This window comes from Schistocerca serialis, chromosome 1 (assembly GCF_023864345.2).
Source record: "Schistocerca serialis cubense isolate TAMUIC-IGC-003099 chromosome 1, iqSchSeri2.2, whole genome shotgun sequence".
Taxonomy (NCBI): Eukaryota; Metazoa; Arthropoda; class Insecta; order Orthoptera; family Acrididae; genus Schistocerca; species Schistocerca serialis.
Genome location: NC_064638.1, coordinates 258,387,944 through 259,541,376, shown reverse-complemented (window position 1 = coordinate 259,541,376; position 1,153,433 = coordinate 258,387,944). Strand labels below are relative to the sequence as shown.

General features: G+C 43.6%; 1 protein-coding gene and 1 pseudogene across 1 annotated transcript; both read right to left on the bottom strand.

Moving 5' to 3' along the window:
* Positions 1–235,140: 235,140 nt before the first annotated feature.
* LOC126464665 (zinc finger protein 236) lies at positions 235,141–1,099,621 on the bottom strand. The gene is made up of 14 exons (XM_050096252.1): positions 1,099,209–1,099,621; positions 979,945–980,038; positions 734,810–735,064; positions 710,892–711,134; positions 696,293–696,733; positions 695,787–696,179; positions 682,651–682,983; positions 676,073–676,287; positions 661,460–661,820; positions 653,514–653,845; positions 473,896–474,081; positions 435,237–435,390; positions 261,801–263,251; positions 235,141–238,186 (listed from the first exon to the last, which is right to left on the bottom strand). Exons 3-14 carry the CDS (start codon positions 735,050–735,052, stop codon positions 238,051–238,053), a joined length of 4,488 nt encoding a protein of 1,495 aa, XP_049952209.1. The 5' UTR covers positions 735,053–735,064; positions 979,945–980,038; positions 1,099,209–1,099,621; the 3' UTR covers positions 235,141–238,050.
* Positions 738,757–738,874, bottom strand: LOC126430124 (5S ribosomal RNA; annotated as a pseudogene).
* Positions 1,099,622–1,153,433: the final 53,812 nt, after the last annotated feature.

Sequence of the window (1,153,433 nt, the reverse complement as noted above, 5' to 3'; positions counted from 1 at the left end):
ATGAACTGTGGTATCGTGTTGAAGCTGCATGGGCATCTGTACCTGTACACGCCATCCAAGCTCTTTTCGACTCAATGCCCAGGCGTATCCAGGCCAGACGTGGTTGTTCTGCGTACTTATTTTTCAGGATCTATGCACCCAAATTGCATGATAATGTAATCACATGTCAGTTCTAGTATAATACAATTGTCCAATGAATTCCCGTTTATCATCTGCATTTCTTCTTGGTGTAGCAATTTTAATGGGCAGTCGTGTATGATTCTCTCGTGTTCCACACCCTCAAGGATGTGTGTACCTAGTCTAACCTAAACGGCAGGTGGCTCTTACTGATCGTGTTTGGCGTCGGGAACCAATGTATACACCGCCGGGCATCCTGGAGAGGTGGACGGGAGAATCGGTTTAGGCACGACGTGTGTGTAATACAGTAGAGGAGGTAGGATGGTTGGGTACGATTAGTTGTAACACCAGAAGGGTAATCTGTCAGGCAGGAGGGAATCGGGCGAATCTAATTGATAGGAAGTGCGTCCCTTTGTAATTTGAACGGGCGATTGGTGTCATTTCTGCAGAGAACGCAGAGCAGTTAGAGACATACGAGATCAGAGTAGTTCCATTTCAGGAAGGCGCTCGCGGTCATTAATGACAAGCTAGTGGAGGTCGAAGTATAGGTTTTGAAGACAAATCATACTCTTCAGCGTGTGTGATGGCCGATGGTGGTGATAATGATAAGGGAGATATACAGGAGGTGGGTACAGGAGCCGACTACAGTTTTCCGGGTCATCGGGAGTCGGAGCGCTTTCGCTGAGAGCGGCGCGGAGCAGGTATTTAGGCGAGCGTGCGACCGCCCGGCGGCCGGGCGGGGTGGGAATGGGCCGAGCGCGGCTGTGTGGGCGGGTCCGCGGCGTGGCGTGCGGCGCGGCTGTATTTCACGGCGCGCTTCAAAGATGGCGGCGGCGTCGGAGTGGAGCGGCCAGGGGCTCCTCTTGACGCGGACGCGCCGTCCTGGCAGCCGCCCACCAGCCGCTATAAATCTCAACCTTGTAATCACACTCCCATAAATATGAATCCCGGCCGCGAACCAGCAAATGATGAATTTCCGGTCCGATTGAGTTAGGAAGGAGAGGATACGTAGAAAAACCGCGCGGCCACGGGAGAGGAGGAGGAGGAACAGCAAGGAGGATGACGCCAGGAAACGCCCAGCGTTCCTTCATTTTTCTGATTTCCCCCATCGAGACTTATGGCTTGGCAAGTGCCGACTCTGACGGTAAATCAGTGTAAATGGATTTAAACCTCCGCGATTATTCTAAGATTCTACTCTGCATTAATGCAACGTTCTTATCAATGCTGCGGGCGTGAGCCAATTCGCCTAAAAAGGTGACATTACATTGCATATACCTTTTGTTCGATGCGTACATAGTGTGGAGACTCTCAAGGATGTAGACTATGTCATGGAAGAAGGATAATTACAAAGAAAAAGACATATAATTCTTCTGTATTTCACAGTGGGTACTTGGCTCTGAGCGCTACGGGACTTAACTTCTGAGGTCATCAGTCCCCTAGACTTAGAACTACTTAAACTTAACTAACCAAAGGACATCACACACATCCATGCCCGAGGCAGGATTCGAACCTGCGACCGTAGCAGTCGCGCGGTTCCAGACTGTAGCGCCTAGAACCGCTCGGCCACCACGGCCGGCACAGTGGGTACTAGGTGAAAATTTACTGTATGGAAAATCCGCACTTATTAGTCACTTGCTTCACTGAATTACTTACTTTTGTGGCCTAGGTTTTGCATTGCTAGTCCACCGTCTAGCATACCTTACGAACAGATCATTGTGCACAATGGTACAAACGTAAACAGCAAAGAATTTACGACCATTGAACAATTTAATTGATAATAATTAATATAGAAAATGATACCCTCAAAATCACAGGCGATTAAAACAAATCAGTAACATGGACATCAATTTATAATGGCAAATCATTGAATAAAATCTGAATTTATCCAGAATTGTCAAAGGCACGATGTCAGCTACTATTCTGGTTAACCACATAATTCAATAAACTGCAAACAACAGTCAAAGACGAAAAATTAATTTCTTTCATTACTCGATGATTAGTTTCGAGTCTATGCTCAGTGTCTTATCATCCAATCAGCTGTGTAATAAAGTACATTACGACAGAATATTCATTTTAAAAAATGGTTCAAATGGCTCTGAGCACTATGGGACTTAACTTCTAAGGTCATCAGTCCCCTATAACTTAGAACTACTTAAACCTAACTAACCTAAAGACATCACACATATCCATGCCCGAGGCAGGATTCGATCCTACGACCGTAGCGGTCGCGCGGTTCCAGACTGTAGCGCCCTGAACCGCTCGGCCACCACAGCCGGCAATATTCATTATAGTTGAACACATCTTTAGAATAAAGCAGTATACGGTTGAACTTCATTCACCTCACTTACGAAGTGTTGAACTACAATGAACCATCATTGGCGGCCGTAATGTATGCAATTGCTTAGCTTACTGAATGATATGATAATAAGCTCAGGGTCGAAACTAGTCATCGACTAGCAAAGGAAATAAGTTTCGCAGCTTTAATTGCTCTCTGCAGTGTATCGAATAACTTGGTTTATCACAACAGTTGCTGATGTCGTGACCTCCACAATTCTGGAAATTAGTAAATTCAGATTTTATTAAATGGTTTCCTACTACAAACTGATGTCTTTGTTATAGATTTATTTTAAAGGTCTGTGGTTATGGATGTATTGCATAATTTGATTAAAATTTGAGGTAGTAGTCAGACAGGTTTAGCAGTATCAAGAAGTGGGGAAATACTGAAATCTGCCTGCTCATACAGTGGCTGTTCAGAATGGTTCTTGCAATGCCTCTTTATCTCCAATATTCTTATTTGTATTGTTTACATAGTCATTTTACATCCTTATGTAAATGGTTAAATATACATAAAAATACGTGGCATGGAAGCAAACATAACATAAGAAACAAACACTCTAAAATTTTGTAACTGAATGTCTAGGTCTCTTAACCAGTCCACAGGTCTTGTTGTCACCAAATGTAGCTCACTGCGTCAATCAGGAAATTTGCTTAATAAATTCTTTTCAGTCGGGTGGTGTGGAGTTTGCGCAGCTACCCCACAGTCGCACGTCGGAGAATACTTTAATCCCTAGTCATATAAAGAGGCACCACGCCTTCCATGGCCTGCACGGAATCGATTCAGAACTGTCCATGTCATCAGCCATGACCATCGTAACATACGTCGTTGTTCCTGAAGAGCATCTACCAGTTTATATCCTGGAATTTTCTATTGCTTTGTCGATCTCTGTCTTCTTTTTCGTACATTTTTTGCGGAATAATTACGTCGACATTGTTCCCACAACACAGACATGAAATATATTCGCATTTGCTTTTAGAGATTTCTTCGATATTCAAGTCACGTATCTGCAAGGTTTTACCTATTTTTGGGGTTTGAGAAAGAGCTTTTCAATGTAATGTTGTAGTGACTATGTGTGCTGTGCTGTAGCACCAGTTGAAAGGTTTAACCAGTGATTCACTGTTGCCTAGGGGACACCTGAAGGTAATTATCAAGGTTATCACACTCTTCAGGGAGGCCCTTTCCTTGTCCTCCACGTCCAGTATTTCACTATTGCGTTTAGAGTGCAGCATTTCTACATCTGTTGCAGTGTGGGCAAAACAGAACTGGCCCAGAAAAATATTTCGTGCACACTAAGATGGGCAATCCAACGTACATTATCCAAGCCTGGTATGGTTGATGTATGGTAGACTGCCTACCTTAAAGGTGCACGAAATATTTTCCGGACCAGTTCTATTTTGCCCACGCTGTACGTAACGGAATTTGGTTTCCAGACAACGCTATGAAAAGGTGGAGTTCTTTTCCTGCAGCTTCCAGTTTCTGTGGTATTCTTTAAGTCCAGTGCAGACGCCAAACTGGAGACAACTGTGTAGTAGATGCAGGAATACTGAAATGTGAGCATAATGGGCATAATCATTTCGATGGGATGTTTTCTGATTTACACCCGATTTGACGATTTCATTTTGTGTACCATATTTTCATGAGCTGCCTAGTCCTCTTCCTCAGGTGCTCCGAGGTAGTCTACTCAACAGTTTCCCAGGCTACCCCTTCTGTTACAAATACACTCCTGGAAATTGAAATAAGAACACCGTGAATTCATTGTCCCAGGAAGGGGAAACTTTATTGACACATTCCTGGGGTCAGATACATCACATGATCACACTGACAGAACCACAGGCACATAGACACAGGCAACAGAGCATGCACAATGTCGGCACTAGTACAGTGTATATCCACCTTTCGCAGCAATGCAGGCTGCTATTCTCCCATGGAGACGATCGTAGAGATGCTGGATGTAGTCTTGTGGAACGGCTTGCCATGCCATTTCCACCTGGCGCCTCAGTTGGACCAGCGTTAGTGCTGGACGTGCAGACCGCGTGAGACGACGCTTCATCCAGTCCCAAACATGTTCAATGGAGGACAGATCCGGATATCTTGCTGGCCAGGGTAGTTGACTTACACCTTCTAGAGCACGTTGGGTGGCACGGGATACATGCGGACGTGCATTGTCCTGTTGGAACAGCAAGTTCCCTTGCCGGTCTAGGAATGGTAGAACGATGGGTTCGATGACGGTTTGGATGTACCGTGCACTATTCAGTGTCCCCTCGACGATCACCAGTGGTGTACGGCCAGTGTAGGAGATCGCTCCCCACACCATGATGCCGGGTGTTGGCCCTGCGTGCCTCGGTCGTATGCAGTCCTGATTGTGGCGCTCACCTGCACGGCGCCAAACACGCATACGACCATCATTGGCACCAAGGCAGAAGCGACTCTCATCGCTGAAGACGACACGTCTCCATTCGTCCCTCCATTCACGCCTGTCGCGACACCACTGGAGGCGGGCTGCACGATGTTGTGGCGTGAGCGGAAGACGGCCTAACGGTGTGCGGGACCGTAGCCCAGCTTCATGGAGACGGTTGCGAATGGTCCTCGCCGATACCCCAGGAGCAACAGTGTCCCTAATTTGCTGGGAAGTGGCGGTGCGGTCCCCTACGGCACTGCGTAGGATCCTACGGTCTTGGCGTGCATCCGTGCGTCGCTGCGGTCCGGTCCCAGGTCGACGGGAACGTGCACCTTCCGCCGACCACTGGCGACAACATCGATGTACTGTGGAGACCTCACGCCCCACGTGTTGAGCAATTCGGCGGTACGTCCACCCGGCCTCCCGCATGCCCACTATACGCCCTCGCTCAAAGTCCGTCAACTGCACATACGGTTCACGTCCACGCCGTCGCGGCATGCTACCAGTGTTAAAGACTGCGATGGAGCTCCGTATGCCACGGCAAACTGGCTGACACTGACGGCGGCGGTGCACAAATGCTGCGCAGCTAGCGCCATTCGAGGGCCAACACCGCGGTTCCTGGTGGTCCGCTGTGCCGTGCGTGTGATCATTGCTTGTACAGCCCTCTCGCAGTGTCCGGAGCAAGTATGGTGGGTCTGACACACCGGTGTCAATGTGTTCTTTTTTCCATTTCCAGGAGTGTAGTTCAAATGGCTCTGAGCACTATGCGACTTAAGTTCTGAGGTCATCAGTCGCCTAGAACTCAGAATTAATTTGACCTAACTAACCTAAGTACATCACACACATCCATGCCCAAGGCAGGATTCGAACCTGCGACCGTAGCGGTCGCTCGGTTCCATACTGTAGCGCTTAGAACTGTACGGCCACTCCGGCCGGCCCTTCTATTACAATATGCCTTTCAGTTTTCGAATAAATTTCTTTTGTTTCCATCAGTGATCACTATGGTATCCCATATCAGTACCACATCATGGGCGACGTGAGCTTGGCAACAGAATTGCAAAATTCCGTTTGACGCCCCTAGCATTCGCGCAGGATCTGGCGGACCCATGGTGTGCGCCCGCTGAGCCACGCTTTAGTGCCTGTGGACTACGAGCTCCCTGTGCCGCCTCGACATGGGATGGCCGGCGGCAGCCAGGCAACCCACTTGCACTTGGAACCTCTTCGCTGCGACACCTTCGTTTCTACTTAATACAGCGAGCCTCCTTTTTGTTGACATCAGTACTTCGACTCTATTTCTTGCTGCATTATATGTAACGAGTCTTGGTACGCTTGGAGAAATACAATTTAAGTAAATCTTCTGTTCACTGTGTTAACTTGGTCCTGATCATTTCTGCTCCTTTCCAGCTTGCTACGACGAAAACTGGCGCACCAGTCTGTAGCCTATCTCTCCTTACCGTTGGGTACAAGGTCGTACACAAAACGTTTGGTCCATAGACTGCCGATTTCGTTCAGCAATGACGAAGTTCAGATATATTTTATAATACGTCCTACTATAATACAGCCATAGTGGACATGTGATGAAACAGATCTGAAGATGGTCATTCTTGTCCTTATGTAATAGAGCCATAGTGGACATGTTATCAAATAGATCTGAGATGGTCATTGCTGACAAGACCGGAAGTATAAATACCAGTCGTTTTGGGATCATTGGCTGAAATAAAAGAAGCTTATTCTGCGGTTGATGGATCACTGTTTTAATCCGCAACCATGTCGCAGCTATTGGTACTTTTCAGTTTTGGTTTGAGGTTCTTTTTCGCATCAGACTATCAAACCACTGGACTACCACATTGTTAAGAGACGAAGAGAGAGAGAGAGTATGTATTATTGATTAATCGAAGTAGGTAATTAATCTCAAACAAAACCTTTCATCACATCCTGCATACGAGCATAGAACAGTACATGAGTACTACTCTAAAACAGAAGCAACGTTTAGTCTCCGAAAGCACAGTAACCGTGGAAATCGGCACACAGTATGTATCTGGAATTCTATTCTCATAAAGGGGCAGTTTCTTATGCTCTTGATGAATAGTAGACTCCTCAGAAATGTCAGTGGAGCACATTGCTGGAGATTCTGTCGCTAACGCACCCGTAGTCCATATGAGGTTTCTGCATCCTCAAAAATCGTCTTTAATTTTAATATTGTTAGTTGTTATTTATTTGTTCCTTTAGTTGGTCCACTGCCTCGTTATAGCCATAGAGTTATCAAATTGCTATTTTCTTCAAACAATTTCTGGCCGATGCAAGTAGAAGTGACAAAAATATTTGGCTGGCGGCGGTGAGTACTGCTCGCACTAGAGTCGTTCGTTGCATTTGCTCGAGACTCACTGACGAGCACGGTAGCACTGAGGTCTAGCTTAATATGGTTTGATGTTTGCTTTGGTTCATGACGTTCACTGCGGGATCGCTTATAGGCTCAGTATGGAATGCCCACTTTCAATGTTTGATTCTCAAAGCCTCGTTTGCTTCCTTTCCTGAACAAACTCGTAATCATGATAAAAAATAATAAAGCAAAGATATGCAGTGACGTCCATGTGAGTGAATTTAACAGTTGAGCATCGTTATGAAGATGTAGATATGAAACTCTGAAAAACCATAGAGCTCCTTGAAATATGCCGCTCGTAGAGACTGTTGCTGCGAGCGTGACTTAATGAGTCTTGGCAGTGTAGAGTGCTATCTGCCTGTCAAAACACAAAGGACATATAAACTGGTGTAAGTCTTATAATACCTTAACCCAGCAAATTGCTAATCACATCATCATCATCATCATCATCATCATTTAAGACTGATTGTGCCTTTCAGCGTTCAGTCTGGAGCATAGCCCCCCTTATAACATTCCTCCATGATCCCCTATTCAGTGCTAACATTGGTGCCTCTTCTGATGTTAAACCTATTACTTCGAAATCATTCTTAACCGAATCCAGGTACCTCCTCCTTGGTCTGCCCCGACTCCTCCTACCCTCTACTGCTGAACCCATGAGTCTCTTGGGTAACCTTGCTTCTCCCATGCGTGTAACATGACCCCACCATCGAAGCCTGTTCGCCCTGACTGCTACATCTATAGAGTTCATTCCCAGTTTTTCTTTGATTTCCTCATTGTGCACACCCTCCTGCCATTGTTCCCATCTACTAGTACCTGCAATCATCCTGGCTACTTTCATATCCGTAACCTCAATCTTGTTGATAAGGTAACCTGAATCCACCCAGCTTTCGCTCCCATACAACAAAGTTGGTCGAAAGATTGAACGGTGCACAATAACTTAGTCTTGGTACTGACTTCCTTCTTGCAGAAGAGAATAGATCGTAGCTGAGCGCTCACTGCATTAGCTTTGCTACACCTCGCTTCCAGTTCTTTCACTATGTTGCCATCCTGTGAGAATATGCATCCTAAGTACTTCAAACCGTCCACCTGTTCTAGTTTTGTTCCTCCTATTTGGCACTCAATCCGTTTATATTTCTTTCCCACTGACATTACTTTCGTTTTGGAGATGCTAATCTTCATACCATAGTCCTTACACTTCTGATCTAGCTCTGAAATATTACTCTGCAAACTTTCAATCGAATCTGCCATCACAACTAAGTCATCCGCATATGCAAGACTGCTTATTTTGTGTTCACATATCTTAATCTCACCCAGCCAGTCTATTGTTTTCAACATATGATCCATAAATAATATGAACAACAGTGGAGACAGGTTGCAGCCTTGTCTTACCCCTGAAACTACTCTGAACCATGAACTCAGTTTACCGTCAACTCTAACTGCTGCCTGACTATCCATGTAAAGACCTTTAATTGCTTGCAAAAGTTTGCCTCCTATTCCATAATCTCGTAGAACAGACAATAACTTCCTCCTAGGAACCCGGTCATATGCCTTTTCTAGATCTATAAAGCATAGATACAATTCCCTGTTCCACTCATAACACTTCTCCATTATTTGCCGTAAGCTAAAGATCTGGTCCTGACAACCTCTAAGAGGCCTAAACCCACACTGATTTTCATCCAATTGGTCCTCAACTAATACTCGCACTTTCCTTTCAACAATACCTGAGAAGATTTTACCCACAACGCTGATTAAAGAGATACCTCTGTAGTTGTTACAATCTTTTCTGTTTCCATGTTTAAAGATTGGTGTGATTACTGCTTTTGTCCAGTCTGATGGAACCTGTCCCGACTCCCAGGCCATTTCAATTATCCTGTGTAGCCATTTAAGACCTGACATTCCACTGTATTTGATGAGTTCCGACTTAATTTCATCCACCCCAGCTGCTTTATTGCACTGCAATCTATTGACCATTTTCTCCACTTCCTCAAACGTGATCCTATTTCCATCATCATTCCTATCCCATTCTACCTCGAAATCTGAAACATTACTGATTGTATTTTCACCTACATTGAGCAACTCTTCAAAATATTCCCTCCATCCGCCCAAGGCATCCACAGGATTCACCAGCAGTTTTCCCGACCTGTCCAAAATACTTGTCATTTCCTTCTTACCTCCCTATCGAAGACTGCTAATTACACTCCAGAATGGTTTTCCAGCAGCTTGACCCAATGTCTCCAACCTGTTTCCAAAGTCTTCCCAAGATTTCTTCTTGGATGCTGCAATTATCTGTTTGGCTTTATTTCTTTCTACAACATAACTTTCTCTGTCTACCTGAGTTCTAGTATGTAGCCATTTTTTATACGCCTTCTTTTTCCTTTTACAGGCTGCCTTGACTGTGTCATTCCACCAAGCTGTTTGCTTCCTCCTACTTTTACACACTACTGTTCCAAGACATTCTTTAGCCACTTCTAGTACTGTGTCACTGTACCTTGTCCATTACTTTTCCAATGACTGTAATTGACCACATTCAACTAACTGGTACCTTTCTGAGATCGCTGTTATGTACTTGTGCCTGATTTCCTTATCCTGAAGTTTCTCCACTCTTATCCTCCTACATATGGACCTGACCTCCTGCACTTTCGGCCCCGCAATCCCAATTTCACTGCAGATTAAATAATGATCAGTGTCATCAAAGAATCCCCTGAATACACGTGTGTCCCTCACAGCCTTCCTCAATTCCTGATCTGTTATTATATAGTCAATGACAGATCTGGTTCCCCTGCTTTCCCACGTATACCGGTGAATGTTCTTATGTTTAAAAAAGGAGTTTGTGATTACTAAGCCCATACTGGCACAGAAATCCAAGAGTTGCTTCCCGTTCCTGTTGGCCTCCATATCCTCTCCAAATTTACCCATAACCTTTTCATACCCTTCTGTTCGATTTCCAATCCTGGCGTTAAAATCACCCATGAGCAGAACACTGTCCTTGTCCTTTACTCTAACAACTACATCACTGAGTGCCTCATAAAAACTGTCCATCTTATCTTGATCAGTCCCTTCACAATGCGAATATACTGACACAATCCTAATTTTCTTGCTAGACACTGTCAAATCTATCCACATCAGTCGTTCGTTTACATACCTTATTGCAACTACGCTGGGTTCCATTTCTTTCCTGATGTAAAGCCCTACACCCCATTGTGCTATTCCTGCTTTGACTCCTGACAAGTAGACCTCGTATTCTCCCACTTCCTCTTCTTTCTCACCCCTTACCCGGATGTCACTAACAGCTAAAACGTCCAGCCCCATCTTACTTGCAGCCTCTGCCAGCTCTACCTTCTTCCCAGAATAGCCCCCACTGATATTAATAGCTCCCCATCTCATTACCATTTGTTTGCCAAGTCGTATCTTAGGAGTCCCTGGTTTGTCAGTTAGAGGTGGGACTCCATCACCTCCAAAGGTCCTAGGCATTTTGCTCTGATTGTTGCCAGCATCATATGTTAAGTACCAGGGAAGCAGGTTGCTAGCCTTACTTGCCCCGAGTCCCATTGGGTTTTACCCCTAACGGCTGAGGGACTAACCGGTGGATTTGGTAGTCTTTGCCGTGTGAGCACAAAGGTGACCACGACTCAGAATATGTCCGAGATGCCCAGCCTTATTCCAAAGTAACTGGTATCCCGACTGTCGGGACCACTTAGTTGGCCACTCATACGCTGCCCATGGTTCATGAACTAGAATCACAGTAGCTGAAAATACTCTGGGATTCCAAAACTGTTAAAAACAAATGAGAGAAATTTTCATCAATCGTTTATCATGTAAATTAATTAAATTTCCTACCACACATATATTGTTCGTTGCTGGGGCTCCTGCTTTACAACGGAACACCGACACAGTGGGTACACAATTTAGTTACGCAGAAGAAAACGGTCATATTTATTATTTGTGGCTAAAAAATGGTTCAAATTGCTCTGAGCACTATGTGACTTAACATCTGAGGTCATCAGTCCCCTACAACTTAGAACTACTTAAACCTAACTAACCGTAGCGGTCGCGCGGTTCCAGACTGAAGCGCCTAGAAGCGCTCGGTCACTGCGGCCGGCATTTATGGCTCGCCTGACCTAATTTGTTACAGACCTAAGGAGAAGCGAATTAAAACTTATTCTTTCAAACGACAGATTACTATCTTCAGACTGTATCACAATTATATAAATGTTTTCTCAGAATGAATCTGTGAACAATTAGTTATTTGATGCTCAGATTGCAAATTGTCTCTGCAAAAACTCTAACAAATCAAATTCCACCATGGAATACACGCTGATGTGCTCAATAGTCAGTCAATAAATGATTGCTTCAGCGAGGCCCACTGGGGACATACTGTTTTAATAACAACTGGTGGCTATCTCTAACTGAACAAAAGATTGCTATGGATCTGCGATCGCTTCTCCAAAATCTTTGCAGCTCACAAACGCATGTTAAAACTGGGTCCAAGATTCAAATGAGTAGACACTGAGAAAGCAATGTAACTTGCAGAACTGACCTCGCAAATTGTGAGCTGCTCAGAGCAAAGGCAGCGCTAGCGCTAAAAAGCGACACCTGCTCGATAGATTCAGCGAAAACTGTGCCAGGCTGTGATCAGGCGCCTTTCTCTCTCTCGATGTGTCTTCACCCCCACGTCGTCTCTCATCTTACTCACATTTCTCTCCGCTCCCAGAAAAGCGTGCCTTGGTGGAGAGGATTCACAACTTTCGCCGTAGTAACGACCAAAAATTATTATCGACACGCTAAAACACAGGGAAGCCTATCAAAACTTCGCCACTATTGCTTACATCTGCCCTTTAACTGGCCAGAGGTTACTACACGGTATATGCTGTGGTGCCACTCACTGGTTCAGTCAATAATGCCACATCGGCTATGATGATGACCAGACTGACTGGGTGAAAACTTCAGGAAGGTGAGATTCTGGAACTTTCCCACACTGAAAACGGCAAAAGTCAGGAAATGCAGATGCGTGATGCCGGCAATACTCAGGGGACATGTTATCGCTATGCTGTGACTTCCAAGGCCCGTGCTGACTCGCCCACAACAGAAAATGGCTGGAGTGCGGCCCCAACATTTCTGTGAACCAGCAGCCTGAGACCAACCATATCTGTCACTTCACTCTCTCAGGTCTGCCTCAGCGAAGAGAAATTCACAAATCTTATTCTAGAAGCCACTAACTACGTATTTTTTCTCCAGCACAATTAAGAACATTAAGTTGCAAGTTTGACTTATTATCGCAAAGCGATATCTGACGGTACTACCACAACATCACAATATATTTTGTGCAGAACAGCATGAAACAGAATCCTAACAAGATCCGAGACTACAGTTTCCATCTTTGCAATAGAGACACCAGGAGAAAGCTTAACATCAGATTTGGGGGTGGGGGGGTGGGGGGGGGGAGAGGGGGGGGAGACCTTCACGCCGATGGAACATGAAGTGGGACTAAAATATCTGAGAGTGAGATTGGATCATACTCTTTCTTTCAAACAATTGCAATGAATTAAAAGGGAAAGATAGCTGGATAAACTATGTCCTGAGGAAACTAGTGCGCACTTTGTGGGGAGCACATCCGAGGTATTAAAGACCACTGCTATGGCTGTATGGTTTGTAGCAGCAAAATACGCATCGCCACTGTGGGAAGCGTCGCTCATTCAAAGCAATTAAACGCTGCCCTCAGTGAAGCAGCAAGAATCGTTACTGGATACTTGAGACACAGACTGTTGTTTACCCCTCACAGGTGTATCTCCAACCCAATTTAGAAGAGCAGTTGCTTCAAAAAATGAAAGGAAGATCCAAACGGAAGATTCAAGGCATATGCTGTATAGACATATTATTGTTACTCCACGCCGGTGGTCAAGAAAGGGATTCCTTAAGAGTACTACTCCCCTAACACCGGAACCTTTGACCGGGCACATAATTCTACGGCGGCAGACGTAAGTCAGTCCCACATATGAATGAAAAGAGGAACTCTAGGGTTCACACTCTCACATATCCCACCTGTAGACCACTCAGTAGTCTACTAACAGGAGTCTCCAAATGAGAAAACGCGCTAAAAAACGATGATATGCCAATGTGAATAAATACAAACATAACATCACCTACTCCCCTGCACGCTGGTGGGCGGAGCGTTAAATTTGCAGGGCTTAGTTTTACCGAAGGACAACGCTGTAGAAGCTGCTGAATACTGGAGATCGAAGATTTGGAGCACAATGGACACCCAAAGTAAAGAAGTAGTGTGCTCTGGCATAGTAGAAGTATTATAATGTTGGTCAAGTGTATCAAAGGACTCTCCTCCCTTTCTCCTCTTGACAGCGATTTCTAGTATTGAAACCATCTACGAAAACTTTGATTCGAACTGGTCCTCTACCGTCAAATTTTACCACTTCCAAATCCTTGAAAGGCGTACACCGGATCTTGCTTTTAGTATCCGATTACATTTTGCCATCCATTTCCTACAGCAGTTGATAAAGTTCCTATACTCCTACAAAATCTAGAACATCCACGCGTGACCTTCATCTCGCTTCAGTGTGCGCCCCATCATCCCATTATATTCCCCATTCTAGAGAACTCTGGTCTGCTGCTACGCCTCTATCGGCACACCTTACTGTCCTTCCATCTGTGTCGGGTACTTGTGTATCACTGTCGCTTTCCCCGTATCCTTGTTCCAGTCGCAAATGATCTGCGGGAAGTATGGCTGTTGGAAAGCTATGTGATCTCAAACACCTTTCATTTTACTTTCGTGGTTTTTCGCGAAATATATGTGGTGGAAGCAATGAATTTCTTGACTTTTCTAGCAACGTATGCTTTCGGAACTTTAACAGTAAATCACATCGTGACGCAAAATGCCTCTCTTTTAGCGTCAGCCACTGCAGTTGGCTGCGCATCTCCTTGACCACGATTACTAAATAAATCTGTAACGAAAGGCGATGCTCTTCTTTGGATCGTCTCTGATTTCTCTATCGCCGGCCGCGGTGGCCGTGCGGTTCTGGCGCTGCAGTCAAGAACCGCGGGACTGCTACAGTCGCAGGTTCGAATCCTGCCTCGGGCATGGGTGTGTGTGATGTCCTTAGGTTAGTTAGGTTTAAGTAGTTCTAAGTTCTAGGGGACTTATGACCTAAGATGTTGAGTCCCATAGCGCTCAGAGCCATTTGAATTTGATTTCTCTATCAATACTGTCTGGTACGAGTCCCAAACTGGCGAGCTATATTCAAGTGCTGGCCAAACGAGGATTTTGTAAACTATCTTCTTTGAATGTGTTCTACACTTCCTGACAATTCTACGATGAATTTCGATCTGCCCCGTCCAATCAGAAACGAAGGGTCTTTATGTTTAACTGAAATCGTATGAGCGCTTAATTCCTACATCCCAACTAACAGTTTCTTCCCTCATCCTTTTACAGCCATCCTCTTCCATATCGCCGGCCGCGGTGGCCGAGCGGTTCTAGGCGCTTCATTCTGCAACCGCGCTGCTGCTACGATCGCAGGTTCGAATCCTGCATGGATGTGTGTGAAGTCCTTAGGTTAGTTACGTTTAAGTAGTTCTAAGTCTCGGGGACTGATGACCTCAGATGTTAAGTACCATAGTGCTTAGAGCCATTTTGAACTCTTCCATATCTTTCTCGACTTCACCCATTAACTACAATTACGAGGAGTCCTCAACGTCACATCATTATGCCCTGAAATCATCAGTTTTGTTCCAGTAAAATTAATTTTTATGTGACTTATTTTCGCAGAGCAAAGCCTGACAGTGGGAATCCAGCCCCTCAGTCTGCGCATAATATGGCAAATTTAAATAATGGATAAAAATAAAATAATCAAACTAGGTGGAGATTGAGAGAGGTGTAGTGTTTAAGACACTGGTTATAACCTAGAGCAACGGAGAACAGATCCTTATTTAGATGTCGTCATTTGGTTTATCGTACTTTCTGTGCATAATTTGCGATGAACGATGGGACAGTTCCACAAACAAGCTGCGGCTGCTTCCTATCACCTGTTCTCAATTTGAGTTGAAGGCTCACGTGTAAGGTCCTGAATTGTGACAAGACGGTAAAGTCCAACCTTCCTTCCTTCCTTAGAAAGAAAGGACACTTAGGACATAGCGTCCCGTCGAAGTTGAGACTGATGCAGGAGAATCACGGCAAAAACTTAATCTTGATTTCGGGACAGGGATTCGAACCATGCCCCTTGTGACGGAGAGTGCACTGTCTCAACTGCTGCACCTCGCTTGACCCGCGCTACTATAACGCGGGTACTTTGGGACTATCGTGAATTTTTTGATTCAATCAGTTAGTGTACAGCCAGTAAATATTTGTTCTGCTGCTGTCTTCGAATGGTCGATTTGTCGTTACGAATTTCGAGCAGAGTGCATCGGCAGCATACATCGCTCTCGCACTGGTAAGTAGCATGCAGAACACGGACGGCGTTCAGCTGCACCTAGAACTTGCTGCTATGACGTGCGAGGCGGACATCGCCATAAAAGAGAGAGAGAGGCAGCGAGAGAGATGGCCGACGGGGACGGAAAGATTCGCCCGGCGGCGAGGCACGTAACATTCCTCACCCAGCTGCCATCTCGATCTTCGCTCTAAATCACGGTCCGCTTCCCGAACGGCGCCAAGATTTGCGGCGCGGCTGCAGTTTAGCATAGCCGCGGTGACGGCTCGGATTCCCATGGCCGCCCCGCTCAGGGGGCCCCATAAACAACGGCGATGCTATCGGCGGCGCGGCTCCCATGCAACTGCAGCTCGCCGGCCGGCAGGCCGCCCCGACGGCAACCGAGCGGGGCCGGAGGCGCCCGAACGGACGCGAGCAACAAAAAGGCCGCCCTCGTGCTTTTCGCGTGCCTTGTCGCTCAAGCGCATCTTTATTGGCCGACGCTAAACGGCGCTCGGAACACACGTACACCAGGGATCCCGAGGATGGTCGGGCGGATACCGAAACTCCTAACGTACGCAAATTGCGCGGCGATTTCAATAATTTTCCATAAAGACATAATTTAGCGGAGGTTATCGTGATATGCGCGGCGGGCGTCGTTTGCCGGCCGGCCGGCGCGCGCTGCTGGCCTGATAACGAGATTCCGCCTTGCCCCGGACTGATTTGTACGGTTTATTAGCAGCATGTAAATTCCTCGCCGCGCTGCACGGAGCGCATAAGGCACGAACCGAAACGTGACCCGTCGTTGAACCCCGTTCCCTCAGCGAGCGACTCTCACGAAATCTCTGGCGGCGAGGAGCACAGGCTACCGCCACGTCTCGGGGAGCAACGGCTATTGCCGACGGAGAAGACGGGAGTTTATACGAGGGTGCAGACGTGATAAGCACACATTAGGCGGCTGAGTCAGTATTGCAAATAACGCCATTGACAGATCTCAGAGAGGTAAACAAGCAAACAACAGCGAGAGTTTGTTTCCTCCTCGTAAAACGATGAGGGGTACTAACTTTTATTTCCTTCGGCAGTGAATTTTATTTCTTTATGTCAATCCTTATAAATTCACTGGTGTGCAAAAGTTAAGGACGAAAGTGACTTTCGCATGGTGAGTCACCGGCAAAGTTAAAACATTACTACGTAACTTGGACCATACATAGAAGGAACTGCTGCAATATAGTACGGAGGTTAAAGGTTAACTGAAACAGGGACGCAGTGTGATGAACAGAAGTGACACTATCATTGAAAGACAACAAATACACTGAAGTCACCACGATTTGTGCTGGACCCCTGACATTACGAAAGGCGGAACTTGGTCCTTAATGGGGAGTGTGATCACCACAGACGGCAACAAGTGCTCTGCAACGTGCTCACATCCTCCCCGCAACGTTGGTAAGAAGTTCTTGTGATACGACGTTCCATTCCTTCACCGGCGTGGTTAACAACTGCATCCTGCACGTGCTCGACGGTATTCATGTCTAGGGAATGGGGAGGCTGATTCACTCGCCAAATATCCTCTCGTTGCAAGAGCTACTCCACCTGCGCTGTTCTCCGAGGTCGCGCATTGTCATTTATAAAAATGAAGTCAGGGCCGAATCTCCTACTGAAAAGATGCAAATGGGGAAGGAGTGCAGTGTTCAAATAATGCTGACTGGTTAGTGTACCCTGTTAAAAGTTTTGGAGGTCAGTACGGCCAAGCAACATTGTGCCGCGCCACATCTTAACACCTGGACCACCAAAACGTTTGTGTTCGACAGTGTTCCTGGGAGCGTTACGTAATCTCACATTTCGCCATATACAGGAACGTCCAGAATCACTACTAAGACTGAATCTGCTACGATCTCGATTAACAGTTACATTAATTTAAATACATAGAAGTAAAATACAATAAAGAAAGACAGCGTGCAAAATGTCACTCCCGGATATTGCTTATCTCCCTCATGATGCTAAAGGAAAAGCTGCTCAAAAAAAAAGTGTATAAAATATTTTGCACGGGAATTTTAAATTTAATCCATGAGAGCGGTGCACAATCTAACAATGGAGATACACGCTACCTTACTGGCAAAGATCCAGAGTTCAAAATTTGTTCCAATTCGATCTGGTTTGCCCCTCCCATGTTTTAACACTCCTCGAACGACACACACCTTTCAAACCAGTAAAGATTTTATTATTTTTAAATTTAGCCAGCTTGCTTCCTGGCAGGCTGCAGTGGCCGCTTGCTTGTCTACTGTCGAGGATGGCGAACCGGTTGCTGGTCCTACGCTCCGATGGGGTTGTTGAGAATGTGTGTAGGCCTTCGTCACTGGACCGACTGCCACAGTTTTCTTTTCTTTCTTTTTTTTTGTGTCAGCAGTCTTTTGACTGGTTTTGATGTTGATGCAGCCAGCTACGAATTCCTCTCCTGTGCCAACCTTTCCATGGCAGAATAACAATTGCAACCTACGTCCAAACATTTATGTTTCCATAATTATTTGGTGGCACCTGAGGATGAAGCTTTAGGTTTCGAAATCGGTTGTGCAATAAATAAGAAATTACTGGCAACTGAAGCAGATTTTTATTCTGTCAATGTGTTCCTCAGTTGCGGATATTTACGTGGTCAAATGTTTTGTAGTCTTACCGCTAGTAGAGACCCCGATGCCTTTTCTGACTCTCGCTCGCCACACCATCTTATCTTCTGCTCATTATACACTTCAACTATGCCAGCTGCTGAGTTCTATCTCAAGAGGCAAGGGCAGTCTTTAACAGAGATTTGAGGGAGTTTCACATTAGACGCCACGGGAGGGAACGGATCGTCACGTGACTTCACCATCAAACGATGGAGCGTTCGCACTAGACACAGAATAACAATTTGCTTAGACGAAAACCGAACGGCGAAAGTGAGGTTATGAGATACCAGCCACGATACGAAAATCCTGAGAACAGTATCGGAATTAAGGAACTAATGATGATAAAGTTTACTAAATGGAAAAGCACAGTTCATAACCAATATCCTTGATCAGTTTTGTGTGGCAAAATTTTCAGAAATGAAACAACATTTTCTAGTGAAAAATATACATCCAAAAACATCAAACAATGTTTATAAGGGAGAGCATGTCGATATTATCGATCATGCTTTTTTCCTACGTAACAAACAAGGCCATAAATAGCTGCATGTTTCTCCTTCAGTATACCTGACTTTTCCATTTAGCAGAAGGTTATTTAACGAAAACTACTTCATCAGTTTACTATCTTATTTACATACAGGTGTTAGCTCTGTTCTCTTGTTGAAAAACGTACATCAGTTTCCACCTTCAGATATCTGCCCTCGATTACGGAAGATGATCCAACGGAAAAATACAACTTCTCGCGGAACATTTGCAGTGTGTCACGTAAACAAAGAAAAATAATGAAATAAAGGTTAAGAAGACACAAAAGCACGAAATCTACTACTGTAACATGAGTGAGCGCGACAAAAATAGGTTAATTTCCAATGTTGTGAGACGACAACACAGTTTCCCTCCACCAATGTCCAAGTTAAAATTTTCTTCCCAAAACCTTGGCAATGATGTGGCGTGACGTGATATAACGTGACATGACGTTCCGTGCTGTTGACGGCCCTTGTGAATACCGCCATTTGAAATGCCTTGTGGAATGATTTGACTTGACGTGACGTGATGCGGCGTGACATTCCGTTCCGTCAAGTGTGAATCGGTCTATAATCGAGAAATTTACATTTGAAATATATGTGTGTTATCTAAGTTAGGGTTTCATTGTGAAGTCAGTAGTAGCTTGTAACCACGCATTGAAAATTACCTTGCAAATGTTTCGTATGCGGATCCATGTTTACTAGGACGTTTTTGTTTCTGTTATCGTCACCTGTGCCTGCTTTCGCTGTTATAAACGATACGCCTTGTGTAATGAAGTACCGTCTAAAAACAATCAGCACAAATACGAGATCTTTATAACTTCTGACATTACTGCAAGACTGGCACTTGCTTTAAATGTTTAGAAATGTAGAAAACTATTCTTCACAAAATGTAGAAGCGTAGTATTCGTTGAATTCAAAATCAATGAGTTAAGATGTGTGAGATCCATGCCGATCACAACTAACAGCGGATCTTGAACGTATACAAAGAAGAGTAGCACGAACTGTGACAGATTTGTTCGATCCATGGGAGAGCATCACTGAGATGCTGAAAAACCTCAGTCGGCAAACATTTGAAGATAGACAGCAACTATTCCATGCAAGTTTGTACACAACATTTCAGAAACTAGTATTAGTATTAAGTGAGGAATCTCGGAATATACTGTAACCTCCAAAGTATCGTTCCCGTAGCGGCCGCGAAGAGAACATTTGACTATTCCGCCTCAAGCAAGACATTTTTATAGCTTTGTTTTCACCCAAACACGTTTCAGCACTTTTTTGTGCTATGTGAAACATGTCTGGGTGAAAACAAAACTACAAAGGTGTCTTGCAAAAGGCAGAATTCCTCTCCAATTTTCTTAGCAAACACGGAAATAAGAACTGCAGCGTACACAAAATGAAGATTTGAATAATTTTGTTGTTTTCATTGGGCTTTAAATTGGGGTGTCAGCTGTGAAATATTTTGTTAGGGAGGAGATCTTTTCTTACACTCAGCTACGTTCGTAGTTTAAATTTTTTTCTATCGATTTCGATACAGCTACGGCTTCATCTACCGCCATTTGAGCACTGTCATCGATGTGATAAACCACAACAAGTGAGCCACTTGGCATTTTAGGTGAACTTAATAGCCCTGTGAAATACACAGACAGGATATACTTGTGGTGATTGTACTCAGGCGTCTGAAGATGAAGCCCTAGCTACTTCGAAATGGCGTGGAAAATAAAACAATAAACACAGTTTAGTAAAAAAATTTCAGAAACTAGTATTAGTGTTAAGTGAGGAATCTCGGAATATACTGTAACCTCCAAAGTATCGTTCCCGTAGCGGCCGCGAAGAGAACATTTGACTATTCCGCCTATAATAGCATTTTTTCTCCACAACGAAATATTGTACTAATTATAAAGCGCACAGAGGGATGTAAGCAATCATTGCTATATATTTCCTTCTCTTACTTTCTTTTTATTCGGAACGTAATAAATATGTCGTAATGGCACAATTTAGGTAACCATAAATTAGTTCTATTTGTGGCGTGGCGGTAATAAGTCTTCCAACAGTGAAAACCGTTTCAGAATATCTACATTACTTCTTGAAATTAGCCTTCACACAAAGACAGAAAAACGCGGCGGAGGGACTTTACAATTTGTATAGAAGAAGAATATATGTGTAGATGTATAGATTATCGTAATAATAATGTCGTTACGACGACTTGTGGGTCATAGCCCAACCGAGTTATCCAAGCAGCGAAACGGTATCTGCAGTTTAATACGAAATCTGAAGCACGTTTTATTTCTGGTGGATCTCCACGCCATTGAGATGTGAATACTGGTTTAAAAGGCGGATTGAAAAACTTCGTGATCCGACTGGAATTCGATTCCTCTATCTTTCGGTTTCCAAGGAAACACTTTACCTTTTTGTTAATAGGAGGAGGGGGAGAGAGGTGGTGCAGTGTGGACCTATCCCATTATATAACTAAGTTTAGGCTACAAAAATAAAAGAAACGAAAACAGAATCTATCCATAATTTGCACCGCCGCTTTAACCCAACCATAAAAAGATCTATCCTTTTTCAGGCATTGCCTCTAACTAATCCCAAAATTTTTGTCAGGAGGTAGGCTCAATGGGTCTATAACTCGTTTATTTATTTATTAATTACGCGATTACAATTGGTAAATGTGAACAAACGAGAATCTACAAAAAGTAATGTTACAATAAAAGTGTAATTCAAAGCACAAACTGAAATAGTTTTGTACATTGCTGGTGCTCCATAAGCAAAAGCAACCTTTCTTCAAGCAATGGTGCAACTAGAGTTTTCTTGTCCATTGCTACTGGCGTTTTCTATTTCCAATAATGCCGTCTAAAATATCTACAACACACTCATCCTGCTTGGCTAATGCCTCAATGAATGCAGCGTTCCTTGAATCGGCCAGTTGCTTCCCTTTCTCAGTGATTGCAATTCAGGTCATTCTGTCTTCGATGTGATGCTGCACAGTACATTACACTGAACCTGGTACTTCCCAACTAGCGGGAGGGTATACGAAAACACTGCGTAAATAATTTGCAAAGGGCGTACGGCATCTCGGTGTGCCTTCAAGAGCGTTGTGAGCATTTTGAAGGTATCACCAGCAATGAACCTCCACTTTCCCCCTTTCGCCGAAGAAGTAGTCAGCTGTCATTCCCCTGAATCAGGGTAAGTGCATGATATTTGGCGAGGGGAAAGTAATAGTTAAGGGGACACAGAATGGATCGAGATTCAATCACGTCACCTGAGACTTTTTTTTATCACCAATCGCCAGGCGATGACAGCACGTGAAGTGATGGTCATCGGCAACCAGGAGGCGACAGTCGGGACAGAGTAGGGAGTCTGTTAATCCTATAGCGTTGAGCCGATGTGTCAACGCATACTTTTTGTTGGTCACTTGATACCACGTCGCGTGCACAGTGGTTGACAGGAAGTGGTGATGTATAGTTTTCCACACTCGCGGCCAGTTGGCTGTTGTGTACTTGGTTTCTACCACGTTACGCAGAACTACCCGCAGAAGGGTAATGTAAAAATTATTGGCCTTTGGCGGGTGCGTTGTGGGTAGATCCGAGGCCGCATAACTGTATTCCAGAATGAATGTCGACACATGGGAGAGCTGTGTCGTGACGTGCGCCACCGACACCGGCGGGACGCCAGAGTCTGGCATCAGGACCTCCAATAGACAACCAGTGAGGAAGGCGTGTTGACTGGTCCATCGTTTCCACACACTGATCATATAAAGGGCAGCCGCCCGTGCTGTATATTAATGTCCCAGCCCTCCATCGCGTAGGGAGAGGATGAGACCCTCACAACGTGCTTTAAATACATGTCCAGTGGATAGAAAACAACCGAAGGCGCCCTGAATCGGCGTCCTACCGTCGCTGGTAGGGTGAGGAACTGTACCACGTGAGTGATTTGATGCTACGTAGAGGTTCAGGTGTTCCACACGTTGCAGCTCTTTCGAGTTTCGGAACAGGTTCTGGTACCCCATCACGCATACAATCTGTAGTAACTGTGGACAGTTTACCGCGGCATTTCCGTGCACGTCCTTCGTTGAGCGAGACTCCCAGGTATCCCAGTTCAGTAACTGGTGAGAGGGGGCGACAGTGCCCGACCCGAGACCGCGCCTTATATCCAGCTCCGCCGACTTGTTCATATTCATAAGACTTCTCTCAGGCTGCCCATATCGTTCGATCCAGTTTAATACGCTGCAGGCTTCACGGCTGGAACGAACCAGCAGTAGCAGGTCATGGGCGTACGCCCTATAGTGGTACGTGATGTCCTGCAAGGTGATGCCAGACAGCATGCGGTTGAGATCCCTGAGAAGTGGCTCTAGCGCAACTGCATAAAGGTAAGTAGAAAGCGGCCAACTCTGTAGTAGAGACCTCTTGTTGCGTATTGGGCGCACTGTCCGTCCGTTGACCTGGATCTGAGAGCTGGCTGCTGCCAGAAGACACCACAGGGTGTCGATGAGCCTGGGAGGAAATCCCATACGGTTCATCACCTACCTGTAGCAGGAAGTTATGGGGATCTCTACTGAAGGCCCGATTGAAATCGATGGAGATGATCGCCGCTCGCAGGCGGCACGCCGAGGCGATGTCTATTAAGTCCCTACTGTCGGCTGTGGCTTAATGGGTTCAAATGGCTCTAAGCACTTTGGGACTTACCATCTGAGGTCATCAGTCCCCTAGACTTAGAACTACTTAAACCTATCTAACCTAAGGACATCACACACACATCCATGGCCGAGGCAGGATTCGAACCTGTGACTGTAGAAGCAGCGTGGTTCCGGATTGAAGCGCCTAGAACCGCTCGGCCACCGCGGCCGGTTCGATGGTGGCGATTTGTATGTAGGGGTCTCCTGCGATGTCTGCTCTAGGGCACGAATCATTGGCAAAGACTTCTTAACATGCCCTTCCTAGCATTCGGTGAAGATCTTGTAGTCGGATTTTACCATTGTAAGTCAACGATAGTCATTGACCGATTGACCTCCTGCTTACTTGTGTAGTGGTATGAGAAGTCCTTCGACTAAGGTACGCGGTACAGTGCAGTCTCGAAACATTGTAACTCACTGGGGTATCATGATATCACGGAACTCCAGTAAAACTCGACTGGTAACCCATAGGGCCTCGAAGATTGAGTATCAACACATTTGTCCAAGGCGTCCCCCACCTCCTCCAGAACTTAGAACTACTTAAACCTAACTAACTTAAGGACATCGCACACATCCATGCCCGAGGCAGGACTCGAACCTGCGACCGTAGCGGTCGCGCGGTTCCAGACTGAAGCGCCTATAACCGCTCGGCCACACCGGCCGGCAGGTGCAGCTGTCCTCAGTCAGTTATTAGACGGATAATCCGGACTGCTGCGCAGCTCGTTAAATGCCTTACAGCGGACGTCTCTTTCAGCGGCGTGAACAGTCCGACGCACCATGGTGACTCGGTGTGCGTTTCCTCCTCTGGTCAGTTGCAGCACGGAGACTCCGAGGCAGTTGATAACAAGCGTCAATGGACAGCGCTCTAAAAACAAGCAGCCGGGAGCGGCGAGTTGCGCCCTCTAGAGGGACATAATAACACACTTTGTTAGGCGATGTAGTCAAAGATACGACAGAGGGAAGTACTTCTAGAGACAGGAGTCGATGCACGGGTCAGAAACATATGATCATCCTAATTACACTTCACGTATCTCCCATGAGACTGTATTGAATGCTGAAAGGGGTTAAGCTATAAACGAAATTTAGAACCAGCTGTGCAATGCCAGGACGGAAACAGGCCACAGCTAAGGCGTGCGGCTTCGCAACCCCCTCTGTGTTGACTGCACGTTCCATCACCAAGTGAGCCTTCACAGAGATGTTGCAACCCGATTACGAAAACTATGTCGTCGGCCCCGGACCAAAACTCACTGCGTGGCCAACGTCGACGTTACCCCGACATCAGCACGGAGAAGCAGTATTTACGGACGCGCAAACCAGCTCGTCATCGACGAACAGCTAGGGGGTAAGTTTTTCTCAAGCCTGTGTTTAGACCACTAGGGCCAGCCATCTGAAATATTTCGTGTGGGCCATATTACGCCACTGACTCCTCCTAGCCTGTAGCACGGGTCCCACAAAGCAACGAAATTTGACTACGCAGCTGAGGTGGCAAGCACACAGCACCACGTGAAGGCGGGACTGCGTAGAGATCTTTTGTTCTTTCTCGTGTAAGATACAGCTGTGACTTCTTTGATATTGACAGATATAGATGGCGTCAGTATGGCGTACACACGCTATAAATGGGCAGTGCATGGGTGGAGCTGTCGTTTGTACTCAGGTGACTCATGTAAAAAGGTTTCCGACATGAATATGACCACACCACAGAAATTAACAGACTTGAATCCGGAATGGCAGTTGGAGCTACACGCAAAGGATATTCCATTTCGGAAATAGTTAGGGAGTTCAATATTCCAAGATCTCCAGCATCGAGGGTGTCCCAAGAATACCAAATTTCAGACATTACCTCTTATCAGGACAACGCAGTGGGCGACTGGGAGTAGCGTCGTTTGTGTAGAGATGTCAGCGCTAACAGACAAGCAACACTGCGTAACAAAACCGCAGAAATCAATGTGGCACGTACGACGTACATTAGAACAGTGCGGCGAAATTTGGCTGTGGGAGCAGAGGATCGACGCTTTGAGCCTTTCCTAAGTGCGCAACATCGCCTGCAGCGTTTCTCCTTGACTCGTGACCATAACTGTTGTACTCTAGACGACTGAAAAATCGTGGCCTGGTCAGATGGGTCCCGATTTCAGTTGATAAGAGCTGATGGTAGGGTTCGAGCGTGGCGCAGGCCCACGAATCCATGGACTCACGTTGCCAATAAGGCACTGTGCAAGCTGGTGGTGGTTCCATAATGGTGTGAACTGTGTTTACATGGAATGGACTAAGTTTTCGTGTCCAGCTGAACCCATCATCGACTGGAAATAGTTATATTCGGCTACTTGGCGACCATTTTCTATCCATTCATGGACTTCATGCTCCCAAACAACGATCGGATCTTCGTGTCACCGGGTCTCAACTATTCGCGATTGGTTTGAAGAACATTCTGGAGAATTCGAGGGAATGATTTGGCCACCCAGAGTGCCCAACGTGATACCCATAGAACATTTATGGAGTACAGTTACTTTTGTAATTATGGACGGCTATAGAGGAAGCTTGGCTCAGTATTTCTGCAGGATACTTTCAGCGACTTGTTGAGTCCATGCTACGTCGAGTTGGTGTACTACGTTGGCAGTACGATATAAGGGATATCTCATGACTTATCATCTCAGTGTACAGTACTTGAAATTTCAAAATATAAAATTATGAGAAATTTAATTGTTAAGAAGGTTTAGCCAGGAAGATACGAAAGATTACTGTTGGAGATAGTTGTCCCTTGAACAGCGCTGTTCAGGGAGGTGGGCAGCGCATCCCTCTTTTAGTTTATTATACGAGGTAATTCATGGCTCGTATGTCATAAGCCGATCCAACTCTCGCATAACTGTTTCAATACCTAACTTTTGTTAGTGTTTTTATACTGTAAGTCCAACTTAGCTACATTACTTGTGATACAGTTTTTCCGTGTTAATATAACCTGATTACAGGTTTAACGTGCCTCCTGATACAATAACCGGCCATGATCTGTTCTACTTGGTACACTGAAAGGTTTCTACTCTAATTTATCTCGGTGTTACAATTTCTACATGTTGTGTCTTTTTTGTGTGCTTGAATGTTATTTTTATCTCGTCATTATAAATGTGTTATTAGACAGATTACTTCTTTTACAGGTTTTCTATGTTAATGTAGTCTAATTACAGGTTTTATGTGGCACCTGGACCAATAACCGACCAGCAACTATTCTACTAATAGGTCAACATGTTTCTGTTCTAATTTGTCTGTGTATTACCATTTCATCATATAATGTCATGTATGTGATATGTACATGCCGGCCATGGTGACCGAGCGGCTCTAGGCGCTTCAGTCCGGAACCGCGCGACTGCTAAGGTCGTCGGTTCGAATCCTGCCTCGGGCATGGATGTGTGTGATGTCCTTAGGTTAGTTAGGTTTAAGTAGTTCTAAGTTCTAGGGGACTGATGACCTCAGCTGTTAAGTCCCATAGTGCTCAGAGCCATTTGAACCATTTTTTTGTCATGTACATGTTATTCTTCATTTGTCTCATCGTTGGTGTTAGTGTCAGAGGAGTCCATTGCTCTGGAGTCTTCATCCGAACTAACCCATCTGTCTCACTATCGTCTAACTCGATGTCGATATGGACTCATTTAATTGCAGATAGTGCTTTCAATTTTGGAGATTAGAGCTCTGCCTTTGTTTAATAGTTCCCATTTGTCTGCATCCCTGAGTGTTTCTTGTAGTCTGGTAATTCCTGGTATTTTTCTTTGTAAGTGGCTGTACCACGCACAGTGCAAAGCCGTATGTTCAGGAGACCATATACCCGACATTTGCAGTCGCCGCCGTCAGCAAGCGAAGCGCGCTGTGAGTGCGTTGGGTAAGTGCCCTGTTAGGAAGTGAACCATGTCACGGCTCGGATTATCACGTCCCATTCGTCCTCACTGATGTCGGGGAAAAAGGTGTGCAGCCTACGACGCTCATCACTTTGGCCCTACTCTCGTTGCCAGATGACAACCCGCCTGGAGTTTAGGTGCCGTTTCTACATCTACATCTGCACGGCTGCTCTGCAAATCACTTGTCTGCCGGCAACCACCTTCACAACAATTCTCTGTTGCTCAACTCTCGAACAGCGCGCAACACCTATCTCTTTCCGTGCGAACTCTGATTTCCCATATTTTATTATGATGATCGTTTCTCCCTCTGTAGATCGGCGCTAACAGTATATTTTCGCATTCGGAGGAGAAAGTTGTTAATCGGAATTTCGCGAGAAGACCCCGCCACAACGAGAAACGCCTTTGTTTTAACAATTTCCACCCCCAAATCCTGTATCATGTCCGTGACACTCTCTCCCCTATTTCTCGATAATACAAAACGTGCTGTCCTTATTTGAGCTTTCTCGATATACTCAGCTAATCCTGCCTGGTAAGGATCTCACACCGCGCAGTAGTACTCCAAAAGAGGACGGGCAAACGTAGTGTAGGTAGTCTCTTTAGCAGATCTGTTGCATCTTCTAAGTGTTTTGCAAATAAAAGACAGTCTTTGCTTCGCCTTTCCCACAACATTATGTATGTGTTTTATTCAGTTTAAGTTGTTCATAATTGTAATTCCTAGATATTTTATTGAATTTTCGGCCCTTAGGTTTCACTGTTTTTTCTTGTAACTGTCGTTTAACTGATACCCTTTAGCAGTCATGTGGATGACCTCACACTTTTTATTATTTAGAGTCAACTGCCAATTTTTACACCATACAGATAACTCACCTAAATCGTTTTCAGTTGCTCTTGATCTTCCTATGAGTTTAGTATACGATAAACGACAGCATCATCTGCAAACCACCTAAGACGGCTGCTCAGATTGTCTCCTAAAGCGTTTATAAAGGTAAGAAACTGAAGAGGGCCGAGAACCCTACTTCGGGGAACTCCAGAAATCACTTCTGTTTTACTCAATGAATTTCCATCCATTACTGCAAACTGTGGCCTCTGTGACAGGAAATCACGAAGCCAGTCACATAACTGGGGTGATATTCCGTAAGCACGCAATTTGTTTAGAAGCCGCTTGTGAGGTACGTTGTCGGAAGTCTTCTGGAAATCTAGAAATACGGAATCAATTTGAAATCTCTTGTCAATCGCACTCCAAACTTTGAGTGAGTAAAAAGCTAGCTAGGTTGCACAAGAACGGTGCTTTCTAAATCCGTGTTGACTGTGTGTCAATAGACCGTTCTCTTCAAGCTAATTCATAACGTTCGAATACATGTTTAAAATCCTACTGCATATCGACGTTAATGATATGGACCTGTAATTTAGGGGATTACTCCTATTGCCTTTCTTGAATATTGGTGTGATCTATGCAACTTTTCAGTCTTTGGCACAGGCGTTTCGTCGAGCGAGCGATTGTATGTGATTGTTAAGTATGAAGATACTGCATCAGTATTCGGTGCTCGATATTTTCCCCTGTAATTTCCCTGACCATATCGGGCGTTCTCATCTTCAGCCAGTACAATGCTGCTCGATATCTGATGATTGTATCTATTGGAAAGACACCCAACACCACACATACATGTACTAAATTGATGCTCCATGCCACTCACAGCATCACGGCCACACTCCTGTGTCCGTGCCTCTGTTCACCGCAAGGTCGAGTCTATGTGGCCACACACTCGCTGCAAAACATACTACTGGGCAAAAATGTGACGTCCAGCCTGCGCTACTTTGCGTGTCGCCGATGACGCAGTCGCTTAAGGGGGGGGGGGGGGGGGGCGGGGGAGTGGGGAGGCTGCCCCGCACTTGGTTCAAATGGTTCAAATGGCTCTGAGCACTATGGGACTTAACATCTATGGTCATCAGTCCCCTAGAACTTAGAACTGCTTAAACCTAACTAACCTAAGGGCAGCACACAACACCCAGTCATCACGAGGCAGAGAAAATCCCTGATCCCGCCGGGAATCGAAACCGGGAACCCGGGCGTGGGAAGCGAGAACGATACCGCACGACCACGAGCTGCGGACCCCCGCACTTGGCCGCCGCCATTCCGTGAATCCGATGAGAGCGTCCATCATCTCTGCCCTCGCCGGGGTGCCAACGGAAGACCGCCATTGGAGGTTCGAGTCCACGTCGGGCGTGGGTGTGTGTGCCCAGAGGAACTTACCACGAAGTTCCGAATTTTCAGTAAAGATATCTAGACACACTTAGCCACGACAGCTGTCCTGTCATTCGACACTCAGTCAAAAAATAATGCCTCCTACTTTTTTAAAATTTTTGTCGAGAATTTCAAATGCAGTACCGTTTGTAAAAAGTGAAACACCCTGAAGCGATGGTCTGCAACACACCACAATAGAAGGACGTGTAGAAGAGCTGACTAATAAGTGATTCGAATGACAGAGAAGTGGCGTGCACATAGCCCTAATAGCGTCCTCTTTTTCTTTGTGACCAGGCAGGTCAATGTTACGCAACGCTCAGTCGGTGTGCAGCCGTCGTACGAAGTGGAAACGTATAACCAAGTGCGACTATGCCTCGTCGACATCACAGGGAGGAACATCGGCCTGGGAGTGCGTTCAAACGGGGCAGAATTTACGATTGGTCTCTAGGCTTTGTCGTTTTGCACATTGCGGCTCGTACAGGGCATGCTGCTTCGAGGGTGAGGCGTGTGTGGAACCTGTGGAGAGAAGAGGTCCGTACACAGCGCCGACGGGATACTGGACGACGCAGTGTGACCACAGAGCGAGATGACCACCGTCTTGTCAGCTTGGCAGTAGCGGACAGAACAGCCTCGTCCATAGAGCTGGCGTGACGTCGGAGCTCTGCAACGGGTGTGGACATGTCTGCGTAGACAGATCGACGCCGTCTTCGGCGAGCTGTACAGGTGGCACGCATGCCACTGCGCCAGCTTCCATCGACCAGAACTCATCCACACCGCAGACTGCAATGGTCACGTGAACGCCGTCGCAGGCGTGCTGAGAGGCAAAATGTGGTGTTTTGAGACGAGTCCCACTTCAACTTGTCCTACAGTGATGGCTGCACACGCGTTTGACGTCACCGTGGTGAACGCAGTCTGACAGACTGTATTGTTGAGCGCATAATGGACAAATGCCAAATATGATGGTTTGGGGCGCTATTATCTGTAAAAACGCGATTTCGCCTCCTACATACTGAGGACAATCTGAACAGATGCCGCTACATTGTGGAGGTTTTACAGCCCGAGACACTGTACCCCCTCAGGCCGTACCCCAAGCCACATTTCAGCAGGACAACGGCCGGCCGCACGTGGCGACGAATGTGCAAGCCTATTTCGAAGAACGACGGGAACCAATGCTTTCCTGGCCTGCCCGTTCGCCTGTCATGTCGCCCATCGAACTCTCTGGGGTATGGTCGGTCGGCAACTTGTTCGTTCAGGTCCTCCTTCAGCCACAGTTGAAGCTTTGTGGACGTGCCTACAAACTACATGACAGAGTATTCCCCAGCAGAACATTCAGGCGCTCTTTTGATTCCATGCCACGACGTCTAGTGGCTCTGATTGCAGCACGTGGTGGCGCTATTCTGTACTGAATTTCCACAGTCACAGTGTATGTACAGGTCTTCAATACTAATCATTTGTGTAGTCTCATGTCCCTAATTGGAGGACTAAATTTCTTTGTGATCACGTCTCTCGGTCTTAGTGCTCCACTTTTTTCCAAACAGTAGTGTAGGTTAAAAACCACAACATTGACGATTAGTTTATGACTTTTCAATATAATCTCCCTTCATTTCCCCAGTTTTTGTCCATGTTTTAACATCGCGTTTTCCGTGTTGGAAAACGCACGGTCCTGCTTCCGAAGCCATTCACGCACTGACGTTTTCAAGCCCTCATCATCCTCAAAGTGAATCCCACAATGAGCTTCTTTTAGCGGACCGAACAAATGGAAGTATGTTGGTGCCAGATCAGGATTGTATGCGGGATGGGCAAGACTTTTCATCGAGCTTTCACAATCTCTTCAGTGGTCGGTTAACATTCTTGGCACCCAAACTCCACAAATCTTTGCATATACCAGTTGTTAAATAATCGTTACGGTGAAAAGGATGTATTTGCAGTAACGTATCTAGCTGCTGTCTGCGCTTGATATGTTTTTACCGTGTCGGATCTGTCAATTAACCTCTTATAAATCTTGCTGATCAACGATCGCATTTAGAAATTATTTTCGTGGTCCAGCTACTCCATGCCAAAGCCGTATACGAACTTCCTTTTCTTTTGCACTTCGAGCCTTGCTGGGTGCTGTTGAAATGTTACATCACGACAACTACTTCGATCCGCTAAATAAACTCCGAAGTCTCATTTGCATTTCTTTGTCTGTAGAGTCTTCAAGTCTCCCAATGACAGATCACAGCTCAAAATAGTTTGACCAAACGTTAACATATTCTGATACATAACTTGTGACCCTTAGGCCGTACATCAAAGTTCTTTTTAACATAGAAGTGATTTATTTGTTTTGGGTCCCCGTTGACACTGTCGGTGACTTCTTACCCCGAAACGTCCGTGGCATCGCCAGTTCGTAGTCCGAAAGAGTACATATAACCTCGTACAGTAAGTGAAAGCCGCTACCCTCGTTATTACAGCGCTCGCAAGCACTTTACAAACACAGACCGGGGCGCACAGTGCCTACTCCTTTACACTACTTAACAAATATCCGCTATCACGATCATCTTTAGTTGGTACGAATAACCATAGTGCACCAGGGTATTTGATAAAACGCCCTGTTATACTGCACCGTCATCACACGGCCTTTACTGAGGGAGCTAATGCGATACAAATCATCTGCAGTCACCCGGCGGTCACCACAAATGATGTCACCGCACCCAGTGGTCACCATATATGAAGTCATCGCACCCGGCGGTCAGCACGTATGATGTCATCGACTCGCTAAATATTGTGTTGAGTTAGTGCCTTCCGCTTCGTCAACCAACGGTGTTTGTCCTTCAGCTTCATTACAGCGACGAACCAGTCGTCTAACAGTGCTGATACCCACTATTGCATCATCCTATACATTTCGCAGTCCCTCATAATTGCGAAAGGGCGTTTCACTTTCTGCATTCAAGAATTCTATCACCGAATGCTGTCTAATAGCAACGTCGATGTCGGGCATTTTGCAAGCGACCGCGGTCTTGACATCTGTTGAGGCAGGAAGTTACTACTGCAGTAGATTGGAGAAGAAGCTTTGCGGAATGATGGCAAATTTAGATTTTCACATAAGAGCTTTATTTAAGGAGAAAAGAATAGGAGGCATTACTATTTTGACTTGCCCTCGTAATAGGTGTATCTGGACCTTCTCCAACTGCACGAATGTTACGCATACATTGCTGCAAACACTTGGCAAGATGATGTCGATTTTGACCCGATGACGCCATAGCTTCCTGGAGGATGGCAGATGTACTGGTTTCAATGTTGTCCGCCAACAGATAGTGTAGTACAGGGGTTCCCAACAAAATTTTCTCGAGGACCCCGTCATCGAGCATGATTGGTACCTTGTCATATCACAGTATCAAGTACCTAAAAAAGCCAAATTAAGAGTCTTTTTATACGTTTTCTAGTTTTGGTACTTAGAAAAAAATATTGACATATTCATTATTGAAAAAAATATTGAGTTTAAAACTTTTTCAATTTAGCCATCATTGTTATTGTTAAATTTTTGATTATTGCTCAAAATCTTTGTCCTCAAATCTGGGTGTTCAGTATAACAAACTCCTTAAAAAAATAAAAATTGAGTATGAACTGAAAATGACAGGAAAAATTAAAAGTGAGTGTACTGGTCTTTCAAGTGTACTACGCGCAGTCTAATGGCAATACAGTAGAACTATCTGCCTCTATCTAATTCTAGTTTTGCGCTAGAGTGTGCTACTGTCAGTTGGCTCTAGGAAGACGCTAGACGCAGAAGTTAGCGTTCGCTAAAGCTCTGCTCATGCAGGAAGCGGCCAAAACAAAAAATCTGTTATCATACGAAATATATTTAATATGTTTTTTATTCTAATAGCATCTTGCGGACCCCTCTGGCATAGCTCGCGGACCTCTGGGGGTCCGCAGACCACCTGTTGGGTACCACTGGTGTAGTACATAGCTACCAGACCGCCATGTGTATCTACCCTTTAATAGGGAATGGTCATAGCCAGAAGGCTCAGTGTGTTGCAAACGTATGAAGCAAACAGGTAACTATGTCATGGAGACGCGCTCGTGCTTCCTACAGCCAAATGAGCGAGTTCGAAGGGCGGGATGGTCCTTTCGGAGAATTGGCACACAAGTTGGACATGCAGTGTCAGCTGTACGACGATGTTGGTATCAGAAGTCACGTCAACATTCTCACATGTGCAGACGAGGTTCTGTCGTCCACTCAGCAGAGATGCCCGTCAGAATCGTCGTATTGTAAGGGTAGCAATGTCAGATCGTATAGCTAACACAACACAGATAAGAGGGCTTGTGGGCCCAGACGTGTGAACACGAACTGTTGCTTACCTGTTATTAGCAGTGGGACTACGGGCACGCACAACTCTAGCGCAGCTTCCACTCACACCAAAACATCGACGTGCGCGGCTCGACTGGTGCCGTCAGAGGATCACTTGAAAGAGGGAATGGTACGCTGTAGTCTTCAGTGATTAGCTGTTCACCTTTGGTGTTTCTGGATGGGAAGCTAACCAGCGTGCGGTACGTGCAGAACGTAGTTACACCCATTCTTTAGCCGTTCAGGCAACAAGATGGTGATGTGTTGCTCCAACAGGATAAAGCTCGACCACACACTGCCAGTGAAATTCAACGTGCTCTGCAAGATGTGCAGCAACTTCCCTGGCCTTCATGACCTTCGGACTTGTCTACAATCGAGCACGTCTTATGATGAGACGAGAGGTGAACCGTGCGACTCATCAACCAGCAACTCCAACAGAACTACATGAACAAGCCGAGCAGGCGTGGTATAAGGTATCCCAGCACAGTATCCGCCATATATACGATAGACTGGGTGCCAGAGTCAGCATCTGCACTGCAGTCCTTTGGGGCTACACCACGCACTAATATGTGTGTTTCACCATGGGTAGATAGCTGGTCCTTTAGAACCACTTGGGCTGCTGATCTGTAAATGAAATCATGTCATATACTCCATAAGCACCCTTGCTTAATTGAATTGGTAATCTCTAAAAGGAAGCACAAATTTTTTTCCGGCAGTATAATTTCAGCGATTGACCTAACCGTTCTAAGCGTTCTAAGAAAATTACACTACTGGTCATTAAAATTGCTACACCAGGAAGAAATGCAGATGATAAACAGGTATTCATTGGATAAATATATTATACTAGAACTGACATGTGATTACATTTTCACGCAATTTCGGTGCATAGATCCTGAGAAATCAGCACCCAGAACAACCCATTGATACGCCTGGGCATTGAGTCAAACAGAGCTTGGATGGCGTGTACTGGTACAGCTGCCCGTGCAACTTCAACACGATACCACAGTTCATCAAGAGTAGTGACTGGCATATTGTGACGAGCCAGTTGCTCGGCCACCATTGACAAGACGTTTTCAATTGGTGAGAGATCTAGAGAACGTGCTGGCTAGGCCAGCAGTCGAACATTTTCTGTATGCAGAAACGCCCGTACAGGACCTGCAACATGCGGTCGTGCATTATCCTGCTGAAATGTAGGGTTTCGCATAGATCGAATGAATGTTAGAGTCACGGGTCGTAACACATCTGAAATGTAACGTCCACTGTTCAAAGTGCCGTCAATGCGAACAAGAGGTGACCGAGACGTGTAACCAATGGCACCCCATACCATCAGGCCGGGTGATACGACAGTATGGCGATGACGAATACACGCTTCCAATGTGCGTTCACAGCGATGTCGCAAAACACGGGTGCGACGATCATGATGCTGCAAACAGAACCTGGATTCATCCGCAAAAATGACGTTTTGCCATTCGTGCACCCAGGTTCGTCGTCGAGTAGACCATCGCAGGCGCTCCTGTCTGTGATGCAGCGTCAAGGGTAACCGCAGGCATGGTCTCCGAGCTGATAGTCCATGCTGCTGCAAACGTCGTCGAACTGTTCGAGCAGATGGTTGTTGTCTTGCAAACGTCCCCATCTGTTGACTCAGGGATCAAGACGTGGCTGCACGATCCGTTACAGCCATGCGGATAAGATGCCTGTCATCTCGACTGCTAGTGATACGAGGCCGTTGGGATCCAGCACGGCGTTCCGCATTACCCTCCTAAACCCATCGATTGCATATTCTGCTAACAGTCATTGGATCTCGACCAACGCATGCAGTAATGTCGCGATACGATAAACCGCAATCGCGATAGGCTACAATCCGACCTTTATCAAAGTCGGAAACGTGATGGTACGCATTGCTCCTTACACGAGGCATCACAACAACGTTTCATCAGGCAACGCCAGTCAAGTGCTGTTTGTGTATGAGAAATCGGTTGGAAATTTTCCTCATGTCAGCACGTTGTAGGTGTCGCCACAGGCGCCAACCTTGTGTGAATGCTCTGAAAAACTAATCATTTGCATATCACAGCATCTTCTCCCTGTCGGTTAAATTTCGCGTCTGTAGCACATTTTTGTGTTGTAGCAGTTTTAATAGCCAGTAATGTATATCGCCGCGTGGATGTTAGGTATCACGCTCCATACACGAATGGGACGAGTGTAAGCCGTTTTTGGTGGTACAATGGGGAATACCCTCTCTCACTCACTTCACAGTGGTTTGCAACGTGCGGATGTAGAAACCCGTTTCGGTTCGCCCGCTACTTTGTACCGCGGACCGAGACGTTCGTTTGAGATGCCGGACCCTCCCGGCGGAGTGGCGGGTCGGCCAGATTAACACAGTGTTACGTAAGGTGGAAGAAGAGTGCGGCAGCCGGGTGCGTGGAGAGCTCGCCGGCCCGGGCCTCGGAGGGAATAACTCGTTTCAACGGCGAGGGCGGCCGAGGCGCCCGCTGCGCCGGACGCGGCTCAAAGCGCGCCCAAGACGGACTGCCATTGCTCTAGCCGGGGAACACCTCTTTCCCACTGCCTGCTCTGTCAGCCCGTCCGCTCGTAAACACAATATTTTACTCGCTGGCACGATAATTAACCGAGAGTTACATACACAAAACGGGTAATTATTCTCGACACGGAATATTTGATCCCGGCAGCGGGCAGATCCCATTTCCACCAGTCAAACCGCGGCGGCGGCGGGACTGCAATAATTCTCCTCCCGCTGCGCGCGCACGCCGGTCCGGCCGCGAGACTGCCTCAAAGTCAGTCAAGGCGATGGCCGGCGCAGCAAAAAACCGTGATTCTTATGATATACAGCTCGGAGAGGACGACGCCACGGTGTAAAAAGCCAGAGAGGCGAGGAAATAAAAGAAAGTACCTCGTCCAACTAGCGCTGACCTCAACCCAAATCTAGCTGACATTTATAGGCGTATATATTTTCGAGGCCGTATAGGCATTTCAGCTCTCCTCCCAGTCACAAATCAAAGAGCGGCCGAGTCCAAGGACGCATCACGTCGCTCAAGTGGTAATCAACAGACAGCACTGAGTTCACAGCTGGGTTGACTGCATCCATCTTGTCAGGGTACAGAATTCGTCTTTAATTCGGCAATTTCCCTTAAGCACTACACGTGCTAAATTTTATGTAACCTTGTCGTCTACAATTGAGCAACTGTTTGTACTATTAGTTCTGTAATAATTTTCATAAAAGTATATGAAATGAAATGTCGTGTGGCGAGGGCCTTCAGGCGGGAAGTCTTTTGAGGTGACGTCACTTTGGCGACTTGCGCGTCGATAAGGATGAAACGATGGGATGAAGACGACACAAACACACAGTCCCTGTGCGGAGAAAATCTCCAACCCACCCGGAAATGGAACCTGGGCCCTAAGGGCAGGCCGGCCGCGGTGGCCGAGTGGTTCTAGGCGCTTCAGTCCGGAACCGCGCTGCTGCTACGGTGGCAGGTTCGAATCCTGCCTCGGGCATGGATGTGTCTGACGTCCTTAGGTTAGTCAGGTTTAAGTAGTTCTAAGTTCTAGGGTACTGATGACCTCAGATGTTAAGTCCTATAGTGCTAAGAGCCATTTGAACCTAAGGGTAGAACAAGCAGGCGCGCTGTCCACTCAGCTACGTTGGCGTACATAACAAGTATATGAGACAAAACGTTGTTATTTGTACGTGGATAGTATCCCTTATATATTTAAATAAGCCGTATGGTGTGCTAAGAAGGACACCAGAGTACTCCATTTCATGGACGTCCAGTGCGACAGTGATCACAAATATGTAAAATTTGAATGTACGGAAAATTTTTAATTTCGGTATGATCTTAGTCTCTGTTCAAACCACATAACCTGCCCTCACTCGCGCAATAAAAGTTCGTCCTAATGTAAAACTGATGGGAGTTATTTCGAAGAAATTCATGATGGAAGATAATTAATCTATTATCTTTCCAGGACAACGATATCCAGCAATCTGCCACTTATAGTCTGAGGCAAGGCATCGACTGTCGAATTGTCCTTGGCGCCGGCTCAGTACACTCCGAGACTTTTACCAGCTCAACTTGCTTGGCCGAAGTTGCCTTACCGCAGTACCGGAACTACTCAACCATCAGCAGACCTATAATTTTATCTTGCCATTCGTTACAACACGCCACTAAGCCATATTGTAGACGTGTAGCAAACTTATGATAAAGAGTTCTATTACATATTATTATACAATTTAATAAAAGGTAAGTTATAGTATAATTGATAAAAGCATGAAGAAAAAGTGTTTAAGTAAACGAAACTATATAACAACGAGCTTCAGTTGCTAGTACTTTTATTCAAAAAATACACTCCAAGGCGAAACAAACGACGCACCACGAAGGAATTATGCGGAAGGGTCGAAAACTGGTAGACGTGTCTTACAGATACAGGTATAGAAAAACAATCTACAACTACATCTACATGGATACTCTGCAAATCACATTTAAGTGTCTTACAGAGGGTTCATCAAACCACCTTCACAATTCTCTATTATTCCAATCTCGTACAGCGCGTGGAAAGAACGAACTCCTGTATCTTTCCGTACGAGCTCTGATTTCCCTTATTTTATGGTGGTGATCGTTTCTCCCTATGTAGGTCAGTGTCAACAAAATATTTTCTCATTCGGAAGAGAAAGTTGGTGATTGGAATTTTGTGAGAAGATTCCGTCGCAACGATAAACGCCAGCCCAAATCCTATGTCATTTCTGTCACACTCTCTCCCATATTTCCCGGAAATACAAAACGTGCTGCCCTTCTTTGAACTTTTTCGATGCACTCCGTCAGTCATATCTGGTAAGGATCCCACACCGCGTAGTAGTATTCTAAAAGCGGACGGACAAGCGTAGTGTAGGCAGTCTCCTTAGTAAATTTGTTACATTTTCTAAGTGTCCTGCCAATAAAACGCAGTTTTTGTTTAGCTTTCCCCACAACGTTTTCTATGCGCTCCTTCCAATTCAACTTGTTCGTAATTGTAATACCTAGGTTGTTGTTGTTGTTGTGGTCTTCAGTCCTGAAACTGGTTTGATGCAGCTCTCCATGCTACTCTATCCTGTGCAAGGTTCTTCATCTCCCAGTACCTATTGCAACATACATCCTTCTGAATCTGCTTGATGTATTCATCTCTTGGTCTCCCTCTACGATTTTTACCCTCCACCTTGCTCTCCATTACTAAATTGGTGATCCCTTGATGCCTCAGAACATGTCCTATCAACCGATCCCTTCTTCTAGTCAAGTTGTGCCACAAACTTCTACCCAATCCTATTCAACACCTCCTCATTAGTTATGTGATCTACCCATCTAATCTTCAGCATTCTTCTGTAGCACCACATTTCGAAAGCTTCTATTCTCTTCTTGTCTGAACTCTTTATCGTCCATGTTTCACTTCCATACATGGCTACACTCCATACAAATACTTTCAGAAACGACTTCCTGACACTTAAATCTATACTTGATGTTAACAAATTTCTCTTCTTCAGAAACGCTTTCCTTTCCATTCCCAGTCTACATTTTATATCCTCCCTACTTCGACCATCATCAGTTATTTTGCTCCCCAAATAGCAAAACTCCTTTACTACTTTAAGTGTCTCATTTCCTAATCTAATACCCTCAACAGCACCCGACTTAATTCGACAACATTCCGTTATCCTCGTTTTGCTTTTGTTGATGTTCATCTTATATCCTCCTTTCAAGACACTATCCATTCCGTTCAACTGTTCTTCCAAGTCCTTTGCTGTCTCTGACAGAATTACAATGTCATCGGCGAACCTCAAAGTTTCTATTTCTTCTCCATGGATTTTAATACCTACTCCGAATTTTTCTTTTGTTTCCTTCACTGCTTGCTCAATATACAAATTGAATAACATCGGGGAGAGGCTACAACCCTGTCTCACTCCCTTTCCAACCACTGCTTCCCTTTCATGCCCCACAACTCTTACAACTGCCATTTGGTTTCTATACAAATTGTAAATAGTCTTTCGCTCCCTATATTTTACCCCTGCCACCTTGAGAATTTGAAAGAGAGTATTCCAGTGAACATTGTCAAAAGCTTTCTCTAAGTCTACAAATGCTAGAAACGTAGGTTTGCCTTTCCTTAATCTAGCTTCTAAGATAAGTCGTAGGGTCAATATTGCCTCACGTGTTCCAACATTTCTACGGAATCCAAATTGATCTTCTCCAAGGTCGGCTTCCACTAGTTTTTCCATTCGTCTGTAAAGAATTCGCATTAGTACTTTGCAGCCGTGACTTATTAAACTGATAGTTCGGTAATTTTCACATCTGTCAACACCTGCTTTCTTTGGGATTGGAATTATTATATTCTTCTTGAAGTCTGAGGGTATTTCGCCTGTCTCATACATCTTGCTCACCAGATGGTAGAGTTTTGTCAGGACTGGCTCTCCCAAGGCCGTCAGTAGTTCTAATGGAATGTTGTCTACTCCCGGGACCTTGTTCCTACTCAGGTCTTTCAGTGCTCTGTCAAACTCTTCACGCAGTATTATATCTCCCATTTCATCTTCATCTACATCCTCTTCCATTTCCATAATATTGTCCTCATGTACATAGCCCTTGTATAGACCCTCTTTATACTCCTTCCATCTTTCTGCTTTCCCTTCTTTGCTTAGAACTGGGTTTCCATCTGTGCTCTTGATATTCATACAAGTGGTTCTCTTTTCTCCAAAGGTCTCTTTAATTTTCCTGTAGGCAGTATCTATCTTACCCCTAGTGAGATAAGCCTCTACATCCTTACATTTATCCTCTAGCCATCCCTGCTTAGCCATTTTGCACTTCCTGTCGATCTCACTTTTGAGACGTTTGTATTCCTTTTTGCCTGCTTCATTTACTGCATTTTTATATCTTCTCCTTTCATCAATTACATTCAATATTTCTTCTGTCACCCAAGGATTTCTACTAGCCCTCGTCTTTTTACCTACTAGGTCCTCTGCTGCCTTCACTACTTCATCTCTCAAAGCTACCCATTCTTCTTCTAAGGTATTTCTTTCCCCCAATCCTGTCAATTGTTCCCTTATGCTCTCCCTGAAACTCTGTACAACCTCTGGTTCTTTCAGTTTATCCAGGTCCCATCTCCTTAAATTCCCACCTTTTTGCAGTTTCTTCAGTTTTAATCTACAGTTCATAACCAATAGATTGTGGTCAGAGTCCACATCTGCCCCTGGAAATGTCTTACAATTTAAAACCTGGTTCCTAAATCTCTGTCTTACCATTATGTAATCTATCTGAAACCTGTCAGTATCTCCAGGCTTCTTCCATGTATGCAACCTTCTTTTATGATTCTTGAACCAAGTGTTGGCTATGATTAAGTAGTGCTCTGTGCAAAATTCTACCAGGCGGCTTCCTCTTTCATTTCTTGCCCCCAATCCATATTCACCTACTACGTTTCCTTCTATCCCTTTTCCTATTACCGAATTCCAATCACCCATGACTATTAAATTTTCGTCTCGCTTCACTATCTGAATAATTTCTTTTATTTCATCGTACATACCTAGGTATTTAGTTGAATTTACGGCTTTTAGATTAGACTGATTTATCGTATAACCGAAGTTTAACGAATTCCTTTTAGCACTCATGTGGATGACCTCACACCTTTCGTTATTTACGGTCAACTGCCAATTTTCCCACCATTCAGATATCTTTTCTAAATCTATTTGCAATTTGTTTTGAACTTCTGATGACTTTATTAGTCGATAAACAACGGCGTCATCTGCAAACAACCTAAGACGGCTGCCCAGATTGTCTCCCAAATCGTATATATAGATAAGGAACACCAAAGGGCCTATAATACTACCTTGGGGAACGCCAGAAATCACTTCTGTTTTACTCGATGACTTTCCGTCAATTACTACGAATTGTGACCTCTCTCACAGGAAATCACAAATCCAGTCACATAACTGAGACGATATTCCATAAACAGGCACGCAATTTCACTACAAGTCGCTTGTGTGGTACAGTGTCAATAGCCTTCTGGGAATCCAAAAATACGGAATCGATCTGAAATCCCTTGTCAATAGCACTCAACACTTTATCTGAATAAAGAGTTAGTTGTGTTTCACAGGAACGATGTTTTCTAAACCCATGTTGGCTGTGTGTCAATAAACCGTTTTCTTCGAGGTAATTCATGTTTGAACGCAATATGTATTCCAAAATCCTGCTGCATATCGACGTTAACGATATGGGCCTGTAATTTAGTGGATTACTCCTGCTACCTTTGTTGAGTATTGGTGTGACCTGTGCAACTTTCTAGTTTTTGGGTACGGTCCTTTCGTCGAGCGAACGGTTGTATATGATTGTTAAGTATGGAGCTGTTGCATCAGCATACTCTGAAAGGAATCTAATTGGTATACAGTCTGGACCAGAAGACTTTCTTATTCAAGAAAAAGAGCTTCACAAACGGAGCAAGTCAGTAACACGCTGGTCCACCTCTGGACCTTGTGTAACCATTTATTCGGTTTGCCATTGATGGACAGAATTGTCGAGTGTCCTCCTGAGGAATATCGTACCGAATTCTGTCCAACTGGCGCGTTAGATCGGCAAACTCCTTAGCTGGTTGGAGGAACCTGCCCATAATGCTCCACACATGCTCAGTTAGGGAGAGATCCGGTGACCTTGCTGGCCAAGGTAGGGCTTGGAAAACACGAAGACAAAGAGTAGGAATTCTTGCCGTGTACATGCGGACATCATCTTTGTGGAATGTAAGTCCAGGGTGTCTTGCCATGAAGGGAAACAAAACGGGATGTATAATATCGTTGACATACCCTTGTGGCGTAACGGTGCATCGGATGATCACCAAAGAAGTTCTGTTATGAAGTGAAACGGCAACCCACACCATTACACCTGGTTGTCGGACTGTATGGCAATCAGGTTAGTAGCCCACCGCTGTACGGTGCGTCTCCAAAAACGTCTTCGCTGAACATCGGAGCTCACTTAGAAGCGGGACTCATCACTGAAGACTAGTCTACTCTAGTCTAGCTGGTAAATCATGGAGAGCTAACGCCAACACACTGAGAACATCTGCTCTAGCACTCGTCTATTCCTCAGCAGACTACTGCTCTGCAGTATGGCTTAATAGCTGCCAGGCTCACCTTGTGAACAGTCAACTTTGTCACATTATGCGTATCATACGTGGAACATTACTTGCTACTCCAGTCCAATGGCTGCCGGTGTTGTGTAACATACCACCTCCTTACATCAGAAGACAAAAACATCTTGGTCATCTGTGGTCAAGAATACTGAATAACTCGTCGGCACAAGCCAGCTAGAATCATCCAGGTTGAAGTCCCGTAAACCGGCAAGTAAAACGGCCATGGAATTGTTAAGCAACCATTTCGACCCCAAAGACAGCTGACGGAAAGAATGGACATTTTCTACTCCACAGGGAATCTTGAAAGTTAAAGATCCAACAGTAAGGTTCAATGGTTTCAGCTTGCCAAGATACACTTGGAGCAGGCTTAACCGTTTCCGATGTGGTGTGGGAAGAAGTGCTTCGATTCTTCATATATGGGGTTGAGTGGACATCCCATACTGTGACTTTGCTGACGTTCCACAAACAATGAAGATATAGCAGTGGACTGCCCCTCCGTGCCTTCCCTGGAAATCTAGTGGATTCGAATCTGGTTACCTCCAAAGTCGTGGATTGGATCAATGGCTTAGATATAAAAATCTAAACTGTATTTTAATGTGTCTATGATACTGTATTTTATGTGTTATTGTGATTGTTATGTATCATACGCTAAATAAATAAGTGATATTCCAGGCCCCAATGGAATACCAAACTGACTGTCACCTGCGGTACGGCGTGACAACCAGGAGTGATGGGGTGAGGCCATTTGTTTTCAGGGGAGGATTCCTTTGACTGTCCACAGCACAGCGATTCGTCAGAAACATTCCACACATCGTTCTGTTGCCCTTCATGGCAAGCCTCCCTAGCTTACATTTCAACAGAATAATGCCCGCCCATACTTGGCGGGAGTTTCTAGTGCTTGTCTTCATGCTTGCCAAGGTCACCGAATCTCTCACCAACTGAGCATGTGTGGAACATTATGGGCGGGGCGCTCCAACTAGCTTGGGATTCTGACTATCTAACGAAGCAGCTGGACAGAATTCGGTACGGTGTCCATCAGGAGGACATCTAACAATTCTATCAGTCAGTGGCAAACCGAAAAACTGGTTACGTAAGGCCTAGAGGTTGACCAACGTGTTGCTGACTTGCTCAGTTTGTTAAAGTGGCCTGGAAAATACAAAATTAACTGTGACGGTTGCCAGAAATTTTGTATAGGTCGGACGGGACGTAATTTCAACACCAGATTTAAAAATCACAATAGCTTGCATGAGAACAAGAATTCCACCGTGGCAGCACCTTCGAAAGAGGCCGCTCTCACTATTTCAGAGGTCAGCAAAGCCGTACAGATACTACGTACTAACAAGAAGGAAGGGGTGTTGACGTTTACGTGCGTATGACCTACGGCAGTAGTGTCATTGTAGAGCGTTGACGAATATAGAATTATATTCTTGCGAGGATGTTTGAACTGTGCTCATATATTTAATTGACAAGCCCACATATATACACTGTGCTAAGAGTGGCACGATTTTGATTTGATAACAAGGTGCCGGCCGCTATGGGCGAGCGTTTCTAGTCGCTTCAGTCTGGAACCGCGCGACCGCTACGGTCGCAGGTTCGAATCCTGCCTCGGACATGGATGTGTGTGATGTCCTTATGTTAGTTAGGTTTAAGTAGTTCTAAGTTCTACGGGATTGATGACCTCAGACATTAAGTCCCATAGTGCTCAGAGCCATTTGAACCATTTGGTAAGAAGGTTGGCTCCGCTCTAATTCATTGAGTCTCTTGGCAGAGATGTTGTCTGCTCCCTCTGGCAGAAAAGACTATATCTCGCCGCTCCGAGGAGTGGGGGGGACTTCGCTGAAAGCGAAGCAGAATGTTGTCGAGTGCGGATTGCAAGCGGCAACGGAAGACAGCTCTTTGTCCAATGGGCCGGATACACACTTGGCCTTTTGTGACACGTGGCTCGCTATATTCTGTGGACAGATGTGGCTGAGAATTCTGACATTTTGGAAAATTGTATGATCCGCAAGTGTATGGGTTAGCATGTGCTGCGGAGCATCGATTTTCGAACAGATATCGTAAACTGGTATTTGTCAATTCTGGCTCGTCTAGCTGGAACTACTGAACTGTCACCGGTAATATTTTGTGAGATGAACTGGCTGTTGTATATTAGGTCACATGCTGAAGTGAACAAATTTTATTCCCCGTAAATGGTAGCTATAATTGTAAATCATTTCTCAGTGGCCAGTGTGGCCTGGTTTCACTTATTACATGTTGTTATAAAGTGCAAATCTTTGTAAGAGATTTCTGTTTTATGTGAACTATTTGCTGCCATCAAGGAAGGATACGATAAACTGATGTTAACATGCTGTTGTGTCCTTCGTCTCATACTGAACTGTTCAAGTGACAGCTTTGGCTAATTTGACGTATGATGTGGATGATAGATTACTGAGCTGAAATTTTGAAGCATGTGCACTGAAAATAGGTGGATGTTTAAAAGCAGCTAGCCTGAACAAGATCGGCTGTAACCCAAACCGGCAACCACTGAACTCCATTAAGGGAAGCAATACGTTTTATCAGTTTCTGTAATTATTTTCATGTTCTACAACTACATACATACTCCGCAATCCACCATACGGTGCGTGGCGGAAGGTACCTCGTATCACAACTAGCATCTTCTCTCCCTGTTCCACTCCCAAACAGAACGAGGGGAAATGACTGTCTATATGCCTCTGTAGGAGCCCTAATCTCTCTTATCTTATCTTTGTGGTCTTTCCGCGAAATATAAGTTGGCGGCAGTAAAACTGTACTGCAGTCAGCCTCAATTGCTGGTTCTCTAAATTTCCTCAGTAGCGATTCACGAAAAGAATGACTCCTTTCCTCTAGAGTCTCCCACCCGAGTTCCTGAAGCATTTCCGTAACACTCGCGTGATGATCAAACCTATCAGTAACAAATCTAGCAGCCCGCTTCTGAATTGCTTCTATGTCCTCCCTCAATCAGACCTGATAGGGATCCCAAACGATCGAGCAGTACTCAAGAATAGGTCGTATTAGTGTTTTATAAGCGATCTCCTTTACAGATTAACCACATCTTCCCAAAATTCTACCAATGAACCGAAGACGACTATCCACCTTCCCCACAACTGCCATTGCATGCTTGTCCCACTTCATATCGCTCTGCAATGTTACGTCCAAATACTTAATCAACGTGACTGTATCAAGAGCTACGCTACTAATGGAGTATTCAAACATTACGAGATTCTTTTTCCTATTCATCTGCATTAATTTACATTTATCTATATTTAGAGTTAGCTGCCATTCCTTACACCAATCACAAATCCTGTCCAAGTCATCTTGTATCCTCCTACAGTCACTCAACGACGACACGTTCCCGTACACCACAGCATTATCTGCAAAACAGCCGCACATTGCTATCCACCCTATCCAAAAGATCATTTATGTAGATAGAAAACAAGAGCGGACCTACCACACTTCCCTGGGGCACTCCATATGATTCCCTCACCTCCGATGAACACTCACCATCGAGGACAACGTACTGGGTTCTATTACCTAAGAAGTCTTCGAGCCACTCACATATTTAGGAACCAATCCCATATGCTCGTACCTTAGTTAGGAGTCTGCAGTGGGGTCGCGCGACCGCTACGGCCGAAGGTTCGAATCCTGCCTCGGGCGTGGATGTGTGTGATGTCCTTAGGTTAGTTAGGTTTAAGTAGTTCTAAGTTCTGGGGGACTGATGACCTCAGATGTTAAGTCCCATAGTGCTCAGAGTCATTTGAACCATTTTTTTGCAGTGGGGAAACGACTCAAACGCTTTCCGGAAGTCAAGGAATATGGCATCCGTCTGATACCCTTCATCCATGGTTCGCAAGATATCATGCACAGAGTGCACTAAATGTTAATTTTAACTATCAAGTTACTTTTTAAAAAGCTCTGGGTTCTGCACAGTATTTTCAAATTGTGAAGCTCCTTTTGTACTCTCGAGAAGTTTGAGTTGATTAATTCTGAGCTTTGTTTTATAGTTCCCTATTCCGTTAATCTTATCTCTCTTTGCGTGAGCTATATGGAGCAATCTAAAGTAATTAATTGTGTTTTTTAAGTGAGATTTAATAAATGCACAAAGTTTGTTACTCGTAACTCAATCAGTTGACTACATTCTTTCATTCAACGGTGCAGTATCGCCGCAACTTCCACACGGGATATTACTGTCAAATTAAGGAGAGGAGATAGGAGTAACATTTGAAAGTAGAACATCCCACAAATCAGCTGATCGTGGCATAAATGACAGTGATTGTACTGCAGCCAACGTGGAACATGGAATTGTCTTTTAGTAAGTTTCAATGTGATCAGCACAGAGTGCACTAAATTTTTCAAGAATACCCCAAGAAAGTGGAAAGTTATTTGGTAATCTTGAGTGTATACAGAATGCTAAGTGTGAACGGATAATAATCGAACATTATGGTGGAAGAAGGTAATACAAGGGTCAGTCAAAGTTTTGGATATCTGAAAGAAAACAGAGCTACTTCGAATAGATTAAGAATGAGGAGAGTTTATCAGATGGTAAATAGCCTCTAAGAAGTAGAGTACTGAACACTAAGGTCGTTATATTTTTAAATTATGCGAGGATACAAAGTAGTGAGATGAGGTAACGAAATTAACGGGCCGTTCCTACATTACTGAGAACGACGGGATAAACGTGAGAGAGATACGATACTTCAGAAGGGAAATAGGCCTGTCTGCCTCCTGAGGCTTGTACACTGCTGCAGCGGTTATAACAGTGTAGTAAAATTATTTAAGATACTTTTATGTCTCCCTCCTCTGTTAGAGTGTTGAATCCCCCCTCCCCACAGTCTTACGGCCATACATTACGAACGCTCACAAAAACACATCTCGGCGGTTGCGGGCAACGAACCTGAACTCGAATTATACTGACTTTCGGGGTGTGCTTGCCAGTTATCAACGGGAAAGAAGTAATCTGCTGTTGCGGGCAGATGGCAATCTGCACGCTAAATCCACAACGTGCACTATTTGGACAAAAGCGACCAGCTCGCCGTCTAAGTGCGTAGTTCAAATGGCTCTGAGCACTATTGGACATAACTGCTGTGGTCATCAGTCCCCTAGTACTTAGAACTACTTAAACCTAACTAGCCTAAGGACATCACACACATCCATGCCCGAGGCAGGATTCGAACCTGCGACCGTAGCGGTCACGCGGCTCCAGACTGTAGCGCCTAGAACCGCACGGCCACTCCGTCCGGCAAATGCGTAGTCGGAGGTTCCTTAAGTATTCATCTCAAGCCATTCGTATATACGCGATTTGGCCTGCCGACCAAGGGCAAATACACTGCGGTGAGAATTGTAGTGGGATAGTGATATGCACATGCACAGATGGCGATAGTATCGCGTTCACTATGCATAAAACGGAAGTGCGTTAGCGGAGCTGTCATTTGTACTCAGGTGATTCACGTGGAAAAGTTGCCGACGTGATTATGGCCGCACGACGGGAAGTAACAGGCTTTCAACGCGGAGTGGGAGGTGGAGCTAGACGCATGTGATATTCTGTTTCGGAAATCGTTAGAGAATTCAATATTTGAGATCCACAGCGTCGAGAGTGTGCCGAGAATACAAAATTTCAGGCATTAACTCTCACCACGGACAAGGCAGTGGCCGACGTACTTCACTTAACGACCGATATGAGCGGTGTTTGCGTATAGTTGTCGGTACTAACAGACAAGCAACACTGCTTGAAACAACCATAGAAATCAGTGTGGGAGGTACGACGATCGTATCCATTACGACAGTGGGACCAGACCACCAACGCGAGTGCCTTTGCTAACTGCACGAAATCGCCTGCAGCGCTTCTCCTGGGCTCGTGACCATATCAGTTGGACCCTACACCACTGTAAAAGCGGTGGCCTGGTCAGATGAGTCCAGATTCAGTTGGTAAGAGCTGATGGTAGGGTTCGAGTATGGTGCAGACCCCATGAAGGCATGGACCCAAGAAGGCACTGCGCAAGTTAATGGTGGCTCCGTAATGTCGTTGTTGTGAGTGTTTACATGGAATAGACTAGCTCCTTTGATGTAACTGAACCGATAATTGACTAGATATGGTTATCTTCAGTTACTTGTTGACGATTTGCAGTCATTCATGGACTTCATCTACCCAAACAACGATGACATGTCACCGCTTCACAGTCGTTCGCGATTGGTTTGAAGATCATTCTGGACAATTCGAGTGAATGATTTGGCCACCCAGATCGCCTGACATGTATGAGGTCAGTTCGTGCATAACATCCTGCACCAGCAACGCTTTCGCAATTATGGACGACTGTAGAGGGTGCATTGTTCAATATTTCTGCAGGGGACCTCCAACGACTTGTGGAGCTCATGCCACGCCAAGTTGCTGTCACATGCTGGGCAAAAGGAGGTCATTACACGGTACTAAGAGATATGTCACGACTGTTATCACCTAAGTGTAAACCGAGATTCATAGAGTTCGTTTCACCGCGAGATAAGCATCTTGTTTTCTCTTTACAATTTTTCTAATTCTGGTGCCGAAATTTATAACACTCTCTTTCCTATATTTTTCTCCAAGGGTTCTTCACATGCTTTCTTCATTGCAGTTTGCATTTTTTAATTTTCCATTCCGTCTCTATTTCTTAGCGCAGTGACCGATGGTCTTCACTTAATGACCGAAAGCAGCGGCGGCGTTTGAGTAGACTTGTCAGTGCCAACAGACAATCAACACTATGTGAAATAACCGCAGAAATCAATGTGGAAGGTAGGACGAATGTATCTGTCTGGACAGAGCAGCGAAATGTGGCGTTAATGCACTGTGGCAGCGGAAGACCGACATGAGTGCCTCTGCTGACAGCACGACATCGCCTGCAGCGCCTCTCCTGTGCTCGTGACCATATCGGTTGGACCCCAGACGACTGGAAAATCGTGCCCTCGTCAGATTTCAGTTGGTTAGAGCTGTTGGTGGGGTTCGAGGGTGGCACAGAGCCCACGAAGCCATGGACCCAAATTGTCAACAAGGTACTGTGCAAGCAGGTGGTGGCTCCATGATGGTTTGGAATTTTTTCACTTTTAATGAACCATAACTGACTGGAAGTGGTTATACTCGGCTACTTGGAGACCATTTGCAGCCATTCATGGACTTCATGTAACATGAATCATGTTACCAAAAAACGATGGAATTTTTATGGATGACAATATGCCATGTCACCTGACCGCAGTTGTTAGCGATTGGTTGGAAGAACATTCCGGATAATTTGAGTGAATGCTTTGGCCACCCAGATCGCCCGTCATGAATCCCATATAACATTTATGGGACATAATGGAGAGGTCAGTTGGAACACAAAATCCTGTACCGGCAACACTTTTTGCCATTGCGGACGGTTATAGAGGCAGCATGGCTCAGTATTTCTGCAGGGGAGCTCCAATGAGTTGTTGAGTCCATGACACGTCTAGTTGCTGGACTATACCGGGCAAAATGACGTCCGACACGATATTAGGAGGTATCACATGACTTTTGTCACGTTAGTGTATGGTACATATGAAGGGCTTATTTAAATAGTGGTACAAGTCCATTACCTCCACTTTTCTATCTATAATGCTTCTGACATTAATGGTCCAAACAAACAGAAAGAAAGGTTCATCTCTAGCAAGAAGCCATATGCTTGTATATCTCTGGTATCTCAACTGCAGATTTTTTAGCGCTCATGTAACTTTAGGACTCTGTATATCAGAATGAAGAAAAATGGACTTGTACCACTATTGAAATAAGCCCTTCATATGTGCATATGGTACATCTGAACTCCCCTTAATGAAAACAACAATCCAAACAATCAATATATACATGAGGTCTGTGGCCATGCCTCCCTTAATTGTCCATCATGTGATGCAATACAGATATGATGTGATGTAATACACATACGTTTTTTAGATGAAATTCTCATTTAATCGATGCCACCGAATATTATGGAGTCCAAGGTGCCTCTATTGAGACTACACATTTTTCGTTAACAACAACCCGTTTTATCAATTTGTAGACACGTTCAGTGTGGTGGTGTCATCGAGCTACTCGAAGAGTTTGCTTTCTCCTGCACGTACTACTGCATTCTTCAGCAGAAAAGACGTTGACTACAAGCAGGTGGATTTGCGTGCGACACGCACGGGGAAATTCGCAGACGCGTCAACCCGCCCCATGCATCACCAGTGCGCCAATGTGTAATGAAAATTGTCCGCTTCAGCACAGGCGCTGTCCTCAAATTAAAGGACGCCAAGAATCGGCTTCCCTTCACGCACCTGTTCTGCTGCCACACACGGATGCAAACGGATGTTTGACACGCAATTCGCGCATAAACATGCCAGGAATTGCCATGTCTCTGGAAAGACAGATGTTCACTCGTTGAAATTTATTACGGCCTCATTGGCGCAAGCTAAATAACTCCCGGGGCATGCGGTCAGTAAACTGCGTACACGCTGTTGCCTCCTCAACTACTGAGACTCCAAAACAAAGCTTTCGCACTGTCTGGGATACTTCATCGAAGGAAGTGCTTCCATTATTGGGCTTGCTCCGACTTCCGTTGATGCACAAAGTTATTAAATTTTTTCTGTATTAAATTTACCGTGAAAATGTACATCACTTTCTCGAGAAATAAGCCTACATCATTATAGACTTGGGTCCGGAAAGTTGGTTTCAGATTCGGTTGCATGTGGTTTGTTGTAGGATTCTCGCTGTTTTGCAAACGACTCCAGTGTCTTCATTGCCTTTATTACGTCACTAATGAGTTAACTGATGAACGAGGGTTCAAATGATGGCCTCAGTATTGTTACCGAATGGGAACTCGGGGTGTAGCGTGAACACGCACTTTCTTACACCTGACCAGGGTTTTACACACATTGTACTGCATGCATCTATGTTACTTAAGAGGTGGCAATAGATTTAACATTGTGAATAGTAATAACCTGGTATTAATTTAATTAAAATAATTTGAATATATGTAATGGGAAAGAGAATAAGAATTCTACGAGCTAATAACGTAAGTACTTGCGGTGCTACTGTTACTACTGCTGCTGTTAATAATAATAATAATAATAATAATAGCAGTATTATGGGCAGATCTAAAATGTATCTATAGCTTTACAAAATTGAGATTTTTTTTTGAAATAGTGAATCCTGATGGAGAGAAATTGATGCAGAATGCACCAGTGAAAGTTTTTTGGAAATGAAGAAAGTCTTGGTTGGATAAAGAAGGGCACTTGGTTATAACGAGGTAACTGGTGCAGACAGGAACAAAGGCACATAATGTAGTTGATGGTAGACATGTCATTAACTACCTTTTGAATCTGAAGATGTTATTCCGTTTCCTGACATAATGAGGTGGGTAATTTCAGAGTCGGATTTCTGTGACTGAAAAGGACTTAAAGAAGGCGCCTGAGTGATGGATTGGGACAGAAAGGATTTTTCTTTGATGGGGACGAGTGTTTATGCTGTGGTGTTCAGACATGTGTGATAAGTTCGAGAAGAGAGATGAGACACTGAATACTTTGTAAGACGGTAGAGGAAACAGAGTACATGGAAATTTCTGTTTCTGCGTTTGTTTGCATATAGGCAGGGTAGCTGTTCGTAAGATACTGTTATACGATCAAAAAGTCGAACGTCAAAGACATATCGCTCCAGTTCCAAGAGCCGTGAGCTTTCCTGGGAAAGACTTTGCAGGGTAACGTAGCTGTAATCAACAACTGGAAACACAAGAGTTCATACAAATTTCTGTTTTAAGACAAAAGAGATGATCTATTTATATTTGTGTAGGGCGCGGGGAGATGATGATGCCGTCAGTGATTACTTTATTGATATTTGGTATACATACAGTGAATTCAGCACCCTATTACAGAAGTGGGACAAGTGACGATTAAGAAATATTGTAAAGGCAAGCAGAACACTTAGCAGCTCAGAAATACAATTCTTAACGTTACTGAGAAATACGAAGGTTGATAGTACGTAAATTGAAAGTTGCGTCTGGCGTGCTTGTTATGAAACAAAACTTTGACTATACAACACGAGCGAGTGCAGTGCTCGTTCTTTTCTCTGAATAGTTAATATAACTGAACGTTGAGTTTGTCTACTGTACACAACGGAAAGCAAATTTGGATATACAACAAATAATATTTGTTATCTGTGAGTCGCGTAACCATGGAAAAGTCACAGGGCAGTGAGAGATCCTAAAATTTGAGTTAATACTGACGTTAGGACTTATTTATTTGCTCTAATGATTGAAGTAAAACACAGTGAAATTAACAGAGGCCAAAGTTCTCAAAAACTTACATCAAATTATAAAATGACTTAAAGACTGTAGAGAAGGTGCCTCCTAGAAATTCACGATTTATTTTTTCCGGGTGGGGGGAACAGCTCTGGAATGACCCTCAAACCATTCTGACACTCGTAAACTTACCCAACTCGCACCAACAGTGCCATCCATCCCACGTGTAGAGGCGTCCTTTGCTGCGCTCAGAAAACTGCTAGTTTTTCCATGCAGTCAGATTTGCACTATTCGCAATAATAACTCAGTCTCCTTTTCGTATCGGTTTCCTACGGACCACGCTATTTCAACTGTACTTATCCATTTGCGACTGGGCCTAAAATTTAGGCTAGTTCAATTTTGTGGTACTCATGCGAGCAACATGGTCATACAAACGTAACCTCCTTACACGAATTGTGTCTTGTGATCTTTTTCTGCGTGTATACGAAGTTTATAACTGTGTCGTCTCCTGAATCCACAATTTTATTTGATTGGATTTTCCTTTCTCGTATGTTCAAACGTGTGTGAATTCCTATGGGACCAAACTACTGAGGTCATCGGTCCCCAGCCTTACACACTACTTAAACTAACTTACTGTAAGAACAACACACACACATATGCCCAAGGAAGGACTCGAATCTCCGGGGGGGGAGGGGCCCCTTTCTCGTATTTGCAAGTTCTCGATAAGATCTTTTCCATTCATAGCAAGGCGTTCTGTGGCATATAGAGCCTCCGGTCTTAGTACTGTGTAGTGATGTGATATTTGGCGCCGTAATGGTGCACAAAGAAAAAAGCGGGTGCATGGTGCTTTCTGCGCAGGGAGTCGTGGAGAATAATTTGCGGCGTCGCCAGTGTACTGTTTGTCACAAGAGACACGCTGCATTCCTTACTTACCCTGGTAACTGCCAACACTGCGCCACATTTTTCTGCCTTTGATTCAACTTCGAAAAAATTATGTGATCGGAAAACTATCGCTCCCGCTTTTTAATATATCACTTGTCGTGTTTCCTGCATGCCACCTGTAATGGACACTACAGTGGCTGAGCACCTTTAAAACTAAAACGGAAATCAACGTTTAATCTCCTACGCACAGCCTGAAGCGCACACCACAAACCAACGGGGCAGAATGAGACGTTATTGGTTGCAGCGTCACGGCCGGCCGGTGTGGCCGTGCGGTTCTAAGCGCGTCAGTTTGGAACCGCGTGACCGCTACGGTCGCAGGTTCGAATCCTGCCTCGGGCATGGATGTGTGTGATGTCCTTAGGTTAGTTAGGTTTAAGTAGTTCTAAGTTCTAGGGGACTGATGACCTCAGTAGTTAAGTCCCATAGTGCTCAGAGCCATTTGAACCATTTTTTGCAGCGTCACGCAGTACACTGCCTCTTGTCAGTGTGTGTAACCCCATCACTCGCCTTCTTACGTGCACTCTGTAAGGTAACGAAGGAAACAGTTTCCAAGAAAATTGCTACCTCAGGCTGTTCTTTGAGTGGACAAACTGACGCGTACCACCGTGGTGGTTGTGGGGGAGGGGGGAGGGGAGGACTTCAGTCCGCCCGGAAAAAGCGTGACCACTTGACAAACACATTCCAACAACCGATTTTTCTTCCTCTAAGGAGCAGCCATTACAGAACTGGAGTCACTCATCTCTCCCCCCACCCCCCACCGCCGCCACTAACCACCAACCCCAGTCCTCGAGAGAAGGAAGATTTCAAATAAACAGAGAAGCCGTGGGAAGAGACTATGGCGCGAAATGAGGAATCCTAAATCACAAGTTATTAGGACAGTAGGCAGTTAAAAGTTTCAAAAAATAAGAAAAACTCATGTAAATGAAGAGCCGTATTTTATAAACATTACATAACAAGTCAGTGTTTGCAACAGGGGAATGTAGTTCAATCTTGTGGTACTCATGTGAGCAACATGGTCATACAAAAGTAACCTCCTTACACGAATTGTGTCTTGTGATCTGACGAAAAGTGAATGAGTCATTTCAGAACTGCACAGTTAAGAGCGAGGCGGATGCCAGCCTGCTGAAGTCGCAGGGCAGGTCCTTATTCTTAGCTCCTATCTGACAGAAGAAAGATATTCCCTACATGCTCCATGGTTTCGTCTGAATGTTCCTTACTCTTAGCTCAGATCTGACAGAAGAAAGATATGCCCTACATGATCCATGGTTTCGTCTGAATGTAAGTTCCATGTTAGTGCGGTGGCGTGCATGGATGAGCCTGTCGAATTATATGTGTAGGCATTTTCCTAATAATTTACTTACACCTTGTATTATTTCTAAGACATTTCTTCTTTTTGAAAACATACAATAAATTTATTTAAATTAAATTTCGATTAATGTTTGCTGTGCCTCATGATGCGGGAGTGTCACCACAGCCTGTAAGTTCCGCCAGTTGATAACAGATAGTCCAGTTCTATTAATGAGAGCTCTGCCTGTTTTCGACGTCAACTTGCGATAACCATTCACAGATTCACAGACGGCATGTGGCAGCACTATCAGTGGAGGATATGTATATAGCGTGTCGGGGATACTCGGAAAACAGTGTAGTCGTTGTCATAATGCGGAAACAGAGCGTTTTACCTTACGTGCAATACGGCCATGATCATTGGCTTTCGGACCAAGGGTGCACGCATTACCGAAACGGCCATGTCTGTAAACTGTTGAGGTGCCACCGTGGTTAGAGTATACCATACGTGCCAAAATGGCGCTACCCAAAACTGGCGTCGAGGTAACTGTGGTGCACCACAGGCTAGAAGATGACAAGTGTGAAGGCAGCTGTGGAGATGTGGACGAGAGAATAGACGCGCAAATGCATAGCAACTGACCGGCAAGATGAACCAAGAGGCTGTCAACAGCGTCTCCTCAACGCCCGTTCAGCGAACATTGCTACATATGGGCTCCGCAGCAGACACGTGGTACATGTACCCACTGCTGTTTATCGGTGACGAAAGGTGGAATTTGCCTGCGAATATCATGAGTGGCAACAGGTGGCCTTTTCAGATGAATCACGTCTTATGCTCCACGGGACAGATGGCCAAGCCGACCACGGTGGCCGAGCGGTTCTAGGCGCTTCAGTCCGGAACCGCGCGGCTGCTAAGGTCGCAGGTTTGAATCCTGCCTCGGGCATGGATGTGTGTGATGTCCTTCGGTTAGTTAGGTTTAAGTAGTTTTACGTTCTAGGGGACTGATGACCTCAGATGTTAAGTCCCATAGTGCTCAGAGCCATTTGAAGCATTTGTGAACAGACGGCCATTGGCGTGTACGGTGTGAAACGTCAGAAAGCAAACACCCTGGAACAATCGTCAGAAGGGACTAGGCTGGGGTTATTCGCTGGGTGATTTCATCATTCTGGAAGGCTCTGTGGATGAACACAAATATGCATCTATCCTTGCGGACCATGTCCACCTCTACATGCAGTATGATTTTCCTCGGAACAATCGCATCTACCAGCAGGACAGTACAACGTGTCACGGGGTGCGTAGTGAACATGCGTGTTTCGAAGGAATCCAGGATGAGTTCACCGTACCCACAAGACTCCCCGGATTAAACGCAATCTAAAATCTATGTGACCACCTCGGTCGGCCTTTTCGCACCATGGATCCTCAACCGAGAAACCTAGCGCAGCTTGCCGTGTCACTGTAGTCGATATGGCACCACATCCATGTCGATATCTTCCAAAATCTCATTGACTCTTCCTGTACGTTCCGCAGCGCTCCTCGCTGCAGAAGATCATTATTCAGACTTTTGACAGGCGGTCATCATGTTAATGTGACTGGACAGTATGTATTAACAGCAATGTTGAGTTGCCGCTCTGAGGTAGACGTGAAGAGTAGCATAAGTCACATATTTGCTTTCTAGGTATTAAAGCTTAGCGGCGACCCTGTTATTCAGTGCTTAATTTAGTCCGTAAACCAGCCTTCAGATGGTTCAAATGCTTCTAAGTACTATGGGATTTAATATCTGAGGTCATCAGTCCCCTAATCTAGCCTTATCAGCAGACTTGCTACAGGGTATTAGTTAAGCAGCAGAATGCTCAAGCTGTGGGGCAAAGTCGAAATTAAATGGAAATACTAAGGTAGTAAAGGAGCTGACACTGTGAAGAGAGATGATACACTGCATACTTTGTAACATGGTAGAGGAGACAGAGTATATGGAAATTCCTGCGCTTGTTTGCACACAGCCGGGGTAACCATCCAGCTAGGAAACCCGAACAACCCACAATATCACCATCATTGATATTATTTTCTTCTTGTAGACCATTAGGTAGCTGATATGCGGTTTCCACTCTTTTGACCCACGATGAAAAAATTCGTTCTCAGAGGTGTTTGAATTTATCCACTTGCCTAGATATTTAAATAATGCACTGGGGTGACAGAAGTCATGGGATACGTCCTAATATCTTGTCGGACCTCCTTTTTGCTGGCGTAATGGAGCAACTCGACGTGCACGGACTTAACAAGTCGCTGGGAGTCTCATGCAGAAGAAATACTGAGCTATGCTGCCACTATAGCCATCCATAATTGTAAAACTGTTGCCGGTACAGGATTTTGTGCTCATGGGACTCATGTCGGGTGATCTGAGTGACCAAATCATTCCCTTGAATTTGCCCAGAATGTTTTTCATGCTAGTCGCGAAGTATTGTAGCCCGGTGACGTGCCATTGATTTTCGGGAACATGAAGTCCATCAGTGGCTGCAAATGGTCTCCAAGTATCCGAACATAGCCATCTGCAGTCAGTTATCGGTTCAGTTGGAGCAGAGGACCCAGTCCATTCCATGTAAACAGAACCGATACCATTGCAGGGCCACCACCGGCTTGTACATTGTCTTGTTTACAAATTGGACCCATGGTTTCATGGAGTCTGCGTCACACTCGAACCCTACCAGTAGCTCTTACTGTTGTGTCAGCTACTATGGAAGTCAGCATGGACACAAACAAGGAAGGAGAGAAGATGTAATGCCGGTAGTAGGAATGTAAAATAATCTGTATATACGAGGGTCACTCCAAAAGAAATGCACACTATTTTCTTTAAAATCCATCTTTTATTCTACATGTTTGAAAGTTGTACAGTGTATAGATACATCCTTTAGGAACAATATTTTCATTCCTCCACATAATTTCCAAACCCTCTCAACTGCCTTACGCCATCTTGGAACCAACGTCTGTATACCCGCACGGTAAAATTCTGGACCAAGCTGTTGGAGCCACTGTTTGGCAGTGTGCACAAGGGAGTAATCATCTTCAAACCTTGTTCCACGAAGAGAGTCTTTCAGTTTCTCAAAGAGATTCTTCCAAGAAATTCATCTCCACCATTCTCATATTGTTCCAAAAGTTCGCTGCATGCCGTTTTTCTTGTTTCTTTGTGAGCCACTGTCAACATCCTGGGAACCTACCTGGCGCAAACCTTTTTTAACGTCAACAGTTTCAGTACTCTGCAAATACTTCCTTCCGCTATCCTAACGTAGCGTGGCAATTCGTTCACTGTGATGCGTCTGTTAGCAGTCGCCAATTCGTTAACTCTCTGCACATTGTCTGGAGTATGTGCAGTACGAGGCCTGCCGCTGCGACGACAATCCTCAATATTGCCGTGCCCGCTTTCATCACGTAACCTGCTTGCCCACCGACTAACTGTACGCCGATCGACAGCAGCATCTCCATACACCTTTTTCAACCCCTTGTGGATGTTTCCCACTGTCTCGTTTTCACAGCACAGGAATTCTATGACAGTACGTTGCTTCTGACGAACGTTAAGTGCAGCAGCCATCTTGAAGACATGCTGTGACGGCGCCACTCACGGGAACAGGTTGAACTAAGTTTGAAAACAAGCGGGAAGGATGTATCTACACATTGTAAAACTTTCGCACATGCAGAATGAAAACTGTATTTTTACAAATATAGTGTGCATTTCTTTTGGAGTGACCCTCGTAACACTTTAATATTAATACAGCACTTTATTTCTGAAAAGAAATGAAACTTAATTTCTTGTGTCTCCTACGTGCAATTACATTTATCCACTAGTACTACTCGCAGAACGCAGTGTAAGTATCGGCTTTCTGTTACTCAGTACTGATGCTCTCGAAGTGTGTGACGGAACTGGGGCCGACCACTAATGGGTGGCTGGTTAAATCAGCGTTGACAGGGGGCGCTGAACTCCGTCTTCCTGGAGATGCGGCGCTGCCCGCTCTCTCCATTGGCGCGCGGGACAGCGACTTCTTGATGGCGTTTCGCGGCGCTGCGCTGGTCGGTGTGCAGTCGATGCTTCAGGACTGTGCATTTCGCAAGTGAAATCGGGACTCCTCTGGCCACGCCGCGGTTGTCCAGTCAAGTCCAACCGATACGGTCACGAGCGGAGGTGAGGCGCTGCAGGCTATGTTGCTCCGTTAGCAAAGGAACCCGAGCGGGTCGCCTGCTGCCATAAGCCACTGACGCTAGATTTCGTCGCACTCTCCTAACTGACACGTTCGTCGTACGTTCCGCATTGATTTCTGCGGTTATTCACGCAGTGTTGCTTGTCTGTTAGCACTGGAAACTCTACACAAACGCCGATTCCTGGCTGGGTCGGAGATTTTCTCCGCTCAGGGACTGGGTGTTGTGTTGTCCTAGCTTAAAGCTAGGTACCTCTTCAAGGGATCTACGCCTTCCGTTAAGAGGCAGCGCAAAGTCTGGATGGAAGGATCTTAATTGTGGTCCCTCTCTTTTGAGCCCGACCCGACGGATACCTATGGTAGATCGGGGAAAACCACCGTTCAGGCTGTGTTACTGGTGGGGCCGGAAGGTGCTAACTGCCACACCACGTATCAATATAAGTCTCATTGGCTCAGCATCAATTGTTTGTACAACCAACCTACACAGCCTATACCTCAACCTCCACTACACTAATCACTTCTGATCTGAAGCTTAAAGTTAGGCACCTCTTCAAGGGACCTACGCCTCCCGGTAAGAGGCGGCGCACGGCCTGGGTGAAAGGATCTTAATTGTGGTTCCTCTCTTTTGAGCCCAACCCGACGGATACCTATGGTAGATCGGGGAAAACCACCGTTCAGGTCGTGTTGTCGGCGGGGCCGGGAGGTGCTTGCGCCTGATGTACTCTACTAGGAGCCTTGTAGGCTCAACACAAACCGTTAGCGTCATTACCTTTATTACTATTACCAGAAGAACCCATTCATTAGCAACTTTGAGCCAAGCACAAAATCAGCTACCTCTCTATTGTATATCGTAAATAGTTTAGCACGCTGGACATGGAGGTCTTAGTCTTAGTTTCTAGCTTTAACGTACCCTAATCTCTTCTAGCTAAGTTAGTTTTTAGGATGGTAGATGTTAAAGGCATGGTGAGCGATGGCCAGCGTCTTGAGGGTCATTCCAAGACTCGAGCCGCCGCCCACATTCAGGTGCCGGGCAATATTATACCTATCTCTTCTCTATTCAATTCTCTTCCTTCCTTCTTTCTAGATATTTAATTCCGTTTTGTTTATTAATATCTCACTTGATTTTGTATTAGTTATAAGTTTTTCTAATGCTGCACAAAAAAAAGATATCAAATGGATGTAAACAAATAGAGCCCGCCTCCACGTGGCGGGACACGGGCAACGGTGTGAGTGGGGACGGGAGCCGGTGTGGTGTTACTTCCAGTCACTCCGGACCCCGGACCCAGTCACAGCGGCTAAGTGGCAACATACGACCCACCATAAGAAATTAGACGGTGGGTCATAAAAAATAAGCAGCTAGTGAAAAAAAAGTGCCCTAATCATCATCATTTCATCCCCATCGACGCGCAAGTCTCCGCAGTGGCGTCAAATCGAAAGACTTGCACGGGGCGGTCTGCCCGACGGGAGGCCCTAATCACACGACGGTGTTTGTTCTTGACATTGTCGACCTCGGAATAATGAATCCCCCAGTGATTTCCGAAATGGAATTTCCCATGTGTCTAGCTCCAACTACTAGTCTGTGTTCAAAGTCCGTTTATCCTGTCCTGCGGCCACAATCACTTCGGAAACCTTTTCACATGAATCGCCTGAGTACGAATGACAGCTGCTCCAATGCACTTCCATTTTATACCTTGTGTAAGCGATACTATCGCCATCTGTATATGTGCATATCACTATCCCGTGATTTTTGTCAGCTGAGTGTGATTGCTGAATGAGGACAGATATAAGTACAGAAGAGTCACGGCGTGCTTAAGCAGGCGCCTGTAGGTAATGAGTTTCATCTGGCACTTATCTTTTCTACATCTACATACACATCTACATGGTTACTCTGCAATTCACACTTAAGTGCCTGGCAGAGGGTTCATCGAACCATTTTTATACTACTTCTCTACCATTCCACTCTCGAATGGCGAGTGGGAAAAAGGAAGACATAAATCTTTCCGTTCGAGCTCTGATTTCTCTTATTTTATTATGATGATCATTTCTCCCTACGTAGGTGGGTGTCAACAAAATATTTTCGCTTTCGGAAGAGAAAGGTGGTGATTGAGATTTCGTAAATAGATCTCGCCGCAAAGAAATCCACCTTTGTTTCAATGACTGCCATCCCAAATCGCGTATCATGTCAGTGACAATCTCACCCTTATTGCGCGATAACACGAAAGGAGCTGCCCTTCTTTGTACTTTTTCGATGACCTCCGTCAATCTTACCCGGTAAGGATCCCACACCGAGCAGCAATATTCCAGCAGAGGACGGGCAAGTGTAATGTAGGCTGTCTCTTTAGTGGGTTTGTTGCATGTTCTAAGTGTTATGCCAACAAAGCGCAGTATTTGTTTCGCTTTCCCCACAATATTATCTATGTGGTCTTTCCAATTTAAGTTGCTCGTAATTGTAATTCCTAGGAATTTAGTCGAATTGACAGCCCTTAGATTTGTGCGATTTATCGTATACCCAAAATTTATCGGATTTCGTTTAGTACCCATGTGCATGACCTCGCACTTTTCTTTGTTTAGTGCCAATTTCCTCTTTTCGTACCATACAGAAGTTCCATCTAGTAATTGGAATTGATTGTCTGATGATTTTACTAGATGGTAAAGTACAGCATCGTCTGCGAACAATCTAAGGGGGCTGCTCTGATTGTCATGTTGATCATTTATGTAAATCAGAAACAGCAGATGGCCTATGACACTATCTTGTGGAAAGCCAGATATCACTTCTGTTCTGCTCGATGATTTACTGTCTATCACTAAGAACTGTGACCTCTCTGAGAGGAAATCACGGAGGAGGAGGGAGGAGGATATTAGTGTTTAACGTCCCGTCGACAACGAGGTCATTAGAGACGGAGCGCAAGCTCGGGTGAAGGAATTATGGGGAAGGAAATCGGCCGTGCCCTTTCAAAGGAACCATCCCGGCATTTGCCTGAAGCGATTTAGGGAAATCACAGGAAATCACGAATCCAGTCACACAACTGTGACGATATGTAAGACGTCGTGGTCTCCTGACCATTGCTTATGTATTCCGCCCTCACAATCATATTCCGCACATCAAGACGCTTCATTCGAACCCAAACTCGATAAGATAAAGTCAATGTTGTATGAATTCATGTAAACGATATGCAATTAACAAGTAAGCGCACCGTGGTTGAAATACTCGAGGCTGGCGTACACACATACATTCCAGACATGACGGTCACAGAAGCTTTTAGTTCATGAGAGAAACCACACAATGGGACGCCGGTCCCTTCAGAGGACGACCCAGCCCATGTCGGCCGGCGACCACCCATAGAGCAGACAGCGTTTGCCCAAGTGAAAAGGAGAACGACCCCATATTGGACTTAAAAGCAAATTGCGCTACATTGTGTGGGAGCAAACGCCAAACGCCGAGGCTACAGATTTCCGGATTGGTTGCCTTAAACGAAACGTCATTCTCCCGTTTTAGAAGAGCAATGCTGATTGGAGGACGATATTCCTGACGCCTTGAGCTGAAGGAGTAATGGAAGAGACCGAAAGATATACCCCTTCACGTCTGGTGTGGAGAGGGCCTGTTCCGTTGTCGCTCTTGGAGCGAGAACACGTAACGAGAGCGAGGAACAAGTCTCTCCTCAGTACTTCACTGGGAGGGCACCTCTGTCGATAGCGAATTGGAGTGCGTCTCTATATTGAGTCCTTGCGATTAAGCGTTGTTCACTGTGTTGGCCACCACACTTATTGTGCAGTGTGAACCGACAGAGTTATAGTTAAACGCCGGTGAGCGAACTTTTGAGTGGCATCTTGGTGGACTGGTTATCTGACCATCTGACCGGTGTACCACGCCAATAGTTAGACTAGGGGCGAATAGGAGTCCTCTACTTCAACAGGGCGTAGGGAAAGTTTAATTGGCGGAGGTCAATCCAGATAGAACAAGAGTTATCTTGTTTGTCAACAGCAAGCGGCGCAGACAGCAGTCTTCGCAGCTTACGGTATTGTGCGCTACAGCTATTGCGAGCAACACATTTCAAAAAATGGCTCTGAGCACTATGGGACTCAACATCTTAGGTCATAAGTCCCCTAGAACTTAGACCTACGTAAACCTAACTAACCTAAGGACATCACACACACCCATGCCCGAGGCAGGATTCGAACCTGCGACCGTAGCAGTCCCGCGGTTCCGGACTGCAGCCCCACATTTCCTCCACAACAGTACACTTCACTGCATTTCACACGCGACAGCCTCAACTGTACCTAGCAACATTCTAACAGATAATTATTCGAGTTGAGTAGATGCGGCTCTCAGCCATTCTGCCAAGTCAATAACAATCTTAAACTTTCTATAGAAATTTCATTAGCGAATCCTATCCTTGAGAGGTAACTTCACATTGCGAAAAGAACCCGGAAATAACTTGTTCAGTTCATAACTAAAAGTGCCATTGTGATTTCTCAGAACTTTTGCAACAAAATAATAGTTTTCGTTAGTTTCATGTTGCCGGCCGCTGGTGGCCGAGCGGTTCTGGCGCTACAGTCTGGAACCGCGCGACCGCTACAGTCGCAGGTTCGAATCCTGCCTCGGGCTTGGATGTGTGTGTTGTCCTTAGGTTAGTTAGGTTTAAGTAGTTCTAAGTTCGAGGGGACTTATGACCTCAGCAGTTGAGTCCCATAGTGCTCAGAGCCATTTGAACCATTTTTTTTTTTAGTTTCATGTTTTTCTTACACTGACTAGCACTACTCCAGTACCCAAATATCCCACTAGTTACGTAAGAAATTTTGTGAATTTTTGTGTCATTTCCTTACAGCAGACGACTCCAGAAGATATTTATTGCTGAACGTTTTTCAGGCATTTCTCTTTAGAACGTTAGGAGCGTCTGCCTGACTTCCGTACTAGTGTGGGGGTGGAAATTACATCTTGTGGGAGCCACAGGGTAAAGGGTACATCCCAGATTGATCCGTTGAGCAGAATGACAGAATAGCACCCACGCGCTCACAGATACTCCATATGCGTGCAATTTGATTAACAGTCGCTTGTGAGGAACGGTATCAAATGCCTTCTGGAAATCCAGGAATATGGAATCGATCTGAGATCCCTTGTCGACAGCACTTATTACTTTATGGGAATAAAGAGCTAGCTGTGTTGCACAAGAATGACATTTTCTGAACCCATGTTGGTTATGTATCAGTAAGTCTTACGTGAGTAGGGTCTACCACAAGCAGCCCATCAGCTAGGCAGCGCAGCGATTACAAAGGCACACAGCGGTGTGGCGCGCCGACCGCTGTGGCTGCGTCGCACTCCTCCTAATTGGAAGGACCAGTACAGCGCAGCGGCGCCCTTAAAACACGGCACTTATGACGAGTCTGCTCAGTCTCAAAACCCGGAGAGGGGGGAGGGGAGCTAAAGAAGAGACGGGGCGAGCCGCCAGCCAGCACAGGCAGGGTCACGCCGGAGGAGGAAGCGGGACGGAAAAAAAAGTGAGGAAAATTCACGGCGCGAGATCGGTCTGAAACATTTCCCGGTAGGGGGGAGGGGGGGAAGGGGGCAAGCTGCTGGCGACGGGCGAGCGACGAGAAGTCTGCGCCGGCGGCGGCGCCGGCAGGAGTTGGCGCGATCGTTAACTTGACGTTATTTCATCATTACTTCAATTAGGCGACGTATTTATGGGCGCGCCCACCTCGAGACGAGCACTCATTCAAATTGAGGCGGCTGCGGGCCCGGGCAGCGCCGGTTGTCAATACGGCCGCGGCGGCGGCGGCGGCGCCACCGGCTCCGCCGCCCGCACCAGCCGGCCGCGACACCATATCTTCATTAGGCGTAATTTATACGGCCCAAATTTACAACTGTACCGAGAGGGACCAGCTGCGCTTCACGCCCGTCCCCGGCGCCGCTGCGCGCCCGCGCGCGCCCCGTACGTATAAATCCTTTAAGGACGCGCTTTCGTACGCCTGTCCTCGCCGCCCTAACGGATATTGCACGAACGGCGAGCAAGGAGGAGGACATGGAGATTCGGAGAGAGAGAGAGAGAGAGAGACAGAGACAGGAGCAGCGAGAGAGGGAAGTGTGGTGGACCGAAGGAGCGAGCCCGAGTTGTCCGTCGCGGCGAACAAAAGCCGTGGCGGGCGTTTTTAATTGGCGCTTGTTAGCGTTAATTATGTTGTAGCGGCTGAGTTATAGGTGACAGCCTGTCGCGAGTGGGCGGCGCGACGACTCAGGAACAGGAACCCACGTCACCGCCTTCGTCTTCTCCTCTGACCCTGGTCCGAACCCACTCCCACTTTCCCCCCCCCCCCCCCCCCCCCCCTCGACTGATGTCCCAACTAGAGTGTACTTTCGTAAGTCTGCGTAGACTACGGTAGCTTTCGTAGTAACTTTGGTCAGTTAAAACAGTAACCGCTTTACCTGTATGTTAGGTGTATTGCATAGCTATCGGGCGTTACCTCATTGCCATCGCTTCATCTACATGAGTGATAGGTGTCTTACTAGGCAGCGGTGAACTGTCTAGAAACTGAGTAAGGATATGCAGGGTATTTCACAATTCATGTTACACACTTCTAAAGACTGTAGAGGGAACTTCGTTCCGGACGGTGTGGCGGAGCGGTTCTAGGCGCTTCACTCTGGAACCGCGCGACCGCTACGCTCGCAGGTTCGAATCCTGCCTCGGGCATGGATGTGTGTGATGTCCTTAGGTTGGTTAGGTTTAAGTAGCTCTACGTCTAGGGGACTGATGACCTCAGATGTCAAGTCCCATAGTATTCAGAGCCATTTGGGAACTTCGTAGGTCAGGTTTAGTTGGGAACCCTTGTCTGGAAACGTCATCCAACGACTCTACAGACTGTCAAAGTTGTAGGCGTTAGCAACAAATAAATGTAAGTATACAGGGTGGACATCAATAAAACCGACAAACTGCAGGGTGGGATCCCTGACTGGAAATAGTCGAAAGAATGTACTGTGAACATGTATCTGGAAAGGCATCGTTGCCACAGTAGATGAAGTTGACGAATGAAAGTTTCTCTGAACATTATCGTGCATTTCTTGCGTGTTGCATGTTGTGTGATTGACGCAGCTTACTGTAGCCAGCAGAATGGTTGGGTATTCGTGTCGGAAACAAGCCGAGATAGCGTTTGTGTACAGCCTAGCGTATGGAAACTGGCAAAAGGCGGAACCCAGTCCTCAAAATCTTGTGTACGCACAGTCCGGCGCCTCCCTGCACGATTATCTATCTGAAACTACCCATGATTACACAAACGCCAAAAAAGGGCTAGAAATATTGTGTGATGTAGTTGGTGTAAGTGAAGGTACTTGTTTTGATACTGCTGTGCTGCCTCTTAACCGTTTCCTTCTGCTTGGCCGTACACATACACCACTTCGCCTTGTTCCCGACAGGAATACGGTAGCTGTTCCTTCTGTCAATCACACGGTCTGCAACACGCAAGGAATACACCGCACGTGGTCAGAGGAACTTTGATTCGTCGGCGCCATCTACCGCGGCAACGATGCATTTCCGGACACATGTTCGTATCACCTTCAGTTAGGAATCCGTCCCTGTAGTTTCTCTTTTTTATTAACATTCAACCTGCCGGCCCTGTTGCCCGTGCGGTCTAACGCACGGCTTTCCGGGCGGGAAGGAGCGCCTGGTCCCCGGCACGAATCCGTCAGGCGGATTTGTGTCGAGGTCCGGTGAGCCGGCCAGTCTGTGGATGGTTTTTAGGCGGTTTTCCATCTGCCTCGGTAAACGCGGGCTGGTTCCCCTTATTCCACATCAGTTACAGTATGTCGGCGATTGCTGCGCAAACAAGTTCTCCACGTACGCGTACACCACCATTACTCTACCACGCAAACATAGGGGTTACACTCGTCTGATGTGAGACGGTCCCTAGGGGGCCCACCGGGGGCCGAACCGAACAATAACGCTGGGTTCGGTGTGGGGCGGCGGTAGTCGTGGTGGGGTTGTGAAACACGGCAGCTGCGGCGGGGACGGAGCCTCTCCGTCGTTTCTAGGTCCCCGTTTAACATAACATAACATAACATTCAACCTGTGTGTAAGGTGACTCCGTCATGATGCTACAAACTTCCAGGGACAATGGAGAAGGGATAAATGTATCATTCTGAGGTAAGAGTCCCTGTACTACAAAGGAACGAGTCGACAGTTACAAGCGAAAACTATTCTGATGCCTCTGACATATGCCGGTAGTGTTGTTCTCAAGACTGTAAGGTAGGGAATTTTTGAGAGGTGATAGTAAGGACTAAAATAAGAAAAAAATATTTGGTAAACATGGGCTTTAAGATGCATATCTTAAGAGTTATGGGCACTTGTTCAGTAGAGGAGATGTGCTTCACGGTAGAGAAAAATTGATAAATTTATCAGTCCCAATCTTTGTTGAAAGTTTGTAACAACATCATGGAATCATCCTGTACATACATTTACAGGCGCCGGCGCTTATAACTTTGACGCTCTGTAGCGTTGTTGGGTGACCTTACCGGACATGGGTTACTACGCAAAACGTGATCTACTACGCATCCTCTACAACCTCTAGAAATATGTAACATGAATTGTGGATCACCCTGTATAAAAGGCGGTGTAACTCACAAAAAAAACAGTATTTAAAGCAAAATTGAAATTTTCAATGTTTAATTCCGGTTTTATTAAGAAATTGTTGATTTGTAAAGTGAAAAAGAGAGATGTTGTAGTAAAAATAAAAAAAATAAATATAGATTTATCAAATAGTGCTAGAAAACGCAGTTTACTTAAAAAAACATCAAACACGGTTTCACTGTTTCGTCGAGCTTAGATAAAACATATTTGTGATATTACAGACAACTTTCTCTCTTATCAATAATAAACAGGAAATTCTTGCCTTTGATCACAATTATATAGATTCTTTGCGTGTATTATATAGATTGATGCGTGTAAACTGTATCTACATCTATGGTGTTCGCTTTGGTTACATAAAAGTGCGGATTTTTATTACTTATAAAATGCAATTTATGTTTTTAATGGTATAAATATCCAATGGACAAGTACTGAACGTTATGCAGTTCTAATTATGTGCAAAACAAACAGAAAAGTACGTGTAAAACAGAACAAAAGGAGGCGAAGCATCATTATCTCATTCTCTCCTGGAAACATCCGACAAAAAAAGGAGTTGCGACAGACTGGTAACCAAGCTGGGTGAATTTCAGCAGGATGCAATACGTAGACTAGTGTTTGGCTGTTATTATCGGAAGGAGTACCCTACGTTAAACAAATTACTTTTTAATTTCTAAGAAGGAACTTTATTTAGTAATTCGTCTCTTCCAAAGTGTCTTCACGCGCTTGCATTCCGGCAGGGAAAGTTAGCGTATCCCAAATACGAGCGGCGTTCAAGTGATGCAACACTTCTTTGCAGAAAGCAGGTTGGTTTTATTCAGGATTCCCCACTCTTTTGGCTACAAAAATATATTTTTCAACATAATGTCAGTTTAATGCGATAACCTTACGTCACCTTGTATTGAATTGTACTGTATGTGAACCGGGGACCTAGAAACGACGGAGAGCCGTCGTCCCCACCGCAGCCGCAGTGGTCCACAACCCCACGACGACTACCGCAGTCCACATCATCCGTCCGCTGCCTCACACCGAACCCAGGGTTATTGTTCGGTTCGGCCCCCGGTGGACCCCTAGGGAACGTCTCACACCAGACGAGTGTAACCCCCATATTTGCGTGGTATAGTAATGGTGGTGTACGCGTACGTGGAGAACTTGTTTGCGCAGCAATCACCGACATAGTGTCACTAAGGCGGCATAAGGGGTACCAGCCCGCATTCGCCGAGGCAGATGGAAAACCGCTTAAAAACCATCCACAGGCTGGCCGGTTCACCGGACCTCGACACAAATCCTTCGGGCGGATTTGTGCCGGGTAACAGGCGCTCCTTCCCGCCCGGAAAGCCGTGCGTTAGATCGTACGGCTAACCGAGCGGACTCCTACGCCACCTTACTGGGAGGGCGTTATTCCCGCTAGGTACCACTCTACCGGTCGACATCAGAGCCAACCACTTGCTGCGTCAATAACCTCCCCATCATCCTTGTACTGCTTCCCGCGGAGTACATCCTTCGTTGGGCCCAACAGATCGAAGTCGGAAGGCGTGAGACCAGGGCTGTAGTGTGAATGAGGAAGAACAGTCCAGTGAAGTGTTGTGAGCTCCTCTCGGTGAGCAGACTTGTGTGAGGCGTGCGTTGTTATGAAGATGGAGACGTTCGTTGACCTTTTTGTGGCGACGAACAAGCTGAAGTGGTTTCTTCAATTTCCTGACTGTAGCACAATGTACTTCAGTTTCGTAGCAGAGTGAGGGAGGATATCAAACAGAATAATCCCTTTAGAGTCCGAGAAGGTCTTCTCAAAGACCTTAACTGCTGTGGGTGGCGATTTGAACTTTTTCTTCGGAGGAGAGTTGGCGTGGCGCACTCCATGGATTGCCATTTTGTTTCCGGTTTGAAGTGATGAATTAATGTTTCATGGCCTGTGACGATATTCGGCAAAAAACTGTGACGATAATCATGGTAACGCGCAAGCAATTGCGCACAGACGGTCCTTAGTTGTTCTCTATATTCTTCTGTTACGCGGCGAGGAATCCAGTAGGTTCATCCTTTGAGTACTCTAACTGGTGGACTAGTGTTTCAGGACTACGAACAGTGAAGTGCAACGAGCTGTTCGATTGTGATCCGTCGATCACCTTGAGTGAGAGTGTCTTCACGTTCCAACACTGCAGGAGTCACAGTTGTGTGCGGCCGGACGGCAGGCGGGAGATCGCACAGGTTTGCGCGACCTTGCTGCGAATGATGACATACGCCTCGCCCAAAGACTCACCGTGCTTTTGATCACTGCCAGATCTCCGCAGGAATTATGCAAGCGCCATAAGAAACTCGATGATAGCTGTGTTCTCGGAAAGCACCTCCATTTCATACGCCATTTTGAAGACTACGTATAGCGCCGCGACGTATCGGAATTTCTTGAAACCATAGAGGCTGAAGCGAGAATATGCCACGAAGCCCCACAGCAAATTTAGAATTTTTTCAACCGAAACTGACCGAGAGAAGAAAGGTGTTGCATCGCTTATACCCCCCGTAATGTCCTGGGGATAGTCTGGACGCTCTACACAAACGAAGGAACAACAAAGGTACAGATATTAAATGGTGGAAGGAAAATCATTCTTCATGCAGGCTCAGCTCGTGGATTCATTCGAGATTGTTTATTGCTGTTTCGTTCCAGAATACAAGGTAACGCTGTTCGCTTACCATGGTCTGCTACCGAGCAGACTCGCGCACTTATTATAATCTCAAAACCCTCTCCAGTTGTCATTTTCTGGCCGTCTTACTCGACTGAAAGGCATAAAAATTCTAGTTAAACTATGGTAGACTTCCACGTCATCCTTAAACTACTCTCGTTGTCACAAGCCGCGGAAATGAAATATTGGCACAAGAGTTCACGAACAGAAGAGGCTACTAATGAATTCCCTGTATAGTATAAACTGGAGTATTCATCGAACGTATGGGATCATTTAGCTTTGGACTGATAGCGGCTTTCGATATTATGCAAAGAAGCTCAACACAAACGCCCACGGATTTTTTTGATTCACGTGGAGTAGTCTCTGAATGCTCAAAAACCTACAGTGTCGAAGTCTCGAAAGATGCCAAGTACCTACCGGAAGACATATCTTAACATTAATGCCAGTGTGGAATCCAAACACTTAATGGTAGCTCCATACATAGCTCCCGTAACGAAGGCAAAAATAAGTGTAGATTAATAATATCTCACACAGAGTTTTACAAGCATCCAGCCATTATGTGCTGAAACTATGGACTGAACGGGAAGAGCTCTTAGTGTATGGCGCTACTATGTGTACAGGAGGTGGACAAAAATATTAAAACACCAAAAATACAGTACATCACCGAGCAGTGTAGGAAATGGGATCTTAAACCAATCTTCCTGCAAAATAATGACGAGTTCAAGAAACGATGACGGAGACCGACAGCGATCACGCTCTCTTCTCTCCAATGTACACCAGAAAGGCTCAATAATACTGAGATCTGGTGATTGTGATAGTGTGATGGCCAGGGGAGATGGGACAATTGATCCTCGTGCTCGCAAAACCAGTTCTGGACGATGCGAGCTCTGTGAATAGGGGCCCTGTCTTCTAGGAACGCAGGATCACCGGTGGGGAACGAACATTGTGCAACCAAAATGGTTGCAGAGCAACCATGGACCCCATGGAATACCACGGTCTATCTGCTCATGCCATTACTGAACCCCTGCCATGTTTCACTCTTCGGTCGTCAACTAGGCGAGAAGTTGGAAACAATGTGAAACGATACTCCGCCGACGAAATTACTTTCTTCCATTGTCCCATAATCCAGATTTTATGCCTTCGGCATAACATTTACGTGTTACGAGTATTTGCATCACTGACAAATGGTTTTGGAATCCCACTCACCCTGTAATTCCCAGCGTATGGAGCTCCCTCAGTGTTGTTTTGGTGCAGTCAGGGTTCGCGAGAGCGACATTCAGTTCTGCACTGACTTTTGCAGCTTTTGTCTTCTATTTTTCGTCACAATCCCTTCAGTGACCATCTGCCACTATCTTTCAACATACACTTCCTTCTGTGTTGTGACTTAGCGGATGTTATTGTTCCGCTTTCCCTGTGTGCGATGTAAATCTTCGATACCTCTTGAAACACCAATCACTTCGGCTAACTTGGTTACAGAAGCACCCACCATAAATGCGCGAACAATTTGCCCACTCTCACATGCACTGAGCTGCAACATAATGCACTCACAACTGCACAGAACACTGTTATGATCACTTGCAACGTGTTGAGGAGATTGCACAGGTGCCGTTGGTCGTCAAACAGCGCAACCTGCAGGCTTGTATAGCATCTGTTTTTATATTCAAGCTTGCATTTATCGCGGTGTTTCCATATTTTTACCCACTCCATGAAGTTTCCAATAATGAAAGGTATAAACACAGAGACGCAAAAAAGAAAAAAAAAAGTTACTAGTGCTAGTTTGCAAATGGAGATGAACTTGAAATTCGTTTTAGGCTAATTAATAATTTCAGTAAAGTAGAAAACACGTTCTTTGCTGCGGTGATATAGATTTGTTGGGGAAGAGATATCATTCTAACACCGTGTATGATAAACTTACCAAACAGAATTATCCTTTCTTCCCCACTAAGTTAGGTAAATGGAACACAGGGTGAAATACACAGATTTCTACCATTATAGAAGAGCTGCAGTGGACTAAGACCCTACGAGCATGTGATAATGTGCCTTTTTGCTGGGTACCGCTCCACGCTAAATGCACCACAATGGTTGCAAGGACTGGCACTCAGTGATACGACAGGCAATGGAGAGAAACATCGTCTGCTGCAGCTGCACATGTGTGAAAACATTAGTTTGTGCAGAGCTTAACAGATTGTAGGGCGTCATAGTCAAAACGAGAGGAAGTGTACGTGAAGAGAAGAACACCAGCAAAAGACTCATACACCTATGACATTTTCCGCATGTAATGTTTTTTCACCTACCCTTGTTGTGGTAATTGACAGGCGAATCATGCATACGAGGGTGAGTCAAATGAAAACCTTAAATATTTTTTAAATATTATTTATTGTGCAGAAGTGGTACAAAGCTGTATCACTTTTCAACATAATCTCCCCCACGCTCAATGCAAGTCCTCCAGCGCTTACAAAGTGCATAAATTCCTTTAGAAAAAAATTCGTTTGGTAATCTGCGCAACCACTCATGCACCGCGTGGCGTACCTCGTCATCAGAGCGGAACTGATTTCCTCCCATTGCGTCTTTGAGTGGTCCAAACATATGGAAATTACTTGGGGCAAGGTCTGGTGAGTATGGTGGTTGAGGAAGACACTCAAAACGCGGGTCTGTGATTCTTGCAACTGTTGTATTGGCAGTGTGGGGCCTTGAATTGCCATGTTGCAAAAGGACACCTGCTGACAGCTATCCACGTCATTTGATTGCAGGCCGCAGACGATTTTTAGGAGATCTGTGTATGATGCACGGGTGACAGTGGTCCCTCTAGGCATGTAATGCTCCAAAATGACGCCTTTTTCGTTCCAAAATAGAGTCAGCATAACCTTCCCTGCTGATGGTTCTGTTCAAAACTTCTTTGGCTTTGGTGATGAGGAATGGCGCCATTCCTTGCTCGCTCTCTTCGTTTCCGGTTGGTGGAAGTGAACCCAGGTTTCGTCCCCAGTAACGATTCTTTCAAGGAAGCCATCACCTTCTCGTTCAAAGCGCCTAAGAAGTTCTTCACAAGCATCAATACGTCGTTCTCTCATATCAGGAGTCAGCTGCCGTGGCACTCATCTTGCAGACACTTTCTGACACTGGAGCATATCATGCACAATGTGGTGTGCTGACCCATGACTAATCTGTAAACATGCTGCATTGTCGTTCAGTGTCACTCGGCGGTTTTCCTTCACTATGGCTTCAACTGCTGCAATGTTCTGTGGAGTCTCAACTCGTTGTGCCTGACCTGGACAAGGAGCATCTTCCACTGAAGTCACACAATTTGCGCACTTCCTACACCATTCGTAGACTTGCTGCTGTGGCAAACATGCATCACCGTACTGAATCTTCATTCATAGATGAATTTCAATAGGTTTCACATCTTCACTACGCAAAAACCGAATAACAGAACGCTGTTCTTCCCTGGTGCAAGTCGCAAGTGAGGCGGCCATCTTTATACTGACACTGCGACGGTATGTGTTCATCTGCACTATGCTGCCACCTACAGGCCATTCTGCACGCTGTTTGTAGCACGCTTACCAACTTACAGGATAACGGCGTGAAATTTGGATTTGTTATTACCAATTTAAGGTTTTCATTTGACTTACCCTCGTAATTGTCCTTTAACCAAAATAAAATCGTAGATAAAGTGAAAAACATGTTTAAATTTAAGTTTTCAAAAAGGAAAGGTCTAATATCCCGAGGACAACAATATTACTGTTGTAGTGCAAACACTGCTTTAAGGTGCTGAATAACAAATGAAGGTTCATTCAAGATAGTGCAGAAGTGTCGAAACTTTTCAGAATGACGAACTCAAGAAGAATTTGTATTTCTGCAAAAACTGGTGGATCCAGTTGTAAACATAGTGTAGCTGTACTCTGAGATGCAAGAAACACTGCAAGAATCAGGGTCGCAGGGATAAGACTTCGATTATTTCAGAAAAACAGCACATAGTTGCACTAATTTCGTGGAGGAGATGGATTCTGAATCTGTAAATGCGAATTTAAGTCCAGTTACACCGTGTGTAGCAGCATTTGATGCGCTTTTGTCACTGCTATTTCACGTTTGACTCCTCTCTCCGCGGCCGGCGAAGTGGTTAAGGAGTTCTCTCTAACGACTTGAGATGAGATGGCGAGAGTGGAACACTTCTGTTAGTGATGCGGCTTACTCTGTTCCAAAGGATTACAACATTCTGAGACTGCGCGAAATAACTGTGACCTGTTCCTTACTTGCCCGCCCACCCAGGGGAGCTTAGTATAAGCTGGGAGTTTCGGCTTCCCGGCTGGAGATTAGTTAACAGTGCACAAAGTGCAGACCGCTATCCGGACAACGTCTCTTTTCTTCTGACGTAATTACACATTAAGGCACCCTGCCACGTCTTTCATGTTAACGTACTATTACACGATCGAAGACGTAGTAAGACGTAATGTAGGATTCCCAGCCTCAGTTTTATGAAGGAATGTTGAACTGTTGACAATTCTCTCTTGTGAGAAAAGAAGTAATGAACTGTTGACCATTCTCTGTTGTGGGAAAAGAAGTAAACATTCTTTTAAATTATAGAAAGAAGTAATAGTGGCATTATTTGTTCGTGAAATGTATGACCGGCGGAGAAATGTGCGCTTAGTGAAGCAAATTCAATAGACTAGGATCTGGTTTGACAGAGCTAAGATAACAAGCACATACTGTACACCATCAGCCGCTTCTAAATGAAGTAAATGTAACGCTATAATATACTCGTACATTCTTCTCTTGTAGTACCTGTTTTGTCAGAAATAAGAGTCAAACTGGGCCTTAACCGTAAATGTTCGTAGACATTTAAAATGGAGGTATTAATTTGCACTCTGTTCTGGGCTACTTCTCCAAAATGCTTCGTTTTCTTGGTGCCTCTGAGAATAAATTTAGGTTCCGCTTTGAGCTACGAGAAAGTTTTCAGCGTAAGTATGAGATGAGCGATTAGACAATTAGACGACGTGGAAGATGTCAGCAAGAGTCGGGGGTGGGAAAGGGGGGAGGGGTCTAGATTGAGGGTGCTGAGAATTTGGGGTTATTTCAGCCAAATTTGGTGCATTTACTATTTAAAAAAAACTTTTAGAGAAAAACGGTCAAATGTTTTGTGAAATGATTTGTCTAAAAGCAAGAAATAAAACAGATTAGGGAAGCAATGATGCTCAAGGTTATGTAGAGCAATTCGGACATTGAAGCGAAACAGTGGCTGACATCCCTTTGCGAAGACAAGTATTCAAACTTTTAAAATTACATTTAAAGAACCGCAGCGGCTGGAAAAATCGTACGTTAGTCACCTAGAGAGAGAGCACTAAGTAGAATCGGCCGTTCGGTTGCAACTGCTCTCTGATTTACGCTTACAATTTGTTCTATTTTTATATTCAAAAATGGTTCAAATGGCTCTGAGCACTATGGGACTCAACTGCTGAGGTCATTAGTCCCCTAGAACTTAGAACTAGTTAAACCTAACTAACCTAAGGACATCACACACATCCATGCCCGAGGCAGGATTCGAACCTGCGATCGTAGCGGTCTCGCGGTTCCAGACTGCAGCGCCAGAACCGCGCGGCCACTTCGGCCGGCTATTTTTATATTCACTTTTTTTTTTTTTTTTTTAATCGGAAGAGTAAGTAAGCAAGAACAATGATGTCGACAGCACTTGTTAGGAAGACATTACTTCCTGCGTCACACGAATTCTCCTCTCTTGGTGTTTTAAGGATTCCCTATTGAAAAATTTTTGAGACGGTGAAACTGTTGGAACATTTTTACACCTTCGGGCGTAGGTGACTGAAATACGTGAAGCCACACAGCAGCAGACCGCACGGTCTACATAAGCCAAGAGGCAAAAATCTTCTAGTATTCTATAAAAGTCTCTAATTCTAAGAAAAATATTGAAGTTTAAGATTTCAGTAGCACCTCATTTGCTGTACGTGATTTCGAGCATCGAATATTTGTCTAAGATATTTTATATCTTACATTCTGCAAATCATTTCACAAAATACGTGCCCGTTTTCTCTATTTTTTTTTATTTTCATGTTTTGGTCAGAAAGGATGAAAATAATATTTTAAAATATCGATGGATGTTCTGTTATTATCAAGAGAAAGCGAATGAGGCTTCGGTTAAGAATTTAAATATCAATGTTCAGCTTGGAATTTTGAAGCGTACTATAGGATACGTGTCTGATGAATTTTTCTTGATTGCCCTGATTACTTTCAAGCAGTCAAATCTTTTCACAACGAATTTTTACTCTGCAGCAGACTATGCGCTGATTTGAGACTTTCTGAAGACTGAAACTGGGGCTTTTGCCTTTGCTGGGTAAGTGCTCAACCGAATGGGATACCAATGCGTGACTCTGGACCCGCCCTCACAGCTTTACTTCCACCAATATCTCACCTCCTACCTTCCAAACGTATATCCCTTCTTCAGGAGTGCTAGTCCCACAAAATATGCAGAAGGATTTTGGTGAAGTTTGGAATGTAGGAGATGAGGTACCGACGGAAGTAAAGCTGTGAGGACCGATCATGAGTCGTGCTTGGATAGCTCAGCCGGTAAAGCACTTGCTCAAGAAATGCAAAGGTCCAGGTCTCGATCCACAGTCTGGCACACAGTTTTAATGTGCCAGGAAGTTTCAATATGAAGCTGTTACAGCGTAAACAAGGATCCGCTAGGACCATTTCTGTTTAGGAATTCATTATCATTATCAACATCAAGGATAAAAAAGAATTTTCAATAAATAGCGCATATTTCTATATGAAAATTCTCTTCACAGGACAAGTTAAGTGCCACAGAGCAAGAAAATGAATTTTCAGAGAATAGCGTACGTTACTATATGAAATTTCTTTTCAAAAGACAAGTTAAGTGCCACAGTGCAATATCTGTCCACAAAAAGGCTTCACACTATAAGAAACAGAACTGCGGAAAAATGCTATTAGAAATCTTACCAATAATTTATCACCAACATTATTTTTCACGGATTTTTTTCCCTAACGTGCTCCTAGCTTTTCGCAGGTTTCAAATGCTGAAATTCTTGTAAAAGATTTCTCACCGTCAATTGCTTTTTACGTCCTCGACGTTAAAGAAATTTGACATTTGTCCTTATCAACTCCCCTTCTCGCCAACAAGTATCTTTTAATTTATATTTCTCACTTGTTTTCATTTTGAACATTGAACATAAAGAGTAAGAACCTAATTACCGCACCAGTTAGTACACACTACAGACAGAAGCATGAGCAATTTCATGTTAAAAGTGGTGCAACAGTGAAACTTTGAAATGTATGATTGTTGAAGCCTAGTTATCGCAAGTTTTTTTCAGGTTATCGAATAATTTAATACGTGTAACACATTACTTAAAAATTTTATGTAATATTCAACTATATAGTGAAAACTGTAGCACGATATTTCATTGTAAACATCACGACAAAGACACGGTTACGCCTTACTCCTCCTCGGTAGTCTTGATAGTTCTTCGAACGCATTCTAGTAGTAGCACCAGATAATGTCAAGAGAACTGCATGACAAAATGTAGCCACGAAGCATTAGGTAAGGGAGACATTGAAAAGCAAATAGAAATAAGTTTACGCTAGTCGTCGAATATTTTTATACATTTAAAAAAAAGATGTAACAATATTTAATGTAAAATTCGCATCTTAAAGAGAAATTTTCGGAAGTATTGTATTTATCCACAAAATAGGGAATATATATACAGATATGCAACTATAGAACCATGTCAAAAACGTAAAAAAGCACTTTGAATGACAAAACGTTTCTGTTGTAAGAAAAACGTAGGAGCAGTGATTTAAATGCACAAGCAATGCTAATGATCGAATATGACATTATTGATACCTCGTGCACTGTAATTTTACATCTGTTTGTTTTCCTCTCGTAATCTACATGGAACGTACGTGATATTTCCTTTCAGTAAATTAAACGAAATAGATCAGAGCAGATTGCTTTTCTAGTTGGCCACCTTTTAGGAAACCTAAACCGAATGAGGTTAACAGAAAATAAAATTAATTTACGAGTCTATCACTTCATCGCGTAGTAAAGATGCTAGATATTTTTTAGCATTTTAATAACCAATACTACTGGTGAGTGATAAGCATTGAGTTAAAAACAACGAGATAAACACTATGATATATTCATGCTCCAGAAAACAGACATTTTCGGAGACTGAAAGACGTCAATAATACCTCTTACCTGTGTTCCAAAAACAGTGCAGGCTCCATAACATTGTACAGAAATGTTCTAGTCCTTCAATGCGCACAAAAAAATTTACGTTTTAGATTCGATATTACTGAGCATCCCCGCCACGTAACGCACACGAAACGTAATGCTTGTCTGTTGCCAGACAACAGATTTGCGTGGTTAACAATGCATTATTGGAAAGCCACTATCACCTCCAGGATAGCAGATGCAGCGGATGAAAGTAGTCTACAGGGAACACCATTGCTGACAATGACTGCAAAATGTATCAAAATGGATACACACAGATGCAGCCGCTGAGACACATAAACTGAGATGACGAAAGCCATGGGATACATGCTAATATCGTGTCGGGTCTCCTTTTTCCTGGCGTAGTGCAGCACGGTATGGACTCAACAAGTTATCTGAAGTGCCTTGCAGTAATATCGAGCCACGATGCCTCTATAGCCGTCCATAAATAAGAAAGTGTTGCTGGTGCATGATTTTGTGCACAAACTGACTTCCCATTTATGTCTCATAACCGTGTGATAGGGTTCATGTCGGGCGATGTGAGTGACCAAAGAATTCGCTCGAAATGACCAGAATTTTCTTCAAACCAAGTGGGAACAGTTGTGACCCAATGATATGGCGTATTGTCATCCATAAAAATTCCGTCGTTGTTTGGGAACACTAATTCCACGAATGCCAGCAAATAGTCTCCAAGTAGCTGAACATAGGTATTTCCAGTCAATGATCGGTTCAGTTGACAGAGGATCCAGTCCATTTCGTGTAAACGCTACCCCCACCATTATGGAGTCACCACCAGCTTCCGTACTGCCTTGTTGACAAGTTGGGTCCATTCCTCGTGGGGTCTGCACCACACTCGAACGCTACCACCAGCTCTTACCAACTCAAATCGATCTCACGTTACCAGGCCACGGTCTTCCAGTCCTCTAGAGCTCAGATGATATCTGGAGAGGTGCTACAGCCGATGTCGTGCTGTTAGCAAAGACACTCAAGTAGGTCGCCTGCTGCCATAGCCTATTAACACCAAATTTCGCCGCATTGTCCTAAAGGGTATGTTAGTCGTAGTCTCACATTGCTTTCTGCGATTATTTCACGCATTGTCGCTTGTCTGTTAGCACTGAAAACTTCGCGCAAACGCCGCTACTCTCGATCATTAAGTGTAGGCCGTTGGCCACTGCTTTGTTAGTGGTGAAAGGAAATGCTTGAAATTTGATATTCTCGGCGCACTCTTGACACTGTGGATTTCGGAATATTGAATTCGTTACTGATGTCCCATGCGTCTAGCACCAACTGCCATTCAGCGCTCAGTGTCTGTCAATTCCCGCCATGTGGCTACAATCGCGGCGGAAACCTTCTTACACGAATCACCTGAGTAAAAATAACAGCTCCGTCGATGCACTTTCCTTTTGTAACTTGTTTAAGCGACAATAGCGCCATCTGTATATATAAATATCACTGTCATACGTCTTTTGTCACTTCAGTGTGTAACTGAACTGCTGATAATTAAAACTACAACGCCAGGAAGGATAACACTTATTGAGTGTACTGCGTGTATAAAGTATAGTGGAGGAATACGTATTAAATGAGAAAAATGAAACTTCAGTGCAGTAGTCGTATAGGAAAACATGCTCATAAAGCACCATAAAGATGTGTGATCACTATGGTGCAGTCGGTAAAGTGGTAGTAGATTTACTATGTAGAATCAAAATAGATTCCCAACTATGTCTATTAGTAGATTGATACTACAGATGTAGCTAGATTCTCAGCTAGTTATACCACGACGACCATATACTTTTTAGTCATTAACTAATACTGACTTTTGCATTAAGAGTGCAAAATTTTGTGTCGAAGCGGTGATTTTTTGATTGGAATCAGCCATTTTTGCTTGAAAATCGTATAAAATATTCTTTTCGGAATGTAATACAGCTTTTCGCTCTAGCATTTTCATCTGCACATAAATGGTGCACCTTACATCTGATGGCACACCATTAAACCGTAACGTAGCAGGCAGCAGGAATGTCAAGACTGTATGTATTATACTGTCATTAGAGTGAACTATGTATGCCCCCAAGCCATTATCGCTGTATTTGGGCTCATCCTGCTCTCTCTCTTTCATAATAAGTGTCAAGCAAGTGCCTAGAAAAAATGTGCACATAGTGCTGACAGAGATGTAAATCATGACACTTTATAAAATACGTAAGGTTTCATTTTTTTTTGGGGGGCTTTTGCCCCGCTCCAACGCGGGGTCGGTATTGTTACTACGGATTTGGCAGTGTTAGTTGCAGAGGTTGGCCAGAGGCCTTCCCTGTCGTCATCCTAAACCCCCTCGGATGGAAGGAGTATACCCCAACTGTCTGCGTCTAGTGTAAGCCATGAAATAGTGCTAACGTTCTCAAATGGCTGTGAGTCGTGTAACAGAACGTGGGGACCAGCCCAGTATTCGCCTAGTGGGATGGGGAAAACCGCCTTAAAACCACATCCAGGCTGACCAGCATACGAGCCCTCGTCGTTAATCCGCCAGGCAGATTCGATCCGAGGCCGGAGTGTCTATCAGAATCCAGGAAGCAGCGCATTAGCGCTCTCGGTTACCCTCGCGGCTTTTATAAAATTTGTAAGGTGACACAGAAATAGTGATCTTCACATCATCAGTACGCTTTCTTGCTTGAAAGGCTTCGACATCAATAGCGATCGCAATTTGATTTTTAAATTTTGTTTCAAACTTTATTTAAGGAGAAAAAAAAAGAGGCATTACTTTTTGACTGACCCTCGTAACTGGTGTCTTCTCCAGCTGCACCAATGTTTCACATTCACTGCCGGAAACAAATTAGCACACCTGGAAAGTTTTGATCCGACGAGGGCATATGTCACCTGAGAAGTAGAAGTACTGATAATGGTTTCAACGTCGTCTGCCAACAGACAGCGTAGTGGCGTAGTTACCAGAGCGTCATCTGTATCTGTCATTTAAACGGGTCAAATTGGGGCCTTCTGAGTGGCTGGTGGGTCCTTTGCGAGAATTACCTCACGAGTTGGACGTGCTGCGTCAGTCGTTCAACGATGATGGTGTCAGTGGTCATGTGAATATTCTCACACCAATAGGCGAGGTTTTGCATGTTCATGCAGCACAGACGCTCACCAGGATTGTCGTATTGTAAGGGCAGCAGTGGCAGATCGTACAACTAACACAACGCAGAAAAGACAGCTTGTGAGACTGGACGTGTCAACACGAACTGTTACTAGCCGGTTACTAGCAGTGGGATTACAGGCATGCACAATTCCAGCCCATCTTCCACTCACGCCACAGCATCGACGTGCACGGTTTGACAGGTACAGCCAGGACATCACTTGGAAAATAGTATGACACGCCATGGTCTTCAGGGATGAAAGCAGATTCTGCCTGCACAGAAATGATGGTCGTTTGCGCTTACATTAGTTCAAGACACACTGGCCTCATCCCAGGTCTTATTGCCTGGACTGCAATTTGCTACAAGTATCGTTCACCTTTCGTGTTTCTGGAGGCGACACTACGGCAAGTGCATAATGTTGTTAGACCCGTTCTTTTGCCGTTCTTGCAACAGGAAGGCGATGTGCTGTTCCAACAAGATAATGTTCATCCACACCCTGCCCGTGAAACTTAACGCGCTCTGCAAGAAGTGTAGTAACATCTCTGGCCAGCAAAATCTCCGGACTTGTCTCGAATCGAGCGTTTCTGGGATGTGATAGGACGAGAAGTGACTCATGCGACTCGCCAACCAACAACTGTCACAGAACTACGTGAACAGGTGGAGCAGGCATGGCACAACATATCCCTGGACGGCATTCGCCATCTGCACAATTGGCTGGATGCCAGAGTTAGCGCCTGTGGAGGGTACACTACGTACTGATATGTGTGTTTCAGAATGGGTCTATGCCTGGTACATCAGAATCGCATGTACTATTGGTCTGTAAATGAAATCATTTCATGTACTCCATATCCGTTGCTGCGACAATAAATCATGAGTGAATTAAGGACTTCTAAAAGGGTGTACTAATTTTTTTCCCGACACTGAATATCTATCATCTGCCACTAAATACGACAGATCGCTGAAATGTTTTTCTCTTTGTGCATGATACAAGTATTACTGAGAAAAACATGGAACGTAATACAAATGATGTGGCTAACAGGGTAGTCATTAACATCAGCACCTGGCTTTCAGAAAAACAGATTAACATTTAACAGGAACAGAACGCAATGTTTATAGGTTCTGACACGAAACTCTTGCAAAAGAGTAATTTTACTGTCCATTGTGCTCAAACAGTCGACCATTTTAAATTCTTAGGACTAAGACAAGGCGGAAGGTTGTGTTGGAAGTATCACGCTCAAGATCTTGTGCAGAAGCTGAATGCTGCTATTTTTACCGTAAGAACGATCTCCAGTGTCTCTGTCAATGAAACACGAACGCTTGTTTACTTTCCTTGCTTTCACTGTATTACAGAGATTCACAAAATATGGAAACAGTGCAGTAAATGCAAGCTTGGACTCCTATTCTGTACAAGAGCTTCTCGCAGTAGTTGAGAACTTTTCTCTGTGTTACGTTATTTATTCGCATACTTTCTCACAGGTTTTTGGTGTTTAATTGTTTTCTTCATAAATTTTCCAGTGAGTGTTTTGTAAACTATGTACTGACTCGTTCCATATCTGTATGATGTCGATAAAGTTACAGTTTCAAAACTGTACGAAAAGAGAACCACTGCTGATAATGACGTCAAATTTGAGCAGCATATTATTGACGCAGGGGGAAACGTCTTGGAAAAAGAAGGCTACCAATAGGTGTAAGCATCTTTAGATAAATGAGGTCGGGTACAAATTACGGACGAATCACAGTACAACACCTATGGTTTGAGTAGCGCATTACACCATCCTTACTATTCAATGCGCATGAGTGCACGAGTTCGGCTCTCAACAGTTTTGACACTTAGATAGGTAAGCCCATCCACCGTGGCAAGGTCGTACCACATAGGATGGAAAAAATGGGGTTTTCATTCTCCTGAGGCCAATAACCGCATAGAAAGCGAAATGACATCGTTTTTTAACTGGCATGGGCCCAAAAATAGCATAAAAAGCAACATGATATCGGTTTCTAACTGTCGTGAGACTGGCGCAAGGCATGTTCAATATGCTGTCCACCGTCTTCTGCCACAAGATGTATCTGAGAACCGGCGTGTTCCACAACAGGTCGGAGCGTCTCGGAGGTCACGTTCAGAATGCGTTGTGCAATGCGAGCCTTCAATTCAACTATGTCCGTAATTGGACCACTGAGCACATTCTGCAATTCTGCGTATTGACATGACCTTGGAGATGGAAATCAGCTTCGTCTCATTCATTGTTCACTTCAACATGAACAAGAAATTCCAGACCGAACGTTTGTCTTGCTAGCAGGTCAGCAGGGAGCAACTCCTGAACATGGGTGATATTGTATGGATAGCCATGCGGGATGTTTCGTAGGATTTTATGCGCAGTGCTCGTAGGCATGTAGAGCGTTTGGGAATTTCCCCGTGCACTGCATGTTTGCACACCACCGCTCGAATCCTCATAGAGTGTTGTGGTCACGTCTTCGATAGACGTTGGATCCTCTGCCACATTGTACTTCAAAAGAACCCGCCTTTTCGAATTTTGTAATCTTTTCTCCAGACTCTTAGCAGACATCGAACCAACGCCTTTCTTGGCATCCTTGAGGGTCCGGAACTTCTGTAGGACTACTGGCGCACAGTTGACGTTGTTGTGCAGAAGCTTTACGAGCAGCGCAGCGTCATGGACGCAAACTGAGGAACAACCATATGCCGCGCGTCATTTGGTGTGCATATTCTGCCGCTTATAGCGCCATCTATTGCTCAAATTTTCGTTGATTTCCACAGATGATTAAAATTCTTTATGTACAAACGAATATTTGAATTTGCCCCTGCACTCAATGCTCATTTAATCTAGCTCTTTTGTTATAAAATTACTGCAAAGAAAAAATAATTGTTCAGAAGAGGTTTGCACTCTCCGATGACAACGTGAAAGGTGCTAGTTTTGTTGGAGTCATACCTGCATGCTCTGCACTCGATCACACCGAGGAAAGCAGGTAGAGGCACCCGACTGAAGGGCTGCCACACCCCTCCCCCCCCCCCTCCAGTACACCTCCTGCAGTATGTCGATGACACCGCTTTCCTTGCCCTCGCTCTTACCCTTCAATGGTCCCAACGCCTTCTCCAAAATCACCTTGACCTTTTTTTCCCCATGGTGTAACCAGTGGCTCCTGAAAATCAATCCTTCCATGACCCAGGGAATCATCGTAGGTGGTACCACTCGCTCCTTCCGGCTCCTTTAATTTCTTCCTTACCATCTGCGCCTGTCCTGTCCGCCTCTCCCCCACCCTCAACTAACTTGGCCTCACCATTGACTGTCACCTCACCTGGATCCCTCACGTATGCTCTATCCAATTCACAGCCCACAACCGCCTCCACCTCCTCAAGCTCCTCTCTGGTTGGGCATCGTGGTTGAACCCCTCTACCATCCTCCACACCCACAAATCCTTAATTCGTCCCATCTTCTGTTATGCCAGTCCCACCTGGATATTTGCCCCTCCCTCAAATTCTATCAGTACCTCCAGATCCTTGAGTCCTATGCACTCCGCCTTTTCTTCCGAACACGCCTCCCGTCCCCCACGCGGATCCTCTATGACCTGATTCCTTTTCCTCGAACATATCTGCATCCTCTAGACCTCCTGCCGCCTTGATCCCCCTCATCCCCTGGTTGCTCCTCTCCTCTCCAACCCCCGCCCTCTGCCGCACCTTCACCATTGTGTCCCCCCTACCCTCCACCTCTACACCCTTCATCTCCTTTCCCAAGGCAGCTTCCATCGACTCCCCCTCCCGGATGATGCCCTCTATCCCTCCATTTATCCCTCCTATCAACTCTGAACCTCACATTCCCCTCCCTTCCTCTGTCTTTTTCACAGGCTGCCTCTCCCCCCCTTCCATCCTGTTTTTTCCTGTCTACCCTCTCTCTGCCTCCCTTCTCTCACCTGAGTCCTTTTGCAATCCCCTCCTCTGCCTTTCCCCACTCCCTCTCGCATCTGCCCTGCGCCCCCTTATGAGTCCTCTCCTCCGTCGTCGTCCCCCCTACTTCGTTTTTCGTCTCTTCCCCCCTTTCCCCCCGCCCCCCCCATCTGTCCAGGTCCTCCCTATCTCCCCTTGGCTGTGGTGTTTCATCTTCGTGACAACTTTTTAGTGCAGTGTTTTAAGTGAGTGTTAAGTGTTGTGCGTCTTTTCAAATGGTGCAAATGTCTCTGAGCATTACGGGACTTAACATCTGAGGTCATCAGTCCCCTAGAACTTAGAACTACTTAAACCGAACTAACCTAAGGGCATCACACACATCCATGCCCGAGGCAGGATTGGAACCTGCGACCATAGCGGTCGCGTGGTTCTAGACTCAAGTCCCCAGAACCGCTTGGCCTCACTGGCCGGCTGTACGTCTTTTCATCCGTGTTGTGGACAGAAATCATACTGTCGCTGCGTGTGTTTTTTTATATCTCTTGCGAACAGAAACCATACTGTCGCCGTGTTTTTTTAATTGTCTGTCTACTATTTTACCTGTCTGATTCCTGTGTATTTTCTTAGCATCGCCAACCCTTTGTTTTATGTTTTAACTTCCACAATTTTCCGCCATTTTACAGTTTAAGTCACCGTTTTTATCGCCTGCTTTTATTGTTTATTATCTTCTTCTTATGTTTTAAAACTTCTGTAGGCTGACGAGCGGCGTACTAAGCTGCTGCCAGCCCGCCCCCTTCGGGAGGGAATCGAAACTCAATAAAGAAAAAAAAGGGCTGCTGCTTCAGTGTGGGTCAGACGGTAGTGAGAGGACAGATACGGATGTGAATGTCGTGGGAACACGTAAGAAGATCTGATAAAGTTAACATTTGGTATAGAATGTCGAGGGTGCAAGAAAGACGTGAGTATTAATAGTAACATAATAAAACAAGTACAGAAGTTATTTTAGTGCTTCACGATCTTTATGACACGTTTGAATAAAGCTGTGCAATCGGTACCAATTTTGTTCGTTAACAGTTGATGCCGAGAGGCAAAGTAAACAATAAAAAATTACAACTAAAAGACAGTCTAACTGTGGGTTTCTTCTTTAATTTTATCATCTTCCCACTAAAATTACTACAACTTATAGTGACGTTACGACGAAACTAGCGACGCAGTCAACAAGGGTTGGCCACCATAATGCAGGTAAAACAGAGAACATTATTGATATACTCCGGAAACCATCACTTCAAGTGCAGAAGACAGAGCAAGACACGGTTTAAAGTAAAAAATATGGGATTCAGTGCTCATGAATAAATATTGTATGTCGCAGATTCTAGGTTTTGCAGTCATATAGCCGGCCGAAGTGGCCGTGCGGTTAAAGGCGCTGCAGTCTGGAACTGCAAGACCGCTACGGACGCAGGTTCGAATCCTGCCTCGGGCATGGATGTTTGTGATGTCCTTAGGTTAGTTAAGTTTAACTAGTTCTAAGTTCTAGGGGACTAATGACCTCAGCAGTTGAGTCCCATAGTGCTCAGAGCCATTTGAACCATTTGCAGTCATATTAAACCACACAGAAATAAAAGCAAGCGTAAATAAAAAGAAAAAATGACGTTTGTTAGTAGGCACTTCTCATACTACGGAATAAACATTAAAAAACGATGCCCTTAATTAATTGTACACAGATTGTTGTAACAACTTCATATCTCTGCAGTCGTAGGACAAGGTTTTCTGAATTTAATGATGTAGTAACTGCTACATATCGTAAACTGAGCTTAGAAACTAATTTATGTGACCAGAAAGGCTGAGAATACTTTCACAAATGCCACAACACAAGCTATTTTCCGTTAGGTATCTCTGATGCTTTCCTCCAAGTATTTCATTCTTGTCTTTGTGGAGAAATACTTCTGATCGCTCCTTACAACCAACACAGTGACTGACGCGTCAGCCCAGCGAAGTGGGATGACGAGCACCGTTAGTCGTCGGGATTTGTGCGTCTCTCGGCGTCGCCGTCAGACGAGAATGCGTGCTGCGTGAGCGAGTAACAAGGCGCCTTACTTATGACCGCGACACGTCCAGCTAACGCGACGAGTCGCCTGTTATTTAGGAATATATGTTGCATAGGCGACGAAACTGTCTCGTTATCTCGGTCGTACAGCGAATAACGTACGCCGCGTTTTCGTCTATGGACGCAATTGTTTTATGTTACAATGTTTGTGGTGTTCCTGAGCTTCCTAAGAGACGACTTCTTTGTTCGGTCCAATTTATGACTGTACTGTAGACGCGACATATCCTCTTGGTTCGGCTATCGCCACACTAAATTTGATGAAATCCTTAAGGACATGAGCATTTCAGCTCGTGTCCTGCAGAACGAACAACCGATGTTGTGAAACGCTTTCGACGTGAGAGAGCCAATGTCATTAGTCTCTTTAAACGTTTCTGTTTGTTTGTTACTGAATCACATACGTCTCTTCTTGTGCGCAGTTTCCACTTCTAGTTCTGATATATCGTCGTCACTTGTGTGTTACGTGAGTGAATTACAATATTCCTTGAAACTCGAAATAAAAGAGTCCATTACAATGAAATGGGTGGCACCATCCGCTTTTAGAAGTAGCACGGTCGTATGTGTTATTTTAGTACTCTGGTTTATCGAACGGAGCGTGAGGGATAGGCTTGGTCTGCGTTAATCGGGCAATAGAAATGGATTTCGATATAGTTGGGTTCCCTAAATTTTAGTGGTTTGATTTTTCATTTTCACAATAGCCAATTTTGAGCAGTTAGGGGAGTATTTTGTTTATTTGGCTACGGTTGCTTTAATATGGTTCATCATTACATTTAATTTAGTCCTTATATTTAGGATACAGCTTCTTTAAAGATTATTTTGACAGAACCGAAATCTCATTTAGACTGAGAATACCTTGCAGTTAAAGGCATAAAATATGTTATGGAACAAGAAAATGTGAAATAAAATATAGATTACACAAAATTAAACAAAGAGGAGAAAGAATATCGACATCATAGGACACTGGCTCGAAAGTGAGGGGTGTCATAGATGCTAGAAAAAAAGTTTGTCTCTAGAGAATAGAAACTACTGTGTGAAATTCTGTTTTCTACGTGGTTTACAACCAGAGCTATAAAAACTGTCACAACGTAATGAAAATGACTCACAGTGCCGTGTAAGTTTCCTTCTGGTTTGTGTTTGTGTGGGCAAGTTACTTGCACTCATTAGAGACCAGCTGGTTCTCTTTGATACACGTTACTGGTTTGAAAGCCCAGGTTCTTCACGAGAACAACAAAACATTAATAAATAAATACAGATAACATACTGAGGCGGTATCTGTTTTATGTCTTGGTATGACGCTTAGAACTACTTGTTTCAAGTCATTCTCACAGGTTGTAATCTCCCCACGGAAAATTACCCTCTACCACGCAATAATTAATAATGGTCAACCAAATCATCCACATGTATTTACGTTTGAAAAGTATCTGATCAGATTTTCTAGTAATATATGCGCCGACAGCTCGTCGACGCCAAGGTATTTTTCTAGTACGTTTATTCTTTGGAACAACAGAGGTACAGAAATGTATGCTCCATGGTTATTATAGAGAGAGAGGGAGGAACAGCTTCGGAAGTATCGGTTGGAAGATTGTCGGATTGCTAAAGGAGATTTATTTACTCTTCTTCGCGCTAAAGCGAGCTAGGAAAGTTTGTGCCGCTAGCGTGATAGATAAAGAGAAAGAAAAACCTGTAAAAGAAAATTACATGAGACTTGGAACCAACAGAAAACGGAACATGTACGGAAATGGATTCAATATACAATTTTCCTCAGAAATAAGGTTTGTGGCCATTTTATTCTAGAGTGAATGACGAATGAGTTCTCTGTCTGAACCATTGATGATTGTCTGGGCCCTGTAATTAATTGGGAAGTTTCAGCTGTGACGAAGAGAGCCTGCAATCTCTGAGTTTTTTGAAATTGTCCAAAAAGGCTTCGTCCACATCTGAAATTTTAGATCTGTCGTAAACTGAACGAATTGTTCAAACGATCGATTTTCCCAACTGAATGTAGCGCTTAATAATAATAACAAATGTAAAGATCTTTTCTAGCAAGCCAGCCGCTGAATATTAAGACGAAGGGCTCCACCAGAGATTCTACTAGGCTGATTTCACGTAAATAATATATTTAAACTGTACACAGATAAAGGACAGAGAGAGAGAGAGAGAGAGAGAGAGAGTGAGAGAATCCTCCATTAGCATAATTGTTTCTCTGTCTTTTCACGGATCAGCCTAACTAGAAAACACGAAGCCCTGACTTTATTGTACCGATTTATGTGTGAGAGGGAAAGAGCGATAAAGGCGACAGATACACTTCTGTACAGACAAAACATTACACCAAGTTAGCGGCAAGCTGCATTCACATAGACTTTCATCATTTACAAAAGCAGAGTAGAATTCATTATAATGGCCAATCCGTGACAGGACACGTTTTTGGACGTTGTTAAAATAATTTTGTTCTCTGTTTCATGGGAACTACGACGAGACAACTTAACTTGGAAAAGAGAAGAAATACTCGCAGGCAAATTAAGTGGATCCACAAATAAAACCAGCACGCTGGGCGCCTTCAAAGTGAATTGCGGTGACGCAGTCACTTCCCTGTGAAAATTTACTGCCCAACCAACACAGTTAGACCGCAATAGACCGGTGAAGCTGTATTGTAACATATCACGTATGGCAAACGCCACAATTAAATAAACAAAAAAGGTAGGAAAGGGGCCAGATCCATAATTTTTTATTAAAGCTTGCTAGTATTGAGGAAGTAGGCGTAAATTTGAACATTTACTAATTGTGTTCATGCCAGACGTAGCTTGATTGACCTGCCCTAGTTGCATTTACCTGTATAAGTACTATAAGAAAGTTGCCACAGAAGTATTCTTGTGTGAAGGGAGATATATATATATTGACTGTAGAACATTTGTATGGTTTTAACTAGGGCAATGTTTAAGATGAGTCAAGCAGAGCAGAGCAACACGCGACAGCCTTCAGCTGTGAGCACGGATAATAGTGATGTAGTAAGACGTGTTGTAGAACCGATCGCCACAGATAGTGCAATAGAACGCCCGGTAGACACGGCTGGAGATGTAACAGCAAGTATGCAACATGGATTAGATCCATTAGTAATTATCATGAGACAGATGCAGATGATAACCGAGAGCATGAATAATATGAAAACCGACATTAATGCGAAGTTAGCCTCAGTTACCAAGGGGCAAAATGATTTGAATGCGAAATTAGCCTCAGTTACTGAGGGGCAGGAAAATCTGAAAGCTGAGATTAAGCAGCAGTTACATGACAGTTTTTCCGAATTAGAGCAGCGGATAGAGACGAAGACAAAGGAACTTAAAGATCAGGCCGAAGAGACGGAACGAAAATTAACTGCACAAATAGAATTGGTTAAAGCTCAATGTGAGGAATCTACTCAACGCGTACGTGTAGAAATGAAGAAGTATGTGGCTATTAAGATAGATACCGTACGGGAACAGGTGGAAATGGTTCCGCAATTAGTACAGAAGCAAGATGCCATGTCATGTGCAATTGCGCAACTTCCTGAATTGGCACGTACGCAGACGAACCTAAAGGAAAGTGTTGAACATCTGACCGAACGTCAAGACGTTATAGACCACCAAATTAATGTATTAACGGGTAAATTATCCGAAATCACATTAGAAAACAAAAGGCTAATGTGTGAAAACGTTGAGCAAAATGTTAAAGCAGCATTCCAGAGTCTATGCGGCAAACAGGAAGAGAATTTGTTTGCGAAAGGACTTGAGGAAGTGCGACAGCAGTTAGGTGCTGATTTCGAGCATTGGAAACAAACGATAGAAGAGTCGATACGCGTTTCACAACAAGGCTCAGAACAAATGAATACCGGCCAGCAGCAGAAGTTGGCAGCGTCTGTAGAGCCAGTTACTGCACATTCGCACACGATACCGACTTGTGTGAGTAACTCGAATATTAAATTGCCACGAGCTAGTTGTTCGCGTGAAGTTTTATCTGACGGAGATTACGAAAGCCTTTGCCATGCCGAAGAAAAAATGATAAAGCATAGGCAATTCCAGATTTTTAACACTGACAAAAGGGGGGTCCATCCGATTGTTTTTATCCGAAGTTTTAGAGGAGTGCTACCCAGAAATTGGTCGGAGTGGCAGAAAATCAGTTTCGTGACTGGGTATATACAAGGTTCGGGGGCGATCTGGGCCTCGGACATGACTTCTGTTTGCTCGACATATGACGATTTTGAGAAAGCGTTTTTAGCAAAATTCTGGTCAGAAGGGGTACAGGAACGCCTAAGGCAGGAGGTGCTCTACCCAGAGCCTTTCTCTTTTTCAAAAGGAAGCCTTAGGAAGTATTTTGAAAAATATATAAACAAAACTAGATATTGGGACAGACCTATGCCTTTGCCAGGCATAATAAACATACTTGAGGCAAGATTACCAACTAACATCCGGAATCAATTAATTTACGGGAACGATAAAGACTTGGAGTCGTTCCTCACGACGTTAGATCATATAGACATTATAGAAGAGAGCAACCAGAAAGCCCGTAACAACAGATTCCAATATAGGGAGATAGAACCTCCGCCAAATGGTAGGCAAGGGAACGCACAGAGATCGATAAATAGTGGAGAAACCCCTCAAAATCTCAATAATAATACCGGCAATAGTCTTGCGAGGGGCTATCCAAGGAACAACAGGAATGGGAAACGATACAATCCCGTATGGGGGAACGAAAGGAATTTCAGACCGCAAGCCTGGAACAATAACAGTAATAGAAAGTGGAATCAACCGGGGGGAATAGATTCAAATAACCAACATCAGTGGGGACGGGCATCTACGAATCAACCGGTAATTATCGAAGTGACGGACGATGTCAACCACCAGGCGAATCAAAATCCAACAAACTTGTAAGGACCCACTCGTGCCCCGGAGGAGCGGTCAACAATTGGTTGAGGGGCAACAGGATACGTGTACCCATGCTAACGTATAATGATGGACGATTACTGGCAGATGAATTGACCGAGGACTTAGAACTCCAAGATGAGGATAAGGAACAGGTGGCAGTAGCCGAAGTGCAAGTCATTTTGGAGACTGTACCTATAGTGGTGGTTTTGGACACAGCTGCAACCACGAATGTTATTTCGGAGGCTCTATTCAACAAGATCAGAAATATAAGACGAGTACCAATTTTTCCAGTTCAAAATTGCAGAATAATAGGCGCCGTTGGGGCTAGATCGGCTAATGTAAAAGTGCAGTCACTACTTAGTGTAGAAGTCGGAAATGTAGCAATATTAAGCACATTCCTTGTTGTAAAAAATTTGGTGGTAGACTGCATTATAGGAGTCGACAGCCTACGTCAATACGGATGCAGAATAGATTTTAAAACAGGAAAAATTTCGTTAAATGTAAATAAACAAGAAATTGAGTTGGGCTTGTTGAAAAAGGAAAGCCTTACCAGAAAATATAATAGTGGGATCAGTGTGCAAGTAATCAGGACTGCACAAAATTCTAAACAGCACGTAAATAATGAGTTCCAAGTCAAAGGAGACTTCGGTCAATTAGTGTATGAGAAGTTAAAGGAATCCGACTGCATTATTGAAGAGCAGAAGAAGCAGCTCAAAGAATTATTATTAGTGTATGAAAACGTGTTTGACGAAAGGCCAGGAGTTATTAAGGGATACATATGCCATCTCTACGTTAAGCCACACGAAACGTATTGTAGAACTTTCTATCCTGTTCCCTGGAGGTTAAAGGCTCAAGTTCAAAAAGAAATAGATCGCATGTTGAAATGGGGTTTGATCGAACCCTCTACAAGCCCATACTGCTCCCCACTGTTGGTCGTGCCAAAAGCAAATGGAACTGTGAGACTGGTACTCGACGCCAGGGAAATAAATAAAATCATAATTCCAGTGAGAACACATCCGGAAAACACAGACGAACTGATACAACGGTTCCAGGATGTCCAATATTTGACGAGCATCGATTTGCGGAGTTCGTATTGGCAGGTCAAGCTGGATGAGTTATCAAGGAAATATACAGCTTTCATTTATGCCGGAAGAAGTTACCAATTTACTGTAGTTCCTTTCGGACTCAACATTAGTGCTGGAATCTTTATAGCAGCTCTAGATTATGCTCTAGGCCCAGAACTAAGAAGCAGGATAACAGTATTTGTTGATGATATGCTTATTGCATCGAAGACCTGGGAGGAGCATATTACCTTACTGAGTCGGGTGTTGGACGTGTTCAAAACCATGGGAATAACTGCTAACCTACAGAAATCCCATTTTGCACTAAACAGAATCAAGTTCCTGGGGCATATAGTTGACGCAAAGGGAATTTTACCGACCAAGGAGAAGCTAATTGCGATTAGTAAGTTTCCAACACCGAGAAATAGGAGGCAATTAAAAGGGTTTATGGGTCTTGCCTCATTTTTTAGAAGATTTATAACGAATCAGGCCATGAATGCAGCAGCTCTAAATAGTTTGCTGAAGAAGGATGTGCCCTGGCTCTGGACATTAGAGTGTCAAGAAGCATTTGAAGAGATAAAGAAGCAATTAGTAAATGCACCGCTTTTGTACCATCCGGACATGCAAGAGGAATTCTACTTGTCAACAGATTCGTCAAATGTGGGTCTTGGAGTGTGCCTTTTCCAAGTACGCAAGATAAATGGACAGCTTACCTTTTGTCCTATTGCGTTTGCTAGTCGTGTTTTGTCCAACTGTGAACGAACGTACACGACGACAGAATTAGAGGCTCTTGCGGTCGTCTGGGGATTTAAAAAATTTCATTATTATTTATATGGGTCGAAGACTATCGTATATTGCGATCACCAATCATTAACGTTTTTACAAACGTGTAAACTGTTACTCCCCAGGCTGGCTAGATGGACGCTCGCTCTGCAACAGTACCAGTTTAAGATCGTACATGTCTCAGGGCAGCAAAACATTATTGCTGACTCTCTATCAAGGTCACCGCAGGGTTTAACAAAAGAGATTGAAGTAAATAATTCCTCAGAATTCCCTGTATTGCTGCTGCAGGAAAATCCATTTAAGACGTACTACGTCAATTTGTGTGTGCATATGGCCCAGTTACAGAAGAAGGATGCTCAATGGGGAAGTGTCATTCAAAGGTTACAACAGCAACCTTCGGATCAGATGGCAAACTATTACAAGCTGGTAAATGGCGTATTATTTTTCCGCTGTGGATGGCCAAACAAAGTCCGTTGGTGTGTTTGTATACCTGAGGCACAAATAGAGAAACTTGTATGGTTCACTCATTTAACCTGGGGACATTTCGATGCGACAAAATGTGCAGACAAAATAAGTGGGTACTGTTATTTTCCCAACATAAAGCGCAGAGTGCATGAGGTCTTAAAGAGAAGCATAATATGTCAAAAAACAAAGCCGGATTCAAAAGGGACTAAGCACCCATTATGCTCAATATTAGTACAAGAACCAAAAGAATTAATTTCATGCGTTCTGTGTGGACCGTTACCTACTTCAAGAGGTGGTGTTAAATATGTGTTGGCATTTCTCGATGTGTGTACGAAATACGTAAAGCTATACCCGATAAAGGCGGCTACAGCCAAAGTAATTGTATTAAGATTGATAAGGGATTATCTTCCACATGTTGGTACACCTAAGGCGATCATAACAGACAATGCTAAAATATTCACGGGACTCCGATGGAAGCAGACTTTGTCTCAAGTCGGTGTGAAACATATACTAACATCATTTTACCACCCACAAGGCAATTTGGTTGAGAGGATTTTTAGAGAATTCAATCGATTTATGAGGACGTATTGCCATAATAAGCAAACTGCGTTGGCAAATTATGTGGAAGAGTTTGAGCAGATATACAATAACATGCCCCACTCCTCAACTGGATATACACCTTGTGAATTGATGTTCGGAGCAAAAGAGGAAAACTTATGGACTGACCATATCCCCAAAACTCAGGAAACTGAGATGCCTTGGGAAGAAAAAAATGAGACAAGCTATCATAAATATGACGAAAAAGGCTGATCAAAGAAAACAACGATATGACAAATTAATCAAAAGGGTACAGACATACCATGTCGGAGAGAAGGTACTAGTTAAACGACATACCAAATCATCCGTAATAAAGAAAAGTATAAAGAAATGGGAGTTACTATATACTGGACCATACATTATCCTACAAATTCCGAATCCGGGGGCTTATCTGTTAGCATACCCGGGATCGAACAAAATAAAAGGGTTATTTTCTCATAACGACTTAAAAAAGTATAATGAAGATTAGAAGATAGGGAGGAATGGTGTTCCGAGTGACAGAAATGAACGCTCGTAAAAAACATAACAATAAACTGTGTGTGTAGTGATAGAAACCTTTAAATTGAAATAGTTAATCAGTGACATAGAGTATAGAAATAGTGACTAACTATTATTATCGAGTGTTGTAAAGAAGATAGTGGAGATAGGCTTCACCTGTGGTTTGGGTGAACATAGAACTTTAGCATTGCTAATGTCATCAAGAATGATTAAGGATCTAACTGACCTTCAAGAAGAATGAAATGTTTCCCGCAAATGACGCGGAATAATCAAAAGAGGTTCCGAGTGAATATTCATATATAATCTCATGTGAACGCTTACATGTGTAAACGTGTGAAGGGATGTGTTGTGGTAGTGAATCGTGAGTGACGGTTAACGCCGCAAAGATAATTTCCCGCGCAAAACAGTTGACGTCGGCGCGAGAATTAAAATCGATATAGACGATACAGATATGCTTTGTAAGAGACTCGCACCAAACGCGAGGATAAACTGATTCATGTTGAACTCTAAAAGGAATAGGTGTTATAATTAGAAGTTAAGAGTTTTTAATTTATTAATGAATGATTAAAGAAAGTAATATTCATAGATTCAGTAGTAATTTAATGGTTCGTGTTCGTTTGGGAATTTTGTGTGAAAAATCCATTTCCCTATATGAGCAGGGATGAACACCGTATGAATCAGAGAGTAATTGAAAGAAGCGAATCCGCATTCCTCAATGCTAATAACTTTTACATTTCAGCACTCAAGCAAAGAAATATATGTATTTAGAATAAAAAGTTTTGAGTATAGCTAAATTATATGACTTATCAAGGAAATATGGATGATGTCTTGGTATAAAATGAACTACACTTTCCATTATTCGATGATTTGAATCCAAAATCTATAGTAAGTTACATGAATCCTTTAAATTACGAAGAACAAATCAGTGATAGAAAATGTGTTAGAACTTTTGGACTTATAAGCACAAGTGGGGAGGCAAAGTCAAAAGGAGTATTCAAAAGGGAGTAAATCGGATGATGCTTTTGGCAACATCATTAGTTAATGGTTGAATTCCTTGAAGTACGTCGTAACAGAAAGGATCCATGAAGCCATAAGGATTTTGCTTTCAAAAAGGAGAATCTTGGACGGTGCAACCTAATCAGTTCTCTTACAGGAAGAATTTTCCTTTTGGTCATTGCTAGTTCTTTTGGAATGAATGTTGCATGTGAATTCGAGTATCCCTGTTCCTTCTACTCTTCCCATTGTGGGCAGCGTAGAAGATCAACTACAGAGGGGGCCGCGTAGAAGACCGACTACAAATGTGGACGTCGGGGACATGCAAGTCCCGGGGGAGTTTAGCACCGCAAGATATTGTACCAGGAGCAAGATTGTCAAACAAGAATTCACGTTATTTATTGTAAAACGTTTTTTTTTTTTTTTTTGCTAGAGGCACAAACCACTCTTCTCCAAATCGTGATACAAATTGATCCCTGTCTTTCCTTTAGAGATCTATTTCAAAATTATATTTTTTTTTCTTCTATAGGCTTTCCTATCTTCTATGTACCGTAGGCTGGGGGTCTAGGCTTAAGAGGTTTTCCAAGGTTTCCCTGCTTAAGAAAGTTCCCGAATGGGTAGACCCTGACATCAGTTCATGAAAGATCATCTTCCTTGGTTGTGCACAGCAAATATAACACCTAGATGCACGTAAAAGCAATACAGCCGCGGTACCGGTCTCTTCATTTCTTCTGTCTTCAACATTTCTTTTCTTCGTCTGTCTCAAATATAATATTTTTTTTCAGTCGGAGGACTGACAATCATCACTTCCGGGTTATCCACGCTAATAGATAGCTCGCGAAGTGTGTTCGGTGAATCAAAATTGAGCTCACAAACTTCGCTCGCTGCGAGGGGCATTGTAATCTCCCCACGGAAAATTACCCTCTACCACGCAATAATTAATAATGGTCAACCAAATCATCCACATGTATTTACGTTTGAAAAGTATCTGATCAGATTTTCTAGTAATATATGCGCCGACAGCTCGTCGACGCCAAGGTATTTTTCTAGTACGTTTATTCTTTGGAACAACAGAGGTACAGAAATGTATGCTCCATGGTTATTATAGAGAGAGAGGGAGGAACAGCTTCGGAAGTATCGGTTGGAAGATTGTCGGATTGCTAAAGGAGATTTATTTACTCTTCTTCGCGCTAAAGCGAGCTAGGAAAGTTTGTGCCGCTAGCGTGATAGATAAAGAGAAAGAAAAACCTGTAAAAGAAAATTACATGAGACTTGGAACCAACAGAAAACGGAACATGTACGGAAATGGATTCAATATACAATTTTCCTCAGAAATAAGGTTTGTGGCCATTTTATTCTAGAGTGAATGACGAATGAGTTCTCTGTCTGAACCATTGATGATTGTCTGGGCCCTGTAATTAATTGGGAAGTTTCAGCTGTGACGAAGAGAGCCTGCAATCTCTGAGTTTTTTGAAATTGTCCAAAAAGGCTTCGTCCACATCTGAAATTTTAGATCTGTCGTAAACTGAACGAATTGTTCAAACGATCGATTTTCCCAACTGAATGTAGCGCTTAATAATAATAACAAATGTAAAGATCTTTTCTAGCAAGCCAGCCGCTGAATATTAAGACGAAGGGCTCCACCAGAGATTCTACTAGGCTGATTTCACGTAAATAATATATTTAAACTGTACACAGATAAAGGACAGAGAGAGAGAGAGAGAGAGAGAGAGTGAGAGAATCCTCCATTAGCATAATTGTTTCTCTGTCTTTTCACGGATCAGCCTAACTAGAAAACACGAAGCCCTGACTTTATTGTACCGATTTATGTGTGAGAGGGAAAGAGCGATAAAGGCGACAGATACACTTCTGTACAGACAAAACATTACACCAAGTTAGCGGCAAGCTGCATTCACATAGACTTTCATCATTTACAAAAGCAGAGTAGAATTCATTATAAGGTCTGATGCAGCCCACAACATCTTCCTCTCCTGTGTCAGTTTCTTCTTCTAAAAGGGGCCGTTACTCCGAACGTTCTTGTTCATTGGCTGGATACATTTCAGTCTCTGTTCTCCCACGGTGTGACCCCTACAGCTCTGTGTACTGTCATCTTGTCCTCTCTACTAGACAGGATTTTCTACGTATTCCTTTCCTCGTCATATCTGCGGACAACCTGTTAATTTCTTATCTTATCAGTCTACACCATTTTCATCATACATTTGTAACACTACATCTCCAACGCTACAGTTTGCTTCCTTTCCTATTTCCCCACACACCATAATTCACTTTCACACAATTGTGTGCTCCAGACACACTTTCTCTGAAATTTCCTCTTCAAATTAAGGCCTACGTTTGATCCTGGTATTCTTTTAGTTATAAATGCCCTCTTTACTTGCACTAGTCTGCTTCTTATATCCTTCTTGCTCTGACCATCATAAATTATTTTGCTTCCAAGATGGTTCCTCTTCGTCTACAATAATGTCTCTATTTTTAGTATTAACTGATACCCTTCATTACTTTTGTCTTTCTTCGGTTCACTTTCAGTCCATATTCTGTGCTCGTTCGGAATGTCCTGTAAATATTCATCGCTTTCATTGAAAATAGGCTAGTCACCTGCGAATCTTACCGTTCACTCCGAGTTTTAACTCTACTCCTATACGTTTGTTTTATTTCCGTCATTGATACTTCGCTTTGCTATTCAGATCGAACGATAGGGGATATAAACTGCGTCCCTGCTTTAAGCCCATTTAATACAAGCACTTCTCGGTTTGTCTTCCACTTTAAGCTCCAACTTGCTTCATATAAATATTATAGCTTACCTGAGTTTCCCTACAGCTTATATATATTTTTCTAAGAATTTCGAATATATTACATATTTTACATTGTTTGGCGCTTTTTTCTAGGTCGACAATTCCCATCTTTTCTTGTCTCCATTATCCACGGCATAGTCAAAGCTGAGTCCCTGTTGAGAGTAGTTGCGAACGTGGAGAGCAGTATCTAGCATGACATCTTGGGTTGTCGGGTGTTCTGCCGGATATCAGCGTCGTACTTGCACGATATTTCGGTCACGTAGCTCGAGACCTTCATCAGGTGCGACCTGTCTCAGGTCGCACCTGATGAAGGTCTCGAGCTACGTGACCGAAATATCGTGCAAGTACGACGCTGATATCCGGCAGAACACCCGACAACCCAAGATGTCATTAGATCGCCGGGAAAGCCTGAAGAGTTAGTATCTAGCATGTCAGATGGATTGAACGTGCCTTTGAACGTAGACCAATGAGGTGTAAGAACGTCCCCTACGTCACATGACGCCATCTTTCTTCAGTACAGAGCCGCGAGACGCCAAATTGGCTTTTTGTTGAAGCCCTTATGTACATATGTTATACAAGCCGTTTCTAAGCTCCGGCAAAATGAGGCTGTTTCGAAAACCTGTCGTTAATTGTACCATTTGTTGTAATAAAATTTCGGAAAACGCCACATTGTTAGGTAAAAAATTATTATAACTTGGATACTATGAAAGTGTGCCTTTCAAAGCAACGGCAGGTTGAGGATCCATAAAAAATGCACTGTTATTAGCACAATTTATTATAATTAAATGTCAGCTTTCAGGAGATGTAAGATGCAAAGAATGGCGGTGTACCATTCATGGTCGGTATAGGACAACGAGTGAAGATATGTCTCTGGTTTGCGTCCCACTGGGTCCAAATACATTTTTTTACCAACCTTCGCGTTTTCTAATAGGTTCTGATACTTTCTTACTAGTTTCTAGTGTAGTATTAGATGTTATGTAAATATAAGTGGGTTCTCTCTGTTCGATTGGCTGTATCTACAAGACAGCTGTACTGCTTGCAGTAAGATATTTTACACTTTCTTGTTCCAAGTTTTGTATTTCATATGTTGCAAGGATTCGGCTACTGACAAGGTGAAGTGACCAAGCAAGAATGACCTTATGGTCTTATTAAAAGGTGAGAATGTTTAAATAACTTTTATCTTTTGTGGAGAACTATTGTGAATTTGTATCGCATTATATGTAATGGGAAGTTTAAGGCTAATGTCCTTAGTGACTGGACGTAGTACTTTCCTTTTTGCCTTATGCACTGAAGCACCAAAGAAACTGGTATAGGCATGCGTATTCAAATGCAGAGTCATGTAAACAGGCAGAATACGGTGTTACAATCGGCAACGCCTACATAGGACAACAAGTACCTGGCGCAGTTGTTAGATCGGTTACTGCTGCTACAATGGCAGGTTATCAAGATTTAAGTGAGTTTGAACGTGATGTTATAGGCGGCGCACGAGCGATGGTAGTGATGAAGTGCGGATTTTCCCTTACTACCATTTCGCGAGTGTACCGTGAATATCAGGTATCCGGTAAAACATCAAATCTCCGACAGTGCTGCGGTCGGAAAAAGATCCTCCGAGAACGGAACCAACGACGACAGATGTGCAACCCTTCCACAAATTGCTGCAGATTTCAATGCTGGGTCATCAGCAAGTCTCAGCGTGCGAATCATTCAGCGAAACAACATCGACATGGTCATTCGGAGCCGAAGGCCCACTCGTGTACTCTCGATGACAGCACGACACAAACCTTTACGTCTCGCCTGGGCCCATCAAAACCGACACTGCACTGTTGATGACTGGAAAAATGTTGCCTGCTTGGACGAGTGTCGTTTCGAATTATATCGAGCGGATGGACCAGTATGGGTGTGGAGCTGACCTCATGAATCTATGGACGCTGTATGTCAGTAGGGGACTGTTCAAGCTGGTGGAGGCTCTGTAATTGTGTGGGGCGTGTGCAGTTGGAGTGATATGGGGCCACGGATACGTCTAGATACGACTCTGACAGCGCCGAATAAGCCTGGAAAATAGTGAGTATCGTGACGAATACAGGGATTACCAACCACAAGGCAGTAGCTGCTAAGCTAAATACCGTAACTCCTACAACCATCAAAAAGAAACGCAGAGTATATCTATTAAAAAAGTTGATAAAAATGCTGTCAAAACCTTTTTAAGAGACAGTCTGCACTCCTTTCGATCTGATCATTTAAGCGTAGAAAAGTTGTGGAATGATTTCAAAGAGATAGTATCGACAGCAATTGAGAGATATATACCACATAAATTAATAAGTGATGGTACTGAACCTCCATGGTACACAAAACTTTTCAGATCGCTGTTGCAGAAGCAGGAAAAAAGCATGCCAAATTTAAAAGAACGCAAAATCACCAAGATTGGCAAAGTTTTGCAGAAGTTCGAAATATAGTGCGTACTTCAACGCGAGATGCTTCCAATAATTTACACAACGAAACCCTGTCTCGAAATCTGGCAGAAAACCCAAACAGATTCTGGTCATACATAAAGCACACCAGTGGCAAGACGTAAACAATACCTTCACTGCGAGACAACAACGGTTAAGTCACTGTTGACAGTACCATTAAATCAGACTTATTAAACACGGCTTTCCGAAACTCCTTCACCAAAGAAGACGAAGTAAATATTCCTGAATTCCAATCAAGAGCAACTGTGAAGATGAGAAACACAGAAGTAGATATCCTCGATGTAGCAAAGCAGCTTAAATCACTTAATAAAGGCAAGGCCTCTGGTCCAGATTGTATACCAGTCAGGTTCCTCCCAGAGTACCGATACAATAGCTCCATGTTTAGCAATTATATACAACCGCTCGCTCACAGAAAGATCCGTACCTAAAGATTGGAAAATTACTCAAGTCACACCAATACCCAAAAAGGGAAGTAAGACTAATCCGTTGAATTACAGGCTTATACGACTAACGTTGGTTTGCAGTAGGGATTTGGAACATATACTATATTCGAACATTATGAAATACCTAGAAGAAAACGATTTATTGACATATAGCCAGCACGGATTTAGTAAATATCGTTCCTGCGAAACACAAGTAGCTCTTTATACTGATGAAGTAATTAGTGCTATCGACAGGGGATGTCAAATTGATTCCATATTTTTAGATTTCCAGAAGGCTTTCGACACCATTCCTCACAAGCGTCTTCCAACTAAACTGCGTGCCTAATGAATATCGCCTTAGTTGTGCGACTGGATTCGTGATTTCCAATCAGAAAGGTCGGAGTTCGTAATAATAGACGGAAAGTCATCGAGTAAAACAAATAATATCCGGCGGTCCACAAGGAAGTGTTATAGGCCCTCTGTTGTTCCTGATCTATATTAACGATCTATATTAGCCGTCTGTTGTTCCTGATCTATATTAACGATCTATATTAGCCGTCTTAGATTGTTTGCAGATGATGCTGTCATCAGATGACCAAGACGAATTGCAAAATGATTTAAATAAGATATCTGTATCGTGCGAAAAGTGGCAAATGAGCCTGAATAAAGAAAAGTTATTAACATGAGTACTGAAAGAAATCCGCTAAATTTCGATTACGCGGCAAGTCACACAAATCTGAAGGCTGTAAATTCAACTAAATACTTAGGGATTACAGTTACAAATACCCTACACTGGAACGATCACATAGGTAATGTTGTGGGTTGAGCCAACGAAAGACCGCGATTCATTGGCAGAACACTTAGCAGGTTCAACAGGTCTACTAAAGAGACTGCTTACACCACGCTTGTCCGCCCTATTCTGGAGTATTGCTGTGCAGTGTGGGATCCACATCAGATGGTACTGGCGGATGACATCGAAAAATTACAAAGAAGGCAGCTCGCTTTGTATCATCGCGAAGTAGGGGAGATACTGACAGAGACATGATACGTGAATTGGAGTGGCAATCATGAAAACAAAGGCGTTTTTCGTTGCGCGGAATCTTCTCATGATGATAAAATAAGAGAAATCAGGGATCACACAGAAAAATTTAAGTGCTCGTGCTTCCCGCACCGTTCGAGAGTGGAACGGTAGAGAGACAGCTTGAAGGTGGTTCATTGAACCCTCTGCCAGGCACTTTATTGTGAATAGCAGAGCAATCGCGTAGATGTAGATGTGTGACAGGTGACACGCACGTCAGAATCGTGCTTGATCACCTGGATCCATTCATGTCCACTGCACATTCTGACGGACTTGGGCAATTCCAGCGGACAATGCCACACCCCACTCGTACGGAATTCCTACAGAGTGGCTCCAGGGACAGTGTTCTGAGTTTAAACACTTCCGCTGGCCACCAAACTCCCCAGACATGAACATTATTGAGCATATCTTGGATGCCTTGCAATGTGCTGTTCAGAAGAGATCTCTACCGCCTCGTACTCTTACGGATTTATAACAACCCTGCCGGATTCATGGTGTCCGTTGTCTCCAGCCTACTTCGGACATTATTCGAGCCCATGCCACGTCGTGTTGCTGCACTTCTGCGTGCTCGCGGGGCCCTACACGTTACTAGGCAGATGTACCAGTTTCTTTGGCTTTTTAGTGTAACATGTTCGTGGATATTGAAGTTTTTATTGTGGACAGAGAGCAAGGGGGTTAGCATTCGGGAGGACGAAGGTTCAGACCCGCGTTCGTGATTTAAATTTCCCGTGGTTTCCATAAATCGCTTCAGGCAAATGCCGGGATGGTTCCTTTGAAAGGGCACGGCCGGCTTCCTTCCCCGTCCTTCCTTAATCTGATGGGACCGATGACCTCGCTGTTCGGTCCCCTTTCTGAATTCACTCTACCAACTTCTATTTATGGATACCAGTGACAGAACGACTGGCATATGGAAAAGGGATAAATGTACGTTTTAATTGAGATAACGCTGGAATTTTACTCCCGTCCAGTTCGTAAACAGTGTGCTTTGCGAGCCAGATGCAGACGACAACAACCGCTGGAGAGAGTAGCGATTCGCACACCACACTGAGACCAACGTACCGTGTGCGCAAGTCCCATCGTTTCTGAGCGTTCAGAAGAATTTTGACCTCGGCACGCTCAACGTTGACATTCGAAGCCACGGCCCGTTGCGCAGACGGCTTTAAGGGGTAAGTGGTTCAATGTTTCTTTGCATTACGAACTTATCACCACACTGAGTTCGGTATGTAAGTGTGCATGACGCATCTTTATTCACAGATATATTTCCGAAAGAAATTTAAGACAATACCCCCTTTCATCAACTGTCTCAGCACCATACAGGCGAAGCTGCTGTGTGTGATGGAGTGTTATGGGAGAGAGACTTCTTTAAGACATTCTCTCTGTAACAGGCTCGCAACAGGAGACAAGAACTGGGAAACACTTGCACCGAAATAAAAGATATCGGTATGAAAGAAACATAAATAGCCGTTTACTGTTGATTACAGTATTTTTAAAGCGTGACGAAAATCACCCGAGGTGGTCAGAAATGTAAAGTAACGATGGGAGGCGACATGAAAAGTAACGACCACATAAATTTAATTACAGGGAAATCAAATGGCATTCCTCGTTTAGGTTGGAGGAGCTGAGCAGTTGTCATAACTTAAACAATGAGCGAGGCCTCTTGCTGGTCATTCGTCTCCCAGCTGCAGGTAGTTATCCTACTCCTTTGTTGAGAGAGATGACGTTACAGCCGTAGTATTCGCCACTACTTGATTGCGACTGGGAAAGGAATAGGTCGTCACGTTTCGTAATAAACAGCTTTACCATATGCACGAAATGATTCAAGAAACTCTGAAACGTAATGGCTCGATCCTAATAAATGTTCTCGAAGGGGAGCACTAGCTGCGGTCTCGATGTGTTCTCGAAGATGTTGACATTAGACGACATAAGTACCCCCAAAATAAAAAGATTTTAACGAAGGATCTGGAATAACCTTTGTCACTCCTTTGTCCATAAAATTGTTTAAATAACTCGCTCTTACGCTTGAAACAAGGCTGAAGAGTCACAGCTCCTGCGTTACGGATTCGAGCCCTGTTGCCAGTTGCGCTCAATAAACACCTGGTCAGGGCTTGGCGGGAAATTACATGCAGCTTGCGGAATTTATTCCGTTAACTGTTACTTGAATAAGCGTTCTTGAATATCTGGGAAGGAAGTCTCAGGATAAAGGCTTTTTAAGGTTTTTTTATTGGCGTCGAAGAGTTCACGGATTAAACCATCGTCTTTTGGACATTCATATGTCAACAACGTTCCTTGAATGAAATTATTACCGGAGATAATTACTCTACACTGTTGAGGTTGGATTACCTGTACTACCAATTAAAATACATACATTATAGTTAGTCCATATGTATAGTACTAGCACTTTAAAATATTCCATTTGTAAATTTTGAATTGAATTATCCATAACAACTGAGAAATATACTTTTAAACTTGAAGTACGCTTATTGTTACCACTCATTGGCATTTATGTTACACTAACACCAACAACTATCATTGTTGGATGTTCAGTACATACAATAATCTCAGACAGCCAGTTAACGTGCAAACCAATTGCACAAAATGGCTGCTATTCATTCGCAAATAACTTCTATTCATTTCATCACTACTACGGTTATACCTGCGCCCGAAGATGTACCATTACGTAAAAATTCGCCAAAGAAAACTGAAACAGTACGAAAACAGCTGAAATTTATATCTATAAGAGGCAGTCATATGAAAACAGGACAGATGGAAAAAAAGCAAGGAAACAGTTATTTCAACACTAGTCGCGATGACTGTCAATACTTTTACCCCATTGTGTGTTCATGGAAAAATGCTTGCGTTTTCCTACAGAACAGTTGTTGTACACAGGCGTGCACCTCTCATTCTGAAGCAAATCGACGGCAGGCCAACATGTTGCCAATGTTTTTTTCGACTACGCTGCAGAAGATTCGCTGGGAAGCCCGTGCACATCCTCCATAGGTTCCCAATGTCCCCCCATGAGAATTCCATATTTTTGGAGCCCTGAAGAAAGATATTCGTGGCCATCGATTTGCTTCCGACTAAGAGATGCACGTTTGGGTGCAATCATGGTTCTGTAAGCAACAGGAAATATTTTCATGCAGGCATTTACTGTTTTGTCTCACAGTGGTATAAAGCTACAGGGTGACCCATAAGTCCATTAACATTGGAAAATGAACTAATTCGCCGAATAAGGTAATTATGGAAGTAAAACTTGACACTTGTTGTGACTTGGCAAGACAGCCAAGTCACTATGAGAGGAAGCCGAAAGGCACGCGTTTAAGCTCACGCAGGATGGCGTGAGGTCTGGAACAGGTCAGGGATATGAGACTAGCAAAAATAGTACGTATCTGTTGGAATACTTAACTTTAATCCATAATTGGCGAACATCGGTCTGACGGTACATGCATCACAAGATAAATAGCAAATGATAATGGCGCCTTGCTAGGTCGTAGCAAATGACGTAGCTGACGGCTATGCTAACTATCGTATCGGCAAATGAGAACGTAGTTTGTCAGTGAACCATCGCTAGCAAAGTCGGCTGTACAACTGGGGCGAGTGCTAGGAAGTCTCTCTAGACCTGCCGTGTGGCGGCGCTCGGTCTGCAATCACTGACAGTGGCGACACACGGGTCCGATGTATACTAACGGACCGCGGCCGATTTAAAGGCTACCACCTAGCAAGTGTGGTGTCTGGCGGTGACACCACAACACTCATACCTGAAATCAGATGTGGTTTTATCGAAACTAAAAACGAGTGCAAAAATCGTCGAACAGATGGCGCTGGACAGTGACGCCACGCGAGAGTCGTGTATAAAACTGCAGAATTTCGGCTACCGAAAATCCTAGAACTATCGTGGAAACCCCAGTGCCTGACGAGAAAGTCAATGTGTTGTGTGTGGATTTACAACATCGATCGTGGTCGGACTCTTCCTCTTCAAGGAAATGTGGGGTGCTGCTGAAAAGCAGTCAGTGTTTGAAACACTGTACCTCAACAGTAGGTATTGTTGCTGAATGACGGCCGATATGTGGAGCATTTGTTATAAAGAACATCGTCTTTTTTAAAAATCAGTTGTTGTGCTGGTTGTTGCTTTTGTATCATTTGACGCGCCATCTATTGGTCATTTTGTGCCCATGTCACTTCAAGCATGTATGTCAATTATTACCCATCTATCTGCATTATCCGGTGAATTATTGTATTGGGTCACCCTGTATTAGCAGTAACGGTGATTACTTCTGAAATAATAAACATTTTACTTACTTTTTTCCAGTTTACTCATTTTCATTTACTGCTCCTTATACAGTTATGCTTCTGAGCGTAGCAGAGGATACTTCGGGTACGAAATGATAGTAAAAAGTTTCTACCCGACCTGCATCGTTGCTAAATAAGGCACGATGGGTCCTTCCCCATTCAATTCATAGCGCGATTTCTGTTCACTTTTATTCAACTGTTTATAATATAACAATGCTACAATCTGAAACATGTACTTAAGGACAAATACGACGTTGATTACTTCTCAGACTCAAGCCCGAGTTTCACCAGGTCTGGAAAATCTCTGAAACTGATGTGATAAATTGCTTCCAGTCGCCAATTTTAGACCATAATAGCTGACACTATGGCAAACGATATGTCTCGGTGTACTGCAATCACATTGCGGGATTTAATCTTCTTCTGCTTGGACAAGCAACGAACAAATGGAGACAATTCCGCAGATTTTCGTCACTCAGGCTGCCACGTGATCATGACTTACTTAGTTTCATAACTGAAAAAAATCTTTCACGCACATTTATGTTGACCAAAATATGGTATCACATTTGCAACCTCCTACACAATTTTAACTTAAAGGAATTAATCTTTTAAATGGGAAGTATACTGCAGATCTATCAGTTCCATTTGCACATGCACAGGGGCGCTTTCAGCTGAAACGGCAAACGGTCTCGAAAACAGTCCAAAAACCAGTGTAAGACTGGCAGTTTCCTCGAAACGTTTAGAAAACTAGCCTTATAATTCATTCAACACCACAATGAATTCTTCAACATTCGCGTTTTCTTTAACGGCAATGAGCTTAAGGAAATGGACAGTGCGTTTTGTTAGAATCTGTCTCTTCCACAAGGCGGTTTTATTTTTGAATGCATCCCCATAAAATCAGAAATAAGTTGTTTTCACCTTGCAACTTCTTAGCATGGGTACTGTGCCCATGAGTCCACTTAAACTGTAGTCCTGCAATCCATTCCAGATGTTCCAATTTTCGTACCTGCGCTTCTTTTTTCCTTCATAAATTCAACAACAGAAGGTTTTAAATAAAAAAACCGTTCCAGTCATGCCCCTTGACTTAACCAAAGTTCTTTTCGTTAATATATAAAGTCTGCATCCTCTTCATTCAGTTCCATAGAAAACGGTTGCAACTGACAGAGTAATAATGCGTATTACATCAGAATGATCCATGCTTGCAAGTTGGTACATAATGATTCTTGATGTACAGAACAATGAATCCCAAACCGTCTTTCGATTATTGTAATTTTTTACTCTTTAACAGTCAACTAAATACTTAAATTCTTACCACATGGTGTTGTACTGTAGTTCCACAGCAGATTAGCAGTATCCATCGATTGTACGACTGCATAAAAGATATTGAGAATCCTCATCCTTCTTTTCTGTGATTTCTATTCACTTTTCAAGGCTTGTGACAATACATCGCTGAAATGCCCCTTTTCGCGTGATCAGTTACCGGACCTGTGAACTTCCTTTATACCACAAACAAATAGTGTAATGTAAACACCGCTGGTACCACGATTCTGACGAACTGAAGAAAGTCATGCCGACCAAAAAATTCTGCACCACACTGTTAAATGAAATGCCACGCTGCACACACGGCAAAATGACCACTTTAGGCGGCCAAAATTCAAATATGTTAAATAATATGTGCATTTATACTTAAAAAGGCTTCTGACCTTAGGGTTGATATGTATTCAAACTTGACAAGATTCTGAAAGTACCTACCAACCTAAAAGGTGATTTAGAGGTAGCTAAAAATGAAAAAGTAGAATGAAAATCAAATTAGTATATTTTACTTAGAGTTTACAGACAGTAAGACAGTTAGTATCTCTCATCATAATCATCCATTGTTCCGTCGTGGCCGGCCGGAGTGGCCGTGCGGTTCCAGGCGCTACAGTCTGGAGCCAAGCGACCGCTACGGTTGCAGGTTCGAATCCTGCCTCGGGCATGGATGTGTGTGATGTCCTTAGGTTAGTTAGGTCTAAATAGTTCTAAGTTCTAGGTGACTGATGACCTCAGAAGTTAAGTCGCATAGTGCTCAGACCCATTTTAACCATTTGTCGTCATCATCATCATCATCATCATCATCCATTGTTTCTTCATCACCGTTATCTTCAAGCATTTTCACAAGAGGTTCTTCTAACATTAACAGTACCTCCTTAGGAAAGGGTTTTCTTTTTTTAATGTGCCTCCTCCTCTTGGACGCAATGATAGGATCTGAAACTATCAGCATATCCGTATTGGTATGTATTCTTGAAGTTTTCCTTGCATGGAAAAGTCTTAAACCTTTATATCGCTTCTGACTAGATTCCAAGATATCTTCTGAAAAAAGCTCCACAGGCAAAGGTAGTTCATTTATTATGTCTGCACCATGTATTAGCAGCTTGTGCACAGATGCACTCATTTTGTACCACTTGTACGTTTCTAAACAGATTTTTGCTGTTTGGAGGCAATAATTTTTAAAATTACTGTAATTATCATTAAATCCGCAAGACAAAACGCTTAGGATGTTTGCAAATCTTTGTATAATTTCGGGTTCTAGACCTGTCCTGTTATAGTCGCAGATTTCGTGGGCTCTGCAAAAAATTTTCTTGCAGTATTCCCGTTATTGGAGTTCTCTCCTCCTTGCATGGGCTGGTCTACCACTAATACCATTTCACGATAGAATTTAGTGGCTATTTCTTCTTTTCTTCTTTTTGTATTTTCTTTGGCTTCTTTACCTCTTGCTTGCCACTGCTTCAGTTCCAGTTTATTTGATATACGTAACAAGTACTCGTAACATCTAAGGTATGAATGTAAAACAGATATCCCAAACTTAAATGAACTAGTCGCAGAATATTGTTTTTGCAAGAGTAAGTCAAGGTTGTTGAGTTCTTTGGGTGTTGCCTTGCATACATTACACGCTTGTGTTGATGAAGTGTCTGTGAGCACATTACACGTTTTTCCGTCCATCATTGTACATACAGCATGATGTTTAAATGTGTAAGATTTATCCCCAAGGGTTACCTCAGTAGGCTGCAAACTTTATATTTGTTCCTCAGTTGCTTCGTAATGAAGTTTTACTGATTTCTTCGTCTCCTTTTCAATCTGCGGGCGTATGATGCGATTATATCTCGACGAAGAAGGACTCGGGTTTTGCCAGAAAATCTGTTTACCACCCGTTGTGACCTCTGACATTTGCAATGGAACTATAGTATATAGAATTATGTTGGTATCTCCATACAGTGAGTTTTTGGCAACATATTGATTGTAAATGGAATGTCCACCACTACCGTCAAGGTCCCACTTGTTGATGACTTTAGTCGCTGAGTTTGCAATGTGATCGTGGTGTAACAGAAGTACATCCTGCTGTGCATGAGCAAGTCTTTTGATTGTGTGGTCCAAAATATCTTGAACTGCAATTTGCACTTCGGTCTCCGTGATTGTTATGTTACTCGGGTAACATTGCTTCTTTGTTTGTGTTATAACGCTATAAGGTGGATAGATGTTCGCGCCTCTATATTTCGCCCCTTTTTGCCAATGAATATAATCTTCTTTTCCCATGTCAGAGTCAATAACGAGCGCTAAGGCATCTTCGGGTGAGTAAGGCTTCATAACCGAATATGATGGCTTTTCGTGAATGTGTTTCATGCGTTTGTATCTGCGAGTGTTGTGGTTAGAGCTAAGTTTACTACAGCTGTTCTTTTTCCACTCTTATTAAGGCTGCTTTGAGCAGCAGTACACCAGAGCTCTGGGGTTCACTCAGCAATAATTGGTTGCATTATTCTCCGTTTTGATCGTTGAGAGCTCTCTTCAAAAGATTTTGCAGGTCTTCCTCTGGGTTTTTTCACGCGTAAATCTTCGTTTGTTGTTGTAGTGCTTAGAGATGGCAAGACCAAGTCGCTTTTTAACCAGTCTGATTTGGATTTGGTAAATCTTTCCATATTCCAATTGGATTTTTTCCACTTTTGTAGCAATTTTGACACAAACACTTTTAAAATTGATTTAATTTTACATACACTGTCTTTTGACTGTTTATATTCACTAAATTTATCCAATATGTGAGTCGTTAATCGTTCTATACACTTAGACTGTGATTATTTGTAAAAGTTCTCCTTTTTTAACACTAAAACTTGATCCATTTTCCTCATATTTAATTCCGAGTGACTTGGACCACTCCGACTACATGTAAAGAAAAGAGTCTGGTGTCACAATACGTTGGTTTGAGTTCCTAGAATTTGCATAGTCAACAAATGCACAAGTGTAAATATCTAGGACAGAAAGCGGTACCAAGCGGAACTTTTTTTGGAAGTCTAAGGAAATTTTTTTTTATAAAATTGTCATTTACTATTAACAAGGGTAAAAAAATGAATTGTAACGTTGTCTATGTAATGAACACACCTGTGGCTTCCACCTCCATGATAAATATTGAGATTATCGCATGAGAAGATCAAAAAATCCACGTTATAATACTTTCGAGTTTCGAATCCTGCCTAGGGCATGGATGTGTGTGATGTCCTTAGGCTAGTTAGGTTTAAGTAGTTCTAAGTTCTAGGGACTGATGACCACAGATGTTAAGTCCCATAGTGCTCAGAGCCATTAACAGCGGTGAGCACACAAGCCCCTCCACATCCGTATTGGGTGACGCCTATAGGCAGAGGATGACATGACGGTCTGTCGGTACCATTGGGCCTTCCAAGGCTTGTCTGGACGGCGAGAGGGAATTTTTCACCAATAGACTGACGGAGGAAGGTTTGTTTAAACAATTTATTACTACTGTACCATCCAAGTCTTCAGGCTATAGATAGCTGCTACTCGTTCGATGCTGGATGGGACACAAGTATATTCTGAGTATACATATATATATATATATATATATACCCATTACATTTCAGTCAAAAAGTAGCAGTGAGAATGAGAGGAAAAAGTTTCAAATTGACTGAATTAGGAAAAGAACTAAGACAGTGCTGATATCAATCTCTTAATCCTTAGAGAATAGATAGAAAAAATGACAAGATGGTAAAAATTAGAGGAAGAAGAAACTGTATTTGAAGTTTGAAGATGAGCTGATCCTCCCATCAGCGGTTGAGAAAGAGTTGCAGAAAACAGTGGAGGCCACTGAAGCTACAGAATGATAACCATTAGAAAGAAATAATGATAACGCTGAATGGTGAAACATGCACAATACCTAGGCAGCAGAAAAGCAAATGGATGGATGTGTAACACAGAAATTAAAACCAGAACAGCAAGAACGACAGAGACATTTTGTAACAAAAGAGATCTGCTGCAAGATGCGCAAAGATTAGAGGAAAAGACTGACATTGTCTTTTGTGTGGAGTGTCCTCCTGTATAGTGCTAATACGTCAACAATGGGGAAGAAAGACAAAGGAAGACTGGAAGCTTTTGACATATGGACGTGACGAAGAATGGAAAAAATAAATTTCGTAGATAGTATGAAGAATGAAGAGGTAATGAGAAGTATGGGAGAGCGGAGACAATTGATGAGTGTAATAACAAGATGAAAAGAAACTGAATACGACATATATTAAAAAAGAAGGAGGAGCTTATAAAACAGTCTTAGACAGGTATATGGATGGGAAGGAGAGACAACACATACAGCAGTATAAAACAAAGAAGTGGTCGATCGCCCGATATACAGACATCAGAAAACTGATGGTGATGGCTCTAAGTGTAGTGTTTGCATGTCTTTTTTCCTTTTTCCTTTATTGTTATTTTCAAACCTTTACGTAAAAGTAGGGTTGCAGCAGCCTATCTACGCAACTCTTTGGCCATAGGAAAACATACATTAAACAGGAAGACATAAAAACAAACAGACACAGAGGATAAAATCAGAAGACATATATATTAAAATAAAGGAAGGCGTTCACGGATGCACTGGTTGTATAAAAAAGTTCGGCACTATACACAAAAGGAGACACAGAGTTGCACACTGAAGGAGAGACACCGATGAACTGATGAGGAGAGAAACACTAGCACAGTGGCGACGAACTTCGGCGCACTAAAACATACTGTTTGCACGAAAAAGTCGGGCGCCTGCCATAGGGAAAGGGGGCGGTAGGAGAAAGGGGGGAGGATGCCAGTGGGAGAAAAGAAAGAGAGGGGGAGGGGAGAGGATATGATGGGGTGGAAGCCCAGGAAGGGGGGAGGAGAGTGGAGAGGGGAGGAAGTGAGGAGGGGAGAGGGGAAAAGAGGTGCCCTGGGGGAGAAAAACACAGGAGGAAGGGGAGGATCAAAGCTGGTAGGAGGGGTAGATGGAGGGGACGAGGGCATCATCAGGGAGGGGAAGTTGGCTGAAGCCACCTTGGGCAAGGGTATGGAGTGTGGTAAGATGGAGAGCAGGTGGGATGCAGTAGTACAGGCGCGGCAGTGGATGGGGGTGGGAAATGATGGGAGAGACAAGTGGGTGAGGGGGATCACGTTTACGGAGGTGTAAGCTCTCTGTTTGTAATTATATACCTCCTGACTATGAAGACTCCTGTAGCACCAGTTAAATACGATATATTAATTTTTACCAACGACTTCTAAATATTTTAGTCGTTGTAGACCCAGACCATGTAGCCAGCTCCCTATCGACTTGACTGACAAACCTGCTGTATATGCAAAAAAGAGATGTGTATGTTTCTATTTAGCAATGGCCACCAGTCATTCACATTGGCGACGATTCGTTCGTTGACGTCATAACAGCGAATATACCACGATATTTCTACTGGGCACCTGCGAGTCATTTTCAGGTAAGTAGCGAAGACTGATGAAGGCGTTTTCCGTTCCGCAATAGAAGGCGCTCGTCCTGACAGACTGATTTCAACGCTGATTAACTCGGAAACAGTGCAACGTATTGGTTTTTTTTCTTAACAGTTATTTCTCAACACAACCTACCCTGCAACACCTTTTCAGAGTGTTTGTGACCATCTTGTATAAGCCATACCACAGTGGAAGGTGTGCCTTTTATCCGAAAGTTGCTGAATTGTCATGCTGTTTTAAACTAAATTTTGCCAACGAAAGGAAGAACAGCAGAAGATTTTGCAGGCGTGCTCACCCCTTTATCTAATTCCATTTTTTCCAAGTTTGCTGCTCCTCAGCCACATGAGAGGAAATTAAAGAAAAGAAAAAAGACATAACATAAAAGTTGGACATGACTGTTGACAAAAGTAACGTTTTGTACAGTAAAAAGACAGTTCTTCAGTTGCATAAGTTAAAATATAAATGGTTGATTAGTGATAAATTAAAATAAAGACACAGATGAATGGAAAATTAGTGTCGCACAGAAGATATAAAAACAGATAGACAGTTACATGAAGTAAAACGGAAAGAGCGTTGTGTGACTGATTAAAAGAGATACCGGGTGATCAAAAAGAGAGTATAAATTTGAAAACTTAATAAACCACGTAATAATGTAGATAGGGAGGTAAAAATTGACACACATGCTTGGAATGACATGAGGTTTTACTAGCACAAAAAAAACAAAGTTCACAAAATGTCCGACAGATGGCGCTGGACAGCAAAACGTTTTGTAACTGCTACTGTGACGGGTGAGAGGTATGCCGATATGTTACAGAATCGCATTATTCCCAGCCTGGCTGATAAACACCTGCTGGAACGTACGATGTTTATGCAGGATGGCGCTCCACCCCATATTGCTAGACGCGTGAAAGATCTATTGCGCGCGTCGTTTGATGATGATCGTGTGCTCAGCCGCCACTTTCGTCACGCTTGGCCTCCCATGTCCCCAGACCTCAGTCCGTGCGATTATTGGCTTTGAGGTTACCTGAAGTCGCAAGTGTATCGTGATCGACCGACATCTCTAGGGATGCTGAAAGACAACATCCGACGCCAATGCCTCACCATAACTCTGGACATGCTTTACAGTGTTGTTCACAACATCATTCGTCGACTACAGCTATTGTTGAGGAATGATGGTGGATATATTGAGCATTTCCAGTAAAGAACATCATCTTTGTTATGCTAATTATTGCTATTCTGATCAGATAAAGCGCCATCTGTCGGACATTTTTTGAACTTCTGTTTTTTTTTTTTTTTTTTTTTTTTTTTTTTTTTTTTTGTTCTAATAAAACCCCATGTCATTCCAAGCATGTTTGTCAATTTGTACCTCCACATCTACATTATTCCGTGATTTATTCAGTTTTCAAATTTACACTGACTTTTTGATCACCCAGTACATAGATGTCTGAAGACGAGTGGATGCAGATTGCCAGGAAGAAGGGTATCATGGAAACGTAACATTTAAAGGCAGTGCCTAGGAGGGAGTTTGTGTGGCTGGATGTTTGGATGAGTGATGGGGGAAGAGGGGAGAGGGATCCACTTCCTTGTTCTTGGTTGGTTTTAACTGATAGTGCCCCGTTAACAAGCCAAGTAGAATATCGATTTTCCCTTAATACCAGCTTTATGTGGGAGAGCTCTGTAGGCAGACTATCTGCATCTGAGATTGTGTAAGCTCTGTGTATAAGCGTTTTAAGCACACTCGTAGTTTACGACAGGTGACAACATCTCGGCAATACTAAGTATTGGTTGGTATGAGCGAGCTTACGATAACGCTGAGGACAGCTGAGTTCCGTAGCTCCACCAGCGAGGACGCTGCCACCGAGTACTGTGTTCTGTCAATCAATCTGATTTTGTCGCATCGCGGAATACTCTGTCATCTGAAGATGATCGGATGGCTTCCATTCGAAACGTCGTGGAGTGTACAGCTGCAAGCTCGAAATTTCTTCGAACCTTATATTCGTGCAGTTATGATAGCTTTTGCTGTTGGTATGGTTGTATCGTCAGGTTTGCTCAGTAGACCATTTTTTTTCTAAATAGTACTCGTTTTCATCTTCAGTGTTAACGTTATTCTAACGTGAAGTGTCTTGACTTTGTGTAAACAGAATAATTTGGAGGTAGCAAATACCTAGAATATGGTGGTCAGAGCAACGGAGGAACTGGAACGCATTGCTACCGAATGATCCGTGGCGTTTTCGCTCAGTCTGAAAAAAGTCATGAGAGTGAAGAGGTTCGGAGAACTCGTTGGATTCGCGTTAGTGAGTGTTTCAACTCTCCTAAAATGAAGGTCCCACTCATTTACTGTTTTTTCCGTTTCTTTTTATCCATTCAGAATACTGATATTTTGTTTCAGACTTAGGGGCCAAATGTCAAGTCTCTGTTTAGAAAGTTATCGTCACTATCAAGTACAAATAACGAATGTTTACCAAGATCCAACTCGATCTTTCCTTTAGCTCCCTCGTTTTAGAGTATGTCAGACGAAATTTGCTCATAGCTTCCATTTGTTCAAATCTTCATTTAAAATCAGCAATACCACTGTGCTGGGGATAGTTAGTGTCTCTTCTATCATCCGGCACGACACTTTCTAATCTTTTTCAAACTATTTGATGGCCGTTAGAATCTTCTGGTTGGTCTGAGCTGTTATAGGCTGACCACTGAGTTTGTCTTTCTCACAAAATCATTTCCGTCAGTCACAAATAGTAATCCTGCCTGCCATGAACGTTTCAGTTCAAATGACCTCTCCGAAAACACAGCTTATTAACTAGATGCGGCTATTACCTGCTGTTTCTCCTTTCGAACTCTCACACCAGGTCTAATGAACACACAAAAAGAGCGGGATTTATCATACTTTAACAACCACTGCTAGACGGTGCCTCTCTACCTGGCTGTTCGAAAGGGCTCAAGATACATAGTCGTCCAATAATGAGGGTAATTGGGAGGTTGTCTGAAAACTTATGGATTGCACTAAGTACGGTTTTTATCGAATTAGGGGCTCAGTATGTTAATTATGACTGGCAACGCCAAGGTGCTATAAGAGAAGAGTAACTGCTTATATGAGTTTAAGGAACAGCGTGAAAACAATCCTCGTCTCTACATTAAACCTCCCCGATTTCCAAATGAAATTTTTAAAAAACTATGAGACATAGATACCTTCGGTTTGCTGCATCATGTGAAGTAACTGAAAAAGTTTAGTGTAGATTTTTTAAAATGTTTTGTTTCAGATTCTTAATAATTACCAGGAATGATCAACCCTCAAGAGAGAGCCCAATGCGTGGTGTGGTATGCGGAAACAAAATTACGTATTGCTGCCCAAAGAAATTTCCGACGTGAATTTCAATGGGAGCCACCAGACGCTTAGACGTTAAGGCTTGGTATGGCAAGTTCCTGGCCCTGGGGAGAGTAAACAGACAGTGAGGTTCCGGCAGAAAACGCACATCTTATGAACCACGACTTAGCTGTTGCGATGTTGGGCCGGGTCGAGCAAAACAGCAACTCGCTAGGAAATGTTATTTTCTCTGACGTAGCAACCTTCCAGACAGATGGAAAGGTCAATCGGCACAATATTTGCATCTGAGGCTTGAAAAACCATACAGTTTTTGAGAATATGTCGGAGAGAGCGAAAAGGTAAGTGTGTGGTGTGCGCTAGTGAAAGACAGCAAAGTTAGGACATTTCCCTTCATCGACTAAGTAGTAACAGTAACCGCATCTCTGGACATGCTGGAGCAACTTGTTGTCCCTCAGCCTCTTCCCCTGCGGCTAAATGTGATCTTGCAGCAGGATGGTGCATTATCGCACTGAAGTTCACATGTTTTATGATTTTCTGGCCCGAAAATTCTCGCAGCAGTGGATGGGACGTGATGGATAAATCAAGTGGCCATCACAATCTCCGAACATCACCAACCTGAATTTCTTACTGTGTTGTTACGTGAAAGACATTGAGTATGACTAGCATGTTCGTGACCTTGGCGGTCCCCAAAATAGAACTGCGAACGCAATAGGCTTCATGACCCCAGTCGTGACTCTGTGTACACGGGTTGAAATAGAGTATCACCTATACATTTTGGGGGTTACAAAAGGAGTCCAGTAGAAATGTATTAATTTCTTGTACAAAAGATACTGAATTACTTCACTTGATGCCGCAAACCACAATTATTTATTTCTCAAAGTTTTTTTAACATGTTTCATTTGGACATCCTGTATATACTGCCCAAAAGTCGTCAGATGGCAGCAGAAGTGATGAAGTTTGTCAGTTGCTGTAGCATATGCGGCGCATTTGTATCCATACAGTCCTGATAGGAATGTGTTCGAGAGACCCTGTATGACTCTAGGGAAGCGACGTGTCGTCCTTTCGTCAAATACTTGTGGTAGTAGACCCTTACTGTGCAACGGTTAATGCGTGTGGAACTATTTGCAACAATGAAGATCCACCATAGTTACTGGTGATCTAAGAAACCACAATTTTTGTGTCATTTCTTACTACATAGTTTGTCCCAGATCCTTTAGGACTGCTTGTGTGACATTCGAAACTGTAATGCTGTCTCGTAGCCGGCAGTAGCGGCCGAGCGGTTCTAGGCGCTACAGTCTGCAACCGCGCGACGGCTACGGTCGCAGGTTCGAATCCTGCCTCGGGCATGGGTGTGTGTGATGTCCTTAGGTTAGTTAGGTTTAAGTAGTTTTAAGTTCTAGGGGACTGATGACCACAGCAGTTATGTCCCACAGTGGTCAGAGCCATTTGAACCATTTTGCTGTCTCGTGACGAGATACGGCAGTACGATCCTTGAAGTTTCAACCACCGCCGTGTAGAAGATCAAAGCGTTTCTGCAGCAGGCGTCCTAGCCGCGAATGTAACAGTATGTGTCTGACACCCATGGCAAAATGGTGGTAAATCAGCGAAGCATATCGAGCTTTATTTTAAGTCTTATGTTTGTCTGCGACATTTTGTCGAATTCGAACCGAGTACCGAGAGGCAAGCTTCCTGGTTGTTCCTCCACGACAACACTTCATCCCAAAAACCGAAGATCGAACGTGAGTTTTTGGGCAGCAAACGGATCACAGTGCTCGAGCAGCTACCGTATTCGCCGGATTTGGCCTCAAACCAATTTTTATTGTTACCCAAATGGAAGTTCTCAATGAAGGGACACTGTATTAAGAGTAGCCAAGAAAATTGTACTGCAGTACTAAATGCAATTCCAGAAAAGGACTACGGTGAGTGTTCCAAACCACTTTTAAAAAGATTTCAGCAGCGTATTGATTGAGTGGGAGGATGTTTTGAATTAATACCTTGATTTTCTGAACATAATACGTAACTTTTATTTTTCATAGCCACAGTCTTAACAGAACTGAGACACACAGTGTACGAGCCATGCTTCTTACATCGATCATCACTCGACGTTCAGAGTCACATAACTCAAGACGTTTCATGCTCACTACTTACACTGCTCGGATAGCGTGTCTACACTTGCGCCATTCGCTTCATCTAGCAACAACATTCGGTCGTCGTACACCACACATCCTCAAATGGAACAAAAATCCCCGCGACTTTCGGCTACTCAGTTTATTACTGCCCCAATAACGTTGCATTCCCCTTTTTCCGAGAAATGTGGCTTCTTCACGAGCGGCTGCCAGGCATGGAGAGGAGATAACGAGAGTGCTGCAGGCGACCGGCTCCTCGTGTGACACGCCGCGATGCCGACGTCTGCATCAGCATCGCTCCGAGTTTCTGAGAAGCGAGCTAGCCAGAAACCTCCTGGCCCGTGACGTGAAACCACATAAGAGGCGTTCGCTTTGCAGTCAGGTGTACGCCGCCCAACAGCGACCTTCGGAGAAACTGAGAGCCACGCATGCGTTTCACGTAAATCTTACAGACGATTTATCCGAGCGTTGGTCAGCGGCAACGCTGAAATTCGCCGACTCTGTTACGTCGTCGATGGCAACGCTCGCTCTTCGGTTACCGCGACCTTTACACAGACTCTGTGCGTTCATTTCACTAGTTGAAAGGAAATCATGTTCGCTCTACTGCCTGATCGGAAGGTCGTGAGAAGAAACCATGGTGCAGTACTGAGCAATATATTGTACAAAGAACAACACAATGAATATCAATGCAATATAAATTCAAAACTGTGTCTTCTTTAAATAGTAAGTATTAGTTAACGAACCGTGGCCTGAAAAACTACATTAGTCACTTTGTAAGGCAGTCATAATTCCGATAAGGCTAGTATACTTGTGTCATGTGAAGCACAGTAACGCTGACAGTTCCAATGTTTACTTGTCTAATGCTTCATTTTGATACTTTTATTCTGAACCCAGAAACGCCAAAAGTCATAACTCAGACAGGGACCAGTATAACTTCTCCATAGAAACTCCTCCTACGAATGTGTAGTTCTTACGTACAAGACAAAGTGTAATCAGTGCCCAATACATTATGTTGATCAAACTTGACGAAGCTTCGGAACTAGATTTAAGGAACACACAAATGCATCTAGGTACACTATGTGATCAAAAGTATCTGGACACCTGGCTGAAAATAAGTTACAAGTACGTGGCGACCTCAATCGGTAATGCTGCGATTTAGTATGGTGTTGGCCCACACTTATTCTTGATGACAGCTTCCACTCTTGCAGGTATACTTTCAATCAGGTGCAGGAAGGTTTCGTGGGGAATGGCAGACCATTCTTCACGGAGTGCTGCACTGAGGAGAGGTATCGATGTCGGTCGATGAGGCCTGGCTCGAAGTTGCCGTTTCAAAACATCCCAAAGATGTTCTAAAGGATTCAGGTTAGGATTCTGTGCAGGCCAGTCCATTACAGGGATGTTAATGTCGTGTAACCACTCCACCTCAGGCCACGTGTTACGAACAGGTGCTCGATCGTGTTGAAAGACGCAATCGACATCCCCGAATTGATCTTCTACAATCGGAAGCTACAAGGCACTTAAAACAACAATGTAGGCTTGTGCTTTGATAGTGCCACCCAAAACAACAAGGGGTGCAAGCCTCCTCTATGAAAAAGACGCCGCGCGGGATTAGCCGAGCGGCCTCAGGCGCTGCAGTCATGGACTGTGCGGCTGGTTCTGGTGGAGGTTCGAGTCCTCCCTCGGGCATGGGTGTGTGTGTTTGTCCTTAGGATACTTCAGGTTAAGTAGTGTGTAAGCTTAGGGACTGATGACCTTAGCAGTTAAGTCCCATAAGATTTCACATACATTTGAACATTTTTTTGAAAAAGACGACCACACCATGACACCAACGCATCCAAATTTTACTGTTGGCACTACACAAGCTGACAGATGACGTTCACCGGTCATTCGCCACACCCACAACCTGCCATCGGATCGCCACATTGTGTACCGTGATTTGTCACTCCACACAACGTTTTTTCACTGTTCAATTGTCCAATGTTTACGCTGCTTACACCAAGCGAGGCATCGTCTGGCATTTACAGGCGTGATGTATGGTTTATGAGCAGCCGCTCGACCATGAAATCCAAGTTCTCTCACCTCCTGCCTAACTGTCATAGTACTTGCAGTGGATTCTGATGCGGTTTGGAATTCCTGTGTGATAGTCTGGACAGATGTCTGCCTATTACACATTACGACCATGTTCAACCGTCGGCGGTCTCTGTCAGTCAACACACGCGGTCGGCATGTACGCTTTCGTGCTGTACGTGTCCCTTCACGTTTCCACTTCACTATCACATCGGACAAAGTGGACCTAGGTATGTTCAGGAGTGTGTAAATCTCGCGTACAGACGTATGACACAAGTGACACCCAATCACCTGAGCACGTTCGAAGTCCGTGAGTACCGCGTAGCGCCCCATTCTGCTCTCTCTCGATGTCTAATGACTACTGAGGTCGCTGATATGATGTACCTGGCAATAGGTAGCAGCACAATGCAACTAATATGAAAAGCGTATGTCTTTTCGGGTGTCCGCATACTTTTTATCACATAGTGTACAACGCTCCCAATAAACCTGACATGGTTATTCACATTAACGACACAGTACATGCTTTCGATGACAGATTATCATCTAATAATACATCATAAACTAATGAAAGACCACTAACTGAACCTCTGCGAAGAACTTAAAATTTTTATGAACAACAGGAATCACGAGCACAATATAGCCAATAACGAAGCTGAGATAATTTTTTTCAATCTTTTTAAACATAGTAGATGATATTAGTAACTTCTACTACCATCTGTTCTTCAGTGACCTACAGCATGGAAACAACTGCCAAATCAACACTCCGAAACATTAAAATATAAATATGATGAAATAAGTTTTTGTGCCGTAGTATTAATTTTAAGCCATAAAGATAGATAGATTTAAACAATTACGTACACGTTACCTATACACTGAGGTAACACAAGTCAAGGGATACCTCCCAGTATCGTGTCGGGCCTCCTTTTGCATCATCCGGGATCAGCCTCAATTTTAGTAAGCAACGTGCTGGCAGTTTACTGATTTTTAAAGTGGTGTTTTCTTTTTCATGCATACAGTGATTTATATCCCTGTTCTGCGCTCATAGGCAGCACACCACGCACCTGGTACACGCTGCGCTCGGGCACCACAGCACAGCTACGACACCTGAGGGTGGGCTTATAACAGTCCGAAACCGGTCGTCTGAAAATAAAGTAATTTACAACTGAAGCGGTATTTTCAACCTGACTTTGAAAGATATTTCTCCAGGTTTTGGTAGTACGATGCTGTTGGATAAGCTCTTTCCAGAAGTCTCACATGCACACACGCGTACCACATAGCCACAGAAACGGATGCCGCCACAATAAATTTCTAAGTTGTCCTCATTGTGAACGTCTTCGACATGAAAATAATTGTCAACACTCAAGCTCTGACGTCAATGGGAAACTGTTTTCCTGTACGTATGATATTCCGTAGCTCCGTACCTGTACACGCTAATCAGTGCAAGATTTTAAACCGGTTCGCTTAGAAGTCGTAGCTGTTACAGATCTGTGCTGGGTTAAGCGTACAACGAAAGTACCAACTGCTGTTTTGAGGAGGCCAATTACAGCGTCAGTTTGAACAGTAGATCTCAAAATGTGACATGAAATTATACAGGTTGAGTCACTAACTGTTGCCACCTAGAATAACTCCGAAAGTATGATAGGAGCTGAGAAGTTTGTGGGACAAATGTTGCATTGTAACCCCCCCACAAAAATTTACATGACAGTAATATTATTTAGGAATGCCAATGGACATTGCGCTAAGTGTAACCTCTCCACTGAAATTTTAAAGACAGAAATAATAAATGAATAGGAGCCAAACGTAACCTCCCTAGCAATTAAATTTAATGACAATAAATGTGAGAATCGCAATCTGACTCAAGTATAAGTTCTTCATAAAAAAAATTAAAGTCCATTCAGTGATAAGAAAATCTCAGTGATAATAATGATTCAATTAAACCGAAATATCGGTCTTTGGCCCTGTGCAAAAATCAAAATTAAATTCTTACCTCATTGCAACACCTAGTCAAATTTCTGCTCTTGTTGTTGCGCACCGCTTGGAGGAACTGCATTGCAAATAATAATATTCCTTTTTTTTTTTTTTTTTTTTTTTGTAATCTAATTGAAAACTGAAACTTTTGTTTAGGGGAAGTGGAACGAAATAGTTACTTCAATTAAATGAAAATTTTATGTAAAATTGCTTTTGAAATCAAAGTTATTATTGGGGGCACTTGTTGAAAAACTTTACATTATCCGATGATTATCTTAATTAACAGTATACCTCATTCAGCATCTTGACCAGTGTTGTCGCCAGACCACATCACGCAATCCCACTGGACTGCTACCACTGACCGACCGCTCTGCATGACGACTACTAACGTACTGCACGCCACTGAACAGAGCTACTGCTCGCGACGACTACTGACAGAGTACTGCCCTCAACTAGACAGAGCTACAGACTCGCAACGACTAACTGACAGACTGAGAACCGCTCGCAACACTCGCGCGGTCAAGCGCCTACTCTCTGGTCACAGATGCTACAATGCCTCGCCATCGCTGCTATGTTACATACGTGTTTCAGCATGGAACAACGCGGGTCATAATATGAAGTTGGCTTTTTGTTAGGTAAAGTCGCGTCAGAGATATGAAGGTCAACTTTGTTTTCTTTAAAAGGGATGCCCTAGTTTAGTACTTATTTTTTGATAGCGGCTATCGAGACGAATCCAGTAATGTATAACAGTAAGGTCTTCGAAGGTCAAAGAGGGTCAAAAAGGTAGCATGAACGTCCATTAACAGAAGGTGTATCAGTGCAGTGTTCCAATCTTCATATCATGGGTTGAGTGGTATTCCTTATCACTTCGGCACTTACCGAAGCACATTCTCTGACAATTCTCTCTCGCATATCGTGCAAATAGTGAATATTGCCGAATACGGCGTATCCATTTAACGTGCCATTGACATGTAAACACCATTCGACGGTTTCGCAACACAACACTAATAGGAACGGTACGACTAGTATCATCGAATCAAGCGAAAGTGAGTGATGTATTCCTTCGAGGAACAAGTCGATATGCTTCTCATATAATGAGAATGACAACGAAATTCAATGAGAGCTATAGACTTACACGCTGAAAGATATTCTCAACGTACTCACCCTACACGTCATACATTTAAATATGTGTGTGATAAATTGAGAACCACTGGGACTTTAACGCATCGGAAACATATCCGGCAAAGGAAAGTTACTAACGAGGAAACGGAAAATGGTACTCTTGCCACTGTGGTTCGAATCCTTGTGTTAGTTCGCGTCAAAACGCAAGGGAATCTGGCATGAGCCAGAGTAGTGTTGTCCGTGTTCTGCATCGCCCTAAATATCACCCTTACCATATCAGTCTCCACCACGAATTAACTGGTACGGACTGTATGCGTCTCAATGAATTCTGCCGATGGGTTCAACTTCAGATTCAGAGGGATGACACATTTATTAATTTTATTTTATTTACTGATGAGGCTACATTCACGAACCATGGAAATGGTAATTAGTAAGCTATTGTAAATCCATGCTGGCTGCGGCAAGTTGCACACCAAAAACCGTGCTCGGTGAATATATGGTGTTGGATTCTGGAGGATAGAATTATAGGACCCAATTTTATCGAAGGAAATCTTAATGGTAGGAAGTACACCACATTCCTGCAAGAAATATTAGGTCTGTTATTGGAAAAAATACCTTTAGGAACGAGAAGCAGAATGTGGTATCAGCACGATGGGTGTCCGGCACATTTTTCGCTGGTGGCTAGAAATGAGTTGCAGAGACAATTCTCAAATCGTTGGAATTGACGCGGAGGAGATGTAGTGGCCGGCTCGTTCGCCAGACTTGAAGCCTCTGGATATTTTCTTGTGGCGATTCGTTAAATACTTTGCTTAAAACGACGTTCCAACTTCCCCTGAAGATATGCGAGAGAGAACTGTCAGAGACTGTGCTTCCATAAGTGTCCATGTGATAAAGAATACCACTCAATCCATGATAAGAAAACTGCAGCACTGCATTGATACCAATGGCCATCACTTCGAACACCTTCTGTAAACGGACGTTCATGCCATCTTTGTGACCCTCGTTGACTTTCAAAGCCGGACGGGGTGGCCGAGCGGTTCTAGGCGCTACAGTCCGGAACCGCACGACCGCTACGGTCGCAGGTTCGAATCCTGCCTCGGGCATGGATGTGTGTGATGTCCTTAGGTTAGTTAGGTTTAAATAGTTCTGAGTTCTAGGGGACTGATGACCTCAGAAGTTAAGTCCCATAGTGCTCAGAGCCATTTGAACCATTTTTACGAGTATGTTAAATATTTGACGTTAAACAAGTAATCGAGTGAAATTTTAGAAAAGATTTGAAATTAGGTACAAAGTTTGTTGGAAGTCGCTAAATGCTCTCATTATGAAACACTAGATGAATACAGTGTGGTAACTTGCGATCCATTCTAGAAAAAAGTAAATTTTTCACGCATCTCAATGTTTATGGCGTCATACTTCTTGAACTACTTAGAGTGATACAGTTTAGCAGGAACATCCAGTGATACGTTTAGGGGAAAGTCGGATGAGATCGTGCAGCTAACACACCAAGACCCTTCATAGCTTAACATAGAAATTGTCAGATTTAGTAAAAACAATAACTGTTTTATTGGGTACAATACATTTGTCTTGAAAAACCATAGCTTCAGTAATTTTTTAGTGAGAGGTTCTTTTATAGAAAAAGCTGAATCATCCGGCCTTTCTCCACTAGTGGGGTAAGCGCGGGTACCCACAAAAACTTTATGGTAATGTAGAATAACAAGATGTTCTGTGGAAAAACAGCAGCACTCTTTATAGAAAGATAATGTAATCATCAATATTATTCACAAAATTCACATGTAAAGTGATAATCTCCATCATTTGCTCCAATGCAGTATTTGAAAATACGTCGTCAAAATACACGTAACTGACGTCTGAATTGCTTTTGTCGCCTTAATCCATAGAATCGTTGTCGAAGGGCTGATTGGGTAATGCCCGGTCTTGCCCCAACTCAACGGACCCTGTTTTACTTTAACAATGAGTGCAGAGGTTATAAAAACCAAGAAGAAAAACTCGGCATTTTTTAACCAAATCCCTACTGTTTGCTAGTGTACAAATACTTACTAACCACGTCAAATTCATAACTAAGTAGCGTTTTTATAGGTGTAATGAGTATGGAATAATCGTTGTTTAAAAAGAAAAGAACGTTACTCAGTTGATAACGTACGACGAACTTACCTTCACAGACGCAGTGAACTGAACAGCAACAACACGCCAATACAGTAGCTCTTTCTTCTTGACAAGTGGAGTGTGATACTCTCTCTTTCAACAAGAGGACATTAATAACGACATCAGAAACACGCTACTCTATTTCACCCTACTACCCTGTCTTACCCCACTTTCCCCCGGATTCTGTCTGCAAAATGTGTTACGAATGTAGTTAGTAGTAACGAAGTAATGAACTAAAACGTCGTGCGTGACGTTAAAGTTTTACTGCGCGCCATTTTACGCAGATCATAGTTTTCCACGCATCTAAATGTTTACGACGTCATAGCTCCTGAACTGTGGGTCGTAGAGTGATACAATTTTACAGGTACAATCAGTGGCATATGTGGATGCCGTCTGAAAGATGTGTTGCGACTGGAGTTGGTAGTACAGAAGTAATAAATTAAACGTCATGTCTGGTGCGGAAATGTAGTAGGCGATTAACTTTTTTCCTTGCGTCATTCTGTGGAGAGGTATCAGTGAGAAAATGTTTCGTAAATATTTGAAATTATGCATAAAGTTTGTTGGAAGCGGCTAAGTGTTTTCATTCTTAAATATTGAATGAATAAAGTCAGAGTAATTGCGCGCCATCAGTTACCGCTCCCTCAAGACAAACAAACAATTTCTAACTGTAAAACTTGCCTTACTATGTTTAACTTAAGATTACACGTCTTCATGAGCAAATTATGACAGTATTTTAAATGGTTTAATTCGCTTAATAATTACGTGAAATATTGAAAATGGAATTTGTATTGCCCCTGGAAGCCATTAGGTATCGAACCTGCAACTCATATTAGGTTTCGGGTTCCGATATAGTCGCTTGCTAATATACTGGGTGGACCGAAAGTCTCTGCCCATCGTAACCCATTTATATTATTAAGGTAATCTGATTGTCATTATTATAAATACAAACAGCTGAGTGCACTGCTATATTTTTTCAAATAATTATTGATAAAAACATAATGACATCGTTCATTGTTGATTTTAACCTGTTGTGGAAATGTTTTCTAATGAAGAGTTTTCACTTTAAAAACCTGGTACAGAGGTGGCTATAACTTAATAATAAATGAATGGAATAATAATTTTAACAATGTTTCACGTACAAGAAAGGCTGTCTACAATTTACGGAAACGCTTTGAAAAAAGTGGATCTGCAGCAGTTGTCACAAGTCTGGTAGATCGTCAGTAAGTGGTGAAACTACGCTAAAAGTCTTACAAGCCGTTATCCAGAGCCCTAAAGAATCAACTCATACACCATCTCTCGAACAGGCTACTTCTAGAAATTTGAAAATTATATGCCTAGACTCATACATGGGCCACTGGTAGACTATCCGGATCGAAGGCTTCAATTTTCCGAGAGAATCAATTAAGAGAAGGCGATAATGAGTTGTTTTTTTAAGACGGTTTGTAGTTATGATGCAATCAAATTATCGGGCCATGTCAATAGCCACAACTTTACCCACTGTTTGTTTTGTGTTTGCTACGATGGGTAGTGACTTTTGGCCCTCCCTATAGACGAGCTGCTTAAAAGACTGATCTGTTGCAAGAGACATACGGATGTCGCATTGCGCCAACATATGTGCTTTTTGTGAGAGTTTATGAAGGGCTCCGTCAATGTACCTCCCCTTTCAGCAACCTGTGACGCTGTATAAGAACAGCAGTGAGAGCAGGAGCTATGACTACCCTCTGAATGTCCTTCGTGGCTCCAGTGACTGGCACAGTGAGCATTTGTGAAATGTAAAGAGAAACTTTGATCCTAAATGAAACTGTGAGATTGCTCTAAGGCTGTATGTGCATCTTGTAAAAGATATATCCTTGTAAAGTTGGATGGTTCGTTTGAAAAAGAAACACTGTAGTCCTATGCCTAACATTTGAAAATAAAAATAAAGATAAAAAATTCGAAATAATATTGTAGTCTTATGATCCAAATTTTTTCCAGGTAGGTATTTTCTTTAATGTAAAAGATATAATGTTGTGAAATGGTATGAATTTTTCTGAAGCACGCTACATTTCAAATCACGTGTTGAATAGCAGTAGTAGTTGGAGTACTATTACAGGTTTCGACATTTAACCGCACTTCCTTTCTTAGAATTTGCTCTTGTAACCGGTTTCTGTCTAGATAGCACAGATCAAAATAAACTTCTGTTCAAGTATTACAAATGTTACTGGCAAAGCTGGAGACAAGCAAGACTGCGCAAAACATTCTCGATCAAGGACATTTTTACATTTCTTCGGAGATACACAACAAAACGGAGGTGTATTCATTACGCATTAAACGTTCGTAAGTTATCATTAATACGCAACTATACTTGTAGCCTGTCAACTGTCATTGACATACAACGCAGACACCTTCGCTTAACGGCAGCGAATCTGGCTCAGGCATACTGTAACGTGAATATAATTTTACTAATAACAGGTGTGGGCAGCGAGGAGTGAAAGTGCGCTGGCATGATTGTGGAATGTGTCACAGCCCTGACTTTCTGTAGCAGGCAGCTAAGCTTGCGCTGCACTGCACAGGTCTTTGTATTACCAAGGTATTACATCGGTGGAAACAAGAGGTTCGTAGCTGTGCTTGGGAGTGCAGATGTATGTAATACGTTTCGACATCCATAAGTAAGTAAGTGTAGAAATTTATTGAAGAAACTATAGGAAAAGCTAGAGCCTAATGTAAATCTGATAAATAATCTTGTACGAAATTGTGCTGAGAGGTTCATGTGAGTTCATGTGTACTTCTTCCATTGAAGTAAGCTGTTTACCGCTGGGAAGTTAAATAGCAATAAAATCCTTGATACAATCTTAAATTATTATCTCACTGTTCTGCTACCAGAATAATTATTCATTCTTACTGTAGGTTATCGGTACCGAAAGCTCTGTATTAGTTTATCGAAAACTGCCCGAATACTGCCTGGAGTATCTGCGTTGGGACATGAAACGATCTGGATATGTGGACAAGAATGTCTGTGCACACAAAAGGGGCAAATTGCTGTTAATCAGGTCATTTTCTAATCACAGTAATTAGTATAAATCGTCCCAAGACACCGAGCTCACTCAGAGTTGACGAAGAACTTGTTCTTGCCGCTTTGCTAGCAGAGAAGGATGATGAAAGATGCGTACGACGTCCAGACAAATGTTATACTATTCATAAGGTGAAAACAACGGCAAGAAGGAGGGAAACTCACAGTTTATTGCGCCTCTGACACAGAAGGAAGATGAAAGATCAAGTCTCATCAACGTCGAGGCTATTATCGTGATGGCTGGAAGGAGATCTCAACACCAGTGGTGACGTATATGGACTGAGAGTATAAAGCATTGCTCTACAAGGTGAAGTGTAACCAACAGTCTAAAATGTGAAGTGTCTGGGTCGATGGCTGACAAATGAAAGCACAGCTGACATTCTTATACGTGTCAATTGTATTTTGTCAGTAATAAACAGTATTCCCTGGCATACTACACCGTTCAGCGTAAATAAAGGGTCACCTTTCGAAATCCCGTCAATGTCCCCCATTGCGAATTAGAAGTTAGATACTCGGCTGAGAGGTGGTGTCTACAAGCTTCCCCTGTAATGTTGCAGAAGCCCTGTGACACCACCCTTGGGCTCGGCGAGGCTTCAAACAGCAAGCGGTCGACACATGTGAAAACAAAGCCAGAGTACAGAACTGCATGTGAGGTCGGTAGGGTATGTTAATGATGTCACATTGGCACCAAATTGCACCATAATTGTGTCCAGTGCCATAGTGGTTGTGTCATACGACGCTAAGGTCGTTTCACCCCTCTTACCCACATTTCGCCCCTTCTTTTGACACCTCTGTGATGGAAATCAGAAGGCGAAGCCCAGCGTTGATCACACAGGATTTTCTTATGTGTGACCGAGGAAACTATTTCAGACGTATCGTCGCTCAATACCGACACGAAGAGGCTTCATGGAGTGCATAATGGGCGTCAATGAAAACACCCCTTCCCCTTGGACGTTGATTCCCACAGATCTCGCCGTCGAAAGGCAGTCGGAGTGCGATGAGCTATAGCTAACAGGACGGCTTTCTTGACTATATTGCTGTGAGTCTGCGGACTATGTGGGCTGCAATCCTACTGAACGTGGTCGCACCCTTTGGAGTGTAGCGCGACCGCAATTTTTGCTCTGATGTAGGGGGTCTAACCTCTAGGGATCGCTCAAACACATTCAACTAAATTTGAATGTGATCCGAAGCAGCAAGGGGTATTTATGCCTTTTAGGCCCTCCGTTCCACGCCCTTCTGTGGCGTGACCACGAAGGGAATAAAACGGCAGAGGGTCCCTCTGTAACCTCCCCGTTCGACAACACCCTCGGTGCCATCCACGCAGCTCTGTTGAGCTTTTTAAAAATATATCTGTGCAGAGACAGACAGTCACTGATCACTAGGCGCCGCCGTAATAGGCATCCCTTTAGACCACCCTTCGATTTCGCATCTGCCGGCAGGCGCTAGTTCAGCTCGAAAACGCAATAAGCCAACTGCAATCAGTGTGTATTATTAAACGGATAAAACGAGCCCCCAGACACATTTGTAAGACGCCTGTCTCACAGCTTCCAGGAACAACAAAAATTTGATTTTCTGCTGTCAGCCACTGGACGATCCAGTCCTTCTCTAAGGACATTGTGGGCCTGCAACCCTATCGAACGTTACCGCACGCGTTTGGGTTGTAGTATTCGGATTTAAAAATTAAAATTTCTGCCTAATCGACTCGTTAAGAGACATAATATTACACTAACTCAATACATCGGGTAGGCCACTTAAGTTAGAAATGTATATATTGTTAAGGCAGCGTAACTCACGCCACGCAAATACCCCGACTATATTCATCCAGTAACTGGAATGTGAACGCTTAGTGACTTCCAATAAACTCTACACATAACTGCAAACCTTTTCCAAACTTTTCTCGCTGACAATCTCCACAAAATAATGGAAGGGAAAATAGTTCATCGCTTACTACATTTTCTGTTAATACAGTAAAACCTCATCATGAGGTGCAGAGTTTAGATTTAATAATTCTTTACTACTAATTCCATTCGTAATACATTTTACAGACAGTATACACATATTCCATTGAATGTACCCTTGCACAATTATGTCACTCTACATCACTGTGTCATAGTTCTGATAATATGGCGCCATATTCATTGAAATGCACGAAAACTAGCTTTCCTTCGATACGGGGTTTTGGAGACGAAGGCCCACTCTTGTACACTTGATGACTGCACAACGCAAATTATACAGCCTTTACTCATCCAGTGTTTGACAGTGAGTACACTTAGCGATTTCCAACAAACTTTAAACGTAAGTTCAAACTTTTCCTAAAGTTCTTTATTAATAAGACCGACAAAATTAGTTATCTGCAAAACAAAATATGGAAAGTCACACAAATGAAATTTTAGATGATCTTTTGTACTGAAGTGCCAAAGAAACTGGTATAGGCATGAGTATTCAAATACAGAGATGTGAACAGGCAGAATACGGCGCTGCGGTTGGCAACGCGTATGTAAGACAAGTGTCTGGCTCACTTGTTAGGTCGGTTACTGCTGCTACAATAGCAAGTTATACAGATTTAAGTGAGCTTGAACGTGGTGTTACAGTCGGCGCACGAACGATGGGACACACCATCTCCGAGGTAGCGATGAAGTGAGGATTTTCTCCTACGACTGTTTCACGAGTGTACCGCGAATATCAGGAATCCGGTAAAACGACAAATCTCCGACGTCGCTACGGCCAAAAAGATCATGCAAGAACGGAACCAACGACGAATGAAGAGAATCGTTCAGCACGGCAGAAGTGCAACCCTTCCGCAAATTGCTGCAGAGTTCAGTGCTGGGCCATCAACGAGTGTCAGCGTGTGAACCATTCAACGAAACATTTTCGATACGGGCTTTTGGATGCGAATGCCCACTCTTGTACACTTGATGACTGCACAACACAAAGTTTTACGCCTCGCCTGTGCCCGTCAACACCGACATTGACTGTTGATGACTGGAAACATGTTGCCCGGTCCGACGAGTCTCATTTCAAATTGTATCGAGCGGATGTACGTGTACGGTTATGGAGATAACCTCATTAATTTGTGGAACCTGCGTGTCAGCAGGGGACTGTTCAAGCTCGTGGAGACTCTTTAATGGTGTGGGCCGTGTGCAGTTGGAGTGATATGAGAACCTGACATGTTTAGATACGACTCTGACAGGTAACGCGTACGTAAGCATTCTGTCTGATCATCTGCATCCATTCATGTCCACTGTGCATTCCGACGGACTTGGGCAATTCCAGCATGATAATGCTACACCCCAGACGTCTCTTCTGAGTTTAAACACTTCCACTGGCCATCAAACTCCCCAGACATGAACATTATTGAGCATATTTGGCATGCCTTGCAACTTGATGTTCAGAAGAGTTCTCCACTCTCTCGTATCCTTATGGATATATGGACAGCCGTGCGGGATTCATGGTGTCAGTTCCCTCCTGCACTACTTCAGATATTAGTCGCGTCCATGTCACGTCGTGTTGCGGTACTTCTGTTTGATCGCAGGGGCCCTACACGATATTAGGCAGGTGTACCAGTTTCTTTGGCTCTTCAGTGTATATGACTTAATTTATTGTATGAATGTCAGTCGTGCTTCACATACGAACAACAGGAAAGCAGAAATCAAGCAGGAGAAATAGATTTCTCATAGCAATAAAAGAAAGTAGCAGATTAGACAGTATTAAGAACGATGACATTAGAAATTAGTTCAAAGAACGGCAGTGTAGGTTGCCTGCAGCTGCTAGGGACTCTCTCACAGGTTCAGTCAGTAAAGGTGCACTTTTAAGGTGCTCAATACAGGCAGGTGGATGGCTCCGAGGGCTGTCTGCCGAACTGGGGCGGGGGCGTCGTAAAAGACCCTTTTCTATTCCCCCCCCCCTTCCCTCCAAGACCTTGCAAGAAGAGGATGCGACATAGAAGCATAAACCCACATACACGACGTCTTGCTGCTTCGGATCACGTTCAAGTTTGGTCGAATGACGTTGAACGTTTCCTAGTGATTCCACCCTGTGCACGAGAGCACAGTCTCACTGCGCTCCAAAGGGGTCAGATCACGTTTAACGTGGATACACCTCCACAATATGCATAAAGAGTGGTTGAAACAGCAAAGGTTGTCAAGAACGTCTTCCCGTTGCTCATGTCACTGCAAATGGCCGTTATCGGCCGCGAAATGAGTGGAATTCAACGCACCGGGGGGAGGGATGGTTTCATTGAGGTCCGTTATGCCTGAGGCCTTTTCGTGCCGATTCTGAGCGGCGGTGTATCTGGAAGGTTACCTCGGACACTGGTAAGAAAACCGCGTGACTGCAATGCTGTGCGTCGCTGTTCTAACCTCCACCGCAGAGGCGTGAAGAGAAGGGGCGAAATGTGGATACGAGGTGCTGTGACAACCCGTGCGACTCATCCACGGTTGCTTACAAGGGAACCTCCCCATCGCACCCCCCTCGATTTAGTTATAAGTTGGAACAGTGGATAGGCCTTGAAACACTGAACACAGATTAATAGAGAAAACAGGAAGAGGGTGTGTGGAACTATGAAAGAAATAAGCAAAATATACAAACTGAGTAGTACATGCGCAAGATAGGCAACATCAAGGACAATCTGAGCTTAGGTGCGCCGTGGTCCCGTGGTTAGCTTGAGCAGCAAGTCCTCCCTCCAGTGAAAAATTTAATTTTTTATTTTCAGATAATTATTATATCTGTCCGTCCGTCCGTCCTTCCGATGTGAGGTAACTGCGCCGTAGTATGGGGACGCTACACCGAAACAAACATCGAAACACACAGCGTCAGTCAACTACAGGGCACGGAAGAGAGAGTATTCCTGCTAACGAGGCTCCCTGGCTGGCAGCTGACTGTTCGCCACTTTGGACGAGAGTGCATTAAATACGTGAGATGTATTCCGTGGGCAATATGAATCCAGCAAATGTAGCTCGCGACTTCAATAACAAGGTCAATGAATATTTTCCTATGGAGGAATCGGTTGACCTATGACCTTGCGATCAAATGTTTTCGGTTCCCATTGGAGAGGCACGTCCTTTCGTCTACTAATCGCTCGGTTTTGCGGTGCGGTCGCAAAACACAGACACTAAACTTATTACAGACAACAGAGACGTCAATGAACGAACGGACAGATCATAACTTTGCGAAAATAAAGAAAGTAAACTTTTCACTCGAGGGAATACTTAACCAAGGATCTCACGTTCTGCAGCTGCTCACGCTAACTACGGAACCACGGCGCTCCTAAGCTCACAGTATCCTTCATATTGCCTATGTTGCGCATGGACTATTCAGTTTGTATATTTTGCTTATTTTTTCATAGTTCCACATAACTTCTTCCTATTTTCTCGATTGATCTGTGTTCAGTTTTTCAAGGCCTATCCACTTCCCTTGTTAGGGCAGAATTGTGGTAAAGTTTGGTGCCAGTGTGACGTCATTAAACAACACTACTCGTCACATCAGCTCCTCAATTGCGGCCGTTCCTTCACAGTGTTTCGACATCTTGCTGTCTGAAGCGTCATTGTGCTCAAGGGTGCCGTCGCAGGATTCCACGCTCCTGCACCATTACAGGAGAAGTTTGTACGTACCTTTGAGTCAAATTTCTGCATTAAGCGTCGCAGTGGGTGGGAATTACAGGTTTTCGAAAAAGTGATCTTTTAATTCTGTTTCGCAGTGTAGCTCCTACCGTTTCTGGTCGTCTCCAGATCAGAATATAAGAAGCCGTGTCTAAGATAACAGGATACTTTTGTCAATTGGGCATTAACAACGCAAGGGAATTGTTAACAATCAGCTGACAAAAGCGTGCCCTTATCTTAGACACGGCTTTTTATATTCCGATCTGGAGATGGGAGGAAGCAGTTGAAACTAGTTACCTATTCCCCCATATGCGATTGTGGCTAGTTAAGACTTTACAAAAAAAATCAGTATTCACTGAAATAACAGATTGCTGTCTCTACACTGACCATGTCTGTTAATTACGAGAAGTAAAATAGCCAGCGCTCAATTATGCAAAATTCGGTACCTAGTGCAACAGAACAAAGGATAAACTCCTATGCATATTAGAATGTCTGTAGCTTTATAGTAAAAGAAGGGCACCAGGCAGTGTAGTAGAAACATACCTTGAATAATTACGCATGTTGTGAAGGAACGACGAGAAAGACACAAACTAATTAAATACTAGGTCAGGGCGCAAATTCCAACGAATACCCCAACACAAGCCGACACATCAAAGTTCCAGCATTTGTGATGTGTTACTATACAAGGATATTGAAAATTAGATAGACCGATAAGGCCTCGGTGAACTCAATGACTGGATGGTACCCGGTTCCGCCGTAACAGGTGCAAAATCATTTAAAGGAAGTCTACGCTCGCTAGCGCAGAAATACTCCGAGCATGTAATATTAGCTGGAGGCGACTGTTACCCTATCGAGTATAGACTCAGACTTCTACGGATTTATTGCAGGGGATAGGGGCACACAGTCTTGTTAAAAAGATATGGCCGAGAACCCGTGGTAGTTCTGATCCCACGTAAAATTACTAAGCAGGTCAATGACTTCTACCCAATCACTCATCGACTGGTCTGTTGTGGCAATAGAAGTGAGCAAAAGAAAAGCAGACGTTTCGAATTTCACGTTTAAAAAATCACTCACTCAGGAGGGTCGTATAGATATACAATCATATACTGCACAGAGTCCCGTATGGAGCAAATATTAATAGGCATCGCTTCCGTCGAGAAGGAACTGAAAGAGTTGGAAACAAATTAGTCCCCAGGTCCAGACCAAGTCCCAGCTCTTTTACACACAGAGTACTGTACGCTAGTGGCCCCTTACTTAGCTTGCGTTTATCACGAATCTCTCGTCCAGCGCGACCTCCCAAGCGACTGGATAAGCGCAAGTGTCTCCTGTATATAAGAAAGGTAGAAGAACTCACCTGCAAAATTATAGACCCATTCCTTAATATCGGCATACTGCAGAATTCGCAAACAAATTCCAAGTTCGGATACAGTAAATTTCATTGAAACAGTTAAAGTTTCTCTCTATAAATTAGCACTGATTTAGAAATCATCACTCGTGTGAAACTCAGTTTGACCTTTCTCTTACGAATCCTGCGAACCATGGATGAAGGGCAACAGACAGGTTCTACATTCCTAGATTTTCGGAAAGCGTTGAACACGGGGCCCCACTACAGACTATTAAAGAAGGTCCGAGCTTACGGTATAGGTTCGCAGATATGTGAGTGGCCCAAAGACTTCTTAATTAATAGAACGCAATATGTTGTCCTCGACGGCGGGTGATCACCGGAGACAATAGTATCGCCAGAAGTTCCCCAGGGAATAGTGAAAAGGACTACTATTGTTCTCTTCGTACTAAACAAACTGACAAACAGGGCGAGCAGCAATCTGTGACAGTTTGTTGATGGCGCTGTAGTATAAGAGAAGGTATCGTCATTGAACGACTGTAGGAGGATACAGAAAGACTTAGACTAAATTTCCATTTGGTCTGTTGAATGGCAATTTGCTTTAATTTTAGAAAAATGTTAGTTAATGCGGACGAGAAGGAACAACAATCCTGTAGTGTTCGAATACAGTATTAGTGGTGTGCTGCTTGATAAAATCACGTCCAATAAATATCTGAGCGAAACGTTGCAAAGCAATACGAAATGGTACTAGCATGTTATATCGTTAGTAGGGAAGGAGAATGGTACACTTCGATGTATGTGGAAATTTCTAGGAAAGTGTAACTCATCTATAGAGCAGATAGCTTACAGAAAAATTGTGTCGGCCATTCTTCAGTAGTCTTCGAGTTTTTGGGAATCCACAAGGATTAATAAAAACATCTGAGCAGTTCAGATACGGGCTGCTAGATTTAAAACTGGTAGGTTCGATCAACACGTATTACGGAGATGTTTCATGAACTTAAATGGGAATCCCTGGAAGAAACACTACGTCCTTTTCGGGAAACGTTTAGAGAATCTGCATTTGAAGCTGACTGCAGAACGGTACCACTGCCACCGTTGTACATTTTGTACGTAACGTGAAAACAATAGGAATTAGGACTCGTACAGAGGCGTATAGACAGTCGTTTCTCCCTCGCTCCATTTGCGAGTGAAACAGTAATAAGAATGGGCTGGCAGTGGTACAAGATACCCTTTGCCAAGCACCGCATGGCGGCTTGCGGAATAAGTAAGCAGCTGCAGAAAGAAAGTGTCGCATTGCTGAATGTGTAAAGAAGAAATAAAATCTTCTCGGGCTTTCAGCAGCGTCAGGTGGTTAAAATTCGACGAGCTGTCGAAAGATCTCTTCTCGTCCATTGTCAAGTGGTAAATGAATGCCGTGTAGCCGTGGCTTCGCCTTTATGCAGCAGCGCTGCTGGCTGTGACGTCACTGGTGCTCCCTGCCTCGCCAACTGTGGCAACGTTTTCGTCTCGCGTCCGTCGCGCCCGCTTCAGGCTCGTGAAGGACGGATTCCAGGTTGTGCTGAGCTGCAACTTCCTTCCTTACTAATGATGTTTTCAGATATTTTTATTTCTATCGCTACTTTTATAGCGCTATCCCAAAATCCATTCGTCCTCATAATGACAAACGTTTCGCCGGACAGAACTCGGTGTCGATTTTCTAAAGCGTGTTCTGCCACGGCTGATATTTCCGGATAGCGTAGGCGTAAGCACCTCTCTTGCTTCATTCGGCGTTGCTTCACAGTACGTACTGTTTGGCTGTCGTAGTAGCAGACAAACTGACATGAAATTTTGCACACTCCAGACATTTTGAGCCCTAGACCGTCCTTCACACGCCTCATGGGCTGTTGTATATTTGCTGGGAGCCTGAACAGTAATGAAATGTTATGTCTCTTAAAAATCCGGCTAATCTTTCCCGACACTGTGCCACAAAAATGCAAAATTGCAAGTTTTTTGGTATTTTTTATTACCTGTATCACCAGAAATAGCCTGTGATACCTGGCGGCGATTGCAGCCATTTTCTCTGAAGGCGGCTTAATTCCAATGACAGATTTTCAGCGTCTGAGACGACTTTAGTACGGTGGACAATGGTTTACAATACTCGGGCTGTTTAATGGAGGTTATATTCCAATGATTTTTTTCTTTACTGAACGACACGAAAACTTCTATGAAACAGTACGTCGTTCCAACAGCTGTCGATATATGTAATGATCTAGATCTGAAATTTTCTACATCAACGTTGTTTTTAGACTTTGAAGACAGTATAATGAGATCTGGAAATGAATTCTGGACTGATCTAAGAATACAAGGGCGCAAATTTCATTAAACCCGGAGGTGGTGGCGAAGAATATAAACATACGCAAGAAATGGTACTGGAAGGTTTCTGTTGCGACCTAACATCCCAGAGATGATCGGGTTCACATGCGGTTCCTCTTCTTCGAAACGTCTTGACTCAAAGTCGTCTAGGGCTGACTGCAAGATTGCGAAATTGTATGAACCATTCAAAGTTAATATAACATATAACAACAGTAATAATAATATCGGGAGCTATATTAACGACTCATAAATGATGTAGGCCACACAGTTGCGATTTGGTTAGAATAATGTTTATTCAGAAAGCAAACTAATAGCGAAAGTGGTCGTATTTAGAGTTACCGTTACATTCTAGCACTTATCCATTTGATACAGTTCGATCATTCACAATCTCATCGCGAAACAAAAGTCCAATACTCCACTTCCTGAAGGCTGACTCTTTCGGCGACATATTTAAATGAGAGCGAAACGCTCGTAAACTCACACTGTCCAATATATTTCGTTTGCCGATGTTGGATCCTGATATGGTTTGTGACTGTTTCGTTGAGGACTTCATGTCAGCGAAGCCTGCTTTGGAAAAACTGCAAACTTTCATGATTACTTAGTGGAAACTTATATGGAAGAAATTGCACTCATAACTCCATCTATGTGAGAAGAACTAAACTATAAAAGGTAGCGAACCACGAATGCTTGTGAAAGATTCCACAGCAAATACAGTAGTCGGTTTAAACTCCTACAGTTCAGACATTTACAGATTTATTGAGGTTATGAAGCAGATTCCACTCGACCCTAAACTCGCAAAAAATTCGTCAAAAACCAAGAATTTACAAAGAAACTGTCAAGATCTGAGATTCATGGTGCAGCAAGCGGCAAATTTCAAAGCTGGGAAAATTTCCAATTCAGTATATGAAATTGGTTGCCCATAAAATCAACAATAATACATTTAAAAAAGGAGTATTAAGATTTTAGGTGTACATATGCACTGATGAGCCTAAACAATACGACCACCTCCTTAATAACTTGTTTGCCCATTTTTGGAATGAAATACTTAACTGAATCTGTATATCAGAAATCCGATAGTTTCTTGGTAGGTTTGTGGAGGTATGTCTGTGCACAGATTAAGAAATTCGCGCAAATAACGGGACGCGCTGATGGCGACCGATAGCGACCTAAATGGCTTCCGTAGGGTTTACGTCAGGCGAATTTGGTTGCCGGTACATCGACGTTAGTTCACTATATTGCTCGTCAAACCACAGGCACGGACAATTGCACAGGAAAGACATCAAGCCTGAAGAGATGCACGTGGTTCGAAGCTGTCAGCGTATCTTCGGTTACTACGACAGGTCCCATGCAAGCGCTCTTTCGACAGAGATGCCACCGATCACCATCTGGCCTATTTTATAGGGCAGACAAGCCTCCGAAATCTACGTTTTGTGAAGAGTCGTGCACGTCCAACCATCTGGCGCGTAGTGATAGCTTCGCTGTCCGTTCACCTCATTCCGTAAATGCCCAAGACAGTATCACGTGAACATTCGACCAGCTTCACCGTTTTCGAGATACTGGTTCATTGGCTCTGCGTAATAGTAACCTGCCCTCGGTCAGAGTCATCAATGGATTTCCCATTTGCAGCCCATATATTCGGTAGGATGATCCCCCGTCCGTGTCTGATCCGCCTATATACTATTGTGCGGTGGGCAGTGGTCATAATGTTTGGCTTATCAATGTGCATATTAGGATATAAATACAGAAAGTTTGTAAATATATTTAAAAAAAAACAAAAAAATTAAATATGTAAATATTTTTGGGTGTGAAAGAGTTCGCCTCCTCATGTTGAGCCCTAGATAAGGGCTACTGACGATTATTTTTAGCAACATGAGCTGATTCCGAGGAATTAGCAACTTTCAGTCAATCTGCAGTAAGCTACTACGAGTAGTCAATTATCTTAGCGGCAATCCTTTAACTTTCCAATATAAACTGAAAAATATCATCATGGAACACACTTTTTATTGTGTCTCGTAGTTTCTAGGCTACATTTCAGCCAATTCCGGTGTTTCTTTGCTACTGTACTAGTTTATATCCAACTGTTTTCCGGAGTTTATAGGGTCTAGTGAAACTTGACGAGTAAAAAAAATGAAATCCCATGTCACATTTAACCATACTCATGACAAATGCGACGGTAACGTGTCGAAGTTGAGGGACGGTAGGAAGACTTACAAGGGGAGGGCGCCAATTGTGAAATTCAGATTCGATTCATACTGCGCATAATAAAAGCTCATGGTACGAGGTGTAATGTGGCAAAGCACCAAGATGCACTTCTCAGCCGTTGTCGAGAAAATGGACAGTTAAAAGAAACCGTTGCGGTGAAATACTCTCTACGTTTAAAAATTTTTGTACAGCGTCATGGCGCAGCGGTAAGCGCTCGGATTCGTATTGCGAAGGTCACCGGATCAAATCCCGTGGCATGCAACTTATATTTTATTATTAGTTTTTTATAATTCAAATATATATATATATATATATATATATATATATATATATATATATATATATTGTAATTCAAATATATATTTGAATTACAAAAAACTAATAATAAAAAAAAGTTGCATGCTGCGAATTAATGAATTGCTTATGCATGTTGGTGAAGGCGGATCGCTCTCCAATTGTACCGCCTCCATTTTTCCGTTTTTTTAACAGGGTGTACCAAAGCTCTCACGCCCGCACTGATTTTCGACGGTGTTATAAGTTGCACCAGGGACCGCATCTACCTTCTTTCGAAGTTAGCAGGCAACTACGCTGTTATGCGGCGGCTCGTTTCGGCCCATTCAACATCTGTCATTCAAGTGTAACGAGCGAGTAACGGAGTTTATATTTCATACCTGCCACAGCAAATTTGTGTTCGTGGGGTCTCTATTCTAATTCGAACGTTTGACTTACGCTATACGTATTCGTTTCGGAATATCGTTTCTACGTCTTCCGTTAACTATACGTGGTAAACATTATGAAGACAATTAATAACATTTGTGAAATACAACTTTGTTTGCGGAAAACATAATGATGTTCGAACTCGCCAGTTTTTCCACGACAAACGACTTTCAGCAACATATTATATGCGTAATTGTTGCAACTGATTGCCGGGAATTATATATATGTGCGTGTGTATATATATACACATTTAAATTACAAAAAACAAATACTAAAAAAAAAAGTTGCATGGCGCGAGATTCGATCCGGCGACTTTCGGATTACAAACCCGAGCGTTTACCGCTGCGCCACAACGCTGTGGAGAATTGTAAATCGTAGAGAGTATTTCACCGCAACGGTTTCTTTTTAACTGTCGGTTTTCTCGACAACGGCTGAGAAGTGCATCTTAGTGCTTTGCCACATTACACCTCTGGCCATGAGCTTTTATTATGCGCAGTATGAATCGAATCTGAATTTCACAATTGCCGGCCTCCCCTTGTTAGACAAAATTTCCAGTTGGTGTAATGAATGCCAGCTAGCCCAAAATGTGGAAAAACCTAAGTTCATGCAGATGAGTAGGAAGATCAAATCTGTAATGTTCGGATACAGTATTACTAGCGTTCTGCTCGACACAGTCGATTCGATGAAATACCTGGGCGTAACGTTGCAAACCGATCTGAGATGGAACGAGCATGTGAGAATTGTGGTAGACAAGGCGAATGGTGGACCGGTTTATTGCGGAGGTTTTAGAAAAGCGTGGTTCACCAGTAAAGGAGACCGCATATAGGAAGCTGGTGCGACCTTTTCTTGAGTACTGCTCGAGTGTTTATGTCGGTACCAGGTCGCATTATAGGTAGACATCGAAGCAGTTCAGAGGGGGGCTGCTAGATTTATTACAGGTAGGTTCGAATAATACACTACTGGCCATTAAAATTGCAACACCAAGAAGAAATGCAGATGATAAACGGGTATTCATTGGACAAATATATTATACTAGAACTGACATGTGATTACATTTTCACGCAATTTGGGTGCATAGATCCTGAGAAATCAGTACTCGGAACAACCACCTCTGGCCGTAATAACGACCTGGATACGCCTGGGCATTGAGTCAAACAGAGCTTGGATGGCGTGTACAGGTACAGCTGCCCATGCAGCTTCAACACGATACCACAGTTCATCAAGAGTAGTGACTGGCGTATTGTGACGAGCCAGTTGCTCGGCCACCATTGACCAGACGTTTTCAGTTGGTGAGAGACCTGGAGAATGTGCTGGCCAGTGCAGCAGTCGAACATTTTCTGTATCCAGAAAGGCCCGCACAGGACCTGCAACATGCGGTCGTGCATTATCCTGCTGAAATGTAGGGTCTCGCAGAGATCGAAAGAATGGTAGAGCCATGGGTCGTAACACATCTGAAATGTAACGTCCACTGTTCAGAGTGCCGTCACTACAAACAAGAGGTGACCGAGACGTGTAACCAATGGCACCCCATACCCTCATGCCGGGTGATTCACCAGTATGGCGATGACGAATACACGCTTCCAATGTGCGTTCACCGCGATGTCGAAAGACACGGATGCGACCATCATGATGCTGTAAACAGAACCTGTATTCATCCGAAAAAATGATGTTTTGCAATTCGTGCACCCAGGTTCGTCGTTGAGTACACCATCGTAGGGGCTCCTGTCTGTGATGCAGCGTCAAGGGTAACAGCAGCCATGGTCTCCGAGCTGATAGTCCATGCTGCTGCAGACGAAGTCGAACTGTTCGTGGAGATGGTTGTTGTCCTGCAAACGTCCCCATCTGTTGACTCAGGGATCGAGACGTGGCTGCACGATCCGTTACAGCCAAGCGGATAAGATGCCTGTCATCTCGACTGCTAGCGATACGACGCCATTGGGATCCAGCACGGCGTTCCGTATTACCCTGCTGAACCCACCGATTCGATATTCTGCTAACAGTCATTGGATCTCGACCAACGCGAGCAGCAATGTCGCGATACGATAAACCGCAATTGCGATAGGCTACAATCCGACCTTTATCAAAGTCGGAAACGTGATGGTACGCATTTCTCCTCCTTACACGAGGCATCACAACAACGTTTCACTAGGCAACGCCGGTCAACTGCTGTTTATGTATGAGAAATCGGTTGGAAACTTTCCCCATGTCAGCACGTTGTAGGTGTCACCACAGGCGCCAACCTTGTGTGAATGCTCTGAGAAACTAATCACAGCATCTTCTTCCTGTGGGTCATATTTCGCGTCCGTAGCACGTCATCTTCGTTGTGTAGCAATTTTAATGGCCGTAGTGTACATAAGTGTTACGTAGATGTTCCGGGAACTCAAATGGTAATCCCTAGAGGGAAGGCGACTTTCCTTTCGAGAAACACTGTGGAAAAAATTTAGAGAACCGGCATTTGAAGCTGATTTCCGAACGATTGTACTGCTGCCAACAATACATTATGCGTAAGGTTGAAATGGCTCTAAGAACTATGGTACTTAACATCTGAGGTCATCAGTCTCCTAGACTTAGACCTACTTAAACCTAGGTAACCTAAAGACATCACACACATCCATGCCCGAGGCAGGATTCGAACCTACGACCGTAGCAACAGCGCGGTTCCGGACTGAAGCGCCTAGAACCGCTCGGCCAAAATGGCTGGCTACGCGTAAGGACCACGAAGATAAGATACGAGAAATTAGGGCTCATATGGAGCCATGTAGACCGTCGCTTTGCCCTCACTCTATTTCCGGGTGGAACAGGAAAGGAAATGATTAATACTGGTGCAGGGTAGCCTCCGCCACGCAGCGTGCGGTGGCTTACGGAGAATCTTCCTAGAAACAGATGTAGAACGAATCCCTTTCTTTTCCAGAGCCTTGAGGACTTTAGGAGGAACAGGTCGCATTTTAGTGACCGCGCGAGGAGTGAGTCCTGCTCCCTAACAGCGAGGGCAAGGCGTCGCGGCAATGTTTTACTACTTGACAGTGGCCGAGCAGAGCTGGGTCAAAACCTCGTAGGATTTTAATCACATGACGGGGCTGGGAGCCTGAGAAGATTTTATTAATTCGTATAGCCGCGAGAGCATGCATTTATAAATGCGCTGAACGACTAACACCGTCAGCTAGTTTCATACTTGTTCGTCGATTTTTTTGAGACGATAATTAAAACTTGTTGGCTACCCTTCGTAGGTAAGCCCTTCTGGTTGGGAAGACTGAAAAAATGTTGACTTGCCACCCGCACCATGCGGCCGTGCGCGTGTCTGAGAACACTGGCTGGCAGAGAACCTCCGCACGCGGCCGTCAGTCCCGACGAAATGAAGCGCGGAGCGGCAAGTAGGCGTCCTGGGAGCCGTGCGCGAAATTAAGGCAGCAAATAACGGCGCAAAGTTGGCATGCCTGAGCGGCTCTGGCGGGCGTCAAGTTGGGAGTGAAAAGCGTCGGCGGCGGCTGCGGGCCGCGAGTATCGCGCGGGGGGCGGTGCCTGGCACGCGCGGCGCCTGGGGCTGGCGCCAGAGCGCTGGCGGCTGGCGACTGGCGGCGCGGGGGCGGTGAGGCCCGCGGAAGCGCGACGCCTGACAGACGGACGCGACGGACAGGCGCGCCGCCGCTGATTTACGGCCGCGCCCTAATTAGGCGAATTTATTAACGCCGGCGACTCGCGGGGACGGCACGGCGCCCAGGCGGCCGCGATGGTTATCGGGACAAAGTTTTAGCGACGGCCGCGCGTGCGCGATTAGCATGTCGGCCGCGCATTCATCAGCGCCCGCCGCTGCTGCTGCCGCCGCCGCAGAGTCCTACATGTCTGTGTGTGTGTGTGTGTGTGTGTGTGTGTGTGTGTCAGCGCTGCGTAGGCCGCCTCTGTCTTCCGTCACCGGCGCAAACGCTCCGGCCTAATCAGGGCCCGGACGGCTGGCTGGTCGATGCGCTGACAGTTGATGTAGTGCTTCGTCATTATTCCAGCGGATGTGCCCGTCTTCGATTTTGCGTCACAATCCGTCGCGTCACTGAGATATGAGTTTCTCGGTTTTGATCATTAACAGACTCTCTACAACCTTGACTTCTTGATATATAGATAGAAGTCCTTCCGTTTTGTAGTGAGTATTCACTACACTGGAGGAGTTGATGTGAGGGTAAGGAGGAGGCAACAGGATGTTGACGCTGCAAAAATGAAAATTGAGCTCAGGTACTTCTAAATCCCAAGAGGTTACCCATCTCCGTCGGTTTATGTTTACCTGAATGATTACTGCAACTATATCGTGAAGTTATTACTATTATTATTATTATTATTACTCTTCCTTAAGGATATTTGCATTTTCAGAAAATGTACCTTAGACAACACGGACGTTGCCTTTCGTCACTTTCCGTGCGAAGATATTTAACTTAGGGTATACTCTTGCGCCATGAACTTGGCTCTGAGCACTATGGGACTTAACTTCTGAGGTCGTCAGTCCCCTAGAACTTAGAACTACTTAAACCTAACTAACCTAAGGACATCACACACATCCATGCCCCTGGCAGGATTCGAACCTGCGACCGCAGCGGTCGCGCTATTCCAGACTGTATCGCCTAGAACCGCTCGGCCACTCCGGCCGGCGCCATGAACTTGTATTTATAGTGAGCGTAAATCTGGAGTGAGGACAAAAAATAAACAAATAAATGTTGTGGTCTTCATTCCTGAGACTGGTTTGATGCAGCTCTCCATGCTACTCTATCCTGTGTAAGCTTCTTCATCTCCCAGTATCTACTGCTACCTACATCCTTCTGAATATGCTTACTGTGTTCAGCTCTTGGTCTCCCTCTACGATTTTTACCCTCCACGCTGGACTCCAATACTAAATTGGTGATCCCTTGATGCCTCAGAACATGTCCTACCAATCGATCCCTTCTTCTAGTCAAGTTGTGCCACAAACTCCCCAATTCTGTTCAATACCTCCTCATTAGTTATGTCATCTACCCATCTAATCTTCAGCATTCTTCTGTAGCACCACATTTCGAAAGCTTCTATTCTCTTCTTGTCCAAACTAGTTATCGTCCATGTTTCACTTCCATACATGGCTACACTCCATACAAATACTTTCAGAAACGACTTCCTGACACTTAAATCTATACTCGATGTCAACAAATTTCTCTTCTTCAGAAACGCTTTCCTTGCCATTGCCAGTCTACATCTTATATCCTCTCTACTTCGACCATCATCAGTTATTTTGCTCCCCAAATAGCAAAACTCCTCTACTACTTTAAGTGTCTTATTTCCTAATCTAATACCCTCAGCATCACCCGATTTAATTCGGCTACATTCCATTATCCTCGTTTTGCTTTTGTTGATGTTCATCTTATACCCTCCTTTCAAGACACTGTCCTTTCTGTTCAACTGCTCTTCCAAGTCCTTTGCTGTCTCTGACAGAGTTACAATGTCATCAGCGAAGGTCAAAATTTTGCTTTCTTCTCCATGGATTTTCATGTCCCTCGACTCTTATAACTGCCATCTGGTTTCTGTACAAATTGTAAATAGCCTTTCGCTCCCTGTATTTTACCCCCGCCACCTTCAGAATTTGAAAGAGGGTATTCCAATCAACATTGTCAAAAACAACAAATAAATAAAATTTAAAAAAATAACCGCTTGAAAACCCCCAGTGTTTATGTGTGCAAATGGCGTGTGTGCATCTGGTTGTCTGACGTTGTGCCCGCAACGGAAATATCACACATATAAATGTATCAAAAACAGCGCTGTCATTGACAAACAACATCTTGAGGAATACATTAGATGAGATATCTAGTCGTCATGATATTCTACTCTAGGTTACTTAGGAGATTGGTAGTGCTGAATAGATTCACGCTACAATTGATACAACTAAGTAGCGAAAATTATTTATTTTCAAGCAATAGAAAAACGCAAAAATGTATACAGAATGTTAAATCTGCTCTTAATCTACTTTTTACATTGGGAGAACTTCTGTGACTTCCCGCAAAATCGCGCCCCCTCTATGAGACAGACAAAGTTGGTTGATACTGATTAGCCACATGAAACAGCAGACCTCCATCCTACTGGCACTGACAGTAAAGAAAGAAAATGGTTAAAATGGCTCTGAGCACTATGGGACTTAACTTCTGATGTCATCAGTCCCCTAGAACTTAGAACTACTTAAACCTAACCAACCTAAGGACATCACACCCATCCATGCCCGATGCAGGATTCGAACCTGCGACCGTAGCGGTCGCGCGGTTCCAAACTGTAGTACCTAGAACCGCTCGGCCACTCCGTCCGGCGACAGTAAAGAACTCAGAGTACAAGCAAAAGGGACTTAACACCTTTACTGTGATTATTTTCTATCTACCGAAACGCGGTGCGTACATCACCGATTACAGTGCGGGGGACGTGGTCTGCAGCGTCGATCTACTTAGTCCCGTTGGTTGCTGTGTAGAACATGTACGCTGTCTACACAGTGGACGTAGTACACCGTTCGCAAACCCCTAGCGCTGAAACTACTTTAGTAAGACACAGAACATTAGTCGAGATTTCTGACTGCACATAAACCAGGAATGGAAACTCACTCAAGTATTCGTTCGTAAATAAAAGCACTTCAGTATGCCTCCGACTCTAAAGGGAAACAACGGATCGTCACTCTACTCACAGAGAAACGACTTATTGTATTCTATTGTATGTTAACCGGGGGCCTAGAAACGACGGAGAGGCTACGTCCCCGCCGCAGCCTCAGTGGTCCACAACCCCACGACGACTACCGCAGTCCACTTCACCCCTACGCCGCCCCACACCGAACCACTCTTTCACGGTTATTGTGCGGTTAGAGTCCCGGTGGACGCCCCCCCCCCCCCCCCCCCCCCCAGGGAACGTCTCACACCAGACGAGTGTAGCCCCTATGTTTTTGTGTGGTAGAGTAATGGCCGTGAACGCGTACGTGGAGAAACTGGGAGAAATTTTTTGCGCAGCAATGGCAGACATAGTGTAGGTGAGGCGGAATAAGGGGAACCAGCCTGCATTCGCCGAGGCAGATGGAAAACCGCCTGTAAACCATCCACAGATTGGCCAGCTCACCGGGCCTCAAGTCCGCCGGACGGATTCTTGCCGGGGACCAGGCGCTCCTTCCCGATACGGAGGGCCGTGCGTTAGATCGCACGGCTAATCGGGCGTGTTGAAACGACTTAACTCGCTCCTAGTGATGAAATCGACACTTTGCAAATGCTAACAGACTCTTCACTGATGTTCCCCGAGCGACGTGTCCCCTTTTGACACTCGCAGGAGGGTTCCCCTTTAATCATTCGTTCCCAACAATGCTCCCAGGGTCCGTGAGTGCGCTCTCTGCGGTGAATCCCCATGCCCGTTATAAGAGCAGTGCTTCCCACTACATGGGTCATAGTCAACCAATCGTCTGCCGTTCATACCCCATGTAGAACTCTAGTCTAGAACATTCTAATAAAACTGCTCCTACGACTGAGGACTCCACCAATCAAATTCAGTCTCTGCATTTTGGCTGGGAACGTGGTTCACCGCCGCTCGTGAGAAGATATGCGAAAGGTAAACTCCTGTTTGCCGTTCGTGACCCCCTCACATTTCTTACTAAAAGGATGCCTCATTCTCTTGTAAGATACCTTCACTCTCCACCCCCAGTTTCCTGTACCTGGCTATTTTCACCGATTATTCAGTGACAGGAGTACGCCTACCGTCAGTTCAGTGACCCGCGAGGTTATAAAGCCGCTGTCTCCTCCATGTTCTATTTAGAACAATAAAACATCCCTTCCACTTGAAACAAGACGTCTTCTCTCCTAAGATCCGTTGTCACTACGTCGCGTTCACAGGAATGCATAAGGTCCAGTGTCCTATGCTGGTAGCATCCTGCTCAAATTAATTGTATGCAACACTTCAGAATAATGTTAGTACGTGGTGTTACCCATTATCTGATCACCTATCGTCAATGACATTGTCATATTGAACAAGATATGGAAATGAAGTGGTGTAATATTACATGTACAGAGACAAAATATTGCCGTCTTACAAGCTAGTCACTAACGCACCGCTGTCTTGTGGCGAACTATTTTGTGGTAGCCAGTTCGAATCCTGATGGTCTACCAAACTTTCACCGATTATATTTGGTTAGTATGGTTGAGGAATAGCGTCTTTGACTCGTAGTCAACGCGCCGTAATTCCAGGATTCGATACCAGTCGCTGCTTAGATTTGGAATAAATATCATTAGCAATGGTGGCAAAAGACTTGTGGTACAAGGAGTCACACTCGTTGAACCAACGGCTTTGTCATTGAGAGCGGAGGAGCGCACAGAGGTTCAGGGCGCTCTATAGGTCTTGAAGTGGGAAGAGTTTGTAGTGTTCCATGAGGATACAAAAAAGCAATAGAACCACCGCATTAAAGATAATTAATATGTATCGATAGGACACGTGGCACGTAATTTAAAAAGAAGTGTCATGATGATTCTCCATTGGCAAAAGATTCCCGATTAGTCTCCCTTTCGGATCTCCGGGAGGGTACTGCCAAAGGTGTCAAATTAGAAATCTGAACGTAGTAGGGCTGCCAGAAAATCTGTAAATGGAAATACAAAGGTTCAGTTTATAGTGCAGGTCAGTGAAGTGAAATAAATATCGGATAAGTGTTTCTGGTCAGGCGGATGTAGGATCATAACAACAGTAGCAGAAAATAGTATAACAGGAATAGAAATCAGTATGAGAAAGATAGGACAGACAGTGAATTATTGTCAGCAGTTCAGTGAGAGGCTTATTCTCATCAGACCAAACCAGTTAATAACAACAGTTCAAGTATAGATGCTGACGTCACTAGCAGAAGACGTAGAGATAGATACAGTATATGAGGACGTTCAACGGTAATAAGGTATTTAAAGGGAGATTAACATGTATTAGTCATGGGGGAATGGAACTCTGTAATAATGGATGGAATAGAAGAAAGTTAGCGGAGAATGTCAACTCGGTAGTAGGAATGAGAGAAGAGAGATGCTAATTGAGTTACGCTAGAAATTTCAGCTAGTTCTGGCGAATATACTGTTCAGATACCGTAAGTGGAAGAGGTATAATTGGAAAAGGCCTATAGACACGGGAAGATTCGAACTGGACTACATTGTGGTGAGAGAGAGCACTAGAAATCACAAAGCCGAGCCCAAGAGCAGATAGAGACTCAGATCACAATTTAGTTATGACAGAGAGTAGGCTGAAGTTCAAGAGACTCTCTGACAGAATCAGCGTAGAATAAAGTGAGATACTCAACTACTGAGGAATGATGCGTTAAGTTCTCTACAGCTGTAGACACTGGGACAATGAAAACCGCAGTAGGCCGTTCAGTTCAAGAGAAATGGACATCCGTACAAAGAGCAATCACAGTTGGTCAGAATATTCAAATGTTCAAATGTGTGTGAATTCTTAAGGGAACCAACTGCTGAGGTCATCGGTCCCTAAACTTACACAATACTTAAACTGCCTTAAACTAACTTTTGCTAAAAACAACCAACACACCCAGGCCCGAGGGAGGAATCGAACCTCCGGCGGCAGGGGTTGTTGGCCAGACATATACAGGTACAAGGAAGGTAACTTTGAGTAATAGAGGAAATACTTCAGTGTATCTATGGAAGTCTATGGAAGAAGGGAGTAAAAAATTGCCAGGCAAAGACAGGAATACCACAATATAGATCGCTTAGGAATGAAATAAATAGAAAGTGGAGGGTAGCCAAGGCGAAATAGCTGTACGAAAAATTTGGAGAAATCGGAAAAGAAATGATCGTCTGTTGGACTGACTGAGCATATAGTCAAAATCTTTAGGCGATTACATTAAGAGAGCAAGGGGAATTCCACTGTTAGACGCAGAGGAGAGCTTAGGTAGATGTAAAGAGACAATGAAGGCCAGTACGAGAAGGACGAACTGTCTCGTCATATGATAGAAGAAATGCCAGTCGTTGTGGAAGACATTGGGGATCTAATATCAGAGTCAGAGTTTAACAGAGCTTTGGAAGATATGAGATCAAATAAAGAAGAAGACATGGATAACATTCCTTCGAAATTTGTAAAGCCACTAGGGAAAGTTACAAGCAAATATCTATTCACGTCGGTTTGAAGAGTCTATGAGACTGGAGACTGTGGCGCAAGGCTTCAGTGGGAGTGGAGTTTGGCTAGGGGTTGTGCAAGCATGGACTCTTAACAAGCTGCAGTTCAATTTTATTAACAGTAGTGAACCACACAATGCATAAGACAGAATAACCCAGGTGTTTACACTCAATTTTCCAAATGACTTAATACCTTATATAAAGAGATAGAATTTTACGAAAATAAGTTTTCACCCACAATACTAACACGGGTCTAAATGGAGCACAAATGAATACACAGTCAGAATATATATATATATATATATATATATATATATATATATATATATATATATATATATATATATATATATATATTCCTATATAGTAAAAAATTCAAAAGACGGGTAAAAAATAAAATCCGTGTATTTACGAATCGCTCTCCCATCCGCGGAGTTCGGGGGTGGAACCGATCGTAGGGAACTTAATCACGGACACCGCCGGAGAGGGGAGGCGGGGGGGGGGGGGGGGGAGCGGTAGATATCCTCAGCTCTTGGAACTCCCCTATCGCAACGGTCGCAGGTTCGAACCCTGTCTCGGGCATGGATGTGTGTGTCGTCCTTCGGTTAGTTAGATTTAAGTAGTTCTAAGTTCTAGGGGACTTATGACCTCAGATGTTAAGTCCCATATTTCTCAGAGCCATTTGAACCATTTCTTTTATTAGTCTGTAAATGGAGTAAATACTAATGTATTGTTGTTCAGTCCTGAGTCATCAATAGAAAATCTGCATTTATATCCCTACCACCTTGTATATAAGAATTAAGAGGAACAGTAAGAATGAAAGCCCAAGAACAAAGTGCTAGGCCACAGACTTTTCCTCTACTATTTAAACCATACACAGAATAAAATTCGAGGCAAAATGATAAGTTTCACTAATGACTTTCCTATCTCCAGCGCAACAGCGATGAACTTAACGTCAGAATTGGTGACCACGAAGTAGACGACATGAAGGAATTCTGCTACCTTTCAAGCAAAACAACACATGACGGGCGATGGAACAAGGACTTAAAAAGCAGACTAGCACAGGCGAAGCGGACATTCTGAGCCAAAAGAAGTCTACTGGTATGAAACGAGGGCCTTAATTTGAGGAAGAAATGTCTGGAAAAGTAGATTTGTAGCACAAAATTACATGAAGCAGTATCTTGGACTGTGAGAAAGCTCGAAAAGAAGAGAATAGAGGCGTTTGAGATGTGGTACCACAGAAGGATTTTGAAGATTAGGTGGGTTAAGAAATGAGGAGGTTCTACGTAGGATAGACAAAGAAAGGAACATGTGAGGAGCGCTGAGACAAAAAAGAAACAGGACGGCTGGGCATGTAGAAGAAAACAAAGAAAAATGAACGACGCACCACTACTGTAGTTATCGACCAAACACGCAAAATTGTAAACTTTGGTGGTCAATCGATGAATGTGTAACTCTGCAGCGTAATTTCACCGCGCAACCGGCAAGGATAGTAAACAAGGGACATGTCGATACCACGGCATAAAGTCTTCGCTAATTTGGACAGTAATTAAGCCTCGCAGATAGGCTTGTGAACAATATTCGCAGATGTCAGCATTTGAGAGAGGAAGGCTGGAGTAATGGGCGAATCGCTCGACGTTTGAAGGTGGAAGTTGCAATTCTTCGATGATGTTGGCAGGAAGGGGTGAATCGTAGCCGAACACAACGACAGGGAGGAAGCGGACGACGTAGGGAGACGACAGCACGTGAGGACCGAGCAATTGTCAGAGAGGCACTCAGACCCCCGGATTCATCATTATCATCGACCCGACGTGCGACTTGTGCTTCAGTGATCCCAAGGACGATTAATAAGCGGCTCACAGAAAGAGGGCCGATGTCACGGCGCCTCTTGTGACGATTACCATTGACCTCTGCGATGGTATGGAGCGCATTCGGTCTGGAATCTCATTGACTGGAGTAGAATTGTCTTGAATGATGAGTCCCGATGAGAACTGAGCACCGAGGACCAGCGAAAACGTGTGTGGAGACGCACTGGGCAGTGGCGGGATACCAACTTGACTGTCACCCGCCACACGGCCTGACAACCGGGAGTGATGCAGTGGGCTGCCATTTCGATGTAATCCGCGGCACCCTTACAGCACAGCGGTACTTCGACGATATTCTATGCCCCGTTTTGTTGCCCCTCAGGGTAAGCCATCCTGGGATTACATTTCAGCAAGATAATGGACGCCCGCACACGGCGAGAGTTTCTACTTGTCGTCTTCGCATCTTGGCCAACAAGGTCGCCAGATCTCTCCCCACCTGAGAACGTGCCTAGATTTATGGGCTGCGCCATCCAACCATCTCGGGACTTTGAGGATCCAAGGCACCAATTGGACAGAATGTGGCAGAAAGACACCCATCAACTTGTAAGGGGTTCACCACCCTGCTGGAGCAAATGTAATTTCGATAGATTGTTTACTTGCTAGAACGAAAATTCACAGGCGCTGCCAGAGACATAGAATACACTACTGGCCATTAAAATTGCTACACAGAGAAGAAATGCAGATGATAAACAGGTATTCATTGGACAAATATGTTATACTAGAACTGACATGTGATTACATTTTCAGCAATTTGGGTGCATAGATCCTGTGAAATCAGTACCCAGAACAACCACCTCTGGTCATGATAACGGCCTTGACACGCCTGGACATTGAGTCAAACAGAGCTTAGATGGCGGGTACAGGTACAGCTGCCCATGCAGCTTTAACACGATACCACAGTTGAACAAGAGTAGTGACTGGCGTATTGTGACGAGCCAGTTACTCGGTCACCATTACCAAACGTCTTCAATTGCTGAGAGATCTGGGGAACGTGCTGGCCAGGGCAGCAGTCGAACAATTTCTGTATCCAGAAAGGCACGCACAGGACCTGCAACATGTGGTCGTGCATTATTCTGCTGAAATGTAGGGTTTCGCAGAGATCGAATGAAGGGTAGAGCCATGGGTCGTAACACATCTGAAATGTAACGTCCACTGTTCAAAGTGCCGTCAATGCGAAGAAGAGGTGACCGAGACGTGTAACCGATGGCACCCATACCATCACGCCGGGTGATACGCGAGTATGGCGATGACAAATACACTCTTCCAATATGCGTTCACCGCGATGTCGCCAAACGCGGATGCGACCGTCATGATGCTCTAAACAGAACCTGGATTCTTCCGAAAAAATGACGTTTTGCCATTCGTGCACCCAGGTTCGTCGTTGAGTACACCATCGCAGGCGCTCCTGTCTGTGATGCAGCGTCAAGGGTAACCGCAGCCATGGTCTCCGAGCTGATAGTCCATGCTGCTGCAAACGTCGTCGAACTTTTCGTGCAGATGGTTGTTGTCTTGCAAACGTCCTCATCTGTTGACTCAGGGATCGAGACGTGGCTGCACGATCCGTTACAGCCATGCGCATATATGCCTGTCATCTCGCCTGCAAGTGATACGAAGCCGTTGGGATCCAGCACGGCGTTTCGTATCACCCTCCTGAACCCACCGATTCGATATTCTGCTAACAGTCATTGGATCTCGACCAACGCGAGCAGCAATGTCGCGATACGATAAACCGCAATCGTGATAGGCTACAATCCGACCTTATCAAAGTCGGAAACGTGATGGTACACATTTCTCCTCCTTACACGAGACATCACAACAACGTTTCACCAGGCAACGCCGGTGAACTGCTGTTGTGTATGGGAAATCGGTTGGAAACTTTCCTCATGTCAGCACATTGTACGTGTCGCAACAGGTGCCAACCTTGTGTGAATGCTCTGAAAAGCTAATCATTTGCATATCACAGCACCTTTTTTAATTTCGCGTCTGTAGCATGTCATCTTCGTGGTGTAGCAATTTTAATGGCCAGTAGAGTATCTTTGCCCCTGTCAAAAAAGAGCTGCAATAGAGCCGCAGGTCAGGGCAGTCTCTGCCGCAGTTGCAGTCGCTCGCTGCTATAGTGTAGTTGTAGTCTGTCGCTGGTACAGCGCAGTTTATAGTGAGTAATTGTTGAAGTCACAGTGGAGAACAAACTGTAAAATTTTATTATATGGAACTGAATAATAATTGTCATCAGCCGCAGAGGTAAATGATACCATGGAATGAGATGATGATGAACAAATGAATAATTGTTAATATAATGAAAAATAAACTGTGTAATTAAGTCAACCATTTATTGTAAGGTAAATTTTATTATTTTTATTGGCCTGCGCGTAGTTAAGTTACTTGTTTGAGATGTTAATATAGATCTATTTCAATTTTTTCTTTTGTGATTCGTCAGCACCAGTTGACCCAAATTTGTAATATATTCAATTTTCCCTTGTAATGGATTGTAGATCTTTATCAATAACGTAAAAAGAATTTCAGAATATAATTGTTTTTACCAGTCAACTATAAAAGTATAATTTCCCCTTAAGTCATTGCCAGTCTCGATCCAGTCATTTATCTAAATTAAAATATTCCAGAATTTTTGTCAGATTATAGCCATGTGCTCTTTAGTAATCAAACGACCAGCTGTGCAGCTGTATCACTAAGTAAAGTCAGTTTTTCTCGTAATTCAGATCTCAGACAAATGTTATCCAGTATTAATAGACAGGCCAGCATTGCACCAAGCTGTGGTATTTATGAGCAGATATATAGACAGCGTTATTCGGCTCCACCATCGCGAGATAAGAATTTGCAGTTTATTTCTCACGGACAGGTTCAGATTGATTTCACAGGGCCATGGCGTAGCGCTGCTTACGTAAAAATTCATGTTTTTCGTGATTTAAGATTAATCAGTTTTCATACGTCAGAATTAAATTATCCAAATTTAATTATTTATATTTTTTTTATTTATTCGGATAGGTTACAAAATCTCATCCAACATCTCGTATCTACCGATTCCCGTCCCATCCAGACAATTTCTTCGTGATGTGTCTCTTTTTTTGTCTGAGTGTGTGACTTACTAGCTCAAAAAAATATTTGTTTAGAATTTGTGGGTGGCCATAACGATGCGAAGTTGATGACAGTCCCGACGACATTTCATCCCTAATGCCTTGGTAGTGGTGGGAGTGGCCTGACACGAAACTAAAGATGGACAATGCCAGAGAATAGGATACTTCTTCATAAAGAGTGAAAAGTCATAATGGATGCTTTAGCTACAAAACCACAACAGAGGCAATGACAGATTCCCGTATGGGGGACATAGTGATAGACATCCCTGGGATTGTGAAGCAGCTGAATGGGTTGAAAATAAATAAATCGCCACGTCCTGATAGGATTCGAATTCGGTTTTACAGAGAGTACTCTACTGCATTGGCTCCTTACTTAGCTTGCATTTATCGCGAATCTCTTGCCCAACATAAGGTCCCGAGCGACTGGAAAAAGCGTAGGTGACGCCTGAATATAAGAAGGGTAGAAGGACGGATCCTCAAAATTACAGACCAATATCCTTAACATCGGTTTGCTGAAGGATTCTCGAACATATTCTCAGTTAGAATATAATGAATTTCCTTGAGACAGAGAACTTGCAGTCCATGCATCAGCACGGCTTTAGAAAGCATCGCTCCTACGAAACGCAACTCCTCCTTTTTCACATGATATCTAACAAACCATGGATGAAGCGTATCAGACGTATGCCATATTGCTTGACTTTCGGAAAGCGTTTGACTCGGTGCCCCACTGCAGACTCCTAACTAAGGTACGAGCATATGGGATTGGTTCCTAAGTATGTGAGTGGCTCGAAGACTTTCTAAGTAATAGAACCCAGTACGTTGTCCTCGATGGTGAGTGTTCATCGGAGGTGAGGGTATCATCTGGAGTGCCCCAGGGAAGGGTGGTAGGTCTGCTGTTGTTTTCTGTCTACATAAATGATCTTTTGGATAGGGTGGACAGCAAAGTGCGGCTGTTTGCTGATGATGCTGTGGTGTACGGGAAGGTGTCGTTGTTGAGTGACTGTAGGAGGATACAAGATGACTTGGACAGGATTTGTGATTGGTGTAAAGAATGGCAGCTAGCCGGCCGGAGTGGCCGAGCGGTTCTAGGCGCTACAGTCTGGAACTGCGCGACCGCTACGGTCGCAGGTTCGAATCCTGCCTCGGGCATGGATGTGTGTGATGTCGTTAGGTTAGTTAGGTTTAAGTACTAAGTTCTATGGGACTGATGACCTCAGAAATTAAGTCCAACAGTGCTCAGAGCCATTTGAATGGCAGCTAACTCTAAATATAGATAAATGTAAATTAATGCAGATGAATAGGAAAAAGAATCCTGTAATGTTTGAAAACTCCATTAGTAGTGTAGCGCTTGACACAGTCACGTCGATTAAATGGTTCAAATGGCTCTGAGCACTATGGGACTTAACTTCTTAGGTCATCAGTCCCCTAGAACTTAGAACTAGTTAAACCTAAGTAACCTAAGGAGATCACACAGATCCATGCCCGAGGCAGGATTCGAACCTGCGACCGTAGCGGTCGCGCGGTTCCGGACTGTAGCGCCTAGAACCGCTCGGCCAACCCTGCCGGCCCACATCGATTAAATATTTGGCCGTAACATTTCAGAGCGATATGAAGTGGGACAAGCATGTAATGGCAGTTGTGGGGAAGGTGGATAATCGTCTTCGGTTCATTGGTAGAATTTTGGGAAGATGTGGTTCATCTGTAAAGGAGACCGCTTATCAAACACTAATACGACCTAATCTTGAGTACTACCAGGTCGGAACGAGCGAGGACATAGAAGCAATTCAGAGGCGGGCTGCTAGATTTGTTACTGGTAGGTTTTATCATCACGCGAGTGTTACGGAAATGCTTCAGGAACTCGGGTGGGAGTCTCTAGAGCAGCGCTTCCCAACGTGTGGGCTCTTCTAGGCGGTCCGCGGCCACCCTTCACCAAATAGTGTAAAATAATGAGTAAAATTATTGAATAAAAATGTGAAAATCAAATTCATCACTATTTTTTTTTTTTCGTGTGAAAAACATGTGTGCTTTTACTTCAGGTCGCATTCCCAAGCAGCCATTGCGGTTCCTAAGTGAGAACGCATACACAGTTTAGTGCCGGAGAATGCGGCTTCACTGATTGACTGTTTCGCAACAATACGGGGGTCGTTTGTGCGCCGGCTCACGGAAGCGGATGCGCTGATGCCTTTTACGCATGCGCGGAGCGAGCTTTGTCGACCAACCACAGCGCTCGCTGGCACGTATGCGGCCCCAGGCATCATTAAATGTTAAACTTGCTTTGTCAGTGCACTACCTATTTCGTAAGTCAGTCTTTGAAAGTTGTTTTCATTCATGTCTAAACCAAAGACTATTGACACTTTGGGAGGGAGGGGGGGGGGGGGAGGTCATTGGGAACATGGAACTTGCATTAAGAAGCTGTCAGTTCCCATGGGTTTCGCTCTGAAATTTAAAGTTATTGTGCTCTTGACTGACTAGGGGTCCGTCATGGATTTTCGACTGAAGAAGGGGTCCACCAGCTGAAAAGGTTGGTATGCCCTGCTCTAGAGGAAAGGAGGCGTTCTTGTCGAGAATCGCTGGTGAGGAAATTTAGAGAACGAGCATTTGAGGCTGACTGCACTACAATTTTACTGCCGCCATTTCGCGGAAAGACCACAAAGATAAGATAAGAGAGATTAGGGCTCGTACAGATGCATATAGGCAGTCATTTATCCCTCGTTCTGTTTGGGAGTGAACCAGGGAGAGAAGATGATAGTTATGGTAGGAGGTACACTCCGCCACGCACCGTATGGTGGATTGCGGAGTATGTATGTAGATGTAGATGTAGCAGGAAGCCGGTTGAATGGGGTACCTTACAAGGTTACAGAGGAGCAGCACAGTGGCGTTGCGGCCGAAGGTGACTGCCCGGCGATTGTTTCCCTGGCTTCATTCCTCACACGGTGACTGTGGACGCTGCAGATCGTACCCTCGTCCCGGCCGGCGTCAGCCCACCTCAGGATGAGGCAGCGCGCCGTGGCCCAGGCCGCGGGCATAATTTATGCGGCGGCGGCAGCGGAGGGCGGGAGGCGTCGGCGGAGACGCGCCGTGTCCGGCCAGAGTTAATCACGGCGGGCCCCACCGCGCAGGGCCGCCGCTAACGAACGCCGTTCGTTAGGCGCTGCTGCGCGGGGCGACGCGTGGGAGCCGGACTACCAGACTACCTGCTGCCGCTGCCCGCTGTCTGCCCGTGCCGCGGCCATTCCTCAGGCCCCGCCCGCTGGCCGCCGCACAAAACGACGCCGCCAAAAACTTTGCGCCGCCGCCGATCTGCTCCTGGACCCGTGACGTACTCGAAAAGCTCGATCCACACTGGTCACTGCATCACGCCGAAACATTCCACAATGTTAACTGCTTCGATTCGAAGTGCTTTTCAATCTTTTATTGTATTAATGTACTGGCTGCACCCGGTCGCGCTTTGCTGCCGCCAGTCTGTTTAAATGAAACAGAAAGAGAAGAACAAGCACACGTTTCTGATATTTATGGGAACTGGACATTCTCATAATAATCTCCTTTCTCCTATCTATGTCCATCTCCCCCTCCTTCTTTCTTTGTCCATCTCCTCCTATTTCCCCCTCTCTCTCTCCGTCACTTCCTTCCCTCTCTGTGTCCATCTTCTCCTCACCCGTCTTTTTCCATCTCCTCCTGCGCTATCTCTCTGTCCAATTTTTCATATCAATTGCCTCCACCTCTCTGTCCTCCTTTCTGACGTTGAACTTTTTTTACTGTTACGGCAGATTCAGATTTTTAAGTGAAACGTTAGCAAACAGAAATTTGTACACTACTGGCCATTAAAATTGCTACACCACGAAGATGTGCTACAGACGCGAAATTTAACCGACACGAAGAACATGCTGTGATATGCAAATGATTAGCTTTTCAGAGCATTCACACAAAGTTGGCGCCGGTGGCGACACCTACAACGTGCTGACATGAGGAAAGTTTCCAACCGATTTCTCATACACAAACAGCAGTTGACCGGCGTTGCCTGGTGAAACGTTGTTGTGATGCCTCGTGTAAGGAGGAGAAATGCGTACCATCACGTTCCCGACTTTGATAAAGGTCGGATTGTAGCCTATCACGATTGCGGTTTATCGTATCGCGACATTGCTGCTCGCGTTGGTCGAGATCCAATGACTGTTAGCAGAATATGGACTCGGTGGGTTCAGGAGGGTAATATGGAACGCCGTGCTGGATCCCAACGGCCTCGTATCACTAGCAGTCGAGATGACAGGCATATATCCGCATGGCTGTAACGGATCGTGCAGCCACGTCTCGATCCCTGAGTCAACAGATGAGGACGTTTGCAAGACAACAACTATCTGCACGAATAGTTCGATGACGTTTGCAGCAGAATGGACTATCAGCTCGGAGACCATGGCTGCGGTTACCCTTGACGCTGTATCACAGACAGGAGCGCCTGCGATGGTGTACTCAACAACGAACCATGGTGTACGAATGGCAAAACGTCATTTTTTTCGGATGAATCCAGGTTCTGTTTAGAGCATCATGATGGTCGCATCGGTGTTTGGCGACATCGCTTGAACGCACATTGGAAGCGTGTATTCGTCATCGCCATACTCGCGTATCACCCGGCGTGATGGTATGGGGTGTCATTGGTTACACGTCTCGGTCACAATTTATGTTCACCACCCTAAGTAACTGTTTGTCCAGATGCAAATTACAAAATGTTTCAAGCAAATGTTCTTTAGCATTCAGGGGGATATCAATCACCACGATTGCCTTCGTTGTAGCTTTGTTTTTTACTAAGGTATGAAGAGCGGTTTGACTTTTTTAAACAGCACGCTGTATTTTTTATTCGGTAATTCATTTCCTCTCCTAAAGTCCTATACAAAAATGTATCACAGTGGACCATTCACTGAAACACAACGTTATTAATTACATGGCACAACATAGACGTTGACACTCCCAGTGCTTAGTGCAGGTACTCGGGGTAATGGAACACATCCACGTGCTGACGTTGACATAGGACAAATGTAAACATAAGTAGAATGCACACCCGTCATTCCGTCAACCATCGTCAGTTGAAGAGTTGTGCGAGTAGAATGTACACCAACGAAGAGAAGGTAGAAATGCTACTCATCCATGAGAATGTAAGTTAGCAGAACAGTAATTGCAATACTGTTTTCTTATGTACGGGTACATTTAGTACAGTAGTTTAGTCCTTTTAAATACTGTTGTGTAGAGTAGGCATACAGCAAAGGCTGTCCTTCCTGCAAACTGCATCGACATAACGTTTCTTTTATTGTTGTTATTGTTGTTGTTGTTGTTGTTGAAGGTAGGCGAAATGCTACGCAGCCAGCGGAATTGTACAGAGCGATATCCTGACAAGAACCCACGTACCTGACGGATGTTTAATCGTCTTGATGCGTCGCTTCAAGAAACGGGAAGTTTCAACCCACGACAACGCAATCGTCGTAGCACTCGCACGGACGAAGCTGCCGAAGTTACTGTTCTCGCTTCCGTTGCTGTGAATCCACATGTGAGCACACGACATCTTGAACACGAGACTGGAATTCCTAAAACAAGTGTACATCGTATTCTTACACGTCACCGGTTCAATCATTACTCTGTACACCTACATCAAGAATTGCATGGGAATGATGTCCAGAATCGTGTACAGTTCTGTCAGTGGGCACAGCAGCAAATCCTCACCAACCCGAACTTCTTCTCCCATGTTCTATTTACCGATGAATGTTCCTTCTCAAACAAAGGACAGGTAAATACAAGGAACATGCATTATTGATCCAGCGACAACCCACGGGGGCTTAGACAGGTGGAACATCAGCATCAATGGAGAGTTAACGTCTGGTGTGGGGTGCTTGGTACTACAATTACTGGCCCTTATTTCATCAATGGTAGTCTAAACGGCACAGCGTATGCCAGCGTCCTCAGACGAATTCTTCCTCCTCTTCTGGATGAAGTGCTGCCAAGAACCAGAATGCTTATGTGGTATCAACATGATACATGTCCAGCACATAATGCCTTGCGTGCACGTCGTGTTCTAAACCGAAGGTATCCTGCCAGATGGATTGGTCGAGGAGGAACAGTTACTTGGCCTGCTAGGTCTCCTGATTTATATCCTCTGGACTTTTTTCTTTGGGGATGCATAAAAGACGTTGTCTATCGCGATATTCGAACAGCTCGAGAGGACGTTCAGGAACGTATCGTATCGTGTCTGCTTGCAATTCTCTTCAGCAGGCAACACTGGAAGCAGTAAATAATTCTTTCATTCAACGAGTGAATAGTGTATCGGTGTCCAGGGTCGCCACTCTGACCACCTTTGAATGTTCTACTCCTGGTCAATGGTACAGGAGAGTCAAAGGCAATTTTGTGTTATGTTTTTATTTGGTTTTCATTTCTTTTCTGACAACTCCAGCAAGTGGACGAGTTTGTGATCCAGGGCTCAAAGTCAGTGTTGTGTTATGTAATTAATAGCATTGTGTTTCAGTCAATGGTAACTGTGATACATTTTTGCATAGGTCTTTAGGAGCGGAAATGAATGACCGTATAAAAAATACAGGGTGCCATTTAAAAAAGTCATACCGTTGTTCATATCTTTGTTAAAAACAAAGCTACAACGAAGGAAATCATGCTGATTGATGTCCATCTGACGGGTAAAGAACATTTGCGTAAAACATTTTGTAATTTGCATCTGGACAAACAGTTATTTAGGGTGGTCAAGATAAATGGGACAGCCTATATATATATATATGTGTGTGTGTCTAAACTTTGAAGTGCATTTTGACATTTTTGGTAACAATATTTTCCCTTTATATATATATATATATATATATATATATATATATATATATATATATATATGAATGCGGAGCACTCATTGGTCTCACCGCGGACTTCCAGTACTCAGCCACACACTATTGATATCATCAAAGTGTACGGGCCGTTGAAACTAGAAGCCAAATGAATATGAAATCTTAAGTACAGCTGGAAGAGTTTCATTTTTAATACAAATTATACCAGCTGATGTCTCACCATCATCCAATTTAAATATGGATGTACGAAGAATCCCAATGTGTCGGCAGCTCTATTATTCCATGAAGGACACCATTACTGATCATCTGTCGAACGGCTGGAATAGCCGTGGTAGAACGCTCTTCCAGAGAAAGATAAGACGTCCACGCATAGGTTTTTTCAACTTTCGGAGCAAGTCGAAGTCTGGTGGACTCATCTCTGGGCTGTAGGGAGAATGCGCCAACACGCACACGTATTCGTGCAGTTCTTGGGCTACAACATTGCCGATATACGCGTGCGAGCGTTGTCCGTGGAGAATGATTGGCCCAGCCAGCAGGAACTGAGGTCGAGTTTCGAGCATTTTTCTGCGCAGGTTTTGGGTGAATTTACGAAAATACACTGCTATGATACTTGCTCCATATGGGACTCCATCATGATGATTCATTGTGATCATAAGCAAAAATCATCATTGAGCTTTGACAACGTGTCGAAATTGTTTTGGACGTGGCGAATCTGAAGCTATCCACTCATTGGACTGCGATTGTCAACTCTGGTTCGAAGTCTCTAATCCATGTTCCATTAATAGTGGCAATTCTACACAATAGTCCTTTACCTGCACGGTCGAGTCGTTGTCTGAGGAAGGTTACTATGTCCAAGCGCTTCTGCTTCTCTTCAGCAGTCAAACAGCATGGGACTTAACTCACAGAAATTTTTCTGCAAGTCATTTGTCAGAATATGGAATACTGATGTGTGGGTAATTCCCCTGGCTTCAGAGAGTTCCTCACAAGTTGCAGTGCGATCTTCCTTGAAAAACATCTGCCACAAGTTTCAATCTTCGTTCATCTGTTGACTTTTTTGGTCTTCCTGGTCTCGGCTTATCATCTACGCTCATAGGACCACCAGGAAACTGTACTACAGTCCACTATAAACTCACCATAAAATTCACTTAACGCACTGTGGAATTCCACCGCGTTTTTGCCGCGTAAAGTTTCGATCTTGATGTCCGTCCTCTGGGCTTCAACAGCCACTGTACTCGAGACCCCTGCAGGGTCCATTTCTACCCCCCGCCAGTTGTATGTTAGAGTACACAGCGAAAAACCAAAAACACGTGCTTCTTCCTCAAGCTCCCAACTACACCTGACGTAATTTTCATTGTTGTTACATCAAATGGTATGCAGTAATACCGACTTGTGCATGATTTATGAAATGTCCCTCGTATTATATGTATTAAAAATTACATATGTTTAAGAATTAGGTACCTAAAAATACGTCCGTATTAGAATTCAACGTTGTGTCAAAATTTTAAAGTAATCGGTCAATAACTTTCGGACATAAACGATTTTGAACAAACTAACATTTAAATTTTTACGACATGGACCTGATGGCATTCCAGTAGTACATAAAAACACGTGAGTATTCGAATGCAATGTTGTGTCAAAATTTCAAAGTCTGTGAAGAACTTTCGGAGATGTGAGATTTTGAAGAAACGAAATCTACTTTTGTCGAATGAGATTTTCACTCTGCAGCGGAGTGTGCGCTGATATGTAACTTCCTGGCAGATTAAAACTGTGTGCCTGACCGAGACTCGAACTCGGGATCTTTGCCTTTCGCGGGTATGTGCTCTACCATCTGAGCTACCCAAGCATGACACGCGCCGGGCGCTTGGGTAGCTCAGATGGTGGAGCACTTTCCCGGGAAAGGCAAAGATCCCGAGTTCGAGTCAGCCGGCACGGTTGCTCAGCGTGTTCGGTCAGAGGGTTAGCTGCCCTCTGTAAAAAAAAAAAAAAAAAAAAAAAAAAAAAAAAAAAAAAAAAAAAAAAAAAAAAAAACCACCTAATCGATCAACAACGAACTTAAACTTACGACGTACGCCCCGAGCAGATGGAACGATCTAAAGCGAAGAAAATGAGACTTAAAAAAAAAGTCCCGATCCGGAACACAGTTTTAATCTGCTAGGAAGTTTAATCTACGTTTGTGCTTATATCTAAACTGTAAATCTTCAATCACCGCAACTTTTTGACCGATTACTTTAAAAATTTTGACACAACGTTGCATTGGAATACGCGGTATTTTTATATACGTATATTTTAATAAAATAATATATAATATTTATAAAATAGATAAATGGGAAATGCAGCTACAAGAAACTCTCAATATATACGTATTTAAGAAATAGGAACCTAAAAGCGCGCCCGTATTAGAATGCAACGTTTCGTCAGAACTTCAAAGCAATCCGTCAAGAACTCACGGAGATACACGATTTTGAACAAACGAACATTTACGTTTTTGTTTATATAGATACAGATCTATATTTATGTAGATGCTTTAAAAACCATGGCGCCAAAATACGGCCTCGATTCTAGGCGCTTCAGTCCAGAGCCGCGCTGCTGCTACGGTCGCAGGTTCGAGTCCTGTCTCGGGCATGGATGTGTGTGATGTCCTTAGGTTAGTTAGGTTTAAGTTATTGTAAGTCTAGGGGACTGATCACCTCAGATGTTAAGTCCCATAGCGCTTAGAGCCATTTGAACCCATTTGAACAGCCTCGATGTACAACATATCAGCTGGTTGACTTACACATACTGGTTTGCTAAGAAGTTAGAATTGAGGTAATTCTGTAACAAGGATTTATATGTCAGTTTGTAACCAATATTCGTATAAGCTATAGACACGCTTTCGCGTACGAACTCGGCACGGAAACGTGCCGTGCGGCCCCTTGCAAGCTCCCCAATGGTTATACAGCAGGCGGATCTGCTGTTTCCGCAAACTCACTTCCGGCTGCCAACCTAGTCTCTAGCAAATACTGGAAAGTATTAAAAAAATTGCCATTACACCATCGACCCACGGCGTCACCCTTAACTTTCAACAAATAACATTCTACACGGCCTCTTTTTGGACCTTGTAACCTAAAATTTTTTTTGATACCTGATTGCCCGTCGAGCCGTTTTACCTAACTTCCCTTTTCTATATCTTATTCATACTTTTTGTATGCTTCTGTAATGTCCCTTGCTACTAGGGCGCCTAGTTGACGCTGTAAATCTGTATGGCGCGTAAAGTGACAGTTGACACTAAAGAAAACTGTGAAATCATTCACATGAGTGTTAAAAAAATCCGTTTCATTTCGGTTACACAATAAATCAGACAAATCTAAAGGCTGACATTTCAACCAAACACTTGGGAATTACAATCATAAACAACTTACATTGGAACGATTACGTAGATAATGCCCTGGGAATTCCAAACCAAAGACCGCGTTTTACTGGCAGAACACTTAGAAGATGCGACAAGTTTACTAAAGAGTCTGCCTACACCACGCTTGTCCGACCTCTGCTAGAGTACCGCTGAGGCGTATGGGATACTTATCAGATAAGACTGACGGAGAACATCAAAAAGTTCGAAGAAGGGCATCTCGTTTTGTGTTACCGCGAAGTATGGGAGAAAGTGTTACGAATTGGGATGGAAATCATTACCACAAAGGTGTTCCTCGTTGCGGCGAGATCTTTACACGAAATTTCAATCTCCAGTGTTCTCTCCTGGATGTGAAAATAGTTTGACACCCATCTACGTAGGGAGAAATGGTTACTGTAATCAAATAAGAGAAATCAGAGGTAGAACGGAAAGATTTAAGCGTTCGTTTTTCCTGCGAGTTGTTAGAGAGTGGAACGATAGAGAAATAGTGTGACAGTGATTCGATGAACCCTTTGCCAAGCGCTTAAGTATGAACTGCAGAGTAGTCGTGTAGAGGTAGATGTACATAATTCAGATTAATTCTCCCTAAGCTATCAATCTGTGGTTATAACCATGTACATGTTGCGAAATGTCATGTCGTTACCGTTGTTACGAGGACATGTTAATTTCCCGACCCTAAACTACAACTAAACCACCGATTCCTTAAAGAAATGAGCTCCTACGTATAGAAGAGCGCCAAACATCTGATTACTTTACGAATGAGTTAATGTGTTAAATTTTTCACTTCAGGCGTGTAAGCGAGATGAATATAGGGAAGGTTAGAAATTAGGCTTAAAATTTGTTGGCAGTCGCTAAGGGCTCTCATTATGAAACACTGGATGAATATAGTCTGGGTAATTTGCGCGCCATTTTAATCAAAAGCTAGTTTTTCACGCATCTCAATGTTTATGGGGTCATATCTCCTGAACTGTGTCGTACGATGACATAATTTTCCACGTGCGTCAATTGATGCATGTAGGTACAGTATGACAGCTTGCAAAGCCTGTTGCGAATAGAAATTGTGGTAAAGGAGTAATAAATTATAACGTCATTCCTGATGCTGCAGTTCAATCGCACGAACAGCGGAAATATAGCAAGCTATAAACTTCTTTTCTTTCGTTATTTTGTGAGGGTCTCAGCGAGCAAAATTGTGTGTAACCTTTCTTGGAAAGCGCGAAATGCTCTCGTTCTCTAATACTGAATGAATGAAGTCCGGGTACTTGCGGGGCTGCAGTTATGCTGCCTCAAAACAAACCATACAGTTTCTAACTGTAATACTTATCTCATTAAGTTGAACTTTTAATATAAAATTATACCTCTTAGTGAATAGATTATGACAGCATTTTAAATTTTTAAGTTCGCTTAATAATCGTATGTAATATAGAACACCAATTTTTAGTTGCACCTGGAAAATGTTAGACAGGCAACCTGCAGCTAGTACGGTGTTCTGGGGTAGTGGTTTAGTAATGTGGATTGCTCATCAGATAATTCTGTATAAGCATTTTTACATATTTAGACTTCTGATCCTAATCTGACGTCTGCTTATCCATGTTACAAGTCAACGTTGAGCAAGTTTTTTGCAGTACTCTTCTTGTAATTTAAATGCGTGTATGGCTATGTTCTAATGTTTTGCATTTTCGTAAATTGTCTAGAATTCCGAAGGTCACAGATTAAACTGTCGAAATCGGTTCACTGAAGTAAAATATTCCAATATTGTGCAGCTGACCATTGAATTTTTGTTTTAAAAATATACAGCTCAGTTGCTGAAAAAAAAAAGACAGCTATGAAATAAAATTATAAAGTTCTCGGGTATCCAGCCGAATGAGTGGTCTGAAATGGCACGATGTTTCGACGGGTATCACTCTTATCATCTTCAGTCTAAGAAGAATTCACCCACACAGATTTTTTTTATATATCCGTTATCTATATTATCCCAATAGGGGGCAAGGGGAGCCCGCTTATGACATATTGCCTGTCTTCGGCTTTCATAAATACAGTGGTGTCTGTTTCCAAAAGATTTGTCCGGTTTTACACAACTTCGTCTTGTACATGAATGAAGACGGATACGAGGGTTGGAACTTTAATAGTGGCGACTATTTATTTACAGCTCGTACAAAATAGATGCGTGTTTCAAACTTTTACTGACCTTCAGAGTAGTCACCAGCATTGAGTATAACCCGTTGCCAGCGATGTGGAAGTCGTAGGATACCCCTAGCAGTGCGCTTCAGTCTGGAACCGCGCTGCTGCTACGGTCGCAGGTTCGAATCCTGCCTCGTGCATGGATGTGTGTGATCTCCTTAGGATAGTTAGGTTTAAGTAGTTCTAAGTCTAGGGGACTGATGACTTCAGCTGTTCAGTCCCATAGTGCTTTAGAGCCATAAGAACCATTTCTTGGCAGTGCCAGTTGTGTGGACAGATCGAGCGGCGCGGTCTATTGCCCGACGAATTTGTAGCAGTTCTGAAGCGAATGCCGTGAAGTGTTTCTTTAAGTTTAGAAATCGAATTGAACTCATGAGGGTTTAAGTCATGGGAGTGCAGTAGGTGGTATAGCACTCAGCCCTATCAGTCAAACAAATCAGTAAAAGCTTTTTATGTACGTGCTTGAGCATTTTCCTGCAAAATGATGGTCAGGTCACGTAGAAAGTGTCATCACTTCTGTCTCTGTGCTGTCCGTTTTTGGAACACAACCTACGATCAGCTTGTAGACGGAAGTGATGACGCGTTCTGCAGGACCTGACCATCATTTTGCAGGACAATGCTCCAGCACGTACAGTGCAAACTGTTACTGATTTGTTTGACTGATGGGGCTGCTAAGTGCCATACCACCTACTGCACTCCCGTGACTTAAGGCCTCGTGATTTCAACTCGATTTCTAAACTGAAGCAAACACTTCATGGCATTCGCTTCATAATTGCTACAAATTCATCGGGCAGTAGACCGCGCCGCTCGACCTGTCAACACAACTGGCACTGCTAAGAGTATCCTACGACTTCCACATCCATGGCAACGGGTTATACACAATGCTGGTAACTACTTTGAAGGTCAGTAAAACTTTGAAACACGTATCTGTTTTGTACGAGCTGTAAATAAATAGTTGCCACTATTAAAGTTCCAAGCCTCGTACTTGCGATGAATATTAAGTTAAGCACCGAAACTAAAAATTAACCTTGGCGCCACACATTGGACGATGTACGTCGATTCGGATCGGGATGGACATAATAAGGCATTCAGCGTTCTCCTTTCCGGCGGGTGAACTTCAGTTAAAGCTGCGCGGCGTGATGTTCGTAAAGAGGCCTTGAACCTTCTAAGCTCAAAGCACTCGACGATGGCAGCAGTAGTTTCAGGACACTGGTTGCTGATGTGAAGGGAAATCCGCAGGTAGCCCCGTGTACTCGCCCAACATGTAGTGCACATTTAGCACAGTTCAGCGTCTAGTCTGCAGAAGTCTATTCGTCGTGCCAGCCGAGAGTTATCCTGTCCTCATGTGTCTGTCGGGCGTGTTTTGAGGAAATGTTTCAAACCATACGATTGCTGCAAACCCTCCATGACGGTGATAAATCTTTGTGATTTAATTCTGGGCTTGGAGATGCTAGTCAGCAATTTCTTTCCACATTTAGTGTGCCTGATTGGGATTCTCGAGAGCTTTTACGGACTTTGACGGCTGTCTTTGGAGAATGGGGTGATTTTTCCCAAATCTGAGAGTAGAGCAGCACTCGGGAATTACGAGGGCTATACGGAATGGAAAGTCCGATCGGTCGCGAAAATAAAAAAAAATTAAAAATGTGTTATTTGGAACGGTTAGCTACACACTTCAGCTCCTTCTCTACATAGTCTCCGTGTGGGCTGCATGAAATCAAGCGAAATCTCTCACAGACACTCATACTTGTTGGGAGACACTATTTTCAAGGCATCTTTACATGCTCAGAACTTAAAAGAGTGACGTGACGCGATCGACGAGCGTACTAGAGACACTGTCAGTACATCTCTGCAAAGCCTTAAGCTACGAGTATACAAAATGTTTCCTGTGACATAGTGCCAACTTCCCTGAGCCCAATCCTGTCAGCCGGCCGAAGTGGCCGTGCGGTTAAAGGCGCTGCAGTCTGGAACCGCAAGACCGTTACGGTCGCAGGTTCGAATCCTGCCTCGGGCATGGATGTTTGTGATGTCCTTAGGTTAGTTAGGTTTAACTAGTTCTAAGTTCTATGGGACTAATGACCTCAGCAGTTGAGTCCCATAGTGCTCAGAGCCATTTTTTGAACCCAATCCTGTCAAATATACTGAAAAGAGTTGTGACGACGTTATCTGTGGAGAGGGATGAACAAAAGGATTCTTGTGGGCGAGAAACAACGAATCTGCAGCTACAGCACTGATTGGTTAAGGAGCCTAAGTGCTGAACAACTTTTGGGGATTGCTGTAGGGAAATTTAGGTGTCTGTTGCGGAAGAAGATAGACCAAGCGGAACCTGGACGCAGTGTACTGACAGCAGTTTCAGGCTCCATGAATTGACTATATCGTTTTTGCCGTTTTGTCGACATAATAATGACTGATCGGCAATTGTTCCTCTCAATGCCGAAGAGAGACCAAACGGGTGTTTGTTCAGCGGCAGATCTGTGTCAGATCAGGGAGCTAATAACTGGAGGAAGCGCGGGTGGAAGAAGTGTAACTGGCGAGGTTTTTAAAGTGGGATCAACCGTATTGTTTGCGGGGAAACTGGATGTTCGATTTTATATGGTCTTCTGCCGCTCACGTCTTTCAGTTGTTTTCTCAAGACTTTTTTTGTGCTAATATTGCCGAAGACGTTGTGTCTGATGGATGTTGAGTGGAGGTTTTTAGCGTTGTATGTTTTCCGTCCAATGGTCTGATCTTGGAATATATGTGGGTGCAATCGGATTCCAAGGGCTGAGATCAGTTCTCTCACAGTTATGACATTTGTAAAGATGGTTAGACCAAAGCCGGTTACTCTTATCAAAAACTATTTAATACGGTAGTGCAGAGCGTTGATCCAAGTCCCCAGTGGACGATGGAATTGCGCGGGACAACACGATCCTGCGTATCACCTAGTGCGGTGCTTCATCAGCATGGTTTTGCGACATCGCGCTACTACTCATAAAATGAGAGAAGCAGTCTGTTAGAATATTATTTTGCCTTTTTTGTACTTAACTAGAGGTGCATTTACGGTACAAGAAGCTTTCTCGTGCTATAGTTCCGTGAGGCAAGTACTGCGTAGTGTAAATGTGGTTACTACTGCGAAACGAGGTTGTTTTGTGGCACGGAGGGCCGAGCGAGGGAATGATAGCTGCTGGGAACCTGTGACGCATCAACGACGCTAGTAAAACATTTTTAGACTTCAATCACTTACTCACAATGTTTACAAGTTGTCGTTCTTTTGCACTAGCCACGGGTGCTGTTCATTCAGCAGCGTGTTGGGTTCTAGTTGACGTTTGTCGAGTCAGCTCAGGGGTTGCAAGCCCAGATGTCAGCGATCCTGGCGCCGCGGTGGGATTCCGGCGAGTAGATGCAGCCGCTGCCCAGCGCGAAGTAGTTCTCGTGCTGGCTGCTGGAGTGTACTCGGTCCCACTCTGAATTCTACGATGACCGTTGATGAACCATCCGCGATGTCGGTAGTCGTGTGGTCTTCCTAGCTCTTGTGGGTTCAACACCCGCAGGCACATGATTGCCGAATAGGAACGTGGACGACAAGAAGCCCTTTTGTTGGCTTTCAGTTGAAGTCCAGTATTGACAGCACTTTGCTGTGTGGTGTTGTGGAAAAAAAGTAAATTTCTCCATCAGTAGATGGTACGCGGCGAGCAGCGTGAAGCTCATCAGGTGAAGGCCATAATATTGAGTATACCTTTGCCTGGTTCATAGTCTATGCTGCAGGCTCTAGGGCATAGATTCGCTAAACTATCGTAATCATGGAATCAGGTGCTATAGCTATGAATGCCATCAAGCCCAATTGCCAACTCATGACGAGAACTGGAAAGCTGGAGTATTTAAAGGTCACTAGTGTGGAGCTATGACGCAAGGCTTCGTTCGTAATTACCAAGCGTCTCCTTCTTATTTTACTATATTCACTGAACATGCCGTTAAATGCTGTACCAGTCCTTCGCTATATGCTGTTATGTAAGAGATAGAGTTTCTTTGCAACATGTATCACGAGCTAACGAATATGTTCGTCTCGCTTCCTTCGGTTTTCTGCCGCAGTCTACTTTCTGCGGAATGCATATCCTAACTCGGCAGACAGTGTCCTAATGTGTGGTTGAGGTGACCCGCTTGTGACATATTGGCTCACAGGCTGTGTTCCAAAAATAAATAGCTCAGAGAAAGAAATATTTTGCAGTCCAAAGTTCGGACGCATGTGACGCAAGATCTGACTGGTCTGTTCCATCGATGGGGCTGGGAAGTGCTGTACCAAACACCACACTCCACAGATTTAAGGCCCTGTGACTAAATTTCAGGAAGCTCTTAACGGCATTTGCTTCAGAACTGTTGCAGAGATTCGTCGGAGGAGAGATTGCTCCACTTTAACTACATCAACACAACTGGCGCTGCAAAGGATATCCTACGACTTCCACATCGATGGCAACGGGTTATACGCAATGCTGGTGGTTAATATCAGGGAAGTAACACTTTGAAACATCTATCTATTTTCCATAATTTGTAAATAAATATTTGCCACTATTAAAATTCAAACCCCTGTAATAACAATAATTGCCAAATCATGACAAAAACGAATCCCATACTAGTCGGGATAAATACTAAGGAAAAGAAGAGGAAGTACAAGTGGAAGGTGAAAAGGAAATAATGCGTATGGTCTGTCGTAGTAAAAGCAGACAGGTTCATTGGAAGTACACTTGGAAAATGCAAACATTCTACGAAGAACTCTGCTTACAAAACACTCTTGCGACCCATTTTAGGCAATTGCTTAAGTGTACGGGACACGTAACAAATAACAATAGCAAAGGATAACGAGCGTATACAAAAAATGGAAGCGCGATCGTTTAAATTTTTGTTTTACTCGCAACAGAGATTCTAAATAACTGAAAAGGTAGGTGCTTGTAGACATGCATAAACTATCCAGTAGAAAGTTTCAAGAACAAGTGTTAAGTGAGGAATCTAGAAATATACTACATCCCACTAAGTACAGCGGCCGTAAATTGCGATAGCATGATTAATCTAATCATAGCAAGCACAGAGGCGTTTGCGGAATGATTTTTCGCACACTCTATACGTTAATGCAAGGAGTAGAAACATTAATAACTGGTACATTCGGATGTACCCTCTGCCATGCAGTTCACAGTAGTTTGCAGAGTGTATATGTAGACGTAGAAAGAGGATGCCCCATTTTCGATCTGTACAAGTGTAACGGAGAGAGAACAGTCCACGAAACAAAAACCGTTTAGAAATTGGAAATTTGTGGTAAGGTTCTATGGGACCAAACTGCTGAGGTCATCGGTTCCTAGGCTTACACACTTACGCTAAGAACAACACACACACCCATGGCCGAGGGAGGACTCGAAACTCCGACGGGGGCAGCCGCGCGGGCCGTGACAAGGCGCCCGAGACCGCTCGGCTACCCCGCGTGGCCAACCTTTTAGCAAGACAACTCTCGTGCAGAGTAAACGTACATTTAGACGTACAATAGGCCTTTGCCTCTGCTGATGAAAGATTTATTAACTACAAGAGGATAAATCAGGAATTTCCCGGTTACTCATTTTGCTGATTTGTGTGTTTTCGGTGTAATATTGAAAAAATTTTATATCCATGTGTTCGTGAAAATATCTCTGAAATTACGCAGTAGACTTTGCGTTATATGATCCCAGGCAGTTTCTGTACTCAGGGCGCAGCTGCTTGGCGTGTGTGTAACGCGATTTTGTAAACGTCCCTGTGGCAACGCATCTTCATAGCTCTATAGACGGCTACTGTTTTCGCCTACAGCCGTGTCGGCATTGAGTCAAACAGAACTTGGATGGCGTGTACAGGTACAGCTGCCCATGCAGCTTCAACACGATACCACAGTTCATCAAGAGTAGTGACTGGCGTATTGTGACGAGCCAGTTGCTCGGCCATCATTGACCAGACGTTTTCAGTTGGTGAGAGATCTGGAGAATGTGCTGGCCAGGGGAGCAATGGAACATTTTCTGTATCCAGAAAGGCCCGTACAGGACCTGCAACATGCGATCGTGCATTATCCTGCTGAAATGTAGGGTTTCTCAGGGATCGAATGAAGGGTAGAGCCACGGGTCGTAACACATCTGAAATGTAACGACCACTGTTCAAAGTGCCGTCAATGCGAAGAAGAGGTGACCGAGACGTGTAACCAATGGCAACCCATACCATCACGCCGGGTGATACGCCAGTATGGCGATGACGAGTACACGCTTCCAATGTGTGTTCACCGCAATGTCGCCAAACACTGATGCGTCCATCATGATGCTGTAAACAGAACCTGGATTCATCCGAAAAAGTGACGTTTTGCCATTCGTGCACCCAGGTTCGTCGTCGAGTACACCATCGCAGGCGTTCCTGTCTGTGATGCAGATGCAAACGTCATCGAACTGTTCGTGCAGATGGTTGTTGTCTTGCAAACGTCCCCATCTGTTGACTCTGGGATCGAGACGTGGCTGCACGATCCGTTACAGCCATGCGGATAAGATGCCTGTCATCTCGACTGCTAGTGATACGAGGCCGTTGGGATGCAGAACGGCGTTCCGTATTACCCTCCTGAAGCCACCGATTCCATATTCTGCTAACAGTCATTGGATCTCGACCAACGCGAGCAGCAATGTCGCGATACGATAAACCGCATTCGCGATATGCTACAATCCGACGTTTATCAAAGTCGGAAACGTGATGGTACGCATTTGTCCTCCTTACACGAGGCATCAGAACAACGTTTCACCAGGCAACGCCGGTCAACTGCTATTTGTGTATTGGTTGTAAACTTTCCTCATATCAGCAGGTTGTAGATGTCGCCACCGGCGCCAGCCTTGTGTGAATGCTCTGAAAAGCTAATCATTTGCATATCACAGCATCTTCTTCCTGTCGGTTAAATTTCGCGTCTGTAGCACGTCATCTTCGTGGTGTAGCAATTTTAATGGCCAGTAGTGTATGTTTATGGATTTGATAGTATCGTGAGTAGAGAGCGATACAGATGTTGGTGGCGGGAGAGCTCAGGGCGGCGACCGGAACAAAGACGGAGAAGACCCCGCAGCGGGGCGCGACGTCCCCCGGCGGGCCTCATTCTTGCAGTTTTAACGAACGTGTGATTTATATTGATGGGCGCCCAGAGCTCCTTAACAAAAATTTACAGCCGCTGTAATATACGGCGTGTGTTCATTAGGCTGCGGCTACGCCGGTGGCAGCGCGGCGCGGAGCGGTGGACAGCCATAGTCGAGCTGCAATCAGGGCCCGCCTGGGCGCCAACCACCCGGTAGCAGCCGCAGTGGGCTGCCCGCTGGCAGGCGTCAGCCGCACCGCGGCGATACTTCTCCGAGGCGGCACGTGTGGACCGTTGGGGAAATCTATCGCCTCTCCTCGTGGTGTCGACTTCGCTGAAGCTGGTATATCGTAATTTTTATAACGGTGTGTTACAGTTAAACCGACCGTGTTCCGACTGGAGCAGTTGTAATGTCCCCACAGCAAATACCCTCTACCACGCACCAATTAATCATTTTCAATCAAACCACCCAAATTCATTCACTTTGGAAAAGTTATCTGATCTGTATTTCTCGTAATATATGCGGCGACTGCTCGTCGACGCCAAAGTATTTTCGAGTGCATCTATTCTTTGAAATAACAGAGATGCAGATATGCATTCTCCATGGTTGTTAAAGGGGTAACTAGGACAGCTTCTGGAGTATCTGTTGAGGGATTGACGTGTTTCTGAGAGATACATATTCTGCTTTTCTTCTCGCTAAAGCGAGCCAATTAACATTTGTGCCGTTAGCGGTTTGTTTTGAAGAGAGAGAGATTGTAAAAGGAAAATAATTAAGGCGTGGAATCACCGGAGATCTGGATATGTAATGGAGATTGATTTGATACACGATTTCCTCCATAAATAAGGTTTGTGACTTTTTTGTTCTGGAGTGAATGAACGAATGAGTTTTCTCTGAATCATTTGTTGATCATGTTGGCCCTTTAATTAGTGGGGAAGTTTCAGCTGTGTCGAAGAGAGCCTGCAATCACTGAGTCTGTGTTAAATCGTCCAAGCAGGCTTCGTACACATCTGGAATTCGCAATCTTTCGTAAAAGGAACAAATTGTCCAAACGATTGATTCTCCCGACTGCCTGCAGTGTTTAACAGTAATAATAAATGTAAAGATCTCTTACAGCAAGCCAGCCGCTGATTACCAAATCGAAGGACTCCACCAATGACTCTATTTGGCTGATTCCTTTTATATCACGTAATGAAATCTTATATTAAAAACGATACATAGATAAAGGAGAGAAAGAGAGAGAGCGAATGAAAATAGAGATAATACTAATAATCCTCCATTAGTCTAATTTGTCGCCTGTCTTATCACGGATCAGCCAAGAACTGGGAGGGCCTTACTTTACTGTATAGACTTATGTGTGAAGGTGAAGGGATCTTAAAGACAACAGATACACGTCTATACAGACAAGACATTACACAGAGATAGCGGCTAGCTGCATCGATCATCTATTCTTAGATTAAAGAGACGGCAACTTATTATCCGAAAATTAAAATGTTAAACAGCGTGGGCCCAATACATCGCAGGACGCTGAAACATTGTAGGTGTTTATCAGAGAAGAGATTATTGCGAAAAGTTTAGATGGGAAAAGAGGAATATGTATTGGTGGAAAGAGAACAGAATGTATAAGATTTGCTAATGACATGGTATTAGTGGCAGAAAGTGAGCGGACAGTGCTCAAAGACCTGAATGAAGCTTGTGTGGCATATGGGATGCAAATAAACACAGCAAAAACAAAAAGTATGGTCATCAGTACAAGACGTAGACTGTCCAATATTAAAATAGGACGATCTACCATTAGCCAAGTAAGTGAATTTAAATATCTCGGAAGCACAATAACTGAATTGAGATGTCACCGGGAGGTGAAAACTCGAATTGCCATAGCGAAGGAGGCATTCAACAGAAAGAGGAGACTCTTATGTGGCAAATTAGATAAAGGACTAAGGAAAAGGCTTGGCAAATGTTTTGTCTGGAGTGTGGCACTATATGGGGCAGGAACATGGACACTGAGACGAGAGGATGAAAAAGGTTAAAAGCATTTGAGATGTGGATGTGGAGGAGAATGGAGAGAATAAGCTGGATGGAAAGAGTGAGTAATGCAAGAGTATTGGAAAGGGTTGGTGAGAGAAAATGTCTGCTGAAGGTTGTAAGAGAAAGGAAAAACAACTGGTTGAGTCATTAATTGAGAATGGAGTGCTTGCTAGTAAATGCTTTGGAAGGATTGGCTTGTGGGAGAAGACTGAGAGGAAGAAGGAGATAAAAAAAATGGCTCTGAGCACTATGGGACTCAACTGCTTAGGTCATAAGTCCCCTAGAACTTAGAACTACTTAAACCTAACTAACCTAAGGACATCACACACATCCGTGCCCGAGGCAGGATTCGAACCTGTGACCGTAGCAGCAGCGTGGTTCCGGACTGAAGCGCCTAGAAACTCTCGTCCACAGCGGCGGGCCTAAAAGAGTATAAAGTGAAGCACAGAGTACAGACCCACACAAGCATGTTATGTAGACAGTAGTACAAAAATGTTGAAAATATTACACTACTTATATTTTGCTTCAGCACATGTCGACATTACGACCCTCCGACATATATACATGCCATCCTTTTTTATTTTCTTTATTGTGATTTCATCCCCCCTCACCACAGGTGGTACACTCAACTCGCTCTTCAGCCAGGGGACTATACATACTTAGGCGCTAACATATGAACGTGAAGACATAATGACAATGATTTTAAAATAGTGTCGAATATGAGAATCATGAAAGACTAACGTAATAAGGCTGGCCGAGTGGTTTAAAAGCACTGATAAAAATATCAGATATTACAGTTTAAAAAACACATGAAGAAAACTAAAAACACTCGAGAAGACAGTGGAACAACACCCAACAACACAGAAGAGACGCTTATCATTAAAACGAAGCACTGCACTCTTTCGCTAAAACATAGTGATGGGGATGGGAACTGAGGGCAAGTAAGAGGTGGCAATGACATTGCCGTAGAGATGGCTTCGGCGGATAGGGAGAGAAGGTTATCTGGCATTGGGAAGTGTGAATTTGAAAGGAAAGGGGAGTGATGAGCGACTGGGAGGGGAAAAGGAGGAGGTGTGGGAGGGGGAAGAGGAGGGAGAGGGACCTTCTGGAAGGGGGGGGGTGAAGGGGTGGGGGCTGATTCAGAGTTGGTAGGAGTGGTATATTTCGGTGTGGAGTTCATGGTCTGAGATAGAGAGATGGTTGAAATTGTCTTGGGAGAGGATGTGCAGGTGGAGCGTTGATGGGATGTGTTACATACCATCCTCCGGAAACAAGCCTATTCACCCCAGGAATACAGTGACATCGGACGAGTGCCAACTTCTGTACATCGTGAAATGATATATATAACGTGAAATGTAATCTATGTTAACATCATTTATGTAAATCGTGACAAATCGATGTTCTAGCACACTGTTTGCATGTAAACTAAGGCCGTTGGTGCGAGAATACTACACAAGTTTTAGATCACCTGTGCACTTATCAGGGACAGTCCATTCAGCGATAACAGTTGTAAGCTTCATGTCATAACATATTTTTTCATCTGTTCACAACATACAGGTTTCTAGCTGATGATATAGCCGTAAGGCGCAAGGGGACATGATGAAAAAAATTATTTATAACAGAGTATGAAACGTCCCCTTAGAAAAATTATGAATGACAGTGCTGGAAAAACTCTTAAGTTATTTGATTTTCAAACAGTTGAGCAAAACTGAACTTACTCAGACATTTCTCTCTTTACTTATTCTGATCATCATTAAACTGACACAGAATTATTTCAGCGCAACGCAATCTGACTTTCAATAATCCCTACAAAAGAATGGCCCTGACTAACAATAACCTATACCTTCCATGAATCACTTACCTCACAAAAATCTTCGTTACTCGAAATAATGCTGGACAGTGAGCGTCAATACTGCCAGCTAAATAAAAGATTCTAAGTACTGAAGGCACTAACTCCTGATAGGCATAGTTAGCAAATGAAAGATATTGATAGAGAACAAACAATGTATTTACCTTAATAATGTTCAAAAGTCATTATATATATATATATATATATATATATATATATATATATATATATATATATATATAATTTTGTGACATCCAGTTAGCTGGCCGCGGTGGCCGTGTGGTTCTAGGCGCTGCAGTCGGGAACCGCGGGACTGCTACGGTCGCAGGTTCGAATCCTGCCTCGGGCATGGATGTGTGTGATGTCCTTAGGTTAGTTAGGTTTAAGTAATTCTAAGTTCTAGGGGACTGATGACCTAAGATGTTAAGTCCCATAGTGCTCAGAGTCATTTGAACCATTTTTTTGACATCCAGTTCAACAAATGTCCTTTTTCTCGTGGACACACGTCCAAATCGTCCGCTCAAAATTCTGGCATCTCTCTCCCCACATCCACCACTGCTGGCAGCTCACTTCCAACTGCACAGCGCAACGTGCTGTTCACATCCAACTGCTCAACAGTACAATAGCAAATATTCCAACAATGCCAACCGGCCACACAGTGTACACAGCATAGTCGGCGATTTTCATACACAGCGCTACATGGCATTACCAACATAAATTAAACAGCCTACATACAAGAGTAGCCTAAAAATATATTTTTTATCTATTCTGAAGGTCTCAGGCTGGTTTCACTACTCATATGGAACATGGCAACAGTAATCTTACATATTACTTTGCGTATATATTGCTGTCCACTTCCCCTACCCCACCCACATCCGCCACCAACTTATAAAATTTCCCTCCCTCGTATTCCATCCTGAACATCTTCGGATATTCTAAACTCAACACTATCCACACCTTAATTTCTCACCTGCTCTCCGCTCCTTTGCCACGCCTCTGCCACCACAGTCCCATAACGCTACACCTCCACATCGCCTGTCACGGATTGCGCGGCCGCTCCTGCCGGAGATTCGTGTTCTTCCTCGGGCATAGGTGTGTGTGTTGTTCTTGGCATAATTTAAAGTTAATGTAAGTAGTGTGTAAGCCTAGGGACCGATGACCTCGGCAGTTTGGTCCCTTAGGAATTCACACACTTTTTTTTTTTTTTTTGACACCACGTCCTCTCCCAACGAAACTTTAATCGCTATCCCTTGCCTGACCATGAAATCTGCCCTGATAATACCCATCCTCCAGATCTAAAAGAACCCATCCCACCTCCGCCGATCAGGGCGTCCTTCCTCTCAGCTCCTCTTCACTCACATCCTAAGCCTTTGTCCGGAATGGCATCTCTGTTCACTCTCTCGAATTCCTCCTTTATCCCTCCGCCTACACAGACACCCTGTTTAGCACTTCCCCAGTTGCTACATCCTCATGATACCTCTCTTTCTAGCAGCCTAGGCCCACTCCACTTCACACTGGCTTTTTGCTTCCATTAACTTATGCTTATGTTGCCAACCTGTGAGAATATTCATCCTAAGTACTTGAAACCGTCCACCTGTTCTAACTTTGTTCCTCCTATTTGGCACTCAATAAACGGATTGAGTGCCAAATAGGAGGAACAAAGTTAGAACAGGTGGACGGTTTCAAGTGCTTAGGATGCATATTCTCGCAGGATGGCAACATTGTGAAAGAACTGGAAGCGAGGTGTAGCAAAGCTAATGCAGTGAGCGCTCAGCTACGATCTACTCTCTTCTGCAAGAAGAAAGTCAGTACCAAGACTAAGTCATCTGTGCACCGTTCAATCTTTCGACCAACTTTGTTGTATGGGAGCGAAAGCTGGGTGATCCAGGTTACCTTATCAATAAGGTTGAGGTTACGGATATGAAAGTAGCTAGGATGATTGCAGGTACTAGTAGATGGGAACAATGGCAGGAGGGTGTCCACAATGAGGAAATCAAAGAAAAACTGGGAATGAACTCTGTAGATGTAGCAGCCAGGGCGAACAGGCTTAGATGGTGGGGGCATGTTACACGCATGGCGCAAGGTTACCCAAGAGACTCATGGGTTCAGCAGTAGAGGGTAGGAGGAGTCGGGGTAGACCAAGGAGAAAGTACCTGGATTCGGTTAAGAATGATTCTGAAGTAATAGGCTTAACATCAGAAGAGGCATCAATGTTAGCACTGAATAGGGGATCATGGAGGAATTTTATAAGTGGGACTATGGTCCAGACTGAACGCTGAAAGGCATAATCAGTCTTAAATTATGATGATAACTTATGCTCCCGTCCCTCTGTCTTTCATCTTTTGTTAAAAATTCTGTTGACGCTTCATCTTCCTCAATCTTTCAATTAATTAACTAATAAACCTTTTATATTTTAAATTAAGTAAATGAATCTATGTATTTTTATTAAGTTAAACATTCATTCTGTCAACTGCCATGTCTAGTTTAATACAATGTTTTAAACTCCTTGTTCTCACGTGGCTGAAGAGCGGCGACTTTTATCCGCTGAGAGCCCATCCTCCGCCTTTTTTTTTATGGGGCGAGGGGAATGAAATGACTATAGACAAAAAAGTACACATTTCAACTGACGAAAGAAGAAGACGCACAATGCGCGAAAAGACACATTTACATCTCCGTCTATATCTATATGGATACTCTGCAAGTCACGCTTAATTGCCTAGCAGAGGTTTCATCAAACCACCTTCACAATAATTCTCTATTATTCCACTTTCGAACAGCGCGCGGAAAAAAACTAACATCTATATCTTTCCGTTCGAGCTCTGATTTTCCTTATTTTATTATGATGATCGTTTCTCCCTAGGTAGCTCAGGGTCAACAAAACATTTTTGCAATCGGAGGAGAAAGCTGGTGATTGAAATTCTTGTGAGAAGATCCCGCCGCAACGAGAAACGCCTTTGTTTTAATGATGTCCACCCCAAATCATGTACCATGTCCGTGAACCTCTCTTCCCTGTTTCTCGATAGTACAAAACGTGTTGCCCTTCTTTGGACTGTCTCGGTGTACTGCGTTAACCCTATCTGATAAGGACCCTACACCACCCACCAGTACTCCAAAAGAGGAAGGACAAGCGTTACTTTAGTAGATCTGTTGCATCTTCGAAGTGTTCTGCCAATAAAACACAGTCTTTGGTTCGAATTCGGCACAACATTTTCTATGTGTTCTTTCCAATTTAAGTTGCTCGTAGCTGTAATCCCTAGACGTTTAGTTGAACTTACGGCCTGTAGATTTGGTTGATTTATTTTGCAAGCGAAGTTTAACGGATTCCTTTTAACAATCATGTGGATGATCTCGCACTTTACATTATTGAAGGTCAATTGCCAATTTTAGCACCATTATGAAATCCTTTCCAAAACGTTTTGCAGTTTTTCTTTATTTTCTGATAACTTTACTAGGCGGTAAACGACAACGTCATCTGCAAACAACCTACGAATGCTGCTCAGATTGTCTCCTAAATCTTTTATACAGACAAAGAATAGCAGAGACCTGTACCACTACGTTGGGGAAAGCCAGAAATCACTTCTGTTTTACAAGATGACTTTCAGTCAGTTTCTACGAACTGTGACCTCTCTGACAGGAAATCACGAATCCAGTCACATAACTGAGGCGATATTCCATAAGCACGCAGAATTATTACAAGCCGCTTTTGAGGTACGATGTCGAAAGCCTTCTGGAAACCTAGAAATACGGAGTCAATTTGAAATTGCTCGTCGATAGCACTCAAGACTTCATGTGAGAGAAGAGCTGGTTGGATTTCACAAGAACGATGTTCTCCAAATTCGTGTTGACTGTGTGCCAGTAGACTGTTCTCTTTCAGGTTATTCATAATGTTCGAACACAATATATGTTCCAAACTCCCGCTACATATCAACGTTAATAGTATGGGCCTGTAATTTAGCGGATTAATGCTATTGACTTTCGTGAATATTGCTGTGACCTATGCAATTTTCCAGTTGTTGAGTACGGATCCTTCGTCTAGCAAGTAGCTGTATATGATTGTTAATTGGTTCAGCATACTCAGTAAGGAACCTAACTGGTATACAGTTTGGATCTGAAGACTTGCTGGTATACAGTTTGGATCTGAAGACTTGCTTTTATTTACTGATTTAAGTTGCTTGATTACTCCGAGGATATTTACTTCTAAGTTACTCATGTTGGCAGTTGTTCTTGATTGGAATTCTGGAATATTTACTTCGTGTTCTTTCGTGAAGGCGTCTCGCAAGGCTGTGTTTAGTACGTATGCTTTAGATGTACTGTCATCTAAATTATATCCATTTATCGCCCAGAGAAGGCATTGATTTACATTTACATTTACATTTATTCTCCGCAAGTCACCCAACGGTGTGTGGCGGAGGGCACTTTACGTGCCACTGTCATTACCTCCCTTTCATGTTCCAGCCGCGTATGGTTCGCGGGAAGAACGACTGCCGGAAAGCCTCCGTGCGCGCTCGAATCTAATTTTACATTCGTGATCTCCTCGGAAGGTATAAGTAGGGGGAAGCAATATATTCGATACCTCATCCAGATACGCACCCTCTCGAAACCTGGACAGCAAGCTACACCGCGATGCAGAGCGCCTCTCTTGCAGAGTCTGCCACTTGAGTTTGCTAAACATCTCCGTAACGCTATAACGGTTACCAAATAACCCTGTGACGAAACGCGCCGCTCTTCTTTGGTTCTTCTCTATCTCCTCTGTCAACCCGACCTGGTACGGATCCCACACTGGCGAGCAATACTCAAATATAGGTCCAACGAGTGTTTTGTAAGCCACCTCCTTTGTTGATGGACTAAATTTTCTAAGGACTCTCCCAATTAATCTCAACCTGGCACCCGCCTTACCAACAATTAATTTTATATGATCATTACACTTCAAATCGTTCCGTACGCATACTCCAGGTATTTTACAGAAGTATTGCTACCAGTGTTTGTTCCGCTATCATATAATCATACAATAAAGGATCCTTCTTTCTATGTATTCGCAATACATGACATTTGTCTATGTTAAGGGTCAGTTGCCACTCCCGGCACCAAGTGCCTATCCGCTGCAGATCTTCCTGCATTTCGCTGCACTTTTCTAATGCTGCAACTTCTCTGTATACTACAGCATCATCCGCGAAAAGCCGCATGGAACTTCCGACACTATCTACTAGATCTTGCAGCTAGCACATTTTACACACGACCAGAATCTCTTTGGATTTTCTGCCAGGTCTCGAGACAAGGTTTCGTTGTGAAAGCTATTATAACCATCTCGCATTGAAGTCCGCGATAAATTTCGAGATTCTGTAAAAGGTAGCCAATTTTGGGTATTTTGCGTTCGTTTAAATTTGGAATGCTTTTTTCGTTGTTTCTGCAACAGTATTATGACCTGTTTTGTGTAACATGGGGGATCAGTTGCATCGTTTGTTAATTCTCCTGCGAATCTTCCAAGACTAGCACTCCTGGAAGGAAGGATATTGCGGAGATTGGTCAGCCACTGCCTGGGGGATGTTACCAGAATGACATTTTCACTCTGCAGCGGAGTGGGCACTGATATGAAACTTCCTGGTAGATTAAAACTGTGTGCTGGACTGAGGCTCGAACTCGAAACCTTTGCCTTTTGCAGTTGACCAACTGCAAGCGAAAGTCGAAGGTCCCGAGTTAAAGCCTTGGTCCGTGTTAATCTTCCAGAGCCGGTCGGTGGCCGAGCTGTTCTAGGCGCTACAGTCTGGAACCGCGCGATCGCTACGGTCGTAGGTTCGAATCCTGCCTCTGGCAGGGATGTGTGTGATGTCCTTAGGTCAGTTAGGTTTAAGTAGTTCTAAGTCCTAGGGGACTGATGACCTCAGAAGTTAAGTCCCAAAGTGCTCAGAACCATTTGAACCATTTTTTGAATCATCAGTCCCTTAGAACTTAGAACTAATTAAAACTACTCAAGCCAATATAATTTTGTTTTATTGACGGTACAAGTTGCGCAATATCGCAGGTGAAATGTCAACTTCATCTGCGGAATAATTTCGTTTATATGGTTTCTTAAAGTATGCGTGAGCTACGGTTAGCGTCATTGACTAGCAATCAGTACGTCCTGACTCCTAGGTTCCATTCCCATCAGTGCTTAAATTTTGAATACAAAATCGCAAACAGTGGCGCCTGAAGACTTCCAGTACATGTAGTTTCAACTGTTCTGCCAATGGCCTTGTCAAAGAGAACAGAGGAGCAGACAGGGTTCCAGGGCACTTTGCCACAAGAACTCCTTACCAACCTTGAGGGCAGCATGGGAGCACGTCCGTGGTAATGTGATCGTATTGAGAATCAAGTGGGATTGGGTTGATTTGGGGGAGGAGACCAAACTGCGAGGTCATCGGTCTCACCGGGTTATTGAAGGAAGTCAGCCGTGCCCTTTCAAAGGAACCATCCCGGCATTTGCCTGAAGCGATTTAGGGAAATTACGGAAAACCTAAATCAGGATGGCCGGATGCGGGATTCAACCGTCGTTCTCCGAATGCGAATGCAATATGCTAACCACTGCACCACTTCGCTGCGTGAGAATCATGTCCCGTCTTTTATGTTGTTCTGGGAATCTCATAAATCGCGGTAACTTCAGCGTAATTGTTGTCTCTGTATTAAAGGCGTCATTCCTGTTCGTCTGATTGTGTATTTGGCAATTTTTTCTGTATATGGCCCAAATCCCCCCCATGAACCATGGACTTTGCCGTTGGTGGGGAGGCTTGAGTGCCTCAGCGATACAGATAGCCGTACCGTAGGTGCAACCACAACGGAGGGGTATCTGTTGAGAGGCCAGACAAACGTGTGGTTCCTGAAGAGGGGCAGCAGCCTTTTCAGTAGTTGCAAGGGCAACAGTCTGGATGATTGACTGGTCTGGCCTTGTAACAATAACCAAAACGGCCTTGCTGTGCTGGTACTGCGAACGGCTGAAAGCAAGGGGAAACTACAGCCGTAATTTTTCCCGAGGGCATGCAGCTTTACTGTATGATTAAATGATGATGGCGTCCTCTTGGGTAAAATATTCCGGAGGTAAAATAGTCCCCCATTCGGATCTCCGGGCGGGGACTACTCAAGAGGATGTCGTTATCAGGAGAAAGAAAACTGGCGTTCTACGGATCGGAGCGTGGAATGTCAGATCCCTTAATCGGGCAGGTAGGTTAGAAAATTTAAAAAGGGAAATGGATAGGTTAAAGTTAGATATAGTGGGAATTAGTGAAGTTCGGTGGCAGGAGGAACAAGATTCTGGTCAGGTGACTACAGGGTTATAAACACAAAATCAAATAGGGGTAATGCAGGAGTAGGTTTAATAATGAATAGGAAAATAGGAATGCGGGTAAGCTACTACAAACAGCACAGTGAAAGCATTATTGTGGCCAATATAGATACGAAGCCCACACCTACTACAGTAGTACAAGTTTATATGCCAACTAGCTCTGCAGATGACGAAGAAATTGAAGAAATGTATGATGAAATAAAAGAAATTATTCAGATAGTGAAGGCAGACGAAAATTTAATAGAAATGACGAAGAAATTGAAGAAATGTATGAGGAAATAAAAGAAATTATTCAGATAATGAAGGGAGACGAAAATTTAATAGTCATGGGTGGCTGGAATTCGAGTGTATGAAAAGGGAGAGAAGGAAACATAGTCGGTGAATATGGATTGGGGGACAGAAATGAAAGAGGAAGCCGCCTGGTAGAATTTTGCACAGAGCACGACATAATCATAGCTAACACTTGGTTTAAGAATCATGAAAGAAGGTTGTATACATGGAAGAACCCTGGAGATACTAAAAGGTATCAGATAGATTATATAATGGTAAGACAGAGATTTAGGAACCAGGTTTTAAATTGTAAGACATTTCCAGAGGCAGATGTGGACTCGGACCACAATCTATTGGTTATGCCCTGTAGATTAAAACTGAAGAAACTGCAAAAAGGTGGGAATTTAAGGAGATGGGACCTGGAAAAACTGAAAGAACCAGAGGTTGTACAGAGTTTCAGGGAGAGCATAAGGGAGCAATTGACAGGAATGGGGGAAAGAAATACAGTAGAAGAAGAATGGGTAGCTTTGAGGGATGAAGTAGTGAAGGAAGCAGAGGATCAAGTAGGTAAAAAGACGAGGGTTAGTAGAAATCCTTGGGTAACAGAAGAAATATTGAATTTAATTGATGAAAGGAGAAAATATAAAAATGCAGTAAATGAAGCAGGCAAAAAGGAATACAAACGTCTCAAAAATGAGATCGACAGGAAGTGCAAAATGGCTAAGCAGGGATGGCTAGAGGACAAATGTAAGGATGTAGAGGCTTATCTCACTAGGGGTAAGATAGACACTGCCTACAGGAAAATTAAAGAGACCTTTGGAGATAAGAGAACGACTTGTATGAATATCAAGAGCTCAGATGGAAACCCAGTTCTAAGCAAAGAAGGGAAAGCAGAAAGGTGGAAGGAGTATATAGAGGGTCTATACAAGGGCGATGTGCTTGAGGACAATATTATGGAAATGGAAGAGGATGTAGATGAAGATGAAATGGGAGATACGATACTGCGTGAAGAGTTTGACAGAGCACTGAAAGACCTGAGTCGAAACAAGGCCCCCGGAGTAGACAACATTCCATTGGAACTACTGACGGCCTTGGGAGAGCCAGTCTTGACAAAACTCTACCATCTGGTGAGCAAGATGTATGAAACAGGCGAAATACCCTCAGACTTCAAGAAGAATATAATAATTCCAATCCCAAAGAAAGCAGGTGTTGACAGATGTGAAAATTACCGAACTATCAGTTTAATAAGTCACAGCTGCAAAATACTAACACGAATTCTTTACAGATGAATGGAAAAACTAGTAGAAGCCAACCTCGGGGAAGATCAGTTTGGATTCCGTAGAAACACTGGAACACGTGCGGCAATACTGACCTTACAACTTATCTTAGAAGCTAGATTAAGGAAAGGCAAACCTACGTTTTTAGCATTTGTAGACTTAGAGAAAGCTTTTGACAATGTTGACTGGAATACGCTCTTTCAAATTCTAAAGGTGGCAGGGGTAAAATACAGGGAGCGAAAGGCTATTTACAATTTGTACAGAAACCAGATGGCAGTTATGAGTCGAGGGGTATGAAAGGGAAGCAGTGGTTGGGAAGGGAGTAAGACAGGGTTGTAGCCTCTCCCCGATGTTGTTCAATCTGTATATTGAGCAAGCAGTAAAGGAAACAAAAGAAAAATTGAAAGTAGGTATTAAAATCCATGGAGAAGAAATACAAACTTTGAGGTTCGCTGATGACATTGTAATTCTGTCAGAGACAGCAAAGGACTTGGAAGAGCAGTTGAATGGAATGGACAGTGTCTTGAAAGGAGGATATAAGATGAACATCAACAAAAGCAAAACGAAGATAATGGAATGTAGTCGAATTAAGTCGGGTGATGCTGAGGGAATTAGATTAGGAAATGAGACACTTAAAGGAGTAAAGGAGTTTTGCTATTTGGAAAGCAAAATACCTGATGATGGTCGAAGTAGAGAGGATATAAAATGTAGACTGGCAATGGCAAGGAAAGCTTTTCTGAAGAAGAAAAATTTGTTAACATCGAGTATAGATTTAAGTGTCAGGAAGTCATTTCTGAAAGCATTTGTATGGAGTGTAGCCATGTATGGAAGTGAAACATGGACGATAAATAGTTTGGACAAGAAGAGAATAGAAGCATTCGAAATGTGGTGCTACAGAAGAATGCTGAAGATTAGATGGGTAGATCACATAACTAATGAGGAAGTATTGAATAGGATTGGGGAGAAGAGAAGTTTGTGGCACAACTTGACCAGAAGACGGGATCGGTTGGTAGGACATGTTCTGGGGCATCAAGGGATCACCAATTTAGTATTGGAGGGCAGCGTGGAGGGTAAAAATCGTAGAGGGAGACCAAGAGATGAATACACTAAGCAGATTCAGAAGGATGTAGATTGCAGTAGGTACTGGGAGATGAAGAAGCTTGCACAGGATAGAGCAGCATGGAGAGCTGCATCAAACCAGTCTCAGGACTGAAGACCACAACAACAACAATGGCCCAAATTTCTTCGAGCTGTATTACTTGGCGTGACACATCATGCAAAACATACATTCGTCCTTAAGTTTCGCACGCCAGTTTAGATAGCAGGACAAAGCATTCTGCATTCGGCTTTCCGCTGCTGCCTTCTGTGTTGGGCTGTCTTGTTCCGGCGTCGTTGGCACTACATAAATCGCGAGGACACTGCCGCTACTCGTACAATGATTTGTATGAGGCTTCATTTCAATGACCACTTGTATGCTGCGGTATACAAGAACTTAAAGTAAAACCTGTAATGGTGTGAGGCGTGTGCAGTTGGAGTGATATGGGATCCCTGATACGTCTACATACGACTCTGACAGGTGACATGTACGTAAGCATCCTGTCTGATCACCTGCATCCATTCATGTCCATTGTGCATTTCGACGGACTTGGACAATTCCACCAGGACCTTGCGACTCCCCACACGACCAGAATTGCTACAGAGTGGCTCCAAGAACACTCTTCTCAGTTTAAACACTTCCGGTGGCCACCAAAAGTCCCCAGATATGAATATTATTGAGCATATCTGGGATGCCTTGCAACGCGCTGTTCAGAAGAGATCTGCACCAAATGGTTCAAATGGCTCTAAGCACCCCATACCATCACCCAGGTGATCCGCCAGTTTGGCGATGACGAATACACGCTTCCAATGTGCGTACACCGCGATGTCGCCAAACAGAGATGCGACCATCATGATGCTGTAAACAGAACCTGGATTCATCCAAAAAAATGACGTTTTGCCATTCGTGCACCCCGGTTCGTCGTTGAGTACACCATAGCAGGCGCTCCTGTCTGTGATGCAGCGTCAAGGGTGTAAGTAGGCTGTTTAGGTTTTCTTATTGGTAACGCCACGTAGCGCTCTGTATGAAAATCACTGGCTGTGCTGTGTGCAGTCTGTGGCTAGTTTGCATTGTTGTCTGCCATTGTAGTGTTGGGCAGCTGGATGTGAATAGCGCGTAGCGTTGCGCAGTTGGAGGTGGGCCGCCAGCAGTGGTGGATGTGGGGAAGTGAGATGGCGGATTTTTGAGAGCGGATGATCTGGACGTGTGTCCATCAGAAACAGTATATTTGTAAGAACGGATCTCATGAACTGCTATATATATTATGACTTTTGAACACTATTAAGGTAAATACATTGTTTGTTCTCTATCAAAATCTTTCATTTGCTAACTATGCCTATCAGTAGTTAGTGCCTCCAGTAGTTTGAATCTTTTATTTAGCTGGCAGTAGTGGCGCTCGCTGTATTGCAGTAGTAGAGTAACGAAGATTTTTGTGAGGTAAGTGATTTGTGAAACGTATAGGTTAATGTTAGTCAGGGCCATTCTTTGGTAGGGATTTTTGAAAGTCAGATTGCGTTGCGCTAAAAAATATTGTGTATCAGTTTAGTGTTGATCAGAATAAGTAAAGAGAGTAATGTCTGAGTACGTTCAGTTTTGCTCAGCTATTTGAAAATCAAATAACGTAAGGGGTTTATCAGCACAGTAATTCATTAATTTTTCTAAGGGGACATTTCAAGGGTAACTGCAGCCATGGTCTCCGAGCTGATAGTCCATTCAGCTGCAAACGTCAATGGGGCTCTGAGAACTATGGGATTTAACTTCTGAGGTCATCAGTCCCCTAGACTTAGAACTACTTAAACCCAACTAACCTAAGGTCATCACACACATCCATGCCCGAGGCAGAATTGGTACCTGCGACCGTAGCAGCAGCTCGGTTCCGGACTGAAGCTCCTAGAGCCGCTCGGTCACAGCGACCGGATAGATCTCCACCATCTCGTACTCTTACGGCATTATGGACAACCCTGCAGGATTAATGGTGTCAGTTCCGTCCAATACTATTTCCGAAATTAGTCGAGTCAATGCCACATCGTGTTGCGGCACTTCTTTGTGGTCGCTGGGGCCCCACACGATATTAGGCAGATGTACCAGTTCCTTTGGATCTTTAATGTATTAATCCTCAAAGCGTCACCACGGTTGCAAAGAGAAATACACTGTCCCGTCACATTAATGTGACCACCTGTCAAAAGTCTGAATGACCACCTTTTGCTGCACAGACCGGTAGAAGGACGTATCCTAAAAATTACAGACCAATATCCTTAACATCGGTTTGTTGCAAGATTCTCGAACTTATTCTCAGTTCGAATATATGAATTTCCTTGAGACAGAGAAGTTGCTGTCCATGCATCAGCACGTCTTTAGAAAGCATAGCTCCTGCGAGACGCAACTCGCCCGTTTTTCACATGATATCTTGCGAACCATGGATGGTGCCTATCAGACGGATGCCATATTCCTTGACTTCCGGAAAGGGTTTGACTCGGTGCCCTACTGCAGACTCCTTATTAAGGTAAGAGCATATGGGATTGGTTCCCAAGTAAGTGAGTGGCTCGAAGACTTCTTAAGTAATAGAACACAGTACGTTGTCCTCGATGGTGAGTGTTCATCGGAGGTGAGAGTATCATCTGGAGTGCCCCAGAGAAGTGTGGTAGGTCTGCTGTTGTTTCCTATCTACCTTTTGGATAGGGTGGATAGTAATGTGCGGCTGTTTGCTGATGATGCTGTGGTGTACGGGAAGGTGTCGTCGTTGAGTGACTGTAGGAGGATACAAGATGACTTGGACAGGATTTGTGATTGGTGTACAGAATGGCAGCTAACTCTAAATATAGATAAATGTAAATTAAATCAGATGAATAGGAAAAAGAATCCTGTAATGTTTGAATACTCCATTAGAAGTGTAGCGCTTGACACAGTGACGTCGATTAAATATTTGGGCATAACATTGCAGAGCGATATGAAGTGGGAGAAGCATGTAATGGCTGTTGTGGGGAAGGCGGATAGTCGTCTTCGGTTCATTGGTAGAATTTTGGGAAGATGTGGTTCATCTGTAAAGGAGATCGCTTATACAACACTAATACGGCCTGTTCTTGAGTACTGCTCGAGCGTTTGGGACCCCTATCAGTTCGGATTGAGGGAGGACGTAGAAGCAATTCAGAGGCGGGCTGCTAGATTTGTTACTGGTAGGTTTGATCATCACGCGAGTGTTACGGAAATGCTTCAGGAACTCGGGTGGGAGACTCTGGAGGAAAGGAGGCTTTCTTTACGTGAATCGCTACTGAGGAAATTTAGAGAACCAGCATTTGAGGCTGACTGCAGTACAGGTTTACTGCCGCCAACTTACATGTCGCAGAAAGACCATAAAGATAAGATAAGAGAGATTAGGGCTCGTACAGAGGCATATAGGCAGTCATTTTTCCCTCGTTCTGTTTGGGAGTGGGATAGGGAGACAACTGATAGTTGTGGTACGGAGTACCCTCCGCCACACACCGTATGGTGGATTGTGGAGTATGTATGTAGATGTAGATGTAGACCGCTGCAAGATGTGCAGGAAGAGAGTCAGTGAAGTTCTGGAAGGTACCGACAAAGATGTGGAGCCATACCGACTCCAGTGCTGTGGCCAGCTGCGGTAGATTTCTCAGTTTTGGTCCCATAGATTGTCGATTTGGTTAAAATCCGATGAGTTTGGTGGCCAGCACATTACGGTAAACTCATCCTGAAGCTCTTCGAACCATGCATATACACTGCGTGCTGTGTGTCCCGTTGCAGTGCCCTGCTGCTATATGCCATCGTTCCGAGGAGAAACAAACGGCATGTAGGAATGGAAAAGTTTCCTAAGGATACAAGCACACTTGTGTTGATCCATTGTGCCTTCCAGAATGACGAGATCATCCAGAGAATACCACGAAAACATTCCAGCCTCCTCCGGGCTGGACCCCTCCTACGATCGTTTTAGTGTGTTAGCTTTCCGTCCGATGTGGCATAGTACGTGATTCATCTTAAAAGGCCCCCTGTCGCCACTCAATGGATGTCCGATTGCGGTACTGGAGTGCAAATTCCTGGTTAAAATGGCTCCAAGCACTATGGGGCTTAACATCTGAGGTCATCAGTCCCCTAGACTTAGAACTACTTAAACCTCACTAACCTAAGGACATCACACACATCCATGCCCGGGTCAGGATTCGAACTTGCGACCGTAGCAGCAGCGCGGTTCCAGACTGAAGCATCTAGAACCGCTCGACCACAGCGGCCGGCGCAAATTCCTTCCTTCTTCGTCGATGAACATCAGTTAGCACGGGCACATTATCCAGGTGCCTGCTGCGGACCCCCATAAGGAGCAGCTTTCGTTGAACGACCGTTGAGGAGACACTGTTGGTAGCCTCTTGGTACATCTGGGCGGTCAGTTGCTCAACAGCTACACGTCTATTCACCCGTACACATCACCGCAGCCGTCTCTTTCACCCCCGTCATCTATGGCCCGTGGTGCTCCACAGTTGCCTCCGTGCTGTTTTTGGATAGTGCCATTTTTCCAAGCCCGATATACTTTAACCACGAATGGTTTGCGAAGTTAACCGTTTCGAAAATGCTTCCACTCTATGCCCGGAAACAAATGATTACGCCCTTTTGGACGTCAGATAAATTGCTTCTTTTCCAAACTACGACAACGACTGCACTGTGTGCTACGTCGCCCTCCCCCCTCCCCCTCTCCCTTCACGTTTCATACATCCTCCACTGCTAGTGCTGCCACCTGTCGTCTACGAGTGGTTGGCATGTTGACGTCGAACGTAGGCGGTCACATTAATGGGGCTGGTCTGTCCAGTTTCGAGATTTGGTGACAAACTTGGGATTTGGTGACATATACCAAGTGTAGACGTATGAAACCTGAATTTCGTTGCAATAATTACAAGTCTGTTGTTTGAAACTGATAAACAATATTTTATTCAAAATAACCTCCATTTATACATTTCTCCAACCTCTCCAGTAGGCTATGAATGCCATCCCAAAAAGCAGCTCTTCTTTTGAAGCGAACCAGTCAACAAGCCACTTTCGTTGTTTTTTATATGAACTGAAGCGTTGTTCAGCGACAGCGTGTCCCAGTGATGCAAACAGATTATTATCTGGCGGAGGCAAGTCTGGTAAATAAGCCCTAGTATTTCCCAACTGAACTCCTCGATCATTTCCCTGACCCGTTTTTCTGTGAATGATGAGGCGTTATCATGGAGCAATATGACTTTGTGTTGCCTTTTTCCATATTCCGATCGTTTTTCACTCGAAACACTGTGCTTTCCCAAGAGCATGTTCGCCGAAAGCTTCGACAAGCATTATATGCGATTCTGCGGCAGTTTTCTTCAAATGGTAACAGAAAACCAATGCTATCCGCAAATCGTAGTTCGTAGGCACAAAAGTCGACATGTTTGCAGGTTACAAACAGACGATGTATGGAACTTGGGTTACTGTGTGTTGACATTCGTCGTCAGCCGTTACAGGAAGCAGATGGCGTTGTAGACGCGGTCTCTCGGACCCTTCACTGACGGTTAGCACCATCTATAGGGAAATTCCGGTTTCATACTTCTACACCTACACATACTTCCTAAGCTACTGGCACAAATGTCTCTGAGCACTATGGGACTTAACATCAGAGGTCAACAGTCCCCTAGAACTTAGAACTACTTAAACCTAACGAACCTAAGATCATCACACACATCCATGCCCGAGGCAGGATTCGATCCTGCTACGGTAGCGGTCGCGCGGTTCCAGACTGAAGCGCCTAGAACCGCTCGGCCACAACGGTCGGCTCCTAAGCTACTAGCCGGTATATATTTTTTCTCATATCCTCGCTTTCTCAAAATTGATTCTCATTGTATTAAATGTGTGGCTTGACAGGAAGCTTGTTCGAGGTGTAAAGATCATAATCGCGAGGCAGCAGCCCTCCACATTCTCTTTATGAAGACGCTCTTGAGTGGTTCTTTAGCCCACAGTAAGGAGTGTAGAATCGTCTACAGTTTGTCACCCTAAAGTTTTGGGACACCGTGTTTACTAGTATGTCGCCTGCATTGTTACACGATCTTTCGCGGTAAGGAAGTGTATGGGACCAAAATAGAGCAATATTCCACAACAATGCGGAGTCGCCTAAGATGGATTATCACAGGACGTCAACATGTTGTATTACTTGGCGTTCTCTTGGCATAAACGAGACAGAAACTGCCCCTGTACCAGTTGAGAACATCCTGATATGGATGCAGTGTGCAATAATATTGCTGAATGCTCGTTAAAATAGTAACCATTTTAAGTAATCGATAGCTTATTTCCCCTTCCCAACTCGTAGACCATTTAAAATCCTCGTGATTGCGTCTCTTTCTTTATCATTGTCTAAGAAAACAGTCGTATTTTCAGATATATACGACGCAGTGTGTCCGCTGGTCACTGCGACTGTGTTTCTAAAAAGTCTGGCTGTCAGGCGAGAAACGGTGCCTGCGTACTGCTACTTTACTTCAGCTGTGCATTCCGATGTCAGCGGTACCGTACTGTTCTTTTATTTTCGTTTTTCTGTGATGCCCTCTCCTCTATACAATTTTCGCTCGATCTCGTTGACCTTGGCCACTAGACAAAGACTTCTGACCACAAACACGTCGCTCATAGCGTCTTTTTTTTTTCCTCTCCTCCTCTCGCCCAGCTCCTGCACATTATGCACGTTGCAGCGCAAGGAGATCCAAGGTCGCCCAGGTCGGTGAAATGCTTCAGCCAACTCTTCCCGCGCGGACAAACCTGTTCAGTAACTCAAGTCAGAATCAACATGCGTGTTCGGCCGCCCTGCACGCCCCATATTCATTTACGCAACTGTACGTCTTGTCCTTATCGTCCCTGCTCGACCATTAGGAGGGTATACGACGTGGCTGCGTCCGTGACGTGGGAGTAATATACGCTGATGGCTACTCATAAGCTTCAGCATAATTGCCCTCTCTCCGGCCCATCTCCGTGCCTAGAGCTTTTAATTCGTAACAAATGCTAAAAACAACTGCCAGCCACTTTTATACTGCTTTTTACTCGGAACAACTTTCGGGATAGGCTCAATCTGAATGTGATAACTTACTTCCATTCGCCTGCTTCCATTACTGCAAGAGTTCACATTATCATTAGGCTGTTTCTTTCCTTAAATAATCGTTCTATCCCTCTGTAAGTAAATGTTGGATTCCTCCCCGAAAGCGGGTTGATATGTACAAAAATGTAGTCTCATGACCTTATACAGACTCCTCATCAGCTTATGAATAAAATTAACTTCAGCAATGGCTGGATAGCGTTTTTATTTCCCGTTAGAAATTACTTGTAAATTGTAATTCATCCACTGTTACTGAGTCCAGCTGTAGCATTGTCCAAGCATGTAGTACTGAAACGAATGGAATAAAGACGTCATGCCTATCTTAGAGGAAAAGGTAAAAGATTAAAATTGTCTAAAACATCCGTGTATCACATCATGTGCTCTGGGCAATAGGAAAACATCGTCGTCGGCGCAAGACCAGTCTGAGATCGCTGGAAACGAAAGTGCAAACGCCCAAGCAAACCAAGCATCCGAAAATTGTACTCATATCGATGTCTGTCAATCATTTGACAGAGTGCTGGCTAGACGAATATTTAAAAATACCTTAAATAACGGCCTACTATAAAGTTTTTGAACAGTTATAGCAAACTGAAATTCTGTCGTCGAAAATAGGGAACAAGAGTGGGGTGGGGGCTGGGGCTGGTGGGGGGGGGGGGGGGCGGGCGGTTGTCGGGAAAGCCATGTCGATGAACTCTTTCTGAGTAGATCAGCACACGATGTCATAGAGAGGGAAGCAATTGCCAGCCTCAAGTACAGGTGTCATTGGGGAAGAAGGCGTATTTAGAATGCAAGAGCTCTCATTAAAAAAAAAAAAAAAAAAAAAAAATGGCTCTGAGCACTATGCGACTTAACATCTGAGGTCATCAGTCCCCTAGAATTTAGAACTAACTCACCTAAGGACATCACACACATCCATGCCCGAGGCAGGATTCGAACCTGCGACCATAGCGGTCGCGAGGTTCCAGACTGAAGAGCCTAGAACCGCTCGGCCACTCCGTCGTTGCTCTCATTCAGACAGATGACAAAGTGAAATATGAAAGCCGAAGTTGTGAAATCTTCCAGTTCCAGCAGACCTTCTGGAGGACCTGTCTAAACAAGAAACCTGGGGCAAATCGAGTCATCGCCGTCCAGTGGGGACGCCTGACCTCTACAGCCTGCTGCAGAAATACCAACCAGCCAGCATACACAAGTGACCCCTCACCCCCCACAAACTGATCTTTATTCTCAGATATTCATTATATACAGCAGTATCCAGGTGTGTACTGTATGCCATGCAACAGAGTCTATGGCAGCTGATGACCATCACATGGAGATCAGTTACTGCATAATAATATTATGCAGCCATCCACCACCCATGGGCCTTTCTCCCGTCTGCTTGCTATCAACTTGCTGTCTCCACTCCAGTGAGTCACCTGCTGATTACTACCTTCTGTTGCCGACCACCTCTCTGGTAAATTGTTTACTTGAGCATGGGCTGGTTTGCTGCTCAGCTACATTGTCCCTTGTCATCTGGCCTGTACGAGGCTATATTGTCATTGTCCATCACCCAAGGTGGGTGCATGTCATTGTCGCTTACTTTCGTTACTGCAAGACTTCACATTATCATTAGGTTGTTGCCGATGTCTGTGGTTTAAACCAATCTTCCCCAGTGACCACTTTCTGATGCATGCTACCTGTGTCGCCATTGTGTCAGTCCTTGATGGTCTACTGCCGATATCTACACTTTAGGACAGAAGTGATCACTACTACCTCCACATCGTCAGCTGCAACTCACAGCGACAACAAACAATATGGTGAAGTTTGAAGACAGTATAATCAGATGGTGTTCTGAAAATCATAAAGCTGTGCGTTAGTTTGCGCCAGGTGGAATGGACAATGTGCGAGGGCTATTTGGAAAGTAAGATCCGATAGATCGAGAAAAGGAAAGGTCAGTGAAGATCCGGATGAAGCTTTGCACAAAAGTGTTGGACATGCCTCTAGCATGCCTGTCGATCTCGCCACTTCGCTCCTTACAGTTCTGAGTGAAAAAAAAAAAAAACTATAACAATAGTGTCTCTCGCCCACTGAGAGATTTCGCCTGATTTCACGCAACCTCACATAACGTACCTGTCATGAATTTCCTTCTTCATGACAATCTCAGCTGCACACTGTAAGGGCAGTGAGAATTCCCCTGCAGCCGGCCGAAGTGGCCGTGCGGTTCTAGGCGCTGCAGTCTGGAACCGCGAGACCGCTACAGTCGCAGGTTCGAATCCTGCCTCGGGCATGGATGTGTGTGATGTCCTTAGGTTAGTTAGGTTTAACTAGTTCTAAGTTCTAGGGGACTAATGACCTCAGAAGTTGAGTCCCATAGTGCTCAGAGCCAATTCCCCTGCAGCGTTTTCGGTGGAAAGTGTTTGATCATCCACAATATAGCCCGGACTTGACTCCCTCTGATGTTCATCTCTGTTCACTTGAACCTATGGCAACAACGAACTGCAGATCAGTGTAGATAAGTGGCGGAAAGCACAGGCACCTGCCTTCTGTGAGCGGGCTATTGGAAAGTTTGTACAACACTACAAATGTCTAAGTCGGAACACGTAGCAAACCGCTGCAAATAAAACAGTTTTGATTTTCACTGTGGTTTCCATTTCGCGACCGGCGGGACCTTGCTTTCTGAATAGCCCTCATATCTTATTGTGAGCAGGGAGTAAGACTCAATGTTGGAAGCATGTAAAGTAATACATTCAGGCAGTTATTCTGGTAGAAAGATTATTTTTTATGTTAGTAGTATATTTAACAAAATGACTGCCACACACATGTTGTTGTATATTTTACTGCCAGGCCAGGCTAGGAAATGGGTTGAGGTGTGAGCCTCTGCTGTGGCTGCCAGTAGCCACAAGGTGTCAGGCATAAGGTTCTTCTGTGACCACCATGTTAAGCGTCCTCCACTACGTTCTGTTTTGTTCTCTTCTCGTTTTTTTGGTAGTTGAAAGGGGGTTGACCAGTTCGTTTTTGGGGGCAACCCCAGAGGAAATATTGCAAATTTTAATGAGCCAAGTAACGCAACTGCGAGCAGCGAGTGCAAATATGTCTTATAAAATAAAGACTGTGGGAGCAATCCAGACAGACATAGAAGAGAAAATAAGAGTTCAGAAAGAAAAGAATTTGTCCTTGCATGGTACAGTTACTGAGAGCAGGGATGGCCAAAAATTCGGCTTGCAAGCAGTGCCGTAGCGCTCAGCCTCGCTCCACACTTGTCCAACCACCATGCCTCACTATCTGACCACAAGGAACGGGGAGAGGAGGAACAAACACGCCAAACCTAAATGGCAATCCTGTCTCACTGCATACGACTTGGTTTTATATTTCACATTTTGCAACCACGTAGATCACAGACAAAACTAATTTTCCATATTATTTACTTATTTTTGGTAGGCTGAAGACATAATATATATCTGTTACAAACTGTCGGCACACGGACAGACGCAGACAGTTTCAGGTTTTCACACTCATGTTACCATGTAATCGTGAATTACTTAGTTTCATAATCAAACAAACGTCTTTCCCCGAGTTATGTCTATCGGAATACACACACATCAAAAAAATTTTTGCATCACCCTGGTTCCCAGAACTGCTGAAGATAAGCGTTGGCTGTGAACGCATGACCAGCCCCTATTAGACGGAGGGGATCCGACAGCCAATCGGATCCAGCCATTCCACCAGGAAGGAGGTACACGGCTCGTGTTGTCTGCAGTTCAACATGCCTAGATGATCAATACCGCGGTTTGATCGCATTCGCATTGCTACTTTGTGCCAGGAAGGGTTCTCAACAAGATGCCCAGGCATCTCGGAGTGAATCAAAGCGATGTTGTTCGGACATGGAGCAGATACAGAGAGAAAGGAACCGTCGATGACATGCCTCGCTCAGGCCGCCCAAGGCCTACTACTGCAGTGGATGACTGCTACCTATGGATTATCGCTTGGAGGAACCTTGACAGCAACGCCACCATGTTGAACAATGCTTCTCGTGCAGCCACAGGACGTCGTGCTACGACTCAAACTGTGCGCAATAGGCTGCATGATTCGCAACTTCACACCCGACGTCCATGGGGAAGTCCATCTTTGCAACCACGACACCATGCAGTGTGGTACAGATGGGCTTAACAACATGCCGAATGGACCGCTCAGGATTGGCATCACGTTCTCTACACCGATGAGTGTCTCATATACCTTCAACCAGACAATCGCCGGAGACGTGTTTGGAGCAACCCGGTCAGGCTGAACGCCTTAGACACACCGTCCATCGAGAGCAGCAAGGTGGAGGTTCCATGGTGTTTTGGGATGGCATTATGTGGGGCCGACATACGCCGCTGGTGGTCATGGAAGGCGCCGTAACGGCTGTACGATACGTAAATGCCATCCTCCGACCGATAGTGCAATCATATTGGCAGCATATTGGCGAGGCATTCATCTTCATGAACGACAATTCGCGCCCCCATCGTGCACATCTTGTGGATGACTTCCTGCAGGATAAGTCATCGTTCAGCAGTATGTTCTCCAGACATGGACCCTAACGAATATGCGTGGGACAGATTGAAGAGGGCTGTTTATGGATAACTTGACCCACCAACCACTCTGAGGGATCCACGCCGAATCGCCGTTGAAGAGTGGGACAATCTGGACCAACAGTGCCTTGATGACTTGTGGATAGTATGCCACGACGCACGATGCACAAAGCAAAAGAACATGCTACTGGGTATGAGATGTATCGCTGCGTACAGCAGTCTTGACCACCACCTCTGAAGGTCTCGCTGCATGGTGGTACAACATGCAATGTGTTGTTTTCATGAGCAATAAAAAGGGAGGAAATGATGTTTATGTTGATCTCTATTCCAATTTTCTGTACAGGTTCCGGAATTCTCGGAACCGAGGTGATGCAAAACTTTTTATGATGTGTGACTTTTGCAACTTCATTATGGAGACGTAGAGAAGCACTGTAAACGTCCTGGGCATTTTAAAATAAAAGGAATTCTCATTAAAACGAGAATTACGTTGCATATCAACCAGTTACATCTGCACATGCACAGGGGATACATCAGCACATGCACAGGGGCGCTTTCAACTGAAACGGCAAACGGTCTTGAAAATAGATGTAAAACACATGCACGATTGGCAGTTCCTCAAAAATTTTAGGAAACTGTACTTGCAATTCTTTCAAGGCGACAGTGAATTCTTCAAACATCGTGTTTTCTTTAACGGCAGTGAGATTAGGAAACTGGACTGCCTTTGCTTGAATATGTCTCTTCTATAAAGCGATTTTCTTCTTCAAATGCATCCCCATCAAATCAAAAAGAAGTTGCTTCTTTTCTTACAGTGTTTAGTGTGAGCTGTGTACAGTGAAGTCCACTTAATGTGCGAGGTGTGTAATCATTTGCAGATGTTTTAATTTTCCATCCCGCACTCCTTTCTGCTTCATAATGTCAACAATACCGATTTCCAAACCTAAAAATCGTTCCAGGCATGCCCCTTGACTTAAACAGCGTACTTTGCAATAAGATGTAAAGTCCCTACACCATGATTTCAGTTCAATCGAATACTGTTGCAACTGACAGTGTTATAACGCACGCGACTTAAGATATTTTCCTATTCCCACCACCAAGTTCTTCACATGCTGCATGCCTGCAAATTTAGCAAAAAGTGCTTGTTGATGAACGGAATAATGAGTCCCATCTGTCGATCGTTGTAATGTTTTGCTCTTTCATTGCCAACTAAATCTTTGCATTCCTTCCACACGGTATTGTTAATATATTTGCATAGTAAATTTTTGGTATCCGTCATTTATGCGAGTTTATAATGTACATTGAGATTTCTCTTCTGTCTTTCTCATTCCTTTTTAAAGGCTTGTGACGACAGAGCGTTAGATCGCTTCTTTTTGTGCAAACAGCCTCTGGGCCAGTGAAAGTCCTTCATACGATGCACAAATCGTGAAGAGTAAGCAGCGCTGACACAATGATTCTGCCGAAATGGGGAGAGTTGTGTAGACCGAAAAAAGCCACACCCCAATGAAATGTCTCGCTATAACGAATACTTCCGGGTAGGAATGAGCCCTGGTCCGCTCGCGGCAAGACGTCCGGCCCCCGTGAAGTGTGACTCTAGAGAATAAAGAGAAGAAGCAACGTGAATTTGACGACTGATAGGTTGGGAATAGGCAAAAGTATGCTTAACCGCCGATAAGTTACGCTTGGTTTCTGCAAATTATTGAGAGATTAAAAAGGAGAAGTGCTTGCATAGAAGCAGGAAGTAGGGAGAAGAAAGACGATAATGTGAATTAATTGATGAAGATAGAACTAACGTTGTAGAAGTTAAAGAGAGTAATGCAGTATTCTCAGCTCCAATATCTTGTGAAAATGCTAAGTCTGAATCCCACGAAGACGAAGAGAATGTGTGCTGTAACGAAGTAAATGACTGTGTGGGTGGCAACATAGATGATACTGATTTAGGTGCAGTAGTAATCTATTGGGTGATAAGGGGTGTTGGGGACAAACTGTGGAGATTAGGTCAGATGTACAGGGAAGTATACGTACCAACGTTTTTTGTGTCAAGCAGCGCGTACCAGCAGATGGTAATTTTAATGTACATACTGCGAGGAATGAACAGGAAAGTACTAGTGATATTAAATGTGTTGAACAGTTGCGAATGATAAGGTAATACAGACGGATTTGTTTCTAAAGGACACAGTTTCGTCTCCACTTGCATGCCACGATCTCCTCGTAAAAATGGAGGGAGAAAGAGGAGGAAAATTGCTTGCAAGACTAATAATTGTGCCAACGTGACTGAATATTTTCAGGACTGTCTGCCTTGGAACAAGAAGCTTCATAATGTTGATAATACTTGCAATGTTAAAAATAAACGTAGTGTTATTCTTCTTCGTCTGCGCATTGTCGAACTCGGGGAGACATTGTTTCGGCCGAGGGAAACTGTTGCAAACGACACACTGCTGCAAGGTTTTCTTGTCATGAAGGAAGAACGAACTAAACTGCGTACCAAATCATTAAGATTCAGTTCACGCAGTAAAGTGTCACAGGGCACAGGGAAGTTGTTTTGAGTGGGAGAAAGCTCAAGGATGCACAGCAATCAGTGTGCAGTTAGCGTTAAAGGGAATCAGTAGGACCATAGACCAATATCTTGTGTGTGGTGGTGCATTGTGCGGTTTCCGTTAGAGGCGAGTTTTAAGGATGTGTTTTCAGAGAAAACGTAAGGAAAGCTTCTGTTGTAAAAACAAAAATCCCGATGATGTAACAAAACAACGAGTTGATCGTGGGACTTCGATGAAATTGAACGAAATGTCAGTTTTCAATTTATTTTTTATTCATTAGTAGAACCCATGAGCAATAGGTTCCCAAAGCTTCAATTATGAAATCGCAACCGAAGCACCTGCAAAATATGTAAATCTGTGACGTGTGCTTCCTGCCACGCCCAATTTTTGAAGCAACGTTACAATACTAGCCTTGTGAACGACGACTCCGTGGATTAATTTCAAGCAAACTTGCACGGGACACATCTAAAAGGCTGTGAGATGCACTCTTTGGTTTTATAGATAATTGTGAACTCTGTTCCGTTCGAAGACGGAAAGGACATTAGTGGACACAACAGACTCAGAAAGATGATGGCAGACACTCTTCACGTTGTTTACGGCAAGGCTTTCAGACAGAACCTATCCATTGTAAGTGACATGAAAAGCACAATGTAGGCTACATTTTCCATATAGTGGCAAAATGAACATTCCATCTACCATCAGTATTCATCAGCTCGTGTAAATATCTACACGCTCAGACGGATAACACCCTCTACATTCATAAGAAGAGGCTCCCAAATTGTATCCCGAATGTTGTCAAGCTCACTTACAAGTTTCGGGCCGATCCTGAAGTTCTAAAAATGTGTGTTCGTGGTAAAGCTCAGAACCCAAATCAGTCCCTAAATGTACTCATATAGAAACGCTGCCTTAAAAGCACATTTTCACCTTTTAAAGTTGTCAGAATTGCAGCTTATGTACCCCTTGTTCTATTTAACAATGGGAACATACTGGGATGAAAGTGTTAGAGAGAATGGGATTAAAGATAGGAAATTTCACTCAAAACATATTGAGAAAAATATATTTACAGCGACTTTCTGTAGTGAAAAGTCAGTTGAAGACCTGGTAAAGGAAAGAAGGCAGAAAACAAGAAACCGGAAGAGATGCCTTCTGAAGAGATGACATAACAAAAACGTTAGGTTCAACTGTACATTGTATTTCCTGAAAATTATGCTTTTTAATGGTTGTGTACTTTCTTCTCAGAGTCTATGAAGGTTACAATTACGAATTTTTGTACACTTGTTTCTATAAACCCAAGAAATGTTGTCTGAAGAGTAAATTTCGAAATTCTGAGTGCTAGCTGAGATATGGGGCAAAGTACTTGTAATTTTGCAAAAATTTATATTATACTTACAGAATTATGATTAAAACATTATTAAAATTCTCCTACTGGATATATTCAAAAAACGTCTCGAGAGAAGCTTACTACTATATCAAAGAGATTAAACAGAGAAAATACTGTAGAAATTTCTTGAACAATTTCTGAGAAACGTAAATAAAATTTTTAAATTCTATAAAAAGTTAAATAAAAGTAATACAAGGAACTTCACAGTAAATGTATTAATTTCATGTTCAAAATGTCATTGACGTTTCTTCAAAATTGTGGATTTGATGGATTTTTTAAATAGTGTGTGTTTTTCATGAACGTCCATCCTTAAGAAGCCACCTGATATACAAGAAAGTATGCGGAGCATGAGAAAAAAACTGAATGGAACCATATGCTGTTAAATGATTGTTAAGGAATTTCTTTATATGAGAGCATTTCGTAATTTTATTTTACTACTTTGTTGAGTGACGATTCAAACTAGCATTTAAATCAATATACAGCCAATGAAGCAAGTGGTTTACGCCAAATCAGAGTAAGGAAAAGTGGAGACTTGCCATTGTCATCCATCATTGACGGTAAGCATTTGATAAGGTCTTTACAGCAGCTCTGATGCAAGCAGCTATGGTTTCCTGTACCTGTTGCCTGCTGGGAGGGGGAAACGCTGATTTGGCTTACCATTCACCTGTGACCACATACTACAGGAAGACCAACAACCTTCTCTCCGACTGTGGCTCCATTCTCATAACTGACATGAATAAAGGACTCCTATAACCAGGGATGTTTTACTGAAGTACGATTGTAGTCACCACCACACCTGTAGGCCACATGCAGGTGGGGAGATTGTGCACCATCCTGACTTGCCAATAGGCCGATTCAACCGCCACGGGCCTGACCGCTATTGATGACTAAGTACATAAAATATGATAAGCTGAGTCATGTAAAATGGAAAACACCTTAAGAATTTGAACAGCCTACGCTGAATACTGCTGCGAAGAGTTTAATGAGATCCGTCCAGATGGCGAGCATTATTTTTGGGAATCCAGAAGTTCGGGGTCGAGACCTAATTTTAATGGATCCCCAAGATCGAAAACCCGAACAATTTTATTAGCTTCACCTTATGCAAAAATAACAAACTGTCTCAATATAACGTTTTTTCAAAAACAGATTTCAGCTGGAACAAGAAAGAACATTTATACAGTTCATTTGATATACAACATATTTGAAATATATAAGTAATGAAGGTCTTCAAATGACTAATTAAATTCACTAAATAACTATTCAGCAAAATTAAAGAAAAATACTTATTAAATCATTACGTTCACTGGAATTTTCTTCCCAAGCCCACTGGAGCCTTGGAATACTAGCAACAAATAATGCAAAACTGTAACAGAGAGAGAGAAGCACAACTAAAAAAGAGCATTTACATCGTTAAAATACCTATTCAAACAACTAGTAAGGTTTCACCAATACGACCAAATAGTGAATACGCCAGATATGGTCTGAAAACTTTTAAACGGCTACAGGAGAATATAAATAAGAGAGAGTTGTGATTAAGTATTGTTAAAACTAAGTTCTGCTTGGCACTTCCTAAATTATCACAAAAACTTTAGGAAAACAGTAACTATAAAATGCCCTCAGCAGAGGTAATGAATTAAAAATATTGAACACGGAACTCAACATTTAGCAACCAACTTAGAAAAAGATAAGCTATATACTGCGAACGTCGGTAACTGCTATCACTCACATCGACGTTCAGATTACACTGAAGCGCCAAAGAAACTGGTATAGGCATGCGTATTCAAATACAGAGATATGTAAATAGGCAAAATACGGCGCTGCGATCGGTAACGCCTATATAGGACAACAAGTGTCTGGCGCAGTTGTTACATCGGTTACTGCTGTTACAATGGCGGCTTATCAAGATTTAAGTGAATCCGAACATCGTGTTATACTCAGTCCTCGAGCGATGGGACACAGCATCTCCGAGGTAGTGATGAAGTGGGACTTTCCCGTGCGACCATTTCACGAGTGTACCGCCAATATCAGTAATCCGGTAAAACATCAAATCTCCGACATCGCTGCGGCCGAGAAAAGATCCTGCAAGAACAGGACCGCCGCGCGGGATTAGCCGAGCGGTCTGGGCGCTGCAGTAATGGACTGTGCGGCTGGTCCCGGCGGAGGTTCGAGTCCTCCCTCGGGCATGGGTGTGTGTGTTCGTCCTTAGGATAATTTAGATTAAGTAGTGTGTAAGCTTAGGGACGGATGACCTTAGCAGTTAAGTCCCATAAGATTTCACACACATTTGAACATTTCTTTGAAGAACTGGACCAACGACGACTGAAGAGAATCGTTCAAAGTGACAGAAGTGCAACCCTTCCGCAAATTGCTACAGATTTCAATGCTGGGCCATCAACAAGCGTGTCAGCGTGCGAACCATTCAACGATATATCATCGATGTGTGCTTTCGGAGCCGAAGGTCGACTCGTGTGCCCTTGATGACTGCACGAGGCAAAGCTCTACGCCTCGCCTCGCCTGGGTCCGTCAACACTGACATTGAACTGTTGATGAGGGGAAACATGTCTCCTGGTCGGACGAGCCTCGTTTCAAATTGTATCGAGCGAATGGACATGTACGGGTGTTGAGACAACCTCATGAATCCAAGGACCCTGCATGTCATCAGGTGGCGGCTCTGTAATGGTGTGGGGCGAGTGTAGTTGCAGTGATATGGGTCCTCCGATGCGTCTAGATACGAATCTAACAGGTGTCTCATACGTAAGCATCCTGTCTGGTCATCTGCACCCATTCATGTCCATTGTGCATTCCTTCGGACGTGGGCAATTCCAGCAGGACAATGCAACACCGCACACGCCAGAATTGCTACAGAGTGGCTCCAGGAACACTCTTCTGAGTTTAAACACTTCCACTGGCCACCAAACTCCCCAGATATGAACATTATTGATCATATCTCGGATGCCTTGCAACATGCTGTTCAGAAGAGATTTCCACCCTCTCGTTCTCGTACGGATTTATGGACAGCCCCACAGGATTCATGGTGACAATTCTCTCCAGCACTACTTCAGACATTAGTCATGCCACGAGGTGTTGCGGCCATTCTGCGTGCTCGATGGGACCCTACACGACGTTAGGCAGGTGTACAAGTTTTTTGGGCTCTTCAGTGTATATTGATAAGTGAACAAAGAAAATATGGACTTTCGTAAGCAGAAAAGATAAATCAGCGGCGATTTAGGGGTGAGATCCGGAGCGATGATAGCTTAGCACAAAGTTCTCACCGAATAATTTTCTTCTAGGATCGCCTCCGATGCGGTGTGCCAAACTTAATCACGGTTAACTTCCTTTTTAAGGTGCTTCACCAAGTTAACAGCCAGGCCTGGGTTACAGGAAACGCACCGGAAGCAGAAATGAGCCAAGAACTTTCTCACTCGGTCAGAGCATAGAGGAACGTCGCAATGAACCAGGCCTAGCCCACTATACGTGATAAGTGTCACAATTCATTCCAGCACACGAATAACGAGGCGAGCTCAACCAATCGACTCGAGATGGCGATGCGCTGGCTGCCCCCTGTGGACGTGGAAAGTAAACAAGTTGTCACCATTTAAGAAATGATACACTGTGATACACTGACATGACAAAGAAAACGACGCACCACGAAGGAATTATCCGAACGAAGCGGAGTGTTGTAGATGTACAAACAAATGATTAGAGTTTCAGAAAAGTTGGATGATATATTCAAATGCAAGAACATCACAGATTGGGGAAGTCAATAACGCCTTGGTCCCCCTCGGACCACTCCTTATCCAAGCATTTATTCGACTTGGCATTGGTTGACAGAATTGTTGGATGAACTTCTGAGGGATATCGTGCCAAATTCTGTCCAACTGAAACATAAGTTCGTCAAAATCTCGAGCTGGTTGCAGGGCCCTGCCCGTAATGCTCCAAACGTTCTCAGTTGGGAGTGATCCGGCGACTTTTCTGGCCAAGGTCGGTTTGGCAAGCACGAAGAAAACCAGTAGAAACTCTCGCCGTCTGTGAACAGGCTGAAATGTAAGCACAGGATGGCTTGCCATGAAGGGAAACTAAACGGGGCTTAATTGGAAGTGGAAGTCATCAGTTCTAATCCAGCTAATGAGATTCCAGACCGAAGACGCCCAGGACAGAGGGGGATACCTACCTGTCACCCACCATACAACCAGGGGTGATGGTCTTGAAATAATGTCCGCCCACACGGCGAGTGTTGTTACTGCTTGTCTTCGTGCTCGTCAAATCCTACGTGGCTAGCAAGGTCGGAGGATCTCTGCCCAGTTGAGAACGTCTGGAGCATTATGGGCAGGGTCCTCCAACTAGCTCGCGATTTTGACGGCCTAACGCGCCCGATGGACAGAATTTGGCACGATATACCTCGGGAGGACATTCAATAACTCTGTCAATCAATTATAAGTCGAACAGCTGTTTGCATAAGGGCCATAGGTGGATGCTGTGAAGCTTTTTCTCTTGAATAAAACATCCAGTTTTTCTGAATCTGTAATCATTAGTTTGTCTATACATGCACATCACATCTACCGATTTCCGTCCCATTCTGGTATTACCTTCGTAGTGCGTTGCTGTTTGTTTTTTTTTTTTTTTTTTACCTTATTGTATTTTCTGTTAAATGCGTACGGGCTAGCATGTGGTATCTGGCTAGTTTTGGCTGAGCTGAGGCGTAGTCATCGACAGAAAGCTTTTCCTGTATGCAGAACAGCAAGGAAATTGGCGTTTACCTGGAGGATTCTGACTGGCATGTCGCGAGTGTGGGTGGTCTCAGTATCGTGAATGGGGCAGCTTAGCGGCGCAGAGGCTGTGTCAACAGAATCTGTAATATACATAAGAGTTTACAAGGGTCTTGGGAGAGCACTCACGCAAGTGTGAAGCCCGATTTGGTATTTCACCATATCGCTTGTTGCGCCATGGTGTCGAGCTCACAAAAAGAATTGCTCTGAGCACTATGGGACTTAACATCTGAGGTCATCAGTCCCCTAGAACTTAGAACTAATTAAACCTAACTAACCTAAGGACATCACACACGTCCCTGCCCGAGGCAGGATTCGAACCTGCGATCGTAGCGGTCGCGCGGTTCCAGACTGAAGCGCCTAGAACCGCTCGGCCACACCGGCCGGCGGCGAACTCATAGATCGTATCCAGAGAGTCTAGGCAAATGTGCCAGGTGCAGTTGATATGTTACGGACGCCGTAGGAGATCAGTCGCGTACACGAAAGTCGCTATCGCGGATGGCGCCAGTGCAGCGAGCATGAGGCGATTCTCGAAAATTTGGGAAGTAGTTTGGACTGCATAGAAGATCTTTCTTAGGACATGAGGCCCGTTCCTGAATTTCGAGACCGCTGCGCTGGTGCCAACGCTTGGGAGTTGTTGACCGGAGCTTTTGTCTTGCGAAATAGAGCACTCGTTGATTAGATGATGTCTTAAAAATTATCCAGAGGGGAGAACAGCCATCGCCTTTCGTACGGGCGGAAACGAGAGTTCTGTCACATTGGTCAGGACTTCAACCATTCTCTCGGTTGAATGTCTCATACCGAATCATTGTAAATTTGTTTAAACCGAAAAATTAATAGACTGATTCTAGTAGTAACAAACTTTTAGGAGAAAATGTTCGCTACGTGGTCTCCCATTGGATAATCAGTATTTTTTCGCTGTCTTTCTGCAGCAAGTTCAGAGTTGGACGAGTCGCAAAGTGGAGAAGTTCTAGCTGTCATTAGAGGGAAGGAAGATGAACGGTACTGTAGGCTGAGGGGCGAGCCATAGCAGTAATCTTCGGCTGTGTAGTGACCGAGGTGAGAGTTTCAGCCTCTATGCCTGCCGTGGGCAGCGCTTGCATCGCAGATGTCTTCTGCAGTTGCTGAAGTAGCCGACGATCTTCTCGTCTCTTAATGTTGGTAAGTTCTGGCAGCAAAGCGAGGCGAGATATTGGTGCTGAGGCAAGAGTAGGTGAGTTTTAAGTTAAAGCAAGGGGGGATCTTGTTTCAAGTCACGCTCTGGCAGTCGATGGCCTAACCTTTACTTACTTGCTTGGGTTCCTGAATGTACTTTCCGAAGCGCACCAGAACGACGGACTCATCAGGTCAGATATGAAACCGTGCACTTAATTTACTTGAATGATTTCGTGAGTTAGTTACCAAACTATCTTCTTCCCTTTCCCGCGGACAGTTCTTGTTAGCCATTTTACTGTATGGATTTCATGTTCATATTTCACCTCCACTGTGTGAATCAGTTAGCTATTACATTTGTTTTTCACCTGTTATTCCTCTTGTGGAATATTTTGTGATAACAATCATCTAAGTTTCCGATCTTTCAATTCACTATTTAGAGACGAATCCCTTCAAGCCTGTTGTCACTATTAGTGTCAACAATAACCACACCTACGATTCACTTGTCAGGGCCAACTGATTTTCAATCCGTTCCCATTGCACACAGTTCATCACACACTTCTCGGTCGGAGAGAGGCGATCTGCATATTGACTTTCTTCATTCGATTCAGATCAAAGGCAATGTTTAGATTTAGCAGCAGCCCAGTGGCGTTTGTAGTGTGGTTACCCAAGCGCTTGAAGTCCATCAGTTTGTGCCGTGCTGTTCTGGCGATAGTAACTCGCTTGTAAAGTTGTCCACACTGTCAAAACGTATGCGAGAGTCGAAAAGTTGCTTATGGTTCTCATTTATGGCTATTGTTATCAAAATGTTGAGGTAGCGGTGCCGAATGGAATCCTGATGGTGCGAAGCTCTCACGATCTATCTTTGCAAATTTTATCGGAAAAATCAAGAAACAGAAATGTAAAGAATAAAATCCTCCGACTAAAAGAAAAGCAGCTGATGAGGGAAACGCAATGAAAGTTTCACCAGTCGTAGCAAACAATCTAAATGTCACTACAAAGTAATTTGAATGTGCATGTGGAGTCCGCCAAATAAGTGTTCTGAGAATATCACATGCAAAGGCATTTCCACCTTTTCTCATTTCACTCTATCAGCAGCTTCATGGCGATGACTTTCAGAATCTGTTCAGTTCTCCGAATGGTTTTTACGAAAACTGCAAATGGATGTGTCCGTCTTTGCAAGATTTTGTTTACGATTGAAGCGTCGTTTACAAACCAATATTGGCAACATTAACTACTGCTTAGTTGAACATTAATTCCGATTCAGAGACGTGGATAAACAATTAACTTGGTATGTCGAAGTATGGTGCGAGTTTTTCAAGAAGCGTGATGATGATCTCTATAGTTTATGGGGCTCTAAAAGGGTACAAGCACTTACAGTTCCTGACAGACATGCTGCCGCAGTTATTGGAAGACTTCGCACTGGACATGAAACTGTCAGTGTGGAACCAACATGACGGAGTTCCGATAAGTGGCGGCGCTATGCCTAACCTTCAAAATGGCGTATGTAACAGAGCTGCATTCCAAGCATAGAGTGTCATTAACTTTCTTATAGCGAAAAACCGCTTTTGAACAGTTTATTTCTAACCTATTGTAATGGTACGTAAATTATCAGCAATACTATGTCACTTGTTACTTGCATTTAATTACACTAACGAAGAGTTCATACGTTTAGCAAGGCAGCAATAGAAGTCAATGCACTGAATGTGTTTTTAGAGTACGTGAACAGGGCTGTTACTCTTATTTACCGAAAACGAAGTGTTGGATTTACTCAGTGACACTATACAGTTATTCTGAAAGTATGACACCTATAAAGCGCAATTTTGTATCTGATGTATGACTGTGACTGGGTATAAAGTAGGAAAAATAATATGGATAAAGTACTAATTTGAGAAATGTTTACAAAATGACTTGAAGGCCTTGTATTTTTATTTTAATATTCGGGAAATAAGGGGCGAGCACTTTACATGGTAGCCGCCGTTCACCCTCAGAGACCGCGCTGCCTGTTGTTGATATGTACTCTGACAGGTGACCCCTCATTGTAAGTGAACTACTCGACGTTTCTGTAAGCCATAGCAATACCACCTGCATGTATGCCGACAAAATGCTCAAGAAAATTATCTACGACATTACGTTGCGTTTCTCCAAGCTGTGTGTAATGCGACATATATGAACTCTGTACTGAGAATTTTAAACGTGACTTGTCCTTGGTAAAACAACATAAAATTGAAAGAAAGGATAAGGATAAAACCTATCTGGTACATGCTCTCGAAGATGCAGATGGTGATAATGATGATGATGAGGATTTTAGAGGACTCATCCGTATTTGTTCAGGATTCATGTTAAATCTGAAAATACGTATTTGGTAAGTCGCACAATGACGTATCTTTCAAGCAATGATACGTTGACGAAGTACTTCATACCGCCCGTCATGGACGCAGCTATTAATCGTTACTGGAAGGAACAGACAATTCAGTCGAGGTTACGTGAAACCGCAAGTTGCACATAATAAAGTATCTGTACCAAGAAACAATTTTCTGACCGCAAGCGAGAAAATAACGAAACCATCCACAGCGCACGGATCATTCCGAATAGATTACCTCCGTGGTTTTGGCTAACGCAGAGGTCTCTGAATGACGACTCGTATTCTTCATGCCGTCGGAAGATCAGGAAAGGAGTTCCCTCAGCCTCGGACGCTAAATCAGAACCTACTTCATCGCCAGTGTGGCGTCGTATGTACAGGTTTGCTCCGTGGTAGGTGTTACGGTTTCTTTGTTTTGTGCGCTAAAAACTAAATGTGGAGTGGCCAGTATGTAGCAGTGCTCTACCTGCTCTGCATGAATGGCCTTACGATGATACTCACCAGCTACATGCAGTAGTAGTAATAGGTATCATTTAAATAACTTTTACATTGATCTAAATATTACTTGACGGTTCAGTAGACGATACTTCCTCCTCGTTGCAGAACGAAACAGTTGTCAGATAGCAAGAGCTACCTGACAACGAGTGCTTCTCGAAACCAGACATACAGGTTTCTTACCTTCTGTTCCCCTACTCCAGTGTCAAACTGCCTGTCATAAGTTAGTATCGTTCCATAACATCTTCTTCATCGATTGCAGGACCGTAATTAGGGGAGAAAGACGTTCGCACAAAAGCGAATGATATGTGTAACTAAAAGATGCCAAAAGTTAGCAAGTTAGCAAGGGCAGGACAGTTTAAGTCGTAAATTTTTAAACTGTTTGATGCAGATAGATACCACCTACTGTGTAACTATCTTCAGTGGAATCATATCCAAGTCCTGATGACCTACCGTAAATAAAATCGCACATGGCACCACGCTGTTATTATAGATAACAGACCATAACATTTGTAATCGCAACGTGGTACTATGTGCGATTTTATTTACGGTGAGTCATCATGCGTAGGAAATAATTGTACTGAAGATAGGTAAACAGTGGCTGAAATCGATATATATATATATATATATATATATATATATATATATATATATATATACAGGGTGAGTCACCTAACATTACCGCTAGATATATTTCGTAAACCACATCAAATACTGACGAATCGATTCCACAGACCGAACGCGAGGAGAGGGGCTAGTGTAATTGGTTAATACAAACCATAAAAAAATGCACGGAAGTATATTTTTTAACACAAACCTACGTTTTTTTAAATGGAACCCCGTTAGTTTTGTTAGCACATCTGAACATATAAACAAATACGTAATCAGTGCCGTTTGTTGCATTGTAAAATGTTAATTACATCCGGAGATATTGTAACCTACAGTTGACGCTTGAGTACCACTCCTCCGCTGTTCGATTGTGTGTATCGGAGAGCACCGAATTACGTAGGGATCCAAAGGGAACGGTGATGGACCTTAGGTACAGAAGAGACTGCAACAGCACATTACGTCCACATGCTAACACCTTTTTATTGGTCTTTTTCACTGACACACATGTACATTACCATGAGGGGTGAGGTACACGTTCGACGGGCGTTTCATAGGACGTGGAGGACGCATAAATTGGCCAGCCCGTTCTCCTGATCTTACACCTCTGGACTTCTTTCTGTGGGGTACGTTAATGGCGAATGTGTACCGTGATGTGCCTACAACCCCAGAGAATATGAAACAACGTATTGTGGCAGCCTGCGGCGACATTACAGCAGATGTACTGCGGCGTGTACGACATTCATTACGCCAGAGACTGCAATTGTGTGCAGCAAATGATGGCCACCACATTGAACACCTATTGACCTGACATGTCGGGACACGCTCTATTCCACTCCGTAATTGAAAACGGAAACCACGTGTGTACGTGTACCTCACCCCTCATGGTAATGTACATGTGTGTCAGTGAAAAGAACCAATAAAAAGGTGTTAGCATGTGGACGTAATGTGCTATTCCAGTCTCTTCCGTACCTAAGCTCCATCACCGTTCCCTTTCGATCCCTACGTAATTCGGTGCTCTCCGATACACACGATCGAACAGCGGAGGAGTGGTACTCAAGCGTCAACTTTAGGTTACAATATCTCCGGATGTAATTAACATTTTACAATGCAACAAACGGAACTAATTACGTATTTGTTTATATGTTCAGATGTGCTAACAAAACTAACGGGGTTCCATTAAAAAAACGTAGGTTTGTGTTAAAAAACATACTTCCGTGCATTTTTTTTATGGTTTGTATTAACCAATTACACTAGCCCGTCTCCTCACGTTCGGTCTGTGGAATCGATTCGTCAGTATTTGATGTGGTTTACGAAATATATCCAGCGGTAACGTTAGGTGACTCACCTTGTATATATATATGGTTCGGACACTTGGATGATGTCGTCCATGATACCGAACAGCATACATAGCACACGCCCGTTGGGCACTTTGATCACAATAGCCATATATCAACACGATATCGACCTTTTCCGCAATTGGTAAACGGTCCATTTTAATACGGGTAATGTATCACGAAGCAAATACCTTCCACACTGGCGGAATGTTACGTAATACCACGTACTTATACGATTGTGACTATTACAGCGCCATCTATCACAAAGCAAAAAAAGTGGTCCAACTAAAACATTCATATTTCTTTACGCAGTACACGAATATGTAATTAAAATGGGGGTTCCTATTTAAAAGAACGCTGATGATATCCGTTTGACCTATGACAGCGCCATCTAGCGGGCCAACCATAGCGCCATCTGGTTTCCCCATTCAAGCTAGACAAGTTTCGTTCTATGTAGTTTTTTTCATTTGACGCTTATTTCGTGAGATATTTGGCCCGGTCACTATCAATGGGCCACCCTGTATATGGGCTCAACTAATGTCTTAAGTAGTGCTGGAGGGAATTGACACCATGAATCCTGCAGGCCTGTCCCTAAATCCGTAAGAGTACGAGGAGGTGGAGATCTCTTCCGAACAGCACGTCGCAAGGCATCCCAGATATGCTGAATAATGTTCATATCTGGGGAGTTTGACGTCCAGCGGAAGTGTTTAAACTCAGAAGAGTGTTCCTGGAGCCACTCTGTAGAAATTCTGGACGTGTGGGGTGTCACATGGTCCTGCTCGAATTGCTCAAGTCCGTCGGAATGCACAATGGACATGAATGGATGCAGGTGATCAGACAGGATGCTTACATACGTGTCACCTGTCAGAGTCGTGTCTAGACGTATCATGGGTCACATATCACTATAACTGCACACGCCCTACATCATTACAGAGCCTCTACCAGCTTGAACAGTCCCCTGCTGACATGCAGGGTCCATGGACTCATGAGATTGTCTCCACACCCGTACACGTCCATCCGCTCGATACAATTTGAAACGATACTCGTCTGAACAGGCAACATGTTTCCAGTCATCAACAGTCCAGTTTTGGTGTTGACGGGCCGAGGCGAGGTGTAAAGCTTCGAGTCGTGCAGTCGTCAAGATACACGAGTGGGCGCCCAGTTACGAAAGTCCATATCGATGATGTTTCGTTGAATGGTTCGCACGCTGACACTTGTTGGCCACCCGGCATTGCAATGTGCAGCTATTTGCACAAGGGTTGCACTTCTGTCACGTTGAACGAATATCTTCAGTTGTCGTTGTTCCCATCCTTGCAGGATCTGTTTCCGGCCGCAGCGATGTCGGAGATTTGATGTTTTACCGGATTTCTGATATTCACGATACGCTCGTAAAATGATCGACAGGGAAAATCCCCACTTCATCGCTGTCTCGGAGATGATGTGTCCCATATCTCGTACGCCGACTGTAACACCACGTTCAATCCTGATAACCTGCCATTGTAGCAGCAGTAACCGATGTAACAATTGCGCGAGACACTTGTTTGTCTTTTATAGGCGTTGCCGACCGCAGCGCCGTATTCTGTCTGTTTACGTATCTCTATATTTTAATACGCATGCCTATGCCAGTTTCTTTGGCGCTTCGAGACGACTAAACAAACATGTCACGCAATTAAATTTGATACAAGAAAAAACCGCTAATGAAAGCCTATTATTCCGCCACAGTTATATGTGGCTAGTTGACCGCCGCCGAAAATCACATAGACCAGCCGTTCACAAACACAGTAAAAATTCCCATAATTGTGTTTTGGAAGTCTATGTGCCGCAGGAAACTCTGCAAGTTCTACAACACTTATACCATTTACAGCGAAAATGTATGTTGTTCATTAGGACTTTTGCCTCTTCGTGCAAATACAAAATTTTTATTGGGATACTGGTATGTGCAGACACGAAAGAGATCGACATAAAACTTACCACAAAAAAATACAAGTCATTATAACGACAGAAGTTTGGAGAGGCATTTAGTCTCTCATTATGTTTCCCTTAACTTACCCTATCCTCCATGGCCCCCTCCTCCATATTCCTTTCGAGAAGGTCCAACAGGGCCACCAACATCTTCACAACGCAATGTCAGGATCACTGTCAATAGCGTTCAAGGAGAGTTGTCATGATAATTGTGTAATAAATGTTGCCTCTTATCCTTTGTTTTTAATAACGTTTTTGCTGTCAGTCACATCTACATTCATGCAGAGTTCCACACGTTCGTGGAAGAGACGTCCACTTTGCCCCACAGATTTGTGACTTCAAATTGCGTAATTTGATTTTAAACACAGCTCTGCGTCTCACAACAGTAGTGTTAAATTAACATACGGAAGTGACTACGACAATGTGTAGTTAATGAAAATTTTTGTGCTCTGAAAATTGTCCTTCGTGAATTTGATGAACTCATTATTTCGCATAAATGTGCTCAGTATTTCACAGTAGAAAAAGTCAACAGTGCGCGTGTGTTACACTTCTCAGAAAAAGGTGGGCGCACCTATTTTAAAATAATCCGTCGGGTAGAAATTTCAGTGGCATATTTCAACATGAGTTAAAATCTTTCTCTATACAGATTTGTATTACAGTTTTAAATGAAGTGTTTAAGGTGTACAGGCAAATTTTAGTTTACTATTTTCTGTTTTCCCTAGCCATTTTAACAAATCCTTTACATGATATTTGTGTTTGAATTGAAGCATAATGACAACAGCATCTGTGTTTCGTATGCATATTGCTTGGCTTATTTTATGTTGCAGCTATGAATGTATACATAAATTTCATAAGTCTGTATCTTAAAGACATGCCGAGAAGCTTTTGTGTGTTATTTTATACACTGAGGCGACAAAAGACATGGGATAGAATATGCATGCATACAACTGTAATTACCGGACTTTGAAAGCGGAATGATAACTGGAGCTAGACGCATGGGACATTCTATTTCGGAAAACGTTAGGGAATTCAAAATTCCGAGATTCACAGTGTCAAGAATGTGCATGGAGAATGCGGAGGATAACGGCCTTCACTCAGCGACCGAGAGCAGCGGCCTTTGCGTAGTGTTGTCTGTTCTAATAGACAAGCAACACTGCGTGAAATAAATCCAAAAATCAATTTGGGATATAAAACGAGCGTAGGACGGTGCGGAGAAATTTGACGTTAATAAGTTATGGCAGCAGACGATCGAAGCGAGTGCCTTTGCTAACATCACTACATCGCCTGTAGTGCCCCTCCTGGGCTCGTGACGATATCGGTTGGACGCTAGATGACTGGAAAACAGTGGTCTGATCAGATGGCACACAATTGCATTAGGTAAGAGCTGATGGCGGGGTTCGATTGTGGCCGACCCCACGAAGTCATGGACCCACGTTGTCAACAAGGCACTTTGCAAGCTGGTGATGGCTCGATGGAATGAGCTGGGCCCAATGGTCCAACTAAACCGGCCACTGACTGCAAATAGTTACGTTCGGCTACTTGGAGATTATTTGCAGCCATTCATGGACTTCACGTTCCCACACAGCGATGTCCTGTCACCGGGTCACAACTGTTCATTATTGGCTTGAAGAATATTCTGGACAGTTCGAGTGAATGATTTGACCATCAAGATCGCCCGACATGAATCACATCGAACATTTATTGGACATAATCGAGATGTCATTTCGTGCACAATATCCTGCACCGGCAATACTTTCGCAATTATTGACGGCTATAGAGGCATCATGGCTCAACATTCATACAGCGGACTTCCAACGTCTTCGTGAGTCCATGCCACGTCGAAGAGTTGCATCACGCCGGACAAAATAAGGTCCTGCACGATATTAGGAGGTGTCCCATGACTTTTGTCTCCTCAGGGTACAGTTCTTCAAATGAAAACATATGGTATGTAGTTGAGAACGTAGTTTTATGTGGAGACACTCTTGGAGAAATATGTCTCGATTTTTTTTACCGCCTCATATTTGTTTCTATATTCAGGCATTCAAGGACCAGAGATTATGTCGATGACTGTGATGGAGGGAGGTTAGTAGTGATTCTTATTCCATTATACGGTAGGCAACTCAGCTTTTTTCCTAGTAGTAGTTCAGCGTCGAGCGTCCGTTTCCATACACCACTAAGCATGTAATCAAGAATACATAGAAACATTTGTCTGTGGTACGTATAGCCTACCTCCAGCCCATCTTTTATGTTATTGTACTACTGAATTTACTCCATGTGCTTTGAAACGAACCGCGTGTTGCATGTGTTTGCTGTGTTAATTTATTCCTTTTTTTACTCAGAATTATTTTTGTTCGTACTGGGTGAATGCCTGAAAAGGCCACGGTTTCAGTCTTATTTGTGTATATAGTCAAACTCAAGCCTGCGCTTATGTCATGCCATTTGCAATTCATCTTCGCTGTCTTATTTCATAGCTTGATCATCTGCGAATAACATTGTGTTGTTACGTACATTCCTCTCATTATTCATGCCTGATGGTATTTTGTCTCTTTTCCCACATTCTGATCATGTCGTTTGTATAGATATTGCATAATGTTGGTGACAAGGTAAGCTCTTATTTTACTTCATGATTTGTTTGTATTTCAGGTGTTCATGTGAAATCTTCTTGCGATTTGGCTAAGATGTTTAGGGACTCCACTTTTTTCCATTGTTGCTCATAGCTTATCTCTGTGAATTATATTAAATGCTTTTTCATAATCTACAAATTCTAAGAGAGTTTCCATCTAGATATTTCGTCACCTAGGTGGAAATTCACCCAAAATTTGTGGATTATGAAAACGGGTTTGGCGAAATTCACGGAGATAAGCTAAGGCCGATAATGGAAAAAGAGGAATCCCTGAACATCTGATACGAAAACAGGTAGCCCATTTCAGATATTTCGGCCGTGACACATCGTATGAACAAAATATGGACGTACAGAAAAAAAAACTACTAGTTACCAGCCTGTATGTGGCACAATAAGGAGAAAACTTGAGCATAAAACAAGGAAAGAACACAACTGAAATTTTATAATGTCATGACAGTTCCCACTTTATTATATTGGGCAGACAGATGAGCACTGGGAAATAAAGACTAACGGCAACTGGAAGCACCAGAAATGAAGTTTCTAGGATCTGTGAAAGGCTGCACTAGGGAAAACAAAATTAGAAATAAAGCAATAAGGAAACAATAAGGGATGCAAATAATAATCAAAAAACGCAGTCCAGTACAAAGAAAAACAGAGAAAATATACTTCGTTCCCCGAAACAAAGACTTCCTAAATTATCAATAGACTATAAACGATGGAGCAAGAGAAGCATGGGACGACTGAAGAAGATAAGGTTCTCTCATGGAGCGGTTATCTGATGAACACAGCACGCAAATTTGTCTGCACTCACTGCTCGCCGTGCTGCTGCCAAGCCGTCAATGGAGTGTTTTCATGTCTGTCATGTTCCAGAACTTACCTTTAACGTTACGTAAAGAAACCACACTCCTTAATCCATGGAACTGGCATAAATCGTGGCAAAGAGTTACAACGAGTTCTATCATCTATACTCTGTGGTAACAAAAGTCATGAGATACCTCCTAATGTAGTGTCGGGCCCCCTTTTGCCTGGGGAAGTGCTGCAACTCGATGTGGAATGGAATCAATAAGTTGCCTGCAGAAATATTGAGCCATACTGCCTCTACAGCCATTCATAATTGCGAAAGTGTTGCCAGGCAGCATTCTGTACACGAACCGACCTGTCGATAATGTCCCATAAATGTTCGATGGAATTCGTTTTGGTCAACCTGGGTGGCCAAATCATTCTCTCGAATTGTCCAGAATGTTCTTCAAACCAATCACGAACAACTGTGACCTGGTGACGTGACATCGTTGTGTAGGAACATGAAGTCCATGAATGGCTACAGATGGTCTCCATGTAGCCGAAAATGACCATTTTCACTCAATGGTCAGTTCAGCTGGACCAGAGGACCCAGTCTATTCCATGTAAACACAGCCAACACAATTATGGAGCCACCACCAGCTTGCAAAGCGCCTTGTTGAAAACTTGGGTCCATGGCTTCGTGGTGTCTGCGCAACACTCGAACCCTATCAGCTTGCTGCGCCAAGAGGGTGGGGTTGGATTGTTTCGGGGAAGAGAGACCAAAGAGGGAGGTCATCGGTCTCATCGAATTAGGGACGGAAGTCGGCCGTGCCCTTTCAAAGGAACCATCCCGGCAGTTGCCTGGAGCGATTCAGGGAAATCACGGAAAACCTAAATCACAATGGCCGGACGCGGGATTGAACCGTCGTCCTCCCGAATGCTGCGCCAAGAATAAGCACAGGCGTGGATTTGGGACATTCTTGTAAATTTCGCGCAGCTGTGGTTGGAAGGCACATCGTATGGCAGGCGCGGGCAATATTGATAATTTGCAAACGATTCTGCGAGGCAGGTTTATGACACCGCCCACAGGCACCAAGGCAACAAGGCACTGTATGCAAGTGTGAAGTAATCAGGGCAGCACAAGGCACTGACGTGCTGTGGAGAACCCGTAAGTCGCAGTTACAACAGCGCCTAGTGACGTGAGTGTAGGTGCCAAACTGGCTAAGGAAAACTGACTTTGTAATTATTAAAGAACACTCCACTTGTCCCCTCCAGAAGAAGTCAAAGGCATTGGGAAGAGATATACGAGAAGCCGATAATATAGCTCGGAGGCTCAAATCGGGCAGACGTATTGCCATTCTGTCCGCCTCTAGAACTGGAGAGAATGATGATTGTTAAAGTTACGGGCCAACCACGACGACCTTTAGAAGCCGATAATATAGCTCGGAGGCTCAAATCGGGCAGACGTATTGCCATTCTGTCCGCCTCTAGAACTGGAGAGAATGATGATTGTTAAAGTTACGGGCCAACCACGACGACCTTTTGGTGGTGGTTATCGGCTGCCAACCGGGCCGCTGAAACTAGCTCCCACCTCCGCTGCACAGGTGCGTCATAGCTGTGGCGGGGCGCGCCACACCTTGAGTTGCACCGGCGCGAGGAGCGAATGGGCTGCTGGCCTCCTCTCTCTAGGTGACGCCATCCGACGGGTTGCAAGCTGCCGACCGCAGGAGCGGGGCCGGGACGCGATCTCGAGGCATACGAAATCCCAACGGCAAAAAACTGTACGAACATTCGCTAGGTAGAAACTACATTACACTAGCGCCGGCTGAACCGACGCACATTCCCTATCAGAGGGGACACAGGCCAGACGTGATAGACATGGCCCTCATCAAGGGCATTACAGCGCCACTCAACGTTGCCGTTGAAAACGATCTGCCCTCAAACCACCAACCTGTAATACTATACATCGAGGAAACACTGCAGCACACAGAACAACGCAAGATGTTGGACTACGGGCGTGCGAATTGGACATTGTTCAAGCAAACGCTTGATAGCCACATCCCACCTATACACGAAATTAACGAAACAGGACAAATTGACGAGGCAGTGGAAACCCTCACTAACGCCGTCCGGGACGCAATGGCAGGCACCATACCTGATCGCACCTCACAACAACGCAGTGCGGCCCTGCCCCAGGAAATCCTGGGCCTAATCTCAATGAGGAATCGCCTCAGGAGACAATGGCAGCGCACCAGGCGTCCGTACTTCAAACGGCACATTAACAGACTACAGGGCATCATACACGATAAAATACAAACACATAGAACACAACAGTGGAATCAAAAACTCGAAGGGCTGGACACCGCACGACCTGGCGTGTGGCAGCTAGCCCGACATTTCACCAGGGAGAAAATATACACCCCAACGCTTCAAGGGCCTGACGGACCTGCATACTCAGCGGAAGAGAAAGCAGAACTAATGGCTCGAACACTCGCAGCGTCATTCACACCGAACCTGGTACCATCAGATCCAGTGTTCACACTTGCTACTGACCAAGAGGTTACACGCATTCTAGCCCAACCATCGCGCGACGACATTCGACATGCTAGCACAGCCGAAGTCTCCTGGGCTATAATGCATTCCGCTGCTAGGAAAGCCCCTGGTCATGATGGCATTCAAAACCGTGTCCTCCAGGAGTTCACGGATAAAGCAACTGAGTACCTAACACACATAACGAATGCCATACTAAAACACCAACACTTCCCCGCCTTTTGGAAGACGGCCAAGGTCCTGATGTTCAGGAAGCCGGGGAAAGACCACAGCCTCCCACAAAATTACCGACCCATCAGCCTTCTGAGTTCGCTCAGTAAGATTGTTGAGAAGGTGATTCTCAAACGCATCACTAGGCACTGCATAACAAATAACATCCTGAGACCGGAGCAATTCGGCTTCAGGAATCACCACTCCACAACACAACAACTCCTACGGGTCGTTGAACATATAACACATGGCTTCAACATAAACAAAGCTACAGGGGCAGTGTTCCTGGACATCGAAAAGGCTTTCGACCGTCTATGGCACAACGGCCTCATCCGCAAACTCAGCGACGCGGGATTCCCTGACGGGCTGCTGCGTCTAATACACTCATACCTCACAGACAGGAGTTTCAACACTGACGTGCAGGGAAAACAATCAACACAACACGGTATACACGCGGGAGTACCCCAGGGAAGCATCCTAGGGCCCCTGCTGTTTAACCTCTACATAAACGATCTCCCAACCACACACAACACAATGATGGCAATCTACGCGGATGACACAGCCATCCTTGCGCAAGATTGGAAACCATCAAACATTACGTCACGCCTACAGACTGCACTCAGAGTGGCCGAGCCTTGGTTGGAGAAATGGCGTGTTAGAGTAAACGTCGACAAGTGCGAAGCCGTTCTGTTCACTAGAAGACCGAAGCAACTGCGCAAACACCGCTACTGCAGACCAATAACTCTACATGCACGCCCAATACGTTTCCGCGAGAAAGTCAAATACCTCGGTGTCTGGCTGGACCGGAAGTTACTCTGGGGGGACCACATACAACACATGACCAACCGAGCTAGCGCGAGGCTCAAACAGCTCTATCCTATGCTCAACAGGCGTAGCACACTGAACAGAAGGGTGTCGAGGTCCATGTACATGACACTTATCCGACCCCTGATGACGTACGCAGCTCCTGTCTGGGGATACGCTGCGCCTACACGTCTGCGCCGTCTGCAGCTCATACAAAACAAAGTACTCAAAATCATAAGCAATGCTCCACGATACACACGCATCGCGGACCTTCACCGGGAATACCGACTTGAGACTCTCACGGAGGTAATCCACAAACTCACCACAAGACTATACAGAAACTCCAGACATTCGCAGAACCCGTTTATTCTGAATCTGGGGAACTACGACCACAACCATAGATGGAAACATAAAAGACCAAAAGACGTACTTGTAAGGACATAACATCTATGGCCAAGCATACGCAAACATAACGGCACAGGCGAGCCCCTGTTTATCAGACCCATTACTGGATATCCAGCTGGATTGGAGTACACTGCCGAATAACTGGCACCACACAGGGAAGCCGTACCGTACACTGCATGCAAACAAGCTCCACACATCCCCCACACAGTGAGATGATCTATGGCCGATCTCCCACTACTGTATAACGATCTTGATTGTTCCAGGAATGCAGCAGCAGCAACAACTGGGACACATCGCCATCGCTTGTCATGGTAATGATGCATGATACCTATACTAACAAATCCAACCTTGCATGAACTATCGCAGCTAGTAAGCCACTACTGCTCTTACTACCCATCCCACTGTCGCAGAGGTTTTTTTCCCACGGCACGAGCCATGGCACTTTTTTTCCTCTGCTCTTCAAATCGCTACCCTCACTCGCGTTTCGTCCACTATCTATCACCTGATGGACCGTGTTAATGCGTAGCCTTACCCAGACGCACGGACAACGTCACAGCCCAGCATCCTGTGATCCACATACTAGACAACTAACATGTTTACGGAGGTGACAGTAGAACTTTTGGTTTGGTCACCACGTTGGTGCGGGCGTGGAGGGGCCCCATCTCTTAGGCCACACTGGTGCAAGGCTGTCTGCGGTCACTGACAGCTTTGCCCTGGGTGTACGGTCGAATCTGCTAAGGCTCACTACAACGACGACTGCTTCCCTGCGACGCTCTACATTGGGTCCTGGAGCTGCGCGTGAGGGATCAGTCAGCCGTTTTCCGGGCCACGGGAGCAGCCAGCACAAGCGGCAGCCACTCAGCCGTGACCTGAGGAGGTGCGCTACGTCTGCGAGGATGGGCGACCCAACCCAACGCCGACACTGCTGATCCCGGCATCGGCATTGGCGCTGATCCGCGCACGCACGCAGTGCGGCGCCATCGCCGAGTTCAGCGGCGGGCCCGCTGCGTACCCTCGATGACACACTTGCCGGTGTTTCTCTGCACGATTAGGCGTGAGTCACCCCTCTCACCCAAATCGTACCTCTCTAACGTTCTGACGTATTACAACAACTGAGCTCAGGGGGTTGTAACCATTTGGAGTCCCCAACGTCCAACACTACATTTTGGTGAGAGAGTTGGTTTTGGTGAGTGGTGAGTGGTGAGTGACGTAGATAGCAACTCAGCATAACGTGGTGCGGTGAGTCTAAGTGTTCTTTATATTATTTTTGATTTTAGCTCTCGTTGTCAGAGTCACTTGTGTGAGCTAGGGCGCAAAGTGTTAAGAGATACTTTTGAGAAGCCACATGAACCGGCGGTGTTATCTTTGTAATGGTAGACGTAATATTTTAGTGCCAGTGAAGTGTTCATTTTGCACTTTGTCTGCGCACGAGTTCCCATGTACCAGAGCTGTAGCAGATGTTTGTTTGTTCTGTATGTAGGCGTTGTGGTCATCTGTGTAGTAGTTGTGCTGAGCGTTGACGGGTGATGATTCACGGGAGGAATTAATTTGTGATTACATTTTTTGTAGGGTTAAATGGGTTAAAAATCAGTTGAGTTAAGGTGGAAGTAGTGTATGTAAAGTGGTGGAAACACGTGCTACTACTTCGGATGCAATTGCTGCTTTAACTCGGCAACTGCAAGTGTTAACAGAGCAGTTTGAGAGCATGAAGGCGAGAAATTTAGAAGCTAATCTTGAGTCAGAGGCTCGTAAGGAGACTCATGATAGTCGCAATCAGTGTAACGGGGGAGTACTTCTGGACTGAGAGAGCTTTCTGTTTCATTTGACCTGCCAGTGGTCGCACTGATTAATCCTTTCTCGGGCAAGAAAACGGAGGACGTGACAGTTTTCGTTGGGAATGTTAGCGACGCTGCGGAAGCACATGGGTAGTCAGATGAAGCAACCCTGTATGTTGCTAACATGTGTTTGGCGGGGGACGCCAACGATATGTTCTCCACCACAAAACATTAAATAAAGCACATTCGTTCCAGGAGTCGGCCGTTGGATTGTGCCAGCGGTACCAAAAGCAGAACAGTTGCCGATTTTTTCGGGAGAAATTAAGTACGTTGTTGATGCAGCGCAACGAGTTTGTGGAAGCATCCTCGGTTATAATCCGTCAGCTAAATGCGCCGAGCGGTTCTAGGCGCTTCAGTCCGGAACCGCGCTGCTGCTACGATCGCAGGTTCGAATCCTGCCTCGGGCATGGATGTGTGTGATGTCCTTAGGTTTAGGTAGTTCTAAGTCTAGGGGACTGAAGACCTCAGATGTTAAGTCCCATAGTGCTTAGAGCCATTTGAACCATTTCGTAAGCTAAATGCAAAGACATAATTCGTACAGACCCAGAATGCAGAAGCTAATAGGGTACTGTTACAGGAGGCGGAAAATAGAGCAGTCGATGGTTTTTTGCGAGGTATATCCACCGAAATGTCACGGACGGTACGTATGGAGAACTCAGAGGACTTTAGAGTCAGCTCTTAGGATCGCAACACATATAGAGGAGGTGGATAAGGCCACAAGGGCAGAAAGTTGATCACCGCGTGTTCGCTTCTAAAATTAAGTGTTATAGATGTGGTCGGGAAGGGCATGTAAGAAAGCAGTCTCAAGCGGCCAGAGTGCTATGCGTGTGGCATAGTGGGCCACCGGACACTTGAGTGTAGAGGTAGGAAGGGTGGAAAGTACCGGCAAGGGAAACAACTGTTAAACGCAAAATGGATTACTTCAACGGTCGGAAGGCAGTGCTGGTAGACCGTAACTCGGCACAAGTTAGTGCACAGACGGAATGAAATTAAGGGGGCTTAGTGGGTGGCAGGAAACAGAAATTTGGAAATTTGTGGTAAGATCTTATGGGACCAAACTGCTGTGGTAATCGGTCCCTAAGTTTACACGCTACTTAATTTAACTTAAACTAACTATGGACGACACACACACCCATGCCCGAGGGAGGACTCGAACCTCCGACGGGAGGAGCCGCGCGAACAGTGACAGGACGCCACAGAGCACGCGGCTACCATGCGCGGCCCGGAAACAGAGATTTTTGGTGGCCACAGATGCGAATGTATTTGTGGTCATTCTGGACTTCGTGGGAAAGAGAAGACTGGGGCCACTACAGTATAGGTTACGTGGGGTTGGCGATAATAGGGTGGAATTAGTGGGCACATCAGTAATGGAGTTTTCAGTCGGAAAACTAAGCTTACCGAACGCATGGATGTGTTGCCATGCATAGGTGAAGGTTCTTCAGTGGTTCTCGGGTTAGACTTTCTCGACAAACATCACGTTAAGATGATCTTTCGCAACGTACAGTGGAGCTCAGTGGGACTTTGTCTGAACTGGGGGAGACAGTTGCAGCTGGGACAATGGCGCAAGGTTCACTTATCACGAGGTTAAGACCAATTAAACTGCGTACGTTTTCAGTAAAGATCGATCATCACGATAAAATACCACCAGGTACGGGAAAGATACTGTGGGTTTCAGTGGACAGCGATTTGCAATGGGAAACGTTATATGTGACTGAATCGCTCTGAAGCAGTGAAGAGTTCGATAGTTCGCATTGTTTTACCCGCAGAAGTTTAGCGCATGTGAGTGACATTAATGGGGAACAGATGATTCCGGTTAGTGTGGATAGCTTTGACAGAGGGGAGGTGTCTCAGTCAAAGGGTGCAACAATAGCCACTCTGGAAGTCGTGGAAGATGAGGACTTCGATAGGTCGAGCCTAGAGGGAAGCCACAAGCAAACAGACCATACGGAAGTGTTACGAGGGAAAGCAGGTCATTTGAGGTGCAGTGATTGAATGTCTATGGAGAACTTGTTGTTGAGGATTAGTGATTTATTTTGTGCGAACGGATGGTTACCGACAACCCCGCTGACGCAACATCACATATCGACAGGGGACAGTGCACCAGTTTGTAGTCCGCAGCTCGTGGTCGTGCGGTAGCGTTCTCGCTTCCCACGCCCGGGTTCCCGGGTTCGATTCCCGGCGGGGTCAGGGATTTTCTCTGCCTCGTGATGACTGGGTGTTGTGTGATGTCCTTAGGTTAGTTAGGTTTAAGTAGTTCTAAGTTCTAGGGGACTGATGACCATAGATGTTAAGTCCCATAGTGCTCAGAGCCATTTGAGCCACCAGTTTGTAGGAAGCCATACCGTTCAGCAAAGCAGCTACAGGATGGGATCATACAACTGAGTGATAGATCCTGGAGCGCAAATATTATCGTCGGCGGTGGACGGGACACGGACATACAGATTTTGCTACGACTACAGGTATCTAAACGCGCGAAACACCTCGGATGCTTATCCAGTTCCAAACATCACGGAAACTTTGGATACTCTAGGATAGTGTTGGTTGTTCACAACTATGGACCTCAGGAGTGGATACCATCAATTGAAGATGGCGCCTGAAGTTAGGTCGAAAACAGTGTTTACCGTCCCAGCAGAACTTTTTCATTACAAACGCATGCCATTTGGACTAAAGAACGCAACGGCAACTTTCCAGCGGCTGTTAGATGGGGTTCTAAGAGGATTAAAGCCAAAAACTTGTCCAGTCTATCTCGATGACATAACTGTCTGTTCAAAACATTTACCGGAGCATGAGAGAGGTTTCGAGGATATCTTTAGTAGACTATGAAAGGCACGTTTGACTTTAAGTGTGGACAAATGCCATTTTGTGCAAACTCAGATAAAGAAGTTCTTATTTTGTTCAACCGGTTCCCGTCAGATCACAGAAGTAAAGCACTGTGGGGCCTGGCTAGCACTTGGATAGATCACTGTCCAGGTCTACCGAACGCTGTTGGCAAGCGGGGTGCACGCGGCCCTCGTGAAGCCAATTGAGGAGCTACTTGACTGAGAAGCAGTGGCACCGGTCACGAAACCTGACAGTGGCCGGGAGAGCGCTATGCTGATCGCATGCCGCTGAGTATCCGCATCGGGTGACGCCTAAGGGTTGAGGCCTTTTCGGACGGTGTTCCTTTTTTTAAGTCCCTTCGTATTTATTCGTAACGATACGTTGCGAAAAAACATCAAAAAAAACGATCACACAAAGCGTCAGTTGTAGGGAAGGTGAATTGCCGACTTCGGTTAAATTACACACTTCTTGGAAAATGTAATGCACCAATAAAGAAGACCGTATGCAGAACTCTTGTGCAATCCGCTCTTGAGTAATGCTCAAGTGTTAAGGGGCCTCAATAGGTCGGATCAAAGTAAGACATCGAATTAGTTCTGAAGCGCATTGCCAGATTTGTTACCCATCGAGTCAAATAGTAGGAGAGTGTTTGATATTCCATGATTTTTCGGGTGTGCATCCTGGATAGTATTATTCCTAGTTCCAACGTTTCGAATGATTTGAAGGTGAGTCACTGGCAGGATTTAAACAGCTTTAGGGAATACCGTGGAGTAAACGCATGTGCGTCAGAGGTTTACTGTTGTTAACAACAGCGTCACTTACTATGCGGATAGTATATCGTGGCAGTCGGCCGTGGCTGTAAACAAATCAGCTCTAAGGTTGCCCGAGGGGATAGGAGCAGTGCGAAGAAATAAGCCCTGCCTCCTTCTCGAAGGGCTGCCATCCTACGTCCGCGTTCTGTGCTTCTACGAGAGCAGAACTGACGTAACGGCCATAGGGATCGTTGATTCCTTTTGTTGTGGTGAGCGTCGCTTTCAAATCCCTTTATGCACCAGGATTAGTCTCTTCATTCATAAAAAAAGAAAAAATGCAATACACAACACAAAGCTCACTGGAGTACACGAAGCGTTTGGTAGTGGCTACGGCGCAAATGTTTGCTGCGTTGGCAGTGGTGGTAGTTCAGGCCCGACCTCTACCGGTATCTTACGCAACTACAGATCAAGACACTCCCCATCCAAAACTGTCACGATATAGTGCCCGCATAATACTAATACAACATTAATGGTCTAAGAGTGAAGCTTAGCAAGTGCAGAGACAGGAAATCCACAGTATTTACGAATTATGCAGTTGACTATTATGGATGGCAGACGTTGCAATGTCAGGTAGTGAAGACTCAGAACAATAGCTTCCCTGAGAAGGCGCCTTCGATCTGAAATCACTCGTCAGGTTTGAGCAGGTTGTAGGCCCTATGCTAATTCTATTTCCACTGCTTCCTTCGCCACTGAATCCTAAAGGATGAGGCTTTCGCCTGTATCTTGACTTTCTCGTAATCCACGGAATGGTTAGTGGAAATACAGTGGTTAGCCATGCAGGGGACTCTTGGAGACGGGAGTACTGCTGGTGTTCGATGCACCGTTCCTGTATAGTGCGTATTGTTTTTCCTATGTACTTTTTACCACACTCATAAGGAATTTCGTATGTACCCACCTCCCGTAAAAGAGATCATCTTTCACAGATTTCAGCAGAGCTGCAGTCTTGGCCAGTGTGAGGAAGATCAGATTCCCTGTATGTTTTTCCATCATTCTGTCAATTTTTGAAGAAATATTTCCTACATACGGTTGGAAGTCCGTCGGCTTTACTTCACTTTCTTCTTGCTCTTCCTTTGGTTGCTCTGGCGTTTTCAAATGGTTCAAATGGCTCTGAGTATTATGGGACTTAACTTCTGAGGCCATCAGTCCCCTAGAACATAGAACTACTGATGACCACAGTCCCATAGTGCTCAGGGCCATTTGAACCATTTTTGAACCACTCATTTCCCGTTCCATCGTAAATTTCATACTTTCATGAATGGAGTCAAGATGCTCAAGAAATGCCATCAATGTGTCTTCGACATACCTTCAGAACACCTTTGGTTTTAAAACGACAGAACTGTGCACTTTTTCTTCAAAATCCGCCAAAATTAGCTACCATGGGTGAGTCTGTTCAAAATACTCGTATTACTTATCAAACAAAAAGTAAACAGAGATTAGTGTATGCTTAAATAATGTGGTTATTTTTCCCTCAGACGTGTTGCTTTCTTGGCAGACTATCAGCGTACTTAAAATATAAAAATTCTGTGTATTTAAATGCTAATTCTTGGAGCCGGCCGGGATGGCCGAGCGGTTCTAGGCGCTACAGTCTGGAACCGTGCGACCACTACGGTCGCAGGTTCGAATCCTGCCTCGGGCATGGATGTGTGTGATGTCCTTAGGTTAGTTAGGTTTAAGTAGTTCTGAGTTCTAGGGGATTGATGACCTTAGAAGTTAAGTCCCATAGTGCTCAGAGCCATTTGAACCATAATTCTTGGAAGGGTGTATGAAATTATTTTCGCGAAACTTTGTTGAGTAAATCTGGGGAACTAACATTTGCAGAACTGTCCTAATGCGTCGACGCACATCGCGCGCCCTGGTCGTAAAGACAAGACGAAAGAGGTTTGGGCTCTGTCAGAGGAATACAAACAATCATTTCTGCCTCAATCCGTTTGTGGGTGGAACAGTAAAGTGAGTAAATAGCATTATTCACCATACACTGTACCGTGACCTGCGTAGTGTATGTGTTTAGGTGTAGATGGATCTGCATTATGGTGAGATATTCGAAAAATATCTTCTAACAAATTCCCCGAAAAAAATTTCGAAAATCAGATACTTATATTCTCAAAATCTTATTATATTACTTAATTTTCACAACAGTTCATAGGAACGATTAGTCACGGGAAAGGAAATCATTATTTTAGACGATTAGTCATTGTATTTAAACATTTTATTCACAAAATTCTACATTTCATAGCAATGAATAACGAGGAACATGAAAGACACAATATTTAAAGGTTCAACTGTTACAAAATAGGTCGTTATGTTATTTTCAATTAGACAGTGTTGCACGTCGGCTAGCTGGTGATATACGTACGACGGCAAGTAACAGGGATCATGGTGTACATTGCTGTTGAACTGGAATGTCTTCTCGGTGGAAGCTGAAAGGTCACTGTTTCTTCCAGCGCTGGAACATTTCTGAGAAACAGCTTTAGACAGGAGGCAGTGTTATAAAGGCTGAAGCGCAGTTGTTACTAGCTGTTAACTCAAGTGACGACCTCATGGAATCTTTGTAGTAAATGCGTTCCTATGAGCAGCCCGCATGTAGCATTCTATTATGAATGAAAGACATTACAAAGTCCGCAATAGAATATATATTGTATGGATTTCTGCCCGGATGCTGGTTAGCCACAACAGGGAAATTGAGAACAACGTCAAAAATCCATTCTTTCGCAGGTAGCATCAAGGGTAATAACTTGTGTTTACTTTAAAAGCAGAGTTTATAAACACTAGCGACATTTAAAACTATGTGCAATTCTGAAGATATCAAAACGACGTACATTTCGAAACTGAGTCTGAGTTGTCCTTCGATATTCAAAAACGAACTTAACGCCCTCTGTATGAACACCTTTCTCAAGGCTGTGCGTTATAAAACAAACCTGTTTACCGCTACCTCATAACCACATTTACTATTGTAAATTCAAACACACATTCGAATGACCAATATATTTCGAAAGACATTCAGATATATATGTAACACTTCTACGTTTTGATACATGGAAATCAAACAGCTGCTGTTTCATACGCAATTCATACGCAACGGGTAGCTGCTGCTTGTGTGAATCGAGGTAGTAAAACAACGAAGGTCAATAGTTTGGGCACATCCATTAATGAAATGGAAGCTCTAACCTGACTTATTACAAGCGACACGAATTGTTGACTGATGGCACGTTGTCGCGTTTCCATTCTAACTGACGCCTCCATTTTTACACACAATAAAAGAAAAACGAGACTTTCTGGCAGTGAGCATAAATAAAATCTCTGCTCTGAATATCTTCTGATGTAGCTCGAATTATCTTCTGATTTTCATGGATAGTAGATCGACAGCGTACACTAAGCCCATAACTGATTGCCTTCAGCCTAGTCTCTGACACGTAACGTAAAATTACCGAATATTTCAGTCAGACTTCGATTTTGCGTAACGTAGTGCTGCCAAGACCCTAATTTTTCTTGTAATTTTCTGATTCATTTAATTCCAGACATACTAAATACACTTACTCGTATTAGTATCTCTGAGTCATCCGAATTTTCGCGCTCTATTCTCAGTTTCGAGTACGCGCCAAATAATAGTAACGTTTATTGAAAAACGGGAGGTCGCACAATTCATAGTGACATAACAGGTTTCGTAGAGGACTGCTTCATTTAAATGATCCATCACATCTGATATATGGTGGTTTTCGTAGGTAATTTTGCATCATTTTGATCGAACCGCACATCAGAGTGACTGTGTTGTTGCAGACTATGCAGAGTATAGAACTAACTCGGCACACACAACTGAATGCAAATAAAAAGTCTATATTTTAATAATAAAGAATTAATATAGCCACATAAAATCATTTATTACCTCCAGCACATTCATCACTGGACGTTTTTAACGCCAAATCAACCTTTACACACAGTGAATGACTTACATCAACAAAATTATTATTACAATTTTTGTAATGGGGAAAAGTAATTGGTTTTAAATGTCACCAATACCAATGTCTTTTTCTAGCAAATCCAATGTCAATAAACAATTATAAATGGCGATTCTAAACCAAATTAACTGGTATTCTGCGAAGGACATCATTTAAAATCCTTAATTGCGTATTTTTGGCGTTCCACCAACAAATCTGTTGGAATGGCTTTTTACACCTAACTAATCACGTAAATGGCGCAGTCTTTAAATAAAACCGCTTCTGAGAGAAGTGACGGAAATTGCTGATTTCTTGTATGAACAAGGCCGAGTGTCAGTCAGTGCCGACGGCTCCGTGATATTTCTTATAAATTTGTGACTGGAAAGATGGTAGCCACGTTGACTTGAGAAGCAGGGTTTTTATTTTTTATTGGAAACATGTAACTGAGTGTTTCTTTTTTTAAAACTGATGTAACAACCAATAAGCAACAACTGTTGCATAGTCGGCCTGAGACTTTCCACCTTAGACTGCACAGTCGATCAGAAAATAAGTATTTTTAATGAATGTGAAAATGGTTATACCGGCACTTGATGCGTTATCCAGACAAATTTCAACATAAAAAGTGTTGCCACTGGCCAAGAATGTCACAACCTCAAAAAGACGACTAGATCAGACGTCGAAATGTTCTGCAAGCAGAATGGAGTCATCAATAGGGCAAGGAACCCCGCAAATAAATCATCACAAATCCCGCTAACCACGGAAATCACACGAGTTTCTCGTTTTCTGGTGCAGATCAAAACAACGATTTCAGTTGCGAAAAAAGAAGAAATTTACAGAGCCAATCCCTTGCAATGAAGTTTATTTAATATCGACGATATTTTCATTGCGAAGCTTCACGTCTCCTTTTTTACGAAGACAGACTGGATTTGAAATATCGCTCTCATAAAACTAATACACGCTGCTGTCGGCTGTAGTGCTCGACTGATTATGTTGCTGTTTCTGTTTCGTACTGACTGACTGACGGATTTCCTCGCGTGTTAACAAAGAAAATAAAGCAATGGATTGTCTTTCACTGCACATACTCTGAAGACCTGCGTCGTGACGTGGGGACTTCGCATTATGACGTCACTCCCACGATGAGGTTGTCCGCAGCATGGTGACGTCACCGCTGGTCAGCTGGTTCGTCCGTATCGCTCTCTTCCACTTTATTGTTGCTGCTCGTTTGTGTCTCACTGCTCGATGCCGTGCCAGGACGCTCTGCGTTGTCGATTGTCGTAAGGACCCTCGCAACGCCACTCCTGCATACATAGACGGTAAATAAAAAAACGTCAGACATATGTTAATGTTGGTAGCCTTCTGTTACATAATTCAATAAGGAATAAAAAAATATACATAGTTTAGAACTGGACACTCTTGACCTTTAAAAGAAAATGGCTCCAAGCACTATGGGACTTAACATCGAAGGTCATCAGTCCCCTAGACTTATAACTACTTAAACCTAACTAAACTAAGAACATCACATACATCCATGCCCGAGGCCGAATTCGAACCTGCGACTGGAGCAGCAGCGAAGTTCCCGACTGAACCGCCTAAAACCGCTCGGTCACAGCGGCCGGCTTGCTAATGGGGAAATGCATTGAGGTAAGCGACATTGACAAAGGGTAGATTATTGTTACGCAGAGGCTGTCAACAAGTATCTCGAAAACGACGAAGCTTCCCCAATGGCGATATCATCTTTCAGCACTATATCTGTCCGTGTCTCTGAGCCAGAACCGTGCTTTGAGGAGAATTATAGTGAACTCACGTTGATGTGAGGCAAATAAATTTGCCTGATGTAAATCCTATGGAACTCATCAGAGTCGCTATGAGACACCGCATACGCAAATCAGCGGCCCGTTGTTTACGCAAACTATATCATCTGTGCGCCGCGCGGAATGGCCGTGCGGTTAGTGGCGCCTCCCGCCGGAGGTTTGGGTCTTCCCTGGGGCATAGGTGTGCGTGCTGTTCTTAGTATAAGTTAGTTTAAGTTAGTTTACGCAATGTGTAAGTCTAGGGTCTGATGACCTCAGCAGTTTGGGCCCTTAGGAATTCACATCACTCACACACACACACACACACACACACACACACACACATATGATCTTGGCGTAGCCATCTAATGCAACATACTTCCACAAAGCTGCCAACAAACTAACGGATCTCTGATACGCAGAATCAGTGATGTATTTCGTTCCAGAGGCGTGCAAAAATGCTATTAAGCAGGTGATCATAAAATTTTGGTTCATCGATGGAAATAATCGCGTTAATTGTGATTGTAAGTTTATCGTATGCTACATTCCTTTGTTTACAAATATCATACGCTATTTTCAAAGATTCCGTCTGTGTCGCGTCGTTGCCTCTGGTTTGAATGCATTGCCCATAGCCAATGAGTGGGTCCGGACACTGCAGTTTATCCCAACCACGGAACCTTCACAATGACAATTTTACTGACAAATTACACTACTGGCCATAAAAATTGCTGTAACATGAAGATGACGTGCTACAGACGCGAAATTTAACCGACAGGAAGAAGATGCTTCGATATGCAAACGATTAGCTTTTCAGGGCATTCACACAAGGTTGGCGCCGGTGGAGACACCTACAACGTGCTGACATGAGGAAAGTTTCCAACCGATTTCTCATACACAAACAGCAGTTGACCGGCGTTGCCTGGTGAAACGTTGTTGTGATGCCTTGTGTAAGGAGGAGAAATGCGTACCATCACGTTTCTGACTTTGATAACGGTCGGATTGTAGCCTATCGCGATTGCGGTTTATAGTATCGCTACATTACTGCACGCGTTGGTCGAGATCCAATGACTGTTAGCAGATTATGGAATCGGTGGGTTCAGGAGGGTAATACGGAACGCCGTGCCGGATCCCAACGGCCTCGTATCATTAGCAGTCGAGATGACACGCATTTTATCCGCATGGCTGTAACGGATCGTGCAGCCACGTCTCGATCCCTGAGTCAACAGATGGGGATGTTTGCAAGACAACAACCATCTGCACGAACAGTTCGACGACGTTTGCAGCAGCATGGACTATCAGCTCGGAGACCATGGTTGCGGTTACTCTTCACGCTGCATCACAGACAGGAGCGCCTGCGATGGTGTACTCAACGACGAACCTGGGTGCACGAATGGCAAAACGTCATTTTTTCGGATGAATCCAGATTCTGTTTACAGCATCATGATGGTCGCATCCGCGTTTGGCGACATCGCGGTGAACAAACAATGGAAGCGTGTATTCGTCATCGCCATACTGGCGTATCACCCCGCGTGATGGTATGGGATGCCATTGGTTACACCTCTCGGTCACCTCTTGTTCGCACTTTGAACAATGGACGTTACATTTCAGATGTGTTACGACCCGTGGCTCTACCTTCATTCGATCCCTGCGAAACCCTACATTTGAGCAGGGTAACGCACGACCGCATGTTGCAAGTCCTGTACGGGCCTTTCTGGATACAGAAAATGTTCGACTGCTTCCCTGGCCAGCACATTCTCCAGATCTCTCACCAATTGAAAACGTCTGGTCAACGGTGGCCTAGCAACTGGCTCGTCACAATACGTCAATCACTACTCTTGATGAACTGTGGTATCATGTTGAAGCTGCATGGGCAGCTGTACCTGTACACGCCACCCAAGCTCTGTTTGACTCAATGCCCAGTGGTATCAAGGCCGTTATTGCGGCCAGAGGTGGTTGTTCTGGGTAGTCGTTTCTCAGGATCTATGCACCCAAACTGCGTGAAAATGTAATCACATGTCAGTTCTAGTATAATATATTTGTCCAATGAATACCCGTTTACCATCTGCATTTCTTCTTGGTGTAGCAATTTTAATGGCAAGTAGTGTATTATCGCTGACAGTGGAACGAATATGACAAGCCATTTGGGGTATTAATCGAAGCGTTGTATAATTAACAGCGAGCTTCCGCATGTTCTGCCGAGTTGTTGCCTCCATTTTCTGCACAGTATTTCTTTGACCGATCCAGCCTTCAGGTGTTGCGAGTTTTGCTGATATGTGTACTAGTTGCCTCGACTCCCAACCATACTGTGAATTACTGTTGGCTTCAGGCCGCTATTTATAGCCGAGTTTGATCCCTGATGCTTACTACGCCCTTTGACTCTCTTTAGTTTTTGAGAACCCGCACTGATATTCTGTGTACCGTCATCTAATTCTTGTGGATGTGATGGTCGGCGAGATTTTATATAAATTGAGTGCCAGCGTTATTTAAGCAGAAATCTCCGTCCCTGTTTATTAGGTTTTTCTGACATCTTCTTTTACTCGAACGCCGTCTCAACCTCTTTCTCAAGAATTCTTGATTTTGATTGCATCGCCCATTCAGTTTGATGATCTGAGAACCCATTTCTTCGGAACACTATTCGTAGGTGTTGTAATTCTTCGGCGAGGTTCGCTTGGTTGAAAGTGTTAGAACTCTATAGACTAAGGTCTTTAGCACTGAAGTTCTTTGTGGCGAATAGTGATGGCTCGAAGCGAAGACAAAGAGGTTAGTGTGCATAGGTTTTCTATATGAACCGTGGCCTAGGGACCCGTCCGTTATTCTCTTGACTAACACGTCGAGGGAAGATATTTGGTTCTCTTTTTAAAGTCCCATCGTGAGTTTTATGTTACAATTGATGGAGTTTAAATGCTCCAGGGACTGTTGAACATGTTCCGCTCCATCATTATCAAATTGAACGGGTGATACAATCTTTTACGGCGTAAAGTCGAGCATTGGCGCGCCAGTCGGAACCGATAGAGAAGAGATGGCTGTGAGAAGTCAGCCAATCGTACGTTGACCGGACCTCCTTCCGGGACGACATTGGGATAGCAGTGCCCCTGTGTGAAGAGGACATAAGTGCCGCGACCGACTGGTAGCGCCCAGTTGAATAACAACCTGAAGACTAGCGACTTGGACAGAAGCCTCAACCCTGGTTACTTCGCTTGTACGCTCTATGTAGCACAGACTTGGAATTGTTTATGCTGAAGAGGATTGCTTATTTTGTGTGTCACCCTTTGCTTGCGACACTTCTGTGTAATTGTCAAAGTTAAGTACTGTTTCTCTTCTTTTTATAATAAAATCTCATTAATACGACTTGTTTGATCTGATTATCTAGGGAACCGAATAGGAAGGATTCCTAGACACCCCATATTTGACGACAAGGCTGGACGTAATACAAACAATATAAAGAACGTCTGAGAAAAAGGTTGAGACTGGTGTGAACGAGGAAGAAAATGCAGTGATCTCATTTCTACCTTATGTTGGCCCAATATCCAGAAGGATCGGTAGATTACTACAGAAACATGATGTCCAATGTATTTTGCTCTCTTCAAATAAGTTAAAAAGTATTTTTTGTGATGTTAAAGACAATCTAGGTCTCCGAAAGCTGGGTGTGTATTGTATTCTATGCGAATGTGACATTTCTTACTTGGGCTAGACTACACGAACGGCCGAGTAAAGATCCAAGGAACATCAGCGACGTATTCGACTAAAAGAACCAAGCAAATCAGCTGTGGCCGAGCACTGCCTCGAATACAGTCATGAATTGAAATACGATGAGAACAGTATCGTGCTGGAAATGCCAAGTTTCTGAGACAGCATAATTAAGGAGCCTATCAAAATAAAAATTTAATAAACAGGGACGGCGGTTTCAATTTAAATAACGCTTGGAGTCCGCCTCTCAATTCTATTAATATCTGACCGGTCGTCACGTCCAACACAATTGGAAGATGCTGAAAGAATTTGCTGTGCACGGAATATCAGTGCGAACTTTGAGAAATGAAACAGCGTCATAAGGCGTAGTGGGCGTCAGGAATCGAACTCGGCTATAAATAGTGGCGAGTGACCAACAATAGTTCACAGTCTGGTACACATAGTCGGTGAGTACACATTGCAACAAAACTCGCAGCACCTGAAAAAAATGGCTGTGTCGGTCGTGGAAATATTGCGCAGAAAATGGAGACAACAAACACCCGGGAGCTCACTATTAATCAATCGCTCCAAGAAAAGATTAGAGATCACAATGAATTTTTCGTTTAGGCGACATCGTTCGCAAACTTTCAATCACCAACTTTCTCCTCCAAATACCAAAGTATTCTGTTGACTCCACCCTACATAGGTAGAAATGACCATCGTAATACAGTAAGATAAATCAGAGATCGCACGGAAAGATTTAGGAGTTTATTTTTCGCATGTGCTGTTGAAGAATGGAACGGCAAACAAAGAACCTGAAAGTGTTTGTGTGCACTCTCTGGCAAAATATTCAGTATGTATTGCATATTCAAGATACGGAGGTAGCTGCTGAAATTTGGAAAGAGAGACGGAAGACGAACAGAGATCTGCCTGAAATGGCCATGAAGACCTGACCAAACAAATGCCATGGTATGGTACGAACTATCGAAGTAGGTTTTGGTGCCGCCTGAATAGGATGCGAAGACGCGACGCCAGAATTAGGTCTATCCTACACACATATGGCACTATCTATAGTCCTGCAGAGCAACAGGGCAGATGGCGGAATGCATCGTCCAACAGAACTCAAAGAGACTAAAAGAACCAAGCAAATCAGCTGTGGCCGAGCACTGCCTCTAACTAAAGCGAAGCTGTTAACTGGACATCGAATGTTGATAAATGTTGATATATAGGGCCTCCCAGAACTGTTGCGATAAACTGCAAGGGGTTGTAGAGGGAATCTTGAGAATAAATGCCCATTTCCGGGACTGTCATCCAACGACGCTTCAAAGCCGTGAAGTTATAGGTGCCGGCACATGACACTGGGCCACCCCTTCGGCAGCAAACGTGATTTTGTAAGCTGACGGACCGGATGTGGAACGTCATGTAATGTTCGCTATTCAGTGATCGCGACTGACTGCCATGCTCGGCAGTGGAGAAGATGTAGACAAGCCTTGTCTACTCTGAACGGAATGTTCTGTTGCATTGGTGGATGACGGTTTCGGAAATGGGTTTCTGTAAGCAGCTTATTTTTCTCCTGTGTACCGAAATACATTGGGGAATTTAGAAGGTTTTAGGAGGAAAATAAACTGTGGATGGAAACACATGCCTGAAACCACCATCCACTGAGGTAACAGAGCATCGCATTCATAGGAGACAATGCTCGTCTACACAGCAGCTAGCTCCACCCTCTCCTCTGGCGATCGTGGCAATCAGTCGCGATCACTGAATAACGAAGAACATTACGAGACGCTCCGCCTACAGTCTGTCAGCACCAACGGTCACGTTTGCTGCCAAAGGGATGGCCTAATTGCAGGCGCCAGAGGCTATAACTTTGGAGCACTGCAGTGTCGTTAGTTGACGTTTTTGGACACGGATTCCTACCATGGATTTGTTCCTCAAGGCACCCTCTACAGCCCCTCGAAGTTTGTCGCAATATTTTTGGTACAACATGTACACCTGTGAATGAGGAATTCTGTATCTTTCGTAGTTTTCTGATTTGTATTAGATTTTATTCTCTCAGATTTGTTATTTGTAATATTTCCTTGTAAAATTTGTGATTTGTAACTTGTTTCCTTTTTTATCTGTAATTTGTAACTTTTAGATCTTAGTATGTAATACAACTAATAATAACTGAGCACTTCAGATTGTTTCAAATGGATATCTTATTGATTGTCTCCTAATTTGTGGCAAACTCACTGTATTTACACAATCAAGCTATCAACAAAATTTATGCACCTGGAAAAGCAGTACTCGGCCGATTCAGAATTTCACTGCTGTAATGATGCAACTGGAGTTAATAGGAAAACCTACTTGACCTTTATAGATTTACAAAAAGCATTTGACAGGGTTAATTGGAAATTGTTATTCCGAACAATGAAGGAAATAAATTTTGATTGGAGGGACAGAAGATTAATCTGGAATATGTATAAAAGGCAGGAAGCAGAGATAGAAGTGAATGGTGTGAAGAAGAAAGCAAAAGTAAGGAGGGGAGTAAGGCAAGGATGCCTATTATCACCATATTTGTTCAACTTATTAATAGAAAAAACCATTGAAAAATCGAAAAGAATAACCAAAGGCATTACAATTAACTGGGAACAAATACACTGTATCCGTTTTGCAGATGATATAGTAGTACTTGCTGACTCAGTAAAGGAAATGGAGTTTATGTTGCTAAAATTTGCCACAATCCTAACAGAATTCAATCTAAAAATAAATAAGAAGAAAACAATAACTATGGTAGTAGGGAAGACAAAAGAAAATGGTAAAGTTAATACACTCCTGGAAATTGAAATAAGAACACCGTGAATTCATTGTCCCAGGAAGGGGAAACTTTATTGACACATTCCTGGGGTCAGATACATCACATGATCACACTGACAGAACCACAGGCACATAGACACAGGCAACAGAGCATGCACAATGTCGGCACTAGTACAGTGTATATCACCTTTCGCAGCAATGCAGGCTGCTATTCTCCCATGGAGACGATCGTAGAGATGCTGGATGTAGTCCTGTGGAACGGCTTGCCATGCCATTTCCACCTGGCGCCTCAGTTGGACCAGAGTTCGTGCTGGACGTGCAGACCGCGTGAGACGACGCTTCATCCAGTCCCAAACATGCTCAATGGGGGACAGATCCGGAGATCTTGCTGGCCAGGGTAGTTGACTTACACCTTCTAGAGCACGTTGGGTGGCACGGGATACATGCGGACGTGCATTGTCCTGTTGGAACAGCAAGTTCCCTTGCCGGTCTAGGAATGGTAGAACGATGGGTTCGATGACGGTTTGGATGTACCGTGCACTATTCAGTGTCCCCTCGACGATCACCAGTGGTGTACGGCCAGTGTAGGAGATCGCTCCCCACACCATGATGCCAGGTGTTGGCCCTGTGTGCCTCGGTCGTATGCAGTCCTGATTGTGGCGCTCACCTGCACGGCGCCAAACACGCATACGACCATCATTGGCACCAAGGCAGAAGCGACTCTCATCGCTGAAGACGACACGTCTCCATTCGTTCCTCCATTCACGCCTGTCGCGACACCACTGGAGGCGGGCTGCACGATGTTGGGGCGTGAGCGGAAGACGGCCTAACGGTGTGTGGGACCGTAGCCCAGCTTCATGGAGACGGTTGCGAATGGTCCTCGCCGATACCCCAGGAGCAACAGTGTCCCTAATTTGCTGGGAAGTGGCGGTGCGGTCCCCTACGGCACTGAGTAGGATCCTACGGTCTTGGCGTGCATCCGTGCGTTGCTGCGGTCCGGTCCCAGGTCGACGGGCACGCGCACCTTCCGCCGACCACTGGCGACAACATCGATGTTCTGTGGAGACCTCACGCCCCACGTGTTGAGCAATTCGGCGGTACGTCCACCCGGCCTCCCGCATGCCCACTATACGCCCTCGCTCAAAGTCCGTCAACTGCACATACGGTTCACGTCCACGCTGTCGCGGCATGCTACCAGTGTTAAAGACTGCGATGGAGCTCCGTATGCCACGGCAAACTGGCTGGCACTGACGGCGGCGGTGCACAAATGCTGCGCAGCTAGCGCCATTCGACGGCCAACACCGCGGTTCCTGGTGTGTCCGCTGTGCCGTGCGTGTGATCATTGCTTGTACAGCCCTCTCGCAGTGTCCGGAGCAAGTATGGTGGGTCTGACACACCGGTGTCAATGTGTTCTTTTTTCCATTTCCAGGAGTGTATTAAACTAGAAGATGATGTTCTAGAGCAGGTTGAGAACTTCTGTTATTTGGGGAGCACGATCACTGACGACAATAATTGTATCACAGACATAAGGAGAAGAATAGCCTTGGCAAAGGAAGCTTTCCAAAACAAAAGAAATTTACTAACAGACAATCAAATCAGCCTAGAAAGTAGGAATAAGTTTGCCAAAACTTTTGTCTGGAAGTGTCTTAACAGACGGATGTGAAGCGTGGATTCTGGGAAAGGCAGAGAAAAAGAGACTGGAAGCAATGGAAATGTGGATATGGGGAAGAATGACGAAAACAAGCTGGACAGATAGAAAAAGTAATGAACAGGTCCTAAGAGAAGTGAATGAGAACAGAACGCTGCTAAATTTTAAAGGAAGAAGAAAATAAAAAATAATAGGGCATAATGAGAGACAACCAGTTCCCAAAGAATGTATCTGAAGGAAAAGTTTTAGGGAAAAAACCAAGAGGCAGGCCAAGAGCAACGTCTTTTAATAACATCAAAGAAGATATCGGGATAAAATCGTATGAAGAGTTGAAGAGTGTGACAATGCAGAGAGGGACGTGGCTAAATCGACAAGGCATAGCCTTTAGTTTATGATGATGAATAATGCAACATCAGCTCTTTTTGAAGAGGGAGCGAAATATGGAAGGAATTCCTCGGAATTTTCTAACTGGTGCCAAAATAATAATTACAAATAAACGCTGTAACAATAACGTAAGGTTAGGTAAATAGAAACAGAGACCAAGCCTGTAACATCGGGAATATTTATAACGCGTCCACGAGCTGGCAGCAGAGCCGAGCTGGTGACATCATACAGTTGCGAAGAACTTGTGAAATGCTACCTACTGTCACAGGGTTGATGTTTCCCTCACGACGGTGCAAGGCTGCATGCTGCTAATATAACACACTACGCCCTGCATTCGTTCGTTTCGATGCGGGTTTCTGGCTCATCCGCCTACTGCGATCGCCACGTTTTCGGTCCTTATAAAGAAACCTCTGAAAAGTTAGCGCTTCGTCTGTAAACAAGCGGAGAGTTGTTCTGTGAAGAATGGATTATCCTTCTTCATAGAAGATGTGGAAGAACATGCATTACACTGGGATAGGGGTGCATACGCTTCGACTCATGCGAACTAAGGTAAATGAAATCACACAATGTAGAATTTCACGTGCGAAGTTATCTCCTATGGTTTGTAAGCACTCTAACACGGCCCTAGGTCGTAACTTAAGATTTTTTAATAAAAAAATATTTAGTTCACATAATTTAAGAAATGTTTAACCTGCAGTATTAACATTGGAAAAATTAGGCTACGGAAGCTAAGGATGTGACATCGTTTGTTTTCCTTTTCTTATAAATAGGGATGTAACCCTTCGTTTCTCTCTCTTCCTGTACTTGTTCCTTGTGTGCGTGAGTGTCGCTCTGGGGAGCAAAGACATTTGTTACTATACTGGAAAAGTTCCGATCTGTGGTAATACATTGCAAAGAGAGAAAATATTGGATTTCATTTGACAAAGCATCAACATGCGAAAACCTGCGAATATAAATGGACAGATAATTAATATTTTCAATTCTTAATGAAAGGGATTTAGTTAAAAAGGATAAATAATTTGAAACAGTTTTTTGGACATTTATAGGCATTATAGGCAATGATTTTATTAAGTGAAAGATCCAACTATATTAATTGACAAATTTACGCTAAACAATGTATGCGCAGTTCACTTGTCTCATTAGATTGCCGAATCTCGAGTTCTTGTGATATCTCTGACCAGCATTGTTACCGACGTAACTGAAACTTGAAAAATGTATTAAAACTCTTTTTAAATCTGATCAATGCCGAGAAGTGACTATATTTATCAGAGGTCAGGGATTAAGTAAATCTGAGAGAGACTTCGCACAGGCAGCATCTGAGGAGACGCCACAACTGGCGCCCAACGTACGGCACGAACCAAGAAAGAAGAAATAGTGTAAGCATCTCATCTTAAAACAATTTGTGGATTATGAATTATTGCGAAATATTTAAGTAAATGTTTCTGACTGGAGTTTATATACTCGTGTATGTGCATTTAATTAATCTGCAATTTATCTGTTTCATGTATCCCGTATATTTGATTTGTGAACCAAACGAGACTCACTAAATGTATTTCACTTAGTGAGGACCTAACTGAATACTGACCTGCAGTTGAGCTGATCTGGCCACGTGTACCAAAGGTAAGGCCGTTACTATCCAGATAATCTGCCTTTTGCCGTACTTTAACATGATCAGTTATTAGGCAGTGTAGAATAGTTCGTGTTAAATAAGGCGAGACATTAACTAGTCCTTGTACTTATAGTTAGATTGTTCTGAAAGCGTTTGTTAAGAGTATTGTGTTGGATTCTCTGAGAAGTACCTTGTGAGAGAGATTTCCGTAACGTGGTTTTGGGTTTTTTGATTACGAGTAACAGCATTTGTAATTATAGGAATAAAATTCATTTTTGAAAAGGAAAAATGGAGATAGATTAATTGAGAGAGAATTAAACAGTTTTGGATGAAACTGAAATTGAAAATATTCCGATGTCTGTAAAAAATAAAGTAACTGTCAATGAAACGTAGAAGCTTGATGAATGCATCGGCACTGAGTCCAGTGAAAGAAACTTTCACTGTCCCCAGTCCGTGGGGCATATTGTAACCACTCATATACGGCAGTAAGTCGTAATTTAAAGATTTTGTAATAATAGAATTAAGAAATTTGCTCCAAATAATTCGTTGAATACGAATTTTGTAACATCGCCTGCAATGGGCACACATATATTACCCAATTATGACATACAAAAATTTTTGCCGGGCGAGGAGTCAATCTCATATTTCCCACTTATCGTGGGCGGCGGCCTTAACCATTACGTGCACGCTCTGCACGCTCCCTGCCCCGATCCAAACATCCATGTGCTACTTTCCACTTCCTTATATCATTGTCTCCCTTCAAGCTCGCAAAATTCTTGCCGCTCTGGTAGAATGACACTAACACAAGGAATCGAGACCTTTTTTTTTCATAGTATGGCTCGTCTCGGCTTATGATACAAATATGATTTGACAATCAACAGCTGTATGAACATGACATCAACTGCAAGGCTGTAGATGTATTACCCAATTATGACTTGAAAATTTTGTGCCATACAGGGAGTCGAAGCGGGACTTCCCGTTTATTATGAGTAGTCATCTTAACTAATTCAGCTGTCCATGCCCGCTCACCAGACCGACCCAAAACTCAATATGTCATTATCTACCGCCCTATATCTGGGTTAGAGTCAAGGTCTGGCACAAGTTTTAATGTGCCACAATTGCAACTGATGTCACAAAATTCGCATTTAGCGAATAATTTGGAACAAATGTCATGAGACTGTGATACAGTCTACGAACTAAGTGTAATGAGACTGGTGCTGATTCAATGTTACCTTCATGCTTGTTTAATATAAAATTTATTACATTTGCGAAAGGGAAAGACAGAACGAACGGGAGAGAGTGTAGGGAAGCAGCCTACTCACGCTGTAGTAAATTCACATCAGTCTTTCCATTGTGTGCCAGCCAGTCCGCTGTAACTAGCTCTGACGTCATAAATGTTGCGCAATACTTTAAAAATCAAGTAAATAACCTAAAATGTTTCTAGCATGTCAGGAGTAATACTAAATTAATATGTGTTGAATATCAGTTCGATAACTTTGGCCATTTTCGAAATTTGGACGTTTTTCTGTAAAAATCATTGGCGCAACAGAAAAGAGCTAGAAAGTTAAAAATTTATATTTACATTCATCTTTCATAATAATTTAATAAAAACAGTACTTTGGATTTCACAAATTAAAATTTTAGTGGAAATTCATGATTTTCTGGTTTTCGTCTTAAAACTTAAGGAAGCAAGATAGATTAAGTAGGCTAATAAATAAGGCTATGATGTTTATATTTAAGTAGAATGGAGATCCGCTATCACCATAAGGATGTGAGAAGTTTCATTTGAATACCTATAAAACTATAGCGATAGCGTATCTCCAAAGGGCCAGTTCAGAGCTCGGCTACTGCGTGCAGTGTAATTAAATTAATTCTCTCGCCCAAAATATTTAACTTAGCCACGTCAAAATTTTATTATCAATACTTACCTGTGTGTTGAATGCACATTTAAATTAAGAGCTTCATCGGCCATCAGCAAGAGAAGCTATGACTTATTAGGTAACTTAAAGTGGTGCATTACTAGCCCAGCGGCTAGTCGGGAGAGCCGATTTGTTCAGGCGTTCCCTTAGCCGTCCGCACCGCGGCTTTATATATAAGAACGCTGCGCGAGGAAGCAAGGCCCCAGTTCTCTCCAGATGCTGAATAGCACGCCATCTGGGTCGGGAGTCGCGTCGCGCCGGTATCATTGCTACAAACAGCCTCGGATGCCGTATTAAGTTACTCTAGATACGCGTAACCATGAAATCATTTGCGAGTGAAGTGTTAATTCTGGGATGACTTTAATTATCGATCTTCAGTTTGCGTATTGTCGTATTTTCACGTGCCGTCGCGGGACAAAACAAACATTCTACCATTATTTAGCGTGGCGTTTGATGAACCTAATCATCAAATTATGGCGAGCATTCATTTAAACATTTAATTTGGACATTTATAGATGCATGCGCATTAGACTCTGAACTGCTCTGTTAGTTAGGTTGTGTGGATTCTTTTGTTTTTCATCTGTGACTTTCAGAATATACTCAACTATTTTAGAAAATCGTTTTGATTATAAATCCCGGACAATCTCCTAATTCCTCAGAGCTATGAGCTGTAAATATAAGTGTATTCTCAGATGAAGTGGGCACTAGGAATCCTAATTACAGGCTTCACGTTTTGCTAATCACTTTCTGGTTGCCAATATTGTAGTTAGAGAGCCAGTGTTGAGTACGGCGAAAGACAGCATAAATAACATTCTAAATAATAGGAACATTTTTAATAACAATAATTCCACCCGCCGCCGCACATATGGTTAATCGGCCGGGAAATGCAGTTCTATATTCTACAAACATTTATATAAACCACCATACAGCAATCATATTTTCTACCGCCGCCCCACATATGGTGCATCGGCCGGGGAAATACGACTGAGTAAAAGTGAAAGTGACTTTAAATATTCGGATTCGCGAGTGAAATGCGACACGCAGCTGAGTAATAGAACAGTAAAAGTGTTACGTGTGCATGTGGACGACGCAATTGGATTAACAATGCATCTGGATTGATGGAGCTGGCACTGAGTCTAGCGGCGCTGCCGGCATCGCGAGAAGCCAGTTTCGCCTCACCGCAGTCATCCGCCGAAGCAGCCGGAGCCGCGCCTGCAGTTGCGGGCCACGCAAACACACAACAGCCGTCGGAGTGCCGTCTGCAATTCAGCGAGCTGCGTCTCATCATTAATCCTGGTACGCCACGCCAGCAACGCCATACGTCGTGCAGAAGGAACTAAGTTAAGTGAAAAGCTGTTAAAAATTTTACTAACCTGCACTAAACGACTGTCAGCGATGGAACTGCCAAAAGAAACTGAGGTTAAACTTACATCAGAACCTATGTCTGTTGAAGGAACTGTAAATCCAGGCAATGGTTCAGGTGTAAATATGCATGAAAGGAGTAATGTTGAAGTGAAATATGAAGTATTGTCTCCTGGCAGTAGTGTAAAAAGGGGCAATGATTCAATAATAGAGACCCCTGTAGTAAAGCGGAAATTAGAAATTGTAAATTTATTGGATGATAGTTTATCTGATGAGTTAAAAACGAAACAGTCATCAGAGATAGTAGAGTTTAAAAAGGATAAGTTAGATATGACTGATCAATCAGAAGTCTGATCAATCAGAAGTTTCATTTAGTTTTGATGATTCTGGTGTTGGAGCTAGTTTTTCGTCACCTGAGTGTGAAAAGAAACCAGCTAGTGAGCAACCCAAAGATACTGGGGCTGTTGATTTAAATGTTATATTACAAGCAATAGCTGCCAGTAATGCAAAACTGACAGCTGAATTAAAGTCTGAAATAAGTGAACAGGTCAAAAGCAGTAATGCTGAATTAAAGTCTGAAATAACTGAAGTCAAAAGCAGTAATGCTGAATTAAGGTATGAGATTGTGGCCAGTCAAACTAATTTTAATAAACGATTGGAGGAAATGGACAATACCTTCAAGGCTGGTTGCAATAAGTTGAAAGAGGATCTAGACAGTTTGAATTATAAAATTGATTACAATCATGAGGATATTAAGAAAAAGGTTGCTCAACAGTTTTCTGAAATGTATAAAACAGTAAAATCCAAAGTTGCTGAGGTTCACAGAGACTTCCAATTGGAAGATGCGAAGCTGGAGCACAAGTCAACAGAAAAGATCGGGGCGGAATCTGAACTGTGCTCAGATAGGTTTAAAGATGTTAAAATAAAAGTAAACATACGTCAAGCAGACGTAGATGCAATCAAAACTGATACTACTCATATTGTGCAAAGAGTAGATAATGTTGAAATGAAAGTAGAAAATATTAGTACTAACATTGCTAACATTGAGAGTAAAGTAGCTTCAGTAACTTCTGGTAATGGTAGTATACAACAAGTTGTAGCTGCAAACGCCGCTTTTATCGGGTGTCGGCAGTTCTTGCGTTTCGATCCAGATAAAAATATCCACCCGCTAGATTTCTGGAACGATTTTGAAGATGTGATTCCACCAACTTGGTCTGGACGAGAGAAAATCTCATTTATTAGAAGCCAGTTAGCAGGTGACGCCAGGCGTTGGTCAGCTGATGTTATGTTGAAGTGTAAAACATTAGCGGAGTTTAAAACAGCTCTCATTAATGAGTATTGGTCTAGTAATAAGCAAAATGAAGTGTTGAGAGAATTTTGGAGTGGAAAACGCTTCAATGCAGGCAAGGAATCAATTAAAGAGTTTGCTAGGTCATGGATCTCACGTTTGTCACATTTGGCGGAAAATCTAAAACCGGAAATGATTATACTAGGTCTTGAAGCCAAACTGCCATGGTCTTGGCAAACTAGAATTATATCTGCCCCTAGAGACAATCTGGATCGTCTCATTGAATATTTGGAACGTGTAGAACGTGTTGCTGCCAATGAGGAGCAAGCACGTAATAACAGAAATGCTAATAACAATAGTAGTAATTTTAGGAACGAGCAAAATGGCAATGTAAACATCAGAACAGTAGGTGTTCGCCATCCTAAGAGAGGTAGGAATTGGAGAAATGATTATCAGAACCAACAATGGCATCCAAGTGATAATAATTTTGTTCCAAACAGAATTTTGCATGTAAACAACAGTACAGAAAGAGATGCTGTGCCAGTTAACTATAATGAAAGTAAAGGAAACAGTAGTAGGCCGAGGCAGGAAAACTAGTTCCCGGCTATGAGGACACTGGCGCTCACCAGGCAGTTACTTTTCCTAAGCCAGTAGTTATGGGAATTGGTAAGACAAATCAGAATACTCAAACTGAACAGGTGGATGAAGTGTCGGTAGCATCTAAGGATACAAGAGAAATATTAGACCACTCACATTATTTGATAGATACCGTGTTAGAGACGCTTTCTAAGTGGGAAGAGAAAGAGAAGGCGCAGCAGTGTAACAGTAGGGAAGAGCTACAAAATACTGAATTGTCAGGTGAAGAAGCAGAAGAAATTCATGCTTATATTTACGATGAGGATGATGTGCTCTTATCTAAAGTGCCTGTGCAGGGTGTTGATAATGTACTAATAGATTTAGGACAGGAGATAAGTGAGAATGTAGAGGGTAGCCTGTTGGGGGTAGATGAACCCAGTAGCTGTGACCAGTTGTCACTTGAGAAGGAAACCGACGATAATGGTGAAAGTGGTTTAGCTGTAACTAGTGTTATGCCCGGTCTGGAGGCACAGAATCGCTCAGACTACAGTAATTTGGGCTATGTTCAGCAAACTAAATGTAATGAAGTCGTGTGGTGTTTCAATTTAAAATTAATAGACCAACTGGAAAAGGCAGATGAAAATGTAATTCAGGAAACCCCTACACACTGTGACCTAAATGTAATGAAGACAGATGTCGATCACTTTAGTTGGAGACAAATCCAAAAGGAGCTATTGGATGAGTTTGAGGAACCACCTGTACAACCCGAATAAGCCACCCTATAATAATAATGAATATGTTGGGTATCAATGTACGTTGTCTCTTAGACAGTGGAAGTGATGTGAGTGCGATATCTCAGTCCTTCTTTGATGCATTACCTGGTAAAGACAAGCTTACAGTAATGAGGGTATCAGGACTAAGAATAATTGATGCTACTGGCAAGGTGTCAAAAACGGTAAAGCAAGAAGCTTTGCTGCCCTTTAACATTAATGGTAATTTAATTGATCGTCCATTCTTAATTGTAAACAATCTCAGTATTGAGGTTTTAATTGGCATAGATTTCTTGTCGAAATATCAGAGTGTTGTTGACTTTGAAAGAAGCCAGTTAAAATTGGTCTTGCCGATAACTGGAGTAATCACAGTGCCTTTTAGTGATAAACATGTAGTAACTAATGATGAAACTTGGGAGCTGCCTATACGAGTTCTGAAAAATAGGAGATATTGGTACGAGGGTGTTAATCTTAGTAACAGTAAGCTAAACACAGAAGAAGAAGAAGCAATTATTTTGGACAAAATAGAAGCTAAATTGCTGGAAATCGATAAAATTTTAGCTAATCAGAAGGAAGAACTGAGACAGGTTTTAAAAAGGTATCATAAGGTATTTTCAGATCGACGTGGCCTGGTCAAAGGTTATGAATGAATGCTGTAGGGAGGAGGTTGTTCTGTAACCTCTACACAGTGTGGCAGCTGTGCCGTCCCAGCTGTGTGAGATCTTCTTTCCTTTTCAGGTCTCATTCATTCTTCATCTTTCCTATCCACAACAATTTCGACCCCTTCTTTCCAATACATTAAATTTTCCATCATGGCTATCAAGCCATTAGTTTTGTAACCATTCTATCCACCGATTAGTGAAGAAAATACCGAATGTGACACACCTAACAGTGACATAAACAACAGAGAGGTATGATGTAATTAAGATACAAATGTATTTGAGTAACAAGTATGTATAGAACCCTGGTAATATTGTAAGTACAGAGTGTTGTTTTATTGGAAATGGTCCCACAATAATATTTTAAAAGGATATACAAATTCGTGTACAAGCAGGATCTGAAGTGGCAGTAAAACCTAGTGTATGCATTAAAGCTAACTAATAAATAGTAAGAAAGAGTGCTTAGTGTTATGAAAAATATGCAGACAAGTTGTAAGAATGAACTCACCTTGTGTAGCAAGGAATGGCAGTGTAATAGAATTGAACAGTGTTTGTGGTTGAGACGTGAAAGACACGTCCTTGAAATATTTATAAGGTTGGAGCTGGCCGTTATTTGGTGTAGTGTGTGACAGGATACACCTACACGTATTAAGGTTATGAGTTGGAGGCGTGAATGCGACCATAGGTACCCTTATGTTAGATGAGACAGAGCAGCTCAGTTTAAGGAATTTAGCATTACGCTCGTCCATAATTACTTGATGCACTTTAGTGGTAGGTCGAGAGAGACTACCTGTGGCTTCAGGGTCCGATTGAGTGGAAATGGATTGCCACGTGAGCAAACTGATCAGCTGCAATACACTATAGATATGGAATAAATGTGCTATCCTATGCTTTAAATATTAATAGAGTGAGTGTTAAATAAGTACATACACTAGCAACGTATTTGAGTAACCTAATGGCAGACGTGAAACATTATTTATAGCTCACCTTAAATACACTTCGATGAAGTAAGTACCTAATTGCAGATGTGGAACTACACAGCAGCAGAGGACCAATAAGTGAATTTAGTAGTCAACTGAACGTAGTGTGTTTAGAACACTCAGAACTGTACTATTACCAAAAGTTACTCACATGTACAAAGAAGCTGAGAAAACAACTACTAATCATATATACTCATACTATCTCTAAGAATAAGGTAATCAAAGATATGTCAGCTAAGTGAATAAAATACAAATGTATCAGGAATGTACGAGCATTGGTTCAGTGTTCCGGCCCAGAAATAATAAATTGAAATTAAATAGAATTCATGATTGTATGCCTTGAGCATAAATTTTCTTTAGTACGTGACTAATGGCGTTTTAAGCCATTTGTTTATCGATTTTATGACAATTAAGTAACCACGAGAGTAATATTGAAAAAGTTCTGTTAACTTGATTCCAGTAACATATTGAAGGATAAAATGTATATATCCCCATTTCATTGTGACCCACCCATAGATATTAAGTGAACAAAGTCTGAGGCACTCTTTTTGTTTGTTCTACAGGACAAACCAGATAATGGCAGCCTGGTAGCTGCGTGAAAACGTGGAGTGACTTGGACACAACTCACAGTGGCCCCTCCCCTTTCCCCATGTAATTTAGAGTGAACGTGAAGGACGCACACCATAGCAACTTCCCCTCCTCTACCCTTGTTTATGGAAGTGTAGAACACCAGCCAAAGCGGCTACAACCACGTGTGTAAAAATTATTTGTGAAATTTTCTTTCAGGTTTAGAAAAGACTGCTAAGATATAATCATCTGTTTATGTGTCTTGAATAACTTATCTTCTTTGAATTTGTGTATGTAAAAATGTATATAATGGAGTTAAGATTTTCATAATTTTACATATTTTTATGTGTTTGTTTGTCTAGGGCAATATGTATGCCAAAGTGTTTCATGGACTTTGCTTAAAAATTTGAGTAATAATGTTGCTTAAGAGGCAGTGAACATGCACACAGTTTAAATAATTAATGTAGGTAATCAGTTTTCTTTTAATATTTATACATGTTTACATTTCAATTTTAATTTTTCATAGGAAGTTAAGCTGTACTCTTGCTTCCCTTTTTGTAATTAAATTTTTTTTCTTTCATTAACGTTCATAAACGAAAAAATTTAAGTAGAGGGTGATGTAGGGAAGCAGCCTACTCACGCTGTAGTAAATTCACATCAGTCTTTCCATTGTGTGCTAGCCAGTCCGCTGTAACTAGCTCTGACATCATAAATGTTGCGCAATACTTTAAAAATCAAGTAAATAACCTAAAATGTTTCTAGCATGTCAGGAGTAATACTAAATTAATATGTGTTGAATATCAGTTCGATAACTTCAGCCATTTTCGAAATTTGGACGTTTTTCTGTAAAAATCATTGGCGCAACAGAAAAGAGCTAGAAAGTTAAAAATTTATATTTACATTCATCTTTCATAATAATTTAATAAAAACAGTACTTTGGATTTCACAAATTAAAATTTTAGTGGAAATTCATGATTTTCTGGTTTTCGTCTTAAAACTTAAGGAAGCAAGATAGATTAAGTAGGCTAATAAATAAGGCTATGATGTTTATATTTAAGTAGAATGGAGATCCGCTATCACCATAAGGATGTGAGAAGTTTCATTTGAATACCTATAAAACTATAGCGATAGCGTATCTCCAAAGGGCCAGTTCAGAGCTCGGCTACTGCGTGCAGTGTAATTAAATTAATTCTCTCGCCCAAAATATTTAACTTAGCCACGTCAAAATTTTATTATCAATACTTACCTGTGTGTTGAATGCACATTTAAATTAAGAGCTTCATCAGCCATCAGCAAGAGAAGCTATGACTTATTAGGTAACTTAAAGTGGTGCATTACTAGCCCAGCGGCTAGTCGGGAGAGCCGATTTGTTCAGGCGTTCCCTTAGCCGTCCGCACCGCGGCTTTATATATAAGAACGCTGCGCGAGGAAGCAAGGCCCCAGTTCTCTCCAGACGCTGAATAGCACGCCATCTGGGTCGGGAGTCGCATCGCGTCGTGTCGGTATCATTGCTACAAACAGCCTCGGATGCCGTATGAAGTTACTCTAGATACGCGTAACCATGAAATCATTTGCGAGTGAAGTGTTAATTCTGGGTTGACTTTAATTATCGATCTTCAGTTTGCGTATTGTCGTATTTTCACGTGCCGTCGCGGGACAAAACAAACATTCTACCATTATTTAGCGTGGCGTTTGATGAACCTAATCATCAAATTATGGCGAGCATTCATTTAAACATTTAATTTGGACATTTATAGTTGCATCAGCGCATTAGACTCTGAACTGCTCTGTTAGTTAGGTTGAGTGGATTCTTTTGTTTTTCATCTGTGACTTTCAGAATATACTCAACTATTTTAGAAAATCGTTTTGATTATAAATCCCGGACAATCACCTAATTCCTCAGAGCTATGAGCTGTAACTATAAGTGTATTCTCAGATGAAGTGGGCACTAGGAATTCTAATTACAGGCTTCACGTTTTGCTAATCACTTTCTGGTTGCCAATATTGTAGTTAGAGAGCCAGTGTTGAGAACAGCGAAAGACAGCATAAATAACATTCTAAATAACGGGAAAGGCAGTGCTTCTCCATTCAAACAAACATTTATGCAACAGTTAAACAATTAATTCTATCCGCCGCCCCACAAGAGGGTTTCCATATCAAAAATGATCGAAAACTGAGGCAGTTCATATTTAATTGTAATACAAAGATAAACAAAAACTATTTGTTATAATTGAACTGCAATGAGTAAAAGTATAAGTTATCCGATCAAAAGTATCCGGTCACCCCTATGAAATGCGGAAATGACCACTAGATGTCTTAGAGATAGATTTGTGAGTGTAAAAACTGGAGGGGAATGTTACAACAAGTGGGAAATCTGGGTTGAATCTCTGTTCGGCACAAATTTGAAGACGTCACACTTAGGTAATCATTTATGTCTGTTGCAGGTGGTGTTATGAAAATTGGAATAATATTCCGTACAGCTACTGGTTGTCAAATCATATTTACTATCCGGCAACTACACACATCAAAAAAAGTTTGCATCACCCCGGTTCCCAGAACTCCTGAAGATAGATGTTGACTGTGGATATTGTTATCACAGACACAGTCCCTTTGACTGTTCAGAGATGTCACTAAACCCACCCAAAGTTGTAAACAACCATGCCTGAGCAGCGTCTATTAGACGGAGAGGGTGCGACAGCCGAGCAGTTCCAGTCATTCCACCAGGAAGGAAGTACACGGCTCGTGTTCTCTGTAGTTCAACATGCATAGACGGTCAATACCACGGTTCGAACGCGTCTGCATTGTTACTTTTTGCCAGGAAAGGCTCTCAACAAGGGAAGTGTCGAGGCGTCTCGGAGTGAACCAAAGCGATGATGTTGACATGGAGGAGATACAGAGAGACAGGAACTGTCGATTACATGACTCGGTCAGGCCGCCCAAGAGCTACTACTGCAGTGGATGACCGCTACGTACGAATTATGGCTCGGAGGAGCCCTGACAGCACCGCCACCATGTTGAATAATGCTTTCCGTGCAGCCACAAGACGTCGTGTTACTACTCAAACTGTGCGCAATAGGCTGCATGATGCGCAATTTCACTCCCGACGTCCGTGGCGAGGTCCATCTTTGCAACCACGACACCATACAGCGCGGTACACATGGACCCAACAACATGGCGAATGGATAGCGTTCTCTTCACCGATGAGTATCGCATATGCCTTCAACCAGCCGAGACGGGGCATATGACGATAAAAGTGGACTCGATTCCTTTTGGTCGTATCATTCACCCTGAGCGGGAATCAAGTAGTGTCGCGAACTTAAAAGGAGACGTACATAAGATTACGACATAAGGAAGCGGACAGTGACATATGGAGGTCTGGATAGGACCGGGGAGCGTGCGTGGAATGGATGGCTGCTAGCAATAAGCTGGAAATCCGCCTTCAAGTGCCAGTCCAGCACAAATTTTCATATGTTACAACTGGCTAATACATCTAGAGCCATTCGCATTCATCGAATAATTTGTAACAATATTGCATACAGCTGCTAGTCATTTTCTTCTACGTGGCTTGCACAGGCTCAATAAATCTGAAGAATGAGATTTTTTCACCAGATCGTGTACAGCTTTTATTTACTTATTTATTTATTTATTTCACATTACCAGTTTGAGGCACTGTCCATTGTCAAGTCAGCCAGAAAAAATAGCAACACACAAAAAACAGCTGAACACCAATAAAGTAACTAATTTGACGTACTATTACACAACAATAATATTTACCTCGAGTAACATGCGTGCTACATCGTCGCCATTAATTTAAAAATCGCGTTTTATTCATAAGCGTCCTTATTTAAAATATGAAGGTCATTACATGAAAGTGCTCAATAGAACAAAAGTATTATCACGTTACTTAAATTTCACGTCCAGTTGATTTATATTTCTATATAAAACATTTTTCACATAACTATTAAGAGAGCACACTGGATCGCATTCGGGAGGACGACGGTTCAATCACACGTCCGGCCATACTGATTTAGGTTTTTCGTGATTTCCCTAAATCGCTCCAGGCAAATTCTGGGATGGTTCCTTTGAAAGGGCACGGCCGACTTCCTTCCCTACTCCGATGAGACCGATGACCTCGCTGTTTGGTCTCTTCCCCCCAAACAAGCCAACCCCCCAAAACATATCAATTGTTGTAAGATGCGTGTGCTTTTATCCTCTGAGTGACAGTTCAAAATTTCCGATGTGAATTGCACTTTTGACACATCGTTGAGTGAGTGCAAACAGTATGTTTCCTAGGAAATATTGCAAGGTTTGTTTTCTTAGTACTTCTGGCTGGATGTGACGTTTAAATAACGTGGAAATACTTTTGTTCTCACAAGCTCTTTCATCTCATGCACCTTTATATTTTAGATGACGAAATGGCGCGCGAATTTTAAATTAATGACGACAATGTAACGAAATACGTTCCTCGAGGTAATTATTGTGTTGTGTAATGGTACATACAATTAGTTACATGATCTGTGTTCAGCTGGTTTTTGCTACTGTGTGTTGCTATGTTTTCAGACACACTTGAGATAGGCAATGCCTGAAACTGATAGTATGAAAAATAAAACAGAAATTGTACACAGACTGGTGAAAAATGTCGTTCTTCAAAATAAGCTGCTAACTGTAAAATCATATTTAATAAATTTAGTCTAAAACTTTGGTATCCTTATCCCCTGTGTTCTTCAGTATAAGAACATGTCAATATTTTCTCATCTAGCTTTTTAATCTGTCGCATCCTGCATCCTCAAGGACTTCAAAATATAAGGACCTGGCGATACCAGTAACAACTGCAGTATATAATAAGAAAAAAGTAATATTACTTTTGATTAGATGATACCTCTGTGGAACAGTACCTTGTCTGACTGATATAGTCCCGATGATCACTTGGCGTTCCACTCATTTGTGTTGTCAGTGAGGCCACTGACGTTGTAGCTGTCACTGAAGACTGGGCTGTCTTTTGGAACGTCACACCCAAAGCCGGCCTCAGAAGTGGTGGAAACTTTTTTCCCATTGCTGGAACTGATGCTGTTGCTTTCGTTAATTGGACTGCATTCTGAAGTGACTGTGATTTTACTACAACGTTTCTTGTAAATTTTGCCTGAGTCTGGGCTTTGGAAGAGATCGTAGCAGGAGTGATCAAAGATTCTTTGGTTCCTGGTACTGAGGACAATGTTGTCAAGGATAAAGGTCGTACTGTTTTACCGACAGAAACGTTGGATGCTAACTGTAGCTGTGGAGTACAGATGACAGATGGTGAGAGCTGGATCACAGAAGGTGTCAGGGGCCCGGGACTTTCTGCACGTACCGTCACTAGTGTTGGACTAACAGTACTCTTGGGCTGAATGGTGGCTGTAGACTTCTGAAGGACGCTGCCCGGCTGTGACAGAATGAATGCTAACGGTGCTGGCTGTACCAGCAGCTGTGGCACCTGACAGCCAGTTGTGGCCCGAAACGTCTGCAGCTGAGGAACAGGCACTCCAATCAGCGGACGCGCAGCTGTAGCAGCTGTAGAATTTCTGATGGCTGGAATGGCTATTTTCGGTTGTAGTTGTGTCGTCATCGTCGGTACCACTGGGATCTGAATCGACAGTGGAGAAATTTGGAGTGGGGGAGGTACTGAAGGAGTCAGTTGACGAACACTGCCAACGGGATGCTGTGCCGCCGACTTTTTCGCAGTCACGAGGCGTATTCTGTGCTTCGCCTGTGCCGTATGGGATGTCGTCTGATGCCCTGGCGGTGAGCAGTTTGAAGCTGTTGAGGTAGCTGACTTCAGTGTCGAGGACTGCAGTTTCCTTTTGGGCAGGGACTGCCCCACTGTTTGTTCCTCGGGTTCCAGCAGAGTCCGATCGTCAGAATGCAGTGTTGTGGGCTCTGGTTTCACTTTCACAGATGAGACTTCTTCGTCGGCTGGCTGGGCAGTCAGCTCACCAGGCTGCAACTGTTTGAGGTTGTCGGCAGATCCACCAGAAGCGACGCAGCTCTCGGGCTCTTGCACAGTAGGTAGTGCGGCTGGGTTCGCCGCTGGCAGGTCTTTAGAGCTGCCCGCCGACTTGGCCTGCCTCTTCCGCTTCCGCGGCTGGCGCTCGAGTGGATGGTCGACGGAGACTGGGTCGTCGGCGCGCTGGTAGATGCCCGTGGCGTACGACGCGGCGCATTCGCTATCGGGGAAGGCGTTGGGGTGCGCGACCACCAGGTGGGCACGGAAGTCGGCCGCCATGTTGCAGCCGAAGTCGCACAGGTGGCACTGGTACATGTACTTCCCCTGGTGCTTCGCGGTGCTCAGAACGTGTTTACGTAGGTTTTCCTGCGAGCAGAAACAGTTAAGGTTGAGAGATCAGTGCAAGAATAAGCCAAACGTCTGAACACGTATTATGATATTCTAGTATCAAGTGACAATAGATCACAGTAGCATAAACAACAATTCAACACAGCGATTACTAAAATCTAAGATATCTTGCCAAAGCAATTTGGGCATCCTGCTGAACGCTATCTGCATAAAAAATCAAACACAATAAATGATTAATGTATATTTTCGGGAATACGTTTGTCTCGGTAACATATATAAGAGATTGGCATTCCAAGATTACAGGCTAATGTATGTGCAAATACGCCGTTGCAAATACGAAATTCTCGCACTTTAACAACCGCCAGAATGTTGACTGCAAACATGCAAACGTGCGTGCACTGTGTTGTACAGGTGCTGGATGTCAGTTGGTGGAATGGAGTTCAATGCCTGTTGGACATGATCGGTCAATACAGGGACGGTTAATGTTGGTTGTGGATGATGCTAGAGTTGTTGTCTGATGATATCCCATGCGTGCTCGATTACAGACAGATTTGGTGATCGAGGAGCCAAGGCAATATGTCGACACTATGTAGAGCATGTTGCGCTACAGCAGCGGTATGCGGGCGAGCGTTATCCTGTTGGAAAACATCCCCTGGGCTTCTGTTCATGAATGCCAGCACAACAGGTCGAATCACCAGACTGACGGACATATTTGCAGTCAAGCTGCGTGGGATAACCACGAGGGCGCTCCTGCTAACATACGGGTTCGCACCTCGGACTATAAATCCAGGTGTAGGTCCAATGAGTGTAGCACGCAAATGGGTTGTTTGCAGGCCCTCAACTGCTCTCCTCCTAACCAAAACACAGCCATCACTAGAGCTGAGACAGAACCAGCTTTCACCACAAAACACAACAGACCTCTACCCTGCATTCCAATGAGCTCTCACTTGATGTGGCCGAAGTCACAAATGGCGGTGGTTTGTGGTCACTGGAATGATTGCTACAGAGCTGTACTTGAAGTAAACGATTTCTAACAGTTCGCTGTGTGACTGTGGTGGAAACCTGCTCAAATAGCTGCTGCAGATGCAGTACGACGCGCCAGAGCCATACACCGAACACGACAGTCTTCCCTCCCGGTAGTACCACGCAGCCATTCGGCGTCCGGTCTTGTTGCGACTGCTCGCTCTCATGACCACCGCTGCCAGAAATCACGTACATTCTTGCCACATCTCTATGCAGTATCGTAGAAGGAACATTCAGCTTCTCGTAACCGTATTACATGACCTCGTTCAAACTCAGTGAGGTATTTATTATGGCATCTTTGTCGCCTTGAAGGCATTCTTATTTGGCATCAGGTCTCCACTTCCAATCTCAAAGGTAACTAATGCTCACGACCGTTACGGCGTGATTTAAAGCACTACTAGCGCCACTCTTATCCAACTGGTGCGAAATTTGAATGGACATAATCTTTCACATGTAGAAAGACGCCTGCCTGCAATCTTTCGTTTATGTCGCACAACTGCTTTAGGTCTCGCGATCTTTTTTCGGTCAATTTATTTGAACTCTACTTATCTACACTACTGGCCATTAAAATTGCTACACCACGAAGATGACGTGCTACAGACGCGAAATTTAACCGACAGGAAAAAGATGCTGTCATATGCAAATGATTAGCTTTTTAGAGCATTCACACATGGCTGGCGGCAGGGACGACACCTACAACGTTCTGACATGAGGAAAGTTTCCAACCGATTTCTCATACACAAACAGCAGTTGGCCGACGTTGCCTGGTGAAACGTTGTTGTGATGCCTCGTGTAAGGAGGAGAAATGCGTACCTTCACGTTTCCAACTTTGATAAACGTCGGATTGTAGCCTATCGCGATTGCGGTTTATCGTATCGCGACATTGCTGTTCGCGTTGGTCGAGATCCAATGACTGTTAGCAGAATATGGTATCGGTGGGTTCAGGAGGGTAATACGGAACGCCGTGCTGGATCCCAACGGCCTCGTATCACTAGCAATCGAGATGACAGGCATCTTATCCGCATGGCTGTAACGGATCGTGCAGTCACGTCTCGATCCCTGAGTCAACAGATGGGGCCGTTTGCAAGGCAATAACCATCTGCACGAACAGTTCAACAACGTTTGCAGCAGCATGAACTAACTGCTCGGAGACCATGGCTGCGGTTACCCTTGACACTGCGTCACAGACAGGAGCGCCTGCGATGGTGTACTCAACGACAAATCTGGGTGCATGAATGGAAAAACGTCATTTTTTCGGATGAATCCAGGTTCTGTTTACAGCATCATGATGGTCGCATCCGTGTTTGGCGACATCGCGGTGAGCGCACATTGGAAGCGTGTATTCGTCATCGCCATACTGGCGTATCACCCAGCGTGATGGGATTGGGTGCCTTTGGTTACACGTGTCGGTCACCTCTTGTTCGCACTGACGGCACTTTGAACAGTGGACGTTACATTTCAGATGCGTTACGACCCGTGGCTCTACGCTTCATTCGATCCCTGCGAACCCCTACATTTCAGTAGGATAATGCAGGACCGCATGTTGCAGGTCCTGTACGGGCCTTTCTGGATATAGAAAATGTTCGACTGCTGCCCTGGCCAGCATATTCTCCAGATCTCTCACCAATTTAAAACGTCTGGTCAATGGTGGCCGAGCAACTGGCTCATCACAATATGCCAGTCACTACTCTTGATGAACTGTGGTATCGTGTTGAAGCTGCATGGGCAGCTGTACCAGTACACGCCATCCAAGCTCTGTTTGACTCAATGCCCAGGCGTATCATGGCCGTTACTACGGATAGAGGTGGTTGTTCTGGGTACTGATTTCACAGGGTCTTTGCGTGAAAATGTAATCACATGTCAGTTCTAGTATAATATATTTGTCCAATGAATACCCGTTTATCATCTGCATTTCTTCTTGGTGTAGCAATTTTAATGGCCAGTTGTGTAATAATCCGCCGCTCGAGTGATATGCAGATGGATTCATAGTCGCGGCTATATTGTTCATACGGCTCGTACTTTCGCCTTCAGCAGCCGCAGTCCTACGGCGGGTGGAACGAGGAGTTCGTATCGAATGGTTCAAATGGTTCTGAGCACTATGGGACTTAACTACTGAGGTCATCAGTCCCCTAGAACTTAGAACTACTTAAGCCTAACTGACCTAAGGACATCACACACATCCATGCCCGAGGCAGGATTCGAACCTGCGACCGTAGCGGTCACGCGGTTCCAAACTGACGCGCTTAGAACCGCACGGCCACACCGGCCGGCAGTTCGTATCGATCAATGGCATAGATACGCCGACTCTCGAATCACTGACCTTGCCTTCTGGACATATATTTTGATTCGAAACTCTTTTGGATTACATGTAGTTACGACGACTCTGGCTTACATTCGTCAATGTTGATTACTGTTCATACTGCTTACAGTCGACATGACAGCGTTCTTCTGCAGTTCCGGCTATGTAATTAGTGCCGATCTTGTATTCCACACATTTCATGGTTCGTGGCATTGCCCTGCCTAGTTAGGCGTGGTGCACACTGAGTCCATCGATATGCGATACGACACATTTGCAATAAAAATCGCCTGACGCGACGCTTATCCGTCCGACACTTGTGTCCCCTCTGGAACGATATGATATACGACAGACATGCAGTGCGACTCGTCAGATGACAAGCAACAAGACAGCACGAATCACTTTTCTGTGACAGTTTCAGCCGCAATCATGAGCTTTTCTGAAGATAACATTATTGTGGCTTATCATTATTCGAAGCTCAAACAACTGAAAAAGAAAAGAAAGTACTCGGTGCGCCAGTACAATGCTATACAAAGATAGTTCGCTTGAGGTTTTTGTGATCTCTCTCAGCACATTCACAAATCCCGCGAATACTACAGAATCAGTTTCTATCAGCTGCTCTGCCAAAGCAGGACACAGATTTGCTGCTTGCTATTTCTTCTGCTGAGACTACTGATAAGCTGCTCATTACAATAACGTAAGTTGGCGAAAACTATGAATGACTTTAAAAATGCTGCCACGAAAAATTTCATTTTTTGAATGACCACCTAGTCTGTAGTTTTTTCGCAAATTTTGCTAAACTTCTCTCCCCACGTTGCTCTGAACAGTTTGTTCTGCATGCTGTCGTTCTTTGTCATAATAACAATAATAACGAGGATGTCAGTATAAATTTGGTTTGACAAACATAGACACACAAACTTCGGTTGATAAAATAAATGGATTCGAGGGAGACGAGTGGCCCGACCGAGGTTCCATCCTGTGACCTCGGCGTTTCCAGGCTTGAGTTTTATCGCTACACCACGAGGCCCGACGTGTATGTAGACAATTCATCTACAGTGCAAGTTTTGATGAGTAAGTTTAGGAATGTCATAATATGTAACATACAGGGCCGTATTTTTTTATTGTATTGACTTACATGCTTAAATATTTTATACAGCCATGAACCTTAGTATTTGATATATATTTCAAATTGATACCTCTACCGTTCCTGAGAATAACGGTCTGAACTGACAGACACGACAGATTGACAAAAAACGGGAAAAGAAGTATTTTTTATGCAATATAACTAAAAATTAACAATTTCCGGAATTTTTCCTTTACTTGTACTATAAAACCTTTCCTCTTGTCAAATTTCATGATTCTAAGTCAACGGAAAGCAACCTGTATGTGTTTTGCTGAGAAAGCTTGCCAGTATACGTGACATAAAAGGCCGTATCTTTTGATCACATTGGCTTCCAAAATTAAAGTTCTCACACCGACAAAGGTCCGTAGACCTTGACATGTAGCATAAAATTCCGCTTGATACCTCAACGTATTCCTGAAAAAAAGGGGTATTAACAATCGTAGAGACAGACAGACGGATCGAGGACAAAGTGGTCTTACAACGGTTCCGTTTTTAGCGATGAGGTGCGGAACCCTAAGAACTATTTCCCTTCAATTACAGCATTTTTGAATCCCCGCCTAATGTGATGGGCGTGACAAGCATTTGATGGTCGCCCGGTCGTCCAGAAGTCGCAACAAGTGTGGGAGTCTCTCTACAACGTCGCCGCGCTTGAGCAGTGCAGAATTTCAGTCGGAGAAACAGACCAGTCTGTGGTGGAGAGCTAATGAGGAAGGACAAGAAGCGAACAATAGAGATTGGTGTGATCAGTACGGACTGAGCTACGCCCTCGCTTGGCCGGCAGCGTGGTAAAGTCTGTGCGTGAATTAGAGTCAACTTGCTGTCAACACGGACACACTGATTCCTGGTCCTGGCGTCTTGGCTGCAGGGAAGATCTTGCTGACGGTGCACAAGTGGATGTTGCCCTTGGTGTGTGCTCTTGAACGGATGTGCACAAGAAGAGTGTCGTGGCGGTGATGCTTGACGGAAACATCGGTTGAACACTCTGGTTGAGATTCACATTCACGCTGTGCTAGCAGTTGGAAGGTTCAGTGTTTTCCTGTTTGCCACTGTCCTAACTGAAGAGTGGGAGGTGGGGTTGGTGGGAGAGGGGAGAGGGAGGGAGGGAGGGAGGGAGGGAGGGAGAGAGAGAGAGAGAGAGAGCGGGGAGGATGGGGGGGAGAGATGTGTTCTTATTCTGTTGGTAAAAGCTATCTTCAACAGGTTAGATTAACCTTTCTTAGATGTAATCTGCTGGCCTAGTGTCCAAATTCTAACACAGCGCAGGCCTTTTTGTGTGCTATCTATCGTAAAGCCATTGTATAACTATCTCATGAATCGGTACTGAGAACGTTATGCATCGGTTGTCAAACGTATAATATTTTCATAACAACATGTATCGTCCTACGTTATCCCGCTATCGAACGCCATAAAAGAAGGAAAATAATCAATACATCGTAAATACTACATACACCTCAGTATACCGTCCCTTAGTACAACATACCTTACTGCTTTTGAAGCTACCATTACACACCGTCAAAAGCAAAAGCCAGCTGAAAACATACATCGTCAAACATAGTGGCACAGCTAAAAACTAAAGGCAGCTGCCTTCACCTACCAAAGATAATACTTTTCCGCAACGCGTAAGTCACAGCCTTAAATATGCTACTGTCTATCATAAAATCTGTGAACATATATGTCAAGTCCTAGTAGATTTTAAAAACGAATGCTACACCTATGTTGTAATTTACTGGGGCTTGACATATAATGATCACAGATTCTGTCAGGGACAGTAGCATCGCTGAGGGTGAGACATACGCGTTGCAAAAAAGTACTGTCTGCTGCCTTGAGTTCAGAGCTGTGCCTTGAGAGTATAACATACCAACATGTGATGCTCTACGAAGAGTTTTATGTCTGACAATTCATGTTTGCTGCAGGACTTTTACTTCAGACGGTGCCTAATGGCACAGAAGTTCTAAGAAATGTTATGCTATAGGACAAGATGAATATTTACATGGTTCTCAGTACATGTAGTTTTGCGATGTACTGATTTGTTTCCTTGCTTTTTTGGCACTTTGTAATTGGGTAACGTAATTCTGAAACATATTCTGATAAAAGCATCGCACGTTTGACAAATGGCGCGTAACATGCTCAATATCGGCTTTTTGTGTCTTGCTAAATTGTCTACTTCTTGCTGGCTTTAGTGAGTTGGCAAAGTTAATGTCAGCTTCTGAGTGATTTTTGTCAGCTCTCATTTGCGTTTTATTTAGAATTTATGTATTTATTGCTCTGTCCATTTTGTACGTTTAATTAGTTGTAGGTATGAATATTTGCCTTGTGACCCATTTTATTGCAAACCAACGTTTATTTAACGTGTCAGGAGTTTGTTAAATTGAGATTTAGTTGAAAATATACATCCATATTCATTTTTATTTCTTGGATTTGAGAGCAAGTAAGCATTTCTTTATTGTGTTATTTAAACTTATATGCTATGTTTTGCTGAATTTTGTTATTAATAAATAACAACAAAACTGACAAGCCTTTACGTCCCTATGCGGCCGAACGGTTCTAGGCGCTTCAGTCTGGAACCGCGCAACCACTACTGTCGCAGGTTCGAATCCTGCCTCGGGCATGGATGTGTGTGATGTCCTTAGGTTAGTTAGGTTTAAGTAGTTCTAAGTTCTATGGGACTGATGACCTCAGATGTTAAGTCCCATAGTGCTCAGTGCCATTTTTGAACCTTTGCGTCCCCTCAGGCGCAAGCCACTTACGACTCCCACCGTTCCCTGCGCCACAACTATGACCAGGCCAAGTCAAATCACACGAAAACAGCTGAGTTTAAATATGCTTCGACCGAAGTGATGCGGTAGTTAACAGACTCGCATTCTGGTTGAATGAGGTTCAAATCTCCGCCTGGCTATACAGATTAAATATTTTCGTGGTTTAGGTATGTTTCCCCCTGACAGGGGGTTGGGAGGGGGAGGGGAGCGTTATCATGTGGGTATGAGATCTCACCCTTCTCCTCCCTCCCCCCCCCCCCCCCCCTCACATTTTCGTAACAGCGTTTATACTTTTATGTGTCAATTTTCACATTTTTATCTAACTGTTAAAGAATAAAGTAACATGAAATCAAAGAGTCTCCAAAACGGCAAGCGGTTCTAGAAAATTACAAGCTATGTTTCTAACAAAGGATACTTTCCAGTTTCTTGCCCACATGGATGTCCCTGCGTCCATATCATCTGCGTGGAACGTTCCAGACAGATGAAGGCGTACATCCATATGACGGCAGTACCTGCTACCAAGATCAAAACCAATACGGTTACGGAGTCTACCAGTAGGATCGACATTCAACAGAAAAAGCGGTAAGAGGAGACAGAAACCCCCGCCCCCCTATGCGCCTACTAAGAAAATGAAAACATAAACACTGACGTTCGGAACGCAGGCGGAAACGACTGAAAAAATGTTTCAAATGGCTCTGAGCACTATGGGACCTAACTTCTAAGGTCATCAGTCCCCTAGAACTTAGAACTACTTAAACCTAACTAACCCAAGGACATCACAAACATCCATGCCCGAGGCAGAATTCGAACCTGCAACCGCAGCGGTCACGTGGCACCAGACTGTAGCGCCTAGAACCGCTCGGCCACCCCGGCCGGCGGAAATGACTGAAAGCAGCAGCTTTCCTCGCCATATGTACGTTCGCGTAGCCACATTCTGAAACCTGTGTTCATAATCTTAGTGCTAAGTGAATTGCTAAATTCACACTTCGATTTTACACCATGTAAAACCCGATGACGTCAAAGCTACGCAATTCTTGCTGTTATTACTAGGATCAACTGTGTAACACACCCACTCTCAATTATTTGGACGAATGCTTTTCAAACGTTGTATGTCTCCGAACTTTTCTTTTTTTTTGGTGTGTGGAATCTTATGGGACTTAACTGCTATGGTCATCAGTCCCTAAGCTTACAGACTACTTAACCTAAATTATCCTAAGGACAAACACACCCACCCATGCCCGAGGGAGGACTCGAACCTCCGCCGGGACCAGCCGCACAGTCCATGACTGTAGCGCCACAGACCTCTCGGTTAATCCCGCGCGGCGTCTCTGAACTCCAGTCCCTTTTAAATTACGCTATAAAAGTGTACTAACCACTGATGTATGCATATTGTTATTATTCCTCTTGGCCGAGCGGTTCTAGGCGCTACAGTCTGGAACCGCGCGACCGCTACGGTCGCAGATTCGAATCCTCTCTCGGGCATGGATGTGTGTGATGTCCTTAGGTTAGTTAGGTTTAGGTAGTTCTAAGTTCTGGGGCACTGAAGAACACAGCAGTTAAGTCCCATAGTGCTCAGAGCCATTTGAGCAATTATTCCTCTATAACAAGAGGCTTCGTGGCTCAGTTGTTTCGTGTAACTTTTTGTTTTTATTACCATTATTAATATTATTATAATTATTCCTCTTCCTACATCCACATCATCTACATCAATACTCCGCAGCCCACCTGGCGACTTGTGACGGAGGGTACTTCTGACACCAGACTGATTCCTTTTTCCCCTTTCCATTCGCGAATGGCGTGTGTGAAGAATGTTTGTCGATAAGCCTCTCACTTACCAATTTTCTCATCGTGGTCTTTCCGCTATATGAATGTTGGAGGAATAATACGTTGCTAACTCTTTCTGGAAAGTACTCCCTCGATATTTCAGTAGCAAACATCTCCGAAATCCACAACGCCTCTCTTGTAGCGTATGCGACTGCAGTTCGTTGAACGTCTCGGTAATGCTCTCACGTCGACTAAACGATTCGGTGACGAAACGCGCCGCTCTTCGTTGGATCTTCTCTCTCTACCTCCCTCTGTCTGTCTTTATCTGTCCTACCTGGTAAGGGTCACAGACTGGTGAACAACATTCAAATATCGGTCGAACAAGCACCTTGTAAGCCACTTCTTTCGTGGATGAGTAACATTCCCTTACCATTCTTCCTATGGATCTTAGTCTGGCGTCTGCATTTCCCACAACTTGTTTTATGTAGTCATTCCACTAACGGTCGCCCTGAACAGTTACTTCCAATTAAAATTGCTACACCACGAAGATGAAGCGCTATAGACGCGAAATTTAACCGACAGGAAGAAGATGCTGTGATATCCAAATGATTAGCTTTTCAGAGCATTCACACAAGGTTGGAGCCGGTGGTAACACCTACAACGTGCTGGCATGAGGAAAGTTTCCAACCGATTTCTCATACACAAACAGCAGTTGACCGGCGTTGCCTGGTGAAACGTTATTGTGTTGCCTCGTGTAAGCAGTAGAAATGCGTACCATCACGTTTCAGACTTTTATAAACGTCGGATTGTATCCTATCGCGATTGCGGTTTATCGTATCGCGACATTGCTGTTCGCGTTGGTCGAGATCCGATGACTGTTAGCAGAATATGGTATCGGTGGGTTCAGGAGGGTAATACGGAACGCCGTGCTGGATCCCAACGGCCTCGTATCACTAGCAGTCGAGATGACAGGCATCTTATCCGCATGGTTGTAACGGATCGTGCAGCCACGTCTCGATCCCTGAGTCAACAGATGGGGACGTTGGCAAGGCAACAACCATCTGCACGAACAGTTCGACGACGTTTGCAGCAGCACGGACTATCAGCTAGGAGACCTTGGCTGCGGTTACCCTTGACGCTGCATCACAGACAGAAGCGCCTGCGATGGTGTACTCAACGACGAACCTGGGGGCACGAATGGCAAAACCTCATTTTTTCGGATGAGTCCAGGTTCTGTTTACAGAATCATGATGGTCGCATCCGAGTTTGGCGCCATCGCGATGAACGCACATTGGAAGTGTGTGTTCGTCATCGCCATACTGGCGTATCACCCGGCGAGATGGTATGGGGTGCCACTGGTTACACATCTCGCTCACCTCTTGTTCGCACTGGCGGCACTTTGAACAGTGGACATTACATTTCAGATGTGTTACGACCCGTGGCTCTACCCTTCATTCGATCCCTGCGAAACCCTAGATTTCATTAGCATAATGCACGACCGTATATTGTAGGTCCTGTACGAGCCTTTCTGGATACAGAAAATGTTCTACTGCTGCCCTGGCCAGCACATTCTCCCGATCTCCCACCAATTGAAAACGTGTGGTCAATGGTGGCCGAGCAACTGGCTCGTCACAATATGCCAGTCATTACTCTTGATGAACTGTGGTATCATGTTGAAGCTGCATGGGCAGCTGTATCTGTGCACGCCATCCAAGGTCTGTTTGACTCAATGCCCAGGCGTATCAAGGCCGTTATTATGGGCAGCGGTGGTTTTTCTGGGTACTGATTTCTTAGGATCTATGCACCCAAATCGCGTGAAACGTAATCACATGTCAGGTCTAATATAATATATTTGTCCAATGAATACCGTTTATCATCTGCATTTCTTCTTGGTGTAGCAATTTTAATGACAGTAATATATATATATATATATATATATATATATATATATATATATATATATATATATATGACTTCGGTTTCTTTGTAGCTAGGTAGGGTCGCTTCAAAGATATGAAGGTCAACTTTGTTTTTTAAAATAGGATGTTATAGTTTGGTACTTGTTTTCTGATAGTAGCTATCGCCACGAATCCAATGATGCGTAACAGTAAGGTCTTTGAAGGTAAACTAAGGTCAAAAAGGTGGCATGAACGACCATATAGAGAAGGTGTTCGAAGTGATGACCATTGGTATCAGTGCAGTTGTGCAATCTTCTTATTATGGATTTAGTGGTATTCCTTATCACATGGACACTTATTGAAGCACTTGCTCTGACAATTCTCTCTCGCATATCTTCAGGTGCAGTTGGAACATTTTTATAAACAATGTATTTTACGAATTCCCACAAGAAGAAATCCAAAGGCGTCAAGTCTGGCGAACGAGCCGGCCACGTCACATCTTCTCCGCGTCCAATCCAACGATTTGGAAATTGTCTCTGCAACTCATTTCTAGCCATCAGCGAAAAATGTGGCAGACACTCATCGTGTTGATGCCACTTTCTGTTCCTTGTTCCTAAAGGTATTTCTTCCAATAATAGACATAATGTTTCTTGCAGGAATGTGGTATACTTCCTAGCATTAAGGTTTCCTTCGATGAAATAGAGGCCTATGATTGTGTCCTCCAGAATCTCACACCATACATTCACCGACCACGGTTTTTGGTGTGCAACTTGCCGCAGCCAACATGGATTATCAGTTGCCCAATAATGCATGTTATGCAAATTAACATTTTCATGGTTCGTGAATGTAGCCTCGTAAGTAAATAAAATCAAATTAATAAACGTGTCCTCCCTCTGAATCTGAAGTTGAGCCCATCGGCAGAATTCAATGCGACGCATACAGGCCGTGACAGTTAATTCTTGGTGGAGACTGATATGGTAAGGATGATATTTCTGGCGCTGCAGAACACGAACAACACTACTCTGGCTCATGCTAGATTCCACTGCGATTTCACGCAAACTAACACAAGGATCTCGAACCATAGTGGCAAGAGTACTAATTCCCGTTTCCGCGTTAGTAACGTTCCTTTGCCGGATATGTTTCCGATGCGTTAAATACCCAGTTGTTGCCAATTTATCATACACATATTTAAATGTACGACGTGTAGCGTGAGTACGCTGAGGATATCTTTCAGCGTATAAGTCTCTAGCTCTCACTGAATTTCGTTGGCATTCTCCGTAAATGGGAAGCATATCGACTTGTTCTTCAAAGAGATACATTATTCACATTTGCTTGATTCGACGATACTAGTCTTACAGTTCCTATTAGTGTTGTATTGTGAAACCGTCGAATGGTGTTTACATATCAGTGGCACATTAGATGGATTCGCCGTATTCAGCGAATATTTACTATTTGTACGATGTACGAGCATGTGATTCGATAAGGGCCGAAGTGATAAAGAATACCACTCAATCCTTGATAAGAAGATTGCAGCACTGCATTGATACCATTGGTCATCACTTCTAACACCTTCTCTAAATGGAAGTTCATGCCATCTTTTTGACCTTCGTTGACCTTCAACGAGCTTACTGTTACACATCATTGGATTCGTCTCGATAGCCACCTGTCAGATGTACCAAACTACAGCATCCCATTTAAAAAAACAAAGTTCACGTTCATATCTCCGACGCGACGCCACCTAGCAACAAAAAACCTACGTCATAATATGGCCCCCGATGTCCCATGCAACATTTGTCCCACAAATTTTTCAGCTCCTATCATAATCCCGCAGTTATTCCAGGTGGCAATAGTTAGTGACTCACCCTGTATACAACGGCATCATCTACGAATTGTCTTAAAGAGCTCCCAGCGCTTTCTACTGGATTAGTTACGTAGGTCCATTTTTTGAACAGTAACAGTCCTATCACACTTCCCTGAGATACTGCTGAAATTACCTTTACTTTTGTCGATTTTGTCCGGTTAAAAGCAACGTCTTGAGATATATCTCCAAGGAAGTCCTCTTCTCTGTTCATTTATATAGTCCTAGAGCGGGTTTGAAGTTGTTAGCTTTATGTGGCAGGTTCTTTCTCTTTTCCTCTTTCCTTCTCTTCATGAAATCGCTACGTTGTTCCTTGCATTCCTTTGTCCACTGTTTTTCAGTTTTTTTTATATTAAATATAAATATGTGATTTGCAACAACGATTACAAAGGCTTTGCGTTCGCTGTTGGTGGTCCCTACTGTGACATCTCTCCCCATATGATTCGACCAATTCTGATTCTGCAACTGTGAAAACAGAACTTCTAGCATCTTCTGCGTCCATATTGAGTCAATGAACTTGTCCATTGCTGTGTATAGATTTGTAGTTTTTCTTTTAATCCATGTGTATTTTATATAAGTGGGATCATAAATTTTTGTTAGAATGTTCCGATGTGCCTTTAGAATGTCATCAATTTATGAATGCCGTCCTCGACACATAGTTTCGGCGGCATATAGTCCTTCAGGGAAGATAATTCTCTTGTAATGCCGAAGTTTCTCATTACGTGACATCATTTTTTCCCATGTTATTCTGAACGCTTTCTGGACTTTGGTGGCTGTTTCTAAATTGGCTTTACTGTCTGGTCAAGATGGTGCTACGACTTCAAGATATTCTTAAGAAGACTCAGATCAAACTGCCCCATATATCGCTTCTAGTAGGGATGTTCTGCTATTTTTATTTAAATCTTCCATCAAATGAATGTATCATTTTTGGAATCGTGTCGTTGATTCTATATTGCGTAACTTCCCTATTACGTAATTACTTTCCTCATTAATTTTAATGACGATAGACAGATCATCAGTCTTTATCCCACTCTGTGACGACTTTGTCTAACACAGTGTTATTATTATTATTATTTTATATGCAAGCGAAGGAAATAATATGTTTTGCATGTAACGTGTAATTTTGAATGTATGCAGTTTGATTAACAAAAATTGGGCAGGTTACTTTCATTTACAAAAAATCTGAAAACGTCATTCATACGATTAACATAAATGTCGGTTGTTGATTTTCTTGTAACAATCGTGAAATCCTTATTTTTGGAAAAAGTTAAATCCCATACTAATTGCTGCAATTCCGCTGTTTTATTTCTCTAATTTACATCTAAAAGCAGTTCAAATATATAACATAGCGAAGAGAAAATGTTCTACAAGAAGAACTAAAAACAATTAAAGTTGTCTAGAAGATGTTACTGTGGGTACAAAAAGTTCGCTGCTATGTTTGCCCTTTTATCACCATGACATTGTTAATATTAATTTCTTTTTTAATGTAAATAATTTAAGGATATACTGATATTGGTTAATCTGTATATCAACATTTGTAAAACCTTGCAATTCCTGTACTTCAATTCAATAAAATCTTCAGTTAAAAAAATTGTTGAAGTGCCTGATAACAGATCTAAAGATTTCTGGTTCGATTCGAAAACCTTTATCTGTCGCTTTTGACTTCTTTCATCTCCATCAATGTTTGTTGATGTCAGAAATGTCGAGCAGCGAAGGGGTTCGGAATCCACATTAAACTGTAGGTCCGTCTACAACTGGCTACGTAAGTCAGATCAAATATCGGAAGCTTTACCCTTTTTATTCCACTAAAACATTTTGTATATAATTTATTGCTATTATTGTGAGAAAGTATTACAAGGCCAACAGCCTGAAGCCAAATCCAAGCAAAGCAGTAATAAGCCCTTTCCTTGTCCGTAACAAATATACTAACTACTGGTTGAAAGTCTCATGATTGGAAACTCCTCTCAGTCACAGGTCTTACCCCTAAAGACACCAGGTATTCTTGATAGGAGTCTGACATTCAGGGAACATTATAACAATGTCAGAATGAAGGTCGCTGCAAGAAACAATACCATGCAAAATGTCAGAGGCACAAATTGGAGAGCAAGCACGCGCATATTTAGGGCATCGGCTCCAGCCTTATGCTACTCGGCAGCGGAGTATGCGTGCCCTGTGTGGTGCCTGTCCTGGCACTCGAGACAAGTTGATAATGCTCTTAACCAAGCTGCCAGGTGACAGGATGCTTGGCATCAAACCCCATTCGAGAAGATCAGTGCTATGGCAGGAGTAGAGCACTTGACATCAGGTAGAGAGTAACAGAGAAATCCGAAAGGGGCAAAGTCAACACTGACGAAGACGCCCACTTCATGGGAATCATCCTGTTTCGACGCCTTCACAACAGGACAAGATTAATCTCAAGTACCATCTCCTTACTGAATCAAAGGCGTAAGAGAAGCTTCGACGCTGGAAGGGAAGAGCCAAAAGTGGTTGGATACTACCAAAAGAGGAGCTATCCTCGGGAAACAGCCTGTTATGGCCAACATGGAGGTCACTTAATTCGCTTCACGCGGGCATTACCCGAAGTAAAACTGGCATGTTAAAATGGGGCTCGGCGACAACCAAGATGTGTCACAGCAGGCGATGATCCATTTCCTTCATTATCCTGCTTACACCATCTCATCAGGCATCGTGATGCAAGAGGATCTGGCATTAGGAAGCCCAAAAGAAGTGCACCTGCTGAGACACAAATTAAATTTAGGGGGAGAGAGAGTGACTTTAGCAAATTGTATCTCCCCCAATGAACCGAATACTGGATCCGCAACTGTTCGTACACTACTGGCCATTAAAATTGCTACACCACGAAGATGACGTGCTACAAACGCGAAACTTAACCGACAGGAAGAAGATGCTGTGATATGCAAATGATTATCTTTTCAGAGCATTCACACAAGGTTGGAGCCGGTGGCGACACCTACAACGTGCTGACATGAGCAAAGTTTCCAACCGATTTCTCATACACAAACAGCAGTTGACCGGCGTTGCCTGGTGAAACGTTGTTGTGATGCCTTGTGTAAGGAGAAAAAATGCGTACCATCACGTTTCCGACTTTGATAAAAGTCGGATTGTAGCCTATCGCGATTGCGGTTTATCGTATCGCGACATTGCTGCTCGCGTTGGTCGAGATCCAATGACTGTTAGCAGAATATAGAATCGGTGGGTTCAGGAGGGTAATACGGAACGTTGTGCTGGATCCCAACGTATCACCAGGAGTCGAGATGACAGGCATTTTATCTGCATGGCTGTAACGGATCGTGCAGCCACGTCTCGATCCCTGAGTCAACAGATGGGGACGTTTGCAAGACAACAACCATCTGCACGAACAGTTCGACGACGTTTGCAGCAGCACGGACTATCAGCTCGGAGACCATGGCTGCGGTTACCCTTGACGCTGCATCACAGACAGGAGCGCCTGCGATTGCGTACTCAACGACGAACCTGGGTGAACGAATGGCAAAACGTCATTTTTTCGGATGAATCCAGGTTCTAGTTACAGCATCATGATGGTCGCATCCGTGTTTGGCGACATCGCGGTGAACGCACATTGGAAGCTTGTATTCGTCATCGCCATACTGGCCTGTCACCTAGCGTGATGGTATGGGGTGCCATTGGTTACACGTATCGGTCACCTCTTGTTCGCATTGACGGCACTTTGAACAGTGGACGTTAAATTTCAGATGTGTTACGACCCGTGGCTCTACCCTTCATTCGATCCCTGTGAAACCCTACATTTCAGCAGAATAATGCACGACCGCATGTTGCAGGTCGTGTACTGGCCTTTCTGGATACAGAAAATGTTCGACTGCTGCCCTGGCCAGCACATTCTCCAGATCTCTCACCAATTAAAAACGTCTGGTCAATGGTGGCCGAGCAACTGGCTCGTCACAATACGCCAGTCATTACTCTTGATGAACTGTGGTATCGTGTTGAAGCTACATGGGCAGTTGTACCTGTACACGCCATCCAAGCTCTGTTTGATTCAATGTCTAGGCGTATCAAGGCCGTTATTACGGCCAGAGGTGGCTGTTCTGGGTACTGATTTCTCAGGATCTATGCACCCAAATTGCGTGAAAATGAAATCACATGTCAGTTCTAGTATAATACATTTGTCCAATGAATACTCTTTTATGATATGCATTGCTTCTTGGTGCAGCAATTTTAATGGCCAGTTGTGTAATAGGTTAATATGCAACCATTACCAGCAGCAGCAGCGCTGGTGAAACTGGCGACGCGGTCGCGGCAGATCCCGCGGCCGGACGCTGGCTTGGACTGTACCTCAGATTAATGTAAGCGTGACTGGATTACCGCCGGTTCTCCCTGGACCTCGAGGAGCGGCTGACATCACTGGGCAATAATTTTTTAACGCGGCGCTGCGCATCAGACAAGCAGTAACAAGAAATTATATACTCGCCATTCAAATGTATATATCCGCGGCGGACGACAATCGCCTCTCAGGCAAGCGAGGGGCGTAAGTCAGCCTCCCACGCCGCTGGACGTGGACGCGCCGCGGCCGCTCTGGGATCCCACACGATCGCAATCGGCCGGCGTCGAGTATAAGTTTATTACTTTATCGTTCCAGATACAGGCCGCTTAATGTATATCTGGCATCCCGGGCTCTGAGGCTAACTAGTTAAAAGAGGGAGGTTTTCCTTAACCAAACCTGTACCGCACAGCACACATGCTGGCAACAGATTTTTGTCACTGTGGAGGAGGTTGGGTCTGGGGCTGCACTTGTATGGCTGAGCTGGGTTGTTCGTGTACAAGCAGATGACTAGCTGAAGACAACGGTATCACCTGCTAGTCGAATAACCGCCAAGTTTCTTAAGGCTTAAGGGGAGGTTTACTATCTTTGGCCCGAAAAAAGCACGTTCTTTGAGAATTTGTTTCTTAGGATATATTATACATATCAATGTAAAATTTGGTCAAAATGTTGATTGACATTTCCTCTACAAACTGGAATTTTCTCGACCGGAAATGTCGAAGAGCAAAGGCGGAAGTGCTGTCGGAACGAAACAAAATATCGATGTAGACCTCCACGCGCGGTATGTCACAGGTCAGCCGACCCGTCTGAAATCAAAATTGAGTTGATGTTAGCGAAGTATATAAGATGCTTTAGGAGTTGTACCTCACTTAAGTTATTTGGACCATAGGAAACAAAACGGCAGCCATTTGAAAAAAATAGGGTTTTTTCATCGATTTTTAGATTTCATTGGTCAAAGTAAAATTATTTATAGTTGATGGATCGGAATAAAAGTGGTAAAACTCCTAGACAATTTAGTTAGCTTCGTCGGAAACAAAGAATCATGCAAGTAGGTTCAGTAGATTTGAAGTTACCACACCGAGTGATTTAAAAAAAGCGCCATTTCGAGAAAAACGCGTTTGAAGTTTTGACTAAATATAAAGGCAATATTATGCAACGTACGTTCAATCTGCTATTCCGGGTCCATACACTAGCCCTTCCTCTTCCTTATAGAGGGCGTTCTGCTCGATCTGGGCCATCCTGCGCTGCTCCAGAGCCGCTCGTACGGCCGGTGACAAGCGGTTTTCGGCCGCTTGAATCCGGTGGTCGTCCGAATGCTTGGCGAACTGCGTCGAATAGAGACCCAGGGTGAAGTTCATCGTTGTCATGGTCTTCAGAATAGCTGAATACCCTCCGTTGCAGCTGCTCACTGCCAGGAAAGTCGCAATATCCACAGTCTTCGCAACAGAATGCAAATGCTTGGGGGCTAACTTCCAAACACACGCGTTCAAACTTTCATTAGAATTTTGTGTGTTTCCTCCGAAGCACCGGTACAATAACTCGTCCTCCGAAAGAAAAAAAACTGGTGCGTGAAAAAAGCCAACTTCGGGCAGGTGCATTTCTTTGTTCAACCGCGAATAACAAACATTTCCGTTCCGTATTCGGAAAAACCGTTTCAGGGGTGGATTCTAAACACTTTTATGGATGCAAAAATGAAGTTAAAAAAATCGATTTTTTGAACCAAAAGATAGCACACCTCCCCTTAAGGGGCCAAAAATAATGAGACAGTATTTTGTAGTATCTTTGTCTCTCCTCCTCTTCCCAATCCCGCCTGCCTCCCTCCCTTCCTCCTTCCTACCTCCCTACCTCTCTCTTCCTCTCACTTCCTCCCTCCCTCCCTTCCCCCTTTCTCTCTCTCTCTCTCTCTTTCTCTCTCCCTGTGTATGTGTTTCGGACTTACGTCAATAATGATACTGTTGAACTTTCTCTCATATTGATCAATAGTAGAGAGAAATGATCGTCACTCTCTCACTCACTCACTCGCTCCGTTGGCTTCTTTCGGACGTGACTATATAGCGCCTCTCACACTCTGTGTCTCCACTTCTCCATGTCTTGTCCCGTTTCCTTCCATTCAGGGATACGCAATACTCTGCAGTCTGAGCTCAAATCAACTTGCAATCTGCTTCTTGGTCGTTCAAGGGGACTTGAGCCTTGCATCTTTGTATCACGTACATGACAAATATTCTGCTAGGGTCCATTCTGAGAGCATGGCCTGTTTATTGCAAACGTCTCGCTTTGGCGGTGTTCACTGCCTATAGTTGATCGGCTAGCTTAAATAGTTCTTCAGTGGACCTCCAAATCTACGTTTGTGTTGCTTGGTCAAACGTTGGCCCAAAGATTATTCTGTACACTTTACTTTGGAGGACTGAGAGTTGGAACTCTTTTCTTTAAGCCATGCTCCATTGTAAGGGGTTCACCACCCTGCTGGAGCAAATATCATGTCGAAGTATTGCTCACTTACTAGAACAATTCACGGGCCCTGCCTGAGACATAAAACATCTTCGCCCTAGTTAAAAGAGATCTGCAATAGAGCCGCAGGTCAGAGCAGTCTCTGCCGCAGTTGCAGTCGCTCGCAGCTACAGTGTAGTTGTAGTCTGTCGCTGGTACAGCGCAGTTTACAGTTAGTAGTTGTTAAAGTCACAGTACAGAACAAACCGTAAAATTTTATTATATAGAATTGAATAATAATTGTGATCAGCCGCAGAGCTAAATGATACCATGGAATGAGATGATGATGAACAAATAAATGATTCTTAGTATAGCGAAAAATCAACAGTGTAATTAAGTCAACCATCTATTGTAAGGTAAATTTTATTATTTTTATTGGCATGCGCGTTGTTAAGTCACTTGTCTGAGATGTTAATATGAATTTGTTTCAATCTTTTCTTTTGTGATTCGTCAGCACCAGTTGACCCAGATTTGTAATATATTCAATTTTCCCATGCAATGGATTGTAGATCTTTATCAATAACGTAAAAAAGTTTCAGAATATAATTGTTTTTACCAGTCAACTATAAAAGAATAATTTTCCCTTAAGTCATTGCCAGTGCCGATCCAGTCATTTATCTAAATTAAAATATTCCAGAATTTTTGTCATATCATAGTCACGTGTTCTTTAGTAATCAGACGACCAGCTGTGCAGCTGTGTCACTTAGTGAAGTCAGTTTTTCTCGTAATTCTGATCTCAGACGGATGTTATCGAGTATTAGTATGTAGGCCAGCATTGCACTAAGCTGTGCCATTTACGAGCAGATATATAGACAGCGTTATCCTGCGACACCATCACGAGGTACGAATTTTTCAGTTTATTCGTCACGAACAGATTCAGATTGATTTCTCAGGGCCATGGCGTAGCGCTGCTTACGTCAAAATTTATCAGCCTTTCATGAGTTAAGATTTATCAGTTTTCTTACGTCAGAATTTAATTATCCAATTTTAATTATTTTTACTTTTTATTTTCTGTTCGGAAAGGTTACACATCATTATTTTATTTTTTTATCCCGCTTCTGCTTCATACAGCATACTAACCTGAAGATTGCGTTGTAGAGTTTCAAGTCTGTTTCTCCCGTAAAGAGTTTGGAGAACAGAAGTTTTTGGAAGGAAAAGTACACTTTTTTTTACGTGTCACATTAATTTGACCACTTACTAAAAGATTCAACAACAACCTTTTGCAGCTGGAACCGCTGCGAGCTATGCAGGAAGAGAGTCAGGGGGGTTCTGGAATGTGCTGATAGGTAAGTGGAGGTACGCCGACCTCACTGCTGTGGCGGCTGTGCTAGGTTTCGAGGTTGAGGATCCAGGAAAACTCGCCCTGGTGCTCTTTGAACGACGCACGTACACTGCTAGCTGTGTGAGATGTTGCATTATCCTGCTGGTAGATGCCATCATGTCGAGGAAAAACAGACAGCATGTACAGATGAACATGGTCCCCAACGACATATGCATACTTGTGTTACCGATGATGGTGCCACTAAAGCGGAGTTGCTAAATACAGTTTTCCGTAATTTCTTCACGAAAGAAGACGAAGTAAATATTCCAGAATACGAAACCAGAACAGCTGTTAGCATGAGTCACATAAAAGTAGATATCTTAGGTGTTGCGAAACAACTCAGATCACTTAAGAAATGCAAGTCTTCCGGTCCAGATGGTATACCAATCAGATTCCTTTCAGAGTATGCAGACACAATAGCACCTTTATTAGCAATCATATATAACCGCTCATTTGACGAAAGGTCTGATCCTAAAGACTAGAAAGTAGCACAGGTCACACCAATATTCAAGAAAGGAAATAGGAGTAACCCATTGAATTACAGACCCATATCACTGACCTCAATTTGCAGTAGGATTTTGGAGCACATACTGTACTCGACCATTATGAATCACCTTGAAGAAAATGACTTATTGATGCATAACCAACACGGATTCAGGAAACATCGTTATTGTGCAACACAGCTAGCTCTTCATTCCCATGAAGTAATGAGTGCTGTCGACAAGGGATCTCAGATCGATTCCATATTCCTAGATTTTCACAAGGATTTTGACACCGTTCCTCACAAGCGACTATTAATCAAATTGCGTACATACGGAGTATCGTCTCAGTTGTGTGACTGGATTCGTGATTTCCTCTCAGAGAGGTCACAGTTCGTAGTGATAGACGGTAAATCATCGAGTAGAAGAGAAGTGATATCTACCGCTCCGCAAGGCAGTGTCATAGGCCCTCTGCAGTTCCTGTTTTACATAAATGATCTAGGTGATAATCTGAGCAGCCCCTTAGATTGTTTGCAGATGACGCTGTAATTTACCGTCTAGTAAAATCATCAGACGATCAATTCCAATTACAAAATGATCTAGAGAGAATTTCTGTATGGTGCGAAAAGTGGCAATTGGCACTAAACAAAGAAGAGTTCGAGGTCATCCACATGGGTACTAAAAGAAATCCGATAAATTTTGGGTATACGATAAATTGCGCATATCTAAGAGCTGTCAATTCAACTAAATACCTAGAAATTATAATTACGAGCAACTTAAATTGGAAAAACCACATAGATAATATTGTCAGGAAGGCGAAACAAAGACTGCGCTTTGTTGGCAGAACACTTAGAAGATGCGACAAACCCAATAAAGAGACAGCCTACATTACACTTGTCCGTCCTCTGCTGGAATATTGCTGTGCGATATGGGATCCTTACCAGGTAGGATTGACGGAGGACATCGAAACAGTGCAAAGAAGGGCAGCTCGTTTCGTGTTATCGCGCAGTAGGGGTGAAAGTGTCGCTGATATGACACGCGAGTTGGGTGGCAGTCACTGAAGCAAAGGCGGTTTTCTTTGCGGCGGGATATATCTACGAAATTTCAATCGCCAACTTTCTCTTCCGAATGCGAAAATATTTTGTTGACACCCACCTACGTAGGGAGAAATGATCATCATAATAAAATAAGAGAAATCAGAACTCGAAGAGAAAGATTTAGGTGTTCCTTTTTCCCACGCGCCATTCGAGAATGGAATGGTAGAGAAATAGTATGAAAATGGTTCGATGAACCCTCTGCCAGGCACTTAAGAGTGAATTGCAGAGTAACCATATAGATGTAGATGTAGATCCGATGTGCTTTCCATAATGACGAGATCACCCAGGAAATGCCTTGACAACATTCCCCGTCCACAACGCTCCCTCCTCTGGCCTGGACACTCCGACGATTGTTGCAGCGTGTTTGCTGTCTGTCGGATGGAGCACAAAATGTGATTCGTCTGGAAAGACTACCTCTGGCCACTCAGTAGAAGTCAAGTTACGGTACTGGCGAGCGAGTTCCAGCCTTCGTCGCCGATGAGCAGCACTCAGCATGGATGCCTGCCTGTACCAGATGTCTGCTGCGAAGGCCCATACACAGCAACGTTTGCTGAGCAGTCGCTGAGGAGGCATTATTGGTAGGCTCTCGGTTCATTTAGGCAGTCAGTTGCTCAGCGTCTAAGCGTCTGTACACATCTCCGACGTCTTCCATCATAAATAAATAAATAATGTACACATCTCCGCAACCGCCGTTCACCCCTGTCATTTATGTACCTCGGCGCCGGTTTTGAATTGCGCCATTTTGCCATGCATGGTACACTTCAACGACGGCAGCCTGGGAACAATTTACAAAGTTCGTTTTATGTGTGAAGGTCAGCACATTGTTCTGTACTCATGATTTCTCCTTCTATGACTGTTAGCCTCCAGTCTTGGCCCGAAAGCCAATGTTCGTGCCCGTTTGGACGTCAGACATATCGCTCTGTTTCCGCATTACGACTACGCTATTTTCCGCGTCCCCCCCCCCCCCCCTCCCTCCCACATGCTTTATATGCTACGCTGAACTGCAGTTGCTGCCACCTGCCGTCTGTCATTGGTTAGAGCACATTGACTTCGAACATAGTGGAAGTCACATTAATTTGATTGGACCGTGTATATACGCCAAGGTATTTAAAGCTGGAAGTGTTCTTGAAAGTGTAGTTTTGCATGTGAAGGTCATGACATACACTCCTGGAAATGGAAAAAAGAACACATTGACACCGGTGTGTCAGACCCACCATACTTGCTCCGGACACTGCGAGAGGGCTGTACAAGCAATGATCACACGCACGGCACAGCGGACACACCAGGAACCGCGGTGTTGGCCGTCGAATGGCGCTAGCTGCGCAGCATTTGTGCACCGCCGCCGTCAGTGTCAGCCAGTTTGCCGTGGCATACGGAGCTCCATCGCAGTCTTTAACACTGGTAGCATGCCGCGACAGCGTGGACGTGAACCGTATGTGCAGTTGAGGGACTTTGAGCGAGGGCGTATAGTGGGCATGCGGGAGGCCGGGTGGACGTACCGCCGAATTGCTCAACACGTGGGGCGTGAGGTCTCCACAGTACATCGATGTTGTCGCCAGTGGTCGGCGGAAGGTGCACGTGCCCGTCGACCTGGGACCGGACCGCAGCGACGCACGGATGCACGCCAAGACCGTAGGATCCTACGCAGTGCCGTAGGGGACCGCACCGCCACTTCCCAGCAAATTAGGGACACTGTTGCTCCTGGGGTATCGGCGAGGACCATTCGCAACCGTCTCCATGAAGCTGGGCTACGGTCCCGCACACCGTTAGGCCGTCTTCCGCTCACGCCCCAACATCGTGCAGCCCGCCTCCAGTGGTGTTGCGACAGGCGTGAATGGAGGGACGAATGGAGACGTGTCGTCTTCAGCGATGAGAGTCGCTTCTGCCTTGGTGCCAATGATGGTCGTATGCGTGTTTGGCGCCGTGCAGGTGAGCGCCACAATCAGGACTGCATACGACCGAGGCACACAGGGCCAACACCCGGCATCATGGTGTGGGGAGCGATCTCCTACACTGGCCGTACACCACTGGTGATCGTCGAGGGGACACTGAATAGTGCACGGTACATCCAAACCGTCATCGAACCCATCGTTCTACCATTCCTAGACCGGCAAGGGAACTTGCTGTTCCAACAGGACAATGCACGTCCGCATGTATCCCGTGCCACCCAACGTGCTCTAGAAGGCGTAAGTCAACTACCCTGGCCAGCAAGATCTCCGGATCTGTCCCCCATTGAGCATGTTTGGGACTGGATGAAGCGTCGTCTCACGCGGTCTGCACGTCCAGCACGAACGCTGGTCCAACTGAGGCGCCAGGTGGAAATGGCATGGCAAGCCGTTCCACAGGACTACATCCAGCATCTCTACGATCGTCTCCATGGGAGAATAGCAGCCTGCATTGCTGCGAAAGGTGGATATACACTGTACTAGTGCCGACATTGTGCATGCTCTGTTGCCTGTGTCTATGTGCCTGTGGTTCTGTCAGTGTGATCATGTGATGTATCTGACCCCAGGAATGTGTCAATAAAGTTTCCCCTTCCTGGGACAATGAATTCACGGTGTTCTTATTTCAATTTCCAGGAGTGTAGTTCTGTAATCATGTTCTCCCTTTCTATGACCACCTATCCTCTCTTTTCTTCATTAATTTTTAAACCTATTTTCCGGGTGGTTTCATTTACTTTCTTGATCAGCGTTCCAGTTTCACCACTTTTATTTCCCACTAAAAAGTATTCCATCTGCATAGGTCAATATATTTAGCTGTTTCTCTTTGATGCTTCCATTTGTTGCTTGCTTGGTTTCTCCCACTACTTTTTCCATGACAAGGTTGAAGATACGTGGGGACAGAGCATCACCTTGCTTCAGTCCAGTTTTGCTCTCAAAGCAATTCGATAACGAGCCGCAGTACGTCACCCTGCTTACCGCCTTCTCAATACACGTTTGAACCAGGCTGAAGAGTTTCTTAGGGATTCCGTATTCTGCAATGGTTTCCTATACCACTCTGGTGTGCACTGAATCGTAGGCCTTCTGAAAGTTTATGAACAGGCATTGGATATTCTTGTTGTATTCCAACACTTTTACAGTTATGGTCTTGGTACAGAATATGTCATGGCTAAGCATACCGTAGGAATCCAGGAAAAGAAGAGAATCGAAGAGTTTGAGATGTGGTGCTACAGAACAACGTTGAAAATTAGATGGAGTGATAAGGTAAGGAATGAGAAGGTTCTCCGCAGAATCGGGGAAGAAAGACACATATGGAAAACGCTGACAAGAAGAAGAGACCCGACGATAAGAAATATGTTAAGACATCAGGAAATACTATCGTATCGGAATTTCGAGCTCAATTTCCGTCCTGGCAGAAAATAATAATGAATTAAGGATGGGACCACCTTTTTGCAAATATTTGTCTTTTATTTTTATGAAATACATACACATAGATAATTTTTACGTTACGAAATATGTTATATCGGATTTTGTTGACATTTGTCTAAATGGATTTAGGGGAACCCGAATCACGATGGTCGCATTTGAATTCGAATCCTGGCCCTTCCAATACGGGTCAATTGCCTTAAACGCCGCTTCACACACGCGGCGTCACCAAAGTAAGGAACTCATTAAATGATTGCCCGTCTATGTGGTACGGTTCGAGTAATGGGAATATATTTAGCAGTTGTGTATCAATTATTCGTAAGAGAATTCTTCGCTGTTCCTTACTCGTTTGCAGTGTCCATTAAAGACCGTTGTGGTTAAAGAAGCTGTCAAACAGTGCCCATGCTACATTAGACGTTCGTACGCTATGAGCTCATAGTATTCAGAATCACAAGACAACACCCAGAATAGGCGTATAGTACGTCTATCACAATTCTGTCTATATCATAGGGTACACCTGCTTCATTCTCCTGCTTAGTGGAATGATATTGCAACAACTTACTATTTCCGCTGGACAGTTTGGCGGCACTGGTCTCTTTTCTCCATTAAATTACAAATTCCTTTGAGGAGAGGTTGGAGCAAGATAACCCTCCAATTGATGTGAAGCCTTTACGCAGGAGGAATGAACCAACAGTTCAAGGCGACAATTTCCATAAGCGTTGGGAGGTGTCCAACAAAGACCGTATGCAAACCAGTACCTACTGTCAGAGACGAAAGTCCTACTGAATCACGATCAGAAATTAGTCACTAAAATGATGTCTAATTTCACTAAATCCGTAAGCAAACCACATCAGTCAACTTACCACAATAGGTGTCACCACCCACTTCAGGCAAATGCTCGGATCGTTCCTTTGTGAGGGCACGGCTGATTTCCTTCCCCATCCTTCCCTCATCCGGTTGGACTGATTACCTCGCTATCTGGTCCCCTCCCCAAAATCAACCAAACAACCAACACTCCATCACAAATGCCCAAGCGGTCCCAGCTAGTCACTCCCTCCTCTACTGTTCCCCTGGCATTTTAGGTCACTCTAGGTTGAAAGAGAACGGCCTTTCAAAATCACTCCGACCATCACGAGGATACTTTTCCATAAAGGGTTTCATCCCTCACCTGCATATCTGTACAGAGTACCATAGCACCACTCAACTGTCTTCGTGTTAATTCACGGAGGACCGGTGGTGCCTGAATAATACTTTCACTGTGAATGTAAATCCGATCAGGTTAAATAAATAAATCCTTGAACACATGCCTATTAGCATGATGACATGCTGACGTCCACGAGACACACTTTATCAGTACTGGCCCGCACAAGAAGATATCAAAACACAGGAGAGAACGCAATGTCTCCAGACACTGATGCCATAGAGGCCTTCCCAACAGCACTGTCGTAGTTTCGGCTCCAAGGATCCGGACCCAAGGCTGACCGACACGTGAATGCTACTGGACAACCGGGGAATTTGAAGAGAAAACCTGTCAGAACGTACAGTAAACATTTCCAAGTGTATGTTTCATTTAACATCGGGAAAGCGGATACTACGAAATGCGAATAAAAGCTGCTATACATAATTTCATTGGGTACGCGAAGAATCTGAGCTGGCAAGTCAAATGTAACGAAACGTCCAAGGTAGCGTGTGTTGATGCGTCCATAAGAACAGACGGATGTCTACTAGGTTAACTAAGGTTGTACATCGGTAGAAAGAAACTTACGCACAGATAAACTTACGAATAGAGACAAGAGAGACTCACAGATGATTGTTATCTGTAACAAGTCCATCATCATGATTCTAAGTGTTAAATTTAATATGCATTTAGAAGTCAAAGTGTGTGTTAGAACTGCGTAAACAAACTAATAATGGAACAGTTGCTGTCAACGAATCTCTGTAAAAACAGATGACGTAAACAAATGGATTCAGTGGTGCAAGGAGAACAATACCTAAACTAAAGGAAAAATGCCATGCGGTGGAACAAGTCTACTCCCTTACTTACAACATTTTAACGTATGAAGAACATAAGCGCAAGTGCCATTCAGTATTCTTGTATAATGCGTGGACTTGGGTGAACGTTTCGTTACTTCCTCGAGCATCTCTCAAGCAATAATATCAGCCTCTGTGTGATCGATATTCAGGACTTATATGAATCATGTACTTTAGGCTGTCCTGCATCCCAAAGGAGATGTGTTATGTTGGCAGAAGGGCCAACACCGTGTTACGAGTGGAGGCCGAAATGCACGCGTTTTAGCTCACGCAGGCTGGCGTGAGGAGGGAAGAATTATACTGACGTGAGGTCTGGAACATGACAAGGAATTAGAATTCAGAAAGCGGACTTAATTAGTTTGATACTTAACTTTAATCCATTAATGATGAACGTCGCTCTTGACGGTACATGATTCACAATATTATCAGTTCAGAATACATTCTTGAAGAAATATGGCGCCTTGCTAGGTCGCAGCAAATGACGTAGCTGAAGGCTACCCTAAACTGTCGTCTCTGCAAATGAGAGCGTATGTAGTCAGTGAATCATCGCTAGCAAAGTCGGCTTTACAACTGGGGCGAGTGCTAAGGAGTCTCACTAGACTAGACCTGCCGTGTGGCGGCGCTCGGTCTGCAATCATTGATAGTGGCGACACGCGGGTCCGACGTATACTAACGGACCGCGACCGATTTAAAGACTACCACCTAGCAAGCTTGGTGTCTGGCGGTGGCACCACCAAATGAACATCGAAATATCTGTGTAGTGTTTGTACAACCGCTTTAATCTGAAGTTACTATAAAAAGATTACTGCTGGAACAAGCACATTTAATGCAGCCAATTCTACACGAACATGCCCCCACCTCTCCCTCCACCGCTATACCTCCGTATCCTAGTAGACATAAGTAGGCTTGCTCTTCTTAACCAAGAACATCAAGACGACATTTACCCAGTGAGCCAGCTGTAGCTACAGTCTGCATGTTGTCCCTTGCTTTTTCAATTTAGGCCGCAACACACACACACACACACACACCAGCATCAAGACCCACCCTTGCTCCTTTCTGTTCCAGACAGCTTCTATGCACAGACAATCTCCTCCACCCCACTCCCTTTCCTCTTCTACAATTGGCGATCCGAACATATTGCTCCCAATCCTTGCTCCCTTATTTCTAACTTTCCAGCTGTTACAGGTGTACAGTGTTTACTAAAAGCTGACCTCCATGGACTCGCCAGCAACATCATCTACATCACAGCATAAGCCACATCAGCGCCATAATATCACAAAATACCAGTGCAGATTTCACCCCTCCAGAGGAATTATTGATATGATCTGTGCACGGTACAACGTAAGCCTTCGCTATTTGTGTTCTATGATCCAGAAAAGGCCATTGATACGGTGGCCAGAGAAGCCACGTGGAAAGACTTAAAACGCTTTTGGCTACCCTGAACACTCATTCAAGTTTTCTATGATGACATGTCTGAGCAAGGTCTATACCAGAATGAAGCGTTTCACAAATTCCCTATTACTGATGGGGTCAAACAAGGATGCGTCCTGGCGCCAACGTTGTTCGCTCGGTACCTAGGAGCCATGCTTTATGAGGTATTGTCTGCAAACGGAGGGCTATTTGATCACTCTAGACTGAATTCTGAAAGGTTCAAAAGTTTCACTCAGGTAACTGAACTACAGTACGCTGACGACAATGCTTCTCCAGCTCACACACACGCAGAGCTTTAACTGTCTGTAAATTGTTTCTGTGCTGCATATAAAGGGTTCGGCCTGACCCTCAAAATCCAAAAAGCAAAGCTAGCACAGCTAGCTTCTGAAACTGCATTTCGAGATTTAAATATCTCTATTTCCAACACACCTTTGGAATGAGATCACTTTCTCTTTCTAGGAGTATATTATCAACTACTTTCTCTTCGGAAAAGTACGTGGAGAACAGGATGCATGCCACACATGTTTCTTTTGGACGTCTCCTACAGCGGGTCTCCCTGAATAAAGATCTGACACTATGCACCGAACTGATGCTGTGTAGAGCAGTTGTGATTTCTACCCTGCTCTGTGGCTGCGAAACCTAGACAGAGTATCTCCGTGATCTTAAGAAATAGAGTGCTTCAACCAACAGAAGCTTAGATACACTATAAACATCCAGTGGAATGACTCCGTATCAAACACCACTGTTCCTGAGAAGACAAAGATGCATAGTACGGAAGCCACCGTTATTGATCCCCAACTCAGATGAATTAGGGATGGCCGACGAATAAGAAACGACAGACTTCCTCGATCGATTTTGTATGGTAAAGTGAGCACAGGTGGATGGTCCCGTGGTGCTTCTAAATCAAATGGCTCTGAGCACTATGGGACTTAACATCTGAGATCATCAGTCCCCTAGAACTTAGAACTACTTAACCCTAAGGACATCACACACATCCATGCCCGAGGCAGGATTCGAACTTGCGACCGTAGCGGTCGCGCGGTTCCAGACTGAAGCGCCTAGAACCGTTCGGCCACACTGGCCGGCCGTGGTGCTTCTCTGAAGCTCTACAAGTACCTATTCAATACGAACCTAAAGAGTCTAAACCCCATTAATTGGAGCGTTGCAGCAGGTCGTAAACATTGACGCACAACTTTTTCAGCCGCTCTCTTACATTTTGAGCTGGAATGTCGGAGGCAGGAAAATGTAAAACGTCAGAGATGCAAAGTTCGCCTGGTCCAGTCACGCCCACCACCGTCTATTATGTGTAACGTACGAGGCGGTTTGTTTAGTGGCCGGATTGGTCTTCTAATCCAACATAGGCATCTTTATACCTGAACTGCGCTGCAATGATGGAAATGGAGAAGAAAAATGAAAACTCGACTACGAGTATCAGCCGACGACGACGATGATCACAAAAATAAATAATTTCTCTATGTATTTTAATCGCATTATTTTATTCTTTTTAAACTTTACAAAACTATATGACAAATTTTAATATCATGAGGCGGGAGAGAAGCAGTATGTTTGTTCTCCGTCCTCCCTCGCCGCCACCTGTGGGACGGAATGAAGCGAATAATTTAAAAAGTGTGTTTAATCGGCGTCGTTAATAGGACACGCATCTCTTGTATTTCGCGCGTCTCTCAGGCTGCAGAGCGCTTTATGAAGGGCGAGCGGGCAGACATAGGTACGGGCAGACGCATACCACAAGGCGGCCGCAGAACACGCCCCATAGCACGCGACCCGCATCACTCCTTATCTCGCGCCGCCTCCGCCAGTTTATTCGCAACAGATTTTATTTACAAGACACGGGGCGCTCAAAGACGCGGCCGCCGCGGCTTTCCGCCGCGGGAAAGCCAATTTTCCTTAACGATTTACTGCAGTTTCTCTCCCCCAGCGTTCGCACGCGCCGCGCCGGCAGTTTTTAATATCGCCGAACGCAGCACGCGCGCTCGCATATTAGGACCTAACGCAAAGTAAATGCAGCCGTCAGGTAACGCTGACTCCCTCCCCTCGTGTAGCTGGTCGGTGACTGATTGCTGCGCAGTAAAACGCCTGGCACTGACGTCGCCTCGACGGCATTTCACTCGCATTGTTAACTGGTTGGCGTTCCTATTCCTCTAATTTGCTTCGGAAGTGCACTGTTGTCCAATCTATGAAAGCGGTGTGCGACAAACGTCGAAATGGTATAAAGTATACTGCGCGTTTGAGTACTCCCATGATAATTTTGAAGCAAAGAAAGTGGTAACATTAATGGAAAGCCGGCCAGAGTGGCCGAGCGGTTCTAGGCGCTACAGTCTGGAACCGCGCGACCGCTACGATCGCAGGTTCGAATCCTGCCTCGGGCATGGATGTGTGTGATGTCCTTAGGTTCATTAGGTTTGAGTTGTTCTAAGTTATAGGGGAATGATGACCTCAGAAGTTAAATCCCCGAAGTGCTCAGAGCCATTTGAACCATTAATGGAACACTTGTGTTTCAGTTCTCTCAGTCTGTTGCACAGGTTACTCCCTGATCGCTGTACCAGTCACACGTCAACGCTATGTGACTTAAAATCACCTACTGACGTTGAGTCGCACGAACAAGTTTTAGGAGAAAGTTGGGGGGTGGGCTGTGCCTCTGCCGTGATAGGAATGCATCCTTCTCACTGAGTTAGACGTCCAATCAGTAAACCACAATCTCCTTGGGGGAGCACGCTGCACATAATACTACATTGAGGTGACAAAAGCCGTGTGGTATCTCCTAATATCTAGTCGGACCGGGTATAGTATGTAATCAACAAGCCCTTGGAAATTGCCTGCAGAAATATTGATCCATGCCGCCTCTATAGCCATCTAAGTTGCAAAAATGTTGCCGGTGCAGGATTTTGTGGCTGGCTCTGAGCACTATGGGACGTAACATCTGTGGTCATCAGTCCCCTAGAACTTAGAACTACTTAAACCTAACTAACCTAAGGACATCACACACACCCATGCCCAAGGCAGGATTCGAACCTGCGACCGTAGCAGTCGCAGGATTTTGTGTACGAACTGACCTCTCGATTATGCGGGCGATCTTGGTAGCCAGTTTATACGCTCGAATTATCCAGAATATTCTCCAAGTGAATCGTGAACAGTTGTGGTCAAGTGCCAGGGTGCACTGACATGCATAAAAATTCCAACGTTGTCTGGGAACATGAAGTCCATAAATGACTGGGCTGAAAACAGTCTCCAAGTAACCGAACATAACCAGTTACAGTAAATGAACGGTTCAGTTCGACCAGAGGATACAGTCCACTCCATGTAAACACAGCCAATACCATTATGGAGCCACCACTAGCTCGCACAGTGCCTTGTTGATAACTTGGGTCCATGATTTGGTAGGATCTGCGCCACACACAGGCCCCACCATCAGGTCTTACCAACTGAAATCGGGACTCATCTGGCCAGGTCACGGTTTTCCAGTCGTCTAGATTCCAACCGATATTGTCACGAGTCGAGGAGAGTCGCTACAGGCGGTGTCGTGCCCTCAGCAATGGCACTCGCGTCGGTCGTCTGCTGCCATAGCCCATTAACGCCAGATTTCGTCGCACTGTCCTAACAGATACATTCGTCATACGTCCCACACTGATTTCTGTGGTTATTTCAAGCAGTGCTGCTTGTCTGCTAGGACTGCCAACTCTTCGCAGACGCCGCTGCTCTCGGTCGTTAAGTCAAAGCCGTCGGCCACTGCATGGACCGCGGTGAGAGGTAATACCAGATACTTGGTATTTTCGGCATACTCTTGACACTGTGAATCTCTAAATACTGAATTGCCTAACCATTTCCGAAATGGAATGTCCCATGCTAACGCGCTCCTTCCTGGACTCGGGTAGGCGCGCCGGCCCCGGATCGAATCCGCCCGGCGGATTAACGATGAGGGCCAGTGTGCCGGCCAGCCTGGATATGATTTTTAGGCGGTTTTCCGCATCCCCCTCGGTGAATAGCGGACTGGTCCCCACAACCCGCCTCAGTTACACGGCTCGCAGACATCTGAGCACTTTCACACTACTCCATGGATTACACTAGTCGCAGACAGTTGGGGTATACTAATTCCTTCCCGGGGGGTATGGGGTGGCGGTAGGAAGGGCATCCGGCCACCCCTTCAACTAACATTGCCACATCCGGTTAACGAAGCCGACCCTGCGTATCCGCGGGAAAAACGGCACACGTAAAAGAAAGGAAAAAAGTACAAAGTCTGTTACTTTCGATTGCGCGGTCATAATCACGTCGCCGGCCGCGGAAGCCGAGCGCTTCTAGGCACTTCAGTCCAGAACCGCGCGACTGCTACGGTCGCAGGTTCGAATCCTGCCTCGGGCATGAATGTGTGTGATGTCCTTAGGTTAGTTAGGTTTAAGTAGTTCTAGGTTCTAGGGGAGTGATGACCTCAGATGTTAAGTCCCATAGTGCTCAGAGCCATTTGAACCATTTTTTTTGTACGTGATACTACCACCACCTGATATGAGCATGTCGCCATCCCACGACTCTTGTCACCTCAGAGTAATGGGGTCCACTTCCCACTTTCAGTGCATTATACGCCTTCGCTTTTTCATGGATGCGATCAGATGTATTGAATGTGGGAATGAGTAAGGTGAACAGTCACACACGGAAGTGTGAGAGAGGAAAGCGCGAATGAAACAGAGACGAATAAAAGAGTGTGGATAGGCAGAAAACAGAGGGAAGGTCGACACAGGAGAATATTATAAATGATCACACGGGAATGAAACGTGGAAGTATGTCGATGGAACTCCGCCCAATTTACCTCCACAATTCCACTGTGGACTTAGCATCTTTTGTAGTTTAGACATTATAGTTTCAGTGAAATTACAGCATCTTGTATTTGTAAGACGCATTTAGAGAACGTGTGGGAGGCAGTTGAGTGCTATCCGCAACTGGCGTGTAGTTTCTCGGTCCAACTAATGTGAGTGACTGTATCGCTCGTCGGACGAGGCTACATCGCGACGCAGCGAGGTCGCGACGCGAGGGACGAGGTCTCCGAAACCCGTTCTCGCTTGGCGTCTCTCACAGCCCCCACAAATCTGCATCGGCCGCAGTTTTGCGAGTCTAGATTCCAGTCACAAGGAACACGGCTATCTGATTCGAAGGAGACAGTACATTGCTGGCGGAGACGCCTGTGGTCGCCTCAGATGATGTTTATGTGAAATCCGCGCGACGTGCAGGCCGTAAATTTTACGCTGTTTCTCGAGATCCCGTTTGGTACTGCAGCTTTCGTATTTTACCCGAGTTGAAAGATCCGTTACCCATGTTACATATCTCACCCAGCTGTGGCAAAGAATATCTCGGAGATGAATCCGATCTCTCTTTTTGCGACGATTTGTTTCATTCCGCCTTCCTCTTGTTTGATGTATTGTCTTCATCTCAATAGACGTACCACGAGCAGCAACGTTATCAATAATTTGCCCGATGCATTCGACGATTCTTTCTCTTTACGGTTTGTCCCCTCTAGCTCTCCCTCTAAATACAAATAACCTACTAACAAAAGCCTTTCCATACCTCCCACCAAATTGTACATTTACGTCGTAGAAGAAAAATGGGAAGAGAGATTAGGATCGAACGTTCTGTCGACGACGGATCTCAAGCACGGATTGGGGAAAGATAGAGAATAAAATTTCCGTATCCGTTTCAAAGGAACCACATTTTCTCTTAATCGATTTGGCGTTAACTGCGGAAAATGTAAATCTGCATGCCCAAACGGGAATGAATAGCGGTCCTCTGGAATGTTTTAGTAGCAAACGCTTTTCCCAGAGTACTTCCCCGCCAATTCCACATAAATACTGTTGATGTTTCGAAACTATACCACCAATCCTTCAGTTCCAAATTAGTCCAGTTTCTCTTTCTGTCATTTACCAATATCTGCTCCACACGTTCAAGAACGTGAGTCGTTAAAGTGGCTTCGACATGCGACTTCTCTTTGAGAACAACAGGATTCAAATAGTGCCTTAAACCTACACGTATACTGTATGTTGTCTGACGTATTCAGCGAGGAAAAATCGTTGTCTTCATCTTCCGTACACACAGTAATATATCTTATATTAGTTTCGGAAGATACAGAATAGAAGCAATGGAAACGCTACAGTGTTCCACGAATAACCCTTTTCTAAATTTAATAAAAAGTGCTAGCGAGAACAACATAATTTTTCTTCAAATGATTTCCACTTAAGTTCCCTGAATATATCTGTTAGACTTTTGTATGTTCTGTGCCTACCTGTTACGATACCTGCCCAGATAACTGTCCTATTTAAGCGCCGGTTCCAGGATGAACCCGCCCTGCGGATTAAGGACGAGGGCAGGTGTGCTGGCGAGCCTGGATGGTTATTCTTTCGGTGGTTTCCTACAGCCACGAATTATTTACAGAAGAATGGAAAAACTGATAGAAGCCGACTTCGGGGAAGATCACTTTGGATTCCAGAGAAGTGTAGAAACACCGAGGCAATACTGACCCAATGACTTCATTTAGAAGATGGGTCAGGGAAAGGCAAACCTACGCTTATAGCATTAGACATAGAGCAAGAATTTGACAATGTTGACAGAAACACTCTATTCGGCATTCTGAAAGTAGGAGGGACAAAATACAGGGAGCGAAAGACTATTTCGAACTTGAACAGAAACCAGACGTCAGATATAAGAGTTCAGGGGAATGAAAGGGAAGAAGTGATTGAGAAGGGAGTGAGGACGGGATGTAGCCTATCTCCGATGTTATTAAATCTGTACATTCAGCAACCAGTAATGGAAGTCAAAGAAAAATTTGAAGCAGGAATTGAAAGTTCAGAGAGAGAGAGAGAGAGAGAGAGAGAGAAACTTCGAGGAGTGCCGACGACACTGTAATTCTGTCAGAGACAGCAAAGGACTTGGAAGAGCAGTTAGATGAAATGGACAGTGTCTTGGAAAGAGGAAACAAGATGAATATCAACAAGAGCAAAACAAGAATAAGAGAATGTAATCGAATTAAATCAGGCGATGCAGAGCGAATTAGATTGGAAAACAAGACACTGAAATCTGTTGATGAGTATTGCTATTTGAGCAGTAGAATAGCTGATGATGGCTGAAGCAGAGAGAATATAAAATGTAGACTGAAAATGGCAAGAAAATTGTTTCTGAAGAAGAGAAAATGTTAACATGAATGACAGGAAGCCTTTTCTGAAGATATTTGCCTTTAGTGCAGACTTGTATGAAAGTGAAAAGCGAATAATAAACAGTTTAGACAAGACGAGAATAGAAGCTTTTGAAATGTGGGTCTACAGAAGAATACTGAAAATTACATAGGTAGATCAGGTAACTAATAAGGAGGTAATGAATAGAATTGGCGCCGGCCGCGGTGGCCGTGCGGTTCTGGCGCTGCAGTCCGGAACCGCGGGACTGCTACGGTCGCAGGTTCGAATCCTGCCTCGGGCATGGGTGTGTGTGATGTCCTTAGGTTAGTTAGGTTTAAGTAGTTCTAAGTTCTAGGGGACTTATGACCTAAGATGTTGAGTCCCATAGTGCTCAGAGCCATTTTTTGAATAGAATTGGCGGGAAAAGACATTGACGGCACAACTGGACTAATGTAAGCGATCGGTTGATATGCCACGTTCTGAGACATCAGTGTATCACTAAGTTAACATTAGAGGGAAGTGTCGGGGATAAAAATTGTAGAGGGAGACCGAGAGATGAAAACAGTAGGCAGATTCAGAAGGATGTAGGTTGCAGTGGTTATTCGGAGATGAAGAGGCTTGCACAGGATGGAGTAGCATGGAGAGCTACAACAAACTAGTCTTCGGACTGAATACCACAACAACATTCCTTCGTCCCAGAAACTGAATACAGAGCTGATACCCAAGTCCCGCTTCATTTACAAGCAGACATTTGGCTCACTTTCACATGAATAGATTTAAACGCAGACCGTTGGAGTATAAATATTCGTCCCGGAAGGTAACGGTATGGTGAAAGGGAGCGCATCCGGCCACCCGTTAAATTAACCATGCCCAATACGTTAATAACGTTGCTGCGCTGATGCTGCTCACAGGCAAAAGAAAAAGAAGAAGTAGACACATATCTATTGCAATCATTCAAACGCCATTCTGAATTCTTCAGATGTCTCCTTATCAAGTAGATAGGAACTCTAATACCTGATGCGCTAGCGGCTTTTACGGAATTTTCTTTACAAGCGCACCGCCTTTCTCCAGTATCCTTACGACAAACCTAAGCCTTCCATTAGATTCCGTACTATAGATTTTACCTTTTAATCCCATTTCATGTGTCTTAGCAATAGGGTCCCCAAATAAATTTACGGAAAATAATGCAACCAAAAAAGGAGCATTGCGTCATAAAAAGAAAGTTGGTAGTCGTGTTTCTGTATTTAAAAGATGATGTCTTTTCAAATTTCGTGCCCGTTGCATGAGACCGGCGCCAGTAGCGCTACTATGAGGATGTAAATCAGATTTGCTTCAAATACACACTGTAACGGTTGTGAGCGGTAGTTACCTTTGAGATTGGATGTGGTGAGTTAACACGAGATGGCACTCCAAACGCCAATTAAATATGGAACACATAACAACAGACATATTACACACTCATCTTTATTATAATTATAGCTCACATACAGAAAGCTTCCTCGCGAATCAGTCTCTCTCTTACTAAAAACCATATCAAAATCCCTTTACTGATTTCTCAGATTATCTCTCACTTACAGACAGAAAACGCGGCGGGAGCTGTTGTAATTTATAATAAGTGTAGATGTGGCAAAGTTAAGACGACTTTATGAAAATGCAGGAAGGCAGAGTGAATCTGCTCACCTCCGTCTACTATTTGTAGGATGTCTTACGTGAACTGTTTTTCAGAATAAGGACGACCTAATTTTCGAATTGTTAGGATCCTAGTGGAGAATACCGAGGTAGTTCGTCGAACTGAAGACCACGTGATACATGTGCTGCTGGTTTAATTAGTTGCAAACGAGCAAGACGGCGCAGTGGTTGGGAGGGTGGTGGTTCAAATCGTCGTGCGGCCATCTAGAGTTTGTTGATGCGTGGTTTTCTTAAATAGGTTAAAGCAAATGGTGTGGTGGTTGCCTTAACACTGTGGTGCGCCGTGTCCACTGCAGTGGACAGCTGTCAATGGTCGCTTCTATGACGTTCTCAATCACTCCTCAGGCTGCAAATGTACGCAGTCGACTGCAGTAGGCTTTCCCTACTGGTGCTGTGCCCTGCATGCAATGCATTCACATCCTCGTGACTGATTGAAAACGCCAAAAAAGTGACCATTGAAAGCTGTCCGGTTCACTGCAGTAAAAATTGTATACCACAGGGCTAAGCGTACTGTCGATTTCCTTCCCCATCCTGTACTAACGTGATCCTGTTATCGACGGGGCGTTAAGCTCTATTCTTCATTCATTGAAGGGCCAGAAGACCACAACAACAACATGTGTTATAAAAGTGAAATTGCAGAGCTTACGTGGAAGTCTTCCCTCATTCGCGACTAAAAAAAATAAACAAATAAATAAACAAAATCTGGCAGCTTACAGTTTCCATGCAACCGGCTATAGAAGCCGGCCGATGTGGCCGAGCGGTTCTAGGCGCTTCAGTCTGGAACCGCGCGACCGCTACGGTCGCAGGTTCAAATCCTGCCTCGGGCATGGATGTGTGTGATGTCCTTAGGTTAGTTAGGTTTAAGTAGTTCTAAGTTCTAGGGGACTGATGACCTCAGATGTTGAGTCCCATATTGCTCAGAGCCATTTTGAGCTAGCTAAAGAGGCTGTCTCCCCTAAGAATACTCAGACACATTTTCTCTGGTTTTCAGTAGATACTTGCAATTTCGTTTTTGTATTATGAAGCTGGAATCAGCAGAAACAAACACTCCTCACCACGTCTTTTATGCGGCGTCCAGTGTCAACAGAAGGCGTCTGTCTGGTTACAAACAAAATTATTCTTAAACCAGAATATTTTATGTGCATACTCGATAGAGCGATCCCAAATTAGTCTACTACAAATTTGTTTGATCGATACGAGTGAAAGGGACAGTAAAACACGATGGATAAATAGCAGTCCAGCAGAGACTCAGTAGCGCTGCATGCTTTATTTATTTATTTGGCCTTCCGAGTAGCAATTCGATTTAGCCGTCAACAACACACAGTTACAATGTACATAGAGTTGAATAAAAGAATACGGAAATGCTTATTTGGAAGTAGAGAAAGCTCAAACCGTCGCAGCTGTATCCACTATACTTTTGCAACAATTAGATTAAAAGGTAGTTAAAATTGTGTTGAGTTACAGTTGATACCATTCCTGAACATCTTTAGAAGCAAGACAGGAAACAGAATATGTACACCGTTAAAACCTACAGACTGTGCCCAGAACTCTTAAGAAACTTAACAACCACTTTATAAATGTGAATGTCTTTGGTAATTAATAGAGAAGACCTGACTGAGGAAGGTGGAATCCCATACTCAGTAATGTCTTCAGACAGGCCAACCATTCGCAGTCAAAGTCATGACACATAAGATGCGATTGACATCAGTTTCCGACTCAGTACTACACTCATATGCTGGCGAAGCGTAAACGTTCATCCGATGTAGGTGTTGAGGAAAAGAGGCGTGATTGAAGCGAAGTCGTATGATAGCAGAAATCGTGTATCGGTCCAAATGTGTCCCCATGACCCACGGCTGTGAAGGACTCTGAGGTTGGAGCACTGCCTAATAACGGCCTGGGAAACGTTCAACATCTCTTGTCATTGTTGGTTTGCGTGACCCTTGACCTCACGTAAGTAGTCGGTGTAAGGTAATTTCAGATCCAGGACAGTACCTAAAGACGCCGCCTTCTTAGCTAATGCATCAGATTCCTCATTATGTAGGATACGTGCGTGGGAAGGAACCCACAGCAAATGGATTGTCCTCCCCACCCGTGCGCTGGGAATATATTCCGAAACCACATCCAAGATATAGCGGTTAGTTGTTTTGTTCTATCTCCAGTGCTGAATATTCTGAAGGACGACTTAAGAGCTTCCAAAAGTGCCACTGTCTCCATCGTAAATATAGAAACGCTTTGGGGCAGTTTGAAAGGTTTCCGGATCTGAATCCGAGGGCAGAGAAATGCACATCCAGGTATACTGTTCCTGCGGAGTTTTGGAACCATCGGTATATGTACAGAGGAAACCACTATTGACATTAGCGCTTTCCAAACGGTTTATATTAACCGCTGCATGCTCGGTGGTAGCACTCAGCGCGCTATCTATTCCTAGTGTTTTACTGTTCATGTTAATAAATACCGATACAACGAATATCGAAGCAGACTAACATCGGACCGCTCTATTGAATGGGCAAATAAGATTTCACTTTAAAATCGTTTTGTTTGTAAGGTAAAACAAACCAACGCTTTTGGTCGACACTGGGTGTCGCATGAAAGACGTGATGAAGAGTATTTATGAGAGTATTTGTTTCGGCTGACTCAAGCTCCACAGTTCAAGAAGGGAATTGCAAAAATCTGCTAACACACCAAAGGAAATGCGCCTGACGAGTTTTAGGAGAGACACCCTTTTATACGTGCCACACGGTACGCGCTGCCGCCTGTACGTAGCCGGTTGATGTCAGAGCGAAACCCAGTTAAAACGCACTAGCACTCTTACCGCTCATACACAGGCCATTGGAAACCAGAATTGTCTGAGAGAAACAGTTTAAATTAAAGTATGCAGCGCGTCGATTTGACAATAGACTGTCTCATGTGCTTCCACTGCCCTTCCTTTCCGGTCCCCCCCCGCCCCCCCCCTCCTCCGCCCACGCTCACAGTCAGACATCGTAGCACGTAGTGGTTAATCTAAACGAACAAGTCATACCCGGCGTCTCTTATATATCACAGGTGAACATTTTTGTTATTATGAGAAGTAGTTCTCAGCTCTTGCAATGCGACATAAACTGATATCAGAGAAAGAGTAAAACACTGATAACAATGTCGATGCTACAGGAAGAGTACCTAGCAAAATATCAAAGTACTGTGCTGCACATGTTAGCCCTGTACGTAGCCATGTTTGCAACTTTTCCTTTAAGAATGGTCACTTCCCTGAACGATTAAAGTGCTCACTAGTAAAACGGCCGTATAAAAAGGAAGAAAGGGATAATGTAGGCAGTTTAACATCTATTTCTATGCCATCAGTGTTTGCTTAAGTTATTGGAAAGGCTGTGTATGTGGAAGGATAATTGATCATTTTATTTCTCATAATTTGCCATCAAACATACAGATCGATTTTAGAAATGATTTAACAACTGAAAATGATTTTTTCTCTTTTCTCCGTGAGGTACTGGATGGAATAAACAAAATGTTTCGAACGCTAGGCATCTTTTTTGATTTAATTAAAGCGTTTGATTGTGTTGATCGCAAAATATTGCTCCAGAATTTGGGATATTATGGAATACGGGGAGCAGCTCACAACTGATTCACCTCTCACTTTAATAACAGGCAGCAAGCAAAAGGCCATTCTCCACAGTGTTAAGAATGGCTATGGTGTAGCTTCTGAGTGAGACGTGGTTAAATGAGGGGGAGGGGGGTGCCCCACGGATCAGTGCTGGAGCCACTCCTGTTCCTTATTTATATAAACGATATGCCTCCCAGTGTTACAGGTCATTCTAAAATATTTCCGTTTGCTGATTGCTGATAACACTAGCTTGGTAGTGAAGGATGTTGTGTGCAACGTTGGCACTGTTTCAAACAGTGCAGTCGAGACATAAGTTCATGACTTGTAGAAAATAAACCAACGCTAAATCACAGTAAGACTCGGGTTTTACAGCTTCTAAAACACAATTCAACCAAACCCGCCGTTTTAATTTCATAGAATGGGCTTATGATTAGTGAAACTGAACAGCTCAAGTTTCTAGATGTTGAGATAGACAGTAAGCTGTCATGGAAAGCCCACCTTCAGGATCTTGTTCAAAGACTTAAGGCTCCCGCTATTCGAAAGGTATCTGAAGTAAGTGACAGTTCGAGGCGAAAAGCAGTCTACATTCCTTACTTTCATACATTTATGGCGTATGATATTACTTTTTGGGGTAACTCTTCACATTCTCAAAGGATATTTTTGGCTCAGAAGCGGACGGTTCGGACGATAAGTGGTGTTCAGTTTTGTTAACAGTATCAGCTTCTTCCCAAGAATTAGCAGCTTTCACTCATTTAATACTAGGCAGAAACCCAATCTGCATTTTGATCGCTCTTCCTTGACTCTTGTGTAGAAAGGCGTCAGTATACTGCCGCATCCATTTTCAATAGGCTACCACAAGAATTCAAAAATCTGAGCAGAAAACCACGCGCTTTCAAATAGAAACTGAAGAGTTTCCTCATGTATCACTCTTTCTATTCTGTAAAAGAGTTCCTTGGAAAATTAAACTGATTCCTGTGTTATATTGTTCAAAATGGTTCAAATGGCTCTGAGCACTATGGGACTCAACATCTGAGGTCATCACTCTCCTAGAACTTAGAACTACTTAAACCTAACTAACTTAAGGACATCACACACATCCGCGCCAGAGGCAGCATTCGAACCTGCAACCGCAGCGGCCGCGCGGTTCCAGACTGGAGCGCCTAGAACCGCTCGGCCACACCGGCCGGCTGTGTTATATTGTTGATTGTTTTTACATAAACATATGGCTTGTCTTTTTCGTGTTCATAAACTTTTTTATCTGTTATTACTTTTATGCTGTAATTTCATGTACTGACACGTTCCATGACTTCGTAGATTTGCTCCTCAATTTGGTCCTGCGGAACTGGACGTGTGAAATAAAATAAACAAGAAGCGAAGCGACTGGAAAGTCTATTGTTGCATACATACCGACCAAGTTTGCAACATCGATAATGATTTCACACCAGATCAGGTCCACTACACATGAGGGAGAGGAGAAAAGGGGAGAGGGGTACTCATCGCGGCGCACCGTATAGTCTAGGAGCGATAATCAACGCTAATCGCTGTCCTCAGACAGCAGAGCTCTTAACGCGCTTTCGTTTTGGCTCGCGGCTGACAAGAAACGACCCGTAAAGTGTCAGAGTCACAGCACCGACCTTGCCAAAAGTAAATGAATTCCGAATGAGAAAATATGCAGTCGGCATGAATAATTCTAACCTCGAGAGTGATTTCTGTCCTTTCGCTTCTGATAGAAATGATGGTGCTGAGAAAAATGGAAGGTAGATTACGAAGCAAGCGAGAACGTACCGGGAGGGAGGAGAGAGAGAGAGAGAGAGAGAGAGTGAGAAGGAGGGAGGGCTACAGAGACGAGACATAAACATCGAAACAATTCAACTCAACATTCGGTATTCGGAGACACAACTCGACGGCGAGAAGGGAGAGGGAGTAGGCGGGGGCAGGAGAGGCGCGGCGTGGCGCTTTATCGCCGGAGTTTTCTGAGCGTTTCGCGTGTAATCCGGCGCTGCCACGGCTGTCCTTTACTCATCATTATAGCGGGCTCGGGCCGCAAGCCAGCGACGCGGCCATCCTTCCAGCCGGAGCATTTGCGTCGCGCCGATGGACTTTATAGTATTGACGCCTCGAGAAACCTCCCATTTACCTTGGCGCGTCAACCATTTATTAGCGTAATGGCTATTGCGACCGGCGTTCCTGCGGCAACCTGAGATATACATTCTATTTGCGTTTATTTTTTTCCCGACGGCGGAGCGCCGGCTGCAGATAAATTCGCCGCTCCGCAGCCGCCGTCGCCGCAGTCGCTGCCCTGGACAAATCTCCAGTCCCACACTCCTCTCTGTCTCCGGCAATGACCCCTACTCGTCCTCCGGTGCGCTCCTTTGTGTGGGAAGCCACTCACGAGCAAAGTACTGCCAGCGCCCGGCGCACATGTTTCACGCCTAAAGAAACAAATACTACGACCAGTTTCTAAACTTATTATCCTACTGACCTTCCAATTAAAACGTACGATCATACGCCTTCAATAGCGTACCGAGGACCTGGCCAGGGGAGGGGGACAGGGGAAGGCAACTCTAATTAGTTCCACGGTGGAAGACGAAATAGGATCTGGGTGCTCCTCTAACTGGTCAATATCAAACGAAACTATATGGTTCCAGAGACCTTTTCAAATCTCAAACATTTATTATGTGTAAATACAGACTGAAGGGGCGAAGCAAATTTTTACCAGGCCGGGACTTGAAACTGGATCTTGTGAGCAGGAGTGCAAGGTTCGAGTCCCGTCCTTGGTACAAATTTCCATTCGTCGCTTCAGTATGCATATACACTACTGGCCATTAAAATTGCTACACCACGAAGATGAAGTGCTACAGACGCGAAATTTAACCGACAGGAAGAAGATGTTGTGATATGAAAAGGATAAGCTTTCCAGAGCATTCACACAAGGCTGGCGCCGGTGGCGACACCTACAACGTGCTCACATGAGCAAAGCTTACAACCGATTTCTCATACACAAGCAGCAGTTGACCGGCGTTGCCTGGTGAAACATTGTTGTGATGCCTCGTGAAACGAGGAGAAATGCGTACCATTACGTTTCCGACTTTGATAAAGGTCGGTTTGTAGCCTATCACGATTGCGGCTTATTGTATCGCGACACTGCTGCTCGGGTTGGTCGAGATCCAATGACTGTTAGCAGAATATCGAATCGGAGGGTTCAGAAGGGTAATACAGAACGCCGTGCTGGATCCCAACGGCTTCGTATCACTAGCAGTCGAGATGACAGGCATCTAATCCGCATGGCTGTAACGGATCGTGCAGCCACGTCTCGATCCCTGAGTCAACAGGGACGTTTGCAAGACAACAACCATCTGCACAAACTGTTCGACGACGTTTGGAGCAGCATGGACTATCAGCTCGGAGACCGTGCCTGCGATTACCCTTGGCGTTGCATCACAGACAGGAACGCCTGCGCTGGTGTACTCAACGACGATCCTGGCTGCACGAATGGCAAAACGTCATTTTTTTGGATGAATCCAGGTTCCGTTTACAGCATCATGATGGTCGCATCCGCGTTTGGCGACATCGCGGTGAACGCACATTGGAAGCGTGTATTCGTCATCGCCATACTGGCGTATCACCCGGCGTGATGGTATGGGTTGCCATTGGTTACACGTCTCGGTCACCTCTCGTTCGCACTGACGGCACTTTGAACAGTGGACGTTACATTTCAGATGTGTTACGACCCGTTGCTCTACCCTTCATTCCATCCCTGCGAAACCCTACATTTCAGCAGGATAATGCACGACCGCATGTTGCAGGTCCTGTACGGGCCTTTATGAATACAGAAAATGTTCGACCGCTGCCCTGGCTAGCACATTCTCCAGATCTCTCGCCAATTGAAAACGTCTGGTCAATGGTGGCCGAGCAACTGGCTCGACACAATACACCAGTCACTACTCTTGATGAACTGTGGTATCGTGTTGAAGCTGCATTGGCAGCTGTACCTGTACACGCCATCCAAGCTCTGTTTGACTCATTGCCCAGGAGTATCAAGGCCGTTATTACAGCCAGATGTGGTTGTTCTGGGTACTGATTTCTCAGGATCTATTAACCCAAATTGCGTGAGAATGTAATCACATGTCATTTCTATTATAGTATATTTGTCCAATGAATACCCGTTTATCACCTGCATTTCTTCTTGGTGTAGCAAGTTTAATGGCTGGTAGATTATACTTCATAGTCAGTACCCACTTGTTAATTCACGACTACAGGCAGCACTCGGAACTGCCGATCCTTGGTTGGAACGATGGTGTGTTAAAGTAAACGTCGACGAGTGGGAGGCTGTTCTGTTTACACGCAAACCGAAACACCTGCACGAACACCACTAACTGCAGACAAATAACACTACACACACGCCCAATACGTTTCTGTAAGAAACTCACATATCTCAGTACCTCGAGTTTGCAGATGCGCAGCTCCAACACGTCTGCGCTGCCTGCAGATCATACAGAACAAAGTGCCACGTATCATAATCAACGCTCCATGACACACACGTACCGCAGACCTTCACAGAGAATACTGTCTTGAGACTCTCACGGAGGTGTTCAGAAAACTTGCCACACATATGTACGAGGAAACGAGACACTCGAACAATCCTTTGATCCTTTACCTGGGTAAATACGATCACAACCACTGGTGGAAACACAGCCGCCCAAAGACGCTACTACTTAGGGAAAATTAACCATCTATGGATAACACCGACACACAGACATGACAAATACTGGTGAAACCCTGTAGCACGGCAAAATTAACTGTCACCGCCAGGTCTACATTAGTCGGCATACTAAAGGCAAACAAATCCAACCAAAACCCGTACACAGTGTTCTATTTGTGACCAATCGACCACTTATGTAACAGTCTTGGTATGTTACAGTTACAGACGCTGCAGCTGGCCCAGGAGACTTCGCAGGTGCCCAACCCAGCATTACTGACACTTTTTATGACCACCTAATCTATGACAACGGTACCGAGCATTTCACGATACCCAAAACTAACAATCATCCTACCCTTGCATGATCTGTCGCAGATAGCAAGAAACCGCTACCGCTATTACTACCCGACCAGACTTCGCAGAGGTTTTTTTTCCCTTGGTGCTTGCCTTTTTATCCCCTGCCCTTGAAACTGCTATCCTTCGTTCGCTTCTTGCCCAGTACCTATCTGCTCCATGTGACCGTGTTAGTCGGTAATCCTACCCAGGCGCACGGATAACATCACGGCCCTACATCCTCAATTAGTAACTAACAAATACAGAGGTGGCGGTAGATCTTTTAGATGGTCACCACGTCGGTGTGGGCGTGGAGGGGCTCAACCCCATTTTTTCCTAAAAAAAAAGAAAAAAAAGAGCACACTAGCTTTGTTCAGATAGATATCGCAGTCTGTTTGATGGGATACGGGTTCGGCTACCGGAGATCCCTTTCTGTCGGGGACGACAGGAAAGAGTGCAATGGCACCTACCATCTTCCTACTCCTCGTTGGGGTTCGCCAGCGCACAATTAACAATAACTTCATAATAATATTAATGACTTTTACAGGATTTGGACAAAAATGAGTACCACGGCGAGAAATACGTGCCTAAACATAAATGCAAATGGTAGCCAAGCCTGCAGGTTGCGCTGTTGCATTTGACAGCAAACGGCACCTGTGCTGTGTCCTCAGCACGTTCCAAGTGCCAGTCGTGGTCAGAATAGGGTTCTGTGAATATAACGGAGCGACAAAGTGAATTCGAACATGGGAAAATTATTGGTGCTTTATGGTGAGCGGTACCGTAACCAAGGCGGCCGAAGGGTTCGGTGTTTCAAAGGTACCGTACCGAAGACATACACCGCAAACAGAGAAAACGGAAAAACATCATCCGCTAAGTCACAATGCGGACCAAAGTGTGTGTTGAGTGTTTGTGACGAACGGTCACTGAAGAGGATTGTGAAGAAAAGCAAGAGAATCACAGCTGCAAAAAGTCATTGCAGACGTGAGTGTCGCAGTCGCATCACGGTCAGCACCAGAACGGCACGGAGGGAGTCCCACAAGCAGGAAACTGCATGGCGAGCTGGGATTCCAAAACCACTCAGCAGTGATGCAAATGTAAAACGTAGTGCTGAAGCCAAAAAACCTGGACTATGGAGCAGTGGAAGAATGTTATTTGGTCGGATGAGTCTTGTTTCACATTGTTTACAACTTGTAGTCGAGTTTACGTCGAAAGAGTGAAACACGGCGGGGGGAGGTTGGCGACTGGGTCAGCCATGTCGTGCTGTTCCATGGGCCCCATGATTACTCTGCAAGCTCACATTATTGCCAAGGTTTATGTGACCATTTGGCTGACATGTCCATCCCATGGTACAATGGGTCGCCCGTAGTGGTGGCGCTGTGTCCCAAAATAACAGGTACCCTGTTCACACAGCTCTCACCGTACGCAGCTCGTGGTCTTGCGGTAGCGCGCACGGGGTCCCGGCTTCGATAACCGGCGGGGTCAGGGATTTTCTCTGCCTCGTGATGACTGGGTGTTGTGTGTCTTTCATCATCATTTCATCCTCATTGACTCGCAAGTCGCCGAAGTGGCGTCAGCTAAAAAGGACTTGCAATTTCGGCGGCCGAACACCCCGCATGGGGTCTCCCGGCCAACAATGCCGTACGATCATTTCATTTCTCAGTTCTCACCATCCCGTACTGATGTTCTGAGCACGAGGATGAATTTTCGCCTTTTCTCTGGCCACCACCGTCACCAGGTCTCACTGTCGTTGAACCTTTGTCGTTTGCATCGGAGAGAAAGGTGCGTGAGGATATAAAATTCGACTGAAAACCATACAGCACCTGTATTTATGTATTTCGAGACAGATGGAAACTGTTCTGAATGCCAGGTGGTGTCCTAGGCAGTATTAGCATGCTAATGTGCTGTACTTTTGGTGTTTCAAAAATTTTCTGACGTTCAAGTGAAACGTAAATCACATTCCACATCAACCTTTGCATCACTAAAAACTCGGGAAGGCCTACGTACAAATGGTAAAAGGTACGATAATGTGGAAGTGTAGTTTCTTCGACCCATCTGTCAAAGTTGTCCAAATAATAGTGGAAGACAGGCGTACCGGTAAAAGGCGTAATATTGTACTGAATTCTGGTTTTTTGTTGTGGTTGTGGTTGTGGTGGTGGTGGTGGTGGTGGTGGTGGTGGTGGTGGTGGTGGGGTGGGGTCATCTTCAGTCCGAAAAATGTTTTGATGCACCTCTTAAAGTCAATCCCGCGTGAGTTTCTTCACGTCTCCGCAATTATTGCAATTTACACCGATTTCATACTGGTTGCTGTAATCAAGCCTGGTCTCCCACTAAAATGTCCCCAAACTCCTCCCCCATACATACTCATTTTCCTACATTATTAAACTAATTATTTATTTATTTAATCTGATCTGATGAAGGCCAACACCCCCTCTCTTACGTCGGACCATGGTTTCACGTATACAGTACTTTGTTACATCTTAGTTACCTAACAAATAACAATTTTAATGTGACAAATGGTTTAAAAATGATTTGAATTTCCATAGTGACAATCTGAATAAATAATATTGCTAATATTTTATATTATAATATTAATATGTTAATACTGGAAGTACTTCTACCATTGCTGCTGCTGCCACTAATATAATGATAATAATAATAATAATAATAATAGTAATAATAATGACAATGATGATAGTGGCAGGTATAAAAAGAACTTATAGGTATACAAAAAAGATGTTTTCTGATATAGCGAGTTCTGGGGAAATAAAATTTAAAGAGACTCCTCTAGCTAAGATTATTGAGAAATGAGGAGGGTCTGGTTGAATGTCTCAGAATGTGTCCAACTAATAGCTTCTTTTTCCCAATTCATTTCAGCGTCTCTTGATCAATTACCTGACCAACCCACCTTATCCTCAGCGCTTTTCTGCAGCACGTTATTATTAAAGTTTCTGTCCTTTTCTTGTTTCTACTGTTTATCGTCCACTTCTCCCGATAGATGCGTCCAGAAAAGACTTCCTACCACTAAAACTTATGCTGATGGAAATGGCAAGTGTTGCACAATGAACATTATTAATGAACGCTACCAATCTAGCAATCTGCTACTCCAGTATTGTCATGCATATGGGATATGTTGATTAAATTTCCATCCTTATGTGAGTTTATTTTCAGTATTTTAAGTTTGGATAAAGAAACATTCCTACTACTGGGGAGTAGTGTCATTACACGATGGAATTGAGTGTGTCTGATGTTACTGGATCTTCTCAGGTGGAGACAGCCACAGAGCATACCCAGAGGACGAACACTTGCAGCTTATAACAATGTTTGGAACTTTGAGAAAGGTCAGATTATTGGCATGAATATGAAATGGAAGCATCGTACCGTCAGATCGCCCTGGTCACTGAATGTACTGCAATGGCTGCAGACATTTGGTGACGAGATGGATTCAAAAGAACAAAGGCAGGCAAGAAGGATAGGCACGGGTCGTTCCAGAAGGATAACAACTCAAGAAGATCGTGGCATAGTTCGACTGGCCTTGACGAATAGATGGATGACAACAGCTGTATTCCGGGCAGAGGCTGCATCAGTATTTTGCCACAAACCGTCGGGAGCAGGTTACTAGAAACTGGGTTGATATCTCTAATTGAAATGCATTTCGTACTGCTGACACCACACCACAGACAACAGTGACATGATTGGGATTGAGTCAAGTCATATGGAACACTGAGCGGCATTCTGTGGTGTCTCGCTACTGCTTGTCTTGATCAGATCGACGGCAGCGTGTCCGTAGACGATCTGGTGGGCGGTGAAAAAAAGCAGCGATTCTCGAGACCCATACCTCTCCTGTTCCTTGAGCTGTGGTGTAAGAAGCTATTGGATATGACAGTTTGTACTTTTTAAAGAGAAGCTGAATGCTGTCCAGAATGGCAAACCCTATTGTCATATCCTACATGACCAGATACCTAATGGCATATTCCAGCAGGATAATGCAAGACCCCGCAACGCAGTTCAAGCCTTGAGGAACGCACGGATCCTTGACCGGCTTGCCTGGCCCCTTAATTTGCCACTGCTTGAGCTCGTGCGGGAATCGATGGGAAGACATACTTTCATACCAGCCTGTAACCCGATGTGTGATTCAGGAATGGCAAGTCATTCCCACTCATACCACAACGAATACAAGACTCTTCATGCCCGTGAGCATTACCCCACATTGTCATGTTGATGAGGTATTTAGTACAGAAAGGAATGAGAGTTTAATGATTTAATATTCGTTACGCAATGAACATCTCCACAAAGTTCGATTAATATCAGAATGGTGCCTCATAGTGTAACATTATCCACGTTCGTCAGTGTACATTAAATGCTAACATAATTATGTTTTTAAGAAAAGAACTCTTTTTATTGCCAGTCTACAGTTTATACCCTCTATACTCTACCTTGTCATTCTACCACCACCTTCAGTGTCTGATTTCCTGGTCTAATCACCTCAGCATTGCTAGTTTTAATTTAAGTACGCTACATCGTCTCCAGTACTGATCGGAACATAGAACTTCAAGTTTTAAATACGGGGTCATTCTGAAAAATAATGCCTCCGAATTTTTTATTCTGTTCTCAATATCGGTTGAGGTATTACGCTACTTGCATATTACTCGGTCCGCTTTCGCGATTCGCTGACGCCAAGTTGCAACCCGATGCCAGAAGGGAGCCTAGAAATGTAGCGTGTAACATGGCGGCGTGTGATATGACTATGTCGGTGCGTGAGAAACAGCGTGCTGTAATAGATTTCTAACTGCAGCAAACTTTCGTCCCCACATGGATCACCCTCTCCTTTAGCACGACACACGAGCACTGTAAGCTGGGTAACAATCCGACACCTTGGGTTCACGGTCGTCGAGTAGCCCCCATATGGTACCGACCTACATAACGAACGCCTCCGGGGACTTAATTTTAATTGTGATGAAGCAATGCAACTAGAGGTGAGATTGTGGATCCGTCAACAAAGCAAACATTCTACAGTGACGGTGTCAACAAACTGGTCTCTGGTTGGGAGAAATGTGTTCGTCGCCAAGGCGATGAGAAATAAGTACGTGGACATGATGAATTAAGACGTGGAATGTTAATAAAGTCTGTTTTATTTTAAAAGCTTTAAGAGTTTTCATCTAAAAAATTCGAATGGATTACTTTTCAGCACGCTGTCGAATATCTCACACTTGCAGTAACATCAATAAAATTTCAAATTATATTAAATTAGTGAACAAACCAAGGACACACGACTAATTATTAATTGCATCATCTGAAGACTACAGATTTTTATTAAAAACGCCGGTCGTTAAGTTGATTGGATCTTTTCCATATTTGTTAACATACGATATGCACCCGTAATCATTTATTTTGCATATTTTATTTTTATTTGATTGGATTTATGCGCCTGTGGTCAGGGGATACGAAACCAGATATCGAGGGCTGATTTAAAAAAATTAAAAAATAGAAACAGAACATTGATGTACAAAATAACAAAGTAAAAGTTACACTGAAAATAATAATCTCTTTCTAATTTTTGTCCGTTGTTACGATTTACCCCTCTCTACTTCTCTACTGTCTCTTCATGTACCAAATTAATTATTCTTGGATGCCGTTGCAGATATTCCGTGTAACCGTTTCGCCTTATGAAAAATATCTTCCACAGAAACAAAGATGAAGATACGTTATCGAAGACGTAACTAAAGGATGAAGCTTTTGATCTGCGTCGGAGTGTCCGATACTTGTGAAACGTTGTGGAGGATGAAAACTGCGTCAGAGACGAAAGCTGTGAGGACGGGTCGGAAGTAGCGCATTTACACCTCAGTCGGCAAAAGCATTACCAGAAAAAGGGAAGATTCCTGCGTCGATGCATCGGCATACGTTTTTAATCAGCCAGTGAAGCACAAAACTAAAGACTAATTTAAATCTGATTCTAAGCACAAGTGGTATCCTCTACTATTTTAGAGCGATAAAGCGTATCATTTTTTCTGTTAGTGAGAATAGTTAGAATTACTTCTCTCAACTCCTTCAGTCATAAAAAGACAGTACCGTGATGTAACTCAGATTGATCCATACACCCTATTTTAAAGATATTTAATGATGTCTCACTAATGCTTTTCTAAAAAGCAGCAGAGATGAAAATACCGTAGTACGGTAGAAAGTATAGCAGATTGCATGTTGCTTCGCGTATCGAAATGCTCATCACGGCTATGACGAAGAGTTATTCGACGAACTCTATTTTTTTAATAGCTTTTAATAGCTATATGCTTATTTTGGCAGTAAACGAACATCGTAAAAATTTCACGACAAGGTTGGCTGGAAGACCACGAGAGGTACGTTTGAAAAACTTCCCGTGGGTCTGCTCCTTTACCTCGCAAAACGCGGATGTTGTGTCTAAAGTGCAATTATTAAAGTGTATAAGACTATGGTGTTAACGATGATTACAAAAGATACGAGGGTGACAGTGCACGGCTATGCACAGCCTGCTCCTCTCGAATAGAACCAAGGGGGCCACCGCAATCTCCCTATCCAAAGGACAGGTTAAGAACAGTATCACATTGCTTCATTACTCGAGGAACTGTGCAGACGTATTGAGAGATGATTCAAAATATGAAAGCTTAGTCTAACGATCACAGCTTGGATGCCCATCCGTTACCAACCAAATATGCGTGAGGAAAGCTACTTCTAATCGCCAGGATTGAAACATAATGTCACGAGACGGAGAGCAAGCTCACAAATGCATCTTGGTGATGATTCTCTTTAGAAAACAAGTAGGCCGAATACGTGAATCGACTGTCTGATTACGAGGGCTTCTTGAAAAGTAAAGCCTCCAAAACATTTGCGTGAAAACCCTTAATGCGTTTTAAATGTAGAACCAACTTTGTCAACATTCTACATCTTTATTCTTCATGTCTACATATTTATTTCTCAACTTTGTGACCCTGGCGACGAACACATTTCTCGCAAAGAGAGACCAATTTGTTGATACCGTCACTGTAGAATGTTTGGCTTTGCTGCCGGAGCCATAACCTCACCTCTGCCTGAATCTCTTCATCACTATCACAGTGAAGTCTTCGAAGGTATTCTTTAAATTTTGGAAACAAATTGAAATCGGATGGGGCCAACTCAGGACTGTATGTAGGATGATCAATGACAGTGAACCCAAGGCGTCATATTGTTGCAGATGTCTCAACGCCCGTGTGTGGTTTGGCATTGCCATGATGGAGGAGATGGCGCTCCGTGTATAGACGAACTTCTCGAATTCGACACGCTATTACAGCACGCTGATCCTAGCGCACTGACAAAGTTAAGTTACACACCGCCATGTTACACAATACAATTTGGAGTCCTCTAGCAGCAGAGGGCTGCAAATATCAAGACATGAAGAATTAAGACGCAGAATGTTAAGAAAGTAAAAATCTTTCACACTAGAAATTCGGAGACATTACTTTTGAACACGCCCTCATAGAATTGTTTCTTTCATCTACATCCGTATTCTCGAGGAAGATCAGTAGTCTTACTTTTGTATGTCGTTCTCGTGATGCGTCAGGTTGTTTCATCGCTGTCTGGTAGCTGTCTGCAAAACGTGTGACATCACTGGCTGTATTAGAACGACTGAACGTCACACGCTATGTTATGTATCATTACAACGCATAGCATATTTCTCATTATAATTTTCTTTGAAAACTGGGAGTGATCACCATATTTCCTCAATTCTGTTATGGCTTAAAACGTCCACAAATAATCAACAAACAACTTTCACTACGAGTCGTGACTCCATCAGTTTTCTGACTCAGAACTAGGCAATTACTGCAAATACAAAATTTCCTGAGAATCTCAACAGAAGATCCGCGGTCGACAATTTTTGGTCCTTTTTGGAGAGCATCTTGTGACGATCTAATTTTTATGAATGACGTCAGGCTGAAGACTCATCTTTCAGATGAATGACCGTACCTACTATACACGCTTTTATCAGATCTCATTTGATAATTGGAAGGCATATCTCTGTTACTACTTGTACATTTAATTAATCTTTAATACCACACTTACCTACGCCTGTCACCTTTGAAATTCTCCGTACAATTAATTGATACTATTGATTTTTTTGTACGAAGGTTAAGGACAAAATATCAGCTTACATAGAACAAAACTACTGAGACTTCTTTTTGAAAAACTTGAACACAACCTGTGACGCTCTGGTGTGAGACAGCATCATTGAAGCTCTACAGTCGCCGCTGTGAAAGACGTGTAGTTGTGATACGGAAGCTGACACGTTCGACAGTCGATTCAGACGGAGGGAGATAGCAGTACATCTGTCAAAACGAGTCTTAAGCCATTAATGGAACGAGCGACAAGACAGCCAAGCCTCTAGATTTCTCTCCTGTTTAAACAGTGGCTTGAAGTCATGAAGAAGAAACAAAACAAGTTATGACTCCCCCCCCCCCCCCCCCCCCCCCCGCCGCTAGAGATGTTAAAAAAGGAAAATAGCAAACTAAACGTGAAACGGGATAGAAAACTAAACCGGTCACCACACCTTCGTCTCTATTCTTCCTCTGCGCGAAGTGGTGCAGGGGTTAAATCATCACCCGGCCAGAGTGATTTAGGTTCGTTCATCTAGTGATAGAAGTCATGTTTCCGTACAGGTTGTCTGTTGCTTCGAACCATACTTTATTCTGTAGCACGATCAACTAATTTCGATCACACGGTACTCTATATTACTTAACAGCTATCCCGGAACGCAATACCAGTTGCACGTTGCCTGTCTAACGGCTTTCAAGGAGCAAAAAAATTTAATTTTGAATACCTAGCGTAATTTTGACCAAGTTTAAAAATTTACCTCGTTAAGAAGTGTAATCTTATGTTAAAAGTTTGACACAATAATACAAATACTACAGTTAGAAACTGTGTGATTTGTCTTGACAAAGGACACGCAACTACCTGGACCTTATTGATCCAGTATCTGAGAATGAGAGAACTTTACGCCTTCCAACAAACTTTACATATAATTTCAAACCATTATAAACCTGCTTCTCGCTGATACCCCTCCTTCGCTCCCTCCTCCCCTCGCCCCACGATACACAAACTGATGTAAGGAAAAAAGTTTATAGCTTACTATATTTTCACTATTCATGCAATAAAATTTGTCTGTCTGAGATGGCGTATTAATTCGTTAGTTCTTTACTACTGCCAAACTTTGTACACAATGTTTACATGTATCGCTAAATATACGCTCTAAGACAAAAAAGACGACGCGTCACAAAGAAATTATCCTAACGGGGTGGATATCGGTAAAAAATGAAATGAAATGTAATGTGGCTAGGGCCTCCCGTCGGGTAGACCGTTCGCCTGGTGCAGGTCTTTCGATTTGACGCCACTTCGGCGACCTGCGCGTCGATGGGGATAAAATGATGATAATTAGGACAACACAACACCCAGTCCCTGAGCGGAGAAAATCTCCGACCCAGCCGAGAATCGAACCCGGGCCCCTTGGATTGAAATTCTGTCACGCTGACCACTCAGCTACCGGGGGCGGACCGAGATATGATGCATAAATGCAGACTAATAAATGATTGCATTCAAGAGAAAGTTCTTCCTAAACTGAGCAAGTGAATAACGTGTGGGTAGGCCCCTGGCCCTTATGCAAGCTGTTATTCGACTTGGCATTCATTGATGGTATTGTTAGATGCCCTCCTGAGGGATATCGTGCCAAATTATGTCCAGCTGGCGCACTAGTGTTCGGCTACCGTGCTGGCCGAGGTAGAATTTGGCAAGCCCGAAGGTAAACAGTAGAAACTCTCGGAGTGTACGGGTGCGGGCAGGCATTATCTTGTTGAAATGTAAGCCCGGGATGGTTTGCCATAAAGGGCACCAAAAGGGGTCTACAATGTCGTCTACATACCGCTACGATGTAAGCGTGCCACAGATGACAACCAAAAGTGTCCTTCTACAATAAGAAATGGCACCCCAAAGCATTGCTCTTGGTTGCCGTGCTGTATGCTCGGCGACAGTCGGGGTTGTATCGTATCACTGTCCTGGGCGTCTCCAGACACATCTTCGCTCATCTTCGGGGCTCATTTTGAAGCGGGATTCGTCATTGAAGACAATTACACAGCAGTCAATGAGATTCCGGGCCGAAGACATGTCTGGAGGCGCCGCAGACAGTGGTAGGATACCAACATAGTTGTCGCCCGCCATACAGCCCGACTAGCAGGAGTGTTGTTTTTGAGTGACATTTCTTTTCATAACAGGAACCCTTTGGTTGTCATTGGCGGCACCCTTACAGCACAGCGGTATGTCGACCATATTCCACGCCCCGTTTTGATGTCGTTCATAACGAACGATCCTGGGCTTACAGTTCAGCTTGATAATGCTGCCGGCACTGTTTGCCTCGTGCTTGCCAAATCGTACCTTGGCCAGCAAGGTTTCCGTATGGAGCATGGCCCTCCAATCAGCTGGGGATTTAGACGCTCCAACGCGCCTGTTGCACACAATTTGGCTCTATATCCCTCAGGAGAACATCCAATAACTTCATCAATCAATGTGAAGCGGAATAAATGGCTCTGGGCACTATGGGTCTTAACATCTGAGGTCATCAGTCCCCTAAAACTTAGAACTATATAAACCTAACTAACCTAAGGACATCACACACATCCATCCCCGAGGCAGGATTCGAACCTGTGACCGTAGCGGTTGCGCGGTTCCAGACTGAAGCGCCTAGAACCGCTCGGCCACACCGGCCCGGAATAACTACCCAGAGGTCAAGCAATGCATTATTGACTTATTTAATTTGTGAAGCTCTTTCTCTTGAATAAATAATCGGATTTTTCTGAAATTGCAATCATTTGTTTGTCCTTACATGTACATCTACCGATTTCCATCCTATTTTGATAATTTCTTTGTTGTCTGTCTTTTCTTTTCTTTTTTTTTGTCTTGGAATGTATGTGTAAAATTTTATCATAGTGGGACACGTAGTTCAGGAAATAAAGACACCACAAACACTGAGATGCCTGAAAAACTAGCTTTTGCTTAAAACAGGAGCCGGCGTTTCATACTGAGAGCGGTTGGCAAATTCCGGTAAACTTTAAGCATAATTGTAAACTTTTCATAACATTCTCCTTGCTCTAGCAGCTGTAGCTCCTTGTTTCATACACAGTAATTTAGTTTAACCGCTGTTTTCCATGTAAGTCTGTGAGGAAGTGAACTGTACCTTTGTGTTTTACTGTTTAGACTAGTTTTTCCGCGTGAATTTTAGTGCACATCTTTGTGTGAGGCAATTTTTTCGTGTAGTTTTCTGCCGCCAGAAGCGCCATTTTAATTGATCCAGTTTGAATTTCTTGACCTTTGGATACAATGCTTCAGCAGGTAATGTAGCGGCAATCACGGAAATGAGAGGACGCGCCTATAGCAGTGGCAGTTTGTCTAATACGCAGTAATTTAGATTAGTTTCTGTTTTTCGCCTACTTCTGGGAATAAGACAATTGTATTTGTCTCTTTCACTGTGTAGAATAATGTTTTCTGCGTAAATTTTAGTGCATTGGCTGTGTGTAAGCCGACTTTTTCTGGTAGTATAGACTAAAGGCAGCGGAGCAGCACAACGTAAATTTCTCCCAGTGACTTCTTGAGTTAGTATTACATTACTTGTAATAAAGACAAAAACTGGTTAAAGACGGACAGGGACAGGGCCTGTTATGTACGGATCATGTGGAATTGGCCACTGTCTGTTAACAGTTTGAAGCTGTGTTGGTCACGGTCGACAGGCATCAGCCTGCCGCCACGGGCTGCGGTGGCGTTCAGGCACCTGACACGAATGCTTTTGCACCTCTGGAGCCTATAGCGCTGCCTGAGATCCCTGATGCCGCTGTGCTTCCCGAACCACACCTCCCTGCTGGTCAACATTTGCCTGAGCGTGAATGGCGAACAGTGTCGCGAGTCTCTGGAAGGAAGATGAACGCTGGCCCCGGCCACATGGTTGTCCTTTACTCCTCAAAAACAGATTCGAGGTACTGCCCTGCTGAAAACACATCTGAGCCAGTACAGGACACCTTGAATGTTGGGATCGTGGTCGATATTTCCGAGAGGTCCAGACTAGTACGGAGGATGGGATTGCTTGTCATTAGGAGCTCCAGTGTTAGCCGGTGATGGAGTCCCACAGGGAAATAGCGGGCAGGGCGGGAAAGGAGACCAGTGTTTACCCTGCTTGCAGGGGAGCCTCGTCCGGGACGTGGAGGAGGCTCTGCCGGCAGAAATCGAGTGCACTGGATGCACACAACTGTAAATCGTGCCTCATGTTGGCACGAATGACGCCTGCCGCGTGGGTTCAGAGGTCATCCTCAGTTCCTGCAGGCGGCTAGTTGATTTGATGAAGATCAAAAGATGTAAGCAGAACTATCATTTTGTAGCATCATTCCCAGAAACGATCGCGGTCTTCTTGTTTGGAACTGAGTGGAAGGGTTAAACCAGCGACCCAGACGATTCTGTGACGATCTTCGACGCAAGTATCTGGGCCTTCGCTATCGTGTGGACAACCTGTCTAAAGCGCTTTGTACGATGCACTTGAACTTTGCCCACTGATGCTCAACATTGTCAGTTCTGGAGACGAAATTTTCGTATTGAACTCTCAGATAAACTGAAATTTGTCTCGTGTCTCTCCTGTTGAACAGAAAAATCTTCCTACCTCTCTTCGCTTTCAACGGGTAAAAGCTCGCTCTATGGACTGGTTCGTATTTTATGTCTTTTTACGTACTTGCGATTTGGCCCACAGATCACCTACGTAGTCTGTAATTAGGCTATTTGTATCGCGTCTGCCTCTCATTTCCACGTGTTTACTCTGCTCTTCTTTTAGCTGTCTGGTACTGGTCTGAAGTCTCCCTCTGTTCTCTTCATTAATCAATTAATAACAATCAACAATCGAAATCCTTGCTGTGAGTGAAGGAATTGACGCCATCACCGTCCAGAGAGCAGCAGAACAACAGGTGAGGTACCAGTTTGATGGTAGGGAAGTGTGACAAACAGAACTCATTTATTTGTTTAATTTCGATCTCTCTGAAGCCAAAAACAAACACGCTACACCTCGAAAATTGCAGTGGTAGTACCACCTGAACATACAGCGAACTGCTGCAGGATCACAATAACGTGACCACAGAGATATCTGTCGGTGTTGCACAAATACGCTGCCTTTCTTATGACGTCATGAGCGTTACCCTGGCTGCCCCCGTGATTTCTCTAAATCGCTTCAGGCAAATGCGGGATGGTTCCTTTGAAAGGGTATGGCCAAATTCCTTCCTCGTCTTTCCATAATCCAACTGGACCAATGACATCGCAGTTTGGTCCCCTCCCCCAAAGCAACCAATCAACTTGGCTGCCCTGAGTTGTGTCTTATAACATCTAGCCGCAACATTTCGGCGTCGTATAATCGTTCCCCTGACTTTTCGACTGTCACTTTAGATCAACAAGTAGTTCACCTGCGGCAAGCACACGGAGAGCGGTAGTGGTGGGGGTTGGGGGGTAGGCGGTCGGTGAACTGCAGGGGAAATGCTGACAAGGGAACCTCCCCATCGCACCCCCCTCAGATTTAGTTATAAATTAACACAGTGGATAGGCCTTGAAAAACTGAACACAGATCAATCGAGAAAACAGGAAGAAGTTGTGTGGAACTATGAAAAAATAAGCAAAATATACAAACTGATTAGTCCATGAACAAGATAGGCAATATCAAGGACAGTATAACCTCACGAGCGCCGTGGTCCCGTGGTTAGAGTGAGCAACTGCGAAACAAGAGATCTTGGGTTCGAGTCCTCCCTCAAGTGAAAATTTTACTTTCTTTATTTTCGCATTGTTACGATCTGACCGTTCGTTAATTGACGTCTCTGTTCACTGTAATAAGTTTAGTGTCTGTGTTTTGGGACCGCATCGCAAAACCGTGCGATTAGTAGACGAAAGGACGTGCCTCTCCAATGGGAACCGAAAACATTTGATCACAAGTTCATAGGTCAACCGATTCCTCCACAGGAAAACACGTCTGATATATTCTATACGACACTGGTGATGGCATGTGCGTCACATGACAGGAATATGTTGTCGACCCACCTAACTTGCACACTAGGCGAATGGGTAAAAAGATTCTTCTACCTTGCCCGATTTAGGTTTCCTTGTGGATGTGATAATCACTCCCAAAAAAGTGATGAAAACACAAGAGTTTGTCACATAAACTGCAACAAATGAATACAACAGTTTCACAGTCGCACAGTTTTCCCTGTGCTCTGTCAAAACATATGTTTTTTACGTTTTCAAATGTTTCCGTGTGTAGACCGTAAAACTGTGCATATGTCCAAGGAAATCTGAACACGCCCTGGAATTTTGGAGAGCGAAGTTAATTATGTGTGAGAGCCTGAACTTTGATAATTGTCTGAAAATAAAAAAATGAAACTTTTCTCTCGAGAGAAGATTCGAACCTAGGACCTCTCGTTTCGCAGCTGCTCACGCTAACCACGGGACCACGGCGCTCGTAAGCTGGAACTCTCCTAAATGTTGCATACATTGCGCATGGACTACTCAGTTTGTATATTTTGCTTATTTTTTCATAGTTCCACACAACTTCTTCCTGTTTTCTCGATTGATCTGTGTTCAGTTTTTCATGGCCTATCCCTGTGCCAACTTATAACTAAATCTGAGGGGGGTGCGATGGGGAGGTTCCCTTGTGAGCACTGGAGGAGAACTGCTGCTCTAAACTGAAGTCTACGCTCATATTTTTTGTAAATATTAAGTGGAGCATCTCCACCCCCACAGTGTATGGCGACCATCCAAAACAATGTACTGTTACCACTGCTGTCGTTAATATCTAAACAGAATTCCGCTGATAATGCAACAAAAGCATCGATTTATTTTCACCTGGCTTGTTAAATATTTGTAAGTTACAGAGAAGTGTCGAGAACGGCGAATTTTATGTAAAACCTACATTTCTCTTCTTGCCATGTCAAAATTTGCTTTTTTCGCCAAAGCACATCGGAGTTTACACAATGTTACCCCACTAACATGTTGTGCAGTCGCACATCGGATTAGGGAAGGATGGCGAAGAAAGTCCGCCGTGCCGTTTCAAAAGAACCATCCCAGAATTTGCGTGAAGCGATTTAGGGAAATCACGGAAAACCAAAATCAGGATGGCGAGATGCAAGTTTGAACCATCGTCCTCCCGAATGCGAGTCCAGTGTGCTAACCACTGCGCCGTCTCGCTCGGTGGTGAATTCTGAGGCAGCGGTTTATTATGAGAGGAACAGAGGACAAGTAAGATTTATGGAAAACCAGATCCTCGGTACAAAAATAAATGTGTAATGTCTTCATTTATGTTATTCCAAAATCCCCAGCATTTTTCTTTTGACCAGGTATAGGTGGCCGCTAAAAGTCACATACTTTCGCAGAAAAAGGCTGTAGTTAGTGGAGTAACACGATAGATAATGAAGTTTCGCATAATAACCATCTGCCAAAACACTCTCCTCTCTTTGCATGCTATCGCTTTTCAAGATCTTGTTTCGATATCACAAACGGTTTGTCGATGGTAAGCAAAGAAAAACCTCGTAACTCCATCTCTCTGTGAAAACCTTGTAATTTCAGTAACCAGTTAACTCCATGATCAAAGAGAGATTTGGAAGTGCGTAGATTTCTATAATGTGTCAGTAAATATGCTTATACTATTTAGTCGCACATGTAGCAAGTTTATCTGTATCACTTTATATATTTTTTAATGGTTCAAATGGCTCTGAGCACTATGGGACTTAACTTCTGAGGTCATCAGTCCCCTAGAACTTAGAACTACTTAAACCTAACTAACCTAAGGACATCACACACATCCATGCCCGAGGCAGGATTCGAGCCTGCGACCGTAGCGGTATATTTTTTAAGAAATTGTTTTTGTTTCTACTGTAACATCAAGCAAAAGGAAGTTACAAGGAGTTTATTGGTTACCATCGTTATGAGATATGAGGAATGCTACGGATATTTCATTTTGACTTTAACGTGATCCCAAATGGGTGAGTTACATAAGGATAAGGTCAGGTTCTTAGAAATTGGTGACGGATAGAGATGTCCACCCAAGTGTAATGAACAATTCAGTATCTTATTTAAATTTCACATGCAGCAACATATTACGTAATATGCACCAAATGCAAAATCTTAGCGAAACCTATTTCTCACTGTAAACTTTTTGTAACTCAGTACAGTGCCTTACATAATAGCAAATGTCGCAATAACTATAAGCATTAACGAAATCATGTGCACTTCATCATGAAGGTGACACATAAATCTGTAAGTAATACAAAAATGATTTTTTTTTTACCGAATAGTTTCTGTAAAATCGTTTGAGAATGGTTGCAGGGCGTGAGCCTCGACCCTGTCACCGTATCTGGCCGAAGGCGGGCAAACAATGTCGGTTGTCCCTTCCGAACAAACGAGTAACCTCCCCCAGCGCTTCGGACGAAAATTCGTCACTCCGCACCGGTCACCGTATACCGCGCGGACTCAACCCGACCACGATATTATTGTACTTGGCGACCCGTGGCCGCTATCGGAAACTCGAGGTGGCGTTGCAGTAAACAAGTACAGTGGTGACTAACGACAGCGCACCGCACTGCGAATGCTTTGAAGACAGTTGTGGATATACCATCAGGGGGTTCTGCGTGTGCTCGTGAAATGTCACGGTAAAAACTCAAGAAAAGCTGACAGAAGTACCCTCACTTCCATGTTATTTATTCGTGTCAAAAGCGTTGCATAAAAAATAGCCTAAAAGAGAAAAGCAAACGAAATATATAAAATTAATACGTGTAAAGGAAATGCAAATAGAGCCATACAATAATAGTTATATATAAATCCATTACAAACACTAATATAATCAGGCTCAAAATTAGCGACTTCGACGGTATTGTCCCGTGCCCACAACAGCTCCTGGACGGGACAATACCGTGCAGAAAACTGGGCACTGAGGACAGTTGTACAGGTGTTTGGTGGTTTGTTTGGCCCCACATTCGCATACAGCTGATGGGTCTCCAAGATAGTTCCATCTGGCCATATTATCCTTTGTTCTACCCAAACCACTTCTTAGTCTGTTGAGGAACTTCCAAATTTTCCATTGCAGGTTTTCGCATGGGGAGGGAGGGCCCCCCGCTTCAGTCTGGAATCGTGCAGCCGCTACGGTCGCAGGTTCGAATCCTGCCTCGGGCATAGATGTATGTGCTGTCCTTGGGTTAGGTTTAAGTAGTTGTAAGTCTAGGGGACTGATGACCTCAGATGTTAAGTCCCATAGCGCATAGAGCCATTTGAACCATTTTGGAGGGCCTCCGAAGGTGGGATCCATGATGCGATACCTGTATTTCTGGTTGTCCACAGGTTTTGTCATGCCATTGACGGTGGTGTACTGTCTTTGATGGAAGTTTTTAGAAAGTTCTTCCTAGACTTCAGCCTGCTTGGAGGAGGTTGTTGTCCACGCAAATGTGAGCAGCGTTGAGTCCGCTTTACTTCTCCCTGTGTTTGCGGCAACTTCCCGTCTTATATCTGGTGGCGCTACTCCCACTAGGCTGTAGTTTTTGTAGACAGGCGTTGCTCTCAGGTATCCTGATGTTATTTTACATCTCGTTGAGGGCAACATCAACATACCTAGCATGAAACAACTGCACCAAACAGGGCAGACGTATTCAGCGGCAGAGTAACATAATGCAAGTGCCGATATTCTGAGTACTGTCGCCTGGGCACCCCCATCCACTACTTGTGAACTTTCTGATGATGTTATTGAGGGCGCACACTGTTTTTAGTCAGTGCTTAGGCCGTGCTTCCTAAATGTCATTGCAGGGCCCAGAGTGATCCCGAGATATTTTGAATTATGACAGTGCTCCAGTTCGGTGCCAACCCATACGACATTTAATTTTCTATTGGTGTCACGTTTCATAGATGAAAAGCGCATACTTGAGTTTTAGCCGGATTCGGTTCAGGTAGTTATTTTGCTACTATGCCGCGCAGTCCATTTGTCTGATGTCTCTGTACTGTTTGGAAGTCTTTGATTTGAGATATTAGCTCCAGATCGTCAGCATGGACGAAGCTTTTTGTGTTAAAAATATATCGTGTGACTAGGGCCTTCCGTCGGGTAGACCGTTTGCCGGGTGCAAGTCTACGTCTGCATATACATCCACGCTCCGCAAGCCACCCGACGGTGTGTGGCGGAGGGTACCTTTAGTACCTCTATCGGTTATCCCTTCTATTCCAGTCTCGTATTGTTCATGGAAAGAATGATTGTCGGTATGCCTCTGTGTGGACTCTAATCTCTCTGATTTCATCCTCATGTCTCTTCGCGAGATATACGTAGGAGGGAGCAATATACTCGGGTTCCCGGGTTCGATTCCCGGCGGGGTCAGGGATTTTCTCTCCCTCGTGATGACTGGGTGTTGCGTGATGTCCTTAGGTTAGTTAGGTTTAAGTAGTTCTAAGTTCTAGGGGACTGATGACCATAGCTGTTAAGTCCCATAGTGCTCAGAGCCATTTGAACCATTTTTTTTGGAGCAATATACTGCTTGACTCCTCGGTGAAGGTATGTTCTCGAAACTTCAACAAAAGCCCGTACCGAGCTGCTGAGTGTCTCTCGAATTGACGCCACTTCGGTTACTTGCGCGTCGATGGGGATGAAATGATGACGATGAGGACAACACAATACCCAGTCCCCGAGCGGAGAAAATCTCCGACCCAGCCGGGAATTTAATCCGGGCCCTTAGGATAGATATTCTGTCGCGCTGACCACTCAGCTACCGGGAGGGGGGGGGGGGACGCTTTTTGTGTTAAGAGGTTGTGACTGATTGTTAGTATAGAGGTTAAACAACGTTGGTGCTAGGTCGCTACCTTGAGGCAGACCGCTTTTCTGTATTCTCCATCTACTTGTCTTGCGTCTTGTTCGACTTAGAATCTACGGTTCTGAAGGAGAGTTCCTATGAAGCTGGTAAATTCTTAATCTCCCGTTAGTTGGTATAGTTTGTGCAACATGATATTGTGCTGTACTGTATCATAACCTCCGGAGAGATCAACGAATACTGCTCCTGTGACCAAATCGCCGCCGACCCGTGTGGCCGTGCGGTTCTAGGCGCTTCAGTCTGGAACCGCGCGACCGCTACGGTCGCAGCTTCGAATCCTGCCTCGGACATGGATGTGTGTGGTGTCCTTAGGTTAGTCAGGTTTAAGTAGTTCTAAGTTGTAGGGGACAGATGACCTCAGATGTTAAGTCCCATAGTGCTCAGAGCCATTTGAAGCATTTTGAACCAAACCCCCTCAAAACCATCCTCGATATTCTTTCTCCCAGATGCAATTATATTACATAAATTTTTCAACATTAACAGTGTTTTCTTTCTTTACACGGAGCAAGAGAATCAATTTCTGTGTAGGTGTTAGGAGACGAGGAGCACATGTCAAATGGGGGGTTGGCTGTGCGATATTGCAGTCGCGAGCGCAAGTCGACCTGACGAGCGAATCGACTGCAGGTGTGGTCGGGGCGCGCCTGCGGCGGCAGGCTCTCGGGTATCGCGACGGCTGCTCGGCGGGCAAAGTCAAACAGCGTATTTTCATGCATAAGAATGCCCGCGGCGCGGTGCCGTATCTGCCGCGCGAGGAGGCGCGCGACTCTAATATCGGCGCGCGAGGGATCTCAATATTGAAACTGTAAATTTCATTAACGACAACCATAACGATGTGTTCATACGGCTGCCAGAAAGGAATTTAGTAAGAGCGTCGGCGGTTTGCCGATGGCTGCGCGCGGCTAACGAAATGGCTGGCACGGCGCGCTGTTAATCTCGCGGCCCCAACCCCCGCCCTGAGAGGCGAGGCGCGGCGAGGCGAAGCGGGGAGCAGTGCAGAGGCAGGCGTCTCGCGCCGGCGCTAAGGGCGCGATAAACCACCGCCCGCCGCCTACTTTGCATTTTCAAAGCATCATCCGCGCCTCCGCATTTCCGCCACACTTATTATAAATCTTTTTAATCTGAGAATTACCTAATAACTTGGGGATTGAATCACCTGTACACACACACAGACACGCGGAGGGGTAGCTCCGCGCAGACGCTACGGCCTGGCCGTTCTCTGCCGACGCGGCTGCTCGGTCGAGGCGCCGCTTTGCAACGTGGCTTATTAAAGCGTGCAAGGTGCGCAACAAAAGGAGAGATTCCTCTATGCAATCCGTATTCACATGCTCAGTTTCTGATTCGTTTAGCTATCTACATCACTAAAAGACTTGAGTCACCCAATCCCAATAATGGTTCAAATGGCTCTGAGCACTAAGGGACTTAATATCTGAGGTCATCAGTCCCCTAGAATTTAGAACTACTTAAACCTAACTAACCTAAGGACATCACACACATCCATGCCCGAGGCAGGATTCGAACCTGCGACCGTAGCGGTCGCGCGGTTCCAGACTGAAACGCCTAAAACCGCTCGACCGCTCCGGCCGGCCACCTAATCCCAGTTGCAGGTTACATGTCTCTAGGGTCAACTATTGGTCGAATTAAAAAAGGTCATAATCTGTTTATTAAGAGGTATAATGTTACGATGGCAACGGCCTTGTTGCAGTGGATACACCGGTTTCCGTGAGGTTACCGAAGTTAAACGCTGTCGGGCGTGGCCGGCACTTGGATGGGTGACCATCCAGCCCGCCATGCGCTGTTACCATTTTTCAGGGTGCACTCAGCTTCGTGATGCCAACTGAGGAGCTACTCGACCGAATAGTAGTGGCTCCAGTCAAAGAAAACATCATAACGACTGGGAGAGCGGTGTGCTGACCACACGCCCCTTCTATGAGCATCCTCAACTAAGGATGACACGGCGGTCGGAAGGTCTCGATGGGCCACTTGCAGCCTGCAGATGGAGTGCTATAATGTTACGATGAAGGTATTTAAGACAATAAGGCACTTATTAAATTTAGAAACTGTGTACTGGGTGGTCAGAAACAATCTGAAGAGATTGTAAGAGTTTTTCAGGGTAGCCTATGTTGAGAAAGATAAAAATTCGATACGTCGTGTCGTTTCCGAGTTAGCTAGCATTGAAGTTAGCCACTAAGGACCTTGCGCGTATAAGTTCAAGCGACCCACCACAGAGGGTGTTGCCAAAAGTGTTCTTTGTCTGGTTTCCTAAAACCGAAAAACATAGCGATACGAAAATTGGACATGGGGCAGCTGTAAGGATCGAACCGGATCCAAAGGCTGAGCTGTCTCGTGTACAATCATCTACGTTATGAGAACAATTGACACCAATTGCATCTGCCGGGCCGCTTGAATATGCGCGCGCAACTGTCTGATTGGCTAACTTCAGTGCTAGTTAACTCGGAAATGGCGTAACGAATTAGTTTTTTGTAACAATTATTTCTGAGCACAACATATCCTGCAACATGTTACTAGCTTTTCAGACCAGCTCGGTGGCCACATTTCTGTCACTACACAGTTTCACTCATGTTTGCCCGCAGCACCACTTTGTGAGAACTGTCTACGTAAAAGGTGCCTCCTCTCACTCTACTACAGTGCAAGAGCAAGTTCCAGCACCACCACTCTTACCTGTCACTCTCTCTCTCTTTGGACCAACTGTCTTCGTAAGTAGCACGTACTTTAGTAACAACAAAATGACGAGTTCATTCCGCACTCGTCTTATTCCCGAGTAGTTGTTAACAACCCCTACCTTTTTAATACACTCTTATACACTCTTGTTCAGTAAAAGCAGAACACCTTGAACGACTAAAGATACGACGTTCACTTTCATGTGAATGCTCATTAGTGCATTAGCACGTTCTGCAGGAATGATTAGCATTTCACTCACCTCGGTTAAGCATGTCTCCTGTTGCCTAGTTGGCACAGGGTCCGCATGGGGGTTGATAATTTGTTCCATGCGTCATGGCACCGAAGCGTTGTTGTTGTTGTGGTCTTCAGTCCTGAGACTGGTTTGATGCAGCTCTCCATGCTACTCTATCCTGTGCAAGCTTCTTCATCTCCCAGTACCTACTGCAGCCTACATCCTTCTGAATCTGCTTAGTGTATTCATCTCTTGGTCTCCCTCTACGATTTTTACCCTCCACGCTGCCCTCCAGTACTAAATGGGTGATCCCTTGATGTCTCAGAACATGTCTTACCAACCGGTCCCTTCTTCTAGTCAACTTGTGCCACAAACTCCTCTTCTCCCCAATTCTGTTCAATACCTCCTCATTACTTATGTGATCTACCCATCTAATCTTCAGCATTCATTTGTAGCACCACATTTCGAAAGCTTTTATTCTCTTCTTGTCTAAACTATTTATCGTCCATGTTTCATTTCCATACATGGCTACACTCCATAGAAATACTTTCAGAGACGACTTCCTGACACTTAAATCTATACTCGATGTTAACAAATTTCTCTTCTTCAGAAACGCTTTCCTGGCCATTGCCAGCCTACATTTTATATCCTCTCTACTTCGACCATCATCAGTTATTTTGCTCCCCAAATAGCAAAACTCCTTTACTACTTTAAGTGTCTCGTTTCCTAATCTACTTCCCTCAGCATCACCCGACTTAATTTGACCACATTCCATTATCCTCGTTTTGCTTTTGTTGATGTTCATCTTATACCCTCCTTTCAAGATACTATCCATTCCGTTCAACTGCTCTTCCAAGTCCTTTGCTGTCTCTGGCAGAATTACAGTGTTATCGGCGAACCTCAAAGTTTTCATTTCTTCACCATGGATTTTAATACCTACTCCGAATTTTTCTCTTGTTTCCTTTACTGCTTGCTCAATATACAGATTGAACAACATCGGGGAGAGGCTACAACCCTGTCTCACTCCCTTCCCAACCACTGCTTCCCGTTCAAGCCCCTCGACTCTTATAACTGCCATCCTGTTTCTGTACAAATTGTAAATAGCCATTCGCTTCCTGTGTTTTACCCCTGCCACCTTCAGAATTTGAAAGAGAGTATTCCAGTGAACATTGTCAAAAGCTTTCTCTAAGTCTACAAATGCTAGGAACGTAGGTATGCCTTTCCTTAATCTAGCTTCTAAGATAAGTCGTAGGGTCAATATTGCCTCATGTGTTCCAGCATTTCTACGGAATCCAAACTGATCTTCCCCGAGGTCGGCTTGTACCAGTTTTTCCATTCGTCTGTAAAGAATTCGCGTTAGTATTTTGCAGCTGTGACTTATTAAACTGATAGTTCGGTAATTTTCACATTTGTCAACACCTGCTTTCTTTGGGATTGGGATTATTATATTCATCTTGAAGTCTGAGTGAATTTCGCCTGTCTCATACATCTTGACCATACGATAGAGTTTTGTCAGGACTGGCTCTCCAAAGGCTGTCAGTAGTTCTAATGGAATGCTGTCTACTCCCGGGGCCTTGTTTCGACTTAGGTCTTCCAGTGCTCTGTCAAACTCTTCACGCAGTATCATATCTCCTATTTCATCTTCATCTACATCCTCTTCCATTTCCATAATATTGTCGTCAAGAACATCGCCTCGGTATAGACCCTCTATATACTCCTTCCACCTTTCTGCTTTCCCTCCTTTGCTTAGAACTCGGTTTCCATCTAAGGTCTTGATATTCATGCAAGTGGTTCTCTTTTCTTCAAAGGTCTCTAATTTTCCTGTAGGCAGTATCTATCTTACCCCTCGTGAGATACGCCTCTACATCCTTAAATTTGTCCTCTAGCCATCCCTGATTAGCCATTTTGCACTTCTTGTCGATCTCATTTTTGAGACGTTTGTATTCCTTTTCGCCTGCTTCATTTACTGCATTTTTGTATTTTCTCCTTTCATCAATTAAATTCAGTATCTCTTATGTTACCCAAGGAATTCTACTAGCCCTCGTCTTTTTACCTACTTGATCCTCTGCTGCCTTCACTACTTCATCCCTCAAAGCTACCCATTCTTCTTCTACTGTGTTTCTTTCCCCCATTCCTGTCAATTGTTCCCATGTGCTCTCCCTGAAACTCTGTACAACCTCTGGTTTAGTCAGTTTATCCAGCTCCCACCTCCTTAAATTCCCACCTTTTTGCAGTTTCTTCAGTTTTAATCTACAGTTCATAACCAATAGAGTGTGGTCAGAGTCCACATCTGCCCCTGGAAATGTCTTACAATTTAAAACCTGGTTCCTAAATCTCTGTCTTACCATTATATAATCTATCTGAAACCTGCCAGTATCTCCAGGCTTCTTCCCTGTATACAACCTTCTTTTATGATTCTTGAACCAAGTGTTAGTTATGATTAAGTTGTGCTCTGTGCAAAATTATACCAGGCGGCTTCCTCTTTCATTTCTTAGCCCCAATCCATATTCACCTACTACGTTTCCTTCTCTCCCTTTTCCTACTGTCGAATTCCAGTCACCCATGACTATTAAATTTTCGTCTGCCTTCACTACCTGAATAATTTCTTTTATCTCATCATACATTTCATCAATTTCTTCATCATCTGCAGAGCTAGTTGGCATAAAAACTTGTACTACTCTAGTAGGCGTGGGCTTCATGTCTATCTTGGCCACAATAATGCGTTCATTATGCTGTTTGTAGTAGCTTACCCGCACTCCTATTTTTTTTATTCATTATTAAACCTATTCCTGCATTACCTCTATTTATAACCCTGTATTCACCTGACCAAAAGTTTCAGGCGCAAATTGCGTCCTGTGCCATAGCCATCCATGCTGCATTCACCTGGTTCCAAAATTCATCTGTGGTGGTTGGCATTGGGTCACAGCACTACACCTGACATTTCACCATATCCCATACATTTTCGATTGGCGACAAAACTGGTGATATAGCGGGCAAGGACAAAACGCTGACATCCTGTGACACCAAGAAGGCAAGTGTTCGTGCAGCAACATGTGGTCGTGCATTGCCTTGCTGGAAAATGCCTGGTTGCACGGGAGGAAGCTAGTGCACTACATGCAATTCATTTTCTCAAGTGTGGAAATCTGTACATATCTTCCAAGTTTCAAGAAAAATTCAATATGTTAGTTACATTTCACACACAGCAATATATGACCTACCGTGCACCAATTACAAACTCTTCATTTTACAACCATGATTCGTAGACTGATATTTTGTTAATATTCGCACCTGTCAGCATCTGCCTTTTTGAGATTTGGAATTGTTACATTCTTAAAGTTTGGAGGTATTTTGCCCATCTCAGGGAGTTTAAAATAAGCTGGTTTGGGTTGAATTGGGTTGTTTGGGGGAAGAGACCAAACAGCGAGGTCATCGGTCTCATTGGATTAGGGTAGGACGGGGAAGGAAGTCGGCCGTGCCCTTTCAAAGGAACAATCCCGGCATTTTCCTGGAGCGATTCAGGGAAGTCACGGAAAACCTAAATCAGGATGGTCGGACGCGGGATTGAACCGTAGTCCTCCCGAATGCGAGTCCAGTGTGCTAGCCACTGCGCCACCTCGCTCGGTTTAAAATATGTGTCACATGTTTCTACAGAAGGTCGTAAGGTCGTAATGGTCAAAACGGTTAAGAACCTTGTTTCACAGGAACGCGTATACGTATAACGTCGAAATTTATGTCACGTACTAAGGTCTATGGTCCCTTGCGGGCGTAAAAATTTAAGCTTCCGAGTTAACGCAATCAAAAGATAAAGCCATTCATGTCACATATTTTGATACTCGCAAACTCGCTCGTCGAAACCTTTAGAGCACTTCCCGTTGACTTATAATCATGGAATTTGGTAAGAAGAAAGGTTTTACAGTACAAGTAAAAGAAAAATATCCGAGAATTGCCAAACTGTAATTATCTCACATAAAACATCATTTTTCCATTAGAACTTACATTGCGGTCATCATCCGCCAACAGCACAATAGAAAACTGTATGCAAACATAAAATGTAAGTTCCAGTCATGTTTTAGTAAGTACCTAAAAATATTTTATACTATCTTATCTCTCTAAACACATAAATTTAAGTCCCCTGCTCGCTTCTTATGATATGTCTGGCTAGCAACTACTGTACAGATTTTGATATTGCCTTGGGATTCTTGAGACTAATATGTTGCCCATATCGGTATCGATAACAGGCATATATCGTCGAGATTTTCGATTCCTAGGTTGGATGAGTATAAGTACTGCAATATATTTTTTGTTCTTGACCAATTCCGTTTGAAGAAATGTAGAATTTGCTGTCTGGTATTATGGAATGTTGCTGTTTCACACCCTATAGTTTCATGACGTTCTGATAGGTGATGGCGCTACACACAGCCCTCCAAGTGGCATTGTAAGGCACGTGCGTGCCAAGCAGAGAGCTGTCATTGAGTTTCTTTTGGAGGAACACCAGAGCATCGCAAGTATTCATAGGCGCTTGCAGAATGTCTACGGGGACCTGGCAGCGAACAAAACCACTGTGAGTCATAGGTCGAGGCGTCCGTCATCATCACAACAAGGTCGCGTAAATTTGTCCGATCTACCGCGTGCCAGCCGGCCGGCATTTAGCTGTGACTCCTGCAATGTTGGAACGTGCGGACACTCTCATTTGAGGTGATTGACGGATCCAAATCAAACATCTTGCTGCTCAACTGGAGGTCTCTGTTGGTAGTGCTGACACTCATTCACCACATACGGTGGGTTCCTCGCCGCCTAACATAAGACCATGAACATGACGGATGCCCTCCACCGGAAAGAGTGCGTGGATAGTGCAGAGGTTATTGATGCAGCAAGACTTTGGTTCTGACGTAGACTAGTAGAGTGGTACCATGGAGGTTATGTTAAAAAATAGAATTTTGTAGCCAAAAGAGTGGGGAATCCCATGGTGTATTGGAATCACGAATAAAACCAACATGCTTTCAGAAAAAAATTACCTGTACAGAAAGGTAGCTCTGACTCTAACGCACGAACGAGGGTAGCTGTCTCCATCAAACCAGGCGTGCCAACATAAGCCACGATTTGCAGCCAACTGCCTCCAATACGCTCAGTTTCTGCCGGCAGAGCCTTCACCTCCCCCCCCCCCCCTCCCTCCAGCAAGCACACTGCACACTGGCCTTCTTTCTGACCCTGCCCACTATTTTCCAGAAGACCTTTCGGGAAGATCTGCCACAGACCCAACATGCGAAGCATCCTGCGCTGGCTCCGTTATTCTTTCAGCAGTGGACAATATCTCGACCCCGTTTTTGAGGCGTGAGGGGACGGCCTTGTGGCCGGAATCTACTTTCGCCTTCTTTCCAGAGGTTCGTAACTCCACCACTGTTCGACATTCACCCTCAGGAACGTGCTGACCAGCAGGGAGGGCGCTGCGGTATCAAGGAACCCAGGCAGCGCAAAGAGCTCAAGGGGTGCCAAAGCATTCGCCTCAGGTGCCCCGACGGCAAGGCAGCAACTTGAAGTCTGTCGACCCTGTGTACGGAACCTTGAGTGCACAAGTCCGACTTGCACTTAATATATTTGTTTTACTAAAAAACCTGTACAGAAAGGTAGCTCTGACTTGACCCAAGAACAAGGATAGTTGTCTTCACCAAATCAACCAGCGACCTGTAGGAACTGAGGATGGCCTCCGAAACCAGGTGTGCCAACATAAGCCATGATTTGCAGCCAGCTGCATCCAGTACGTTCAGTTTCTACCGGCAGAGCCTTCACCTTTCCTTCTTTCCTTCACGACTCGGATAAGACACCCCCCCCCCCCCCCCAAGCAAGCACAAGCAGAGTGCACACTGGCCTTCTTTCTGACCTTGCCCACTATTTCCCAGAATATCTCCGGGAAGATCGGCCACAGTTCCAACATGCGAAGCATCCTGCGCTGGCTCCGTTGATCTTTCAGCAGTGGGCAAATGTCTCGAACCCGTTTTTGAGGCTGGAATCAACTTTTGCCTTCTTTCAAGAGATTCGTAACTCCACCACTGTTCGACATTCACCCTCAGGAACGTGTTGACCAGCAGGGAGGGCGCAACGGTATCAGGGAACCCAGGCAGCGCAATGAGCTCAAGGGGTGCCAAAGCATTCGCCTCAGGTGCCCCGAAGGCACAACAACCCAAGGCAGCATCTTGAAGTCTGTCAACGCTTTGTACGGAACCTTCAGTGCGCAAATCCGAGTTGCACTTAGTAAATTTGCTTTATTAATAATAATAATAATAATAATACATATTGGATAACCACAGCGACTGCATAGAAGCGATGGAAAAAACAGATGCCTATAAATATCTAGGATACAGACAAAAAATAGGAATAGATAATACAAATATTAAAGGAGAACTAAAATAAAAATATAGACAAAGACTAACAAAAATACTGAAAACAGAATTGACAGCAAGAAACAAGACAAAAGCTATAAATACTTATGCTATACCAGTATTGACCTACTCATTTGGAGTAGTGAAATGGAGTAACACAGACCTAGAAGCACTCAATACACTTACACGATCACAATGCCACAAATATAGAACACATCACATACATTCAGCAACTGAAAGATTCACATTAAGCAGAAAGGAAGGATGAAGGGGATTTATCGACATAAAAAACCTACATTATGGACAGGTAGACAATTTAAGAAAATTCTTTATAGAACGAGCAGAAACTAGCAAAATACACAAAGCAATCACTCATATAAATACATCGGCTACACCACTGCAATTTCATAACCACTTCTACAACCCTTTAGATCACAAAACATCAACAGATACGAAGAAAGTAAATTGGAAAAAGAAAACACTACATGGCAAGCACCCGTATCATCTAACGCAGCCACACATCGATCAAGACGCATCCAACACATGGCTAAGAAAAGGCAATATATACAGTGAGACAGAAGGATTCATGATTGCAATACAGGATCAAACAATAAACACCAGATATTACAGCAAGCATATGATTAAAGATCCCAATACCACAACAGATAAATGCAGACTTTGCAAACAACAAATAGAAACAGTAGATCACATCACAAGCGGATGTACAATACTAGCAAATACAGAATACCCAAGAAGACATGACAATGTAGCAAAAATAATACATCAACAGCTTGCCTTACAACATAAACTTATAAAACAACATGTTCCCACATACAAGTATGCACCACAAAATGTACTGGAGAACGATGAATACAAATTATACTGGAACAGAACCATTATAACAGATAAAACAACACCACATAACAAACCTGACATCATACTCACCAATAAAAAGAAGAAATTAACACAACTAATCGAAATATCCATACCCAATACAACAAATATACAAAAGAAAACAGGAGAAAAAATTGAAAAATACATCCAACTGGCTGAGGAAGTCAGACATGTGGCATCAGGATAAAGTTGACATCATACCAATTATACTATCAACTACAGGAGTCATACCACACAATATCCACCAGTACATCAATGCAATACTGCTACATCCAAACTTATAACAACTACAGAAATCTGTAATTATTGACACTTGTTCAATTACCCGAAAATTCCTAAATGCAATGTAACATATACCGTACAGTTAAAAGGAAGTCACGCTTGATCAAGGTCCGCGTCACCTTCCATTTTTAACTAGACATAACGTCTGAGACAAGAAAGAAATAATAATAATAATAGAGAGAGAGAGAGAGAGAGAGAGAGAGAGAGAGAGAGAGAGAGAGAGAAAGAGAGAGAGCAAGAGAGACCGGCCGAGCGGTTATAGGCGCCTCAGTCCGGAACCGCGCTGCTGCTACGGTCGCAGGTTCGAATCCTGCCTCGGGCATGGATGTGTATGATGTCCTTAGGTTAGTTAGGTTTAAGTAGTTCTAAGTCTAGGGGACTGATGACCTCAGATGTTAAGTTCCATAGTGCTCAGAGCCATTTGAACCATTTTTTTAACCTTAGGTTAGTTAGGTTTAAGTAGTTCTAAGTTCTAAGGGACTGATGACCTCAGATGTTAAGTCCCATAGTGCTCATAGCCATTTGGACCATTTGAAGAGCAAGAGAGAAAGAAAAAGGCAGTATTGCGCATCAGATAGAATAATTTTGTCACGGTTGTCTCAACAGCTGTGCGTTAATGTCGTCTACTCCAGAGATCTTACTCCAACTTACGTCTTTCGGGACTCGGAAGCGCATCAAGTTCCGCGAGACACTTGTCCAGGAAGACTGTCCGAACTGGGTGTGGCAGGGGCGCAGCGACGCACGCAGCCTCAGGCCCGGACCTCACGCACGGCCCGTTTGTCCGAATAACAAAGTGCGCGGGGCTGGGAAGTCGCGCGGCTACCTGCGAGATACGGCGGAGCGGAGGCGCGCGCCTGCGCACTAAACATCTGGGCCGGCGGCCGCCGTCCATCGCCGCGCGCCGCTCTAGCAGAGCGAGCAGCCGAAGCCGGCTGCGTGAAAGCGGCGCGTAAATACGGCGGCGGCCTTAATTTTACAAAGGAAAACCGCGGGGCTTTACGCGCGGGGGATCGGAAGTCGGGCGGCCGCTGTTGTACCAGCGGGCCGTGGCGGCGGGGCCGGCCTCTGGCGCCAAGCCGCGTCGGCAGGTAACTTATATTTGGTACAGGCACGGAACCGTGAGGGCCCGCGAGTTACGAGCCGGCGCCAGAATTACTGCCAATTAAACTGAGAGGCTACGATTTACTGATTGGCGCGCCTGAAAAACAAGTTGGCAGTGAGTAGGTAGTAAAGTTCATATCACAAAGTTATTGCCGCCGCTCGAAGATACGTCAGGGCGGGCGGGCGGTTTTATTCTCGCGTCCTCTCGGTCCGCGCTGATTACGGAAAGTAATTTTATTGATTGCGGAGACAGGTTCCCCGTGTCACATATCACAGGCGTGTCTCTTTTATTTTCACCAAAACAAAAAGAAAAATCTCGCCAGAGAGGACTTGACGGGAGTGTACGAAGAAATTGTTTCTCGTTGACCTCTGACGGCGGTGGTGCAAAGAGGGTAATTACTTCCTCGTTGCTGCCGGTTGTATATCGCTCTCCCGAAACCTTACAGTCTTACTAACGTCACGAACGAGAGAATCGTGGTTTCTAAGTGACGAAATCAGTAGTGATCTATACAGTAATAGCAAAGTCCTTCCTGGACGTGACAAGATGTTTTCCTGTAAAAAGGAACTTTTTTCTTTTTTTCAAATCGTCTGGATGCTTTTGGAAACATAATTAGTCGGCATGGTCCAACTACTTTTGACTACCTGCTGTTGTTGTTGTGGCCTTCAGTCCAGAGACTCGTGCCAGCCTCATCATCTCCTAGTACCTACTGCAACCTACATCCTTCTGAGTCTGCTTAGTGTATTCATCTCTTGGTCTCCCTCTACGATTTTTACCCTCCACGCTTACCTCCAATATGAAATTGGTGATCCCTTAATGCCTTAGAACGTGTCCTACGAACCAGTCCCTTCTTCTAGTCAAGCTGTGCCACAAATTCCTCTTCTCAGTATTCTTTTCATACCTCCTACCCATCTAATCTTCAGCGTTCTTCTGTAGCACCACATTTCGAAAGCTTCTACTCTCTTCTTATCTACACTGTTTATCGTTAATATTTCACTTCCATACGTGGCTACACTCCATACACATACTTTCAGAAAACACTTCCTGATGCTTGTATCTATACCCGATGTTAACTAATTTCTCTTCTTCAGAAACGCTTTTCTTGCCATTGCTAGTTTACATTTTATATCCTCTCTACTTCGACCATCATCATTGGCTCTGAGCACTATGGGACTTAACATCTATGGTTATCAGTCCCCTAGAACTTGGAACTACTTGAACCTAACTAACCTAAGGACAGCACAGAACACCCAGTCATCACGAGGCAGAGAAGACCATCATCATTATTTTGTTCTCCAAATAGCAAAACTCATCTACTACCGTAAGTGCCTCATTTCATAATCTAATTCCCTCAGCAACACTTGATTTAATTGGACTACATTCCATTATCCTCGTTTTGCTTTTGCTGAAGTTTATCTTATACCCTCCTTTCAATATACTGTCCATTCCGTTCAGCTGCTCTTCCAGGTCGTTTGCTGTCTCTGACAGAATTATAATGTCGTCAAAGTTCTTATTTTTTCTCTATGGATTTTAATTCGTACGCCAAATTTTTCTTTTGCCTACAAAGGCAATTACGGATCTCTTAAAATGATATATATATATATATATATATATATATATATATATATATATATATATATATATATATGTGTGTGTGTGTGTGTGTGTGTGTGTGTAGGGTGAGTCACCTACCATTACCGCTGGATATATTTCGTAAACCACATCAAATACTGACGAATCGATTCCACAGACCGAACGTGAGGAGAGGGGCTAGTGTAATTGGTTAATACAAACCATAAAAAAATGCACGGAAGTATGTTTTTTAACACAAACCTACGTTTTTTTTAAATGGAACCCCGTTAGTTTTGTTAGCACATCTGAACATATAAACAAATACGTAATCAGTGCCGTTTGTTGTGTAGTGGCGTGGCAAGACAGCCAAGCCACTCGGAGGTAGCCGAAAGGCACGCGTTAAGCTCACGCAGATTGCGCGTGAGGTCTGGAACAAGGTAAAGTAATTATCCTATAAATAAAAGAACGTAGTTCTTGGAATACTTAACTTTAATCCACAATTGTAGAACATCGCTCTTGATGATACATGCTTCACATAATAAATATCAATTGAATACGGCGCCTTGCTAGGTCGTAGCAAATGACGTAGCTGAAGGCTATGCTAACTATCGTCTCGGCAAATGAGAGCGTATTTGTCAGTGTAGCGTCGCTAGCAAAGTCGGCTGTACAACTGGGGCGAGTGCTAGGACGATTCTTTAGACCTGCCGTGTGGTGGGGCTCGGTCTGCGATCACTGACAGTGGCGACACGCGGGTCCGACATATACTACTGGACCGCGGCCAATTTAAAGGCTACCACCTAGCAAGTGTGGTGTCTAGCGGTGACACCACATGTTGCATTGTAAAATGTTAATTACATCCGGAGATATTGTAACCTAAAGCTGACGCTTGAGTACCACTCCTTCGCTGTTCGATCGTGTGTATCGGAGAGCACCGAATTACGTAGGGATCGAAAGGGAACGGTGATGGACCTTAGGTACAGAAGAGACTGGAACAGCACATTACGTCCACATGCTAACACCTTTTAATTGGTCTTTTTCACTGACGCACATGTACATTACCATGAGGGGTGAGGTACACGTACACACGTGGTTTCCGTTCTCAATTACGGAGTGGAATAGAGTGTGTCCCGACATGTCAGGCCAATAGATGTTCAATGTGGTGGCCATCATTTGCTGCACACAATTGCAATCTCTGGCGTAATGAATGTCGTACACGCCGCAGTACATCTGGTGTAACGTCGCCGCAGGCTACCACAATACGTTGTTTCATATCCTCTGGGGTTGTAGGCACATCACGGTACACATTCTCCTTTAACGTACGCCACAGAAAGAAGTCCAGAGGTGTAAGATCAGGAGAACGGGCTGGCCAATTTATGCGTCCTCCACGTCCTATGAAACGCCCGTCGAACATCCTGTCAAGGGTCAGCCTAGTGTTCATTGCGGAATGTGCGGGTGCACCATCATGCTGATGCCAGTGGGACATTTTCGAGCAACGTTGGCAGATCATTCTGTAGAAACGCGATGTATGTTGCAGCTGTTTGGGCCCCTGCAATGAAGTGAGGACCAATAAGGTGGTCGCCAATGATTCCGCACCATACATTTACAGTCCACGGTCGCTGTCGCTCTACCTGTCTGAGCCAGCGAGGATTGTCCACGGACCAGTAATGCATGTTCCGTAGATTCACTGCCCCGTGGTTTGTGAAGCCCGCTTCATCGGTAAACAGGTAGAACTGCAACGCATTCTCTGTTAATGCCCATTGACAGAATTGCACTCGATGATTAAAGTCATCACCATGTAATTGCTGATGTAGCGACACATGAAACGGGTGAAAGCGGTGACGATGCAGTATGCGCATGACACTACTTTGACTCAGTCCACCGGCTCTCGCAATGTCCCGTGTACTCATGTGTGGGTTCATGGCAACAGCAGCTAACACACCAACTGCACCCGCTTCTCCTGTGACGGGCCTGTTACGGACCCGTTTGCGTGCTACGACCATACCTGTTGCATACAGTTGGCGGTAGATGTTTTGCAATGTGCGGCACGTTGGATGCTCTCCGTCCGGGTACCGTTCTGTATACACCCTGCAGGCTTCAGCTGCATTTCGTCGACAGTCGCCATAGATGAGTATCATCTCCGCCTTTTCAGAGTTCGAATACACCATGGTCACAGTTCCTGCAACACTACACTATCACAGACGTCTGGTAACACGGTGTACTACAGTTGGCCTGCGTGCGGAGACGAATGCAGAATAACAATAGCAGCAAGCGCTACATGCGGACACTGCGACAGCTAGACCAAACCACAACAGTGCACTACAGCCACCCTCGTAAACACGGTCGTCATCGTAAACATGTCCCTGCAGATGCTGCTCGGCGACCGTGGCCCGTGTTTGTTACAACATGCAACTGAACGTCGGAGGTTTCAAGCGCCAACTTTAGGTTACAATATCTCCGGATGTAATTAACATTTTACAATGCAACAAACGGCACTGATTACGTATTTGTTTAAATGTCCAGATGTGCTAACAAAACTAACGTGGTTCCATTTTAAAAAAACCTAGGTTTGTGTTAAAAAACATACTTCCGTGCATTTTTGTATGGTTTGTATTAAACAATTACACTAACCCCTCTCCTCACGTTCGGTCTGTGGAATCGGTTCGTCAGTATTTGATGTGGTTTACGAAATATATCCAGCGATAACGTTAGGTGACTCACCCTGTATATATATATATATATATATATATATATATATATATGTGTGTGTGTGTGTGTGTGTGTGTGTGTGTGTGTGTGCAGATTTTAAAAGAATCTTGTAAACAATAGATTTCAGCTATCAGCCGTCCTTTTTAAATTTTATTGGCAGATCTAGATTTCAGCTAGAAACTAGCGATTCTCAATGCACTATCGTTTTTTGTTCAATGCATGTAATGCCTTTTGGTAGTGCTTTATCCACAGTTCATTGAATACGATAGTGCATTGAGAATCGCTAGTTTATAGCTAAAATCTAGATCTGCCAATAAAATTTAAAAAGGACGGCTGATAGCTGAAATCTATTATTTACAAGTCAATATAAGAGTGGCTGCATGCAACAGCCTTCTGAATCGAAGGTAACCTGATGGTTTAAAAGAATCGTTAATTGTGCTAGAGTGTGTTTATAAACAGATATAATTATAGCTATATGTATATAACTTCTGATCAAAAATATCCAGACACGTATTAGCAGGTATTTATACGGGACGGAGGATGTCAACTCTTCGCCTTTATGACGGCTTCAGTCCTGTTGGGGCCACGTTCAATGAATGTCTGTGGGGGAATGGTAGCCCGCACTGCACATTACGGCAGATAACGTTCTCCAAGCATTCGCCAAACCAAAACCCTTCCATCGGGTCGCCACAGGACACTGCTAGTTAATGATTTCTAGTCATCCACTGTCCAGGGCCGTCTCTCCTTACACCTCCTCAAGCTTCGCTTAGCACTCACTACAGAGACGTGTACCCCACTCTGTTTAACTCCCTAAGCATATACTGTGATAGCCGGACTGCTGGTAACACTTCGCAACTCACGAGTGATTTCTACCGCTGATTTCATGCGATTATTTTACTACGACCCTCCTCAATGCTCGACGGTCCGTGTCCCTCAGTAGATGGGGTCTGCGTGGTCTTGGTTTAGCTGCAGTTGGTCCTTGACGTTTCGACCTCATCATCACATCACCAACAGTCAATTTGGGAAGCTGTAGAAGGGATGAAATGCCTCTGACGGATTTGTTAAACAGATGACATGCAATGACTAGTCCATTTTCAAAGTCGCTGAGCTCTCCTGACGGAGCCATTCTCCTAGTACTGCTTCTCTGCTGACAGCACAGCATTCCCCGTAATATTTTTCACTGGTGGGTCCGCCTCTTCTGCGATGTAGTGGTCAATTCCACATTACGTAGGGGTGACTGGATACTTTTGATCAGAAAGTTTATTGCCTTTATGTACCAACGGACAACGAGTTCGGGTGGCCGAACGGTTCTAGGCGCTACAGTCTGGAACCGTGCGACCACTACGGTCGCAGGTTCGAATCCTGCCTCGGGCATGGATGTGTGTGATGTCCTTAGGTTAGTTAGGTTTAAGTAGTTCTAAGTTCTAGGCGACTGATGACCTTAGAAGTTAAGTCCCATAGTGCTCAGAGCCATTTGAACCATTTGAACCAACGAGTTCGGACTTACGGTGATGTTGTCAAGGACAAGCAGCGAGTACCTTACTTTCAGTTATTAATTTTTATCGCTGTCAAATAATAGAATAAATAATTTAATGGCTACATCGATTTCAACTGATTGGTTATTTTCAGTAGCCCATAAATACTTCTTGGCCGATGGGTGTCTCAGGCCATGCGGAGAGATAACATTTACGCGAGACTCCAAATAAAGTCCTATATGTTTGCTAGTCATCTCTACTTCCCTTTTCTCCGTTCGAAATCTAGTAAGCCAAGTAATTTTTTTCATAATTACTGAATAATAGTAACTGAAATGCAGATCAATTTCTTTGAAACTGAGATCTACCAGTTTGGAGATTCAGGCCAACAGGTGCAACCTGTTTTCCTGGATCTCTGAAAATCTTTCGGCGCCAGTAAAGTGGTACGAATTTGGAACTATGTTCACAGGTTGCCGAACGGCTCAAAAAGTTCTCGATGTACAGAGTCCAATACATAAACATGAAACACGAGTGATTATCAGCAAAATGGATAAAACTTGAAAACCCTATGAAAATACTTATAAATAATTTACCAGGTAAATAAATAATACATGTGACTGCCAGAAAGGGCTGATTTCAGCGCGAAAGCATCGACGCTGGACAATTCTAAGAGCTGAGATTATTGTCTCTTTATTGATGTCCACGATGCTGCCATGTGATTTAACAACGTTTTCCACCTGGAAAATTCTTATTCTTATTTTGTTTCTGACTTTTATCCCAGATCTTCATGTGGTCGGCATGTTAACACTTCCTACGATTAGCAGCTATTCGGGAATGTTTAGTGGTAGAGGTTGTCGAATGGCTCACCTATCGCTCACAATGGCCGAAGCGGAAACCCTTCCTTATGGATTGTAGGCAGCCGATAAAGTCGTAGTGGAACTGGCGCTTATACTCTTCAGCCAGAGGTGTTAAAACCTAAATGCTTCTGGAGATATGTGGACAGCACCTTTGTAGTATGGCCATATGGGACAGCTACGCTTCCTGCATTTCTGGACCGCCTTAATTCCTTCCACTCGCTTCACCATCGAAAGGGAGAAAAATGCTGATCTCCCGTTCTTAGATGTCTAGGTCCGCGGAAAAGACGAGGGTTCCTTGGGTCACAGTGTGCTTCGTAAGCCAACTTCTCTTCTCTTTCTAAAAAATTTGTCTGCAATACCATTTGAAAATCTCAGTTTCACCTTGATCCATGGGCTGTAATAAGGAGGTTTCGTTGGGTGGAAGAAACATCACTTGTATGAACTCGTTCTTTTTGTTAGAGATATCTAATGATGGATGAGTTGGTGCGACGCTAAGGAGCAGTAATGTCCCCCTCCCACCTCTACGTTTGCCATTCTTTAACTGATAAGCTTTTACAGCACTCCGTCTTCAGGCCACGAATGGCCTACCGGGACCATCCGACCGCCGTGTCATCTTCAGAGGATGCGGATAGGAGGGGCGTGGAGTCAGCACACCGCTCTCCCGGTCGTTATGATGGTATTCTTGACCGAAGCCGCTACTATTCGGTCGAGTAGTTCCTCAATTGGCATCACGAGGCTGAGTGCACCCCGAAAAATGGCAACAGCGCATGGCGGCTGGATGGTCAACCATCCAAGTGCCGGCCACGCGCTTAACTTCAGTGATCTCACGGGAACCGGTGTATCCACTGCTGCAAGGCCGTTGCCAAGCTTTTACAGAATGTACAAAATCCCATAACCCATTCAGAGAAAATCGTACTCCTCATTTAGGCGCTCTTTTGTGAGGTGTAAACAATAAGCATTGCAGAAGTATTAATGTGTTTGAAACAACGCTGTTTCTTACTTGCACTAATGATGAGTATAAGCATCCAATGGCTACCAGTAACATCAGGACAAGCTACAGTTTATTTCAGGACCAGGTGCTGCTAATCCACGATGTGAAGTAAGAGCTTTTCTTGGCAGAGAAGTCTCATTCAGCCCAGTTTCGTCGACATTTTAAATGTTTTCGAGAGCATAACCTTCTCCCCTCAGTAAGCCTCTTAGCTTAATTTTGAAAGAATCAGCTGCTGGAGAATCAGCAGACAAGTTTCCTCCTTGTGTTTGAAGCTCAGGAATGCCGTGTCTTGAGTTGAAGAATTTTAACAAGCCCCATTCTCACTTTAAAATTCGACGGCTCTCCAGATTCTCGTTACATTGAATCGCCTTTTCACATAGAATGGGACCAGCGACAGGTTCTCTCTGCGATCTCTTTTTGTACAAGCCACTTGTAAACAGCATCATCCACGTGGCGAGCTTCATAGTCTTACAACGTGTTGACATATCATTAGACTCAAGATTAGATATAAAATCTGTGATGCTCGTGCTCAGTTTTTTTTCTTTTCTTGTATCCTTGATCTTCGATTTACCAACCTTGTACTCATTATATAACTTGGTTGTAGATGTACCTTCTCTAAACTTTTATTAATCTAGTATTTATCTCTCATAAAAAAGACGTTTACATTTAGGTAATTTATATCGCAAGTTTACCTTAGGTGGCAAAATTGACACAAGTGATAGTAACAGATTGTAAACAGTTCTACCGTCGGTAACTCGGCAATGGTGCGGAGCGGGGGACCATAGCGAGGGGACTGCGGCATGAGCTGGCAAGAGTTCTATTAAGCTGTCGTTCTGTTGACCTGCGTTCGGATAACACTGCTCAACAGTCAAAACGCTTCACCGATAAAAGTAACAATTTCTTACTCATTTGATGGCAGTGATAACGAATACGTCATTAGTTTTTGAAGACTGGTTCGGGTTTCAAGGAAGTACATTCTCACGGATATGCCCGAGTGCGCAAATAAGAGTTCAGGACAACTACAGTTGTCTGCTTATTTAATAAATATCCGTCGTTTGGCTGTCAGCTACATCGCTATTCTTATCGCTAGCACTATAACACTAATAAACGAAAATTAATAACCTTAACAGTGTTGCCAATAAATCTAGTGGATTTGGAATAGTCCTCAGTGGAAACAATATTCCTAAATTTACGTTTTTTTTTATCTGATATTATTAAATTTTCCTTTTTTCTTCTTTTTTTTGTTAACCACTTTTATATATTCTACCATCTTTTTTTTCTAATATAAATGACGGCCTTCTGCATAAAATAAAATAAAAATATTTCTTGTAAGTAAGTATATTTTTTCGAGATCAGGTTTTTTTGTTTTCAGATCATGTATCATACTAATTTATTTATTTATTCTTTATATATTTGTTGAGATGACATAGGACGCCCTCCAGGAGAAAAACAATTATGTGTAATTACCATCAATAACAAACAAAATATAAGGGGAATCAAAGAAATTAAAGAAAACGCGCTCCTGGCAGAACAGAAAAAATGGCATCTGCGTCACGCCAACTTGTGGGTAGACGCACACTGAATCCCAAGGCAGTCAGGCATGTTCCAGGCACGTTTTCACGAAGAATACTGCATTTTGCCTGTACATTGGACCGAGTCCTGGTATTACACAATCTCACTGAAATCACCTTCTCATACCTGGGACACCCCAGCTGCAGGGGGGATCGGAGAAGGCACTACCCAAAAATTTGACATAGTATTGACGGTATCGCGGATGGCGCGCGAGAAAAGTAAAGCGATCTTGCAGGAACGTCCAAGAATGAAGAACACTCTTATCACCTTCACAGAACAAATAAGAGATCGAGAGGCCTTTTATCCAGATGACAGCGTTGGTCTCCGTACGTGTCCGTGAGACATTTGAGTCTCAACTTTATCTGTGATGATGATAGAAGCTGAAGAAATGAACTAATATTTGTGCAATGGCAAGGACCTAAACCCAGGTCTCCTTGATTACTATGCACGTGTGCTAGCCATTACATCGTCGCAGCAGTATAGGTAGTCCAACGTCCTCCCTAAGCTGAAGACATTAAGTGAAGTTTGTATTAGGTCCTGGATGTGGTACGAATTTTAGTTCATCCATTTCCTGAGTTTCTGTCGTTACCGTAGATTATATGGTAGTTGAGGATATTTTTAAATAGTTGCTAAGGGGAAAAACATATTTCTTTACATTGAAAATGTGAAAGTTATCATATTTTTTACCAGCTTTTGGTGGTTTCGCTTGAAATTAATGAGCAACATTGAAAGTCATGCTTCAGTTTGCATTAAAAACTTTGCCAGAGAAATCATATTGTGTAGAGCTCTATTGTAGTTACGATTTGCATTACCAGAGATGGTCGTGGTGAGATAGTAGGTTATTGTGTTGTGACACATATCGCGTAAATGTGTTAACACTGCACACAAAATTTATGTTTGTGCTGACGTGACACTAGACCATCAAAAAAGTAATTTCGTGCCCATAAAAAGGCCTATCAAAATTCTGTGTTTTTAGTGGTTGCAGTGAGAGTTTGCACTTGTGAATAATGTGTCACGTAAATATATGGACAGTATGGACAATTTTGGTCATGTCTGTGGTGAGGTAACATTTTCCAATCAAAAAAGGAATTTCAAGCCAATCGTTAAGAAAGCCTACTACTTGTATTTTGATTGTAAAGAGGGAGATGTGGACAAGAAGTGAGCAACATACGTTAGTTGTAATATGTTTGTTACAAACTTGTGGAAAAAGATCAAGCATACTGTTTGCTGCACCCATGATAATGAGAGCCGAGTAATGATTCTTCAAACTGCTATTTTTGCACAATTCCTAAAATTAAGGGCATATCCAGAAAAAGGTTGAGTATGACTTATCCCAGTATCCCTTGAGCTATTCGTCCTGTGACACACTCTAAAAAAATACCTGTTCCACAGCCTCCCAAACCTTACTCCAGCGGTTCATTTGATGTAAAGCAAGACCCAGACAAACTCGACGTACTTATGCCAAACGCTGTTGTACATTCGTCGTCATCCTCTGATGCTGAGTTCACAGCTAATCGCCATATGACAATTCAAAAACAATTAAGTGATTTTGTAAGGGACCTGGGGTTGACAAAAAGTGGTGCAGAACTGATGACATCTACATTCGAGCAGAAATGGAGCTCTTGCTGAAGACGTTAAGATATAAGTTTTCAGATACGTCAAAAGACTCTGGAAATTTATTTTTCAGTGGAAAGTAATCTAGTGTATTGTAAAAATGTAACTGATCTTATGAGTAAACCTAACATAGAACATAATCCCACTGACTGGTGATGTTTCATAGATGCATCAACGCTGAAAGCTGTGTTACTGTGCAATGGAACTATGTTGCCACCAATTCCAGTGGGTTTTGCAGTGTACTTGAAGGAGACATATGCCAGCATGGAAAAACTGTTGAGAGCTATGTACTGTTCAGCCAGAACATTATGACCATCGACTTACTATCGATATAAACCCTTCCAGGCGATAGCAACATCACCTGGCGAGGAATAACTGCTAGTCATACACATGCACGGTGCATGCAGTATCAGTGAGTGGGATGTCTGTGTGTTGAATGGAAAAGGCTCGCGATCTATCTGAGTTTGACCAACAGCAGATTGTGATGGCCCAGAGCCTCAGCATGAGCGTTTCGGAAATTTGTCGAGTATAAAAGGAGTGCTGTGGTTAGTGTCTTCATCACGTGGAGAAACCAAGGTGAAACCATAGCCAGACATCATGGGTTCAGACTTTAATGCTGGGCATAGTACAAACGTGTATGAACATACACTACACTGAACAATCCTAACGGTGGGCCTTCCCAGCTGAGCCATGCATGTGCCGATGTTAACACCATGACATTGGCAACTACGATTACAATGGGCACGTGACCATCGGCATTGTACGAGCTGCATTCATGTTCTAAGGCCTCTGATTTTTTTTCTCCGGACTGGAAAGAGATAGAAACATGCGCATTGTTTTAAAATGAGGCCGCATTCATCGTCAATATGTCCCAGAGATGGCAGCACCGTACGGCAGATAGAATTTTACCGCCAGTGGCGAGAATGAGAACTGTTTTAAATACTTATAATGGCGACGTTTTCCTTACTTGAACAGCGCGCAATCATTCGTTTTCTGAACTTGCGTGGTGTGAAACCAATTGAAATTCATCGACAGTTGAAGGAGACATGTGGTGATGGAGTTATGGATGTGTCGAAAGTGCGTTCGTGGGTCCGACAGTTTAATGAAGGCAGAACATCGTGTGACAACAAACCGAAACATCCTCGGGCTCGCACAAGCCGGTCTGACGACATGATCGAGAAAGTGGAGAGAATTGTTTTGGGGGATCGCCGAATGACTGTTGAACAGATCGCCTCCAGATTTGGCATTTCTGTGTGTTCTGTGCACACAATCCTGCATGACGAACTGAAAATGCGAAAAGTGTCATCCAGGTGGGTGCCACGAATGCTGACGGACGACCACATGGCTGCCCGTGTGGCATGCTGCCAAGCAATGTTCACGCGCAACGACAGCATGAATGGGACTTTCTTTTCGTCGGTTGTGACAATGGATGAGACGTGGATGCCATTTTTCAATCCAGAAACAAAGCGCCAGTCAGCTCAATGGAAGCACACAGATTCACCGCCACCAAAAAAATTTCGGGTAACCGCCAGTGCTGAAAAAATGATGGTGTCCATGTTCTGGGACAACGAGGGCGTAATCCTTACCCATTGCGTTCCAAAGGGCACTACGGTAACAGGTGCATCCTACGAAAATGTTTTGAAGAACAAATTCCTTCCTGCACTGCAACAAAAACGTCCGGGAAGGGCTGCGCGTGTGCTGTTTCACCAAGACAACGCACCCGCACATCGAGCTAACGTTACGCAACAGTTTCTTCGTGATAACAACTGTGAAGTGATTCCTCATGCTCCCTACTCACCTGACATGGCTCCTAGTGACTTTTGGCTTTTTCCAACAATGAAAGACACTCTCCGTGACCGCACATTCACCAGCCGTGCTGCTATTGCCTCAGCGATTTTCCAGTGGTCAAAGCAGACTCCTAAAGAAGCCTTCGCCGCTGCCATGGAATCATGGCGTCAGCGTTGTGAAAAATGCGCACGTCTGCAGGGCGATTACGTCGAGAAGTAACGTGAGTTTCATCGATTTCGGGTGAGTAGTTAATTAGAAAAAAAATCAGAGGCCTTAGAACTTGAATGCACCTCGTACGTTGGCGCAGTGCCAGAGTGTTGCATGATCTGATGAATCTCGATACCTTCTTCATAATGCTGATGGGTGGACGTGAATCCATTTTCTTCCAGAGGATCAGCTCATTGACACCTGTACTGCAGGACATAGACAAGTGGTTGCATTGTCCTCTGGGGAATATTCACTTGGGCATCCATAGGAACTCGTGCAATGCACCACGACGACCAAGGAGTATCGTACACTGATTGCAGACCTCGAACACCAATTCACAATGGCAGTGGCATTTTTCAACAAGATAGTGCGACTTATGACAAGTCCAGGAGTGTGATGGAGTGATTCGAGGAACATATTGACGAGTTCTAATTGATGTGCTGGTCACGCAGTTCACTGGGATGTGATCGAATGTGGCGTCAGAGCTCATCCCCCTCATCCCCGGAATTTGCGGGAATTAGGTGACTTGCGTGAGCAGACATGGTACCAGCTCCCTCCAGCGCCCTCCCAAGACCTCGTAGCTTCCATGCCACGACGAGTTTCCGCTGTTGTCCGTGCCAACCGGCTATTAGGTGGGTGATCATAATGTTCTGGGCCGGCCGAAGTGACCGTGCGGTTAAAGGCGCTGCAGTCTGGAACCGCAAGACCGCTACGGTCGCAGGTTCGGATCCTGCCTCGGGCACGGATGTTTGTGATGTCCTTAGGTTAGTTAGGTTTAACTAGTTCTCTAAGTTCTAGGGGACTAATGACCTCAGAAGTTAAGTCCCATAGTGCTCAGAGCCATTTGAACCATAATGTTCTGGTGATCAGTGTAATAATAGTAAATACAACTGGAATATTTGTGGCGGCTTCAAAGTTATCATATTTCTTGGCCTCCAGCTCGGCTGCACAAAATATTAGTGCTTCTGTGCGAATGAGATTGTCTACAAATACACGTATTACACTCCCGCATAGACTTCGGAAAATTACAGAGCAATCAAGGACGAACAAGGGGAACATTTACAGCAAGTGATATATACAATTGTAAAACGATATCCGGGCTATTGGAGCTATTGGGCTCGCTGATTATTGCTGGATGATCGGTGAAGATAGTCCAGACCCACAATGCAAACGAAAGTCAAAATGGCGCCGCCGCATTTTTATCGATTCCATTTTGAGCAATTCTATTTATTTCTCATTAACACTGCATAATACTGTCCCTTTGCAGTTATTTAAACTCAGACCAGTTCAGCTTTTTTGTCATTTTCGTATTCAGTAGCCAATATTTCATTAGAAAATTCATGTTTTGTTTCCGAAGCATCAAAAAAGTTACATTCTCTTGTCCAGTGTAATCGACGCTCTACTCTAGTTCTATCGAAGACTCTCCATCCAAGATCTGAAGCTAAACTGCGCGTTCTAGGCGCTTCAGTCTGGAACCGCGCGCCCTCTACGGTCACAGGTTCTAATCCCGCCTCGGGCATGGATGTGTGTGATGTCCTTAGGTTAGTTAGGTTTAAGTAGTTCTAAGTTCTAGGGGACTGATGACCTCAGATGTTAACTGCCATAGTGCTCAGAGCCATTTGAACCATTTGAAGGACTAATAAGAAAAATTCAGATGTTGTACAGAGACTGTACCGGCTGTGTACAAATTGGGCAAGTCCGATCGTCATGGTTTGAGACCAAGTGTGGAGATCAGCAAGGAAGTGCACTGAACCCACTACTATTCATCACTGTTATGGATACTGCAATGAAGAACGTCAAGAGAAGTCAGGTGAACTGAATGCATTTGCCTTTGCTGAAGACATCGTGATATGGAGTGAAACTGCAGAGGAAGTACAGATCATACTCGATGAGTGGAAGTCTCAGTTCCAGAAATATAACCTCAACATCAGCAAGACCAAGACAGTGGTGATGGCAGTCAACAGAGATAGACAAGAGCCATTTTTTTTAAACTGCGCGTTGCCACCTGCTTCCAATAGTGAGCAGGTGACTCTGAGACTTTGCAACCTGGACGCACATCATAAGGTGAGGAGACAGCAAAGTCTGGGGTGGAGGGACGCCCCCATTAGCGCTGCTGTTAGGGAGGCGGCCGCCCCTGCACCTGCGGCGCGCCTGCGAGGCGGCGGCGGCGGCGGCGGCGGCGGCGGCGGCGGCGGGTGTCGGCCCTGACTAATGTGGGCGGCTTCCCCGGCGGCTGGGCTCCACGAATTATCGGCCAATTAGCATGTCCCGCGAGTGACAAAAAGAGGAGCCCCGGCCCGTTACTGTCCCCGCTGACGTAAACTATTCCGAGCGCGCCCGTCGCTAACTATCTTTACGGCACCTCACGGAATGATTATTGAAACTGCGATAGCTGTCCACGTACGCGGCCTAAGTGCTTCGGAAGAATGGCGCCGGCCGAGGCATTTCTCGCCGAGGTGCGACGGTAGGGGCGGCGGCGCGTCGGTACTCCGCTGCCCGCACGAGCTTCACGCCGGTACTTTCCTCCTTTTGGTGCTCCGAGAGCTGCGCGCTCCTCGTGGGCAACTGTAAATGAGTTTCCCTCCAATGACGATAAATTTGTTGGAGGAAACATGAAATCAGACAGCGCTCCTCCGAAGTACTACCAAGGAACGCGGAGTGGTTCCCAACTGAAGTAGTAGCGGTAAAATTCCACCCGCGACGGAACACTGACAGGAAAAAGAAGAACAAAGAAAGGTAATAAATAGTACAAAAAGGTAAAGCACAGGCGATTCTTTCGCTGCGATGCGAAGGTTAAAATTCCGATGATGCATCACGTTATCTGCCACTGCTTCCCGCCACTACTCAGTAGTCGACATCGCTATTGCATGGTTGTCCGAAGGGGCCTGATTTGGAGGAGCAGGCTCGAATCCTGAGAACATTTTCATTGTCAGTGTTTGACAGACGATGGCCGTTGGTGGTGATGATGGTGGTGGTGGTGGTGGTGGTGGCGTACAGTTCGTGGCCGGCCGGTGTGGCCGTGCGGTTCTAGGCGCTTCAGTCTGGAACCGCGTGATCGCTACGGTCGCAGGTTCGAATCCTGCCTCGGGCATGGATGTGTGTGATGTCCTTAGGTTAGTTAAGTTTAAGTAGTTCTAAGTTCTAGGGGACTGATGACCACAGATGTTAAGTGCCCAGAGCCATTTGAACCATTTTCGTGCAGTTCGTCATCGTCATTTTCCTGGGTTAAATCGGAAACCTTTATACAGTGTTTCGTGGAGTGAAGGCAAAAGGCCTATTGAAGGTGATCCATGGGTCGTATGGGGACGTTAATCTCAGTTGCTATCTGAGAGGAATGGACTATATCCCACCAACAGGTTACACCATCCTTAACAACAACACAAACATGGCACTGCACTGCAACAAAACATTACAGTCACCTATGCGATACAGCTACACTCATGACAAGTTTCCCAAGGGGCGTCCGTCAGTAACGACCAGCATCCACCAGTGGGTCGGACGATTCCAAAATCTCTAAGCGCTCACTGGTTCCACAGTAAAGGTGATTTATAAGTAACTTTACATTATAAAATTTATAAAGCCACCTTAAAGCAAGTTTATGTAATAAGAATTACTTACTCGTACTTTACGGTAAAGTTTTACAAAAACCTAAAAAAACTGTTTTAAACCAATTCCGCCTGCTGCTTACCATAAAAGTTAGAACGCCCATTAATAGGCGATAGAGACCAGGCTGAATACCACCGATTTAGATGAATTTTTCATGTTAAAAGTAGCAGAGTTACTCGATGATTTTGTGGTATCATCCTTAACAGCGATGATTTGATCTTGCCAGACATACTCAGTAGTTCACTCTTGTACGTTGCAAAGAGTTGTCATTGTAATTCGTGAGTGGTGACGAAAACGCCACGTTCTCATCACATTAAATGGCTGGTGTGGAGACAATAAGTTAACAGCCGGCTCTTGAAGACGGAAACAAATCTCTCTATCTTGGAAGTAGAACAGTTATTGAAGGAAGATTCAAGAAAGACTCAGCAGCAAGTACTGCACGAGGTAAAAACACTTTCTGTTATAAAGAACAGCTACTACCATCCAAAAATATAAAACGCGATACCAGAGAAAGATTCATGGTAAGCTGTCTTTGGAGCAGAGTTCTGTATGGGTGCGAGATATAAATTGGGAAGCAAGGAAAGAATGATTAGAAGCACAGAATGATCGGCAAAGTAAGGAGCGCCTAATAAGGAGCATAATGAAAGGAAAAATAGAATGGTTTGGCATATATTACGACATTTACACCTATGGTCTGCAAATGAGTGCGAAGCACATGGCAGAATCTACTTTACAGAGGAACATGTAGTGGAATTCCTCCCCGTTCCATTCGCGTACGGAACGTGGGAATTATATATGATTCAAAGCGTCCGCGCGCGGTGCAGCTAACGTCACATAAGGAGCGATTAGTAGGAGCTGCTGTAATTCCATAGATTACTAACTAAATACCAGTTCTCGAAACTTTGTAGGCAGGCTTTCGCGAGGCCATATAGTTGACTTCAAACATCTGCCAGCTCAAACTTTTTCACAACCCCCCCCCCCCCCCTCCTTCCACCACCCCGCACCAAGTCGCTGTGAGTAAAACCAGCCTGTGAGACCATCCGTGCTGCCCTTCTCTGTACGCGTTCAATAGCCTCCCTTAGTGCTGTTAGATATAGTTCGCTACTGAAAACAGAAACAGTAGTTGAATCAATAGCAGAAGGAAGGAATTGCAGGTACAAGTCGAGAAACGCGTACATAACGATATGTGTTGCAGGAGTTATGATGAAATACAGAAGATAACCGGAAAGTGACAGTTGTTGTGGTCTTCAGTCCTGAGACTGGTTTGATGCAGCTCTCCATGCTACCCTATCCTGTGCAAGCTTCTTCATCTCCCAGTACCTACTGCAACCTACATCCTTCTGAATCTGCTTAGTGTATTCATATTCATCTCTTGGTCTCACTCTACGATTTTTACCCTCCACGCTGCTCTCCAATGCTAAATTTGTGATCCCTTGATGCCTCAAAACATGTCCTACCAACCGATCCCTTCTTCTAGTCAAGTTGTGCCACAACCTTCTCTTCTCCCCAATCCTATTCAATACCTCCTCATTAGTTACGTGATCTACCCACCTTATCTTCAGCATTCTTCTGTAGCACCAAGTTTCGAAAGCTTCTATTCTCTTCTTGTCCAAACTAGTTATCGTCCATGTTTCACTTCCATTCATGGCTACACTCCATACAAATATTTTCAGAAACGACTTCCTGACACTTAAATCTATACTCGATGTTAACAAACTTCTCTTCTTCAGAAACGATTTCCTTGCCATTGCCAGTCTACATTTTATATCCTCTCTACGTCGACCATAATCAGTTATTTTACTCCCTAAGTAGCAAAATTCGTTTACTACTTTAAGTGTCTCATTTCCTAATCTAATTCCCTCAGCATCACCCGATTTAATTTGACTACATTCCATTATCCTTGTTTTGCTTTTGTTGATGTTCATCTTGTATCCTACTTTCAAGACACTGTCCATTCCGTTCAACTGCTCTTCCAAGTCCTTTGCTGTCTCTGACAGAATTACAATGTCATCGGCGAACCTCAAAGTTTTTATTTCTTCTCCATGAATTTTAATACCTACTCCGAATTTTTGTATTGTTTCCTTTACTGCTTGCTCAATATACAGATTGAATAACATCGGGGACAGGCTACAACCTGTCTCACTCCTTTCCCAACCACTGCTTCCCTTTCACGCCCCTCGACTCTTATAACTGCCATCTGGTTTCTGTACAAATTGTAAATAGCCTTTCGCTCCCTGTATTTTACCGCTGCCACCTTCAGAATTTGAAAGAGAGTATTCCAGTTAACATTGTCAAAAGCTTTCTTTAAGTCTACAAATGCTAGAAACGTAGGTTTGCCTTTTCTTAATCTTTCTTCTAAGATAAGTCGTAAGGTTAGTATTGCCTCACGAGTTCCAACATTTCTACGGAATCCAAACTGATCTTCCCCAAGGTCAGCTTCTACCAGTTTTTCCGTTCGTCTGTAAAGAATTCGCGTTAGTATTTTGCAGCTGTGACTTATTAAACTGATAGTTCGGTAATTTTCACATCTGTCAACACCTGCTTTCTTTGGGATTGGAATTATTATATTCTTCTTGAAGTCTGAGGGTATTTCGCCTGTCTCATACATCTTTCTCACCAGATGGTAGAGTTTTGTTATGACTGGCTCCCCCAAGACCATCAGTAGTTCTAATGGAATATTGTCTATTCCCGGGGCCTTGTTTCGACTTAGGTCTTTCAGTGCTCTGTCAAACTCTTCACGCAGTATCTTATCTCCCATTTCATCTTCATCTACATCCTCTTCCATTTCCATAATATTGTCCTCAAGTACATCGCCCTTGTATAAACCCTCTATATACTGCTTCCACCTTTCTGCCTTCCCTTCTTTGCTTGGAACTGGGTTGCCATCTGAGCTCTTGATATTCATACAAGTGGTCCTCTTCTCTCCAAAGGTCTGTTTAATTTTCCTGTAGGCAGTATCTATCTTACCCCTAGTGAGACAAGCCTCTACATCCTTACATTTGTCCTCTAGCCATCCCTGCTTAGCCATTTTGCACTTCCTGTCGATCTCATTTTTGACACGTTTGTATTCCTTTTTGCCTGCTTCATTTACTGCATTTTTATATTTTCTCCTTTCATCAATTAAATTCAATATTTTTTCTGTTACCCAAGGATTTCTATTAGCCCTCGTCTTTTTACCTACTTGATCGTCTGCTGCCTTCACTACTTCATCCCTCAGAGCTACCCATTCTTCTTCTACTGTATTTCTTTCCCCCATTCCTGTCAATTGTTCCCTTATGCTCTCCCTCAAACTCTCTACAACCTCTGGTTCTTTCAGTTTATCCAGGTCCATCTCCTTAAATTCCCACCTTTTTGCAGTTTCTTCAGTTTCAATCTGCAGTTCATAATCAATAGATTGTGGTCAGAATCCACATCTGCCCCTGGAAATGTCTTACAATTTAAAACCTGGTTCCTAAATCTCTGTCTTACCATTGTATAATCTATCTGATACCTTTTAGTATCTCCAGGATTCTTCCAGGTATACAACCTTCTTTTATGATTCTTGAACCAAGTGTTAGCTATGATTAAGTTATGCTCTGTGCAAAATTCTACAAGGCGGCTTCCTCTTTCATTTCTTCCCCCCAATCCATATTCACCTACTACGTTTCCTTCTCTCCCTTTTCCTACTGACGAATTCCAGTTACCCATGACTATTAAATTTTCGTCTCCCTTCACTACCTGAATAATTTCTTTTATCTCGTCATACATTTCATCCATTTCTTCATCATCTGCAGAGCTAGTTGGCATATAAACTTGTACTACTGTAGTAGGCATGGGCTTTGTGTCTATCTTGGCGACAATAATGCGTTCACTATGCTGTTTGTAGTAGCTTACCCGCACTCCTATTTTTTTATTCATTATTAAACCTACTCCTGCATTACCCCTATTTGATTTTGTATTTATAACCCTGTAATCACCTGACCAAAAGTCTTGTTCCTCCTGCCACCGAACTTCACTAATTCCCACTATATCTAACTTTAACCTATCCATTTACCTTTTTAAATTTTCTAACCTACCTGCCCGATTAAGGGATCTGACATTCCACGCTCCGATCCGTAGAACGCCAGTTTTCTTTCTCCTGATAACGACGTCCTCTTGAGTAGTCCCCGCCCGGAGATCCGAATGGGGGACTATTTTACCTCCTGAATATTTTACCCAAGGGGACGCCATCGTTATTTAATCATACAGTAAAGCTGCATGTGACAGGAGTCATCAAAATCAACATTACAGTTAATGATCATAACAACTACAGCAATACATAAATCAGTTTAAATTTTGCTGAAAGGAGACTAGGTGACAGGAATATAATTCACAATCGGAGCTGGTATAAAGATAGACGAAGAACACAACTTCCATACTTACCTTTCAATGGAAGCTCAATGGAAGACGTCAAGAAAATAGTATCAACTGGTCAACGAAGCTTTGAGGTCTCCCGGAATATAATAAAAATAACACGGAGCAATCTTTACCGTAACTGTGGGCTACGAGACTATAAAAGCAATAAAAGGCTCTTCAATTGGACGCAATGAAAGGTACTCTTGGGCTTCAAAGGCGCGTACAGAATTGTACAGGACGAGGTGCTCTTGATGATATTGGAAATAGGTACGCTGGGCAATGAAAACGAGTGGTGAACTATGTTAGCTCAACAAAGCGCAAAGAGGGCAAGAATGAAATAATGCGTTAAAGAACTACGTTAAGAATGAAACAAAAGCATGGATCGGCAGCGAATGGCACGAATCTAGGATGAGTCAGGAATAAGGAGAAGCACTGGACTCGCATTCGGGGGGACGATTTAGGTTTTCCGTGATTTCCCTAAATCGCTCCAGGCAAATGCCGGGATGGTTCCTTTGAAAGGGCACGGCCGGCTTCCTTCCCTAATCCTATGAGACCGATGACCGCGCTGTCTGGTCTCCTCCCCCAAAACAAACCAAACCAATAAGGAGAAGAAATTATTATTTCCTAAAAAAACGGGATAGATCTAACATGTTATTTATTTCGCCGACTAAGTGTGGAATTCAATATTTTACTGACAATGAGCTGTATACCAACATACTAATACTATATTAAATCACGAGATACACATTTGAATGAATTCCTGACCACACAGACTGAAATCAAGAGCCAGGACGTGTTTCGAAAAAATTGTCGGTAGTATAACAAGGATAAAGGTTTGTTACACAAGCAGAATACAGTGACCGATAAAACATCAACCACCGTACTGGAGATATAACTGTGAGGCGTCAAACAGAAATGAACAGTTGCACGGGTGCACGGAGAGATCACGTCGTTTATATCAGAGATCTGCGGACATCGATTATCTTATTGTCAAACGTTTTCTTTATTTTTTTTTTTATTCCAGTCTTTCATCACAATATAAATTCCTATAATGATGACCGGTCTCAGTCAGTAATGACAATCTTCAGATCTACACTATAAAAATTATATACACCTAGTCGGCAAGCTATCTTTCAACACAATACAGTATTTCATATCACAATATACTACCATACAAACTGGGAAATGTACAGATAAATTAAGATAAAGCGTACCTGTTCTACACCTGTCCTAATGTGATAGAGCTGTAATGGCATCGTCAAAACATATAAATGCATTCAGCACAGCATCGTCATATAGATCTAAAATATGGTGTAAAATAAGCCACAACGTCCACACAGTCATTTTGCATCTGCCGTTTTTGCACAAAACCTACTGAGGTGCAGTAGCTACCAGAAATCTATTTGCCTACATCTTTCATAGATGTCGCTTCTGTGAGCTTAGATGTATTCTTATGTATCTTATTGTGGTTGCTACAATGACTACACGCAATTGGATTTTAGCCCATCTACTTTTGTCAAAGGTCCTGATAATGATGTAATGTCACATTGAAACCAGTAGCTTAATAAAGAGATTAAAGTTTATGGGTGAAAGCGTACCGCTGTTTACGTCAGAGATGGTTCAAGTGGCTCTGAGCACTATGGGACTTAACATTAGAGGTCATCAGTCCCCTAGACTTAGAACTACTTAAACCTAACTAACCTAAGGACAGCACACACATCCATGCCCGAGGCAGGATTAGAACCTGCGACTGTAACAGCAGTGCGGTTCTGGACTGAAGTGCCAACAACTGCTCGGCCACAACGGCCGGCTACGTCAGAGAAAAGAGTCAAACATCATAATAGGAGCAACAAAGACAAGAACCTCAATCGTAACATCCTTCTGGAAACAGCAGTAAGATAAGCATCGATGAGGACACCCATCCTGTCTACAGATCAGTATGGGATAAAGATGAACACATCTGAAACACTGAAGAAAGGAGCTACGAGCCACGACAGGACAGTACATTCCTGTTATTCCCAAGTTATGTGGCAGCACTCCAACTTCTAACGAACCACCAATGAAAGAACATACATCGTAAAACATGCGGGACACCAAAGCTTATGTCGTAAATCGTGACATACCACAGATGACTGTGTTCTTACACATTATGAACCATCTCAGAAGGAGTAGGATGCTCGAACTATTTTAATTAAAGCAGTGGTATCATCACTGCGTTCGTGAGATCCAGTCCCAACGCGCATCTATGGGATGCGACGGAGACCCCTGTTCCTCCCCAGAATCTTCCATTATATAGTTCCAAGTGCTGTGTGTAGCTGTTGATACAGTAAAGCTCAATATCGCTGCAAGCATTTGAGCGCGGAGGAATCCGTGTACTAACATAGTTAAGTCTCACACCTATCGCAAGGTACTATCCTGAAAGGGAATTGGATGAAACGACAGGATGTCAAATCAAACACCTTACAGCAGGCTAATTTCCAAACTGTTATTTCATTTGGTTACCAGTTTCGGCGATTTACTACGCCATCTTCACGTCCCCTGACCAACGTGTGGGAAGATTCCAATCTCGGTTCCGCTCAAAATAGGAGCCAACATTCAAACACTGGTATTTTGACCGGAACCGAGGTTGGAATCTTCCCACATGTCGGTCAGGGGGTGTGAAAATCGCGTAGTAAATTGCCGAAACTGGTAGCCAAATAAAATAACAGTTTGGAAACTAGACGGCTGTACCGAACAACCGAGTTCCTCAACCATCTCTGAAAAGATGGGCATACACAGAAACTATGTGAGTTCTGAAAACATAGTGAGTCTGATAGTTCGAAAGACGAATATACATAAGGATTAAAAATTCTTGCATAAAGGCGACATGAGAGCTGATTCACTATGGACATTAGTTAAATAGTAACCTAAACATTTTTACGTACCTCCTTGTGTTACCGGATGCAACGAGATATAAAAGTGAAGTAATTATGGAATACTGTCGAATATCATTTACATTGCTGACAAAAAGGGAAGTAAAGAAGGAGCTGAACGCCCTTGCGGAATATTCTAAAAGTCCTGCCATAACTTACCGCAGGTTATGCAAAGAGATTTTTATCTTTTCTTTTCGGGAAACGTAGAGGCGACATCGAGAGCACATTAGCCACTTTCAGGTCTTCGTCAGCTTTGCCACAAATGCATTTCAGCAACTAAAAAGGCATACGAGATATATTCTGCTCTTCAGGTCGGTAATTGCAGACCGCGATAAAAATGCACATTCCGAGACGATGACAATTAAAGTGAAATATAGGTCTGTGTGAGGCCTTCTTCAGCAGTTAACTCCGCCGCAGATGTGCTGTGCAGTTTTCCGCAGCACTTGCTTTTCGGAGAGCCGAGGATAAAGCTGTTACAGACACTGCAATAACGTAATAAGAATATATTTCGTTGTCGTCCAGTACGCGCGCCCTTTTTGTTCCGTGCGCCAACGTGTTCTCCTCATGCAAATCGTGGGTATTTCCGACACAACAAACAAATTGAGTATATCGCTAAGCAGAATTTCTCAAGTACCGCGGCCGCGGCTAGTCAAGAAATCTCCCGCGCGACTGCCAACAGTTCGTTACTCCGAAGTACGGAGCGGCGCCGTGATGTTGGTTCTTATCGAGACACGACATACGACACCAGGCAGGAGAAGACGGTGCCTCGACGCGCCACGAGTGAGACACGTGAGGAATCGTTATAGGCTAGGGGGAAACGACTGTGACTGAAGCGGTAATAAGAAACTCTTTCCTAACGGCTCAACGCCAAGTTTATCGTCGCAGGTCTCCTGCTCCCACGGGAGACCTCGCCAGTTCTCGAGGCAGCGTGAGAATACGCTCGTTGCCATTACCCACACACTTCCTCTACTGTCCTGACCCTAAAATCAAGCAGCGCTCTAACTAAACGCCAAAGATTATTACGTGATGAGCCAAAAGTTATCCAGATTCACGACCCTACCGCTGACGATTGGTCTTCTACTACTGACAGTGATGGTGACATTCTCGTTCGAGCAAGACAGTACGGCCGCCATCAGGACGCGTGGAATTACTACCCCTCCGCTGATGTGAGATCTGATTTTGTTCACTGTCAGTCTCTCGCTATCTGTTACACACTGGCAGTGAAAAGGGCACAGCTGGGGACAGATGCGGCTGTTATGTCAACTAAGGAAGAGAAGAAGGAAATAAGATTAGGGTGTAACGTCCCGTCTACGACGAGATCGTCGGCGACGGAGCGCAAGACCAATTGGGAAAGGGTGGAGAAGGAAATCTACCTTCAACAATTTAGGGCCACCCCGAAAAACATAAATCTAAATTTCCACTCGGGGATTTGAATCTCTTCCACTAACTTAACAATTAAGCCAAATCGCTCTGTCAATTACAAACAACAATGGCCAGACTGTAACAGCGCTATTCTGACACATATCAACGTATGAATACCTTGCAGGGACTTTCGAGAAATCACGTTTCCACACAGCAATGGGTGACTCCTCAGATTTGTGTGAAATAAAATTATATAGAAGAGGAATTAGTTAACTTTGTTGCTTAGTAAAGAAACGTTAGCACTGCTCAGAGAAATGAACGACGAAAATTGGCAATGGTAGTACTACTTAGGGTCACCAGCAGCTCTGTGAAACTGAGCAGATATTTTAACACATTTACAATATCCTTTTGTAAATTTACAATTATTTACTAACTAGAAGAGTTAGGACGAATTATTTGTTTAAATCATGAACTTAACAAATATAAGAACGCAAACAATACTTCAGACAAAACTGTTAATTACTTTGGAATTAATTAGGAGCCAGCTTTGCTAACACGTTTTTGAATAGAGCCAAATAAATACTTTAATAATGCTAGTGTTTCGTCTTCCAAACATTAATAATTAGTACAGAATTTATGTTTGTTTATACGCCAACAACAGAATTTAAGTTATGAAACAATTACTGATTTTACCCTATAACAAAAGATACTAACTAGGAATGGTCAAAATAAATTAGAAAAACAATTATGTACATAAAACTAAGCACACAATTAGATCTGGTGTTATATTCTTTAAAAGTGAGGACCAACCTTTCTCTTTTATGAAATGCAAATTATACCCACATATGTTAATTGTAATTAGTTAAAAGTGAAAAAACGAATTTAATAAGGCAGATGACAAAACAGGAGGGGAAATGAAAATATCCCAGCTTGCTTTGTAACAGGCTGCCCCGCAAAGCAGGCCATTCCTATACAACATGCTGTTGTGCAGGGCAGTCTGTATGCTAGAGGCTGGAAAAACATGTTTCTGCCAATATCTCCATTCCTCTTCGAACTACGAAGTTATTAACACCACAGTAGTGATACCTGTGAGACCGGATGTTTCTGTGGAAAATTTGGTTGAAATCGATATGGGGACTTTGGAGGAGACCCCAGACACACACGCATACACATATGCACTCTGCTTCACATATAGTTAAGATTGCCAATACAATAAGTGTACTACAGAACACTTGTGAATATCTTTAAATACCTGCAAAATTTCTCACGCATATGGGTTTAAGAATTTAGCTGATTACCAACCTTCAGAAGGACAGATTTGGTGTAGTGGTGTCTTCAGAGCCAATTAGCCTCAGGCATTAGACAACAATATTAAGACGTTAGTTTTGTGCCAGGCCGCTGGTGGTTACATTTGTCGAATAATAATATTAACATATTAAATTAAATTAAAAATCGCAATAAGTTAGTAATTAATTAACACAATATGATAAAATATATGTACTTTTAATCCTTATTGCTGGTGAAATTAGGAATATTTTTTGGACTCTGCAGTTCTGTTATTCCAGTTGTGCTAAAACATTGGGATAATGCTGTAGCTTGGTTATACATCTGTAACAAATGGTTGGTTGACAGAATGAGACCTTGGGAGATGTACTCAACATTTTTTCAGAGTGAGGATGTGTTCCAGTGTATATGGAGGGGCATGCTACAACATGAATTCTATGTCCACCACATGTGACAATTCCTACAATGATCAAGAGCTATGACTGTGACATATACATACACTGTTAGATTCTAGATCAGCAAAACACAAAATTTGAAAGAAACATTTGTTTGCAAGTATGACCCAACAGATCTATTAACAACAGTAACATTAATAATAATAATAATTATTATTATTATTATTATTACTATAACTACTATTTTTGTTAAATGATAATTAATTGAGACCTTCAGCTGCCGACAGGTGTTGTTGATATAACTCGATGGTAAAAGCTGAAAATGGTAACCCGACCGGGACCCTCGAAGACAGGATCTCCTGCTTAGATGGCAGACGCTCTATCCAACTCTGCCATCGAGGACACAGATGAATAACACGACTGCAGGGACTTATTCCTTGCACGCTTCCCGTGTCCTCGGTGGCTCTGATGGATAGAGCGTTTGCCATGTAAGCAGGAGATCCCGGGTTCGGGTCCCGATTGGGGCACACATTTTCAGCTGCCCCATCGAGGTATATCAACAACACCTGTCGGCAGCTGAAGGTTTCAATTAATTATCATTTATTCTAGAGACGCTGCACGGTCATCAATGGTATCTGTTCTCTCGAGAACAGTTACTATCTTCATATACATATATCATTTTTGTTGTTATTCACAGATGTGAGACCAGCTCTGACATCAAATCCATCCCTCTGCTAACACTAGAGCCAGTTAGAACCAATGTTTGCCACCTTATCACAGATGTGGATAAAATGGATGTACAACACCCTGTCTTCTGAATCATAGGTCCAAGAGGGCGTAACATCCAGATGACAAAGGACCAGCTGTGTGACCCTACTGACTTGATTTCGTAACCGCTGAAATTAAACCATGTGTGTGAAGGATTATTTTGCTCTTTCTCTCTTTCTAGGTGCTTAACTTTTTCTGTCAGTGATGATGCTTTGACTACTATCACTGTAAGTAATAGCCTGCTGTGTATACAATATCGACGGCTACGTGGGCCATTTCAACTGCGGAGGGTAAAACTTTAATATGAATAGTGAACTGATACGATGAGAAATGAGGAGGTTCTCCGCAGAACCGGCGAGGAGAGAAACATGCGCAAAACAGCGACAAGAAGGGACAGGGTGGCACGACATGTGTTAAGACATCATGGAATAACTTCTACGAAACGAGATTGAGATGCCGTGGGTATGGGAAGAAAGTTATTGAAATATATCCAACACATAATTGAGAATGGTGAGCGCAAGTGCTGTTCTGAGATGAAGAGCACTTAGCACAGGAGTGGAATTCGTGGTGGGCCACATCATACCGGTCATAAGACTGATGACAAGAAAACGACAGACAGAGAGGGAGGATGGTGCAGGTATGAGGCCAGCTTTTGGGGACATAGTGCTGTTGCTCATACATTGACCATTACGGTACAGTTAGCTGTAATTATTAAAGAAGTGAGCTCAAGTACTTCAGATGTTGCTCATGTAGAGCACTAGCGTCAGTCTGTACCTCTTGAAACCTAAGCAAGAAGAAATGTAAGCACAACATGTTCAGAAGAATGTTTTCTGATGAACTCGAGTTTCCGTTCATCTTCATGAACAGCGACAGCGAAAGATTTCGCGTTTCACGGTACGTTAGTGAACTCAAAAACCTAATCTTGTTGTAAATTACTTAAAGTGGAGTAACTCAAATCGCTAGTAATAGCAACAGCAACAGGCAAAGGAAATCAGTATTAGACGTTAAGTATCGTTTTTACAAGGGAAAATCAAGGGCGCAGAACAAACACTATTTCTGGAGCATTTTTCGTTAACGAAACTTAAAAGAAACTAGTTAATTTATTAGTACAGAAACTACGTTCCTTCAGTTGCAAATTTTTATTTACAAGATCAGATTAACGGATCTTCTCCTGCAAGGTATCTTATTGCAGTGCTTTCGGAAGCATTCATTTACTACCGAGACCGAATCACAGTGCATTATATACCATGGTTGTAGTAATAGTGTAGTATTTATGTCAAAATATTTTTACTGAAGCAAAGTACTGAACAAAACATAAATGCCTTACGGATAATGGGCGTGGAGTATACACTGAACAGATGTAGCAATGAAGCTTGAAGCATTCACAAATCCTTGCTTGGTATTTATCAGCCCATGCATGCATCTCTTGATTAGAGTGCAGCCGATACATGAGTCACGTGCAGATCAACGTATTTAGTTTGTGAATGTTCTGTAAAAATATGTAACAAACATAGTTTGATGCACATATGCCCCCAACAATTGCTTTCGAAACTGCTTAGTCTAATAAGGAGAGCGAGGATTTAAAAATCGACTTATTATTCCGTTTGCATTTGTTTGTCTTTCGTGTTCATCTTATTTGATCTTTCTTTGTTTACTGTAACGATACGTTACATAACAGAAAGCGACTGAGAAAAGCATGCAGCAGACCTCATGAATTTAACGATAACTACGAAAGTAAAATATACAGTAACTATATATGCTGGTTTAGTTAGAGGTCGTCTTTGTTTGAGTGTTTCAGCCATGTGCAGACGAATAACAAGCAATGGTACGTCAGGATTTTAACCTCACATCACTATGTGGGAACTCTGATCACGAAGTTAGCACAATGTATCTCTTTGTTACATGATATACCGTACAAGAATCTCAAATCCTGATAAGACTTACATTAATGCATAAAAATTCTTCTTGCTGCATCTCTACCTTCAACAGAAATCTTATAAAATTTCCGTCACTTCTGACTTGCAGCTAAAAGCACATCGCCGTGGCATTATTTCAGTGGAAACTTATGAAAATATGGCACAAATACACTGAAGAGCAAAAGAAACTGGTATAAGCATGCGCATTCAAATACATAGATATGCAAACAGGCAGAATACGGCGCTGCGGTCGCCAGCGCCTATATACGACAAGTGTTTGGCGCAGTTGTTAGATCGGTTACTGCTGCTACAATGGCAGGTTATCAAGATACAAGTGAGGTTGAACGTGGTGTTATAGTCGGCGCACAAACAATGGGACACAGCATCTCCGAGGAAGCGATGAAGTAGGGATTTTCCTGTACGACAAATTCACGAGTGTACCGTGAATATCAGGTATCGGGTAAAACATCAAATCTCCGACATCGCTGCGGTCGGAAAAACATCCTGCAAGAACTGTCCAACGACGACTGAAGAGAATCGTTCAACGTGACAGAGGTGCAACCCTTCCGCAAACTCCTGCAGATTTCAATGCTAGGCCATCAGCAAATGTCTGCCTGCATACCATTCAACAAAACATCATCGATATGGCCTTTCGGAGCCCAAGGCCCACTCATATACCCTTGATGACAGCACGACACAATGGTTTCCGACTCGCCTGGGTCCGTCAGCACCGACATTGAACAGTTGATGACTGGAAACATGCTGCCTGGTCAGACGAGTTTGGTTTCAAGTTGTATCGAACCTATGGACGTGTACGGATATGGAGACAACCTAATGAATCCATGGACGCTGCATATCAGCAGGGGACTGTTCAAGCTGGTGGAGGCTCTGTAATGGTGTGGGGGTGTGCGGGTGGAGTGATATGGGACCGCTGATACGTCTAGATACGACTGACAGGTGACACGTACGTAAGCATCCTGTCTGATCACCCGCATCCGTTCATGTCCACTGTGCATCCGACGAACTTGGACAATACGGTTAGGACAATCCGACACCCCGCACATCCACAATTGCTACAGAATGGCTCCAGGAACACTCTTCTGAGTTTAAACATTTCCGCTGGCCACCAAACTCCCTAGAAATGAACATTATTGATCTGGGATGCCTTGCAACGTGCTGTTCAGAAGTGATCTCCACCCCGTCGTACTTTTACGGATTTATGGAGAGTCCTGCAGGATTTACGCGTCAAATGGCTCTGAGCACTATCGGACTTAACTTCTGAGGTCATCAGTCCCCTAGAACGTAGAGCTACTTAAACCTAACCAACCTAAGGATATCACACACATCCATGCCCGAGGCAGGATTCGAACCTGCGACCGTAGCGGTCGCGCGGTTCCAGACTGCAGCGCCTAGAACCGCTCGGCCACACCGGCCGGCCTGCAGGATTTATGGTGTCATTCCCGTCCATCACTACTTCAGACATTTGTCGAGTCCATGCTACGTCATGTTGCGGCACCTCTGCGTGGTTGCTGGGGCCCTACACGATATTAGGCAGGTTTACCAGTTTCTTTGGCTCTTCAGTGTACAATGTCTTCGATTTGCTGATACAGTATCTTAAAAGATTATGAAAAGGACGTGAAGTATATGTTCAAAAATTGGTCTAATACCTTCGATAACCAAAAACTGAAAACAAACACAAATACTAAAGTAATTCTGAAAGATAAAGCGAAGACACGACAGGAAAGTAAGGACAAACATTAAGATAGGTAATACAATATTAATCCAAGTAAATTACTCTTTCTGCTTGAGATGTAGAATATGACCTGACGACAGAGGTGTAAGGGATACCAAAACAACCACCTTCATATAGAAACCACAGAACCATCCTGGACTGAAAGAAAATGCAATGAACAAATTCTAAAAGAAATTAAAGAGAAAAGAACAGTGACTAATATTATACAGAGGAGGAAAGCTCAATTAATTGGTAATCTAATTCAACGCAAGGTCTTCGAACACTGAAGAAGGGGAAAAAAAAGAAAAATCACAAGAAAAAAAAGACAGTCACAAGGGAAAAAAAGAAAATCACAAGACAGGCCTAAAACATCCGTGTTAAAAAGTGTTATCAATGGAATAAACACAAGTTACAACCAAATGGTAAGACAGGACGACTTCACCAATAAAGCGTTGACTTTAGTGAATGGTGATGATGCTACGAACGTAACAGGAGAGTCCAGTACTGGCAGAAGTGTGACGTGTCGCCGCTTCAGTCAATCGCAAACTGCACACGCCGGCAGATGGACGGGAAAAGGGTGGCCTTGCTTTCCCGGTATAGAGCTTTAGTGGAGGGCGAGCACTGTTATTTCACAGGTGTTCGTCCTTCTAGAACAACAGCAGCAGTTATAGTTACTGTAAAAAATTATGGACGATTTCGGCACGGCTTATCCCTCTATTTCCCTGTCTGCCTTTATCCTCATCAGTTCTCATGTAGCATACACAGGGTGTTAGAAAAAGGTACGGCCAAACTTTCAGGAAACATTCTTCACACACAAATAAAGAAAAGATGTTATGTGGACATGTGTCCGGAAACGCTTAATTTCCATGTTAGAGCTCACTTTAGTTTCGTCAGTGTGTGCTGTACTTTCTCGATTCACCGCCAGCTGGCCCAATTGAAGGAAGGTAATGTTGACTTCGGTGCGACTCATTGCTCTACAGTACTAGCATCAAGCACATCAGTACTTAGCATCAACAGGTTAGTGTTCATCACGAACGTGGTTTTGCAGTCAGTGCAATGTTTACAAATGCGGAGTTGGCAGATGCCCATTTGATGTATGGATTAGCACGGGGCAATAGCCGTGGCGCGGTACGTTTGTATCGAGACAGATTTCCAGAACGGAGGTGTCCCGACAGGAAGAGGTTCGAAGCAATTGATCGGCGTCTTAGGGAGCACGGAACATTCCAGCCTATGACTCGCGACTGGGGAAGACCTAGAACGACGAGGACACCTGCAATGGACGAGGCAATTCTTCGTGCAGTTGACGATAACCCTAATGTCAGCGTCAGAGAAGTTGCTGCTGTACAAGGTAACGTTGACCACGTCACTGTATGGAGAAAGCTACGGGAGAACCAGTTGTTTCCGTACCATGTACAGCGTGTGCAGGCACTATCAGCAGCTGATTGGCCTCCACGGGTACACTTCTGAGAATGGTTAATCCAACAATGTGTCAATCCTCATTTCAGTGCAAATGTTCTCTTTACGGATGGGGCTTCATTACAACGTGACCAAATTATAAATTTTCACAATCAACATGTGTGGGGTGACGAGAATCCGCACACAATTGTGCAATCACGTCATCAACACAGATTTTCTGTGAACGTTTGGGCAGGCATTGTTGGTGATGTCTTGATTGGGCCCCATGTTCTTTCACCTACGCTCAATGGAGCACGTTATCCTGATTTTATACGGGATACTCTACCTGTGCTGCTAGAACATGTGCCTTTACAAGTACGACACAACATGTGGTTCATGCACGATGGAGCTCCTGCACATTTCAGTCGAAGTGTTCGTACGCTTCTCAACAACAGATTCGGTGACCGATGGATTGGTAGAGGCGGACCAATTCCATGGCCTCCACGCTCTCCTGACCTCAACCCTCTTGACTTTCATTTATGGGGGCATTTGAAAGCTCTTGTCTACGCAACCCCGGTACCAAATGTAGAGACTCTTCGTGCTCGTATTGTGGACGGCTGTGATACAATACGCCATTCTCCAGGGCTGCATCAGCGCATCAGGGATTCCATGCGACAGAGGGTGGATGCATGTATCCTCGCTAACTGAGGACATTTTGAACATTTCCTGTAACAAAGTGTCTGAAGTCCCGCTGGTACGTTCTGTTGTTGTGTGTTTCCATTCCATGATTAATGTGATTTGGAGAGAAGTAATAAAATGAGCTCTAACATGGAAAGTAAGCGTTTCCGGACACATGTCCACATAACATATTTTCTTTCTTTGTGTGCGAGGAATGTTTCCTGAAAGTTTGGCCGTATCTTTTTGTAACACCCTGTATACTACAGCCAACTTTCTCTTTTCTCTACCTCAGGCAATTAGCGAAACTTACTGTGCCTGACTATAACGGTACTTTACGCTATGATCTTTCTGTGTATCGTTTTTTTTTCGTTTCTGCAAGCTGCCTGTGGGCTTCAGCAACTGACTGAAGAAAGCTGTTCATCGCAGAGTTGGCTTGGTTTCGAGAAATAAAGGTAAATTCTGCTTGTTTTTAGTAATTTTGAACTAGAATGTGTTTGGAACATGCGGTAATATCTTAATATAGCCTACCCTAACGAATAAATGACTGTTTCCTCACAATAGCACGGGGAAATATTTTTTCGATGTAGCACTGAGTCTACACTCGACAACAACTTACAGTTTCATATTCACAAAGAACATTACAAGAGGAAGAAGAGAGTGAAGAAGAAGAAAATGAAGAATATGATGAAAAAATTACGCATTTCCAATGAAGAAACGCCCCAGAACACCAAACCCTGTGGCATCACCAATAGCAAGGACGTTGCATGCCATGCATCTACTTGAAACGATGATTAAAAGCCAGAAAAGTCGTTTCCGATGTGGTTTGCCTGGATGTAAGGGTTTCACAGTTGTACACTGCACTAAATGCAAAATACTCCTTTGTTTCACAGAAAAAAGGAACTATTTTTTGTAAGTTAATAAAAAATAGCACAATGGTCTATACAGGATGGTCCATTGATCGTGACCGGGCCAAATATCTCACGGAATAAGCGTCAAACGAAGAAACTACAAGGAACGAAACTTGTCTAGCTTGAATGGGGAAACCGGATGGTGCTATGGTTGACCCGCTAGATGGAGCTGCCATAGGTTCAAATGGTTCAAATGGCTCTGAGCACTATGCGACTTAACGTCTGAGGTCATCAGTCGCCTAGAACTTAGAACTAATTAAACCTAACTAACCTAAGGACATCACACACATCCATGCCCGAGGCAGGATTCGAACCTGCGACCGTAGCGGTCGCTCGGCTCCAGACTGTAGCGCCTAGAACCGCACGGCCACTCCGGCCGGCAGCTGCCATAGGTCAAACGGATATCAAATGCGTTCTTTAAATAGGAACACCCATTTTTTATTGCATATTCGCATGGTACGGGAAGAAATATGAATGTTTTAGTTGGACCACTTTTTCCACTTTGTGATATATGGTGCTGTAATAGCCACAAACATATGGCTCACAATTTTAGACGAACAGCTGGTAACAGGTAGGTTTTTTTAAATTAAAATACAGAACGTAGGTACGTTTGAACATTTTAATGCGGTTATTCCAATGTGATACATGTACCTTCATGAACTTATCATATCTGAGAACGCATGCTGTTAGAGCGTGATTGCCTGTAAATACCACATTAATGCAATAAATGCCCAAAACGATGTCCGTCAACCTCAGTGCATTTAGCAATACGTGTAGGGACATTCCTCTCAACAGTGAGTAGTTCGCCTTACGTAATGTTCGCACATGCATTGACAATGCGCTGACGCATGTTGTCAGGCGTTGTCGGTGGATCACGATAGCAAATATCCTTCAACTTTCCCCACAGAAAGAAATCCGGGGACGGCAGGTCCGGTGAACGTGCGGGCCATGATATGGTGCTTCGACGACCAATCCACCTGTCATCGATAAAATGGAGGCCAATTATCATTCCTCCCACAATGCCGCACCATACATTAACCCGCCAAGGTCGCTGATGTTCCACTTCTCGCAGCCATCGTGGATTTTCCGTTGCTCGATAGTGCATATTATGCCGGTTTCCGTTACCGCTGTTGGCGAATGACGCTTCATCGCTAAATAGAACGCGTGCAAAAAATCTGTCATCGTCACATAACTTCTCTTGTGCCTAGTGACAGAACTGTACTCGATGTTCAAAGTCGTCGCCATGCAATTCCTGCATCGATGTTGATGTAGCATTCTCAACACCGACGTTTTTGAGTTTCCCGATTCTCGCGCAATTTGTCTGCTACTGATGTGCGGATTAGCCGTGACAGCATCTAAAACACCTACTTGGGCATCATCATTTGTTGCAGGTCGTGGGTGACGTTTCACACGTGGCTGAACACTTACTGTTTCCTTAAATAACGTAACTATCCGGCGTACGGTCCGGACACTTGGATGATGTGGTGGTGGTGGTGGTTAGTGTTTAACGTCCCGTCGACAACGAGGTCATTAGAGACGGAGCGCAAGCTCGGGTTAGGAAAGGATTGGGAAGGAAATCGGCCGTGCCCTTTCAAAGGAACTATCCCGGCATTTGCCTGAAACGATTTAGGGAAATCACGGAAAACCTAAATCAGGATGGCCGGAGACGGGATTGAACCGTCGTCCTCCCGAATGCGAGTCCAGTGTTGGATGATGTCATCCAGGATACCGAGCAGCATACATAGCACACGCGCGTTGGGCATTTTGATCACAATAGCCATACATCAACAAGATATCGACCTTTTCCACAGTTGGTAAACGGTCCATTTTAACACGGGTAACGTATCAGGAAGGAAATACCGTCCGCACTGGCGGAATGTTACGTGATACCACGTACTTATACGTTTGTGACTATTACAGCGCCATATATCACAAAGCGAAAAAAATGGTCCAACTATAACATTCATATTTCCTTACGTACTACACGAATATGTAATAAAAATGGTGGTTTTAAAAAAACGCAGTTGATATCCGTTTGACCTATGGCATGGCCGTCTAGCGGGCCAACTATAGCGCCATCTGGTTTCCCCCTTCAAGCTAGACGAGTTTTGTTCTTTGTAGTCTTTTCGTTTGATGCTTGTTTCGTGAGACATTTGGCCCGGTAAATATCAATGGACCACCCTGTATACACTCCTGGAAATGGAAAAAAGAACACATTGACACCGGTGTGTCAGACCCACCATACTTGCTCCGGACACTGCGAGAGGGCTGTACAAGCAATGATCACACGCACGGCACAGCGGACACACCAGGAACCGCGGTGTTGGCCGTCGAATGGCGCTAGCTGCGCAGCATTTGTGCACCGCCGCCATCAGTGTCAGCCAGTTTGCCGTGGCATACGGAGCTCCATCGCAGTCTTTAACACTGGTAGCATGCCGCGACAGCGTGGACGTGAACCGTATGTGCAGTTGACGGACTTTGAGCGAGGGCGTATAATGGGCATGCGGGAGGCCGGGTGGACGTACCGCCGAATTGCTCAACACGTGGGGCGTGAGGTCTCCACAGTACATCGATGTTGTCGCCAGTGGTCGGCGGAAGGTGCACGTGCCCGTCGACCTGGGACCGGACCGCAGCGACGCACGGATGCACGCCAAGACCGTAGGATCCTACGCAGTGCCGTAGGGGACCGCACCGCCACTTCCCAGCAAATTAGGAACACTGTTGCTTCTGGGGTATCGGCGAGGACCATTCGCAACCGTCTCCATGAAGCTGGGCTACGGTCCCGCACACCGTTAGGCCGTCTTCCGCTCACGCCCCAACATCGTGCAGCCCGCCTCCAGTGGTGTCGTGACAGGCGTGAATGGAGGGACGAATGGAGACGTGTCGTCTTCAGCGATGAGAGTCGCTTCTGCCTTGGTGCCAATGATGGTCGTATGCGTGTTTGGCGCCGTGCAGGTGAGCGCCACAATCAGGACTGCATACGACCGAGGCACACAGGGCCAACACCCGGCATCATGGTGTGGGGAGCGATCTCCTACACTGGCCGTACACCACTGGTGATCGTCGAGGGGACACTGAATAGTGCACGGTACATCCAAACCGTCATCGAACCCATCGTTCTACCATTCCTAGACCGGCAAGGGAACTTGCTGTTCCAACAGGACAATGCACGTCCGCATGTATCCCGTGCCACCCAACGTGCTCTAGAAGGTGTAAGTCAACTACCCTGGCCAGCAAGATCTCCGGATCTGTCCCCCATTGAGCATGTTTGGGACTGGATGAAACGTCGTCTCACGCGGTCTGCACGTCCAGCACGAACGCTGGTCCAACTGAGGCGCCAGGTGGAAATGGCATGGCAAGCCGTTCCACAGGACTACATCCAGCATCTCTACGATCGTCTCCATGGGAGAATAGCAGCCTGCATTGCTGCGAAAGGTGGATATACACTGTACTAGTGCCGACATTGTGCATGCTCTGTTGCCTGTGTCTATGTGCCTGTGGTTCTGTCAGTGTGATCATGTGATGTATCTGACCCCAGGAATGTGTCAATAAAGTTTCCCCTTCCTGGGACAATGAATTCACGGTGTTCTTATTTCAATTTCCAGGAGTGTACACAGGGACTTGAAAAAGAAAGTTACGCATGTTCGACTGTGTTTGTGCAAAACGGGTGAAGCATTGTCAGAAGACAGTATATATTGAGTGGATGTCTTGTACCAATTCTGTTTCTGCTGCCATCCCTTAGCGGGAGCATCACATTGTGTGAGTGAAAAGGCACAACAACTGGAAACGCAATCCAAAATTGATGTACGCAGTACAGTACGTTTCCTGTGGGCAAAACGTCTAGATTTCACACAGATTCATCGTAAAATTCTGCAGTATATGGACCAAATGCAATCTCGCGTCCTGCCATGTTGAAAAGGTGCCAACAATTTGAAAAAGGCCGCAAAGATGAGGGTGATGCTGATCGTGAAGAAGGGCCATCGACATCCACATCTGCTAGAGACGACAATCTACATATATACTAGGCAAGCCACCGTACGGTGTGTGGCGGAGGGTGTGGCGGAGGGTACCCTGTACCACTAGTAGCCATTTCCTTTACTGTTCCACTCGCAATGAGAAGAAGGGAAAAACAACTGTCTATATGCCTCCGTATGAGCCCTAATTTCTCGTATCTTATATTCGTGCTCCTTAGCTGCAATATATTTTTGGCGGCAGTAGAATCACGTAGCAGCCAGTTTCAAATGCCAGTTCTTTAAATTTTCTCAATTGTGTTTCTCGAAAAGAAAGTCGCCTTCCCTCCAGGGATTTCCATTTGAGTTCCACCAGCATCTCCGTAACGCTTACGTGTTAGAAATAATTCCAAAGCCAAGATCGCTTAAATACTGTTTACTGAATGACCGGTTTTAACACACTAAACGTGGCATCATCGGATCCGAATGTAGCTTAACATTTAAAAACTATTTGGATATAACGATACATGAGGATGACCAGCTGAAATAAATCATTTTTGTCACAGAAATAAAAAATAAAACAAACAACTGCTCTCATGGTCATTCTGTTCCATCACATATGCAGTACTGGCCATTAAAATTGCTACACCAAGAAGAAATGCAGATGATAAACGGGTATTCATTGGACAAATACATTATACTATAACTGACATGTGATTACATTTTTACGCAATTTGGGTGCATAGATCCTGAGAAATCAGTATCCTGAACAACCACCTCTGGCCGTAATAACGGCCTTGATACGCCTGGACATTGAGTCAAACAGAGCTTGGATGGCGTGTACAGGTACAGCAGCCCATGCAGCTTCAACACGATACCACAGTTCATCAAGAGTAGTGACCGGCGTATTGTGACGAGCCAGTTGCTCGGCCACCATTGACCAGACGTTTTCAATTGGTGAGAGATCTGGAGAATGTGCTGGCCAGGGCAGCAGTCGAACATTTTCTGTATCCAGAAAGGCCCGTACAGGACCTGCAACATGCGGTCGTGCATTATCCAGCTGAAATGTAGGGTTTCACAGGGATCGAATGAAGGGTAGAGCCACGGGTCGTAACACATCTGAAATGTAACGTCCACTGTTCAAAGTGCCGTCAATGCGAACAAGATGTGACCGAGACTTGTAACCAATTGCGCCCCATACCATCACGCCGGGTGATACGCCAGAATGGCGATGATGAATACACGCTACCAATGTGCGTTCACTGCGATGTCGATAAACAAGGATGCGACCATCATGATGCTATAAACAGAACCTGGATTCATCCTAAATAATGACGTTTTGCCATTCGTGCACCCAGGTTCGTCGTTGAGTACTCCATCGCAGGCGCTCCTGTCTGTGATGCAGCGTCAAGGTTAACCGCAGCCATGGTATCCGAGCTGATAATCCATGCTGCTGCAAACGCCGTCGAGCCGTTCGTGCAGATGGTTGTTGTCTTGCAAACGTCCCCATCTGTTGACTCAGGGATCGAGACGTGGCTGCACGATCCGTTACAGCCATGCGGATAAGATGCCTGTCATCTCGACTGCTAGTGATACGAGGCCGTTGGGATGCAGCACGGCGTTCCGTATTACCCTCCTGAACCCACCGATTCCATATTCTGCTAACAGTCATTGGATCACGGCCAACGAGCGCAGCAATGTCGCGATACGATAAACCGCAATCGCGATAGGCTACAATTCGACCTTTACCAAAGTCGGAAACGTGATGGTACGCATTTCTTCTACCTTACACGAGGCAGCACAGCAACGTTTCACCAGGCAACGCCGGTCAACTGCTGTTTGTGTATGAGAAATCGGTTGGGAACTTTCCTCATGTCAGCACGTAGTAGGTGTCGCCTCCGGCGCCAACCTTGAGTGAATGCTCTGAAAAGCTAATCATTTGCATATCACAACATCGTCTTCCTGTCGGTTAAATTTCGTGTCTGTAGCACGTCATCTTCGTGGTGTAGCAATTTTAATAGCGAGTAGTTTATATCGTGCTGAAACGTGTGGAATATCTTTGATAATTGCTCTCTCTCCCTCCCTCTCTCTCTCTCTCTCTCTCTCTCTCTCTCTCTCTCTCTCCCTCCCCCTCCCCCGCCCCATTACTCTCTCCTTCCCACTCCCCCTGTGCACCTTAACTGTTCTTAATCCCTCCTTTTATGCACAGGCAGAAGAAAGCAGTGGAAACAGACGGAAATGTAAGAAATACTGGAAGATAGTTTACGGTGATTGTGGTATAGAGAGAACAAAGAAGACATTGGCAGTGTGATGGAAAGAGAGGGACACAGTGGCAGTGGACAGTGTCAGTGACGGAAGAGTGCTAGGAAAACGCTGAGGGAAGCAGTGGCAGCGGAAGAGCAATAAGGAGAAGCAGAAAGAGCAAGTTGGTGAGAGACAGTAATAATGAGAGAGACAGTCTTTGGCAACGACAACGAGGAAAAATGAGACAGTGACAGTGAAAAGTAAATATCCTCGGAGTAGTGAAGCAACTTAAATCACTTAATAAAAGCAAGTCTTCTGATCCAGACTGAATACCAATTAGGTGCCTTTCGGAGTATGCTGATGTATTAGCTCCATACTTAACAATCATATACAACCGTTCGCTCGACGAAAGATCCGTACCCAAAGACTGGAAAGTTGCACAGGTCACGCCAATATTCAAGAAAGGTAGTAGGAGTAATCCACTAAATTACAGGCCCATATCGCTAACGTCGATAGGCAGCAGGACTTTAGAACATATATTGTGTTCGAACACAATGAATTACCTCGAAGAAAACGGTCTATTGATACACAGTCAACAGGGGTTTAGAAAACATCGTTCATATGAAACACAACTAGCTCTTTATTCACATGAAGTGCTGAGTGCTATTGACAAGGGATTTCCGATCGATTCCGTATTTCTGGATTTCCGGAAGGCTTTTGACACTGTACCACACAAGCTGCTTGTAGTCAAACTGCGTGCTTATTTATGTGTGTGAAATCTTGTGGGACTTAACTGCTAAGGTCATCAGTTCCTAACCTTACACACTACTTAACCTAAATTATCCTAAGTACAAACACACACACCCATGCCCAAGGGAGGACTCGAACCTCCGCCGGGACCAGCCGCACAGTCTATGACTGCAGCGCCTTAGACCGCAAGGCTAATCCCGCGCGGCGTGCTTATTTATGGAATATCGTCTCAGCTATGTGATTGTATCTGTGATTTCCTGTCAGAGAGGTCACAGTTCTTTGTAATTGAGGGAAAGTCATCTAGTAAAACAGAAGTGATTTCTGGCGCTCCCCAAGGTAGTGTGTCACCAGAAGATCAAAACAAACTGCAAAACAATTTAGAAGAAATGTCAGAATGGTGCGAAAAGTGGCAGTTGACCTTAAATAACGAAAAGTGTGAGGTCATCCACATGAGTGCTAAAAGGAATTCGTTTAACTTCGGTTACACGATAAAAGCCATGAATTCAACTAAATACCTAGGTATTACAATTACGAACAATTTAAATTGGAAGGAACACATAGAAAATGTTGTGGGGGAGGCTAACCAAAGACTGCGTTTTATTGGCAGGACACTTAGAAAATGTAACAGACCTACTAAGGAGACTGCCTACACTACGCTTGTCCGTCGTGTTTTAGAATACTGTTGCGCGGTGTGGGGTCCTTACCAGATAGGAATGACGGAGTACATCGAAAAAGTTCAAAGAAAAGCAGCACGTTTTGTATTATCGCGACATATGGGAGAGAGTGTCACAGAAATGATACAGGATTTGGGCTGGAAATCATTAAAAGAAAGGCGTTTTTCGTTGCGACGGAATCTTCTCACGAAATTCCAATCACCAACTTTCTCCTCCGAATGCGAAAATATTTTGTTGACACCGACTTACATAGGGAGGAACGATCACCAAGATAAAATAAGGGAAATCAGAGCTCGTACGGAAAGATATAGGTGTTCATTCTCTCCGCGCTATACGAGATTGGCATAATAGAGAATTGTGAAGGTGATTCGATGAACCTCTGCCAGGCACTTATATGTGATGTGCAGAGTATCCCTATAGATGTAGATGTAGACAGCAGCAATGGGAAGGAAAGAGCAAGACAGACATGGTGAGATAAGACTTTAGTAGTAGGACAGAGCGAAGACTAGCTGTGAGGCTGGAGACAGTGAGAGTGAGACAGACAGAAAGAGATAATGACAATTAGTTGGGCCGATTGACTGAGTGAGAATGAGCAAGTGGGAATGGATGAGTAAGAGAAACGTACAGCGATGGAATAGTGGGTATTAGCGAGTTATAGTTAGGGAAGCTTATGAGTGAGAGGTCAACTTAAAAAGAGTGCAAATATGTTTCCATGCCAAAATTTATGGGCAAATTTTTGGAAGTGCTGAGGAAGGTAGACTGTGGTACCTGGTATCCCACTTTTCATTCAATGTCTTTTAAACAGAAGCATATGCACCGTTTTTTGTGCTCCATTAGGAGCACTTTGCTGACCACATACTATGTGTCCCAATATTTTAGTTACTCGAAACAATTTTTTAAGTTTAGTTGTAAGTAGGCTGTTTAGGTTTCTATGTTGGTAACGCCACGTAGCGCTCTGTATGAAAATCACTGACTGTGCTGTGTGCGGTCTGTGGCTGGTTGGCATTGTTGGAACATTCGCTATTGTAGTGTTGGGCAGTTGGATGTGAACAGCGCGCCGCGTTGCGCAGTTGGAGGTGAGCCGCCGGCAGTGGTGGATATGGGGACAGAGATGGCAGAGTTTTGAGAGCGGATGATCTGGACGTGTGTCCATCAGAGAGAGTAAATTTGTAAGACTGGATGTCATGAACTGATATATACCGGGTGATCAAAAGGTGAGTATAAATTTGAAAACTGAATAAATCACGGAATAACGTAGATAGAGAGGTACAAATTGATACACATGCTTGGAATGACATGGGGTTTCATTAGAACTAAAAAAATACAAACGTTCAAAAAATGTCCGACAGTTGGCGCGTCATCTGATCAGAATAGCAATAATTAGCATAACAAAGTAAGGCAACGCAAATATGATGTTCTTTACTGGAAATGCTCAATACGTCCACCATCATTCCTCAGCAATAGCTGTAGTCGAGGAATAATGTGAACAGCACTGTAAAGCATGTCCGGAGTTATGGTGAGGCATTGGCATCGGATGTTGTCTTTCAGCATCCCTAGAGATGTCGGTCGATCACGATACACTTGCGACTTCTACATCTATATCTACATCCATACTCCGCAAGCCACCTGACGGTGTGTGGCGGAGGGTACCCTGAGTACCTCTATCGGTTCTCCCTTCTATTCCAGTCTCGTATTGTTCGTGGAAAGAAGGATTGTCGGTATGCTTCTGTGTGGGCTCTAATCTCTCTGATTTTATCCTCATGGTCTCTTCGCGAGATATACGTAGGAGGGAGCAATATACTGCTTGACTCTTCGATGAAGGTATGTTCTCGAAACTTTAACAAAAGCCCGTACCGAGCTACTGAGCGTCTCTCCTGTAGAGTCTTCCACTGGACTTTATCATCTCCGTAATGCTTTCGCGATTACTAAATGATCCGGTAACGAAGCGCGCTGCTCTCCGTTGGATCTTCTCTATCTCTTCTATCAACCCTATCTGGTACGGATCCCACACTGCTGAGCAGTATTCAAGCAGTGGGCGAACAAGCGTACTGTAACCTACTTCCTTTGTTTTCGGATTGCATTTCCTTAGGATTCTTCCAATGAATCTCAGTCTGGCATCTGCTTTACCGACGACCAACTTTATATGATCATTCCATTTTAAATCACTCCTAAAGCGTACTCCCAGATAATTTATGGAATTAACTGCTTCCAGTTGCTGACCTGCTATTTTGTAGCTAAATGATAAGGGATCTATCTTTCTATGCATTCGCAGCACATTACACTTGTCTACATTGAGATTCAATTGGCATTCCCTGCACCATGCGTCAATTCGATGCAGATCCTCCTGCATTTCAGTACAATTTTCCATTGTTACAACCTCTCGATATACCACAGCATCATCTGCAAAAAGCCTCAGTGAACTTCCGATGTCATCCACCAGGTCATTTATGTATATTGTGAATAGCAACGGTCCTATGACACTCCCCTGCGGCACACCTGAAATCACTCTTACTTAGGAAGACTTCTCTCCATTGAGAATGACATGCTGAGTTCTGTTATCTAGGAACTCCTCAATCCAATCACACAATTGGTCTGATAGTCCATCTGCTCTTATTTTTTTCAGTAAACGACTGTGAGGAACTGCATCGAACGCCTTGCGGAAGTCAAGAAACACGGCATCTACCTGTGAACCCGTGTCTATGGCCCTCTGAGTCTCGTGGACGAATAGCGCGAGCTGGGTTTCACACGACCGTCTTTTTCGAAACCCATGCTGTTTCCCACAGAGTAGATTTCTAGTCTCCAGAAAAGTCATTATACTCGAACATAATACGTGTTCCAAAATTCTATAACTGATCGACGTTAGAGATATACGTCTATTGTTCTGCACATCTGTTCGACGTCCCTTCTTGAAAACGGGGATGACCTGTGCCCTTTTCCAATGCTTTGGAACGCTACGCTCTTCTAGAGACCTACGGTACACCACTGCAAGAAGGGGGGCGAGTTCCTTCGCGAACTCTGTGTAAAATCGAACTGGTATCCCATCAGGTCCAGCGGCCTTTCCTCTTTTGAGCGATATTAATTGTTTCTCTATATCCCTCTGTCGTCTATTTAGATATCTACCATTTTGTCATCTGTGCGACAATCTAGAGGAGGAACTACAGTGCAGTCTTCCTCTGTGAAACAGCTTTGGAAAAAGACATTTAGTATTTCGGCCTTTAGTCTGTCATCCTCTGTTTCAGTACCATTTTGGTCACAGAGTGTCTGGACATTTTGTTTTGATCCACCTACCACTTTGACATAAGACCAAAATTTCTTAGGATTTTCTGCCAAGTCAGTACATAGAACTTTACTTTCGAATTCATTGAACGCCTCTCGCATAGCCCTCCTCACACTACATTTCGCTTCGCGTAATTTTTGTTTGTTCGCAAGGCTTTGGCTATGTTTATGTTTGCTGTGAAGTTCTCTTTGCTTCCGCAGCAGTTTTCTAACTCGGTTGTTGTACCACGGTGGCTATTTTCCATCTCTTACGATCTTGCTTGGCACATACTCATCTAACGCATATTGTACGATGGTTTTGAACTTTGTCCACTGATCCTCAACACTATCTGTACTTGAGACAAAACTTTTGTGTTGAGCCGTCAGGTACTCTGAAATCTGCTTTTTGTCACTTTTGCTAAACAGAAAAATCTTCCTACCTATTTTAATATTTCTATTTACGGCTGCAATCATCGATGCCGTAACCGCTTTATGATCGCTGATTCCCTGTTCTGCGTTAACTGTTTCAAATAGTTCGTTTCTGTTTGTCACCAGAAGGTCTAATATGTTATCGCCACGAGTCGGATCTCTGTTTAACTGCTCAAGGTAGTTTTCAGATAAAGCACTTAAAAAAATTTCTCTGGATTCTTTGTCCCTGCCACCCGTTATGAACGTTTGAGTCTCCCAGCCTATATCCGGCAAATTAAAATCTCCACTCAGAACTATAACATGGTGGGGAAATCTGCCCGAAATATTTTCCAAATTATCCTTCAGGTGCTCAGCCACAACATCTGCTGAACCAGGGGGCCTATAGAGACATCCAATTATCATGTCTGAGCCTGCTTTAACCGTGACCTTCACCCAAATCATTTCACATTTCGGATCTCCGTCAATTTCCTTCGATACTATTGCACTTCTTATCGCTATAAACACGCCTCCCCCTTCACTGTCCAGCCTGTCTCTGCGGTATACATTCCAATCTGAGTTTAGGATTTCATTACTGTTTACGTCTGGTTTCAGCCAACTTTTTGTCCCTAGTACTATATGGGCATTGTGACCGTTTATTAATGAGAGCAGTTCTGGGACCTTTCTATAGACGCTCCTGCAGTTTACTATTAGCACATTAATATTGTTATTCCCTGTTGCATTTTGCCTACTCCTACCTTGCCGCGTCTCAGGAGGCGTCTTGTCGGGCCTAGGGAGAGAATTCTCTACCCTAAAAAACCCCCATGTACACTCCACACGTACCCCGCTACCCTTGTAGCCGCTTCCGGCGTGTAGTGCACGCCTGACCTATTCAGGGGGACCCTACATTTCTCCACCCGATAGCGGAGGTCGAGAAATTTGCACCCCAGATCTCCGCAGAATCGTCTGAGCCTCTGGTTTAAGCCTTCCACTCGGCTCCAAATCAGAGGACCGCGATCGGTTCTGGGAACGATACTACGAATAGTTATCTTTGATTCCACCCCGCGAGCGAGGCTTTCCGCCTTCACCAATTCCACCAACCGCCTGTACGAACTGAGGATGACCTCAGAACCCAGACGGCAGGAGTCACTGGTGCCGACATGAGCAACAATTTGCAGTCGGGTGCACCCAGTGCTCTCTATCGCCGCCGATAGGGCCTCCTCCGCATCTCGGATGAGACCCCCCGGCAAGCAGACAGAGTGAACACTGGCCTTCTTCCCCGACCTTTCCGCTATTTCCCTAGGGGGCTCCCTCACCAGCCTAACGTTGGAGCCCCCAATAACTAATAAACCCCTCTCCCGTGTGCCTGCTCGGACCTTGCTGAAGGAGCAGCCACATGTCCACTCACAGTCAGAGCGGGCGATGCCACACGGCCAGCCTCCACATTTACCCTCCGCCTCGTGCGCCGCGAACGCCGCTGAACCCGCCACTCCCCTTAGGGAGAGGGTGGCCCAACCGCGCCCGGTACCCGCGAAGATGTCTCGACAGCGGGGACTGTGGGTGAAGCATGTAACACCTGGGGTGTACCTTGCGACGCACCAGACTCCCCACTGCCGCTACACTCCGAGGCAGCAGCCTGAAGACGGCTGACCGCGGCCATCAACACGTTCAGCTGTTCGCGAACAGTGGCCAGCTCCTCCTGCGTCCGTACACAGCAGTCACACAGCCTGTCCATCCTAAGGAATCAATTTACTGAAGGGAATTAATCAACTTTTAACTAGACTGCTAATTCACTAAAGGCAGCTGATTATTGACTTAACTCTGATTGCTAGCCACTTCTTGTAGAAAACAATGAAAATAGCACTACCTGTCTCTGGACTGTATTGAAAACAAACACTAGCACTACTGGCACTATGGTTGACTAAAGGGACTCTCTCTGACTGTATTCAAAACAAACACAAAATCTATGGAACACTATTACTAGCACTCGACAATTAAAGCTTCCTAAAAGGAAAAGCACACGGAAGAAGAAGTGACAAGTAAGAAAAATACAGTTAATACTTAAATTAAGGTAGCTCGCTGCGCAGCAGACGTGAATCAGACGGCGGTTAGGACGACACTGACACTACTGGCACTATGGCTGACTAAAGGGACTCTCTCTGACTATTCAAAACAAACACGAAATCTATGGAACACTATTAATAGCACTCGACAATTAAAGCTTCCTAAAAGCAAAAACACACGGAAGAAGAAGTGACAAGTAAGAAAAATACAGTTAATACTTAAATTAAGGTAGCTCGCTGCACAGCAGACGTGAAGCAGACGGCTGTTAGGACGACACGACTTCAGGTAACCCCAAAGCCAATAATCGCACGGACTGAGGTCTGGGGACCTGGGAGGCCAAGCGTGACGAAAGTGGCGGCTGAGCACACGATCATCACCAAATGACGCGCGCAAGAGATCTTTCACGCGTCTAGCAATATGGGGTGGTTTTTTTTGTTCTAATGGAACCCTATGTTATTCCAAGCATGTGTGTCAATTTTTACCTCTCTATCTACATTATTCCGTGGTTTATTCAGTTTTCAAATTTATCCTGACTTTTTGATCACCCGGTATATATTATGATTTTGAACACTATTAAAGTAAATATATTGTTTGTTCTCTACCAAAATCTGTCATTTGCTAACTATGCCTATCAGTAGTTAGTGACTTCAGTAGTTAGAATCTTTTATTTAGCTGGTAGTATAGGCGCTCGCTGTATTGCAATAGTTCGAGTAACGAAAATTTTTGTGAGGTAAGTGATTCATGAAAGGTACAGGTTATTGTTAGTCAGGGCCATTCTTTTGTATGGATTATTGAAAGTGAGATTGCGTTGCGCTAAAAATATTGTGTGTCAGTTTAGTGATGTTCAGAATAAGTAAAGAGAGAAATGTGTACGTTCAGTTTTGATCAGCTGTTTGAAAATCAAATAACGTAAGGGGTTTATCAGCACAATCATTCATAAATTTTTCTAACAAGGGAACCTCCCCATCGCACCCCCCTCAGATTTAGTTATAAGTTGGCACAGTGGATAGGCCTTGAAAAACTGAACACAGATCAATCGAAAAAACAGGAAGAAGTTGTAAGGAATTATGAAAAAATAAGCAAAATATACAAACTGAGTAGTCCTTGCGCAAGATATGCAACATCAAGGAGGGTGTGTGAGCGCAGGAGCGCCGTGGTCCCGTGGTTAGCGTGAGCAGCTCCAGGACGAGACGTCCTTGGTTCAAGTCTTCCCTCGAGTGAAAAGTTTAATTTTTTATTTTCAGACAATTATTATCATTGACCTTGTTATTGAAGTCGCAAACTATATTTGCTGGATTCATATTGCCCACGAAATACATCTCACGTATTTAATGCACTCCCGTCCAAAGTAGCGAACAGCCAACTGCCAGCCAGGGAGCCTCTCTAGCAGGAATTCTCTTCCGTGCGCTGTGGTCGACCGACGTCGTGTGTTTCTATGTTTGTTTAGGTGTAGCGTCCCTATACTACGGCGCAGTTACCTCGCATCGGACGGACAGATAATAATTGTCTGAAAATAAAAAAAATAAACTTTTCACTGGCTGCTCATTCTAACCACGGGATCACGACGATCCGGAGCTCACACTATCCATGTTGTTGCCTATCTTGCGCATGGACTACTCAGTTTGTATATTTTGCTTATTTTTTCATAGTTCCACACATCCTCTTCCTGTTTTCTCGATTGATCTGTGTTCAGTTTTTCAAGGGCTATCCAGTGTGCCAACTTATAACTAAATCTGAGGGGGGAGCGATGGAGAGGTTTCCTTGTAAGGGGAGGTTTCATAGTATTTAGTCTCTTTTGCCACGCTTTGGTGACAAGCATAAACTTTTAATTCACAAAATCTTATCTGAGGACTGAGGAGGTTACTCGAACATCCGCCTGTGTACGCTTATGGAGAATACCGAGAAGCTCGACTGCAGTTTCAGCATACCTACATAATTCAAGCCAGACGTCTCCAACGTAGTGTTCCTCAGTGCCCCAGAAACGCTTCCGGTATACGCAGACACGGAGACGGCGCGCGCCATCTTCAGGCCCAATCTCAGCAGGACCGCCGAGGCTGGTAATGACCTGGCGGACAGGTGAGGAGAAACACGGCCGGCGCAGACGCCTGCACCGGCGACGACGCGCGACCCGGCGACCTCTGGCGGCGCGCTAACGAGCCACCCGCTGCAGCCGGGGCCGCTAGGCTGAGCTAGGCGCTCGCCTCGGCCGCGGCGCCGGCAGCCCGCACGGTAGCCGCCCGCCTGCTAATTGCCGACTTGATTTGCTCCGGCCGCCTGCGTAATGACGCGCGCGCGGCCTTAAATCGACGTCGCCGCGCCTGGGCGGGGCGCCGCGCGCCGCTTTCCCACACGCGAGACGCCTCGGCGCCGGATCGCCTACACGTGTCGCGCCGTATCTCAACCCCTCCACGTAACGAGAGCCCGCCGCCGGCCTACGTCGCGGAGCCTCGCCGCTAACTGATCCCGCCTTTTTCCCGCTGCCCTGGTGTCGTCCTTCGCGATTTCAGAGCTGGGGTCGTAACTCGGACAGACGGACGCAGACCCCTTGAGGGACGGCCCGACCGACGTATAAACCTGTCCCGCGTCGCGAACTGCGGCCGCAGCAGCGTTAATGAAACGATCTGATTACATCCGCCGGTCGCCGCATGGGTGGAGCCGCCACCGCTGGAGCCTCGCAGTAGCAGCCCAATATATCAGGGGCGCCCCGCGTCGCGTACCCTCCCCCCCACCACAGAACATGCCGCGCTATCTGCGCGCCGAGTGCTTCAATCGGGACACGCGGTGCGAGCTTAATTATGGTCCCGCTGCGTCGTTTAGTGTCGCTGCAGCAGAGGAAAACTGTACGCTCCTTCACGATTGCTGCCAGAGACAGCTGCACAAACTTTGCAGGAATGGCTGGGAGCAGGGAGAACAGCTGTGTAGGTGAGCACATGCAGTGTTCGCCGTATCGTATGAAACGCATAGGCACAATCACATGCAAAAAAAATGGCTCTGAGCACTATGGGACTTAACATCTATGGTCATCAGTCCCCTACAACTTAGAACTACTTAAACCTAAATAACCTAAGGACATCACACAACACCCAGTCATCACGAGGCAGAGAAAATCCCTGACCCCGCCTGGAATCGAACCCGGGCGTGGGAAGCGAGAACGCTACCGCACGACCACGACCTGCGGACCAATCACATCCACTTCACCATCTATAGTCGTCACTTCTGGGCATTACAGAGTGGTTTTACTAATTGGGGATATTGTAAGACTTCCATGACTAAGGAACTTTTTGCTAGCGCACTCGAGCAGATGTAATTTCGATGGATTGCTCACGTACTGCCTGCGATATGTAAGCTATAAGAGAATCTCAGACCAGAGAGCAGTGTTGTATGCAGTAAGAGCAGTGTCAGTAGCAGTAGAAGTAAGACATAGCTTGCAGTCTGGTGTATGGAGTTGGCTGGGCCGGTGTGGAGCGATGGCGGTGCCTGAGCGATGTAGTATAAGGTAAAAGCCGCCTCGCGCGTATGTACAATTGTTATATCAAGTCCGATGTAAATGTTTTAAAAAAATTTCTTAATAATACTCTTTTTTATAAAAATTAACTTTTGACAATCATTCATCTCAATTTTAAAAAATGGTTCGAATGGCTCTGAGCACTATGGGACTTAACTGCTATCAGTCCCCTAGACATTAGAACTACTTAAACCTAACTAACTTAAGGACATCACACACATCCATGCCCGAGGCAGGATTCGAACCTGCGACCGTAGCGGCCTCGCGGTTCTAGACTGAAGCGCCTAGAACCTCTCGGCCACTCCGGCCGGCCATCTCAATTTAAAGAATTTACTAATTTCTCCAATCCATGGTCATCCCGATTATTCTAAAGAAAAATCAGTTGTTTCTGTTTATACATGACAAATGCATCGGCCAGCATGCGCTGGGCTGTGCCAGAAAAATTTCTTATACGCGCAGATATATATGCGTTATCCGGCGACTTTATTGAGGTAAGAATTTTCAATTTATTCAGACTTACTTTTCAGGGCCATGACGCTGCACTGCTGAGGTCCAAATTTACCAGTTTAGATTCACAGTCAGTTAATTATTGAAAGGTTATAGGTAAGCCACAATTTTATTGAGAGGTTAGTCACATTTTATTATTCCAAGGTTACGGAAGTAAACTGTTGGTAGGTTACGCTGAAAGTGAATTATATAATTATATTTTTTTCCGTTGGGAGGTTACGCTGAATGTGAATCCTATATAGATTTATTTTTTTACTCTTGGGAGGTTACGCTAAATCTGAATGATATATTATATCTTTTATCTGTTGGGAGGTTACAATATACTGCAAGAGGATAAACAATGTCATATCGACATATAGCCGAGACTGGATTTCAAGGGACACACATCCGCTTCAAGGCGGAGATAATGGATCTTTCACATTATGGATTCCAATGGTTGAAAGTACACTTGAGTAAACACCAGGCAACTGGTAATGTTCTGTCCATATTAGTGTTCAGCACAAGAGGGCAGTGAGATGGAGCACCGTCATGTAGTAGCCACCCTACCCGTTGTACGACCAAAGGCACTTCTTCCAGCAGTGGAGGCAGCATCAAATGGTTCAAAGGCTCTAAGCACTAGGGGACTTAACATCTGAGGTGATCGGTCCCCTAGAATTAGAACTACGTAAACCTAACTAACCTAAGAACATCACACACAGCCATGCCCGAAGCAGGATTCGAACCTGCGACCGTAGCAGCAGCGCGGTTCCGGACTGCAGTGCCTAGAACCGCTCGGTCACAGCGGCCGGCGGAGGCTACATCACCCACAGGAAGTGTAGATACACCTCGTCTGCGGCATCTAAATTTATATTATACTCCGCAAGCCACCTAATGGTGAGTGGCGGAGAGTACTTTCTGTACCGCTAACTGAACCCTCCCAACCTGTTCCACTAGCAAATAGTGCATGATAAGAATGATTGTCGGTAATCTTCTGTATTGGCTCTAATTTCTCGAATTTTCTCCTCATGGTCATTACACGAGACGTACGTACGGGAAGTAATATCTTGTCTGACTCTTTCCGGAAAGTGCTCTCTCGAAATTTCAATAGTAAATCTCTCCATGACGCACAACGCCTCTCTTGTAACGTCTGGCAATGGAGATTGTTGAGCATCTCTGTAGCGCTCTCGTGCCGACTAAACGATCCCGTGACGAAGCTTGCCACACTTCGTTGGATCTTCTCTATTTCTTCTATGTCCCACCTGTAGGGATCCCAGGTAGATGAACAATACTCAAGAATGGGTCGAAAATGCGCCTGATAAGCCACTTCTTTCGTGGATGAGTCACATTTCCTTAAGATTCTTCTTATAAATTTGAGTGCGGCATCTGCTTTTCCCACTATTTGTTTTATGTCGCCATTCCACTTGGTCGCTCCGGAAGATATTTTACGGCAGATACTGTTTCCAGCGGTTTGTCATCAATAGTGTTGCTATACAGTAGCGGATTTCTTTTCCTGTGTATGCGCAATATGTTACATTTATTTACGCTCAGGGTGACCCGACACAGCCTGCAACATCCATCAATTCTCTGCAGGACATTCTGTAAATCGTTACTATCTTCTGTCGTTGCTAATTTGTTATGGACAACCGTATCACCTGCGAACTGCCATAGAGAGCATCCGACGCTTTCTACTGGATCATGTATACATATTATAAACAGTAACGGTCCTATCACACTTCATTGGGGTGCACCATAAATTAGCATTATATCTGTCGATTTTGTCCCATTAAGAGTGATGTGTTGAGACCTGTCAGCAAGGAAGTCTTGAATCCAGTCGCAAATCTGCTCCGATAAGCTCGTATTTTTTTCGCTAAACGGCAATGTGGGACGGTGTCAAACGCCTCCCTGAAGTCAAGGAACACGGAATCAACCTGAACGCTATTGTCTGCGGCACTGTGGTTCTCATGGAGGAACAGAACGAGCTGAATTTCGCAGGATCTCTGTTTGCGGAATTCATGTTGATTTTTATTAAGAAATTTTCCTTCTCCAAGAACGTCATAATTCTTGAGCATGAAGCAAGTAATTCTACAACAGATTGGCGTCAACGATATAGGTCTATAATTTTGTGCATCTGTCCTACGGCCCTTCTTAAAAACGGGAATGACCTGCGCTTTCTTCCAGTCGCTGGTTCTTTCGTTGCTCAAGCAATCTACGATAAATTACTGCTAAAAGGCGAGCGAGTTCTTTCGCATGATCTTTGTAGTACCTTATAGATATTTCATCTGGTCCTGACGCCTTTCCACTACTAAGCGACTGTAGTTGTTTTTCTGTTCCGCGATCGGTTGAGAGGTTCAATTGGCTCTGACCACTATGGGACTGAACTGCTGAGGTCATCAGTCACCTAGAACTTAGAACTACTTAAACCTAACTAACCTAAGGACATCACACACATCCATGCCCGAGGCAGGATTCGAACCTGCGACCATAGCGGTCGCGCGTTTCCAGACTATAGCGCCTAGAATCGCTCGGCCATTCCGGCCGGCAAGACCGGTTGAGAGGAGGGACCGTGTTACGATCTTCCACGATGAAACAATTTTTGAAGACCTAATTCAGTATTTCTGCCTTCTCTCTATCATCTTCCGAAACGGAACGAAGAAATAGATAATTTTGACCCTCTTACTGATTTTACATACGACCTAAACCTCTCATTGCTTTCCTTACGCTCATTTTAACTTAGTTCTGCTTTTGTTTTTCAGCTGGAATTTTACTTCTCTTGAATTTCAGGTGAAGTTCCCGTTGTTTAACTAGCAGTTTTCTAACAACGCTGTTATACCATGATGGGCCTTTCCCATGTTACTCGGAACACATTGGCCTAGGGCAATTTTTGGAATTGGTTTTCCACATCTTCGTCCTCATCACCGAATATTTGACGCTGACAGCTCAAGTACTCTGAAATTTGTATCCTGTCAGTCTTGCTAAGCATAAATATCTTCCAATCTTTCTTAACATTCTTTGTCAGACCCGTTGTCATACATGCTATCCCAGCCTTATGATCACTGGTACCTAACTCTGCGTTAACTGATTCGATGAGTTCAGACCTGTATGTTGCCAGGAGGTCTAATATGATACCCCTACGGGTTGGTTCTCTAACTAGCTGCTCAAAGTAATTTTCGGACAGGACATCCAGAACAATGTGACACGAATCCCTGTCTCTGGCACCAGTTTTGATAGTACGACACTCACAACCTGTACCTGGCAAGTTGAAGTGACCCCCCATTACAACGGCATGATCAGGAAAATTACTAACGATATTCTGCAAGTTCTATCTGAAGTGCTCTACCACTAGAGCTTCTGAACCAGGCGGTCTATAAAAGCGTTCGATTATCATTTTCGACCAATCTCTAATGCTTAACTTCACCCAGATTAATTCACAATCGGCATCCATGATAACCTCGCTAGTTTTTATCGAATTCTTTACCGCAATAAACACGCCGCCACCACCGAAAACTAACCTATCCTTACGATAAATATGCCAATCTGAACTTAGGAGCCGGCCGGTGTGGCCGTGCGGTTCTAGGCGCTTCAGTCTGGAACCGCGTGACCGCTACGATAGCAGGTTCGAATCCTGCCTCGGGGATGGATGTGTGTTATGTCCTTAGGTTAGTTAGGTTTAAGTAGTTCTAAGTTCTAGGGGACTGATGACCACAGATGTTAAGTCCAATAGTGCTCAGAGCCATTTGAACCATTTTTGAACTTAGGATTTACCGTCCGGTTTCAACCAACTTTTTGTTCTTAATACTATGTGTGCTTTACAACCTTCAGTAAGCGATAATAATTCTGGGGCCTTCCCTTGGATGCTCCTGAAGTTTACTGAAATCATATTAACCTTTTCAACCTCCGACGTGCAACGACGAACGTTCCCTGAGGACATTGTGGCTAATTTATCAGGCAAATTGTCTTTGTCTTTGATACCAAGTAGGGGGGGAGAAGGTTCTGTAAAATAAAAAAGCCTCATGTGCACGCCACACGTACTCCGCTACCCTAGTAGCCGCTTCCTGTGGGTAGTGGACGCTTGACCTATTAAGGGGAACCAAAAAGAAAATGGCTCTGAGCAGTATGGGACTTAACAAATGGTTCAAATGGCTCTGAGCACTATGGGACTTAACATCTATGGTCGTCAGTCCCCTAGAACTTAGAACTACTTAAACCTAACTAACCTAAGGACATCACACAACACCCAGTCACCATGAGGCAGAGAAACGCCCTGACTCCGCCGGGAATCGAACCCGGGAACCCGGGCGCGGGAAGCGAGAACGCTACCGCACGAGCACGAGCTGCGGACTGGGACTTAACATCTGAGGTCATTAGTCCCATAGAACTTAGAACTCCTTAAACCTAACTAACCTAAGGACATCACACACATGCATGCCCGAGGCAGGATTCGAACCTGCGACCGTAGCGTTCGCCCAGCTCCAGCCTGATGCGCCTAGAACCGCTCGGCCACACTGACCGGCTACTAAGGGGAACCTTGCAATTCTGTACCGGATAGCGTAGATCGAGAAATTCACAACCGATACCGTCGCAGAGTCGTTTAACCCTCTGTTTTGCACTTTTCACTCTACTCCAAACCAGAGTACCGAGATCAACACTAGTTGTTGTTGTTGTGGTCTTCAGTCCTGAGACTGGTTTGATGCAGCTCTCCATGCTACTCTATCCTGTGCAAGCTTTTTCATCTCCCAGTACCTACTGCAACCTACATCCTTCTGAATCTGCTTAGTGTATTCATCTCTTGGTCTCCCTCTACGATTTTTACCCTCCACGCTGCCCTCCAATGCTAAATTTGTGAACCCTTGATGCCTCAAAACATGTCCTAACAACCGATCCCTTCTTCTAGTCAAGTTGTGCCACAAACTTCTCTTCTCCCCAATCCTATTCAATACCTCCTCATTAGTTACGTGATCTACCCACCTTATCTTCAGCATTCTTCTGTAGCACCACATTTCGAAAGCTTCTATTCTCTTCTTGTCCAAACTGGTTATCGTCCATGTTTCACTTCCATACATGGCTACACTCCATACAAATACTTTCAGAAACGACTTCCTGACACTTAAATCTATACTCGATGTTAACAAATTTCTCTTCTTCAGAAACGATTTCCTTGCCATTGCCAGTCTACATTTTATATCCTCTCTACTTCGACCATCATTTTACTCCCCAAATAGCAAAACTCCTTTACTACTTTAAGTGTCTCATTTCCTAATCTAATCCCCTCAGCATCACCCGATTTAATTTGACTACATTCCCTTATCCTCGTTTTGCTTTTGTTGATGTTCATCTTATATCCTCCTTTCAAGACACTGTCCATTCCGTTCAACTGCTCTTCCAAGTCCTTTGCTGTCTCTGACAGAATTACAATGTCATCGGCGAACCTCAAAGTTTTTACTTCTTCTCCATGAATTTTAATACCTACTCCGAATTTTTCTTTTGTTTCCTTTACTGCTTGCTCAATATACAGATTGAATGACATCGGGAGAGGCTACAACCCTGTCTCACTCCTTTCCCAACCACTGCTTCCCTTTCATGCCCCTCGACTCTTATAACTGCCATCTGGTTTCTGTACAAATTGTAAATAGCCTTTCGCTCCCTGTATTCTACCCCTGCCACCTTCAGAATTTGAAAGAGAGTATTCCAGTTAACGTTGTCAAAAGCTTTCTCTAAGTCTACAAATGCTAGAAACGTAGGTTTGCCTTTTCTTAATCTTTCTTCTAAGATAAGTCGTAAGGTTAGTATTGCCTCACGTGTTCTCTCATTTCTACGGAATCCAAACTGATCTTCCCCGAGGTCCGCTTCTACCAGTTTTTCCATTCGTCTGTAAAGAATTCGCGTTAGTATTTTGCAGCTGTGACTTATTAAGCTGATAGTTCGGTAATTTTCACATCTGTCAACACCTACTTTCTTTGGGATTGGAATTATTATATTCTTCTTGAAGTCTGAGCGTATTTCGCCTGTCTCATACATCTTGCTCACCAGATGGTAGAGTTTTGTCATGACTGGCTCTCCCAAGGCCATCAGTAGTTCTAATGGAATGTTGTCTACTCCCGAGGCCTTGTTTCGACTCAGGTCTTTCAGTGCTCTGTCAAACTCTTCACGCAGTATCTTATCTCCCATTTCATCTTCATCTACATCCTCTTCCATTTCCATAATATTGTCCTCAAGTACATCGCCCTTGTATAAACCCTCTATATACTCCTTCCACCTTTCTGCCTTCCCTTCTTTGCTTAGAACTGGGTTGCCATCTGAGCTCTTGATATTCATACAAGTGGTTCTCTTCTCTCCAAAGGTCTCTTTAATTTTCCTGTAGGCAGTATCTATCTTACTCCTAGTGAGACAAGCCTCTACATCCTTACATTTGTCCTCTAGCCATCCCTGCTTAGCCATTTTGCACTTCCTGTCAATCTCATTTTTGAGACGTTTGTATTCCTTTTTGCCTGCTTCATTTACTGCATTTTTATATTTTCTCCTTTCATTAATTAAATTCAATATTTCTTCTGTTACCCAAGGATTTCTATTAGCCCTCATATTTTTACCTACTTGATCCTCTGCTGCCTTCACTACTTCATCCCTCAGAGCTACCCATTCTTTTTCTACTGTATTTCTTTCCCCCATTCCTGTCAATTGTTCCCTTATGCTCTCCCTGAAACTCTGTACAACCTCTGGTTCTTTCAGTTTATCCAGGTCCCATCTCCTTAACTTCCCGCCTTTTTGCAGTTTCTTCAGTTTCAATCTGCAGCTCATAACCAATAGATTGTGGTCAGAATCCACATCTGCCCCTGGAAATGTCTTACAATTTAAAACCTGGTTCCTAAATCTCTGTCTTACCATTATGTAATCTATCTGATACCTTTTAGTATCTCCAGGATTCTTCCCTGTATACAACCTTCTTTCATGATTCTTGAACCAAGTGTTAGCTATGATTAAGTTATGCTCTGTGCAAAATTCTACAAGGCGGCTTCCTCTTTCATTTCTTCCCCCCAATCCATATTCACCTACTATGTTTCCTTCTCTCCCTTTTCCTACTGACGAATTCCAACACTAGTAAGATGGTACAAAAAGACACCTCAGCCTGCACCCCGCGTGCGATACTAATTGCCCTCATCAGATCAACCATCCGCCGAAAAGAGCCGAGGATGCCCTCAGAACCCAAGCGGAAGGCGTAATTCGTGCCGACGTGTGCCACTACATGCAGCCGGTTGTACTAATTGCGCTCGGTAGCTGCCGGCGGGGCCTGCTCCACATCACGGACGAGAGTCCCCGGCAAATATACCGAGTGCACGCTGCCATTCTTCCGACGTACCTGCTATTACCCTGAGCGGCTCCACCACCTGCCTAACATTGGAGCTCCCAATGACAAGCATACCCACAATCTGCACTTTTCCGGACTGGGCAGGAAAATCGTCCGCTGGCCCAACAGCACTTCAGGGTTGAAACACGTATGTAACGCAGCAGCGATGGCGAGGCATTGTAGCATCTGTGACCAGAGAGTATGCGCTTGACCGCGCGAGTGTTGCGAGCGGTTCTCAGTGAGTAGTAGTCTTTGCGAGTTAGTTGTCGCTATGCAGAGTAGCAGTCAGTCAGTCGTTGCGAGTCTGTCAGTCAGTCGTTGCGAGTCTGTAGCTCTGTCTAGTTGAGAGCAGTACTCAGTCTGTAGTCGTCATGCAGAGCGGTCGGTCAGTAGTAGCAGCCCAGTGCGGTTGTGTGATGTAGGCGGTCGGCAACAATGGTCAAGATGAGGAATAAGGTATACTGTTAATTAATATAATCATTAGATAATGAAAAATTTTATTTATTGTAATTATTCTCCAACAAGTCTCCCAATAATAATTTTTTTATTTCAAAAGCATTTTCTCAAAAATTTAATTTTTTATTGAACTCAAGACTTCGTTGCACTTCCCATTTCATTCCACTTCTTTTGAAGAAAAATTCCACTAAAATCACAAAAAAAGAGAATATTATTATTTGCAATGCAGTTCCTCCAAGCGGTGCGCAACAACAAGAGCAGATATGTGACATCCATTTATTCTGAGGTAAGACTTTAATTCTGATTGTTTTACACAGGGCCAAAGACCGATATTTCGGTTTAATTGAATTTTCTTGTCACTGAATGGACTTTAATTTTTTGAAGGATTTATAATTGAGTCAGATTGCGAATTTCACATTTGTTGCCATTGTCAGTACATTTGATTGTGGGCAGGTTACGCATAGAGCCATGTCCATCAGCATTTCTAATTAGTATCGTCATTTTCTTTCAAAATTTTGTGGGGAGGTTACACTTGGCGACACCCAGTCCAGGATCGTATTTCGTTGAGAGTCTTTTGAGCGACAGTCAGATATCTGCTCTTATTTGCTTAGATAATTAGGATTTGGCGCAACGCTTTTAATAATATTGTGACTTTCTTTCTACAGGTCAACGGCAATTTGCTGCTTTGTTGTATTTGTGTGTTGCTTTTGCATTTGTGCTTATTGTTTTGTGAATATTTGTGACTGTTGCAAAAATGCCGCGAAAGACTGTGAATAGTGTATCGCGAGGTATTTTGAATGAAATTACCGACTTAAACAGCGTGACCGATAGTAATTATGACACGCAGTGTGATGATGACAATCCTGCGTCCACTAACAATCAGTGCATTATAACCACTAGTGATGACGTTTATATTAATGATGAACAAGCGAACTCAATTGTCTCGTCTGTTAATTTGACGACAATTGATGACGCGGGACGCTCTATTGTAATGAGCGCTGCCCAGCTTAACACACCCGATTTGGAAAATTCAAGTAACATACAAACAAATTTTTCGAATGAAAATGGTCAGTGTAGTGAAAGTACGACGGATTTATTTAATTCCGAAATAACGTCTGACAATGTACATCCGACTGACAAACCTTTTTGTAAATCTCAGAATAACCAAATGGTTACAGTAAGCGAGAGAGTTCCAGATCCACCACTAAACAGCACAGAGAGTATAAACGCTAACTTTGGCTTTGAACAAATTATGGTAAGATTGCTACAACAACAGAGTGAAAATTTCAAACAGTTTAATGAAAGATTTAATAAAATCGATGAAAATTTCAAACAACAGAACGAAAAACTTGACAATAATGATGAAAATTTCAAACAACTTAGGGAACAGAACAGGCAGCTTAGTGAACAAATTAGAGACGTTGCCGCGCAGTGCCATGACACTAAGGAACAGTTGCGCGTGGAAATTGAGGCGTGTTCACAAAAAAACAGCGAAGAAATTAAATCTGTTGCGCAAGAATTAAGAGAAATGCAAACAGTCGCAACAGAAACACTCAGAGACGAAATTAGCGGAGTCGCTAAACAATGCTATGAAAAAGCTACACAATTACGGGACGAGTTCAAAGCTATGACGGTAGAACTTTCGCGCACAGTGGACGCGAAGATAGACGCGAAATTCGAACAGCAGAACACTCAGATTAACGAGCGCTTTAATCAGCACATACAGAACAGTGATACGCGTTTCCGCAGATTTATTCAAGATCAAAACAAAGTAAAACGACAAGTCATGGAAACAATCACTGCACAAAGACAAGAGGACAAACGTAAAATGTTTGCGAAAGCGAAGACGTATGTAGATAATAATATTACTACAGTGTCCGGCAAAATTAATACCTTAGAACAATTGAACGCGGAATTACGGGATGAAATTTCTGATCTTAAAGCAAAAACGGATACACACACAGTAAATATTCAAACAGTGACAGATAGATTCGAACAACTAGATCTAACACAGGATTGCGATGTCATCAAAGCTGATGTTAAAAAACTGAGCGAAACTACGCGCAAGTTGCAAAAACAGATTAATGCGTCTGATTCTAAAACCGATGATCAGGTTAAAATACTGACTGAAAAATGTGATGAATTGGCCAGTCGTATTGATGTTATCGAAAATACTAATGACAATAAATCAGACGATACTGCACCGGTTTCTTTTATCCAAACACCTGAATTTCAAAATTTACAGCAGACAATTAGTGAAATCGATTCATCTAACAACACGTTACGTCGGAAGTTATCAAATTTACAACAAGAAGTAACAGAGATGAAAAACATGTCAGTTAATAACATACCACAACAGACGCCACTTTATGAACATGTGTCAGACTCACGCAGCGCGTATAATTTGGGTAATCTACAGAGAGTACGGGACTTAGATTCCGATCAACCGCAGTTCAATAGATTCTCTTACGATCCTGAACCTGTTTCATTACACAGAGATGATAATTTCGACTATAAACATTTTCTGTCAGTAAGAAAGTTCAAAATATTTAAAAACGATAGAACGCAGATTCACCCACTGGATTGGATTCAACAGTTTAGCTTTGCTCTTCCACCGACTTGGCCTGTAACACATAAACTTGAATTTATTTGCAGTTTTTTGGAAGGCGAACCGGCAACTCGTATGAGACCGATCGCGAGACAGTGTTACTCGGTAGAGGAATTTCAGAATGCTTTTCTGTCAGCGTACTGGTCGAAGACGACACAGCGCGGAATTAAAGATCAACTAATTAGTTTGCCAAACTATGAAAACTCAAATTTTCCCAGTGTAACGCAATTTTTTGAGCACATGGTACAACAAAACCAGTACCTAAGTGAACCGTACAGTGAATCCGCACTTATACAACTATGCATCTCTAAATTACCACGGTCATTACGAGTGTCACTTCTAACGGGCCAGCAAAAAGAAAACATTTCAGCATTTAGAGATCTTTTACAGCTCTTGGAAGTACAGCAATCCGATTATTCTTTTGTAAACAAAAACTTTTCGAGTAACAACCAAGGTCAACAACAGTACTACAATTATGATCAGGGACGTAATTCCAATCGGAAAGATAACAGACGTTTTAGGAACGACAACTACCAAAACTTTAATAACAGACAAAACTCTAATTATCAATACCGTCAAAATTTTCAGCAACAGGAACAACACTTTAGTAACAATAGAGGTGTTTCACAACAACAACATCAAAACCAGCCGGTTAACATACCTAACCAACAATGGAATACACAAGGTCAACCAGGCTTTAATGTTTCGCCGCGTGGACGTATAGCCCCTGGTCCAACAAATAGTAACGTACGTCAGCAAGGAAACAACTACGTACAAAGAAGACAGTATTTCAATTCCTATCGTAATGCACCGTATAGGAATGACTATTACGACAGACGTAAAAATAATGAGGACAATTTTCAGCGAACATCTAACAACAGTCGGTCATACCAACAGCAAAATCATACGCAAGAACATATTGTCATGAATGAACCCGATAGTAGGTACCATCCAGAGCGTAATACGCCTGGAAGAAGTAATAGAACAGTTCAAATAGTCGAAATGCCACAGAATCCTCCTAATAATAATAACACGTCAGATAGAATCTGACTAGATAATGTACAGGACGCATCTTGCAATAATACAAGCACTACCTTAGACACGCAAAGTGTTGTTCACGAAAATGTAATTACTTTTGACGACATCAGAGACACTCTTTTACAGGAAAGGCCAGTTATTCAGAAAACCATTTCACATCCTGTTATCGAAATTAAAATTGGTTCATCGAAATTTTCAGCAGTAATTGATTCCGGATCACCAATATCAGTAATAAATGAGGAGACTTTTAATGAGTGCAACAAAGAGAATACTTATCCGACGTTACCTTTAGGCAAAACAAAAGTGAAAGGAGCAGTATCGAGTAAAGGTGTAGACGTTAAATTACAGACGCATTTATCATTTTGTATTGGAGGTCATACTTTTCACTCTAATTTTTGGATTGTGCCTTTATTGACAACAGACGTTATTTTAGGTACGAATTTTCTGGTACAACACGACGCAGTTATTGATTTTCAGAATTCTTATTTAATGTTAAAGGATGAAAGTGTACAACTTGCTTTAGAATTTCAGCACTCTTTATCTACGGAAGAACAAACAATTAACCGCACAGAGGTCATTTCCGCAACACGTAACATAGACTGTAATCCCACATTGTTCACGGATACGTACGTACACAAATATAATACTCCAGATGAAGTTGACTACGACGTAATGCAAATGATTTCCGATAAGGTTAAAGAGAGCAGTGCAAGTACAGACGACGAACGAACGCAATTACACAAAATTCTTTTACAGCAAGCTCCAGTTTTCGACAACATTCCTGGTACTATGTCCGGCTTTATGTATGAATTTCAAGTCAAACCGCACGACACATTTAAAGCAAAGCATTATCCTATTCCATACATTCACAGAGAACAGGTTAAACAAGAATTGCAGGATATGCTTGATCAGGGAATTATTGAACCAGCAGTTAGTCCGTACATAAACCCGCTACATATTGTTAAGAAAAAAGATGGCTCACTTCGCCTTGTACTTGATTCACGTCACATTAATGACATTATTATTAACGAAACAGATCGACCACAGACACTAGAGGAACTTTTACAGAAATTTCATGGTACAGCTATTTATTCTACACTAGATTTGAAATCGGGATTTTGGCAAATTCAACTTCATCCGAACTGCAGAAAATATACAGCTTTTCTCTGTTTCGGCGACTGTTATCAATTTTGCAAACTACCGTTCGGCTTAACTATTTCTTCTGCAGCTTTTATTCGCGGTTTGAACACTATACTTCCGACAAAACTTAAAGACAGAATCACGACGTATGTAGACGACATTCTTATAGCAGAAGCTAATTGGTCTGAACACAATCTGGTTCTTGAACAACTGTTACAAACTTTCCATGCACAAGGACTTACAGTTAACCTCAGTAAATCGCATTTTGGCAAAACTTCTATAAAATTTCTTGGACACGTAATTTCAGCAGAAGGCATTGCACCTGATCCGGAAAAACTTCAAGCTCTACGTGACATCAGTGTTCCTACGACGAAGAAGCAATTACGCAGTTTTTTGGGCTTAATTAACTTTTTTCGTAAATTTATTCACCATTCTGCTTTAGACACGCCTAGACTATGCCAATTAACGGGTAAAAACACTAATTGGTCTTGGGATAAGCAAGCACATTTTGAATTCATGAACCTGAAACATGCTCTGTTGAATGCTCCACTGTTATCGCACCCAGATCTTACTAGAAATTTTTCCATTGCCACCGACAGTTCTAACACCGCTTTAGGCGTACATATTTTCCAGGAAATTGAAGAAGATGGTTCAATAGTAATCAAAAACATCGCATTTGCAAGTCGCATTTTGTCACCTGCTGAACGAAATTATTCTGTTACAGAACTTGAAACATTATGTGTTGTATGGGCTTTCACGAGATTTAGGCATTTTCTTTATGGCAGACACACCACCGTTTACACTGACCATAGAGCCATACAATTTTTGCTTTCAGCCAAATTCACTCACGATAGATTAAGTAGATGGAAACTATATTTGCAAGAATTTAATTTTACGATTGTTCACATTCCCGGCACACAAAATGTTATAGCAGACGCACTATCGCGTTCTCTCGGCAACAATCAGCAAGACGTAGCAACCAACTTCTGTAAAGCAAATTTCAGTGTCATGTACATTCAGCAAGTCGCATTTGAAAATTTTATTTCATCTTCATTACAGGACATAGCACAAGAGCAAAATAAAGACAATGTGTGGAAAGAAATTAAACAGCTTTGGCAAGATAAGAATAATGTTACGATTAGAAACCACTACACTGTACGCAATGACATTCTGTTTCGCCGCTCTCATCCTGACAGCAACAATTGGTTATTATGCATTCCTGACGAACTGGTTAACAAACTAATTTGGTACACTCATTTAAGTTACGCACATTACGGAGCAAGAAAATGTTTTCTTATACTGAGACAGAACTGTTATTTTACCAACATGGAAAAACGTATACGACGAGTTTTAGCGTCTTGTAAAATTTGCCAGAAAGCTAAATCAGACACCACTTCACATATTCCTCCTTTATATCCCATTATACCTGTGAAATTAAGACACATGGCCGCAGTAGATATTTTTGGTCCGATTCCGAGAACTAACAGAGGTTTTTGCTACATTTTTGTCGCTGTTGAGCTCACTTCAAAATTTGTTACTTTCACTCCGTTACGCAAAGCTACTGCTAAAACTGTTTCGAAAGCATTTGTAAAACATTTTCTATCTCATGTAGGGCATGTGATGAGAGTAATTTCTGACAATGGATCTCAATTTCGTAGTACCGTATGGACACGCATGTTACGAGCCAGAAACATTTCTCCGATCTATATATCCAAGTACCACGCTTCTTCGAACCCTTGTGAAAGATTAATGAAGGAAATTGGTAAGCTGTGCAGAATATACTGCCACAAAAGACATATTGATTGGGATACACACATACTCTCATTCCAAGATGTAATTAATTCCATTCCAAATGAATCCACTATGCTATCTCCGACTGTTATACTGAAAAACGTTGAACCACCGAACAAAATTAAAGAATTAATAGAATTCCCCAAAAATCGTCGCCTACGACACCACGAAATAATTGACATTGCGCTGAACAACATCAAACGTGCCGCAGAGCGCCGGAGAAGACAGCAAAAACAGGTTTGTACACGCCGCGACTTTCACGTTGGACAGAAGATATTAGTACGTACACACTATTTATCCAGCAAATTAAAAGGTAAGTGCAGTAAATTTGAACTTCTATACGCAGGTCCGTATCGGATTCGCAGTATCCCTCACCCCAATGTTGTACACGTCGAAACTTTGAGAACCAGAAAATCGAAAGGCAATCACCATATCTCAAACATTAAACCGTTTATTGAGTGAAACCACTGTATGATTCAACACACTATGATGCCATTTACTAATGCAATTAATTCACCTGACTACTTATTGATGATTATCGTATTTTTTTCTTGGCAAGTGCCCGGCAAGGTAAGGTTAGCAGGTCGCTCTTCTTGTCGTTACACATCAGACCGTGCATATTTTTCCAGATGAATTTACACATTTACGACTATTTCTGCAATTATATTTATGTGACTACTTATTGATGATTATCGTATTTTTTTTCTTGGCAAGTGCCCGGCAAGGTAAGGTTAGCAGGTCGCTTTTCTTGTCGTCACACATCAGACCATGCATATTTTTCCATTTTTTTGTGTATATGACTGTACTCCAGTTTTGTTTGTATGCACTATGAAATAGTTAAGATATAACACACACCAGTCGACTTTGACAATTTTTTTTTGCCTTATGACATCTCAACATCGTGACTGTTTCACATTTTTTTTGCTACTGCATTGTATTATTCTGTGTACATTTTTTCGCATCCGAACACTGTCAATGTCTTGGACATATTACGTTTTCTGTCATGTTATGCTGTATGGTTAATTGTGTCACCATAAACCAGTCATTATTTAGTGGGTATAGGATTTAAATGCAAGACATTAATCTTTGTTCATCAATTTCAGAAAGGAATGATGATTCTAAGAAATAAATTTAACATAAATGGGAATTTCACCTACGGAATAAACGAAAGGAGATGCAATAACTTTATGAGGAAGAGTAAATGGATCAGGATTAACAAGCATTAACAAGACTATACTGTACTCATCACAGAATAGCAGTCTTAACTAATTTTTTCTTTCAGATTACAAGGTGATTGATGCAGGCTGTCAGACTGAACTACACATCTTAGTTTTAGTGATGAAATATGCTAGAGATAAGGAATAGTTATGTAATGAGTAATGAAGTGATTTTTTGCAGATGATAGTGAATACTGATGAATAATGACGAAGGATATGGTATTATGAATAATGAAGTTTTTCTTTACAGGTGGTGATAATAATGAAGTTATGATAATATGGATAATGAAGTGATGGATAATGAAGTTTTTTTCTTTACAGATGAGGATAATGTTGAAGTTATGTATTTATGCTACGTAGTTATTTAAGTATTTGTTGCAGTTTGCTTTGACAGCAGGTGTTACATTGCATAGTAGGATGACTGAAAGTTTTGGAAAGGACAGCTATGGAACACATTTTATACACATTTCACTACTTGTTAATTCGAAGTTCACTACTTTTCAGCATAGTGTGCGTTTCTTCTTTCAGGTCAATAATCCGTTTTTGTATTTTTTTTCCAGGAGAAGTTTTTCATGACACTTACTAAACCTGTTACTTATTATACCTGTTCTAGTACTTGCATTTTTATTTATTTTTTACCCATTTGTGTTTATCATTTATAAATGTGATCACATATACTGCCTTGTTACATAATCTTGCTACAGCTGACTCATGACGAATGACGTTACCTATCCTCATTTGCAGCAATAGGTCAAAAGCAAAAAAGTATTATGCCTCAGCAATTAATTATCGATCCCAACGCAATGCATTGCTACCAAAAAAATGTATTACCAGTCCCACATAATGTCACTAGTTTATGATAATTCTGAATAATACTGATCAACTCTGAATAGCATGTCACTCGAGTAATGACCTCTTAATGAGACTATATTCAAAATAATGCTTTGTCACTAGCTAATAACTGCCACTGTTTATTGTAATGCCTGTGATTACTAATGATTTGACTGTAATTAACTGATTTTTAATAATGACTTTGTAATGATCTGAATAATACTGAATGATGAACTATGTTTTATTCTATTCAATACTTGATGGCCACTGAGTGCCAATAATTAATGTCACTCCACGAATTGTTATTAATTATGCCATTGATTAGCTCTTGTTTCCAATGTTGATACTTTGTAATTTGAAATGAATGTGACTGTTTCATAATGCTGTGTAATTAGGAAAAGACTAATGATTCTTAATAGATTGGAATGACACATAATTAATTAACTATGGTACTGTTTAATAATGCTTTGTAATTAATTAAGGCTACAAATGATTAATTAACTGTAATTAGACAAATGATTAATTAACGACAAATGATTAATTAACTGTAATTATACAAATGATTAATTAACTGTAATTAGACAAATGATTAATTAATGACAAATGATTAATTAACTGTAATTAGGAGAAGGTTAATGATTCTTAATTATACTCTGTAACTGAAAAGAATGCGATTATTTCATAATATTTTGTAACCAGGAAAAGAAGGCTACTGATTCTATGTAAAACAATTAATGAACATTTTTCTGTAATACTACATACTTGGTACAGAAATGTTCAATAACTGGGCTATGAATGCCACGAACTATCAATGAAGACTGTAATTGTCAATATTATGTGACTTGATGTCCTTCACCTCATAAGCTGACTACCCTGAATTACTGCAATGTCCATTTGTCCTGTTTATCCCAGTGATCATGGAGCACTATATTTGGTTTTGCACTAATTCTACGTTGGTGTGCCTTGTAAGAGTGTGGTGTTGACACGACATGCTGTCCACCACCATGAGCGATGAAGACATTATTATGGTCCCACTGTTTGGTGTACCTAATGTACTGCCAAAATGAAAACATGGAACATTACTACGACAGTTCAGTGTCTTGGCTACACTGATAAATTCTGATGGGAAAAGAACTTCAAGTTGTGTCACTTGGTGTTGTACTACTGTGGAAAGATATGGACTTTCAGAGCAGCTGTGTGCAATCTAAAGTGCTACAACCATGATGCAATCCTTCCCTTTCCTATCCTGATTCTTGTCACATAAAGAAAAAATTTTTTTGGTAACATCATTTATGTTCATAGGTTATACATTTTTCGATTCGCTAAACTCCAGTGTGAGTACACTTATGTCACTGGTCGACATGATGTTTGCCATTATGTTTATTTGTTGTGAAAATACTAAAGACATTTTTCAGTGCATGTGCACTTTGGACATGAATTTTTTTTTTGCCATTATGTTTATTTGTTGTGAAAATGCTAAAGACATTTTTCAGTGCATGTACACTTGTCAACATAATATTTTTTGCCAGTCTGTTTATTTGTTCTGAATATGCTAAAGAATTTTTTCAGTGCCTGTGCACTTTGTTATCTGTCAAATAATTTGTATATACTTTTCTGATTTGCTACTATGTTTTGTACTCACATTTTGTCTTTGTCTGATATATTTTGTACTTAGTGCGTATGCACAACATTTACTTTATGTACTACATCTAATTATTCTTGCCAGTCTGTTTATTTGTTCTGCATATGCTAAAGAATTTTTTCAGTGCCTGTGCACTTTATCTGTCAAAAAGTTTGTATATACTTTTTTCTGATTTGCTACTATGTTTAGTATTCACATTTTGTTCTTGTCTGATATATTTTGTACTTAGTGCGTGTGCACAACATTTAAATATTCTGTAAGTTGTAGGATTTTGTTAATTAAAGAAAAATTTTGCCGCGCTTGGCAAGTCCAAATGACTCACCATCGCTGCCAAATTTTTGCCCCCCGAGTGGAGGGTTATGAAACACGTATGTAACGCAGCAGCGATGGCGAGGCATTGTAGCATCTGTGACCAGAGAGTATGCGCTTGACCGCGCGAGTGTTGCGAGCGGTTCTCAGTGAGTAGTAGTCTTTGCGAGTTAGTTGTCGCTATGCAGAGTAGCAGTCAGTCAGTCGTTGCGAGTCTGTCAGTCAGTCGTTGCGAGTCTGTAGCTCTGTCTTGTTGAGAGCAGTACTCAGTCTGTAGTCGTCATGCAGAGCGGTCGGTCAGTAGTAGCAGCCCAGTGCGGTTGTGTGATGTAGGCGGTCGGCAACAATGGTCAAGATGAGGAATAAGGTATACTGTTAATTAATATAATCATTAGATAATGAAAAATTTTATTTATTGTAATTATTCTCCAACAAGTCTCCCAATAATAATTTTTTTATTTCAAAAGCATTTTCTCAAAAATTTAATTTTTTATTGAACTCAAGACTTCGTTGCACTTCCCATTTCATTCCACTTCTTTTGAAGAAAAATTCCACTAAAATCACAAAAAAAGAGAATATTATTATTTGCAATGCAGTTCCTCCAAGCGGTGCGCAACAACAAGAGCAGATATGTGACATCCATTTATTCTGAGGTAAGACTTTAATTCTGATTGTTTTACACAGGGCCAAAGACCGATATTTCGGTTTAATTGAATTTTCTTGTCACTGAATGGACTTTAATTTTTTGAAGGATTTATAATTGAGTCAGATTGCGAATTTCACATTTGTTGCCATTGTCAGTACATTTGATTGTGGGCAGGTTACGCATAGAGCCATGTCCATCAGCATTTCTAATTAGTATCGTCATTTTCTTTTAAAATTTTTGTGGGGAGGTTACACTTGGCTCCCATTTCTATTAAGTATTGCTATATTTTCTTTAGAAAATACGGTGGGAAGGTTACAGGGTGCAAACTGTGCGACCACAGTGACCCTGTCGAAATCAAACACTGTAAGGTTTGGAAGGCTTCTGCTGTGTCAAAGAAAGGAGGCGATTGTATGGTCGACTCTGAAACGAAAGGTAGTTCTTGGCTAGCTCGTCACACTCCTGACAAGAAATAGCAGTGAATTGGTGGAAATGCATACAAGCACGCACAAACGCACAAACGCACGCACGTACGCACTCGCACGCGCGCGCGCGCTCACACACACACACACACACACACACACACACACACACACACACACACACACACACACACACACCAAAGAAAATAATGAAACGTAGCACTCCACAGAATACTGGAAAAAATATTTTGAGTCAGAAAAGTACAGATCGTTGATCTTTTTGCTCGATGACGCATCTGATGTGATCTCTTTTTCTTGTGTACACTAGTGTCCATCTGCACACAGACTGACTATGCACAAGATGTAACAGTACTTAAGATGGGAAATTCCCGCGATTTCAGCCTACGGTCCAGATGACTTACACTTGTTTGCAGAATTGGAGTAGTACCTGCATAGAAAGACGTAAACATCTACGTTGAGGTTCAGAAAGTAATGATAAAGGACTGAGAAAAGAGTCGGAACGCTTCTGCAAAAAAGAACGTCTTCTGACTTCAGAGTGTGCACACGCCAGTGGCGATAACGTGGAAAGATATCCAAAAATATATTCGACTGAGAACATATCAAGTTAATACGTAACTATGGTGATGCAATGTTCGTTTTTCGTACGTACTTTAACTTTTCAGACAATCCTCTTAATCTTTAGTACCGTTGTTACTGTGGTAAAGCAAAATAAGTAGCACTGAAAAAAGAAAAATCTTAAATATTAAAAGCAACAACATGAAAACTACAGCAAGCGTCTCAAAGAAATCGCATTGTTGACGCAGCCAGCGTAAAGGGGCTTGTCCTCATTTTGCTAAGTCGAATGTTCAGTGCGGTATCCAGGCAATATTTTCAACTTTGAGGTTGCTATGACGAACAGACATCATGAATTTAAGATTCATGATTTCCTGAAATACTCATGAATACATTTTTAAATCCTCGTTTATTTTCTACTGCTTGATATAAATTCGGTTCCTCCACGTGAAGGCATATCTGGAAAGACATGACGCAACGTGAAATTCCGTCGTAAATGACGATTGTGCCATTGATTTTCAAGCAGGACCTTCAGGCCGACCAGGTTTTGTCACAGTTAAGAGGGAGTATTTTTGTCTCACAAAGTCCATACATCGAGTTCTTTATTCCTTCTGTTGTCACGCGGGAACGTTATAAGGAAGGTAAAATGTTTAGGAATGGCAACCGGAACGGATTGTTCTGCCGCTTTCGAGCATAGAGATGCAATGCCCTCAGCATAGTTAATCGGCGTAACTCTTATTACTGCCTGCAGATGGTGACTTGTTTCTGACGTTACTCCAGCGTTTGAAATTCTCTGCAGCGTCCGCAATGGGACGTGGAAGTATCTCGTAACTGAAGATGAGCAACACCTCCCCCTCTCCCCACCTCTCTCTCTCAACACACACAAAAACACACAAAAACGCACGCACACACACACACACACACACACACACACACACACACACACACACACGCACGCTCCTCTACCTTCACTTCGCGTACCTGAAGCGCATACAAAGATGTATGAACACACTTTCGTACAGTTTCGTAACGGCAGCAAGTAACAAAGTTTGTGAAATATCTTGCGCTTTAACCTTTGTTAGTGTGAACATATTACTTATCACTTGGTCTGTTGTCTCTTAAATTTTTCCTTAGAATAATCGCTGATAAAAACAGGGCCTTTGAGCTTTACCTCTGACAAAATACTAAAACGGCAGAATTCATGATGTGGTGCCAGTTCCTGTTCTAGTTTCACCAGAAATATTCTATTCCTGTGATGAACACTATTTGTCTTAGGCGGTTAACATACTTGTTGTGTAACCAAACTCTCAAGATGTATCAGGACATTAACAACAAACTTTGAAGCCGGCCGGAGTGGCCGTGCGGTTCTAGGCGCTGCAGTCTGGAACCGAGCGACCGCTACGGTCGCAGGTTCGAATCCTGCCTCGGGCATGGATGTATGTGATGTCCTTAGGTTAGTTAGGTTTAATTAGTTCTACGTTCTAGGCGACAGATGATCTCTGAATTTAAGTCGCATAGTGCTCAGAGCCATTTGAACCAAACTTTGAAAAAGAGGAACTCACGCAAACACCATCATTTTTAGGGCTCTGTACCTCAATCGGTAAAAACGGAAATCTTATTGCGTCACTTTGTTGTCTGTCTGTCTGCCTCTTCGACTGTTAAGCTGTTCAAAACCCCTTTTCGCAGGAGCGGGTAGACGTAACAAGCTAAAATTTAAGTTACATATTAAGCTCTACGGTCCCTCGGCGATGTAAAAAAGTGAAGCTTCTAAATCAATGTAATCAAAAGATACGGCCATTTATGCCACTTTTTGATACGCGCTAACTCAGTTATCAAAACATATAGGGTTCTTTCCGTTGGCCTAGAATCATGAAGTTTGGCAAGAAGCAACTTTTCGCTGTACAAGTTAAGGAAATAACACTAAAACAGTGAATTTGTTCTCATATCACACGAAAATAAACTTCTCATTTGTTATCTGACAGTCAGTCTGTCCGTCCGTATATAAAACTCCTTTTTCTCAGGAACGGGTGGACGTATCAAGTTGAAATTAACTCGGCGGTGTAATAAATGCAAGCTTCTGAGTCAATGAAATGAAAAGATACGGTAATTTATTTCACATACTTTGACACTCGGAAACTAACAGATCAAAACTTATAAGGTACTTCCCGTGGATCTAGGATCATGAAATTCGTCTGGAAGCGAGGTTCTCACAGTACAAAGGAAAAAATCCGAAAATTGTTACTTTGGAATTATATCAGGGAAAAAATAGTTATTTGCTATCGGACTTCAAACTTGAAATTAAAACATTCTAGAAAGTCTTGGAATCTGTGGGAATGATATCTTGCCAGTATTAGTGTCGATAATAGCCAAAAATCATCGAATGGATGAACCGTCTATATTGGTTCAAATGGCTCTAAGCACTATGGGACTTAACATCTGAGGTCATCAGTCCCCTAGACTTAGAACTACTTAAACCTAACTAACCTAAGGCCATCACACACGTCCATGTCCAAGGCAGGATTCGAACCTGCGACCGTGGCAGCAGCGTGCTTCCGGACTGAAGCGCCCAGAACCGCTCGGCCACAGCAGTCGGCAACTGTCTATATACGTCATTAATTTTTTACGGAACGCTCAGTGAGCGAATCCTACTCGTACCTGGCCAATTTTTTTTTTTTTAAGGGGTAGATCGTCTTTAAAGCAGTTGCTTATTAGTCATGTGATTAAATTACGAGCTTTGCTCAAAGTATGCAATGTATCATAGACAACTTGTAGTTATTGCTTACATATGAATTTCTGGATGCAGGACGGATTACAAATTGTTTGGGGCTCAATGACACAACTGCGTATTCCATTGAGGAGAGAGGTAATGGAAAAGGCGTATGCGGTACTTACAACGGCTGGGTTCCTAACAGGAAACTCTAACACCACAGTACGTCTGAAAGAGTGAGTCTCGATCCCGAACATGTTGGCGGTGGAAAGGGTGATATGAGCAGACCAGGTTTCGAGGATTTTGTAAAAGAGACGTTTAGCATTGCACCTTCACCCAACAGCTCAGTCTGACGTGCTAATAAAAATTAAATAGAAGTAGCTAAAATGGAAAAACGGTCTGGCGAACAACAACGACGACGACGACGACAACACAGACACACAGAAAGAAAATCAGGAGCAAGCACTCTCCAAGATTAAGAAAATTAAGGAAGTGCTAAAAAAATTTTGTTAACTTTGAAACAGAATAACAGGCAATTTTAACAGTGCGTCGGTGGTTATAGAAAACAGTACGAGAGCCACAGCAGAGATACGACTGTTATGAGTTTTAAAAACTTCGGCCTCAGGCTGTATACCCTTCATGGATCTCACTTCCGTTGGAACTTTGTACTTCTCAATTTACCTAAACACATGTCTGGCCTGTAATTACCTAAAATCGTCAGAAAGAGAGCGATGTCTATATCAACGCAAAAAAACCGTAATCGACTATGAAAGTTTAAAAAATTACAACGATCGACAGAAGGGGTTTATTGTTCTTTACATCAAGAAGCATTTTGTGCTAAATTTATAAGCATACAGTACGTGAAGAAACTAGTGGGATGAATGGTAAAATTTCTGAAGTGGAACGCATACTTCCGCTCTCAGTTGCAACAGTTTTCGATGTAACTGGACAAGGATATGGAGCCTTTGTATAGTATTCCGAACTACGATGGTTGAGTTAAGGGGCATTTTTGGAAAAAGTTTTCTATTTAAAACGTGTTATTGTTGAATTTATGAACGAAAAATGAGCAGGTGTAAAAACTAGAACATCCAGCATGGCTTGCATCCCTCGCATTTGAAGTGGATTTGACTGGTGGTGGTGGTGGTGTGTTGGGGCCTATGGGCGCTCAACATCGAGGTCATCAGCGCCCCGACACACATTAAAAGGAACGCCCACTGCCCACTGTAAGACATTGCAAGTTGACAAACAACTTATTTCTGATTAGATGGGGATGCATCTAAAAAGAAAACCGCATTGTGAAAGAGAGAAATTCTGACAAGTGCGTAAGTTCGTAGCGTTTTTCCAAAAGTTAAACAGAGACTTTAGTTATCAGTAATATAGGGTTATTCTAAATGATGGACCCATTTTCAAAAATTCGTATGTATTCAGGCACAAATCCAAATCGAAGAAGCTTTATACCAATGAAAAGAGGAAGTTTCAAAGTTTTTCGCTGGTGGCGGCGGGCGGGCGGTGATGGTTTCAGAAGCGGCCGATAGAGTTCGCCCGGCAATAGCGCCGTCAGTTGTGAGTGAGATGGCGACTGTGGAGCATAAGGTTTTCTGCGTTCTTGAATTCGCGAAATTGTAGTGCAGCAGGCATTTCGTGCCATATTTGGTATTCAACCACCAACTCGCAAAAGCATTAGCTGTTGGTTTAAACAATTTAAACAGACTGAGAGTGTGTGCACAGGAAAAAGCACAGGCTGACCGCGCGTTTCAGAGGATGATGTCCGATGGATTCAAAAGAGTTTTGTGCGCAGTCCCAGTAAGTCTACCAATAGAGCCAGCCGAGAACCTGTAATACCTAACCAACTGTATGGGAAGTTCTGAGACGGCATTTTCTGTACAAGCCCTACTGATTACAACTGGTGCAGGTTTTCAAGTTCAAGGACAAAGAGAAGCGTCTCGCATTTTGTGGTTATGTGCTAGCAAAGATGGGGGATGACGCATTTCTGCAGCGTGTAATTTTTAGCGATGAAGTGACGTTCCACCTTAGTGGAAAATTCAACAAACACAATGTTCGCATATCGGGTTTGGAAAATCCACATCGACCATTGCAACACGAAAGAGACTCACCAAAGATCAACGTGTTCTGTGCCACATCCAGTACAAATGTTAATGAACCTTGTTTCTTTGTGGAAAGAAATGTAACGGGAATCACGTACCTGGACCTGTTGGAACAATGGCTGTCCCCTCAAGTTATGGAGGACTACCAGGACTACATTTTCCAACAGGATGGAGCTCCGCCCTATTGCCATCGTGGTGTACGAGGCTTTTTAAATGACTCCCTTCCTCAGCGCTGGATCGGTCGCAGGGGGCATGAGGACCTGGCTCTGGACTTCTGGCCACGGAGATATCCTGATCTCACACCCTGCGACTATTTCTTATGGAGTTATGTGAAGGAAGCTGTTTACGTCCCGACCCTACCACCCACTCTGAATGATCTGCAAAACCGGATCACTGCTACAGTACCAGAAGGTACGCTTGCGCGTATGTGGGACGAGTTTGGTGTCGCGTTGATGTCTGACGTGCAGCCAACGGTGGCCACATTGAATATTTATAACATTTATCACATTTACAATTATTAAATAAGTATTAAAAACTAATTAATTAGAAATTATTACAAATTATTAAATTTATTAAATTGATGTCAAACATTATGAAAAAAACTTTGAAACTTCTTCTTTTCATTTTAGATTTGTGCTCGAATGAATACGAAGTTTTGAAAATGGGTCCATCATTTAAAATAAGCCTGTATATCCTCCTTCACTACTTACAACATCCTGCCAACGACTGTAGAAATCACGTAGTTTTGAGGTGAAGAACTCGGAACGCATTTTCATCTTGAAAAGAAGTTCCTTGAAGGAAAAGGTGAACATTTGAAAGCGCAAGATCAGGTGAATAAGGTGGGTGCCGAATGACTTCCAAGCCCAACTCCTGTAGAGTGCTTTTTGTCCGTCTAACTGAATGCGGGAGGGCGTTGTAGTGGAGTAACATCACTTTACGCAGCCTTGGATTGCGTCTGCAAGACGTCTCAGTTGCTGACAGTAACTGTCAGTAGAGCTGGTTACACCTCGAGGAAGCAGTTCGGAGTACACCACACTGTCGCTGTTCCACCAGATGCGTAACACTATTTTGTGGGTGTGCACAGGTCTTTGTACAGGGAGTTGCGGCTTTGTTTTGGCTGAGCCATTCTTTTCTTTTGCTTATGTTAGCATAAATACACCATTTCTCGTCACCAGTAACGATACAGGTTCGTGTTGTTCATGAGCCAATTGAAGATGAACAAGCAGAGATGAACATACGTCACCCGCTGATATTTGTGATTTTGGCTTAAGAGCATGCAGTACCGATACAGTCGATTTTTGAACTTACCCCACTGCATGCAACGTCGCATGTAGGTGGAACGATCAAGTTCATCACATTTGATAGTTCTCGAGTACACCAACGTGGATCAGTGGGGATTAATGCGTTGAAACGATCTTCATCAAACCCCGAACTTCTTCCTGAATGCGGAGAATCACTAATGTCGAAACAGCCCTCCTTAAAACGAGAAAACCATTTTCCTATCGTGCTCTGTGCAGTGGCATTATCTCCATATACGGCGCAAATATTTCTGGCTGCCACCACTGCTGTCACCCCTACACCAAACTCAAATGGAACAGCTCTCCTTTTTCTAGCGTCCTGTCCGCCTGCTTAGCTGGGTGGTAATGTGTTCGCCTCCCATGTAAGCGGGCCCGCGTTCGATTCCCGGTGGGGTTGGAGATTTTCCCCGCTCGGGAACTGGGTGTTGAGTTGTCCTCATCATCATTTCATCCTCATCACCGGCGCGAAAGTCACCCAATGTGGCGTCGACTGAAGTAAGACTTGCACTTGGCTGCCGAACTTCCCGGCCAACGATGCCATACGCTCATTTCATTTTTCTTGCGTCCACAGCTCCACTCACTATCTCCAAATGAGAAAATGACAAAATGTAAACTCAAATAGCAACATTGACTTACAAATAAAAAATGTTAATCGGCAGCTCATCCCACAGCAACTGGAATACCAACATGCAAAACAAAAACGCTATGAACTTATGCACCAAACTAATGTATATGTTTTCTGTTTTCGAGAACATACGCTTTTTCAGTTGAAAGTGCTCCTGCCCATGTGTAGTGGAACTAACTGATCTGTAGTGTAATTCCTGTTTAAAAGACAAGTTCCTTTACGTTAAATCTGTGTGGGAGGACTACGTTGTTTTACTATCGAGGAATTTTCTTGTCACCTTAATAAGGTTGCAAACGTGATAAAATATTTCGATCAACGTTTGTGTCTGGAAGGCTCTTTCTGAACATGGAACTACATATATCACGATTATATGGCAGCCGGAATACGAAAATCTGTGAAATTGTCTGCATTTATCCGTATGCCAATAGTTTGTAACAGATAAAATTTCTTACAATGAAATGAATACCCCTAGCTGCGTACAGGCGTTGACGTACGTCAACGGGGACAGTTGAAAATGTTTGCCCCGACCGGGACTCGAACCCGCGATCTCCTGCTTACATGGCAGACGCTCTATCCAACTGAGCTACACAGAGGATAGTGCGACTGCAAGGACTTATCTCTGGCACGCCTCCCGTGACACCCACATTCCCAAATTTAATGTACCGCACTATACTCTTAGTGACCCTGCCCATTGTACTCATTACCCGCGGCTTTTTGCCGATTCCCCTAAGAGTTCGGGCACTGTTTGTGCATCCGCAAAGAAGAAGATGGTCAAATGGCCGGTCAATAGAGATGGACATGTCCGGAAGAACAGATACCATCTTCATATATACAGGGTGGCGCACGAAATGTGTTACCAATTGTTTCTTTCACAATTAACGACGCACATTAGATATCCCGCTGGGATCTCTGCAGCCGGACCAGCAGAGCTTGGAAAAACAAATGATTTACGAAAAACGTGTAATTCACGATACTGCCGCTAGGAGACTAGTAAGCAGCAATGGCTGACAATGGAAGACTGACGACATAGCAACGATCGGATATTGTGTTACTTTTTCATGAAACGAAAAGCCTTGTTGTGACTCAGAGGCGCTTTCGACAACAGTTTAACACATGATGGGTCCCTTACAAGAAGACCATCCACAGGTTGTTCGATAAATTTGTACAGGAAGGAACAGTATTGGAAGCGAAGCGACCTGGGCCTAAGCCTGTTTGTTCGCCGGAGAATATTGAAGTGGTACGAGTTGCTGTACAGAGAAGTCCCGGGAAATCGTGTAGAAAGGCAGCAGTGCAACTGGGAATATCCAGACGCTCCGTTCAACGCATTCTTAAAAGTGACCTCCATATGTACCCATACACAAGATGATCTGTGCACAGAAGCTCACTGCCGGCCGCGGTGGTCTAGCGGTTCTAGGCGCTCAGTCAGGAACCGCGCGACTGCTACGGTCGCAGGTTCGAATCCTGCCTCGGGCATGGATGTGTGTGATGTCCTTAGGTTAGCTAGGTTTAAGTAGTTCTAAGTTCTAGGGGACTTATGACCACAGATGTTGAGTCCCATAGTGCTCAGAGCTATTTGAACAGAAGATCACTGAATAACACAAGCCACAGAGACTACTGTTTGCTCAGTGGGCGGAGGATAGGGAAGAAACTCTCAACAACGTTTGGTTTCCAGACGAGGCGCATTTTCATTTAGACGGTGTGGTTAACAAACAAAATGTACGCTTTTGGGCCACTGAAAACCCACAAGTGCTTCATGGACGACAACATTATGCTCCGAGGATTACAGCGTGGGCAGCAATTTCCAGTCACGGACTTATTGGACCCTTCTTCTTTGAAGAAACTGTGAACAGCGAGCGTTATTGGAGCATGTTTCGCAAGAGCTTCATTCCACAGCTTCATGCTACTACCTTGCCCTTCAACACGCAGTGGTTCATGCAAGATGGAGCAAGACCACATACTGCAAACACTGTGTTGGAGTTTTTACACGAGCATTTCGACATGCGGATCATTTCACTCAGGTATCAAGGTCGCTTCAATGACGGACAAAATTGCCCCCCCCCCCCCCCCCCCCGCCCCCAGTAGTCCAGACCTCAAGCCACGTGACTTTTTTCTTTGGGGGTACCTAAAGGAAAAAATTTTCCCGAAACGTCCACTTAATTTAATGGAGCTCAGAAGACTTATTCTTCAAGCTTGCCGTGAAATTACGGAAGACATGTGCCGTAGGGTAATCACTAACTTCAGAGTTCGTTTGAAGGAAGTTAGGAAACGAAATGGTGGACATATTGAGCATGTGCTGAGTTAGAACAAATCTCCATGGACGGCTCTTCATTGTAGTATATGTTTCTTTCAGATTATATTGACAATAAAATATATATTCAAAAACAAAATGGTAACACATTTCGTGCGCCACCCTGTAGATAAAATTTCTGTCTTCTGCGGGCCAAAAATAATTGAATCATGCTGAAAATTTGTTTCAGTACTATTTGTTGTTAGGAAATATGAAATCTGAAACCAGGATGCACGCAGTGCGACAGCACTGCCATTTAAATGCGGTGTGTTCCCAAGTTTCCCCTTGTTGACTCTCCTCACACTCAGGCAGCGTGGCGTGGTGGTGGGGGAAATATGCAGCCCAGCGGAGAGCTGTGGCACGCGAGCCAGAGCCTGGATTGTGTGCCGAATTCTTGGCCGTCGCTGCCCTATACTATACTCAATATTAATTTAATTTTTTTCATGTGATGTACATCTGCTTTCCTTATTCATCTATATTCTGGATTCTGTATTGTTAGCTATTAAGTTAGGGCGATCACTGAGCATGAAACTTTAATATGTAGTCTCTGAGCACTATGGGACTTAACATCTGAGGTAATCAGTCCCCTAGAACTTAGAACTACTTAAACCTAACTAACCTAAGGACATCACACACATCCATGCCCGAGGTAGGATTCGAACCTGCAGTCGCGCAGTTCCGGACTGAAGCACCTAGAAACGCTCGACCACCGCGGCCGGCTTAGTATGTAGGAACACTGGAGTTTCCTACCAGATTAGTTTCCCGCGATTAAGAAATTCCGTTTGGAACTCTCTCTTTCCTCTGGGGTTGGCATGTGGGAGACTGGCTCGCACGTGTCCGAGCGATCTCTCCAACGGAAAAAACAAATAGGAATGCGACACCCTCACTCCCAGTTGTCCCGTTCCCGCCAAATCGGCACCACCATTGTGGGATCACATAGGCACTCCAGCGCACCCGCTATCTGTCAACAGGCCTGATGTCTCTTTGGAGGAATTTTTTTTTTTGGGAGATGCGCCTGCTTCCACAGAAATGAGAGCTTTTCCTTACACATTTTCCTTGCTTTTCAGGGAGCAGGCCATCGAGACAGTGTGTAGACTACTGCGTGCGCTCCTGGCATTTGTTTCGTTTGTAGAATGAAATTTCACTCTACAGCGGAGTGTGCGCTGATATGAAACATTCTAGCAGATTAAAACTGTGTGCCGGACCGAGACTCGAAATCGGGACCTTTGCCTTGCACGGGCAAGTGCTCTACCAACTGAGCTACCTAAGCACGTCTCACGCCCCGTCCTCACAGCTTTAATTCCGCGAGTACCTCGTCTCCTACCTTCCAAACTTCACAGAAGCTCTCCTGCAAACCTTGCAGAACTAACACTCCTGGAAGAAAGGATATTGCGGAGACATGGCTTAGCCACAGCCTGCGGGTTGTTTCTAGAATGAAATTTTTCTCTACAGCGGAGTGTGTGCTGATATGAAACTTTCTGGCAGATTAAAACTGTGTGCCGGACCGAGACTCGAACTCGTGACCTAAACCATGTCTCCGCAATATCCTTTCTTCCAGGAGTGCTAGTTCTGCAAGGTTCGCAGGAGAGCTTCTGTGAAGTGTGGAAGGTAGGAGACGAGGAACTGGCGGAATTAAAGCTGTGAGGACGCGGCGTGAGTCGTGCTTGGGTAGCTCAGCCGGCCGAAGTGGCCGTGCGGTTAAAGGCGCTGCAGTCTGGAACCGCAAGACCGCTACGGTCGCAGGTTCGAATCCTGCCTCTGGCATGGATGTTTGTGATGTCCTTAGGTTAGTTAGGTTTAACTAGTTCTAAGTTCTAGGGGACTAATGACCTCAGCAGTTGAGTCCCATAGTGCTCAGAGCCATTTGAACTTTGGGTAGCTCAGTTGGTAGAGCACTTGCCCGCGCAAGGCAAAGGTACCGAGTTCGAGTCTCGGTCCGGCACACACTTTTAATCTGCCAGAAAGTTTCATTTGTTTCGTTGTTAGGTACAGATGTCGAAGGTCAGTTAGTTTCGCTATATTCTTACGAGTGCATTCAACTTGCCAATGGTTCTGTACTCTACACTTCCCTGCAAGTCAGTTTGCAATTACGTGTAATTTGCGGCGTCGTGTAGTTGCGCTCCCTTTCCGCCGGTCGGCGCCAGCAGTATGGAAGTAGCGCGGTAATGCGGCGCCTGCCGTCACGGGAGACGGCGGAGGCAGGCAGTCAGCGGAAGGCGGCCGGGCGCTGATTTGCTGACGGGGGGAGCAGCGAGGCGAGGCGAGGAGAGGCGACCCGACAGCGGCAGCCGCCGCGTCTTTGGTGGCCAATTAGAGAGCGCGGCCGCACGGCGCGCAATTAATAAACGGCCCGCGGCTGTATTTCTCGGCTGGGCTCGTCAGGCCGCCTAATGAGTGTAACCTGTCCGCCGTATCGTCCCGTCCAGTCGCTGCCGGCTACCGGCCCGACAGACCTCCGCCGCCCGCTGCATCGCAAGGTGGTGCCTCAGCCGCCTGCCTATCTCAACTTGTCGGCTCGCGCGCATTCCTCGCTACGTAGGTCGCGGATGCAGCCAGCTATGACTGGGACTCCTATAACCTGAGCCGTGTTTTCCCCAAAATATAGGACAGTTGTATATACTGAAGAGCCAGAGAAACTGGTACTCCTGCCTAATATCACGTAGGATGTAGACCCCTCCCCCCTCCCGAGCAAACTGAAATGCCGCAACACGACGTGGCATGAACTCGACTACTGTCTGAAGAAGTGCTGGATGGAATTGACACCATGAATCCTGCAGGGCTGTCCATAAATTCGGAAGAGTACGAGGGGGTGGAGATCTCTCACGTTGCATCGCAGATCAATAATGTTCGTGTCTAGGGAGTCTGGTGGCCATCGCAAGTGTTTACACTCATAAGAGTGCTCCTGGAGCCGCTCTGTAGCAGTTCTGGACGTGTGGGGTATCGCACTGTCGTGTTGGAATTGCCCAAGCTCGTCAGAATGCACAATGGACATGAATGCATGCATGTGATCAGACAGGATGCTTACGTACGTGTCACCTGTCAGAGTCGTATCCAGACGTATCAGGGGTCCCATATCACACCACCTGCACACGCCCCACACCATTACAGAGCCTCCACCAGCTAACATGCAGGATCCATGGATTCGTGAGGTGTCTCCATACTCGTACACGTCCATCCGCTCGATACAATTTGAAATGAGACTCCAGGCAACATGTTTCCAGTCATCAACAAATCCAATGTCAGTGTTGAAGGGCCCAGGCGTGGCGGCGTGGCGTAAACCTTCGTATCGTGCAGTCATCAAGGGTACACGAGTGGGCCTTCGGCTCCGAAAGCACATATTGATGATCTTTCGTTGAATTGTTTGCACGCTGACACTTGTTGATGGCCCAGCACTGAAATCTGCAGCAAATTTGCGGGAGGGTTGCACTTCTGTCACTTTGAACGATTACCTTCAGTCGGTCCCTTTCTTGCAGGATGTTTTTCCGGCCGCAGCGATGTCGGAAATTTGATATTTTACCGGATTCCTGACATTTACGATACACTCGTGAAATGATCGTACGGGAAAATCCCCACTTCATCGCTACATCGGAGGTGCTGTGTCCCATCGCTCGTGCGGCGACTGTAACATCACGTTCAGACTCACTTAAATCTTGATAACCTGCCATTGTAGCAGCAGTAACCGATCTAACAACTACGCCAGACACTTGTTGTCTTATATGGGCCTTCCGACCGCAGCGTCTTATTCTGCCTGTTTACATACCTCTCTACTTGAATACGGATGCCTATACCAGCTTCTTTGGCGCTTCAGTGTATGTTTACATACGAGTCACATTGTGAGGGAACCTGGACAAGTAACATAACCTTCAAAGAATAATGTTTTTACTACAACAAGCCTGTCATGAAGTACACAGAATGAATACTTGTTAAATGATAGACGAAGCTATTAATAAAAATTCGTTTCACTGTATCAAGAAACTATACTTCACCCCCCTCTGTACAATATAATTTCGAATTTCTTTAAGTACCTACCTATGACTAAAAAATAAACACTTTTACAAGGGTCTATATACAGGCAAAAACTAATAAATAGACACAGGTTGTTAACGCATAGCACCCATATTTGAAGACGTTTGTAGCGATTTCTTAACCCATTACATTTAGTATTTACAAATTACCGCGTAATATTTAATTTCAATTTTCTGTTATATGAGACGAGCATTATAAATACCTCTAATTACTGTTCGGCACACTTCACACATGCAATATAAAATATTTTATAAGAAATATTGCAAAGACTTGCGTAAAAATGTTAACCACCCATAAGGTAAACGTTGCCGAATCCTCAGAGTTGGAGAAAACATGGTGGACGATTCAGCCTGTTATATAGGAGCTCTAGCTATGACGATGACGTCACGTGCTGATAGAACCTGGGATGTGAGACAAAGTACTCGGAAGATCAGTTGAAAGTATTACCATTTCGAATATTTTTTATTGTTTGTTTGTTGGGGCTTTGGTGAACAAAACAGCTGAGTTCTTAAGCACCCAAATCACGAATTAAAATAGACTGTCTTCTAGGGAAAGCACTTAGTGGTTCTAGAAGTTAGCAGACTATTAGGACCTAAAAGATATTGATTGGTAGGTAAAAGTATAACGAATAATAGGCAGGCAAAGGTGAGTAAAACTAAAATGAATAATGGTAAAAACCAACAATCAAACAAATCTTTTTTCAAGGTTGGTTGGTTTCTGGGATTAAAGAGACCAGACTGCTACGCTCATCGGTCCCCCCTTTTTTTTGTCTGCTTCGCCGGCTGGGGTGGCCGAGCGGTTCTAGGCGCTACAGTCTGGAACCGCGCGACCGCTACGGTCGCAGGTTCGAATCCTGCCTCGGGCATGGATGTGTGTGATGTCCTTAGGTTAGTTAGGTTTAAGTAGTTCTAAGTTCTAGGGGACTGATGACCTTAGACGTTAAGTCCCATAGTGCTCAGAGCCATTTGAACCATTTAAGTCTGCTTCACCATGTTGCTACAGCGACTAAAGAGTAGAACGCATTCTACAGCATGTATGTTGTGTATTTGCTAAAACCTCAGATAACTCGGACGAGAAGTTAAAAAACTGACACGGGTTAACTCTTTGAGCAATACTAGTTCCTGCCTCAAATCACCATTTTATTATTTTTTAAAAGTATCACTGCTTGTGCGTGAAACCACTTATGCTATTGCAAGGTAGAGACGTCTAGTGGTACATTAAAATACTTCTACGAATGTAGTGCACTGTATTAGTCGATCACAACATTATTGCACCTGGAAGTGAGAGCAGTTCAATCGGCTTATCGTAAGTTTTTATTGCGGTATTGCACGAGCACACGCTGGACCACTTGATGGTATATGTACAGCTATCTTGAAATCATTCACAATGTGATGGGTTTTCCTTAGTCACCATTGTACTTGTTTACTGTAACGTCACTGCGTGTTTCCGAGAAAGGCCACGGGAGGCGAAGAGCAATAATATCGTGATCGGGTAGTGGCAGTCACATATAGCATTCAGAACAACAGTCAGCACGGAGGTTATGCTACGTGATTGTAGGAAATTGTGACATGTAGTTTTTTAATGGTGATCATTGACAGTGAAAGAAAGTGAATCTAAAGTAATTGTAACATCAATCTAGTTTGTACTACTGCCTTTATGAGTGGTTTCGAAATGAAACCACTGGAGAATTATGTAATTTTGATGCAGATTTATTAAATTTTAGGCCCATTTTTGCCTTTTATTTAGGACTATAATTTGTTTTACTCATTATGAAGTCACAGAAGTTTCGACATATGGGACTGTGTTTAGGAAAAGTGCTGTCAGATGTATCACATGAAATGACAGGTAGACGAAAACTATATAACTTAGTGGTTTCAAAGTGAAACCATCTTCTTAAAACAACAAATTGTTTTTTTTTCAATTTCTGCTTGTACTTGTTGCTTACTATGATAAAAATTTTAATTTTGTGAAAACTTTAAAATTATATATTTTTTCGTATTATTGACACTCAAAGGGTTAAAACACAGCGTCAGTGTTCCATTACAGAGAGAGGAAACTGGTGCAGGGTCTCCACTTAACAGGCGGTGATAGCTGGAAACACAGTGTCTTATACGTAGTGTAGTTAAGATTATTTCGTCGCGACCAGACAGACGATAAGAAGCTGTCCAAGCCATAGGGAGGGTTTAGTCTCCATGAGCTTTGTCCCATACAGAGACGACGAGTGTTTGTACCAGAGTGATGGGATGTTCCTACATGTAACAACGACGTGCTAAAAGTTCAACAGTTTGCAGCCCTGGCAGCAGCAGCCCGATATGCCGACATGTCCAGGAAACCAAACGAACGACACGCTGATGACAGGAACAGTGATCAAGTGAAGGCACATCGTTAAATGAACTGTGATATCTCAGTGCACAGTTAAAACGTACGCACAAACGTCTCATAGAAGCGATTAACCTGCACGAACTGTACCTAAGAGTGAACACATACCAGTAGTGCAGACAACAACCTGCACAGTACGACAACGGCTTCATTGTTGTTGTTGTTTTGGTCTTCAGACTGGTTTGAGCAGCTCTCTACGCTAGTCTATCCTGTGCAAATCTCTTCTCTACAACAACCCACGTCCATTTGAAGCTGCTTATTGCAGTCAAGCCTTAGTCTTCCTCTGCAGTTTTAACCTGCCTCCATCCCTCCACATACACACACACACACACACACACACACACACACACACACACACACACACACACACACACATGTAAATTTCTTTTCTCCACGATTCGAGTCATCAAATCTTCCTTAGCTATCTGTTATACCCATGTGGTATTCAATACTGTCCAGCAGTACAACACATCAAAAGCTTCCATTCTCTACATGTCTCACACGTTTGTCATCCATGTTTCACTTCTCTACAAGGCTACATACACTCCAAACAAATACCTTCAGAAATTATTTGGTAATATCGTGCTACTGCGTAACCCTGCAGTATTTTGGGGTGTCATCATTCTGGGGACGGGAGGTTGCTGGGCTCAGAAAGCAGTGTTGTGCTTGGCAGTTCCGTAAATATGTTATGCGGAAACATGATAAGCTGTTCCAGGTACGTGTCATGGTGGATGTACAGTTCCTTGAGATAATTAGCATCCATTTCATGCCAGACGGTCAGAGGAAACTTTGTTGAAGAGATCTAATAACTATACACGTGATTTCCCGTAATTCCATATGTGTCCATTTGAACTGTTAAAATAACCATTATTCGTAAAAAAAGACTTCATCTGTGAATAGCACGTTCACCTGAAAGACGCTACAGTTGGCATTTTGAAGAACAAAACAGAGCATAAATTCCATACCAGATTAGAAATCGAGTAGTTCTAATGAGTGAACCGCCTCATGGAGGAAACTAATAGGTTACTCAATATCTTACTATTTAAAATAGGCTTCTCCTGGTCCATGTGAGATTACTGTAGCCATTACGAGTGTGTGGCGGGGGAGGGGTGGTGAACCGTGAGAAACGGAGCAATAAACTGTAAAAGTAACTAATAATAGGACAGATCCCGTTAAGTGCATCCACTGGCAGAATTTATGGAATATGTCAGCGTCCAGACATGTAAAAAGTCTTCCAAAATAGAAGGTTTATCGTCCAAATGGGTCTGAGCACTATGGGACTTAACTTCTGAGGTCATAAGTCCCCTAGAACTTAGAACTACTTGAACCTAACTAACCTAAGGAGATCACACACATCCATGCCCGAGGCAGGATTCGATCCTGCGACCGTAGCGGTCGCGCGGTTCCAGATTGTAGTGCCTAGAACCGCTCGGCCACCTCGGCCGGCTTTATTGTCCAGATTGCAGACCTGATTACTAGTTCCAGCAACGTTATATTGCCATCTTCAGATGCCTTGAGATGTGTCGGACATGCCTCAGGTGAAACATCACTTATTCGAAGTATGAAGTTTCTCAGAACTGCGGTGGCATCCATGGACACATAGACACGCTTGACTGTGTATCGACTTGCATTTTACGATTCAGATTATTTATACGATGGTTCTGCATGTTTACTTATTATAGTTGAATATACTGTATTCTTAGTGTAATAAACGTATGTAATGAAAGTATTTTGTTTTTACTGCTCCAGCCTCACCAGCTGCCTCATAACAGGGACAAATAACCTCGCATACTGGGAGACGTGCAGCAGTGTGAAGGAAACCAGCAGTAATGGCACACGCTGACGATCTGTAGCACTGCCTCTAGCCTTAATAATGTTCTCAGTTTAGCGAAGAAGAGAATCCATGACTTTCTTCAGACATGCCATACCAAAGGAAGTGACTCACTGACGAGAAGATCCCGCAGAGCTGTCAAATTGTGGGGATGTTGATAACCTCGTTTCATTCAATGTTCCAAGTAGTCCTAGGCATTTTATAGGATTGAGATTGGGAGTTTAACACGCCAGTGGAGGAACGACAGGGCGCCAGGGTGTTATCCCAGTCATCATGAAAAACTTAAAGTTTGGCATTCTGACCCTAGACGGACCAATCGAGCCCGACCGACCGCCGTGTCATCCTCTGCAAATGGCAACACTGGACGCATGAAGAGGCATGTCGTCAGCACACAGCTCTCCCGGTCGTTGTCGGGTTTCTTGACCTTGAAATCGCTAATAAACGTTCGACTGGTCCCGCAGCACTACCAGCCCCAAATGTTACTGGGAATCGAAACTGGGTCGTCCAAATGGCAGTGCGCCATGTTGACCACTCAGCTACGGAGGTGGACACTCGTCATGAAGATGTATATAAAATGGCAGCATCTGGTTACTGAGAACGTCGAAATACACTTCCTGAGTAATGGTCGCAACCTGAATGATCTGGCTGGAGTGGCCGTGCGGTTATAGGCGCTGCAGTCTAGAGCCGAGCGACCGCTACGGTCGCGGGTTCGAATCCTGCCTCGGGCATGGATGTGTGTGATGTTCTTAGGTTAGTTAGGTTTAATTAGTTCTAAATTCTAGGCGACTGATGACCTCAGAAGTTAGGCTGGCCGCGGTGGCCGTGCGGTTCTAGGCGCTGCAGTCCGGAACCGCGGGACTGCTACGGTCGCAGGTTCGAATCCTGCTTCGGGCATGGATGTGTGTGATGTCCTTAGGTTAGTTAGGTTTAAGTAGTTCTAAGTTCTAGGGGACTGGTGACCTAAGTGTTCAGTCCCATAGTGCTCAGAGCCATTTGAACCATTTGAACCCCAGAAGTTAAGTCGCATAGTGCTCAGAGCCATTTGAACCAACCTGAATGATCTGGCTCAAGTCACGGTACGAAAAACACGGTAAAAAATCCGAGAACTATATCTGGCCTGAACTGAATCCACCAAACCCTTCGTCTCATTGGGCTGTCAGTACAGTTGACGCCTCGCATCGGTTGAAAAGAGGCAAAATCGCGACTCGTTGGACCACACTACACGTCTCCAATCAGCTGATTACCTGTTTCTGAGTTCTTTGGTCCATTGAAGGCGTGCAGCTTTATGTGCTGCTGTCAGGAGTGGCCTTTAGCGACGTACTCGACTCCAGACGTGTTTTTCACGTAGTCTCTTCACAATGTTTGTTCGGAAACTCGTTGATATTGACCTTCATTCACTGATAGCAACAATTTCCGTCGGATTTGAAATCGATTATCACTGACAAGGCATGTCCAGTCATCGTCGGCTAGGGTCTTTTTACGGCCACTGCCCTTACGCAGTGTTACATGGCTGCGAATGGTAGACCATTCCTTTCAGACAAGTCCGCGTTGGTACACCAGGAAACTGGGCAACTCCGCTCACGATGTGGTCGTGGGCACGATCAAACAAAATAGCTCATTTGTGTCAGTTCGTCTGTTAACCACATCGACCTGTCTTGCTGCGTTGGCTGACGCATATATCTAAGGGGCGATACAAAAGTTTTCGTTCTAAGGCCGTTCAGTCCAGAATCGGTATACCAGTCAGGAAAAATCGCCGTGAGCAGTGAAGAAATAATCCCACCGACGTAAAAGGTTGAAGATGCTCGTTTAAAAAAACACATGCTTGCTGCACATCATCCTTGACCTTTCAGAGCCTTTTTTTAAGTGCTCGAAGGCGTGATAATCACATCGGCGAGAGATCAGGACTATAGGGCGGGAACTAGGCTGTCTCCCTCTTGATTTGACGTAAGAGATGAGGCAGGTCTCCCACATCGACCGGCGTCTTGTCCCGAATCGCGACCGGCACGGAACTTGGTGCACCATTCCACAGAGGTAGTTTTCTCGAGATACGCTGCCCCAACGCGCTCTTCATTCTCTGATGGTTGCCTACCGGTGCCTGTCCTTTGGACGTCACAGAAAGAATAACGGCACGTTGGACGCATCTGTTAATAACGTCGCCACAGTTCACGTTTCCGCATTTACCGCACGCACGTCAGAAAGCCATGAATGCCACACTAATCCCTTGCCTACATGTCGGTGCTTATACACTCCTGGAAATGGAAAAAAGAACACATTGACACCGGTGTGTCAGACCCACCATACTTGCTCCGGACACTGCGAGAGGGCTGTACAAGCAATGATCACACGCACGGCACAGCGGACACACCAGGAACCGCGGTGTTGGCCGTCGAATGGCGCTAGCTGCGCAGCATTTGTGCACCGCCGCCGTCAGTGTCAGCCAGTTTGCCGTGGCATACGGAGCTCCATCGCAGTCTTTAACACTGGTAGCATGCCGCGACAGCGTGGACGTGAACCGTATGTGCAGTTGACGGACTTTGAGCGAGGGCGTATAGTGGGCATGCGGGAGGCCGGGTGGACGTACCGCCGAATTGCTCAACACGTGGGGCGTGAGGTCTCCACAGTACATCGATGTTGTCGCCAGTGGTCGGCGGAAGGTGCACGTGCCCGTCGACCAGGGACCGGACCGCAGCGACGCACGGATGCACGCCAAGACCGTAGGATCCTACGCAGTGCCGTAGGGGACCGCACCGCCACTTCCCAGCAAATTAGGGACACTGTTGCTCCTGGGGTATCGGCGAGGACCATTCGCAACCGTCTCCATGAAGCTGGGCTACGGTCCCGCACACCGTTAGGCCGTCTTCCGCTCACGCCCCAACATCGTGCAGCCCGCCTCCAGTGGTGTCGCGACAGGCGTGAATGGAGGAACGAATGGAGACGTGTCGTCTTCAGCGATGAGAGTCGCTTCTGCCTTGGTGCCAATGATGTTCGTATGCGTGTTTGGCGCCGTGCAGGTGAGCGCCACAATCAGGACTGCATACGACCGAGGCACACAGGGCCAACACCCGGCATCATGGTGTGGGGAGCGATCTCCTACACTGGCTGTACACCACTGGTGATCGTCGAGGGGACACTGAATAGTGCACGGTACATCCAAACCGTCATCGAACCCATCGTTCTACCATTCCTAGACCGGCAAGGGGACTTGCTGTTCCAACAGGACAATGCACGTCCGCATGTATCCCGTGCCACCCAACGTGCTCTAGAAGGTGTAAGTCAACTACCCTGGCCAGCAAGATCTCCGGATCTGTCCCCCATTGAGCATGTTTGGGACTGGATGAAGCGTCGTCTCACGCGGTCTGCACGTCCAGCACGAACGCTGGTCCAACTGAGGCGCCAGGTGGAAATGGCATGGCAAGCCGTTCCACAGGACTACATCCAGCATCTCTACGATCGTCTCCATGGGAGAATAGCAGCCTACATTGCTGCGAAAGGTGGATATACACTGTACTAGTGCCGACATTGTGCATGCTCTGTTGCCTGTGTCTATGTGCCTGTGGTGTCAGTGTGATCATGTGATGTATCTGACCCTAGGAATGTGTCAATAAAGTTTCCCCTTCCTGGGACAATGAATTCACGGTGTTCTTATTTCAATTTCCAGGAGTGTATAACTGCATCGGAGTCGTGCTATGTTGCATATACTCTGCAGCAACGCCCTCAAACGGGAACTTTCTGGTAGCCCCTTATATCATTTTATCACTGCACTCCCATGACGTACGTCAGCAGTGGAGAGTCACATGACTGTCTGGTGCCACTCCTACACCATCTACAGCATACCAATCCAACGAGTGTTGCAATTTTAGAGGTAGCTAATATGCTGTCTGGTGGTTGTACCAGTAGCATAGACAGTAATCCATAGACACTAGCTCCCTGTTTTTATTGGTCCCTTACAAAAGATAAAAAATGTTTACATTACTGAGAGTGTAGGCTATTCGTCGTGTAGTATTTACGTGAGAAGACTCGTTTCTTAAGCGTCGAGTCCCGTATTCTTCACAATCCCAATCTTCCAAAATAGAAGATGATGTCATAAGAGATGCTCGGTAAACAACCGAGGAAAAAGTCAGTATTTCGCTTTGGGTAACATATACGGATTGACTTTTCGATGTATAAATCAGACAACGTACACATAACGCTGAAAGAAATCGAAGTGTTATATACCAGTTCCTAAGCAAACCAATATCTCTGGAGCTGTCACTTTTTTCTGTAGCTCACAAATGGCACGTCGGAAAAATATAAAATTAATTCGACGTAAACATACCACATTACAAATATTCCATGAGCTGCTTCCTTTAAACTTAACACCTTACTCGCAAAATGCATGAAAGGTACAGTATCAACAATAAATCAAGCTCATGAAGGTCGTAACTTGGGAAATATCGTATCTCCTATTCTATGCAGGTATCAGCGACGTATTGTCTACAGGGAGTAGAAAAACTCCCACGCGGACCTACACTATGTGATCGAAAGTATCCGAAAACCTATTAAAGGATATTAATATGGGGTGTGTCCACCCTTTGCCTTGATAACCTCTCGAACTCAGATAGGGACACTTTCAGTAAGATGTCGGAATGTCTGAAAAGGAATGGCAACGCATTCTTGCTCAAGAACCGAAACCAGAGAAGGTACTGATGTTGGAAGCTGGGTCCTGCAGCGAAATTGATGTTCTAACTCATCCCAAAGGCATTCAGGTGCGGTCGCATTCTGGTCAGGACTCTTGGATGGCTAATCCTTCTCAGAATTTTTTTCCACAAACCACTGTCTTACATATCTTTTTTTCACAAAACCACTGCCTCACAGCTTTATGACTGGGTGCATTTTCATGCTGATAAGAACAATCTTAGTATCCGTAGTCCATGCATAAATTTGTTCACATCCTTCCATACTTAGCGTTTTCTTAAGCACAATAGGGGAAAACCATCCATCTGATTGCCACGGGGTGTGTGTAATCCAAAATACTGTAACAACTCTGAGTACAAATTCTTTGTGAAGCCATAGTATCACAAAATCTTTCTAACATTTTTTGTAAACAGCAAGAGTAAGTGATGACTTGCGTGTGAGTGATATTCTGTATTATGGAAGAGGCACAAAACCTGTAAGTAAACAATCAAAAACACTATTTCTAACATCAACATTTAAAGACCTTCAAAAATTCATTGTGTCCGATTTTACGACTGCAGTTTAATTTATAAAAGACACAAGCGAGGTAGAAAATCACGCTTGCAAACAACACGAAACATATTCATGTAAGCAAATGCACTTGAAAACGAGAATCAGTTCTCGAAACGCGTTGTGCTAAGCAGCAAAAAATAAGTAAATGTAGCAGCTTTCATTATTTAAATCACAAATAACTGCTCTTCTTTTTAGGCTGCAATCTTTCGTCGCCATTTTCACTGAACGTAAGGTCTTGTGGATTGTTAGGCCACGCCATGTTCATCTTCAAAATTGTTCACTGGTCAACGTTCTGACGGCTCTGCTGGGGTCTTCTTCTGAAATCTCCAGTTGGCTGAACACCTTCGAAAATCAGTGATGCGTTCACTTGTAAAATGATATTTTCCCACGCTTATTCAGAAGAGATGGAGTTATTGTGTAAAATTCTTAAGACTACAATTCATGGGCCATTTTTACAGGCTATATGGCAATAACAGGTAGTGACAGAGAGGGGGAATGACTAGGGTGCGCGAGGAATACAGGTAACTTCAAGAAAGCCACCTCAGCAGCATGACAAGAAATTATGATAAATTTTAGTTAATAATTGATCCACATACCCGAATAACCTTCCACTTTCCGTTAAAGAAATATAAATTTTGCTTTCTGGTTACCGGTTCTGTTCATAGGATATGCACAATATCTTATGTTGGTAGCTCCTTGTATGTCACAGCCCACCCATTTTCTAGCAGGCACAGGATGTACTGAATGGTTGTCAGCTGCTGTGGCATGTGTGGAACTGGATGTGACATGGATTATTTTGTGTGTGGCAACAAGTGGTTCCTTATCTGTCGCTGCCATATGTTGGTCGGAATGAAATCAGCCTAAACTACAGTGTACTTACGAGGCTGCTGCAGGTGAAGGTACAGTGAGGGCAGCGAAAGGGCTTGGCCCCAGTGTGAACTCGCATATGTCTGCGCAGGTGGGAAGACACCCTCGAGCTGAACGAACAGTGCTGGCAGCGGTGTGCGCGCTCGTTCAGGTGCATCTTCACATGCCTGAAACGCAACACACCAGCGTGCTGAAAGATTAGAATTAGCAGCAGTGCGCGATCTCATTCAGACGCATCTTCACATGCCTGAAACGCAACACAACAGCATGCTGAAAGATTAGAATTGGCAGCGGTGCGTGATCTCATTCAGACGCATCTTCACATGCCTGAAACACAACACAACAGCATGCTGAAAGAGTAGAATTGGCAGCGGTGCGTGATCTCATTCAGACGCATCTTCACATGCCTGAAACGCAACACACCAGCGTGCTGAAAGATTAGAATTGGCAGCGGCGCGTGATCTCATTCAGACGCATCTTCACATGCCTGAAACGCAACACAACAGCATGCTGAAAGAGTAGAATTGGCAGCGGTGCGTGATCTCATTCAGACGCATCTTCACATGCCTGAAACACAACACAACAGCATGCTGAAAGAGTAGAATTGGCAGCGGTGCGTGATCTCATTCAGACGCATCTTCACATGCCTGAAACGCAACACACCAGCGTGCTGAAAGATTAGAATTGGCAGCGGCGCGTGATCTCATTCAGACGCATCTTCACATGCCTGAAACGCAACACAACAGCATGCTGAAAGAGTAGAATTGGCAGCGGTGCGTGATCTCATTCAGACGCATCTTCACATGCCTGAAACGCAACACAACAGCGTGCTGAAAGAGTAGAATTGGCAGCGGTGCGTGATCTCATTCAGACGCATCTTCACATGCCTGAAACGCAACACAACAGCATGCTGAAAGAGTAGAATTGGCAGCGGTGCGTGATCTCATTCAGACGCATCTTAACATGCCTCAAACACAACACAACAGCATGCTGAAAGAGTAGAATTGGCAGCGGTGCGTGATCTCATTCAGACGCATCTTCACATGCCTGAAACACAACACACCAGCGTGCTGAAAGATTAGAATTAGCAGCAGTGCGCGATCTCATTCAGACGCATCTTCACATGCCTGAAACGCAACACAACAGCATGCTGAAAGAGTAGAATTGGCAGCGGTGCGTGATCTCATTCAGACGCATCTTCACATGCCTGAAACACAACACAACAGCATGCTGAAAGAGTAGAATTGGCAGCGGTGCGTGATCTCATTCAGACGCATCTTCACATGCCTGAAACGCAACACACCAGCGTGCTGAAAGATTAGAATTAGCAGCAGTGCGCGATCTCATTCAGACGCATCTTCACATGCCTGAAAGGCAACACAACAGCATGCTGAAAGAGTAGAATTGGCAGCGGTGCGTGATCTCATTCAGACGCATCTTCACATGCCTGAAACACAACACAACAGCATGCTGAAAGAGTAGAATTGGCAGCGGTGCGTGATCTCATTCAGACGCATCTTCACATGCCTGAAACGCAACACACCAGCGTGCTGAAAGATTAGAATTGGCAGCGGCGCGTGATCTCATTCAGACGCATCTTCACATGCCTGAAACGCAACGCAACAGCATGCTGAAAGAGTAGAAATGGCAGCGGTGCGCGATGTCATTCAGACGCATCTTCACATGCCTGAAACGCAACACAACAGCATGCTGAAAGAGTAGAATTGGCAGCGGTGCGTGATCTCATTCAGACGCATCTTCACATGCCTGAAACGCAACACAACAGCATGCTGAAAGAGTAGATTTGGCAGCGGTGCGTGATCTCATTCAGACGCATCTTCACATGCCTGAAACGCAACACACCAGCGTGCTGAAAGATTAGAATTGGCAGCGGCGCGTGATCTCATTCAGACACATCTTCACATGCCTGAAACGCAACACAACAGCATGCTGTAAGAGTAGAATTGGCAGCGGTGCGCGATGTCATTCAGACGTGTCTTCACTTGCCTGAAACGCAACAAAACAGCATGCTGAAAGAGTGGAATTGGCACCGGTGCACGGTCTCATTTAGATGCATCTTCACATGCCTGAAACGTAAAACACCAGCATGCTGAAAGAGTAGAATTGGCAGGGGTGCGCGATGTCATTCAGACGTGTCTTCACTTGCCTGAAACGCAACACAACAGCATGCTGAAAGAGTGAAATTGGCACCGGTGCGCAGTCTCATTTAGATGCATCTTCACATGCCTGAAACGTAAAACACCAGCATGCTGAAAGAGTAGAATTGGCACCGGTGCGCGGTCTCATTCAGATGCATCTTCACATGCCTGAAACGCAATATATCAGCGTGTTGAAAGAGTAGAATTGGCAGCGGCGCGCGATCTCATTCAGACGCATCTTCGCATGCCTGAAACACAACACACCTGTGTGCTGAAATGCAGGGCTGGTAGAAGTGCACATACTTGTTCAGGTACATCCCTTAGTGCCTGGGACACGATACACACTCACTCACTGCAGATCAGTCAGAATAAGAAATAGAGTAACTGGCTATGTGATTGTAGTCAGAGGGAGATGGCGTGTCTGTAGACAGTAGCTTCTGAATGGGGCAGAAAAGTACACCAGCTTACAAAAGCTTTGAAATTTCCATTATATATGGGTATAAGTTTGGGGTGACAAGAAACGTACGTGACGACTTCTGTGAATCAGAAGGCGGTATCTTTTAATACATTGCAGTTACCTTTCATTTAAACAGAATCAGTAACACATAAGATAAAGTATGACTTAACAGTTTGATTGATAAATGTGGATGTTAGCTAAGTTAACAGTTATGTAAACAAATACTGAAAACATTAAATAGTGGTGGAAGGAACCTAAGTCCATGGTCGGTCTGTCGTCAGTTGGACTCAGAAAGATAAAAAAAGACAGAAGACTAATTAAGAAAAAGACAAAGAAAGAGAAAAAAGAATAAATGACGGCAAGTCCATTGTTTTGTTCGAATCCGCCATATCTGAAGGAGGTATACTATTTCGCACCAGTCCTACTGTTGAAAGACTATGACGTTGTTGTTTATTGTTTGTGAAGGACAAAAAATCAGCATGAAACTTTTCTCTAAAAAAATTGTGTCGGCTGTTTAATGAAATGGAAATGCGTTAGCTTATAAGACCCACGTAAACATAAAGAAAGCTGGATGGCTCAGTGTCAGTCGTGAAGAAGAGACGCTCGAACAGGTGGATGTATTCTGCTACCTGTGAAACAGAATAGCTAAGGAAGGAAGGTGCAGGTTAAATATGGTAGCAAATACTGTAAAAGGCAAAGGTATTTTATATGAAAAATAAGTAGAAAAATAAGTATTTTCTAATTTCAAAAAACGCAAGTCCTGATACCAAAAATATTCACGAAAAGCTATATTTGGAGCACAGCTAGCTCTCTATGAGTGGACTCTGGGAGAAATAGAAATGAAACCATTAGAAACCTTTTGGAACGTGGAGCTACAATAAGAGGTTGAAAATCAGATAAGTTTATCAAGTAATGAATGAAGATGTCTCGATTTAGTTTCATACTTACGTGGGCCATATTTAATGACCTTTTCCGAGCTCCTGTGTGAAAGAAGAAACATTAGAGAAAGTTACTAATACAATGATAAAATAGAAGCCAACATTTTTTCTCAAATAACGTAACTTCAGATTTTCATTGAGTTGCTCTCTTGTAAACTCTCAATTCCGACGACAGCTCAGCTGAACTGACACAGATATGATGTGCAGCGGCGACTTCCAGCGCAATTCTTAAGCGAGCCCGCTTTGCGAGTATTTCTCTGCACACTGTTTCCACTAAATATTTATCGTCGACTACGATGAAGTTTTCGCTAGCAATAAATGCCAAATGGAATAAAAAGCGCCGCCGTTTCCGCAGTTATCTCACTGGTAGTCATAATAACCGCGAGGACTTATTTCCTAATTCCGAGACAAAACTAAATTTCTCCGCCCACCAGCGGAGCGAATTCAGCGTAATTTTTTTATACAGCCGCGTCAGTAAACATTCGCAGCACTGGGCGTTTGTGTCGATTTTCAATAACATTAGGACAGCGAGGCGAAGAATTCGTGTCTGGACGCCATTCCATAAAGGAAAAGGGCCTCCAATGAATTCTTATTTATCGGCTCCGCTACAGTTTACAGCAATGGGGCCGTAAATATGCGACCCAACTTAATGATAGCGACGGCTGTCGAAGACGAAAACACTGAATCGATACGCGGGCCTTTCGCTTCGCCTTCGTGGAAGTTCCTTGCCACCAAGTGCGATCCTGTCAATCATTTGTCTTCAAATCTAAGAAAAAACTCATGCAGGACACAGCTGATAAATTATCTCGGAAAACACAAAGCAACTGAGTCATCATTGAGTACTGATGAGTGGCCACGTGAAGTAATTCAAAGAGATAAAGAGTCAAACTGCAAGCAGCTTGGGCTGAGCGGTTCTAGGCGCTTCAGTCTGCAACCGCGCGACTGCTACGGTCGCAGGTTCGAATCACGCCTCGGGCATGGGTGTGTGTGATGCCCTTAGGTTAATTAGGTTTAAGTAGTTCTAAGTTCTAGGGGACTGATGACCTCAGATGTTAAGTCCCATAGTGCTCAGAGTTATTTGAACCATTTGCAAGCAGCTTGTGGCTCGATCCCACAAACAGATGCACTCTTGAAAAGCTGCTGCAAAAAAAAAAAAAAAAAAAAAAAGGCATCGATGTCGATGTCAGTGATGGCTGTGCGTGACATGCAGTGAAAATTTTACTGTCGAGTCACCGTGCACTAGAGAGTGGCTTGTGGAGTACACTCATATAGTACAAGGCTATTCAGCTCCTCCTACCAATGTCGTTTTATGCAATATGTAATGTTATATGTGGCCTTTAGAACCACGCGCGAGATTTTCATATTTTCTCGCTCGATAAGGAGGACCTTTCTGTAGGAAATCCAAATTAGTTAAATTTTGTTCTGAGACACGTTTTCGCTGGAGGCCACGGTTTTCGAGTTTTTCAAGAAATACGTGTAAAAATGACGTTCAAATATACCTCCATTCCTCATCAGTCAGAATTTCTAATATGTTGTTCGTGACGCTTGCTCCTATAACTCACAAAATTTACGACCACACGAACTACTCCCGATATTCGATCTTTTTTGGTCTCTATTGTTTGGATTTTTATGCCAGCTGCTTGGTCAGATATTTCGTAAACATTATAATTTAAACGTGCCCGTGAAGGTTTTTAAATAAAAGTCACGCTAAAACTACGTTCATAATTTGATTCAAACTTAACACTTACAAGCATAGTACTTGTGTAGTCAGAAAGCCTGACAAGTACAAAGATGTAATTGTTTGTTTTATGCTGTTAAAATTAACAAAATAATTAGGTTAAATTTACATAAACGACACATTTACAATTAGTAAATAGTCTACTAAGCCGGTGGCATAATAAGACCAGTCAACGAAGTCCAAAAAAGGTCGAATGTGGGAAATAATTCACGCAATCGCAAATTTTTCCACAGTGGTAGGAGAGAATTAAATTAACAACATAGCAAAAATTCTGTCCGGTGGGGGCTGAATGTCGGAGTGGGTGTTCGTTTGAAGATCACCTTTGTTTGTTTGTCTTGAATAATTTGAGAACTACGGTCTCTAGCGAAAACGTATCCCAGTAAAAAAATTACTACATTAAATTTCCTGTATCAAAGTTCTGTTCATTTCTGCCGATGGTCTGGTATTTATGTCGACGCATGCGCTATATGCGCTTCAGTTGGGGAGTTATTCCCAGAGGTAAATCAATGGCCCAGTTTTTAGCTCTGTGTACAGGAAGAAAGATTTTAGACTTACTAGCGACCTGTCCGGAACGTTATCGGGCTAGAAAACAAAATAAAAGTCAGACGATGACATAATGAGGCCATGTGAGTGTTTGTCCGTCTTACGTGGCTTGCCAAGGTCTCCTTTTTTGTGTATCTAAGAAGCTACTGAAGTTTGCACTGGTCCCCTGAGGCACATAGTGATTCCATGTGCCGTAGCGGGGGAGAAGGGGTCGGAAGGGGGGCGGGGGGGGGGGGGGGAGAGAACGCTAGATAACAAGTAGCCATGAAGGGAAACAGATATACTAAACCGTCAGATTGTCTTCTGAACCGAAGGCGGCTGTAAAAGGAAAACTGGATCTTCAGTACCTAAGCTACCACACAGGTGCTCAAACGGGAAATACTTCAGAACACTATCCACCACGAACCTAAGGATAATGAGAAAAGGAAACTAATGTCAAGCACGGCAGCCACTGAGATTACTTAAGATCACCCAGAAACTGCCACAGTACTTGTCACTTTCTCCACAATTTTTCTAATTATGACTAATTTCTTTCTTTTTCATTTCTATTGTTCTTTCAGTTCCCTCTCTCTAACTTTTATTATTACTAGTTCTCTTTTACTGTTATAAAAATAATTTTTATCATATTTGGTAGAGGGCAGTGTAATAGGTAAATTAGTAATGATTACATCTACATACACATTCGCGCTTATTAAATGAACTTGTAAGGATAAGATTTGCTATGTATTGATTTCTCTTTATTTCCTGTATCTAGGCCAAAAAGTACGTACCGTTTACTTAAAAAATTGTTTCCCTTTCGTGGAAGATGGCGCTCTGATCGACAAATATCAAGTGTGTCTTTTTTTGCAATTGAAAATCAGCGCATTTGACTCACATTTCACTTGCGATGTAAATTAAAGATCTGTGTTCTAACAGTTGACATTAACGTTCCAAATTAACTTCAATGTTGCAAGTTTGATTGTACAGTACAATGTGGTTAGCTGTTTCAATGTCTGCTTAGAAACTACATTTGACGTGATCAAGGAACAACGACGTTGATGCAGTAGGTCTCTGTTCCATCGGGATGCCTGGTATCAGTGAGTTCTCTTGTCTCTCACCACTGGGAAGCCTGATTTCGGTGAGTGTGCGAGAGTTTACACGATATGTGTGTATTTATAGGAGATGCGTCCGTCTTTATCGCTTCACGGACATTTCACCTTATTACAATGGTCGTGGTTTGTATTCCGCCGGTTGCTGGGTAGCGGCCAGCGAGACAGTTACGGCGGCTGGAGGAAAACACACCGAAATCAGTCACACTGACGGTGGGGTTCGAGGTAGGGCTGCTGTTTAAATATCGATATATCGGAATTCTTTCAAAACCTATCGCTATGTGTCGACGAAACATACACTGGTACATCGAAATATCGATATCGAAACGGCTGTCGATATTTTTATTTTATATTATATCTTTGTCGCAATTTTCCGTAAATAATTGTAACTGCACCTCTGAAATTATAGTAGAACACATTTTACTTTCGCCGTGAGAAGGAGTCTTACTACTTTTTGAACTTTCATCACGTCCTGTCTTTCTATTTGACTGTGTGAAGGAAGAATAGGTGGCACAAATTAAAAGTCCGGTTGCACTGAGGGGTGGTGGCGTGAATGGAATAACAAGATATCCAATGTGAAGAAATAGCACACCAGTTGCAATAAATAACCATTTTTAACGCAACTAGTGAGCTATTTCTTCACATCGGCATTCTTCAAAATCAGTTGCCGAAACTGATGAGCAAAGATCTAAATGACAAGAACGGTCTTTGCGATGGGCTGAGACATGTGAGGGTAGGTACTGACGCAATCGGCGCTCGGCGCTACCAAAACAAGCGCAACAATTAACTGCATCACGCAGTTTTGGCACTAGAACTGCTAGGTCTCTGGCTTTTACAGAAATGAAAAAAACAGGGAAGTCGACATGAAGTGTTCCGGACAAATCCAATACGTGACGAAACCGAAAAACGGACCCATCGACACCTTTCATTGAACCACTTACATGCAGTTACCATTGTTAGCGAAGTTTTCCTTTCAATTGTTCATCTAAGGGGGATAAGCAAGCTGCTAGTTTGTTGATGTACAAAATCTCTAATAATAAATCAGTACTTAACTATACATTTCTAAAACTGTCAGTGTATTTACAATGTACAGTCGATATTTTTTCCCTCGATATACTGAAATAACGATAATACCATTTCTTTAAATATCGATGTATCGGATATCAGACTTTTTAAAAATATCAACAGACCTAGTTCGAGGGCATCCACCAAAATCAAGGATTCTGTTGATTTGGGGACTGACGACAATCAACGCTGTAGGATACAGAAAACTACGTGACCGTAAGAGTGGCTTACTTACCAGAAATATCAATGTTTAGCCATATTTTTGTAGTGTAGAATCACTTTTGCAACACTCAGGTAACGTTTGAATATCAGTATTGACCGTCAGAACACAAAGGTTTACATTTGCATCATAAATGATGGGTCAGTTCTCAGAATGAGATTTTCACTTTGCAGCAAAGTATGCGCTGATATGAAACTTCCTGGCAGATTGAAACTGTGTGGCGGACAGAGACTCAAACTCAGAACCTGTGCCTTTCGTGAGCAAGTGCTCTACCAACTGAGCTACCCAAGCATGGAAGTTTCATATCAGCGCACACTCCACTGCAGACTGAAAATCTCATTCTGGAAACATACCCGAGGCTGTGGCAAAGCCATGTCTCCGCAATATCCTTTCTTTCAGGAATGCTAGTTCCGCAAGTTTCGCAGGAGAGATTCTGTGAAGTTTGGAAGGTAGGAGACGAGGTACTGGCAGAAGTAAAACTGCGAGGATGGGACGTGAGTCGTGCTTGGTAGGCTCAGTTGGTAGAGCACTTGCCCACAAAAGCAAAGGTCCCGAGTTCGAGTCTCGGTCTGGCATACAGCTTTAATCTGCAAAGAAGTTTGCGTCTGTTCTTCATTTCAGAAACATGTACACTTGATATTTGTCGGTTATAGCGCCATGTGCCGCAAATCGAAAACGATGCAAGGTAAAATACAAAACGGTTCATTTCGTACGTTAGGAAACTAAGAATCGATAAGGAAAAATTGATATTAAAATACGTGAAATGCAGCTTCTGTAAACTAATATGATATCACTTGAGCAATATAGGACTGCTTTACATAATCCTTGCTAACGTCAATCTGTTGTAGAATAATGGAACATGTTTTGTGTTCTCGTATTATGACGTTCTTAGATAATACAAATCTCCTTCATCATAACCAACATGGATTCCGCAAACAGAGATCATGTGAAACTCAGCTCGCCCTATTTGCCCAAGAAATTCACAGTGCCGTAGACACTGGCGAGCAGATTGATGCCGTATTCCTGGACTTCAGGAAGGCATTTGATACGGTTCCGCACTTACGTTTAGTGAAAAAAATACGAGCTTACGGAATATCGGACCAGGTTTGTGATTGGATTCAGGATTTCCTAGAAGAAAGAACACAACATGTCATTCTTAACGGTTCAAAATCTGCGGATGTAGAGGTAATTTCGGGAGTACCGCAGGGAAGCGTGATAGGACCTTTATTGTTTACAATACACATAAATGACTTAGTTGACAACATCGGTAGCTCCGTGAGGCTATTTGCAGATGACACGGTTGTCTACAAGAAAGTAGCAACATCAGAAGACTCGTACGTACTCCAGGAGGACCTGCAGAGGATTAATGCATGGTGCGACAGCTGGCAGCTTTCCCTAAACGTAGATAAATGTAATATAATGCGCATACATAGGGGCAGAAATCCATTCCAGTACGATTATGCCATAGGTGGTAAATCATTGGAAGCGGTAACGACCGTAAAATACTTAGGAGTTACTATCCGGAGCGATCTGAAGTGGAATGATCACATAAAACAAATAGTGGGAAAAGCAGGCGCCAGGTTGAGATTCATAGGAAGAATTCTAAGAAAATGTGACTCATCGACGAAAGAAGTAGCTTACAAAACGCTTGTTCGTCCGATTCTTGAGTAGTGCTCATCAGTATGGGACCCTTACCAGGTTGGATTAATAGAAGAGATAGACATGATCCAGCGAAAAGCAGCGCGATTCGTCATGGGGACATTTAGTCAGCGCGAGAGCGTTACGGAGATGCTGAACAAGCTCCAGTGGCGGACACTTCAAGAAAGGCGTTACGCAATACGGAGAGGTTTATTATCGAAATTACGAGAGAGCACATTCCGGGAAGAGATGGGCAACATATTACTACCGCCCACATATATCTCGCGTAATGATCACAACGAAAAGATCCGAGAAATTAGAGCAAATACGGAGACTTACAAGCAGTCGTTCTTTCCACGCACAATTCGTGAATGGAACAGGGAAGGGGGGATCAGATAGTGGTACAATAAGTACCCTCCGCCACACACCGTAAGGTGGCTCGCGGAGTATAGATGTAGGTGTAGAATTGTGACTCGTCACGATCGAGACGCTGACCCGTTGTGGGCGCAAGCATGTACGGGGTATCCCATAACACAGCCAGTATTACCTGCACCGATACGTATGTATGAATATTAACACCAGCACGAATTTAGAAAGCATCGCCCGCGCGAAACTCAGCTTGCCCTTTTCTCGCACGATATCCTGCGAACTACGGATGGCAACCAGCAGACTGTGTATTCCTATTTCTCCGGAAAACGTTTAACACGGTGCCGCACGGCAGGCTATTGACAAAGGTCCGAGCGTTTGGAGTAGGTTCCCAGACTTGTGAATGGCTCGTAGACTTCTTATTATTACAAGTAATTTCGGTTGTGTATCAACTATGGTTTCAATCTGTGTGGAATGTTATATGTAGTACATATGAATTCACACAAGAATGTTGGACTTTAGACAATACCTACAGGTGTGTCACATACGAAATGTCATTGTTAATATTGTACAGTCATTAATGTCACCAAACGTTTTTAGTGTCATATGATCATTATGCTATTACTGTTATAACTATTTCTTGTATGATCCCATATCTAAGATGTCGCATACAAAGTTTGTTTCCTCTCCCGGCCTCTAACTAGAGCTCTTTTCCCCTCTATACAGAAAACACTGCTAGCTATAATTATGAATTAATACTGCAGTCGTATATTTCTTCTGCACATGTAACAATAACAGTCTTGTTTGTTAAAAGTTGATTCTGTAAATGCAGCGTCACGTGATTCAAGTCGCACATCTTTCGATGCATAATAAAAACCACTACAAAATGATTTTAAAATGTCATGGGCATGCTGTAGTTAGAATATTTAAGGAGGGGAATAATTGTTTCATATTAAAAATTAAAGTGGGAAATCGTATTTACTATAAGCCGTTCGCTAAAACCAGCTGGTGTCCGAATACATTTACTTTGTAACGCGCCGCACGGCGAAAGCCGGTTCGACTCCTGTTGTTGACTAAGACATTTTAAAGTTTAACTAAACACTATATATCCATAAGATATATGATCACTTTACGTGTCACTATAATTACTCTATGCATTTGTTTACATAACAGTTTGTTCCATCTTTTTAATGTAAGTTCTCTGTACAAAAGATCTCATCTGAAGAAATTGTTAAAGCGACAGGACATAAGGATGCTGCACTGAACATTTGAGGTAGAGAACCTGGCGTTGGAGAAAACAGCTTAAGGAGACAATAGAAATAAAATCACATTACTGTGTACTTTTTTTTTACTTTAGTTACATTTAACAGCAAATACCGTCACTGACACAATGAACGTACCATTTGTAATGTATCTTAGAAAATGTGCTGAAACTGACGGCCGTCAACCTCAATGCAAGCGTAACATCGGCGAACAAGATTCTGACGCAACCTGACAAATATCCCTGTTTCGAATCACATCACAGGCAGAACACAATTCTGGCAATTCCTTGTTTCCTTGCAGGAAATAAATAATTTACATGTAAATAAACAGCACAGTACGTGTAAACCTGTACCCTTGTATGTTGTAAATAAGCTGGAAAACAGCAATGCTATACAAAGCGGTAGGCAATATTACTTCCACATCTCCTTAAACTGTCTTCTCTGACCCCAGGTGCCCTACTTCAGATTCTTCAATGGAGCGTTCTCTATGCCACGTTACACTTTTGCGCACTCTTACGGAAACACCCTGCATATAGCGATCAAGACAAGAGTGTGTTACTGAGCCAAAACATGGTCGCAGACATCCTAAAAGAGTTACTGTCCAACGTAACGGCCGGCCTCTGTGGCCAAACTGTTCTAGGCGCTTCAGTCTGGAACCGCGCGACTGCTATGGTCGCAAGTTCGAATCCTGCCCCGGACATGGATGTGTGTGCTGTCCTTAGGTTAGTTAGGTTTAAGTAGTTCTAAGTTCTAGGGCACTTATGACCTCAGATGTTAAGTCCCATAGTGCTCAGAGCCATTTGAACCATTTTGATCCAAAGTAACGAAAAACAATCCTGTAAGAAAATGGCTAATGGTTCAAATGGCTCTGAGCCCTATGGGACTTAACATCTGTGGTCATCAGTCCCCTAGAACTTAGAATTACTTAAACCTAACTAATCTAAGGACATCACACACATCCACGCCCGAGGCAGGATTCGAACCTGCGACCGTAGCGGTCACGAGGTTCCAGACTGAAGCGCATAGAAATCCTCTAAGATTCGAATACAGCATTGGTAGTGAGCTGCTTGACACAGTTACTTTAATTATGTACGTGTAACGCTGCGTAGCGATGTGAAATGGAACGAGCACTTGTCTGGTAGTAGGGAAGGCGAATGGTCGATTTACTGGGAGGATTTTGGGACCATGTAGCTCTAGAAAGGAGACAGTGTATAGAACGCTAGTGCTACCCATTCTTGAGTACTGTTAGAATTTTTGGGATCTCCACTGGGACAGATTAAAGGAACACATCGTACCAATTCAGACGCAGGCTGCTAGAATTGTTAGCGGTAGGTTCCAACAACAGGCAACGGAAACTGAAATGGGAATCCGTGGATGGAAGGCGATGTTCTGTTCTAGAGACACTTGAGACAACTTAGAAAACCGCCATTTGAAGCTGATTTCCGAACGATTCTACTCTGCCAAGATACACTACTGGCCTTTAAATTGCTACACCAAGAAGAAATGCAGATGATAAACGGGTATTCATTGGACAAATATTTTATACTCGAACTAATATGTGATTACATTTTCACGCAATTTGGATGCATAGATCCTGAGAAATCAGTGCCTACAACAACCACTTCTGGCCGTACTAACGGCCTTGATACGCCTGGGCATTAAGTCAAACAGAGTTTGGATGGCGTGTACAGGTACAGCTGCCCATGCAGCTTCAACACGATACCACAGTTCATCAAGAGTAGGGACTGGCGTATTGTGACGAGCTACTTGCTCGGCCACCATTGACCAGACGTTTTCAATTGGCGAGAGATCTGGAGAATGTGCTGGCCAGGGCAGCAGTCGAACATTTTCTGTATCCAGAAAGGCCCGCACAGGACCTGCAACATGCGTTTGTGCATTATCCTGCTGAAATGTAGGATTTCGCAGGGATCGAATGAAGGGTAGAGCCACGGGTCGTAACACAACTGAAATGTAACGTCCACTGTTCAACGTGCTGTCAATGCGAACAAGAGGTGACCGAGACGTGTAACCAATGGCACCCAATACCATCACGCCGGGTGATACGCCAGTATGGCGATGACGAATACACGCTACCAATGTGCATTCACCGCGATGTCGCCAAACACGGATGCGACCATCATAATGCTGTAAACGGAACCTGAATTCATCCGAAAAAATGACGTTTTGCCATTCGTGCACCCAGGTTCGTCGTTGAGTACACCATCGCAGGCGCTCCTGTATGTGATGCAGCGTCAAGGGTAACCGCAGCCATTGTCTCCGAGCTGATAGTCCATGCTGCGGCAAACGTCGTCGAACTGTTCGTGCAGATGGTTGTTGTCTTGCAAACGTCCCCATCTGTTGACTCAGAGATCGAGACGTGGCTGCACAATCCGTTACAGCCATGAGGATAAGATGCCTGTCATCTCGACTGTTAGTGATAGGATGCCGTTGGGATCCAGTACGGCGTTCCGTATTACCCTCCCGAACCCACCGATTCCATATTCTGCTAACAGTCATTGGATCTCGACCAACGCGAGCAGCAATGTCACGATACTATAAACCGCATTCGCGGTAGGTTACAATCTGACCTTTATCAAAGTCGGAAACGTGATGGTACGCATTTCTCCTCCTTACACGAGGCATCACAACAACGTTTCACCAGGCAACGCCGGTCAACTGCTTTTTGTGTATGAGAAATCGGTTGTAAACTTTCCTCATGTCAGGACGTTGTAGGTGTCGCCACCGGTGCCAACCTTGTGTGAATGCTCTGAAAAGGTAATTGCATATCACAGCATCTTCTTCCTGTCGGTTAAATTTCGCGTCTGTAACACGTCATCTTCGTTGTGTAGCAATTTTAATGGCCAGTAGTGTAAATTGCGCGTGAGGATCAGGAAGATATTCGAGGAATTAGGGTTCATACAGAGTCATATAGATAGTCGTTTTTTCCTCGGTCTATTTACGAGTGGAAAAGGAAAGGTGGTGGTACAATGTAAAATCCGCCTCGCACCACAAAGTGGTTTGCGGAGTATGCAGGTGTAGATTACTGCACAGGAGAGACGGCACGACGCAGACGTCGGAATCCAAGGCGGCCCCGCCCGGCACACGCCGTTCAGCCGGCCGGAGGCTGCCGAGTCCGGAGTCGCGTCTCGGCCGTAATTATTCGCGAGGTGCTCTGGGCCCGCCGCCGCCGCCGCCGCTGCAGCCGTTGCTGCTGCCGCTGGCTAATTGTTATCTATGCGGCACGTGGCCGCTGCAACATTCAGCAGCCGTGACGGAGCGCCCTGGCTGGGGCTGCCTGCCCTGTCTCTGCGCCACTCCCTAGCCGTGCCCTCGCATCTCACACGCAACACACGCATGTCACAACGCAGCTGACAACCACCTGGTGTGACTGCCAAATCATTCACTATCACGCATTGATATCTTTTTTTTTTAAATGCGCTAAATATACCACCTACGCTGCTTTTATTCCTGCAACTATACCGCTGGCTCTGCAACACAGTGCAGGTGGCATGTAACAAGCGTCAAATTCGCAAGAAGTGAACTACATACAAAATGGAAATGAAGTCCCAAGATTCTTTACAGAGCGTAGGGGAACGATGCGAGGGACCTGCATCGCCGAACTAGGCAAGGTCTTAATGGAGATGGTTTGCCGTTGCCTTCCTCCGACCGTAATGGGGATGACTGGTGATGATGGAGACGACACAACAACATCTAGTCGTCTCGGGACAGGTGAAAACCCCTGACCCCACCGCGAATCGAACCCGGGACCCCTGCTAGAGAAGCGAGCTGCGAACACTACATACAAACTATTAGTATTTCAGCGCAAATACGAGAATATTACCACGATACGAGACACTCGAGGTAACGTCTCAGCATCGTTAGATAATAGAGGCAGCGCTTTTTTGCTCTGAGCAGTCCTTCTCTGTCTCTCACAATCTTTACCTTTTGAATTTCTCATCATGAAAGTACTGAAGGACCATCTGCTTTAACTGTTAGGAACCATTCAAAACCCAAGATATTTTTTTATTTAATACAACCGCTTTCAACAGTCTAAAACCTTTCTTTTAGTAACACATGTTCGTGTTATGCTGACCTCATGCACAATATGTCAAGTGGATAAAACTCAGCATATTATAAACGTTTGTCATCACTAAAATATTTAAAAACAAAAAGCACCTTCTCCAAACAATGTCATGTAACAAGCATCTATGAGCAGTATGTATTTGGACATCGATGACTATTTTCGGCCCGAGACCCATTTTTCAATCATCGTAACATAGTCTAAAATGGCATTTCCAAACATGAACGCACCGTAAATGTTCATTGCACATTTTTGACATCTTCGGAAATGCCATTTTGGACTATGTTATGATGATTTGAATACGGGTCTCGGCCTGAAAACACTCGTCGAATGAACAGAAAGTAAAAATTTGCAACTTGGGCTGGTTTTCGTTCTACTGAAACATATTTTGTGCGATCTTGGCTTATGAATGGTTTTTGACTTTACCTTTTGTTTATGTGCCTAATTCTACTGATGATAATAATACACTGACGAAAAAAGTGTCCTAACAATCAAAAATAATTGATGTAGAGTGATTAAATGTCGGGAATACATCTGTCTAGCTAACATATTTCAGTGATTAACATTGCAAGATCACAGGTTAATGTAAGAGCGAGATAGGCCATACAAAACGTGAAATGCTGGTACATTAAAAACCGGTGAACAACCAGATTATTGAATTCAAGATCCATTTACTGTTAGCAGAATATGGAATCGGTAGGTTCAGGAGGGTAATACGGAACGCCGTGCGGGATCCCAACGGCCTCGTATCATTAGCAGTCGAGATGACAGGCATCTTATACACATGGCTGTAACGGATCGTGGAGCCACGTCTCGATCTTTGAGTCAACAGATGGGGACGTTTGCAAGACAACAACCATCTGCACGAACAGTTCGACGACGTTTGCAGCAGCATCGACTGTCAGCTCGGAGACCATGGCTGCGGTTACCCTTGACGCTGCATCACAGACAGGTGCGCCTGTGATGGTGTACTCAACGGCGAACCTGGGTGCACGAATGGCAAAACGTCATTTTTTCGGATGAATCCAGGTTCTGTTTACAGCATCATGATGGTCGCATCCGTGTTTGGCGACACCGCGGTGAACGCACATTGGTAGCGTGTATTCGTCATCGCCATACTGGCGTTATCACCCGACGTGATGGTATGGGGTGCCATTGGTTACACGTCTCGATCACCTCTTCTTCGCATTGACGGCACGTTGAACAGTGGACGTTACATTTCAGATGTGTTGCGACCCGTGGCTCTACCCTTCATTCGATACTGCGAAACCCTACATTTCAGCAGGATAATGCACAAACGCATGTTGCAGGTCCTGTGCGGGCCTTTCTGGATACAGAAAATGTTCGACTGCTGCCCTGGTCAGCACATTCTCCAGATCTCTCGCCAATTGAAAACGTCTGGTCAATGGTGGCCGAGCAAGTGGCTCGTCACAATACGCCAGTCACTACTCTTGATGAACTGTGGTATCGTGTTGTAGCTGCCCATGCAGCATGGGCAGCTGTACCTGTACACGCCATCCAAACTCTGTTTGTCTCAATGCCCAGGCGTATCAAGGCCGTTAGTACGGCCAGAAGTGGTTGTTGTAGGCACTGATTTCTCAGGATCTATGCACCCAAATTGCGTGAAAATGTAATCACATGTCGGTTCTAGTATAATATATTTGTCCAATGAATACCCGTTTATCATCTGCATTTCTTCATGGTGTAGCAACTTTAATGGCCAGTAGTGTATGTTGGCACAGTAGAATCGTTCGGAAGTCAGCTTCAAAGCCCGGTTCTCTTAAGTTTCCTCAAGTGTCTCTAGAACATGTGTGTTTGAGGTGCCGGATGTCAGTTTGTGGGATGGAGTTTCATGCCTGTTGCACTTGGTCAGTCAACACAGGGACGGTTAATGCTGGTTGTGGATTACGCTGGAGTTGTCGTCTGACGATGTCCCACATGTGCTCCATAGTGGACACGTCTGGTGATCGAGCAGGCCAAGGCAACTTGACGATACTCTGTAGAGCGTATTGGCTTATAACACCGCTACGTGGACGATCGATATCCTGTTGGAAAACACGCCCTGGAATGCTGTTCATGAATGGCACCACAACAGGTCGAATCACCAGACTTTTTGTGACGGACTATGCTAAAGTAATCCGTGCAGCTTCATTGACCACTGCGGTTGCTCAGCACGTTCTTTCAGAGAGCTTGCTGCTCTCTGTAAGAAAAAAAAAATTGAGTGAATGGATCACTGGTGAACTTGAACGTGTGTCAAGTGATGTCCGCCCATGCCCAGACCAAAAGCAACGAACGATCATGGACGAAATAGAAAAAAAAAGTTGTCAGATCAACCGTCTAAGAGGCAGGAGACCCGAGTTCGTATAGCTGCCCAACACAAATTTTCAACTTTCCTCGTTGATTTCAACCAATATCCACTCGCGGCCAATGTCTGTAATCCATTTGTGACGTTTAGTAATTATTAGTGATTCCCTTGGGCCTAGCTTTCAGAGTATAATTTATCGGAGAAGGGTTTAATATTGAGGACATTTTTCATGTTTAGCTTCGCTGTGCATTTTGTCTTCAGTACAGCCAACGCAGAAAATCCGGTTTCGCAAAGGTAGGCTGTTGAAAATGGTACGACGTACTCTTGTTTTCAGTGGAGAAAACACCATTCAACCGTAACAAAAATTCAAAGAGCGATTATTAAATTATCTTTTGACTTCGCTATTTGCCATGAAGTCTATGAAGATTTCTTCTTCGGAAGCAGGGGGATCTTCGGGGAGATTTTCGCGCACTACATGTAAGGCAGAGAGCAGTAGAGGACCATCGATTTTATCAATGTAGCGAAAAAATGTTCAAATGTGTGTGAAATCTTACGGGACTTAACTGCTAATGTCATCAGTCCCTAAGCTTACACACTACTTAACCAAAATTATCCTAAGGACAAACATACACACCCATGCCCGAGGGAGGACTCGAACCCCCGCAGGGATCAGCCGCACAGTCCATGACTGCAACGCCCTAGACCGCTCGGCTAATCCCGCGCGGCTATCAATGTAGCGGATCGGTGTTGCGAAATATCAGTAAATTTACTTATTGTTTGTAATTTGTAATGTTTCCGTCTTTAGCTTCAAAAAGTTGCTATCGATGCACCGGATCCATCGATGGGTCCGTTCGATTTCTCTGTAGATACTGACAATACGTGCAGTCCAGCAGTCGTTAAGTTACCTCATGTTCCAAGATATTCGCCATTTTAGTTGTGAGTAGTGCCACGAAGACAAAAGCAACAGTGAAAGAAGGTAAGACTTGCACTACGTACTTGTAATTAATAAGTATTAATGAGTGAAATGTCGTACTGACATAGTAATATTGATTAAATTTTTACACTCATCATTGAAAAGTACAAGCAACTAACACCACTTTGTCATATTCACAATTCAAAGTTATGTTCTGCGGACGGAGATCAGGTGTTTTAAGCGATGCCTTGCGAGTTCCCTTGACTGAGCCATTTCGAATTTTGTCTAATATCAGGCCTAAACAGGCCACTATGGACAACCTTTAAGTAATGTTTTCATTATACTTTTCCTAATACTTAGTTTGTAATTGCTTTGATACTCAATCATATGCACTTTTTTACCTTCGAAGAGGGAAATGCTACTTTTAGCTTCCTTGGCGTCGAATACGTGTTGTTTCGTTTTAGATTCCAACAAAAACACCTAACAATAAAAAACTGAAATGTATTTAAAATTAATTAGATGTGTATGGTATTCAAAAGCTATTTCGCTGTAAGCCATTCTCATGAAAACTGCCTGGCTCAATGAAAAAAATCAGCCACCTTGAATGGATCGATGACACATGCGTTTATTATTGAAATATGTCACTAAAAATGAATATTTGTGTCTTTATTGTTACTACACTGAAATTTAAAAGATAATCTTCCAGTAACATCGAAAATAAAACATTTATTACATTATCCAAGTATTTTATTACACATTTTCTTTAGGCGGCCCATCGACAGACGAAATAATTGTGGAGCTTTGAAAGAGTCATCTTGTTTAATTAGGAATGGTACAACGATATTTGCTTTATTGTCGATAATGAATACATTTATTCAGACAGAATGATATATAATGGAGAAGTATAAATGCTATTTATTTTACTTCGTTGGCCTTATTACTGAAGTTCTTTAAGGTAGACAATATTTTTTTCCGTCCTCAGCAAAAACATATAGATTCCTTGGCTGTCCGACTCGTGTATGTAAACAAATTATTCTCAGCACGGAATTATGCAAGTTAAAGCTTTCCCGCTGTCTAAACACTCTACCAATTAAAATCTACTTACAACTGGCAATACGAAAAATATGGCCTTTCTAGATTCAATCACTGGCATTTCTGTGGGAATTATGGTATGCATGGAGTAAGGACATCTTCTCCTTTCGACTTTCCATTAAGAATAGCTGCCTTGATGACATTCGGCATCACTTCCTTCAAAGCGAGTCTTGTTCCATTACACAATAGGGGTTGATTAATGTTACGAAAGAGAATAATTGGCACACCTATTTTTCGATTAGATATAATTCAAATTTATCGGCATCGAGATGCGAAAGGCAAAATAAAACACTGATATGTTTGTTTCTGTCACACTGAAACATCTCACTACTTCCATGCTCTTTCAAATACATCACGCGCGCCACCTAATGTAATTTAATTGCGCTGTGCCTATAAACTTCGCGCAAGTGCAAGCAATAAGTTGACAAAGCTTTTTTGCAAGCGAATTAACGGCATGGCAGCGCATAAAATACGAACAAACAAATAACCATTGATTTTTATATATTAGATAAGCAATATCAATATTTTGTTTCTGCTCTTAGTATAGTCAGCGTAACAGAACAGCGCTGTTGAGTTGCAAGTGGGCCAAAGAAATGACGGGTGAATAATTTCAGACTGGATGGTCCTAGGTTCAGCAATGATGCCCGAGCAACATGGGGGAGGGAGGAGGAGTACTGGTCTCGCTGACGAGACGTTAAACACTAATCTTCAACTCAAATTTCGCCGCCATTCATTCACGCGCTCCCTCGCACATGCATCCGCGTAACCCGGTGGTCAACACTCAACACCTTACCTGGCAAGATTATGGCCTTCAAGCACCCTCTCACATCCGACCAGTTGTGGTTCGGATTCTGTTTAGACTGCAACGTGGAAAGCAAATGAGTTACACAAATAATAATAACAACAATAATAATTATTAAGATGATGTTAGAGTAATGGACATAATTACGGCATAACTTTAGTCTCATTAACATTGTGTTAAGAACATTTCCGATAGTATGAGTTTCCAGTCAATTGGAAGCTATAAACTAAAAGAAAGGGTGGCAGCAGTGCCGATAGAATCTCATATGTACTCCATATGTACTCGTAGAAGAAGTACACTGGCTCGGGGAACGGCGAAAATGGTAGATAATAGTCTGCAGTAGAAATAACGAAAGAAGTAGTGGAGAGAGAGAGAGAGAGAGATTTGGATTTAATATGTTATCTTAACATCCCTCGGTATAGAGAATGAGATTTCCACTCTGCAGCGGAGTGTGCGCTGCTATGAAAATTCCTGGCAGATTAAAACTGTGTGCCGGACCGACACTCGAACTCGGGACCTTTGCCTTTCGCGGGCAAGTGCTCTACCAACTGAGCTACCCAAGCACAACTCACGCCCCGTCCTCACAGCTTTACTTCTGCCAGTACCTCGTCTCCTACCTTCCAAACTTAACAGAAGCTCTCCTGCGAACTCGCAGAACTAGCACTCCTGAAAGAAAGGATATTGGGGAGACATGGCTTAGCCACAGGCTGGGGGATGTTTCCAGAATGAGATTTCCGCTCTGCAGCGGAGTAGGAGACGAGGTACTGGCAGAAGTAAAGCTGTGAGGACGGGCCGTGAGTCGTGCTTGGGTAGCTCAGTTGGTAGAGCACTTGCCCGCGAAAGGCAAAGGTCCCGAGTTCGAGTCTCGGTCCGGCACACAGTTTTAATCTGCCAGGAAGTTTCATCTCTCTCTCTCTCTCTCTCTCTCTATATATATATATATATATATATATATATATATAATTCGTGTATTAATGTTTTGTGTAACAGTACTTACTGTAATAGTACTTGCATACATTACACATTCTTGAGTACCTACAGTAGTATAAAGTATTCCGTTTTGTTATTTTGTTTTATCGTATTACATATAAATTAGTATCAGCAGTGTCCGTGTACTTTGCTCTTTCTTTGGTATGTTTAGTGAAATCTGCAGTGGTTTATTCAACATCTCATTCGATGCGTTAATAAAACGCGTGAAGTGGATACCGTTAAGCCAGTTAGCTTCGACCAATCGGAGCAGAGGAGATGGATATTAATTGATACCGTGTTTTCACGACGGGAAAGCTTTAACTTGCATAACTTCGTGCTGAATGTAGTTTCTCTTCATAGAAGAATTTAACATATTTCAGTAGTCCAGAGTCATAGAGGGAAATTGTCAGCTTGTATCGATGACTATTAATTATTATTATATTCAAAGTGGGACTGCAGTTCGGTAACTTATGAGAACAGCCAATTTTCATGTATTTTTTAGTTGTTCCAGTATTAAATACTACACATTTTTACTAGTTTCGTTAGTGAGAAATCATGTTTCTTCACCATTCTTTAACACTATTCGCCAGATTTCACTTTTATTTAATAGAATATTTAGAATACTGCAAGATGTTTTGAGTGAATACGGTCATTACTGGTAGCAAGACTAATTAAGGAGGGAATGCTGGATTTGCTACGGCGGGAAGCTGCGTCAGTAACAACGTGGAAAGCTTTCGTCTTGTTTTGAATACGCATTTTACTCGGTTGTTCCACAGACGTATGATTTGATGTTAACCATAGGTTATACAGGGTGGTCAGAAACAGTGTTATTGGGTAGTTTGTGCTGAGAAATAACAGTTAAGGAAAAGTTCGATAAGTTGCGCCGTTTCCCATTAATTAGGATTGAAAATCAACCAGAGACGATGAGGCTACACGCATTCTTCGTTTTGTTTACTAAAATCAAACGAGGGAGCGACAGTAAGGATCGAACCTGAGCCAAAGGCTGGGCAGTCTCGTGCGCTATCGTCTACGCCACGAGGAAAACTGATTGTGTCTGCCAGGCCGCTTGAATTTGCGCTCACAACGGCCTGATTGGCTAACTTCCGTTCTAATTAACTCGGAAACGGCACAACGTACCGATTTTTTTTCTTGATAGTTATTTTTCAGCAAGATTTGCCCTGCAACAACCTTCCAACTTTTCAGGCCGTTTCTGACCACCCAGTATAAAACATGTGTAATTCCAAACTAAGCACTGTCATTGCAACGCATTCGAAGACGTCTAGGCAGAATGACATTGGGCGAATGTCACTGTAGATATGTCTTCAGAGAAATGGTTCTCAATTAATTTTTCTGACTGCAGCATCTGAAAATGCATATCTCATTTGCAGTCACTTGTGGAGCGATTATATCTGCTGGCCACAAGGATAGAGATGCAGTCGTAGATAACCCTCCTCCCCCAGTCTCACCCCTTCCCTCGCGATCCCCGCCCACGGAGCTGACGCAGCTGCTGATACTTCGTCCAGTAGTTCAAAGAAAACAGCTCGTTTTATATTAACGTCTTCGTATTAATCTCAAAGCTAGAAATTTCTCGACATCCACTGCTCATTACATACATCAAAGAAACGCGGTTGTGCAATTACTGCCTTAATGTCTTACACATCTTCTCACTGCATAAAGAAGTCATGCTTGTCAACTATAGAATATAAAATACGATATCCCAAATTAAACGCCACATGGAAGCTTGCCAAAAATAATTAATTGAATTACGTGATCTAAAACATAAAAAGGTAAGAATATTTCAGATGGTAGTAAGAGTCGTGAGAGACATGTGTCTATTTCACTGCCAGTTTTCTGTCAACGCTGAAGCCGAATTTCTAATTTTAACCTCTGAATGTTCTCCGGGCAGAACGGCAAGTAACAGAACACAATATCTCAGGTGTCAGTTTACTATTGTGAAGTACAAGTCTTGCGTTTCATCGATGTTTCTAGGTTCTCACAACTTTATGTGGCAATCCACAGACTACTTGTTGTAACTTCCCCCACTGCAGTTTGTGGAGCATTTCTGTATCACTTTCACGAAGGCTAAACAAACCCGTTACAAGTCGTGCATCTCTTCTTTCCATGTTTTCTATCTCTTCAATTAATCTTACTTCGTAATGGTCCAATCCGTACAAACAATATTTAAGAACTGGGCGAATAATGACTCTGCAAGTCAGCTCTATCGTGCGTGAACTAGAATGTCTTAGACTTTTTACAATAAGTATGAGTTCTTAGCTGCTCTCTCCACCGCTAGGTTTATGTGAGTACGTTATTGTTGATATTACTACCCGACGACTAGTTTGATGCCGCTCTCCACGCTAGACTATCCTGTGCAAGCCTTTTCATCTCTGCATAACTACTGCAACGTTTATCCGCCAGAACCTGATTACTGTGTGCATGTCACGTCTTCCTCTACAATTTTTACTCCCCATGCTTCATTTTCAAACCGACAATTCCTTCATACCTTAAGATGTGCCTTCTCAACCATTTCCTTCTCTCAGTCAAGTTGTGCCATAAATTTCCTTTGTTCCCCAATTCCATTCAGTATCCCCTTATTAGTTATTCGATATACACTCCTGGAAATTGAAATAAGAACACCGTGAATTCATTGTCCCAGGAAGGGGAAACTTCATTGACACATTCCTGGGGTCAGATACATCACATGATCACACTGACAGAACCACAGGCACATAGACACAGGCAACAGAGCATGCACAATGTCGGCACTAGTACTGTTTATATCCACCTTTCGCAGCAATGCAGGCTGCTATTCTCCCATGGAGACGATCGTAGAGATGCTGGATGTAGTCCTGTGGAACGGCTTGCCATGCCATTTCCACCTGGCGCCTCAGTTGGACCAGCGTTCGTGCTGGACGCGCAGACCGCGTGAGACGACGCTTCATCCAGTCCCAAACATGCTCAATGGGGGACAGATCCGGAGATCTTGCTGGCCAGGGTAGTTGACTTACACCTTCCAGAGCACGTTGGGTGGCACGGGATACATGCGGACGTGCATTGTCCTGTTGGAACAGCAAGTTCCCTTGCCGGTCTAGGAATGGTAGAACGATGGGTTCGATGACGGTTTGGATGTACCGTGCACTATTCAGTGTCCCCTCGACGATCACCAGTGGTGTACGGCCAGTGTAGGAGATCGCTCCCCACACCACGATGCCGGGTGTTGGCCCTGTGTGCCTAGGTCGTATGCAGTCCTGATTGTGGCGCTCACCTGCACGGCGCCAAACACGCATACGACCATCATTGGCACCAAGGCAGAAGCGACTCTCGTCGCCGAAGACGACACGTCTCCATTCGTCCCTCGACTCACGCCTGTCGCGACACCACTGGAGGCGGACTGCACGATGTTGGGGCGTGAGCGGAAGACGGCCTAACGGTGTGCGGGACCATAGCCCAGCTTCATGGAGACGGTTGCGAATGGTCCTCGCCGATACCCCAGGAGCAACAGTGTCCCTAATTTGCTGGGAAGTGGCGGTGCGGTCCCCTACGGCACTGCGTAGGATCCTACGGTCTTGGCGTGCATCCGTGCGTCGCTGCGGTCCGGTCACAGGTCGACGGGCACGTGCACCTTCCGCCGACCACTGGCGACAACATCGATGTACTGTGGAGACCTCACACCCCACGTGTTGAGCAATTCGGCGGTACGTCCACCCGGCCTCCCGCATGCCCACTATACGCCCTCGCTCAAAGTCCGTCAACTGCACATACGGTTCACGTCCACGCTGTCGCGGCATGCTACCAGTGTTAAAGACTGCGATGGAGCTCCGTATGCCACGGCAAACTGGCTGACACTGACGGCGGCGGTGCACAAATGCTGCGCAGCTAGCGCCATTCGACGGCCAACACCGCGGTTCCTGGTGTGTCCGCTGTGCCGTGCGTGTGATCATTGCTTGTACAGCCCTCTCGCAGTGCCCGGAGCAAGTATGGTGGGTCTAACACACCGGTGTCAATGTGTTCTTTTTTCCATTTCCAGGAGTGTATCTATCCAATCTTCATCAGTCTTCTGTGGCACTACATTTCAAAAGCTTCTATTTTTTTTCCCCGAGCCGCATATCGTCCACGTTTCGTTTCTGTACAAGGCTACACTCTACACAGGTACCTTCAGAAAAAACTTCCTAACACTTAATTTTACATTAGCCGATAACAATTTTCTCTTTTTCAGAAATACTTTCTTTGCTATTGCCAGTCTACATTTTACAACCTCTCAACTCCGACCATCATTAGTTATTTTGCTGCCCAAACAGCAGGCCCCATCTACTAATTTTAGTGTTTCATTTCCTAATATAATTCCTTGAGCATTGCTTGATTTAATTCGACTACGTTCAATTACCCTTCTTTTACTTTTGTTGATGCTCACCATATTTTTTTTTTTTTCAATTCACTACTCCCTCCTGATGACTGGGTGTTGTGTGTTGTCAAAAAAATGGCTCTGAGCACTATGGGACTCAACTGCTGAGGTCATTAGTCCCCTAGAACTTAGAACTAGTTAAACCTAACTAACCTAAGGACATCACAAACATCCATGCCCGAGGCAGGATTCGAACCTGCGACCGTAGCGGTCTCGCGGTTCCAGACTGCAGCGCCTTTAACCGCACGGCCACTTCGGCCGGCTTGTGTGTTGTCCTTAGGTTAGTTAGGTTTAAGTAGTTCTAAGTTCTAGGGGACTGATGACCATAGATGTTAAGTCCCATAGTGCTCAGAGCCATTTGAACCATTTGAACCACTACTCCCTCCGTTCACCTGCTCTTTCAACTCCTTTGTCGGCTCTGATAGAAAGTTTTTTTTTTTGCTCACTGAACTTTGATTATCTTTCCAAATTCATCTCCTGCTTACTCAGTATACAGATTGAATAACTACGGGGATAGTCCTGTCCCACACCCTTCCTAACTACCGCTAGCATTTCATGTCTCTTGAGCCTTATAACCACAGACTGGTTTCTATAAAAGTTGTAAACAACTTAATCCCCTTGTATTTCACCCCTGCCACCTTCAGAACTTCAAAGACTGCAGTCCAGTCGGTATTGTCAAAAGCTTTCTCTAATTCTGCAAATGCTATGAATGTAGGTTTGCCTTTGGTCCACCTATCTTCTGAGATAAGGCATGTGGTTAACGTTGCCTCATATTTTCTCCGGGTGCCAAACTGACATTCGCCGAGATCGGCTTCTGCCAGTTTCTCCGTTCTTCTATAAATAATTCGTGTTAATATTTTGTGACCGTGATGGTCGGTAAGATTCACCCATGTCAGTATCTGCCTTCTTTAGAATTGGAATTATTACGTTCTTCTTGAAATGTGAAGATATTTCCCCTGTCTCTTATATGTCGACATCCGTATTAAACTGTTACTGACAGTTATTCCTGGATACTTGAATATTGTGGCTGAATTCAGTGACTGATCGCCGATCGCGCAGTCAACGATATAGGAATTCTCGTTCATTTACGTATATTAAATTACATCTTCTTCCATTGAAAGATAGCTGCCAACCTTTGCACGAGGCGCTGATCATCAGTAAGTTCCTCTGCGTCTCGAAATAGGTTACCAATGACGTCACCGCCCGGTACACAATCGCATCATCTGTGAATTACCTTACAGGGTACAGATGTGACTTGTTAGGTCATTTACTCGTATTGTAGACAACAATGGCCCTATGACACTACCGTGACCTACACCGGAAGCAACCACCGCTTATGACGATGCCTCTCCACTAACAACGGCAATCAGTTTGCTAGGAAGCCTTCAGTACAATCACTTCTGTGATCGGACATGCCGTATGTACGTATATCATTTAACAGGTTACAGTGTGTAAGTGTGTCGAAGATTTTCTGGATGCCAAGAAATACAGGGGACACGTGAGCACTGTTTATTGCCTTGTAGATCTCATGAACGAACAGAGCAAGCTGGGTACCATACGATCGGTGCTTGCTTTGTTTAGAGTTATGCGATCTCCGGAAAAATCACTGAACGCCAGCACAATATACGGTATGAGATCTTATTGTTTCCCGTACTGAGTTACATGTTTGTTTTGAACTTTACCTTGAACTGAGTACTCGGTATTCGTAAGAAATTTCTGCGTGGGGGAACGAACTTAATTTTCTCGATGACTTTAATACGACGAAAGTAATGCATAATTTACTGTACGCCAAGTTGGGAGGGAACGGAATAGCAGCGAAATACATTCGTACTGTGGCTTTGATGGTGCGAATGAAGATCGCCAAGTGCTGAATCGATGTACGTGATGTGCAAGTATCAATACATTTATCAGTAAGTCCATTTCGTTCTCGTTGAGGTGTTGGTGGACATTGGTCTAAGATGTTCACATCACAGTGGCGGTATGGTTAGTGCTGATTTCAGATACAATGTGTGTTGGTTAAGCCTACTGATTACGCTATCACTAGTTAACAGGTTTCTATATTTCTGCTCTAATAACAGCTTATTGTTTTCCATGTTTCTTGCAATTATTGTAGGTTTTTCATTATTTGCTTTATAAAAACAGCTTGTAAATCATTTTATTGCAATTGTTGTACTGCATTACTACTACCACTATCAGTACCTCGATTTCCTACTATCGCCGTAAGTCCATCTCCATCCGCGTACGCGCAACACGTGTCTGGCTGCAGTAGAAAAGAGGCCTGTCTGTGAAACATCACATACGTTGAAAAATTAATACTGTAATTGAGAAAGTAATTCTACAATTACTTATTGATTGTTGCACTGTTTACAGTTGTAAAGCACGCATGACTCTCCACGGCTTCTAGAGAGTGGGTAAATATGCAAGTAGAGTTGTATGCGGTGCCATCTATGACAGGCGTTTGAGGCGCCAGGCCACGTATGTACAGGGCTATTACAAATGATTGAAGCGATTTCATAAATTCACTGTAGCTCCATTCATTGACATATGGTCACGACACACTACAGATAGGTAGAAAAACTCATAAAGTTTTGTTCGGCTGAAGCCGCACTTCAGGTTTCTGCCGCCAGAGCGCTCGAGAGCGCAGTGAGACAAAATGGCGACAGGAGCCGAGAAAGCGTATGTCGTGCTTGAAATGCACTCACATCAGTCATAACAGTGCAACGACACTTCAGGACGAAGTTCAACAAAGATCCACCAACTGCTAACTCCATTCGGCGATGGTATGCGCAATTTAAAGCTTCTGGATGCCTCTGTAAGGGGAAATCAACGGGTCGGCCTGCAGTGAGCGAAGAAACGGTTGAACGCGTGCGGGCAAGTTTCACACGTGGCTCATGCCACAACTGGAGACCGACAGCGCCGACTTCATCTTTCAACAGGATGGTGCTCCAACGCACTTCCATCATGATGTTCGGCATTTCTTAAACAGGAGATTGGAAAACCGATGGATCGGTCGTGGTGGAGATCATGATCAGCAATTCATGTCATGGCCTCCACGCTCTCCCGACTTAACCCCATGCGATTTCTTTCTGTGGGGTTATGTGAAAGATTCAGTGTTTAAACCTCCTCTACCAAGAAACGTGCCAGAACTGCGAGCTCGCATCAACGATGCTTTCGAACTCATTGATGGGGACATGCTGCGCCGAGTGTGGGAGGAACTTGATTATCGGCTTGATGTCTGCCGAATCACTAAAGGGGCACATATCGAACATTTGTGAATGCCTAAAAAAACTTTTTGAGTTTTTTTATGTGTGCAAAGCATTGTGAAAATATCTCAAATAATAAAGTTATTGTAGAGCTGTGAAATCGCTTCAATCATTTGTAATAACCCTGTAGTAAGTTTCCTTTAATTTACGTCTATGGTCACAAACCTTTTGCTAACAGATTACCGGTTTCGATCGATAATGACCATCATCAGATCTGCTGCAAAAATGGGAAAACATAAATATACTCGTCGATTGTCTACAGCTTTAAAACAATACATAGATCATAATGAAAAGTACTACTGACAAATATATGCATGTGTGTGGTTTTAAGTATGAAGAGGCATACCTGTTTTATAAAAACAAAATCGTAATGTACTGCAGCCATAGTGGTATCGTCAAATGTTAAATGCAGTATCAGCACCAGCATCGTCAAATATATGTAAATTACATCATATGCACGAGTCGTGTTGTCAGTAGCACTACTGTTCAACACAAGCTGCCGTACAGTAGCGGCCGAGCGGTTCTAGGCGCTACAGTCTGGAACCGCGTGACCGCTACGGTCGCAGGTTCGAATCCTGCCTCGGGCATGGATGTGTGCGATGTCCTTAGGTTAGTTAGGTTTAAGTAGTTCTACGTTCTAAGGGACTGATGGCCTCAGAAGTTAAGTCCCCTAGTGCTCTGAGCCATTTTTTCGTACAGTAGCCACAAGCTGTTTATGTTGGAAGTCGCTAATGTCGGCATACACTAGTTTTCAATAATTAATTGCACAGCGAAAATAAAAGGGGATACAATAGTTCATGTCTGTAATGAGCTAATGACGTATATAAAGCATTACAGTAATACACAGCAATGAAAAAGAACACGATAAAAGTACGATTGTTAAAAATAGGAAGAGTTAAGAAACAGTAGTTGACACATGCTCTAGTGCTAATATTCTAGATAATTGAACATGAATATTACGTATTGCATCTCGACAGTAAGAGTAAAATTTGTATTCGAGAAAGAAACAAACGAGTGCTCATCTCTGATAAACAATGAGGTGAGCCTCGAACGTTAATATTACTCTTTCTAGTCCTCCTAATTACTGCAGAAAGTTTCAGCTACCCTGCGTCGACGTGGAGCTGGAGAGACGCTGGAGAGCAGTACTGCAAATAAACTTGCGACTTTCAACGGACTCAAGAGCACAGCAAGAAATCTGCCACAGCTCTTTACCGACACATTACCACCCGACAATACACACACAAGGCGAGTTTAGTTTCTATGGACGTTGCAATATACAGTTAGAAAACCAAGAATGCATGTTAATTTTGTCCCTAACACCATAAAATACCATAAACATAACAATATAACATCTAGTGCAGAGAAGTAAGACTCGTCAACACGAGTACTCTAGAATGAATCTTCTGCTCTACAGTAGAGTGTGCGCTGTTTTGAAACTTCCTGGAAGATTAAAACAGTGTGCCGGGCAGAGACTCGGGTCCTGAACCTCACCTTCGACGGGCACTGCTCTCACCGACTGAGCTATCCATACGCAACTCAAAATCTGACCGCGCACCTTTATTTCTGACAACTATCGGCTACCGTCTAGACATCACAGTTCCCCTTGTGGTGCTAGCACTCCTCCAAGAAAGGATATTGCGGGTAAGACGTGTGGGATGTGAGGGACTGTACAGCCCAGTTGATAAGAGCATTAAACGAGAAAGGCAAGATTCTGGCTTTGAGTCCCAGTTCGGCACACAGTTTTAATATTCCAGAAAACCGGAAAACGAGTACTGTAGTAGGAGTACACTATAGCTTCCAAGCGACCTGGCTGAGAACCTGGGGAAACCCGTTCTGGACAGTGGGCGGAATAGGCCAGCTCTGACCTAGGTCTACTCTTCTATATCACTACCTCCCTGTGGTACCCTGCGGACATTAACCCAGTGGATTTTGCTACAAGCCAAAGGTTCTCCTTTTCGGAGAGTATGTCCCTTTAAGTTGATGATATTTTCTGAATCAATTTATGACGTGGTGTAAGAAACTGGGGATGGGTACCCTCAGACTTGACTGTTGACAGACTGATTTACCGTCTACTGTAAGGTCTCTTACAGATCATTCATCGTTGGGAAAAATGAGTCGCGTTGAAGAGTGAGCATGTAACTGATGACTACCGCCATATTTCGAGGTCGCAACTTGATTTTTTTCTTGGTGATTTTATGTCTACATCAAGTATTGTTGACCATATTAATGCATATAAGTGTTGACGTTGGTAGCCGAGTTCGTCTGGTAGTGTACTCACACATTCGCGAGTGCACAGCAGAGCGATGCGAGTAGACTCAACGAGCCTCACTGCCACCAGCTAGGCACTGACAGCACGCAACCGCGAGTCCCAATTTCTGGCGTGTTTCTGTAGGATGCGACCTCATTACCAGAGTGAGACGCAGCAAAGTCTGCTGCCAGCGAGGTTCCCTGCCGGTGCGGACCTCCGCAGCCTGTCGTTACAGCATATTAATGGCGTGGGTTCCGAGTCTTTCTAAGTAAGTCCCATTTACTCACATAATGTTGCGATTACCTTCTTCCGTATTCATTTTCATGCCATTTGTATAGACAGTCTCTTATATCACGAAGATCGTCGTCGGATTGTCAAGAACTCGACTGTTAAGCGCACGGGTATACAGCATGGTATAGCCTGAAATGAGGGCATCACGAGAGATGCACATGCGTATGAGATACGTGGCACAGAAACCCGCTGGCTGCTCGTTTCAGAACAGCTCTGCACCTGCGAGCCGCCCGTGCGTAGAAGACTTCTGGATATGAAGAAGACAGGCCGTGGATTACTCTCCACTGCTCGTCCCACCACTTTAAGTCAATGTGTTATCATCTGTTGTCTTTTAGGCGGTTAGCAAACAGCAACAGTATTTACTTAGTTAGGTGTGGCAAACCTCCTGCTAAGGCTGGTCAGTTACTCAGCCCTCGTTGTTAATCCATGAGGCAGATTTGATCCAACACCGGCTCGCTTCCCTGTGTCCTGGAAGCATGCGATTTAGCACCCTCTGCTACCCGGCTGGGTAGACGAATGTAGTAACAACTATAATGATAATAATAATACTTTTTGTTTGTATTGATGAACTCCCTCGATCACGGTTACTATTATTGCAACTGTCCCGAAGAAGGCAAGACTAGTAAGTAAAATCTCCAACTTGTGACCTTTGCAGCATACCTGCGACCACACCTACAACCCTCTGTAGTATTTTCTAAAAACTCCACTCACCTGAACAGTATTTCAGTATGTGTCGTGCTTTTGTTTTGCAAGCTACATCTTCAGTAGACAAACTGCAAGTTGCCACTGCCATCACTATAAACAGCAGACGTCCATTTTCTTTACCCACAACTATGAGTGTTTGATCATTCCACATCATACCTCCACATATTCCTGCTTCCACTTACGGCCTTGATTCTCCCTTGTACGGTACTCTTTGAGACCAGAATCAACATTTTCGTTTCAGTTTAGTTATTGCATATATAGGTACCTGAGTCTCTTTCTCTCACAGCTCTTTCACAATGTGGTGTTACACTTCGCCCGCCCACTGCTAACAGATGGAACAGACGGAACCCAATGAAGGTGACGTCATACCGCGTGGTTTTGGAAGCAGCTGACATGATCCTACTTGCAGGTGTTAATCAAGCAGTCACTTTGAACACTGGCGATTCTTAGCTAATCATAGGGATGTAGGTGAACAGGAAGGGCCGTACCGATATCATAACAATGGGAAGAGCCCTTTTTGACTCCTTAATTGTGATACAGTCCGTATTCAAGATTTACAAACCAGCAAAACACGAATACTGAGCACCAACTGTGCGGCTGGTCCCAGCGGAGGTTCGAGTCCTCCCTCGGGCATGGGTGCGTGTGTTTGTCCTTAGGATAATTTAGGTTAAGTAGTATGTAAGCTTAGAGACAGATGAACTTAGCAGTTAAGTCCCATAAGATTTCACACACATTTGAACATTTTTGAACTTAGCAGTTAAGTCCCATAAGATTACACACACATTTGAACATTTGAAGCTAATTTTCTTTCTTTGTATAATGAGTACCATATATTCCTCGTCGAATCCTTACTCGCATCCCTGCGCTTCCCAAGTACCCGACAGTCTTAGATAAAGGAAACAGAAACTAAAATTAAAAAAGGACATAACAATTAAAAATTAAAACTAAAAATTAATCTTTTCTTTTCAGACGCCTGCAATGGAGAGTAACTGGAAACAGTGCGTAAGTTCCAATAGAAAGGGTCCATTTCGTTGCGTCCGTTGGCGCCTTTAGTAAGAAGCACAAAATGATGTACTGCCGCACATGGCATACCGGATAACTGCAGCAAGCTTCCCAAACAACACTGTGAATGTTTTGTTTGAAAACAGTGACTGTACAGTGAGCAGAATTGTGCTTAAAGTGATAATGTCCCCACCCAATACGTGATTAGTTTTTTTTACGTCAGTCTAGAATTTTTGCGTCGGTAGAAAATTTCAAGGTGAACGTAGGGACTTTCCGCATGTCGTACAGTGATGTGACTGAAAATGAGTTGGCTACACTGATTGAGGACCAGATTAGCGAGAGGTTAGCGTAGGTGCACGAGATAAAGAGGATCGCACAGAAGCTTAAGTCGTGGAGAACTGCATCAAACTAGTAAGAAAAATGAAAAATAAATGTACAGGGATAAATAGTAACATATACGGAGAGAGACAATAATGTTAAAGGCAGTTCTTAGTGAAGAGCCTCTACATACACTCCTGGAAATGGAAAAAAGAACACATTGACACCGGTGTGTCAGACCCACCATACTTGCTCCGGACACTGCGAGAGGGCTGTACAAGCAATGATCACACGCACGGCACAGCGGACACACCAGGAACCGCGGTGTTGGCCGTCGAATGGCGCTAGCTGCGCAGCATTTGTGCACCGCCGCCGTCAGTGTCAGCCAGTTTGCCGTGGCATACGGAGCTCCATCGCAGTCTTTAACACTGGTAGCATGCCGCGACAGCGTGGACGTGAACCGTATGTGCAGTTGACGGACTTTGAGCGAGGGCGTATAGTGGGCATGCGGGAGGCCGGGTGGACGTACCGCCGAATTGCTCAACACGTGGGGCGTGAGGTCTCCACAGTACATCGATGTTGTCGCCAGTGGTCGGCGGAAGGTGCACGTGCCCGTCGACCTGGGACCGGACCGCAGCGACGCACGGATGTACGCCAAGACCGTAGGATCCTACGCAGTGCCGTAGGGGACCGCACCGCCACTTCCCAGCAAATTAGGGACACTGTTGCTCCTGGGGTATCGGCGAGGACCATTCGCAACCGTCTCCATGAAGCTGGGCTACGGTCCCGCACACCGTTAGGCCGTCTTCCGCTCACGCCCCAACATCGTGCAGCCCGCCTCCAGTGGTGTCGCGACAGGCGTGAATGGAGGGACGAATGGAGACGTGTCGTCTTCAGCGATGAGAGTCGCTTCTGCCTTGGTGCCAATGATGGTCGTATGCGTGTTTGGCGCCGTGCAGGTGAGCGCCACAATCAGGACTGCATACGACCGAGGCACACAGGGCCAACACCCGGCATCATGATGTGGGGAGCGATCTCCGACACTGGCCGTACACCACTGGTGATCGTCGAGGGGACACTGAATAGTGCACGGTACATCCAAACCGTCATCGAACACATCGTTCTACCATTCCTAGACCGGCAAGGGAACTTGCTGTTCCAACAGGACAATGCACGTCCGCATGTATCCCGTGCCACCCAACGTGCTCTAGAAGGTGTAAGTCAACTACCCTGGCCAGCAAGATCTCCGGATCTGTCCCCCATTGAGCATGTTTGGGACTGGATGAAGCGTCGTCTCACGCGGTCTGCACGTCCAGCACGAACGCTGAACTGAGGCGCCAGGTGGAAATGCCATGGCAAGCCACAGGACTACATCCAGCATCTCTACGATCGTCTCCATGGGAGAATAGCAGCCTGCATTGCTGCGAAAGGTGGATATACACTGTACTAGTGCCGACATTGTGCATGCTCTGTTGCCTGTGTCTATGTGCCTGTGGTTCTGTCAGTGTGATCATGTGATGTATCTGACCCCAGGAATGTGTCAATAAAGTTTCCCCTTCCTGGGACAATGAATTCACGGTGTTCTTATTTCAATTTCCAGGAGTGTACATTGGCATCGAAACGAACGGGCTCAATCCCTGACGAGTGACATTGCAGATAGTTTCTATGAGAGCTCTCGCTTCAGCTCTTGTTTACCGTTCGACTGTGTTATGTGTGGAACGAGCCAGCTACCGAAAATTTAAATTCCAGACAGATTCAAAGGGCGACCGGTAAAGTGAATGGGTCTATGAAGAATGAATTCATTCGCTTGTACAGGAAAAAAGTATTAAAGTATTGAAGATGCAATACAATGTGACAATAGGCAGTATCAGAATGGCATTCAGCATCAAGAATCCACTGAATGCAGGTTTCCAATTGCCACGTGATACACGGCAGCGACCTATCTCCAGTACGACAGTCCAGCATATCACCAACGATCTACTGAGGAGCTACAGCTCGAACACAGAGAACAGTTTTTTTATGAACATATTATTTCCATTTGTTGTAAACGTGATGCCTCAGACAGCTAATACTGCTTTTATTTCTTCTCTGGGCCTCATCTCTTCAGATAGCTTCTAATACACGAAAATTAGAAATAGCATGTGTGTGTGTGTGTTTGTCCTTAGGATAATTTAGATTAAGTAGTGTGTACGCTTAGGGAGTGATGACATTAGCAGTTAAGTCCCATAAGATTTCACACACATTTGAACATCTGAGCACCAAGATTGGGAGGAAAGAGAGCACTAGTGTTGTATATCAAGTTCACATACTATCGAGCATCAATTAGAAAGAAGTTACGAAAATCTAATCAATGAAACCCCCACAAGACTGAGACGAGCTGGAGAAAGGAATGCTAGCAATGAGAAGCAACAGTGAGCATAACTGCGCACTGCCTAACTTGAAGGCCGCTGCATTTCACCGCATTGTGCTGATGGTGGCGGGCAGTCATCCATGAGGTCCTCTGTGATGGACACAGATGGTATGTGTTAAATTCTGCATGACACAGGGGAAGTAAGGCTGAGCAACTCTGCGAGGTGCTGTTTAACAACTCTGCCCCAGTAACAAAACAGCAGAGCTGTGCCTGTTTTACCAGCGAGTTCTGAGGGAACTCCCAAGATCTGTTAGGTTGTCATTGCTTGGCTGGTTCTAAATGCGAACTACCTCCCTGCAGTCCTCTCCTGGCGTCAATCTCCAAACCAAGGCGCTACTCCAACAGTCACTACCATATTGGTGACCACCAGTAATTCCACTTTGAATGAGTTGCCTAAAACTTAACATGGCCAAAAAATACTCTTCAGTATATGGAAAAATTTTATTGTTGAAACTGAACTTAACTGTAATAGGTAAAGATGTACTACATGAAGTGCAACATGAAAATTTGTATTGGAGTGGGGCCCGAACCCAGATTCCCTTTATCACGAGTGATCGCCTTACCACATTGGATATCCGAACAGACTTCCTCACATGTCACATATCTATCTGTTTCTTCTCATAGACCATTAATTCACTTACCCACACTCACACATCTCGTGATTCCTGTGCAGGTGAAAGTAAATAGATAGATGTATGACATATGGAAGTTTGGGTCAGTCCAGGGAGCATATTCGGGTAGCCTAAGTGGTAAGACGACTGCTCGCGATAAACGGGAATTTCGGTGTCAGCCTTCGTCAAGCAAAAATTTTCATGTGTCACTTTAGGTAGTGCTTCTATTCCTATTACAGTTAAGTCGAATTTCAGGAACAAATTCAATGTTTGAAAATGCAGTTCGTCATCAAAAGTAAGTAGGAATATTGTTAACAAATATTCGTTTCACTCTTGTCTATGAGTTACACAGAAAATCTAGAAGCAGGATTTTTTATATATTTAGCTTAAATTCCTAATAAAATAAATAACTATCACGACAAGACCAAAGTTTCTTAGATATTTGCGAGCGATGCAATGATAAGAGTCTGCTACAGTAGTTACTGAAAGTTCTTCTCCTGGTAGTTTCTGTTTCGATTTACATCTGATCTTCCTATCTGTAGTGTTCTGTTCCTCTTTGCAACTACCGCGCAGGAAGTTCTGCTTGTTAAGGTATTTTCTGATACCGTTTGAATTTCAAGGAGAATACCTACAATCTTTAATTATAGTGGTAGGTATACAATGACGTGACAAAAGTCACGGGATACCTCCAAATATCGTTCGGACTTTCTTTTTCCCGGCGTAGTGCAGCAATTCGACGTGGCATGGACACAACAACTCGTTGGAAGTCCCCTGCAGAAATATTGAACAAAGATGCCTCTATAACCGTCCGTAACTGCGAAAATTTTACGGGTGTAGGGGTTTGTGCACGAAGTGACCTCTCGATTATCTCCCACAAATGTTCGATCGGTGGCGAAATCATTCTCTCGAACTGTCCAGAATGTTCTTCATACCAATCGCGAACCGTCGTGGCCCGGTGAAACAGTCCATTGTCGTCAATAAAAATTGCATCGTTTTTTGGGAACATGAAGTCCATGAGCGGCTTCGCCACACTCAGTTCCTACCGTCAACTCTTACCAACTTAAATTGGGACTCACTGGATCAGGCCACGGTTTTCCATTCGTCTAGGGTCTAACCGATAAGGTCACGACCCCAGGAAAGGCTCTGCAGGCGATATCATGCTCATAGAAAAGGCACTCGCGTCAGTCCTTTGCTGTCAAAACCCATTAACGCCAAATTTCGCATCACTGTCCTAGCGGATACGTTCGTCGCACGTCCCACACTGAATTCTGCGGTTACTTCACTCAGTACTACCCTCGTCTGTTAGCACTGGCAACTCTACGCGAACGTCGCTGCTCTTGGTCGTTAAGTGAAGACCGTCGGCCAATTCGTCGCCTGCTGTGAGAGGTACACACTATGGATCTTACAATATGAATTCCCTAACGATTTCCGAAATATAATATCACATGCATCTAGCTCCAACAACCATTACGCGTTCAAAGATTGTTAATTCCCGTGACTATAGCCACATGGGAGACCTTTCATGTGAATCACCTGAATGAGTAAAAAGACAGCTTCGCCAATGCGTAGCCCTTTTGTACCTTGTGTACGCAGTACTACTGCCATCTGTATATGTGCATATCGCTATCCAATGACTTTTGTCACCTGAGTATATGAGTCTCTAGGTCCCGATGAGCTAAGTTGAAGCAGGGTTACAGTGTTATTTTCGATCTGTGTATTAGTGTCAGATAAAGGCGTGGACAGGTGTGGTAATCAGGGTGCACGGCCACCACCGGAGAGCACGTACCGGACGAGCTGCGACTTGGTCTTGGTGGAGAAGTTGCAGGCGTCGCAATGGAAGGAGCGCTCGTCGGAGTGCGTCCGGCGGTGGAAGGCCAGCTCTGAGAGCGACCGGCAGCGGTACATGCAGCCGGCGTGGTCGCAGGGCACCGTCTTGCCCGAGTGCACCTTCTCGTGCTGCTGCAGCGTCGTCCTGTGAAGACAGGGAAACCTTAATTGTGACACACACACACCACAGTGTGAGGGAGGGAGAGAGAAGGAGGGATTAAGGACCGTTAAGGTGCACAGGGGGAGTGGGAAGGAGAGAGAAAAGGGGAGAGGGAGGGAGAGAGAGAGATAGAAATGGAGAGGAAGAGGAAGAGGCAGATGGGAAGTGCAAGAAGGGGAAATACATGTAGAGTGAGAGAAGAAGTATGGAGAGAGAGAGAGAGAGACAGAGACCAATTATCAAAGACATTCGCACACGTTGCAGCATGATATACACTACTGGCCATTAAAATTGCTACACCAAGAAGAAATGCAGATGATTGACGGGTATTCATTGGACAGATATATTATACTAGAACTGAGATGTGATTACATTTTCACGCAATTTGGGTGCATAGATACTGAGAAATCAGTCCCCAGAACAACCACCTCAGGCCGTAATAACGGCCTTCATACGCCTGGGCATTGAGTCAAACAGAGCTTGGATGGCGTGTACAGGTACAGCTGCCCATGCACTTCAACACGATACCACAGTTCATCAAGAGTAGTGACTGGAGTATTGTGATGAGCCAGTTGCTCGGCCACCATTGACCAGACGTTTTCAATTGGTGAGAGATCTGGAGAATGTGCTGGCCAGGGCAGCAGTCGAACATTTTCTCTATCCAGAAAGGCCAGCTCAGGACCTGTAACATGCGGTCGTGCATTATCCTGCTGAAATGTAGGGTTTCGAATGAAGGGTAGAGCCACGGGTCGTAACACATCTGAAATGTAACGTCCACTGTTCAAAGTGCCGTCAATGCGAACAAGAGGTGACCGAGACGTGTAACAACAATGGCACCCCATACCGTCACGCCGGGTGATACGCCAGTATGGCGATGCCGAATACTCGCTTTCCATGTGCATTCTCCGCGATGTCACCAAGCACGGATCTGACCACCATGATGCTGTAAACAGAACCTAGATTCATCCGAAAAAATGACGTTTTGCAATTCGTGCACCCAGGTTCGTCGTTGAGTACACCATCGCAGGCGCTCCTGTCTGTGACGCAGCGTCAAGGGTAACCGCAGCCATGGTCTCCGAGCTGATAGTCCATGCTGCTGCAAACGTCGTCGAACTGTTAGTGCAGATGGTTGTCTTGCACACGTCCCCATCTGTTTACTCAGGGATGGAGACGTGGCTGCACGATCCGTTATAGCCATCAGGATAAGATGCCTGCCATCTCGACTGTTAGTGATAGGAGGCCGTTGGGATCCAGCACGGCGTTCCGTATTACCCTCCTGAACCCACCGATACCATATTTTGCTAACAGTCTTTGGATCTCGACCAACGCGAGCAGCGACGTCGCGATACGATAAACCGCAATCGCGATAGGCTACAATCCGACCTTTATCAAAGTCGGAAACCTGATGGTACGCATTTCTCCTCCTTACACGAGGCATCACAACAACGTTTCACCAGGCAACGCCCGTCAACTGCTGTTTGTGTATGACAAATCGGTTGGAAACTTTCCTCAAGTCAGCACGTTGTAGGTGTCGCCACCGGCGCCAACCTTGTGTGAATGCTCTGAAAAGCTAATCATTTGCATATCACAGCATCTTCTTACAGTCGGTTAAATTTCGCGTCTGTAGCACGTTATCTTCGTGGTGTAGCAATTTTAATGGCCAGTAGTGTAGTAATTTCTGACAGACAAGTAGCTGCTATGGCCTACTTTATGGAGCTTGAAATTAAAGATACACTACATGATCGAAGATATTCAGATACCACGGTGTAATGTGGATTTGATTATGAGATGTCACAAGAGGCAGACACGTCATTATAAAAGGAGGAAGGGAGTAATGTGCTGTCAGCAGAGAACAACAACTGCAGAATTGGCCGGTCAGATGATGATGATGATGATGATGATGATGATGTTTGGATTGTGGGGCGCTCAACTGCGAGGTTATCAGCGCCCGTACACATTACCAACCTTTGCTCAGTCCAATCTCGCCACTTTCAGGAATGATGATGAAATGATGAGGACAACACAAACACGCAGTCATCTCGAGGCAGGTGAAAATCCCTGACCCCGGCGGGAATAGAACCCGGGAACCCGTGCTTTGGTCGGTCAGGAAAACGCAGTAACTTCGAACGTGGACTAGTCCTTGGATGTCTCTTGAGTAACAGAGCCATAAGTGACATTTCAACGCTTCTCAAACTACCCGCTCAATTGTTGGTGATGTAACTGTGAAGCAGAAACGTGTAGGAAGAACCACAGTTAAGCCAGTACCAGGTAGACCTCATGTACTGACGGTCGGGGACAGTCGAGCAATGAAGAGGAAGGCTGTAAAGAAATAGGCTGAAATCAGCAAAAGAAATTCCTCCTGAGTTCCAAAGTGCTACCAGCAGTCCAGCCAGCACAATTACTGTTAAAAAAGTAGGTACAATGAAGGAGCAGCTCCTCATAAACCAAACATTTCTGCAGTCAATACTAAGCGATGCTTGCGATGGTATAAGTCGCAAAGGACGACGACAGTACACAGTGGATGCCTGGAAACAAGTGATTTGAAGTGATGAATCACGCTATACCTTGTGGCAATTCGACGGAAGGGTTTCAGTTAATTCTTGGAGAATATTACACTACGTGATTAAAAGTATTCTGACACCTCCAAAAACGTACGTTTTTCATATTAGGTGCATTGTGCTGCCACCTACTGCCAGGTACTCCATAACAGCGACTTCAGTAGTTATTAGACTTCGTTTGTACGCGAGATTTCCACACTCCTAAACATGTCTAGGTGCACTGTTTCCGATGTGGTAGTGAAGTGGACACGTGAAGGGACACGTACAGCACAAAAGCGTACAGGCCGACCTCGTCTGTTGACTGACAAGATACCGCCGACAGTTGAAGAGCGTCGTAACGTATAATAGGCAGACATCTATCCAGACCGTCACACAGGAATTCCAAACTGCCATCAGGATCCACTGCAAGTACTATGACAGTTAGGCGGGAGGTGAGAAAACTTGAGTTCATGCTCGAGCGGCTGCTCATAAGCCACACATCAAGCCGGTAAATGCTAAACAACGCCTCGCTTGGTGTAAGGAGCGTAAATATTGGACCATTCGACAGTGGAAAAACGCTGTGTGGAGTGATGAATAACGGTACACAATGTGGCGATCCGATGGTAGGGTGTGGGTCCGGTGAATGCCCGGAGAACGACATCTGCCAGCGTGTGCAGTGCCAACAGTAAGATTCAGAGGCGAGGGTGTTTTTCATGGAGGGGCTTGCAGCCCTTGTTGTCTTGCGTGGCACTATCACAGCACAGGCCTACATAGATGTTTCAAACACCTTCTTGCTTCCAACACTGAAGAGCAATTCGGGGATGGCGATTGCATCTTTCAACACGATCGAGCATCTGTTCATAATGCGCGGCTTGTGGCGGAGTAGTTACACGACAATAACATCCCTGTAATGGACTGGCTTGCACAGAGTCCTGACCTGAATCCTATATAACACCTCTGGGATGTGTTGGAACGCCAACTTCGTGCCAGGACTCACTGATCGACATCGATACCTCTCCTCAGTGTAGCACTCCGTTAAGAATCGGCTGCCATTCCCCAAGAAAGTTTCCAGTCCCTGATTGAACATGCGAGAGTGGAAGCTATCATCAAGGCTAAGGGTGGGCCAACACCATATTTAATTCCAGCATTACCGATGTAAGTCATTTTCAGCCAGGTGTCCGGATATTTTTTATCACACAGCGTATGTGCCATCTAAATAGAGTTAACAGTGGAGTACGGAGGAGGTGGTCTAACGGTATGGGGGTGTTTGCCATGGTTAGAACGTGACTTCCTTATTGCGCTTAAGAAAACGCTAAATACAGAGGAAAATGAACATATTTTGAAGCATTGTGTACTGCGTACAACAGAGGTACAGTTAGGAGATGACTGCTTTTTGTATCAGTTTGACAATGCACCCTGCCAGAAAGCAGCATCTGTGAGGCAACGGTTTATGGACAATAACATTCCTGAAATGGACTGACGTGTCCAGAGTCCCGAACTGAAGCCAGCCTAATACCTTCACTTCGCTCCAGATTCCAGCGTTCAACGTCACTATCTTCTCCGGTTTCGGTTATGAAGAAGGTTTGGTCTGCCACCTTTTTACAGACATTCAGACACCTCATTGAAAGTGTCACCAAGCAGAGTTCAAGCCGTCATAAAAGAGAAAGGTGGACACACTTCATATTAATTTCTACTAATAGGTGTCCCGATACATTTGATTAGATAGTGTATTCTGGTTGTCTCCAAGGTGTCTGTGTAAAACGATAGTGCTACACAGTTAAATTCACAATTACGAAGCTATAAGTTGTGATTTTATTCGTACATCACAGAACCAAACTACACTCCTGGAAATGGAAAAAAGAACACATTGACACCGGTGTGTCAGACCCACCATACTTGCTCCGGACACTGCGAGAGGGCTGTACAAGCAATGATCACACGCACGGCACAGCGGACACACCAGGAACCGCGGTGTTGGCCGTCGAATGGCGCTAGCTGCGCAGCATTTGTGCACCGCCGCCGTCAGTGTCAGCCAGTTTGCCGTGGCATACGGAGCTCCATCGCAGTCTTTAACACTGGTAGCATGCCGCGACAGCGTGGACGTGAACCGTATGTGCAGTTGACGGACTTTGAGTGAGGGCGTATAGTGGGCATGCGGGAGGCCGGGTGGACGTACCGCCGAATTGCTCAACACGTGGGGCGTGAGGTCTCCACAGTACATCGATGTACATTGATGCAGAAGTATTGTCTAGGTGAAATACATAAACACATATACACGTTGTTTAACAAAGTAGTAGACGAGTGTCAATGTGAGTTATTTAAATATTTCTCAGGCTCATGGAAACTATTAGATATTACATTTTTCAGTTATTTCTTAGTAAACCTTTAGTTTTTTCCTTCATTACTGGTTGCATTGCCGGCCGCTGTGGCCGAGCGGTTCTAGGCGCTTCAGTCCGGAACCACGCGGCTGCTGCGGTCGCAGGTTCGAATCCTGCCTCGGGCATGAATGTGTGTGATGTCCTTTGGTCAGTCAGGTTTAAGTAGTTCTAAAGTCTAGGCGACTGATGACCTCAGATGTTAAGTCCCATAGTGCTTAAGGCCATTTGAACCATTTGAACTGGTTGCATTTCGATGAACATTATTCCAGATTGATATACACTCCTGGAAATTGAAATAAGAACACCATGAATTCATTGTCCCAGGAAGGGGAAACTTTATTGACACATTCCTGGGGTCAGATACATCACATGATCACACTGACAGAACCACAGGCACATAGACACAGGCAACAGAGCATGCACAATGTCGGCACTAGTACAGTGTATATCCACCTTTCGCAGCAATGCAGGCTGCTATTCTCGCATGGAGACGATCGTAGAGACGCTGGACGTAGTCCTGTGGTACGGCTTGCCATGCCATTTCCACCTGGCGCCTCAGTTGGACCAGCGTTCGTGCTGGACGTGCAGACCGCGTGAGACGACGCTTCATCCAGTCCCAAACATGCTCAATGGGGGACAGATCCAGAGATCTTGCTGGCCAGGGTAGTTGACTTACACCTTCTAGAGCACGTTGGGTGGCACGGGATACATGCGGACGTGCATTGTCCTGTTGGAACAGCAAGTTCCCTTGCCGGTCTAGGAATGGTAGAACGATGTGTTCGATGACGGTTTGGATGTACCGTGCACTATTCAGTGTCCCCTCGACGATCACCAGTGGTGTACGGCCAGTGTAGGAGATCGCTCCCTACACCATGATGCCGGGTGTTGGCCCTGTGTGCCTCGGTCGTATGCAGTCCTGATTGTGGCGCTCACCTGCACGGCGCCAAACACGCATGCGACCATCATTGGCACCAAGGCAGAAGCGACTCTCATCGCTGAAGACGACACGTCTCCATTCGTCCCTCCATTCACGCCTGTCGCGACACCACTGGAGGCGGGCTGCACGATGTTGGGGCGTGAGCGGAAGACGGCCTAACGGTGTGCGGGACCGTAGCCCAGCTTCATGGAGACGGTTGCGAATGGTCCTCGCCGATACCCCAGGAGCAACAGTGTCCCTAATTTGCTGGGAAGTGGCGGTGCGGTCCCCTACGGCACTGCGTAGGATCCTACGGTCTTGGCGTGCATCCGTGCGTCGCTGCGGTCCGGTCCCAGGTCGACGGGCACGTGCACCTTCCGCCGACCACTGGCGACAACATCGATGTACTGTGGAGACCTCACGCCCCACGTGTTGAGCAATTCGGCGGTACGTCCACCCGGCCTCCCGCATGCCCACTATACGCCCTCGCTCAAAGTCCGTCAACTGCACATACGGTTCACGTCCACGCTGTCGCGGCATGCTACCAGTGTTAAAGACTGCGATGGAGCTCCGTATGCCACGGCAAACTGGCTGACACTGACGGCGGCGGTGCACAAATGCTGCGCAGCTAGCGCCATTCGACGGCCAACACCGCGGTTCCTGGTGTGTCCGCTGTGCCGTGCGTGTGATCATTGCTTGTACAGCCCTCTCGCAGTGTCCGGAGCAAGTATGGTGGGTCTGACACACCGGTGTCAATGTGTTCTTTTTTCCATTTCCAGGAGTGTATATTCTCTTCGAACATTACCTCGAAGGAAACGGTCTATTGACACACAGTCAACATGGGTTTAGAAAACATCGTTGCTGTGAAACACAACTAGCTCTTTATTCGCATGAAGAACTGAGTGCTATTGACAAGGGATTTCAGATCGATTCCGTATTTCTGTATTTCCGGAAGGCTTTTGACACTGTACCACACAAGCTTGCTCGTACTAAAATTGCGTGCTTATGTAATATCGTCTCATTTATGTGACTGGATTTTGCGATTTCCTGCCAGAGAGGTAATTGACGGAAAGTCATCGAGTAAAACATAAGTGATATCAGGCGTTCCCCAAGGTAGTGATATAGGCCCTTTGCTGTTCCTTATCTATATAAACGATTTAGGAGACAATCTGAGCAGCCGTGTTCGGTTGTTTGCACATGACGCTGTCGTTTATCAACTAATAAAGTCATCAGAAGATCAAAACAAATTGCAAAACGATTTGGAAAAAAATATCTGAATTGCGCGAAAAGTGGCAGTTGACCCTAAATAACGAAAAGTGTGAGGTCATCCACATGAGTGCTAAAAGGAACACATTGAACTTCAGTTACACGATAAATTAGTCCAATGTAAAAGCCGTAAATTCTACTAAATACCTAGGTATTACAATTACAAACAACTTAAACTGGAAAGAACACATAGAAAATGTTGTGGGGAAGGCTAACCAAAGGCTGCGTTTTATTGGCAGGACGCTTAGAAAATGTAAGAGACCTGCTAAGGAGACTGCCTACACTACGCTTGTCCGTCCTCTTTTAGAATACTGCTGCGCAGTATGGGATCATTACCAGGTAGGACTGACGGAGTACATCGAAAAAGTTCAAAGAAAGACAGCACGTTTTGTATTATCGCGACATATGGGAGAGAGTGTCACAGAAATGATACAGGATTTGAGCTGGAAATCATTAAAAGAAAGGCGTTTTTCGTTGCGACGGAATCTTCTCACGAAATTCCAATCACCAACTTTCTCCTCCGAATGCGAAAATATTTTGTTGACACCGACCTACATAGGGCGGAACGATCACCACGATAAAATAAGAGAAATCAGAGCTCGTACGGAAAGATATAGGTGTTCATTCTTTCGGCGCGCTATACGAGAATTGTGAAGCTGGTTCGATGAACCCTCTGCCAGGCAGTTAAATGTGATTTGCAGAGTATCCATGTAGATGTAGATGTACATCGTGGAAAGCATTCGACGTACTCCGTCTATAATACCGAAATTTTATGGAATACTCTTATGCCGGAAAATTTTCAAGAATCACATCATTATCACTGCACGACATAACACTGCGTGGACCGTGAGAGAGAGACAATTAGGTTCATCTTGGCCGATAATTCTGATAACTCTGTAGGAATCAGCATGGGTTTCGAAAAAGACGATCGTGTGAAACCCAGCTCGCGCTATTCGTCCACGAGACTCAGAGGGCCATAGACACGGGTTCACAGGTAGATGCCGTGTTTCTTGACTTCCGCAAGGCGTTTAATGAACAAAGTAAGAGCATATGGGCTATCAGACCAATTGTGTGATTGGATTGAAGAGTTCCTAGATAACAGAACGCAGCATGTCATTTTCAATGGAGAGAAGTCTTCCGAAGTAAGAGTGATTTCAGGTGTGCCGCAGGGGAGTGTCGTAGGACCGTTGCTATTCACAATATACATAAATGACCTTCGGAAGTTCACTGAGGCTTTTTGCGGATGACGCTGTGATATATCGAGAGGTTGTAACAATGGAAAATTGTACTGAAATACAGGAGGATCTGCATCGAATTGACGCATGGTGCAATGAATGGCAATTGAATCTCAATGTAGACAAGTATAATGTGCTGCGAATACATAGAAAGAAAGATTCCTTATCATTTAGCTACAATATAGCAGGTCAGCAACTGGAAGCGGTTAATTCCATAAACTATCTGGGAGTAGGCATTAGGAGTGATTTAAAATGGAATGATCATATAAAGTTGATCGTCGGTAAAGCGGATGCCAGACTGAGATTCATTGGAAGAATCCTAAGGAAATGCAATCCGAAAACAAAGGAAGTAGGTTACAGTACGCTTGTTCGCCCACTGCTTGAATACTGCTAAGCAGTGTGGGATCCGTACCAGATAGGGTTGATAGGAGAGATAGAGAAGATCCAACGGAGAGCAGCACGCTTCGTTACAGGATTATTTAGCATTCGCGAAAGCGTTACGGAGATGATAGATAAACTCCAGTGGAAGACTCAGCAGGAGAGAGGCTCAATAGCTCGGTACGGGCTTTTGTTGAAGTTTCGAGAACATACCTTCATGGAGGAGTCAAGCAGTATATTGCTCCCTCCTACGTATATCTCGCGAATAGACCATGAGGATAAGATCAGAGAGATTAGAGCCCACACAGAGGCATACTGACAATCTTTCTTTCCACGAACAATACGAGACTGGAATAGGAGAACCGATAGAGGTACTCAAGGTACCCTCCGCCACACACCGTCAGGTGGCTTGCGGAGTATGGATGTAGATGTAGATGTAGACAATTAGTTTCATCTTGGCTGATAATTCTGATGTATCGTCCCAATCCGGAATGAGAAGATGGGGTTAAGAGAGAATCAGATTCCCGAAGAGACTAGAAACCACGAATTCTATCGGAGGGACAGCTCTCTTTCCTGGCAAGCGATGACTCAGTCTGCAATGCTGAAATTTTATGGAATACCCTTTATGCCGGGAACATTTCAAGAATCACATGCATGACATACGATGTGTGAACCGTGAGAGAGAGATAATTAGTTTCATATTGGCCGATAATTCTGATGTATCGTCCCAATCCGCAATGAGAAGATGGGGTTAAGAGAGAATCAGATTCCCGGCGAGACTAGAAACGACGAATTCTATCGGAGGGACAGCTCTCTTTCTTGGCAAGCGACGACTCAATCTGCAGTACTGAAATTTTATGGAATACTCTTAAAATTCTGAAGGTGGCAGGGGTAAAATACAGGGAACGAAAGGCTATTTACAATTTGTACAGAAACCAGATGGCAATTATAAGAGTCGAGGGACATGAAAGGGAAGCAGTGGTTGGGAAGGGAGTGAGACAGGGTTGTAGCCTCTCCCCGATGTTATTCAATCCCTATATTGAGCAAGTAGTAAAGGAAACAAAAGAAAAGTTTGGAGTAGGTATTAAGATCCATGGAGAAGAAATAAAAACTTTGAGGTTCACCGATGACATTGTAATTCTGTCAGATACAGCAAAGGACTTGGAAGAGCAGTTTAACGGAATGGACAGTGTCTTGAAAGGAGGATATAAGATGAACATCAACAGAAGCAAAACGAGGATAATGGAGTGTAGTCGAATTAAGTCGGGTGATGGTGAGGGAATTAGATTAGGAAATGAGACACTTAAAGTAGTAAAGGAGTTTTGCTATTTGGGGAGCAAAATAGCTGATGATGGTCGAAGTAGAGAGGATATAAAATGTAGACTGGCAATGGCAAGGAAAGCGTTTCTGAAGAAGAAAAATTTGTTAACATCTAATATCGATTTAAATGTCAGGAAGTCGTTTCTGAAAGTATTTGTATGGAGTGTAGCCATGTATGGAAGTGAAATATGGAAGATAAATAGTTTAGACAAAAAGAGAATAGAAGCTTTCGAAATGTGGTGCTACAGAAGAATGCTGAAGATTAGATGGGTAGATCATATAACTAATGAGGAGGTATTGAATAGGATTGGGGAGAAGAGGAGTTTGTGGCACAACTTGACTAGAAGAAGGGATCGGTTCGTAGGACATGTTCTGAGGCATCAAGGGATCACTGATTTAGTACTGGAGGGCAGCGTGGAGGGCAAAAATCGTAGAGAGAGATCAAGAGATGAATACACTAAGCAGATTCAGAAGTTGCAGTAAGTACTGGGAGATGAAGAATCTTGCGCAGGATAGAGTAGCATGGAGAGCTGCATCAAACAAGTCTGAGGACTGAAGACAAGAACAACAACAACAACAACAATCTTCACCGAGGAGTCAAGCAGTATATTGCTCCCTCCTACGTAGATCTCGCGAAGAGACAATGAGGATCAATAAAATCAAAGAGATTAGAGCCCACACAGAGGCATACTGACAATCTTTCTTTCCACGAACAATACGAGACTGGAATAGAAGGGAGAACCGATAGAGGTACTCAAGGTACCCTGCGCCACACAACGTCAGGTGGCTTGCGGAGTATGGATGTAGATGTAGATGTAGATTCGACCAGAAACGATTAATATCATCGGAGGGACAGCTCTCTTTCCTGGCAAGCGACGAAAGCACGACAAAAGAAACTGAGAAGGTAGGAGGCAAAGGTAACGCGTAGGCAAAAATACGCGGCGGCCCGCCCCAGCATACGAAAATATTATGTAATGCCGGAAAATAAATACAGAAAAAACGAATTGGGGCAAAGGAGAGCAGAGAGGAGAGCAGGGCAGAGCCTTTTAGTTTCCTGCGGCTGGTTTTAAAGGCTCACGCCTCCCCGGAATTTATGAAGGCACGTGCCAATACTTCACGGCGCGGGCGGCGCGGCGCGGCGTGGAGCGGAGCTTGCATATATCCATCGCGCCTGCCGCGTCCGCCCACAGAGCGCGGGCCAGCCGGAGGCAGCAGGCAGCTACGGCCGCGGCCAGCCTTGATTTCTTGCGGCCCTGCTACGCCGGGCCCGCACTGCTGCCCCGCCGCTCGCGGAGACCGCTCCATGACGGATGGGACGCGCACTCCCCGCCCGCCAGCGCCTGAAAAACAGGCGCCCGCTCTTAAGCACCGCGGCCCAAACTTATCTCCCTCCCCCTCCTCCCCCCCACTCTGCCTCCTCCCACCACCCGCCCCTGACACCGCCCCCGTGCCCTCTATGACTGGGGGGGATAACGTATACAACTACATCTCACCTATATCATGTATTTCATTTCCAACATGAAGGGTTTTCTCCTTCCCGGCTAAAGCAGGCGCATATATCCGGGTGATATATAGGACAAGCACACACATCGTCAACGTCAACTTCCAAACGACTTCCATTCCATAAGAAACGGGCCGCCGCCGCCGCCGCCTCGTCCGCGCCGCGCCGCGCGGCCCGGCGACCGCCGCTGCCGCTAACTTATAGACGTACAGAGGAGCGTAATCCCACTCATTAGCATATTTAATTGACGACTACGGAGCCGGTGAAATACGCTCGCCTGCCGGTAACTCACGCGGACGTTTATGCGCAATCGCGCGTCGCCCGCCAGCGCCGGACGCGGCCGCGTCTGCTCTGTGGACGGAGCGGACGAGGGCGTACTGGCTGTCCCCGTATCTGCCGCGGCCGACGTATATATTCGCGCTCCGACTCGCCAACTGACTCGCCCGCGCTTAAATTTAGAGGCGGGGCGACTTGAGTCAGCGTTAAGGCGTTGAATCTGTATTGAGAAAACTCCGGCTCCAGTCCGCCTCCGCCTGTCCCAACAGTGCAGACGCGGACGTTATAAAGGACAACACCAATAAACAAACACTCACCGACCTCATAAAACATGTCGACCAAACGTGGCTACGCTACTCGACCGGCAAGAATTCTCATTCTCATTTATTGTTTCGTCTCAGTTGCTCATTTCTAAATACATGTTTCGATCACTCAGGATCATCTTCAGATCTAAGTAGCTGCGTCAGCTACCCGCTTCCTCTACTTAGAACCACCTATTAGACTACTGCACATGATCCCGACTGATCGAAAAATATAGTCTAAAAATGTGCAGCTGCAACGCGACAATAAATGAGAATTATCTTATTGTAGAAATACTGAAACAGCCAAACAGTTGCAAACTGGAAGATTTATTAAACCCCTTCACCATGGTTTCAACATTTATAAAAATTTCTCCTTCAGAAGGAGAATATGGACAACCTAAGCAAGTTAACAGAGATCATACGTATAGATACATATATACACAGGGTTATTCATGTCTCTTTACGAATACAAATACATATTTCGGACTTACCGGATTAGTTAAGGGGGGTAGGACGTCAAACGGATCGACTTGGAGCAGCAGAGGCACCACAAGACATTTTAATTTCCACTGTCTATACTTTTACAAAAAAATTCATAAACCTTTGTCAGCATGACCAGGAAGGATTCAGAATTCACACTCATAGTAGTGGAAGTTCGAAAACATAACGAAATAATTTTTTTTTACATGTGAAATTTCATCATTTTTTTCACTTAGTAATGGCAGTTATTTGTTGCTATAGGTACACTTTTCTTCATAAGTAAGAGAGATTCTTCGATGAATTGTGCACAGCATACAAACCATACTTAAAGGTGTATGAAACTCTAGAATTTTCGAAATCTATTAAAAACTGTGGTAAAAATTAAGGTAATTAACTATAAAATTTGGGTTTTTCCTAAACATGAAGTTTAAAATATAACAGTTCATTCATTTTTTCATAAATTAAATAAATTCTAGAATTTCATGCACCTGTGAGTATGGTATGTATGATGTGCAAAATTCATCGAAAAATCTCTCTAACTTATGAAGAAAAGAGTACCTATAGCAACAAATGCAACCATTAGTAAGTGAAAAAATGATGAAATTCCACACGTAAAAAAAATTTGTTTTGTTATGTTTTCGAACTTCCACCGCAATGCGTGTGAATCCTGAATCCTCCCTGGTGATGCTGACAAAGTTTTATGAATTTATTTGTAAAAGTATAGACAATGGAAATTAAAAGGTCCTGTGATGCCTCTCCTGCTCCAAGTCGGCCCGTTTGACGTCCTACCTCCCTTAATTCGTAACTCGTCAGCGTTGTAGACACTTTTATCCACCAACAATGAAATACGTTTCTTCGTTGTAGTTAACGAGCTGTTTTCGCTCATGAATACCTATCAAGTGCGAGTGAGATGACCACTCGTGTGGGGCGAAGATCTGGATCTATAGTGCAGCGTCTCTTGGCACATACCAGCCACCGACAAGGGAGGTTCTTTCATCTACCAAACTTTCCCAGTAATCCGTATATGTGTTCATCATCTCGACACGTTCTGAATGCGCTCGTTATCACTCATCGCAGAAAGGCAGCTGTTTCAACGACTATGGCATCACCTCTGCGACCTCCCACTATCTATATTTAGTTCAACAAACATAAGGTTTTTAACTTCTCTGTGCTGCTCTGCCGCGCGGGCTAGCCTTGCCATAGTTCGCGCGACTCCATCCCGTCGGAGGTTCGAGTCCTCCCTCGGGCATGGGTGTGGGTGTGTTGTCCTTAGCGTAAATTAGTTTAAGTTAGATTAAGTAGTTTGTAAGCCCAGGGCCCGATGACCTCAGCAGTTTGGTCCCATAGGAACTTACCACAAATTTCCATTTTTGTTCTACTCTAATACTATCTTATTAGTCCCATAGCTATGCATCACGACGTTGGACAATGGTTGGTCGTGAGTCTCATGGGTCCATACCATTGAGAAAAATAGGAAGCGTGAAAGAAATTTTCCTGTGAGAGACCGTTTTTTTAATTACATTTCATTTTTTATTTACTAATTTCGCTCCCTTAGGCAATATCAAACGACATCACGTCCTGATATATAAAACAATGTGGAAACAACGACATGTAATGGTCTTTCTAATAGAAATGTAACACAACTATGGTAGGTATGGGTATTACAAACTCAGATATCAAGTTAGATACGTAGAACGAAAAGAGTGCAATCCACATGTGGGTTTTGCCATCACACCAGTATACTTGTACATCAGCATAGTCAGCGTATCTCTTAAAAACAGATATGGCGCGGTCGACATCTTAAAATCAGTACAATGAATGTCAAGTATACTGTATGTTTTTAGTTGCACCATTCTATTAGACGACCTGAGACTGGAAAAGGGAAAGACCCAGTCTTGCATTCCACAAGTGTCCACGGTCAAGTGAAAGTTTTCTACACTTGTAGTTTGCATTCAGGGGGCTGTAAAGAGCCACTGGCGATATCGGAAAAAACATTACTCTTTTAATCCATTGATATAACAGTTACGAAAGTAAGAACACCTACGACTGAAATGTACTGATCAGGTACGCAGTAACGTACAAATGATTAAGATTTCAGTAGTACAAGTGAGCTCTCATTTCACCATGGAAGAAGGGGGTACAAAATGACAAGAAATAAGATTAAAAGGAAATGGAAGGAACTGAAAAGGAGATGAAGGAGAGGAAAAAATGGTTCAAATGGCTCAAAGCACTATGGGACTTAACATCTGACGTCATCAGTCCCCTAGACTTAGAACTACTTAAACCTAGCTAACCTAAGGACATCACACACATCCATGCCCGGGGCAGGATTCGAACCTGCGACCGTAGCCGCGTGGTTCCGGACTGAAGCGCCTAGAACCGCTCGGCCACCGCGGCCGGCGAAGAGTAAAAGAGAGGAGAATGAGAGAAGAAAAAGAAGACAAGAAGAGGAAGCAACAGAAGAGGAAGATGAACAAACAGAGACACATGAAGAAGAAGAAGAAGAAGAAAAATAAGACTAAACACGTACGAAAAAAGAAAATAGAAGTAGTAAGATGAAGAGGAGGAGGAACAAGAAAAAGGATGATGAGAAACAGAAAAATCAGTATTGGGAAGAGAACAAGAAGAGAAAGAGATTCAAATGGCTCTGAGCACTATGGGACTTAACATCTATGATCATCAGTCCCCTAGAACTTAGAACTACTTAAATCTAACTAACCTAAGGACATCACACAACACCCAGTCATCACGAGGCAGAGAAAATCCCTGACCCCGCCGGGAATCGAACCCGGGCGTGGGAAGCGAGAACGCTACCGCACGACCACGAGCTGCGGACCAAGAGAAAGAGGAGGAGGAGCAGAGCACGCAGTACGAGGAAAAGGAAGGCGAAGAAGCGACTGAAGAAGAAGCAGAAAAGGAGAAAGAAGAAGAAGAATACGAAGAGGCGGAGGATGGGGAGGAGACAGAAGATGACAGAAAAGCAGTTAACAATGTAGCAGGCCGGGCCAGCTGGCTGCATCACATTACCTTCCACGGCTACACTGCCTGACAAAAAGCTAAAGCTCCCAGGAGACATGGTCGGATATCAGTGGGACTACATACACGTACAACTCATCGGCAGGTATGCAAATGATCGGATCTGCATTCTTCTGGAATGGGTAGAACGGCCACCAGAGTTCATTTGTGTTGTTCATGTTTAGTATTGGCACTAGGCCTGGTTGGGTATATAAGGGGCGCAAACAACGTCAGATGTCGGGTGATCACTGTGAAGGACTTGGAGATGCCACAGCATACTCAGGGCCTGACAGTTGGAAACGAATTCATTTTGGGTGGAACCGTGGAAGTATCCAGATTTGTTGGGCATTCAGATATGGCCGTAATCTGATGTTGGATTGTGTAGGCACATGAGATGATCACGGCTTCAGTAAGCACGTCTGAGAATAGGTAATGGACTCCCTGTAACATTGTGTCATCCTGCATCATTGGATGGAGACTAACAGCAGCTGGACTGGGAATTAACTACTGTAGGCTGCCATTAACACAACACAAATGGCTACGTTTGGAGTGGTACCATGACTGGGAAGCATGGACGGCTGATAAATGGAATCACGTTGTTTTCAGTGCTGTACCGCGATTCAGTAATACCCCAGTATGGCGAATATGGCGACGACTTGGGAATAGGTCCCATTCTTCGAATCTTTTGCATAGGTACAGTGGTGTTAGTCCTGCTATCATGTCGGGAGGCACGAGGTATGGCATCAGATCACAGCTGGTATTGACTGAGGCAACTCTGACGGCACTTCCTGCACTATCATGTGATGCCTCTCATGCGATAGTATCATGTGCCGTTTTTCAACAAAACAATGCTCATTCACACATGGCATGTGATCCCATGTATGCGTGATGTTAGGTACTTCCTTGTACAATAGGATCTCTACATATAACCCTGATAGAACATACAGGATGGTCCATTGATAGTGACCGGGCCAAATATCTCACGAAATAAGCATCAAAAGAAAAAACTACAAAGAACGAAACTCGTCTAGCTTGAAGGGGGAAACGAGATGGCGCTATGGTTGGCTCGCTACATGGCGCTGCCATAGGTCAAACGGATATCAACTGCGTTTCTTTTTAAAGTAGGAAACCCCATTTTTATTACATATTCGTGTAGTACGTAAAGAAATATGAATGTTTTAGTTGGACCACTTTTTTCGTTCTGTGTTAGATGGCGCTTTACAGCTTTACAACGTATAAGTACGTGGTATCAGGTAACATTCCGCCAGTGCGGACGGTATTTGCTTCGTGATACATTACCCATGTTAAAATGGAGCGTTTACAAATTGCGGAAAAGGTCGATATCGTGTTGATGTATGGCTATTGTGATCAAAATGCCCAACGGGCGTGTGCTATGTATGCTGCTCGGTATCCTGGACGACATCATCCAAGTGTCCGGACCGTTCGCCGGATAGTTACGTTATTTAAGGAAACAGGAAGTGTTCAGCCACATGTGAAGCGCCAACCACTACCTGCAACAAATGATGATGCCCAAGTAGGTGTTTTAGCTGCTGTCGCGGCTAATCCGTACATCAGTAGCAGACAAATTGCGCGAGAATGGGGAATCTCAAAAACGTCGGTGTTGAGAATGCTGAATCAACATCGATTGCACCCGTACCATATTTCTATGCACCAGGAATTGCATGACGACGACATTGAACGTCGTGTACAGTTCTGCCACTGAACATGAAAGAAACTACGGGACTTTTTGCAGGCGTTCTATTTAGCGACGAAGCGTCATTCACCAACAGCGGTAACGTAAACCGGCATGATATGCACTATTGGGCAACGGAAAATCCACGATGGCTGCGAAAAGTGAACATCAGCGACCTTGGCGGGTTAATGCATGGTGCAGCGTTATGGGAGGAATGATAATTGGCCCCCATTTTATCGATGGCAACCTAAATGGTGCAATGTATGCTGATTTCCTACGTAATGTTCTACCGATGTTACTACAAGATGTTTCACTGCATGACAGAATGGCGATGTACTTCCAACATGATGGATGTCCGGCACATAGCTCGCGTGCGGTTGAAGCGGCATATTTCATGACAGGTGGATTGGTCGTCGAAGCACCATACCATGGCCCGCACGTTCATCGGATCTGACGTCCCCGGATTTCTTTCTGTGGGGAAAGTTGAAGGATATTTGCTATCGTGATCCACCGACACGCCTGACAACATACGCCAGCGCATTGTCAATGCATGTGCGAACATTACTGAAGGTGAACTACTCGCTTTTGAGAGGAATGTCGTTACACGTATTGCCAAATGCATTGAGGTTGACGGACATCATTCTGAGCATGTATAGCATTAATGTGGTATTTACAGGTAATTACGCTATAACAGGTTGCGTTCTCAGAAATGATAAGTTCACAAAGTCACATGTATCACATTGGAACAACCGAAATAAAATGTTCAAACGTACCTACGTTCTGTATTTTAATTTAAAAAACCCACCAGTTAATAACTGTTCGACTAAAATTGTGCGCCATATGTTTGTGACTATTACAGTGCCATCTACCACAACGCGAAAAAAGTGGTCTAACTAAAACATTCATATTTCTTTACGTACTACACGAATATGTAATAAAAAATGGAGGTTCTTATTTAAAAAAAAAACGCAGTTGATATCCGTTTGACATATGGCAGCGCCATCTAGCGTGCCTACCATATCGCCATCTGGTTTCCCCCTTCAAGCTAGACAAGTTTAATTCTTTGTTGTTTCTTTGTTTGACGCTTTTTTCGTGAGATATTTGGCCCGGTCACGATCAATTGACCACCCTGTATATGGGGCCAGCTCAGCTCGGATATCACCTCCATCCCAGTGACAGTCTCCAGGGTATCAAGGTCCAGTTACAACAGTTTTGGGTCAGCTTGCGTCTGGAAAGTATACCACGGTCTTACGACACCCTATCCAAATGAATCAGTGCATGCATCCAAGCCAAAGAGGATGCAATATCTTACTGATAAGTAGGCTCAAACTGCCAATTTTGTTCCCTCCTCCTCTTTTTGGTGCTTCAGTTTTTATTATCAGGCAGTGTATTTCAAACCGTACATGCCTATTGTAAACTCTAGTATTTGGTTATTCAAGCAATATGTAGTGGTGTACATGTTCTCGATGCTGCAATGTGAAATATTGTGTAATTACTCATATTACTTATTATTTCACTATAATGTAGATGATTACTTTGAGTTTATACTAAGAAACTACCTCTGCTATGGGAGAAATGTTTTGAAATGGTGCCATGAAATTGAATTTCACAGCATGTTTGTCTTCCCACCTGCCCAGCCAGCCAGGAGAGTAGTGCTCAGGCCCTCAAGTCTACCAGAGGGTGCACCTGGCAGCGTGTGAGCAGCAGCAACAGAACCGCTTCCAGTTTTCTTGGGGCGGCACTTCGATGCCCCTTAGATGGGGTTCCATGCCCTTAGGCGCTAGAGCAGCCACAAGTCTGAATGAGTGTTGAAGACTCATACAGGCACATTTTCAATCTGCTCAAGAAAGGCGTGTCTGTGTGACACTGTGGGTGTTGCCCAACTGGGGTGTCCTAAAGGGACACTCTGCTGTTTTATTGATGCACATCTTAAGGTGGCATCCCCATGTCATCACGCCTCAGGAGGGTGTGAAAAAAATGGGGCTGAAAAAGCATAAACGCCCTTAGCTGCTTGGAATCGCATTCAACAACTGTCTAATTGTTTTGAACAGTCCCTAGCGATTCCACCCTGTATCCAGAGCAAACATTGCACTCGCACTATACTCGGAAGGGGTCACATCGCATTCGGTGGGATTGCAGTCCCACGATGTCATTAGAGAAGGGTTGAATTGTCCAGGAGTTGGCAGCAGCGTTGAACCTTGTCAAGAACGTCGTCGCCTGTAGCACTGCGAACTGTCGTTTTAGACTATAAAATGTGTGGAAATCATCGCTCCAAAGGAAGGAGACGTCTCTTTGACGCCCTTTATGCCACCCCCTGTGGCCTTTCGTGTTGATTCTGAGCAGCGGTGTGTCTGAAATGTTTTCTTCGACCATCCATAAGGTTCAAATGGCTCTGAGCACTATAGGACTTAATACCTGAGGTCATCAGTACCCTAGAACTTAGAACTAATTAAACCTAATAACCTAAGGACTTCACAATCGTCCATGCCCGATACAGGATTCACCCGGCTCACCCATAAGGAAACAGCGTGATTTCAACACCAGGCGCCGTAGGTCCAACGTCCATCGCAGAGGCATCAAAAGAAAGGATGAAATGTGGGTAAAAGGGGTTGTGATGACTTTCTCATCGAGTGACACGTTCACGGTGGCGTTGGACAGATCCAATGTGACTCCATTAGATCACCTTACATCTCAAATGAACTTCTGAGCTCTGGTCTTGTTTTCGCTTGTGTCGGCCCCCTGCTGTTTGAAGCGCCGCCGAGCCAGATGATGACGTCACAGGGTACTACGTTTTCGCAGCATTGCAGAGGAACGTTTTAGGCACTTTTTAGACAAATTTCAGACTTATGCGTCGCAAAGGGAGAAAATTACTGGTTTTCTAAAAAGTGATCATTTATTTTTGTTGCCCAGTGTATTTTGCTTGTCTTTTAAGCCACGTTCCTTAATACGAAACTCTGACTGTGCAGTATTGCTTGCCACAGATAACTTAAAGAACATTGTAAACATTAAAAAAAATGGCATTTGTGAAGTAGGACAGGAGGATGTTCTGAGTTATGAAACATCACATGTCGCTCTTTCTCTCTCTCTCTCTCTCTCTCTCTCACTGTGTGTGTGTGTGTGTGTGTGTGTGTGTGTGTGTGTGTGTGTGTGCCACCCGTCGTAAATACCTATTAATTTATTAACCAGATCTAGAAGAAGTTGAAAGCATATTGTTCCATCAGAGACAGAGAGATACTGGCTACTTAACAACGGCAAGTCCAGATCGGGCACGCATATGGTACGCAGGACAAAGAGTGGCTAATGAAGCCTGTTAAATCCGCCTCGCGACTGCTCCGCCTGCCTAAGCAGATTTATGAGGGCAGCGTGGCAGTGCAGTGAGCCCGCAGACGTTAGCGAGCAATAGGCGCATAAAACTCGTTAATGGCATCTGGAATGTGTCCCGCAGGTTTCGAAGGCGCCATTCACATGGTGGCTTAAAAGTGAAACGACGTTGTTAGTGTCAGCTAATGACGCCTTATAGACTCAGCAATATACGAACGTTACTGAATAGTAAATTGCGCGCTCAGCTGACGAAACTCGACTTCAGGCTCAGCACACTCGTGATGAAAGAGTCCTGACAGCGCTAGAAGATCAAGGCGAACACAGTGGCGCCATAATCTAGCTTCCCGCATCTGTTGCCAAATTTTGTCTCATTCTTCGATTTCTACAAGATAGAACTGTCTTTTCGTGGCGACAGAATATGAAATTTTAGAACTCCATGGTCGGCTACCTCTGAGAAACACTGCAGGGTTTAATTAAACGAGTTATTAAAGAAAAAGCCGACACACAGAAGTAACGCTCACAGTGTCAATAAGTAGTGCACCTATATTTTCTCTGCCAATTTACGTTGAAAAAAAAAGCGGAGTTTGTTGTGGGGCGTCGTGGAATATTCCCGCTTCAGCTCCTATAATTTCAAGAAATTCCGACAGGTGGTGGCGCTATATGTAACCCCAGATCACGTAAGAAACAGATTGCCCGATCGCTTGGTCTAGCAGGCAACCCTTGTCAGGGAACGGCCACCAGGCGGCAACAGCGTCACACCCTTACTTCTGGAATCAACCACTAGATGGCACTCCGTTCTGTGAAATATGTGGCAACATCGGCCGAACGCGTGCAGCTTTCCACTATTTGGCGTTTGTGAAGTACAGCTGTTTCTGACATACCGGTGGTAGAGGATCGAGTCGTCATACCGAGGACCTGCGAGTATATCAACTGTGGAAGGAGTAGACGAACAAATCCTGAACTAAAGGTGTTCAGATTTCCCGTCAAAGATAAAGAAAGGCTACGCTAGTGGATTTTAAATTCAGGTAAATCAATAAATTAGTTATGAGTAAGAATTAATAAAGACCCATAAGCATTCGATCCTATTTAAATTTTATCGATGTTATATTCGATATAATGTGGCAGCCCTTCCTGTACAAGAATCGTATCATATAATTTTTAAATGAAATCTTTGCTGCGATTTGGACTTTTTAAAACTGTTTATTCACTTCACTATCGTAATATTGGGTGTAGAGGCATTTTTGTGTGCAATGTGAAAACTGAAACCAATATAACATATGGATAACAAAATACAAAGCATAGTGTGGTAACATTTGGTAAACAATTTAAGAAGCATTACCTTACAAGACCTTTCCCTTGGTACTTGAAAATGGCTCTAGAGCTGAAATCGCAACAGTGAAATAAATGAATAATAGTCGTCATCTAACTGCTAGATCATCGGTCCCTCTAAATCCTGGTATATACTAGAGCGAACGAAGTGAACGAGTGTAAAACCTCGTTTACACTGCTGCAAACGAGTATTCATAGATAATTCGCCAATGTTCACTGCCATTCGCTTATACTTGTGAACAAGCGTTTATACTGGAATGAAGGGAGGAGAATAGATGAGAACGAGCATAACATGCAAACTATAGACGCTGCCTATTTTAATTTTTTTTTATCTGTGCGCTAATAATCCTCACACAGCTTTCACTTGAAAACAACACTACTTATAATAACAGGTCTGCGCGAGTCCGGATATCCCCAGTAATAACTGTGTTGCAGATAAAAGCGTACGTCTGTTGCGAATATTTGCGGGTTATCTTTAAACTGTACAAAGTAAATTTTTAACATAATTATGGTTTGCCGTCTGTGGCTCTTCAAAGTTGACACCGCCAAAATATGCTCGAAAAACATGCTTTCACTTGTATATTACTGCGTTTGCAGCCCCCTTTCAACAACAATCCAAAATTCATCGTTTTGTGGCACTCTTATATCATTTACGATAAGTTACATGCAAAGTAAAAGAATTTAAATTTGAAATGACTGTCACTGAAATATGTCCAGCCTTAATTCGCATCATAACCGAGTGCGCATTTTGAAAACTTTCTAGTGTTAACCTGCACGTGGAGATCTTTTTTACCACCATAATCCGTATCAGAAGAGCTGTGTAGCAAAGAGGAAATAGACGGCATGGAAGGTGAGTGTAAAACCCTTGCGACTGCAATGCAGTCTGCATTTAAACAGTAACTCGCGAGAAATGTTTGTGTGTTACTTTTCGTTTATTTCATTTCGCATATTATTGTGAGAAATAAACTTGGTTCAGCAGTGTGACGAATGCATTTCGCGCGCAGCGCTCTAGCCGAACGCAAATCAGCGTCATTCACGTCACCGAAGATACAGCGTTGCCAATTCCGCGACATGGACAGGTCAGTTAGCATTGTAGCGTCGCCTGTGACATCTGTTGACCGACGGGAAAACTACTTTTACGGTTGCCTGTTCCGCCGTAAGGACGGTCAATCTGTTTCTTACGTGATCTGGGATGTAACCTTCAAAATGGCATGTGTAAAGGAGGTGTGTTCCAATCAGACAGCTGTCATTGAGCTTCTTTAGGCGGAAAACCAGAGCCTCGCAGATATTGATAGAGGCTTGCAGAATGTCTGTGGAGACTCGGAAATGACCAAAAGCACGCTGAATCGTTGGGCGAGGCGTCTATCATCATCGCAAGGTCGCGCAAACCTGTCCGATGTCCCGCCTGCAGATCGGCCGCACACAGCTGTGACTCCGGGCCATCACAATCAGCACAGGTGCCACTACAATCACCTGGACGGATTTTTATCGACAGTAGGTCGGTGGTCACAATCTTGTTGCTGATTAGTGTATGTACAGTTCCTAATGTTAATACTTGACTTACTGTGTTAAACCTGTCATGTAAGATTATACACTACTGGCCATTAAAATTGTTTCACCAAGAAGAAATGCAGATGATAAACGGATATTCATTGGACAAATATATTATACTAGAACTGAGATGTGATTATATTTTCACCCAATTTGGGTCCATAGATGCTGAGAAATCAGTACCCAGAAGAACCACCTTTGGCCGTAATAACGGCCTTCATACGCCTGGGCATTGAGTCAAACAGAGCTTGGATGGCATGTACAGGTACAGCTGCCCATGCAGCTTCAACACCATACCACCGTTCATCAAGAGTAGTGACTGGCTTATTGTGACGAGCCAGTTGCTCAGCCACCATTGGCTAGACTTTTTCAGTGGTGAGAGATCTGGAGAATGTGCTGGCCTGGGTAGCAGTCGAACATTTTCTGTGTCCAGAAAGGCCGGTACAGGATCTGGAACATGCGGTCGTGCATTATCCTGTTGAAATGCATGGTTTCGCAGGGATCGAATGAAGGGTAGAGCCACGGGTCGTAACACACCTGAAATGTAACGTCCACTGTTCAAAGTGCCGTCAATGCGAACAAGAGGTGACCGAGACGTGTAACCAATGGCACCCCATACCATCACGCCAGGTGATACGCCAGTATGGCGATGACGAATACACACTTCCAATGTGCGTTCACCGCGATGTCGCCAAACACGGATGCGACCATCATGATGCTGTAAACAGAACCTGGATTCATCCAAAAAAATGACGTTTTGCCATTCGTGCACCCAGGTCCGTCGTTGAGTACACCATTGCAGACGCTCCTGTCTGTGATGCAGCGTCAAGGATAACCGCAGCCATGGTCTCCGAGCTGATAGTCTATGCTGCTGCAAACGTCGTCGAACTGTTCGTGCAGATGGTTGTTGTCTCGCAAACTTCCCCATCTGTTGACTCACTGATCGAGACGTGGCTGCACCATCCGTTACAGCCATGCGGATAAGATGCCTGTCATCTCGACTGCTAGTGATACGACGCCGTTGGGATCCAGTACGGCGTTCCGTATTACCCTCCTGAACCCACCGATTCCATATTCTGCTAACAGTCATTGGATCTCGACCAACGCGAGCAGCAATGTCACGATACGATAAACCGCAATCGCGATAGGCTACAATCCGACCTTTATCAAAGTCGGAAACTTGATGGTACGCATTTCTCCTCCTTACACGAGGCATCACAACAACGTTTCACCAGGCAACGTCGGTCAACTGCTGTTTGTGTATTAGAAATCGGTTGGAAACTTTCCTCATATCATCAAGTTGTAGGTGTCGCCACCGGCGCCAACCTTGTGTGAACGGTCTGAAAAGCTAATCATTTGCATATCACAGCATCTTCTTCCTGTCGGTTAAATTTCGCGTCTGTAGCACGTCAACTTCGTGGTGTAGCAATTTTATGGCAAGTAGTATGTTTACTAATTTCCAGCATTCTGGAAGGCATTACGTTAATAACTATTCTGGTTAACCAAATTATGCAATAAATTCCAGAGAACCATCAAAGTTGCAACATTAATTTCTTGATGACTAGCTTCAAGACTAAGTTCATTATCAAATCATCCTATAACGTATGGAATGATGCATTTCAACAGCCAACTGAATATTCATTGTTGTTAAACAAATCTTTAACATAAAGCAGTACAGGACTGAAATTCATTCACGTAACATTCAGGTTAATGAAATTGAGCCCTGCACTGCTTTATACTAAAGATGTGTTTAACTACAATGCATTTTACTGCATAGCTCATTGGTTGATTTGATAATAGGCTTAGGCTCGAAACTAGTCATTAAGTAATACATGCAATTAAAATTGAAACTTTAACAGCTTTCTGCAGTTTGTCGCATAAGTTGAGACAGATTATGTCCCTCAATGAGCAGATTTTGACAGGATTTTAAATTTTTAAATTCGGCCAATAATTACTCGAAACACTGAAAATTAAAATGTTGTTGCCCTGAAAGTCGTTTTATACAGATAATCTGAAACTGGAGGTTGGTGACCGGTTTAGACATTTAGTAATTTAAATATCGGTCGAGACGAAGTAAACTTGAGACGGAGATGACGCTGAGAAATTGAAAAGAGGAGAGCGACTTAATTAACATCGAATTTGGGGGTGGACACTAGTGGAATGTCCGTATTGAGGAAGATATCAGAAGCAGATGGCACAGGAGAAGAAATATTCCTTCAGTACAGAAGCTCTGCCGGTATCAGATTCTGATATGGAAATTACGAAGATGTTTCGGAGAGTGTACAGCTGGAGCATAGCATGGGAGTGAGTCGTGAATGATCGTAAGTTTGGAGCAGAATAAACTGGTAGTCTTAAACGCGTTGTGGTTTAGAAGAACGCTAATAAAAATTAACTGCACAGATAAAGGATGAAATGGAGAAGCACTAAAGACAATATAAAAGGAAAAAAGAGAAAATGAATCATGAAAACACTGGAAGAGTGGCCAATTTAGCGGGAAACGTGCTATGTCGTCCAAGAATAGTTAACCTAGCGCTGGAATGAGCAGAGAGAGGCACACCGTGACTAGATTATACAAATCAGACTATAAAGAACCAGTACCCCTCCCCTACCCCAGACACCTCACGGTTCTTTTAAGAATGAAAGTTCCATTCATAGGCGTCCGCTAAGGTGGCATGAGGGAGGGGGGGGGGGGGGGGGGAAGGAAGAGACATGAGGGTGCACTTGACCCCTCCTGGAATCCGGGTGCAGACTTCTCACACAGGCAGCACAAGGTAAATTAAGCCTTTTCTTCAGCATGGCGGAGATTTCGGTGTCGTCCTGCATTCAGGGCGGATGTGAAGTTTTCCAGAATATCGGCACAACAGATCATCAAATCATTCTCTGTCCCTTCCTCATACACTCCTTCACTCGTAATTGAAATCAAAAGGACTACAGTAGTAGAAATAGTACAAAGGCATGGTTCCCACTAAAGTGACAGTACAATGTCTATAGCATACTGTATCTAATTTATTTTGAAAGTAGTAGATATACGTAAGAGACAGACAATCATAACTGAATTACATAGTTCCTTTCATAACACAGTTACAAAAAAGGCGTTAGCATTTTAACAAAAAAGGCGTTAGCATTTCCTGGATGGAAGTTGGTATAAAGGCACACACCATCCTGTTGTGTAATAGCATTGTTAGTACTTTTTCCAACCCAAGTTTTTCATAATTACTACAAAAAGTCCCTTCGGAATTGATTTTGTTGGCGTTTGTAGTTCTTGCATTGAAATTGTCGCCCACTCTTCTCATATCACACTTTTCAACTCACATGCGACCTTAAAATATCTTCCAGTGCGATTAACAGGCCTTGGAAATATTCCCCAAACGTTTCCTACAGGATCCATAGCCGGGCACCGTGCAAGAAACCGATATCTTTATCTTCAAACAAATTTTGGTTGTAGCAGAAACACGCATAGATGCGTTATCTTGTTGAAGCATTAGACTCTCGGTCCCTATGTCCTCGTACATTCTAATCAATTCTGCCTCTAGCATCTCAGTGCATAAGTTAGAGTTCGTTGCAGCCTTCAGTCAGTCAATGCGTCATATACCTTTAGTGCAGAAGGCTGTCCATAACACTCCTTACACGAAAATTTCTGCGCATTCTTACTTGCTGCTCTATTCTCAGGGGCAATAATATAGGAATCCATCCAGCCCATATAAAGTAAACTTTTCATCACTGAATGTCACTTTATTCCATTCTAAATGCAATGACATATGTTTTTCCAGCAAACTCCAATCTAGCCTGTTTAGATTTGAATGTTAGAGCGCGTTTCTGCGGTCAGTCCTTGAATGTAAGATGTTTGTCATCTGACAAAATTTGTCGCACACGTCTGGCAGTTATTGATATTTGCAAAAAAAGATGAGAAGAATAAAGGTTTGCAGCAAAGGGAACCGTTTCACTGCCTCAAATAATTTTCTCCTTAGCCCGCATATTCTAGTCTCTCCATATCGCGAGCCCAGTACAACAAAATTATCAGTCACTGTACTTGATCGATTCGACTTCTTGGTGATTTGACGATCAGAGAGTCACGCTTGCTTGTACGCACCGATTCTTGCTTTTCCATCTCATGATAATTGTTTTTGCGTGGCATTGTCACAATCATGGGTTATGAACAGAATATGATTTGTCACTAATTGTGTCTGTTTCCTCTCTACAGTAAAGGCACATACGAACACACAGAGCCGACTGCCTTTATACCGAGTTCTACCCTCTATCATCTGAATCGCTGATGTCTTATTGTATACTGTACTACTGACATCAAATGCGATACCATATGACTGCATTTGTCGGTATACTGGAGCTCTTATTACTGCATGTACGCTGTGTTTAAGTTCTTCAGCTGACAATGTTAATTTTGCTACAGATATCCATGTCTTTACACTGATTTCCAGTACTGTGTTCCAACATGCTGACGCGCGAATTCCCACACCAAGTGTATCTGCCCAACATCCGTCCCCATTTCCCAGAATGATATTCCCTTATCCTACTGCCGAAAGTCTTACTCACAAGTGTTTATCAAATATTAGCATTTGTCTGTGGTCAAAGAACAACCATCACTGTGTACTGAAACAACATTCAGTTGTCCAATTGAAGAGCGACTGTAGCAGACTCTGAGGAAGACGGTTTTGCTATATCATAGGAGTACAATATTTAAGCGATGGACCCAAATATATCAATCGAAAAGAGATATGCGTATTTTCTGCACTAGAAGAAAGGATAAGTGTGAAAAATTAAGGTGGTGAAGGTCTCCACTTAAAGAAATCTGGTGTTCTCGAACGCCAGGGGGTGAAACACAGCACAACAAGCTATCACCCTGGTTCAGGTTCAAATGGCTCTGAGCACTATGGGACTCAACATCTATGGTCATCAGTCCCCTAGAACTTAGAACTACTTAAACCTAACTAACCTAAGAACATCACACAACACCCTGTCATCACGAGGCAGAGAACCTGGTTCAGTTCTAGGCCATTAAAACTCGATTGTGAAAGACAATCTGTGATTGTTTTTGAATTTTTCTCAAATTCATTTCGTCGACTGCTGGCCTGGGTTACACATTACACGAACAACAAAAAATGAAGCTTTAAAATATTGAACTTTAATTACGTCACTTCACTTTCAAAAATAGAAGACATGAAAATGGAATCAATTCATCAACATGGTCAGATGTGAAATTTATCAAGAAAACAATGTTATACACAGCAAAAGTTCAATAACCATTTTAAAATTTATTTTTTTATCTTCCCTTCGAGGATTGTTAAATAGAGACATATTTGCTAATTATTTTTGTTAGTAATCAACAGAGATTGCTCAAGTTTTCTGGTATCAAAAACGACAATTATCGAATCCTGCCCTCCACTTGCATAAATTTCTGTGGAGTGCCCTCGATCGTATGTACGAAACAGCTCCTTTGTAAGAAAAGCTAGTGTTTCACACATCTCACTGTTTACGACATCATATCTAATATAATTTTACAGGTGCATTCGGTGGTACAAGTGTGTACCATCTGCAAAATTTGTTGCCAATACAGTTAATAGTAAAGATGTAATACTCGTAAATTGAGACGTCATACAGATGCTGTATTTTACTGCATGAACACTGATAATGCAATAACTGAACCACTTTTCCTCTTTCATTAACTTGTGGGGCGAGGGCGCCAACTGGAAAAGTTTCGATATGGTAAGAATTATGTGTAAAGTTTATCAGAAGTCGCTAAGTGTTCTCACTATCAAACACTGGGTGAATATAGTCTCCATAATGTGTGCATCATGTTATGATGCCTAAAGATATACAGGATGTAATGGATATAAGCGCAGATACTCTCATATGTGGTACCTAAATATGTACACACATCAGTGTGTTCGTTGTTGTTGTTGTTGTTTTCTATGCGTCAAGAAGCTTTCCCACAAACACATCACAAACTTTACGACCTGATGTTTTCTGCAAGGCCGTAACTGCACCATTAAGTGGACTATGTCTGTCAGTATAGACTAACCCTTTTGAATCCACGTATCCACACATCAACACCTGACCTGCACCCCAGGAGAAAATAAGCATTAATGGCTTGTTCTTGCCATATGTACTTGCAGGTACTAACCAACCTAAAAACATACTACTCCTGATAGCTATAATTATTAGTCTGAAAATGAAGTAAATACTGATGTAATGTTGTTCAGGACACTGTCCTCAGTCATCAGTAGAAATATCTGTATTTACACCTATTACACCCTGTATAAACAGTTTATTATTTTAATATTTGATTCACTGTGTTAGTTCTTCAACGTAATGTTATACCTCTTACTGCGTAGATAATGATGCCTTATTAAATATTTAAATGCCGTCAATAGTTACATGAAAAACTGAAAATTTGACTTTTGCTTACCCTAGAAGCCGTCAGACGGGCAACCTGGAATTATGACAGGAGACGTTTCTATCCATTGCGTATCACACATGTTACGTAGAAATGAGTAGCACAAATAGGAAAATATGTAGAGCAGCGGGTAACACCGATTACTTTTTTAAAAAAAGAGGATGATCTACAGGATGGACATTAATAAAACCGACAAACTGTAGGGACGGACCCTGACTGGAAATAAAGGAAAGAAGGTCCTATGAATATGTGTCCGGAAATGTATCTTGCCATGGTAGATGGCGCTGACGAATAGAAGTTCCTCTGACCACGTGCCGTGTTTTCCTAGTGTGTTGCATGCAGGCTGTATGATTGGCGCAGCGTACTCTAAACAGCAGATTGGTCCGGTATTCATGTCGGGAACAAGCCGAGATGGTGTTTACATACGACCAAGCAGATGGAAACCGTCGAGAGGCAGCACGGCAGTACCAAAGCAAGTACCCCCACTAACACCATCAAAATCACACAATGTCATCATGCGTCCCTTCAGACAGATGAACGAGCAGGGAGGCGGCGGACTGTGCGTACACGAGATCTGGAGGACCGGGTACTACAAGATATGGAGACGAACCCCAGTACGAGCTCCAGGTATGTGGCTGGCCAACATGATGTAAGCTAAGGTAAGATTATGTGTGTCCCGCATGACAACCGTTGCTATACTTAACACCTGCAACGAGTGCAGGCATTATCAGCAGCGGATTTTCCTCTACGGGAAGGTTTCTGCCGATGGTTTTGGCGCCAGACCATCTCAATTATGGGACTTCTGTCATCTTTCCGACGAAGCAATCTTTATCACAACTGGTATAATCAATATGCATAATCGTCATCTGCGGGCTGCAGACAATCCTCGAGGAATGATTGAGGCGTCTCAGTTGCATTGGTTCAGTGTGCGTCAGTGTGTGGGCAGGGATTCTTGGCGAACACATACTTAGCCCGGTTACTATTTCACAACGCCTCGACGAAAGAACGTACCTGCAGAATGCTCTGGATGGGCTGCTTGAGAATGTGCCTTTGGTAATACGAGAGGTTATGTGGTTTCTGCACGACGGAGCACCACCCCACCCTGGCTTTACAGTCAGCCGAGAATTCACCATCTTCGCCTGACGTTGGATAGGACGAGAAGCACTTGCAGCATGGTCAGCTAGATACCCGGAATTAAACCCCTGGACCTTTACCTCCGGGGACATCTGAAACGCGTTGTGTATTCTGAAACATTTCCTGATACGCAGATCCTTCAAGACCGTGCTCACAACCCCTGCGACGCTACTCGGAGAGAGGGCGGAACGTGCGAAAGAGAAAGAGAGATCCATGATGCGACGTGTGAACGCTTGCGTCGCGTCCCATGGAGGCCACTATAAACCTCTACATCTACATGGATACTCTGTAAATCACATTTAAGTGCCTGGCAGAGGGATCATCGAACCACCTTCACATTTCTCTATTATTCCAATCTCGTTTAGCGCGCGGAAAGAACGAACACCTATATCTTTCCGTACGAGCTCTGATTTCCCTTATTTTCTCTTGGAGATCGTTTCTTCCTATGTAGGTCGGTGTAAAATAAATATTTTCGCATTCAGAGGAGAAAACTGGTGATTGAAATCTTATGAGAAGATTCCGCGGCAACTAAAAACCCCTTTGTTTTAGTGATGGACAGCCCAAATCCTGTATCATTTCAGTGACGCTCTCTCCCATATTTCGCGATAATACAGAACGTGCTGTCCTTCTTTGAACTTCTTCGGTGTACTTCGTCAATCCTATCTGGTAAGGACCCCCCAGGCGCCCGCGCAGCAGTATTCTAAAAGAGGACGGACAAGCGTAGTGTAGGCAGTCTCCTTAGCAGATATGTTACATTTTCTAAGTGTCCTGCCAATAAAACACAGACTTTGGTTAGCCTTCCCCACAACATTTTCTATATGTTCCTTCCAATTTAAGTTGTTCGTAATTGTAATTCCTATGCATTTAGTTGAATTTGCGGCCTTTAGATTTCACTGATTTATTATGTAACCGAAGTTTAACGAATTCCTTTTAGCACTCATGTGGGTGACCTCACACTTTTCGTTATTTAGAGGCAACTGTCAATTTTTGCACCATTCAGATACCTTTTATAAATCGTTTTGCCGTTTGTTTTGATCTTCTGATGACTTTATTAGTCTGTCGTGACACGGGTGCGATGCAGCTCTGTAGTGTTTTCTGGGATGATTTGTGGTCGTTGAACGTACACGGTTCATTTCTGGACACATGTTCATAGGACTTTTTCCCACTATTTCCAGTCAGGAATCCGTTCCTGCAGTTTGTTGATTTTATTACTGTTCACCCTGTATTGACAGGAAAATGAGAAAGTTCCTGAAAACAAAGCGTTTTGAGCACAACATTCTATGGCGGTAAGATGTGAAAGATTTCAAATCCGGGAAAGAAATATCTATGAGTATTTGAAAGCTGGTGTATCGAAGAATTTTAAAAACTGCGTGGGCATGACAAGCTATTAAATAGAAGAAGACTATGAAACACTATATAAAAGAAGCGGCAGGCTAATGTGACATCTGCTACGGAATCCAGGTGCTTCTCTCAACAACTTCTGATCGCATTGAATCCGTTAACGTGCGGTCTTTTAATTTTAAATCAGAATGACACAGCAATGCCGGCACTATCCCATATGTACAGTGTGAGTGGCGATGCTGTCGACGCCAACTCCGCAGAGAGGTTCACTTCCCTCGTGAAGAAACAGACGAACATTTAAAGCTCCTGCAACCCGCAACACTGGCCGCTGTTGGCTTCCCGGTGGGAGAGGAGGTTTAAACACCGAGGAGGAGACAGACCTTTCGTCCTTTATCCCTTCCCGAGAACAGGATTAAAGGGTCACCATTTAGGCGGCAGTTTCTCGGTTTCTGGGAGCGGATTACCCACACTTCTAGGCTCGTACCCTTTTCTCTTCGCCTCCAACAGCAGCGAGGGCTTGTCCGTACCTCAGAAGCTCCATTTGGGGCGCCACTTTCAATAACATTTTGGTCTGTACGATTATCTGGTTTAGTTTCTCGATTTAAGCTTTTTCGTTGTTTCATTTCGACACTATATCACTTATTTGGAGAAAGTGTGCCAGATGAAGCATCAGCAACGAAACAAGAAAATATTTCCCGACGTCACTGTCTAGTCTGAGAGTATTTATAGGCATATGGCAGAGGGTACTTGAAGTTTTACCAAACACAGGGTGTATCAAAATTAGTAGCGAAAACTGATAAAATAATAGAATCAAACAGTTTACAGTAAGCGTTGCCCCGGAAAGGTGAAGTTTCCGAGATAACTGAAGTTACTTCGTCAGAAGACTGATGAAAAAACCAATGACATGCAATTGTTCTTATCGCGTACCATCTACATCTACCTCTACATCGATACTCGGCAATCTACCTTTTGGTGCGTGGCGGAGGGTACCATTGCTAGTCATTTCCTTTCCTGTACACTCGCAAATAGAACGAGGGAAAAATGACTGTCTATATGCATCCGTATAAGCCGTAATTTCTCGTATCTTCTCTTCGTAGTCCTTACGCGCAAGGTATTTTGGGGGCAACAGAATCGTCCTGCAGTCATCTTTTTGTAACACCCTGTATAATGAGCATTCACAAATCCATGGTAATTCTGTGTCAAAATTTATACCAGTGGTTTCCAAGATGAAAGGGAGGAGCAGGCGCAACCCCATGTGGTTGTGGTGGAGGGTGGGAGGGCAGCTTGGATATTTATGGGGGACACGCAGACAATTTAGAAAATTCAGAAGAAATCAGAAACATGCTACCAAGTCTTCTGAAACACTATAGTTTTCTATTACTCTGTGTTTGAAAACTCTCTTTTACTGAAGTGTGAATAGCAGATTACTGTCAAAGTTTTCGAAAGAAGCGAATGAATAAATAAATAAACATAGGGTGGCATTAGATATTCTGGGGTTGCAAACGAGGGCACCAAATAGAAAATGTAGCAACTGATCGGTACGAGTGTCATATGCCTGTGAGTTATCGTTGCTGGAAGACAAACAATGCAACATTCGAATACGAAATAGCAGTGCCTGTGTTATGAAGATGAACATTGCATCGTACTTCTTAATAACAGAGGCTATTCGTATTTATTTGCCAATACCAGGCCCTCAGGTCTCAATAAACATAACCTTCCTGGATGGGAATATACGTAACGTACGAGAGCAGGTTGTGACGCCTGGACGAAGACATATGGACGTTTGAGTCTGCGCGAGATTCGTGCTCCAATGGCCGAAGCGGTTAAGGCAACCGCTCACGTAAATTGGGCAATGCAGATTTGAATCGCGACCCGGAAAAAATTTTGACTGTCGGGATTCCAGTATACAGCCGAAGGTGGTTCATATTCATAACTGCGAATACATTTCCTCTAATAAGGCATTCCCCCTCTCGCATTCTCCAACCCTGCAGCGGTTGCATTACGTATCTCTCGGCCATGAGGTAAGCGGCCAACTTTACTTAGCTCACAGCCGAATTCCCCAACGTTAATTAAAATTAATATTATTCTCTCTTTGCGTAATCTTGTTTGTTACTGAGCGGGAAACCTACACTCTTAAAAAGCCCTTAACGTCAGTTGACCTATTAGGATTCTGCTGTTAGTTGCTGGATACATATTATTATAGCATACATCTGAGAACCACGGGCCGTACGAAAACTTGATTCGGGCCGCATGTGGCATGTGGCGCAGTTTGACGTCCAATGCGCAAGTCACCTGCCAAAATATCGTTACATCTGACTGCCTCTATAGGGTGGAATACCCGAGAGCAGTTCAGAATCATCTTAAATCCTGTAAACCTAACACCTCGCAGTACTCATGGCGACAGATATTTAGATACCTGCACGTTTCTCACGGATTATACTCTGCCTAAAAAAAAAGTAAAGTGAAGCACGCAGAAGTTGAGCGGGTAACGAAATGAAGCTTCACGCGCTGATGGAGTATGTGATATTATTGCAGTGATTAGAAAACCAAATCAAGCTTGTAATGAATTTGGTGGTATCAGCCTAATCATCAGTACGACGTTATATCCCCTCTGTCCTGTATGCATGCACTCAACCAGTTGGGAAAGGTGTCATAAAGCTGACGTGCCCTTTCCTGAGGCAAGATAGCCCATAACCGTTGTAAGTCGTACATGACATCCTGGGTACTGGTAATGAGACAGAGTTCACTTCCGAGCTGGTTCCATACAGGTTCTGTTGTGGACAAATTATGGATCTTCTGGCCTCAGGAGAACCTTATCATCACGCAGACACTAGGTACGTACCAAGTGTGGACGAGGATTTTGCTTCTGAAAAGCGGCATCACTGTACCGTCGCATGAGAGCTAACACATGAGGTCTCTGAATCTCCACGAAGTCCCGCTTGTGGCGAAACAAGCACTGCATCTTTGTGAGAGATACAGAGGCGAGCGAGTGTGCCGGGACTTACCCCAGTTGACTGCTACTAGCTTCACGTCATCGTAACGCGCCTGCGCTAGCATACAGAGTATTGCGCCATAATCTAAAGCCTAGTTTACACAACACTAGGTTACAGGCAACCGCGCTACCGGCCACTGCGCATGCGCGCCATGCGTTTGCGCAACTCGTCGGTGAACTAAACAGTTTCGGCGTGTTCCAACTTTGGCGACACTAATTGCATGGATTTTGAGATTATGTGTGTTCGTAGATTGTAGACAAACTGAAATATGAAGTGGCGAACGTAGAATAATGTTCACTTTTTGGATAGATGCGCTTTGCATGGGTGTTTGTGGATTTTCAGTGATGCTGATTACAAAAAATAAGCAATACAGTGCCACTCCTGAGACCTCCATGTGCGATCAGAACATAGATAGTTTGACAATATCTGAGCTGCAGGGCAAAATTTATTGAATTAGGAGCACATATACAACTGAATTAACAAAAATACAAGCAAATGTAATTCTAGCTGTAGAAATGCTCTTGACTACAAGACTAAAATACCATCGTTCGAGTTGGCTCAATCCTTTTTTATGGAATATTGTTGACAGGAGGGAAGGTTGCGCAAATCAAGAAGCTACAGATTTTATTCAACATTCATCTATTTAACATGTCGCACCAGTGCTCCCCATTGACACATGTTTAAATTTTGAAATATTGCCACTGTACAGATCGATCTTCAAGAGAGAAGTTTGCCAACCATTCTCTTCTTAATGCGGCCTGCTTAGAATAATTACTGCTGTCAATAATAATAATTGTCACTGTTAATGTTAATTTAATTATCGGTGTTAATGAAAAAGCGTCATCACCAACAGAAGTCGCATCTTATAGCATGCCGAGTGTTCTCGATTGTAATGCATGCCATGTGATATGAAATTTCAGTTCTGGCGACAGTGCTTCATGCATTACAATATCTTTATTCCTTATCGCATAATTAACTCTATTTAGAAGAAACGTTAACAATTCTGGTGTTGACTTCCTAAGATAATTAAAAGAATTTCTTGTGTCTTCCATTACAAATTATTTCAGCAAGGATGCTGAGCAATCGAGCTGACGTCTTTTCTTCATCCAGTCACGAATCGAAACATGTTTCTTTTTTTTTATGCAGTGATTGCACTCAACAAGCTTTAACTCCATCACAACTCGTGCGACGTGCAGCTGCCAAAACTTCCATTTCAGGCACGACTCAGGAACCAACAAAATGACGAAACTGAAGTATATACTGGTTTCGCCGTGTCTACAGTCAAATATGAAACCATTTGCGTGCAACTCATTCCACGCAACGAGTGGCGCAACCCAATTTCGTCGTTTAAACTAGGCTTAAGGGTGAAACTAAAAACTGAAGTAGCTTTCCGAAACTTTGTCAGTGTGTACTTCAGTATATTAACGTTAATATACTGAGTCTCAGAATGATCTAATGAATATGTTTCGTTGAATATATTATTTTAAGAAAAAATAAGTGGTGCTAAATAATGCAACTAGAAACCTAAAAATTGTTCACAGTTTTGAAATGCATGTCACAGTCAAAAGTTACAAGTCTCAATTGGATCAGTTAAATATTTAGGTCAAAATCGGCGCTCTTACGAAAAATTGTAGGCGTTAAATATTAGACTCAGAAAGATGAAGATTCGTATGATAGAAAGTTCTAATTACAGCACCTGATTACAATCATTAAATAGCACAGCTGTACCAAGTTTCAAGACTTTAGTGTAAATAACAATCAATACAAGGACTCTTAAAGAGGTAGTTCTGAGGTCATGTTCTGCTGTCGGTTCCGGTCTAAAAATTATAGCCAGAAAAGTTTAAATGCAGTCGAGCTCAAACTTCTTCAGTAACTGAAGCAAACGCAACATTAATTACACAAAAATTATGAAGATTATTGCACGACAGAGTTGTTATATAACAAGTGTCCGAGAAAGTGGTCATTTAGATGCTTCTGCCGGCGCCTACAGCGGTTGATTGCAGATGTTCCGTTCGGCGGTCCGCTGCGCCCGCATATCAATACGCAAAGGGAGACAGTAGAAGAGAGACTCCGCGCCGAGCTATCAATCTGCCCGCGTCAGTCAAACGCCGGCGTACGCTGTGCCTCGGATGACGTCAGTGGTAGGCACCTACCAAACGTATGTTTTCGGTAAAAGTGGGAAGTGAACTAGCGAGAACTGTACCCCGTCCTGGATCGCTTAGCTTTCACCAAAGTAATTGTTTGTGTGCCGCCCGTAATGTTGACAAAACCGCGTGGCAAGTGGCGAGATTATTTTCCACTTTTGTGGCGGGCAAGTACCTTTGGTGATTAGAAGACAATTTTACTTGGAACTTACCGTAGAGATCGCTTCTGAACTCTTAATAGTGTTGTTTCTGATGGGGACATCACTATTATTATCAAGAATATTATTTTGTTTGTGCGTGTGAACTTTTACTATAATTAGTAAGCAGTTCGAACTCAAAACTTTTATTTATACCCATAGTGTCTGATCCCGCTGAGTGAGCACAAGAATAATGTGGAGTTGTAGACTAGAAATTATGGTCAGTATTTTCTCCATCGCTCGGCGACGAATAAATATAATCCTACCGCCGCCCCATTCGCTGTCCCGGCAGGCTCCCTGAATCACTACCTTCCGTGACCTGAAATCGTAATCACTGGCTGCTCACACCATGACGAAAGGTGGATCAACGCAGTGCCTCTGCAAAACGTTGGAACAATGGGACTTCTTCCCATGTCGCTGCCATACTTGCTGACGACTGCCATCCAGGCTGGCGCAGAATCCCGACTCACTGCTGAAAACGATGCGACACCATTCACTACCCGTCCATGCTTCCCCGTTGCGACGACATTCATTACCGGCATCACTTAAAACGCAGCCGTATTTGTTGTGATATCAACGTCAGCTAACGCAAGGTAGAGTAATTTCCTAGTCTGGTTGCTGCAAGTCTGCGACTAACGTGCGGTATGACACAGAATGTCGCAGGGAATCTGTTAGTTGTTGTCGAATGGGAGGCACAAATGTCGAGAGGGTTACGATCTGGCTGGAGCACAACGCAGCGATCCTTCCTTGTGGCGGTCAGGTGTGGTTGATCAGAATCTTGACGGCGAGTAGGCCTGCCCCACGCACTTTAGCATCGGACCACTGTCACATGTCAGATGTGAACGGTTCGACCAGCTAGCCAAATGGCAAGGCACAATGGGGCCCCTCTCAAACAGTGCCAGGTGCTGATAACTCTGTCTCACACAAGTAGTCCCAGTGGGGTATGTGATTTTCATCTTCCTCGAGATGACTGGGTGTTTGTGTTGTCCTCTTCATTCCATCATCATTCATGAAAATGGCGAGATTGGACTGAGCAAAGTTTGGGAATTAGTACAGGCGCCCCACAAACGAAACATCATCATCAGACAAGTAGGTGGCATCTCCGTGTCCCCAGTAATCACGCAACATTTTACGTTCCATGTCCCTTAAATGTCCTACCAGGACTGGTAACAACAGATAACAATACTAATCCACTGTGCTGGCAGTTCTACCTGCCACAGAGAATTGCACCTCTAATAACGAGAGCCATTCGGGAAGTAAGGTCCGATTGTTGCAAAAATGTTTTATTTGCGACAGTTCACTACACCTTCCAGCTCCTTCCTTAGATAATCACCGCTCAGATTTGGACATTTGTCGTAGTGTTGTACCAGCTTTCCGATATCCTCGTCACCGAAGACCTGTGGTTTCTGTCAATTTCCTACGCTGGTCTGCATGTTGTTGTCTGTGCCAAAATGTTGTCTTCATAGCCAGTGGTTCATGTGACCATAGCTGAACTTCAGGAGGAGCCAATTACTGTCTGTATTGTGGGTGGTCAAACACTTGCCGCCGAAAACGTTGCAGGAGCATCTTCATTGCCGCAGCAGAGTGTAACCGAGAATTGTCATGAAGAGGCAAACGCACGATAGTTATGTTATGCGGGCTGCATGACATCAGGCGAAATCTCTCACCTGGCCCTCATACTTGGCAGCAGGCACTATTGATCTAAGGATCTTTACCTTCTCACTAAAAAGAGCAACATGTCGCGGTCGACTGGCATACTAGAGATACTGTTCAATAAATCTGTGCAAAACTTCATCGGATTTTAGCTGTGGCTTCCATTTCGCGCCCGATCGTGCCTTGCTTTCCGAATACCTCTCTTTCTTACGTTCCCGCCGATTGTGTGCACGTATACGTAGCTACTTTGACTTCGAACGATGTTTTCTGGGTGCACGCCATTTTTGTCAGGCGGTGTATTTTAAGTCTTTAAGTAACGTAATCTACTTGCTTTTATGCCTAGGCCTCAACCAAGAGTACTAAGGCCTCACACCTCGCATTTCCTTTACGATCGTCTGCTGGAATGGCCCCCAAATTTTGTTTCAAAGATTGAGTTATAAATATGCCGACATCGTAAACGCAGCTTAATTTAATAACCTGCACGACACGCAAATGTTATAATCGTTTTTAATTACTCATTACTTTTATACTGCCTGATATGATGGCTTTGGTGTAAGATGCCATGAAGCGAAGTAGCCATGAACGTTTGCTTCAGTGCAGGCCATAAAGGGTAGCTCTAAAACAACGTGTTAACTTTATGCTTTAGCGTCTCCATTAGTTCGAGAAGAAGTCTTTTAGATTGATGTAAACATCTTACTTGTGTTAACAACTTCAATTTTTTGGAAGCTCCACAATGTCTCCAACTCCAGTGTAGAGACTCATATCGCTAATAAAAATATTCCGAGCATTTCAAAAAGAAATATTGAACACAAAACAGGCTGATCTTGGCTTCACTCTTCATATGATGGGTGAGTATCATTTCTTTGAAAGTTATGTGCAAGTGTACTGAACCCGTCCTCAGATGGGACGTGCTACGCATCGTGAAACATGCCAAACATAGTTGGTGCACGTTCAGAAATGAGCTGGTACGTCACACGGAACATGTCCCTCAGATTCACAACTTTCTCCAGCAGCAGTTATCAGCTATATCTGGTGCGCAAAACACACTGTTTACCAAAATAGGCGTGCGCATATTAGCTATATTAGTTGAGTTAAGGACAGTCTTAGATGAGCGGAGAAAATCGCGAAGAAATTGTGGACACGTCGGCGGACTGAGCAACGAATTTCTGCACATATTTAAAATTTTGCGTTGGCTTCCCTTGGAAGTCATAAATCCCAGATACGTGGGAAAGCGCCTCGGCTCGGCAATACTTATTGTGGTAATTGTTACTGTTAACACTGTAAAAACACTGCTCCTCTTTAAAAATGTTTATTAAAACCAAAGAGATGGAGTATTCTGTCTTTGATTAAAACGTTAATTTGCCCCATTGTCGACATGCTAAATCCACCATTCTGTCTGAAGTGTACAAATTAAAGAACGGAGAAGCATCAGCCACTGGCGTAGACACCATTTTTGTAGTATATTGATCCATTTTCCCTGGCGCCACAAACTCGAACACACTCACCCCTGAACGGAGAGCGCTCTTATTTATGACTGAAGTCGAACATTCCAGAACATTCTTCTATTTAATTAATAAGTAAGTCCCACATTCATTTAGAAAACGGGAAAGAGAATAAGAAACATTTGCAGAAATTAGATGAGCACGCTTCGACATCCTAACGCACACCGTTATCTACTACACTATAGTCAGCAGTTTTGTATGAATACTTATCTTTCATTTTGCAATGACTTGAAGTCTTTAAATGCCATTATGTACTTACCTAAGATTTAACTACAAGTCGTACCAAAAACGAAGCTTTCTCGAGAGGTTCTCAGTGTGCCAGCGCTTTGAAACAGCATATATTCTAGTACCTACGTTATAATATAAAGACCATCAAATACAGGCTTCAACTATAAACAATATTGCCCAATATGGCGTTTCTTAAGTTCTCCTTGTGACGTGGAAAACAACCACGCTTCTCATTGGCCACGTCCCTTTCCATGAATGAAAAATTTGAAGTGTCGCATTCTGCTTTTCAAGTTTGGGAACGTTTGACAAAGTGGAAACGTTGTAATGTTATAAAACGTGTCCATTTCGAGAATCGCTTAAGTCCGTGCTTTTTGCCAAGTCTACTCTGGTATAAATCCAGTCTGGGATCGATGGGACTAGTTTTATTTAAAAAAATATGATATTCAGTGTACCAGTACTTTTAAGAGTTAACGAAGTTTCATATTTCACAGAGCGATTAATAAAGCATAATTTCAATATGATGAAAATCCTGCAACAAGTAACATAGTAGGCAATGTTTGACAAGCTGTAAGAACTGAAGTGGCGAACGATTGAAAACAGACGCAAATTATCCCGTGAAAGCGTACGTGGTTAAATTCCAATAACCTACTTCAAGTGATGAATCTAGGAATATATTCCAACCTTTACGCACCGCTCTCGTAGGGATCCCAGGGACAACATCAGATTAATCACTGCGAGAGAATAGATACGAGGGTAATCCAAAAGTAAGGTCTCCTATTTTTTTATAAGTACAGAACTCTGTTTGTGTGGCAGTTGGCCATACCGCTATGTAGAGTGCTTCACGCGCTATGTGTAAACATGCGAACGCCGCGCTGAGGCGCTCAGTCTTGGCTTGGCAGCCGTTGAGAATGGAGCTGCCGTTGGATGTTACCGCCAAGTGCGAACTGCGCGCAGTTATTTGGTTTTTGAACGCAAAGGGCACTGCGCCGATTGAAATCCATCGCCCATTGACGGAAGTGTGTGGTGAGTCGTGCATGGATGTCAAAAATGTTCCTAAGTGCTGTAGAGAGTTTGCAGCTGGTCGGACCGAAATTCACGACGAACAAAGGAGTGGGAGACCGTCAATTTCTGAGGAGACAGTGCTGAAGGTTGAGAAGAGTATGCGTGAAGATCGGCGGATCACCCTGGATGATCTCTGCACGTTAGTTCCTGAGGTTCCCCGAAGCACCGCTCACAGAATTTTAACGGAATCATTGAACTACCGAAAGGTGTGCGCAGGATGGGTGCCACGCATGCTGACCGAGGACTACATGCGGGAACGAGTTGATGCTCCCCTCTCATTTGTTCACGGCCTTGCAGCCGAACAGGACAACTTTCTGGACTCAACTGTCACGGGTGACGAAACTTGGGTGGTGAAAGAAGAGGTTCATAACTTTCTGAGCTGGTATGACATGGGCATTCAAAAACTGCGACAGCGTCTACAAAAATGCATTGACAGAAATGGTGATTATGTCGAAAAATAGCTAAATGTTCAAGCTGTAAACTGATGTAAACAATTGTAGAAAGAAACAGTTCTATGTACTTATGAAAAATATAGGTGACCTTACGTTTGGGATTACCCTCGCATTTAAGCAATCATTCTTTCCGCGCTCCGTACGCGAATGGAACAGCAAAATACCCCCTGTGATGCAATTCAGAGTCGTCTGCAGACTACAGATGTTGATATGCATGTAGAACCGCGACTGGTTTTCGTGACAGGAGCAAGAAGTTGCCTAACTAGAAGACACCTCGGTGAACTGTGGTTGAAATGAAATGTATGGATGTTGTTGTCGACTACAGCGAGTGCCTTACTCTTATATTACAGTTATTTCTTTATTCACACTTATAATATGTCTAATTCTCATTGATTTAATTCAAATATGAGGTCTGCGGCAGTTCTTAACCGGTATCCTCGTAGTGAAGACCATTTTCTGTCTAGGAAATGGTTTCAGGCATTTATTTGTAGACGGTTTTCATTATCCAACAGGCCAAAACAGGTTGAGGTAACAAAGAACCAACATGGCGAGCTTAGTGTCTTAAGCCTTTCTCTGAAGGCCCCAGGTGGATGGATATACAGCTGGAAAGAAACTTATTGCGCAGTTTTGTGCCGAGGCGTCATCTGGGGACGATGAGGCCAATATATCTCTTTAAATAGCGTCACCTGTTCCTCCTAGTACCGATACCATCGACAACGAAAACGACGTACACTATCTGACAAAAGGCATCTGGGGACCTGTTGGTGGATATCAATATGGCATATGTCCATGCTTCGTCATTGTCGCGACGTGAAAACTGCTGGAGTTACTTTAGATGAGGTGTCTTAATATCTGTGGAGGAGTGGTAATCTAAACGTCCTCAAGAACCAAACACAGAAAATGTAATGACATTGGATGCTGGGGTCTGGAGCGAAGACGACGTGCACCAAAGGTGTGCTCTGGTGGGTTCAAGTCAGGACTCTGGGGAGATCAGTCCATTTCAGGAATATTTATGTCCACAAATCACTGCCTCACTGAGGCTGCTTCACGGCAAACAGTTAGCGTCCCCGAACTGTTCCTCTACAGAACGCAGTAAGCAATGTTTTAAAATGTGTTCACATCCTACCGCATTTAACGCTTTCTTGAGCGCAGTGAAGGGACCACACACCCTATCCACGAAAGACACCTCCATACCGTAACACCAACTTCACTTATTTCACTGTTGATATTACACATGATGACAGGTACCGTTCTCCAGCCATTCCTGATACCCAAACCCTTCCATCAGATTGCTACAAGGTACAGCGTGATTAATCACTCCAGGCCTCCAGTCACTACGGTCCCGTGGCGCCGCCCTTTACCCCACTTATTGCGTCGCTTAGGAATGACTGCAGAATTTTGTGCCTTATAAGCAACCGCTCGACCATTCAACCCCAATCCTTTTAACTTCATACACACAGTGCCTGTGCTAAATCGACTGCTGGTAGCACTTTGGACATCACGAGTGATTCCTTCCAGTGATTCCATGCGATTTTTTCAACGACTTTTCTGTATGCCTCACGGCCCTTGTCCGTCAGTACATGTCTGCTTTTTCTCGATTTATGAATGTTTGTTCCATCGCGTTTCCATTTCACAGTCACATTACCGACGGAAAGGTTGAAATGTCCCTCATGGTTCTGTTACACAGGTGACACCCAATGACTTCAGTCCGATTAAAAATACTTGACAGCTGACGTCAGCCACTGGCCGCTATAGTCTCGCTGCCGGCTATCGCCCTGTGAGAGGCGACACACGGACACGACAGGTCTCTTCACAAATGGTGTTAATGTGAAATGCGGAGTAATGTCAGAGCCGCCGCGAGGTACGACGGAAATGCGAGAGGCTCTGTCGACAGCTGATTTTAAGTTGCCAATGACTGAACTGCGGCAGACGACACGTTTTGTAGTCCTGAATTTAAACTCGTGTCCTAACCTAATCATTATCTCGTCATGTGCAATGTGTCTGAAAAATCTACGGTCAACAATCAGCGGCAGAACTCAAATCACGGTAGCTTTCTTCACGGTGATTAAAGCTAACTTCTACGGGCTAACTCAAGACAGAAAAATCTTAGTTTCAACGCTAAAAAAAATGGTTGTTACAGTAGATACACCAAATAGCTGCTTATAATGAGTAATCTTTATTTACAATTACGACAGACTGTTTTGGCTTTAGCGCCATTTTCAAGTATCTGCAATTACAATTTTGGTGAGAACAGGTATGGATGTCAATGTCATTCATGTTAAAGTAGCTGTCTTGAACTGTCACTGTTTTAATAAGATCGTAAATGTTGTTGTCAAGGTGTTAAAATTAAATGTTAATTACGACGTGACAGCAGTTTGACAGTTCCACTATTACGACGTTATATGTTTACAAAGATTGTGCAGATAAACAGCGATGTTATTTTACTAACTAAAATTTGTTACGATTATCTTTGGTTGTTGCATATGTTACTTTCGATGTATCCATTTTCGTGTTCTAAAAGTTCAATAAAGTTTTTAAGGCAGTGTTTGTGTCTAAATTCTGTATGTTCGTTCAATATTTCCTGTGGGTATTTTCTCGGGTACATATAAATTTCTAATTCCTCAAGAGTGTTCATTGCAAAACCTTTTGGTATTTTGTGCAGAATCTGAACTGCATTTTCGATCGTGTCAGCAGTGTGAAAAAATCAAATCAGTTAACTGAATATAAATAATAACGAAAGTCTTTTCATTAGGTTTAGAATGAAAACACTACGCTGTGTGAAAGTTTTACATTTATGACTCTTGTATCCACAGTAACAACGATGTCGTGCAGAACTTATGTAAGTTGATATCTGTGATTATAGTCATTTTTTCTGTTTTCCGACGGTCCTTATATGATTCAAAATTCATGGACGTGTGTTCCGCCTATGCAACTAATTGAGGTTAGTTTGTTTATTGCCATACGCGTTTCGCTCCTTTTACTTGAGAAGCATTTTGAGTGGCCTATAATACGTTCCTTCTTACACATTTGATAAATTATTAAGTGGTAGTTTCAATATGTTAGTGCGTTACATTTTGTTATCTTTTTCTGTTATTTTTCAGGTTGGAATCAACTTTTGTAGCACAAATTTCGTGACGTGAAATTATCGTTCGGTGTTACTTACGATTTCCAGCGCTGTTAGTCCTGGAGACGTGTTCATTAGCCTCCATGCTCCAGTTTTCCGATTTCTGGCGCTCTTTCACCCACAAGTGATGCAAGCGATGCGTTGAAACAGGGCAATGAAGACGCTTCACAAATAAAAGAAGCGAAACGCGTATGGCAACAAACAAACTGCCTTCAATTACATGCATAGACGGAAAATACCTCCATGAATCTGTGATTGTCCGCAGCTCGTGGTCGTGCGGTAGCGTTCTCGCTTCCCGCGCCCGGGTTCCCGGGTTCGATTCCCGGCGGGGTCAGGGATTTTCTCTGCCTCGTGATGACTGGGTGTTGTGTGATGTCCTTAGGTTAGTTAGGTTTAAGTAGTTCTAAGTTCTAGGGGACTGGTGACGATAGATGTTAAGTCCCATAGTGCTCAGAGCCATTTGAACCATTTGAATCTGTGATTATAACTGTATACGTGACAACGAATCCCGTCCAGTTCGGAAGACTCCAGTAATTCTTTGTCAGTGCTGTGAATGAAACACTTATATATAGATAGCATCGTTGCGTGCGTGCGTGCGCGCGTGCGCTGTGTGTGTGTGTGTGTGTGTGTGTGTGTGTGTGTGTGTGTGTGTGTTTGTGTGATGAAATACGAAATAAAAAGGCCAGATCCAGGATCCAAACACAAGAGAAAAAACCGCACAGTGTGAACCGACCAACTCCAGGGCGTGCAGTGTCAACTATCAAGTAATTTTAATCGGACTGCAGTCTACGTTTGATGACACTGAGCTCTCCAAATACACCCATTCTGATGTTACTGCTTCTCTACTGACAACGCAATACTCATCGCCCCATTTGTACTGGCGGATTCGCCTCTCATGACATCTAGTGGTCAATTATACTTTGCACAGGGATGTCCGGGTATGGAGAGTCTCAAATCATAAAAGAGTATAAACGTGATAAGTAGCCGGGTAGCCTACATCAGCCCCCACCCCAACAGACAGCGGAGGTTTGAGTGCCGCCAGAGTGAGTGTGTGTCCCCGTGTCTCTGTCACAGCCCTCTCGCCTGCACAGGAGCGCGCACAGCAAACAGCTGTCGGCCGGTTCTAGGCGCTTCAGTCTCGAACCGCGCGACCGCTGCGGTCGCAGGTTCGAATCCTGCCTCGGGCATGGACGTGTGTGATGTTAGTTAGGTTTAAGTAGTTCTAAGTTCTAGGGGACTGATGACCTCAGATGGTAAGTCCCATAGTGCTCAGAGCCATTTGAACCAAGCAAACAGCTGGAGGCCTGCCGCAGCTAAGGACCTAACTGCTAGCCGCAGACAGACTGCTACTGCTCTCGTCCTCCGTTGCGATCGGGCTGGTTTGATAAGTCTGGTAAATTTCCACGAAAGAACGTAACATCTTTGTTGCGCCTCCATGTTCGGTAAGCTTCATTATTGCGACGCATGTATGAAGAATTTCACTAATGTACAGCGTGCAGTACATTGTTGACGGCCGTCTGAATTGTTCAGTGTGTCAACCACGAATGAAAAAGGAAAAAACGGAGTTGTGCGCAGTTGTTAAACATTTTCATTTGAAGGGCTGGACAGCCGCACAAATCAAAACAGAACTCGACAAAGTTCACACGCATTCTTCGCTATAACTGAAGACCATTTACTTTTGGATTAATAAATTTAAAAGTGGTCGGACAGGCACCGAATGGGAAGCGCGGTCCGGCCGCCCCACTGAGGTCACCATCAAGGAAGCAACTGCTCAAATCCGTAACGTGAAATACAAGATCGCCGAATAAAAATTTGTGAGAATGCTGAGACTTAGGCATCTCAACTGAACAAGTGCGTAATATCCTACATGGAGAAGCTGTGTGCAAGGTGGGTGCCGCGACTGCTCACAGTCGACCAAAGGCGCATCCGGCACATTTCAACACAACGTCTGGCGATATTTAATCTCAATTCGCAAAGTGTTTTGCGCCGATTTGTGACTGCTGATGACACCTGGATCCATCTTTATACACGAGAGTCAAAACGGCAGTGAAAACAATCGACAATAGCAGATTACAGTGCACCGAAGAAGGCAAAGACCATTTTGTCGGTGAGTAAGGTGATGGCCATTGTTTCTTGGGATTAACAGGGTTCAAAAATTGTTCAAATGGCTCTGAGCACTATGGGACTTAACATCTGTGGTCATCAGTCCCCTAGAACTTAGAACTACTTAAACCTAACTAACCTAAGGACATCACACAACACCCAGTCATCACGAGGCAGAGAAAATCCCTGACCCCGCCGGGAATCGAACCCGGAAACCCGGGCGCGGGAAGCGAGAACGTTACCGCATGACCACGAGCTGCGGACAAGGAATAATAGTGACAGATTACTTGGAAAAAGGCAGAACCATAACCGGATCCTATTATGCATTATTTCTGAATCGTTTGAAACTTCCGTTGGCTGGAAGAAGATCAAGATTGGCACGCAGAACAATTTTCTTTCACCAGGATAATGCATCATCCTATACATCAACGATAATGATGGCGAAAGTGCATGAACTGAGCTTTGAATTGGTTCTTCATCCACCCTATCCACCATTAGCCCCAAGTGCCATCTTCCTTTTACCTAACTTGAAACTTTGTTTTGCTGGAATGCATTTTCATCCAATAAGGACGTGACAGTTGCAGTCAATGAGTATTTAGCCGACTTTGACAGAAACTATTTTTGTGATGGGATGAAAAAGCTGGAGGATCTCTGGACCAAGTGTATATCCCTCAGGGAAGACTATGTTGAAAAGTAAAATGAGTTGTTTACGAAACACACATTTTTTTCTTGCTTGTTTACCATACTTATTAAACCACCCTAGTAGCGACTGAGATGCTCCTTCTGTTCTCGTTTTCCGTAACGATCATTATTCCCGTAATTTCTTGATAGCCATGAAGAGACCAGGATTTCGCGTGTAGGTGGGTGCACTTTAATCATGGCATTGTCTACTATTTTTTCTGTTGTCTGATGAAACCAGTAACCGCAACCACATTTCTTTAAAAATCGAAATACCATGTATAAAATAATCAGTTTTTCACACATGACAGTGCTTATCCTAAACTATACATCGTACAATGATATAATTTTTCTATTAAATTCAGTGGTATACACTACGTGATCAAAAGTATCCTGCAAGGCAGGCGAAGAAAACCAATGTTAACTCCGTGTGCATACTGTGGGGAGTCATTCCAGATGTGGAAAGAGTCCTTCCGGATGCCATGAAGGGTACAGGGTGCACCCATCTGCAGGTGGTCTCTCGTGTCGGCACCAATGATGTGTGTCGCTATGGATCGGAGGAAATCCTCTCTGGCTTCCGGCGGCTATCTGATTTGGTGAAGACTGCCAGTCTCGCTAGCGGGATGAAAGCAGAGCTCACCATCTGCAGCATCGTCGACAGGACTGACTGCGGACCTTTGGTACAGAGCCGAGTGGAGGGTCTGAATCAGAGGCTGAGACGGTTCTGCGACCGTGTGGGCTGCAGATTCCTCGACTTGCGCCATAGGGTGGTGGGATAGGAGTCCACTACACCCAGCAGTCGGCTACACGGGTAGCAGAGGCCGTGTGGCGTGGACTGGGCGTTTTTTTAGGTTAGATGGCCTCGGGCAAGTACAGAAAGGGCAACAGCCTCAAAGGGTGTGGGGTAAAGCCACGACATGCGGGGACCAAGCAGCAATCGGTGTTGTAATTGTAAACTGTCGAAGCTGCATTGGTAAAGTACCGGAACTTCAAGCGCTGATAGAAAGCACCGAAGCTGAAATTGTTACAGGTACGGAAAGCTGGCTGAAGCCAGAGATAAATTCTGCCGAAATTTTTACAAAGGCACAGACGGTGTACAGAAAGGATAGATGCAACCGGTGGTGGCGTGTTTGTCGCTGTTAGTAGTAGTTTATCCTGTAGTGAAATAGATGTGGATACTTCCTGTGAATTATTGTGGGTGGAGGTTATACTCAACAACCGAGCTAGGTTAATAATTGGCTCCTTTTACCGACCTCCCGACTCAGCAGCATTAGTGGCAGAACAACTGAGAGAAAACCTGGAATACATTTCACATAAATTTCCTCACCATGTTATAGTCTTAGGTGGAGATTTCAATTTACCAGATATAGACTGGGACACTCAGATGTTTAGGACGGGTGGTAGGGACAGAGCATCGAGTGACATTATACTGAGTGCACTATCCGAAAATTACCTCGAGCAATTAAACAGAGAACCGACTCGTGGAGATAACATCTTGGACCTACTGATAACAAACAGACCCGAACTTTTCGACACTGTAAGTGCAGAACAGGGAATCAGTGATCATAAGGCCGTTGCAGCAACCCTGAATATGGAAGTAAATAGGAATATAAAAAAAGGGAGAAAGGTTTATCTGTTTAGCCAGAGTAATAGGAGGCAGGTTTCAGACTACCTAACGAATTAAAACGAAAAGTTCTGTTCCGACACTGACAATGTTGAGTGTTTAGGGAAAAAGTTCAAGGCAATCGTAAAATGCGTTTTAGACAGGTACGTGCCGAGTAAAACTCTGAGGGACGGGAAAAACCCACCGTGGTTCAACAACAAAGTTAGGAAAGAACTGCAAAAGCAAAGAGAGCTTCACTGCAAGTTTAAACGCAGCCAAAACCTCTCAGACAAACAGAAGCTAAACGATGTCAAAGTTAGCGTCAGGACTATGCGTGAAGCATTCAGTGAATTCGAAAGTAAAATTCTATGTACCGACTTGACAGAAAATCCTAGGAAGTTCTGGTCTTACGTTAAATCAGTAAGTGGATCGAAACAACATATCCAGACACTCTGGGATGATGATGGCATTGAAACAGAGGATGACACGCGTAAAGCTGAAATACTAAACACCTTTTTCCAAAGCTGTTTCACAGAGGAAGACCGCACTGCAGCTCCTTCTCTAAAGCCTCGCGCGAATAAAAAAATGGCTGACATCGAAATAAGTGTCCAAGGAATAGAAAAGCAACTGAAATCACTCAACAGAGGAAAGTCCACTGGACTTGACGGGATACCAATTCGATTCTACACAGAGTACGCGAAAGAACTTGCCCCCCTTCTAACAGCCGTGTACCGCAAGTCTCTCGAGACGAACGAAAGGTTCCAAATGCTTAGAAAAGAGCACAAGTAGTCCCAGTTTTCAAGAAGGGTCGTCGAGCAGATGCGCAGAACTATATGCCTGTATCTCTGACATCGATCTGTTGTAGAATTTTAGAACATGTGTTTTGCTCGCCTTTCATGTCATTTCTGGAAACCCAGAATCTACTCTGTAGGAATCAACATGGATTCCGGCAACAGCGATCGTGTGAGACCCTACTCGCTTTATCTGTTCATGAGACCCAGAAAATATTAGATACAGTCTCCCAGGTAGATGCAATTTTCCTTGACTTCCGGAAGGCGTTCGATACAGTTCCGCACTGTCACTGATAAACAAAGTAAGAGCCTACGGAATATCAGACCAGCTGTGTGGCTGGATTGAAGAGTTTTTAGCGCACAGAACACAGCATGTTGTTCTCAATGGAGAGACGTCTACAGAGGTTAAAGTAAACTCTGCCGTACCACAGGGGAGTGTTATGGGACCATTGCTTTTCACAATATATATAAATGACCTAGTAGATAGTGTCGGAAGTTCCATGCGGCTTTTCGCGGATGATGCGGTAGTATACAGAGACGTTGCAGCATTAGAAAATTGCAGCGAAATGCAGGAAGATCTGCAGCGGATAGGCACTTGGTGCAAGGAGTGGCAACTGACCCTTAACATAGACAAATGTAATGTATTGAGAATACATAGAAAGGAGGATCCTTTATTGTATTATTATATGATAGCGGGATAAACACTGGTAGCAGCTACTTCTGTAAAATATCTGGGAGTATGCGTACGGAACGATTTGAAGTGGAATGATCATATAAAATTAATTGTTGATAAGGCGGGTGCCAGGTTGAGATTCATTGGGAGAGTCCTCAGAAAATGCAGTCCATCAACAAAGGAAGTGGTTTACAAAACACTCGATCGGCCTATACTTGAGTATTGTTCATCAGTGTGGGATCCGTACCAGGTCGGGTTGACAGAGGAGATAGAGAAGATCCAAAGAAGATCGGCGCTTTTCGTCACAAGGTTATTTGGTAAGCGTGATAGCGTTGCGGAGATGTTTAGCAAACTCAAGTGGCAGACTCTTCAAGAGAGGCGCTCTGTATCGCGGTGTAGCTTGCTTTACAGGTTTCGAGAGGGTGCGTTTCTGGATGAGGTGTCGAATATATTGCTTCCCCCTATTTATACCTCCCGAGAGGATCAAGAATGTAAAATTAGAGAGATTCGAGTGCACACGGAGGCTTTTTGGCAATCGTTCTTCCCGCGAACCATACGCGAGTGGAACAGGAAAGGGATGTAATGACAGTGGCACGTAAAGTGCCCTCCGCCACACACCGTTGGGTGGATTGCGGAGTATAAATGTAGATGTAGACATGTGGCTGAAAATGACTTATAAGTTCGTGGCGCCCTCCATCGGTAATGCTGGAATTCAATATGGTATTGGCCCAAACGCAACCTTGATGACAGTTTCCACTCTCACAGGCATACGTTCAGTCAAGTGCTGGAAGGTTTCTCGGGCTATGGCAGCCCATCCTTCACAGAGTGCTGCCATGAGTAGAGGTATCGATGTTGGTCGATGAGGTCTGGCACGAAGTCGGCGTTCCAAAACATCCCAGAGATGTTCTATAGGATTCAGGTCAGGACTCTGCGCAGGCCAGTCCATTACAGGGATGTTATTGTCACGTAACCACTCCGCCATAGGCCGTGAATCATGAACAGGTGCTCGGTCGTGTTGAAATCTCCATCCCCGAATTGCTCTTCAACAGTGGGAAGCAAGAAGGTGCTTTAAACGTCAATGTAGGCCTGTGCTGTGATAAAGCCACATAAAAAACAAGGTGTGCAAGCCCCCTCCATAACACCGCCGCGTCCGGATTTTACTGTAGGCACAACACATGCTGACAGATGACGTTCACGGGCATTTACCATACCCACACCCTGCCTTCGGATCGCCACACTGTGTACCGTGATTCGTCACTCCACACAACGTTTTCCACTGTTCAATCACCCAATGTTTACGCTCCTTACACCAAGCGAGGCGTCGTTTGGCATTTACCGGCATGATGTGTGGCTTATGAGCAGCCGCTCGACCATGAAATCCCATTTTTCTCACCTCCTGCTTAATGTCATAGTACTTGCCGTGGATCCTGATGCTGTTTGGAATTCCTGTGTAATGGTCTGGATAGATGTCAACCTATTACACATTACGACCCTCTTGAACTGTAGGCGGTCTCTGTCAGTCAACAGACGAGATCGGCCACTAGCTTTTTTGCTGTACGTGTCCCTTCACGTTTCCACTTCACTATCACATCGGAAACGATGGACCTAGGGATGTTTAGGCGAGTGAAAATCTCGGGTACAGACGTATGACACAAGTGACACCCAATCACCTGACCACGTTCGAAGTCCGTGGGTTCCGCAGAGCGCCCCATTCTGCTCTCTCACGATGTCTGATGACTACTGATGTCGCTGATATGGAGTACCTCGCAGTACGTGGCAGCACAATGAGCAGTACGCAACACTTGTGCACCATTACAGAAGATGGTTTTAGGGACCTTTCAGCCGAGTTTCAAATTTCTGCGCCGCAATGGAGGAAAATAACATGGTTTCATAAACGTGAACATTAATTCATTTGCACAGTGTATTAGCAATAAACGATGTGAACGTCGAATCAGCATCTAGAACGATATCATCACTCTTCTTCCAGTGAGTGTATGATATCGTCACCGTTTCATCTGAACGTTGACATACTAAACTGAATGTGTGCTGTGGCTGGCGAACTTGTCACTGAGAAATGAAGGAAAGCTCCACCGAGGTTGAGCAACAACAGGTTCAGAGCACCTCCCGATGGATGAGCATTGGACATGAAGTGCAAAAAAAGTACCGGTACACTCGTGCGAATAAAGACAAGCGCCACTTCCTCTCCCACAGGATGCGTCGCATGCGGTTTACGGTGCTCCGTGTGCAACGAGACGTCAGAAATATGGCCCAGCGCCTCCGCATGGAAATGTACGGCGTGTGGGTCACACACACAGCACGCCGTCTGTCGGAGGGCGGCGCGGACGGCGATGAATGCGCCCTTGCAGCCAGTTCCCAGATGTCCGTGTTACTGTTCCTCCCACGGACTGCGCATGCGTGACCACAACCCACGCTTTCATCCAGCGATATAGCCAGGTTCGGAGCAATCAGACAGTCGTTGGCCGGTGGACAGGTCTGCAGCTGAGATTCCAACGTTCTTCCTCGCATACTAAATATAAAACTTTGAATTATCATCATTAACAGACCGTCCTGAAGTACTAGGTGTAGTAGGTCCAAAGAAGTACAGCGCATATCGTCACAGATTGGTAGTATGCGCGCGGGATGAAATTTTAAAATTATTCCCTGAGAAGTTTTTTTTTTTTTTTTCCTTGAGTCCTCAGTCTTCTGATTGGTTTGATGCGGCCCGTCTCTAACCCCTCCAACCTTTTCACCTCGGAATAGCACTTGCACCATACGTCCTCAATCATTTGCCGTATATATTTCAACCTCTGCCTTCCTCTACAGTTTTTACCTTCTACAGCTCGTTCTACTTGCATGGAAGTTAATCCCTGATGTCTTAACGAACGTTGTATCATTCTGTTCCTTCTTCTTGGCAGTGTTTTCCATATATTCGTGTCCTTGTCGGTTCTGCGAGAACATGACAATTCCTTACCTTGTCAGTCCACTTAATTTTCAACATCCTTTTGTAGCACCAAGTCTCAAATGCTTCTATTCTCTTCTGTTGTTGGTTTTGTCACAGCCCATATCTCACTGCCGTACAATGCTGTACGTACATTCTCAGAAATTTCTTCTTGAGATTAACGCCTAGCAGACTTGTCATGGCCACAATGCCAATCCTTGTGTACCTTTTACATCCTCCTTGCTCTGTCCGTCATGGGTTATTTTACTGTCTAGGTAGCAGTATATTTTAACTTCACGTACTTTGTGATCAGCAATTATGACGCTAAGTTTCTCGCGACTCTGATTTCTCCTACTTCTCATTACTTTCGTCTTAGGTCGGTTTACTCTCAATCCATATTCTGTCCTCGTTAGACTGTTCATTTCATTCAACAGATCCTGTAATTCTTTTTGACTTTCACTGAGGATAGCAATGTCGTCAACGAATCTTACAGTGATGTTCTTTCGCCTTGAATTTTAATCCTACTCTTGAACCTTTCTTTTATTTCCTTCATTGCTTCCTCGACTTATAGATTGAATAGTAGGGACGAAAGACTGCATCCCTTGTTTACACACTTTTTAATCCGCACACTTTCTTCATTGACTTCCTCTCTTGTACACACTGTATATTACCCGTCTTTCCCGACATCTTATCCCTATTTTTTCTCAGGATTTCGAACATCCTGCACTATTTTACAGTGTCGAACGCTTTTCCAAGTCGACAAATCCTATGAACGTGTCTTGATTTTTTTTGTTGTCATTATCGATCGCAACATTACAACTACCTTTCTGGTGCATTTGCCTTTCCTAAAGCCAAACTGACCGTCACCTAACTCGTGCTGAAGTTTCCATTCATCTGTATATTATTCTTGACAGAATCATGGATTCATAAGCAGTTAAGCTGACAGTACGGAAATTCACGCACTTGTCGGGAAAATCTTGGGAATTATGTGGATGATGTTTTCCCGAAAGATTGATGGTATATCGCCAGTCTCAGACATTCTACAGACCAACGGGAATAACCATTTTGTTGTCACTTTTCTCAATGGTTTTAGAAATTACAATGGAATGTTATCTATGCCTTCCGCCTTATCTGACTTTAACTCTTCCAAAGATCTTTTAAATTCTGATTCTAATACCGGATCCCCTAGCTCTTCCCAATCGACATCTGTTTCTTCTTCTATCATCAAATAAATCATCCATCTCCCCGGTGTACTCTTCCCACCTATCCACTGTCTGCTGTGATTTTAACTTTGCATTCCCATTGCACTCTTAAAGTTACAGCCGTTGGTTTTAATTTCATCGAAGATTGTTTTGACTTTTTTGTATGTTGAGTCAGTCTTCTCGACAATCATATCTTTTTTTATTTCTTCACATCTTTCATGGTGACATTTCATCTTAGCTCCTCTGCACTTCCTGTTTATTTCATTCCTAAGTGACTTATATCTCAGTATTCCTGAACTCTCCGCAGTCACCTTCCTTCTCCCTAAGTTTTTCTCTACAACTTCTATGATTGTCCTTTTTGCAGACGTCCATTCCTCTTCACCTGAACTGCCTACTGAGATATTCGTTATCGCGGTATTTAGCCTCAAACAACTTAACGCGTATCTCTCCATTTCCTAAAGTACACTCCTGTAAATTGAAATAAGAACACCGTGAATTCATTGTCCCAGGATGGGGAAACTTTATTGACACATTCCTGGGGTCAGATACATCACATGATCACACTGACAGAACCACAGGCACATAGACACAGGCAACAGAGCATGCACAATGTCGGCACTAGTACAGTGTATATCCACCTTTCGCAGCAATGCAGGCTGCTATTCTCCCATGGAGACGATCGTAGACATGCTGGATGGAGTCCTGTGGAACGGCTTGCCATGCCATTTCCACCTGGCGCCTCAGTTGGACCAGCGTTCGTGCTGGACGTGCAGACCGCGTGAGACGACGCTTCATCCAGTCCCAAACATGCTCAATGGGGGACAGATCCGGAGATCTTGCTGGCCAGGGTAGTTGACTTACACCTTCTAGAGCACGTTGGGTGGCACGGGATACATGCGGACGTGCATTGTCCTGTTGGAACAGCAAGTTCCCTTGCCGGTCTAGGAATGGTAGAACGATGGGTTCGATGACGGTTTGGATGTACCGTGCACTATTCAGTGTCCCCTCGACGATCACCAGTGGTGTACGGCCAGTGTATGAGATCGCTCCCCACACCATGATGCCGGGTGTTGGCCCTGTGTGCCTCGGTCGTATGCAGTCCTGATTGTGGCGCTCACCTGCACGGCGCCAAACACGCATACGGCCATCATTGGCACCAAGGCAGAAGCGACTCTCATCGCTGAAGACGACACGTCTCCATTCGTCCCTCCCACGCCTGTCGCGACACCACTGGAGGCGGGCTGCACGATGTTGGGGCGTGAGCGGAAGACGGCCTAACGGTGTGCGGGACCGTAGCCCAGCTTCATGGAGACGGTTGCGAATGGTCCTCGCCGATACCCCAGGAGCAACAGTGTCCCTAATTTGCTGGGAAGTGGCGCAGCGGTCCCCTACGGCACTGCGTAGGATCCTACGGTCTTGGCGTGCATCCGTGCGTCGCTGCGGTCCGGTCCCAGGTCGACGGGCACGTGCACCTTCCGCCGACCACTGGCGACAACATCGATGTACTGTGGAGACCTCACGCCCCACGTGTTGAGCAATTCTGCGGTACGTCCACCCGGCCTCCCGCATGCCCACTATACGCCCTCGCTCAAAGTCCGTCAACTGCACATACGGTTCACGTCCACGCTGTCGCGGCATGCTACCAGTGTTAAAGACTGCGATGGAGCTCCGTATGCCACGGCAAACTGGCTGACACTGACGGCGGCGGTGCACAAATGCTGCGCAGCTAGCGCCATTCGACGGCCAACACCGCGGTTCCTGGTGTGTCCGCTGTGCCGTGCGTGTGATCATTGCTTGTACAGCCCTCTCGCAGTGTCCGGAGCAAGTATGGTGGGTCTGACACACCGGTGTCAATGTGCTCTTTTTTCCATTTCCAGGAGTGTATGTATCTTCATTCCTCCATTCCGTATCCCAGTTTTTTGCGCACTGAGTTTTTCTGACTAGTCTCTTAAACTTCAGCCTACTCTTCAGATTCCCAAATTGTGATCTGAATCTATACACGTTACAAATCGGTATCTGATTTCGGAATCTCTGCCTGACTATGAGGTAATCTGGCTGAAATCTTCCTGTATCTCCTGGTCTTTTCGAAGTACACCTCTCCCTCTTGTGATTCTTGAACAGAGTATTCGCTATTATCATCAGAAATTTATTGCAGAACTCAATTAGTACCTCTTCTCACTCATTCCATATTCTCCAGTAACTCTTTCCTCTACTCCTTCCACTACAATCGCATTACAATGCCCCATGACTATTAGATTTTCATCTTCCCTTACTTACTGAATTTCTCATTCAATATCCTCATATACCTTCCCTGTCTCTTCATTTTCTGCTTGCGACGTCTGCGTACATACTTGAACTTCAGTTGTCGGTGTTGGTTTACTGTCCATTCTGATGAGAACGACCCTATCACTGTGATGTTCACAGAAACTCACTGTCTGTTCTGTCTTCTTATTCATAGCGAATGCTACTCCACATTCCATTTGCTGCTGCTGTTGATATTACCCTGTACTCGTCTGACCAGAAATCCTTGTCTTCTTTGCATTTCACTTCACTGACTCCCACTACATCTAGACTGAGCCTTTACATTTTAACTTTCAGATTTTCTAGCTTCCCTACCGCTTCTGAGCTTCCAGGGCCCTACTCGTAGAACGTTATCCTTTCGTTGGTTATTCAGTCTTCTTTTCACGCTCACCTTTCCCTTGCCAGTTCGCTCCCGCATATCCAAAAGGGAGACTTGTCCGGAATGTTTCGCCGATGGGGAGACCATCATGATGCTCTTTCAATTACAGACCACAGGTCCTGTGGGTACACGTGATTTTCATTACCTTCTGCATCCTCATACCGTTGATCATTACCGATTTTCCCGCCTTTTAGGAGCTGTTTCTCACCCTAAGGGCAAGAGAGACTCTAGAACCGCCTCCCGCTCCTCCGCCCTCTTTCACAAGGCCTTTGAGAGAATAAGGGTGACTTTTTATGCCGGAAGTCTTCGGCCGCCAATGCTGATGATTTTTTATTCAAAACTTAAACAGTGGCAGAATTCGAACCCGGGACTGGGGACATTTTGATTACTGATCAAAGAATCTACCCCTGGTCCCCGTGGCTTCGACAGAAACTGCTCTTGAGCATGTTACACGCACTCGAGAAATATCCACAAATCATTCACACACTACGAAGCAGTAAGCATTCTCACTAGAGATGGTTTTGTACAGGACGATTAATTCTCGCTATGAACAAAGGCACTCATCTGACCAGGCACGCGGTTTTCCAGTCATTTAGCCTCCAACCGATATGGTCACGAGCCGGGGAAAGGCGCTGCAGGCGATGTCGTGCTATGAACAAAGGCACTCAGGTCGGTCGTCAGATGTCATAGCCTATTAACGCCAAATTTTGCGGCACTGTCCAGACGGATAGGTTCATCATAACTCCCACATTGATTTCTGCGGTTATTTGACGCAGTTTTGCTTGTCTGTTAGCACTGACAACTATAAAAGCGCCGCTGCTCTCGGTCGCTAAGTGAAGGTAGTCGGCTACCACATTGTCGGTGGTGAGAGGAAATGCCTTAAATTTGGTATTCTTGGCACACTCGTGACACTGTGGTTCTTGGAATATTGAACTCCCTAACGAATTCCAGAATGGAATGTTCCATACCTCTAGCTCCAGCTACCATTCCGCGCTCAAACTCTGTTAATTCCCGTCTTGTGGCCACAATCACGTCGGAAACTTTTTCTCATTAATCATCTGCGTACAAATGACCGCTCCGACAATGCACTGCCCTTTTCGGCCTTCTGTACGCATTAGTACCGCTATCTGTACATGTGCAAATCGCTATCCCATGACTTTTGTCATTGTTGAAGTTTCCAGAGAGTACATTCATAGAAGACTTAGCCAATATATTGGTCCCTCCTAGGTATGTGTCGCGAAAAGGCCATGAAGATAAAATTAGAGAGTTTTGAGCTCAAGCTGGGGTGGCGGAAGGAACAGTGATACATAAAAGTACTCTCCGCCACACACCGTTGGCTTGCGCAGTATAGATGTACATGTAGACACATTTCTCGAAATGACAATGATGGAAACATAAACAAAAAAATGGTGCCCTTAGCGACAGTTCTTCCCACCCACGATTCGCGAATGGAACAAAAGAGGGGAGAAACGTAGCTGGTACGAGAAGTAGCCTCCACCATACACCATAAGGAGGCTTAGGGAGTATAGATGTAGGTGCGGATATAGATGTAGACCGCTGTTAGTGGCCCAAACTGTGCTCTTAGTGCATCACGAAGGTTTTGGTAATCTATCCCATATTTTGTAGCTTATATAGAGCTTATTTTGTAGCCTATATGTAGACTTATCTTCCAAGCTCACAGGACAATTTTTTGCGATCTAAGATAGCAGAACAAACTCCTGACGTTTCCTCGCCTAATTACGGGACTCCCCGTGCTGATGAAATAGTATCGGCGACCCCTCTCGCTGGCTCTGAAAAATGCGGCAGCTCTAATTTCAAATGCGTCAGCCGGCTCCGTGCTGCGTTCCCGTGAAGTAGCCGCCGAGTAATTCAGAAGGATATTTTCGGCTTCTGAGAGCGGCCGTACCTGTTTCCGATAAGCAACAGGTTCCCCGCTACTCAACAAGTTCTGTCGCTGCAGCGCCGAATATACTACCCGGTGATCGGCGAAGCGCACGGGGTCGTAACTTCCCGAACCAATATAGCGGTTGAAGCTTATCTTCATAATACATCGTGAGTTTCACGACTACTTTTAATTCACGAGCGCTAATAAACTGTCGCCTTAAAAAGTAAAACAAATACGAAACCTTTTCCAAGTTCAAATTATCGTTCTGTGCTGCTATGATGGAAGGACACGATATTTCTAAATGATCTCACATCTGTAAACCTTTCATTATTTGTACCCCCCGCTTACTGTGACTGGTTGCTGCATTCGCTCGTAACGGACTTTGCATGCAACGTTGAACTAGAAAACACGTAAAAAACTGACAGTTTTACCGTTTTTGCTACAAGTGCTCCAGCTTTCGTTACAATGACGTTGCTCAAGCTACCACGACACACAATACGTTTCAGGGGAGAAATCATCGGATACTGAATCAATTGGAGATACTGTTTCATGAACGCGCTTTTCAAATAGTTGCAGAAATGTCTTCCTAAATATATACTAATAGCGATGTTAGATAGATTTGCGACTGCAATGCTGAAAATAGATTAATCTGTAGGGAAAGACGAGTAATCCACAAGAACCAAGATGGAAAAATAAGAATGGAAGTTCGAAGTGCTGGGATTAGAAAGGGTAGAAGGTCCCTACTGTTCCATCTACACATTGACACGCAATGACTGAAATAAAAGAAGCGTACAAGAGTGGGACTGAAATTCGAGAACGATAAGATTCGCTGATGACGTTCTTGTCCTCGCTGAAAATGAAGAAGAATTTCAGCACCTGTTGAATGGAATGAATGGTCTTACGATCATAGAATATGGGATGATACTACAGCGAAGAAAGACGAAAGCAACGGATCATGGATGGATATTTACTTCCTTGATGGGGGCAGGCACGAAGCTGAAAGCCTACAGACGTGTTCCCTATTGAAGATACTTTCTTTATTGAAAATCTCAATCGTTTTTCGTATTTTTCTTTTATAAGTTTATATAGAACAGAGAATGGGAACTGAAAGGGAATGGACGAGTTGGAAACTCGTGATTTTCAACCGCACAGGGTCCTCTGGGAATGCAATGAAGAAAGTCGAAAATTTGTGCCAGGCCAGGACTCGAATCCGGATGCTCTGCTTCACTAGAACAGCTGCCTTAACCGCCTCGGCCGTCCAGAGATGCTTTGTGACCGATCCAAATTCCCAAATTATCGGAAGCAGCAATGCAGCTTCTTTCGTCCATTAACATCCTACTTGCAAATTATTGATTCCCGTAAGAGTTCGGACAATATTAGTGCATCCACACTGAAACAATGAGTGGTGTCTGTTCTGTCGGGCATGTCCTCAGATACGATGTTAAAAATAAGTGTCTTGGCCACCGTTGTACTGATGTTCCTCTACCGCTGATTTCACACACGCTTTTAACAGCTCGTGGCGTACGTCCTCCGTAATGCGTTCTTTTACAGTCCTTCCCGTTTCGCCAATATACAATCTGCCACAGCAACACATCACTTCCTTGGCTTCCGCAGTATAGACGTTAATGATATACGTCAGCTTCGTCTTGGAAAAGACTTGATTTTATCTTCAATGGCAACGGCCACGAAAGAATTCAGGATTTGCCTGTCGCCTGATGATCTTCGTTGAAGAGTGCAGAGGCAGCCAGCTTGCAGTCCCACGCGTTCAGCAGGGATTTGGGTCGGTCATGTTTTCAGTTGGTTTCATGTATGGATGTCGGACGCTTGTCATCCCAATCGGCAGTAATCATAAGGTTGTGCAGTATCCTCCAACCTATTTCCCAGCAATACGAGGCCTATTCGGAAAGTAAGGTCCGATCGGTCGCAAAAGAAACCACCGCGAAAATCATAAATGTTTTATTTGCAACAGTTAGCTACATCTTTCAGCTACTTCTGTACATAGCCGCTGCTCCGATTTAGACATTTGCCGTAGCGTTGTACCAACTTTCCAACACCCTCATCATAAAAGGAAGCTACCTGCGCTTCCAGCCAATTCTCTATGTTCGTCTACAGCTCGCTGTCTGTGACAGAACGTTATCTTCATAGCTATCGGTTCATTTGAGCAGAGATGAAACGCAGGGAGAGTCAATTAAGGGCACTGTTGTGGGTGATTCAAATTGTTGAAATGGCTCTGAGCACTATGGGACTTATCAGCTGCGGTCACCAGTCCACTAGAACTTACAACTACTTACCGAACTAACCTAAGGACATCACACACATCCATGCCCGAGGCAGGATTCGAACCTGCGGCCGTAGCAGTCGCCCGGTTGCGGACTGAAGCGCCTAGAACCTCTCGACCACCACGGCCGCCGTGAGTAATCAAAGACTTCTCATCGAAAACGCTGCAGTAGCCCCTTCAGAGTGCGGCCGAGAATTGTCATGCAGAAGGAAACGTATGACAGTTGTCTTACGTGGACTGCATGACATGAGACGAACTCTCACACCCTGCACTCACACTTGGTGAGAGACACTAATGTTCTAAGCATCTTTACGTGCTCACTGTGCGCTCAGAACTGAAAATAGCCATGTGACGCGATCGACGGGCATGCTAGAGACACTGCCCAACACATCTGTGCAGAGCTTCATCGGATTTTCACTGTGGTTTCCATTTCGCATCCCATCGGACCTTACTTCCCGAATAGACCTCGTACAGTCAAAGTTTCGGATATCTGTTCGTGTTTTACTTCCATAATGTAGCAGCACACCGCAGCCATTAACTGGACACCTTCCTCTAGGAGGTAGAAATCAACTGAACGGTATGGACTGCGGTGTCAGCTAAGATGAACCCGATTCAGCATCCTCGTAACCACTTGGAACTTGCACTGTGCCGTAACCGAGCTCGGGAGTAGCCTCACCGAGGAGGGTAGCGGCGTCGAGTAGCTGTGTATCGACCAGCTCATGGACAGCAGGATCTAGACGTGTTACAATGCACTGGGTGGAGTAATGAGGTACTGAATGTTACCCAACAGCAATTTATACACTGATGTGACAAAAGTAATGGGATGGCGATATGCACACCTACAGATGGCGTTATTTTCGCTTACACAAGGTATAAAAGGGCAGTGCATTGGTGGAGCTGAAATTTGTTCTCAAGGTCATTCATGTGACAAGGTTTGCGACGTCATTATGGCGGTACGACAGAATGTAACAGACTTTAAACGCGGAATGGTAGTTGGAGCTATATGCATGGGACATCCCATTTCGAAAATTGTGTGGGAATTCAATATTCCGAGGTCCACAGTGTCAAGAGTGTGCTGATAATACCAGATTTCAGGTATTACCTCTCACCATGGGCAACGCAGTGGCCGACAGCCTTCACTTAACGACCGAGAGGAGCGGCGTTTCCGTACAGTTGTCAGTGGCAACAGACAAGTAACACTGCGTGAAACAACCGCAGAAACCAATGTGGGACTTATGATGAACGTGTCTTTTGACGTTAAAGGGCTATGGTTGCACACGCCCGGCGCGAGTGTCTTTGCCAACGGCACGACATCGCCTGCAGCGCCTCTCCTGGGCTTATGACCATATCGGTTGGGCCTTAGACGACTGGAAAATCGTGGCCTGGTCCAGATTTCAGTTGGTAAGAGCTGATGGTAGGATTTAAGTTTGGTCCTGATCCCTTTATGTCATGGACACGAGTTTTCAGCAAGGGGCTGTACAAGCTAGTCATGGCTCCATAATGGTGTGGGCTGTGTTGACGTTGAATGGACTGCGTCCGCTGTTCCAATTGTTCTGACCATTGACTGGTTCTGGTTCTGTTCGGCCACTTGACTTTACGTTCCCTAACAGCGATAGAATTTTTATGGATGACAATACGCCATCTGAACAGGCCACAACTGTTGGCGATTGGTTTGGAGAACATCCTGGACAATTTACGCGAATGATTCGGCCAACGAGATCGCCCAACATGAATGCCATCGAACATTTATGGGATATAATCGAGAGATCAGTTGGTACAAAAAATCTTGCATCGGCAACACTTTCGCAATTATAGACGGGTATAGAGGCAGCATGGCTCAATATTTCTGCAAAGGACTTTCAACGGCTTGAAGAGTCCATCCCACGGCGAGTTTCTGCACTACGCCAGGCAAAGGGAGGTCCGGCACGATATTGGATGGTACCCCTTGACTTTTGTCATATCAGTGCATTTCCCAAATGAGTAACAGCAGAGCGGGTCGGTAACGAACGCCCAGTGGTTTCAAATTCATTCAATTCATTGCACGTCGCCTGAGTAACACATGATGTGAATATGAATTCGAAAAGTGGGAAAAACCACAGGTAAACTAAGACGAGGTAGATCTCATGTACAGACAAGCAGGGGCCGTTCAGAATTGGAGATGGTGGTTGTAAAACATCGAATGAAGTCGACGGAAGGAATCACTCGTGAGTTCCATCTGGGATAACAGCTGTGCCAAGCGACGCTTGAGGTGATGTAAAGAGCTATGCCACTGGACAGCGGATGTCTGAAAACCAGCGAGTTGGAGTGATGAATTACGTTATTCCCTGGAGCATACCGATGGAACGGTTCGAGTTTAGCCAATGTCTGGAGAACGTTGCCTGGTATCATCTGTGGTGCCAACAGTGAAGTACGGAGGAGGTGGTGTTATGTTATGGCGGTGTTTCTTGTGGTTAGAGGGTGGTCCCCTCAGTGCTCTTAAGAAAACGCTACATGCGGAAGGATTTAAACACATTTTACACTGCTGTACAGTGCATACAGTGGAGTCTATGTCTGTGTCAGAAGGACGATGTACTCTGTTATAAAACAGTATATGTGAGGCAATCGTTTGTGGACAGTACTATACCTGACACAGACTGGCCTGCCCAGAGTCCCGACCTGAACCAAATGGAACACCTGTGGGAATAGTTAGATCGTCGACTTCGCTCCAGACGCCCGACGTCCATCACTATCTGCAGTCTCACAATTATGACATACGCAGGACAGACTTCAGCAGTAACATAAGGGTAAAGGATATACTTGAAAGATGCAGACTTATCAAATCTAGCAGGTAACATAGCAAAATATCAACACTTGAGATGGTGAAATATTATCAAAATGACAGCACAAAAAATCTAGGAGATAAGAGACTAGTTGGGATAGCACATGGGATGTATCATCAAGAGAGAGTCGCACAGAAATGCAACCAAACGAAGCAATTGCAGCCGGGAGCAGCAATAATGTGAGAACAAGAAGACGAAGAGGAACTGCGGATATGTCTCATTCGTCTCAAAGTCAGCAACCACAGGAACTGTTGCCTGTAGGAACTAACAGGAGACGATTCCTATGGGTTTCGCTTAGAGGGCGTGCGCGATTTACTGCACCTGGAATTATTCAAGATGGCGACTCCAATTCTGATGATGATGGACCCAGTTTTGAAGAAAAATTATCTGAAAAATCTGAAGTAGAACAGTCTAGTTTGTGCGGTTTAAATCTAAAAATAATTGTAGCAGATTTAAATTTCAATTGTTAAATTTCAACTGTCTTTGTTTTCATTGTTTGGATATGTCATTATTATGAGTTAGTCTTTTAGAACAGAACCCAGCAGATTTTATATGGACTTTAGTGTAGCAGAGTCACACAAAATCCTTGTCGTTTTACACCAATCGTATATTTTGAAGTAGTTTATTACATGCATTGCGTTGCAGTAATAGAGATAATTTCGAGTTCCATGATTAATTACAGTAGTTGCGTGTGGAGTTCTGTTGGCTGGAGTTCTTCCAAGCCGCACAAGGAAGGCTGGTGTAATAGCATCACTATAGATAATTACATCTTACTAAGGTGTAGGTAGGATTCGAGGTAGTTCCGAGACGGTCGCGTATCATATGTGCATAAATGTATTACCATAATTAGTTAAGAAAATACATTTCTTTCCCTTTTTTTTACTTTTTGAGTTGAAATTCTCCTATGACAATGGATACAAATGAAAAGTTTAGACTGAATGTTTGGTAGTGGAGAACTAGGAGAAATCAGTATGGGTCCAAGACCCGAGGGACGGACAACTCGATAGTAGAATTATTAAATAGTTTCAAAGCAAAACTCTCTAAGTGCTACGTAACTGTTGTTTCCATCATGTAATATTTGCAACCTGCTTTAAATTTTCTAGATGCTAGTAGCAAATTTATGTGTAATAAGTAAAAAAAATGAAATAAAATAAAAGGATTACTAGATATTCTGGTTTCGGATTTTAAGGAAGAATGCGCTGCTATTTCTACACAGACATTCACACACCTAATTTAAAATGTACGCAGCAGAGATCGTAAAGGCGAAGGGCAGACACATCTCATATTAATTCCCATTAGTAGTCTAAGCATAACTACGTTTTTGATAATATTATATGTTACTTCGACATTTCAGAAAACCTCGACCCATTTTGGGCGTGATTTTCAGATAACAAACTTTCCCGTCCCCATAAAACAATACCAATCACGACAGCTACTACCCTCCACAGTTCCACAGGATTAAGGTGCTCCATATGCCATACTGCTAATTACGCCTGACCGAAGAACCAATCCCCTACTCGGGAGCTCGCAGATCAACTGTTACACGAGAAACATCAAACAAGGCATATCACTGAGAGCGAGTGATACGGCGTTGCATTTCGACAGAGAATGTATATCACACGATGATATCAGAAATTAGACAGCACTATGGAATTCTCAAGATGTAAAGACGCGCGAGACTTCCAATATAGGCACTGAGTAGTCCCCTAAACAGGAAATCATGTAAGAAGATAGACATAAGGAGTTGCTGCCAGCGGAGACAACACAGGTGAGACTTTTTTTGTCTTCGTCATCGTAATTAAAGAAACACCAATTCAAGTGTTTAGTATTGCCTGCACGTCTCCCACACGAAGCTGATGTACCACATCTAGCAACAATGAGGCATTTGTAACTCTTCAGGCTTTCCCGGCGATCTAATGACATCTTGGGTTGTCGGGTGTTCTGCCGGATATCAGCGTCGTACTTGCACGATATTTCGGTCACGTAGCTCGAGACCTTCATCAGGTGCGACCTGAGACTGCTCCTCGAGTGGATCTGGTCCAGTATTTATGCCTATGGACTTCCCCCTCCACCAACGGCTGCAGGCGCTTCCTCTGTGGTCCGTGCCCATTCCCTGTGACCTGCTGGAGCGTTGCTGCTCCGTTTTCCGTCCGCTGCGGTTCTAGGTGTTCCCTCTGCGGTCCGCGCCCACCAAACCCGCTCCTGGGGGTTTCATCTACGGTCTGGGGTACCAGGCGTTCCCCCTGCGGTCCGCGCCCGCTCACCACGGCCTGTTGGAGCGTTGCCGCTCCGTTTTTCATCTGCTGCGGCTCTGGATGTTCCCTCTGCGGTCCGCGCCCACCAGTCCCGCTTCTGGGTGTTCCATCTTCGGTCTGGTGCTCCTGGCAGTCCGTCAGGGGCTCGTTTACCATCTCCATGTCTCTGGTTCTTCTGTTTGCGTAGTGTTGCAGCTGGCCCCGTTGCTCCTTTAACAATTCCAGAGCCGGATCCCAGGCTCTGCTTAGCTGGTACCCTGTGTCACGATTCATAAGATCGTCAGCCATTTTAATCTCAATCGATTCTCTTATGACACTGTCCCAAAATCTGGGTGTTTGTGCTAGAATCTGGGTATCCTCATACTTCATGGCATGATCTAGCTCTAGACAGTGTTCAGCAATGGCCGACTTAGTCACCTGTCTTAATCTAGTGTGCCTCTGATGTTCTTTGCACCTGATCTCCACAGTTCTTGTCGTCTGGCCAATGTAGGACATGCCACATTGGCAAGGTATATTGTAAATCCCTGGTTTTCGTAACCCCAGGTCGTCTTTGACACTCCCCAGCAGTCCCCCGATCTTGTTGGATGGACAGAAAACACACTTGATATTGTGTTTACGCAGGATCCTACTGATTCTGGCAGAAATAGAGCCAGCATAGGGCAGATATGCCACCTTCCTTGCTTCATCTTGGTCTTCTTCAGGAACCTGTGGTATAGTGGCTGGTCGGAGTGCCCTCTCAATTTGTCTGTCCATGTATCCATTCTTGGAGAAAACTGTTTTGAGACGTTCTATCTCTATGGGTAGATTCTCTTGGTCTGATAGGGCACGTGCTCTGTGGACCAAAGTCTTCAGAACCCCATTCTTCTGTGCAGGGTGGTGACAACTGCTGGCCTGCAGATATAAATCAGTGTGTGTAGGTTTTCGGTACACACTGTGGCCAATTGATCCATCTGCTTTCCTCTGGACTAGTACATCCAGAAATGACAGCTGGCCATTCTTCTCCAGTTCCATGGTGAACTTGATGTTAGGGTGGCATGAGTTAAGATGTTCAAGAAACTCATTGAGCCTGTCCATCCCATGTGGCCAGATCACGAAGGTGTCATCCACATACCTAAAGAAGCATGTGGGTTTAAATGTGGCTGTCTCCAATGCCCTCTCCTCAAAACTCTCCATAAACATGTTGGCAACCACAGGGGACAGTGGGCTGCCCATAGCTACACCTTCAGTTTGCTCGTAATATTGGTTTCTGTACAGGAAATACGTGGATGTCAGTGTATGACTGAACAGGTCCAACAGAGCACCATCAAATTTCTCTGCAATCAGTTCTAGTGAGTCCTTCAGTGGGACCCTGGTGAACAGCGATACCACATCAAAACTAACCATGATGTCCGAATCTGTGAAGTGCAGTTGCTTGAGGCGTTGCAGGAAATCTTCAGAGTTGCGGATGTGGTGAATACATTTCCCCACATATGGAGCCAGGAGACCCTTCAGGTACTTGGCTGTTGTGTACGTAGGTGCCCCAATATTACTGACAATAGGACGTAGGGGCACACCCTCCTTGTGTATTTTAGGCAGACCATACAGTCTGGGTGGCACTGGCGCTTTTTCCCGTAGTTGTCTGATGATCTTATTGGGCATCCCTGTTTCTTTCAAGAGAGCACTAGTCTTCTTGGCCACCTTGTCCGTGGGGTCACACTCCAGAATTCTGTATGCAGGGTCCTCCAGAAGTTGGCGTACTTTCTCATCATAATCCACTCGCTGCAAGATGACAGTGGAGTTCCCTTTGTCTGCTGGCAGTACCACAATGCTGTTGTCTTCCCGTAGGACCCTGCATACAGAATTCTGGAGTGTGACCCCACGGACAAGGTGGCCAAGAAGACTAGTGCTCTCTTGAAAGAAACAGGGATGCCCGATAAGATCATCAGACAACTACGGGAAAAAGCGCCAGTGCCACCCAGACTGTATGGTCTGCCTAAAATACACAAGGAGGGTGTGCCCCTACGTCCTATTGTCAGTAATATTGGGGCACCTACGTACACAACAGCCAAGTACCTGAAGGGTCTCCTGGCTCCATATGTGGGGAAATGTATTCACCACATCCGCAACTCTGAAGATTTCCTGCAACGCCTCAAGCAACTGCACATCACAGATTCGGACATCATGGTTAGTTTTGATGTGGTATCGCTGTTCACCAGGGTCCCACTGAAGGACTCACTAGAACTGATTGCAGAGAAATTTGATGGTGCTCTGTTGGACCTGTTCAGTCATACACTGACATCCACGTATTTCCTGTACAGAAACCAATATTACGAGCAAACTGAAGGTGTAGCTATGGGCAGCCAACTGTCCCCTGTGGTTGCCAACATGTTTATGGAGAGTTTTGAGGAGAGGGCATTGGAGACAGCCACATTTAAACCCACATGCTTCTTTAGGTATGTGGATGACACCTTCGTGATCTGGCCACATGGGATGGACAGGCTCAATGAGTTTCTTGAACATCTTAACTCATGCCACCCTAACATCAAGTTCACCATGGAACTGGAGAAGAATGGCCAGCTGTCATTTCTGGATGTACTAGTCCAGAGGAAAGCAGATGGATCAATTGGCCACAGTGTGTACCGAAAACCTACACACACTGATTTATATCTGCAGGCCAGCAGTTGTCACCACCCTGCACAGAAGAATGGGGTTCTGAAGACTTTGGTCCACAGAGCACGTGCCCTATCAGACCAAGAGAATCTACCCATAGAGATAGAACGTCTCAAAACAGTTTTCTCCAAGAATGGATACATGGACAGACAAATTGAGAGGGCACTCCGACCAGCCACTATACCACAGGTTCCTGAAGAAGACCAAGATGAAGCAAGGAAGGTGGCATATCTGCCCTATGCTGGCTCTATTTCTGCCAGAATCAGTAGGATCCTGCGTAAACACAATATCAAGTGTGTTTTCTGTCCATCCAACAAGATCGGGGGACTGCTGGGGAGTGTCAAAGACGACCTGGGGTTACGAAAACCAGGGATTTACAATATACCTTGCCAATGTGGCATGTCCTACATTGGCCAGACGACAAGAACTGTGGAGATCAGGTGCAAAGAACATCAGAGGCACACTAGATTAAGACAGGTGACTAAGTCGGCCATTGCTGAACACTGTCTAGAGCTAGATCATGCCATGAAGTATGAGGATACCCAGATTCTAGCACAAACACCCAGATTTTGGGACAGTCTCATAAGAGAATCGATTGAGATTAAAATGGCTGACGATCTTATGAATCGTGACACAGGGTACCAGCTAAGCAGAGCCTGGGATCCGGCTCTGGAATTGTTAAAGGAGCAACGGGGCCAGCTGCAACACTACACAAACAGAAGAACCAGAGACATGGAGATGGTAAACGAGCCCCTGACGGACTGCCAGGAGCACCAGACCGAAGATGGAACACCCAGAAGCGGGACTGGTGGGCGCGGACCGCAGAGGGAACATCCAGAGCCGCAGCAGATGAAAAACGGAGCGGCAACGCTCCAACAGGCCGTGGTGAGCGGGCGCGGACCGCAGGGGGAACGCCTGGTACCCCAGACCGTAGATGAAACCCCCAGGAGCGGGTTTGGTGGGCGCGGACCGCAGAGGGAACACCTAGAACCGCAGCGGACGGAAAACGGAGCAGCAACGCTCCAGCAGGTCACAGGGAATGGGCGCGGACCACAGAGGAAGCGCCTGCAGCCGTTGGTGGAGGGGGAAGTCCATAGGCATAAATACTGGACCAGATCCACTCGAGGAGCAGTCTCAGGTCGCACCTGATGAAGGTCTCGAGCTACGTGACCGAAATATCGTGCAAGTACGACGCTGATATCCGGCAGAACACCCGACAACCCAAGATGTCAATGAGGCATTTGTTACATAGTAACAAGGGATGCCTCTCGTACAAATGAACCAAAAAAACTTAAGTTATATGCTGAAAAGTAATTTTGTCACTGGCCGACTAGCTGAAGGTCACATTCAACAACAACAAAAAAGTCATCGCATAACGATTATGAGCAAGTGCTTCGCCTAAACTGAGTGGCTAAAAATCTCGAGCACATGTCAGACATTGATTGTGAAGCCTATGCGATTCTTTCCTTACACTCCTGGTAGAAATTAGTTCCTGACACCCCACATTCAAAAAACGGCAGCGATCTGATCAACAGTAAATCAGCGATCGCTCCATGTAGGCTTTCCGAAGGCGACGTGACGTCCTTTAGACAAACAATGCTGCGGAGACACTGCCTCTGCGATACTGAAGATCCACCCTAGACACCGTTTACCTCGTAACTCACGTGTAAACTCCAGTATGCTACGAATCCTGCCTCTTACACCACGTTGAAAGTGGGCTAACTCGCAACTTGCTGCCACGTTCATTAAACAGCTGTCTGTAACAGACGGGACAACCCTTCCAGTGACTTCCGGCCACTCCATTTATAATACAATACAATGTGATGACAGAGAGCTCAGAAATACGAAAATTGTATTTGAAAAAAAAGTGACGACAATTGTTGTTGTTGTTGTTGTTGTCTTCAGTCCTGAGACTGGTTTGATGCAGCTCTCCATGCTACTCTATCTGGGGAAGCTTCTTCATCTCCCAGTACTTACTGCAACCTACATCCTTCTGAATCTGCTTAGTGTATTCATCTCTTGGTCTCCCTCTACGATTTTTACCCTCCACGCTGCCCTCCAATGCTAAATTTGTGATCCCTTGATGCCTCAGAACATGTCCTACCAACCGGTCCCTTCTTCTTGTCAAGTTGTGCCACAAACTTCCCTTCTCCCGAATTCTATTCAATACCTCCTCATTAGTTATGTGATCTACCCATCTAATCTTCAGCATTCTTCTGTAGCACCACATATCTAAAGCTTCTATTCTATTCTTGTCCAAACTATTTATCGTCCATGTTTCACTTCCATACATGGTCACACTCCATACAAATACTTTCAGAAACGACTTCCTGATACTTAAATCTATACTCGATGTTAACAAATTTCTCTTCTTCAGAAACGCTTTCTTTGCCATTGCCAGTCTACATTTAATATCCTCTCTACTTCAACCATCATCAGTTATTTTGCTCCCCAAATAGCAAAACTCCTTTCCTACTTTAAGTGTCTCATTTCCTAGTCTAATTCCCTCAGCATCACCCGACTTAATTCGACTACATTCCATTATCCTCGTTTTGCTTTTGTTGATGTTCATCTTATATCCTCCTTTCAAGACACTGCTCTTCCAAGACCTTTGCTGTCTCTGACAGAATTACAATGTCATCAGCGAACCTCAACGTTTTTATTTCTTCTCCATGGACTTTAATACCTACTCCGAATTTTTCTTTTGTTTCGTTTACTGGTTGCTCAATATACAGATTGAATAACATCGGGGACAGGCTACAACCCTGTCTCACTCCCTTCCCAACCACTGCTTCCCTTTCATGCCCCTCGACTCTTATAACAGCCATCTGGTTTCTGTACAAATTGTAAATAGCCTTTCGCTCCTGTATTTTACCCATGACACGTTTAGAATTTGACAGAGAGTATTCCAGTCAACATTGTCAAAAGCTTTCTCTAAGTCTACAAATGCTAGAAATGTAGGTTTGCCTTTCCTTAATCTATTTTCTAAGATAAGTCGTAGGGTCAGTATTGCCTCACGTGTTCCAACATTTCTGCGGAATCCAATCTGATCTTCGCCGAGGTCGGCTTCTACCAGTTTCTCCATTCGCCTGTAAAGAGTTCGCGTTAGTATTTTGCAGCTGTAACTTATTAAACTGAAAGTTCGGTAATTTTCACATCTGTCAACACCTGCTTTCTTTGGGATTGGAATTATTATATTCCTCTTGAAGTCTGAGGGTATTTCGCTTGTCTCATACATCTTGCTCACCAGATGGTAGAGTTTTGTCAGGACTGCGTCTCCCAAGGCCGCTCAGTAGTTCCAATGGAATGTTGTCCACTCCCGGGGCTTTGTTTCGACTTAACGTCTTTTAGTGCTCTGTCAAACTCTTCACGCAGTATCATATCTCCCATTTCATTTTCATCCACGTCCTCTTCCATTCCCATAATATAGTCCTCAAGTACATCGCCCTTGTAGAGACCCTCTATATACTCCTTCCACCTTTCTGCTTTCCCTTCTTCGCTTAGAACTGGGTTTCCATCTGAGCTCTTGATATTCATACAAGTGATTCTCTTTTCTCCAATGGTCCCTTTAATTTTGCTGTAGGCAGTATCTATCTTACCCCTAGTGAGATAACCCTCTACATCCTTACATTTGTCATCTAGCCATCGCTGCTTAGCCATTTTGCACTTCCTGTCGATCTCATTTTTGAGACGTTTGTATTCCTTTTTGCCGGCTTCATTTACTGCGTTTTTATACTTTCTCCTTTCATCAATTACATTCAATCTTTCTTCTGTTACCCAAGGATTTCTACTAGCCCTCATCTTTTCATCTACTTGATCCTCTGCTGCCTTCACTACTTCATCCCTCAAAGCTACCCATTCTTCTTCTACTGTATTTCTTTCCCCCATTCCTGTCAATTGTTCCCTTATGCTCTCCCTGAAACTCTGTACAACCTCTGGTTCTTTCAGTTTATCCAGGTCCCATCTCCTTAAATTCCCACCTTTTTGCAGTTTCTTCAGTTTTAATGTACAGTTCATAACCAATAGATTGTCGTCAGAGTCCACATCTACCCCTGGAAATGTCATACAATTTAAAACCTGGTTCTCTGTCTTTCCATTATATAATCTATCTGATACCTTCTAGTATCTCCAGGAATCTTCCATGTGTACAACCTTCTTTTATGATTCTTAAACCAAGTGTTAGCTATGATTAAGTTATGGTCTGTGCAAAAGTCTACCAGGCGGCTTCCACTTTCATTATCTCTGAATAGTAATTTATGACTGTAGCGACCTTGAAAGAAAGCTATCTGTGGCACTCACAACTTATAATACTGAATGTCTAGCGAGTGTTCTTAAACCGCAGACACACTGTAAACACATATTCTGTACCGAGCCATCTGTCTCTGGAAATCCGCTTGCTTAGCTGAGTGCTAACGTGCTTGCCTACCATGCAGCGAGCCCGGGATCGATTCCCTGCCGAATTGGAGACATTATCCGGCCGTGGACTGGTGCCACACGATCATTTCATTTTATTTGTCTTTGAAAGCACGACTGTCTTTGTCAGGTTCGGCAATGTGGCATGAGGAAACTCTTTGAAGTCCCTGTATCTGCCAGCCAATGAGAAACGAGCGTGGCAGGTGGGCTGGGAGAGAACGGTGTGTTTGAATAGACAAAGACAGAGTCGTGTGGAGTCTAGTTAGGCGCTGTGGCCTGAGGTGGCCACGTGCGGTAAGAGGCTTCATAGTTGTGTAACATCTGAGAACACTAAGGCCAGAGTCTGCTGTTCACTCGCAGACTTCGTGCTGTTTATGTTCGCTCATTTTCTGGCTCGTATTGCAAGGTTACGCTTCGTGACTTTCACAGTGTTTTCAGAACTGTAGCGAGTGCTTTCTGTGTTGAGATGGTACGTTAATGGCTTCGTAAGCGCGGTATGGAATCGGGTTTCCATTAATATATCTTAATAAAAGGGCACTTAAACTCCTCACATTTCCATTTAATGGGCTTCCTTCAATATTTTCTAAGGAGTACAGCTGTTACTTTGTTCAAACATATCACGTCTTGTGGCTATCTGTTCCACGTACGTGTGTGCTGAATGTGCTGTAGTATTAGTTAACTGGAGGAGCGCTACGAAAAGGACGCGGATTTATTCTCGCATACAAGATGGAACAAAAATGTATGGCACAAATTGCAGCACACAGTCCTCACACGTAGACGCAGAATTTATGTTATATGAACATTGGTCTGGAAACGCTTTGTTTCCATGTTACTACTCATTTTCTCCAACTTATTAATCTGGGAAATACACACAAACAGAACGCACCAGCATACCAGGTGTATCTCTTTGTAACAGGAGATGTTCAATACGTCATCCGTGGGCACTGACACATACATCAAACCACCGTCTCAGTGAATCTCGGATGCGCTGATGAATCCGTGGAGCACTGCGTCTAGTTCCGAAAGCTTCCATTATACACTGCTGCCCATTAAAATTGCTACACCACGAGGATACGTGCTACAACGCGAAATTTAACCGACAGGAAGTAGATGCTGTGATATGCAAATGATTAGCTTCTCACAGCATTCACACAAGGCTGGCGCCGGTGGCGACATCTACAACGTGCTGACATGAGGAAAGTTTCCAACCGATTTCTCATAGAAAAACAGCAGTCGACCGGTGTTGCCTGGTGAAACGTTGTTGTGATGCCTCGTGTAAGGAGGAGAAATGTGTACCATCACGTTTCCGACTTTCAAACAGGTCGGATTGTAGCCTATCGCGATTGCGGTTTATCGTATCGCGACATTGCTGCTCGCAGTGGTCGAGGTCCAATGACTGTTAGCAGAATATAGAATCGATGGGTTCAGGAAGGTAATACGAAACGCCGTGCTGGATCCCAACGGCATTGTATCACTAGCAGTCGAGATGACAGGCATCTTATCCGCAGTAACGGATCGTGCAGCCATGTCTCGATCCCTGAGACAACAGATGGCGACGTTTGCACGACAACAACCATCTGCACGAACACTTCGACGACGTTTGCAGCAGCATGGACTATCATCTCAGAGACCATGGCTGCGGTTACCCTTGACGCTGCATCACAGACAGGAGCGCCTACGATGGTGTACTCAACGACGAACATGGGTGCACGAATGGCAAAACGTCATTTTTTCGTATGAATCCAGGTTCTGTTTACAGCATCATGATGGTCGCATCCGTGTTTGGCGACATCGCGGTGAACGCACATTGGAAGCGTTTATTCGTCATCGCCATACTGGCGTATCACCCGGCGTGATGGTATGGGGTACCATCGGTTACACGTCTCGGTCACCTCTTGTTCGCATTGACGGCGCTTTGAACAGTGGACGTTAGAATTCAGATGTGTTACGACCCGTGGCTCTACCCATCAGTCCATCCCTGCGAAACCCTACATTTCAGCAGGATAATGCACCACCGCATGTTGCAGGTCCAGTACGGGCCTTTCTGGATACAGAAAATGTTCACTGCTGCCCGGGCCAGCATATTCTCCAGATCTCTCACCAATTGAAAACGTCTGGTCAATGGTGACTGAGCAACTGGCTCGTCACAATACGCCAGTCACTACTCTTGATGAACTGTGGTATCGTGTTGAAGCTGCATGGACAGCTGTACCTGCACACGCCATCCAAGCTCTGTTTGACTCAATGCCCAGGCGTATGAAGGACGTTATTACGGCCAGAGGTGGTTGCTCTGGGTACTGATTTCGCAGGATCTATGCACCCAAATTGTGTGAAAATGTAATCACATGTCAGTTCTAATATAATATATTTGTCCAATGAATACCCCTTTATCATCTGCATTTCATCTTGGTGTAGCAAATTTAATTGCCAGTAGTGTAACAAGCACGAGACTCTCAACATCTTCTGCTGGGTCTCCATACACAAGAGCTTTCAAATGCCCCCAAAATAAAAGTCCAGTGGGTTTAGGTCCGGAGAGTGTGGAGCCCAGGCAATAGGTCATCTCAACCTACCCATTTGTCTCCGAATCTGTTATTTAGGAGCCGACGGACACTAATACTAAAATGAGAAGGTGCTTCATCGTGCATGAAGTACATGTTTTGTCGCACAACTAAGGGTGCATCTGCTAACAGTTCAGGTAGAACAATTTGTACGAAATTATGATAATTTCATCCGCTGAGTGTGGGTGAAAGAAAATGACGTCCTATCAAACAGCCACCAACAATGCCGGCCCAAACACTGACAGAAAATCTTTTGTTGATGACTTGCTTTAACAGTTACTGCCCATACATGCCGATTTTGACAATTTACAATCTGGTCTCGTTGAAAGGACGCCTCATCTGTGGACAGCACTAAAATTAGGGTTTGACACTACGTTGAACAAATCGTTCGCAGAAGAGTACCCGCACAGGAAAATCAGGCGCTGATATTGCCTGCACACGTCGTAAATGGTACGGGCTCAGCAGTTCCTCGTGTAACACTCGCCAGAACGTCATGTATGTTGCAGCTACATGTCTTGTATTGACACTAGGGCCAACTGCATGAAGAATATGTTCCTCCTGTTGTGGTGATCTCGTCTTTTTAGGCCTCCGCAGGCTCAAATGCCCCATGTTCCGTAAGTCGTCGATCAACCGCTTCAGACCTTTTCCTGTCCGGACACCTTCTTCCTGCAAATTTCTTCCGGTAGAAACGTTGAGCGCGAGCTCCATTGCCGTCAGCTAATCCATACGTCAAATAGGCATCTGCCACCCTTTTGTATGTTGCCATTGCACGCGCCAAGTCCGCATCAACGCTACGTAGCAACTCGTGTGCTTACAGCGCTCGTACTGATCGCTGAAACAGTTGATATTGCCTGTAAACAAGCAGTGATGTACGTCGCATGGCAACAGAACTTGTAAAACAAAACACTGTCGGTGCACATCGTAACCAGACGTCCCCAAGAGCTTATCTTCCCTACACTTCTAACGTTCTGTTCCTGTGCGTTTCCCATGAGTGAGGGGTTGGACAAAATGAGTTGTAATGCGGAAACAGAGCGTTTACAGACCTATGTTCATATAGCATAAATGCTTCGTCTGCGTGTGAGGAATGTGTCTTGCAATTTTTGCCACACTCTGCTACACCCTGTATAAATGGTAATAATGCCTACATAGTACTAGGGACAGAAAGCTGACTGAAACCACACCTAATAGCAACGAAATTCTGAACTCCGACTGGAATGTATATGGCAGAGATGGGGTGAACTCCGATGTTGAAGGCGTGTTTACAGCCACTAAGACTACGACATTACCTAATGAGATCAGTACACGTTCAGAATGAGAAATAATCTGGGTGAAGATAAGTGTTAAAATGTGGATCAAACATGGTCATTTGATGCTTTCATAGATCTCCTATCTCAGCAGCAGTAGTGGCAGAACATTTGAGGGGAAACTTGGAGAATGCTTCGCATAAATTTCCTGGTCATGCTATTTTTTATGTGGGGCTATCAATATGCCAGCTATAGACTGGGAGACTCAAGTGATTAGCGACAGAGAAGCGTGTGAAATTATTCTGAGTGCCTTATTCGAAGATTACATTGAACAGTTAATTAGAGAACAGACTCGTGAACATCTTAGACCTGCTGGTGACAAACAGACCAGAACTATTCGACTCATTTAGCACAGAACCGGGGATCAGTGATCATAAGGCCGTCGCAGTATCACTGAATACGGATATGATACAAAGGCAAGGGACCCGGGTACGATTCCCGGCTGGGTCGGAGATTTTCTCCGCTCAGGGACTGGGTGTTGTGTTGTCCTCATTATCATTTCATCATAATCAGTGGAAGGCAACGGGAAACCACCACTGGAATCACTACCCTAGACGTTCATGCGGTGGACCTCTCTGACGAGGCTTCCCACATGACAAGACCTGCCGTAAGGCAGAACACACAATTTAAAGTATAGTGAACTCACGTTGATATATCGGTGACCAAATTTGCGTGATGTAAATCCTATGGAACCCATCGCGGTCGCTATCGGGTGCCATCACCGAGTGCACCGAGTGCGCAAATCAGTGGCCAGTTATTTAAGCGAATTATATGACCCGTGCGTAGGCATCTAATACCACATACCTCCACAAACCCGCCAACAAACTGTCGGATTCCTCACGCAGAAACAGTGCTGTATTCCGTTCCAAAGACAGACAACAATCTATTAAGCAGGCGGTCTTAATGTTTTTGACTCATCAGTGTAGTAGTTCATGAGTAAAATGGAATAAATGGTGTATCTTGTGTAAAATGTTCAACTTTGTTTCACGACTAGTTTGTTTGCTACTCGTATCTGAAATCGTCGAAACGTTGTGGAACACTGTGTACATTACTCAGGTTAACAAGTAACCGGAAAACTAAGTTACAGCAAAGAACGATTGTTGCAGGAGAATCATGTATTAGAGATGATGATGATTATGGGTGTAAAGAGACTAAATATCTATTGTCATCGGTCTCCTGTTCAAGCTCCATGACAGAATCTGTGTACCGCTTTTTTCTGTGTCTATAGTAAATCCCATATGCAAGTGTGAGAACGTTTTATAAATGTTTGCGCATTGTGTATCTAAGGCGGGACATGGATACCGGTCTAATATTCACCTAATGGGCTGTGGACAACCACCTAAAATCACATCAGGCTGTTGGGGTCACCAGCTCTCGTCGTTAATCCGCAAGGCGTATTCGATCCCCCTCAACCTCGCCTCTCCGTGTCCCAGAAATATTGCGTTAATTCGCTCACAATCCGGCCTGGTATCAGGCCATGAATAAGATTTTGGAATACGACGCTATACACTTCTACTTGAATGGCACCTAAAAGCACTTATGAAGTTTTTTCTTCTTCCTTGAGTGGCTATTTCTTTTTGTATCCTGTATTACATTTCTCACGTTCTTAGCGTTCACTTTTCCAGAAGTTTGACCATTCATTCCCATTCCCTCTCTCTTCTTTCGTTCCTCGCATAATGAGTTAACTGACCGCACTAAATATCCCCGAGGGTGCTCTTTTCCCAGACGCCTACATAGCGGTGCAGTCGTCATTTATTTTTTCCCCTATTTCATGCACTGTTACACGTCGCAACAGATTTATTACCAACACCTGGCCTCACGCGATGTATTGTCCCCACGGGCTCACTGGGGTCTTCTCTGCAGATCAAGACTGAATTATGCTTGCTTAAAGATAAGCGAGACAGAGAGAAGAAACGTGGTTCCACTAAACCGCACAAAGATCTGTGGAAATAGTGCAAGAGCGCTCTGTTCCACTAATGAGGGGTGTGATGTCTTCCTACGCGTAACGAAATGAAGCACTGCGGGCACCTGTGCTCCCATCCCTTGCACCGGACATCTGGCACCAGCCCTCAGCACGTGACGCGCCGTAAATTTTACCCTCCCCCCCACCCCCTCCTTCGCCCCCTCCACCCACGCCGCTCACGTCTTTTACGTCGCCGTACTGGCATCAGACGCCCGTACACATACCAGCAACCTCTTCTTGTCACTGGTCCTCTATTTCTTATTATACCATCTTAAAGCCGATCTCGTCGCCACAAAAAAGAGGCGTGCCTTTAATTGGGGGCTTAACCTAAATTATTGGCATATGGCGCTGTCTCGCGGACAGCCGCGTCGTGCCCCGGGAGAGATGGAAGCAGTGCCGAGCGCTTTTCCGACTGCCTCGCTCCCAGTTTTGGGCCTCTTTTTGTCCGGTAAGCGCTCGCGCCACGGGCAAAGGCGAATAAATATGGCGGGAGTAAGAATAATATTACAAGTGTCACGAGTATCTGTGCGGCGCTAATGATAGCTGTTAATGACGCGGATAAATAGTTTAGGCCCGTAATCCCGCCGCCCGTGATGCATTGCCCGACAGCCGGCTGCCCTGCGCGTCCTTCGAGGATACCCCGGCGCCGTAACTCAGCGGTCCACGCCCCTCAACAATGGCTCCCTTATTAACCAATCACTCGCGAGCTTTTAATCGAACCGTGCCACTCTCTCATCCTTTCCTTTTCCCTCTCCACCTCCTCTCTCTCTCTCTCTTGGTTTCTTGCCTCTCTTACTCCATCTTTATCTCTGTAATCCCATCTCGCCTCCTAATCTTCGTCCGAGTCCAGTGGTTTCGTCCTTGAAGACTGACTTGCTTGCGTTCTGCTACCAGACCTCACTGGAGACTGCGATACAGTGCACAGGATTGCTCTCATGAGGGAAGCTGCAGCCAAAAGGCCATCCATTTTGCTCATCTTCCGCACGATTGTAGTACTACGTAGTTTAACAAAAGCGGCTCTAGTACGTCGCAATTCTCAAGTGTTTTGGAGAAATCGAGGGTAAAAAGTTTTACCAGCCTGTTGAGGACTGTACAAAAATGCCACTCGCTTAGCAGTGACCTTAGCGCAATCGGTCAGAATTTCCTGAAGCCATTGCAGAATGCTTCTGTATTGTTGCAAAGTAGAGATAAATACCACCATCTAGACCACATCATTCCCTGTTACTGGAACTAATTGACAGCTCCGATATTCGTATTGTTGCTGCTGTGGTCTTTAGTCCGAAGACTAGTTTGATGCAGCTCTCCATGCTGCTCTATCCCGTGAGAGCATCTTCATCTCAGAAAAATTACTGCAAAATAATTATTGCGTCCTTTCGAATCATGCTACTGTATTCATCTCTTGGTCTCCATCTACGATTTTTATCCCCGACACTTCCCTCCAATGCTAAACTGATGGTCCATTGATGTCTCAGAATGTGTCCTATCAATTGATCCCTTCTTCTAGTCAGGTTGTGCCCAATTCTATTCAGTACCTTCTCATTTGTTACATGATCTACCCATCTAAACTTCAGCAGTTTTTGGCAGCACTACATTTCAAAAGCGTCTATTCTCTTCTCGTTCAAGCTGATTATCGCTCATGTTTCGATTCCATACATGACTACGCTCTAGACAAATACCTTCAGAAAAGACGTCCTAACACTTAAATCTGTATTCTAATTCCCTTAACATCATCTAATTTAATTAGACTACACTGGATTATTCTTCTTTTGCTTTTGTTGATGTTCATCTTATATCTACCTTTGAAGACGCTGTCCATTCCATTGAAATGCTCTTCCAAGTCGTTTGCTATCTCTGACAGAATTACAGTGTCGTCGACAAACCTGAAAAGTTTTTATTTCATCTCCCTCAACTTTACCTCCTTCTCCAAATTTTTCTTTGGAGTCCTTTACTGCTTGCTTAACGTACAGATTGTGTAATACTGGGGCAGGTTACAAACCTATCTCAATTCCTTCTCAAAAACTGCTTCCTCTTCATGCCCCTCAACTCTTCTAGCAGTAGTCTGGCTACTGTAGAAGTTGGAAAAGAGGGTATTCCAGTCAACATTGTCAAAAGATTTTTATAAGTCTACAAATGATATAAACGCAGGTTTGCGTTTTCTTAACCTATCTTCTACGAGATGTCCTTGAATCATTATTGCCTCACGTGTTCCTTCCTTTCTCCGCTAACCAAATTGATCTTCCCCGAGGTCGGTTTCTACCAGTTTTTACATTCTTCGATAAAGAATCCGTATTAGCATTTGGCAGTCATGACTTATTATACTGGTAGTTGTAATATTCAGACTTGTCAGCACCTGCTTTCTTAGCAACTGAAATTATTTCATTCTTCTTGAAGTCTGATGATATTTTGCCTGTCTCATACATCTTGCACAACAGATGGAATAGTTTTGTTGTGGCTGACGCTCACAAGACTAACAGTGTTTCTGATGGAATGTAGTCTACTCCTGGAGCCTTGTTTCGACTTAGGTCTTTCAGTACTATGTCAAATTCTTCACGCAATATTATATTTCCCATCTCATCTTCATCTGTATCCTCTTCAAAATGGTTCAAATGGCTCTGAGCACTATGGGACTCAACTTCTGAGGTCATTAGTCCCCTAGAACTCAGAACTAGTTAAACCTAACTAACCTAAGGACATCACACACATCCATGCCCGGGGCAGGATTCGAACCTGCGACCGTAGCGGTCTCTCGGTTCCAGACTGCAGCGCCTAAAACCGCACGGCCATTTCGGCCCTCTGTATCCTCTTCCCTTTCTACACTACTGGCCATGAAAATTGCTACACCACGAAGATGATGTGCTACAGACGCGAAATTTAACCGACTGGAAGAAGATGCTGTGATATGCAAATGATTAGCTTTTCAGAGCATTCACACAAGGTTGGCGCCGGTGGCGACACCTACAACGTGCTGGCATGAGGAAAGGTACCAACCCATTTCTCATACACAAACAGCAGTTGACCGGCGTTGCCTGGTGAAACGTTGTTGTGATGCCTCGTGTAAGAAGGAGAAATGCGTACCATTACGTTTCCGACTTTGATAAAGGTCGGATTGTAGCCTATCGCGATTGCTGTTTATCGTATCGCGACATTGCTGCTGGCGTTGGTCGAGATGCAATGACTGTTATCAGAATATGGAATCGGTGGGTTCAGGAGGGTAGTACGGAACTCCGTGCTGACTCCTAACGGCCTCGTATCACTAGCAATCGAGATGACAGGCATCTTATCCGCGTGGCTGTAACGGACCGTGCAGCCAAGTATCGATCTCTGAGTCAACAGATGGGGACGTTTGCAAGACAACAACCATCTGCACGTACAGTTCGACGACGTTTGCAGCAGCATGGACTATCAGCTTGGAGACCATGGTTGCGGTTACTCTTCACGCTGCATCACAGACAGGAGCGCCTGCGATGGTGTACTCAACGACGAACCTGGGTATACGAATGACAAAACGTCATTTTTCGGATGAATCCAGATTCTGTTTACAGCATCATGATGGTCACATCCGTGTTTGGTGACATCTCGGTGAACGCACATTGGAAGCGCGTATTCCTCCTCGCCATACTGGTGTATCACCCGGCGTGATGGTATGGGGTGCCATTTGTTACACGTCTCGGTCACCTCTTGTTCGCATTGACGGCGCTTTGAACAGTGGACGTTACATTTCAGATGTGTTACGACCCGTGGCTCTACCCTTCATTCGATCCCTGCGAAACCCTACATTTCGGCAGGATAATGCACGACTGCATGTTGCAGGTCCTGTACGGGCCTTTCTCGATACAGAAAATGTTCGACTACTGCCCTGGCCAGCACATTCTCCAGATCTCTCACCAATTGAATAAGTCTGGTCAATGGTGGCCGAGGAACTGGCTCGTCACAATACGCCAGTCACTACTCTTGATGAACTGTGGTATCGTGTTGAAGCTGCATGGGCAGCTGTACCTGTACACGCCATCCAAGCTGTGTTTGACTCAATGCCCAGGCGTATCAAGGCCGTTATTACGGCCAGAGGTGGTTGCTCTGGGTACTGATTTTGCAGGATCTATGCACCTAAATTGCGTGAAAATGTAATCGCACGTGAGTTCTAGTATAATATATTTGTCCAATGAATACCCGTTTATCATCTGCATTTCTTTTTGGTGTAGCAATTTTAATGGCCAGTAGTGTATAATGCTGCTTTCAACTTTAATCTCTCTTGTGTTGACCCTCCTGCCACCTATTTTGGCATACGCTTAGTTCTTAGTTCTCGCCAAAAATTATTTCTGATCGGTCATCCTATTTAAATGTTAATGAGATGTGTTTTCCGCTACCATTATTAAATGCCTGACGTGAGTGTCAAAAAACGACCATCATAAAATATGCTCGTGTAAGTCTGACTTCACTGTTGGATAGGTTTTACACGCTGGTGAGTATAGCGATAAATAAATGTTCATGATCGACTCCGCAGCTGAAGGGTTAGCATAGCTGTTTTTGGTATGGAAAATGCGGATTCGATTCCCGGTATCTCCCCAGTTTGTTCTGGTGTAGGGGGGTCTGGAACGGGATCCTTCGACACTCATAAAGGCAAAATGAGGAGCTGTTTGAATAAAGAAGCAGCGCTTTCACCAGGATTAATCTGCTGGCAATAACTGCTGGAGGGATTGACAACCTGATGATTACGCGTCCCTCGATGACAGGTCGCTCCTCGTACAGCCGCGTAGGCACCAGTCGGCCACTCGACAGAGGTCTAACGTCAAATCCGGGAGGTCTGTATACGATTTACGTTATAACATTTCATCACGATTCCTTTTTACACGCAGGAATTTCAAAAAGTAAATTACACAAGCCGTTCCACGCTAAGACCATTGCGCAAGAAGTGTGATAATACTTGGAAGCAAAACGTCTTACCGAGCGAGGTGGCGCAGTGGTTACACACTGGACTCGCATTCGGAAGGACGACGGTTCAATCCCGCGTCCGGTCATCCTGATTTAGGTTTTCCGTGATTTCCCTAAATCACTCCAGGCAAATGCCGGGATGGTTCCTCTGAAAGGGCACGGCCGACTTCCTTCCCCATCCTTCCCTAATCCGATGAGACCGATGACCACGCTGTCTGGTCTCCTTCCCCAAACCAACCAACCAACCAAAACGTCTCATTTTGCACACTAACTGAACGTGAAATTCTGACGGTATATGAATCGAATACATTGTCCCGCCCCGCTGCAGCGAAATGGTGCCAACAATTTGACCAAGGCCGCACTGTCGTGAATGATATTAACCGGGAAATTCATGTCTTGCACCGTGCGATTTCCATCTTTTCGGCAAGCTGAAAGAAGACTTGGAAGGTGTGTAAGGCTAGGAACCGATGACCTCAGCAGTTTGGTCCCATAGAACTTACCACAAATTTCCAAATTTCTAAGGCTAGCGCCATGGCGCTCGAGCTGCAGACATCCGGTTCGAACCCAGCTTCTGAAAACAGATTATCACTGCTTACATTTAAGCACATCTCTGAAGCAGTAATTATCATGAAGAATATTGGGAAATGTTCGTGTGACGCATCTGAACAGCTAATTGTGTAATATGTGCGTGATGTTTACTTTTAAACACTTCGTGATTCCCCCCAGAAATGCTTAAGGATTAAAACGAAACAAAACACCATTCCTTAAAACAAATTACAGAAGCATAGGCATGCTACTGACAATTCTGACAGTATATTGAAACAGATGTAGCCATCTGAAGAAGAGCGTGATAGCCCGTTTATGGCAGTAAAATTAAGAGTTTTAAAAGTATTTGTGGCTCGTTAAGTTCATCTACATCTACGTGGATACTCTGCAAATCACATTTAAGCGTCTGGCAGAGGGTTCATCGAACGACCTTCACAATTCTCTATTATTCCAATCTCGTATAGCGCGCGGAAACAACGAATACCTATATCTTTCCGAACGAGCTCTGATTTCCCTTATTTTATCGTGGTGATCGTTCCTCCCTATGTAGGTCGGTATCAACAAAATATTTTCGTATTCGGAGGAGAAAGTTGGTGATTGGAATTTCGTGAGAAGATTTCGTCGCAACGAAAAACGCCTTTCTTTTAATGATTTCCAGCCCAAATCCTGTATCATTTCTGTAACACTCTCTTCCACATTTCGCGATAATACAAAACGTGCTGCGCTTCTTTAAACTTTTTCGATGTACTCCGTCAATCCAATCTGGTAAGGATCCAACACCACGCAGCAATATTCTAAGAGATGACGGACAAGCGTAGTGTAGGCAGTCTCCTTAGTAGATCTGTTACATTTTTTAAGTGTCCTGCCAATAAGACGCAGTCTTTGGTTAGCCTTCCCCACAACATTTTCTATGTGTTCCGTCCGATTTAAGTTATTTATAATTATAATTCCTAGGTATTTAGTTGAATTTACGGCCTTTAGATATGACTGATTTCTGGTGTAACCGAAGCTTAACGGATTCCTTTTAGCAGTCGTGTGGATGACCTCACACTTTTCGTTATTTAGGGACAATTGCCAATTTTCGCACCATACAGATATCTTTTCTAAATCGTTCTGCAATTTGTTTTGTTCTTTTGATGACGTTACTAGTCAATAAACGACAACGTCATCTGCAAACAACCTAGGACGGCTGCTCAGATTGTCTCCGAAATTGTTTATATAGGTAAGGAACAGCAAAGGGCCTATAACACTACTTTGGAGAACGCCAGAAATCACTTCTGTTTTACTCGATGGCTTTCCGTCAATTGCTACGAACTGTGACATCTCTGACAGGAAATCACGAATCCAGTCTTATAACTAAGTTGATATCCCATAATTTTACTACAAGCCGCTTGAGTGGTACAGTGTCAAAAGCCTTCCGGAAATCCAGAAATAAGGAATCAATTTGAAATCCCTTGTCAATAGTACTCAACACTTCATGCGAGTGAAGAGCTAGTTGTGTTTCACAAGAACGATGTTTGTCGGTAGACCGTTTCCTTCGACGTAATTCATAATGTTCGAGCGCAATATATGTTCCAAAATTCTGCTGCATATCGACGTTAATGATAAGGGCCTGTAATTTAGTGAATCACTCCTACTATCTTTCTTGAATGTTGGTGTGGCCTGTGCAACTTTCCAGTCTTTGGGTGCGGATCTTTCGTACAGCGAACGGTTGTATATGATTTTTAAGTATGGAGCTATTGCATTAGCATACTCCGAAAGTAACCTAACTGGCGTACAGACTGACTCAGAAGACTTGCTTTTATTAAGTGATTTAAGTTGCTTCACTACTCCGAGGATATCTACTTCTACGTAATTCATATTGGCAGCTGTTCTTCTTTCGAATTCTGGAATATTTACTTCGTCTTCTTTTGTGAAGGCATTTCGGAAGGCTGTGTTTAGTAACTCTGCTTTGGCAGCACTGTCTTCGATAGTTTCTCCATTGCTATCGCGGAGAGAAGGCATTGATTATGTCTTGCCACTAGCATACTTCACATACGACCCGAATCTCTGGATTTTCTGCCAGTTTTCGAGACAAAGTTTCGTTGTGGAAACTATTATAAGCATCCTACATTGAAGTCCGCGCTAAATTTCGAGATTCTTTAAAAGATCGCCAATCTTGGAGATTTTGCGTCTGTTTAAATTTGGCATGTTTTTTTCGTTGTTTCTGCAACAGTGTTCTGACCCGTTTTGTGTACCAAGGAGGATTGGCTCCGTCGTTTGTTAATTTATTTGGTATAAATCTTTCAACTGCTGCCGATACTATTTCTTTGAATTCAAACCACATCTGGTCTACCCTTATATTATTAATTTGGAAGGAGTGAAGATTGTCTCTCAGGAAGTGAATATTTATTTGCTATTTTGAATAGGTATATGTTTCGTTTATTTTTGGTCGATTTGGGGTTAGAATATTCAGTCTCGCCACGACAACCCTGTGATCACTAATCCCTGTATCCGTTTTGATGCTCGTTATTAACTCAGGATAATTTGTTGCTAAGAGGTCAAGTGTCTTTTCACAACCTTTACTATTCGCATGGGCTCATGAACTAACTGCTCGAAATAATTTTCAGAGAATGCTTTTAGCACAATTACGGATGATATTTTGTGCGTATCTCCGGAATTAAACATGTATTTTTTCCAACATATCGAGTGTAAATTAAAGTCACCACCAACTACAATCGTATGAGTCGGGTACGTGTTTGAAATCAAACTCAAGTTTTCTTTAACTTTTCAACAATTGTATCGTCTGAATTGGGACGTCGGTGAAAGGATCCAATTGCTATTTTGTGCGGTTGCCAACAATGACCTCTGCCCATTCCAACTCACAGGAATTATCTACTTCAATTTCGCGATCAGATAAACTATTTCTAACAGCAACAAACACGCCACCGCTAACCGTGTTTAGCCTATCCTTACGGAACACCGTTAGGTTCTTCGCAAAAGTTTCAGCTGAGCTTATCTCCGGCTTTAGCCGGCTTTCAGTACCTATAAAGATTCGAGCATCAGTGTTTTCTGTTAGCGCTTGGAGCTCTGGTACTTTCCCAGCACAGCTTCGACAATTTACAATTGTTATAACGATAGTACCTGTATCTACGTTCGTCCTGTGTTAGGCCTGCACCGTTTGTGACTGAAGCCCTTTTTGTGTTTTCCTGTGACCTTCTAACCTAAAAAACCGGCCAGTCCAAGCCAGACAGCCCCTGCTACCCGTGTAGCCACCTCCTGCGTATAGTGGACTCCTGACCTATTGAGCGGAATCCGAACCCCAACCACCCTATGTCGCAAGTCGGGGAATCTGCAGTCTAAACGGTCGCAGAACGGTCTGAGCCTCTGTACCAGAGGTCTGCAGTCGGTACTGTCGACTATGTTCCAAATGGTCAGCTCTGCTTTCATCTCACAAGCAAGACTGGCAACCTTTACCACTTGCGGTAGCCTCTCGAAACCAGAGAGAATCTCTTCTGATCCAAAGAACCACACATCATTGGTACCGGCGTGAGCCACTACCTGCAGTTGGATGCACCCTGTGCTTTTCATGGCATCTGGAAGGACTTGTTCCACATCTGGAATGACTCCCTCCCTCTGTGACTGCCCTTCTCTTGCAGGCTGAGATTTTTCCTCTGAAACAGGACAGGCATTGGCATCTGGCTCAGCGACAGTGTCAGCCACAGACAGCGTCTGATACCTGTTTGTCAGACTAACTGGGGAGGCCTTACGTGCGGCCCCCTGGGGAGTCTTTCGCCGCCTACTACGCCCTGGGGCGACTTTCCACTCGACCACAGGTGAGGGGTCAACCTCAGTTCGAGCAGTGATTGGGCTGGCCACCAGTGAGGATGAGGACCAATCAGAGGACTCAGATGTGCTGGACGTCCGTGCTCGCATCTGCACACAACAATGACAGTCCCTATCCACACTAAAGACCGTGGACTATCAGCATGTGCTGTGGAACTCTACTGTACCCTGATGAAAACGCAGGAAATGTGTCTAATAAATTAGATTAATACGCAGAGATTCAAAAACCTAACTACCGAAGCACTCAGGTGAAACTAAATAGTTCGCCTCTGATAAGGAACTTCTAATATGTCACAGGTTCTTCCTTAACAACTGTTAAATTGTTTCTTTTTTGTTTTATTCACAATGACAGTTATTTACGACTTATTAGAATTTAATTGGGGCAGTTTTTTTTAAAATACAGACTAATTTCTAAGCACCAGTACTTTTTCCTTGTTATAGACAAAAAATTTGCATAAAATGTTCTTTGTTAAATGATCGCATCTGATTAGGATAGAATTCCAAGCTTTTGATGAATGCGTCCATCGTCACTTTAAGGGGTTAAATCTACCTTGAAACATTTCCTTTCGTATTTATATTCGAATGCAGCACTACCAGCGTCGTAGTTGTGACTGGTTGCTACTGCATTGGATGCGCCGGGCGTTGCACTTTGAAGGCATGTCCCGTAGAAGTTTGCGTTAGTAACTGCTGTCAAGCTGGTGAGGCTCCTATTTTATGCTCAAAGAAGACATCTGATTGATCGGATACGTTAAGATGACATCACGGAAATATCACAAGCTGAGGTGGCGGCTTCTGCATGGATAGATTACGTTTCTGTTCCCTGTTCAACGTAGCTTGCCGCGCCACTACTGGTTTACGGTGATAAACTGCGTAATGTCTTCCTCTGTGGTCTTTCTTTTTCGAGAGCTCGCTTCCATGAGTCGCTAAGTACGTAGTCGCTGTCTCTGTTCAAGAAAAATAACAGAGTTCCAGTAGTTCGTAGTGTTAGGCAGAATCCTCGTGCGTCCAAACATAATCCTGTGTTTATTGATTAGACTGATGTTCGACACAGTGATTGGCAACAGTCGGTATGACTGCCACACACAATTGCGTCCTAGCAATGAATATTATAAATCCCTGGTACTCTCAGATCGAGATTATGTATAACAGGTCTTTAATTTAATATTTGTGAGTGTCCGGAAGACTGGTCCGATTCCTTTTCTGTTTAAAACTCTGCCGATATTACTTGATGCACCGTAGAATGTAGTTGCACTATGTATTGAGCTCCTGGCTTGGTTGAACAACATTACGCCTTGCTTCTCTCGACATAGATTGCCTAATGTTGCAGCCTGAATCCCGTTCCTTCTGAACACCGTCGAAAGATGAACAACGTCAGAGAAGTTCGCTATACGAAATAGTCTTGGTTCTTTATGGTAGCGTGTTCAGCAGGTTGGATGGTGAAAGATGCACCCGAGTGGACAGAGGTTCATATGTGCATAAAATTCCATGGCATTCATCTGATTTCCGTTCGACTAACACATCTGAGAAAGGCAACCTTCCGTCATTCTTCATCTCCGCTGTAAACCGTGTGGTTGGACGTGTACCATTCATATAATCAATGACTCGCTTCAGAGCCTCACTGTCACGTGACACGATCATAAATGTATCTTCACCGTACCTGAAAGAGCAGGATGAATGGACTGAGGCAGTGAACAATGAGCAGTAATCAATGCTCGATCTTAAAAGTCTTCCTTTAAGAAATCATTATGCCTGGTGACACTGGGAAACCCAAAGCTGTTCTGTCGATCATTTCATAATAACTTCCACCATATAAAATATACGTGATCATCATGGTACGTAGAAACAGTTTTAAAATATTAGGGGGTAAGAAATCAGCCAATAGTGTTAATGTTTCTTCTACTGGTGCCTTTGGAGGAAGAGGGACCAAGTAGAGCCTGTTCATGATTTCATTTGGGCCTATCCTCATTAGCTTTACAGCTCCTACAAACGTTTGACATTTATTAATATTCTGTCTGCATTGGCTAACTATGGTTGCCAAAAATTTAGTTGATTTCTTTGCCAGCCTGTATTTGGGAGAGCCGATAGCAAAAACGATTGTTCTCAAGTTTGTCTATTTTAGGCAGACCATACAACCTGGTTGGTCTACGTGCCTTTGGCCTTCACATGTTCATTGGAATGGCCAGAGTTCTTTAGTAGTATTCAGTGTCAATATGGATTTTCATTTAGTATCCAGTATGTCCTATTCTCCAATAATAGGAACATTTTGTTATGGTAACAAGGATAACCATAGCATTTCCATCGCCAGCAGGTAATATGACTAATTCTTCATCTTTCTCTAACAAATCCAGTCCTTGTTTCTCCACCCTGCTAATACTGAACTTAGAGGGCTTGTATGTCGCTAAAATCTGGCTAGCACCAAACTTCACCTCATCCGCCTCTTCCTGAGAAAGATCCCTCACTAGTTGGTCCTCTCCATTAATAATCTTGGCAACTGGTAGCCTACGTGGAGCTAGACCAAAATTCAGTCCTTTACTCAGAACTGAGATGGTGACTTCGTCAAGATCGTTGTCAGAGAAATTGATGACAATGCGGTGAACACCACTGGACCCAGCATTTCCTTATCATGCTTAAGGCGCTGAAATCCATCTGCCTGTTTTTCCGTTCGTTATCTTGCTTGCATTAGCTGGTTGTGGCTAAGCCAAAGTCATATCTTAAAAATGCTGCGTTGTCGCCTTTTATTGGTGTAAATATTTTTCCTGGCCGCCTCCGTGGTCTAGCGTCAGAGTTGCTGGTTACTACTGAGGGGCTCCTTGAGTAAATAAGCCACCGAGGCAGTCTCAAAACTGAAGCTTGTAACAAGCTGGGAGCAAGATGACATTCATTTTTTGTTGCAAAATATGCACTACCTGACACAAAATTAAAGCATCGAGAACAGTAAGAGGAAATGAAGTGAAACTTCTCACGAAGGGGGTGTATGTGGTGTTATTTCAGTGATTACAAAATAGAGTCAAATTTACAAAGAATTTGGCAGTATGAACCAATTTGTCACTACGATGGGTGCGTGCATTTGATAGATTGGGAAGGGTGTCGTAAAGGCATTGTATCCTCTGCAGTCGCCAGCTGGTCCACGACTGTTGTAACAGGTCCTTGATGTGCTGGGTACTGGCACTGCGACTGAGATGACATCCGAGCTGGTCTCACATACGTTAGGTCGGGTATAGATCTGGGGACTTTGCTTGCCAGGGTACTATCTCAGCATCACGTAGACAGTTCATAGAGACATGCGCCATGTGTGGACGAACATTACCCTCATGGTAAATGGCCCCACGATACTGTCGCATTAAGCCGCAAGGACAGAGAAGGTCCGTGACGTACCGATGTGCCGCCAGAGTTCCTTCGTCACCATGACCTGTGGCTTGCAGTCATACCCGAAAGCTCCTCACACCACAACACCAGAAGAAACACAGCTGCGCCCCACGAAAGAAGAATGGGACCTCTCCCCAGGTCACCGTGATATTCGCTGACGATTTGACTCGTGTGGTGCAGGACTGCGTTTCATCGCTGAACATGTTATCACGACGTTGATCAGCAGTCCATGCCTGCCGGTCGCGGCACTAATGCAGCCGTTTATGTTGTGGTGTTAAGACGAACTACGCACGTTATGGTAATTCCCTAGTTATCATTCTGTTTGCCTCTGGCCAATGATGTGCGATGATACAGAATATTGAAGGCAGTCCACTAATGATTCTTCGACGACAGATGCAGATGCGAAGGGGTTACGATGTGCTCAGACGAGATCGGCTGGAACCTTGACGACGACTATGCCTACCATCGCGTTCCCATGCAGTCGAACACTGGGCCACTGTCACACTCGAATGCCCTACAAATCCGGACATTGTACGATTCGACCATCCGGCCAAAGACCCACAATGAGACACCCATTATAATGTCAGTTGCTGATAAAGCTGTCTGATACGAATATGTGGCATCCCCATGTCCTCGACAGTGATCACTCAACATCTGATGCTGTTCACCGCCCTTATATACTCTATCTGGCCTAGTAATTACAGTAAACACTAACAACATCAATGCACTCTAGTAGCCGTTCTGCTTACCACAAAGAATTGTAACTCTAAAACTTTAAGTAAGCAACCATGGTGTGCACGTCTACAAGGCTACATTGACATCATGCCTTCCGTGTGCTGAACGTTTCTGTCGTATAGTGTAACTTACCTCTACATGAATTTATGTTTTCAAGTGTTTTTACAGCCAGGGATAAGTTCTAAACTTTCGTTTTTATCACAGACGACACACACCATATTGACAAAACTACGTATATAATCATCCCTAAAAAAGATCAAAAAATTAATGCCAAAAATGTAATTCCATCGTCTTTATGATTGTTCTCGCTTTATAGTAAACAGTTAAGTAGAGATCTAACAAAAGTGACACCTTCTTCCTATAAATTAACATGGTGTAAAGCATTTAGGTTTTCAATCTCTGTGCATTTTAGGTGTTAAGCACACATGCTATGTTTTAAGCAATAGCTTAAAACTGTTTTATGAGTATTTGGATGTGTTTGCAGGAGACAGAAATAAAACTCACATAATCTAAATGTCTGTGGAGAGCAACGGAAGTTGTCACGCAGTTGTCTCGCGATTCCCACTATGAGTCATCCAGACACGTAATAACGCAGTGTTCTGCAACTGAAAGGTCACTTGTAATCTCCATTACCTCTTTGATCGCAAAGGCAGATCGCTCACGACCATCGATAAAAACTTCAGCTTCGATTGTGATTTATAGCTCGGCACTATTTCGCTGGCAAAAATGACACGTAGTTCCGTAATATGTGGGAAGTTAATGTCTCTCTGTGAGAAATTACGTCTAGTATCTTTTGCTAATTCTTCACCTGCAACGGTGCAAGTGATATTTGACATTAATCGTACACGTGTCTCAGGATACACCTTTACGGCAGGTATTTCCTTTGTTTTCACCTGCACCGGGTAATTTTCTTTGATGTTCATCTCTGTAGAGGTAACTAATAACTATCTGCCGTTTTGAAATTAACTTTACTCGTGTATTTATCTTAGAATTTTCCGCGATTGAGTACCAGTGTGATCAGTGGGTTCTGTAACTGCAAATCAGTCTTAGTCTCTCTCTATCTCTATCTCTATCTCTATCTCTCTCTCTCTCTCTCTCTCTCTCTCTCTCTCTCACACACACACACACACACACACACACACACACAGAAGAAAGGCCACTATCTAATTCCTCCGTGCATTAGATCGCAAGAATTGCAGGACACGCTATGGAGGAATTTAAAATCTTCATCCATTTCAGATCAAACTTCAGTCTTTGTCTGTCCAGTTTCCTCCTCTGCTCCCTATGCGCATCTCCTGTTTAGGGCGCGTTACATAGGGGCTCGCTTCAACTCCGTCTCTCGGATTCTATGGGTGCATAGGCTTGCACTTCGGCGGCGTTACTGTTCTCACAGAGCAGAGGGACCGTGTTGGTTCAGATGATGGTATAACTCCCATGCTTTTTTCATCAATGCGTCAGCAATGTTATCGAGGCTCCGGCAGGCTGAGTCATGGGGCAGCGTCTCCTTCACCTCTAGGGTTCCATGTTGAATGCTGTCCGGCACTAGCCAAGCCCGCATACAGACGACATTCCCACACTTTGGAGTGTCATCTTCTCCACAGACACATTCGTTTCTTTCTTTCCTTCTGATCTTGAGCAAGTAAGGAGCATATGGAAACTGGTCCGTCAGAAAGTGGATGTCTTTCTTGAGGAGTTCAAGTGTCGTAATTCGAGCCTTTGTTTGATGTTTGCGCGCCATACCAGCATTCCTGGCAAAGGAGGCAGTTCCGGTTTCTTTCTTGTTTTTACTCTGTGGTCTGCACTCCTGTGACGTTCTGTGCATGGTTGTAATCGTTCATCTTCAACTAGTAGGTAGCTGCTTGTGTCCGTATTTGTAGGTCAAGATGACATATTACGAGTATTACTAGGAGTGCCTCGCAGATACGCTGGTAAAAGCTCCTGACAGTTTGAGCCTGACGAGCACGCACCATTACACTCTCCATTGCTTGTACTGCTGTAGTTGCAGCATTTGAGACCACACACTAATAACCAACACTAGCAGCTAAAGTCGTTTTGTTTGTATTTGCAGCTTAGATATAAGGTTATTTCAAATGACTGAAGCGATTTCATAACATCACCTGAGGTTTTCACGTAGTCTACACCAGTCGACGGACAGAGCAAGTAGAAAGATGAACATTGCCGAACCGGCCATTTGGAATACCTTAAGGAAACGACTGTAGATGATGCCTTATCGCTTGCAATTGCCGCTAGTCCTGACTCCCAATAACAGAGTTAGATGCGTTGAATTTTCGCCATAGTTGTAACAGTTTATGGAAGAGAATAGCTTTCATGAGAAACTCGTCTTGAGTAATGAAGCAACATTTTTTGTGAATTTCGCAGTGAGCAGGCATACTGTGTGAATCGGGTGAACAGAGAATCCCCACAATACATTCGAGATTTACGAAAAGTTAATGTGTTCTGTGCAGTCTCGAGGTTTTAAGTTTATGGTCCTTTTCTCTTCTACGAAAAGACTGTTACAGGACACTTGGACACGCTGGGAAACTGGCTCGTGCCCCAACTGTAGACCAGCAGGATGCTGCTCCACCTTATGTCCATCATGATGTTCGTGAATTCTTAAACAGGTAAGAAACATGATTCAGTCATCGTTGGATTGAAGGTCAGCAATTCATATCATGGACTCCATGCTCTCCCGACCTAATCCCATGCGATGTTCGTGCGTGGGGTTATTATGAGAAAGATTCAGTGTTTACATCTCCTCTTCAAGCCTACCAGAACAGCGAGTGCACATCAGCAGGGCCTTTGAATAGACTGAGAGGGACATGCTGTGCCGAACGTTGGAAGAATTCATTATCGACTCGATATTTGCAGAATCAGTAGAGGGGCACATATAGGCACTTGCAATATGACGAAAAAACTTTCTGAGTTTTTCTGTGTGAGTGAAACGCCCTGTGACAATATGTCAAATAATATAGCTACAGTAAATCCGCGAAATCGCTTCAATCATTTGTAATACCTTTTATTTTTATTTATTTATTTATTTACCTATTTAATATCATCAGATTCTTTCAGGTCTTCTCTTACATTGGACCAGCGTTTTACATGTACAATACTCTGTACATCTTAGATACTTCACATATGGCAGTAATTTTAATGTCATGAGTAGTAGTAAAATAGTATTAATAGAATTAAAATGAATGTATCTAATACAATGTGAATACTGAGCAAGAACCAATAGCGTTAACATCGGTGGTACTACTGCTGCTGGGCTTGATACTGCTATTGCTGCTGCTGCAGACAATAAAAACAGTGATATTAGCAGGTACAAAATGTATTTTGTTGCTGCCATTTATAATGCTATTGCTGCTGCTGCAGACAGTAAAAACAGTGATATTATCAAGTACAAAATGTATTTATAGCTGTACAAAAGTTATATTTCCTGACAGCGAGTACTAAGGGAGAGGAATTTAGGTAGAATGGAGCAATTGAGAGCTTTGGTAAATTACAGAATTCTGGCTGGCAAGAAAAGTACTTACACCGATGAGCCAAAACATTATGACCACCTTCTTAATAGCTTTTTGTCCGTCTGTGGCATGAAATACATCACCGATTCTGCGTATCAGGGATCCGACAGTTTGGTAACAGGTTCGTGGAGGGTTGCGGCATTAGATATCTGCAGTAATTTAATTCGAGTCAACAACGAGCCACTGATTCATCTACGCGGTGATGGCGCCCGATAGCGACCCAGATGGGTTCCATAGGATTTACATGATAGCTTGAACGGATACAGGTGGTCCAAATGGTCCAAATGGCTCTGAGCACTAGGGGACTTAACTTCTGAGATCATCAGTCCCCAAGAACTTAGAACTACTTAAATCTAACTAACCTAAGGACATCACACACATCCATGCCCGAGGCAGGCTTCGAACCTGCGCCCGTAGCGGTCACGCGGGATACAGGTGGCTCGTAGCTGTCAGCGTCTCTTTTATTACTACCACACAGGTCCCATACAAGCGCAGGAGAATGTCTCCCATAGCATAATACTGCTACCACCAACCTGTGCTCGTGGCGAGCTACACGTTTCGAGCCGTCGTTCACCTCGATGACGGTATTTGTGGAGAAGACCGTCGACCTAGTGTAGCATAAATGTGATTCACCCGAAGAGCCGACACGTTGGCATTCATCGACGGTCGAATTTCAGTGGTCCCGTGTCAACTGTAATCTCAATTGATGATGTCGTTGGGAGTGGTCTTCTGCAGAGCTCCATGTTCAACTATGTACGATGAACGACGTGCTCCGAAACACTTGTGCTGCCACCAGCATTGTGCTCTTTCGGCAGAGATGTCACAGATCATCATCTATCCTACAATACAGATCAGACAAGCCTCCGTAACTCACGTTCTTTGAAGAAGACGTCCAACCATTTAGCCCGTCTCAGTAGTTTCACTGTCCTTGTACCTCTTTCCGTAGATGCGCACGACAGTAGCACGTTAACATTCAGCTAGCTTCGCCGTTTTTGAGATATTTGTTCACAGGCTATGCTTAGTAATAATCTACCGTTTGTGAGAGTCGCTTGTATCAGTGGATTACCCCATTTGCAGCCCATATCTTCGCTAGGGTGATCTCCCGTCTCCGCTCACATACTTTTGTTAACGCCTCAGGTGCCCGCAACGCCATCTGGCAGAATCCGACATCGTGGTGGGCATTTTCTGTCTTATCAGTGTAGTTGCAATGGGGTACGTGGTGTGTATAGAACAAAGTGTTTTAGTACGTATGTTATTAGTTATTTCAGGCCATTTTAGAGACCATTTCAGAGTCTAGTTGGTGCGACTGGTAAATTTTTAGAGAAGGCGTCTAAGTGATTGAGTGGAGAACGGACTTTTCTCTGTTGGGGACAGAGTGTTTCTTGTTTGTTGTTCATACAACAGTGTTAAGACCTAGTAGATATATGGGGGATGGTATACGAGTACATTGTTAATACGGTGGAGGGGACACGTGTGTGGAAATCTCCGCGCTTTTCTGCATCTAACCAGTATAGATGTGCATAAGATGGTAAAATGTAGAATGGCCAAAATAAAATTGTCCCAGAAAATATTTAATGCGTCTTAATATAGGGAACCCAGTTTGCATCACATGCATCTGGAATGATACGATGCGTGATGCAACTCGCAGTTTGACCCACAAGGAATCAGCATTGGTGTTCTGTGTGGAAACGAAATTGAAGCGATTTAACTGGTTCACACTGAGAACAAAGCGATAAAATACCAAGATGACTTTCTGGATTGGTGCCCATCACAGCATGGAATGCACGTTGTGCCACACAGCTGTATCATATGGCACACGGGGAGGGAAGCTTCAAGTCATTTGATGTGCCTAAAACAAATTGCTTTATGTAGATAAAGCAATGTTAAATCCGCCTCTGAAGGTAGTTCTCCTGTCAAGCTTTCAATTTTTACGTTTAAATTAAAAAAGTAAAACATTCTTTTTGGATTCGTTTGTGTTCTGTGTTATGTAGTTTGTCTGATTCGATTCTGACGAAAATATTGGATATAAATTTTTTTTTTTTTACATCTTATAGTCTGACATAACAGCATGATAATAAACGGATTTTCTTTTCACTATGATATTTTGAAACGATGCCAGTTTTGGTGCCTTTTAGGTCGTACAGTGCCGCTGTTTTTAACGCTCGGACAGCCATACCACTCTCCACTCTCGAGTAAGTGATGATGATGGTGAGGTCCCATACTCCGAGGAGCGTAGGGAACGATGCGGGAGATCTTCACCGCCGACTAGGCAAGGTCGAATCGGAGGAGGTTTGCCATTGCCTTCATCCGAACGTAATGGAGATGAATGATGATGATGAAGATAGTAACACCCAGTCATCTCGAGGCAGGGAAAATCCCTGACCCCGCAAACAATCGAACCCGGGACACCGTACACGTAAAGCAAGAACACTACCTTAAGACCACGAGCTGCGGATTCTCGAGTAAGTATGTGACGTATTTCTATGTCGTCTGTGACTAGACTGGCAGTGACGCACCACATGCAAGGCTGTCGCCACCTGTTCTACCTTGCTGCGTGTTGTAGTGCTCCTTTGGGAACGAAAGTATCGCACTTTATCTTGTCACATGACTTTTATTGCAGTAGGAGGAAAAGCAGATGAGCTGAGGCATTAATGGGTATTTAGATCGAGGAGGGATGCACGCTAGGGCCGCGCAATTTTGCAAAGCGACTGCGCCAGGGTGGGGTAGTGGTTAACACATCTGCTTAGTGAGCAGGAGACTTAGATTCGAATCCCGGCCTTGGTACAAGTTCCGTCTCCATATATACATCATAGATATTTGATACTCGAAAAGGTCTTGGAAACCATATAATTTCATTTTGTTTATTGTGTCATTTCATATAGCATATCATATTACCTCAGTGAGAACAGCACTTAAGTTGGGTTGCGTACCGTAAGGCGTAAGAAATATTTTTTGATGCGGTTTAATTTTCCCATCCACTGTAATCGAAAAGTCAAACGTCACAGATATATTGCACACAGCCGTTCAATGCCAATTCCAAGTGGCATGAGATTTGCTGAGGAAGACATTGCAGGATAATATAATGTTGTTGTTGTTGTTGTGGTCTTCTGTCCAGAGACTGGTTTGATGCAGCTCTCCATGCTACTCTATCCTATGCAAGTTTCTTCATCTCCCAGTACTTACTGCAACCTACATCTTTCTGAATCTGTTTAGTGTATTCATCTCTTGGTCTCCCTCTACGATTTGTACCCCCCACGCTGCCCTCCAATGCTAAATTTGTGATCCCTTGATGCCTCAGAACATGCCCTACCAACCGGTCCCTTCTTCTCGTCAAGTTGTGCCGGAAACTCCTCTTCTCCCCTATTCTATTCAATACTTCCTCATCATTTATGTGATCTACCCATCTAATCTTCAGCATTCTTCTGTAGCACCACATTTCGAAAGCTTCTATTCTGTTCTTGTCCAAACTATTTATCGTCCATGTTTCCCTTCCATAGATGGCTACACTCCATACAAATACTTTCAGAAACGACTTCCTGACACTTAATGTAACAATTATCTTGCGTGCCTAAGCTCATTATATTTTGCATCACTTTTGTCCCTCTCGTACCACTTCTATAGAGCGCTAAAACTGAATCTCTGATCCAAAAAGACACCTAAATATTTCGGTTAAGCCACGTAACAGATTCTAAAAGTCAGATAATGTGGCAAAGGCGTGTAAAGCTAGAGTCAGGTACTCTACAGGCTGACTTGAAGATGCGAATTAACAGAGCGGTAGCGTGCATGGCGATATACTCTGCACCAGAGAAACTGGGAAAGAATGCGACTGGAGACAGCGGTCGGGAGAAGCTCCCCCGACGGCCGGGGCGTCGCCTGACCGCTGCCGCCCCCGCCGCCCCCGCCGCTGGAACAATGCTTGTCGCGGCCCGCCGGCCAGGCGCGCCTGCCGCGGACCGAGGCGATGCGATGCGATGCGCAGTTCATCTCCGCTTGCGGCCTGCACCGCCGCCGCCGCCACTACCGCCACCTCCAAATTTACGACCATCTCGGGCTTAAAAGTATGCAATAAATCCCCACTGCTTGGATTTTTCTCTCGGCCTTTTTTTTCCCCTTCCCGCCCTTCAGTCTTCCTCCCCCCCCCCCCCCCCATCCCCCCACTCTACCTCGGCGGCGTTGTTGCTTCTCGTCTCACCTCGCGCCGCGCCTGCAGATTGGCATGATTCGATATAGTTTCCAGCGAGTGATAAATAGTAATTACTAGCCTGTGTTTTCCTTTTCTCCGGCCCCCGCCTTTCGGTTCATTATGATGAGAACGATATTTCATTGACGCCCACGGAATAAATATAGCGAACCGTCAAGCGGAGCAGGACGTGCGTGGAAGGAGGGGCTTGCCAGCGCGCGATGAGGGGGTGGAGTAGAGGGGGGGGGGGGGGGTGGAGGGACTATAGGAGGAGACGGGGAACAGGAAATGAAAGGGTGAGGGCGGACAGATCGGAATGGGCGAGCAAGTTAGGGTGCAGCGGTATGACTCGAACAAAAGAGTTGATGCGAAGAGTGATAGCAGCATCGCTGAGGAACATGGAACGTCGTCCCTACACGTATCCCGAATGAGTTTTTATTTGTCTACAACATTATTTGCGTCGAAATACACTCAAGCCATATGTGTACTGCTGGCGAGTGTCTTTCCTTGTGCAGAAATATTCGCATCGAGTACCATCTCCAGCACATTCCAATACTTCAAACCAATGTTTATCCAATAGGTCTTCACTAACTTATAAAACTCTTGATCTCTGAGGTTTCCTCAGTGTTATTTTGTCAGAAACTGAAATTCTGAGTCTTTGGCTGTGTACAAAATACAGGATGATTCTTGCAAAGAAGATAACAGCAACAAAGCGCTATTTATTTATATAAATAGCGCTGTCAGTGGTTTAGAAGCGACAGGTCCACCAGATGGACTGCTCACAGTACAACAGATTTTTTGTAAATTAGTATTCACTTTTTATTGACGCATTTGATGAAATTTCCTTGTGGTGGTGCTGACTACAATCAAAACCTGATGTGAGAAAATGTCCATTTAACTGTAATTCTGCCTCACAACGATTTTAAACGACGTAAACATATTAGTAAAGTGAAAATGCAAGTAAATAACCAAGGCATTTCACTTTAACTACTTTTCCTCAGGCTTCTTCCAGTGCATCTCAGTCTAACATATGCCTTACTCGCGATTAATTGCATGTAGTCGTTACATTTCAGATCGCTCCGTACGCATACATCTAGATATTTTATGGAAGTTGCTGCTTTAGCGATTGTTCTGAAACTGTGTCCTTACAGAACAATGGGTCTTTCTGTCTACGTATACGCAATCAGTTAGATTTGTTTATGTTGAACCAAGTGTCTACCTCTGCAGGTTTTCCCGCATTTCGCTACAATTTCTAATGTTGCGACTTCTCTGTATGCGACAGCATCCCTGAAAACCCTCATGCAACGTAATGTTCTTGTAAGACTCCCTTGATGTACGCTCAGAGTTGATTTTACATCTTAGGATTTCTCTCCGCTGAGAATGACATGCTGTGTTCTGTTTGCTAGAAATTCTTTAAGCCGATCACACAGTTTGTGTAATATTCCCTACGCCCGTATTTTGTTCATTAGGCTGCTGTGATGAACTGTATCGATCTCCTCCCGCAAGTCAAGGAACACGGCATCTATCTAGGCGCCTGTTTCAACTGCTTTCTGGATCTCGTGGGCGAAAACGGCATGGTGACTCTCAAATGGTCTTTGTTTTCGGATCCCGTGTTGGTTCCTACAGAAGAATTTTTCGGTCTCCACAAATGTCACAGTACGCGAGCATAAAACGCGTTCCAAAATTTTACATCTGTCCCATGTCAGAGATAATAGGCCTCAAATTATCTGCGTCTGTTCGACCATCCTTCTTGAAAACAGGAATGACCAGAGCTTTTTTCCAATCAGTTTTTAATCCGTTTCGTTTTTGTTTATCGATGAGGCTTTTCCTAAGATTAAATTTGCAGTGAAGTTGTCTTTACGTTAGTAGCAGCCTTCTAACAAGTTGTCGAACAACGGTGCTTCTTTTCCATCCCTCACAACTTTCGCGGAACATATCTGTGTAAAATTTGACAAACTGCCTATTGGCTTCTGTCTCGGGTTCTTCGGCTGACGTTCATTTAATGATTTTACTGACGTGTCGCCAGCACGAGTGGCTGGCATAGTCAAAGCTTCACCCTCCATTGCCATTGCCATGGAGGGTGAAGCTTTGACAGTGCCAGCCACTCGTGCTGGCGACACGTCAGTAAAATCATTAAATGAACGTCAGCCGAAGAACCCGAGACAGAAGCCAATAGGCAGTTTGTCAAATAGGCAGTTTGTCAACAAGTGGTAACGAAAGCCTTAACCATTTCGTAGCTGAACTGCTTAGTCAAATGGGTCAAATGGCTCTAAGCACTATGGGAATTAACATCTGAGGTCACCAGTCCCCTAGAACTTAGAACTACTTAAACCTAACTAACCTAAGGACATCATAGACAGCCGTGCCCGAGGCAGAATTCGAACCTGCGACCGTAGCAGTAGCGCGGTTTCGGACTGAAGCGCCTAGAACCGCTCGGCCACAACGGCAACTGCTTATTCGACGAGTAATTCACAATAGTGCTATAGTGCTAGAAGTCTTGAGACAAAGCACAGCAATGGTACTAAAGCACAAACCAAACATACATTATCTCTACAATAACAGTAGCCGAAGTTGACATTTCGTCAGAACGGACCCCACGGAATTTCACAGAGTGAAAAAGAACTGGCAGACGAAATATTAGCGGATCTGCTAGATAAGTACGCGGAATGTGCGATGTCGTATATGTTGAACTAAGCGGACATTGTACTTGAGGAATACGGCCATGACGAATGAAAGTGATACTGAAACAGGTGTCGACACATCTAGTTAATTATTGGTGTTGGACAGGAAGCCACAAACCCAGTCTCCAGCGAAACTTAGTAAAGGACATTCGTTGTCCATGGAGCGGATACCAAACGTAATAACGTACAAGGAAGATCATCCTCGGCGTAGCAAAAAGACAGTTATGAACAGATTTCGCAGCAATATTCCCGTGTAGTGCATTAGAAAAACTACGGATATTCAAGGGATCAAGGGAGGAAAGGCGCACTTGCTACTTAAATTGTTATTTGCACGTTTCATGGATGCTCGATAATTTACAGTAGTTTCCAGCCACTTTTTGCTAATAGTGAAATCGAACACTAATGGATCTCTTTGTCTAGTTATGTATACCACTTTGCCTTTATTTACGTTGACCAAACTGACTCTCCATGCACCTATCATAGGTGCTCCGCAGGTCTTCCTGTATTTCGCTATTGATTTCTGGAGTTACAAACTTCCTATAGTCAACAACATCGCCTCCGAACAAGTTTAAACAGTTTCAAACGCTATCCACTAGATCGCTTATGTGTATCGTAAACAGCAACAACCCTATTACACTCCTTCAGGGTGCTCGCGCAATTAACTTTACATCGACATCCTAGGGCTGTATAATAAACTACTGGCCATTAAATATGCTACACCACGAAGATGACGTGCTACAGACGCGAAATTTAACCGACAGGAAGATGCTGTGATATGAAAATGATTAGCTTTTCAGAGCATTTACACAAGGTTCGCGCCGGTGGCGACACCTACAACGTGCTGACATGAGGAAAGTTTCCAACCGATTTCTCATACACAAACAGCAGTTGACCGGCGTTGCCTGGTGAAACGTTGTTGTGATGCCGCGTGTAAGGACGGGGAAATGCGTACCATCACATTCCCGACTTTGATAAAGATCGGATTGTAGCCTTTTGCGATTGCGGTTTATCGTATCGTGACATTGCTCCTCGCGTTGGTCAAGATCTAATGATTGTTAGCAGAATACGGAATCGGTGGCTTCAGGAGGGTAATACGGAACGCCGTGCTGGATCCCAACGGCCTCGTATCACTAGCAGTCGAGATGACAGGCATCTTATCCGCATGGCTGTAACGGATCGTGCAGCCACGTCTAGATCCCTGAGTCAACAGATGGAGACGTTTGCAAGACAACAACCATCTGCACGAACAGTTCGACGACGTTTGCAGCAGCATGGACTATCAGCTCGGAGACCATGGTTGTGGTTACCCTTGACGCTGCATCACAGACAGGAACGCCTACGATGGTGTACTCAACGACGAACGCGGGTGCACGAATGGCAAAACGTCATTCTTTCGGATGAAACCAGCTTCTGTTTACAGCATCATGATGGTCGCACCCGTGCTTGGCGACATCGCGGTGAACGCACATTGGAAGCGTGTATTTGTCATCGCCATACTGGCGTATCACCTGGCGTGATGGTATGGGGTGCCATTGATGACACGTCTCGGTCACCTCTTGTTCGCACTGACGGCACTGTGGACAGTGGACGCTACATTTCATATGTGTTACAACCCGTGGCTCTACCCTTCATTCGATCCCTGCGAAACCCTACATTTCTGCAGGATAATGCACGACCGCATGTTGCAGGTCCTGTACGGGCGTTTCTGGATACAGAAAATGTTCGACTGCTGCCCTCGCCAGCACATTCTCCAGATCTCTCACCAATTGAAAACGTCTGGTCAATGGTGGCCGAGCAACTGGCGTCTCAATACGCCAGTCACTAAGCTTGATGAACTGTGGTATCGTGTTGAAGCTGCATGGACAGCTGTACCTGTACACGCCATCCAAGCTCTGTTTGACTCAATGGCCAGGCGTATCAAGGCCGTTATTAGGGCCAGAGGTGGTTGTTCTGGGTTCTGATTTCTCAGGATCTATGCACCCAAATTGCGTGAAAATGTAATCACATGTCAGTTCTAGTATAATATATTTGTCCAAAGAATACCCGTTTATCAGTATTTCTTCTTGGTGTAGCAATTGTAATGGCCAGTAGTCGCTTACAGAATTCTCCCCCGACTAATTCCTGAATATTTTTTGATGGTTTATTCGATGTGCTAAAAAAGTTACGTGCGAGTGCTCCAGGAAGTGTGTGTGTTGCTGTGAACCTCAGTGAGAGCCGATGTTCCAGAATTAGTCTTGTAACATGCTTCTTACTCCAAAACACAGCCCACGTAACGACCGCGACGGTAGAAATTCAGACTTATTAAATGGGGCGTCGACTGTGTTCCTTTCCGTGTGTCATCCGTGAATGTAAATTGAAGGGGAAAAAGCAAACTCCGCCGTATACTCTACGGTAGCTTTGTATAGATTTAGATGTAGGAGATTAGCTACAAAATTTACTTGCACATTTTGATCTGTTGGTAAGATAGGAATAATTCACTAGTTACTGTTTGTCGTGTGTGTGTGTGTGTGTGTGTGTGTGTGTGTGTGTGTGTGAGTGTGTGTGAGTGTGTGTGTGCACGAGTATCTTAGCTCCTGGTCGTGATATACCGTACCGACACGTCATGGGTAGGATAGCGAATAATTTGGTACTTGCGGTGTAAGTATTGTCTGAGGCCCAGATTCTCCGCTTTCTGCTGGACCTCAGAACGACGTTATGTGAGCCCCCAATATATGTCAGCGCCTAGCGTTACCAGCTGCTTTCCGGGCGCTTTGAAAGGTCCCGCTACGGAGAACAATGGAGCATTTTCGCTCGGCTCGTTTTTGGACGGGCGCCACGCCGCAAGTTGGAACGGAGCAGATATGGGCGGTATAGCGCTTCTTCCAGCAGCTCACTAGCAGCAGCAGCCGCCACAAAAGGAGGAGCGGACACGCATTACCATGACAACAGCCAATCAACAGCGCGCTTACAGCTGCTAATTATGTCGAAATGAAATGTAGCGCAGCGCCCCCATAAATTCTGGAGACCGCGCGCCTTCATAAGCCAGCCGCCGGCGTAGCCTCCGTGCAGAAGACGCGCCGCCGCGTCGCCGTACATCCCCGTTAGCGGCGTTAGCTAGCGGCCTCGTTAACCACCACCGACGATTAAGGGCGATGCTGCCTCGCAGGGCTGCCCCCGGACCAAACGGCCGGCGTGCCAGATTAACACGGCTAACTTACGGCCGAGATATGAAGGCCGCATATTAAAAGGTGTTCCGCAGTTAGTACGCGCGCCTCCATCCGCCGGCAACGTCTCTTTTGCTGCGTGCGCAGCCCGCAGCCGATTTCTCCTGTCTGCACGAGTTTCGTGGCGATGGCGCTATTTCTAGGGCTGGATAACGGTAAATTGAAGCCTTCGATTCCGCTCCGCCGGGAACTGCCACCTTTCAACTTAACCTAGACATCGCGCTACGCTACAGATCAGTATTTATCCACAATGCAGATTCCATATTCACACTCGTCGGCTTCGCCAACTCCCAATGAAGTCGTCACCTTTCAACATAACGCAGGTCTCGGTCTACGCAATAGACCGGACTCTCATTTCAACTAAAATCTGCTGTTCATATTCGTTGCCTTCGCTAACTCAGAACAAAACTGTTGTATGTCAGTCTAGTCCATATGTGGGGCTAGTATACAGATCAGTCTCTCATAACAACCTACTTGCAAAAAAATAATATACACGAAAAACAGATATTGCCAGTGTTTGATTCTCGTTCTGTTAGCACACGTTTGACGTCACACGTCAGATCATTACGACACGAGTCAAAACCGACGTCCTATCCTGTGCCTTTGATTCCATATCGACGTACCTACTACCCCCAATATCCTCCATAAATTGTATGAGTATCCTATCCCTGCTTCTATTATCCTCATTTACGGCTTCTTCTACGTTCAAATTAATTATTACCGGGTGCCGTAACAGTCATTCCACCGACCAGTGACAAGTGCTGGTAAGGGGTCATCTACAGACACCTTATATCACGTACTCTTCTTAGCTCGTCATTTTGTACTTTATCTGCTCACTTATTAACTCAGTAATAGCACCTCATGTCAGATTCTTGTTAATGCATGATAAATAACAGACAAACACGACACATCTGGAATCTTCCAACTCACATTACAAGCATGCAACTCAGTTTGTATCGGAGAAGCACGTACAAATTTCAGCATTAGCTGCACTGAACTTAACAATAACAGAAATCGTTCTAATCCGCACAGCACCTTATGGACATGTACATATCAACAGATATCAAGCCGGCCGCTGTGGCCGAGCGGTTCTAGGCACTTCAGTCCGAAACTGCGCTGCTGCTACGGTCGCCGATTCGAATCGTGCCTCGGGCATGGATGTGTGTGATGTCCTTAGGCTAGTTAGGTTTAAGTAGTTCTACGTCCTAGGGGACTGACGACCTAGAAGTTAAGTCCCATAGAGCTCAGAGACATTTGAACAGATATCAACACTGACCTAAAACTCCTCAAATGCGGCAACAGGCCTCCACAAAAACATATAATACACTCCTGGAAATTGAAATAAGAACACCGTGAATTCATTGTCCCAGGATGGGGAAACTTTATTGACACATTCCTGGGGTCAGATACATCACATGATCACACTGACAGAACCACAGGCACATAGACACAGGCAACAGAGCATGCACAATGTCGGCACTAGTACAGTGTATATCCACCTTTCGCAGCAATGCAGGCTGCTATTCTCCCATGGAGACGATCGTAGAGATGCTGGATGTAGTCCTGTGGAACGGCTTGCCATGCCATTTCCACCTGGCGCCTCAGTTGGACCAGCGTTCGTGCTGGACGTGCAGACCGCGTGAGACGACGCTTCATCCAGTCCCAAACATGCTCAATGGGGGACAGATCCGGAGATCTTGCTGGCCAGGGTAGTTGACTTACATCTTCTAGAGCACGTTGGGTGGCACGGGATACATGCGGACGTGCATTGTCCTGTTGGAACAGCAAGTTCCCTTGCCGGTCTAGGAATGGTAGAACGATGGGTTCGATGACAGTTTGGATGTACCGTGCACTATTCAGTGTCCCCTCGACTATCACCAGTGGTGTACGGCCAGTGTAGGAGATCGCTCCCCACACCATGATGCCGGGTGTTGGCCCTGTGTGCCTCGGTCGTATGCAGTCCTGATTGTGGCGCTCACCTGCACGGCGCCAAACACGCATACGACCATCATTGGCACCAAGGCAGAAGCGACTCTCATCGCTGAAGACGACACGTCTCCATTCGTCCCTCCATTCACGCCTGTCGCGACACCACTGCAGGCGGGCTGCACGATGTTGGGGCGTGAGCGGAAGACGGCCTAACGGTTTGCGGGACCGTAGCCCAGCTTCATGGAGACGGTTGCGAATGGTCCTCGCCGATACCCCAGGAGCAACAGTGTCCCTAATTTGCTGGGAAGTGGCGGTGCGGTCCCCTACGGCACTGCGTAGGATCCTACGGTCTTGGCGTGCATCCGTACGTCGCTGCGGTCCGGTCCCAGGTCGACGGGCACGTGCACCTTCCGCCGACCACTGGCGACAACATCGATGTACTGTGGAGACCTCACGCCCCACGTGTTGAGCAATTCGGCGGTACGTCCACCAGGCCTCCCGCATGCCCACTATACGCCCTCGCTCAAAGTCCGCCAACTGCACATACGGTTCACGTCCACGCTGTCGCGGCATGCTACCAGTGTTAAAGACTGCGATGGAGCTCCGTATGCCACGGCAAACTGGCTGACACTGACGGCGGCGGTGCACAAATGCTGCGCAGCTAGCGCCATTCGACGGCCAACACCGCGGTTCCTGGTGTGTCCGCTGTGCCGTGCGTGTGATCATTGCTTGTACAGCCCTCTCGCAGTGTCCGGAGCAAGTATGGTGGATCTGACACACCGGTGTCAATGTGTTCTTTTTTCCATTTCCAGGAGTGTAGAAACAAATTGCCATATAGCAGAAAGAAAAGAAATAATGAATGCATTGGAAACCTGTTCTCGCCTCCGAAGGATCTGTCAGAAGATCAAGGCACAAAAAACACACAAATACACACGTACAGACACATATACTTGCACTCGCTCTAGCACACACACACTCACACACACACACACACACACACACACACACTCACAAAATTCGCGCTCAAAATACATAAAACAATACGCCAGAACAAGTGAATTTCTGGTGAACAGTGGCAGGGCGTGTTAAAAGGCACGGTTTACCTACCCTTTGGAGGCACGAAAAAGCTCAAAAAAACAAAAAAAAACAAAAAACTTAGTATACTCAACTTACATACACTGCCCACAGTTAATGAACAACTCAACATATCAGTGTTGACAGCAGAATGTAATATAATGGCAGTACTACAATCTAACATTAGTAAGCAGAAATATACAATAGTTTCGTTTTAGACCTAACATTTTGGTAAATATTACTGCAAATCTCAGATAACTACATAAAACTGACTATGCGATACTAAGCTGCATATTTTTCTGTTCATAATTTTATAAACGTAAAACTCCTACTCTCAAAACTCATTATCACGCAAAATTTCTTTACATGTTACACGTCAAAAATGGTGAAACTTCACCAAAAGATGTTTATGTGTTAAACAAGAAGAAAGTGTGTTTGCTAAAGTCAGAACCGTGTTTAAAATATTAGAAATTCACACATCTGCTCCTCTTTTCTCCAAAGGTTTCTTCAATTTTCCTTTGCTCGGCATCTACCTATCCCATAGCTTTACATGCTTCAACAGCATTTCAGTTCTCCTCTAGCCATACTACTTAACTATTTTGCACTCTCTGTCACTCTCATTTCTAGACTTCTGTATTCCTTTATGCCTTTTTCATTTGCTACGTTTTTATGTTTTCTCCTTATTATTTCATTTTTTATTTAAGGATTTGTAGTAAGTCTCGTCCTGTCGCCTATCTGATTCTGCGATGCATCCACCATTTCATTTGCTGTAGCTACCCATTCGTCTCCTATTGTAGTCCTTTCCCCCGAGGCCAATCGTATCATAATAATCTCTGTCAACACCCATTCGTTCTTTCAATTTATCAGAGCCCATCTCCTTCATTTCCTATCTTTCTAGAATTTCTTCAGTTTTAATCTGCATAATGAATAAATTATGGTTAAGAGTCCACATCACACACTGGAAATGTCTTGTATTTTGAAATCTATTATCGTAATCTCTGCCTTATTGTCGTATGATATAGGTGAAACCCTTTGATGGCTACAGCTCTTTTCTACGTGCACAACTTTCTTTCATGATTTTTTAAAGCAGGTGTTTGCAACAATCTAGTTCTACTCTGTGCTAATCTTTGGGAGAGCACTTCCCTTCCATTTCTTTTCTACCAGTTCGTGTTCTCCAGCTACTTTTAATTCTTTTGTCTTTTCTTACTATCTAATTCCGTTCCTGCCCGCCCGATTGGCCGTGCGGTCTAACGCAAGGCTTTCCGGGCGGGAAGTAGCACCTCGTCCCCGGCACGAATACGCCCGGCGGATTTGTATCGACGTCCGGTGAACCGGCCAGTCTTTGGATGGTTTTTAGGCGGTTTTCCATCTGCCTCGGCGAATACGGGCTGGTTCCCCTTATTCCGCCGCAGTTACACTATGTCGGTGATTGCTGCGGAAACAAGTTCTCCACGTACGCGTACACCACAATTACTCTACCACGCAAACGTAGGGGTTACACTCGTCTGGTGTGAGACGTTCCCTGGGGGGTCCACCGGGGGCCGAACCGTACTATAACCCTGGGTTCGATGTGGGGCTGCGGAGGGGTGAAGTGGACTGCGGTAGTCGTCGTGGGGTTGTGGACCACTGCAGCTGCGGCGGGGACTGAGCCTCTCCGTCGTTTCTAGGTCCTCGGTTAACATACAATACAATACATACAATACAATTCCGTTCCTGCTTGATGCTGTCCGCTTTCTGTTAAGCTGTGTGGTGAAATAAAATTTTTTCGCAAAAAAATTCATTTTTCAGGATTTATAAATAGGTACTCATACTCTGTACATTGGTACAAGGCACCATCGAATAACTTCATTGCTAAGGAATATATAAATCGACAGTGACACGTATCAGAGAGTCACCAGCGACGACCAAAGATAATCAGAATCTACCCGTTGAGGCTGGCGGTTCGTTTGAACGATTGGGCGGACAGCAGGCACCTGCAGTGGATTGAACAGCGCGGGAGCAGGCCGGCGATTACTTGCTTTATCGGCGTCAGCGGGGGGCGCCGGTTGCCTGAAACGCCACGGCCGCCGTGGTGGGCGGGATGCGTTGCGACGCTAAGGCGGATTGATAGAGCGCCGTCCGTCAGGCGGCACGGCCTCCCGCACTCGTCCCGGCCATCAATCCGGCCGGCGGACGCACGCAAAGCCGCCGCCAAGCGCCACCTCCTCCTATCTCGCGCACGTGACGTGACAGCGTCCGTCTTTATGGCAGATCTGTCACGCTAGCTACGCTGCGAGCTGTTCGTGAGGCGTGAATGACTGACTCACCGTACACAGGTTCCGGAAAGCAGCTTAACGTTTCGGCAGAAAATACTCTGTCCAGTCACATTAACGTGACCATATCTGTCAAAGGCCTGAATAACCACCTCTTGCAGAGCGGATTGCTGCGAGACATGCAGGAAGACAATGTGGTTCCGGAAAGTACCGACTGGTATGCGGAGCTAAGCCGACTGCAGTGCCGAGGTCAGCCGGACTAAGTTTCTCGGCTCGGTATGGTGCGAACAGCCCGATCGAAATAGTTCCACAGATTCTCGTTTGGTTTTAAATCCGGAGAGTTTGGTAGCCAGAGGAGTACGGTGCTCTTCGAAGCACACACGGCGGCCGCGGTGGTCGTGCGGTTTTAGGCACTTCAGTCCGGAACCGCGTGACTGCTACGGTCGCAGGTTCGCATCCTGCCTCGGGCATGGATGTGTGTGATGTCCTTAGGTTAGTTAGGTTTAAGTAGTTCTAAGTTCTGGGGGACTGATGACCTCAGATGTTGAGTCCCATAGTGCTCAGAGCTATTTGAACCATTTGAACCACACACGCTGTGGGACACGTTGCATTGTCCTGTTGGAATACGTCATCGTGCCGAAGAAAAACAAACTACGTTTAAGGATGGAAATAATCTCCGAAGACAGATTTATTCTTGTGGTGATCCTTCATGCTTTCCAGAATGATGAGATCACCCAGGGAATGCCGCGAAAATATTCCCTATACTGTTATTGCTGCAGGTTGTTTGCTTCCAGACGTTTCACGCCGTGCACGCCATCGACCATTTGTCTGATGGGACGCAAAACAAGATTCAACTGAAAAGGACACCTGTCGCTACTCAGTCAACATCTGGTTGCGGTACTGCCGTGCAAATTCCAGCCTTCGTCGTCGTACGTGCATGGGTACATGAACCAAGTACCTGCTTAGGAGGCGCAAACGCAGCAACGTTCGCTCAACAGTCATTGAGGAGACGTAGTTGGTAGTCCCTTGGTTTATGTGGTGGGCAGTTCCTCAACAGTTGCACCCGTCTATTCCCCAATACACATTTCCGCAGCCATCGTTCACCCCTGTCATCTTACGATATTATAGTGCCGTGACCAGCCGGGCTAGCTTCCTCGGTTGAGGATCAACAGAGCGAACAGTACGATCGAGGCGGTTTATGTTTATCCGCCGACACCTGGAAACCGACTTTCAAGTAAAATGTCTCACCTGTACCGGAGTATACACTCAAGATCCAAAGAAACTGGTACACCTGCCTAATATCGTTTAGACTCAACGCCATCCCCCCTCCCCCTCCCCCTCCCCAAGCACGCAGGAGTGGCGCAACACGACATGACATGGACTCGACTAATGTCTGAAGTAGTGCTGGAGGGGCAGATACGCTCAATAATGTTCATATCTGGGGACTTGGTCCAGCGGAAGTGTTTAAACTCAGAAGAGCGTTCCTGGAGACGCTCTGTAGCAATTCTGGACGTGTGGGATGTCGCATTGTCCTGCTGGAACTGCCCAAATCCGTTGCAATGTACAATGGACATGACTGGATGCAAGTGATCAGATAGGACGTTTGCGTACGTGTCGCCTGTCAGGGTCGTATCTAAACGTATCAGGGCTCCCACATCACTCCAACTGCACAAGACCCACACAATTACAGAGCCTCCACCAGCTTGAACAATCCCCTGCTGACATGCAGTATACGTCCATCCACTCGATACAATTTGAAACGAGACTCGTCCGACCAGGCAATATGTTTCAAGTCATCAACAGTCCAATGTCGGTGTTGACGGGCCCAGGCGAAGCTTAAAATTTTGTGTCGTGCAGTTCAAATGGTTCAAATGGCTCTGAGCACTATGGGACTTAACTTCTGAGGTCATCAGTCCCCTAGAACTTAGAACTACTTAAACCTAACTAACCTAAGGACATCACACACATCCATGCCCGAGGCAGGATTCGAACCTGCGACCGTAGCGGTGTCGTGCAGACATCAAGGGTAAACGTGTGGGCCTTCGGCTTCGAAATCCCATATCGATGATGTTTCGTTGAATTGTTCGCATGCTGACACTTGTTCATGGTCCAGCACTGAATTATGCAGCAATTTGCGGAACGTTTACACTTCTTTTGTTCAGTCGTCGTTAATCCCCATCTTGAAGGATCTTTTTCCGGCCACAGTGATGTCGGATATTTTATGTTTTCCCGGACTGCTGATATTCACGGTATACTTTTGAAATGGTCGTATGGAAAAATCCCCACTTCATCGCTACCTTGGAGATGCTGTGTCCCATAGTTCGTGCGCCGACTGTAACATCACGTTCAAACTCGCTTAAATCTTGATAACCTGCCAGTGTAGTAGCAGTAACCGATCTAACAACTGCGCCAGACACTTGTTGTCTCATATAGACGTTGCCGACCGCAGCGCCATATTCTGTCTACTTACATATCATAGCATTTGAAAACGCATGCCTATACCAATAATGTGTCGAAGTTGGGTGGCTACGGGAGAGTACAAGATGACTTAGACAAGATTTCTAGTTGGCGAGATGAATGGCAGCTAGCAAAAAAAATTTTTTTTTTTTAGTCATCAGTCTTCCGACTGGTTCGATGCGGCCCGCCATGAACTCCTGTCCTGTGCCAACTTCTTCATTCCAGAGTAGCAATTGCAACCAACATCCTGAATTATTTGCTGGATGTATTCCAATTTGTGTCTTCCTCTACAGTTTTTGCCTTCTACAGCTCCCTCTAGTAACATGGAATTCATTCCTTGATGGCTTAACAGATGTCCTATCTTCCTCTCCCTTCTCCTTGTCAGTGTTTTTCACATATTCCTTTCCTCTCCGGTTCTGCCCAGAACCTCCTCAATCTTCACATTATCAATCCACCAATTTTCAACATTCGCTGTAACACCACATCTCAAATGCTTCGATTCTCTTCTGTTCCGGTTTTCCCACAGTCCATGTTTCACTACCACACAATGCTGTGCTCCAAATGTACATTCTCAGAAATGTCTTCCTCAAATTAAGGCCTACGTTTCATATTGGTAGACTTCTCTTGGCCAGGAATACCCTTTTTGCCGGTGCTACTCTGCTTTTGATGTCCCTCCTTGCTCCGTCTGTCACTGTTTATTTTGCTGCCTAGGTAGCAGAATTCGTTAACTTAATGCACTTCATGACCGTCAATCCTGATGTTAAGTTTCTAGCTCTTATCATTTCTGCTACTTCTGATGACTTTCGTCTTTCTTCGATTTACTCTCAGTCCATATTCTGTACTCAATAGACTACTCATTCCATTCAGCTGATCATGTAATGCTAACTCACTTCCAGTGACATTAGCAAATCGTATCACTGATATCCTTTCACCATGAATTTTAATCCCATTCCTGACCTTTCCTTTTATTTTGCATTATTGCTTCTTCGATGTGCTGATTGAACAGTAGGGGCGAAAGGCTACATCCCCGTCTTACACCCTTTTTAATCCGAGCACTTCGTTCTTGGTCTCCCACTCTTATTATTACCTCTTGGCTCTTGTACATATTGTATATTGCCTTTCTCTCCCTAAACCATACCTATATTTTTCGAAGAAATTCGATCATCTTGCACAATTGTACATTGTCGAACGCTTTCTCCAGGTCGACAAATCCTACGAACATGTCTTGAGTTTTCTTTAGCCTTGCTTCCATTATCAACCGCAACTTCAGCATTACCTGTCTGGTGTCTTTACCTTTCCTAAAACCAAACTGATCATCATCTAACAAACACTCAATTTTCTTTTCCATTCTTCTGTATATTATTGTTGTCAGCAACTTCGATGCATGAGCTGTTAAGCTGATTGTGCGATAATTTTCGCACTTGTCGGCTCTTGCAGTCTTCGGAACTGTGTGGATGATATTTTTCCGAAAGTCAGACGGTACGTAGTCAGACTCACACATTCAAAACACCAACATAATAGTCGTTTTGTTGCCACTTCTGTTTCTTCTTCTATCCTATCAGACAAATGTTCCCCCTCATAGACACCTTCAATGTACTCTTTCCACCAATCCGCTCTCTCCTCTGTATTTAACATAGGAATTGCCGTTGCACTCTTGATGTTACACCTTGCTTTTAATTTCAGCGAAAGTTGTTTTGACTCTCCATACGATGTGTCAGTCCTTCCGACAATGATTTCTTTTACGAATTCTTCACCTTTTTCATGCAGCCATTCCGTCTTAGCTTCCCTGTACTTTTTATTTATTTCATTCTCAGCGACTTGTGTTTCTATATTCCTGAATTTTCTTGAACATTTTTGTACCTTCTTTAACCAGTCAACAGAAGTATTTCTTCTGTTACCCATGGTTTCTTCACAGTTACCTTCTTTGTACCTATGTTTTTCTTTCAATCTTCTGTGAATGTCCTTTTTAGTGATGTCTATTTCTCTTCAGCTGTATACCTACTGGGCTATTCTTTATTGCTGTATTTGCAGCCTTGGAGAACTTCAAGTGTATCTCGTCATTCCTTAGTACTTCCGTACTCCACTTCTTTGCGTTCTGATTCTTCCTAACTAATCTCTTATGCTTATGACTACTCTTCATCACTACTACATTGTCATCTGAGTCTATATCTGCTCCTGGGAACACCTTACAATCCAGTATCTGATTTCGGAATCTGCGCCTGACCATTATGTCATCTAAATGTAATCCTCCCGTATCACCCGGCCTTTTCCAATCATCCTGCTCTTGTGATTCTTGAAGAGAGTATTCGTTATTACTAGCTGACATTTATTACAGACCTCAACTAGTTTTTCTCCTCCCTCATTCCTGTGAATGAAATGATAAGTAAATCAAGACACTAAGTTGTCGACAGGCATTGATATACATCAACGGGGACAGTTGAAAATGTGTGCCCCGACCTGGACTCGAACCCGGGATCTCCTGCTTACATGGCAGACGCTCTATCCATCTGAGCCACTGAGGGCACAAAGGATAGTGCGACTGCAGGGATTTATGCCTTGCACGCTCCCCGTGAGACCCACATTCCCAACTTAATGTTCCTGCCCATTACATTCACTACTCGCGGCAGACAATCTTACTGAGTCCCGTAAGAGTTTGGGCAATGCGTGTGCATCTAGCACAGAAGAAGAAGGCTAATGGACGATTAGCCTCAACTATATGAAGATGATATCTGTTCTTTCTGACATGTCCGAAAGAACAGATACCATTTTCATATGTCTCATTCCTTGTCCGGAGCCCATATTCTCCCGTAACCTTTTCTACCATTCCTTCCCCTACAACAGCAGTCCAGTCCCCCATTTTCACCTTTACATACTGTACTGCCCTTTCAATATCCTCATATAGTTTCCTTATCTCTTCATTTTCAGCTTGCGACGTCGTCATGTATACATGAAATATTGTTGTCGGTGTTGGTTGGCTGTCGATACTGATAAGAACATTATCACTGAACTGTTCACAGTACACACATTCTGCCCTACCTTCGCATTCATAACGAATCCTATCCCCGTTAGCTATAAACATGGAAAAATGTAACTTAATGCGGATGAGTAGGAAGAACAAACCTGTATTGTTTCGATGCAGAATTACTAGTCTCCTGCTTGACATCATCACGTCGTTTAAATATCTCGGCATTGCGTTGCAAAGCGATATGAAATGGAACGAACATGTGAGAACTGTGGTAGGGAAGACGAATGGTCGACTTCAGTTTAGTGGGAGAATTTTAGGGAAGAATGATTCACCTGTAAAGGAGGCCGCAAATAGGACGCTAGTGAGAGCTAATCTTTAGTATTGCTCTAGTGTTTGAGATCCGTACCAGATCGGATTAAAAGAAAGCGTCGAAGCTATTCAGAGGCGTGCTGCTAGATTTGTAACTGCACAACACGCAAGTGTCACAGAGATGCTTCAGGAACTCAAATCGGGGTCTCTGGAGGAAAGGCGACATTTTTTTCGAGGAAAACTATTCAGAAAATTTAGAGCACCAGCATTTGAAGTTGACTGCAGAACTATTCTACTTCCTCCAACATACATTGTTCGTAAGGACCACGAGGATAAGATACGAGAAATTTGGGCTAATACGGAGGCATATTGGTAGTCGTTTTCTGCTCGCTCTATTTGCGAGTGGGACAGGGAAGGAAATGACTAGCAGTGTTACGGGGAACCCTCCGCCACGTGCGGAGTATCTATGTCGATGTGGACGTAGAAGGAAAGGACAAACCATCTCCAGTAGAACTACACGCAGGAAAACACGGTACCGCTTAACAAACGTTTCAGGATAGCTTTACTCAGTACATCAGGGGCCATATGTTCGCTGTCTCAAATCAGCTAACGTCCCAGTTTACTATTGCAGCAAATACAGGCCGTAGATAGTGAACATTTATGTGAATGAATCCTCGGCCCAGTGTATTTGTTCAGAAAGAAGCAGCGCTGCGAAAGAAAAATAGCTGCACTCCACATACGCGCAGCAGGCACGGGGGAACTTTAGTACGAGACTGATATACGCGAAAGCACACAACGTGCGCTTCAGCGACAGCGCCGAGCCAGCGCTGATACGCGCGAGGCGGTCGCGGTGGCGGGGCGCGCGCGCTCTCGCCCAAGTATTTACGTTGGAGACGCGGCGGAATTACAAAAATGTGCTTTCTAAATAATTTCCGACCGGCGACAGCTTTCCACCTTCATTTAGTGCGCGCAGACGTTATTACTGCGACGGGGCGAGGCGCGTCGCCGCGATGTAGGGGCGCACAATATTCGGCCGGCGGAAACATTGCGCAAGTGGGCGCATTCTTACTGTAACTTGTGTGTCGTCGGTACACATGGGTAGGGGTGCGGGTGGGGGTGGGAGGGGGTGGTAGATTAAAAAAAAAAGCAAGCAAGGCCGCTGGCGCTGCGGCCGAGAAGCGCCACTGCGAGCCGGAGGGGACCCATTTTTTTACATCATTTAGCGGCGCCCAATATTTTAGGCGGAAACAGGAGCAATGTCGGCATAAAGTAAACCGCTAAAGCCAAACAGCTCTCGCAATATTCTATCCGGCGGTAGTAAATCCCGGGGCGGGGTTCTCGTCACGGGGAATGAGAGGGGGACCTCTGGTTAGCCAAAGAATGGCACTCGGCAGCGGCGACGGCGGCGGCGGCGGCGGTACGCTACCGACGTGCGCGCGCGCGCGGGAGATATATGGCGTTTCATATAATAAAACAGGCTTGCGGTTAAGGGCCGCGCACCACAGCGGCAGCGGCGACCAGGACAAAAGCGAGGCGCTCCGGCTTACGGCCACCGCAGCGCGGCGCAGCGGCGATCTATGGCGGCCTCCTCCGCCTCCAACACCGCCGCCGCCGCCGCCGCCGCCGCCTCCGCCGCCAGCGGCGTCATCCACCCCAGCCCCCCCGCCCCCGCGCAGCGGTCGCCGGCGTTATTGCGCTAAACATGCGCGCCGCAGTTATCGATAAGCGATGGCCGGCGCCACCACCTTCCGGGACGTGGCGTTTCTAATGCAGCAGCAGCCCTGGCGGGTCGGCTTTTGTTCCGGCCGGCCGGGCCGCCAAGGTGGCCGGCGCTAACAGCGCGCGCTCCTAGTTGTTCCGTAAGAAATATCGCGACCGCAGAGGGCAGCGGCCGCGGCAGCTTTTCCGAAGATATATGTTTAAACAGTTAGGAATGCGATAGGAGTGTGCGCGACGTTTTTATTTTTGAGACAATATTCATTACTCACTTTCTCCGGCCGCTCTCTGTCCCGCGGCGGAATTCAGCTTCCGAGCAACGCCGCAAGAGTGCGAAAAGACCATTACCGTTATCTCTCGCAGTCAGTCTTGGCCTGCAACTTTCGGCGCAAATATTACACGTTTAGTAATACAGAAGTATCCAAATTATGTTCCCAGACCGCTTTCCTTTATTTCCATACTATATGGAAAAAGTATCCGTACTATGTGGAAATAAAGAAAAGCGACCTGGAGACTGAATTTGGACACTTTTTTATAACGATCGCGCTAAGACCACGAACACGAGTACGTCCGGATAAATTTTGTTCGCAATGTTTATAGCGTGAGACGTTAAGACAAACGAGTTGACTAAACAAGTTACGGAGTGTGCGTGCAACATAAGCAAAGGCTGGCTTGGATATGAGTGAGAGGGGAAGGCGGAGGGAGAGACGGAATAAGTGATTGAGATATCACATGGTTTTTCAGAATACTTATCTCTTATATCTTGGGAATAAAAATCACTTTCTAATTACGCTCGTGGTCTGTCTACAATTTCTTCTTATGTGTGACAAGATAACGGCAACAGCCTAGCCGCAGTGGATACACCGGTTCCTGCGAGATCACCGAAGTTAAGCGCTGTCGGGTGTGGTCGGCACTTGGATGGGTGACCATCCAGGCCGCCATGCGCTGTTGCCATTTTTCGAGTGCACTCAGCCTCGTGATGCCAATTGAGGAGCTACTCGACCGAATAGTACCGGCTTCGGCCAAGAATACCATCTTACGACTGGGAGAGGGGTGTGCTGACCCCACGCCACTCCTATCCGCATCCTCCTCTGAGGATGACACGGCGGTCGGATGGTGCCGGTAGGCCACTCGTGGCCCAAAGACGGAGTGAGTGACAAGATAAAACTATGAATTAGACTGTGATTCGAGCCAATTCTCTGTTTTTCGAGGACAGTACAAATATCAACTACCATGTTAAGATATCAGTCTGCCCAACCTCTTCAATTTGTCACATAACTGGTTTACAAAACTTAAGTACGAAAGTAACTTTAGCACAATGTGTCACCGCCAAGTAGATAACTTGAGAAATTTGGACCGCACATTGAGAGAACTCTTACACTACTGTATGGTGCAGCACAGAAGGTAACTGAAAGAAATACGCAGTAACATGAACAGAAAGGACACTTTTATTTGAAGACAATGATTACACTAAAATCACCACCTTTCATGATGGTCCCTGGACGCTACAAAAGGCAGGACATTGTTCTTAATAGGGTGTGTCATCAGTACTCCTTTGCTGGCTGTGCTGGCGTAAGCTGGCGCCAGCACTCCGGTCGGCAAAGATGAAGCTCAAAACGATAGGCAGGCGCAGGATCAAGCGCGCCTCTCACGAGAGAGGCCAGAGACACACCGACAAGCAACACGCCGCCAACGCACTCTCGACAGCAAGTATTTAGGCCACGCCGCTGACTGGAGGGCCTCAATAACTCGCACTCCAGTCGGCGTCTGTCAGTTAATTTCAGTGTGGGCTCAGTTCATTCGACTCCCTGACTCACTCAGGCTATGACAGAACATAGCGACCAGATTAGTGACACAGCGGGACAAGCAGTGAGACTAAAGTTAGTAATAGCATGATTACCGATATTGTCTGCAAGAGGACTATTACTGATGAGCTTGTAGCACGAACATGGACTCCATTCAAATTAAGTACATATTACAAGTAAATAAATAACAGTGTTAATCCATGTGAGCGCTTGTGCATACTGGCTTCCTTTGCTTCCCTACGGCACAAGACTCTACACAGGCGACAAGGGTGTTAAGTAGTTCTTAAGGTAGGGCGTTCCATTCCTCCACCAGCGAGGATGACAGCGGCTGGAACTTTGTTAGTACATACAGACGTCATGCAATAAGTTTCCTCAATGCATCCCAAACTTGCTGCATGGGATTCACAATAACGTTAATCAGTGAGTGTATCGTGCTCAATATTATACCTTCCTGCACCGCAACACCTAGATCACCAAAACAATCATAGCCAATAATGTTGGACGCACCCTCATGTGGGAGAGAAGGGGACACGTAATGCTTCCAGCAACATTGTTGAACATTACCGTTTCGTTAGTCTAGGTCTTATGATGTGGGGAGGCATAATGTTGATCTCAAGATCTCTCACCGGTCAACGTTGCTGTGACACTGTACTCCATCTACTACATGTACATTTATATTCCGCAAGCCACCCAACGGTGTGTGGCGGAGGGCACTTTACGTGCCACTGTCATCACCTCCCTTTCCTGTTCCAGTCGCGTATGGTTCGCGGGAAGAACGACTGCCGCAAAGCCTCCGTGCGCGCTCGAATCTCTCTAATTTCACATTCGTGATCTCCTCGGGAGGTATAAGTAGGGGGAAACAATATATTCGATACCTCATCCACAAACGAACCCTCTCGAAACCTGGACAGCAAGCTACACCGCGATGAAGAGCGCCTCTCTTGCAGAGTCTGCCACTTGAGTTTGCTAAACATCTCCGTAATGCTATCACCCTTACCACATAACCCTGTGACGAAACGCGCCGCTCTTCTTTGGATCTTCTCTATCTCCTCTGTCAACCCGACCTGGTACGGATCCCACACTGATGAGCAATACTCAAGTATAGGTCGAACGAGTGTTTTATAAGCCAGCTCCTTTGTTGATAGACTACATTTTCTAAGGACTCTCCCAATGAATCTCAACCTGGTACCCGCCTTACCAACAATTAATTTTATATGATCATTCCATTTCAAATCGTTCCGTACGCATACTCCCAGATATTTAACAGAAGTAACTGCTACCACTGTTTGTTCCACTATCATACAATCATACAATAAAGGATCCTCCTTTCTATGTATTCGCAATACATTACATTTGTCTATGTTAAGGGTCAGTTGCCACTCCTTGTACCAAGCGCCTATCTGCTGCAGATCTTCCTGCATTTCGTTGCAATTTTCTAATGCTGCAACTTCTCTGTATACTACAGCATCATCCGCGGAAAGCCGCATGGAACTTCCGACACTATCTACTAGGTCATTTATATATATTGTGAAAAGCAATGGTCCCATAATACTCCCCTGTGGCACGCCAGAGTTTACTTTAACGTCTGTAGTCGTCTCTTCATTGAGAACAACATGCTGTGTTCTGTTTGCTAAAAACTCTTCAATCCAGCCAAACAGCTGATCTGATATTCCGTAGGCTCTTACTTTGTTTATCAGGCGACAGGGCGGAACTGTATCGAACGCCTTCCGGAAGTCAAAGAAAATGGCATCTACCTGGGAGCCTGTATCTAATATTTTCTGGGTTCAAGAACAAATAAAGCGACGTGGGTCTCACACGATCGGTGTTTCCCCCTGTGCCTCTTTTCAGAAGTATATTTGGTCCTAACTTCACTTTTATGGTTCACCATGAGTGACCGCATGGATCAACGCATAGAGGGCAACTCTTGGATCGAGAGATCATACGGTGTACGGACAGGTCTGCTCGTTCACCCGACGTAAATCTCATGGAGCACGAGTCGGATGGGCAGCATAATTTACCTGCACCAACGACCACTAGCTGTTGTCAACCTCTCTGGTGAAGGGATGGAATGCGATACAGCAAGGACTACTAACCACCCTTGTGGCCAGCATGTGAGCACATTCCAGAGCATGCATTGTCGTTCTTGGTTATCACACACCCTATTAACGCCATAGTCTGCCTTGTGTAATATCGACGACAGCACCATGAAACTAGGTGGCTTCAGTGCAACTAATGTCTATCAATAAAGGTGACATTTCTGTTCGTCTGATTGCGTATTTCTTTCTTCTACTGTAATAAAACAGTCCTTTCTATGTACGTTCCTAGTTTCATCGAGCTGTGTTACTTGGTAGTCACACTTCATGCGAAACTTTCGCTCTTATTTTTTGTGTACCAGTGTATAATCGACGCAGAAAATAATAGGATTAGTTACAAAGTGATAATTTTCGCCTCGAAATAAAGTTACATAATTGATTCTTTTTGTGTGACTGCAGCTGCGTGTCGGCAGTCTTGGTACACACAGAAATCCTCGCGGAGAAGTACATCAAAGTGATAAACTAGAAATGGGCTGAGCCTTTTCTGTTCGCCTCCTCTAGCGTCGGGGTTTCAGTGTGTATCACGACTGCAGGTATACGTCTGAATCAAACAAAAAATCAGTTACGTAAATTTATTTTTCGAGGTGACAGTCAAAACACATACTCTGCAGGTACTTAGAGAGTTTTTGTCCTAGTTTGTCCATGCTGTGTTCAAAAACATATGACAATGGAAGATGCTGCCTGATGATTGTTCTTATCACGTATCTTTCTCGTTTCTACCTCAAGAACAAGCAGAGAGGACGTCTTAGGAGGGGCCTCTCTGGAGAATGATCACTCGTAGAAAGTACTGCAGGATTGATGAGCTAAGTACGAGGACTTGTGATGCTGCTCTCTTTGCGTCTACCTGCTACGCCAGACCATTGTCAGTAGTTCTCTATGGGTCCGACCATGCCGTGAGGACCGCGAGGGAATCTGCCTCACTTTCATAACTCTTCTCTCGTAGATTACTCTTATAAGTGTTACGCCAAGGGTATTATCCCCGGCAGACACCAAAAAATAGTCCTGGTTCTACCTTGGAAGCAGAAGAATACCGTCATGCTAGTGACAAACCATAGTGCCATAAGCAAGCCTAAGTACAACGCCACAACAAATCTTTAGGTGCCCAACCAGCAGAAAAGAGCCTCTGAAAGGTGAAGTTGCGAAAGTCTGCAGTCACTAGGAGAGCTGAGAGCGAGGGGAAACCAGGGCACATGATGTCAAAGCCATCCGCAACGCCGCAGAGCACACAGGAAGCGGCAAAATACCCTACCCTTCTTAAAAAGTGTCGGATTGTTGAGTGCTGATTGGCGACTGCCCAGTGCATAGTCTCAGCCTTCGTCTCAGTTTCAGTTATCCACTGAGAGGTCGACCCTCAAAACGCGTAGTTGTATTCAATGGTCTACGGAACCACGAGTCTGGCTGGAAGGAATCCGTGGCTGCCTGCTTCACTGCCAACTTCCGAGGCAACACTTACGGGGCGCTGTGGCCGTCATCATCCTGCACGTCTGCTGAAGGCTTGAGATGCATGACCTGGATGCTGTCCTAACCCACCGATGCTATCAGTTCCTGTCCGCTAAACAGGGGCTGAGAGCGGGACCCTGTGAGCCAGCAAGTATTTCAGGCAGATCTGGAGCCTGACTTCTGACTTCAAATCTTCGACGTCAATGAGTGCACTTCGGAGATCTGGGGGACTGATGACCTTAGCTGTTTAGTCCCCCTTAAACATCCCCACAACCACCACCAACCACCACTTCGGAGATCGATATGTAGAGCTGGAGTCTGCCGGAGTACATGGGTCGACAGCTGCATTGGAACGTAACAGCCGCCACCCGACGCTTCGCTGTACAGGCGGTACTGCAAGATGAGAGAATGCCGGCCTTCTGCCGCTGACGAGATCTCCGCCAGCAGGCCTGTGGCGCGGCGCTTAGAAAGACAATCTATATTATTGTCAATGTGTTCTGTCAATGATGTTTACTTGAGTTCGTGCTCAAGGACTACCATAACTGACACTCTGCTCATTTGTTTGTGCAGCGGTACATAAATATTTTACTTAATAGTTTCACTTCACCTGAGCTAAAGCCAGAAGAGAAATTAAAAATGTTTAATCCTCTTCTTCGATCCTTGTCTACTTTTAACTCTACCACCACTCTCCGACTTAAATCACACTGGTATTATATATTCCACCATATAACACCTGCATCATAATTTTTCTGATACCTCCCGCACCTATCTGTTCTAATCCCTGCTGCAAACTGAATCCCCGACACTCTGCCCTGCCTCTTACTCTGAACCTCTTACTCTGCCATCATTACCATATAAGTTTCGTCTACAAGCCACCAGCGGAAAAATAGTCATCGTAGAATTGTTTACTCGCTAAAAGGTGGCGAAAATTGGTTTCTGCTAGCCACCCCATTACAAAAGGAAGTCAGACTCGACTACGTGATCTCGCGGTATTCTGGCCATCTCTTTGTGTTCTTGGAACCGTCAGATGACAGCCTTAGCGAAGATTAGCATGTAAGGCGATGTTTTTAGAGCGAGATAGTGGCTGTGGCCATTTTCCAGTAACGTTGCTAGCGCCTATGACAGCATTTAGTGCCACCACGGAGTGCAGCGGGCTCTTCCTATTGCAAGCGTTCTCTCTCGCTGGCTCGACGCTACTGTATGTAGAGTATACGTGTAGTGAAAATGGAATGCACATTCGTTGCATGATTCTACTGCATTATTGGTGTGGAGCCTCAATTGCTAGTTCTGACTTCCAGCATCAGATAAAATGGAGCTGACCGCATTGGAAGTCCGACTGTTCGAGATGAAAAGTCTCAGTTACTACAGAGGAGTCTAGGAAAGATATGAAAGAACGTGGGAGAGGAGTCCACTGTAGGCCCTGCTGCCCTCTGAAAGTCCACTGGGACAAAATAAACTTCGTTCTGCATTCAGATCTCAAGCAGAATAGTGAGTCATTTATTTTATTCATAGAAATGATCCATCATAATATTCTCAGCAAGGAGCGCGTAATTGTAATTATTTCCTGGAATATTTTGATGACCTCAGTAATTTTTGCGCTGATTATTTCTCTGCGATTTCTATTTTACGGTAATTTATGGTTTTTATTTCAATTAATGTACACTTCTTTTGATAATATTAGTGTTGGAGTTTACTATTAAGCTGCGACTATTACAAACGACTGTTACAAATTAAAAGACAAATAAAATACAATGCATGCAACCACTACCAATAAGTATGTGGAGTGTTTTATTGGTTGAGAAGTTCATATTAACTTGAATTAAACAAAATAAGAAATGAACTGAATGCGAATTAGGAACTTGAAAGAAACCTACACCTCTTCTGTAGCTACAAAGGCATGCAGAGGCTCACTGTAAATGCTACAGTGTCATTCCCTCGTCACAGGTGACAGCTTATCAGTAGTGATAACATGATTTTACAGATGATGGAAACGATTACCGTGTGACTAGGAAACTCAACACTGCCTTTATCAGAGACGTCATTAAAATCCTTAGACGCAAATGTGCCGAACTATATAAGAGTGTCGCACAATAAAAAATTAAAGATTTGGAAAATCTCCCGTCCATTCTTAATATTTCAAAACAAATTCAGAGGCTACGCAGAACTATTCATCAGCAACGAAGCAGGTATCTACCTATAGAGGCAGACACTGTGGGACAAAGTTAACCAAGATCGTTAAATTTACAGAACAAAATTGATAGAGAAACAACTAAATAAAATTCATTTTAGAGGTATGTACAGACAAAGTTTTATGTTTATTGGTCTCCTAGGTTCATTCTAAATTTAGTATTATTCGTGCATTCATCGAAACGTGCTATAAGAACTTACAACTAGACTAACATGTGCATTGAAATGGCATGTCTGAAGGATTTACTGGGGGTACTACCAACAGGAAGCTTTTTGTTGGCCTCCCGTAGCAAAAACAATGTATGTCTTATTCCAGTTTGCGGCTGGACGCTGTAGCTTTCTTGAATAAAAACAGCATTGTAGTTTCAACAGAATTATTTAGGTCGTGTCAGTCCGTTATGTTGTGTTAGAAGGCGATACAGCTGCATAAAACGAAGTCACGGCATCAGAATAGTCTTGCGAAGGAAAGGTGGAACAGCAGATGAAGGACACTCGGAGCAAATACTGACGTCCCAGTTGGTACAACGCGCGCATATTACCTGAAGTGACCCGATATTATTCAGATCCCCAAAATTTTGTAAAAACTCCTTAACTTCCCCAAATCATTAAACATACTTTTCACGGCTAGGGTCAATTTTGTCCTATACCTGCCCATCCCAAGGTAAGGCTCTATTAGTAATGGCATCAATGGGATGCGAAACACTTGTATTATAATTTTTGATAACACCATCACCGATCATTAACAGGGCACAATCACAAACGTGAAATGTCTAGAAATATCAATACCGGAACGACCCCATAAATCCAGATGTGAGAGAAACGAGTGCATACAAGAGGGTGATTCTGGTAAATATCTACGAAAGAATGCAACATTTTTGTTCTGCCTTCATGGTTGATAAGTTTGATTATTCCAAGGATCTTGTAAGGAATTTCAGCAATCTACAGCGAACGGTTCATTGTTGAAAGCTGTCTGAGTTGGTCAGTGTGTCGACTGCAACTGGATTTTAAACGTGGTCGTGCCAGCACAAAAAAGGGAGAGCGCTCTGGCCGTCCAATTGAAGTCACCACAAAGAAAAGCATTGACAAAACTCGAATATGATAATGCAAGAGCACTGAATTAAAATTCGTGAGATATCTGAGACTACAGGTATTTCATCTGAGCGAGTTTATAAGTCGACCAAAAGCGCATCTGGTAGAACATTTCAACACAATAGCTGGAGATGTTTATCTGCAATCTGCAAGACATCTTGCGGATTCTGCACAATATTGAAGACCATTTAATTTTTGATTATTGAATTTAAACGTGATTGGACAAGTGTGCGTGACTTTTACACACCAGAGTCAAAGTGGCAGTCACAAGAAAGTACAAAGGTTAGTAAGAGTGCACCGCAGAGGGCAAAGACAATTTTGTCAGTTAGTAAGGTGATGGGTACTCTCTTTTGGGATTGCCAAGGAATAATTCTCGTAGATTTCTTGGAAAAAGGCAGCACCAAGTCGAACCCTATTATCCTTCTTAGCTATATCGTTTGAAACTTGCATTAGCTGAAAACACATCAAGGTTGACGCGCAAAAAGGTGCTCCTTCATCAGCATAATGCACCATCCCACACATCAGTGATAACAATGGCGAAAGTGCATAAATTCAGCTTAGAATTAGTTTTTCATTCACTCTATTCACGAGACTTAGTCCCAAGCGACTTCTTGTTGTTCCCTAAGTTGAAACTTTGGTTTGCTGGGAAGAAATTTTCATCGCATGAAGTTATAGATGCACTCCACGAGTGTTTCACAGAGTTTGACAGAACAGATTTTTCCAATGAGACGAAAAAGCTGGACCAAGTGCATACCCCTCAAAGGAAACTATGTCGAGAAGTAAGGTGAGTTGTTTACTAAAGAAACTTTTCTTTATTTCTTTTTTACTAGACTTATCAAACTACTTTCATACAGAGTAAGAATTTGGTACTGTGTTTGCACCTGTGAGTCTTTAACCGGTTTCTGCTATACAATGATGCCTTATGTCCATGATTGATCGAGGATCTGCATCTGACCACACGTGAGTGGTTCACGATACATACACTGAAGCACCAAGAATATGGTATAGGCATGCGCATTCAAATACAGAGATACGTAAGCAGGCAGAACATGGCGCTGCGGTTGGCAACCCCTATATAAGACAACAAGTGTCTGGCGCAGTTGTTAAATCGGTTACTGTTGCTACAATGGCAGGTTATCAAGATTTAAGTGAGTTTGAACGTGGTGTTATAGTCGGCGCACGAAAGATGGGATACAGCATCTCCGAGGTAGCGACCATTTCACGAATATACCGCGAATATCAGGAATCCGGTAAATCATCTGATCTCCGACATCGCTGCGGCCGGAAAAGGTTCTGCAACAATGGGATCAGCAACAACTGAAGAGAATCGTTCACGCGACAGAAGTGCAACCCCTCAGCAAATTTCTGCAGATTTCACTGCTGGGCCATCAACAAGTGTCAGCACGCGAACCATTCAACGAAACATCAACGATGTGGGCTTTCGGAGTCGAAGGCCCAATCTTGTACCCTTGACGACTGCACGAGACAAGGCTTTACGCCTCGCCTAGACCCGTCAACACCGACATTGGACGCTTGATAACTGCGAACTGATTGGACGAGTCTCGTTTCAAATTGTATCGAGCGGATAGACGTGTACGGGTATGGAGACAACCTCATGAATCCGTGGACCCTGCACGTCAGCAGGTGATTGTTCAAGCTGGTGAAGGGTCTGTAATGGTGTGGGGCGTGTGCAGCTGGAGTGACATTGGACCCCTGGTACGTCTAGATACGATTCTGACAAGTGACACATACGTAAGCACCCTGTCTGATCACCTGCATCCATTCATGTCCACTGTGCATTCCGTCAGACTTGTGCAATGCCAGCAGCACAATGCGACACTCCATACGTCCAGAATTGCTATTGTGCTATTCAGAAGAGATCTCCTTCCCCTTGTACTCTTACGGATTTATGGACAGACCTGCAGGATTCATAGTGTCAGTTCTCTCCGGCACTACTTCAGACTTCAGTCATATCCATGTCACGTCGTATTGCGGCACTTCGGCGGGCTCGCGGGGGCCCTACACGATATTAGGCAGGTGTAGCAGTTTGGCTCTTCAGTGTACAAAGAGTATACACCAGCACATTGGAGAAGCATAACGCAATAATGGGTGACTTATGTTGGAGTACACTCCTGGAAATTGAAATAAGAACACCGTGAATTCATTGTCCCAGGAAGGGGAAACTTTATTGACACATTCCTGTGGTCAGATACATCACATGATCACACTGACAGAACCACTGGCACATAGACACAGGCAACAGAGCATGCACAATGTCGGCACTAGTACAGTGTATATCCACCTTTCGCAGCAATGCAGGCTGCTATTCTCCCATGGAGACGATCGTAGAGATGCTGGATGTAGTCCTGTGGAACGGCTTGCCATGCCATTTCCACCTGGCGCCTCAGTTGGACCAGCGTTCGTGCTGGACGTGCAGACCGCGTGAGACGACGCTTCATCCAGTCCCAAACATGCTCAATGGGGGACAGATCCGGAGATCTTGCTGGCCAGGGTAGTTGACTTACACCTTCTAGAGCACGTTGGGTGGCACGGCATACATGCGGACGTGCATTGTCCTGTTGGAACAGCAAGTTCCCTTGCCGGTCTAGGAATGGCAGAAAGAGGGGTTCGATGACGGTTTGGATGTACCGTGCACTATTCAGTGTCCCCTAGACGATCACCAGTGGTGTACGGCCAGTGTAGGAGATCGCTCCACACACCATGATGCCGGGTGTTGGCCCTGTGTGCCTCGGTCGTATGCAGTCCTGATTGTGGCGCTCACCTGCACGGCGCCAAACACGCATACGACCATCATTGGCACCAAGGCAGAGGCGACTCTCATCGCTGAAGACGACACGTCTCCATTCGTCCCTCCATTCACGCCTGTCGCGACACCACTGGAGGCGGGCTGCACGATGTTGGGGCGTGAGCGGAAGACGGCCTAACGGTGTGCGGGACCGTAGCCCAGCTTCATGGAGACGGTTGCGAATGGTCCTCGCCGATACCCCAGGAGCAACAGTGTCCCTAATTTGCTGGGAAGTGGCGGTGCGGTCCCCTACGGCACTGCGTAGGATCCTACGGTCTTGGCGTGCATCCGTGCGTCGCTGCGGTCCGGTCCCAGATCGACGGACACGTGCACCTTCCGCCGACCACTGGCGACAACATCGATGTACTGTGGAGACCTCACGCCCCACGTGTTGAGCAATTCGGCGGTACGTCCACCCGGCCTCCCGCATGCCCACTATACGCCCTCGCTCAAGTCCGTCAACTGCACATACGGTTCACGTCCACGCTGTCGCGGCATGCTACCAGTGTTAAAGACTGCGATGGATCTCCGCATGCCACGGCAAACTGGCTGACACTGACGGCGGCGGTGCACAAATGCTGCACAGCTAGCGTCATTCGACGGCCAACACCGCGGTTCCTGGTGTGTCCGCTGTGCCGTGCGTGTGATCATTGCTTGTACAGCCCTCTCGCAGTGTCCGGAGCAAGTATGGTGGGTCTGACACACCGGTGGCAATGTGTTCTTTTTTCCATTTCCAGGAGTGTATTACGATGTGGTCACACGCGCGGATGACTTGAAATTGAGTGGCGGAAACCCACTGGCATATAGGACACTGCAACATTCGATCCAGTCCCAATACGAACACTTCAGTGCCTACGCATTCGCGTACAACAGTGAAGGAGCACGATGGGGACCGGCACCGCCTTGGGGGACAACCCTACAGCTCGTAAAACCCGAATGGCCGCTGCCAAGATCTCCGGCGGGCGATATTATCCTAAGGGAGCAGCTAACAGCCCGCCAGAGCGGGCGCACCCCGCGCCCGGCGATGGCGGAAACCCGGGGGCCGTGGGCAGGCGCGAACAGGTAGCGAACAGTTAAACCGCAGCTATCAGCACTCTGTTAGCGCACCGCACCGCCTGGCAAATCATTACGAGTTAATAGTTTGCGCGCGCCGTGCGGCCATCTCTTTCAGCGCTTCGCGGCGTGCAGCGGCCGTTTTACGGTTACAGACAGTAAACGTCGCTAGTATTTGTGTGCCGCAATTTACGGCGCTTTAAGTGCGCACTCTGGGATTTTCTGCGGCGAGTGCGGCCTGCGCCTTGCGCTCCGTCGGCTTCCGTTGCGGTCCGCCACGCTGCTTGAGCCCGCTCGCGCTTTGTGTCGGCGACAGCTAGCGACGTCAAGCTTGGACCTACCAGACAATTGGAGGTAAATACTTTGTTCGTGACTGACCTCCGAACCTATCAGCTTTGTACTACACAAATGGCCATTAAAAGTGCAGCAACGTGAAGTCGGGAAGCAACAGGCGTCAAATTGGCATGTAGGGTACTAAGTGCTTGGGTGTACAAATGACGGCTTTCTGTGCTACCGCACATAGCAGGTTGGCGTATAGTCATCAAATTTCTGTTCATAAGGAAACATTACGCAGGGGATTTATCACTCAAAAATCGCATTGGATGTTGGATGTTTGTTAGAAACTTGTCTCAATCCCATGCAGGATCTCAAAAATTCACTTGACTAGCGCCCGAGAGGATAGACCTGGCTGCGCGACTCGTAATAGGGGTAGTCAAATGAAAACCGAACACTTGTCACAGCAGAATCGTGGAATGGTTCCTTTTCAAAAGTAGTCAGAACATGTGTTAAAATATTCATCCCACTGGGAGACGATCGTTCCGACAGCCCGAGGGCAAACAGCAAAGCCAATAGTGGTAACATCTCAGGTCTGTCCCACCAAAGAAATCAAAATTTGTTTACGCACGATGCGCTAAGGCCATGATGGTATTCTTCTTCGACTGCAAGGGCTCTCTGCTCATAGAGTTATTCGAGCGTGAAATCATAATCAACGCTTATCACTTTGAAGACACTCTGCAGAAACTGCGCCGGCCGAAGTGGCCGAGCGGTTAAAGGCGCTACAGTCTGGAACCGCACGACCGCTACGGTCGCAGGTTCGAATCCCGCCTCGGGCATGGCTGTGTGTGATGTCCTTAGGTTAGTTAGGTTTAAGTAGTTCTAAGTTCTAGGGGACTTATGACCACAGCAGTTGAGTCCCATAGTGCTCAGAGCCATTTGAACCATTTTTTTGCAGAAACTGCGGAGCGCCATAAAGCCAAAACGCCCAAGAATGTTGTCGGATGGAATCGTCTTGTTGCCCCAACAACATCAATCTGACGAAGGGTACACTTCACCAATTGGGATGGAAACACAGCAACACTCTCTGTTCACCCTAGATCTTTCACCGTGTGAAATTCACATCTCTGGTGACCTGAAGAAAGACATTCGTGGAGGTCGGTTTCAGTCGGACGAGAAAGTGCAAGAGTGGATACGGTTGTGCATCCGTCAGCGGCCGACCGTGCTCTGCGAAACAGGAACTGATCGTCTCATCTCCCAGTGGGTTAAATGTCGTAAGGCGTGTTGTGATTATTTTTTAATGGAACCATTCCACGGTCCCGGTTTGGCGGGTATGCAGTCTCCATTTGACTGCGCTCATACCATGACTCAGCAAATGGACCTGTTTGCAGCAAGCTAAGTACCCACACGAACAGTACGACGACGTGTGGAGTACCATGTGTCGCCAGTCCAGCGACGATTGTTCTGGCTTTTCCTGATCGCAGCAGGGCAAGAGGTGCACAGACAGTGGTGGGCTAACTGTCCCATTGAACACAAGAGTGGAAGCACGATGTCTTCCCAGGAGAATATCGGTTCCATGGGAGAAGAAACGTTACCAGACTGCATTTGTCATTATCGTACTGGTACAATACCTGGTGTGACTGTATGGCGTGCTAGTAAATACTCAACACTGTCATCTCTGGTGCGCATAGATGGTAATTTAAACAGTAGCTACTACATTTCTGACATGTTAAGCCCGTTGGCTGCGCCAAACGTCGAGTTCTCCGGGGTGTTATCCATCAACATGATAAGGCAAGCCCACATGTTCCCATACCGTCCTGACCCACTGAGTAGAGTGGCTATATGACTGCTGTCCTGGCCACACATTCTCCATATCTCTCACCCACTGAATTCATCTGTGTATGGGTCAGCGAGACACTGGCACCAAACCATTCGCCAGGCATTGTGACACATGAACTCTTTCATAGAGTGGAAACATCATGGAATGACCTGCCTGTACCTGTTACTCTAGCTCAGTTTGACTCTATGCGTTAACACTTTAGAGCCACTGTTACTGCCGGTGGTGGTAACTCTGTGTATTCCAATTCACATCTTGTATACCCTCAAATCAGATACAAAAATTTAATCCTATTTTCTTGCATACTGTACACGAACGATAACCACGGTTTCGTTCTCTGCTCTCCTTCTGACCAGCACTGCATATGCCTCTGACTGTCATAAAACAATTCATAATGGGCATAATGTCGAATAAATTAATCTACGACATATAATGAGAAGCTGTCTGGAGCATATGGCAGGAACAGTGGATCTTTGCTGCGGCAAAGTTCTTCAGAAAATAACTAGTAGACCATGTAATAATGTTATTGGTAGAAGCAGAAGACCAATCGTCCATGATCGTCCTGAGAACTGTCACAAAGCCACTTCTTAATTGGTGAAAGAATGACGACGCTGTCCACCAGTACAGAACCCAAAATTGTCAAGCATCCCAAAAAAAAAGTCTTTCCCTCTGCAGTGCAGTGCGTGCCAGATCAAAACTGTATGCTGGCGTGGAGCAGGAACTCAGAATTTTGACTTTGTGGTCAACGCTATGTACGACACAGCTCTCCAGGCACGACTATCAGACGGTTTTCTGTCATACTGAGATATAGGTAGAAACAAAGGGAGAGGTCACTCGTACAGTCAGCGAATTGGAGAGAGAATAAAGAAGCACCTGCTGGTGGTCGGTAACGAAACAGTTCGGTAAGGAATGGATGACCAGAATCGAATACAGCAAACGTTTACGGAAAACATGGTAAACCCGTCCACAGAGTAATCGAAATTGAGAAATGTGAACACGCAACGTCGAGCTCAGAATAATCGTTTGGCGCGTAGGCAATGGCTCCACAGACTAAACGAGGGAGGGAATGACCAGCGGCTGGCCGCGGTATTTATCAGCGGCATCACGTTCGCAGCCACGCCCACCCCATAAGCCGTCTGCGCCCTCCTCGCAACCGAGCGTCATCGGTGGCTGTACAGTGCGAAGATCTCTGACCGCGCCTCTCTGCCGATACTCGGACTGGGCATGGAATAGAACTCGTTGTCAGACTCAAAAACCACAGCTTCACGTCAGCCATTATCTCTCTGCTACCTTCCAAACTTCACAGAAGCTCCATTACGGTTTTGCTGGATCAACACTCTTGAAAGACAGAAACCTGCCAGGAAATGACAGGAAGATTAAAAATAGCGCTCTCTCCACGGCAGAGTGAGAGATTCACTCTGGAAACAACTCATATGCTGTTGTTAAGTATTTATCGCAATAATCCTATCTAGTCCAGAAATGCATGTAGAAGATCTTCTCTGAAGTATGGAAGATAGGTGAAGAGTTATTAGCTGAACTGAAGCTGTGTCGCCAGGCAGCGAGTCGTAATTTGGTATGTCGATCGGTAAATGCAATGCCGTTGAACAGAAAGGTTCTGGGTTCGAGTTCCGTTCAAGCACACAGTCACAGAGAGTCACAGAAAAATGACAAGTGGTCGACCGTGGCCTTGTCGACCACTCCTGGCCTCACATTCCCATGCAGTCCAAAGCTGGGCCACTGTCACAACCGTGTACCTTTGAAATCTCGACATTGCATGACTGGCCCAGCAGGTCCAAATGGATACCCGCAGTGAGGCCCCTTTCAAAGCCTGCCACGTGCTCATAACGCTGTCTCACTCGACATCTCCTTGTCCTTTACAATGCTCACCCAACATCTGATGCTATTCACTCCTCTTATACTAGTAGGGTATGGAAGTGTAGCTACGTTTAGGACCCACATAAGTCACATAAAATTACTAATTAAAAGGCTTTTATTGCTTATGTGGATATTGCATTACTCCTTTAGGACTTCCGTCCATCATATGGCGCCTTGTTTGCATAACACTAACACAAAACACTTATGCATAATGTAAAATACATTAAAGACGTGGTCAGATGTCAATAAAACTTCTTACACATCGGCGGGTGTGTAATTGATTGGGGTGGCAATTCCTTGTGACATGTAGAATTGACACCAGATTGCATTACTACTGTACGTGTTTAGTGTTGTTACCGCACCGGGTACGGTATGTAAGAGGAGTGAATAGCGTCATATCTTGAGTGAGCATTGTAAAGGACAAGGAGATGTCGAGTGAGACAGCGTTATGAGCACGTGGCAGGCTTTGAAAGGGGCCTCACTGCGGGTATCCATTTGGATACTCGGTTGTGACAGTGGCCCACTTTTGGACTGCATGGGAATGTGAGGCCAGGAGTGGTCAACAAGGCCACAGTCGACCACTTGTGATATCCACAAGGCAGGATCGCCGTACTTCGCACGAAGCACATGGTAACCGCTCCACATCTCCACCTGACGTCCTTCAACACGTAATGGAAACGTTTTGTGTCTTTACACACCATTCGTCGAACACTAGCAGCAGCCAGACTAGGGGATTACCGTCCCTTGCGTAGGCTGCCGTTACCATAACTCAAATGGCAGCGATTGGAGTGATGCCGTGACTGGGAAACACGGACTGCTGGTGAGTGGCGTTGTGTTGTCTTCAGCGACGAAATGCCATTCTGGACTACCCCTGATAAGCGCCGTCAGCGAGTATGGCGGTGACATGGGGACAGGTTCCATTTTTCCACTACAGTCGAGACGTACAACGGTGTTACTCCTGGTGACGTGGTGTGGGAAGCCCTGGAGTATGACTTCAGATGTTAGCCGGTAATGACTGTGGGAACTCTGACAGACCAATGCTATGTCGCGGACATTTTCATCTACATCTACAACTACATCCATACTCCGCAAGCCACCTGACGGTGTGTGGCGGAGGGTACCTTGAGTACCTCTATCGGTTCTCCCTTCTATTCCATTCTCGTATAGTTCGTGGAAAGAAGGATTGTCGGTATGCCTCTGTGTGGGCTCTAATCTCTCTGATTTTATCCTCATGGTCTCTTCGCGAGATATACGTAGGAGGGAGCAATATACTGCTTGACTCTTCGGTGAAGGTATGTTCTCGAAGCTTTGACAAAAGCCCGTACCGAGCTACTGAGCGTCTCTCCTGCAGAGTCTTCCACTGGAGTTTATCTATCATCTCCGTAACGCTTTCGCGATTACTAAATGATCCTGTAACGAAGCGCGCTGCTCTCCGTTGGATCTTCTCTATATCTTCTATCAACCCTATCTGGTACGGATCCCACACTGCTGAGCAGTATTCAAGAAGTGGGCGAACAAGCGTTCTGTAACCTACTTCCTTTGTTTTCGGATTGCATTTCCTTAGGATTCTTCCAATGAATCTCAGTCTGGCATCTGCTTTACCGACGATCAACATTATATGATCATTCCATTTTAAATCACTCCTAATGCGTACTCCCAGATAATTTATGGTATTAACTGCTTCCAGTTGCTGGCCTGCTATTTTGTAGCTAAATGATAAAGGATCTATCTTTCTATGTATTCGCAGCACATTACACTTGTCTACATTGAGATTCAATTGCCATTCCCTGCACCATGCGTCAATTCGCTGCAGATCCTCCTGCATTTCAGTACAATTTTCCATTGTTACAACCTCTCGATACACCACAGCATCATCCGCAAAAAGCCTCAGTGAACTTCCGATGTCATCCACAAGGTCATTTATGTATATTGTGAATAGCAACTGTCTTATGACACTCCCCTGCGGCACACCTGAAATCACTCTTACTTCGGAAGACTTCTCTCCATTGAGAATGACATGCTGCGTCCTGTTATCTAGGAACTCCTCAATCCAATCACACAATTGGTCTGATAGTCCATATGCTCTTACTTTGTTCATTAAACGACTGTGGGGAACTGTATCGAACGCCTTGCGGAAGTCAAGAAACACGGCATCTATCTGTGAACCCGTATCTATGGCCCTCTGAGTCTCGTGGACGAATAGCGCGAGCTGGGTTTCACATGACCGTCTTTTTCGAAACCCATGCTGATTCCTACAGAGTAGATTTCTAGTCTCCAGAAAAGTCATTATACTCGAACACAATACGTGTTCCAAAATTCTACAACTGATCGACGTTAGAGATATAGGTCTATAGTTCTGCACATCTGCTCGACGTCCCTTCTTGAAAACGGGGATGACCTGTGCCCTTTTCCAATCCTTTGGAACGCTACGCTCTTCTAGAGACCTACAGTACACCGCTGCAAGAAGGGGGGCAAGTTCCTTCGCGTACTCTGTGTAAAATTGAACTGGTATCCCATCAGGTCCAGAGGCCTTTCCTCTTTTGAGCGATTTTAATTGTTTCTCTATCCCTCTGTCGTCTATTTCGATATCTACCATTTTGTCATCTGTGCGACAATCTAGAGAAGGAACTACAGTGCAATCTTCCTCTGTGAAACAACTTTGGAAAAAGAAATTTAGTATTTCTTGCGTTCTCATGTGTTACCTATCATGCAACATTACCGCGGTGCTATTTTTGAATAGGACGGCACTTGTCTCTACGGACAGTCTGCGTCATGCTGAGGCGCTCCTGTGGTGAGCAAGATCTCCAGATCTCTCTCTGATACAACTGCTGTGGAACTAGCTCGGTCGTCACCTCCGTCCCAGTGCCAGTATTCAGTATATCACAGACCAGTAACAACAGATACGGACCTGCTTGCCTCAGGACAGGATACAAGAACTTTATGACAGCCGCCCAACTGCATACATCCAAGCCAGGAGGGGAAAGGGGAGAATGTCTCACTGATAAGTGAGCTCACTCAGCCGAGTACTTTGTTATTTGATTTTAGAGTCACTGAAATAATATCCCATACCCTCACAAGCTGTGTTTCATTTCGTTTTCCCCTTACGAGTGTTTTTCTTTTATTTGTCAGGTTGTATTGAATAAGTCATATCCTACCTTAACCTACTGTAGCAGTCTGCTTACAGTTGCTGATGTCTGTTCTTCGTTTAACAGTGACAGGTAGAGCCACTGATGGTGCAAATTCAATACAACAGTGAAGTCATATTTCACTGCTATGGGCGGAGGTAGCTACACATTAGTCGCAGTCACGGACAGACAAGAGCGGCTATGACTCACGGTGTAATACGACACGTAAGAAATAAATATCTTCAAGCGATCAGTCAATCAGAACGGACCGTCCTCTATAAACTCTTCATCCATGATACTTCGCAGAAAATTTTGTGGTTCGCACATCTGTCGAAGAAGCTAAGTGCTGCTAAGTTAGCGACATACAGACGTTGCTTCAGCAATGAACGGGTGGTCTCACCCACGCCGGGCTTGTGCTGCCTCTCTAAAACATGCGCTTCGGAGGGTATTTTTGCTTGACATAGGTAATTTACAGTTGTAAAAGACAACCCCATTTTCCACCTTGGCTACTATTTAAGCACAGTCATTTGTATTACGTGCACAGCTGATTTCGGCGCTGTGTCATTTTCTAGTGTTTCTCCCAACCAATACATAGTACACTCATGTTCATATAAAAACAGAACACTTTGAACGACTAGAGATAGGACGTTCATGTTCACAGGACAGGCACATTAGTATGTTCTGCAGAAATAATTAGCATTTGAACCATTTCGGCCAGCAGGTTCAAGCACAACATAGATATAGCGGCGGAACACGGACTACCGGTAACATATGCCTGTGGATCTCGTTGCCGATACAAGCCAAAGGTAATGGGTCAGTGTGACTTGAGCAGACGTACAGGATGCCTCTCAAACGTATGCTCGAAACGTACCGTCAAATCACAGAGTTTGAAAGAGGGCGTATATTGACACGAGAGAATGTGATGCATCCATTAGGGAAACTGCTGCTCGTGTGGGACGAAGTGTTTAAGCAGTCTAACGGATGCGCGCAGAACGGTTCAAGGAAGACCGTAGAACACGACGACATGGGTCAAGTCGCATCAACCAGACAACCCGCCGAGAAGATCGACACATCGTCCGAATGCCATTGCACGACAGATCTGCGTCCTCCTCGGCTCTGGCGTAACAGTACAACACTGTAACACATCGAACACTATCAAGAGTGACAGTCCGACGCCTTTTATTAAGGCATGGTTTACCTGGACGTCGTCCTCTTTTCCGCCAACCTTAGACGAATGTGCAGAACATGCTCGACGGTAATGGTGTCTGGAATGACGTCACTGAGGACAGGGATGGCATCAGATAGAGTTTAGGACGAATCTAGGTTCTGTTTGTTTGAAAATGATGGTAGCAGTTTGGTTCGCCGCAGACAATGGGAGCGGCATCACAGTGATTGCATTCGCACAAGATTTACAGTGCCAGCTCAAGACCTTATGGTATGGGGTTCTATTGGGTACAACCACAAATCATTCATGAACAGGGCACTGTGACCAGTGTGACCTACGTGAATGACACCCTGCGACCCGTACCCCTACCCTTTCTGCACAACACCCAAGACGCCATTTTGCAGCAAGACAATGCACGACCACATGTTGCTGCACGAACACTTGCCTTATTGGTGTCAGCCTTTTGCCCTATCCCGCCGGATCACCAGATTTGTCACCAATTGAAAATATGTGGGATATGGTGAAACGATGTGTGCAGCGCTGTGACAGTGCCAACCCCGTCACAGATAAACTTTGGAACCAGATGAATGCAGCACGGACGGATATATCACAGACGCCATTCGCGCCTTATACGCGTCGATGCCGTCACACATGGATTTACAGAAGAATGGAAAAACTTGGGGAGGCCGACCTTGGGGAAGATTAGTTTGGGTTCGAGAGGAATGTAGGAACACGTCGGCGCTACTTGTTAGATCATACGTTGAAGAAAGACAAACCTAGGTTTATACGAGATCGCCATTCAGGCCTTGAAAGCCCAAGGGATGTCGACAGGCCGCAGTGTCGTCCTGTGTCTTGTTGCGTTACGCGGATGCGGTACGGAGGGGCGTATGACCTGCACTTTGGCCATTTTGCCGGATTTCCACAAAGTGGAGCCACTTTTTCTACGACAAACAGTTCCTCAATCGGCACACGACGTTATGTGCACCAGCACCACGTACACAAGTCCTCTCACCGAGGAAAAAGTCGTTGACAGTACCGGGAATCGAACCCGTATCCTTCGAATGGCAGCTATCTGCCCTGACCACTCAGCTATAGAGACGGACAACCTACGTTTATAGCATTTGCAAATTCAGAGAATGCCTTTTACGCCGTGCACTGTATGAAATTTTGAGAGCAGTAGGGACAAGAAAAAAGGACTGACAGGTTATTTACAACCTGCACAGAAACCAGACTTCAGTTATAAAAAGTAGAACACGTGAACGGGAAGCTGCACTTGAGAATCGGATGAGACAAGCTTGTGTTATTCAATCTGTGCGTTGAGGAAGCTGTAAAACAAACCAAGGAGAAATCTGAAAAGGGCATTAAAACTCTGACAGAAGAAATAAAAGCTTCCCAGTTTGTCCATGACATTGTAATTCTGTGAGCTTGTGAACATTCGTGCAGTGAGTTTCACGTCAGTTTACTATTATAGTGAATGGTGTTCCTGCTTTAGTGTACGTGATTTTGTTGTTTACTTTCTGTGCACCATATTGGTGATCTGTTCTTCCTGCCTGTAAAAAATTCGTTGCCTGCAAAATGCCATTTCGTTGCTCTGTGCCGAATTGTAGAGGAAATAACGACGGTGGACCAAAAGTAACTGTATTTAAACTTCCGAAGGATGAAGCAACGACGAGGAAATGGTTGTCTAGTATTCGCAGAGATAACTTTACTCCTTCAAGTTCAAGGGTGAGTATTTGTTTTGTTTAGTTCTTAAAAGAGGTTAAATGTGCTAACAAAGAATAGGCATTGTGCAAGGTCAGCGGCATTTTGACTAATATTTAAGATCGATCGTAGCTCCGTAAGTGTCGAAGAAAACAATGCTTCGTTTTCTTGTCATGGCGATTCTGCAGTTTAGCTGGTTTAGGTTATATGAATTCTGTATTCTGCAGGTTCAAGCTGTATAACCTAAGCATAGTCATAGGTAAGTACATTAATACTTCAGTATATCTTTATACTTTCTCTTTGTGCTGTTTGTTGATAGGAATAAAAGTCGGTTTATGTTAAAGTATATACACATAATATACTGACAAGTTTCGATGTATTCTGGCTCTAGTATTCAGGTCTGTTTCTTTCTGCTGTAAAAGTTTTCAGGAAGTTGCCCGTGGTAAAAGCAGTGTCTCATTCACTTATTTTTAATAAATTTTTGATGGGAATTTGAAGTTCAATGCAGGGAATGGTACTATTAGTGAATACAGTAAGCTTCCGACTTTACAATGCACACACAAATATTTTACTTTAAAATGATAGAAAGGAGAAATGAGTGAGTACATGAATGGATTAATAAGCCATCAGAAAATGCAAGAAAGTGTGAAAACACATGCAAAAAAAAATTCTTGTGTATTTTACAAATTTTTACTTTCTGGGTCTGGAATTTCAGATATATGCTACTGGCCTATACTGCTGTCTTATAAATACACAACAAGTACTTGAAAACAATTGTGTCCTCAAGTTTAGCCTAATAGACAGCAGATAACTGGCAATGTATTAGCTTCATTATATTGTCAGTTTTTATCTAAGCTATGACGTGATGTATCGAATAGGGAATAGCAGCTGAAATACAGATGCTAAACAGTCTCTATCTCATAAAAAGCACTACCATTAAGTACTTCATGGCTCTACAGGATACACAAAGTCTGAGAGTTACTTCAAATTATTCTTTGTTTCACAGTTGCTGCTATGGAACATACCTGTGTGAGTTTGCTGTCGTCATGCTTTCGTGTATGTGAGACGTGTGTTTGAGGGGGGGGGGGGGATGTATGTGTGTGTGTGTGTGTGTGTGTGTGTGTGTGTGTGTGTGTGTGTGTGTGTTCCCACAGTCAGAAATTGAGCAAACATTCCACCTCTCTTGTGGATATATTAGCATGAACGCAAAATTATAAAAAAATTATCAATGATATTGAATTATGCTACACACATTAGTCAATGTTTTTAATTATTGATGGAACAAGTATTTTCTTCATTTAATCATCTTTTGAAGAGCTTGTTGCCATGATGTGTGATTGCATGTGTTATGATTTTGTAGTGCTACTGTTTTATGGAGTTACTGCGCCATGGCCACATTTCTCTCTTGAGTATTTCTTAGCATTTGAGTTGTCGGGAATCTTATTTGTATTTTACAACTAGAAACTAATTTTATATACATAAATTGTTTTCACACTATTATTATTGTCATTACATTCATTTATCGGCACCTTTTTCATTTTTTATTCATTTTTAATTACAGGTATGCCATGTTCCCACCCACAAGGATGATATTATTCGGAAAATACAAATTGTGGATGAAACAACTGGCCAGTTATTAAGCGCCCCCCTTGGAAATCCACGTTTGAGACTAGATACAGTTCTGTCACTACTCCCAAACTGTCCTTCCTACCTTTCAATGGAAGAAAGCAGACGTGAAGGGCCAGAGGAGAAAAAGCAGAGGCTTGAAAACGAGCGGTTAGCAGCAGCATTACAATATAATTTAGCTTCCCAGAGGTGCTATGAAGACACTTTCAACTTCAGTTCCTCGGAGTAGTTGATGTTGCGTACCAAGGAAGTGGAATCGCCATACTAGTGGAAAGCGATTGAAAAACAAACAGTGATTTTGTGTGATTTTTGAAGATAAGAAGAAAACCAGCATCATTCATGACACATTCGGTCGTTATTCAAGAAAGAGGCACTAATTAAGACATTTGGAAAAAGGTCTTTTCCTCTAATTATAACTAATATTCATGATATTGTCAGTGTACTGCAAGTGCTTTCAGAGACAGATTGTGGGCACTCAGAAACTTGTATAGACAGCATTGTAGAGATAGTGAAAGACAGTCTAAGAGTGCTAAAAGACAATGTACAGAGGTGTGAAAAGGAGATGGAAGACTTTATATATGAACAAGTTGGTCTTATAATTGTCAAAAAAATTAAATCATAGATTTAGTTCTACATTTGTGATACTGTGTTGTTTGCTGTTTTCGATTTCCTCTTATGCTTATAAATGTTTAATTAGCAGTTCATTGATAAAAACGCCACAACCAAGCACTCTGCGTAAAATCTGCAGCAGATTTAATGTGAATCTATCTCATGAAAAGTCTTGGGGGAAGTAATTTCCTGTCGTATGCAAGACAGAAATTTCAGTACTTCAACAATGATAATGTCAATGTTTTTTGAGTGTAGATGAAATTTATCTAAATTCTTATTTGAAATACAGAGGAGGCAGCGTTTTAGGCATGTCATATAACTCGGGATATGCTGCAAATTCAACATCTGTATTTATGTTGCAGAGTGTCAAGTCTTCGAACTTTACCAGAGAAAACCATTTCAACTAATTTATTATAGGATGTGCTATTGGTCATAATAAATGGCCTTGAACTAATAGGCTATAGGCTTTTTTTGTGTTATAACTGACAACAACAAAATCAACAGCAAAACTATGTCCATGTTTTCTGTCGATAAGGCTGCTGATAATGGTTTTTAAACATCTATCAGCTCCTAATGGCCCACTTTTCTTTTTAATGGATGCCATAAACATTGTTAAATGCATAAGAAACGTGTGGTTGAACCAAAAAACGATGGTAACAATATGTTTTATCCTTAGTTTTCAGCTAGAAAATGAGTGTAAGAAAATATGTTTTGTGTAGCTTCTTTTAAAACGCCGAAACAGATTTATGACATAGATTCCAGCTCTTTAGTAGTAAAATATCGTCACACATTTTCTCTCAAATCACTTTGCCCTACGTGATCAAAGAAACAGAGCATGAAACTGGTGTTGCAGATATTCTATCGACATGTGTCAAAGGGCCTTGAGGTAGGTAGTGATAAATTTGATTTCAGATATGGTTCATCAACAGCAGAATACATTCGAATAATAACAAAATAGTTTGATGTCATGAATGAGAAACCCGTGTTTAATGGGAAACACAAGCAGAATCTTTATATGAATCCGGTGATAACTGATAATGTATCTATGCAGTTTTTGCTAGATTTTCTAGACTGGCTTGACGTGTGGAAAGCAAAGGGTCTGCCAAGTGGGGTCCTTACAAAAGAAACATTTTTTGCTATTCAGCATGCAACATATGCCAGTGTAGAATTTTGTAGCGAAGAGCTACGTACGAGCTATTTACTGACAGCTAAGCTTCAAATAGATGTGCTTGAATGGCGTTTTGGTAAGTGTAGACAGCTTGCAGGTTCCCAATATAACGTTTCAGTGACACGAGTCTATGAAGCAGAAAAGAAGCTTTGCATTCAGAGAGTAATGCCTTTATGTTCCCATTCCTATGTCAATATCACAGTAGGGGCCACAAAATATTTTATGTTTTCTGAAGTTGAAGAAACAGACACATTAGAGAACTTTTAACATTGCATAACTACGTCAGCAATCGTGAATAATTTAATAATATAAAGAATCCGCCTCGGATGTTGACCTAGACATTAGACATTGAAGTCAGTGTAAATGTAGATGATGTTCTTTCAGTAAAAGATATTGCAACATCTTTAACTTTCATTGCAGGCTACTGTGATCATGCGATGATTAAGAAGCTGAACTGTCAGTGTTGCCTTAATGAAATTGTGATTGAAAAGGAGCTGGAAACAAATGAACATTTTAGTTTGATACAAAGACTTGACCAAGGGGGACTGAAATACCCAGCAGACACTATTTTCAATATGATTGTCTACACTTACATTGTCATCAGCAAACTTCTCAAAGAACATGAAAGCGATTTTCTTGCCATACAAATCAATGTGCTATTGCCTGAGTAGTATCATTTGCTAGCAAATGACTTTTTGTTGTATGACAGACTTTGCTGCAATGGACATTCATCCCAGGCAATAATGAAAAGTGTTGTTTGGGTTGGAGTCAACAAATTTTTAATAAATACTGTAAAAAGGTTAACAGAAAAATTTCAAAAAACACTCAGCAAAAAACTGCAAACTCCTACTATGGAATTTTGAAATTTTTGTCTTGCATTCTTTCTAAATCATTAATACACATCCTGTTATCATAATATTGCCACATCAACAAATGCTTCTTACGCTGAACTACTTAGGCTAATCTGAAACTAGTCAAGCAATAAAACTTACCAAATTGCAACTTATGGCTGAGGGTTTTAATAAATATTTTAACATACAGTTGCTAACAGCTATCAACAGTACACTGGACTCGCATTCGGGAGGACGGTTCAATCCCGCGTCCGGCCATCCTGATTTAGGTTTTCTGTGATTTTCCTAAATCACTCCAGCCAAATGCCAGGACGGTTCATTTGAAAGGGCACGGCCTTACCTAATCCGATGAGACTGCTGACCTCGCTGTTTGGTCTCTTCCCCCAAAACAATCCAAATCCAGCTATCAACAATTCAACAGTGATAGCCTAACTTGAAATTTTTATCGAAGGTATTAATCTTTAATGTAAAGAATATTACACTAATTCTGTCTCAGTTAAAGTCTGGGTGGCAAACCATACACACAGGGCGGCGGGGAGGGGGTGTGGCAGGCAGAGAGGTCCAATAGCAATCTCTTTATAGTATGTGAAACCTAAAAATCATTTCACTTGGTTTTCCAAGTGTGAGTTAAATCGCTTCTTTGCTGCACGTCTTATTCATAGTATTTCTAATTTGTGTAATAAAGTGATGTGACCCAACATGGCTTATGCCTTTGACAAAAACCAAGAAAATGCCATTTTGATCAGCTTCTTTTATCAACTTGACTACAATTTACGCAAACTGTGTTACAGCAGACTCCACTTCTTTCACAGAGAAGGTTAATTTGTTTTGGTGATTAATTATAATTCACATTCTTCTGGAAATGGAAGACAAGAGCGAAATTGGTCTACAGTTTTCTACATTCTCTGATCTTTTTTTTGTATACTGAAGTTATTACTTTACCTTGTGATACAAGTGAGAAATCTGCCAATTTGTAATGATTCATTAACTGTTACTGTTGAAGAAGTTATTATAGTATTTATGCATTATTTAAGAAGACAAACTTTGATTTCATCTAGTCATGTGCGTTTTTTAATTATCATAGTACATATGCCACATCTTTCTAAGTTGTTGGATAGAGCACCATTTTGTTTGGTGCCTGATCCTGAGTCTGGAGATTCTTTCTTAATTTCTTTTCAGTCTACAGTGATGCGATGCATTTAACTAATTGCTTTGGGTGGTTTATTTAAATATACCTGTTCTTTCTTTGTGAATTCAGATGTTTCTGCCTGACATTTGGTGTCTACTATTTAGTAATATTCCGAACTGATTGGCTTTTGCCTTCAGTTGCAGTACATTTCTTAAATACTACTGCAGCCTCGCTAAGTGTTTCAGGGAGTTTTTGATACTTTTCATCACCGATATATTTTTCTTCCTTATGCTCCAGTGGAATACAGCCTTTCTGTAACTACTTATTCAAAGTTTAGTGTAAATACTGACATGAATTTAAGAAGCATTTTGTTCACATTTGCTTCTACCCCCACGTTGTCCCACTCTCCATGTCCTACCTGGGATTTAAACTTTCATAGATTTCATTTTGAGATGACTTTCTTATGTATTCAAATTAACAGTATTTTCAACATAACTTTTTGCTAATATCTGACAGAAATGATTTAATACACACAGAGTTTGAGCATGTACACAAAATATTGTTAAGTCTACAACTGTTGATAATCGCCCTTAACTGAAGAAGATGATTCACTTTCTCTTGTTTGACTGTTTGCGTGTGAAGATATATAGCACCACATTTAGGAGTGCTGAGATATGTCACAATCCAACAAAATAGGTATACAGATATTACTAACTTCACCTGACCCTTTGCATTGATTTTTACATCACTGCATATGAGTGTGATAGTGTCTGGGCTAGATACCTTGCCTACATTCTGAGTTTTCAAAAAAAAATTCAAATTACTTCTTGGGTATCAGTACATCCAAAATAAAATGATTTTTTTTTTTTTGACAATTTATGATCCATTATATGAACAGATAATAAACCAAAATATTTACTCCCATTTAATGCAATACACATGTTTCTATGTAGAATTAAAATACCTGTCCTCATATAAATACATGAGTTTAAGATTAAAAATACAACTTCATGTACTTCCCTTTGCACAAGTCGTCATTGATACAGACAACTGAACTAGTGTTTCTATATCTAGTTGTTAAACACTAATTTGTATAGCTTTTATGTTTTGCTGAAAGACTGTTAAGAATCTAGTTTTACTTAATGTGGTGGCTTCCTCTTCTTGGATAAAAATTCCTTAAAATGGGGTGTAGGCACTGTATTTTAGATTGCACATTTTACTTGCTGTTGTTTCCTCTTGTTTGTGGTGTTCCTCTGTCTTCTTCCAGTGTCATTGTTTTGAGTGCAGATCTGCATGCTGTGTCAATGTCCTCTTTATCCTTCTGAGTTTATTGGTTTTCTACAGCTGTTATAACTGTTGTTCTCCGAACACTTTCTTCTGTAGATCATGATTGTGAACATTCTACTACCATTACAAATGGAGAAGTAGGGGAGGGCTTTGTGTTCTTTGATGGCCTTCTTTATGTATGATGATTGGCAGGTCTCCTCATCTAATGGTAATGTAATTGTGAAACAACTCTCAAGTCTACGACAAGCACTATTCATTGCCACTAATTCTCAGGCTAACTAATGATTGAGCTCTTTCATTCAGATGCTTGCTCTGTGCCATAAAGTGCTTTCTTTCTGGCTCATCTATGTTGAGAAGGAAAACATTTTAGGTGGACTGGCAGATATGCCCTCCTATTGGCTTTTTGAATATTCAAAAAGCTTAAATCTAACACTACTGCTTTTCACTGACATAATCTAAGTAAGTGTCCAGATCCAACTTGTGCATTATTGAGCATATTCCAACGCCACCTGACACATTTTTCACACGTAACATACACTTATAGATGGTAAGTACTTGCAATTTACAGTGTGTCCTACTATAATGTCTATATGCATTGCCATACTACAGTGCTTTCATATGCATTCCTCCTACACAAAACGTTATTCTGCAGTGTTTTATTTGCATTCGTTTAGTGTCCCAGTTACTTAAAGAGCTTCCATTACTACCCTGGAGGTTATAAAATAGCGCTTTATTAGTTATTGTTCAAAACTTGTCATTATTATTCCCAAAATTATGAAAGTTCTGTCTCAAGAATGTGCTTATTGTTCATGTTTTGACTTAGTGTCTCTAAGACTTAATTATTTTGTACCTACATTGTATTCATACTGTACATCTATAATTTTCTATTGTATGTCACTATAATCTAAAATTTTTCTCATTCCACGTGTTAGTGATTATTGACAACAAGGGTATATGGAAGAGGAATAAAAGAAATAAATAAATTCATTGATACACAGAATTTTTGTACTTTCATTTGCATTCATTCATATCAGTATGGCCAGTAGATGCAATTTGTGTTCCTCTTCTAAACAATAAAACAGTTTCTGATATTTTACAAGTATATATATTTTGGGAAGATGATCTGATAATGTATTTCAACTAAACAGAACTGAACCACCACCTCGACCCCCTTCCACAACTTATGGAAGGAAGTAGTATCTAAGCCACTGGTCAGTGCACCCTAGATGTGATGCCAAATATACGTAAGTGTACATTTTTAGTAATTATTTCATCACAGGAAACAGCACTTGACAAAACTTCTTAAAATATGAAATGGAAGGTAACTTTGTAGTTGAAATTTATTTACATGTAACTCACGCAAACAGTTTGTTTCAAAAGTATGTATTTCTTAGTACAGTTTTAAAAATGAGAAAACATTATTTCTTCAAAGGTGTTCAGTTTAGAGCAGGGAAACTCTAACCTGGTAATCTGTATTTCGAGACCTAATATCACTTGAATACATTGATTGAAATTTAGTTAACTTAAGGAGAAAACAGAATTTATTGAAATTTGAAATGGCTTACAGAAACTTTCTGGCAATACCATTACATACTCATCTTGAGCCAGGCTTTTTGTAATGAGAAAAAAAGTTTCTTAGCGAAAGGTGCACAAACTGTGGAGAGAGATCATATCAATCATTTATTACAATTGTATTTCATTTAAAAACTATTATCAGGAGAAATTTCTTCCAATTAAAAAAGCATAAATACAAGCTTGCTGAATAGTGGACTAACAACATATGTAGAACATTTCTCTCATGGCAGTGTTGGTTTTTGAAACGACTAATACAATTGCTTATAACCAGCATCCCTCTACAGGGAGTGCATTACATCTCGACCACCATTGCACAATTTTCTTGTTTCTTTTTTTAATTCACATGTATATTCTCTGACCGGGCTTTAAAATAGATTTTGCTATTTTCCGTAACATAAGGAATAAGCAGCGGCAATAACAGTGACTAAAGTCCGTAAAATGTTAGCCGCGCTATTTTGCAAAACGCCGCCCACACCATTAGACCTGCGTCAAAATGATACAATATTTAATTGAAATTTTCAAATAAACCTAATAGAAAGTCCGCGGGAGCATACGAGAATCTTATGCGGTTGGCTTTCAATCAAAATTTTTGTCATTAAAAGTCGTCATTCACAGAAATTACAAAACGGAAGAATGGTGAACGGTGGTCAACCACAAAGGTAAATCTATACTGTTGCAGACGGTTAGGTATGTCCTTATGAGATCTACAATTTATACTACAGTGAATGATGTAGCACTTACAGTTTAGGAATGATACTGGAAAAAGAGTACACTGGCGGCAAATACTTTTACTTTTATATAGCCGATGATCTTTGAACGGTTAACCAGACTGTGATCAAACAAGTAACAATCCCCATTAAAGCAACTTTAAAGTAAAATAAACTACAACCAGATCAGTCCACTCATTTGGGTTCAAATGGCTCTGAGCACTATGGGACTTAACATCTGAGGTCATCAGTCCCCTAGAACTTGGAACTACTTAAACCCAACTAACCTAAGGACATCACACATCCATGCCCGAGGCAGGATTCGAACCTGCGACCGTAGCAGTCTCGCGGTTCCGGACTGAAGCGCCAAGAACCGCACGGCCACCGCGGCCGGCCATTCATTTGGGTGTTCTGGTGCCACAGATAGTGAAAGTTATTACAACCACTTTTCACGTCGAAGCTAAAAAATATAGTTAGTTAGTTAGTTAGTTACGTGTTCCATTGATCAATAGCACGGAAAAACCGTTATGATGTGGAACGTGTCAAATGCACAAGAAATGCGCACAGGAAACAAGTTTTTTTTGTGTACATTATAGTGTTATACCTAAATATTTCTATTATCTATCCCATTCCCTTAAATGGCACAAAATGCATATATTATATCTCCAGATTTATTTATTCATATTCAAGAATTCATCTATGGCATAAGAGGAGTTGTCAAGGAGGTATGATTTCAATTTGTTTTTTAAACTATTAATGCTGTCTGTCAGACATTTTATTTCATCGCCGGCCGGTGTGGCCGAGCGGTTCTAGGCGCTTCAGTCTGGAACCGCGCGACCGCTACGGTCGCAGGTTCGAATCCTGCCTCGGGCATGGATGTTCGTGATGTCCTTAGTTTGGTTAGGTTTAAGTAGTTCTAAGTTCTAGGGAACTGATAACCTCAGATGTTAAGTGCCATAGTGCTCAGAGCCATTTGAACCATTTTATTTCATCTGGTAATTTATCAAAAAGTTTTATTGCAGCATATTTTACCCCTTTCTGTGCCAAAGATAGGTTATGTAAAGAATAGTGTAGGTCTTCCTTTTTTCTGGTATTATAATCATGAATGTCGCTGTTGATTTAAACTGGTCCACGTTGTTGAGAAAAAATTTCATTACTGAGTAAATGTACTGTGAAGCAGTATATAAAATAAGTTACAGTCAAAAGAACTGAGTCGTTTAAGAAATGAAATCTTGTGGTTCATGAGAGAGGTATATCAGATTTCTTTACGAATTTTCGACATCTGTATCCCTTTACAGTATGTTGCTGTGGCCAAACGGACTGTGAGAGCCGGCACCAGACACTGTGCGTGACGTCACTGAGCGGACGCGCAGTCTTTCCTCTATAGGGAGAGATGCCGCATGGCACTGCCTTACTCATCGACGTCAGAGCCGATGTCTCGCGGCGTTAATAACCTCCCCATCATCCACGCACTACTTCCCGCGGGGTGCATACTTCAATGGGCCAAATAGACGGAAGTCGGAGGGTGCGAGATCCGCGCTGTAGGGTGGATGAAGAACAGCAGTCCATGAAGTTCTGTGCGCGCCTACTGAATGCACATACTTATGTGTGTGCTTGTCATGGAGAATGGGAAGTTTGTTTGCATTTTTGCAGTGAGGAACACGCTGAAGTCGTGTCTTCAATTTCCTGGTTGTAGGACAATGCCCTTCAGTGTTAATTGGAACACGATGAGGAAAGACATCAGACAGAATAACTCTTTCAGATTCCCAGAAGACCGTCAGAACCACCAATAGAGACGACCACTTGAGCAGCTAAGTGTTTGAGTCTGATGAAGGAAGATAGAGACAATGTTGTCTTTCAGCTTCAAAATATGTAAAGGTTCAGTGACATTTAGTCACTATAATATATCAATAGAGGTCACTTTCTTAGGAAGCCATCAAAACGGTTAATACTGTTCCCGCGCAGCCTTTCGTCCGTCTGTTTGTGTGCCTACCGAGCGGGGTGGCGTAGTGGTTACCACACTGGACTCGCATTCGGAAGGAGGACCGTTCAAACCCGCGTCTTGCCATCCTGATTTAGGTTTCCTGTGATTTCTCTAAATCGCTTCAGGCAAATGCCGGGATGGTTTCTTCGAAATTGCACGGACGACTTCCGTCCCCATCCTTCCCTAATCCGATGGGACCGCTGTCTGGTGCGCTCCCCCCAACCAACCAATTTGTCTGTCTAAGTCTGCCTGTCCGTCCGAACACCACTCAAGATTCTCATATTTAAAATAAAGTGTTCTTAATTACGGGTTAAAAATATTGTTAATACGCTTTGTGAATGTAGGTACTATATTTATGCTTTGAAATTACAAATTAGACAAATGGCTCTGAGCACTATGGGACTTAACATCTTAGGTCATCAGTCCCCTAGAACTTAGAACAAGTTAAACCTAACTAACCTAAGGACATCACACACATCCATGCCCGAGGCAGGATTCGAACCTGCGACCGTAGCAGTCCCGCGGTTCCGGACTCATCACCTAGAACCGCACGAGTTTAATTAAATTAGCTGTCTTGAAAGCTGCCAAATGGCAGATAATGTCCATTATTATAACGGATAACGTTTTGTTTCATAATAAAACCTAATGGTATGAACCAAAAACATGAACATATAAAATAAATTTAATTATTTAAAAATTAAAGGGTAAACACCAAGCGAGGGAGAAGGTGGGGGGGGGGGGGGAGGGGGGAGCGTCCCACCACATCTCACTAAATCTCACCAAGGGGGCAAGGATGGCGCTCCAAATTAAAAAAAGAAGACCCTCACGTAACTAATGGACGTTCGCAGTGTAGTGAACGGTGGAATTTCAAGCTGCAACAGCACCAGCACCTCGTCCACGTGCCTTTTCACGTCCCGTGAGAGAACGGCTTTAGACGTAGCTGCAGTCATTCTAGAAGAAGCGCTCGAATCGTAGCTAATAACGATTAAGGGTGAAAGTACAGGAATCTGGTGAAACTCGCTGTGGGAGGATTTTTACGCGGCCCTGGAGACTACTGGCCCGCGCCATGTGAATGTACTCGTACTTGGCGCCGAGCGGTGTTCCTGCTGAATGGGGCATCGGTTCCTGTGCAAGCCTGAGAACGGAATGGCGCCAGTGGTGTGATATGGCAATCATCATCGTCAGAATCGCTGTTGCAATCGCAATTTTCATTGGCAGTATTCGGGCGGTGTGGGGAGGATATGATGAACTGTTGCTGATGACCGGACCCTAAGCCAGTCCTCTCCGCAGTGCCTCATAGAATGAAGGAATGTGGTACAGTTGACGGTGATCCTATGTGGAGTGGGGACGTTAAGCTGGCAGAGGTTTGGAACTCTTGTGCGTAGTGAGTCTTCTGCGTATAGGAATTTCTGCGGAGCCTGGAGCTCTTGCTGGGTTAACCGGCTTTTCGTAGGTAGCCAACGAATGCGAAAGCAAAAAGCTACTTGAAGTGTATTGGGCTCCGCAAAAATATACACATTTTCCGTAACTGAAGAAGTGTCACAACATGGCACGCAATCCCCAACAATTACGAAAGGTGAGCCACAGAATGATTGAAAGGGTTTTAAATTGTTGGGTGCTAAACAGCGCTTTAACATCGTGGTACTGGTGTATGAATAATTACTCTTCACAGAATGAAAAGCAAAAACCATGTAACTACAGCCTCGGCCATAAAAATTTTCACACACAATCTCCGGAATATCTACTCATACCGCTGTCATACTCTAATGGTATTAACATAACAATAGATTGCATTAAGATGCCTGATTTACAGAGAAAATAATATGAACAGTCAACCATCCATAAACACATTAAAACCGCCGTCTTATTCAATCAGGCAAGAGTCCTGACGCCTCACAATAAGTCAACAACTTTCTTACTGTTGTTTCGTCAGCGCCTAAGACTGATGATGCATGTCTCGGTAAACCAAAGTCTTCCTTCCGAGCAGCTTACAAAAAACACGGCGTTAAAACTGCTCACCGTGAGTGTGACGCCGCAAACACTACATTCTGGTCGGTCTTCATGCAGCAAAAGATAAGCATGTGTCATTGGGCAGTGTCCGAGGCAAGGCCGCGTGAGGACCGCTTCATATCTTCTTGAGTTTGAATAGAAGTGCGCCATGGTAGCACAGATGGGCTGATAGCACGTAGCTTGTCGTTGGCCACTTCCCACCACCGTTTTTCCCATTCATACACCTCTCTCGTTGTAACCCACGAGACGATATCCTGTGGGACAGGGGTGGCCAAGAATTGGGCTCGCGCACCGTGCCCTGGCCTGCGTGCCGCAGCGCTCACTGAGACTACACAGTTCCCCCACTGCCAAGCCACGCAGTCTGAGCGCGAAGAGGAGGAAGAGGGGTAAACGGCGAACGCGCTGTATTTGAATGGCAATGTAGACGTGCTGCATATGACTTGGTTTCATATTTGTCAACAACAGAGATCACAACCGAAAGAATCTTTCAGTGTTACTATTATTTATGACACTCTTAAGACCTAATATAATTTTTATCTGGTATGAAGTGTTGGCATACAGACAGACGGAGACAATATCACAAAATTACGTATTCAGGTTTCCACGTAATCGTGACTCATTTACTTTCACAATAGTAAAAAAGCCTTCCACATACATATAATGGTTCAAATGGCTCTGAGCACTAAGGGACTTAACTTCTAAGGTCATCAGTCCCCTAGAACTTAGAACTACTTAAACCTAACTAACCTAAGGACTTCACAATCATCCATGCCCGATACAGGATTCGAATCTGCGACCGTAGCGATCGCGCGGTTCCAGACTGTAGCGTCTAGAACCGCTCGGCCACTCCAGCCAGCCCATATTTTGTTCAAAATATGTTATGACACTTCCATACTCACTATGGATACGTCGAAACTCTGCCTGAGGAAGACAATATGGGTGTCCTGGACAGTCTTAACTTAAAACGATTTGTCTTCAAAAGGGGAATTAAATTCCGGATCCATTAGTTACATCTGCACATGCACGGGGTCGCTTTCAACAAACAATTCGAGAAAGAGGTAATATTGGCAGTGTCCTCAAACACGTTTGAAAAACCGTCCTTATAATTCTTACAAAGGCCACAATGAATACTTCATACTTCCCATTTTCTTTAACGTCTGAGAGCTGAGAGAACTGGATTGTGTTTCTTGATAGAATTGTCCCTTCTGAAATGCGATTTTGTTTTTAAATGCATCCGCATCATATCAGGAATACGTTATTTCTCACCTTGCAGTGCCCATTCAAGTCTGTTTAAAATACGAAGTCTGCAATCCCTCCCGGATGTTCTAATATTCGTTCCTCCTCTCCATTTGCTTTCATAAATTAAACAATAGCGGATTTTTAACCGAAAAATCATTTCAGACATGCTCCTTGACTTAATCAACGTACTTTCCAGTAAAGCCTTTCCAGGCATGCCTTTGACTTAATCAACGAACTTTGCAGTAACATAAAAAATCTCCATACTCTTCGTTCAGTTCCACGAAAAGTATTGCAACTGTGGAAAAATCATGCGACTGCAGAAATTAATTTCAATTTTTTTCATGTGCTCGACACCCGCGAAATTTTGCACGTTTCTCGGTGCACAAAATAACGAAGCACATCTGCCGATAGTCGTAGTCTTTTGCTCTTTCATTGTAAAATAGGTCTTTTAATTATCTCTGCATGGTGCTGTAACGTCGTATCATAGCAAATCTGCAGTACGTATGGATGGAAATGGAAATGAGCTTTAAGCGTCATTGGCCGAGAGGCCCCTTGCGGGGCAGGTGTGGCCGCCTTGGTACAGGTCTTATTACATTCGACGCCACACTGGGCGACCTGTGCGCCGGATGGGGATGAAATGATGATGAAGACAGCACCCAGTCCCTGAGCGGAGAAAATCCTCGACCCAGCCGGGAATCGAACGCGGGCCCATAGGACGGCAATCCGTCACGCTGGCCACTCAGCTATCGGGGCAGACATAGTACATATCGATTATGCTACTGCACAACAGATATTAAGAATTCTCATCCCTCTCTTCTTTCATTCACATTCATTTCTAAAGGCTGGTAACGATAGATCGCTAGACTGCCTCTTTTTGTGCAAACAGCCACTAGATCTGTGGACGCCCGTCATACAATGAACAAATAGCGAAGAGCAAACAACAGCGCTGTGACCCTGCCGAAGTGAACAGAGGTTGTGCCGGCTGAAAAATGCCACTCCGCAATACTAAATGAAATGTCGTGCTGGTTCAAATGGCTCTGAGCACTATGGGACGTAACTTCTGAGGTCATCAGTCCCCTAGAACTTAGAACTACTTAAACCTAACTAACCTGAGGACATCACACACATCCATGCCCGAGGTAGTATTCGAACCTGCGGCCGTAGCGGTCACGCGGTTCCAGAGTGTAGCGCCTAGAACCGCTCGGCCACTCAGGCCGGCAAATGTCGTGCTGTATCGAGAACTTCCGAAACAGGCCAAACTTTGGATTGCCTCCAGCCCGTACGCACTACACACTCGTGCCGTTTGCCACGCCGTGGCTGGCCCTGCTGTTGGAGGACGTTACGGTGAACTCTGGTATTTTCCCGGCAACCTGCTTTCGCCGTTCTGTCAGCTTCCTCACTCCCTTCCACTCCCACTTGTCTAGGAACCCAGCAGAAGTCCATGTTCTTCTTGCCTAAGCAGCAGGTAGTTAGTGAGCTGGACCATCTGAGATATCCTATCTTCTGGGAACAGAGCACTAAGAGAATCATTGCAGACAAGAAGCTACCATCCACCAAGAAGTCTCATATGCTCCAATGCCTCCTTGATTGTCCATACATCTGCGTAGTACACAGAGAAGTGTTTTGGTAGGCGGATTTTAATAATACACTCCTGGAAATTGAAATAAGAACACCGTGAATTCATTGTCCCAGGAAGGGGAAACTTTATTGACACATTCCTGGGGTCAGATACATCACATGATCACACTGACAGAACGACAGGCACATAGACACAGGCAACAGAGCATGCACAATGTCGGCACCAGTACAGTGTATATCCACCTTTCGCAGCAATGCAGGCTGCTATTCTCCCATGGAGACGATCGTAGAGATGCTGGATGTAGTCCTGTGGAACGGCTTGCCATGCTATTTCCACCTGGCGCCTCAGTTGGACCAGCGTTCGTGCTGGACGTGCAGACCGCGTGAGACGACGCTTCATCCAGTCCCAAACATGCTCAATGGGGGACAGATCCGGAGATCTTGCTGGCCAGGGTAGTTGACTTACACCTTCTACAGCACGTTGGGTGGCACGGGATACATGCGGACGTGCATTGTCCTGTTGGAACAGCAAGTTCCCTTGCCGGTCTAGGAATGGTAGAACGATGGGTTCGATGACGGTTTGGATGTACCGTGCACTATTCAGTGTCCCCTCGACGATCACCAGTGGTGTACGGCCAGTGTAGGAGATCGCTCCCCACATCATGATGCCGGGTGTTGGCCCTGTGTGCCTCGGTCGTATGCAGTCCTGATTGTGGCGCTCACCTGCACGGCGCCAAACACGCATACGACCATCACTGGCACCAAGGCAGAAGCGACTCTCATCGCTGAAGACGACACGTCTCCATTCGTCCCTCCATTCACGCCTGTCGCGACACCACTGGTGGCGGGCTGCACGATGTTGGGGCGTGAGCGGAAGACGGCCTAACGGTGTGCGGGACCGTAGCCTAACTTCATGGAGACGGTTGCGAATGGTCCTCGCCGATACCCCAGGAGCAACAGTGTCCCTAATTTGCTGGGAAGTGGCGGTGCGGTCCCCTACGGCACTGCGTAGGATCCTACGGTCTTGGCGTGCATCCGTGCGTCGCTGCGGTCCGGTCCCAGGTCGACGGGCACGTGCACCTTCCGCGGACCACTGGCGACAACATCGATGTACTGTGGAGACGTCACGCCCCACGTGTTGGGCAATTCGGCGGTACGTCCACCCGGCCTCCCGCATGCCCACTATACGCCCTCGCTCAAAGTCCGTCAACTGCACATACGGTTCACGTCCACGCTGTCGCGGCATGCTACCAGTGTTAAAGACTGCGATGGAGCTCCGTATGCCACGGCAAACTGGCTGACACTGACGGCGGCGGTGCACAAATGCCGCGCAGCTGGCGCCATTCGACGGCCAACACCGCGGTTCCTGGTGTGTCCGCTGTGCCGTGCGTGTGATCATTGCTTGTACAGCCCTCTCGCAGTGTCCGGAGCAAGTATGGTGGGTCTGACACACCGGTGTCAATGTGTTCTTTTTTCCATTTCCAGGAGTGTAGAATGAGGGAAGGTAATAGGAAGCCAAAATTGTCCCCTTGCTTTGATCAACCTGTAAAGACCACCATGTGCTCGTGATAACTCATCATCATCATCATGATCATCATGAACACCATCATGATCAACACCCATTACTGCGTGGCAATAGTTGAAATATTCCTGGTAATCTTTGAGTTCAATACATAATTAAACGACATTTATCTAGTATGTAGCGCAGCTATGGTGAATCGTAATTAAATTTCCAGATGTGGTTTACGTCCTACGCTCTCTCACTTTGACAGAAAGTAAAAGCGGTGCATGGCGGAGGGGGCGGCGCGCGTTAGAACGCCGTCTCCCACCCACAAGTCGCCGCTTTAATGACCACCCGTACCGCCAGCCGTTCACGCCGGAGCGTCATTTAGCGAGAGTTAGAGTCAGCCGCGGAGAATCTACGGGATACTTCGATTAGTATCTGGCCGAGTCTTTTCTTCCGCCGTCGTAATTTGTGGCAACGATAGCGGGAGCGGCAGCACGGCACGGCGCAGGGCAGGGCAGGGCTAAAGCGTCTCCTTATTTACGGCCTAATGTGCAAAATAATAAATCGCTAGATCTTCGCAGCTTATAGACGCGCCGGCAATCGAGCTGATACATTAGCGCGGGCAGCGCGCCGTTAAGTATGCTCGAGGCAAATAAAACGCAACATCCATTACTCTGTATCCGTCCCGCCGCCATTAGCCGGCCGCAAAGGCGTTGCAGTCTCTGGCCGCTGCGCCCTTGGGACGGCAAGACGCGGTCGCCTCTTCCCCAAACTTCATGGCTGTGGTGTCCAGTCTGTACCGAAAAACAAAAACCAAAAAATGCTCTCCACCATTACATCTGTACGCAGCGAGCAATCGCACGACTCGTTACAAGTGGTGTAGGGATGGGTGGGGGAGCAGGGGGCTGGAGGTGATACTTTTTACATACCGTAGTGTCCACGCAGGATACGGTGGCTAATGTGCAGTGTCCACTTTTCGTCCGATGCGCTGGGCAAGTTCATTCGTTTGTCCAGAAGGTGAGCCCGACATTGTTTGCCCGCTTTCGACAGGTTGCGATAACAGAAACGAGGTGGACGCCCTGTCATCTTCGTCAAACGATTTTACATATAATATTCCGCTCAAAAAATCATTTGTATGTTACTTGTAGCATTGAATGTCAGCTTCATGATGAAGTGTTCATTATTTCGTTAATGCTCAAAGTTATTGTGATATTCGCATTTAAGTAAGACACTGCACGAAATTCAAATTAGTTTGCAATCAAAAATACTGCTGAGGGACTTAGATTAGGTAATGAGTCACTTAAAGTAGTAAAGGACTTTTGCTACTTGGGGAGCAAAATAACTTACGATGGTCAAAGTAGAGAGGATATAAAATGTAGACTGGCAATGGAAGGGAAAGCGTTTCTGAAGAAGAGAAATTTGTTAACATCGAGTATAGATTTAAGTGTCAGGAAGTGGTTTCTGAAAGTATTTGTATGGAGTGTGGCCATGTATGGAAGTGAAACATGGACGATAAATAGTTTGGACAAGAAGAGAATAGAAGCTTTCGAAATGTGGTGCTACAGAAGAATGCTGAAGATTAGATGGGTAGATCACATAACTAATTAGGAGGTATTGAATAGAATTGGGGAGGAGATTGTGGCACAACTTGACTAGAAGAACGTATCGGTTGATAGGACATGTTCTGAGGCATCAAGGGATCACCAATTTAATATTGGAGGGCAGCGTGGAGGGTAAAAATCGTAGAGGCAAACCAAGAGATGAATACACTAAGCAGATTCAGAAGGATGTAGGTTGCGGTAGGTACTGGGAGATGAAGAAACTTGCACAAGATAGAGTGGCATGGAGAGCTGCATCAAATCCAGTCTCAGGACTGAAGACCACAACAACAACAACATGATTTTGCTTTTGGTGCATATTACATAAAACAGGGTAAGGCCAATATAAATGGCCCAGAGAACAGAGTTTCAGGATGCAAAAAATACACAGCGGAGGGAAGGAAATACATTACTAACCTGACTATAGCAGATGCTGAAAGTGATCATTTTCCAACAGAATGGAGCAACCGGTCGTACAGACGGAGCACATTTACGCAATCTTCACACCTGAGAGAGTTGTTGGCAGGGGTCAGTCTGTTCGCGGCCTTAGATGGCCACCCAGCTCAAATGATCTGTGTGTGATTATATTGTATGGGGATCTCGCAAGTCTAAGGTCTGTCGCAACAAGAACTGCAGCAGAACATATCGGATGACACTGCAGCAATTCCTGCATTCCAGCTTTGACCTGCTTTCAGCAAATTGCTGACCAGGGCCCAAAAGTGCTAAGAGATAGATAGTGGTCACTTGCAACATCTGCTATAGTCAAGTTAGTACCATATTTCTTTTCTCTACCTTGTTTCTTTGTATCTTGGAACTGTTATTTGCCCCACCCAGTATGTTGTTGTTTATGAAATTCAGCTAAAATAGCCGGCCGCGCTAGCCGAGCGGTTCTAGGCGCTTCAGTCCGGAACCGCACGACTGCTACGGTCGAAGGTTCGAATCCTGCCTCGGGCATGGATGTGTGTGATATCCTTAGGTTAGTTAGGTTTAAGTAGTTCTAAGTTCTAGGGGACTGATTACCTCAGATGTTAAGTCCCGTAGTGCTCAGAGCTATTTGAACCTCAGGTAAAATATTGAATTTTTCGTTAGACTTGGATGGAGGTCTACCTCTCACCACCGAGCGAGATGGAACAGTGGTTACTACACTGGACTTGCATTCAGGAAGACCGTTGTTTGGCTGCCCAGTTTTAGGTTTCCCGTGATTTCCCTAAATCGCTCCAGGTCCCTTTGAAAGTGCACAGCTCATTTCTTTCCCCATCTTTGACACAATCCGAGTCTATGGTCTGTCTGTAATGACTTCGATGTCGATGTGATGCTGAACCCAATTTTCCTTCCTTCCTTCTGTCTGTCACCAGTCTTAAGAAAATTGATCTTATATAGCTCACTCATCTGCGATAGCGATAAAGCCAGAATGAAATATCCATAACATTCCTCGTATCACATAAATGGTTTCGGATATCTAAACGGGATTTTGGCAAATGACCACGCAATGAGGAGAGTATTTTTTCATATGGGTACTAAGCGAAACTTGGTGTTATTCCACTAAGTACAGATTTTTTCGAAGAATGAATGTAATTTCTAAAGGACATCGGTAACTGGTCCAAAGAGAAATGCTGTGAATTTCACCATTAGTGAAGATATTACACGTTAATTTTTGTACCGAGGATGTATTTTTCCACAAGCTATTGATCTCAGTTGCTCTTACAAGGGAGCCTCCCCATCGCACTCCCCCTCAGATTTAGTTATAAGTTGGCACAGTGGATAGGCCTTGAAAAACTGAGCACAGATCAATCGAGAAAACAGGAAGAAGTTGTGTGGAACTATGAAAAAAATAAGCAAAGTATACAACTGAGTAGTCCATGCGCAAGAAGGGCAACATCAAGGATAGCGTGGGCTCAGGAGCGCCGTGGTCCCGTGGTTAGCGTGAGCAGCTGCTGAACGAAAGGTCCTTGATTCAAGTCTCTCCTCAAGTTTCACTCAAGTTTAATTTTTTATTTTCAGACAATTATTATCTGTCCGTCCGTCCGTCCGATGCGAGGTAACTGCGTCGTAGTATGGGGACACAATATCAACTTCGCTCTCCAAAATTCCAGGACATGTTCAGATTTGCTTGGACATATGCAGGATTTGACGGTCTACACACGGAAAAATTTGAAAACGTTAAAAACATATGTTTTGACAAAGCACAGGGAAAACTGTGCGACTGTGAAACTGTTGCATTCATTTGTTGCAGTTTATGTGACAAACTCTTATGTTTCCATCACTTTTTTGGGAGCAATTATTACGTCCACAAGAAAACCTAAATCGGACAAGGTAGAAGAATCTTTTTGCCCATTCGCCAAGTGTACAAGTTAGGTGGGTCGACAACATAGTCCTGTCATGTGACGCACATGCCGTCACCAGTGTCGTATAGAATATATCAGATGTGTTTTCCTGTGGAGGCATCGGTTGACCTATGACCTTGCGATCAAATGTTTTCGGTTCCCATTGGAGAGGCACGTCCTTTCGTCTACTAATCGCACGGTTTTGCGGTGCGGTCGCAAAACACATACACTAAACTTATTACAGTGAACAGAGACGTCAATGAACGAACGGACAGATCATGACTTTGCGAAAATAAAGAAAGTAAACTTTTCACTCGAGGGAAGACTTGAACCAAGGACCTCTTGTCCCGCAGCTTCTCACGCTAACCACGGGACCACGGCGCTCCTGAACTCACGCTATCCTTGATGTTGCCCATCTTGGACATAGGCTACTCAGTTTCTATATTTTGCTTATTTTTTTCACAGTTCCACATAACTTCTTCCTGTTTTCTCGATTGATCTATGTTCAGGTTTTGAAGGCCTAGCCACTGTGCCAACTTATAACTAAATCTGAGGGGGGTGCGATGGGGAGGTTCCCTTGTTAGTTTCTCACTTGATAAACATGTTAGTGAAGTGACATTTGTAAACTCCGGTGCGTTTTGGCAAAGAAAGCAAATTTTAACATAGCAACAAGAGAAATGTATATTTTCCTCAAAATTCGTCCCTCGTGACGCTTCTCAGAAAGTTCGAAACTGTTAACAAGCCAGGTGAAAATAAATCGCTTCTTTTGTTGCATTTCCAGCGGAATTTCACCAAAGCAGGGGAGTCAGTAGATGTTTTTGAATGGTTACGATGCAGGTGCGGGCGTAGGGATGCTCCACTTAATATTTGCAGAAAAATATGAGTGTACGGTTCAGTTTAGAACGGTACTTCTGCTGCAGTGCTTGGCATTTCCCACATAGCGCACCGATAGTCTGCCTGTAACGCCCACCACTTCCGCACTGCCCACGGTTGCCCTTCCGACTGCGCGTGTCCAGGCCACGTTATTCACAGGAACTCTACTGTCCAGTGGCATTAGGTTACAGCTGTCAGAGGTCCCGATTTTAGCGTGAAGCTCCGATATTTTGAAATGTCATGAGTCGTTCTGCATAATCCTTACACGGATTTCCTTGTGTCTCGATTTCTGGACACTGGTAACAATTCGAAATATAACGTGTATCCACTTAAAAAAGGTCAGTACGTGAAATTTCGGCTCCTGTTTGAATTATTAACGAGAAATAAGACTTTTTTTTTTACTTTTTCATTTCTCTTGTATGTTTGTTAAAAATGTTGGTGAACTCTATTTTTTGTGGAAGAAACGTCTCCAGACTGTATGGTGTAAAGCAGTGGTGTACAGACTTGTTAGTGAGCCGCAAATCCGTTACTGTCACTACCTCAGGACAGCAAGCATAAAAAAAATAAAAACAATATGTACAAATTATCATGTAGATAAGAAAATTCCCTATTTTTCCACTGAACTGATTCGTGTGTGCCAAAAAAGTTTTGCCTATTCATGCTAGGCATCTTCAGTGGTCTACAATGGAAAGAAAAATATTTAATTATACACACTTAGATATGAGATTTGTTGTGATTGTTGGCAGCTCAGTTAAATCTAGCTATTTCTATTTACAGCTATATGGTTGTGGTTTTCACTTACGTTCATCTTCTGTCCTACTAATGCATCCATCTATTGTTCTGTATGTGCCGAACGTGCGTAGTACAGGCTACTTACAATTGATATGTTACATGTAAACATATCTTTGTACATAACCTATACTTGCCCCACTGCACATGTTCTTTCTCACAAGGGAACCTCCCCATCGCACCCCCCTCAGATTTAGTTATAAGTTGGCACAGTGGATAGGCCTTGAAAAATTGAACACAGATCAATTGAGAAAACAGGAAGAAGTTGTGTGGAACTGTGAAAAAGTAAGCAAAATATACAAACTGAGTAGTCCATGGGTAATATAGGCAACATCAAGGACACTGTGAGCTCAGAAGCGCCGTGGTCCCGTGGTAACGTGAGCAGCTGTGTAACGAGAGGTCCTTGGTTCAAATCTTTCATCGAGTGAAAAGTTTAATTTTTTATTTTCAGTTGATGTGACAAACTCTTATGTTTCCATCACTTTTTTGGGAGCGATTATTACGTCCACAAGAAAACCTAAATCGGGCAAGGTAGAAGAATCTTTTTACCCATTCGCCAAGTGTACAAGTTAGGTGGGTCGACAACATATTCCTGTCATGTGACGCACATGCCGTCACCAGTGTCGTATAGAATATATCAGATGTGTTTTCCTGTGGAGGAATCGGTTGACCTATGACCTTGCGATCAAATGTTTTCGGTTCCCATTGGAGAGGCACGTCCTTTCGTCTACTAATCGCACGGTTTTGCGATGCGGTCCCAAAACACAGACACAAAACTTATTACAGTGAACAGAGACGTCAATGAACGAACGGACAGATAATAACTATACAAAAATAAAGAAAATAAACTTTTCACTCGAGGGTAGACCTGAACCAAGGACCTCTCGTTCTGCAGCTGCTCACGCTACCACGGGACCATGGCGCTCCTGAGCTCACACTGTCCATGATGTTGCCTATCTTGCCCATGGACTACTCAGTTTGTATATTTTGGTTATTTTTTCACAGTGTCACACAACTTCTTCCTGTTTTCTCAATTGATCTGTGTTCAGTTTTTCAAGGCCTATCCACTGTGCCAACTTATAACTAAATCTGAGGGGGGTGCGATGGGGAGGTTCCCTTGTCAGAAGGATTTGAGAAATGCTCCCTGGTTTCTACACTGTGATCTCAACGTAACGTACAAGAGGACCCTCCATACTGTGAATCATGGATTTTGATGCGCTTCAAATATGTTTTAGAGGCACTTACCCTGAGTAGCTGGCTATTCGTTTTTTTTAGCGACAGGTCTTGGTTTTTGAGAAAGATCGATTTTGAAGTTCATTGCGCGTACTGTATATGCGTAACGTTAGGTATATTCCGAGCATGTCAGCGTAGCGCAGCGGTAAAAGTTCACGGCTACCGCGTTGGAGGTACCGTGTTCTAATCCTGCTCGTGTACTTCTTTTTTTTTTTAATAGACCGAATTTTTAATTTTATTTCAAATAATAGCAACACAACGTAAGGTGTGCGAAATTATAAAGATATATTCAGTTATTAATGTTTTCTGTCATACAATATTGCAAAATCTTATTTTTCATCGTCCACATTGCTTGATGTGCCAGAACAATATTGTGGGTGATTAGAAACAACCAAAGCACAAATTTTCGCAGCACCACGCTCATCTTATGAAAGCAACGCTCTTGCAGGCGCACGGTTTCTTCAAGAGCGATACCGGGAAACACAATTCTTTTGCATTCAAAAAGATTTCTCTTTCATCCGCTAATTTCGATACGAACCATGCGTATCTAATCATGCTTTCAAAATTAGGTGCGCCGAACTGATGTAGAGTTAGCGAATGTAATTTTATCGAAACTTCCCTAGAAGCGATCTCTCTATTGTCTTTCAGCAAATCGGGAACATTCAGAATAATTTTCGTGAAGATTTTCACCTGTCGGTAAAAATAGACATCGCAGGGCTGGCAATAAGGAGTGCACTTTGGTGGCACCACTTTTAGGGTGTGGGTGCTCGCTTTCCTGTCATCAGTGAATAGATGATTGTATAATGTTGAATCGGTTTGCCCTCCCCACGAATCGATAATGTAGAAAAAATGTCTCTATTCCACATACGGAAGAATTACAGAACGCGAAAATTCTTCATACACCAGTTTCGTGAACTTCCCGAATTTCGTGCAGAACACGACTACATTTCTGTATTTCCGAGTTAATTCGTCTACGCGTTTTTGAACGTTAGGACCAAATTTTCCGAACGGTTCTTGCATAAATAAAAAAAATGGGAGCAGGATTCGAACATGGTACCACCAACGCAGTATCCGTGAACCTTTCCCACTACACTACGCTGACTTGTTGGAATATATGTAATGTTACGGTATACAAAGCCCGTAATGAACTTCAAAATCGATTTTCTCAAATACAAAGGGCCGTTGCTAAAAAAAAAAAAAAAAAAAAACGGATAGCCAGGTACTCAGGGCTCTACAGCATATGTGAAGCGCATCAAATCCGTGATTTACAGTATGGAGGGTCCCCTTGTTAGTGCACTCCATCCAACTTTCCAGTCTGTCTTCTTCAGAGCTAATTCATTATCAGTGACTATTTGATTTTTAGTATTTTATTTAGCACTGGCTCGGTTTCAACCTGACCATTGAGGAGAAGGTGTTAATTGCAGATGGGTAGGAATGGTTCTAGGTGCTAAATCTCTGTGATGGAATGGTAGCCCATTGTCCCTCAGGAGTCGTCACCAGAGAACGTACTAACGCTGTACGCTGTGATCTGGAGCGCAGTTGACGTTCTGACTCGTCCCAAATGTATTCCTTGGGGTTCAAGACGGGACTCTGTGCAGATCAGTCCATTCCAGGACTGTTATGTCCACGAACCACTGCCTCACAGATGATTTATGACAGGGTGCATTCTCATGCTGATACAAACAATCATGGTATGTGAACTGTTCCTCTACTGTACACAGAGCACAATTCTGTAAAATGTGTTCATATTCTTCCCCATTTAGCGTTTTCTTAAGCTCAATAAGGGCCCCACACCCTAACCGAGAAAAATATGCACATGCCGTAACACCATCTCCTCTGTACTTCGATATTGACACTTCACATGATGGCGGGTACTGTTCTCCAAGCATTCGTTAAACCAAAATCCTTCCATCGGATTTCCATGGAGTTCAGCGTGACTCATCACTCAAGCCATTCAATTTAGTCATCCACTGTCCAGTGGCATGGCTTTTTACACCACCTCAACTGTCGTTAGGCGTGGACCACAGAAAATTGTGGCTTATGAGGAGCTGCTCGACCACTGCGTGATCTTCGTTTAGTTATGGTTGTTCCTTCGCGTTTTCACTTCGCAGTCACATCACCAACAACTGATTCAGGCAGCCTTAGAAGTGTTCAAAGGTCCGTGATGGATTTGTTACTCAGGTGACACTGTCCATGTTCGAAGTCACTGAGCCCTCAAAACCGACTAATGCTACCGATTCTCTGCTGACAAAACAACACTCCCCGCTTTCTGTTATACTGGCTGGTCCGCCTCTTGTGATACCTAGCAGTCAATTCCGCACAACATACGGGTGTCTGGATACTTTTGATCAGAAAGTGTATATGTTACCCCGATGTGATATTTTAAAGAAATTTCTTTAGATTTTCAGGAGTATATTTCTATCTCAATTTCTACCAGTCTCTGGACCAGCGTCATTTTCTTTTCTTTTTATTATTTACACACAGTGCAAAAGTCAATACAAGAAATGTCTCGTCTGCATTGGTAGTCATTCCCACTGCCATCAAAATCGGAGTTGTAAAACTACTGTTAGCTTCTGTAGACTGTCATAAGTATGCGTAGACTACACTCCTGGAAATTGAAATAAGAACACCGTGAATTCATTGTCCCAGGAAGGGGAAACTTTATTGACACATTCCTGGGGTCAGATACATCACATGATCACACTGACAGAACCACAGGCACATAGACACAGGCAACAGGGCATGCACAATGTCGGCACTAGTACAGTGTATATCCACCTTTCGCAGCAATGCAGGCTGCTATTCTCCCATGGAGACGATCGTAGAGATGCTGGATGTAGTCCTGTGGAACGGCTTGCCATGCCATTTCCACCTGGCGCCTCAGTTGGACCAGAGTTCGTGCTGGACGTGCAGACCGCGTGAGACGACGCTTCATCCAGTCCCAAACATGCTCAATGGGGGACAGATCCGGAGATCTTGCTGGCCAGGGTAGTTGACTTACACCTTCTAGAGCACGTTGGGTGGCACGGGATACATGCGGACGTGCATTGTCCTGTTGGAACAGCAAGTTCCATTGCCGGTCTAGGAATGGTTGAACGATGGGTTCGATGACGGTTTGGATGTACCGTGCCCTATTCAGTGTCCCCTCGACGGTCACCAGTGGTGTACGGCCAGTGTAGGAGATCGCTCCCCACACCATGATGCCGGGTGTTGGCCCTGTGTGCCTTGGTCGTATGCAGTCCTGATTGTGGCGCTCACCTGCACGGCGCCAAACACGCATACGACCATCATTGGCACCAAGGCAGAAGCGACTCTCATCGTTGAAGACGACACGTCTCCATTCGTCCCTCCATTCACGCCTGTCGCGACACCACTGGAGACAGGCTGCATGATGTTGGGGCGTGAGCGGAAGACGGCCTAACGGTGAGCGGGACCGTAGCCCAGCTTCATGGAGACGGTTGCGAATGGTCCTCGCCGATACCCCAGGAGCAACAGTGTCCCTAATTTGCTGGGAAGTGGCGGTGCGGTCCCCTACGGCACTGCGTAGGATCCTACGGTCTTGGCGTGCATCCGTGCGTCGCTGCGGTCCGGTCCCAGGTCGACGGGCACGTGCACCTTCCGCCGACCACTGGCGACATCGATGTACTGTGGAGACCTCACGCCCCACGTGTTGAGCAATTCGGCGGTACGTCCACCTGGCCTCCCGCATGCCCACTATACGCCCTCGCTCAAAGTCCGTCAACTGCACATACGGTTCACGTCCACGCTGTCGCGGCATGCTACCAGTGTTAAAGACTGCGATGGAGCTCCGTATGCCACGGCAAACTGGCTGACACTGACGGCGGCGGTGCACAAATGCTGCGCAGCTAGCGCCATTCGACGGCCAACACCGCGGTTCCTGGTGTGTCCGCTGTGCCGTGCGTGTGATCATTGCTTGTACAGCCCTCTCGCAGTGTCCGGAGCAAGTATGGTGGGTCTGACACACCGGTGTCAATGTGTTCTTTTTTCCATTTCCAGGAGTGTATGATAGCTTTCCTAGTAGCTTCGGTCAGTTAAGGTCGTATTGTGTTACCTGTGCGCTGAGTGTGTTGCGTACCTATCAGGCGCTACGTCATAACGATCGGTTTGTATGCGACCAGTCTCTTACTAGAGTTCGCCAAAAGCTGAAAGTGGTGAACAGTCTAGAAACTGAGTGAGAATATGCAAAGGGCCAAGTAACCAACGGAACATTTTTGTTCTGAAAACGTAACCTAATGTCTGTTATTGAAGAATGAAGAGAATTTTTAGCGAAACTGAAACTATCAAGGTTTGATACAGATTTTATACGAAAATTGTTGATTCGTAATATGAAACAGAGGGATGTTGTAGTAAAAATAAGGAAAAAAAGATACAAATTATCATGTAGCGCTAGAAAAAACGCAATTTCCTCAACAACAAAATTAAAAAAGGACGCAAAACCAAAATATATCAAACATCGCTTCAATATTTCGACGAACTAATGTTTCTGTTATTGATACAAAGCTTTTGCATTTATCAACTCTTGCTTTTCATAGTGACGAGAACATTCTATTGAGTACGAAATAACAATAAATATTTATCCTCTTATGTTTGTGCATGTAAACAGTACATGCATCAAAAGTAATTGCTTTGGTTGCACAAAAGCGTAGATGTTAGGTGATCACCTAATTTTTATTAGGTTTAAAATGCAATTTATATTCTTTAAGGATGTAAGATACACAATGAACTAACACTGAAAGATGTGCAGTTCTAATTACATGAAAACAAACAACCAAAAAAAAGCAGAAAAAAAAACAAAAAGAGAATGAGAAGTCATCGGCACCCATGTTCTATCATACGTGTTCGTTTATATTTCTTTTCCAACCATTGTACCAATACTACCGGTAATCCTACCATTTACTACGTCATTTGTGTAGGGTACTAAAACTACTGACGAGTAGTTTTGGCACAGCACAAGTCTGGTCGAAATAAGAGGGTCACTCCAAAAGAAATGCACACTATTTTTGTAAAAATACAGTTTTCATTTTGCATGTGTGAAAGTTTTACAGTGTGTAGATAAATCCTTCCCGCTTGTTTTAAAACTTAGTTCAACCTGTTCCCGTGAGTGGTGCCGTCACAGCATGTCTTCAAGATGGCTGCTACACTTGACATTCGTCAGAAACAACGTGCTGTCATAGAATTCCTGTGCTGTGAAAACGAGGCAGTGAGAAACATCCACAAGAGGTTGAAAAAGGTGTATGGAGATGCTGCTGCCGATCGCAGTACAGTTAGTCGATGGACAAGCAGGTTACGTGATGAAAGCGGGCACGGCAATATTGATGATTGTCCTCGCAGCGGCAGGCCTCCTACTGCACACACTCCAGACAATGTGCAGAGAGTTAACGAATTGGTGACAGCTGACAGACGCATCACAGTAAACGAATTGCCACGCTACGTTGGGATAGGGTAAGGAAGTGTTTGCAGAATATTGAAAGTGATGGCTGTTGTGTCGGTAGCTGGGCCGACACCGTGAAGTTGATGGCTGAAAATGCAAGCTACACTAACGCTGTAGCCGATAGGGCACGCACGGCTAAAGCAGACGGGCGTGAAGTCTGGAACATGAGAACTTATAAATGAATAAGAAGAAAAGTATGTAGATGCTTATTACTTATCTTTTAATTAGTCCTTGGAATACATCTCTCTTGAATACTCGAAAGCTATAGGCACTGATACAAATGGCGCCTTGCTAGTTCGTAGCCATTAACTTAGCTGATGGCTATTCTGTCTCTCGGCTAATGAGAGAGAAAGGCTTCGTACATCTGGTCGGTAGCTAGGTTCTCGTACAACTGGGCGGTAGCTAGGTTCTCGTACAACTGGGCTGTAGCTAGGTTCTCGTCCAACTGGGCGGTAGCTAGGTTCTCGTACAACTGGGCGGTAGCTAGGTTCTCGTACAACTGGGGCGAGTCCACTGTCGTATCACGAGACCTGCCTTGGTGGTGGCGCTAGGTCTGCGATCACAGTGGCGACACGCGGGTCCGACATGTACTACATGGACCGCGGCCGATTTAAGCTACCACCTAGCAAGTGTGGTGTCTGGCGGTGACACCACATTCCTCCCCCGCAAATCGGCGAACGGTCGTGTGATAAGGCTTCCGCCCGCCGTGGGGAGGACCACATGTTGACGTATGCGATGAGGTGGGGAGCCTAACAACAGGCGAGGCTGTGCCACCCGCACCCGGCCATTCGGTCCGAGGGGAGCTAGGAAACGCCTGCAAAACTAGTCCAGGGTGCACGTCAACATGCGGTGTATGCGCCCGTAAAGAGACAGGAGGGACCGAAGGGTCAACCTCCATTGCGTCGGGGTAGCCGACGCGCGATGACGTCATGTGGTCCGGAGCGGGCGGGAGTTCCATGGCGGAGGACAGCTGGTCACGGGAAGCGATAGGCGGCGCGTGACCCTGGGAGGCGCGTGGCGGCTGCAACGAAGCGTCGAATGCGGGCGGCGCCGGCGGGAGAACAAGCGGCGGCGGCGGCGGCTGCTGCTGCTGCTGCTGCGGCGGCGGCGGCGGCGCGTCGCCACGGGGCAAAATGGAAGGCATCGTCGGTAACACCTGGGGATGAGGCGAGCCAGTAGATGGGTCCCCAGGGCGCTGACCGGACGGCACCGTCGCTGAAAGCAGACGGGGAGCGGCAGAACCCGAGCGACGACAGAGGCGCAGCTGATTGAGATGCCGACGCACCTCACCAGAGGCCCCCAAAACCAAATACATCGCGCGGCCGAGGCAGCGAAGAATGCGCCCTGCGAGCCAACGCCGTGAACCTCGATAGTTGCGATAAAATACAACGTCGCCTGGAGCAAAAGCAGGAGTCTGCCGCTGCACAGGAACCTGATGCGGCGGATGCAGCAAAGACATCAAGGTGCGATGAGGACGACCGTGGAGCAACTCAGCCGGCGAGCGACCATCTCGGGGCTGAGAGCGATACGAAGACAAAAAGAGCAACAATGCGTCCTCCCGAGAATGCGACTCTTTCAATTTCAACATCTGTGACTTGAAAGTCCGGACCAATCGTTCAGCGGCACCGTTGGACTGAGGCGAAAACGGCGCGGATGTCAGATGTTGAATACCATTGGCCTGGCAGAATGACTGAAATTCTGCGGACATGAATTGTGGGCCATTGTCGGAAACAATAGTCTGCGGAAGACCTTCAATGCAAAAGATAGCAGACAACGCTTGGATGGTGGCGGAGGACGTCGTGGAAGACATCCGGACAACAAAAGGAAAATTACTGAAGGCGTCGACCAGAACCAACCATCGAGCATTCCAGAATGGACCAGCAAAATCAATGTGCAAGCGTTGCCAAGGGGAAGTGGCTTGTGGCCACGCAAAGACTTTCCGCGGCGGTGCGGACTGTTGTTCGGCACACGCCGGGCACGAAGAACACATATTCGTAATCGCAGCATCGATTCCGAACCAAGTACAGTGCTGACGAGCAAGTTGTTTCGTTCGCACTATACCCCAATGTCCTTGGTGAAGAAGCCGTAAAACAGAGGACTGTAACGAACGTGGGACCACGACTCTGGACTGATCATTATCAGAACGCAACAACAAAACACCACGTCGAACAAAAAGTCTCTCCTTGTGAGCAAAAAATCGGCGAACCAACGGATCCTCGATCCGAGACTTTGACAAAGGCCATTGCGTAGCAACAAAACGTAAAACAGTAGCAAGGACAGGGTCAGCAGCTGTGGCTGTAGCGACACGACGAAAATCAATCGGAAACGATTCGACCACTTCATCGGTTTCCGAATCAATGAACATGCAAGCAAGTTCGGAAGAATCGAATGCTTTATCCTCAGCAACAGGCAAACGGGACAACGCATCGGCGTTTCCGTGCTTAGCAGTGGACCGATACAAGATATCGTAGCGGTACTGCGAGAGGAAAATAGACCAGCGAATGAATTTCTGCGCTGTACGTGGAGGTACAGGCTTGGTCGGATGAAAAAGCGATGTCAAAGGTTTGTGGTCTGTGATGATGGTAAAGTGACGACCATACAAGAAATCATGGAACTTAGTAACACCAAACACGAGAGCCAAAGCTTCTTTCTCTATCTGTGAATAATTTCTTTGCGCAGACGAGAGCAATTTGGACGCAAAGGCAATAGGGCGATCATGGGAGCCAACTTTGTGCGCAAGCACAGCACCGATCCCGAAATCCGATGCATCTACCATCAACAAAAGGGGTTTCTGGGGATCGAATGGCGTAAGGCAAGTATTAGAAAGCAACGCCGATTTCAACTGGCGAAAGGCGCGTTCACATTCCGTCGTCCAGACGAACGGAACACCTTTACGGCGTAAGCGATGAAGCGGAGCTGAAATAGAAGAGGCATTGCGCAGAAAGCGATGATAATAATTAATTTTACCCAACACACTCTGTAGCTGTTTCACATTTTGAGGGGAAGGCAATTCTTGTATGGCACGGAGGTGCTCTGGACTCGGATGTATGCCTTGGGCATTAATGACATGTCCCAGGTATGGTAAGTCACGAGCAAAAAACACACATTTGTCCTTCCTCAAGCGAAGACCATTGTGCCGCAAGACCTGAAATAATGTTCGTAAGTTCGCAAGATGATCTTCTTCTGTCTGTCCGGAGATCACTATATCATCCAGATAGTTTGCTGCAGTAGGGACCGACGCACAAATAGTTTGTAAATATTGCTGAAACAAGGCAGGGGCGGATGCACACCCGAATGGCAGTCTTTTGAAGCGGTACAATCCAAGATGCGTGTTAACCACCAATACGCGCTGGGATTCGTCGTCCACCGGTATTTGCAAGTACGCATCGGCTAGGTCCAACTTTGAAAAATATTTTCCCGGGCACAGTTTAGCAAAAAGATCTTCCGGGCGGGGCAAAGGAAAAGTAGCAGTCACTAGCTGCGGATTCACTGTGGCCTTGAAGTCCACGCAAAGTCTCAATTTTCCGGAAGGTTTTGGCAAAATTACTAAGGGTGAGGCCCAGAGTGAAGCTTGCACACGTTCAATTACACCCTGTGATTCGAGATCGTGTAACGTTCTTGCGACCTCATCACGCAATGCGTGGGGAACATTGCGCGCCCTGAAAAATTTCGGTTGCGCGTTTACCTTCAGTTCTAAATGTGCTTCATAGTTTTTAGCGCAACCTAAGCCCGGTGCAAAAATGTCTGCAAATTCGTCACACAGCCGAGAAACACTGTCTGTAGGCACAGTCTGATTCACTGATAGGACCTGATTTACAATAGACATGTTAAACAACTGAAACAAGTCTAGACCAAACAAATTCACTGCAGAAGAAGAACGAAGAACGTAAAATGACACAAGTTTTGTTTGTCCCTTGTATGTTGCAAGAAGGCTGCACTGTCCTAACACAGGAATTTTCTGTCCGGAATATGTAGTTAGCTTAACATTTGCGGAACGCAACGGAGGTTTGCCCAGTTGTTTGTACGTGTCATGATTGAGCAATGAAACTGCAGCTCCGGTATCGAGCTGGAATGGTATCACTTTGCCTTCAAAGTCTAAGTCCACAAAAAGTTTATTGTCCTGCTGACGACAAAAGCGACTGTTTTGTGCAAGTTGAATAGACACTGGTACAGAATCACTTGCTAATTGACGTGATTTCCGGCGACGTCGACGCACAGTTTTTGTGGGACGAACACAGTCACTGTTAGAGAAAGTGGCACTGGACGAAGCGGAATTAACGACATGAATGTCCATAGGCGAAGGTCCACGAGCCTGAGTGTCCTTGGTTCGATTCCGGCGCGAAGCAAAGGGCCTGGAATGATTGTGATTGTCTGATCTGAGCTTTTTCTGGCAAACACTTTGAACATGTCCTTTCTTATTGCAGAAAAAGCAAATAGCTTGGCGTGACGGGCAATGTTCACGCGAATGTCTAGTAGCACACCGCGGGCATGATTTCACTGCATTTGTGGGCTGGCGCGGCACACCTGGCTTAGCACGCGGCGGTTGCTGTGTCGACGTGCGCAAGGCCCGGTTACCGGGCCGCGCAGCGCGTCCAGCGGGCCGGTTAATGTTACACACGGTTGGCGAAGTTTCAAAAGAGTCCTGAGCACAGTCAAGTGTGTCCTGTCTATCCAATATGTCTATCACTTGTTGAAGGGAGGGATTAACTAGTTTCAAAATTTGCTCCCGTATGCGAACATCAGAAACGTTCTGTGCAATTGCATCACGCACCATTGTATCTGAATAAGAAAGACCACAGTCACATTCAAAAGCACAGTCCCTAGTAAGTCCTTGCAATGTTGCTACCCACTCCCTATTAGTTTGACCGGCCGTACGTTTTGTACGAAAGAACGTATACCGTTTTGCAACCACATTAACTGTTTCTTTGAAATAGGCATCTAATGCAGACAAAATTTCCTCGTAGGACAGAGTTGCTACGTCGCGTCGGGGAAACAATTTCACTATCACACGGTATGTGGACACACCGACACAAGAAAGCAAAAACGGCTGCCGCTCATTACCTTGAATTCTGTAGGCAGCGAGGTGAAAGTTGAACTGGCGCGACCACTCGTGCCAGGTCTCATCGGCTGCCACGTATGGTCGAAAGGGAGGAGCATCTCGTGGTCGTGCGGGAGCATTCTCGCTTCCCACGCCCGGGTTCCCGGGTTCGATTCCCGGCGGGGTCAGGGATTTTCTCTGCCTCGTGATGGCTGGGTGTTGTGTGCTGTCCTTAGGTTAGTTAGGTTTAAGTAGTTCTAAGTTCTAGGGGACTGATGACCATAGATGTTAAGTCCCATAGTGCTCAGAGCCATTTGAACCATTTTCGAAAGGGAGGTGCAACAGCGTGTAGTGGCAGCGGTAGCGAAGAAGCGGCGGCGGCCGCATCGGTTTGAATGGTACGTTGACCCTGGACGAGCTGTCCAAGGGCATCCAGTAACGCCTGCGTCTGCTGATTCTGCAAGCGATAAAATTCGGACAGTACATCTGGAGAATGTGGCGAAGCCATGGCACAATTAAATGTAAGCAATCAGAACACTTTAAATCGTCGCCAATGTTGCAAACGAATTAATACAAACTCTTTTGCTCGTCGCCAATAAATGTTGTGTCGGTAGCTGGGCCGACACCGTGAAGTTGATGGCTGAAAATGCAAGCTACACTAACGCTGTAGCCGATAGGGCACGCACGGCTAAAGCAGACGGGCGTGAAGTCTGGAACATGAGAACTTATAAATGAATAAGAAGAAAAGTATGTAGATGCTTATTACTTATCTTTTAATTAGTCCTTGGAATACATCTCTCTTGAATACTCGAAAGCTATAGGCACTGATACAAATGGCGCCTTGCTAGTTCGTAGCCATTAACTTAGCTGATGGCTATTCTGTCTCTCGGCTAATGAGAGAGAAAGGCTTCGTACATCTGGTCGGTAGCTAGGTTCTCGTACAACTGGGCGGTAGCTAGGTTCTCGTACAACTGGGCTGTAGCTAGGTTCTCGTCCAACTGGGCGGTAGCTAGGTTCTCGTACAACTGGGCGGTAGCTAGGTTCTCGTACAACTGGGGCGAGTCCACTCTCGTATCACGAGACCTGCCTTGGTGGTGGCGCTAGGTCTGCGATCACAGTGGCGACACGCGGGTCCGACATGTACTACATGGACCGCGGCCGATTTAAGCTACCACCTAGCAAGTGTGGTGTCTGGCGGTGACACCACAATGGCATTAAAAAAGGTTTGTGCCAGGTGGGTTCCCACGATGTTGACAGTGGCTCACAAAGAAACAAGAAAAACGGTATGCAGCGAACAGTACAAGAATGGTGGAGATGAATTTCTTGGAAGAATTGTGACAGGTGATGAAACTTGGCTCCATCATTTTTCACCAGAGACGAAGAGGCAATCAATAGAGTGGCATCATGCAAATTCACCCAAGGAAAAAAAATTCAAAACTACTCCTTCAGCTGGAAAAGTTATGGCTACGGTGTTTTTCGATTCTCAAGAACTCTTTCTTGTGGACATTATGCCAATTGGAGCCACCATAAATTCTGATGCATATGTGACGGCACTGAAGAAACTTCAAGCTCAACTGAGTCGTGTTCGACCACATCGGCAAAAGCAGGATGTTTTGCTGTTGCACGACTATGCACGGCCACATGTCAGTCAAAAAACCATGGAAGCGATCACAAAACTCGGATGGACAACACTGAAACACCTGCCTTACAGTCCTGACCTGGCTCCATGTGACTATCATCTCTTTGGGAAACTGAAAGACTCTCTTCGTGGAACAAGGTTTGGAGATGACTCCCTTGTGCACGCTGCCAAACAGTGGCTCCAACAGGTTGGTCCAGAGTTTTGCCGTGCAGGTATACAGGCGCTGGTCCCAAGATGGCGTAAGGCAGTTGAGAGGGATGGAAATTATGTGGAGAAGGGATGTATCTACACACTAAAATTTTCAAACACGTAGAATAAAAGATGGATTTTTGAATAAATAGTGTGCATTTGTTTTGGAGTGACCCTCGTACTTAGCGACTGCTGCTTCAAAAACGCGGTTACATTTGACAAACATTTTTGATACGTCAGCGCTTGTTTGACAAACCTGTGGATAGCAGACAAAGAATTTGACAAACAAGTTTGATGGTCTTCATGCTGTAATGAATGCCCGCGGCCAAGCTGGCGTACTCACTTGTCGTAGAAGGCCTTGCCGCACTTGGCGCAGACGAAGTTCCTGGGTCGGGGCGCGTGGAGGCGCGCGTGCCGTCGCATGGTGACGGCGTTGGCGGCGCGGAAGCCGCAGACGGCGCACGGCGCGACCGGGGCGGCCGCGAACTTGGAGTGCGCGCGCTGCTGATGCGCCAGCAGCGCGGCACGGCTGGGGTACTCGCCGCCGCAGTCGGCGCACCACAGCGGCCGCTCGCCCGTGTGCACGCGCAGGTGCGAGCGCAGCGCCCGCTTAGACACCACCGCGCCGCACTCGGGGCACTGCAGCTGCGACTTGGACGGCGCGCCGTGCAGCACCTGCGCAGGCGGAGAGCCGCGTCAAGTTCGGATACAATTCCAAGCTTTCGACGACTACCTCCGTCGTCGTCGACAGAGGCCATGTCTGACTATTGTACAGTTCATAACCGATGTCTCCACATATCAAATGGCTCCAAGCACTATGGGACTTAACGTATGAGGTCATCAGTCCCCTAGACTTAGAACTTCTTAAACCTAACTAACCTAAGGACATCACACACATCCATGCCCGAGGCAGGATTCGAACCTGCGACCGTAGCACCAGTGTGGTTCCTGTTTTTATCACAGAGTTATACTTCCAAGGGAACCTCCCCATAGCACCCCTCTCAGATTTAGTTATAAGTTGGCACAGTGGATAGGCCTTGAAAAACTGAACACAAATCAATCGAGAAAACAGGAAGAAGTTGTGTGGAACTATGAAAAAATAAGCAAAATATACAAACTGAGTAGTCCATACGCAAGATAGGCAACATCAAGGACAGTGTGAGCTCAGGAGCGCCGTGGTCCCGTGGTTAGCGTGAGCAGCTGCAGAACCAGAGGTCCTTGGTTCAAGTCTTCCCTCACGTGAAAAGTTTACTTTCTTTATTTTCGCAAAGTTATGATCCGTCCATTCGTTCATTGACGTCTCTGTTCACTGCAATAAGTTTAGTGTCTGTGTTTTGTGACCGCACCGCAAAACTGTACGATTAGTAGACGAAAGGACGTGCCTCTCCAATGGAAACCGAAAACATTTGATCGCAAGGTCGTAGGTCAATCGATTCCTCCACAAGAAAATATTCATTGACCTTGTTATTGAAGTCGCGAGCTGTATTTGCTGGATTCATATTGCCCAGGGAATACATCTCACGTATTTAATGCACTCTCGTCCAAAGTGGCTAACAGTCAACTGCCAGCCAGGGAGCCTCGTTAGCAGAAATACTTCTGTGCGCTGTAGTCGACTGACGTCGTGTGTTTCGATGTTTGTTTAGGTGTAGCGTCCCCATACTACGGCGCAGTTACCTCGCATCGGTCGCACGGACGGACAGATAATAATTGTCTGAAAGTAAAAAATTAAACTTTTCACTCGAGGGAAGACTTGAACCAAGGACCTCTCGTTCTGTAGCTGCTCACGCTAACCACGGGACCATGGCGCTCCTGAGCTCACACTATCCTTGATGTTGCTTATCTTCGGCATGGACTACTCAGTTTGTATATTTTGCTTATTTTTTTCATAGTTCCACACAACTTCTTCCTGTTTACTCGATTGATCTGTGTTCAGTTTTTCAAGGCCTATCCACTGTGCCAACTTATATCTAAATCTGAGGGGGGTGCGATGGGGAGGTTCCGTTGTTAGAAGCACGGGCACGCAACACTCGTACAGTCAAACATAATCTTGTATTTACGTAACATCCCGTGTTCCGGACTATTAGGAGTCTGTGATAAAAACTTTAATACAGACACCAGTTACGCACTTAGCGATGCGTGGAAGCGTGCAGTTGACAAACACTGGATAGAGTGCACGAACTCACTGTATTGACACTAGCGCGGTCCTTATTTTCTCGAATTTCGTGTTTCTTCACGCACACCCCCTAGCTTCATTCCTTTTGTCTTAAGAAGAATTTTAGGACCTACTTTATTGGAACAGAAGACGAAGAACCCATGCCGAAGTGGCCGAGGGGCTACATCACATCACTACGCGTTGCTTATTACTGCTTTTGCGCGTGCTTGACTGCTGTCATACTCCACAATGAAATTTTCACTCTACAGTGAAGTGTGGGCTGATATGAAACTTCCTGGCAGATTAAAACTGTGTCCCGGACCGATACTCGAACTCGAACTCAGGATCTCTGTCACCGCATAATTGCGTTTAACTGACTTTTGTTTTCGTCTTGTTTGTTTTGTCTTCTTGAAAGGGAACCGCTCCTGGAGCAGGACGGTGGGTAGGGCACCGGCTGACACCCGAGGCCTGGCTGTCCCGCGGTCACGACTGCCGTGACGAGCGTCTGAGCCGTCTTCTCGTCTGTTGGTAGGGGTTCACCCCCTACTCCATCCGTAGGGGATCAATGTGCTCTAGATATCTTCTTCTGTAACAGCGTCTCGTGCCTGGAAAGCTCCAATGAACACGTGGGTCCGCGAATAAAGAACCTAAATAACTGGTGGAGTGGGTCCTGTACTTCGGGTGGCGGCTGAAGCCGCATGTGTCCTTATCAGCATGGACCAAAACTAGTGTGTGCATCACGAAATATTTAGTAGAGGGCCATGCCTTCTAGCCAGTTAACAGGGTTCAGTATATCATCAGAGGAGACAGACTCCGGCAATCTACGCAACAGTAATGCCGGCGTGTGCAGCCAGCAGCCGCCAGTCGCGTCACAGGTCAGGCGGTGCGCATTCAAATCAACGAATGAGCACCTCAGACACACAGGGTCGTCCGTCAGATGAATGGACTGTAGCCGCTGACGAGTAGCGAACTTCCCGTTCACAGCCACATTCCACAACGAACGCACCGACGTAGGTAGGAAAGGCGAGTGGGCCGTACGTCAGTCTGGAACCGCGCGACCGCTACGGTCGCAGGTTCGAATCCTGCCTCGGGCATGGATGTGTGTGATGTCCTTAGGTTAGTTAGGTTTTAGTAGTTCTAAGTTCTAGGAGACTGATGACCTCAGAAGTTAAGTCGCATAGTGCTCAGAGCCATTTGAACCATTTGGGCCGTACGTCACACCGTGTTCCAGCCAACATCGGGGTGCCGTTGAGCAACCATATTGATGGGTTGTTTCTGTTAGTAAAGGCGATAATAGTGTTACGTGCTGGGTATCCGTGTCCGCGGAAGGTCCGCTGGTAAGTAAATGAGATCAATCAAGAACTTTCTGATCTGGGTGAGTGGTGGTGAAACATGTTCCACAGAAACGGGTAGATCTAGAGAGCACAGTGCCACTTCAGCTATCATGGTGCCCGTTAGACCGGCGAGTGCAGAGGTCCACCTGCGACCCAGTGTTTAGGTACAGCTCTCGCACACGGTTATAGACACGAATTAAACGATACCGCCCACCCGCTGCAGCAGTGTTAGGGTGGTGTATCAGACTTCAAAAAAGAGATCGGCGCTCACGGAATGACCAAAATGGTTCAAATGGCTCTGAGCACTATGGGACTTAACTTCTAAGGTCATCAGTCCCCTAGAACTTAGAACTACTTAAGCCTAACTAACCTAAGAACATCACACACATACATGCCGAGGCAGGATTCGAACCTGCGACCGTAGCGGTCGGCGGTTCCAGACTATAGCGCCTAGAACCGCTCGACCACACTGGCCGGCACGGAATGTCCATATGCTACTTGAAATGTATCGGCCATCGGAACCGTCAACGAAAGGATGTCCGCGAAAGGGTTCATTTTTGAGACGTGTTGACGTAACGTGTTCGTAGGAGCATGTCAATTCGACGCAGTTTGTTGCTCTGTAACACAGCGCGTGTCTGGTGTAGTAGTCGGCGGTACGTAGCTGCCGCTGTGCGGCGGAAACCGCTTATTGAACGGCACCTCCAAATTTTGGAGTGTGGGATCTTTGTCAAAAGGCTCCCCCGTTGTTTTAGGGGACCGCCCACCTGCGACATTCATGTATTTTGTCAGCCGACTGAGAAACCCAAGCACGACTCGCAGCTTTACTTTTGCCGGTACCTCGTCTCCTATCGTCCAAACTTCACAGAAGCTCTCCTGCGAAACTTGCGGGTCTACCACTCCTTGAACAAATGATACAGCGGAGACGTGGCTTAGCCACATTCTGATGAATGTTGCCAGAGCAAAATTTTCACTCTGCGGCGAAGTGATGAGTTCTCTTCAGTCAAGAGTTTGGACATTATGAATAAGTTAACCACAGAGTTAGATTTCTTAAACAAGGTTCCTTTTTCTTAGGATTCAGAAAATTCCTGTCTTAGTGACAAAGAGGCTACGAAAAGTCTGAAGGTGATGTGCAATACGGCAGAAAGTGAAGTTAATGTAAGACCACTATCAGCTGAAAGCAGTTAATCACACACATAAGCTGTAATAAACAGGATGTAGTTACGTGATACAACTGCTCGGCACTGCGGCATGGGTTACTCGTCTTCAGTTTCAACGAAATAAGCTGTAAAATTCTTCTTAAAGTAAAAGGAAAAAAATTAGGGAGCATGTGTGAAGAAACACTAGATTCATAAAGTAAATAAATAAATAAAATAGAAAGTAAGGACCAGACTAATAGAAAGAGGGCGCCACGTCAGTAAGCGACATTTTCAAAACGTCATGATTAAATAATTAAGACAATCAGATGCCGTCTTTTTTGGCATAAAATGAGAGCCTCGCCAGTTTCACGAAGTCAGGCATCCCCTGACGATAGTGACAGAGGGAGTTATGCAAAGCTTTGGATCTTATTAGAATTGGAGGCGGCAGATTTACCGAGAACTTTTATCCAAGGACTTCGTCGCGAAAGTCCTCATAACCGCAGCTACTCATTCGGTTGTAGTTTTACGTATTGACTGATTTAGCCATCCGTTATTTCAGTGAAAATAGTCTGTGGGAGCGACCGAATGACAATGGTCAATACAGTCTGCTGTAGTTTTGCATATTGACTAAATTATTCATTCTTTTGTTTTCAAGTGAAAGCAGTCTACAGACTTTTAGTCGACTGAACCATATATTCGTTCTTTCAACGGTAACCCTTTTTAGCCTATTAGTCGACCGAGATATCCGTTCATTCATTCATCTGTGTGAAAGCTGTCTGTTGTACCTTCACTGGTAAAACTTATCGAGTGCTTCACAACAGGGTACACATACTCCTGAAGGGAACCCACACACCCTGCGGTAGCTAGAGAGATCTCAGGGGGTCCATCATAGTAAAAATAAGCATTTATACATGTTCATTTAAGTATGCACTGAATAGATTAATTCTTCTCTTCATCATTTAAAACCAATTAATATACTGCTATTGATTAAATTGATCCAGGAGTTATTAATGTATAACTAATTAAGCAGATGAATCGCTGGGGGCAAAAAGTTGAGTGTTAACTTTCCCTGAGGTGCAAGCAAGGAAGAAATTAACATTGTCAAATTTTTTTGAATTAGGGAAGTTCAAAGAAAAGTAACGAATCGTGGCAAAAATACTTCCGACAGGTGGCACTAGGGGCTTAAAAGGCAGTTTGATTAAGCCACCAAACAACTGAAAAAATGTTTCCTCTATGGTTCCTGTTCACGTCCCCTCAGAAACAGAATTACGGGTGATCAAAGTAAACTGGAGGGTTGAGAGATATACGGCTTGAATAAATTTAAATAAAAAAAGTAATTGTTTATTTATTTAAACACAAACATACAATTTAGAAACAAACATCAAAATTTTAAAACGAACCAAACACTGACATTCAGTGACAGAAGTGCGAAAAATATGTATTGAAGCAAATAAATAAACAAATTAAAAAAAATAAAAATAGTTAATTTTTATAACTATATTTTTATTTACGTTATTCTAAAATAAGGTACGCTACTTGTTCTATCGAAACTCCAGTCGCGGATCATGTATGACTGGAAATACTGGACAAGTATATAAGTGAAAATACATTTACCCACAGAATGAGACAAAACATACATATAACAGACCCAACGACTTATCGTAGTAGATAAGTAGAAGAACGACAAACATACTTTCGTGGCATTCATAGACGTAAAGTATGCCTTGGACAATGTTGACTGAACTACATTCGTTGACATTTTCAAGGTATCGGGGATAAAATGCAGGGAGCAAAAGATTATTTACACCTTGTACAGAAACCAGATTGCAGTTGTAAGAGTCGAAGGACATGAAAAGGAAGCAGTAGGTGACAATGGAGTAGGGCATGGCTGCAGCCTGTCGCCGATGTCACTCAGTCTGTACACAGAACAAGCCGTGAAGGAAACCAAGGAGAAATTTGGAATGCGAATTGAAGTTCAGGGACAATACACAAAAACTTTGACTTTTGCCGATAACACTGTAATTTTGTCAGAAAATGTAAAAGTCTTCGAACAGCAGCTGTACAGGATGGATAGTGTCTTGAAAAGGGGCTTAAGATGAACATCAATAAAAGTGAAACAAGGGTCATGGAATGTAGTCGAATTAAATGAAGCCACGCTGAGGGAAGCAGATTAGGAAACGAGGCACTAAATGTGGTGCTTGAGATTTGCTGTTTGGGCAGCAGAATAACTGGTAATAGCCGAAGTAGAAAGGAAATAAAATGCAATAGTAAGTAAACAATTTCCAAAAAAACAACATCTAATATAAATGTAAGTGTTAGGAAGTCTTTCCTGAAGGCCTTTCTGTGAACTGTAGTCTTTCATGGAAGTTAAACTTTCTTGTCCATATTCTAATCATGTTGTACTGTCTGTAGAGTACATAAATAAAAATTTCAATATCCATGAACATGTTATAAGACAAAAACGGAGTTCCATGTCCAGTGAACAATGACATCATATAAAATTTCAAAAATAAGACATATGACTCCTGAGAGGAAGCCCACTTATATTCACATAACATTGAGTATTACAAAAACTATTTCTGTTAATTTAATAAGGAAGCCCCGTAACCCAGTCTAGGATCTAACAGATATGCTCATGAGCCCAGGAGAGGAGCTGCAGGCGATGTCGTGCTGTTACGAAAGACACTCGCGTCAGTCGTCTGCTGCCGTATCCCACTAACACCGAATTTCGCCACAGTTCCCCAACGGATACGTTCGTCGTAAGTCCCACATTGATTTATACAGTTATTTCACATAGTCTTGCTTGCCTGTTAGCACTGACAAGCCTACACAAGCGCCGCTGCTGTCGGTCGTTAAGTGAAAGCCTTCGAGCACTGCGTTGTCCGTGCTGAGAAGTAACGCCTGAAATTTGGTGCTCTCAGCACACTCTTGACACTGTGGATCTCGGAATATAGAATTCCCTAACGATTTCCGAAATGGAACATCCAATTCGTCTAGCTACAACTACCATCCCGCCTTAAAATTCCCATCGTGCGGTCATAATCACATCGCAAACGTTTTGACATGAACCAACTGACTACAAATGACAGCTCAGCCAATGCTCTGTCCTTTGATGTCTCATGTACGCAATACTACCGCCAGTTGTATATGTACATATCGCAATTTAAAAAAAAGTTCAAACAATGGTTCAAATGGCTCTGAGCACTATGGGACTTAATATCTATGGTCATCAGTCCCCTAGAACTTAGAACTACTTAAACCTAACTAACCTAAGGACATCACACACATCCATGGCCGTGGCAGGATTCGAACCTGCGACCGTAGCGGTCACGCGGTTCCAGACTGTAGCGGCTAGAACCGCTCGGCCACATCGGCCGGGATATATCGCAATCCCATGACTTTTCTCACCTCAGTGTAGTATGGATAAAGCTTTCAGTTATGATACCTTTTTTCCGTGATCCTATTTTGGTTTAAACAATGTCTAACGCTACCCGAAGCTATGCTCAAGTTACCGTGGAAAACGTCATTAAAGTTCCTCTAGTACTTTTGGAGATTAGCCTGTTCAAACAGACAAGCAGACAGGCACGACAGTTTTACAGATTTATTGTTAGCATGGAGACTGCTGGCAGAAGAGTCGAGTAACGCTGGCCAGAGGTAGGCTACTCACCGTGTGGAATAAGAGATCGACCCGCGTGGAGCAGCGGTACGGGCACTGGCTGCACGCGTGTTCTTTGAGTAGCCCCTCCGATGCCGCGGACTCGACAGCGACTGCCGTGGACAACGGGTCGCGGTCTGCGGCGGAGGCAGGCGGAGACCCGGCCGCCTCCTCTGCGGCCTGCTGAGGTTCCTCGGCGACTTGCTGAGGAGGGTCCGCGTCTGCCACGGCCGACGCCGCCTCCGCTGCTTCCGGCTGCTGCTGGCTGCTCTGCTCTGCAGCAGCGCCCTGCGCGGGGAACGCGCACGCCTTGTCGCGCACGTGGCGGGCCAGCTGCTGCGCCAGGGCGAACTTCATGCCGCACATCGCGCACCTGGAACAGCGAAAGTCTAAGCTGGGATACACGTACGGACTCACACTTGTGATATGTCTGAGAGGTCGTGTAAATGACGCGCGGGATAGCCGTGCGGTCTAGGGAGCCTTGCATGGTTCTCGCGGCTGCTCCCGTCGGAGGTTCGAGTGCTCCCTCTGGCATGGGTGTGTGTGTGTTGTCTTTAGCGTAAGTTAGTTTAAGTTAGCTAAAGTAGTGTGTCAGCTTAGGGACCGATGACCTCAACAGTTTGGTGCTTCAGAACATACCACAAATTTCCAAATTTTCCGTATAAATGAAACTCTGGTGTTGTATGCACACTTTGCTTTTTTCAGTTCCCATCTGACATATGGAATTCTGCTACGGGGAAACTCACCTGCGTCTAAGGCCATTTTTAAATGGCAAAAAAGCCCATCATATACATTGCGCGGTTCACACTAGGAGAATCATGTGGACGCTACTTCAACGAAATGTATATTATTACAGTAGCTAGTTTATATAATTGTTCAAATGGTTCAAATGGCTCTGAGCACTATGGGACTTAACATCAGAGGTCATCATTCCCCTAGAACTTAGAACTACTTAAACCTAACTAACCTAAGGACATCACACACATCCATGCCCGAGGCAGGATTCGAACCTGCGACCGTAGCGGTCGCGCGGTTCCATATATAATTGTAGTTGTCTACCATATATCAAAGTGCAACGGCCTTGCCGCAGTGGTAACACCGGTTCCCGTCATATCACCTAAGTGCTGTCGGGCTTGGTTAGCAATTGGTTTAGTCACTGTTAGGTTCTGCCGAGTACTGTTCGCAAGTGTGGAGCACTCATCCCGTGTGATGCCAGTTGAGGAGCTGGAGCTACATCTACATCATACTATGCAAGCCACCTAATGGTGTGTGGCGGAGGGTACTATCGGTCCCACTACCTGATCCCTCCAACACTGTTCCACTCGCGAATTATGCGTGGGAAGAATGATTGTCGGTAAGCGTCTGTACTGGCTCTAATTTCTCGAATTTTCTCCTCGTGGTCAATACGCGAGACGTATGTGGATCGAAGTAATATGTTGTCTGAGTGCTTCTAAAAAGTACTGTCCCGAAATTTCAATAGTAAGTCTCTCAGTGATGCACAACGTCTGCCAGTGGAGTTTGTTTAGCATCTGCCTAACGCTCTCTCGCCAGCTAAACGACCCCGTGACGAAACGCGCCGCTCTTCGTTGGACCTTCTCTATCTTCTCTATCAGTCCTACCTGACAGGGGTCCCAGATAGATGAACAATACTCAGGAATCGGACGAACAAGCGTCTTATAAACCACTTCTCTCGTCGATGAGTTACATTTCCTTAAGATTCTTCCGATGAATCTGGGTACTGTGTGTCTGCTTTTCCCACTATCTCTTTTAGTTGGTCATTCCACTTAAGGTCGGTCTGGATAATTACGCCGAGATATTTTACAGCAGACGCTGTCTCTAGCTGTTTGTCATCAATAGTGTAGCTGTACAGTAGTGGATTTCTTTTCCTATGCATGCACAATATGTTACATTTATTTACGTTCAGGATCAACTGCCATAGTCTGCACCATTCATCAATTCTCTGCAGGTCGTTCTGCAAATTCTTACTATCTTCTGGCGTTACTACTTTGGTATACACAACTGCATCATCTGCGGATAGCCTTAAAGAGAATCCGACGCTTTCTAGTAGATCATTAACATTTATTGTGAAAAGCAACGGTCCTCTCACACTTCCCTGTGATACTCCGGATATTACCTTTACCTCTGTCAATTCAGTTCCGTTAAGAGCGACGTGTTGAGTTCTATCTGCAAGAAAGTCTTGAATCCAATCGCAGGTCTGCTGCGATACTCCGCAAGCTCGTATATTTTTCGTTAAACGGCACTGCGGGACGGTGTCAAACGCCTTACTGAAGTCAAGGAACACGGCATCAGCCTTAGCGCCGTTGTCCACTGCGCTGTAGATCTTATGGAGGAACAGAGAGGGCTGAGGTTCGCAGGGTCTCTGTTTGCGGAATCCACGTTGATTTTTATGTAAGAGCTGTTAATTTTCCAAAAACTCCATAGTTCTTGAGCATAAAACATGTTCCATAATTCTACTATAGATTTATGTCAACGGTATAGGTCTATAATTGTGTGGATGTGTCTTACGGCCTTTCTTAAAAACTGGAATGACCAGCGCTTTTTTACAGATTTACCTGATTGAGCAATAGCGACACCAGTCACAAAAACTCACAACGGCCAGGAGAGCGGTGTGCTGACCACATGCCCCTCCATACACACACCCGGTGACGCCTAAGTGCGAGGATGACACGGCGGCTGGTCGTAACGTTGGGCCTTCAAGGCTTGTCCGCTATTTTTTTTTAACTTTATGCACCAAATGCCTGAATAATTTTGACCTTAGGGTGTCAATACACCGTCATAGCACTAGACAGACACAAACAGAGAAGCCACAAGCCAGACTAGCAAAGGTCCGCAATCTTGGTTTCAACACTTTAACAAACTACCTAAAAATGCCCACTCAGAACTCCTGAGTACGTTTAAAGGCGCAGTAACAAAGTGGTTAAAAAGTAAAGCCTTCTATACAGTGAAGTAATTTGAAGAATGTACAATAGATGACTCGGAATTTTGAGATGGGACTATACAAAATTATAAATTGTAATATTTTATGAGGCTACTAGTGCAGTATATTCATTCACCTACCAGATCAGTATATTCATTCACGATGCCATACTGTATAAGGCAATACAGAGATAAAGTTTATTACAATTATTTGCAGATTACACAGGGTGGTCCACTGACAGTGACCGGCCCAAATATCTCACGAAATAAGCATCAAACGAAAAAACTACAAAGAACGAAACTCGTCTAGCTTGAATGGGGAAACCACATGGCGCTATGGTTGGCCCGCTAGATGGCGCTGCCTTAGGTCAAACGGATATCAACTGCGTTTTTTTAAATAGGAACCCCCATTTTTATTACATATTTGGGTAGTACGAAAAGAAATATGAATGTTTTAGTTGGACCACTTTTTTCGCTTTGTGATAGATGGCGCTGTAATAGTCACAAACGTATAAGTACGTGGTATCAATTAACATTCCGCCAGTGCGGACGGCATTTGCTTCGTGATACATTACCCGTGTTGAAATGGACCGTTTATCAATTGCGGAAAAGGTAGATATCGCGTTGATGTATGGGTACTGTGATCAAAATGCCCAACGGGCGTGTGCTATGTATGCTGCTCGGTATCCTGAACGACATCATCCAAGTGCCCGGATCTTTCGCTGGATAGTTACGTTATTTAAGGAAACAGGAAATGTTCAGCCACATGTGAAACGTCAACCACGTCCTGTAACAAATGATGATGCCCAAGTAGGTGTTTTAGCTGCTGTCGCGGCTAATCCGCACATCAGTAGCAGACAAATTGCGCGAGAATCGGGAATCTCAAAAACGTCGGTGTTGGGAATGATACATCAACATCGATAGCACCCGTACTATATTTCTATGCACCAGGAATTGCATGGCGACGACTTTGAACGTCGTGTACAGTTCTGCCACTGAGCACAAGAGAAATTACGGGACGATGACAGATTTTTTGCACGCATTCTATTTAGCGACGAAGCGTCATTCACCAACAGCGGTAACGTAATATGCACTAATGGGCAACGGAAAATCCACGATGGCTGCGACAAATGGAACGTCAGCGACCTTGGCAAGTTAATGTATGGTGCGGCATTATGGGAGGAAGGATAATTGGCCCCCATTTACACGATGGCAATCTAAATGGTGCAATGTATGCTGATTTCCTACGTAAAGTTCTACCGCTGTTACTACAAGATGTTTCACTGCATAACAGAATGGCGATGTACTTGCAACATGATGGATGTCCGGCACATAGCTCGTGTGCGGTTGAAGCGCTATTGAATAGCATATTTCATGACAGGTGAATTGGTCATCCAAGCACCATACAATGGCTCGCACGTTCACCGGTTCTGACTTCCCCGCATTTCTTTCTGTGGGGAAAGTATATTTGCTACCGTAATCCACCGACAACGCCTGACAAGATGCGTCAGCGCATTGTCAATGTATATGCGAACATTACTGAAGGTGAACTACTCGCTTTTGAGAGGAATGTCGTTACACGTATTGCCAAATGCATTGAGGTTGACGGACATCATTCTGAGCATGTATTGCATTGATGTGGTAATTACAGGTAATTACGCTGTAACAGCTTGCGTTCTCAGAAATTATAAGTTCACAAAGGCACATGTATCACATTGGAACAACCGAAATAAAATGTTCAAACGTACCTACGTTCTGTATTTTAATTTAAAAAACCTACCAGTTACTAACTGTTCGTCTAAAATTGTGAGCCATATGTTTGTGACTATTACAGCGCCATCTATCACAAAGCGAAAAAAGTGGTCAAACTAAAACATTCATATTTCTTTACGTACTACACGAATATGTAATAAAAAATGGAGGTTGTTATTTTTAAAAAAATGCAGCTGATATCCGTTTGACCTATGGCGGCGCCATCTAGCGTGCCTACCATATCGCCATCTGGTTTCCCCCTTCAAGCTAGACAAGTTTCATTCTTTGTAGTTTCTTCGTTTGACGCTTATTTCGTGAGATATTTGGTCCGGTCACGATCAATGGACCACCCTGTATAGAAACAAAACTATTAACGTGACTTGCTGATTCACTGTGGTCTACTCTATTAGGTTTGCAAAGAGTACTTCCCTAAAGTAGGTTCTCGGGTAAAAGTCGCCTTGTAATATAATTAAATAAGGATTCATGTAAAACCACTGTTATGTTGTAACTATAAGTGTATATAAATTTCATATGAGGACGCCGATTGCATTCAAGCTAGTTCAAAAGTGAAAAATATCCTATTCTATTCGTTCCCAACGCCTACCATCGACGAAGGTTGTGGTTCTGACGAAAAATTAAAGAAACTTGAAATCTATAGGCTGACCAGCTGTGCAACCATAACGTCATTGTGTTCGAGAAAATGAACTGATGGAGGGTGTGCCCCAGCTTGTAACATACGAGTATCATTTCGGACCATGTTCGTCGGCTTGTCGTCGTGACTGTTATGCACGCCAGCACTGTTTTCTGTGCATCTGGGCAAGATGGTCAACTTTTTCACAATCTTTGTAAACCCATTATGTTCGATGCATATTATGAATGCTTAAGAGCCAGTGCCTTTCCCATGAATGAACGTTTTTTTTCCAAGCAGCTCTTTGAAATAAAATTTTGAAAATCCTGGTAGGAAGCATCACTTTTCAAAGTAGTGTATCGAGTTCCGTAACTCACTTAGTCACTTCAAGCGCCGTCTAGTGGCATTTTGCAAATAGGACATGTCAGCTTGTCCAGTATAACGTGCTCCCTGTCGGAAAATGTGACTGAGTGTGCGTAACGGGAGCTGTCGGTTCCTTTGTGTACACAGGTACTGGTGAGCGACCGCATTGCGCTGATGCACAGTTAGCCTGGAGACACTGTAGCGCATAAAGAACATCTGAGCCAGACAAGCACTGCAGCGGACAGACTTACGTTATTTATAATAGTTGCAGAACAAAGTATTTTTATATAAAAAGTTGTGTTTCGCATCGTCATTGTGGAGCGAAATAAGGGGAGGGCAGTGAAATCTCTCACACCTTACACTCAAAACTTAAACGTTCCCTTGCAGGACCAGAATCATGCGTGCATTTTATTATGAACCAGCGCGGACGACCATAAAAGTACACAGTTCACTTGTAGGCTATAGTCCTGCTATGAAGTGAAATGGAACCTCAGACCAATACTGCAGGCTATATGGAAAGTGACAGACAGTCTGGTATCCCACCACCCTCCGGGGCGTCTCCACAACACCTTCGGACCGGAATCTCATTTACAGAACAAGTATTGGTTTTAGTGATGACTCCCGCTTCGAACTGAGCCCCAAAGAGCAGCGAATACGTGTCCAGAGACGCCCCAGACGGAGGTGGGACACTAACCAGACTGTCGCCCAATATATGGCCCGACAACCAGGAGTGATATCTGGGGTTTCATTTTATTACATAGCAGGACCTCTTTCGTTGTCACTCGCGGCATCCTTGCAGCAAAACGGTACGTCGACGACATTCTACACTATCAGTCAACGCCGTTTCGTTGCTCTTCATCGCTCAAAATGGTTCAAATGGCTCTGAGCACTATGGGACTTAACATCTGAGGTCATCAGTCTCGTAGAACTTAGAACTACTTAAACCTAACTAACCTAAGGACATCACACACATCCATGCCCGAGGCAGGATTCGAACGTGAGACCGTAGTGCTCTTCATGGCAACTAATCCTGGGCTTACATCTCAGAATATAATGCCCATCCGGACACGGTGTGAATTTCTAAAGCTTGTCTTCGTGCTTGCCAAACCCTACCTTCACCAGCAAGGTCGCCAGATCTATCCCCATATGGGAACGTTTGGAACATTAAGAGCAGGGCCCTATACCATCTTGGGGTTTTGACTATCTAACGTGCCAGCTGGACACAATTTGGTACGATATTCCTCCGCAGAAAATCCAAAAACTCTATCAGTCAGTGCCAAGTCGAATAGCTGCTTGCATAAGTGCCAGAGGTGGAGCAATGAATTATTGACTTGCTCAGCATATGAAGCTGTTTCTCTTGAACAAATCATCCAATTTTTGTGAAACTGTCATCATTTGTTTGTCTGTACACGTAAATATCTATCGATTCTACCGATTTCCGTACCATATGCATAATTCCTTCGCGGTGCGTCTTTTTTCTTGCCTTGCAGGCAATATTAATATCTTCTTTTTAGACGATGCAGACATCTATAATAAAATTCAGTCTCAAAGAAGCTGCAGAATATTCAGTCAGATGTTAATAAGATTTCATTGTAGTACTAAGATCGGTACCATGCTTTAAATTGTTGCGGCCACATGTAGTAAGCGTTGCTTCACGCAGTGGAGAATGGCAAAATAGAGGCACGCGGGCGACTGAGGCATTGCGAAGTAAGCACGCACAGATAGCCTGGCTGACAGCAGCAGTCTACCAACAGACTGACGCAAGGATGCACACAGACCGAGCGCCGAGCGAAGCCTGGAGAGTGCTGAGTATGGGGAAGTGAGGCCAGCATGCAATATACTGTGGGAGTAATAACAAGAAGCTAACACCGAGGGTAAAAAACGTCCTCCTGCCGGATATAAATAGTGGAGCGCAGGCAGCAACAGACAGAAGCCATTAGGAAGCAGTTCGGATCTGAGGACAGACGTGGTCTGTGTCCGAATGTTCAATCTTCGTAAGTGACGATTCCAGAAGTCTGTTCCAGCTCGCTGGAGTCATCCGTTCGCCGCCAGATGTCAACTTCAGCTCTGGAGGTCGGACCGAGATCGGTCGGCACCATGGCTGACTAACTACAGCGAGAACTTCCAGCACGACCGGCCGCAGCGCGGTCTTGGTCACAGGCGCCGCCGGGGACTGACGCCCAGACATCACGGCAACCTGGCCCCACGGCGCGTGGTCCGTCCATGACGGGACCTCACGGACATCGCGACTGATGGCTTCCCAGCCGCCGGTGCAGCAGGCGTCGGCAGCTGACCTCACGGCGACGCGGCTCCGTGGGCGTGCCCGTACTGGGGCGACGAGCGGCGACGAGTTCATCTCAATCACGGGGCATCCTGGCTGCAGCGGAGCACTGGTGGCCTGAGGCTCCTGAGTGCGATCAGCGGCGCGCGTTGCACGCATTGTCAGAGAATCTACACAGCAGCAGCCAGGCGGAGGGATCTGCAGGGCTGGGCAGCGACGACGAGGGAGAAATTGTAAAGAAAGTTCAATAAATAATTGTAAAAATCCAAGCCGTCTCAGTCTTTGGCGCAGCCACTGTGTCTGCTGCTAACAAGTGGTGGAGAAGTCGTAACAAAATGTTCAGAAATGTACAATTCTGATCATCACAAAAGGAAAAAGAATATCTCCTATGACTGCCATATCATCGAATCACACTTGGAACTGGTCAGCTCTTATGAATACCTGGGTGTAACACTTTTTTGGGATACGAGACGGAATGAGACCGAGTCGTGGGTAAAGCAGGTAGCTAACTTCCGTTTATTGGTAGATTACTAGCAAACTGTAATTAGTCAACAAAAGGAGATGGCTTACAATGCCTTCGTGCGACCCACTCTAGAATGTTGCTCAAGTGCGTGGGACTCGTACCAAACAGGACTAACAGGGGATACTGAAAGTATACAGAGAAGGGCAGCACAAATGGTCACAAGTTTGTTTGATCCGTGGGAAAGTGTTACAGAGACGCTGAAGAAACTGAACCGGCAGACTCTTGAAGATAGATGCAAAGTATGCGGAGAAAGTCTACTTAGAAAGTTCCACGAAACAGCTTTAAATGATGAATCTAGAAATATACTACAACTCCTACATTATCTCTCTCGTACGGGTCGTGAGGACACCATTAGCTAGCACGCACAGAGGCATTTAGTCGGTCAGTCTTCTCGTGCTTCCTACTAGAATGGAAAGGAAAGATATCTTATAACTGGTAAAATAGGAAGTGCCATCCGCCATGCACTTCTCAGTATCTTGCAGAACATGAATGTGCTAGGAGCGTTCCATAAGTAATGCAGCACTTTTTTCGGTGGAAATAATGCGAAATTTGTTGTGAAACACAGTGGAATATTCCCGCTTGAGCTCCTATACTTTTATGGAGCTCCGATAAGTGGCTCTGTGTAGCCTTTAAAATGGCGTCTGTAACGGAGGTGCGTTCCAAGCAGAGAGCTGTCATTGAGTTTCTTTTGGTGGAAAACCAGAGCATCGCATATATCTATGGGCGCTTGCAGAATGTCTACGGAGACGTGGCAGTGGGCGAAGTGTTCGTCATCATCGCAACAAGGTCGTGCAAATCTGTCCGATCTCCCGCTAGCCGGCTGGCCGCACACAGCTGTGACTCCTGTGATGTTGGAACGGGCGGACACTGTAATTCGAGGTGATCCACGGATCACAATCAAACACCTCGCTGCACAACGGGGCATTTGTGTTGGTAGTGCTGACACACTCGTCCACCAGTTGGAGTACTCAAAGATGTGCGCCCGCTGGGTTCCTAACAGTAGACCATAAACAGCAATGAAGGGCCATCTGTCTTTCATGTTACGAGGCTGATCGTGACAATTTTTTGTCCATCATCGTCGCAGGCAATGGAACAACGACAGTCCATCGAGTGGCGCCACACCACCTCTCCATCGAAGAAACAGTTCAAAGCCGCTCCCTCAGCTGGTAAATAGCGACGGTCGTCTGGGATTCTGAAGGGGCTATTCTGTTTGATTTCCTCTCTAATGGTGCAACTGTCAACACTGTACTGTGCTATTTTCAAAAAACTGAAGGAACGACTTCAACTCTTTCGTCATCACAAAAATGCAAATCACAACAAAGGGCCTCGCATAAATCTGCATACCAGAGAGGTGCTCACAAAACTTCATCGGACTGTTCTCCCTCACCAACCCTACAGCCTGGATCTCGGACCTTCCTACTTCTGTATCTCTGACCCCAAGCTGGAAGCATAACGTGGATGATGGGAAGGTTATTGATGCAGCAAGACGTTGGCTCTCACGTTGATCAGTGTGTGGTAACATATACCCGTGGTCTAGGGGTAGCGTCTTTGATTCATAATCAAAACGTCTTCGGTCCCGGGTTCGATCCCCGCCACTACCTAAATTTAGATAAATAATCAGCATTGGCGGTCGAAGACTTCCGGCATAAGAAGTCAGCCTCATTCTGACAACGGCCTTGTCAAAGAGGGCGGAGGAGCGGATGGAGGTTCAGGGCACTCTCTTGTCCTAGGGGTGGGAAATTGCCCCTAAAGGCGGAAGAATCAGCAATGATCAACGACATGAGGATGCAGAAGGCAATGGAAACCACTGCATTAAAGACACGTATCGTGTATCCAAAGGACATGTGGCCTGTAATGGAAGAAGTGTCATGATGATCTCTCCATTGGCAAAAGATTCCGGAATAGTCCCCCATTCGGATCTCCGGGAGGGGACTGCCAAGGGGGAGGTTACCATGAGAAAAAGATTGAATAATCTACGAAAGGATAACGTCCTACGAGTCGGGGAGTGGAATGTCAGAAGCTTGAACGTGGTAGGGAAACTAGAAAATCTGAAAAGGGAAATGCAAAGGCTCAATCTAGATATAGTACGGATCAGTGAAGTGAAGTGGAAGGAAGACAAGGATTTCTGGTCAGATGAGTATCGGGTAATATCAACAGCAGCAGAAAATGGTATAATAGGTGTAGGATTCTTTATGAATATGAAGGTAGGGCAGAGGGTGTGTTACTGTGAACAGTTCAGTGACCGGGTTGTTCTAATCAGAATCGACACCAGACCAACACCGACAACGATAGTTCAGGTATACATGCCGACGTCGCAAGCTGAAGATGAACATATAGAGAAAGTGTATGAGGATATTGAAAGGGTAATGCGGTATGTAAAGGGGGACGAAAATCTAATAGTCATGGGCGACTGGAATGCACTTGTAGGGGAAGGATAGAAGAAAAGGTTACAGGAGAATATGGGCTTGGGACAAGGAATGAAAGAGGAGAAAGACTAATTGAGTTCTGTAACAAGTTTCAGCTAGTAATAGCGAATACCCTGTTCAAGAATCACAAGAGGAGGAGGTATACTTGGAAAAGGCCGGGAGATACGGGAAGATTTCAATTAGATTACATCATGGTCAGACAGAGATTCCGAAATCAGATATTGGATTGTAAGGCGTACCCAGGAGCAGATATAGACTCAGATCACAATATAGTAGTGATGAAGCGTAAGCTGAAGTTCAAGACATTAGTCAGGAAGAATCAATACGCAAAGAAGTGGGATACGGAAGTACTAAGGAATGACGAGATACGTTTGAAGTTCTCTAACGCTATAGATACAGCAATAAGGAATAGCGCAGTAGGCAGTACAGTTGAAGAGGAATGGACATCTCTAAAAAGGGCCATCACAGAAGTTGGGAAGGAAAACATAGGTACAAAGAAGGTAGTTGCGAAGAAACCATGGGTAACAGAAGAAATACTTCAGTTGATCGATGAAAGGAGGAAGTACAAACATGTTCCGGGAAAATCAGGAATACAGAAATACAAGTCGCTGAGGAATGAAATAAATAGGAAGTGCAGGGAAGCTAAGACGAAATGGCTGCAGGAAAAGTGTGAAGACATCGAAAAAGATATGATTGTCGGAAGGACAGACTCAGCATACAGGAAAGTCAAAACAACCATTGGTGACATTAAAAGCAACGGTGGTAACATTAAGAGTGCAACCGGAATTCCACTGTTAAATTCAGAGGAGAGAGCAGATAGGTGGAAAGAATACATTGAAAGCCTCTATGAGGGTGAATATTTGTCTGATATGATAGAAGAAGAAACAGGAGTCGATTTAGAAGAGATAGGGGATCCAGTATTAGAATCGGAATTTAAAAGAGCTTTGGAGGACTTACGGTCAAATAAGGCAGAAGGGATAGATAACATTCCATCAGAATTTCTAAAATCATTGGGGGAAATGGCAACAAAACGACTATTCACGTTGGTGTGTAGAATATATGAGTCTGGCGATATACCATCTGACTTTCGGAAAAGCGTCATCCACACAATTCCGAAGACGGCAACAGCTGACAAGTGCGAGAATTATCGCACAATCAGCTTAACAGCTCATGCATCGAAGCTGCTTATAAGAATAATATACAGAAGAATGGAAAAGAAAATTGAGAATGCGCTAGGTGACGATCAGTTTGGCTTTAGGAAAAGTAAAGGGACGAGAGAGGCAATTCTGACGTTACGGCTAATAATGGAAGCAAATCTAAAGAAAAATCAAGACTTTTCATAGGATTTGTCGACCTGGAAAAAGCGTTCGACAATATAAAATGGTGCAAGCTGTTCGAGATTCTGAAAAAAAAGTAGGGGTAAGCTATAGGGAGAGACGGATCATATACAATAAGTACAACAACCAAGAGGGAATAATAAGAGTGGACGATCAAGAACGAAGTGCTCGTATTAAGAAGGGTGTAAGACAAGGCTGTAGCCTTTCGCCCCTACTGTTCAATCTGTACATCGAGGAAGCAATGATGGAAATAAAAGAAAGATTCAGGAGTGGAATTAAAATACAAGGTGAAAGGATATCAATGATACGATTCGCGGATGCCATTGCTATCCTGAGTGAAAGTGAAGAAGAATTAAATGATCTGCTGAACGGAATGAACAGTCTAATGAGTACACAGTATGGTTTGAGAGTAAATCGGAGAAAGACAAAGGTAATGAGAAGTAGTAGAAATAAGAACAGCGAGAAACTTAACATCAGGATTGATGGTCACGAAGTCAATGAAGTTAAGGAATTCTGCTACCTAGGCAGTAAAATAACCAATGACGGACGGAGCAAGGAGGACATCAAAAGCAGACTCGCTATGGCAAAAAAGGCATTTCTGGCGAAGAGAAGTCTACTATTATCAAATACCGGCCTTAATTTGAGGAAGAAATTTCTGAGGATGTACATCTGGAGTACAGCGTTGTATGGTAGTGAAACATGGACTGTGGAAAAACCGGAACAGAAGAAATCGAAGCATTTGAAATGTGGTGCTACAGACGAATGTTGAAAATTAGGTGAACTGATAAGGTAAGGAATGAGGAGGTTCTACGCAGAATCGGAGAGGAAAGGAATATGTGGAAAACACTGATAAGGAGAAGGGACAGGATGACAGGACATCTGCTAAGACATGAGGGAATGTCTTCCATGGTACTAGAGGGAGCTGTAGAGGTCAAAAACTGTAGAGGAAGACAGAGATTGGAATACGTCGAGCAAATAATTGCGGACGTAGGTTGCAAGTGCTACTCTGAGATGAAGAGGTTAGCACAGGAAAGGAATTCGTGGCGGGCCGCATCAAATCAGTCAGTAGACTGATGACAAAAAAAAAAAAAATGCGGCCATACAGGTACTCCCAGTAAGGTGGCGTAAGGTCGTCGCATTGAACGGATATCATGTTGAAAAATAAGATATTGTAGCCATAGGAGTGGGAAGTATTACGGTGTACTGGAATCCTGAATGAAATCGACCTGCTTTCAGTAAAAAAAAGTGTTGCATTACTTACTACAATTACTTATTGCATTACTTATTACAATGTTGACTGGAATACGCTCTTTCAAATTCTGAAGGTGGCAGGGGTAAAATACAGGGAGCGAAAGGCTATTTATAATTTGTACAGAAACCAGATGGCAATTATAAGAGTCGAGGGACATGAAAGGGAAGCAATGATTGGGAAGGGAGTGAGACAGGGTTGTAGTCTCTCCCCGATATTATTCAATCTGTATATTGAGCAAGCAGTGAAGGATACAAAAGAAAAATTCGGAGTAGGTATTAAAATTCAGAGAGAAGAAATAAAAACTTTGAGGTTCGCCGATGACATTGTAATTCTGACTGAGACAGCAAAGGACTTGGAAGACTAGTTGAACGGAATGGATAGTGTCTTGAAAGGAGGATATAAGATGAACATCAACAAAAGCAAAACGAGGATAATGGAATGTAGCCGAATTACGTCGGGCGATGCTGAGGGAATTAGATTAGGAAATGAGACACTTAAAGTAGTAAAGGAATTTTGCTATTTGGGGAGCAAAATAACTGATGATGGTCGAAGTAGAGAGGATATAAAATTTAGACTGGGAATGGCAAGGAAAGCGTTTCTGAAGAAGAGAAATTTTTTTACATCGAGTATAGATTTAAGCGTCAGGAAGTGGTTTCTGAAAGTACTTGTATGGAGTGTGACCATGTATGGAAGTGAAACATGGACGATAAATAGTTTGGACAAGAAGAGAATAGAAGCTTTTGAAATTAGTGCTACAGAAGAATGCTGAAGATTAGATGGGAGAAGAGGAGTTTGTGGCACAACTTGACTAGAAGAAGGGATCGGTTGGTAGGACATGTGTTGAAGCATCAAGGGATCACCAATTTAGTATTGGAGGGCAGCGTGGAGGGTAAAAATCGTAGAGGGAGACCAAGAGATGAATACACTAAGCAGATTCAGAAGGATGTAGGTTGCAGGAGGTACTGGGAGATGAAGAAGCTTGCACAGGATAGAGTAGCATGGAGAGCTGCATCAAACCATTCTCAGGACTGAAGACCACCACAACAACAACATACTTATTGGACGCACCCCGCTTCTGTGCTTAAGACCCCACCCACGTGTAGAGGCCAGAGTGCAGAGTACTCACGCGCTCATGAGGTTGGGGTGGACGGCGCGGATGTGCTGCTGGAGGCTGGGCAGCCCGTCCACGGTGAGCGGGCAGTAGTGGCAGCGGCGGGGGCCCGCCAGGTGCTGGATGGCCGTGTGGCGGTGCCGCGTGGAGCGCCGATGCGCCAGCGCCTCCGCGCTGCTGCCGAACTCCAGCGAGCACGCCGAGCAGAAGAACAGCTCCCGGCCGTGCGCCTGCGCAGACCGACATCGACACCTGCATGGTAGGCTTTCAGGGGTAATGCCACCTGCTACCTGAGACGACATCCTCCCTTGGGCGACATTGTCAAACGAGAGATTGATACGTTATTAACAGACATTTCCTCAACAGCTGTCTATGAGATAACTTACCGGTTAGGAGTATTTTTATTAGTGATATGCCGTCTCCAGTGAAAATATTTTCTGTTTTAAACCAATGCGTTTCGGAAGTATCACCCCATTCTCACGGACTACAACTGAGGGTTATATTTGCCTCCTCAGTTAATGACTCAGTAGCAAATGTACCACACAGTAGCTACTTTCCCGCGAAAAAGCGACTCAGAGAAAACACAATTAAGCTGACGTGAATGAACTACTGGCCTTTAAAATTGCTACACCACGAAGATGACGTGCTACAGAGTCGAATTTTAACCGACAGGAAGAAGATGCTGTGATATGCAAATAATTAGCTTTTCAGAGCATTCACACAAGGTTGGCGCCGGTGGCGACACCTACAACGTGCTGACATGAGGAAAGTTTCCAACCGATTTCTCATACACAAACAGCAGTTTACCGCCGTTGCCTGGTGAAAAGTTATTGTGATGCCTCGTGTAAGGAGGAGAAATGCGTACCATCACGTTTCCGACTTTGATAAAGGTCGGATTGTAGCCTATCCCGATTGCGGTTTATCGTATCGCGACATTGCTGCTCGCGTTGGTCGAGATCCAATGACTGTTAGCAGAATATGGAATCGATGGGTTCAGGAGGGTAATACGGAACGCCGTGCTGGATCCCAACGGCCTTGTGGCCGGCCGGAGTGGCCGTGCGGTTCTGGGCGCTACAGTCTGGAGCCGAGCGACCGCTACGGTCGCAGGTTCGAATCCTGCCTCGGGCATGGATGTGTGTGATGTCCTTAGGTTAGTTAGGTTTAATTAGTTCTAAGTTCTAGGCGACTGATGACCTCAGAAGTTATGTCGCATAGTGCTCAGAGCCATTTGAACCAACCAACGGCCTTGTATTACTAGTAGTCGGGATGACAGGCATCTTATCCGCACGGCTATAACGGATCGTGCAGCCACGTCTCGATCCCTGAGTCAACAGATGGGGACGTTTGCAAGACAACAACCATCTGCACGAACAGTTCGACGACGTTTGCAGCAGCATGGACTATCAGCTAGGAGACCATGGCTGCGGTTACCTTTGACGCTGCATCACAGACAGGAGCGCCTGCAATGGTGTACTCAACGACGAACATGGGTGCACGAATGGCAAAACGACATTTTTTTTTTTCAGATGAATCCAGGTTCTGTTTACAGCATAATGCTGGTGGCGGCCGTGTTTGGCGACATCGCAGTGAACGCACATTGTAAACGTGTATTCGTCAACGCCATACCGGCGTATCACTCGGCGTGAGAGTATGAGGTGCCACTGGTTACACGTCTCGGTCACCTCTTGCTCGCATTGTCGGCGCTTTGAACAGTGGACGTTACATTTCAGACGTGTTACGACCGGTGGCTCTACCCTTCATTCGATCCCTCCGAAACCCTACATTTCAGCAGGATAACGCACGACCGCATGTTGCAGGTCCTGTACAGGCCTTTCTGGATACAGAAAATGTTCGACTGCTACCCTGGCCAGAACATTCTCACCAACTGAAAACATCTGGTCAATGGTGGCCGAGCAACTGCCTCGTCACAATACGCCAGTCATTACTCTTGATGAACAGTGGTATCGTGTTGAAGCTGCATGGGCAGCTGTACCTGTACATGCCATCCAAGCTCTGTTTGACTCAATGCCCAGGCGTATCAAGGCCGTTATTACGGCCAGAGGTGGTTCTTCTGGGTACTGATTTCTCAGGATCTATGCACCCAAATTGCGTGAAAATGTAATCACATTTCAGTTCTAGTATAATATATTTGTCCAATGAATACCCGTTTATCATCTGCATTTCTTCTTGGTGTAGCACGTTTAATGGCCAGTAGTGTAGTTCCCTCCCGCCGGAGGTTCGAGTCCTCCCTCAGGCATGCATTTATAATGTAACACTTTTATGACTGTATTACATTAAAATTTGTGTGAATCTAGAGTGTATTAAAGAATCAGAGCTCGTAATATCACTGTTTGCATAACAGGTGAGTTTAAACAAAGTTATTCAAATCAGTGACAGTTAAAAATTTTTTACATTCTTGCACATGATTTCTCATGCTTACTAGCACAGTGTCTGACTAAAACTACTCGTCACAATTTTTGTTACGTATATTGACAAATACATAATTTATATATTTGACTGTCTTATGAATCAGTATTATCAATTTAAAGTTGCAGTTGTAGTTCAAAAACGCGTTGTACTTAAACAGTAAAATAAAATAATTTAACTGAATATTGCGTATAACTAATAAAAACATTCCTAAATTACTCGCCACAATTTTTGCTATTTTCATTGATATGTATATAATTTATACATTAGAGTACCCTATGAATCAATATTATCATGGCAATATCATAGCTGAAGTTCCAAAACATGTTGGACTAAAAGAACAAGATGAATTATTTTCACTGAAGATATGCACCATTAGTAAAAATATTCCTAAATTAATTGTTACGATTTTTCCAATTTCTGTTGATGAATACATAACGTATACATTTGAATATCTCGTGAATCAATATTATCACGGTAGGGCTGGAGTTGTTCCAAAAAACATTGGACTAAAACATTAAAATAAAATGTTTTCAGTGAAGATGTATTGCTAGAAAACATTTCTAACCTATGAGATTGCTAATTTACAACTAACTCTGAAGAAGACACATTGACATATACAGTAAACTTACAATATGTTTTACACTGTGAAAGTTAGAAGCTAGATATATAGATAGACAGGTAAACAGACAGATAGATCGAGAGATGGATTTGCTTTTCCTGCCACACATCCATAGTCAGGAGATCCTCTAAGACGCGCAGTACATCCTAAAACCAAATGCATAATATATATTTACAACAGAAGAGATACGCAAATTGTAATTCCACATATTCACAGGGAAAAATCCTTAAGAAAATAGAACACACCAAAAATCTAAAACATTTTGCCATTTAAAATTTTAAACCAAAATTGTCATAAACTGGCCAATGCACAAACAGTTGCAATGCTTACTTATACAGACTGCATTACTGTGTTGCAGATGTGCAGAACACACATTATTAATAATACATACAACAATAGTACTATCAAATCAGTTATCAACACTTGTAAAAGACCATGCATTTTAAATACCTAGCATCCAGTCACCTCAAACTGTGAAGACCATTCTGAAACCCAGCAGATACGCAGGCTCAAGTAGAGACAGGCGACAGTTGACATCTGAGATAAATATAAATTCCAACATATATGCAGCATAAATACAAAGAAAGAGAGACGTCAGTTGGATCTGCAAAGAAATTAGTCAATAAGGTAGGCGATGGAGACCGATAAATCCTTGAGGATTTGTACTTTACTAGTCGTTAAACTTCTTATGGCTGTATGCAAGTTTTGAAAATAAGTGTTACTGCATGATGAAACCCTACCTGCGCTAAGTAGGTGACTTCTGATCTTTATACAGGGTGTCACAAGAGCAATGGTCAACATTATGGATATGACGAGAATGATCATTCGAAACAAAAAGTCTTGTAAACGTGGGCTCTACATGGCACACTTTAAGAACTATGAGCACTTTATCTTCGATACGTTAAAACAAGTCCCTTCTGCTACAAGTTCTTTGCTTTCCATATTTTGAGAGGGTGTAGTGTGGACCACAACAAGAAAAAGTGTCTAGTAAACATGAGCTCTAAAATACCTTATCAGCTACGAGCACACGTTAGTAGAGAAGATGTGTTTCACTGTAGCGAAGATCAACAAGTGCTATTACCTCTTAAAGTATGCACTTTAAAGCACCTGTTTATACTTTTTTTGCTTCGAATGATCGTTTCTGTAATATCCTTGCATATTCATCATTTCTTCTGAGAAGCACTGTATACACTACCCTCATTTCTAGTATTGATTCCATGAACTAAACTGTTAGTTTCAAAAACAGATATCTAATTTGTGACAAATTTCATTAAATAATAAATGTACTGGGAAGCAGTATTTAGTTACCCAGTTCATTGAACAGGCATCTGCAATACATTCTTACAAATAATTTATATTACACGATAATGCAACCGCACGACTTTAGTCTGAAATGATGAGCTACCCCACACATGCTCCCATATTATGGAAAGAAAATACACAAAGTGCGCTAACTTTTTTATTTTTATGTCATATATGTCTGATAACATCCGCACTGCATATACATAATTCTTTACGCTTTTCCTGTGGTATGCTCGTCCCTGCTAAATTTATCATCAAGTCGTTATCCCAAGAATTTAATACTGTCAACCACTTTATTTGCTCATCACCACAATATAGACATAAGCTGAGTGAAAGTCTTATAAGCTTTGAACTGCATATAATGTGGGTTTTCGGAAGTTTCGCTAAGTGGAGGCAGACAAAATATGACAGCTGAACAGAAGAATGATTTGTTGCTCAGCATTAGATCTTACTGCAATGAGATAACATTTTACACTCTAGCGCTTTTAGAATGCTTCTGAACACCTATAGCTGTAGAAATAAGAGACTGAAAATGTAAAATAAAAGTCTTACTTTCTCAAGAACTTCATACACCGTATCACTTCACAAGATATTATCTGGTCCAAACTCGTAGTTTCCTAGTGACAGAGAATAAATCTGTCTATAACCATGTTCCGATATTCTCATATAGTTAAATTACCATCACCTAGTGTACTCATTATACCATGTAATAACTGAAATGACACAGAATTCGTATTGGTACAAAGTCGCTTGTAATCTAGCAAAGATTTATTTGTATCCAACCACTATTCGTGTTTTGTATTCACACTGTATTCTCTGTGTAAGCTACTAGCATCAAATCAGCTGATTGTTTCATTAATACTACTTCTGGTTAGTCCAGTGGCTTCGCTCTTTACACCAACTGAAATGTCAGTTTGCATGATGACACCAATGTATTGCTTAAGAGGGCCTGCTCGACCATAGTATCCCATTTTTTAAAACTTTCTATACACAATCATAGTGCTAGCTGGACTGCTGGTAGCACTCTGGTACTGATGAATGACTCATCCTGCCGATCTCATGCAATTTTTTTTTCTTTACAACCACCTTCCACAATGTTCTACACTCCCTGTCTGTCAGTACATAGGGTCTGCCTGGTCTTCATTTAGCCATAATTGTTGCTATGCATTTCCACCTCACAGCCACATCACCAAAAGTTGATCTGGGCATCGTTAAGAGGGTTCAAATGTCCCTGATGGATCTGTTACTCAATTGACATCCAATGACTAATCTAATACCCTCAGGATCTCATGATTTAAGTCGACTACAATCCATTATCCTCGTTTTGCTTTTGTTAATGATCATCTTATGTCATCCTTTCAAGACAGTGTCCATTCCGTTCAACTGCTCTTCCAAGTCCTTTGCTATCTCTGACAGAATTACAATGTCATCGGCGAACCTCAAAGTATTTATTTCTTCTCCATGGATTTTAATACCTACTCCGAATTTTTCTTTTGTTTCCTTTGCTGCTTGCTCAATATACAGATTGAATAACATTGGGGAGAGGCTACAACCCTGTCTCACTCCCTTCCCAACCACTGCTTCCCTTTCATGTCCCTCGACTCTTATAACTGCCATCTGGTTTCTGTACAAATTGTAAATAGCCTCTCGCTCCCTGTATTTTACCCCTGCCACCTTCAGAATTTGAAAGACAGTATTCCAGTCAACATTGTGAAAAGCTTTCTCTAAGTCTACAAATGCTAGAAACGTAGGTTTGCCTTTCCTTAATCTAGCTTCTGAGATAAGTCATAGGATCAGTATTGCCTCACGTGTTCCAATGTTTCTACGGAACCCAAACTGATCTTCCCCGATGTTGGCTGCTACCAGTTTTTCCAGTCATCTGTAAAGAATTCGCTTTATTATTTCGCAGCTGTGACTTATTAAACTGATAGTTCGGTAATTTGCACATCTGTCAACACCTGCTTTCTTTAGGATATCGTTAGTATAAATGCTGCATAGCTTGGGATCCAGGACAGAACTCTGGGGTTCCCCTGCATCTCTTGGCTTAATGATACTTTTTCACTAGTCTGATGTAAGAAAAAATTTCCTATTGCCTAAGAAAGTCGTCAGAGTTTTGATTATGTGAAGGGGATATCTGATTAATGTAGCTTGTGTATTGTGCCATCGTGTCAAACACGACCGAGGGCCTCCTCCACATCTAAAGCTTTCTGTATTACAGCTGCAGTGGTGGGGGGCGGCTCACCTTCTTGACGTGTCGCTGAAGCTCGGCCCACGACTGGCAGCGCAGGCTGCACTGGGCGCAGCTGCGGAGGCCCGGCCTGGCCACCCTCTGCATCAGCCGCAGCGCGCAGAAGTGGCCGCGGCGGCGGGCGTGCGCCAGCACCTGCGCGCGCAGCTGGAACCGCCGGCCGCAGTCGGCGCACCAGGGCAGGCGGCGGCGCCGCAGCTCGACGGGCAGCGAGCCGGCGGCCGCCGCCACCAGCTCGCCGTGCGCCTGCGAGCGTAGGTGCCCCAGCAGGGCGGCCGCGCTGTCGCACGAGGCGCGGCACAGCGAGCACCAGTAGTCGCCCTGCAACTGTGCGGCACCCCTCTCACATCACCCTCTCGTTCACGATTTAACCCTTTATCAGAAAAAGTTTTGAGTTCATTAATTATACTGAAGGCGCATACGTATTCAAATACGTGGCTGCGCAGGGTAGCCGCGTGGTTCAAATGGCTCTAAGCACCACGGGAGTTAACATCTGAGGTCATCGTCCCCTAGACTTAGAACTACTTAAACCTAACTAACCTAAAGACATCACACACATCCATGCCCGAGGCAGCATTCGAACCTCCGACCGTAGCAGCAGCGTGGTTCCGGACTGAAGCGCCTAGAACTGGTCGGCCACAGCGGCTGGCTAGCTGCACGGGCTAAGGCGTCTTGTCATGGTCCGTGGGGCTCCCTCTGTCGGAGGTTCGAGTCCACCCTCGGGGAATGGTTGTGTGTGTGTGTGTGTTGTCCCAGCATAAGTTAGTTTAAGTTAGACTAAATAGTGTGTAAGCTTAGGTACCAATGATCTCAGCAGTTTCGTCCCATAAGATCTTACCCCAAATTTCCAAATTTTTTCAACAGAGATACGTAAACAAGAAGTATATGATGCTGCAGTCGGCAACATCTATATAAGACAAATGTCTAGCGCAACTGCTAGATCTGTTACTGCTGCTACAATCGCAAGTTATAAAGATTTAAGTGAGTTTGAATGTGGTGTTATAGTCGGCATACGAGCGATGGGACACAGCATCTCTGAGATAGCGATAAAAATGGGGATTTTCCCATACGACTGTTCCACGAGTGTACTGTGAATATGAGGAATCAGGTAAAACATAAAATATCCGATATCGCTGCAGCTGGAAAAAGGTCCTGCAACGACGACTGAAGAGAATCGTCCAATGTGACTGAACAGCAACCCTTCCGCAAATTACTGCACCTTTCAATTCTGGGCCATCAACAAGTGTCAGCGTGTGGAACATTCAACGAAACATCATCGATATGGGCTTTCGGATCTGAAGGTCCAATCCTGTAAACTTGATGACTGCATTACACAAAGCTTTACGCCTCTCCTGGATTCATCAACATTGACATTGGTCTGTTGATGACTGGAAACATGATGCCCAGTCAGACGAGTCTCGTTTCAAATTGTATCGAGCAGATAGACCTTTACACATATGGAGACAACCTCATGAATCCATGGACCCTGCATGTCAGCAGGCGACCGTTCTAGGTGGTAGAGGCTATGTAATGGTGTGGGGCATGTGCAACTGGGGTGATATGGTCCCCTGATACATCTAGATACGACTCTGATAGGTGACATACACGTAAGCACCCTGTCTGATTACCTGCATCCATTCATGTCCATTGTGCATTCCGATGGACTCTGGCAATTCCAGCAGGACAATGCGACACCCCATACGTCCATAATTGCTACAGAGTGGTTCCAGGAACACGCTTCTGAGTTAAACACCTCCGATGGTCACCAGACTACCCAGAACATTATTGAATCTACCTGGGATGCCTTGAAACCTGCTGTTCAGAAAAGATCTTCACTTTCTCGAACTCTTACGGATTTACAAACAACCCTGCAGAATTCATGGTGGCTGTCAACTCTCTCCAGCACTACTTCAGATGTTAGTCGAGTCCATGCCACGTGGTGTTGCAGCACTTTTGCATGCTTGCGGGGGCCTACATGACATTAGGCACATGTTCCATTTCTTTATGTCTGTAGTGTGTATGTAGTGGGTTTGTCCGTAAGTTCATAGCATTTTCCATAAGTTTAATATACACAACAGTTACATGTAACAGAGACTGTGGCCGTCAATAATATATCTCCTTTACTATTTACAATGCCAATGCTAGGATAACTTTTCGATTCAGCAACTGTATAAATCATGTGGGTTTGAGGTGAAGAACCTATTGACCCACGTTTGCAGAGCAATTTCATCCAGCAAAGAAATTGCTTGAAGGCTGTTCAATAGAGGGCCGAAAAGGGGAAAATCTGAACACCAAGATCAGGTGAATATGGTGGGTGTGGAGTAACTTCCCAACTCAACTCCTAAATAGTATTTTTTGTAAGCATAGCAGAATGCGAGTAGACTTATGGTAGAGAAGCATCACTTCATGCAGTGTTCCTGGTCGTTATTCTTGGACTGCGTCTGCAAGATGACTTAGTTGTTCACAATATATGTCAACAGTGTTGGATACATCTTGACGAAGCAAATTTTAGTACACAACGCTGTCCTAGTTCCGTCAGATGGGACTTTATAACAGAAGATAAATAAAAGAGTTAAAGGTTATGAATCGATATAATAGATACATTACTTGACATAAACTTAAGTAATATAGAATAATTTATGCTTGGAATGGTGGCCAATTGTAACACCGCAGAACCAAAGCTTTGGAATTAAATTGAGGCCTATAAGTTTTTTTTTCTATCTCTTGTGGAAATACAGAAACAAGTGAAAAATTTAAAGTTACCCTGTGTGTCAGAGTCCATGTTTAACTACTGGTTTCCCATTAACTGTCAGGGTTAATCAGTTCAGACATCAGAGGATGGTAAGTGTATAGAACCAGGCCCAGTTGTGCAAAGGGGTGTTCAAATTAACCTTGAGTTTCATGACAGCTTTTCTTAACGAAATTGTAAAATTATTTTCAATGTAATTAAAACTTCATGTGAGCGTTTAGTTGCACAGAAAGTGTACAGTAGCTATTTCCACAAAACAGGAAAATTATTTACATAAACATTATCAACATTATCATGATAGTTTCTGTTTACTCACACTGAGTTATGACTTGGCAAAACCGTCATTTTAATTGATTGACAGCATATTTAAATGTATGATGAGCAATCTAAAAAGTGTCTGTTCCAGGTACTTAGCTACAATACGTGATTCCCCACTCCCTCTTTTGTATTGTTTTCCCATCAACACACAAGATGCTGAGGTGTCTTGTCATGTGATAACTACATTACCTAGAAGAAATCATCTTGCAACAGAAGCTGATGTGTTGGTAATGGATGTGGTCACACAGCCAAAAGAACTACACTGTCAGAACTTGGCAATGAGAATTATGTTGTTTTAAGTCACTTCCTTCATACAAGAGGTAAGAGGCACACAAGTACACTCTGGGAACTTGACTTGCTGGAATCAGGTCCATATCCTGGTGGTGGAGTGGTAGAATATATTGTGTGTGGAAAAAAAAACTGTTACACATTTCTACAGGAAGTAGTACTGGTCAAAACTTGAAAAGAGAAGCTCCATATCTGGGAGCCAGTGCCTCTTGAGATATGATCCACTTAAGTTGTCATGAATAATGTGTAGTACTCATTCATCACAAGAGACAGCATAGCAGATCACCACAATACACATCAGTGTATGGGCAGCAACTGTTGGTGGCAGACTTATAGGACCATACACTTTACCAAAGATATTATCAGACCCAATATGTGGCTGATTTCTGCAAATCAATTACCAGTGCTAATGAAAAACGTTACCCTTTCAGAAAGACAATTTTGTGATTTACGTGTATGCACGATGGTGCACGATCTCATTTTCTATGGATCGCAAGGTAGACTTACCACACCATTTTATGTGTGATGGACTGGTCAGAGAGGTCTGGTATCATGGCCTTCCCATTCACAAGACCTGAGTCCGTTGGGTTTCTGCGTATGGGGAAATTTAAATACCAAACTCATCAATAATGTGCAGCCATTACAGGAGCAAGTGAGCAGTCCATATATGGCAGTCGGAATGGCGTCAGAAGTATATAAAAGAGTGTGTAACTGATTGCAAAGAAGGGCCAAATCTGGTGTCAGGACGCATGGTAGCCACAAGCAACATTTCTTATAGTGTCTGCTTCTAGATAACAACACAAATGGGAATGAAGGGACAGATTGGTCCATATCTCAACAGGTGTATATCATTATGGGTATTTTTTTCTAGTTTTGACCAATAATATCTCCTGTAGGAATATGTGACTTTTTTTAAAAAATACCTTGTATATTCATCACCTGCAATTAGGCACCATAGAGAGAACAGTTGGCAGTGTACAATTTCTAGTCAGCAGGCATTGTGCCATGTTCCACTGTTAAGGCATAAAGCTCTCTGTAGTGTCCTGTGGAGCGAAAGTGTATGAATCTTTTGATACAAATCTAGGAGGAGGAGGAGGAGGATATTAGTGTTTAACGTACCGTCGACAACGAGGTCATTAGAGACGGAGCGCAAGGTCGGGTGAGGGAAGGATGGGGAAGGAAATCGGCCGTGCCCTTTCAAAGGAACCATCCCGACATTTGCCTGAAGCGATTTAGGGAAATCACGGAAAACCTAAATCAGGATGGCCGGAGACGGGATTGAACCGTCGTCCTCCCGAATGCGAGTCCAGTGTACAAATCTAGGACTTTGATGCAAATGTAGGACCTGGGGACTTTCTTGGAGCTAGGGTTCTGCACTGAGGTTGTACACCTTACTTCTTTTTATTCTACCTTAATCTGTAAACAAAAGCATATGCTGTATGAAGGTTCATCTGATTTATCCACACAATATAACATCTCGCTAGCGCTCAGTTTCATATGCAACCTGTGTGACATTAATCTCCCAGAGTAATTCACACAGTAGACCCACAACTGAGAGGAATTCTAATACCTATCCAGATACTCAGGTTTAGACTTTCTGTAGTTTTCTTAAAACGCTTGAGGCAGGATTAGAGTCGTGCATGGTGAATGTTTCACCTTGTTCAGGCAGTGTTTTGCGTCCTGGTTCAGTAGAGATTTCTTGCGAGATCACACAGCGATGTCCAGCCTCCTGGGTTAGCCAGGCCAGACTGACATCTCTCACCTGCTCATCGCTTCCTCAGCGTGCTGAGTTAGTTATCTGGTGGGCCAGCTTCTTGCCTCTGCTGGTGTAAATTTTGCTTCTGTCTTATAGCGCTGTATCTATTCTCCCTTGTTTTTACTTTGATCAACTTTCGAAAGGCAAGTTGGCAGCGGCTTCAATCAATCTTTCTGCCTGCAATACTCACTGTAGTGCCAGTTCCCAAGGTTTTTCTTAGAGCCAACCAGATACAGTATCCTTGTTGGTATGTAAATGATTATAAGAACGCATGTGGCAGCAATAACTGCTATAATATCTAATATTATAATATCTACTACAATATCTAATATTCTAATAGCTCACATTCAAAAATAAAATACGTTTCTTTCTTGTAGGGTGAAATCACAGTGTAAGAATCCATTGACACAAAGCAGGAATCAGATAGTACAAGATGTCAAACACACTTTCTCCTCTGAGTTTCAGCATGTTGGGGCAGGCACAAGGCAAGCTGCAGTACAGGCAAGAGAGGACCAGGAATTTATAAACAGAGAATACTGAGCTGTAGGCTCGTGAGCCGACATTATTATGGGCTGGCTTGCAAACCCATTGCCTGTAGTATGGAAGGCTGCATACAGCTCAGCTGCCTGGTAGGATAGGGGGCAGCCTGTATGGGCCACTGTTTGAGATAAGAGCTGGATGAGTTGAAGACTGCACTGTGCGTTACTCTATGCAGAACAGTTCCATTTGGAAGGACGCAGCCAATTTCTTTCCCTATCTGTGTTCCAACTCCAATGACTTTGTCATTAGTTGGATGTTAAAGAATCTTCCTTCCTTCCTTACTGAAGTCTCTTCTTCCTCAACTGCATCAAAGTGCTTAGTGCAAGTATTATATATAGCTATAAAATAAGGTGATTATGTGTACATACATGCAGTACAGAACAAGTCATCCCTTAGCACAAGTCTATCTATGCCAATCCACTTGAAATTCTCATTCTCTGCAGCTGTGGTACCGGTTCAATCTGATTATGAAAAAGGAAAGTCCAAAATAATTCCATAACCACTAAATGCTCACATTGGGCAGTACAATGTGCTCATCTCACAGTAAACATGCATCAGCTCAGTTACATCCTTTTTCCCACCTAAGGTATTAATTCCAAACGCAAGATTACATAATGTACTACAAACGTTTGCTGAATGATAGGGCAGGGCGGGAAATGGGAACAAAATATTTTTTCGACGTTTTGTGAATATCTGTTTCATATTCTCATTGGCTAAGAGCTTCTGAGAAGAATATTACAAAATGTATCCGTCAGTCTTTGCTCTCTATTCATTGCTGACTGACGACTTTATATTTTTCCACCAATCCAGGTCTACTGAAGCTTATACTGATTTAATTCTTTTAAAAGACATAAGTTATTACGAAGAGGGGTAACATAATTCGTTGTTAATTCCATAGTCATTCGTCTCTTTTATAAACCTACGAAACTGAGTTAAACTGAGATTATTTTATTTCATTTCCAACTGAGTGCAGTAAAGTATTTTTTATTAGTATCTGCTGTATGAAACTGTGACACTCCTTTATTAGTAGTCATATGCATATTTTGGGGCCCCAATCATCAGTTTAGTCTTCGAACATTCATATTTTTAGGGTATTTTTACGAAAAATACCTAATGTACACGTTTACGTGAGATAAACTTTAATTTTTATTATACACTCTGGAAGTGTAAGCTGAAGTACTTTTTAATAAACTCATAAGGAATTTCTCGTGTGTGAGGTCGCAAACGGCCAATGATGTTTTCGATACTCAACACCCCACATATTGTCTACCTTTCAATAGCAATATTGGCGGCCAATGGCAACAGGCGGCGAGACTACAGATATCCAATAGTGAGCACGGCCTGAGGCTACGGAGTGTAGTTGAACTGCTTAAATGACGCGTAACTCACAGCAGTGCTACAGTGCTAGTGGTGTTGACACAAAGCAGAGCAACAGCAGCGATAAACAAAGAAAACATTGCATTTTACCTACAGCAACAACTGCCGAAGCTGACATTTTGTCAGAAAGGAATCCAAAGAATTTGGCAGAGTGAGAAAGAAGTGGCAGATGAAATATTAGCGTTTCTACAAGATGAGTCACTGGAAAGTGTGGTATCGTATTCATTAGACTGTGTGGAGAATGTACATGAGGGGTACAATGATTACAATAAGTGCTCAACAATAGAAGTGATACTGAAACAGGTGTCGAGCCCTGTAGCTCATCATCCTTGTCGCATCAGGAGCCACATATCGCATCTCCAGTGAAACACATTAAAGGACAATCGTTGAGCAAGAAGCGGGTACTAAACGTTGTTAGGTTCATGGACGATCACCTGCAACACAGTAAAAAAAAACATTATGAACAGATTTCGAATATGTCTGCAGCAGTAAGACCACGTAGTGCATAAGGAAGCCTATGGATATTCAAGGGATGACAAGGCGCACTTACTACAAAAACTGAAGTTTGCGCGTTTGAGGGTGCTCGATACAATTTGTAGGATGTGCATGACTGGCCTGCTACGTTATGCACATCAAACTGTGCAAGGTAGATTACAGTGACTTCTGTGGAACCAGTGGATAGTTGCATAACTTCAAATAGTGCTACAGAATTGGAAGACGTAGGACAACGAAGTTCCAAGCAAAGCGTCGATTTGACGATGGACAGCAAACTGCAGAATCGGCACAAAAATTTGTACATGAGATAAAAAACTTATCCCATCGTTCACTAGGGAGTATGGTTTCTGCTCTGGCCAATTGGGATTTGAAGAGGAAATGCACAGAAACGCATACAAAATGAACTCTGGGCATCAGAGGTACAGAGAGTTGTATCGAGGTCAACTAACATCACTGCCTTAACGCCTTTGTATACAATTACGTCTGTTAATTTGGATCGTAAATTGACTAGAAAGTTATTTATTGTGCAGTAAGAAAATGATGGTGCCCTGTCCGCTACCATTCTTTATCATGTGCGTGATCTTGCAAGCACAGTACGGAATACTTACGTCACAGCAAGCATGAGTGGGAAAAAAGGAGTAAGAAAATTACAATTATGGTATGAGCACTGCTTTTGGTCAATAGCCGGTCAAAATAACTTCCTTTTGCTTGATTCCTGGGGTACATATAAACATTACATTCTTTTAGAGCAAACTATCCCTAGGACAGATTCAGCGTCTGGATGTTTGTTTTTCCATGCCCATTAAACATATTTTCGGACTATTTACAGCTACACCTTAAAGTATAGCCAGTTTCACGATAAGATCCATGCAGTCTGTTTTGCGTTCGGTTGCATGCCAATACATTCCATCATTTCTCATCACTCTGTTACACCAATATGATTCAACACACATCAAAAAAAAGTTTTCCATCACTCCAGTTCCCAGAACTCCTGAAGGTAGACGTTGACTGTGGATACTGTATCACAGACACAGTCGCTTTTTGCCGGCTGGTGTGGCCTTGCGGTTCTAGCGCTTCAGTTTGGAACCGCGTGACCGCTACGGTCATAGGTTCGAATCCTGCCTCGGGCATGGATGTGTGTGATGTCCTTAGGTTAGTTAGGTTTTAGTAGTTCTAAGTTCTAGGAGACTGATGACCTCAGCAGTTAAGTCGCATAGTGCTCAGAGCCATTTGAACCATTTTTGAACACAGTCGCTTTGACTGCTCAGATATGATACTAAACCCGCCTAAAGACGAAGACAACCATGCATGAGCAGCGCCTAATACACGCAGGGGGTCCGACAGCCGATCAGTTCCAATCATTCCACCAGGAAGGAGGTACACGGCTCGTGTTGTCTTCAGAACAACTATGCCTAGACTAGGGTGACCAAATTATGTTCGGTGAAAACCGGGACACATTCACCCGGTTGCCAATGGACACCTCATTCCACAAGTACCCAGGTTTCTTAATTTTAAATATTAATGTTTTGTTGATACATTTTGGAAAAGGGTATTTTTCACTGCCTCCAGCATTCTTGATCATGTCTTTGTTCTTTGAGACACAGTGATAAAACTCGGCACAATCCACTTTTTAGTTGTACAGGATCTGCAGGATTGCTTCAAGAGAGTCCACTTCCATTCTGTTTCTTTCATCAGTCCACTGGCTATTCATGAACGAAAATATTCTTTCCACATAGGCATTATGGGCTGGGATTGCAAATAAATACCTTGCAATTACAAGCAACTCAGAGTAATAATGAAGACAGTCACAGCTTTTAGAAAAACTCACCCACTTCTCATGACATTCCAATGGTGTTGTTTTTTTTTTTCATCATTCCACTTGTGAAGACTTCCTTCAACAATATTTGTCAGTATGCCGAACTGATCAAAGAGAATAGAATCATCGATTTCAATCTCCTTACTCTTCAAATAAGAAACTGTCTCTTCAACACTTTCCCATTTTGGCACTCTCTTCAGTAACATCCAATCAAACACCGGCAATGAGGGTAAATATGAGGCGCTCCACTTGCTGAGATAGTCTACACAAATGTCACAAAACTTGTTAACTACTTCTCTAAAACTCCTTTCCGCTGCTTCTGATACTTCTGTTCTTTTAAGGACAGATTTAACATTAAAAGAAATGAACTGCTGTTCTCTCCTCTTAGTAACAGTTTCCAGAGTATTTTTCAAAACATCATTTACCTCTATTACACTTTTCGTGCTTCCGTCAATTTCCTTTATCCCATGCTGCAAAGTGCTAAGCTGACTGTGAATAAACCATGAGTAGGCTTCACTTAAAGGGTTACTGAAAAACTGAACCAGTATTTTGGGGGCTTTGTCTTCATTTAGGAAAAAATCTTTTAACTGTTCAAACAGGCGGATTACTCTTTCAACTGCTGGAAACAGTGATAACCAGCGAGTTTTCGAGTGACATTACATTCATATATTCAGCTCCCACATAATCACAGAACTCCTTTAGCCTCTCTGTTCTAACAGTATATATGTAAAAGTGTGAGTATACCTTCATGACGATAGTTTAAACATCACAGCTTAAACTGTCAGCAGATGTCTGCACGCTATTGTGTAAAACATATGCAGGGCACCCTATGCCTTCAATGTTTTCATGAAATGTTGCCTTTAATTTGGTAAATACGTTGCATTTGCCTTGTCTTTTTAAACCACCAGAGTTTGTGTTCACCTTCAAAAGTTTGCTCTGAATTCCCTGATTAATATCGAAAAACTGAACAACAAACGGAAATATTTTAGTGGCCTTATGATTGCTGGCATCAGTGGATATCCCGTAGAAAGAAGACTTTTTGATGTATTCAAGGCATTCCTTTACAGTCTGGAGAGCAATAACTCCTTTCACTAAGGCTGACACTTTAGTTCTTGCTGAACTAAACTTTTTTGCAATGGAAGAATCATCAAACATAATGCTGTTAAGCTTATTAGTACAGTCACTAGATCTATAAGTTTGGTGATGTTTTACCGTGTGGTAGGCTAGTGTAAGCTCGGCTTGACTGATGTTTCACAAAATAATTTTGTAGAGTTTTACTGCAGCTCGGTGCACTGTATCTGTTAATGGGTTTCTTTGACCTGATGTGATCAACTATGTCGGAACGTCCACCATGACTTATACTAATAAAACAGTTACATAAGGAACACACTGCTTCATAATCAAAACGACCTTTCTTAATGAAATTCCATTCCCTGGAATAATAGTCACTGAACTTGTAGGCACGTTTCAGCATTGCGTTTCACAGTGCTGCAGCAATAATACCACTAACATGAGAAAAAACTATTGCAGTTTGTCTGACAAAACATCAACTACTACACGGTTCTGACAATGAGTGCGTAAGTGGCGCGACAATCGGACGGTTTCATAGCTCTGTTACAATAATACAACTTACTACTTGTTCGCCAAAGTACCGCTCAAAGTAAATTATTGCCTGAGTGTATCAATACTGATACTGTGATTACTAGTATGGGACAATGGAGGTTTTAGACAAATAAGCTAAAATATATAAGTCCTTTAATATAGCGAAATCCCAAAAATGTGAGAAAGATTCAGGAAATGTATTTAAAAACTGAATTCTGGGACTTTTGAGCGTCCCGAAACAAATTTTCGGGACACCGGAACACAGGGATGAAAACCAGGACAAGCCCGGTTTTCCGGGACGTTTGGTCACCCTAGCCTAGACCGTCAAACCCGCGGTTCGATCGTGTCCGCATTGATACTTTGTGCCAGGAAGGGCTCTCAGAAAGGGAAGTGTCCAGGTGTCTCAGAGTGAAGCAAAATGATGTTCAGACATAGAGGAGATACAGAGAGAGGAACTGTGATTGACAAGCCTCGCTCAGGCCGCCCAAGGACTATTATTGCAGTGGATGACCGTTACCTACGAAATATGGCTCGGAGGAATCCTGACAACAACCCCACTATGTTGAAAAAATCTTTTTGTGCAGCCACAGGACGTCGTGTTACGACTCAAACAGTGTGTAATAGGCTGCATGATTAGTAACTTCACTCCTGACATCTATCGCGAGTTCCATCTATGCAACCACGACACATGCAGCGCGGTACAGATTGGCCCAACAACATGCCAAATGGACCACTCAGGATTGGCATCATGTTCTATTCACCGATGAGTGTAGCATGTGCCTTGAACCAGATAATCGTCGGAGACGTGTTTGGAGGCAACCCGGTCAGGCTGAACGCCTTAGACACACTGTCCAGCGAGTGCAGCAAGGTGGAGGTTCTCTGATGGGGTGGCATTATGTGGGGCCAACCTATGCCGCTGGTGGTCATAGAAGGCGCCGTAATGGCTGTACGATACGTGAATGCCATCGTCCGACCGATAGTGCAACGATATTGGCAGCATACTGGCCAGGCATTCGTCTTCATGGACGACAATTCACGCCCCCATCTTGCACATCTTGTGAATGACTTCCTTGAGGATAACGACAGCGCTTGATTAGAGTGGCCAGCACGTTCTCCAGACATGAAACCTATCGATCATGCCTGGAATTGATTGAAAAGGGCTGTTTATGGACAATATGACCCACCAATCACTCTGAGGGATCTACGCCGAATCGCCCTTGGGGAGTGGGACAATATGGACCAACTGTGCCTTGATGAACTTGTGGATGGTATGCCACGACGAATACAGGCATGCATCAGTGCAAGAGGATATGCTACAGGGTATTTAGAGGTACCAGAGTGTACAAAAAATGGTTCAAATGGCTCTGAGCACTATGCGACTTAACTACAGAGGTCATCAGTCGCCTAGAACTTGGAAGGAATTAAACCTAACTAATCTAAGGACATAACACACATCCATGCCTGAGGCAGGATTCGAACCTGCGACCATAGCAGTCACTCGGCTCCAGACTGTAGCGCCTAGAACCGCTCGGCCACCGCGGCCGGCCCCAGTGTGTACAGCAGTCTGGACCACCACCTCTGAAGTTGTCCCTGTATGGTGGTACAACATGCAATGTGTGGTTTTCATAAGCGATAAAAAGGGCGGAAATGATGTTTATGTTGATCTCTATTACAATTTTCTGTGCAGGTTCCTGAACTCTCAGAACCGAGGTGATGCAAAACTTTTTTTGATGTCTGTATATGGATTCTTTAGGAGTGGACATCTAACTGAATGTCCCACATGGTTTGTAACTCCCAAGAAGTTTGCCTTCGATCTTGATGGTGCAAATCTGTTGCTCACTGTGGTGTGCCATTTTTCATTCAGTGTTCATGGTGCAAGTTAAAGGTTTGTTTTGAACATTTCTTGAATGTTGATGATGTCCATTTAGTGTAGTGCGATACATACATCCCATAGAAGGTTGATCTCTGCACCTCCTGGACACTCATTTCCTGTTGTCCTCCTGATGGACTTGGTGAGTCAGTAGCAGCTAATATTTTTCATGTCATAATTGTGAACACAACACTTCGAGAGAGCCTTACTAAAGACTAACTTGAGACCCTGCACTCAAGGGGTTCCTTGTCAATCATTCAGTACAATAAAAGAACCACTACACACCACAAACCTAGAAGTGACAGTTGCAGCGACTTACCTCTGTGTCGCGCTGGCGGTGATCGCGGGAGCGGACGTGCTGCTCGAGATCGTGGGAAGTGTTGAAGTAGAAGTGGCAGGGCTGGCAGCGGAAGGGCGCCAGTCTGGTGATGGCGGGCATGTGGCGCAGCACCAGCTGGCGGTGTAGCTGCGGCGCGGCGGCGGCCCCGCGCTGCCAGTGGTAGTGCGACAGCAGGTGCTGGCCCCACTGGTGGCGCTGCAGCCGCGCGCGGCACGCCTCGCACTGCGCCAGCCGCTTCTGTCGCTGGCGCTGGTGTTGCTGCGGCCGCGGCTCCTGAGCTGCTGCTGGCCTCTGCTTGGCGGTGGTGGTGGCGGGCGGCGGAGGGCTCGAGGGGGCCACGGCTTGCGACGCCGCCTGGCGGTCTGCCTCTTCCTGCACACAATATTTGCTGCCATCATGTCTCTCCAGACCAGAAATGGAAGTGTCGGCACTTGCTTGCGTGCTGAGGGGAAGAAAGATTAGAACAGTTGCAGCGCAGTGTGTACCTGCAGGCGGCGGCGCTTGCTGGGCGCCCAGAGGTGGCTGTTGATGTAGGCGGCGGTGCGGCGCACGACCCGCTTGGCGCGCGGCCTCTGCTGCGGCTGCAGCTGCGGCGGGCGGCTGCTCTCCAGCTGTCGCTCGAGCAGGGTGCGCTTGAAGTGCAGCTCGGACTGCAGGTGACGCTGGTAGAGCGCGCGCGAGCTGAGCCGCCGGCAGCAGGCGCCGCACCAGTACTGCACAGTGCTGCCCTGCTTGCGCACCGCGCGGCCTCCGGGCACCCACTTGCCGCTCGTGTGCCCCGGCGGCGGGCCACCGCCCCCGCCCTCTTCCTCTTCGTCGTCATCTTCCGGCTCCTGGCGGCTCCTCGCCTGCTGCTGCTGCTGTTGCTGCTCTTTGGGTTGCTCGGTCTCTGGCCAACGACCGCTGGCGCTGCTGCCACCGGAAGCCTGCAGACGATGTTGACGTGTAAAAGTACAACCGACAATGTAAAGGATTCCACAGCCAGTGTCAATTTGAATAAAATTTATTTGGAAATTAGACCGTGTCGTTTTGAAACCACGAGGGGCGTTCAACAAGTAATACAACATATTTTGTTTTCTCGGCCAATTTCGGTTGAAAAAGGCAGAATTTATTGTGTGACATTGTGCAACATTCCCACTTCAGTCACTATACACTATGTGATCAAAAGTATCCGGACACCCCCAAAACAGGTGCATTGTGCTGCCCCCTACTCTCAGGTACTCAATATCAGCGAGCTCAGTAGTCATTAAACACCGTGAGAGAGCAGAATGGGGCGCTCTGTGGAACTCATGGACTTCGAACATGGACAGGTGATTGGGTGTCACTTGTGTCATACGTCCGCACGCGAGATTTCTACACTCTTAAACATCCCTAGTTCCACCGTTTCCGATGTGATAGTGAAGTGGAAACATGAAGGGACACGTATAGGACAAAAGTGTACAGGCCGACATCGATACCTCTCCTCAATGCAACATTCCATTATGAATGGGCTGCCATTCACCAAGGAAACTTACAGCGCCTGACTGATTGTATGCCTGCGTGAATGGAGGCTATCATCAAGGCTAAGGGTGGGCCAACACCACACTGAATTCCAGCATTACCGAAGGATGACGCCACGAACTTGTAAGTCATTTTTAGGCAGGTGTCCGGATACTTTTGATCATGTAGTGTAGCTTCATGAACTTCCAATAGGTGGAGGCACTACATGTTGGTAGTGCTGCCACGTTCGACCAGCAGTTGGAATAGTCAAAAGGATATCCTCGGTGGGTTCCTCGCCGTCTAACAGAAGACCACAAAGAGCAACGAAGGGCCACCTGTCCAGAATTGCATGCGTGGATGATGGGAAAGTTACTGATGCAGCAAGACGTTGAATCTGATATCTGTCAATGGAGTGGTACCATACAGGCCCTCCCAGGAAGATGGCATAAGGCCGTCGCACTGAATGGAGGTTGTGTTCAAAGAAAAGGGTTTTCTAACCAAACGAGTGTTGGTGATGTCGGAATCCTGAATAAAACCAACTTTCTTTCACAAACAAATTTGTTGCATTGCTTATTGAACACTCCTCGTACAACCACCATTAAAACCGATGCTTTGGCCTTCTTTGGAGCTGTTCTCTTCAGAGCGACTGAAACTGCCTGAAGAGAACTGCTGCAAAGATAGTTGACTCATCGTGCTCCGCCCTTCACTTTGTTCGGATCTGTCCTCCTGCAATTATGCCATTTTTGATTAGCTAAAGAAGGCTCTGAGAGGCAAATGCGCTCAGACGAGGACGCCAAGTAGTACGTTCAGAACTGGTTCACAGTGCAGCTCCAGGAATTTTAGAAGACCGCCACTCACCGCCTTGTGTCGCAGTGGGACAGATACCACAACAGGTCTGGCAATACTTTTGAAATAAAGTTAAAGGTTTCGTTTGCAAACCTGCATCTCGACTTCTTTTTTTTTATGTCCCACATACACAAGTGTTGAAGAACTCAACAAAGATAACATAATCCCACCATCAACCTAAGGACAGCAGGTGTGAGACCGACCCTAATGGTGCTGAGTCGACTGCAGTGCGCGAGAGAGAGGGCGAAGAAACATCGGATAGCTTGGTGGTAGTTCGCCAAGATGACCGGTAGTGCCTCGCCTAATGACATAGCTGCGTGCTGGGCCTGTACGGACATGCAGCACTCACCAAGATGAACCCACTTCTGAAGTTTCAGAGAGCGCAGATGCCATATGTTTCCTCTACTCACTACTACTTTGCACTGTCTTTTGACGTATCCAGCCTTCTTGTTTCCTTAGCCACGTGGAAGGAGCACATACCTTTTGGATCGCACTCAGCCAGAGTTTGCTTGCATGAAGGCGAGCGAGGGAGCTGCAACCTTCATTAAGCTATGCCGTGAGAAGAGCTGATGGTGGGTATTTTTTAAAAAATATATACCGTGAAGTTTACAAATAACCTGCAATCTAAGGACTATCACACATTGAAGCCCCCCGGAAAAGGCACAGAGGGTAGGCGCCCCGGCTGCCGTAACCTACTTATACCACGGTATGTGGGGCAAATTGTGACTGCCAGCTCTTTTTAACAAAATCTAATGGACACAGAGGTGGTCTGTTTGTCATTCATGGGATGATTACGTCTGGTAACTGGGTCGAGGACGCATACACATCATCTCAGTAAAAAATGGTTCAAATGGCTCTAAGCACTATGGGACTTAATATCTGAGGTCATCAGTCCCCTAGACTTAGAACTACTTAAACCTTACTAACCTAAGCACATCACACACATCCATGCCCGACGCAAGATTCAAACCTACAACCGTAGCAGCAGCGCGGTTCCGGACTGAAGCGCCAAGAACCGCTCGACCACAGCGGCCGGCTCAGCTCAGTAGTCACCATTCCTCTTTTACCACATGGGCGAAGACAACATTTTAATGGGTCTCGTGTATGGGAAGAATGCTGTCCTAATTTGTCATCTTCCCAGCCCCCTATATATAGTGCTTTAATGCACTACATCAGGTGAGATTAGTTCTGTAAAGATTCCTGAAACAGAGAGCCTCACACCTTCCTCTCCAACTTGTCCAATTGTGTATTTGTTTACATGCTCGGACTGCCGAATGGCTCTTCTCCTCCGCGCTCAAGCTTTCGCATGGTGGAGATTTTATTTACTTCCTCCGTGCTATTGTCTACGTATACAGGGTGTTACAAAAAGGTACGGCCAAACTTTCAGGAAACATTCCTCACACACAAAGAAAGAAAATATGTTATGTGGACATGTGTCCAGAAAGGCTTACTTTCCATGTTAGAGCTCATTTTATTACTTCTCTTCAAATCACATTAATCATGGAATGGAAACACACAACAACAGAACGTACCAGCGTGACTTCAATCACTTTGTTGCAGGAAATGTTCAAAGTGTCCTCCGTTAGCGAGGATACATGCATCCACCCTCCGTCGCATGGAATCCCTGATGCGCTGATGCAGCCCTGGAGAATGGCGTATTGTATCACAGCCGTCCACAATACGAGCACGAAGAGTCTCTACATTTGGTACCGGGGTTGCGTAGACAAGAGCTTTCAAATGCCCCCATAAATGAAAGTCAAGAGGGTTGAAGTCAGGAAAACGTGGAGGCCATGGAATTGGTCCGCATCTACCAATCCATCAGTCACCGAATCTGTTGTTGAGAAGCATACGAACACTTCGACTGAAATGTGCAGGAGCTCCATCGTGCATGAACCACATGTAATGTCGTACTTGTAAAGGCACATGTTCTAGCAGCACAGGTAGAGTATCCCGTATGAAATCATGATAACGTGCTCCATTGAGCGTAGGTGGATGAAACTAAAATGAGCTCTAACATGGAATTTTAGCGTTTCCGGACACATGTCCACATAACACCTTTTCTTTATTTGTGTGTGAGGAATGTTTCCTGAAAATTTGGCCGTACCTTTTTGTAACACCCTGTATATAATATGTCGTGTTTATAACTCTCTTTAACATACTGCAACTGACTAGAAAGTTGTGTTTCAGCATAGTACTAATAATAATAACAATAATAATAATAATAATAAAGTAATAGTGAAAATGTTGTTAGTAGCCATATTTATTATTATTATTATTGGCAATATTAATTGCGGGAATATATATACAGTATTGCCTGAATATAAAGAGAATGAAATTTTAAAAAGAAGAATATATCTTACCAAACGGCTGAAAACACCTCGTTCCAGATTTTGGTTGCATATCTAACGGCCTTCAGAGGCAATAAAAATTGGATTTTATATACTTTGTTTCATATAATTACTGACGAAATTTAACATTTTAAGTTGTTAAAATTTGCTCATTAAGAGGTATAAACTTACGTCAAAGGTTTAACGCAATAAATCAAATATTTAAGTTAGAAACAGTGCTTATGTCTTGAGGCAGAGTAACTAAAGGCGCGCAAATTACCCAGACTATATTCATCAAGTATTTCAGAATGAGAGCGCTTAGCGACTTCCAACAAACTTTACACTTCATTTCAAACCTTTTCGAAACTTTTTTTCGCTGACGCATCGCACAAAACAATGAAATGAAAAAGGGTTGTCCCTTGCTACAATTTTCCTGTTTAGGCAATAGAACTAGAGCATCAGAGGAGTTCTTGTCTTTAAAATACCAAAGGTGGGGGTGTCACTGGTAAATACTAGATGCATAAAACTGAACAGTAACAAACGTTATAAAGCTTGTTCTTAAGCCTCTGCCCATATGGTGGGATGGAAAACCACCCTCCCGCCATATTTTCTTTAGTGCATATGCGCGATGTAGCTCAGGTCTTATCCCCAGCTAATGTATTCTTCTAGCCCATAGTACTGAAGAGGTCGACTGGTCTGTGGTACACACTACCCAGATGGGGTTCCACCCGACCTTGTCGTTGACGCCCTTCCAATCCACTACTTGAGTAGACGGTTGTTAAAGTATACGAGTATGTGCAGGGTCTCCCTCCTAATAGTTGTGAGGCACATTTTCTCTGGTGTTTTGGCAGATATCTGTAATTCATTCTTTGCAATGCGTTGCCGGAGTCGCCCAAATAAATACGGCCGATCACATCTTGCATACGACACCCAGTGTCGACGGTAAGTGGCCCGCGCTGCCTGCTACCACCATGCAGCGACGCTGCGTCGTTATTGCTGGAGTAGCAGTAGTTCTTCCTCTTTTACTGACGCTGTTAATATACGTTGATGAAACGGATATCGCACTACACTAATTTGGGACCGGTCTCTCGAATCGACATATAAAATTCCACTTTCAGCATAGCATTTTAAGAATAATTTCGTTGTTAACAGGGAACAAGCCGCCACTTGCTGTAGACACGGGGCGTCTTATGAAAGATGTGATAACCGGTATTTGTTTGTGCTGACTCCAGCTACACATTGCAGGAACAAAATTGCAAATACCTGACGAAACATTAGAGCGAATGCGCCTGTTGTCTATTAGTAATGGTCAATACTCACGGATATAACAGGAACGACCATTCTAAGAAAGAAATCTAGTAAACATGAGCTGTAAAATGCATACCTTATGAGATATGAGTACCTCACTTTCTATACTGTGAAACAAATCTCTTCTATTACAAGATCTTTGCTTCTCATGTTTTGGGCCGCGCGGGCTAGCCGCGTGGTCTCGGGCGTCTTGTTACGGTTCGCGTGGCTCCCCACGTAGGAGGTTCGAGTCCTCCCTCGGGCATGGTTGTGTGTGTTGTCCTTAGCGTAAGTTAGTTTAAGTTAGATTAAGTAGTGCGTAAGCCTAGGGACCGATTACCTCCGCAGTTTGGCCCCATAGCCCTTACCACAAAGTTCCAATTTTTCATTGTTTTGGGCGAGGTAGTATGTACCAAAACAAGAAAAAATGGCCCAGTAAAGATCGGCTCTAAAATCCATAGCTTAAGAACTATGACCATCTAAAAATGGCTCTGAGCACTATGGGACTCTACATCTGAGGTCATCAGTCCCCTAGAACTTAGAATTACTTAAACCTAACTAACCTAAGGACATCACACACATCCATGCCCGAGGCAGGATTCGAACCTGCGACCGTAGCGGTCACGCGGTTCCAAACTGAAGCGCCTAGAACCGCACGGCCACACCGGCCGGCCCTATGACCATCTATTCACTAAAAGAGGTTTGTTTCACAGTAGCGAAAAAGAACAAGTGCTCATAGCTCTGAAGGTATGCGTTTTAGAGCCCATATTTACTACACTTTTTGCTTTGTGTGATCGTTCCTGTCATACTCTTGAATATTATCTATTCCTCCTGACACTCTCTGAATACAGATTGGAATTTCATCAGAGCACACTCCCGTTCTACCTCTGCTATTTTAGAAGCCATTCTGAGAAAAGCAACGGGACTGCTTGCAGGACTGTATTATATTTCATGTGTTACGCCTTTTCCTCTGACGCTTAGCTCCCTTTCACAGTCGCTAAGATGCAACTGATGTTGTGCACGCACGTGGCTTATGTGGTACTGTAGGTTCTGACTGTTATGGTGCTGTGATCCTGGTTCCGCATACACATTTTCTAACGCATCACTCGCAGTCACATCTTCCACATCACTAAATATATTTGCTATCGTGTCATTATTCACTCCCACCGCCACACCTCCAATTCACTGCCTCACCAACACAGTTAGACCGCAATAGACCGGTGATGCTGTATTGCAACATACCACCCCGGACTACAAGTCCATTTAAAAAATAAAAAAATTATTCACATTCATGTTACTACAGTGACGTTATGAAGGGTTGTCCAAACACCCGTACACTCTCGCAAAATCCAATCGGGGTAGCAGTCCGTACACATGAGGAAAGGAAGGCGGATTTTTTTATTTAGCTTATGGCATATAACACATCATATAGAAAAGACATAAAAATCATAAGACACAGAAATAAAGAGTAGTCACAGTGTGTAACATATAGTTGTAGATATAAAAGTGTTTAAAAATAGTGTATATAACAAACAAAAGTTCACAAACAAACATCCAGATTTGTGACATAATCTATTGCACTTTCAGTTGCGGTCAGAAACTCATTGGGGTCTCCTGCAAAACGTCTCAGAGGGCAATCTTCCACGATGTGACGAATCGTCTGCCGGTCCGCACCGCAGTCACATCTCGGGGTGGTGATTTTACCCCACCTGTGGAGGCTGTCTGCACATCTGCCGTTGTTTGTCCGAATTCGATTCAGGGTCGTCCAAGTTTTCCTTGGCAAATTGAATCCTGGTGGTTGGACATTGATGCATGGCATATTCTGCAGGTTTTGGGGCACAGATTCTCTCCACCGCATTTTCCAGAGGTTGCCATAATCCGGGTTGAGAGGATGCGTATTTTTTGCCTTTTTTAAAGAGGGGTGTCTTGAGCGCAATCTGTTCATCTCCAGGGCAAGAACATCCTTATGGATTGGCAGTTTCTCGTTGTTCAGCACTTTTCCATACTCACGTAAGAGAGCGTTCTCTCTGCGCAGGTCCGGTGGGGGAATGTTGCTCAGTATAGGTAGCCAGTGTAAAGGCGTTGGCTTTATTGTTCCTGATATCATCCTCATTGTGTAGTTTAGTTGAGCATCGATCAAGCCTGTGTGTTTACTGTTTAGCCATACCGGTGCGGCATATTCTGCTGTTGTGTAGACAAGTCCCAGAGCCGAAGATCTCAGCACAGCCGCGGAAGAGCCCCACGTGGTCCCACATAGCTTCTGTATGATATTATTTCGAGTTTTAAGTTTTGCGGCTGTATTACGTAGGTGTTCCTTGAATGTTAGGGTTCTGTCAAAGGTGACGCCTAGATATCTGGGGTAATTGTTATGGTTTAGCTGCCTGTTTTCGAAATGAACGTTGAGCTTTCTTTTTGCTTGGGCATTGTCGAGGTGAAAGCATGTCACCTCCGTTTTTGTTGCGTTTGGCCGTAATCTCCACCTTCGGAAGTAATCTCCCAGCTTTGTTAGATCCGCAGTTAATGTGTTTTCCGTTGCCTCCATTGATCTGCCTCTTGCAGCTATTGCCCAGTCGTCGGCATATCCGAATTTTTGAGAAGTGGTTTCAGGTAAGTCAGATATGTAGAGGTTAAACATCAATGGCGCCAGAACGGAGCCTTGTGGTAAACCATTGTTGAGCTTCATTTGGTCACTTTTTAAGTCGCCCATTATGACTCTGAAACTTCTATCTGTGAGCATGTTATCAATGAGGTTGGCCAGCTTATTACATGGTATGACCCGCAGCAACTTAAATATCAGGCCTTGTCGCCAAACGGTATCATAAGCGGCTGATAGGTCAATAAAGGCTACTGATGTTTTGAGTTTTTTCTGAAAGCTCGCCTCTATATGAGTTGCTAGGGAGAGGATCTGGTCGGTGCAACTGCGGTTGGGTCGAAAACCTGCCTGTTCAATCGGTACCACTTCAAGAATTTTTCCGCTTATTCTGTTGTAGATGATACGTTCCAACAGCTTATAGACACAGTTCAGCAGAGCGATAGGGCGGTAGTTTTGGGGCATGTCATTAGGTTTGCCTGGCTTTAGTATCGCTATAATCTTTGCTCGTTTAAGCTGGTGTGGGATATTACCCAGTTCTAAAATATCTGTTAAGAAGTTTGCGAGCCATGTTCTAGTATATTTTCCACAGTGAAGTAGGAATTCCGGGTGGATGCCATCGAAGCCGGGAGCCTTGCCACTTTTGATTTTTGACAAGGCTGCTGCAACTTCTTCCGCTGTGATAGGCTGTGAAAATTCGGAGGTAGGCGATGCCCTTTGTTTTAAGGATCTTAATTCACGTTTGACGGTCGTGGTGTGTGTTCTGTCCCTTGGTGCTCTTGAGGTTCTAACTATATGTGTGGCCACTTTGTTAGGGGTTATCGGGTGGGTGTCTTTTATTTTACGTTTACTGCCTCCCAGGTTACGGAGTAGGGTCCATGCTTGCCTACTGGATTTAGTGAAATCTAGATTCTCCACGGTGTCCATCCATTTTTCCCGTCGAGCTGCGTCTAAGCTGTGCAACAGTTCGTCCGCGATTTCTTGGTTGTTGGTTTTGGTAAATTCCTGGTACAGGTCTTCGCATCTCTCATTCCAGCCAGGGATGTACTCTTTCCGGTAGCCTCTGGGTACATTCCTCTTAGCCGTGGCGATGACTGCTCCCACAAATCTGTCATAGTTGTCCCTAGTCGGGGGTATCCAACCTAGACACTTGTCAAGGTTTTCTGCAAAGGTGGCCCAGTCTGCCTTCTGGAAATTCCATCGTGGGCGAGGAAAGGATTTTATGATTGGGATGTTAATTCCGACTTTTAAGATAACAGGGCGATGCTGGCTATGTGGGAAATCAGACAGGACTTCACGAGTTGCGGCTAGCGGTTGGTTGTTTTTGTTTTTAGTGACAAAACATAAATCAGGGTTATAATCTCGTCTCCATGCTGCTGATCGAAATGTTCCGCGGTCCTTGGCGTCGAAAATCAGGTGGGTGTTAGTCTCCTCACTCCAGCTCATCAGGGATTCACCGTTCTGGTCGTTTCGTGCGTACTTCCAGTTCTCATGGTGACTATTAAAGTCTCCTACGTAGACAGCAGGGTGGGGATATTCTTGGAGTACTTCTGGAGGCCATGGACAGCCGGGAGGCTTATAGATGTTAACTATAATGGTCTCGCCAATTTTGACAGCAACTTCATGTATGTTGTTGTCTGTAGATATCTTACACAGGGAAGCATTTTCTATCTTATTTCGTATGTAGGTTGCCACGCCGTAATTACGGTGATAGGTGGCTCCCAGTATCTCGAATCCAGGGATTTTTCCTCTAGAGGCCAGCTGATCTATGTTTTCCGCATGAGTCTCTTGTATCGCGACTACGTCGATTTTGTTCTGAGTGAGAACTCTCTGGAGAAATTCACATTTGCTCCTACTTATGCCTTCAATGTTTAGGTGGCAGACTCGGAGGCACGGTCCGAGTGCTCTAGTCAATTCTTCATCGTTCATTTGGTCGGTATCACTCATGATGTGTTTACCAGGAGATCCAGCACAGGATTATCTGGATTATCTGGTTGCCTTTAGTGCTAGTTCATTTAGCGTTACCCAGGGTGCACGTGTAGTATTCTACTACGGACGCGAACTAGCCTTACACCCCAGGAAGGCGGAGAACCGTATAGGATGCTACACCAACATGGTGGCTGGCTTGAAAGCCGCCAGCTTGGATTCAAGTCAAAATTTGCTATGTGAAGCTGGTTGTGTGACAACATATCAGACAGATAGAAAATTTTACCACAAAAACGATGACGTTATTTTGAACACAGTTTTATTCATTCTAGAGTTATAACTAATTATGGTTGGTAGTAGTGGTGTACTCGGCAGCGTGAGTGTTACGTACCAAAAGGCATCAAATGCAGTTTTGTTGCATGTGTTTAAATGTTACATAATATTTACTCATTCTCACCCTTTAACCGTTGTTTCCTCATTTACAGCTTACGAAAATTTCATTAATACAAGAAGAAAGCACCGAAATCATTGTGATGTCAGGAGAATAAAGCACACGGGTCATTGCTGACAATTTCAACAGTCGCCACCCGACCAAACAACCGTCACAGTGCAGTTGCCAAGCTTTTGGCCAAATTCGGGCAACAGCTTCCATCGAAAATAAACCGAAAGATGGACGATCAAAGTCCACCACCGATAAAGTAACAACAGTGAGTGTGCTGGCATCATTTAGGAAGAATCCAAAAAGAAGCATTCGTCGCCTAACGCAAAAATGTGGGATAAGCCGTACCTCAATTCTGCGAATTTTACCGCACTAATAATAGCACCTATACAAAATTCAACACCTCTATGAGGATGAACCAGACCGTCGGGTACAATCAGCAGAATGGGTGCCGCAGCAACTGCAGATAAACCCTCGTTTTCCCTATCAGGCACTGTTCAGCGATGAAGACAATTTCTTTATCAATGGTGAGGTGAACAAGCAGAATCACATATACTGATCAGATACAATTCCGGATTGATGCATCTAAAACATTCGGCTAGCAAAAAGTGTTGGTATGGTGTGGTGTATGGGGTACCCAAGTGGTGCGATAGGTTTTTTTTTTTTATTGAGGGTTCAATAACAGCCAACGGTTATATGAGGTTGTTGGATGAAGAAGTGTTTCCTTTGCTGTTAATGGAGGACCGGACATCTCTGGAGTTCTTCTAGCACGATGGAGCCCTGTCGCAATGTGGACGCTGTATGTTGGCGTACCTGGATGTGCAGATTCTCCAGAAGTGGATTGGTCGTTGGGGTGCAGTGGAGTGCCCACCATGATTACCAGATTTAACTCCTTTGGATTTTTATCTTGGGGGTCACGTCAAAGCTCTGGTTTTTGCCGTGAAAGTACGGAATCTGGTTCACCTTAAACAGCTCACTATTGATGGGTGCGGGAAAATTCAGCATGATATGGTGCTCAAAATTCATTAGCACTGGGTTCGGAGAATGGCATTAACACTTTGCCATAATGGACAGAATATCGAACCGTTCATGTGATTGTTGGTGTTCTCTCGGGAGTGTGTAACTTCGGCTTAATGCCATTGCGGAACGTAATACTCACGTTGCCGACCGTATCACAGCTGCCACACGTAATTAGTCATAACTCGACAACGAATAAAGCTATGTTCAAAAAAACAACGTCATCGTTTTTTTGGTAAAATTCTCTGTGTCTGATATGACCACATTCCCACTGGAAATTCTGAGTTGACTCCAAGACGTTGGCTTTCAAGATGGCCGCCATATTGGTGACATAGCCTATTAGATTTTCCCCTTTCGCTTCCTTATGGGTAGGGTATAGCGTCCCCAGCGAAATAATAATAATAAAAGACAGTATTTATAAAGAAGAGACATTTAAAATTTGAATAATAAGTGGACACTAGCCGCTCAGGCGAACATAAATATTTTTCCGTATTATAATAATTTCTCTGTGTAAGTTTTGAGGGCAAAGAAATATAACAAAATGATCTAAAGAGACGACAAGATACGCTCTTTTATTAATTTTTTAGTCGTCTTCACTTCTTCTCTCGTCTTGGTTGCGTATAGACGGACATCTTGCGAGTGCTGGCAAATGTAAGCATATTTTACTAATTAAGAAGATAATATATTGATTTAATATTATTGTTCACTTTTAATTTGTAAGAGGTGATCCCGATTTCACGTCCGCCTTCCTTGAATTAACCTGCATTGGAGTAATTTACAGTTCAACAATCGCAGCGGCCGATGCAGCCAACGACGCCATTACTTGTAAAATTTAGCAGAAGCGAAAAACTCGCCCGCTATTAACATAATATACATTTTTCTCCACAGCCGCCGGACGTTACAGAAAATACGTAGCTTTAAGGTTCTTATTTTCAGTACAACAACCGAGAACCAGAGCCAGGACTCCGACTACAATGCAATGGTTAACGGAGGTAAGAAAAAATACTCTGGTGCGTGTGTGGGCCGCAGTTGTAATCAATAACTAAAGATTCTTTGCTTTAAAGTGAACTGACTAGCCGAGGAAATTAATATGAAAAGTTTATTCCATTGTTCAACTTGTTGTTGTTGTTGTGGTCTTCAGTCCTGAGACTGGTTTGATGCAGCTCTCCATGCTACTCTATCCTGTGCAAGCTTTTTCATCTCCCAGTACCTACTGCAACCTACATCCTTCTGAATCTGCTTTGTGTATTCATCTCTTGGTCTCCCTCTACGATTTTTACCCTCCACGCTCCCCTCCAATACTAAATTGGTGATCCCTTGATGCCTCAGAACATGTCCTACCAACCGATCCCTTCTTCTGGTCAAGTTGCGCCACAAACTTCTCTTCTCCCCAATCCTATTCAATACTTCCTCATTAGTTATGTGATCTACCCATCTAATCTTCAGCATTCTTCTGTAGCACCACATTTCGAAAGCTTCTATTCTCTTCTTGTCCAAACTATTTATCGTCCATGTTTCACTTCCATACATGGCTACACTCCATACAAATACTTTCAGAAATGACTTCCTGACACTTAAATCAATACTGGATGTTAACAAATTTCTCTTCTTCAGAAACGCTTTCCTTGCCATTGCCAGCCTACATTTTATATCCTCTCTACTTCGACCATCATCAGTTATTTTGCTCCCCAAATAGCAAAACTCCTTTCCTAATTTAAGTGCCTCATTTCCTAATCTAATTCCCTCAGCATCACCCGACTTAATTAGACTACATTCCATTATCCTTGTTTTGCTTTTGTTGATGTTCATCTTATATCCTCCTTTCAAGACACTGTCCATTCCATTCAACTGCTCTTCCAAGTCCTTTGCTGTCTCTGACAGAATTACAATGTCATCGGCGAACCTCAAAGTTTTTATTTCTTCTCCATGAATTTTAATACCTACTCCGAATTTTTCTTTTGTTTCCTTTACTGCTTGCTCAATATACAGATTGAACAACATCGGGGAGAGGCTACAACCCTGTCTTACTCCCTTCCCAACCACTGCTTCCCTTTCATGTCCCTCGACTCTTATAACTGCCATCTGGTTTCTGTACAAATTGTAAATAGCCTTTCGCTCCCTGTATTTTACCCCTGCCACCTTCAGAATTTGAAAGAGAGTATTCCAGTCAATATTGTCAAAAGCTTTCTCTAAGTCTACAAATGCTAGAAACGTAGGTTTGCCTTTCCTTAATCTTTCTTCTAAGATAAGTCGTAAGGTCAGTATTGCCTCACGTGTTCCAGTGTTTCTACGGAATCCAAACTGATCTTCCCCGAGGTTGGCTTCTACTAGTTTTTCCATTCGTCTGTAAAGAATTCGTGTTAGTATTTTGCAGCTGTGACTTATTAAGCTGATAGTTCGGTAATTTTCACATCTGTCAACACCTGCTTTCTTTGGGATTGGAATTATTATATTCTTCTTGAAGTCTGAGGGTATTTCGCCTGTCTCATACATCTTCCTCACCAGATGGTAGAGTTTTGTCAGGACTGGCTCTCCCACGGCCGTCAGTAGTTCTTGTTCAACTTATATGCTCAAATCTTAAGAATCAGCGCGTCTAACATTCATTAACGTAACAAATTTCAAAATGGTTCAAATGGCTCTGAGCACTATAGGACTTAATTTCTGAGGTCATCAGTCCCCTAGAACATTGAACTACTTAAACCTAACTAACCTAAGGACATCACACACATCCATGCCCAAGCGCGTAGAACCGCTCGGCCACCCTGCCGGCACGTAACAAATAATTTAAGATTAATATTGTTAAAAAGGAGAACTTCACAAAAGCATTTAATCGTAAATCAAAATAAAATGAAATATCATTTTTATTAAGGCCCACCACGTAAGTCGGCAACAATCAAAATAAAAAATAATAATATATTAAATTACGACGGCCGACGGACGCGAGAAGGGATGTAGTTTTACTGCTTGCTACACCGTTCGGATTTTATGAGGGTACTTCTGGACTTTTCAACCACCCTGTGGGGTGGATTTTTTTAAGTATCGTATCCTGGCATATTTGTCTTTCTCGTTTCGGGTGGGAGGTGGATAGGGTGCGGTGCGGGGGGATGATGTTAACGACACTATGCATCTTCGTCCACAATTCGTGATTTATTACAGTTGGCCACGATACGTACCTCTTGTTGGTGATGGGGAGGTGAGCCCGGTCGATGTTCTTGGGGTGAGAGCTGCGGCCTCCACTTGCCGCCGGTGAAGGAGGGCGGCGGCTCCAACGGCGGCGGGGGTGGAAGGGGTGACGCTGCGCCGCCCCCAGCCCAGGCGCTGGGCCGCCACTTGCCCCCTGTGTGGCCGCGCGGCGGACACTCCTCCTCAAAGTCCGCGAACTCCTCTCCGTCACTGTACTCCTCTTCCTCTTCCTCCTGAAACAGCACATCACTACAGTTGTGTGTGTGCGAGGTCTGGCTGAAAAATAACACGACTCACCTTTAACAAAGAGCACTGCCTTCGAAGTTCAACGATATACGGTCGAGTCATATGGCACCACCTCTCTCCATTTCCGCTTCGTGTTCATCCGCCGATCACTCAGTCGAAAGCTGGCCTCCTATTGTGTCAGACCGACTATTAGCAGTCCGTCGAAAATGTTTGGAAGAGCAACACATGAATGTGGAATTAAGAGTGGAACTTGTAAATACTGTCGCAGAGGTGCATTCTTTACTCAAGACACAAAAGAATTCAAGGATTAGCTGCCAGTGGGCACTGATTTACACTAGTGGCCATTAAAATTGCTACACCACGAAGCTGACGAGCTACAGACGCCACAAAATTTAACCGACAGGAAGAAGATGCTGTGATATGCAAATGATTAACTTATCAGAACATTCAACCCACGTTGGCGCTGATGGCGACACCTACAACGTGCTGACATGAGGAAAGTTTCCAACCGATTCCTCATACACAAACAGCAGTTGACCGGCGTTGCCTGGTGAATCGTTGTTGTGATGCCTCGTGTAAAGAGGAGAAATGCGTACCATCACGTTTCCGACTTTGACAAAGGTCGGATTGTAGCCTATCGCGATTGCGGTTTATCGTATCGCGACATTGCTGCTCGCGTTGGTCGATATCCAATGACTGTTAGCAGAATATGGAATCGGTGGGTTAAGGAGGGTAATACGGAACGCCGTGCTGGATCCCAACGGCCTCATGTCACTAGCAGTCGGGATGACAGACATCTTATCCGCGTGGTTCAAATGGCTCTGAGCACTATGGGACTTAACATCTCAGGTCATCAGTCCCCTAGAACTTAGAACTACTTAAACCTAACAAACCTAAGGACATCACACACATCCATGCCCGAGGCAGGATTCGAACCTGCGACCGTAGCGGTCGCGCGGTTCCAGACTGAAGCGCCTAGAACCGCTCGGCCACCAGGGCCGGCTATCCGCGTGGCTGTAACGGATCGTGCAGCCACGTCTCGATCCCTGGGTCAACAGATGGGGACGTTTGCAAGACAAGTACCATCTGCACGAACAGTTCGACGACGTTTGCAGCAGCATGGACTACAGCTCCGAGACCACGGCTGCGGTTACCCTTGACGCTGCATCACAGACAAGACCGCCTGAGATGGTGTACTCAACGATCAACCTGGGTGCACGAATGGCGAAACGTCATTTTTCGGATAAATCCAGGTTCTGTTTATAGCATCATGATGCTCGCATCCGTGTTCGGCGACATCGCGGTGAACGCACATTGGAAGCGTGTATTCGTTATCGCCATACTGGCGTATCACCCGGCGTGATGGTATGGGATGCCAGTGGTTACACGTTTATGTCACCTCTTGTTCGCAATGACGGCACTTTGAACAGTGGACGTTACATTTCAGTTGTGTTACGCCCGTGGCTCTAGTCTTCATTCGAGTCCTGCGAAACCCAACATTTCAGCAGGATAATGCACGACCGCATGTTGCAGGTCCTGTACGGGCCTTTCTGGATACGGAAAATGTTCAACTGCTGCACTAGCCAGCACATTCTCCAGATCTCTCACCAATTGAAAACGTCTGGTCAATGGTGGCCGAGCAACTGGCTCGTCACAATAGGCCAGTCACTACTCTTGATGAACTGTGGTAGCGTGTTGAATCTGAATGGGCAGCTGTACCTGTACACGCCATCCAAGCTCTCTTTCACTCAATGCCAAGGGGTATCAAGGCCGTTTATACGGCCAGAGGTGGTTGTTCTGGGTACTGATTTCTCAGGATCTACGCACCCAAATTGCGTGAAAATGTTATCACATGTCAGTTCTACACTCCTGGAAATGGAAAAAAGAACACATTGACACCGGTGTGTCAGACCCACCATACTTGCTCCGGACACTGCGAGAGGGCTGTACAAGCAATGATCACACGCACGGCACAGCGGACACACCAGGAACCGCGGTGTTGGCCGTCGAATGGCGCTAGCTGCGCAACATTTGTGCACCGCCGCCGTCAGTGTCAGCCAGTTTGCCGTGGCATACGGAGCTCCATCGCAGTCTTTAACACTGGTAGCATGCCGCGACAGCGTGGACGTGAACCGTATGTTGAGGGCGTATAGTGGGCATGCGGGAGGCCGGGTGGACGTACCGCCGAATTGCTCAACACGTGGGGCGTGAGGTCTCCACAGTACATCGATGTTGTCGCCAGTGGTCGGCGGAAGGTGCACGTGCCCGTCGACCTGGGACCGGACCGCAGCGACGCACGGATGCACGCCAAGACCGTAGGATCCTACGCAGTGCCATAGGGGACCGCACCGCCACTTCCCAGCAAATTAGGGACACTGTTGCTCCTGGGGTATCGGCGAGGACCATTCGCAACCGTCTCCATGAAGCTGGGCTACGGTCCCGCACACCGTTAGGCCGTCTTCCGCTCACGCCCCAACATCGTGCAGCCCGCCTCCAGTGGTGTCGCGACAGGCGTGAATGGAGGGACGAATGGAGACGTGTCGTCTTCAGCGATGAGAGTCGCTTCTGCCTTGGTGCCAATGATGGTCGTATGCGTGTTTGGCGCCGTGCAGGTGAGCGCCACAATCAGGACTGCATACGACCGAGGCACACAGAGCCAACACCCGGCATCATGGTGTGGGGAGCGATCTCCTACACTGGCCGTACACCACTGGTGATCGTCGAGGGGACACTGAATAGTGCACGGTACATCCAAACCGTCATCGAACCCATCGTTCTACCATTCCTAGACCGGCAAGGGAACTTGCTGTTCCAACAGGACAATGCACGTCCGCATGTATCCCGTGCCACCCAACGTGCTCTAGAAGGTGTAAGTCAACTACCCTGGCCAGCAAGATCTACGGATATGTCCCCCATTGAGCATGTTTGGGACTGGATGAAGCATCGTCTCACGCGGTCTGCATGTCCAGCACGAACGCTGGTCCAACTGAGGCGCCAGGTGGAAATGGCATGGCAAGCCGTTCCACAGGACTACATCCAGCATCTCTACGATCGTCTCCATGGGAGAATAGCAGCCTGCATTGCTGCGAGAGGTGGATATACACTGTACTAGTGCCGACATTGTGCATGCTCTGTTGCCTGTGTCTATGTGCCTGTGGTTCTGTCACTGTGATCATGTGATGTATCTGACCCCAGGAATGTGTCAATAAAGTTTCCCCTTCCTGGGACAATGAATTCACGGTGTTCTTATTTCAATTTCCAGGAGTGTAGTATAATATATTTGTCCAGTGAATACCCGTTTATCATCTGCATTTCTTCTTGGTGTAGCAAGTTTAATGGCCAACTTGAAATTTGTGCAGTTCCGCATTCAAATCTGGGTTTCCTGTTTATCAGGCAGATGCGTTGAACACTACGCCAACCCGGACACTGTGGTCACTACAACCGCACGGACTACGACAACACGCCTCCCGTCAGATCCAGATCCTCAACTTATACCACACACTATTGATGCAGTGCCCTAACTCATTAGCCTCATTACTACCAGCGTGATACCAATTCTCTTAAGAGTTCGAGCTTGATGTGAATCTGAACTGAGTTTTTTTATACATATGTAGGAAGAACAGAATATATGCCATTCTTTATTGAAACAGTGCTATGGTGATGAACGTGTTACACGCACTCATGTCTTTTAGTGGTTTAAGCGGTTGATAGGGGGACAAGAAAACATTGAAAGTGAGCCACGTTTTTAGCAACACTCAGCGACAACTGAGAGCGAAAACATTGAAAAACCTGGAGGTTTAATCCGAAACGACCGTCGGTTGAGTATTCGTCTGATTGCTGTTAGTGTAAGAATAGACAAAGAAATACTTTGCAGACTTCACATAAACATTTTTTCGTGAAGGAAGTTTGTTCAAAATTGTTCCCCTAGAGCACGAGGCCTGTAATGTCGTTTTTGGCAAAGCATGGGTCCCTTACCTAAGCTGCATTTATCATGAATCTCTCGCCAGAGCGAAGCCCTAAGCGACTGGAAAAAAGCGCTGGTGACTCCAGTATTTAAGAAGGGTAAAAGAACGGACCCGCAAAATTACAGAGCAATATCCATAAGTTCGGAACGGTTCAAATGGCTCTGAGTACTATGGGACTTAACATCTGAGGTCATCAGTCCCCTAGTTTTCGAACTACTTAAACCTAACTAACCTAAGGACATCACACACATCCATGTCCGAGGCAGGATTCGAAACTGCGACCTTAGTTGTCGCGCGGTTCCAGACTGAAGCGCCTAGAACCGCTAGGCCACACCGGCCGGCCCCTAACTTAGATTTGCTGCAGAATTCTTGAACACATTCTCAGTTCGAATATAATAAACTTTCTTGAGACAGAGAAGGTTATGTCCACGAATGAGCGTGGGTTTAGAAAGCATTGCAGAACTCAGTTTGCCCTTTTTCCACATGATATGCTGCGAACTATGGATGAAGGGCAACAAGCAGATGCCATATTTCTAGATTTCCGGAAGGCGCTGCACACGGTGTCCATTATAGGCTGCTAAGAAGGTACGAGCATACAGAATAAGTTCACAGATATGTGAATGGCTCGAAGACTTCCAAAGTAACAGAACCCGTAGGTTATCCTCGACGGATAGTGTTCATCAAAGACAAGGGTATCGTTAGGGCTGACCCAGGGAAGTATGAGAGGACCACTGTCGTTCTCTATATGTTGTTGTTGTTGTTGTGGTCTTCAATCCTGAGACTGTTTTGATGCAGCTCTCCATGCTACTCTATCCTGTGCAAGCTTCTTCATCTCCCAGTACCTACTGCAGCCAACATCCTTCTGAATCTGTTTAGTGTGTTCATCTCTTGGTCTCCCTCTACGATTTTTACCCTCCACGCTGCCCTCCAATACTAAATTGGTGATCCCTTGATGCCTCAGAATATGCCCTACCAACCGATCCCTTCTTCTAGTCAAGTTGTGCCACAAGCTCCTCTTCTCCCCAATTCTATTCAATACCTCCTCATTAGTTATGTGATCTACCCATCTAATCTTCAGCATTCTTCTGTAGCACCACATTTCGAAAGCTTCTATTCTCTTTTTGTCTAAACTATTTATCGTCCACGTTTCACTTCCATATATGGGTACACTCCATACAAATACTTTCAGAAACGACTTCCTGACATTTAAATCGATATTAGATGTTAACAAATTTTTCTTCTTCAGAAACGCTTTCCTTGCCATTGCCAGTCTACATTTTATATCCTCTCTACTTCGACCATCATCAGCTATTTGACTCGCCAAATAGCAAAACTCCTTTACTACTATAAGTGTCTCATTTCCTAATCTAATTCCCTCAGCATCAACCGACTTAATTCGACTACATTCCATTATCCTTGTTTTGCTTTTGTTGATGTTCATTTTATATCCTACTTTCAGGACACTGTCCATTCCGTTCAACTGCTCTTCCAAGTCCTTTGCTGTGTCTGACAGAATTACAATGACATCGGTGAACCTCAAAATTTTTATTTCTTCTCCATGGATTTTAATTCCTACTCCGAACTTTTCTTTTGTTTCCTTCACTGCTTGCTCAATATACAGATTGAATAACATCGGGGAGCCGGCCGCAGTGGCCGTGCGCGTAAAGGCGCTGCAGTCTGGAACCGCAAGACCGCTACGGTCGCAGGTTCGAATCCTGCCTCGGGCATGGATGTTTGTGATGTCCTTAGGTTAGTTAGGTTTAACTAGTTCTAAGTTCTAGGGGACTAATGACCGCAGCAGTTGAGTCCCATAGTGCTCAGAGCCATTTGAACCATTTGAACATCGGGGATAGGCTACACCCCTGTCTCACTCCCTTCCCAACCACTGATTCCCTTTCATACCCCTCGACTCTAATAACTGCCATCTGCTTTCTGTACAAATTGTAAATAGCCTTTCGCTCCCTGTGTTTCACCCCTGCCACCTTCAGAATTTGAAAGAGAATATTCCAATCAACATTGTCAAAAGCTTTCTCTAAGTGTACAAATGCTAGAAACGTAGGTTTGCCCTTCCTTAATCTTTCTTCTAAGATAAGTTCTCTATATACATCAATGAATTGGCGGACACGGTGGGCATCAATTTGCGGTTGTTTGTAGATGTGGTGTACGGCAAGGCGTGTAAGTTGAGTGACTGTAGGAAGATACAAGACGATTTAGACAAAATTTCTAGTTGGTGTTATGAATGGCAGCTAGGTCTAAATGTAGAAAAATATTAGTTGATGCTGATGTAGCGTTGGATTTAGTATATTGAGAAAATTTAGAAAACCGGTATTTGAAGCCGACTGCCGAACGAGTTTACTGCGACCAACATACATTGCGCGTAGGGAGCGTGAAGGTAAGATATGAGAAATTAGGACTCATACGGAGGCAGGCAGACAACCATTTTTCCCTCTCTCTCCTTGTGAGTGGAACAGGAAAAGAAATGACTAGTAGTGGTACAGGGTACCCTCCACCAAGCACGGTACGGTGGCTTGCGGAGTATCTATATAGATGTAGATGTAGATGCCTGCGTTGCAGCCACATATTGCTCTGTATGACTTTTTTCTGTTCCTGAAATTGTAATCTACACTGAAATAAACTAGTAGTGAGCCACTTGAGGCCGTGAAAGTAAAAGCGACGGACCCCATAAACATCCTTTCAGAAGATAACTTCTAACACTGCTCTGAGCACTAGAAACTTCGCCGGCCGGAGTGGCCGTGCGGTCCTAGGCGCTTCAGCCTGGAACCGCGTGACCGCTACGGTCGCAGGTTCGAATCCTGCCTCGGGCATGGATGTGTGTGATGTCCTTGGGTTAGTTAGGTTTAAGTAGTTCTAAGTTCTAGGGGACTGATGACCACAGATGTTAAGTCCCATAGTGCTCAGAGCCATTTGAACTATTTGAACTAGAAAATTCGCATGGAGCGTGTGAGGATCGTGGAGAAGAGTATTTTGAAGGGGATAAAGGACCACTTGTGAAGCAGAAAAAAATAAAGAACGTAATATCACCGATGCGATTATTTTTGTAGTCAAACCTCGTTCTTTCTTACCGTATTGCTTGAAAACAGCGTTCACTTCGGCTCCTAAGCAGAGACGACATATCTGCTTACTCAATTACGTAATGTAAAGAAATTGTAAAGCAGAGATTGGTTCCCGAAATCTAAGGTGCTCCTTGCATATCTTTATCATTTATCTGTTAAAACAATGAGAGGCTATTGTACTACTTCTACCTTGACTGGTGTCACGTGTCTCTCCGTCTTCGTTTTGGATATTGTAAGTGTTGCTCATGTAAAAAGTTTTTTTGAACAATTATTTAGTTAAATTTCTTAGCAATGCTTTATTTAACATAAATGTTTGAAGCATTTATTTTTCGTATGATTTTATCTTGCAATACTAAGCTACTATTTCATAGGAGGCCGTTTTCAAAAGGATTGCGACCGCCATTCTTCAGTGTCGAAACGATTTCAGTCTCATCCTTGCCTTTTTCATTAATTATTCACTCATTAAAGAAAGAACCTATCTATGAGTAAGCCGAAGTCCGATCATATTAACTTCGTTTTTACACTCGCATGATGTAAGAACTTCGTGAATGTCTCGCGGTCAAAAGCTCACTGAACAGTGTCGAGAGATACCCGTCACGCATTGCCATAACATTCAGCGGCAGGAGAAAATTTAATTACTTAACACTCAAATACGTTTTCTCATTAGTTTGGTCCCTTAGAAATTCACACACGCACTTTTTCTCATTGCAGCATTTACGCAGATAATAGGAAACAGTCCCATCGCTGTTGGAACGCGCTTTCGTGACGCAGAAAAATACAATGCCGGAGAAAACGAACTATACCTGGAAACACGACGTCGATTTTGATCCGATGACGGCGTATGTCACCTGGGCTATAGAAGATCTACTGATAAACTGCTTTAACATCGTCCGCCAAGAGATAGCGTAGTGGCATAGGTACCAGAGCGTCACCGGTGTCTACCCTTTAATATGGAAGGCTCACAGCCAGAAGGCTTAGTGTGGCGCAAACGTGTGAAGCAAGCAGGCAACTATGCCACAGAGACGCAACGTGCTTCCTGCAGCCAACTGAGCGAGTTTGAAACGGGTCAAATTGTGGCTTGGGAGCGGCGGGGTCCCGGCGGAGGTTCGAGTCCTCCCTCGGGCATGGGTGTGCATGTTTGTCCTTAGGATAATTTAGGTTAAGTAGTGTGTAAGCTTAGGGACTGATGACCTTAGCAGTTAAGTCCCATAAGATTTCACACACATTTGAGCATTCTTTTGGAGCGGCGGGATGCTCCTTTCAGAGAACTGCCACACAAGCTGAACCCGCTGGGTCAGTTTTGCAACGATGCTGGTGTCAGTGGTCATGTTATCTTCCTTTCATCCGTAGACGCGGTTCTGAAAGTCCACGCAGCACAGACGCCCGCCAGGATAGTAGTGTTGTAAGGACACCAGTGGCAGGTCGTACAGGCAGCACAGCACAGAAAGGCGGCTTGTGGGCCCAGACGCCGGCCGGAGTGGTCGAGCGGTTCTAGGCGCTACAGTCTGCAGCCGCGCGACCGCTACGGTCGCTGGTTCGAATCCTGCCTCGGGCATGGGCGTGTGTGATGTCCTTAGGTTAGTTAGGTTTAAGTAGTTCTATGTTCTAGGGGACTGATGACCTCAGCAGTTAAGTCCCATAGTGCTCAGAGCCATTTGAACCATTTTTGGGCCCAGACGTGTCAACACGTACTGTTGCGAATACGTTATTAGATGTGGCGCAACGGGCAGGCACAGCGTCGACGTCCACGACTCGAGTGGTGCCGTCAGAGGATCACTTGGAAGATGGAATGGCACGCCTCGATCATCAGCAATGAAAGTAGAATCTGTCTCTCCGCAAGCGATGGTCGTTTGTGCGTGCCACGTAGACCTGGTGAGCGCTGTGTCATTGAGTGCATCCGTGCAAGACACAGTGGCCCCCCGCCAGGCCTTATAGTCTGGGATGCGGTAACCTACAACTGTCGTTCTGTTTGGTGTTTCTGGAGGGGACACTAACTAGGACTCCGTGCGTACAGAAGGTTGTTGGACCTGTTCTTTTGCCGTTGTTGCTACGGGAAGGTGATGTGTTAGTCCAACAGGATACTGCTCCGCCAAACTGCCCGTGAAACTCAACGTGCTCTGCAAGACGTACGGCAACTTCTCTGGCCAACATGATCTTCGGACTTGTCTCTAATGGAGGATATGATGGAACGATAAGTGACTCGTGCGACTCGTCAACCAAGTACTCTTACAGAACTACGTGAACAGATCGAACGTATCCCAGCACAAAATTCGTCATTTGTACGATCGACTGGATGCCAGAGTCAGTGACTGCGTTGAAGCCTATGGACGCTACACCACGCAGTAATATGTGTGTTTCAGCATGGGTCGATAACTGGTACCTCGGAACCGCTAGTACTATTGGTCTGGAAATGTAATCATAACATGTGCTCCATATGCACTGTTGCAACAATGAATCTTGAGTGAATCGGAAACCTCTAAAATAGTGTAATAATTTTTTTCCAGCAGTGTATGTACGGGAAACCTCTGAATTTCTCCCATCTGTAAATGTCGCACGCTTGAAGGATTATCCTATGATGTAATTTTCTCTAAGCTGAAAGCACATTTCAGACTGAGCTATCCAAGCACGCCTCACGACCCGCCCTTACTGCTTCACTTGCACCAGTACCTCTCACCTGCCTTCCGAATCACACAGAAGGTAGCCTGTATATTTTGCGGGACTACCACTCGCGGAAGCAAAGGCAAAGAGGAGAATTAGCTAAGCCACAGCCTAAGCGATTGCTTCCAAAATGTTTCACTCTGCAACGGTGAGTGCGCCGTTCCAAATCCGCGCGGACTCCACTGCATATTGAAACATTCATTCTGAAAACTACAACAAGTCACCGATGACAGTGTCACTAAAGCAGAATTATTAAACACGGTTTACCGAAACTCCTTCACCAGAGAAGACGAAGTAAATATTCCTGAATTCCGATCAAGAACAACTGCCAAAATGAGAAACATAGAAGTAGATATCCTCGGAGTAACGATGCAGCTTAAATCACTTAACAGAGGCAAGCCTCCGGTCCAGATTGTATACCAGTCAGGTCCCTCTCAGAGTATGCTGATAAAATAGCTCCATATTGAAAGGTGGCTACACTGAGCCACTGCGCCAGAGATTGCGCCAAAGAGTATTATTCTGCCGCCTCCACAGTGCTTGTCGAGAGCTCGTGGCAGTCAGTGCCTGTCGAGGACTCGGGGTAGTCTGTGCTGAGATGTTGTAGCAGAGAGTGTTTATTGAGATGTGCTAGTAGGCAGTGCTTGCTGAGATGTGATATTGGAGAGTTCTGGTTGAGATGTGATAGTAGAGAGTCGGTGTGAGATATATTGTAAGGATTAGAGTGATTTTCATCAATATAAATGAGGTAACGAACTCCGTTTCTTTTTTTTTTTCATTATTTCAGTGTCCTAAATAATGCGTCATTACAGGTTCAGTCAACAAAGCATCTGGCGTGTGTTCTTGTATTAGAGTTTAATTCTGCTTTCCTTACGCAATTATAGTATTTCTAATTTTCTTTTATCACGTCAATATAATTGGTATTTAAAATTTCTTGTCTTGTTGAAGAAGAACCGTGCCAGATGTGTACGTTGAGTCACACTCCCACACACAGAACAATTACACTTGTGCTTTGGGTTCGTAGGTTTTATAGTTGCTGGGGACTTAATTAATTATTTGTGTTAACGAAAATTTTCTTTCATTGTTCGTTGTTATTCTATGCAGTCAGATAGCGTAATAATACTGGTCAGGGCCTACCGTTTACGAGACTTGCGTAATCGGACAGACAGCTACGAAAAATAAAAAGTATTTTCATTAATAATAATTAAGCCCCCATGCACGTGGCGACCGCTGCTTCGGATCGCCCCTTGGAATCTTCTGATTGTAAAAATAGTAGACCGTAGTATTGTTGTAGTAATCTGGAGTTTAGTAATTGTAGTCTATTTTGCATGTGTAGATTTGGTAATTGTCATTCTTCTAATGGTATTTTTTCTCAGAATTTGATTTGTTGTCTTGTATACGCGGTTGACAATTTAGTGCAATTATTTCAATTGTTCAATTAATCGTGTTTGAGGGAAACATTTCATGTAAATGGTATTGTTGGAGATAAAGAGTCATTGTGTGTAATTTTCGTACAGTGACGAATTTTTTTATGTTTTGTAAATGATTACGCGATCAATGAAAAAGGCGAAAATGATGAATAGTGAGAATGACGAAATTGTTGAAATGGCGAACTCGCCAACACAGGACAACAGTATGATGAATAATGGAGTCGAAAACAATGTAATAAGTCGGGAAAATAGTCCGGAACCATTTCAAAATTTTTCTCAATCAGAAAATTCATAGAATACGAGATTAACGATAGAAGATTCTGGAATAGTATCGAACACAGATAGCTTTACAGCTATGACGAAGGAAACTGGTTTTGTGGGAAATGTTAGGGGCGAAAAGAATTTAGAACAAGTTAGTACGGAGCAGTTGATGAGTGCAAAATTAAATTTGGGAACACGGTTAGACTCACAAATAGGAACAATTAAAACTGAGATGGGAACAATGGGATCACAAATAGGAACAATTAAAACACAAATAGGAACAATTAAAACAAAGATGGGAACTTTACGATCTGAATTAAAAACTGATATGGGAACAATGGAAACACGGTTAGACTCACGAATAGGGACATGTTTCGAAAATAAGAAAGATGAGTTAAAGAAAGAAATCAGAGAAGAAGTACAACCGATTTTGAATTCTCATAATAATAGATTAGTTGCAGTAGAGATTAGACAAAGGGAACAGGATAGAGAACAGGAGGAAAGAGATCGCGTGATAGTACAGAAATTTTCAGAGTTAAATTTACAACGTGCACACGATAAGAAAGAAATATTTGAGAGAATCGAGGAATCCGTACCAAATGACAGAATAAATAATCTAACACAACAATATGAACAGTTAACTACCAAATGTGTCAATACTGAAACCCGAGTCGCGACACTTACGGAAGACGTAAATAAACAGAAAGAAAAAATAGGTGATTTAGCGGAAAGAGTTGAGAAGATTTCAGATAAATTGACAAATCTTAGTTTAAATGGGGACAGAGATTCGGATGATACAGCTCCATTACCATTTTCAGAAACCGAAGAGTACCAGAATATAAATAAGCATGTTGAAAATCAGGGAAAATTTAATGAACGCGTGAAAAGGGAATTTGAGGCATTAAAAAAGCAAGTCAAACAAATTGAAGGCGAAATCGTAGGAAAAGACAGCAGAAGAAATCTAGAATCACAGATATCAGAGGGGTTTGAAGAAAATAATTTGTTTCATTTACGGGATGCGACAAGAGAGCGCCAGGCGCGCGAACTTGACAATAATCGTCATTGGGACTGGGACAGACGCGGTAGGTCTTTGTCGCCACGAGGCGAGAATTTTGACTATAAACACTTTTTGACTGTTCGGAAATTTAAGATCTTCCGCAACTCTAAGAATGACATACATCCATGTGCATGGTTAGATCAATTTATGTTCGCACTTCCACCAAATTGGCCACTAAGTCACAAACTGGAATTTATGTGTGGATATTTAGAAAACGAACCGGCGACGCGGATGCGCGCACTCATTAGAGATTGTAATAATCTAAATGATTTTTATCATGCATTTCTATCGGCATATTGGTCCGAAAACACACAAGACAGAGTCAAACATAGTCTGATTATGCAGCGTAATTTTAAACAGTCTGAGTTCCGCACGCCGGCAGAGTACTTTGAAGACATGATTCGAAAGAATCAGTTCCTGTCCAACCCTTATAGCCCGACTGAATTAATTCGCATTTGTTTAACTAAGCTGCCACAATCCATAAGACAAATTGCTTTGGCCGGAAGATGTAAAGACGACATTGAGACTTTTAAGACTTTGTTGCAAGAACTTGGGTATGACAACGACGACGGGACTTCTTGTAACTTTTTCAGTAACAGTATTTACAATAGATTTTCAGAGAAAAGAGATAGTGATCGGAACGGGCGTTATGTGAGCAACTTTGAGAATGACAGACGTAACAGACAGGACAATAGATACCAGCCTTATGACAATAACAGACGTTCTAACAGAAATTACACAGACAATTATAATAACGGTATTTCGTACCGGAATGATCAATCATATGGAAACAGTAATCGGTATCATCAGGACAGAAATTATTCATACAGTAATAGAAATTCTTACTATAGAAATAATCAGGGTAGTAGATACAACAATAATTTCAGAAGTGACAGTCGAAATTATACACGAAGTAGTTATGCAGACAGGAAAACAGAAATTTTAATAACAGACACAACCAAGAATTTGCATCTAACAGACAGGAGGGACCTAATTGGCATCCTCCACGTGACAGAACTTCAGAGAGACAAGTGTAAATAGTAGAAATTGATCCGCGAAATGACGCGAATAATCAAAGACGTGACGCAAACAATCGACAATGACTTGCAGCTTCGGCTTCTGGCAGCAATATAGACAGTTCAGAAATTAATGACACTACGACTTTACACTACGTACGCCTGGAAGACATGAGAGACGTTTTGCTAGACGAAAAGGAAAATAATGTAGACGCATTTTTACATCCTGTTATTGAAGTATGTGTCGGTAAGAATAAGTTCACTGCAGTTTTAGATTCTGGGAGCCCACTGAATGTCATTAGTGAATCAGTTTTTCGTATATGTGTAAGAACTATTGCCTGTCCTGTGTTACCTATTTCAAAAACTACAATTCGAGGAGCGATTTCTGGAAAAAGTGTGGAAGTTAAACAACAGACCAACTTAAATTTCATTTGTCAAGGATACGAATTTTCTGCTAATTTTATTATTGTTCCATTACTCAGTACCCAAATCATATTAGGTATGGAGTTCCTTAACGCACATAAGGCAATTTTGAACTTTAAAGAAGGAAGTGTGAATTTGACTGTTGCCGGAATGCCGAAATGGTTGAAATTTTTCGAGTGTTTAGCAAGATCTGAATCAGATACAAAATGTTTAAGGTTTCTTACTTCTGATGTTTTCGTTGAGCATTATGACGACAGTGTGTTTATTCATGACAATGACAATAGATACAGAGACGCGATGGATGATATAATTAATAGCGAAGAATTAATTAATGAAAAGGTTAAGAAAGCTGAAGTGCCAGATGACGTTGCAAGAGAAGAGCTGCACCAAATTTTGACTTCACATGCTACAGTGTTTAGTCATCACACAGGAACTATACAAGGCTTACAATACTTATTTAAAGTAAAAGAACACACACCATTTCGCGGGAAAACGTACGCTATTCCTTTGGCTTACAGAGACAAGGTTAAGAATGAACTTCAGTACCTGTTAGATCAGGGCATTATTGAGCCTGCAGTCAGTCCTTATACCAGTCCATTACACGTTGTTCTTAAAAAGGATGGGTCAATTCGTTTGGTTCTGGATTCCAGACAGATAAATAATATCATCATTCCTGAAACTGACCGTCCACAAAATTTAGATGAACTTCTTCAACATTTCAATGGAATTAAAGTCTTATCCACGATTGATATGCGCGCAAGTTTTTGGCAAATAGAACTCCACCCTGATTGTAGGAAATATACTGCCTTTTTAGCCTTTGGTAACTGTTACCAGTTTCGGAAATTACCGTTTGGGCTTACTGTATCTTCAGCAGCATTCATTCGTAGCTTAAATGAAATTTTACCTGTTTATCTTCGTGACAATATTACTTCATATGTTGACGACATTCTTATTGCTAAACATTTTTGGAGTGAGCACAACAAAATTTTGGATTCATTATTACGTATCTCTGCAAGAGTTGGCATTACAGTGAACGTGAAAAATCTGAATTTGGTCGTTCACAGGTGAAATTTCTCGGTCACATTATTTCTACAGAAGGTATTCTTCCTGATCCAGTGAAATTAGACGCTATTCGTAACTATGCTGTTCCTACCACAAAACGTGATGTTCGTAGTTTCCTTGGTGTCTGTAATTTTCTTCGATGCTTTGTTAGATTGGACGATTTGGCCACACCTCGTTTATGTGAACTATCTGGAAAGAAATCTAATTGGTGTTGGGATGAGGAAGCTCAATCAGAATTTGAACAACTTCGTGATGCTTTAGTTGCTGCTCCACTTCTTTCACATCCGGATTTATCTAAAGATTTTTGTTTGGCGACGGACTCATCATACAAGGGCCTAGGTGCACATTTATTTCAAGAGATAGAAGAAAACGGCGTTGTAGTACAAAAGACTATTGCATTTGGAAATCGTGTTCTCTCTAAATCAGAAAAGAATTATTCGATTACGGAACTTGAAGCTTTGGCTGTTGTTTGGGCTTTCACAAAATTTCGCACATTTTTGTTTGGCAGACATACTAAGGTTTATACCGATCATCGAGCTCTGGAATTTCTTATGTCAACAAAATTAACTCACGGCAGATTGTCACGATGGGCGTTGTACCTACAGGAGTTTGACTTTAGTATTGTTTACATACAGGGTTCTTCAAATATTGTTGCTGATGCTTTATCACGTGCACCTGTGGGTTTGAAACAAAGTGCTGAAGAGGACTGCATAGAAAACAATTATTGTTTGATGTATATTCAAGGTGTTGCGTTTGAGAACTTTATTTCGTCTTCGCTCCAGGACATCGCTAAGGAGCAAAATAAGGATCCAATCTGGAAGGACATTAAGGAGAAGTGGAGGAGAAAGGAAAGCGTAGCGATTAGACAGCATTATTTAGTTCGCAATGACATTCTTTTTAAACGAAAATCGCTCGACAACTCTGTTTGGTTAGTTTGTATTCCTGATGAGTGGGTTAATAAGCTGATTTGGTATACGCATTTCAGTTATGCACACTTTGGTCCCAGAAAATGCTTTCATAAATTACGAGAAAATTGCTACTTCAGTAATATGGAAAAACGTATTCGATCTGTTCTGGCCAAATGCAAATTATGTCAAAAGGCTAAGCCGCCAACAGTTTCTCACAGAGCACCGTTGTTTCCTATCATTCCAGCGAAATTAAAGGAGATGGCTGCAGTCGATTTGTTCGGTCCAGTGGTTCGATCTACTAATGGTTTTGCGTACATTTTCGTAGCGGTGGAGTTGACATCAAAATATGTGTGTTTTACACCTTTACGCAAAGCAACAGCTCGTTCCGTATCTAACGCTTTCATCAAACATTTTCTTAAAGAAGTTGGTCATGTTGATAAGGTTATATCAGATAATGGATCACAGTTTCGTTCTAAAATTTGGCTTCGTACTCTACAGCGTCGTAAAATTAAACCAATTTTCATTTCACTTTTTCACCCTCAATCTAACGCTTCAGAGAGATGGATGAAGGAAATCAATAAATTGTGTCGTCTTTATTGTCACCAGAATCACAGAACTTGGGATCAGTATCTTAATATTTTTCAAAACATTCTGAATGAACTCCCTAATGATTCAACTTCTTTACCGCCTTTAATTGATATTAAAAAACAAAGCACCGACAAATCGCATTTCTGAAATCGTTCCTTTTCCGCCTACACGGAAACTACGGCATTCTGAAGTTGTGAACATGGCTCTGCAAAATATTGCATCTGCGGCTGCTAGAAGAGAGAAATCAGCTAAGCGTCCTGGTCATTTAAAAAATTTGTCAGTTGGTCAAAAAGTGTTAATTCTCACCGTTTGTCTCACAAAGGAAAAGGTTTGTGTCGCAAATTTTTTCTGCTTTATAACGGTCCATATAGAATTCGTAAAATTATTCATGATAACACTGTCGAAGTAGAAACTCTTAAATCTCGACGCTCTAAAGGAATACATCATATATCTAACGTAAAAATTTTTGTGGAATGATATACTTAAGAGAAACTCACAGCTACATGTAAACATGCGGAGAGTACAAGGATACCGCCCTGTGTTTTGGCGACGGCACATACTCAAAGCAACAGTCAAGTCTGCGCGCCGCACAAGGCAGTCGTTGACCGCGAACAATTGCTTCCTACGTCACGCGCCTACAGCTGATCGAGCGCTCAGTGCGAATGCACCGACAGCCGTAAACAAATACACAGTTTAATTTCTCCGATTAAATTCAGTATAAAGCTATAGTGACTTGATGAATTATGTTATTAACATTCAGTATTTTTCAGGATACGGTTCTATAAAATATTTAAGAACTTCAGGTAAAGTCTGTGTGTCTCCGACGTTAAGAGGACTTACTATCGAGAAATTTTCAGGATGAATATAATTTCCAAGAAGAAACTAATAAACTAAAAAGGTAACTATTAATTGAGTTTATTTTTCAGGTAACATATTTCCACTTAGGTACGTACTTTAGACGTAATTTGCTGCTCGCGATTATGTGATTCATACTTTGTGCTAATTTCATGTTCTATGAATTTATGTGTGAAGCGACGTGCTTGCGTACATTTGCTGATTTTTGTCAATGTTTTATTAATGAACAGGATTGTTATTTGTATATATTATGCATCGCTTGGCTGCACTGCTTTTTCAGTGATGTCATACTTTTTAATTATGTGCCTGCTGTGCTTATTTATTTAAATTATAATTGTCACATGATTAGTTGTGCTGATATGTATGTAAGTTATACTTTGTGATTTATCTGCTTGCGCCTTCATGTTTATTTATTAAGATTACATATGAACATTTATTTGCTTATGCTGATATGATGCTAATGACCTGTTTATTATGTTAGATAACATATGTTTACTGCTATGCGTATGGATTGCATATTTATACATTTCTGTTTGTCGTCACAACTACTCTTTAATTTGGTATATAGAAATGCTAATATACTGTGTACGAACATAGAGTTTAGGTCACACTACGGTATTAATTATAGATTGTTCGCTTGGCAGAGCCTTGTTGTAGGATTTGTGCTGCATCCACTTTTTGACATTCTGTTCACTACTGGTATATTTACTCGCTATTGCTTGTTTTGCTTACGCTCAGTGCCTTATATTTTTAAGATAAGAAAATGAACTGCTATAATTCGACGAACGACATTAGTACAAGGAACTTCATAGAAGTCACATGAGCTGAGGATTTATGGAAGCTGTATAACTTTATGCTAATAGGAAGGAAGCTAACGACATGACATACCATTACTAGGTTTAGACCATTAACAATTATTACACTGCATTCTTCGTGAGCAATTGAAATAGGAAGTGACACTTGACACAAGAAATACTCCACATGTTTGCTTCTGCCATAATTCTTGAAGTGATGTACACACTGTGAAATATTATGATCATTCACACTCCGTAATCGTACTTAATTACTGAGAGTTATTCGAACTAAGTCTGTTAGAGGTCATGTATGCATTTCTTTTGTTTATAACTCATAATGAGTAGAAGATTTGGGTCAGATGGATTACACAGAGGTTGTGTGTTGACAATGTGTCTTCAGATTGTATGGGATGATGAGGTTTGCATTAGGATTTTATCTGTACTTGTTCGAGGAGACTGACTAGAGGAAAGAGTTGTTATGGAAGTGAAATGATATTGGCAATAAGGTTTATATGTATCGACGTATTGAAGAGATATTATTGAGGTATTGAGATTATATGAAGTTGTTGATTATTGGAGTTTTTGTGGACAAGAGGTAAGGTAAATGCTATTAATGATACTAAGGTTTATATGTATCGACGTAAGAGGTATTATTGAAGTATTGAGATTATGTGATGCTGATGATTATTGGAGTTTTGGTATATAAGAGGTAAAGTAAGTGAGGAGCATATTTGTTTTTGTTGGTCTTATGGAACAAGGAGGATGAAGATAGCAGACTAGAACACTAAAGTAGAAGGAAAGATAGTCTATACACACACTTTGTTAAATCACTAAGCAGTATATACTTTTTTTTGAAGAGAGGAAGTATTTGCATATCTTGGCTCATTGACAGTTGTTCAACAACAGTACATTTGATCTGGCTTGGCAAACATTGGTCTTGACATGATGACTATGAGGTTGACTTAACTATTATTGACTGTTATACATTGCTGCCACTACTACTTGATACACATGATGAACTTCAGATTTTGACAGAATTGCATTTACACAGTTAACACTATTCAATTACACAGTAGTACTTAATGTGGATGAAAGATGAGTGAATGTGTTTTGTGTGTTTTCCTTTTCTAATCCTACCCACCTATCTCCTAAATATTATTTTATTGTTTGTTGTGGCTTGCACTGACACCCATAAATATTATAGGTTTACTGATATTTGAGTATTTGTAATAGTTAATATGACAATTATCTGATATCATTTGTGTGTTTATTAGAATTTATATGTCTAGTGTGTAAAAGCATTTGTATGTGTATTCAAACTATTGTTCATGCCTGAACTGTCTGATTAGTGATGGTGAATATTATGAACTGTTACCTGCACCTCTTCAACATAATGGGTGCCACTTAGAAACGTTTAATTTCTGCTGATGAACTGTGTGATCAGTGATAGTGAATATTATGGACTGTTACTTGTACTTTTTCTACATGATTGGTGCCACTAGGACATGTTTAATTTCTGCTTATAAACTCTGATGAACAGTGTGATCAGTGATAGTGAATATTATGGACTGCTCTCTGGACCTATTCAACATTGCTGAGTGCCACTAATGGAACTGATTCTACTGAAATAATGTCACTTGTTGCTGTCTGCACCTACTCAACATTGCTGGGTGCCACTAATGGAACTGCTTCTACTGAAATGAAGTCACTTGTTGGTGTCTGCACCTGCTCAACATTACTGGGTGCACAGATGAAGCTACTTCTATGGAAATGATGTCACTTGCCGGTGTCTGCACCTACTCAACATTGCTGGGTGCCACTGATGGATTGCTTCTACTGAAATAATGTGACTTGTTGCTGTCTGCACCTGCTCATCATTGCTAGGTGCAACTGATGGACTGCTTCTGCTGAAATGATGTCACTTGTTGGTGTCTGCACCTGCTCAACATTACTGGGTGCACAGATGGAGCTACTTCTATGGAAATGATGTCACTTGTCGGTGTCTGCACCTACCCAACATTGCTGGGTGCCACTGTTAGAACTGTTTCTACTGAAATGATGTCACTTGTTGCTGTCTGCACCTACTCAACATTGCTGGGTGCCACTAATGGAACTGCTTCTACTGAAATGAAGTCACTTGTTGGTGTCTGCACCTGCTCAACATTACTGGGTGCACAGATGAAGCTACTTCTATGGAAATGATGTCACTTGCCGGTGTCTGCACCTACTCAACATTGCTGGGTGCCACTGATGGATTGCTTCTACTGAAATAATGTGACTTGTTGCTGTCTGCACCTGCTCATCATTGCTAGGTGCAACTGATGGACTGCTTCTGCTGAAATGATGTCACTTGTTGGTGTCTGCACCTGCTCAACATTACTGGGTGCACAGATGGAGCTACTTCTATGGAAATGATGTCACTTGTCGGTGTCTGCACCTACCCAACATTGCTGGGTGCCACTGTTAGAACTGTTTCTACTGAAATGATGTTACTTCTTGCTGTCTGCACCTACTCAACATTGCTGGGTGCCACTAATAGAACTGCTTCTACTGAAATAATGTCACTTGTTGCTGTGTGTACCTGCTCAACTTTACTGGGTGCCACTAATGGAACTGCTTCTGCTGAGAAATGTGACTTGTTGCTGGGTGTACCTGCTCAACTTTACTGGGTGCCACTGATGGACTGCTTCTACTGAAAAGATGTCACCTGTTGGTGTCTTTTTTTTGTATAAACTAATCATTGAAAGCATTTTATGTGAACATTTGTTTACACTGATTTTTTGTGTATTGTGTGAACTCTTATGTAAAGTCACATGTATGAAAAGAAGTTGTATTGCTTACTGTATTTCATATATTAGGTTATTGAAAGGTCAGTGCAAAGCCAAAATTTTAACGAAGTAATATCCGGCGTTCCCCAACGAAATGTTACAGGCCCTCCATTGTTACTGATCTATATTAACTATATAGGAGACAATCTGAGTAGCTGTCTAAGATTGTTTGCAGATTATGCTGTCATTTACAGTCTTGTAAAGTCATCAGATGATCCAAACGACTTGCAAAATGATTTTGATAAAATATATGTATGGAGCGAAAAATGGCAATTGACCCTGAATAAACAAAAGTGTAGAATTATTCACATGAGTACTAAAAGAAATCAGCTAAATTTCGATTTCGCGATAAGTCACACAAATCTGAAAGCTGTAAATTCAACTAAATACTTAGGGATTACAATTACAAATAACCTACATTGGAACGATAACACAGATAATATTCTGGGTAGAGCAAACCAAAGACTGCGATTCACTGGCAGAACACTTAGAAGGTGCAACAAGTCTACCAAAGAGACTGCTTACACTACGCTTGTCCGCCCTATTCTGGAGTATTGCTGTGCGGTGTGGGATCCACATCAGGTGGGGCTAACGGATGCCATCGAAAAAGTACAAAGAAGGGGAGCTCATTTTGTATTATCGCGAAATAGGGAAGATAGTGTCACAGACATGATACGTGAATTGGAGTGGCAGTCATTAAAACAAAGGTGTTTTTGGTTGCGACGGGATCTTCTCATGAAATTTCAATCACCAGTTTTCTCCTCCGACTGCAAAAACATTCTGTTGCCACTCACCTACTTAGGGAGAAATGATCATCACGATAAAATAAGAGAAATCAGGGCTCGCACAGAAAAATTTAAGTGCTCGTTTTTCCCACGTGCCGTTCGAGAATGGAACGGTAGAGAGACAGCTTGAAGGTGGTTCATTGAACCCACTGCCAGGCACTTTATTCTGAATAGAAGAGTAATCACGTAGATGTAGATGTGCAACAACTGCAGTCTTTGCTCTCAGCTGACATGCATTCAACGGTAGCGGAAGCTGAAATTTTAAATTTAGCATTTGTGAAATCTTTCACGCAGGAGGATAGTACAAACATACCGCCGTTTGAGTCTCGTACAGATTCCCGTATAGAGGACATAGTGATAGACATCCATGCGGTTGTGAAGCAGCTGAATGGGTTGAAAATAAATAAATCGCCAGGTCCTGTTGGGATTCCAATTCAGATTTACAGAGAGTACATTACTGCATTGGCTCCTTAGTTAGCTTGCATTTATCGCGAATCTCTTGCCCAACGTAAAGTCCCGAGCGACTGGAAAAAAGCTCAGGTGACGCCTGTATATAAGAAGGGCAGAAGGACAGATCCTCAAAATTACAGACCAGTATCCTTAACATCGGTTTGTTGCAGGATTCTCGAGCATATTCTCAGATCGAATACAATGAATTTCCTTGAGACAGAGAAGTTGCTGTCCATGCATCAGCACGGCTTTAGAAAGCATCGCTCCTGCAAAACGCAACTCTCCCTTTTTTCACATGATATCTTGCGAACCATGGATGAAGGGTATCAGACGGATGCCATATTCCTTGACTTCCGGAAAGCGTTTGACTCGGCGCCCCACTGCAGACTCCTAACTAAGGTACGAGCATAGGTGAGTGGCTCGAAGACTTCTTAAGTAATAGAACCCAGTACGTTGTCCTCGATGGTGAGTGTTCATCGGAGGTGAGGGTATCATCTGGAGTGCCCCAGGGAAGTGTGGTAGGTCCGCTGTTGTTTTCTATCTACATAAATGATCTTTTGGATAGGGTGGATAGTAATGTGCGGCTGTTTGCTGATGATGCTGTGGTGTACGGGAAGGTGTCGTCGTTGAGTGACTGTAGGAGGATACAAGATGATTTGGATAGGATTTGTCATTGGTGTAAAGAATCGCAGCTAACTATAAATATAGATAAATGTAAATTAAAGCAGGTGAATAGGAAAAAGAATCCCGTAATGTTTGAATACTGCATTAGTAGTGTAGCGCTTGACACAGTCGAGTCGATTAAATATTTGGGCGTAACATTGCAGAGCGATATGAGGTGGGACAAGCATGTAATGGCAGTTGTGGGGAAGGCAGATAGTCGTCTTCGGTTCATTGGCAGAATTTTGGGAAGATGTGGTTCATCTGTAAAGGAGACCGCTTATAAAACACCAATACGACCTATTCTTGAGTAGTGCTCGAGCGTTTGGGATCCCTATCAGGTCGGATTGATGGAGGACATAGAAGCAATTCAGAGGCGGGTTGCTAGATTTGTTACTGGTAGGTTTGATCATCACGCGAGTGTTACGGAAATGCTTCAGGAACTCGGGTGGGAGTATCTAGAGGAAAGGAGGCGTTCTTTTCGTGAATCACTACTGAGGAAATTTAGAGAACCAGCATTTGAGGCTGACTGCAGTACAATTGTACTGCCGCCAACTTACATTTCGCGGAAAGACCACAAATATAAGATAAGATAAGAGAGATTAGGGCTCGTACAGAGGCATATAGGCAGTCACTTTTCCCTCGTTTTGTTTGGGAGTGGAACAGGGAGAGAAGATGCTAGTTGTGGTACGAGGTACCCTCCGCCACGCACCGTATGATGGTTTGCGGAGTATGTATGTAGACGTAGATGTAGAATTCCGACGCTTCGAGGAGTGCGTAGTTAACCACTGTTAATGGATTAGAAACAGAGCTAACAGCCCCAGTAGTGGATGCTACTGGTGGGTGAGTACCTCGTCTGTGTCGCGGCCGGTGCGCTCGTTGCTGCCGGCGGCGGTGCCGGGCGTGGCTGAGGCGGCGGCGGCCTTCTTGGCGGAGCTCTGCAGCTCCAGCGAGGAGAAGAAGTCGTCGGCGCGCAGCTCCTGGCCCTGGCGCGGCGGGCAGCCCGCCTTGCGGTGCTGCACGTAGTTGTCCAGCCCCGTGATGGTCGCCCGGCACTTGAGGCACAGGTGCGTGTCGTCGTCCTCCTCCTCCATCCGCGCTGCTCACTGCCAACACAACACCGGCCTCTGCAGTCGCAGTCACACACTTGGGGGGCATTGTCATTCCATCTAAACTTCCGCGCTTTTTCGCTACACTGAGGTGAAAAATGTCACGCGATAGCAGTATCCACATATTAAGAAGACGGTATTAACGCGTAAATAAGGTATAAAAGGGCAGTCTACATCTACATCTACATCTACATTTATACTCCGCAAGCCATCCAACGGTGTGTGGCGGAGGGCACTTAACGTGCGACTGTCATTACCTCCCGTTCCTGTTCCAGTCGCGTATGGTTCGCGGGAAGAACGACTGCCGGAAAGCCTCCGTGCGCGCTCCAATCTCTCTAATGTTACACTCGTGATCTCCTCGGGGTGTATAAGTAGGGGGAAGCAATATATTCGATACCTCATTCAGAAACGCACCCTCTCGAAACCTGGACAGCAAGCTACACCGCGATTCAGAGCGCCTCTCTTGCAGAGTCTGCCACTTGAGTTTGCTAAACATCTCCGCAACGGTATCACGCTTACCAAATAACCCTGTGACGAAACGCGCCGCTCTTCTTTGGATCTTCTCTATCTCCTCTGTCAACCCGACCTGGTACGGATCCCACACTGATGAGCAATACTCAAGTATAGGTCCTATTGACGGAGCTGTCGTTTGTACTCTGGTGATTCATGTGAAAAGGTTTCCGACGTGATTATAGCCGCACGACGGGAATTAACAGAGCTTGATCGCGCAATGGTACTTCGAGCTAAACACGTCGGTTACGGCAGCAAACTACCGACATGAGTGCTTTTGTTAACAGATACTTGAAGCTAAAGGCGTCGGACATGGCAGCAAGCGATCAACACGAGTGCCTTTGCTGACAGCACGACATCGCCTGTAGCACCTCTCCTCATCTCGTGACCGTATAGGTTGAACCTAGACGACCGGAAAACCGTGGCCTGTTCACATGAGACCCAATATCAGTTGGTAATAGTTGGTTTAGGCTTGGGGTGTGGCGCAGACCCCCGAAGCCATGGACCTATTTTGTCAACAAGGTGCCGGCCGGCGTGGCCGAGCGGTTCTAGGCGCTACAGTCTGGAACCGCGTGACCGCTACGGACGCAAGTTCGAATCCTGCCTCAGGCATGGATACGTGTGGTGTCCTTAGGTTAGTTTGGTTTAAGTAGTTCTAAGTTCTAGGGGACTGATGACCACAGCTGTTAAGTCCCATAGTGCTCAGAGCCATTTGAACCATTTTTGTGTTCCAAAAATGAACAGCGTAGAGACAGAAGTGATGACACTTTCTGCAGGACCTGACCATCATTTTGCAGGACAATGCTCAAGCACGTGCAGTGCAAGCTGTTACTGATTTGTTTGACTGATGGGGCTGCTAAGTGCCATGCCACCTACTGCACTCCACTGACTTAAGCCTTCGTAAGTTGAACTCGATTTCTAAGCTGAAGGAAACGCTTCACGGCATTCGCTTCAGAACTGCTACAAATTCGTCGGGCAATATACCGCGCCGCTCGAACTGTCAACACAACCGGCACTGCCAAGAGTATCCTACGACTTCCACATCGCTGGCAGCGGGTTATACACAATGCTGGTGACTACCTTGTAGGTCAGTAAAACTTTGAAACACGTATCTATTTTGTACGAACTGTAAATAAATAGTTGCCACTATTAAAGTTCCAGCCCTCGTAGAACGTCCCGCATTTGATAAACAGACCATTAGGTATCTTCTGGACGTCTTGACCGTAAGAGAGGCGCAGACCCCGGGCATTGCCGTTCAGTTACTCTGGATTTAAGGATATCATGGCACTCTTCATAATGAATGTGTTGACTGCCTTGCCGAGAAGACTATTAGAGAGGGCCAGTTATGCCGAACGCCGATCTCATACGGATCTCACATCGACGATACTGAAGGCTGCTTATCAGGCTTGGAACTGTGAATGGCATGTCTCTCAGCACTCTAAGGGCGGCCACCTGGTGGCCATACAATCTAACATCTCTTTTCGACCACGGTTCGCCTCGGCGCAGGTTCGTAGACGTCATGTGACTTTCGTCATTCGCATGAGGCTGGGACATCGGTATTACCCCGCGCACCTATATCGGTTGAAGATTATCAAGTCTGGGCACTGTGCCAAGGACACAACGGGAGTAGCAGGTCTTAACCACATCATATTGGCATGTTTCAAGTACACGACTGCACAATCAGACTTGTATAAGAAATTGGTTGCCAGAGTTCACCCCCTCCTCACTGGTGTTGCTGTTGTACGCTACCATTTTGATAAATATAACTTGCTCACAGAGTATTTGAAAGCCACTGGCATCTACATTGCATTTATGAGTTGCCGAGTTCTTCATTTTCGCATGGCATCAGCCCTGTTCGTAATCCGGTGCGTAATTTTGTGTTTTAATTTGCGTACTGACCTCTATTTGTTCATTAAATTTTGATTATTACTCCTTTGTGCACCTTATGTCACTGTTCTACTGGTGCTATTGTACATATCGTTGGTTGTATTGTGTTTGTCAGTTCGGGTTTCTCTTTTATTTTAAATGCGTCTGTCCGCATGCTACACTTCTGACAATGTTATATGTGTTATTTGCAATTTTGTTCTTTACCTATTGTTGTACTTACTGTATAGTGTTAAGTGTTTGCCCTTTCATGCTTTGTCTTTTACTATAAGAGCCCATGCATGTTTGTCATAATGTTGCTGTATACTGCTGTTTGTAATTATGCTCCAGTGTCATTGATATAACTTCCGCTGGCTGTCTGGTGTTTGTCTAACTGCCCCTTTATTTTACTTAAAGAATATGTTCGTATGCTAACGCCGTAATTTTGTACTATTCTGCTTTATTCCGATTATGTTTCTTTGGCACATTATAACCGTTATGGGTTGTATGCTCCTTGTAACCCAAAGCCAAAGTAAATAAATAAAAAAATTGAGGCAGCATGATTCAATATTCCTCTAGCGAACTTCCAAAGATTTTTGGAGACCCTGCGACGTTGAGTTGCTGCACTACGCCGGGATAAAGGACGTCCGACTTGATATTAAGAGGTATCCTATGATTTCTGTCAGTACAGTGTACAGTGCACTACCAAAAGTATATTGTTAGCCGTTAAAATTGCAATACTAGGACCATAGCAAATGACGAAATTTTGTTTGTAGCTATTGTAAACTCCCTTGCCTTGTTTTTGTCTCTGAATGTTTTAGCTAATCTCATGAACTGCTGTATACTGATACGGTTTTCATTGATAGATACACCGATTAACAGGAAGTTTCTCTCTACGACTACATATTACAAACGAGTCGTCGAGCCGTAAATACCTACAGATAGTAGACAAAAATGTGGAAACCCCACAAACACAATGTATTACCATACTCAATGCGGCATAAAAGACCGTTAGCATTCAAAAAAGCTTCCAGTCATCTCAGAATAGATAAATACAGGTTCTGTACGATTTCCAAGGGAATCTTACACCATAAAAACTAAAACTAAACTCCTCCCGAACAGGCCATGAAGGCCCAACGGTACTGACCGGACGCTGAGTCATCCTCAACTCATAGTCGTCACTGGATGCGGATACAGAGGGGCATGTGGTCAGCACACCGCTCTCCCGGCCGTATGTCAGTTTCCAAGACCGGAGCCGCAACTTTTCAATCAAGTAGCTCCCCAGTTTGCCTCACAAGGGCAGAGTGCACCCCGCTTGTCAACAGCGCTCGGCAGACCGGATGGTCACCCATCCAAGTGCTAGCCCAGTCCGACAGCGCTTAACTTCGGTGATCTGACGGGAACCGCTGTTACCACTGCGACAAGGCCGTTGGCAATCTTATACCATTCTTCCCACAAAACAGTGGCACGTTCAGGTAACAATGATGGAGGTGGGCAGAAATCACGCACCCTTCTCTCCAAATTACGCCTGAAAGCACAATAATACTGATGTCTGGCGACTGTGGTGCCCAGGGGAGATGCGACAGTTCATCCTCGTCCTGGACGAAACAAGTTCTATAAACAGGGGTCCTGCCGTCTTGGGGAACAAACATTCTTCCAAGAGATGGACCTGATCAGCAACAATGGTCACATAATCATTGGCAGTAATGCGGCCTTGCAAAGTGCACAAGAGACCCAGTGTCTGCCCAAATCATCCCCGAAACCCTACCAGATGTCACTCTTCGCGGTAAATTCGGCCAGAAGTTGGAAACACTGTGAAACAAGACTCATCTGACCAAATAACATTCTTCCAATGCCCCATAAACCAGGTCTTATTGCTTCAGTACCACGTTTTCACGTTACGAGCAATTGCATTACTGCGGTTCTCTGCTAATGGAGCCCCCTTCGCGTTGTTTTAGTGCTGACAGAGCTCGCGAGTGCAAAATTCTATTCCGCAGTGACTTTTGCAGTTGTCGTCCCCTTATTTTTCGTCACAATCTTCTTCAGTCACGTCTTTCACGAGCACCTAGCATACACTTCCATCCGCATTGTGACTTAGCGGACGACGTTTGTCCGGTTTATCTGTATTCTGTGTAAATGTTTGTCACTGTGCCTCTTCAAACACAGAACACCGCGACTCCCTTGGGTACAGAAGCACCCACCACACGAACAGTTACAGTTTGTCCACATTCGAACTCACTGGTCCCCGACATAACGCTCTTACGACTACATAGAAAACTGTTATGACCACGACTGATAATTGTAACATATTGAAACATATTGAGACACTACAAAATTGTTGTTTTGGTTGTTTTTTTTCGAAGTCGATTGAAACGGCGCAACTTGCACGCTTGGGTAGCACATGCATTTATGTTCAATCATGCATTTCTCGCGCTGTTTTCATGTTTTTGTCAACCTTTCTAGCGCCAGCAGTGTGAATCCTGGTAGGGTCGCTAGTACAGAATATACGAAGGAAATGTGATTACATTTCTGGTAATGCGGGGTGCGAAATTTGCTACATAGTACTGTCTCTAACACACGACATTTCATTTAGCTCTGAAAGAACGCTTATCTTTTGTAGCTCACCAATCTGCCGTGATTATAGATCACAAGAGTGGGGTTATATAACTCTTAAATCGCCGCAAATACTCTGCGAAGCAACAGCAAACGCTGAGCTGCATGATATTGAAAATCTGTAGTACCTGAACTATGAATCATTGTTATGTAACACTCGCACACATAACAACTCTGTATCCAGTAAGCCGACGTCATCTCAGCAGAACGAGGACTCTACGACTACGGACACAAGAAACTAGAAACAGAGTACGAATACGAGGGTATCCAGAGAGTAACAAAATTTTAAAATAAAAGAAGGGTATCGAACACCAAATTTTACTACACACATTTTAAAGGTACACTCTTCAGCTATTTTTCTACATAAACGCCATTCAAACTACGGCACTTACCATACCGTGGCGCCGGCCGCTGTGACCGAGCGGTTCTATGCGCTTCAGTCCGGAACCGCGCGATCGCTACGGTCGCACGTTCGAATCCTGCCTCAGGCATGGATGTGTGTAATGTCCTGAGGTTAGTTAGGTTTAAGTAGTTCTCCCAAGTTCTAGGGGACTGATGACCTCAGATGTTAAGTTCCATAGTGCTCAGAGCCATTTGAACCATATCGTGGCACAAGTTTTTCAATACCGCCTCTGTATAGAAATGCTCCGCGTGCGTTTGCAACCACTGTTTGCAATGGCTCAGTGCACATGGGAGTTCATTCTTTAAAGAATCGGGCGTTTCTGGGTATTTCACTGAAGTGTTTATATTTTTACGTTATGTTGATATCCAAATTAGTAGGGCAATGTTTAGAAAATGATGCATCATAAAAATTAAGAGTCTGGAAAACAGCAAGCAACTCTACTTTATTGCGCAATTCACTTAACAGAGGATACTTTTTCAGTTGCTTTTCTGATGGCTAGCCCATTCGATTGCAGCTTGACTGGTTGCAGTCAGGACTGGAACCACGAAAAGGGACACTTCACAGGCTGACGGTACAGACTGACGATAAGAAATCCGTCACACCCTTCACTAGGAAAATATATAAGTATGTTTATAGCAGGAAGACTGACTACCCCGAAAGTACTGGCAAGCAACTAAAGATGCAGCACCACCCCTCCCCCACTCAAATGATCACTTAGCCACAGTCGACCGGAGTGGCCGTGCGGTTCTAGGCGCTACAGTCTGGAGATTCCCTTTATATATTGCGTATGTATTCGTATATATTAAAAAAAAGTAGCATATGTCCGCCTGAATATTCACTAGAGTATCACGTAAAAGTATGAAGTAAATTGGTCAATCGCTTTTCGAGATTTTTGGTACAATATTAAACGACTTGCAATTATGTAATAGTAAGGATAGACATATGTATGGTATTAAAGATTTGGGTGAAAATTGGAAATCGTGAGTCACTCCCCCTCATCCCCAACCTTCTCGTGAGCTGGGTCTCCTTTGGATTCGTTTTCATGGATTTCAACTGTCGACATACGTTTCAGTCACTTCACGATCGACTTCCCATCAGTCACAAACTGCTTTATGTCAGCGGAATACCTGCCCGGATGATGTTTTGGTCGTGCAAGTGCGAGACGATTGAAAACTGTTACATGATTGTGGTGTCTGAAGTTTTAATGTTATTTAGCAGTATTCATACGAACTCCAGCCACTTTCCATGGAAAACAGATGTCACTAATGATGTTATAAAAATATTCAAATGTGTGTGAAATCTTATGGGACTTAACTGCTAAGGTCATCAGTCCCTAAGCTTACACACTACTTAACCTAAATTATCCTAAGGACAAACACACACACCCATGCCCGAGGGAGGACTCGAACCTCCGCCGGGACCATCCGCACTGTTCATGACTGCAGCTCGGCTAATCCCGCGCGGCTATTGATATTATACCACAAGGACGTATGACAATATATGTAATGACAATCTATAGTGAAAGCCTGGACAAATAAAAGAGAAGGGGGTTTAGTGCCTTAATGTTACCACGTTAAAGAAACAAATATTTCTGTTAGTGTCTTTCGGGCAGGTGCCGTAGTCGTACCGCAGAGAAAAAGAAGAGACAGATAGAGAGACCGCTCAAAGGCTAAGGCAAAACAAGATTCGAAATTCTTGCCCATAAGATATGAAACTCTTCGCCACCTTGTTTTCCTAACTTGGAAAGAGTTAGATAGTGTTTTAAAATGCAGTTTCACAGTGTGAAGACAACATGGAAACCTGTAAAAGAGTAAATATATTGCGCCTCCCCCTCCCCCACACACGAAATGTTTCAGATAAAATAATGTTAACCACAACACTTTCACATTCGTAGTCATAAATTTTGAATATTGTGTTCTGTGTGGCTATTGACAGCAAACTTCAAAAGATAAACAGCTATAATGCAAAGTACAAAGAAAATTAAAAGAAAGTTGATGATGGTCCAGTGTCAGCGAAACACGTCAGGGGAGAAAAACGAGAAAAAATATGTTTGCTCATGGTGGAACGTATTTGAAAACAATAAATAATTATGATCAAATTGGTAAGCAGATTAAAAGAAGTAGGATAGAAGAGGACAATGTTAACAGAGAGTTAACTTAAATATAATTAACTGCCGCTGCATCGGTAATCGTCAGACAGACAATCACCTCCTGAATTCGTCAGTATTAAGTAAGGAACCTAGGAATAGATTAGAGCCCTCCCTGAATTGTTCCTGTAGGGGCTGTCAAGACTTCAATAGGCTTGTTGCAGCGTGCACGGAGTCAGCTTTCCCGCGCTTCATACGTGGATCCATTGGAAAGAAACCCTTAACGCAGCTCTCAGACTGGCGACTTCATCGCGGCGTTTCAGCCACGCGGTTCAATCGCTGCAGTGAGCGACTATCACGCCTCTGAGCCGCGCGACTGAATCGCCGAGCATGCGGCTGAACCGCGCGCCAGAAGCTCTGTGGCGAGAGCTGTCTGTGCACTTGTGCGACACAGTTACCAAACGAATTCTGACGAGGAAGTGTTGCTCTTCGCTTTATTAATGAAAAGGAAATACAGATGCCACCGATGTCAACGAAAATACTGGATTCATCCTATGCTGACCACTCGAGAAAAACACGGAGATGTTTTTTTACGCTTTATAAGGACTTTGGAAAAACCTCTGTAAAATTCTTTTACTACATAAATAAAATGTTTATTTTTCATATAAATTTATTTTTGAGGTAGGTTTAACAGTAATTTGTTCCGATGTATCATTAAAATATGATGAACCAGCTCTTTAATATTTACGCTACCCAGAGAATAAATCAGAGACAACTGGTGAATCCGATGATGTAAGTGAAAAAAAAAATCCAAAATCTTGGAAGGAGGTCATTTTCTTGAGGAAATGGTTCATTCGCATGGTCAAGATACGTTTTCAGTAGTGTTTCAAGACGTTTCTATTTTTTCCTCATACTTTTTCATAGTATTGTAACTCTAATCGAGGTAGGCTTACAAACAAAATGGTTTCACTGATCATCAAGCCTTTTCAAAATTAGAAACAACAGATTCCGAAAATAAAAAGTCCTTGTTACTTTCACTACGTTACAATTCAATACTTGACGTCATTTTACATTCCACAACATTGTTCGGAAATAACAACAGCTGAACGATGAAAAGCGGACTGTGACGCACATTGGGTTAGGTATCCCATAGATGGCATGCAAAGATGATCACGACTGAAAGGGCATTATTACAGAAACAAAGCTGTTTCAGAAATTACGTCGCTGTAACGAAGCCGCAAAGACACATTTACAACGTGAGGAACAAAGCCCTGCCCTTTTCATGCAGAAGGGTGTATTCACGTACGCATGTATAGAATCTAACACAGCTCTTAATTCATTTTGTCAAAAATGACTATATCAGTTGGTTTATTTTCTAAACCATGAACAGATGTTTTACAAATCTCCTTGCAAGAATTACGTTTTTCTATCTTATAGCTGATATCCTTATTTCCTGAGTTTCAAATTACATCAAAGATGAGAAGTTCCAGGTCGAAAGTCATTTTTGCAGCAGAAAAGAGGAAAAAACTGCAGGTGATTCACAAAGCGCTAAGAAACGACATGTGCAACACAGCTACGCGAGTCGGAAAGTGTTTACCCCCGATCTCTGTGAAACCTTCCCGTCTCCTCTATATCTCTTTTGTTACGCAACCTTCCCTTCTAAAAAACCTATGAAACCTTCCCTTAGGACTTCTATCTCTTGCTTAATAATAACAAATGAAATCTCCTCTTTGAAATTAATTCTCTTTCTCAATAATAATAAGCACAATCTTCGCATACAAATTTAAATGCTGCTTATTAAAAGTGATTTGCTGATTGTTTCGACGAAACATAGAACGTGTCGTCGTCGTGGCCCTCAGTCGTTACCTGCAATAACCCAAAACTGTTCCTCATCTTTTTTACTGTTACTGGATCGCCATCTGAACGCTACATGGAACTGCGACATGATATACTTACTCTGTTTTACTATACTCGGTGGGCTGTCAAAATAATTATTACCAAATGGTTCAAATGGCTCTGAGCACTACGGGACTTAACAGCTAAGGTCATCAGTCCCCTAGAACTAAGAACTACTTAAACCTAACTAACCTAAGGACATCACATACATCGATGCCCGAGACAGGATTCGAACCTGCGAACGCAGCGGTCGCGCGGTTCCAGACTGAAGCGCCTAGAACCGCTCGGGCACTATTACCAAAGCTGACGTTATTCTTTAATAGCAAAGTTGACGTTATCCTTTAATTAGTTTGACTGAAGTTACGTAATTCATAGTTAAACTTTTTCTTGACAACAAAAAAATTTTGCAAAGTTTTACGTTGATGGTTTCTGGGATGGATTATAATCAGTAATGCAATACTGCTGGCAAAAATTAATTTTATTCTGAAAATCAACCTTCAGATATTTACTGTTGCTAATGAAATGATTTTACAAACGTTCAAATGGGACTTAGTTTTTACAATAATCTTACAACTAGCATTGCGCAAACATACCCTCAGTAGTCCCGAGTTTCTCAAAAAAAATTTAATTCATTAATATTAGTTCCTCTTATGATAATAGTTAGCTGATGTCTCTGTACATCTGTTTATAATCTCTTGTAAATCATAGCTGGTGGCTGGCAGGCACACCGTTCCTCTCAACCTCTCGTTTCGGACTTATACCGACTCGCTTCACATCTTGTTTACTACTGACTTCCTACGAACGCTAAAGTGCGGTCTCTCCCGCTAACAACGCTTTCTGGTGTAGACAATCCCTGCTACCGTTACAAAAATATCAATGCACGCTCTCTGGCGCTCTTTTCTTAAAATGCATCCATACGCGGTCTCTCCTGCCCTTTTTAAAATTATATCAATGTGCGGTCTCTCCCGCCAACAATACTTTGGTGCAGACATTCCCTGCTACGACAATTATTTCCAAAATGACAAATATTAATTATTCCTACTTAATCCTATTAATAAAATATAAACATCTTTCATAAATTGTGGTTTGACAATAGACAATATAAATATACACGTCTTAGATCTGCAACCGCACTGATTGCCGGCGTAAGTCGCGTGGTCTTCGGCGCATTGCCACGGTCTGCGCGGCTGCCCCCGTCGGAGTTCGAGTCCTCCCTCGGGCATGGGTGCGTGTGTTGTTCAAATGGTTCAAATGGCTCTGAGCACTATGGGACTTAACATCTATGGTCATCAGTGCCCTAGAACTTAGAACTACTTAAACCTAACTAACCTAAGGACATCACACAACACCCAGTCATCACGAGGCAGAGAAAATCCCTGACCCCGCCGGGAATCGAACCCGGGAACCCGGGCGTGGGAAGCGAGAACGCTACCGCACGACCACGAGCTGCGGACTGTGTGTTGTCCTTAGCGTAAGTTAGTTTAAGTCAGATTAAGTAAGCCTAGGGACCGATGACCTCAGCAATTTGGTCCCACAGGAACTTACCACAAATTTCCAAATTTTCCAAAAATTACCAGGGTTTAAGGTGGCTGGATCACCGCGACCAGGCGCGGAGACAGGCGAGTGCACGGCGCGTCGCGCGGTCAAATAGCCAGTGCGTGATACCTTGTGGGAACAGCGTGTTAATCGCGCGAGCAAATCCCCAGAGTGGGAGCGCCCTGGTACGTGGTACGATCGGAAGTTCCCGATGCTATGAACACTTTTCGTTTGCAGAGGACGGATGTAAACTTGACGTGGGACATGGACGTGTGCAGAGAACTACGCTGACGACCTTGGTCAGTAGGCTCCTCGGGAAGGTGCCAGCCGCCTCTTGCAGTGGCAGAGCAGTCGTGCACTTGGCAGCGCTGGGTGCGGAGCACACGGCAGGTGCGGCGATGCGCGCAGATAGGCACCGCCGGGCTGGCGAGCCAGTCCTGTGGCGCGTCTTGCCTAATGATTTGCGAGCCCGCGCGCCAGATGGCTGCCGCGATACGGCACGCCGCTGGCCTCCCCCTCTCCCACCTGCGCCCTAACTCAGCCGCCACAATTAGGGCGGCGCCGCCCATTGTCCGCCGCCCAAACAAAGCCGCGCAGTGCTGCGGACGCCTCGGCGCGACCCGATCCCCCCCCCCCCCCTCCAAGCCAGCCAGCCAGCATTAAAATATCGGCCGCCGACTATTTATCAGAATTCGAGCTACCGGATTTAAGCAACGACCAAATGCAGGTGGGCGTGAAATATACTGCTCGGAGGATTTCACGCGGGCCAGGCGAGGACGCGCTCCTTCTGTCGCCTGCACACGCTGCCGCGAAATCACGCGCTGGAACGCCGGCTTAAGCGGGTCCCCACTCTCTCGCGCCCGTGGCTTTCTGCTGCCGCCTTCTACTGCCCTGCCACATCCACATACGCGAGAGGCGCCCGTGGTCTGCAGCACGAGAAGGGAAGATCGTGAAATGTCAGAACAATTGCAAGAAAGTACTGAGAGGACTTACTAATGCAAATGAATCTATCACGGTTCCAGAGACATTTTCATGTCTCAAACATTTATGAAAATCGCAGATGTCTGAGATTTGAAAACGTCTCTGGAGCCATATATTTCCATTTGATTAAAGCAGCTATGTCTGGGTTTTAGGCAGGATCGCCCATTCCGTTCGATGTTGAGGTGTAATTCCCATACAGTTGGAGAGCCTGTGCAACGCTGTTCGAGTGTACAGGGGTATGCAAAATGGAGGCATGAATGGATTGAAAAAAATGGCTCCGAGCACTATGCGACTTAACTTCTGAGGTCATCAGTCCCCTAGAGCTTAGAACTGCTTAAACCTAACTAACCTAAGGACACCACACACATCCATGCCCGAGGCAGGATTCGAACCTGCGACCGTAGCGCCTAGAACCGCTCGGACACACCGGCCAGCGCATGAATGGGAATTTGGTTTGAGGAGGGAGATGTGCTAGGGTATTCTGTGCAGTTCTGCAAAGCCACCGTGCCAGGGTGGTGTAGTGGTTAGTGTATCTACCTAGCGAGTGGGTGACCTGGGTTCAGATCCCGGAGTTGGTACAAATTTCGATTCATCGCTTCAGTCAGCATATATACTTCCTAAGGTCTATAGTGACGTAGTAAATGTAAAGTGACTGCTTTAACGGTTACAAATATTCAGTGTTTCCAGATACGACAATGTAAGCCCTGGATTCAATTCCCAGTACCGACCTAAATGGCGCATTAGATCAGGCAGTGATCACGTGAAGTAGCGAACATGTAAAACGAAGCTCCAGGTTTTGGCCGTAATGAACAAAACTGGATCGACCGACCGCCGTGTCTTCCTTTGCCAATGGCGTCTGGGATGCGCTTTTGGCGGAGGGGGGGGGGGGATCAGCAAACGGCTCTCCCGGCTGTCGTCGGTTTGCTTGACCTTGGAGCCGCTACTTCTCGCTAAAGTATCTCCACAGTACGCACCTCCAACCTGAGTGCACCCAGTTCTAGTCTTTTCACCAAGTACCGGGGATCGAATCCAGGCCCTCCGCACTGCAATCAGTGCAGTTGGACATGTTGGCGACTGAGCTACAGAGGCGATAGCAAGGTCCGGGCCATTAAGGTTTTGATTTCCCGTATATTATCTAAAACATTCCTGTTGAATTTGGTGAATCCTAGGACTGTTACACGGCCACGATGTTCGGATCAAAAATTTACTGCAGACTTTGTACACTTAATAGTCCATTCAGACAACATAATGTGACGTTGTACCACGTAGGCGATTTCGAGAAAATCGCAGAAGTTCTACGGCTCAATGATGAACCGATGTGTCGAGACCCTGTGCGTGAGTTGGAGACCGTTACGTGGTTGGAGTTCAAGCCCCGTAATAGGTGGATCGCTGGACCGAGAACAGCTCGAATTTTTTTATTTTTTATTTTACAGTTTTCAACACTGCTTCATACATATTACATGTGAAATATAATATTATGAAAAGACACATCTATTTGCACGAACATTCGTTGAATTTCCAATGTTATTTGGCTGCTTAGTAATTTTTATTACCCGCAGCTCGTGGTCGCGCAGGTGCGTTCTCGCTTCCCGCGCCCGGGTTCCCGGGTTCGATTCCCCGCGGGGTCAGGGATTTTCTCTGCCTCGTGATGACTGGGTGTTGTGTGATGTCCCTAGGTGAGTTAGGTTTAAGTAGTTCTAGGTTCTAGGGGACTGATGACCGTAGATGTTAAGTCCCATAGTGCTCAGAGCCATTAATTTTTATTACTACAACATATAGTATGCGACTTTTATTTCTGAAGGCAAGTTAAAAACTTTATCAAGCATTTTCAAGCTTGTTCATATTTGACTGAAAACGAACGAGAAATTTTTTCTCGTGAACGTGATACTAAAATTCAGTCAATCGTACATCGTCAATTTTCGGCACTGATATTTACGAAAATGCGTTACGTATGGTTTGCATCCAAATTGTCGGAAGAAAGATAAATTTTCCAAATTTCAAAGAGCTTTGTTTTTCCTTAGAAACTCCGAAGAGTCCTTTTTCATACGGGAAAATTGCATTCATTCGAAACAGCACGTGCGGTTTTAATTTATCTTTTCTGTGTTTGTACGAAAAATATCATCTTGCAACTAGGAATGTCGAAAGCGCATCCGACCATTAATCGTACATTACCCTCATATTCCGGCATACTCTAACTTATTGCATTACTGAACAAATTACATCTTTATTTATTTATGTTTGATTTGGACTTTCTAAGTCTGTTCTTCGCCCTTGAAACCTGTGTCTGCAGAACGTAGTGTCCAGGTGAGAATCAATTCTAGGTACCTTACCCGATTACAGGTTATGGGATTTCAGAAATCACGACAGGCATACATTTTCAGGAAACTTTGTGTTTTTGGTCATCTACTTGTCGATAGTTACAGTATTTGTTGTGGTAATAAAAACTAGCAAACAACCAATAAATATTGGGAATTCAATAAACATTCACGCAAATAGACATGCCTTTTCATCTTATTACCTTTCAAATGTAATATTTATTAAATAATATGACTAGCGTTGAAAGAACATAAGAAATGTAACTTGAGCGGGACTCGATCCAGCGATCTACCGATTACGGAGCTGTAACTCGAACCACATGACCGCCGTCATTTCGTGTTCAGGGTAGCAATGCATCTCTATGTCATTGAAGCGTAAAACTTCTCTTGTGATTTTCTCGAAATCGCCTATGTAGTACGCCTTACTACTTGCAAATTATATTGTCCTAATGGACTACTGAAAGTGTATAAAGTTTGTAGTAAATCCCTGCTCCGAACGTCGTGGTCTCTCCTTGTAAATAAATAGGTGTAATCTAGATACAGACAATGACCGGTTATTGTTCCCAAGTGTCGCTATAAACGTGTAAATACACGTATACGCCAAACATAGGTACCGACCGGTATTGTACTTGGCGTCACTACAAAACTTGTACCTACAAGTACAAGTTAGTAATACCTCTGAATTTTTATGTAAAAACTCTTAAAGCTTCTTATATAAAACAAACGTTATTGAGATTTAACATCTTTATTCGTCATATCTGCATATTTATTTCTCAATATGGTCACCACTGCGATGAACAAATTTCTCCCAACGACAGACCAGTTTCGCGATACCAACACCGTAGAATGTTTGACTTTGTTGACGGAGCCACAGCCACATATCTGCTTGCATTGCTTCAACAGTGTTTCAGTGAAGTTCTCGAAGTTGTGGTTCAAATGGCTCTCAGCACTATGGGACTTAACATGTGAGGTCATCAGTCCCCTAGACTTAGAACTACTTAAACCTAACTAACCTAAGAACATCACGCACATCCATGCCCGAGGTGGGATTCGAACCTGCGCGGTTCCGGACTGAGGCGCCTAGAACCGCTCGGCCACAACGGCCGGCTCGAAGGTGTGCTTTAAGTTTTGGAAACAGATGTAAATATCGGACGGGGCCAAATCGGAACTGTATGGAGGATGATCGACGGCAGTGAACCCAAGGAGTCGGACTGCTGGAGAGAGGTGAGGGTGTGGCCGAACTCTTCGAATTTGAAACTCGATTACAGGACGTTGTATTTCACGCACCGAACGTAGTTACGTCAAACACCGGTATGTCACGCACTACAAGTAGGATTCGGAGCCCTCTAGCAGCAGTGGGCTCGAAATACGTAGACATGAAGAATAAAGACGTAGAATGTTAATAACATTAGTTCCATTTAAAAAGCTTTGAGAATTTTCACATTAAAAGTTGTTAGGTATTTCTTTTCAATTCGCCCTCGTATATATTAGATTTAGATAATGACAATTCTAAACACAGTAACGCAGTTAGGCTACAAATCTTAGGATAAACAAAGTAACAAAGGAAAATTAAAGGAGACCGGACGTCAATGGCTCGCGGAAACATTCCGATGGTTTCACCTTCAGACGCCAAAGTGGCGGAATTAAACTCCGTTGTATCCTTTATCCTATCATCTGTTTCTTTTTCTATTCTTAAAAAGAACTATTATAATTTCCTATTTCACAATTCGTGTGTATTTTTGTTAATCAAATTGGAATAAGTGCCACATAAAGAATAAAGAAAAAAAAAATAAAGACAAAGTCCGCCTCAAGTGCCCAGGGACGGGCAACGAGGCGGAGGGGGGGGGGGGGGGGGGGAGGGCAGCAGCTTGAGAAGGGGAAATGGGGATAACTTGACGGCAACCTCAGTCCTCATTGTCGATCACATCGGCTAAGAGAGATGAACGGCCTGCAGTAAGAAGGTAAGTAAGGTGAGCGCAAAAATACAACAGTAATTAAAACAAAAAACAATCGAAGCTTGTGCTCTGCTTTTAATGCTATTATTATTGTTATTACTATTACTGGCAGCAGTAGTACAAAAAGTCAATATCATTTACTCAGATTCTCACTGTTCACACTCAAACCATTTACCACTATTTTTCATACTGAAATTATTATTTCTTAGGAAGCTGTAATGTAAAAAAGGTACTGCATGTATGAAACCGTCATCCGATGTAGGAGAGGGCTTGATGGTCCTAATCAGAACTGGTTAAATAAATAAATAAAGATGTAGCCATCGACGGAACCTTGCAGTCTAATTTTTCTTCCTTTCCTCTGAACTTTGGTGGATGTTCTGTGCGTTTGCTATTTACGTGATTAATAAACCTGTACCCGGTGACTGATCCGGGTTTAATCAGAAAGAGGCCCATCAAAGACGCGATACCTGCTAAAGCAGTAAAATGCTGCTAAGATAAAATGTGTTTTAATGTAGACGAACGAGAAGCTCCTAGTTTCAGTAAGCAGACTAATATACAGGGTTATTACAAATGAATGAAGCGATTTCACAGCTCTACAATAACTTTATTATTTCAGATATTTTCACAATGCTTTGCACACACATACAAAAACTCAAAAAGTTTTTTTAGACATTCACAAATGTTCGATGTTGTTGTTGTTGTGGTCTTCAGTCCTGAGACTGGTTTGATGCAGCTCTCCATGCTACTCTATCCTGTGCAAGCTTTTTCATCTCCCAGTACCTACTGCAACCTACATCCTTCTGAATCTGCTTTGTGTATTCATCTCTTGGTCTCCCTCTACGATTTTTACCCTCCACGCTCCTCTCCAATACTAAATTGGTGATCCCTTGATGCCTCAGAACATGTCCTACCAACCGATCCTTTCTTCTGGTCAAGTTGCGCCACAAACTTCTCTTCTCCCCAATCCTATTCAATACTTCATCATTAGTTATGTGATCTACCCATCTAATCTTCAGCATTCTTCTGTAGCACCACATTTCGAAAGCTTCTATTCTCTTCTTGTCCAAACTATTTATCGTCCATGTTTCACTTCCATACATGCCTACACTCCATACAAATACTTTCAGAAATGACTTCCTGACACTTAAATCAATACTGGATGTTAACAAATTTCTCTTCTTCAGAAACACTTTCCTTGCCATTGCCAGCCTACATTTTATATCCTCTCTACTTCGACCATCATCAGTTATTTTGCTCCCCAAATAGCAAAACTCCTTTCCTAATTTAAGTGCCTCATTTCCTAATCTAATTCCCTCAGCATCACCCGACTTAATTAGACTACATTCCATTATCCTTGTTTTGCTTTTGTTGATGTTCATCTTATATCCTCCTTTCAAGACACTGTCCATTCCATTCAACTGCTGTTCCAAGTCCTTTGCTGTCTCTGACAGAATTACAATGTCATCGGCGAACCTCAAAGTTTTTATTTCTTCTCCATGAATTTTAATACCTACTCCGAATTTTTCTTTTGTTTCCTTTACTGCTTGCTCAATATACAGATTGAACAACATCGGGGAGAGGCTACAACCCTGTCTTACTCCCTTCCCAACCACTGCTTCCCTTTCATGTCCCTCGACTCTTATAACTGCCATCTGGTTTCTGTACAAATTGTAAATAGCCTTTCGCTCCCTGTATTTTACCCCTGCCACCTTCAGAATTTGAAAGAGAGTATTCCAGTCAACATTGTGAAAAGCTTTCTCTAAGTCTACAAATGCTAGAAACGTAGGTTTGCCTTTCCTTAATCTTTCTTCTAAGATAAGTCGTAAGGTCAGTATTGCCTCATGTGTTCTTTTTTCCATTCGTCTGTAAAGAAATCGTGTTAGTATTTTGCAGCTGTGACTTATTAAGCTGATAGTTCGGTAATTTTCACATCTGTCAACACCTGCTTTCTTTGGGATTGGAATTATTATATTCTTCTTGAAGTCTGAGGGTATTTCGCCTGTCTCATACATCTTCCTCACCAGATGGTAGAGTTTTGTCAGGACTGGCTCTCCCACGGCCGTCAGTAGTTCCAATGGAATATTGTCTACTCCGGGGGCTTTGTTTCGACTCAGGTCTTTCAGTGCTCTGTCAAACTCTTCACGCAGTATCATATCTCCCATTTCATCTTCATCTACATCCTCTTCCATTTCCATAATATTGTCCTCAAGTACATCGCCCTTGTATAGACCCTCTATATACTCCTTCCACCTTTCTGCTTTCCCTTCTTTGCTTAGAACTGGGTTTCCATCTGAGCTCTTGATATTCATACAAGTCGTTCTCTTATCTCCAAAGGTCTCTTTAATTTTCCTGTAGGCGGTATCTATCTTACCCCTAGTGAGATAGGCCTCTACATCCTTACATTTGTCCTCTAGCCATTCCTGCTTAGCCATTTTGCACTTCCTGTCGATCTCATTTTTGAGACGTTTGTATTCCTTTTTGCCTGTTTCACTTACTGCATTTTTATATTTTCTCCTTTCATCAATTAAATTCAATATTTCTTCTGTTACCCAAGGATTTCTACTAGCCCTCGTCTTTTTACCTACTTGATCCTCTGCTGCCTTCACTACTTCATCCCTCAAAGCTACCCATTCTTCTTCTACTGTATTTATTTCCCCAATTCCTGTCAATTGCTCCCTTATGCTCTCCCTGAATCTCTGTACAACCTCTGGTTCTTTTAGTTTATCCAGGTCCCATCTCCTTAAATTCCCACCTTTTTGCAGTTTCTTCAGTTTTAATCTACAGGTCATAACCAATAGATTGTGGTCAGAGTCCACATCTGCTCCTGGAAATGTCTTACAATTTAAAACCTGGTTTCTAAATCTCTGTCTTACCATTATATAATCTATCTGATACCTTTTAGTATCTCCAGGGTTCTTCCATGTACACAACCTTCTTTCATGATTCTTAAACCAAGTGTTAGTTATGATTATGTTGTGCTCTGTGCAAAATTCTACCAGGCGGCTTCCTCTTTCATTTCTGTCCCCCAATCCATATTCACCTACTATGTTTCCTTCTCTCCCTTTTCCTACACTCGAATTCCAGTCACCCATGACTATTAAATTTTCGTCTCCCTTCACAATCTGAATAATTTCTTTTATTTCATCATACATTTCTTCAATTTCTTCGTCATCTGCAGAGCTAGTTGGCATATAAACTTGTACTACTGTAGTAGGTGTGGGCTTCGTATCTATCTTGGCCACAATAATGCGTTCACTATGCTGTTTGTAGTAGCTTACCCGCATTCCTATTTTCCTATTCATTATTAAACCTACTCCTGCATTACCCCTATTTGATTTTGTGTTTATAACCCTGTAGTCACCTGACCAGAAGTCTTGTTCCTCCTGCCACCGAACTTCACTAATTCCCACTATATCTAACTTCAACCTATCCATTTCCCTTTTTAAATTTTCTAACCTACCTGCCCGATTAAGGGATCTGACATTCCACGCTCCGATCCGTAGAACGCCAGTTTTCTTTCTCCTGATAACGACATCCTCTTGAGTAGTCCCCGCCCGGAGATCCGAATGGGGGACTATTTTACCTCCGGAATATTTTACCCAAGAGGACGCCATCATCATGTAATCATACAGTAAAGCTGCATGCCCTCGGGAAAAATTACGGCTGTAGTTTCCCCTTGCTTTCAGCCGTTCGCAGTACCGGCACGGCAATGCCATTTTGGTTATTGTTACAAGGCCAGATCAGTCAATCATCCAGACTGTTGCCCTTGCAACTACTGAAAAGGCTGCTGCCCCTCTTCAGGAACCACACGTTTGTCTGGCCTCTCAACAGATACCCCTCCGTTGTGGTTGCACCTACAGTACGGCTATCTGTATCGCTGAGGCACGCAAGCCTCCCCACCAACGGCAAGGTCCATGGTTCATGGGGGGGGGGGGGGGGGGGGGGGGGAAATGTTCGATATGTGCCCCTTTAGTGATTCGGCAGACATCAAGCCGATAATCAAGTTCCTCCCACACTTGGCGCAGCATGTCCCCATCAATGGGTTCGAAAGCTCGCAGTTCTGGCACGTTTCTTGGTAGAGGAGGTTTAAACACTGAATCTTTCACATAACCCCACAGAAAGAAATCGCATGGGGTTAAGTTGGGAGAGCGTGGAGGCCATGACATGAATTGCTGATCATGATCTCCACCACGACCGATCCATCGGTTTTCCAATCTCCTGTTTAAGAAATGCCGAACATCATGATGGAAGTGCGGTGGAGCACCATCCTGTTGAAAGATGAAGTCGGCGCTGTCGGTCTCCAGTTGTGGCATGATGCCCCAAATTTGATTCAGTATTTCTTCATCAGTAAATAGATTTATCCATCTGATCTTCAACATTCTTCTGCAGTGCTATATTCCAAAAAATTTCTATTCAATTCTTGTCTCAATTTCTTATTGCCCTCGTTCTACTTCCATACAAAACTACAGTCCATAGGAATACCTTCAGAAAAGGCCTCCAAACTCGTAAATCGTAAATTTATATTAAATGTGAACAAGTTATTCTTTTTCAAAAATGTTTTCCTTGCTATTGCCAGTCTTCCTTTTATATCCTTTCTGCATCGGCCGCCATCTGTTATTTAGTTGCCTAAATATCAGAAGTCACCTGCTACTTTTACTGTCTCATTTTCTAACCTATTTCCCCTAGCTTGACCTGACTGAATTCGATTACTTTCGATTATCACTTTCTAACTTTTGTTCATGTTCAGCTTATTACCTCTTATCAAGGCACCATCCACTCTTTTAAGTCCTTTGCGCATCTCTGACAGAAGTACAATGTCTTCAGCAAATCTCAAAGTTTTTATTTCTTCCCCCTTTTTCTTGGTTTCCTTTATTGCTTGCTCGATGTATAGATCGATTAATCCTCTGCTGCCTTCATTATATCAACTCTCAAAGACAACTATTCGTCTTCTGTTGTCTTCTTTTCCTCTCTGCATCCTCTAGTTCCTCCAATTTGTTCATATTTCTCCTGTGTCCTACTTGTTTGCGATTTCTTTCGCTTTAATCTGCAGTTCCTGCATCCAAACAAACCTTACTGTGGACTTGACGGCGTAACATTTTCTTCGCACGTAAGATATGTAAAACACAGAAACAGAGGTTTTACAACTGTTGATAACATAAAATCAACTTCTTCTAATAACAAATTGATGCACTGAAATTAAAAACAGGAATAAAATTGTTAACAACTCTAACATTATCCTTAAACATTCCAACAATATATCGAGAATTACTGAGAAAGATGTCTTGCGGATGGACAGAATAAATGCTAGAAAAAATAAAAGTCGGTTGTTTCTCCGCCCTTGACAGCATTTATACCAATGGAAAGTTAAATAATAACATTTCTTACTTCGAGTTTAAAAAAACTCATTCTCTTTTCATACTTGCCCGCCCTGGTAACTGGAGCAGTCCAAACTCTATATGGAAAAAACAACTTGAAACCGATAGAATCAATAGCGCAAATTTACTTTGTAAGCATACGCAATCCGTTCAATGTCTTATACGAATTCTGCTCGATGTTTACCTGTGATAATCGTATGTTATTTCCTAAACCGTACTACAAACAGCATTCTGCGGAACTGGACTTACTATGTGAGTAATTCACGAAGTAGAAGATTCTGACGTAAACATAACAAAAATGGCAGTAAAGGGGTCAGAGATAGCGTACATGTCGCCCGTGTGCCTGGTTGGACTTGAGTGATCGTTGTACAAATCATTCAGCTTGCAAATGAAAAGAAAGCGCCTAGCCTATTATTCTCCAATCCGTCAATGGATTACTTTTGCACAGCAAATTAAAAAAAGTAGTAAATAAAATAGTTTGTTAAACGAATATATCAAATTGCATCCAGTGAAACTGGTGGATTCATACGTGCATTTACCAGCTACCGATGACAAGTATTTGAAGCAATTTCTGCTGAAAATATTTTAACTTTGCAATACACATCATTTTTCAATGAGAGGTACTTATTTGCAAAAGTCAAAATCCGGTGTGGGTTTCTTTGAATACACACAACTGTTGCATTACACTTCCAATACGACTTCCACGGTAACCTCGTCTTTCATAACAGATTCGCACAACAATAATGCACCGCCTATGCACAAGCACATGCACAAACCTATGCACAAACGAAAGGTTTCCTACATTTATCATCCGTTTTTTATAGCTTTAAGTTTACTATACTCGTCTGCCGTTAAAAATCTTATTCTTCTAACGTTCTACAGAAGATATTTGTAGTTTCAAAATCTATTTTTGTCTTGAAAACGACTTCCGCAAAGACCTCGATCCATTGGTAACAGAAATAATTTTTATCGCAACGGAAAGAAAATGAAACGTTGTACTGAAAAGTAAGTGTCGTATTCGGTAAAAGCAACGAAGGAAATGAGAACCGTTCACTGCTTCATCTTCACTTCTAAAAATGAAAATGAGTAGAAATGGTTCCGAATAAGTGACTGCATTGCATAAAGGTAACTTCGAAATAACGCCACCTTTCCATATTTAGTTAGCAGCAAGGAATAAGGGCTGGACGCACTAATATACGTGTGGCGGGATATGAGGAAATTTTTCTTGAGTGATGGCAATGCCATTTACTGCAGGAAATACAGAGTGGCTGCGTAATTCAGTTAAGACTTCCGGAGAGAAATATAAATTTACGTAGTCTTGAGAGTGGTGCTACTGAAACCTCGAGAACAGTACTTAAATCTGACGTTTTTCTTCGATGTGCACGGGTAACAGAATATTAGATTTTCTGTTAGGAGCTCTTCATAGCGATTCGCTGTCATATCGGGATAATGGCTATTGCAGCCATTGCTGCAAAATTACTATGAAAAGATGCGATATGCAGTGCTTTTTCCATATAAAGATGTACGATATCGAGATTTCTTTTAGTTCCACGGGAAAAGTACAGCGCGCTTACTAAATAGACAGACACAAGTCTGTGGAAATCGGAGCTATTCTATTAGAAGATTACCATATTCACTCATATGATGTAACAATAACCATTGGACTATTCACAAGTCTCGATGCCATCATAAGCCAGTCAATACAACCAGAGAGTTGTTTGCCTCCTCCTTGCTACAAATTCATTAATGAATTTCTTATAGTTAACATAAGGACACTGCTACAGACGATTCAATTACTTTTCTTTCGAAGTGGCTAACTGGAGTTCTGCGATCACTACAATTGTGAATATAAGGAAAATTCATTTTTGTCAATTAATGTAATAAAAACATGAAGTAAATGATGACCACCACAGTCGTTGTACATTCGTTTTTGACATGGTTTTGCATCGACAAACGAGTAACTGCAATCGGGTCGTGTATCACAAGTATATCACGAGTTCACAGTACACTATAATGGATAGAAGAACGATTGACTAACGAACCACAAGGTTGTAAAGTCATGAAATCGTAAGTATTTGAATACAATGTTAGGAGAGAATACCAATTGCTTATTTAGTTAAAGAACATCAATTAACTTCAAGTGTTATGGCAGTTATTGAAGATGTTACGAAAGAAACGTGTTCTGTAGTTGTAATTGGACCGACCGAAGATTTATCTGTTAAGTTATTGTATAACAGTTTTATAAATGTCAAACTTTTTTAAACTGTTGCATATACCTGGATTCTCCATCTAGTAATCTAAAATACATTAGTTATGTGGAGCTGATATTAATTTCGCAATCCACGTAGCCATTTATTGTAATAAGCAGATATAAATTTTCAGGAAAATATTAACAAATGACTTTACAGTAATAGGACTGCAGCAACCGTATCACCGCTGTCGTTACGTGAAAACCCAAACAATGAATTAATTTAGTTCTGTCACTACAAAGTGTGAGACACATTACATTACATTAGATACGCGGTTTCGTTTCAGAGATCCATACTTTTAGATACTCTAGGGCCATTGAATACAAGTTCAGAAATAGTAAAATACGAAAAAATAATTACAAAATAACTAATATGCTAATGTTCTTTTAGGGTATCTCAAAGTAAAATAGTACTTGATTATGCGGAATAAACAAAAAATTTTAAACTCTTTTCCGTTTACAAATTAATAGAACACATTTCAAACATATGAATGTAGAGACACGAAAGTGCCTAAGATTTGTCTGATAAATTATTATAATTTATAGATGTCGCACATTGTTTAACTGTTGGAGATATCTGGACTTTTCATCTGGTAGTCGAAAATACACTACTGGCCATTAAAATTGCTACATCAAGAAGAAATGCAGATGAAAAACGGGTATTCATTGGACAAATATATTACACTAGAACTGACATGTGATTAAATTTTCACCCAATTTGGGTGCACAGATCCTGAGAAATCAGTACCCAGAACAACCACCTCTGGCCGTAATAACGGCCTTGATACGCCTGGGCATTGAGTCAAACAGAGCTGGATGGCATGTACACGTACAGCTGCCCATGCAAGTTCAACACGATACTACAGTTCATCAAGAATAGTGACTGGCGTATTGTGACGAGCCAGTTGTTCGGCCACCATTGGCCAGACGTTTTCAATTGGTGAGAGATCTGGATAATGTGCTGGCCAGGGCAGCAGCCGAACATTTTCTGTATCCAGAAAGGCCCGTACAGGACCTGCAACATGCGGACGTGCATTATTCTGTTGAAATGTAGGGTTTCGCAGAGATCGAATGAAGGGTAGAGCCACGGGTCGTAACACATCTGAAATGTAACGTCCACTGTTCAAAGTGCCGTCAATGTGAACAAGAGGTGACCGAGACGTGTAACCAATGGCACTCCATACCATCACGCCGCGTGATACGCCAGTATGGCGATGACGAATGCACGTTTCCAATGTGCGTTATCGCGATGTCGCCAAACATCGATGCGACGATCATGATGTTGTAAACAGAACCTGGATCCATCCTAAAAAATAACATTTTGCCATTCGTGCACATTTTGCCAGGTTCGTCGTTGAGTACACCATCGCAGGTACTCCTGTCTGTGATGCAACGTCAAGGGTAACCGCAGCCTTGGTCTCCGAGCTGATAGTCCATGCTGCTGCAAACGTCGTCGACCTGTTCGTGCAGATGGTTGTTGTCTTGCAAACATCCCCATCTGTTGACTCAGGGATCGAGACGTGGCTGCACGAACCGTTACAGCCATGCGGATACGATGCCTGTCATCTCGACTGCTAGTGATACGAGGCTGTTGGGATACAGCACGGCGTTCAGTATTACCCTCCTGAACCCACCGATTCCATATTCTGCTAACAGTCATTGTATCTCGACCAACGTGAGCAGCAATGTCGCGATACGATAAACCGCAATCGCGACAGGCTAAAATCCGATCTTTATCAAAGTCGGAAACGTGATGGTACGCATTTTCCTCCTTACACGAGGCATCACATCAACGTTTCACCAGGCAACGCCGGTCAACTGCTGTTTGTGTATGACAAATCGGTTGGAAACTTTCCTCATGTCAGCACGTCGTATGTGTCTCCACCGGCGCCAACCTTGTGCGAATGCTCTGAAAAGCTAATCATTTGCATATCACAGCATCTTCTTCCCGTCGGTTAAATTTCGCGTCTGTAGCACGTTATCTTCGTGGTGTAGCAATTTTAATGGCCAGTAGTGTAGGTTAGTTACGTGGAACTGATGGTAAATTCTCATTGTAGCCGGCCGAAGTGGCCGTGCGGTTAAAGGCGCTGCAGTCTGGAACCGCAGGACCGCTACGGTCGCAGGTTCGAATCCTGCCTCGGGCATGGATGTTTGTGATGTCCTTCGGTTAGTTAGGTTTAACTAGTTCTAAGTTCTAGGGGACTAATGACCTCAGCAGTTGAGTCCCATAGTGCTCAGAGCCATTTGAACCATTTCTCATTGTAAATAACCATTTGTTGTAAGCAAATATAAATTTTCACGAAAATGTAAAAAATGAGTTTACAGTAATAGGACTGCAGCAACTGTATCACCGCTGTTGTTAAATGAAAATTCAGACAATGAGTTGGTTTAGTTCTGCCACTACAAAGCATGACTAGGCAATTTTAGACAAGCATCGCCGAAATAACTTAAAACGTGCTAAAAATGCGCGAATGTCAGAAATTACACAGAATTCACATCAACAATACAGTTTATTCAGGGGTTGGACAAAAATATAGGAACACCGCGAGAAATGCATGCCTGAACATAAATGCAGATGCTGACCAAGCTTGCAGGCTAGGCAGTTGTATTTGACCACGAGTGGCATCTGTACAATGATTGTCCTCAACACGTTGCAAGCATCAGCCATGGTCATAACAGTGTTTTGTGCAGTAATGAGTGCATTATGTTGGAGCTTAGCGCATATGAAAGTGGGTTGATTGTTGGTGCTAGTATGGTGGGTGCTTTCGCAGAGGAGGTAGCCAAAGTGTTTGACATTTCAAGAGACGGCTTACCGAAGATTTGTAGCACATACAGGGAAAGCGGAAAAGCATCATGCACTAAGTCACAATGCGGATGAAACTGGGTGTTGAATGATCGGCAAGGACGATCACTGAAGAGGATTGTAACGATAAATTAAGAGGACGACAGCTGCAAAAGTCACTCCAGAGCTGAACGTCGGACTCGCGAACCCTGTCAGCAACAAAACAACAAGAAGAGAACTCCAAAAGAGCAAGGTTACTCTATAACTGCAGGGCGAGGTGGAATCCCAAAATCATTCATCAGTGATGAAAATGGCCATAGCAGGAAAATGTGGTGCCGAAGCCATAGCACCTGGACTATGGAGTAATGGAAGAGTGTCATTCGATCGGATGTTTCTTGTTTCACACTGTTTCCAACTTCTGGCCGAGTTTACATCGCAAGAGTGAAACATGGCGTGGGTTCGGTGATTTGGGCAACCACATCATAGTGTTCCCTGGGTCCCAAGGCTCTGCAAGGCCACATTACTGACAACGACTGTATGATCATTTTGGCAGATCAGTTCGTCCACACTACAGTGTTGGTTCCCCAGAAGTGATTCTGTGTTCCAAGACGACAGGGCCCCGATTGACAAAGCTCTCATTGTCAGCACGTGGATGAATTTTCGTATTTCCCCTAACCGTCGAACTCACTAGAACTCAACATTATTCAGCTTTCTTGGTCTACTTTGGGGAGATGCGTATGTGATCGCTATCCATGTCCATCATCGGTAGCTGGACCTGCCACTGATTTGCAGTAAGAATGGTATGACTCCATTGAAAACCATCCAGGACCTATACCTGTACAATCCGAGAGGACTGGAAGCTGCTTTGAATACCAATGGTTTTCCTGCACCACATTGCTGGCCGGGGTGGCCGTGCGGTTCTAGGCGCTACTGTCTGTAACCGCGTGACCGCTACGGTCGCAGGTTTGAATCCTGCCTCGGACATGGCTGTGTGTGATGTCCTTAAGTTAGTTAGGTTTAATTAGTTCTAAGTTGTAGGGGCTGATGACCTTAGAATTTAAGTCCCATAGTGCTCAGAGCCATTTGAACTATTTGAACCTGCACCACATTAGGCCTTGGTAACGTGTTGTGGTTTTGGTGTTCCCATATTATTGTCCACCCAATGTACCTCAATTGTCTCTGCTAAGTAGGAGTAGAAAGATTTGACCACTTATAAATCTTTTAATTCTTCTTCAGCTTTGCTCTATAAGCAACTAACTGCGTACAAGTTATTGAAAACTATGTTCTTGAATAATAGCCAAATTTCTAGGCGTAAGGCAGTGATTTAGTACTTTCATGTAGACAGTTTTCAATCCTAATACGAGGGTTGGAACTTAAATGGTGGAAAAACTGCTGTGAAGACACTATGCAATGAAATCTACTATTGTCGCTGATGAACACGTTGTTGACATACCTATCTTACCTCTGAGAAAATGGACTCGCCCATCCCACGTCACAGACGTGGGCACAATCGAGAGAAACACAGTCACTTGTGAGCGAGCGGTCTAACGTAACGGTGTCACTATGATTTCGAAACAGGAACAACGGAGCTGGATCAAGATTGAATGTGCCAGAGGTCGTACAGTACGACAGTGTCATCAAGGTCTTCAAGAGGCGTGCCGGGAATCGGCCGAACAGTGGCACGTTGGGTAAAAGCCTTCAACGAAGGTCGGCAAACTGTGGCAGACATGCATCGGGCAGGTCGTCCTAGCGTCTCTGAAGAAGAAGTGCATGGTGTTGCCGCGTTAGTGGACAATGATCGACGCCATACGATCAGTGAGCTCACCCACGAAACTGGATTAGCGCATACGACTGTGCTTCGCATCCTGAAGGAACGCCTGGGCATGCGAAAAATTGCATCACGATGGGTTCCGCATGAACTGGCGGAAATGCAGAAATGGATGCGTTACGACGCTGCTCAGACGCACTTGGAGCGCTATGAGACATGGGCCACATCGTAAGAGACAAAACTGAAACGCCAATCCAACGGACGGCGTTAACATGGGTCGCCGCGAAAGTCGAAAGTGCGTCAGAGCCCCAGTATGGTGAAAGTTATGTTGATTCTCGTGTACGACTGTGATGGTGTTATTCTAACACATTGCATTCCTCTACGACAGGCCGTCAATGCACAGTATTGCTGTTCGTTTTTGGAGCATCACCTGCGACCAGTTTTGCGAAAGAAGCGGCGACACTTTCTGCGCAACCCACCCATCATTTTGCACGACAATGCGCGGGAGCATACAGCGCAAGCTGTGGCTGCTCTGTTCGGTCGATGGGACTGGGACGTCCTTGTGACTTTGATTTGATTCCGAAGATAAAGTTCGTGACATTCACTTCAGAACTGTTCTATAGATTCGACAGGCAGTAGATCGCTCCATTCGCACCATCAACAGAACAGGCTCTGCTAACGGTATACTACGCCTTCCACATCGCTGGCAACGGGTTCCACACAACGCTGATGACTACTTTGACGGACAGTAACAGCTGCAGACATGTAACGTTTTTGTATCGGTTGTGAATACATAGTTGCCACTATTTAAGTTCAAACCCTCGAATTTATTCCGTATATGGAGTTGTTAAAAGCCAGATACATCATTTAAATTTGATTAAGGAGTAAATGCACTGAAAAACACCAGTTTGGGAACACAGTTCTTTGAACATCGTTCTGGAGGACACCATACCTAAGTAGTACTATACGCTTTCGGACTCTGTTAAGTGGTTTAGGTAGTCTCGTGAAATATCTCTACCAACTAGAATTATTAGCAAGCCGTTATACCAAGAATTTAGCTTTGTCAGCTCCTACTGTCTGCACACATTGAGTGCAAATCTCATCTAAGTTTTCTACTGGATATAGTAGTTTCTTGAAGTTTTGTATCCAGGAATAAACAACATGTGATAAAGCAAATAGTTTGACACTCATACACCCATTTCGTGGTTATCTAAGCAGAATACCGTCTCTAATGACCTCGATGTCGACGGGACGATAAACTATAATCTTCCTTCGTTCCTTCCTTGCTTTCGAACAGAATAACGTTTTTGCAGAATTAACATCTACTGTTCTACTGCTCAGGGGCATACGGAGGGGGGGGGGGGGGGGGGGGGGGGGAATGGAGCATTTCTCTGATAACATTAAACCTCAGTACAGACTTCGTTGCAGCGTAAGGCATCAGCGTACATGGAACAATGTCGCGGATCTGCCTCGATCTTTTCACGAGGTCCATTAAAATTGCGTATTTTTCTTATGCACACCTGTTTTCATCATTTATAATAAGAACGTCCTAAAGCAAATTTTAAATTCGGAAGACATTTTATGTATTGTTTTATCAATGAGCTATACACACGTAAATACACAGTTTGCTTACGTGTTACCGTACTCAGAAGCCAGAACTTGTTTGGTATTTGTAAATCAGTTTGCACAAAAAAATGGTTCAAATGGCTCTGAGCACTATGGGACTGTGGTCATCAGTCCCCTAGAACTTAGAACTACTTAAACCTAACTAACCTAAGGACATCACACACATCCATGCCCGAGGCAGGATTCGAACCTGCGACCGTAGCAGTCGCGCGGTTCCGGACTGAGCGCCTAGAACCGCTAGAACACCGCGGCCGCAGTTTGCACAAATTGGGACATTTTCATTAGGCACAGCTTTAAATGATATTTATTCCTTTTGTTTGAAAGAAACCACAGACAGAAAATAGCGAATGAGAATCAGTTTCTGACAATCGGTGACATACTCCGGATGTACATTTGACATGTACGAGCTTCTCGTGTCGTTCTGAAGCGCGTAGGCAGAACGCTCACGAGTCCGACTGGGTAACGTGTCGTTAGTATGCTAATTCATGTTTACAAGAACGACGACAGGAAGCAGATAGGCGGCGGCATTCATTAAAATTTAGCGGATTCGTTCGAGGAAACCACACGGCCCGTATAGGGAGTGTTCTGCAGTCGCTACAAGTGACGTGCAAGACAATTGACCCTTTAGTAAGCACAACAGCTAGTGCTCAGCATCTCTGTAATTTAAAGCGCACAATAGGCACTACAAAATATTTGTCTGAAGTATCTAAAATAATAGAGTATTATCGGCACCAATAGGATTGTGACAGAGTGAAACATACAACGCGAAAAAAAGATATCCTCGGTTAAAAATCATTTAACAGCTTCCGTTACGCGTACGGAGAGCGGCAAAGGACGTTTGTCAAAATTCGGACCACAAGATTACTCTGGAGTATCTGGCAACCACTGGAACAACATCAGTGCGTTATGACACTTCTTCTTATAACCAACATGCAATTAATCTACATCATTTAATTGTTTGGTCTCAGAAAAGTGCCACCAAACAATGAAAATTTCCAAAAAGTCCTGCTTTGACGAGTGTTCATTTCCTTGTGTAGACCACTTCTGTGTCATTCCGCAAAAACTGTGCATGTAAAGAGGAATGAGACTTATTTACCTGACCCGGTCCCGTTTATTCGGGCTTCCATAGACGTCCTTAAATCATTCCAAACAAACGCCAGATGGTTGCTGCTATGAGACTGCAGAGAGATTCCGTAAAACGCTATGTTTGGAGCGGAGCGCAGTATAGTAGGGTAACGGTGTCAATGGGGAAGACAGAGATGAAACGATTAAAAGTATTGAAATGTACTGTTACAAAAGACTATCGAAGATAAGATGGACTGATTGAGTAATAAATGAAGACGGCTTGCAACTAGTAAACAAGAAAAAATGTAAAGCACAAGGAATGGAGAAGATGGAATGATACGTACTATGGCATTAGTTTTTGCTGAAAACTGTAGCGGAAGGATGTTGAGAGGAAAGAATCTTAGGGTCACACCATCTCCAGCGATGGGAAAGTCCCACCATGGCTTAATAGGCGTATTAGAAAACTGCTACGTAAACAAAGAGAGCCTCATCACAAATTCAACAGAAGTCGAAGCCTAGTAGACAAACAATAGCTGAACGAAACGAAAATGAGCATAAGGAGATCAACAAGAGAAGCGTTCAGTCACTTTGAAAGTAAAATTTTGTCAATCTGTCTGGTCTTACGTAAAATCAGTGGCTCGAAATGGCTCTGAGCACTATGCGACTTAACTTCTGAGATCATCAGTCACCTAGAACTTAGAACTAATTAAACCTAACTAACCTAAGGACATCACACACATCCATGCCCGAGACAGGATTCGAACCTGCGACCGTAGCGGTCGCTCCGCTCCAGACTGTAGCGCGTAGAACCGCTCGGCCAGTACGGCCGGTGGTACGCAACAGTTTGGATATTTATTTAGAAATAGAAATCTAGCTTAGACACTGCCTGCTTCCTGTCTGCTGCTGTGCTTTCGAGAAATCTGCAACAAGTCGTCAGATGGAAGTAAAGTGGAAATTTTGATTAGGGCCAGACAATTGCTTTACTTCAGTTGCGCATTTAATATAAAGACTTGTTGTTATCAGTCCAGTTACAATTCAGTTCAAATTAGTTTCCGTTTAGTCAAAGGTTACCATACGAGTCTGAGTTGGATAACAGTTTTTGGGTGCATAGTTTTTGTAATATGTAGATTTTTTTTTATAGAATGGGAGGTAATTCTGGGCTAAATTTCATACAGAAACACACATAGTGTGCAGGTTAAACTGCTATTATTGTTATATTCATTTTGACCTTTCACACGACCACGTTTCATTTTTGTAATCTTCTATTTCTACGAGTTCTCGATATATATGACGAATTTTATAATCATTGACAAGAATTAAAAATAAATAAATCACCTCACAGACGTACTCTGAGTGTCGCATGTTGTTGATTAACCTAACCAGAATAGAAGGCCCAGGCACTCTCTTACTTTGGACCCGGGTTTTACACATACAAATTCGCTTATTGCTATTTCTGCATATGCATTTTAAGGGAACCAGGATAATAGAAAGACTCATTTACGAAGACACTGAAACAATTACTTCAATTTCATGTCCTGTATTTGGCGGAAAATTTAGCGCTGTGCATATTATGACTCTATTCACTCGTTTATATGTGCGTTCCATGTGAGTCATTGTTGAGATCTAAAATACTGACTCAATTCGAGTGAACTTTTGCACGTAGCGCGCAAGTTTTCGCAGCTAGCGAAATGCGATGCGGCTTATGCTGCAATCTAGCGGCACCGTCGAGAGTTAAGGTAGCATTGAGTGCAGAGGTGGTTTCTGCCTTACTCTCAGTCCTTTGCTGTGGCAGTCCTGAACTATCGCCAAGCGTAGCAAGTTTCATGTCTATTATCGTGTTTGAAATGAATAATTAAGACGAAAGACCTCTACAGGTTTTCGTTGACTACGAAAACATGAGTTACAGAAACAAGAGGGACGTTACAGCTAAAGTGATGATGACAGCAATATTGTAGTCACTGAGAAAACAAAAGAACTCCTTGCAGAGAAAGCAAATGAAGCTCTCAAGGAAATTTATGGTTGGTCAATAAGCAATAAAGTGACAATGAACATAAAAAAGCTAATACCATTAATTTGAGTTTGAAGAGGAAAAATGACAATGTTAAATTAAATATAGATGGCACATCTACAGACTGTGTAACAAATGCAAAATTTCTAGGAATGAATATCGATTCGCAGTTGAAGTGGTGTGAATACACAAAGCTACTTGCAAACAGAATGTCATCAGCATGTTATGTCCTTAGAATCCTGTCATCAGTATGAAACATCAGTATAAAACATGCAGTGTCTTTTAGTTACATACTGTTCATATGTACACTCAATTCTTAGCTATGGCATTCTTTTTTGGGGAACAAGTGCATTAAATATGAACACAATTTTCAAACCAGAAAAGAGCCATAAGAATCATAGCCCAAAATGGTAGTCGAGCTCATTGTAAAGATCTGTTCAAAACACTGGGGATGTTAGCTGCTCTGTGTCAATACAATTACCAGTCAGTTGTGCACATAAAAAATAACATTGGTAATTACTGCACAAACAGTTCTGTCCATGACCATGGAACAAGAGCTAGACTCAACTTACATTTGCCAAGAAAAAATAAACTTAACACTCAAAACAGCATTTTTTACCAAGGAATAAAACTGTACAATAAATTACCAAAAGAGATTAAAGAAATTGCAAAAATACACCTACTTAAAAACGCACCTAAGAAGTACCTGTTATGCAATACATTTTATACATTAAAGGATTACTTAGATAAAACAGAGTAGGGGTTTGATAAAAAAAGTATTACAAATAAATAATAATAATAATGATTATAAAACATCCAATATTCCACATAACGCCTTCATACTAAGTTTTTTTCCTTCTTCTTTCCTTTTCTAGAAAAACTTACCCCCAAGCTATGCATTGCACAATGCTAACACCTCTTCCTCTCTTTGAGCTCAACATCTCAGTTATTATAAAGGGATGCTCAGTTTTTCAGGGTAGCAAATAGGAGGTTGTGGTACAGAAAATGGTCCAGATATCACCAGTGTGTGTGTGTTTGTGTGTGTAGTGAGTGAAGTGTTATGAAACAATGTGTGTATAGTGTATGCAGTGACTGATAGTGAGATATGGGTGAACAGTGTGGCATTACATTATTTAATAAGTTATTTGTAAAAAAAAAAAAGTATTGTATACCAGGAGTAAATCTAATGACTGCCTCTAACTACAAGTCTGTAAATATATGTGTGTACGAATTAGCTGATTTTAAATTGGTCGAAACTCGTAAATACTTTGACATGTCCTATATCCTTGCAAAAGGAGATCTACAGATGAATAAAGCTACTACTGCTGGTGTTACTACTATTACTACTACTACTACTACTACTACTACTACTACTACTACCACCACTACTACGTTGTGTTACCAAGAACACTTATAACAAAAAATGCCTTTCAACAGCCACAAAACTGAAACACTACAAAATAGCCACACAGCCGTAAACAACGAATGTTAGCGAAACTATATTTAAAACAACCAATACTTTAACAATACACAGTTTACTCTAAATAGAAAGAAGGATAATCAGAACATGTATAAATAAAAAATTCCGAAAAGACGGAGAGTGGAGAATAGTTTCAAACGAAACAGCTTATAAAGAAATAGAACCAGTGACAAGCACAGTGAAAAAGAAACGTATATCTTTCCTAGGACATTTGATGATTACAACAGAAAACAGAATTAGCAGGAGAATAATCGAAAAGTTACGGAATAGTAAGAGGGGCATTAGATGTATCGCAGAGATCAAGGAAAACAGGATCAAATTACAGATTACGATGGAGGATTTGAAAGGCAAGGCAGACGCACTAAAGATATTTCAGAACAAACAAACCACACAACCAATAAAAATTAACAAGCTGAGAATGGGAAGGGTGATTTAGGATGAGTGCACGATCTGAAAGAATGAAAAAGTATTGAATCAACAAAAAAACAGAACATAGTTAATAATATTGACTAATGTGGTCCAATGTAGGCCATAAAACAAATTAATAAAATTATTATTATTATTACTATTACTATTATCGCTATTAGCGACTGCAGCTGCAGTAATACAAGTAATGTCAGTGTTAGTTCATAGTCAGTATAAAGTACTTACACTGCCACTTCAGACACTCAAATCACTTTAATGTTAATTGTCATATTAAAATTGTTATTTCTTAGGGTAACTATGATGTGAAAAAGGTACCGCATGTGTGAACCCCTGGTCCGACGTAAGAGAGGGCCTGATGGCTCTAATCAGATCAGGTTAAATAACCAATTAAGATTAATAAGAAGATAATGAATGGTCTGAAGAAACCTTGTACATAAATTTTGGAGTGTGGCAGGACAAACAAGAGTCGCCATTAAAACACACGATCGAAGACGATAAACCCCGCGAGTCGACGCAGTGGTTAGCACACTGGAATCGCATTCGGGAGGACGACGGTTCAAACCCGCGTCCGGTCATCCTCATTTAGGTTTACCGTGATTTCCCTACATCGCTTAGGTCAAATGCCGGGATGGGACGGCAGACTTTCTTCCCCATCTTTCCCTAATCCGAAGGGGCCGATGACCTCTCTGTTCGGTCCCCTCCCCCAAATCAACCACCCAAGACGACAAAATAAAGTTTGGTGACTACCTCGTTGCGATGTAATATCATCAGTGCTAATCATTCTGTGTAAAATAGTCCAATGTATTTCTGTGAAAGTTACATACGTAGATTGAAGCAGCACAGTCGAATGTTGGTAGTCACTTTGGGATACTTGTAGCCAGCGAAATCTCTAAACGACGTTCATAGAATCATGTAATCACAGGTAACAGCTGTATTGTTAAATGAGTTTAGTCATAGCTCGTCATGTTCCTTAAAATCGTGTTAGACCAACCTTTATCATTTAATTCGGAATATAAACTGTAGCAATGTTCGGAAACTTCGATATACCTGCACATCACATTCCTATCCTGTAATAACTACCACGTGATTCGAAAACATCATCTCCACAGCGTCAGAATTCGAGATATTTATTGGAGTTGCCACAGAAACAACGAATGTGGCAACCGCTTCCCAGTAAAGCAAGGGATTTTATTTAGTCAGTTTCCTGACTGGCCTAAAGTGTGCAGTACCACTTACAACCTGCATCCTCGATTATTTGTTGCATTTATTCCAATACCTGTCTGCCTCTACAATTATTGCCTCTACAATTCCATCCAGTACCATGGAAGTTATTCTTTGATATCTTAATACTTGTCCTTTCATCCTCTCCCTTCTTCTAATCTGTGTTTCTTAAATATTGCTTTCTTCATCGATTCTGTGGGGGACATCATCATTTATTACATTATCAGTATTTTCAGAAGCCTTCTGTAACAACACAATACAAGCGCTTCGATTCTCGTTGTTCCAGTTTTCCCACGGAAGATGGTTCACTACCATACAATGCCATGCGCGAGATGCTTAGTCTACGGAATTTCTTCCTGTAATCAATCCTGTTTGATTTTAGTAGACTTATTTTAACGAAAAATGTCCTCTTTGACTGTAATAGTCTGATTCTTATATCTTCCTTGGTTAGTTCGACAAAATATTGCCCCAGAAGTAGCATAATTGCTTCATTTCGACTACTAAATGGTTCACAATTTTGGAGTTGAGTTTAACAATAATTTCGTTTCTGTTAGTCCTCGTTATCGTGCTTTTCTACAGATTGCTTTCAGTCTGTATTCTGTGCTCATTAGACTGTTCATTTCCCTCAAAAAGTCCTGCAATTCCTCTTACTTTCGCTGAGGAAATCAATGTTATCACTGACATCTATTCACCTAAAATTTTATCCTACTCTTCAATGCCCCTCCTCCATTACTTCTTCAGGGTATACGCTGGAGAGCAGGACACAAGATGTTAATAACTTCCAAAACGTCAGTTCATTTAGATGATGTTTTGAATTATTCTTTAGGACAGCTTTGGTTGAAGATCTGCTTAACGTATCGTTAAAAAAACGTATTTTGGGAGATATGACTCTGTAAGTAGTTCATCTATTAACATACTTTGTTTCAAATAAGTTATCTGCTTTTCCAAATAATACTTCATTTGTATTTTAAATTCTTCTGGGCCTGCAGTCTTGTATATGTCTTGTAAGGACAGTATATATACAGTAATACAAAACGCCGCTATACTGAAGACTTTTTATTTAAATGTTATTATATGGTGCTATACACTTATTTCGGCTCCATAGCCATTGTCAAACTTCCTGCAAACATATGGTGTTGTTTATGCATACATCCTTGTCTGTCAGCAACTAATAAAAAATTTGGTTTCTATCTGTTGTAGTACTTATTTCCATGACACATCGTTAACGCAGTCATTATCTAATACCTTGTATTGCTGCGTATCTTAGGTGTAGCATAGACATAATTGTTATTCTGTAGTTATGTAATGTCTCTGTAGTGGAATTTGTTGCTGAGTAATATTCACTAACACATATTTAATATTTTGCTACGTTTCCATTAGCAGCTAAATCAACGATCTTATATGGTTACATAGTTGCCTTATTTATTTAAGGAGCTATATGTGGTAGTAGTAAAGTCTTTACTCATGAACATCGTTAACTTAGCTGTCAACTGAAACTTACGAAAATGTTAAATAAAGTGTAACGAATATTGCTCAGCAACAAATTCAGCTACTGAGACGTAACGCATCTATATAATAACAATTATGTCTGCTCTACACCTAAGAACGAAGCAATCGACGGTATTAAACACCAACAGCGTTAACGATGTGCCATGGAGGTAAGTACTGCAACAGATATACAGAAAACTGTTATTTGTTACGAATAGACGTACATAGATGCACTAACAACTCTGTACGTTTGCAGGAAGCTCGAAAACAGCCATGTAAGCAAAATAAGCGTTGTTGTTGTTGTGGTCTTCAGCCCTGAGACTGGTTTGATGCAGCTCTCCATGCTACTCTATCCTGCACAAGCTTCTCCATCTCCCAGTACCAACTGCAACGTGAATCCTTCTGAATCTGCTTGGTGTATTCATCTCTTGGTCTCCCTCTACGATTTTTACCCTCCACGCTGCCCTCCAATACTAAATTGGTGATCCCTTGATGCCTCAGAACATGTCCTACCAACCGATCATTTCTTCTAGTCAAGTTGTGCCACAAACTTCTCTTCTCCCCAATCCTATTCAACACCTCCTCAATAGTTATGTGATCTACCCATCTAATCTTCAGCATTCTTCTGTAGCACCACATTTCAAAAGCTTCTATTCTCTTCTTGTCCAAACTATTTATCGTCCATGTTTCACTTCCATACATGGCTACACTCCATACAAATACTTTCAGAAACGACTTCCAGACACTTAAATCTATACTCGATGTTAACAAATTTCTCTTCTTCAGAAACGCTTTCCTTGCCATTGCCAGTCTACATTTTATATCCTCTCTACTTCGACCATCATCAACTATATTGCTCCCCAAATAGCAAAACTCCTTTACTACGTTTAGTGTCTCATTTCCTAATCTAATACCCTCAACATCAGCCGACTTAATTCGACTACATTCCATTATCCTCGTTTTGCTTTTGTTGATGTTCATCTTATATCATCCCTTCAAGACACTATCCATTCCATTCAACTGCTCTTCCAAGTCCTTTGCTGTCTCTGACAAAATTACAATGTCATCGGCGAACCTCAAAGTTTTTATTTCTTCTCCATGAATTTTAATACCTACTCCGAATTTTTCGTTTGTTTCCTTCACTGCTTGCTCAATATACAGATTGAATAACATCGGCGAGAGGCTACAACCCTGTCTCACACCCTTCCCAACCACTGCTTCCCTTTCATACCCCTCAACTCTTATAACTGCCATTTGGTTTCTATACAAATTGTAAATAGCCTTTCGTTCCTTATATTTTACCGCTGCCACCTTCAGAATTTGAAAGAGAGCATTCCAGTCAACATTGTCAAAAGCTTTCTCTAAGTCTAAAAATGCTATAAACGTAGGTTTGCCTTTCCTTAATCTAGCTTCTAAGATAAGTCGCAGGGTCAGTATTGCCTCACGTGTTCCAATATTTCTACGGAATCCAAACTGATCTTCCCCAAGGTCGGCTTCTACTAGTTTTTTCATTCGTCTGTAAATAATTCGCATTAGTATTTTGCAGCCGTGACTTATTGAACTGATAGTTCGGTAATTTTCACATCTGTCAACACCTGCTCTCTTTGGGATTGGAATTATTATATTCTTCTTGAAGTCTGAGGGTATTTCGCCTGTCTCATACATCTTGCTCACCAGATGGTGGAGTGTTGTCAGGATTGGCTCTCCCAAGGCCGTCAGTAGTTCTAATGGAATGTTGCCTACTCCCGGGGCCTTGTTTCGACTCAGGTCTTTCAGTGCTCTGTCAAACTCTTCACGCAGTATCATATCTCCCATTTCATCTTCATCTACATCCTCGTCCATTTCCATAATACTGTCCTCAAGTACATCGCCCTTGTATAGACCCTCTATATACTCCTTCCACCTTTCTGCTTTCCCTTCTTTGCTTAGAACTGGGTTTCCATCTGAGCTCTTGATATTCATACAGAATATAGCACCAGAATATAACGTCTTAATAAAAGCCTCATTCGTGGCTCTTGTAAACCTGCTGAATGAAATCAGCCATTAAGGAGGTATTGTTTCTTCAACAATTTGTGTCCGTATTGTCTGGGAGTCTTTCGCCTTCAGAGGTCGATTGTACTAAAATGCAGAGTTTTACCGATAAATCAACTTGACGGGTGGGACAACAGTCGCATCTTCGTATTAAAAAAAAAAGTTCGCTTTTAGTCATTCGAGCTAGGATACTATGGTGTGCCGGCCGGGGTGCCCGAACGGCTCTACAGACTGGAACCGCGCGACTGCTACGGTCGCAGGTTCGAATCCTGCCTCGGGCATGGATGTGTGTGATGTCCTTACATTAGGTAGTTCTAAGTTCTAGGGGACTGATGACCTCAGAAGTTAAGTCCCATAGTGCTCAGAGCCATTTGAACCATACTGTGGTGTCATGCGATTATCGGGGTGCCGTCCACCTGCATACCTGCGTTGTAACGTGCTTGCCTTCCATGCAGCGGGCCCGGGATCGATTCCCGGCCAGATTGGCGATTTTCTCCGCTCGTAGACTGTGTGTTGTTTTGTCCTCATCATCACTTCATCCTCATCACCGGTACGCAAATCGCCCAATGTGTCGTCGACTGAAATAAGACTTGCACTCGGCGGCCCAAGTTCCCCGATGGGGCCTCCCGGCCATCAATGCCATACGATCATTTCATTTTTTATAAGGGGTGCCAATGAAAGGTTGGCACCTCACAACGAAATCGAGGAAGAATATAATCGCTGCATGCCGCACTGACGAATGAGAAACGCCATCTGTAGCCACGCCTCTTAAAACTTTTCTTCGCCACTACAAAGGGTCGTCTTCTTACGTCTGAGCAGAAAAACGTTCAGATCCAATTCGCAGTCAACGACCAGTACGTCTTAAAATCGTCATCAGTACATTATGTGGCTCAGGCAGATATCACTGTGAACGTTATGTCACTTCTTCAAGTGAGGATGGTTGCAAACCTGTCTGTGTCAAGCGACACTTAAATATTCAGAGACAGTTGTAAATATTGGAAACATTCCTGCAGAAATGGATTGTACGATGTTAAATAAATCTTCGTATTTATATTATAATAAAGTGAACCAATATTGTATCTGTTATAGTTCTGCTCAGTCTCTTCCCGGAGCAAACCATCGAATCAACCGCTCTGCCGGCGAGTGTAATTTCGTACAGTATAACAGATACTTCCTTTAATTATTACACCCAAATACTGAAACACTGTGACCTTCTCAAGGCGTTTTCCACTGATTTTATAATCGTATACTATCGGTTTCTTTCCCTTAGTTTTGTGCATTGTCTTTAAAACAAGCTTACATTCTCTGCACCAAGTGGAAATGTTGTCCAGCTCTTTCTGTACCTCCTTATGATCGCCCAAAGCGATACTTCCTTGTATACGAAGACACTGCCAGACAAATTTGGTCGCGCTACACAAATGCTCTATAAACGATAACTGTTTGCAATGTACCCCACAGGCATAGCCGAGGTCGAGGCCAATAATTTGATACCAGACGATTGGTGGTCTATCGAGCTATCCACATTGCCCTACAAAAATGACCTAATCTACAGTGCATGCACCTCCCCCGAGATTTTCTATTACCTGTCGCTCTTTTGATGCAAACAATTAATTCTAGAGGAAAAAATTGAGTAAAACTTTCATTGTATGAAATTCAGTATACTCGCAGTTTAATTTTATACTGGGATACGATTTTGTTTGAGGCTTTGGTTTTCGAGACATTCAAGAAAAAAGTAAAAAAGTGACCTTCAGAAGCACCCCCCCCCTTTCCACACATACACAAACACACACCACCGATCAGGATTTTTGGTATGTTATTCGTGCCACTCCGACTTACCACTGTACTAAAAATTGCGGCTACGCGAATTATTTCCCACGTTCGACCTTTTTTGATATTGACTGATTGGCTATAACGGATCGTACTACTCGGCTGTTTCGTTAACGTTCTTAATTTAAACTTCCCCTTGAAGATAATGAAAGAAAATATCTTTTGCAAACGTTATGCAAAACTAGTTACCTTTGCATTTCGATCTAAACGTAGAGACACAGTGATTTTCTAGTACGACAGCCGCAAAAACAAGTTTTTTATGCAAAATTTTGAGAAATGTCAATTTTACAATTTGTATGTGCGAGAGTAAACAGGAGGTACAATAGTCTAGTCAATCAGAACCAAAAAATGTCGAATATGAGAAATAATTCGTGTAGACGTAAATTTTTGCAGAGTGGTAGGAGCGAGTGCCACGAAATCCTGATCGATAGCGGGGGCAGGGGGGGGGGGGGGAGAGATGGGGGAGGGGGAGTGAGTGTGTGGTGGAGAGGTTGCGTGTGAAGGTCACTCTTTACGTTTTTCTTGAATAAATCAGAAATCGCGGCGTCTAGCGAAAACGTATCTCAGTACAAAATGAATCTACATTAAATGTTCTATTAAAAAAAGCCGTATTCATTTTTTCTTTAGAAGATGAGAGCTACAAAATACTGAAAATTTCGCACAATGCACATGCGCCGTAGTTAACGTGATTTATGTGAGCCAGTTTGAGGTAGTTTCCTGACTTAATACACCAGACATCCTAAATCAAATTATTCGCCTCGACTTTCTCTTCAGCGCCGTGGTGCGGAGTAAACAGTTACCGCTTACATCATGCATATTGATAACATTAAAGGCGCAATTACAATTATTTGGAGCCCCCAATATTACCTACACTTCTGTTCAGCATTTTCTGACTACAGAACGTGCTGGATACTACAGAAAACTTCGTAGTCAGGATAGCCATAACCTGCATATATCACTTCGAAGAAAAGACTACATCGGCGAAACGTCCATTATTTATAAGTTCGACCGTTTTCGCAGCATTTTAGCTGCGTTATCAGGTGCAACCTGCACAAATTAATAGGCAAAAGGTCATGTGAGACAATAAAATGAAAAAAAAATAACAAAACAAACAAAACAAAAGCAAGATGAACAAACTTACAAAATCAAGTCATGTTCCGATCGAGAAAAGACAAAAGGGATGCCCTAGCGTTCATAGTCAGCAATTTTTCGCTAAGCAGCGGACGTCAGATATAAAATAACATGAAATAACGTAGAAGGCTCCCGTGATTCGTAGAAAGGACAAAAGCTAAATATAAGAAATTGCTAATAAAAAAAAGGTATCACGGGTTCCCGTGTACCGAAAAAGTGAAAAAAAAACCGACCACGTATGATCATATATATAGGATTATGAACAAATATGCTGCTCACGGTTCATCGTTTCCTAAGGAGAATTGAAAAACATACTGGTATAAACCCCCGTTATTCGATCTTAAATTTTCTTCCATCCCCCAAAAAATTTAAACCGGTCACCCTTATAAATAAAGAACTTGCAGCTGAAGCGGTCTTCTCCTAAAACAAAAAGTACTGTCATCTAGTAGACAAATATGCACCGAGCTACTCATGTACCACTGAAGCGCCAAAGAAACTGGAATAGACATGCACATTCAAATACAGAGATATGTAAACAGGCAGTATATGGCGCTTCGGTTGGCAACGCCTATATACGACAAAAAGTGTCTAGTGCAGTTGTTAGATCGGCTACTGCTGTACAGTGGCAGGTTATCAAGATTGAAGTGAGTTTGAACGTGATCTTATAGTCGGCGCACGAGCGATTGGACACAGCATCTCCGAGGTAGCGATGAAGTGACCATTTCACAAGTGTACCGTGAATATCAGGAATCCGGTAAAACATCAAATCTCCGACATCGCTGCGGCCGGAAAAAGATCGGCAGGAACGGGACCAACGACGACTGAAGAGAATCGTTCAACGTGACAGAAGCGAAACCCTTCCGCAAATTGCTGCAGATTTCAATGCTGAGCCATCAACAAGTGTCAGAGTGCGAACCATTCAACGAAACATCATCGATATGGGCTTTTTGGAGCCGATGGCTCATACGTGTACCCTTGATGACTGCACGACGCAAAGCTTTAAGTCTCGTCTGGGCCCGTCAACACCGCCATTGGACTGTTGATGACTGGAAACATGTTGCCTGGTCGGACGAGTCTCGTTTCAAATTGTATCAAGCGGATGGACGTGTAGGGGTACGCAGACAATCTCATGAATCCATAGACCCCGCACGTTAGCAGGGGACTGTACAAGCTGGTGGAAGCTCTGTAATAGTGAGGGGCGTGTTCATTTGGAGTTATATGGGACCCCTGATAAGCCCAGATACAGCTCTGATAGGTGACATGTACCTAAACATCCTATCTGATCACTTGCGTCCATTCATGTCCATTGTGCATTCCGACGGACTTGGGCAGTTCAAGCGGGAGAATGTGACACCCCACTCGTCCAGAACTGCTACGGAGTGGCTCGAGGAAGACTCTTCTGAGTTTAAACTCTTCCGCTGGCCACCAAACTGCCCAGACATGAACATTGTTGAGCATATTTGGGATGCCTTGTTATGTGCTGTTCAGAAGAGATCTCCACTGCCTCGTACTCTCATGGACAGCCCTGCAGGATTCATGGTGTCAGTTCCCTCCAGCACTACTTCAGACACTAGTCGAGTCTATGCCACGTCGCGGAGACCTTAGACGGTATTACGCAGGTGTACCAGTTTCTTTGGCTCTTAACTGTACATGTGAACATACAGTCAATGGACATATCTTGGGACTCGAAAATGTGGTACAGCGTGGAACGACTTTCGGGAATCTGGGTAGACCATATCTACGTGTTCATCTGTATCTTCTTACCGTGGATATATAAATGATCTTTTTATACATACCCGTTCTGTTAGAGAGAAGTTTCTTATCCTGCAGGAATGTTGAGCTTAGAATACTGCAATAGACGAATGTCAGCGAAGTTGGTCTGTTCTTTCTACCTTCTTGTAAACTCATCTAAGCAATCACACGGACTAATTACGAGAGTCGCACGTGGTAGTAGTCATTGAATGCAAAATGCGGTTAGAAAAACGTCCTGGCGAATGATAGTCTATTCCGTTGCCTTGGAAGACGTTCCTAACCGGGGCACATCAAATTCTAAAACAAACTTTAGACAAGCATTGTGCGAAGTGCAGGGAAGCCCCCCCCCCCCCCCCCCCCCCCCCCGGAGATGGCAGTTGCGGGTAGAAGTCGGTGTGGCTCCGGCGGCGCGCGCGTTCGGTTCCGATTGTTTGTAAACGCCGGCCGGGCTGTGACTTCCTGCGGACGTGGCCGCGTCACCGTCTCAGGGCCCGTAGACGCAACATGGTGGCGCCCGCCCGGAAAGACGTCACCGCCGGCGCCTCCCGGCGCAGATAAGGCAGGTGCCCGTCACCTCGCCCTCTGCCGGGATCGACGGCCTGCACGTGCTGCGCCAGCACGTCTTCGTCCGAATGCACACTGGTTTTACGCTGTGTTCTTTCCTGTATCGTCGTACCTCCTTACCTTATCAGTTGTAGATGTTCAAATGCAGATTAAAACGCAATGCAATGCAACAGTTCATCGCAAAGGCTTGGGAACGTAGTCACTGTGGTTCTTGATACTCCACTACCACAGTACACATACACCGAAAATGATGTGGTACGTCCACATCCTGCGCTTGTCAAGCAAGCGTACTGTTCCAGGCCGTGGCGTTTGTAATGCTTCTTTGAAAATATGCACCTGAACTTCGAAGCCGAATAAGGGAAGAACTTTAGAAAAAATAACTTTTACTTGTATGTATTGTATGTTAACCAGGGACCTAGAAACGACGGAGAGACTCCGTCCCCGCCGTAGCCGCAGTGGTCCACAACCCCACGACGACTACCGCAGTCCACTTCACCCCTCCGCCGCCCCACACCGAACCCAGGGTTATTGTGCGGTTCGGCCTCCGGTGGACCCCCCCAGGGAACGTCTCACACCAGACGAGTGTAACCCCTATTTTTGCGTGGTACAGTAATGGTGGTGTACATGTACGTGGAGAACTTGTTTGAGCAGCAATCGCCGACATAGTGTAGCTGAGGCGGAATAAGGGGAACCAGCCCGCATTCGGCGAGGCAGATGGAAAACCGCCTAAAAACCATCGACAGGCTCGACACAAGTTCGCCCGGCGGATTCGTGCCGGGGACCAGGCGCTCCTTCCCACTCCTGAAAGACGTGAGTTAGACCGCTCGGCTAACCGGGCGGGCTACCTTTTACTTTGAGAAATGTGTCTCTGTGTGAGACTGCGATATACCATCAGGTCGGAAAAACATTACCCACACAAGCCGGCCGAAGTGGCTGAGCGGTTCTAGGCGCTACAGTCTGGAACCGCGTGACCGCTACGGTCACAGGTCCGAATGCTGCATCGGGCATGGATGTGTGTGATGTCCTTAGGTTAGTTAGGTTTAAGTAGTTCTAAGTTCTAGGGGACTGATGACCTCAGAAGTTAAGTCCCATAGTCCTCAGAGCCATTTGAACTATTACCGACACAGCTTCGAAGATTGCAAGAGCTGACAAGTGCGAGAATTACCGCACAATGAGCTTAACAGCTCATGTACCCAAGTTGCTGGCAAGAATAACATACAGAAGAACGGAAAAGAAAATTGAGGATCAGTTAGATGACGATCAGTTTGGCTTTACGAAAGGTAAAGCAAGCAGACAGGCAGTTGTCACGTTGCGCTTGATAATGGAAGCAAGACGGAAGAAAAACCAAGACACGATCATATTCGTCGATCTAGAATGAGTGTTCGACGATGTAAAATGGTCCAAGATGTTCGACATTCTGAGAAAAATAGGAGCAAGCTTTAGAGAAGGCGTGGTGTACAATATGCACAAGAACCAAGAGGGAATAATAAGGCTCGAGGACAAACAACGAAGTGCTCTGATTAAAAAGGGTGAAGACACGGACGCATCTTTCACCCCAACATCCAACTTTGAAGAAGCAACGTCCGAAATAAAACAAAGGTTCAACTGTAGGATTAAGATTTAGAGTGAAAAGATATCAACACTAAGATTCGCTGATGACATTGCTAACAACAGTGAAAGTGAAGAAGAATTACAAGATCTGTTGAACAGAATGCACCGTCTAATGAGTGCAGAATTTTAATGAGAGTAAATCGAGGAAAGACGAAAGTAATGAGACTTGGCAGAAATGAGAACACGCAGAAACTTAACATCAGAATTGGTGATCACGAAGTAGATGGAGTTAAGGAATTCTGCTACCTAGGCAGTAAAATAATCCACTTTGGACGGAGCAAGGAGGACACCAAAAGCAGACTATCATAGACGAAGAGGGTATTCCTGGCCACGACAAATCTACTAGTATCAAATGGAGGTTTTAATTTGAGAAAGAAATTTCTGAGAACGTACGTTTGGAGCAGAGTATTGTGTGGTAGTGATATATGGACTGCGGGAAAATCGGAACAGAAGAGAGTCGAAGCATTTGAGATGTGGTGCAACAGAAGAATGTTGTAAATTGGGTGGGAAGATAGGATAGAGGACGAGAAGGTCCTGCGCAGAATCGGCGAGGAAAGGAATATATGGAAAACACTGACAAGAGGAAGGGACAGGATGATAGGACATCCGTTAAGATATCAGGGAATAACTTCCATGGTACTAGAGGGAGTATTAGAGGGTAAACAATGTAGAGATTGGATACATCCAACAAAAGCTGAGGACGTAGATTATAAGTGCTATTCTGGGACGGAAAGGTTGGCAGAGGAGAAGTATTCGTGGCCGGCAGCATCGAACCTGTCAGAAGACTGATGACTCAAAATGAAATTAAAAAGTGCTTCATGTGATAAAATGCATTGTTTCACGTGCTTGCGAACGTACTGGTGACGATGACGTATTACCACAGCATCATCCGCAAACAACCTTACGGAACTGCCGTCGTCCAACTGATTATTTATATATATTTATATATAAAGTTCCAAGACTGGTTTCGTTCCTGTCGTATATCGACGTAAGCGCAGTAACTACGGTGGCAGCTGAAACTAAAACTTAGTCCACCAATGTGGTTTTTTCTATTCAACTTCCCGCACGCACTTACATTTCCAATAGTGCAAATACGCATGCGTGATTTCCTAGACACTGTGGCCGTGTGTACAATCGCATTCTTTACCGAGGCTAGGTGGAAGTCTCTTGCAATGTTTACTAAACGACAGGCAACTGGTGTGTTTCGCTGTGTAGTGCGTTGTGGTTAGGCAATTAGACGATTTATGTGCAATAATTTCTGTTGACTCCAAAGAAAGCATGCCGCAATTTCTAGATAACTACAAACAACGAGAAGTCATGTGGAATGCGGCTTCTAGAAATTATTTGAGTGAAAAATTGGGATGTAATGCCCTGAGAGTCGAGAATTAAACGAATAGTCTTCGAACCTATCACAATAAAGAATAAGTATCGCAGTAGAAAAACAGAGAAGAAGAATCTGATAAGCTCTTGAAAAGTGCGTATGAAAGCTGTGGGTGAACATTCATCAAATGACGACTTAATAGCACGACAACTGGTAATCCTGGCATCTGAACAAAAGGAAAGGTGGCATATGAAGACTACTCAATAAAATACTGGAATTTGAAATTAACTGACATGGAATTCATAATCAGAAAACATACCGAAGTTGTGGAGAACAAGGATGTTAAACTATATGCGGTCTCTTACGATTCAATCTGCATAAACAACCTTTTATAAAATAAATTGGGAAACTTAATTAAGCTTCACAAAATATCTAAGTACTTCCCGTAAGTATTTCTCAGCTTTGGGAACAATCGCTGAAATGCTTTGTTTCGAAATACGAAAAAACTACCTCATAGATACATTTAAGTCGCCGATTGTCAGCTGACGAAACGTTACTGTCAACCTTATCGCCGCAATTTCTCAAGTAGGAAATCTTAAATCTCGCTGTTACCTCCTACTAAAGTTGGCAAACAAAACGTAGCCACCACTTTGAGTTTCTCCTGCTTCTGTTATTTAAATACTGCCTTGCCCCTGATCGCCTGAAGTTTTTTTCTGTCGCCTTTCATGACACTAGACGCAGCACAAATTGCCGAGCAAAAAAAATTACGTATAGCAGACTGCTTGCACAATGAGGCAATGTATCTATGTGCGTTCGTTCCACTAATTTTTGTGCATGCCCTTTTGTTTCCGTGCGTCAACGATAGCGCACGAAGAAAGAGCATCGTGTAGACATTCGACAAGACAGCTGTGAGCAGGCAGCGAAATACAGTAGACGTGCTGACATAGTATGTCGAAGTTGTTGTGTCACAGATCGCAGTGCAGTAACATCTCTGAATCAAGTGATCGAGACATTTTCCAGAATATTTTGAAGAAGAGAAAAGAGTGTACTAAGTTGGTCCCCGCACACCTTTACTTTCGAACGAAAACAATGACGCTTAAACGCCTACCACGACTTGACTAAAACAAAAAACGCGGACAGTTCTTTTCTGGTCAAAATTGTCACGGGTGGCAAGACTTGGAGTTACCAATACGAACCTACCACAAAGCGACAACGTGTAGAAATTCACATGAAGAGTCAACGCTTTGGCGACAAAATCGATATTCAAGTCAATGTGATGCGCGAGTTGAACAACATCCCAAAGAAGAACTTTTCGGACAGTTTCTTATCGTTACACGAACGTTCTGCGCCCTGTACTCATGTGGAGGGATACTATGAAGAACACCAGAAGCATCTTAATGTTTATATACTTTTTAACAACGCAGTCTCGATATTTTTTAACGACGGTGATATAACGCACTTTTTGGTTATTCCTGAAGCTACTTTTCCATTTGAGGATCTCTCCTCTTTAAACAGACGTGGGAACTTCCTTTCTAGTAGACGGGTTTGAATGCAGTCACAAAGCTTGTCGGATACTGCATAACTTCATATCTTGTTTTCGAAGCGACCTGTATCGCTGGTCTTCCATAAGTCACGCAATACAGCCTGGGCACCGTTATTACGCGAACCTAAAATGTATCCCAGAATTGTGCAACAGATTAACATAAGTGATTTAAGCCTACGATTGTGGGAATATGTGCTAGGACATCCTCTGAAAACTAGAATGACCTACGCCTTTTTCCTATCATTTGGAGCGTTTCTACATCAACGTGCTGCTATAATTTGAGCATGTTCTTCAACATTGCCGCGCGATCTAGGGCGTCTTGTCACGGTCCGCGTGATCGCCCCGTCGGAGGTTTGAGTCCTCCCTCGGGCATGGATGTGTGTGTCGTCATTAGCGTAAGTTAGTTTAAGTAGTGTGTAAGCTTAGGTGACCGATGACCTCAGCAATTTAGTCCCGTAAGACCTTACCACAATTTTTTTTCTTCCACATTATCTACATTGCCGGACATTGAATTTGGAACAGGAGGGAAGCGAGCAAATAACGGAATATTACTTATTATGGGTACACAATGTAGTAGGAAGAATACCTGTACATGACTGCAGTGAGGTGACGAAACTCATAGGACAGCGATACGCACGTATACAGGTGGCGGTACTATTGTGTACACAAGGTATCCAAGGGCAGTGCATTGTCATTTGCACTCGGGTGATTCGCGTGAAAAGGTTTCCGACATGATTACCGGCGCACGACGGGAATTAACAAACTTTGAACGCGGAATGGTACTTGGAGCTAGAAGCTTGGGACATTCCATTTCGGAAATCGTTAGAAAATTCAATATTCCGAGATCTACAGTGTCAATAATGTGCCGAGAATACAAATTTCGGGCATTACATCTCACCACGATCAACGCAGTGGCTAACGGCTTTCACTTAATGACCGAGAGCAACGGCGTCTGGGTAGAGTCTTTAGTACTAACAGACAAGCAACACTGCGTGGAGTACTGCAGAAATCAGAGTGAGACAGACGACGAACGTATGCGTTAGGACAGTCCGGCGAAATCTGGGGTTAATAGGCTATGGCAGTAGACGAACGACGCGAGTGCCTTTGCTAACACCACGACATCGCCTGCAGCGCCTCTCCTGGGCTCTTGACCACAAATGTTGCACCCTGGACGAGTGGAAAACCGTGGCCTGGACAGATGGTTCAGTTGGTACGTGCTGATGGTAGGGTTCGAGTGTAGCGCAGACTTATCAACAAGCACTTTCTTAGTTGATGGTGGCTCAATAATGGCGTAGACTGTTTTTGCATGGAATGGAACGGATTCTCTTTTCCAAATGAAACGATCACTGACTAGCAATGGTTATGTTTGGATACTTGGAGACCATTTGCAGCCACTCATGGACTTCATGTTCCCAAACAACGGTGGAATTTTTATGGATGACAATGCACCATGTCACCGGACCACAACTGTACGCGATTGGTTTGAAAAATATTCTGGACAATTCGAGAGAATGATTTGGCCACTCAGATCGCCCGAGATGATTCACATCGAATATTTATGGGACATAATCTAGAGGTCAGTTCGTGCACAAAATCCTGCACCGGCACCACTTTCGCAATTATGGACGGCTGCAGAGGTAACTCAGGTCAATATCTGTGCAGGGAACTTCCAACAACTTGTTGAGTCCACACCACATCGAGTTGCTGCACTACGTCGGGCAGGAGGAGGTCCGACACGATATTAGGAGGTATTCCATGACTTTTTCGCCTCAGTGTACGTTTGTAGGTGATTTGAGGGTAAAATTATAGGGTGCGCAGTGTAATAGACAGAGCGGCAATCTCTTGAAGCAACAACGGCTCTAATCCGTCTGGGCATCGACTCGAACTGACCTTGGATGAAAGATAAGGGCGTGTCATTCCACGCTGCTTTAAGTCTGTGTCGTAGTTCATCAAACGCAGTGGATAGCGAGAGGTGACGAAGTAGTCTCTCTGAAATGCATGACCATATGTTTTCAAATGGTCCAAATGGCTCTGAGCACTATGGGACTTAACATCTGAGGTCATTAGTCCCCTAGAACATAGAACTACTTAAACCTAACTAACCTAAGGACATCACACACATCCATGCCCGAAGCAGGATTCGAACCTGCGACCGTAGCAGTCGTGCGGTTCCAGACTGCAGCCTAGAACCGCTCGGCCACTGCCCATGTTTTCAGTGGGTAAGAGTGAAACTAGTCTTTGTAACCGTTTCATGATATTTTGATTGGTTTACTTTACTATCCCATCTCATATTAGAACCTCTGTTTTACGATGCGCTTCTTAACTTAACCTGGGAGAAGACTGAGCAGTGGAATAATTATTTCAACGATAGATAACGTTATGATGCAAACGACATGTTCGATGCGCATCAATTTAAAACATATTTATGTATATGTAGCCATTATCCATTGTTTCCCACGTAATCCACACGTCTGTTTTATATAACTTGTATCTTTTATTCCTATGTTCCCTACGTTCTTTACTTTTCCTCCCCTCTTGCATGAAAGACTGAGTGAAAGTGCGTGCCTGCTTTGTATTTCCCAGGAGGTTGTAGTGTACCGTTTTACGTTAGCTATCATGACAGTATGACCAACGTCGAGTAGCTTGATCGAATTTTCTCATTTTGAGAGAACTGAAGGGCAACCTGTTTAATTGTTAAAAACCATTTAACAGCCAAGATCGTACAAAATATTTTTTATTTAAAGCAATCGGTTTCAACAGATCAAGCTGTCATCTTCATGTCTTAAAATCTTTTGTTGTAAAACATGTTCATCTTACGCTGACCTCACGCACAAGATGTCCAGTGGATAAAAAGCACATTATAGAAGGTTTTTCATCGCTAAAATATTTAAAAACCTTTTATAATGTGCTGTTTCTATCTACTTAACATCCTGTGTGTGAGGTCAGCGTACAATGAAAATGTTTTACAGCAAAAGATTTTATAACCAGTAGTGTGTTGAAACCGGTTGTCTTAAATAAAAAATATTTTATGTGATCTTGGCTCTTGAATGGTTTTTATCGAGTAACTTGACCGAGGCAAAGAGTTTGGTCCTCTGTGCGGAAGTCATTCGACTGTTAGATTGGTGGAGGAAGGGACTCCTTTGGTCACTTCCGTTTACCCGCGCGGGTCTCTGGTCAGCAACAGTGCTTGCGCACTCTGCTGCTGGGGTTTGGTGAGTGAACATTGTCGGTCAAGACCGAGCTTGGTAATTTAGAATCGTGATGAGGGTGAATAAGTCTTCGGTATTACTGAAGGATTTAATCACCCTCTTACGCAATTAGGTTTTCGGAATCATATTCCATGATTTATTTAGAGTAAGGAATGATAAGATTTCCTTGGTTGGTTGGTTGGTTTGGGGAAGGAGACCAGACAGCGTGGTCATCGGTCTCATCGGATTAGGGAAGGATGGGGAAGGAAGTCGGCAGTGCCCTTTCGGAGGAACAATCCCGGCATTTGCCTGGAAAGATTTAGGGAAATCACGGAAAACCTAAATCACGATGGCCGGACGCAATTTCCTTGACTTATTGATTTATTCAGGGATTTGCTTTGCTCTATTGGAACTTTGAGATGTGAAACTGTGAGATACCTTGTGAGACTTAAGTTGTGTGAGAAGAATACTCTTTTTAATGTGAATATGCGAGTAACTGTGTCTTCGCGCGCGCGTGCGTGTGTGTGTGTGTGTGTGTGTGTGTGTGTGTGTAATTATTTTCATGCTGTACCTTCAAATTTTATTTGAGTTTTCTTTGTATACACGATCCGGTGCCTTTTTTCCACTGGGATCAGTTGTATTCACATTTCCCTCAATGATTCTTCAGTTCCATCTTTTCCTAATTCCCATGGCAATCTTTCGTTACACTGAATGCAATGTTTAAAGTGTTGTTCTAACATCTTTTCCTAATTCCTGTGGTAATCTCTCGTTACACTGAATGCAGTGTTCAAACTGTTTTCCAAGTAAAATTAATCCAGGATTCTGTGTTTCTGAAACTTGTTTTTTTTTTCGTATGTACCACGTGTTACTACGAACTGGTCGAATCCTCAGCTTTCCCTACTCATTATTTCATTGGCACTATTGCATTTCACTTAATCTTTTTCGAACGTGTGTTGCTTACTTAGTCAATTTTCAACTTGTATGATAATTCATGTGCTTGCCACCTTTGTTAAGTTACTCAACCACGTGGATTCTTTCACTTGTTTTTGCGTGTGAATATATTTCGGAGAACTTATTACATCCCATATTTGTGCTTGTTTTATTTATTGTCAATAAGAGATTAGTCGGTACGAAACTCTTCGCCACAACAGTGTCTACGGTGATGGTGTAACGTGTACCTATCCTTCATGTTTTCTCTATGAATCCAGTTATGAGTGTGCTAATCTATTCTTTCCTTTCCTTGAATTTCATATGTGATTCAACAAACAGTAGCCCTTTTCGGCATCTATAGTGATTTCAGTTTAAGGTAATCTCGTTAATAAATTAGGCACAAGTAACCGTTAGGTTTAGGTTGCTCTTTCTTGTATGCTAATGCCAGTTTTTATGCAAGTAAATGTTCATTGTAAACATCCCAATTTGTCTGAGCAATTCATGATAGGGAAAGTAAGTGTCTTATATTTTGTTGAGAAATTACTCGATTTATTTGAAATGTGCTGAAGTTGGTAATGGTTTTAATGGCAACGTCGAACTTCTATACGACATCGACAAATTAAGATTATAACTCCTCTCGACCTCCCCAGAAGGGGTCGCAATAGATTACTAGATGTGGTTGGGTGTAACGAGGCTTAGCTTCTTAAGTGTTTCTCAATGAGACTGTAGTGTGGCTGTATTGGTATTTACTTTCAATCGTTAATTTGTGCTACTTGATGTTATGACCATATAGCATAGAGTGCTATGAATGGCTTGACCGCTCACGAGGAAAACACAGCAAATGCAATAACCTGATTTCCCAGAAACTTAGCTCAGTAGAAGAGGGGTCAGAATAAGCGAACACGTGTCTCGCCTATAGTCTACCTTGGCTCATAATCAACTGCAAGCGCCATTTTCAGAAACGTGATCCTTATGCGCAGTTTATCGCAAAATTATTGATAACGCTTGAAATCTTCAGAAATGTTAACAACATTTCTTTCTCGAGTGAGATTTAAGTGAAGAAATGCCACTGCGCAAACTTCTCTTCGTGCGATGCTCGTGCTGTTGGGAATTTCTATGGAGGAGGAGGATATTGGTGTATAACGTCCCGTCAACAACGAGGACATTAGAGACGGAGCACAAGCTCGGATTAGGGAAGGATGGGGAAGGACGTCGGCCGTGCCCTTTGAAAGGAACCATCTCGGCATTTGCCTGGAGTGATCTAGGGAAATCACGGAAAACCTAAATCAGGATGGCCGGACGCGGGATTGAACCGTCGTCCTCCCGAATGCGAGTCCAGTGTGCTAACCACTGCGCCACCTCGCTCGGTGGGAATTTCTGTGTTAACAGTGTTTCTAAGATCTGTATTATCCAAGGCAATGCACCAAATCTTTCTGAAGAATAAACATAAGAATAAAATATAAAAATTAAAAATTGTTATAAAAATGAAATTTAAGATACGACAATTTAAAAGATTATAGCTCCTGAAAATACCATACACACAAAAATTATATAATAAATATGTAAAAGTTACTGCGTAGACCAGTTGTAATTTTGCAATTACTATAAAGCCCTTGTGTTCCCTAACTAGATCAGAAACAATCGTGTAGTAACCTTCTGCGGACATAGGTGAATAAAGGAAAAAATAAAATGAAATGAAATTAACAGAAACAATAATCGGGTTACTAACACGGTACGCAAAAGTGAGTGACCACGATGGTAGCCCCCATGCTACCAGTTGGATTGAACTGAGTGGGCGGTAAAAAGCATCTAAATTACGCCGCAAACTTCGACGGCCGTGCCGGCCCAAGTGGCCTTGCGGTTCTAGGCGCTGCAGTCTGGAACCGCGAGACCGCTACGGTCGCAGGTTCGAATCCTGCCTCGGGCATGGATGTGTGTGATGTCCTTAGGTTAGTTAGGTTTAATTAGTTCTAAGTTCTAGGGGACTAATAACCTCAGGAGTTGAGTCCCATAGTGCTCAGAGCCATTAGAACCATTCGACGGTCGTTTTCTCAGAAACGGTCCAGTAACCACAAATAAGCCGAAACACGTGTTCGTTTATTTTGGTTCCTCTTCCAAAGAGCGAAGTTTCTGATAAATCGAGTTATGGCACTTGCAGCAAACTGCACTTGCCGTGTTCTTCTCGTCAGCAGACAGTTTTATTTTATTCAGTTTTGTCTCAGCCGGCCACACGCATCGCAACCCACACATACTGGCTACTTTTGTATAGTGAGCCACCTTCATATAATCAACCACTTTTAAGAGATCTGGAGAACGTGCTGGACAAGACAACTGTCGAACAACCTCTATATCGAGGTGGGTCAGGACAGCACGAGAAACATGTGATCTTGCATTACCTAGTTGAAAGAATGTAACAGAGATCTCTAAGATAGGGCACAGCCATTAACCTTAACACTTCAGGAACGTAACGGCTGTCCTCCAGCTTATCGGCTATGCAAACCTAAAGTGATAGCGTGTACGTAATTGCACCCCTACCCCATCACTCCAGGTGCAGTGCCCGTATCACGTTGACAAATGGAGTCTGGCAACGTTCGTTCTGCTGGGAGCTTCCACACTCCAAGTGGTCCGCCGTGATGCCGTCTCTGGTGTCACGTAAAGTGTAAATCCAGCAATGGTCGCCTTGCTGACTGCCCCTGAAGCTCTATATGCTCTCTGTTCGTGTGGATACTCTTCGTTCTACAAACAAACCAACTGCATGTTGTCCTGGACGGCAACTATTCATCAGAGAGAAGACTAACGTCATGAGTGCTCCAGGGGAAGTGTGATAAGGCCGCGCTTGTTCTCTATGCACATTAACTATATGACAGACACGGTGAGCATAAATCTGCGACTTTTCGCTAATGGCGCTATAGAGTGCGTTAATACTCCGTTGCTGAGTGACAGTAGAAGCATACAGGATGACAGAATTTCTATTTGGTGTGATGCGTGGTAATCGCTCTCAATAAGGGAGAATGTACGTTAGTGAAGATCAGTACGACGAACAGTCCTGTTACTTTGGACTACAGTATTAGTGACGTGGTGATACAGTCACGTCGATTAAAATCTAGGCGTAACGATGGAAAGTGATATGAATTTGAACTAGAACGTAACGTCAAAGGTAGAGAACGCGAATGGTCGAGGTAGTAGGGAAAGTGAATGGTCGACTTCGGTTTACGGAGAGAATTTTTGGGAAATTGTAGCTCATCTATGATGGAGGCCACGTATAGAACGCTACTGAGACTCATTCTTGAATATTGCTCTAGTGTTTCGGATACCCATCAAATCAAAATAAGGAAACAGATCGAAGTAGTTCAGGGGTTTGCTACTAGATTGCTTACTGGTAAGTTCGATCATCACGCTAGTATTACGGAAATACTCAGTGAACTCAATGGGGGATCCCTGGAATGAAGACCTTTCGCGAAACACTACCGACAAATATTTTCAGCTTTTGTAGTTGCGTATAACATTAGGCATGTACATAATTTTTACTTTTGGACGTCCAGTTACAGCCCTCTCTCTCTCTCTCTCTCTCTCTCTCTCTCACTCACTCACTCACACACACACACACACACACACACACACACACACACACACACACACACACACACACACGGAACAAAAACACAACATATAGAACAATATCCATGGAACCTGTGAGTATAAAAATTCAAATCGCTCTAAGCATTATGGGACTTAAAATATGAGGTCATCAGTCCCCTAGATTAGAACTACTTAAACCTAACTAACCGAAGGACATCACACACATCCATGCCCGAGGCAGGATTCGAACCTGCGACCGTAGCAGCAGCGCGGTTCCGGACTGAAGCGTCTAGAAACGCTCGGCCACAGCGGCCGGCCCTCTGAGTAGAACTTTAAATTATCACTACACCATAAAAAAAACAAACTGCCAGAACTACTTACAACCTATATAGACATCGTCCTTAATATAAACTAAATAGTATAAACAAAAATATGTACATTTTCCAGGCCATTGAAAATGCCTTGCCAAGAAAGAGGGCGAAACGTGTGACACAAAAATTGTGTTTCATTCGGTTATAAATAGACGGTATAAAAGTAAAAAAATCAACAGACCGTAATACAATCGAGAAAATGTAGAAAACCTCTATATGGTGACTGACTGCAAAATAAGTCTAATGCCGCCATTTTACTTTTACGTAAGCACCGCAGACGCAAGATAAGATAAATTAGGGTTCGCACGGAGGTACTCAGACAGTCGTTTTTCCCTCGTTCCGTTTGCGAGTGGAACGAGAAACGGAATGACTAGAAGTGTTAACAGATACCCTCCGCCATGCACCGAATGGCTGCTTGCGCAGTATGTACCGACTGACAGTTACTGAACTGTATGAAATAAAATCGTAATAACTTCTGAACGGTTTGCGTTACGACGTTTAAACTGCTCGACTGGCCGCGGGGCGCGATGGCAATCAGTATGTTCAAAAATGTTCAAATGTGTCTGAAATCTTATGGGAGTTAACTGTTAAGGTCATCAGTCCCTAAGCTTACACACTACTTAACCTAAATTATCCTAAGGACAAACACACACACCCATGCACGAGGGAGGATTCGAACCTCCGCCGGGACCAGCCGCACAGTACATGACTGCAGCGCCCTAGACCGCTCGGCTAACCCCGCGCGGCCAATCAGTATGCGCTGTATGGTTTGGTTTAGCGAGGAAGCCCATTTTCATCTGGATAGGTTCGTCAATTACCAAAATTGGCGTATTTCGGGGACTGGGAATCCGCATTTCGCGATCGAGAAGTCTCTTCACCCTAAACGGGTGACTGTGTGATGTGCAATGCCCAGTCACGGAATAATAGGTGCGATATTCCTTGATGGCACGGTGATTACCGAACGGTGCATGAAGGATTTTGAAGATGACCTCATCCCCCTTGTCCAAAGTGACTCTGATCTCGACAAAATGTGGTTCATGCAAGACGGAGCTCGACCCATCGAAGCAGGAGAATGTTTGTTGTTCTGGAGGAGCCCACTGGAGACCGCATTCTGGCTCTGGAGTACCCAGGGGCCACTGGCATGGACCTCGATTGGTCGCCATATTCTCCGGATCTCAACACATGCAACTCCTTTTCGTGAGGCCTTATTAAAGACAAAGTGTACGGCAATTACCCGAAAACCATAGCTGAGCTGTAAACAGCCAGGTCAACGACAGCATCGATGTTCAGACACATCAGCGGTCACGCAGAATTTCGCTATTCATCTGCATCACATCATCGCAAAAGATGGCAGACATATCGAATATGTCATAAACTAAATCCGAATATCTGTAGTGACGTCTACATGTTGAATAAAGTTTGTGTACGCCGTAGTTTGTAACTAATTTAGGTTTCTTTTCATACTGTTCAATAATTGTCACCGTGTACCTAGGTGTGCATGTACATTCACGGTCAGTGACATGCCTGTAGGATCTGCACAGCTGAGAGAATAATATACCTGTTCTCTCGCGTGCTGGTTGCGTGAGGCAGCATGAGATTCTCCATGGCGTTTGGTATGGCCCTACTGAACGCCTGGACTACATACTCGCATCACAGTCAAAGCGTTACGCCCGACAGGAACAGCAATATCACGGAATAGTAAACCACAGTTTGAACAGACCATAATCCTGCCCTTTGTTACACGAGGCATAGCACGATTTTCTCACAAGTAACATTGAAATGCTACTTATGAATGAGAAAAACACTGCGTAATGGCACGTTGCATATACATGGCGTTACCGCTACCTGCTTTCTGTGGTTGCGCTGAAATTCTAGCCATTTGCTTGCCCAAGCGTGCACTGTACATGATACATCCCGCCTTCATGATGCTAAAGTATTAGTGACCAGCAAAGTACACAGAGATTAATCCCGTAAGACATAGTGTACTGCCAAACGTAGGTTGTCATAACTAACTGCCCTGTGATCGAACCTGTCCTTCAGCACAGGCTATGCACGAAGCGCAGCGACCCCAATCAGGAAGTTTTGGCTGGCCGGGAGGAAGTAATAAGCCATAAAACATCCGTCGAGCCACGAGCTGCGACGTCACGGCTGCCGCTCTCTGGCAGGATACGGGGCCAGCCGGCCTCGTCCTCCTCACTGCTTTTCTTTCTGCACCTACTGGAATACGAGTACTCAATCTCCGGCGTAAGTCTGGGTTTTTCGGCACTGTGAGACCAAAGTTTTCACAGGTGTGATTTACAATGCAAGGCAAGTAATTGTCATGAAGCATGTTAGACTGAGCAACGTGATAGCGCCCTCTAGCAATTATATTGTGTTTCGATTTTCTAGTGCCTAGCTAGTTACAGGAGCGTTCAGTATTGTATTGTACAGGGTGATTCAAAAAGAATACCACAACTTTAGGAATTTTAAACTCTGCAACGACAAAAGGCAGAGCTAAGCACTATCTGTCGACGAATTAAGGGAGCTATAAAGTTTCATTTAGTTGTACATTTGTTCGCTTGAGGCGCTGTTGACTAGGCGTCAGCGTCAGTTGATGCTAAGATGGCGACCGCTCAACAAAAGCTTTTTGTGTTATTGAGTACGACAGAAGTGAATCGACGACAGTTGTTCAGCGTGCATTTCGAACGAATCCGCGGGAAACAACTCAGTATGAACGTGACTCGCCTAAGGTGAACGTTTTCTGTGCCATTTCAGCCAATAAAGTTTTTGGTCCCTTTTTCTTCGAAGGTGCTACTGTAACTGGACTACAATTGGCTGTTCCCTCAGCTCGAACAAGAAGCACAACAATTCATATTTCAGCAGGATGGAGCGCCACCACATTGGCACTTATCTGTCCGTAACTACGTACCTGAACGTCAACTACCCGAGGCGATGGATCGGCCGCCAGTGGGCCCGTGACAGAGCACTTCATCACTGGCCTCCAAGAAGCCCTGATCTTACCCCCTGCGATTTTTTCTTATGGGGGTATGTTAAGGATATGGTGTTTCGGCCACCTCTCCCAGCCACCATTGATGATTTGAAACGAGAAATAACAGCAGCTATCCAAACTGTTACGCCTGATATGCTACAGAGAGTGTGGAACGAGTTGGAGTATCGGGTTGATATTGCTCGAGTGTCTGGAGGGGGCCATATTGAACATCTCTGAACTTGTTTTTGAGTGAAAAAAACCTTTTTGAATACTCTTTGTAATGATGTATAACAGAAGGTTATATTATGTTTCTTTCATTAAATACACATTTTTAAAGTTGTGATATTCTTTTTGAATCACCCTGTATTGTATTGTACGAGGTGCGGCTACGAAAAAACCGGACTGATGCTGGAAAAAACATTTATTTACAATTATTTACAATTTCATGTTATCTCCTTCAATGTACTCTCCTCCTCGGTCTCTACACCGCTCCACACCAATTTTCCACTGTTCATAGCAATGCTGCAGATCATTTTCGGTAAGTCCATACATTACTTCCGTCGCTTTTTCTTTTACTGCTTCAACAGTCCCAAATCTAGTTCCTTTCAAAGCTGACTTGACTTTGGGGAAAAGAAAAAAGTCACAGGGGGCCAAATCAGGTGAGTAGGGTGGATGATCTAAGACGGGAATGTTGTGTTTTGCCAAAAACGTCTTCACTGACAACGCACTGTGAGCTGGGGCATTGTCTTGGTGAAGGATCCATGACTTTTTTCTCCACAAATCGTTCCGTTTTCTCCGTACTCGCTCACGTAGGGTAGCCAGGACGCTAATGTAGTAATGCTGATTCACTGTTTGTCCCTCTGGTACCCAATCAATGTGCACAATCCCTTTGATGTCAAAAAAACAATCATCATTGCCTTGAATTTCGATTTTGACATTCGTGCTTTTTTTTGTTGTGGAGAACCAGGAGTTTTCCAATGCATCGATTGGCGTTTAGTTTCGGGATCGTACGTAAAAAACCACGATTCATCGCAAGTAATAACATTTTGTAAGAAGGTGGGGTCACTTTCAATGTTTTCCAGGATGTCAGAACAAATCATTCTTCGGCGTTCCTTCTGTTCAATTGTGAGATACTTTGGAACCATTTTTGAACACACTTTGTTCATGTTGAAACTTTCATGAAGAATCTGCCTAACACTTTCCTTGTCAACTCCTATTAACTCAGACACTGCTCTGATTGTTAAACGGCGATTTTGTCGAACAAGTTTACCGATTTTTTCAATGTTTGCATCAGTTTTTGCTGACAATGGTCTGCCAGTGCGAGTGTCATCACTGGTGTCTTCGCGGCCATCTTTAAATCGTTTAAACCACTCAAACACTTGTGTTCGCGATAAACAATCATCGCCGTACACTTGTTGTAACATTACAAACGTTTCACTTGCAGATTTTCCTAGTTTGAAACAAAATTTGATGTTAACACGCTGTTCTTTCTGTACACTCAACATTTTCCGACGCACAGACAAAACGTCAACTACTTAAAACAGACGCCACGGGCAGACTGAGTGCAGGAGGCAGATGAAACTCGAGCAGTAGGCGGAGCGAGAGTCACGTGACAGGCCACGCGACTTTCAGCCTTATTGCATTCGTTTTATTGTTCCACCAGTACTAGTCCGGTTTTTTTCTAGCCACACCTCGTACTGTATGGAACTGGGAACCTAGAAACGACGGAGAGGCCTCGTCCCCGCCGTAGCCCTCAGTGGTTCACAACCCCAGAACAGGCTACAGCAGTCCACTCACCCCACCGCCGCCCCACACTGAACCCAGGGTTATTGTGTGGTTCGCCTACCCCCCTCCCCCCCGCCCCGGGAACGTCTCACACCAGACGAGTGTAACCCCAAATGTTTGCGTGGTAGAGTAAGTATGGTATACGAGTACGTGGAGTCAGTGTTTGCGCAACAATCGCCGACAAATTGTAATAAGGGGAACCGGCCCGCATTCGCCTAGTCAGATGGAAAATCGCCTTAAAAACGATCCACAGACTGGCCGGCACACCAGACCCCGACACTAATCCGCCGGGCAGATTCGTTTTTGCGACCGGCACGCCTTCCCGCCCGGAAAGGAGTGCGTTAGACCGCACGGCTAACCGGGCAGGCCAGCATTCAGTAAGTAATGCAACCACTTTTTTCTCGGTCAATTTCTGCTGAAAAATCAGAATTTGTTGTAGGACATCGTGGAATATTCTCGCTTCAGCCTCTATCGTTTCATGAAGTTGCGACAGGTGTCAGCGCTATACGAAGCCTTCAAAACGACGTCTGTAAAGGAGTTGCTTTCCAAGCAGAGGGCTGTCACTGAGTGTCTTTTACCGGGATATCAGAGCATCGCAGACAGTCGTAGGCGCTTGCAGAATGTCTACAAGGATCTGGCAGTAAACAAAAGCACTGTGAGTCGCTAGCCGAGGCGTCTGTCTTCATCGCAACAATGGAGTGTACAAAGTATCATTCCCCAGTTGTCCTGCCTACTATGTAGGGAAAACAGGCACAAACTTCAAGACCTGCTTTCAGGAACATGTATATGCTTTCAGGCTCAAGAATTTCGAAAAATCAGTCATTACACAACATATGTTGGAAACTAAACATGTCATCAACAGTCTAGAGGCCAGCCGGTGTGGCCGTGCGGTTCTAGGCGCTTCAGTCTGGAACCGCGTGACCGCTACGGTCGCGGGTTCGGATCCTGCCTCGGGTATGGATGTGTTTGATGTCCTTAGGTTAGTTAGGTTTAAGTAGTTCTAAGTTCTAGGGGACTGATGACCACAGAAGTTAAGTCCCATAGTGCTCAGAGCCATTTTTTTGAACACTCTAGAAAACAATTCGGTAATACTACATAACGAACCCAATGGTAAGACCCTAAGTCTGTTAGAACAACTGGAGACACACTCGTCCACCCGTTGGGGAGCTCAAAATTGTGTGCCCATTGGGTTCCGCACCGCCTAACAGAAGAATATAAAGAGCAGCAGAGGATAATATGTGCAGCAAGACGCTGGCTCCGATGTCGATCAGCAGAGTGGTACAATGCAGGCATACAGATTCTCCCAGTAATTTGGCGTAAGGCCGTCGCATAGAACCGAGATTATGTTGAAAAATTGGCTTTCTACCCAAAGGAGTGGGAACAATACGATGTAGTGGAATCCCGAATAAAATCAACCAACTTTCACAACAACAACAAAAAAAAATGTTTTGCATGACTTACTGAACACCTCTCATAATTGCGAGTTCTATGCTTCACTTCAAGCATGCTGGTGAGAGAAAAACAACCTGACAATCTACGGAACTTCAAATCGAGGAAAATTTTCGAAATAAACGCACGTTAGAAACGCACCGTTGTGTAACCATAAAGCAACAGCCAATCAGCGACGGCCGGCCGCTGTGGCTGAGCTTTTCTAGGCGCTTCAGTCAGGAACCGGGCTACTGCTGCGGTCGGAGGTTCGAATCCTACCTCGGGCATGGATGTGTGTGATGTCCTTAGGTTAGTTAGGTTTAAGTAGTTATAAGTTCTAGGAGACTGATGACCTCAGATGTTAAGTCCCATAGTGCTCAGAGCCAATCAGCGACGAGCGCGGAAATTTGTCCGCTAACTGAATCGGGTTTGTCCTGTCCCTCAGTGGGAGGAGGCAGCCTGAACTGTTCCTCGACGATATCAACTTTGTAGCGATGTTGGACGCACAAATTTCGAACATTTTCTGCCAAAATTTTGATTTGAAGAAAAAGGAGAGTGCAGTATTTAATTCCTGTCTTGTTTTCATCAGTCTTCGTTCACACTTATGATCCAGTATACTTGTTAGACTATAAATTCGTTCGTACTCTGTGTAAATTAGCAAAAATGAAAATATGTTGCTTTTCGATTTCATTGTTAGTAAAATTGTACCTTACAGTACCACTACCCACCTCCGTAGCTAACAACAGAAACTCATCATCGCAGCCCCTCACATTTAGCAGTAAGCAGTCCATAGGACATCCCATCAAACACTGAACAAAGATCAAGAATAAAACAGGAAGAAGATATACTGAATTGTGGGAAAAAGAAGCAAAACAGTGAACGGTCAAATTTTACCATGTGCAAGACGGCCGTGGCGTCTTAATAATGTAGTGACGGTGTTGGACTGCGAAGGGGGAGAGCCGAGTCCAGGTCTCCATCGTGCCTAATTTTTTTTCCCACAAAATTATGAACTGTCCGTCCGGTCACTGACATGTCTGTTCGCTTATTCAAATTTGTGTGTAACGTCCGTTTGCAACAGCGACGTGTAACGAAGTGATCTCCAGACGTAGGTATCTCCTATTCGTTCTATACAAGTACCACACTTTATGACTCTTGCGTTCCGTTTAGGAAGTTTTGACTCTTGAATTCCTTCGTTGTAGTCCGCAGCTCGTGGTCGTGCGGTAGCGCTCTCGCTTCCCGCGCCCGGGTTCCCGGGTTCGATTCCCGGCGGGGCCAGGGATTTTCTCTGCCTCGTGATGACTGGGTGTTGTGTGATGTCCTTAGGTTAGTTAGGTTTAACTAGTTCTAAGTTCTAGGGGACTAATGACCTCAGCAGTTGAGTCCCATAGTGCTCAGAGCCATTTGAACCATTTTTGAAGCTCACAGCCATTTGCACCATTTCCTTCATTGTAACACAGTTCACACCCGTTTATTTTTGTTGTTCTCATTTCTGTGAGAGGTCTATGAGGCATCCCACCTGCTCTCACTGTTCGTCACATTTACTTGCGACGGTAAAATAGCCTTACCACATGTCTCATATTCTATAACCAATGTATAGTATGACAATTGCCAAGACTACAGAAGGAGAACAGACACGTCAGTGACAGGATGAGTTTGTGAAAAAAAAATTGGGCACGAGGGAGGGTTGAACACTGATTTACCGCTTTACAGGCCAACACCGTGACCACAGAACCACGACGCCGCCGTTGCCAGAAGTCTCACGATGTCGCAGATCTTGCACTTTGGCTGTTCACTGTGTCCGTTTTGCTTCTTTTTCAACATTTCAATACACCTTCTTCTTGTTTTCATGCTTGATCTGCGTTCAGTTTTTGACGGGCCACTGTAGCACTAAATCTGAGGGGGTTGCGATGGGGAGTTTCCCTTGTAAGTGGTCAGTATAGCCATACGGAATGCCCGCATTCATTTCCAAGGTATTGCCAAAGGTTTTTCCTAGATGTGAGGGTTGGAAAGCGGTCTATTCAGCCTCGTGATGCCGAATGAGGAGCTACTTGAATGAGAAGTAGCGGCTCCAGGATCTGCTAAACCGGCAACGGTCGGGAGAGCGATGCGTTGACGCCACGTCACTCCATACTGCAGCCGAATGTCGCAATGGGCATAGGATAACAAGGCTCTCGGCCTCTCCCGATTGGTCCACCTGAAACCATAACGGCGGGACTTTCTTCCTTGCAGAGCCACAGGTCGAATATCTTACGATAGTGCTGTTTGTGGAACAGTTTGTGATCTTAACAAATTAATGACATCACTGTAATTTTAGCGTAGCATCAGATGTTGAGTGACTACTGTGAAGGACAAGGAGATGCTACGTACTCGAGTGAGACAGCGTAATCAGCAACTGCCTGAGTTTCAAAGAGGACTCGTTGCGGGTCTCCATTTGGTCGTCTGCCCATATCGAGCAATATCTATAATTGCGATGCGTTCGGATGTGGCTTTGGTTCTGTGTTAGACTGGATGGTAATGTGAATGCAGGCTTACTCGTCGTCAAGGTTCGGATCGAGCACTGCTGATCACCACAAGAGATGATCGGTGTACTGTGCACCAGCCACATTGTAATCCCTTCCCACCTGTACTTGCCATCCAAATAGTAGTAATGGACTCCATGCAGCATTTTGTCTCATCCGGCACCATTGTCGGGAGACTAACAGCAGCAGGACTAGTTCAACTACCGACCCATGCGTTGGTTGTCGTTAACACCACAACACAAACGGCTGTGACTGTAATGGTACCGTGAAGCAGAAAGCATGGACTTCTGATGAATGACATCACATTCTGTTTAGCGATGACTCGAGGTTGTACTCCGCCCCATATGACTCTCGTCGACCAGTACGGCGACGACCTGGGGAGAGGCCCCATTCTTCCTGGGTTTTGAGGAAGCGCAGTGACGTCATGGTGTGAGGAACTATCGGGTATGATCTCAGGTCATAGCCAGTAGTGGTTGAGGGAACTCTGATGGCGCAACGGTACGTCCCGCTGATGGCACAGCGGTACATCCCGGGCTTCCTGTGTCCTCATGGGTTACTTCTCATGCGACAGTTGCGTACCGTCATTCTTCAGCAGGACTATGATTCTCAATACAAGATGCGAGTATCTATGAACTGTCTGCGTGATGCTGAGCTACTCCTATAGCCAGCAAGACACTCAGATCTATCTCCGATATAACATGTGTGGGAAATAGCTCAGGCGTCAACTCCGTCCCTTGCTAGTATCCATGATGCCAATCAACAATTACAGTAGTTGCAGGAAAGCTTGCCCCGGCTTTACGACATCCTTCCCAACCGAATTAGTGCATGCATCCAAGTCAGAGCGAGAGTAAGGTCACAATGATAAGTGACCCCTTACTGCCAAGGTTTTTTTGGGGAAAATTTAACTGGATTTTGTAACCACTGGAATGACGTCTTCTACCCTTCGCAAACCGTCATCATTTCGTGTTCTGGGTGCTTGGCATTTTTTTTTTTTTTTTTTTTTTTTGTTTCCATTCAGTGTAACTTGTGTGCTCGCAAGCTTTCGAAATGACGAGACTTGCATTCCAAGACGATTTCATTAAGACAATTAACTTAATTTGTACATAGATATCGCTGATTTTTGAGCAGTGGAAGAGACAAGAAACCTCAAAAGAAAGTCTGCACAATTCGCCACAGGCTCGTTTCGTCAGCGAAAGAGAATCAGAAAGATTATGAACAATCTGGGGAGGGAGTCGCTAAAAATAACGCCATATCGTGGAGAAACGTGCTCAAATAGTTCCAAGCATTCACGTTCCCGAACGAGTCAAGGAATATATTACGTTCTTCAACACAAAAATCGCGTAATAACTAGACGCTGTAACTTCAGGAGTAGAATGGGAACAGCAATAATTACAAAAAATGGTTCAAATGGCTCTGAGCACTATGGGACTCAAATTCTTAGGTCATCAGTCCCCTAGAACTTAGAACTACTTAAACCTAAATAACCTAAGGACATCACACACATGCATGCCCGAGGCAGGATTCGAACCTGCGACCGTAGCGGTCTCGCGGTTCCAGACTGTAGCGCCTAGAACCGCACCGCCACTCTGGCCGGCACAATAATTACACTGATACACTATATGAGATACCCTCCGCCACATACTGCACGGCGGTTAGTGAACCTTAAGACGTATCTGTTGACAGATACAGATTTATAGATGAGTTCACATCACAGAAAACAATAATTAGTTTAGTAACTGAAGGAGTACAGGGTAAGTATAAAATCCTTGAAACATGTAAAAAATCGGTAGCCTCATAGGTACATACCGTATTTTACCGACTATAATACGCTTCTGACTCTAGCAAGCACTTAATACTCAAGCATTAATTTTTTTAAATAAAATTTTACCATTTTTATGATTGGATTGCAAAGCCAGATTTAAGAAAATTATTAGTTTATAAAACAGGACTGACCTTTAAAATCTGTGAAAATTGTCATCTGAACACTCTTCTTCTTTTTCTTGTTTTGTTCTTCCTCTTCGTCATCGTCGTTGTCCTCTTCATATAAATGATGGTCTTCACTGCCGCCGAGAGTGTTACTTACGCCGCACTCCTCTCACTCTAGACTACGACTGTTTTATCCACTAACATACTTGTTTCATTGTAGGTCGTTTTAAAGCTCCCTTCGACTTGAATTCATGTTGGATTGGATTCACCATCCATTTGTTCCGTTTCCCTCTCATATACACTTTAAATGGTTTATTCATCAAGGCATGAGGAGGTTTCAGTTCTGAAGTAAATCCTCCCAGATTAACAGCAAGCTCTCTATTTCCCTGTCTAACTTTCTCCTTCACAGAATTTTTGAAATGACTATTAAACTGATCTAGCACGAGAACAGAACTCTTCTTCGATAAAGCATCTTTCCTTCTCTCCCACACTCCGTTAACTCGTAATTTCATACCAGCCTCGTCCATCCAACCTTTTCATGTACGTGAACACCAATACCTGGCGGTATTTCAGAAGTTTTTGACATTGCTTTGTGGTTGAAAATGGTCACTGGATTAAGTTTAGTGCCGTCAGTATAACACGAAAGGACAACAAGGATATACTGCCTGGCGGTAAGGCGACCATGGACTACGACAAGATGAGTACGACTGTCAACGCTGATACCTCCTCGTACCATCAGGGAACCTTGGCAGAATGTCTTCCCACACCATAAGGGAATCTTGGCCGAATCTGTCGATTTCTTGGCCAACGTTTGGCAAGTACGGCTCAACACCTGTCTCTGCACACCAACACGGCCATCATATTGCGACGAAGGATATCTGGACTCGTCTGCGAACAAGGGCGTCTACATCTACATCTACGTGGTTACTCTCCAAATCTACATCTACATGGATACTCTAAAAATCACATTTAAGTGCCTGGCAGAAGGTTCATCGAACCACCTTCACAATTCTCTATTATTCCAATCATGTATAGCGCGCGGAAAGAACGAACACCTATATCTATCCGCACGAGCTCTGATTTCCCTTATTTTATCGTGGTGATCGTTTCTCCTCATATGGGTCGGTGTCAACAAAATATTTTCGCATTCGGAGGAGAAACATGGTGATTGAAATTACGTGAGAAGATTCCGTCGCAACGAAAAACGCCTTTCTTTTAATGATGTCCAGCCCAAATCCTGTATCATTTCCGTGACACTGTCTCCCATATTTCGCGATAGTACAAAACGTACTGCCCTTCTTTGAACATTTCGATGTACTTCGTGAGTCATATGTGGTAAGGATCCCACACCGCACAGCAGTATTCTAAAATAGGACGGACAAGCGTAGTGTAGGCAGTCTCCTTAGTAGATCTGTTACATTTCTTAAGTGTCCTGCCAATAAAACGCAGTCTTTGGTTAGCCTTCCCTACAACATTTTCTGTGTGTTCTTTCCAATTTAAGTTGTTCGTAATTGTAATACCTAGGCATATAGTTGAATTTACGGCCTTTAGATTACACTGATTTATCGTGTAACCGAAGTTTAACGGATTCCTTTTAGCGCTCATGTGGATGAATTCACACTTTTCGTTATTTAGGGTCAACTGCCAATTTTCGCACCATTCAGATATCTTTTCTAAATCATTCTGTAATTTGTTTTGATCTTCTGATGACTTTATTAGTCGATAAACGACAGCGGCATCTGCAAACAACCGAAGACGGCTGCTCAGATTGTCTCCCAAATAGTTTATACAGATACGGAAAGGGCCTATAACACTACCTTGGGGAACACCAGAAATCACTGCCGGCCGGTGTGGCCGTGCGGCTCTAGGCGCTTCAGTCTGGAACCACGTGACCGCTACGGTCGCAAGTTCGAATCCTGCCTAGGGCATGGATGTGTGTGATGTCCTTAGGTTAGTTAGGTTTAAGTAGTTCTAAGTTCTAGGGGACTGATGACCACAGATGATAAGTCCCATAGTGCTCAGAGCCATTTGAACCATTTTGAACCAGAAATCACTTCTGTTTTACTCGATGACTTTCCGTCAATTACTACGAACTGTGGCCTCTCTGACAGGAAATCACCAATCCAGTCACATAACTGAGACGATATTCCATAAGCACGCAGTTTCGCTACAAGCCGCTTGTGTGGTACAGTGTCAAAAGCCTTCCGGAATCCAGAAATACGGAATCGAACTTAAATCCCTCGTCAATAGCACTCAACACTTCATGTAAATAAAGAGCTTGTTGTGTTTCACAAGAACGATGTTTTCTAAACCCATGGCCGGCCGGTGTGGCCGAGCGGTTCTAGGCGCTACAGTCTGGAACCGCGCGACCACTACGGTCGCAGGTTCCAATCCTGCCTCGGGCATGGATGTGTGTGATGTCCTTGGGTTAGTTAGGTTTAAGTAGTTCCAAGTTCTAGGGGACTGATGACTTCAGAAGTTAAGTCCCATAGTGCTCAGAGCCATTTGAACCATTTTCTAAACCCATGTTGACTGTGTGTCAATAGACAGTTTTCTTCGGGGTTATTCATAATGTTCGAACACAATATATGTTCCAAACTCCTTCTGCATATTGACGTTAACGATATGGGCCTGTAATTAAGTGGATTATCCGTACTACCTTTCTCGAATATTGGTGTGACCTGTGCAACTTTCCAGTCTTTGGATACGGATCTTTCGTCGAGCGAACGGTTGTATATGACTGTTAGATATGGAGCTAATGCATCAGCATACTCCGAAAGGAAACTAATTGGTATACAGTCTGCACCAGAAGACTTGCTTTTATTAAGTGATTTAAGTTTCCTCCCTACTCCGAGGATATTTACTTCGTCTTCTTTTGTGAAGGCATTTCGAAAGACTATGTTTAGTAACTCTGCTTTGCCCGTGAGCAAAGGGAGGGTGGCTGCCCTCCTCCCCCCACAGTCGCTCAGGGAAAGGAAAAAATCTAGCGTAATGAGGTGTTTTTCTTTCACGAAGATGATTCAAAATTCAGCATTACGTAGCTTTTAACAGGACCGCAACTGGAGCTATTTTATGGCTACTTATAAGTCGCCATTCATTTTCCATAATATTTAAGTACTCCATACACCAGGTACCGTCCTTCCCCCTTCCTTCCCCCGCTACAGACTATCGCACGGGCAACCTTGTCTGCGAATAACACGTTTCGCCAGTGACTAAGTAGCAACTGACTTTGTAAAGGCAGAACTGAAGACGAACTGCAAGATGTTGTCGTGTCAAACGAGGTACTCGAACAGGATATGTCGGTCATAAGGTCCTTCTTCATAAACTGTTCATTACAGTCTGATCGGACACAGCCCTTCTGAGACTGTCTTGCAGTGCTCTGGCGGTATCCGTATGACGCCGCAAAGTAGAGATGGCCAGAGGTCGGCGACCTTGCCCAACTCGCCTTGTGTACTTATCTGTCTCCCTGTAGCGTGCCCACAACCTGTGGATGACACATATAGAGGTACTGGAATCCGCAGCAACACGACCAAAAGTCCATCCTTTTTGGATCAAACAGACCGTCCTTGCAACTTGCACTGCATTAAGACGCCGCACTGCATGCGCTTGAGTGAATGCAACGCCCACAAATAACAACTGGCATCTGTGTATCTCACTAGGGAACACTGGGACAATTGAACTAACTTCCTTGTGTGTGGTCACCTGATACTTTAATGCATAACGCAGCCAACAGATGGCGAATCATTTTGTTGCCTACATTCAAAGCGAAGATCTCCAGTCATGCAGTAATATCACAGGTACCGCTTGTATCAATACAGGTTTAATATACCGGACATTGATACACCCCCTAATTCTTTTGAACAGTCTAGGCCAAGTATGCGACACTGGAAGCTCAATATGATTGCAGGAGCATAGCAGCAGGTTACAGAAGGATGTGAAGACAAGCATCCAAAGATGTGTTATTGCTTAACGACTACGTCCCACCTCATTCTGCACGGGACGCAGTCACACATGGTGCCTGTTTGGGCTGTGAAATTTTGCCTCAGCTTCCACGCTCTCAGCCCCCCCCCCCCCCCCCCCACTAATCTTTCTCCTGACATCTTCCTCTTCCTCTTTCGTCAGATGAAGCAACCATTTCTACCATTTCTGATGGCCATTTCAAGATTGACGACGAGGTGATTTTAGAAATGAATGTTCTGAGAACAGCTACACTACTGGCCATTAAAATTGCTACACCAAGAAGAAATGCAAATAATAAACGGGTATTCATTGGACAAATATATTATACTAGAACTGACATGTGATTACATTTTCACACAATTTGGGTGCATAGATCCTGAGAAATCAGTACCCAGAACAACCACCTCTGGCCGTAATAACGGCCTTCATACGCCTGGGCATTGAGTCAAACAGAGTTTGGATGGCGTGTACACGTACAGCTGCCCATGAAGCTTCAACACGATACTACAGTTCATCAAGAGTAGTGACTGGCGTATTGGGACGAGCCAATTGCTCGGTCACCATTGACCAGACGTTTTTAATTGGTGAGAGATCTGGAGAATGTGCTGGCCAGGGCAGCAGTCGAACACCTTCTGGATCCAGAAAGGCCTGCACAGGACCTGCAACATGAGGTAGTGCATTACCCTGCTGAAATGTAGGGTTTCGCAGGGATCGAATGAAGGGTAGAGCCACGGGTCGTAACAAATCTGAAATGTAACGTCCACTGTTCAAAGTGCCGTCAATGCGAACAAGGGGTGACCGAGACGTGTAACCAATGGCACACCATACCATCACGCCGGGTGATACGCCAGTATGGCGATGACGAATACCCGCTTCCAATGTGCGTTCACCGCGATGTCGCCAAACACGGATGCGAACATCATGATGCTGTAAACAGAACCTGGATTTATCCGAGAAAACGACGTTTTGCCATTCGTGTACCCAAGTTTGTCGTTGAGTACACCATCGCAGGCGCTCCTATCTGTGATGCAGCGTCAAGGGTAACCGCCGCCACGGTCTCCGAGCTGATAGTCCATGCTGCTGCAAACGTCGTCGAACTGTTCGTGCAGATGGTTGTTGTCTAGCAAACGTCCCCATCTGTTGACTCAGGGATCGAGACGTGGCTGCACGATCCGTTACAGCCATGCGGATAAGATGCCTGTCATCTCGACTGCTAATGATACGAGGCCGTTGGGATCCAGCACAGCGTTCCGTATTACCCTCCTGAACCCACCGATTCCATATTCTGCTAACAGTCATTGGATCTCGACCAACGCGAGCAGCAATGTCGCGATACGATAAACCGCAATCGCGATAAGCTACAATCCGAGCTTTATCAAAGTCGGAAATGTGATGGTACGCATTTCTCCTCCTTACACGAGACGTCACAACAACGTTTCACCTGGCAACGCCGGTCAACTGCTGTTTGTGCATGAGAAATCGGTTGGAAACTTTCCTCATGTCAGCACGTTGTAGGTGTCGGCAGCGGCGCCAACCTTGTGTGAATGCTCTGAAAAGCTAATCATTTGCATATCACAGCAACTTCTCACTGTCGGTTAAATTTCGCGTCTGTAGCACGTCATCTTCGTAGCAATTTTAATGGACAGTAGTGTAGAATGCAGACGTCTACAACCTTTCTCTGCGCCAATCACCCATCATTGTGGAAAATGTGTGACGTTCAAGCGCGAATATGTAAGGAAAGACTAACTCCGAGTTAGAGTGTCAAAACTTCGTTTCTTTCGAGGGGAGGGTTAAAACTGTATCACTGCCTCTGGTATCACTCATTAACATGTATCTCCTATTTCGCTTTCTCACCCTGAGGATCCATAAAATTCTTGCCGTGCTGCGTTCAGGGAGCACATTACGGGAATGATAACCTCTGTGTGAAGCGCAGTGTTCTGCGGCTCGCGCGCACGGCTGGCTGGTGCACGGAGACTGGTAGCGTCTGAATTATGTATCGGAGCGCGCGGCACCCCGGAGCACATCACTCTAACAGCGCCGGCGTCAGTCAGCTACAGTGAGTGACACGCGCTGTCGATGGAGCCGCCCTCGGAGGTCGTTGAGCGCGCCTCGCGGCTCTCGTCACCGGTTAGCGGCGCATCAATCAATCAGCCCAACACGCTGGCAAGCGGATACCGCCCGGTACCCTGTCCTCGAGAGCCATCGTGTCCCGTCTGTGTCTGCGGCTGACGCCGCGTCCATTCCGAATTACATCTCTAACATCGCCGCCTCGAACGCAGCACGCCCAAGCGCGACTGCTGCACCGCCTTCTTTCGCTTCGAATGACGGCAATTAGTGCTTGCGCATGCCTCGTAATTAACCCTTTTTTCCTGTCAACAGTCTGTGACACACCACGAGTAACTCTGTCTACATGTATGATGCGTAAGGATTCTAAGTTTTCATTACCCCAGGGTTGCAAACAGAACCCAGAGTTTGTTGCTGGAGCAGGTGACAGTGCACAGATCTGACAGTTGTGCGCGCGAGCTACAGGGTACAGCACTGACCTCCATTTGTAGCGTGTGTTTGTACGGTGGATGGGAAGAAAATGCTTCAAATGGTATTAGAACAAATAAGCCCTCGGGCACAAATAGTAAGTCAAAATTGACCAGGTTTCGACGCTACTATGAGCGTCGTCTTCAGAATTAGACTAACTGTTCTAAAACATATTAAGTATATAATACATTAATAAAATTAAAGTTTGTGTGACTGGAAAAAGATGCAGTACTTACAAGTCACATATTAAAAAAGATATAAGCCGGAAAGGCGACGTCGTGAATAGTTGTAAGTAAGATGGCGAGCCGCTAAGGGCTGCTCATACTTTAATGAACAAGTATTATATGCTTAATATGTTTTAGAACAGTTAGTCTAATTCTGAAGATGACGCTCATAGTAGCGTCGAAACTTGGTCAATTTTGACTTAATATTTGTGGCCGAGGGCTTATTTGTTCTAATATAATTCTGACACGGTCACTGAACCTTAGCATCTATGTTCAAAGTTTTATGGTTCAAATGGCTCTGAGCACTATGGGAGTCAACTTCTGAGGTCATCAGTTCCCTAGCACGTAGAGCTACTTAAATCTAACCAACCTAAGAACATCACAAACACCCATGCCCGAGGCAGGATTCGAACCTGCGACCGTAGCGGTCTCGCGGTTCCAGGCTGTAGCGCCTAGAACCGCTCGGCCACTTCGGGCGGCTGGATGGGAAGAGGGAGGGGGTCCGGGTTGCAGTTCATTTTATTCCAAAAACAAGTCTGATGCAACTCTCCATGCTAGTGTATCCTTTCGCGCATCTTCATCCCTTCAGAACTACTGCTACCCACATCCACATGAATCTATACACTGAAGTGCCAAAAGTCTTGGGACAGGGATATGCACACATACGGACGGCGGTAGTATCGCATAAACAAGGTGGAACTGTCATTTGTAATCAGGTTATTCATGTGAAAAGGTTTCCGACGCAATTACCGACGCACGGCAGGAATTAACCGACTTTGAACGCAGAATAGTAGTTGGAACTAGACGCAACTGGAAATTCCATTTCAGAAATCGGTAAGGAATTCTGTAATCCGAGATCCACAGTATCAAGAGTGTGCCGAGAATACCAAATCTCGGACATTACCTCTCACCGCGGAAAACCTAGCAGCCGACGGCCTTTACTTAAAGACCCAGAGGAGCGGCGTTTACGTAGAGTTGACATTGCTATCAGACAAGCAGCACTGCGTGAAGTAATCGCAGAAATCGAGGTGGGACGCACGACGAACGTATAAGTTAGGACAGTGCGGTGAAATCTGGTATTAGTCAGCTATGGCAGCAGACGACCGATTTGAATGCCTATGCTAACAGCACATCTCCGATTCGAATGCCTATGCTAACAGCACATCTCCTCGGCTTGTGACCATATCGGTTGGATCACAGACGACTGAAAAGCCGTGGCCTGTTCATATGAGGACCGATTTCAGTTGGTAAGCGCTCATGGTATGGATCGAGTGTGTCGCAGACTCCAAAAAAATGTTCTAATGTATGTGAAATCTTATGGGAGTTAACTGCTAAGGTCATCAGTCCCGAGGCTTACACACTACTTAACCTAAATTTGCCTAAGGACAAACACACACACCCATGCCCGAGGGAGGACTCGAACCTCCGCCGGGATCAGCAGCACAGTCCATGACTGCAGCGCCTGAGACCGATCGGCTAGTCCCGCGAGGCCGCAGACTCCATAAAGCCATGTATCCAAGTAGTCAACAAGGCACCGTATAAGTTGGCGATGGCTCCATAATGTCTACTATGTTTATATGGACTGGACTGCATTCTCTGGTCCAACTGAAGCGGTCACTGGCTGGAAATGTTCGGCTACTTGGACATCATTTGCTAGCACTCATGGACTTCACGTTCCCAAACAACGATAGAATTTTTATGGATGACGATGAGCCATGTTACTGGGCCACAATTGTTCGCAAATGGTTTGAACATTCTGGACAATTCGCGCGAATGGTTTGGCCATCCAGATCGACCGATATGAATACCATCGAACATCTAAGGGACACAATCGAGAGGTCAGTTCGTGCACAAAATCCTGCACTGGCAACACATTCGCAATTATGGGCGGCTATAGAGGCAGCATGGCTCACTATTTCTGAGGTGGACTTCCAGCGACTTCTTCAGCCAACGTCACGTCGAGCTGCTGCGCTACGCCGGGGAAAAAGAGGTCCGGAACGATATTAGCAGGCCAGGTTAGCTGATGGCGCTAATGCACTGCTACCAGGACTCGGGTAGGTGCGCTGGCCCCGGATGGAATCCGCTCGACGGATTAACGACGGAGGCTGGTGTGCCAGCCAGCCTCGATGTGGTTTTTAGGCGGTTTTCCACACACCCCTAGGTGAATACCAGGCTGGTCCCCATGTCCCGCCTCAGTTACACGCCTTACAGACATTGGAAAACATTCGCACTCTTTCATGGCTCACACTATATGCAGACAGCTGGGGTACACTAATTCCATCATGGGAGGTACGAGATAGCGACAGAAAGGGCATCTGACCGCCCTCCGACATTAACATCGCCATATCAATAGTAACAAGGCTGACCCCACGTTGAAGTGGTACAAAGACCCACGAAAATAATGATGATGATGACACTTCCCTCCATTACCAAGTACGTGATTCATTGATGTCTCACAATGTGGCCTATCTTCCTGTACTGTCTAAGGCCTTAATATATCCCACGAGCACGTAACAAACAACGTAACTACAAGCAACCTCCTAAACGAATATCAACCAAGTTTCCATAAACATCACAGCGCATCTGCCTTAATAAAGATAACAGATGACCTGTAGGTTGCCATGGATGCACGAGGAGCGACTATCATGAACTCCCTAGACTACATCAAAACCTTTGACACTGTCGACTTCAACATTTTACTTCCTAAACATAGCAGACTAAATTTCTGGCAAAGTCCAGTGCAATTGTTTCTCTCATAACAGATGTCTCGCCAACAATGTGTTGGAGATAGTATCAGATGTTCCCCACGGTTCTGTATTATTTCCTACACTTTTTTCACTGTATGTCAGTGCTGCGTCATCAGTTTTGTCCTACTGCAAACATCACACGTACGCTGACGACCTCCAGTTGTATTTAAGTGCAAAACCAGTAAACCTGAAGACAGCTACTGAGAATCTCAATACCGAGATGTTCGCACTGTCAGAATGGGAGCAGGATAGAGGGTTAAAGCTCAACCCATCCAAAACCCAAGCGATGTTGGCTGGTCACTGTAAGCTCATTATCCAGATATGCCGGGAATCTGCACCTTCTTTAACGCTAAATGGGACAGATATCATCATCTCTCCCGCAGCAACGTACCTAGGAGTAATAATAGCTGAAAATCTAAATTGGACTCAGCACGTAACCGCAAAGTCCAAGAAGGTACCACTATCTCTTCCACAAAAATGTGAAAAGCTCTTTCCCTTGTACATACACTTATGCTTCCGATTATTGATTACAGCGATGTTATCCTACATCCTGCAAGGTCTTTCTCAGGATATTTCACTGCTGCTGTTAAACCTTATAGGGTACAAGTTCGTGATTCATGAACTTCAAAATGGTTCAAATGGCTCTGAGCACTATGCGACTTAACATCTGAGGTCACCAGTCGCCTAGAACTTAGAACTCATTAAACCTAACTAACCTAAGGACATCACACACATCCATGCCCGAGGCAGGATTCGAACCTGCGACCATAGTGGTCACTCGGTTCCAGACTGTAGCGTCTAGAACCGCACGGCCACTCCGGCCGGCCTCACGAACTTCAAAAATGATTACAGAATGTTGGGTAAATTGAAAGAAGAGGTGGGGGAGAAAGGAAAGGAAAGGGAAAGGACAATTGATACCAGTTGCGTCAGGACTTTGTGCGGCATTAGCGGCGACAAGTGAAAATGAGTCCGGACCGGGAGTCGAAGCCGGGATCTCCTGCTTACCGGGCAGTTGCATTAAGCACTGCGCCACCCGGACACAGCGTGTAGCGCAACTGCGCGGACTATCTCGGCACGCCTCCCAGCCGGCCCACCTTCTCAACTAGCACCACCTGTCCACAATCCCTGTCCGTGTCCTCCAAGTTCGCTGCTTTGAGATTCCCGCAAGAGTTCAGACGTAATAGTGCATTCGCACTGAATGTGGTGGATCCATTTCCCACTGACGCAAATCAATTTATGAATGGGTGGCGCCTGTTCTTTCGGACATGTTTGAAAGAAGACACCTCGCCTTCATATAATACAGATTGTGCCCTAGACACATCACCGCTTTCATGAGAGCCAGAGATGTGCAGGAAACCACGATATTCACTAATCGAAGGAGTTCAAAAAAATGGTTCAAATGGCTCTCAGCACTATGGGACTTAACATCTATGGTCATCGGTCCCCTAGAACTTAGAACTACTTAAACGTAACTAACCTAAGGACATCACACAACACCCAGTCATCACGAGGCAGAGAATCGAGGGAGTCTTTTTTGTCGAAGAAGTAAACCAGAAACCTGTAAGTTCCCGATATAGTTACACTGTATCAAAGCTGATTTGATTATAGACTAGCTTCTTCTAAAAAACGGAAAAAATCAAGTTGCCTTGCTCCAGTCTGTACATAGTACAACGCAGATGGTCCAGATCTGCTTTCGCCAAATGTGCCTATAATAACTCTGCATATTGTTTTATTCATTTGGTCGCGGAGCGTCATGTACAGTTTTAAATTCTGATAGTTGCAAACTAAGAGCAACAAAATCCTAATCACAGGGGTACGTAAAGCTTCTAAATACAATTGGAACACTGAATTCCTGTTCGAGCCAAGATACTTCCCTTGTTACAATGACGGCTTCGCAACGATTGAGTGTTGCCTAACACTGGCCTGCTGTCCTTTCACACAGAGGGCGCTTTTAGGCCTAGTGCGCTCGACCTCTCTGCCATTTGAATCACTTATTACGGTTCCGCTGTTCTACACGTCCTCTTATCGTGGCTCGTAGCAGACCATTACTACTGAGTGTTTCGTTACAAACAGTAGTGTAAAGGAAGAAATAGTTTCGAGAAAAAAGACTTGTTCAATAGGTGAAGAAACAAGTCGTTGGGATGATGAAGAAGGCGCGGGAGAGGGGGCCGCCAGCCACCGCTGTCGCCATACAGCGGCCGCAGACGAACCGCGCTCTCCATTGTTGCTGGCGCGTCCGCCGCACCGGGTGATTGATTGATTGGCTGGGAATCGGCTGCCAGAGAGCCGAGTGGCGCTGCAGCAGAGGCAGCTGGCCTGGCCTGGCCGACACACCGCTTCCTTTTTCCTCCTGTCTCTTTCTCTCTCTCTCTGCCTTCTACGGTTGCTCTTCTTACGACTCCTCAGCCTCTCTCGGGATGATGGATCCATTACTTTGGTCCTGTCAGGAGATCCAGGCCGGTAATTATTAGAAACCTCGGATATATCTAGCAGGAGAAATTAGTTTTCGCGGTCATCTCGTAAGGACGCCTGCTTCCACTCGTATCTACTGGTGGAGCGCGGTGAGGAGGTGGGGGGGGGGGGGGGGAGGGAGCCGTGGGTGGATGGCCGCTTGAGCGGCGACGAAGCTGCTCGGCAGAAAAGGAATTATACGAGGAGCCCGCGCTGCCGGCAGATGATGGAACGCGTCCGATGGCCGCCGCGTCGATACGAAAAAGATTCTGCCAATTTTAACGGCGCCCCAACATCTGCTGCTGCTTCTGCTGGCGTTTTCACCATCGCGCTCTGGGCAACAACCTCCTGCAGCGACACATTTTTCTTGCCAAATGTCACGACTGATACACATACAAATACACATACAAATGTAATGTATTGCGAATACATAGAAAGAAGGATCCTTTATTGTATGATTATATGATAGCGGAACAAACACTGGTAGTAGTTACTTCAGTAAAATATCTGGGAGTATGCGTACGGAACGATTTGAAGCGGAATGATCATATAAAATTAATTGTTGGTAAGGCGGGTGCCAGGTTCAGATTCATTGGGAAAGTCCTTAGGAAATGTAGTCCATCAACAAAGGAGGTGGTTTACAAAACACTCGTTCGACCTATACTTGAGTATCGCTCGTCAGTGTGGGATCCGTACCTGGTCGGGTTGACGGAGGAGATAGAGAAGATCCAAAGAAGAGCGGCGCGTTTCGTCACAGGGTTATTTGGTAAGCGTGATTAGCGTTACGGAAATGTTTAGCAAACTCGTGGCAGACTCTGCAAGAGAGGCGCTCTGCGTCAGGGTGTAGCTTGCTGTCCAGGTTTCGAGAGGGTGCGTTTCTGGATGAGGTATCGAATATATTGCTTCCCCCTACTTGTACCTCCCGAGGAGATCACGAATGTAAAATTAGAGAGATTCGAGCGCGCACGGAGGCTTTCCGGCAATCGTTCTTCCCGCGAACCATACGCGCCTGGAACAGGAAAGGCAGGTAATGACAGTGGCACGTTAAGTGCCCTCCACCACACACCGTTGGGTGGCTTGCGGAGTATAAATGTAGATGTAGATGTAGACTTCTTGATGATACTGAGATAGCTGCAAACTTGCTAGGCAAATCTGTTCCTAATGCATAATATTCAAACGTAATTTAACTCACGGTAAGTGTCCAAAAATCATGGGTACGCACTGGATCCGACATCCGGTCGCCGGCTGCTGAAGCCATTGCGATGCAATTGTGCCCGAGCAGTTCTGGTGGATATGACTTCCTGGCAACCCCACTTTCACATCGGCGGCGACCTGACTCACACAGAGTAGACCGTCGGTCATCCCGTATGATTCTGGGGAGTTGAAGTGACACCCGATCGTCAAACACCTGTCGTTCTACGCGACGGTTTACGCATGTGGAGACATGGTCTTTCCGATACTGACGATACACCCCTCGACGTTGTTGACCTCGGAAACTCGAGTTCTTACGTAATTTCCAATGTGCTGCCATCGTCACTACAAACATGCTTATAAAAGACGGCTCAGAAATCGTTTTACACTAGTGCCGTACACCGCATCTACAGGGACTGGAGAACAATAAGAAGACACCGCGAGGAATGCATACTTCAACATAAAGGTAGATGTTAGCCAAGCCTGCAGGCTTCTCTTTTGTATTTGACCATGAACGGTGCCTATGCAATATCCTCAATATGTTGAAAGAGTAAGTAAAAGTCAAAATAGTGTTCCGTGTAGTTGTGAGTGCATTATGTCGGAGCCAAGTAAATTAGAAAGTGGGCAAATTGTTGGTGTTCCGTAACCAAGGTAGCTGAAGTGATTGGTGTTTCAAGAGGCACCGTAACGAAGCTGAAAAAAACGTCAAGGAAGCCCCATAGGGAGGGAACTGTAGGGCGAGCTGGAACTCCAAAATCACTCATCAGTGACGCAAATGCCCTTCACAGGAAAACGTGGTGCCGAAGCCATAAAATATAGACTATGAAGCAATGGAAGAATGTGATTTGGCAGGATGACTCTCAGTGTTTGCAACTTATTGCCTAGTTTACGTCCCAAGAGTACAGCATGGCGGGGATTCAGTGACGATTGGGGCAGCCATATCGTGGTATTCCATGGGCCCCATGGTTACATTGCAACGTCACATTACGGCCAAGGATTAGGCGTCCATTTTGACTGAACAGGTCCATCTCATGGTACAATGTTTGTTCCCCAATGCTGACGCGATGCTCCAAGAGGACAGGGCTCCTATACACACAGCTCGCATCGTACGGGACTGGTTTTGTGAGCACGACGACGAATTGTCGCATCTCCCCTGGACATCACATCTCACTAGTACTGAGTCATTGTGATGTACTTCGGAGAGAAGGGTGCATGGTCACTATCCTCATCCATTATCGTTATCTCAACTTGCCACTGTATTGCTGCAAGAATGCTACAAGCTCCTCTTTAAAACCAACCAGGATCCGTATTTATCCATTCTGGGAAGACTAGAAGCTGTCATTCATTTCCCTACACCATATTACACATGGTAATGTGTTGTATTTTTGGTGTTTCCGTGTTTTTGTCCACCCGCTGTAGCTGCAACATTCGGGTGTCATATATGTCATATTTCAAATTGGACCACCCTTCCCGTGACTTTGGGCCACTCAGTCTATGCTCCTGTTGGAGGTGACGGTAAGTTATAAGGTCACTCACAAAGAGAATTCCCCAGTAATATTGTATATGGATATCGTTTGAGATTTTGATTTAGTAGTTAGCGGCGACCATTATCCAAAAGCCGTTTTTGTCTACCCATTTCAACCACATTCAGTCAGAGGTGATGTAAGCAACGGGTCCTTCGGTGCCAAACAGTGCCACAGCAGTAGCCACAAGAAACTGTCTTCCTTCCCGGTGACTCTGCAGTAAGCCAACGCAGACTCTACACAGAGCAACAGTTTTATATTGCTAATATCGGCTTGGCAATGCCTTCTCGAGAGCTTCGTGTTTTCGATGGACTAGCTGCTTCAAAAGAGTTGGTGCTAGTAGCTTGACCCCACCTTCTGCATTCGCCTCGTGGAGTACAGAGCTGCAGCCGCTCTAGTCGAAATTGTTTCACCAGGTATCTCTCAGATTTCAAGAATGAACAGAACCTGCACGTAATTCCGAAGTGCGCGAGAACAAACGGTTCAAATGGCTCTAAGCACTATGGGACTTAACATCTGAGGTCATCAGTCCACTAGATTAGAACTACTTAAACCAAACTAACCTAAGAACACCACACACAACCATGCCCGAGGCAGGATTCGAACCTGCGACCGTAGCAGTCGCGCGGTTCCAGACTGTAGCGCCTATAATCACTCGGCCACGTCAAAATAATGTTCCGTATAGTTGTGAGTGCATTATGTCGGAGTCAAGTGAACTCGAAAGTGGGCAAATTGTCCGTGCTCGTATGGTGCGTGCTTCCGTGACAAAGGGAGCTGAAGTGTTTGGTGTTTCAGGAGGCACCGTATCGAAGCTGAAAACAACGCCTAAGTGAATACCGGGTGAGTTTAACGCCAAGAAAGCCCCATAAGGAGGCATTTGCAGGGCGAGCTGGAACTCCAAACTCACTCTTCAGTCAAGCAAATGCCCTTCACAGGAAAACTTCCGTTGCCCACCAAACTCCGCAGACATGAACATTATTGAGCATACCTGGGATGCTTTGCAACGTGAGATCTCCACCAACCGTACTCATGAATTAATGGACAGCCCTGCAGGATTCATGGTGTCAGTTCCCTCCAACACTACTTCAGACATTAGTCGAGTCTATGCCACGTCGTGCTGCGGCACTTCTGCGTGCTCGCGGGAGCCCTACACGATATTAGGCAGGTGTACCAGTTTCTTTGGGTCTTCATTGAAACTGGTACTTTCATGTGTAATTAAATTAAATATAAGAATTGGAGAGTGTTACATTGACACCGAAAACAAGAAAAAACAGTTTCCAGCATGAATAGTACCTTGACGTTATTCCGGACAGTGGAAGAAAATTCGTGACAGGTGGCAGCCGTGACGCCATCTTTCAACTACGAGGCGCAAAAGGCTGCCGTCAGTGATCGATCTAAACCACAGTCGTATGGAGCCTCGCAACAATGTGACGTTACCATAGATACATAAATAAAATCGCATCACGTGATTGGTTACGACAGACGTGATTGGTTACGACAGACTTGATTGGTTACGACAGACTTGATTGGTTACGACAGACATGATTGGTTACAACATACACGAGAAGCAGCCGTAACTAGCTACGTTAACTGTCAGGGATCTTTTCTCGCCATACGGACTATAGTTTTGGATCTTCGTGGAAGAGGTCTGTGAGCTGATTCTTATGTATAAACTTTCGTACATTATGCAACGTTGTTCATTTCTTCGTTACTGAATTGGAGACACCTACCCACAACCGTGTAGCACCCGTTTTCTCTCTGCTGAGTGCGGTGGCAGTGGCTTGCCGGCATGGACTTCAGAAGACATCCATAGCATTTGGGATAAACCCTCAACCACCGCCCACAGTCCACACTTACTGGTCGATGCTGGGTCGAAGACGCGCCCATCTCGTCCGAAGGCGACCAATGTGAACTTAATACGACTGAATCCAAGTGCATATGAAGCCATAGGCATACCTCGTTATGTGTACATCAGACCATCCTGAGACACTTCAGGAATGACGGAGTGGTGTAATTTCTTTCTAAAGTATAAGCTGCCTATGGCGTGCTTTAGCTGATCGTACATTGGGTTTCTGTATTGTTCACTGGCGAGATAGGATACAGAAGACTCACTGGACCCATATTATCACACATAAAACGTTCTCCACACGAGAGTATTCCATCATTTTTCCTGAACGGTACGCTTTTGGGAAGCGGAGTCCACTGAATCATGTAGTTTCCAAAGTATTCGTTCTTTCAACTGCCGCGGCGACACCTGTCAGCATCGGGCTCTTCTGCACGACTGTGGTAGTGGCGAATTTCCCCGAGTCGAAGAATTCACGATACACCCTTCACACGAGGTTACCTGCTCCTCTTCTTGTTGTTTATTGTAGGTCACTGGAAGAACGAAGCGTTCCTACTGACAGCAAAAACGTCTTTCCAGTTTTCGAGAAGGGTTGCGGGACAGAGTGCATTTTTGGGACACGTTTTATGCTCGAATATTATTACCTCTTCAGTAGTCGATGAGATTTCCGCAAACATCGTATGAAACCGAGCTCACTCTGCAAGATGACAGTAGAAAATGGCGCTGAAATCGATGGTTTTCCTTGACATCTGGAGATTGTTAGATGCGTTTCAGTGCTGTCGCCCAATAATAATAAAATAAAACAAGAGCGTATATAATACCTGACAAGTTTTACATACTGAATTTAAGAGTTCCTAAAAGAATTTCTGACAAAAGAACACAGAATGTCATTCGTATGTGACAGAAATCTTCAGATTGTAATCTCTCCTCTCCTTCCTAATTCCAGCTATTGTCCACAATAACAGGCCCGACGATTTCAATAAACTTTCTGGTTTACTTGGCTTTTCATGTACAGCTGGCTCCAGTGCTTCTTGTGTAGGGGTCTGATTCTTGAAGCTGAAATTCTCATATTTTAGGTCCTCGTGGTTGATTTGATCTAAATAAATTTGAAGATTACTGTTGTAGAATTTTTGTTGTTACGTTACTATATGTTGTCGCATTTTAGTATATCATACAGTCTTTTGAATTTTCACTTACAAAAAGCCGAAATTATATTGTTCGCCCAAAATACAAAAATAAGTCCGATCACATCAGAAGCAAGCGTACTACCTCACTCTGTGGTAATAACCATATTCCAAAGAGTTTACAATTTTTCTTGACAAAGGAATTTCTATTAATTTCGATTATTATTTCACAAATGAAACCAGAAATAAACGTAGTAAACAGTACCAGATTGCGTAATCAACTAGGAGGTGTACCAAATAATTCGTAATTTCAAATGTTTCAAAAAAAATTAACTATACATTCGGTGCAAGTACTTATCGACCGTAACATCGCGAATAAAGTAATTCCTTTTTACAAATTTTCTTGAAATATACCGTATTGTGTATAAAATTACATGAAATTTTCAGGAAAGCAGCAGAGATAATACTGACCTGTCCAAATTCGAAAAATAATACTGGTATCGACAACCACCGTTGAGGAATAGTAATGCTAGAGAAGGATGTCCCATTACTAGATTTAAACGCATCTTCGGGCGTATCCCACGGGAGTGTTATAGCATTGTTACTGTTCATAAAAATGACCTGGCGGATACCGATTGAAGCTCCATGATGCTTTTTGCGGATGACGCTGTTGTGTACAGACACGTAAGTCGCAACACTAGCAAATTGTAGTTAAATGTGGGAAGACCTGCAGCGGATCGATGCTTGGTGCACAGATTGGAATTTGACATTCCGCGTAAAGGAATGCGCATAAATAGGCGGAAATCCCCGTAATTGTATGATTTCATGGTTGCCGAACAGTCACAGAAAGCAATCAGATCCACTAAATCTCAGGCAGTATGCGTACGGACCAGTTTAAAGTGGAACGAGCATATAAAACGAATAGTAGGTAAGGCAGATAGCAGACTGAGATTCATTGAAAGAATTATCACGAAATGTAGTCCACACATGAAGGGTCGTTCGACCGACACTTGAATACTGCTCGTCATTCTGGCACCCATTCTAGAAAACATTGATAGAGGAAATAGAGAAGGTACAAAGAGAGCAGCACGTTTCGTCACTGACCGTTTGGTAAGCGAGAAAGCGTCACACAAATGCTCAGCCAACATCTGAGGTCATCAGTCCCCTAGAACGTATAACTACTTGAACCTAACAAACCTAAGGACATCACACACATCCATGCCCCAAGGCAGGATTCGAACCTGCGACCGTAGCGGTCGCGCGGTTCCAGACTGAAGCTCCTAGAACCGCTCGGCCACACCGGCCAACAAGGACAGAAGAGCTTCAAACTCAAGATGATAATGTCTAAGTAAATTGCTCATGAGTGCGTATAATATCTACAGGACAAGTGCTACAATTTTTATTTGCACGTAACAGAAAAGTTGCTAAAAGGTGTTTTCAATTTATTTGTACCTAATTCCCGTAAGATTCATTTCAGGTCACTGTGGGTTTAATAAATCCGCCGACATCACATTAAGTATTTTTAAATGAAACATATCACTGGCGCATCCTGAAAAGTAGTGGGAAGAAATGAACTTTCCCAACTAAACAATGTAGACGAGTGCGCTTTACCGGAAATTAGAATCTGTCTCGCTTGCTGTGCCTCGAAGTTGTGCAATGGTATATGATGATGATCGTTGGCTATGACGTAAGTTACGCACTCGTATGCTGTCACTGATGGGGTTATAAATCATGCTTTCACGAGCCAAAGTGTCCATACGACTCATGCCCACCCATCAGCGATGTAACCCTGGGAAAAGCGTCATGTTTTTTTGAAACTAGAAGCTGAAACACAGTTGGTACATAACTTGAAAATTTTATTACTATGTGCGAATTTTGAAATTGCAATCTAACACTACTAAACAAACTCCATTCGCAATAATAATCTGAGATGAAAACAGAAAGGTAACAGCTGCTGGATCCCCGACAATTTTTCCCCGATATTGGCCACTCTCTCGCAATAAGTAAACACGCAATGCTGGCAACTTTCTTGGAAGTGTATTATGGAAGTCACATTTATTAATAATTTTTGTAGGGCTCCAGACGAACTCGTGTTCGGAGAGTGCCGTTTCATTAAAGTTTGAAGCGATGAGACGCCGTGAAACTTAAGTGCGACTTGATTAAGCAGCCGCCCGCGGACTTGTGGACTCGCTCTAATATTAAAACAGGCAGGTAACAAGGCGGCTGCCGGCACATTCTGTCTGTGCGCCTCCCACTTGCTGTTTCCGCACGAAGAGGCAGTGGCTCTCTGAGCGTGGAACGACCGCAGCTAAGTGTGAAAGACCTGTCTGTCACTTTGCCTGCAGATTCAGGCCGGAGGCGGACGATCAATTACACCTAATATTCTGTCTGTCCAGTTCGGACCTTGTTAGTGTCTCACTGTACTTCTACCGCGCGATGTAGCGCAGAGATTAATTAATTGATTGATTGATTGTTTTACTTAACCTGATCAGATTAGGGCCATCGGGCCTTTATTTTATATCTGGCCACAGTTTCACACGTACACTACTTTTTTCACCACATAGTTATCTAAGAAGTAACAGTAATTTCACCCAACCGGCTACGTGTGAGCATTAAGTAGTAAAAAAAAAAAAATACAACGCTCAACTTGAAGAACAACGCTGAGCTGAAGACGAGCCAAATAAGTAGAACAACGACGATGAAAATGAAGGGAAAAAAAGACACCCGCTTCCGGGACGGGGAGGCGCCCCGGCCACGATTCGAATCCACCCGGAGTATTACCAACGAGGGGCGGTGTTCCGATCAGCCTCGATGTGGTTTTTAGGTGGTTTCCCACATGCGACTAGGTGAATACCGGGCTAGCAACTACGTCCGCCTCGCTTTCAAATATTTAGAAAATGTTCTCCTCTTGTACATATAGTTTACTCTAGATGCTGACAGATGTCGTACGCTGATTCCGTCAGGGGGGGGGGGGGGGGGGGATGAATAGGGGATTGATGACCTTATGTGTTCATTCGCCTTAAACTCGTATCAGCACGAGCAGCAGCCACAGTAATTATAATATGATATATAGTAATAAATTTGTAGTAATAGAGTTGAAAATTATTGGAATGCATGGAGAGAGAACGTGAATCAACAGTTCTAAGAACTAATAAAGTTAAAGTCTGCAGTACTGCTGCTATCGCTGCTGTAATAATAATAATAATAACAGTGGCAGACACAAAAGGTGTTGATGGGTGTACAAAAGTATACCCATGGAGGGTTCTAATGGAAAGAAATTTAGGTAGACAACACCAGCTAAGAGCACTGGAATGAAGAATATCGGGTTGGAAAGGAGGCTGCAACGGAATAACAGTTGAGTACAGGAAAAAAGATAAATATTATTGTTGCTTCACTAAAAATGTCATTGTGAAGTTGGAAATGTCATTCAGTTCACTGACGCAATGAGACAGACACAGAGGAATTAATGACATTTAGCTTCTAGTGAGGAAGTTGCAAATTTGTGACGAACCTGTAGTATAACGCAAGTCTGCTTACTAGGTAGACGCCCTGACCGCTATGCCATCCAGACACAGTGATCATTGCAACTGCACGGACTGCCCTAGTACGCCAACCGGCAGACACCAATTTTCAGCTTATCCACGTACTACTGACGTAATGACCCTCCCCATTATCCTCATTACTCGCAGCGTTTCGCCAATTCCCGCAAGAGTTCCAGCGTGGTGTGCATCGCCCTGAAGGTATCATTGGCCAGCCTCGCCTTAATTATATAGGTGATGTCTGTTCCTTCGGACATGAACGGATAGTGATGCACAAGAGAATTTTGCGCCTGCTTCTGACTCTATCGAAAACCAGCGCTCTCGCTAATACTTGTTAAGTCCGGGCCCACCAACAGTCAACAGCACAGTGGATAACGACCCTCGCCGTACCTACGCTAGTACATAGACCAACGCTAAACGCTGTACGTGCATCCCGAAGCACAGGCACAAGGAACGTGCAGTAGTGACGCTTTTAGCTGGTGTGTCACGTGGAACACTATTTCCTTGACCCTCTACATCGCCCCCCATGCGTCCTCCTATGTGCACCCACTATAACATTGCATACAAAGAAAGCTCCAGATCCCAGCGTCCAACATCAGTATCTTCTCTGGTTTCCCCTATTGAGGAAGAAAGGACTGCCATTCCTCGACATTCAGACACCTCACTGAAAGTATCCGCAGCAGATTTCAAGCCATCATAAAGGATAATGGTGGAAACGCCCCATATTAATGTCGACGAATAGGTGGCCGGACGCTTTTGATGAGACAGTGTAATAATCAACTTCGGCAATTTGGTACGTCTACAGGATTTAATCGAGCGGCTTCAACTGGAAATGGCATACCTCAACCATCTTCCTCGCCAAAGTGAGAGCGTTATAACGACTAGTGGCAGTGTTTCACGATATTACCGTATTTACTACTGTGGGTGTCTTTTTTTGTTTGGTGCGCTTATTTTCAAAGCACACTATTGCTCTGCACGAAAACAAGCACCTTAAAGTCGCATCGCACGGAAGTATGAAATTAAGTCGAATGACCGATACCGGGCACGGCAATGTTTCAGCGCTGTGGTTGACGTGTGGTGAGGCACGCAGCACCGTGGCGCACTGGAGAGCCGGTATAGGGAGAGAGTGGCCAACCGGGCGATACGGCGGCCATTTTTCTGCCAAACTGCGGGCGGGACTTTTGAATGACCCAATCAAAAGCACAAGACAATATAGCGGAATCATTCGTTAAATTCCTTTGTTTATAAGAATAATGTGTTATAATAATTTTCGCACAGCCAATTTGCAGGTCTATTTTCACATTTAACTATGTATATTGCAAGTTGTTTTATATGTAGTAAAAAGCAAAAACGACTTACTTCGCATAGAGTAATTAGTTGGTTTCCACAAGGCTCCTGTTTGATTTATGTCAGCTCTGTTGACTGCGACTCCCCACTGCTTTCCTCTTTCTTCATTGCGTGGAAATGCTAACATGCGAAATCCACCTTCGCCTCTATTGGAACAACCAAATGCAGCACAACCTGGCATCGTTTACGAACGTCTGCAGAACGAATTACAGATGTCAAAAACAATACTGTACAACTACTGACGTGTTTACTTCAAACATGTAGGCCTACCGACTTCATCACAAAATGCTCGTATTTAAGATCGCAAACGCTAATTACGTACTAAAAACGATATACAATTAAATCGAACATGCATGCACAACGCATAACATGTCTCTCAATAATTCAAATACCTTTTAATCGTTTCCAAAAGTCCTCTGAACTCCAATTCAACTCAAAAGCACGGTGAACATACGAAACGCGAGAGACGTTTCGCGCCATTTTTCTGCCAAAGCTAATCAACCAATCACGGGCAACTTCACCTATGGCCACTCTCTCTGTATACAGGCTCTCTATGGCGCAAGACATTAAACCGACTTGTGCCACGGGGGCTCCTACAATCAGTGTCGAATGAAAAGCCTTTAAGGCCTTCGTAAATGATCAAACTTGTTTGTCAAATTCGCACGGATTTGTCAACAAGCCCGTACACAAACAAAGAAAGTCTTTCGATGTAACCTCACTTCAGAATCAGACGCTGTTCGTGTATCCTGTATCTTGTCACTAGTGGGAATGGCTACAAACGCAGGTAAAACATTTCGGACATTGACTCTGGGACTGTATTTAAAGAAGAAGAAGAAGTTGAAGATGACAACACGACAGTGGCCCAGGGAATGGTTCAAAAGAGAGAAAAATATACGCATGAAAATCTGTTAAAGGAAAAGTTACACTCGGAACACGACAATTTCATCAACTTTCTCCCAACAGACAGCGAAATTTTCAATAAGTTGTTTAGAGTTATTTCGTCCTCACATTGCAAAAGAAAGACACAAGTATGCGAAAATTTATTCTCTCCTACTTGGTCCCTTCATTGAAATACCACAACTTGGGAGTATCTAGTCTACATCGTCCACTGAAGAACCGGAGAGCTTTGATTTTTTAAAATTTTATTGCACTGCCGCTTTTATGTTATGGGTAGAATATTGATTTTCTTCTTAACCTCTTCTTGCCTAACATATGGGAAAGATGTTACACTTCTACTATCTTGGTAATTCCTAGTGCTATTTTGTTTTCATCCTTGATCGTGGTTTCCACAGTTGTGGAGCCGACCATTGTAGCCGAGCGGTTCTACGCGCCTCAGTCTGGAACCGCGCGGTCATAGGTTCGAATGCTGCCTCGGGCATGGATGTGTGATGTCCTTAGATTAGTTAGGTTTAAGTAGTTCTAAGTTCTAGGGGACGTATGACCTCAGTAGTTCAGTCAAGTGCTCAGAGGCATTTGAACAGTTGTGGAAATTTGCGATACATTGAGATAAATTGGAATAAAAACTTCTTCAGTAAACATATGAAGCGAAAGATTCGGCACAAACAACGCCGGCCATTTCGTCAAATTTTACATCAGTCAGAATTTCTCTCAAAGACACTGTGTTTCACAAACATTTCGAGCAGCTCTGGATATGGTCAAATAGTTGACAAACCTAGAAAAATTCGATAAACTGATCATTTATGAGGGTCTTTCGAATGTTCCAAATTGTCGCACCGTCCTGCACCTCTAGAGCACGCCTTTAACAGGTAGCGGAACAGAATTCTCTTTAATTGAACATATGCACATCGCCACAAACAACACCTGCCATCTTGCCGAATTTCCCGTCAGCCATAATTTCTCTCAAACACATCAAACACGCTCTGTGTCTGACAAACATTTAAAACAGCGCTACATGTGGTCAAAAACCTGACAAACCTAGAAAAAACACGCCTTTAACAGATAGCGGAACAGAATTCTCTTTAATTGAACATGTGCAGCGAAACATCGCCACAAACACCTGCCATCTTGTCAAATTTCCCGTCAGCCACAATTTCCCTCAAACACATCAAATACGCTCTGTGTCTGACAAACATTTAAAACAGCGCCATACGCGGTCAAAAAGCTGACAAACATAGAAAATTTGACAAACTGTTTGATCGTTTACGGGGGCCTATAGAATGATCCAAATTGTGGCACCGTCGTGCGCCTCCAGTCCGTGCCTATAACAGGCAGCGTCCAGCCGCCCCAACTGTCGACGCGGACCGGTGGCGACGCCCCGGCCAGCGGCGTGGCTTGCCGCTAAGGAGGCGCCTCGCCGACGTGTCACCTGGGAGGGTCAGCGCGCCCCGCTCTCAGTGTATCGATTGGCCGCGGGCGACGCCGAGCTGCCCGCCCCTCCTTGGGGCACCTCTCACACACACAGCCTCCACTGCCACCTGCTAAACACCCGCTCCCAGCCCGTGTGTTGCTCGGGCTGCTGGTTTCAACTCCTCCCTCTTCTGCGTGTGCTGGAGCGATGAGGAATTACACCTAAAACGACTTCTACACTAGAGATGGGTAGTTCCTGAAAGAACGGGTGCAAAGGAACGGTTCACCGAGATGAACGGAAGGACCGAGGAACGAATTCCAAGGAACGATCGGTTCATAGTTCACTTCGGTCGCGGCGGTCTACTTATAGTTCCCGGGAACGAGGAACGATCGTTTCATTGTTCACTAGTTCACTTCGGTCGCGGCGGTCACTTCGGCAGTTCTCGTTCCAGCCTCGGTCGCGTGGTCGTCTCAGTTTCGGTCTCCCTCGGCCGCACCCGTCGTTCTTCTCATGACCACCTGTCTCTGTTCCACTGCCGACTGCTCCTAGTTAGTTCAGTATCCAGGTGTTCGTTTCGTTCACTGCGCTCGCCTATCTTACATGTGTTCCAAAGTGTTCTTGCACTTGGTTCTGGCTATTCAGCGTCCACGACCGGTAATCAAAAAGTATTTTATAGTTACGTAAATTACATAAAAATTACGTTGTATCTAATAGGTACGTCTTTTCAGGGGTAACAAAAGGGCATATCAGCTCACTTCATTATATCGATGAACAGCAGAAGACATACTTATAATAAGGCAAGCTTTTTTGTTACTCATATATTATTTGGTTTCATCAACTTGATTTAGCAACTAACTTTCAATAATTTGCTTAATTTTTAGTGTAAGAAAATTCATATAAAACGATTTTCGTGTATCTTTCATATACAAAACATATTTAGGAAGGCTCTAATCATTTTTAAGTTTGGTTGTTTCCAATTTGCGTTACCTGCTAGTTTGGTTTCTCTGGAAAAAAAAAGTGGGTTGTGGGTCATTTTGGCTCAGTAGGAAAAGCGGTGCCTCTCCATTTGAAAAGACATAGATTGCCATAAAATCATATTTACTTATTATCTCAAAAACATTTGTTCAGAAGGAGCTTTCAAACCAAAAACTTTACTACTGCAAACTTTATTATTATTATTATTGCTGCATTAACTTTCATAATGCAACATAAAAACCTAATTTTTACTACGCGTGTTACGCAAGTATGATGAGAAAACCACATTTTATTTTATGGTTCCATAAAGTCTACTTCACCTACGAACTCAGAGACAACGTGAAGCATATATCGGGTGTAAACGATTATTGTTTACAACGTAGCATAGCTATGTAGTGGAAGTCGAAACGCAGAATTTTATACAAGACACTTGTGGTCTATTAAGTTGGGAAACAGCCACCAACAGGTTTTCAAGATGACATGTGCTATAGCCCATGCGCGTCGCGTGAGATTTTCATGTTCTCTTCTCCAGCTCTTTACACATCGTCATCGATTGTTTCGCCATTGTTGCTTCCATTAGCTTGTTATTTCTTCGCTGCCAAATCGTTACATGTTTGTCTGTTTGTTGTATCTGCCCCATTAAAGTTTTCGAGCTCCTCTCGGGTGCGCAGACTTGCGTTGTCATGGAGAAGAAGATGGTTGGTAACACCTCAAATGAGAGTGTCCGCACGTTCCAACACTGCAGGAGTCACACCTGTGTGCGGCAAGAAGGCACGTGAGAGATCGGTCAGGTTTCTGTGACCTTGCGATCATGACAGATGCCTCGCACAATGACTCACTATGAATATCTGCCATGCTCTGGTATTCCCCCAAAAGAAACTGAATGATAACTCTCTGCCTGGAACGCACCTGCGTTACAGACACCAGGTTGGAGCGTACATATGGCGCCGCCACCTATCGGACTTCATGAAACTATAGAGGCTGAAGCACAAATATTCCCACAACAAACACCGTGTTTTTTTTTCAATTGAAAGTGGCTGACAAAAATTGCGTAATGTGTTGCATTACCTATTGAATACCCGTCGTATCAAACGTATCCAACAAGTTTAAGTAACGGATCACAGAATGAAGGCTTTCACAACCGGATGACACAGTTGCTGGTAAACCTTCGGGATGTGAGGTCGTGTTACAAGAAACTCTTCTGTTCCTGACGTTTCGTCCAGAAGTGCGCTGGACATGTTCAGAGGCCCTCCTCCGCTGATAAGCAGAGATAATCCTTCTCAAAGATAGAACATAACTATCGGTTGCCGTCTTGTCAAAGATAAAACTGTCTAGCTCTGCAGATTGGAGAGAAAATTTTGTCTTTGTCGAGTCGACAATCGATAGTTAAGTTTTTTCTTTGAGAAGGATTATCTCTGCTTATCACGTGTTACTTCAACACGCCCCCTTTCTTACAGTATATATGTCGCTCTCGGACGTCCAACCAATCAGTTGGCAAGACTCAGCGGAAGAGCGCCCCCGAAAATGTCCAACGCAGTTCTGGGTGAAACGTGAGGAACAAAAGAGTTTCTTGGGCCACGACCTCACATCCCGAAAGGTTTAAGTAACGGAGATAGAAAACATTCCTATATGAAAATAAATTTCTTTCATAAGCAATGTTAGCCTGACGCTGAAAGCAAAAAATCTGAATTACCGTGCCATGCGAAGTATGCTGGTGACAACACAACACAAACGGCTGGAGGAAGCATGGATTGCTTATGAATGACATCGCACTGTGTTCAGCGATAAATCGCGATTCTGTACTACCCCGGATGACCATCGTCGGCGAGTATCTTCCAATGCTTTCGAGAAGCACAGTGGTCTACTTCCGGGATCGTGGTTTGCGGAGCCATCGGATGTGACTTCAGGTCACGGCTGGTGGCGATTGAGGGAACTCTGGTGGCACAGTGGTACGTCACGGACGTCCTGTCCTCATGTGTTACCTCTCAACTGGCAGTACTGCGGTGCCATTTTTCAACAGGACAATCCTCGTCGGCACACGTCACGTGTGTCTATGAACAGTCTGTGTGATGTAGTGGTGCTCCCGTGGCCATCGAGATCTCCACATCGCTCTCCGATACAACATGTGTGGGACTGCACGGATGTCAACTCTGTTCTAATGCTAGTACGCACGATATCAAGGGCAAGTTAGAACAGTTGTGGGCCCGTTGGTCTCAGGACAGGGTACAAAGGCGTTATGTCACCCAACCGAATCAGTACATTCATCCAGACCAGAGGAGGTGTAACATCACAGAGATAACTGGGCTCATAGTGCCAAGTTCTTTGTAAACTGGACTCGATTGTTTAATCACTGAAATAACGCCATATACCACCCTCAGGCTGTTAAGTTTCATTCTGTTGTTTCTCTTGTTCTGGGAGCTTCACTTTTTTTGTCAGGCAGTGTATTTATTTATTTATGCACTTATTTAGCAACACTCTCACATCTAACCAGACATGCTTAATGAGTCAAAATTACAATTTGTTTACTATATGAGAATTACAGTAACAATAAAATATTATTATTACAATGAAAAATGTATTAGTAATGAGTATACATGGAATTTTAAAACCCGCCAGGGTAGCCGCGAGCGCTAATGCGCTGCTTCCTGGACTCAGGTAGGCGCGCCGGCCCCGGATCGAATCCGCCTGGCGGATTAACGACGAGGGCTGGTATGCCGGCCAGCCTGGATGTGGTTTTTAGGCGGTTTTCCACATCCCGCTAGGTGAATACCGGGCTGGTCCCCAAGTTCCGCCTCAGTTACACGACTCACAGACATTTGAAAACGTTCGCACTATTTCATGACTTACACTAGATGCAGACAGCTGGGGTACACTACTTCTGTCCTGGGGGGGGGGGGGGGGGGGGGGGGTTCAGGGTGGCGGGAGGAAGGGCATATGGCCACCCTCTGAAAGTAACACTGCCAAATCGGTCATAACAAAGCCGACCCCGCGTTGGAGCGGGACAAAGGCCCGAGAAAGAAAGAAAGAAAGAATACATGGAATTTTAAAATTTCAGTCTAATTAAAATTAAGCATTTTTCTCATTATGCTCCTGTCGAGTGTGAGTAGTGACAGCTAACAGAAGCTTGCGCCAAAGATACACAAGGAATCAATGTGGGAAAGAAAGTGGCTCGTCAGAGGAAGTGCGAGAAATAATGGGGTAAGATTAGCAGAATAGATGGAACGATTAAAAAAGACATAAAAGGGCATGAGGAAAGCATAGGTAGTTTAGAAGGAAACAGCTGGGATGTGCTAACAGGAAAGCTACGCCGGTGATGACAGATAAAACTTGAACCACCTCTTGAACAAAGATTGCTCCTAGATAAGACTAAAGTTGTAGGGTAGCGTGTTCCACAGTCATATGACTGAAATGGAGAAGGAGATGGAGACATTTAGTATTACACAGGAATAGCCAAGAATATGATAAGTCAAGTAATTCCTATGAGCATCAAACACTAAACGAATCTGCCTTTGATTGCTATTTTTAGTGCAGTTCCATTGTGTCCCGGCCCATGATAATTAAACACCAACTTCAAGGATCTCAGCAAACAAAAGATGTGAACAAATAAATGCAAAAAATCGTAGTTCAAGATGTTTATGAAGAAGTCTGCTCTTCTGCCTGCTGTGTGTGTGTGTGTGTGTGTGTGTGTGTGTGTGTGTGTGGAGGGGATGGGGTATACGTGGCAAAAACACCTCCTTTCTTTTTTCAGAAATAATATTTCAAATGTTGCCTTTATTTGTAGGTTGCCTTTATTTTACTTAGCTATGTATTAAGACAGTTTACCGATAACAATAGTCAGAAATCTACTAAAAATGCTCAGCACTACACGTAGTTAAAAGGTTTACTTGGTGATTAAATATTTAAGCCTTGTTTGGATTATCCTAATCCGAAACCTATGCATACAATTCGAATTAGAAAAACTCCTACCGTTTGGCTGAAAACTGAATTTTGTCACTCAAAATCAGGCACTCTCCTTCCGTTGTGTACAGCTCTACGAGCCTGTGATTCTATCTAAGAATCTCCGCTGTTTGTAAATGAGTGAGACAAAATTAGAAACAAATTTTCAGGTATTAGCTGACAAATTGCATTAACGTTTTTTCCGCGCTACTCAAACCCCCCTTCCCCCACCATCACCAGAAGTGTACCCACATCACTTATCTAACCATGCCACTAATCACCTAACACACGCTGCACTTTGACAGTATGCACAACACCAAAGCAAAAATGAGAAACTCTTCTGAAGCGATAGACAGCGACGAGATCAGCATTACCATGATAAAGAATATTGCAGATTGCTTAGTAACAGTCTTGAGAGACTAATTTAATTTTAATAGTAAATGGGAAGTCTCTCATTATTGTAAAAGAAGTATAGTTCGAGCTATTTCTAAGAACGAAAATCCACAATTGCCTTGTGACCTTAGAATATAATGTTCACAACTAAATTACTGAACTCAAACATTAATTAAACTTACATGACAGTTATCAGTCCGGTCTTCCTAAACACCATAACGCTAACATTGCTCTCATTAAGAAAACCGCTCAACTGAAATATGTCACAGACAACCGTGAGACTATATAATGACTCTATTAGATTTCAACAAAAGCATCTGATACTGCCAATTCTGACATACTGCTCCGAGAAATGTATAGATTACATTTTCATATAGCCCACTGATATTGTTTGAAACGTACTCGAGAATTATACAACAGCGTATTGTCTGTAGGAATGAAAGGTCGTCCTGAAGCATATTTTCACTGTAGTGCCCCAGGGGTCAGTCCTGTGTCCACTATTGTTCTTCTCGTACGTCAAGGACATCTCGTCGATTCTGTTCTCCTGTAAGTATCATTTCTTTGCCGACGACCTGCATCTTTACTTATGTATCAGAATTGAACATACCAATACTACGACTGTTCAGATAAATACAGATCTGTCTTCAGTGGTCAGATGGTAGCAAAACCTAACACTTAAACTAAATGCGAAGAAGTTTCAAGTTATTTTAGCATCCTGCGAAACTTTAATTAGTTATTACTTCCACGAAAAATTGCCTCCTATTATTCTCGATGGTATCCCAATGCTACATCAGAACATTGTGAAGAACTTGGATGTAACTTTGGATTTACATATCAGCTGAGCAGTTAATACAGTATCTAGGAGCAGCAAGACTTTCGTTTGCCTCTATGATCTCGAAAAGTTTCGAAACATAAACTGCCTGAAATAAAAAGAACTTAAGTACCCAGAAGACATAGATGTCAATGTAATTTCGTATACGAACAAACCATTGCGGGAATGTAAATGATTAGGGGTTGCAGTTCTCTGTGACAGGTAGAATGGCCGCCAGAGTGCATCAGTGTTGTTTGTGTTTAGTGTTGTTACGACGTCAGATAGGGTACATAAAGGGTATGAAAAGCGTCAGATGTTCACTGTGAAGGACACGGAAATGCCGCGTATTAGTGTGAGACAGCGTTATCAACACCTGACAGGGATTGAAAGGGGCGTCATTCTACGTCTCCATTCGGCCGGCTAGTCGAATCGTGCACTCGGATGTGACAGTGGATCTGTGTTGGACTGACCGGAAACGTGATAGCAGACGGACTCATCGCCAAGGTTTTGGTCGACCACTCCCGACCACCACAACAGAGGATTGCCGTACTGTGCATCAATTACATCCCAACACATTCACATCTGCGTCTGCCACACCCCCTGCTTCTGTGTCATCCCACACCACTCACCGTAGGCCAGCAGCAGCCGGTCCAGCGAATTACCGTACCATGTGTAGTACGCTGTTAACACCACAACAGAAATGGCTGCAGGAAGTATGGACTGCTTATGAATGATACCGCATCGTGCTCAGAGGTGACTCACGGTACTGCACTAGAGCGGATGACGCATTGTGGGTGGTGCTGTCTTTGTGGAGCACTCGAATGTGACAGTGGCCATATATTGGACTGACTGGAAACGTGAAAACAGACGTACTCATCGCCAAGGTTTCGGTCGACCACTCCCGACCACCACCACAGAGGATTGTCGGATTGTGCATCAATTACATCCCAACACATTCGCACCTGCGCCTGCCATACTCCCTGCTTCTGTGTCATCCCACAACATTCGCCGTAGGCCAGCAGCAGCCGGTACAGCGAATTACCGTACCATGTGTAGTATGCTGTTAACACCACAACAGAAATGGCTGCAGGAAGTATGGACTGCTTATGAATGATACCGCATTGTGTTCAGAGGTGACTTACTGTTCTGCACTACAGCGGATGACGATCGTCGGTGAGTATGGCGGCGAACTGGAGAGGTTCCATTGTCTGAATGCTCTGGCGGGACACAGCGGTGTTACAACTGGTTGGTTGGTTGGCTTGGGGAAGCGGACCAAACAGCGACGTCATCGGCCCCATCGGATTAGGGAAGGATGGTGAGGGAAATCGGCTATGCACTTTCAAATAAACCAGCCCGGCATTTGCCTTAAGTGATTTAGGGAAATCACGGAACACCTAAATCATGATGTCCGGACGAAGGTTTGATCCATCGTTCTCCCGAATGCGAGTCCACTGTTACTCCTGGCGTCATGATATGGGCAACCATCGGGTACAACTCAGATCACGGCTGGTAATGATCGAGAGAATTCTGAGGGTGCAACGGTTTGTCACGGAGTTCCTGCGTTCTCGGTGTTACCTCTAAAGCGACAGTAACGTGCTGTCGTTATTCAACAGGACAATGCTCGTCCACTCACGGCGCATGTGACTACGAACTGTCTGCCTGATGCTGAGGTATTCACGTGGTCACCAAGGTTCCCAGATCTGCCTTTGATGGAACATATGTGCGACCAGCTCGGATGACAACTCCGTTTCAGTGCTAGTACTCAGGAAAAGAACCAGTTACAACATGAGAGAGTACGACAGCTTTGTGAAACCCTGCCCAACCGAATCGGTGCTTGCAGCCAGGGCAGAGTGGGTGCAATGTCACACTGAAAAGTGTTGTCATACTCCTAATTTCTTTGTAAATTTGACTTTATTTTGTGATCACTGAAGTAACATCATATAGCTACCTGTGAAATTTCATTTTGTTTCCTCATCCCATTTCGGGTGCTTCTATTTCTTTGTTAGGCAGTGTGTTCCCACAAGATACGATAAGTACACTGCTGAGCCTCCACTGTTGGGGTGTAATAGAACGCAGCATGATTAGTAAATATTCTAGGCTGTTAGAACCGACCATGAATTACATCTGTAACATTCTCGAAACTACCAAACGCTGCGACTACTTCATTGGCTCCTTTGTGTGATGCCATAATACTATCTCACATCAGGAATTAAGCACCTGTCAACTCACCATAACCGCAACACAAGATGGCATATATACAGGGTGTCCCAGGAAGAACAGGCAGTATTCAGGGTTACGATAGAAACGATCGTTCGAAGCCAAAGAGTCTAGTAAACACAGGTTCTAAAATGCGCTGAGAGCTATGAATATTTCTTCATTTTCGATACTGTGAAACAAATCTGTTCCACTGCAAGCTCTTTTTTGTCATATTTGTGATGAGGTAGTGTGAACCAAAACAAGAGAAGATTGCATAGTAAACATAAGCTCTAAAATGCTTTGCTTAAGAGATTAGAGCACAAAATTATCTGCAGCCAATGTAATAAATTTTATATCGGCCGAACAGGCAGAAATTTCAGAAACCGATTCAAAGAACATTTAGATTGCTACAGGCTTGATAACTGTAACAAATCAGCAGTAGCAACTCACATTAAAGATAAAGGCCACCCTTTGAAAATCGAAGACGATCTCGAAATTTTACACAAATTAAGAAAAAATTAAAAGAATGGATATCATGGAAGAAATGGAAATTTTCATACATAACACAAGCATGGAGGTAAAATTCTTAATGAAAGAACTGTATTCAAAAACTCAAAATTCTTCAACAGTCTTAAGCCAGTTCTAACTCAATAGATTCAAGAAATGTCAATGTAAATAATTGGCTAGAGCCAAGAATATCGATACAATAATTGATACAGACTCACATGCTACAGTCCGCCATCTTGTGTTGTGTGTATAACATCGAAGCAATTTGTGCAGTGGCAATCAGTAACAAAATATAATGTGCAATAGTGTAATGTCAATCAACAGCTCCGCCATTACACCAGTGATGCAAGTGAAGCAGCAAGAAGATGAAGTTGTAAGTGATCAACTGTCATATAAAAGCCTTTCACACTGTTTTCGTAACACATAACTGATGCAAATCTATCTGCATCCGATACAGGCTGTGATATACATAGTCAACAACAAAGAAGAAAACCAGCAGAAGACATCACTGATTTCGATTTCTAGTTATACACTGCCCCCCTCCTTCCCCCCAAATGCCACACCAGCAGCTACAGTAAAAACAATGGACAAAGTGTTCTAGATTAATCTAGTTTAAGACTGTTTATTTTTAAGTAACATTTCTCTATGTATGTATGTATGTATAAACACTTAAAGATGAACAGAACATGTTCGAAACGCGTTGCATTATGTTAAATTAAGCATAAAATAAAAAGTGACTGGTAGCAGAAACTTGAAATAAATAATTATCCCACACAGTCACGGTTCACAAACATAGCCATTACGGCTGAAAATAATTATACAAAATCGTTCTCTGCTTGTGCTGTCCGCCTCTGGAATGAGCTACCCCGCACTCGATACTCAGTTCAATGCATTAAAGAAAAAGCTTACGCACTTCCTTTTATGAACACCGTAACTTTTGCCTAAAAATTTGCCAGTCTGTCTCTATAATAAAGTAAAGCAAATGCTTCCACATTTTCTCAGTTATGTTTCATTTCTCAGTGTCCTGCCGTTTCTTCATTACTTGTTTATCGATAACGTTGCTCTTTCTCTCCATCTCCGACCCCATCTCTCACGCCCACTGCTGCCAGTTGTAATGCGACACCCTCCTCTGACACTACCTTTCTTTATAGAAATAGTCAATACCAGGGATCTCTCGTATAGGTGAACATTATCTCGGCTATTTCACTGAAAGAATTTCATATGAATTTGTATACGATGTGTTGTATTTCAGGCTAAAACGTATAAAAAGAAATTAATTTGTTGCAATCGATATTTACTAGCTCTGTTTGTATAGCTAAAATTATTCTTATTTTAGAAATATTTGAAATTACGAAATATCTGGAATACTTAAAATTCATATTGTTAATTGCACAATCTGACGTTAATTATTAAATTTATTTCTGGATTCATTTACAAAACAATGATATAATTTAGTGATGATTCTTCTTTTGTCGGGAAAGTTTGCAAACTCTTTTGTTTTCTAAACGCTCTGGAACGTGTTAGTACTGCAGACTGAGTTAGTAGTAGTAGGCATGGCTCCGATGGAAACGGACGTGTTTTTAATTTTGGCAATAATAATGTGACTTTTGGTTTTATGAAAACGGAGGTTGTGATGTCAGTGTGACATAGAAGAATGTGATAAAATTAAAAAAGTTATAGAAACAGAAAGTAATTCGTCAATTATTATGTCAACTGGAACCTACAAAGTCAAAATTGCAGTCTCAAGCGCCTACCCCTAGACGTGCTGCAGCAGATAACGGAAAATGAAGGTAAGTAAGAAAAGTTTTTGTATATCTTACACCTATCGAAGTTTCTGAAACTAATGAAGAGACTGAAAATTTACTGGTGATGTGTGGGAGGGTAAGTTTACACAGTGCATCCTGTTTAAAAGAGTTGGGTTCGAGACCCGATCTAGCATACAGTTTTAATTTACCAGGAAGTTACAGATCGGTGCACATTCCGCTGCAGACGGAAATTTCAAAATACACTACTATTTTGCACTACTTAGGTTATAAATATTGCTACGTATTGTAGTCTCTTTACAACAAGTGCGTCTGCATGGCCTAATGCAAATAATGTAGAATGTCTGGTTCGATATAAGAGATGGACTGTTGGCCTGAATCTTACCAGGGTAGATTCTTATCTACACACAAATATATGTTTGTCTGTATGTTCGGAACGCACAATTTCAAATAGGAATGGGTCGATTTCGCGCAGTTGTTTCACAGTATGGATAGGAAAAACCGACCAGTTAAACCGATACCAGAATTTAGTTCTAAATAACCGGTATTTTTCGGTATTTGTTTGGCGTCTGTTATAACAAACAACCGGCAAAAGACCTAAATATCAATTAGCCACAGCAACAGGGCAAAATTTTTTGGTTTTTAAATAAACTTTTTTAAAAAACATAATAACTAAAAATTCTTTCACACTTAATGATAAAAATAGGAAGTAGCTGATCTTCTGCCTGTTTATACATAATACGCCTTTATCTACTTGTAGCCCTTGAAAACGGACAAATTTATATTAAAAACAGAGATCTTCAACCTCAGTTTTCACCCTTTAGCACTATCACTAATGGCAAAATAGTGGTGCGATACTCGATTACAACAAGATCTTTGAGCGGAGTTTCAAAAAGTTAGAATCAATAGGAGAATACTGGTGATTCTTGCTAATACTGAAATACTTATCATTTTTCGAGAAAAGCGGCGAACAGTGAACTGGCTAAGTCTCCTTTTATTTGTCTATTTAATTTACGAGGTGCATTCAAGTTCTAAGGAGTCCGATTTTTTTTCTCCGGACTGGAAAGAGATAGAAACATGCGCATTGTTTTAAAATGAGGCCGCGTTCATTGTCAATACGTCCCAGAGATGGCAGCACCGTACGGCAGATAGAATTTTACCGCCAGCGGCGAGAATGAGAACTGTTTTAAATACTTAAAATGGCAACATTTTCCTTACTTGAACAGTGTGCAATCATTCGTTTTCTGAATTTGCGTGGTGTGAAACCAATCGAAATTCATCAACAGTTGAAGGAGACATGTGGTGATGGAGTTATGGATGTGTCGAAAGTGCGTTCATGGGTGCGACAGTTTAATGAAGGCAGAACATCGTGTGACAACAAACCGAAACAACCTCGGGCTCGCACAAGCCGGTCTGACGACATGATCGAGAAAGTGGAGAGAATTGTTTTGGGGGATTGCCGAATGACTGTTGAACAGATCGCCTACAGAGTTGGCATTTCTGTGGGTTCTGTGCACACAATCCTGCATGACGCCCTGAAAATGCGAAAAGTGTCATCCAGGTGGGTGCCATGAATGCTGACGGACGACCACATGGCTGCCCGTGTGGCATGTTGCCAAGCAATGTTGATGCGCAACGACAGCATGAATGGGACTTTCTTTTCGTCGGTTGTGACAATGGATGAGACGTGGATGCCATTTTTCAATCCAGAAACAAAGCGCCAGTCAGCTCAATGGAAGCACACAGATTCACCGCCACCAAAAAAAATTCGGGTAACTGCCAGTGCTGAAAAAATGATGGTGTCCATGTTCTGGGACAGCGAGGGCGTAATCCCTACCCATTGCGTTTCAAAGGGCACTACGGTAACAGGTGCATCCTTCGAAAATGTTTTGAAGAACAAATTCCTTCCTGCACTGCAACAAAAACGTCCGGGAAGGGCTGCGCGTGTGCTGTTTCATCAAGACAACGCACCCACACATCAAGCTAACGTTACGCAACAGTTTCTTCGTGATAACAACTTTGAAGTGATTCCTTATGCTGCCTACTCACTTGACCTGGCTCCTAGTGACTTTCCAACAATGAAAGACACTCTCCGTGGCCGCACATTCACCAGCCATGCTGCTATTGCCTCAGCGATTTTCCAGTGGTCAAAACAGACTCCTAAAGAAGCCTTCGCCACTGCCATGGAATCATGGCGTCAGCGTTGTGAAAAATGTGTACGTCTGCAGGGCGATTACGTCGAGAAGTAACGCCAGTTTTTCATCGATTTCGGGTGAGTAGGTAATTAGATAAAAAATCGGAGCCTTAGAACTTGAATGCACCTCGTAATATTTTGATTCTGTGTATCTTTAAACTGAGAATCAAAATTTTTCAGTCTTTGATTGATTTGTGCAGTTATTACAGGAAATAGTGAGAATAAAACACCGAAAGTCGGTTATTTTGATCGGTTTTAAAATTCAAATTAAACTGACTAGGTTAAAAAATAAAAAGAAGATATATCCGATAAACGATTGTTTTTATTGTCAGGTTAAACCGGTGTTGAAACAAAGTTATAACTAAAAACCGGTTGTTGTCGCAATACCGCTTTCCTCATGGCAGAGAAATATCAACATTAACTGCATGTTTTCCAGCATTAATGTATCGGTGCTCCGTTAAACCGGATTGCGAGAATGACAATGCTGCAATTCTCGACAGTTCAAAAAGTGTCAATGGTTTTGCGAACACGCTATTTTTGCAAGAACAAACACCGATGTCATTGCAAGCAATTGGGCCATCCATGAACGAAATGCTGGCGAACCTGCTTCCCAAGTCGATTGACATCGTCCTGAAGACAGACAGTATCTTAAGTTATCCAGTTGAGATTTGAATTCTTTGGATCTTCCTGGTGTCCCACCAAATACATTGTCAGTCGAAATCGCGGGCATCGGTATTTATTTCGCTGATAGTTAATCCCACTCTATTTTGCAATGGTACTAGGCTCGACGTCACGAAACTTAACTTATGTCAAACTTCACTGAAGCAGTACTTACGAACAGCACGTCAACCGGAGATGTTCTCATTCCACGTAGTCCTATCGTTCCCACCAACATGCCATTTCATTTCACACAACTACAGTTCCCTGTTCGTGAGCAATCGCTTCAAGTGTGTGGATTAAATCCGGAAAATCTATGCTTTTCATATTTTCAGTTATGTGTTCCATGCTCAATTTGCACAAGACAGAAAGACCAAAAATATACGGGTTATTACAAATGATTGAAGCGATTTCACAGATTTGCTGCAGCTAATTATTTGACATATTGACACAGGGATTTTCACACACATAGATAAGCTCAAAAACTTTGTTGACTTATTTTCCTCTATTGAGTCTTTAGATACCAGCTTCATAAACCAGATCTTTCCACGTTTGGTGCAGCATATCCTTATCGAGCTATTCGAAAGCACACACAAAAAAAAATAACCATGGGGTTAGGTCGGGAGAGCGTGCAGTCATGATGTGAACTGCTGATCGTTGACACCCACACATTGGTTTCTCAATTTTCTGTTTAAGAACACAGGAACATCACGATGGAAGTGGGGTGGAGAGCCGTTCTATTGGTAGATGAAGTCCACATTATCGGTCTCCAGTTGTGGCATGAGCCAATATTCCAGCATGTCCAGATACACGTTTCCTGTAACAGGACAATAAACTTTAAACTAGGAGACTATACAAAGCACATTAACTTTTGGTGAATATCGAACGTACTGCAGCCGGCCGCGGTGGTCTAGCGGTTAAGGCGCTCAGTCCGGAACCGCGCCACTCCTACGGTCGCAGGTTCGAATCCTGCCTCGGGCATGGATGTGTGTGATGTCCTTAGGTTAGTTAGGTTTAAGTAGTTCTAAGTTTTAGGGGACTGATGACCACAGATGTTAAGTCCCATAGTGCTCAGAGTCATTTGAATTTGAACGTACTGCACGATAACATGGTGATTCTCTGTCCCCCAGGTGCTCGCACTGTACCTGTTTACTGTGCCATTCACAAAGAATGTTGCTTCGTCACTGCAGATGAGTTGCTCACAAAATCCATCCTCTTCCATAAGCTGTTGCAACTGTGCTGAAAATTCAAAGCGTATGACTTTGTCATCGGGAGTCAAGGCTTGCAGCAACTGCAGGCGGTAAGGTCTCAGCTTGAGTAGTTTTTTTAAGAACTTCCACACGGTCGGTTGTGATATATTCAGGTATCCGCTTGCTCTGTTCATCGACTTCTATGGGCTACGTGCTAAACTCGCCCACACGCGATCAACCGTTTCCTCATCCGTTGATTTCCCCTTGCAGAGGCATTCTGAAGCTTTAAACTGTGCATACCATCGCCGAATGGAGTTGGCAGTTGATGGATTTTTATTATCGCACTGTTACGGCAGATAAAAGTGAAGGCATTTCAAGCACTGCATATGCTTTTTCTGCACCAGTCATTATCTTGCCTGACTGCTTACTCTTCCGCTCAGCGTTTCAGACTGAGTTCTCGAAATTTCCCACAGCAGGCAAAAGACTTCTCCAAAACTACAGCATTTCAGTAACTTCTCACGAAATATCTTAGACATGCCTATTACTATAAATTATTATTTGTTAACAGTGTCCGACCGTTGTGGGCGTGCGGTTCTAGGCGCTTCAGTCCGGAACCGCGTGACCGCTACGGTCGCAGGTTCGAATCCTGCCTCGAGCATGGATGTGTGTGATGTCCTTAGGTTAGTTAGGTTTAAGTAGTTCTAAGTTCTAGGAGACTGATGACCACAGATGTTGTCCCATAGTGCTCAGAGCCATTTGAACCATTTTTTTAACAGTGTTAGCAGCTTGAAGAAGGGTAGCTGCGTATTCAGAGCCACAAAATCGTCGTACAACTCAAAACATTATAGTATATAAACTTAATCTTTTTTTTAAATTTGTAAATAAAAGGACATAGTCTGACCAGAAAATAAAAAAAAACGTGCTCTAGGATCGCCACATTTGCTTTATTCGTGGGTTTTTCATTATTCTATTGATTTACCATTATCTCACCACCTAGATCTCGACAGCTTCATCCGCTGCATTACTGTGAGCAAATAAAATCCGTTTGTGATTTTCACTGACATCTCCTGGAGTCTCTTAACCGCAAATCTATCATTACTTACATTTTGTAGTAACAAAGTATGAAAACATTTGCGAGAGATACTCAGTATTTGAAACAGCATATATTTATATGACGTATAAAACCCACTAAATAAAAGTTTCAAATCAAACGACGAAGTCCAATACGGTGTCTCCTCAAAGCTCGGTACGACCACGAAGGTCGATAGACATCTCAAACGATCGAAACTGGGCCTGTACATGGCATAGCGATATCGTGGAGAGGTACAACTGCGGTGAACCTACCGTCTCCCACGAAACGAAAGGTGTACTGATGAATTTGAAGGATCTAGTGGATATCTAGAAAACGGAGTATGTGCTGTTTGAACTAAAATAGGGCAGTAGCAGTAAGGCTACAAAAATAAAATATTTCCCCAATTTCCGCAATACCGAAATTATCTTCCCCAGAAACTTCCCCAAAGTTTTCGTTTTTCCAAAACTCCCCCCCCCCAAAAAAAGTAATTTGTTCCAAAATTGCGAAAAGGTCTCCAATCTGAAGTCGCTGCCTCTACTCTTGTGGCATAAATCTGGGCGCGGCGAGTCACTTCACAAATGCTGTTAATGTGTAACCGGAGCAACGCTGGAAGTGGCCACCACGATTTACGATGGAAATGCGAGATCCTCTGTCGACAGCCGACTTAAAGTGACCAATGATTGGACTGCGGCTTAGGCCGCTTTTTGTAGCCTTAACCTAACCACAACCTCGTGTTACGCAACGTATCCGAGAAGGCCTCGATCAACAGTCTGCGGCAGAAGTAAAATCATGATCTCTCTGTTCAAGGCGTTTAATGAAAGGCTATGCGAGCATTTCACCGGTAAAAGCAAACTGTAATTTCTTGCTGTCATTGGTTACCTGAAGCTATCCTCACGCTGGCTACACAGGCTGCCGCAGTCCTGGATAGCATCAGGTTGCAGATCATAGGCGACACAATAGGATTCCAAACGAAAAAAGAAGACAGGAAGAAAAACAAGAAATAACTAAGTCAACACGATGATAAAAATGACTTGGCAGAGAAATAAAGAAAGAAACGACATTTAGACTAATTAATTGAATACAAATAATAAAGTGTTTTGATAAGTTTTAGAAAATCAAAAATTTCACTGCATGTGACGAAATTTGAACCACGACCTCCCACACGTCACGTTTATGCGATAACATTTGCGCTGCGCCATTTTACTGCAGACGTTTGTTGCATTTATGACTGATTGCAGCCTTCAAAAATTAGGCTTCACGCAGTGTCATGGGGAACTTATCTAATGTCAGACGATCTTTGTGATTATAGTAACTGTATATGTGACGTTGATCGCCTCTTGTGAAAGGTGTGTATTTTGTTAGCAGCGATGGTGTGTGTGTGTGTGTGTGTGTGTGTGTGTGTGTGTGTGTGTGTGTATTGTTTTTGGTGTGGTTGTTATGTGCGGTGAAATACAAAATAAAGGGATCAGGCCCAGGATTTGGGATCCAAACACATCACGAAAAAAAAAATAAATAAATAAAATAAAGCCGGACAACGAATTGGAAGTAAACTGTGTGGCAGTTTGGCAACAGAGGTCGGTTCGGAGGTGACGTAGAGCGCTCTAATTGGAGGAAACCAGCTGCAACGTGTGAGGATACGAAAAACTGACCGATTAATACCGAAACCGATATTTTAGTTTTGACGATCGATATTTTTTTGGTATTTGTATGGCCTCGGTTATAATAAGTGTTTTTTTGTTTTTTTATGACGTTAATAGCACGTAAAAAACGAAATATCAGTTGTCCTAGCGACAGTGTTAACATTTTTTGTTTTTAAAGAAACATTTTTTTAAAAAAACGAGTAATTTTTACTCGTAATATAAACATGGCTTAAATGTTGCCTTGTAATAGAAAATGGGAAAAGCGATCAATGTTACTTTAGTAACATTGCCAATACAAACAAGCAACAAACACATAACATAAGAATTGGTACACCATTTCTGTGAGAATAATGTACCTGTTACCATGTACCATGGTGTATTTGACGGTAGATGTGTACATGCAGTGTGGAGGACTTGCCCCATCTGGTCTATACGGGAACCGCGCGACCGCTACGGTCGCAAGTTCGAATCCTGCCTCGGGCATGGATGTTTGTAATGCCCCTAGGTTAGTTAGGTTTAAGTAGTTCTAAGTTCTCGGGGACTGATGACCTCAGATGTTAAGTCCCATACTGGTCAGGGCCATTTGAACCATTGTGAACCACCCTTAGTCTGGAAGTATTTTACGAAGTGTATTGTCAATGAAGTAACAATAAAAATAGAAAGTAGGTAATCTGTTGCCTGTGTCTACATAAACGCCTTTACCTACCTACACGAAAAACAGAGGTCTTCAGTCTCAGGTTACACCCTTTAACACTGAATATTCCCAACGGCCCAATAGTGGTACGATGCTCGATTACAACATGATTTTTGAGCACTGTTTCAAAAAGTTAGAATCGATAGGAGAATACTGATGATTCTTTGTCATATTCAGCCACTTTTTTCGAGAAAAGCAGTGAACGGTGGACGGTATAAGTGTTCCTTTATTTGTCTGTTTAGTTTAATATTTTGATTCTATGTATCTTGAAACTGAAAGTATTAATTTTTCAGTCTTTATTCTATTTCTGTGTTTATTGCAGGAAATATTAGTAATAAAAAATCGAAAGTCTGTTATTTCAGAAATGGTTATTGTGAGCGGTTTTAACATCAGGTAAAATTGATGTGGTAAAAAACTGATATGTCCGGAAATCTGTTGTTTCTGCGGCAACCGCCATCCCTGCTATAGTAAAAAATGGCTCTGAGCACTATGGGACTTAACTTCTGAGTTCATTTATCCCCTAGAACTTAGAACTACTTAAACCTAAGTAACGTATGGACATCACACACATCCATGCCCGAGGCAGGATTCGAACCTGCCTTCGTAGCGGTCGCGCGGTTCCAAACTGTAGCGCCTAGAACTTCTCGGCCACCCCGACCGGCTGCTATAGTAAATCAATAAATAAACACAAAAAAGGCTAATCGACCGCTGTCGCTTGCTTAGCGGCATCTCGGTAGGAAAGGCGACCCTGAAGTGAGGATGTTTACATTTTTATAGGCAGCAGGTGCTGTGTGGTGTGGTCGCGCGGATGCCGGCTCGGCTACGCTAGGTCAGGCCGCGAGGACCAGCGACTCGATCCGCGCTGCTCGGCTGTGCGCGGCGCGGCGCGCCGAGGCCCGCCGTCTAATCGATGCGGTGTCTGCGCCGCTTTGCCTTACCACTCGCCACCCATTACGCACCTTAATAGCTTTCCTGTAAGGGGGAGACCCGGCCGCGCCCGCCTCGCAATACAATGGGGAGGGGCGGCGCGGGGGCGGCGGAGGCGGAGGAGCGCCGGGGGCGGCGGAGGCGGCGGAGTGGGGGCGCCGCGCTGCGACGCCGCCGCTGCCCCCGCCACTCGATAAAAGTAGGATTGCGTTCAAGGGAATGCGTCCGAGCCCCGCCGGACACCGGGCCCCTGGCTCTCCAAAGCGTCCGAGGTACGAAAAGCCACGCTCTGCCGCAAAAACAGCGATATCCTGCCACTGCTTATTTATTTGTATCGAAAGTCCAACATAATGATCAACGGGTACACATTTTTGAATAAACATTTTTATGTCGTAAGCAGAACCAATTTACATTGGCGGGAACAAAAATCGCAGAACTAAGGAGTTGTGCCACGAAGTTGGTAGGCGTGTTTCTACATCTGAAAGATGATGTCTCTAAAAATTTCACGCCACTTGCATAAGAGTGGCGCTACTAGCGCCACTATGAGAATGCAAATCAGGAAATCACGTCTGCTTTAAATACACGCTGTGACGGTCGTGAGCGTTAGTTACACTACTGGCCATTAAAATTACTACACCAAGAAGAAATGCAGATTATAAACGGGTATTCTTTGGACAAATATATTATACTAGAACTGACATGTCAATACATTTTCACGCAATTTGGGGTGCTTAGATCCTGGGAAATCAGTACAAAGAACAACCACCTCTGGCCGTAATAACGGCCTTGATACGCCTGGGCATTGAGTCAAACAGAGATTGGATGACGTGTACAGGTACAGTTTCAACACGATACCACAGTTCATCAAGAGTAGTGACTGGCGTATTGTGACGAGCCAGTTGCTCGCCCACCATTGACCAGACGTTTTCAGTTCGTGAGAGATCTAGAGAATGTGCTGGCCAGGGCAGCAGTCGTAGATTTTCTGTATCCAGAAAGGCCCGTACAGGACCTGCAACATGCGGTCGTGCATTATCCTGCTGAAATGTAGGGTTTCGCAGGGATCGAGTGAAGGCTAGAGCCACGGGTCGTAATACATCTGAAATGTAACGTCCACTGCTCAAAGTGCCGTCAATGCGAACAAGAGGTGACCGAGACGTGTAAACAGTGGCACTACATTCCATCCCGCTGGGTGATACGCCAGTATGGCGATGACGAATACACACTTCCAATGTGCGTTCACCGCGATGTCGCCAACACGGATACGACCATCATGATCTGTAAACAGAACCTGGATTCATCCGAAAAAGTGACGTTTTGCCATTCGTGCATCCAGGTTCGTCGTTGAGTACACCATCGCAGGCTTTCCTGTCTGTGATGCAGCATCAAGGGTAACCGCAGCCACGGTCTACGAGGTGATAGTCCATGCTGTTGCAAACGTCGTCGAACTGTTCGTGCAGATAGTTGTTGTCTTGCAAACGTCCCCATCTGTTGACTCAGGGATCGAGACGTGGCTACACGATCCGTTACAGCCATGCGGATAAGATGCCTGTCATCTCGACTGCTAGTGATACGAGGCCGTTGGGATCCAGCACGGCGTTCCGTATTACCCTCCTGAACCAACCAATTCCATATTCTGCTAACAGTCATTGGATCTCGAACAACGCGAGCAGCAATGTCGCGATACGATAAACCGCAATCGCGATAGGCTACAATCCGACCTTTATCAAAGTCGGAAACGTGATGGTACGCATTTCTCCTCCTTACACGAGGCATCACAACAACATTTCACCAGGCAACGCCGGTCAACTGCTGATTGCTTATGAGAAATCAGTTGGAAACTTTCCTCATGTCAGCACGTTTAGGTGCTCTGGAAAGCTAATCATTTGCATATCACAGCATCTTGTTCCTGTCGGTTAAACTACGCGTCTGTAGCACATCATCTTCGTGGTGTAGCAATTTTAATCGCCAGTAGTGTACCTTTGAGACTGGACGTGGTGATTTGATGTTGGCCGAGAATGCCTCTAAGGTGAAAAAAACGCCATTATAAACAGCTCAATGAGTTTGGACGAGATCGCGCAACTGGGTTACGAGAAGCTGGATATTCCTGCTGCAATAATGCGGGATGACTTGGGAGGAAACTAGCCAATGTATCTGATTGTTGGCATCAGTGTTCACGACAAAGCATCGTCGCAAGAAGACTGGGCTCCGGACGCCCACGTGGCACTGCCGAGAGGGAAGACCATCGTCTTCGGGGTATAGCTCTGGTGCGTCCCACTCCATCTGCAGCAGCAATTTGAACAGCAATTTACGGCATGGTCACACAACGAATTGTCACAGATTGGTTACTTCAAGGATAGCTTCGAGCCAGACGCCCTGTACCGTGCAAACCACCGCCATTTGCGACTTCAGTGGTGTCAAGCGAGATCTCATTGGAGGGGACAGTGGGGATCTGTTGTGTTTTCTGATGACAGCTTAATCTCCCTCGGCGCCAGCGCTGGTCGTCTGTTGGTTAGAAGCATGCGTAGCTTGTAAAATTATTTTCGACAGCTTTTTTGACAATTTCGGCTCCAGCGAAGCTATATGTTTACTATGGAATTTGTAAATCGTGGGAAGTCAGTAATTACGTTGTTTTTCAGAGACAGTATTTTGTCGTTTTTACACATGAAGGTAAAAGAAAAGGGAGTTGTCATTACGTCACAAACTTGAAGCCGACGTCCACTATCTTACATAGCTCAAAATATTAGGTTCACAGCATTTATACTTACACGGTTCGTCGCAGTGATACTTCCCTGTGATGTCACTCTAACGTGTATGTGCCCAGTTTCTCCAGTTGGGGATATCTATCGACTTTTGTGGTCGTATCCTAAAATAGAATCTGGTGCTGTGATTGTGTGGTGACGTAAACGTAGCTGTTTCATCAAAAATGTCAGCTTGCGTCATTTAAGGGTATGATGATCGGTCCGACCATAAGCTAAGGATTAAAGGAATCATATTTAACTAAACGAGCACTCCTTTTTGCCTTGTTTCACAGAATTTATTATGATTACTGCACAACTTAGATTTCCGGTTAGAACCCCATTTTGAAGTACGTTACTGATTCAAAACGTCATAAAGCAAAGATAAACATGATGATAAAGCAAAGATAAACATCTCAACTTCTTAATGTATTAATCCTTGGGCTAATGTAAAATTATTTCAAAGATCATATTTCTCACAAATTACACACGGAATTACACAATTCAACAATTACACAGATATATCTAAACATACCCAGGAATAGATTTATCATCAGCCTGGGACTTCATTTACTGATCGACTCGGGCGCCAAGTTTTACATCTCTCTAGTAGTTGTCACATCCTCTAAAAGAGATGAATAATTGAATTGAGTTTGCTCACTTAATAACAAATGTGGAGATAAATGTGGAGATTAAATGAGCAAACACAATTCAATTATTCACTTCTTTTAGATGATTCAAATGGTTCAAATGGCTCTGAGCACTATGGGACTTAACTTCTGTGGTCATCAGTCCCCTAGAACTTAGAACTACTTAAACCTAACTAACCTAAGGACATCACACACATCCATGCCCGAGGCAGGATTCGAACCCGCGACCGTAGCATTTTAGATGATATCACAACTCCTAGACAGAAGTAAAACTTGAGGTCTCAGTCCATCAGTAAAAAAAAAGTTCTAGTCTGATGCATAACTTTTTCCTACGTATGTTTAGTCATGTTAGCGTAATTGCTGAATTGCGTAATTCAATGTATAATTTGTCAAAAAGAAATGGTCATTGAAGTACTTTTACATTAAGCCAAAGATCGATACAGTAAGAAGTCGACATGTTTATTTTAGAAACATATCTTTGCCTTATCATCATGTTTCTCCTTGCCATATCACCTTTGGAATTAGTAACGCACTTGAAAATGGGCTTATAACCCGAACCTAGGTTGTGCAGTAATCATAATAAAATTTGTGCAACGCGACAAAAAGTGTGTTTGTTCAGGTGGTTTACAATGTTTCACAAACACCTGCGGTTGATTCCATTGAAATTATTTTGAGAGCAAGCCAATCAACATTAACGGTGCTTTATAGACGATTCCTAGCAAAGAAGGCGAAAAAATGTCAATATACGAGGGCTGTTCGGAAAGTAAGTTCAGAGCGGTGGCGAAATAGAAATCATTGTGAAAATCTGATGAAGTTTTACACAGATGCGTTTGGTAGTGTTTCTAGTATGCCTGTCGACCGCAGCACGTCGCTCTTTTCAATTCTGAGAGCATAGTGAGCACGTAAAGATACCTAGAGAATAATGTCTCCCGCCAAGTATGAGGACCTGATAAGAGATTTCGCCTGATTCCTGCAGCCCACATTACATAACTATCATGCGTTTCGTCCTTCATAACAATTCTCACCCATACTCTGCAGGGGAAATATAGATCCTCCTGCAGCGTTTTCGATGGGAAGTGATCATCCACAGTACAGCCCGTAATTTGGTCTTCCCGAGTTTCAGTTCTGCTCCAATGAACCGCTAGCTATGAGCATCACATTTTGGCACAGACAACGAGCTGTAGACGAGCGTAGAGGATTGGCGGCTGCCTTCTATCACGAGGGTATTAGAAAGTTGGTACAACGCTACGACAAATGCCCAAGTCGGAGCGGCGGCTATGTAGAAAAGCAGCTGTAAGGTGTAGCTAACTATTGTAATTAGAACATTTTTGATACCCGCAGTGGTTTCCGTTTCGCGACCAATCGGAACTTACTTTCCGAATAGCTCTCGTATATGGTTTAATAAGCAGTGCCTAAATTACGAACTTACGCCAAATACGCTACCAGCAAGATCAAAGAGACCTCAGCATCCATAAGACATGTGGAGAAGGCAGCAGAAAAACTATGGATAAAACAATAAATGTCGAATTAGCACAGAGTTCGTGATAATGTGAGTATGCACCTCAAATTAGTACATATGCAGCTTAGTCACTTGCTAGATCCATGTGAATTTATGTGGTTGGACAATACTGTTAGAGAATCAGTGTCAAACATCATTTATAATAAGTTTTTTTGTCAAAAGAAGAAGTTAGAACAGTTGCTATCTATTAAGAAGAGAACCCTAACCCCCAAAAATGCCGATCCAGTTTGCAGAGAGAATCGCGAACTTATCAGCATTAACCCTTTCAGAATTAGAAGAAAAGTTATTGTCAAAAGACTCCAAACATGTTAACAAAACCCCAAGTGTTAGACCATTGACGTGTAGACATGGAATTAGCCGTACAGAAAGATATAGTAACGAAAGTGCAATGTATACAAGAAATTAAGCAAGCACAGAAACAACAACAACAAGCACAATATGGGAACAACGAGTTGTTAGCCATGAAGAGACTTAGGACTGAACGCAATAACGTCATTGTGAATAAGGTAGATAAAGGAGAGACTGTAGTGCTGTTAAATAAAACATATTACACAAGTGAAGTAGAAGATTTTTTCCAGTTAGTGGAGCCACAAAGACTACTGAAATATCCAACAGCTAGTTACAATGATCAGGCTAAGCAGACAGTAAGCAAGTGCTCCAACATCTTTTCTATTCGGCCTGTAAGATCATTTGCAAATGAACCCTAGTTGTATGGTTTACCCAAGCTCCACAAACCAGAAGTGCCAATCCGTCCAGTGGTATCTGCAAAAGCTCTGGTACACAGTATTGCCAGAAGGGTCAACAACATCTTGAAGAAGAAACTGAACTTCAAATCGAAATATAGCACTAAGATTAGTTTAGATTTACTTAATAAGTTAACAGATGTTAAGTCTCCAACAAATGCAAAATTATTCTCTTTTGATGTTCAGAACTTGATGACAAGTATTCAATCGAAAGACTGTGTAGACATTGTGTCACAGTCATTCTATCCGCAATACATTAATCAAGAAGAACAGCTGAGCATCTTTAGTACAGTGGCATGTTGTTTAAATGAAAATTATTTCTGTTTTCAAGGGAGCTATTGTAAGCAAGCAGATGGTCTGGCAATGGGCTCACCTTCATTCCCCTTACTAGCAGAAATGTTCATGGGCAAGTGAGAGACTGATTTTTAAGAAGGAGCCATCGGCAAAACGTATTGTATGTTGGTGCAGATATGTTGATGATATTCTTGGTATGTGGAAAGGCTCCAATAGACAACTCCACAAATATGTGGAAAATATGAACCAGTGGGCGCTATAATATAAAGGTCAGCGTGGAGTTAGGGGGATCTAGCTTAATTTCTTGGACATTAGCTTAAAGATAGCCAGCAGCCATAAAATTTAAATTTATCGGAAAGATTCTTTCACAGACACATTCATCCTGGCTCCCTCCCAACATCCTACAGACTATAAACATGCGGCATTCCACCACATGATCCACCGTCTCCTTTCTATCCCCATGTTCCAGGAAGACTTTGACCAGGAACTTAATATAATAAAAACAAAATCCACAAATAACGAATTTGACCCCAACATCATAGACAAAATTCTAAGTAAAAGGATGCAGAAGCAAGCCAGGTCTCTACTGTCCCCACTGAACAACACTGACCAACTGGAAATGAAATTGTGCAGATTACCTTTTATAGGGAAAACGTCAAACTCGGTAACTAACATTTTGAAGGCAGAGGGTTTCTCAGCGCTTTTCCGTATCCCTCAGAATATCGGTAGTTGGCTGTTCAATGCAAAAGACAAACAGGCAGCCAACGCAAAGGTGGGATTGATAACATCATACGCTGGGAGAGTCAATCTTGCTATATTGGACCGACTGGGCTTAAAGAACATCATAGAGGCTGGAGATTGCGGACCATTGCCTTAACCAAAATCACAAATACATAATAGATGTACAATTCTTACACACAGAGGAAAAGAGGCCAAAACTCAATGTTATAAATTCTAGAAATTAAAAGAAAAGTGTCTCCACACATATTATTAAATGAGCAAACCCTATTCAGTTATGCACCTCTTTTAGACATCGCAACTCCTAGACTGAAGTAAAAATATGGTTCAAATGGCTCTGAGCGCTATGGGACATAACTGCTGAGGTCATCAGTCCCCTAGAACTTAGAACTACTTAAACCTAACTATCCTAAGGACATCACACACATCCATGCCCGAGGCAGGATTCGAACCTGCGACCGTAGCGGTCGCGCGGCTCCAGACTGTAGCGCCTAGAACCGTTCGGCCATTTCGGCCGGCACTGAAGTAAAACTTGGGGTCTCAGTCCACCAGTAGATAAGAAACTTCTAGGTTGAAGACAAATTTATTCCTAGGTACTTTTAGTGATGTTATTGTAATTACTGAATTGTGTAATTACATATGTAATTTGTCAAAAATGGTCATTGAAGTAAGTTTATATTAAGCCAAGGATAGATACATTAAGAAGTTGAGATGAGTATTTTTGCCTTATCATCATGTTTATCTATGCTTAATAATCTATGAAAGCAGTGCTATACTTGAAAATGGGCTTATAACCCGAAACCTAGGTTGCGCGGTAATCATAATACAATTAGTGAAACAAGGCAAAAAAGAGTGTGTTCAGCTAATTTACAATGTTTCACCAAGAACTCACAGTTGATTCAGTTAAAAAGGAATCACATTTCGTTCATAAGTGGAGCCGTTGAACCAATATTTTCTTTTGTACAAATGAACTATATTTATGCCGTTTACTTTTTTCGTTCCTGTGTTTTTCATTATCTTCAAAACAGCAAACTCTCCGAATCCGAGTCACGTTGTAGTAACGGTCTCGTCCCCGCACAACACCGCGTTACCACGCTGATTGTTGGTGCAGCATCCATGCCCTAAATTCCTCCGGCCGATAATTATTCATTGCTCACATTTCCTCCATCTTTAAAAACTACTGTATTCTCGCTATAACAGCAGTCATGTGTGTGTGTAAGTTTCGTGTCCATGATTGTGTGTGTGTGTGTGTGTGTGTGTGTGTGTGTGTGTGTGCGCTTTGCTTCCTTGAGAAAAGGGTTTGGCCAGACTTACGTGAACACTCTTTTCGTCGTGCCTGCCTGCTGCTCGACGTGTGAATATAATATATCCGCATCACAGTATATTTATTCCCCCATGAAGTCTGTTGTAAATAATCCACTGCACTTCAACAAGAGCAATGATGTATATAATTGCAGTGTCTGAAGAAAAAAAGTTACATGCATTACGCCACATTAAGGTCGTCTGTAGCACAAAGAGGAGTTCACAATGCTGCAATCAAAAGTTTTTATCACTGCCCAGTAACATAAAATCCCAAACAGACAGCAAAGTAAAAGTTGAAACTAAACGGAAAACATTTCTCTTTACAACTACTCCAATTCCGCAGTAGACTATCTGTTATTGCAACGTATGAATGGCGATGGTCAGGAATCCCTGACTAATACTTCTATTTTTAATCAAAAAACGAAAGTATTAATAAAAGATCAGTATGGAGGCATATTTACAAAAAAAATTGATATTATTATAAAACGGTTCGTTCCACATCGTTACGAGTTATCGTACAAATGATACGTGGAACATCAAACAACTAACTAATTACTGGTCTCACGAAGCGTGGTATATATTTATATACTTAGAGAACCTCAAAATGAAATCCAAAAGTAAAACGAAGCAGATGATCAAAGTATACGCACATTCCAATTTGATATGTTTGGTTATTCCTGTGAAACTGACAGACATACTGTCCAGAAACATTCCAGCAAAAAGTAAATAGTCTACTTATGGAAAGGTAGGCCTATATGTTACAAGGGTTAGGCTATAATTACTTAAAAAATGATTTGCTTACTTGTCAAAGAAAAATGTACATTTTACAGGGTCTAAGCGTTTGAGACAGTTTCCCTAATCATATTTCTAGTATTGCATAATACTGGCACATGTTTAAAAAAATTATATCGCTATTTTACCTTGTAAATCACTATTATTGGTCACATACTGAATGATACATCCTAAGTAAGATTTCAAAGTGAGAAGATGTGTAAACTCCAGTGAAACTAATGCACTCAAAATCTAATAAAATAGGAACTCTATTCTGCATGGAGGCATACCTCTAAGCAGTTCTGTTTGTTTGATTTTTCAATAATCGTTCACTTTGTGGACATGCACAAGACACGATAGTATACCTTGCTTCTTTCCTCGTTGCACACATCTATGGGCTAGCAAAGAACACGTAGAAAAGTGTTCTGCAAATGGAACATTAAAACTGTTGTGAGAACGAGCTGACAGCCGAAAATGTAATGAACAAGGCGCAGTACCATTAAGCAAACAAGCTTGGTTTTGGAGTTTCAGCTTCATTTGCTTTCGTCTCAAAAACATCAAATTGGAATTAAATGGATTATGAAAGCATGCGTTTCACCTCCTTCTCTTCCAGGCTGTTCGAAAAATATCAACAAAAAACAAGTTACATTAACGAGACCAAATGTGTTGTATTACTAGAGCAAATACTCATTTTAGAACAGGAAAACGTTCGAAATTGTATTCCTGACACTACGTTATTCATGTAAGCACTGTAAGTTTTAGTATACAAAAGAGTTGTTGCGTGCACACGACAGAAATAATGAACAAGAAGCAATCGTAAACAGTAGTCTGCTAATGTTTTGGGCTGTTTGAGATAGCGGCAGGCTTCGCCCACTCTGGCTCCAAAACAACGCACAGCATATCTCTATAGTGCTATCTCCCTTCTTTTTTCAACTTCCATGGTCTATAGTGCCATCTCCGTTTTTACGTCCATGTTTTTAAGTAAATGATAAGTATTCTATTTTTTTGTGTTTATCGCAAATAATTTACCTTTTGCTTTTATAATGCAGATAAAATTTTCGAGGTATTCTTAAATTAACTCTAAAATTTTAATCGAATTATAAAAGAAGAAAGGGTAAATAAATGAACAGAAAACTTAGAACTCTCATCATTTGCGTGAAAACTACAAAATACCATTTATGAAAAGTTAAATGTAATCACTGGCTTTCCGCGAAATAGAAATTCCACTGAAACATACGGCATCGCTGCAGCCGAATCTGTCAAAAATAACTTTACAAAATCACCCAAATAAAAATGTAAACATACAAATGGCATGATCATTTCGTAACAAAAAGACAACCGACATTTATGCTCCAAGATGTCATACGGACCACGTCATACCCTAAAGTCGTAAGCATAAGGTGCGATATGTACAGACAAACTACCATACACGTAACGGATAATATTGTATCTATTATACCACCTTCGAAGGTACACCTGATAAGGGCAAAATACCAAAACGAGCTCTTCGTGTGACTTGTATCACTACGAGTGAATAAATAAATAGTGCAGCAAAAACTTGTACTTAAAATAAAATATGTCGCTCTTCTTCCTCATGCAAGGTGCAGGCTCCTTGGAAAGGAAATTGGAGACTCGATCTGTCGACGCAGCTTTTAATTTATCAGTCTGAGATTCAAGAGCGCAGAGTGCTAATTAAAATCCTGTACTTCTTCATGATTCTGCATAATACCACAGAAGTGGCTGTTGTGGTCTCCTCTCCAAAAACTGGTTTGATGCACCGGCTTTGATTCCATACCGACCCGCCGTGCACAGCACTGTATATGACAAGGAAGGATAGGAACACAGCAGTCAGTATCAATCCCAATGGTTTTTTTTAATTATTCTTGCGTGTCCATATTTCAGTTATAAACAGTCATCTGCAGCGCGTTTGAGTGAGTTATAACCCTACAAACTCACAGCAGTTCATGTCACCGTACTACTTTATCGGTGTACAGGCAGAAGGAAAGGGGTTTGATGCATTTCTGCAAGGAAGTAGACCCCGTGCAGGCCTCTCCATGCATAAGTACGCCTCCCAGCGTCCATTTGGACACGCTTGCTGCAATCATGTCCCTCTCATCGTCAACAGCTTTTATCTCCCATATTTCCCTCCATTATCAAACTGACGGCTCCTTGGTATCTCAAGGATGTGTCCTATCAACCGATCCCTCCCTTTGGTCAAGTTGTTTCATTAATTCCTTTTCTCCCCGTTTCGAATCAGTACCTTTATGTTAGTTATGCGAGCTACCCATCTAATCTCCTGTATTCTTTTGTAGCACCACATTTCAAAAGCTTCTATTCCCTGCTTGTATGAACTGCTTCGCTTCCAGGTATCACTTCCGTACATGGCTATATCCCAGACAAATCTCTTCAGAAAAAAATTTCCTAGAGCGTAAACTGGTATTCGAACTTAACAAATTTCTCTTTTTAATGAACTAATTGCTTTCTGTATCCTCTCTACTTCGACCATCATCAGTACTTTTCTACCAAATAGCAAAATCACATTTAGAACATATCTCACTCTAATTCCTTCAGCAGCACCTGATTTAATTCGAGTACAATATGTTACCCTCTTTAAACGTTCGTTGATATTTATCTTATAGCTTCTCTGAAGAGGCACAGTCCATTCCATTGAAATGATCACACTAGTCCATTACCATCTCTTACAGAACTACAACGTTATCCAAAAAGTATCCATCAGCATCTTATTTGGAAATGGAGGGAGGAATGGAGGAATACTTAGAAAAACGTTTACGAGAGGACGGACAGGGTATTGGAGAGATTGGTGATAGAGTCGGCCATAAGATGAGCTGATTATCAAAGGTAAAAAAAATAGTGATACTGAATGAACCTGGTCCAAGGCTATGAATAGAGAGAGGGAGAGAGAGAGAGAGAGAGAGAGAGAGAGAGAGAGAGAGTAAAAGCGACAGACCATTCATAAATGAAACTCAACAATGCGCCAGGTGTCAGTCCTTTCTACGCTTACATCCCTCTTCTGCGTACCATAGAAGCCATCAGATTTTAAGTAGAGCCCAGCAAATACATCTCGAAATCAGATAAGGGTGACAAAATGCGGTAAATTTTACATGATTTTACGCGCAAAAAATACCATTTACAGTATGAATGAATCCTTCTTCAAATGCAAACACAGAGTAAACTGAGAATATACTTCGCAAATTGCAATAGATATTGCACAGCAACTTTTTGCGCATGTGACTTTTTTCGGGGCTTGTTTACTTTAGCATTACCTACAGTCCGACTGTTGACATTTCGGGCGCACCTGCTGAAAAAAATACGCTAGATATTTTCATATGTAGCTAAATCTGACAATGAGGTATGGTGTTAGGTAAAAACGAATTAAGAATTTGTTCTGCTAGAGATGATATTCCATAATTTTTCCATTTTGAAAGAAAGTATTTTACATTTTTTTTCTCACAGCATTTTGCATGTTTCATATTCTAAAATCTACTTCAGCTCCGCAGTTCATACTAGGAATTTAACTATCGGGTCAGCGTTATGTTTGTTCCTCTTAAAGCGAAGAGTTCTAGTAGCTTTCTATTCGCCACGCAGTATACCATGCAGACAGCAAACAAAAGAGCAAGCTGATTATCGAAATCTGAAACGCATTTAGACATCACACGGATATTCTGCTACGCAATCCACCAATAAACGATAACATTGTCCCATTCACGCCACAACATTTTACTAACGCAGCCATATGACGCAAGCATATGTAACGAAGGTGTGTTCAATGCAGACAGCTGTCATTGAGTATCTTTTGGCGGCAAACCAGAGCACCGCTGATATTCGTAGGCGCTTGCAGAATGTTTACGGAGATCTGGCAGTGAACAAAAGCACAGTTAGTCGTCGGGCGAGGCATTTGTCGCAAACCTGTTCGATCTCCCACTTGCCGACCGGCTGCACACAGCTGTGACAACTGCAACGTTGGAACTTGCGGACACTCTCATTCGAGCTGACCGATGTATCACAATAAAAGACCTTGTTGCTCAACTGGACGTCTCTCTTGGAAGCGTTGACAAACTCGACGACCAGTTGGGGTACAGGAAGGTGTGTGCCCGCTGGATTCCTTGCCGCCTAACAGAAGATCATAAAGAGCAACGACGGGACATCTGTGCACAATTGCTTGCACGTTACGAGGCTGATCGAGAGAATATTCTGGCCATGAATATGGGTTCATCACTTCGAACTTGACACAAAACGACAGTCCATGGAGTGGCGCCATACCACCTCTCCTCCGGAGAAAAAGTTCAAAGCCGCACCATCGGCCAAGTCATGGCGACGGTCTTCTGAGACTCTGAAGGGGTTATTCCGTTTGATGTCCTCCCTCATAGTGCAACGATCAGTTCTGAAATGTATCGTGCTACCCTCAGGAAACTGAAGAAACGACTTCAGCGTGTGCGTCGCAACATAAATGCAAACGAACTTCTCCTTCTCCATGAAAAAACAAATCTGCGCACCCGAGAGGAGCTCACAGAACTTCATAGCCGGCCGCTGTGGCCGAGCGGTTCCAGGCGCTTCAGTCCGGCACCGCGCTGCTGCTAAGGTCGCAAGTTCGAATCCTGCCTCGGGCATGGATGTGTGTGACCTCCTTAGAGCCATTTGAACCATTTTGAACTTCTTCGGACTGTCCTTCCTCACTAACCCTACAGCCCGGATAGCGCACATTCCAACTTCCATCTGTTTGGCCCAATAAGGGATGCACACCGTGGATGATGGGAGGTTACTGATGCGGCAAGACGTTGGCTCCGACGTCGAGTAGTAGAGCAGGCATACAAACCGTTCCCATAAGGTGTCGTACGGCCGTCGCACTGAACAGAAATAATGTTGAAAAACACGGTTTTGTAACTAAAAGCGTGGGAACTAGTATGGTGTTAGTGGAATCGTGAATAAAGCGAACCTAATTTAATAAATGTTGCATTATACGAGGGGATGTTAGAATATAAGTTTCCCCTGTCGACTATGGGCAGAGTTGTACGATATGGGCGAAAGACGATACGGCAGGTGAACGCGCACGTGCAAGACACCGATATACCACTGGGTAGAGGTCGACTGCGATCAAGCAAAGCGGTGGCCACCCGCTCAGTCTTTTCCCGGAGCTGTGGAGAGAAGGTGCGTTTTGGAGTCGTGGTCAAAGGCGGAAGTGAGAGCTGTTATCCGCTATGAATGGGCACGTGAATTATCTGGTACAGAAATTCACAACCGCCTTGTTGAGGTGTATGGGTCAGGTGTGATGTCGAGGCAAATGGTGCGGAGATGGTGCCAGCAATTCAGTGATGGACGTCAGCAAGTGCAGGATATACCGAGACCTGGACGGACGCGCACGGCCACTACAGATGCAAATGTAAGGAAGGTGGATGACATGATTAAAGCGAAGCGGCGTATCACCATCGATGGAGTAGCGTCATAATTTGGAATCGGACATGAGCGAGCTCACAAGATCATCCACGACATTCTTCGGTACAGGAAAGTGTCAGCAGGATGGGTGCTCCGCCAACTGACATCGACACACGTGGAACAACGCATGGCGTTCAGCCTGGAACAGCTCGTGCGTTACCACGAATCTGGCACTGACCTTCTGTTTTGGATTGTGATGGGGGATGAAACGAGGATCCACCATTACATGCCCGAATCGAAGGCCGCATCCATGGAATGGAAACATCCGTCATCACCTGTCCGAAAGAAGTTCAAAAGCACTCCGTCTGCAGGTAAAGTGCTACTCACCGTTTTCTGGGACCCTAAAGGAGTTTTGCTGCTAGACTCTCTGGAGGATGCAACCATCAATGGTGCGCGGTACTGTGCCAGCCTGTCGAAATTGAAAGAGGTGATTCGGAAAAAGCGGCCTGGCCTCCTCAGATCTGGCGTTCTGCTGTTGGATAACAATGCGAGACCACTCACGGCGACGGCAACGCAAAACCATATTTCAACTCTTGGTTGGGAGAGCCTACACCATCCGCCTTACAGTCCGGATCTCGCACCAAGTGACTTCCATCTGTTTCCTGCTTTGAAGAAGACTCTCGGCGGAAGGCGCTTTGGCAGCAATGCTGACGTCAAACAAGCCGTTCAACGCAGCTTCCGTATACAACGCCCTGATTTTTTCCTGGAAGGCTTTTTGAAGCTTATAAAGCGGTATGAGAAATGTCTCAATGTGCTTGGAAATTATGTAGAAAAATAAAGATATGTCTTATCTTTAATATCTCATTCTCTTTTTTTCCTATCACACACAACTCTAACCGCAGTCGACAGGGAAAACTTATTTTCCAACTCCCCCACGTATACTGAACGCCCCTCGTACATTCTCAGGCGAGGATGACTAAATCGTTGCCTCAAAATCACTATTTTCTACAATCATTGCGCATTAAAACAAAAGATCTCACACGAAACGACACTTCTTGCATAAATTTTTAATTTTCTGCTCGTTCTGCGTAAAAATTAACTTTTTCCTTATTGTTCTATCTCTTACAGGACTGACGCGGAATCAGTTGGTAGTGCCGTTTAAGATGTTCATATACACGCTTCGTTCCACAGCGACTTGCAAAGGTACACCCTTTAACAGTGGGCGAGGTAATATCGGTAACGGAAGAGACGGAGGCGAAGTTGGTATCGCACGCAGCGAAACGTAGGAGCAGAATACTGCGGCAGTCATTAACGAGTTACACGTTCGATAAAAATCCATTCGCCGGCGCTCTCGCGTTTACATGACCGAAACGTGCAGATGGATCTGGAACACCGTACTCCGGTCGGAAGCACCCGGTCGTATAATGTATACGGTACAAGTGACGCAAAGTTCGACCGCCCGCTGTGGCGAAGTCGGATTAGTTAATGCCCGCATGCACGTAATGAAAGTACCGGCCCGGACGCCGGTTTGCGAATGCGCCCGGGGTTTATTGCATGTCTGGATCGGTGTCCGCAAGAACAAAGTTTTAAATAGCGGCGGCGGCGGCAGCAGCGCCAAGTTGGTACAAGTCAGAGCGACGTCAAGGCAGACTTAAGTAACGGCCGCGTTTGCGTGCCCGCGCTCGGATGACGAGACGCCGCTGCGATAATGGCCGTACGGCCCCGAGGCCGCGTCGCGTCGCATTGCCTTGGCAGGGCGGCCCGGGTCGCGCTGCGTCACAGCAGCAGGCCGACCAGCACTGGAGACAGATTTACAGACGGCGCCACCCTTCACCACACAATTCTCGGCAAACCCTCACCCCACCTACCGCATCACACCTGTTCGTATTAAACTTCCCTAATCCTTGGGTGTAACACACAGATGAAAACTTGAACTACACTGAAGACCCAAAGAAACTGGTACACCTGCCTAATATCGTGTAGGGCCCCGGCGAGCACGCAGGAGTGCCGCAACGCGTAGTGGCACGGACTCGGGAGGGAATTAAAACCACGAATCCTGCAGGGCTGTCCATAAATCAGTAATACGACGGGGTGGTGATCTCTTTTGAACAGCACGTTACAACGCATCCCATATATGCTAAATAATGTACTTGTTTGGGGAGTTTGGTGGGCAGCGGAAGTGTTTAAACTCAGAAGAGTGTTCCTGGAGACACTCGGTAGCAATTCTGGACTTGTGGGGTATCGCATTGTCCTGCTGGAATTGCCGAAGTCGGTCGGAATGCACAATGGAGATGAATGGATGCAGGTGATCAGAGAGGATGCTAACGTACGTGTCACCTGCCAGAGTAGTATCTAGAGGTATCAGGGGTCCCATACCACTCCAACAGCACCACTACAGAGCCCCCACCTGCCGACATGTAGGGTCCGTGGACCCATGACGTTATCTTCATACCCGTACACGTCCATCCGCTCGATACAATTTGAAACGAGACTCGTCCGACCAGGCAACATGTTTCCAGTCATCAACAGTCCACTGTCGGTGTTGTCGAGCCCAGGCGAGACGTAAAGCTTTTTGGCATGCAGTTCAGAAATGTGTGTGAAATCTTATGGGACTTAACTGCTAAGGTCATCAGTCCCTAAGCTTACACACTACTTAACCTAAATTATCCTAAGCACAAACACACACACACACACACACACCCGTGAGCCGGCCGAAGTGGCCGTGCGGTTAAAGGCGCTGCAGTCTGGAACCGCAGGACCGCTGCGGTCGCAGGTTCGAATCCTGCCTCGGGCATGGATGTTTGTGATGTCCTTAGGTTAGTTAGGTTTAACTAGTTCTAAGTTCTAGGGGACTAATGACCTCAGCAGTTGAGTCCCATAGTGCTCAGAGCCATTTGAACCATTTGAACCACACCCGTGCCCGAGGGAGGACTCGAACCTCCGCCGGGACCAGCCGCACAGTCCATGACTGCAGCGCCCTAGACCGCTCGGCTAATCCCGCGCAGCTGTGTCGTGCAGTCCTTAAGGGAACACGAGTGGGCCTTCGGCTCCGAAAGCCCATATCGATGAGGTTTCGTTGAGTAGTTTGTACGCTGACACTTACTGATGGCCCAGCATAGAAATCTGCAGCAATTTGCGTAAGGGTTGCACTTTTGTCACACTGAACGATTCTCTTCAGTAGTCGTTGGTCACGTTCTTGCAGGATCTTATTCCGGCCGCACCGTTGTCGGAGATTTGATGTTTACCTGGACTCCTGATATTCACGGTACACTCGTGAAATGGTCGTACGGGAAAGTCCCCACTTTATCGCTACCTCGGAGATGCTGTGTCCTTTTGCTCTTGCGCCGACTATAACACCACATTCAAACTCACTTAAATCTTGATAACCGGTCATTGTAGCAGAAGTAACCGATCTAACAACTGCGCTAGACACTTATTGTCTTATATAGGCGTTACCGACCACAGCGCCGTATTCTGCCTGTTTACATATCTCTGTATCTGAATACGCACGTGTCTATGTTAGTTTCTTTGGTGCTTCATTGTACAAAAATTAGGTGCTCAAACAATTACCTCTTTCGTGGTTGATGGGATACATACGTCCCACTATAGCAGTGTTTCCTTTCTTATACCGTTACCCTGTGTGCAATCAAACATTAGACATTACCCCCCACCTACCCTCTCCACCCCCTACCGTCTGTTGCACCCCCTCTCCCCCACATTGTCACCAAGTACGGCACCTAACTAAACTGTAGAAATAAAGACTTATTTTTAAAATGATGCAAGATGAATGAAATGTAGTGTGTGCGCGCGCGTGTGTGTGTGTGTGTGTGTGTGTGTGTGTGTGTGTGTGTGAGTGAATGACAAAGGAAATCATGGTGTATCGCAAGTGCTACCCGTGACTCTCAGATCAGAAAGCTAACTATCCACAGAGAGGGCAGATATTTGTTCCAAGACATACGTACACTGCATTAATCCTGTACACTGCGGCACTTGCTTGACCTGCACACTGCAACCCCATTTAAAATAAAAAAGTTCTGAAGTGTGCACTATACCTACTGTTTGTAAATCAATTGAGTGCTGCACTTGTTACTTCTGACCTGGCAAAAACTGGACGACTTCAGGCTGTTAATGCGTTGTGTCTAACCACTCCAAGGACAATAATAATAACAGTGTGTACAGCACTATAGTAGCCCTTACATTGTTAATGCTGTGTCGTGCTGTCAATTAATTCATTTACCTCTTTCGCAGAAGTCATGAAGCAATTTCTGACCTACTGCAGGGACTATCTACAACTTGGAGCAGACATTTTCTTGAGATACTGAGCGCTTGTTACGTGCAAGTCTCACTTTTATCATCAGCGATGTACCAGACAAAGCACAACATATGTGTGTCGTGTGTGGACTATGTGAGTAACTTGTGACCTCCACCACATTAATGCTACTAATTGAAAAAATGTAATTATTGATAACTTATATAATCAATTTTAGAGTCTTTCAAAATTGTGGTAATAGTAACGATCTTTTGAAAATAATTTAGTTTCGTAACTGAAACAGAATCGAATCGTTTAGTTTTCACCCCTTATAAAATTTCATTTTACCCCTCAGGGGGTAATTAACCCAGGTAGGGAACCACTGCACTAAAGTAATGAGCAGTTTTCAGCGTTGGCAAATCTGTCTAGTGACAGGACGTAGTGAGGTGTAGTTGGAAATTGGAGAAAAATAGGTACCGTGCGGTGGACGTATAGAGGGTTGTGAGTGATCAAATGGGACGGTGAGTGTTTATAGTGTGTCTTTTTCACGGAAATCAGATCAAATCACTACCTTGTTCCTTCAAGAATTTTTGAAGCAACTAATTTTGTTTTCGTATACAGGATGTTTCACAATTCATGTTACACTTTTTAGAGATTGTACAGGGGTCTTAGTACATCAAGTTTTACGTAGGAACCCGTGTCCGGAAATGTCATCCAACGTCAGCATTACAGGCGCCGGCGCCTCTAAGTGTATGTATACAGGGTTATTGTTTTTCAAGCTCTAGGGACTGATCGATTAGAGAATACGGAACAAAAAAGATCTAAATGAACTTGCGTCCGGAAATGCATGGTTTCCATTCTAGAGGCCATTTATTCAATCATACTTTGTTACAGAAACTGAGGTCTAATACGCAGTGTACCATGCAGCCACTGCTAACCGTATGAGTGGTTTCCTCTTAGAGGGTGGTACTGTTCCTCATACGTCACGACCTACCGCCCTCTCCTACCATAGCAACTATTAATGTTGTGTCCAGTTCACTTCTCTTGCCGATTTACCTTGTAGTGGATGTGACACAGCGTCGTACACAGTGATTCCGTTATCGAATCGAGAGCTTCCCGATATGGTGTTTACTTATGCCCGCCGACAACAACCACAGCGTTCAATGTTTGCAAAAGCGTTTCGCCGTGTGTCTGAGAGAGGGTCGTTTCAGGGAGCAGGAAATCATGAAGTGCGTACCCGAACTGTTCGGACACCAGACTTGAAGGAAAATGTGGTTAACAAGAGGAAGTTGGCCCGCCACTACAGTGTTAGCCAGACAACATGTGAAACATTCTCCATCACAATTGTTACTACCCTATCACTTACAACAGGGCTTACTAGCGATAGAATTTCCACATAGGGAGCAGTTTTCTCACTGGTTTCTTCACCAGGCAACCACGATTCCGGTATTTGTGTCGTCGATCCTGTTCACAGATCACCTTCAGAGGACTGGTATCATCAGATTTCATAACAGTCATCTATGGGACAATACGCAGGACTCCCATGGTATGATGATAGCGAATCATCAGCATCGGTGTAGCCGGAATGTGTGGGCCGTGATAACTGGCGATCGTTTTTTGGGACCAGCCTTCCTTTCATATCGCCTAAGAAGCCGGAACTATCGCCGTTTCTTGCAAGTGACTTTGCCTCCCCTGCTGGAAGAAGTGTCTTTGATGTTTCGATGGATTATGTGGCTTGATCATACAATGTAGATTATGTGGCTGCTACGTGACAGTGCTTCGCCGTTAAGGTACGGACGCATCTCAACAGTGTCTTCCCTTGTCTCAAAAGTGTCGAGTACGCGGAGTCTATTCCAGATGTCGAGACACTGGAGCAGCGTATTCACATGTTGCCTTTGACACTGTTCGGATGTAGCCTGGCCGATATCAATGTGTGAGGCAGAACATGCTACGGCCCGAACACGCACACGTTGAGGGACATGGAAATCATTTTCAACACACACTGTAACTTTGGTTGCTTGGTAGAGTGCGAGAGTGCGTACTAGACCGCAGTCTATGTAACGATGTATGACTGAATAAATGATTTGTAGCATGCATTTCCGGACATAAGTTCGTTAGACTTTCTTTGTACCGTATCCTCTCAACGATCAATCCCTATAATTCGTACACGGTGGAAAAAAAAAATCATACTGTATACAAGGTGGTACGGTGATGATGTTACAAACTTCAACGGTTGATGGAGAAGGATGAATGTATCAATTTGAGAGACGGTACCTAATTCGGAAACGAACAAGTCGAAAGTTACAAGTGAAAATCATTCTGATATATCTGACGGTGGAATACATGTAAGGATACTGTTGTTGTTAACAATGTTGTAGCCGCGCGATCTCAGGCGCCTTGCCATGGTTCGCACGGCTCCTCCTGTCGAAGGTCCGAGTCCTCCCTCAGGCATGGATGTGTGTGTTGTCCTTAGCGTAAGTTAGATTAAATAGTGTGTAAGCCTAGGGACCGATGACCTCAGCAGTTTGGTCCCATAAGAACTTATCAAAAATTTCCAAATTTCCGAAGAATGTTGTAGGAAACTTTCAGAGATGATAGTAGGGACCAAGACCAGAAGAAATATCTAGTAAACATGGGCTCTAAAATGCATGCTTGAGGAGCTCTGAGCAATTTTTCATCGTCGCTGGTGTGAAACACATCTCCTCTATTGAAAAAGTTTTCATAGCTCTTCATGTATGCATTTTAGAGCCCATGTTTACTAAACATTAATCTTGTTTTGGTCCATTCTGGCGTTTCTGAAAGGTGCTTACCCTACAATCTTAGCAACAACAGTACCGGTACATGTATTGTCAGATGTACCAGAACTATTTTCTCTTTTAACTTTGGACTCGTTCGATTCTGAACCAGGGACCCTTACACAAATTGATATATTTAACTTTCTCCATCATATTTTAAAGTTTGTAAGATCATCATGGAATTACGCTGCTTCTACAGACATTTACAGGCACCGGCTACTATGATTTTGATGCTGTCTAGCGTCGCTGTATGACGTGGGTTCCTATGTAAAACTTGACCTATTAAATCCCCTCTACAACCTCTAGAACTAATATAAATTGTGAAGCAGCCTGTACATCATACACATTGTTGTGAAACATTACCACATACCACAGTAATTCTGCTGGATTGTACATAATTTGTATATAGCGGCGCATATATGACCAAGAAAACTCTATACAATGTAGAAAACATTGGAGTGCGATATGTCAAAACCATCTTCAACTTTTATATTGAAAACTTGTGTGTGATGCTTCACGTTTCTCGTTGTCAGGAGAATAAATGGGTTTTGGTTCTGTTTGTTTGTTTTTTTTTTTTTTTTTTTTTTGCTTTTTCCATAATCGCCATTCTGATAAAATCTTACTAAAATTAAACTCTGAAAATCCCAGTTTCACATGAAAACATCGGTCAAGTTAGGTTCATGAGCCACATCTGTCCCACTTCACCAATTTTCAAAATTGGCCAGCTTAAAAACTTTTTGGTAGTGAATTATCACAAAGGAAGACAAATTATGATCTTTTATTTTTCAGGTACATACTAAATAAATTTTAATCGTGAAAGTGTTGAGATCAGCTAATTTTGCTCTTCGTGTGATTGTTAGCCTTGGCTACAAATAACCTCCTAATATGCTGTGTGTATTTCCACTCAGTAATGTCTTATAAAATAATTTTCTGAGGTCACTCACCACTCAGAAAGTAAGCAACGTTTGCACAAAAGCGAGCAGTGATAATATTACGCCGCCTAGTCAAAGGATCCGGAAACCTATTAGTGTACATTAATATGGGGTAGCTCAGATATTCCCCTTGTCTTTATGATGGCTTGAACCGTGCTGGTGCCACTTTCAATGAGGTGTCTGAATCTCTGTGGAGGAACGGCAGCCCATCTTTCCTCAAGAGCCCAAATCAGAGAAGGTAGTGATGTTGGACCGAAGTTGACATTCTAATTGATGCAGAAGGTGTCCTTTTTGGTTCATGTCGGGAATGCAAAGGCCAGTCTCTTTGGGGAATGATACTGTCCACAAACCGTTGCCTCGCAACTGCTGCTTTATGGCAGGGCTCTTTGTCATGTTGATACAAACAATCTTCATCTCCGAACTGTTTCCCTGCTGCACGCAGTAGACAGTGCTGTAAAATGTGTTCATATTCTTTCGTATTTAGCGTTTCCTTATGCGCAATAAGGAGAATACAACCTTACGACGAAAAACAAACTGTAATCTAGCGCCACGTCTATGGTATCGATAGCTACGATGCCACGGCGTAGGTGAGGTTCTTAGGATGGCACTACGACACCGGCACCGACGACAGCGCCCTCTAGCCGGCGCCGTTCAGCTCTACGAGCTCCGCTCCAGATTCAGACCATTTGATCAAGAGCAGGCGGCCGGGACCCTCGCTTCATATAGATAGAGCCTTTACACTGCTTACGACGGGTCTATGGCTTGCACATCATTGCAAAGTTGTGTAACCATTTATTAACTTGTTTTTGCCTATAGTAAACATCTTTAATTTGACACGCAGTACTGATGTGTTTTACCTTTTCCTGCTTCTACTCACTTCCTACATTCGGCCTACCCTTCAGTTTACAGGAGCAGACCCACGCGCCGCCTTCCAGGCAGGATACAAAAACGCCACTTGTAGTCCACTGTTGGCACTACACATGATGACAGGTGAAGTGCGCGGGATTAGCCGAGCGGTCTGAGGCGCTGCAGTCATGGACCGTGTGGCTGGTCCTGGCAGAGGTTCGAGTCCTCCCTGGGGCATGGGTGTGTGTGTTTGTCCTGAGGATAATTTAAGTTAAGTAGTGTGTAAACTTAGGGACTGATGACCTTAGCAGTTAAGTCCTATAAGATTTCACACACATTTGAACAATTTTAAACAGGTGAAGTTCTCCAGGAAGTCACCAAACTCAGACCTTCCATCGGATTGCCGCAGAGTATACCGTGATTCATAACTCCAGACCACAGGTTTCCAGCATTTCACTGTGCAGCAGCATCGGCCTTTGCACCGCCTCAAGCCTCACTTGGGAATGGTTGTAGAAGTGTGACGCTTATGAGAGCTGCTTGACCATTGTAACCCATTCTTTTGAACTCCCTACACACAGTCGTTGTTGTGCTAAATGGAGTGCTGGTAGCACTTTGGAACTGACGAGTAATTCCTTCCGCTGATTTCATGTGATTATTTTACTATCACCCTCCGCGCAATGCCCCACGGTCTCTGTCCGCTAGTTCGTGAAGTCTACCTGGTCATTGTTTAGCTGTCGTTGTTCCTTCGCGTTTCCACATGAAAATCACATCACCAACCTGGGCAGTTCGCATACATCACGCGCACAGCATACTGCTGCTTACGTAGAATATCACTCTGTCGTGCAGACATCCGAGCATTCACATATCTGTGCGGAAGACTTGGGTCGCGTGCAGCCTTGACTTCCCACAATGTGTTACTTGTCGCATCAACTTTGATCCAATTTATAAGCGCAAGAATAAATGTGCTCACAGAATACGAGAATCATTATTTTACTTTCTCCATCCTTGTTGACCATTCCACGTATGAGGCAAGCAACCGCAATGTATTTTGTTAAGTCAGGCAGTACTTACTGACGTCAGTTATTGAAACAACGTACAAAATTCGATATAGACAAGAGGTGTTTCCCAGATATGTCGGATGATGGAATGCATATTTGGAATTAGATCGTATATGGTGTATGAATAAGCAACATCAGTTAAGTGCGTCCTGAGAAAGTTTGTAATCTTTCACAGACAACACATTTTCTTTAAGAAGGTCCGCAGGTAAATAAATTCGCACGAGTTGTTCAAAATCAATCAGTAATAATAACAACGATGGCAAGATAACATATTTTACTTTATTCGTAATATAAATCAAATTGACTGCATAAATGAAACTGAAACTTTGTGTTCGGCCACGACTGTAATCCGAATTTCCCACTTTCCCCTGGCAGTGCGTCATCACAATACATCGCACGGACGGACTCCAAGCTTCAGCCTGTCACCTCACAGCAACTTTCTTTCCCTCGTGAGTTAACCTGACAGCATTGTGGGAGATCGTCTGGTGAGTTTGAAACGAATTGGGAGGATCACCTGATTTCAGCTGGTCTTCAAGGCGTGCTCGAAGGCGTTCTTTAGTAGCGCACTGATGGCCAGAGGCAAGGTAATCGAGATCGAATCCCGATGCGCCACATAGTTTTGACTTGGAGCAAAAATTTCACGAAGTAGATGGTTCTAATCAATTCTTCTCGTTACCCAGAGGAACGTCCGTGCTAACAGCTGAGTTATTTGCTGTTTTACAGGCCGTACCATAAGCAACACAGCTCGCTCGGCAGAGACCTGATATGCAGACTCCGTGAATGTTCTATTGTCCTTTGCTTCGGGGAAAACTGCAGAATATCGCACGACATCCAAAGACGTCTTACGATATCTAAATCTCTCCATACATCGATCTCTTTCCAGTGGATACCGGGTCACATTCGCATAGGGGCCAACGAACGCGCTGGCCAGATTGAAAAAAAAAAAAAGAACAACTCGTAACTTTGAATAACACAATGTCTTCATCTATTTATGATAATGAAGCGTATAGAAAATAATTTACAATTTTCAGAATTTTCATGTCCTATACATGAAATAACTTCAATTTAATGCTATCTGACGTGGCTGAGTTCTTTACTTCGTTGTATGCCATACTCCGAAGCCATTTGATACAAAATAAATGAAACAAAGCAATATTAACAATGGTATTTATTGTAACGCACAGGAAAGGAATATTGGAGTTTGCATTCCACGTTGAGCTCATTAGAGACCGAGCACAAGCTGGGACTGGACAAGACTAGGGAATCATCCCAGTATTCGCTGGATGTGACTGCGTGATATCAAGGAAAAAATCAGAAGGAAGGAACGTTAGAGTTTAACATCCTGTCGATATCGAGGTTATTAGGGAAGGAACAAAGGCTCAAGAGAAAGTTAAAGTCCAATCATCTTCCAGAGAAAATTCGTTCTGAATGCATTTGTGTTCCTCCTTTTATAGTAAACAGATAATGACAATAACTTCCATTTCATCCTAATCATGGAATCACCAGTGTTATCATTCTTACATGATACCTTGCGAGCAGTAGCCGTAGACTAACAGGCAGGCATCGTCGTCTTCCGTTTCTGAAAGCCGTTCGACACTGTACATCCCCACCGTTGTCGTCGAGTGTTTGCAGGAGGATACAAGATAACTTACACAAAATTTCTAGTTGGTGTGATAAATAGCAACCTGCTCTAAATGTAGAAAAATGTAAGTCAGTTCAGATGAAAACGAAAAACAAGGCCGTAATGTAAGAATACAGCATCAGTAGTGTACTGCTTGACAGAATCACGTCGACTAAATATCTAGGTGTAACGTTGTAAAGCGACATCAAATGGAGCGAGCACGTAAAGACGGTACTAGCGAAGGCGAACCGTCGATTTCGATTTATTGGAAGAATTTTAGGAAAGTGTTACACATCTACAAAGGAGACGCATATACACACATCAAAAAGTTCTGCATCACCTTAGTCCCTGTACAGAAAATTGCAATAGGGATCAACATAAACATCATTTCCGCCATTTTTATTGCTCATGAAAAACACACATTGCATATTGTACCACCATTCAGCGAGACCTTCAGAGGCGGTGGTCCAGACTGCTCTACACACCAGTACCTCTAGTATCCAGTAGTATGTCCTCTTGCATTGATGCATGCCTGTATTCGTCGTGGCACACTATCCACAAGTTCATCAAGGCACTGTTGGTCCAGATTTTCCCACTCCTCGCCGGCGATTCGGCGTAGATCCCTCAGTGTGATTGGTGGGTCACTTCGTCCAAAAACAGCCCTTTTCAGTCTGTCCCAGGCATGTTCGCTGATGTTCATGTCTGGAGAACATGCTGGCCACTCTAGTCGAGCGATGTCGTTATCCTGAAGGAAGTAATTCACAAGATGTGCACGATGGGGGCGAGAATTGTCGTCCATGAAGATGAATGCCTCGCCAATATGTTGTTGATGTAGTTCCACTATTGATGGGAGAATGGCATTCACTTATCGTACAGCCGTTACGGCGCCTTCCATGGCCACTAGCGGCGTACGTCGCATCACATAATGCCACAAAACGCCACCCCAAAACAGCAGGGAACCTCCACCTTGCTACACTCGCTGGACAGTGTGTCTAAGGCGTTCGGCCTGACCGGGTTACCTCCAAACACGTCTCCGACGATTGTCTGGTTGAAGGCATATGCGACACTCGTCGCTGAAAAGAACATGATGTAATCCTGAGCGGTTCATTCGGCATGTTGGGGCCATCCGCACCGCGCTGCATTGTGTCGTAGTTGCAGAGATGGACCTCGCTATGGACGTCGGCATTGAAGTTGCGCATCATGGAGGCTATTGCGCACAGTTTGAATCGTAACACGACGTCCTGTGGTTGCACGAAAAGCATTATTCAACATGGTGGCGTTGCTTTCAAGGTTCCTCCGAGCCATAATCCTTAGGCAGCAGTCATCCCCTGCAGTAGTAGCTCTCGGGCGCCCTGAGCGAGGCATGTCATCGACAGTTCCTGTCTCTCTCTATCTCCTCCATGTTCGAACAACATCGCTTTGGTTCAGTCCGAGACACTTGGAAACTTCCCTTGTTGAGAGCCCCTCCAGGCACAAAGTAAAAATGCGGACGGGATCGAACCGCGGTATTGACCGTCTAGACTTGGTTGAACTACGGACAATACGAGCCGTTTAGCTCCTTCCTGGTGGAATTACTGGAACTGATCGGCTCTCGGACCCCCTCCGTCTAGTAGGCGCTGCTCAAGCATGGTTGTGTACATCTTTGGGCGGGTTTAGCTATATCTGTGAACAGTCAAATGGACTGTGTCTGTGATACAATATCCACAGTCAACGTATATCGTCAGGAGTTCTGGGAACCGGGGTGATGCAAAACTTATTTTGATGTGTGTAGGACAGTAGTGCGGTCCATTCTTGACTATTACTCGAGTGTATGGGATCTGAACCGATTTGGATTAAAGGAAGATATCGAAAGAATTCACAGGTGTGATGGTAGATTTGTTACCGGCAGGTTCGATCAACGCTCTGTATCTGCGAGTGGAACAGGAAAGGAAATAACTAGTAGTGGTACAAGATACCGTCCACCATGCACCATTGAATGGTTTGCGGAGTATATAGTAAGAAGATGTGACTGTACATCGACTTACAACCGAGATATCACTATATGAAGTAAATTAGAATATGCGACCTGCTCTATGATTTTTTGAATGACGGACGCGGGACAAAGTCTCTCTCCCCCCCCCCCCCCCCCCCGCAACGTCTTGCACAATGAGCTTCGGAGTATGTATGTAGGCATAAGAACACGCATAGTCCTTCGTCAATCGGCCAAACCATCCTATCGGTTCCTCAGGTCCGTTTCACAGCTGTCCACTTCGCAAACCGTCGCAAATATCCCGTCATTCTCAACGACTCAACAGCACCCAGCTACGAATGATTTATTCACACATGGCCTCGTCTTACTTCACTTCTAAGACTATCTGCTGCTTGCGCTAACTGATTCCAAAGCGATCAATGAGTGCCTGTATGTGCTACCTGTCTTGATTCTGTTCATGTTTACAAATAAGTCACCTGCCGTTCACAGCTCACCACTAAATTACCGATATTCGTGTGGTTTACGTCGAGAACTGCAGCCGCGCGGCAATGTTGAACTTGAACTTCACGGAAGACCAATATAATTTCAGAGTTTCTCACTGCAATTTTGTAAATTGCTGTCAGTTAAATTTGGTACAGTTTCGTATCATCTCCACCAAACATATCACCAGCGGATCATTTTTGTAATATATTTTAAGAAAAAAAAGGAATTATCCGAATGGGACGGAAATCGGTAGATGCGATGTGGATGAACAAACAAATTATTACAGTTTCAGAAAAACTCGATGATTTATAAGACTGAAAGAGTTGTTGGACTTTCTCCTGAGGAGTATCGCGCCAAATTCTGTCCAACTGGCGCGTTTAACAGTCAAAATCCTACGATGTCTGGAGAGACCTGCCCATAATGTTCCAAAAGTTCTCAACTGGAGTGAGATTCTGAAATTACGGTTATTTGTATGTCCCTATGTGTACGTCAAATCTTCCAATTTCCGTCCCATTCGGATAATTCCTTCGTGGTGCGCCTTTTTCTTGTCTTACAGTGCATATTCTGTAATCAGTGTGTAAAAATGTAATGATGCCGGTACAGCAATGTTGAGACGTGGTTGGTGAAGATAAAACAAAATTATGTATTAAATAACAAAAACTTTGTTTCCGAAAATGTTGATGCCCAGATACGGGAAAACTGCGTGTACAATTACAATTACTAAAGACGACTTTTACTGTTTATACATAGAATTGCTGACATCGTCGATTTTTTAACAGTAAAACATAGGGATATGAGGAAGAATTCAGAATACATAAAAGGTTGCGATTCAGTAGAAGCAAGCAGAAAGAAGTTAATAATCACTGCAGTCTATATTAGTGGAAATAGTTTAGAGCCAAACTGACAGACGAGACAAAATGATTTGCGAAAAGTATTTTGTGGCGTCGGCAATTTTAAACTGCGTGGATAACAGTTATTGCACTTTCGCAGTGACATCCTGAATATGAATATACGAGGGCTATCCGCAAAGTACATTACGTTTTGGAATTAAAAATAAATAAAGTATTGGAAATTTTTTATTATATACAGATGAAAGCCACACTTAAATACTACTTTTCTACATAGTTGCCATTTAAATTAAGGCACTTATCTTAGCGATGGACGAGCTTGGAAATTCCTTCGTCGTAAAATTCGGCCGCCTGCGCCTTCAATCACGTGGTTAATCAGTAACCCGGTAGAAATACGATTTTTGTGGATTTCCTGGAAAGAGGCACTACAATAAACTCTCAAGGGTATTGCCAAACTCTGTACAACCTCAGAAGAGCAATACAAAACAAGCGCAGGGGAAAGTTGGGCTCAAAGATCTTGCTGATTCACGACAACGCCCGGGCCCACAAGGCAAATGCCACTCGTGAAGTTCTCGAATCTTTTAAGTGGGAGTTGCTTCCTCATCCGCCGTACAGTCCCGACCTGGAACCGAGCGACTTCCACTTATTCCCAGCAATGAAGAAGTGGTTGGCTATGCAGCGTTTTGATGACGACGCACAGCTTCAAGAAGAGGTAACGACGTGGTTGAAGGCGCAGGCGGCCGAATTTTACGACGAAGAAATTTCCAAGCTCGTCCATCGCTACGATAAGTGACTTAATTTAAATGGCAACTATGTAGAAAAGTAGTATTGAAGTGTGGCTTTCATCTGTATATAATAAAAAAATTTCCAATACTTTATTTATTTTTAATTCCAAAACGTAATGTACTTTGTGGATAGCCCTCGTAAAAAAAACTGGACATTCTTGTCTACGAATTAACGATATTCTGTTTTCAAAGATTTGAAAGAGACAATTGACTGATATTCGCTGGTAACCGTACAACGTGTAAGTAATTTTTGCAATATGTTAATAAGAAATTAAAAAAACTTAAATTCAAGGATACCATTTTTTAAAGTCTTATGTTATTTCATTTTTAAAGAACTGAAAAAGAGAATGGGCTGAAATTTAGAGGATGATTCACTGACCACTATGATGCCAGAAATGGACATGCAGCGCCACACAAACACGAAACTGAGTGCGCGATGTTCTTACAAAGTTGATTCTATTTATCGCGCGTTTATCAGATCCAGGAAACATAGTTCGAGGTCGTAATGGACTTATCAAAAAAAAAAAAAAAAAAAAAAGCTACGTTGCCGCTGAGAGTAGCAAAGTGTATACGCGTCCTCAGAACTGCGACCGTTACGGCGGTAACTGATTTCAGCAGCGGCGGATTTTCTGTTCTTGTTTTCCACGCCGCGTCAGGACATAACGGCTGGAAACTGCTCCGACATAAAACGCCATACGTCGTTACAGTTATTATACGCGCACTGTAAAACAGTTCCACCTGAAATTGTCCGCCGGCGGCTCCGGCGCGCGGAAGGATACATTTTCGCATGTTAACGAGACATTAGGGTGCGGAATCGCTAAAAACAACACCGCGAGCCGCGTCAGTGCGAAAGAGAGAGATAAATCAATTACGTTTGATACGCGGGGCTCGAGTCTCTCCACCCCCGCACTCGCCTCACTTTTTTTACACGGCACTGTGTGAGTGTGTGTATGTGTGTGTGCGTGTGTGTGTGTGTGTGTGTGTTATTTTTTTAACGGCATCGCGGCATACGAGTCAATCCGGTTTCAATTAGTCTCCGGAGACATCACAAGGATAGCCGCACAAATAAACCGCAGCGGCGGCGGCGAGAGAGCGAAAACGGCGGCCGGGATTAATTCACGACGGCTGACATAATGCCTGGCGTCGGCCGCGCCCCGCCTGTCGGCCTGTCCGTCGGACGCGTCGCGACGCCGGCGCCGCCACCTGCGATTTATCGCGGCCGGGGTTACGCTCGACCGCTCGGTCGTTAGCGCACCGCGGCGCCCTCTATCTGCACCGTGTCAACCCGCGCGGCGCTCCCGCGCGTATCCCGCTGTTTGTTTTAAGCGCGAATACCCCGCGTCGATCGGCCGAATCGGCATTAGTCTTTCCGCTGTCCGCGTTACTACGCGTCCTATTAAATTCCTGCACGGGTTCGCCTCGTTGTTAACGTTCGTCAGAATTACTCGGCGCAAACCTGCGATTAATTTACACTGTCCGCCTCGGTAGCGGCGTCGTCCGCACAGCGGATTGCTAACCGAAGGGACCTGCGTTCGATTCCTGGCCGAGTTGGAGATTTTTCTCCGCTCGGGGAATGGGTGTTGTGTTGCCTTCATGTTCGTATCGTCGTAATTCTCATTTCACTATTCAGATGGATGTACGGGTACGTCCCGAAGGCCAGTAACATAAAAACTTACACTGTCAACTTGGTTACATGACCTCCTTCAGAAGTTAGTTGTTTGGGAATTGAATACGCACCTGGACTGCAGCGTAGTGATACGCTTCCCTCACGACAGCCCCACAGGAAATATCATTTGTCATCAGAATGGTGCCGGCCGATGTGGCCGAGCGGTTCTAGGCGCTACAGTCTGGAACCGCGCGACCGCATCGGTCGCAGATTCGAATCCTGCCTCGGGCATGGATGTGTGTGGTGTCCTTAGGTTAGTTAGGTTTGAGTAGTTCTAACAAGGGGAGGCCGCCAATTGTGAAATTCAGATTCGATTCATACTGCGCATAATAAAAGCTCATGGCCAGAGATGTAACGTGGCAAAGCACTAAGATGCACTTCTCAGCCGTTGTCGAGAAAATCGACAGTTAAAAGAAACCGTTGCGGTGAAATACTCTCTACGGTTATTAATTTTCTATAGCGTCGTGGCGCAGCGGTAAGCGCTCGGATTCATAACCTGAAGGTCGCCTGATCGAATCCCGCGGCATGCAACTTTTTTTATTGTTTTGTAATTCATATATATATATATATATATATATATATATATATATATATATATATATATAATAAAAAAAAGTTGCATGCCGCGAATTAATAAATTGCTTATGCATGTTGGTGAAGGCGGATCGCTCTCCAATTGTACCGCCTCCATTTTTCCGTTTGTTTAACAGGGTGTACCAAAGCTCTCACGCCCGCACTGATTTTCGACGATGTTATAAGTTGCGCTAGGGACCGCATCTACCTTCTTTCGAAGTTAGCAGCCAACTACGCTGTTATGCGGCGGCTCGTTTCGGCCCATTCAACATCTGTCCATCAAGTGTAACGAGCGAGTAACGGAGTTTATATTTCATATCTGCCACAGCAAATTTGTGTTCGTGGGGTCTCTATTCTAATTCGAACGTTTGACTTACGCTATACTTATTCGTTTCGGAATATCGTTTCTACGTCTTCCGTTAACTATACGTGGTAATCATTATGGAGACAATTAATAACATTTGTGAAATACAACTTTGTTTGCGGAAAACATAATGATGTTCGAAGTCGCCAGTTTTTCCACGACAAACGACTTTCAACATCTTATTATATGCATAATTGTTGCAACTGATTGCCGGGATTTATATATATGTATATATATATATATATATATATATATATATATATATATATATATACACATTTGAATTACAAAAAACAAATACTAAAAAAAAAAAAAAGTTGCATGGCGCGAGATTCGATCCGGCGACTTCCGGATTACAAACCCGAGCGTTTACCGCTGCGCCACAACGCTGTAGAAAATTGTAAATCGTAGAGAGTATTTCACCGCAAAGGTTTCTCTTTAACTGTCGGTTTTCTCGACAACGGCTGAGAAGTGCATCTTAGTGCTTTGCCACATTACACCTCTGGCCATGAGCTTTTATTATGCGCAGTATGAATCGAATCTGAATTTCACAATTGGCGGCCTCCCCTTGTAAGTTCTAGGGGACTGATGACCTCAGAAGTTAAGTCCCATAGTGCTCAGAACCATTTGAACCATTTTGTTTTCAGAATGAGATTTTCACTCTGCAGCGGAGTGTGCGCTGATATGAAACTTCCTGGCAGATTAAAACTGTGTGCCGGACCGAGACTCGAACTCGGGACCTTTGCCTTTCGCGGGCAAGTGCTCTACCAACTGAGCTACCCAAGCGCGAGTCACGCCCCGTCTTCACAACTTTAATTCTGCCAGTACCTCGTCTTTGGAAGGTAGGAGACGAGGTACTGGCAGAAGTACAGCTGTGAGGACGGGACGTGAGTCGTGCTTGGGTAGCTCAGTTGGTAGAGCACTTGCCCACTAAAGGCAAAGGTCCCGAGTTCGAGACTCGGTCCGGCACACAGTTTTAATCTGCCAGGAAGTTTCATCATTTGTCTTGTTAAAAATTAGTCTTCCATGCTAATAGTTCCTGTTTTCATTCGAATTTTGTTAGAGGAAACAAAGACACTCCAAATTCAGTTCAACGAAATGGACAATTTCTTGAAAAGACGTAAAAGATTTTTAAAAAATATAATAAGGGTAATGGATTGGTGTCGAGTTAAGTGCGGTGATGCAGCGATAATTTATTAGAAAACTGGACGCTAATTCGAGTACACGAGTTTTGTAATCTCGACAGACATACTTGCAAATCCGACCATGCTAGAAGTAAGTAGTGCACACTGACAATAAGAATAAAAGCGATTCTGGCAAAGAAAAATACAAATTTAAGTGTTGGTAATCCTCTCATGAAAGTATATCTCATGACTGTAGCCCTTATATGGAAATGAATAGTGGGCGATAAAAAGTACAGGTAATATGAGACTAGACGTCTTTGAAATGTCGTGCTACAAAAGAATTCTGAAGACTGGACTGGTAGATCAGGTAATTAATGAACTAGTACTGATCGCATCGAGTAGTACGCCAAAGAGGTGTTATAGCGCTTCCCTAAGGGGGACTGATGACACTCAATTAAGAGGGGGGAGGGCGGGGGAGGTAGAGCTTGTATACAGGGTGTTACAAAAAGGTACGGCCAAACTTTCAGGAAACATTCCTCACACACAAATAAAGAAAAGATGTTATGTGGACATGTGTCCGGAAACGCTTAAATTCCACGTTAGAGCTCATTATAGTTTCGTCATTATGTACTATACTTCCTCGATTCACCGCCATGATTTCATACGTGATACTCTACCTGTGCTACTAGAACGTGTGCCTTTACAAGTACGACACAACATGTGGTTCATGCACGATAGAACTCCTGCACATTTCAGTCGAAGTTTTCGTACGCTTCTCAACAACAGATTCGGTGACCGATGGATTGGTAGAGGTGGACCAATTCCATGGCCTCCACGCTCTCCTGACCTCAACCCTCTTGACTTTCATTTATGGGGGCATTTGAAAGCTCTTGTCTACGCAACCCCGGTACCAAATGCAGAGACTCTTGTGCTCGTATTGTGGACGGCTGTGATGCAATAGCCATTCTCCACGGCTGCATCAGAGCATCAGGGATTCCATGCGACGGAGGGTGGATGCATGTATCCTCGCTAACGGAGGACATTTTGAACATTTCCTGTAACAAAGTGCTTGAAGTCACGCTGGTACGTTCTGTTGCTGTGTGTTTCCATTACATGATTAATGTGACTTGAAGAGAAGTAATAAAATGAGCTCTAACATGGAAAGTAAGCGTTTCCGGACACATGTCCACATAACATATTTTCTTTCTTTGTGTGTGAGGAATGTTTCCTGAAAGTTTGGCCGTACCTTTTTGTAACACCCTGTATAAATGCAATGTCCTGACTGACCGACTGACCCACTCAGCATTGCCCAGCCCAAACCACTAAGGATAAAAACTTGAAATCTGGAGAAGGTAGGCGTCGTTTAAGAAGGGATTTTTTGAAATTCCTTCCGTAAGGGGGTGAAATGGGGAATGAGTTATTTTTTCTTGAAAAATATCGCTATTAAGGTAATTTTGAAGCTAGACCTACAAAAATTTGCATTTGGCTTCTCGGTCGGAAATAGAGAGAGACGAGTTTCAGCATTTTTGAAAATTTACGCCTATGGGGGAGAAATTGGGGGTGAAAGCTTTTTTAAAAAGTATATAATTATTAAAGAACTACTAAAGTATTTTTAAAGCTGCATTTATGGTATCACTTGTATCTGACTTCTTGGTTACAAATTAAAAAATACGTGTTTCACTGTTTGTGGAAATCGAATACCTAAGCGGCTGAAATACGGTATGAGATTTTTTTATGAAAATATTTTCTTATCAAAACATTTTTAATACTGAATCTATGACAAATTTAAATTTGGCTTCTGAGTTAGTAATTAAAAAAAATACGAGTCTCACTGCCTTTGGAAATTCAACCCATAGAGGGATGGAATGGGAGATGAAAGTTTATATGGAAATATTTCATTGTGCATCCATTTTAAGATAAATCTATGAAAATTTGTATTTGGCTTTTCTGATAGAAATAAAACATACACATGTCACTGTTTTTGGAAATTCAAACCATAGAGGGTGAAAAGTTTTATAAAAATATTTCACTGCGAAAGCATTCTTACAGCAAAATTTTTGAAAATTGGTGTTTGCCTTCTCCGCTGGACACGAAAAAGTACGTGTTTCGCAGTTTTTGGAAATCCAGTCCCTAAGGGAGTGAAACAGAGTGATTCACTGACTCATCACCGCCCAGCTAAAACCGCTAAGCATAGGAACTTGAAGTTTGGACTGGGTGCGGGACTTATACTGTAGGCATAATTTCAGAAGCGATTATCCGTAATTCCACTCCTAAGTGGGTGAAATAGGGGCTGAAAGGTTTTTTGAAAGTACGTCTCTATTAATGGAATTTTGAAGCTAGAACTACGAAAACTGGTATTTGGTTTCGAAGTCAAAAAATAAATACGTGTTTCGGAATTTTTGGAGATTTAACCACTAAGGAAGTAAAATAGTGGGTGAAAGCTTATTTGAAAATAAATAGTTGCTAAGGAACTACTAAAGGATTTTCAAGACTATATCTATGATAACTGATATTTGATTTCTCGGTTAGAGATTTAAAAAATACGTGTTTCAATGTTTCTGGAAATTAAGCCCCTGAGTGAGTGCAGTTGGGAAAGAAAATTTTTAAGTAAATATTTCGTTAAGTTAAAAAATTTTAAAGCTAAATTTACAAAAATTGATATTTCACTTTTCGGTTAGGGGATGAAAGTTGCTGTGGAAATATTTGCAAAAGAACGCAAAAGGCATGATTAACGAAAGCTTTGGACTCCAGCTACCAGAATCGCTTTTTGGTCAGAAGTACATTCGGAGAAGACCTTGATTATATGGCGTTAATTAGAATGTAAAACTTAGGAAGTATTGCAATTTGTGAACAACATAAAAAATTCGATTAAATAAAAACAAAAGAAACCTCTGCAGGCAGTATAGTTTACGCGAGCGCTAGACTAGTGCATTGACAAGTAGGACGGCATAATGCATTCAGTAATTAACTTCTCAATACAGCATAAAATTTATTTTAGTAATTACTGGTGATTCTTTTCAGTCTGGTTCGCAAAGCAAACTTTTCCGAAGGCAGCTGTCTTCTCTGTAAACCCCGCACTCCCTTGATGCCTTTTGTGCGCTGCCTCCAAGACAGAGAGCAATAGAGAGCTATCGATTCTGGGTTTGTCAATGTAGCGGGTCGATGTTGCCAAATAACAGTAAATTTACTGATTCTTGGTTACTGGTAGTATGTAAGATTTGTATCTGCATAGCTTTGCGTCAAGATATTCACAATACTTTATTATGTTTATATTGTTACCGTATGAGAAAGTGAGGGGGGGACTCGTGGGGGGGGGGGGGGGTGTCTAGGGGCGGGGGCCGGGGGCTTGGAGGGGGGAGGGGGGGTAATTGAGAGGACGAGCGATGTCGAGAGGGGCGAGTGGGGTGTGGGGAAAGCGCGATGAAAATTTGAAATTAGGGTCACGAGTACTAAAAGGTTGAGTAACGCTGGTTTACAATATTTAGGGCGTCCTTGGAGGAATAATCTGTATCCACGGATATGACAAGGACGATCATTCGAAGCAATAAAGGGCTATTAAATTTTGGTTCTAAAATGCATACCTCAAAACCTACGAGCACTTCCTTATCTGCCGTACTATGAAACAAATCTCTTCTGCTAAAAGCTCTTTACTTTCCATATTTTGGGAGGAGGTAGTATGGACAAGAAAACAAGAAAAAATATGTAGCAAACATGGGGTCTGAAATGCATACCTTAAGAGCTCTGAGCACTTGTTCAGTAGAAGGGATGTGTTTACTGGAGTGAAGATGAACGAGTGTTGACAGCTCTTAAGGTACTATTTTAGAGCATCGAATGATCGTTCCTGTCATATCCATGAATAGTGACCATTCCTTCTGGGATAACCTGTATACGCAGAAACTTTAGAAAATAAGTTACACATGTGGTTCCAAGCAGAGACCACTGAAAAAAAGGGCGGCGCATTGCCAGAAGAGAGTACACGTAACGAGTTTCCTAGAGATACAGCTCTGCTCCGGTGCGGATAACAGGTGCATCAGAGTGCGCGATTGAGATGGCGTGGCTACTGGAAACTTTCAGGCTGAAGTACGCGGAACAGTACATCCTTGTGAGCAAAATGTCTATATAGTACACAGATTCATCGTAAAATTCTCGCGGCTTACGCACTAAATGCAATGACACGGTCAAAAATAGTGAAATGGTACCAATAATTCCACCATAGCTGGACAGACATCTACATCCATATCTATGTGACTACTCTGCAGTTCAGAAATAAGTGTCTGGCACAGCGTTCATTGAACCACCTTCAAGCTATTTCTCTGCCGTTCCACTCTCGAACAGCGCACGGGAAAACTGAAAACTTACATCCTTCCGTGCGAGCTCTGATTTATCTCATTTTATTACGATGATCACTTCTCCCTGTGTAGGCGAGCGCCAATAAAATATTTTCGCGTTCAGAGAAGGAATTTGGTGAGCGAAACTTTTTGAAAAGGTCTCGCCGCAACGAAAATCACCTTTGTTTCAATGATTGTCACCCAAAATCTCGTATCATATCCGTGGCACTCTCTCACCTAATTTGCGATACTATAAAACGAGCTGTCCTTCTTTGAACTTCTTCGGTGACCTCCGTCCATCGTATCTGATACGAATCCCATCCCACGCAGGAATAGTCCGGGAGAAAAGGTGATGCTGATCCACTATACAGACCACATCTTGCAGCATTCGATTTTCATCTTTTCGGCAACCTGAAATAACATATAAGTAGCCTGTTAATGTGTTTGTGTGTTGGCAGCGCTATGCAGCGCCATAGACTGCATTAATAACTCTGAGAGCGCTGTCCGCCCTCTGTAAGAGACCCTGTGGCTGGTCGGACTCGCAGTTTGAGGTGAATAGCCAGCAGTGATGGAAGTTGGAAGTTAATGGTTAGCAGTGGTGGAAGTTAGAGGTCTGAAGTGTTAGCGCGAGCGGACGGTCTGGACGTGTGTCCGTCATGCAAATTTAATTTTGTTGACGATTATATAATTTTTGGAACTAGACGTCACGGACGATTATATAATTTTTGAACTAGATGCCACATGATTACGGTAAAATCTGCTAAATACATTGTTTGCTCTGCCACAAAATCTTTCCTTTGCTAACCACATGCATATTAGTAGTTAGAGCCTAGAGTAGAGCCTTTTATTTAGACAGCCGGTGTGGCCGAGCGGTTCTAGGCGCTGCAGTCTGGAACCGCGAGACCGCTACGGTCGCAGGTTCGAATCCTGCCTTGGGCATGGATGTGTATGATGTCCTTAGGTTAGTTAGGTTTAAGTAGTTCTAAGTTCTAGGGGACTGATGACCTCAGATGTTAAGTCCCATAGTGCTCGGAGGCATTTGAACCATTTGAACCTTTTATTTAGGTGGATGTATTGGTGCTTTTCTGTGAGGTAAGTGACTTATGAAGTGTATGGGTTATTGTTAGGATTTCTTCTAATTCAGGGCTATTCTTTTGAGTTAATTTTAAAGCAGTCAGATCGCGTTATCCTTGAATATTGTGGGTAATTAATGAATAGGAGAAGTTTGAGTTGTATTTGTCAGAGAAAATTCTGTAGGTCAGTGTTGAAATGAAACGATAAAGACAAGCAAAGTGACAGTACGCCAGTTTCACTCAGCAGTTTCAGAATTAAATAATGTACAAGTTTCACCTTCTCAGTTATTGAAGTTTAATAAAAAAATATTATACTAAGAAGTTTCAAACTTCTCCAATGTCTCCGTGCAAGGGAGCAGATTTCTATCTTCGAGGAACTGTGTGATCGGCTGAGCATCCGACCGTTCAAATTTCCTGGTAGCTTAAAACTGTGTGCCGGACCGAGACTCGTACTCGGGACTTTTGTCTTTCGCGGTCAAGTACGCTACCGACTGAGGTACTCAAGTACGACTCACGGGCCGTTCTCACAGCTTCACTTCCGCCAGTACCTCATCTCTCATGTTCCAAACTTCTGCTAGGAAGTTCCGTACTAGCGCACAGACAGCTGCAGAGTGAAATTTTCATTCCGACCGTTGTTTGCGCAGACATGGTGACCTTGCTGAAAAATACAGTCATGTATCTGCGTGTCACTTTGAAGTGCAGTGCATCATTCAGTTGAAGTTAGCTGAGTGTTCACAATAAAGTGTAACTTACTTTTTGAAGTTCCACCATATAAATGAGCTGGTAGATGTCGTCGGAACTTCGTGAAGCTGTTCGCAGACGATACTGTCCTCTACATCTATAGCCGGCCGGAGTGGCCGAGCGGTTCTAGGCGCTACGGTCTGGAACCGAGCGACCGCTTCGGTCGCAGGTTCGAATCCTGCCTCGGGCATGGATGTGTGTGATGTCCTTAGATTAGTTAGGTTTAAGTAGTTCTAAGTTCTAGGGAACTGATGACCTCAGAAGTTAAGTCCCATAGTGCTCAGAGGCATTTGAACCATTTTCTACATCTATACTCCAGAGACTATTTTGTGTACCACTGTCAGTTCCCCCCTTTCCTGTTCCAGTCGGGAATAGCTGGCGGGAAGAAGGATTGCCAGTTACCCTCCGTGTAGGCTCGATTGTCTTTATCTTTATTTTCATGTGCTTATCGTGAGATATACGTAATAGGAAGTGTAGCATTTGTTGACTCTTCTGGAACGTACGCTCTCGGAACCATATCGTGATGCTGAACGCCTCTCATGCACCTTCTGCCAAAGGAATTGGTTGGTCATCCCTGTGACACATTCGTGCTTGTTAAATGAACCTGTAACGAAACGCGTGGCTCTTCTTTGGAATTTCTCTATTTCCTGTATCAGTCCTATCTGGTACGGATCCCATACCGACGAGCAGTATTCAAGTAACGGTCGAACGTGTGTTTTATATGCTAGCTCCTTTCTTGATGGACTACAGTTCCTGAGAATACTTCTCCTTTACCCACTTTTAATTCTCCATCTGAGATCGCTCCATACGTTATGGTACTAACTGCTTCTAGTGATTCTTCTGCTATCGTGTAATCATATAACAATGGGTATTTCTGTATTCGCAGTACGTTAGATTTGCTTATGTTGAGGGTCAGTTGCCACTCCCTACACCAAAGGTCAATCCTCGGCAGGTCTTCCAGAATTTCGTTACAATTTTCTAGCCTCACGACTTCCCTGTGTACTACAGTGTTATCCGCGAAAAGCCTCCTGGAAATTCCGACGTCATCTGCTAGGTCATTTATCTATACTGTGAAAAGTAATGGTCCTGTAACACTCCCCTGGAACACGCCAGAAGTTACTTTTACGTCTGACGATTTCTCTCCGTTGAGAATGACATGTTGAGGTCTGTTTACTAAAAAACTCTTGAATGGAATCACAGAGTTGATCTGATATTCTGTACGCTCATATTTCCTTCATCAGGAGGCAACGCGGAACTGTATCAAATACCTTCCGGAGATCAAGGGACAGGCACCCACTTGGGCACCTGTGTCCATTACTTTCCGGCTCTCGTTGAGGAACAGATCGAGCTGTAAGACTGCAACGTCCGAAAACTGTGGCAAAATGCAGGAAGATCTGCAAATGATCGACGAATATTGTTGGGACTGGCAATTGACCCGGAATGTCAACAAATCTGTATTATGTACTAATAAGTGAAGGGATTCATTACTATTCGATTATGCTGTCGGCAACAAATCACTGAAAAATACCTTAATGCAAATTGTAGTTCGGCTGCAGCAGTCTACAACTAAACCTAACTATCTCTGGATTCCAGCACATCAAGGCACCCACGAAAAAATATAATTTGGCTTCTTCGCAAAGCATGCAATACACAACCCGTTCACGTTCATCCCTGATTTCAATGCATCCAACTTCATCCGTGATCTTAAAGCGAGGGCATGCATTGTAAGAATGAGAAGAAAAACGATGGGACGGAGATCGATAGTACCACAATCAGGAACCTGCACTCCAATCCAGCGCCGGTATGCGTTTCCATAGCAGCGAATTCCCCAGTCAGATCCGCAGGATAGTTATCAGAGATCCAAAACTTGTCATGCAATCCCAACATTAATAATAGTTTATTAAATCATCCCACCTTTTCGATCGAGCGGTGGTGCTACCCTGAACTGGATGCTAGCCAAGCTGAAACACCAATTTTCCACTAGTGTCATCAGTATCGTCGCATTGTAAAATAAAAACAACTTACAGAATCATCATTAGTTTATTAAGAGTTTGTTATCAGCAGCAACAGGGAATGCGACAGGTTACAGAATCATCACGAAATTTACAAGGTATTGCAAGCTGCACATGTATGAAGTGCATAGTCCCAAGGGCAGCTTTTGTACAATCTTACGAAGGCGACAGTGCCTCGTCTATGTATTGTTCGATCTTCGTCTTAAAAAGTCGTCTAATAACAAAGTTTTTGTCCTCACTTGTTTAAAAAATATCATTTACTACCGGCGACAATAATGTGTTGTCATCAGCTATTATTTGCTCTATAACTCTTTACGCAGTACTTTTTCTTACATCACACGTACCGTCTCAACTAATAAGGCTACATAGTGTGTAATAACGCCTGTATACAGCGTGGTCAGAAACAGTCTGGAAAGCTTGGTAGGGTGTTGTAGGAGAGACTGTGCTAAGAAATAATCGCTAACAAAAAAATCGATACCTTGCCCCCTTTCCGAGCCATTTAGCATTGGTGTTATTAGTCAATCAAGTCAACGTGCGCCTGTCAGAGACTGTGTCCCCAAACTGGCTTTTCGTTTGCTTTCGTCAAACTGAAGAAATTCCGCTTTTGCTCTACTAACTTAAATTTATCACTTCCGAAAAAGGCACATTTAAACTGGTAATGAGTATCTGAAAAAAGTGATAACTCGCGGGCCCATATATGTCTGTGCATTACAGCCATAATTCATCTTTATGAATATACACGAACACTGGCAGTAAGTCAATTTTATAACAAAGAAAAAACTTGCTTTCTAGTTTCACGATGAAAATCATAATGGAACCTTCATCATCACGTGTTACATTTTCGTTTACTGCATTTGTACTGTTATCTGTAACATCAGTTTAGTGTACATGTTGGTCTTTGGTATCTTGGTTGCTCACCAAATTACAGTTTTTTTAATCATCTGTAATGATTTATGGGGAAAATTATGCTTTCAGTAATACTGATCTAACTTGGAATAGAACAGCATAAACGAAGTAATGAAAATGTACCACACGTTTGTACCACACGCTTCTCTTCACGGGACATTCACAAGTGTTATTAACTGTCAGTGATAAAATCCACTAAGGTCGTAAAAATTTTTCTAAAAAGGAAAGCACCACTCGGTTTCAGGAAATATGTCCCATCTTCAGTTGCATATTAAAATGTAAGTCTACAAAGGCTGCGTAATTACATTTAAAATAGGGAATAGAGTCAGTGAGGTTCTGGAAGGTACGGAAAAGGATGTGGAACCATACCAATCCGAATGCCATGGGCAGCTACGCTAGGATTCTCGGTTGAGAGTCCAGGGTTTAATCCCGAAGAGTTTGGTGCCCATCGTGCCAAGGAAAAATTAACTGCATGAAGGGAAAACATGATCCCACAGAATAGATGCATACTTGTGTTGGTCCACTGTGCCTCCCCAAATGACAAGATCGTGCAGGAAATGCCACGAAAACATTTCCCAGACCATAACGCTCCCTTCTCCCTGGGCCCTTTAGACGATTGTTGCAGCGCGTTTGCTTTCGGACGTTTAACGCCCATGGAAAAGGCCATCTCGTAACTGAACGGACGCCTGGATAAGGTACTGGCGTGAAACTTCCCGTTTTCGTCCCTGTGCACTGCAGTCAGCATGGGTGCACCTGTTGCAAAGGCCCATACGCAGCAACAGTCGCTGAAGGGTCGTTGAGGAGACACTATTGGTGCCTCTTGGTTCATGTGGGCCGTCACTTGCACGACTATTCACCCGTACACATCTCCGCAGTGGTCGTTCACCCATGTCATCTATGGCCTGTGGTGCACCACAGTCGTCCCTGCGTCGGTTTTGGATAGAGCCATTTTGTCATGCACCATGTAGTTCAACCATGGCGACAAGCGAACATTTTACAAACTTACCATTTCGGAAACATTTCCATGACGCGAAAGCAATGATTTTGCCATTTGGACGTCAGATATATCACTCCGTATCAGCAATATAGCGAGGACTGCACTGTTGTCCATATCCTCCTCCTACCAGCTTTATATACCCTCCACTGTTAGTGTTGCCACCTGCGTCTGTCAGTAGCTATTGCACGTTAACGTCGAACAAGGGCGGTGGTCATATTAATGCGACATACCGTTTAGTTAGCCATTAACAACCGGCCATTAATAACCCACCTTACTAAACTCTATAACAATCTTAAATTTCTAAGTAAATACTATAACTGTAGTAAGGTGAGCTGTATATGGTGCATCGAGCCTTTCTGTATGTAGAGACTAGAATTACGGTTCTGGTCACGTGACCACTTCCTTGCCTTACTCCATCGCCTGCGTCTCTACCAACCCCTCAGCGTACAATATTGGTTTTAATCTTTGCAACAGGTTTCCATTCGTTTTGAACATCATTTTCGAAACAGCACGTCTACTGACCTAACTACCGATTGGTCTTACTATGTCTGTGCAATCTGTTCGAAAGGAAAATAACAAAGTTATATTGTAAACTAATAATGTTATATTGAAAACTAATAAACACCACTTCGTCAGTGAGGTGAAAACCCGAAAATTCAGATGTCAGTAGTTGTTATCACAGTTGTTTACAATAACGAACTACACCTCGCAGATCTCACTAGGCGGCAACGCTGGTAGTAGGATCCGAAACGTGTCGACAAATAACGGTTGTGGTGTCAGGTCGGCGCAGCTGACGCTTTTCGTGATAATGATTCCACGTCTGCCGCAACTTGCGTCGCGGGTTGTATCGCGAGCTGTCAGCTTTCGGAATCAGCCGCCCACCAGCGCGACGTAACGTAGTGTAATGTGGATCAATGTCCCGCAATATTTTCCGCCTGCCAGTGCGAATCTCTTTCGGCGTTAATCTCTTCGGAAACAGGCACTAATCGCGATGTGACCCTCACGGCAGCACACCGCCATTTTTAATGAGATTCTCCCGCGCCACCGATGCGCGGCGCATCACATGCTGATGAAGTTTAGGAGGCAGTACTCGACACGTTCACTTTAACTGAAAGAGAGTTTCTCCGGTCTGTCACTACTCATTCGCGTAGTTCGTGAAAACAACAGCAGCACTAAGCAAGAATGAGGGTGACACGAAGATAGGTTATGAAATGAAAATTATAAGACAATAACGGGTACTCCAGCCTTGCTGCGACTTCCGATCGCTCTTATTAGCCCTAAGCTACAGAAGTGGCTCGTATTTACTTTAGGTATTATAGCATCAGGGAATAAATTCTATGGTACTAGTTAGGGCAGTGGTTTCCTAATCTTTCTGGGACCATTACCCCTGAACGAGATCAGATGATATCCTATACCCTAAGCAAAGTTTGGGACGTAAATGAACATGGCTCGGGACGTAAATGAACATTAAATTGTAAATAATTAACACTCGTCTTTGAAAATCACAAATGATTTTCAATTCTTAGCTAATGTTCAAACAACTGAAACTCCCATGCTCTCCTTAAGTTTTTCACTGCATAAAGAAATATCGTTAATTCAGTTCTACGCTTTTGTTTCCGATGCTACCGTAGTCGAAGGTGTACGTTCACACCTGCATGTTGCGACGGAATCGGTGTTCTCCAGAGTTCATTCACTAATAATACTCACTAATCACCGAACTTTCACTAAATTAATACCTGTTCCGTTTCAAGGAAATCTGTTAGATTTGTATTGCCTTTTCGAGGTGCAAGAAATAGTGCTTTCGTACGAATTTCATTGTCTCAAAATATTCCGTCAGTCACAGAATTTGACCTAAAAAGCCAGTTTTCCCTATTAGAAAAAAATAGTTGCTATTAGAATTAATTAATGATGGCGAGTAATAACTACTACCACTGGATGGACAGCAAAGGAAATAAACAGAAATTTAAAATGGTCTCGAATGCAAATGACTCTTTACAGTGAGCCCTAGTCTTTTAATATAAAACCATTAAAACATCAAGGGCTACTCAGTGACACATGGACAGATGCACGTTGCTTATTTCTGGGAAAGACAGGAAAGCAGAAAAATGGCTTAGAGAGCAGGCTAAAGTCGAAGATGTAATTATGATAGAGATAGAAAAATGTGGGGTGGATAGCATACAGGAAGGTAGATGGTACACGGCCAAACGAAATTCTCTTATGGTTTTCAAGAAATAACCGAAGACTGAGAACAACAAACGGAAGGTAGATAGGTAGAGGGGAACAGAAAATAATCAGGAGACGCAAGGATCCGTATCGCTGAGAGTCGCAGTGCGTGGAAATATCTAGAGGAAGCCTTATGCAGCAGTGGATGTCAAATGGATGATGATCATCCTCAGTTACATATCAGAGTGTACCTTTATAGTGACAACAGCGATTATTTTCAAAAAATCATTTTGAGTGGTTATTAAATCATCAATGAACACATTTTGGTTGTTCCCCTCAGAGAGCTTAATTCTACCCCTTAGGGGTTCAAATGGCTCTGAGCACTATGGGACTTAACTTCTGTGGTCATCAGTCCCCTAGAACTTAGAACTACTTAAACCTAACTAACCTAAGGACATCACACACATCCATGCCCGAGGCAGGATTCGAACCTGCGACCGTAGCAGTCCCGCGGTTCCGGACTGCGCGCCTAGAATACCCCTTAGGGGGTAATTACCCTTAAGTTGGGAAGCATTGAGATACAAGCACAGGGGCAGCGGAAGTGCCGAGTTATTGAGGGTGTCTGAAATTTATTTTAAGAACATTGGTGGGGGGTATACTTTATTAAATCCAAAGATCTGCACGAGGTATAGCGCAATGTGTTTCCTTTTAGAAGACATGATGTGGGCTGAATTACTGAGACACCAGACCACTGAGAGCAAAGTTTCCAACCGTAGGGACATGTCTGCGCGTAATAACTTCGGTTCTTTTTTCATAATGTAAGTATGTAGGACGGATTTTCGATCTCTCTGTAAAATGTTGGGACTTTTTGTACAAGAAAGAAAAACTACAAAATAATAAATTTTTAAGAAAAAGTTGCAAAACTGTATAAATTTAAAACATTGCATATGTCCGTCACCATTGCATACGCAAAGTAGGCCTATAAAGACCTACCTCAGGAACGAAACGGGGTGTAGAAGGGAAGTATTTTAGTCCATGTCTGGAGAGTGTACGTGAGAGGTGAAATACTGACGGGTTTCTTACTTAGCCCTTCTCGTACCGATGAGCTGCAGCCTCCTAAGGTCAAATTTCGCACGGAAGTAAGCCTTATCGCTAATTTCCCTAAGCAGAAATTCTTAAATCTCGCTATGGCCAAGCTTCCTGGAGAAATGCGAGCAAAACGTCAGCGTCACTTTGTATATCTCGTACCGCCGTTGTTTAGATACTATTTTATCCGTAGTCGTCTTGTGTGTGTACATCTTTTATCGCCTTTCAAATAAATGCAGCACAAAGTGCCGAGCAAAGTAATAAATGGGCAGCATACCACTTGCCCATTGAGGCAACGTTTGGACACGAGAACGCCTAAGTACGTGAGTTCTTTCTGCTAATTTTTGTGCATGTCCTTTTGTTCCTCACGACGAAAGACGCTTCGTCAAGTGTTTAGTGTTTCACCACAAGCTGTACGTTAGAGGAGGGCGTAAGTTTGGACTCAAGACCGATGGTGTTAAAATGTAAAATGGTCTACAAAAAGCAGCGGCCGCGTTCTTATTTACCTCACAGATGTGCATGAACGTCTCTGTAACATACTTTTATGAAACACTGATATTTCTATGCGTCATTTCAATCATAGCAAGTGTTCGGTAAGAATCAAATGTGTGTGAAATCCTATGGGACTCAACTGCTAAGGTCATCAGTCCCCAATGTTACACACTACTTAACCTAAATTATCCTAAGGACAAACACACACATCCATGCCCGAGGGAGGACTCGAACCTCCGCCGGGACCAGCCGCACAGTTCATGACTGCAGCGCCTAAGACCGCTCGGCTAATCCCGCGCGGCTCGGTAAGAATTATGAGCTGCATAAGTTATTAGAACTACGGAACATCTTGAGAATCTTGGCATTGGTACTGGTTTCAGCGCTTATCATGCACCTACTTTGTGTCAGCATTACACAAAAATGAACGTCAGCTTTCAGGTGCGAATTTTTATTTCTTCAGATACGCGTTTCTGGGTTACCCAATACAATAATTTGAAGATTAAGACTGTGAAACCCCATACTAGTCAACTGAAGATATAAAAACTTGCATCTGAAAGCTAATTTTTTTTCTTTGTATAATGAGTACCATCTGTTCCTCTTCGAATCCTCACTCGCATTCCTGGGCTTCCCAAGAACCCGACAGTCTTAGATAAAGGAAATAGACAATAAAATTTAAAAAATACATAAAAATTAAAAATTAAAACTAAAAGTGAGTCTTTTCTCTTTAGACACCTACAATGGAGAATAACTGGAAACAGTGCGTCAGTTCCAGTACAAAGAGCCCATTTCGCTGCGTCCGTTGGCGCCTTTAGTAAGAAGCACAAAATGATGTACTGCAAATGATGTACTGCCGCACGTAGCATACAGTCTAACCGCAGCAAGCTTTCCAAATAAAACTGTGAATATTTTGTTTGAAAACAGTGACTGTTCAGTGAACAGAATTGTTCGTAAAGGGATAATGTTATTACCCAATACGTGATTAGCTTTTTTTTAAAGTCAGTCCAGATTTTTTTGCATCGGTAGGACATTTCAAGGTGAAGGAGTTAGGACTTGCCTAGTGAACAATACGGCGGTGGTCAAATGTGGTCCACCTGCTTCTTGACGACGAATATGCCTGCGCTCGCGCTCCATTTAGCCCAAATTCGAGCCGCTATCGCATCCGAACGCCCCACAACAAGGGCTGTAGACAAAATATCGACTTATCGATATTTTATATGAAAATAAGTATACATATCGGCGACTCTGTTGCCCACGTATACATCGATATCAAAATAGAAATACTGAGTGCCAATATTTTTATTTTACATTATATTTTTTCACAGTCTTCAGCAAATATTTGAAGTTGTTCCTTTAGAAATTGTAGTAGAACATAATTTTACTTTCACTGTGTGAAGGAGTCTTACTACTTTTTGAGCTTTCATCACGTCCAATCTTTCACTTTCACTGAGTGAAGCAAGTATATGTGGTACAAAAGATGAAGAACTCCGATTGTCCTGGGGGCTGGCGGTCTGAACGGAATAAAAATATTTCCGATGTGACAAAACAGCGCACCAGTGGCGTTAAAAAACAGTTTCAGTGCAACTAGTGTGCTATTTCTTCACATCGGCATTCTTCAAAAACAGTTGGCGAAAATGATGAGCAAAACTGTAGATGATAAGATTGGTCTTTCTGGTGGGCGGAGACGTATGAGGTGAAACGCTGACGTAATCGGTGCTCGCGCTACTAACAGAGACTGTAACGTTTAGCTTCACCATGCAATTTTGACACTACAGCTCCTAGGTCATTGGCGTTGGCATAAATGGAAAAATAGGGAAGTCGATACGCAGTGTTCCGGACAAATCTGATATGTGACGAAACCGAACGACGGACCCATAGGACATCTTTTAACTTGTCACTAACAAACAGTTACTATAGTTAGCAAAGTGGTTATCGCCAAGAGTGAACGTCCATAATTTTCCTCTCTATTCTGGCTCTAATGGGGAAAGGTAGGCTGCTAACCTGTTGATGTACTTAAATATACAACTCTAAAACCGGTAGTATATTTACAATGTGCAGCCTATATTTTTATAGGGCGGTACGTCAATCTTTTTCCGTCGATGTATCCGTGTATCGGCTACTTTCTCGATATATCGCGAGCCAGTTATGATACTTTTTAAATATCGATGTATCGAATTCCCGGTATTTTTAAAAATATCAACAGTCCAATCCACAACCCTGGATATTGCACGACTCGACCACCCGGCCAAATGCTGTCCCACAATGAGGCCCCCTCTCAGATACTCTCAGGCGCTAGTAACGCCGACTCGCACAAGTACGCAGCGTCTCCGTGTCCTTCACAGTGACTAAACATGTAACACCGTTCACTCTCCTTATATACCCCACCAGGCGTGAAAACAATACTAAACCCGAAAAACGCTAACGCACTTTGTCGAACTTTCTGTCACAGAGAACTGCAACTCTAAAATTCTGCTTACCCACTGATGACGTGCACACGCACGAAGGTTACATTGACATCCGACCGTGTCTTCTGTGTGCTTCACTTTTTTTGTCAGGCAGTGTCTTTAGATACCACAAAACATTTGACCTAGGGTAAAAAAGACGTTAAAATTATATCATTTGTCCAGTTGCTAAATCCATCTGCGGATTTATATCACCGTATTATTAGCTGCTAACAATGCCTTCACACTAATGGGTAACTGCTGTATTGATTTCACTACATTCTGAAGCAAACGATTTCCCTTGCGGTGGCAGATGGCGGCCAGTGATGACGTGGCTGTTGTCCTACTCCACGCTGTACGCGCAAGGGTGATTCAGTCCGTTACAGCCGATGAATGTGACGTCCAAACATTCCGTGACTGAAGCGGCGGCGGAGCACTGTCACGGAATCTTCCTGTGACACACGCCACAGTCACGTCGCGGTCGCCACAGAATGTTCGGAACTATTTCGCTTAGTATTGTCCCTGATACTGAAATGAAAGATGCAATGTGCTCGTCCGACGGTGTCTATTTTGCAGCCGCATATACATGCGTAGGTGTACTTGCGAAAATTCTGCTACTTGTTCAGCTATTTACTCTACAAGCTAGTGGCTGGTATTCGAACACAAGGCGTGTCTGACAGAATTAATTGCGCAGCACAATAAAATGGTCACATTTTCGAAACTCCGCGATTTTCTCCCGTTGCGACGCTTCAAACAGCAAGGCTTCTACACATCCGGAAAAAAGGCCACAGCACAGAAACTAATGTGAAGTGTAACGAGGACCAGTGAAGTCACATTGGTACCGAATATCACCACAATTGAGTCCAGCACCACCGTGGACGCATCACACGATGGGAAGGTCGTCATACCCCCTTTTACCCACATTTCACCCCTTCTTTTTACGCCTCTGCGATTCAGGTCAGTTCAGTAACGCGTAGCGCTGTAATCACGCAGGTTTCTTGTGGGTGGCCGAGGAAAACATTTCAGTCAGGACATCTTTCTTCGCAATCTTTGACAATGTGAAAGGCTTGCTAGTGTATGCGAAAGGACGTGCGTTTCTTTCTCAAGCACTGGCACGCCTTTCAACTGCTGACATCCTACGACAGTGAAATTACAATTAAATCAATACCATTAGTGTCTGGCGGATGTTGATATACATCAACGGGGACAGTTGAAAATATGTGCCCCGACCGGGACCTCACGCTTACATGGCAGACGCTCTATCCATCTGACCCATCGAAGGCACAGAGGATACTGCGACTGCAGGGATTTATCCCTTGCACGCTCCCCGTGAGACCCACATTCCCAACTTAATGTCTACACACTACATTCCTAGTGCCCCTGCCCACTGCACTCATTATTGCGGCAGACAATTTTACCGAGTCCCGTAAGAGTTCGGGCAATGCGTGTGCATCTAGCACAAAAGAAGAAGGTCAATGACCAGGTGGCCGTAACTGTACATGAAGATGATATCTGTTCTTTCGGGCGTGTCCGAAAGAACAGATACCAGATGCTGTCGTTTATCGTCTAGTAAACATCATTAGAAGATCAAAACAAATTGCAAAACGGTTTAGAAAAGAAACATATATAGTGTGAAAACTGGCAATTGACCCTAAATATTGAAAAGTGTGAGGTCGTCCACATGATTGCTAAAAGGAATCCGTTAAACTTCCGTTACGCGATAAATCAGTCTAATCTAATCAAATTCAACTAAGTACCTATGAATTACACTTACGAACAACTTAAATTCGAAGAACCCACAAAAAAAGGCTAACCAAAGACTGCGTTTTATTGGCAGAATACTTGGAAAATGTAACAGGTCTTTTAAAGAGACGGCCTACACTACGCTTGTCCATTCTCTTTTGGACTACAGCTGCGCGGTCTGGGATGCTTACCAGATAGGATTCACGGATACAGCGAGAAATTTCAAAGAAGGGCAGCGCGTTTTGTATTACTGCGAAATAGGGGAGAGAGTGTCACGGATTTGGTATGGACACCCATTGAAACAAAGGTGTTTTTCGTTGCGGCGGAGTCTTCTCACGAAATTACAAACAACAGCATTCTCCTCTGAATGCGAAAATATATTGTTGACGCCGACCTACATAGGGAGAAAAGATCATAATTAAAAAGGGGAAATCACAGGTCGCACGAAAAGATATAGGTGCTTGTTTCTTCCGGGCGCTGTTCGAGAGTAGAATAATACAGAATTATTTGAAGATTTGCAGAGTATCCATCTAAAGCCCGCCCGGTTTGCCGTGCGGTCTAGCGCACGGCTTTCAGGGCGGGAAGGAGCGCCTGGTCCCCGACACTAATCCGCCCGGCGGACTTGTGTCGAGGTCCGGTGAGCTGGTCAGTCTGTGGATGGTTTTTAGGTGGTTTTCCATCTGCCTCGGCGAATGCGGGCTGATTCCCCTTATTCCGCCTCAGCTACACTATGTCGGTGATTGCTGCGCAAACAAGTTATCCACGTACGCGCACACCACCATTACTCTACCACGCAAACATAGGGTTTACACTCGTCTGGTGTGAGACGTTCCCTGGGGGGTCAACCGGGGGTCGAACCGCACAATAACCCTGGGTTCGGTGTGAGGCGGCAGAGGGGTGATGTGGACTGCGGTAGTCGTCGTGGGGTTGCGGACCACTGCGGCTGCGGCGGGGACGGAGCCTCTCCGTCGTTTCTAAGTCTCCGGTTAACATAACATCCATCTAAATGTAGATGTAGACAAGGAGTATCCCCGCAACTGTGTGCCGTTCGGCATCTCTTTTGGAAACCCCAACGGATGATTTCCTTCTTCTCACTGACTTCCGTTGTCTCTCGCTCCACAATTACAACGTACGTAGTTACTCTGGAGACTGGTCGAAAATTCCTTCATCAATTTGGCCCTAACGGATTTTACTCGCATGCAGTGGTTTTCACCGGTAAGATTCATTCATTAATTTTTTGAGTTACCAGTCTTTCGACTTGACAGAAGCGTCGTCCATCTTTTCCCATCGCATGCTAATATCTTCATATCAACGAGATTACTAAGAGCAACATCCTGTATAATTTGTTTTATGCATTCTAGCCTCGACACTACCTTCTATCGCCCGTTAACTGTTTCTGCGGACGGTAGCACATGCCCCACTAAAGTGATCCTTCTTCCGGTTACAGTTTCTCTTCACCTATTGTTTTCAGCACTTCTCCATTTCGACATTTATATATACAGTTAATATTTATCTTTTTTCAGTAGCACCAGATTTCAAATGCTTCCAGTTTTTTCCTCCAGATGATCGACGCTCCATGTTTCACTCCCGTGCGACGCTGTGCTCCAAACGTACTCCGTCAGGGGCTTATGCCTCATGATTGTTTCAATATCTGCCTCATTTCTGTTTCAATATCTGAGAAATAATTTTGTTGAAGAACAATTTATTCGTCTACGCCAATCTCTTTCTGAGGGAAGAATTCTTCCACCAACTTTCATGCCCAACTTCTGCGTCGTTATTATCGTTTCCACCGTATGTCGTCACTTTCGTCTTTGTTTTGTTGATCCTTAAACATGATTGTGTACTCCTGTGCCTTCCGTTTCTTTCAACAGTTCTTTATAGCTACGGTTATGCAATTATTCCATTACTCCTTTTAAATACGTCAGGCGAACTCTGCACTGGCTCCAATTTCTTCCTTATACGTTTCCAACTAAGCTAGATTGCGACCATAATGTCATCATTATCAACGGAAGGTTAACCGATAGTCTTAACGAAGGGAGGGAGATAGGGATGGCAGTTACAGTAGAAACAACGAGTTTTCAGTTATATCCAATTTTTTCATCACCGATTTGACCTGACTGTTAAAAAGGATCAGAAGGACCGGTTTCCGAAACAACCAATTTTCGATTTATTTTTATTGCTATTATTTCCAGCAATACACATAGGCTTCCTAAAAAGATTGGAACATTCTAATGAAGGTGAAGGATCGATATGAGGTTGAGGCTGTAGCAGAAATCGTTCTCAGTGTCTCCAGTAAAGATGTTGAATACGAAGGAGATGTTTATAGTGCTCATGACATGAATGAAAAATATAACACATTCATGAACAATGTCAGTACCATGTTTGAAAACTGTTTTCCTCTAAAAGTTACTCAAATTAAACAGAAGTCTACAATAAAACCACGGATCACATAAGGAATAAAGATTTCCTGTAAGACAAAAAGGAAAATGTATCTGTCGATCAAGAATAGCTCCAATGCTGATGATTTAGCAAAATACAGGAATACTGTAAAATATTAAAAAAAGTAATTCAGACATCTAAACAAATGCACTACGAGAAGAAGATAGCAATGTCAGGGAACAAAATAAAAACAATATGGGACATAGTGAAAGAGGAGACTGGTAGAACCAGAAAGGAACAGGAGCAAATAGCACTAAGGGTAGATGACACATTAGTAACCGATGGCCATAGTGTGACAAATCTATTTAACAAGTACTTTATATCCGTTACTGATAGAATGGGATTGTCAGGATCAGTAAATAATGCCCTTGAATATCTGAAACTAGCCTTTACAAATAGCTTCAGGTACATGAATATGTCACTCACTTCACCAAAAGAAATAACTTCCATAATAAAATCTTTAAAAACAAAGCATTCTAGTGGTTACGATGAAATATCAACAAAGTTAATTAAGGCATGTTCTTGTGAGTTTAGTACAATTCTAAGTTACTTGTGTAACCCGTCAATTATAACTGGGACATTTCCTGACTGACTGAAATATGCAGATGTTAAGCCTCTATTCAAGAAAGGGGATAAAGGGATGCCATCAAACTACAGACCGACTAAACTATTGCCAGCATTCTCAAAAATTTTAGAAAAAGTAATGTACATGCAGCTTCTCAACCATCTGACCACAAATAACATATTATCAAGAACACAGTTTGGATTTCTGAAGGGTTCTGATATCGAAAAGGCTATTTACACCTACAGTGAAAATGTACTTAATTCATTAAATAACAAGTTACAAGCAGCAGGTATTTTCTGTGATTTGTCAAAGGCATTCGATTGTGTAAACCACAACATCCTTTTAAATAAATTAGAATTCTATGGTGTCACAGGCAGTGCTGCAAAATGGTTCAAGTCATACCTCACTAATAGGAAACAAAGGGTGTCAGTGCAAGGGACTAGTGAATTAAGTCATCAGTCATCATCAGAATGGGAAGAAATTACATGTGGTGTCCCACAAGGATCCATCTTACGGCCATTGCTTTTTCTTGTGTACATTAATGATCTCTCATCAGTTACAATGCCAGAAGCAGAGTTCGTTTTGTTTGCAGATGACACAAGTACTGCAACAAATAGTATGTCGAGTGTAGTTCTAGAAAGATCTGCTAATGATATTTTTATGGATATTAATAAATGGTTTAAAGCCAACTCACTGACATTAAACTTCGAAAAGACTCACTATATGTAAATCAGAACCTGTAAGAGGTTTCCACCCAGCATATGCATAAAGCACGAAGAAGAGCAGATAGAAGAGGTTGACAGTCTTAAATTCCTGGGATTACAACTTGACAATAAATTCAGTTGGGAGGAACACACCACAGAACTGCAGAAACGCCTTAACAAACCTGTATTTGCAATTCGAGTGTTAGCAGACATAGGCGACATAGAAGTGAAAAAGCTTGCATACTTTGCCTACTTTCATTCCATAATGTCATATGGTATAATATTTTGGGGTAACTCTTCAAGTCAAACAAAAGTTTTCAGAGTCCAAAAGCGTGTAATACGTATTATTTGTGGAGTAAACTCATGGACGTCTTGTAGAAACCTCTTCAAAGAACTGGGTATACTAACCACTGCCTCTCAGTATATTTACTCCTTAATGAAATTTGTCCTAAATAATATATCTCTTTTTCCAACAAACAGCTCAGTTCATACATACAATACCAGGAACATAAATGATCTGCACAAGGACTTAAAAGCACTTACTTTAGTTCAAAAAGGGGTCCACTACTCAGGAACACTCATCTTCAATAATTTGCCAGCAAACATAAAAAAATTTAGTTACAAATAAAGATCAGTTTAAAAGGAGCCTGAAAGACTTACTAGTGGCCAACTCCTTCCACTCCATTGACGAATTTTTTAATAGAAACAAATGATGTATTGTATATATTCATACTATTAGTACTGTTATTTCAGCTTTAAAAAAAAAAAGTTACATGTTCCACATCCACGAGGATCTCCTCAACACGGATCTAAGGAACGAAAAACTAATCTAATCTAATCTGGGCGAGGCGATAGTAAGAGCGAAAGGAAATAGATTGATGACCTTCCTGCTTCGTCACTTTTGGACGGTATCAATTTTTCGTTCTGAAGCAACCACAAAATTAAGAGTTCACTTATTACTCGAAGTTTATAGCATGGCAGTAAAATTACAGGTACATCAATCAAATTTGCCTTCACTTGCAACGAATTTTGTGGATGCGTTCTCCTTATAATGTGTCACAAGTCTATTGTGCTTCCTCCAGTTTTAAATCTTTTAGAGCAAATGGAGCAATATACTTCATGGCTACCGCACTTCGTAAAATAGTTCCAACCTAGGGTTCGTATTACTCTGCAACGCAACTGATGTCCGATAACGACAGTAAGAAACAGCGCTTGCTCCCTGCACGTACCGTCTGATAGGCCACGTCACATAGCAACATGTACATCATTGTCTCAGCAATGCTGTACCGATCCTTACGTCATGTGCTTATTGCTAGGTTCTGACTGTTGGAGTCGTTACTAAAATAGCACTGGTCACTTTACCCATTTCCTATAATAACCCAATATTTCGAAGTAATGAAAACTTTACGAATATATATACCTCGGTCGTAAAAAAGGTTTGATTTGAAAACCAAATATTTTAGCACTGCTGCTGCGGCAAACTGATATACCTATTTTCTACACGGTTATTAGTACAAAATGAAAAAAAAACTGTTATAACCGAGACCAAACAAATATCGAAAAATACCGGTTATTCAGAACTAAAATACTGGTACTGGTTTTAACCGATATGTTTTTCCCATCCCGAGAGGGAGAGAGTGGGGTATGGGGGAGGGAGAATAAGAACAGAAAGAGAGAGAGAGAGAGAGAGAGAGAGAGAGAGAGAGAGAGAAGGAATGAAGAGTACGGTTTAACGTCCCGCTGGAGCAGAAGGGCGGTTTCTTTTTTGTTAAGGATCAGGAAGAAAATCGGTCTTGCCCTTACAAAGGAGCTATCCCAAAATTTGCAAGGAGCAATATACGGAAATCATGGAAAACAAAAATCTGGATGGCCGGAGGAGGATTTGAACCGTCTTACTCCCGACTGTGAGCTCTGAAAGACAGAGAGAGAGAGAGAGAACTGTAACTGCCTATTACTGCAACATATTTCCTCGTATGCCTCTCGTTTCCTGTCTACATCTACATCTACATTTATACTCCGCAAGCCACCCAATGGTGTGTGGCGCAGGGCACTTAACGTGCCATTGTCATTACCTCCCTTTCCTGTTCCAGTCGCGTATGGTTCGCGGGAAGAACGACTGCCGGAAAGCCTCCGTGCGCGCTCGAATCTCTCTAATTTTACATTCGTGATCTCCTCGGGAGGTATAAGTAGGGGGAAGCAATATATTCGATACCTCATCCAGAAACGCACCCTCTCGAAACCTGGACAGCAAGCTACACCGCGACGAAGAGCGCCTCTCTTGCAGAGTCTGCCACTTGAGTTTTCTAAACAGCTCCGTAACGCTATCACGGTTACCAAATAACCCTGTGACGAAACGCACCGCTCTTCTTTTGTTCTTCTCTATCTCCTCCGTCAACCCGATCTGGTACGGATCCCACACTGATGAGCAATACTCAAGTATAGGTTGAACGAGTGTTTTGTAAGCCACCTTCTTTGTTGATGGACTACATTTTCTAAGGACTCTCCCAATGAATCTCAACCTGGCACCCGCCTTACCAACAATTAATTTTATATGATCATTCCACTTCAAATCGTTCCTTACGCATACTCCCAGATATTTTACGGAAGTAACTGCTACCAGTGTTTGTTCCGCTATCATATAATCATAGAATAAAGGATCCTTCTTTCTATGTATTCGCAATACATTACATTTGTCTATGTTAAGGGTCAGTTGCCACTCTGTGCACCAAGTGTCTATCCGCTGCAGGTCTTCCTGCATTTCGCTGCAATTTTCTAATGCTGCAACTTCTCTTATACTACAGCATCATCAGTGTGTGTTGTGTGTGTATATATATATATATATATATATATATATATATATATATATATATATATATATGTGTGTGTGTGTGTGTGTGTGTGTGTGTGTAGGTGGGGAGAATGGGAGGAGAGGAGAGGAGGGAAGGAAAAGAGAGAGAGAGAGAGAGAGAGAGAGAGAGAAGGGGATGGGAAGGTTAGGAAGGAGCGAGAGAGAGAGTGAGCAGACCAGAGGAACAAGGAAGGCAAGTGACGTGAAGCCATGCTGTAACTGACACATTCCCCAGTCATTTCTATTGCATTTAACGAGAAGTTACGCGCCCCGACCACGAGATATGTCAGAAGAGAAAACCAAATGAGCCGTTACTGACGTAACCAGATATATATCCCGGGTTCTGTCTGTAGCGGACTTCTTTAGATAATTTAGCATTTCCTATCATATGAACATGCATTTGCAACACTAATGTTGTGGTCAGCTTCTAAAAAAAACTAATCCTTATCCTGCTTCACTACTTCTACCTCTTAATAATCGGCCTCGCCCGCAAGAGACCAGTATGGTAACATTTCACAGAGTGTGACGAAGGATATCGAGTTGCATTAGACTCAAACTGTCACATAAATTGAATTTCAAAACAGAAATTTACATTACTGTAAAGTGTCTTATCGGTATTTCACAAGGTTATGCGCTGGTCCTCTTTGAAATGAAGGTCACGATTGATTGAATACTTCGAGGCGCAGTTTTCGGTGTCGTAAAGACAGACGTCGTAGACGTAATTTCAAAGACTCCTTTTCAGATTGGTTAAAATCACAAGTTCGTACTTGTTTTCGTGAAAGTAAAGCGAATCAGAGTTGGATGTTGGATGAAAAAATCGTTCTGGATCCGTGATCGATTATTTGAGACAGTAAGTTTAGATACGTGTTAGTGCTGGTTTTCAACACCTGCCTCAGTAAATTGTACACTGATGATCCCTATCGACCTTAAGTGCCAAATAGATACGGACACATAAAGAATTGCCGTAGAGATTAAGTTATTGTCATGAGTGGTTTGTATCTACTAGGGGGCACCACGCAAAACTAAATACAATAGCAGCCGTTAGCACAGTAATTTTTATATTGATTTCACTAAATAAATAACGTGGTAATTTTTCAAATAAAAACTCAAATCTAACGGTAAAAATATGAATTTTTACCCTTACTCTCAAAATGTCAATGAAAATATAAGGTAATAACACCTTCATAAATGAAATCTTTTGAGGTGTTTACCGTATTAATCTTTGGGATGTCCTCAGTTTTCTGGGTTGCACAGCCTCTCCTCCCGTGTTTTACTGAAGCATTCCGAGAAGGCGTTATTCCGTCGGGACGTCGCGAAAATCTATCAAATTAATGTGACGACCTGCCAAATGCCTGAATAGCTACCTTTTGCAGCTCGAGACGTACAGGAAGTGCGTCAGTGAGGTTCCGGAAGATACCGACAAAGATATGGAGCAGTGGCAACTCCAGTACTGTTTCACGCCGTACACAACAACGGCCACTGCCTGATGAACCAAAAACATTTTGGTATTTTTACCGCGTTAATCTTTGGGATATCCTCAATTTCCTGGTACGCACAGTCTCTCTTCCCGTGTTTTACTGAAGTATCCCGAGAAGACTTTATTCCGTCGGCACGTCGCGAAAATCTATCAAATTCGTGCGACCTCCTGTCAAAAGTCTGTATAAATAACTACCTTTCGCAGCGCGAGACGTCCAGAGAGAGACTTAGTGAGTATTTATTTATTTCTAATTTCTGCTACCAGTCACTTTTTATTTTATGTTTAATTTAACATAATACAACGCGTTTCGAACATGTTCATCTTCAGGCGTTTTTACATACATACATACAGAGAAATGTTACTTAAAAAGAAACAGTCTTAAACTAGATTAATATAGAACTCTTTGTCCATTGTTTGTTACTGTAGCGGCTGGTGTAGCGTTTGGGGTGGGGGTGGGGGGGGCAGTGTATGGCTAGAAATCGAAATCAGTGATGTCTTCTGCTGGTTTTCTTCCTTGTGGTTGACTATGTACGATATCACAGCCTGTATAGGATGCAGATAGATTTGCATCAGTTATGTAACACATAACTGGTTTTCTTCCTTGTGGTTGACTATGTACGATATCACAGCCTGTATAGGATGCAGATAGATTTGCATCAGTTATGTAACACATAACTGGTTTTCTTCCTTGTGGTTGACTCTGTATATCACATCCTGTATAGGATGCAGATAGATTTGCATCAGTTATGTAGCAGATAACTGGGTTTCTTCCTTGTGGTTGACTATGTATGATATCACAGCCTGTATAGGATGCAGATAGATCTGTATCAGTTACGTAACACATAACTGGTTTTCTTCCTTGTGGTTGACTACGTATGATATCACAGCCTGTATGTATGATATCACAGTCTGTATAGGATGCAGATCGATTTGCATCAGTTATGGTTACATATCATACATAGTCAACCACAAGGAAGAAAACCAGCAGAAGACATCACTGATTTCTATTCCTAGCCATACACTGCCACCCTCCCCCCGCCCCCCAAATGCCACACCAGCCGCTACAGTAACAAACAATGGACAAAGATTTCTAGATTAATCTAGTTTAAGACTTTATTTTTAGGTAACATTTCTCCGTACGTGTTTATCTATATGTAAACGCCTGAAGATGAACAGAACATGTTCGAAACTCGTTGTATTATGTTAGATTAAACATAAAATAAGAAAGTGACTGGTAGCAGAAATTAGAAATAAATAATTATCCCACACAGTCACGGTTCACAAACATAGCCATGATGGCCGAAAATAATTAAGACTTAGTGAGGTTACGGGAGGTACCGACAGGGATGTGGAGCCATGCTAACTCCAATGCCGTGTCCGTCGCAACTCAGTGGATGTCCGGTTGCGGTATTGGCATACAAATTCCAGCCTTCATCGCCGACGAACAGCAGTCAGCATGAACCAGGCATCTGCTGCGGAGGCCCATACGCAACAACGTTTGCAGAAGGTTGAGGAGACACTGTTGGTAGCCCATTGGTTCATCTGGGCGCCCAGTTGCCCAACAGTTGCTCGTCTATTCGCCCGCACACATCTCCGCAGCCGTCGGTCACTCCTGTCATTTATGGCCTGTCGTGCGCTAAAGTTGCCTCGGCACTGGTTTTGGATAGCACCTTTTTCCCCACGCACGGTATACTTTAACCAAGGAAACAAGCGAACAATTTACAAACTTAACCGTTTCAGAAATGCCTCCACCCTTGGCCCGAGAGTCAATTACCGTGCCTTTTGGCACTACGACAACGACTGCACTGTTTTCCGAGATGTTCTAGACCGTCTCTGAATGGTTATTGTGCATTAACATAGCCGGTGGTCACATGAAAAGAGACTGCACCCTGTACGACTGGCGTTCAGTAATTAATGAACACTTTTTTCTTTTCCTTTCTCAGTTTCGGTTGAAAAAACGCGGACTTGTGTGACATGATGGAATAGTCCCGCTGAAACCCTTGCAGTTTCATTCAGTTCCGATAGGTGGCGGAGCTATACGTAAACTTAAAAATGTTTCTGTAACGAAGGTGTGTTTCAAGCAGGGAGCTGTCACTCAGTTTCTTTTGGCGGAAAACCAGAGCATCGCAGACATTCACAGGCGCTTGCAGAATGTCTACGGGAACCTGGCAGTGAACAAAAGCACACTGAGTTGTTGGGTGAGGCGTCTGTCACCATCCCAACAAGGTCACACGATCCTGTCCCACCTCCCACGTGCCGGCCGGCCGCACGCAACTGTGATTCCCACAATGTTGGAACGTGCGGACACTCATTCGAGGCGATCGATGGATCACGATCAAACACCCCACTGCGCAATTGTACGTCTGTTGCACGAGTCTGCACACCCCGGAGGAGCTCACAGAACTTCACTGGACTGTTCTTCCTCATCGAGCTTACGGCCTCGACGCCGGCCGGAGTGGCCGAGCGGTTAAAGGCGCTACAGTCTGGAACCGCGCGACCGCAACGGTCGCAGGTTCGAATCCTGCCTCGGGCATGGATGTGTGTGTTGTCCTTAGGTTAGTTAGGTTTAAGCAGTTCTAAGTTGTAGGGGACTGATGACCTGAGCAGTTACGTCCCATAGTGCTCAGAGCCATTTGAACTATTTTGAACGGCCTCGACCTCGCACCTCTCGACTTCCATCTGCTTGGTCCAATGAAGGATGCAATCCGAGGGAAAGAGTACGTGGATGACCAGAGAGGAATCAGGGTAATTATAGTAAAATTGGTTTCCAGCAACCTTCCATTTGCTGGATTGGTGAGGCACCTTCAGATGTTCAACCAAAGCAAACGCCAGTTGCAAGATTTCTTTTTTGTTGGGGAGCATCGACGCGCGGAGTGGTCGCGCGGTTAGAGGCGCCATGTCACGGACTGCGCGGCCCCTCTCGCCCGAGGTTCGGGCTGTGTGTGTGTGTGTGTGTGTGTGTGTGTGTGTGTGTGTGTGTGTGTGTGTGTGTGAATGTGTCGTTCTTAGCATAGGTTTGTTTAAGTTAATTTAAGTAGTGTGTAAGTCTAGAGACCGATGAGCTCTGCAGTTTGATCCCTTAAGAACTCACACATATTTGAGCACTGTTGGGGAGCATCAACTTCTTAACTAAATCTTTCATATAATACGCAATACGCAAGGTGTTTTTAAATTTCTTAATCAAAACTGTTCTTGAATCTGCCCGTTTGAGGAGTTAGCGTTACGGAATTACCTTGCTCAATTGCTCTCACCCTGTCTCAAAGTGTGCTTCGAAGTACAGAGAACACTTCAGCTGCCTCCCTCGCGGTTACACATTACATTGCTCATAGTCATTTTTATGCAGTTGTCATTCCATTTGCATCTTACTTTTTTCTCATTTTCCTCCAAGTCAAAAAAATGGTTCAAATGGCTCTGAGCACTATGGGACTTAACACCTATGGTCATCAGTCCCCTAGCACTTAGAACTACTTAAACATAACTAACCTAAGGACATCACACAACACCCAGTCATCACGAGGCAGAGAAAATCCCTGACCCCGTCGGGAATCGAACCCGGGCGCGGCAAGCGAGAACGCTGCCGCACGACCGCGAGCTGCGGACCCGTCAAGTCAGCCGGAAAATAAGTAAGAAGGAGGAATATGAAATTTGGAATTGCTCCTGGTCGATAATGAAAGACATGGGCCGGTACCTCATGACAATTGGATGCACAGGCTTGCTCTACTTACCTGTATACTTCCGCTAGTTGGACGCGAAAAGGAAAATCACAGTAGTTGTCGGTACCGTAAGCCGGTCGATACTGCACGATTCTCCCCTGTAAATGTTGTACAAACGGGGAGGTAGGACCTGCTCATATGGCGTAACGCGTAGCTTGCGAGACACGATGGCAACCCATACCAGGATCGGATCTGCGCGGCAGATTAACCAGCGTGGCGGTGCACCAGCCAGCCTGCCCGTTGTTTTCGGGCGGTTTCCCACGCTGGTTTAGCCAGACGCTAGGCTGGTTTCCCATTTAGACACGGCACACAAACAGTTGAAATGCAATCACACATAGCACAAATTTTCCATAGTTCACAGACAGGTGGTCGACACGGCTTGCTTCCTCTGGTTAACTGGCGATTGCGATAACAGGAAACGCATCCGGCCGTACGGTTAAAACAAAATAAATTTGCCAAAACTTGAGGTCAGCGGAGCCAGTATTAGCCGGGGTGGACGCTAACGAAAAGAACATGATAAACAGAGAAGGAAGAGGAAGGTTAATCGACCGTCTCCTTTCCGAAGGAACAATCCCGATGTTCGCCTTGAACCGTCGTCACGTCAGTATACAGCATGCCGGGTTTCTGACGTTATAGCGTGGCAAAAGCACATTGGGGAATCTCTCCGATGTATAGAGCAGTGGTCGTCAAAATTTTTTACTCAAGAGCGGCCGCATAAGTAGCGTGATCTCATCATTAACTGGTAACCTACATAAAATAGTGTTTCTTTTTTTAACGAACACACCGCCATTTGGATGTATTGTTGTTTATTTAATTATAACCCAGGGTTCGACCTTTTATGCCATCTTCAAGTGACCGAGTTTATGTCTTTAACACATATTGCAGGACATGAAGCTCAAAATTTGCCTTAAATTAAGATAGTCTCTCCCCACAAAATTCCATATGTAAAATTATCTTGTAAAAACTTCAGTAAATAATAGTGGGAGCACGTCACATTTAATAACAAATGGGTCGTAATTAAATAAACAACAATACAGTCAAATGGCGGTGTGTTCATTTAAAAATTATTGTATAACTGTTGCTCACCAACATCAAAAACTGTTTATAATACAGTATGAGCCCTCAACAGACTACTATTGTAAGGGCGCGGTAAGATGGCCGCCGACACCCATGCCCAAGTACTGATCGTTAAAATACGGTCTATTCGTAACACTTCGTGTCGGCTGTTCTCTGTTTCAGATTGCTGCCACGCTCAGCGATCCCAAAATTGTAAGACTGCAACTGCCTGAAGAAGTGTTGTGTTGTCTGAGTGACTGCATGACTGTCTGTTGAATAACAGTAACTGTACTAACGTTGCATAATGCATTTAAATATGACACACGATCAGAAATGTTTACTAAATGTTTTTAATCTCTTTTTTCTTCCACTCATTGCATTGTATTACAACACGTTTAATTTAATTCCACATTTCTTGCTACAAATCTGCACCACCTTTGAAGATGCCCGTCTCTATGATGCGAATTCAGGAATATATGTTCCTTCAATTTCCAATTTATAGTATAACAGCTGATAGATACGAGGCGCACACGACCGCCAATTGTCAGTACTGGAAGACAAACAATTACACGTTCCCCTTGTCTCATCCTTTAACGCCACAGTACTGCTTATTATTCCGTCCCTAAGGTAAGCGGCGAACCTCACTTAGCTCATGGCCGAATTCACCAACGTCAATTACAATTAAGTCCATCATGAAATATTACTGTCGCTGTAAGTATTGTTGTTTGTCAAGCATTATTCAGATGCTCTTAACGTTAGGTGACGCGTTTGGGATTCTGCTGTTAGTTGCTAGATCCATAATATTATAAAACACGGCTTAGAACAACTGATTTGAGACACAGTCTTACGAGCACTGGCTTAATGCAATATCAAGTATGAAAGATATTCTGAACGTGCATCTGAACGTAGACCAATGTGAGTCATGGACGCTACCTACGTCACACACACGCGATCTCTTTACAGTGCAGAGACAAGAGACGCCATATTGGCTTTCAGTTAAAGCCAATTATTGGTGGGTTTTATATTATAATTAACGTTCTATGAATTACGCTGTTTCAGAGCACCAGCAGATTGAGGACCTCGCGAAAACCGGACCGTAATTGGTACGTTTTGTTGTAATAAAAGGACTGGAAACGTCGTATCGATGTTAAAGAATTTTTGAATTGTTACTTGTGTGTTCGGAAAGTATGCCGTTTCAGCGTAAAGGCACATTGCAGAGAAATCAAAAACACATTCTTCTTCGCATTAATGGTTCAAATGCCTCTGAGCACTATGGGACTTAACTTCTGAGGTCATCAGTCCCCTAGAACTTAGAACTACTTAGACCTAACTGACCTAAGGACATCACACACATCCATGCCCGAGGCAGGATTCGAAACTGCGACAGTAGCAGTCGCGCGGTTCCGGACTGAAGCGCCTACAACCGCTAGGCCACAGCGGCCGGCTACTCGATAATATTCGATGTTGTGTAAATATAAGTGCGCTCTATCTCAGCAGTATCTTTGATCAACTGGCTTTATCAAGAAGAGAGTTTGCACTGCTTGCACAGGATATTTTCCACTTTCTGATTTAAGGTCTTGTATTTCGCATGTTCTAAAGATTCTGCTACTGAATAGAAACAGTTATACACCTTCGGGTTTTACTAAAATTTGTGAATGATGAAAGATTTTTATCCTGTGTGGAATACTATTGTAAGTTATTGTAAGTATGTATCGCACTATCAGTAATGGCACTTTCAGAAGCTGATGTACTTACTGACTGGCTATAGAACTTCCCTTTTTGCCTTATAACATGGTCATGGATACTGAAGTTTGTATTTATGTGTACTATAACCAGAACAACATGACTAGCATATGGACAAGGTGGGATATGTGTGCTTCATACAGCTAGCGAATCCATTCCGTAAACAAACTGTGCGATCTGCTAGCCAGATACAGCCGACAACTGCCGCTCGAACGTGCTGCGATTGTGTATATCACTTTGAAGCACACGTAACACAAGCAGAAGCTAGGTCGTTGTCTGAGCGTTCAGCAGGAAGGCAGAGATCAGGTTAGCGCGTTACACGTTGGATGCCTCGGTTCGTGTGACGTCTGCTTTAGGGAAATCACGGAAAACCTACACGTGGTTAGCCAGGTGGGAATTTGCAAGTCTCTCCTGCGAAATGTGAATCCATTGCGCTACCGCGCTCGTTGGAAGGGTGCGTCATGACCAGATATTTTCGGTTCACCAAAGGCACTTACTATACGCACAATATAACATGCCGCATTCCGCGGGGGACTCTGGGTTTGTACGCGCGCGATCGCTGCCTAGCACATGTGGTGTTGAGTTGAGAGGCGAAGTGGAAAAGCGGGGGAAGGGGAAGGGAGAAAGGAGGGTGGGAGGGGAGGGGAGAGGAGAGGAGGTAAGCACCTACTCTCTGCTCCTAGCAGTGCTGGCGTATGTGTTACGGTATATCTTGCGTCCCGCTGCCAAGGAAGGATGCTAGGCTTTGTACAGAATCCAGCGACTGTGGAACCGACAAACGTTCAAATGGCTCTGAGCACTATGGGACTTAACATCTATGGTCATCAGTCCCTTAGAACTTAGAACTACTTAAACCTAACTAACCTAAGGACGTCACACAACACCCAGTCATCACGAGGCAGAGAAAATCCCTGACCCTGCCGGGAATCGAACCCGGGACCCCGTCTCGGGAAGCAAGAACGCTACCGCGAGACCACGAGCTGCGGACCCGACAAACGTTAGCTGTTATTCAGCACACACGAGCAACTTACCAATATTGCCTAATACGGTGTGTTGTCAGAATCTTGGTGCAGTCGGAAACACAACCAAACCCGCTGTGTCAGTAAGGTTCAAATCGTTTAAATGGCTCTAAGCACTATGGGACTTAACATCTGAGGTCATCAGTCCCCTAGACTTAGAACTACTTAAACCTAACTAATCTAAGGACATCACACACATCCATACCGGAGGCAGGATTCGAACCTGCGACCGTATCAGCTGCGCTTCCTGACTGAAGCGCCTAAAACCACTTGGCCACAGCGGCCAGCTTGCATTAAAGGCTTGCAACAATATCAAAACACCTTTTTCCTTCGGTTTAACGCACACTGTATGAAGATTTTTCTAAGAATAAGCTAAAACTGCGTAAAATGTTTTATGAAATGTTTTCCCCAGAACACTCGCATATCCCCCCTCCCCGCGATGTTTGTTATTGCTGTATATATCATGAAATGTACATGTGAAGCTACTCAGAATTAACAGGTATGATAAACAGAATGTGAATGAACCGACTTCATCAGGTCCTATAAATCACATGTTATGTATTTAACAACGGGTGCATAATTGTAAAAATGTAATATACAAGCGTCCTAGTTGCCTACTTTTAGGCTTCATATTCTGCAAAAAGGTGAGGACTAAGCATTGCGATGAGTCATAAACGTCGTGCAAAATGAATTTCTTACTATCGCTGAAAACGTTTTTTATCACTTATAAAAAGGAGTCTTCTGCTGCGGAGAAATAAGTAATAAAACAATTTTTAATTTATTAACTATCACGGGATGCAGATCTTTATATTATGTACTAACAAAACAGCGTATCGCTAATAATGATACTAGTGATGTAATGAGGGAATCTACGGAAAACTAATATTACAAACAAACAAGTTTTCATTAAGTGAACACATGATAATAAATATGGGAGTAAGGTCGTATGGTTCTCAAAGAAATCTGTAAACAGTGTTAGCATCAGAGATTACAACTCAAGGTGCCAAAGATGCAAAACTATCTGAAAATTAAAAAAAAAAGAGCGCTGCTGTTCACAGAGTACTCATCACTATCTCTGTGTAAGTGAATATTCAAGTCTTTATGAAGCACAAGTCCGTCAATGCCGCTATCAACATGCAGACTTTTAGTGCCCCTTTTCTACACTCAAGCGGGTTTGTCGTCGGAAGCAGTGGGTACGTGAGTAATACGATTTAAACTGTAGAAGTTTACTTTACTGCTTTGCGCTTTAACCATAAATGTAAAATATAGGAAAAAGGAAGTGCTGCATTTCTGTCCAGAATTCATGGAATTATTGAGCCAGAAGTTCTTTCTCTACCTATAAGCGGGAAGACAGAAATAAGTATTTCATGGCAGAGTCTAAATAGCACAACAGTTTTCCAGCAGCTGCTATCGTATACAAAGACGAAATGATAACTGGGGTATAAACTGCATTGATTCACATGAACATTGGGTTATTAAATTACTCTTTCCTTGTGCAGTAATTACCTAGATGTGTCACACTAACGAACGTGTTCTTTGATGTTTTGTTCCGATGAAATTCCGCGCGCAATGTGTTGGGAAAATGAATTAAAAATAAGAAATATCTGTGTGTGTGTGTGTGTGTTTGTGTGTGTGTGTGTGTGTGTGTGTGTGTGTGTGTATTTGTGTGTTTGTGTGCAGCCATAATAGCATCAAAATGTGTGAAACAGGTGAAATGTAGAATTAATGGAAACGAATATTACTGCCGAGTCCATAGTTTTCGGGGATCAGTACAACACTGAAACGCTTAGAGCAATTTCAGCCAAACTTGCTACACATATGACTTACTACCCAGAAAAAAACATAGTGTGGGCTAGAACGTACCCAGACTCCTAGGGATGGGGATGAACATAAGGGGATGACGTGTAAGTATACCTCCAGAACACTTGGAGGACTTTCAACAAAACTTAGTACGTACTGGCTTACTATCTGGGAAAATAATACTTTAGGGGTAAGACGCTTCTAGCACTCCTATCTTGTGGAAGTCGAGGCGATGATGATAACATTTTGATTTGTAAGAATAATCCTGGAGCACTTTCAACAAAATTTGAGATGTACATGATTCAGTACCGATACAAATAAATTATTTGCATAAGACAACTCTTACTCTAGAGACAGATTTCATTCCTTTTCCTATTTAGAACAACAGTGTGGTAAACACGTAACTGAGAAACGTCAAGTAATCAGCTGATCTTTAAGCAAATAAAGTTCAGTTAATTGGTACTCGAAGACAGAGATGATCCGTGTGACAGGATTGTATGATATATTGATCAGAAGTTGCATCGGAAATCACCTACTACGGACGTTATCAAACGTTTGAATTCAGCAATATTTGTTGTACATATAGGCGTAATTGCTGCTTTTTATGACGAAAGTATTAGAAATTTATCTTACGATGCATACTTCCATTCCCTGATTACATATAGAATAACTTTCTAGGGGAATTCCAGCAAAGACATAACGCATTCGTTGACAGAAACGTGCTGGAACGATAATATCTGGTGTCCATCTTCGGCAACTGTTTAAAAAATTAGGGATGCTAACAGCAGTCTCACAATATAATTACTCCCTAAAGAAGTTTGTTGTGATGAATCAGGCACAATTAAAAAATAAGGGCAGATTTCATAAATTTAAAACTGGGAACAAAAATAGTCTACAGTATCTATAACTTAACCTTGTTCTTGTACTTGAAAATGTTTGAACACTTGCCTTTTGAGTTAAGATGTTGCCAAATAATAAAAGTAAAATCAGACTAAGTCTGATACACTATTTCAAGTACATTTTGTTAAATGTCAAGGAAAATTATGCTGCTGAGTGTTTTACACGTGTTTACTTCATTTGTAATACATACAGTTTTTAGTTTGACAAATGTTACTCTGGTGTGATGTGATTTTCAAGTCTTTCGAAGGTTCAAAGTTTTACGAGCCTGTTGAATACCATACGAGAGAGTCAAGCGTCGAACATCAGCGTTAGCACAACCGGTCACAAATTCCCTTAAGCGTTTGCAGAACGCTTCTAGATTCTTGCAGGGCCAAAGATAACGATCGATTCGTGAAGACTGCACTTTTCTCACCACTCTCTGGTGCTGCAGAAGTTGACTGTGGTGTCACCGCCAGACACCACACTTGCTAGGTGGTAGCTTTTAAATCGGCCGCGGTCCGGTAGTATACGTCGGAACCGCGTGTCGCCACTGTCAGTGATCGCAGACCGAGCGCCACCACACGGCAGGTCTAGAGAGACGTACTAGCACTCGCCCCAGTTGTACAGCCGACTTTGCTAGCGACGCCACACTGATAAATACGCTCTCATTTGCCGAGACGATAGTTAGCATAGCCTTCAGCTAAGTCAATTGCTACGACCTAGCAAGGCGCCATCACCAAGTTATATTGAGATGATAATACTGTATCAACAAGACCAATGTTCACCAATTGTGGATTAAAGTTAAGTATTCCAGAAGCTACGTACTTTTCTTTATAGCATTCATTACGTATCCTGTTTCAGACCTCACGCCAGCCTGCGTGAGTTTAAGCGCGTGCCTTTCGGCTTCCTCTCATTGTGTCTAGGCTGTCATGTCTAGACACAACATTGACAGCTCCGGTATTCAAAACTGAAGTGTCCGTGTCAGAAAGTGAAATTTATAAACTGCGCTCGGTGCAAGTGAGTACTACTTTTTTCATGCTTTTATTATAGATACACTGCCAAACGCAGTCGACTTCCCAATGACGACGAAGACTCATATGTGCAAAGACTTCACTGCGATAACTTTTTAATACGCGTATGAATGTATCAATCTCATGATTCCTTATTATTTTCTCGTCAAGAATGTACTATTATTATTACAAATTAACAGTCGAAGAGGGCTTGAAGTCATTTGAGTAACTCATTATTATTATAATTGTTCCCTCCGAAGAAACATGATTCATTTTAGCGATGCAATGTTGTGCTGTCCTCACCCGAAACGTGGGACCAACGTGGTCGAGGAAATGGTAGAATATGGTGACATCAATGCGAATAATTTCACATTTAAGAGCATTGTCAAGCATGAAAAGCAGAATGAGACAATAGTTTTATGTTTCGTTGAGAGGAAAGCGGTCAACGATAATCAGAACTAAGGAGACGCCGTACTGGATTACGCCTTTTGCAACTGGGTGGGTTTATGCTGTAACTCACATCTTATGAATATCTGTCGTTTCAAAGAATCAGCACATTGTGGATCTCTGAAAACGCTTCGTTTCTGGCACGGTTTATTATAATAGAGTGACGGGAAACCACGTAATGGTAGTAAAGTCTCTTCGTCTTTGATACGTTTAGTACTGCAACTCCCGAGCTATGAAAGTATGCCGCTTTAAGACACTGGCACTCAAAACTCGTCATTTTTGGTACGATTTGTTGTACTCCGATGTCTATTAATAGTAAACGGTGATTAAAGCCTTGAGGACATGGCAAGATCACAGAGACTAAAACTGACATACGTTAACTGCGGCATACTGGACAGAGGCGTGCAGTGCGGGGTGAAAGATTCTGGTCAGCACCCTGCTTCCCAAACACATTTTTGTCAAATTCATCAGTTCTTTAAGGTTACAGGACTCTCTTGTCAGTTTGAGGAAAATATGATCTGCGATATTCGATGTTAAGCTATAGAAATGTTCCCTCTGTTCAGAAGCGAGATTAACCTGGGAACATCGACCAATGAACTTCGGGATTGTTGTCTACACTGCTACCTTACTCGCTAGCAATTCAATATTTACAGGCAAGAGTCAAAGAAATTGGTATAGGCAAGCGTATTCAAATACAGAGACATGCAAACAGGCAGAATACGGCGCTGCGGTCGGCAACGCCTATACAGGGTGAATCAGTAACTACTGCCACTAAGAATAACTCCGAAAGTATGGTAAGAGCTGAAAAGTTTGTAGGACAGAAGTTGCATGGGGCAACGGGGGGCCATATGGTAACGATGGTTTTTTGTTCCTCGTGCCAGAGATATGAAGGTCAGCTTTGTTTTTTTAAATGGAATGCTTTGGTTTCGTACTTATTTTCAGATAGCGGCTATCGAGAAGAATCCAATGATGTGTAACACTAAGATCTTTGAAGGTCAACGAAGTTCACAAAGGTGGGATGAAAGTTCATTTACAGGTGTTCGAAGTGATGACCATTGATATCAGTGCAGTGCTGCAATCTTTTTATCATGGATTGAGTGGTGTACTTTTATATCGGCACTTATCGAAGCACATGCTCTGACAATTCTCTCTCGCATATTTTCAGGTGTAGTTGGAACGTCTTCATAAACAATGTCTTTTACGAATCCCCATAAGAAAAACTCCATACGCGTCGAGTCTGGCTAACGAGCCGGCCACGACAAATCTCCTCCGCGTCCAATCCATCGATTTGGGAATTATCTCTGCAACTCATTTCTATCCATCAGCGAAAAATGTGCTGGGCACCCATCGTGTTGGTACCACATTCTGTTCCCTGTTCCTAAAGGTATTTCTTCCAATAACAGACCAAATGCTTCTTGCAGGAATGTGGAGTACTTCCTACTATTCAGATTTCCTTCGATGAAATAGGGGCCTATGATTCTGTCCTCCAGACTCCCACACCAGACATTCACTGACCACGGTTTTTGGTGTGCAACTTGCCGCAGCCAACATGGATTTTCAGTTGCCCAATAATGCGTGGTATGCAAATTAACATTTCCACGGTTTGTGAATTTAGCCTCGTCAGTAAATAAAATCCCTCTGAATCTGAAGTTGAGCCCATCGGCAGAATTCAATGCGACGCATACATTCCTTAACAGTTAATTCTTGGTGGAGACTGATACGGTACGGGTGATTTTTATCTCGATGCAGAACACGGACATCACTACTCTGGCCCATGCCAGATTCCCTTGCAATCTGACGAGAACTAACACAAGGACATCGAACCACAGCGGCAAGAGTACCAGTTTCCGTTTCTTCGTTAGCAACTTTCCTTTGCCGGATATATTTCGGATACGTTAAAGATAAAGATCCAATTGTTCTCAATTTATCATACACATATTAAATGTACAACGTGTAGGGTGAGTACGTTGAAGATATCTTTCAGCGTATAAGTCTCTAGCTCTCACTGAATTTCGTTGGCATTCGCCATAAATGAGAAGCATATCGACTTGTTCTTCGAAGGAATACATCTTTCATATCCGCTTGATTCGAAGATACTAGTCTCACTTTTCGTATTAGTGTTGTATTGCGAAATCGTCGAATGGTGTTTACATGTCAATGGTACGTTAGATGGAGACGCCGTATTTGGCGAATATTTACTATTTGCAAGATATACTAGAGAGAATTTTCAGAGCATGTGCATCGATAAGCGCCGAAGTGATAAGGAATACTACTCAATCCATGATAAGAATATTGCAGCACTGCATTGATACCAATGGTCATCACTTCGAACACCTTCTGCAGGTTCATACCACCTTTTTGAAATTCGTTGGCCTTCAAAGACCTTACTGTTACACATCATTCGATTCGTCTCGATAGCCGCTATCAGAAAATAAGTGTCACACTACAGCATCCCAAAAAAAAGAAAACAATGTTGACCTTAATATCTCTGACGCGACCCCACCTAGCAACAGGAAACCAGCGTCATATTATGGGCCCCGGTGTTCCATGCATCATGTCTCCCACAAACTTTTCTGCTACTATCATACTTCCGGCGTTATTCTAGGTGGCAACAGTTAGTGACTCACCCTTTATAAGACAAGTGTCTGGCGCGGTCGTTGCATCGGTTACTGCTGCTACAATGGCAGGTTCTCAGGACTTACAAGAGTTTGAACGTGATGTTATAGTCGGTGCACGAGCGATGGGAACAGCATCTCCGAGGTAGCGATGAAGTGGGGATTTTCCCATACGTCCATTTCACGAGTGTCTCGTGAATATCAGGAATCCGGTAAAACATCAAATCCCCGACATCGCTGTTGCCGGAAAGACATCCTGCAAAAACGGTACCAATGACGACTGAAGAGAGTCATTCATCCTGACATAAATGAAACCCTTCCACAAACTGCTGCAGATTTCAATGCTGGGCCATCAAAGGGTGTCAGCGTGCGAACCATTCAGGCAAACATCATCGATATGGTCTTTCGGAATCGAAGGCCAACTCGTGTACCCTTTAAAACTGCACAACATAAAGCTTTACGCCTCGCCTGGCCCTGTAAACACCAACAGTGGGCTGTTGATGACTGGAAACCTGGTGGGACGAGTCTCGTTTCAAATTGTATCGAGCGGATGGACGTGTACGAGTATGAACTTCACGAATCCATGGATCCTGCGTATCAGCAGGGGGCTGTTCAAGATGGAGGAGGCTCTGTAATGGTTTGAGGCGCGTGCATTTGGAGTGATGTGGGACCCCTGATACGTCTAGATACGTCTCTGACAGGTGACAGGTACGTAAACATCCTGTCTCATCACCTGCATCCATTCATATCCATTGTGCATTCCGACAGACTTGGCAATTCCATCAGGACAATGCGACACCCTACACGTCCAGAATGACTAAAGAGTAGCTCCAGGAACACTCTTAGGAGTTTAAACTTTTCCGCTGGCCACAAACTCTCCAGACATGAATATTATTGAGCATAAATGGAATGCCTTTCAACGTGCTATTCATAAAAGATCTCAACCCCTTCGAACTATTACGGATTTATGAACAGCCCTGCAGGATGCGTGGTGTAAGTCTCATTCAGCATTACTTCAGACATTAGTTGCGTCCATGCCACGTTGTGTTTCGGCAGTTCTGCTTGCACGCGGAGGACCTACAAGATATTTGTCAGGTGTACCAGTTCCTTTAGCTCTTCAGTGTATTTATTCATCGAAAAATCACACCAGATTGTGACACACACCACACACACACCACACACACACACACACACACACACACACACACACACACACACACACACGCAAAGTACAGGTAATTTAAGACTAAAATTACAATAAATGAATGATTTTTTTTACCATCTACAGGAAAGTGTGCACGGCTTGTAGTAGGAGTTTTTGCGTTATATTACAACTCTCTTGTATTTCACAAGTTCTAAAAACGTGCTACTGAACAGAAGAATCGATCTGACAGAAATGCTTGTAGAAGTTTACTAAGAAATTAGAATAATGTAATAATTTTTATGTAACGTGGAAGATTATTGTGAAGTTGTATCACACAATTTGTAATGGTGTCCTTACTGACTGGATATGGAACTGTTTTGTCTGCCTTGTATCATGTTCACGGATACTGAAGTTTTTGTTTGCGTAAACCACAGACAGAACAACATGGAATCATACAGAGAAGGAAACAAATGTGCGTTTTAATAGCGCTGTCGTAGCAATATTAAGCGCGTCACAAACCGTGTGGTGTACACGCCTGCTACAGCCGTCAACTGCCGTCGAAGTTTGCTGCAGGCGCCACTCACGATGAGAAGCACATTCCTTGTGATGTAGCAGCTCGTGACATCAACAACGATAGAAACAACCTTTGGCGTGCTTTATGATGAGAAACAAGGTTTCAACCATTTGCGTAATGTGCTGACAACATTAAACCGAATACGCTCTGGCCGTAGTAGAAATGCCGACGCTCTGCATACATTGGTGAAGATACCATGTCCAATATGTGACTGCGGAGCCGAAATGCAAACAATGTGACATTCAGTGGGAGAATTTCCATAGCGAGCCCACGACGACCCTTCACCGATTTCTTTGCAGCAACTGATTACATCCAATGCTTGGGTTTAATTTGTAATTAAGTTTGGTACATAATGTGTACACGTGCACATGATCTATGTTGAGTTAGTTGTTATCTGGATATACAGAGCATCTCTCCTATGAGCGACCGCCTCTGTAGCTCAGTGGTCAGTGGGCCAGGCTGCTATCAGGAGGGCCCCAGTTCGATTCCATGTACCGCCAAGGATTTTTCCACGGTGGGGAAAGTGGAATGGTGTGAAATCAGCCTCTTAATGCCAGTTGAGATGATAACCAAGTGAGAAGTAGCGGCTCCGATGTCAAGAAAGCCAAAAACGGCCGGGAGAGCTGACCTCATGCTCCTCCAATCGCATACAACGATGCCACTGGCAGAGGTAGACACGACGGGCGATCAAAGGAAACCTTCGGTTTGTTTCCCGTTACAAACAAAATGATTTTTAAAGGTGAATTTTTCGTTCCCTTTCGACAGAGCGCTCCCGGAACACTCTTATGCGACGTTTGTTTTGTCGATTCATATTAACAGGGACAGTAAAACTAGAAGAATTACCAGTACTCCAGTAGAGACACGTGTGCCGCCCTGCCTCGCAATCCGCTACAGCCTTGCAGCAGCGCCACTCAGTCGTTGCTGGTGTAACCTTGTAATGGTACTTGAACAACGTAACAATTACGGCACCTCTCCTCAACCTCTCGATACCAGCAATATTCTACTGTGTTTCTGTAAAATAGTTAACATATTTCTGTGACAACATTCAGATTTGATTTCATTAATGTAGAGGTACTTCGATACATCGATATGTATATATTGCATGATATTATTCTTATGTGTATTCTTTCTTTTGTCGCTATGATCTCTGACGTACTTGTAACTCTGATTTTTGGGCGCGTGAGCCGTTATTAGAGAGTCGAGCTTTGGTCGTCATGTTAAAAAGGCGCAAATTGTTGTCGGTTTACGAAATGTGAACTTTAACAGTGAGGAAGATATTTTCAAGTATGCTTTATATTGTGATGTTTTGGAACGAGTTACGTGATATTGCAACAAAAGTAATACAAAAGAAATGTAACTTAAATTCGGAGGGCTGATTACTTTTTTACATCACCATTATCCTAAATAGCAAAAGTTTAATCTTCAAGAATCGTTTATGAAACACATCTATAAAACTTTTGAATATCGCAGAATAACACCTAGGCCTCTCTGCATCCGAGCTTGGTATCATCACTACCTAGATTTTCGACGATTGAGCCATGAGTTCACAACGAGACCAGCGTGGGAAACACGAAAAGATGAATGCCTAGTTTATCCATTATTTCAAGAAATGATTTTATTGACTGTGCTCTAATGACACCTGTCACATGATATAACTTGGTTGTTGCCCGAAAATGCAATATTTAGCAGCGTGAGCAACACTACAATTATAATTAATTTTTGACCTTTGTTGTGGTAGGGTTTTTAGAACCTGTTTTACTGTCCCTCTTAGTACATATCGATAAAAATCTGGGGCGTCTATCGAAAGGAGCGTAAAATTCCGCGTTAAAAATTATTTTGTTCGTAACGGGAACAAACCGACGATTTGCAATGGCACTGGGCGTCGCATGAAAAACATGATGAGCAGTATTTGGACGGACTTATTCCAGCTACACATTTGAAAAACGAAATTGCGAACATCTACCGAAATGCTGGAGAAAATAAGCCTGACGGCTCTTAGTAGACACACTCGATACGTGTATTATGTTGTACGTCATACGATAAACAAAATAAAAAATTTACCACAATTCTGCAAAAGAAGACCAGAATCCGCGACACGTTGGGTGTATGCTTCCCCTATCAGTGAGCTCGACTGTTTCTGTTTCGGAGTGATGAAGAGTACAAGAAGCAGCGGACGACGCAGGACACGCCGGTGTGGGATGCAGGGAGAGAGGAGCGGCCCGTGTGACGAGAGAGGTTCGTGTTCCCAGAGGCCCAGCTGCCAGCCGACGATATTTCAACATTTTACTGTGGCCGCCCGCGGCGCAGGAATGCGGCGTAAATCAAGGTGCGTATTAGCCACCGAATGCTGCCCTGCGCCGGCCAGGGTCCCGCTGTACCTTGCATCACAACCTGTCACGCGCCAAGCATTCTGTCTGAGCCCTTACTCCCCCTCCCGTGGTCCCTGTGTTCTCCCAGATGGCGGCGGTTGAATTTTCGTCAAGACTATGTACAGTGAAGTCATGTGATAGCGATATACACATATACAGATGGCGGTAGTATGGCGTACACAAGGTATGAAAGGGCAGTGCGTTGCCAAAGCTGTCATTTGTACTCAGGGGCTTCATGTGAAAAGGTTTCCGACGTGCTAATGGCCGCACGACGGGGACCAACAGACTTTGAACATGGAATGGTAGTTGGGGCTACACGCAAGGGGCATTCCATTTCGGAAATCGGCAGGGAATTCTATTTTCCGAGATCCACCGTGTCAAGAGTGTCCGAGAATACCAAATTTCTGCTACCACCTCTCACCATGGACAACGCAGTGGCCGACGGCCTTCACGTAGCGGCCGAGAGCAGCGGCATTTGCATAGAACTGTCAGTGCTAACAGTCAAGTAACACTGTGTCAAATAAACGCAGAAATCAATGTGGGACGTCCGACGAACGTATCCGTTAGGTCAATGTGGCGAAATTGAGTGTCAGTGGGCTAGGGCACCAGACCACCGTCGCGAGTGCCTTTGCTAACATCACGACATTGCCTGCAGGGCTTCTCTTGGGCTCGTGACCATATCGGTCTACTGGAAAACCGTGGCCTGCGTAGATAAGCCTCGATTTCAATTGGTAAGAGCTTATGGCAGGGTTCGCGTGTGATGCAGACCCCGAGAAATCATGGACTCTAGTTGTCAACAAGGCACTGCGCAAGCTGGTGGTGCTGCGTAATGGCGGGGGCTGTGTTTTCAAAAAATGGTTCAAATAGCTCTGAGCACTATGGGACTTAACATCTATGATCATCAGTCCCCTAGAACTTAGAACTACTTAAACCTAACAAACCTAAGGACGTCACACAACACCCAGACATCACGAGGCAGAGAAAATCCCTGACCCCGCCGGGAATCGAACCCGGGAACCCGGGCGCGGGAAGCGAGAAAGCTACCGCACGACCACGAGCTGTGGACGCTGTGTTTTCATGGATCATTGACTGGTAATAGTTATGTTCGCCTATTTGGAGACCGTTTGCAGCTATTCATGGACTTCGTGTTCCCAAACAATGATGGAATTTTTATGGATGACGATGTGCCACGTCACGATGCCACAACTGCTCGCGATTGGTTTGAAATACATTCTGCGCAATTCGAGCGAATGGTTTTACCATCCAGATTATCATCGAGCATTTATTGGATATATTCCTGTACCGGCAACATTCTCGCAGCTACTGGCGGCTATAGAGGCAGCATGGCTCTATATTTCTGCTGGGGCTTCCAGCGACTTGCTGAGTCCATATCACGTCGAGCTGCTGCACTACACTGGGCAGTACGAGCTCCAACACGATATTCCATGATCATAACGTTAGGCTCTCACGGCCGGCGTCTTCATTAATTGAAATTTCCGGGCTAAGAAGCCTTGGTCGAACAGTAGAAATTCTTCCTCTTGACGTTTCGTTGCCAACTGCGGGAAGATGTTACCCGCCTATCTGCTTAAAACTTTGTCTCGCCGCCTTTTCCAGCTATTAATGGTTCAGTTCGCTTTGACATATTGTTAATACAGGCTTGTACAGTGTTCTGCATTGTGGGTGATGGTGCCACATTTGAATTATCTTTTCAGTAAGACGAATTTCTGTGGTACTTGTTTCCTTTGCATTTCCCTTTTCACCAGCTTCCAAACATTTTCATTTGGGTTTAAGTAGGGCGGATTTCCGTACCAAAGGGACGTTTTCTTGCTGCAAAAAGGTTTTTACTTACAGTGCTGTGTGGCAAGGAGCTACGTCCTGTATAATACAAAAGGTTGTCCTTTAATGAACAATTCTTTTATTTGAGGTATTAGCCTCCTTAACACCTCCTTGTACCGGTCTCGCAGCATCGTTCCCTCAACCAAGTACAGACGTCCACTGGTTTTTCCACTGATGACAGACCATATCATAACCTAGGTGGCATATTTCTGTCTGCACAATACAGACGAGATTGTACTTTTCACCGGAGTGCCTTCGTACGAACTGACATTTATCTGCCAAAATTTTAAATGTAGACTCATCACTAAAGCAAACCTGAAAGGAAATGGAAAAACCATTAAGATTTGCTTTAGGATTGGCCTTGAACTCTGAAAACGTATTTATCACTACCGTATGAAGGCAAATACTGTGTAATTTAATGATACTCACCGACTTACAGAAGTTCAAATCTTAATACTCGTGCTTCTTTGTCCATGCAAGACATTTTGAGATCTTAGCAGCAGTTAATTTTGGCTTTCGGGCAGGCCTACGAGCCTTTAAGTTCATTTGTGAAATTCTGCGTTTTAGAATTCTTTCAGATGCAATAACGTCACTGTGTTCGAGTTTCAGCTTCTTTCGTACAAACACACCGATTCTCACGGCATGCCTTTTTCAAAGAGCGCTCAGACCTCGATGAAAATACGAGCATTGGTCTCCTGCCACAGCTGTTCTTCCTTTGAGGAATTAATTCTTCACCAAAATCAAGTTTCCTCTTTACACGCCTTATGGATGATTCTGATATGCCCAACATTCGAGAAGTCTGCCGATTTGAATCCATATTAGTGCCATCAGTTTTTTTTTTTTTTTCGAAGCATCAAATCACTTACTTTACCCATTATTTTCGTACCTTATTGTATGTAAAATCACTCATTAATCAGCAAACCTTGCCATTAGAGGTTACAGATGGTAAATACACCAGGAAACCAACAGTATTAAATGTTAATAATGCACTCACACTTTAATGATGTGAGCTCTTAATGTCCTCAAACTGTAACTGGCAACTATCACCTCTCACAAGGATGATACAGCACAAAAATGCGCTCATTTCATTCAATAATAGTTCTTTAACAATATTCGACCTAGGAACAGTGATTAGTGAGCCAGCTTACAAAATCAAACTCCAGAAATAAATGAATTTGTCAAAAAATCGGGTGCGTCTAATAACATAGCCGGGGACTATATGTTTATACAGTTTACCGAACGTGGACCACGTACATTTATTTGTAATCTATTCGCTTCGCCGAAATAGTTGTCAATTCTGACGATTCACTGAAGAAATTATCTCCCTTTCCGTGTCGATGAACGCAACGATCGATATGGTTAGTTCACCAGACAAAACATTAGTCAGCACATTGGTTCCCCAAACGGTGTCGATTTGGCGATCATGCGACCTCTAACGCAAGTCAAGGCAGTAAAATACTGTACATGTGACAGTCGAATGAGTGGACTGGGCAAACTCACGTGAGTCACCGTGGAAACGTGACCGAATAGCAGAAGATCGCTGTGAGGTTTGGACGTGTCACTGACGACAACGTAATACATTCCTCGATTTGTTAGTGTATCAACGTGAATGTCCAGTGTATCTGCAAGGACTGGTTTCACTCGCAACGCTGCAACGTGGCATAGGAAAAATCGTCGCAAAAATAGCCTAACCGATGAGTTGATAACAGTCGCTTCCATACTCAACAGGAATTGCTACCGACAGAGTATGGAGGTCCATCTCAACCCTTTCCGGGCGAACATTTGTTTGAAATTAATCTTTGGAATCGAATACCCCGCACGTCTTCCACGAGCCAAATAACACAGAAACTGGACAGTAGTTCAACGGAAACATAGTGCGGCCCAACCAATCGCGACTTTGCCTCTTTTCAAATGATGTAAGGCGTCGATTCACGGAAGACCTAAGAGGCGTTTTAAACCACGTTGAATGGAGTAGGTTCTGTAATGTTGTAGGGGTGTTGCTCGTGTCTTGTATTGGGCCCGCTTATTCAAATTACAGTGATCACTTTGGTGCTCCAAATTAAATGAGCAGCAGCGTCCTTATTTTTCGCAAGAGCAACATCAGGTAAGCTGTATCAGTATATGCTTTAATTATGTAAAATTATTTGTAGGATGTGTGTACTGAAATGTTGGCGTTTTCTGTCTGTTTAATGTTGGCTCAAATGGCTCTGAGCACTATGGGACTCAACTGCTGTGGTCATAAGTCCCCTATAACTTAGAACTACTTAAACCTAACTAACCTAAGGTCATCACACACATCCATGCCCGAGGCAGGATTCGAACCTGCGACCGTAGCGGTCGTGCGGTTCCGACTGTAGCGCCTTTTAAGCTCGGCCACTCCGGCCGGCGTTTAATGTTGCACGGAAGAGATCCTGGCAGGTAATTCATGGGTGTTTCACCGACACAGCAAATTTTCAGTGCGGGTTATCAATCACACGAGCGCCGACGGTCCGCGAGGGTGAGAACATCGGATCACTATTGTCAGCATCACCTTTCTACATTGTTAAAAACTGATGTCTGAAATGAATATATGAAAATTTTTCAGTTCAGATAAAAGTCTTGAGCTTGTATGACCATACCACATTATCAACGTTGGTAATATAAACTGAATGTTAACTAAATTTATGTCAACTACGTCTACTGATTAGCATAGTAATTGTATCGCTTAAACATAATGAAGTTACTGAAATTGAACTTCTTGCAAGGACATTTTTAACGGGCAAAGCTATTTTGTAAATTAATGCACGATGGAACATAGAGCAAGATTTGTGAAGTGGCAAACTCTAAACAATGAGCTAAATAGTTTCGTTTGATTGCTTAACTTCAAATTTGACCTTGGAGATTAAAGAGGAGTGTCGTGGGAAACTCAACATAGAAATTTAGCTTAGGAATAATTCTTACTGTTGCTAATCAGTTATCGATCGACATATAAGGAGAGAGTAATCGAAAGTAATATATTGTAACGTTCCGCAGCAAAACTGTTAAAAAATATCTGTGGTCGATCGAATGTCGTCAAGTTGATGTGCCATTGTTTTAGAGAATCGAAAAAGCAATACTTACACTACGAAGATGATTTATTACAAATTCAAAACAGTCCCTTCTCAATTAGGCTGACCACACGAATCTGATATACACAAAGAAACAACAAATAGGAATATTATTCTCCTTAAACAAGATATGAATGATCTATAAAGAAATTTTCGTATGAGACGTGGTCCTATAGGTAAACACGGTCATTTGTGTTAATGGAAAGTCTTTGAAAAAACTTAAGTAACCATTGGTACATCTGAAAAACGACGTTTTATCATAAACTGAATACACCGGCTTGACTCTTGAAGTATTGAAGGCAGAGACGCCTTTAAATATTAAGATTGTACCAAGCAGAGAATAGGCTACCAGTGGCAGAAAGTATCACAGCAACTAACAGCATGGGCCTTCTACGAGATAACAGTAGTCTTGTTCACGGGGCTCTAGGCACACTTTCCTCGTATGACTAACACTCGCTTATCCTATTGTACCTCGATTGTCCAACTATATCAAACTATCTTAGTTTCATAAAAAACGTCTCCATCTGAGGCAAAGGGTGAAACTCAGCAGCAAATCCCTATTTTATAAGAAGAGTCCACAGACGGCAGTAGATACGTCACGTGGTTTAATGCCGCTCATGTTGTACACTGAGTAGTGGATATTGTGTTGGACGTTAGATTTTCTCTAGAGTTTCCTAGAACAGTACATTTCACACCTACGAGGTTTGCTCAAAAAATTCCGGAACTTTACCAAAAAAAAATTTCTGCGGTTGTCTTTTACTTATTGTGCATGGTCTCCTTAGAAATAATCTCTTCCACTATTTATACACCGCTCCCAACAACTTTTTCACTTCCGGAAGCAATCTTGGTACGCCTCTTGCTGGATCGCCGTCTGCGAATTTTCTTTTATCTCGTCTGTCGTTGCAAATCCTCGCCCTCTCAACGGGCTTTCCAACTATGGAAATAAAGAAAATGTCCGCAGGGGCCAGGTCTGGAGAGTACAGAGGATGAGGCAGCACAGTAATTTCGTTTCTTGTGCAATAGTCACGCATCAAGAGGTATGAATGTGCAGGTGCCTAATCGTGATGCAAGAGCAACGAATTGTCTCGCCACATTTCAGGCCGTTTCCTTCTCACAGGACATCATGGTATGATCCAACTGAAATGTTACATTCTTCTGCAATCTCTCGGACACTCAGTGTTCGACTGGCACGCACAATTTCGTTGACGTTCCTGACATGAGCGTCGTCGGAAGATGTCGAAGGGCGTCCTGAATGAGGGTCATCTTTAACTTCCGTCCGGCCTTTTTTAGACCGTACGAACAATTCATAACATCTAATACGGTTTAAGCACTCATCACCATAGGCTTCCTGCATCATTTGGTGACTCTGTAAACGCCGGCCGGGGTGGCCGAGCGGTTCTAGGCGCTTCAGTTTGGAACAGCGCGACCGCTGCGGTCACGGGTTCGAATCCTGCCTCTGGCATGGATGTGTGTGATGTCCTTAAGTTAGTTAGGTTTAAGTAGTTCCAAGTTCTAGGGGACTGATGGCTTCAGATGTTAAGTCCCATAGTACTCAGAGCCATTTGAACCATTTCTCTGTAAAGGTTTTCTTGCGGTTCACGCAAAATTTAATGCAGACGCTTTCCTCCTCTAACTCGGCTACCTCGAAACTCACAAACTGTGCGACCAATGTTCTACTCAGTACAGAACTGAACAATAACAAAGAGACACACCAATGAAACTTCCGGCAGCTACACACTATACAGGGAGTTACAAAAAGGTACGGCCAAACTTTCAGGAAACATTTCTCACACACAAATAAAGAAAAGATGTTATGTGGACATGTGTCCGGAAACGCTTAATTTCCGGGTTTGAGCTCATTTTAGTTTCGTCAGTATGTACTGTACTTCCTCGATTCACCGCCATGATTTCATACGGGATACTCTACTTGTGCTACTAGAACATGTGCCTTTATAAGTACGACACAACATGTGGTTCATGCACGATGGAGCTCCTGCACATTTCAGTCGAAGTGTTCGTACGCTTCTCAACAACAGATTCGGTGACCGATGGATTGGTAGAGGCGGACCAATTCCATGGCCTCCATGCTCTCCTGACCTCAACCCTCTTGACTTTCATTTATGGGGACATTTGGAAGCTCTTGTCTACGCAACCCCGGTACCAAATGTAGAGACTCTTCGTGCTCGTATTGTGGACGGCTGTGATACGCCATTCTCCAGGGCTGCATCAGCGCATCAGGGATTCAATGGACGGAGGGTGTATGCATGTATCCTCGCTAACGGAGGACATTTTGAACATTTCCTGTAACAAAGTGTTTGAACTCACGTTGGTACGTTCTGTTGCTGTGTGTTTCCATTCCATGATTAATGTGATTTGAAGAGAAGTAATAAAATGAGCTCTAACAAGGAAAGTAAGCGTTTCCGGACACATGTCCACATAACATATTTTCTTTCTTTGTGTGTGAGGAATGTTTCCTGAAAGTTTGGCCGTACCTTTTTGTAGCACCCTGTATACAGGCGTGTGCAGGGATGCTAACCGCATTTCGCATAATAATGGCGCGAAATTACGAATATTCCGGAATATGTTAAACCATTTGCATTTATGGGATACACAGCTGACTGATAGTCCTGCAAGTATATTTTAGTTTGTTTCTATGAAGCACAGTTTACTATACAGGGTGTTGCAGAAGTGGTGATCAATATTTAGGGATATGACAGGAAAGACTATTCGAAACAAAAAAGTCGAGTAAACATGGGCTCTAAAACGCATACCTTAAGAGCTATGAGCAATTCTTGACCTTCGATACCGTGAAACAAATCTCTTCTACCTCAAGCTCGTTGCTTTCCTTATTTTTGGAAGCGGTAGTATGGACCAAAACCAGAAAAAAATGTCCAGTAAACGTCCTCATCTTCGCTATTTTGAAACCCAATTCTTCTAATTAACAAGTGCTCATAACTTTTAAGATATGCATTTTAGAGCACTTGTTTAGTGGACATTTTTTCTTGTTTTGGTTCATATTACCATTTCCTGAAGTAGAAGACATTTGTTTCACAGTATTGAAGATCAAGAATTGCTCATAGCTCTTAAGGTATGCGTTTTAGAGCTCATGTTTACTTGACTTTTTTGTTTCGAATAGTCTTTCCTGTCATATCCCTGACTCGCTTCTGAAAGACCGTCTATAATCTTATGCACTTAATATTAAATACTTTCCTGAAGAACACATAATCCGAAAATGGGCGCAGTATGGACTGAAACCGATTTTTACAGTAAAGCCACAATACAGTCGCGCATTATAAAATGCAGTTTCAAAAGTTCCGCAAAATATTCAAAACCGCCTGGACATACTATGACAATACGGTACTCTCGAGCCACGCGGGATTAGCCGAGCGGTCTAGGCGCTGCAGTCATGGACTGTGAGGCTGGCGCCGGCGGAGGTTCGAGTCCTCCCTCGGGCATGGGTGTGTGTGTTTGTCTTTGGATAATTTAGGTTAACTAGTGTGTAAGCTTAGAGACTGATGACCTTAGCAGTTAAGTCCCATAAGATTTCACACACATTTGAAATTTCGTACTATCGATCTAGGATGCTGTGGTTTTATATCAACACTGCATTAACATTAGGTAAAGCAGTATTAGAAATTACCAATAGGCCTCCACACCCAGTCATTTAAGGAATCGGACCCCAGTGTATAAAGCAGTTTCAAACACTTGATGAGTATAGTCTGGGCAATTTGCGCTCAGTTATAATAAAAGTTACTTTTTCACGCGTCTTAATGTTTATGACATCATATTTCCTTAACTATGGTTCTTACAGTGCTATAATTTTGCAAGTATATTCAGTGGTATACGTACATACTGGGAAAATATGTTGCGAATAGTGTTAGTAATAAAGAAGTGATAAATTAAAATAGCAGGTCCGATGTCGAAGTTATACCGCATAAACAGCGAAAATGTGACAAGCGATTACCTCTTTCTCACCTTTCATTGCTTTGTGGGAGGTATCAGCGAGAAGAAGTTTAGATATGGTTTGAAATTACGTGTAAAGTTTACCGGAAGTCATTAAGTGGTCTCATTCTCAAATACTGGATGAATGTAGTCTGGCTGGTTTGCGACCTACGAGTTGCGCTGTCTGAAGGCATATACGCAACATCTAACTTTGGCACTTGGCGTATTGCGTTAAACCTTTGATGTAAGCTTATGCTTCTTAATGAGTAGATTATGAGAGCATTTTAAATTTTTAAATTCTTTCAATAATTATATGAAATACTGAAACTGAAATTTTCTGTCCCTCGAAGGGGATAGGTAGGCAGCTAGCAAATTGGATTAGGTGAAGCCGGCCGTTGTGGCCGAGCGGTTCTAGGCGCTTCAGTCCGAACCGCGCGACTTCTAAGGTCGCAGGTTCGAATGCTGCCTCGGGCATGGATGTGTGTGATGTCCTTAGGTTAGTTAGGTTTAAGTAGTTATAAGTTCTAGGGGACTGATGGCCTCAGATGTTAAGTCCCATAGTACTCAGAGCCATTTGAACCATTTTGATTAGGTGAAGGGGTGATTCGGCTCCCATTTTTAGGCATTCAGTAATGCAGACAATGATTTAGCTATGATAGTTCACGTATTATTACAATTTGTCTACAAGATTAATTTGAAGGCATTTTTCGCGTTCGTTATTCTTATCTCGGACATAATGTGTGTAATGGCACTCAAAATGTGCCAGGCTTCTCTCAACATTCATAGTACATGTTGTGCCTCACATGTTGTGGTTTGGAGTATAACTAACGACATAACTGTAATTTATTTCACGTAACAGACGGATCAAGTAGTATAAGTAAGTAACAACAATTTATTTGACATAAAATCGCAACGTCCTAGGTCTTATGAGACCAAGAAGAATTTATTTAATTTTGGCCTTACTGGCTACGTAATGGAACCGTGAAGTTGTGGAGTAATTATTTATTTGTATTTTCTGCTACCAGTCACTTTTATTTGTTTTATAACATAAGGCGACCCGTTTCGAGCATGTTCTGCCCATCTTCGGGTGTTTATGCATACAGAAAACTGTTACTTAAAAATAAGTGACCTTGAAATAAATTAATATGGAACTTTTTATTCACTGTTCGCTGACAGTGGCTGGCCTGAAACTGATGACCAGTGATGTCTTCCGTTGTTATGGAGATGAATCTCGTTGTTTAGCACGTCAGGCTGTGGTGTCAGTCGTAAGACACAACGGGAACAGTTCCACATCTCCAGCAGCTACCAGTAAAAAAGAGTTGTATGTTACTCTAGTTTAAGACAATTTACTTTTAAGTAAAAATTTTCTCTATGCATAAAAAGATGGTCAGAACGTGCTCTAAACGCGTTGATGTTGAATTAAACATAAAACAAAAGTGACTGGTAGCAAAAATACAAATAAATAATAATGAGCGTAAGATATTCTCAAACTGTAAGGTGAAAATGTTACCTGTTGATATACAAGTTTCCTTAAATCAACAAACACTTAATTTCTCAGGAAAATGGGTAGTCATAGTCGTTTTTAACAGTACTTTTTTTTAGAAAATTTAATAACAAAAAGCGCCTGCTGTCTTATCAATAGAGTTTTAACTTCGTCAGTGTACATGTCAAACTCATCATGGCCCGAGTTCGTATGTAAGAAGTTTCATAACGATTTTTAAAACCCCGAAATGCGTATCTGCGAATTTTGCCGATTTCTGTCTAGCAAGGCATCATAGTCAAGTAATTTCACCATGGTGTTTACACAGTTTTCAAGGTTGATACTACATCTTGTAGTTATCAAAACATGCAGATACTCGCTTCTGGCATGCTGACATGACAGGTAAAGTCCTCACATAGTGAATGAAGCCCTGAAGCTGTAACTTCGAAATGTGCGTTGGCGAAATGAAATCGCTACTGGAAAGACAGCAGGTGGAGTTTATTATTAAGGTTCCTTGTCATTTAACAGTCTCCGTTTTGCCGAGAACAGCCACTACGCCTAGCAGCAGAAAAGTACTTTTTTCCCCACACGTGAATCTGGAAAGAAAAAAAAAAGAAAAAAAAAGTAAAAGTCCCGGCGACGAGCTGGAGCTTCATCACGAAGTGACGGACGGGTGTATTCAAGACGGTCCGCTTTATTTGGCGGCAGGCGCAGCAATCTGGGAGCGGGCGGGTCGCCCGCGGCCAGGAAGGAGGCGGAAGAATACCGCGGCCGGACTTGACGTTAATCCTTCACAAGTGGCGCGCCGGGCAGCGGCAGAGGCAGAGGCGGGCCAGATTGTCGCGGCGCGCCCCCACGTCAGCGGGCCGCAGCCCGCGGCGCGCCGCCCGCTAAACAAGCTGACCCCGGCACGCCACCTGCCTTTTGTACATTTTAATTAAGTGCTAAAGCACCAAGGACGCGGCCTTTGTTTTTATTTCAGCTGTCCGCCGTCCCAGTCCGTCACGCTGGCTGGAGTCCTCCCGTTTTTGCGGGGGAAATGCCGCGCGGTGTGGGCTTTCCGGCTTTAAAGCGCGCAGGCCTAAGCTGCTCGCTCACATTCGCAAAAGCGGCTCTGGGTGGTAGCTCGCGAGCTCCGATAAATGCCCTCGCCATCTTTTCATACTAGATGTTAAATTTGTATACACTCCTCGAAAGAATTACGGGAACGCAAATATCAACGTCCGGTATGTTAAATCTATTTTGGTACAGACGGTGCCCGTCTTATTGCATAGCTTTCAATTTAGGCAACAATTAAAATCATTCGCCGTCTTATGTAAATTGAAGGTGGACAGGGGGAGAAGGGAAAGGAAAGGATCAGGATCATTGCTGCCAGCTGCATTGGGACGTTACGTGGAATCAATGGCGACGAGTGCAGATATGTACTGGACAGGGATTCGAACCCGGGATCTCCTGTCTACTAGGCAGGTGCATTAACCATGTGCCTTCGGGACACGGCGTTATCGAACCTGCGCGAACTATCTCGGCCCGTCTCACGGCCGATGCACACTCTCTTCGAGCGCCACCTATACGCCCCTGTCCATTTCCTCCAAGATCGCTGCTCTGAGATTCCCACAGGAGGTCGGAAGTGGTTGTGCAACCGCACAGAAGAAGGTAGATCCGTTGCCAAGATAGGCTAATTATTTATATGGACAGGGGCTGCGGATAAGTGGCGCTAGCCGAGATAGTCGGCGCAGTTGCGACAACACTGTGTCCCGGATCGTGCCGTGGTTAACGCACCTGCATAGTAAGCAAGAGATCCCGGGTTCGAACCCCAGTCCGGTGCACTTGTCGCCGCTGATTCCCCGTGATGTCTCAATGCAGCTGACAGGAATGATCCCCCCTGTTTCCTTTCCTTTCTCTCCGCTACCCGCCTTCAGTTCACATATAATGGATCACAGCTGTGGATTCTGTGTGCGCCACACATTCATATCATTCGCCATCTATTGGCCGTGCTATGCATTACAGTATCAGGTGATTCTTCGGAAGGAAGGACTCATCGATGACCCAGTGTTCTCTAGTGAGGTACACGGACGGTAGCTCTCATTTGTGGACACTGCATTCAATCAAACACACGCAATGCGACATCTTAGTGCGATGCAAGTTGTAAAGACATTTTGTTTGATCCAAAAGAGGATGGACATCTATCACGTTGCTGCAGTTGCCAATGTCTCTCCGTCAGTCATCCACACACTACGGGAGACAAGTGAATACAGAAGGTCGCCGACGCATTATAACCCACGCGAAGACTCATACTGGCCATCTCTGCGTTGTGGTGTCGTACGGCTACTACCCTGCACTGCTAGACGGTGTCAGAAGGACTACTGTAGCCGTTGTATCCGATCATATTGTAAGGAACAGGTTACTAGAAAGGACCATACTACCCAGACGTCCTGTTCGAGTATCTACGTACATGTAGCAGCTCGCCTTCAGTTCCACCCTCCCCATGTTAAATCGCAACTTCGTCAGTTGCGAAAAGGGCCACTGTAGCCACAGACCAGTCCAGGGATCTTCTGACACAAGGTGACGGCCGTGCTCGTGTGTGGAGACGCCGTGCTGAGTGTTACCTGCCGAATGTTGTCCGGGGAATCGACAGATTCGGCCACGGTTCTGTGATGGCGTGGGAGGCATCGTTGTTGACAGCCTTGCGGATCTTGTCGTTGTCAGCCGTCGCCTTACCGCTAGGCAGTACATCAGACAGATCCAGTTGGGAAATGTGGTGGCTGCTGCGTACGGAGGTGCCCCTGATTTCCTTTTAATGCTAAGGCCTATGTGGCGGGCGTCACCAGGGTTGTCTTGCGGAGCCTGCACATTGAAGTAATGGAATGGCGAGCAGTGAGTCCTGACCTAAAGTCCACCGGGTATGTGTGGGACATGCTTGACAGATGTGTTCGTGGTCGTCCAGTTCCACCATAGATCAGGAACTCTCATGGACTCTCATTTAAGAAGGGGACAGGTACTACAGGGTAACCTCTGTAGACCTATACGGCGCATGGCGCGCAAGTGTCAGGTGGTGGTAAAAGCTCACGAAGGGCAAATACGTTACTTAAGCTCTCAAAGGCCAACGAAAAGCACCCAGGATGACGGGTTGAATGATGTTTCCACCTTGTTTTCGACGCATTTCGAACATTACGTGAATGAACTAAGATATAATCACGTTATTAATTTGTAAAAGATAAAGATATAATTTGGTTAACATATCCAGTCCTCAATTATTGTGGAGTACTGCAGAAGCTAAATTTATGTTACACTTATTCTTATGAGCAGTGTATTTACAGGTAACGCCGTCTCTCGCTTCCACCGTAGTTTACCGTCTTACTATACGTCGTTCTGGCGATATCTGACGTGTTATCACTCATCGTCTAGGCCAGTTTTCCCAACCTAGGCTTAATTACACAATGAGGGGTAAAACGTAATCGAATGGTAAGCAGAGTGCGAAAGCAAGGTTGGCAAATCGCAAGGAAACCACAGAAAGTATTTTCGCTGCATGCCGCACCGACGAATGAGACATACCAGTGTTGCCACGCCTTCTAGAACTTCGCTAAAGCCATCGCAACCCAATGACCTACTTAGCCCGCCCGGCTAGCCGCGCGCTCTAACGCGCTTCTTCCCCAGTGGGAAGGTGTGCCGGACCCCGACACGAATCCGCGAGACGGATTAGTGTCGAGAGCCGGCGTGCCGGCCAGCCTGTGAATGGTTTTTAATCCGGTTTTCTATTTGCCTCGGGGAATGCGGGATGGTTCCCCTCATTCCACTGCAATCACACTATGCCAGCGATTGCTGCGCAAACACTGACTCATTGTCTCCACGTATGCGCACACCATAATTACTCTACCAGGCAAACATTTGGGGTTCCACTTGTCTGGTAGTCTGGTATGAGACGTTGCCGGGGGGGGGGGGGGGGGGGGGGGGGCAACCGCCCGCACAATAACCCTGGGTTCGGTGTGTGGCAGCCAGGCAAACATTTGGGGTTCCACTTGTCTGGTATGAGACGTTGCCGGGGGGTGGGGGCAACCGCACAATAACCCTGGGTTCGGTGTGTGGCAGTAGTGGGGTGAGTAGGCTGCTGTAGCCTGTTGTGGGGCTGTGAACCACTGATGGCTACAGCAGGGACGAAGCCTCTCCGTCGTTTCTAGGTCACCAGTTCAATACACATAATGGTCTACTTACGGCTGAGCAGAGGAACATTCGCCCGTCTTCGCAGTCAACGATCGAGACGCCAGCATCGTCTTAGATAGGCCACCAGAGTATTAAGTGTCTTAGGCAGCATTTACGTGACCATTATGTCAGGTGTTCTACGACCAAAAAGAGTCGTAAAATTGCTGCATCAAGTGAGACTTTAATATTCAGTGACAGTTGTAAATACCCAGAACATTCCCGTGGAAGTGCGTTATACAAAGTTAAGAAAATCTTCAAGTCTATACTGTAAAAAAGTGAACTAATATTTTACATGTTATAGTTCCAGTTCGTCTCCTTACAGAGCAAACCAAAGAACCCACCATTGTTCCAGCGAGTGTACTTCCGTACAGCACAATAATCTTCCCCACATAGTCCACTCGCCAAATACATACTTCGTACCATGTATCTATCACAATAAAACTGACCCATGTACATCACATATGGTTAAGTGTCTCGTGAAAATGACTTCTCTGAGTTGTAGCTCAGAGTAACACCTTTCGTCCTCAGTTATTCCAATCTCTCTCTTCCCACACAGTTTTTATCCTTAAAGCTACCTCTAGTACTGTGGAAGTTACTCCCTGAGTTTAAACACGTTCTATCATCGTGTTCCTTCTACGAGAATCCTCCGCAAACCCCCCCCCCCCCAATCTGTTATATTATCAGTTTATCTAATTTTCAGAATCCTTCAGTAAAACCAAGGCTAAAAGCGAACACGTTAGGCTTTACCGTGAGTAGTACCGATACATGTCATGCATTGTTTAACTTCCAAGGTAGCAGAATTCCTTCACTTCGTTTACTTTGTGGTAGCCAATTTTGATGTTAATTTTATCGCTAATCTCATTGCTGCTTTTCCTCATTACTTCAGTCTTTCTTTAGTTTACTCTCAATTCATATTTCGAGTTCATTAAATTGTTGATTCCATTCTACAGGTCTTGTAATTCTTCAACATTTTCACCTAATATAGCGATGTAATCAGCATATGTTATCACTGAACCCCTCTTTTAATTTCGTCATTGATTCTTCGAAGCACATTAGGAGAGAGATATTGAATCCCTGCCTTACACCCTTTTTAATCTAAGCACTTCTTTCTCACCTGCCATTCTTATTATACCCTATTGGTTCTTGTACATATTGCATATGACCCATCTTTTCAATATCTTGCACCATTTCACACTGTGAAGTTCTTCTTGATCGATAACACTACTGGCTTTAATTCACTGGTAATAATAAGAACAATAAAATATTTAATTTTGTCTTTCATACACGGTTTTTTCGAAAGCCTGCAAGTGTCACTAATAATTGAAATAATGAAGTACTTCACCTGTTCCGTTTCAAATGTATACCACAACGTGTTTCAAGAATTTATTTTCTTTTTCCAAGTGCTACTGGATTCATGCGCAAACAGCAAAATATATTATAGTCCCCTATGACATCCAGAGTTACTGTGGTTATTCAGATTTTGCTCATCACCGCACGGAAATTTCTGATTGCGCCGAATTCCTGCTTGAACAGCGTTTAGCTAAATGTCCTCTTTGAATCCTCCAAGTGCTGTTCGAATCGCTTTCCGAAGTAATGCCTGCGTGCTTATTTACATGGTTGCCATTTCCTTTACAATTCCCCGCAGCTACACATCAAACGATGCTAAGTACGGAAAAAGTTTTGGTTAAACATCCCGTCAATGATGAGGTCCTCAAAGACGAAGCACAAGCTCGTATTGGGGAAGAATGTCGGTACTGCACCAGTTAATCAACTACAGTCCCATAGTACTTGAAAATGGAAACAATTTACCGAAACGTAAAAAACGTAACTCACCCAACGCTAAATTTTTCAAATCATTAACTACAAAATACGAGGCGTGTTTTTTAAGTAAGTACCGTTTTGAAATTAAAAAAAAGACGTGCTAAGATATCTCAATAATTTTATTTTTGCATGAAAGCCTGTACCTTAATCTACGTACTGACGCCATTACAGTCTGATTCTTCCTTCTTTACGTTGTCTACTGAGTGGTTAAGATGCCTCCGATAATCGTGAGTCCCACCGACTGTTAAGTACGGGCTGTTATAAGATTTGTTAGTGCTGAAAACCTAAAAGCGATCGATATTCATCGTGAGATCCGTGCAGTTTACGGAGAAAACATTATGAGTGATGGAATGGTAAGAAAGTGGGTGAGAGCATTTAAAGATGGCCGCACAAATGTGCATGATAAACAATGGAGTGGGCGTCCTTTGGTCGTTTATGAAAGTCTGGTGCAGGAAGTGGACAATAAGGTGAGAGAAAACAGACGCTTTACGATTTCCTCCTTGCGGGATGACTTTCCTAATGTTTCTCAGTGTTTTGTATGGCATTGCGACAGAGCACTTGAGTTACCGAAAACTGTGCGCACGTTGGGTACCGAAAATGTTGACGGATGCGCACAAAAATCAAACGTTTACGCAGTGCCTTGACTTTCCTTGAGCGGTACCAACCGACGGTGATGATTTCTTAAGCCAAATTGTTACGGGCGGTGAAACATTGGTGGCCTACGTCACGCCGGAATCAAAGCAACAGTCCATGCAAATTGAGCAAGGGCATCGTTTTGCTGTAACACAATGCCCGTCCGCATGTGGCGAATCAGACCAAAGATCTCATCACATCTTTTCGATGGGAAACTCTAGATCATCCTCCGTACAGCCCCGATCTTGCGCCCAGTGACTACCATCTGTTCCTGCACTTGAAGAAACACCTGGGCGGTCAGCGTCTTCAAGACGATGACGAAGTCAAAACAGTTGTGATGCAGTGGTTAACAAGTCAGGCGGTGAGGAGGGTATTCAAAAACTGGTACAACGTTATGACAAGTGCCTCAATATTGACGGAAATTATGTAGAAAAGACACAGGCTTTAATGTAAAAACAAAATTATTGAGATATCTTAGCACTTCCTTTTTTAAATTTCAAAACGGTACACGCCTCGTATCTAGGAGTAAACGTCCAGAGTAGCCTAAAGGTGAACTACCACTTAAACCAGTTGCAGGAAAAACAGCTGTCAGCCTGAGACTCAATGGAAAAATCGTAAGGAAATGTAATCATACACGAACGAAGTCGCTCAGAAAACATCAGTTCTCTCCATTTACAGGGCACAGATTCTTTCATGCCCGACAGTGCTTAGAATCCTATCCACTTTCTAGAATCATAAAACAGCACAGAGTTCAATATTGACACTGGAATCCTGTTGGGACATGTGTGTACTTCTAATGTAGCACAGGAAATAATTTGGCTATGATAATTCAGTATTTCTGCCCATAGAAGATAGAAAAAAATTAATAGACTGTCGTACCGCTGCCGAAAGAGTTTACAGGTGCTGCTGACGTGAAAGGACATTATTGTGGTTTGATGTTATAATCTAGTTTTGTAATGTTTCAGTTAATATAAACCGATATTACTAATGCAATAAGTGTATAACTTGACCACATAAGATGAATATATCCTGGGGGAACTCAGAAGTTCAACTTGTGTTTTATCCATAAATTAAAACAAACATATGTCTTACAATGTACTATTCTCTTTTTTACCTGTATTCGTAACATGCTCTCCAAAGACTAAATCCTTTGGTGCAGAGTTTCATAGTTTGGGCAGGAAAGGGTTAACTAAAATAAACACAGGTCAAATAGTTTCTAACGCGGGAATTCCGTAAAAGCGAAATTTTACCAGTGTAGAGTGATCAAATAATCGTTGAAGTCGAACGATTTAAATTATTGAGAAGGAGAGTAGATGAAAATCTCGGTAAACCCAACAATACTACTGACGTTTTCAGGCTCTTCAGAATATCAGTTTCAGTGTGCGACTCAAACGTCAGAATTTCCTCACATAATTTTTCTGAAATCAGAAGCAAACCTTTCATTTTGGGGCTTCGTTGCCGGTTATTCCTGGATGTCTATTGCGACATTTCGAACCAGTATTATGAAGACCAAATTTCAAGTTATTGGTTCTACAGGATTATTGGATTATGTAAGGAATAATAGAGCTACTGGTAGAAGACGATCTGGATTCCATAAACGTGTAGTAAGACGCGAAGTAATAACGACCCTACACTTATTTTGAAAGATAGGTTGAAGAAAGAAAGCCACAAATGTATAGCATTTAGATTTAGACACGCTTTTGGGAATGCTGGCCGGCCGTTGTGGCCATGCGGTTCTAGGCGCTTCAGTCCGGAACCGCGAGACAGCTACGGTCGCAGGTTCGAATCCAGCCTCGGGCATGGATGTGTGTGATGCCCTTAGGTTAGTTAGGTTTAAGTAGTTCTAAGTTCTAGGGGACTGATGACCTCCGAAGTTAAGTCCCATAGTGCTCAGAGCCATTTTTTTGGGAATGCTGAGTGGAATACACTGTTAGAGAAAAAACAGAAGGAGAAAAAGTTGAGGTGTAACTTAAACTAAAATCAGACTGCAGATATGAGTCTAAGAACATAGAAGGAGACAGTAGTAGAAAGGAAAATGAGACAGGGTCGCAGCTTATCCCCAATGTTAGTCAATCTCATCAAGGACGGATAGTGTCTTGGAAAGAAGTTCTAGGTGGGCATCAACAAAATTAAGAAAAGGCTACTGGACTATAGTCCAATTACATAACGTCATACTGAGGGATTTAAGTTACGAAATAAAATGCTAAAAGTAGTAGATAAGTTTTGTTACTTGAGCAGCAGAATAACCAACGATAGCAAATAATAAAGAAGATATAAATTTCAGAGCGCCAATAGTAAGAAAAACATTTCTAAAACAAACAATTTTGTCTGTAGTTTAGCCTTATAAGGAAGTGAAACGTGGACGATGAATATTACAGGCAAGAAGAAAAAAGCTTTTGAGCTGAAGTACGATAGAAGAATGCTGAAGATTGTATCGACATACTGAGCAACTAATGAAGACGTAAATCATTGTATTGGAGAAAAAAAGAGCTTTATAGCACAAGTTGACAAAAACAAGGGTGTGGCTGATAGTGCACATCCTGAGGCATCAAGGAATAGTAAATTTCATAATGGAAAGTCGGCTGGGTCCGCTGGTCGTCCCTGCGTAGTGTCGGAGCGTGTGTGGAGCTGTCCGACGCTACGAGCTTCGTGGTTCACCGACCCAGGACGTCAAAGTTCAGTAGTGGTTTCAAGTTGCCCAAGCCACGTCCATTCATGTTGTGTGGCTCTTCCGGTGGTTCGCTGTTGGGGAGGTTTTTCTGTGAGCAACACCGGGTGTTTGTACTGCTGAAATTTAGCCACCATGCGGTGGAATTAACTATATTGGTTGACCACAATTCAAGTGCACCAGCGGAACTTTTCTGCCTTGTGGCCGTAGTGTTCCGTTTACCTCCCGTGGCCGCCAACGTAATTTCAGGCAGTGTCCTTTCCTCACGTGTTGTCGCTGTCCAACACGGTGTGTAGTTTTGACAGTTTAATACATATACATATTTGATTGTGGATAATCACGACCATAACATTTTGTGTTTGAATTCTCATGTACCGATTGGTGGCAAGCAAGTCGTTTGTCGGTCGGTCCGTGGCTGTCCCTTGGTTGGGTTCCGACGGATCAAGTGTAGCTGGGCTCACCTCCTGTCTCACCTACGTGAACAAGAGCAGACCGACCCCCTGGAGGCTTCTGAGTGCTGTTGTCTTTACTGTCTTTCTCACCGGTGTTTAATTGACTGTTTATAATCTATCATACGCAATGATAAAAGAAAAATTCTTGGTTTAACTTTGTTTTATGTAAGTAAGTTTGTATTCCGGCAAGTGGATATTTGCTGAAAGGCTGTTGCCGCTGCGTTGTGTTTTCTTTTAGTCCGGTTTCAGCTACTTAAAACTTAAGGCTTATGGTTATTTTTTTTTAAATTTCGGAACATTAATTGTGGGCCTTCAGCCTTGGAACGTTATTCTTAAAATTAACTTTCAAGCTTAAACATTGCGGCTTGGAACCTTATTCTTAATATTAACTTTCAAGCTTAAACCTTCTACCTTTGAAAAGTTGTGGTAATTTATTTTAAAATCTTGAAAATTATACTGTGGGCCTTCAGCCGTTTGTATTGCATCTTGTTTATGTTTGTCTATCCGCCCTTGGCTTGAGGCTTTCAGCCTGGTTGTGATATATATATTTTAATTATTTTATTTTTAATTGTAACTGTCTGTTTTCAGTCACTTGAAATTTACCTTGTTGATTTTTAAGATTTCTTCTTTGGAGGCCTTCAGTCGTGAAAGATTTGGAGTTTGAAACTCATAGTTGTAAAAGTTCGGCTATGTGCCGCTTTTGTTGTAAATGTGTTATTAAATTACAACAAATTACCATTTTAAGATGAAACTGACCCCAACCTTATTTGGCCCTTTCCACAATCCTAATCACCTGTTCTGCCCAGCGAGTTTAGCGGGCGTCTGAAAGACGAAAGCTTGACTACAGAAAGCAGTTTCAAGTGGATGTCTGTTGCAGTAGTTATACAGAAATAAAAGACTTAAACAGAACAGAACAGCCTTCGGACTGAAGGTCACAACTACAGCATTACCACCAAAACTAGTCTACATTTTTGATTGTACGAACTGGTTAATAAAGGAACTAAATATTTCGAACGGTGCCAATAGGGGTATCGTAATTTTCATGGAAAGTAAGCGGGAAGACAAGGTGAGCAGCCACGGGAGCAGAGGAGACGGTATGTAGGCACGCAGGCGTGTGCTGGTGTTCCCGTCAGGTGTTTATATCCCACCCGGCAGTTCACGGCCGCCTCGAACGGTCGTTTTCTCGGCCGCTGCTGCCCTGACCTCTGACATGCCTTCCAGAGGCTATTGAACAAGCAGTAGGGGCACCATCAGCCGACAGTTACCGAGGCGTCAACTCCCACACACGAACGCTGAATGAAAATTGTCTGGACGCACACTCGTACTTAAAACACATCTCCTCTAGTTTCAGCATTGGTAAGTCCTTTTACGTTGGTCCATAAACGCGCAATCTCTTCCCCAAAGTGAAGTTTAAGTAAGAAATTTAAGGATTTCGGAACTGGAACTTGCTCATTAGCTTTTGGCCAATCAGTGGAAAAACGGCGCATGCGTTTACAATATCTTCTTGTCACTAAATAGGTCTCAAGCATCGTACGTAAAGCATTCGGCCATCGCCATGGCTTTTTGATGCTGAAGTAGCTGACAATCAGTCCACTAGGGAGTGTTGCAGTTAAACACTTGATATAAATTGTGCCCAAAACCAAGTTTTATATTCACAATCAAAGGTTGAAGGAATGCTGAAGTGATATGTGTGTCTATGTAGGTGGGCGCGCTCATACAAAGTGTTTGTAATGTAAAATGTAATGTAAAAAATGTAATGTAAAAAAATCATCTATTCAAAGGTTTTAAATCATTTATTTAAAAAACTATCAATATCAGTTTCGAAGAGTCACAACTGGTATAAGTTTCCTTGCACGTCTGGTTGCCTTCAAGTATGACATTTCACACAATCAATATCCTGGAGCAAATCGAGATTTACACGCCAAATCTAGAAAAATTTACGAATTAGTAAGGAAAAGGACGAAGCTGTGTCATATTTTTGAGAGCGAAACGAAGTATTTTTAAAATATACTGTTCAAAAGCAAGCACGTCCTTTTTTTGCATTAAAATTTGAAATCCTATTATTTCTGTTTACCGCGAAAAAGAAGCACCATGAAGCTTTTAACTTAAGGCATTTATGTCGTTTAAAGAAGAACTGTTGCAATTCGAAATTGGTGACGGTGCTATTTTTTAATTAAGGTATTTGCAACTAATTTGTGACTGGTTGATGCTTCACTATAAAAATCCTCCGTACAAGACCTTTGAGATTTATGTTATATTAATCACATTATCTACACAGGGCAATTTATTACGTAACTATGCGTTTCATATTTTATCACAAAATATCTTTTTGAATTAACTACATTTTTCAGTCTCAACATCTGAATAACTTTGAATAACGGTCCATATGATGCGTGCTGATATAACGACTAGCCAGTTAATATGTAGCGTCCACAGATTTATAAATAAAATTAGTTTGGGGATTATGTACTTGACCCATCTAACAGGTATTCTAAGGATTCTTACGTAAAATCTCTGCGCGGTTTGCGTCCGAAACAGAAATAGAGAACCACCCCGCATCGCTAACATGCTCATGGATTCCCTTTAATATCATCACTAATGTTAGGCAGTATGCACAACTGTAATGTTCGCGCAGAGTTTGCTTTTCTTTGCACAGATAACTGCCTCGCCTAAAAAAATCGCATAACGCATCACAATTTACAAGTAGATCGTAACATGAACGTAACCAAGTATGAGGAAAGACATTAACTGCGAAAGTGTCCTATGATCGTTTCGTTGTAGTTTATTGTAATTCGAGAAAACATATTTTCTGAATTTATTGCATATCACGTCGTTTTAAGGTAGCACCAGACTATTTTACCAGCGAAAGGCTCGAAATCGATATCTGACATTTCGGTCAGCCTGACTGTAGGTCGTGCGCTGTATACAAATTAACTATGGAAATAAATTCGAGTACCCAAACCAGGAATTATGAATGTTAAATGATACGACTGTCCTGATTTCTTGCACTGTCTATAACGACAAATAATTTCCACGACATTTTTCCCTGCATACGTCCTTTGCTGGCGTGACATATTCTTTGGCAGCCATATTTGATTTGAGTTATTAATGTGCAGCGAAGTTCTGTCAACGAGACATGTGTAGGAAGTCAAAAAATTTCTAGTGCAAGCTCCTGACATGAAAACGATCTTTTTACTTCATAGAAGAAACTGCTGATATGTTACTAGGTATGAAACGAAGTTACTTTACGAAACTGAAATGCAAAATAGGATGCACATTGCTTTTAGACATAATGGTTCCTGATACACGGAAATATGATAAGATACAAAGGTAACATCAGTCAAGAGTGGAAACACGAAATTTAGCTTACTCTGCCGTAATATGCAGATTGATATAACTGTGGACATGAGCAACAGAAAACTGGTCGCAGAAGAAAAATGAAATTATAAAATACAGAATACATAAAAGAATCTATGTTGGTACCATACCGGAAGATTTCATTAGAAAAGCTTGTCATTCGCCTTAAATACAGTATGAACGATTCGTTTTTAAACGCTGGTTTACTCGTCCACCAACTGCGAATAACCGTCCACGCAAAACAAGTCTTCATGCACGTCATACTTAATTTTTGCCCATCACACCGCTTATTGTTTGAGTAAACTGCTTATTCTCTTCCTACAACTTTTAACAGTTCCAAATTTAGCGCTGTGTAAGATTATTCACATACCGACAGAACAGTAAACCACTAACTCCGTTTAGTTCCATATTCTTACTATTCTTAAGTTTCCAATTCTACTGAACGCACATTTCAAGTGACCAACATACAGGGTGTAAAAAAAAATTACGAATAGAAAATTTTAAAGTGTTTAGCGGAGATAAAAAGAAACTTTTTCATGTGATAAAAAAGTCACAGGTGCATCTTTTCCCTCTAAGGATCAATGAAGATTTTGACGCTATTGATGATCAGAGACGATGTTCAAACTTTCGAGTGATGATTATTGTTTCAGAGATGTTGCTCGTAAAGTCGTCCCTCTCACTTGTTATGTTTTACCTCTTTGTAATATTGGATCTCTGGAATATCAGTTTATCATGTGTCGTTCAACTTATTTCTCTTCTCAGAATAAATGTTGTAATTTCTCATGTAGTTTAATATTTAATGTGTTTTGTCCAAGATAAATATTTCTAAATCGCATTTTTACTGTAATAATTCCTCTCGTTTTAGCCCTAAATCCAAAATTAACAACTGTCATCGTTGTCAACGATCTGAGATACTCTGTAAATCTTAGATCCCACAAAAATTTCACAATCACACACCGGTTTTTAAAATAGTAATGTTGTAGAATTTTATATCTGTGTCGCGTGCTTCTTCATTGAGAATACGTAAAATATTCTACCAATATCAACGGCATAGTCAAATAACTCAGTCTTCTTTGCTTTTATTGAAGGAAGCATCAGACTTCACCATGTAATTTATGGAAAACAGAAATAAAACCAACGGCGGACAAACTGATGAGCAACCCAAATACTAAACCAATGGCTAACTCGCCACTCGGTTTAGAAGCGAACATAAAACTGCATTTTCTTTGACGAAATGAACTACGCTATCAATCACAAATCTATTCTTTCTTGCTGCTAAATGCATTGTTGTTAAAGAAGTGCATTGTTCCTCAAGAAATAAAGCATTTATGAGTGTTTCTCTCCTCTGCTTTATTTGAAACGGATATGACTTCACAATAAAAGTAAACGGTGGATGTTTATTTCTTCGTTAAGCAGTCTCAAGGTATAGAAGTAGTCAAAAATTATTCTTAGCCAGCGAACAGAGGCAACAGCCTTGAAATAGCTGTAGTTGAGATACGGTAAACCTTTCCGTCATTTTCGAGTTTAGTCGTTTAGGTCTCGATTCATAAATATGAGCCGCTGTTTTACGAGCAACAGTTGACACCGCGTAAGCGGTAAATCGTGAGTTACTATGTTTTATTTCAAAGAAAGCAAATGTTGTAGCGACTTCAAGATAACACTAGCACCACCAGAAGAATTACACGCTGCGTCGAGTGGTTTTTTGACGGCCGATGTGGGAGCACCACAAGAAGAGGCAACGCTCATAGTTAATTGGAGTATGCTGCAGCAGCCACTGTTCAGGCTGTCCAACTCATCGGAGTAATTGAGTGGGCAGTAATTTATAACTAGTAACTGTCACTTCGGAACGCCCAAGTACACACTCCGTCCATAGACTGGCACACGTGTACGCTCTAAGAGGAGATATTTGCCATTGTGTTGCAGTGAGTACCGCTGCTCAGTACTGATGCCAGTTGGAGATAATTCTGCCGATAACACGCCGTCGATCGTCTTATGAAAGCCTTCATGAATGAACCTTTTTCCGCACTGGCCAACGATATATAAATTTTAAAATTTTTAGCAGTAGGAGCAAGTTATCTGACGAATACATTCCCATCTTTGGTTCAGCATTTCGCTTGATCTGCCAGGAAAAACTTACTATTAAAGTGATAGCCAATAAATAAGATGCTCATATGCTCCACACTACGGCACATGGGCAGCTAGATTACTATCATGTTTGTGAAGACCACAGCAGTAAGACTGCAACCACAGAGAATAAAAACTACCTCATATGTGACTGGAACGAAAAAAAGGATGTTAGATTTAACATCCCATCAACATAGAGGGTATCAGAGCCAGAACAGCAGCTCATGAAACGTGATGTCGTTGTACAAAGAAAACATCGGAACAAGAATCTACAGTGGATCAAAGCTTGGTGCATGGGGTGGCTAACGACTTACACTGAAGATCCCTCAACCTAAACAAATGTAACGGTCTTGTTAATAAGGCTAAAGGGAATCATCGCAGCTATCACTGCTGTTCTATGTGCACGTCGAAGAAGCAATAAGAAAAGTTGAAAATTTTGCATGTGGAATAAAAGTCCAAGGTAAACAGAAATCAATGATAATATTTGCACATGAGTTAGCGCTTCTGACTGGATATAAAGGACACTTAGAGGACTTTTGAGAGGAATGGACAACACAGTTAGCACAGAGTGTGGCTTAAGAATCAACAGGGCAAAGACAAAGGCGATGATGGATAGTATAAAAAACAATAGCGAACGCTTAAAAAATTTAAAAAAGTACTCAGTACGTAATGACATTTAAAAACCTTGCTACTGAATTGTCCTGCAATGGTTAGCGAACAAGTGGCAAAACCGAACAAAGTCGCGGGGTATTTAAATGAGCCATTTGGAAATAAAGCGTATAGGAAAAGATGCAAAGGCAAGAATATAAAAAACAATAGTGAAACCACTTAAGATATACACAGCAGAGACAAGACATGAACCATAAGAAAAAGGATGCACAGGAAAGAATATACAAAACAATAGTGAGACCAATTACGATATACACAACTGAGAGAAAACCTGAAACTGTTGGTAACCATGGAAATGAAAATTCTGCGGAGGACTGCAGGGAAGACATTGAGGGATAGAGAGAGATGCGAAAGCATTAGAAAAGGATATAAAGTGGGCCCTATTAATGATTGGGTGCATAAGAGAAAGTATAAATGGATCTAACATAGACAGGATGGATGAACGGAAGACTGTGAAAATCGTAAGAAATAAATCACCAGCTGGTGAAAGAAATATAAGCCATCTAAGGAAAAAGTGGAATGACAAACTCAAAACCGACTGAGAAGTAGTGAACAATGACAACCTCAAAACAGACTGCGAAGTAGTGAAGAACAAAGGTTTCAATCGAGGAAGAAAGGAAGAAGAAGACCTGCTTAATATAAAAATTCGAACCACATAGTACTGGAAGAAGTGAGGAAATTCTCCTATTACGAAGCAACCAGTTACTTTTTCCCTTTCATTTTTTGTGCGGGGTGTCAGCGTGAAAAAGTTTCGTAAAGATTTGAAATTTATGTAAAGTTTGTTGGAAGTCGCTAAGTGCTCTCATTCGCAAATACTGGATGAATATGGAAATGAAGTCACATGCTTCTTGAGAGAGCGTAGGGGAACGATGCGGGAGACCCGCACCGCCGTATTAGGCAAGGTCCTATGGAAGTGGTTTGCCGTTGCCTTCCTCCGACCGTAATGGGGATGAATGATGAAGACGAAGACGACACAAAAACACCCAGTCATCTCGGGGCAGATGAAAATCCCTGACCCCGCCGGGAATCGAAGCCGGGACCCCGCGAGACCACGAGCGGTGGACTGGATGAATATAATCTGGGAAATTTTGCCCCTTGAGTTAGTTGTCTCCAGACATGTACACATTTTCAAAACGATTTATCGACAAACAGCCAACACGGATTCAGAAAATATCGCTCTTGTGAAACACAACTGGCTCTTTATTCTCACGAAGTAATAAATGCTATCGATAGGAAATGATTCTATACTTTTAGACTTCCAGAAGGCTTTTGACCCCGTTCCTCGCAAGCAGCTCTTAATGAAATTGGAAATTTGGAAACTTGTGGTAAGGTCTTATGGGACCAAACTGCTGAGGTTATCGATCCCCAAGCCTACACACGACTTAAACTAACTTACACTATGGACAACACACATACCCATGCCCGAGGGAGGACTCGAAACTCTGACGGGGGGAGCCGCACGGACCGTGACAAGGCGCCTCAGACCACGCGGCTACCCCGCGCGGCTCCTAATAAAATTGCATGCCTATGGAGTACCGTCTAAGATGTGCGACTGGATTTATGACTTCCTGTCAGAAAGGTCACAGTTCACAGGAACTGAGAGAAAGTCATCGAGTAAAATAGAAGTAATATCTGGCGTTCCCTAGGGAAGTGTTATAGGCTCTCTATTCTTCCTGATCTACATAAACTATTCAGAAGACAATCTGAGTAGATCTCTTATTTTGTTTCCATATGATGCTGTCATTTACCGTCTTCTAAAGTCAACACACAATCAAAACCATTTGCAAGCTGTATTGTGCGAAAAGTAATAACTGGCTCTAAATAATGAAAAGTGCGAAGTCATCTACGTGAGTACTAAGCGGAATCTGCTAAATTTCGGTTACACGATAAATCTAAAGTCTGAGTATTCAGCTACATTCTTGTGGACTACAACTACGAATGACTTAAGTTGGAACGATTACACAGATAATGTTGTGGGGAAAGCAAACGAAAGACTGTGATTTAATGGCAGAACACTTATAAAACGCAACAGATCTACTAAAGAAATTGCTTAAAACTACGCTTGTCTGCTGTCTGCTGCAGCCGTGGGATTCGTATCAGATAGTACTGACGGAGGACATCGAAAAAGTTCAGCGGAGAGCAGCTCGTTTTGTATTATCACGAAATAGGGGACAGAGTTAGATGGATCTGATACCCGAATTGGGTGGCAATCATTAAAAGAAAGGCGTCTTTCCTTGCGGCAGGAGCAATCGCCTTCTTTCTCCCAAGAGTGTGAAAATATTTTTTGGAGCCCACCTACTATAATAATTATAATAAAATTAACCCTATGCCATTCACTTAACTGTGATTTACTGTGTAATCACGTAGATGTAGATGTAATACCTGACTTACTGTTGTAAACCTTTAAAGTAAGATTATACCTGTTAATGACCAGATTATGACACCATTTTAAATATTTCGATAAATAATTATGTGAAATACTGAAAATCTACATCTTGTTGTCCCTGGAAGCCGTTATATAGGCAACCTGCAACAGACAACGGGTGACAGTTTTGGCCATTTAGTAATATAGATGTTGGGTGTAACAGATACGCAGAGATCACAAGATCAACACAAAGCAGGAAAAGGTGGAAGACAGCACCGAACCAGTCGAACGAATGATGACCTAAAAATTCCTAAAAAATCGGCTACGTAAGCTAAAATAGCCATTCTTGCTCGATTACACGACTGACAGTCAATCACTGAAAAGAGTATCAACGTAAAATATTTATCAGTATGCATCTGAAGCGCCCAACTTATTGGGATTCATTGGAAGAATCTTCAGAAAATGTAACTGCTTCATCAAGGAGGGTGCTTGAAAATCCTAGTTCGACCGATTCTAGAGCCTAGCTCTTCGGGGTTTCCCTTGGGCAACTATTACGCAGTTTCCCGTCTACAGTGCGGTATACGTCGTTATCTGCTCCAAAAATTGTCCAGTTTCGTTCGAAAAACTCCATGTGACCTTCGGAAACGTGCTTGTGCCCGTTACCAACCGTCTTGGTTCACAATCTCGTGGAGGTCGTCAACGAAAAGCGGTATCAACTGAGACAACATTCTTTGTTATGTACGTAGGCTAATTGCTATTTTTTCTATTTTTTTTATGAGAGGATTAACAAGCAGACACGACTTCGCATTTCATCTTCACCTTATTTCCTTCACTTGTTTTGGAGGTTATCATACCTATTATGGAGAGCTGCTGATTTATTTAATGTAACCTTCACATGAGAGCTGAAATGCTGTAAACTCTCTAGGAGTGGAATATGCTGTATTATAATCATTGAGAGCAACAATCCATACATGAGATTTTGAGTCTGAAGAAGACTGACGGTCCAAATGCCCCAATACCACTTCATCCAGAAACCAGTGGCAGAATTCAACACGCGCAGGCTGGTCTCGAAACTTAAACACACACACAACAGTAACGCGCTGATTCTTTTTGATAGTGCTCTGGCATAACTATATTGTAAGTTGGAGGGGTCGACGGATAAAGTGCTGAACTCACACGAGCGTATCTGGAGTTACTTCATGTTATATGCTTTGTTTAATTCACAGACATACAGACTGCAGAGAAAACAGTACTTTCTAGAGTTACGCGTTGAATTACTTATTACCTGCAAGTGATGCATCGGAATATACAATAGATAAAGTGATCAGACTAATACGTACTAAACTGAAGATTAGCACTTTCAGTTCCCACTTGCACAGTTAACAGACGTTTCAATTTCTCTACGTGCTTCCACTTACGCAATGCTTTTCTGTATTCTAAATCGGTTCGGAATAGTTTTCTAATGATCTCTTTCCTGTTAAGGCTACGTTGTCAGGAAATGCCGAAAAAACTTGCCTCCGCCAACTTGTCTTGGACATCTTGTATGGTAATATTGATGATAATGATGATGATGGTGATGTTAGTGAAGGTAATGACGCACCACCCCCACCACCACAACCGGTTTCAACAGTCTTAGCTGTTATCTTCATGTCTCATACAGTTTTTTGTCGTAAAACACGATCATTTTGCGCTGATCTCATGCAAGTGATGTCAAGTAGATAAAACTCAGCACATTAAAACGTCTGTCACAGCTAATTTATTTAAAAACGCACAGCATCTTCTGCAAAAGACCATGTCCATATGCACATTGCTCACAGATGCTTGTTACATGATACAAATACGGTACACAATAGTACATATGTTTACATACGCTAGACACATACTAAACAGTTCAAATAAGGTTTTAACAATTAAAACAGATCCCCCTTCAATACTCTCATAATGAAAAAATTTAATCCTGTGTTCACTGTTGTTGTGAACTGCACAAATATAGATGCGTGTCTCTCTCTCTGTTGTCGCATAAAGGGAAGCTGAACAATGGTAAATGTACTGACAGTCTACAGTTGTTCTACATTTTATATATTGTCTGGATGGGTGTGTATTGTGTACTGCGTATTGAACCAGGGACATAGAAACCCTCAGTGGTTCACAACCCCACAACACGCTACAGCAGTCCACTCACCCCACCGCCGCCACACACCGAACCCAGGGTTATTGTGCGGTTCGGACCCCAGTGTCCCTCCCCCCCCCCCCCCCTCCCAGAAACGTCTCATGTCTCATACGAGATGAGTGTAACCCCAAATGTCTCCGTGGTAAAGTAATTATGGTGTACGTATACGTGGAGACAGTGAGTCAGTGTTTGCGCAGCAATCGCCAACACAGTGTAATTGAGGCGGAATAAGGGGACCCGCATTCGCCGAGGCACATGGAAAAGCTGGCCGACACACCGGACTTCTACACTAATACGCCGGGCGTATTCGTGCCGGCGACTGGCACGCCCTCCCGTTCGGGAAACAGCGCGTTAGACCGCGCGGCTAGCCGAGCGGGCTGTCTGGATGGGTACTTGTGCTGCAGACAACCCCACTTCCTGATTCGAGGAACATGTCGTGGCTGCTACCCCGCATGGCTGAGCGATCAATAACGTCCGTCCTCTTTGGCGCTAAATGCACAGGGCTGTTAATTCCCTGATGGCTTTGAGTATTACCCTCTGGAACCTATCGATTCCATATCCGCATAACGGTAGTGTAATTCCGCCCAACGCAAGCAGTAATATCGTGAAACCACAGTGCCAATAGGCGACGATCGTGCCGCTATCGAATCCTTCCATGTGCTGGTAGACGATTCTTCTTCTTACACGATCCATAACACAATCTTCTCACAAAAAACTAACATTCAAATGTGATCCCTAAATGAGAAACCCGCTGCGTAGCCTTTCCTCATATATAGAGTGTTTCACATTTCCAATTACAGGCGTGTAAGGGTCGTAGAGAGGAACTTAGTAGAAACTTACCGTCTGGATTTAAAATAAGTTGGAATATCAGACGACTTTCAAATCTCCCACTTCACGGTACGCACACATTCTGGGAAGAAAGCGCCGTCATCACTCTCTGCTGTAGCCCATAATAATATTATAAATGCGAAAGTAACTCTGTCATGTTTTCACGACTAAACAGCTGAATTGATTTCGATAAAATATAGATGGATGTAGCTTGAACAATCAAGAAGAATATAGCTCACTTCAGAAAAAAAGTCTAACCCTAAGAGGGTGACGTAAGAAATGGGGCATCTTTTTTTTTACAACAGTGAACATAAACTTCGTTAAAAATGATTAAATTTGTTGCATTATGTACACATTGTATAATGTATAGATCCCTACGCCCGTCTGCACGGGCCGATCGGCAACGATGCTGTAAGTGCTGCGTGGTCGTGCGTTGGGCAGTAGGGGGATGGCAGAAATCACGAGCTATGCTTACCAAAACAGCCAGACACTTGATAGCAGCTGACGTTGTTGTACACACCACAGCTGACTTACTCACCATCACTCAGCATGCGAACATTACCGATTATATCATAACAGACAGTCATGACATAATATACCCTTTTCGTTCCACTACAACAATGCCTGCGAGAATCCGGTACGTTCGCAACTCAACTAGAACGGTTGACTGTGATGCTCTACGGACGCGCTGCAGTCTGGACTTTGAAGAAGACGTTTTTCCTCACATAGAAGTGAACCTCACGACTAATACTTGACACATATGTCCATGCCATATTTCGTTCATAGTGGATTATTTTGCTTCCTGGGTATTGGGATTCATCAACTTTCTCCACTTTGAGCCAGCCGCGGTGGCCGTGCGGCTCTACGCACTTCAGTCCGGAACCGCGTGACTGCTACGGTCGGCCGGCCGCGGTGGTCTAGCGGTTCCGGCGCTCAGTCCGGAACCGCGGGACTGCTACGGTCGCAGGTTCGAATCCTGCCTCGGGCATGGATGTGTGATGTCCTTAGCTTAGTTAGGTTTAAGTAGTTCTAAGTTCTAGGGGACTGATGACCACAGATGTTAAGTCCCATAGTGCTCAGAGCCATTTGAACCATTTGAACTGCTACGGTCGCAGGTTCGAATCCTGCCTCGGGCATGGATGTGTGTGATGTCCTTAGGTTAGTTAGGTTTAAGTAGTTCTAAGTTCCAGGGGACTGATGACCTCAGATGTTGAGTCCCATAGTGCTCAGAGCCATTTAAATTCTTTTAATTCTCCACTTTGTGAACACCAGTTTTTCTGGGTGTTCTCATTTCTGCTACTTCTCATTACTTTTGCCTTTTTCCAATTTACTCTCAGTTCATGGTCTGTAACCATTACACTGTTCATCCATTTAAGAGATTATGTAATGCTTCATCACTTTCATTGAAGATAGCCTTTCATCTCACGTTTTAATCCCACTCTTGAACCTTTGTTTTATTTCCACCATTGCTTCTTCGATGTATAGACTGAACAGTCTTACTCCATTTTCAATACAAGCACTTCGTTCTTGGTCTTCCATCTTATTGTTCCCTCCTGGTTCTTGTACATATTTCATACCACACATCTTTCCTGGTAGCTTACTCCAATTTTTCTCAGAATTTCGAACATCTTGCACCATTTCACATTATCGAACGCTTTGTCAAAGTCGACAAAACCTACGAACATATCTTGATTTTCCTTCACTCTTGGATACAAGATCAAGCGCAAGACCAGAACCGCCTCTCTTGTGCCTTTACCTTTCCTAAAGCCAAACTGATCGTCATCTAACAGATGCTGAATTTTATTTTCCATTCATGTGTATATTGTTCTTGTCAACAGCTTGGATGCGTGAGATGTTGATCTGATAGTGCAATAGTTTTCGCGCCTATGTACCAACTTTATCTACTAAGTCCCTTCTATAACCCCTAGACACCTGCAACAGGAATAGTGAAACAGCTGGTACAGAATGTAGATGCCATTACTTGTACCTACGAGGCGTTTTCAAAAAGTAATGCAACACTTTTCTTCTTAGCCAATTTCGGTTGAAAAAAAGTGGAATTTGTTGTGGGATATAGTGGAATATTCCCGCTTCAGTCCCTATAGTTTCATGAAGTTCCGCTGGATGGTAGCGCTATACGCAGCCTTCAAAATGGCGTTCGTCACTGCCTTCCAAGTAGAGAGCTGTCACTAAGTTTCTTTTGGCGGAAAACCTAAGCATCGCAGATATTTATAAATCTACCTGGTGTTTACCTAGGATTCAGCGTGGGTAACCACGCCTTCTTCAGAACAAATATAAAACAGCATGACTTCTGGTCAGGTGACTACAGGGTTATAAACACAAAATCAAATAGGGGTAATGCAGGAGTAGGTTTAATAATGAATAGGAAAATAGGAATGCGGGTAAGCTACTACAAACAGTATAGTGAACGCATTATTGTGGCCAAGATAGATACAAAGCCCACACCTACTACAGTAGTACAAGTTTATATGCCAACTAGCTCTGCAGATGACGAAGAAATTGAAGAAATGTATGATGAAATAAAAGAAATTATTCAGATTGTGAAGGGAGACGAAAATTTAATAGTCATGGGTGACTGGAATTCGAGTGTAGGAAAAGGGAGAGAAGGAAACATAGTAGGTGAATATGGATTGGGGGACAGAAATGAAAGAGGAAACCGCCTGGTAGAATTTTGCACAGAGCACAACATAATCATAACTAACACTTGGTTTAAGAATCATGAAAGAAGGTTGTATACATGGAAGAACCCTGGAGATACTAAAAGGTATCAGATAGATTATATAATGGTAAGACAGAGATTTAGGAACCAGGTTTTAAATTGTAAGACATTTCCAGGGGCAGATGTGGACTCTGACCACAATCTATTGGTTATGATCTGTAGATTAAAACTGAAGAAACTGCAAAAAGGTGGGAATTTAAGGAGATGGGACCTGGATAAACTAAAAGAACCAGAGGTTGTACAGAGATTCAGGGAGAGCATAAGGGAGCAATTGACAGGAATGGGGGAAATAAATACAGTGGAAGAAGAATGGGTAGCTTTGAGGGATGAAGTAGTGAAGGCAGCAGAGGATCAAGTAGGTAAAAAGATGAGGGCTAGTAGAAATCCTTGGGTAACAGAAGAAATATTGAATTTAATTGATGAAAGGAGAAAATATAAAAATGCAGTAAGTGAAACAGGCAAAAAGGAATACAAACGTCTCAAAAATGAGATTGACAGGAAGTGCAAAATGGCTAAGCATGGATGGCTAGAGGACAAATGTAAGGATGTAGAGGCCTATCTCACTAGGGGTAAGATAGATACCGCCTACAGGAAAATTAAAGAGACCTTTGGAGATAAGAGAACGACTTGTATGAATATCAAGAGCTCAGATGGAAACCCAGTTCTAAGCAAAGAAGGGAAAGCAGAAAGGTGGAAGGAGTATATAGAGGGTCTATACAAGGGCGATGTACTTGAGGACAATATTATGGAAATGGAAGAGGATGTAGATGAAGATGAAATGGGAGATACGATACTGCGTGAAGAGTTTGACAGAGCACTGAAAGACCTGAGCCGAAACAAGGCCCCCGGAGTAGACAATATTCCATTGGAACTACTGACGACCGTGGGAGAGCCAGTCCTGACAAAACTCTACCATCTGGTGAGCAAGATGTATGAAACAGGCGAAATACCCTCAGACTTCAAGAAGAATATAATAATTCCAATCCCAAAGAAAGCAGGTGTTGACAGATGTGAAAATTACCGAACTATCAGCTTAATAAGTCACAGCTGCAAAATACTAACACGAATTCTTTACAGACGAATGGAAAAACTAGTAGAAGCCAACCTCGGGGAAGATCAGTTTGGATTCCGTAGAAACACTGGAACACGTGAGGCAATACTGACCTTACGACTTATCTTAGAAGAAAGATTAAGGAAAGGCAAACCTACGTTTCTAGCATTTGTAGACTTAGAGAAAGCTTTTGACAATGTTGACTGGAATACTCTCTTTCAAATTCTAAAGGTGGCAGGGGTAAAATACAGGGAGCGAAAGGCTATTTACAATTTGTACAGAAACCAGATGGCAGTTATAAGAGTCGAGGGACATGAAAGGGAAGCAGTGGTTGGGAAGGGAGTAAGACAGGGTTGTAGCCTCTCCCCGATGTTGTTCAATCTGTATATTGAGCAAGCAGTAAAGGAAACAAAAGAAAAATTCGGAGTAGGTATTAAAATTCATGGAGTAGAAATAAAAACTTTGAGGTTCGCCGATGACATTGTAATTCTGTCAGAGACAGCAAAGGACTTGGAAGAGCAGTTGAATGGAATGGACAGTGTCTTGAAAGGAGGATATAAGATGAACATCAACAAAAACAAAACAAGGATAATGGAATGTAGTCTAACTAAGTCGGGTGATGCTGAGGGAATTAGATTAGGAAATGAGGCACTTAAAGTAGTAAAGGAGTTTTGCTATTTGGGGAGCAAAATAACTGATGATGGTCGAAGTAGAGAGGATATAAAATGTAGGCTGGCAATGGCAAGGAAAGCGTTTCTGAAGAAGAGAAATTTGTTAACATCCAGTATTGATTTAAGTGTCAGGAAGTCATTTCTGAAAGTATTCGTATGGAGTGTAGCCATGTATGGAAGTGAAACATGGACGATAAATAGTTTGGACAAGAAGAGAATAGAGGCTTTCGAAATGTGGTGCTACAGAAGAATGCTGAAGATTAGATGGGCAGATCACATAACTAATGAGGAAGTATTGAATAGGATTGGGGAGAAGAGAAGTTTGTGGCACAACTTGACCAGAAGAAGGGATCGGTTGGTAGGACATGTTCTGAGGCATCAAGGGATCACCAATTTAGTATTGGAGGGCAGCGTGGAGGGTAAAAATCGTAGAGGGAGACCAAGACATGAATACACTAAGCAGATTCAGAAGGATGTAGGTTGCAGTAGGTACTGGGAGATGAAAAAGCTTGCACAGGATAGAGTAGCATGGAGAGCTGCATCAAACCAGTCTCAGGACTGAAGACCACAACAACAATGCCTAAATAGGCATAGTCAAAGGCTAAGATCAATACCTACAGCGGCAAGTCCCCATAAAAATTTTTTACAAATACACGGTACATAGTACCAAGTCAATAATATTACTTATCTCAACCCTACGTGTGCTGCCTCGCCTCAGTCAAAGAACGAAGGTCACAGGCTCTCCACCGAACTGGGGTTGCAAGGCATAGCAGCTCAGAGTGTCGGACTAAATTTACAAATATCTTTCAGCTTCTTGTCCACAGTTTGCGGATGAAAACAGTGAGGATCGGAGTTTGCGGACGCCCCCGCCACGGTGGCGCTGCCGTCGCGCGGCTATATATAGCGCGTCTGCGCAGCGCCGGCCGTGTGACGTCACGCGCCAACAGGTGAGCGGCGCATCAGTCAGTGGCGGCCCGCGGGACGGCGCTTTCTCAACGCTGTTTATTCGTCTCGCGGCGCGTCAGCTGGCAATTAAATCGGATGCCGCCAGCCGCCGAACCCACGCAGTCTCCGCCGCTTCTGCGCCCCGCTCCCAGGATCCGTTGTCGTCAGCAGCGTTCATCGCTCGCCACGTTACGACGCATAGAATTCACACACGGACCCAGATTTCACTTACGTTTGTTATTGTTTCTATATATAAATGATTTGGCGGAAAGGGCGGGTAGTAATCAGTGATTTTTACTGATGATGCTGTGCTGTACAGCAAAGCATCAAAGTTGAGTGACCGTAGGAGGGTATAAGATAACATAGAGAAAATTCGTAGTTGGTGTGATGAATGGCAGCTAGCACTAAATGTAGAAAAATGTAAGTTAATCCGGATGAGTAGGAAAAACAAACCCGTAATTTTCGGATACAAAGTTAGCAGTGTCCTACCTGATACAGACAAGTTGTTTAAATATCCGAGCGTGACGTTGCAAAGCGATATGAAATGGAACGAGTGTGTGAAGACTGTGGTAGGGATGGCGAATGGTTGACTCCGATTGATTGGGAGAATTTTGGGAAAATGTGGTTCATCTGTAAAGGAGACTGCATATAGGACGCTGATGCAACCTATTCTAGATTGCTACTCGGATGGCTCTGAGCACTACGGGACTTAAAATCTGAGGTCATCAGTCCCCTCGAACTTGTTGTTGTTGTTGTTGTTGTGGTCTTCAGTCCTGAGACTGGTTTGATGCAGCTCTCCATGCTACTCTATCCTGTGCAAGCTTTTTCATCTCCCAGTACCTACTGCAACCTACATCCTTCTGAATCTGCTTAGTGTATTCATCTCTTGGTCTCCCTCTACGATTTTTACCCTCCACGCTACCCTCCAATACTAAATTGGTGATCCCTTGATGCCTCAGAACATGTCCTACCAACTGATCCCTTCTTCTGGTCAAGTTGTGCCACAAACTTCTCTTCTCCCCAATCCTATTCAATACTTCCTCATTAGTTATGTGATCTACCCATTTAATCTTCAGCATTCTTCTGTAGCACCACATTTCGAAAGCTTCTATTCTCTTCTCGTCCAAACTATTTATCGTCCATGTTTCACTTCCATACATGGCTACACTCCATACAAATACTTTCAGAAATGACTTCCTGACACTTAAATCTATACTCGATGTTAACAAATTTCTCTTCTTCAGAAACGCTTTCCTTGCCATTGCCAGTCTACATTTTATATCCTCTCTACTTCGACCATCATCAGTTATTTTGCTCCCCAAATAGCAAAACTCCTTTACTACTTTAAGTGTATCATTTCCTAATCTAATTCCCTCAGCATCACCCGACTTAATTAGATTACATTCCATTATCCTTGTTTTGCTTTTGTTGATGTTCATCTTATATCCTCCTTTCAAGACACTGTCCATTCCATTCAACTGCTCTTCCAAGTCCTTTGCTGTCTTTGACAGAATTACAATGTCATCGGTGAACCTCAAAGTTTTTATTTCTTCTCCATGAATTTTAATACCTACTCCAAATTTTTCTTTTGTTTCCTTTACTGCTTGCTCAATATACAGATTGAACAACATCGGGGAGAGGCTACAACCCTGTCTTACTCCCTTCCCAACCACTGCTTCCCTTTCATGTCCCTCGACTCTTATAACTGCCATCTGGTTTCTGTACAAATTGTAAATAGCCTTTCGCTCCCTGTATTTTACCCCTGCCACCTTTAGAATTTGAAAGAGAGTATTCCAGTCAACATTGTCAAAAGCTTTCTCTAAGTCTACAAATGCTAGAAACGTAGGTTTGCCTTTCCTTAATCTTTCTTCTAAGATTAGTCGTAAGGTGAGTATTGCCTCACGTGTTCCAATGTTTCTACGGAATCCATACTGATCTTCCCCGAGGTCGGCTTCTACTAGTTTTTCCATTCGTCTGTAAAGAATTTGTGTTAGTATTTTGCAGCTGTGACTTATTAAACTGATAGTTCGGTAATTTTCACATCTGTCAACACCTGCTTTCTTTGGGATTGGAATTATTATATTCTTCTTGAAGTCTGAGGGTATTTCGCCTGTTTCATACATCTTGCTCACCAGATGGTAGAGTTTTGTCAGGACTGGCTCTCCCAAGACCGTCAGTAGTTCCAGTGGAATGTTGTCTACTCCGGGGGCCTTGTTTCGGCTCAGGTCTTTCAGTGCTCTGTCAAACTCTTCACGCAGTATCGTATCTCCCATTTCATCTTCATCTACATCCTCTTCCATTTCCATAATATTGTCCTCAAGTACATCGCCCTTGTATAGACCCTCTATATACTCCTTCCACCTTTCTGCTTTCCCTTCTTTGCTTAGAACTGGGTTTCCATCTGAGCTCTTGATATTCATACAAGTCGTTCTCTTATCTCCAAAGATCTCTCTAATTTTCCTGTAGGCAGTATCTATCTTACCCCTAGTGAGATAGGCCTCTACATCCTTACATTTGTCCTCTAGCCATCCCTGCTTAGCCATTTTGCACTTCCTGTCGATCTCATTTTTGAGACGTTTGTATTCCTTTTTGCCTGCTACATTTACTGCATTTTTATATTTTCTCCTTTCATCAATTAAATTCAATATTTCTTTTGTTACCCAAGGATTCCTACTAGCCCTCGTCTTTTTACCTACTTGATCCTCTGCTGCCTCCCTCGAACTTAGAACTACTTAAACCTAACTAACCTAAGGACATCACACACACCCATGCCCGAGGCAGGATTCGAACCTGCGACCGTAGCGGTCGCGCGATTCCAGACTGTAGAGCCTAGAACCACTCGGCCACACCGGCCGGCCTACTCGGATGTTTGGAATCATTATCAGGTGACGTTAGAGGGAACCATCGAAGCAATTCAGGGGCTGGCTTCTACATTTGTTACCGGTAGGCTCTAACAACAGGCAAGTGTTACGGAGATGCTTTTGGAGCTCAAATGGACTTTCTTTTCGAGGAACACTATTGAGAAAATTAGAAAACTAGCATTTTAAGCTAACTGCCGAACGATTCTACTGTCGCAACGCACATTCTACGTAAGGCCAAGAAGATAACATGCGAGATATTAGGGCTCATACGGAGGCATACAGACAACCGTCCTTCCCTCGCTCCTCCCCCCAGGAGAGGAAATGACTAGAAGTGGTACAGGGTATCATCAGCCACGCTCCTTATGGTGGCTTGCGGAATATTTATGTAGATGTAGATGTAGAACCAACCTGATTTAGGTTCATGAGCGTGGTACATTACTATCAAGCGTGAGTCCTGGGTTCGGTTCTGGTAGAGGTTCACAGTTAGCCTCCCACCCCCCTCATAAATCTCATAAATAAAATGCCATTTCCGACTACCATTTAATAGTAATAATGAGGTACATGTGGTAACACTACCCTTTCCTCCTTCCCCATCCCATCATTGGACGAAAGGAAGAACAGCTGTCCATGAACCTCCGTATGAGCTCTGAATTCTCTGCCGTATTGGTCGCGGTTACTTTGGACACGTATGTGGAGTACTATGTTACCCGCCTCTTATTAGAACGCATGCTCTCGGAATTTGAACAATAAACCTGTCTGTGGTACTCTTCGCCTCTCTTGTAGCGTCTGCCACTAAGTTCGTGAGCATCTCCTTCACGCTTTTGAGCTTACTAAACGAACCATTGATAAAATGTTCCGCTCTTCGTTGCATCTTCTGCACCTCTTCTATTGACAACTTGGCAAGGGTCCCAGAATGATGGCCGGCCGCGGTGGTCTAGCGGTTCTAGGCGCTCAGTCCGGAACCGCGCGACTGCTACGGTCGCAGGTTCGAATCCTGCCTCGGGCATGGATGTGTGTGACGTCCTTAGGTTAGTTAGGTTTAAGTAGTTCTAAGTTCTAGGGGACTGATGACCACAGATGTTAAGTCCCATAGTGCTCAGAGCCATTTGAACCATTTTTGAACCCAGAATGATGAACAATATTCAAGAGTCGGTCGAACAAGTCTTCCGTAAGCCACTTCTTTCCTTAATATTGTTCCAATTAATCTCAGCCTAACATGTCCTTTTCCTACTATTAATTTTATGTGATCAGTCCACTTGAGGTCGCTCAAGACGGCTACTCGTGAGTATGATACGGTAGTTGCCGTTTCCAGGCATTTTCCATCAATAGCGTAATAAAATATTAATGGATCTGTTCGCCGATTTAGGAGGTTATGTTACATTTTTTTACCTCCAGTATCAACTGCCGGTCCGTGCATCAATTATTGATCCTCCACAGGTCTTCCTACATTTCGCTCCAATATTCTGGAGTCACAAATTTCCAATAGACAACAGCTTAATGGAGCTTTCGATGTTATAATTATTATACTAGATCATTTCGTATATTGTAAACAGTAACGGCTCCTTTGAAGTACTTACGAAATTAGCTTAGATATTCCCTCGTATCACTATTGTCTGAACATACCCTGTAATACTGGAGGGTAATTCACAGTTTGAAATTACCTGATTATGTGTCTAAATGACCGAGCTAGTAATGAGACGTGACAGAGTGCATATGCATGACCGGTACTGAATAGTAGTTGAGTTGAGACACTGGATAGCATCATTGTGTAATTCTATGTGGTTTACCTATTCGGGTTGGTGAACACCTAGATGCTTCTTCAAACAAGAGGAAAGCAAATTTTCTGCCAAAGTCTTCACTCTGGGGCTATGCTTTATCTTATAAGTAGCTTGCTTTCGAAAGGACGTTATATATTGAACTTTGACCACGAGTGGGGAGAATAAAATGGTTCGAACCACGCGGCTTGTGCATGGTAGCGACAGAAACACACAATGGTCATCTTTCTTTGCCCAATGTTCAAGCTACATCTACCGAAAGAGGTGTCAGTTTACACGGCTGATGTCGGCCATTGAAGACCGCCAAGACACGGAACTCCTTTTCACTGCAGACCTGGCCACACACGTTTGCATGGTGTGTACTACAAATGTTATATTACTTGATGGCTTGAATAGGACACTTAAGGCACAGGCAAGAGAACATGCGAATGTCTCCCTAACATCAGGGAGAAGTTAAAAATGAGATTTCTTACCCCATTGGGTGGACTAATACATTTTTAACTGTCCACGCCCCTTATGCCACGTATCTATACAACATCAGAAGACATCTGAATGATAGCTGTGCCTGTGGCAGTGTGGGCACATCAGAATACACATTGTGGGACTGAACGGTCTAAGAAGATGCAGCGGGTAATGGACGTCATGTATTGAGGATATTGGATCCCAAAGCAGCACTAAGGAGCGAGTCTACCTGGCGCACCTTGAACGATACTGCAGCCCACGCATACAGGAAGACTTCACGAGGTATTTTCAACCATAAGTCATCATGCTGCTATTCAGGCTAGACAACATACTCTGCAGATGGAGAGAAGATAACTGAGGTCGGCGACTGTAGAGTGAAATACTGGCCCAAAGAATCTACATTGCTTTGGTGCAAGTGATCATGGGAGTGTGGGCTTTAAGAAGTAACAGTGATGGGTGAAATTTTATGATACAGTGGAAACGCTGCTGACGTGCTGCCCGACGCCCAAGGAATCCTCCAGACTATGGCTGTTGACCAGGGTAGTATGAGGCGGAATCCAGTAGCAGAGACAACAGTTTACAAGTTAAATGCACTACACTTTGGTAGATTAGTACCTGGGTAGTTGGTTAAGTGATAAATGTAGTTTTGTAGTAGAAAAAATAGTTGATATATATATATATTACATGAATGTATGTATCAAAAATATAGAGAGTACCTTAAGAGTATCAGAAATAAATAATTAATACGTAATTTAATAGTATCCAAGAAACTGTGATTCGTATGGCCTATTTTAGCTTTTCAGACAATGTGGTGTAGTTATGAAGAATATATAAATAAATTACTTGACCGCTGTATTGGCCGTCAGCTGCAGTACCACGTTGTAATAACGCAATCACAATGATCTTTGCAACTAGAGAACACAATTACGGATTATGTGTGTCAGTTACTAAGCTTTAGCGAAATAATGCCGAAATTTTATGATCTTCGTTCTAATTGATTGTACATGAACGATATGTCAAATTATTCGAGCTGTACTTTATGTATGAATACTGTGACTTAAAATTTTATGACGATGTGTTAAGTCGTTATGGCAGTTTTACTGATCAAGAATGTTTTTTATGATTTGAAAATGGCTCGTGTGTAGGTGAAACTAATAATCACAATAAAATTAGTTTGCGATGTTGCCTCGAGGATTTTTAATCCTTAATGTATAACAAAAAATTATGACACACTGCTCGTCTCCAATGCTGACTATGTCAACAAACATGACTTATTCATGGACCAAGAGTCATGTTGGGATTGTGGGGAATGAGAGGCCGACCAGATGGCAAAGAACATTGTAAAGAACGAAGTACAACACAGATGCATCCCAGCTGGGATCTATTATGCGCGCGCCACTAGATGAGCGGCAGCTTAAGGTTGTCATTGACGCCGATGTTACAGTCTGACCTACCAGCATGTGCCTACTTTAGCTCGCTAACAATGAGACGTGTGATGCAAGACCATCTCTGTACGCGTTTCTTCTTACCTTGCTCCTCGCCTCTCCGACAGCGGTCAACGCTTACCGCGACTATATTAGTAGCTGCATTCAGAGACATGGCCAAAAGCGAACGGAACAAGGTGCGGCAGACATCTACACAGCAGCACCTGGTACAGGCAAACCCACTCACATACACCGAAGGCACAGTGGTGCGCTGAAAAGTGAGATAACCGCACAGGCAAGGGAAACAAGAACCGTTAACCATTCCCACATTGAAATTCAAACGCACCAGCTACCGACAACAAATCGTTAGAGCTCACGGAATACCATCGCTAAACTGCGACTGTGGGGAGATCTAGAACGTCAACCAAGTCCGAAAGAACAGACACCATCTCCATATAGTTAAGGCAAACCGGCCATTGACCTTCTTCTTCTGTGCGGATGCACACGCGCTGCCCGAATTCTTACGGGACTCGGTAAGATTGTCTGCAACGAGTAATGAGTGTAGTTGGCAGGGGCACTACGAATGTAGTGTGTGGACATTAAGTTGGGAATGTGGGTCTCACGGGGAGCGTGCAAGGGATAAATCCCTGTAGTCGCATTCCCCTCTGTGCCCTCGGTGGCTCAGATGGATAGAGCATCTGCCATGTAAGAAGGAGATTCCGGGTTCGAGCCCTGGTCGGGGCACACGTTTTCAACTGTCCCCGTTGATATACACCAATGCCTATCAGCAGCTTTGGGTCTTGAATTAATTATCATTTCATTTATATACAATGGCTGCTCTAGACACAGAAAGGAGTCTGATTGGCCACTAACGGTGCTGGTTAATATAAGACAAGAGTTTCGCTCCAGTGTCTTGATACTCTTGGCACAGAGAATAATAGACATTTTTAAACTGATCGTGAAATTCCTGTTAGATGTTGGCATTAAATAGTAATTTATTTGTGTGTGTGTGTGTGTGTGTGTGTGTGTGTGTGTGTGTGTGTGTGTGTGACGTATGCCTATGTTAATCACAAATATTTAGAAAGTAGTTTGTTAATCTAAGATGCAGAGAAGTTTTAGTCAATAAACGTATTGAATTACGAGTGTTAGCGTTAATTTTACTGAAATTTGTGTCGTAAATTACTCATTTGTAGACGGAAAAGACAGACTAACGATTACAGTTGATATAATCGTCTTGCGTGTTTCAGCAACTGTGTAGGTATTTAGTTCTCACTGCACATTCTTAATTAGATTAAACGTGTCTACCACTCTGAAACATCTTCAGGTCTAAGCCTACTGAGGATTATATATCAGGTACTCTGACATATGGTTCTGTGTACATAAGACGGGTTGCTGACGGCACTACTTGGATCATAATTTGATCCAGAGTGATCGAAACATGTAATCTAGTTAAAAATATGCAACTGGAGGGAACAATAAATGAGGATTAAGGATTAATGACGTCTGTGGAAAGGCAGCAGTGTAATTTTGAAGTAGCTCTTCGATATACTTACGGACCATTATACAAAAGCTAAAGTTTAGATTGTGCAACACTCGCATCGCCAAAAAAGATCTATCTACCGCTCACGTTCGGTACTCCAACTACTGCAACCTTTCCTTACTGTCGCAGATGTGTAAGTGTGACAGTGAACGGTTTAGAAAAGACAAAAGGAAGAGAGATAGTAATATTGAAAATATCATCGTAAGGTGTACTGTAGTTTTTGAAATAAAATCTGCAAAACTGACAGCGATTGTGTGGGAGTGTGGGAAGGAGTGTGAACTTCCAGACGACAACTCTGTTTATACTGTATGTGCAGCAAATAGATATTGGTTTTGTGATTCATATGATACAGCAACAAGATGCCATCTTAACAGATTGAGAGCTTCTACATTTTATTTTTAGTTTGGTACTGATTTGATAAACCTAACACCAAAGTAAAAAAATCCTCATTTCTATTCTGTGAAATCTTTTGATTGGATAAAGAGCAACAGTTGCAAGCGAACAAGTGAGACAGATGTTGCACAATCAGTACGCCCTCCAAGTTGCACTCCAACCATTGCAGAATTTCACATCGCAAATCATCTTGAAGGATATAAAAATGGAAAAATAAAGTCGTTTTTTTTTGTGAAAACTGTCCCATCACTTCCCTGAAACAAACTGAGTAAAGGATAAATATACCATCCAGATTTAGGTCTTCCACGACTTATCGCTTAAGGCTAAAGTCGTTATGGTTCAAGAACGCAGACGATTTCCCTCCCCATCCCCTCGCAAGGCGAGATCGTGCTGGTCTCTATTGACATAGTCGTCGACGCGAGTTTACCCCTGATCTTCCAGCCTTCACATTATATGTGGAAGAAGTAGCTGACCGTGAAATATAAACGCTGCTATTTTGAAATTCGCTCATTACAACATCGTATTTAAATTATTTATACTAACAGGCAACCGAAATACGTGTTTTTTTTCATTTTTTTTTTAAGGTTCTACTTTCACTTTATGCCTTCACTGTGGATAACGGAAATGAAAATAAAGGAAAATATTTGTTGCAAAGCGATTTTTTAACCTTTACATACCTTTTTGTAACAATTTTTCACTTTGTTCTTTGGTCGGTCTGTCAGGAAATAATCATTTATGTATAGCAGTTAACCTTGTCAGAACTGATTTTTGACTTGCCTGTGCACGTAACAATGTTTGAGACCTTAATGGTGCGGCGTTCTACTCGAACAGTGGGGCGTCAACATTCAAAGAACAAAGATGCTTACGGGATTAGTACAGAAAAAAACTGAATTTTCATTTCTGTCTTCATAGTAGTTTAAGTTCAGTTGAGAGGGACGTCGTTAGAAGACGAATACTTTGAACTAAGACGGAGGCACAATCGGAGAAACACCAACGTACTTTTAAAATTTCGGTTTAGTACGTGGAGAATACCGTCCTCTAATTACAACTCTACCACTTTGCTCGCCGTAAATGAGAGGTCTGGTAAGTTGAACACATACACGCGCGTACGCACGCACGCACGCACGCACACACACACACACACACACACACACACACATCGTTCATGGGGGACAGTATATTCTTCTGTGACCAGTTTCAGTGCTGGCATTACAACGGCAATGACCAGTAGTGACTGAAATACGCAGTTGACATATGATGCACATAATTTAAGTTCATTACACGATTCTGGAAGAAAGGAAGTTCATATAACTGTTTTAACTGTCGCCTGAATTACATTACCCTACAGCAAGCAGCCCAGGACTGCCGTTTCAATAGTGTCCCTCGCCGTCGTGATCAATGAATCCTGGTGCTTAGCGTCATTCTCTTTTTTCCCCTTGTGAATGAGGGCAGCAGATAATTTAGTGCCAGATATTATGCTGCCTCTCAAAATGAGCAGAGCAGCAGTGTGGGTGTCTCGCGGCCAACAAGAGAGCTCTAAACATCGATGCCGGATTTCATTGTACAACGTTGGCTACACTGGATTTCCGTCTTCCAATGGACTCTTACACATTTTATGTCCCAGAGAGAACACATGAGCTAAGGGATAAACGAGTTCCAAACCTGATGTTGCGAGTGTAAATTACTGCTCGACCGCTGTCGGCAAGAGGGAATTGACTATTTTACTGCTCCTGTTTAGATCGTAAACAGTGCAGCCGAAAACGGAACCCGCAGTCACACGTGTTATGACTGCCCAGAGGAAGCTTCGAACACACGGAAAGGCAGCAATGACGAGTAATTTTGTACTCAAATGCACTAGCAGTCTTCTGCGAATTCGCTCGAGAAATGTTTATCAGTACCGTCGTGAAATTTAACTCAAATTACATGTTGTTAAGAAGCAAGCCATTATTATCTGGAATCCTCATGCCATCTTTATGAATATTACGTTCACGCATAACCATCTAACACGGTTAACAGGGTAACGTAAATGTTTTTCGTTCTAAACTGCGAGTTCCCTATGTTAACGACACGAGGTATTCATCTCAAATTTCAACTAGAAACCACGCGGAGACCGAAGTTGTTCGATATCATACGGTTAGATCTTGTAACATTAGAGTATAGATAAGTGAAAGATCGTCATCTGACTCGTTCGATTAATCGCAACACTTTTCTAAATTTCCTCTTGTGTTCCCGGTGCCGGCCGCGGTGGTCTAGCGGTTCTAGGCGCGCAGTCCAGAACCGCGCGACTGCTACGGTCGCAGGTTCGAATCCTGCCTCGGGCATGGATGTGTTTGATGTCCTTAGGTTAGTTAGGTTTAAGTAGTTCTGAGTTCTAGGGGACTGATGACCACAGTAGTTAAGTCCCTTAGTGCTCAGAGCCATTTGAACCATTTTGTTCCCGGTTTACAGAATACAGTTGAGTTATGTGTCTTAACAACGAAAAAACGATTTTATTAGCGTTTGTAAATTAATGAGAACATACTGCTTCATTCAATATTGTCGTAGGGTACATTAAAAATGCTGAGTGTTAAAGTTGTAAGTAGGCTGTTTAGGTTTTTATGTTGGTAACACCACATAGCGCTCTGTATGAAAATCACTGACTGTACTGTGTGCAGTCTGTGGCTGGTTTGCATTGTTGGAATATTTGCTATTGTAGTGTTGGGCAGGTGGATGTGAACAGCGCGTAGCGTTGCGCAGTTGGAGGTGAGCCGCCAGCAGTGGTGCATGTGGGGAGAGAGATGGCAGAGTTTTGACAGCAAGTGATCTGGACGTGTGTCCGTCAGAAAAAGGAAATTTGTAAGACTGTATGTTATGAACTGATATATATATATATAATGACTTTTGAACACTATGAAGGTAAATACATTGGCCGGCAGGGATGGCCGAGCGGTTCTAGGCGCTATAGTTTAGAACCGCGCGACCACTACGGTCGCAGGTTCGAATCCTGCCTCGGGCATGGGTGTGTGTGATGTCCTTAGGTTAGTTAGGTATAAGTAGTTCCAAGTTCTAGGGGACTGACGACCTCAGAAGTTACGTCTCATAGTACTCAGAGCCATTTTTTTAAATACATTGTTTGTCCTCCATCAAAATCTTTCATTTGCTAACTATGCCTATCAGTAGGTAGTGCCTTCAGTAGTTAGAATCTTTTATTTAGCTGGCAGTATTGACGCTCGCTGTATTGCAGTAGTTCGAGTAACAAAGATTTTTGTGAGGTAAGTGATTCATGAAAGGTATAGGTTATTGTTAGTCAGGGCCATTCTTTTGTACGGATTATTGAAAGTCAGATTGCGTTGCGCAAAAAATATTGTGTGTCAGTTTAGCGATGATCAGAATAAGTAAAGAGAGAAATGTCAGTACGGTCAGTTTTGCTCAGCTGTTTGAAAATCAAATAACGTAGAGGTTTTCCAGCACTGTTATTTATAATTTTCCAAAGGGGACGTTACAAAGTCCCTGCACGCAGGATTTGGAAATAATGCTGTAGTAAAAAGAGGAAAGTGGCAGTTTCTCTGCAACACGCATTTAGAGTCATCATCGTTCATAACGCTGGAGAAACCATGTATCCATACAATGTACGCTCAATATTGAGAAGCAAGAATTGCTCGATGTCTTCCAGTCAGTAATGCCTTGTAGTGTTAATGGAAAAGTTTAAAGAACATATACAAAAATTGTATGGTTACAGCGAATTCTGTCTACTATGACATTTTTGTTTTCGACTCGTCGGTCTTCTGACTGGTCTGGTATGGTCCGCCACGTATTCCTCTCTTGCGTCAACCTCTTCGTTTCGCAGCAGCACTTCCACCCTACATCCTCAATTATTCGTTGAATGTACGAGGGTTTCTCAGAAAGTAGTGCACCGCATTTTTTGTCTCGAATAATTCTTTATTGAACATAATGAGATCTACGCACACGAAAGAATAGTGTTTTATCTACACACGCTATTTTTCCACGTAATCTCCATCCCGTTCTATGGCCTTCAACAAGCGTGAAACAAGGGCGTGTATGCCCTGTCGGTACTAATCCTTGTCCAGGTGGATAATTGCTTCCAGACTTCCTTTACTAATTAACAGATGCAGCGCCAACTGCCGCCGAGTCGTAATGCGTCTGTCCTCGCGAATGACAACATCAGCTCGCTGCAACATGTGAGGTGTGACAGCCATGGATGATCTCCCCGACCGCTGCAAATCGTGGAGCCCCGCCGAACCGCCTTTTGATGACCTCATCCTTCGTGCCCAGCGGCTAACTGTACCTCTGTCGGCAGCGGATGCTCCACAGATTTTGTACAAGCGCTTATGAATATTCTCCACAATTTCTTTCTCTGCAGTGAGAAATTCAATGAGGGTAGGTTGCTTGTAACGTACATCACCAACAGAGGCCATTTTGAAACTGTCCAGCAGCTGCGCCTTCTGTCGGAAGTGATGGAAACTTGGCGCGCTCACTCTGGAAACTTCAAATACTACATCTTTCTCTTCATTTTATTGTCCTCTACAGCTCCTTCTAGTACTGAAACCTGTTACACGTCTGAATAAACATTTCCTGTATCGTCTCGTACTGTAAGGGACATTCAAATGAAAACGAGATATATGGAAAAAGTAAGTAAACTGTGTATTATTTCAAATGTAGCCACCATAACCGTTAACACATTTATCCCAGAGTGAGGCAGGACGGTCAATGCCTTCATGGAAAAATGTTTGCGGTTGTCTACGGAACCGTGATTATGTCCAGGCGTGCGTGCACCTTTTTGTCCGGAGGAAATAGATCGCCGTGAATGTCTTTCCTCAGGACACCAAAAAGATTGAAATCGCTTGGGGAGATATAGGGAGTGTATGGAGGATGTGTACGGGCTTCACAGCGAAACTAATGCAACTCTGCCAAAATCAAGACGACCTTTTTCTCTGGCTGCAACGGACCGCTGCTAATTGGCTTTCTGGAACACGGCGGCATAATTAACGTTCAGCGGTACGCGGACACTTCGCAAAAATTGAAGCGCACTACAAAATCCAAACGCCAAGTAGGTTACAGTACACTTGTTCGCCCACTGCTTGAATACTGCTCACCGGTGGGGAATCCGTACCAGATAGGGTTGATAGAAGAGACAGAGAAGATCCAACGGAGATCACAGCGCTTCGTTACAGAATCATTTAGTAATCGTGAAAGCGTTACGGAGATTATAGATAAACTCCAGTGGAAGACTCTGCAGGAGAGACGCTCAGTAGCTCGGTACGGGCTTTTGTTGAAGTTTCGAGAACATACCTTCACCGAGGAATCAAGCAGTATATTGCTCCCTCCTACGTAAATCTCGCGAAGAGACCATGAGGGTGGGGGGGGGGTGTCTTTGGGGAAGGAGACCAGACAGCGAGGTCATCGGTCTCATCGGATTAGGGAAAGACGGGGAAGGAAGTCGGCCGTGCCCTTTCAAACGAACCATCCCGGCATTTGCCTGGAGCGATTTAGGAAAATCACGGAAAACCTAAATCAGGATGGCAGGACGCGGGATTGAACCGTCGTCCTCCCGAATGCGAGTCCAGTGTCGAAGAGAACATGAGGATAAAATCAGAGAGATTAGAGCCCACACAGAGGCATACCGACAATATTTCTTTCCACGAACAATACGAGACTGGAATAGAAGGGAGAACCGATACAGGTACTCAAGGTACCCTCCGCCACACACCGTCAGGTGGCTTGCGGAGTATGGATGTAGATGTAGAATGTTGAGGGACGGCGTCATGCTGTTGCAAGGCAATGCCTGCCCACATGTTGTCAAGGTTGCTTCGACTGCGCTGCTGAAGTTTCGCTGGGAAACCATACAGAACCGATTTCCCCCCCCTTTCATTTCCATATTTTTGGTGCTCCGAATTAGTGGGCGTAGATTTACTGCAGACGAATAGGTGCACGCCCGGTTACAATTACGATTTCGTACGAACCGCAAATATTTTTTCATGAAGGCACTGGCCTTCCTGCCATGTGTATGCTCGCGTCATACGCATCTTCAAGTGGAACGTGACTTTGATCACTCGGCTTAGTTCTGTGTACACGCAGTGCGGTGGTAATTTCCAAAGCTTTTATAATGACTGAGTCATACAGCACACTAGCGAACCCAGTAATGTTTAGCTAATTGCTAAATATGCGTGGGAATTGGATATACGGTTTAATCTAGAGTACCCCTGGGAATTGTGTCAGGACATACATTTCGGCTCCTCCTTGCGACTTGGCCCATTTTGAGGTATGGAACTCGAAATTATAATAAACAGGGCCAGGGCCGCTTCGAGAACATACAGAATGTCCATAAAGTCCCTTTACAACTTCAAAATTTTATTACAACGGCAGTCGTTGAAATATTTTAACAAAATTTCTTTCATTGTAATCACTGTTTAAAAAAGTTTTTATATATACTACATTTTTGTGTTTCAGACACTCTGTTACGGAAGGAACTGAACCTCTATGAAATGGCAACTCCTCAAGGGAAGGCACAATGTGTGTCCTGGTTTATTGAGAAAAAATCGGAAGTTCATATCAACGAAACTTCAGAACGAAGTATCGAAGAGACCCACCATCGCGCCCTTCAATACGTGCATGGCACAAAATTTATGGAGACAGGGACAGTGTTGGATAAAGGGAGGAGCGGGTGACAAGAACATCCGAGGAAAATATCGATCTCGTTTTAAACCTTTTCACTCGTTCACCTATGAAGTCCACCCGCACTGCTGGCAGACTATTGCAACTACCACGTTCAACTGTGCCTAAGGTCTTCCACAAGAACTTACGGTTGTACGCTTACAAACTGCAACTGTTAAAGGCACTTGAGACAAATGACAAGCCAAAACGGACAGAGTTTGCACTCAACATGCTGGGAAGCCTTTCGGAGCATGAAGCATTCCTCCAGCAAGTTTGTTTCAAAGACGAGGAAACTTTTCATGTTTCTGGGACATTTAGCAGACACAATATGAGAAACTGGGGATGTGAACACCCCCATGTCACTAGGGAGCTTCACCGGGATAGTCCAAAAGTGAATGTGTGGTGTGGAATCATGTGGTGTGGAATCATGTGCAGCCGAATAAGTGGTCCATTTTTCTTCAACGAGTCAACAATTAGTGCAGATGTTACCTTGACCTTCTGACCGAATATGTAGCACCACAACTGACTGACTTACAACCAACTATCATTTTCCAGGAAGATGGAGCACCACCACATTGGGGACTGCATGTTCGTCGGTTCCTCAATGAAACATTTCCAGGCGGATGGATTGTGAGGGATGAGCCAATTCCCTGGCCACGGCGTTCGCCAGATATCACTCTCTTGGACTTTTTTATGGGGGTATGTAAAAGATATCGTGTATCAAACACAGATGCGGAACATTGCTGACTTGAAGCAAAGGATTCGTAATGCCATTGCCACCACTGATGACGCTATGCTACAGCGAACATGGCAAGAAATCGAGTATCGTCGTGACGTGCTTCGTGCAACTAAAGGTGCCCATATAGAGGTCTATTAAACACTGTCAAAAAAACTTTTATAAACACTTATTACAATAAAAGAAATGTTGTTAAAAATGTCAACAACTGCCGTTGTAATAAAATTTTGAAGTTGTAAAGGGACTTTATGGACACCCTGTATTTCCAGACAAACGATATTTAATTTCCTTTTTAAGGTTTTTTAAATTTTTTGTACACAGTCAATTTTTCCGCTTTAGATACGGTGTGACAACCAGTGAACCAATGAAATGAAATGAGCGTATGGCGTGGCTGGCCGAGAGGCTCCCTCCGGGGAAGTTCGCCCGCCAAATGCAAGTCTTATTTCATCCGACGCCACATTGGTCGACTTGCGCGCCGATGATGAGGATGAAATGATTATGAGCACAACACAACACCCAGTCTCCGAAAGGAGAAAATCTCCAACCCGGCCAGGAATCGAACCCGGGCCCGCTTGCATGAGCACGTTGCCACCCAGCTAAGCAGGCGGACAACGAACCAGTGAAACGGCAGCGTAAAACCGGCCACGATAAAAACACTCTTATCTTAAATCAATTCCAACGAATCTGAATGGCCGACCATGATCCTTCTTTATTGTTACTGAAACCAAAATCTTGATTCGGTTAAACTGAATGGGTAAATCGGTAGGAGTGACTAGAATAGGGGGTATGAGAGAGACCTCTCCAGCTGCTGGGTCTGTCAATATTGTAGCTTTAACGACATTATTTCGAGTTTCAATCCGCGAACGGGTAGAATCACAAAGTTTCTGAAGATTCAGAATACGCATTAGTATCAGACACACATAATTTTCGTAATATACAGGTTCTCTGTTAAAACTGACTGCGAGGAACAAAACAAAATAGCACATTGTTGTGTACACCGTTTTTGTATAAAATTATATCTACGAAAAACAATATATATAAGAAAACAGTTTGTCTAATGGTTCAGACGCCCCACTATATTAATTAAAATCAACAAAATGAAAGAGAGCGAAGATGCATATTTTCACAGTATTGCAGTCTCCCTCCCGCAGCCGGTTTTAGCAGAAAACCTGCACATTGTATAAAAAATTATACCACCTATGTCCGTCCGACAGTTTGTTAGAGAATCGTGTGAAAATTTTGAAGTAAATCGGTCAAAAACTCTCCGAGGGTTTTGCTAACAACGGTTCCCCCTTCGAATATTACACTCATTCATTATATATGGCCTATACCCGTCTGAATGTTTATTATTGTGTAAAAAATTGAAGTAAATCAGTCAAGTACTTTTGGATGTTTTTGCTAAATACAACGTACGTTCACCCTTTATATACTCACACACACACACACACACACACACACACACACACAATACCGCAAACTGCAAGCTCTACTTAAGCTTGCGAGCAAGGACCAAAGTCTTTACCAATTCGCCTGCCGCCTGTACGAACTGAGGATGACCTAAGAAAGCAAGCGATAACAGTCACTGATACCGACATGGGCCATAATTTGAAGATGACTGCACCCTGCATCTTCAGTAGCTGCATGCAGGGCCTCTTCCACATCTCGGATGAGGTACCCGGCAGATGTACCGAGTGCACAGTGAAGTTCTTCCAATCCTGAACGCTGCTTCCCTATGGGGTCCATTACGCGTCTACCTAGCAAACCCTTCTCCCCGTGTGGCTACCCCGATACTGTTGATAAATAGGCTGTTTGTTAACTCGTAGGGCGATTGGTTAGAGATGGGGTAACAGACTCATTTCAACAACTGGTGGCCAGTCGATTGTTTCATCGTTCACTCTAAAAATCTCCTGTTTTTTGCTACACAGGAGAAAAATAAACTACAGATGGACACCCGTGTCCTAAACAGTCACCCATCAAGTCACAGAAGCACAAAATTCATAGGAGATACGGCCTGTCTACGCAACAGCTACTCCACTGCCGATCGTAGCATTCATTCGCAGTCACCGAATAATAAACAGCATTGCCAGATGTTTCCCCTACAGTCGGTTAATATACACAGTCACGTTTGCTGCCAAAGGGATGGCCTAATGTCAGACACCGGCTCCTATAACTTCGACGCTTGGTAGCGTCGTATTAAAAAGAACAAAGATCTGTTCTCATGCTTCAGGAAAGAAAGATGAAAAAAGGAATGTTACAAGAGCACTGTGAGCACAAAGGTATTAATAAAGCAACTCATGAAATACCTGAACTGTGGTTTTTAAGGTGCACTTCTCTCAGCTGGCAGGCTGTTGTCAGGGCAATTCACCACTCCATCACACCAAGGAGGAAATTTCAGTCCTGTAAGAAGAGAAATCCCAAGTAAGAAAAACTACAATAAAACAATGAAATAAAAGGTGCCGTAAGAGAAAAAAAATCTCTCTCTACTCTCTGGGTGATAACGGGCCAAACCTATTCTGTAATGAAACAGCAGTCGCACTACTGAAGCCACAAAACAACGTTAATTCAAAGAGCTTGACCACGTGGGGTAATGCACTGATTAAGGCAACGGAACTACGTCTGGGAGAAGCAGATTTACCACCCCGTCCGACCACTCAAATTTAGATTTTCCGCTGTTTCTTTTCATTAAGAAGGTTCGAATCCTGCCTCGGGCATGGATGTGTATGATGTCCTTAGTTAGGTTTAAGTAGTTCTAAGTTCTAGGGGACTGATGATCTCAGGAGTTAAGTCCCATAGTGCTCAGAGCCATTTGAACCATTTTGAAGACTTGTGACCCGGCGGTCGAACGTCTCCGGATGAGGCCTCCCGGCCATCAGTGCCACACCATCATTTAATTTAATTTGAAGTTGTCATATTTCACAGAGTTTAAATGACTCACACGGGCAAGAAACTCGAGGGATATTTCCTCGGCGACAAGTTTCAGCTCTGTGCGTCAAATAACGCTATGTTCGTTTCATAATGTATATGCTCCCTACCAAGCACTCCGTAGACCTTCTGTTCTACTTTACCGACAACGCAGTGTGCTTCAAAGACCTGTTTATTATAATAGTACCACAACACTGAGGACTGCATCCTCCAAGAGTTACTTGATTCTTCATTTCTGCGATAACTTGAAAATAACAACCAGTATCGACCTTTGTTTACAAAATATATTTTGCAGGTAATGTGTTAAGAAAGTGAAACGAACATGTGACCACTGTACACAGTGCTACAAGTTACCCCAAAGTCGTAACACAACACACACACATGAAACACTAACACATGCAAATCTTCATGATGATGGAGATTTGAACCTTCGAAACGCGTCGTGGATACAAATAAACAGTGGCTGGTATCAGTAAACTGGTTGTTTCATTCGATATCAATAACAGTCACGATAAAGCCTAGCCTAAAATGTTCCCATTTAAAATTACAGTATTGACTTGTTGATCGTCACAGCACATTCACGTTTCTTTGATATGCTTTCTTTCTCGATAGTGTTATGCACTCGGTACCAAAGCTTCTTTGGTTCAAATGGTTCTGAGCACTATGTGACTAAACATCTGAGGTCATTAGTCACCAGAACTACGAACTACTTAAACTTAACTAACATCACACACATCCATGCCCGAGGCAGGATTCGAATCTGCGACCGTGGCGGCTGCGCGGTTCCAGACTAAAGCGCCTAGAACCCCTCGGCCACACCGGCCGTCAAAGCTTCTTTCTCTGCTTGTTGAAAAGTATCTAACCAAGATATGAAAAGTACAGTAACATTTAATTTTGTAAATTATATACGATAACATCCTTTTTGTTAAATTTTTGGAGTTGGGATAACATGGTATTTTGAAAACATCTAACTTTTCTAGCGTCTCGATTCTGCTTAACATTCAAGTCGTACTTTCTGAAAACTGAGTTACATATGAAAAGAAAAATCTTCCGACTGATTTAAGATTTTTTCTTGTTACATAAATACCTAAACATGTTTCAGTGAAACATCGATCCAGCAGTGGATCTTAAACGCGTAAATATGATGTTTTGTTATCCCTTGCCATCATTAGTTGGCACTCGTTTACTTTGCCGAAACTTCAAGTAATATGCAACACATGGCAAGTTAGAAATATGAACTAGTATGACACTATCACGAGTATATGCCCACGTTTAAGATGTTTACCATTTTATTAACAGGTGTCCTACTGGTAGTGACGGACTCATGCTACAAATATTTTTCCCGTAAAATGGACTCCTTTACTTCAGGTGTCACAAAAAGTTTTGGTCGGATCTTGTAAAAAAAATAGGACAAATGGTGGGCCACTGCCACATAAGTCAAACAAGAGAAGAAAACAGAAACAGTTATACATCATCAATACAGAAGATAGATAAATGCGATGCGTTATTATCGCGGTCAACGGCCGACCTTCAATTCTCAGGATTACCTTGGAAAAAGGTGTCACAGAGTCCGCTGACGTAACGCTAGAGCAATATTATGTACGAGTGTATTACACCTTCTACGCTACTCCGGAAGACATGTTTCGCTACGGGTCAAGAAGACACGTCATGTATCTCCAACGTAATGGACGATTTGACCCTATGTAAGGCACCGCTGTTATTAAGCCGCATAGGCATTTGCGTATACATTTTAACTGGTTTAAGGACCGTCATTGGCACTGATGCCGCTAAGAGGGTCCTGGATTTACGACTGAACATCAAATCAAGGCACTGGAGACGAAAAGAAACGTAACGATCTACAATCATGTTTTTACTGCGCAGAGCAAAACTTCGAGTTGTGTTACAGACGTTCTTATATGGGTTGAATGCGACAATAACAGATTAACAGCCATTTCACAGCCAGAAATTTTATTTGAGGGCTTCAACATTTGCTGTACCTTGGCACTGAAAAATCGTTAGTGGAAGTTCTTCTATCTCGGCTTCCTATTAAAGTTGTAAATCGCCTCTCTCTGCAAATGTAAAAGAACGTGCAAGCACGAACGCGCGCAGACACACACACACACACACACACACACACACACACACACACACACACACACACAAAAGCATGAATCCGCACTTTCTCAAATCAGGCAAAAAACTGGGGGGAGGGGGGGGGGGCATCGGGAAGTTTAGATCATTGGTTTTGAGGGATTTGCATAATACAAACTTTTTCACTTGTAACCAACAGAAGCTACTGCACTCACAAAAATACTGAGATGACGTTGAAACAGTTATGTCTTATCTAGCTCACACTGCTCCGAAACCTATAACTTTGATTGACTTGATTATATTTAGCTGTACAGGAGAAACTGCACAATTAGAATAAAGAAATTTACACAAAGTAATAACAACACAAGAAACGACAAAAGGAACGATATTACGTCCGATCATTCAAGAGGACAAGACGAAAAGAAAACAAAATATGTGGTATGCAAATACTCATTATACTTCCGGATATAGTTTTAGAAACAGTTACGGAAAAGTGTTCCACTCATTTCAAAGTCTGTCAATGGATGAAGCAGTACACTAGTTATAGAAGCTTATCACGAGTAGTTCTAGTGTAATCTGCAGCTGAAGTAGTGAAAATCAAAGTTAAGGTAAACTGAAACTAAAGCACTTTATATAGAAGTGAAAAATTAATAACTTATAAGGAATCACAACGGATCGGCGGCATTGTTTTCTTCGTTTTAAGTGATCTTCCTCTTCCGTTTCTTTGCTCCCTTCTTAGTCGTAGCTTTTATTTTTTCAGCTGGAGAGCAACCCTCTATCTGCATGCACAAGATGCTCCTTGTCAGTAGTGAAAAGCGGCTTACTCTAATTTCTTCATTACTGTTAATTCCCCTTCTTACACCGTAACTGAGGGGATAGATCCCTTCCTACTTTCCTCACTTTCAATTACCTGTATAGTCTTCACAGTCAGTTTACAATTCACATTCTTTTCTAATAAATCTGGAACCACTTCGGCAGAGATATTGAACGAACGTTAAAAGTACATTCACTGGTTATAGGCGTGTACAGTACCCTCTATATTACAATTAGTACCCACCTGTTTATGGAAAACACTAATTCTTCTTGTCTTACTTCTGTCCCCTGAACGTCTTTCGGTATATCTGTGCCATCGCCAGTGGGTTGTTATGTTACTAAACATGCAGATAAATCCGAAATGCAAACAGTCTGCAAATGTGACATGGCCTTCCTAAGGCACACAAAGAAAGAATTCCTCTAAGAACCACTGTAATATTCGTGCTCCTATACACCAGTTGGCGAAATACGTCGAACGCATTCTCAGAGGATATGAGGAGAAGTGTCAGCACTACATTCGCAACTCCGCCGAGTTTGTACACCGCCTGTCAACTCCGCCTCCAGGTTACCGGCATTACGGCCGGTTTTGATGTAGTTTCCCGCTTTAGGAGATTTCCACTTTCTAGTTTCTTGGAACTCTTCGCGGGATAGTTCAAAGATTGTTTCACAGAACTTTTTAGACACGTTCTGGCATCATATTATTTCCTGTTCGACGGAAAATATTATGTACAAACCGATGGCGTGGCCATGGATAGCCCGTCATAGCCTATCGTGGCGAACCTGTACATGGGACACTTAGGAACGAAGCCATTAGAAAACGGCAAGTTGAAACCCACGTGTTTCTGCTGGTATGTCGTGTGACCATATGGAGCCGAAAAGCTTCAAGAGTTCATGGAACATTTAAAAAACATCTGTGGTAACATAAAATTCACGATACAACCTGAGAAAGAGGGCCAATTACCATTCCTCGACGTGTTAGTTAAGAGACTAGACGGATCTCTGGGTCACAGTGCATATATAAAACCTACACACTATCTCCACGCCTCGACCTCACTGTCCATCACAAAGAAATTCGGTGCTAAAGATTCTGGTCCATAGAGCTCGAAACTTCCAGACAAGGAGAGCCTGATATTGCAAAGGAATAGGTATTCAGAGCCTCAAATTGAACGAGCGATGCAGTTAAGATAAAGAATACCTGAGAGAAAAGTTGAGACAGAGAACAAAGAAGAGAATTCAAACATCGTTTATCTGGTTGGTTGGTTGATTTTGGGAGTCCAAACAGCGAGGTCATCGATCCCATCGGAGAAGGGAAGGATAGGGAAGGAAGTCGGCCGTGCCCTTTCAAAGGAACTAACCCAGAATCGCTTGTCTGCCTTATGCTGGCCCAATATCCGGAAAGATCGGTAAACTCATACGGAAACATGGCATCCGGTGTATTTCGCTCCCGTCATTTTGTTTGTAACGTTAAAGGCGATCTAGGTCTCCTAAAGCTGGGTGTCCCATGCGAATGTGGGATGTCTTACTTGGGGCAGACTATCAGAACAGGGGAAGTATAAGGAACAGCAGCGACACAAGCGACTAAAACAACCGTGCAAATCAGCTGTCACCGAGCACTGCCTCGAGTGTAATCATGAAATGAAATATGATGAGACCAGCAACGTGGCGCAAACGCTAAGTTTTTGGGGCACCAGAATTAAGGAGTCTATCAAAATAAATGTCAGGAAACCTCCACTACTGGCCATTAAAATTGCTGCACCACGAAGATGACGTGCTACAGACGCGAAATTTAACCGACAGGAAGAAGATGCTGTGATACGCAAATGATTAAATTTTCAGAGCATTCACACAAGGTTGGCGCCGGTAGCGACACCTACAACGTGCTGACATGAGGAAAGTTTCCAACCGATTTCTCAAACACAAACAGCAGTTGACGGGCGTTGCCTGGTGAAACGTTGTTGTGATGCCTCGAGTAAGGAGGAGAAATGCAGCCCTTCAACACAGGAAATAGCTTACCATACGTTAGTTCGTCCAGTCTTAGAGTATTGTTCGTCTGTATGGGACCCTTACCTGTTGGATGTTATTCAAGAGATTGAGAAGGTCAAAAGTAGAGCGGCAATATTTGTGACTGGTACATTTAGCCATCGCCAGAGCGTTACAAATAGAAAGTTTGAAGTGGGACACACTTGTAAATAGACGGCGCGCTAAGCGGAAGCGGCTGCTCACTAAATTCCGAAATCTGATCTTCGCCGAGGATGTAGAGTATATATTATTACCACCAACTTTCAAATCGCGCAATAATCACCTTTGAAAGATAAGGGAAATTAGAGCTCGTACTGAGGCGTTCAGATAGTCGTATTTCCTTCGCGCGATCGGCGAGTGGAACAGACGGGAGAAATATGACTTTGGCGCGAATTGTGCCCTCCGTCACACACCGCTTGGTGGCTAGCGGAGTATATATTTAGACGTAGATGTAGATGAGGCAGTACCAATGGTTTACACTAGACAACAACATTTTTGTTGCATTGCTATCAGTAATTGTTCTTCCTACATTTAAGGGTGGTTATTTCAGATCTGAGGTCGATTTTCTGCTGAAAGCTCCTTTTTTCGCAATCGCCAAATGCCAATATTTCATATTTCTATCATTAAATCATAATGTGGACGTATAAATATTTGATTTAACTGTCTTGAACGTAGCTAGGTAACACAAATTAAATAAAAATCGAATAGAAACACAGTCCAAATATATTCAGTGATACAAACTGCAAAGCATACCGCCATCAAGAAAGTTACAGTTAGATAACTTATATAGACATTCCATTGATGGAGGAATTTTCGTTTCAAGTTCTTCCGTTTGTGGACTACTACAAGGAGACCTCGTTTAACACTCCAGCTATAGTCTGCCTTCATAGGCTGGTCCTAACTCCCACGATATTTTCCTTCCATTGTCGCGAGGTCCTGAGGGAACCGTTCGCCTTGGTCGTCACCGACGACTCCTAACCTATCAGGGAATTTATCTACATGACTGTACAGGAACTGGAGTTTGACACTCATTACATCGTAGGACATGAAAAGCTGAAAACAAATCAGCTATGAGACTTTGGCAGTTAGCAGCTTTTTTGTTACCAAGAAAGTTTTACATTAGCGCCACGATGACACCTATGAAACTCTTTCCTTGATGTAAATTCTTCATGAGGTACAAGTGCCTGACTCTGGCGTCCATTAAACACTCCTGCCTTGATCTTCTCAAGGGACAAAGCAATAAGAACACAGACCATGTTTTGGAAGCACTCAGCGTCACCATCAAATGCTTAAACAAATTCTTTAATCAAACCCAATATGATACGGAGTGGACGGAGAATTTATTTTTCTCAGCTGAGAATTGGATCATTCAGAGCATTTGCTGTACCGACTTGCAGAGTTTCAAGTCTAGGCTACTCCTTCTAGCTCCAGTGCCTAACTCGTCCGTCGCTTTCCTACGTGCAAATAAAGCAGGAATACTTTGCAAACCCGTTCTGTTAGACTTTCTGCCAATTAACACCTTTGAGGTCCACGAATATTGTCCAAGGGTGCTCTTGGTATTTTAGTGGGGTAATCAAAATCTTAATGTCATTAATAAACAAAACGCCTAATCGGAACAGGTGCACAGATATTTCCATTATGTAATGAACTGCTTTTTGAACTGTCTATAAATAAACGCGTCTTCAGGACTGTATAATGTAATCCCTGGAGAAGACCTCAGACGTTATGGCAATAATCAGATTTATGACATAATATGATAGAAGCTGACACTTCAGCTGCAAGTATGGGGAAACACACAGTTTCGTTTCAAACTCTTCCGTTGTGAACAACTTCCGGGAGATCTCGTTTAATACTCCAGCAACGGTGTACCATCATATGTTTGTTCCATCTCCCTTCTAAGTAATTAATCTAACCGCAGACAGCTGGTTCGAATTGCATGAAAACCGGAGCATGTAGAGAAAAACCGATTTCATATTTGAAATCAATAGATCAAAAAGAATAAGAATCAGTAAAAAAATCTCATGCAACTGAGAAATGGAAAAAAAATTTGTTCACCCGTGTTTCACGCCTTCAGTAATTTGCGGCTCATCTGAATATTTACCTATACACAAAGTGCCATCTTACTTGCAGTTCATGTTCGGCAGTTACTTCCACCCTCATTGTTGACGAGTTATCAGCTAAGCTGTCACGGTGCGTCGCCTGTAAAGAGGCAGTCCGAGCTTGCATAACGTATGTAACAGAAAGTGCTGACCACATGCCCCTCCGTATCCGCATCCAGTAAAGCCTGTAATGAGGACGACACGGCGGCCGGTCGGTACCATTGGGCCTTCGTGGTCTGTTCGGGAGGAGTTAAGTTAATATTAAATGGCCAATGTCATTAAAGACGGAGTACAAGATCAGATGGGGGAGGAGGAGGGGGGGGGGGGGGAGAGGACGTGTTGTTCTCAAAGGAACCATCCCAGCATTTGCCTTTAACAACTTAGGAAAACCACGGAAAACCTAAATTTGGGTAGCCAAAGGTGTTCCAGAATCGCCATTCTCATTGAACAAGAGCTCGTCTTACGACTGCGGCTGTCTAATTCGCGTGATTTAAAGTAACCTGCTTTTAGTTTCACCACTTTTTTTCTATGTTTGTTTTCCTCTGTCGATGGGGATGAGCGTTAACTGCATCGGCCTGCGAACACGTAGAGTTGTTCTCTGCTTCTCTCATGCTGTCTCAGGATTTGTAGCACGGGTTGGGGCAGAAACAGATCACAGCTGCCTAAGACGCATCGACAACTGCATAATAAATGCAATCAACCTCAGCGGCCAGACAGATATCGATTGTTACTCGGGTTAGCCGAATCGAAACAGCTCTGGCCCGCATTCCCGTCGCAGGAGACAAGGACTTAGTGCTCTCTGCTATCCTCGTGATATACTCGTAATTATCCCTCCAAGACTGGCAGCCAGACAAATTACATTACATACGCTTGCATCTGTGGTAATTCTAAGGACCTTACTACGTTAAGCGCGACGTACGAACGTCGCCGTAGATCACAGTACATGTGTGTGCCAGCAAGTACCAGTCTGCATTCCCAGCTGCATATGCGCAAGCTGATATTTGCGACATGGCTTTACAGTCAGGCTGAGTCAAGCCCAGTTTTGCTCTAGATCTTACGGTACCTGTGAGCGTAAATTTGCAAGGGCAAAAATGGATATATGGCAAGCCTAAGGCTAATCTATTTGATTTAGTGTTAATCCTGAGGAATAATGGGAGAGCCTCTTTGAAGTTTAGGTGATATGGAGAGGAACTAGAAGATACGATGAAGTTTTTACGCAGTCCGTGAGACTGATAGCGTAAGAAAGGCAGCGATCTCGGTTCGAAAGTTAATCGGGCTCAAGTTTTGTCAGAAGACTTCGTCGCAGCATGCACTCCGCTAAATAGTAGAAACCTGTCAAGGTCAACATGTAAGCATTTATGTAACTTTTAACTGTAAAAAAAAAATTCCGTAACTTCCTATACTGTGAGTAGTATCCGAAATTATACTCGTATACGCAGTGCGTTTTATAACGACCAAATACGACTGCACTGCTTCTGTCTTCTGTTTTTAGGAGAGTCTACATCCAAATCTGCTTCTTCCTCCGCAAGCCAAAGTGTGTGGCGGAGAGTCTTTCTGATACTAACACCATTTTTTTGGTCCTTTTTCTCTTCCACTTCTGAAGAGCGCAAAGAGAGAACTATGCTAAGACTCCGTATGAGCTCGAATTTTTCTGAGTACAATCTACACCTTATTCCAGAAGCCACGGTGTGTGGCTCGGAAAGCGCTTGTGATACCGTTGTTTTTCCCATTTTCAGCTCCACTTGAGAATAACGCGAAGGAAGAGCGACGTTTAAGACTCCATACGAGCTCAGATTTTTCTGGTTTTTACCGTCCAGGTCATTTCGCAGGGTGTATGTGGGAGAAACCAATGTTGGTTGCCTCTTCTTAGAATGCACGTTCTCAACAAACTTTCTATGAAACCCGGTGGCTCTCGTTGCATCACTGGAGCGTGATGAGCACCTCTGAAACACTATTTCGTGTTTACAAAATGATCCCGCGACGAAATGTGCCACTTTTCTTTGCATCTGCTCTTACAACCTTATCTATTAAGGGTGACAAACTGACGGAGATATACCCAACAATCGGTTGTAGAGGCGTTTGTAAGCTATTTCGTTCTTTGACATCCAAGGGAGTCTACACTGCAAAGCAACCGCGAGGTGAACATTCAAGGCCACTTAACTTCATTGAGGTGTTATAACTAAGACGTTCTCAATCTCGAAACATAAAAATCTTGAATATTGGGTGATTCGCAGCTTTAAGATATGTACTGAAGGATAGAGCTGCACTAGAAAAGTTTATTTGTCATAGCCGGTTTTCGGGCTGACAACCGATCATAGCGGCATCTGATACAAAGAAATGAACAATTCTGTGTACATCGATTTCTACAAAACGTCAACTGTACACGAGGTGCGACAATAAAGTAATGAGACTGATGTGGAAAAAAATGTTGCTTACCGTTTTAGTCAAGTTTAGTATCGTCTCCTTCAAAGTAGTTCCCTTCTGAATGCAGACACTTTTTCCAGCGCTTCTGCCATTGATGGTAACATTTCTGGAACTCATCTTCTGTAATATCCTCCAAGACCCTCATCACAGCTTTTTGGACACCTTTTGTCGTTTGAAAATGGTGTCCCTTGACCGCAGTTTTGGCTCTTGGAAATAGAAAAAAGTCGCACGGAGCGATATCTGGTGAATAAGGTGGATGTGGTAGTACTGAAATTTGGTTTGAGGTTAAAAATTGCTGTACTGACAGAGCAGTATGGGATGGTGAATTATCGTGATGCAGAATCCAGTTATCAGCAATGTTGGCACGGACACGAAGAACTCTTTTACGAAGTCTTTCTAAAATTTCTTTGTAGTAATATTGGTTAACTGTTTGTCAGGAGGCACACACTCTTTATGAACAATTCCCTTGGAATCAAAGAAGCACACAAGCATGCATTTCACTTTTGAGTTTGACATGCGAGCTTTTTTTGGTCCGGGTGATCCCTTTGAGCACTATTGCGAACTTCAGCGTTTTGTCTCTGGATTGTACTGAAAAAGCCAACTTTCATCACCAGTGATAACACGGCTCAACAATTCTGGATTGATTTCCGTTTGCTCTAACAGTTCGGCTGCCACATTTTTCCGTTTTTCTCGCTGCTGTGGTGTGAGATTTTTTGGGGTCCATTTTTGCACAAATATTTCTCATACCAAGATACTCCGTTATTATTAGACGAACCGTTTATCGATTGATGTTCAGTTCTTCTGCAATCATTTTCACGCAGAATCTTCGATCAGATCGTACGAGTTCATGCACCCTGGCCAAGCTGACATACGTCTGTGAGGTTGTTGGTCGTCCACTGCGGTCTTCATCTTCAACATTCGTTCTGCCTTCACCAAACATTTTATGCCAAGGAAAAACTTGAGCTCTTGACATAACCTCCTCTCCAAAAGCCTTCTGAAGCTTACCGTAAATTGTCGTGGGGTTTTTACCCATTTTAACGCAAAAAGAAATGGCATACCGATGCGCTATATTATGCGGCTCCATTTCTGTGACGAGAGACACAAACACGTGTTAACTTATTACAGCACAACTCACGACTGAGCAGTTGCATCGATGTACTGCTTGGATTAGAAGCAGCTTATAGACCAAGGTCAAAGATATTGTGCCTACGCAAGCCTGCAGGGTTGCCACATCTTGCAAAGAAAATCAGTCTCATTACTTTATTGTCGCACCTCGTATTCAGTAGCGGACGTCTGTCTATATACATTATGTACCTCTACAGCATGACATGCGTGTCAGTTAATACCATAGTATATTAAATCTGTCCTATCATACAGTACACAGGTTGTCGTGTGTTATTGCTGTCAAATCTTAGGCAGTGAAAATCCCTGATCACATTTTATTTAACTGTCATATAGTGTAAACATGCAACTGACAGGTCGAACAGTCTACAATACCTATCTTTCGTTATTTCTAAGATCATATTAATATACAGCTGTAACATGCATTCATATATGCAAATTATATATCAGTTGCCACTGATGATGGGTTACAAACCCGAAAACCGGTTTTCGCAAATAAACATTTCTAGTGCAGTTCACAGAGTGTGGAAGATGTCCTTTAATGAAAATTTTGAAACATGTTTTTCTATGCCTTCCTGACACGAGAGAGATGTGGAAATTGGAACACAGGAGTTAGCTGCAGGACGTCGCAAGTAATGCAAACCTAACAGACCTACTGCGCTTCCTCATAACTAGCTTGTAAAAGTGACCTATTACGAACATCCATTTAGAGAGGCAATAGAAAACAGTGCCAATCACGACATTACGCTGTTTTCTTGTTGGAACGGAGCTTTCAGAAAGAAACCCGTAGTAGCACTCACACTCACTTTTGTCAATTTTCTGGAACTGCCAACACGGAATATACGCTATCTTATTAAGAGCCCGGGCATCCCTGCGATACGGAACTGATCCTTAGGCGTGACGAAAGGCGGAATCGCTAGTATAAAGAGAGGCAGCGAGCATTCTGCCGTAAGCAGAGAAGGGGTCGATCAGGAGAGCTCTGCAGCTTCGAACGTGGACTATTAATTGGATGCCACCTGAGTAACAAATCCATCAGGCACGTTTCAACTCGTCTAAAGCTGGTTCTTGCAACTCTGCTAACTTTATCAATAGACTAAAGCCAACTCAGTGAAATTGACTTACTGGTGAGCTTCGATGTCATCTCACTTTTCACTGAAGTTCCTCTTACGGACTTTTTGTCACTCATCAGCAATAATTTCACAGCCGATATAACAGCACTTTTTCATCGTGTCACTTCCTCATCCTGCTTTTTACTTAACAACGAATATTTTGAGCAGGCTGCCGGTGTTGCCATGGGCAGTCCTCTCTCCCCTCTGGTAGCAAACTTCCTTATGGAAGACTTTAAGGAAAGGACACTTGATTCGGCAGAACTGAAACCAGGTGTCTTCAGGCGATATGTAGATGACTCTTTTGTAATGTGGCTCCATGGTGAAGAAAAACTGTCACGCTTCTTCCAATATCTGAATTCAATCCACAAGAACATCCAGTTTACGATGGAAATAGAGAAGGATGGTTGCTTACCGTTTTTGGACTTCTTGTTTACAAGGAGAGTGGATGGGTTATTAGGGCATTCTGTCTACCCTAAGCCCACACATACGCACCTTTATCTGCTAGGTCAAGCTGCCATCACGCTTCAGAAGCTACAGGCGTCCTTAGAACGTCGGTGCATCAAGCTCATATTGGTTTTGATGGAGACGGCCTAACAAAGGAGCTAGAACATCTACAGCCGGTGTTCAAAGATAATGATTACTCCCCAAATCAGATTAGTACTGCGCTGAAGAGGAAGAAACGTGACCACCCATAACATCTAGAAGATAAGGAGCTGGTCAAGTCCAGGACGTTCCTTCCATACCTCGGCAACCTTTCGTCTAAAGTAGGCAGGATCCCAAGGAAACATCAAGTTAACGTAATCTTCCGGCCACCGGCGAAGATTAGTCCCCCTTTTTACAAAATTACCTTCCAGTGTGGCACAACTTACATAGGTCAGACGATGTGCACAGTACATTAAAGGTGCGTTGAACATGAACGCCACAGTTCGCCTTACGTGCTCAGTAAGTCCGCCGTAGCTGAGCGCTGTACTACCACAATACACTCTGGGCTTTTTTTCTTTTTCTTTTATTGAGTTTCGATTCCCCCCGAAAGGGGTGGCTGGCAGCAGCTTAGTACGCCGCTCTTCAGTCTACAGAATTTTTAAAACCTAAGAAAAAGATAATACACAATAAAAGCAGGCGATAAAAACGGTGACTTAAACTGTAAAATGGTGGAAAATTGTGGAAGTTAAAACATAAAACAAAGGCTTGGCGATATTATTAAAATACACAGGAAGCTGACAGGTAAAATAATAGACAGACAATTAAAAAAACAGGGCGACAGTCTGGTTTCTGTTCACAAGACATGTAAAAAATCACACCCAGCGACAGTATGATTTCTGTTCATAACACTTTGGAAAAGGCACACAACACTTAACACACTGCACTAAAACGTTGGCACGAAGATGACACACCATAGGCAAGGGCAGATAGGGGGGACCTGGACAGATGAGGGGAAAAAAGGGGGAAGTAGAGGAAAAACGAAGTGGGGGGGGGGGCAACAGAGGAAGAGAGGATTCATAAGGAAGGGGCAGGGCAGACACGAGAGGGAGTGGGGAAAGGCAGAGGAGGGAAATGCAAAAGGACTCTGGGGAGAGAAAGGAGACAGAGAGAGTGTAGGCAGAGAAGAGGGGAAAAAGCAGGATGGGAGGGGGAGAAGAGGAAGCCCAGAAAAGGACTGAGGAAGGGAGGGGGAGGTGAGGATCAGAGTTGATAGGAGGCATAAATGAAAGGAGAGAGGGCATCATCCGGGAGGGGGAGTCGACGGAAGCCACCTTGGAAAAGTAGTTGAAGTGTGTAGAGGTGGAGGGTAGGGGGGACACAACAGTGAAGGCGTGGCAAGGGGGGGGAGAGGTTTGGAGAGGAGAGGAGAGGAGCAATCAGGGGATGAGGGGGATCAAGTCGGCGGGAGGTGTAGAGGAGATGGATATGTTCGAGGAAAAGGAGCAGATGGGGGAAAGGAATCAGGTCGTAGAGGATCCGCGTGGGGGATGGGAGGCGTATGCGGAAGGCGAGGCGTAGTGCATGGCGCGACGCTTTGGGGATTATTCAGCCGTAAAAATCTTGGCCCCGGAGAGATCTTTTTGGGATTCAATAATTCAAGAATCTATGGAAATACATCTAGTACAAAATCTTATAAATTGTGACGGTGGCTTTCAACTGGACAAGGCTCGGGACCCGGTGATGTCTCTAAGTTCTTCTGAGACAAAATATTTTATACATACTGACACCTCTCGCGACATTTGTTTTTCGCGATGCGAGCGCGCATTCTGAAAGAGGGCGCATAGTATTCACAAAGGGCGTGGATTTCGATAGACGATGCTCCTGTGACGGTTGCCATTGTGCATGCATTTCCGCACAAAGTTTTGTTAAAAAGCCAACACCGTGGACTAGTAGTCTCTTCTGGCGGACACTAACCTGAAGACGTCTAGACGGTTGCCAGCCGAAATACTGTGGCAAGAAGTCAACATGAGCCGGTTACAATTCCCAAACCTTATAGAATCTTCTAAAGTTGCCCAGTTCGCCTGCCGGTGATGTGACTGTGAAGTGGAAACGCGAAGAAACAACCAAAACTACTGCAAGACCAGGCAGATCTCATGTACTGACGAACAGAGGCCGTCGAGCATAGCGTGGCGATATCTGTTCTTCCATCTTCTGGCGAAAATGGAACTTGGAAAGAGAAGGAGTAGCCCTCCAGAGACTCCGTGCTCACAATGCGTTCTTATGTAGTAAGACATCCGTGAAGATTAGACTGTATTTACGCCTCGCGAATTTCTTCATAGACGTACACAGTGACAATTATTGAACTATATGAAATAAAATCGTCATAACTTCTGATAATGGTTACTCCACACATCAGATTAGTACTGCGCTGAGGAGGAAGAAACGTGACTACCCGTAACATGCCGCGGGGCATGATGGGAATTAATTTGCGCATGCGCACGCGCCTCGTTGCTGTCAGCCAGTTTCACGTGAAAATTGAAAAATTGGCGCATTTGGGGGACTGAGAATCCGCATTTCGCGATGGAGAAGTCTCTTCACCCTCAATGGGTGACTGTGTAGTGTGAAGGGTCCAGTCACGGAATAATCGATGCGATATTCCTTGATGGCATGGTGAGTACGAACGGTACGTGAAAGTTCTGAAAGATGATTTCATCCCCATTATCCAAAGTAACCCCGATTCCGACAAGATGTAGTTCATGCAAGACGGATCTGGACCCCACCCAAGCAGGAGGGTGTCTAATGTCATGGAGGAGCACTCTGGGGCCGCATTCTGGCTCTGGGGTAACCAGAGGCCATTGACAAGGGCCTCTATTGGCCACAATATTCTCCTGATATGAACACATGCGACTCCTTTTTGTGGGGCTACATTAAAGACAAGGTGTACAGCAATAGCCCCAAAACCATTGCTGGTTGAAAACAGCCATTCAGGAGGTCATCGAGAGCAACGATGTTCCGACACTTCAGCGGGTCATGCAGAATTTCACTATTCGTCTGCGCCACATCATCGCCAATGATGGCAGGCATGTCGAACATGTCATAACCTAAATACGAATATCTATAGTGACGTTTACATGACGAATAAAGTGTGTGCACGCCGTGGTTTGTAACTAATTTACTCATTTTTCATACAGTTCAGTAACTGTCACCTTGTTTTTAACGGTTATTAACTGCTTCCAGTTATGGATCGCCATTAGTGTAATCGATCAACCAAACATTTTAAGCGTATTTTTGCGCAATGTGTTACAGTTACGTCGTTGAAAATTAACTGCCAGTTCCCGTACAAAACATTGATCCTCTGCATGTTTTTCTACATTTTGGTGCAATTTCCTGGTGTTAGGACTTCCTACTTTTTAGAAGCTTGATGTACGAACAGCCTCACAATGGAAGGAGGCGTAGAATTCAATGTCCTCTCGACGACGAGAGCTTCTAACGTTTTCCACTGTTGAGTATGGTCAAGAGTAAGGGCGCTAAAAAGCTTTTACCTGATTATGTCGCTCCATTTCGGATGACGTGTGGACTTCTCTCTGCTGCGAAGTCCTTAATACAGTCACAAAGCTGGCCCAATATTCCGTAATGTCGTGAACAATATAACCAATGCCTCAGATGAACAAGCCATACTGAGATATATGTAACCGGGAATCCTTGGGTAAAAGTTTAAGTGGTACTTGATGCGTATTTTACTGTTCAACGGAGAGAGCTCCTTTTGTGGGTGTGCATAAGAACTTGGGCGCAGTTCCTTATTGAAGACTGTTCTCAAACAGGTTTACGCTAAAACAGAGCGCTTACTGGAGATAGGATCACGCTCGTGTCATTAATGCCGTATGGGTTGTAAATCGTGAGGAAAACTGGTTATATAACTAAGTTCCAAAGTATCTCGATCTGTAGCCTTTTTAACATTAAACAACTTATTATCACTGGACACAGGCGGCCGAAAAACGTTCGCAACTGTTACGACCGGCGATGAACGGCATGCTCAGTGGTCCACTAAGTTAATCCGTTCATCAGTCTCTAGCTCACCCCAGTTACTACTGGGAAACTATCGACCCGCATCACGGCCTCTCACAAAGGCCCAGGCTTAGTGTTTTCCAGTAGGACGATCAAAAATTTCCGTAAAATCCGATGGACTGGGACTGGACATTATGTTTCAGTAGGTTGTCGTCGCTGTTTCTACTCAACATATAGAGCTGTAAGTTTGCTATTACCTTGAAGTTATCGCTCAGAATCCCCCGAGACTCTGTCTTACACACGTCGCCAGCGACCTTGACGATACCTTATTGTCGCTTTGCACAACAGAGGTAAGCGTTTTGTAGATTTTGCTTTCTGCTAAAAATTCCACGTATTCGTAAGAGTTGCACCTCGCTATGATTTTATCTAAATAGTATTTTTTACCTCTTGCAGTTACTGTTTACGTTGGTAATAGATCACGCTGTATATCCGATACAGACCATGTACAGTCTGTCTCGATACGTCTTTCGTTTAAAGCGATGTAATAAAGGGCAATGAATCGATCCTTCTGTAGTTGATTTTGGACTGTTTGGTTGCTGCATAAATTCGAAGCTTATTTCCGTTAGATAGTTAAGCGTTGATAGCACATTGCCTAGAGTTTACTGTCACTCATTTGGTATTTGGAGCACTGTGCACAGAAATATACCATGGATTTTGAAAATCTGAAGAAAATATATGCAAATTGTATGTTGAGGGAAAAGTGAAATCTCCTGACGAATTCTTCGTTTTGTCCACAATTAGTGAACAAAACTAGAGAAAGTCGCTGAAAACATTTGCAGCGTCTTCAGAGATAACGATTTTGGAAAAAGCAAGAAAATTATTCCATCGTTTTTAAAAGGATCACTTTTAACGCAAGGTACGGCACGTTCAGGCATATTAAATGGATGGAGGCATTCCTAACATTTTAAACCATCATGAATCACGCTGGTCAATCCATTATTTAGTTGATATGACTAATTTTGATCAGTCATTTCATGGGCAAGGTTAAAATACTCGTTTATATGTGTCACGTCCTTTAAGTACAAAATAAAAAATCTGCGGTATCTTTGTAAGTCTCTGCTTGTTTTTTATCTACATCTACATCTATACTCCGCGAGCCACCTTACGGTGTGTGGCGGAGGGTACTTATTGTACCACTATCTGATCCCCCCTTCCCTGTTCCATTCACGAATTGTGCGTGGAAAGAACGACTGCTTGTAAGTCTCCGTATTTGCTCTAATTTCTCGGATCTTTTCGTTGTGATCATTACGCGAGATATATGTGGGCGGTAGTAATATGTTGCCCATCTCTTCCCGGAATGTGCTCTCTCGTAATTTCGATAATAAACCTCTCCGTATTGCGTAACGCCTTTCTTGAAGTGTCCGCCACTGGAGCTTGTTCAGCATCTCCGTAACGCTCTCGCGCTGACTAAATGTCCCCGTGACGAATCGCGCTGCTTTTCGCTGGATCATGTCTATCTCTTCTATTAATCCAACCTGGTAAGGGTCCCATACTGATGAGCAATACTCAAGAATCGGACGAACAAGCGTTTTGTAAGCTACTTCTTTCGTCGATGAGTCACATTTTCTTAGAATTCTTCCTATGAATCTCAACCTGGCGCCTGCTTTTCCCACTATTTGTTTTATGTGATCATTCCACTTCAGATCGCTCCGGATAGTAACTCCTAAGTATTTTACGGTCGTTACCGCTTCCAATGATTTACCACCTATGGCATAATCGTACTGGAATGGATTTCTGCCCCTATGTATGCGCATTATATTACATTTATCTACGTTTAGGGAAAGCTGCCAGCTGTCGCACCATGCATTAATCCTCTGCAGGTCCTCCTGGAGTACGTACGAGTCTTCTGATGTTGCTACTTTCTTGTAGACAACCGTGTCATCTGCAAATAGCCTCACGGAGCTACCGATGTTGTCAACTAAGTCATTTATGTATATTGTAAACAATAAAGGTCCTATCACGCTTCCCTGCGGTACTCCCGAAATTACCTCTACATCTGCAGATTTTGAACCGTTAAGAATGACATGTTGTGTTCTTTCTTCTAGGAAATCCTGAATCCAATCACAAACCTGGTCCGATATTCCGTAAGCTCGTATTTTTTTCACTAAACGTAAGTGCGGAACCGTATCAAATGCCTTCCTGAAGTCCAGGAATACGGCATCAATCTGCTCGCCAGTGTCTACGGCACTGTGAATTTCTTGGGCAAATAGGGCGAGCTGAGTTTCACATGATCTCTGTTTGCGGAATCCATGTTGGTTATGATGAAGGAGATTTGTATTATCTAAGAACGTCATAATACGAGAACACAAAACATGTTCCATTATTCTACAACAGATTGACGTAAGCGAAATAGGCCTATAATTATTCGCATCTGATTTATGACCCTTCTTGAAAATGGGAACGACCTGCGCTTTCTTCCAGTCGCTAGGTACTTTACGTTCTTCCAGCGATCTACGATAAATTGCTGATAGAAAGGGGGCAAGTTCTTTAGCATAATCACTGTAGAATCTTAAGGGTATCTCGTCTGGTCCGGATGCTTTTCCGCTACTAAGTGATAGCAGTTGTTTTTCAATTCCGATATCGTTTATTTCAATATTTTCCATTTTGGCGTCCGTGCGACGGCTGAAGTCAGGGACCGTGTTACGATTTTCCGCAGTGAAACAGTTTCGGAACACTGAATTCAGTATTTCTGCCTTTCTTCGGTCGTCCTCTGTTTCGGTTCCATCGTGGTCAACGAGTGACTGAATAGGGGATTTAGATCCGCTTACCGATTTTACATATGACCAAAACTTTTTAGGGTTCTTGTTTAGATTGTTTGCCAATGTTTTATGTTCGAATTCGTTGAATGCTTCTCTCATTGCTCTCTTTACGCTCTTTTTCGCTTCGTTCAGCTTTTCCTTATCAGCTATGATTCGACTACTCTTAAACCTATGATGAAGCTTTCTTTGTTTCCGTAGTACCTTTCGTACATGATTGTTATACCACGGTGGATCTTTCCCCTCGCTTTGGACCTTAGTCGGTACGAACTTATCTAAGGCGTACTGGACGATGCTTCTGAATTTTTTCCATTTTTGTTCCACATCCTCTTCCTCAGAAATGAACGTTTGATGGTGGTCACTCAGATATTCTGCGATTTGTGCCCTATCACTCTTGTTAAGCAAATATATTTTCCTTCCTTTCTTGGCATTTCTTATTACACTTGTAGTCATTGATGCAACCACTGACTTATGATCACTGATACCCTCTTCTACATTCACGGAGTCGAAAAGTTCCGGTCTATTTGTTGCTATGAGGTCTAAAACGTTAGCTTCACGAGTTGGTTCTCTAACTATCTGCTCGAAGTAATTCTCGGACAAGGCAGTCAGGATAATGTCACAAGAGTCTCTGTCCTTGGCTCCAGTTCTGATTGTGTGACTATCCCATTCTATACCTGGTAGATTGAAGTCTCCCCCTATTACAATAGTATGATCACGAAACTTCTTCACGACGTTCTGCAGGTTCTCTCTGAGGCGCTCAACTACTACGGTTGCTGATGCAGGTGGTCTATAAAAGCATCCGACTATCATATCTGACCCACCTTTGATACTTAACTTAACCCAGATTATTTCACATTCGCATTCGCTAATAACTTCACTGGATATTATTGAATTCTTTACTGCTATAAATACTCCTCCACCATTGGCGTTTATCCTATCCTTGCGGTATATATTCCATTCTGTGTCTAGGATTTCGTTACTGTTCACTTCCGGTTTTAACCAACTTTCCGTTCCTAATACTATATGCGCACTATTTCCTTCAATAAGAGATACTAATTCAGGAACCTTGCCCTGGATACTCCTGCAGTTTACCAATATTACGTTAACTTTTCGGTTATTAGTTCATGTATAGCAATGACTTTTGTTGCCAAAAACCAACATCGACTCTATCGAAAAACATTACCAGTGAAAAATAATGGTATCACTTGTAAATTTCAAAAACAGGAAATACCGCAGAGCAGTGCCAAAAAGACAACATTTCCCTACAAAACATTCCATCTGTTGATAAAAGATGGCATGAAAAAAACGTGCCACGTTCTACGAACAGATAATCGGATAAGCCGTGTCATATGTTCTTACCAACCCAAATGCCTTTCAGCCGCAGTAGAGAAAAAACGACCGGGAAGACTAGATCACATGCTGCTTGTGATATTTGTCACCGACTGTTAGAGGAATACTCTTTAGCAATCTTGATGTTGGCTACTTGCCTGTCAGCTATTTGGATCAGGTGTGAGAGAATCCGTAGTGGCGGGTGCTACAGCTCATCTGTACAGTGCGGCTTGTATACTTTCTAAGTTAATCAACCATAACATAACGGTCCTGTAATTTGGAGCAATCAATTAAACTTCTGAGTCAGCAACTATAAATAACGTAACAGAGAACCTGCAACAAGGTATATGTAGCTACGCCACTGAAAGAAACTCGACCGAGTTGTTGACGTGGGCGCGAAGCAATTAGGGGTGGCCACTGGACTGAGAATGTCGCATACCATAATACTCGTACAATATTACACATTTGCACGTAATTACCACGGTGAAATCAGGTACCCAAGAGCTTAGTTAACGCATGATTCTTCATTTCCTATACTTCAGTCCTTAGGTTTGCGTCTCTTGGTTTTCTATGCAAAACGTATAGAAGGAATTCTTTCGGTAAAGAATCTGGTTTTCCATCTGGCTCAATAGACGTTCTCCGATAATATAGAGCATACTACTGATTAATTTATGTAATTAATTTTTCCCAAATAAAAATTGCAACACAGTCGAAAAAAGGAACTTTTCTATCGCCACAATACAACCGCGGTGCTCGATGTTAGTCTATACCTTCTGCTGAAATTAAATATAAGTTTCTTAGAGGCAGACCCCTAACAAATTCTGAAATTCCCGAGCCCCTACAAAGTAAACAAAATATTCAGTACTGTAACTAGAGGAAGAATTTATTTACCGTTCTTTGTCATTTGGTATTAAATATACCGTGCAGCTATCCTTGGTACACTACACTTATTAAACATCATCATCTTATAATGTAATGTAGAATGTACATAAAATACTTTCATTACATACAGAAACATCTCAAAAATGTTTGCCTAGGTTTTACGTTTGTACTAAACTGAGTAGAATGTTGATAGACAGAAACAGCTACAAGAGAAAAAAATGTTGAACTATCAATGATAATCTTGTGTATCACATTTAGGTTAATGTGTAGGAGAATCCGATAGGACAGTAGGTGCAGCTTCTCTACTCCTATGCCGGAAAACATTTGCGCCACATCTGCGGGAGTCTGGACACAGTTCAAGTAATTTTAGGGATACTTTTCGGATGAAATAGTGTCTTTGTGAGTGATGGAATATCTCGAGGTAGATGACAAGCTTCCACATCTTCCTATATCTATAATTACGCAGATCTACGGATCTGCTTATGTACATCCTTCCGGCTGTGCCGTGGATAACGATTTCATTCTACAAAATGAGAAGTGTCGTCCGATGGATGAATATCTTCCATCTAAAATATTTTTTTTCTTTATTGGTACCGTGTTATATATTCCACACTTTGGCTAACCTGTAGCACATTAACCATACCACTTTTGTAAGTTTCGCCACTTACGCAACTTTTTTTTATGTTACGGAAACCAATGCACTGTCTCGGCTGGCTACTGCAGTTGACACTTTTTAGCTTTCTCACTGTTGTTTCATTCTTGATTCTTGCGATTACTTCGCCGCCGGGGCGATGTGAAATCTTACATCGAATCTTGTAGATATTACCAAATTAATAGAGAACTAGTAAAATTTGCTTTATTAAGTCTAAAGTCGCGCTTCTTCAAATTGATAACCGATTTCGATGAACCGCAGGATATCTTAAGGTCATAGTAACTGCAGAGCGACTAGTCATTTGCTGGCCGGAGTGGCCGAGCGGTTCTGGGCGCTACAATCTGGAACCGCGAGACTGCTACGGTCGCAGGTTCGAATTCTGCATCGGGCATGGATGTGTGTGATGTCCTTAGGTTAGTTAGGTTTAAGTAGTTCTAAGTTCTAGGGGACTGATGACCTCAGCAGTTAAGTCCCATGGTGCCTAGAGCCATTTGAACCATTTTTTGAACTAGTCATTTTCAGGTGCTGTGTACAGCTTTCATGAACCATCTTAGTGACCTGTGTGAGTCATGGTAGCTGTACACAGCACCTGAAAATGATTTGTTACTCAGCAGTTACTATGATCATAAGACAGGTAATACCCAGCAAGGGGCAGGGGAAGGCTACTGCCCCATCACCTCGACTACAGGAAAAAAATTACTTTCATAAAAGAATTTCACATCTTGCCCTCCACAAAAAAGACGTGTCATTTCAGTATCAGTATGAAGAAAGCCAGGAGGCTACTGCCGTAGAAACTTGCCTGTCAGTTTAGTCCATTGTAGGATGTACGGGGATTCATTATAAAGTGGTAACATTACTCTGATCGGTGATTAGTAAATACAGCTCTTCAATAGTTCTGCATTTCACTTTGTAAGAAATAGTGCATCATTTCCTTCGTCCCTTCCCCCTTCCATGAAACTAACGAATTGCCCTCGCCCCTGCCCCGAAGTTAGGGTATGTTCCATGCTCTTATCTGGAGGTGTTCTGTAACTGAGCGAAATCGGTTATCACTCCAAACAATAAACACGACTTTAAACTATAATAAAAGACATGACGGAAATAAATGAAAATTTCAGGAGTGGGATTAAAATCCATAGTCTTCTTCTTCTTCTTCTTCCGTATCCGGATGCACCAATTATATCTTCCCTTCCCAGTAATTAGCAACGTAGTTTGCTTTGTCATTGACTTTGGTGCAAACACCGGAGCACCAAATCCATAGTGAAATGATAGGATAATTGAAATGGCCTGGGAGTCGGGACAGGTTCCATCAGACTGGACAAAAGCAGTAATCACACCAATCCTTAAACATGGAAACAGAAAAGATTGTAACAACTACAGAGGTATCTCTTTAATCAGCGTTGTGGGTAAAATCTTCTCAGGTATTGTTGAAAGGAAAGTGCGAGTATTAGTTGAGGACCAATTGGATGAAAATCAGTGTGGGTTTAGGCCTCTTAGAGGTTGTCAGGACCAGATCTTTAACTTGCGGCAAATAATGGAGAAGTGTTATGAGTGGAACAGGGAATTATATCTATGCTTTATAGATCTAGAAAAGGCATATGACCGGGTTCCTAGGAGGAAGTTATTGTCTGTTCTACGAGATTAGGGAATAGGGGGCAAACATTTGCAAGCAATTAAAGGTATTTACATGGATAGTCAGGCAGCAGTTGACGGTAAATTCATTTCATGGTTCAGAGTAGTTTCAGGGGTAAGACAAGGCTGCAACCTGTTTCCACTGTTGTTCATATTATTTATGGATCATATGTTGAAAACAATAGACTGTCTGGGTGAGATTAAGATATGTGAACACAAAATAAGCAGTCTTGCATATGCGAATGACTTAGTTGTGATGGCAGATTCGATTGAAAGTTTGCAAAGTAATACTTCAGAGCTAGATCAGAAATGTAAGGACTATGGTATGAAGATTAGCATCTCCAAAACGAAAGTAATGTCAGTGGGAAAGAAATATAAACGGATTGAGTGCCAAATAGGAGGAACAAAGTTAGAACAGGTGGACGGTTTCAAGTACTTAGGATGCATATTCTCACAGGATGGCAACATAGTGAAAGAACTGGAAGCGAGGTGTAGCAAAGCTAATGCAGTGAGCGCTCAGCTACGATCTACTCTCTTCTGCAAGAAGGAAGTCAGTACCAAGACTAAGTTATCTGTGCACCGTTCAATCTTTCGACCAACTTTGTTGTGTGGGAGCGAAAGCTGGGTGGATTCAGGTTACCTTATCAACAAGGTTGAGGTTACGGATATGAAAGTAGCTAGGATGATTGCAGGTACTAGTAGATGGGAACAATGGCAGGAGGGTGTCCACAATGAGGAAATCAAAGAAAAACTGGGAATGAACTCTATAGATGTAGCAGTCAGGGCGAACAGGCTTAGATGGTGGGATCATGTTACACGCATGGGAGAAGCAAGGTTACCCAAGAGACTCATGGGCTCAGCAGTAGAGGGTAGGAGGAGTCGGGGCAGACCAAGGAGAAGGTACCTGGATTCGGTTAAGAATGATTTTGAAGTAATAGGTTTAACATCAGAAGAGGCACCAATGTTAGCACTGAATAGGGGATCATGGAGGAATTTTATAAGGGGGCTATGCTCCAGACTGAACGCTGAAAGGCATAATCAGTCTTAAATGATGATGATGATGATGAGTGAAATGATATCAATGATATCATTAGCTGATAAGATTGCTATCCTCAGGAAAAGTAATGAAACATTACAGGATAAATGAAGAGCCTAATGGTCACAGAATAATCACTGAGAGTATATCAAAGAACGGAGAAAGTAATATAGGATAGCACAAATGAGCGTCATTATAAATTTAACACAAATACTGGAGCCCACGAAGTGGAGGACTTGCGCTACCTTAGAAACATGATAACGTATGAGGGACGAAGAAAGAAGGGTATAAGAAGGAGACATAAGCAGGTAAAGAGAAAGACTCTCGCTGAGGTAAGTCTACAGGAATGAAGCGAAGACGTTAATTTAAGCAAAAAACTTCTGAGAATATACACCTGTAGGAAAGCACTGAACGGAAGACAATCGTACGTATATTGTGAAAAAAAGTAACGAAAGAGAATCGACGCTTTTGAGATGTGGTGTTACACTTGGATGCTGAAAATTACGGAAACTGATAGAAATGCGGAGAACGAAAGATGTGGATAACACTAAAAGAAGGAACAGGATAAATAATAGGCCATGGTACAAGCGGAAGCCGTAGAGGGCAAAAACGCTAGGGTAGACGGATATTGGTATACATAAAAATAATAATATAGCAAATAATCGAGGATGTTCGGTGTTAAGTGTTACTCTGACCTGAAGAGGGGGACGGGGGACAAGTCGTGACGGGCTGCTTCACACCAGTCTGAAGATTGATGAACCGCCACCCCCGACCACAAAACTTCTAGTCACGAATTTCTCTTCCTGACAGTGTGTTCACACTTTATGACGATACTATATCCACACAAGTCACATACATCTATAATTATATTTTGGCATGTTGTTTATTAATTTCATTGTTTCCTGTGGTGGCATCTATCGTTATGTTTCGACAGTCACGCAGCAACAGTTGCTTAAGATTTGCTCAGCTGTGAAAAAAAATAACATTTGCCTGCCGTGGCTCATCGTTGTTGGTTGCGCTGGGAGAAGATATGAAAGCGTTACAATTTGTAGTTACAATTGGTCGATAGCATTTATGAGCAGTGGGCGTCATAGCACAGTATCAGATTATTGTTTTAGACAGTATGTTCAGATACTCATTCATGTCTGAATTTTTAGCTGAGGTGAATTTTCAGTCCAAAAAAATTTCTCGAAACTGAAGTAGGCATTTTCAGACATTATGTATTGTCGAGTATATGTGTTCGTGAAAGAAACGGATATTAAAGACGAACTTTGCTAAAAGCAACTGACCATTCTAATTTACAGACTTCATTGCCCGCCGTCTCATTGTCGATAAAAACTAAAAGTTAAACAGCTCTATTAAAGTAATATAATTATGTGCAACAAACTAGCGACTATAGTATGAGAAAGGACAATAAAAGGTTGGATTAGTAGAATAAAAGAGGGATACTGAGTCATTGATATTTTGGCCGGAGTGTTGTTGTTCTTGTTGTTGGTGTGGTCTTCAGTTCAGAGACTGGTTTGATGCAGCTCTCCATGCTACTCTATCCTGTGCAAACCTCTTCACCTCAGAATAACTAGTGCAACCTACATCCTTCTGAATCTGCTTAGTGTATTCATCTCTTCGTCTCCATCTACGATTTTTACCCTCCTCGCTTCCCTCCAGTGCTAAATTGGTAATCCCTTGGTGCCTCAGAACATGTCCTACCAACCGGTCCCTTCTTCTAGTCAAGTTGTGCCACAAACTTCTCTTCTCCTCAGTTCTGTTCAGTACCTCCTCATTAGTTGTGTGATCTACCCGTCTAATCTTCAGCATTCTTCTGTAGCACCACATTTCGAAAGCTTCTTTTCTCTTCTCGTCCAAACTATTTATCGTCCATGTTTCAGTTCCTGTCCTCTTCTTGTCTAAACTATTTATCGTCCATGTTTCAACTCCATACATGTCTACATTCCATACAAATACATTCAGAAAAGAATTCCTGGCACTTTTATCTATACTCGTTACTAACAAATTTCTCTTCTTCAGAGACGCTTTTCTTGCCATTGCCAGTCTATATTTTATAGCCTCTGTACTAAGACCATTATTAGTTATTTTAGCCGGCCGGACTGGCCGAGCGGTTCTAGGCGCTACAGTTTGGAACCGCGCGACCACTACGGTCGCCGGTTCGAATTCTGTCTTGGGCACGGATGTGTGTGATGTCCTTAGGTTAGTTAGGTTTAAGTAGTTCTAAGTTCTAGAGGACTGATGACCTCAGAAGTTAAGTCCCATAGTGCTCAGAGCCATTTGAACCATTTGTAGTTATTTTCCTCCCCAAATCGCAAACTCATCTACTACTTTAAGTGTCTCGTTTCTTAATCTGATTCCCTCAGCATCATATGATTTAATTCAACTATATTCCGTTACTCTCGTTTTGCTTCTGTTGATGTTCATCTTATATCCTCCTTTCAAGACACTGTCCATTCCGTTCAGCTGCTATTCCAGGTTCTTTGCTGTCTCTGACAGAATTACAATGTCATCGGCGAACCTCAAAGTTTTAATTTCTTCTCCACGGATATTAATTCCTACTCCAAAGGTTTCTTTTGCTTCCTTTACTGCTTGCTCAATACGCAGATTGAACAACATCGGGGATAGGCTACAAGCCTGTCTCACTCCCTTCTCAACCACTGCTTCCCTTTCGTGCCCCACAATTCTTGTAACTGCCATCTGGTTTCTGATCAAATTGTAAATAGACTTTCGCTCCCTGTATTTTACCCCTGTCACCTTCAGAAGTTGATAGAGTACTCCAGTTAACATTGTCAAAAGCTTTCTTTAAGCCTGCAAATGCTAGAGACGTAGGTTATGGTGATGATGACCGCCACCCCGCCTCTTCTTCTAGAAAATTTACCAAAACCATTACCGAGCGAGGTGGCAGTGGTTAGCAAACTGGACTCGCATGCGGGAGGACGACGGCTCAAACCCGCGTCCGGCCATCCTGATTTAGGTTTTCCGTGATTTTCCTAAATCGCTTCAGGCAAATATCGGGATGGTTCCTTTGAAAGAGCACGGCCGGCTTCCTTCCCTGATCCGATGGGACCGATGACCTCGGTGTTTGGTCCCCTCCTCCCCAAATCAACTAACCAACCAAAACAATGTATATTTTTACATATACCAGTTTCCAAATTTTTAGCCGACTTATGGACTATGATGTACCATGAAAACTAAAGGTCTAGAAAATGAGAGGGAATTGTTACACTGTAGTTACTTCCCTGGGGACTGTCAGCGTGACAGGCTGCAGAGGACGTTCCAGCCAGCTGAAGGTGCCCATTTGCAAGCTGACGATACTTACAGCCCAGAACATATGTGACACGTTCGTGAGTCCAAAATGTTGAGTAGGCCAGGACCTAAAGGGAAAGACTTTACACTAAGGGGGGGAAAAAAACGAGAAAAACTGAGCGCTATCAAAAGTGGGCAGAGACGACAGAAACAAGCAGTATTCCCCCAGGCAACACTTTAAAAACCGATGTACGCAGACCAGTATTCACTATCGTAGTGCTAAGTAAAATACTGATAACGGTGAGTGCACACTTTGATTTTTACATCATGGTCATTATGATGTTGTCACTGTTGTGAAAGATCAGGGTTCTTTCACCAGTTGCGTGACGCGCATATTTCTCAAAACTCCAAGTGTTGTATTCCTCTGCTTTGCAAACTCCTTGAAGTTATGTTACAGTGACTTAATAGGCAATGACGTAAACAAATTAATAATTTATTGTTATTACATTAAAATGTTCTCAAAGCTCTGTTACATTTTTATTTTGTGCCTACCTTCCATTCATTCTCTTAGAAAGGGCTCTTTCCCACTCGTCAGATCACGTTGTTCCGGTCTTCTTGGGCTTTTCTGCCAGGCCTAGTCGTGGATTTTCTGCCTAAAAATTTTGCTGTCTTATATATCAAGTTGTGGTATTCCTTCTTCCATCACGTCTTCTGTTACTGCACCGATCCATTTTTGTGTTTCAATTACTGCAACTATCGCAGAATGCCACGTCCTGCCTAGTTAATCTGCTTGGTTCCATTCTTTTAACATACACATAAAATTTTTGCTAGCGTTTTTTCCTTATCCGAATAAATGTAGGTACACTTTTTAATTTCACTACTTTCTGTTCGTCTAATGTTGCTTCTTTCGTATAATTTGGCCCGAAAATTTTTCTAATTAGTTTTGGATATCTCTTCTGGGTTTTTTCGATACCTCTCTTTACGTTTCTGAGTGTTTCAGCATTATAAACACACGTTGGTTTAAAGACTGTGTTGTAACGTCTCAGTTTTGTGTATGTTTTGTTATTTATTCTTCTTCTTCGTTTACTTCTTCTTCACGTTTGGACCTACTTAGGACCACAGGGTTCGTTTTTATTATTTACAGGGGTTTTCCGTGTCTTTTTTGTTGAACCAGAAAGTATTCGTTTTCTGGCTGTGATACATAGTGTGTGTCATTTTTCTCTCACTCTATTTGGGAATGGAACAAGAATGGAAATAATTAGTTGTGGGACAAGGTACCCTCCGCCACACATCATTCGGTAGGTTGCGGAGTGGGTATGTAGACGTAGATCTTTATTGTATCCACTCTTCATTCCACTTCCTGATGGAAGCGTTTCTCAGAATGACCTGGACTAGTCTGATGGTCTACTTACCTTGGCCCACTTCGCATACGACGAAGATCAGAGTCTTCCTGTCTACCAAACAAAATGCCTTTTGAAAGTTCGCTACGATGGCTACCCTAGGATATCCGCCATGACTTCAGCATGTAAGGTTGATCTTGTATTTGGTTTTGTATTTGCTCTGTGTAAGATCTACCAATTCGAAAGCCAGTCTGATATTCATCTAGCTGGGAGTCTCGTTTGGCCGGCCAGTGTGGCCGAGCGGTACTAGGCGCTACAGTCTGGAACAACGCGACCGCTACGGTCGCAGGTTCGAATGCTGCCTCGGGCATGGATGTGTGTTATGTCCTTAAGTTAGTTAGGTTTAAGTGGTTCTAAGTTATAGGGGACTGATGACCTCAGAAGTTAAGTCCTATAGTCGTCAGAGCCTTTTAACCATTTGAGTCTCGTTTGTTGGCGGATTTAGTTATCAGGTCTCTACAATAAATCTTATTGGTGACAGAGATAGGGCGGTGTAATTGTCGAGGTCGGTCTTACGATCCTTCATGTGAAGAGGATGGGTCACAGCTGAGGTCCATCTTTCTGGTAAGGTGTCTGTTTCCCATACGTCCTCTATAATCTGACTGATACTCTGTAGAGACTGTTATTATTATTATTATTATGTATTTATTTATTTACTAGCTATACCTGGCCACACTTTTCTGTGGCTCAGTCTGCTCAAATGGAAAAGAAAGAAAGGAGAAAGTATATGTTCCTAATATGTATGGAAATTAAGTATACGTCCTAATCTCCTTCTTTCCCCTGTCTCTGTCCATCTTCCCTCCTCCTTTCTTTGTCCATCTCCTCCTCCTCCTTACTCCTCTCTCAGTGCAACACTTCCTGCCCCTCTCTCTCCATCTCCTCCTGCCCCCTCCCTCTCTCTCCTTCAGTCCATCATCTCCACCCATCTTTCTCTACTTCCTCCTCCTCAGTCTATCTCCTTCTCTCTCCCTCTCTATGTCCATCTTCTCCTTCTCCCGTTCTATCTCCGTCTGCTCCTGCCCTCCCTCTCCATGCCCTCCTTCCCGTTTTCTACGTCCATTTCCTCCCAACTCTTTGTCCATCTCCTCTTCCCCACTCTCCCTGATCTTGAGCCTTGTTTGTTGTCATTACAAATTCAGATTCTGCAATAGTATTCTAATCATGAACCAATAAGCCATAAATACAACAATACAGTTTGCTAAAAATGTTTCACTAAAAAGTACGTAGTGTATATGAGTCTAAAAGTTTATTACAGTAAGGTGTAAAAATTTGAAGTAAATCGGAAAGTTACATTTTGAAATTTTCGGTAACTACGTTTTCCTTTAGAATGAAGTACCTAAAAACATGACTGTGTTTAATTCAACATTGTGTCTAAATTTCAAAGCAATCGGTCAAGAACTTTCAGAGTAACGATTCTGAACAAACGAACATTTACATTTTTGTCAATAAAATTTTTTGACCCTGAAAAAGGTCACCTGGAACAGAGACCGAAACATCGGTAGTTTTACATATTGACTATGCAGTCACAAACCCAGAAAAAATTTATTGACTGTGACAATGGCCTCGGAAGCCATTATTGTTGTTATAAAAATCCTAGGCATCAGTGGCATGTCAAAACTGGGCAGGGTGACAGACAGCGAAAGTTGACTGCATACTGATCTACATCCACATCTACATCTACATCCATACTCCGCAAACCACCTGACGGTGTGTGGCGGAGGGTACCTTGAGCACCTCTATCGGTTCTCCCTTCTATTCCAGTCTCGTATTGTTCGTGGAAAGAAGGATTGTCAGTATGCCTCTGTGTGGGCTCTAATCTCTCTGATTTTATCCTCATGGTGTCTTCGCGAGATATACGTAGGAGGGAGCGATATACTGCTTGACTCCTCGGTGCAGGTATGTTCTCGAAACTTCAACAGAAGCCCGTACCGAGCTACTGAGCGTCTCTCTTGCAGAGTCTTCCACTGGAGTTTATCTATCATCACCGTAACGCTTTCGCGATTACTAAATAATGCTGTAACGAAGCGCGCTGCTCTCCGTTGGATCTTCTCTCTCTCTTCTATAAAGCCTATCTGGTACGGATCCCACACTGCTGAGCAGTATTCAAGAAGTGGGCGAACAAGCGTACTGTAACCAACTTCCTTTGTTTTCGGATTGCATTTCCTTAGGATTCTTCCAATGAATCTCAGTCTGGCATCTGCTTTACCGACGATCAACTTTATATGATCATTCCATTTTAAATCACTCCTAATGCGTACTCCCAGATAATTTATGGAATTAACTGCTTCCAGTTGCTGACCTGCTATATCGTAGCTAAATGATAAGGGATCTTTCTTTCTGTGTACTCGCAGCACATTACACTTGTCTACATTGAGATTCAATTGCCATTCCCTGCACCATGCGTCAATTCGCTGCAGATCCTCCGGGATTCCAGTACAATTTTCCATTGTTACAACCTCTCGATATACCACAGCATCATCCGCAAAAAGCCTCAGTGAACTTCCGATGTCATCCACAAGGTCATTTATGTATATTGTGAATAGCAACGGTCCTATGACACTCCCCTGCGGCACACCTGAAATCACTCTTACTTCGGAAGACTTCTCTCCATTGAGAATGACATGCTGCGTTCTGTTATCTAGGAACTCTTCAATCCAAGCACACAAGTGGTCTGATAGTCCATATGCTCTTACTTTGTTCATTAAACGGCTGTGGGGAACTGTATCGAACGCCTTGCGGAAGTCAAGAAACATGGCATCTACCTGTGAACCCGTGTCTATGGCCCTCTGAGTCTCGTGGAGCAATAGAGCGAGCTGGGTGTCACACGACCGTCTTTTTCGAAACCCAGTCATTATACTCGAAAATAATACGTGTTCCAAAATTCTACAACTGATCGACGTTAGAGATATAGGTCTATAGTTCTGCACATCCGTTCGACGTCCCTTCTTGAAAACGGGGATGACCTGTGCCCTATTCCAATCCTTTGGAACGCTACGCTCTTCTAGAGACCTACGGTACACCGCTGCAAGAAGGGGGCAAGTTCCTTTGCGTAGTCTGTGTAAAATCGAACTGGTATCCCATCACGTCCAGCGGCCTTTCCTCTTTTGTGCTATTTTAATTGTTTCTGTCGTCTATTTCGATATCTACCATTTTGTCATCTGTGCGACAATCTAGAGAAGGAACTACAGTGCAGTCTTCCTCTGTGAAACAGCTTTGGAAAAAGACATTTAGTATTTCTGCCTTTAGTCTGTCATCCTCTGTTTCAGTATCATTTTGGTCACAGAGTGTCTGGACATTTTGTTTTGATCCACCTACCGCTTTGATATAAGACCAAAATTTCTTAGGATTTTCTGCCAAGTCAGTACATTGAACTTTACTTTCGAATTCATTGAACGCCTCTCGCATAGCCCTCCTCACACTGCATTTCGCTTCGCGTAATTTTTGTTTGTCTGCAAGGCTTTGTCTATGTTTATGTTTGCTGTGAAGTTCCCTTTGCTTCCGTAGCAGTTTTCTAACTCGGTTGTTGTACCACGGTGGCTCTTTTCCATCTCTTGCGATCTTGCTTGGCACATACTTATCTAACACATATTGTACGATGGTTTTGAACTTTGGCCACTGATCCTCAACGCTATCTGTACTTGAGACAAAACTTTTGTGTTGAGCCGTCAGGTACTCTGTAATCTGCTTTTTGTCACTTTTCCTAAACAGAAAAATCTTCCTACCTTATTTAATATTTCTATTTACGGCTGAAATCATCGATGCAGTAACCGCTTTATGATCGCTGATTCCCTGTTCTGCGTTGTTTCAAATAGTTCGGGTCTGTTTGTCACCAGAAGGTCTAAATGGAATTAAGTACCTAAAAATATGACTGTTTAATTCAACATTGTGTCAAAATTTCAAAGCAATCGGTCAAGAACTTTCAGAGTAACGGTTCTGAACAAACGAACATTAACATTTTTGTCAATATTTTTTTTTTGGATCTGTGATCGCATGGCACACCCTGAAGAAGGTCACCTGCAACAGAGACCGAAACGTCGGTGGTTTTACATATTGACTATGCGATCACAAACCCAGACAAATGGTTCAAATGGCTCTGAGCATCGTGGGACTTAACTTCTGAGGTCATCAGTCCCCTAGAACTTAGAACTACTGAAACCTAACCAACCTAAGGACATCACACATATCCATGCCCCCGGTAGCTGAGTGGTCAGCAAGACAGACTGTCAATCCATGCCCAGGGCGGCTGGCTTTCGAATTGATAGATTTTGCACAGAGCAAATACGGAACCCCAAGATCATCCCTACATACTGAAGGCACGGTGGATATCTCGGGGTAGCCATCGTAGCAAACTTTCAAAATACATAATGTTCGGTAGACAGGAAGGGCCTGATCTCCGTCGTACGAGAAATAGGCCAAAGTAAGTAGACCATCAGACTAGTCCAGGTCATTCTGAGAAACACCACCCCCAAAGTCAAATTTAGAGGTGAGCTCTGTAAAACTTTCGCCATTCAAACACAAGTTAGAGACTGTGATGGCTTTTCGTGCATGCTCTTCAATTGCAGAATGGAGATTATCAGGGAATGGACTCATACACTACCTATGACATGTCAAAACTGGGGAGGGTGACAGACAGTGAAAGTTGACTGCATACTGATCAACAACAAAAGCACAATCACATGACACCCCTCCCCCCCCCCCCACACACACACACTCTTCCAAAAAAAAAGGCGAAGAAAACCATATCCGGAAACCCATCTCAAATGACGAAGAGAACAGAGCCCTGGCTCGGCGCGTGTTCCGCAGCCTGTGGTAAAGAGAGCGGAAGCAGCTCTCCGGCGGACAGAAGCTCCAGGGCGCGGCGCTGAGGCCGGCTGAGCCGAGAGCTTCCTCCGGACAACGACCGACCGGCCGCCTAACGACTGGCGACTGATTTACCGGGAGCCGGCCGCTGGCCAGCTCATTACCTCGGTCCCCCCACTCGCGCGCGATTTAAGAGCGCGCGTCAACGCCACCGTCGCCGATTTATACGCGCTGATAACAAAACATGCTAAAAGGTTTTTTCGCTTCTCCAGCCCCCTCCCTGCCCCCTCGGCCAGCTCGCCCTGCCCCCCGCGCCCCTCTCCGCTCTTTTCCAATCCCCCCCCCCCCCCCAACTCTGTCCACTACCGTCTCTCTCGCGGCAGTTCGCTGTTTGCGAAAATTACTCGAAAGAACAAAGACGGCGAGCGCATCGTAGGTCGGAGCGGGTATCGGTCGGTATTCGCGCCTTTTTCCAGGCGCGGCCGGCGCCGTATTTCTTCGACTTTAGGCGACAACGCGACAGCGCGGACGGCCCTCGCGTCCGGCACATTATCGGCCGCCGAACTGCGTACGTTATTCGACGCACCTGACGTCTGTATGCGAGCCGGCGAGCAATGTGAAAAGGAGAAACCCGGCAGGTACAATAAAAAGAACGGGCGAGAGAGGGACGGGTGGGGGGAGGAAATAATAAAGAACGACTCAGCTTATCCGATACTGTTTATAGTTCCCCCGTACCCTGGCCAGTCTTGTAATTCCAAGTCTACCGATGCGCACCGCGCTCCGGTGCTGTTAGCTACTCGGCCAGCACAAAAGGCAATCGTGTCCCCCGCGCAATGATTAGCGCGTATGACGTGGAGCACCCGCAGGAAATTCGGCGTTTCCCGCGATACGTGGCGACGAGTGGGTCCGTGCAATACTGTTACCCCTACCTCAATTTGTTTTTTCTTTTCACGTCGGCCCTGTAACCAGAAAGTGAATGCTTTCAAAATATTCTGCGACCTAAGCCAAAAAGAGGGAGGGAATGTTCTGATTCTCGAATAATACTCCATATAACTGACAGTTTCCTTGCAAACATACAACAGTAAAATATTGAAAAATACAGGACGCACCAAACTAAGATATCTAAGAACGTATTTTGAGAGAGAAAGTATACAGTTACTATGCATTATTAGCTTTGAGTTATGACAGCCAATTAAAAAAAAAATCAGAATGAGATTTTCACTCTGTAACGGAGTGTGCGCTGATATGAAACTTCCTGGCAGATTAAAACTGTGTGCCGGACCGAGACTCGAACACGGGACCTTTGCCTTTCGCGGGCAAGTGCTCTACCAACTGAGCTACCCAAGCACGACTCACGCCCCGTCCTTGCTCGGCCAGAAACGAAGATACGAATATTGGCAAGTACGAAACGAAACAGAGAAAACCAACAACTCGATCACGGAACAGGCTTCTACATAAGACATAATTATGACCATAATAAAAAGAAAATGGCGCCAAGCGGAACATGTCTGGTAGAGGGATCAAAAAAGTTTTTACGGATTCGAGAGGCTAAGAAAACACCGGGACCATCACACAAGGAGAATTCAAAAATTGACGTTAAGGAACATGTACATGTATTCTTCAAGACCGTAATGTATGTAGTACTTTGGAGGACACATTTAAGGTCGATTCACACTTGATGGAACGGAATGTCATGCCACTTAACGTAACATGAAACCATTGCTCAGTGCATTTCGAGCAACGGCACAGAACGTCACGTCGCGTCACATCCGTCACGTCACAACACCGCCATCGTTTCTCGGGAAAGAAGTTTTGTCTTGGACATTAGTGAGAGGAACAGTGTCGATGTCTGTTAACATCGGAATTGAACATATTTCGCCGCACTTACTAATCTTGAAGTAGTCGATTTCATACTTTTGTGTTTTCTTGATCTTTGTGTTATCATTTTACCCTGTTTTCGTATCAAATTTCAAATTTTCAGTGACCAGTTTGATTTTTTTCCATTGATCATTCTTCCATACACGAGGCCATAAATCTGAAAGCGAAAAATATTGTAGGTTTTATAATAACAGAACAGAACCCACGCCTACAAAGTTTATAAATAAGAACACAAACTGGTGAAGAAAATCTACACATCTGCATAAAAAATTGGATCTTCTGGTCCGTTCCGTCTCCTTTATAATTCGTCAGGTCATCTATTCCTTGGACTTCCCAGAGATCTTTTGCCTCTTGGTTTGTACTGTTTTATGGCTTTAGCGATTCTTGCGTCTGGTATGTGATCAATATGTTCTTTCCATCCTAAGTGGTATTGTTTTGTTATGTCAATTGTGTTTTCCATATTCAGATCAGCTTGGATGCCATCATTTATCTTTCTATCCACCAAAATATATCCGGCCACGTGACTACAGAAATTCATTTCGCACGGTGATACTCTCTTTTCATCTCTGTTCTTAAGGGTCCATTTTTGGCATCCATGGAGCAGTGGTCGTAGAGCATTAACGTATAAAATTTTAGTAGAGCATCTCTGTGGACTTTCTTTTCCCATGTTCTGCGTAAAGTTCCACAGTAACAGTTAAATAGGTCTAACTTATTTTGTATTTCATTGTCTGTCCTGTATGCAATAACGCACCATAAATATTTAAATGTATTAATTTGCTCTGTTATCTGCCTATCAACCTCAATCTTAAATCGCATAGGCTGGCGTCCTGCAAGTGCAATTGAGTTTGTCATTGTGATGGAGACGTTCAGATTGTATTCTCTGGCTATTTTACTTAAACTGAAGGCAGCTTCTGGTAAGTCATTTTCATTCTGACTAATAATTAACTGGTCGTAAGCAAAAAGTAGGTTACTAACATCCACAATGTTAATTTTAAAATGTTGTACTGTCTACCAAGTTTCTGGTTACATCGTCGATATACATATTATAAACATCGGGTGAGAGGGGACACTCTTGTCTAACTTCTTGGTTTATTTCAGCCATATTATGTCGCTGCCAACTATTTTTATTTGTATTTTGCTATTCATATATAAATTCTGTACAGGTCTTATATGCTGACATAAAATCCACCTGTTTCTTAAAATTTACCACAACTTGTTCCGATTTACTTTATCACACGCCTTTTCGTAGTCAATGAATGCAAGAAAAATTGGTACATTGAATTCAAGATTTTTTTTCTTTTAGTTGTGTCATGGGTGAAGATACAGTCCGAACATGATCCTACTTTTCGAAAACAATGCTGGGCATCAGATAGTACAGTTCAGCAACTGGCGACAGTCGTTCTGTTAAAACTCTAGCTTACAGTTTATACCATGAATTCAGAAGGCTAATACCTCTCTAGTTGACATTCATGTCTGTTTACTTTCTCATAAACTGGGCATATCTGGGATAAATGCCACTCTGCAGGTATATGAGCACTTTGCCAGTACATATTCACGACATCGGGGTTTCTTATTTTCGCAATATTTGGTGCAAACTTTATCAGTTCTGTATAGGTTTTATCACACCATGGAGTCTTCCTGTTCTTTCTTGACGTTACTGCATCCTGTAGCAAGTCTACATTTCTAACAGGTTAGACATTATCACCTGTGTATCTTGCACATCCGCCCTGAGTGTTTTATCGTATTGTAACCAATTAGATTCGGATTGATGAAGTAATTCTCATTACATAACCTTTTATTAAGTGAAAAAGGCAGTTCTATTGAAAGATAAAAATACAGTCGTTTATGACGTTATTTGGTTCGTGGGCAAAAACGTAACGGCTGAGGAGGTGAACAGGCTCTAAGTATTTTCTTATAAATAGTGCTTGTTGTGTTAGTATGTAAATTTATATTCGCTTTCAAATAAATGTCGACGTTTTGAAACTTTTTTTTCACTTCTCAGCAATTTATCAACAAATCAAGAATATCCGCTACGAAGTTTGCTTTGGCCATTAATAAATTTGATCGTAGTGAGTTCCTGAGTTCCGACACTATATTAAGCCTTTTTATCACGGGTGGAACGGAAACGAATTCTTACATCGGTAGAACAGAATCGTCCTCGTTTATGGACATCCTTCCCTCTTCTCGCGCCACGACTGGCAAATTGCCATTAACACAAGTCAGCGAACAGTATAAGACAAGACCATCGGTTCTCCAAAAGGCGTCTTGCGTCATTGCGCAAACGTCCGTGAGCATCATTCCTGCAGTAACGACTGAGGAGTTTCGCTTATTCGTAATGCCTAACACGTTGCTGGAGGTCCTCACGGACATTTATATTGCGTGTGGGTGTCGGCAGAACGGTGAGCACGGTGGGGCGTACTGAGAAATTCACGCTTCACAGCAGTAGCGTTTCTGTGATCTGCTTGGTTTTCTATAGAAAACTGATTAAAAATGCAAGTGAAAGTCAGTAACGGAGGTCGCAGGAGGAGAGAAGCAGGAAGAGGGGGAGGGGGAAGAGAGGAGAGAGAGGAAGAGTGGTAGAGGGAGCGAGAGAGAGAGAGAGAGAGAGAGAGAGAGAGAGAGAGAGATGGAGGGTTGATGCAAGGGGCGTTGAATAAGTTTTGCAACACGTATTGTTCTCAGCCAGTTTCGAATGAAAAAAATGCGAAATTTGTTGTGGAACATGGTGGAATATTCCCGCTTCAGCCCCTACAGCTTCATGATGTTCCGATAGGTAGCGGTGCTATACGTAGCCTTCAAAATGGCGTCTATAACGGAGGTGCCTCCCAAGAAGAGAGCTGTCTCCGAGTTCCTTTTCATGGAAAACCAGAGCATCATAGATATCCATAGACACTCGTAGAGTGTCTACAGAAACCTGTCAGTGAACAAAAGCACGGTGGGTCGTTAGGCAAGGCGTCTGTCATCATCACAACAAGGTCCCGTTCAATCTCCCGCGTGTCGGCCGGCCGCACACAGAACGTATCACAATCAAACACCTCGCTGCTCAAATTGACGGCTCTGTTCGTTGAGCTGACACACTCGGCCAACAGCTGGGGAACTCAAAGGTGTGTGCCCACTGGTTTCTCACTGCCTAACAGGAGCCCGGAAAGAGCAACGAAGTACCATGTGTGGGGAATTGCTTGCATGTTACGAGGCTGATCGTGACTGTTTTTTGTAGAACATCTTCGCAAGCGATGAACTTGGGTTCATCACTTCGCACCGGAAACAAAACGGCAATTCACGGAATGTTGCCATAAAATTTCTCCTCCGAACAAAAAGTTCAAAGTCGCAACGTCCGACGGTAAAGTCATGGCGACTGTCTTCTGGGACTCTAAGTCGGTTATTCTGTTTGACGTCATCCCACATGATGCAGCGATCAACTTTGAAGTGCACTGTGTCCTCGGCGTCTTTCACGGTGGTTGGCTTCGGTAAGCTGGAGTGTGTTATCGAAAAATGGTTCAAATGGCTCTGAGCATTATGGGACTTAACATCTGAGGACATCAGTCCCCTAGACTTAGAACTACTTATATGTAACTAACCTAAGGACATCACACACAGCCATGCCCGAGGCAGGATTCGAACCTGCGACCGTAGTAGCAGCGCGGTTCCAGACTGAAGTGCCTAGAACCGCTCGGTCACAACGGCCGGCTGTGTTATCGAAATGACGTGGTCTGAAGTGTGTTGTGCTACCATCAGGGAGCGGAAGGAACGACTTCAGCGTGTTTGTCGCCACAAAAATGCAAACGAACTTCTCCTTAGAACATGACAACCCAAGGCCTCACAAAACTCTGCGCATACGAGAGGACCACAGAAAACTTCGTTGGTCTGTACTTCCTCATTCACGCTACAGCCCAGAGGTCGCACCTTCCGACTACCATCCGTTTGGCCGAATGAAGGAAGTACTCGGCGAGAGGCAGTACGTGGACGATCGTGAGATTTTTGATGCGGTAGGACGTCGACCAGTAGAGTGGTACCATGTGGGCTTACAGGCTCTCCAAATAAGGTGGCGCAAGGCCGTCGCATTCAACGAAGGTTATGTTGAAAAAAGGGTTTGTGGCCAGTGGAGTGGAGAATATTATGGTGTATTGCATTCTTGTACAAAACCAATGTGCTTTTAGAAGAAAAAAAACTGTTGCATTACTTATGGATCGCCCCTCGTATAATGAATTATAGGCGAGGAGAATTCGGAGGGTGAAAGGGGCTCGACGGCCACATTTTAAAATGATACAGCATTTGATCACATTGTTAACCTCGGTGCAAGTAAGGAAAAATGCAAATGCCGTGTGGCTAGGGCCTCCCATCGGGTAGACCGTTCGCCTGGTGCTAGTCTTTCGAATTGACGCCACTTGGGCGACTTGCCTGTCGATGGGGATGAAATGATGATCATAAGGACAACACAACATCCAGTCCTTGAGCGGAGAAAATCTCCGACCCACCCGAGAATCGAACCCGGGCCGTTAGGTATGACATTCCGTCGCGCTGACCACTCAGCTACCATGCGCGGGCAAAGTAAGGAGTGAATGCTCTAACGAGCACAGCAAACGGATGGCAGTTAATCGAAGAAAGCGGAAAGTAATGACGAGCATCTGAAATGAAAATAGCGTCAAACGTGAAATTGAGGGATCCAGTAAGAGACGAAGTGGAGGAATGCTGCTCCCTTGGAAGCAATATAGCCCATGACGGACTGCGAGCTAACATTCCATACATATTCGGGCTCACACGCAGTTCCTCTTCGTCGAAATGTCTTGGCTCAAACTTGACTAGGGGTTGAACAGCACGTGTCGCATTACACGCCCTAAATTAGACACTTGTTACCCTTTGCTTAAATTGTCTGGCGGATGGCAAGTTTGAGAAAGTGTATGAAATCACACAACGTTAATATAACATATAACAACAGTAATAATAATATAGGGAGCTAAATTAACGACCCATAAATGATGTAGGCCCCACAGTAGGGATTTGGTTAGAATAATGTTTACTCAGAAAACAAACTAATAGCGAAAGTGGTCGTATTTAGAGTTACTGTTACACTCGAGCGCATATCCATTTGACACAGTTCCATCATTAACAATGTCATCGGGAAGCACAAGCACTCTACCTCGATATTTACCCGAAAAGTCTGAGTTCACACCAGGTGCGCGGCTGCTCACCGCTCAGAAACTAAGTCCCGCGTTACCACATAACGCGAAATTTTCTAAGTCGTTTCACTTCCTAACTGCCTAAAGACCGACTGTCCGCTTTCGCGTCTCAATCCGAACTAGACCCTTTGGTGTCTCCAGCCGAACTGTCCATTTTCGCGTCTCCAACCGAACTGTAACCTTTGACTTCTCGACCGGAACTGTCCCTCTCTGCCCGTCTCCGACCGCCTTTCCAGAGCGCCGAACATCCTCGCGCAACTGACTAGCGCAGTTCCCTTTCCTGAAGCCGTCCATCTGATTGGCTACAGCTTATTCTACATTACTTTACATTTTAACATATTTAAATAATCAAAGCTTGACCACTTTCACGTTCTAAATAAAGTAACAATAATATCCATTACATAATAAACGTTAAATTCTTTTGGATAAAACCAATACAATTTCCTTCTTAACTTTGAATGCCACGGCCAGTACCCTTGCATCAATGTGCTTTCTGATAAATAAATAAAGAACAAAAGTAATTATTATGCACTAAACTTTACAACAAATATTCTATTACCTAACGATTCAATAAGGTGTCATGCTGTCATCGTTCAATGTGTTTTGTGTGGAGGAAATGATGATCCGGCGCTTAACTGAAAATACTGATAATTTAAATTTACTATATCTTTCAAACAAGTAAAGTTACAGAGTTGATATTTACAACGTTTGTCATTTTAATGGTGCGCTTCTATATGAAATGTCGCACTTTAAGATCGACTAAAGCGTTCAGATTTTAGTATTCAGGTTTTTGTTACAAAACTTGTTAATTACACTTTAACAGTAAATCCTATACTATTATAAATATCATCAATATTCAAGTTTTATTGGGATCACCATGAAAATTTATGGAGGATGGCAGGTCAAAATTACTGAGGCTTGATTCCCTGAATTACTACAGAATTAAATATTTTCCATAAGTATTTCCCTTTGTGGCCGATCTTACGTCCGCCATATTTAACACTGCTACGTATCCCTGGCCACAAAAGCCTTCTGCTGGGTTTCCCTATGACGTATGTTCTCGTCCGTCTCACTCACACACTACAGCGCTTAGGCCTCTATAGACAGTAGACGCCTGTGAGTTTACCCATCTCGTGGTGAATCTGCGCCCTTTGTGGCACGCGGTCCTGGACGACAAGGTTCGTTTTACACTTCCTGAAGGCTGGCTCTTACGGCCATATACTTCAATGAGAGCGAAATGCTCGTTAACTCACAGGACGAAGCAAGGAACAGATAGAAAACGGTCTAGCAAAGGCAAAGAGGACAGTTCTGTCCAGAAGAAGAATGGAAGTATCAAACATTAGCCTTAATCTGACGAAGAAATTTCTGAGAATGTGCGTTTGGAGCACAGCATTCTATGGAAGCGAAATATGCAACTGTGCGAAAACCGGAAAAGAAGAGAACACTGAGTCTGAGATGTGGGGCTACGGAAGGATACTGAAAATTCAATGGACTGGTAAGACAAAAAAAGAGGATGTTCTGTGCAGAAGACAGGGACTAGAAAAAGGGACAGGTTGATGGACGTGTGTTCCATACTGTCTGAAAATAAGATGCATTTTTCCAGAAAGGAAAAACAGCAAGCAGCTGCTGTAAATTATTATACTTATAAGGGCTCTACTTCTTAATAAATAAGAAATCAGGAGTGGATTGCTGTATTCTCTTCTTTAAGAGTCAGATACCATTCATAATGCTGCCTGTATGCAATGCTGCACATGAACTTCATTATATATGAAGTACAATGCATCTGCAAATATTTTCTTAAGTGTTTCCATCATTCACGGAATTACGTGTTAATATACACCTGCTTCAGACAGACAGGTACAGCTAATTAAGAAATTTACTTCTTCGCCTGCTTCCGTATGGAAACTGATGAAGTAAATGATTTGAAGGGAGATAATGCTTGGATATATATATATATATATATATATATAAACATTATTCCATAAGAGCTCCACTGCTCATAACTTTTTTAAACACCAATAAAAAAATTCAAAAAGAGTATAAGTGCGTAGTAACTACAAACACGCAGTATCGGGTAGGTATCATACTTTTCCTGCAGTCGAAACACTGCTCGATTCAGTAAAATTTTAACCGCTACTGGAAATTCGGAAGTCAGCAATTTTTAAGTAGAAAATTAGGTTCGTTAATGGTTCCAGATAAGCCAACATATTAGTAAATTTTTTTATTGACCAAGAACTTCAGAAACCATTTTGCCTATCCGTAAAATATTATGGAACAAGAGTCAACAATCTTCCATCCTTCGCAACTGACGTGTTTCAGGGATAAGGTTTTAAGAAAATATATTCAAATATTATGGGTGTACTGGCTTTTTTAAATCGGGTATCTTTAAAGCCTTCTAGCGTAAAGTTACATTGTGAAACCTTGGCTGGTGTGAAAGTACAAGTGGTTTTTTTACAGGAAGCACAAACTAGTACCAGACACTACTAATAATTCTAACTGATAAAAACAAATTGTGCTGTTATTCTTTTCGAAAGGACATGTTACCTTCCGATGACTATTTACATTTATCATGTGTCCTATACATGGTGCTAACCATATCACGTCATCAGTAACCGGCTATGATTAAAAGTTTCGTGGAGTGGTGCTATCCACGAAGTGTGTCTTCAAAATCAGAAGGTTTATACTATGGACTATTATTCAGCATAATATGAAGCCTTGCTAAAGCAGACGTCACCCTCGCAAAAATATCGCAACATTTTCGATATACGCGCAAAATAAGTAACCGAACAGGTTAACTGGCCTTTTAAAAATCAAATATAAAAATAATCCTTTTTCTAATTTTGTTCCTCGCTATAAGGCACCAGCATATCTGGAAACAGATACTATATATCGTTATCATTATATAAATGACATAAGATAAATGTGAACAAGCGTCCGAAGATGACCTTGTCGGTTCTAAATCGGTAACGGTGCTTTTTTTTCAATGAAAAGATAATCCAATGGTAGCTTTTTTCATTTTTTTACTTGCTTTCAGAAGCTACCTGCATATTTTTAAACAATATTTTTTACGATTTTGAATGGCAGGGAAGGAGCGGGTTAAGATCCAACGGACCATTTAAGGCAAGGCCGTAACGCAAGCTTGAATTGGATAGGTAGTGAAAGGATACTGACAGCGTAGTTTTCAAAGCAACCACTCGGCCATGGACGGTAGAGGGAATCACCTCGGCGTCACCTTGTGATTATTTAGGGAAAACACGGAAACTTAAGTCAAAGCAAGCTTTGTATCCCACTGCTCCCAATAACGCGTTCTGTACCACACAGCCTCGACGATTTTCAGCAGTAAATGTGGATATTACGTTTTATTACAAGTAAAATTAATGGTTGAGGTGTGACGACACTATAGGAGATACACCGTATTTCACAAATATACCGCATTTACGGATAAATAACGCTTTTACCATGCACTCTCCGCCATACACCGTAAAGTAGCGACCTATGATTGCTGATGTAGATATCCTTGCTACTAACTAACTAAACCTGAATTAAAAATGTATATCGGTTCATAATCAGAACACGGCCTCCGGATCGACTGCAGCGATCGAGTTGGGAAGTGGTGGCGTTATTTCATTGGCATAACCAGTTTCATTCGATTAACATACAGCAGGCTGAAGTATGCGAAGTGGCTTATGCGCCTCATTATTTGGGGAGCGTGATACATCGGAGGCGACATCATTGTGGCTTAAGTGGACGAAAGGCTACTAAATCGACGTCAGGGCGCTGTCTCGTTCCGAGCTCTACAGAGAACTGAAGGGCTAGTTTTTTTTCTTCCAACGTGTGTTTGTCGTGCCTAACTTGTTTGGAATAGTAGGAAGGAGGAAAGAAAATAATGGTTTAAGGTCCTGTCGATGAGATGATTGTTGGATACGGAGCACTAACTCGGATAAGGAAACTATGAGGCAAGTAATGGGCCGTGGCCTTTCAAAGGAACAATCCTGGCACTTAGGGGAATCACGGAAAACCTAGATCTGGATGGTCGCACGGGGATTTGAACAGTCGTATTCTCGAATGCTGGTTCAGTGTCTTAGCGTCGGCCTGAAGAGGCCCAAACAGCTGTTTATTCATTTACCACTAGATGAGAGGCCGTGGCAGCATACAATAAACATCCTTACATAAAATATCTTACGCTCATGTATGACAATGTATTAGCTTTACTCGTAGCCGCAGGTGTTCACTCTGTGAAGACAAAAAGGCGAATTCTAAGAAAATAACAATTTCTGCAGTGTCTAACCAACAATGCAATAGCACTGTGTTATGTCTGGGTAGAGTTATTTTATCAGCACTGTCGTCTTGTCCTTACGTTACGTAAAGGTGATTTACGACAGAGCTTGACAATAGTTAAGATTGTAAAGCGAATTGGCTTCAATCAATAGTCTCTTACTAACAAGCCTCCTCCATAACTGTCGACGTACACACATTATTAATAGCGAGCTTGTCTTCATAAACTATGAAACATATATGCTGTAAGTATTTCCGGGTTCACGAGCTTAAACGTACGTGCAGTATTGGAAGCGACGTCAGGCAAGATAATGATAAATAACAAATGCTCTCGTGGTATCTCCTCGGCATCTCACATGCGTGATTGCGTCTCAGCTTGACATTTTTCACAGTATATTCCACAAACAGGTTTCGAATATTTAAAGCCATATCTGCACATTGTTTAATCCTTAGCTTAGATAATCCATCGTATGACTAAGAGATTACGTGGCGACGTAGTGTATTTTTACTTGGCTCTGAGCAAATGTTTGAGCACTATGGGACTTAACTTCTGAGGTCATCAGTCCCCTAGAACTTAGAACTACTTAAACCTAATTAACATAAGGACATCACACAGATCCATGCCCGACGCAGGATTCGAACCTGCGACCGTAGCAGCCGCGCGGTTCCAGACTGTAGCGCCTAGAACCGCTCGTGTATTTGTACTATATTGTATCTTTGTTGTGCAATAATCTAAAGGGAATTTATTTGTTATATACGTTACCAAGGTGTGTTAGTAAGATCTATTGATAGTTGTTATATGCACCAGTGTCCGTACAAAAGTGTTTCAGTTATAAAATGTACCAACTATGTAATTAAGTGGCATATACAGCAAACACACATAAATAAACAGAAAAAAGCCCATATGATATTACTCTTTCAGTTGCTGTCGCCTGGTCTCTGGAACTATAATATCGTACTGAAAGCTTCATTACAATACGCCTGAGAAGGCCTGAACATGGTCAAAAAGGACAACTCAGAAACTAGAATTTCAGAACACAAAATACTCTGAGAGAAGTTATGGGCCTCATCAAAGACGATGGGTATACAGAATCAGAACTCTACTAACACCTAGAGCGCGTTACAACTGCAACAAGAAAGAAGAGGCTAATTTTTTATAGTCATGAGGCCAGGAAGGACAACCCGAGACACACGTCGTGACCACCGTTTCTAGAGGGGAATTGGCTAACGATAAATGGCCAGGACTATTTGGGAAAGACCTCGATCAGCTAAAAGTTGACCATAATAACATTCAGGCTGGGATCAGAACATCAGATTCTCGCCAGTCATTAACAACAGTAAAATTGCGTTCCCGGAGTGGAGAATTACGGACGTAAGACTGTAAAAACACCCATTGCCCAAGCTGAGGAAAGCTCGCAAGAATTAACAATGACGTGGCCGACTGCAGGCCTAAATGAAGTAAAATAATAATAATAATAACAATAATAATAATAACTAATTAAATTACAGCTTAAACCAACACGAACACGAATACCTTGAATTGCAAAGCGTAAAAATGTGTACAGCACGATGGTAGACGTACGGCTAGAGAAGCACTCACTAAGGAAAAATATCTGCGCCCTCAATGAACTGAAGGCTACATTTAACTATATAATAGCATAAGCAGTGTAAGAAATGGTTCAAATGGCTCTGAGCACTATGCGACTTAACTTCTGAGGTCATCAGTCGCCCAGAACTTAGAACTAATCAAACCTAACTAACCTAAGGACATCACACACATCCATGCCCGAGGCAGGATTCGAACCTGCGACCGTAGCGGTCGCTCGGCTCCAGACTGTAGCGCCTAGAACCGCACGGCCACTCCGGCAGGCAGCAGTGTAAGTCTTAAATCGTAAATATAAGGTCAAAATATTTACAATATAAAACTGGTTGTAAGATACACACTTCCTAAAGTATGAATTAAGAGAAATTAGTTATAACTGGTGCAGGTAAGCTAGACGTTCATTGGAAGCGTGGTAGATAACTACCGCGTTTAGACACAACCCAGGAGTGGGAAAGTGAACACCGGCGTCCACAAGTGTGCACTAAACAGTCGATATCAAACATCTGTTAGTCAAACTACTACAAAAATAGGCTAAACCGGCATAAGAACGGCAACGGAGGATAAAGGCAAGGGACAGACAGAACATATGTCATAACAGATGAGAAAATATTTCTGAAAAGATTCTGTTCATTTTTAGCAACTGGCGTGACTATCTCTCTCTCTCTTTTTAATTCAGTAAAATTCAGTTGTTAAAATGTTTGGAAATGGTATCCTTGAGGAAATAGTGACAGATTTATGCGTCCTACATTACGTTCATGATTTATTTTTCAAAAAGTTACTTTATTGCTGTGTTACGTAATATTCTTAGTAGTTTACTATACTCCTTTTCTCTTTCTTTTTGAACAGACCACCTGATAACGAGTTTCTAAGAAACAGAAATCGGATATGATAAAATTTGTACACTCCGCGGCTCGAAAAATATACTAAAATAATTCTGTTAATAATACGATCACCATATCCCTCTCTTACATTATTCACTACTTAGTCTATGTAAGGCTGCCTGGTCTATGCAAGATTCTTGTGCTGATACAAAATTCTTTGCTACTCTGCAAGGCACCTTGTGGTGTGTGGTGGGGGATACTTCTGCTGGCCCTATCTTGCCCTCCTCCTCCCCTGCCACTGTTCCACTCGCGAATGGTGCGTAGGAAGAATGGTTGCGGGAAAACCTCCGTATGAGCTCAAATTCTCTGATTTTCTCGTCGTGGTCGTTTCGCAAGAGACGTACACTCCAGGAATTTAAACTGTTAACTTCTTCTTGGTGCATAACGCTTCTCTTCTAGTGTCTACCACTGGAGTTCATTGAGCATATAACACTGTCGGTTGGTACAGACTTAGCGATACACCGATAATGTTCCTCCTGTGAAAGGATTTTAGGCGCTTCAGTCCGGAACCACGCGACCGCTACGGTCGCAGGCTCGATTCCTGCCTCGGGCATGGACGTGTGTGATGTTCTTAGGTTGGTTAGGTTTAAGTAGTTCTAAGTCCAGGGGACTGATGACCTCAGATGTTAAGTCCCATAGTGCTCAGAGCCATTTGAACCATTGTTTGAAAATATTTTAATTTTTGACAGTGACGGTGTATAATGGAAAGGGATTGGACTGTTTTAAGTCTCTCTAAAGATTTCTGTTGAAAGGAACCAATAGTAAAACTAACGGGAATGGAACAAAGGTCCTATTAGTAATAAAGTAATTGTAACTACGCAGAAGGAAACGGAGGAGAATTACGCAAAGTTGTGCCAAGTACTAACACCGTTCATGAAGATAGTTAACTATTAAGACTGACTTTACTTGATACTGAAATTTTGTTTTGCAAGTAAGATATAAGGCAGTAGCGCAATTTAGCAAGTAATGTACCACTGAAATGAACTACAAAGGAGAAATATTAACTCGTTTTGGCAACAACTAGCTCTCAATAACGATTACTATCTGTATATTAAAGCAGCATACTGACGAACATAACAAGTAAATGATTTACTGATGGTGGGGAAGTACGAACTTGGACAAAAGGTTCTTTTAACAGTTTAATTATTGGAAAACACTGTCACTGAAATAGTTTTCTGATAATAAATTTCTCTGTTATGCTTATTATTTGTATCCTCAAGGAGCATTCACTTATTTTTGCTGTATAACTCAAATGGGTCATGCGATACCTAGATCTAGCATAGTTTGAACAGTTGTAGCTATTTGCTTATTATAGTACTGACAGATTAGATTATGGGTCCTCATGCTAATTGTTGAGCTAGATTTCAATGTCACAGTACAACTGCAGCATTAATAAAGTGCATTTGCCAGTCTTCTAACATTTTTTACTATAATAAGCAAATAGCTAGGAATATTCAAACAACACTGGATCTGGGTATCACATTTCCTATTTGAATTATATAGTACAAATAACTGAATGCTCCTTGAGGATACAAACAGTAATCAGTTGTCAGAAAAACATTTCATTGACAGGAATGTAAATAAAGTTAATTCCAAATCTGCACAATAATTAATCCTTAAGTTGGCCCTCGAAGGCTACTAGCCAGTAACTATTAAGAATTATGACAGTTTTTGCTAATAGCTGTAATACTGTACTGAGATTTCATTAAGAACAAACTTCAAGGCTGAATACTTTAAATCGTTTCTTTGGAATTATACTTTAATAAAACTTCAACTATTCTTTTATGAAAAACGTGAATTTAATGAGAAAATTTCGAGTTCATCAGAGGCTTCGCATATTGCTCGTCTTACGCACTCTGTCGTCGTTCAGCGTTGGTTTGTCAGGTTGGCATTGACTTCACGCATATCTGTGACGGAGCTCTCTTTGCTTTCGTAGCAACTATCTGACACGGCTACTCACACACGGAGGGTCTCTCCCAGCCCTCACAAACCTGCTGGACGTACTGCTCTGAGGCGTATTGATCAATGCTTTTGAATGCTTAACATATTGAAACCTCCCCTTTGAACAATTATACATGACTGTGCTTAAACTGACACACAATATTTTGTTAGCGCAACGCAATCTGACTTTCAAAATTCCCTACAAAAGAATGGCCCTGACTAACATTAAACTATACCTTTCACAAATCACTTACCTCACCAAAATCTTCGCTGCTCAAGCTACTGCAATACAGCGAGCGCCACTACTGCCAGCTAAATAAAAGATTCAAACTATGGAAGGCACTAACTACTGATAGGGATAGTTAGCAAATGAAAGATAGTAATAGAGAACAAACAATGTATTTACCTTGATATCATCATATATAAATATAGCAGTTCATGACAAATTTCAAAACTCCGCCATCTCTCTCCCCACATCCACCACTGCTGGCGGCTCACCTCCAACTGCGCAACGCTACGCGTTGTTCACAGCCAGCTGCCTAACACTACAATGGCGAGTATTACAACAATGCAAAGCAGCCACAGACTGCACACAGCACAGCCAGTGATTTTCATACAGAGGTGGCGTTACCAATAAAAAAACCTAAACAGCCTACTTACAATATGTGCTCTACATCTTCGTCTTTGCAGCTAAATATTGGATGTGGACTACTTACATACTGTGCAATTTGTGTACTGTCACTCTTTGTAAAGAAATTATTTTCCTATCTTTCTTAACATGCCTTATAACACCTGAGCTTAATAATGCTATCAAAATGTAACATCCGCTCCCATACGTCTCTGTTGCATTAGTTCTCTTCCCCTATTCCTACCTTATCTCATCCTTTCTCAAATAGTAGGTCAAAGTCCGTATTTTGCTGGATATGATTATATTGCTTCAGTAATGCTACGAATTTTGAAGTTAGGATCGGATGACGACGTAGATTTTAGAAAACGTAATTTTAAATAACCAATTACGGATAAAAAACTTCGAGTTCATTTTTCTCGTTTGTTATACGAACATCAATAACGGAAATATGAAATGGCTGAAAACTGCCAAAACGTCACGAAATCCCAGATAATTTTTCACATTGAAACACCAACTCAGACCAAAATTCGGTCGCGGTTAATTAATTTACTATCGAGTATTTTATCTGGAATAATAATCGATAGTATAAGGTGCCACGACACAAATCGACGGGTCCACATGTCACGAATGCAATAAACTGCAAGTTACGACTCCCAGCTCGCTACAGACTCCTATCATGCGGACAGCGCTAACAACAACGATTAACGGGGAACGACAGGATGACGGTCGCAAAAATTCGAATTTTTTTAATCACGGATTTTGAATGTACATATATTGAAGAAATATTCCCCAAAATATTATGTACGAACTCCAAAAAGCGCTAGCGTTTGAAGCCGCGCATGCACGGCATGCCTCGGCGTTAGAGAACGGGTTCCGCGCTCCCGCTCCCTTCGTTGAGTCCGTGAGATTTTTAGGGCAGATTCTAATGCTGCAAATGTTTACTAATCTCACGAACACATAGTCGACTTTTACTTTTTTCTCGTTGGCGCGTGGCAGACGCTTAGACAGCTGTTTCGTGGCCGAGTTAGCGTTAGTCGGCGTCATTCAGAGACGTGTGTTTTTTTTATTGTTCGGCGTAAAGTGAAAATCAATTTTGCTTGGTATTTTTTACATTTAACGCACGGGGCAAATTCCCTTCAAATCACAATCGGCGCTGAAATGCACCGATTCAGTGAAAATAGACACGCCAGCGGCGACGCGCTCAGCGATGAAAAGGGCTTTGAGGGCTTGTCAGGTCAAAGCAGCAGAAAGCAGCCATCCAGTATCCGGGGCGATAGCTATATGACATCAGTAATATCCCGCAAGTTTAAAGTTTTGTCCTTCTTTTATACGAAAAATACTTGTCAGACTTTAAACGCGTTTCGCTCTAAACTATGCTTTTCGGCATGGTCGTCCTCGCCGACGTTACAATTTTCATCCGATTTTAATGATTTTTGGTCGCCCTTGAAGCAAACTGAATTTTCTTCAGTTTATCGAAGCCGATTTGTTTTTATGATGTTGTCTAGTTTTCTTTCTGCCAACAAAAAGAGGGTCCAAAAATGGCCATTTTTCAGATAATTATAATTTCGCCAAAAAAATTTTTTTAAAATCCCTTCGATGCAGTATAATGACACCTGTAAGGATCAGGGTGACATATTAATTCCGCGTTCTGGAAAGAAGTTACAGCAACAACCGTCGATCTACCTTCTTCCACAGCTGCCTTGGGAAAATCCTAATTACACAGTGAAGATATTAATATTTTTCAGTAAAAAATACCAACAAAAACTTCAATGTAATTTTAGCACTCGGCGCATCTTAATTATCTGTGCTGCGCGATTAGAGAGACATAACAATATACGCAGAATGAACTCAATAGTAAAATGACAAAAGCGACGTTTATGAAGCGTGAGGGTATAGGAGCCTCTCAGCAGCTTTATGACCATTGACGCCCTTCTCTGCGTTAACTGATTCGAGCAGTATGGTCACACTGACAAACCTGTGCTCGTAGTCGTATACGAAAATTCCACATAGGAGGGAACACTGGAAGCAACCCTCCCAGGAAGGGCGGGAGGATGAGGGGGAGGGATAGGAGGCCAGAAGTGAGGTGTGGCGAAGCGTGGCGATGTGCCGCCGGCCTTGAGACGAAGCGGTCGGCGCCTGCCGTGGCCCGCGGCGTCTGATGAGCGCGTTTTCTGTGGGCAGTCACGCCCCAGCCAGACGGAAGCTATGCTCATTCCCCGCACGTGCCGGATGCCGGACACAGCTGCACAACCCGCCTCCGGACCACATAGAGTATAGACAGTCGTGTCTGACGGGAATCTTCGCCACTGCGTGCAGCTCGCAAATGCCACTCGGGTTTCTCGACACAACTGGATGGCAAAATATAACGTAATTATGTATCGTTACACTAGGGATGGACTCGTAACGCCCAAATTTCATTGTTTTCTACGCTGCTGGTCATTAACACTTTCAGCACTAAGCCCGTACGCATTACGGGTGCGTATGTACCGGCTAGTGAGCAAGATGTATCAGACAGGCGAAATACCCTCAGACTTCAAGAAGAATATAATAATTCCAATCTCAAAGAAAGCAGGTGTTGACAGATGTGAAAATTACCGAACTGTCAGTTTAATAAGCCACGGCTGCAAAATACTAACACGAATTCTTTACAGACGAATGGAAAAACTGGTAGAAGCCGACCTCGGGGAAGATCAGTTTGGATTCCGTAGAAAGATTGGAACACGTGAGGCAGTACTGACCCTACGACTTATCTTAGAAAATAGATTAAGGAAAGGCAAACCTACGTTTCTAGCATTTGTAGACTTAGAGAAAGCTTTTGACAATGGTGACTGGAATAGTCTCTTTCAAATTCTGAAGGTGGCAGGGGTAAAATACAGGGAGCGATAGGCTATTTACAATTTGCACAGAAACCAGATGGCAGTTATAAGAGTCGAGGGGCACGAAAGGGAAGCAGCGGTTGGGAAAGGAGTGGGACAGGGTTGTAGCCTATCCCGATGTTATTCAATCTGTACATTGAGCAAGCAGTGAAGGAAACAAAAGAAAAATTCTGAGTAGGAATTAAAATCCATGGAGAAGAAATAAAAACTTTGAGGTTCGCCGATGATATTGTAATTCTGTCAGAGACAGCAAAGGACCTGGAAAAGCAGCTGAACGGAATGGACAGTCTCTTGAAAGGAGGATATAAGATGAACATCAACAGAAGCAAAACGAGGATAATGGAATGTAGTCGAATTAAATCGAGTGATGCTGAGGGAATTAGATTAGGAAATGAGACGCTTAAAGTAGTCAAGGAGTTTTGCTATTTGGGGAGCAAAATAACTGATGATGGTCGAAGTAGAGACGATATAAAATGTAGACTGTCAATGGCAAGTAAAGCGTTTCTGAAGAAGAGAAATTTGTTAACATCGAGTATAGATTTAAGTGACAGGAAGTCGTTTCTGAAAGTATTCGTATGGAGTGTAGCCATGTATGGAAGTGAAACGTGAACGATAAATAGTTGAGGCAAGAAGAGAATAGAAGCTTTCGAAATGTGGTGCTACAGAAGATTGCTGAAGATTAGATGGGTAGATCACATAAGTAATGAGGAGGTACTGAACAGAACTGGGGAGAAAAAAATTTGTGGCACAACTCGACTAGAAAAAGGGATCGGTTGGTAGGGCATGTTCTGAGGCATCAAGGGATCACCAATTTAGTATTGGAGGGCAGCGTGGCGGGTAAAAATTGTAGAGGGAGAACAAGAGATGAATACACTAAACAGATTCAGAAGGATGTAGGTGCAGTAGGTACTGGAAGATGAAGAAGCTTGCACAGGATAGAGTAGCATGGAGAGCTGCATCAAACCAGTCACAGGACTGAAGACCACAACAACAACAACAACATGTATGGGTGCAGCTTTTCCATTCGTCTAAAAGTGTTTCTTCGCATGCTACACGATTGCCGGCTGTAGGAGAGAGGTGTATTTTGTCTGCTAGATGGAGGAAGAGTCGATTTACAAATTTGCCTTTACTGAGCATGCTGTAAGAACATCAGAGACTAGCTGTAGGAGTGTCATTGAGAACCAAAACAGCCTACCAACAAGCTTCAAAACAACGAAGCTGAAGCAAAATGTATTGGCTTTAAAAATGCAGTTTTTATTTATTTATTTCTTCTAATGAAGGATCCTAGTCTAGCGACCAAATGGAAAAATATACATGATATATATCGTCCTCGCAAAATATGTTCTAAAGGAGGTTTTACAATGATAATAAAGCCAAACATTTACATAGTCTAACTTGAACAAGACTGGTACAGACAGTGTCAATCAACTTTACAGCTACGATCCATCGTCAAGAAAACAATGAACTGGCGGAAAAAACTTATCTTTCTCCTTTTTCAATTCTGCTGTGGATGACTTAATTTTGTACAAACATATCACCAAGTAAAAGACAGCTCTACTGGAATTTACAAGAAAAGCTTGCATGAACTTAGTAGTTGCAGGAGGATCTATTCGATAATTGCAACCAACACGAACCATTTTCCAGAAAATATACCACCCACTGCCAAGAAAGTAAACGCCACATGCTATTGTAAAGTTTGTTCTGACAAACGACAGAAAGAGACTGGCAGGAACAAAAAAGACAGGCAGCAGAAGGGTGTACACAGACTGCAACGTTCGGCTTTGTATATCACAATGTTTTCAAGACTACAACTTGGAACTAAATTTTGTATAATTTACATGCAATCATTTTTTGTCATAAAAATGAAATAATTATGCACCTATGAAGTTTTAAACTTTTTTCAGGGGGAGTTTATTCATGTTCTTGGCAACGCCAATACACCAGCACTGACGCGAGTACATATATATATGCTAGCGCATTCCTTCATCTGTAATGTATAGGGTTAAGATGCTATTGTGTTATTATTGTTTCAGTTTGGTAGAAAATCGCCAGTTCACCTCCGCAGTCGAGAAGGAAAGAGCACTATTGAATGTGTTAAAAGACGGCACTGTTGAATGTGTTAAAACTGCAGTAACGAATTTTTGTTCTTATGCGTATACTGAAGAACACATGTTTAAACTTGTATATGATTTAGAGGTTTACAGGATGCGTAATTTACACTTATGCTCATAAATTAAAGATAATGCTGATACTTGGTGAAACAACGCTCTGGTGGGCGGTTTGCGGGTTTAAATCACCTCGGGGCATGATCATGCGGTGCATCTGACCTGCAGTCGTCGCACGGTGGCGCTGGCAGCAGTCCACATACACAGAAGTGTGATGGTGCATGTCAGAGTACGGTGCAGAGAGTAAGTGTGCAGACATTTTCAAACGTGCAAATGGTGACTGTGTGTTGAAAATGGCTCAAAGAACACATATTGATGACGTTATGAGCGATAGAATACTAGGGCGACTGGAGGCTGGACAAACACAGCAGGTCGTCGCACGGGTCCTCCGTGTGCCACAAAGTGTGACTTCAAGATTATGGCAACGATTCCAGCAAACAGGAAACGTGTCAAGGCGCGCTACGGTACAGGACGGTTCACAGTTTACGGCACCACAAGAAGAACGATATCTCACCATCAGTGCCCGCAGACGTCCAAGGAGTACTGCAGGTAGCCTTGCTCGGGACCTTACTACGTGAGTCATTCTATGTCAAATCAACACACCTATTTTACCTCACCCTTTTAGATTTTGCTGAAAGTTGGTCTACTTATAGGAGGCACTGAGACTAAGAGAAATACCAAATTTCAACTTTTTATCTCAAACCATTCCTGAAATATGGCTATGTAAACTTTTCAAAAACCAGCCAAAAATGTGTGAACGGACTTTTTTAAAATTGTCCTAGGAGCTGCCCCAATTGAGCTAGAGAACTGGGAAAGATTTCATTTTGCAGCATTTTGCATGCTCTTTGCAGGGATATACAACAAAACATAGCTTCTAATTAATAACCTTTTTCAAAATACTAATTAATATTTTGATTTAATTTTAATTTTTTTACAAAAAGCACATAACTGAAAATTTTTAAAATATTTCCATAACTACTTCATACTATTGTAAATCACATGGTAAAATATAAATCTGGGATGATGATGGGTTCGTTGTTAAAAAAAATTATTCTGGACTCTTGTTTTTCACTAACGGCCCTAGTTTGACCACATTGACCTTTAACAAACAGGAATTTCCTTAAAATATACTGAAAGGTAAGTAAAAAAAAGTATTAGAAATGTCAAAACATCACCTCATTAAACGAAAACTAATCAGCATATTTTATAATTAAGTTGATTGCTTACTTTAATTTCATGCAACTTCACTAACAGTATATTAACCGATATAACAAAAACAAGAAATTGAGCATTTAACTACAAACTGAAATAAAGCATGAATAAGTACAAGTATTTACATAATAGTTCTGGTCCATGATGTTTGAACAAATTAAATACGTAATGCTTGTTTTTGAGTAACAGGTATCTGTACACAGCTAAATTTAACACAATAGGTACTAACTATAATTTTGAAACAACTTTCTATAAAATATAAATTAACACTAACCTGAGACAAAAATTAAGTTTTGAGTTGAAAGCAGTTTCCCAATAAATTGTCTTGGAACTTCACATATTACATTTTAATAAAGCTGACTGGGTTTGGTTTACATCACTTTCATTAAGAATGTATATTCTCCCTGTCGGAGTACATGGATTCACTTTTGTGAGAACATCCCCAACTGACACCCAAAGGACATCTGCATGTGCAGGATAAGAGAATGACTTAGCTGGTCCACATGGATGAAGAAAAGTTATTTTTGTTGTGGACTGACAAGACAGCCAGTCCACAGTGACGGGTAACCGGAAGGCACGCGTTTAAACTCACGCAAGCTGGCGTGAGGTCTGAAACAGGATACGTAATGAATGCTATAAAGAAAAGTACGTAGCTTCTGGAATACTAAACTTTAATCCACATTTGTAGAACATCGCTCTTGATGATACATGTTATAACCACAATATATATATCAAAGGATTATGGCGCCTTGCTAGGTCGGAGCAATTGTAGCTGAAGGCTATGCTAACTATCGTCTCGGCAAATGAGAGCGTAGTTGTCAGTGAACTGTAGCTATGAACGTCGGCTGTACAACTGGGGCGAGTGCCAGTACGTCTCTCTAGACCTGCCGTGTGGCGGCGCTCGGTCTGCAATTACTGACAGTGGCGACACGCGGGTCCGTCGTATACTAGCGGACCGCGGCCAATTTAAAAGGCTACCACCTAGCAAGTGTGGTGTCTGGCGGTGACACCACAATTTTCACTTCAAGTTCTTTGTTTTTTTTCTAAAATGTACCCAAGCCACCAGTTTCTGCCATATACAGTGGTGACATAGCCTGATACATCTTGTATCTTCAGTTGGTCTGGTGATGTAGTTACTTCCCTCTCCCAACTCTGCATATCACCTGAGAAGTATTTGACTATTAATTTTCATGTAGTGTTGGGAATGAAAGTGTGAAATTGCTGTGTTCCTTTGATTGTCAATGCCTCTTCAAGTCGGCTTTTTAAGAATATTTCTGAAGCAGCGTAGTCTTCTTGAGTGGAATATGCAAAATCAACATTTGTGATATTGTCTACTGCCCACTCAAATAGATCTCGTGCGGTTTGGATCTGATTTTGGTATGGCCTTTGCGAACTTGCACGAGCTGCCAGTCTCTTTACTGAACCCCCTACTCCATCATAAGTCCCTTTCCCATGTGCTGTGGCTGAAAAGTGCCACTCAGCTTTTATGTTGAAGTCTTCCTCATGAAGGCAAAGGTTCAGGAAGTTTTTCTTATTTTTATACTGAGCGGCAGAACCGTCAGAATAATAGTATATCTTTTTTGGAATCTTTTGAAATTTATTTGTTAGATATGAAATTAGCTTCTTTTGAAAGGTGTAAACCACAGTTGTATTGTGCTCCAGGCAATCAGAAGCAATGACAAAGCTCATATGCTCAATTTTGTCTTCCTGTTTGTAATATATAACAAAAGGATGAATGGTAATCTGTTGTCTTGTCCAGTGGAAACTCTGAGCTTCATCCTGTAGAACTATACTATAATTTTCTGAAAAATCACATATGACAACAAATTCAGATTCCATAAGGTTTTCTCTTGTGGAGTTAAGGAATGTTCGTTGTTGCTTGGCAATGAAGTCATGCCGAATCAAAGTCGACATCTTACTACAAAATAAATCTATGAATTCTTCAGAAGTTTTCTGAACAATTTCCAGATTACATCGGTCAACTGACATCCACTGTCGGAACTGAACTTGTTCAATTAAGTTTTCATGAAAAAGAGTCTTTTAAAATTTTACGTGTGACAGTTTCTCCTGGGCAGTATTCACGGTTTCCCCATGTTGCAATCAACTGATGATGGGCTGCAAAGTATTTTTGCAATGCACTGCTTATAATTGTTTAAGCTGCTGTTTGTTACTGTATTTAGTTTGGCATTTTCTATCATTAATTTTATGTTTTGGTGAGTTGTGCACACGCAGACAGTGTGTGTGCCACTCTGGCCAGCTAATACACAATGTTTTGGTCTCAACTCTGCAAATTTAGAGAAACCTATTTTTATGTTAGTCTTGTCTTTAAAATGCTTGTAAGCTTCTTTAAGGTTACACAAAATAAGTCTTTTTGATATTTTTGTTTATTTCCACATGTTTCTGTAATTGTCACACAGTCTTTAATACCTGGCATTGCCCTGCTAACTTCATCATTTTCATAAAATGAATGTACAGTTTTGACAGTTTCTGTTGGTAAACACTTCCCTGATTTTGGGTTTCGACCTTCCATGAATCCTTTCTCTTTCAAAATTTTTTTGGACTGCCAAACAATGTAATTAGGAGCATTAAATTCCCTCATTATTTTCCTGACACTCCACTTTTCAGGTAAACTTGTAAGAATCATTAGTTTTTTTGCTCTACTTATAGAATTTTTAAAGTTTCTTTTAAGATTTTCAAGAACAGATTCATCAGTATCAGTATCTGACGAAGAATTTTCAGGAGCCACAAAAGTTTACATGTCATTGATGAGATTTTCTTCACTTTTGATTTGGAGTGCTTAGATGTTAGTTTTCTCTTGTCAATTGGGGACTCACCTAGTTCTTGAAGTGTTGTGTTAAATGTTTTAACAGCTACTGAAGTTGGAGTGAAGTCAGGGTCTTGGTCTCGGATTTTATTTATTTATTTATTTATTTATTTCGAGTCAAAAACATTACAACAATATTTACAATATATACAATATAACAAATCAGGTCAAATCATAAAAGAACAAACTAAACGGTATTAGCCCAAAATTGTGCAACGGCAGCAGCATTGTCTGAAACATCAACAAGCTCTTGTGTGGAACATGATACAGGACATCTAGGACAGTTAATTAAATGTTTGGTTGTCTGTTCTTCTCCGCAGTCACACAAGGTGGAAGATTCCTTCATGAAGCCCCATTTAAACAGATTGTCCTTAGTTCGTCCGACGCCACTCCTGAGCCTTGGTCTCGGATGATTATCTCTGATCCAGAAGATTCTTCTTCAACACTTTCATCACCAATGGGCTCTGGTGTATTTTTCAATTTGGTTACATCTTTCCTACATTTATCACAAATCTTGGCACAACTTGGTATTTGAGGAAATAACTTGGGCATCCATGTTGTGACATTTCTCAGTTTTTTTCTGTCTCTAATAAAATGATTTGACTTCTTCAATGGATTACAACACTTCAATCTTACAGCACTGCACTTTTTACTTGGTTCCATATTTATACAAAAACCACTTATAAACTGTCCTTCAATATATAGATTTACTTGAAAATGAACTATTAAATATAATAGATACAGACTGGTCAACACAGAGGTAACAATTGGTTTGCACTAAAACCACAGTGCACAATAATGCTGTAGGCACACAAAGCCTTAGAAGGTAACAATGCAGACTACATCATCTCAACAATGGCTCCAGTCTCTGAATTATTGTACAGACATCAAGCCCTACGTATATGGTCCTCTACTGATGTACTACCTTAAAGGTCAGTTTGGTCAAACTAGGGCCGTTAGTGAAAAACAAGAGGCCGGAATAATTTTTTTTTAACGATGAACCCATCATCATCCCACATTTATATTTTGCCATGTGATTTACAACAGTATGAAGTAGTTATGGAAATATTTTGAAAATTTTCAATTATGTACTTTTTGTAAAAAAATTAAATCAAAATATTAATTACCATTTTGAAAAAGGTTATTAATTAGAAGCTATGTTTTTTGTCTATCACTGGAAAGAGCATGAAAAATGCTGCAAAATGACACCTTTCCCAGTTCTCTAGCTCAATTAGGGCAGCTCCTAGGGCAATTTAAATAAAGTCCGTTCACACATTTTTGGCCAGTTTTTGAAAAGTTTACATGACCATATTTCAGGAATGGTTTGAGGTAAAAAATTGAAATTTGGTATTTTTCTTAGTTTTCAGCACCCACTATAAGTATACCAACTTTCAGCAAAATCTAAGAGGGTGAGGTAAAATTTTAATTTAAAGTGTGTTGATTTGACATGGAATTACTTTGCAGCCATTGGAACAGTTGTCTCCAGACACACAGTCTGCAGACGACTGAACAGACATGGTTTATTCGCCCAGAGACCTGAAAGGTGCATTCCACTGACCCTTGGTCACAGCAGAGCCTATAAAGCCTGGTGTCAGGAACACAGTACATGGTCATTGGAACAGTGGTCCCAGGTTATGTTCACGGACGAGTCCAGATATAGTCAGAACAGTGATTCTTGCCGGGTTTTCATCTGGCGTGAACCAGGAACCAGATAGCAACCCCTAAATGTCCTTGAAAAGGGCCTGTATGTAGGTTGTTGTTTGATGGTGCGGGGTGCGATTATGATTGGTGCACTTACACCCCTGCATGTCTTTGACAGAGGAACTGTAACAGGTCAGGTGTATCGGGACGTCATTTTGCATCAGTATGTCAGCCTTTTCTGGGTTGCAGTGTGTCCCACCTTCCTCCTGATGGATGATAACGCACGGCCCCACCAATCTGCCATCGTGGAGGAGTACCTTGAAACGGTAGATATCAGGCGACTGGAATGGCCTGCCTGTTCTCCAGACCTAAACCCCATCAAGCACGCCGGGGTGCTCTCGATCGACGTATTATAGCTTAACGTCTTCAAACCCCTAGGACACTTCAGGAGCGCCGACACGCACTGGTGCAAGAATGGGAGGCTATACCTCAGCAGCTTCTCGACCACCTGATCCAGAGTATGCCAACCTGTTGTGTGGCCTGTGCATGCGTGCATGGTGATCATATCCCATATTGATGTCGGGGTACAGGCGCAGGAAACAGTGGCGTTTTGTAGCGCATGTGTTTCGGGACTGTTTTCTTAACTTATCACCAAGGCCGTGGACTTACAGATCTGTGTCGTTTGTGATCCCTATGTGCCTATGCTATTAGCGCCAGTTTTGTGTAGTGCCACGTTGTGTGGCACCACATTCTGCAATTATCCTTAATTTATGACCATGAGTGTAGTACTAATAGCATACTGTGAGAGGTGATGTTTCCGTTCGAAAATCATACAGTCAGTACGCTGATCAGACACAATCGCCGTGAGCAATGTGGTAATCATCCTACTGATAGACCAGGTTGAAGATACCCGTTTGGAAAAACACCGTATCCTGTTGACTGAAGAAGTCCGTAATTGCCTGCTGCGCATCCTTTTTTAAGGTACCGAAGGCGTAATAATCGCATGGGGAGCGATCAGGACTATTGGCCTGGTGCTCCAGTGTCACCCACTTGAGTTGGCGTAGCTTTCGAGTTACGACGTCGGCGACATGGGGACGTACGTTATCATGAAGCAGCACGGAACTGGCGCACCATTCTATAACAGTCGTTTTCGACATACATGCAAGTTCTTCACTCTCCGATAGATGTCTACCGGTGTTTGTCTTTCAGCGAACAAAAGAATAACAGCACGTTGGTCCTAATTGGCCGCATATGGTAATAACGTCGTCACAGTTAGCGTTAGAGCATTTACCGCATGCACGTTGGAAAGATTCGAATACTGCACTAATACCCTGCCTACATGTCGGAGCTTATATATCCGCATCGGAGTCGCGCTACATTGCACATAGGCTGCAGCAACGCCCTCAAACAGAAGCTTTTTGATCGCCCCTTATAAAAGTAATGTGCTCACTGAAGCTCTCTGCCCAAATCCTTGAGCGCCATGCACTCCGCCTCGCTTATTGCATCCGTCTCCCCCATGCTACGATTTGATCCCCTTCCCCCATCTCCTCTCGTTCCTTGAACGGAATCCTATATTTCTCGTGCAAACTGGATCCTCCCCATCCTTTGGTTTCCCCCATCCTCTCCCACCCCAGCCCGCTGGCGCGCCTGTACCACAGTGTCCCACCTGGTCTCTATCTTCACACACTCCATACCCTTGCCCAAGGTGGCTTCCGCCAGTTCCCCCTCCTGGATAATGTCCTCGCGCCTTCCATACTCCCGTCCTAACAAATCTAGTCCCCCCTTCTACCCCTCCCCCTCCTCAGGGCTCCCTCTCCCCCACTTCCCTCTTCCCTTCTTTCTCCTTTTCCTCTGCCACCCACCTTCTTTCTCCTTTCCACCCCACCTCTGGGGGCTTCCGGCTCCTTTCCTTCTCCCCTCCACCGCCCCCTTCCTCCCCCCTCCTGGTTTCCCCTTACCGTCTTTACCCCTCCCTTTTCTTCCCCCCCCCCTTCGGTGCAGTGATTTTTTACGTTTTTGGGGTGGTGCAGTGTTTCTCCAGTGCCGTGTGCAGTGCTACATTACATCGCCACAACAGTGTCGCCACCTTCACTCATTTGTGTTCCCCCTGTGGTGCTTCTTTGTTTTTGCTTCGGTCTACAGTGTTCATTTTCCACATGTGTGTGTGGCTCTCATCTATGTTTTTAAATCTACCTTTTATACTCATCTGTTTTTGTTATCATTTATTCACCCATTTTTACCATTCCCATTTATGTATTCTTTTCTCATGTGGTTATGTTTTTTGTAACTCTCTTGACTGCAGAGAGGCGTATTGTGCCACTGCCAGCCTGCTCCATTATGGGGAGTGAAATGGCAATAAAGGAAAAAAATGAAGCTCTCTGCCAGCATCGTGGAGAACTTGAACACAGAAGATAACCCCTACAAGACAAAAGAGTGATATGAACGCATGAGAAGAGTGGAAAAGAGATAAATATCAAGAAGGATGTTCGAAGTGGAGCGTCAAGAACGAAATCGAGAGGAAGACGGAGGGATAGAGGACCGAAAGGAGTACAGGAAAGTCTAGAGAGGAAGGGAAGGAAATGAAATGTGGTGAAGGACGAGAAAAAGAAATGGGAAGATACAAAATGGTGCGCAGCTTGTCTTTACAGCAGATGAGACCCACGACTGATGGCGATAGTGATGATGATAATGGTAAATTCCAAATACTTTGATATGTGCAACCGGTTACCAGTTCCGCAAAATTTGTCTAGACTTTTAAAGCCAACCGTAACGGAAACAGGGCAACCTCTCGGCTTGGGGCCCGTTCACACAGGACGCAGTACAGCCTGATTCAGTGTGCCGAAGCGATTAGATGTGCACAGAACCTCGTGGGCCCTTTCACACAAGAGTCGCAAAACTTCGTCTAGCTGCCTTTGTGACCGCCATGCCGCTTTGCTTTCAAGTGATTTGCTGCTCTTCGATTTACACGGAGTCAACAAATGGGACCCATCACACGGTGGGCAGAGGAGGGGAGGGGGGCGGTGAGCAGCTTGAAGGTAGTGGAGCGTCCTTCGCGCGCCGTTATGTCACATTATCGACTCTGCAGTTGTATTCTTTTCACTCATTGTCCACTGTTTATCACTAGCGTACAGTGTAATAAAGGTTTTTTTTGTATGTATCTGACTATGTAGTAAATAGTGGCCTTACTTGGTGTAGAGAGTTTCCTTGTCGAAGTTCAATCTAGGCTAGTACTGCGGGACAGTCCCCTACTTGACTATTCAAACAAGTTAAAATAATTATTTGAGTAAAAATAAATTTCTAATATACCACATTTTAAATTGGACTAAAAACTATAAAATAATTTCTCCTAGCCCCGTTCAGACCACTAGCCCCACAAAGATAATCTGTGTCTATCTTTGAGGAATTCGTTCAAAAAAAAAAAATTAGATCTGCGATAATGCATCCTTCAGTCGTTTTTTAACAACAATTTTTTTAAAGAAATTTAAAATTATCTGGTATGGAGGAAACTGGTGTACAGCCTGGCTCAGTTTTCTTGTTGCTCTTTAACAACAAATTTCTTATTCATGTTGCTTTCTACACAAATGAATTCTTATTATTGCTGGTACATCCAGTTTGTATTCAACCTGTATTAAATATGTCCATGGTTTGTTATATTAAAAGCCTGTAAAAACTTTTATCGATATAACACTGTAAAGGCATTGTGATGCACGTTTATTTTTTACATATGATGGTTTTTTACATACGATGTTACATAGTGCCATTTTTTACTAGAGTAGTAGGTTTCACCTTTGTATTTTGTACTTTCTTCAAACATTTTCACCTTAAATATTACGTTGTAAAAAGGATTCCTAAGGGGAGTTTCTATATTTTGATTCAGATCTGAAGATGGTTCTTAATTACAACCAAAACTAGATAGTAATCATATGTTAATTGTCTTATGTTAATGCGGGCTAGGCATGAAAAGATTTTTGCGAAAAAATATTTTTTTTAAATTTCAACAAATTTTGAAATAGTCGTGAAAAGGGTTGTAAGATTTCAAACGAAAAACGTGATGTGCATGCAGTAAATAATAGTAAGGACGTGAATTTTTGTTGCATGAAGTATGTACTGCAAGCGCCCCAAGTTTTTCGTTTTAAATCTCACAAGTGTTTTCACAGCTGTTAAAAATCCATAATTTTCAGGACTTCCTGATTGTGTTTAAGAATCAGTATGGGGCTAGAAGAAATTATTCTATACTTTTTGGTCCACATTAAAATTGTGGTATATTAAAAATTTATTTTATTTCGATAATAATTTTTCTGTCTAGTCCGTGTGAAATTTGTCTATTTATTTATAAGAGCGAGATGTGTTAAATTTCAGGTTTCTTTAAGTGTTTTTTTCACCTAATAAAATCTGAAATAGAATAGTATCATATCTAAATATTAACAACATAGCAAACTATTTCATAGTTTTGACCTAAACAAAAATAAAATAAAGAAGCAGGCAGGCAGGTATCCAGATGTATCAGCTGTCGTGCAAAAGCGACCTTAAGCCGCCCTCTCACGGAACGTGAAAAGGCACGTGGACGAGGAGCTGGTGACGTCACAGCGTGTAATTCCACGTTCCACTGCACTGTGGAACGCGAAACAAAGACTCTGGTTTGTCAGAGGTTAGCCTCGTGCAGAGGAACGTTGCCAAATGAGATACGACATCGTTTTACGTCTAAAGCACAACGTAGGAAACCGCGGAACTGTATGGCGTTAAACATCGTATTTCATTGATTTTCTTTCTCTCACAAAATGTGGTACGGATATAAGCCGTTTCGAAGCATCAGAAAATTGAGGATCTGTCGAAAACGCGTCCTTTTAGGTACGATGTATCATAATAAAATGAAGGAAAACTTCATAGACTTCCTGTATTTGCTTTTACTGTTATAACTTGTGTCTACGAAAATATACCGTTTCAAGTCTACGGCACAATGATGATCAATCACAAGCGCGTCTTTCTGGTACAATTTGCATATTAAATATAAGATAATGACATTTGTAGATACAGTATCTACAAACTCTAAACCATATATGAAGATGCTATTGCAATGTCGATATCGTAGCGCAGTGCCTAGCACCGTGAACACTGCGTTGAAGAGCGCAACGTAGCAAGTTCGTGTGCACCGTATACCAAAAAAATGTTTTTCCAACTTACCTTTTCTAAGAGATTCTGTATGTTTCTTACTCATTTACTAGAAATATTATCTCAAAAATGGATGTTATTTATTGTAAATAATGTATTTGCTACTATTCTGGTTACAAAGACCGACATCTGGAATGTTTCCCCAGTGGTTATTATGAAACTTTCTGTGAAATATAAGTACTTACCTCTGGGTTTATGTGCTGCTTCTTGTTTGTATCTTTCCGGTAAATATCTTTTTCAATCATGGTGAGCAGCTTCGAGAAATCTCCTCCCCGGTTCGAATGAAATTACGAAACGGATCAGCGAGCTAGGTGGCGCAGTGGTTAGCAAACTGGACTCGCATTCGGGAGGAAGACGCTTCAAACCCGCGTCCGGCCATCCTGATTTAGGTTTTCGGTGATTCCCCTAAACGACTTCAGGCAAATGCCGGGATGGTTTCCTTCAAATGGCACGGCCAACTTCGTTGACTAATCCAGTGGGGCCGATGACTTCGGTGTTTGGTCCTCTCCCCCACATCAACCAACCAACGAAACGAATCTCGATCTTGAAATCTATTTGATAAAGTACGTTACTTCGGAGCGTGGGTAGTCAATGCAACGTCTCGAATATGGCGCTGCAGTCATGTACTGTGCGGCTGGTCCCGGCGGAGGTTCGAGTCCTCCCTCGGGCATAGGTGTGTGTTTGTCAATTTCGGTTAAGTAGTGTGTAAGCTTAGGGACTGATGACCTTAGCAGTTAAGTGCCATAAGATTTTACACACATTTGAACATTTTTGAATATGGCTATTAAGTACGCGCAAACTTGCATTACACACTATTCACTGAAAATGTGATGGGATGAAAATTCAGTGGAGTTAGCGAATAGCTTCTACTAGTATGTATCTCAAATTTTTCTGCAGCATTATGTAGTGTTCCTCAGCCAGCAGCCGGCCGCTGTGGCCGAGCCGTTCTAGGCGCTTCAGTCTTGAACTGCGCGACCGCTACGTTCGCAGGTTCGAATCCTGCCTCGGGCATGGATGTGTGTGATGTCCTTAGGTTAGGTTTAAGTAGTTCTAAGTTCTAGGGGACTGATGACCTCAGCAGTTAAGTCCCATAGTGCTCACAGCCATTTGACTCATCAGCCAACAGATCGCTGTTTAAGCCATCGGCTAGTCTAGAATCTGCTTCGCGATTTTCTCCGCTCTTCTTTGACAATCGCTAATAGATCTGACGCAGCTATTTTACGGGCGTCCATTGTCGTAAGAAAACTGCGTGGTTTGCGAGCCAAATAAAGCCGTTAACGGCCGTTGCAGAGCGCCAAAAGCGCATCACTTTACCCAGCTCGTCCAGAGTATCAACGGCGCAGTCGCTCGTGAAGTCGGGTGTCCCGTTCGCATCGGCGTCAACGTTAGCCGTTTCGTTCCGTGTGAGGACAGCTTTGTAGGAGACAAGGGTGGTATGACGAGGCGAGGAATGAGGCAAGGCGAGCAGGCGGACGTCGCAAGACGTGAATCGGCGAGCTGGGACGGCAGGTGGGGGATGAGGGCGTGGGCGGGCTGGGGCGATCGTGACCAGGTGAGGCGTGCCGGGAAAGTGCGAGCCGCTCGCCAAATGCCGGCAGCGGCCGCGGCGGTGCGCGAGGCGTCCGCGCCGGAGATAGCCATCGGCCTGGCCGGGGGCCGCCGCCGGTCCCTTGCCTCGCCCCTGCCAACGGCAGAATTAAGGGCCGCTCTCACACAACAGGCCACACAGCGCTCGCCTTATCTCATCTCAGGGACAGCTCCTATTTTTTCGGCCCCGTCTATCGAAACCGCGTCTGTGTCCGCCGGAGGCTCGGTATTTACGTTCGTAGAGTACCTGGCAAGCTAACAGCCACTTCAGTCATACCAACTTGAATTCACTCTAAGAAAAAAAAAACGCACCACGAAGTGATTAATCGAATGGACAGAAAGCGGTACTCGTGGCGTTCATGTACAGACAAACAAATAGCTAAAGTTTCAGAAAGGTTGGATGATACCCTACTGGCCATTAAAATTGCTACACCAAGAAAAAATGCAGATGACAAACGGGTATTCATTGGACAAATATATATTACTAGAACTGACATGTGATTACATTTTAACGCAATTTGGATGCATAAATCCTGAGAAATCAGTACCCAGAACAACCACCTCTGGCCTTAATAACGGCCTTGATATGCCTCGGCATTGAGTCAAACAGAGCTTGCATGGCGTGTACAGGTACAGCTGCCCATGCAGCTTCAACACGATACCACAGTTCATCAAGAGTAGTGACTGGCGTATTGTGACGAGCCAGTTGCTCGGCCACCATTGACCAGACGTTAACAATTGGTGAGTGATCTGGAGAATGCGCTGGCCAGGGCAGCAGTCGAACATTTTCTGTATCCAGAAAGGCCCGTACAGGACCTGCAAACATGCGGTCTTGCACTATCCTGCTGAAATGTAGGGTTTCGCAGGGATCGAATGAAGCGTAGCACATCTGAAATGTAGCGTCCACCGAAGTGCCGTCAATGCGAACAAGAGGTGACCGAGACGTGTAACCAATGGCACCCCATACCATCACGCCGGGTGATACGCCAATATGGCGATGACGAATACATGCTTCCAATGTGCGTTCACCGCGATCTCGCCAAACACGGATGCGACCATCATGGTGCTGTAAACAGAACCTGGATTCATCTGAAAAAATGACGTTTTGCCATTCGTGCACCCAGGTTCGTCGTTGAGTACACCATCGCAGGCGCTCCTGTCTGTGATGCAGCGTCAAGGGTAACTGCAGCCATGATCTCCTAGCTGATAGTTCATGCTGCTGCAAACGTCGTCGAACTGTTCGTGCAGATGGTTGTTGTCTTGAAAACGTCCCCATCTGTTGACTCAGGGATCGAGACGTGGCTACACGATCCGTTACAGCCATGCGGGTAAGATGCCTGTCATCTCGACTGCTAGTAATACGAGGCCGTTGGGATCCAGCACGGCGTTTCGTATTACCCTCCTGAACCCACAGATTCCATATTCTGGTAACAGTCATTGAATCTCGACGAACGCGAGCAGCAATGTCGCGATACGATAAACCGCAATCCCGACAGGGTACAATCCGACCTTTATGAAAGTCGGAAACGTGATGGTACGCATTTCTCCTCCTTACACGAGGCATCACAACAATGTTTCACCAGGCAACGCCAGTCAACTGCCGTTTGTGTATGAGAAATCGGTTGGAAACTTTTCTCATGTCACCACGTTGTAGGTGTCGCCACCGGCGCCTACCTTGTGTGAATGCTCTGAAAAGATAGTCATTTCGATATCACAGCATCTTCTTCCTGTCGCTTAAATTTCTCGTCTTTAGCACGTCATCTTCGTGGTGTAGCAATTTTAAAGGCCAGTAGTGAAATTAAAGTTTCAGAAAGGTTGTATGATATATTCAAAAGAGAGAGTTTCACAGATTGAGCAAGTCACTAACACGTTGGTGCCACTCTGGTCCTCAAGCAAGAAGTTATTCGCCTTGGTATTGACTGGGGTTGTTGTATGTCGTCTGAGGGATATCGTGCCAAATTATGTGTAACTGGCATCTTAGATCTTCAAAATCGCTAGCTGGTTGCTAGATCTTGCCCGTAATGCAGCAAATGTTCTCAACTGGGGAGAGATCAGGTGACCTCGCTGGCCGAGTTATGGTTTGACAAGCACGAAGACAAGCAGTAGAAACTCATGACACGTGTGGGGCTGTGGGCGGGTATTATCTTGCTGAAATTTAAGCCAATGATGGCTTGCCATAAATGGAAACAAAACCGGGTAAAATATCGTCGACGTACCGATATACAGCTGATCACAACCAGAAGGGTTGGTCCTTCTATGACAAGAAATTACGCCCCAGATACCGCCATATGATGGGCGACAGCAGGAGAGTATCCCACTGCTGTCCGGGGTCTCTCCAAATGCGTCTTCGCTGGTCATCGGGGCTCAATTCGAAGGGGGACTCGTCACTGAAGACAATTCTACTCCCGTAAATGACATTCCTGATCGAAGACGTGTCTGGAGGCGATCCGAACAGAGGTGCGGTACCAACCTAATTGTCGCCCGCCATACAGTCCGACAAGCAAGAGTGATGGTCTCGGTGCCATTTGTTTTCATAGCAGGACCCTTTGGTTGATGTGCGGCACCCTTACAGCACAGCGGTACATCGACGACATTCTACGTGCCATTTTGTTGCCCTTCACTTCAAGCTTACATTTCAGCAAGATAATGCCTTCGCGCATATCTCAATCTACTGCTTTTCTTTGTGTTTGCCAAACCCTACTTTGGCCAACAAGGTCGCCACGTCTCTCACCAATTGGGAACGTTCGGAGCATTATGAACAGGGCCCTGCAGTCGTCCGCTGTGGCCGAGCGGTTCTAGGCGCTTCAGTCCGGAACCGCGCTGCTGCTACGGTCGCAGGTTCGAATCCTGCCTCGGGCATGGATGTGTGCGATGTCCTTATGTTAGGTAGGCTTAAGTAATTCTAAGTCTAGGGGACTCATGACCTCCGATGTTAACTCCCATAGTGCTTAGAGCCATTTGAACCATTTTGAAGGGCCCTCCAACCAGCTCGGTATTTGGACGATGTAAGGAGCCAGTTATACAGAATTTGGTACGATAACCATCAACAGGACATCCAACAACTGTATCAATCAATGCCAAGCCGAATAACTGCTTGCATAAGAGCCAGAGGTGGGCCAACGCTTTATTGACTCGCTCAATTTGTGAAGCTCTTTCTCTTGCATGAATCAAGCAGTTTTTCTGAAATTGGAATCTCCTCTTTGTCTGTAGATATACATTACGATAAAGAAGTAATTGATAAAGTCGTCCGACAGGCTTTTACAAGCAATACTGTTTTCAGTTAGAGGACGGGGAAACCGAAAAATTTTAACTATCACCTCGAAAAAAAAAAATGAAAATGCGAGAGTGAAACTTGATAGTGTGAAACGTTAAACTTTGAAAATTACATCGTCGTCATTTCAGAAATATCTGTCGCTAAATGCTGTCATCATTCAAGGAACGAAGAAGTCCCTGGACGCCATTTCAGGATGATATGATGGAAGAGGGAGCAGCATGCCCTGGACAGAATGATATGGGACGTTGTTGTGCGGCAGAAACAAAAAATATAGGATACTCTACCCTAAAATAACTGGAACTTCTGGTGAATTAAAAACAGCTAATGCGAAAGTTTTCCTTCCATTATTAAAAACGGTCACAGATCGCATCAGCTCAGTCCTAAGACACAAAATTGGCACAGTGTTTAAATGGGCAAGAAAGTTACACGAATATTTGAGTATTGTAAGCACCTGTACCCAACGCTTATCGCGGCAGGATTATAGCAAATTCCTTGTACACGGGATCAGGTGTATATACGAATGACCAGAAGAAGCATCACTCGTACCTTAAAAATACAGAAACTGTCGTTTAGGAGACACGGATAAATCGGCAACAGCGAGGCCTGCGTGGGGACCAAAGAAACACTACATTCGATCTACTTTTCATCAGTACTGGAATATTACTCTACATACGACCAGGATTTCTTTGGGTTTTCTGCCAGATTTTGAGACAGAGTTTCGTTGAGAAAACTAATTAAAAAGCGTCTCACATTGAAGTTCGCGCTAAATTTCGAGCGTCTATAATACTTCGCCTATTATGGCGATATTGCGTTGTTTTAACTTTGACATGTTTTTTTCATTGCTTCTGCAATAGTGTTCTGCCCTGTTTTGTGTACCATGAAGGATCAGTACCATCTCTCATTAATTTGTTTGGAACATATCTCTCAACTGCCGTCGATTCTATTTCTTTGAATTTAAACCATATATGGTCTACGCTTACTTTGTCAGATTGGAAACCAAGCGAGGTGGCGCAGTGGTTAGCACACTGGACTCGCATTCGGGAGGACGACGGTTCAATCCCGTCTCCGGCCATCCTGATTTAGGTTTTCCGTGATTTCCCTAAATCGTTTCAGGCAAATGCCGGTGTTGTGTCGGTAGCTGGGCCGACACCGTGAAGTTGAGATGGCTGAAAATGAACTCTAGTCTAAAGTTGACGGGCGTGAAGTCTGGAACATGAGAACTTATAAATGAATAAGAAGAAAAGTATGTAGATGCTTATTACTTATCTTTTAATTAGTCCTTGGAATACATCTCTCTTGAATACTCGTAAGCTATAGGCACTGATACAAATGGCGCCTTGCTAGTTGTAGCCATTAACTTAGCTGATGGCTATTCTGTCTCTCGGCTAATGAGAGAGAAAGGCTTCGTACAACTGGGCGGTAGCTAGGTTCTCGTACAACTGGGCGGTAGCTAGGTTCTCGTACAACTGGGGCGAGTCCACTCTCGTATCACGAGACCTGCCTTGGTGGTGGCGCTAGGTCTGCGATCACAGTGGCGACACGCGGGTCCGACATGTACTACATGGACCGCGGCCGATTTAAGCTACCACCTAGCAAGTGTGGTGTCTGGCGGTGACACCACAGCCGGGATGGTTCCTTTGAAAGGGCACGACCGATTTCCTTCCCAATCCTTCCCTAACCCGAGCTTGCGCTCCGTCTCTAATGACCTCGTTGTCGACGGGACGTTAAACACTACCCACCACCACCACTCAGATTGGAAGGTGTGAAGACTGTCTCCTAAGAAGGTTTCAAATCAGCTTTTTTAAATAGATGTATTTTGCGTTTGCTTTGGTTAGATTTGGATGTTAGGTATCCAGTCTAGCCACAACAATCTTGCGGTCACTAATCCTTGTCTCTCTCATGATGCTCCTTATTTGATCAGAATTATTTGTTGCTAAGAAGTCAAGTATGTTTTCGAAATCATTTCTACTTCGAGTGGGCTCCTGAACTAGTTGTTAAAAAATTTTCTGAGAGGGCATTCAGTATGACTTCGGACGACGTTTTATGCCTACCACCGAGGGTAGATTGAAGTCACCATGAACTATAATTATATGCATGGGGCACCTGTTTGAAATGACACTCAAGCTTCCTTTGAACTGTTCAGCAGTTTATCATCTGTATAGGGGGGGGGGGGGGGGGGGCTGCTGAAATGAACCAATTACTAATTTATTCCGCTTGTTAAGTGTAGCCTCTACCCATACTATCTCACAGAAACTATCTACTCAAATTTCACTATAAGGTAAACTACTTCTAACAGCAACAAACACCGCATCATCAACTTAGGCGCTTCACTCCGGAACCACGCGGCTGCTACTGTCGCAGGTTCGAATCCTGCCTTGGGCATGGATGTGTGTGATGTCCTTCGGTTAGTTAGGTTTAAATAGATCTAAGTTCTAGGGGACTGATGACCTTAGAGTTAAGTCCCATAGTGCTCAGAGCCATTTAAACCATTTGATCAGCTATATTTAACCTACACTTTCTGAAGACGATAAAGCCCTTTGTAAAAATTTCAGCTGAACTTATTTCCACTTCTAGCCAGCTTTCCATACCTATAACGATTTGAGATTCAGTGCTTTCTATTAGCGCTTGAAGCTCTGGTTCTTTTCCGAAAACAGGTACGACAGTTTACAACAACAATATTTATTGTTTCTTTCCGCACCCTTTGAAACTGGAGCCCTTTCTGCGTATTCCGGAGATCCTCTAACCTAAAAAAACCGTTCAGTCCCCTCCACACAATCCCCGCTATCTGTGTAGCCGTTTCCTGTGTGTGGTGAACCCCTGACTATTTAGCGGAACCTAAAAACCCACCACCTTACGGCGCAAGTCGAGGAATCTGCAATCTATACGGTCGCAGAACCGTCTGAGCCCCTGATTCAGACCCTCCATTCGGCTCTGTAGCAAAGGACCAACATCACCATTATTATCATGCAGTGCGTCTTGGTTCTGGTGTACGTACGACCAGGATCTCTTTGGGTTTTCTGCCAGATTTCGAGACGGAGTTTCGTTGAGGACGACGATACTACAGATGACGAACTCCACCTTCATCTTGCAAGCAAGACTGGCAGTCTTTACTACTTCAGCTAGTCGCCCGAAACCAGAGATCTTCTGATCCAAAGCGACACACATTGTTAGTCCCAACATGGGTTACCACCTGCAACTGGCTGCACCCTGTGCTCTACATGGCATCCGGAAGCACCCATTCCACCACTGGAATGACTGCTCCTGGTACGCGCACAGAATGCACACTGGATTCCTTCCCTTCCTTCGCAGCTATATCCCCAAGGGGCCCGATCTAACGTTGACACTCCCAATTACCAGTAATGTTACCCTCTGCATACGCCCACACCTTGCAGGCCGAGAGGATTCTCCTGGAACAGGGTGACGATTCCATTTGGTTCAGGGACTTCGCCAGCCACAGAGCGCGTGTAACACGTTCGTCAGACGAGGCTCTTCGATCGGCCCCTCAGAAAGTCTTTCGCTGCCGGTCGTATCTTGGAACGACCTCTCACTCGGCCACGGGCGAGGGGCCAACCTTAGTGCGGGCAACACCCGGGGCGGCCACAGTAGTGGACCGATAGGGGGCACGTGGATCGTGCTGGGCAACCCTCGGATCGCCTCGACCGGCTCCCCACAATGATGCCCATTGGCAACAGCCTCAAGCTGTGCGACCGAAGCCAACGCCGTCTGGATTTGTGAGCGATGGGTCACCAACTAGGCTCGCAGCTGAACACAGTAATCACATTTTCTGTCCGTACTAAAGACGGCCTGATAACTACACACATACGCACAAAATATTGGAGTTGAAACTAAGGAACATTGGTGCAATTTAAAGTAAGTCGCTTCTAATGAAGAGCTGTGTCAACTTACAGTACTCGTAAGCATAATTCTCAAACGAACGGCGTACTCGCCTTTGTCTGCAGCAGGAACGCTTGTCCTCTCTCACTGTAGGTCTAACGGACACTGACCTGATCTCACTAAAACAAAAACCTATACGATATGAGGGTCGATGGAAGCGGGATGCTTTACACTACACTGGCATTAAAACGAAAAACTATGTCTAGTAAGCAAACAAACGCGCAAGAAATTAAAAAAAATAAACTTGTATCCAAATAGATAACTGAAACAAATCGCTTCGGTTTGAAGCTCGTAAACATAATTCTCAACGAACGGTGTAGTTGCCTTTATCTGCAACAGAAACGCAGAATGAACAGAAAGGCCAAAGAAATAGAAAAACACAAAAACAATTTAAATAGAAAAAGTGGCCGAACTTAGTGCGAAACAAAGGAAACACTAGCAACTTTCCTGCAGTAAAAACTTCAATAACAACGCCGACGTGACTCCATGATCTTTGTCAGCGGTCGAACGACTTCACGATCAGACCTTTGTGCGGTTACGTATAAACCGTTCGGCTTGCTCACATTGCCTGAGACAAAAAATCAACTAACGCTGTCTTTGTAGTCTCTGACCGTGACTCCAGCATTAGAAGACGAAACGTTAACCATTGAAACATGCCTTAGACCACAGCCGAATGCCCGTGTAACTATTACGTTTTTCCATTGGTTGATGAAGTATATTTCCGAAAGAACCAAAGTATCCAAAGTGATCAGCAAAATGAAAGTGGTTTAGATATGTTCCATCAGCAAGTATTCCTTATTTTGTTTCCTGATTTTATAATCATAAACGTTTATCTCTGATTGGTGAGAATAGTTCTGTCTATATGGAATCTGCTTGCCTGACATCTAATCCACTTAATCAGAATCATGTAATTATTTGTTTGTATTCAATACATATACTGGTAATTCCAACTAAGAGAGGAGTTCAAAAAGAGAAATTTACACATTATCAAGGCTGCCCGAGTAACTTTGACTGAAAACTGAAATTCACTTCACAGCCAAACAGATACATGACATTATTTTTCATCATAGTCGCCAAGTCTCGGTAAAGAATGTCCGGAACATGCTATTGGTCGTCCAGTTCCTTGACGGGAAAAATTCGCTCCTTGGTGACGGAGCCATTCGAGCCCAGCTATGTGAATGTTGTCACCACTGAAAAATCTCTCGTCCCCCCCCCCCCCCCCCCGCGCCCTTCCCACTGCGCACTAGATGTTCTTTCGGTTTGCCGAAGAGATAGAAATCACGTAGTGGAAGATCTGGACTTCCCGATCAGCCATGTTACATTGGTCAGATTGTCGGCATCATTTCACTACGCTGGATGCGACATTGCATTTGGCCCATACACAGCCAGATTTTCAAGGCGAATCTGTTTGAAATTTAGACGTTTTGCTCACAAGCATCGTACTGACTCGCGTTCTTCAGCTGTGGAGTGCGTTCCCATTTCCTGCGTCATTTTTATTACTCGTTACCCGTACCGCAGCATAACCCTGCTTGAAGGAAACACGGAACACGCACTCTTCTCTGACAATGAACCACTCTTGGGCGCAATTGTCTTAGCATGGGTCGACATGTGAAACTTACTTCCTGAAATTCGTAAGTAAGTTCATTTCCAGGGACCTGAGACGCAACAATAACTCCGAGAATTAAGTTCTGATATCCTTTTACTCCGTCTGTCTATTTATCTATCTGTGTTTCCATATCTCAGTATATTTCTCGAAGTCACAGCTCGAAGACAACGTGGGCCTTTGTGGCTGCACACGTAGCTGCCAGAACAACAACTGACAGATGAAAGACACAAAATAAAATTCACGGGACTGCTCTGCTCTCAAACTTACGACGCTCAAATTAAGGACTAGTACCAACTACATTCAATTCTGCAAGCCGCTGTAGTGTTTGCGGCGGACAATGCGCCAGTGTCACTTTACCCCGCTTAACTCGAAACGGTCCGCGTCTAGAGTGAATGTCGCCACACATTCGTTTAAGTGCAAATGTGTCGGCGCGCACTCGCGTTCCCCAGCGCCACTACTGGAGATTGATGATAAACTGAATACGCTGCTTGTCCACGACTGTAGCTACCAGAAACACACTCACACACTTACAAAACACTATCGACAGACTCTGCATGATACATTGCGCTTAAAATGTAGAATGATTAAGGTTTCGCAAACGACAGCGCTCTGAAGTTTGTGTTTTCGGAAGTCAGTCGTTAAGTTTGAACCTTTTGAACGAAACGGCCATATTTAATACTATTTAAGTGGAATCAAAACGCTCAAAAGCACAGTCAGGGTTAGAAATAATGATATTACCAAAGGAATGAGTATTAGCATAGCAAGAGGGAAACACGGCAAGTTAGAAAGTTAAGAAAACTTTTTAAAAAAAGCTTTCCATTGGGAAAACAGCATTATAAATAACATTTCTATACAAAATCTCCGTCAGCTTCTATACAGGTTGGTCCATTGATCGTGACCGAGCCAAATATCTCACGAAATAAGCGTCAAACGAAAAAACTACAAACAACGAAACTTGTCTAGCTTGAAGGGGGAAACCAGATGGCACTATGGTTGGCCCGCTAGATGACGCTGCCATAGGTCAAACGGATATCAACTGCGTTTTTTTAAATAGGTACCCGGATTTTTTATTACATATTCGTGTAGTACGTAAAGAAATATGAATGTTTTAGTTGGACCATTTTTTTCGCTTTGTGATAGATGGCGCTGTAATAGTCACAAATATATGGCTCACAATTTTAGACGAACAGTTGGTAACAGGTAGGTTTTTTAAATTAGAATACAGAACGTAGGTACGTTTGAACATTTTATTTCGGTTGTTCCAATGTGATACATGTACCTTTGTGAACTTATCATTTCTGAGAACGCATGCTGCTACAGCGTGATTACCTGTAAATACCACATTAATGCAATAAATGCATTTGGCAATACGTGTAACGACATTCCTCTCAACAGCGAGTAGTTCGCCTTCCGTAATGTTCGCACATGCATTGCAATGCGCTGACGCATGTTGTCAGCCGTTGTCGGTGGATCACGATGACGCTTCGTCGCTGACGCGTGCAAAAAATCTGTCATCGTCCCGTAATTTCTCTTGTGCTCAGTGGCAGAACTGTACACGACGTTCAAAGTCGTCGCCATGCAATTCCTGGTGCATAGAAATATGGTACGCGTGCAATCGATGTTGATGTAGCATTCTCAACACCGACGGTTTTGAGATTCCCGAGTCTCGTGCAATTTGTCTCCTACTGATGTGCGGATTAACCGCGACAGCAGCTAAAACACCTACTTGGGCATCATCATTTGTTGCAGGTAGTGGCTGACGTTTCACGTGTGGCTGAACACTTCCTGTTTCCTTAAATAACGTAAGTATCCGGCGAACGGTCCGGACACTTGGATGATGTCGTCCAGGATACCGAGCGGCATACAAAGCAAACGCCCGTTGGGCATTTTGATCACAATAGCCATACATCAACACGATATCGACCTGTTCCGCAATTGGTAAACGCTCCATTTTAACAAGTGTAATGTATCACGAAGCAAATACCGTCCGCACTGGCGGAATGTTACGTGATATCACGTACTTACACGTTTGTGGCTATTACAGCACCATCTATCACAAAGCGAAAAAAGTGGTCCAGCTAAACCATTCATATTTCTTTACGTACTACACGAATATGTAATAAAAAAATGGGAGTTCCTATTTTAAAAAAAGGCAGTTGATATCCGCTTGACCTATGGCAGCGCCATCTAGCGGGCCAACCATAGCACAATCTGGTTTCCCGCTTCGTTCTTTGTAGTTTTTTCGTTTGATGCTTATTTCGTGAGATATTCGGCCCGGTCACTATCAATGGACCACCCTGTATACTTGGTTGATATCTTGACAAGCTTCGTAACTCCGTCCTGGAAGAGGCCTTGTCGCATCGTCATATCCAATCCTGCACTGCCTCCACAACGTCGTCATGGGACGAAAACTTGGATTCATGCGTTGCTCCTTCATCGGACCGAAAATGTGAAACTCACTTCCAGCTAGGTCAGTACTGTATGGTGTGTGTTCCAGTAACTCAGAACCAAGATTCTGAATCCACTGGATTGTTTTCCCATCAGTGTGGGTGCGGGCACTATCCTGAAGCAAAATCACACCTTCGTTCAGATTCTGGGTTTCAGATATCGCAACAGCTCACACCAACTGTCACTATTAACTGTTTGACCATTAGGGGTGTAATGCATCAGCAGTGTGACATTTCACACCCCAAAATACGCACTATGGTCACTAACTTTCTTGCAGAAGTTTGACTTTTGAGTCTGAATGCTGTAGACGAAGATGGATCTTTCCTCAACATGCTCTACCACACACTGGCTTGTGTGAGGGACAACGACAGTCGTAAGCAGACACCTTGAATAATAACCGCTTGGCTGCTCTTGTAAATAATTTATTTAACGATCGTTTTAGTAGCCTAGAAATCACATCAACAGGTTAAATCGGTTAAATTACAAAAAAAGGTATAAGAACCGTCATGAAGTATCCTCTCAACCTAACGCGGCAAAAAACCAATACTAGAATAGAACACTCAGTCAAAAATTAAAAACACATATTTCATATCGGTTTTTATAGTTAAAAAAATTAGGTACGCTGGAAGAATCGTGGACCCATACTTCCCGCTTATCTGACGATCTGCTAATTGCATCATTTATGCATAGACATGGAATGATCAGTGCCGTCCATGTTGCAACATTAATCTCATGATTGACCATGTAAGTAATTTGCTCTATTTTTCACTAGTGATTGTAACTTTAATTCGACCAAAACTGTAGCGAACACTTTTTGTAATTTAACGGATTTAACCTGTGATGTGGTTCCTAGGCTACGAAACCGGTCGTTAATAAATTATTTTAAGAGCAGCCGAGCGGTTATTATCCAAGATGTATAGTTATTGTGTCATTAGTAGAAATGGACTATGAACTATCCGACTTTTTCCTCAAACCGCCCCTAACAAGTACAAAAAATGATAGTTTAGATATTTTTGGAGCTAGCAAATGAAAACTTTAGCTAGTGCTGAACTCCTGTCAAGATAATCAATCCTGGTGCGGCCACGAATCATTCACTTAACTGTCTCGATGATGTGGCCGGTTTTCGAAATGGATGACCTATCCGAACGCTTTTCGTCGAAGACAGGTACTCGTCCAGTTTTAAAGTGATTTATCCACCAGTACTTTTTTCGTTCACCAAGACAGCTACCACTACAATTATTATAGCTGCTTTCTTCGAATAATATTCGAACTTTAGTCCGTTCAGCGTACAGAAGAGGAAACACTCCATCATTTCTTCTCTGGTGCGCACGGACAACGGGGTCAAAAAAAAAAAAAAAAAAAAACTCCGAAATTAGATTGGAGAAATTCACTGAATCAATGCAACCAATGCACAGGAACAACAGAAAGGTTGAGTCAGTTGTTTCAACGTAAAGAACACAGAAAAAAACTGCCCTTGGTTATTGATTTCTCCTCGTATGCTAATTACTTTGCAACTGAATTCTCATTTCTGTGATGGTTTCACAGAAGTTGAGGTCTGTCCGTTACGGAGATAAGCTAGCATACCAGAGCAGTGTACTATCTCATTATGCCACAGAAACAAAGCAGACTGCTTGCAGTAGGACTCCGTATTGTATACTGAAGGTAAAGATCCTGTCAACGGGCGACTGTAGAGGCGCAAATAATGTCATAAAACAGCAGTAGAACCGATGTGGCGAGTCGGTAACAGCGTACGGTATTATGTTCATTTGCGTGCGCCAGCGCCGCGGTGACAAGGGGACTAATAAATATGCACCAACTACGGAGTGTAGTAGTTTCTTTCGAGCGATCGTGCCGCCTTGTCCGTTGGCGTTTGTTGCGATGTACCGTGTGCATTGTCCAGCACTGGGAGCGTGAAGCGGAAAGGAAATACGAGACGCCGCGTGCTACCACTGTGTTCTGTGATACACACATGGTGAGCAAATGACAAGCTGCGCACAGGAAGTTAGCGTTCCGTACACAACGATGTGGCAACAGCAGCACAAGTGTTTTCGGATGTAACTTCAGTGGGCTCGTGTCTTGCTTGAGAACTACTGTTTCACCTAGAATGACTTGTGGATGCCATGGAAACCTGCCAGACACGAAGGCAATAGTTTTCTCTACAAATCTAGCTCTTCATTCGCACGAAGCAGTGGGTTTTATCGACAGGAAATCCCAAACTGATTCCATATTTTGTTTACTTCCAGAAGCCTTTTGACATCGTTACTCATAAGCGACTTCTAATCAAATTTCGTGCCTACTAAATGGTTCAAATGGCTCTAAGCACTATGGGACTTAACATCTGAGGTCATCAGTCCCCTAGGCTTAGAACTACTTAAACCTAACTAACCTAAGGAAATCAAACACATCCATGCACGTGGCAGGATTCGAACCTACGACCGCAGCAGCAGCGCGGTTACGGACTGCAGCGTCTAGAACCACAACGTGCGTGCCTACAGCCAACTGCATTCGTGATTTCCTGTCAGAAAGACTCACCGGAGGAAAATCCCCCCTCTGAAGATGTCCAGCGCAGCTCTGGACGAAACGTTAGGAGCTGAAGAGTTTCATGGACCACGACCTTACATCCCGGAAGGTTTACCAGAAGAGAAAGGTCACAGTTCGTAGTAATCGTAGTAACAGACGGAAAATCGTCGAGAAAAACGTAAGTGATAATTGGCGTTTTCAGGTAAGTGTTATAGGCACTCTCCTAATCCTAATCTAAATTTCGTCGTAATTGACGGATGGTCATCGAGAGAAATAAAATGATAGCTAGCGTTCACCAAGCACGTTTTACAGGCACTGTCTGTTCCTAATCTATTATAAACTATTCAGGAGACAACCTGAGCTCTTAGATTGTTTGTAGATGATGCCGTCATTTACCGTCTCGTAAAGTCATCACGATATCAAAAAGAATTCCAAATTAATTTAAACGGCATTTGTTTACGGCGTGAAAAGTGGAAATTAACTCTAAATAATGAAAAGTGTGAAGTCATCTACATGAGTACCAAAAGGAATCCGCTAAATGGATAACACAAATCTAACGGCTCTGAATTCAATTATATATATAGTTTAAGATCAATTGTAAAATTTGTATCGAACAGACAGGTAGACAGACAAATAGACCGAAAAATAAGGTACGCTCCGCAACACACCAGAAAGCGATTTAACCAGGAAGCTAGTTTAATACGTTCTTATTAGGTCGGTTTCTTCCCTTTTTTTTTCGCTACAAATTTTGCAATTGATTTTAAACTAGCTTCCTGGTAAGCTACAGACTTGAACCTTTCAACTTAACCAAGAACTGGATGACAATGCAATATTAACTCGCTTTCATTTCTGGTATGCGGCGCACAGTAGGTACTTGGTGTAAGAACTGGATGCCACTGGAATGTTAAATCGCTTTCTGGTGTGTTGCGGAGCGTACCTTAATTTTCGGTATATTTGTCAGTCTGTCCGTCTGTCTGTCTGTTCAGTACAAATTTTACAATTGATCTTAAACTAACTTCCTGATCAGCTATAGACTAAAACTTATAGCTCAGCTCAGAAGTGGATGACAATGTAATATTAACACGCCTTCTCTTTTTGTGTGTGGCGGAGAGTAGGTACTTGGTGTACCACAGCGATTTCCCTGTTGTCATGTTCCAGTCTGGAATGTTTCGCAGTTAAGAACGACTGCTGCTAAGCTTCCCTGGGCGCTCGATCTCTCTCATTTTTACATTCGCGGTCTTTTGGCGACATATGTCTATGAGGAAGCAATATATTGATTGACTCAGTTGGAAAGAAAATAAATAAACCTGAAGTTTATTTTAAAACGTTCTAATAAGTATTAACTAATCTCTCCTAGCCCCTTACAGATTTCTAACGTCATACAGGTAGTACTGAAAATCTGTGCTTTCGAATTTTTTATAGCTATGACACTACCTGTAAACCGGAAAAATTCAGGGGGCGTGTATGTAGCTGACATGATTTTCTGTACAAAATATTTATCTTCCACACAAATAACTGGCTGAATATTCAAATGATTTTTCAGCATTCGTCGACATCGTTAAACACTGCCTATAAAAAGGAATGCAAACTGTCGCTAAAAGGAGTCAAGATTCCTTTCTTATTCAGGGAACCATTGCGCTCATCTTTGAATCCCAAGTTAGGGCTGCAATACGTCCGGATTTCCGCAGATTGGTACTAATCTTGTAGGCGACCAGAAGCGTGATGCAGGAATTTTAATATAACTGACCGGGTAAGGCTGGACCTTCTTCCGTGTCTGTGGAAATTCGATTGACTGAAAATAGATGATAATAAACTTTAAGTAAAATTTATTATAGGAGGAGCGAAGCAGAGACAGTTTCTTCGCTTTAATCTGTTAAAAACGCAACGCCAAGCACCCTTACATGCTGTCCTATACGCATACAGTAAGTTCCAAAATGATCTTTACAACTTTTTTCACGTATATGGTAGTAGGTAGAAAGGTGCGGCTTGTGGCATAATATTTACACACACCTAAAGCTGATTTTTTTCTTATTTTCCCATGTTAATTATTGACTGGCTACCCTCCAGCAGTTGACACAATGTGTGGAATGGTTGGTAGAGACCAGATTTGACACCCAGGTCCTGCGGAACCACATTACATTTTTTTCTTCAGGCGAAACTTGCACCAAGTGTGAGCTCACATCACAGCAGCAATGAATGAATGAATGAAAATTAATTAATTAAAATGAAACAATGAAAATAGCCTGCGTTGTCCCATTGAGGGCAAAGGCCTCCTACAAGTAGGGGTAGCTGCTTTTAAATAATCACGCGGTGAGCTAGTCCGCATAAGAGGGTACAGCACTTAATGCACACTACACATTGAATTACACTTGCTCACTTAGTTGTAGTTCTAATTCTTTCCACTCCTTTCTGTCTCAGCCTATGCTGGTCCACTGTCTTCCTACTTGTTTTCTGAATAAGTGGGGGCCGGCCGGGGTGGCCGCGCGGTTCTAGGCGCTACAGTCTGGAACCGCGCGACCGCTACGGTCGCAGGTTCGAATCCTGCCTCGGGCATGGATGTGTGTGATGTCCTTAGGTTAGTTAGGTTTAAGTAGTTCTAAGTTCTAGGGGACTGATGACCTCAGAAGTTAAGTCCCATAGTGCTCAGAGCCATTTGAACCATTTTTTTTTTCTGAATAAGTCCGGCCATTTGCCTCTTGGTCTGCCTGGGAGTCTCTTGCCGATGTTGGTGGTTCCATGTGGTAGCTCGTGCCTTCCATCTGTCGTCTTGCAGCCTCGCTACGTGGTCGCCCCATTTCCATTTGGTCTTCGTAGCCTGCTGTGCTGTGTCTATTGTTGCTGACATCTTGTGTATCGAGGTGTTCGATATTCTGTCTTTCAGGGAGATGCCAAGGATATTCCTCTGCATTTTCCTTTGGCATACCTGCAAAGTGTTCCTCTCTTTGCCTTTGAGAGCCCATGTCTGATAACCATATAATAACACTGGAAAAACGCAGCTTTCGAATGCCTCCATTTTGAGCCTCCTATTCATGGTTCTGCCTAGCAATATGAACTTTAAGACCCAGAAAGCTTTCCAAGCTAAGGAAACTCTTCGTTTTATTTCTTTTTCCATTTTGTTGTTAAAGGAAATTATTTGGCCTAGGTATATCTATTGTGATGCATAAATCAGTTCCTTTCCTTCAAGATATATTGGGGTTTCTAATCCATTTGTCATTACCTGCGTTTTAGCTTTGTTCACTGTGAGTCCTGCCATCTTGCTTTGTGTGCTAAGCTCCTGGAGCATTGTTGCAGTTCCCTTGCAATTTTGGCAAAGATGACTATGTCGTCAGCGAGCCTAAAATTTTTAGTCTCTTGTCGTTGAGGCACATGCCGTCTTTCATATTCCATTTTAGTTTCCTGTATATGTGCTCCAATATGCAGGAAATTAGTTTTGGGGAGATGGGATCCCCTTGTCTAACTCCTCTTTCCACGCGGAAAGGTTGATCCATCTTTTCGGTTTTAACTCTAGCGAAGCTGTGGTTTTGAATGTTTCTTAGTAATTGGATGTATTTTGCTTCTACTCCTTGATTTCTTAGTGCTTGAAGTATGTTGGGGTGTTCGATGGTATCGGATGCTTTGCTGTAATCGACAAAGGCAAGGTATATTTTGAGGCGGCGACCTTCCGATTTTTCTGTTACCTGATTAATGGTTTGAATATGGTCAACAGTGCTGAATCCTTTGCAGAATACTGCTTGTACTGAGGGCTGGTTTTCGTCTAGCGTTTTTGTTAATCGCCTTGTTCGTATTTCCGTGAGCAGTTTATATAGGCCAGGCATCAGGCCTAAGGGCCTATAATTGTTCATGTCATCTTTCGTACCTTTTTTGTGCAAAAGTAGGCCTACAATCGTACTTGTTTTCCACTGATAGGGAATGTCTTCAGTTTGCACGATTTTTTGAATACTTCTGTGATGATTGGAGTTAGGAGATCTTGGGCTTCTTTTAAGAGCTCATTGTACATGTTGTCTTCTCCAGGTGACTTCCCATTTTTCAATTCAGTGACGGTTGTTCTAACCTCGCTGTGTATTATAACGGGTATGGTTTCAGTGATTGGGTCTTGATCGACAGGGTTGCGATCTGTGGCTTTGTTTGGTAGAGAACTTGCTTTGTAGAATTCCGTTGCTGATTTGATTATATCCTCTCTTGTGTTTAGATGTTCTCCCGCCTGATTCTTCGTTCCTAGTATTCATTGTTTCCCGCCCTGGGCGCTTATCCTCGCTTTTCTAATTGACTTGTTTGTTCCTAGTATTTGTCTCGTTGTTGCTGATTGGTTCAAATGGTTCCGAGCACTATGCGACTTAACTTCTGAGGTCATCAGTCGCCTAGAACTTAGAACTAATTAAACCTAACTAACCTAAGGACATCACACACAGCCATGCCCGAGGCAGGATTCGAACCTGCGACCGTAGCGGTCGCTCGGCTCCAGACTGTAACGCCTAGAGCCGCACGGCCACTCCGGCCGGCTGCTGATTGGTGCTCGCGGATATCTTTCGTATTTCCATTTTCGAATTTTTTTATAGTTATACATATTCTTCTTTATTCCGACTTAATTTGCCTCGACTTTTCTTCATTAGCTCGTCTTTGCTTGTGTCCTTGTGAGCTTGGTATATGCATTTTTCTAGTGCGTTATACATTTCTTGAGTGCCTTGTTTTGTACTGATCTTTACTTGTTGTAATTGCTTCTGTATTTCTTGTTTTAATTTGTCTCTGTTCAGTTTTTCTGTTTCTGGTTTTCTTGCTTTTCCTACGTTTCTTCGTTTCTTTGGAATTTTTATTTTTGCTCTCACCATTCAATGGTCTGTACTAAATTTTAATTGTGAGATTTCTTGGATGTTCTTCATTATGTTTTGTTTCTCCGTTAGAATGTAATCTATTTCGTTTTTCGTCTTGCCATCTGGCGAGCGCCAAGTCCATCTTTGCTTTTGATTTTTGCTGAAGAAGGTGTTGGTTACTTTCACTTTGTGTTCTTGAACAAGCTGTACCATTCTTTCTCCTCCTCTCCTGTTCCTTGTACCAAAGCCGTGTGGTCCGACTGGGACTCCATCATCGTTACTGCGGGGGACGACTTTACTGTTGAAGTCTCCTATTAGTAGGTTTATTGGTGACTGACATATCTCTAATGTGTCATCTAGTTTCTCACAGAAATCTTCTACTTCTTCGTCGGTACTCCTGTCTGTTCACAGCACACTCTAATGAGGCCGTCCTAGGCCAGTCATGGAACTGGAATGTCGTTTCGTTAAGCTGTGTGCTACAGACGACGCACACATTTGAGGTGGATATCCGTCCCTCCATCCCTCCTTTTTTCGTGACAGTCGCGATTTTCCTAGCTCTGTCCCGAATTTTTTCGAAAGTAATTTGGGACATCTATTTGCCCGGGATTTAACTATTATAAAAATACTTACCCGGAATTATATGTTCATTTCACCTGTATCGGAATGCTGTTACTGAAAGGTTATTTTCCCAAATGAGTAATGTATGAAACAGTGACAAAACGCAATTTGTTGTAGACACTACGACAGCCATATCAATGACGAAAGTGTATTATGGTGAAACTTTAGTTTAATGTTTTCATAAAGGTGTTAAAGAATACAGACAAGCTGAAGAAAATTGACAGCGCTCATGAATACTGTATGTCTGCTCGCACCCCTTCATCTTAGAAGGTACTAACAAGATATAAATTAATGTACTTTTTATAACTAATTAAAGTGATAGTTTGCATTTATTACATTCAATTAAGACTTTTTTTAAATATCAAAATTTTTTAATGTGTCCCGAATTGGGCTCTAGATAATCTGGTCACCTTAACACACTCAACTCTGCTCAGCGGCTACTAGAACCTTGGGTACGTATGGACATCATGAAGCAAACGGCGCTTTTCTACCTTTCCCCATTTTTTAAATATATGTGATCAAAGTTGCAAAGGCAATTTTGGAACATTGTATTTTCCATACTTTTTTATTGAGGCAAAGGGAAGTCGCCGACAATGGGCGATCGCATACGCCTCCCCGCCCCCCCCCCCCCCCCCTCCCGGTCAGCTAACTGAATGTCTTAAATGCCACCATTTGCCTTCCACTCACTGAGCTGTATAGAACGGAATTAATTTACTATCATTTTCGTTACTGCAAATTCATATTACGTCTGAACATGAACTTCTCTATAATGCGCGTTTCACAAATCCTTGTTACTCTCAGGTGTAATTTATATCTGCTGGTCGGATGGAGGCGCTGGCGTTGTCGGAGCTGAAACGCAAGCGAGGAAACATTCCCTCCCCCCCCCCCCCCCCCCGACCTCATGTCCCTGCTTTCTGGGCAACATCGTGACCATGGACCACCTTATCGTCTACATGCTGTTTATGTCCAGGAAAATAATTCGATTTCGAAGTTTTTGTCTGGGGTCGGCAATTTAGGTTCAAATGGCTCTGAGCACTACGGGACTTAACATCGAAGGTCATCAGTCCCCTAGAACTTAGAACTAATTAAACGTAACTAACCTACGGACATCATACACATCCATGCCCGAGGCAGGATTCGAACCTGCGACCGTAGCGGTCGCGTGGTTCGAGACTGAAGCGCCTAGAACCGCTCGGCCACACCTGCCGGCGGCAATTTAGGTGATGGCAGGCCTACACCAGTGATACTCAGGTTTATTAGTTACGCGTTAATGGCACCTGGAACAGTTTAATCCACAACAATACATGAATCAGTTTTAAAAGATGAAAAGAAAAATTACTCCATCCAGTACATAATTAAATGAACATGTATACTGCTTATTTTAACTCTGGCATACCGCTGACACACGTCTTCACTTAGGACCACCCTCTGTCAATATAATGTAGCACTGCATTAGTTCAACTAATTATATTATTGCAGGCTGGTTTCACTCCTAAGAAGGAATGGATAGCTCCGTCATCTAAAACCCTGAAGAGTGGTTTCAGTTAAAAGCATGCACACTCGGTTCAACCGACAGAAAAACTAATACTTCTTTTCATTTGAAATAAAGAAATGAATAACTCAATACGCAAAACTTCAACGATGTCGAATCTTTTAATTCGATTGCTACCACTGACTGCTTCTACTAGGAAAAGGTAAATGAATTACAACCCAACCGACAGGAAAAACTACAATTGTCTGACACGATTGCTTTCATTCGGTTGCTTCCTCATACTGGTTTCACACAAAAGTTTGAATGAGCAGTCCAATGACTGAATCGACTGTTTTCATTCGGTTGCTCCCACAAACTAGTTTCACCCAACAGAATGAATAAATAATACAACCAATACATGTAACTACAACCGAATGAGTCGACTGTTTTCCAACAATCAAGTGAATCGACTGTTTTCATTCGGTTGTTCCCATCACTAGATATGATACGCGAGATGGGGTGGCAATCGTGAAAACAAAGGCGGTTTTCGTTGCGGCAGGATCTTTTCAAGAAACATCAGTAACCAACTTTCCCCTCCTAATGCAAAAGTATTTCTTTGGCGCCCACCTATATACGGCGAATAATAATTGTAAGAGAAATAGCTCGACCGTTGTTCGATGAACGCTTTGCCAGGACTTAATCTGTGTCTTGCAGGGTAGTTATGTAGATGCAGATGTAGGTTTTATATCTTACTGATATTTTATGGCTTTTTTTATAACCTGAGTTGGTCACAGAAGGCTCGCGCACGAATTTGAGGGCAACTACACTAATATAGAAATTAGAAGGGCAGACTGAAAACTCCGATGAAAGAGCATTTTATTCCGCGCCAATTTAGACTGTTTTAACCTACTTCTGACTCAAACATTCCATCAGGATTACGTCATAACAATCCCAAAAAAATTGTCATTACCTTCTGACCCCATAAATAGTCGTCCCCTCTCTGCTGATTTCTCAGAACTACGCTAAAAAAAGAAATATAGAAAAAATGGCGCAACACGAAGGAATTATTCCAATGGGATGGGAGTATGTAAATGTGGCGTACATCTACAGACAAACAATATCACAAAAATTGGATGATTTATTCAAGAGAAAGAGCTTCACAAATCCTGCAAGTCAATGACGCGTTAGTCAAACTCTGGGCCTTACACAAATAGTTATACGGCTTGGCGTTGATTGACAAAGTTGTTTGATGTGCTAGTTAGGGAAATCGCACCAGATTCCGTCCAAATGGCGCGTTAGAACGTTAAAATCCCGAGCTGGTTGGAGGGCCATGCTCATTATGCTCCAAATGTCCTCAATTAGATCCGGAGACCTTTCTGGCCACTGTAGGGTCTGGCAAGCAGGAGGTTAATCAATAGAGACAATCGCCTTGCGCAGGCGGACATTATGTTGCTGAAAGGTAAGCTAGGATGGCTCGCAATGGAGGACAACAAAACGGGACGTTGAATATGCTCGACGTACGGCTGTGCTGTAAGGGTGTCTCGGATGGCAACGAAAGGCGTCCCGCTATGAAATGAAATCAAATCGAACCCAACTCCTGGTTGTCAGACTGTATGGCAGGCGACAGTCAGCTTCATACCCCACTGACACCCAGAGCGCCTCGAGACATGTCTTCGACCTGGAATCTCATTGATTGGAGTAGCATTCTCTTCACTGATGAGACCCGCTGGGAACTGAACCCCGATAACCAGCGAAGATTTGTCTGGAGGCGCACCAGACAGCGCTGGATATAACCTGACCGTCGCCCGCAAATTTGCAAATTTACATCATGGTTATTCGCTTTAACTGTTTCAGCACTGTTTGATGCAGTTACTATTTTCTGAGATACTGCTACTTATTTATGCAGTTGCAGCTTCGTGTAAATTAACTAGCTCGAAAATATCAAATAACGCAGTAACAATTAGCAAGAATCACTTTCATGTGTAGCTGATGTGAAAAGAGCTTTGATATAAAGTTGATGTAAAAAAGAGATAATGCAACAGCAGTCTCGAAAATCTGTATAACCTTAAACACATTTCTATTTTGCATAGTTTGTATCTAAATTTCGTTTTGTTGTGATAAGTAAATACGAAAGAACCTTCCATCACTTAATGGAGCTGATGCAGATGATACTCAGTTGCTCGTCGTCTGGATCGCAATAGAACAATAGTAACGAGGATAATGGAATGTAGTCGAATTAAATCGGGTGATGCTGTGGGAATTAGATTAGGAAACGAGACGCTTAAAGTAGTAAAGGAGTTTTGCTATTTGGGGAGCAAAATAACTGATGATGGTCGAAGTAGAGAGGATATAAAATGTAGACTGGCAATGGCAAGGAAAGCGTTTCTGAAGAAGAGAAACTTGTTAACATCGAGTATAGATTTAAGTGTCAGGAAGTCGTTTCTGAAAGTATTTGTATGGAGTGTGACCATGTATGGAAGTGAAACGTGGACCATACATAGTTTAGACAAGAAGAGAAAATAAGCTTTCGAAATGCGGTGCTACAGAAGAATGCTGAAGATTAGATGAGTAGATCACATAACTAATGAGGAGGTATTGAATAGAATTGGAGAGAAGAGAAATTTATGGCAGAACTTGACTAGAAGAAGGGATCGGTTGGTAGGGTATATTCTAAGGCATCAAGGGATCACCAGTTTATTATTAGAGGGCAGCGTGGAGGGTAAAAATCGTAGAGGGAGACCAAGAGATGAATACACTAAACAGATTCAGAAGGATGTAGGTTGCAGTAGGTACTGGGAGATGAAGAAGCTTGCACAGGATAGAGTAGCATGGACAGCTGCATCAAACCAGTCTCTGGACTTTGAAGACCACAACAACAACAGCGAGATGACAATCCGAAGGCAGAATCAAAAATAGGAGCCCTCTCCATATTGAATTAACCATTTTTGAAGTGTCAGTGAAGGACAATAAAAAATTATGAGCTGAGAATTTCACAGTATATTAACAACAATATACCAACGGTGTACAAGTTATCTTTAAGGGTTATACATTGTTTTGGCCACTTATCTTTAAAATACTAGGTTGTTTACTCATGAAAGAACACTAGGCTTCCTATGATCAGATATTTGGTGCTAGCTGTGACCAAGAACTCATAGAACCAAGCAAGAAAGAAACATGTTGCCGCTACTGGCAGCATATGATGCCCCGCGGCTGAAACTCTGTGAATTTCAGCGTCAGATGCATTAAACGCCGTCAGTACCAAAACAGACGCAGCTCGATCCCAAAACAGCGTTTGCGCGTATGGGTGTAAAAAAGGGAAAAAAAGAGAAGGGGGACATATCGACACGTGGAAACACATATACACGTTCAAAGCTCTAAAATGTATCAAATTTCGTCCCTTTGATGAAAGAAATACACCGGCGGTCATTGGATTGTTCTACTGGCAATAACACTGAGGCTTTTTGTTTCAGCTGGTCGTAAAAAATTAATCACAAGTTACACATTTGCCGAACACTTTGATTACTGCTACGGCGAACACGGTCTAACAAAATGTCGACTCCCTTTGCGGTGAAATCCAACCAATATATTGCGCGCTGATGATTGAAAAACATGTTATTCGTGGCGCCTGTAAGGCACTTGTTGTCGCGAGTTAATTACCTGCCTACGGGCGCGCCCGCTTTGCACGACTCGCTGCGCGGAATGACGCGCGCGCGATCTGCAGACATGCGCGTTCCAACAACGTACGTGTTACATAAAGCACCTGCTCATTATTAGACACTTCAGCCGCGTATCACACGCGCACTTCAGTGATTAAATCCCGCTCGCCAACTGTATTCAGGTGGTCCTTCCTGTTTCCGTACGCCTTCAATCAGCATCTATTTATAACCTGCACAAAGTGGTTATTAATAAACTAGTTATTGAATGACATCTTCGCAAATACTGTACGGACGGAAAAAACAGCGACACGAAAAAATTATTAATGTAGTGTAATGAAATTTCAGGAATACATTTGTTTAAGAAACATTTTTCAATAATTAACATTGCAAGATCACAAGTTAAAGCAACCCCCAGATAAGCCATCGCAACTGTGAAACGCTCGTACATTAATAACTGATCTAACCGCCAGAATGATGAATGTAAGCACGCAAGCATGCCTGCATTGTGTTGTGAGGTGCCGTATGTCAGTTTGAGGGATGGAGTTCCATGCCTGTTGCTTTTGGTCGAACCATACAGGGACGGTTAATGCTGTTTGCGGACGACGCTGCAGTTGTCGTCTGATGTTCCATATGTGTTCGACTGGAGACATATCTGGCGATCAAGCAGGCCAAGACAACAAATGTGTGCCAGTTCCTAAGGGACCAAACTGCTGAGGTCATCGGTCCCTAAGACTTGAACACCACTTAAACTAACTTATGCTAAGAACAACACAGATACCCTTGCCCGAGAGAGGACTCGAACCTTCGAGGAGGGGAGGGGGGGGGAGGGGAGGGCCGCATTCCGTGACATGGCAGCTCTAACCACGTTGTCACTCCACGCGGCCAGGACAAGTCGACACTCTGTAGGGCGTATGGATTACAACAGCTGTATGTGGGTGAGCGTTATCCTGTTGGAAAACACTCCCTGGAATGCTGTTCATGAATGGCAGCACAACAGGTCGTACAACTAGACTGACATACATATTTTCCGTTAGAGCACGTGGGATCACCACGAGAATGAACCTGCTGTCATACGAAATCGCACCCCAGACCGCAACTGCACGTGTAGGGCCAGTATGTCTAGCACGCAGACAGGTTAGTTGCAGGTTCGTTCTAACCAACACAAAGCCATCACTGGTACCGAGGCAGAACCAGCTTTCATTAGAAAACACAACAGACCTCCACCTTACCCTCCAAGGAGCTCTCGCTTGATATGATTGAAGTCGCAGATGGCGGTGGTTTGGTGTCTACATCTATATCTACATCCGTACTCAGCAAGCGGAGGGTACTTTGGGCACCTCTATCGGTTCTCCCTTCTATACCAGAGTCATATTGTTCGTGGAATGAAAGATTGTCGGTATGTCTCCATGTGGGTTCCAATCTCTCTGATTTTATCCTCATGGTCTCTTCGCGAGATATACGTAGGAGGGAGCAATATACTGCTTGACTCCTCGGTGAAGGTATGTTCTCGAAACTTCAACAAAATCCCGTACCAAGCTACTGAGCGTCTCTCCTGCAGAGTCTTCCACTGGAGTTTATCATCTCCGTAACGCTTTCGCGATTACTGAATGATCTTGTAACAAAGCGCGCTGCTCTTCGTTGGATCTTCTCTATCTCTTCTATCAACCCTATCTGGTACGGATACCACACTGGTGAGCAATATTCAAGCAGTGGGCAAACAAGTGCACTGTAACCTACTTCCTTTGTTTTCGGATTGCATTTCCTTAGGATTCTTCCAATGAATCTCAGTCTGGCATCTGCTTTGACGACGATCAACTTCATATGATCATTCCATTTTAAATCACTCCTAATGCCTACTCCCAGATAATTTATGGAATAACTGCTTCCAGTTGCTGACCTGCTATATTGTAGCTAAATGATAAAGGGTCTTTCTTTCTATGTATTCGCAGCACATTACACGTGTCTACATTGAGATTCAATTGCCATTCCCTGCACCATGCGTCAATTCGTTGCATATCCTCCGGCATTTCAGTACAATTTTCCATTGTTACAACCTCTCGAGATACCACAGCATCAGCCGCAAAGAGCCTCAGTGAACTTCCGATGTTATCCACAAGGTCATTTATGTACACTCCTGGAAATTGAAATAAGAACACCGTGAATTCATTGTCCCAGGAAGGGGAAACTTTATTGACACATTCCTGGGGTCAGATACATCACATGATCACACTGACAGAACCACAGGCACATAGACACAGGCAACAGAGCATGCACAATGTCGGCACTAGTACAGTGTATATCCACCTTTCGCAGCATGCAGGCTGCTATTCTTCCATGGAGACGATCGTAGAGATGCTGGATGTAGTCCTGTGGAACGGCTTGCCATGCCATTTCCACCTGGCGCCTCAGTTGGACCAGCGTTCGTGCTGGACGTGCAGACCGCATGAGACGACGCTTCATCCAGTCCCAAACATGCTCAATGGGGGACAGATCCGGAGATCTTGCTGGCCAGGGTAGTTGACTTACACCTTCTAGAGCACGTTGGGTGGCACGGGATACATGCGGACGTGCATTGTCCTGTTGGAACAGCAAGTTCCCTTGCCGGTCTAGGAATGGTAGAACGACGGGTTCGATGACGGTTTGGATGTACCGTGCACTATTCAGTGTCCCCTCGACGATCACCAGTGGTGTACGGCCAGTGTAGGAGATCGCTCCCCACACCATGATGCCGGGTGTTGGCCCTGTGTGCCTCGGTCGTATGCAGTTCTGATTGTGGCGCTCACCTGCACGGCGCCAAACACGCATACGACCATCATTGGCACCAAGGCAGAAGCGACTCTCATCGCTTAAGACGACACGTCTCCATTCGTCCCTCCATTCACGCCTGTCGCGACACCACTGGAGGCGGGCTGCACGATGTTGGGGCGTGAGCGGAAGACGGCCTAACGGTGTGCGGGACCGTAGCCCAGCTTCATGGAGACGGTTGCGAATGGTCCTCGCCGATACCCCAGGAGCAACAGTGTCCCTAATTTGCTGAGAAGTGGCGGTGCGGTCCCCTACGGCACTGCGTACGATCCTACGGTCTTGGCGTGCATCCGTGCGTCGCTGCGGTCCGGTCCCAGGTCGACGGGCACGTGCACCTTCCGCCGACCACTGGCGACAACATCGACGTACTGTGGAGACCTCACGCCCCACGTGTTGAGCAATTCGGCGGTACGTCCACCCGACCTCCCGCATGCCCACTATACGCCCTCGCTCAAAGTCCGTCAACTGCACATACGGTTCACGTCCACGCTGTCGCGGCATGCTACCAGTGTTAAAGACTGCGATGGAGCTCCGTATGCCACGGCAAACTGGCTGACACTGACGGCGGCGGTGCACAAATGCTGCGCAGCTAGCGCCATTCGACGGCCAACACCGCGGTTCCTGGTGTGTCCGCTGTGCCGTGTTGTGATCATTGCTTGTACAGCCCTCTCGCAGTGTCCGGAGCAAGTATGGTGGGTCTGACACACCGGTGTCAATGTGTTCTTTTTTCCGTTTCCAGGAGTGTATATTGTGAATACCAACGGAATTCACGCAACAGGGCGTCTGGCTAGGAGTTGCCCTTGAAGTAACCGATTAGTAACAGTTCGCTGTGTCACGGTGAAGACAACTGCTGCTCAAATTGCTGCTGCAGGTCCAGTACGATGCGCCAGTCCCACACGTCGAAAAGACGATCTTTCCTCTAGGGTCGCGTGGTCAAGGGCGCCTTGTCACGGTCCGCGCGGCTTCCCCCCCATCGGAGGTTCGAGTCCTCCCTCGGACATGGGTGTGTGTGTGTGTGTGTCGTCCTTAGCGTAAGTTAGTTTCAGTTTAGTGTGTAAGCTTAGGGACCGATGACCTCGGCAGTTTGGTCCCATAAGACATTGCCACAAATTTCCAAATTTCCGTCTATGCAGTGCCACGTGGCCGTCCAGAGTGCGACCGTACATTACCGTGGCCACCACTGCCAGCAATCATGTACAGTGGCTACATTGCTGCCACGTCTTTCAGAAGTATCGCAGAAGGAACATTCAGCTTCTCGTAGACCTATTAGATGACCTCATTCGAATTGTGAGGTGTTGATTATAGCGTCTTTGTCGTCTTAAAGGCATTCTTGTCTAACATCAGGTGATCACGTCCAATCTCCACGACCGTTACACCGTGTATTTAAGGCAAACCTGATTTGCATCTTCATAATGGTGTTGCCAGCGCCAATCTTACGCGACTTGCGCGAATCTGAATAGACATCACCTGTCAAATATAGAAACACGCATACAACTTTCGTTTTCTTTGGACATCTCCTGTTTGGTCTTGCGGTTTTTTTCCGTCAGTGTACTTGCATACGATAGATAGTCAAAAAATTTCATCACCTCTAAAAGTTACGGAATTAATTTTTTGTTTGTTTCGAGGTTATGTCTGAAATACTGGCGCGCAGTGAAACCCCGCGGCATAGTACGTAGCATCCTGTTAGGGGAACCAAAGAAAAGTAGCGCGGTCTACTGATAAAATGGAGGTGCGCTGTGGAGTTTTTCCACATAATAGTGGGGCTTCAATATATGTTTGTGAAGACTGTGATATTCAACAAGTAGTGTATTTAATTACCAGATCGAGAAGTTTATAGATCGTTCGTGATAAAGGACATATTGATGGTGGAAATATTCCGGTTGATTGTTGTTTTATATAGTATCGGTTCCAACATTTTACAGCATACATTACTAATTAACAATAAAGTAACTAAATAAGTGTCAAATTATAAATATTTGGGCTGTGACACGATGTATGATTCAGGGAATGATACAGACGAAAATCTGCACAAATTACAAGCAACGTGAGGAACAATAAACAGAAATCTTACCTATAAAATGTGGCAAGACACAAAAACTAGTGCTAATTCAGTTTTGCAAAACAAAAACTTACATGTTTAGCGAATGTATGGTAGCTATTGTCCTATGATTTGACGTGCAATTAATACTGTGTAATGTATCGAATGATTAGATGGCCTGGTTGCTACATGGACGGATGTATATGATATATACTGTCTGATCAAAAACATCCAGACACTCCCATGTAATGGGGAATTGACCGCTGGGTGGCACGAAAGGCGTACACGCCAGTATAAAAGGACACGAGGAGTACTGTGTAGGTCAGGACTGCACAGTGATTTCGAACGTGGACAACTCGTTTGGTGCCATCTGAGTAACAAATCCATCAGGGACGTTTCAGCCGTTCTGAAGCTGCCAGAGTCGATTGTTGGTGATGCGATTGTGAAGTGGAAAGGTGAATGAACAACAACAGCTACACCAAGACCACTCAGACCTCATGTACTGACGGAAAGGAACCTTCGATCGTTGTGTAGGGCCACTGTAAAAAATCGCATGAAATAAGCGGAATGAATCACATTTGAAATCCAAAGTGCCACCAGCAACCAGCTAGCAGAATAATTGTGCGTAGAGACTTAAAAGGAATGGAGTACAATGGGTCAACACCTCCTCATAAGCCAAACATTTCAGCACTCAAGGTTAAGTTACGCTTGAGGTGGTGTAAACAACGACGGCACGGGATAATGGATGACTGGAAGCGAGAGATCTGGAGCGGTAAATTCCTCTAAGCTCTGTGAAAATCAGATGGAAGAGCTTGGATTTGATGAAAGCTCTGAGAACGATTCCTGCCGTCCACGTGTAGCGCCAACAGTGAACCACGAAGGAGGTAGTGTTAAAACATGGTGATGTTTTTAGTGGTTAGTGTGTAGTCCCCTTATTGTGCTACCAAAAACAGTAAATGCTGACGGTTATGAACATATCTAACACTATCGTGTGCTGCATAGAGTAGAGGAACACTTTGAAGGCAATAATTGCATCAGCATGACAACGCACCCTGTCATAAAGCAGCAATGGCTTGTGGACGACAACGTTTCTGAAATGGACTGGGTTGCCCAGAGACGTGACTTGAACCCATTAGAACATGCATGCAGGTTAGGTTGATTTGGGGAGGAGACCAGACTGCGAGGTCATCGGTCTCATCGGGTTAGGGAAGGATGGGGACGGAAATCGGCCGTGCCCTTTCAAAGGAACCATCCCGGCATTTGCCTGAAGCGATTTAGGGAAATTACGGAAAACCTAAAACAGGATAGCCGGACGCGGGATTGAACCGTCGCCCTCCCGAATGCGAGTCCAGTGTGCTTACCACTGCACCACCTCGCTCGGTCCATTAGAACACCTTTGGGATAAGGTAGAGGGTCGACTTCGGTCTTGAGGAAGAATAAGTTGCCATTCTTCCATAGATATTCAGACACTTCATTAATAGTGTCTCCGGCAGAGTTCAAGCCGCTATAATGACTATGGGTGGACTCACCCCATAATAATGTCCACTATTATGTGTCCGGATACTTTCGATCAGATGGTGAGCATTGGTGGATTTGTTCACTTGCAAACGGCTGTATTAGCGAAACTGGCAAGTAGTGGTTTCAGTAAATGTTGTTCTATGTACATAACAGTCTCGGGAGAATTGATGTCTTTCAAGAAATTTCAGTTGACTGTGGAACCGAACATGATTGAGTAAGACACGCCTGGACAAACCCATTTTCAGAACTGACTTTGATTACATACAGATATCATGTTACAAGTATTTCTTAACTGTAGTAGACTGAAAAAACAGACAATTTTCCGTTTATTTAACAACATATACATGTTGAATAATTTGTGCTTCTTGATAAGTAAACTAAAATCGAATGTACACGTCTTGAGACTGACACTGTAGCATCAGCATAAAAATACTGCGAATTCTGCACATTTTCACCTCTGACTTACTGGGTTTGTCCGGAAATTATCGATGTCTAGTTTTTACAATACAGGGTCTACAAGTACGCAGAAAATGCATAGTAGGTATCAGCTAGTTCCAAAGTAGGTGAGAAATGCTTTCTGGTGTTACGTCACTGAAAGCATATACAAACTATTACAAACAGCAAATACGTTAAAAAAGCGAAAACCTCTGTAAGGAAGAGCAGAGGAGGAAGTTAAAAAGTTAAGGGTGGATTATTTCCCGCAACGTGTCCGTACTGGACGGTACAGCGAAACAGAAGGAATATGTCCTTAATCTTGCGCTCTATGACCTAATACTGAAAACACGACTATAACGGATGTGTGGACCATAAATGACCAAGAAAGGACTCTCGTCATTTTTTTCATTTATTATGAAGATGTCAGGAAAGATCGTAATCGTTACGAAATACCTTTCATGTTAGTGTATATTGTCAAAGCAATACAAGATGTACACAATCACAGAAATGAAGAGGGCTCTTTTGGAGCAATATGTGGAGAGTGATCTTCATTTGGGTGTACTTAACAGCATAACTAGCGTATGGCAACAAGTACACATGCCCCGTGTACCTCCTCCCCTGGAGTGTAGTTTTGTGAGAGGCGAAAAAATGAGGAAGAGCAAAAGACAATGGGGAGGAAGACGTAGTAGAGCGAGAAGGAAGCATGAGTACAAGAAGAAGGGAAAAGACGGCAGGGAAATAAAATTATGTAGAAATACGGAGTGGACTGTGCTGAAGAACAGTTTCAATAGACATAGTTCTCCCCGATACGGAGACACTTGCTTCTTTTTTCGGTTTTCAGATGGAGTCACTCTCATTATTCCAGATGGGCCAATACCTTGAGGGACGGAACTAATTCCGTTAAAAAATATCTGGGCCGTAGATTTCGTCATACGGCAAAAATGTACCAATTATTCGCTTCGCCCATTATTGAATATCATGCTGAAGGGTACCTGCCATATCGGCCGAAAAGTTGGAACGTTTGGCCGCATGACGCTTCACACGACATATAACACGCTTCGCACTGATCGTTAACGAACAATGAAAATCGAACGTGTTGTTGGAAACACTACGCAATGAACTGAGTGCTGCTCCGTGTTTTAATTTGTTGTTGCGGTGTTTGGTTCGAAGACTGGTTTTATGCAGCTGTCCATACTAATTTATTCCGTATATGCCTCTATATCTCCGCGTAACTAATGCAGTCTACGTCCGTTTCAAACGGTATGAAGTGTATCAAGTTTCGTGCCTCTCCTCTAGAATCCTCCCCCAACACACACGCACACGTTTGTCTCCATCACGAAACTGACGACCCCTTGATGCCTCAGGATATGTCCTATCAACTGATTCTTTCTTTTAGTCAACTTGTGCCATACATTTATTTTTTCCTCAATATGGTTAAGTATCGTTTCATTTCTCTTCGACCTATTCATCTATTCCTCAGCTTTCTTCTGTAGCACCACATTTCAAAAGATTTTCTTATCTGATTATCATCCACGTTTCACTTCCCTACAACGCAACACTCCAGGAAAACACCTTCAGCAAAGATTTCCTACCACTTAAATTTATGTTCGATACCAACAAATTTATATCTTTTAGAAATTCTGATCTTCCTATTGCAAATCTGCATTTTATGTCGTTTCTGCTTCTACCATCATTAGTTACTTTGCTGCTCAAGCAGCAAACCGTATCGACTGCTTTCAGCGTCTCTAAGTCCCTCAGAATAGATTGATTCAGTTCCATTCCAGTACCTCTGGTATACTTTCATTCATGATCATCTCATAACCTCTTTCCATCCCGTTCAACAGAACACCTAACTTCTGTGCTATCTGACAGAATTACAATGTAGTCGACAAATCATCACGTTTCACTTCCTTCTCCCTCAACTTAAATTATCTTTCCAAATTTATCCTTGGTTACCTTTACTGCTTGCCCAATGTGCAAACTGAATAACACTGGAGATAGAATGTCTCAATCCCTTCTCAACTGCTGCTTCCTTTCGAAACGTCCCCTTTGAAAAATTGAACATGACTGTGCTGGTAAACTTCTACGTTATTTGATTTTCAAACAGCTGAGCAAAACTCAACATATTCAAACAGGTTTCTCTTTACTTATTCTGATAATCGCTAAACTGACACACAATATATTTAGCCAACGCAATCTGACTTTCAAAAATCCCTACAAAATAATGGCCCTGACTAACAATAACCTATACCTTTCATGAATCACTTACCTCACAAAAATCTTCGTTACTCGGACTACTGCAATACGGCGATCGCCAATACTGCCAGCTAAATAAAAGATTCTAACTACTGATAGGCATAGTTAGCAAATTAAGATCTTGATAGAGAACAAACAATGTATTTACCTTAATAATATCCAAAAGTCATCATTACATATCAGTACATGAAATACAGTATTACAAGTTTACTCTCTCTGATGGACACACGTCCAGATCGTCCGCTCTCAAAACTCTGGCATCTCTCTCCTCACATCTACCACTGCTGGCGGCTCACCTCCAACTGCGCAACGCAACGCGCTGTTCCCATCCAACTGCCCAACACAAAAATAGCGAATATTCCAACAATGCCAACCAGCCACAGACTGCACACAGCACAGTCAGTGATTTTCATACTGAGCGCTACGCGGCGTTACCAACAGCCTACTTACGCTTTTTACGTCGGTCCATTCTTGTAACTGCAATATGGTTTCTGTATAAGCTGTGGACAACCTTTAGCTTCCTATTATTTTATCCCTGCTACCTTTGCTTTTCTTCAACTTATCTTCTATGAAGATAAACTGTAAGGCCAGGCCGGCCGGTGTGGCCGTGCGGTTCTAGGCACTTCAGTCTGGAACCGCGTGACCGCTACGGTCGCAGGTTCGAATCCTGCCTCGGGCATGGATGTGTGTGATGTCCTTAGGTTAGCTAGGTTTAAGTAGTTCTAAGTTATAGGGGACTGATGACCATAGATGTTAAGTCCCATAGTGCTCAGAGCCATTTGAACCATTTTTTTGTAAGGCCAGTATTGCCACGTGTGTTCCTTTTCTTCGGGGCCAAAACTAATCTTCCGTGAGGTCGACTTCTACAAGTCTTCTGCAAACACTTCGAATTAGTATTTTGTTATCTTCATTTATTAAACTTAAGGTTCTGTAATATTAATACCGTCAGCACCTAAACTGTATCACACAAAAAAGAATTGCTGAAATGTGTACCTCTTACTTCCTCGTAAAATTGCATTGATCTCAATTAGCGAATAAATAGGCGAAGCAGCGATGAATATTAAACAAAGAAATAGGAAAGAAGGGGAAGGGGTGCAGTGTATAAGTTTGCCCTCCACACCGATTAGCTTGGTTATATCACTGAGTGTTCTAAGGCAAAAACTACGCTACTGAAGCTAATTATATGACACTTTCCGTACGTCAGACAAGAACTGTTATTTTCGTATGGAAGTCAAGAAATAAGATTTCACAGGTAAATCATCATCTCTTAAAACGCTGTACCTCTAATCAGCACACATGGAGTAATATGAATAGTTTCCCTACGCTACTGGCAAGGTCGCCTAACATTTTTCTGAACATGCGGCACATTAAGTCATGCCCCTACGAAAGCTACGCAGCGCAGCCGCGAGAATGTTCTCCGGTGTGCTAACCGGTTCTGCCGAAACCCAGTGTGCGCACGCAGCTTGAACCTGCATTGGAAGACATCAGAGATTATGTTAAAATTCTTTCCGACTCGGAGTGTCTAATTACCATTTTCTAGCAGCTAATGCCTGCGACGAACGGAATGAGATATGTAGACGTCTTTCTTAATTAAACCTGAACCAGTTATGACTGCCATGATTCAAATACGGCGATTAAAATTCCAAGCTGGTATTTTTTTGTGATGAACAGTCGTTTAAAAGCTACCTCAACCATACCAATGCAACAGGGTTCCAGACTTCTCCCCCCGTTTTTATTTTTCATCTTCTTTCCAGTGTTGACAGGAATTTTTTGATTCAACATGAAACAGTTAAAAAAGGGAGACAATACCTGACATTTACCAAACGATATCTTTGACATATAATATAATTTCTAGTCATTACTAACTCCAGTTCTATAGCCATGCACAAATTTGTAGCTCCGATTATGTCTATCAACAAATTTTCAACACAAGGATGAGATGAAATGTGTGCACAGAGGAATTTTTATTTAAGGTGTAGACGACTGGTAAAAAACACAGTTGTTCTGCGAGAAAGTTTCTGAAAGTAGAAAAAAAATGCGTAGTTACTTGGTGCGACAATCACACATTCAGATACTTATTGATGTTGTATCAGCTAAATTCATATGTTAAATGGTAGGTGATGTACTAATTCTTTATAGATCTTCGCGGTAATAATGTCTCTACTATGTGCACTAGCTACACAGAATTTCAGGCATGTAATATCAATTAATTTAGTGGATGATAGTGATGTATTTGAGCAGCTTCTCTTCACTCCAGTGTTCAATACAATTCAGTTCTAACTTCGGACAAATGAATGCGTTGCTGTAGGCGCTTAAAATTACTTGATAGCTGACACATAACGCGATGGAGCTGGTTTCCTCCAGTCAGAACGCTCAACGACACGCCCGAACCATTCAGCTTTGCAAGACTGCTACGACTGGTCAGTTCACTTCCTTGTCTGGATTTCTTTCTTGACATCCTCAGCCATCAAGGAATAGTCCGTTCGGTTACGGGACGAAATGTGTGTATGCGCATGTCAGTGTGTGGGATGCAGGAGGAGGTAGGGGGAGGGGTGCGGGAGAGCTTTGGGGGAGTGGCGGTGATCAAATAAATTGATTAAATACGATTCAGTGAAAATGAAACTGGTGGTCAGACATTGTTGGCCCGTAGGGCAATACGAACACCCAGTCTCAGAGCGGAGATGATGTCCGACCCGGCCTCCAGACCACGAGTTGCGGTCTCGGGTTTAGTAGTAATGATTAAATAAATTTCCTTACGAGGCTATAGAAGAACAACAACAGGTCGAAATTGACAGCAACATGGAATGTTACTGGCGCCAACTTCGAGCTTTCACAGCTAGAGCCCTTTAGCAGGAGACTAATGGATATGTTGTTCTTGTGGTCTTCAGTCCTGAGACTGGTTTGATGCAGCTCTCCATGCTATTCTATTCTGTGCAAGCTCCTTCATCTCCCAATACTTACTGCAACCTACGTCCTTCTGAATCTGCTTAGTGTATTCATCTCTTGGTCTCCCTCTACGATTTTTACCCTCCACACTACCCTCCAATGCTAAATTTGTGATCCCTTGATGCCTCAGAACATGTCCTACCAACCGGTCCTTTCTTCTCGTCAAGTTGTGCCACAAATTCCTCTTCTCCCCAATTCTATTCAATACCTCCTCATTAGTTATGTGATCTACTCATCTAATCTTCAGCATTCTTCTGTAGCACCACATTTCGAATGCTTCTATTCTCTTCTTGCCCAAACTATTTATCGTCCATGTTTCACTTCCATACATGGCTACACTCCATACAAATACTTAAATCTATACTCGATGTTAACAAATTTCTCTTCTTCAGAAATGCTTTTCTTGCCATTGTCAGTCTACATTTTATATCCTCTCTACTTCGACCATTATCAGTTATTTTACTCCCCAAATAGCAAAACTCCTTTACTACTTTAAGTGTCTCATTTCCTAATCTAATTCCCCCAGCATCACCCGACTTAATTCGACTACATTCCATTATCCTCGTTTTGCTAATGGATATAGGAAGAATTAAAACGTATTTCTACGAAACGCAGAGGCGAGCAGCACACCAGTTGAACAGCATTTCCCACTGATGCACTGCCTGTCTCTCGTGAACTAGCTTCGGAACCTCTCGACCAGGCGTTAAATATTAATCTTCTTTCTCTCTGAATATCTCCTATTTATCTCTTTCTCCGGTTCTTCTTGCTCTATAGAAAAATATGACTCCAAAAACTCAAAATACGACGCCTTTAAGTTTGTCGTATTGACGTTGCTCTGCCCAAATTATTCCAGTTCTATTAGGCGCTGTGTTCGTTCTACTCCCCATTTTGGCCTAACGAAGGAATGTGTCTTAATTAAAATTATCCTAATGTATATGAATGACGGTAGCATCTACGTGACCATTTTTCGGTAAATTTTAAAAGCATGTTGCGGTATAAATTATGAATGCTTGTGGAAGACGCCAACATAATTTACCACCAAATAATCTTTCTCACTATGATGTAGAGTGACTGCTTTAAAACCAATGTGACCAGTATTAGAGCGCGTACAGAGTGATAGCATTTAATTTGCTGGCGGTTGTTTAAGAATCCACTTGGCAGTTCATCTTCGGTGAGACAGGAGAGCCTTCACTTGGTGTAATCTCAAATTACAATCTTTCTGTTTTTAATCTTTTCACGCGAAAAGTAAATAGGTAAAACTTTTAGCTTCAGTACTGTATCCAGGGTCTTTGCATTGACCTGGAGGTAATGGGTAGGGGAAAGGGGTTTCAACTCTCTATCATCGATCCAGCATCCAGAGCAACATTCCCACTGATTTTGCCATGGATCTTATTCAGTTGGATTATTGCAGTCTATTACATTTCACGTAGCCTTTCTTACAGCAGACAGTGTCCCGTTTTCCAGCAAATAGCGTAAATTTGTAGCGGTAACTTATTTTATGGTATGATATGGCCAATAAATTAGTGTACCGAGAGTGAAAAGAGACTTACATGATAATATAAGCAAATTTACTTGCAAAATAATACAGTCGAGGATTGCAACAGCACTGCCACGTCACAGCTGCTTTGTTTAACTTCCTCTTTTTCGTACACGGTATCAGCATGTTAATTATTGGATTTGGCAGTGTTAGTGGTAGAGGGTGGTCGGACGCTCTTCCTGTAGCCTGTAGCCACGCCTTGTCTCCCCCCCTCCCCCCCCCCCCCCCCGCCAGTCTCATCCCAACTCTCGGGCCGCAATCTAACGTGAAAATGATCCAAAGTTGTCTAAATATTGCGAATCGTATAACTAACGCAGTATTCACCTCGTCGGATGTGGGAAACCGCCTAAAAACTACGTACAGGCTGGCCGGTATACTGGCAGTCGTTGTTGATCCGCTGGGATCGGTGCTCATCCGCAAACCCAGAATCGATGTGTTAACGCACGCGGCTATCCGGGCGGGTCACGTCACACTTTCGTTAATGCTACGAGTAACACAAAATGCGTTATTATCACGATGGTTAAATCCATGCATTAATTATTGAGAGTTTAGATAATAGGGGAGGGGGGGGAGGAGGAGAGGGAGTGATATTATTCTCTTGGCTTGTTTGCTGTTGCTTTCTATCTGAGGATGACGTATTGCAAGTGTAACTGTATCGTATTGACGAGTGCGATAATATTTGCAGTGCAATGCTGTATTGTTATGGAAATTAAAGGAACAGAAAGGCGGGGCAGGGACAGTGCCAGCACATAGCCTACTCTTCTAGAATAGCATCAACCGGGCCCCTGATGTAACAACGCCACTCAATGAAGTACTGTCGACAGCGTCACCTACCCTCACTCTGTGAGATACAGCGAAGAATCTTGGGGCTTCACCCATGATTTTGATAGACTTCCTTTTGCGAAAAGCAGCTGTACGTCCCAGTCCCTGCTCGATGCGACTCAAAAATCTGCGATGAAGATTTCTTCCATGATCGGAATTAAATGGTTCAAATGGCTCTGAGCACTATGGGACTCAACTGCTGTGGTCATAAGTCCCCTAGAACTTAGAACTACTTAAACCTAACTAACCTAAGGACATCACACACATCCATGCCCGAGGCAGGATTCGAACCTGCGGCCGTAGCGGTCGCGCGGTTCCAGACTGTAGCGCCTAGAACCGCTCGGCCACCCCGGCCGGCAATTTTCTGACAAATCCGGCCGTTTGAATGGCTTACTGTATATACTGAAAAGAGGAGGGAAGGAAGATTGGGGTTAAAGTACCGTCATCATCAAGACCATTAGAGTTAGAACATTAGCTCCGTTAGGAAAGGGATGATATAAGAAATCAGCGGTTTCATTTTCACGGAGACCATCCCACCGAAATTCGCCTCGATTAACTTAGGGAAATTACGGAAAAACTACGAGTATATCTGGATGAATAAAGGCTGTTTCAGTCGTGCTTCTCTCCTACACCGACCCAGCGTTTTAAACACAGCCCCTTCTCGCTCTGCAAGGCTGTACGTAACACACACAAGTATACACATTGCCCGACAAGGCCCAATGTAAAACAGTGAGTCGTTACAAGAATCCGCCGTCATTTATTCGGTGTAGGCGTACATTTTTCCACTGTAAGAATAATCTACAACTGGTTGTTTATCGAGAAAATCAGTTAATCCCCTCAATATGTTACTGAATTTGTATAAGGTACTATGTATTATATTAAGAACCAACAGCCCATTGGCAGTGAGAGCCATAAGCTACTACGGAAATTGTCATATCTAGACATGACTAGGAAAGGAAGGTTTGCGGTCCAATCATCGGTCGCTCCGGGGGTTTCCTTCAGTCACTTACCACTTATTTCACTTCTGCCAACGTCTGGTACGTATGAAAAGACCAAGTAGCATTACGGGTCTGACTCCACGTTAAACTGTAGGTCCCCCTATTTAAATAAGATCAAAGGTCGCATGAAGGCAAGAGCATACCCAAGGCCGGTTCGGAAGTATTTTCCAGAAAAGCGATTTATCATTTGGTGTCCCCCCCCCCCTCCCCCTTTTCCCTCATACATTTAAAACTGTGTCAGTTTTTCGCACTCTACACAAATCTTGTACTCGGTCGCCCCGTCCCAACTTTGCACCCCAAGCCGCGGTTTGTGTCACTTGGACCTCCGAGCGAATCTGGGCTTACCACCTCGTATGCGACAATGTCTTGTAAAGTACTATGGTGTCCAAACCACCGTTGGAGTTGAAGACAACCTTACCTTACATTCTTCCAATAAACGAAGACACAATTTCGAGCTCCAGTTCGAAGCGTTACAGCTTAATTTTTTATAATAGGGTTATCCAAACAAGAAGCACAAAGTATCGAATATTCGTGAAATATTTATACTTTCAGTCTATAAGTCGTTCATTTCAACAGTCAGTCCATTATAAAGTGGCTGGTTATATTTTACGTGTTACAGTTTGTTTGTGAGATCGGAACGGGCAATAGCATAATTCTTGAAAAAGAGACGACGACGACGACATTTGTTTATTTAACATTTACCTCACTGAGACCGACAGTACAAGACCGATTATTGACATTGCATATGTGTACTCAAATTACTTGCTGTTACCTGATGCATTTTCCCGTCGATAGCTATCTCACCAGCTTAGTCCCAATAGATGTAAGATAATGGATCGATAAGTTTTCGTTGGAGGACTGTAGAATTTTATTCGATGCTTTAGCTAAAAATATTTTTTTCTTCATAAAAGTAATTTCTAGCGCCGCCAGGGGGGGGGGGGCATTTCCATAGCTCAACTGACGGGAAGCTACATGCACGACCTTCACCGAAACTGGTACGCAATACTGACGTGAACTATTATGGTGTTTCACTTTGTATCTATTCTGTTTGTTTTCGGTACGTGTTATTGTACATGTGTTGTTTTGTACGTACAGGTCTTGTGTGTGGCCCGAACACCACCAATACAATTTCAGAGGTTGTTCAGTGGTATCTTCAGAGTATTTTAGCATAAGGAAGACGTGTCTCCTGCAGCTTGTTTCTGAGCCATTGCATTTCCATTGATCTCTTACCCCATTTACCGCCGCGCGGTCTGAGGCGCTGCAGTCATGGACTGTGCGGCTGGTCCCGGTGGAGGTTCGAGTGCTCACTCCGACATGGGTGTGTGTGTTTGTCCTTAGGATAATTTAGGTTAAGTAGTGTGTAAGCTTAGGGACTGAGGACCCTATCAGTTAAGTCCCATAAGATTTCACACATATTTGAACATTCTGAACCCCATTTACTTTTGTAAGCGTACTGCGCTGAAAATATCCACACAACAGTAGAAGTGTCGACTGTAAACGCTGTGTGTCTTGTTTAACCACCAGTTTGTTCCAGTCACTTTACTCTTCGACCTCACGCGTTCATTCGGTACAGCTCAGTTCTGCAAAAGGTTTTGTTTTTCGTGAAGCATTAGTTGTACGTTGACAGCAATGAAAAACAGTAAACATTGACAAAATCCCTCATATCATTTAGGTATAGCGACGAAAAATTTTCAACACAACTCCCTTACCGTCCTCTGAACCTCAAGCGTAATAATGGAATCAGTAAACCAGACCCCACAGCAAAATTTCCCAAAATGACCCCAACCAGCATCTTTCATATTCTGCAAATGAAGCAATAAGCAACACAGTACGCAACACTCACGACCGTATGGAGTCTGAAGGAACTTTCAAATGCAAGGATCGCTATTAAAGAATTTATTTATTAGACTTCGATAACCGGCTTCGGGAAGGCTATACTACCATCTTCGGGTCTTAATGTTTTATAAGACTACATCAGCTTTTGCATCTGTGCGGCAGGTGTATTACACGACGTATACACGTCACTAGAGATCGGCTTGTCAAACGCAAATTTAATACACTGACACGTGTGTGCGTGTTGTAACACCATTTGAGGTGCCGATGAAAAAAATGATGTAATGTTATAAAACATAAGATCCAAAGACGGCGAAATAGCCTTGCCGAAACCGGTTATCTAGGCCTAATAAATGCCTTATTAGCGATCTTGGCGTTTGAAAGTTTATTCAGAGTCCACACTACCGCAAATCGCCACAAGCCGATACAATGTCAGGAATATAAGAGGGTTGGAACTTAACTAGTGGTAACTATTTATTTACAGCTCGTACAAAATAGATAAGTGTTTCAAAGTTTTACTGACCTTCAAAGTAGTCACCAGCATTGTGTATAACCTGTTGTCAGAGATGTGGAAATCGTAGGCTACTCTTCGCAGTGCCAGTCGTGTTGACAATTCGAGCGGCGCGGTCTATTGCCTGACGAATTTGTAGCAGGTCTGAAGCGAACGCCGTGAAGTGTTTCCTTCAGTTTAGAAATCGAGTTGAACTTACGAGGGCTTAAGTCAGAGGAGTGCAGTAGGTGGTGTAGGACTTGGTAGCCTACCAGTCAAACAAATCAGTAACAGTTTGCACTGTACGTGCTTGAGCATTGTCCTGCAAAATGGTGGTCAGGTCCTGCAGAAAGTGTCATCGCTTCTGTCTCTAAGCTGGTCGTAGGTTGTGGTGCATAAATGAACAGTATAGAGACAGAAGTGATGACACTTTCTGCAGGACCTGACCATCATTTTGCAGGACAACGCTCAAGCACGTACAGTGCAAGCTGTTACTGATTTGTTTGACTGACAGGGCTGCTAAGTGCTATGCCACCGACTGCACTCCCCTGACTTAAGCCCTCATGAGCTCAACTCGATTTCTAAACTGAAGGAAACACTTCACGGCATTCGCTTCAGAACTGCTACAAATTCGTCAGGCAATAGACCGCGCCGCTCGAACTGTCAACACAACTGGCACTGCTAAGAGCATCCTACGACTTCCACATCGCTGGCAACGGGTTATGCACATTGCTGGTGACTGCTCTGAAGGTCAGTAAAACTTTGAAACACATATATTTTGTACGAGCTGCAAATAAACATTTGCCACTATTAAAGTTCCAACGCTCGTATAATCATAACCCTACCGTAAAATCATTTTCGCGACCCCGCTTGTTAGATAAAATGTATGGATGTAAATAGATGCGATCCTTCGAGACAAATAGGGGTCTCTAACTCATCAGACAAGCGAATGGCAGTATGGACAGGTCAACTGGTGAACAATATTTCTAAGGGAACCGGTCTGCATTTGTCTCGACTGTACTGCACAGTTGCGGTGCTGATTGAACATCCTGTGATAAAAGTGTGTGTGTTTCGCCTGTAGGTTGTTGCATTACTCTGTATTTTCAAAAAAATGGCTCTGAGCACTGTGGGACTCAACTGCTGTGGTCATAAGTCCCCTAGAACTTAGAACTACTTAAACCTAACTAACCTAAGGACAGCACACAACACCCAGCCATCACGAGGCAGAGAAAATCCCTGACCCCGCCGGGAATCGAACCCGGGAACCCGGGCGCGGGAAGCGAGAACGCTACCGCACGACCACGAGATGCGGGCTTCTGTATTTTGTGTCGTATGTTACGGTAACTGCATATTACATGCTTTTTAACTGTTTCGAAGGTATTCTCACAGAAATTTATGTAACTGGGGTAGAAGACCCAATAAATCGTAATTTGACCATACATTATTACTTTGTAACGAGTCACCAGAGACCACGGGTCCCATATATCAAAATATTCAGAAAATATCCCTATACTACCGCCGAAATTTTATCAGTAGAAGTCGGGCTGTGTTTAGTCAGAAAGGCAAAATGGGATTTAAACTCAATGAGCAGACTACAGAGTTATCTCTCTTGATAATTGAATGTCATCGATTAATGGGAAGAAGAAGAAAACAGTTGTATTAGCCAGTCTTCTTTAGGTAGTCCCTTCTCATCAAGTTAGTATTAAACGTAAAAGCTCAGTTAAGCATCATTCGATAAGGAGTAGTATCAAAAAGTGCAGAAAATCACTTTCGATATATATCAAACGTTTACTATACACGCCACCCGCATGTTTAAGCGTTTGATGAAGAACCAAATAACGCCCATGTTTGAAAACTAAACATTCAAGATGTCTTAACGTGATTACTCCAAAAATGAATGTAAACATACGTCCCGCAGTGAACATCTCCCTCAAGTGGGAATCCGGCCTCTAGTGGCGGGCAGAAGATAGTATGCACGGCGCGACTGCACGTCATGACAATCCCTGCCAATCACGCAGTGCAGACACTTTTTGAGAGGTGTATATAGCGTGTTTCCTCAAAACTCCCACTAATGCTCAAAAAAAGCTAATCCGGAACCTACCTTAATGCCAGTTAATTACGTGCCTCTCTGCTGTCCCAGCAGGGCATGAAAACGAGAGTGGCAGCTGGAAATACGACAAGTTGGGTTAATGGGAAGGGGCAGTTGTGACTGATACTGCAATTTAGAAAAGACTGTCACCAGGAGGGCACCTGTTTGCAAGGGCTAAAATGCTAGAACAGTTACTGAAAACAAATAAGAGTAAATAAATTAAGGAATGACTGGATGTGATCGGTATGGTAGAATTAAATAGATAAGCTTACAAAGCTGGAATTTTCCTTAACTCCATGCCATCCAACTTCAGTCTGACTGAATTACAGTACTAATACGGAAAGCCTTCCACACGCTGCGGAGAGAAAATGTAATAAACAGCTTAAACCTACAAAAATGTTATGTCAAAAACAACAGCAGTAGTACTGGCGCAAACCGGACAGATGGTTTCAGAAAAAGGTGCTGAGATATGCAATGTAAGGGAAATGCGCAGATGGTAGTGAGTTGGATTCAAGTGACTCAGGGTCCCACAATAACGCAGAATATGGCAAACCAACACCATAAATACTTGAGCTTGAGAAATAGCTTAAGACTTCAACAAGAATGTAATAGCACAAATTCCAAAAAAGCCAGGTACTGGCAAGTGTGAATGTTACTGAACCGTCAATTTAATACACCATGGTTGCGAAACACTAACACAAATTCTTTGCAGACGAGTGGTAAAACTAACAGAAACCGATCTCAGGAAAAATTTGTTTGTATTCCGCAGAAATGTAGTAACACGTAAGACAATACTGACTCCGACTTATCTTACACACTTACAAAATGGTTCAAATGGCTCTGAGCACTATGGGACTTATCATCTATGGTCATCAGTCCCCTAGAACTTAGAACTACTTAAACCTAACTAACCTAAGGACATCACACAACACCCAGTCATCACGAGGCAGAGAATTACACACTTACATTTACAGCATTTCTAAATTAAGAGAATTTTTATCTACGATGACTGCGACACACTCTTTGAAATCCTAAGGGTAATAAAGATGAAATACAGAGGGCGGAACGGTGTCTACTTGTACAGAAACCGAACTGCGGATATAAGATGCGAAGAACATGAAAGAGAGCAGTAATGGAAGCTAAGGAGCAGTTTGGAAGGGGAATTAAAGTTCAAGGAGAAAAAAAAAATCCTAGTTTAGCGATGACACTGAAATTCTGTCAGTGGCCGCGAAAGATTTAGGGAGTCAGTTGAACGGAATGGTGAGAGTCTTGAAAGGAGGTAATAAGATGAATTTCAATAAAATAAAGGTAATGAAATATATTCGAGCTAAATCGGACAGTGCTGAGGAAATTAAATTAGGAAATGAGACACTGGAAGTAGAAGACAAGTACTGCTATTTGGGGAGCAAATGGTTCAAATGGCTCTGAGGCCATCAGTCCCCTAGAACTTAGAACTAATTGAACCTAACTAACCTAAGAACATCACACACATCCATGCCCGAGGCAGGATTCGAACCTGCGACCGTAGCAGTCGCGCGGTTCCAGACTGAAGCGCCTAGAACCGCTCGACCACCGTGGTCGGCATTTGGGCAGCAAAATAAAATGACAATACCAGAAGAAAAATGGAGGCTGACAGTAGTAAGAATACTTTTCCAAATGAAATAAATATTTGTCAGTTTCAAAACAACCATTTGAACAATTATTGACGTTTCCAGTACAACATTCCAAAGAATTAAATAACATAAATTTAAGTGTTAGAAAGTCTTTCCTGTAAGTGTTTGTCTAGAATGTACCTTAAGCAAAAGTGAAACCTCGGCTACAAACAAAACAGACTGGATGAAAATACAGTGTTTTAAACACGGTGACACAGGTGTATGCTGAAGATTAGGAGGGGAGATCGGATAACGAATTCAAGAGCTACTGAATAGAGTTGAGGAGAAAATAAATTTATGGCACAGCTTCACTAAAATAATGGATCGGTTGATAGGATACATACTGATGCGTCAAAGAATAGATGGTAGGAAGTATGGAGGAAAGTGTGGGGGAGCGGGTAAAAATACCAGAGGCAGATCAACGCTTTACTACAGTAAGAAGGTCAAGTTGATCTCGGTTGCACCGGGCTATGCAGGAGACTTGCACTGAATAGCCTGGCGTCTACAGCTGAATCAAATCAGTATTCGGACTGAAAATCAGAAGAACAACATTTGGTTTGGAAAAATACAGCGCACAACAGCGTAGAGCGTAAGGTAGTTATGTATTTTATTATTAGTAAGACCAGATATGAGACTGTGTATTAGCACAATTTATTTCCAATGCCAATTCTAGATGGAGAGTTTCTGTTATGAATTGAACAGTGAAGACTTGCTAAAATCTGGAGCAGAAGATTCGGCCTGAGCCTGGCTTAAACATTAAATAACTTAGGCAAGTATCGGAACTGGTATGTAACCTAAGTTGTCATTCCATTCTTCATTGATCGACTGTTAAATATAACAACTGAATTAGGTCTGTGAAGACAGGGCTGCATTCCAGTCTGTACTGTAAGATAAGGATTCACAAGGCATCGGTACCAGTTCATAGCTCCTGCAAGGCATGTGCCTCGCATCTCCCTCCCCCCCCCCCCCCACCCACGCAAAAAATATGCATATAAGGAAAACAGTACGTCGATCGCAAAAACGGACGATGGTCTTATAGAATTTGTCCAACAGGTACCTCTCACCACATAAAAGTATAGTTGGTGAATTCCTAGAAATACTGTCCAGCGATGAGTTACGGTTTTATAACCCCCTTTGCTCAAACACACTTAGCGTTAAAATAACAGCAAGGTGGTTTGTAGCGTGAAATGAATAGTGAAAAACAATCCTCCTGTCGACGGAATGCTGATAAAGATCTGGGGTTTCCAATCATAAATTTGAAAGTGTGTGTACTACACTGAATAAAATATTTCATTGTAAGACTCGTGCTTATTACTGAGATAAAAATAATTTTGATATCGCTTTGTATTGATAGTGCGTCGACAGATCATGAAAGTAGAATTCTATTCATCGTCGTCCGCTTCTGTTACATGCTGCTACGTATACTTATGATGGCTTGACAATGGAGCATGGATTCGAAACACGGTATGAATAAAAGATACGGCGACTGTATTGGTTATTGTTTCTATTCTCACTAAACAATTACGGGTTAAAGTCACGCACTACATTCATATAAACGTGCTTACGTCTAGAGCAATCTCTTCGCAAAACAGTGTATTTTTATCGTAATTATGTCGACATTCGTCGACGAAGTCGGTCTCTTCAATTTGTCCCAATGATTTGCATTGTTACTGTACACTTCTGACACAAAAAGTCTATTGATGATGTTTTGTTCTTCCAATTTAATTTAAAGCACAGAAATCAGAACTAACAAATCGAAGACCTTTAATATTTTCCTCCCCGCTTATTGAAGTAGCTGCATGCTAAATTATCTTAGTGGAAGCTTACTTTCTTCTTCACAGATATGTTTTCTGAAACCTGGTACAGAGTAATTTTTGTCGACATATTCAAACAATGAGAAATCATATTATTTTATTTTGGAACTACAGGAAACTGATGCCACAAATTTCAAACCGAAAACAAAAATGTTGCCGCAGTCGTGAAAAATAAAATGCTCAGTGGTATCAATTGTTTCCCTTTGCAAGCAATATAGTAATGCTTCCGAACTGTTGACAAACATCGACTTCACGATAAGCAGCGGGATAAATACTTGGCAGTTCAAGTTTAAATTCACTGATTCTCTTTTTTATCATTATCAAAATGAATTATGCAGATGTTGAATCATTTGTAATGGAAGAATTCGGACACAGCCTCCCAGTAGAAATCGTTATTTCAAAACTTCGACGTTGTAAACAAAAAACTGGATTTATTTTAGCTGTTTACTGCACAGCTGTCATTTCTGTAGCACCGTATAATGTTATAATATTCCCGTTAAAGTGATAAATTTGTGAATTTGTTTTCGTCGTGCAGCCCATGTACACTAATTCAGCAGTAAATACTTAACACCAAAAGGAAGGCTATACATTCCGCGTGTAATACTATTATGACTTCTCTGGAGGAGCCTTCAGAGAGGCAAACGACCCTATTTTCTTACCACTAAAAATACCTCCTTTTCTGGTATGAAAGGCATCTGGTTTGCTGTTCATGCCCGATGACGGTGCCAAGATATGATTTAAGCAGCACAGGAGATATATTTGTGTAATTCGGATAACCCAACATTCTCTCTGTGCAATACTGCACCAAGAAAATTCAACCGATGCTTACTTAGAAAAGTAAAAATCGCCCTGTGTATACGACTACTGAGAGTTGTCACCAACATTGTATCTGTGTATCATACACACTCTTCCAGTATCAACTATGTGGTGCTCTTCCCCTGTTGAGAAGCAAAGAACTCCACCGATTGAAGTAAGCATTCACTCCAAGCGTGGTCTCGATGCAGACGGTAAATTGTTTCAATATTTTTATTTCCACCTCCAGCGTAGAACTGTTCGACAACAGTCTAGTAGCAGTTATAATTATCTGCAACATTTGTTGTAACACAACCACACCATATAGAAAAATTTAAGGAGAGAAAGCGCGTAGAGTCTAGTTTTCTGAGAAATAGAAATGCGTGTGCAAGCGCTCTCTATTGAAAGCACTGTTGAGAAAAAGCTTCAGTTTCCTTACTGGGAGACAATGTAATACACAAACAAAAAATTATAATAATTAGCGAGCTGCATCAGATTTTATACTAAAGTTTTCAATCACGTCCTTTGGTTTGGCAACAAAAGGAACACATTACAATTCAAAAGAAGCTAACGGCAAAAATCAGAGTTCGCAAAGAAAAATTAAGATCTTTCCTATGAGCCTTAGAATATAAATTTCAACGTAAGCGCTCCACACGTGACCAGTGTCGCGTTCCGTTGATAAAATTTTGACAGTTGATCCACAAGATTATCCTGCATAAATATACACCACAATTTGAGATGTTTGTTCTCACAGAAGACGTTAATAACCACATTTGTACGTGATTCACCACAAAATATCCCAAGAAAAACTTCACCTGCCTTGTTGACGCGCTATGTTGTTATTTATTTTTTACAGTGAAAGAACTTCTTTACGTGAAGGTCTAAGTACTAACCAAGGACCATGCACGAGCATGTGGTTTTGGGAAAATAGGCCGTAACAAAGAATTTATTCTTGGCCGTACGTTATACTGTGTAAGATCAACCAACATAATTCACAAACAATGGACTGGTTCATTCTCTGAATATTTTGGTTTCGATTATCGCATGTTGGCAATGCTTCTAAATTTATGACACGTTAAGGATTCTGACAAGACGTCTATTGGTATCCAAATTTAAAGAAAAACTTTAGGAAAGGAAAACCCCATACGTTTAAAATGTGAGAATGACTATGAAGCGTAACTAATCATGATATATTAAAAATGCAAACAGTTTCAACACGAAATAATGCGATGAACACTGCAATGCATGACAAATAATCTGATTCATAACCCGCTTTGTTCTATGAAAGTTTCTTAAAACAAAACAAAAATATTACTGGTATAAAGTTTGCTCACGTGAAGATGCTGCGCGAAACTATAAATTCTAATTTATTTCTTACGTCTAGAGCAATCTCTTCGCAAAACAGTGTATTTTTATCGTAATTATGTCGGTATTCGTCGACGAAGTCGGTCTCTTCAATTTGTCCCAATGATTTGCATTGTTACTGTACACTTCTGACACAAAAAGTCTATTGTGGTAAAGCTGTTTCAAAGTCAAATATTCTTAGTAGCGGATATTTTCAAACGTACTAATACACAAAAATAATGCAAATAGACGCAGCGTGATACACTTTTCTTAAAAAGAGAGATTTTAATTATTGCAGTGATTTCGTGTGACGAAAATATTAACTCCGAAGCTAAACCCTGGTAAAGACGCATTTTAAACAACTAGAGACAACGAAAATAAAAACATTACAAAATACACCATATGAATAACACGCAAAAACGATCACGTCATTCCGATCGCACACGGAAAACAGTATCTGAATGACAAGAACTGAAGAAATGCTCGGAAACTGTCCAACAAGTTCGACACCGTGCTCACTATTAACGTCACTTCGCTTAAAACCACATTTATAGTAACTTTCACACTTTTTTTACACATGAAACTACGTCAGTTCCGACATTCACGAATTATTTCTTTCGCTACAGTATCGTAATCATACTGGTGAAAGATGTGTATTGTTGTGACAGTAAAACACATGTGCACTTAACAAAAAAAAGGCAATCGTAATCCAAACGTGCGCCAATCAATGCACCGCTGGAGCGTCGCGCCGCTATTGGCCCGGGCCCGCCTCTAAATGTTCTTCTGTCTCGGACGCTGCTGCCACCTGGCACCGGGCGCGGCAAACACAACATAAATCTTAGCGCTAGCCTCGCGAGCGGGAGCTCGGGTATTCTCAGCGCCGCCTACCGCCGCTCCGACCAACCCAGGCTGCTACGAGTTGAGGTTATGTTGCCTCTAACTGCTTAGTAAAAAGAGATAACGTCGTCTTTCAAGGCAAACGAGCAAAAATTGAACTGAGTTGATGATCTGGTGTTGTCGGAATAAATGATAAACACCGGTTATCAGAAGCTATCTGTTTCGCTTGCGGAGCAATATACGGTGCCCAACATGGACGCCCGCTAGCGAGTGAAATGACACGAGTAACGTTTCACACGACGTATGTCAGCAGCAGAAAGATTCACAGGGAGGAAATACGCTAACTGCGATCTCTGTGACACCAGAAATAATGTAGTATCACTTACCTGTGATTTCGAGGTCAGGAAAAAGTCGGGGAAATGCTTCTCGTAGCACTGTATTAACCCCCTCTCGCTGTGATCGAATGGACTGGCCGCGCAGTGGAGGGGAGCGGAGGGGAAGGGATGGGCGGTGACTGGCGCAGGCTCCGCCCAGCACGCGTGACGTCACCAGCAGACCCATGAGGTTACTCGCACCGCGGCAGCGCGCGGTGGCGGTGTTTGCTACGCGACGACGTTTAGATTTTCGGAATACTCGGTGACGAGGAGTTGACAGCGGGAGCCGCGCGGTGCGTGAGGGAGCACGAAGTGAGCGAGAGAGGGGGGAAGGTGTCGAGAGTGAGAGAGAGGGAGAGGGGAGGGCGTGCGAGTGAGAAAGAGAGAAAGAAAGGGGGAGGGAGAGAGAGAGAGACAGCGCGCGCGCGGACTACGGAGTGGCTGGTGATTGCGCCGCCCGGTCGGCCGGCCTGGGTCTATCTGTCCGCCCGCCGGCCGCCTGTCTACTGTAGCGGAGCCGTGTCAGTCAGTCAGTCAGTGTCTGTCGAGGCTGGCTGACCGCTTCGCCCCGCCGTCGCCACCGCCGCCGCCGCCACAGCCGGCCAGCGTTGCGTCGCCACGCCACGCCGCTCAGTTGTCGGCGCGCAGGTGACCGAGGAGGAGCTACTACCACCACCACCGGCGCGCTCTGTGCTTTAATGTGATTGTTGCGTGCCGCGCTCTCTGCGGAGTGGGGGGGTTTCCCCGCGCGAGTGAGAAGCGACGCGTGATGTGTGGCGTCACTATGACAAATCGGTGAAAACTAGAGGAGAGGCAGGGAAAAGGGGCAAAAATAGAGCGAGAGAGAGAGAGAGAGAGAGAGAGAAACGAAAAGTGTAGGGGAGAGTGGAAGAGTAATTACACAGCTCAGTGTTTGTCGCGGGCGTCCGTCGTCATGGTGATGAAGCGCTGCTGAAACTGACACTTGCCGTCACAACTGGCTCGCCGACAGCCGTCAGCTGCCCGAGTGCCGGAGGTCGTCGTCGTCGCCGCCGCTGCAGCCATGCCGAGGAGGAAGCAGGACTGTCCGAAACGCATGAAATGTAAGTACGCGGCCCTGTGTTCCTTCCCCGGCGCGGAGTTTCGATTTTTGCGCCGGCCCGGCGCGGCGCGCCCGCCGGCTTCCTCTTTGTGCTGTGAGTGACACTTGAGTGACGGGGCCACGGGGGAGAACCGGGCGGGCCCTTTTGTTGTCGCGCGCCGAGCACATGGCTGGGAGCTGTAGGTCGCGCAGGTCGATGCAATGTAGCGCGCGCGCACACGTGCGGACCGCCGCTCACGTGGAGACGCGGCGCAGCGCCGGCGATAACGCCACGCCACACGCCACATGCTTACCAGCGCTCCACTATACACGCCCTCCAGTTTCCGTAAATTCGGATACTGAGCGATTCACTTGTTGTAGACTGCTTCGATTTTCTGTAGACCGCTGACCACCTTTGTAGTTTTCAAGCACACCGCGTGATATCGTCTCTTATTGGGCATCTGTGGCACTGCAAAGCTTTCAGTAGCGTGACAACCTAGAATTTTAGATTGTACGAAACCGGCCAGTATAAAACGTGCGATGTGAGGCAGTTTTACTGTTTAAACGCATTTTGCATTACTGTTGCCAGCGATATACAGTCAGCAAAGTACTCTCGGTTTCGGAGGCCGCTTCGCTTTTCTGTAGCTGCATCACAGCCGTCGTTTTGGCTGGAGTGCGATATTTGATCCCCCCTCAAATCTCGGTTGTGGTGATAGTCTGATATGTAGCATAGCCCGAGATCTAGATTAGCTCTGACTTGTGAGTTAACGAAGCCAACGAATGTGACGCCAAAGAAAGACCAGTCTTTAGCGTAGCCTAACGTTTACCCAGCCCTCCACAACACACGCTCTTCAGTTTCCATCAAATTCCTAAAAATAAATTCGAGTATGGAGCAATTTACTTGCTGAAGACCTCTTCGGTTTTCTGTATACCGCTGACAACCGTGGTAATTTGCAAGCAAGTCCCGTAATGTCGTTGATTATTGGACGTCTGTCGCGCTGCAAAGCTTTCTGCAGCTGCCACAACCTAGAATTTTAGATCGTATGAAACCAACCAGGATAAACTGAGCTACGCGATGTAGTTTTACTGAGTGGATACGTTTCGCAAACAAAAAAAAAATACCAGTTCTACTTTCGGAGACCGCTTCGCTTTTCTGTTGCTGCCTATCACTGCCATCGTTTTGGCTAGAAGGTTGATACTGATATTGGATCCCCCCTGAAATCTCGGTTGTGATGACAATCTCGTCTGTAGCATAGCCCGATACTTACGTTAGCTCTGACTTTTGAGTTGGCAAAGCCAACGAATGCGATCGCCAAACTTAGGTTGTTGTAACAGATAGACCGGTAGCGTAATCTAACGTTTACGTTTGCGCCATATTTAACGCATTCATCGTCATAAAAACTGAAACAGCAAGGTAAATTCCAGAAAACATATATTAGATAATGGAGAAGTCTTAGACAATTATTTTGATATATACTAAGTTCATATCAGTAAACTAAAAAGGTGCAAGGGTGATGGATTGCGTAACGCAATTAACCCTAATTCAACACAACCCTCGTGACATCGTTGTCTATTCGATATACGCGTCATTGCAATCATTTTGATAACCGCGACAACCAAGAATTTTAGGCTGTGCGAAACCGGCCAGAATAAATTGTAGTACATCAGCCGCTTTACTATAGACAGACATTTTGCTTATTTGTAGCTACTGAGATTTATAATCAGCATTGTGAATATACTCCCGTTTTCAAGCAAACAAAAAAGAACTATAAAAATGCGCCTCTACAGTTCACAGGCGAAATCTTTCTACATCGTTGTTTTTCTGACTTACTAACAATTTTAGTAATATTGTCAATTCCGCCCCAACATGCCTAGCAGCTCTCGCGATATGCTTATTAGTTTTAGTCAAACAGCAAAAAATAAAGTCGGGAATGGAACGCTTCGCTTTGCCGTAAACTGCCGATTACCGTCGGCGATCTTAAGCAGATAACCCCTAATCCAATGCAAAACGCGTGACGACTTTCTTTCTTAGGTAAACGTGGCAATAATCGCAACGACACGGAAATTTACATTGTGTGAGTGCGACAGAATAAACCGCGCCACGTGAGACGGTTTCACTGTACAGAAGGCATTTTGCTTTTCTGTAGCTACGATACACAACTAGCGTCGTGAGTACAGACTCTTTTCCCGGCAAAAAAAAAAAGGCAAATGTTCGCCAGTCCTCTTTTGTTGAAGTTCTTTCGCTCCTACTACATCCTAGAGCATACCAAAAATTTTAATAATTTTGCCAATTTAAGACTTACTTTAAAAAATGCAAAAAAAGGAAATAAAACAGCTGTATTTGCCCATTTCGTATTCCGTCGTGTTTCAGTATTGGCAACCTTACCTTTGTTTATACCAAAATATTTCTGGAAAAATCTTACTTTTTACTGTAGGTATTGGAATCTACGTGATCGCCCTCGTGGTGTGAGTAAAACAAAAATAAAAAGTGTCATGAACCTTCTCCCTTCATGTTTGTACGTCATCTCAAGCTTACCACGTGGGTTTCGTAGGTAATTTTGGTAACCGCACCACCTCCTCTATCTGTATACGTTGTAATACAAACATAGTTTAGGAGGAAATTCCAAACAAATTCTCGAACGTGTGTAGCTAAAGAAATCGTCACGACTATGTACCAAATCTCATTTCCGCACTAAATAAATTTTCGCCACCCTTTCCTCCTTTAAGGACGCAAATACTTGCAGATAAAGCCCCAAACTGCTCGTGAATTTCCTTACACCGTCAACATCTGTCGCATTTTAGGCCAACACCTGTGACAACATCGGGCCAGTGAATCTCTGTGAAATTTCAGTTTTCTGTCACTGCTGAAACAGTCGTCTTTTCATGCCTGAGCACTTCAACCAGTTTTTTTCTTCTGCTTTTCATCTTATCGCGTCCTAAAATATTTCATATATAGGTATATCATACCTACATTGTGGACTGAGACGTACTTTATTGAGAACTGTTAAGTTCTCTTGAGAGCACAAGAAAAAGTCGCAATGTATACATGATTCCGCTTTCCAGATGAATCTTTGCTTTTCTCCTGGTGCTTATATTTACTGCAAGTCATTGCATATTAGTTGTGTGCCCTATCAAAGAGATCATGGGTTTTAGCATCGTTAGTTTCCTCCAGTCCATCACAGTGCATTGCCAAATAAACTGAAGCGATTATTGTTGGAAGAGACAGGATTTTATTTTTTTTTTTAAATTTCTGGTATTTATCTTTCACGCTGATGTGCAGTTCGTCTTCTGCTGCGGAATAAATACCTTTACCAGCAACTTTTTCTACAGTCAAATCGCTGTATAATTTACCTCATGAAACGCATATTTTTTACCCACTACTGTGCATTCCTGTGTCATTACAGCAGTAGCTACAGAAACTGTTTCATATTGTCAGTACTCTGAACCGGTACAACGAAACTCTGGGAACTATTGTAGAGTGCTGAAGGAATCTCCAGATTGGCATTGCCAAATAAACTGAAGCGATTATTATTGGAAGAAACAGGTTTTTTTTTTAATTTCTGGTATTCATATTTTACGCTGATGTACAGTTCGTCCTCTGCTGTGGAATAAATACCTTTACCAGCAACTTTTTCTACAGTCAAATCGCTGTATAATTTACCTCATGAAACGAATATTTTTTACCCACTACTGTGCATTCCTGTGTTGTATCACGAAGACTGCCTCTTCAAGATAACGTAGATACCGCCAATAATGCTCTAGTCTTTGAACAAGTAACATTATCGCGTTCTTTTTCCTTTCAGTTTGGAGAGGAGGGTGACAATGGTTATTTCGTTCCCGTGTCGTCCTGAATGGCACTTCTGCCACGTTGAATATTGCCGTTTTCTGAGGAGGCCACGGCGTGGAATAGAGCAGGCGAGTGCCTTGTTAGTTGGTCTGTTCCTGCCACTCGGAGAACTTAGTGCGGGTCGCGACGCATTCCAGTCGTCGGTTCCGGGAAGGCGGCTGTTTGCTCGCCCCCAGAGAAGACGCGCGCCGTGAAATTGGAGGCCCTCGTGGACAAAAGGCCGCGCCAGATAAGCGCCGCACGTGTCCATCCATCAGACGCGCCCGCCTGCCAATCAGGTGTCAGCCGCTGTCTTTGTGGCGGGCGCTCCTCATCCATCTCTTGTCGCCGCTCCGAATTAACACGGCTCCAGCTGCCGCCAAAAACCCCGGGCCTCGCGGCGACCCCGCTCCAGGCGTTCGAAACACCGGCGATACGCGACAACTGCGCCGTATAGGGCCAATGTCACAAGCTACCGGCAGACTCCGGTGGACCCTGGCCGAGGAATACTCTGTTACGTGAAATTATCGGTACACTGGACGAGAAAGAAGAAATAATCACCATGTGTGACAGATCACATCTCTATCAACGTGAAATGGATCAGACCCTTAAGGTATCATTCACTTTCATCGTCCGCGATACGATACAAAAGCGTAGCAACCATCTAAAATGCAATCTGACACTTTGTATACTTTTGCCACTGTAGCGAAAATAGAATTCAGACCTTAATTACAGCAAACCCTGCACACAGTGGTCTCAGGACGAATTTCTTAACTTTTCCTCGTTGTCATCTCTCAATTACTGTATGTATGTCGCACAGAAACGAGACGAAGAGGCAGCTTTTCGCAACCGCTAGCGCGTATGATTCACTGCTACGTTATCCATAATTAAATATAAATCGAGCCTGCAAATGTTGTCATTATGAATCTGCCATCTGGATGTCATTACAACAATAGCCACACAAACCGTTTACATTGTCAGTACTTTGTATCAGTACTACACCTTCTAGGACCAGTCAAGGTACTGGCGGATTCCTATGAACGCTGGTCGAGCATTACTGTTATGTGAAGTTACTGCTGGACCGGACGAAAAAGAAGAAATAATCACAATGTGTGGAAGACTTCGTCGCGTCTCTATCAACTTCAAATTGCTAAGACCCTTAAGATATCACTCACTTTCGGTACAAATCGTCCGCGATGCGATATAAAGCAGTAGCAACCATCTAAAATACAATTTGACACTTTTTTATTTTTGCCATTGTACCGACAACAGAAATTAATTCTTAATTATAGTAAACTCTGTACGCAGTAGTGATAGGAGGAAGCTCTTAATTTTCCATCGCTGTCATCTCTCAAGTACTGATATATGTCGCACTTAGCAGAAACGAATGAGGCAGCTTATCGTAGCCGTAAGCGCGTCTGTGATTTACCGCTGTTTCATCCAAAATTTGAAAAAGATAATGTAGAAAGACTAAAAATGTTGCCTTTACTAATCTGTGTGGCTGTCCTTACAGCAGTAGCTACAGAAACTGTTTCACTTTGTCAGTACTCTGAACCGGTACAACGAAACTCTGGTAACTATCGTAGAGTGCTGAAGGAATCTCCAGACAGGCATTGTGAGCAAATTTTAGGTTTTAGTGTCCTGTAAGAACAAACAAAATTACTGATGCCTTGTTCAGCTACGCAGAAAGCGGTGCTTAATAGGAAATCACAACTGTACTGGGAAAAAAGCGTGCAAGTGCGAAAGAGAGAAGCTGTCTTCCGTATTCGCTTACAGCTGGAATGTGCTTAGGCGCCAATATACGGTAAATTTGTGCGTTATGTGAAATAGAATTTAGAGAAATGTTTGTAAAGACTGTTTGTCACACTGAGATTATTTGCTCTGACATAGCACTAACAGTGACTTGACAGGAATTATATCTCTAACACATTACATTGACTGCATACGATTGTTCAAGAGAAGCAATCTGATTCTAGCCTGCCCACATAAGTCACAATTGACTTCTCTATGACGTCGACCACGCGTAATAAATATCGCCAAGACTGGAGACAAACACTTTGAAACAAATATCTCAGTCTCTTCGCGCCACTTAAGGAAACATAATCTTCATACAAATCCATTATAAAGTACAAGTATGGTAAGCTGAGTGGAGACGAAAGAAATTGTTTTGCACAGTCACTAGCTTCCTGTGTAAATTTCTGTAAAAAAGTACTGTGGAATTCTGAGGCTTTTGCATGGATCTAACAGCGGTAGAGTGGCAGGTTTTTCGCTTAGTTTCGTAAGGGCGCAAATGCCATTTTAAGCTCATTAGTGGCATAGTTTAGTAATACTATTTTATTGGTAATATTGGTGGTACATAAAGCACAATAACGACGTTAATTTTGTAGCATTTCTGTCCTGTCCCAGAATCGTCAGGGGAACAGAAAAACAAGTAATGACGTAAATGCTAGTGACAACACTACTGGACACACTCTTCGGTGAACTGTTCGATTAGTACGTATATACGACAATACTCTACGCATCACGTCGCTGATGAAATTTTCAATATTTCGACGTTAGAAAAAGTATTCTCCCATTACAATGCAAATCATAGCCAACGTCTTACGGAGAACGCGTGTTCTACCAAAAAATGCAATTTACTGGTAGCAATTGGGGGATTATTTATTTTCACACTACCTGACAGAGCATTATTAGACGACAGACAGCCTCGCTGGATCGTATAAGGAACTTTTCCAGATTAAAAAACGTCAATCATTTACAACGGCGGTAAATTTAGCCTTGCGACTTACTGTTTTAAAACAGCAAAGTCTTTTGGCAATAACAATTGTGGAGCCTTAGAAACATGCAAAATATATTCTTAGACTTCTTACAACTGCAGTTGTTTCTGTTTTCACGAATGCTGTTTGACTTTTCCATAATTCTTAACACTAAAAGTAACATACCTGACAATATGCGTCGTGAAGAGAAGTACTGTACAATCAAATGTCGTACTTTTTTAGAAATAAGTTAATGAAATAATTACTTTGATTAAAACCACGTATTTGAAATGTGAATAAAAATTTAAAACAAGATATTTATATGGCATAGTACATTTTAGAATTTTTACTTAAGTTACATTACGTTTATATCTTAATTTGTAGCTTTTCAGCTTTGTCATAATTAATAATAACTGATATTTATAGCAACTAATTTTTGTGGACAACTGCATCTACTACATTTTTAAATGTAATTAATATCGCCAAAACGTGAATCAGTAAAACTATGCGTTACGTACATGTCTATACCGAAGAGTCCTTGTTTTAGGCTTTCACAAAGTAGTTAACAAGGAATTTTTCTAGTTTCCTGCTGACGTAGAATTACATGGCGGGTAGGTGGTTTACGAAAGTGTGATGGCAGTACGTACTAGTACTCTTGCAATCAGTAATATTAAGGAAACAAAGTTGTTGCTATTGTTGCGCTGTAGGCATATTGTCAGTAGAAATATCGTTATGAAACGGTACGTCATGAAACATCACCTGGCCATTACACTTTTGCAGATAACTTCTGGTATTATAGTTGCTTACAATTTTTCGTGGCTCTCAAAAAGATGCTAGCAAGTAAAAATTATCTGTAAGGTTTTTTTTCTAAAATATACGTAACTTATCAACGGTCGCCCACAGAATAAAAAGAGTCCTTATATCATGAAGGCTATTACGATTATACCGCTTGATTCCATGCATTTAAAATTTATAGTTTAGGGCTGTAGGCTGTAAAATTTCCGCCACATGCGTATCTCGTTTTCAAAGCGTCGTAGTTATGTACTTTCGAAGCCACACTCGTTGCTTATCTTTTCCGATCATAATTGCATTATTATATGAGAAAATGGAGAAAAAAATCGTCAGCCACTAGGTAGCTTGCTACTTTGGATTGGTATACCCTTGCTTTCTTTAGAGCTATGAATCAGCTCTCTCGGCAGTTACAGCAAAACACATAGCTTAGTGTAAAACTGAAGCCGCGGTAACATTTCGACGAACAACACAGTATTATGTTAATAGGTCTGACAAGAAAGTTAGTCACTGAAGTATAAAACGCAAAGCAGAGGAAAAGAATCTGCGGAAATATTATGGTCTTGAAATGAAAGAGACATACGCTTCAAGAAACTGTAGTGCCACGCACAATTTTTGTAGTCCCTTCCTAGCATGTGCAGTTGATCTAGTTCGCAAAATTGCTTGCTTCTGCGTTTTTCCAACTTTTCTTTCATGTCTAGTTCATCTAGATCAGGGGTGTCCAACCCGCGGCCCGTGGACCGCATGCGGCCCAAGAAGTGAGCATCTATCACACGATCCGTGAGGGGAAAAAAATTCCATGAAATTCCGTTAATCTAGAGTTATCACAAATTGAATAATTTCAGTCTGAAACTCCAGCCACACAGTGCTATTCTCTCATTGGTCGACACTTTTTTTTTCCTCCGTGTCAGCGGTTATTGTTAGAGTTAATTATATTATGGGCGGCACAAAAATACTCGTCACCTTCCAGGGCGACATAGATAAGCTAAAAGGCTGGACATCCCTGATTTACATGGTAAAATTTTATATTTTTCCTCTGGCAGTTAACACTTAGGGCATGAAGCACTGCCACGCTCAGATAAAAGAACTTGAATCTCGAGGAATCTTCGAGTGATGCGCAGCCCAGCAGGAAAAATGCTGGTGTAGCGATGCAGGCGAGACGCAAGGAGTTTGCGTGGAGGCGGAGAGCCGGGCAGTCAGATAAGGCCCGTAGGCTTTCCGAAATCTGTGCGGGGGAAGCGAGCGATGCGACACGCAGGTGCGTGGCGGTGCAGCGGCGCCTGTGTTACATGGAGCGGCGGCAGGAATGCCGGAGAGGTGGAGTGGAGGCGGAGGCGCCACGCCAAGTGAAATGGACCGCGCCGCCGCATGTTTTCGGCACGGCTAGTAGCACGGGCCAAGCCCGCCCCCGCTCGTGTTGGCCACCGACTTAGGAAAAGGGAGCGCCGTCCTAGGACAAACGGCGACCACGGTAAAACACGACTGTTCTTGCCTTCTCCTCTTTGCTTTCTTCCATGCCCGCACTCTAGATCATTTGTTGTCATTCCCTTTCTCACCCTCTGATTTCAATGTCCAATCTCAGTACCTTCTAAGATACGAAGATAATAAAATAGAAATCGCTGGGGAAAATCGTGAACGTGTAAAAAATATTAGGCAGAACAGCTGTTCCCCTCTTCATCTTGTGGCTTGTCCGTGTCTGATTTAACATATAATTATAGAGGTACGGTTCTATCTCGAGCTGTCGCAAGTGAATTCCCTGTAGTGGATGAAATTGCAGAGTCCACAGAATATGACATACTAGAACAAAATATCAACTGTACTGCAAATTGGTACTATGAATAAATTCCCATTGATTCTCCAAAACAATATTAAAACATCCTTAAAAAAAATGAATGAAAATTCTTCAAGGCCTCATTTGCTCCATACATGTTCCTTCATTAGGCAACACAACCTGTTCTAGACCATTACAGGTGCATCTTCAGGTTATAATCTGTATTGAATACAAAAAGTGTTTTTGTAAATTTGCTGGTATATAACAGCGAGAAAAAGGAACAGGTTTTTACTGACAACCTTTCACTTCATAAGGCTAGAGAGAATATGTGATGTCCCAACGTTAAAGTTGTATATCGATTAATTGCCTAACCTCAAAAGGCTAATCATCGAATGGCTAAACTTGGAATTTGCACTATTCTAAGACGGACGTCGAAAGCGTCAATAAAATACCTGGGGAACGAGAGAAAAGCACTGCAAATAAGAGCATATAAGGCGAAAACAGTGGCATTGGAGACTCATACTCCAATAAAAATACATAAGGAACAAGGGCAAATCACTGAACATTAAAACATACAGAGCAGAAACAGTGGTAATGGACGCCGTTTAGTGAAAAATGTCACTCACCCAAGACTGTGTTGTGACTGACTCAAGGAGTAAAATGTTGAACTCCTTATTAAATGTAAAGCTAAAATGCGGTTCGCGACAGAAGAGGAGTGCAGTTAGAACACACAACATCTCCGCCGCGTGCATAAAACTACAGTTCTTGTAAATCACCTACAGACAAACATGAACCGATTTTCTTTTTAAATGATCGTAGGCGAGCACAAATAGGGAAAAATGGGGCAGCAAGCGCAATCTTGTTAACCGGGAAGAAATGATAACAAAAAGCTTTTTGGACACTTACCAGTCAAACTGTGCTAAAACATTGCTGAAGGAAGTTTGGAGTGGTCATTCGGTGGTAGGTTCTTGCACCAGGCTATTGGGAGTCCCTCTTGTGTATCCTTTACAGTGGGTTGTTATGACAGTCATACAGCAGAATAGATCGCTGAGAGGCACTAATACGTGCTGAACGCGTCCCGACCACGAGTTTTAGAAAGGATTTCTTAATTTTGGAGAAGATTTGAAGATTTCTTTACAGTAACAATGTATAATCTAAGCTGTGGTTGCCGTAATTAAAAAATAGTCTGTACTACAGATGTCAGACAGCCACATAAACATTATTATGTGATTTTAATAAGATAAAAGGGCCCACTGACGATTGAGAAACTTCATCGAAGCACGTTGGTTGTTAAACAGGATGAATTTGTGTTTGCTCAAGTTGAGGTCTTCAGTGGGAAGACTGGTTTCATGCAACACGCCACACTACCCTGTTCTGTGCAAGCTTCTTCATCTCTGCATAACTACCGCAACCTACATCCATTTGGGCTTGCTTAGTGGAGTCAGGCGGTTGTCTCCCTCTACACTGTTTACCCCTCCATAAGGGAATTAACTATTCCTTTTTGTTTCAAAATCATTCCATCCCCGAAACTTTCTTTTCAGAATGTCAAACACCTTTCGACTGTTGTCGGCAGGTGACTTTGAAGTGATCATGGCCTCAAAAAGCGGTCTTGGAAAGCGGGCCCCTACTTTGACCCGACGAAAGGTGTGAATCTTTTTACACGTCTGCCATGGGGCCTGAAGATGAGCTAATGTATCGCCGAAACTGGTCGTCCAATAAAATAACAATTTCGAAATACATACGACTGCAAAATGTTCGATTTGACATCCTGTACTGAACAGTCGAGGTTCCACAACCATCTGTGGAACGTTGGACATAAAGATCCCTTTTTTTTTAGTCAAATTGTGCAATTAATTTCTGTTCTCACATCTAATCTTAGGCATACCATCTAACTGTAGCACCACACCTCAAAAGCTTCTATTTTCGACTTATGTGAACTTTTGTCGTCCAAGTTCCACTTCCATACGAGGCGCCTACTATTTATATTATAAATTTCTCTCGTTTAGAAACGCTTTTCTTGCTATTGATAGTCAGCATTTGATATCTGCTATAGCTGGGCTATCGTCAGTTTTCTGCTGTCCAGGTACCAATCCTCATCAATTACTTTCAGTGTTTCAATTTCTTAACCTAATGCTGCCACCACCATCTTATTACATTTGTTGTCTACATTCCGTTACCCTCGATTCACTTTTGCACGTACATTTTATAACATATTTTTCAAGTCACTAACCGTCTCCTTCAACTGATCTTCCACGTCGTTTTGCCGTCCATGACAGATTACCTTTTTATAAAATTTTTCCCACCGAATTTTAATTCTTTTTTCAAATTTCTCCTTGGTTTACTTTACTGCTTATTCACGGCATATATCAGATAGGGACAGGCCACAGCCCTGTCTCACCCCCTTCTCAGCTACTGTTCTCTTTTTTGTACTAGATGTAATCAATCTTCCACTCCATGCGTTTTATCCCTGCCACATCCAAAAGAGTGTATTCCTATCAATATTGTCAAAAGGTTTCTCTAAATTTGCAGATGCTATAAACGTGAATTTTCCTTTCTTCAGACGATCTTCTAAGACAAGTCGCAGATGCAGTATTGCCATTCAAGTAATAAAATTGAATGGAGGCTGACATATGTGAAGCTGGAACTTGCCAATCCTGAAAATATTGGTCTCAAAATCATCCTCGTAGGACTAATAACGCTGCATCTAGTGATACATCTTTTCTCCTTTTCATTAGATTTTTAAGGCAGTTTAATATAAAAGGTAGCTCAACAGCTCCGTATTATGCAATAAAATTAAACCTTTGAGCATAATTCGAAAAAAAATCAAGACCAGTTGCGACTTTTCTCTCCAAATGCTTTTCTCTTCATCATCAGATGATGACAATTAAGAGTAAACTACAGAGAGTAGACAACAAGTAAATCAGGGCAAAAACTGTGATTTTTAAAACAGCCACCGAAACAATCACGGAAGGCTCCGATCAGAAGTATTATTTCTCATTACGCCATATAGAAACAAGAACAACATTAGAAATCTTTCAAAGATTTAAAATATTACATTTTTGTAGCGATGATTCCGACTTTATGAATTTCGCACTTCCTTGTTACTGCTATGATTAGAACGATTCCGCTCCAAATTTTACGTCGTTACTTTTGTATCAGGCTCCATCTGAACGTATTTTACAAAGTACTGAAGCTTTTTTCAAATGTTTACATTTTTATCTACTGCGGATAACATCATCAGTTGATGAGTCTGCCGAACTTTTAAAACATGTTAACATTTCCAGCATAAAAGCAAGTACGCTTTTTATTTCATCAAGAATTATATTCAAATTACATCATTCAACAACCTGTTCAATGAACAAGCTAATGTCGAACAGTTTCTAAGCCCAAAATATTCGACTTTACAAGCTTTTCTCCCAAACTGTTATTTCTTATTTTCTTGGTTTTGTTTTGTAGCTTCAGTGGCGCTGTATAATAGAGCGGTTACGTTCGTCTTATTCATTGAGTCACAGTCACCTCAAACGGTACTATAACTCTTTATTTTAGCGAATTCTGCTCGAAGCTATTAAGAAAAATCTTCATAATCCTTCCCCTTTGTAGGTCATGTAAAATAGTGCTTCGGTAAAATTTAACAAGTATTCCTATTTTATTTTTTCTGTGTAGATCTTCCTCGATTTTCTTTACTTTGCATGCCACCATTGTCTCTTTCACAACTGGTATCTTCATCATCTTTATTAATTAATTTATTGTTATGGAAATCCTACTGTATTCGACCCATTAGTTTTAACTGCAAAGAATATTTCATATACTGAGGTCCGCTTGTAATTGTTCATCTTATGTTTCCGGTTTGTAAGTCTGACCAGAATTTTGAACGGCATTTATATTATGGGTTTCAATCATCGCACATTAAGGTCCAGTACCACTGTTTGCAAACCTGTCATGTAATATACCAAATGATGTTTCGTTTAAATATTTCACCACTGTCATTTCGAACATCAGCGCCTTCATTTCGTCTTGGAAGTTCGTCAGGTATTTTTATGATTATTCGGCTTCTTCTGGAGAGTCAGAATAGGACTGAAATATTTCACTAGTGTCGTCAGATACGAGAGAATGGAAATAATATTGTTGGTTCAGAACTTCTAAGGATTTGAGCTATGGGAGCGTCAAGCGCAGACATAATTTTGTAGAAACGTAACACTTGCAGAGAATTCAATGTGTGGTTAATATATACATATCGTAAAACAGACAAACAATTAAAGCTACAATGCTAATGCTCAAGGATTTAATGACGAAGTTATCAAGATTACGGTGTACAATGAATCTTTGGTAAGCTGTGGAAAAGTCATAATTTAAGACAATTGTGGCAGATATTTCTTTGTACGTTGGTTCAAATAAGTTGTGCAGCGCCCAGGAGGATTTACACCGCATTCCAAACATGCTGCTCTTTACCAGGAAGCGAAAAATATTGAACAGAAGGTGAAAAAATTGTATCTAGAGATTGGTTTCGAAACCCTCGTGTCAGCTTACAGTCCAGATCTCAGAAAAATGACACACAAATCGAAACAATAAAAAACAACTTAAATAAATAATCTGATTTCTGACATCACAGCCCGCTTAAGTCTAGAGCAGGCGTTCCCAAACTTTTCTATTGACGGAATACTTTGAGAACACTGATATAATGAGTTGCTTACCTTTTTTTTATATTGAAGGTTAATAAAATTTTAAAAAATAAGAAAAACTCGTTTTATGCAATGATTACTTCAGTTTATATCATAGCAAATAATACAGAAACCATAATGAAATTTTAAATAATAATTAGTATCGGCCAAATGTCAAAGAAAAAAAACGCCATGTTATTTATAGTTTTTCGAGGAGAATTCATTCACTTCTCTCAGAACTGCAGAACACAGTTTGGGAAACCCTGTTCTAAAGTACAGATCAAGTTGTATTCTTCAATGGGATACAAAATTTTGAATTTGCCCATTCATAAATATTACTTTTTTTGTAGCGAATTGGTACAATAATTTCGATGCGCTGCTAATCGTTATTGATCGCGTAAGAAAGGTAAATTTATTTAAAAAATGGAAGAACATCACAGCAAATAAATATATAAATTTGTTAATGTTTGAAAATAAATATTTTGACCTCGTTTTCAGTTATTTAGGGTTATACATAACCATTATGTGGGGCACAATACAAGCGATTCAGTGTTTGCAGAAATGTACATTGAAAGCATCGAAGACCCATTTGACGTAAACAAAAATTTCCACTTGCGTACGTACCTCTTACTTTCGAAACTAGTAATAAGTAACGAGATATTAGAGGTTGATACATCAGTCTGTTTCCGATTTTCTTAGTCGACAACAGAAAGAAGTAATAATTAGCTCAAAACTAGACGCAGTTATTTATTCTACTCGAAGAAAGAAAGAAAGACAATTTTAAGTCCCGCAAAATGCTACTCTTGTACTTCTTCAGTATATAACTCTAACGCTCCTTTGTTTTGAGTAATCGTTTTCTGCTCGTCATGTGTACATATTTCTATGTATTTTCCGTAAGGACTTCAGTTCCAGTATGATGCTGACGGTGGAATTCTTTCATTATTAAGCTCGAAGACATTGCACAATTTAACGTTTTCTTATGATGCTACTCCATGTAAATAACGAAGAACATTTTAATAATATTTCTTGTTAAGCTTTTAGTGGTAAGAGATACGGATACCGAGCGAGGTGGCGCAGTGGTTAGACACTGGACTCGCATTCGGGAGGACGACGGTTCAATCCCGCGTCCGGCCATCCTGATTTAGGTTTTCCGTGATTTCCCTAAATCACTCCAGGCAAATGCCGGGATGGTTCCTCTGAAAGGGCACGGCCGACTTCCTTCCCCATCCTTCCCTAATCCGATGAGACCGATGACCACGCTGTCTGGTCTCCTTCCCCAAAACAACCAACCAAGATACGGATAATTGTGGAATTCTACTCCAGAAATTCGAGAGCCTGTTTCCTTTCTCAGTGTTCTTCTGTGTGTGTGTGTGTTGTATCACTGTTCCCGAACATAGCTCAACAGCCACGCAGAAACGCGGTTATTTTACGGCAAGTTGCCAGCTTATGGGGTGAATGACCTTAATTGCCGTAGAGTGTGTTGCAGAACATTTTTCACATAACACTCAGTAAATTCCCTAACCTCAATACATGATATTTCTTAATGGCACAATGAGCGGAGAATAAACGATCGGCTCTGAATACACTTTGAACAAGTAGAAGCTCTCCATAATAATGTTAGTTTTTCCGTTCGGAGCATGTCTACTAGGCTTATCAGTGTACTTACGCCGGACTGGGTGAAACAGCGGAGCGGTTGACATATTGGATTCGCGTAGTGCAAAAGTGGAGTTTAAAGATCCGTCTGATCATACTATTTTCGGGGCTTCACCAAGTAACTTCAGCGAATGACTGAATAGTTTATCACGACCGCGATTTTTGCCATCATTTTTTAACTGAGCTCACATCCCCTGTCCAATGATTTTGATGTCGATCCTTACTCCAATAAATCCTAATATGGTACTGACAAGTTTTCACTAATAGGCTATTGTTAAAATTGAATGTGAGCATAAAAATGGCCCCAATTAATACCATTTTCGTCGAACATCGCGGAAGAGCATTTATATTTATGTAATGCAGTTTGAGTTTGCTTTAACCGTCTGGATTGGTCCAACATTTTCTTCATTCTTTGGTGTATTATTCTTATGCGATTGGAAGATGATAGCAAGGCACAAAACGATCCTAAGAAACATAACCTATCATGTAGCGTGGCCTAAATTGTATCACAGGAAGAACCGAACTCAATAGAAAGCTTTGGGCGTAGGGGAACCGATTAAAGATGGCGGTGGATGCAGATGGTGGTGGTGTGGAGCTTACAAAACAACTATTTATATGATTGCAGTGAATGAGACATAGGACATTACTAGCGTGCTCCGTATACAGACTGGATGGATAACCATCACCTTAGTTCGCAAGTACGACGCTGTGCTGGCTGGAGAAAACGGGTGCAATACTGTAGAATAACTGGACCTTCCTATTGTTACATTTTGTTGTTGTGGTCTGCAATCCAAAGACTGGTTTTACACCTCCATGCTACTAAATCCTGTGCAGGTCTCTTCATCTCCGAATAACTACTGCAACCTACTTCTTTCTGAATCTGCTTACTGTCTCCCTTTACAATTTTTACCCCAACACTTACCTCCAATACTAAATTGGTGACCTGTTGATGCCTCAGAATGTGTCCTATCAATTGATACCTTCTTTTAGTCAAGTTGTGCCACTGATTCCTTGTCTGCCCAATTCCATTCAGTACTTAATCATTAATTACGTGGTCTCACAAGGTGCGACATTGTCGCGAATTGAACAGTGACCCGAACAGAGAATAAATTTGCATGACTTTATGTCTACTGTCACAATTTTTTTGTCATCAGACTACCTGTTTTGGTATATAATGACCATCTTCAGATCTATTTTATAAAAACATGTCCTAATATACTGGAGCCCTAGTGGCATCGTCAAGTGCTAAACATAAAATCAGCCCCAGCATCGTCAAATGTATATAAATAATGGTATATGCAAGAGTCATCTTGTCAGCAACACTCAATTGCGTGGTCTAATGATCTAATCATCAGTATTCTTCTGTATCACCACGTTTCAAGAGCTTCTATTCTCTTCTTGCCTAAACTCTTTCGCGTTTCACTTCCATATATGGCTACACTCCAGACAAATACCTCCAGAAAAGACTTCCGAACACTTAAAACTATGTGTAATGTTAGCAAAGTTCTCTTCTTCGGAAAGGCTTTTCTTGCCCTTCTATTCTACATTTCATATCCTCTCTGCTTCGGCTGTTATAATTTATTTTGCTTCCTAAATAGCAAAACCTGTATTATACTTTACGTGTCTCGCCTCCTAATCTAATTCCACCACATTTAAAATTCGACTGGATTCTATTATCCTTGCTTTGCTTTTGTTGATGTAATCTTGTATCGTCCAATCAAGACACTGCCCATTCCGTTCAACTGCTCTTCCAAGTCTTTTGCTGTCTCTGACAGAATTACAATGTCATCAGCAAACCTCAAGATTTTTATTTCTCCTCCCTGAACTTGAATTCTTACTCCAATTTTTCTTTCGTTTCCTTGGCTGCTTCTTCAATGTACAGATTGAATTACATCGGGGATAGTTACAATGCTGTCCCACTCACTTCTCAACCACTGTTTCCCTTTCATGCCCCTCAACTCTTATAACTGCCATATGGTTTCTGCACAAGTTGTAAACAGCCTTTCGCTCCCTATATTTCAGCTCTGCCACCCTCAGAATTTCAAATACAGTATTCCAGTCAAAGTCGTCAAAAGCTTTCTCTAAGTCTACAAATGCTAGAAAAGTAGGTTTTTGCCGATCGGTATTAGCCGAGCGGTCTGAGGCGCTGCAGTCATGGACTGTGCGGCTGGTCCCGGCGGAGGTTCGAGTCCTCCCTTGGGCATGGGTGTGTGCGTTTGTCCTTAGAATAATTTAGGTTAAGTAGTTTGTAAGCTTAGGGGCTGATGACCTTAGCAGTTAAGTCCCTTAAGATTTCACATACATTTGAACATTTTTGAACATCAGCAAACCGTAAGGTTTTTATTTCTCCTCCCTGAACATCAATTCTTACTCCAATTTTTCTTTCGTTTGCTTGGCTACTTCTTCAATGTACATATTAAGTTACATCGGGGATAGTTACAATGCTGTCTCACTCACTTCTCAACCACTGTCTCCCTTTCATGCCCCTCAACTCTTATAACTGCCATATGGGTTCTGCACAAATTTTAAGTAGCCTTTCGCTTCCTATATTTCAGCTCTGCTACCCTCAGAATTTCAAAGACAGTATTCCAGTCAAAGTCGTCAAAAGCTTCCTCTAACTCTACAAATGCTACAAAAGTAGGTTTACCTTTCCTTAACCTATCTTCTACGTGAAGTCATGTGTTCCTACATTTCTCCGGAATCCAAACTGGTGTTCCCCGAAGTCGGCTTCTATCAGTTTGATTTCCTTTATTGCTCGCTCATTGTGCATTTTATGCTACATTGCATGCTCTGCAAAATGTATGGGTGCATTTGTTATAGCGAACCAGTAAATAAATAAATTCCGTACGGGAAGAAAGAAATAGTGTTATGATATTCGGACGAGTTCTTTGTCAGTACGGATTAGCAAGTGTGAAGAAGTTTCCGTGGGGAGGGGGTTGGGGCGGGGTTTCACGCATGCTGCGGGAGCAGAATCATTTCACGGTTATAAAAGTGTTGTCGCATCGAGTGTATTAGCCCGGTGAAGAAGTGGGTCCCGGCAGCGACAAGCCTCGCGCCTTTTTACAATTTCCCCCCTCCCCGGTGCCAGCCCGTGGCGCGGCGTTCCCGCGTAATATATTTTTAAAGACCGGCGCCGGTGGGTGAATGGCGCGCGGCGGCTGTGTACCTGACCAGAAGGGTGCACGGAGCCTGCAGCCCGGATCGCGCCCCCCCTTCGGTCCTCACAGGGGCCGGTGCGGTGCGGTGCACGCTGCAGCCGGAGCTGTCTGTGCAGGCGCGCGCGCCGCTCTTTGAAAGCCCAAAGTCCTCTCCTCTCCTCTCCTCGGCAACTCCCTTTCGCCTCCTTTCTTCGCGTGCTCCCCCTCCCACTTTCCTGTGGCCGGCCCGTGCCGCCGCCGTCTTCTTCTACTACTTCTTCTTCTTCGGCGGCGGCGGCACACTCATTCAACAAGCGCCCGCCACGCTGTGCCTTATCGACCAAAAAGTGTGCGTGGGCAGGCGGCGGCTACCGAGACCAGAGGACTCCCTCATTGAGACCGCCGCCGAGCCGCGGGGAAGAGGGTGCGAGAACGGGAGAGCGGGGGAAGAAAATGGTAAGGAACGGAAGGAGAAGGAAGAGAAAAAAATAGTGGCCGGTGACGTGTGCAGTACCGAGATGGTATCGCGGATCGATCACCTCCGACGTCCCTTTCCTGTCTGTCATACCTGGCGCGCCGCTGGACTCCAGGCGACATTCCTGCATCCCGGCACGCCGAGGGCCTCACTTCCAGCCGGCTGGACACGCCGACGTTTCCTTCCCGCTCTGCCTCCACCTCCTCCCCTTCCGCATCTCTCTCTGTCCAAAGAGCTCTCACTCTTTTCTCCTTGCCCTCTCCCGCTGCATATTCTCCCCCCGTCTGGAAGCAGGCTGGCTTCACTGAATAAAGACGTCAAAACACAGTGACCCACCAAACGGTGGCGGCGCCCTCCTAGCGCGGGGGCGGAATGCAGAGGACGCCCTGTTTCGTAATTCTGTCGCAGAATGAAACGCTACTTCTTCCTTCAGGGCTACAGGCCTTCACAACCCGACAATCGCCCCTCACCAATAAGGACGCTATAGTACCTGATTCGGAACGATATTTTTAGTATCGACAGTAATACGTAACGCAAGATACTGTTTGCATTTTTACATATTTCTGAACTTAGTTTAGCGCAAACGTTCTTATTTAGACTACAAAACGAAATATGAAAGCCGGCCGGGGTGGCCGAGCGGTTCTAGGCGCTACAGTCTGGAACCGCGCGACCGCTACGGTCGCAGGTTCGAATCCTGCCTCGGGCATGGATGTGTGTGATGTCCTTAGGTTAGTTAGGTTTAAGTAGTTCCAAGTTCTAGGGGACTGATGACCTCAGAAGTTAAGACCCATAGTGCTCAGAGCCATTTGAACCATTTTTTGAAATATGAAAATTATGAATCAAATTGAGTTTAAAAACAAATCTACATCTACATCCATACTCTGCAAACCACCGCGATATGCACGGGAGAGGGTACGTCCCATTGTACCAGTTATTAGGGTTTCTTCCTGATCCATTCACGTATGGAACGCGGGAAGAATGATTGTTTGAATGCCTCTCTGCGTGCAGTAATTATTTTAATCTTATCCTCACGATCCTTATAAGAGCGCTACGTAGGCGGTTGTAAAATATTGCTAGAGAGACATCATTTAAAGTCAGTTCTTGGAACTTTGTTAATATACTTTCTCGTGATACTTTACGTCTATCTTCAGGAGTCTTCCAGAGCAGTACCTCTGTGACACTTTCCCACAGATCAGACAAACCTGCCCTTCTCTGCATACGTTCAATATCTCCTGTTAACCCTACCTGGTACGGGTCCCGCACTCGTGAAGGTATTTTAGAACCGATCGCACGAGCGATTTGTTGGCAATCTTCTGTGTAGGCTGATTTCACTTGCCCAATACTCTAACAATAAACCGACGTCTACCACCTGCCTAACCCACGATTGAGACTATGTGATCATTCCATTTAATATCCCTACAAAATGTTAGAATCAGGTATTTGTATGAGCTGGCCGGTTCCAACTGCGATTCACTGAAATTACGTTCATAGGACACTACGGTTTTTTTGTTTCCGCAACCACAAGCATTAAAAAGAGACATAATCCAAACAGGAAATACAAAACATGCCATACTTTGAATTTTATGCTTCACCCATGTACCGTTACTACAAACAAAACTATTTTTGCAATGAAATGTCACGTTTACTTCATTTATTCTTTTCTCTGATAAACTGCCTAAAAAAATTAACTTTTCTAGATGTTTACCATGAAGCTGAATACTCTGTTCAAGGACTCTGGCTCCAAATTGCGAGAAAAGATATACACATGACAGTAAAGTTGAACTTGCCATCTTGAGTACATAAATTCCTTTTGAGTACTCAAACTAATTTTATAAGTTAATGGGTGTGTACTTTATATTGTCGGTATTGTTGCTGAAGTCTGATACATCCGCAATGAGCTGCTTATGTCATGCATACTTTACTACTGCTCTTGTGTCCTATATATTACACAGACGCTGTATACAATTCTCATCAATATAGTGTCAAGTTATTGTTTCCCGCACACTATTCGATAACTTCGTCACCGATTCTCTGATATTTCTTGCAAAAGTATGAAATTATCAAAAGCCTTCTATCAATACTTATATCAATGTTATCAAAGCGTCCCTTCATAGAATACATTGGCCTTTTGTCGTCTTATTCACCATTTTTTACAGATGTGTTGATATTTTCTTGCATCATTCTGTCGTAAAACAATTTCCTATTTAAGAGTGAAACTCACAATGACTATAATTCACGCTGTGTTTTTTTATCTACTGCCCCTTTTTATTAACTTTTGTACCTTTGCATTCCACATAGTAATTAGCATATTAGTCAGAAATTAGTAACAAAAGCTTACTTCAGTAGCTTAAGACTGTTTTCTTTCCGAGACTACTTAGAGTACTGTGAGAAGACGGTATTTTTGCTGGAGATGTATACTAGTCAGATGCTTCCACCAGAAGGATCGGAATATTTTTCCTGCCATACATCTACAAACAGACTCCGCAAGTCACTTTACAGTGCTGGTAATTCCTACCAGTACTAGTGATTTGTTCTCCTATTTCATTCGTGTGTAGGGCTAGGAAAGAATGACTTACGTCTGCCCTCTCTCACTTTATTCTTGCTATTTCTACTCAGGAACTACGTCGAAGACTGTAGAATTGCCGTACGGTCTCTCCGAACACCAGTTTTCCAATTTAGTAAATAGTAAACTGCCACAATACGTTTACGCTGACAGTTGCTGACAATGTTACATCTGCAGTGCACCGTTTGCAAGTTATCTTTTTGTATTTATTTATTTTTAAAAAAATGCTGTCTTACGTGACGATAACGGGAAACATAAAAATGTCTTTTGCATATATCTCCGCTCACAACTTGGACAAAGAAAGTCTTTCAAGCTTGTACATTATTTTAAAGTTCATATTTTGTTTCTTTCGGAATTTATTTTGACAAATTTCCACGAAAGGAGAAGTTCGTTCAACATGGTGACAATGCGCGAGTGCAGAGTGTGCATGCGTTGCGCAATCTTATTCCTGTATGTATATAGTGTTTCGCATGATTGTACAACATGTCCTGGAGAGGAAATTTATAGTCTGGTCCGCATGCGAAAACTGTATGGAACCAAGTACACATTTGTCATTATTGTGACTAGAAAACTACTAGTTACTAAACTAGCTTACTCTTTGTTTCCATAGCAACTTCGCTCTGTGAAAAAAAAAATCGTATGAATGAACGTTGTAATCGTCTGAACTACCAGCAGCAGGAGTGCTGGATTTCGTACAGTCTGATAAAGTTATGTTTCGGTTGCCCTTGGCTGCCACTACACTGAAATGTCATCGATCTCGTTGGAAGTCACCTTACAACACGTCTCTTAAAGATAAGTTAGAGAAAAAGACACTCAGATGCACGGCCTTCGCAAAACCCGTCTCTGAAGCAATCGCTGGTAGATTCACGCTTCTGCCTCTTGGAAGGCGCCAACTTTCCTCTTCGAGCGGTAGTGCTAACAGCTGTGAAAATACTACTGATCGTACAAGCGATCTGAGGTTGTCACTGAAGTTACAAGCATACCATGCTTTCCCCCATATTTCTTATTCTGCGTCGATAGGAACACGGATCAAGACTTAATTAAGTCCGTATCGAGAGTTATGCAGATTTTAGCGATAACGCCGTTTACCTATACGCCGGTGTTCTAAATCAGGCTTAGAACCGACTTAGATTTTATTTTCTCCTGAGGTAGATGCTGGAAAGCCAAAGGCGAATACGTGTGCAAGAACAGAAGTCACAGTCTCATGCGTTCTACAACAGATTGCATGTCGATTAGCAGCTTCAGTGATGGGACTGTTCTTAAGCTATTAAGACGTCTGTGACATTCTTGAGGATTTTATTATGTAAGTATTTAACAATTACGTGTTAAGTACGTAGCAGTTTCCTGGCATTACAGCAATGATGTATATTCGAGGTTTTATCGCCTCTTAACTTGCTTTTTCCGTTCTTTTTTTGTGCTGTATGCTAATCACATCAGTGTGTAACCTTTTTTCGTGTTATAGCGTGCTGTTAGTCTTAACTGCCCACGTATGCTGATTACCTGTGCATATCCTCTAATTCAGTGTTGCTCCTGTAACTTCCTCACTGTACTTATTCACTAGAGTAGCCATCGTGTTGATATTCTTATTAAACGAAGTTGTCTTCCGACATTGTTGTTCTTGTATGAAATGGGTAATGTTTCTTCGTAGTATTGGCAAAAACTATAGAAAACGCATCAGTGCTACTCAGATATTCTCTTGGATTTTGGGCAACGTTTTGAAAAATTTGTAAACAATTTGTGTGATACCGATAGTGACCTGGAACTGTGCAGATGTATGGTAAAGGTTTGATTTTGGTTTCTGGCGACATTCGTATGTTGGAGGATGTGGAGAATTACACGTAATCAAACTGAAAATCATTGTAGACGCATGCAACCATTAGGAATAATCGATGGTAGGCAATGAAAACCTCGCAACTCCTTTTCGATGAATTTTGCAGGGGAAACAAAAATGGCTTCTTAAAAAATAATGTTAAGTGATTCAGAAAGTTGCTACATGTGGAACTGTTTAGTAGAAGCCTAGTTATTGACAGATTAGATAAATCCATGCCCTTTCAAACCTCCTTTTGATTATGAAGTTACTGGATACTATAATTACGAGTTTTCACAGACAATGGAGTTACAAGGTTTTCATTGCCTACCACTGTTATAATTACTGGAAGGAATTTAAAAAAGCTGTGCGGTTGCTTAAAAAGAGTCTCTGGTTTTCTTTGAATTTTATATTAACTGCAATGATGCGTTTCTGGTTTGACCCATCATCTGATGGCCTACTATAAACAGACAAAAGTAACAGAGGCTATGTCACAAATTTTACAGAAATGCATTTTTTTAATAAAAGTCAGTTCTAAACGAACAATAGTCAAAAACAAAACCCCTTTTGATACAGAAATATATATCATGTTAGATATTAATACATGAGAATTTGAGGTAGACGTCAAATACTGCCATTACTGATATGCAGAATGACAGGTGGTGCCATTAGTTGCACCGTTCGAGCCTAACTATTGCAGTACCACACACGTAATCTCAGTGCCACCGTATGCTGGGATGAAGGCTCAGTCACATTAGGTGGCATAACTATGTCGGTGCAGGTTTAAAGAGTGCCAAACAGTTTCGTGGCCCATGAAAGTATTACATTTAAATTTTTAAGAAACAATTGCGGAAAGTGCGTGTCAATGTACAAACACTTAAAAATTGCTTGCCCACACACAGGCAATAACCCTAACTTATAAAAATTCAAGTGACATGTTATCATGAAACCAGCATATAAAATTCTATACAATGTTTTTTTGTTTGTATACATACGTCAACTTATCAAGATATGACCAACTGAAACCTGTCACAGTACAAATTGGCTATGTAACCACAAAAATACATTTCCATTTTCATTACAAAGTAAAAGTTCACGGGTTATTGCTCATCCGACACACATTCTTACAACATTAGATAAAGTTAAAACTTCACAAATGAAAGGCAACAATTTCAGTTTCACAACAGAACAGAGACTCACGTGCCGTCAAAGACGCGACCTAGTACATAATAGGTGTAAAATAAGATGAAGTTAAAATTTCACAAAGAAAATGCTATGAACGGGGTAAGCAGGAACGGGATACTATATTCTTTCATTTTATTCTGGTGGAAGAACAGTTATCCGAAAATCCCAAATTACATAATTAGACCTCTTAACTTTGTTAGCGTCTATTCAGAGCTGGACCCGCCGATCGTAAAGTTTCGATCAAACCTTCCTGCAAGGGGCTGTGAACGCATGCTTAATTTTCATGACGATATGAAGTTCACGTACGATGAAATTGAGTAGCGAAAGCAATCAGAGATCTCATCCAAAATGGTATAAGGTGCCGTGCATAAGGCCTGGACACACCACCTCGGTGATAATATACGGAACTTACTGTGAGAGCAATGTACACATAACGGCCGTTCAGCAAATTTCCTATGTCAAATGGTAATTCGCAGTCGCGTCAGAAAGTCTAGCTGTAACTGACTACCGATACCATCGCTGGAAATTATTTTAATAGGAAAACACGCGCGCCGGTTGTCCCCGCCGTGAGATAGGATCTCGATGGCGAGTGCGTGTGCGATGTAAATTGGCGCGTTCGGCACAATTTGTGTCATCAAAAGGAGCCGGCAGCGAGTGGGGGCGGCGGGCGGCGCAGGGCGCCTAATTTTAGCCGCGGAGCGAGGGGCCCCACCCGCAGGTGGGAAGCGAGGCGCTTCGCCCAGCCGAGGACGCGACCTGCCGGCGCGGCCCAAGTCTACCCGGGCGCTTCACTCGCCTCGCTACTTGCTCGCGTCCAGTGGGCACAACCTGCCTCCACATCGACAGTCTTAACCCTTTCGCTGTTGTCGATCCTGCAACGCCGTTCCCCAGGTGCTGTGGACCTGTACATGCGCGCCTCTTGGTTTTCCCTGTAGTGCTATGGACGTCTGTATGGATCCAGAACCGCCGATCTCTCACTGCTGCGGGCGAGTTCCTTCCCTAACTCGGCGAATGAGAAAGTTTCGAGTATTTATCGTACAACATATGTACCTCATTGCGTGCTACCATTTGCAAAAAAACCACATTTCGATATCTTTAGTCGTTTACGAAATATGACGACTGTTACGACCACATGATTTGCAGTGCGCGAGGAGGTGAAATGGCGCGTCGCGCGCGACCCTCCGTCGGATGTAAAATCCAATAACTCGAGGACGAAATGAGGTATCGTTCTGCTTTCAAATTTAAATAATATTTCTATATGAAAGAATTTGAAATACCATTAAAATTAATCAAATTAGTTAAAATGTGTTTGGAAGAAACCATATGCAAAGTTAAGACACCTGCAGGAGAAACTGAAAATTTTAAGGTGTACACTGGACTGAGACAAGGGGATGCCATCTCACCTATTCTATTTAATATTATCTTAGAGAAGATTGATAGAGAATTCACCAAAACTAATCCACAAGGGATCCAACTGCAGGGACAGAACATTACTAGACTTGCTTATGCAGATGATGTAGCCTTAATAAGCACTTCAAAAGCTGAATTAATCAGGATGATGCAAAATTATTACAAAATAGCTGAGAAAGCTGGACTTCATGTGAATGAAGAAAAGACAGAATATCTAGTCATAAGTAAAAAACTCCAAAAGAATACACCACTTACCGTAAATGGTCTCACTTTCAAGGCAGTTGACCACTTCAAGTACTTAGGGAGTCTTTTTAGCAGAGACAATAGAGCAGAAATAGAAATAGACGCCCGTCTAGCAGCAGCTAATAGAACTTTTTACAGCTGTATCAAAATTTTAAGGATGAGATCACTTAGTACTGAATTCAAAATCCGTTTTTATCAGTCAACTATTGTACCAGTAGCATTAAATGGATGTGAAGCTATTACATTCAGGAAAAAAGATAAAGAAAAACTGTTGATATTTGAAAGAAAAATACTAAGAAAAATATTTGGACCAATCTTCGATGAAAATGTCATGGAGTGGAGGATAAGGAAAAATGAAGAACTACGGGAGCTGTACAAACATAGTACCATTGTGGAAATGTTAAAGAAGAGAAGACTGAACAGGGCTGGTCATGTAGCAAGGATGCCGGAGAACAGACTACCCAAAATAGCATCCACTAAGAAATTAGAAGGAAAGAGAAGAAGAGGAAGACCTCGAATTAGGTGGATGGAGAATATCCGGGAAGATGCAGCTAGGATGGGCATCAACTCTGATTGGACAACAATTTCCCTGGATAGAAATAATTGGAAGAGGCTCGTAGAGCAGGTGTATGGTCGATAAGGCCTTAGCCACGTGTAAAGTAAAGTAAAAGTATTTCTATATCTTATATACATTTCATTTACAGAAATCTATGAGCTAAAGTTTACAAAATGCATTTTTACCTTTGGAAGATCTTGAAAATTTCGCGCAACGTTTCGCTTAATTTGATGCAGCGCAGTAACTATGGGCCGCGCGGAGTGGCCGCGCGGTTTGAGGCGCCATAACACGGAATGCACGGCCCCTCCCTCCGGACATAGGTGTGTGTGTCGTTCTTAGCATAAGTTCGTTTAAGTAGTGTGTAAGTCGAGGGACCGATGACCTCAGCAGTTTGGTCCCCTAGGAATTCACAAACATTGAACAGTAACTATGGCAGATAACGGAAAGAAATTCAGTCACTCATCGAGAGAAGAGATCAGACTGTAAAACATGCAAAAATAATTTTCTTAGTTGACACCTGTAGTTTTCTTTAAAGCGGATGCTAAGTATTTCATATTGGCTGGAACGCCATCTCTTAGCACAGGCATCAGTAAATGGTGAGGACAGCCACAACAACAGCCACCCTCTGCACGGAACGCAGAGAGAACATCTGCAACAGCAACAGGGTTACTGTCGGCCGCTGTGGGCGAGCGGTTCTAGGCGCTTCAGTCTGGAACCGCGCGACCGCTACGGTCGCAGGTTCGAATCCTGCCTCGGGAATGGATGTGTGTGATGTACTTAGGTTAGTTAGGTTTAATTGGCTCTGAGTTCTAGGGGACTGACGACCTCAGATGTTAAGTGCCATAGTGCTCAGAGCCATTTGAACCATTGTGTCTCCAGTGTCACATCTGGGGCTGCGAATTTCAATGACGTCACCACCACCACCTCCACCACTACCACCATTACCACCATCACCAAAAAAAATGGTTCAAATGGCTCTGAGCACTATGGGACTCAACTGCTGAGGTCATTAGTCACCTAGAACTTAGAACTAGTTAAACCTAACTAACCTAAGGACATCACAAACATCCATGCCCGAGGCAGGATTCGAACCTGCGACCGTAGCGGTCTTGCGGTTCCAGACTGCAGCGCCTTTAACCGCACGGCCACTTCGGCCGGCTACCACCATCACCATCACTAACTTTGTTACATTGCTAGATACAGGTCTTCTCTATTCACTTCCACTCATTTCTTCAGCTATACGCATGCTACTTCCAATTTTATCTTATCCATCATGAACAGTGAACTTGCGACTATGGATCATATGTCGGATGCTTTGTATTGATAGTGCTCAGTCACTTCATAATGCTTTTTTTCCTTTCCACTCACGAACAGCACGCTCGAAAAACCAAAAATTAGCTCTTTCCGTGCCAGCTCTGATTGCTTTCATTTTATTGCGATGATCATTTATCCCTATGTAGATGGGCGCCAGCAAAATATTTTCGCATACGGAGGAGAAAGCCGGTGTTTGAAATTGCATGAAAAGATCTCACCTCGACGAAAGACGTCTTTGTTTTAATTATAGCCACCCAACGTCGCATATCATGTCCGTGACACCCTCTCCCCTATTTCTCGATAGTATAGAAAGAGCTTCCCTGATGTGAACTTTGTGGACGTGCTCCGTCAATACTAGCTGGTAAGGGTCCCATATCGGACAACAATATTCCAGCAGAGGACTCTGCAGACGTTTTGTTTTATAAATAATTTATTGTCCGGCGCAACGACTATCCGCAGTTCATAAAACATACGCCGTGGTTCAGTCCCATCACTGCTGAAACCACTTTGACTATTGCCAATAGCAGAAACTGGTCACTTCGTTTGGAATTATTGTGGTCGTGCTACCCGTTAAATCACCATTCACTGTGCGTCTGCAGCTCGACTAAAACGTGGCTTTTTCCAAAACCTTGTTTTATACGAGGCGAACCTACTGGCTGGAATCGTGATGCAAATAAAAAAAAAAGGTTACAAGGCATCACCCGTTAGTGAATATTATACACGTAAGACACATTAATGTAACTCATCATTTATTCTGGAAAGAGCCGGTACACATATACGGATTTTGTTGCATTTTTTTATCTTTTGTAGTTTAGTTTCGGGGTTGTAACTTCATTTTCATTGTCAGCAGCCAAGACGTCAGGGACCACCATTGGCTGTGACCAGTGCTGAGGCCGGGTCACAGCCAGTTGGACTGGCTGGGGGCAGGAATGATTGGTTGAGAGTAGGGCTACGATCCTGAAACCAAAATAAAAACAAAAAACAAATAGCACCAATAAAAGCAGTAGTGCAGCGATAGTAGTCCCAACTTAATTGTATTAAATCTCATGGAATTAATGATGAATATACAGTTAATATATTGGAAGGTACGTCCTTCCCACCCTTTCTACAACTATGTCTATAGAGCAGGAGTGTCGAACTTTTCGCTTTACATGGGCCACACTGGAAAAAAAACGAGTATTTTTGGGCCTCATGTAATGCATTTAACACAATAACAACTGAACAAAAAAAATTGTGTTCCAGAAAAGCAAGACACTATTAATTTGACATCTTATATATGAGTTTTCATTAAATTACTTTCATAACTGTACATAAACGTAATTTTATTTATGTTTATTGGCAGATGCACACTTCTTGGGCCGCACTGAAACTTGCTTTTGGCCACACGCGGCTGTTGAAATGCGGGTTGGACACCCCTGCTGTAGAAAATAATCCCTGTTCTATCAGCTCATAGCTATCTACTTTTACCTTCCTATCAAGTTTGCAAACACCCGACAATTTTTATATCTGCGATGTATCTTGTACCTTTATGTGACCCATTATTTCTTTTGCTATGTGTTGGCAAAAAAAAGTATATTATGTCACACCTTAACACTAAAAATTAAATATTAAAAAAATTAGTGTTAAGAGCAAAGTGGATTACTTGGATTTACATTCCTGAATATCTCTGCCTGAGATGGAGTACAATATACTAATCGCGATTACCTAGTTGAAACTCTCACTTACTATTTATGTATCCTGAACATTATTGTAGTACTTAAGCCAACTGCATCTGTCCGTACATTTTGGGTAACAAAATCATATTCTTTTTTCATTTTAGCACTCAAGAGAAGACGTCGGCGTAACTATGCTGAATATCTTTCGACAGGTGACCCTGACATGCCAAAGGACTTAATGTTGCAAGTCTCACATCTCACATCTTGTAATCCTTGGCGCTTAAGTCGATTGTTTGTACAGAAGCTATGAAACCATGTGCATCTAAGTGCTGTTTTTTGTTCGCTGGTGAATACTGCGACGCCTTAAAGTGCTGAACTTACAACTTAGGAAATTACATAACGTATAAGTAATAAGATCACACCAAAGTCCTTTATTTATTTGCATAAAGTGGCACAATATATAAAAACTTGAAATATTTTCACCTCCCGGGCCTACCATTTGAGGATGTGTCTGATATGGCTGGAAAGGTAGCCAATGGAAGAGTGAAGGTCTTTTCTTTTTAAAAAAAAAAAAAAAAAAGTAATAAATTGACTGGTCATAATGTCAGTTGTAACGTCCAATGTTTTCTGACGTCATGCAATCATTCTAGATCGTTGTCTCGAACTTCTCTTGGAATCTAACAGTGAGCTTCTACACCTACATCCATACTTTGCAGGACTGTCAAATGCATGACACAAAGTACTTACAAGGGGACAATACTAACTTCCCGTCATCGATTTGACAGTGTGCACAGGGCACGACTAAGATTGTAATATATGTAAGCAGGAAGAAACTAGTCTCAACTATGTTTGAGAAAATAGAGCTTGAAAACTGTAATGTTGCTTATGCTGTATTCTTTGTAGGACCGGCATTATTCGAGGAGTCCGGAGCCGAGTGAGTAAGCGCTTGGTTTGATACGGGCGAAGTCTCTGTATCGACTCTCGCTGTCAGTAGTTTTTTTTTCACCCCCACGTAATTCTAAGAATAGATTTATTATGACCGTGCAAAGTATGAGTATTTAATCATTCATTTACTATTTTCCTAATGTTTGGCATGAAAAAAGGATTGAGAGTTTTTTCTCTCAAGGAGTTTGGAAATGAAAAAGAATACACGAGAACTTTGAGTCAAATACATATAGTCATTTTATTTATATTGTTGTATCTACCCTTGTGACAAGTACAATGTGCAATCTACGGAGCTCTGCGCAAATCAGGATGATACTGATCGCAAAGCACAGAAAACAATCATTATGCGACATACAACACAAATAATGACGCCCGCTTTTTGCATGTTCTTGGTTTTTTCAATGTGCCTATTTGCAAAACAAAACTGGTTTACATTCATAAGCGGTTCTGGGTCGTCACACCATTTTGCGGTGTACCACGCATATCGAAACATGGTAACGAATGCGATAGCCAGTTTCAAGTTTTTCGGTATATCTGTGATTTTCTCCCATTAGTCAAACAATAATGTAACCTAATCAGACATGTTGTCCTTCTTCGAATACGCTGACCGTACTCTCTTAATCCTGTTTGGTATTAATCCCACACAGCAAGCGCAAGTTATTTGCAAACAGTCTTCTTTGTAGAGTGACTGCATTTTCCCACCAGCGAACTGAAATCTGCCATCTGTTTTACTTACGACTGAGTCTACGTTACGATTCCATTTCATACCAATGAAAACTGAAAACCCCAGGTATCTGTGCGAATTGTTGTGATCCTCGGTCGGAAGTATGGTCTGATGCAGTTCTCCATGCTAGACTATCTTGGGCAAGCCTTTTTATCTCTACATAATTGCCCCAATCTACTTCCACTTGAACCTGTTTACTGTACTCAAACCTTCTTCGATTGTTACCCACAACACATCATTCCATTACCAGTTTGATAATTTGTTGATGCCTTAGAAAATGTCCTCTCAACCGATCCGCTCTTTTAGTCAGATTAAGCCATAAACTTCTTTCTTCCCCAATTCGATTAGGTACCTCCTCATTTGTGATTCGATTTACCCATCCAATGTATGAACTGAGTGATTCCAAATGATATTGTATAGGACACTACATTTATGATTTTCCTCCATTGCACGGTTTTCTGCTTCTGTGCGTTTAAAGCAAGTTGCCATGAATTGAGCGATTGCAATTGTAACTCATTGGTATTGTATAGGACACAACGTTTCTGATCTTTGTCTAGTGCACAGTTTTATGCTTCTGTACGTTTAAAGCAAGTTGCCAATCTTTGCACCTATGTGAAATCTTATCAATATCTGCCTCTTTATGCTGTTTTTCAGACCGAAGTTTATTATATGCATATCTGCAAAAAGTCTAGAGTCACATTTAATATTGTCTGCCAGATCTACACAGCACGAACAGTACTGTCGCAACAAACTTCTCTGTGGCACTCCTACATCTGTGATGACTCTCCACGCAGGATAAAATACTGCGTCTTCCCCACCAATCTCGGTCCATTTACCACTATGTCGCTCTGTTACATCTACCTCCCACCTTCATTTGATTTGCACTACGGCCCTAATTATGCCTTCCACTCCAGTTTGTTGCTTGCGCCATTTGTCTGTTTCCCTGTCTCTATTAATAATTCTCAACAAACATCTCACCATTGCTCGCTGAATAATCCCCACCGGCATCAATCAAAATCGGCAACTCAAATTCGTCGTAAGCTTTCCTTTCCAGACTTCGTTCTGAAAATCGTATTTACTTTACCAAAACCAGTTCCGATACATGTTTATTCACCTGTTTACCTCTTTCCCAGTCCACCCAGTCGCTGCCTTGGTGTGCCCCGATTAGAAAACTTCATTCTTAAATTGTAGTAATTTCTTTTCAGTATATTCGCTATGCATTATTTTAGTCTCAATGAACTCGGTTTTTCAAGCCAACTTTCAAACTCTGTCCGTCAAGATATTCTTGTCAGGTTAGGTTATTGGAGCTCACTTGAAATGGAGGTAAACAGTACAATGTCATGGACAAAACGAAAAACGGTTGAGATGTTTTCCATTAAAATATATTTCTTCTTAGTTTCCCCAATTTAAACTTCATCTAGGGCCGTCAAGAAAAGTTTTGGTGATACTGCATCTTGTAGCCTGACTTCTCTTTCAATTCTGAATTTCTTATTATCCAGATGAAGTGTAGTGGAAGCTGTAACATTGATGTAAACATTCTGCAATATACAAACATAAGTTGAATGAATACCTCGTTTCTAAAATGTTGCTGGTACAGATTTTGGCCTGTTGTGCTTTATGCACTTCTAATGCCAGCTTACTCCTTTATCTGATTAAAATCCAATGTTTTTTTCTATTTTTGGCCCTTATGTCCACAGCTGAATCAATAAAGTGTGTTGCGGAGGGCATTTTTTTTAATTTCGTGTTAAGACGTGCCCATGCTATTCACGGATGCAGCGTGCAAGGAAACATTGTTAATATTGAGCGCTATGGGACTTAACTTCTGAGGTCATCAGTCCCCTAGAACTTAAAAGAACTACTTAAACCCAAATAACCTAAGGACATCACAAACATCCATGCCCGAGGCAGGATTCGAACCTGCGACCGTAGCGGTCGCGCAGTTCCAGACTGTAGCCCCTAGAACCGCTCGGCCACCACGGCCGACATTGTTAATATGCCTACGTGTATGTGTAATTAGTCTCACCTTATCTTCATGTTGCTACAGGTGTTATGTCAGGCTTGTCCTCCATATCAAAACTGGCTCTGGAAATATTTCCTTGGAAGTTATTGCAAGGTAATGTCTACTTTTAATCATTTCTGCGATAATCTCCCAGACTAGAACAACTCTGTGTAAATCTGTGCCGGTGTTGACAATTGGTACCCACCACCTTCTACAGATTACAAAAGTAGACATTCTACGTAGTACAAATTAGTGAGGAGAATTTTTTTCAGGTTATTTTCAAATTTAACATTGCCATCTGCCAAACATTTTATGCCCCTGGGTAAGTGATAAGAAATTTTGATGGCAGTGTCGTGCACGGCTTTTGGATGCCGAAGCATATGTCCCACAAATCTAATCCACCTCCTGACAAAAGCGTTCAATAGATTTCTTCGCTATCCAGTTGTTTCTTTTGCTTTTTCGTTTAATACTTTATCTGCCATCCTTCGAACGCGTCGTATGTCGAATGCTTTCAGCTTATTCTTCTCCAGATTTCCTGTGGTACTGGTATCACTTCCATACAGTACTGTACTCCAGATGTACAGTTTTAGCAGCTTCTTCCTCATTTCCATATCAAAACCTGGTACCAGTAGCTCCCTTAAATTATGAAAACTTTCTTCGACTGTGCCAGTCGGCGTCTGACATCTCCCTTATTTCCGCCAATCTGTGTAATTTTACTCACCAGACAGGAAGATTACTCCACTGCTTCTATTGTTTCTTTCCCAATTTTGATGTTAAACAAGTCGTTACTGTACTCTTCATTACCTTCATCTTTGCTTCGTTTATCCGTAAACCATATTCTTTGATACAGATGCTGTCAAATATTTTTTAAAGATAAGTCATTCTTAGATCCGGCAAGAAGTGCTATGTCAGCTTTACTTTATGGCTGCAGATGTGCTCCTTACATATTTTTTCGACTTCTGAAATTTTGACTTTCTTCTTTGCTTCTTCGACGTACAATTGAACAACATTGGTTATTTATTTATCGTACGACGAAAACAAATATAGATACACAAAATTTACAGACAAATGTATACAATCAAATGTTCGTAGAATCGTACATCTCCAAACCAAGTTCTCTGATCCATTCGATGGCTTCATCCGATGCGTGGTGATTGTCCATTATCGTTCTATTTACGCTGGAAAATGACAGTCATCAACGAAGTGATGGACGGGCTGTAAGAAGGCACCACAGTCACAGTCTGCAAAGCCATTCCATTCTTACTTTGCATTAGGTAACCACATCTGCCTTGTTTGAATACAGTTCATGATCCTCCATTGACGCCTGGGGCGATCAAGTCCATATCATGGAAGAGTTCTGAACTAGATGTTCGTTGATTTCTGATGACTGCTCACACTGGATTTTCCATGAATGTTTGGTACTGGAAGAGGACACAACAAGATAGTTTACTGTGAGCCACGATGATTTCCGTTATTTAAAGCGTTCGTGTTCTGCTTACGCAATATCTTGATGAATGGATGGCTGAGCGTTCTTCAGAATTTTATTCTAGACGTACAGGAGAGCTCTGATCTTGGAACAGGAGGTGGGGATATTGCTGAAAACAGAAATCCGTAGGGCATCTGTACCCCAAATATATCTTTCTCAACATGAACTTGTTTCTCTTGACCTTCCGCTTTTATTGTTCTCACTCGTGTTCGTATTGACATCGTCTTGCATCCCCTCCTTCTTATGCCGTTCACGGAGACGAGGCAAGTTCGACTGTGGATAGTCCTTCATGTTAACAAGACTGTTGTTTCGAATTTTAAGGCATGGTCATTTAACGACGTGTATGTGAGAGGAAAGTATCTGTTTTTAACTAATCCTGGAATGTCTGCCCATTTAATCGAAAAAAAAACGTTCAGATGGTCTACTTTCCAGCTGAAACTCCCACTGGAGACTAAGTGACGAAACAAACCTTCACCAGTCTTCCAACTCTTCTTTGAATTTTCTATATTTTGTTGAGTTAACGGAGGAACAGCCTGACTAACAATGCTCGAGAATTAGTCGGACAAGAGTTGCGTATAGGATGGATGTATACTTTCAACGGATCTCAGTTTGATACTTGATACATAGATTGATAGGGTTGTTTCACACCAATTGGCTCCGGACAGACGCCCGTCGGTATTTGACCGTCTCGTTTACCTCTGTGACTGTTTCCAGCGATACTAAGATGGAACGTTAATTTCATTAAAAAACGTATTTCGCTGAGGAACTTGGGTTTTCCACTGTCCAACCATTGGACCTAGCACTGCTACTTGTCTCAGCCACTACTGAAATCGTTTTCCCCTGTCTTGTTACCCGTAGTATTTGTATGACATGAAACAGATCTCAATTGATATACTAAACTTCACGTCACCCATGTTTTCAGAAACAGTGTCGGCTGTCATGCAGCTGGCTATTTTAGTTCAAACTGAGAGTGTGTGTTTGGAGGGGATGGAGGGGAGGACAAGTGGTACAGTTGGAGTGAAGGCTGGATAGAGTGGCATCATAGAAATTGTTGTGGTATGGCGAGAAGGTTACACCTACTTTGTCACTTTTGTTCCACGTGCTTCATTTACTGTAAGTGACATATGATCTATCGCGATGGTTGCTGTGGGCATATCAACAAGGCTTTTACAGGCTCACTGATTTCGCTGCTTACATATTCGATTTTTGTAGCTTGCGGGCGGGCGGTGGTGGGGTGGAGAGTGGGGGTTGGGGGAGGTATATTCCAGCTTTCCCCACCAGCCATAAATAGCCTATCTTCTTACGCATGTCAGTCCAGCTGTAACTCCGATTGGATATATTCCTGTTTGTTTTGCGTTGCAAATCTTCTTAATCCTAAGTGATTCCACTGACTTTTTCACCCCCCTGTAATAAATTTCAAGATCTCCTCGAGAACTACGCGATCAGCTCTGACGTGTTTTCTTCGTACCTCTACTCCAAAAATACACCTTGATTGAAGCTCATTATAATTCCATTAAAGAATCATTGGTATTTTTATGGTAGTCATACATTTTACATCTAAATTTTGCCTCATCGCACTGGAACCACAGTAACAAAAGCTGTTTTGCACGTAATTATACGCATCATCTGATGGGAAAGAGTGAGCATTGTACGCTTTGTGCCATTTGCGTTGGCAGGTATGGAATCGCGGTAGTAACTTGAAAACAGGGTATAGGCTACAACTGCCGTTTTATATACAGTACTGTAAATTTTCAGTTTAGTAATACCGAAGCTGAGATACATATTGTTGTGTAAGCAATTGTATATATTACTTAAAAAGGTGTCTTGAAGATACACACATCAAAAAAAAGTTTTTCATTACGTCGGTTCCGAGAGTTCCGAAACCTGTACAGAAAATTGGTGTAGAGATCAACATAAACATCATTTTCGCCCTTTTTATTGCTCATGAAAACCACACATTACATGTTGTACCACCGTACAGTGAGACCTTCAGAGGTGGTGGTCCAGATTGCTGTATACACTGGTACCTCTAATACCCAGTAGCACCTCTTCTTGCATTGATGCATACCTGTATTCGTCGCGGCATACTATCCACTAGTTCATCAAGGCGCTGTTGGTCGAGATTGTCCCATTCCTCAACGGCGATTCGACGTAGATCCCTCAGAGTGGTTGGTGGGTCACGTCGTCCATAAACAGCCCTTTTCAATCTGTCGCAGGCATGTTCGATAGGGTTCATGTCTGGAGAACATGCTGGCCACCCTAGTCGAGCGATGTCGTTATCCTGAAGGAAGTCATTCACAAAATGTGTACGATGGGGGCGCGAATTGTCGTCCATGAAAACAAATGCCTCGCCAATATACTGCCGATATAGTTGCACTATCGGTCGGGGGATGACATTCACGTATCGTACAGCCGTTACGGCGTCTTCCATGACCACCAGCAGCGTACGTCGGCTCCACATAATGCCACCCCAAAACAGCAGGGAACCTCCACCTTGCTGCACTCGCCGGACAGTGTGTCTTATGCGTTCAGCCTGACCGGGTTACCTTCACACACGTCTCCGACGATTGTCTGGTTGAAGGCATATGCGACACTCATCGGTGAACAGAACGTGATGCCAATCCTGAGCGGTCCATTCGGCATGTTGTTGGGCCCACCTGTGCCGACGAACTGCATGGTGTCATGGTTGCAAAGACGGACCTCGGCATGGTCGTCGGGAGTGTGAAGTTGCGCATCATGCACCCTATTGCGCACAGTTTGAGTCGTAGCACGACGTCCTGTGGCTGCACGAAAAGCATTATTCAACATGGTGGCGTTGCTGTCACGGTTCCTCCAAGCCATAATCCGTAGGCAGCTGCCATCCACTGCAGTAGTAGCCCTCGGGTGGCCTGAGCGAGGTTTGTCATCGACAGTTCCTGTCTCTCTGTATCTTCTCCACATCCGAACAACATAGCTTTGGTCACTCCGAGATGCCTGGACACTTCCCTCGTTGAGAGCCCTTCCTGGCACTAAGTAACAATGCGGACGCGACCGAACCGTGATATTGACCGTCTAATTTTATAGATAGACTATATCTGATATGCGTAGCAACCTGGTTGTACCTTAGCACAACAGGCAATTTTTCTTCGTCTCCTTCTGCATTTCAATCCTACGACTATGAAACAAATTTCCCTTTAACATGCAGCTTATTGACAACCGCTGCGCAATAAGAGAAGATTAAAACTTTGTCTTCGTTTCTGTTTCTATTTTATTCATTTGCTAAACTTACCTTAATATTTCTCGCTTTTCGTCTGACCAATCAACTGCTCCACAGTGATTCCTTCTGCACTGCTGTTACACGTCTCTGATGTGACTATTTACATTCGACAAGAACGTAGTGGAATAAATTCCGTAATATTATTAAGATCGACATTTCTTAAGCCACTGGTATTCATTACTACACCATATTGTCACTATTATTATTATTATTATTATTATTATTATTATTGCTATTACTATATATTGTCCAGGTACCATACAGACTGTAATGTTAACTCACTGAGGAAGTCTGCTTAGATGTAATAAGAGAGGACCTGAAGGCCGTAATCTTTGTCAAGGGGAATAATTGCGTGGATAAATAAATATCTTAATCGTATATTTTAGGGCAATTCCTAACATTAAAATGAGCAACTAAAACACTCAAGTAACTCCAGAGATACTTGTGTTTACTTCTTGAACACGTGGATATAGCAGTGAATTGGCATCTGAACATTTTAAGATAAAACTCCTTGCAACGAATGCTTTGAGTTCCGAAGACATTTTATTTTGATGTGACGTTAGCACAGTATAGTAAGAGCCAATTAATTGTACCATATACGAAAAATGTTTAGTATGCCCTGCCAGGACTAAGATAAAACTAGTCACATGGAAAGACGTGGCAAACAGCAACAACGTAGTTATTTAAATAACACTTATAAGGAGGTATTCGTTTAGTTTCGTATGGTATGGGTGATGTAAAGCGTATAAGACCAGCAGAGCGTGACCATAAATGGACAGTCTCTATTGCATTGCGATAACTGGCTTCTTTTTACGGTTTGGTTCCTGGTGGCTGTAGTTCCTTATACCGTAGCAATAAATTATATTCCTAACCTGTAATGGCTGCAAGGCTTTCCGCATAATCTGTCAAAGAAATAATTTTTTCTTGGCAAGACTGTCTTTCGAAAGAATCGAGATCTTACGGCGGCCGTTCTGGGAAGTAGTGTGTATAATTATGTTCAGCGGTGTTTCCTAGAAATTTGGGGAAGAGCCTGGCAGGCGAGGGCTGGTCGTGGCCGGGCGCTCACGACACTGACGTATCTGACAGGCGCGCTCGCTATCAATCACGCCGTTACTTATCGGTCACAGCGCCACTTAGGCGCGACAGCCTGCAGACTGCGGCCGGCAAGATCCTCGCCGACGGCTGCAGTTGCCGCCTCTGCTGCCCTAGCGCCTTTGCTTTACAGGCTCTAGCCTTTCTGGCAGTCGCGACCATCAGCAACTTTTGGAAAACGTGGACCGCTGTGCTCTCATCGTTACAAGTGAAATACCATCAACTGAAGTGGAAAGTAAACCACTGCCTACAAGGAACTGCTAGTTACAGACGCGATTTTTTTCCAGTACCCATAACCTTTGTTGTATATGTAAACATGCAACATAGCCCCTCTGGGATACAAAGACACTGGAGATACTTGCTTTCTAGTTGAAGGCTGTCTCTAAGAAGAGGAGGAGAAATAACCAAAATTGTAAGATTATGCCTATTCGTGTTCAATTATAAGAAAAGTGCATTGTCGCGGAGGTAGGTTTGAGTATGACAGTGCCTTACTAACCATAGTGAGAACTGCCACAGACCGCTACGGTCGCAGGTTCGAATCCTGCCTCGGGCATGGATGTGTGTGATGTCCTTAGGTTAGTTAGGTTTAAGTAGTTCTAAGTTCTAGGGGACTGATGAGCTCAGATGTTAAGTCCCATAGTGCTCAGAGCCATTTGAACCATTAGAACTACCACAGCGAGTAGATCGTACAGGGGACAGCGCTCTGCTTAATGTAACAAACTTTGCATGGTGCTCAGCCTCTGGTAGATGATGGAACAGCCACTCATTTAACACATAACGTGCGTGATCCATACCATTACATATCCGGCGGAACTCGAAAAGCAAAGTTTACAGTAGTTGCTGTTGTTCGGATGAAATGCAGAATGACTCGGGAATTAACAAGGTCTATTAAAATGAGACTTTCAGTTTATTGTAATAATACCAATGGTAGTAGTAGTAGTAGTAGTAGTAGTAGTAGTAGCAGTAAAAGAAGATTAGGAAATATTATATAAATCGAGTGAGCAGTGTAGAAATATTGGACAATTGTTATTAAACATTCCCAAAACGGAATATACTGGTAGATTCACCGACTGAATATCAGCAAATATCAGTTCCTAACACTTTAGGCATGAAATGGAAAGAAACGCCCCAAATTAGGTTTTTACATTACCATAGCTCAAAATAGAGAAAAAGCGCTTAACGAAACTATGTTTTGCCCTGTCGTTAGCAATCATTCTCCTAAAATGTGGCGCCCTGTTGTATGAAATCAACGATCACTACTTACTTCTGGATCCTGTCGCTGGAAGAGGAAGAGGGACAGACCATCATGCAAAATTGTTCGCCCACTCTGACATTAAATTCCTCCTTTCAGATTGTGGAAAACTATGAGCATTTCGGCTTATCGAAAACTATGAACTAGAATAAATAAACTTTTTTGGAAAGAAATTAAACTCGCTATGACACCGCCAGAATGATACTTGGAAGTGTATACAGAAGAACTAGGGTTTTTTCAGCATTGTTAAGCCATGTTCAAAATGGCATTCCCTAGCACAAAACATTGCTTAAAGATATCGAAAACACTCCTGTTCTGCCTTGCAGATTTCCAAGTATCGTTCTGGCTAAGTCAAAGCAAATTTGGTTCCTAACCATGAAATTTCCTCGTTTTCTGAATTAGATTCAAAATGAAGACATTTTTTCATTATTCCGCTTTAAGAAACATCCGAGCACAGTTTTTGTTTACAAGTTTCTAAGTTTCTACAAATCCGCGACTGCACCAGGATTCGCCATTTCATATGGTTTTTATTTCCTATCTCCAAAAACCCTACAAAATAGTAATATCCTACAGGACCAGTCTGTGCTTTTAAAACACTACAGACCTTTTACAACGGGGCAGGATTGCAAGTCACTTTCCTCAGCACGTATCTAATACCTCGCAAGTTACGGTTTTGTAACATATCGATAGGAGCATTACATTTTGGTGGCGCAAAACGTTAACTTACAAGACTCTTGTGGACCCCTCTTGACTATTCACCTTCTATAAGGCAGCGCTTCAGGTAAAATTACGATTGACTTATGGAATAATTGAGTAAATACGATAGTAAAAGTAAATACGTCAGAAGCGAATTGCAACCTGTATGTTTTCTCAGCTCTGATACTCAGGTTGTGAATTATAAAAATATATTTTTGCTGTTTTGTAATCTTCAGGCAATAATAATAATAATAATAATAATAATGACATTTTTTGTAAATTCAAACTTTCACGGGTACTCTTTTTTGACCAGAGTTGCTCAGAGACAAAACTTTTTAAACTATGGACTTAATTTTTCAAGGCTGACGTGTGACAGTGGAATACTAATTATTTTCAATAATAATATTCCACTTCAGTTTGCTGACTCATAGGTTTAAGTCATTTTTAAAAAATGTGTGCAAAACTCGTAGGCTAGTCGGATTCGTTAAGAATGTGCAAAATTCGTCGCGGAACTGAAGCACAGTAGTAAGAGACAAATTATAGAAATGGTAAGAGAATTGTTGCTCGTGACACGTTACTTTTGATCATTCAACATTCGTCACATCTTAATTACCAGTTCATTGATGCACTTAACTGCTACAGCTGATAGGCCATATCTAACACTTTTTGCGGAACGTATCTAAAAGGTTTTTCCAATAGAGAAAGAAAAAGTAAAGCTTCAACTGTCAGTGTTCACAGAAAATTGACTAAATAGCAATGTGCAGAAGCCTTTAATTACTGGAACCTGATGTTGGCTCTATGCTCTAGCTGTCGGAGAGATACTTAACTACAATTTAAGCGACCTGTCTGAGTAACAGATGGTCGACAGATACTTTGAAAATAATATTTCTGACACATTTACAATTCCTCTTTCATGTTTTGTCTTGTTGTACAATCCACCAGGCAATGCTAGAAATACAAAGGATTTGCATCTCGCCATCGGACTATCTACTTTGTAAAAAGAAACCAGATGCCCAAGAGTTATTGAGCACTCGCTGTAGCGAAGCGAAGCTGCACAGTTTTATGATGGGTTGTTTTAATAAAAGAACTCCATGCTAATGTAGAAAATATTACTTGCTAATCATCCATGCGTGACCATAAAAAAGTAATAGGTATTTTACATTGTCTACCATTGCCCGTACATGACCCCTGTTTGTAAAGTCCTCCTTAATACGCTGTACACGTTGCAGCAAATCTTAGAACATATTTTTTGGAAAGATTTCCCATTTGTTAACGGTGTCGTATTCCTCTTTTGCGGCCGGTGACGGAATAATTGTGGCGTCATTGATAATAAGGCAAATTTGCTTCTGCGTTACGTCGCAATCACATCTCCTTCTTGGCCGCCGTTACAAACTGACATGATCTTTGATCAGTCATACATTTTATAGGTGCGTTTCTTCAATCCACGTTTATGGTTTCAATTTTTATACCATTTTCACTCCAAAAACCTCTTCATCTGTCTTCTACCCTTCCTCGTTCGGTCCTTTAGTTACGCTGGTGTTTCTTTGTTCTGTTTTTTAACTCTTGATGAACGTCTGTCACTTTTATGTACACGCATTTATCTATTATGTTACCTGTCCTTAAGCCTAGTTCTTCCAACTGTTCTATAACTTCTTTCATCCATATCCTGTTGGTCTTGCATTTCTTGCTGTATTCCCAGATCCTCGTGGTCAATCTGCTATTGTGCGTCATATAGATATCTACATCCATCTACCCTGCAAACTTCATTCCCTTTTTTTTTTTTAAAGGATTTTGTTTATTAGTTCATTGGTACATGTGTATAGCCTCTTATTTTGCCCTTTCATCCAAAAATCGCCCTCCTTTAAGGGGCCAAATAACCTCCTTAGTGTTCACCTCTAGACGTTTCTTAGCTCCATGGTTTCTTTTACTTATTGTGAATTAAGACATTTGGATGCATCATGTGCCTCTGGCATCCTCATTGTGTTCTAGTGCCTTACTTAGATGGTGGATATTGCTTCTTGTTGTAAACGAGATGCGTTAGTTTGCAAGCCAAACAACAATTTTTTCCGTAATTTATATTAACTGAGAATGCTGCTCTCGAGTGAGACCGAAGACAGTGCTTCTGTCTTCTGCAATTCAGCTTTTCGAAAACATGGATTTCATAATGAATGTCTTCTAAGTATTCTTGCATTTTCGAGAGACTGTCTATAGGAGATTTAGGCAGCGAAAGAAGAAAACTGCAACGCTGGTGAAAATTTTCAGAGATTTGTTTTTAACTGAATAATTTCTGTCTTCTTCACCATAACTATTCTATATGTCCACATCTTTGTCTTGATTTTTTAATGCAAAATCTCCCATGTTTTGCGTCTTATGAGACGTTTGATATATTTCTGCGTGCACGCGAGAGTGTTCTGCGTTTGTTACGTCGCATATTCTACGTCTGATTCATGTCCTAGATCCCAGATAATACTTTCATACACTGCCACTAGAGGTCGGTCTTTTTATGAATGAACAGTAAATATTTTCTTGTCAACATGTTGTAGAGCGCTCTTGAAATCTCATCGTATTCGGACGTTACCGAGATCAAAACGCAAAATACAAGTATCAGCTGTTCTGTAAGCAAAACAGAAATGCAAAGAATCATTCGATTTGAATCCGGCAGGTCTCCACAGTGCATGAGTGCTGTACTTAAGAGTTACCGTTGCGTTGAAAACGCGACTAGATATTCCAGTCATCATTCTCGTGCTGGCATGTTGATAAAGGAGTATGTGACTGCGTTGTAACATAGCAGCATTTTTTTATAATACCAAACCATACATACTGATTATTAACATCGTTTTGATATTAAGAATTATTTTCTTATCATGAGCAGATTTTCGCGTTTGTTCTATGTACTCTGCAGAAGAAATATCTGCACACGAAGGACCTATGTCGATGGTGTTCACTCCATCAGAAACGTGTTCCCGCATGATGGCGGAATATAATGGAACGAAATGCTGACAAGGTTCTACCAACAAGCCTTCAGCATTTCATTTGAAAAGGTACGGCTTCCAGGCTTCGTGTTCCCTGTTGTTGTTCGTAACCATATTTTCAAAGAAGCTTGTCTCTAGTTTTATTAAATCTTGGAGAACAAACGGATCATAATCTTCAATAAGGCACAGTTTCGGTACTCGTCTAAAGTGTTTTGGAGAAAACTTTGTCACTTTATCCACGGTGGCATAATCTTAATTCAAATTATAATCATTCGCACATGAACCTACCGAACGTTAACTTGCAAACATAAAATTTAGTTGTAAAGTAATACAAACTGAGGAAATTGGGGACAAAGCAAAATGTAAGAATAATTGAGAGATCACGTATTGAATTGTATCGTCCTTTGTGCTTGACTTCGAGTAGAATGACAGACTGAAATCTGCTGGTCGTCTGTACATTGCCTGTTGACGACGAGGGGATCGCCATATTTCTTTTGCCAACATGTGTATTGAATTTTACAGTGTGAAAAGTGAGGCGTTGTAGAGTACTTTAGTGCTAACACGGATTTGTAGGAGCCACGACAAATAAGTGATTAGCGTCAAATGAATGCAATTCTTGTGCCAAGTTTGTCATGACTTGTTGTTAACTGGTTTCATCTGGTGTCGTACCTCGGTAATTGCGGAACGGAACTGTAATTACACGAATTCAGAGTTAATTTTGGGGCACACATCTCCTGTTTACAGGGAAATTAATTCGCAGGAGCTGAAGAACGGCTTTGTAGCTACGTCTATTTGCAGAATTCATCTACGTAAAGTTGCGCAGACATTGCGTCACGAAATCCATTTGCTGAATATACAATTGTTATATTGTTTGAGCTCGCTAATTCGGATGTACGAGTTCAGTAGGACACGAGCATACGGGAGGCAAATTATAGTTCCTTGTTAAATAAGGCCTCATATGCTGACGGCCAGGCAGACAAAGAGCGTATGAATTATTTTCCCCCCCGGGCGGAAATCCCAGCGGTGGCGACGGGCGGGATTTTGGAGCCCGTGTGTGCGCAATAATGTAATGCAAGATCCCGTATATTCTTCAGATAAATATCCTCCGGCAAACAGCGCACCAGGATTCGTGCAAATAAAAACACCGGGAGCGCGACTCGATGTAAAGCGGGGGAAATTTATGTAATCTCTGAACTTCAAACAGGGCGACTGCCTTAAATCCGCGAATAGTGTTGTTTTTTCATTTCAAACGTAATTCCTTGTTAACTTGCGCTAAGAACCTCTGCATTGTTCTGTGCTTTGATAAGGGTTACCAGCCAGCCAACAGGAGGCTGTTTTTACACGAGTCTTCAGCAAACATAGTGATATTACTTCTGCAGTTCATCGATGGTCGCTGTTGGCTCGTTAGTGGTTCCCGTAATTACTGTCTTGCATACGGCAACAGGCGTACCTCACCGACGTGGGTGGTCTTCACTTCGATGTCACGCGGGCGAATAACGGCCTAATTGGAATATTCAAATGAAAGTATTCGTGTAATGCAATGTTGCTTGAATAAGTGCATTTTAGCGGCAATAACAAAATATTTTGGAGCCAACTGATTACGGTGTGCCGTATCGACCGCGCTTTTCCGCTGTCAAATAACTATGAGCAATGTCTCTCCGTGCTATTAATTAGTATATTCGTTTCGTAGCGGCTGATTATTTATTGCTATTGGTACGGCAATCCAAATAAATCAGGCGAGCCTTTTACAATGACCTGTGTCGCTTTTGACAAATGTTTTGTCAAGCCCTAGTCTGTGACATATGGTCTGCGAGGGGTACATCGCCTTATAATCGGTTGCCCGCCATTGTATGGTTGTCGAAATGGATTTTGTTACACCGCTCTAATTACATACATGTGTTTAAAATATTCTTTTAGTTAATATATTGTTTCTATTCGCCTCAGTTTAGTATTACTTTTCAGGTTAACAATTCCATTTTAGGTACAAGATCTAACAATTGCACTACATGTGATCGCCTCACGTTTCACCGACGCATTGCCTCTAGTCTAATATTTACAGTCTCAAAGCTGTGGAAATGGATATTTTTTACTTGCGCGAACTAAGTCTATATTGAAATACTTTCCTAAGGTTTATTTGGACATAATGTCAAGCTGTTAATCAGTTTTTATTTCTATTGTGAGAAAATTACGGGAGTCCTCATTATGGCGAATAATGTCCATTGTCTTCCTGAGTATTCTTATTTGTGGCATATAATATCCAGAGACATTTGACAGCCCAGTCGAACAGATTACTTCCTAATTTGTTTACTGTTTTGTTTTAACATGTATCAGAACACGATATTAGGAGATAGAATAGCATTATGACATTAAACTTAAAACTTCAAAGTTGACCAGCCATTTAGTAACGAGTTTTAATACGACTGTCCAGGATAGTAGGAACTAAAACTTGTACGCCAAATAACACACAAGCTCTGTATGACTTTTGGGAATAAGTGTCACATCCTCACGGTTTTCTAAAGTTACTTTAAGCAGATTGATACAGATTCGTCAAGATTTGTTACTACAGACTGCTAAGGAATATCTTGCAGTAATCATTTTACATTCACCATTATAGCAGTGAATAAACAGCTTGCCGATCCATTGTGATAAAATAAATACAATATTTGATTGTATGCAGAACTTCCATTTGTCAACTAAGTTAACGGCTTTGCAGTAGCCATTATGACAGCAAACAGCTTGCCAATATGTCGTTAGTTGTAAAATAAATATTTTTGTTTGATGACAATTCACTGCCATATTTGCTATCATATCAAAACAAGTATTTGCTCACAAACGTGTAAATAGATATGTAGGTACATATTTCTTTTGAAATCTTCATAACTATTCATGTTCAGACAGTAATAAAGAATTATGTGGCTCAAAAATGGTTCAAATGGCTCTGAGCACTATGGGACTCAACTGCTGAGGTCATTAGTCCCCTAGAACTTAGAACTAGTTAAACCTAACTAACCTAAGGACATCACAAACATCCATGCCCGAGGCAGGATTCGAACCTGCGACCGTAGCGGTCTTGCGGTTCCAGACTGCAGCGCCTTTAACCGCACGGCCACCTCGGCCGGCAAGAATTATGTAAAATATGGAGATGTTCTGTCTCATGAATAGCCTCCTACAAAAAGTAGGTGAAAATACTGAATGGCAATCTTGCCCAAAGAGCACTAAGTATTTATAATGCTCCGTGTGAATGTTACTAACACTTGGTTTAAGAATCATAAAAGAAGGTTGTATACCTGGAGGAATCCTGGAGATACTAAAAGATATCAGATAGATTATATAATGGTAAGACAGAGATTTAGGAACCAGGTTTTAAATTGTAAGACATTTCCAGGGGCAGATGTGGATTCTGACCACAATCTATTGGTTATGAACTGCAGACTGAAACTGAAGAAACTGCAAAAAGGTGGAAATTTAAGGAGATGGGACCTGGATAAACTGAAAGAACCAGAGGTTGTAGAGAATTTGAGGGAGAGCATAAGGGAACAATTGACAGGAATGGGAGAAAGAAATAAAGTAGAAGAAGAATGGATAGCTCTGAGGGATGAAGTAGTGAAGGCAGCAGACGATCAAGTAGGTAAAAATACGAGGGCTAATAGAAATCCTTGGGTAACAGAAGAAATATTGAATTTAATTGATGAAAGGAGAAAATATAAAAATGCAGTAAATGAAGCAGGCAAAAAGGAATAGAAACGTCTCAAAAATGAGATCGACAGGAAGTGCAAAATGGCTAAGCAGGGCTGGCTAGAGGACAAATGTAAGGATGTAGAGGCTTGTCTCACTAGGGGTAAGATAGATACTGCCTACAGGAAAATTAAAGAGACCTTTGGAGAGAAGAGAACCACTTGTACGAATATCAAGAGCTCAGATGGCAACCCAGTTCTAAGCAAAGAAGGAAAGGCAGAAAGGTGGAAGGAGTATATAGAGGGTTTATACAAGGGCGATGTACTTGAGGACAATATTATGGAAATGGAAGAGGATGTAGATGAAGACGAAATGGGAGATAAGATACTGCGTGAAGAGTTTGACAGAGCACTGAAAGACCAGAGTCGAAACAAGGCCCCGGGAGTAGACAACATTCCATTAGAACTACTGATGGCCTTGGGAGAGCCAGTCATGACAAAACTCTACCATCTGGTGAGCAAGATGTATGAGACAGGCGAAATACCCTCAGACTTCAAGAAGAATATAATAATTCCAATCCCAGAGAAAGCAGGTGTTGACAGATGTGAAAATTACCGAACTATCAGTTTAATAAGTCACAGCTGCAAAATACTAACGCGAATTCTTTACAGACGAATGGAAAAACTGGTAGAAGCGGATCTCGGGGAAGATCAGTTTGGATTCCGTAGAAATATTGGGACACCTTACGACTTATCTTAGAAGAAAGATTAAGAAAAGGCAAACCTACGTTTCTGGCATTTGTAGACTTAGAGAAAGCTTTTGACAATGTTGAGTGGAGTACTCTCTTTCAAATTCTGAAGGTGGCAGGGGTAAAATACAGGGAGCGAAAGACTATTTACAATTTGTACAGAAACCAGAGGGCAGTTATAAGGGTCGAGGGGCATGAAAGGGAAGCAGTGGTTGGGAAAGGAGTGAGACAGGGTTGTAGCCTCTCCCCGATGTTATTCAATCTGTATATTGAGCAAGCAGTAAAGGAAACAAAAGAAAAATTCGCAGTAGGTATTAAAATTCATGGAGAAGAAGTAAAAACTTTGAGGTTCGCCGATGACATTGTAATTCTGTCAGAGACAGCAAAGGACTTGGAAGAGCAGTTGAACGGAATGAACAGAGTCTTGAAAGGAGGATATGAGATGAACATCAACAAAAGCAAAACAAGGATAATGGAATGTAGTCAAATTAAATCGGGTGATGCTGAGGGAATTAGATTAGGAAATGAGACACTTAAAGTAGTAAAGGAGTTTTGCTATTTGGGGAGTAAAATAACATGATGATCGAAGTAGAGAGGATATAAAATGTAGGCTGGTAATGGCAAGGAAATCGTTTCTGAAGAAGAGAAATTTGTTAACATCGAGTATAGATTTAAGTGTCAGGAAGTCGTTTCTGAAAGTATTTGTATGGAGTGTAGCCATGTATGGAAGTGAAACATGGACGATAACTAGTTTGGACAAGAAGAGAATAGAAGCTTTCGAAATGTGGTGCTACAGAAGAATGCTGAAGATAAGGTGGGTAGATCACGTAACTAATGAGGAGGTATTGAATAGGATTGGTGAGAAGAGAAGCTTGTGGCACAACGTGACTAGAAGAAGGGATCGGTTGGTAGGACATGTTTTGAGGCATCAAGGGATCACAAATTTAGCATTGGAGGGCAGCGTGGAGGGTAAAAATCGTAGAGGGAGACCAAAAGACGAATACACTAAGCAGATTCAGAAGGATGTAGGTTGCAGTAGGTACTGGGAGATGAAGAAGCTTGCACAGGATAGAGTAGCATGGAGAGCTGCATCAAACCAGTCTCAGGACTGAAGACCACAACAACAACAACATGAATGTTACAGTATTTACATGAAACAGGTTAGTAGAACCGCTTCCCGGCCTTGCCATCAAACACCAGCATGACACATTGTACAGAAAACTGGGAAAAATCTGTGATGTCTAGACGGATGCTTAGTAATAATTACTACACTACATGATCAAAAGTATCCGCATACCTTTAGTATGGAGTGCCTCCACTCTTCATCTTTATGGCTGCCTGAAGTCTGCCGGGAACACTTTCAGTGAGGTGTCTATATGTCTGTGGAGCAATGGCAGTCCATTCTTTCTCAAGAGCCGGAACCAGAGACGGTAGTGATGTTCCTCGTTGGGGTCTGGAGCGAAGTCGAGGTTGTAACTCATCCCAAAAGTGTTCCACTCGGTTTAGATTGGAATTAAGGGCTGGCTAGCTCGTTTTAGAAATATAATTGTCGACAAACGATTGCCAGATAAATGCTGCATTATGAACAATGTACTGTCATGCTGATGCAAACACTCACCGTCTCCGACCTGTTCCTCTATTGTAACCAGGACTCAGTGCTGTGAAATTGTTCACACCTGTCCGCATTCAGCGGTTTCTTAAGCGCAATAACTTTCCTTAGCACTGACTACAGAAATGTGTGGGTTGTTACGAGCTGCTCAGCAATTGTACTGCATTATTTTTAGCTCTTAGGCGCATTCGTCCTGCTAACTGGTCTGCTGGTTGCATTTTGCGGAAGTGATTTCTTCCGCTGATTTTATGCGATTTTTTACAGTCGCCGTCCGTGGTACTGGACGATTCGTGTGTGCAAGTAGATAAGGTCTAGTCTTGCTGTAGTTTTTCCTTCGAATTTCCACTTCACAATCACATCACCAAAGTCGACTTGGTCAGCTTTAGGAGGGTGGAAATGTCCCTGACGAATTTGTTACTCGTTTCACGTCCAGTGACTAATTAACTGACTGACCAATTCTGCTATTACTGGTTATCTACTGACTCCCCGACTCCTTTTATATTGGCGGGTCGACCTTCCCTGACATCCAGCGGTCAGTTCCACGTTACATAGGGGTGCGCAGCTAGTTTTGATCAGATAGTGTAGATCTTAGTTGAGGAGAGACGAATTCCGGCACACACTTCCAAATTATTACCGTTCAGCAGTTATTGAGGCTATGGAAGTCAGACTGTACGTCACCAAACATAATTTTTATAGGGCTTCTTACTCAACAACGTGTGGTAGTGGGTGCTCGGCGCAGAGAGGCTACAAAGAACTACATCGTGTTTCAAAAAGACTCATCCGGTTTCACAAGACTGTGTCTACTACATGAATGAAGATAGTGACTTTGGATGAATTTTAGCTTACGTATAGAACCAAACTGAATGTAAAGTCAGTCCGAACAGGTCTCGGAAGACCCTAACAGCACTGACCGACCGCCGTGTCATCCTCAGCCTATAGGCGGCACTGCATGCAGGTGTGGAGGGGTGCTTGGTAAGCACACCGCTGTCCCTTCCGTTGTCAGTTCTCGTGACCGCTGCTTCTTAATCAAGTGGCTCCTCAGTTTGCCTCCCAAGGGCTGAGTGCACCCCGCTTGCCAACAGCGCATCCAAGTGTTAGCCAATCCCGACAGCGCTAAGCTTCGGTGATCTGCCGGGGACCGATGTTACCACTGCGGCAAACCGTTGGCTTACACATAGATCTACAAGGTTTTAATTTTCAAAAGAATCATTCGATTTTAGAATGTTATATCCCTTACATGTGTTTAAACTTACGGTTACACTCAGGATCGAAGTGCTCATCTACTTTTCAAAATATGTTCAATGTACCTTCCACTTGTTGCATGACAAGCATACAGGCGATTATCAATCTGGTGTCACCCTTTTGGAGCACGTCTGGAATTAATGCATTCCCTACTGTTGGGCTGCGCGACCTGGCCGCGCGGTTAGAGGCACCATGTCACGGTTTGCGTGGCCCCACCCGTCGGAGGTTCGGGTCCTCCCTTGGGTATGGGTGTGTGTGTTGTTCTTAGCATAAGTCAATTTAATTAGTGCGTAAGTCTAGGAACCGATGACCTCAGCCGTTTAGCCGGCCGAGATGATCGAGCGGTTCTAGGCGCTACAGTCTGGAACAGCGCGACCGCTGCGGTCGGAGGTTCGAATCCTGCCTCGGGCATGGATGTGTGTGATGTCCTTAGGTTAGTTAGGTTTAAGTAGTTCTAAGTTCTAGGGGACTGATGACCTCAGATGTTAAGTCCCATAGTGCTCCGAGCCATTTGAACCATTTTGAACCTCAGCAGTTTGGTGCCTTAGGAATTCACACACATTTGAACTCCTGTTGATATGTGGAGGAGCAGTTCATTCAGTTATGGGAAGCTCAGTTACGTGCATGCAGTCTTCTACAAACCCGCACAAAAAATGAACTTGCAGGCCAGTGGTGCAAGAAGATAACCGTACGCCTCTTAAGGTACGTCATTGTTAAGAAATGGCCTTTCTCACAAGCATAACTAGGTACGTAACTCGAATAAACGCCAGCGAGCTAGGTGCACTAGAGGCGACAGCAACAATATGAACTGGCAGTTTACTGGCGCCAAGGTGTACTTTTAGTTCCGATTCGTAACTTAAAATCCACCCCAAGTTTTTATCTTCATTCAGGTAGATTAGTCTTGTCAAATAGAATGAATCAGATTCACCATGTAGTCTGTAAAACGTCAGTTTTTTTTACAATTTTTCAGGCTTTTATGGCCGGCCGAAGTGGCCGAGCTGTTCTAGGCAGTACAGTCGCAGGTTCGAATCCTGTCTCGGGCATGGATGTGTGTGATGTCCTTAGGTTAGTTAGGTTTAAGTAGTTCTAAGTTCTAGGGGCTGATGACCTCAGAAGTTAAATCCCAATATGCTCAGGGCCATTTGAACCAAGCTTTTATGCCGTGGTTGGATGAATTTCTTGTTGAAACCGAACATTTCGTCCCCCCTGCGGAGGACATCGTCAAGAGGGGTATTTAGCTCTTTAGACGGTCCGAGCTGTGGTGTATTGTAGCAACTAAAGTACTTCAGTAGGAGGTCGAAGAGATACTACAACACACACACACACACACACACACACACACATATATATATATATATATATATACAAATTATTAGTAATATATTAAAACTTGAACGTGGTAAAGACTTACCTTTGGTAACAATTAGTGTCCACACAGATGACATGTATGTGAGGCTGTTGCTGACACTTATAACATTTAACACTTCGTCACTGCAGAATTATAATTCACATCAGAGTACAATTGTCTTTATAAAGTCCTGAGTAACTGTTTTATTGGCACACAGCCAGATCTGTGCTAAGACGATACTGTCATCGTTAGCAGTGATTACAAGAGGTCGCTGATTACATAGAGACTGGGCTGAGCGGCACTGTGCTCGGAGATAAATGGTTTTCCGGCTGCGG

Coding starts and splice junctions, on each gene's coding strand:
- LOC126464665 (XM_050096252.1), bottom strand. CDS start 735,052: ATGGAGGAGGAGGACGACGACACGCACCTGTGCCTCAAGTGCCGGGCG. Junction 653,846..661,459: donor TCGATCTCTTATTCCACACG/GTGAGTAGCCTA, acceptor CCGCCTGCGCAG/GTGCTGCACGGCGCGCCGTC. Junction 435,391..473,895: donor ACCAAGTCGCAGCTCGTCCG/GTACGTGCTCTC, acceptor GTTGCGTTTCAG/GCATGTGAAGATGCACCTGA.